The following is a 1,153,433-nucleotide window of genomic DNA, read 5'->3' on the forward strand; positions in this document are numbered from 1 at the left end:
ACAATATGTCAGGAATGTACTTCTAAAATTAATTTTACCTTGTCCTATTAAGTAGTTATCCTTTCATGAGAGAGCTGTTTGAATCTCACTTGACTTGCTGCTCATTTACATGATGAAAAATAGGAACGTGTAGGAATTTGTAAATCTGTCCAAGGGCAAGTGGTACTGCAGTAAAAGGAGGGTTGAGAAACACAACAGTGGCAGTACCTTTCAAATGTAACCCTCAAAGCAATTCATCCAAATAATACAATGATTGTAAATCTCTGAATATGCTATTGAAGAATCAGATGCTGCTTTTATGTCTTATGTCCCCATTTAAAAAGAAAATCTGAAAAATGCAATGAATTTATGCATAATTTAAGTGAAAAAATGCCTGAAAAGACTAGAAAGAAAACAACACATATAAGTAAATAAATATATGAACACATGACTTATTTCTTTTCCACTCTTAAATTTCCATCAAGAGAATGGCAAATTTTAAAGAGATCTCGAACTTAAGAGAGTGAAAACATATCAAGATTTTAAACCTGAGAGATAAAATCTGGCAAATCCAAGCTGAAGTAACTGCATTAAAAAACCTCCAAAAAACCCCAAATCAAAACCAAACCAAACCAAACCAAACCACAACAACCAAAAAACAAAAACAACAAATAACCAAAAAAAACCCCACCAAAAAAACCCACAAAAACCCCCCAACAAACTCCCCCAAAAATCCCCCAAAAAACCCCACAACAGAGATTAATAAAGACAGGATGAAACTAATTGAGATGAATGATCATTAAGTAAAAGTATTCTCATGCTTGGGAACACTGAAAATATTTAGTTACCTAACTATCTTCTTTAGTTTTCAATTCAACCCTAGATGAAGTGCATTTAACTGAAGCTTAGTTGTGGAGTGCAATGTAGCATAACACAGATAAAACAACAATCACAGCACATGTACCAGGATCCATGTCAGATTTTCAAGGCAAGACATGGAGGTAAACAAAAAATTTGGCAAATTGGAAATTTGTTTAGCGAAACAGGCCATATTAGGCTATTATTTAGTGTACTAAATAACTTTTTTTTTTTTTTTTTTTTTTTTTTTTTTTTTTTTTTTTTTTTTTTTTTTCTTTTAGAGAGGAGAAATAAAAGTGATCTTGTCCATTCATATAAAGAACCATTGAAGTAGTTATGGACCTCTGGCATCATTTGGTTCAGAGGCAGATGGCTTAATTTATATGGGGTTGCAGAAAGACTTTGGTGAAATTTTTAACAAAATCCCACTTGCAGAAGATGGAGAGGATAAAGCCTGTAAATTACCTGTAAGTATGGATCTTACTACAGAGATAGTAACAACAGGCAATGATGAAGCAGAAAGTCTAAGATGGGAGGGACATTCCTCCAGGATGAACCAGAGGATCAGTAATCTCAAATATCTTAATTCATGAGAGAGTGCTAAAGAAATCTGTCCATGACACAAAGTTCAGAGGAATCATGAACAATTGGCATAGTGTATGCCCTTAATGAATGAAGTGATAAAATGAATTAATAGCATAAAAACTGCATGGTGAGATATCATGGGATTAATAAAAATATTTTTACAATTAATTGCAAATTATTTGCAAATATATAAAGAAAATTCTGATTAGTTTACAGGATTGTGAGCCACCTAAACAGTGCAGCTGTTAAAACTGTAAAAATGGGGAAATCTGCTGAGTTATTTGCTGATGACCTAGCAGATGAAGATGATCGCTCAAGAAAAATGTGATAAAATTGTTAATATACAATAAGATTCGCAGAATGAAGAATGAGCTACAATTTGATTTGAATAATTATTTCAAACAGTTTCCCCTCATACAGGATCATGTCAAGTACACAAGTGTTCTTGATAAGGGCAATATTTTTGATTGTGTAAAACTAATTAAAAAATGAAAAAAGTGTCCCATATGTATGGTGTCTCAAACTGCTCATATGCTCATAGGTCAACAGCTGTAATGCAGGATAGTGAATGGAAAATAGCAGGGGAAAGGTTTCACAAAAACATCCGCAAAAGGCATTAAAACGTGATTAGAACAGCTGCTCTATTGGTACATGAGAGATTTCCTCAGGAATAATGAAGAGCTTGTGAGATATGATCAAGTTTAATTTGGATTGTACTTAAACCTGTGGGGCTGTATCAGATTTCTCAGTATTGAGTAGCAGTGAACGAAAATGAAATCCATGCCGAGTGGAATGGCTGTGCACTGTATTCAAAAGAATTTGCTCACCTTAGACATTGGCAAATATAATTATAAAAATATCCCCACAGAAAACAGAGGATATGCATAGATCACAGGAGCTTTGGATCAGGCATAAGGGACTAGTCTTACAAAAGGTGGAAAAGCAGATAAATGGAATAACAAAACCAATTGGGAACACAGACTGTTTGTACAGCTTCATCTAGGAATGTTTCCATCTTAGATCTTCTGCTTCTGCACTGAGTGGGGCTAAATTACACAGGAGTATTTGGCCCAGTGCTGTTGGTACATGCTGCCTCCGGCAACAACAGGATCCACTCTGAAGAAAAGATGCCTCCTCCAGCCCACTCCCTGCTGCCTGGGTTCCTTCAGCTAAACACTGGGTAGCTCTGATCCTATTCAGCCTTTGTGATCAGAGGAGATCACATCCTGAAGTGGTTTGTGTAACTTCAGGTCCCACTGTAAATACAAGCGTGTGTTTATATGTATTTATATTGGTGTGAAAGCTGATAGCAAATGTTTCTGGTAGATTCTTTCAGTGTTCTCTTTTATCAATAAAACAAAAATATGCACCTACAATCCCTAAAAATGTCTTTCTCTTATCCCCCAAAAGACTTCTTTCCTCAAAAATTCCCTCTGTCATGAATCTGGAGAAACTGCTGCAGGCATTAATGCCACCAAAACAAACAAATGGAAATCCTAAACCAACTCCCTCTCCCCCCCAAAACCCCAAACAAACCAACTAAAAAAAAACACAAGGTAAAAAAAAAAACAAAACCCTAACCAAACTGGAAATGCAAAAGTCCTGCTAAATGAGGAAAGACTGTCATTAACATTTGCAGAGTCCAAGATGCATAGCGCATGTGAAGCTATTTCATGGCTCTCCAACAAATAAGCAAATATATCTTTAAGGGTTATACTTACTGTTGAGGGGAGTTCACAGTACTGCTGGGCAGTGAATTGGAACAGCACTGTTGAGTTCAGTTACCCTTCCCTGAGAAAGAAAACTAAGCAGAACTGTTCTGACTCATAAATGTTTAATTTTTATAGAAGAGTGGCTTGGTTTTAAAATTAAATCCACAAAGCTTAAATTCTATTAATAAGTTAAATTGCTATCTCTCTTCCAGAAATGATTGGACATTTTCTGGTGGGACATATTTTAACTCAGGAAGTTCAAATTCACTGAATTGAAATGCATTGATGTATAAAAAAAAAAAAAAAAAAAAAAAAAAAAAAAATTTCCCAAAACTCATCAGATTTCTGAAGGAGAAAAAAGGTACCCTGGCTTTCTTGCCTGATTGCCTTCATCACTGTATGACTTCTTTCCCTGACAGAGAATTTTGGAGCTAGACCTCTATATATGCCTATTCTCTTGCTTTTAATAACATCAGCCCCACCTCTGCCATTTCAGTTTCAAGGCTTGCCATTGAAGAAAGCTGAGTGCTCAGGTAGCAAATAATCTAGAAAAGCAGTCAGCCAGGGAGATTTGCTCTCAGCAACCTGGCAGTCAAAGCACTTTAGTGTTTATTGAATGGGGAGCCAGAGAGCCTTCAGAATTAATAGGGAGATCAAGAAACCAGAAAACCAGGGTGTGAATGACCAGCATAGTCCCAAATCTATTGCTCTTCATAGACCACTTTGTGTACTACGAAGGTGGGAAACCTGTGAGTTCGAAAAACCTCTTAGCACTAAAATTCCAGACCTCTCAGCTGTCTGCCTGAGATTTCTAGGCAACTTCTAAGCTTCAGAAGCTAAATATTAATAAAAAAGTCACCATTTAATATGTGATCCATGTGGAAATCACAAGCATTCTTTATTAAGCAAGAATACAATAAAAGGTTGTGTTTGTTATGGGAATCACTCTAGTGTCTTAGACCCGTGGTTCACTGAGAAGCAAAAACAGTGTCTGAATTCATGGGAACACAAGAAGCCACACTAGAGGAATGCATTATAATCTCTTTTTGTGAAAATATATGGCCCATTTATAGTAATTCAATATGAGATTAAACTTTGAAATAAAAAACTTAATTTGCATTAACTCTTCTATCTTTCAATGATAGTGGATGCCAATCCTCCACATTGTAAGTGTTCGAAGGTCTTTTCTGTGGTAAGAGTTACAGTTCAATACTGGAAAAAAAAATTGCCTTTGAATATTATTTACATCTTTATTTGATCATTAAGTAGAGTGACTAATTTTTTTAAAAGAAACGGTCTCAGATGACAATTCCATCACTATCATTAACAAGATCTTGACTGAAGTTCATGGACTGGATCTGGACAGAGCCATGGAAAAAGTAATTTTTCAAAACTGAAGCACTATCCCATCTTTGTTAATCAAAATATCCAATATGAGGATTTACTTTCTATTTAACAGAACTAAAAATATATTCTGTAGTATGTACATAGAGTGATTTTTCACGTCTCAGTCAGGTAGACCCTAAAAACCTTACTTTACCAGGGGTTAATAGCCCCAGTCCTGTATAGCAGAAGACAAGGAATGCACAACATTTTCTGTGAATATGAGGGAAGTTACAATTGCTCAATCTAAATGAAAATTTTGCTAGTATTTTTTAGCTCTACTCCTAAATTCAAAACAACTCAGTATTTCATGTGTTCAGCCCCTTTTAATGCCTACCTCTCATTTTTCAGTGTGGTTATATAATACGTAGTTACGTGTATCTCTTGCTTTAGCAGAAAAACAGCCAAGAAGAATCTAGGAATGGTTTAACTTAAAACATTCAAGAGCCTGAATGATAGACAGTCTTTTGAAAATGATTTCTTAGGATTCAATAGAAGAATGAAGCTATAGAGTTAAAATCTATTTGATATTCATTTTTGTAAGTAAATGTGTGATAGTTTTGTTGTGTTCAGGAGAGGGAACACAAGTATATAATGAGCTAAAAATTGCCTTTTTTTGTACACTGACTTTGGACAAATGTAAAAATTCTACTTGGTGCTTTCTCCTGTAAATTACAAATTTACTAGCTAACAGGGCGCAGAATGGAACATCACCAAGGCTTGTCTGATTTAACTTATATTTCACCATTGAAACCTCAGTCTGACAGATGAAGTGATTTGAGGATAAAGGATTTTTTTCATAGCAGGTTTCTTCAGAAATCAGCATGTATCAAGTTGATATTATCGACTTTGGTGTTCAGTGCGGGAATTCCGGGGATGTCAGGGGTCGGCAACTCCAACGGGTGAGGCTCCGGCCAGCCCTGCCGCCTCCCGCAACCTGCAGGATTCTTGCTACCAGAGGAGCGACTGACACCTAACCCAGATGGCACGACGAGTGAAGGATGGGACTCTCAGGTAGCTGAACCAAGGTGGTGCGGATTCACCTAGGTGGCGTCCCAGAGAGACACCAGTCCTGGGTTGCACCGGCTTTTTATTGACAAAAAGGGGTGGGTGTAACATGGGAGTGGTCTCTCTGTAATTAACCTATGAGCGAACAGTAACCAGTGGGGTGGCATAAACTTGGACCAATAACAGTGAACTGGGAGAAGAAATGCACAGTCATCGGGGAGGGGAAATTATATAACTTGGATGATGGACATATAACGAATAAGGAGTAAACAACTATTATGGGATATCAATCACCATAGTAACGGGAAAAGGCGGGAAAGTGTGAGGGAGGGGAAGCCATCTTGAACAATAATACAAATTGTAAAATATAACCCATAACTTAAGGAACATTATGAAAAGTCCAATAAAACACCTCCACATCTCCCCCTTTTTTAGTTTTTAAATGGAGGACTTTAATACCAGCTCCTGGATGGATAGATTTCTTCGAACCATGGCTGTTGTGTTGGCCATTGTTCATCTTCTAATTCCGGGACATAATTCTCGGAGTCCAGGTCTTCCTCACCGTCTTCAGGTGGCAACCTCTGCATCTCTATCCATTCCCCTGGGGGAGGCGCGGATGCCCAAACTTGATTTACACTCAGGGCGGAAGTCGCTCTAGTGATGGTTCTCTGCAGGAAGTGCTTTATAAGTCCAAAAGCAAGTCCGATAAGGAGTATTACAACCAAAATCATAACTAAAGTCTTTACGAGGGAGTTGACCCAGCCGGAGAGTCCCCAGTTGCCGAAGATTTGCTCGAACCAATCTTTCAACTCTTGCTGAATTTGGTGCACCATGTCTTTAATTTTTTGGATGGATTTACGAACGTTCTCCGCTTTTGATGTCAAATTAAAACAGCAGAGTCCTTCGAACTCCTCGCACGTATGATGATGTAATAAGAGGAGGTAGTCTATCGCGGCTCGATTTTGGAGTGTCGCCTGCCTGGTAATTCGCTCGTCCTGTAGGAGGTCCGCCAAGGCAGTTGAAGTTAGGTTAGCCTGTTTTGCGACCCAGCATTCAAGGCGGCCTAATTTACCCAACGATTTAGCTACACTGACCCAAGGCAAAAAGATGGTAACGGCGGTGGCTTTGGCCTGGGACCAGTGTATGATGTCCGATTCGCAGTCCGGGGAGAGACTTGCCAGGTCTCGTTTTTGGACTGTTGCGTGCTTGGAAGAATTTTTCACAATCCAATCCATGATAGTTGTTTTGTTCGGGGTCAACAGGCTAAGCCTGCCAAGGGTGCATGGGCCTCCTAAAAGACGAGAGGGGATGCCATTGAAAGCTCGGTCTCCGCAGATCAGGAAAGTACCCTTGGGGAGGGTTAGGGGCTTGAACTGGAGGGTAGAGGCCATTTTTACATGTGCTACCTGCTTACACCAAGGTGTAGCGTAGTAAGCCTTGTTGATTTGTACCAGATTATGAAATAGTTTGACCTCATATGGGGAAGGGGCAAAAATAAACTGAATACAATACGAAGCAGGGGCCGAGCCCAGGAGTTCCAACTCCTGTGGCTCTTTTGGGGAAACGGGAAGAACATTACTAGAAATCCAATCCCTCCAGAAGGACAGAGGATTGGTGATGGGAAAGGTTGTAACTGCTTGGGGGGTTTTTTGGGTTGTAGGATGGCGGCCATGGAAGAGTGGGTTTTTCCACCATGGTGTCTGATCAGTGCTATATCTGCGGGACTGGCCAGGGAAGGGCTTTTGATTGAAATCTCGTTTCCACTGCAGGAGTTCGGGGGGGAGCTCCGACTCCTGGAACGGGATCCCTACCAGGCATGACGCGATAGGATCCTGAGCCGAGCCCTGGGACAGGCAAATATGGTCCTGCCCCATGGCTAGTGCGAGGGTTCGCCACACGTTCGCCTTCGGTTGGGGTACCATCCATGACATGGTGCATGATGCGGCGACGAGGACGATCACCAGCTGGAATAGGCGATGTCCTCCTGGGGCTCTCTTGGGTGTCATGACTGGCTGGGTCTGAAAGAAAATAGAAAGAAATTAATTACTCTCGAGCCTTGCAGGGATGGCGGGAAACGGAGTGGGACTCTCCCCTTCTGGATCTTCGGTCTTTCTCTTCCTCCTCCAGGCTGCCTGTTTTACCTGGCGTTTCTCTCCGCTAGAGGCTTTGGGGATATAGGGACGCACCCACTTGGCAGGAACCCACTTGGGTCCTTCAGGCGACGCAACACAGGCGTATCCGCGCCCCCAAGTGATTAAATCCATTGGTCCTTGTACCTCCAAAGTCTCTGGATCCTTAACAAGCACGGGCGGTCTCTGTCGGGGCTTTAAATTTGGATTCCCACCGAAGTGGCGAATTATCGGTGGGTTCATCACTTCGAAAGAGCAATTTAGGAAATTGAGGGTGAAGAGTGCCCTGGCCAATTTAGTATGGGGGGTTTCCAATTTTAAAATTTGCCCCTGCTGTTCGAGGACTCTCTTGATATTCTGATGAGTCCTCTCCACAATCGCTTGTCCTGTAGGGGAGTAAGGGATGCCAGTCTTATGACTTACTCCCCACCGCTGCAGGAAGTCGCGGAGTTCTCTGGATACGTACCCTGGGCCATTATCGGTCTTGATGACCTTAGGGATACCTAGAAAGGAGAAGGCCTGTAAAAGATGTTTAATGACGTCCTTCGCCTTTTCCCCTGTATGGGCAGAGGCGTAGACTGCACCAGAAAAGGTGTCCACAGACACATGGACGTACTTCAGCTTCCCAAATTGGGAGACGTGAGTAACGTCCATCTGCCACACCTCGTTACTGCTCAGCCCCCGGGGGTTAACCCCGGCATGCAATGTTGGTACTGCATGTCGCTGGCAGTTGGGGCATGTCGCCAGAATGGCCTTGGCCTGATCCCGAGTCAACTTGAACTCTCTGACTAGTCCAGGGACATTCTGGTGAAACAACTGATGGCTTAGTTTAGCTTGCTCAAAAACATCCGGGAGCGGAGCAACCGCCAAGGGGGCAGCCAGAGCATCAGCTCTCCTGTTCCCTTCCGCTATGAATCCCCGCAGATCCGTGTGCGCTCGAGTATGCATCACGTAATAAGGTTGCTCTCGGTGGGAGATCAGCTTTACTAGCTTCGAGAGCAGTTCGAATAAAGTGATGTTGGTCACCTCCTGCAGAATTGCGTTTTCAGCCCTGGACACTACACCGGCGACGTAGCTCGAATTGGTTATCAAATTGAAAGGTTCAGAGAACCTCTCGAACGCCCTGACGACAGCGGCCAACTCAGCGATCTGAGGGGATCCTTCCACCTCAGCAACATCACTCTCCCACTGCTGAGTTTGAGGGTTCTTCCAAGTCACCACCGACTTGTGAGACCCTCCGGACGCATCAGTGAAAACTGTCAAGGCATCAAGGGGTTTTCTGCTCTGAACACTCTTGAGTTCCAATCGGAATTGGGCGTCCTGATTAAAAATTTTATGGGCAGGCCTATGAATAGAAATTTGGCCTGTGTAATTATCCAGCGCGAATTGCAGTGCTTCGTTCTCTTGAAGCAGGTGTTCCAACATGACCTTGGAAATTTGGCCCGTACTTAGCCTAATTGGTACGTGGATGATCTCGAAATCGCATCCGGCCAGTTCTCTAATGCGGACTCTGGCCTTCCGGATCAATTCGGCCACCAGTTCCTGTGGACGGGTCATCCTTTTGGGCCGGTGGTGGCTGAGAAAAACCCACTCTATTATCAAGAGCGGATCTCTCCCGCCCCGGTCCTTCCGAGGTAGGGTGGTTACCTCGCCGTCCCACTGGAAAATCAGCCCATGAAGATGCGGCAAATTACCTAAAACGACAAAGCGAAAAGGTAAGTTGGGATGACACCTATTCGCCTGCCGTGTGGACATCAGGTGTTGTACCTTTTCTAATGCTTTCCATGCCTCTGGGGTAAGAGTCCTAGGGGAACTCAGCCCTTCTCCCCCCTTTAACAAATTAAAAAGGGGCGCTAGGTCTTCGGTGGATAGACCCAGCCAAGGCCTTACCCAATTCAATGCCCCACACAGGTGGTGGACATCCGCTAAGGTCTCGATTTTTGTCTTGATAGCCAATTTCTGCGGCACAATGGTCCGCTTACCGATCTCTAGCCCGAGGTACTTCCAGGGTGGCATCTTTTGGATCTTGGCCTCCTGCAACTCGAACCCTGCAGCGGCCAGTGCAGCCACTGTTAGGTCAAGCGCCTGTGCCAGCAGGTCGTCGTTGGGCACGCACACGAGTACATCATCCATGTAGTGATAGATGATGGCCTGGTGTGCAGCTGCACGCACGGGGGTCAGCAAGGAAGAGACATACCATTGGCAGATCGCGGGGCTGTTCTTCATCCCCTGCAGAAGAACCTTCCAATGGTACCTCTTCCTTGGGGCCTCTCGGTTGATGTTGGGAACCGAGAACGCAAACCGTGGAGCATCGTCCAGGTGGAGAGGAATTTGGAAAAAGCAATCTTTAATGTCTATAACGGCCAGATTATAATTTTGCGGCAACATGGCAGGGGAAGGCATCCCTGGCTGAAGAGAGCCCATGTCCTCTATTACCTCATTAATCTTTCTGAGGTCCTGGAGGAGGCGCCATCTGACTCCGTCAGATTTTTGGATCACGAACACCGGAGTGTTCCAAGGAGATGTCGTTTCCTCGATGTGACCCTTGGCGAGTTGCTCCTCCACGAGCTCATTCAGCGCCTTCAATTTGTCTTTAGAGAGCGGCCACTGCTCTACCCAGACCGGAGAATCTGTTTTCCAATTGAGTCTTTGGGTAGGGCGCTGTTCAGTAGCTGCTGCCAAAAGGCTTCTTGGGGGGTCAGGAATGCTAATTGTTGCCCCCCACTGGGTCAGGACATCTCTTCCCCACAGGGGTGTCTTATACTTCAAAACAAAGGGCTTGATGCTCGCCAATTGCCCTTTGGGCCCCATAATTTGCACCATGTGCTTAGATTTCTTTGCCAATTGGAGCCCTCCCACTCCTTCTACTTGCTCAACAACGGGTTGCAAAGGCCAATGTGACGGCCATAGGTGCTCTGGAATCACCGTCACATCCGCCCCCGTGTCTAGGAGACCCTTGATGGAAGTGGCCTCCTCACCCACCTTCAACTTGCACACCTCCTCAGGTCTGCGCCGGGTGATAGCTGTAACCGCGTTTACCTGGGGGTGGCAGGTCTCGCAATTCCCTTCAGGACACACCCGCTCCGGAAGGGACGGGATGGCCTGTGCGATTATTTGCCCCTTGGACAAGTATGTGGGCGGTGCCGTGCAGCGTAGCCAGAGCTCAAACTTTTCCGGATCCGCAGGAGTAGTTTGAGGGATGATTTCAATCTCTGGCGGGGTATTCTTACAGTCTCCCACAACGACATATGGTGTGCCAATTAGGTGCCAGGTACCTCTGTTCTTTGACACCGCCACGAAGCGCCATTCGCTGTCTCGGATCCATATAGATTCCACCAAAGAAAGGTGGAACGGCACTCCATCACTGTGTGTTGTTAAGGATCTACCTGCGAATAAGTCAGAGATAGCACGGTTAGAAACGTCAGGCAAAGGATTCCTCAATGGGGAATCACAAGTCACATCCAGTATCCTCTCCTCTGGATCCGGCAGAACCTCTGCCCTTTTACCTGGAGAAGAAAGTGTCAAGTCCGAGTTGAAGTCCAATCCAGAATTACTCAAATCGTTTTCTCCCCATCCCTCTCCCCCGGCTCGGGCAGCCCTATTGGGGTCTACACGCTGGGCTGCCCCGCGCTCCCTCGTTAGTTTTTTTGCCTTGAGAGGTTTCCCTCTCCAACTCCTCCCTCCCTTTCCCGCTTGAAGTGTTGGAACTCGTCCCTAAGGGGACAAGTCTTCCACCAATGTCCCCTTTTCCCGCAGAGAGCACATTGTCCATCGGCAGCCCCCCGAGATGGTTTCCTCTGAAATTTAGGCGTCTTCGTCTCCTTCCGTCCAGCTGGTGACTCCGATCTTTCGGCGGCAAACGCAGCATTGATATGTTTCTTCCTGGGGTCCTGTCCTCCACCCCTTTCAGGTCTCTCAGGTCTCGTTGGAACCATAATCGGCGCAATGTCTGCGACCACTTCAATAAAATCTTGGAGCGTAGGCCTGGGTTTCCGAGGGAGGGTGAGCATAGCCTGCTTGCACACTTCGTTTGCATGCTTGAATGCTAGCGTCGTAACTAGCTTCTCCCTTGCTAGCTCATCCTCCTCTCCCTGCTCGACAGCAATGGTCAGGCGCTCCACGAACTGTAAGAAGTTTTCTTTCGGACCCTGAAAGACATCTAGGTAGGATTCGACAGGCCCTGCAGTCCGCATTGACGTAAATGCTTTCACTGCTAATTTTGCCACTTGTGACAACACAGGACGGGGGATATCAGAGGCTTGTTTGTTGGGCCGTTCCCAATCACCTTCCCCCATCAAATGTTGGAGGGTGATTGGGTTCCCATCATGGTCAACAGCTGTAGCCAGCTCTGATAACAAACTCGGGAGGGCGTCCTGCAAATGCCTCTTACAGTTTGCTTCCCATAACTGAAATTCAGTCCGGGAATGCAAGCACCGGAAGAGGTATTTAAGGTCTTGTGGGACTACAACGCTCCCGGTTATTTGACCTTCTAACATTCCCAAAAAATACGGACTTGTTCGGCCATATTCTTTGAGCTCGCGTACTACATGTTGTGCCATTGGCTGCCAATTTGGCTCTTCTCCCCCCCCCCCCCCAACCCTCCTATAGGTCACCGGGCCAAGGAGAGGGGTGTGGGAACCTTCACTTCCGGACTCATCATCTCTTACCTCCGGTCCCCTAGCGTGGGAACCGGATGACGGAGTGTGAGAACCGGAAGTATGGGGGCGGGACTGATGGTGGGTTTCTGGTGGGCGGAGTTGGTCACATTCGAGGGGCGTGTCGGCCACGCCTGCTTGGGAGGAGCTATGGGTGGAGACACGTGAGGGGCGGTAGGCGGAGGGATCGTGGGAAATGGGAGGGGACTTCAAACTGGCGATGGGAGGATCCTTAGGAAGGGGAGGATCGATGGGAGGGGCGGGATATAGGAAGGGGTTATTTTGGGAAAACTTAGGCGGAAATGAAGGGGACTGGGAGGGGGAAGGGAAAATAGCGGGCAGAGAGGACAAAGAAGGGGACCTCGCCACGTGGCGGCGGCCATCTTGTGTCCCCCGAGAACATCCGCCATCTTGCGCATTTCTCCCCTCAGCCAAACTGAAACGTACACGAGGACGATTAGGAATGGAAGAGGTAGGGAAAAAATCCTCGGAGGCTTGGCCAGAGCCTCTCCGGACAGCCCGAGGAGATTGTCTCCTCGAACCTGGGGAAGGCATCCGAAAGGGGCCCGGGCTAGCGGGTTGGGGTTTTCCCGCTGCACCCTTAAGGATGCCCTTGGGGGAACACAGGGAACAGGAAGACACATGAGGGGAACAAGGGGAACAAGAACTTTCTCGGGGAGACTGCCCTTTCTGCACTCCCTTCAGATTTATTACTGCAGATTGAATCTGTTGTGCCCAGAACAAAAATTTGGATGCTTTCTCATCCCCAGAAGCGGCCAATTCAGAAAATTTACTCGTGACTGGCACCCAAAATCGTGGCTCAGTCACAATTTCTGGGGTTGTCCTAGGAAAGTGCAGAAAGAGAACGCGAACAAAACGCTTCAGATCTCCCTTTGAGAATTTAACTTTTACAACTGTTAAAACTCCAACAAAACTATTAAAAACATCCTTCTGCTCGGCTGATAGTTTTGCACCCATGCCGATCAGTCGAGCCTTCAGACCTCTCCACGAACTCAGGATTAACACAAATTAAAGACCCGGTACTTTCGAAACTCCGGTTGGCAGCGCCCCACCGCTGCCCCGACCCGGAGGTACCTCAGAAACTGAAAATACTCGCTACCAAACCGAACGCGCTCCCGCGTCTCAGCGAGCACCCAAACAGAAAAACCGAAAGCCAACAAAATAAACAGAAGCTCAGGAACCGTTAAAACCCCAAAACTCGAGGGCGGAAAAACGAGCTCCCCCCTCGAGCGCCGCGCAGCTGGCTCTCTTGCCTCCCCGGGCAGAGCCTCCCCAAGGGTAAGGTAGGGATTTGGGGGATCCTGCTTACCCTTCCCGGGTTGCTGGAGATAAATGGCGAGGTCTGGGATCGCGCCGAGGAAGACTCCTTTGGGTGCAGAGGAGCTGTCTTCCTCACCCCACCAGGAGCAAGCCTCTCGGCAGCTACCACTGGCAGGTGCAAGGACACTGTAATCCTTATAGCGCTCCGATGAGCGGGATCAGCACGGCTCTCCGAAAGGAAAGCGGTGACGGTGCCCCCACGGTTAGAGTCGTCAGCTGTCACGTTGCTCTTGGCAGCCCCACGTTGGGCACCACTCTGCGGGAATTCCGGGGATGTCAGGGGTCGGCAACTCCAACGGGTGAGGCTCCGGCCAGCCCTGCCGCCTCCCGCAACCTGCAGGATTCTTGCTACCAGAGGAGCGACTGACACCTAACCCAGATGGCGTGACGAGTGAAGGATGGGACTCTCAGGTAGCTGAACCAAGGTGGTGCGGATTCACCTAGGTGGCGTCCCAGAGAGACACCAGTCCTGGGTTGCACCGGCTTTTTATTGACAAAAAGGTGTGGGTGTAACATGGGAGTGGTCTCTCTGTAATTAACCTATGAGCGAACAGTAACCAGTGGGGTGGCATAAACTTGGACCAATAACAGTGAACTGGGAGAAGAAATGCACAGTCATCGGGGAGGGGAAATTATATAACTTGGATGATGGACATATAACGAATAAGGAGTAAACAACTATTATGGGATATCAATCACCATAGTAACGGGAAAAGGCGGGAAAGTGTGAGGGAGGGGAAGCCATCTTGAACAATAATACAAATTGTAAAATATAACCCATAACTTAAGGAACATTATGAAAAGTCCAATAAAACACCTCCACAGTTCAGAAATTGGGAGGCTCCATCAGCAAGGGAATAATCCTCTAATTTGTTTAGGATATGATCCTCTTGGCAATATCTTACAGCTATGTGCATGGCTTCTTTGTGTTTCAAAAAAACCCCAAGCAAAGATACAGAGTTTATTAGCAATTAATTTTGAATAGCCATCTCTCCTGAAGGTACCACCCAATATTAAAATCTCACTTCTGTAATGCAATCCTGCCATGAGTCAGACTGGAGGAGTTCCCCTCATGACCCTAAGGCAAACCACACTGGATATTGACTCTGTTCAGCCATCTCCCTGGTAATTTTCAAAATTATGCTTGCAAGAATTCCTGCTGGTGCCTGACATGTCCCCTCCTCGATGCAAGTTTCTGGTTTGCTGAATTACCTGAAATAGACTGTTCAGTGGTCTGGACTCTGCATCTTCCTTTCCATCACAGGCTTTCAGTACACAAAACAGGTTTTGGGTATCTGTGTGTAAGGAGCTCTGTGATAAGCTTCCTTTTCACTATTCAGTAAAATACTGCAAATTGTGCTTACACTGAAGAAATCAAGCATGAGGTACAGTTAGATATTATCACCTTTAGTGTTCAATATAGTGTCAGTGGGACAAGCTGTGAGATAAACTGTAATGGAAAACGAGGGAATAAGGTTGTGAATCAGAGAATGATTTCTGTGAATATATATTTTGTAAAGGTTTTCCTGGAAAATGACCAGTTTTCATCTAGGCTAGCTGAAAAATAGTAAGAATTCTTTACTCAGGAAAACATGCTCACTGAAGTCTATGTTCTTAGTGAGAGATCACGGTCTGGAATGACATGCAAGCAGAAGACTACATGCAGTATGTTGAAATTTTGCAAGTGTTACCACAAAAGAAAATGATCTCATCAGATGTTTGGCAGGATTAGGAGTTGTCAGCACTTACATATGAAATTTTTGGAGAAACCAAGGTAATAAAAAGCGGAAGCAATGATATAGCAGCTGGCAGTGATTCATTTAAGTCTGATCTACTTGGAAAATTAATTCAGGCTGAGCTATGATATAAAACAGTGATTGCAAATTAACTGTTTTTGACCTCCTGAGCAGGTAAACCCTGCAGAACTTTAGATAGTCACACTGAATCGTTTATTTAGACTTCCTTTAATAATCAATTTGATTTCTGTTATGTGATTCATCTTATTCTAAAGGTAGAAATCTAAATTAGGGCATATAAATCACATCCACTGGGCGTCTCTATCTTCCTATTTGACTGTAAAGATGACTCGTTTGATTATAAACATCTCAGCTGTAGATGTCTGAAGCTAAATGAAATTAATCACATCCTCTGACTTTAAAATAAGGGTCTTTATTCCAAATTACACACTTCAGAATTGAGAATGTGGGCAATAACACAAGAAGTCAATCATAAATTCCAAATTAACCTCCCACGTTAAGGGAGGCCTTTTCATTGATTTAAGGTCTTTTCATTGAGTTGATAGCATGCTTCTTATGTTAAGAGGCAAGATGAGACCCTGTGCAGTCATGGTTTCAAGGCTGCATTTAATCCATTACTACAGTTTATGTTGCGCAAAGGAATGAAACACTATGATAAAAAAATAAAATACCCATAATTAATATAGTCATATTCAGCTGGCAGTATAACTAGTCAGGCTGAACAAGATAGTATCTTCTCTAATTTGCCACTTCCCAACATTCATAAATTCCTACTAAATTGCCTCACCATGAAACATTGCTGCTTTTCTTGATTGATAATAGGAGTTCAGAGAAAATGTGATTTACTGACATGAAAAAGAAGCTTTCTTTGATGAACTAGATTCCTACTTATCTTCCTTTTCCTTTTATTGGCTAGAAATTTTAGTAATATCATTTCATCACAGCGTTTAACAAATGGTGGGTTTGTATCACATAAGAAACTGCCTGTTTGTGCCACGGTGAATATGGTTGTGGGCAGCTGTTCTGCCTACAAAGGGGCCTTGAAGGGTTGGAGAAATAGTCTAAGAGGACACTTATGAAGGTTTCTTAACAAAGGGAAGTGCCATGTCCTGCACCTGGGAAGGAAGAATCCCACATGCTGTGGGCTGAACAGCTGGAAAGCAGCTTGGCAGAAAAAGGCCCTGAGGGTTGTGGTCACCAGTTAAACATAAGCCAATAATGTGACCTTGTGGCAAAGGCAAATATTCTAATAGGCTGCATTAAACAGTCCACTATCACAAAGTCAATGGAGGTATTGCCTCACCTTATTCAGCAATGGTGAGGGCCACAACTGGAGTCCAGTTCTGGGCTCAGCAGTGCAAAAAAACCCTCATGGATATACTAGGCAGAGTCCAGCGAAGAGATATGAAGATGACCAAGGGGCTGAACCATCTCTCCTGTAAGGGAAAACTGGCCCTTTTCATCTTGGAGAAGTCTCTGGAGGATCTCAGAATCATAGAATCATCAGTGTTGGAAGAGACCATACACCCATAATGATTAAAGATGATTTTTTTCTAAATGTCTTTCTAGATCTCCTAAATCAAAAGAAAAAACTCCTTCCATTTTAATGTCTTTAATATGTCATAATGGAACAACTAAAAACTTATGGCAGATCCTTTACCAGGCCTCACTGTCCTCTCTTCTTATTGTTTGTTTTGACTTTGAAACCTAGAAACCTAGAAGGTTGAAGGTGAGACTCATGTGACAATCTGAATGTTATCTATGACCTTTATGGTCCTTACACAAATCCATGGTAGGAAAAGACCATTTTGGTTGCTATGACACATATCACTGAGATAACTGAGAGTTCATAAAGTAAATGATTAATGATTTTCCTGCTAAATAAGTGCTCTAAATAGTTTCCTTTCCTGAAATCTAATTCTTTGAGCTATATTCCATGCATAAAAGCTGAAAACGAAAATTAAAAAAAATATCCCTAAAACCATACCCAATCCTCTTAAAATCCATCACTCAAAAGGAGGCCTTTGACTCCAACTGCAACCAGATTTCTTTATCCCTTTTAGGGACCAAGATATGTAGTATGTTCTAAGAGTCTAATATTAAAAACTGCTACACTCTTAACCAAGGAGTTACTGTTATCTGTTCCTTAATCTGTTTAAAAAACCCTTGAAAGAAAAGTAGAACTCTAACTGACTGCTTGGATAACTGCTTCAGGAACATGAAAGAACAAACAGTAAACCTTCCTCACCATCCCTCACACATAGTTCTGATCAGTAACCAAAATTTACTTATATATTATTTACATAATTTATGATATGACCTCTCTTCTGAAGTATTTGTGAAAAATATTTGTTTTACTTATTCAAGAATCCATCTCACATCAACATGAAGCTTGGTAAACTTCTGTTGTGTGGTAAGCAGGGAAGATGTGCAGCTGGAGCATTGACAAAGGTGTATGAGGCAATGGAAATGGCAGAGAGATTCTATCTCTCTGAGAACTATAATGAAAAATTGTTTCCTCTAAAATTCTCCAAATCACCTTCTCAGCTAATATCACCTGTGGGTGACTATGACTATCTGTGCCTTGAATATGTTCTCCCATATCTGGTGAGTACAGCTGAATCCTGGGTACAACTGCACAGTCCATCTGTGAGGTCTGTGCTAATGGTTTGGTAACATACAAACACAATTTTTTAATAGGAATTTTCAATACACATGACTGATTCCCTCAGTGGAAGGTCTGAGGAATAAAATCAGTCTCACACCTATGCAAGTTATGTATGCATGTTAAAGCATACATAGGGAATTAAACAGAACTTCAAAGGGTGTATGGAGGAAAACAACCAGTGTAATTATCCATCTGTTGATGGAAAGACTTGGAAAGTCTCAAACTGCTGACAGGGCAATTAATGAATAGTCATTTGAGTGTTATTATTATTTCAGGTCTTTATCTTTTCCTCTTCTGTAGGAAGATGTCATTCATAAGTCTCTCTCTTTTTTTTATTCTCTGGCTACCGTTAGGTAATTTCTTTATTGCTATCCCAAACTTCACTCTATTAACGTCAGAGGATGGCTCATTTCAATGGAAATAAACCCTCACCCTTCAAAACAAGAAGACATCATAGGGTGTGATACAAGAACAAGGTTAGAGAATATTACAGCAGCATCAAAGGCTAAGATATTTTGGCAAGAGAACGAACTACCTGTGCTTGTGAAAACAGTGAGTTCAATTAATGTGATTCAACCAAATACTACCACGCAAACACCCAGCTTGCAAAAGCATATGATAATAGATATGGATATCACTATTTGTTTACTGTTTATATTGTGGCATCACCCAAAATATGCTAGGAATGTAGAGGGGTATATTCTGGGCTCAGGTGGTTTTAGCTTGAGTGACAGATATGGCACAACAATAAAGAGCTAGAACCACAAGTGGAGAAAACAACAGGATGGGAAGAAAATAATTGCAAAGGATGTTCAGGTAATTCTATGGCTCTTTGTGCAGACACCTTGTTCCCTAGTGTATATGGTATTTGTAGGGTTTTTATGATGATGGTTAAAAGCTGAGTTTATCATAACAAAGACTATGGTTTAGATGTGAGTCTGAAGGGGTCAGGGAATGCTCAACACCAGACAGTGCAATGAGAAAAGAGAATACAGAGCAGTTCACTAATGAAGACACTTAGATGTGAGAGGTCCAGCTGCAAGGCTTTTTGTCAGACAAGGCTGAGTGCCCACTTTGCTCACAGGGACATGACCTGGCTATAGATCCTTTCAGAGTGGCACTTGCTCTCCCTCTCTTTCTTTCTGTAGTTCTAGTGTTCCTGTATTTGCCAGCCAGAGCCTTTACAATGCTTTCTAAATTAAGTTCTTCCTTCTTACCAGTTTCTTTCTGCGAAGTTTAAGCTTAATATTCAAGTACACTTCTCCACAGGTTCTGAGAGATTTTCTGTATGCATTTAGGTTACAACATTACTTTTGCTTTCTATTCTTTCCCAAGAGTTTTTGAAGTTATTCTTCCTATGTCACTTAGGCTTCTAAAATTATCTGTCTACCTGAACTCTAGTTCTCTCTATGGATTGTATTAAAAGCTGAAAAATATGACACTTTCCTTTGGTTCTTCAGACTAAATACATGGGATTCCTTCTGATAGCCATAGAAGATGAGAAAATATTATTGTTAAGTTTTCCCAGTGTGAAACTGAAGACAAGGGTGGTATCTGGCACACCTGAAACATGTGAGCCTGAATCAGAATGTTGGAATGTCCAATTCTAAACTCCTACAAAAAATTATGGCGTTTACTTCTGTTCAGTTCTATGACTTCACTCTGAAGCCTTTTGTCCTTCTTGTCTCCTCTATTTTCATCCAAGTGTCTTCCACAAGTTCCTATGCTGGCACAGTTATGAGCAAAGGATACCAAAAAGACTTGAGGAAATGTCTTGGAGATTAATTTCCATTTGAGAATCTTTTGACTGCTTCTTATTTCCTAAGAAACTCTGCTGATGTAAATTCTTGTTTTAAAAATGAAATGCAATATAAAAAAGAACTAATCCAAAATAACACAAATAAGGATTTCTGAGTTTATTCATATGCTTTCAGTTTTTAAGAAATAGCATTCAACTTTGTTCTGTGATGCTTTATTTTGATAATTATGCTTGTTCTTGAAATACTTGTCAAAAAGAAGTAATGAGATATCAAGAATTAGTGTTTGCTGCTAAATAAATTTGTAAACCCAAGCTAATGGTTAACTTGAGATGATAAACAATCACATACTTTTCATGTTCAAAACTAAATGCAAAAATAATTGTTTTTCAGGATGAGTGCTTGGAGAGCAAATCTGTCATTTCTGATCTGATGATGTCTACATTTTTTTTGTTCCCAGCTCTTTGAAAAACTCTCTGAGGAGGCACCATGAGAAGTTTCCTATTTGCTTAGGAGTTGATCCAAGTGTAGATTTTCCACTATGTTAGATGTTGATTTCATTAGAAAAACCCTTACAGTATTTTGCTATTCATTTGAGCAGAGCAGTAAAGCAACAGAACAAAACAAAATGCTCCAGGATTCATATAATTCAGTATGAAATAGATACAATTTTTGTCCATGTATTTTGAATTTTGTGAAATTTTGATAAATTTAATAGTTGCAGTGGGATGACCTTGACTGGCTGCCAGGTGCCTACCAACCCATTTTATCACTCCCCTTTCTCAATAGGACAGGGCAGAAAATATGACAAAAGCTTGAGACGTGAGATAATGTCCAGGAGATCACTTAATAATTTCAATCACAGGCAAAACAAATCCAGTTTGGGGAAATAATTTAATTTATTGCCAAATAATTTATTGCCAAATAATTGTAACAGACTAGACTCATTGTAATAGACTAGAATAGTGAGAGACAAGGACAAAATTAAAAATACCTGCCCTGTCTTAGCATGGGATTTCCTCAAGGAAACCTTCAAGGTTTTCCTCAGTTTCAAGACCTGCTCTAGTGTAGGTCCATTTCACAGGTGTCAGTCCCTCAGGGATGGGCTGCTCCAGTGGAAGTCTTCCATTGGATGACATGTCCTGCCAGAAATCCTGCCCTTCTGCTGGCTTTTCTTCAGCTCCTGCCATTAGTCTTCTCCTTGCTGGGGTCTCCACAGGTGGTATCTTCTTTCAGGACACATTCAGTTGTTCTGCTGTGGGGTTCTTCACGGGCTGCAGGTGGATCTCCAAGGGTGGCAGGGGGGCAGCCTGATTCACCATGGTCTGTACCAGTGGCTGCAGGGAATCTTTGCCCCAGCACCTGGAGCACCTCCTCCCTCTCTGCACCAAGCTTGGTGTCTGCAGGGCTGTTTCACTCAGATTTTCTCATTCCTCTCTCCCAGCTGCTCTGCAAGAATTTTTTACCCTGTCTGAAATACATTATGGCAGAGGTGCTACCAGTGGGCTCAGCCTTGGCCTGGCTTTGGCCAGTGGCAAGTCCGTCCTGGAGAAGGTAGGAACTGACTCCGTTGGGCATGGAGGCAGCTCCTAATGCCTTCTCACAGGGGCCACCCATTAGTCCCCCCCCTTCCAAAACCTTGCCATGTAAACCCAATATAATAACATATCTTTACTCTAGTTTTATTAGGTAGAAGAAAAGTCATCCTAAAGGAAATCTCTGCATTGATCAAATATTTAAATTGTTACCTAAGAATTCTGGCCTGTCTTTAGGACTGATGTGGAAATAGATGCAAACATTTTGATTATCCATTATGCATTTGAAGATGCAGCTGAAGAGTTTTGAACTTTTTTGGAAACTTCAGAACTTTCAAATCTAGATTTGTCTAAGGGAATCTTCACTTGGTGGAAGGGTGTTTCTCAACTGTAGAACTTGATTCAAACATCACTGCCATCCCAGAGACATGCAGGATCCTTGTTTAGGTCATTTGACATCATTTTACAGTGGTACTTTGTGAGCCAAATTCTGTATATTCTCCTTTGCATATACTGTATCCTTTCCCTTGGCACTGAAAAGGTACAAAGTACAGAAATCACACTTTTCTGTAGCCTTATAGGAAGGTAAAAGATACACATTTCAAAAATAGTATTATACTGATCTAATGTTGTCTATTATGTGTCTATAGATTTGTGGGTCTGTGTATGCATACACATGTGGTGGCGCGCTGGCGCGACTCCGACAAGACTTTGTTGTTCTTATTTGAAGTTATACAGTTATGTTTTATAAATTGCATTTATTCCCATTGTTCAAAATGGCCTCCCCTTCCCTCACAGTTTCCCGCCTTTTCCCCGTTGGCATGGCAACCCCAACCCATAATAGTTGTTTACAAGTTTCAGTTAAATGTCAATCTTTTGGTTATATAATTCCTCCACCCCCTGTTATGTAACTACCCTTACCCCATTGGCCCAAAGTTTGCTCACCCCACAGTTAAAGTTTGAAAACTGTTTCTGATTTGTCCGTTGAGAGACCACCCTTGTTCCCACCCCCTGTTGCTAGCTAATAAAAAGCCGTGGCAAACCCAGGCTGTGGTCTCTCCGGGACGCAGCCTTGGGGAACACGCACTCCCTTGGTTCAGCTACCCGAGAGTCCCGCCTCTTTGTTCCTCTCATACCCGCAGTGCTTGTTGGGTCCGCTCGCCCCTCTGGCTAAGTGGCCCCCTGGTTGTGGTGGCAGCTGGGCTGGCCGGAGCCGCTTCCATTGGAGCTGACCACCGCAGAGTGGCGCCCAACGTGGGGCAGCCAAGAGCGAGCTGAGATCTTGCGGTCCGACGGCGACATCTCTGGCGCAGAGCCCTCGGAAGAGAGCTCTGTGGCAGTCCGGCTCATCGGAGCCTTAGTGGACTACCATTGGTGTCGCGCCTCCCCGGTGGTAGCAGCCCTTGTGGGTGCGCTCCCGGGAGGACGAAGAGGGCAGCCTCCAGCACCACAGAGGTCCTCTTCCGCTGCGGGTTCCCGGACTCACCTTTGGACGTCGCAGGAGCCAGGGAAAGGGTAGGTTGGAGTCCCCTAAACCCTCCCCTACCCTCAAGGGAGCTCAGCCCTGTCACCCTCGAAAGAGGAGGCCGGTGTGCTGGTCAGGGGGAGCTAACCGCGCGGTGCTCGCGGGGGGGGCTTTTTCTCCTTCGCGGGTTTTGGAAATTGTTGTTGGCTCCTGATCTTGTGTTGTTTGGTTTGTTTTGGATTTGCGTTGTGTCCTGTCGGTCTGCGCACGGGTGCGGACAGGGTTGTAGGCGAGCGGGGGCTTGCCTTGGCTTTCGTTTGTGGCAGGAATTTTGTGTTTGTGGTCCGGCACCTCCGGGGCGGAGGCGGCGACGGGGACGCCGCCTGACCGGATTTTAGTGTGCCGTGTGGTGTTGTGTTTAAGTTCTTATTTTGTGTTGTGGTGAGTTCTCGGTTGAGAGCATGGGTGCAAAGCTCAGCAGTGAGCAAAAAGGCGTTTACAATTGTTTTGTTGGAGTTTTAACCGTTAATAAAGTTAAGTTCTCAAACGGAGAGCTCAAGCGGTTTGTCCGCAAGCTCTTTCTTCACTTCCCAAAAACTACCCCTGATGCTGTAACAGAGCCCCGTTTTTGGGAGCCTGTTATTTCTAAATTTGCTGATTTGGCCGCATCAGGGGACGAAAAGGCGGCGAAATATTTGTTCTGGTCCAGACGAATTAGGACCGCTGTAACTGTAATAAAGGGAGTGCAGAAAGGGCAGCCTCCACGTTCGCGTTCTGTTTCCCCTTGTTCTTCCCGATGTGTGTCCCGTTCCCCGTCTCCCCGACGCGGTATCCTCAGGGGTGCAGCGAGCAAACCCCAGCTCGACAGCCCTGGCCCCCTCAGGAAATCGGCCCCCAGCCCGGGTCAGACAAGGCGGTCTGCCCGGGACGACCGAAGGAGCTCTGGCCAAGCTCCTGAGGCTTTTTCCCTTCCCCGTTCTTTCCCAAACAAACCCCGAGTTAGATTTTCAGTTTGTGGTGGTGAGGTTCCCCAAAATGGCGGCCGGTCGGGAAAGCAACAAGATGGCGCCGACCGCGTGGCGCGGTCCTCCTCTTGGTCTTCCCTGTCCGCCATTCCCTCTTCTCCCATGGTTTTGTCTCCCAACAACCCTTTCTGGTCCACACCCCCTTCTGGAACCCCTCCTACCTCTCCTCCCACCTCAAGGAAAGCTCCACCTCTTTCCCAAGACCCTCCCAGCTATCGCTCCTCCCAACTCTCCGCCTCCGACCACTCCTCCAAAGGCGTGGTGTTCCCACACTCTGACACGCCCCCCTCCACCAAAGCACGCCCCTCGGTGACGCGCGATCGACCCCGCCCTCAGCCTTCCGGTTCCCACGCCCCGCCTTCCGGTTCCCACGCTTTGGAACCGGAAGAGGAGGAATGGGATCCCGGAAGCGATGGCCCCAGTACCCTTACCCTTGCCCCGGTGACGTATAGGAGGGGTAGGGGTGGGCACGAAGAAACAAAATGGCAACAGCTTTCACAAAACGTGGTCCGAGAGCTCATGAAGGCCTACAAGGAGTATGGACGCTCCAGTCCATACTTCCTTGGAATGTTGGAAGGCCACCTTACCGGGACTGTGGTCGTCCCACAGGACATCAAATATCTCTTCAAGTGTCTGCACTCCAGAACTGAATATCAGTTATGGTTTGCGACCTGGAAGAGATGTTTGCAGGACGCCCTCCCAGGGATTTTAAGAGACTCGGACACGGGTTTAGATAGCGAAGGCAACTTAATAACATTGCCACATATGCTGGGGGAGGGTGATTGGGAAATGGCGCAAAAACAGGCTGAAGCCCTTCCAAGATCTTTGTTGGCGAAAATAGCACAGATAGCGGTAAAGGCTTTTACAACAATGAAATCTGCGGGTGTCACCGAGTCATATGAGGACATTTTTCAGGGACCGCAGGAAAACTTTTTGGCTTTTGTCGAAAGGCTGACAATAGCCATGGAACAGGAAGAAGAGGACGAAGGGGTCAGGCAGCAGATGTTAACTTCCCTTGCATTTAAGCACGCTAACAATGTTTGTAAGCAGGCAATGTTAACTCTGCCCCGAAAGCCAAAACCGTCCCTTCAAGACTACATAGAAGTAGTCGCCGAGCTGGTCCCGTTAATGTCCTCAACCAAGCCCGACAGACCGGATTCTAAAAGGAAACACATCAATGCAGCCGAGACGAACACCCAGCCTGAGGACTCCATCGCCGCGCCAAAAACACCTAAAACACCTCGACCATGGAGACAGCCGTCGAGGGGTGGTGCAGATAAGACCTGTGCATTGTGTAATAAAAAAGGACATTGGTGGCAGGCCTGTCCTTTGAGACAGGAGTTCCAACAATTCAAACAAATTAAAGGGGGAACAGGGGAAGGCGGAAGGGGAGGAGGCTCCCAATCAAAAAACTGAAAAGGGAGCGCGGGGCCGCCCAGTGCGAAGACCCCAATCGGGCGGTCCAAGCCGGGGGAGGGGGAATGGGAAGACGAGATTTGAGCTACCCTGGACGTGACCTTTTAATGGACTTGTCTTTTTCTTCCGAAGGGCAGCAGAGGGGTCCTCTGCGGTGTCCGAAGGGAGTTCCACCGGACCGGACGAACAGCTCTCCATTGAAGAGCTCTTTGCCTGCTGAGGTTAACACCAGTGTACCGGCTGTTGTTACAGAAAAATCCCTGACGACAACGAGCGATGGCGTTCCGTTTCGTCTCCAAATCACGGAGGGAATGTGGATCCGGGACGACGAATGGCGCCGCGTGGCGGTCGGACGAAACAGAGGTACCTGGCACAAAATTGGCACGACTTATGTAGTCGTTGGGGACTGCAAATTTACACCGCCAGAGATCGAGATTGTACCCCAAACCACTCCTGCGGATCCACAGTGGTTTGAACTCTGGCTTCGCTGCACGGCCCCACCCACATATCTAGCAAAGGGACAAATAATCGCCCAAGCCATACCATCGCTGCCAGAGAGAGTGTGTCCTGAGGGCGATTGTGAGACTTGCCACCCCCAGGTAAGATCAGTCATGTACATCACACAGAACCGGCCTGAGGAGGTGTGCAGGCTCAGGGTGGGAGAGGAGACCACCACCATAAAAGGTCTCCTTGACACGGGGGCAGACGTGACGGTCATACCCGAACATCTGTGGCCGTCACAGTGGCCGTTGCAGAACGTGGCAGAGCAAGTCGAAGGTGTAGGGGGTTTACAATTGGCGAAGCAATCGAAGCACATGGTGCAAATTAAGGGGTCCAAAGGGAGATTGGCAACTGTAAAACCCTTTGTTTTGAGATATAAGACACCCCTGTGGGGTAGAGATGTCATGTCCCAATGGGGAGCCACAATTGACTTTCCGGACTCCCCAAAAAGCATTTACGCGGCAGCCATTGAACAGCGCCCCACTCAGAAACTGAATTGGCTGAGCAGCAATGAGGTGTGGCAGATGGACGTCACTCACGTCTCCCAGTTTGGGAGGCTGAAGTACGTCCACGTGTCAGTAGACACCTTTTCTGGCGCTGTCTTTGCTTCCGCCCACACAGGAGAGAAGGCCGGGGATGTTATCAAGCACCTTCTCCAAGCCTTCTCCTTCTTGGGCATTCCGCGGGAGATCAAAACCGACAATGGGCCAAGTTATTCTTCACGGGAATTCCGCGACTTCCTGCAGCGATGGGGAGTGGAACATAAGACCGGCATCCCCTACTCCCCGACAGGCCAAGCAATCGTGGAAAGGACCCACCAAAACATCAAAAGGGTCCTAAACCAACAGAGCCAAATTTTAAAATTGGAAACTCCCCAAATTCGTTTAGCCAGGACACTCTACACAATTAACTTTCTAAATTGTTCATTCGAGGCGATGAATCCTCCAATTATTCGGCACTTCGGAGGAAACCCAAATTTAAAATTGGAAAAGAAACCGCCTGTCCTCGTCAGAGATCCGGAGACCATGAGAGTGGAAGGTCCACACGAGTTAGTCACTTGGGGACGCGGCTATGCCTGCGTGTCGACACCCACCGGGCTTAAATGGGTGCCGGCCAAGTGGGTGCGACCTTACATTCCCAAGGCCTCCGAGAAACCGGTACAGCAGGTAAAGAACGTCGCCCTAAGAAGAAAAAGAAAGCCCGTTTGTCCAGCGGAGGAGGAGAGGTCAGCTCCAGTCATTCCCATTCCCAGCTGGCTTTTTAACTAATTTGTCTCTATTTTGTTTAAGTTACAGGTTGATCTAGCCATGCCCCATCGGAGAGCCCCAGGAGGACGACGCCTTCTCCACCTGGTCGTCGTCCTCGCGGTCCTTAGTCCAGCCCTGTCCTGGGTCGTCCCTCAGCCGAAGGCCAACGTCTGGAGGACCCTTGCTCAATCCATGGGACAGGACCATATTTGCCTGTCCCAGGGATCGACCAAGGACCCGATTGCGTCGTGCCTGGTGGGGATCCCGTCGCAGGAATCAGAGCTCCCCCCTGAGCTCCTGCAGTTGAGGGACAAGTTCAACCATTTCGCCCCTCCACAGATCATGCGTCGACGCCGCTCCTTCCCGATAAGTACTGGTCTTACCTACCCTGTCACCAACCCCCTAGCGCTCTGGAAGGACTGGATCCATTCCAGAGTGCCCCTGGTTTCTCCTGAAGAGCCCCAGGAGCTGGAACTCCTGGGGTCCTCCCCTGCTCCCTTTTGCATCCAGTTTGTGTTTACCCCTCCCCCTGATGAGGTCGGGAGATTTTATAACCTTCTCCAGGTAAAGAAAGCTTATTACGCCACCCCATGGTGTAAGCAAACTGCTCATGTGAGCATGGCCTCAACCCTTTCGTATAAACCCCTTTCCCTCCCCAAAGGACTTTTCCTTATTTGCGGCGATCGCGCATTCAACGGCATCCCCTCTCGTCTGTTCGGAGGTCCTTGTACGCTGGGAAGATTGAGCTTGCTGACCCCAAACAAAACTACGATCATGGATTGGATTCTGAAAAATGCCTCAATTCACACAATCCAAAAAAGAGACCTGACCGATCTCGACCCGGATTGTGATTCGGACGTTATCCACTGGTCCAAGGCGAAGGCGACAGCCATCACAATTTTTCTCCCTTGGGTCTCAGTGGCCAAATCGTTGGGGGAATTAGGTCGATTGGAGTGTTGGGTTGCGAAGCAAGCAAACGTTACGTCTTCCGCTTTAGCCGACCTCCTAGCCGACGAAGAAATAACCAGGAAGGCGACGCTCCAAAATCGGGCAGCCATAGATTACCTCTTGCTCCTCCACCACCATACGTGTGAGGAGTTCGAGGGTCTATGCTGTTTTAATTTATCCTCCAGGGCTGAGAACGTCCGACAGTCGATACGGAAGATCCAGGACATGGTACACGAGATTAAACAAGAGACTAAGGACTGGTTTGACCAGATTTTTGGTAACTGGGGACTCTCAGGCTGGGTCAACTCAGCCATAAAAACCGCTTTGCTTGTTCTGTTGCTGCTGTTCATCGTCGGAATCGCTTTCGGCGTCATTCGTCGATATACCACCAGAGCCATCACTGCAGCTACCTCCAGCCTCAGTGTAAACAACGTTTGGGCTTCTGCACCGCCAGCAGAGGAAATTGAAATGCAGGAAATGTCACACTGGGAGGATGAAGAGGACCTCGATCCAGAGGACTTCATCCCTGACGATGAAGATGACCGCTGGCCCACTCAACGAGAGTGGTTTGACGAAATTTACCCCCCAGTACGTCGGTACTGAACTCCTTCTTCAAAAAACAAAAAAGGGGGAGATGTGGTGGCGCGCTGGCGCGACTCCGACAAGACTTTGTTGTTCTTATTTGAAGTTATACAGTTATGTTTTATAAATTGCATTTATTCCCATTGTTCAAAATGGCCTCCCCTTCCCTCACAGTTTCCCGCCTTTTCCCCGTTGGCATGGCAACCCCAACCCATAATAGTTGTTTACAAGTTTCAGTTAAATGTCAATCTTTTGGTTATATAATTCCTCCACCCCCTGTTATGTAACTACCCTTACCCCATTGGCCCAAAGTTTGCTCACCCCACAGTTAAAGTTTGAAAACTGTTTCTGATTTGTCCGTTGAGAGACCACCCTTGTTCCCACCCCCTGTTGCTAGCTAATAAAAAGCCGTGGCAAACCCAGGCTGTGGTCTCTCCGGGACGCAGCCTTGGGGAACACGCACTCCCTTGGTTCAGCTACCCGAGAGTCCCGCCTCTTTGTTCCTCTCATACCCGCAGTGCTTGTTGGGTCCGCTCGCCCCTCTGGCTAAGTGGCCCCCTGGTTGTGGTGGCAGCTGGGCTGGCCGGAGCCGCTTCCATTGGAGCTGACCACCGCATACACACATATATATGTGTACACACAGAGGCTTATACATGTAGAAAAACAGAACTCTGCTTTCTGTCACTGAATTTTAAAAATACAACACTCATTACACTTAGATTAAAAAAAAATCTGTTTAAAAATCCACCCATGTAGCATTTAGTGTTATTTTGTACATTCCATTTTACAAGGTGACTTTGAAGCAATTTTATTGGGCAGAGATTTTACATTTTAAGTGCATACAGCCCACAATCAGAAGACACATTTTACATTTTTATGTGGGAATGGAATCCCTAATGTAACAGTTAGTATCATTGGTAAATTATTTCTTTATGCTGTATATGCCAAGCTACAGACATATAAATGCAAAGTGTGTACACATTCTGTTAAAAACATTTTCATTACTGAATGTAAATTGCATTATTTGACCACTGCTCATTCTTCAGCTTTTGTGCAAAGATCAACCAAATCCAGACTCCTTTTTCAAACTATGTCCTTTTAAATTCAATACATTTTAAAGTGCAGCATTTTAAACTGAAAATTACTATTCTAGAAAAAAATACGAAGAAAGCATAAGGCATTATTTGATGGCAATAAAGGTAAAGAATCTTGCTGTTGTGAAATGTTTTTGAGTTGTGTTCATTAAGCTTTACCTGAAAGTAGTTTACATGAGGTATGACTACCCCTTCTGTGTGTCTGCAGTCATGCTCTCAGAGCCTTTCAATTTTAACTTGTTTTTGCCATCAGTCTCTATAGCAGTCTAGAGTTCCTCAAACCCATTTTTATAGTGGCCTTTAAGCTGCATTGTACAATTTCATGGAAATCTATGCTGGGCATGTGGTACAGGTTCTGGGATGAGCTTTGTGCACGATAGCTCTAGGTTGTTCTCTGATCCAGACAACTCTCATGATATTCAGTCTCATGGTAGCTTTGTGAAGGAATGGGACTGGCTTACCTCACTTTCCAGATGGGAACAGAAGATTTGCACATGGGAGGTATGTCAGTTATACATCATTTAAATTCCCTTCTTTGAATCACTGTGTTAGTTTGTCACAGCTATTGACAGCTGCTATCTGATCAGTCTGCTAGTGCCAGTAGTATCTTGGCAACAGCACAAAAGTAGCTTTTCCCCCTTGTGAGTAAGACCAGTCTTCACTGACAAACTAGAAACATGCTAAAGACAAAATAAACTGATATTTTGGGCCAGACTTACAGCCTTACAGCTGTGATGCAGGCAATTATTCTACTGTCCAAACAGCTGATGGGAGATATTCACTGATGATATATTGGGAGATATATTGATGGAAATACCTCCAGAATGGGAGAAAACAGCCTCAAGATGCTGTATTTTTCACTTTGACTTTTTGGTTAGGTAAGTTTTAGAGGAGGTTGTTACTGTGGAGAACCCACATCCAGCAGGGTGAGATTTGAGCTGGCTGCTCATGGCTGGATCCAGGTAGGAGAAGGAAGCAACAGCTAAGCCTAGGCTGGCTTTGGAGATTTTCAAGAAAAAAGCTGGGAGAGCTCTAGTGGATGCTCCCTGGTCCTCCTTTTGGAGTACCTTCTCAGCTGTGGGGTTCTCCCTAGCCCCTGCCTCTGGGATAGCATCACCCTGGCTACTCCCTGGCAGGGGCAAATGTCCGTGGTGGCCTCTCTTCTCCCTGCTTTGGATCTTTGCAGCTTGTTAGTGTGGGAAATACCATGAGTATTGCCACTTCAGCAAGCATTCAGCATGTCTTACCAGAAGCACCTGGAAAGATTCAGCCTTCCCTTAAGTGCCTCACACAGGCAGGGCACACAGTCTGGGAAGTCTATACCCTATGACAGTCTCCTGCCGAGCCTCCTGTCTGTAAGGAGGCAGGTGTGTGGCATTGCTTCCTTAACCACAAATTTTCCGATGATTTCCTGACCACCTTGATCCTTCACATCTTCTAGCTGGGTGAATGCCATGTCTGCTGTGATCAGATTATTCCTTTGCCACCACAAGCTGACAATCACACAAGTGGGAGCACTCTGAGGCACAGTCCCTACCCAAGCTGGTGAGAGAGATGTTCAACTCTGCTTTTGCTGCTAATATCCCTGGCCCACAAGTTTGAGAAACTTCTCCAGAAAAAAAGTGTAGTATCTTGAGTGTACTTGTATAAAACACTGGAAAAGGCCTGGACTTTCAAGTGTTAAGGCAACAAGGCATAACTGAAATTTGCCATTTACTGTATGCAATGAATTTATCTTAAAGCTGTGAACTAATTTACCTTAATTACAATTTGATTTCATATCATAGTGATTATGTGTTACCTAACCCAAGGGAAAGACACACCTTTATTTTTCTCATGGGATAAAAGAATTAGGTCTCTGGACTTCTGTGGGAGAGACGAACTACTGTCACACACACTTTGTCTTTCTTTCTTGGGACTAAGGATGTATAAATATATGAAAAAGTTCTCAGAAATATCTACATATAAATCCACTTTTTTTTTTTTTTTTTTTTTTTTTTTTTTTTTTTTTTTTCAAAATTTACACTCCTTGATAGGACTATCTTGCTTCAGCCCTGAAGCCTCAATTAGGTCTTGCCAGGTATCCTGCTGGGAGCTGGCATGTACATTCATTATGTTTTCTTAACTCTAATCAAATGTGGATGACAAACCAAAACCAAGCATAATATTTTATTCTATTCAGCTTATTTTCCCCTAGCTTCTATTTTTGATCCTGATGTCTGAATAACTTCTGTGCTTGAGAGTCACAAGCATATTTATTTGATAGTGGAATACTCTCCTTAGACAGTTGTAAAATGGTATCAGCTGATTCATTTAAAATCAGACTGGACCAAACTCTCAGAGGCATACTTTAAGGAACTATCTTGTATTTGGGATGACTAAGAATGACCTCCAGATCTTTCCTATATCTGCTGTCTACTATTCTCCGACTTCCCATGTCCACTGTCCAAGTTTTTCAGGCACAGGAAAAAAAAATTAAGAAAAATGAAGCATTTCTACCTTTTTCTTCTTTACTTTTTTTTTTCTTAATATGTTTCTTGTTCACTTTAGGAAAAGAAATTTTCTCATCCACATAAAGAAGGTCTATTTATTTACTTCATGTGTTAATTGCTTCAGATTTATAAAAAGTGGTTCCATAATATGTGAATTTTTCCTTTTGTTTTGTTTAGCAGATTTATTCCAAAGCATAAACATTACTACGGGTATTAAATGGTTTTGTTCTTTCTTAAAAAAAAAGCCAGAATGCGTATAATAACTTTTCACTAATGGATCCAAAGATTGAGGAAAATTGGGTGCCAAGAAAACTTATTTCCTGACTGATGTTATTCATTACCAGTACTGTATAGATAAAAAGTCACTCTACAAAGAAGAGTGATTCTTTTGATGTATTGTTATTTCTCTTTATACATATAAACATATATATAGCAGTGACCCTTCCAAAACTAAGTAGAAAAAAACATTTCACACAGTGAGCATAATTCATAAACTGGTGACATTGTAAATAGGTTCAGGTTTTAATTTATGTTGATTTTAGCATTATCTGTAATTGCTTCCCCAGAGGGCAAAGATTATCTCGAATTGAGTTCAAATGTAAAAAAGGAGGAAAAAGTCAACAAGGAAACTGTGACCCTAGGCCTTATTTCTATTTTTTGTTGAAGTCAGCAAAAAGAGACCGGAATTAGATCTTTGTGTTCCAAGAACATGCGTAACAGTGCAACTGGTGAGTTTCAAAGACCCTTGCGGTTTTAATATACTTGCCTTTCTCCCAGAAACTGAATTCAGAATGCAATGAGAGAATAAACAAATTCCCCCACAAAATGCAAATGTAAAAAAAATGTTACCAAACTCTTTTGCGTATGTTTTATTCCTAGGCCAAATTGGCACTACTATCTTTGATGTCCAATAGAAGCCACATTAAGACGTGCACCTGCTGAACATGCTTAGATTAACATGCTCCTGTGAACGGCCAACTGGCTCACTCATAGCAAAGCAGCCAGACCAGTTGAAAACCAGCCAGATGGCAATGCTAACCCAGCATAGTAAGATAAGGCCTAGAACTGTGGTCCCAGGACCCAGTTCTCTTTATATACATATATTTATATATATATATGTATATGCTAAATTTATGGGCTACTTCCACTCTTGTCATAGTATGAACAATGTCTCTGGACAGGAAAAGCCTCAGAAGCTTCTGTGCTCTTGGCAAATTGATGAGACTCCTGATGGTAAATGTTAGGATTTAGGTTTATGTCTTCCATTAGTTCAGACATTCACCACATGACTAAATTCTTATGCTGAACTTTACCCTTTCTGTCTGAATATTTATTTGGTGGTTAAGAGTTCTGTGGTGTGCACACACAAATAGCATGGCATGCAATGTCATCCTGTTCTCCCTTTGTTCTCCTAATATGTTCCAGGTCTATTGAAAGGCTACAGTAGGCCCAGTGCAGTGCTAAAAGAGAATGTGAGAGTTCTGTGTCTACTAAACTACCCTAAGAACAAAGTCCGTGGTGTGTTTGTGTATTTACAGGACACTGCTTCTGTTCACTAAAATGTAACGTGGGGCACAAATGAGAGGGTCTAACATCTATCTGCAAAAAAACCCCCAAAAAACTTCCTTCCAAAGATTAATATATGAATACCAAAGTTCAAAGTACTGGTTTTACTACATTGTATCATTATTTTCTATAGTTATGAATGTAATTGAGGGACTGAAAACAAGGGGAAAAAACAGCAGTATAATAACAATCTACCATTTAGCTCTTCAGAAAAACAAAAACAAAAACAAAAACAAAAACAAAAACAAAGTATTGTTGTATTTCACTGGGGAATGGCTTTTCTCCCTGAACCCTAAAGCCTGTAACCATATAGTTTGACCCTTCCTTCCTTTCTTGACCTAATTGCCTGAGGTCCAGCTATCTTTTCCTGAGCAAGAGACTACATAAGGCCCTGTTCTTCCTTGTTCTTTCTCTTTCTCCCCTGGAAGCCTTCGAGAAAAAATGCCTTGGAATAACCCTGGAGGAAGAGTCTCTTTTGGAATCTTTTGTCTTGTCCCTGAGATATTCCTCCAAAGCCTCTCAAGGAACATAGCTAGCCAAGGAACTCAGCTAGCCAAGGAACTCCAGGAGGCTGCAGGGGGATATTTCAAAGTATCTTTTTCTCCAGGCGGGATAACAAGTGACTTTCAGTACTGAGAAGTTCTTCATGGATTTTGTCCATGAAATACACTCACAGACTTATTTAATTTAGGATTTGGTAGTGCAGGTCTGGCATTTACCCATTGCACTGTTGTGCTGGAAACCTGGTATCCCATTTCTAAAATGTCTAAGCTGTTTTCTTAGGACAACAAAATATCAGAATAGCCTGTCAGTTTAGGGGTCTTTTGTTTGTTTGTTTTTCACTTGCATAATGCCTTATATGGAACTAGATTGTTTCCAGAAGAAAAAGTTACAGTTTTTAAAGAATCAATAACTAAATAGGATTTTTTTTTTTTTTTTTGCATGTAAGTTCCACACACAGTAAATTTGAACCATAAACATATATGTTTGCACCTCTGGATCAGAAGACACCTTGATTTGCTCACCTATTATAGAGGCTATAATAGAACACTACAAATGTTCTGCTTCAGGGTACAAATTCTAGATATATATACAAACTTTCCCAAAGTACAGGGACTATACTTTTTTCTGACTTGTTGCCTCTGCATCAAAGAGTTGTTAAGTTGAAAAACTGGGATAAAAATTCAGGGCATGCCTTCAGAGATAGAAAATTTCACTGACATAGATTTGCAGCAGACCCAGATACACATGTCCTTGTAAGAGCACTTAAGATGATGTTGAGCATGACCTGACAAAGCCCACCAGAGCTGAGGTACCTCAAGCACCATGCAGAGATCATAGAATCATCCAGAAAAAAAACTAGGCTGGGAAGGACCACTGAGATCATTGAATCCAAGCTATAACTGAGCACCACCATCTCTTTTGCCAAGGCTTTCCTGGTATAAGCTTAATCTATTTATTAAGTTTGCTCTGCAAAGTTTCTATAACTTTCACATTAGCAAATTCTTTTCATGCTGCTGAAAGTTTCATCTGTAATTTGTGGTGAAGGGAACAGGCATGGTAAAAGGATGGACCCCTTCTCTTTGCAGCAGCTGGATGTTGACTTTATGGTGTTCCTATGGTGCATTTTAGTGAAAGGGAGGGTGTTCCCTGAGGAGGAACAGGCAGGCAGTCAATATTGAAGCTGGCATGATCCATGAGACAAGAAGCTGTGCAGGTGCGGGAACACAGAAAGCTCTTTGCTGAGCTTCAGCTCTGTGAAATCTCTGTAATGGATTTAGGTATTGATCTTGGAGTATTTATTCATCTTTGGGTTTTCACTGAGCTGTCAGGTTTCATCTGAATTAACAAGTAAAATTTCTGACTTGTAGTGCTATGATTTTATGTGTAAGTATAAAATATCATGATAACCATTTTTTCTGCTCAGGTCCTTTATTGTACCTTTCTTCCTGACATGTTCAGATGAGGATTTGGGAATTTCTTATCACTCTTTTTTGTTTTTTATTAATATCTTCATTTTGAAAATACACTAATTCATGCTTATATCCACAGAAATAAGAGTTCTCTGAAAAAATGCTCCTAAGGATCTCCAAGTGTTCTCCCCTGTGGCTGACACATTAGCACGCAGAGTCCCATGGGACTATATAGAATACATGCTAATGCAGTGCTTTAGATTTGAGGCCAATTTCTGTCTGGTTGTACATCCTGGCAAATCCATAGCCAATAATACGAGGAAACATAGAAGTGGGCCACACAGATTCTGGCCCTTTGAAGTATTACAGAGAAGCTATTTCACAAGTCTTCATTATCACACTATAAAGGAATATTATGCAGTAAGGACTAGAAGCCAGGAAATAAATCTGCAAAAATATTTATTTATGTACAGCTTTGGAATGGACAGTCCCTTTCAAAGATCACTTATTTTATGGAAGGTTTTTTTCCTTTGTTTGCATTAATACTATTGTTTTTGTTTTGTTGGTTGGTTTGTATTTTGTTTTTTTGGGATTTTTTTGAGAAAAAAAGGAAGGAAGGAAAATCAAGAAGCCTGGACAGGAGCATATGAAGAAAACTACACTTTTATTGAATGGAGTGAATACTGATCTTCTTATGCAGGCAGATGGTTTGTAGTACAAACTAACTCTTTGTTGACGCCTGTGCAATGTTTCTTGTCCCTGTATTTCATGTTGTACTTAAAAGTACAACAATGCAAGCATCCTCTGTCAGATACAACTGTCAAGGCAGAAATAAATGGCCTTTCCTCAGTGACTTAAAAGTCATTTGGATGAATCTACAAATACACTGAGGCAAGACATACCTAAGTAGTAACTATCAAAACATTATTATTGCCTTAATGTGGCCTTCTTCTTCTTCAAAAAGGACATTTTAGATTTGAACAAATTTAGTTTTTTGCATTCACATCAGACTTTTTATTTGTAGCTATTACCTGGAAAGCAAGTTTCTCTCTTCATTTTGTGCTAAAATGCTGGCAGTTAGAATTTTGCGAGAAATAGTCAGAATGTGATGAATCATTCTTAAAAGACGACTTGAATATATATAAACATATATAAATTTAATACCAGCCACATTTATCTTACATTAATACTTTATCCTTAGAATTCAGTTTTGCTACTTGCAAGAGGAAAAATAAACCTAATGATAAAGTAATCATCAAATCGTTGGCATTTCCTTTGTTCTTTCCATTATCATTAACTAGAATTTTTATTATATATGTATGGTGTGTGTGCAATCTAATTATTTAAATTGCTCAAGATATGTTACAGGCTTTTGGGGAAGCCATATAATGGTTGGTAGTCCTCAATCTCACTTCTCTCCCCATTGTGCTTTATTTACCAGACTGACTTAAAAGTACTGAAACTTGTAGAAAATCCTTTACATATATGTATACTTAGTCTTCGACCTACTAATGACTGTGAGTAAAGAAAACTGTTCCTTTTGTACTAAAATATTTATCTGTGGGTTCCAAAAAGAGGATAACTTAGTATGCATATTTTATATATCTGTCCACAACATTGTTCATGAATATGCACATATATATGTATACTAGATATGATTATATGATCTAGATCCTGCTTACATAATTCTAGTTTCTTGCACAGTAATTGGATTGAAGACAATGAGATTGCAAACACAGAGAAGAATAATTTTCCATAGGTCCAGAAGATACCTCAGTTAAACTACAGCTGTAGCCATGAGTAAAGTTCCCTTCCAAAGTAATTATTGGTATTACTGGGTGAGAGATACTGTATGGATATTGAAACATCTTTATAATGGAGAAATGGCAGCTTTCAATCCAAAAGGAAGCCAATATGGAGGAATACTTACAGGGTATCTTAGGGTGCTGAGGCAAATACTGTAAGAGAGCACTAGTTGCCAAATACTATATTAAAGTTAGGAGAAAAAAAAAGAGTTTAGGCTGCACGCAGGTCTCAAGTGAGGAAAAATGTTACCAAATATTGGAGAAAGGATTACTAATTTTGTTTTATTGAGATTAAAATGCATCACAGCTAACTGATCTCATATGGAACGTTCCCCTACTAGAAACATCATGCCCTCTGTAAGTATTCTGCTGAAAATGTGTTTTACGCTGCCATAAAATACCTCACCACAACATTGCTTCTTATATATGCTATATAAGACCGTAAGCAAACACAGATTCCAGAAAAAGATCTTGGCTTTGACATTTGCATAACACAAAAATATACTGCCTTGGCACATTGAGAAGTTAGCAGAAACTGATGAAATTTGAATTCACTTTACCCACTTTTATAAACAGTAGTTATTTAAATCCTTTAAGATATTCAGCTGGATCCATCCGTCATGAATCTGTACCTCTTAAATATAAGAATAATCCTTTGGGCTAAACTCACAAAAGGATTTTGATATTAGAATGACTAATACTTAGAAATCCTGCTACCTACTGGAATTATACCTTGCTCTATCCACACTGTATGTTACAATTCAAACTCCAAATCACAAAATCCTTAGTGAAATATGAAGTAACCTAGGGTAGCTGATAGGAAATTCAGAAGACTTGAGCTACAGCTGGGTGCCATTTTATACATGTATAAAAAGATGTGTCTTTACATATTTCAGTCTGGCCTTTTTTGTGAAAGAAAATGGAGACATTGATGGAGTCCCTCTGACTCTCTAGTCCTTCAGCAATCCTCAGATTCTGGATGAAAGATATTCATGTTGAAATTTTTAGTCCTTTGCCTGATTGAGGATTTCTATCTAAGTATCTCATTTGACAGATGCTTTAACCCCTTTAAGCTAATATCTATATGGAGAAGGTCTCTTTCACACTCTTCTGCTAAAAGCGTATGCTTTGCAGAAAATAAATCAAATATTAATTGGAGCAATGCCCAGATCTTGTCTGGAAAAAACCAAAACTACAAGGCTACAAACTTATTCTCTCATTTGCACAGTGTATTTAAATAACTTACTGAAATAAAACAGAAAGGCATAACAAAAACAATCCACTTTGTCTATGAAGTAGGATTACTAGCCTCAAAGGCTTATGTTAGCGCAGGTCATAGAACAAACTGGGCAAATTCTCTTATACCAGAAGCTAAACTCACATCATTGCTACTATGAATCCATAATTATGGATGACAGTGCCAAAGCATGGGCAATGATAATTCATTATGTGTCGATTTCAAGCACTTTCAAATGTTTTTTGTTATGTCACTACCCATTCCAAACCTGTCAAGTCTAAGCCGAATCCTGCATGATCTCAAGTTTTTACCTGAACCCTCTTTGTTATATGTAGGTTTCTTTACTTCAGATACCCATGGATGTAGTTCTCACTGAGCAACCAGAGTGGTGAAAGCATCACCATCCACCTAGGAAAACAAAAATAATTTGAAAGCACTCTTGGACATGTGTTACTTATCAGGCTTTTCAACTGACTTTCAATTTCAATAGCAAGGATCCATCAACGTAAGGCAGAAGCCAGGCCTGTCTGAACAGAAACAATGTTCCCCTTCATAGAGAGGTGTGTCCTGGTCCAGGCTTGTGTGTCCCTTTCCTGTAAGACATGGACTTCACTCCACCAGTGACTGCATATGCCATTCATTTCTGTTAATGACAGGCTAGCCCAGCATCTGGGGTAATCCCTTGGCAGGCTTGGATATGGTAATGACAGAGGACCAAACGAGCACTCTGACCTTTGGTTCGCTGCAAGGTGCTTGGAAATGAGTCAAGGAAGCTGGTGAGGGTCTGGCCATGAGGTTGTTCAGCCAATTCAGCCAAAACTCAAGCCATCGTTAAAGTGAATATAAACTAAGGAATTAATTATGTAGAGAGTTAGTTTTAAAGCAAAGGTAGTGGGATCAGGGTTTGAATAAAACAAGTGGAATATTTTTATAAAATGTACTTAAATAAACATTTTTTTATCTGATAATAAATACTGCCATAAAAGACCAAGTGATTTTTTTTTTGCCTGCAAATGTCTTGCTGAGGGTGAGAAATTTCAGATATTTCATATCTTTTTCTTCAAAAGGTTTGAAAGGGTCAGTAAATAGAAGCAGAGCTGTAATGAATCTCTCTTTTCCATGTTAACTGTCAATAGGCCAATGCCACATTAACTCATCAGAGGATAACTGAGTCTCAGTGTGTCTGCATGGCTGGGGGTAGTTTATCCTTCTGGGGTCATTCTTGCACCATGAAAAGAGGAAATTAAATGCAATAGCTAAAATCATCATAATAGAATAAGGGAATTAACAGTGGGACATAAAACTAATAATAAGGAAATTCACAGGCCTGCTGCCCTCCAAGACACAATAGGAGCACAATAAGGAAGTGGTTCAGGAGGCATCCTGTTGGGCACAGATATTGGAAGTCAGCTTCAATTGCAAATTTCCTTGTTTGTATTAGCTCAAGTTGAAATTGAACTCTTCTTTGGAAGTGGGTATTCTTTTTTCTCAGTGAATTTCCTTGTTTTCATGAAACTTAAAAGAAATTTAATAATCGGTAATTCTACATTTTAATACACTGTAGCTTGTGGTACTCTGAACATATACTGATTTTTAAATCCACTCTGCTTATGTCAATAGAACATATGTGTTTAATAAGAATTTTAATGTTTTAACTTTTTTATTTTAATGGCTGCCATCTCACATCAGAGATTAATTTTACAATATGATGTGTCTATCCATGTCCTTTGAAGACAAAAAAAACCCCAGTACTCCTATTTAAATTTAGGTGAAAACACACTACAGAGTAGTTAATAAATTTGCACAAAACTACATAAAAATTCTAAATAAATTACAACATACTTTGTTTATTTCCTCACTGAAGACTTTTATTTACTCTCCAGGAAAGAGAGAAATATATTTTATTTGATTTTTTTTTAATCTAGCCTAAACTGTATTTTGCCTGTGTACAATAAAAAAAAGAGGTACTTTTAATATCACTTATATTGGCCAGTATCAGGAGCAGAGATATAAAATTTGAAGGTTATGATTTTTTTTTTCAACCATGGACAGAACAAGACCGTAAGAGTCCAATCCAATCTGTGAAACGCAAGCATCAGATTTCACTGGCTTGGACTTAGGCCTGTTTCTTAAGTAACTGTTGGAAATCTTGCAAAAGGCTTGTTACTGTAAGCTTACCAATATAAAAGATCTTTGGCTTCATCCTAATCATGTTTGGAAAAGCAACTGAACTATTAGAGTCATAATTAAACACAACTGGCAAACCTTTTGGTGTTTAGCCATCACTCACTATGTTTTGAGACATTTTCTGTGGATTTGAGGGTATTCTGGCAGAGGATGGGGGTGGGAAAAGAAAGAATAAACCCTGGATCTTAGTAGCTAGCAGAGAAGCTTTAATTCATCTGGATCTGAAGACAAGAGATTCTGTAATATAATCCACAGCTCATAAAAATAATGTAATATTGCTTCATGGTTATATCTCTGTGAAAATGTGAAGAGAGATTAATTAAACTGATAATTATTAGTTTGCCTTGGCACTTACCTGCTTCATGAGTTCCAATTCTATTTTGTTAATATAGGATCACAATCCTGGCACACATCTTTTTTTCCAGATACAGTTTTGGCATCAAAAGAAGATAATTAGACCCAAATTCCCTGTTGTGTTAAAAAAAACCCCTCCAAACCAAACATAAGACCCAAAAAAACCCCAAAAAAACCCCAAAAACAACCCACCAAAAAAAACCACACCAAAAAAACCCAACAAACAAACAAAAAACAAACCAGATAAGAGAATTAGGGCAAAATAAAATCATTCAATTGTCACAATCTGTGCACCAGGCTTTACCCAGAAGAGAAATAGAAAAGCAACATTAAATTTAAGTAGTGACAAAATAATCCAATCCTATTCAATTTATTTTTCAAGCAATGTATTTAGTTAGCAAATAATTTGGGGAATAGGTAATTCTGAATATACATGCACATCTGCGCATACACACTTATACAAAATGTATTTAGAAAAATATATTTGGTTTCTGTAGTCAAGTATGATATCTTTTACTGTTCAAACCCTTGATAAGTTTAGTTTCAATTTGATTAGATGAAAAATATTCTTGTTCTCAAAGGGTCCAGCAAACTGCCATTGTAACAAGAGTCTTCTTACCTTAGTGCCCTTCCTTGGAGTTAGAAACATACCCATTGTATTGCCTCCTCTGCTGGGCAAGGTGTTCTAAGCTTAAGGAGGGAAAATCTCACAAAAGAAGATTGTCAACAGCTAGATTTTTATATTCTTTACACAACATGACAAAATCTCAAAGGACTCTACAGCTGAAGATACTCAAGTTGGAGATAGTGTTGTGTATTCTTGACCTGCATATATATTCCATTGTAGACTTTAGTTAAATATTTCATTCTTATGTACCTTCATTAAACATAAACCACCTTCTTTGTTTTATCTTCCCTAGATCATGTGAGAAAATGTGGTTTGCAGTATTTCCATTCCTGCAATTTAAATGACTTTTAAAAACCTGTGAATAAAAGGACTTTAAAAAATAAGTTTGGGTTGTTTTTTGGTTGTTTGTGTGGGTTTTTTCTAAATTTTTTTTTCCCTTTGTTTTAGGTGGTTTTTTTTTTTTTTTTTTTTTTTTTTTTTTTTTGGTTGGTTGGCTGGTTTTTTGGTTGTATTTATTATTTTTTAACTCTTCTCTTGCCTTCTTATTCTTAAGGTTTTAGGATTTACTTATTCACCCTTTTCTGTAGGTTAATATTGGCTGGAAATTTAAGAGCCAAAGGAGAAAAAAAAAGCCACAAGAAAGCTGAATGCAAGTATCTGATTCTTGGCTGTAATGAAAACAAAGAAATAAAAAATTCTGTTTTCTCAGGATTTTCAGGGAAGAATTCAATACTAGTAAACCTGAACTCGACAGTGGGAAAGACATATCTTTTCTTCCTGATGCACTTGAAGTGCTAAATAATATTTAATGAGTTGGGCTTGCTTGATTTTCAGGCTTATTTTAGACGTGATTACCAGCTAGGTAATAGCCTGTGATTAACACAACTTGACCTCCAATGAGGCTATAACATTACTCCCAACCGACCATTTAACAATTGCACAGTGCTACTGCTTTGTAGAATATTTCTGATCCCTTTGAAGCTGTTTGCAGTTTATTTCCAGAACAAGGCCCTGTCAAATTTTCGGTTTAGCTCCTTCTTCCTTCCTCCACAACTTTTACATGTACCTCTGACTGCAGCAGCCCCGAGCTGCAGAGCATTCCCTGAGGGTGCTTCTTTCTGATGCTACCTGTTTTCCCCAAACTGTTGTTCTCTGTGGGTGCTTGTTTGCTGCGTGTGAAAGCAGAGCGATGATTTTGCCTCTGATCTCTCCCAGATGGTGGTTTCCTCATTCCTGGTTGCTAAGTATTTTTAACATTTGTGAGCGTTTATCTTCTCTCTCAGGGAGCATAGTGCAAGCTTGCTGACAGGGAGGCTGTTTTTGGTGTGACTTGCAGAACCCTCTGGGTTAAATTGTCCATGGAGTTGTCTGAGCTTGGTCATGCTTGCACGCTGCCTGCTTCACCTATTTTAGCATAGCAAGACATACTGGCCCAGAAGCTCCTTTGGAGCTCCTCCAAAAGCTGAGAGACGTTTGTGGTGCCACATGGTAACCAGGGAGGTGTATTGTATGTTTGTCAGTGTGCTAGATATCCTTTGCCTGCGCAAAGTCCAGAATCATGTCCGGGGCCTGGTATAAAGGTGTAACCCTGCTATTTACTTCCATGCTTCACCCACTCCAGGACATCCCTCTTTCATGCTGAGGAGGATTTCCCAAACAGGTTTGCCATGCATTTACATATTAAGGGTAAGTGTAGTGGGCCTAAGGCTTCCAGGAAGCTACAGACTCACTGTGCATGTGTTTCTCAGTAATTTTTACATCATATTTACAGCATACACACAGGCCATCTGTGCAGCACATGCATAGTGGATCGGTTGGCCTCATTGCAAATGCACTGTAAAGTTGATACGCGCATGTGGAGTGGATATGTCCAGATTTTCTCCACTACAGCTCTGATTAGGTTGCCAGACATCCAGAAATCCTGAACAAATGTCAAGAATCTTTGAATTCCCTCTGGATATATGTTCCAGGCATTAAAAAAAGAGATATGTTCAAGGGAACTGAAGCATATGGTAGTCTATCCGGCACAGACCACACTAAATGACTTAGTCACGTCTTGATGACAGAACACAGGAGGACTGGGTCCAGATGCACCTTCTGGATGCACCCCAGTTTTCTACTGGGACTAGGCTTGGGTGATTACCAGTCCTTTGTGGAATTTATGGTAGGGAAATCTAGATATATGGGCCAGAGGAGAAACTGCCATGTCATTCAAATAAGCCCTTGATCTGCACAATCAAGGGAGAAGAAATCTCAGGTCAGCAATGGAGGTTTTCAGTGCAGCAATTCAGCTACAGTCTCACTCACAGGGTGTCCCAGCAAGGAGTTTATTACACTCAGTATTTTTCCATATGTTATGTACATAGCTGTGGAAAAAAGTTAGTTCCTTCAGTGAATGTGCCTTTGATATTTGGAGGATGTTTCTACTTAAAAAAAACAAAGGGACAGAGTACTCAGTTGCTGTAAGAGATGCTGGACTGTTATTCATTTGGAGAGCACACAGTGAGCAGTTACAGAACAGCAGTTCAGTAAAAGAAATCAAAACATAAAAACACAGCGAGTTCAGACATTTGTTCTTTACTCTATTTACTAAATTGCCTGCAATTCCTGCTTTGAAGCTGGCAAAATAACAATAAATACTGAGGAAAGAAAAAGGTTATTTGCATTTATTTCATAAGCTATTTATTTTAAGTAAGTGTGGAAACTGTAAAGTGTATGAAAAACATATGTATATTGCTTCTTAAGATGCACCCATTACTGGGTTGGCAGTTCGAAAATCAAAGAAGAAACCATAGACTAGAAACATGGAATTAAAGACTTTCTGTTTTAATCTTGATCTAATTAAGGAAAATATAGAAGTTATATATGTATATTTATTTAATTTATTTTCATATCTCAAATGATAATATTTTCTTTAGAACTAGCCTTAGGTAGTCAGTAGAGATAAAAATTAATTATTTTAAAAATAATGATGAAGGAAATAAAACAAGGCACAAAACACATTTTGGTGTATTTTTAGATGTAATTATTCTTTTAAATTCTTAGCCATTATAAAGGGTACTAAAATCTATTTTTTTAAGCAGACTATACATGTTGATAAACATACAAATTCACCTTTGCATTAGGGTGTTTTAGCCAGTGTTTATTCTAGTGGGAGAGTGGTAGGAACTTTGTAACCACATTTTCTCCCTACCTGCAGAAAAGATAAAGCAGTGAAACCAGTTCTCACCGAGCAGATAACCTGGAGCAGAATTGATAGAGCTTGTTCTGTATGTGGGAAAGAGATCTGAAAATGGTTAAATATACGCTAAAAAACTCTGCAGGTGACACGGGAAGTCAAAATGTTTTGTTTTAAAATAAGAAAATGAACAGAATGAAATTCAGGAATGCAGCCCAGAGTGTAACTTCCTGCATCAGCAAGATGAAAAAATTTAATTGCATGTGTTTTGATTATGAGAACAAATCCAGAGAAAAGGAATTCAGACCTGCAATTCTAGCTCCAAAAATGAGGGAGAGAAAACATGCTACTTTCACGTCAAAGTTGTGTGTATTAGTTCCAATTATAGAAAGGAAAGACTTCCGTTAGGTTAATCTGAATGTTCATTCGGCTTTGTGTAACAGATTATTTCATATTTTAAGATACGTTTTTCATAAGAAATTACTTTTAAAGCTTTTTCATTCAGCTGACCTGAACTTCATATTCTCTTTTTTAATATTTAGGGTATTTGTCTAGAAGCTTACCAGGTGTGCAAATGCAACAAGACCAGGTGAAACTCTTAACAAAAGCCTTTTATGTGGGGAAGCTATTTATTACCAGAGTGCTGACAATATACTGTAGCTAGGCTTAAAATAAGGACTGGATAAATAAGTTACAGCAAACAATTTATTCAACACACATATTGCCATTGTTCCTATTCATGAATTGTGCAGGAACAGCTTGCAAAGCTCTTGAACTTAGTGCCTGGAGCTGTAAAAATAAGTGAGTAATTTTACTTAAGCAAGTAGCAGGAGATTGAGGGGAGTTCTCATAGCCAGACCATTTCCTCAGAAGGGGAGGTGCAGGGGCAGGTAGTGATGTCTTCTTTCTGGTGATCAGTGACAGGACCTGAAGGAATGACATGAAGCAGTGTCAGAAGAGGCTTATGTTGTATACTACAAAAAAATTTCTTCCACTCAGAGGGTGGTTGGGCACTGGAACAGGGTCCCCAGCCAAGGGGGCACCAAGCCTGCCAGAGCTCAAGAAGTGTTTGTACAATGTTCTTGGCACATGGTGGGACTCTTAGGGACGGTGCTGTGCAGGGTCAGGAGTTGGAATTAGATGGTCTTTGTGCGTCCCTCCCAACTGAGGATAGCCTTTGATTCTATGATCCAATTAATTTTGCTCAGGCAAGTCTCATCACTGATATATGCAGCAGGGCCTTACAATAACTTGAAAGAACTTAATATTTTGCTACTGGTAGCACAAACTTAAAACATGAATGCTTGAGGGGAGTATGTCAAATACATTTTTCTCTAACCTAATTTTCCTTTTAACTGTTTGTCAAAGGACAATCCTTATTCTTGTGAGGGCAGTCCTCAGAGATTCCTCATCTATCTAGTTTAAAACTGTTGTCACACATGCTCATGTAAATGTCTCATGTAGATACTATGTTCCCTCAACTGGATGTAAGGATGGAGAAAGAGAAATAGTGAAAGTAGGTCAGAGGATGAAAAATGTATAAAGGCACTGATTTCACATTGGCCAACTATGAGCTGGTACATGATTTATAAACTGACCTAAGAACCCAGGCATACCTTTGATCTGGCAGTATGGGAACAGTGCTCCCATATAACATTATTCAATCTCTTCATAAGCTCTGAAGAAAAAACGGTCAACAAATTACAGTTATTATCTGTCAGATGTTCAGGGATATCCATGTAAGGACTATTTTTTGGGGTTTTTAATCTGCGGTTTCATTCAAGTTTCAGTTACACTTTGCAATTCATCCCTGTATTCCATTTGCCTTCAAAGGTAGGCTCCAAGAAGAGTTAAGCCTTATGTACAAAAGATGAAATCCCTTTGTTGAGCATACAGGGCCACTTCCAGGTCATCTTTTATACTCCTGTTCAGTCTGATTGTACAGACTAAAATCCTGTCCTGAAGGTAGATATTTGCAAACTTGCTTGAGAAATTGGATGTGTAATGAGTCACCTTTAAAATGAAAGATTTACTGCTGATCAAAGCAGTTATATATGAACTGGAAAGTCCTCCCTGGGGTTTCTAGATTCAAACCACATTTCCTAACTCTCCTTATCTGGATGGATATACTCGCTCTTTTGTGGTCTTTCTCAGTAGATTTGTGAAACTTGAGTGTGTTCCAGCACAGCAATTTAGAGGAATGTCTGTGTCCAGAAGAGCAAATAAGCCAGTAGCATGGGGAACTAGAAATACGGAACATTTTCAACCCTAGCAAGGTATCTGTACATTATAGAAAGAGTGTTCTCATGGGGGCCAAGCAGTGGCAACTTGACTTCGTGTTTTCTGAAATATTGGGGCATGTCTGCCTCAAAAGCACACACAAGTTCTTTAAAGGGAAATCCTATGATTCAAATACTAAATCAATAACTTAAAAGAGAATTTTCTGTATTATTACCCAATGATAGGACATTTTTGGTGTTTTTCAGACCATGGAATGTATCAGCAAATACCACAAAAGTATTCAATGGAATTAAATGCAGAGTATGATAAAAGCTTAGTTTTTCTCAGGACTGTAAGATTTTAATTTTCAGGAATCAATAGAGGACACTGTGGTTTTGTTTAATGTTTTGTAATATGGAGAAGGTTAGAGCAATTCACCTCATGGACCCTCTGACCTTAGTTTCAGTGGCACTTTAATATCTAAATTACATTAAAACTCACACTAAATGAGAACTCTGATATGAATGATGGAAAATTGTATGTTTGCACCATCAGCCAACTGTCTACTTGTTATTCTAATCCCTACAAAATGAAAGATTTTATTTCCAAAGAGGAAAGATAGAAGCTTGTTATGTCAAGTGCTTTATTTTCTTTTTAGGACTGTGTTAACATGTCTTAAGAAAACAAAACCGTATATTTTACTTCAAGTTGAAAAAACAGAATGCTTTTGTAATGGTTGTCTTGGAAAGAAGTCTCTCATTCCCCAGTGGAATGGTGAAATGCTGGAAAGAGACTACTGATTAGTTGTAAGTACTGTTTTGCCCATGATCACGATGTTCATAAGTATCTGATTTAGATATAATATTCAAAGCTTACACATTATTAATGATAACAAAAAAATTAGCAAAAATGCAGCACACAACAAATTGAGGAACATATTTGTGTCTTTCCCTTTAAAAAAGGAGAATGGATCTAATGTTGTCTATGAGAAAAATACGGATTTTATAATATGTATAGTTTTGTTCCTTCAGACTCAGTTGGAAAACTCCTTTCATCACTTTATACAGAGAATTCCCCTTTTTAATAGTCAAGCTATATACAGTAATGTACTCTTCTACTACTTATTAAATACGTATAGCTCTGAAGCCTATTTGGACTATATAATTACTATTACTAAATAAATTACTATTCCTTTCTAGTGTGAAAACTGTTTTACTACTACTTTCTTCATAATATACCAGAAGACTGTAAAAGATTAAAACAAGTTGGATGAAGTTAAGTAATACATTTAATTCTCCCTGTAAATAAACAATCTGCACCTTATTGAGGTTTCTGAGAGTGAGAAGGAAAGTGTTGCTTTTTTTTTCTGAAGGTTAGCATCAGGTCAGGTTAGTAACTTGAGATGTGTAGTCATCAACTAGTTTGACCTGACTGGCAAGAATTTTCATTACTCTTGGAAAGCTTAATCAAAAATCCAGATGTATGCAACCAATGATAGCATAAAGCTTAGATACAGTGTCACTGGGAAGTGGGAAATTTGCTTGTACTCAGGTAGGACAATTAGAGATGGCTAGCAGGGTTTGGGGCTAGGAAGAAAAGTATGGGGCATGAAGATTTTGAGAAATAGAAATGTAATGCTTGTGAGGAAATCAATCCTCCATTGCTGTGAGAACTGAAAATTAAGTCTGAACTGGGTGAACCTCCAAACAGCTGCAAAAATTTATTAGTATTTGGAGAAGGAACTTACCAAAATGTCTCAAGTTAAGTAGAGAGAAAAAAATCCCATGTATTTGTGGGTGCAAAGTGGGGAACCCCACCGACATACTTTCCCATTCAAAGAAAGGTGACAGCTTGAAAAGGACCTGGGCTATGCATGGAGGTTCTCAAGTTACACTAAAATGTTGTTAGATTTTACTCCTTCACATTTAAATCTTCTTAATATGCAAGGTGATATATCCTGGATTGTTGCTGCCAGTGTTTGAAACATATTTTCTCAATTGCAACATATTTCTGGTTATAGAAACTACATTTATTTTGAGGAATGTTCCCTGGGCATCAACAGTGAAGTATCTGAACTGTTATGTTGTTAGAGGGGTTTCCAACAGCTTTTGAGTCCCTTCAGTGGCCACGGTCCCCCACCACACTCCTACATAATCCCTGAACATTTTCAGAATATTTGTAGTAAGGTTGAAAAATAAGAGGGAAAGTAAGGAAAATTTTACAATATGGATATAGGCGTTACCAGTGTGCCACAAGGGAAGTTACAAAGAAGTTCAGTTAACTGCAATATAGGATATAGCAAATCAATGTTGAAGGAATAAAGGACTGGTCTTTGAAAAGAAAGGAGTTGGGGAGAATGTACAGGCCTAAAGCTGAAATGATAATACAAGAAAAACCTAATAAGTGAGCTTCTGTCAAGCAGTGAAATAGCCCACCCACCTGAACAGTGAACAGTCTTCATGGTTGCTTTAAAACTTCTTCTTGTATAGCAGTACCAGTTTGGAGATTTCTTTGTTTGGGTTTTGGTTGGTTGGTTGGTTGGTTTGGGGTTTTTGATTGCTTTTGTTTTTGCTTTTTAAAAAAATTAGTATTGATTAATAGAAAATGTCTAGACTGGTCTAGGACTCTGACCAAGACATCTTTGCTCATCTTTGTTCCCTTACAGCTGAGTGATGAAGCAAACCTGACAATCTACTGATTTCAGGTAGAGGTTCTTTTGTCAATCATCCCATGAATTTTGTTCACTTGGACATTGTAGCAACAAAATTTCATTAAAAAGAATAGGAAAATTAAAATTCTCTTGGGCAATATAAGCTGATATCTAGAAAGAGACATATCATTGAATTTGAAATATTTGAAATGCTGAAAATGAGTGCACTGAGTTCTTTCTTTTTCTGGAAGACTTGTACAGCCAGTAAATAATTATATTAAAAAAAAAAAAAAAAAAAAAAAAAAAAAAAAAAAAAAAAAAAAAGGCTCTAGAGCCTGTCAGTTCAGGTCAATGCACTCATCAACTCCAGACAATGATTTGGAGGGTAATTTTTCTGCAAATATTAATCCTTTTTTAATTTGAGTTGGGTTAAAACTCAGTTTTCTATCTATATATCCCTGAAATACATGTGTGAATGTCCTGCTCTTCTGTGTGCCTATATGAGGGATGAGTTTCAGAATGGGATTATTTTCCTTCTTTATAGTATCAATGGTTTTCTAAAGCATGCCTCTGCCATGGAAGTCGCCAAATGCAATTGATATAGGCTCTGGGAAGAGAACAGAGTGTAGGGAAATCCAGATTCAGTATAGCAGAGATCCTCATTAAGGCTGTGTGCATCAAACCAAAGTGGATTCAACACTATATCACCACTAATTCTGTGTGCTCTAGAAAGGCCATGTTCATGCAAGCCTTCACTGTGAGACTGCCTATTTATCCTAGACTGCTGCCTTTTAAACCTCTTAATTTTGACTGATGAACCCAGGAAACAAAGTGTTAATGAAATCTTGACTTGCAGGTCCCAGTTTTGCAGAGATGTATTATCACAAAGAATACTAGCACCCAAATTTAGGATGTCAAAATACCCACCTGTGCTATTAGGCACTCAGGTGGAATTCAGAGCAAAACACTGCTTGATGCCAACACCACCAACATTCATAAGAGTGTCTTGGTGGAGTCATGTGCAGTTTCAACCACACCTGGCAGTTGCATGGAGCAAACACGTCTGAAACTCATGCCCTGCAGGGCTCAGGCATTTCAGCCCTACCATCCTTCCATGGTACACAGCTCCAGTCGTGTTTTCCAAGGAGCAGCTGGAGCTCTCCTGCTAGGGCATGCTCGGCGGTCGTGCTGCCACCAGCTGTATGCTTCAGCCGGTGCAGGAGCTACTGTGCTCTGCAACCTGGCCAAGAGCAGCCCCCTGCCAGACCGGGTACATCTCTAATTACTGACCAAACGGCTACAAGAGGTAATGGGGCAAACACAACGCAACTTTTCTGACAGATTTACAACAATATAGCTCCACTGGGAGGGCACCAGAATGACCAAAACCAGTTATCTCCCATCTATGGATTAATCTGTGGGACAACTGTGTTGTAAATTTTGCCTGTGGTGTATCATACTAAAAGAAAGACCAAACAGATCATTCAACTGACATAATATTTTGCATCTGATGCTGACCAAAAGTGAACTTGGGGCAAAGTACAAGAATAAATCAGGGATATTTTCTGTGTATTTTGTGTAAACATCCAAGCATTTCTGACTCAGGGGCTTACTGTTCCAGAAGTGATTCTTAAATATTTAGTAACTTTCAATGACTTGTAGCTCAGAGCTTCAAGGAGATCCACTTAATTCTCACACAATCAAAGAGTCTGATTGTTATGTATATGTAGAGTGGTCATCCAGAAATCTTTAGCTTTCCTCCCAACCCTAAGTGCCCTTGTCACCAGTGTAGATTAGAATACATACCTGGACAGACATCAAGGAGGACACTCTCTACATGTTTATTGTTAAGTATGTTCTTTTCAGGATCAAGAGCCTGCTATTTTAGTGAAAGGAGGACACCAAAAAATGTCATATCAGGCTGTAGCACAACGTGCTCTGGTGACTGCTATGTAAATTGTTCCCCTTTTTCACTCAAATTTTGTGTGATGTAAAATGAACATACGATAGACAGAGTATGTTCTAGATTTTTTTCTAGAAAAAAATATCTAGATACTAGATTTTTTTCAGTAGGGACTTGAAGTATGAGGCAAAAGCCTTCTCAGGTCTTGCTTTCTAAATAAGTTAACCTCAGAAAGCAGATACATTTTTCAAGGCTATTTCCAATAGATTTGTGTTGGATTTGGTCTGGCAATTTCTCATTTAGACTGAAAGCTTACAGAACATTTAGGAAGAGGAGCACCTACTATCTGGATCTTGATCAGCCTGTGACAGGAGCCACAGGCTGACACAAAAGGGTAGGAATAGGGCTAGGGAGAACTGTGAAACTCTAAAATCTAATTGTGGTGCTTTGCAGCATATCCCTTTATACAACTCACAAGATGCAGTACAGGAGGAATGAGAGTGGGAAACTACTAACAGTTAACCAATGTCCTGCCTTAGGTACCTGAGTCCATTTGAATCGATAAAACTTGAGACATTTGATCCAAAACTCAGGGCAAGACACAGAATATGGTGTGTTAAAGACAATAACAGAATAGTGCAGACAGATCCCAAAATTTTGGATGTTTAAACAAGTGTCATTAGCTTCAATTTTTAGCTAATTACAGATTTTTTTAAAAAATTGTTTACATTCAGCATCCAAATATACATTCCTTATCTAAGTTTTCTTTGAACTTTAGTAAAACCTTGACTGAGGTTTTAAAAAAGACCAGGCTCTGGAATATAATGTGAGCTCCTATTCACTCTGAATACTGCCTGCAATATTGCTGGTGCTTTTATCAGGGTCTTGATTTCTGCCTTTGATACAAGGATGTGTGCATTTGGTGATTCCTCTACTTGTGTTCTTATTTAGTACGGGCTTATTTATTTTCATTTTCATCCCAACAGGCTTTTTGTCTTTCTGTTCGAATGCCAATTTTAGATAGATATTCATGTGGGGGGAAAAAATATCACAGACATATGGAGAATATTTTGGGTATTGGCACAATTATTTGTCCTCAAAAGGTTTGGTATTCCCTTGACTATGTTTCAGATATCACACTGTTTTAAGAAAACCATGTGAGGCTTGCAGACAGAATACTTTCAGACTAGAAACACTGCATATTTTAAATGAAATATATTTCTCTCTTTTATTCTCCTAATAAAACCTCAATTTTCAAAAGGTTTTTTTAAAAGGATCCTTTGTGTTCAAATCTGACTTTCTCTACATGTCAAATAAATCAGACTATTTTTTCTGAGATGCCTGGATTGTGTGCCCTGACATGCTTATAAACTAAATGCATGAACAGCAGAACCCCACTACAGAAATAATTACTTCATGCACAACGTCCACAACTTGTTTCCACTGTTTAAACTCAGACACATTGTTCTTATTTCCACTCCTCACAAGACATTTGTTCTTTTCGCTGTTCCATACTTTGAGTGGATGAGGTTCATCTGGTTTGTTGGTATTATAAAATATGGAATTCTTGTATTAATGGTTATAAAATCATATGGGAATACTTTACACCATATCTTTGTCATGATGCAGTATTAACTGGTATCATACAGAATGAGTTAACATGATATTGAATTACTCCTTTTTATGTCATTCACATTTTTTCTTTCTAAAGACTTTTTGTATTATGTTATATTTATGAAGTGAGCAAATTTGATACTGAAAAAAACCCTCTCAAAGCAGTTTTGACCCTAATTTAGCAATATTTAAATCAACATATTAAGTCTGAGACTCCTGAAAAGCCACCCGTCTATAACTGATATTTTAAAATACTGTAATATATTGTTGGTACAACTGTCCAACCACAAAACCACCATTAAATCATTTCATATTGTTAACACCTGTTTTGCTGTTATGAAGGAATGCAAGGTAGCGGTTGTCATATTTTCTTTTATGGCAGAAAAGATGGGGCAAGTTTGACATGGTTCTCAAAGTCAGGTCAGAGGAGCACTTGAGTTGAAGTTGGATCTATATCTTAGAACGTTTTTATAGCCTGGCTAAATGAGAAAATCCAAACTTTTTTTTTTTTTTTTTCCCCTGAGCTGTAGCAGCTGCCAAGGAGATATCAAATACCAGATCAGTAGGACAAAAATCAGATGTTTTGTGTATTATTCCAACAAGTTAAGAATTATTATCAGAGAATTGTGGAAAGGTTTGAGTTGGAAAGGATCTAAAAATCATCTAGTTCCAATTGCCCTGCCATGGGCAGAGATGCCACCCACTGTATCAGGTTGCCCAGGGCCCCATCCAACCTGGACATGTACCCAACTGTAGTGATTGTATATTAAAAGAGGCAGATTAAAAGCAGCAATGCAACTTAGCATGGTAGATAGGATTTAGGCACAATACAGGACTATTTCAAAATTCTGATTTTGACGATCTCTTGTAACTTGAGAGGTATAAAATATGTGAACAGTCAGTAGAGAAAGTCTCAGAAGTCGTGGTTGTCGTCTCTGAATTTCTTGGTTTCAAAGTGTTTGAGTTTTTGCAGCAGCTTCTCACGCTGCTTCATGTAAACAATACGTATTCTTAGAAATTATCTCTATGTTTTGCATTCTTGTTCTCTGAGAGAGAACTTGACTGATGGTCATATTGACCAATGGAGTCAGGAGGTTGTAACCTCCTTGGGCCAATCTTGGCCCTCTGTACAAAATGTATATAAGCCTATTGGAGTCAGATAATAAAGAGCTTTCCATGATTCACCAAGCTGCTGCCTGCTGTCAAGGTCCACTCCCACGTCACAACGTGTTGCCCCTCTAAAGGCTGGGGTAACAGTGGTCTTTCCTCCCAGGTAATGCTTTGATGATCCATAAAACTGGGTTCATTTTCATGCACATTCTATCTGTATTTCAGGCCTAAAAATAGTTAAAAATTCAACCTATAGCCAGTCTAGAGGAATTACGGGTGAGTTAGACTTTTTGTTAGCCACTCTGTAATTGGTGTAAATGAACATACTCTGTAGTGGTGATGAGTAAGTCCCAGTCCTAATAACATAAGAGGCAAACCTCAGGCTGTAGACTGGTGTCACATAAGCTTCTCGATTTCTTGTTTTATTACATTTTATTAATCTCCTCTTCTTCCTTTCAAAAATCTCATGATAACAGTCTGTAGATGAAGAGAGTCTTGATGTTATAACAGGTATAAAATACATAGCAGGAAACAATGGGAAATAATAGGCATTCCTGAATGCCCATGCAGCTCATTTAGCATATGCTCAGTGCCTTGATTCAACAGGTTTTTCCTGCTGTGTTTTTGGAGGCACCAGTATCACTGGTAATGATCCATTTGTCACAGATTGACTGGACATAATCATCATCAAGAAAAATTATATTCAAGATATCTGTTCTTACCAAATCTCCACATACCAAGGTCATTTTAATCTTCCAGAAATACTTTTTCTCCATCTGCCTAAATCATTGCTGTCAGCACTATCACTACTGTCCTTAGCATTGCCGTGGATTCTGTCCATTATCTTTTCTTTTTAAAATATTATGTTTAGAAACAGTTTCCCTGGAACTCATCTTTTGTTAATGATCCTTCTCTGATGTCAACAAACGACATCAGGAAATCTGAAGTATCATGTGCTGGTATTTTAGTTTCACACAGTGATTCAAGAGTAGCCCTTGTCAAGATATTCTACCAGAACATTAAGAAAGTAGGGAGGGCAGGAGGAAGACCTTTGTGGATTTTTGCCTCAAGCTTGAGAGGTTCTTTGGAGAATTCAATAGCTCTTGTACTTCTGTATTGTAAAAAACGTAGCTGCAAGGGAAATGGGAAAAGGATAGGGCACAATTTAATTCTGCCCTGGGTTTGATTTAAATTTTATGTGGTTCTGGTTGCTGTTATGCTATGGCTGAGCTACAGCTCACAGTCTACTGTTGTATGCATATGATATCCTATCATGATTGGTACAGCTGATTCTGGCTTTTCTAGAAATCCTCTCACAGCACAGAGGATTCTTTCTCTGAAGTGAAAGCTGGATTATTTCTGACAGCGAAGGATAAAGCCTAAAGGCTTGCTTCTCTGTCACTAATGAGTTAAGAAAAGTCATTTATCCCATGTTTGTCCTATCTTCCTTATTTGGAACATTCACATAAAATATTTTGTATCCACTGAGCTTCTTGCATGAAAGAAACTTTACAAGTTAAAGCAAGAAGTATCTGAAAAGGGTTGTTGAAAATCCACAAGGAAATAGTATCCATTTTCACTATTGAACATAATTCCTTTCCTTATGACCTGACAACATTCCTATGATGTTGCAAGGCAATTTCTGATGTCTTTAGTCAGTGGCTTCAGAGGCTTTATAGAGAGTGATCTCCCTCCAGCTCTTGAACTTGCAGTTAAAATATAACCCAGGGACCCAGGAAGTAGTCAAAATAATGGAAAAAAATTACCATATGGAACTTCTTACTAGAAAGTTGAGGAATGTACCTTTTGCATATTACCATTTCTCAGTATATACTTGATGTGCTGAGGGAAGACTTCATGCACAGCTTTGCCTCCTCACTGCAGCCATATCTATTTCTAACACACTAAACAATCTGCTTTTCTAAAAGTTTCTTTTTGCTCCACTCCTGCTGTGTCTTTTTTAAAAATAATTCTAGTTCTCTCTGCCAGTTCCCATATATCTTTCTCACTGTGAGCTGCTCCCATTACCACTCCCTTTTCCCTGAGGCTCTGGCATATGATGCCAATTTTTATGTTAACAGCTCAGATACCCAGATGACTGTGGAAAGTAAAGACCAACAGGTCAACCTACAGATCAACCAAATCTTCTTCTGAAATGTCTATGTGTCAAATTTGAGCTAACTGAAGAGGTACCTCATACAGTAAATGGGAAAATATAGATCTTTTCAGAGGTTGATTTGTCTTCTTCCACCGAGGAAGCCGAAAGAGATGTCTGAGATTAGATATGAGATAAACAGGAAAAGTAATATCATTCTGTGTCTCATGCTTCTTTCCATCTGTGCAAGAAGTGATTGTCTGCTTTCTCCTTCCCTGTCAGAGAACTGGGCCTTTCAATAAGCGGAGGAGTAAAGAGTAACTGCTGTAGGGCTGCACTTTTTTTTCATAGAAGTAGTCTAAGTTAAGGACATTTTTTGGTATTTGTTTTTATTTACCCAAAAAGTAATACCTTTTATTTTTCCTTTTCTTCTCTTTTCTTAAATAAAAGCTAGAATTTACTGTGTGCTTTTGTTAACTAGCTATTGGCATATTGCTCCTAACAAACTCCTTCTGGCCCTTTGGTTCCATTTCCTGACTTGTAGACTGCATGCAGCTAATGCTTTCAGATGTGCTTTTTCCCTTATGTGGTTCTAGCTGATATGGCAGGATCATCTGTATGCACAGGGTGAGATTCTAACCCTGTGAAGAGTCATTCAAAGTTCACTTAGACCAACATAAATCAACTTCATTCAGTAAGTAGTAAACCTTAAAACAAATTAGAGAACCAAAAATAGACAAGATTTGGCGATTACTAGTACATAAACATTTTGTTGCCATTTACATCAGTCAAAATTCAATTTAATTTCATTCATCTTAATTCTCACTTTTACAATTGAAACACGGTGAGGTAAGTCTGTTCAGCTGCTAGTTTTCCCTTCTTATTCTTAATGAAAGATTCTAGTATGGTTCTTCAGAGTGAGAATATTAATTGCTACTGCTGTGGATCAAGTGCCAGCTCTGGCAGTGTGCTTGCCATCTTACAAAGTCATGAGTATGTAGTGACTTATTGTCACTACAGGTATATGAGAGAACAGTCTCTAGCTTCCAAAGTAAACCACTTGTGTAAACCAACCACTTTAGATTCCCCCTCCCCTTCCTTCATGAGTATCCTTCCTTGTTTAGCCCATACACCAAGTTCTCAAAAGGGGTGAATATATATTGACATACGGTATTGTGAAATCATTATTCTAAACAGATTTTGTTATTTGAAGCCCAACAGTGAGAATTCTTACTGGATCTACCTGGGATGTGCAGTGAGAGTAGAAAAATTTAGATAATTGTTATATATGCCTGAAAACAGTGCCTGTAAATTTTGCATAGACAAGTTTTAAAGACATGTATGCACTTACATATGCTTTAACATATGTCTATTGCAAAAGATCAAGCTAAAAGGATAGTTAAAATCAGAACTCCACTTCTAGGATTGCTTCACTTAATAAAAAGTAGAAGCTGTCAAACTAATTGCCTTGCTTGAATGTATATTTAGAAGTATATATTCCTCCTTTTTCTTGAAAAGTGATTCCACTAGATATGTTTAAGAGATACTCCGTTCTGGATTTCTGCTGTCTATATTTTCCTCTATGATTCAATGACATATACAAAGCTTATAATAGGTACTGGTAGATTACATTTACAGTTATTTATTTGGGAAAATTACTAAGAACAGTAAGAAGCTTCGATATACCTTGTAAAGGCTTCATTTAAATTGAAACCTGTTTGAATCTATCCAGCATCAGATGATTCAGATGCTGTTAAGAGAATGGAAGCTATTCTTAATCCAAGTTCAATCTAACAATAGATTTTGCAGCAATTTATTGCTGGTATTTGCACATCTCTGAAGTCTTATCTTTTCAAGCTCTTTTGTCCTAAAAATGTTTAATAGCTATGGAACATTGCAAATTGTCTGGTTTGTTTTTTTTTTTTTTTTTTTTTTTTTTTTTTTTTTTGTATGTAAAACTGGTGTATAGAGCATTGCAAGATCTCAAATGATGCTTCTACAGTGAAACCTGTGGGGGTTCATGGGGTCATGAATGCACAGCCAACCCCAGGGCTTGATCCTGAAAGGTTTTTTACTATCTGATTTCATGACAATGACTTACCTCCATTTAAAATACAAGTATTTTGCATACCTCCCTCTTCTGCAAGTTTACCTGCCATTTTGGATAAGTAATTTCCATCCTGTGGTTTTTGTTCCCATATGGTATTGTAAAACAATTGTAAGAAAACAGATGTCTGAGATTTCAAACAGCAATTAACTGCTATACTTTACTGACATATATTTCTCATTGTGATAGTGAGAGTTCATTCTTATTGTTGCCAACCTCCACACATTGGTATAATGAAAGTAGTGAAACATCAATCAGTGAAAGGTATGAAAGAAGTGCAAGAAAAAAAAGAGAGAATGGAATGCAAATCTGTCACAAGAGTGAATTTAAGAGAAATATACTAATTGACTTAAATGGAAAGAGGTTTCATCAATTTTGTTCTAAGTTTATATGCCATCCAAAGAGTTTAGATTGGACTGATGGTTAAGACAGTTTCTAGATGGCTGGGGGCAAGTGGTTCTCCTGTGTGTGACTCTCTCCAGAATGTGCTTATGCAGACCTGATCATCTGTGGCTGGGAGGTGTGGTCCTGCCTTCAAAGCAGCTCCAGAAGAAGGGATATTCCTGGCTGCCCCTTAATGCTGTTGCCTCCTCTGGGTCAAATGAAGCTGCAGTCTATTTGTATTTTTCTTGTATGACAAAGCATAAGATGTAGGGTTTATACCACATTATTTTTGTCTACATGCAAGGCTAATTGTTTAGGATTCCTTTAATTAAATGCAGTGTAATAAGTCCTTCTACAGCACCAATAATCTCATCCTTGTATACATCTCTAAGCAGATCAAATTATCAGTACATTAGAGACTTCTGTTTCTCTCCAGTGACGATGACAGGTACTAAGACAATTTGCTTAAATTCATGAATATTCAGTGTGGATCTGTGGAATTTCTGTACATGTCCTTAAGACTTTTGCATTATAGACTGTGTATTATTGATAGGTTCAGGGTCACACATTTAGAAAAAATTATGGAGATAACCAAAATATTCTAAGTGATTTAGTTTTTTAAAAATCCATTTCTTGGATGAGGAGCATAAAATTCACATAGTACAACAGAAAAATACAAGGAGAAAGAAATATGGAGATGAATATTAAAGTTTCAGTAGTAATGAGGTGTGATAACCTTGGATTTATGCATTCATTTCAACTGGTTGTGGGCTGAATTTTTTGTTACCTGCCAGCTTCGGTTTATTAGTTATTGCCTTATGGTAGTTTTTTGCACAGAGAAGAGAGGTCAGAGAAAATGAGTCACTTAGTCTTTCAGAAGTAGCTTTTGTTAGGTGAGAAAGCAGTTATAGCTTTGTGACTTTTTGAAATGCAGTTCCACCAAACAATGCAGGGTGTATGCTTTTCTGTTACTTTTTTTTTTTCACAGTCTGCCTCCATTTGTTTGTCATGGCATGCTTCTCAGCGGGGGTTTTCCACCTTATCTCTTCACTGACATTTCTGTTTTCTTTCTCTCCACCTTCATTCCCACACACAGTAGTATCTCACTTGTATCTTGATGTGAGCACAGGAAAAAAGATACAGCTTTCCTTCCAGCATCTCAGTAGGGCTGTCAGTGACTACTGAGTAGAAGTCATTCATAGCTGTAGATGTTTCCACAATCTGGACACTGCTTTTTAAGAAGCTGGGATGTTTTTTTTTTTTTTTTTTTTTTTTTTTTTTTTTTTTTTTTTTTTTTTTTTTTTTCCTGAGAGATAGAATAGGTTCAATATGACAGCTATCATGAACACTCTCTAGTTCTAGAAAATGAATATTACAGAATTTTAGACATCTGTAACTGAAGGGAAAAATATTTATAGATCAGCCATACACACTTCTCTCAGGTAGATCACGTACCCCCTTGATATTATGTTACTGTGAATTTAGCTAGTATGTGCTAAAATCTTTTTCTGAAATCAGCATATTATGGACAGTCATAAAGAGAAGGCTTTGGGAGAAAAAGAATATTTTTTAATTGATCAACTGATACTGTTTGAAAACACAAAAAAGCTTTGAGCATACAGAAACCTTCATCTGTAAGATCCCCATAGCTGCCCTAACACCATTGCCACACAAATTCCTCTAAAATATGAATTTAAATTCATGAAATTAATAAGTCTGATGAATTATTTGTATCAGCATACAAAATATTAGCTAGATATTCAGCAATAATCATAACTGGACATATTGCATGTTCCAGTTAATTGCAATTGGTTTTGAACATGCACATTTAAAAAGCAAACATTACTTGTACACTTCCAGATTTTTCTGCTAATGAAGCAATAACATTTTAGCAAGAAAGGAAACAAATTTTTAGTACAGAAATACATAGCAGCAACATTTGAACTGAAGAATCACTTTCTCTGTTCTACTTGAACCGTTGCTTCATTTGCTTTAGTAGAAAGAAATATCAGAATTACCTACTAATTGTGCTAATGCTGTAGAAGAGAAAAAGTCATTTCAGCCCCCCTAGAGAATTATCTATCTTATTCTACCTACTTTTACTCTCTCTTTAAAAGATTCTGGACTCTAAAAGTCCAAAACCAATCTGCTAATAGTATAATGAGGAGAAAAAAAAAAAAAAAAAAAAAAAAGAAGAAAGGAAAAATAACCCAAAAATATAATTTCAGTAAATTTCAGTATAATTCTTTGGAAACTTCTTAATATTTCCAATATTTCCTTGTCCTTGTGTGCCATCTGGGAAATAAATAACTGAGAATTTCAGTGGTGATTAATTATTGATGAGATATCATGGAAACAAGGAGAAAACTGGTCACTGGAAAACAAAGAAAATTTTGTTCTTGTGATAAATAATTGTGATAGTTTCTGTGCATATTCTCTACTTCTTTATCTGGAAAACCTCATAGCTTTCTTTGGTTGATTCAGCTGTTTCTAATAAAACACTGATAACGACCACCACGGGCATGCGAGAAGGTAGAAGTCACGTGTCATAGACTGGACTCTTATGGCGTATGTACAGTCCAGAAGGGGACACAGACACTAAACCATGGCCTATTTCCTACATGAAGAAACCTACTTGAGCAAGATAAGAGAAAGTTTTAATTTTGCTCATTGTAGCACCTTTAAATTTTGCTGAAGTGATAGAGAATGCAGGGGAAATTAGGGTCTCCTTCCTTTAATATGCTGTGGAGAAAATCTTACAGAAAACTGTCAGCAAGACAGATTTAAAATAGGCTATCTATATTTTATCTGCAGTGTTTATAAACATTAAGCCCAGATAACTACTTCTGCATGGTAGATGTCTGGATGGAAGCCTAATGTTCGGTGAAATTAATCCTACTATCTATGCTTTTACCCTTGCTGCACCTTTTTCAAGTTTGTGGCAGAGAGAAATATCAGCAGTTGCAGATCCTACAGCTCCAATCAAGCACTTTCTCAGTTTCACAGAGCTTTCAATTTCCTACCCCTCCCTCCCCAGACAGTGGAGAACTGCTAGAAGCAGTAGGTAGGAAGCAATGTACTGGCAGCTTGTAGGAGTGTGAGATGAGTATGTGATGAAGGGGTGTGGCAGCAGTGTAATGGTAGAAAATCTGAAAAGTGGGAGTTCTTGTGAAAAAAAAAAAAAAAAGAAAAAAAAAGAGGTGAACAAAAACTAGAGCAGGGGAATGGATGCTATATTTAGAATGGTAGCTGAGAAAACATGGGGTGAAGGTGTAAAAAGAGGTATTATGGAGATGTGAGTCATTGTAGGAGGAGGTGAGTTGAACAGGAAGACTTATAGAAAACTGTTGGAGGGAAATTTTAAAAGACAAGGAAGAGTTAGCTACCATATAGACTAGCTTTTGTACGAGAAATGAGTAAACAAAGTAGTAGTTATCAAGCCCAGAAAATAACTTATTTTTGGGAGATACGGACTAAGTTTACAAAATGGTGACTATTAAGGAGAAGATAGATTATTTCTTTCACTCTTTCAAAAAAGAAGAATTAACTTTTGATGAAGATAGCAGTGTCTGAACTCAAAAAGAAGAAAAAAATCGAGAAGACTTGTGAATTTTTTTTGTCAGATGATGTCCTTGAAATTAAAAGCTTATATAGACTTAAGAAGAAAAAGTCTGAGGAAGATAACGTCATTTAAAGTTACTAATTATGTGGCGACCAGAGGCATTTCAGCAAATCCACTGAAATGGAAATGTTTGTAGGCTGAGAGAATTCTGGAAATATCATGTGTGCTTGTTTTGTTTGCATTTCACCTTAGGTATTTGCTTACAGCTATTGCTAGAGAAAGCATACTGAGCTAGATGATCCTTGTCCTGACACAGCATGGTTGTGTTTATTTTCTAAGTAGGGATGAGAAAAATATAAAGGGAGAGTGCTATAATAAATCAGAATTTATTATGAAGGCAGTATTTAGGAAATACCTTTTTCTCAGAACATACATTTAAAAAATATATGCTTAGGGATTATTATTTTAAAGCAAGTCTTCCTAAGTACATCTGTCTATAGAGAGAATTTCCAAATCGATATCTGGCAGTCTCTAAGTAATGACACATTCTGTTTGAGATATCTTGTTTTGATTACTGTAAAATATATATTACTACTATGTAAAAAAATCCCCCCAAATTCAAACCAAACCAAAGAAAAAAACTCACAAAAACTCCCCACAAAAACACACACACACACACAAAAAAATACCCTTAAAAATATTCTATTTCATTTAACCTAACTGGAAAAGATTTATTTGAAATCTGTATTGATGTCAGGGAAATTAGGCTTGTGCCAGTTAACTCAAGAGACTGTTATACAATGGTTTAGCTCAGACAAAGCCTTCTAAAACCACCACGTCATAAAAAGGCCAAAGGCCATGCCACTCTTTTGTATGGCCTTCCATCAAACTGTGTTTATGGACACCCAAAAGCTGAGCTCTTGGAGAGCACAGTAGGGGTCTTAGGTCTGTGTGTGCCTGTCAGTGCAATGAGAGACATATCAAACATCTGCTTCCTTTCATTTATTGATACTGATAGGTGCATTTTAAATAATTTTGTACTCAGGAAAAGAGATGAATAGCTTAAGAAGTGTGATATGCACACAATAGAAGTACCATGCTCAGGTAGCCATGCAAATAGCTGTACAGGAAGCAGCTTAATCTTCCTTACTTATGCTTGAAAGGATGGTGACATCCATCAAATAAGGTATAATTGCCTTTCTCTAATAAAAGTGAGTATTACAATTATCTTAATATAATGGATCCAGAAATATCTTAAATCTGCCAGATTAATAAACAAACAAGCTCAGCATAGTGGCCAGACAAGAGGTCAGATTGTGTTGCCCTGAGGTTAATTGGAGTTTTTCTACTGAATTAAATTAGGCAAGTGTTCAGAAGAAAATGCTTGAACTTTCCTGAAAGGCTGCCTTTCAGTGAAGGGAAAGTGAACATAAGCAAGCTTTGGTTGCATATTATGTCCAAGGTACAATTTTTTCTTGCAGCTTTAATCCGTAAACCAAACCTCACTCTTTTGCTTTTCTTATCTTTATAATCTATCAGTAATACACTTTAAACAGCCAGTACCGAAAAGGAACTAGACTCTCATTCTGGTTTTTATTCTGGGGTGTTGCTGTTGTGCAGACAGGAAGCAAAAAATGACATCTCACAATCTCTGTCTTGCAAATTGTAGTTAAAAGGCTGCATTATTTTAATTGAGAAATTCTCTCTTGCTGATTACCTGTGACTTTCTTTGCATCATTTAGAAAGTGAACAACTTGATGTCATTAAAAACTTCATCATTCATTAGGTAGGATAGATAGGAAAAAAATACTGGAATACTTAGGAATTAATACCAGTGTTAATTGAACTTTATTCTGTTGTCCATCTAGTGTAATAGTTACTCTATCCTTTGCCAATTTGAATTTCATCCTATTGATATCTACCTATCTTAGATGAAATTCACAGTATTGGACAAAGTGCTGGGTCATACTGGCACTGTTACTTAGGTTTTAAAACCTTGTCTATAAATTTAAATGCATATTTGTGTGTGTGTGTTCAAGAAAAGAAGAAAGGAAGAAAAAGAGAAAATGAAGAAGGCAGAAACAAGTAAACAGTAGTACATTCTTAAAAATCTTACTCCTAAGCCCATATTTAACCATGTCAATAAAAATGATTTAAACTCTAAAAATTAGGCCAGTGGAGAATTGCAGGTGGTTAATAGTTCAAAAATTGGATCTTGAATGTAGAAACCTAGCAATTAAATCTAAAAATTTTTTTAAGCTCTGCTCATGCCCATAGAGGCTGTTTTTTCATGATGTGACTCTTCATTCCACTCTTACATGTTTATATATTATAAAGAAAAGGAGCTCAAAAGCTTAAGCAAGAAAAGGAAATGTGGTTAGGAATTGAAACATAAAATACCAGCATCAGCATAAGTTTTATTTTTGTCATTGATTATGTGAATCATAATGTACCTTGAATGTAAATCTTTGGGGGATCTTTTACAATGTTGCTGGTTTCAACATATATTTTCTGGAAAGTGTTCTCATTTGTACAAAAATTAATGCAAGACACAGATAAAATAACATATAATTTAGAGGGGAAAGTACCCTAGGAGAATCCAGTTGTGGTTTTCTTAATAATTTTTTGTTTACTTTTTCTTTTAACTAGTGACAGTTTTACTTAATAGTAAGTATGTCTAAAAAGGCTAAGACAGTTCAGTAAAAATATTGAGATGCTTATTCAAATTTTTGATTTGTTTTCTCATAGGCTCTCACCAACTGGAAGTTTCCTTCTTTTCTCTCTGTCATTTCAGAGCTGATAGTTTATTAGAAACAGATTTTTTAATGGAAACACAGCAGCTTTGATAGAAACAAACAAATAATCCAACAAAAACTTTTGTTAAGAAATCTTTGACAAGGTAGTAGCACTTTCTGTTAAGTTACATCTTGGAAGTAACACCCATTTCCTCTTTAAATAGAGAAGAACTAAAGGTTTTCTCCTATCCTCCCACCCCCCTTTTGAAATATATGGTCCAGGTCCATTCTGTTTTCAAATTTACAGAGTTAAGATTTGACTGTAAGTAACACAAATATCAAGGTCTTTAGGGATTAGAGTGTTTTCTTTTAATTATTTTCATATATGATAAATAAACCAAAAAAAGAAGTCAAATTGATAGGTCTTGAGTTCATCAAAACATTAATGAGAAAACAAACAAACACACTTACAACCCTGCCAAGTTTTGAATTTTCCTGGGAAAGGAAATCCATATCCTTATCAGCCCAAATCTAGATTTTCTGCTCCAAACTGAATAAAACCACAAAGCAGCTACTGCTTATATATTTTCAGTAAATTATAAACCCCTAGAAGATTTGGAATAACTCATTATAGCAAACATAAGAAAGCTTAAAGTGCTACTCTTCTTGTTTATTGATTTAAAATAATTCTCTTCCCTAGGTCTTCTGCCTACAGTTCATTTGAGGGAAAAGCTAAAGGGGGGAAAAAAGGAAAGTGATAATAGTAATTCAAGAGAACCAGTAGCTATTAACCACAGTAACTTCATGTGTGTATATACATCTCATAGGTATATACTTAAATATTTCATAATAATTTGTATACACTTCACTCTTTAGAGCATGGGAAATAGCAGTAAGAAGAGAAAAGGAAAGCTTGCATCCATACCAGAACTATAGTGAGACATTTTGAGCACTTTGATTGCTGGCTTGGTGCCTTTTCCCCTTCTTTTCTATGAATCCCTCTCTTTCCCCTCATACACCCCGGCAACTTACACTTGGTGCTGAGACAACCTGCAGCCTCTTAGGCCAGAGGGCTCCAGTACTTGTAATTATTTGTCAGTGTTTTACCTCACCCTAACAGTGGCCCTGTGTGGGACTCTTCCACTGAAGAATTCATGAAGAAAATAGATGGAGCCCGTAGTTGGGGAAAATTCTGTGTGAAAAGGGAGAAAAAAGAGAATGACAAGTGTTATTAAGTCCCCGGAGATTAAAAGGAAGGAAATCCAATGTTCCTCATACTATGAGCAGTTCTCTGTATTTTTCAGTCAGGAATTGTGCCACAGGCAAAATAATTAAAGAAAGGAGTTCCCTTGCAGTCATGTTTTTTGCTTCTTATCTAAGCACCAGCAAAAGTACCACAGATCCAATATAAGATGTGACACAGAAAGTAAAAAGAAAGGAAGGAAAGTTTCCCTAGCTATGAATATAGTTCCAGTGCTCTATTCACAGCATGGAAAAGAGGGCTAATAAGATAACAAAGTGTGTGATGAAGTGCAGCAAGCTTGAACTGCTGCATGCAGAGTGTGAGTGGAGACAGCCATTAATAACTCTTTCAGACTCTTAAGAGCTGCAACCCAAACATTATTAATACACTTCTAATTGCCATTCAAGGGAGGTGGCACAGCATCTTCAGGGAAGTCCAGCTTCACTCTGTGATCCTGAAGAGCCTGAATCTTGGGAGTAGATATTTAGGCAGGAAGGCACCAAGATGTTTATGTTCCAGATGGAAGTAGAAGAGCCCAAAGCATATTTTTTCCCTTTATTTTAAGTTGTACAATGAACTATATGGGATCCATGTTGTTAGGTCTAATTGTATCACTAGATGGCCATTAGAGAGCAGAGCTCTATTTTGAGTGGTGAAATTAGAGGAAAATCTCCTTCATGATCCCCATCCCTTTGATACAGTATAAATAGCTGTTATTTCTCTGTTTGCTACATCTTCACACTCCAGTGCTTCCCAAACCCCATTAATTTACCTGGCTGCTGTGCTTCTGCTTGCCCTGCCCACCTCTCACAGAGCTGCTACTGTCCTCAGACCACCCAAGCTGCTCCACAGCTGACACACTTGCACCCTTCACTTAAAAGAATAAGGATTCGTTGCTTAATTGGTTGATCAGCTGATAGACAGCTCAGCTTGGCAAATAATTTCCAAGGATTTATCTGATACAAAGGGGCAGCTCAACTTTCTGCTCCAAATACATCAGGCATCAGCCCCTTCACAGGCTGATTGATGGATCTAGTGTTAATCTAAGCCTCCTGTGTAATGAAAATTTCCTATATTTGGAAGAAGGATTGGAGAGCCAAGTGTCCCTTTCTATAGCATTCGTTCTATTGTGGGGAGACACCACTCCTGTGTCTAGTATGGCCCATCCGCTGCATGGAAAGTAGGATCTTGGGCATTTCCTAGCAAAAACTCCATGACTCCTAAACATCTTTTTATCCACTTTTATCTTCTCAAATGTATGGGAAAGGGGAATGCTCCTGCTCTATTTCAAGAAGCCTCTGGAAAAAAAAGAAAAGTATGAAAGTGTAATTACTAATGATGTAACTATTGTGCATCTGTTCCCTTTTGATCTCATCTGACAGTGAGAAGCACAAGCCGCCCTTTCTGGGAAAGACTGGATGCTGAGGTGATCTGCACTCCTTCAGATCACTCCTCCCAGATACTGAAATACATGAGCAGTAGCTGTTCACTTCAAAGAAGCATTTGGGACACAAGGGCCTTTCTTTTAGTCTGCTCTGCAAAAGTCTTTAGCAGCTTATACTAGATGAGAGATAGTGTAGACATGCAGCAGCTCCGTGTGACTCATCACTAACACCTTGGGAAAACATTTTGAAAACAACATTGAATCCGCTGTCAATCATAATCTATACAGACCACATGCACTAACCAGGAAAATAAAAATTACAAGATTAGTCATTTGGTCTCCTTCCATTCAAAGTGCTACTACAATAAAGAAGTCTGAATTTAAGTATTCTTTTACTAGCTTAAATTACCTTAATATTAAGTAAAGATAAGATGAAAACTTGCCTCTCTATACTGGATAGTCTCTTTCCTGTACATATTATTGATGTAATGTATGTATATTGAATTCTATAAGGAAGAGTAAACCAAATAGTTTAGCACTTCAACCACTGGAAAAAAAAACAAACCCAAACAACAAAATCAAGAGAGTCATGAGCCTTCCTTGTATTACTTATTACATTACCATTCAAATTTTAAATATACTATAAATATGTTATATTATAGTTATATAGTTATATAGTTATAAATATACTATAAATACGTTTTCAATTAATGCTTAGAACAATGAAGTGCATGCGTAGAATTCAAGAAACATTGGATGCAAACTTATACAGACTCTCTTGGCTCATTGTGTTACATTGTAATTTGGATCTATAACTACACTAATGTAACATTTTGGTGTTTTATACTTCTGTGCTAATATTTAGAATCAAGGATGTATAAGAATAAAATTATTTATGCAGTAATGAGATAAACATCATAATTGCAAATAACTTGCAAAGTCAAACATTAATTTACTTCTAACTTTTTAAACTTCTATTTGGATTTTAGTAAAATTCTTACAATAAGAAAATATCAGATTGGATAATCTGCAAAGTAGAGAGTGTGATTTTTGAGACCTATTATAATATGCCACATTTAGAATGTTTTTCAGTTTTGAAAGCCGGTATGTACACTATTCTTTCAGACAAATACACAGTTACACAGAGGTGGAAAAACATGGGATATTTTTCTTTTTAATAATTAGGTATTAAAATACATATAAAAATAAAACATTACATTTCTTTTAAATGGATATGAACAGATTCTTATCATTTTACTTAGACAATCAATTGCATTTATAAGTAACAGTTTCCAACTTGCTTTCCAGACCATGTGAGGACATCTGAAAATACAACATGGAGTCAGATTCATGTCCTCATAACTGAAGAAGGTAAACATCTAAACATGGGTTTATCATAAATTTTGTGTTTGTATCAGGAAACAAAAATATATACCTACTGGAGGGGGTTTAAATGACCTGCATTAGAGGATTTTCTCAAGATGAGATAAATCCTTGCCTGGAGCTGCGTATCTCCAGCTATTGCCTCTAGAGTGAAAAAAATGTGAAGAGTTCACAACCTTAAGTTTATACATTCTATCTCAACTCATGCAACATTTGTATCTTTTCCAGAGAAAAAGATATTTTTCTTGCTATTTAATGACAACTTCATTAAGGAAACTTGACCAATTGGGTTGGTATAATGCTTTTTTTTTTTTAATGTAGTTTTTATGAACTGAGGTCCTGCATGAAATTTTCACAACTATTTATTTTGAAGTTCCATTAGGTTCAAGAATTTATCTTTTTCAGAAACAAGCTATTAGGGCCTTAAATTCAGAATTCAGAAACATTTCTCCAAAAGAAATTCAGAAATTCAGAAACAGGCCAGCATGGTTGCAGCTGTGTTGTAAAATGACTTCCTCTGCCCCATACTCTTTGGAAGCTTTCAATGGGTTTCTGGCATTAATCATTCTTTACCTGTACATCTATAATTTGCTGAAGGTGACAGGCAGGTACCAGGAATAATGCCAGAACAAGGCCTATGTGGATTTCAACATTTTTTAATGAAACTTGTTCTTTTGTTGGTATCTGCTTAAATGCTTAATTGGTATTATATTGGATATCTCCTGATTTTCATAGGTATTCATTGTTGAGAGAAAAGCACATCAGAAACCATGGTGGAGAAAGATAAGAAAAAACCAAAAACTGTAGCCATGAATAAATAGTCAGTAAATGTCTCTGAACCCAACAAGTGCTGCTAGGAACTTGTGGCACATTTCCATTTTCAAAATACAAGCTGAAGAAATGCATGCGGAGGCATTGGGAGACCTGAGGCTTTGTTATGGCTGCCCTTCTCAGCAGAGTTTAACACAATCTATTTCTGTAAGACTTCTGGGAGAAAAACAATATATTTCTAAGTGAGACAACAAAAGATGCACCTTTCACTACTGTCAGGGAATGATAATGGTGAGTGAAAAAGCAGAGGTATTTTTTCAGCCTTTTCAGATTATGCTTTTAGTAGGCTTTTCTTTATTTAAAAACAATAATTCAATAATACTTCACCTTCTTTTTTTTTTTTTTTTTTTTTTTTTTTTTTTTTTTTTTTTTTTCCTAATTTTTGCTTTTTGGACTTTAAAAACAGTTTCCAGACTGGTTTGTCACACCTAGGAAATTTTAAGAAACTGAGGAATGGGAGGAGTTGGGCAGGATAAAATCACTTTCTGTTTTTCTAAGTCTAACAGAATGTCCCTAAGCATTATCTTATTTAAAAATTTTGTTCCTTTTTCTGAATAGAGATGCCTATTGAAGGTAAGATAAAGAGATATGTACTTCAACTAAGAGAAGAAAGGTAATATGATGATTTTATATGGCCAGCTGTAGAAAATGTCTTTCTTAGCATATGATTTGGTTCAATTGTGCAAGTTACTCCCCTGGTAGTTTCTTTAGTCTGTGAATTTTTAGTCTCCTGTGGACTGGTTTTTGTCGGTCATTCCCTGATAAAAGGAAGTCTTTCATTGCTGAATGACTGTTTTAGACTCTTTATCTTACATAATAATAATTATGATATATATAATTTGTTCAGGGATGTTCTCTCCTTTGTTTATTTCCCCACGGAGCTGACCACAGAAATCTTCTGTGCTAACCCAATGTGGAATTAGATCCAGTCTTAACAGACAGGCATCCTCAAATTCTCTGAACACCAGTAGCAACCATACTGATATTGAAATTAAAATTCAGATGATTTTGATTTTATATATGTGAGTTGGTAAGTTTGCTGATCAAGTAAGAATTTAGCTCCAGTGATGATGCTTCCAGCTAGCAGGTATTCTGTATATTCTGTCAAATGTTTCTTGTTCTTTCTTCATTCATTGGGCATATTTTGCCACATTTTTAAAATCCATTATTCCTTCCTAATCTTTCAGTTTTTAAATATCACAGCCCATAAACTATAAATTTTGCTCAGCTGCTTCTCCCACAGTTGTACTACTGTTTTCTGCTAAAAGTTATTTATTGCCTATACTTATGTAACAAACAATTCCTTTAAAAATTCTTATGCATTTTCTAGTATGAGATTTGCATATTCTACTGTAAAAATGAAATTCCACTGATGATGTTTTTGTTACTTTTTTTCTTATTTTAGCATACAATTACTGTTATCATAAACAGTAACAGAAGGTTCCTTGTTCCTGCCATCATTTATCATACTACATTCATATTTAATGTTTTGTTCAAAAAAAATTCAAGGGTTTCTTTTCATTACATTGCTGTCCTCTCTATCTAAAAAAGCTGAAAGTTTAATGTAAATTAACAATGACAAATACAGATATCTGTAGCTGCTGGTGGTATGTTTTCCTAAGGTGAAATTGTCATGGGTTTGCTGCTATGAAGGTATGGGGTAAAATTCAAGAACAATTTCTTCAGTTTTTGCAAGTGCTTCTCTGAAAGAAATGCCCTTTTTTATTTTTTCAAAAGTCTCATTAGATTACAAGGATGTAAGTAAATAATTTTCCATCAGTTTTTATATGTTCTTGTTTGCTTTTTCTTCCCCTTGGCTAGTTTCCTTCAAGGCTTGCTACCTTATATTAAAGGAAACTCTCTTATATTAATAAAACTTGTGAAACATGAACCAAAGGACATGATATGTTAGCCACTGATGCAGACCTTGCCTATTCACTCATTTATGAGCAGCTCAGACTTTGTGATGTAAAGTATAGTTATTAGGGAAGGGAGGTTATGAAAAGTCAATTTCTTCAGCTGTTTTTGTGACAAGATTTAAAACGTTGATGTGTAAATTTTACTGCAGTGATTTCTTTTTTCTCAGTGATTTCTTTTTACAATAGCTTTGCAGTCAGATCCCAAGCACAATTTAAGGCTTAAGTAGGCACAACTTCCCACATATATATCAGTGTCTTTCAGCTAGTTCATTTATAAGCATTAAAGAAAATAAGAAGAAAACATCATTTTATATCATCATCCTGATGCTCTCTACTTCACATCATGTAGCATAAAAATTTGTCATCATTAATTTTTAAAAGCACATTTAAAAAGAGAGATGAGACTCAGACAGTAGCTCACCAAGGCTAACTACTGTGTTTTCCTAAAACTCTCCTCCAGCAGCTGGTTCAATTCCTCCAGGCTAGGTCGCTACATTGATGCAACCATCACCTTCCATGCTATTATTTATGAGCTTCTGCACACTAAAGATTATATTTGAAAATTATTTTTTCTCATAATAGCCTATAGACATATTATGGGCTATATTGAAGTGTTTCACAGACAGGTGAAAAAGCGATTTGAGAGAAATGTGAGCAGCAATATATTTTTCTTTTAGACACTAAATTTGCTGAACATTTATTGTTGTATTATTTCTGCTTTGCATCAATATTTTTTGGAAAAAAACATGAAATAAAAGTTTGCATACGCAAATCTGAAGAAAGTGCATAACAGCAACATATGACTTAGCTCTGAGCATGAGAAATATTTATAAATGAGAAGTGAGCATTTTGAAGAACCATCTTCTTTGAGACTGGGTTACAATTTTTCTGTCTTACAGAATGGGAAAGTTCCAGTTATTGCTATCTCTGTTTTCCAAAGGGTGGATGAATAAACAATTTTTTATTTTTAGAATTTAGAAAGGTTCATTAAACGACCCCTTAATAGTGACATAACTCACAGTTACTGAATATCTGTGTATCCATGTACTTTTTGTAAGCGAAATAAGTCTAAAAAAGGTAGAGGTAAAAGTGATAAACCACTATGTTAACATATCTGTCATTGCTCAGTGCATGCTCCATGTTAAATCTGGCACAGAATCAGTTCCTGCACAGAAGCTCTGCCATCACAGACAAGCTTTATCAATGGCATGTGGAAAAAATGATACTACTTTCATGCATTTTAAAAATTTCTCTTTAATGCTGTCTCATTTTTACTCCTTGATCTTTAACATACATGACTACCGATGGTCACCTGCAATTTCTAAGTATAAACAACCAACAGTTTCTGAAGTGCTTCAATTACAATTGAAATAACTAATGGCCTGTTCTATTACGCAGATTTGGAGAAATATCTCATGCTGAATATTAGCAAGAAAGAAGAAGCTTTGTGGCTCATTGAAGGCTGTGAAAAATGCTCTTCATAACAAGGTGAGTCAAGTAAGGGAACAGGTGCAAAACCCAGCAAACTCAGATGTACAGAATTGTTTTCATTCCTATGAGGCCTAGCACCCAAAACAGAGGAGAGGATTCTCACAGCGCCAAAGCTAAGAATATACATGCTTTACCTTTACCTCTGTTCACCAAGGAAATTGCACCATTTGATTCATTATTACAGGCATCAAATATTAGAGTTATATATATTTTTCCTATGTAGTCCTTAGAAATTTAGTTTACAAAAAGAACTAGGATTCTCAACATTTAAAAAGTAGAGAGAAAAACTCTTTTCTTGGACCCTAAGGATTTTCTTTTATTTTTAAATTATTTCTCTAAAATGGGCTACAGTACATTTTTAAGCTTAAGATGGACTTTTATTCAGAGATGATCCTTCAATTCTTTGGAATACTATTTGTATTCTTGACACTCTATGTAAGGTTATTAGATGTGAAATCACTTTTAAAACAGGAAGAACCATGAAAAAAAGAAGGAGGATGTAGCTAGGTGGGGGTTGGCCCCTTCTCCCAGGCAACAAGTGACAGCACAGGAGGAAATGACATCAAGTTCCTCTAGGGGAGGTTTAGGTTGGATATTAGGAAAAATTTCTTCATGGCAGGGGTTGTCAGGTATTTGAAAAAACTGGCAAGAGAAGTAGTTGAGCCATTGTCCCTGGGGCTATTTAAAAGACATGTATATGTTGCACCTGGACAAATAGTTTAATGGTGAAGTTGAGAGTTCTTGGTTAATGGTTGGACTCAATGATTTTAAAGCAGTTTTCCAGCCTAAAGGATTCTGTGATTCTACAGAATTTTGCAATAGTTAATCAAGTCTTGTATCAGGAAGACATTATCAGATATCTCAGTTACCACCTCTTGGTAAAACATTTAAATACTGAAAATATTTGCTTAGCATATGTATCTGATCAACACTGTGCAAAGTTACAATGTGAGAGAGATATCTATTCTAAACAGAAAAGATTCATATCTGTCTCAAAAGTAGATATATACATCTAATAGAATTGGGGGGAGAAAAGTAACACTAAATTAAAGATTAGTTTTTGTATAGGTCAAACATTTGAAAACAAATTAATAAAACACATCAGTACTACCTATATGTGCAGCTTTTATTTTTATATAGGTTTCTCTTCAAAGATAGTTACTCCAGATAAATGTATACAAACAGGAAATTTCTGTCCTGAATTTTTTTTACACCTGAACTGTTTATAATGCAAAACATAATTCCCTGCCTGTGATGTTACATCTGTGGATGTGGAAAAAAAAAAAGTCTCTCAGAAACTTCATAAATTAACAAAGGGAAGGAAACCATTAATTACAGGTGCAAAAGACCAGCCCTTGACATATTCTGAGTGTATACATATACCCATTAAACCCGTTTTGTTAATAAACAAAATTGAATTATATGCATACTAAAACTGTTGAAAGGAAGGAATGCATAATTTTCAACTAGAAAATATCAATGGCTTACATATATTACTATAACACATGGCCTTAGAAATCTTCAGTGTTCCACTCTTGCTAGGACATGAAGATTCAGAATGGAATCAAAAAATTCTATCAGTTTGCATCTACTAACATAATTGTATTGACAAAGAAAGTTGTAGTTTGGATATAGTTTAACCATTTGAAGCAAGCTAAGAGTTTGCCATTTTTATCAGCCGAGTATATATTACAATTTTGTAATTTATATTTCAGTATATGCCACTGAATGACTTCCGACTGCAATTAATGCTCTTGATCCATTCTATCCCTCCAATATAATAGTCCTTTTAGCTTCAACATAGCCATAATAATTGATTTTGGATTTAAAACCTGGATAAATACTCCTCTGAAGTGGGGTCTCAATTAATTGTTGTTAAATGAACCTTTTTGTGATTTTGATTTAAAATAATTTAGTGTAGTTTGTGCTCTGTGAAAATGTCTCTTTTCAATGTGTTTTACTAAATTCCATCACAGCTATTCCATTTGATAAAATTGTCATATACACTGCTGGCTTAAGTGAGCACAGGTTTGTAGAAGTCACTTACATTGATTAACATCAGATGAAATGCTGAGATGTGGCTTTATCCATTTTCTTTAATCTTCCTAGCTGGAGAGAATTTGGAGAATGTGAATAAAAGAATCAATGTACAATCATTCCTTGGTGAAGGGGCAGCATATGTTCATTGAATAATAGCCCTCAAAAATCTCCAGGTAGCCTCAGGTTGTAAAATAATCATCCCTGCCTTTTAGTCTTTCTAGCAGGAACCTGAACCACAAATTTATTTTCCAGAAATGGCCAAGAAATTTTTGTCTATTAGTTTCATAGTGGTTTCAGGGGTGAAGCTGGAGAAAATTGATTTGGTCAGTGTAGAGAACATTGCTAACCATTTATAGCCATGGCCATTTGATATTAGATCATGCAGTGCTGTAAGTTCAATAAAATCCCCTGGGTATAAAGCATTAGCCATCAGAAAGGGAGGTTGCCATTGTCACTTCTTGACAGATTTTAAGAACTTATCGTTTTAGTGATTGGTTATGATAGTGACTTGAGAAAACATATTTTTATCTCCAAAAGGAAGTTTCACCTTATTTTACCTCATTTGCCAGAATAGAAAAATAAGAAATTTTAAATGAAATGTAAATAGAGAATTAATGGGATAGAAGTATAAGCTCCTTGATTAAGTTCTGCAAATCAAGTGTTTATTTCCATTTATTTATTTTTTTGCTCATTGCACCTTGAATATTTAAAATCTCTTGGCGACTACTTGAAAATAGGCTTCAGTCGAATAGGCTTGAAAATAGGCTTCAGCTGTTCATCATCAGAGGTCAAATCATGGCAATATAACATCAAGCATGAAAAAGGAAAAAAAAATATTGAGAACAGCAGCTCCTCAGGTGAAGCTAAAGCATTTGACCGACTGAACACAAAATGCTGTTGCTATCAGGCCAATCAGAAAAAACTCACTTTGTCTGTCAAGTTCCAGATTAAGAGTGCAGAAAAGATGTTTGTCAAAATTGTCTTTAAAACTATAAAAACTCAAAAAAGCAAAATCATGCCCAGAAACACAGTACCTATGTTTGACTACCAAGATGGGCATCTTTGAGTATACCGATAATTCTTTGAATTAAAATGAAGAAAAAATATGATGATGGATAGGATAACATATTTATTTTCAGTGAATTATCTCCATTATCTACATGCTGAATGGGTGCATCACTATAGTTTTGTTTTTGACACTGTAAAAAGAATTCTTGATTCATTTGCCATGAGGATTTAACCCAGTGTTTATGTTCTAGAGAATAGCTTCTAGTTGTGTGAGAACATCCTTTACATAAACAGGGAGTCCTACTGGTTTGGATCTAGAATCTGAATCATTTGAGTTAATACACTCTATAAAGCAACAAGAGTGTTTACAAAGAAGCAAACTAAAAAAGCTTTTAGCAAAGCTAAAAATAAAGAGCACCATTTCACAAATATGATCTATTTTGTCATTTTTTTCCATGTCCCTCCCAGTTATTTTTACAGTATTTTGTTCTAATATTAGAATGTTTGAAGTCTTGATAGAAGAATCTTGTCATCGGAACATGTCATTGTTGTTTTGTGGAAGCATATAATGATATAATGTCTAAGGAAAAGAAAGAAACAATTCTTATGAGAAAGATATTCATAGAACTAAAGCAAAGCTTTGTGCTGCTGTCTGTGGGTGAAACCACAGAGAACAATGGAGTGGTGACTGTTACTCCCAGGCTCAGTTTGGTCCTCTTGTAATATGGTACGGTCTTGAGGGCACCATCTGCCCTGGTCTCCATCAAAACAGGATTGTGCCAAGTGTGTGAAATGTATATGTTGCTTCTAACGTGTGACTGAATTCATGTTGCTTACTGCTTACACATTCTTCAATCAACTATTGCTGCTCAGTGCTGCCTATGTAACATTCTGGCAAAGGCAAGCTGTGATTTAATTTGAGTTTATAGTGTCAAAATTTGTTTTATATAGCATAAGATATCTATCAGATTTCACTAGAGATAAGTAAATAACCTCAAAAATATTTATCTTGAATTTAAACTTTTTTTTTCTCACAGCATATCCATGGGGAGATAGTTTTCCACATAATTTTTAGCCCAGTAAAATGTCACATGTGGAGTTCCAGTGATGTTTCTTAGGAAAAAAAAGGGTGGAAATCGTGTAGTCATTATGGTTTGTCCCATATATTATGTGGGAATGTTTCTGTTGCCTGAAAAGACCAGATTACCCAAGGGGCTTTGAAACGTTTTCCCTGGAAGTATTTACCATATAAATATCCTGGACCCATAAGTGGCCTCATGTAGCCTGTGTGATTTGTGCACATTTGGCCTCTCCCTTTTCCTTCCCATACTCAGCAGTGGCACTGTAGGTAGTGTGGAGAGCTGGAGCTGGTGGAGAGGCACAGGGTGGCTTGGGAAGGCCTCCCCCTGCCATGGAAACAGAGGCAATGAGCCTGACTCTTCTGCAGTGAGCCATGTGAAGGCAGCATGTGACCCTCCCCAAGCTCTGGCTGACAAACCAAATTCCTGCTCTGGGAATACACTGCGGTACTTTGGGACCTGGGTCCTGCTAAAGTACAAAGGCCTGATGTTTGTGAAGGGAGTGCAAAAGCAAGTATGTCTAAATGAAAGGAAATCCCTAAAAAAATTCAGCTGGTATTTACAGAATATATTTAGCAGTGTTTGCCAAACAGATTGACATTTTAGGTACTCTTATGGTCTTCTATTTTTAAATGGGAGATCCATCAGATACTCCTGAACTCCAAACCCCCTCTAACTGAAATGCATAGCAAGCCTCAAATTTTTAAACATAAATTCAGGGGAATAAATGGAAAAAACAGTATTTTTTTTTGTGTCAGAATGCTTGTATTTACATGTTGTAATTTTGTAAGTACTCATGTCAGATAACTATTTTATTTTCCTTCAAATAAAGTTTCAGGGATTGAGAACTTTCATTGTCACTGTCAGGTGATTTACAGCATTCACCAAAGGGAAATGAAATACAAGTGTGATTCATCTTTGCTGAGCTAGATTTTTCAAGTTTATTCTATCTCTGTTTTTCAAGTTTATTCTATCTCTGTTTTTCAATTCATTAACATCCTGTGCATTTCTTTGTTTTTTCTAGTCTATGTACTCCTCCTTCCTTTTTCTCTTTGCCTTCATTATCTTCATTTTCCCTCAGATTCTTCTTCCCTTCTCCTCTCACACACATACTGCTCTATATGGCATCATCAGTAAAGTGGGAAAGAGTTGTCAGCTTGCATCTCTTATTTACAAAGCAGCAGATTCATTAATCCTACATTTACTTTGTTTCATTTTTGTCATCCATTACATTAATAATAGATGTATTTATTAGGTACCCATCATTTTAATAGAAGTTGGTCCACTGTGACAGCAATTCTAAATGGGTAATTTTTCATAAATTAAAATTCCTTGCAGCAACTATAACTTCATTTCAGTAAATTGCAATTCACAGACTTCCATAACAAAGTGCTAATTGTAACTTGGCTTTAAATGTTACATTTTGTATGCAAATTGGCCTGTGGGGAGTTATTATTTAGTATAACATTGTTAAGAACACTAACATTAGTTTGTAATTTGTTTGAAGTGGAATACCATTATTACTAATACATTACATATGACTTAGAGAAACAACATTGCTTTCCCATGAAAGATAAAAATCTTTTATCAGTCAAATTTGTTGAATGTTTTTTTTTTTGTGCTCTGTGGGAAAACAAAGGGTGACCTGAGTCATAAAAAATGTATTGTGCTTTACGTTATTTGAACAGAAGGAAAGTCAAAAGAACATGATGTAATCCTCAGGCATTAAAAGCCCTGCACAGAGCCTGATCCTGCAAATGTTTGGACAAATGAGGCACCACTTGCAGGTGATTACTCTATTTTTTAAAAATTTCACATGTTAAACTCTAGAAAAACTTGCTCTTCCCCCAAAATCCAAACCAGAATTTCTGGTAGGGTTTATTCTTAATGCGTGGAGTGTCTCAGTAATTTCCTTGCTGTATGTTTTATTTCCTCCTTCAGTTGCTCAAAAACTAGCACTTTGATCTGACATAAAAAGGTGCAACGTCCTGGCCATCAAAGCTTCAAAGTTCTAAAAATTGTTTCATGAATATTGCCATCAGGTCTTAAGCATGCTTTGATATGGTATTACTTTTTGTGCGTAATTACATTGTGTTTGACCCTTGAGGATGAAACAATACCTTCCTATAGGTACACAAAGAGAAAAGGCAATAGAATTGAGCCCCCAACACTGCAGTGCGAGCCCAGTGAGGGTGAGTCCATGTTGTTCACTGAGCTCTGCCCAATATACCCTTGTAGCAAAAAGAGACACTCAAAGCATTGCTCTGAGTAAGGGGTGTTTACACAAACAATCCCTGACTGCCAAAAATACAGATGCCAAATAATACTGGATACCAACAGAAAACCTATTTACATGAATTCAAAAGGAGTAACTCCATCATGTCAGAATTCTAAGAAATACCTTCATCTTTTTACAGTAGGACTCACTGCTTTAGGAAACTGAATTTGTAGGCATTTGTGAAAGTTATTCATGCCTGTCATGCTAGAGTCTGGGATCCTTTCTGCCAAAGAGAGGAGACATGTGAGTTCAGAAGGGTAATTGATTTAAAAAATAAATCAGAAATTTCACACCAGGGTTAGGAATAAAAACCTCCTTTTACATATCAAAAGATAGGACTTCCATTAATTTCACTGAAAATTACAAGCACTCTCATAACTTTTCAGCAGATGTTGATTAATTGTTGAAGAAAAATAATGGGAGCCTGAGAGAATTTTGTTGATAGGAAGTTCACTTAGGTCAGCACATTTATTTGGAACACAGCTGGCCCCGGTAACCCTCTGCAAAACTTCAAGAACAGATCTGTCCAATGAACTCGCCCTTTTCTGCTAAACCACTCAAATAGTGTCTCTTCTACTTCAATAATGTAAGTGGACAGTTTATGCATGTGTTTAAAACTTGAGGTTTCATTTTAAAGTAATTTAATCCAATATTTACAAAGTGAAAAATGCAGGTGAGACTTAGGAATGTAGATGAAAATAATAAATGAATTCTTGCCTATGACAGTCATAATATAAACATTTAGATTACTCTATGGTTCTTATGGAAATGTTATCAAGTTGATTTTTTATTGATGTGTAGTGCCTGACACTCATATTGTGGTAAAATCAAAAATTTTTGGTTTACAGGAGCCTTTCAGGGTACTTGGAACCCGTTCAATTGGCTGTTCCTCCCTGTGGCTGCCTCTGACAGATATCACCATGTGAAAGGAAGGGCTCCCTGGCTTGCACTTGAGCTGCCAATGGAGTGGGAGTGGGAAGTCAGTAGTTGCACTCCTCTCTCTTGTTTTCTAGCACTTGACTGCTCTGGATGGATCACCCACAGCTTTCTGGGTAGACGCTAGGGGCCTTTCTCTGTTAGGGCCCCTTCTCATTGCCTCTTCCTTCATTGTGTACTTGAATCCCCCACAGGACACAAATTCAGGCATCCCCATGATATGGTGAGAGTATTGGATAATGTGCCCAGCACAGACTGATCAGAAAGATATGTATGTTAATGAACACTCCTTTAAAATGAAACTGAAACCATTCTCTCTTCATATGATATATGAGCAAGGTCAAAATGAAAGACACAAAGTGATCTCAGATTGCATCAGCAGACACCTACACACGTATGCATACATACACATCACCAGATGAAAGGTGATGCTTTAAAAGTAATGGTACTAATACATCCTTCAGATGACAGGATGTACCTCCCTGCGGAGGTGCAGTGTCTTCAGGAACCTCTTCCCACTTTTCCTCGGCCAGCCCTGACGCTGACCGCAGGAAAGGTACAGCTCTGTGTGCTGGCACACTTCCCTGATCCTGTAGGCTCTTTGTCCCACACAGTATGAGCAATGACGAAGGTGAGGGGTTGGGGGTACAACCACTGGAGTTCATTAACGCCCCACAAAGGACCACCTCACCTCCAAGGAGTCTGCCTTGGCAGAGCACAGATCACCCTGGTGCAACAGCTTAAGTCTGGGGGAGGAGAAAGGGGAAAGGCTGAGCATGAGACCAATCAGGTACCAGTAGGGAGTGGCTCTGCAACCAAAGGACAACCAAAGGGACCAGCCCGGGAGGGGAAGGAGGGAAAAGCTGGGATCCTGCCCAATCACTCAATGACCTCACTGGAACTTTCTAGACCCTCTTTCTAGACCCCGAGGGTGAGGCCTCGAGGTGACAGACAGGACCCAGGTGTTACATAACAAATGACTGATGGATAACAGTAACTTGGGGGAAACCATGGGGGGAGGAACTTAGGGGGATACATGGGATAAACTATTAACATACACAGAACAATATAAGAGTGAACCATAAATCCATACATTAACTGATAAAATTAAAAACCCACCACTACACTTCCCTTCCCAGAAACAGACATTACACTTGTGAATATTATAAAGTTCATCCTTAGTTTTGTTTTGCTCCTTGCTTTTATCTACAAAATGAGAAAGCTGGGCCATAGTTTTGATGAATTGTCATGACAGGTGAGGTCTGGTCCCTGGGCTGCACTCAGCATCTCTGCTCCAGGAGATCAGAGTTTCAGATTCTGTCACCTGGAAACAGATGTGTGTGGAAAGACAACCAAACTCCATCTCAGAACAGGGAAGTAAAGTAAGTCAGAACAGTAAAAATCTTAATTTTACTGGCCATGCACATGTTGTCTGAACTAATAGGAGTTCCCTGTTCCTTAGCAAGACCAAATGGGCTCAGACTGGAGGAAGTGCTGTTCACAGTCAGGGCAATGGTTCTGAGTTGAAGGACCAAGATGCGAGTTCCTGATTTTTTTTTCCTAATTCCATTGTTCTTGGTTCAACGTTATAAAAATAGATTGCTAGTCCCACAGGAGCTATCAAGTGACCTAAATTTATGATATCCCTAAAAGTTATGCTTGAACCTTTTTCTAAGTGGTAAAACAGCAAGGAAAATCTCTGTCAGGAGAGCTTTACCTCAGGAGATAAGAAGGGATACAATGACAGATGAAAAGTAGGACTACAAAGACAAGCAATGGTAGATTAAATAGGGAGTGCAGAAAAAAACCCCAATATAGACTGCTATCAAAAGCAAAAAAACAAAATAACAAGGTAAAGAAGAAACAAATTGCCATGAAGTAAATTGGCAGGAACACTCTGTAGAGTGCTTTTCTCTAAAAATACTTCGTAAATCAGTAGATAAAGTGCCAAAAATTATCTGCATGCTGAATGGGCAATCTCAAGTCAGAAATCTTCATTGCTGTTAAAGCCAGCAGCCCCTCATCAGTGCTATCATCTTTCAATCAATGTGAATGTCTAGTGACTGGCATGGCTTTCCAGGATATTTTTTCTCCCATTGAAAGGAAGGACCAGTTTCCTTATTCTCTTCAGTGGGCCCTGAATACAGGAAATAAAAAGCTATGATCAAGTGTACTTGGAAGTGCATGGGGAAAAAGTTTATTGACAAAAACTAGATTTCATTTTACAGGATGAAGGATTAAATGTTTGCAAGACAACACTGATTTATAATAGATCTTATAATATTGTCTTTGATACTTGCCATATGTATATATATACAAAATATGTGTACAGATCTTCTAGTCTTGACCATCAAAAGCACACTGGTTTGGGGTTTTATTGACTTTAGAGTCAACACACAAGGTGTACATACTTGATTTATTTAGTATTTAATTTTTTTTTTAATTTGCAGACTTGAACAGTCAATGTAAGTCTGATTAAGTTGCCTGATACCCCCATTATCTGTACTATAGACCTACTTTTTAATTTTTCAGAGAAAATTCTGAATTTTAGGCACTGATGGATCTTCGCTAAATTGCTGGGAAAGCATTTTCTTGCACACTAGTCCAATCTGTCTCCTGCAGAACACATCATAATAGGATGAAAATTACTTCTTACCTGTTGACCAGCTTAAAATTGCATCCATAGCTGCTTTCTCATGGAAGCTTCAGCAGCTTTCTCTTCTTTAGAAGCTAATTGAAATTCTCAGAAGAAATAAACCCCTCTTGAGTAGTCTGCAGAATGCCTAATAAGGTATTACATGGTCCCCCCTTTTAGCATTCAATCATCAACTCCACTTCTCTGACTTTTACAGCAATCAGACTCTGGAGAATGAAGTTGTAGGACACAAGTGAGTATGCTGAGGGAGTCTTTGTGATTTAAGAGAGATTGTTCTGCTTATTACTGCAAGTTGCTTGTATTGTACTGGACATTTAGTGAGTAAAATTTAATTGAGGGGAAAACCTATAATTGTCATTCACCTTTCAAAAATTGAGGAAAGTCTCTCTCCAAATTTCTTTAGGTTATATATAAAAACATTTTCATCCAGTTTATGCCTAGTTTTAGTCAAAAATGGATTTTTCTAGCAGGCAAGAGGCAGAATAAGACATAGGCATGGAATAAGAATAAGATATCATCATGTTTTGTTTTGTTTTGTTTTGTTTTGTTTTGTTTTGTTTTGTTTTGTTTTGTTTGTTTGAAGTACTCTGTCATTTTTTTTCCCAGTGCAGAGTTAAAGAGTGCAGAGAAGATACATTTAACCACAAGCTGCCAGAGGTCTGTGGCTTGGGAGTCACAGGGAGTTCTTTTGTATTCAAACATTCTGAAAATAACTCTGTCCAGTTTAGACTTTCTAGAAATGCAAGATGTCAAAGAGAGATGGTTGAGGAAAGCTGGAATATGTTAAAGTTGCAAATTTAGGTGAAAAATATTGAAACTTCCTTTCAACAGTCTTTTGCCTCTTATTGCTGACTATTATTGCTCATTAAAGGTATGCTTGAGCTCTGAGCTTCATGAAGGCAGTTGTGAGGCTCTGTACATTCCTTCCAAAAGTTATTTTTGCAATCTTTATGTATATACATATAGAGCCTGTTGTGGTGTGCATTTTGGGTTTCCAAAGTTCTGTATATTTTATTATCGGTTTTATAATGGTTTCTCCTTACACGCCCCCCATCCCCAAACCCCCTGTGGTCTTTCCCTGGTAATGGATCTTGTCAATCACACTGCCCCCTGCCCTAAAGCCTGAAAGGTTCTAGTGAAGCTTCAGGCTGATTTGGCAAGATATCATGTTCCCCACTCCCCTTTCTATTAATAGATGGCCCTTTGTTTCTTCATCTTCATCTTCTTGCTGTGCTTCTTGTTTACTCTAAAATACATGCAACTTGCTTGGGTGGTCAGAAAGGAATTACAGAGTTGTAGAATCGTAAAATGGCTTGGGTTAGGAGGAACCTTAAAGATTATCTAGTTTCAATCCCCCTGCAGGGACACCTTCTTCCACACCAGGTTGCTCAAAACCCATCCAACCTGGTCTTGATCATGTCCAGGGGTGGGGCATCCACAGCTTCTCTGGGCAACCTGTTCCAGTGCCTCACCACCCTCACAAGAAAGAATTTCTTTCTAACATCTAATCTCAACCGCCCTTCTTTCATTTTGAAGTTATTCCCCCTTGTCCTATCACTACATGACCACATAAAAAGATTCTATCTGTCTTGTAGGCTTTCTTCAGCTAGTGGAAGAAATCTCTAGGATAAATCTTCAAAACCTACAATAACAATGTTATATAAAGAGGAGTAATTCTACCATGAAGCATATAAACATTCTTATTTCAGTGACAGAACAGTATGTGAACATCTGACTGACAATTTCTTCACGTTAGGTGTTTGCTGCTAAATTATTTTTTATATAATATATTTTCAAATCACTTAATATTTAAGAAAGAAGAATATTAAAATAGTAAGGTTTGACAGAGAAAACATAATTGCTTTGCTAAGGGAAATGCTAGTAGTTCTCTGCTTATGCATTTATATGGGGCAGAGTGCATGTATTCTGTGGTGGTGGGAGCTCAGTAAGATCAATGTATGGTCTTCTTGCTATATCTCAAATTTTTCAAGAATCCTGATCCAGGTACTAAGCAGAACTAATCATGATTCTTGTACCATCAGCACTGTTCTGGTGAGTCACTTTGAGGTTCACAAAAAGATACAAGCAATATCCATTCATTCCTATTTTTAAAGGGTTCGAAGTATTACCTCTGAAGAACACCAGTGTGTGTTGGCACTGTGTGACCTGGCAGGGATTTCCACGTTTCTTTCTCTGATATCTTTAAAGATGATGGTTTCATTTCCACTACAAAATTGTATTCATGCCAAAAAATTATTCCATAATCAACAAATTTTTAATTTTTATGTTTGTGACCAAAACCAACCAACCAAAACCAAAACCCCCAAAAATCCCACAGAGCCACCAGCAAAAAACACCCAAAACCAAAAAGAACCCATTGATTGTCTTCCCAGACAATGACCCTATTTAATCAAGTAAATCCATAAGGAAGTTCACAACACTGCTGCTACATGGAATATTAGGCAGAATTAGATTAAAACACCTAAAGGATAATACAAGTCTCCAAAGTTGAGGCAAAGCTTCCTGATGGTGCTCTTCGTGGTTTGCAAAATGCTTATTATTTCCCTATGTAGGAGACATAAGGGAGAGTTTCCCAGCACTGTGTACTTCTGCCTATTTGGATTAGCATATGGCCACATCCATGTTAATAATTCAGTTACTCACTGGTGTTTGGGTGCTGTATGTTCCCTTCTGCACAGAGTGCAGGATGACAAGAGACATCTAAGAGATAATGGTCTTGAACGAATGGTGACCACCATGCACACTTAAATCTAGAAGCACAGTGAAAAGGTGATAAACTAGTCTTCTAAATAGGTCACTTCAAAACCAATTTCTAGGGAAGAAAAGAAAACACTTTGCCTTCTGAAAATTACTATTATTTTGTCAAATCAAAACTGTTTACTCAAAATTCTTTACTCAAGTAATTTCAGCTATGCAATTGTTCATAAGTCTCTCCCCTATATTTTATTAATAAGAAAAATATACTTTTTTTCAAGTCCCTTTAATGTCAGGTAAGAACAAAAGTATTCTCATTCAAATTTACTAGAAATAGAAACAGGTGAAAGATGTCAACATCTATAAATAAGGCATTGAACTTTCCAGTACTCATTAACACAACATTTGCCAGTGGTACAGTAGTACCAATAAACTTCCACATCCAGTAAATCTCTCTGCATCTGTATTTTGCACTGTCCTTCTAGCTATGCACAACATTCTCTTTTTTATGGTCTGTTTGGTAGTGTGGGGGAGAAATTGTTTAACTCTACTTTCCCAGGAATTCATGGATTATCTGTGAAAAAATAAGGTCTTGAGGTTTTAAAGTTTTAGGGGTTTTTGGTTGTTGTTGTTGTTTTTGTTGTTTTTGCTTTCCTTTTAGCTTTTTAGTTTGTTTTAAATCCCTTCGTGAATTAAGGAGGGTTTGTTTACCCTTTACATAATTAGGTTTGTGTGGAGGGGCAAAAGGGAACCATCAATTTCCTTGTTGGTCTTTCTCCAGGCTGTAGTGGCTGATTCATTGTTGCAGATTTCAGTCTGGTGACACTGGTCCCCGCCATCCCTGCTCTGAGTTTGCTTTCAGAAGATTAATCAGTGCAGAGGGTCAGAGCAAGTCACTTGTGAAAAGCACTCTCAGGAGCTGGAATGCACTTGTGGGAGGCTCCCACCACCCTAACCACGAGGGGAAAGAAACTTTATTTGGTAATTCTTGCATTCGTCTAAGGGGTACTTTTTGATGTAAGAACATCAAAATGTATCTCTAAATTAGTGTCATCCACGTTCAGAGCAGAGTAAGGCAGTGTGCAAATTGCTGCACTATCTTTCTCTCACAGGTTTATATCTACCTCATTACCTCCCTTTTCCCCTTCTAATTAAAACATGTGAGACATTTTAAAACAGTCTATTTATAACATGACAAAGTTGCTTTCAAAGTAATTTTCTTTTATTTAGTGTTTGATCCCTGATTTCATGCATTTTTCCTCCATCTGGCAGTTGTCACTAAGGCAGATGGCCACCAGCTGGGAGGGCAATGTAAGTATCTCCCTCTAGATCTGCTGCCAGAGCTGCTCAGTAAATGCAATGTGAAGGAAAACTGTGTCAGTCTATTACCCATGCAATGAGCTCACTTACTGACTTGTCACCACTTCAGGTTCTGACGGTGAAATTCCATTCTGAAGCTGGGAGCTAGGAGAGGGCTTTATTTATTAGGGCAAGAGAGATACATTCCTTTATTTTATTATTTTAATTTTAAATTTCCTTCCTTTCTGCTTCTCCTGTGTCTTTAGCCTCTCTCTAGGCCTGCAACTCTGAATGCCACATCTGCTGCTACTGGTTTTGTAAATAAACACTTGGGCAGGTTTCCTATGTCTTCATGTTTAACTCTAGCCAATGATATGTCTATAAATAGGCCTGAATAAAAAGAAGCCTAAATTTCCAGTGTCCTTAGCAAAGTTAATGAGACCTGAGTGAGTTTGCTGCCTTGGTAAGCTCAGTCTACTCTAATTAGCACACTAATTTGGAAGCAAAGGGTAGATATATCACTTATAATGTGTAATGAAAAAACATTGAAAGAGTCACCATGGTAGGTGATTTGGTCTGGCTAAGCAGAAAGGGATGCATCTAGAGAAAGTAGAAACCTCACAGGTCAAGACTTCCCTTTAATTTTATTTTTACTTCACTATAGAAGAAACCCTCATTTTTTTCTAATTTTCTAATATATGGGCCACTAATAACAGTAGGGAAAGAGAACATACATAACTGCTGTCCTCTGGGAGATAATTGTGGAGGCTCTACTTGAAAAAGAGTAACAACTGCAGGTGTCAAAGGTCCTGAAGAAATTAAGAGCAGGAATTTCCCACACTTATACAGGTGCTTGGAATAGGTATAAAATCTTAAAAATAGAGCTGGTAACAAGTGTATTTTTTCCTATTTAACACATTTTTCAAGTTATCAGCAATTTCTGCCATGTTGTAAACACGTATGTATTATTTGTAAAACAAAACTGGGAGACTTTGAAATTCTACATTTTCATATACCATAGTTTTATATTTAAATATAAACTACCTCACTTTAACTGCAAAAATAAACTTAAACAAGAAGAACATATGGGACCTATTTTTCTTTCACTAGAAAACATTTGTAGAAAATGTGAACATTTTTAGGGGGTTATTAAAAACAAAATGAAACCAAAAGTGTTTTCAGGAAATATTTCAGTGTTTTAAAATCAGCATTTTCAAATCATCAGTTTCAGCTTAAAGTTTTTGTAACGTAGTAAATATTGTTCAGAGAACTGTTATAAATGGCATACAAAATATTCACCTCTGCCAGGATATGTAAGGAAGATCCTCTGTATATATTAGAACATTTTCCCCCTTGGGTAATCAAAACCTAACACTGATAGGCAAAGAGCCCTGGGAATCAAATTCACTCCAGCACTTATGAATAATACTTTAAATATCCAAATCTTTTGCAATTTCAGTGAAAAAATTCCCCACCCTATCATTACACTGAAATAAGTAAATATAGTTTTAAATTACATACCACTCATTAGTTACATACCACCCATTATCCACTAGAATAAAGATCATCTGGTTAAGTGCCTGAGGATATAAAGGAAAACTTAAGGTTTCAGGTAACTTTGCATACATTAATTACCAAAATGTGTTTGAATCTCTGAACCACTAAATACATGGTTTACTTTCCAGGAGTGGGTATTGCTTTGTTCTGTGTTTCCTTTGGCTTGCACTAAAGCAAAAAAAACCTCCTCAGATAGTTTTCTCTGATCTCATCTATTAAAAAAACTTATTTTTTTCCTTGAATGAGTACTCCTTTGATATTAAAGCTTGTTAGAAATTTAAACAAAGATATATTTTTCTATTCTTTACTTTCAGCAGACTATGGAACAAACAACTGCCTCAGTTTTGCCTTGCCTATACAATTACTGTTGAGAAGAGAATAAATGTGTAGCTCAAAGAAGATTGCTCAACTGACATGCACAGTATAGAAGGGTTAAGTTAATAAATATTTAATCTATGGAGTAATGAATGATTTCAGGATAACTAATTCTCTAACTAAAGTACATTGACTTAAAATACAGTAGAAGAAAGGTTTCCAATTTTCTGCACACTATTTTAGTACTGCAAATAAATTTCAATATTTCTCATTTTATCTCATATTTCCAGCATTCCAATGACCATTTCTAGGTTGCACTTTTGGTTAGATTTAATTTCAATTATTTCGAGGCACATGCTTTTAGAATCTGACTTCGTTCCTTCTTTTGCCATCACTTTTTTTTGGACTGGAGTTCTTAAAATTAAACATTTTGTAGGTGCATTTGGCCAGCCGCCTTTGCTTTTCATATGTAAATGCAGAGCTGTGGGCACGTTACACCTTTTCTTATGCTTTTTGTTCTTCAGAACAAAGCATGACGGCTCTTACACTAAGGAAAGAAGGACTCTGCACTGTAGAATTACACTATTGATTAAAGGAGACAGGATAAATTTACAGTGGAGGAAGTAGCAACGTTATTTACAAAGTAAAGTGGATTAATTCCAGCTAAGAGGTCTACATACTGTAACTGAGAATGTTTGAAGATAGTTAAAGCATGAAAAGACACTGGTATAATGACATTCTGCCCATCAGCCAAAAAGTGGTTACACTGATGTTTTACTGCAAGATGCCAAAATAAATATTAAGCTGTGTAGTTTGTGGGCTTTGGTATTTCTAGAACAAAGAAATCTCAGACTTTGTGGATGGGTCATGGTACTTGGGGTAGAAAGTGATAATTGTTTAAACACCTGATTTGCTGTCACTGTTTGGAAACCACAACTCTTTTTTTTTTTTTTAATAAGACACTTAGCACATAGAAATGTCAATAGATGAAGACTGCCAGGAGGCTTTCCAAGTATCTCAATGTGATAGCCCTCCATCTATCACGTACATGCAAATATGGATGCACCACAGGAAAAACAAAAGAGAGGCTTGAATTTTTCTCCCAATTTTCAATTCATATCATAAACTATGGGAGCTCTACAGAGCAAATAGAAAAAGGAGACTGTTGGCCAGCATCAATATAACATAGTATGCATAATCTTCCTCACCAATTAGCTAAGAAAAATTTTGATTCTTGGGGAACTCAAGGCTAATATTCAAAATTTATTGATTCAGAATTTTCAAGACTGCAAAGTGAATAAGCTTGTATTTTCTACTCATTGAAGACAGCAAAATGTGCTAGCAGTACTTTGAAGGTAGCAATTCTTAGTTCTCTGCTTTGCATCTTCAAATTTCTTATTAAAATTTCTTTATGCTGTATCACAGTAGGAGGTGTTACAGGAGGCGTTACTGAAGTGTATAAAATTAGGAGAATTCAAAAAAAATGCAAGATCTAAATGTATTTGAAAAAGTTATCTAAAGTGTTCCCTCAAGTAACACTACTCACATCGACTGGTCTCATTTGTATAAGGTATCATTTGCAACACCCAAAAGTTCACAAATAATGTAAAAAATAATTTTTAAATTTGTCAAAAAGAAATGTATTGGAGTTTTTCTCCCCTTGCTGTAAAGTGGGTCACAGGTTTCCATATAATATCTCTCTAGCAGTTGTAAGTAATCTGATAAGGTTAGTCCTACCACCTGCTCTAGCGGGGTGGGGCAAGTCTCATTTTAGAAGTATGGGAAAGGTACAAGAAGGAAAAACATCAGAGAATTTCAGAGGGTAAAATAGCTTTTGCAGCATCTATTTCCGGCTGAACCTTAGTTTCTGCAGTAAATTTAGGAAGCTATATCAGCCTAAACTTTTGACAGTTAAAGTGAGTTAAAGAGTTAATGTTTAAAAATCCCTGGAGAAATGTTGGTTTTGCTGATGTTTTTCTACAGTGGAAATTAAGTTATAAGTGTTTTATAGAGAATGGTTTTGGAAAACTGAGCTCACCTTTTTTTTTTGATCTATATGATCTACAGCCCTTAACCTTTTGTAAACTATAGATACAGGAAGTTGTGAGCAGGGCCTGCTTCTGGCTGACAGCATTTGAGTGGCTTCATTGAGCCCTTAAGACAACCCTTTTCTCAGTTAGATAAACAACACAGGGAATTCAAGAAAGGGTTGGATGATACAGCTAATGCTGTCCCGTGACTGTAGTTACTGGTTGTTAATGTGTGTAAAAGTCAAATAATCAGGAAATGATCATATAGAAATCCAGACTATCAAGATGAAAAATTGCTGCTGCCTTCTCCTGTGTTGCTGTTCTGCAACCTGGTTTCTGAAAGGGTTTTTCAGGAAATGAAAACACATTTGTAAAATCACATCTATTATTGTGGGCAGTAAATAATTTTATTTAAATATCCTTCCTCAGAACTTCTTTTTGCCTATTTATCTACATGTCCTTGCTCCAGTCACAGAGATGCCTGAACTGAGACTGAAATATTCTATCTGTTCACTGTATTTATTTTCTGTTTAAAACAGAATTTGTTTTTGGAAACTAAAACATATTTCCCCAATTTCATTGGATATATTCCATGGTTAGTGATGTTAAATGGGAAAAGGTTTTGGAGACATCAACACTTTACCTTTCAATACTTAGGAAAAATGATTATTTTCCTATCCTTTCTAATGAGGATGAAGATGTACAAACTTGAAAATCTATCAGAATAGGAAAATAACCTGATATTCTACAACACTCTAGAGATTGATTTTCACTTCTTATAATGAATTTCTGCACAATTTTTAGTCTTTCATCTATTTATGGACTCTGCTTCTGATTCCAAAATCAACCCCTAGGCGAAGCACTGCTCTTAACTGAAAAAAGTATTGTCAACCACAGCTGCATCACAAAACACACAGCACAAGATCAGGGAGGGGTTGTAGCACTCTCAGCTTCCCAAATCTTCTCTTAAATCAGCGACTGAGTGGTTGGAAAAGCTGCTGCTAGAGTGCGTACATACAGTGTGCACATGCAGTTTCAAGCAAACTAATACACTTCAATGTTAAATGCTTGTGTGAAATTGGCTTGCTCTTGGCTTTTGAAGATTTTATAAGATTCAAGGTTTCTAAATGAACAAAGACTTGAATTTTGTCTTAATTGTTTTGGTGTTTTATTTTTTTTTAATTACCGTTATTATGATTATTTTGTAGACTCAATTATCATTGCAAGTAGGCAAGTCTGCCTGTTTTGGCAGAAGGTTCACCATGTTTCTGTGACAGAACCATAGAATTGGTTAAGCTGCTGAATTGTTTTCTTGCACTTTGATGTTTCTGATCTTTTCTTTCATCACCCTTTCTTGTAAATGAAGCCATACCATGGTTTTTTTGAGTTGTACAAACAGCTATATGTTGAGCCAATTCTCATATTTACCATGTGGAACTCAGCTGTGAGGCAGACACTAGCAACCCATTGAAGAAGGAGTAATCAATTTCATAATTTATTTTATTGGTTTGGTTATCTTGCATATCACTACATAAACTGATTTACTAACTATTTACAGTTATATAATGACAGGAATTCTCAACTTACGTAAAAAAAAATGATTCTTGCTTCACAGTCTATCTAAAATTCCTATTAAATAAGGATGCCCAATATAGCACAAAGTGCTTGTGAAGAACTGCAACTATTACATGCAAAGGAAACATATCAATTAAAAGAAATTAATCCTCAGGAAGCAGTGAAAGCCAGCTGCCATTTCAGTCTGGGGAGCTGGGTGCCAGGAGGACACCAGGGCTGGTCATGTCTACCCTGACTGCCCCCATCCCACAGGGCCTGAGCAGAGGGGAGCTAAGGGCCAGGAGCAAGTCCATCAACAGCCCTGACAGTTTTAGAGAGTAATGAGGACTTTCAGAGACCATCAAGAACCCTTCAGGAGGAGACAGACATGGGACTGGAGATTGGTACCACTATGGCATTGCTGAAATAGTCACTAATGGCACCAGTTTGAAATGAAGCCTTGGACCATGTTCAGGGCAGGGAGGAACCCTGGGGAGTCTAGGCAGCAGGAACAGGAAGGTCCCCAGGATCCTTCCCAACATGTCTTTAAGCATTTAAAAAAAAAAAAAAAAAAAAAAAAAAAGAATAATTTTCTTGCTTTTCTCACTGAAAAAGTGGAGCAAGCACATTCTACGATTTGTTTGAGGAAAGAGATTTTTTACTGCAAAATTAAATGCAGCTTTTTCAGACGTGTGTCTAATGTTCAGTCACCCATGTGTATGTTTCACTGATTCTTGGATCATTACAAAAATAATCCATTTGCCCTACCTTTAACTAGGGGTGCATTCCAGAGGGAGATTTAGTTTCCTCATGGTGGAAAAGAACTTTTCATTCTAAATTGAGCTCAGTTTGAAAATAGGTTTCCTTGGGCAAGTTAATGGAAATCTTTCTGAGGAAAAGTTCTTTTTCTGCCAAGGCAGAAGCTGTCCGAGTTTTGTCTGAACCCATAAGCAATTGAAAAGATCATTTAAAGGCATGGATTAAGCTGCTGGTTTGGGTCATGGCTGCAGATCTTTAACTGTGCCCCAGCTTGCAATATGAGTTACAGTTTGGGCTGGGCCTGGGGGAGAGACAAAGTGTGAACAAGCAGTTGAATAGGGAGCACCAAAGGAAGGGGTGAGCTGCAAGATGTTTTTCTGGGCCACTTGGTAGTCTGGACCACGTCTGTAAGTCCTTGGCAAAGACAGAATCAAAATATATGTTAATGTTTAGGGTGTGCTCCAGTTTTATTTGTGCTGTCAAGAAGCTGCTAAAGCAAGGGAAGGTGACAAAAAGACATCTTCTCCCCTGAATACTGTGCCCTAGCAGGGGGGCCTCAGCTGAGATTAAACCCAAGCCCAAGATTAATACTGAGAATATGGCTAAAGACAAAAACTTAGACCTTCAGTGGGAGGGGGTATCAAAGAAGCAGACAAAGATAGTTACACTGAAGATAGGTTTGTCCTCAAAAGACTTTTTTAACTGAATTGTGGCTGGAAGTCCTTGGCTAGTGATAAGTTTGAGTCCTGAGGTGAGATTCAGGCTTAAGGTTGAAAAAGACTGAAGACCCAGATGATGTGGGACTGCAAAGGGAAAGTTAGTACTACTGAGAGATTTCTCTCACAAAAACTATTTTCTCCATGTCATTTATGAGGGTACCTTCCTGAGGTTCAAACAAGGCCAAAAGCTTGTAATTTAGAGATGAGTCTGGAAAAGAGACAAATCCTGGAACATCAGTTGAGGGGCTCCAGAACACAGACCATTCATGTGGGACTGCAAAATATCTGACAGAGTATAATGAAGGAAGAGTTTTCCCTTGAGATCTTTTTTTTTTCTGGTACAAAGTTGAAGGTCTTTGGCTAAGGGTCATCTGCATTCTTTCTTGGTGAATAAGGTTATGGTGGGTATGGGAGAGACACAACCAGCAGAATTGAATTTGGGATTGGAGCACCAAAGGGAAAGAGTAGATTGCAGAAGAGGAAAAGAAATAATGATTGTCTCCTAGAAACCTTTTCATCTGGGTTGTGACATGTCTAGATTTTGTTTTGGAAGTGTTCCAAAGCCTTTTAATTGATTACATAATAAGTTTGTAAATATAATCTTTCTTCTATTCCTTAAATATGTGAGCTCCCTGAGTTTCCTTAATTCATGTAGGACGTTTTTTCTTAATTTAATCTTGGAGTCCTAAATGAAGAAATAAAAATGCTGACAACTGCTGTGGTACTGGAATTTTGATGACTGCCTATATATTTAAGGAAATACTTAATCTGCCTTTGAAATGTTTTTTAAAGTCCCTTTTCACTACTGATGATCTTAGAGATCTCATCACAGTAAGGCTCTCTGTATCTATGAATACCTGTCTTAAACATTTTTTTACAACTAGACAGATGTTGAGGTATACAGTGGTATCAAAATTTCATAAAGAAAAGTCCTTGAGGAAAGTTAACAGAAATAGATAATACAGCCTAATATTCTCAAAGCACCTCCTCTCTTGCAGCATTTGTGCCATGGTGAAAGATCAGTTATTTTATATTATACAATTAGTTGTAAATCAGTAGTCCTTCATGCTAGGTGTAGATTAATTGGTAATGTTTTCCTATTTTTACTTAATAAATGTGCTTATATGAACCCTCGATGCTACATGCTTTTATAGGCCCACACTCAGAAACTAAGGTGAATACAGTCACTTAAACAGGGGGGAAACAACATTCCCTTTTATTATCACTGTACTGGCTAATCAGAAGACACAATGGTCTATATTACAAAGGAAGTAATAGGATTATACAAATAGTTCAGGATATTAGCCACCTCAGCTAAAATAACCCTTAGCTATAGATAATGTTTGGATTAGCAAAACATTTTCCTGCCTTTGTGTTGCTTTGACTCAAGTGCACGACTAGGTCAACATCTTGTTAACTACCTCCACCTGCATCAAGTCTGGAGTTATTTTCTTTAACAAGCAAGTTCATTACAGCAGGAAAAATAAAAGAGGATCAGGCACAGATGTGAATGTTAGCTGTACAAAAATGTCAAAAATAAAATCTTTCTCAATATTTAGATTTTGGGGTTACATGAGTGCTTACTGTACCATATTATCGCAGTATTATACAAGTAGGTTATCATCACTCTGTTGGACATTGCCTAACAGAGAGGACCAAGCTGAGCTGTTGCTGATAAAGAGAAAAGGCAGAATTCACTGTGAAGGCTTTTTGGTGCATTTTATACAATGCTTGTCACACAGCTTTTCAATCAAATGCAGGCACTAGAACCAGTACAACAAACCACTGAATCTGTATTTGTGAATTTTAATCAGTACACAAGAAGCCTTTGTTCTTAAACACATGTACATCATGAGTACATGATGTCCTCAACAACAGTAAATAATGATCAATCTCTTTTGTGATTAAAATTCTATTGGATTAAAGATCAACCTACTGACTAATTTCATCATTTTTGCCCCTCAAAAGTAAGAATGGCCAATCTATTCCTCCTGTCCTGTGACACATGGTTCAGCCTGTCCCTACACTACATGAGACCCTGAGCAGAATAGCTGTTACGTGCAGTGTAATTCATGAACTTTTTAAAACAGGCTTCTGACACTGCACTCACACTTTTTTTTTTTTTTTTCCTCTTCTTTCATTTCAGAAAATACTATTCTGGATATTAGGCAAAGGCCTTCAACCTCAGCAAGGCAGAACAAAGAGTAGGACTTCTAGAACCCTAAACATATCCTCGTGGCTATAAAACTTCCTTTTTTTCATTCCAAGTTCAAAACACTTTGGTTTTAGGAGAATGGTGGAACACGAGGTGAATGTAAATGTACTCTTTGCGGTGAAACCACCCTTCACCTAGCTGTAAGAAGGAATCTGTCACCTATTGGTTCAGCCATTACTGATACATGAACTGCTCTTATGTGTGAGGGAGTTGGCTGGCACTCTGCCAGCAAGTGCTAGATTTGTTCATGTTTGTGTATCTGCCTAGACTTCAAAGTGTGAGCAGTGTAAAACAGAACGCTTCATGGATTTACGTAATTTTTCCCTTCATGGCACACAATTAGCACTCCTACATGTTCCCCATAGCTGTACTTTGGGAATCACAAATATTTTTGCAGTGTTTCTCAGAACTAAGCATATATAATTGTATAATAGGCATTAGAGAGAGGCTTACATATAAAAACACAGACATGAGATGAATTTGAAATCCTGCTTCATTTCAATCTATAATTCACTCATGAACTGAGTGAAAAATATAAATAAATGATTCATATTGCTAGGATTAATAGCTGAGATTAATTTGTAAAAAGATGACATTAAATGACCCCTAGTTCTTTAAGGTAGCTGTTTGAGTAACATGGTTTCTGGTTGCAGTTATTTCCAAATGTTCTGTACAAAGAGCAGACATTTTGTGAATCTGATGAAGCTTTCGAATCACAGCAAGAAGGATGTGTAGTTTTGATATAGAGATTGCCTGACTTATATTTAGAAAACATCAAAGGTGTAATTTTATTAGAAGTGCAAAATGTAAAGTAGCTTCCAAGAGATCTAGTCTTCTGGTTACTTAGAGGTTTCCTATCGAAAAGGAGACAAGACCATATAGGAAAGGACTTGGTTTGAGATGAAAATGGTAATGATTCAGTTTGTTTTCTCATAAATGGGGCAGGAATTATAAAATCCTTTATAGGAAGTAACCAAGTAACCAATCTGAAGTAACCAAGTAAAAATTGAGTAAACCATTGTTACAGTGTACTCAGAGGTTATGAGGAGCTTTAAACATACAAGTGATGCAGGCTCAGACCTTTAACATTTATAATCTACACCTGTCAAATGGAGAAATTCCTTCATTTTGGATTAATTTTAAAGCAAGTTCTTAATCTCTCACTCTTTAAAGGATGTATTTTAACATGTGTTCCAGTGAGATATATGAAATCTCACATATTTATTTTAAGCCTAACTTATTTAAATTGCTTCAGCTACTCCTGTAAATAGAAATTGCCTTTTTTAGACTAAAACCTATGGGTAAATTTTAGAAAAGCAAGGAAGGTTATAGGAAAGAGAAGGGATATGTCTTTTATATATGCATATTGAATTATCTCATTAAATTTCATGTTCCTTTCAATCTTTATCCTGCCTTCCCAAAACCAGTATTTCCTGCAGTGTGTTTTTTTAGTGTTTATATATGTTTGGTTGGTTTTTGTTTTTTTTTTTTTTTTTTAGATAGAACATGCAAGTATAGCCTACATTTGCAGCCACGGTCAGGATTTATAGTGTTCTGTGAAGATCAGTTCCTCAAAAATCAGTGGAGGAGAGACAGGATTTTTTTTTTTTTTTTTTTCAAGTATAAGAAGAGGATAATGGTATGCTTCCAAACTACTACTTCTATGAAAAGCATAAAAGATTGCTCTAGAGATGCATGAGGATCACAGATACAGCAGTTGTAATCAGAATGATACAAAAGTTTTGTGCACAAAGTTATTTTTTACCTCGGTAAAGCCATACTGGTATACAGAGTAGTTTGATATTTAGGTAAACTTTGAAAAGTGTTTGCTAGTATACAGTATTATAAAGATGACAAGACATTTTAGCATCCATTCTCAAAAAGTGGATGCTTAGGGGCAAGTCATAAAGAGAGCAAGCAGACAATGATTTCTTTTTCAATATTCTCCTGGTTTTCAACATTTGCACTGTGCAATTCACACCTGCACTGTGGACCTTTGAGTTAGAGATTTAGTAGTTAAAAAACTTTAATTCTTCTGATGTGAACTTTTAAAATGATCCCTTGAAGACAAATTTTCAGCCTCCACAAAGTTCTTTTGACAAGGAGTCACCTAGTCCATATTTAAGGCCATCATAATTTTATAAGTAGTTCTCATCTTTTTTTACTATTTAAACTGATTTCTAAGGTTTAAGATGAGTTCATAAATGAGTCTGGAGTCTTTGTAGGAAAAAGTAAAACAAACAAACAAAATATAAACCAAAATGAAACCGATGTCCTCAAAGGCAATGTAGAGGCCTCCTCTCCATTACCTCACATGGATAGTAGACACCTTGGCTAATGGTAAACAATGGCAATATCAGTAGAGAGCTGACTGTTTTCTCATGACTTCAAGCTGCTGTTCTGTCAAAAAAGAAATTGCAAGATCCAGGTAACTATATCTCAGACACAAGGTGCTAATGCAGACATCTAACCCAATAGCTACTGGGGGTCTCTTCATCAGGTACTTCACTTATACAGTTATCAGTGAGAATTGGGATCCTGAAAAGGACTAAACCTGTTATATATGCATGTAAATATAAGCAGGTAAGATTTTCATGTCTTTAAAATCCCTTAATATATCCTCATTGCCTTTAGAAGGAAATTGAAAGATTGCTTTACTGGTAACTCAAATGTACCTGGGCAAACAAGGTATTTAAATTAAGATACCTGATTTAACCCTCTCAGGTTTTTTTTCAGAATCAGTGTCTGTGAAAGAGAAAGAAGGATCTCAACTCTTCAGAACTGAACTATCAGTGGTGCTATCAGTGAATGATTCTTATATATTACATTAATAATTTAAAAATTATTTTCATGGTTAAAAATAGAAGGATTCACAGCTCTTTTATTGTTATGAGGGGTAAAAATTTAATAGTTTTATAAAATATTGCTCTGGATCAGGTGATGATGGAGGATCTGTAACAAGTTAATTCCTTGGCTTTGTCTGTCTATGCAATTTTCATAACTAATTTTTATTTGTCACTGAACAATGGGGTGCTAAAAATGTATCATTAATATGTACATCTTTAGAAGTGGTTTTTCACACATGCGTTGTTTTCTGGCAATATTACTTATGCCATTGATATTCACTGGATATTATGAGCAAGTGAAATCTTCAAAGCTTCTTTTTAAAGCTGTGTTTCCAAATAGTTTATGGACATTTTGGATTTTAAAGAGATGGTTCCCTCATTTATTGATTATATATTTATTTAAATGTCTATACTTTTCCCCTTCCATGTGAACATAATTAAAATATGGCTCAAGGGATTTTTTTTAGACATGCCAAAAATTTCACCTTTAGTCAGAGGCCAAGTGTGACAAATCATGGCTATTTACACCCAGCTTATGGGGTCGTCAGTAGGGATCAATTGTAGGTAACTTTCAGTCTCTACTGCTGGAATTAAATGAACACTTAGATTTAATCATTCAGATCAAAAAAAGAATGATGGAACTGTCCACATTTATGTACTGTGGTTCATTAAAAAATAGCTTTCAGAACTTGAGTGTCAGTATACCAGACACTTGAGACTAACATTTCCAATGCAAGATGTGTAATGACTCACATAAATGATGGACTGGTACTTGTGATAATGTTTCTCTAATGGCACACACTGATGAGATTAACACCTATTCTTAAAACTGATTGCACACTGCATAGCCAAATATGCATTTCTTTTTCCTCTGAGGGAAGGAAAAAAAGAAAAGAAAAATCAAATTATATGAGCATCTTCATAAGAACCTATGGGTTTGAGAAGAACAGATTCCTTGGTTAAAAAAATAAACACTCATGTGCTCCAGTATAATGCAGTAGGGAGAGTACCTGCCTGGAAAATCACAGATTCTTCTTCACAGCTGTGATGACCAAATCAAACCCACCATTTAAGTTTTGCAGTAACTTTCCAAGCAATCACTCTGCTTGACCATCAGCCAGACATGTAGTTCTACATAGTGAAATAGTTCCATCAGGTAGAATAGGGGGATCTCTCTTCAACAGCCGATCCATGAGAGATGTCTTCTGAGATACAAAGGATCCTTGTTCAGCTCTCTATTCTGGATTAATACAAAAGATGGAAGATCTGTTGGCCACACGCCAGTCAAATATCCTTTGCTATGTGTAATTTTTAAGTGAATAAGAGCTGTATGACTTTAATGGCTTTGCATTTCATGCTGTCAAGGTTTTATTTCAAAGCAGACTAAAAACAAATCTTAATTTTTTTAAAGTTTTCCATCCATGAAAATTAATTTCCTACTTTTCAAGACTTTTTTTTTTCCCTTGGGCAATAATTATTGGGGTGATGATTCCCAGTTAAGTCTCCATCCAGTTAAGTCTCCATTCAAAACTAAAATAAAGTGTCTGATAATGCAATATCCAGGAGAACCTAACACAAAGCATGGCATCAGACATGAGAACTGGAGATGTGAGGGCTAAAATCTAGTCTAGCAATTTGTTAAATCCATTTCCAGTAGTGAATACAAATCAAAATTAAGAGTATTCCTATAAGTGATTGTAGTTTGCTGCCATTCACAAATATTTGTTAAAAGACTGTAAATGAGGCATCTGAGTTAAAAGCCTGAATGAGGCAGAATATTCAGAAGGTAGTAAATATGAATCATGAGATCTGTGTCACTGTTACCCCCTTAAAATACAGGAGTTTAACTGCTATATTAAAGAAAGAATAAAATTATGATAGAATAGTGGAGTGGGTAGGAAAGAAACCAAAAAAGCGGATTAGAAAGAATACAGTTTGCATTCTAGAAACAAGAGCCTCATACTTCTGAGTTCGGCTAGAAATACTGGGTAGAGTTTTGAGGCTGAATCTAAATGGCATTCCTCAAATTGAACCATGATGTAGCATCTTATGGCTATCTCTAACTTAGTTATTTAGTTTGTAGTTTGCCTTATGGTAAATATATGTGCTGTGATATGACCAGGAGGTGATTTCTTACTTTGAAAATGGGATTTTTGGACTATCTTCTAATAAAAATTATTCTCAGAGGGACTCTATATCATTCTGCCACTCAATATGAGGATGAGTCCTGCAGTGAACACTTTTACTTTTGGGCTCCACTGCCCACCTGCAGTTAAATTTGGGGATAAGAAAAAGAGAGCAACATTTTTGCTTTCAGCTCAATTTTCAAGTGAGCTGTTTTAAAAGGAGTTTTGAAGACAGAATGCTGTCAATACTGAGTAAATTGGCATAGTGTTCTTTAAAATAAAAACTACATTCAGGATTTATAAGTACAAGGAATTTAGCATTGCAAGACTTGCTTTGGTGTTGCTGTTTATCTGGGGGTTAATTCTGCAACTTTGAAATTAATAGAATTTCATTAATTGAACTAAATGGACATGAATTAGGCTCTCAGAGAATTTCAGATACCCACAGAATGTCTATTCCTCAGAAAAGCCAGATATCACAACAGTCAAAACTTTGACTGCAAATTCAATAGCCACTCTATTTAAAGAAAAAAGTACAAACCTTCCAACACAAAACTTCATCTAAAGGTAAGTACATCTAAATACATTATATGATTCTCAGCATCATCAGTATTCAAGCAGATCACTACAGATCATGTATCCACATTAAATAAGTGTTTATCTTAAACTGTAAGAGAAATTGCATTAAAGTGTCATAGCAACAAATGAATACCTAACAATAGTACCACTTCTTGGGAATAAAGTATCAGATTAAAAAACCCCAAACACCTGTACTAGTTTTAGTACATGCAAACTGTTACTCCATTAAAGACTGAAATATTGCAGCCTGTATTTTGGCAGATACAGAAAAATTCCAGGAAGGAGGCCTAGAACAATAAAAAACCTAAAAATTGCACCTAGAAGGAATTATTTTCCTCCAAAACTGCCTGTATCTTTTGAGAGAATGGTGCTCACTTTTAGCCTGTCCTTTGAAGACTGCACACATCAGTAGAAAGCTGATATTTAGGACAATATGCTATGTTTTAGTCTGTTGATGTTGATAAGATAATGAAAGGCATCTGTACAGATCTCCTCCAGTACAGACAGCTGGAGAGTTCAGCCGTATACAATAGAAAAAATTTGATTTGCATGCACATGCAGGAATAGTTAAATAATGCAAAAACCTATGAATGGCTTCTGAGTGTCAGTGTGTGAAGTATGGGAGGGACCCAACATAAGAAACAGAAATTCAGTTTCACTTAGATTTCCCTAGAAGAAGTTATTCAGGTTCACACTTTGTTATATATTTAAAATTAAAACAGATTATAGATCATTAGGTATATGAATGAAATACATACATTCAGGCCTGAAACAAAACAATTTAATTCCAGGTGAAAAAAATGTGGCCAGTGAAGATTGAACCTTATGTTTTTATATTCTATGAGACTGATCGATGATGAAAAATTGAATTTGTTGAAAAAAAAAAAAAAAAAAAAGGATTAATCGTTAATTAATTACTCTTACTATTTTTATCCCATCCCACATTTTTAGGTCATGATATTGGTAATTTAAGTAACTGTATATCTCACATAGTAAAGAACTTGTTCATAAGAAAGCAATAAATTTTTGTGAGGAATATTGTAAAGGAAATTAGTACAAAAAATCAAATTTTAGATTAGGTTGTAAATCTCATTTATTTATGCAGTGTAACATGGTCTGCATGAAAGGCAACTTAATCTGTATTTTGGAAATTACTAATGGCTCTCTAATTCTCTGCTCTGTTTACAGACGTGGCCCTAAGCAGTTCAAATGGCCTGGCTTTTAAGCTTCAGCTAGCCCCAGGTGAAAGGATATGTAAACAGAAATAGAATTTAAGTTATTTTCAAACATGACTCTATATGGAGCTTTTCAGGCCACATGCAACTACTGCACTGTCTGATTACAGATTTTATTAAAAGGGAAAAGTAGATTATGACCTTATTAATTGTAAGTGTTTTGCTTCCAAATATTTGAAGCACATGTACTTAAGTTGTAAATAGATATATAAACACAGATATATACAGAGATACAGGTAAATGTATAAATACACATATATATATTCCTTCCCCAGGTAAGCATTTGGTTTCACAATGCAATGCATTTCATACTACAGCAGTATTTATATATATATATGCATATAAATGTATAGCATTTCCTTGTACAAAGTCAATATTGGCAGCATAAGCCAAAACTAATGTTTGTTATAAATACATATTTGTAATCCATACATAAGTTACAGGGTACAGTTAGATATATAATGTAGGCCTATGCAACACAGTCACATGGAGAGTTTGTTCAAAAAAAAGAGATGGAAAAGAAGAAGTAGGAATGGTGACTATGAAGAGGCTGTTCATATTATTTAAAAATTTAGGGCTTTATTTTAAAAAAAGAAATTTTTAGGGCTTTTTTTGAAGTAAGGCATATGTTTGAACTGTTTGACACTGACCATATTGTGTCTTGGTTGCAATGTAATTTGGTTTTACTTAGTTTAAAATAGCTCTGCCACAAGATGTTCGATTTTTTGGTGTGTTTATTTTGTTTATACTAAACTAAAAGAGAAGGGCAAAATATAAAACTATAAAAATACTCTAAGCAAAGACACCACCAAAGACACCAAAGGGCATCTTTTTATGGAACATTATTGAGAATTATCTGTGAGAAGGAACCACAGAGACAAAAACCATGGTATTATTTCAAATGAAAATTTCAAAATAGAGATCAAATCAGAGGGCATAGTTGTGGTATCCAATCACACCATCAGAGTTACTATTTTTGTACTAAAAGAAACAGTAGTTCATTTGTCTACAAAGCCTACAAATACTTTGCTGTTAATTATTATAAATACTAAATATGCGTGTGCTCTGAAAGAAAGTATTCTTCTCTACCTGGAAAATCAGAACTCCCATCAAAATTAATGTAGATTTTCACATGCTTAAGGACAGGTGGAGGCTAGAAAGACCCAAATCAAGTGGTTTGCCTGAGGGCTTTTCTTACTTAGAAAAGTATTGGAAAGTAATATAACTGCAGTCAGAACCGCATGGAGTTCTCTCCATAAGTGTTGCCAATAATAAGATTGTTATAGTTAACCACTGATTAACACATCTGTGAGGAGTTATCAAGTGCTGGGACCATTCCCAGAGATGAAATGTTATTTCTGCTGACTCACCTCCATAGTCAGACTAGGCTGGTTGTACAAAACTTTCTAGAATGAATTTTATACTGCTTTGAAATCTTAGATTTGTTCCTTAACAATTTATAATTTTACTTCAAAAAGTCCCTGGCAACAGCTTTCTAAAGCTGACTAGAGATATTTTATTGGTATTAAAAATTAAATTATGATAACTAAATAAAATCATTAAGCTCTTCTGACAATAATCAGACATCAAAATTAAAGGTAATAACATTATTAAAAAGGGATAGAAACAAATCCGTGATAAGAAAAAAAACTATAGGCGTTGTAACTTGTATTATTACAAATGTCTTTAGCTTAAATGATTCCTTAGAACATCTTTATAATGGAAGAGCAAGTAGGATCAAAGACATGGGGAGAATTCCAGAAGAAATTTCAACATAGCTGTTAGGAAAAACACTTGCTTTAAGAGACAATTGAGAAAATCCGGGGGAAGGGATAATTCTGAATACAATGTTCATCACTGAATGTCCAAGGAGTTCAAGAAATTTCACAGAAGCAAAATTCCTGTAAATTAAATTTCAGAGACAGCATAAAACATAAGGATAGAGGTATATTTAGTTGTACAAGTCTGAAGAGGAGTATGTACACTGAAGAATATAGAAATAATGAAAATATGATGAATCCAAAAAGCAATCAAGATATAAACATCTGTACAAATGTAATTTGTAAATTGAAGCCTGAAACAGTGTGATATTTCTGAAATAAATAAGTAAAATTATGAATAAAATTATTAGCTACTGGGGAAATGGTCTGGTTGAAACAAGATAGGACACTGTGTGGGTAGGAAACAAAGCTCTATATTGTCACCTCGCATTCCCAAATTGTTGTTCTCAGCTGGAACAGGCTGATACTGTTTGACCTCCTGGCAATACTGTCTAGTCACACTGCCAGTAACCTTGTTGTTTTGTCACAACCATTCAGTCTTCTGTCTGGCAGGTGAACTGACTTTGGAACAGAAATCAGTGCTCAGCATCATGTTGCTATTGTCAAAAATTTGCAGGACATTCAGGTTAACTCCTTTATTCAAATGTAAAAATATCATGTATATGCAGCTAACATAGCTAGGAAATGACAGTCTTTTCCCAGACCCTGACCTATTGATTTGAATTAAGCAGCTGAGGGTGATTAATGTTAACTGAATAGTAAGGAAAATTTAAAAAAAAAAAAAAAAATCCCGGGAGATTCCACAGTGAGTTTATTTCTTCATATGATGAACTTGCTTTTCAGCTCACCCACACAAGACTTTAGAATCTTTAAGTTGAAAGTTACTCCATTGCTATGGGGGAAGGGGAAACATGAAGTGTGTTGACAGAAAAAATGTGTTTATTTTGGCTCCACAAGTTCTCTGATGTTCTGAAGCTGAGGGCATGTAGGAGAACTGCATTGAGCTAGCACAAAGGAACAAACAACTGATGCCTTCAGAAGTGCTGGCATAGAGAGTTGCTGGCAAAAGCTGGTGGAATGCCATTCTTCCCTCTGGTGCTAATTTTTTCAGAGATACTTGACTAGGCCTCTGCTTAGAAGTTGTTTTAATTAGTTCAAACTTGTTTGACATTATAAATGCCTCTTGAGAACTATTTTCTTGATTGTATGTATTTGTTAATAATTTTACAAGTGTTCACATTGGGGAAAGTATTTATTTGTTTAGGGCAACTTTATGAATGTAAGTGTAAGATAATCTGAGAAATAAAAAAAAGTGAGTGTTTTGTTTGTTTGTTTGTTTTTGGTTTTTGGTTTTTTTGTTTTTGTTTTTGTTTGTTTTTTTTTCTTTACAAGGAAGAGATTGATGGAAGTAAAATATGGAAGTCTGCAAACATAACTGCTGAGGCCAAAGTAAACTTCTACTACTCTGTTCTGTTGCTAAACACTGTGTCTGTGCATTGGAAGAATTAGCAATAAAAATCATAGAGTGGTTTGTGTTGAAAGGGACCTTAAATGTCATCTAGTTCAAACCTGCCTGCCATGGACAGTGCAAAAAAGTCCAAAGGTCAAATACAAAATTCAGGTATAACACCTGTATTGGTGGCCCTTGCAGGGACATGGAGTCCATGGGGCTAAGAGTCGCTATTTCATTTCTGAAGGATATTGTGAAGCTGGAGTTTAATGGCTATTGTTCATCTCATGTTTTCCCCAGGCTTCTGAGGCTTAACAGCACAAATTAAATTTCACACCAGCCAGCCCAAGAAGCCGGCATAATGTTTGGATTTAAATATCAAGCTCTGTTTTCAAGAACAGCTAAATATTAACAGGAGTGTACCAGCACTTCTGTATCTGCACTAGGGAAACAATTTCCACAAAGTGTAAACACAGCAACTTTGTACATGCTCTCTGAGAAGAAAATTATTCAGACTGTCTGACTCTGCAAATACTACATGAAGCTGGTTAAAAAGGTGGAAAAAAAGGACATAATAATTTATTTTGCAGTGTTGATACTTCCCATATGCAAGTAGTATTGCAGAATTGCACTTCTGTAAAAAGGCAATGAGAGAACTCTGTCAACATATATCTGATAGAAATAGGGAACTGGGAGCTTATAAATGCAAAACAAAGTTTTAGAACTGGTGGCTAGATACTGGAGAGTGAGATTTGCATGAATTAGTGTTTCCTCTTGCTTCAAATATTTTTATATGCCACTGACAGCCACCCTTGTTCCTAAATATCCAGTGGTTAATTTATATAGTCAAAATTACTGGAGGAGGTCATGCACATAATCACTGAAATACCAGGAGTGCTAGAAAGCTGAGTGCCTTTTAAAACACTCTAAATTATGATTCTTCTATATCAATTACCTGGGGAGGAGGAAGCTGACTTAGGACGACTTAGGATTTGGGCTCTGAGAAAATTTTAACTCTTACCAAACACAATCAGGAATAGTGCCTTTTTTTTTTTTTTTTTTTTTTTTTTCTTTTTTTTTTTTCTTTTTTTTTTTTTTTTTCTTTTTTTCTTTTTTTCCCCAGAAAGAGATACTTATCAGATTATTCATAAAATTTGGAAGATCTTCTTGTGAGGTGTTTTACTTCCCATTTTTATTTTGTGGAGAGACTGCCCTAGGTAATTCCTTATTTATATATCTCCTATTTGTTATTTGCTGGCTTATGTCATTCTGTGTTCAGGACAACAGTTATTCAAATTCTCAGGAATCCAAATGTCTTTGCACTCTCCCTCGTGGCCACTCAATTCAGGATTGTGACTCTCTTCCAGTGGTACAGCAGTGAAGGTGTAAATGCTCCAAAGATGGGTATTGTGATCTTGACAGGTCACTAAAATTCTGGCTCTAGGTAGAAAAGCATATTCCACTCTCTGACATTCAGGTCATTCTTTCTATACTTGGATCTCCAAGGGAAATACACAGAAAAGTGAGTATTACATCCCAGAACAGAATTCTGAATTTTACACCTGTCTGTGTTTGCTTCTCAGAATCAAAATCTTTGGCCAAAATCCTTACTGTATCATTCTGTGAGGAATCAAAACTAGAATTTTGAACAGTTTCCTTTCATGACATATTTTACAGCAGGGCAGCAATTTCATCATTTTAGAGATCTTTCTACCAACGCTCCCCATAAGAGTTGCTACTGAAGTAAAAAAAAAAAATTCCTTATCTAGAGGGACATCTGTTATAAGGATTCAGAAACTGAAACTAACAATAGATCTGAGTTTCAACGTTTAGAACCAGGCACAGACACTAGCATGTAAAATTATGCTACATTCTGATGTGGCCTCAAAACATACCCTGTTGGGAAAGATAAACTGTCTGGGAACCAGCTTCAAATTTCAAACACTACCTCCTCATTACATCTGTATTTTTAATTTTCTTTAACCAGAATGGAAGGAATAGAGTGCATATATTAATAAGTAGCAAATTTCTGCATGTTATGGCAACCGTCTGTATAGGGAAGGGCTTTTGGGCTTTTTAAATGAGGTTTAATAGCCAACAGAGTCACGTACACCTCTATTGCTAAGTCTATGTATTTAAGAGATGTTTGAGGCCAACAGCAGCTGCTGAAGTGATGACAAAATACACACATATATACACACACATATAGAAAATTCTGAAATCCACAATTGCTTCATTAACATTATTGAAGGCATAAAATAGGTTTTAATTGTATGGCTGATTTCCCACAGCAATTTAATGGGGAAAGAATTTGGCAGAAATCAAAAGCTGTAAAATTCACGTTGTTTGTTCATGAAGTTAGCAGTGAGCTAAATCCTTCAGCTATTACTCAGGCAAAAATCCCACTGAAGTGCATTGAAGTGAACTTCAGCTTCCCCTGAGGACTAAGGTTTGCAGCATTTTTCTGAAAACAAACATTAATGTTGAACCTTAGGGAAGCTGTCATGATCAGAAAGCCCCAAGGCAAGGACACTGTTACTCTAAATTTAAAACATTTTTATATTTTTTTTCTTCTCTTTTTCCTCCCTTTTTTTTTTTTTTTTTTTTTTCTTTTTTTTTTTTTCTTTTTTTTTTTCTTTTTTTTTTCTTTTTTCCTGTCATTCTTTCCAGTATGACAGATGCAGCAATTTATGGAAACAGCTCAAGATTCCATGGACATTTATTTTGATTAACAATACTGAAACAGTTGATTTCCGTAGGTGCTTCATTTTAAAATGTTTTCTGCTGGAAATATCAAACATCTGTCTGGAATGAATAACTGAATAGCTGATAGCATGGTATCTGTTCCTATTTTAGGCTTCCAAAGCCAGAGGCACTTGAACACCCATGTAGGATCCTAGGTGCTCATGGAGACGGGGAAGCTAGAAAGACCTAAGCCATATAAGATCAATTGCTCCTGGCACTTAAAAGGCTAGTAAAAACAGGTTATAATGTTTACATGACTTTTTATGGGTCAGAGTTTATTATAGCTCCTTTCTATGGCCTACAGCAGTGGAGCATTTTACAAGGCTTTTGCTGTGCTTGACAGATATGTTTCAGTGAGTTTGCCAAGCCAGGCTATTTCAACTGAGCCCCTAACATTTAAAGATTTCCAAAATTCTCTTTGCAGTGAAAGATACTTGGAAATTGCACAATATGAAACCAAATTGGATTGGACACAATTCATGACAATAAATAAACCCTGTGACTACTAATCATAAGAATGTTTATACATGTCAAAAGACATTATATGCTGCACTCAAAATGCTGTATGAAGCACACGGTGAGAGCTACAAAGTTAAGCTATCAAAAATCAGGGAATGCTAGAATTTAGCTTGCTTTCTTAATCCCTTTCACTCCTTTAAAAAAACCAAACCAAAACAAAACAAAAACAATCTTGCACAATATTGTCTTTCTCACTTCCATGGGTGTTCTTTTCTTCAACAGCTAATGCTCTTTTCTTAGTTCAGTTATTGACCCATGCCTCATCTGTTGTACACTTCTCAAGCTATTCTCAGCACTGATTTATTGATTATCTCACAGCATCTTCTATGGTACTTGAAGGTATAATATCTGAACACATTGCAGTAGCCCACAAACAAGTCATGGTGGAGACAGATTTCTGGAATAAAGTGTGGTGCATGACAAAAAAATAAAAGAAAGCAAGCACTGTGATGGGGGTAAGAAATTTACTCTTTTAAGAACAAGCGCTATTTTACTAGTATCACGGCAGCTTAGTAGTTAAATAATGAACCTAGTAGTTAAAAAACAGTCCAAGGTTTTCATTTAGTCTCTGTGTCCTTTTACCTCTGTTTTTCCCAGATGGCATGTTTTCCCAAAATTTAATTACTTCCAGCCTGAAAATAAAACTTCCTGAAGTGATACTTATTGTTATACCATTGGAACTGGAGATTAGGGAAGTGAATTTTCTCATATTTGTGCAGATCATCCTTCAGTCTCTGGTTATAAACTGCTTAATATGACTTGGCCAGTGGAAAAGCCGGGGATGATTCTGTTCCTCTGTAATAATTCAGTAACAGATGGGAAATTTTAGCAGTTTTGATTGACTGAGAACTATTGTAGTTTGTTACTATCCTTATATATTTATTCACAAACTTCAGTAGTTCGGCATCCATTTTTAGCAAATTACAAATAAAAATGAGTAGGGTTTTCTGAAAATATTGGTGACAAAGGAGTCACCAAACAAAGTAAACTCATAGACTATTTAAACCCCAGTTTTAACCTGAAATATGTTGCTTCTTCACCCTCAGTGTTAGCAATTCCTTCTTTGTGAAATTTCAAGTGGAAGTTCTGATAACACATATTGCTTGTAGCGAGAAAGCTGGCTTTCATTAAAAACAAACTGCCACACCATCCCATACAGTAGCATTTTACTGAGTTTGAAGTATCTGGCTTGTTAACTCTATTTAAGCAGCTGCTATCTCACTTCAGTCTGATCACAGGACTGTTTGAAATGAAAATAAAACCTGCTTTGTTTACAGACTTCTTTTAACTACTATGGATCAAGAATTGTTTGTTCTTTCTGACAGCTTTTACAGGCTTTTGTTATATTTTATTCTCACTGTGATAGATGCTGGTAATTTTCTACCGGGTTTTTCTAAGTCTTTTTTCTACCAGCCACACCACAGGGAGCTTATCAGAAAAGACTGATCTTTCCTAATCTACTACCCCATACCATGTGCCCTTTGGAGCAGGTATGCTTTCATATCACAGTGTTCAATATCATATACTGTTTAATAAACAGTTTCTTTTTAGTTTGTGGAGTTTTTTTCCTTCTTTTTTTTTTTTTTTTTTTTTTTTTTTTTTTTTTTTTTTTTTTTTTTTTACTTCAAAGTAAAATAAATCTTCTTTGCACATGTTTAGACATTTACATTTCCTGTTAGTGATGATGCCAGCAATACTGGTATCACCTCAAAGACTAATTTTAACTGGCTAAAGAATCTTTTTTATCTACTGTGACATTTTATTAGACATGATGTCATCTTTTAACATTTCTAGTGTTGAATAAAGAAAATATGAACTATATTGACATTATCCTGAAGATTAACTAGATTCTATTTCTTAATTTTAGGATTTTTATTTCATATTTGAGTGACATTTCAAATCACATTCACTGAAATAACTATCCATGAGAATATATCAGTGAATCTAAGATTTAAATAAAAAAGCAATTAAAAAAAAGCTGAAAAATTCATCAAGTCTTAATTTTTATTTTAAAATACTGGGGTTTTTTTCTGCTTTATAAAAAAGATAGAAATCAGATAAACAGTGGTTTTTAGGTGAAACCTCACAAATGTCTAATCAAACAGTGACTTTTTAATGGCAAAAATTACAGTTTCTTAAAGGTGCACGAAAAGCTGTCTATTCCTGCTCATTTAAGACCAAGGCTTAATATGAGTTTTGAGATGAAGCAATAAAATAGTGAATCAATTATTACACCTTTGAATAACGATAGCCATCTTTACACATCCTGTATCTTTTTTTCTTTTACTTCTTATGACTACAATTATTTCTTGGGCAAATATGAATAGAAAAATGCAAATATAAGTGTCTAATGATAAATTTCACCAAAGGCAAGATTTGAACCCTTAAATCACACATAAATCTCTAATTTTAGCATGAATTGAAGGAACATTTTCTTTCAACAAGAACATCCCATCAGCTTTAGATATATAATAAAAATAAAGGAATGCAAATCAGAATGTGAGTTGAAGGAGTAGGTTGCTAATAGTTTGCTGTGAGAACACTATGTATGGATTCTAAATACCTATATTTTGAATTTAAAATATATTTTCAATGAATATCAGCATTTTATACATTGTGGAAACTGCATAATATATATAATGTGCTAGTAGAAGAAAATTGTCAGCTAATTACCTTTGTAATTATTGTAGTTATTATATAGTAATTAGTATGACTTCAACTGCATCTCTAGAAGGTAGGGTTGTACCAATGGTTTATAGAGAGACAGCATTTTTAGAAGAAAAATGATGAGGTTTTTGTCACTTCTTGTGTATTTCTGAAGAAATTTCAGCATGATTTTATGCAATCAGCTGATCTGAATGTTGTGATACTACACCGAATAAAGGAAAAACTTAGAATGCCTCCTATCCTTGTGAAGATTTTGCAGTTTTGTCTGCTTGTTCTGCATATTTATCTGTCTGTAGCTGCAGTCTGGGATAAACAATCTTCCTGCATTTGAAAATTAGTTCCAGGACTTCCCTGTTGCAACTCCTTCAGTCTTGAGCAACTAGATAATTTCATAGCTCACATTTTAAATTGATAATACTTTTATCTGAGACAAAATATTGTGAACCAGTATTGTTGTTGTGGTTTGAAAGCAAAACAAGTCAGAGGCTCCAAGTCAGAGATACAATTTAATAAGAAGAAAGGTAAAAAGGTAAAAATAAAATAAAATAAATGCAATAACACAAAGGATCACTGACAGAGTCAGAATACAACCTGAGCAGGATGGTGGAAGCAGTCCAGGTGAGGTGCTCTTCCTGAAGCAGTGATCCTGTAGAAAGGTCTGGTAGCTCTGCTCGTCTGGGAATCCAGTGGGTAAGGGCTGCTTGTACTGCCCCAAATCCCTGATTATATCCAGGTGAGAATGCTTGGCTCCTCCCCCTGGGTGGAGCATCTCACAATGGGATGATGAGTGTAAAGTGGGTCCTTGATGGCCCATTAAACAGAGATAACTCCTGGAGGGAGTTACCTGTGAGTCATGGGCAAGGCGTTGATGGGCCATTAGCAGAAGACAGCCCTACACTAGAGCACTGCCCCACTTGGTTTCAACAGTTCATGAAGATGGTGATAGAATAAATACTTTGTGTACATCCCACACTACAACCCAGGACAATTGTGGATGTGGAAAGACGACTAGGGGTAAAATCAGAAGAAACTGAGTAGTTATATTCACACACTTGTAGTGGTGTGGGTTTGGTTTTATCAGTTTTATGTATGTATTTGTTCCTTGTATTAAGTTCATTTTTATAAGTTATAATGGTTTGCCCCATGCACCCATGTTCCACCCTCATTGGTTTCATCCCAACCCCAGTTATATGTCAATCAGAAGTTATCCAGCCCCTGGGCCTTGTCTGTCACTTTGGGGTCTCTCCCAAAAGTCTGGAAAGTTCCACAAAAAACCCCAAGTGACTGGACAAGACTTCAGCTGTCTCCCCACCTGAGTTATTAATTTGTTAGTATGTATGTCATTTATCCAGAGAGCCTTGCCCCTTTGGCCCCTGATTTGTCCCCAGTTAGACCCATCCCTGAGTTCCTCCCCCCAATAAAAGGTGCTGCATTGGGGGAGTTCGGAGAGCTTTTTTCCCTCGTTTTTCCCCCGCTGCTTCTGCTGAGGGGTGTCTGCTGGGGCAGATACCCTAATGAATAAAGCCAGCAGTTAACCCAGAACAGCCTCCTCTTTTTTCCTGCTGTCGTTGCTTCACTCCTTCAACCAAGCAAGAACTCACAGGGTCGGTGAGGTTCACCCTGCTACTGAGCCGCCCCCTTTACTGTTGAGGTGTCAGGGCTAGCCGAGGCAGAAAAAGACACCTCAGCACACACTAACAGAGATTATAACGGTATGGGAATTATAGGGTAAAATACAGGTGTTGCTCCCTGGATAGAATGCAGTTGGCAGCTCAAAAACTGTTCCACAAGAATACTCCATACCCACAATCTGCAACCATAGCACTTGCTCAGGAGGATGGAATGGAGTGTGGAGCAGACTGGGGACACCTCAGCCAGGCTCTGTTGAAATCCTTGCAGGGAAGGGAACTCAATGGTACTTTGTAGCTGAGAAACATGTTCAGTTCAGTTAAATTTTCAGTATGGGGTTTTCTAACCTATGAGGTCGACTATTAAGTGATGTTTCAGGAAGTAAAAAGCCAATTTAAAAAGCCCACAAAACCCCTCCAAAAAACCCTCATAAACAGACAAACAAAAAAAGGGGCTCAATGGTATGATTTAGGACAAAAAAACAGATCATTTTTACAGTTCAGTGTGCCTAAATGCAATTCAGAATCCTTAAATCTAGAACAGTTGGATTCTTCCCTCAGAGAAAGATTAAACTGTAATCACCATATTGGACACAAGGATTGATTCTAGGATTAGCAACATTAGAGGAAGTTTTGCCTGAAAAAACTTTAGGCACCAACAGAGTGAATTTCAGGGACATGAATGTATTTTTAGATGCTACTGAAAATTTAAATTTCAAGTCTACTGAGTTTGGTGAATCTAAGGCTTGTCATATATGCACATTGACAAACTGGATGCTGTTGGCTTCAATTAAAGGATAATATTCATAGTTAAGAATTCTATATGCAGAATTAAATTAATTGATTTTTCAAGTAATTAAATGACACAGTGAAAGCAGAAAAAATGACAGCAGTAAAACTATTTAGAGAAAACAGCCTAAGACGTATTCAAAGGAGAACATTGGTTCAAGGGGGAGAAACAGGTGCATATGGAGTGACAGGCTGTATAAAAAAACAAAATATCAGTCAGTTTGTTTTAAAAATGCAATGTATTGTATTTGCCATTATAGGGCTACAGACACCTAAGGAAAATTCCCCCTCCTCATCTATCTGCATATATATATATATATATATATATACACACACACAGCACACACATAAGTGTATGTGCATTAGTCACTCACTGGAGTGTGAAGCCTACCTGATGATACCTCATTGGAAGAAATTTTCCAGATCTCAAACACAAGAAAGAGAATATCACTACTATAAAAATGTTTCATCTATCTACCCAGGTACATGGTAATTGTCCCACTACTGGATACAGTGGATTGTATTAATGAATTACCACTCTGAAAGAAACTGTTTCTTCTGAAAGAAATAGTGTTCTTAAAACACTGAATTTTTTCATGCAGCGGAAAAATTTCTTTATACTTCTGATTGCTATAACTTGCCACACAACTGGCGTTCAGGAATCAGGTGTATCTTTAAGCAAGATGATATGATGATACATTCCCTTTCTATGTGTGCAAATGTTCTTAAGTGTTGCCAGACCTACTGGAAGTAGTTTATCAGCTTTATACTAAATGCTAACACAGTATCAGACTTCTCATGAAATACTTAATTAGGTAGCTCATAAGCCCCAGAAATTTCAGTCTTGTCTGCATGTTTGAATTAAGTGCCCAGTCTATGAAAGATAACCTTGATGTTCTGAAAATCTGAAATTAATTTCCTAAGTGCATCTCTTCCATTTGGAATTTTAAATATCTTCAGCTTCAAACGCCAACATTGAATTCTTTGTGCAGGATGGCATTATTCTTCTTTGTACTTGAGATCACATCCTAAGGTTTCAAACATTCATTTATATATTTTGTTGCCAGTGTCATTACAGAAAATAATGGACCTTATTAAGAAAAACACATAAGACATCACTCCCTTATTGTACAAGGGAGAATTCACATGTTATTGCTATTGGCTCTTTCTGATTTGGAACACAGAGGGAGGACTCCACGAGAGCTGTTTTTTTCTAGCCACGAAGAGAAAGAATAACAAGCTATTAATGAGACTTTATTAAGAGGCAGGATGCTCAGCAACAACATCTATTCTTCAGATGGAAAATTTGACATTGTAAACTCAAGAGAAAAATAGATATTTTTTCAGAATTTCTTCAGGAAAAAAAATGCAAGATAAGTTTTCTAATTTTACATTTTGCAAAATCTCGTCCTCTTCTGACACTAAGGAGAGAAATTGAATTAGAAATAGAATCACTGAAATACTGCTGATTTTATGGAAAGCAGCTAAAGAATTACTTTTTGATACCAATTTCTATTTTCATACTGTTTAAAGTTTTAATTTCTTCATTACTAGCTGTATATTTACCATTTCCATCACTGCCACCCTCATCAGACATAACTTTTTTTGGGGGGTTGATTAAAAAAACCTACCCTACTGCTAGCTAGGGTACTTATTGAAGAAATTAGTAGGGCTAGTTTCATGGAAAACAAAACCGTCACCACAACAACAACAAAACCAAAACCAAACCAAAACAAAAAAGAATTTAAAAAAACCCCAAACCCCCAACCTCACAGTATTTGGACAATAAACCTTCCTTAGAAATGAAAATATAGATGAGACTTATCCCAGTGTCATCAGAAATGTCTATTAAAGTATTTTCAGAACTCATTTAAGTACTAAACCACCAGTTGCAAAACAACATTGACTCATCCAGTCAAAGATTTCATTCTTTCTCTTTAATTTATATGGAAAAAAAATTGGAAAAATATGTAGAGGAGGAAAAAAAAAAGCTGAATAGTTAGACAATCCATCTGCGTCTGAAGTCTGTAATCTTATCTAAATTTGTATATATCAGACTTCTTGAATAGCTCAAATCAAATTTTGGTGGAATAAACCATATCAGTAGGCTTTCATGATTCAACAAAGGGAGAAAAAATAAAATTTGTCTAATAAAAAGTCTTAATGATTGAAAAAAATGGTAAATATACTACTAAAACATATTAAAAAGTATGCTTCTTCCTGCCCAGCTACCCTGCAGCTAATGATTCTATTGCAACTGTAATGTTCAAAGATGCATAGTACAGAATTTAGTACCAATTTTTATTTTATGGCTATCATATTTTTTTATTATTATTATTTTGATTTGTTTACCTGAATAATTTAATTTTGAAAGGTAGGAAAAGAGAACTATTTCATGCTATTTCCAGGCTATGTTTCCATAGAGTGCCACTTTTTTAAATAGCATGTGAATTGCTAAAGAAATATTTAAAGGCACTTGTACAGTTATGGCTCATGGGACTGCTAAACTGCACATAAATGATTTTTTTGGGAGAAACAAGACAAAGTTAGTCTTGCTGTAGACAACCATTTGTTTTCAAGTTCTTTACATATTCCTTCTTTTAATTTGATTGATACCTCACATATGCTTGAACTATTACTCCTTTTGTTTGACTGGTGTTTTCTGTATATGATTTAGTGACGTTACATAAAACTCTCTAAAATTAGATTTATGAACATTTTATAAAATTGTTCCAAAAATTAAAGATTTACATAAGAGGTTTTACATGAAACTCATATTGTTACTCATCCTTCAGATATTAGGCAAATGAAAATTAGAATTAAAGAATAAAAAGTAATTTGTGCAAAGTAATACAAGTATCATGCCCAAGATGAATAATGACTAGTCACTGACTTCCTTGGATAACGAAGGAGTTGCAGTTCATTTATAATCTGTGGGTTTAAAGACCTCTTCTCTCTCCAGAAAATTTTAAAAAGCCACTTTTTCTCTAAGAAATCCTATCACACCTTCTTAAATCTTTCCTTTGCAAAGAAACCAACCTCCTCCCTACACTATGAATTAACTGTCAAAGTAATCTCTTCTCAAAAGCATCTTTTGTCCTCAATCTCCCTTTAGTAAAATTATCAGCTGTTTGAAAAACCTTAAAAAAATTTCCCTGCAAATGTGTATTTTAGGGCAAAATCGGTGTTCTCTTCAACGGAGGTATTTCCAAGCATATTTTATGACTAAAAACACCATTCTGGACATGGATAACATTGCACAATATGAAAGTAATGCAATACACTAATATTGCAGTTGCACTACTTTTCAATCTTTGAAAGCAGCTGAAAGTGAAGTTTGATCCATTTTAACAGGAAATTCCATCATGTATATCCTGAACTTTGATAATCTGTGCCCATACTACTTTTTTCATTGCCTTTGCAGGTCTAATCCAAGTAATATATGCAAGATTCTAAGAGCTAAAAGAAGCAAATGGGCATATGGGCAAACATGATGGAGAACTATCTTTATCTAGGTTTTGACTCCAGCTTTTCTAGCATATTTTAAAAAGGTAAAAATATAGAAATTATAGAGTGTCTGGAATTAGATGTATTACTCTTTCCTTTTATTCTTTGTGCAGCACGTGAAGGCTTTTGTTAATCAGGAAATGCTGTAGAAAAGAAATATTTCATCATTACTGATTTTGTTCCTTCAAATAAAGATTTTGCTTTCTTAATATTTCCACTATTTATGTCTTCCTCTGTTTTGTTTAGATTTATTTTAAGGCTAAAATTATAGAGGAGTTTGATGAATATAGACGTTATCAATGTCTCTTACAAATGATACTAGTCCTCTGTTACATCTGGGTTTATGTGTTCTGTTTCTGGGGAACTGAAAATAGTTACCTGAGTTTTTGTTTAAAATGCCAGATTTCACAAAGGGAACACCCAATTAAATCTATGCTGTTGCATATAGAAGTTTTGTTACAAAGGAACTGAGCCATCATTTTGTGTTCCAAAGATAATCCTAATAAAATTGGAATGTAAAGGTTTTGAGAATTAAAAATACTTGTTTGCCAACTTCATCAGTAGTTACGTATGTGGATTTTACAGGTAACTGTAAAGAAATATCCTGCAAGGAGTTCTGACAGGTCATGAGGCAAGTCTAAACTTTAACGCATGCAATTCTTTGTATGTGGCAATTTCTTTTAATTGGCAGTGATGCAGACATGCACTTATGTATAGACTCAATACATTGACATGGTGAAAATATTAGGCTCCTTGATTTCAGTGAGTGCAAAAAAAAACCAAGATGGTTTCCTCACTTTCAAATTTCTAAAATATCACCATGTTATGCTGCTAACTACTTCATAGTTCTTGCTAGTATTAAAAAAAAAAATCAAGGGCTTCCAAAACTGAATGCTGCTTTTTCCTCACACTCAGTTGAAATTTGAAGGAAGACATTTCAGAGGGCTTGACCAGGCATTCTGTGTATCAGCACAGGGGAACGTGCAAGCACATGTCAGGGTTTAACCCCAGCTAGCAACTGAGCCCCAGAGAGACACTTGCTCACTCCTCTAGGGTGGGATGGAGGAGAGAATCAGGAGATTAAAACTGAGAAAACTCTTGGCTTGAGATAAATACAATCTCATAGATAAAGAAAAAGCTGTGCACACAAGCAAAGCAAAATGAAGAATTCCTTTACTGCTTTCCACGTGCAGGTACAGGTATTCAACCATCCCCAGGAAAGAAGGACTCCATCACTTGTAATGGTAAACTTGGTAAGACAATTTCTATGACTCTGAACATTCTCTCATTTCTTCTGCTTCCCAACAGTTTTTATCTGTGGAATATGATACCATATGATATGAAATGTCCCTCTGATCAGGCATCCAAATTGTGTCTCCTCCCAACTCCTTGTGCATCCCCAGCCTGATGGGGTGGGGTGAGAGGCAGAAAAGGCCTTGAATCTGTACAGGCTGCCCACCAACAGCTAAAACTTACTTGAGTTATCAACAATTATCAATGTTTCAAAAAATTTGGTAACAAACCGAAGTTCCTTTGACTTCAGCTCTTGCCTACTCGAAGTTTTCTAGTTCTTCCAGACTGTGCTTCTGTGGAAGATCTCATCACTCTTTACAAACACCTGAAAGGAGCGTGTAGCCAGGTGAGGGTCAGTCTCTTCTCCCAGGCAACCAGCAGTAGGATGAGAGGACACAGTCTTAAACTGCACCAGGGGAGGTTTAGGCTGGACATCAGAAAGTTGTTATTCACAGAAAGGGTAATTGGATGCTGGGGTGGGCTGCCTAGGGAGGTGATGCAGTCACGGTCCCTGGAGGTGTTTAGAAATGATTGGACGTGGCGTTCAGTGCCATGGTCTATTGACATGATGATGTTCAGTCTGAGGCTGGACTTGATGATCTCAGAGACCTTTTCCAACTTTGTTGATATGATCTCCTTAATGTTTTGGATGATAAAAATTGTACTGTATAACCCACTGCTATTTTTTTTCTGTATAAAACTTTGCCTTGTTGTTTTTTTTTTTTTTTTTTTCCAGTATAACTTGAACGGGGGGGGGGGGGGGGGGGGGGGGGAGGGTAGGGGTATTTGCAATTTCCTCTGTTATAAATGTAAGGAAATTAATCACTGCTTCCCGAGTTTGTCCTCTTCTTTTTTTGGTTTTTCTTGAACTGTTTTTGTGAGTGCAGATGTGGTAGTTTTAGACAACTTAGACAGACAATGCATTTCAGAGCATAATTTTCCTGAAAGAGCAGTACTTTTACCAACTTATTGATGATGAATAGATGTTCAGAGAAGTCAAATGATTCACTCTCTAAACCAGTCATTGATTCAAGAACAGAACTGATTAGCTCCCATTTTTGTGGCTTATCTGGCCTGTTTTCATAGCAGTTTGTTATGGACATTGTCTGAAGAGTAATATATGAAATGAGCCAGCAAGGAGAATGAGTAGTTTACTGTTCCTAAATGGATAAGAGCCAATGACCTAGACAAATTTGCTGTCTAGGATAAGATTTAAGGTCATGTTTTATGAGACTGCAATTCTAGGGGAAAGTAGACATAGTACAGCATGGCTTAGCACAGCATAACTCCATGCTGAATATCTGGATCAGGTACCAGAGTAGAACCATGCACATAGACTAACACCACTTCTTTAGAAATGTAAATGATTAAGGATGGAAAAGCTAAAAATAGAGAAATTAGAGGAAGTGTGATACAAAGACACCAGTAATTGTGGAGTGGAAAATGACTCATCTATTAATAAGACAATATACTCACATAATGAAAGTTTAGTTCTAAGGGTAAAACACCTGGTGTAGCCTTTACTTTTGGATGACGTGCTAGACTGACAGATCCACCTCAGTAGGGTAATAGATCATGAACACCAAAGTTCAGGAGTAGGCAGTGTGCCATCTGAGATGAAGTGCAGATCAACAGGATCTTCACAGAGACCCTTCAGAGGTTTCTCTTCCTGCTATTACATAGGAAGAGATACGGACAGAAAATAACCTTGAGTGAACACAGGATGGTGACTCCCAAGATGGGACAACATGTTATATATCTGGCAGTGGAAGAAAGACTTTTTCTGATTCTAGGCTTGCATTCACAAAAAAGAGATATAATTCCTATAAACTTGGTGTCAAAAAGCCTCTATCATTTTTCTGCTAATCATTCAGTTTAGGCTGGTTTCCTGCCTGTCATAATTAAATAAACAAACAAAGCTAAGTATTAGAGTACAGGGATGTTCCACTTAACAGTCTGTTGGCACCAGGTTTTCTTTTTAAATGGAAGTAAGTTGAAATAATTAGTATTGGCACAACTATGTGAGAAAGGTAAGCATTTTTCAGTGTCCACAGAGGCCACTTGGAAAAAAGGCACCTGGTCATCGATAAATGTTCTGAACAGGTGACTACTTAATTCAACAAAGAAACAGATGATAAAAGGTTTATGAATCAAAAAACCAGAGAAGGGAATGCAGTAGGATTTGTACAAGATTTTGAGTGGGAGGGGGATATTCTGTGTGCTTCATCAAAGCTGAAAACTGGGAAGAAAAGATTATCAAGAGTAGTTATGAAACACTGATGATGAGTCAAACAGAAGAGTACTAAGGGCACAGGTTCTTAATTAAACTTAAGAAGTAACTTAGTATCTTAACTAAGGTTAAGGTATAAATAACAAAAATATTAAATATTAAATGCATGAAACATCAACTGAGAAAATTCAGGCAAATAAAGATTAAATGTATGGTTGAAAAAACTGTGAAGTTTAAGTGCAGATTTAAAGTCATGAAAGAGATGAGAGGCTGATTTCAGTGCTATTTTCTCAACAACGGTACTTACCAGGAAGGTCACAAAATTACAGGGCAGGAAATGAGAGCCAAGTGTAAGAAAACAACCTGACCATGAGGTAAAGGTAGATGCTGAAAACAGATACTCGAGAAAGAACTGAAGAGCATATTTTAGTCAATACAGATCAAGAGGAGAACAGAACAGAAACTAAATATGAGATAGTTTTCTAGGCTAAAATGTGACAAATAAAGAGCTTTTTCTGGTTATAAGTTTCTAGGTAAAAAAGGTTTTGTGCCTAGAGTTCTGTAAAGGAAGTCTGCTGGTACTTCATATGTGAGAGGTGAAAAGAGAAAAAAAAATATGATCTAGGAAATTGGCTGTGTTGAGAAGATAATAAATGGTACTGAAAAGGTTAGAGAGAATCATTCATTGATTGTTCGTGGGATCAATCTTACTTAATATTTTAATTTCATTAATGACCTTGGAACAAGTAATAAAAATGTGCTGATGACACATGATTGCTAAGGTACTGCCCACATGATAGAATATCAATGTAGGCAATGCATAGGATGGTGCTAAGAGACTGAAAATTATAACTGGAATGAAATGTAATAATACTAAATAGATCATGAACTTAAACAGTAATTACAAGACTGCTGTATATAAGTGAGGCTAAATTGAAAAACTGTAAGAGCAAGACCTTAATTTATTAATTCATCACAGAATATCTGTGAATAGTGTTTGTGAACTGAATAATACAGAACAAGAACTGTATTAAAAAGTGTATTTGTGTGACTGATAGGGAAATTCAAACATCACTCAGTAAAGCTGTTGGCTTCTGCTCCATACAGCAGAATTCAGAAGAAATCATGTATGAGGACATATCCTACAAGGTTAAAGAAAGAGATCAGACAGTACAAGAGGAGGTTAAAAAAGGGACTAGTTTGACACAAGTGGGAAATGTCTTCAATGCGTGTAAGAACAATAATGCTTCCATATATCAATGCAGACTGAAATATAAAGAAAAAAATACTGTTTATCACAGGAATATCAATTAAATGTGAATTTAGGATTGATGTTAGAGAAAATTTTGACTGGTAGTAAACTCAAAGAACAGTAACATAGTGAGAATTTAAGAAAAAAGAAAATGTGCTTAAATAATTATAAATAAGGATTAAAGAGAAAAGTTTCACACCACAAAGAGTCTTTCCTTGTCTTTTGTGGAAATCCACACAATCATTGCAGAACTGAATTTTCTACTTTTTAAAAATATGAAAACTGTTATGGAACATCACTCTTACTCCATGTTTGTAATGTACATTGATAGAATGTTTACACAAATTACATAAAAGAAAAATAAGAAATAGGATATCAATAATTCAGCAATTCAAAGAGTTGGCAACTTGTAGGAGATTCTTTTCTAGGCTCTCCCCCAGTTTGATTTCCATTCTTATCCATATTCCTGCTAATAACCACAGATTTCAGCAAAATTGACTGCAATTTATTTATTACTATCTGTGGGTTTTTAAAGTTGTCTGTGTGGGTTTTTTTTGTGGGGTTTTTTGTGTTGTTTTGATTTTTTTTTTTTAACAGAATATCATTAATTAGTATTCTGAAGCTATTTCCAAAATCAAAACTTCACTCCTTGAGAAATTTACTTAAGAGTGGCCTACTCCACTATGAGCTTAGCCATATAAGAAACAGAACTTTTGGCTTGAGCACTGAAACTTGATGCAGTTTTTCTACAAAATATCTTCACTTTTCCACATAATCCACATGCTTACTGTTGCCAGAGAAACAAAGTTGCTTATCTGTAAGATTGTTTGATTCAGGTATGAAAATGCATGACTGTCAGAGTCTGTCCAAGGATGTGTTATGCCTCACAACTGTCTCCGATGGTTGGGGATGGGGACCCCGAACTCTGAAGGGAGCCCCTGGCCTGGCTGAGGTGGGATGCTTGTCGAGTCTTGGAGGACTGATGTGCATTTCCACAAAAACGGAATGCAAGAACAATGGGACTGGTTACGGTGGATTGAGCTGAGACTGCTTGTCCCAACTGGTCTGTCCGAACCAGGAGAGTCAGTTTGTTCCTGAGCATCCAACCTCGACATAAGATGTTTCATGCCTTGGCTCTGTGCCCCTTGCTTTGGTTCCCTTTGGCTCCGTGCCGCTCACCTTGGTCCTCGCCTCAACCAACCTATAAAGACTCTGGAGACCCTGCACACCTTCGTGATCACCCCACTGGAGAAGATTGCGTCTATGGGCATCTCTACACCTTGAGGATTCCGACTCTTCACATTGGTAGCTATAATCCCCTTCCCCTCTTTCTCTATCTTTCTCACTATTCTCTATTTTCTTTCCCTACTATCACATTGTGGGCACTAAATAAAAGTGTGTTTTTTGTTTAAGCAAACTGAGTTGTCCCCTGCTGTGTCTTTTGCGCTTTGAGATCTCCAAAACGAACCATCAGGTTCCCCGCATATGTTTGGGGACCCTGACAATGACTCAGAACCATAATTACATACACCTCACTGTCTGAAGGGCTGAATATTGAACTACAGCTTTCATATTTCGTGGCAGTGTTAAAATTCAAATATACAACATTCATGACCTACAGTATATTATGGGGCTATTAAATAATAACTCATATGTGCCCATAACTATTATACTGGATAAAAAAGATCATATTTTAATTTAATTTTAAGAAGAATTCAAAGGAAAATTCCCTAATATGACATAGTCCCTTGGATATAAATTCCAGTCCTCCTTATCCAACTTAAACAAAGCTTCATCTGAAGCTTTGGATCAGTCCTTGGATCAGTCTTCATGTTCACAAGTACTAGAAACTTTTGCGTGAATGTAATGGCTTTGATTTTTTGTTAGTGATGTTATTTTAACACAAAACTAATTTGTTCATAAGGCATATTCCTTGTCAATAAAGTGGTGGAATGTATGAAAAATAATGGTATATTAAAGGCAAAAATATATTTCCATTTCAATGAAAAATGACATGTGCCAACTATGAACAGACCTAGACCAGTTTATGTATAGAAACAAAATACATTCTCCCACACCATGGGTTCTCTTTTTTTCTCCCTGTTTGATTTAACCTAATTTAAAGCTGTGTACAGCTGATTCAATAATTTTTAGGATTATTTTGTTACTGCAAAATACACTCATTGCTTTAGCATTTATATTTTTACAACTCTTTCTTTTTTTTCACAGGAACAAAGTATCAATAATACCTAATATTTTCCCATTATGTCCCTAGATATGCATAGCATATTAAAATATACCATTATAGATACCATTATGTATATGCAACATACGAAATGAGGGTACGTATTCAAATTATAAAAAGTAGATAGAGTTAATAGATGAAAGTAGCTTTTAAAAAAGAAAATTGCATATTCACTATGAATATAGCAATTTATTAGCTTAAAGGTATATGAAGTTATATTCCCAGCTTCAAATGTTTTATTATATTACCTTAACTAAATTCTAGTTAGTTGTATTTGCCATAACTTGTTTTCTTTTTAAAGTGGAAATTTAACTCACTGTTATCTTTCTCCTTAACCAACAGCTTACTGGGGCAGGGAATCAGTCAAAGAAAACAACAAAACATTTCATGTATTAGCTACTTCTAAGAAGGCTACAGACCTGAAGTGGGGAGGAGAAAGAAGGGGAAATTAATTCAAGAAGCAAGGTAACAAGTGTTTTCTTATAGGACAATACAGCATCCGGATATGCATCTAAACATTGCGAGATTTAATAGAATCATTTGCCTAATAGAAACCTTTAGAGCAATGCGGTCGCTCCCAGCTTCCCTCCCTTGAGGGGTGGCTGTCACCCAAGTGCTCCGGCACAGGACAGCCCTGCCTCCACCGCAACACGGGGGTCTTTTAGCTCGGAGAGTGGAGTCACCACTAAGACGTAGGCGAATAAAGGATGGGACTCTTCAGAGTATGACACAGAGGAGATTTATCCCAACTGGTCGAGGCTCCAAAGAGACCCCGACTAGCTCTTGCCCAGACCTTTTATCTCAGGGGTGGTAACAAGGGATGGGTAAAGAAGGGACCAATCAGATACAACAAGGGTGTGGCTCCGTTACTGTCAGTTAACTTATTATCCAATAACATAGAACAGGGAGGGGGAATACATTAATATCGTCCAATCACTGCAAGCCACTCACCGAACTTTCTAGAGGGAGGAGAGGCCTACAAATGATGGACATAACTTAAGGTTATATAACACAATGATTGACAGTTAACTGGTAAACAAGTTAACACAAATAACTGGTAAACAAGTACAAGAAAATACCAACATAGGAAAAGGAAAGGGGTGAATAGGGACAAACCATTCGTGTGAATATTAATTTTAACAACAATAAACTGCATGAACTTTAACAATAAACATGGGAAGTTACCAGCACACCTCCACAGAGTAAGGTTTTGTCTGTCTGGTTGGTTGGTTTCTTGTTTTTCTTACGGTATAAAAGGAGAAGGGGAAGGGGAAGGGGAAGGGGAAGGGGAAGAAAAAAAAGGAAAGAGGAGAGAAAAAGCAAGGCAAGGTCCTAACTATTCCCATTAGTCCTTACTTTGCCCCTCTAAAACCGAAAAATTTCACAATGTGGATTGGACCATTACTGGAGACACTTCTTTAGAGATGTAAATAACCAAAATTTATTATTTACATCTGACAGTGAACTGTAGGAACTTGTTAAGAATTGTGAAGATGCGTAAACCGGCTTGACTGGAATTGTGAATGTTTTTTGGGGGATGACATGACTTACACACATTATAATGACAAGTTTAGACAAATGGCAATTTTGAAAATCCTAATAGAATCTTTATTTTATTAAACTGTTAACCATGTAGTACCAGACCCTGATTATGGCATATTAATTAAGCTCAGGCTTCTGGCTGAATGTGTGAAAAAATATGTGGAAATATAGTGATACAGTGTTTCTGAAAAGAAAAATAATAGGGGAATTTAGTCTGAAGTTTGGACTGGCACAATTACCTGGAAAAAGATGATCAAAGAGTTAAAGCTCCAGGATCCTTCCAGCACATAATTCATAATATTGTGGTATTTGCCTGGCTTAATACTTAAACACATACTTAGAGTTTATTTAAATGAAATCACTGAGTGTTGTCTGCCTTTTTGCCAAATATAGGTCAAGAAGCTAATAGCATGATATCCAGATCTGACTTGGAGCTGTGTGAAATTTTGGAATTCTTAGGTGTGGAAGAGCTCCAAATACCAGCATCCAGTATGAAGGAATATCCCCCATATTTTACACCCTCTAAGTGTAAAACTACGGAAAATTGTTGCATTGAGAACTCTTGCAAAGCAAATTCCAGCCCAGCACATAATTTTTTCTAATACAGAGAAATTATATAATCTGAGCTGGAATAGTTCCTCAGAAATAATTATCCTGATTATGATAGTGAGATCAGCTGTGATCAGTGTACGCATACAGGGAACCAGATAGGTGGAAAGAATCAGGTGACTGGAAAGCGTAAGTCTAGCCTTTAACTACAGAAAAAAAATGGAATTCTTGAAACAGAATTGCAGAGCCAATTTAGATGTACTCTCAGTGGCTTTAAGAAAAAGATATTCCATATGGAAATGAGAGAAAAGATTCAGACAGATAAAGCATCAATTGAAAATTGAGCTTTATAGTTCATCACTTAAGAAGAGATTTATACTACAAAGCCTAAATATTGGATGATGTTCCACTTCAGGAAGCAGCATGCTGTAATGATAAAGGAATATTAAAAAAAGAGAGATGCAGACCAGAGCTGCAGTGTTTTCACAAGAGCATTTCAATTGAGCAAAATCAGGAAAAGTCAAAACTGATAAAATAAATAAAATATCTATATATTTCTCTTGATTGGTACTTAGGTTGTGGAATGCATTGCTGTTGACTGAGAAAACAGAAGCTTTGTAAGATTTAGAACACAATCATTGGATAAAACGGATGCAAGGAGAAATATTTTGAAAGCATCATGCTACTGAGACAAGACCTTCTCCAAATAAAAAGAAAAAAAGAGACAATTGTGTGGAAGATATTGGAAATAAACTGCCACATACATATAATGGTTGGGAGCTAAACTTCTTTCCATGATGAAAATAGATATTTTAAGTGAGTAGATTCCTATCCTTTGTGGTACAGAAGTTTTTGAGTCTGTGTTGATTTTTGATTCTCCTTTAATGCTGACATGATAGAATTTGAACTTTCTTCTCCACAGATGTGTAGATGAGTATTTCTTCAGGGATACTGAGGAAACTGAAAGAAGAATGCACACATGGAAAGCACAAACAATAATTGTGTGCAAGTATCTATTTTTGAACAGCTAGCTTAAACAGACGTTGGGTAAGGTTTCTCTGATACAGTCCTGAGGGAGATCCAGTACGTATTGAAGTATCAGATCAGTATTGAAGTACTGACTGATGGTAGAGATTTTTAAAAATCAACTCCTCCTTTTCTTAACCTAGAAAAGGAAGCAATTTATCTGTTGTTGGTCTACATCAAGAAAAACAAATGACAGAGGTCTGTGCAAAATCAGACATAATTTCTTGGGAGTGTCATTCAGCACTTTCAGCATTAGTCAATAACACTTGCCAATAATCTTACTTTTCTTCAATTTCTTTCCAGAGTGTGTGTTTCCCTGTAAGAAGTACAAAGACATTCTTGCATCGGCTTCTAAATTGAGGTCACTGGAGAGGTGTAACAGCCTGGGATACTTTAACAGCACAGACTAATGAGCACTCAGTGTCCATTGGAAATTGATGTTATTTGTCCATATCTAAGGTTCATTTTGAAAGGTTTCATTTCTTCTGGAAATATCTTCCCTTGGTGACAGTAGCATGTGAACAAATATTTTCTCTGTAAATGTAGTAATTTCACTTTGTAGATTGCTGGAACATAGAAATATTTTTTGTTAACCCTTTCAAGTGGGCAATGTAAATAAGTTTGTTTGTTAAAGGGTATTTTAAATGCTCTATGTTCTCTATATGATCACCTGAGTTAGAGCTGCAAATGGTAGTGATTTAAACAGTCAAATTTATACAGTGAAAAAATTAAAGAAGTAAACCAACACCCTTCAAACTGCCAAAAGACCTAACTCAATATATTTTTCCCACACTCAAAAAGTCAAGCTGTTCACAAATAATGAGTGTGATACTAACTGCTTTTATTCCTGCTAAGTAATCTGTATTGCAATCCATTTTATGTTATGAGAAAAGAAAAAGGTCTCATGATCTGGCTTTACAGTGCAACTGGTGCTAATTATCCAAAACATTTTTAGAATCCTACTGACTTACATAACACTACAATTGATCCCAAGAGCTGATTAGAATTTGACTTGCAGAATTTAAGAAAGAGATGAGACAGTCAAATCAGGAAACAGAATAGTTTCCATTTGATGGCATATTTATGCGGCAAGTATACTTCCAAAATTATACATATGATCTATTTTAAATTTTTAAGTATTTTTAAGCCTTTTACCCTAATGTGGTAGAATCATCAAGCTAAACAATTATATGGCATGTCACAAGGAACTGACAGCTCAGCACACATGGTTTCTGTACTTAAAGCAACATTTCCATGCATATCAAATATTCTTTAAGATAATACCAATAGCCAGCATACTTTGTTATTCAGTTAGTTTGAACTGCCTAACTTGGTTTATCATAGGATTTCACTATTTAGTAGATTTCTCAAGGACTGAGCACAGTTAGACCTTTGAAAAATATGGGATAGAAAGATGGGGTAAGGTTATTGGGCTAGTTTATCTTGTGCGTAATATTCACATAGGAAGGACATGTGACAGGTTCCCCACCTGACAGAAACTCTTTGGTGGTGCTTTGATCATAATAAACACTGCGAGACAGGGAACAAAAGGAAATCAGTTTTATTGTGATCTTTATATTTTAAAATAAGTCCAAATACTAAGCTTGCAGTAGCTGCCTGTAATAGCCTGAAATGTGCCTTGAGTATGTGCCATTCCTTATACAAACACCGTGGGACATTGAAAACCACATCGTATATTACCTCATATTTCTATTTCTCATGTTCCATGGCTATATCAATTGCAGACATCTGTGGCTGATCTCTCACTTTATCACTGCCTCCTCTCACCAAGGCCTTTCTGGTCACTCATGTTGAGAGCACTTAGATCCTATGCTCAGTGTAACCTTTCCATCTCTCCTGGTTGGTTACAAAGTTGAACCTCATAAAAACATGCTTCCAAGAGATTATTTATGCAGGTTTTCTTCCATCACCTAACCACATATCTCACTCATTTAAATAATTGCTTGTTTGTTTGTATTTATGATATAGTGTTGGCATTGTATTTGGCTGAATTCCTTACGGAAAGGCTTGATCCAGTGTGAATTTTGTTCTCCTCCTGTCTGTTCTATCTGAGGAGGAAGCTGATACAACAGTTGGAGTTTTATAGGCCATAATGGGGAAAGAGATGCCTCAATTATCTTTTTAAAGACTGCCTATAACATTATCTCCTTCTACTTAGCTGGATTTTTTTCAAACCTCTCATCCAAGAGAATAATTTGGTAACATCTTTGTCCTTGTGTATCCCCACCTGTTTTTTAATACTTTAAAGGGAATATTTCCAGCCTGCTTTGTTTTCCTAAATGTCCTTGTTTTTCACTGACTTTCTTTAAAAATTGAGTTCTTTCACAAGTTCTTTCACAGTGCAGGTTGAGACTTTTTGAATGGAAAAAAGTCAGCAATTTTCTGCAATGAAATAACACATGGTCACCTTATTTACCTATGAAGGCCCTGCTCCTGAAATCTATTTTTTGATGTGAAGAAACAATAATTCCATGCTGTTTTCTGTTTATATGCATCATTGATGAAATTTCCTATGAAGTTTTTTGAATACGCTGCTTTTTGACATACAAAGATTTAAGTAAAAATTATTAGTTATGTGGGTGTTTTTTAACATGCATGCATCAGTTTTTATGTACAAAAATAGTATCTATCTATAAGAATTTCATTCATAAGCAAGAAACACCAAACTTAAAGCATAGATATTTGGAGTTTGTGTTGAGTTTGTGTTTTCATTAAGGCATTTATGACTAGATGGGTCTGTGCTGGCATGGTGTCTAAAAAGCTGTTGGGGAATGCTGAAGTTCTGGGAATGACTTTTAAAATGAGAGATGGATTAATTTAAAATTTATTTTTATATTGTTCATTATGCATTGAAAAGTGTTATCATTAAAATATTTTATTATTTTTACTTGGATATTTACTGTCAAAAATTCATGCTTTGTCAAGCTTGTTGATATTTAAAATCTATGCTATAGTTCACTGGCATAATTTTTGATGTCTGGAGGAATTTTTTCTAAATACTCACAAAAAAGTAAAGCATAAGAACTGCAAATACAGAAAGAGATAAGACTCAATGTACATTTTTAGTTTGTACAAATAAGCTGACATTACAAGGTTAAAAACTAATTTCCTTTAAAAAAGCATTTTTAGCAGAAGAAGAGATAATGCACATGGAATTAAAGTTAGGATGACTCTGATGACTTTAATAAGTCATTATTAAAGTATGAAACAAATTTCATTAATAGAAAAGCTGGAAGCATGTATGAAGTAGTTTTACTTTACATTCAGATGATGGATTTAAGTACTGTCACAGCAAAACGATTATTCCCTGACATAAAATGATATTTTGTCTCCTTTGAGTCCATTTGTGGGGAAGTGAGCAACAGCAGGAGCTTTATCAGTTGTCCATACATATGACTGTCACTTGATCTGCTCTTTGGTGACACTGTAGGTTTTTAATTATGTATGCTTTAGTCTTCCACTGCTATAATGTAAGAAAATGCAAATCTAAGAGCTTTTGGTATAAATGTCAGAACTTTACATTGTTATAATGGCTGGTTTTATTTTCTCTCCACATTCAGAATGTCAGAAAAAGCTGAAGCATAAATGAAATCTTCATCTCAGTTGCGGTGGTTGTGTGATTTATAAAGTAATTTAACAAGTATGATTTAGTTGTACCTACTGAGAGATCCCCACCCTAGCCCAAAGACATTACTGTCAGCTTAAAACTCTGGCAATATATAAACTACATGGATAAAGTCACAACTTGTTGTCCCAGACCTTATTAATCCTTAAGCTATTTGCATTTAAAAGCTGGTTTTGACATGGAATCCACCATAAATCTGCACTGCCTGAATTTCCACTGACACTTCAGGGTGACATTTTGATTTTTTATTTTAAGGAAATCTCTGTTCTTGCTTAATCTCATTACCTGTTATGCAGGCATTATTTTATCTTATAGCAAATATGTAGCTTACTACAAATTATTGTGTCATTGTTCTGCCAAAGCTATCATCCATGAGGGACTTTTCTAGTGAACCAATATCAAAATATAGACAAGATTACCATAATTTTAGAACCAGCATCTTGAAAGCCTCAGGGGTCATTTGTATTAAGCCTCTTTGTTTTTGCAAAGCTACCCACATGAAGTTATGAATGACATTAACAACTTGTAACCCTTGCAAAATAAAAATATCACTTGATTGTTTTCAGAGTAAACTTGTTGCATTGCAGCAGATACTGGCTTCTTTGCTTTTTACTGCACATTTGTTTTTATATTTTCTGACATTACATTTCAGCAGAAAAATATGTCAATTCAAAACCACTTAAGAAGTAAGACTAATCTTGCCTCAGAAGCAGTAGAAATTATTGTTTCAGAAACAGATTTTTAAGCATTCTATCTCCCCTCCCCCCAAAACGTACAAATGTATGCATATGGCTTTAAACACACAATCCTAACTTCTTAATTAAGACTATTTTATGTTTATTGTTATTTCAAAGTATTTTTCTGGATTTAGACCACAATATTTCCTTCAAAGTAAACAGATACTTGTTTTTCTAACTGAAAGACATAAGGGACCAGAAAATGCTGGGGTTTTTTTAATATTTCTTCAGCTGAAGTTGTCATGTGGTGTTATAAATGAGGATGAAGCATTAGCATTTATTTAATTAGTAGTATAAAGGTGCAGCAACATGAGTGTTTTTTCTGTAAGACAACAACAGACACTAAAAAATTCATAATAGAGTCCAAGTTATCTGGGAAGAGCAAGTTAAAAATAGGTTGAAAATGGTTGAAAATGGTTGAAAAACAGATGAGTCAGAAGTCAGTTACAGAAGATATTAACATATTTATTTCTGTTATATAAAATAATATGATATTTTGGCTGCCACCTGGAGATGCCCGGTGAGAAACTCAAGTACAGTGGTGAGGTAAGGACTTTACCATGTGACTCAAGGAAGCACTTGATAGGCATCAATGTTGTCAGAATATCCTCTTTAAATTTCAGACTTTCTCTTCCTTCAGGTTGCTGCCCTGTGAGGGGTAGCTTTTGATCCTATGAGGACATCAACGTGAGCTCACATGATTAAGCTCCTCTGCCATGAGATAACAGCACATGAACACTGAGTTGTGAAGTGATGCCAAGCCAAATGCTACTCAAACCATACCCAGTCCCCTGTCTCTAATTGTGTTTGCTTTATTCCAACTATCAGTCAGAAATGGTAAATGATGTTACATCTGCTCTGGCAATATAGACAAACAGATTACCACAGGAATGTGCACAGATATCTAATAGGGACAATGTGATTACTTGTAATGTAATGATTCATGTGCTGTATCTTTCAGCAGCTGCTTTTTGGGAAGCAAAATCAAAACATACCATAGCTGTTCACAAGTGAAGCATAGAGAATAAGGAGGTAAATTTTTCAGTGTTAGAGTTTGTAAGAACTCACTAAATTGAGAGAAGACTGAATTAGTTATAGATCTCAGCTTATTCAGATGAGCAAGAGTGACAGCAAAGAAAGAAGAAAAAGAGAGATCATTAATTTTTTAGCCAACAACCATTACAGTCCTCTTTTTAAAGAAAGAAGGAACCAAATAAATATGGAGTGACTTTGTCTGCCAGAAGAAATAATCACTCGTCCTCCAGCTAAAAAATATCATTCAGTGACTGAACTGGCAAGAATCTCCCAGGAATTCAAATGTTTCCTTTACTCCCACAAAGAGGTTCTGAGTGTTGCAGAGGATGCAGCATCCTCTGAAAAGTGCAAGTCTGACACAAATAGCTGGCTTCTGTGCTATGCAGAAGCTCATGTGTAATTGCTTAGTAAGTTCAGTATTTCAGGGATAAATACATTTTCAATTCAGATATACAGTAATTAGGCTAAGTTGTCATGATATTCTTAGTCACTGGCCAAAATCCACCCTTGTTTCATTCTACCAAAAGTAAATGTAACTTTGCAAAGGTTTCAAAATAACCTACAATAAAAAAAATATTGTGTTATTTACTAAGTATTAAAAAAATTAAATTTCTGTTTGCTTCTACTTCATATGAAGAATAAATGCTAGATTCATTAAAAGTTTATAATGTTTTATGTTTGTATTTTATCATTCTTTGAATTAAATATGCTTATGTTTTGTCTCCAAGAAAATGAATTGAGATATTTCAGAGCTATATATTATGGATCTCAAAATTTATATGTCTAGCTTTGATGAAAAATCTGTCTAGCTTTTCTGCTACATATGAAAAGCAACTAGGTATTAAAATTTCAAACTTCAGTGTAGCTAATCCTTCTTCAGAAGTTGCTCAAGATTAACAAATAAATAAACCTGATTTAAAATTGTCTGAGACTGCATTATTAACTTGCTGGACCTGAAACATGGTGAGAGCCAGATTTTTAAAAGATGATCTTTTAATAAATATAATTACTTTCTTAGCACTAAAAATATTTTTTTACTTGGAAATAATATTAGAAATTAAAGTTTCCTGTAATGTATTTCTAAAATAAAATTCCAGCTATAATTCACAGCATGGATAATTGAGGCATACATAATCCAACCAATGGCTGTGGTGAAAGGCATCAGGTTTTAGTTTGTAGAAAGTAAGTCTGGGGATGCCAAGGCTTGGAGCAATAGTGTGGCCATTTAGAAGATAATGATTAGTGCACCCTTACCTCGAGTGGTGTGTGCAGTTTTGGTCACAGAAATATAAGAAAAATATTAAACTGTGAGAGTGTCCAAAGGACCGCAACAAAGATGGTGAGGGGCCTTGAGGGGAAGCCCTATGAGGAGCAGCTCAGGTCCCTTTGTCTGTTCAGCCTGGAGAAGAGGAAACTGAGGGGAGACCTCATTGCAATCTGCAACTTCTGTGTGAGGGGTACAACAGCAGAAGGCTCTGATCTCTTCTCTGTGGCGACCAGTGAAAGGAGACATGGGAATTCCCTTAAGCAGTGTCAGGGAAATTTAGGTTGGGTATCAGGCAAAGGTTCTCCACCCAGAGAAGGCATTGTTAGGCATTGGAGCAGGCTCCCCAGGGACATGGTCATAGCACCAGCCTGACAGAGCTCAAGAAGCGTTTGGACAATGCTCTCAGGCACATGGTGCGATTCACCTGGCAATATGAATTAATATTTTCCTCATCATGCAAAACTTCATATTACTGCTGCCTGACAAGATGGTAAAAGCATAAAAAAAAGGATGTAAGATTTTTGTCTTTGAAGAGATAGGCATTTTCTGTAGTAGCATTTTAATATTGATTTTTACTATTAAGAAATATATTAATGTTTTTGTAGGCAATTTAGCTGCTATATTATGTGCAGAAGCAAGTATTTGTTGAGATTGCTGTGCATCCAATAATTGGAAATTATGACAGCACCAATTTCTTTGGGTTTTTTTACTGCTTCTAAGTCTATTTATTCTTAATATGTTTCCTTAAACCAGTAACAGATCCCCTGCCACTTTAACACTTTTCCTGCAGTGAGGTAAACGTGGATGAAACATGACATAAAATAAAACTAGAAAATGTATTTGAGCTTTTTTGGTAAAAAATTGAGCAAAGCTTGAGCTGTGGAAGGTATCTACAAACCCAGTGAGTATTCCACTCAGCATGACCCAGACACTGTTATTTTCATTTGTGGAAGAATATGTCATACTAGTGCTTAGGAAAACTTCAAGGTTCAGTACAACCTAGTCAAGTACAGTACAAAATATTTTTGAGAATTGAAGTCCCACTGTATCAATTCCACAAGCTTACTAGAACAGGACAGGATCCCATTCTTCCTATGTTTTAAAATATGTTCTTACTCAGTGTTGCATTACATCAATGAGATGGTGATGGTACTTAGGCATAATCAATATGCAAATTATGAAAAAGAAAATTTTGGAAGTCTTAAAACAGTGGAGAAATATCTGGTGGAGGGAAGTGAAGGTCCAGTTGGAACTGGTATCAAAAACACTGTGAAGAGAAGCCTGCAAGATTTTTTTTTTTTTTTTTTTTTTTTTTTTTTTTTTTTTTTTTTTTTTTTTTTTTTTTTTTCAGATTTTAAACACAGCTGGATAAATAATGAAAATATGCCTTATATGAGTAGATACATATGTGATGTCTGTCATTTTTCAAATCCTGGCAAAACATGTCACACAATAATTACGTACTGGCAAATTCTTGAGATATATTTGGTAGACATATAAGTCCTGAAAATGGACATTATTAGACTTGCAATGATTGCAACCAGCTATGCCAAGGGACCATTATAAAATACGAAAGGATTCATGTCTCAAAATAGTTTTGAGGTCAAATAATGGAACATTTATTCTTTACTCTAGTCTAGCTGAGAGGGCCAATCTAAGATAGGCAGCAACATGGTTATTTTCCAAGCGGCAAAAAGGAAACTTCAGGATCAGTGTGCCCTAAGGACTCCAAAACCATAACCTTTTTTTCCAGGAGTAGAACAAGGAAAATTATAGGATGGAGAGTTTCTTCCTCAAACTGGGTAGATCTTTTCACTTCTTGATCTTGTTAGAATCCAGTGTAAGGCCCGTTGTGCACTGTGGGATTATGTGCCAGGTGCATACTATTATGCGATGGAAAAGAGTATGAGACGTAAGGTCACTGCTGGTTTTGGATGTGCCTTTTGGTGTATTCCCTGCTGTTTTTGCAAATATGATGTTGTAGCTGTTGCTGTAAGAATAAGGGTATATAGCTTCTCCTTACAAGAACTACTGCACCAAACCTGCTTGTGTGTCCTCTGCTTTCTGAGGGTGACTGAGTCAACTTGTTTTTCCAGGGCTCCTCCTCGCCTCTGTGACTCCTCCTTCTCCTCACTACTAGCTTCACCACAACCATTATTAATTTCTTAAATTTCTCCTTTAAAGAAACCGAAGCACCTGTGAGAAGATTCAGCCTGGTCCCAGCACACCCACTGTCCCTGTGAGCCAGACTCTGTGTAGCAGCTCTATGTTTCAGGGACAGGGCAATGTGGGGCTGGGAAGCCACACAGCCACCTGCCCCTGTGCAAGCAGCTGTAGGGCCAGCTTCCTGCTATGCAGTCATGACACCTGCCTTTCTTGCCGAGTTTGGGATTTGCTAGGAAAATGTCTACCATCATTCATACTAGTAGAGTGTTCAGTGAGAGGAGTTTAGCTTTTTCTGTTTTGGTCTTTACGAATCATTCTTCTTCCCTTTTTGAAAATGCTCTGAGAAAAATGAACAATTTTTAAAACCAGAGGAAGCAAGCCACATTAGCCAGAGTGAACAGAAAGGTCATTTAGAAGTTGGAAGGAGAGCTCTCTCTTCACCTGCAGTGCAAAGTCTAGTCTGTCATTTAGGAAGGGTGAGGCTTCACATGTTGGCTAATGTAGGAATTGTCATGTATGTTATAACTTCTAAATGTGCCTTCATTAAAACTTTCCTGGATAGGGATTAAGGGAGTGTAATTTTCAGTGAATCAGAAACCAGTGCAGGGGTTGTGGTTCAGGCTGATAAGGCCTTGGAGGAAATTCCCTCCTACTGTTAGGAAAACTGGAAAGCGGAAACCCAAAGTATGACTGCTTTAGCTGATAAGAGAAAAATAAAATTATCTTGAAGTAAAGAGGGGTTTTTTTTCATTCTCTTTATTAGATTTATCAAAAGAAAATATTGATACAATTTATCATTAAGCTGAAAGTTAAATATATGCAAAACTTTTTGTGTGTGTGTGTTCATGCCATCTATATTAATTGACTTCTTAGATTATGAAGTATGACGTGATTAAATTGGTAAGTAGTTTAAGTCAAGGTAGCATAAGTAAGTTTACAATTTGCTTGTCATTCCTTTTAGGCTTCTACTTAAAATGACTGCAAAATTCTCAACTGATGTTAATATGACCCTTCATGTAAAATAGAATTATTAAGCACTTTGGTTTTATCAGCTGTGCTGTAGTTTGCAGTGTTTAAAAGATGTGGCGAAAAGGTTTAATCAAAATGAGTAACAGCATTCCATTCAGTTTCTGTAGTCTAATTATCCAATTTTCACTTATTTCATACCTGTGCAATGCCTGCTGAAGGACTGATGTAAAGGTTATCTTAGACTGTAAAACTTATGTTACTGTGTGTTTATGCTTGTTTAAATTATGAGAAGGGCAGTAGAAGTGAAGGCTCTACTTTGTTCTTAAGAAAATTCCTGAATGCTTTTTTATTTGATTGTGTGATAGTTTTATAAACATTTTCTTTCAAAACTTACAAATTCTGGTTGATGATTTAAAATTGTCGCTTGGCACCCTGCTGTATCATAAAATGCTTTTTCATTCATCTGTTCATCACAGGTCAGGAGTCTGGAATCACCATAGTCTTTTGGACTTGTTCACTCATCAAAGTGAATTGCCTTGGGCAATGGGTTTACTTATCCTGGGAGATGAAATTTCTTCCTTTCCTCTGAAACAAGAGAGTAGATGTAGAGTGAAATGTTCAGGGTAAGACGAGATCTTGCCACAGATGACAAAGGATCACTGGCAGTAAGAGTAGATGTGCAGGGAGAGGAAGACCAAGACATTGAGGAGATGGACAATATACTCTAATAGCAGAATTAATCAAAGCAGAAAGGACAAACCATGCACATCCTCCCTATGTGAAAACAGGAAGATCTGGTGAGTTGTCAGTCATAAAAAGGCTAGAACACAAAGCAGATTCAAATGTATTTTATTTTCATATTTAATTTTATTTTATCTTCTTTCTATTTCATGTAAATTGCTATAATGTGTTCCTTTCTGCTTCTTAGACATGTAGCTTCAAAAGCATTTAATTCTTTTTAATTTAAGTATTTTGAACCAAAAGACTCACACCTTCAGTGGTGTTTTAGAAAGACTATATTTAAGTTTTGGGTGGAGACAGGTGGAAAATTTGACTGAAGGATCTGTACTGAATGAAAGTATGTGCCTGGAGCATGGGTACGAGCTTTCAAGACTAAACGTAGGTGAAGAGTTTTAATCTCAAGTATGTGCCTCTGGCTGTGTCTCAGATATGAGGACAGAATGCTGCTGGACATCTTTTCAGAGCTGTGGTATTCACACAGCCAGAGCCTCTGACAAAGGTGTATTCCATGTCCAAGGTCAGATGGGACTCTGCAATGCTACCCTTTGGTACCTGTAATCAATCAGTTGTCTTGGCACTCCCTAGCCATTAGGAACCCGTACTGATAATGAGGCCAGATGTCTTGACTCAGCATGCTCATCTAGAAATGAAGCACATGTTAGCACTTTGGCTAAAATATACCAGCTTTAAAGGGCAATCCTACAGTATAAAGTTAAAAATTGTCCCTAAAGAGGAGAGGAGAGGAGAGGAGAGGAGAGGAGAGGAGAGGAGAGGAGAGGAGAGGAGAGGAGAGGAGAGGAGAGGAGAGGAGAGGAGAGGAGAGGAGAGGAGAGGAGAGGAGAGGAGAGGAGAGGAGAGGAGAGGAGAGGAGAGGAGAGGAGAGGAGAGGAGAGGAGAGGAGAGGAGAGGAGAGGAGAGGAGAGGAGAGGAGAGGAGGAGTACTACTACTATTCATAAAAACATGTACTTTACACTGTTATACTTGCCTTTTTTTTAGTAGCAGTATTACTCATATTGGTATTTTGAAAAGTTAAAACTTAAGAAATAATCAGATTTTGAAGGAATTGTGGGGTTTGTTTTATGTTGAGTTTTTGGATTTTAGATTCTGAGATTGCAAGTGGCATTCTAACACTTCAGTCAGGATCTGTTAGAGCACTGTAGGAAACTAGAATAACAGTAACACTTAAAATGTGGACATATAGACACACTATGCTCTAATTTGGGGCAAATGTAAAAATGCCTATCATTTGTTTTCATTTTTCTCTATTTGCTTATTTAATTCTCTCCTTACATGCGCTGTAATGTTTGACATTCAGGTCAGTTGGACAGGGGTATTTTGGTATGGTAAACACACTGTGCAAGTATTGTATAGTTTGCAAGGGAACCTGTTTTATTCAAGGCAAGCCTAGATTGTTTAACAGGAAAAGCAATGTGTACTGAGGTTGGTGAGATAGATTTCATTGTGTTCCATAGCTTTTCGAAACTGTGTAATAAATGGGATACTCAAAACTGGACAAAGAGGAGAAATGGGTCCCTTTCCCCCTAATATCTCTTTCACTGATAGGAGGCACTGCCACTCTTGACCTCCTTGGCTTGGCATCCAGCTGCTGTTTTCAGCTTTTGAATATGACTATGAAAAATGACCTGACATTGTTATCCAAAGAATTTGCATTGTTCCTTGTAGGCTTATTAAGCACTATTACTGTTCATATAGGGGTCTGTTTGTTTAGCAGTTAAATCTGTGCAACTATTATATTCCCTGGTTTCCCTGCTGAAACACAAATAGAAATCAGTGTACTCAGTTTCTATATAAGTTAGTTTCTATAAAAACATGTATAGGCCTGATTCCAGTCCCATGTACTCTTGCGATATCAAATACTCCTCATTTGAAGTGCTGGCATTCTCAAGAGGCAGTTGAAGAATTTTCATACAGATTAAATAGTATCAGAAAGGATAGAAATGTGGGATGTGTGGAAAAAGGAATAATTTCCATTCAACAAGCCTCCCACTTTCCACTGAAAAGCTCTATATATTGAGCTCGGGGCGTGCAGAGGAAAGTGTTCAGAAGATAGCTTTTCTATTTGCTTCAGAAGAAATGCATGACTCAGTTAATGCCAATTGACACTGATTCTCTCAGTGCAAAGTACTACCAGACACTTTAGTGTATAGAGTTTTTAAAGCAACACTTGGAGGAGGAGCACAGGAATGAGCTGATAAGAGTTGTCACAGTTCCATTTCCATTAGGGGAACCACCATGCTGATTTATACCAGCTGAAGGCATGCTGACAAGGCACCCACAGGAACGTTGTGTCTAATTTGGAAGAGAACAGATCACTTTTCTATAGTATTTTGAAACTACCACTTAAGGTCTTACAGAAGGGAAGGCACTGTTCAGTTTTGCTTGTTTTGGATCAGACTGTGCAAAACCAAATTTTTATTGAATTTAGTTTCCTTTTACAGTCCCATAAAAAGATCCATGGTAAGTGTCAGAGAAAATGAATGGTGTATCATTTTGGGTGATCAAGTGTATTTTCTTATTTTCCTTAAACAAGCATAAAATGTACATATTTTAGACCCTCCAGATGTTCCAGTGTTTTCTATAATAGTTATTACTTTATTCTAACAATATTCTATCCATGAATATAGGTAAATAGATGTGAGTATGCCTCGCAGAATAATCAAGCAAAGGGAAAATCAAAATAGAGCAAACAAGTTCTATGTAAATAACATTAAAATTTTTACCTGCTGTAAAGGATTTGAACATGACAGCTAATGAAACTTTAGCAGCTTGCTTTACTCATTTGCTCATTTATTGCAGATAAAATTTTTTGAGGCATGAATATATTCTCAGGGTTAAATCCCCAAGTTTTACTCTCTTCCCTCTATCCTCCCATCTTTCTTTTAATTTTTTAATAATCAAAGCCTTTCTATTATTTCCAGCTAAGAATGTCAGTTATTTGGCTGCAATATATCATTCATTGTTTTCAATAGACTTTAATGAAAGGTTATATTGACCTTGTGTAAATTTTGATTTAAGAACTAGCAGCTACTAACAATAGACTTCTGATGCATTTGTTTCTGCATGTCTTGTAGGCATCATGTGAAAAGTATTTCTGAAGTTTAAGTAAAATCCATCAGTTTCAACAGGAAATAATAACCCCATTTGCCATAGAAACTAAAGAACTTTATGAAAATGCATTGAGCTGTTCTCTATACCAGGGTAAAATAATTCTAAAAAAAAAGACTGCTTCTTCGTATTAACTGACCAAGATGAAGATATTTTACCTTCCGATCCTTTTCAAGCAAAATATAAACACGTCTGAATATTTTTGAGACAGTTAACAACTGAATTCCTTTTTTTTTCAATATTGTTTTTCTTTCAAAGATAGAATGAAAAATCAAAACAACACATGACTTTTTATAGCAGCAGATGGTCAATATAAGTAAACAGTTGAAATATAAAATTACTTTTAAAACAAGTCTGTAGGAACGTTATAGTAAATACCTTCCCATCTCTTCCTTCCCCTTCCCATCTCTCTCACTTCCCCTCCCCTCTCACTTCCCCTCCTCACTTACCTCCTCTCACTTCTCCTCTCTCCTGATGTGTGTGAGATCAACGGGTAAAAGTGCATTCACTTGTGTTATAAAGGGCAGCTAGAAAACCTCCTCACTACCTCTTTCCAAAAATTTTTACTTCAAATACTTTTTCTGATGTCACACTGAACACAAATATCAGCAAAGATTTCTTGATTCAGTCATGAGGCACAGTCCTCACCTTCTCAGAGCTGGCTACCATAAAATTAAGCGGCTTGCTGTGAAATTATTCCACACAGCCTGTGCTTCTCACCTTGATTTGTATTATATAGGAAACTAAAATAATGAGGAAGTATTTTATTAGGCTACAAGACATCCAAATGTTAAGTATTGCCTTCAGTATCTCTAGGAATTTGGTTCTTAGTGATCCTATGGAGTAAACTAATTCTATGTGCAAGGGAGGCCAAAGTTTTGCTCTTGAAAAGTTTACCATTGTGATGATGGGAAAAAACCAAAACCAAACAAGCAAACAAATAAAAATTTACAAGAATAAAAAAGCTTGTACTCACATTCCAGGGTATATTTATTAACCATAATCTGATTAAGGAATCTGCCAAAATATACTTAATCTAAGGTTTGAGCTGCGCTGTTTAGCAGTTAAAAAAAAAGAAAAAAAAAAAAAAGGAAAAAAACCCAAAAAAACCCCCACCAAACAAAACAAAACAAAACAAAAAAACCCCCACAAAAACCCCCCAAAAAACCCACAGAAACCAGCAATTCTAATGAAGGATAGATTTTGCCCTAAAGGCCACCTAGAGGATGAAAAGACATGACCGATAACTAAGGAATTTTCACTTTTAAAGAAGGTTTATCATCAGAAGATTATTCTGCTTTTTCTCAGGAAAAAGTCTATTTTTCAGAGCGAGTTTAAAAATGGGAATGAATGCTTTTCCTATTTAACTTCTTTTGGATTACTGTGTTAGCACTGGCACCTGCTTTTACAGATGTAATTCCACAGAAGACATATTTAAGAGGATATTTTATATGAGAAGTTGAAGTTGGCCCACATTCACTGAACATTATTAATATTCTTTCAAGAGATCAGTAATTTAATTTGTTACAGTCATTTAATGTAACTCTTCAAATGGGAGTTGAGTATAATTATCTTTGAGTCTCTGACTTTGCACCTCTGGGGCCACAAATCAATGTTTGGTGAAGACGACAACAATTATCCTAATCAAAGTGATATAATGCATTCTAAGTTAGCTGGTTTCACTTCTTAGAGGGCTAAACTTTTCAAAGAACTGCACTCAGGTTTGGCACACCCTGTGAATTGGCAGGCTTTGTTCTGAAGAGACACAGTCTGAAGTAAGCATGAGGAAGAAATAGCCTCACACCACTGGAAAGCTGAAGTGTGGTTCTATGAGCAGCTAACAGAATCAGAGTGCATTGTGACTCTATGTGCCACATCAGCCTCTCATAAGAACATAAAGACTGGTCTCGAGTGACTTGAGCATTGCTATACATTGAGCTCTGCTTCCTTCTTAAAAAAAGCAATTAGCATAAAACCACCACCAAACCACAAGGAGTTGAGTTGCCCTGTGCTCAGCTTTAGAATTCTGATTTCTTTTATATTATTGGATCTCTTTCTTTGTTCTAATCTGATAGTAAGGCGTTTACAATTATTTGGCTGGGTGTAAAGAAATCTTTCATGGTTATCCTTTTAGGTTTTTATTATTTTTTTTTTAAATCTATTATAATGGAATTTAAAATATAGGGCAAAAGGTAAGAGTCAGTACAAGAGTAATCAAGGGTTATGTAGCATTTTATTTTCTTTTGTATTCTACCAGAAGTTATACTAAACATGACTGTATGCTAATGAGATCACAGGGTGTTTTCATAGAAGAAAATATTTATGAGGAGCAGAAATATTTAATTTCAATGTATTACCTATTCCTTCTGGCTGGGTTTAGCACTGAGATGTGCTTGCTTTAGATGATACCCTTTTAATCCTGGAAGAACTGTAGTCTAAAAGACAGATTCACGAGATGAGAAGGAAAATGGATTTCTGAGAGACGTATAGTAATTCAGATTAGGAAACCTTCTTTTCCTACTTGCCATTTTACTGTCACTTTCACTGAGCTTCCTTGATATAAGCGAACAGCTTCTGATAAGGGCCTAGTATTAGATCAAGGAAGTGGCTGAGGTATGCATTAGGCTTGACACTTCAGAAAAAGCAGATATTTGTCCCTCTTTATATACAGAGTACAGAATGATGATACAAGCATGCATGCAACAAGAAGAAATTCCAGTCTCCAAGTCTTGGCTCTTTGATGTTTAAAGTAGTCAAGCAGATTTGGGCGAGTCCTAGTACTTTGCTGTCTTGAAGGTTTATGAGAATATTTTTTCCATTTTTATTAGGTTTTGAAAGGACTGAATTTAGAGTTGTCTTAAAGTGTGAACGTACATGTTTTCACATACTGTAGGGCTTAACTGGTACAGGAAACTGTTTGCTATTTCCTTTTCCTAGTTCTATTTCATTCTCTTTTTTTTTGTCTGATCAAGTTGTCAGGTGGCTAAAACCTCTATCTTTTAGCAATTCTAGTAATTGGGGTAGCTTCTCAACTTCTCTGATAAATTTTAGGGTTTTTCATACTAAAACATGTCCATGAGGCTTCTTTTTTATATTATGTACATATTCTTTTTATATAGTTATTATATGTACATTATATATACATATGTACATTATACATATTATATGTAAATTATATGTACATATTCTTTTTCATATTATGACCGCTGTATGCTGTAGTTTTTGTATAATTCTTCCTTTCTCTTAAAATTCTGTTTTGCTAAATTAAATTTTATGTCTCTTCCTTTCTGACACAAGCTTTAAACATAATTTCTGAAAATTTTTAGGATGTAGACCTGAGAGAGCCTAATGAGGGAATGCTCAGTGTCTGTCCAGATCTTTGTTAGAATCCTGGTCAAATATCTTTGTTAGAATAACTTCTGCAAGGTGGGGATAGCTCTTAAGCTACTTGGAAACCCTTTACCAGACACGTATTGCTACTGATGTGCCTATAAATGTAAGTGGAAACAAGCAACAAAGGCATATATTTTGTTTGTGTTGTGTTTATACCAAATAGTTTGTTGTAAGCATTATCTGGATGTGGCCCTCAGTTGCCACATCTCTGGGTTTTTTCAATTTTTTTCTACAGCTAATTTAACTATTCCATACATAATGGAAAGTATTAGCAATGATAGAACAGAAAAGATTACTAATGGCTCGATAGATGTTCAGATATCCCAAAATAATAATGTTAGTGATACATCTTCTAATGCTAAATAGCAACTTCTACAGCAGTCTGCTGTAGGGAAAATCTTGGACAAAAGGCAGAGAATATGTGAGAGGTTTTTAAGGTACATTATACTCTGAATAAAATGTGGAAGAATTAATGTAAAATACTGACTGAGTCAATCACAACAGGACTGATGCTGTAATATAATTACCCAGTAAATCAAAGATTTTTTTTTGCATTTGCTTTGCCATTATCATGATGTGATTAAAACTGAGTGTATATTCAGACTCATATTTATATGACTCTGAAATTTTGTACATAGTGCAGAATCTTTCCAAGAATTTTCACCTTATTTCTCTCAGCATGCTTGCTGAACTTATATTTTAAGCAGCAGTAATGTCAATGCCTTGTGGAACAATCAAAGAAAAAAATATTCCCTTAAGAATTCTAAGTCTTGCAAGTAATAGAAAATTAATTATATTATTCTAGCCAGCAAAAATGTGAGAGAAACAACTCTCCCACAAGTAAACAACCTTCCCACAGTGCCACCACAATAAAACAGAAATGCCATTGGCAGGGAAAGGTGTACTTGTCTTTAAAATGTAGTATTTAAGTGACTTTACAATTCTGCTTTCAATTAATGTGGTGGCCATACAGAAAGTCTAGAATGAATGTTTCATATATAGACCTTCATAATTGTGAGATAAATATCCCATTGTTATCTTGTTACGTTATTATTCATTAGAGCCTGGAAAAAGAAAGGAAAAACACCTACATCAGACAAAAACCCCAAAACCAAACATTTTGCACTCCTATTACTATTTCTATAGAAAAGATTTTGGCACCACACAAATGCTTTAATTTGACAGAGTCAAGGTATAACATGCAAAGAGGATGAGAGATCTTGTATTAAGAACTAGCAATTACTGCTCAGATTCCCTGAAGAACCTGAAAAAGTCTGTGGACATCTAAAGAAAAGGTCAAGTTCGTTGTTTGTTCCAAGGACATGGAAATTGTGATTTTAATTTCCATGTTCCTCTATCCTTAGGGTAAATAATAGCTGCTACTTCAAAAATATTTGGAAAAGCAGAAGAGCTTAGGAAACACCAGAAATAATGTGCACAAAGTAGAAGTAATTTGGGTATGGCAATACGCTATAAAAATTATGAAATGGAAAAAGTCACTGGGGAAAAGATTTTAATTTTATTTCTTTTAAGCCAAATACCCATAAAAACTCACACTGTTGCTGAATTGTAATTATATTAATGTTGGGGGTTTTTCCTTATCTAACCAATGATCTAAAGGGTTTATTTGTGAAAATCTGATTTCTGGCAACACACTTCAGAAAACTGAAATAAATATCTTTCTGTTGTTCTGTTACAGAGTAGAAGGACGAAGCTCTGATGTTTCATTATACAGGTTTTTATGTTTACATTATGTCAGTTTGGTGATTTTAGGTGCTTTCAATTCTCATAAATAACATAGTGCCACTTAAAAAAAAAAAAAAATGACAGTCAAGTCTGACGTGTAGAACATTCCTAGTAAATACACTTGAAAAATTTTAGAATATAGTTTATTTTTATTAGTAAAATATTTTTTCACAAAATATTGGAGTTTTATAGGATATAAACCAGAAAAATATTGAAAAAATGCTTAAGCATATCTCTCATTTTGTTTCATTTTAGCATTCAATATATTTTTTTTACTATATTTGTATTGTCTCCTTATTTTGAAAAAGCATTTTAATATTGATAAAATCAATTATTTCAGTTGAAGTTATAGCTTTGGGGAGCTGATATTTTTATATGAGTTGAAGGCCCAAAATCAGTTGTGAAAAACTAACAAAATTACTTTGTAATTTTGGTCTTGTTTTCAGGGTAACATGATTTATTTATTTGTTTATGTATTTAATGTAATTTTGGTATACTTATTCTGATATGTCAATATATGATTTTCCTGTTCCCAACAGGAAGAAATGGAATGACCCAGAGGGAATTTACCTAAGATGAGAGTACTGATAGCCACCTTGGAAATCCTTAAATGTAACAAATTGTCATAATATTTCAAAATTTTCAAGAGTGTGATCTGCAACTGCTACTCACTTTTGAATGCAAACCTAAGGATTCAAAGAAAATGAGTGTAGTAACATTTAAAAAAAAAAAAAGTTAAAGAAATAAAAGGAGAAATAAAACCACCACCTCATCTTCTTCTTGCCAACCTCCCCCTTCAAAAAACCCCAAAAATCTTTCTTGCAGAAGGCCAAACAAAATATCAGCAAATAAGAATCTGAAATGTCAATGCTATCATTCATTTTCAAAACCTCATTTCCATAATTTCCTAAAATTTCTTCAGTAAGGCTCTTTTCTTTTTCACCCCTCCTAAATTCTCTTTTAATAGATGAAAGTTAATAATGCAAAATGAAGGTTCTTATTCTTAAGATAAATAGATGTAAACATACCCATAAACCAAACAGTTATTTTTATGCCTCATCATACATATGGATACATACTATTGGTAGAGGAATCTCAATTTATTTAAAGGAAATTATGCATATATTTATTTTGTATTGAAAGTGGCTGTATTTCTGGTTTTAGTTAGTTTCTGTAACTGCACATGAACTAAAATCACTGTTTTCAACATAATTAAGGCACTGACAGGTGTAGCTACACTCCTGATCTCAGCTGACAACTGAAATTTTTCCTGTCGCCTCCAGCAAAATTAAAGCTCATACAGGAACACAAATAAAAATAAATCCTATAAATTTCTTCTCTGAACATGTCCAGGCCACAAAACAAGTGTCTGAGATATTGACTCTTATCTTAGAGGTGTTTCCTTCAAGGTCAGGCTTGAGGCATGTTAAAAGCATTTGGATTTCGTGCCTGTTGCTGGTTTTTTTGCTCTCTGTGAAGACAATAAAGGACTCTTGAGCTTTTCATCCAATATTCTGCGAAAGTACACAAAATTGAAAAAACTGTGAGTACATGAGTTGTTATATAAATTTGAAGTAAAAAGTATACTAGACAACTTCTTTCTTTGTGAAACCAGTTGAGAAAATATTTGTTCAATTCCATTTAAATATGCCCTCTAGCAACTGAGACTCATAAAAAAAAATTGCTAGAATGTAAAGATTCAGCACAAAGAGGTAGTGTGCTAAGACTGTAATACCTGTAAAAGTTCACAAATCAATACACACCCATCAATCAATTCTTCTTAATGTGCAAAATGTAGGTGGATGGTTGGAAAAAGAACCAAAATGTTTGGATAAAATTTTGCAAGGGTGGATACTAGAATAATGTAAAAATGTTTTGACTTAAATTGGTTTGAAAAGGGCATAAGGCACTGAAGAGATAAAACACCTACAATCTAACTTCAATAAAAAGTCTTGGCAAAAAGAGTAGCAGCCATATTCTAGGAGTCTCTGACTTTCCTATCTATTAAAGTATCCAAAGGTTCACCTTTCTAGGTTAGCTTTCTTTCCTCAGCCAAAAGTGTTCAGATTTTTGTCTTTAACTTCAAATGTGGATTTCCTGAAAACTAAAGTGCATTTTTACAGCTCCTGGCTGTTGTTTATTCCCTTTCTGACCCAAGAGAAAAGACTCTAACTTCTAAACTCTCAGGTCTGCCACTACCTCTCCATACATCCCTCCCAAGGTGGTCTTCGTTTACTGATTTGTTTGTTCTTTATCTTTGGCCTTTGTTAACTTTTTGCTTGTGGTGACATGTTAGAGATCAGAGACAATATCTCCAAGCACATAACTGCAGAGATTTCCTCAAGATAGTGCATCTGTATGATACACTGGGAACGAGACTGTATCATAGTGCTCTGCTCAAAATGCGTGCAGGAGTAGGAAGGGCAATTCATTGTAATCAGGAGAGAAGGAATACAGAAAGACAGATATCTGATAATTTGCTAAACCATTAAAGGGAAATGTCAGTGCTGGTTATCCTAAAGGAATGGACCCAATTCTTTGAGATTTTTAAGTATAACTTTTATAAAACATCTAAAATATTTGAGTTACAATAATTCTTTGAAAGCTGAGCCTATCACAGTCATATTAGATATGCTATGGCAAGAGAATGTGCCACTGCTTCAGTATACAATTTTGCCAGCAATGATTTTAATGGCCTCGGGCTTTTCTCATAGTTACTAATCTATATGAGAATAACTTCATTTTTATATTATGATAACTGAAGTAATTAAAAGAATTTTTTTTGTTCTATATTGTTTGGGTGGGTTTTTGTGAATTTCATTTTTTTTATCTTGAATAACTATGTTGGTGAAAAATGTTATCTATGGAAAACAAAGGAATGAACCTACTGGTGATATCTATTTCTGAGTTACTTTGAAACTTGGAACAGGTTATATCAAAATGGACTGAGAAATTAAAAAGCATAGAAGCTCAGTGATGGTGAAATAAAGGTAATTAAAAAACCCAAATAATGGATTTTCTTCCATAGCTGATCACAGACTTTTTTTCACAGAGAATAATGTGTATGCATCGAATATCTTCCCCCACAGCTTTTACACTATTTGCCTAAAAGGTATCTTGCATATTGCTGGTGCTGGGAGTAGTATTTAAGTTCAGATGTGCAGTACAGATGCTCAAAAGGGGAACTAGGGGAGATTTTGCCTCTTCTGATAGTTTATAGTTGCTATTGCATCTTCAAAGGGCAATTCAGGCATAAAGTGGAATCAGTCTATGGAAGTGGTATCTTCTTTCCTCTGATTATTAGGTTTTCTGTACAGATGCCATGTACATTCAGAAAATAACTGCCCAGCATTTGTATTTTGATATTACTCAAGTCACTTGATTTTGAGCATGCCTGTATCAACATTTTGCAACAGATCAGAGTTGCATTTTTGTAGTCTGTCTACCAGATTTTCTGACTTGAAATGGTTTGGCTCAAAATTTAAAAGTGTTCTTGGAGTGTGAGAGATTTTTCTTCTAAGAAACAGGTCTGGAAGGTATCCTCCAGAAATATACGTAGTACACTGCAAGTGCTAATGGTCAGCCCATTCTTCCAGGGCACAGCAAATCCAAACCACATCAAATGTAGACCTTGCAAGAAATTCTACACATCTACTGCTTCAAATCTGTTCATGAAAACTCTCAAATCAGACCATGTAACCCAAATCAGCTCTTGACGCCTGCTCTGGTCATTGTGAAGCATTATCTTCAGAATTTTTCCAATTCTTTATTCCAGAGAGACTTTCTATGTAGTTTTGAGTTGTCTTAGTTGTAGATAAGGCAATGTAAATTTACATTCCAAAAATCTGAGATGATAATTCCGAAGTCCACTGCAATGACCACCTGTGATGCTGTTTGGCTTTTGCCTTTTTTTTTTTTTTTTTTTTTAACATGTTCTCTGTATTTTTAGCACATGTGTTTGCAGCTCTGTAGTCTATTCTAATAGTGGCTCGTTTTCCCAGTACTCTTTCCCTAGGCAGAAAGACAAAACAAATTCCAGAGCTCCAAGCCCCAGGAGGTGCAGAGCCTTGTGCTAACTTGGTTCTTCCAGGGAACTAATGCCGAGAGCAACTCTTCATGGACCAAGTACAGCTAGTACTGAGGGAAGGGGCTCCACAGAAGTGGTTCAACCTGGGAGGGGAATTGCATCACCACTTGTCCTCCCAACTGCTGCATTTTATCAATTATGTTAATTTCATAAAACCTATAAAAATGCGCTTGCTCCTGGAGGGGGTGGGCTTTTGTGGACATCTTTCCATGACTGCTCCTGAAGGCCTTCAAATAAAGATTCTCTTTTATATTACCTCCTTACTAAAAGTATCTCAACTTTCATTTCCAGGTTGGGAAAAAGACAACACTTGTGATCCATGTTTTACACTGCAAAGGAAAACAAAGTAGAGAGATAAGTTGCATGCAGTTTCAGACTGACCAATTACAGCAAAGCTATACTAAGTCATGCATCCATTTTAAAAAGTCAGAATAACATTTGCAGTAACTATGTGAGCTTAGAGTTCTTGAAAACGAATTATTAGTGCTATTTGCTAAGGCTAGGTATGGAGCCAGACATACGTTTGTAGGTCAGTCTTTCAGTTTTGGCCTTCTGTGTTTGTCCTCTTACGTGACTACTTCTGAGGTGGGGTTGTGTAAATCTGAGGCTGTGTGATGTAGAAGTGTCATCCAATAATTAGATGTTTCATTCACCATAAGTAAGTCATGGTTGCCACTGATAGCCACATTTTAAACTTCAGAAATGCAGGATATTGAAAGGTTCTCACTAAATTACTTTTTCCTTAAAAGTGGAAAATAATCAGCTTATAAACTTCTGTTTATTGTAAAGAAGCCCTTTCTAATTATAATGAATAGATAAGCAATGCTGTATAAGATATTGTTGTTAACAGGGAAAGATAAACATCTCAAATTTTATACATGACCATTGCTTAGCAATCAAAAAGAAAAATGTAATTAAATGAACAAACTTGTCTAAACAGAACTGTAGTAGACATATATTTAGAATATAATTGTACATTTTCAGCATAACATTTGCAGAATGTGCCATTATGTTTTTAATGATCACAGGTGTGTGGGTGTTCTGTTTCATCTCATAAAAAACCTCAAACCAAAACCAGAACAATAAAAATCTCCAAATTTCATGGGTTTTGGATTATTTTTATGATGCTTAAAATATGTAATGTGCTCCTATTATTTTTAGATTGGTGTTCTGAATGCCACCTGCTGTCTCCTGCCACTTCTGATACTTACTCAGTATTGATGGAAGTTTTTACATTGATCCAGTCTAATCTTGCCTAATTTAGGAAGTACAAATAAGTGACTGGGCTGTATTAGCTATAGCCCTCTGGTAAATTTACTGCTGCTTGGAAGAATCCAAAGTTTGTTTCACTTTTCCACACCAAGATTACTGTAAGTAGGACAATGCATGAAAATACATTCAGAGCTGGAGACGGTCACCTTCTAAGCACATATTTAAAAGAGAAGTGTTGGAATTATATACATACTGCTAAAAGCTGTTGAGGTGACTTAGAATTTATCGCCCAGTATAAAAGATCAGAAACAAATGAAATAGAACAGTAGGAAAAAAAAAAAAAAGAGTTATGCCAGGGGCTACTAGGAGCAGTGGAAACTATAGCATTATGCCTTTTTCTAGTCATTAGTTTGGACCTTATCATTGACTGCCTTAGCAGATAAAAAGTGTGTCTGGGATAGGTCTGACTGCATTTCCTTCTGTGTAGTTTTTACTCCAATGTTAAATATAAGTTTAAGAGCTAAACTATTCTTTTAGACCAGGATTATGTTTTAACCTCAGGTGTAACTGTCATACAGTACAACGAAATAATTTGGCTACAACCAGAGAGTCAAGTGAAACTCTCCTTTATCCTAAAATTTGCATTATTTCTTTTATAATTTACAATGCAGAAGTGATTCACTTTAGTAAGGAAAAGCTTTGATTTTAAACCTGTTTATATATATATATATATATGTAATGTTTTACTACACTTTTTATTTAATTTAAAATAAGATAACATTACTGACAACTTATGATAAAGGTTAATTTTATACTGTGTCATGGTGGACATAACATCATGAGTCCAATATTCTTTCATGGAAATAAAAAGGGTACTCTTCATCTCTATTGTTTGCAATATAATAGTTTATAAGCTTTCCCCCCATGTTTTGTCCTTTAAAACTTACATTCATTCTTCAAAAGAAGAAATAAGTTGAATTTTCTGCAGAAAGAAAGATATCTAGTTTTCTAGTTTTTTTATATCCTAGACTTCCAGTTTTTCTTCCTTACTCTAAACCCAGAAAATATTCTATTGCTGCTCTACATTAAATTATGAATTTTCCTTACTAATTTTCAACTCAGCCATTTTTTTGAAGGTACTACAACGAGTAAATGCAGGTAAACTGTAACTATACCTTTTTCCTCTCCTTTCCACCATTCCTTAATGTCATTTTCATCACACTCTGTCTGAGAATGAAATTATCAGATAATTTGCAGCTATGCAGTGCTAGTGAGAGAACAGGTAATCCTGCTTTGCTGCGTCCCTAACTGCAATTTCTTTTTGCTGACTTTGTAACATGTCATTTAGAAAAAGGGCATGTATCATTAAGGAAACTACAGAAGTATGTGACATAAGGGGATTTAAGATCCATTCATGTATACTTTGCGGGGGATTTTATGTTTGATTACTTTTTTTTCCTTCGGCACCAGTCTCTAAGGCAATTTTTTTAGTTGGCAGCTGAAAGTTTTATTCCAAGTCATGATTTTACGTTATTACTTTACATAATTGGTTTAATGATTCTATGATGTTGTACAAGAAATTTAAAATAAGATTCATATAAATCGTTAACATAAAAAAAATCCAAAAAAATCCAATACTCTTTAATTACATGTTTAAAATAAAAGAGTATTGAACTTTTTTTTTTTTTTTTTTTTTTTTTTTTTTTTTTAATTTGAAAAATCACTTCAAATAACTTTCTGGTCTTTACTGAAATCTATTGTCATAACCACAGAGAAGGGTGGAAGTCAATATTACTTTTTAAATCTCAATACATAATAATTAGGAAAATATAATTCTATTTTAAAATGTAATATTTAACTAAACATTTGAAATAGCCTATGGCTAGGAGGAAGTTTGTTGTGATATTTTAGTTCTTCAATATAATCTAAAGTCTTAACAGTCTTTCTCGTTTTACACCATGTTTTATGCACATTCCCCTTTGTTTGGTTATTTTCTCAATGCCATACAAAACACAAATGTAATTATATTCACTTACACTCTTCAAGAAGATAAGTGTAATTACATGTATTTTAATGTGGTTCAGCCACACAGGTAGTCATGCTTTGAGGAGGAATTACTGTTCTGAAGAGATCCCAAAGTTTTTCTTGCTGAGTTATTAATATTTTTCTTTCTTTTTGTTCTTGCCCTCTACCCAAAGGTTAAGAATCTAAAAAAGTTTCCATTTGCTTGAAATGCCATTTCTTTGTTTAAATCCTGCAGGTTATTTGTCTGTAACTCATTCCTTTTGGCTTATTGTGCTTTTCTCTATCTATGCTTTCCCTCTTTGGTTAAATTACTTCTTTGTGTTTTAATTACGAGTTCTACTTCTTTAGCTGATATCAATTTTCATTACAAAGCTCTAACTTCTCTGATTCTTTCTATCATCTTATTTTTGTCACTTATTTCTGAGGTAAGAAGGTGACCATTAAATCCTAATCTCTACAGTAAGTATTTGAGGGCAGACTGAGGCATATATTTGATTAAATATTTTAATATAATTTGCATTTTAGCAAGGACCATTTTGATGTTCTTCTGTTTCTGTTCTTTTTTGGACCCTTTGACATCATATAATGGTGTTAAAATACTACTTCTATTCATATTCTTTCATTCACAAGACAAATGTTTGATAAATGATTAAGGGACCTGGGATTTTCCACAGAGTGAATATTGTAACACGCATTACATTTTTGTTTTGGTTCTTGCTGTGTTTTGCACAGAGGGCAAAAAGGAATTACTTTATTTTAAAAATAATCTATCTATAAACTGATTTTACCTGTCTACTACTGGACAAAAACCTGTGCTCTTCCTTCGCCTCACAGTTGTATGATAATTAAGACACACCTCAGAAGAACAAAGCAAGCCAGATGAAAAAGGAATGCGTGTAAAAAATCACTACAGATTTGAACTGACATTTAAGAAAAGATTAGTGTATTTTCCTGTTATCTTTTATTTTGAGAAGTTCTGTACCTATGTGCTGATTCTTTAGGATACCCTGTGGGTAGAGTCTGATGAGATTAAATATGTCATCCAGCTGCCTCCATCCAAGCCTGGCCCATGGAACTGCAATTTACTGTCAATTTTTAACTTTTCAGTGTTATTTTACTGTCTGAAGGTTTCACCTTTTAGCCAATGTAAACTACACCTTAAATTTGTTATTTTGCAGTCCTGGATAACTTCAGCCCATATACATTTCTATCTTGTGTATTCTTAAAGAATCCTGAAAATTCCCTTCCTGATACCTCTAAACAAATTGGAGCATTAGAAGTAGTTTCTGAAGATGTGGGATTATTCTTTGCTCTTATTTCACAAGTGTTACATTTCCCATCTGTTTTCTAGAGCATATGCTGCTCCAAGCATTTGCTTTGACCCCTTGCAGCTCGACCTAAACCCAAGTTTCACCCTAATACCTCCTAGGTCAATAGGCACTTTCCTGCACAGCACACAAAGGAAGCTGAACTAGAGTAACAGATCTCACAACTTATTTATTTTTTTAAATAAAAATACTTGCTCTGCAGAAGAAATATTTTGTACTCCTTGTGACCCCTGATAAGCTCACTCTTAGCAATATCGGTGTATTGAGGAGGAAGTGACATTATAAAACATTATGGCCTACAACTTACAGCTGAATTTCTTTCAGTAGGATTCTTTGTTTCTATTTATCTTTACTGGGAAAAAGAAAAAAATATATAGATACAAATATGAACCACAATGGCTTAAACAACATGAAATTGTATCCAAGTGCTAGTCATGTTTTAATTAAGCAATTAAGTTGAAACTAAAAATTCTCAGTATATGTATGTCAATTTCTGTAACCTTTCTAATGACATCATTTAATGGCTTACAGTTTTCATTGCTATCTGTCAAAAAAAGGAGGATATGATGAATTTGCTCTTCCTAGGTTTCTTGGAACAAATTGGTTTTTCACTAAGAGTGCTAGCAAAACAGGCAAAAATAGTGCAATTGCTGATCTAAAATTAAGTGTCTGTAAATCACAAGAGAAGTTGAACAACACAACTTCTCCCTTATTTTGATCTCTGGATTTATTCACTCAGAATGTTTCCTCGTGTCCTCTGATTGTATCATCTAGGAAGTATTTGTCTCTCGATAGCTATAAATAGATTAATTGATTTCACTAGGCCACTCAAACTCAAATGCTCTTGTGTCATTATCTTAAATAAATATCTGTACACATTCCAACATTTTTGCTCTAACAAACACAAAGCATCAGTGATTGTTATAATCATCTTCAAAACCTTCTATTTTTTTTCATTTTACTGTATCAGTACTTTACTCTTTTATTTGAAATTTATGTCAGTTTAATTTTCCTACTTTATTTTCAACTCCAAAAATATTTTTACACCAGGTTCAACATTTAATCTGAGTAAAACTCCAACAACAAAATATTCAATAAAGTTATCACCTTTCTGCTTTCCTGTCCTACCTTAAAAAGTGCTAGTAATTTCATCTTAGTTAGGCAAGTGCATTTATTGATGCTTCTCCTCTCACTTCTTCCCAAATATATATTATTTACTTAAAAATCCCTAGTGTTACATTGACTGTAAATATTCACATATTCAGGTTAAAGTGAAGTATTTTCAAAGGAGCAAGAATAATTTTCAATCTCTCCTTGCAATATTTTTTTCTAAAGTGGTTATTTTATTTTATTTTATATTATATTTTATATTACTTTATTGTAAAATTATTATAAATTAAAATAAACAATTAAAACTGAAAAAAATATTTCATTTTAATTCATTTAAATATATTGGGTGGAACCAAGGGTTGAATGTTTTTATTGTTTTTATTCTAAAGGTTGTCAGTTGAAGAACAGGAACTTGATCATTCAATCAGATAAACATTGAACTGGTATTGGTTTTTCCCAGAGCTGACTGATTAGTTAGATTTTAATTAACCATTCTATTGTTTTTGCTGGGTTTGTTTACAATGTTTTCTACTCTGTCTAGTTTCTTGCATTTATTTGTCAGTTCTATCCAGCTATTCTAGCCTTATATCCTTTGGAGAAGAATCTTATTCTCTTTATATTTCTACTGTGTACAAAATAAGAGACATATAACCTAGCTGATTCTAGTATGTGGTGTGTGTCAATAACAGTTTTCTTCTTTGTCACAGATCTCATTATTTATTGTATCATATTCGTCATACTTCTGCTATATCCCACTGAAAAGAGGTCAAGAGTATTCTTAGTAGTGCAAACAGCTTTCTTCAGTATAATTTAGTGAATTGTCCTTTTTTTAAGGAAAAACTCTGATCTTGACAGCCTCCCAAGATTTCAAAATGTCGCTCATACCTGCAGCACAATACTCATAGAAAAATAACTCAGTGGACTGTGACAGAGATCTATATTTTTTCAGACTCTTTGAATGGGGATTTAATTTTAGCACAATTGAAAAGAAGTACTAGCTATAATGATGATGATGATTCGGGCCACCAAGGCATCACATATAATCTAGAGAATTGCACAAGTGCAGTGTGCATGAGACCAATGTACATGAGATTTGCTTTGAGAAAAGAGGTGGTGAACCCATGTTTACCAACTGCTTTAGGAATGAGACCTGCTGCTTATGCTGAGTTAGGCAACTCTGCTGAGTTGGGCTGGAGATGCTAAGAACCAGAACTGAAGTTAGCTGTCCATGTTATCCACAAGCAACCAAAGTATGAACCTTCTTACCTCCCTAGTCATGTCCACTCACATTTCACAAAATGAAAACCTACAGGTATTCCCAGACTTGTAAACCTCTAATCGGATCTCACATTTTATCAGGCACCCATGTCAATCATCCACAGAACACATCTACAGAGACCCAAACTTCATTAGTTCTGCTATTTGTTTTTCCTCCAAAATTTTTAATTTCCTACTCTCTCCAGAACAGTACTAAAGGAAGAATGGAGCAGGTACAGCAGTTTAGATGGAATTCTAAGCTTTAAATCACTTTTTCCAGTAGTTATTTTTTAAATATTAAATATCATAATCCTTTACGATATTTATTGAATTTGGCATCCTCTATAAAATTCACTAAAATTAAGCACACATTAATAAGATATGTAAACATTCTTATAAAGATTTGAGCCAGAAGTGCATTGGCAGGTGTGGCACAGAGATTGAAAGCAGTCAGCTGTAATGTTTTTCCTGGTACTGTAGTAACAGACTGTAGAGAAAGGCAGTAGCTCTAGGAACATTGCCATGTCTCTCATCACCTACTGTGGGTTTCACTGGAAGTATTGCATGCCATATCGACCTGGCTATCTGGTATATATCATGTGAATGTTATCCAAATCAAATTTACAGACTTAAGCATTAGAATGCCTTATTTATACACACATGCACCTAGAGAGATAATTTTTACTATTGAGAAAACAAATTCAGAGTATTTTGTGATGAATGAGCCAATTTGCCATTAGAAGGAAAATACCAAACATTAGTCAGATTAGAGCTTGGGAATTAGTGTATCAGCTATCTTAACACAAATAACACTGAAAACAGCTGAAATGATAATTGGAGTAACTTCACATGCACCAATGTCCCATGTATCAATACCATAGAGACTGTAGCATCAATATCACTACATTGTCTACCTGTGATAAAGGCAAAAGCTAGGCAACATAAAGAAAGGATTCCAGAATCATCCTTGCAGTCAGATGATATAAAACTCATTGATCTGAATTTAAAAATGTGATCAATATGAATATTTTCTAACTCAGACTGAATTTGTACATATCTGAAAATAACATTAAAAAATATTGTTGTCTTCTGTGTTTCAGAAATAAACCTGGCATAAATGCCTCTTTTTTCGTCATGGACTTTATTCTGTAAAATTAGGGTAAATGAAATCTCATTTTAATAGCTCTTAAGGCAAGACACATTTCTGAAGAAAATTATAATGTGCATTTTTAAGAAAATCTCTGCATCACCTGTTTCCATTCTATGTGTTATGACTATTATTATTCCAGTAAGATATGATAATTTTTCCTGCATAATTCTGTAAATGTAGTATCTCTTACAATATTTAACTGGTAAAGAAATACCATAGTGATTGAGATTTTTAGAGCTATATCATCAAGATATGTCAGATATGACTTCATGTCAAAAGCCAAAATGATTAAAAGAAAAATTAGAAGAGTTGTCCTGTTTGTTGGCAAAACCCAGCAACATTAAAGTGCAAAGAGTCATTAAGTTTCAGATATAATTTAATTATACAAAAAGGTTTTGAATTTAATGTATAATGGCATATAAAGGGAAACTACATAGCAAAGCATCAATTAAAATTTGGCTTTTAATATTCCTGTGTTGTTATATTATTGCTTATTCATTAAATATCATTAAGACCTCCATCCTGCAAACTGTAAAAATTATGTGTGCATACAGAGTAACTTTGGAGTTTTATTGACCTCAAAGGTCTTCTGGGGCCTGAAGTTCTCTTCCTAGGCACAGGCAGAAGCTCCTCTGTTTCAATCAAGAGCATTTTGGTGCCTGCAGCCCCTTAAAAGCTTTCATTAAACCAAGACAAGGGTTGTCCTGTGCCTATTGCTCATGTCAGGTATAACCTTGCAGTTTCTTGATCGGGTTCTCAGCAATCAGCATAACCAGTATTTTGTCAACTTTTCCTTACGGAAAATAGAGTCCTGTGTTGATTTCACTTGATCAGTCTAACTAATCTGTACATCTATAGTAATTTTTAAAGACAGCTAATGAAAAGTAAAAAGAAATTGAATGAGTATATGGAAAAAAATTAAAAGAAAAATGAACAATAGTCTAAAAATTAGCAGTATTAGAGAAATATTTTGAACTTATTCCTTTGCTACTAACAGGAAGACTTAAGTAGGTGTTTCTGATTATTTTACCCACAGAGAAAATAAACTTTTGTGAAAAATACTAATTGACCTTTGAAATTTTTCTATGTAATCCTTTTCCTGGGTAAGTAGTGGTAGATATTTAAGAAATTAATGTAGTTTAATTAAAATTAAAACTGTTTTTAAAGTAATACCATTTAAAAAATAGCAGAATGAATTTTTTTCAATTAATTTGAGTGAATTTAAAAAGATCCTATATATATGAATGTTCTCATAATAATAAACATAACCTGCATGAGTTCTATTTTGTTGCCTCATTTTAATTCCTAAAAATTGTTTATACTAAAAATGTAAAAGTAACAAGTTATTTTGGTCATCATATTGTAGATACAGAAAGTGAAGTTCATCCTCAAAATGACTGCAAAATTCCTTTTAAGGTTTTTATTAGCTTTCATATATGATTTTTCTTGAACTTTTATCCTCTTTAGACTCAGCACTGTCACCACTGTGATAAATTTACTTTAATTACAGATATAGAGTCAATTAAAAAAAAGCATGAAAGAAATATTATATCTTTCAAATTTTTAAACATCAATTGTATTTGCTTTTTCCTAACCCCGCTTAAATTTTTCTGAAGGAAGCTCTATGGCAACACTTGCCATTACTTATTTTCTAACAGGTTGTTATGAAGTTCCATTAATAACATTGTGGTATCTGCTTTAAAAGCAGCATCTCTGCATGAGCAAACAATTACTTGAAAAGTGGATCATATGTAATTATTAGATATTCTGGGTTGGCTGTTTCTCTTTGCTTCTTCTTCTTTTTCTTCTTTTGTTTTGTTTGGGTTTCTCGGTGTTGTTTGTTTGTTGGTTTGGTGTGTGTTTTGTTGTTTTTTTTTTAATAGAGGAAAGAGAAAAAAGGATTTGATCATAACTTCTATAAGAGCTGCTGTTCTTAGATTTTTTTCTCTCTAGTCCTTGATTTAAAAAAAAATAAAATTCATTTTGATTCAGTAAGAATTAATAATGCTCTGTAATTTAATTTCCTTGTGTTTTTCTGCTCCCTCTCATAAAGTCATGGAGATGTTTAAAGTGATTATGTCACTTGACCTCACAGAGCTGACCATTAGTTCAGACATGAAACACATAATTTTGTCTCACAATTCTCAGATTGGTTTTATTCAAAATCTTAAACGGTTTTTTAAAAATTATTTTCCTGTACATTACAAAATTTGATGACAGTTAAGGAAAAAAGGTGATTTTCTTTATATTTATTTTCTTTGTTATTAAAATGTTATTATTCTTTATTTCTTTGTTATTATATCATAATATGCTTTTCAAAATATATTGTTCTAAGCAACAGGAGATTACAGGAGTTTAAATGATGTATTTATTTTCAGGGGAATGCAATGTAACATTAAACAATCCTATGATTTAGTCTTCCATTCCATTCTGTACTACTAATCAAACTGACTTACCGAGAGTTGATTTCATAAAACTAATAAGGAACCCAAACATACTATTCATACTGAATACCAAATTTTCTTTTGATTGCAGGTCCAGTGCTCTAAATGTTGATTAATGAAAGCATGCAAGTTTTTGTGAAAGGTGGGTAATTCCAAAGCATGGGAAAACTTTGATTCATATAGTAGTGTGGTTCTCTATTTTATTAAATTTTTTGTGGACTTCTGAATGCCCTGCCTTGAATAGCAGTCATAACGTGCCATAGAATAGTCTGGTTCATGTAGCTACAACTTAAGTTGAATTTGAGAGTTCAGTTTCCCATTTCTTTTTGACAGTTTTAATGAGAGCACATCCTTTACTTCTTTAAAGTATTTTTTTAAATGTTAAGCACTCATAGTTTCATTGTAGTGCGGGGTGTTTATTAGTTTTCTAAACATTTGAAATCACCTTGCCTAGTCCTAAGGTTGTCTTGCTAGTCATAGGTCTTGATTAGTCCTCTGAAAAATTTTAATATATATATCTTTAAGCACATGCACCTGGGAGATGACATATGTTGATTTAGATACATCAGGAATACACTTGGCAGAACGTCCTTCCTAATGTAAGTTAAAGTAATTCTGAAACAGGATAACTCAGCTCCTGCTAGTGCTTTAACAGATGTTTAATTATATAGGGGAAAATTTGAACATTATAAGGAGGGATTGATAGAACTATATCCCAGATACCATACAGCTTAGCTGAGAGCCAGCACATTGAATAACTGGAACAAGAGTGGTATTTCCACTGTCAACAAAAGCATCCAAATCCTATTGCCATACTTACCACTGCAACCCAGAACAAATGACATTTGCCCACTGCATTGCCTAGAGGAATCATTCAGCCCCTTTAGGGGACAGTGAGAAAGGTGAATGACACATGCCAGCAAGATTCACTGCAGCCCTGGATAGAACATGGGTATGGAATGGCAGATTTGAGTTCTCATCCTTCGTATTTGGCTAGGGATATTATGTCCAAGGTGAATATCCCAGCTACAGTGGAGACTGAAGGTGGATCTGACAATTTTTCTTTTCTAATAAATGCATAATTCATTCTCCCTTCCGTTTTTTAACTCGAGAGGATTAAAAAGCTAAAATTATGAATTCATCCTAGATAAGTGTAGGCACTTAACTGAGGATCCTATGTTAAGATCCTAATCATTCTAGGCTTGTGTTAAAGTTAATGGAAAGAAAGTTTCCTCCTGAGAGCAATTAAGACCTTAGTTGACTGGAATAACCAGATATAAAAGCCCTTCACTCTTCATAATACATCTCTAAAGCTTTTGGGATAATTCTGAACCAAATATTTAACTTGGGGTTTAACAGGTCTGTCATGTTGAATGGATCGCTTTTCCAAGGAACAAAAAGAATCAAGAAGAAATATTTCAAATCAAATATTTTTGGTTTTAAAAAGGAATATTTCTCCTTAAAAAATTACTTAAGCATTACTATAAATAGTCACCCTAATATATAAAATAACTCTTATATTTATATTCAACTTAAAAATGTATTTATAATGGACTGAGTTCCTCCTAATTTATTTACAGTAAGGGTATAGTTGACCCCAAGTGTTAAATTGTTGTGTATCTTTTACTTCAAATTGAGAAATGAGCCAGTGGAAGTTATGCAGGTTAAAATGTGATACTGCATCAAAAGCAAGCCCTTTCTCTTTCTTTGAAATGTTTAATTTCTTCTTACATTTTCAAAAGGATTTTCAGCAAGAATCTTAAAAAAATATTTTGTTAAACTGCCAATAATTTTCCACGTTTCTTTCTGCATCTGGTATTTTCAGATTCCTTCTTTTCATGTTATTAATTTATATCCACCTGAGTACCAGCAAAAAATATGTCTATGTTTTTCTCTAAAGTATAAACATGATCTACCACATTAAGTTGTAGGGCCACTACTTAGAAGAACTAATGGTATTGTTAATTAACACAACAATGCTGTTCTAAATTGAGAAAATAAATAGAATAAATAAATTATTTTGTCTCTTTGTTAATATTAATTTAAAAACTAGATATTAAATATAAACTCCCCTAGTAAAGATTTATAAGAACTGCATAATTTCCATATTTTAAAAATACTTCCATAAAATATCTAATATTTTATTTTCCATGAATACAGCCATCTCACACTGATTTTTACTTCAAAGACTAATCTAACGTTATATATGTAATATAAATACTGGAAGAAATCTCACACAATGCTTACAGATTCTGTTCCTTCAAAACTTGGTGACCACTTTTACCACATTGTTTTTTGAATCATAAACTTTGTGAGGCATTTTAGAAGGGGGGCAGTGCCTTGAATACAAACATATGCTGATTAAAGAAGAAATATTTATGTGCTACCACAACAAACTGAAACAAGGTGTTAAAACCAAATTAAAATGTTTAAGATAAATTTTCTATCAACAGTGACCACTGTTTCATGAATTTGGTTTGTGACCTCCAGTTGGTCGTGCTCTATCATTTCCATTTATAATATACACACTTCTCCCACCAATCCAATTCCAGTGCTTAGTTCTCCCAAGAACCTACAGGCATGCCACATCCAGGTTATTCTGGTTCTGACTTCCAAAGACTACTCCCTGCAATATCACTTCATTTCCACGCTTTCTGGCCTTCTAGGTTTTCTGTGATGGTCCTTACATCTTTGCATCATCAGAGTCTCAGTTTTTTCCATATCTTTCACAAGTGCTATTTTGCCCAGAAGTCAAAACAGAGGTATCAAATGTTGCAATTGTTCTGGCGGTATATTTTTACCCATGCTTATGCTTATTGGTTTTCTAGGTGCTATCACTCAGTTGGTATTTGACTAAGTGAATTCCTCACTGGAATGCTAGTCAGTGCTCTCTTTCCTCAATTTATCTTCTTTTAAATACTTATTTTAGTAAAACTGCTGGGCTGGTGGTACACTTGAAAGGCTCCTTCTTCAAATCTTACTGAAAGTGAATATTGTGGTTGTGAGTTATCTTCAGGAAAAGAGGAGTTCCAGAGAAACAGAGGTGGACATGCATTAGCATCAGATAATCTGGATAATCAGATAATGGTAGATGGTTTTCCTTATAGCACATACAACTTGTGCATTGTGTTACCTGTGATTGAAACATAGTTCATTAAAGATGAACTTATTAAAATCAGGTTTTAACATGACAGCTGTTACCAGAAGGAAATGTGGGAGTCCATAGTGACAAATCCTTTTTGTTTTCTTAAGAGGCCAGAGAAGATTCTAACTTACATAGACAGAAACATTTTCCACTTACCAAAAGATGCATTTATATTTTAAAACCTAATTCCAGTAGAGCGCTATAAGAGCACTCACAACTCACTATAGACTAAAAGATCAATTTCACTACCATCACTTACTTTTTATGCTACAGTAAAACTTTATAGTCTTTTAAAACTTCAATAGTATTTATAAGGTTTAATATGCAGGTCAAGATTGAAGTCAATGTCATATTTTGAAAAATTATTTTAAAAGCATTTTGTGTATTGGCCAGAAGCAAAAGTCTGTTGTGTTTCAGTTTTGATGGAAAGTTACTGTGCAGAAAAATAAGATGGTTGTTGCTCTAGCATCTTACCAAAAAAATAACCCAAATCAAGTTAGGTCTACAAGAGATAAGCTGCAGATGCAGTTAAAAAAAAAAAAGAAGAAGAAAAAAACAAGTAGTTTAGATGACAGACTGACCATCAATCATTAATCTGCAAGCCTGAATATCATGGGAGAGACAGACCTTCACAACTTTCTATAGGAGGTTGCAGACAGCCTTAGATTTGATTATCTAGAACAACTGCCATAATCTAAAATTTTCCAGCATCACTTTCTATCACTATATTTTTCAGAAAATACATGTGAGTATCTTGAGCCAACTAGAACCTAGGGGAAGGTTGTGGCAAACTTTCTGTTAAACTGTCTATTCTGGAAATGGCTTGCATTCTTCCACTGTTTGTTTTCCATCCTTTTCTTTCTCAGTCTTGTGGGCATTTCAAGCACTTGTGATTCTCTGTGTGAAAAAGGTTTTTGAAAAGCCATGTATGCCTAAAAAATAACTTTTTTACTTACCTTTGTAGTAAGTTTCTCTTCCTGATAAGTTACAATTTTTAAAATAGGTTTTATGTATTCAAAATGTCCCTAATTTTTTTTTGTATCATATTAATTTACGGTTACATGTAACTTGTCATGTTTTATGTACTCTTTTAATTTTCTTAATTTGTTCACCTCTTCCACTTGAAAATTTTAATGTGTATCAAGATCTCTTGTTCAGTTGTTTGACTTTCAGTCACAGTGACTTTTTCCCTTTTCCAGAATTCCTTTGATCAGCAGCATGAAGCAACTAGAGCATTTCTTCTGTGAGGACAGACATAGGATTTTAGGATTTTGGTGGTTTGGGTGGTTTGTTAGGATTTTTTGTTATGGTTTGGGTGGATTGGTTGGTTTTAAATATTGATTGCGGGGGAGGGTGTGTTTGTTAGCTGTGAAAAACACTGATTTAGAGTGTATTGTGATCAGAGATACAGATTTTTGGGGGGTTAGCTATACCTTGAACCAAAATATCAAGATCAAGAACTGAAGATCAAGAATTATCATTCTAAACAAAATATCTGTGGACTATTTAATTACTTTATCCAAGAGAAAATCTTGTACTTTGTAGAAAATTAATTGCACCATGGAGATATGTTTATCAGTTTATAGACTTTTAATTGGACTTTGCATTCATACTTTATATTTTCACAGCTTCTCTAATCTTGTTTAAGTATGACATATTCATGAGAGGATTTACATCACATGGCACGTCATACTAGACACTTGAGTGAAGCCTCTAAGACCTTTTCCAATCATATGCTTTCATAATTCTGTGAAATCAAATTTTTGTGGCTTAAGATAGATAATTTGCAGTATGAGGGTATATATTATACATGAATCGCATTTGAGAGCTACGTGAAACATGTAATTATGATAACTATATAACTGTATATATATGTATACATATATATGTGATCTTTATATTATTAAATGAAATTATATAACCTAACTTTTGAAGATATTTAGGTAATTTGTGAGAAAAATATGACCAGAGACAGAAGAAATAACTAGTATTTAAAATTTTAATTGGAAACAGAATGTTATGAATAAATAGTATTTATGGGTGGAAAACACTCTGTGCATCAATCAAAACGGTTAAGTTCTTCTCACTGACTTTGTATGGGCACCTATCAAATGTGAAAGTATAGGAAAAAAGACCTTTCCTACCTTGTTTATGTGATTGGCAGATGAGAAGCTTACCATAGCATTTTATTATGAATGTGCAAATGCTTTAATATTACAGCTTGTTATACAAATAGGACTTGCTGATATTTTTAAATTTGAAATAAGATTTTTAATAGAAAAAATGTTTCAGTAAAAAGTCTAAGTTAAAAATACTTCAAGTTCTTTACAGTGGAAACCATAAATGCTGGAGTATTTGTCGTTCTTACCATATAGAAGTTTTGGCCATGAGGAAAGAATTTTTTTTCCTGATTATATAATTTATATTAACATGATGCTCTTAGCTTTTTTGGCAAGAAAAAACTGGAATTTCATAGCAACTTGTGTATCTGTGCATTACTCCTTCCTGTTCCCCAAGAAGTGGTCCTCCACCAATGATAGCTACAAGAGTTTCAGAAAGGTTGAGCTTAGTAATTTGCCTTACACTGAAGGATGATTTTAAGTTAGCCACTGAAAAAAAGAATATGAACTTTAAACAATATCTAGTTTACACATTTAGGATCAGGAAAGAGTTATCATTTGTTATTGCAACGTGATGAATTGTGATTGTGACTTCACAATCAGTCTGTGAAGCTATTTTCAAACCTCAGGATAGAGATGTTGTGTGTCTCGCTTTGAATTAATCCACTCACTTTTTGTCAGAGTCCAGACTAGCTCTGATTGCCAAGATTAATACAATTCACTCTTGGCATACATTTTTAATTAAAAATCCCATCTCTTAGAAAAAAGTCCATTCTGTGTCAATGGTTGCTATAACAGAGTCAGGCTCAAGATACTTATTTACATCTTAAACACCTCTGCAAAAGATTTTTATTCACATACTATGGGACCTAAGGTTACTCTGGACAGAGGTTTTGTTGTCAACGTTAAGAGATGTAGAGGTCTTTCCTAGGGCTGATGTCATGAATACAGGCCTGGCTCCCCAAAGATACAGATATTTCAATATGTTTGAGCCGATAAGATTAACTCCCTATAAGATCTCCTTGATTAATGGTGCTGCCACTGCTTGGACAGCCCCCCTACTCTTCACAGCATTCAATACATTTTAATGCTTAAAGCTGTTTTCTCAGCCAATTTATAGTTTCTCAAGTAGAGAAGTTTATCTTTTGCATAGGGTCTTAAAAGCTTATGCATACTCCAGCACTTTAATTAGCTCTTTTAACTACAAATAACTGACTAAAAAACCTTTTTCATAATCTGCTTATCCTATCACTAACTCAAAGACATTTATTAATTGCTAATTGCATTAAAATATATTCAGATTTTGTTGATCAAAATTCCTCCATACTTTCAACACTTGCAAATGATTTCTGTTTATCTTGACATTTGCTCACTAGCAAAAAAGAACTACCATCAACATGGAACAGCCAAGGGCAGGTTGATTCTTGTAGGAAGTTAAAATTGGTACAGATACAGATATTAATGTGGTACAGATGCCATTTATATCTAGGTTTCTTTGTAACATTGCCCTTTGTAGAACAGTGTGCTGTGTATCATCTGTTTTGGTCAGAATTGCCTGGTGATGATGGAAGATTGATGTCAACACTTTTTTGGATGTCAGCCTTTCTTAACTATTTAGCATTTCATGACAGTCATTTGAAATGTATCTCACAATGCCTGCTCTAATGAGGGAAACAATCCTGCAGGAGGCTCTTGAAAGCCACACACTGAGTGGGGAATAATATTTGGTTCTCGCCCAACCACAGACTTAAACTTAACAAAAGTTAAGTTTTATTCTCAATTGCTGGACCTCCAGCCATTGCCCAGATTAAAACATACTCAGGGAAGAAATTTTTTTGCAGCCTATGTCTTGCACTGGGAACCAGTTAAGAGACTCATGAAAAATTGATCTCTTCAGGCTCTAACTCTGCTATGGTTTGACCCCAGCTGGCAACAGCCTCACAGAGCCTCTCACTCGCTCCTCCCAAGTGTGACAGGGAGAGAATGGGGAGAGTAAAAGTGAGAAAACTCGTGGGTTGAGGTAAAGACATTTTAAGAGCGAAAGCTAAAGCTATGCATGAGAGCAAAGCAAAACAAGGAGTTAGTTTGTCACTTTCCATGGCCAGGCAGATGTTCAGCCATCCCCAGGAAAGCTGGGCTCCATCCAGTCTAACGGTAACTTGAGGAGACAGACGGCATCACTCTAAATATCCCATTCTTCCTCGGGGAAAAAAAGAGGAAGAATGGGATATTCTCAGCTTTATATGGTGTGTGTGATGTCATATGGTTTGGGATATCCCTGTGGTCAGTTGGGGTCAGCTGTTCTGGCTGTGTCCCCTCCCAGCTCCTCCTGCACCCCCAGCCTTTACACTGACTTAAAGCCTGAGCCCTGGTTTGACATCGTACCTTGAAGTACTGCCTGTGAATGGATATTCTTTTTAAGCCCTTGGTTCAGGATTGACCAAAAGGCATTTTATTTGATTACAGTGTATTTTCCTGAAGTATAGTTTCTGAGGGGTATGCCATTTAAAGTAATGGGAATCAGTGCCTATTTGCTTTAGGAGGGATAGGTAGATTATATTCTTAATATACTTGTAAGCTTACATGCTCAGAACTTGTCAAATCAGTTCTTCTCATATTTAGTGTTGTTAAAGGTAATTTACCTGGGAAAAGTGCAATGCAAAAAATGATTCATTCCTGGAGCAGGCTTTATTGTTCAAATGTGTAATTTTCTATATGTATTCTGGACACAATAGCAGAAAAAAACCCTGACTTGAGATATTTCATTTTAAATAAAATAAGGTGTAAAAGGTACAAGTTGTGGTACTGGTCACTTTTTCTCTTACTTCAACTTGAAATCAAAGATATTTGATTAGCACAGAATCATGATATAAAGGAATAATTTTTTATTATAATTGCATTGTAATTGGAAATTTGAGAACCTCAGTTCTCTAACTGGTATTTTTTTGAAAATTATATTTGAGATGTGCTACATCAGACTGTAAATGGAAGCAGTCTTTATAAGTTTTTATTACATTGGTTTCATTTTTTGATGATGGTTCATTTTCTGTAACATCTGAAGATCAGTTTCAATCATCCTAGAATTCAAGAATTACTCCAGAACCAATTCTCAGGTTTAAAGATCTGACGCATCTACTCCATATCTAACTCAAAAGGCCCTAAATTGAAGGTTCTGTTTTTAGCAACTCAAGCAAAGTCTAGAAAAACATGCCCTCTATCTCTTATAAAAACATAACTGGGTGAAAATCCAGTTATATCTTTTAATCCTGAAACAAAATCCAGAAGCTAGTGAAAATAATTAGTATCAAAACACTCTCACAGAGTGTTTTTTCTTCAATTTGCATGTGAGTGACCTCAATAAAATTAATTAAGTAATTTTGATTTTATTTAGCAAAATTCTGAAGATTATGAAACTACTTTGCCAACTTATTAAGTATGAGCTTTAACTTCAAGATCACCATTATATAGAATTCAATAGGACTCCCTACTAGCTGTTGTTCTTTGCTGACCTCATGATCAGTCAGATTCTTTAAGGTTATTTTAAATGAAACATTTCTGAGAGCAAAGTCTTGAAAAGTAGAGGAGTAGATCTATAAAGCTCTTTTCGATATTTAGTAAAGCTTATATGAAAACTTGTAATAAAACTTATATAAAAAAGAGCCACAAAAAAGATAAAAGAGTTTTCAGTTTTATTGGAAAGATGTACAGGTATTCACTGCAAAACAGACTCATTTTTATTCAATTAATCTGACATTTTATGCAGAAGTGGACAAAATTTAGGACATTTTTGAGAAAGTGAATTGGAAGCAACAAATATTGTATATTCCTCATTTTGCTGTGTAGTTTTCACCCCTTGAAATTTAGAAATACATGTAAAACTGTTAAAGATTAGATTTTTTTTTTCTGATATAATCTTAATCAACTTTTTTAGAATACTTTTGTAAAGTGATTTTTAAAAATTAAATACACTTCTACAAAGTTATCAAATTTGGATTGAAAAGTGCTGTCTTTCTCAATGAGTTTTCAGATTCCACCTGAAAAAATGCTAGTGATGAGCAAACATACAGATAATTATTTCATCTTGGCTGTTGGCTTGTAACCCACTCAGCTTAAATTCCAGTAGTGTGTCTGCATCCTTGTCTTTGCTGAGAGAGTCTCATTTATCATCGTGCAAACTATCACATTGTCAAATTCACTTATTTCAGGACTTTCTGCACATAACTCCCAGTTGTACCACTCTAATCTTGGCAGTCTCCTCAAGGCCTTATCCAAAGGCAGGCTCTATTCCCTCTCTAGCTACCTCACCATTTTCTTCACCATTTCCCTCTTAGATTTGAATTCCCAGACTCCCCCTCCCTCATTCCCAGGCACCATCACTGCTTCCACCCTGATTCCTTATCCTTATCTCTGTTTCTTCTCCCATTCCAGTCTGGCTCTCTTCCCACTGTACTCAAGTCAGACATCTTTCCCTTCCTAATACCCTGGGAAAGAGCAAAGGATTGAAGATTGAGTTAACAAAATGCAAGAAAGGGTTTAATTTTCTTCTCTCAATTCCAGTTCTCAATTTCCTTGCCACTCACAACAAGAGAAACTGTATTGCAAGATAGGAAATGTCTAAGAGCATAATCTATAAATAAAATTTTGAGTATTAATTAAAATGACAAGAAATGCACTCTGAATTCTGGTTTCATCAACTTACGTGTCTTTCAGCTAAATCCACAGAGCAGTATTTGAAATGCCCCAAATGTACTCCCAAGATAAGTGAATGATCTACAAATTCAAATGTTCACATTGCAGAGTGATTTTTTTTTTTTTAAAATTTTTAATTTCATTTAGAAGGAGAACTACATGCTTGCATTTGTACTTCAGAAATGAACAGGAACCAGTGTAGGTGTGTCTGACATTAACATAAGGCTAGGATAGTTTTGCAGTTGACTTTGAAAGCAAACAAATTCTTTTTATGCTTGTTCATTTCCTGGACAATATTTTTATTCTCCTTTGTAACTAAATGATTTTGTATAATAAAGAGTGCTTCAAGATACACTTTTTATATACACATGAATAAAACACTGGCATTTTAAGCTTTTTGTTCATAAATGAAAATATACAGTGATTCATTTTAGGAAATATATTTGCACACAGTATCTGTTCAGTGGGGAGATTTTAATAAAATATAATTTATTTTATTATGCCTTAGAAATTTCTACTCTTTCCCGTGTGTGCCATGATGGAAATTTCATTATTCATATTAGCATTTAGACCTTTGTTTTATTCAGTGACTGCATACGCTAAGAATTTGATGTATTTCCATTAAGCAACATACCAGTAAAAGAAAATAACTGCTGAGAAGAGAGAGAAAAAAAAAAAAAAAGAGAGAGAGAGAAAAGAAAAACAACAAAAAGCAAAACACATTAGCTCTACGAAAACAAGGGAGAACACAAGAATTCAATTTGGGAATGAAAGCTTGATTAAGGTAAGAATGCCAGTGATTCCTAACCCTCACATCCCTATATCCTCAGCCTTACACAATCACAATTTTCTCTTCAACCATGAATTTAACTTGATGAGGAGAAAAATGAATCTTATTAGAACACCCTTGTTCAACTGCACAGTTACTGATACATAAGATGATTTTAACAGCCAGAGACTATTTGTTTCAGCAAGACTGCCTGGATCATACAGTGAGGTAAAGAACAATGTGTGTGGGGTGAGTAAAGGAGCTGAGGGAGCCCAATACTCTCTTCTCACACACCTTCTAGGCAGGCTCTTAACCTACTGATAATATTAGAATGCAGAGCAAGGAGTGGGAACTGTGGAGCATTGCAGTATATTGGCAGCTTCCCATCAGTTGACACATGGGGGAGCAATTCAAAGGAGTGGCTGAACTTCTAAAATTTTGATTTTTTTTTTAAATATCAGGCTCCCAAGACTCCTACCTTTCCCCTTTTTTACTGTAATAACTTCACTCTTCTTCCATTACCCTCTGATGTCTCCTCCATATTATATTTCTATTCTGTAAAGTTTTGTCGGACAAGTCCCTTGGAGGCATTCTGCCAAGCTTCTGGAAGGGAAGGCTCAGCAGCTGTAAGTAGCTACTGCCCCTCTCAACCAGCACAAGCCAAGCAAATTGCTCTATGAATGCCCCGAAGTGCAGCAAGCCAAAGAAATGGCTTAATTTGCCATGTGAAGTTGTGTAGCCCAGAAGCAAAGGGTTATTAGTCTTTGCGTATCACAGTACCAATCAACACATATTACTCATATCTTAGCAGCTTTGTATTGTTTTATATGTTTGGGGTTTTTTTCATTAGTTAGATAGTTAGTTAGTTAGTTAGTTAGTTTGGTTTTTTTTAAAGGAACTAAAAGAGTTATTCCTTCTCAGTTTAATGACAGTATTTTCTGACATTTCAAGAAACACTGAATTCATGGGTTACTGATGGGTCAATATCTTATATGAGTCTATCAGACCAGACAATACTGAAATACTGAATTACTACAGAAATAGAACCGATATTGCAAATATTTCAGTTCCCTTTCTGTTTAAAATTCTCGTTTCTGAATGAGTAATTTTTTGCTTCCTATTTTGCTCTGTGCTGACCACTGACGATCTTGAGGTGCAAATGAAGCACATGACAGAAAACTGAAAAGACAAAGCATATGAAAGCAATCAATCTGTTATGCATCCATATGCCTCTGAGATTTTTAATTGCCACTGAGGGATTTCATGGAATTTCTAAGATTAATTGCAGATCTGAATACTCCCCTAAGAATTGAACGGTTGCATAAGAGCACTAGCAACTATATAGAAAGACCAAATCTCTTGCATCATGAAAAAAAGTCTGTTTAGAAAAAAAAAAGTCTGTTAAAAAAAAGATGTTTAACTTAAAGATGCATAAACACAAAAGTAAGCAACTGAACAAACAAAAATGCAAGGATATTTCATCCATCTAGAATGAGAACAGTAGTGAAAAAAACACCCAAAAAGAAAAAATAGAAATACTGTTTTCTCAAGTTGTGTCTGGTCAATGTACACATTTCTGCTTTTTTTTTTTAAGCTTTGTCTCCAAATAAATATTTTAACTGCTGCGTTAGTGATTCTTTCTGTTTATTTGCTGGAGGATTTCCTGTAGTCCTTAGAATTCAACGCGCCCAGAAAAGGGACTTTAGTATAATAGATAATAAAACCGAATTATTTCTGGTGTTGGTTTGGGTTTATTTTAATAAATCAATAAATAAAACCCAATAAAAACCTCAGTAAAAATAATATAATATATTATTATTCAATTAAACTTAATGTTAGTTTATAATGACTTGTACTTTGGGCTTGGACATATGGGATTCTCAGAAAAAGATGGTAGCCTGCATAATTTTTTTTTTTTATCTGCATTAGTTATTTGAGCCTCAATATTGGCTGTGTCAATCCCTTGTTAGCAGTTTTTCATCTGTCAATCCATATTCTACTTGAATTAGGTTTCATCTGCAAAAAAGTTTATTTTATCTACAAGAGAGTCCATCTTTATTTCTGCAAATGTGATAACTGTGCAGTTTGGCTTTGGAGAAAATAAAAACTGTAGATCTGTATGCAAGATCTGTACTTGTTATTTGCTTTAAATTGCCTTTTGTCCCACAGTAAAGTAAAAGAATAATAAGAAAAAAGGTAATGTAGAATCGTGTACAATGCCCAATAGTTTCAGTCGCTTCACTGTTAGAGTTTCTTTTTATTTGTTTTATTTTGGCTGCAATCACTGGAATATTTTGGCTACAATACTTGCAGATGGAAACTAAGCACAGATGTGCCAGCCTAGACTCCAGGTTTGGGAGTATACAAATTTTTATTGCAAGTAGAGCAAATAGCTTTCCTTGGATTATCCAAGCTGAAGCTGAAAAAGTGCCATATATAAAAGATTTCCTTTTGGGAACACTTGAAACTCTGTGTACAACTACTCTTTGAACGGGAGATTATTTGTTGGCACTGTTTTGGGGCAAATCTATTTCCTTTAATAATTTAACTGTTACTGTGGTTTTCTTGAGAAGATGTGCATTGCCTCCATGAGTTCCCTTGAACACAGTAGAGCAGAAGCATATCTAACTCAAGAACAACAGTATCCATTTGAACTCTTGGTGAGCCTAACTCCACTGCGTCGGGACACCAGCTGATTTTACACATCTTAAAAGCTTTTGGGAACTGTGATCATTGACAGTTTTACATTTTACAAGATTAGAATTTTGAATTGATCCACTCATTCAAATTTATGACCAAAATTAAGTGCTTTAAACAGCTTTACTCCTGTTTTTGAAAGATTTTTGTTCTGCTTAATATTTTTTTTTTCCAAATGACTCCATAAAAACTTGATTGTGAGGGTGATTTGGTCTCAGACCTTCAGCCTTCTGTATTTTTTTTTGGTCTTTCCAACTGATTCCTGTCTGATTACATAACAGAAGCAATCTTTGAGATATATGTACTTTCTAGGAAAAAAAAATAGACAAAAATAATTAACATCTGATCAAATATGAAAAAAATAAGGGGCAAAATACGAAAAATTACAAGTTATTTCATATCAATCTTTTTGGTTTAGTTTCCCAGTTTCACAACCTAATACTTGAAACACTATATGTTCCTAACTGATATTTAATGTTTTCTCTTTACTGCATTAATATTTAAAGAAGCCTTAAGAGTCTTTGCTTTTAAAATATTCATGACTGCTGCTCTTTTATGTGAAACAAATTTCAAAGAAAGGATCTCTAATTCACTTATTAACCAATTCACATGTCTTCTCACTTGTGTAAGCAATTTGTAGTGGTTTTCTCCATTAATCTGAGTGGAAGTGCAAATCTGATAATTGTACTGAAGTAACAAATATTGGGTAGATCTACATTTGGGACCATGACAAACTATTTTTTCTAGCTTTCTTATTGACTCTGGAATTATAGGACTTGGAGAAGCAAGTATATTCTAAGGTGAAAAAAAAACTATTGCAAAGAGTTAATGTTTATCTGAAACATATTTTCTAAGCTTCTACTCTCCAGAAACTTGCTTTGATGCATTATAATATCAGATATTAGAGCACTATTCTAGAGGGTTTAGCAGTGAAGGACTCTCAAGAAATGTAAAGGTAAAAACTTCAGTGTGTAACCATACAGCTCTTTTTCACTGGTGAGACTGTTCTGGGGAGACTGTCCCAGGGAATAGCTGTGCAGCAGAGTTCACATGTTCATTCAGCTCTGCTGTGTAATGGAAAGGATATCACCCTCCTTTATCTGAGTACCAGAAGTGGATGGAAACTCAGAGGCTGCCACATGGCTTCACATGGAGAGCAGGTGACAGCTGCTGGTCCGCTTTGCTCTCTACTGCTCTGCTCTGAATTTACCTCGGCAGCATGAGCAAGACAAACTCATGTCCCATTATTAGCAATATGTTCAGACAGGCTTCCCTTACTCTTGTTTTCGTTTTCAAATGTAGCTTGTGAAATTTACTCTGTTTTTCAGATGAGCATCACAAGATATTGATGCCAATCTGCAGAAGATTTTCCTCCAGCAATCTATATTTGAGCCCATGGCAGAGTCTACAGGCAGTTTTTTGGCAGCATCAGATATACTTCTGTGTTTGCCACTTAATTAACTGTTGATGGACCATCTGGGCAGCTTATTATTTATGCATGTAATTTTTCTTTGATTCACCTTGGAATCTGTATAAGCAATGCACATTCTTCTATTAAAAAAAAATTAGATCATTAAGTATCCTTTGTGATCAATGTATAAGCATATTTTGAAGGCTATATTGTGCCAAAAAGCTGTTAGATTAGCTGATTTACATACTTAAGACTTCAAGAGAGGAGGGTGAATTTGGTTAAAATTGGTTTTACAATATTTTTATCCCTAAAACGCCTAAACAATAATTTATTTTATTTCTCAGAGAGAAATCTGCATTGCAATATTCTATTAATATCTTTAATTTGTTATTATGGGATTTCAGATGAAGGTCAAAGCTAGAAATGTAGTTTTAAAGAGGAAGAAGGGAAAAATTCAGATTAATTATTTTTCACCACCTGAAAGAGATGGCTGTGCAAAATCTCTGTTGTAACAAATATGCAATAGAAGTCATCCTAGCCTTATTTTCAAAAACTCAAACTTCAAAATCAGGATCAAAATCAGGATCAAATTTTTTAGTCACTGATTTGAAGATATTCAAAAGAAATGCCTGATTTCAAGGATGATATCTTCAGATAAAGCAAAATGAGTTTAAGTTCTCTGAGACAAGAAAGACCTGAAAATACTCCATATAATAATATTAGGAAAAAAAAAAAAAAGACATCCACATTTATCTCACTTTTTTAGTTTTTCTGAGATAAATGTATTTTCATCTTTTATCTGTTTTTTTTTTGTTGTTGTTGTTGTTGTTGTTTGTTTGTTTGGTTGGTTGGTTTTGTTATACCTGTTTCTATTGGTTGCTGCTTTTTTTTTTTTTTTTTTTTTGTCCTGTTTATTGGTTTGGTTTGTTTCCTTGTCTGTTTTTTCTGGGACTTTTGCTCACTATAGAGCAGAGATTACTCAAAAGCCTCAAGGCCTGCCAGTGTTGACTCATACCTTCAGGTAGGTTTTGTGATAATATTAACAGTCATTTCAAATCCCTTTTTGCACATATTGAAACCTGAATTCCACTTTTCACTTCGTACATCAAGGACTACCTAAAAAATATTTTCTATTATAGTAAAAACACATTTCCTTGCTTCAGCACTGTAATATCTGAAAATAGTGAATGGTTTGCAGACTTAGTGCTGCAAAAAAGTAAGTTACTGAGTTAATATTAAAAATAATCTTTTCATTGTCAAGTTTTAAGAAGCAATCATACTTCATATACATCGCGATAACTAAAGTGATTAAGAAGGATGGTAGGATTTATATATATAAATACATGGTTCAAGAGCCATAAACAAGAGTTTAACTTAAAGTTTAACAAAACCTTTAAAGTAAACTTCCCAGATATGAGACTTCCTATGCTATTTAACTTCTGTATAGTAAAATTTTTAAAATTCCTTTGCCTTGACAATATTTCTTTCTTTTTCTGAAGCAGGCTCATTGAAAATAGGAAAATATATAGAAATGCATGGAATACATTCAAAAAAATGCAATCCAAATTATAATTTAGGATTAAAGTTTTGGTATCATAAACAATGTTTAAATTATTATATTATTTCTGAAATTACTCAAATTCTTGTAGGTCTTTTAATTTAAGGTTTCCTAAGTCTACATATAATAGTTCCTAAGTGCAAAATAAAACTCGTGAAGGAGGACATACACTTTAAGAAAATATCTAATTTTGCAGAATCAGGACAGCTTATTAGAAATATTCTGATGTTCTAATGTCTTTGTGACATTTACAATATATTTTTCAATTGGAATTGGTGTAAATTTTAAATTACTTTCCCCTTTCTTCATTGATATCTTTGAATTGAACTTGAATTATTTTGAGTATTTGTAGATTCCAGTGAAGTCAATGGAACTTGCATGTGGAACATATTTCCTCAAAGGACTCAAAATCCGAAGAAAATAAGAGAAATTTAGTTTTACTCTGTAGATAATCTGACAAGATATCTACATCTTGCTCTAGCACTGTGTTCCAGAAGTAACCGGAAATCTCTTCATCTGACATATGGAGTTGCTATTTGAATTAACTGTGGTAGTAATTTCATTTGAAATGGACAAAGAATATTTAATTTTGTTTTATTTTCTTAACCTCACACTAGTTGTAACATTCTAACTTGCAGTTGCCCTTCACTAATAAATAAGTGACTGAACACAGTTTTTTTACTTTGTTGTACTTATAATCTCTAATCTGTTTTAGGTGATGTCACCGTATTTCTCTCCTATTTTTGCCTTAAGAGATCCTACAGTGATCTGAGCCATTTACCAGCTATCAGCAGTGTACACCTTCTTATCTTCACAATGTTACAAAGCCAGACAGATTAATTTATACATATTTGCCTAAATAAGCTTTTCTGCTTCTCTTTTTCATTGTTTATTGTTTACATTAATACAGGGCCTAGAAACAAGGTAAGACGGCTCTCAGATTTTATAGCTAGTATCCCTCTGGACAAATATTCAGCTCACAGCTGGAAAAACACATCATGGGATGGTGAGCAGCTGGTTCAGGAGTCAGGCACAAGGGTTGCAGTGAATGAGGTAACATCAGACAGGTAACCATGACTAGTGGGCTCCATCCTCATCCCTGGGCTCTTCAACATCTTCATTAATGACTTGGACACAGGAGTGGAAGGGATACTGAACAAGTTTCCAGATGATACAAAACAGGAAGGAGCTGTTGACACCCTTGAAGGCTGGAAGAGCCTGCAGAGAGACCTTGATAAATTACTGGCGTGGGCAATCACCAATCCTATGGAGTTCAACAAGAGAAAGTTCTGGATTCTGCCCCTGGGATGGAGCAACCATGAATGTATAGACAGATTGGGGAATGAGAGGCTGGAAAGCAGTGCCATGGGAAGGGACCCAGGGGTCCTACTTGATGGGAAGTTGAATATGAGGCAGCAGTGCCATGGAGCTCAGGAGGGCCAACGCTGTCCTGGGGGGTATCAGGCACAGCAGCACCAGCTGAGCAAGGGGGGGATATTGTCCCACTCTGCTCTGAGCTGGAGCAGCCTCACCTTGAGTGCTGGGGGCACTTTTAGGTTCCACAACATAGTAAAGATATAAAGCTGTGATAGAGTGCCCAGAGAAAGACTATGAAGATGGAGAAGGCCTTTGAGGGGAAGCCATATGAGGAGAGGCTGAGGTCACTTGTTCTGTTCAGCCTGGAGGAGACTGAGGGGAGACCTCATTGCAGCCCATAATCTCCTCATGAGGGGAAGAGGAGGGGCAGGCACTGATCTCTTCTCTGTGGTGACCAGTGACAGAACCCACAGAAATGTCCTGAAGCTGTGTCAGGAGAGGTTTAGGTTGGATATTAGAAAGAAGTTCTTCATCCTGACAGAGGGTGGTTGGGCACTGGAACAGGCTCCCCAGGGGAGTGGTCACATCACCAGACTGATAGAGTACAGGAAGCATTTCTTGAGGACAATACTCTCGGGTACATGGTGTGACTTTTAGGGATGGTGCTGTGCAAAGCCAGGTGTTGGACTCAGTGATTCTTGTAGGTCCCTTGCAACCTTGCAACCAGCATATTCTATGATTCTGTGATAGCTCACACCTTATCTAATCATACTGGCTGCAACAGAATTAAGACAAAAAAAGAGAACTTAGTATTTTTAAAGCAGAAATAGTGGATGAGCCATAAAATTGTTATAATTCATATATATATATAATCAATACCAAACACCATCTGAACATTTTGAGCATGAAAATTTAGCCCTGGATTCTAAAGCTGGATCTCCACAAACAAATTCCATGTACATGTCTTTTGGGAGTTTCCATGACTGAAATGCCCTTCTTCAGAACATTAGTCTATGCCTCTGTAAAGATCAGATTTCACCTCTTCCCACAACTGAAGAAGAAACAACAAAGCAAAAAAAAAAAAAAAAAAAAAAAAAAAAAAAAAAAAAAAAAAAAAAAAAAAAAAAAAAGTTTTGTGTATTTTGTGAATTTTGTGTAATTTTATTTGCATTTTAATGGAATGCTATGAGTACTAGACATGAAACCACAGTATTTAAGTCTAAAAAAGTGAAGTAGTGACTGTATGGTAATTTCTCATAGAATCAATGCCCTTGGTTCTCATAAGCAGTTCTAAAATTGTCTTCAAGCCACTTTACAGCTGGGATTGAAACCTGTTCCCTCTCCATTATTCACAGTCATTAAAAAGTTCAGTAGCCTTTGAGCAGAATTCTGAAAGCTTATTTTTTGGTCTAGGCACTTATTGTTGTGACAAGAATTTTTTCCTTTAATACCCAGGAGGAAGGAGAAGAAAAGAAGACAATTTCCTGAAAAGCTATTCCATTGGACACTGCTTTCTCTTTAGAGTTCTTCTGAGGTTGTGAATATTAAGAGCAACAAGCTCATATTGGCCAGTAATTACTCCTTTATGGGTACAATTTACATTTGATGCATGATGGTAGACAGGTAATGATTATCCCAGAAACTTCTCTTACAGCTGCATTCATGCTCCTAATCTTTGTTATAAAGCATGCTTAAAGTTTTTATTATATTTTCAATAAAAACATGAATATAGGGAGACAGGCATTTCCACAGGGTGAAATATGTCTGTTTGGTGAAGATACTAACAGGACAGAAGACATTTCTGGGGTGAATAGACTCAGAAGTAACACCCTAATATTATGTGCATAAATTAGTTAAGAGTAATCAGAACCTCTGGAAGCAATCTTTAAAAGCAAAATCTGCCTTTTCTACTCTTGTGTTACTAATTCATAAATTAATCTTATTTTTTGTCTTTTTGTTTGTTTTTCTTTTAATTAAAATAATGCAGATACTTCTAAACACATTAAAAACAGTTTTTACTGTATCTCTGTTGTGTTTTTCCTTTCTTACAGCACTTGCTATTTTGTATCAGTCACCTTTAAAGCATGTGATGAAATGGTCAGACTTCTAAAGGAGATTCAGTATCAGTTGCACTGTTTAAAAACTAAATGGGTAATGAGAAATAATACAGAACAGTGGTTTTGTTTTGATTGGAATTTTCTGGCATTGAGCTCTCTAAATATATTTGATGTTGGCCTTACAAAATTACTGGCGGGTTTTCAGATGTTTTATTTTAATGGAAGTTTAACTCAGTGAAAAATAAAAGATTCAACTCAGCAGAAAATTCTACTTGAATGAACAAATTCATTTTCCATGCATACCATATTAGCTTACTATAGACTTTAAAAACTAAATTCTTCCAAAAATATAAATGAACTAGAGGCTATGCAATTCAAATTGAGACAAGGATTTAAACATTTGTTACAATGGTAGATTTAAAACATGCATCTAAATAAGGGCATAATTATAGTCTGATGCACAAAAATTATCACAATAATAAAAGAAGTATAAAAATAGGAGTGTATTATGCATTTGTATGATGTATTTGCACAGCAAATGAGAGGAATTTCAGAATCATGTTGCTAAGAATTATGAGCATCTTTTTACATAATTCATCAATGTGCAATACATTCTGTTTTTCAACAGGGAGACAAGCACAACACTGAAGTGTGAGGCTTTACATGGGAGCTTGAGACATAGTGTAATTTTTGATTTCTTATTAGTCTGCTTTGGTTCTATTGTATGATTATGACAGTTACTCATCAAGTAAAGAGATAAATTTTTGTAGTAAGCTGAATTTAATTTGTCTTTTTTTTTTTTTTTTTTTTTTTTTTTTTTTAATTAAGACGTAGTGTGATACTACAAGGATGTTAAACTGTGTGTATTGCCTGCTTTACTTGGAGTAAAATCCCATTACATCTGCGTAGAACCAAATATGATTCAATAGAAAAGGTCTCTTGATTGAAACTTTCTGCATAAGTACATAAGGCAACAGGACTCAGCAACATGGGTTGCTAGCAGTGATAGGAACTATATGTTTATGTAGTAATTTTTCTTAGTTGTAAGAAGTGTTTTATTTTTGATTTTATCTTTGATGAATTACAGAAACACATGAATGATAATTTCAGTGTAATATCCTAATCTTCTCATTTTTACATTAGATTCGGCTCCATGTTTGCCCACAGAAAATATTATTTTTGCTTATTTCCCTTTCCAGAAAAAATAAAAAGCCCTACATGCACAAAAAGACATATAAGAACTGAGAGATTTACAACTCAAAATTCATCTATTAGTTGTTTTCCACAGACAAAAGTGAAACTGTTTTTTGGTTTTTTTTTTCCAAACAGGCCATGTACTCTTATTTCCCATTCCCTTCACAACAAATTGTTTAATGTGGTACTTTAAGGTTGCAAAAATTAGAAGCTTTATTTAAGATGCATAGTACTACATGTCACTGATGCATTAAGATATATGATTAAAAAAATTTGAAGAGTGCATCATATAATCAATCTGATTGAATTCTGTTTGAATGGTTTGAACCAATGTTCTTCAGCATGTCGCTGCAGAGCTATATTACTGTGTGGGAAAAAGGCAGAATTGCAAGAAAAATAAAAAGAATAATTAGAATAAAATATCTTTTGCACTGTAAATGCAAATATTTGAGATATATTAATATCTCTATTGGGAATTATTTTCCAATGAGCAGGGTTTAATAAACAAAATCCAGAATTTTCATTTTCCAAACAAAATCTATATATCAGTTCTACTTAAGCATAACATAAAAAAAGAAAAAAAATTATAAACCTATCCTGAATCCTAGTATGAACATTTCTTTGTATAATATTTTTAGAAAGGAAGAAGAACAAGAATTCATGAGTGATTTAAGTTAAAAATTTTCTAATTTTTAAGCAGATTTACTCGACGTCACAAAATCTGAAAAGCAGGCTAAGGAACGGCTGATATGCGTTTCAGTCATTTAGACATAACAATAAATAATAGATTTAGCACACCAGAAAGTTTTTGGATTGTCATTGCAATGTAAGATATCACTGAAATTTATTTTTAATACCACACCATGGAAATCTTTTTCCATGACCTACTTAAACCTGGAAATGTCAAAAATTATGCCATGTTTTATATCCACCTCTAAATGCCCATGTTTGTCTGAGACAGTTGAGAGCATTTGCAGTTTTACAATAGCAGAGCTCTCTAATGGTTAACGTGATCTCACAGAGACACCAAATATTAATGTTCTCCTGCTAAAAGCATTCCAGTTTGGTGGATATTGTGATAGCATGTCTAGAAAGTTGAGGTCTTCAGAGAAGACGGCTAAATCTAGTTTCTTTTAACTTAGATTGGGAAAAAAATGTAGTACCTTCCTAAATACAATGGTAACAGAACATTTGGACTGGATATTGTAAACCGTGAGTAAATATGTTGTGTTATTCTGACTTACTTTAAGGATTGACTCATTTTTCAGTCTGTAAGTTGAGATAATAAGAAGTTTAATGGCTTACATTCTTAAATCTCGATCTGGTAATCTGTAGATGAGCTGTTGTAAACACCACTTGGAAATTTGCTTCCTTAAAAATACAGCTGCAAACAGAGCTGGAAGACAATATAATTTCTTTCTTAAATTTGTTTTCCATTAAAATTTTTAATACAAAAAATCCCTTATTTTTTAAACAGATTTTTTTTAAGTCCTCCACACTTAAAGATCACTTTAATCATCTTTAAGGAGGTTTCCCATGGCATGCTTGTAGTGTTGATAATTTTCGTTCAGGTTTTATGTTGATCATAGGCTGAAGTTATCTAAGACTTTGTTAAAAATAGATTTAAACTTCATTGCTAAATAATGAAATCATTACTGGCAGATTATTAATAAAAACCCTGTAATGTTTACAGGCATCTAGAATATTGATAATTTTATATAGGAAGGTATCATGCATATTATATGAGAAGCAAGCAATCAAATATTTAAAATGGATTGAATGATTCAGTATATTAATAATGGATTCCATCACAAGGCCTCTAATCACAAAATTTATTTCTCTGCAGGTCAATAGGAAACAGATATTATTGCCATGTAATAACTGCTGGGCTCTTTCCTGACTTCGGAATTTAGTAGGAAAACTTCCACCGACATCAGAGTTTTGGGACAAGTGTCACATTCTAATTTCTACCATGCTCTGAGGGTAGAAAAGCACTTCGTAAAACTGAATATGTTTCAGGAAAGGTTGTGGTGGATCTCTTAAAGATGAAAAACCTCACTAATACCAGATGCCAAGATAAGAAGAGTCTCTATGGAATACAAGCTTTCATTTTATCTCATGATCAGATTTAATTTTTTAGACAACCTGCTGTGTGACACAAAAAGTTAACTAATTGCTTCACATTCAGTTTTGTTTCAGAGAAAAGGAAATAATTAATCAACTAAAGCAATATTTTAATGGAGACCTTTGAGAAACCATAATTGTCTAAGTTTTAAATACCAGAGAACATCTGGGTGTTCTCCTCAATTAAAAAGCAGGCAAAACCAAAAATATCATAGAGCTTCTGCACATTAGTTTCTTTTCAAAAGCAGAATTTTTTTTTCTCCAATTTCACGCCCCAGAAATGTTGAAGTGTTTACTACACTAAATTCAAATTTATTCCAAAATTATCCATACCAAAAATGAATTTCTACTTCCTTCTTTTATCTTCTAATCCTTCCTTACAGCAGCAAGTTCCCCATACACAAGACACAGTTTTATTTTGTAGATTATTAGGGTAGAAAGGTGAGGAAATGCTAGTGACACTAAAAAAATTAATAGTATTTATTAGGGAATATTCAAATTCTCAGAACCTTTTCAGAGTTACAGACAATACCTTCAGACTGATAGCTTAAATGTAGAAAAAACCCCCTCCATTATATCAACAGCTTTCGTTTGAAATATTATTCAGTTGCTCACATACACAGCAGGAAATAAAGAAGGAAAAACAGGCTTTCAAAACCAAGTATTAAAACTAAATGTCTGTAGACTTATAGCAGATAACAAACAAGCAAAAATATTAATGACCTTTGCTATAATTTGCTAAACTACAACACAGCTGGAAACACTGAAGGAAGAACCCATAAACAAACCTTTCAGTAAATACAAATTCTGCTTAGCAGGGAAAGAAAAAGGAATTCTCTGAAAATCCATTAAAACTCACAGTATGAAGTGGTATAAAGAATTAAAAGAGACAACATAATAGAGTGGTCTAAAATCAGCATGTTATATGGGAAATTAATAGAGATTACTTAATCTGAATTTCTTTTATAATGGGCAATTACGTTCCAAAAGTACTATCCCAAAAAATTAATGTACATAAATATCTTCATCATAAGGTAAAAATCTCACCAAATGCAGGTTTAGTTGGGGGATTTTTTGAGCTCTCATCTAAATTTCATTGAATTGAATAAAATATTTTACTTAATTGGACAAGTTATTGAACAACATATTCAAATTATAACAGTGTCTTAAGAAAATTACAGTTTGTTCTGGAAAATATTTGCAGGAAAGGACAAGAAGGTGGGAATTTATTCCAAAATTGGTGTTGAAATAAAGAAGCTTGTGACTACTTTTATTTTTAATGATTTAAATTTTACTTTTGGACTTAGGTTTTTAAATATTTTCCTATATAATTCTAAATTTTTCAATGTGTCTACTCATGTATGTCTAGACAGAACTTCAGGGGAAAAATATACAAGTACAAAGTAGTCTGTTTCTGCATTTTCTGTCTCTCAGTGGATTCATAATATAACAAAAGTCTTTAAAATTAAATTGTGCTTCTGCAGCTCACCATATGCAGAACACATCTGTGTCCCACCACAGAGATTAGCATAGAGCTAGTCAAGGAAGTTTAAATATCAGAAACATTATTAATCCTGGGATTAATGTGCTGCCTTTATTTGTGGAGCAAGGTGATTCTGCAATGGTAGCTGTTGTGTCCTAGAGCCTTTGGTTATCACTTTCAGGGCCCACTACTTAGACCAGACCTGGGCTTCTGCCCAGAGAAGGAACAAAATGCAGCCTGAAAAATACATTCCAAAGTTTGAAATTAAGGTGGTTCTTCCAGATTTATACCCAAGACTTCTTGAGCAGAGCTGTATTTCTGTGCAACATGAGCATAGCAAATTCAGTTCCAGGATACACCAGACCAGCTGCTCAGCATACCTTGTTGTCAGTATGCACATTCACTATAGCTATTAGTCCAGGATACTTGGACATTCAGAAGCTTGCTGTTACAAGCCTGAAAACATATCCAGATATCCTGCAGAAATGCCTAAAAGTATTGTTTATCTCTTGAGTATTAGACAGCACATTCACTCACCAGCTGAGCTGGTGATAAATTATACTTTAAACATGAAATGCTGAAAAGACAAGATTAAAATAATGAAAGCTGCAAAAGAATTGGTATATAATTGCCAGGGATTCTTCTTATTTTTGTCACCAATTTTATACTGAGCAGAGAGGGAAAAAAGAGTTTTCCTAAAATTCTATCTAAAGCAAGAAATGGTAGATGGATGGATAAATGAAATAAAATTTCCCCTTCTGTACCCAGCAACCCTCTTGAGCTGTACTACTAAAAAAATGATTGCTTGGAAAAGAAAGCCTCCTCACAAGCACGAGTTTCTCTTGTCAAATGGGAGAATAATTCAAAGGCACATCTGAAAGAGACAGAGGAGGAATATAAATACTGGATTAAGTAAGGTGTTTAGACTCCGAAAGATAACACAGTGCAATGTCTGACTTTTAGTCACTGTCATAGGAGAACATGAGTTACAAGCTTCCTACTCAGGATCTAAGAAAAGTCACAATGTCAGACCTTCAAAAACAAGCCTAAATATACTTGTTCTGGTTGGTCATAGGTTTCTGTCAGGACATAAATATCAGCCCACTGCTATTTACTTCAGACTGGTGACTACTTGTGAGTAACCTTCTTCCACATAATAGCTACAATTTTGTATAAAGATTGTGACTAGAGTTCATCTTCCAAAACATCATTGCAGGACAATGAATGTTTAAAATGAGTAATAAATGCAGACTTGGATGCAGGTTGAAAATTGTAGCACACACTTATGTATATGGAAAATGCATTCTGAAAGAGAAAAATGAAATGTATTTAGGGAAAGACGATGTTTTATAGATAACTCAATAGAAAACTTCAAATAAAACTTCAAAATAAAAACACCTCTCAAGTTAGACACAGCAGAGGAACAGAAGACTTAATCATATCCATGTGGATATTTGAGAGAGAAATGATGAATCAAACACTTTTTCTCCAAGGAAACATAGAAAGAAGAAGCTGTTGCGTTCTGGGTGACACACTAGTTGTGAAACAGTCCCACCATCTCTCTTACTTCAGCAATACAATAAGATCAAAACAAACAGCAAGTTTCTTTCAGTCCTTGCCCTCCCCAGAAAATCCCAGGTACCAGATCATGGCCAGATATACTTGTCTACAAGCCTGGACAATGGAAGAATTTCTGAAAACAGTAGAGTTAAACTTTACCCTTCATCTAATATGCCCAAGAATGCTTGTCTTATGTTTTGCCATTTGGTCCCTTTTGCTAGTGGAAGGATTCAGTTTAGCACACTGGTACACTTCTGATCAGGTAGTCCATGGTATGTACAGTTTCTATGTTCTCAGTGCCCTTCTGAGCCATCTACAAAATAAATTTTTGTGATGCTATGGCTTCAGAATGAGTGTTGTACTGCTACCATATAGGATTCCTGAGGTTTATGCATAATCTGGACAGACTATTAGCATAAACAGGCAGAGAAGGGGCAAAATCAAAAGAAATAATTGTCTCATGGCAGCTGAAGTGTAGTGGTTTGGAATTGAGGTTTTTAATTTTTGTATAATTTTTTTATCTAAGCTCTGTAAAAGGTTTCTTTCCTACCCCCACATCCTCGCTTCCCTTGATGGCCCAGGCCCAGTCTATTGTATGTTATCAATAGCCCAGGCTAGCCCATTGTATGTCTCTGATAGCCCTGGCCCCAGTTGTTAAGAATCTATTATATCTTATCTGGGTGCACACCCGAGCATCTTGATGGCTATAGCAGGCCAGGTGGCGCTGCCGAGGCCTCGGGTATCATCCACACCCCTTTTTCCCCTATTTGGCAAAGTCAAGCCCCCCTGTACCTGAGTCACTCCCCCTTCATTTCCATCTGTAACACCCCTGTTGATAAGGGCAGGAGAGACCAAAAATCGCTCATGCTGGTCTCCACTTTTGGACACACACTCAAGCTTTAACCACCTGGGCTTTTGCCCTGAATAAACACCTTTTTACCACTGATTGTGAGTAGCTCCATCTCTGAATTAAGCACGCTTCTGCCCGGGTCCAGACCTGCCTAAAACTTCACGATATCACGACAGAGCCCAGCAAGCCAGGAGGCTCTCTGGGAACGGTGATACCAAAGAGCTGTCCTAAGACCCATATTTTGAAGAATTCATGTTCGTCTCCTTGGTAAGAGGCAGAATTGACCACTGAAGAGATTTTTAGGTTTACTTGTTAGGAAAAACAAATATGAAAGCACATTTTCTTGCCACAGTACTTGTGTCACTTCAATAGTTTATAGCCCAGACCAGTCTGGCTTGTAAAACCCCAGATAAGCCCTGATCTCCTCCTTTCAGAGGGCCTCAGTGGAAACAGTCTGTCACTCATTGGAACCATATTGGAATAAGACCACACACAAATCTTAGAAATATGGTACAGAAGGCTTTCTCTCAAACTTCTATTTTGCAATAAATTCTGCTCCTGTTTACCATCGTTCAATCAATTTCTGTTCCAAGAAAGTCTGAATTATTGCTGGCTGAATTATGAATGATAAATTAAGAATACTTGATTCAAATCAGTGAATCATTCTACATGGACAAGTTGTTTCCATATTCTGCGAACATTGTGGATAGAATAAAATTAATTTAATTCCTTTGAGAGACATCAGGATTGAGAAACAATTTAGTGAAAATTCAGGCAAAATACATTTTGTAAATATGTTGTTATAAAATGTGTTTAACTCTGTAATAGAATCCATATACATCTCATTCTGTGACGCTCATCTGCTTCTTCTCCTCTCAATATGTCAAACTATTTCCATTAGTTCTGCAAAACACTTCCTTGCTTATTTCATATCAATTTATTATTTGTCCATCATGATTGATTATTCCACTTAATTTTATTCCATTATTTTATAATAATAAATACCTTCCTCCTTCCTTTCCTCTGATATTGGACAAAAATAAAGACGAAGTTTACTCTTTAAAGTTTGGTGTTGCATTCCTGGTATTTATTTAACTTCATTTTTCTTCCCCCAGTGAAGAAATTTTACCTTGATAAGTTATCCCCCTGTTAAGCCAAAACAAGCAAACAAACAAACAAACAAACAAACAAAAAACAAAAAACAAAAAAAAAAAAAAAAACCAACCAAAAGACAAACAAAAATCCTGAAAAATCCCATACTCAATTTTTCCTCATGTTAATTCAACTCCTTACATTTTAATTCCACAGAAATTGTTATCCTAAAATAGACTTTCTACATCAATTGTTGTAGACAACCCTTCATGTGCTGTCTTTCAATAACTACAGGTAACATATCTCCTATTTACTAAGTACTATTCAGTCTACTGAGTTCTTTTGCACTTAGGTAAGTCAAAATGTGTAGATATATGCTTATGTGTCTGATTTTTTAAAAAATTTTCCTAGTCCTGAGTCTATTTTTTTTTAAATGGAGTATAGTGAAGAAAATATTGATTAAGGCTGCTACATGTTTATAACCACATCCACTGCATTATCACTATAATACATAGAATTTTTATTATCATTTTCTACTGTTATAAATATTTCTGGTAGTTTTTCCTCTTCTCTATCCCTCTGCAGAGACTTTTAAATCCTGCTCCTATTATTCATTTTAGTTTGTCATGTTATCAGGGTTGTCTTAAATGTCCTGCTTACACTTGCCACTGTAATCCTAAAGGAAATCAAAATTAAAAAGAAATATTTTTATCTTGAAAATCAAACAAGATAGTACACAGAGTTCTTGTTACTTGTTTAGTTTTACTGTTAAAGAAGGTAAGGGAACCATTTGCTTTAAATTGTTTTGTTACTTAATAACAAAATGAAGAGTGAAAATTGCTCAAGCCAAATGAGAAATTAAATTTTGTAAAAAATATAAAGGTGGTTTCCAAGTAAAATTCTAAAATTGTATCTTGCTCATAAGTTCTCCTAATGTAAATAAATTGGAAGAGATGTAAGAGATGACTCTTATAAGGAAGCAATGACACAAATAACACTCCCACCCCCCCACCCCCAATATTCAGAACAGCCTGTTAAATAATTGTTGACCCAAAGCACAGATCATGGACATGGCAAATGAGATAAACAGTACTTAGCTATATATCCAAATGTTACTTCCTCTGAAATATATTTATGAGGAGGATTAGGGTTGTTTTTTTTTTGGTTTTTTTTTTTTTTTTGTTTTTTTTTTTTTTTTTTTTTTTTTTTTTTTTGTTTTGTTTTGTTTTGTTTTGTTTTGTTTTGTTTTTTTTTTTGAGGGGGGGGATGTTTCTAAGTTTTTGAACCTGCGCATCTGAAATAGTATTATTTTCTAGAAGTGTATCTAAGGTAAACTTGACTCATTCCTTGGTCAAATGAGGGGAAAGCCTGAATATTACTTGCTGCATATTGTGATATCCCAATTTAATCCAGTGCTTTAGAAGAGTTACAGAGTCTGTGTCAAAAGCTTTACAAGTTAATAAGAATTCATGAAAAAGGGAAAATTAAAAAGGGAGCTCATTAAGCACCTTGACTCAAGTAGTATGCATTTTTTCCCTGTGGATAACAAAGAAAAAAAAATTCAGCAATACTACCATTCCTAATGGCAATGCATACACTTCATACCGTGGGATTCAACAGGACTGTACTCACTTCCATCAGCTAATCAGAACCTAATTTCTTCCATTTCCACAAGCTTTGCACTTCAGAGCAGTCCTGTTTAATTTGTGAATTTGTAGCATAACTATTTAGCTTCAAAACTGAATTTGTAGAGAGGGACTGTGGCCTTACTTATTCCTTTCAGTCCCTCCATTTGCTATCATGTGGATAAATATTCTAGACCTAGAAAGAAATGGATGGTCAGTAAAGATTGTCAAAGACACAACGAAGAGGTTAAGAGGTTGCCTCTTTTTGTTTTGTTTTTTTGAGGAGGGATTTTTTTGAGGCAAGGGGGTTTCCTCATCTATTTATCTATTTATTTAAATTTAATATATAAATAATTGTTTCTAATCCTCAGAGAAAACAATCTGACTTCAATGGAATTTATATACACTGCTGTCAGTATATATCTATATAATGTCAGTATATATCTATATATGTCAGTATATATATATATGTCAGTATATATCTATATAATACTCTCTTGTACAGGATGTAATTTTGAGTGCATACATAATGTTTTATTTTAAAGAGTCTTTTCAGTGTATCCCTTTGACTCTCTGTTGTCCAATGTGGTGCTGTTTTGGGCTGGAGTAAAGATAATTTTCTTCACAATGGCTGGTGTGGGACTGTGTGTTTTGGTTTTGTGCTAAGCACAGTGTTGATAATACAGAGATGTTTTTGTTATTGCTGAGCAGGACTTAAACAAAGCCAAGGGTTTTTCTGCTTTTCCTACTGCCCAGGGGTGTAGGGGAGGTTGGGAGGAGACACAGCCAGGACAGGTGACCCCAACTGACCAAAGGGATATTCCAGACCATACAGCATCATGCTCAGTATATAAAATGGGTAGAAGAAGAAGGCAGTGGGGGGACATTTGGAGTGATGGTGTTTGTCTTCCCAAATCACCATTATGTGTGGTGGGAGCCCAGCTCTCCTGGATACATTCCTGCCTGCCCAAGGGAAACAGAGAATTAATTTCTCCTTTTGTTTTGCTTGCATGTGCAGTTTCTGCTTTCCTCATTAAACTGTCTTTGTCTCAACCCAAGGGCTTTCCATCTTTTTCCATCTTTTACTCTTCTGATTGTCTCTCCCATCCTGCAGGTAGGAGGGCAAGTGGCTTTGTGGGGCTTGGTTGCTGGGTGGGGCTAAACAAAAACTTATGCCTTCTAAGAAAAAAAGAGCTGTAGAGGCTAAACCAAATGAACTGACTGATTTAAAGTACCTGTCTACAGGTACTTGGAGCAGATAAGTAATGATGATATGGGTGCAGAATATCCATTACAGAGAAGTGAAGGTTTGTCAAGTAGAGCCATTAAAGGGAGATGAAAAGGACATTAAAAATTAGGCTTTTGACTAGGAATGTGGTTTGAAATGCAGAACACCCACTTTTTATTTCTTTGTCCCTGGTGATAACCTGCTCCAGATGCTACGCAGCAAGTGTCTGGAAGTGGCTGTCATTCACAAGAATTGCTGCAGTTATTTGCTTCGGCTCAGGAGATTAACATCTTCCTCTACTACGAACCTCTTTTGGAAGCCTCTTAATGGAAATAAGGGTGACAAAGGCTAATCCTAAAACTAGGTTTAAGCTCAGCTCACTTTACCTGTTTGTGGTATATCTTCATCTCTTCCATATGGAGGATATTCTGGTTATCTGAACCTGTCTCCATGAAAAGAGAGAAAGGTATAATTAAAACTGTCTTCTGGAAATCCCTTTGAGCTCCTGGACTAAATTATGCTGAAATGTAAGAATGAAGAATACCTGAATCACTAGAAAAAGCAAAAGTTGATTAAAAATAACAAAAAAAAAGAGGTTAAAAATATTAACTATGCTAAACTTTCAGTGGGATCTGTCAGGAATCAGAAAGTATTTGCACAAGTGCAAACACTTACAAGTCTGTTGGGCAATATGGGGATAAGAAATACTCAGTGACAGAGGTCACTGAACAGTCATCATCTTTATTAAACACAGCAACTCAAGCTGGAGATTTTCAGCCAGAGCTTTTTGTATGATCTTTTGAGCATAAACTCTCCTGTACAGGTAAGAGTGTTGTTTTCCAGCAAGTGCTCACTTAAGAGCTGTTCTCATTTGTGTGAAAAACTGAGAAATGTTGAGTGTTTTTATGCCCGAGTCTGTCTCCTGTGCCTTTTTCCTTAAAACACTTCTGTTCACACTGGTATTTCATCTTGCTTTAGAGGACTAAGAAAGGAAATTTTCTGGTAGGTTTGCTTGGAAAGGTCTGGCACAACATAAGAAGAAATTTGATTTTTTAAAAAATTCCTACTACAAACTAAGGAAAGAGGATTCAATGGAACTTGTAGCTTCAAATTTTATTGCCTCCTTCCTTCTTATAGGTATGCTCTCTTTCAGGCTTCTGCAAATTTTGAGTGACAAAAAATAGTTATTTAAGGTTTAATAATATTTGTGCTAAAAATTAAAGAAAGAAGAGTAGGAGAAAGCATCTAATCAAGGCCTTCAACTACCTAATTAGTGGTCATAGATGAATCAAGGCCAGACTCTTCTAAGTGCACACTGGAAGGAGGAAAGACACAGCACACAAGCTGCAGCAAAGGAATTTCCTTTTAGATGTGTGGAAAAAACTCCACAGTGACTCTGGTCAAGCAATGGAATAAGGTGAATACAACTTGATAAGAAAGGCTGTCTCTTTGAGGAAATGGGACATTTTCCCAGACAAGACCCAGAGTAATATCACTAAATTCTAAAATATGCCTTCCTTTCAGCCAACACTACACCAGAGATGTCCAGAGGGCCCTAGCAACCTAGATTATTCTCTAATTCTGAAACTAACAAATTGCATCTACTGAAAAGAACTGTTGAACTTTTCAATAAGAATAACTGATACACAGACATGATCTAATATTCAATATTTATAAAATTGCAAAAGGAGATGAAAAGGATATACTGAGAATGAGAACATGAAAAACCTAAGGCAAGGTCTGTTATACTGGAAATAAAAACAAGCTACACTGTTTTAGGTTTAATTTCATGATTTATTTTCTTTTTACTCTCAGTCTCCTTGGATAATAGTATTCTGTAATTGTCTTTACCAGTTTATCTGTCCCAGTTGTTTAGTTTGTGTTAGAATGTACTTTTAAACCTTCATAAGAAATTTGCCCGTAAAAAATCTTTCTTGGGAGATTGATTATTGCAGTAGACTGTACACATAACCTGCCCGCATTATTGACTGAACTTCCCATGTTCTAATATATTTTCCAAAACCAACATTGTGTTTAAGACTTAATTTTTTTTTTTGCCTCACTGTTCAGAAGGTTGTTGGTCTAGCAAATGGCCATTATAGTGTAGTAGTATCAGATGTTTTCTGCAGACTGCTGCCTCCATCAGACATGTGTTTTAAATAAAAGTTGCCATAGGTCTCACACCATACCTATTTTCTTTTACTTAATTCTGTTGTAATAGTTATTCTATCCAAATTTTATCTCCCAGCAATAAATGTAAAACTTAATTTAAGCTATACCAATTAGATCTGGGTTTGTGATTTTATCTCCTAGTTATACATTTAATAGTTGATTTAAGCTTCACAAATTGCTTTAGATCCTGGAGAAGGAGGGGGTGTGATCCTGATAAATCATACCGAGTTTCAGATGAAGTGCAAATGTGCTTGGTTAGGAGCTGCTGTTACTCAGGTTCCCTACGGTTTTCTTTACACTAGTAATTGAGCAAATTATGGGTCCAGTCCTATAAACCCTCAGCAGATGGAACTTCTGTTTCCAATAGAAGCTCCAGTTGCGAGGGGCTTGCTTTTAATCCTGGGGCCAGCCAAAACTGAGGGGTTGGAAGAGGGGAGGAGAGGCAGCACACAGCAGTTCTGTCCCAGGAGCAGACTGAAGAGGATGACCAGTCTTTTACAGCTTTCCTTTGTTTTGCCTCTTTTCTCCTTGCCTTGGCAAGGGAGCAGAAGAGAGTGGATAATTTTGCTTCTCCTTATTCTCCTCATTCTCCTCATTCTGCCATTTGTTTTGCTCCCCCAGCTAGTATGTGAATAACCTAGGCATGATCTTACCTCTGCTGGCTTCTGTGTCAGGGGATTAGGTAACATTCCCACTTCTGACTGAAACCACAACATGGAAATTCCAGGGCTTTGAAGGAAAGCACCTCTTAACAGAACTAAGTGCCATGTTGAACAATTCTGAAGAAATCCACTTTGGAAATTAATGTCTAGCAGGTAGGAAAAGCAGGATAGTACCTCAGATTGTCTGCATAATTTGCTCTGTTGATGCTACCTTCTCATCTGCTGACAAACCTATTCCTTGCACCAAGGAATCAATTCAGCTCAAGTACATTAGATACCTTTCTAGAGTAGATCAGAGCTTATCCCTTCCTTCATGTACATTTTGGTAATAGCATATCATTCCACAAAGGAATAAACTTGAACACACATAGTACAGAGGATTCCAGCCATTCTCAGCTATATCAGTTTGGGATTGTTGTTATACAGAGGAGTCCTAATAATGTAATTTTAACAAGGATGCTGAAAGTGCCTGCAAAAAGGAACTTGTAACCCAGCTACCAAAATGGGATTAAATGGTTTTAAGATGTTGGTCATATTGCATTTTCATCTCAGATAATTTCATAGTGCAGAGTGAGAGGAAGAGCTTGTGTTCTGAGAATGCAGCAGCTCACAGGTACCAGTCATCTACTAAGAGAGCAGGTGTAGGGAAAACAAAGACTTTATGCAGGAAGGATTCTAAAATGGAAGTCAACAACCCTCACCTCAAGGAAAACTATGCTGAGAAACTTTCCCCGAACTGGTTCTGTAACATCTAAGGACTTCTTTAAGGAGGTAATAGGAAAAGACCCTAGAGAACTAGCTGACAAACACAAGTTTCTATTAAAAAAAAAAAAAAAAAAAAGTGTTTGGAAAGAAAGTCATAAAAAGCCAAGACATAGATATTGAGCCAAATCAGAATAAAGATTTATAAGAGTATAAAAATTACCAGACATTTTTTCTGCTCAGTTTTTATTTCAAACTGAAAATCAAGCATCTTAATATCCACTCCCCCCCATCCCCCCAATAAAACTGAAAAAGAAGATTCTACAGCCAAATGCAATCAAGAAAACTGCAAGCTGCATTCTTACTCATAAACTTTAAACTGAATGCTCATTTGTGGATACATATGGTATGTCTCTATTTCTGTATTTCTCCCTTAAAGTTATGCTGGTTAAGATGGCCTCAATTTACATAAAGCAACCCATAGAGCATAGTCCTTCTATAGCACACACTGATCTTCAAGTTTAAGGATACTCTGCAAGGTAGAGATGGCCATTCTCACATGCTGTAGATGTCTACAAATGTTGGCAACCACTATTTCATAGATAACTGATAGTTAATTTCCTCCTCACAAAACTTGCAGATGGATGAATTTTCTTCAGTGAAATTTATATTTATTGGTATAGTTTCATTGAATGGCATGCTGACCAATATCTTTAAAATAATACAGGGTTTTAGCCACCTGTTAATAATATATTTCAAGAAATCGTACAGTTGGATATAAATCTCTTCAGCACATACTATCATCTGCTTTCCTCTTCTTCTACACTGAATCCATGATACTTAGCAGTACTGAATATATTATCATCTTTATCACCCCTTACAGAGTTACTATTCCTCTGGACTTCTTTTTTTTTTCTGTGAGGCAGTATGACATTGCAAAAATGACCCGCTCTGCAGTTACTCAGAAACTTCTTGCAAGTTCTAGTGTCAAATATGTGAACAAAAATGACAGTGTGAGCAGAGATCTGCAGAGCATGGTATACATTCAGATCATGCAGTTAATTCTGAAACTATTTATCCTTTCTCTCTATAGTTTGCATATCACTGCAAATAAATAGACCAGAATATGTAAGAGTGGTTATGCTAATGTATTTATTTTGCTTTGAAAATATTTCCCCTCAACTTTTCTGGTAAAATGTAGAAGATAGTGGGAGAAGAATCGGTTTTGTCTATTTTGAGATGTGAAGTTTTGTCTCATGTCACAAATAAATGCTAAAACAGATGGCTAATTTGTCACAGGGGTGTACATATTTTTGTACAGACACACACACCCCCTCCTCAAGCACACAAGATTACTAACAAAGTATTTATAATTTTAAATATTAAACCTGTGAATTCCAAGGAAGCTTGGACTTATTGCAGTAACCAAACCCCCTCAGCTCCCTTTTATTTTGGAAAACCATGGGATGAAAACACAGTACAGAGATGTGTTGGACAAAAATGTACCAGGGCACATCAGCAGTCACCAGTTACATCTTACAGTTGTTTTTGTGAAGAGTGTACCAAATAATTCTTAAAATGAAGAATGTTTTCCTGTTTAATTTAATTATACAAAAAAATATATAAAAAAATATACTGTTTTTGAGTCCCTGAAAGCAATAGAATTTTCCCATTACTATTACAAAAATCAAGCCTATTACTATTACAATATCAAGTCAAAGCCAATATTCATCTGGACATTTACTGATCTGAACCCAGTAGAAACATATAATGTGCAAAATATGACATTATCTTATTTCTGGAACTGTGATTACATACAGTAATAGCCTCCCTGAAATAGGTGGAAGCTGGGCAGGAAAAAAAATAAATTCTTCAGAAACCTAATTTCCTATATTTTTCCTGGAATATTGAAGACTTAATCCAGCACCAAACAGATTCTTATTTTGGCTGCTGTTCTATAAATAGAAACAGAAAATGAAAATTCAATTCACTGGTTTACTTGGGTATTTCTTTCTGTGTGATGCTGAACAGCCTGATGGGCCATGGAGGAGATTAGATACATGACTAACAGATTTTGCAGAAGCAGCAGCAAGGGAACTAAGCAAACGAGGCAGGGATGAGAAAGGCCAAGGAAGTTAAAAGGTTCTGTTGGGATATCAGAGTGACTTAATGAGAGAATCCCTAATAAAAGAAAAATAACTGAAAGCTATTTTTAGAATGTGAAAATGTTCCTATATAGCTATCAGGTAAAAAAAAAAAAAAAAAAAAAAAAAAAAAAAAAAAAAAAAAAAAAAAAAAAAAAAAAAAGTTTTGGAATTCATTTAATTATTTCACTTAAGTAACTATATAAGAACCTCAATTATTTTGCTAAATAAAATAGTCCACAAATGCTTAAACCAAAGCAGGAAATGCAGGGTCACTTATTTTTGTATTGCTGAAAAACTTACTTGCTGCATTTATGATCTATGACAACTCATGATTTATGAGATTATTTATAAAATCCTATATTCAGTGCAGGACACTACCCTTTACTAGATGATCATGAACTAAATAAGGAAATAAATTCTGTCATATTATGTTGAGCTTCCTCTCAAAACTTCTTGTAGAGAAACAAGAACTTGATATCATAACTGTAATGTATATCCTTCCAAGGAAGTACAGATAAAAACAAATATCTTGATTTGGCTCTAAGAAGAATACAGTAAATAAATACAGAAGCTCCTGAATAAATACTTATTTTTATCCCAAGATTTCTTTTCTTCCCATTAATTAATTTTCATTTACGGACTCAAGGAATTTTTGAAAGCACCTTTGTACAACATCTTAGTTTAGAAAATTGGCATGCATCAGAGCTGCCAGCAGCCATTGCTTTTATAAATATTTGCATGAACAATTTGAATAAAATTATTACTTACTGAGCTCTTCATTTTATTAATCTATCCAGCTGATAAGTCAGTTTTGGAGCCCAAATTATTTTTTAAATATTACAAAATACCAGAGGAAAACAAAACTAAAAGTTATTTTGATGAATTCTTGAGAATAGATTTTTGTCATTATGTTGCTTTCATGGACATAACTTTAAAGACAGAACATTTATGTACCTGTATACTGGTTACTGATTATCAAAGAGCCCCACATTTAGTGGTTTTTTTAATTTTTTTTTTTCCCCCTTGGAATGCAGCAAAACAGTCTTTGACAAAGTCTTATCCTGAACTAACTTAATTCTCAGATTTCACCCCACATGACTGTGAAGGGTTGAAGAGTCCAGATTTAGATGTCTAACTTTCAGCAGAGGTGTACTCTAATTTTTTTTTTTTTTTTTTTTTTTTTTTTTTTTTTTTTTTTTTTTTTTTTTTTTGTCTTCTAAATGTGGATGTGTGAGAGATGTTTCTCTTTTTCTATTTATGGATTCTTAGTAAAAGTGTTTACATTCAGTTTCAAAGCCTGGGAGATAGGCAGTGAATCTTGGAGAGCCCAGTACTCTGGTTTGTTGTAAATTCAGGAATGTAAAAAATGGAATTTATGACAAAAATATTTTTATAAGGCAGCCATATTCAACTCTAACCCCATAACTATTTGTGCACAATGTAAAAAATAGATTTATATAATACTCATACTGTTTTATCAAACAAACCAAATTGAGATAGACCTCTGACCACTTTTATTGACAGTGACCATTTCTGAATATCTTCAGAACTCAGAGAAATATGTGTGTTTTTCAGCTGTGGGAGGTGAGTAGACAGAAAATATGAATGTATTCCAAATTTACAAATTTGTGCCAGGTTCATCTCCTCTTACAATTTTAAAGGCTTTAGTTTGTAAAGAAAGTATCTATAGCACCCTTTAGCACCTCTCACTTAGTGATCCACGATCAAAATTAAAAATAGATTAGCAAGGTAGAAATAATTCCAGACAAACATGAATACTTTCTTTTGATAAAGTGACAAAACCAGTTGATTAGGGGAATGAAGTAGATGTGATACATCTAGCTTTTATTAAAGCATTTGATATAGTGTCAAATGAAATCCTACTCACAAAATTAATTCAAATTGGCATGGATATGAACACTGTCACACAGAATGAAAACTTGCTGAAGGACTGCAAACAGTGCACTGATAAATGGCAATATATGCAGCTGAATTTACAGCATGTAAATTAAATTCAGAAATAATACTAAATTCATTTGGGAGGTGTTATGAAAACCTCCAAGGGAAGAGATTAGTAATATGCACATAAAATATCAAAATGTTTCACAGTTCCATAAATTTTAAGATCAGCAGGAACTATAATGATCATCTAGTCTAACCTCCTGCATAACACAGACCACAGAATTTTAACAAGTGATGTCTATATAACTTTAGTATGAGTAAGGCTCTGTATCTGAGAAATAAATCTATTCTCAATTTTAAAATTTTAGAAAATCCTAGAGAATTCATCATGACCCTAGCTACATTGTTTCAATGGCTAATTTTCTTTACCAGTACTAAAAATAATTGCACCTTATGTGAGGCTCAGAACAGAGATGTTGCAACTGGATATGGTTAAGAATATACAACATATAGCAAGGATATAAAATAGAAAAAAGCCTTGCAAAACACAATATGAAAAAGCCTTTGGGATACTGATTTGTAACTTTAATTCGAATTTGGCCTTTCCACTGGTCACAATGCATCATGACAAGCATTTTGAGCTGCAGAAATGAGTCATAGACCAAACATATGATCTCATCTGTGATGTATAGTCTTGTGGCAGTCACTGAATGGAGATGTTGGTACTTTGGAAGGAGCTGCATCTACATGGCAGTTTTAGATTAGACAGGATTATACTTTGGAAGCAATATTTGCCTGATCCCCACCCTCTGATGTGCATAGCAGAGCAATATTAGAACACAAAAAGAGGTTACTTTCACACAACTTTGATGAGAAGATAGATGCAGTCTCAAGAGATTTCAGTCTGCATAACAGTAATTCTGGAGTTATGCTTTAGAACAAATTCAGTGTGAGCATCAGGTCCTCAACATCTATGTTTTTGCTGTATATGTTAATGCCTCTTGCTTCACTCCACCAGCTAATGCAGACCTTCCTATGGAAATATTGACTCTGGGCCACAGTTCCAAGAAAAAAGATAAGTTTAGGAATTAAGCAGTGATTCATTCACTTGAGTATTATACACATAATTAGATTTTCAGCTTCTAAAATAGGGTATGTGCAGCTAAATACACCAGCAAGAGAGCAAGTATTATTTCAAAATATCAGTGATATAAGATCATTAGGATTAAAGTTAAGAAGGGATGTTTTGTTTGAATGTCTGTATAGACTTTCTGGCAATGAAGTATGATTACTCTGTAAAAATGATGGCTAAGGAAAGTGTGGCAGCCAAATCATATGAGGCACTTAAAGCTCATCTGGACAAGAGACATTGTAGGAAGTAATATTTCAATGCCACGGAAACAGAGTGAATTACTAGTTGGAAGGGTTCTTTCCCTATCTATGATTTTCTTGAGTACATATGTTCATAATTAAATATTAATCTATTTCAACAGTGGATGATAGGAAGTTCTAATGCAGCAACATAAGCCAGCAGCCAAGCACCACACAGCCACTCACCCAGTTCCCCGGTAGCAGGATCAGGGAGAGAACTGTAAAGGTAAAAGCAAGAGAACTTGTGGGTTGAGATTAAAATAGTTTGACAGGCAAGGCAAAAGCTGCACACACAAGCAAAACAAAACAAGGAATTAAATCACTGCTTCCCATGGACAGGGTTCAGCCATCTCCAGGAGAGCAGGAGCCCATCACATGGAAGAAATATTTTGGGAGATAAATGCTATCACTCCCAAATGTGGTCCCTTTTCTCCTTCTCCCTAGTTTATATACTGAGTATGATGCCATATGGTCTGGAAAATCTCTTTGGTCAGTTAGGGTCACCTCTCCTGTGTCTCCTCCAACCTCCCCTGTCTCCTCAGCCTCCTTTTCAGGGTGTCAGTACAACAAGCAGAAAAGGCCTTGGCTCTGTTTAAGCCCTGCTCAGGAATAAAAATCTCTGTATAATATCAACATTATTTCCAGCAAAAATCCAAAACACAACCCTATACTGGTAAGGTACTGGGAAGAAAACTAACTCTATCTCAGCCAAAACCAATAAAATGACTCCTCTTGTTTAGATACTATTTGATAAAGTTTTTCACCATTTAAACTTAGGAAAAACTAAGCACATTTTAACTCATTTTTAGGTCAGTCTTTTTCCTGCTGCTCAGCTATTTCTTAAGCTCAATAAATACGTGGATATGTATTGCACCTGATATCTGCTGAAATATTTTTGTGAGAACAAACAGAAGTTTTCAAGATCATGTCTATAAATATATATTATATGTTTCAATACAAGATAATAGAACATCAAATATGGCAAATAAATGCATGCATTTTGAGTCTTTGTCAGTATAAACCCTTTTCTTCTTAATTTTCTTCTTCTTACCCCTTCTTCTTGAGGCTGACTGGAAGTCACCTATCAAATATCAGTAAAAAGAGCAATAAAATGAAGTGAAATACTGAGGAGAGGTGGGAATAGACTAACACACAGTGCACTAGTGAGAGTAGAAGAAAATAAGCCAGAACTGAATTGACAGGTAAAATTATACCATTCTCTCTAGAGAGTTAAAATAAAAATCTGATATTTTTCATGATCTGATAGATCAATTTCAAGCAAAAGAAGTCTGGGTCAGATTCATTTTACCTCATAAATATCTGGCCAATTTAGGGTTCTTTTTCAGACACCTGAAAGAAATGCACAATTCACATAATGTTGAAGCAGAAGTCCAAAATCTGAAATTAACTGCTACTTAAAAATGCCTATTTCTTTCACAGACTGCAAAAAAATTCAGCTTCTCTAGAGAGATTTGCATTTTGCTGAATTAATTTCTCTTTCATAGCAGCTAGATGAATGCAAGAAAAGCAACAAATAAGGAATTCCTCTTATTTTTGATGGTGTTCTAGAAGTAAATAACCAAAATATTACAATTTAAAAATCTATGTTTATCTATTGCTTCTTGGGTTCAAATTTTGCAAGAACTGTGGGAATTCCCACAGCTTTAAGCCAAGAAATTAAGATCAAAGAATTAGAAGCCTTGTGACACTTTCTTTGGATAATACTACCTCTGTTTCCATTTGATCTAATAAATATTTTTATTCTTGCTGAAGCAAGCAAGAATCCTTTAAAATGTTCATAAGGCATGTAAACAAACATGAACAATTATGGAAAAATTGCCAAAAATGCATAGTTTTATGCTGTGACCTCCAATATCTCTTTTCATTTTCTTTCATAATCAGAAATATTAGTATTAATGTGAAAACTTTAACCATATCTGTACTTTATTAATATTTGAAATACTAATGCATTTTCCCACATTTTTTAAAATAATAATTGCTAGAGTCTGTTACATGCTTGACTTTATCAGAAAGTTACTAAAGATAAATATCATCTAAGAAAATCTTTAACTAAGGTGTTTAATGAAAATAAGTTCCTGCTTTTTACTGTGGAGTTTGTTTTGTGAGCAAATATTTTATTCCAATGTGATATTTTAAAGGTGACATTTTATGCATGAGGTATCTTACAGACTTATTTCTGAAATTCACAGTTAGAAGTTTTGTAAACTTCAAGGATTCATCTTAGCTGACATTAATATGAACTGCTACCACTCTTGGTAGCAGTTCCTGAAGTACTGAGAGTTGTATATACACTGCTCCTAAAAATAAAATGCAAAAGCTGTGGTGTGCTATCCATTCATTTTCTTATAAGACAATGTTGCAATACATTTTTCTGTCACATTCTTTAAGGAAACCAAATATGCCTTAGTGATACTCTCTTAGCTTCTTCAACCTATGTCTTACATACAAAGAGCTCTCAATAAGATGTTAGCTGCAATTCTGAGATATCTACAGTTTGGATTTTTTTCTTGTTTTATCTAAGAGAAGACATTTTTAGGATTTTAATCTATTTTTACGTTCATGGCTTTGAAACAATACATATTAGAAAGGGGAATGGGGAACAGACAGAATCAAAAATAATTTGTTAAAATAACTCAAGATGTATACATTAATTGAGAAGTAAGCCATAAATGTCTATTTGTATCATTCTAGTTTGTAGACACCTATAAATGTACTTTCAAGAGTTTTGATGAAGCTGTAGATTTCTTCGTACTAAACATTAAATTTATGCCTTGCTAATAAACTATTTACTAACTTATTCACAGTAAACGTACAAAACCAGAAAGTTTAGGAAAGGAGTTTTGTAGTAGTGTCCTTACCTTTTTCCTCAGCTTTGTTGTCTTTCACATTTGCATTTCCCCATGGTAAATACCATCCTGCCAGGTTTCTCCCACTCGACAACCCAAATGTCCATTAGACCACTAATATTCCACTGACTTGTATAATGATTAGAAATTACTCATTTAAAATGTCAACTATTTAATCTTTCATATTATGAAGACAGCGATCTTTAAAAAAAAAATAAGTAGGAATTTTTTGAGAAATGTGAATCTAGGTTTGTTTATACATTTTGCTTCTCATGAAATAGATAAGTGGCTCAGGACCAATGGTTTTTTTCTTCTCAGTTATTTGCCAATATAAGCTTGTTTCTATTATGCCACATTTTCCTTTTCTGTGGTTCGTATTCGTCCTGACTTAATCTCCATAAGATCTTGCCTCAAAGGGATGGATGTCCTAAGGGAAAAATTCAGCTTACCATTAACTGTCATATCAAAAATTAGATGAAAGTGTATAAATTGTACTTTCTGTACACTTCATATCTATAAGACAAACCAGAGCATGTCTTGGGCAAGCCCTGCTTTGTTCTCTCCCAGAATTCCTCTCTCATGTCTCTTGACAAGTCACGCTTGAGTGTGATTCAAATTACAGCGTCTGCTTCCTTTGAAACAATCAGGGACATAAAGTTGTTCAGCGGAGTAAAGAATATTATCTAAAGAGTTATAAAAGTTCACATTATCCTACTTCTGCTGCTATGCTACATGCTTTCACATTAGCCTATTCTTCCTTTTGTGCAGCCAAATTTATTAGCACAGTAAGGTGAGGTGGAAAGAGTCACAGAAGCTGAAGGGGTAGAATACAGATTGCTGTTATATTTAAACTCTGGTCTGTGGCTGGGTAATCACAAATGTGCAGCAATTGTGAAAAGATTCAGCATGACCCAGACTACAGTGAAGGCGAATTAATCAAAATCAAAATACTGATGCAAGCACAAAGGAGATCAATGAGATTCAGATGATATGTAGTTGTTAGTATACAGTAATGTGACCATGACTCTGGCCTTATGCTCCTGTTAGTAAAGTGCCGTGACTCTCTTGACAATAAAAAATTATTAGTGTTTTAATTTTAACATTTTGCAACAATCACAGAAGAAAAAGGAAGGCATGAAATCTTATTTTTGTGCATCTTGTGGATCTTCGGTTCTCACAATAAACTGAATTTCATGTTCAGATTAGAAATGAAGCTGTTTGTGTTTCCTTGGGTTTTGTTACTTGTTCACAATAAAGTTATCTGTCTTATTTTTATTGGGGAAGACTGATATGTATATAATGAAACAAAAATAATAAAGGTGAGTTTTTCACACCTAATGTTCCGAAGAGGATTCTTTTTCTGTTTTTGTGTAACACAAATTATGAGTACTTCAATATTTATAGTATATACACTTATTCCATGCTGCAAACAGCTAGAGGAGGAGCAATCCAAAGGCTTCAAATTTTGACAACCTGACTAAGTCACGTAAGCCAAGGAAACAAAGGCATTTTCGTGCTTAACTGGGATTTCAAATTTCAGGTTCTGGCTCATTTAAATATTGGTCAGAAGATCAATAACAATGTGTAGGCAGGATACATTAACTTATCTAAAACACAAAATAAAATGGCATGTTTAAAATCCCGGTTTTTTTTGTTTTTTTTTTTTTTCCTGTGATTAACTGCAGATCGCAATTTTGTATGAAATGATTCTGTGAGACTACCTATCTAGCTAGGATCACAGCTATAAACCAAGCAATTACTTTGGGTATAGACTTCAGCTTATTAATTCTTTTCGAAGCAAATGTTTCCAGTTATATTTAACAAAACACCACTTTGGGCTGAGTGGGATGAAACTAATGTTGCATGGATATCAGAGGGGAATAAATTAGGCAAAGTTGCAGTGACCTAGGAGAAGAACCAGTTCTACCAGTATGAAAAATAAAAATGGGATTCATGAATAAAAGAGAGGGAGCAGTCAGGTGCCTGTTTCCACAAGTGAGTGGATGGATTCCCAGAGTCCTAAAACCTGTGTGAAACTACAACAGTGTAAAACACAGAGACAGTTATGAAGAAGGACTGGAAAGCAGGTCTTCCATCATGACAATATGTAGTCAGGGTCCTTCATGCCTGTAACTTTTTGTAACCCCCATGATCCTGGATTCCTTCTAGTAGAGTGTGACACATATCTCAAAGATGGGATAACAGATGCCGAATGATGGGGCTGGTGGTTAATGATGATATCTACCTCTCATGTCCATTGATGCCAGTGGGAGGTGAGAATGTTCTGGTACTGTAACATTTGAGTAATTAAATTATTAGATTGTAAAAAAAAAAAATAATAGATCCTACCTGCTCTTTTGCAAAGACACAGTATTCTGAAATCCAGTCTAATATCTTGTATGTATCCTGGCTTGGGTATAATTATATTTGCCATCTGCCCTCACGGACCTAAAACTAATTTTGAAAAATTGTTTGATCCACAGGTTCCAAATGGCAGGTCTTTACCAACAATAACACATTTGGAGAATTATATGAGGGTGCTAAATTAAACCAGTTTTTGCAGCTTTATTTTAAGTAATTTTTGTTTTAATTTTCTCTTTAAATTAATTGTGTGTTAATTATCATTGTTTAAAAAAAAAGAAAAATTTTTCACTTTTTTTTTTTTCTGTGTTCTTAGCTTACTTTAATACATCAATCCAAAGAGAACAATTCTACTTAATTTAATGAGTATTCTGAAAGGGAATGATTTATCTATGTGAACCACACACATAGCTAAAACTCCTTCTGTGGCAGACTTTGAACTTACATTGTTTTTGCTTTGTTCTTTAGGAACACAAGAACATACACACACACATACGCACACACACTCTCAAATATTTGACACAATAAAGGAAAAGTTATAATAGAAACAAGGCAGCTCCTTGGAGAGTTGGTCATTGTAAAATCTAGTGGATTAAGAATACTCAATTCCTAGTTCTTTAGAGAACTATTTCTCAACCTAGGAGTGTTGCCTCCTGGAGAGGAGTGCAAGTAAATCCTTTAAAAATATTTTTTTTTTCTTCCTTTTCTTTGTTTTCGGTTGAAACTCAGCAAAGGCTAAGTCATAAAAGCTCACCATGCAAAGAAAATGAGGAGGTAAGCAGGTTAAAAAGTAAACCTAGGCAAAATGACAGACAGAGCTGGCTATTTTGTGCCTTGCAATTTGTAACATCAAACATTGTTCTGATTTTATTTTTCTCTATAACCCTCTATTAAAAATCATAGACTGATTGCTTGCTGACTTTCTCTTCTTAGCATAGAAGTTAACTAAACAAGTTTAGAGTGTGCTACTGTAAAATCAAATAGATATGTATCCTTATATAATTTACTTTATGTTTATATATAAAGATGTATTAATTTTTCTCAAACAAATATAACATCAGACAAGCACAGGATTAAGCCTTGCTAGTTCAGCTGACAGTTTGTGTTCATATTAAAAATTCCATTTGAAGAAATTCCTTCCATTTTCTACAGCCTATGAGTGAATTCATGCCTAAGAGAGTAAATTTTAATGTAGCAAAAGATGGCACTGTGGAGATCTTCATAAGTATAGCTTAAAAGATTTCTTACTGATACACTGTGATACGGAATTTTGCTGCACACTGCTTTCCCTCATGGAACAACATGGCTTTCCACATAAACCACACATTGTTTGATCTTGTTCATGACAACATTGCTGACAACTGAAAGATACATTAGAAGTAGAAAAATGTAACCTGTTGTAAAAAATGTTGAACAATTAAAAAATATAAAGATATCTTATAAGTAAGGGATATCATTTGCCCTCAATAGTACCCCTGGGGTGAGGATGGCATATGCTTACACTGGTGAATGAACAGGTCAACAGCAACCCTAAAAAGACATGTTTGGTGCCAGACATACAGATACCTAAATAATAAAACAATGATTTAGTATTCACAGGAGCACCTAAAATTCCATTTATTTACTTAACATATATGTATTTAACTCCTCTCCGTTTTACACTACAGTTCGGATTCCTAGTTGAAAATTCTAAATTAAGGACCACACAATCAGTAATGGGAATTCCATCTATGCATTCTATCTATGACTACTATAATGTCTGTAACAGGCTTTTGGTTTATCAGAGTAGCATTGGAAGGACTAGGTTTCAAAGACATTTTCAAAAATAATGCTTGAGATATTTTTTATGTGAATATTCATTATTTTCATTTCAGGTCTTTATCAGATTTCCAACTCATTAAAGTCGGTAAGAACAGTTACAAATGCAACCCTTTCACAGGTGCAAACCTGTGTTGATGGAAACACATTTTAAAATCTGCAATATTCAGTCAAATAAAAGATATAACTAGCCTTGATTACTGCTTGTGCTAAACCACTTTCTTCTTCCTGAATAGTCCTTGTATTTATATTAACTTATTCATACTTTATCTAGTGAGAAAGCATCTAAAAATAACAAACCTCAGAATTTTTGATCATTTCCTTAACAATTTGTGCATTTGTATTCATATACATGCTTATTCTTGATCTTGATGAATTCATGATCTTTGAAACAGAAGTTTCATGACCTAAGGGAGACAAAAGTTTATTTGTGACACTTCCTCTGATTGTATTTCAATTGATGTCAACACTACTCTAAGTTTTCATTTCACAAGCACTGTTGTAGTCACATTTGAATCCAAACACTTACACCAGGATATGCTGAACCTTTGATTCCCCTCAGAATTGTATCCTAAAGATAACAATGAAGGTGTTTTGTTTTTTTGGTTTTTTTTTTTTTTTTTTTTTAAACTAACTGTAGTAAGTTGGTCTCCTCTTCCTCTTGAAAAAAGCTTCTCCCAGGTGGGCAATATATGATCAGAAACAAAAAATTGCTTTTATAGTGACCTGTTTTAGGAAGACATAATGTCTCACAAAAAAAAATTAAAATAATAATAATAATAATAAAAAAATAAATATATATATATTCAGTCTGAAAGATTAATAGCCAAGTTTTGGGGTATTTTGGATGGGTAATAGACGGACATAGGGAGAGGCTAGTGAGTGAAACTAAGAGAAAGCTGTTTGCATACAAGGAGGGAGGGGACAAAATAACATCTTCTTTTTACTTGAGAATGAGAATTTTTTAATATTAAAATATCAGAAGGATACACTAAAACTAGAAGAAATGCAGTTTCTTAAAATGGAATTTAAAAATTAAATTTCCATTAAAACCTGTAAGACTTCCCAGCTCATCCCCGAACAGCAATCAGCCCCTCCAGGTTTATATACTGGGTGTGATATGAAATATCCCCTTGACCAGTTCAGGTCATCTGTCCTGTATATGTTCCTTCCTGGAATTTTGCGCACCTGTTCACTGTCTGAGCATGGGAAACTGAACAGTCCTTGACCGAAGATAAGCACTAATGGGAACATCCTTTGTTTTCAATATTATTCTCATAATAAATCCAAAACACAGCACTGTACCAGCTCCAAGGAAAAAAAATTAACTCTATTCCAGCCAAAACCAGGACACATCCACTAGAACTTTCCTTCAGGAAAATAAAGATGTGAATGCATTTAATGATATTAGGCTGTGATAGATTGTAGCTATAGAAAACAAAAAAATTTTTTTTTCATGTGCTTTCCATTCAACAGGAAAATAATGCTGTTGTTATTTAATAATGCTCCATGGAAGAATGTGCAAAGCTGATCATGCATATTAAGACAAGACTTACTCCATCTTTTACAGAAAGTCATGTCAGGAGCATGATCTGGAGAGCAACCATAATGAAAACCAGCCAAGTAATGTGCACTTTAGGCAAAATTGTATAATGAAATCTTTAGGAAATAATTTGTTAAACTCTTTGATAGACCTTGGAGTATTAAGAAGCTTTTGTAATTAAATTTTTGGATCAGTAAGGCAGGTCACAATAAAAATCCATGTATAGGTGTATATATACATGTATAATCATAAAACAGAAGAGAACACAGCCTTTCATGAATAACACCATGTACCAATTTAATGTGTGTTTCAAGGAAGATGAAAACAAGGTATTCTTTAAGCTGAAAGAAAATTTTCTTACAGATTGTAATACCAAGTAGCCATTCAGCTGAGCTTTTTTTTGGCCATAGCATGAAGCTGAGCTGGGGAGGGTTTAGTTGGAAATCTGGGAAAGGTTTTTCACCCAGATGGTGGTTGAGCACTGGAACAGGTTCCACAGGAAAGTGATCACTTCAACAAGCCTGGCAGAGTTAAAAAAGTATTTGAACAACATCCTCAGATACAGGGTGGCACTCTTGGGAATGGTCCTGTGCAGGGCCAGGAGTTGGACTGGATGATTCTTGTGGATCCTTTCCAACTCAGTATTCTATGATTCTATGATTTAAGTATCTGTATAAAATATGTTTTGGCAGACAAGAATGCTTTTTTTCCCTATTATTTTTAGCTATTGTTTTAATAAATTTTCTTTGGCTTCCACCATTATCAATCTGTTCATGTTTTTCTGTACTCTTCATAATTTATGGATAGATTAAATATATCCTCCTTCTTTCATGTCACTGTATGCTACTTTCTATTCGGACATATCCTTCAGGTCCTCCTTTTAATTGTTTTTCATATTTTTGCTTGTATTTTAACCATGTTTAGTCTGTATTTTCTCACTCTGAAACTTTGTTATCTTCATTATAATTTCTGCTAGGTTGATAGCTGGTTCAGCTATGGTTGTCTTCCTCATACTACAGACCTCAAAGGAAGTGAATTGTATTTCAGTTGCAAGCATACTTGTGTTTTCCCATAGTTTCCACAGCAGGCAAGTACTCAAATTTGTGCTTGAGGAGATGCATGCACTTAAAATAAGCAAACAAATGTCTTCCATTGGATATATGACAGCTCAATTAACAGGCAATTATTCAGATTGTACTTTAGTTTTGTTCTAAGAAGAATCAGCGTCACAATGAAATTATACATCACTCTTCGAGTAAACATAGACTGTCTGCCAAATCTGCCTTGCATAAAGATAATGCATAGAACTTCATCTATCATTTTTCAACTTCCAATAGTTTTAGAATTTGCACTGATAATAGCAGCTGTTTTTTGTGAGAGTTGTTTCAATTTTGCTCTTTTTAAACTGAGTTCTTCAAGGTCTCAAAATGGACTCAAGACTCTTTCTGAAAAAAGCAAGTGACTTTCTGTGACCAGGAACAAGCTCCTGCCATAGGCAATCTATAACTCCCAATGGTTCTGATTTATTTTGCTGATTCTTTTCATATTTTTTGTTTGTTTGTTTAAATTTACATAAAAAATGAAAACCCTCCTTTACTGGGTGAGTTCTCAAGTATTTCCATAAAATTAACTGATAAACAAAACACACCAACAAACTGAAATGCAGTGTCTTCTCAGAAGGAAATTAGGATGACTAACAAAAAGACAGATCTTACACGTGATTACCACTTTGGACACAGATTCACAAAACATGAACATTGACCTCCTACCGCACAAAGGCCCTGTAAGTGAATAAAAATGGGAAAATATTATTTAGAGGTGGTTATAAATGATAGTGCAAATGGAAGAGGGGTTTTGTGCAAACAATGAAGGAAACAGATCATGTATCTGAAACTCTGTGATCTGTACCTGTTGCTTGTTTGGAAATGTCCTCTGTAAGCCATATGAGGAGCAGCTGAGGGCACTGGAGTTGTTTAGCCTGGAGAAAAGGAGGCTCAGAGGTGACCTTATCACACTCTACAACCACCTGAAAGGAGGCTGTAGCCAGGTGGGGTTGGCCTCTTCTCCCAGCCAGACAGCCAGCAATAGGACGAGTGGAAATGGCCTCAAGCTGAGGTTCAGGATGGACATCAGGAAAATTTTTTTCATGGGAAGGATGGTTAGGCATTGGAACATGCTTCCCTGAGAGGTGGTGAAGTTACCATCCATGGAATTATTCAAGAAATGATTGAATGTGGTGATCAGTCAGAAGCAGGACTCAATGATCTTGGAGGTATTTTCCAACATTAATGATTCTATGATTCTATATCATGTTTCCTGGCCCAAATGGACTCTATTGTATTTCAATGTGGTCTTGAAATATGTTTGGTGGAAATAGAATCTTTAGAGAAATTTTGTTCATAAATGCAAGCACTGATTTCTTTCTGGCCTGTGGTAACAGAGCAAAGGTTTTATTCAACTACATGCCTTCCCACTTCTAGTATTGTGATAGATTTTTTAACTTACCAAGACAAAATATATGCTGAAGTCCACAAATGAATGCATCCTGTCTTGTTTACAGACCTTAAATGACTGGGATAATGGTTTATAACACTAAGACTATAATTTTTCTATTTTATTAGTGGACATTGTAAGATTTTTGTGACTTTCACCTTAGCTGACAGATTGCAAGCAGTCTCTGAGAATTCTAATGCCTACTTATTTATTTAATTTATATTGCTACTAAAAACAGTTATTCTGAAGACTTACTTATTTGTTCAGTCTTGCACTTTCAGACTATTCACTGGAATATTTTTATGTTATATATCTCTGTGTATATTTAAAACAGAAAATGTGTCTTAAAAGAGAAAGGTTGTTTTTAACACTATCAATATTTTGGGATGCAAACATGAGACAATCAGAAAACAGTTGATTTTTAGAAGCTTAACATTGAGCAGGCTTGAGAGGATTTCCTGTTCTGTGTCAGGGTTAGAGTTATCTCTTCTTGAAATATTATTCTGCAGTGTTGTTGAAAACAAAATTATTTATTTATTACATCATTCAGCTGAAAAGGTGTAAGGAAATTCCAAATAAAGCTTCTCAGATTGTGAGGAAATAATCTAAGAAGTTACTAACTTACTGAAAGTTCATAAGGATGAATTGGTTTTGACCCCTCAATAACACCACCAAAAGTGGTGAAGTAGCCTCTGGCTGGCAATGAAAATTCTTAATTACCTCAGTGTCTGTGAGTTGCTTTGAGAAAGAACACACTGTGTTACTTTCCAGTATCCAGCCTAGTTCTGTATTATGCAAATTTATTGAGCAATAGCTCAGGGTCCTGATATAAAATATAATGTACACAACTATGTGATGGTTAAGCTCAGAAATCTTTCTATGTGGGCTTAAAAAGGAATAAAAATACAATAGTAGAAACTTCTGAAAGGTTCATATAAGAGACAGATTAGGAGGTCTTTCACACAGTGTTTTGTCATTGGAAGATAAGCTGCGGTGGACGTTAATTTTGCTGTCCGTAAAAATGCAAGCTACATGTAAAAATCTCATAAGAGAACCTACATTTTGCATAGAATTTCAATATATTTTGCTCTTGCACTGCCATAACCATCAGTCTGCTGCCAGTAGGTTTCAAATTATCTGGCATTTCAGCTATATGTTCATAAACTTATGGCTCTAAGTGCTCTTTAAGGTGGTTTCAAGGGAGGTTATAGCTTCTGAGGTGATAAGAATATTTGCAGCTTAGGAGACAACAAAGATAGAAATAGAAGAAAGAAAAAGTTGAGTGTAAGTGTGAGGCAACAGTGGGAGTAGAAAAAAAGGCAAAATAAGAAAAAAACTTATGGAAAGGAGGAAAGAAGAACCATGTAAGAATCTGCTTAGATTATACAGGAACAGAAAAACATACAGTAAACAGATGGTTAAAATGAAATGAGAACAAGGACAACACAAAAATAATGTAAAAGGGAGAAGTGTTAAACAAAATTGGTATGAGACTAAGTGGTAAGCAACAGGAGAGAAACATGTTAAAGGTAAAAACTTGGAATACCAGAAGAGGACACAGAGACTGAAAATAAATTCAGAAGTCTTCTGGTAATTAATCCTAATTTTCAGAGAGGCTTTTTATCTTTTCTCCTCAGTTCTTCTTAAACATTTTTGAAAGTCACCTTTGTGTTATTTTATTCATGTTTTAGACTAATTAAAACTTTCTCATATTTAATCGGTAAATGGTTTCTAATGCTAACCACAGCATTTTAATTTCCTCTCAAATAGGTCATATTTTGTCAGCCCTCTAATAAGTTTCGTTTACCACATTGACACTGTAAAAGAAAAGCAAAGCTGTTGATGGTAGAACTATTTCAATACATTCCTGCTGATTTAAATCGTGATATTTGAATAATAATTAGAGGGGAGGGGTGGGGTCAGGAGGCAAGAAATATAAGCAAAAGTATACATCATCACAGGTGAAGTCACTTTGCCAGTAATAGAGTGGAACAGGAGCACTTTAAACAGTGAGGACAAGCAAGAGAATGGTTGCGTGACTCTATCACAAATATACTGTTATTTAATTGACACAGTCTGTGAAAGCCTTGCCTGCGGATTTTTTGGAAGTGAGTTCTGTTTAATTTATGGTTTCAAAAAAAGAAGATGAAGACTGCTGTTTTGACAGGGCTTTGTGAACCCTTTACAACAGCTGTCCATATAATGCTCAAACACTGCTGGGTTGCTAACTTGAAAATAATGTCCTGAGACCACTTTGTGAGGGCTGAGCTCATTAGCTTGCCACAAAAGGAATCAGTATCGAATGTCTGAAAGCATTTTGCCCTAATCCATTTGTGACTGAAGGCAGAATCTCCTCACCATTGGTTGGAAGCTGTAGCGGTAAGTATTATTTGCTAAACCTCAGTCCAGTGCATGATAAATCCCCTTGACATCAGTGGGATTCAATTAAATTCATGAAAGTGTCAAGAATGTTTTCTTTACTTGTTTGAGTAACTTACACATCGGTAAGAGAATAACTTTAAATCCATTGCAATCAGATATTATTTTTCTTCATACAAAGGAGATGGTCAGAGAGAACATAAGAATGAAAAATCCTGAATTTGTTACTTTTTGGCACCAAGCACTTAGACTGATATTGATAAGCTGCCTCAGTCTTTCACTGTATAATGTAAATGCACATGTCATCCAATTATTATCCAGCCTAGTGATTAAGGAATTACTTTAAGCTCCTGCAGATGTGAGTTTGAAACTCCTCAGGCTCAAGAGAATACTGGCTGGCCTCCCACTTTTTTGGTGAGCATACTTTTCACACCATTTACATCCCTCCCTCCATGCTCTCTTTCACTGCCTCCCCAGTCTACTTTGTTTCTCATAAATGTCTAGCTTCACAGGAAATCTCCATCTCAAAACTGAAATGGCATCTAAAGAAATCTTCAGATCTTTGGAAAAATTATGATATAGAATACACTTTTACTTCTGTTTTCTAGGCAGCCCTCCTTCCTTGAATCATCATTTGCCAGCACCTCCTTCTTTAAGTACACTACAATTTTGGATGGAATTAATCTAAGTAGCTCTGCATCCCACTTTTAAAGAGATTCATACTTTTGCCCATGAGATGAGTACACAACCCACTGCACACAGTCTTTTTCCCACTCAGTCTCCCTTTTTAGCAGCTGTTTTGATTCCATAGTCAGAAGCATGATTCTTGCCCTTTCCAATGAATCAGAAACTGTCTCAGCAAAGTAAACTTCATTGCCAGAGACTGACCCCTAGCAATTAGGTGGTACAGCTGTATTTGAGAGGGTAAAATTCCTTTTGCAAAGCCACAATTTATGGCTGAAAATATTCAGGATCAGAAATTATACTTCCTGCAAACATACAAACATTTCCCACAACAAATGTAATTGCATTCAAATACATACTTCCAGCTTTATGAAATTGGCCAAAATCCAGGTACCTTTTGAGGTCATAATTGTGCTCTATATATTTGTTTCACTAGTTTCTAAATGCTTTTTAGTTAAACTCTACCTCTTCTACTCTCCAGCACTTAAAATATTATCTTTTTCCATTGCCTCTTCAGTCCTGTCCATCTTCAGTATCTCTCATTCTTTGCCTTTATCCTTAGGCTCTTCTTTTCCCTTTTCCCATTCTGTTTTGGTATTGACACTTCAGTCCCCTTCCAGGAATTTATAGCCTTTGGCTACTCTTCTAAGTCTTGCTCATCTCCCCATGGAGAAAAGGAGTAGGATGGGGCTTAAACTCAGTAGCTGGCAGGAAAAGGAGTATAGATATTGCATATCTTTCTTTTAGCTGATGGCTGGGGAGAAAAAGTCAGAGATATCTGCTGAGAGGTGTATAGGCAGAAAGAACATCTGCTCAAAAGCTTGACACTAAGCTTCTGAATATATTTTCTTTGCAGACTTCCTAGGGTGTGCAAGGAAACAAGGGAATCAGTTTAAAGGCAAACCTTTCTCTCCCACATCATATGGATGGGCACAGGGAATCTACTGCCAGTTATTAGTGCTTTCTCAGCAGCTCTAGAAAGTTTTAAGAAAGAGGATAGTTGACGGGATTAGGCTTCAACTTTGCTTCTTGGGGAACATTTAAATCAGAAAAATCTAACTAAAATAATTACTTTAGATGTGTCTGAGAAAATATTCAACTGGGTACATCATCATATTCATTGAACCTATATTAGTGACATGTCCTATCACTTTTGTGTCACAACACAAAGGATATCTCTTAACCTGAGCAAAGCTATGTCTCCAGTTTTTGTCTGAGAAATGAAATACCTGAACGTTTTTCAGGACTACATATTCAAACTGATCCAAAACAATTTCAGTAACATTTTCTACTTAGGACAATTTTAGTCTTTTCTGGTTAGAATGTCAACTATCATTCACTAAAGTTTTTTGTAAGGTATTCTATAACTATTCACTCAAACTTGACATTTTTGAGCTTTTATGCACCACTTGCCAGAGTACAAAGCAAAAGTCTTCACATTAGCAATCTGAATAGATTTTCATTCATTTAATTTCAAGAAGATAAATATATAAAAACAAAATATATATCAATAATATATGCTAATAAAAACAAGGAAAAAAACCAGCTTTTTTTTTTCTTTCCCAAGATGATGACTGATTCTCTGGTTTTGCTGCAGTTATCAACCTTGCTAAGAGCCAGCTTCTCTGCTACTTACATAATTAGACTTGCTATACTTTGACTGTTCCCACAAAGTTTAAGACAACATATAGATCATTGTTAGAGGTGTCTGTAGGTGACCTAAGAAAGTTATAAAACTGTCTACTTTGGGGGACTTTTTGCCACTGTTCTTGGCTGAAAATCAGTATTGTCCAATTGTAGCAAATCAGAAATAATTTTCTAAAACAGAAAAAAACCTTATTTTTCCTTATTGTAGTTTTTGAACAGCTATGTATTTTTTGTTTGTTTTCATATTTTCCTCCATCTCTTTCTCCTTCACTTAAAAATATAAATGTCTAGATTTTGTAATCTCTTTTTTTTTCCTTTATTTTAAATGAGTTTTTCACTTATTTTTATACCTTAATTTAAAGGATCAATATAATGAATAATATGCATATATATAACAATGTATTGGGTTTGCATGGCAAGCCTTAGGTCTCCAGGGGACTATGGGTTGGCTTCCATGAGAAGGTGCCAGAGGTTTCCTCCGTGTCTGATGGAGCCAATGGCAGCCAGCTCCAAGACCTGCTGCCGCCCAACAGGGATGGCGGTACTGCCTTTGAGACAACAGATTAAACAAGGGGGTAAAAAACATGCACAATGGCAGCCAGATAGTGGAGTCAGGATATGTGAAACAGTCCTCCAGAATAAGGTCAGTGGAGGAGGAGGTGCTTCAAGTCCCAGAGCAGATTCCCCTGCAGCCTGTGGTGAGGGCTGTGATGAGTCAGACTGTTCCCCTGCAGCCCATGAAGGTACATGGTAGAACAGGGATCCACCTGCAGCCCATGGAGGACCCCATGCTGGAGCCCAAAGGAGGCTGTGAGCCATGGGAAACCCATACTGGTGCAGATCCTGCCAGGACCTATGGACTATGGAGAAAGAAGTCCACATTAGAGTAGGTTTGCTGGCAGGACTTGTGACCTTCCAGGAGACCCACACAGGAGCAGTCCTTCCTGAAGGATTGCACCCTTTGAAAGACATCCATACTGGCGCAGTTTGACAAGAAGTGCGTCCCATGAGAAGGATGTTGGAGAAGTTTGTAGAGAGAGGACTGTCTCCTATGCTGGATCAGAGGAAGAATGCCAGGAGTCTTGTGCCCCTGTGGACGGAGGAGTGACAGAGACAGCAGGTGAGGAACTGACCACCACTCCCCATCACCTTGCACTGCTGATGGGGAGGTGGAGAAGGAAGGAGCCAGGGGAAGGTATTGCAAGATTAAGATTTTATTTCTAATTTTGTTCTGATTTAACTGGTAATAAATTAAACTGATTTTCCTGTGTTGAATCTGTTTTGCTCATGATGGTAACTGGTGAGTGATCTCTTCCTGTACTTATTTCAACCCATGAACATTTTGTTACATTTTCTCTCCACAGCTAGCTGAATAGGGGAGTGACAGAGCAGCTTTGAAGGGCACCTGGAATCCAGCCATGATCAACCACCATAAATAATTATTGTATATAAACAACATTATAATCTGGTCATACATTGGATTTCACAACATCAGAATACCTTAAACAGTACCAAAATGCATTAGTCTCCATTGCCTGAGAACACAGATTCAAATACCATGCAGCATTTAAAAATTATACTGGAAGACTGTATAGCAATTTGCTAAAATTTTGTGTGTTGATTCTTTTTGAGTCAAACATTAGCTTAGGCTTTCATTCAAAGAAGCTTTTTGAAGTTGCTGTTGGGAAGGTGATTGCACATTACTGATATCCTGTAGGAGCAACATTTCTCAGCTCCCGTGGCCACAAGCTCATTGGGATCATATGATGGAAACAGGATCAGTTTGCTCAGCCCACAGCATTCCAGGATTACACAAGAGGAACTCCAAATGCAAACAGGGAAAAACACTTAAGTAGCTCAGAAGGAAATGAGATGGATGAAAGGTAACTCTCCATTCTGCAGAAAGGAACCATGCTTTAGTATGAAGTTGGGTTAGTCTGAGATTTTATGCAAGATGAACAGTTGAGGGAATTGCATTTGTAGCCATTGTGGTATCAGGTATGCTGGTGGATGCAAATATTTCAGTGAGAAGACACAATATTGTGAAAAACAGCAAGGCAATAGCGGAAACAAATTCTGTGCTTTTAACCTTCATCAGCCTTTTTTTTTAAGTAAAGCTTGTCTTGCATGAACTTCAAAGGGTTGAATTCTTATACATTCTTATTGAAACAAAAGGAGAATTAACATGAAAAATGAAAATAAGGAAACTAAAGAAACCCAGATCCGACTAATTTTTTTTTCTCGATTTAGAAAGATTATTAGCTTGGAGAGATAAAGAAAAACATATTAAAAAAGACTTACAAGTAATTAAAAACAGGTGTTATGGTTTTGTTTTGTTTGGGTTTTTGTTGTTGTTGTTTCTGTTTTTGTTTTTTATTGTGTAAGTGCAGTGGGCTATAAATATTAGAAGACTATTAGAATCCAAAAGATATTTATAGTCCCAGATGTGTCTGAGAGACACAAGCAGTACCTGTCCTATGGTGCTTTTAGAAAATATCATTAAATCACGCAAAAATGCTGCTGATGGAAAAGTTACAAAGAAATAAAATATTCTTTCTCTTTCCAGTCTGCCGAGATGAGCCATAATTTTGAATGGCATTTGACAGGCATTAGTGCATGTTTTTTCTTGCTGTCCTCTACAGGCTTCCTTTAGGCCACCTCACATGGTGATTTCTGCTAGGATTACAGGAGTGCAAAGGGCCGAATCCAGCCACAGTTTTGCTCCACAGTTTGCAGAGCTCTGACACCAACCTACATTCAGCCACATCAACCTAAAGCCCTGAGTGACTTGATTAGGAAATGATGCCAGTGTAGCATCCAGTGACAGTTCCAATTCATTGCATGCACCTTCAGGTATTTTTTGGAGTGCCCTCAATACAGCTCCAAGAAGTGATGAAATCTGTAAATGGTTGTTCCTAGTCTCTTAAAGTTATTTGATTATGCAGTCCAGTGATGTGTCTCTTTTCACAACACCAGTTATTTAACACTGGTCACCCCTGTTTACGTGTTCAGAGAAGAGTGAGAAACACTGGCCATTATTTTCTGACAAATTGCTCATAATATCAACATACTATAGAGAAGGTGGAACAATATATCCTATTTTCCTGTCTGTGGGCACTTTGGAAATGAGAAGTTAACAAAGAACTGCAGATGTAAAAGGGTAGTAACTAAGTGTATCAATAGAACATCTTGTCACATCATGGTCTTAAAGTTAAGTAGACTCAAACATAACTGAATTTTTGAAAGAAGAGTAAAGGTGGGTATAAGTTTTATACTGCTGAAAGTTTCCAAGAGGGAAGCCTGACATCACATTTCATGGACATTTGTCATTTTAGTTAGTAAGAACTTCATTTGGACCGGTGAAGAAAGGAAGGATATTGGGATGTGTATCCATCTATTATGGAATTTTTGCATTTTTTCCTATATTAATACTGAAGAAGTTGAAATATGCAATAAAATGGACTGTGAATTTGAATCAAATGTGGAGAATTCCATCAGTGGGAATGTACATGGCAACAATATTCTTGCTGTAAGGAGACAAGTAGGAAAAAATGCATTAGGATTTGCCACAGCAATATTTCTACTTTTTAAGAACAAGGATTGTGAGTATTCAAATTTTTACTAAAGCCATATTTAGGATTTTTCTATATTTTAATTGTAAGCTGTTATATATGTGCTATCTTTAAAATGCTTTGGCATTTTGTTCAATTTACAGTGCTGAGTCAGTCTTTAATCTTCTTTTTACTGTGCAAGACTATTTTCTTTTGCAGCTTTGGGCAATAAAGACAACAAGAACCCACTCAACCCAGTAACAAACATAGAGCTATTAAAGTTTTTTAGGGATCCATGCAACTAATTTTCTTCAAAGACTTGCTCAAACTAGCTTTGCAGGTCATGAAAAGAAGAATGACCAAGCAGAAAGTGATTCTAGGCCCAGCAGTAATAAAACATGTCCTAGAATCTGACAGTGTACATTAAGCTCCAAAATCCCTAGCTCTGAAACCCAAGACAACTGTTAGCAGTGATAACCATTGTCAGTATTTTTAAACGCATGGAAACATTTATTTGCTAGGTGCATTTAAAAAGAGGTGAATAAATGGAAAACTTGGGAAAGGAAGAGTAAATTCCCTCCATCTAAAGCTATGGTAATTTGCCACTAGTTTTGCTTTTCCCTAGGGCACTGAAAATTGAACAGAAAAACAAGTCTGTGGAATTTCTGTTTGTGTTAAACGGATAGATTAAGTGTGATTTTGAATACAGTTATTCTAGTATGCAATCATAAGCAATATTTGCACATCAATTTATCCTATTGATTACATTAGAATCATAAATTATCTCACATTGTGGATGGCCTGGGCCATCTGTAATAAAATTAAAATTTACTCCTAGTAATTTACTGATTAAAATTTACTCCTAGTTCATTAATGATCTGTAAATTAAACAAATGACAGGCATAGCTGTCTGAGATTAATCAGAAAGTACTTTTCTGAACTACTTTTGATCAAAAGTTCTGCAGGAACATATATTTAACACAATTTATTTAAAAAAATGTTATATTAGTTCACTAATCTAAATTTTTTACATCATCTTTTACATATTTTGGAGCCATTCCTTAAGTCAAATTAAAAAAAGGAAATAATTTCAATTAACAGAATGTGTGCCTGTGTGATAGCAATAGTGACCAATCATTAATCCCTTTCCACGTGTATTACCAAAGGGACAACAATATGAAAAGGAAAGACATATTCATTGCTGGTCTCTTTTCTCTGTCTTTCAGCAAAAACAGACACAACTATTGACAGATTCTGTAGCAGAACTGCAGCTGGGCACTAGTAACAGAATGGAAAATTTTGTTTACTGGTCAAAATCTTTGCTGTTAGTATTCTGATGAACACTTGTAGTAACACACTTTCTGTAGGGAAAAATACAAAACAAGCAAAAAGAAATCAGAATTATTAAAAAAACAGAAGGCTTATGCTTTTGGACTCTCCACATCATTATTGTTCCATGAACATGAGAGATAAAAGAACATATTTGTACCTTTACAACCGTTCCATAAGACCCCATAGTCTAGGGCAGGGTATATTCTCTTTCAATACCTCATATGAAAATCATATTTATAAAATTTCCATTCTCCTAAGGATGCAATAATTTTTTTTCCAGTGCAATGTCTTTGATAAATATCATCCCTACCTATTCCTCAGGAAATTTGCTTGTTAAAATAAGGAACGACTAGGAGCTTTACTTTTTCAATTTCTTCCTGTAGTCCCTGAAACAATGCATATGACATATCCATTCATGTCTAGCTTATTCTATAATCACAAAATAAATGTCAACAGTCAAAAATAATCCTTCAGGTTATAACTGTGAGCTGGCTGTATTTTAGTCTGTTATTTCAGCCTTAAATTGCTTAATGCACAAAAATATTTATGCATTTTCAAAGAAATTTCTGGCTACATTGAAATTAAGATGTTTGTTGTTTAATATTCAGCAGATTATCCCTTCAATATCATTGATAAACTGTAGATATTTTGGAATTAGATTTGAACTACCCATCCTGGGCCCCACACCAAGGCCAACTGTGAAGCCTGTGGCATAGTAAGAATAGTTGGTGAAGTGGTGACACAGTTAAAATTAGGTATTAAGGTGTTAGTGGGAGATAGTGGGTTTTCCGGGTTTTAATAAGTATAGTACTAATGTGAACCCTTTAGCCACCTTAAGGAGTAAGTGAAACAATATCTATTTACATTCTTTCTGTGCTGTGTGCCAATGAAAATGTGTCTGCATTTGTAAACTATCTAGAAGAGTATATAACCTGCCATTTTAGATGAAATAAACAGAGAACATAGCATTAATCATAGTGATTAGATCTGCGTTTGCTCCCGTCCAGCTTCCCATTTATTTTAAGGGTCCACTCACTTTAATAAACCATGTTGGAAAAACAACCAACACAAAAGTATGGACTTCTCTAATTTTCCATGTGTGTCGATGGTTAACAGCGATGGACAATGGAAATTTCATTATACACTTCTTCAGATATGATTAACACTTTCCAGTGTGAAATTCATAATATATGGGGATAGGTTTTAAAGGAAAGTAAGGAAACTCTAGAATTTAATACTGAGTTTCAAGGCATAGACAAAGTTAGGAACTCACTGCATAAAATGCAGACATAGAAACTTTGCAATTGTGTGGTTTTCAGAAACTAATATATGGGAACACTTTCTGAGAAGTGCCTTTCCTAAGAATAAAGGAAGCATGGTTGAGCTCAGTGTTTATAGTGACATTTACAAGAAATAACAGAGGTGAGTAATTACATGAAGATAATAGTTATGGATGGTTTTTATAATTGGAAATTAATGTACTTTACTATCTGTAGATTAAAAAAAATTATAAAAAAATTTTAAAAACCAACAAACATAGATGTAAAGTATCACCCCAATAGCTTTTATTGGTATTTTTCACTTTCTGTGTTAGACTTCAGCTTTTTTTTCCATACAAACATGATGAACATTGTGATGTCATATTACTTCATAAATATAAGAATACCTTTTCTTGAAATACAGATTTTTTTTAAAACTTTTTCTGTTGTGAATTATGTTAACACAGTGAAAGAGTCTGAGTACTGCTGTGATAAATAACAGAGCCAGAGAATAACCATGAGCCTGAAATCCCTTCCTCATACCATTTGGCTGTTCCTTTGCTCCATTACTGATTTGGATTGCTAACAGCACGCTCTCCAAGAAAATATTTTGACATTGGTTGGTTCACTTCAGATCTGTTCACAATGGGATAAAAGCAAGTGGGTTTTCCCCTTTTCCAAGTCCCCCGACACTTTTCCCAGGTATTTGTGCATCTCCAGAATCCTCCTTATATTCTGAACCCAGACTCTTTTTTCATCCATTATAAAACAATGAGCTGTAACACAACCTCCACATTATGTTGCATTCTTTGAACTGAAAAAAACCTGTACAAAATAATTGTGATGATTCAGGGATACTATATAAGAGTCAAACAGCTGTAGTCCAAATGGTTTATAGCATGGATGGAAAAAGTCTGATCCAAGAGGACTTTTTTCTGAACACTCTATTCACGAGCCTCTCCATGTTGTGTGGCCCAAAGGATATTATCATCTAAAAATCCACACAAATCAGATAACTTAGTCATGCATAGTGAATACTATTCTTAAAATATTTTTCAGGAAGAAGCAAATAAATAATAGGTTTTTAAAAACAAACTGGTAACAGCTAAAGTAAAACATAAAAAATCAGTGACTCAGTATGGCAGGATAGCATAAAGCATCACTGCTGGCTTCAGTTTCTTTTGGACTTCTTTCAGCCAGTTATAATCTACTCACTGTTACCAAAATTACCAGTCTTTTCTAAAGTAACAATAGCAACATGATAATAACTCTTATTGTAGAGATACCAGAAAGACATTAGGGAATAGATTAATTTTCAGCATCTGCCACTTGCAATTTATCACACATTTCGAAGAGAAGATTTTTGAACTTCAATTAAAAGAATAATGTTAAGCAAATCATGTAGCATAATGTGTTCTTCTGAGCTTTGTTTTCATTACTTATTTTAAGCTTTTCTACATGTAACACAGCTCCATATTTGAAATAGACTCCTTTGGTACTTAAGACCTACACCTGGTGTGTTTGCACAGCACTTAGAAGTACAACAATATGTATTATTTTTTTCTTATAATGTTTGTTTAGGAAGCAGTCCACAAGAAGACATGATATCATGGCTTTTATCCTGTGCCATAAAATCCCCCACAAAACTCTGGATTCTGTGATTTGGCAAATGATTCTACGTCAAAATACCATTATTTATAATGATAATTCCAAGCAAGGGGTCAGCAGGGCCATTCACCCATTTGTGTCCCCAAGACCACCGTTCTAGTGACCGTGTCTATTGGATAATCTTTGAATGCAGACAATAGAACTTCTGTGGTGCATTATTTGTTCTAACACACAGAGTGGTTGGAAAATGTGGAACATTCTACTGTTGACAACGGGATCCATCACCTACAGAAAGTTCTGACATTTCATAGAGACTTCATAGTCAATAGAAAAGGTCCCCATGTTAGACTGAAACCAATTTCTTCTGTCAGTCTTTAAAAGCCACTTTCTATTTACTGTAGAACCTAATTTATTTAGGGGGAGCGGTGCACTAGGCACACGAAATCAGAAAAAAGTTAGATGGCTAGATGAAGTAGACCAGGCCCTAACTCTGTCTTAAGAAAGTAATTCTGGAAAATACTTGATCCAAATAATGGATGAATATCTACATATATTTATTAATTCACAAAGGGAGTTTTGTTTTTCTATTTCTTAAATTGCTTTTCAGAAGACAACAGTTCTATATTGCATATATACATGTAGAATTCCCATGTCATTGACATTTTAAACAGTAAACTAACAATGCAAATTAAATATTGGTACAGTGAGAAGAATACCACAACAAAAAAAACCCCTAAAATACAGAAACTGCTTTTAAATTTATGCTTTGAAAACTGGTAAAAACAAGTTTCATTGCATTTGTTGTCTATTGGGAGGTCTGAATATAATTTTTCCAAATATGTCACCTATTAGATTTTAATATTCAGACTACAATTTATTCTTTATTTGTCCTAAAGGGGCATATTCACAAAGTTTGCACAAATGAATCCAATATACATATATAAAAAGGAAATAAACAATGACTTATTCTAAAGTTGTTACTGTCACTGTTTGCTGCTCTTCCAAAAGTGTTGATAATATATGCTATTTGTGCTTTTTGTTATGGCAATAGCTAATAGTTTGTGAGATTTACAGCACACTTCCCAATTCCAGATATCATCTCTACAGTCTGATACTTGCAAGGTGCACTTTATGGTTTTGGCTGCTGAAGAAGTAATGGGCTAAAGATTTCTCTGCAAAGCCCTCAGATGTGTTTTCATCGTGGTGTTGAGGTGTTGTGATCTCCAAGGTGTACTCTGAACAACAGAAATATTAAGGGTCAGAATAGGACAAGTATGGACTACAAAATAAAATGGCTATTCCTGAACATCAGATAACATGTCAACTTCTTTGATGTTTATTGTGTTTATTTACTATTTAAAGCATATTACCAAATGCTATACTTTTTTAGGTAGAATGGCTTATAAAGTGAGAGGAAACTTGAATATGTTTTTATTTTCCTGGCTGTTTCATTCACGTTTGCTGTAAGTTTCTGAATGGAGGGATGAATGGCATATTCTCTATCACAGCACATGTGTATGATTCTTTGGTGAAGCATCAAGGCATGGGATGGAGCAGAAGCCTTAGGACACAAAGTGACAGACTGCAGCTAAACTAGAGAACGGATTCTGGAAAACAGCAAGTGTCATGTAGACAACAAATCATCTTAAGTGAGAGAAATAAAGAAGCTTTCCTACAGATGGAGACAGAATTAGGCAGAGCTTGCTACAGTTCTATAAGCCATAAGAAATTCCAAGAGTGATACATTTTCAGACCTTAGTTTCAATTTTCCTCATGTGCCTTATTCTGAACAGGTTTCTACTTTTGGTCTAATAAAGTATGAAAGGTAGGGTTTTTTTTTTTTTTTTTTTTTGGTTGTTGTTGTTGTTGTTGGTTGGTTGGTTGGTTCTTTGTTTGGTTTGTTTTATTTTTCTTGGCAGTGGTGGTTGATTGGGAATTTTTTGCTTTTGTTTTTGTATGTGTAAAATTAAAAGTAATTTAATTTTTAGCAAAATGGAATAACAGAAAAATGGCAAAACTTAACAAAGCATGTTCTCAAGACAATATTTCTTTATCAAGGCATTCATTGTTGCTCACAGAAATCTCTTCTGTGTTTTATTTTATTCTGTTATTGTTTTTTATATTGGGAAATGTCTTCATTTCATCCTGTGCCACCCTGCATGCTCTTCTTCACAACTGACTTCCTTAGTAACGGACATCTACTTTCACACTGAGGTCATTAAACACCTCCATCAAATGAAACTTTCAAATGGTTTCTTCTAAATAAGTGCATTTTCTTTTTAGTTTTAAGTGGGAGATATTGTTGTGCCTTAATTCAGACAAAACTAACATGATCTATGGAGGATTCCTTGTATTATATGTTCCTTATTACAGCTTTAACATACTTCTGATGTCTTGACCAAGTTGTATAGTACAAATGCTGCAAGATGGGCTTTTTTCAATAATTATCATAAAATTTTGGGCTGAAATTCAGCCTTGTGTTCTGATTTTTGATTAGGCTTTCTTACCAATACATTGTCTTTCTAGTTTATACAATTGTTCAGCAATCCTATATCAAAGAACGCATTAACTAGAGAAACATCTCAAGATCTCCATATTTGACAGCTTACCACAACTTATCACTGAGCCAAATATGGTACATCAGTAAATAAATGCAAAAGGTAACAAAGAGGTTTGAATAATCACATAGGACATGCTATTAAGTCTAGGAGATCAACCACACTGTCATTAAGTCATCAAAAAAGCACAGAAAAAAATCATAATACAAAATTGATTCTGCTCTAAGAAGAAAACTTAGATATTTTGAGCCTTCCAGGTGTTGAAGAAAGACATCTTGGATATGAGAGGACAAGAGCTGTTAACAGCAGAAATTTTGACTCTAATGGAGCTATCTCTGAGGTCATGGAGTGGAGTAAAGGAGAGGGAGAGATTTAGAGGGGAAGATGGGTTAAGAATTTGAGTCTTTCCCAGTGTGCTAAATATCTGCCTTTAAGGCTTCTCCTTTTGCCCTCATTGACTGAAGACAGAGTCCAGACCTCTTGCTTAAACTTGAAGCCTGAAGTTTAAACATTTGGCTTTAGGTGAGCTACTAAAGAAACGCAGCTATTTCTACCAAAGTGGAATGGCTGATATATAAACAGTTCCACTCTGCAGAGAGTAAACAAATATTTGTAAACGTCCACAAATGTGATGCCAACAGTGAAACTACTGCAGACCACAGGAATGCTGAAGGCATCTCTATCCTACTTCTTTCTGAAACACTGAGAAACCTCATTAGAGGTTATGTGATCTCTTCTTCAAAGCTTTGGGCCTCACCCCTTTTCTTCAAAATGGAAACAAAACACTTATTAAGTAGTTAAGACAGCTGAAAAAAATGAGACTGTAAGTGCTACAACTTATTTTTAACTATGTTAACAAATGGATAGTGTTGTTATGTGATGGAGGAAAAACCTTTGAAAAAATGAATCAAAAAAGAGAAAAATGGGACCTTAAATAGAAGATATTTTAATCTTGTCTAGTTATGTAGTTATTTAAGTTATATCAAAGGGAAAAAATGGGATATTTGAAAGAGACTAATTGCAAAATATGCAATTCATATATATCATGCCATTTACATAGATATAGATCATTAACATCTCTGTCCTTTGTTCTCTTGTATTCAAAGTATTTTCTATTCTAACTACTCAGGCAGCTAAAGACCATAAATGCAATGTGTCTACTTTTTTTTTTTTACTTTTTTTTTATTATTATAAAAATGGCTACAAGGGTATTTATTTCCTAAAAATTACAAATTTTTACTGTGTTTCTTTGAAAATATTTCACATAGGAAGAATTTATCCATTTCTGATCTCAGCTTCATCTGTCTTCTGTTATTTAGTAAACAGAGGTAATACAAAATTTTAACTTCAGCGTTTTATATTGATCAAATTGTGTGTTCTGATAAAGAGGAGCTCTTGTAACAAGTACTTCAAGATTGCTACATAGAGTGGTGATTTCTGTCCCGCACAGAGGAAGATAAATTTGACCATGAGAAAACTTATGGTGTTCTACTGTTCTTCACTGAAATATGTTCCCCAATATATTATTATTATTATTATTATTATTATTATTATTATTATTATTATTAATAGTAATAATTAGACAGTAAGGAAACAAAATCCCAAGCCCAGTCCTAAATGTATTTGGACCATATCTTTCCAAAGTAGCACAGTCTTGGTTCAGTTAAATAATTTCCAACATTGCAGACACAAAAATGGACCTGAGGCATTATATTACATTGATATCAATTACATTGTAAACCTCACCTAGATCCTCTTGCATTTTCAAATCCAATAACATTGAAAAAATTCCTGCTGTGTAATCATTATAATTGATTGGTATAGTCATAATGCAGGAATATAATCTAATGTGATTTTTCCTTTATTAATTATTAGATAAGAAAATGTTGACCTTCTGTAACAATTAGATTTTGTCTATTTTTTAAAATAAATATCAATAACAATATTAAAACACAGGTACAGAGTGGTGCAAATAATGTAAAGAAAGTTTTGGTTTTAAAAACAAGACATAATTTCTTTTCTGTAGATTTATGCCCTGTACACTCGAAAAATAGGTTTTAATGTACTGCTTGGATATTCATTGGGCTTTACATAACGTAAGTGTGCCTCTCTAGTGAACAGAGAGAAGCAGGTAATGTTGCAGACCTCCAGAGGAAGATGCTATCTAGCAGAATTTAGATCTCTAGCACTGAATGGAATTCCTAATTGACCCACCTCTGACTGACTGACTTGACACTTATATTAGGAGGGCTGTTTCACCAAATAATGAAAAACTAGGTTCATTTAAATAATTTCACTTGACAATAATTTCCTCTCTTTAAAGGAAACAAAAGATAAGATAGTCTCGCATTAGAAGTGTATCTCACAATTTTTATTTTTTAGATGAAAAAGTATTATTAAATTTATTTTTAAATTAAGAACAGAGAAATTAATGGATATACACATAGTGCCAAAAGAAATCCCACACTCCTGAGGTATTTTCAGGGCTGTAGCCTAGATGACATTTTCTATTACCGCAGTTGGGTAGTTCTACTTGTCTTACTGGTGTCTGAATTCTATTTGGGTCCTCTGCCTGTTTGTTTATTTTAGGACCAACTACGAATTTTCTTCTTCCAACATGTCTATTTCAGTTGAAATCTGTTTTAATGTTGATGCAAAATAATATTTTAGGGCAGGCCATGCTAAGAAAGATATGAGGAAAAAATTGAGAATGAAAAAAGATTTAAAATCAAGAGAAAAGAAAATAAAATCATCACAGAATCTGTACTCAAAATACGTATGTATAGGGTGTCTGTGAATAAAATGCTTACCTCACTGCTTTGCTGCACCAATTTCTAATAAAATACTTTTAGTCCCACTGCCACTCCATATGTGGAGGTGTTTTTTGTTTGTTTGTTTGCTTTTTCCATTGTAACTAATTTTTCTTCTACCTTTTTATTGAAGTTTTTGGTCTTTTATTCTTGTAACTAAAGGGGAAAACAAGAACATATAATTGCTTTTAAACTGTTTGTTATTTTACACTACTCAATCAGTCATCTGGTATTCATCTCTTCTTTAAACTTAGTAGCCAATTTTTCAGCTGCTGTAAACTACACAGTACTCACAAAATCAAAGGCACTACAGAGATTTTAATTGGCTGTTCATCTGGTTTCAGAGTTCTATTTAATATCACCTTACAGTAATACAGTAAAATAACTCTGAAGGTTTTTCTTTTTTTCTGTGAATTTTATACTTGCTTAACCTATATCAAAGAGAAGCTCCTCAGACACAATATTTTCAGTATTTTAATTTATTAATTTTGCTTTACCACTTGCTCTCTTTTACTGAGAGCCAGTGGGTATTCAACAGATGTTTTCCCTGAGGTTTTCAAAATTATCCTTATTTGTCATTTTATGTTTTCTAGGAGGGCTACGGTTAATTTAGAATCCACCAGTTTGTGCAAGTTCAAATTGTTCCTTCAATTGTACATTAGCTTGCATTTCTCTAGAGTAATTTGAACTTGCTTTCATTGCCCAACTACCAGGCATTAACTCGACTTCTGAAGCTCCTCATAACTTTCTCAAAACTGAAAAAAATGTTATTTAACTTACCTTATGATCTGGATTTCTGCTTAAAAATATATATAATGTTAATATCAACCTCAGTTCCAAAAGTAACTTCAAACTTTTGTAGATCTACTTCTAATCTAAATTTACATTGTTTATTCTTTTTCTTCCAGTATATTTTATTTCATTTGAACAGTTTCAGTTAAGTGCCAGGACTTACCATTCAACAATTCTGCTTTTTCCTCTTATCAATTATAGATCAGTAACTTCAAGGCTTTTATTGTAAGTACATATCAGATATCTTGCAATCATTTTGTTGATCACTTTTGCTTCTAGCACTTTAAAGTGGAGTATATTACATGCCTTACATACTTTATTTTGGAAGTAATGGGTTGTGAATCAGACTCATTTATTTACGTAAATTAGATTCTTGATTGGATAATGACTCTTGTGAAAGTCTCACATAAGTAGGCAAATATAAAAGTTAAAAGTAAAAAGTAAGTGCTTAACATAAATTCATCTCACAGATGCCATTTAAGTGGCTGTGAATTCCATTTTGAAAAAAAGGATGCCTAAAACAGAGGATGAGAAGCACATAGAGATTCTGAATCATGTCACAACTTTGTCTGTTTTTAAATTTGAACCCTGAATTTTCTGTCTGTATGTTCCGCATTTGTAAAATGAAAAGATATAAATACATGCAGATTATAACCTGTGGAAGTCCCAGGTCCATGTTAACATGGTCTTGTAGAAGCAGACCAGAGGAGAGCAACTAGTATAATAAGAATTGTTGAAAGAATAGTAAATTAAAAAAGAGTGTGGAAAGTTTATATCGCCTAAGGTGAAAAAATTGAAACATATTGTTGAATCACAGGATATTCTGAGTTGAAAGGGACCCACAAAGATCACTGAAATCCAACTCCTGGATCCAATAGAGGACAGCCTCATTTGACACACACATTTGTCATTTGAGAACACTGTCCAAACACTTCTTGAGCTCTGTCAGGCTGGGGCTGTGACCACTTCCCTGGGGAGCCTGTTCCCAACCACCCTCTGGGTGAAAAACCTTTTCTGGACTTCTGACCTAAACCTCCCCTGACACAACTTCAGGCTATTACCTCGGGCACAGTCAATGGTCACCACAGAGAAGAGATCAGTGCCTGCCCCTCTTCTTCCCCACACAAGGAAGTTGCATTTCTTGGCACTATAACAGTGGTTAAATACTGGAACAGCTTCCTAAAGAGGTGGTCAATGCCAAAGGCCATGCATCTTTAGGAAGCATTTGGAAAATGACCTTAATAACATGCTTTAATTTTTGAGAAGCCTTGAATTAATGGAGCAGTTGGACTAGATGATCATTTTAGGTTCCTTTCAAATGAAATACTCTATTCTTTCTATTCTATTCTATTGCTATTTCTATTTTATTCTCATCTTTCTCCAAATATTTTGATAGCCTTTAAAAAGCTCAAATCAATTCTTCTTAAGTCCTGTAAGATCATTTAAAAATACTCTAAGATCAGCCAAATCACATACTGTGGAAAATCACTGTCCACTTGGCAAACCTCAGTCATTTGGGATTTAAGGTTTTTTGATGCAATAATTGACATAGAATTTAGTTAATTGTCTATACACAGAGTTTTTGTTAATATTGATTTTTAATACAGTAGAGCACACAAAGCAAAAATGAAACAAACTGGCTATCCTTTCTGTATCTGTTGTAAGAATAATCCAGCCACAAGGTTAGATTGGTTTTTTTGTTTTCTTATCAACAGGGAGGCTGCAGCCAGGCAAGATTCTGGAAAACAGAGCTACTTTTTGCCCTTTTCAACTTGAGTGTGTTACCTCTAAAAATAAAAAAAAAAAAGGAAAATGAAGAGAGGCGACAATCAAAAAAATTGCCTCGTACAGGGAGAAGGTTTTGTGTTGAGCCTGACCTTGGCCTGCAACTCTTGACATCAGCTCTGGAAAATGTGTCAGTTTTCTTGCCTGGTTTGTTCGAGTGGTGAAACCTTACTACTACTGTAAGGCATACTTTACATACACATACAAACACAAGTACGCTTATTTCTATGAAGTCAGAGGCAACAAAGCTGCCTTTGTATGTAGCAAATATAATTCTTTCCTCCTTGCATAATTGCTTAGATGTTTTTGTCTGAAATTCTATTCACATTGACACTTCACGTATGTGTGAAACTGGTTTGAATGATGTCTACATTCATTAGATTTTCCACAGTAACTATTTCCCTTACAAGGTACATGATCCCAGAGCAAAGAAAAGTTAACAATTTAAAACTCTGAGGGTGTCTTTGTTGGGAACAGTATAATTTTTTAATTCACATTCCTTTCACTTAGTTTCTGTAATCCCCGAAGAGAACAGAGTCAAACTTTGTGTTTTAATTAGGATTTTCAGTATTTATGGCCTGCAGCAATGAAAGGAAAAAAAATAATTCTAGGGTTGTTGTGGGAAAAAAGATTGAGCCAAGTTTGCATTCTTGTGACTGTCATTTACATTTTCTAAGACCAGTTGTAAAAACCGAAAATGGTTTTTTCAGCTCATGACTAAAAGTAATGAACAGAATTTTTCATAAAATACTGGTAAGAAATATCTATCAAAGATAGTGAATTTAGAAAAGGAATGCTACTCTGCAAGGAAAAGACTGGAATTATAGAAATTATGGTAATTAAGATAAAATTAAGGTTCAGGTATGCAAAATCTCCAAAATTCTGCTGATTTTATAAGCACAACACTCATAAAGGTAGCCCAGTGGTACCAAGGGCTGCAGAATTTAACAGTGGCAGGTGAGATGATCTTGTGTCAGGCAACAGAAATTTACAAGGATTTAAAATCTGGTATCACTACAAATGTGCCCAAATTCATTACAGGACTGAAATATTGAAAAAGTACATTTTCGCTCTCTCTTGCTTTACAATAGAAGTTTATGTGACAGCTGTAGAACATTCCAAAATGCCAGATGAATGAAATATAATTTTTCTGGTATTGCTTAGTTGTACAGATTCCTGCTCCATTCTTGTGGGCACCTCATATGTCTGACTGTTTATTGACAATTTCTTGACAGCCACTGTAGGCTAAAACTGTGAAACTGGATCAAGATAATCATTCAGTGAACATCAGGCAAATCCAGTAAAGATCTGTGTTGGTTTAATGGAACTAGATAATTTCCAGCAAAAACATCATCACAACTCTCTTTTTAGTGAAACTTTCAGAACTAAGAAGTTCACAAAGGAAAGACAAATCCCTCCAATTTAATAGAAATGAAGTAGCAAAGAACAAGTATTAAAAAAGAGGAGCAAAAAATGTTTATCATGAATGCTCCCAGAATAAAGTTGTCTTCTTTTCTATGGGAATGAGGGAAAAGGAACAGGACTGGTTTATTGGAGAAGTTATGACAACCCTTTTTGGTGCTTTTTAAATAAAAGGTGAAAAGATCTGGAATGATCCAGTAAAAATTAAAAAAAAAAAAAAAAAAAAAAAAAAAAAAAAAAAAAAAAAAAAAAAAAAAAAAGAGGATAAATATTCTGTGTCTGTTAGATAATATTTGCTAGTTACTATAAAAGTTAAATAAGAATCTGGGAAAATTACTGTGAAAAGCACACATGAGAAAATAATTAAAATTTAGAGGTACCAATGAAAGGTAGCAACCAAGCACATACCCACCTTTGTTTTTTGATGCTAATTAGGTGCTTAACTGTTAACCATGTATTTGAAAATTCACACTACACTTTGATAGAAGAGACTAAATAAATACAATAAAACAAGCAAGTATAATTAACACTTGAAAAGGGAAGGAAAGATCAGCTATATGCATAGATTAGCAGTTCAATGTTATATGAAGAGTGTTTTCTTCCTTAAAAGAAAAGCTGGGGTCTCACTCAAGATAGTCAATTGTCTTTTGAAGCTGCTTTTTAATGTTATAATGGTTTAAAACTAGCAAAAAATTTAAACTGAGAAAAGTGCAATCATGCCTGTTGTATTCTAATCCCTCTTCCTTTCTTGAAGTACATACGAAATTTTACATTTTCCATGATCCATTGAGAAAAATGTCAGTTTAGCAAAACTGAACTCCAGCTTTTCTGAAAAAAATAAAAAGTGCAACAGCAAAAGCATCTATAGAGATACTAATACCAAATCTCACAGATGCAAAAGTGAAATAGAACATTTCTCTACCTCAGTTTTCATAGTTATCTTAGTATTTGTAGGCTTTTCAGTACCCTTGAGCTCTCATAAATATTTGAAAACACTCAATATTTGCACATATTTAGAAAAAAAAAGAAAAGTAACGCAAAGCCAAAGCCAACAATAACAGCCAGCCAAACAAATAAAAAAGACCCTACCTTCCACTGATAGGTCTAACATTGAATACTATTTATTTCAGAATGGCAATTTCTTAAAGTTTAATTAGACTTATTTATGACTTTTGATTCCCCTTTGTCCAGTAAACCATGCAAGTCTAAAATTAGTGTTCTCTTCCTGTTGTTCACCATTAATTAAACCCAAGTGAGACTTGGCAATTTTTTTCAGCTCTTTCTTAAAATTTCTGAAAGAATTTTTTAGGAGAGGTACTGTGAACCAGGAATTGAACTATATATATATAGTAAGTATATAAGTAAGTTTATAGTAAGACTATAATAGGGAAAATAATTTGTATTCTAATTCATTTTTGTGCCTGGGATGAGTGAAGCACAAGGGAAAGCAACAGTTTCTTTTAATATCTAACAGATAAATGAGAGATAATTTCTGACTCCTACTGAGAACAAGATTCCTACAAAATTGTTGGAGTACAATAGGGCAAAGCATAAATCCTTCTAAAAGTTTTCACTGCTTGTATAGATTCTTTTTTCCATACAGACGTCTGTGTGCAAATATGATCATTCTCATGAAGGAACATACACTGATATGTTCCTCATTTTCTGAAAAATAACAGTAACAGTCTTAAAATATCATGGCTATTTTTATCATTCACTTATGTGGACACATTTTTCAAAATAAAAAGGCAAAATACATCTTCTCTCTAATCATACTTATGAAAATTGAAATAAAAAGGAGTATATGAAAAAAATCCATGTCAAAAAGTCATGAAATAGACTTGTCAACTTTCCTATTCTTAGATTGCTTCATCTTCTTTCAAATTTTGATCAGATGACATATATTTAATAGAAGCATATTTTTCTTCCTGGGGAAATCAACATCAACTGTCTTCTCACTGACTGCTGGAAAAATAGTAACAAAAGTTCTTACTGTTTTCTTAATAATTTCAGTTCAAGGCATGTCAGTATAAAATAATGCAAATTATTTCTGTATATCAAATTACAATAGATGTCATAAAAATATTGAATTTTCATTGGGACAAGGAAATCTGAAATGGATAACTAAAGCACTTGATCTAGCATCTACAGTGATGAAAAGATGAAAACAGGCAGCCAATCTATCAGAAAAATGTTAAAAACAAATGAGTTATGCTCTTTATTTTATGAATATTTTTTCTGTGTATATATACATGTAAATCTGAATTGATATGAACAAAATTAATGAGACATCTCACATTAGACATCAGAACACTTCAGAATATCTATTTTGAATCATTAAACATAGACTTAAGCTACAAAGTTAAATTTAAAACTAGATTTGGTATAAGTCTTGGTATCTAGATACACTGAGATTCAATATAATGGTTTCACTAACTGTAAAGAAGAAAATTTACTGATTTACTTAACTTTATCTACTTTATCTCTTTGTCTAAGAGGCATGGAATATAAAAAGTTCTTTTAGTAATATCTACTTTAGAATCACAGAATCACAAACTGGTTTGTGTTGGAAGAGACCTTTAAAGATCATCTGATTTCAGGTTCCCTGCCATGAGCAGGGACACCTTCCACTAGACCAGGATGCTCAAAACCCCATCCAAACTGATCTTGAACTTTTCCAATTATGAGGTGTCCACAGCTTTTCTGGACAATCTCTTCCAGTGTATCACCAGGCTCATGGTTAGAAAAAATAAATAAATTAATTAATAATCTTGCCTCTTGTCCTGTTACTACAAGCCTTGGTAAAAAAAGTTGCCATCTGTTTTACAATCTCCCTTTAAGTGCTAAAACCCCTCAATAATATTTCCCCAGATCCTTCTCTTCTCCAGGATGAACAACCCCAGCCCTTTCTTCTTGGGAGAGTTGTTCTACACCTCTGATTATTTTCACAGTCCTCCTCTGGACACACTCCGTCAGGTCCATGTCTCTTCTGCACTGGGGACAGGAGTTTAGGTGAGGTCTCATGAGAACAGGGTAGAGAAACCAGAACATGTTAGAAAATTCATGCTCATTCACAGAATATATTTCAGGACTCATCATACATGTCCATATCTTTCACCTGATGATAACCTGCCAATAGTCATGCTGTTTTTGTTGTCTGCCAGATCCCTGGGAAAATGTTTGCTTATTTTTGAAGCCTTGATTAGAATACAATTGTAAAATACCCACTAAACTACCTTGCTGAACAAAGTTAGAAGGACCATATTGAGACCCTTTCTAGATCAGATTTTTGTTCCTCTCTTGACTTTTGATATTTAAACCTATTTTTGAAATAGCTTCTATATGAAATTTACTTTACTTTATGAATGGAGTAAAAGTAGTTACATAATTTATCAGTGAGCGATAAAAGAAAATATAAATTTACTCCTTTTATGCACAGTGTATACAATATTTTTTGTTTTATTAGGTAAAGCCCACATTGATATGGTATACTACAGGATGAAAATTGCCAGTCTTTAAGTTGCATGATAAATAGATGTTCTGTATTATTTTAGTGGCAAATAATACAAAAATAACATGTAAATGGCTTTTGTTGCTGTTGTTGCTCATAAATGGTTCATCTATAAAGCCAAATAAAAAAGCTAGATGACACTATATTTTCTTGAGACTGAAGAACTTTTATCAAATTCATCTTGTGTTTCCATGTTGTACCATTTTACAGTTGTTTCTTTGGTAACCTTGCTAATATTTAGCTATTTTTCATGTGCAGACCTCACAAAGAAAAGATTCTCAGAACTTTTACGAAAATGTCTGTACACATTTTCTGGGTGCTTAGCTTAAAAATTGTAATATATTGATTATATGTTTACCCTTAAATGCTGTTAATTCAATTACTTTCTTGGAACTCTGTTTCTTATTGAGTCGTCATTATAAAATATCATATTTTGCAAAAATGGACTATGTCTTTAGGAAGTATGTCTTTAGTGTAGTGTTCAATATGGAAATCTATTCTTAACCATATGCAATTAAAAAAAAAAATCTCAATGTGCACCAGCTGTGTTTTTTGAATATGTAAGTGAAGACATGTTTTTTAAAGTTCTCATATATTATACTGATCAAAATTTCCATTCAAACACATTGTAGATATGCACTGTACTTATCTGTAGTAATGTTTTTTCTTATATGCTTGCACACCAGTACTTAGAAACTACAATAATGAATATGAGGAATTTCATACCTCAGGCCAATACAAGTATCTAGGTACTTGTGAAAACATTCTTGACACTATTAATACATATATAATTAATAATTTTAATACATATATAATTAATAATTTTGCCTATGCTGTTGAATTTTGCTTTAGATACTGCATAAAATTTTTTAAAAAATCATGTTTAAGAAACATAATACATCAAAGATTAAAAAATAAAATATATGATACAAAATTCTATTGTCAGAGATGTGAGTTTATTTAGGCATGAGAAATAATTGCTAGGTGAATGATAGTGCTTTCAGACAACTGAATGAAGAAAGATTCCTAATTATATTGGTTGATAGCTTCACAAAGATCAGGACATAAATGGGTTCATCAACAAATCTCAGAATCACAGCTGTCCCATTCTTAGGCTTAGTAGGAAATGTAGCCAAGCTGTGGAAGCAATAATGGAAATGAGTAATGAATGGCAAATAAGAAGAGATTAAGATGAAGACAAAAATATTCAGTGTGCATTTGACACTGTCCCTTACAACATCCTAGTCTCTAAACTGGAAAGACACGGATTTGATGAATAGATCATTTGGTGAATAAAAATTTGCTTGAATGGTAACACTCAAAGAGTTGTAGTTAGCACCTCAATGCCCAAGTCGAAAACGGTGATGAGTGCCTCTCCTTGGGTTGGTATTGGGTCCAGCACTTTTAACATTTTTTTGATGACATGGACAGTGGAACAGCAAGTTTGCTGATGACATTAAGCTGTGTGGTGTGGTTGAATTGCTGGAGGGAAGGGATGTCATCCAGAGGAACATTAACAGGCTTGAGAGGCATCTGTGCAAACCTCATGAAGTTCAACAAGGCAAAGTGCAAGTTCCAGCACCTGGGTCAGGGCAATCGCAAGCACCAGTACAAGCTGGGAGCAGAATGGATAGAGATGAGCTCCTAAGAGAAAGCTTTGCTGTTTATAGACAGCTTAATATGACTCGGCAAATGTGCACTTGCAGCTCAGAAAGCCAATGATGTCCTGGGCTCCATTCAGAGAGCTGTGACCAGCCGCTCAAGGGAGGTGATTCTGCACCCCTATTCAGCTCTTGTGATACCATACCTGGAGTACTGTGTCCAAGTCTGGGACCGTCAACAAAAGAAAGCCATTGATCTATTGGAATAAGTCCAGAGGGGAGCCACTGATGATGTGGCTGATGTGGTTCCACAGGGCTGGAACTCCTGTGCAATGAAGACAGGCTGAGAGCATTGTGGCTGTTCATCCTGGAGATGATACAGCTGTGTGGAAACCTTACAGCAGCCCTCCAGTATCTAAAAGAGCTACAAGAGAGCTGGAGAGAGCTTTCCACAAGGCCATGTAGTGATAGGACTGGGAAAAATGGCCCTTAACTGAAGAGGGTGGTTTTAAATTAGATATTAGGGAGAAAACCTTTTGAAGCTGGTGAGACACTGAAACAGGTTGGTCAAAGAGGTTATGTAGTCCCCATACCTGATACCTGGAGGTGTTCAAGACCAGCCTGGATGGGACTCTGAGTAACAGGTTCTGTACATGGTTCCTTGCCCATGGCAGGGATGTTGGATCTGCCTGAGCTTTAGAATCCCTTTCAACCCCAGCCATTCTATGATTCTCTGATTAGTTCCCAGTACACAAGGTTTATAGGGGATTACAAATTTCTGCAGGAGGTATAAGGTACAGATAACTAAATTTTCAGGAACTAACTATGGATTACTAGTTTTCTTTAGTGAGACCTGGAGGTATCCAGTTTATTAAGGTGGGCATTAATAATACATATATCTTTCTCCTCTTTCATGTGGAGAGCTATTGGGAAGCTCTGGTAATGAAAATGCTTTTGTTTACCACTACCACTACATTGCTTTTTATTTTTCTGTAGGCAGTTAGCTCAAACTATCAGAAAGTTAGTATGTTCTTGAACATTTCCTTTCTGTTTGTTTAAGCTATTACACTTACGAGACTCTTAGGACTGAGGGAGAGAGGAATGGTTTTGTGTCTGGAAAAGGCAATGCCTACATATGTTTAGATAGTGACCACAGAACTACAAGAAGAGGAAACATGAATTAAGATTGCATATTAAAATATATCTTGGTATCACATGTCTTCTTCAATTTTTTTAAGTTTTGGCCAGAGTTTGATGAATTTCACTGTGTATTTCTGGTGCAGCATAAACTTGAGTTATCTCTATATTTAGCTATACTATACTTGATGCAAATTTTCTCTCCAGTTTATGCAACATTTCACAATAATTTCATGCTTTGCAGAGAAGGAAAGGAAAGATGAGAAAAGAACCCTTCTCCTATTTTTTGCATGGCTTTAAAACCAGGATGTAGATTAATGCACTTGACTTCAGTTTGAAATAAAATCATCCTACAGAGATTTTATAAGTCTTGTACTTGCCAATTCTTGTATTTTGAAGTATTATGTATCATGGTTATCCTGTAAGATGAGAAAAAGGAATTACTAAGCTCCATCATGTGAAATTAAGTGGGGAAGGCATAAAAACAGAGGGAAAGATAAAAAAAGGAGGAAGAGGGAATGAAGTAAGGGCGGATGGAAGGGAGGAATGAAATTGGCCAGTTGTTGCATATACTGAAATACATAACATTTAGATTTTAAAAACATGAAGACTTTCCAAATCTTTTCCTCTAAGCAATCTGGCCTTCTTGGCTAAAAATAAAGATCCTGCTGCCATAATAACATATTGCTCTTGATTAAAAATGTTCATTAAATAGAATTGAAATACTTACTAGTGGCTAAAATTATTCTCTAAAAATAAAATATGGGCTTTGACTAATAGAAGAAATATACAGTCTAATAACAGTTAAGCCAGATAAACAATTTAATTATTTTGGTGTGTAAACACTTCTAATTTGGTAAAACCAGTGTCAGACTAACAATGTGAATTTAGACATGGAAGGAGATTTTCTAACCTGTCTATTTAAGAGCTCTGTCATAGATCAGTGTTTTGAATTGCTTTATTCCATCCTTTCTGCTTTTCTTCCATTGTCCTTATCAATAATTTCCATATTCATCACTGCAAAAGTTAGGTTCAAAGTGTGGAGGGAAATAGCAGAACAGAAGAAATGCAACTATGTCCGTTTGGGAACACCTGAACCCTTCTAGCAGAGAGTTCATTTATTACACAGTTACCACTACTTTATCCAGATTCATCCTTTTAGAGAAAAAATCCAAGAGAAGGTCAGACCCGTTCTGATTGACTTCAGTGTGAAATAAAGTCCAAATGAGCATCTGGGGTTGTGCAGAGGTATTTTATCTTCCTACGCTTCTGGAAATCTATAGGATGTAGGGTTAAACCCCTTCTCTGTTCCATAGGTTGAGACAAGACCTTTCAACTTGTTTTCTGTGACTAACCAGGAAGACCTTGGTTAAAATCACTTCTATCTTTTCCCATTCCTTCAATATTCCCTGAAATACTGTCTTTCCTCCAGTGATCAGTAAAAATTTTATCTCTCTGATACACTGTTTCTTCAGAATCACATGCCATAACTTATCTTTGTCCCAGGTAGGGGGAGCAGAAAACTAATTATCTAGAAGTGTTATAAATGTGCATTGTAAAGAGCATATGCAGGCAGTTACTTAACTTAGTCACTTACTGATTCTAAATATCACAAATGGACTGATTTCTTCTGGACAAGTCCAGCTCTGGGGCTGGTGTTAATATAGTCAATGTAGGATGAATTCAATAAAATCTATGATTAACAGTATGACTATCTATGAAACAAGACAGAAATGTCATCTCTCTTTGTAGTATACCAGTCTATATTTTATGAAAAATGGAACATTTTTACATTCATAATGTTAGACTGGCCAGATTAATAAAGCAATGATTTGATCTAGCTAATCTTCTAACATTTATAATAAGCTCATAATTTAGGATTTTCCAGGCAGCTGACTAAAGCGTTATTAATAAAAATGTTAAAAGTTTATTAGCATAACCTTTTTATATAACGTTTCCAGACTGAAGATGTATAAAAAAATCAATATGCTTAAACCTTAATAAATGCTAAGCATTATCTATGCAAAATGTGGTTGGTCCTTTTTCTCATATGGCCAACATAATAAAGTAATTAAAACTAAGAAGAAAAGTGTGTGTGCCAGAGTAGAATAGTATCAAAATATGCCTATGCAGAGGAGGACAGGAGGAAATATAACACAGGACAACAAATGCAGAACTTCATTCAGGGCTGTTCAGTAAGCAGAAAAATAAAGCACTTACCTGCACAAGCTCCAAACTGCTTTCACGGACAGGTATAGATGCACCTGAGTTCCTCTCATACAGCAATCAGATTTCAGACTTGGAATGGGCTTGTTCTCTTGGTGTAAGACTATTATGCCTGGCTGGGAGGTCCAGCACTCTTCCATGGCTGCGTTACAGACCTTCAGAAAAGAGACCAGAGAGAGTCTTTCTCATGAGCTTCAGTCTTACGTTAATAATGATTCTGCAGGTACCTTCAGAAATAATTCCTTAAATAATGCAATTTAAAATATTGAAATGGTGATGCAAAGTGCTGGAGGGGTAAAGGTACAATGCAGAAGACTAGTAGTACATTTCATAGAGCACATATAAAGCACTTTTAACATCTAAAACTTGTGGCCACTCTTACAACACATATAACTCCAAAAATTATGATTAAAAGTGATACTTGTTAGAAAATGGCCTACTATTATAGGACATCTACTAAGTAGCAATATAACATGTAAAATATCTATTGTTATGCAAACAAAATGTCTCCAATGGAAAACACTACTGCAGCATACTGGTCCCCAGCTGTTATATAAAGGATTGGGATAGATCCAACAGAAAACAGAAATTAAATCATTAATTAAATAATTTGTTTTGTTAAAGTACCTACTTGCTAAAGTTATTATTTTTCTTGTCCTCTTCCCAAGGGTCCATTTTTGAGCTTTGGTCCTTGTGCATACAAACTTGTGAAGAATGTAGAATGATATCACTTTGACTAACCAGAGAAAATAAAATCTATCTGCTGAGTAGTACATACTCAGGAAATCTATAAGAGCTTGGATTCTGGGGAAGAATAACCCTATGTGCCAATAAAGGCTGAGGGCTGATCTCCTTGAAAGCAGCTTTGAGGAGAAGGACCAGGGGGTTCTGATGCACAATAACCTGTCCAGGAGCCAGCAGTGCCCTTGGGGCCAAGAAGGCCAACAATATCCTGGGTGCATTAGGAAGAGCATTGACAGAAGGATGAGGGAGGTGATCCAGCCCCTCTGCTCAGCCCTGGTGAGGCCACATCTGGAGTGTCTAGTTCTGGGCTCCTCAGTACAAGACAGACTTGGAGCTTCTGGACCATGTGCAGCTGATAAGACAAAGATGATTAAGGGACTGGAGCATCCCTCTTATGAGGAAAGGCTGAAGGAGCCTGTTCAGGGGGCCCATTCAACCTGTAGAAGAGACTGCTGGGATGGAACCCTATCGATATCTGTCAGTATCTGAAGGGATGGTGCCAAGCGGGTAGAGCCAGGCTCTGCTCCATGGTGCTGAGCAATAGGACAAGAGGCAACAGGCAGAAACTGATGACCAGAAATTTCCATCTGAATATGAGCAAGAAATTTTTTACTTTGTAGGTGACTGAGCACTGAAGAGATTGCCCAGAGAGGATGTTGAGTCTCTCTCACTGGAGATGTACAAGAACCATCTGAGCACAATCCTGCACTATGTGATTTGGGATGACCCTGCCTGAGCAGGGAGGTTGGTTCAAACGACCTACAGTGGTCCCTTTCAGCCTTACTCATTCTATGATTCTGTGAGGCAGATTCCTGTATGTATGCATGGACTGGCAAGCGACTTTTTGTGTCTGAAAACATCAACTTGATTTTGCATGGAAATTGACCTTCATTTGGACTAGCATATGATGTCTAAGAACTGTGTCTGTAAATCTAAATTATTCACTCTATGTTTTTTTTAGGACATCAGAAGTAAAAGAACCTAGAAAGGGGATTCATCAGACATCTGGAAACATCCATTTTGGGTTGAATTGCTTTGTACAAGTATTTAATATAACTTGGATGATCTAAATTTTAAGATGAAGAAAATAAATTTTTAGCAGATTAATTCTTGAATCATTTATCATAGAATAATTTAAATTGGAAAAGTAATCTAAAATATCAAGTCCAAACTACCAAGTCTACCATTAAACCATGTTCCTGAGAGTCTCCCTTACATGTATTTTGAATATCTCCAGGGACGAAGACTCCTCCACTTCCATTAATAGTCTGTTTCAGTATTTGACAAAATTTAAGGGAAAATTTTTTCCTAATATCTAATAATAGAGGTCACACTGTCTTATCCTCTCTCTTGTTACTTGGGAGAAGAGACTGATCATCACTAATTTTGTTAGTTTTGTTTCTTCTGTTTTGTGACTTCCTGGTCTTCATGTATGCAAAGATCAACATTTTTTCATGTTACTGAAAATGCAATAATTAATTGATGTGATATACGTATCATCTTTTACAGTAATAGATCTCTAACAGCAATATAAATTCTGGATTAAAATGAGAAGCAATCTAAGCTTTCTCCCTTCCATTCACACACATAAATACTTAGAATAAGGAACTCACACATTAAAATCTCAAATTATTTATACAAAACCATATTTTCACTTAATAATTATTTAATTACATGACTCTTATCATGCACAGAAAAAGTGATCAGGAGAAATGCTTATTTTATTTTAAACAATGCCCATATGTCTCAAAATGTAATGCAATGCATGAATATCAGCCTGCTATAAAACCTAGGAGTAGCTGTTGAGCAGAAATTAGCCTTTAAATAAAATTTAAAGGTCTATGGAGAATACTCATCGTGAACAGAAAAGGTAGTTTTTGTTCTGTAATTGGGACTCATAATGTTTTCCCTGTTAGATCTTATTAACCTATATGTGCAGTACACAACAATGCACAGCAAGTTTTAACCACTTTAGTCTTTGCAAAATCTCCCAATTGCAATCTCCAAAACATGTGAAGCTGTTTTATAATGTTAATTAAGGGTCATGGAGTATTGTTTCCTACATGGTGTTACTAAGCTGGTGAACTGTAACAGTTTGCTGGAGTTTTAGTTAGCACTCTATTAACTATACCTAAGTGGCTTGCTTATCTTCTTTGTTTAGCAGGTCATTTGACACCCAATAATTTCATGCTATGAAAGAAAATGCATAAAACTATGACAGCTTAGAATATACCAGGGGTTTTTTTTCTCAGACTCTCTCTCTCTTTCCTTCCCTATCTGTTCATGAAGAAGGAGAAATAGAGCACATTAATGTTGACAGGAAGATATTAATAATAATAAACATTGCTCAAATAGCTATGATGGTTTCTGTTATTATTTTAATAATTTACAGAAGTAGCAGAGTTGTGTAGATCTTTAGAATATAAGGTGCTAATTTAATAGAGAAGTTGCATGTTCTTTTTTTTTTTTTTTTTTTCTTTTTTTTTTTTTTTTTTTTTTCCTTTTTGGGATTTTTTTAGTTTGTTTTACAAATCCTTGAAATGAAACAACTAGCTAAATGGGCAGGATTGAGGTCAGATATATCATAGTTCTTCATTCTGTGGTATCATTTTCAAAAAATTAAAATAGTTATGAAATGGTAACACATCAGAATGGTATTTGGCTAGGACAACAGCTAATGCAGTCCTGGGTTTCCAGTTTCCTATCTTTCCCTGTGAAGTTCACCAAATCCATTTGAGTATCCAATTAAGAGTCACTATTTAGCTGAAACAAGGGGTTGTGAAGTTCCTATCATTAAGTGTCAGACCTTTTCAAAAGTGTCCAGTAAAAATTCAAATGGCGTTAAGACAAGTTTTAGATCAGTACCTGCTTATTTCTAGGGTGTTTATTAGGCAAGTAAGCATCAGATGCAAACCCATGATGGTCTTCTACAGGACTTCCTGACACAACCTCAAATCATGGTACCTTTCGTGTACAAAAACTTGAAAGTGATATTTTCTACAGGATCAATTAATATTCTTATCTCACGAAGACCAATAAAAAGTGCATAAATGACCCTTCATCTAAGGGTCAAGCCAGATGTGCACAATGCACAGATGTGCACAGTGCACAAATTATCCTTCATCATAAGGGTTTACCTTTAGGTTGCTAATGTTTTATTTTTCTAGCAATATAGGTATTGGTCTAGCAGATGTACAGGAAAAAAAATTTCTCTATGCTTTCCCAAAAAAACCCAGAAACTGAACTCTTATTTTGTTGTGTTGAACATGCTTGTTTTCTCTCTCCCCTTGTTCTCTGTTCTTATTCTGAAAAATCTGTATGAAGAAAAAGAAAAATGTACAGATAACCTCCTCCTCTCCCTTCCCAATTCTTTAATTTAAATTTTAAAATTATAATTTTCTGTTTGCATATCAGCTGTATGCTTTATATAAGCTATAAATACAATTCTTTATATTATGGAGACATTAAAATTAGACTGACAGAACCATAAATATCTGGTCATCAACACCAAGACCACAAAATTAGAATGTTGCTAAAAGTTTTGTCTTTTCCTGAAACAATTAACAGTGGGGGGGGTCATACCTAAATCATACCTACAATCAATATCTACAGATCATTATTTTTCCTCATTATAATTGGAAGGAGATGACTTCCAAAAATGAAAGGAGACAAAAAACAGTTTTCCTGGTATCCAGCTAGATTAAAGCTCCAGCTACCTATTTTTAAATGCCTAGCATATAAATGATCTAAAGTAAGCAGTTAAGCTTCACTTTTAAACATTTCTTAAAAAGGAAAGAGTCTATATTTTGTCAAAAAAAAAAAAAAAAAAAAACCAACCTGGTTGAAAATTAAAAAAAAATAGATTAATTAAAAATATGATTGAAAATCAAAATGGCCCCTAGTGCAGATCATTTGATGACTGAAGTTTACATCTCCTGTTGCAAATCATATACTCCACAGGTAAAGACCTTTTCTGAAGACCTAATTGGAACATAGGTGGTCTATAATATTACTACAATTAGATAAAACAAATCAAGATGCACATTTTGTACCCCAGTCTCTATTTACTTACATTCAATGACTTTGATTAATATCACAGCATATTTAAAACATTGAAAAGTTAAAGTACTTTTTCTAGAGCTGGATAGTAAAGGAATCATGTAGTAGTTGCCATCTGGGATATGACAAGTGTATTTTAAAAGCTGTTACATTTGTGTGTGGTCAAGACAAAACATACTGCAAAAACTTTGACCAAAGGTATGAACTCTTATCTTTAATGTAAAGCACATTCCTTAGATCTAATTTTAGGTGTTTATCTGCTTTTTTAAATCAGAGGTTTCTCTGACATGGAATACTTCTGCCTACAAGTCACCTACCACTTTCCTGTGTAGAGGAAATCTAAAGAAGACTGAGCTCCTAATTCGAAGAACTTTGTTTCCATGCTACAGCTCAGACTCTAATGCAAATGTTTCTTGGTTGACACTTATACAGGCAGAATACTGGGAGGACTTGTAGTCCTCTGTATCTCTTTTATGAAGTTGCATATTTAGATCAAATTTCTTTGTTTTGATGTTGTTACTAGATATAAGGAATTTTATTTTTCCTATTGGACATTATACTGACTGCAATCTTTTTCCTTTTTCTGATCATATGTAATGGTACTGCAATCTGCTGAAACATGTGGATGTATTTTTCTTTGTAGGGTTTAGGCTTGAAGCATGCAAGCTGGCATAAATCCGTGTTTCAGAATGGAATGTCAGAAGCATAGACTGGAGATGTGTGTAGTGGCATGTTCCCACCAATTAGATTACAAAAAAAAAAACCCCGAAAAACAACCAAAACAGTGATAATTTAGCCTGTAACATTAACATCTGATCTATTGCAGTTCTAAAATTTAAAAAAACCCAACACATTAATAAACTCAATACTAAATTAAAAACAAAAACAAAAACAAAAACAAAAACAAAAACAAAAAAAAAAAAAAAAAAAAAACAAAACAAAACCCTGACAAAAACTGTAACCAGTGTACCTTGTTTGTTAGGAAGAGATATTTTACATGCCTGATTTTAGTAAAGAATCTGACTCCTGAGACAATTTTCTCTTATATCATTGTGTCACTTGTAATAACTCTTCAAATGTGTTCAGGATTTCTTGTTTGTTTTGGAATGAGGAAGTGATATTTAGTAATTCTCTCTACAAACTTCAGAATGATCTTATTGTTTTCAGTTCTAAACTTGACAACCTGACTTATGGCCTGGTTTCCTTCCACTTTATGACCAGCTTTAGGCATTTAGCTGAAGCTACCAAGTGATGACCTAGCTCCTAAAAACATTTTGAAGATGATTGAGTTGCTAAAAACATTCTACGAGGATACTCAAAGCCTCTCACAAGAGTGACTTAGATCCTTACTGCTCTCAATTGCTTTTAGAGACTTTTCTAGGATTATAAGGCTTCCTGACTCTGTGTCAGTTTAGAACCAGAAGTGAGATAATGTGAGTCCAAGCCATTGCTCTTTCTGTACTTATATGTTGTCACTACAAAAAAAGATAAAGTATGACAAATTTGGGAGTGGGAAAAGAGGAGGGAGGAGGGGAGAAAAGGTTTATCATTGCTTGTTCTAGATTTGAACACAAAAAGCAAACTGAGAAAAAAGTGTCTGTAGATAATAGTTTGAGAACAGAATATTGTCAACATCATATGCTTTTATACTGTAACAAAAAACATCCAGTGTTTGGAATGATACAGAAAAGATTAACCTTATCCTGCATAAACGAAATAAAAAACAATCAATATTTGTCTTCACAATGTAGTAATTTCTTCTTGAAGTGTCACGAGCCTTCAGACTTGACTAGGTTTTTATTTTGTTCATAAAACTGAGCATTGGCCCAGCCCTGAGCTGTTGCTAGTAATTTCTGAACACCCTCATGCTTTAATAACATGGGGCAGATGGCAAAATGAGAATCTGTTTAGATGTCTTGTCACTCCTTGAGTTTTTAAAAAATATTGACATGTATATGATGCTTTCCATGTTCATTGTTATATTCCTAATTTGTTTGAAATATCTAGGCATGCTTATGCTTGCAGTTTCAAAGTATTACTTATTTGTCATACACACCTCTGTAGTAGTGCTTCACAACTGCACAAAGAAATAAATCCCAAAGTTCAAAATCTCTTCTAGAAAAAGTAATCAGACAAGATAAACTGATTTTCTTGCAGAAAAATTCTTTATTAAAAGCAATACACCTAAATAATTTTCACATATCTGAAGCAATTATCTGTCCATACATGGTATCATTACTTGTTCTCTAAATCATTCTGCTCTGAGGATTTTTTCTATAAGGAAAGACGTATTAAAAGGTGCTCAGATCTCTTAAAGTAGCTCCAAGTACTTTTGGAGCTTTGTAAATCAAATGGATAAAATCAAAACAATAAAGTAGAAAAGGAATGAAAAGGTTTTAATGTTTGGCTTAAAGCCAAACTTACCATTAAAGTTGTAAATATCACCACTGAATAGATAACAACATAAAAATATATGTAAATCAATAGAAATGTCTATATAAACCTATTTATGAAAACCTATTTTCAGCAACTTGCAGCACTATGAACTCAGTTGTACTGTGCTTTTCTTTTTGAAAAGTGTTGGCACAAGAGACTATACATTTTAAAGAAACAGGCACACATAAATGCTTTCAGATACTGAAATACTACTATTCAGAGAAAATACTAGTATTTTTGTTCAGCGGACTTTATACACATTAAAAATGGCTTATATCTTATCTATCAATCCTTGAATAAAATCTTCTCCTTCTAATGATATAATTTTAATGATACTAGTATAGTTTTTCAGAAATGAAATACATGGCATGTAATCAGACTTCATTTTCTTTGCTTGAATAACCCTTATGTTGCCAAGGAAATATTATAGCACCATACTGCCATTCCCAGTATTTGACAATTTGAGCCCATGTGACAAGTATTTTTCAAATCTATATTAATTTCACTGAATATTGAGGAGTTGTATCAAATATGCCTGCTACATAGATGAAATCTCAATTTTAACAACTTAATAAACTAGGGAAATTTTTTATAAAATGCAATTTTGTAGGAGTTCTTATTTAATACATTAAATTTATTGATATTTCAAGTTAAATATAATCTTAATAATAAATCTGTGAATATTTTTAAAATTCTTTTTATTTTCAAACCCAAGGATGTTTCTGTTTTGTTTTGCTTTGTTTTTTTGGTTGTACAAGACCTGAACATGTGAGGGAGTGGTGAAAGGAGGAATGGACAAGATGTGGCTAATAACCCTAACATCTTGCATCTTATAATAACCCTATTGCATCTTATAATTACTAACACACACAAAATCCCCAACCTGTAAATCTAGAACAGGTGCATTGTTGAGGAGGCAGTTTTTATTACTCTGGTACAATATTTTATTCTTTTATAAACTGATTTGTTTAATTTTTTCATATTGTATTTGTTTTATTCCTCAAAAGGATGAATGAAGTAAAAGGTTGAGGTCTACTTAATAATACTCTTGGGTTTTGTTCCTTCTTGTGATATTTTTATCTCCTTTTTCTTCTGAAAAAAAAAAAAAGCATATGGAAAGTACTTAGTACATGGCAACCAACTATAAATAAATAATTTATTTTTTTTAAAGGGAACCCAGAAGGATATATGGGCTTCAGAAGAGTAGACATAGTTCCATAAAAGAGACTTTGGTCAGATAGAATTTGTGCTGTGACTGAGGTTTAGAATCTTGGATTAATTTTGACTTTTGTTCCTCTCTTATGTTTGGTAGTGTTCATTTTTATCGTGCTGCAACTATGCTTTTAATTGAACATAATATACACAGCAAATTAGACAACTATCCAGTAAGGAAGAAATATGTGGTCCTGAACATGGGTTTTTTTCCCATATGTAATGTATATCAAAGAGAAACATCATTCAGAAATGCAATTTCTCTGATGTGTTACAGCCACCGTTGAGAAACTGCATAGAATTATTTCTTTCATAATTTGATTAGGAAAATGGGAAGGGTGAAAATGGTGGATAGGAGAGGAGATGACAGCTCTGCATTATTCACAAGAGAAGAATGTAGAGAGAAAAAACACATCCCACACAAAGCAGGATTCACCTCTCACTGAGTTCTGGTTTCTTGTAAGAGAAAAAATGATACAGTGATTCTTTAACACAAGTTGTTGTAGGACATACAAAACATGACCCAAAGAAGAAAGAATTTATTTGAATTTATTTGAATCATAGAAAAGATTTACATAAAGAGTTATTTTTTAAAAAAATGCTTGAAAACATAGCGACATTCCACTTGATGAAATTAGCTTTTTAGCAGATGGAGATTAAAGTTCCCAAAGTTGCATTTAGCCATGAGAAGCCATATTATTAATTAAATATACTGTGAAGCAGGAAAAAAAAATAGTTCCTTAGAAGATACATTTTTTAGATCAAATTATTTTTCAATTATTCATTCAGAAATTAAAAATTTGGATTTTGCATTGTGATCACAGGAATCTCTCCTACCCAAATCATGGAGAGAAGTGGCACACGTTTTCAGGAGTCAAAGCATATCACTCAGAAGTGATACGTTCATGAATAGTAATTGCTATAATTTAATAAATCTCATCCTAGAATCCCTTTAAGAAATTTATCAATTCTATTTTTTCTTTTATTATATGGAATTTTCACACATTAGATATTTACTCACCTGAAGGAAAATAGCTCTCAAAACATGGAAATTTTTCCACAGAATATATACTTTGTTCACTATCTTGATAGCTACTGTGTCACGTTTTGCCAGAATGCATGAAATACTGGAAAAAAATCATAAATGTGTCAAGATGATTTTTATTTTTTACATAGCACAACAATAACAAAAGGATTCTTCCCTCCTAGGCATTCCAAATGCAAATTGTTTTTTTCCAACTAAATATAAATTTAATTTTCCCCAATACACTGATAAAGATTTTATGTTTTCATAAGCATAGCAATTTCAGAAATCTTCATTTGTGTTCTTTTTTTTAATAATTTCACAAGTTCAGGCAATGTCTGCTTGGAAAGAAGAGATAACCATGTCTAAAGTCTTACAGGATATCTACAATGACAGTTAGACATATGCCTATGCCCATATCTAGGCTTACATTAGCTGTATGTTTTTAAACATTCCCTATCCATCTCTAACAGCACAGCAAAAGCCAGCCAAAGACCAGTTCTGGACCTCTGCTCAATTTTTACTGTTCCCAAAACTTCTTAGTTTGTAGTTCTTTCCTGCAGACTGTCTTTCCATGAGGTGGCTTTAATCATCCTCTAATTTTGCTCTGCTTCACTTAAATTTTTTTTTCTGCCTTTATTTGCTTTTCAGACTGCTGCAAAATTCTTGTAGCATCCCTCCTGCCCTGAACTGCAAATTTTTCAGGGTCTTTAGAAGAGCATGGTCAGAAAATCATGATTTGATATCAATTTGATATCTACTGGGAAGAACCATAATTTTATAACACAGCCAGATCACATTTGAAGCTTAATTTACATCGTATTACAGTCCCAGAAGGACAGCTGGGACAAGGAAAGTTCTTTATAAGAGGAAACTCTCTGATCTAATGTTTTCTTTTCTTTTCACAAGGAGCATAACTGAAAACATGCCAATGGTCCAAGTGCCTTATTTTCATACAACTCTCTCTTGTAGGACAAGGACTTTTATGTTTTTTTAACATTTTACAGAGAAAAGAAAATGAGAGAGATACTTTTGCATCATCTCAGGCCATGACTTCCCTTAAAATACCTGACACAGCAGTGATCCTTAGAAAGTCAAGACACAACATCCCTTCTGCCTTGTGCAGCCTGGTTGGATTCTTTACTAAAAGAGCTTCAGGCACTGCTGCCAAGTGATGTTGCCTGTTCAGGTGTTCACTAACAGGCCAATAGTCTTCTAAAACAGGCCAACTGCATCTAGCCTGTGTTTTGGGATGAGCCCCTCTCATGGGTTAACACAGCTTGGTTTTTATTTGAAGAGGAAATAGCTCCCTGTAAGGACCTTGGGGTGCCCTTTGGAGAAGGACATGAACCTATCAGAGGCCAAGTTTTAGATATATTGTGTGACCACTGAAGAAGCTGGATGCATTTTGTGAATACACATACATAATGAGTGGAGCCAGGAATTTCCTCTCTCCCTTCTGGCTTGGCAGCAGGTGACACGGGCTGTGAGGCAGCCAGGCCCCGCTGCTCCGCCGGGCTGGAGGGGACAGGCCTGGCCGGGCTCTGGCAGCAGCTGCCGCAAAGGGGAGGGGAAAGATACGGTTACTGATATCTAACCAACTTCAAAGCTGGCCCCACCACTGCCCGGGCTGAGAGAGACGGCTGCCAGGGCCCTGATACCAGCTCCAGGCTGGGCTGGGCCCGGTTGTCACCATGGGGTGGGCAGGAGGCGTCCACCAGTCTGGCCACTCCCATCTCTCCGTGTCAGTTCTCCCCCATCCCCATCAGCGGCTCTGAAATCTAACACTGTGAGACGAATCCCCAGAGAGAGCTGGGCCGGATGTTAACTCCTCCCTTGCGCAGATGAAACTTACAAAACATTGAATCTTCTCTGAGGGAGAGGAAAAGCCAGACTGGGATGTGTAAAGGGACAATATGAACATATCAAAGTCAATGAAGGAAGAGTTGTGGGGGTGCTGAAATGGTATCATAGGTTTCTTAGTTGTAGGTTTGATGTGATTTGGACTTTAACCCTAGCCTGGTAAAGTTCCTGTCTTGGATTGTGCTTATCAGAGGTTGATAAGAGTTGCCAAGACAACTCTAATCCTCTGCCCTGGGTTTCGATCATCCTATTGTATTTTCCCCCATCCCATTGTATTTCTCCCCCACATGTCCATCATACCCCAGACCCCAAAACCTTCAGGAGAGGTGTCTGACAGGGATTGGTGGGTCTCACAAGACCACATCCCAAATTCACCTGATTTGTTAATGTTGTGTATTGCATTTTGACCTTACCCACCTGGCTTTGTTTGATTGGTCTTGTAACTTGTGTCCACCCCCGAGATTCTGGGGGAAGAAAAACCCCCTGCAAGACAGGCCGGGGGTGACTCCCCAGAGGCACAGGCCTGGAACCAGGGGCTGCCCCTGAGTTACCCGAATAAAACCTTTCTCCCTGAGCCTGGAGTGTCCCCTCTTTCGAACCACGGCCGAGACAGCTAAGGCAAAAGCACTGCGGAGCCAAAGACCCACGCAAAGGTACTGTTGGGCGTATCAGAGCTAGCAGGGTGGCCCAGCCGACGCTGAGCTGACCTGAGAGACAGATACGCGAAGCAACAAAGAGTTATCCCTTAGATAGAAGAGGTGAGAAGATGCCTTGGTTTTAGGCTGAAAGCCTTTTGTGAGTCATGGTAACAGACTGTAATAAGCTAGAATATTCCTTTAAATCATGGGAAATATGAATTGGGGAAATGATTGTTTAGATTTGTGGATTTTGAGCCAAGGTATCTGTAATGGACTAGGTGAATATTGATGTAGTAGCTGTGATCCTGTGAGCCTACTGAGAAGTTTGAACAGCGAGAGAGAGAAATGAGATAAAAGCCCTCTGCCCCAGTGAAGAAATAGAGAGAGATCTCTGTTCCATGAGATGAAAAAAATCCTTTGCAATTGAACTGTTCATTTTTAAAATGACACCCTAGTATGCGTGAGATCATGGTCCATATGTAGTCATGGGAAAGACTGCGTGATATGGGAGAGTCACAACTGCAGAAGTTCCCCAGGTGGCTGCTTTTGTGAGAGTAAAGAGTCACAAGTGGATTGTTCTTTGTTGGAGAAAGTTACCATAATAGACCAGAAGAGGCTTCTCTCTCTAAAGACTATTTTATAAGTAGTACTGACCAAGTTTTATCTCTTTATGCTATTAGTGGGAAAGTGAACAGTTTGTGGGGAGGGAGAACAGTTTAGCAAGTTTTCGTTTTGATTCTCATTCTCTTCTGTTAGTGTTTGTTAATAAATCTATCTTTATATTTTTTAAGATTTGGGCCTGCTTTGCTTTCCTCCTAATCCTATCTCACAGCAGGATCCTGGTAAACACTCAAACCACTACAGCCCTTGAATTTAGATAAATCTCAGATTCTGTGTAGAAATTGCCTGGGAGAAGACCAAACAGCCTGATAGGTATCAAAAGTGAGTGGTTCAAGCTGTAGATTTTGAACCCATGATTAGGATGATACAAAGCAGTCTTGGAGAATCTCTTTATGAGAAAATTCCTGGATCTTCTCATGTACAGTATCTGTTAGACAACATTATTGTTATGTGTTTTGCGTAAAGAAAAAAGGTAGGTAATATATTGTAAGAGATTTTGCTTTCATTGGACTTGATCAGTGGCCATTTAGTGTAGGAATTACGTAGGGACAATGTGATAATGCTCAGTGATTGCTTCTCATCTTTGCTTGTAAATATGTCACTGAAGCAGATGGAAAAATAAGCAAAACCAAGAAGCATGTGGTTAAAAAAAGTGCCACACTAAGCAAAATATACTAGAACTGTCTCAATACTATAGTATCTCACACTTTCATTCAGGCATTACTCCAAAATCATTTATATACATACATTCATGCATGTCAGTGACAAATTAAAATCTAGATAAGAATTTCAAAGGCCACTGAGGTGCTTTAACTCTTGATTCATTGGAAGTGTGAGCAACCTTGCTAATTCATCTTGGCAGGAGGGAGATCATCTCCATTTTTGGCTGGATATTTAGGGGCAAAATATGTTAAGATTAAGAGACGTATGTCCAAGTCATCTATTCCTTTCTTCTCACTCTGAATCTGTGAATGCTGAAACTGTAATGACTGCTTACAATGCTGCAGCAAAGAGAAGCCAATTTCCAAACATAGCTGCTGCAACAGGCAGAACAAGGGTGGTAGGAGGAGTCCCCAGTGACTTGCTGGAAAAAGGTGGTATTTGTAAACTATTACTGTGCTTAATTTTTACACTGCTGAGGGGCTAAAAATGCCTGTAGAATCACATGAACATGACCTCAACTTGTTTTAGGTGCCAATTCAATTGTGGTCCCCAAATTCATTGTTCCAGAACTCCAGTGTTATTCAGTAGAGGCAGCTCTGAACAAGTGGAAGGATGAGGAAACCCTTTCCACTCTTATTTGGTCCTGTATCACACTGGGGTATAGAGGTGAGAAAGGAAAAGAATGAGAAGGGAAAACAGAAAAGCAGGCAAAAAATACTATAATTATTCTTTTGTATTTTTACCACTAAATTTAAGCCTTCTGTAGCATTTATACTTTTCTCTCCCTTCTGGTTAGATTAATTTTTACTTATTTGGTTATCAGGCACTGTTCTTCATAAGCCTAAGTTATCTTTTAGTTTAATAAAGCCGTCTGTTGGAGTTTTTACTCCTACTGGCCTAATTATGGTAACAGTCTTTCCAGAAAGAATACACTGAAATTCAATAACAGATGAAACCGTTTATATAGGCCATTAAATTGACACTATATTATTCTCAAACAGCAAATACAGGAAAGCTTATTTAAATCAATACATTTTTTGACAGACATATCACTGCTTTTTTTCTTCACATATCCAATCCATAAATTTCAGAAAGACAAGAGAACTTCATGCAGGCAGTCCAGAAAATTACTTCAAGAAAGTTAAGCCTTGATATTTTGCACACCAGTATGTTGTCAGATGATTGGTTATTAGTCACATCCACTTTTATTTTGAGCATCTCTGGCAGAACTGTGTTCCTTCAGTGGATGATTTCCTTTTTTTTTTTTTTTTTTTTTTTTTAAATTACTAAAAATAATTTGAATATGAATAACACATTCAGATAATGTGTGTCTGCATATATGCAAATACTTTAGATTTTCAGAGAAATTTCCCTGTACACAGAGAGACACAGCAAGGCATCCCAAGATAAACCATTTTCATCCAGTCTGATAAGTTTCTATCTACTGTTTTCTGGTCCTGTTAATACTGAAATGCTTATTCCACATGTTCCCATCTTATCTATATCTGGCTTCATAAATCAATGTTGATGAGGTTTAGCAATGTCCTGGCCACAACATCAAAAGGAAATGAAATCTGGTACTACCCAAACATCAAAGCATTTGCAGTTTTCTCTGTGTTCACTGCCTGTATCTTCCCTTGACCAAATAAGATTCTAGTACTACATTTAGCTAATTTATCATTACATTTCTATAATATAAACTATAGGCAAATAGTTTCCTTAGCACCTCTAGCATCGACTGAAACTTCCATTTCAAAGTCAGGTCTGATTTCAGATGTGTTTGTAATTTCAGTGGTTTTCAAGTGGAGCAATTCTCGAATATCTAAAAGCAATAGTAGTCCAAGAGTTGTTAGATTATTATTACCACCAAAACAATTTATTCTGGAAATGTGATGAACAACCTCCACTGTGTTAGGCATCAAAAGTTTCAGAAAGCTACTGGCGTTGACTCTCACCACTTTGTAGAACTCTAGAAGCCATGACAGATTGGTTCAAAGTTGCAGAATAACTTAATTTCACTAGTTGACTAAATTGTCAATTCTCCTCTAAGAGTGCCACTGTACTCAGGACATCAGACTGGCTCAGGAGTCTTTCAGAAAGTATGTTGGCTACCTCTGCTACATGTGCTTCTTCATGGTTCACTGTTTCCTATGCCCTTTGAACTTAGAAATTCCCTCTGAAGGCATGTATTCTGTCTTTATGTATCCGACCTAGAGTAAAATAATTTGTATTGCAGTTATGAGGAGGTTTTGGCCCCTCTTCATGTTTGTTTGCTACGTATTCAAGTAGTCTTATCAATTATCATTCTGTTTTTCAAGGCTGCACGCACTGAGGATCACAATGAGTTCTGCCCTTTAAGGACAAGTTGTCAAGACAGAAGTTTCAGAAGACCTCCTATTTACTAACGTAATTTACTAACATAGGTGGTGCTCTGTAGAACACCACCTGCCACAGAGGTTCATTTGATTAATGTTTCAATAAAAAACAGTGAAAGGTGGGTCACAGAGAAAGGTTTGGTGTCACAAATTGTGACCTGTCATTACAGATGTCACCATCACATTGATATCTCTAGAAAATGTGGTGAAATGTTAGCTACTTCGAGTGCTCAATCTCTTGTCAACCTATCTGCTCCATAGAGCTTCTGTATTTTCCCAGGGACTCCTGGTCAACACAGTACATATGTAAGGTCATAGTCAACAGTGTAGCAATGTTTTTGACACTAAGAAAATGTGAAGTAGTACTTTCTTTTTAAGAATTACTGGATGCCAATTATTAATAAGTGGATACACATTCATTACATAATGTCTATATAAAAGGAAATTATTAATCCTATACATAAACATTTGTTGAAAACAAAAAGGATGAAGAGATTATATAATATATAATTTAAAGAATTGTGAGAATAAGGCAGATCAGACTTCACATTGTGCTTTACAAGGTCCCTCACTCCAATGATAATCCCAACTTTGGCTAACTTTGGCTGTTTTATCAAATCTGATTCTTCAGAAATGGTACCATAAAGAAGCAGGAATGCCTGTATGGCAGTAGATACTAGCATCAGTATATTAGGAAGAGATATTTAGGAGTCTTAGTGGATCACATACAAAGTAATGGGCAACACATTTTTATTTAGAGCTTGCTAAACCTAAAGCTACATTATGAATAAGAGCCTGTCTCCTTCCTTCAAAAACGGATCTGATTCCAAACATGAATAACAGCATGATATCTTCATTTCAACTGTTGGCTGCTGTGGCTGTTGGGACTGAAGGTCTGATTAAATTGGCATTATAAAGAAATTCTCTCCCGTTTTCTTTCATGTGCTCCACAGCCCTGGATCACTTATTTTGTCTGTTCTCACTGTCTCATATTTTCAGACACATTCATTTATCACAAAGCAAGGCACTTTCCTGTTTGTGTTTCCACTTTATTCTAAAGGACACACAGAGAAACACTAGAGGAATGCAGGGTTGCAGCAAATAAATTGTCTGCACTTAGTCTGCAATACGTCTCTGCAGCCATTCAGCCTTGTATGATTTCTTGTTGCAGAGATAGAGTTAAAAGGCTTCTTGTAAACAACCATTTAATATAACATTTTCTGATGATGTGACTCTTTGATCTGTTTTTCTGCTGAGAACTGTAATATATACCACAGAAATGTTATGTTCTTTGTAATGAAATGTCTTAAAGTCTCATTTAATAATACAGTTGTCTGTATATCTCAAAGATATATGGCGTACAGTAATTTAACTGGAATCAGATTGCCATGCAGATCCTACAAATCTGAAAGTTTCATACCAAAGAAATTAAAAAATCAACCATTTCCAGAAGGATTAAAGGAAGTGTCACAACTGGAGGCATTGATGAGCTACACTAGACAAAGTGATATTCATCACTACATTTACTATGTTTGCTACTGCAACAAAACTATTATAGGTGGTTCTATCTCCTCAGTATCTCCTCAGAATCGCCTCTGTAGCATTCTTATTCCTATACACATATATAGTACATTGCGATCTCTCAAGAAAAATAGTTAAATGCATATTGTTCAAACAAAAAAATAAACCCACTCCAAACTAGAAAGGATTTCTACAATACTATAGATGGATCTTTTCTTTAATTATTATGTGGAGTCTTTCACAGCAGAAGTAGTCTTGTAATAGAAGGCAAAAAAACTTCAATTCCTTACTAAGTACTTCTTATTTATGCCATTGCAACCTGCAGGCATGCTTTCTAAACTAAATGAATGATTTGTGATTTGCATGGAATGAACACCCAGGTTCAGTATGATGTATATAGACACCTAAAGTTTTTACTTCCACTTTTTTTATTTTTATCTTAACATATTCTAAAATATTTTTACTGTTTAGATGAAGTTCAACTTTGAAAATATAAGATTGCATTGAAATATGAATATTTGGAAAACTACTTGTTGAAGAGTTATCAGAAAACAGGAGTCTCTGATCTAACATAACATACATTTTAAAGTAATTTTGGAAATTAGTATTTTCCCTCCTAAAGTCTCTTAGACTGCTGTTGTTTACTTTTTATTTTTTACTTAGACTACATGCATTCAGACACCAAATGCCATGTGCTTGATTTTTTTTTAATAATGATTTTACCATAGAGTAAAATTAAAAATTAACAGTGCAGAAAAAATTTGAGTGTCTTTAACCTCCACAGTCTCAACAAATTGCAGTATTCTTGTGTCTATTTTTCATTTTATTCTTCTGCTGAGAAAGAAAGATTTCACTGTAATTGTCTATTTTTATATGGATGGCCTCATTCACGAGACATTAAAGTTTCTGTTTTTCAGGTTGGTTTTTATTTGTTTCTATAACGTGCACAATTGAAAAAGCAATGACTTGAAAATGAAAATATTTGACATGAAACAAACATAAAGATAAGTCAGTATTTTTGTGTTGTAACAATATTTACATTGAATTTATTTTTGTATAGGGTGGTTTTGTCTTTATATATATATATTTACAGTTTGTCTTCAGAAATTATCATATCTGATGAGAAAACTTCTTAAGGAGTTGGCAGGGGAAGTCATCCCATCAGGTTTCAAAGGGGTTTTAAACATTTTTATTTTATTTTTCTTCTTTGAAGACCACCTAAGTTAGGAAAACAGCATCTAGGTATTGAAGTTCCCTAATCATCAGTGCAAATAAACCATATCAAGTCAAAGTGTTTTTTGTACAGTTAACAAGAGAGGCAGAGACTTCTGAAAAATGGCTAATAAATTCTCTACCCTCTCAAGACAACTGTCTGGAGTTCTCTGTGCGGAAGTCAATAGATTATGGGTCCCTTTCAACTCAGATTAGGTAAAATTCTGGGCCCACTTGTTGCCGTGTGCATTTCTGGTTTTCTAAAGTTCTGTATGTTTTATTATTAAGTTTCTGTAATAGTTTATCCCTACCAACCCCCCTTTCCCAAATCCCTGTTGTTTCCCTTACAATAGCCCTCTCACAGTCCATTATAATTCTTTCCTGTTAGGACTCATTGACACACCTGTAAAGGTGTCTTGTCTCTCTGCCTCGGCCAGCCCTGACACCTCGACAGTAAAGGGCACGGCTTGGTAGCAGGATGAACCTCACCCATCCCTTGGGTTCTTGTTTGCCCAAAGGAGTCAAGTGACGACAGCAGGAAAGAAAGAGGAAGGTTGTTCAGGGTTAACTGCTGGCTTTATTTATCCCCTCAGTTCAGGGTATCTGCCTCAGCAGACACCCCTCAGCAGAAATGACCACTTGGCAGAAGCAGCAGGAAAAAAGAGCGGGAAACCCCCAACAGTAACATCTTTTATTGGGGGGAGGAACTCAGGGATGGGTTTAACTGGGGACAAATCAGGGATCATGAGGGTATGGCTCTGCAGGTAAATGACACATATTATAACAAATCAATAACTTGGGTGGGGAGACAGCTGAAGTCCTGTCCAATCACTTGGGGTCCTTACTGGAACTTTCCAGACTTTTGGGAGAGACCCCAAAGTGACCGACAAGGCCCAGGGGCTGTATAACTTATGGCTGACACATAACTGGGGTTGGGGTAAAACCAAGAAGGGTCGAACATGGGTGACATGGGGTAAACTATTACAACTTATAAAAACAATATAAAACAAAGAACAAATGCATACATAAAACTGATAAAACCAAAAACACATCACTACACAAACCTTAGTGCTTGAGTGCTCTAGCAAAAGGCTGATGACTCAGCCAGGCTTCAGGTTTCCCTACTCCCCTTTTGCCCTGAAATAGCCATGCCAATGCCCCCTGTACCTAAGTCACTCCCTTCATTCCCAAAGGTAACACCCTCTGTACATAAGGGCAGGTAAGCCCTAGAAACCTGCACTTGCACCTGGGCTTCAGGCCTAAATAAACATTCCTAGTCCCCGAGTCTGAGTCTGCTCCTTCTTCCAGCTGGGAATATGTCTCTGTCTGAGGTTTGGACCCACAAATAACTCATTTATATGGTTATCTGAAGAGCAGGCTGGCCGGAGATCAGCTCGGAAGAAACCATACCCACTGATTAGTCTTCTGAAATTCAGATGGGAATCCATGCAGAATTTTACTGAGCCCCTGAAATGTCAGTGTTTAGTTCAGGAGCTCTAAGATAGGGTATGTACTGGGGAATTGATTGTCCTAGACCAAGGGAATATAATAAAACTCTCATATCCCAAGAAGGAGGTCTCAATCACATCTCCTGATGAGGAATATGATATTATCTATCTGTGCAAAAAAAAAAAAAAAAAAAAAAAAAAAAAAAAAAAAAAAAAAAAAAAAAAAGTTATGCTTGCAAGCATCAAAGAGAGAAAAGGGCTTAAAAGGAGAGTAGGCAGCAAGATTAGGGCACTTAGTGTCAGGGAGGACGACCTTGAGGGGATTAGATTGGTGAAAATAAATAAATAAATTGCTATGGTGGTTTTGTCCCTGAGCCTGTTTACTATAATGTAGATAATCATATTCAATTGCTTTACTTGCCCTCAGTAAAAGTAAGACCTGTTCATGCCTTGCAGGGCAATGTCTTAGTTGTTTAACTACAAATGAATTAAAGGTTCCACTCCATAGACATCTTCAGTGTTTTATGAGTTGAGGCTTAAACTAAAACAATGAAGTCTCCATACTAAGCCTTCTTTTTATCTTTTCATTTTTTTATTCTTTCATATTTTAGTTTTGATACTCAAAAATCAATGTAACATTGAAGAATATTGACATCAGGTTTTTGAGAGTTAATTTAATAATTTAAATACATGTAATTATTTCTCTTGTTCATTTGGAGAAGGAAGGATGACGATGAGGTGAGATTCAAATGAGTTCAAAACCTGGGTTTTGTGCCTCTGGAAAATGAATATAGAGGTGGGGAAATAGAAAAACAAATTAAAAATCCCCAAGGATGATGAGAAATTGCTGTTGTGAGGGCTAACCATAAGTTCTACTTCCAGAGGTTTGAATGGAAGTGTACCTCACAACCAGATGTGCATTATTTTCTGATGAAGACTGAACAACAGAATGTTTTTCTCAACTCTTCATCACTGCATTCCCCAGGGTATTTTATTCTTCTGTAGTTAAAAGCAGAATCAAAATATTGCCAAATTCTGACATTGTGTGAAATTCATCTCTTTTTGCACAAATAATTGAGCTGTGGAGTTGGAATGGCATTTTTTAGCACATTTTATTTAGAAATAGAAGAAAGGGAAGCAATTAAAAATCATACCAAAGCAGTGAGATATGATGAATGTAAGTGAAATGAAAAAGCTGACTAGTAAGTTGATTTCTGACATTTCTAAAATTATACTTGTAAAAGTCAGGAGAATGGATTGAAAAATCCTCTTTAAGATTTAAACTATTCATATATAGAGAGTCAACATCATGTAGATTACTCTTCTACAACAACTTTTTTTTTTTTTTTTTTTTTTTTTTTTTTTTTTTTTTTTTTTTTTTTTTTTTTCCTAGAGACTAAAATAGAAGCAGCAGTAAGTTCCTGGAGCATGTGGAAGAGAACTTCCTGACACACTTGGTGGGGGAGCCAGTTAGGGAGGGGACCCCACTGGGCTTGTTGCTTGTGCACAGAGAAAGACTGGTTTGTCATGTGATGGTTGAAGGATGTTATGGGTACAAAATGGTGGTTTCCACTTCTCACAGACTTCAACTTCCAGAGGGCACTTTAGTCCCTTAAGGGACTGCTTGAGAGAATCCTTTGGGGTACAGTTCTGAAGGGCAAGGTGGTCCCAGAAGGTTGGATATTCTTCAAGATGAAGATCTTAAAGGCGCTGGAGCAGGCCATCCATATGTACCAAGAGGTGAGTCAGAGGGAAGGGAGATCAGCCTGGCTGAACAGAAAGATGGCCTTCTCTTGACCTCAAGATTAAAAAGGGAGAGTTTATAACCTTTGGGAAAAGAGGTGGGAAACTCAGGAAGACTAGAAAGTTTTCATAAGGTTATGCAGAGAGAAAATTAGAAGAACTAAAGCCAACTGAAACTTATATTGGGAACTACTGTAAAAGATGATAAAAATCCTACTGTAACTGCATTGGCAACAAAAGAAAGGCTAAGGAGAATCTCCATCCTTTATTGGCTGTGGGGAACATAGCAACAAAGAATGAGGAAAAGGCTGAGGTACTTAATGCCTTCTTTGCCTTAGTCTGCAACAGTAAGAACAATTCTCAAGGTATCTAGTCCACTGAGCTGGATGGAATTCAGGGACAGGGAGCAGAATGAAGCCTCCATAACCCAAGCAAAAGTGTTAGGTGCTAATGTGCTGGGGTGTAGCCAGGGAAGGCCAAGAGCTGGTGAAGGGTCTGGAGCACAAGTGCTTATAAGGAGCAGCTGAGGGAACTTGTTTTGTTCATCCTGAAGCAAAGGAGGTTTAAGAGGAGCCTATAACTCCCTGAAAATACATGAAAGGAGGTTTTAGTCAAGTGGGGATTGGTCTATTCCCAAGTAATAAACCATGAGAGGAAATTGTCTCAAGTGGGTGCAGGGAAGGTTTAGATTGAATTGTAGGAAAAATTTATTCCCTGCAAGGCTTGTCAAGCACTGCAACAGACTTCCCAGAGAAGTGGAGGAATCCTTATTCTTAGGGGCATTTAAAAGGTGTGTAGATATGGTACTTACTGACATGGTTTAGTGGTGAACTTGGCCATACTGGGTTAAAGGTTGGACTAGATGATCTCTAATATCTTTTCCAACTTAATGATTTGATGTTTCTAACCCCTTTTATTCCCACTTCTCTAGCCAAGAGAATGTCATGTGATCCTTAAAACTTTAATATTTTTATATTTATATTTTACTATTTCAATATTTATATGTTTTTATATTTACAAATTTATAGCATCCTATAATGCCATAGTACAATGATCTGATATTTATTGTTGTTTTATACCTCACTATGTATTGCTTGCTCACATGGTATTCCTCCCCCTTTACCTTTTGATTGAAGTATTCGGCATGCTTCAAGTCCATCATGGTGTAGGCATCAGGCTTCAATTTTGACTGAGAAAATAATGCCTATGAAAATCTACTGAGTTGTGATTTAAGAGCTGTTAGGTGTCGCCCCCCCAGACCTGAATATGATTAAAATGCTTGGGAAATTACAGGTGCTCTTTCTGCCATTAGAGAGAAGTTAGACTGTAAACTTTAGCAGACTGATTTTACCCCTTTGAATTTTCTCTCGGGCAATTTTTCTGAGGTAAAATTTAATGTATAAACAGATTTATAAAGATTATGTAAGAAGGATCCAACCTGGATTTATTGATTACATGGAAGGAAGCCTTTAGACCTAGAGTATTCAATGTTGCCTGTGGTATTGGGGTGAGGGCAGGATGAAAACAGCTGGTTAGCCTTAGTAAACTTTTGACTTACCATTTCTGTATGTGTGAATGAAGCTTGGAGAATGTTATTTCCTTGTCATTGCTCCTGAGTATGCACCAAAGTGTTAAATTTATTTCCTTGACAATCAGATTGCTAATATTACCTTTTCTTGTATGCTGTAATTGTTCTATAAAAATAGAAGATACAACAAATAGTTTATCTGTACATATCTCCTTGTGCTTGGTGGTTGCAGAAAAAAAATGAAACACTATTAAACCATGACTTTGGTGCAATATGGCCTATTTCCTGTGAATAATTGACAGAAATATAGTAAAATGTTAGTGGTAAATTTGAAGTGGCATGCACAGTATGTGTTTAGAATGTTTATACAGTCTCCAATTGATTCTGAGGGAGCTCAGACTAATTGGAAATAAGGTTTATGTGCAGCAAAGCAGTGAACCAGTGATATGGTGATACTGCAGAAGTGATTCCCGCCTCTGGCAATATTTTTATACATATCTGCAAAGCTCAGGAAGCTTTATAATTCTGAACTACTTAAATAATAGAAATACATAATTTAGTAAATGTGTCTAGGTTTACAGTACACAGGTTTCAAACACGCATCTCTCCTATAAGAGAGAGAAGGAAGGATTAGCACTTTGCCCTTTCTCCCTTCAGTACTGTTAGAAGGAACTGTAAAACTTGTTTTCACAAGCTGAGCTAATGATAGGTGGGATTTGAATGCAGGGATATTGAATTCTGGTTATTCAGTCCCATCTTTGTCAGGGACAGGAAGTGATCAACAGATAACTGCTCATTTTGCAGGGGTAAACATATTCAAAACTATTCAAAGTAATAACTTTGAGTTATTATTCAACAGCTTTCAGACAGTAAAACTGTCCTGACTTGTAAATTGACCTTAGTAGAATAAACTGTGTCTGTGATGGCCAGAACTTGGGACACTAAGACCTTTGTTAGGGATATGCACTGATTAATCCAAGCTAGCAACCAAGCACCACAGAGCGCTCTGCTCACTACCTGTTTACCTGATAGGATGAGGGAGAGAATTGAAAGGTAAAAGTAAGAAAACTTACTTTTGTTGAGATGGCAACAACTTAGTAACTAAAACTTATTGTTATTATTATTATTATGAATAATAATAATAAAAATAGTAATAATAATAATGAAAGTTACAAAAACAAAGAGAAGTAAAACACAGGAGAAACAGTTGATGCAAATGAAAACAATTGCTCATCACCATCAGACTGATGCCCAGGCAGTTCCCAAGCAGTGGCCCCAAGGACAGCTTTCTGCCCTAGTTTATATGCTGAGCATAGTGCATAAGGCATCAGATATCCTTTTTGTCAGTTGGGGTTGGTTATTCTGTCTCTTTCCCCTCCCAGCTTCTTCTGCAACCCAATCCTGATTGCTGGCAGGGCATGAGAAGTTGAAAAGTCCTTGACCTAGCATAAGCACTGCTCAGTAACAACTGAAACATCAGTGTGTTATCAACATTATTCTCATTCTCCATACAAGACACACCACTGTACCGACTATTAGGAAGAACATTAACTCTATCCCAGCCAAAACCAGGAGAGTATGTTAGGGCCAGAGATGTTAGTACAGGTAGGAAACCTGTACCCTTATTACAGTAATTACTTCTGGATTGAAATATTAAGGGTAAAGCTATAAAAGGCATCTGGAATTAGTTGTTTTAGAGAACAAAGTCCTGAAAAGGCTGCATTTTTTCTTGTTAATTTTCTTTTCTAGAACTCCAGTTCTCTCTTCTCTCTTCTCTCTTCTCTTCCTCTTTTTTTACCTTTTCCTATGGATATGTAGATTTTCCTTATGCTATGCACTCATTTTTCACCCTTTACTGCTCACTCTAATGCATGCACTATAGCTTCACTTACAGAAGTCTAGAGAATATTTTTTTCATTCTTCCCATTTATTACTGCTTTTTTGTCTCTTTTTCAGAAAGAAATTGCTTTTCCTGTGTTACTGAAATTAAAGCTGATTTTTTTTTCCAGTACATGTGTGTAGGTACACAGACATATATCTAGGTCTGTTTTGCATTCTCACTCATATCCACAGAAGGTACTGCGGTGTTTCTAAGACACTTGTCAACTGTACCTGAAAGAATGACACGATTTTCTTTTCCACTGTTAAGAGGTACGATTAAAAAAAGAGGCAATTTTTTTTCTGTCTTCAGAAGTTTCCTTACCAAGACTGAGAGGGACTTTTCCTCTCCTCTTCATTTTTCTCTATTTCTTGCAAAGATAGAAATAAAAAGCCAGACTTTCATAATTTCAGATGGAGAAGATTAGAAAACAATATTGTAATGAGGCTTCTAGTTCGATGAGTTCTATTTAGCTAAGCATTCTTTGACTGCATTGGAAAGGGAATAACACAAGGAAATGAGAAGAGGAAAAAAACCATAAAAGATCAGGAAGCTGGCCTAAGCTGTTGAAAAGATGAACATTTAAAACTTTTTTCTATTTTTTTAATGCTTAAAATAAACATAGATATTCCAACATTAAATTCTCCAAAGATTTAAATAATCACTTCGACAAATGGGGTAACCCCTCTTCAAGTGTCTTCTGTTTGGATATTATTTGTTGCTTAGCCGAGAAAGTAGCAGTGATATGATAATTTTAAGCAACATGACAGATCATAAATTTACAGAACAGTTTAGATTGGAAGGAACCTTAAAGATCATCTAGTTCCAATCTCCCTGCTGTTGAAAGGGATACCTTCCACTAGATCAGGTTGCTCAGAGCTCCATCCAACCTGGCCTTGAATATTGTTATACAAAAATAAACCCAAACAAAATAAAACCCCAAAATCAAACCAAACTAAAAAAACAACAAAACAAAACCAAAACAAAACAAACAAACAACCCCCCCCCAAAAAAAACAAGTAAGAAAAAAAACCCCAAACAAGCAACCTTAAAAAAGCATAAAAATTATAATCTGATTTTTAAACCTATGTATGCGTATTGTTTGACATTTCTTTAAGAAAGAAATTGATGTTTAGTACAGAGATGAAAAAATCAACTCCCACCTCACTGATCTGTTCTTCTCAAGTGTTTTTAGTTCTAATAAAATTTTAAGCTATCTTAACTGGGCTCAGTATTTTGTATCTTGATGCAAATTAAACTCTTGGTCTCCGTTCTGGGTTTATGATTCAGATATGAAAACAAAATATGAAATCAATTTCTGAATTAAGGTGATTAGGGCAAGGATTTTATAATATTTTATAATATAATTAAAATATTTATAATTTTTTTGTGAGGAAAATATGGAAAAAAAGGAACTCTTAAAAAAAACTTTGATGGTGCTGGTCTATTTTTTGTGTTTTCAAATACAGCTTTCAGAGGAAAGGCATGGAAATTAATTTTATATGACAGTAACAGAAATTATTTCTTTCCCTTGATGTATATAGAGCTCTTACACTAAATTATATATTTCTACTTTTGTGTCTAACTACTGAAATTAAAAATGAACTTTTTTTACTTTAAAGTTATTGATTTCATCAAAAATACAAGTTTGAATGAAAGTATTCATTTTCGTGAATGTGGAGAATTTTTCTAAGCAGCAAATGCTCACTTTTTGACTTAAAATGTGTTAATAAAATGAGAGAAGTATTTCTCTCATTTAGAAATAAAATTGTGCAGGAGCGGTGGCCTTCAACCGAAAAACAGTCTTACAATACTAATTGTAAGATGGTTCTTAAACTACCACTATCATCAAAAATACAGAGTACTTTTGCTCTCTGAAGGTACCTATTTCTCCCTATGCTCCACAGGGAGAATCTAGGTGACGTGGGGAAGACATCTAACCCTTAGAGAGCTCAGAGGGACGGGATGAATGCTTGTTTGGCTGTCTAGGCTGTTGCTGAGAATGTATTGGATCTGTTGGTTTAAATATTCATCAATTCTCAAAATGGTTTCTTGTGGGAGACATTAATTTGCTTCTTTCTGGACATATACAATTACTTTAGAACAACCTTTGGTAAAAGGTTGTTTCTGGAGTATATTCTGACCAAAACCAGAAAAGTAAATTTATTTGTCTACAGTCCCGAGTATAAAAAGAGAAAGAAGACAGATTGTATACAAGCTGCCCAAGAATCTAAATTATTACCTGGCTCACCAAAGGTAATAGTCAGCCTGTGCTGACTCCCATGCAACAAGTCTTGCTGTTTAACTGCTGTTTCTCAGGTTCCAAAGAAAGCTGGCACTGGCCATGAACCACACCAAGGCAAGCCAAGTAGAAAACTTTGAAAAGACAGATGTAGTTAAAATCAGGCTTGCAAAAAGTAAATGCTAAAGTAATCTAAGCTAGGTATGCCAGTAGGTCTTCAACTGATATATGTGTATGGATATAGTAGATGAACTCTCAGAGAGACAGTCAGACAGACAGATGGGAAATTTCCTTATCCATCATGCAAATATAATAAATTGATCAGCTTTCTTTCAAAATCCATACAGGATGATGTGATCTAAGTGCATTAGGCTTCACCAAGAAAACTAATGATTGAGGGTGGTTATAGTAAAGAAAGGAAGATCAGAAACACATTTCTGAGAAATCTGAGATAGTTCCTGAGAGCATTTCTCAGTTGTGAAATGCAAAGGAAAATAAGAAAAAAGTTACAGCCTATTTCCATAATGTTCTTGATAGAATGACTTCCTTTTTATGTATGCAATGACCTGAGACAAGTAGTCATGCTTTCTGCTCTCTAGTGATTATAGCTGCACAGTGTAAATATCTGATCATAAATAGTGTGTTATTTCATACTAATGCTTTATAGATTGTCTCATGTGATTAGTACTCAGAAAGCTCATTACCTGCTTGATATCTTTTTCTGCAGCTATTCTAAAATCAAATCTGTAGTGAACTGTAAACAGAGTAACAGTAGTGATTTTGCTTTTTTACTCAAGTTATGTATTTTTCTCATTCCTGATTTCTCAGCTGGCAAAAGGATTGAATTCTGCTACAATGTAGAGGTAATTTTATCACATAATTGACTGCCAACTTCTCTATTAACCTGATAAAACCACTGCCATGCTGAAATGCAGTTCAAATGAACCTTTGCAGATTTGATTTTTTCTATGACACACACAGATTTTCTACAGGTTCTACTATATCAAACTACTTGTTAAAATTACAAGAATCTTAATCCTGGATAGCAGTCAGCTGCTATCAAATTAAATAAAAGCGATTTCAAAGTTTTGAGGTAGAGGAAGAGAAGTCCTGATTTCAAATCCTGATAGATTCCAAAATCAGGATAATTACAGGATGAATTATTGTAAATGTACTATTCCAATCCTTTCCTTCACTGTATCTTTTTGTTTTGTTTTTGGTTTCTCTTTTCTCCCTTGGGAGACTTAAAACATATCCTAGAGTGTATATCAGTGCAGGTCTAGATGAAAGATGCAAGCTGAAAATATTTAATTAGAAGCATTTCTACAAAAATTTTGTAGTTTTTGTAGTAACTTGTGCAAATACCCAGGTGAGACAGCCTCCATATCCTACAATAATCATTATGCAATCTGTTAATCTTCTTGGAATAGATTTTGGGAAGTGAAATTTCAGGAATGAGATTTTAAGGGAATGAAGACATTATTTCTTGATATTTGAGGCTCTGTTTCTGTAATTAAATGCCAAGATTAAAATGTTAATTCTAGACTTAATTAAATTACTTTGCCTTCATGGTACCTATGAGAAGGAGGTATCTCTATTTTTCTGGAGATATTTTTCTAATATACTTAGAATGTGTGTTCACTATACAAAGACATACGTGCCAGCTACCAGGTTTGCATGTTCTTGTCTACAGAAACAGGCTAAAAGGGAGACCTAAGTTCAGTTCTGAAAGCAGTACAATGCTTTGTGCTTGGGTTATAAACTCTTGACTATTAAAACTTTAATTAAGGTCCTTTATGTATCATACTACAGCTCACACTCTATTACTGTATGTTGAGGTAAAGGTGGATCAAGCATCTTTCTGTGCCACAATTGGCTTAAATGTTCCTTCCTGCCTAGTTGACAGGCATTTGTTGTGGCTTAGACTGGGATAGAGGTAATTTCTTCCCAGTAGCTGGTTCAGTTCTCTGCTTTGAATTCAGTGTGAGGATAGTATTGATAACACTCTGATGTTTTGGTGCTAAGAAATGTTTATCCTATGTCAAGAACTTTTTTTGTACTCATGCTCTGCCAGTTAAGAGGTACCAAAAATAAAAAGAAAAAAATAAACAAAAAGAGCACTGGGAGACACCACAGCAGGGACAGATGACCCAAACTTGCTAAAGGGATATTCCACACCGTGGAACAGCATGTCCATTATACAAACTGGGAAGCTATCTGGAAGGGGAACAGATTAGGGTTCAGGGATGAAGTCTGGTATTGGCCAGCAGGTGGTGATCAATTGTATCATGTACCACTTGCTGATTTGGGTGGGTTTTTTTCTTTTTACTATAATTATTATTCTTTATTGTTAACTATTAATATTATTATTAAATTTTAATTTGTTTCAATTATTAAACTGTTCATATCTCAACCTATGGGTTCTAACTTTTGATTCTCCTTCCCATGCCACTGAGGAGGATGGGCAGTGACTGAGGGGCTGCATGGTGCTTATTTACCAGCTGAGTTTATACTGCAACGACACCAGTCAAAATCAGCCTTTGGTTGTTTTTAAACGAATGGCTATTTCTAAAGAGACCCCAGCAAAGAGATTTTTCACTACACATACACAGCAGTTGGAGTGTTGGAGGTGGCATGACAAGCAACTGCAGAGAACTGAGCTTAACCAGCACAATCCCTGTTTAGATGAAGTAGCTTCCAGAGTGTGGTTGTCCCTAGTTTCCATCATTTCAGGCTAACAGTGACATAACCATTAAGCAGTAGTAAGTGGTAATATTAAGCTGCAGGAGCTCTCCCCACTCTATTGCCTTTGTTTGGTGAATATCATGTGGGACAGGTGCTATCTTCAGGAAGCCTTTTATTTTTCCCAGTGATGAATACCTTCATGTGGGTAAAACAACTTCCTTTTGGTATATTCTTGTTATTAATATTGCTGTTGTTACTGTGCTTTTAGGAAACTATTTCAATTAGCAATATTTCAATTAGTGTCTCCTCCTTACCAAAAAGTGTGGGTGAAGTGGAGTGGCTTATTTGAAATTTAATTTTCCTGCTGGTGTTAAACCCAGCACACAAAAGTAGAAAAACTAACCTGTGGATCTTGACAATGGTCTTTTGTGTGTTTTGCCCGCTTTTAGCTTAGTTATGTTTGGGTCTTTTTAAGCAAAGAATAATAGATTCTACAAGAGGAATATACATAAACAAAAGATATAGAATAGTTATTCACTGTCTAGTGAATAACAGAAGATACATAAGAATTACCAGATATTTGAGTAAGCACTTGCGTGCTCTTCGCTGCAATAGACAAGGCACCCAGAGAGCTGTCAGCCCTGTGGTTTCCACAGGAGATTCACAGAGCCAGAGCCCTACCTCAGGCCTCTGACTGTAGCTCCACCTATGGTATCAACATCTCCTGTCTGGAATCTCATCAACTTTCCTGCCCTGTCTTTTCCTGTTAGGTCTCATGCCTTTCCGTGCTGATATTTTCTCTTCTGAATCCTTGAGCCGCAGATGATCTCCCTTAGGCACTCTCTTCTCTAATTCTGTCCTTTCTTATCTCTGTACAGCCTTTCTCATAGCACTGTGAGTACAGTTTATACAGTTAATCCAGAACAAGGCTGCTCTCAGTGCTTTGGTACATGGGTAGCTAAACCCTTGAGAGAGGGAAACTTAGAGCACTAGAAACAGATGATTACAATGAAAAAGTGATTGGTATAATGGAAAGTTGTCCTTATCCATACTTAACTTACTTTTCATGGGAAAACAGATTAATTATGGATGTCTGCTCTCAGGAGGTGATTCCCAGTTTCACATTTGGAGTGGACAGAAACTTGTGACTAGTTTAATAGGACTTGTAGTCCTGGTTCAGTTGACTCAGCTCAGAGAGGGTGTTGCATTTCTCCAATCTTGTGTTTGATTTTTCCTCTTGGCAGAATCTATGCTCAGAGAAGAGTTTTTTGATTGCTCTTCAGACATGCATGGCTTTCCCTCTGGATTACTGAGGAAAATTAGACACTTAATTCCAGATATATTTTCAAAGGCTCAGAAGTTACAGCATGATGCCATACAACAGTGGTTCTCTCAATTTCATATTGGATGTATTCCTGTTGCCTTCAAGAGAGTATCAGAAGCCTCAGAACTCCTATGTGAGTTGATAGAGAGAGTCAGAGTGAAAATCACACAGATTTCCAATGAAATGTATTCTGGCACTTTCAGGAGGGAAGAAGCATTTCAACAGTTACACTAACACTGTCTGACACTATTTTTTTTTACAATGAGAACTTTCTAAATTCTCAGGCACTAGAACTGTATTTTCAACAGGTGGAGATGAGGAGTGTCCCTGATCCTGGCTGAAGCACTTGACCCAGACAAAACAGGTTTCAGCCATTTAAGAAATGTGTTGCGGAGAGAGAAGAAAAAAAACAAAAAAACACAGAAAATCCCACACCTTAAGGAAATCACTTCAAAGCTAAACTGGGATTTTGCAGCTCCTTTCCAATTCAGTAAAGTGTATAAAGTGTGAGTAGAAAGTCAACATTGTTAATAACTGCATGCAATTCCTTTAACTGCTCTTGCAGCCCTGATGACTCTAATTCTTGCTAGCCTGTTCTTAGCAATACATTACTGAGTCTGGCTGCAGTGTGAGGTATCCAGGGCTGGAAACAGGGCCCAGGCAGGCAGCTCACAAGCTGGCTTCTGTAGAGCAGCTGCTTTTTTTTTTGGAAGTTGTGGTTATTGTTTGTCTGTGTGGACTGAGAGAGTGTAGTACACTAATTTTCTAGACCTTCTGCACCTCTGTAACACTAAATAAGCACATAATTTTAAATTTTCCTTTGTACAGAGTCAAAAGGATTCCTAAGGGTTTTTTGGGGTTTTTTTTCCTTCTTTTTTAAGAAGATGATTGGTTGGTTGTAAATGACAGCTTCTACTTTTTGAAGAAATAGAGATTAAAAAATAAGTAAAAAAGAGATAACATGATCAGATACAGACATAAAAATAATAGAGTAATGGATTTAAACAAATTTGTGTTTTAATATCTGGAGATAATTACAAAATAAATTGCTTTAAAATATTTTTTGTCATATGAATAGTTATATATTTTCCTTGTGAAATTTTGCTGAACAATGAGGGCTTAGTGCTTTGCAAGAAGTATATTTTTCATAGTTATTATTAGTGAATTTCTATTACATATTATTTTAATATTTTCCTTTATGATCCATAAGCTTCATTATGAACTGTGGATGGGTCTGAGAATCTAAAGATAATTTATCAGTTAATATAATATTAATGTCCATAAGTTTGATGAATGATGAAAAAATATGTAATTAGCAAAATGATATTTTAAATTTTTCAAGCTTTCTGAAAAGTCATACTACTTTCTAAGTGGGTTCATAAGAAATAAATAAACTTGCAAGATTTTAAATAGTTCAGACCCATTATTTTGCACTTTTTTTTTTTAATCCTTCATATTTTGTTCTCAGAAGTAGCCTTTTAAGCAATTAGCTACTTTTAACGTCTTCATTTTCATTTAAGTGCTCAACAATCAAGATAATTAGAATTAATTCGGCATTGTCATATTATGCTAAGGGCAAATCTGCCACTTATCACTAGCATCCTGCAGGCACAATGTTATCAGAGAAATATGATTGGTCCACTTTATCACTTTAACCAAAGACTGTAAATGGATATAAACCAGTAGGAACTGGCATCTTCCAGATACAAATTTATGCAATTTCTGATGAAGAATTGTTTCTTAAGTGCTGGTATCTTTGTGCTTCAATTCAATTTTTGAGTACCTTCACAATTCATATAAAGACTGCCTTTGAACAATTAATTTTGTCCATATTAATTTGTGGGGCAGATCTGCTTAGTTTTATTTCACATAAATAGAAAAGTTGCATACAGAATCTGATTGAGTTTAAGCACTGTTTCCTGACAGTGTGAAGTGACTGGTTTTTTCTCCCTTTTTTTTAAGTGCTAAAAGAAGCTGAAGTATATTTTCAGGACAGAAGTCTCTTGGTCAGCTGAAAAAAAGTGGCATCTTCTCTGCAGATCTTCAGTACAAACGTATACCACATATAACTCACTCTTGGAGACCAGGATGTACTGAATGCCCTGAGGAGGATGCAACAGCTGCTCTTCAGAAACATATATTACTTGTCCAGTGGCCAGAGAAGGAAAAAAGAAAAGCTCATTTATCCATTTAGACTGATGTTATTATTAGCAACATAGTGATACCATAGATATTAAACAGCTTTTCCTTTGTGTTCAACTTTTGGTTAAAGCCAAGTCCATAAATCACAACTAGCTGCTTCTGATGCTTGTCCCTGTAGTTTCCATTCATTAGGGTTATCATGATCTTATCTCTTTAACTTCTGTGATTACTTCACTGTGATTATTTCATTTGGATTTTTCAGTGCAATGCATTCTTATGGCAAGATTGGCTTTGTCAAAGAAGCACGAGAAAAAAATCAAAAGTTATTCAAAATTATTCAAAATTATTTCTGGTTTAGAAATCCTGGATAGAAACTCTGGTTTGCCACAGGTACTGTCATAAATACAGTGTATTTGGAGCATACTAGGCTTGCTGCGTGTGCAGACACACAACATCACATGTGCGCTGTGTGTACTGAAGTTTCCCAGGTGCAGCAAGCTTAGTATGCCTATGCTGCAAAGCTAATCTTCACATGCATAGTGAGTATGTCTGGAAATTTTGGACATTCCAGCTGGGGGCACAAACTTCTTCAGTTCCCAGACAGAAAATTTCTTGACAGAAAAGGGAGGACATGTCTGAGGAAATCCAGATGTACTCTGGCTCTAGTTAAGATTGAAATGAAAACTGAAAATACCCAAGCTGCCAGAGCCAGTGTTTAGCTACTTTCTCCTTCTTTGGGAAAACAGAGCAAACTGTTTTAAAAAATGTGATGTTAAATTCTCTTATGAACTATTTCCCTTTTTCTGGCAAAAATTTTACGCTTTTCTGCCTCTGCTACATCCCAGCCACACTTTTCTCTTATCCCATGCTTTTTAAGAGTGCTTATCAAAAGTCTGTCATAGTATTTCTGAAATAATTTCAATTCATTCTTATTAAATTATTAAAGTGACTTCTTAATTAATTCTATTTTGCCTTATTTTGCTTAATATTTTTACTCATTTCTTGTCTTGTTACTTTCAAGCAAGTGTAAGGGACAATTTATATGATTTCAGAATGATAAGTTAATGTAGCCTACCTTTAAGAGTAGTGTAACTGTTGATTTATCATAGTCTGAACACACTGATGCATCTGAAGAAACTCTCATTAACTTCAGTGGAACAGGTCCTGAAGGAGATAACTTGTAAAGATGCCTTCCTTGTGCACTGTTTGTCACCAGAGAGGATCTCATGAGCAAAATGAAGATTGGCAGCCGTCTTGGTCACAATGACCACAAAGAAGTAGAGTTTATAATCTCAGAAGGAAAAGTGCCAGCAAAACCTCAGCTCTGGAGGGGAGAAGAGCAGACTTCAGGCTGCTCAGGGAATGATACTCAGGATGGATGCATCAGGAATGATGCTCTGTATGGTCCCCTGGGAAAATATTTTTGCAGATGCTGGGATCCATCAGTTCTGGTCACTTTTTAAACATAATCTTTTAGGGGCACAGGACTAGGCAATTCCCAAATGTCAGAAATAAAGCAGATGAGGCAGAAGGATATATTGGCTGAACAGGAATCTCCTCTTGGAAACAAGACAAAAAGGGAGGTGTATGCCCAGTGGAAGCAAGGTTGGGTGACATGGAAAGAACACAGAGATGCTGCTTGCCACTGCAACAAAAAATTTGTGAGCCGCAGCTCAGTTGGAGTTGATGTTGGCCTCCTGTCCACTGTGGGCAACAATTAAAAGAGGTTTTTTTAAAATGTATTAATGGCAATAGGCAGAGTAAAAATAATATGAACTAGTTACAGGATGAGGATGGTCAACTAACTCACAAACAGGGACATGGACAAAGCAGAGGTATTTAATTCATTCTTTGACTGCATCTTCAGCAAGCATGACAGACAGATCAAAGGGATCTCAGTGTGCTGAGCTGGAGGACCATGACTATGAGAATGATCAACTCCCAGCTGACCTTGTGAGGGATCTGCTGCTCCAGCTGGACTGTACAAAACTGTGGTACTCCTCACTTTACACACTGAGAATCATGTCACACTGTCTGGAATATCCCCTTGGTCAGTTTGTCCCAGCTGTGTCTTCTCTCAACCTCCCATTCACTCCCAACCTTCTTGCCAGCACAGCAGCAGGAAAAGCAGAAAAGGCCTTGACTCTGTGTAGGCCCTGCTCAACAATAACAAAAACATCTCTATATAATCAACACTGTATCCAACAAAAATCCAAAACATATTCCTATGCCTCCTAATGTGAAAAAAATAACTATATCCCAGTAAAAAAACAGCACATATAGTTTAAAAACAGAAATACAAAATCTAAATTCCTTAGTCCTTTGAGATAATTTAAGGAGAAAATCTGGAATTTCATATTTATGCCACGCTATATATATACTATATATATTCCACGTATTTTCTTAGCAAATTGCATTATTCATATTATTTGTATTCCTTGGTGGTAAGGCAGTAGAAGATACTGCCCAGAGAAAAGTTGTGGATGCTTTATCCTTGGAAGTCTTAAAGGACAAGTTGAATGGAGTTTTGAGCAACTCAGTCTAGTGAAAGATATCCCTGCCCACAGCAGGGGCTTGGAACCAGATGACTAGGTAATGTCCCTTTGAATCCAGGCCATTCTACTATTCTATAGTTATCATACCTCTTGCTAATAACAAATATTTTCATATCCCTGACTTCAGACATCTTGACACTAACAATAAGTTTCTGTGGTTTAAATACCCATTTAATTGTATTTTATTTTACTTTTCTAGCTTAACACCTGCAATACATTGTAGATTTTTCTGTATGGTATTAAAAAAAGATTTGTGTTAGAAAATGTTAGACATATCAACTGAAGTCTCTCTTGCATAAATCTCTTAACTGAGTGTATATCTTTCTATTCATATACAATATCTAAAGTCTACAGGGACATCTCAGTACATATTATGCAGATGACTGTTATTTATGGAATGGGATCACTTATTCCCCAGGTGGTTGTAAAACTGCAATCTCAGTTTGACAAGAGACAAATTGGTTTAGAGAAAACAAATTATTCTGAAGTCTGTAGAAACCTAAGTGGTGTTGGAGCGTGGTAACATGGTAAGTAAATCTAGGAGAGGATGATTTAATCATTCAAGACCCATGCATTCACTTCAGCCCTGAACTTGGTGGCCTCTGAAGACCTCACTGAAATTTGTCCTGTACTTCCAAAACTAGATGGACACAGCCCTCTAGGTGTGGTCTATCACTGCCTTGAAACTATGTGGCAGAGATCACCATTGGCTTATGTCCAGCTTTGCAGTCTTAAAAGACCACCAGCCTCTTTCCCCAGACCTGTTCCTCAATCTCTTCATCCCTGTCTGTAATATTGCAGGAGATGTTCCTTCTTGGGTTCAAACTTTGCATTTGTCGTTGAGTGAGAAGTGCCTGACCATTATATGAGAAGTAAGAGTGGCAATACACAGTGGTGTTGGTGTGGTTTGAATCAGCCAATCATCCTTTTACCAATTTTGAAATCAACATGTGATGTAAAGAATATCATGTTTAGCAATATCGAAGAGTCAGATTTTCTTTCCCTTGTCACCATCACTTTGATGCTAAGCCATCAAAAATAATAAAATCCACTGTCCTTCCTGTCATTTAAAGTTCTTAATGAATTTATTCTAGTATAAAATGCAAACAATAAGACTGTAATAGAACTTGTTCTTTCACATACAATTTTTTCTTCATCCTCTTGCTTTGTAGTTCATAAAAATTATTACAGCCACAGAAGAGTAAGAGAATAAAAATAGGTCTGTCTTAAATGTTCTTTTAAAGATAACATTTTTACATTTAAATTTTCCAGACTTTTAAATGATTTTGAATACTGTAGCTATAGAGATTAGTTGTATGTCAGATCATGTAGAGTTCATTCATCCAAACAGGAAAATTGAATATCAATCAGGAGATTTTTTTTTTATATATATTTGGTAGCACTTAAATTCTTAATTGAAATCTTTTAAATAGAGATGATATCCACTGTGCTTTATTATAACATTAGACCACCCAAGAGTTGTCTACAATGTCTCCTATAGCTTCAGTCCAATATGGTACAAGTCAGGTTTTAGAACTTGATCAGAATGGAGAGTAGGTCAGGCAATATTATAAAATTAAGAACTCTGTAATGTTTATAACACATATTCTCCCTTTGTCTACAAAAGTAATTTAGGCATTGATGGATCCCAGTTGCTGTGTTTCCTATCACATTAACCTCAGTTATACAGTTGAAAATTTATGGCTAGAATTTAAGCAATTTATTTTGAGCAGCTAAGTAACCACTATCACTTTTTGGCTTCATTTCAATGATAATGATGTATAAATAGAGAGTGGAAACTTGTGTTTTGTTAGCAAATTAGTCAGGCTAGGTTAGTTTTATAGGAACAGTGTTTTGCAATCTTCCCAAACTATCATTTAAAATAATTCAAGAGTTGAAGAAGAGCTTAAAGCCTCAGGGAGAAGAAATCTGGAAAGAAGAAAATGGATATTCTTATAGTATATTTCATTTTGCTTTTTAATAACAGACATAATGACTGTAACCCACTTACAAAAAGAGGTTGAAGTAGGAATGAAATGGGATTTATTTTAATCTTCTGTGTCTCATACACAACAAGACTGGGAGAATTAGAAAGAGTACCCAAAGTCACTCAGATGACAACCATATCCTAATAGTCTGTTCAGCAGCTCCCTTGAAGTTAACATGCACCACTGTCATCCAGCAGGGATGAATGTCTGTATACTTGCAGATCATGAATTGAGCCAACTGAAAACGCAAGAGCAGATAATATAAATATGTGCTGGAATTATAGCTGGATGCATGAAAGCAGCTGATTCTGATAGGGATAGAAAATGTTGGGACTCTATGGCATGGTATGGGTTCTTGCACAATTTCTTATCTGAGTATGAGCTGAGGAAAAAATGCATCTGGAAACTGAAAGCGTGAGCATTGCTAGCAAGACTCAACTGGGTTTTGGTTTTCTGATAAGAGAAAAGCATCTGGATTTTTTGCTTTAAAAATATGTTTTTTTTCTTTGCATGTTTTAGAGAGTATCAGGAGAGACATGATACACTATGGACCATGTAACCAGTTAAGTACTGAAAGATCAAAGGAGAAAGTCTGGTCTTACATACATGCACTGAGATAAAGAAGTATATATACTATGACAAACGATATTTAAAAAGCTCAAATTATTGCCAGAAGTTTATTTTCTTTATGTTAGGTAGTAATAACACTGTATTCCAAAATTCCTCGTTTAGGAGGAAGAAGTAGAAAAAGAAAAAATATAACTTTAAAAAAAAAATATTAACTAGCTTTAGCATTTCTTTTGGGTTATTTCAAGATAGCGCATAGGTATTCCACATTAGTATTAAATTTTATTTTTAGCAAATATCTGTGTGCTGTTTATGTAATGCTGGTCAGAATGTATTGCTAATATTACTGTTTGATGATAGGCTTTGAAGCCTGTAACAACCATTTCTTAGAAATTTCTTTGAGAGTGGAATTTTGTTGTTTTCTTTAACTCACTTAAAAGGACTATAAAAAGTAGAATAGTTTCATAATACTATGATTACCAACAGTCTTACGAGGATGTTAAAAGAAAACAAAATCTGCTTAAGGACATAAAAGAACATTTACAGTAAAACTTTTTCCAATACCAGAAATGGAATTTTGACTAATATCAGGTCCTGACCTTGTATGTCCTGAGTCTGAGGTCTGACCTCAAGTCAGGACCATGTCTTTGTAAAAAAATATTGTCTAGACCACAAGCAGTGGAAAATTCTTCAATCTTATAGTTAACTATGTTGAGAAGAAATGAACCCTGAAAACTACTTAAGGTGCTGCAACTGTAGACAAATTAATTTATATTTTACAAGGTTTGCACGTCTCTTAGTGAAATAAATTTCATCAGTAATTTTAGTTGAAATATTCTTTTGGGTTACAGGCTTTCCCTGTTTGTCTGTGTCCCATATAATATCTGAGGAATAAGTGAACAATATATTGTGAAGACTTCAATTTTAGGGCAAAAATTAGCTTTATATGCTCAAGAAAACTTGTAGACCCAAGAAGAGAAATCAGAAAGAAGTAATTTAACTGGACGAAAAGGTGTAAATGTTCACAGAAATTCAGAGAAGAGTTCTTATTTAAGGTTATTACAAACAAGACAGAATTCCTGCCTGAAGACAAAAGTCAGTGTATTTAATTTTTTGAAAGTGTTCAATACTTCCACCTCTAATGATAGACTATTCTTTTTTTTTTTTTTTTTTTTTTTTTTTTTTTTTTTTTTTTTTTTTTACTTTTTTCCTCAAGCTATTGAGTTTTTTTTCCTATTTTTTTGAAAAAAATTGTAGGGGTTTTATGTAAGAAAGCATGCAACAGCCATAGAATTGACATAGTTGAGATCAATTTCAAGTAAACTGTACATTGAAAAAACAAAACAAACTTGAAAAAGTTGATAGAAGACAGAGGAATAAGATAAAGACATATCTGTGCTGGAGTTTGTCAAGAATGTAGATTGTAGAGGATTTTGCTTGATTTATAAAGGAGCAGTAAGAAGAGAGGTTGACAAAAGGTAGAGAATACTGTTGGGATGAAAATATCCTAAATTAGCTTTATGTCTTTCAAAAATTTAGTTGCCTTCTTAGAATGAGCTCTGATAAATCTGCCTTTATTATTCAGAATGAAGACATTGAATAACATTCAAGACCTTCAGGTCAAGTTAGGAATATGTTACTTTTTATTCTTTTCAGACTTTTTATTGAAATATCATAATAACTGCTGAAGTAATTGCCATTAAAAATGCATACATGAAGAGAAGGTCTTGATTGGGTCCTATTTAGAAAAGATATTTGTTCATTCTTAGACTTTTAAATATTACCCCAGCCAGAAACTTGACATCATTGCCCGCACAATAAAGACATATCCTGTCCTTTGTAATTTTGTAAGGGCATATGATCTTAACTCAGCAATTAACTTAGGTTATTCTGAAAAATCAAGAGTCATTCAATCATGAAACTTTCTACCATGACCTAGAGCTGAAAGAATACATACTGTGAGAGAATTATATTAGCTGACTTTCCAGAACAGCTGGAATTGCTTAATTGGTTGCAATTCCATTTTGAATACTCTCCTTCATATCTATCTCTTTAAGACACACTCATGTTAGGGAAACTTCCCAGTCTGATGATTCATGACATTCTCTGGTAGTCACACTCCCAAGGTCAGATGTAGTGGTGTGGTTTTGGTTTTATTAGTTTTATGTATGTATTAGTTCCTTGTTTTATATTGTTTTTTGTAAGTTGTAATGGTTTGCCCCATGTCACCCATATTCAACCCTTCTTGGTTTTACCCCAACCCCAGTTATGTGTCAATCATAAGTTATCCAGTCCCTGGGCCTTGTCTGTCACTTTGGGGTCTCTCCCAAAAGTCTGGAAAGTTCTAGTAAGGGCCCCAAGTGATTGGACAAGACTTCAGCTGTCTCCCCACCCGAGTTATTGATTTGTTATAATATGTGTCATTTACCTACAGAGCCATACCACATGATCCCTGATTTGTCCTCAGTTAAACCCATCCCTGAGTTCCTCCCTCCAATAAAAGGTGTTACTTTTGGGGGATTCCCGCTCTTTTTTCCCGCTGCTTCTGCCAAGTGGTCACTTCTGCTGAGGCAGATACCCCGAACTGAGGTTATCCCCAATGGGGGATGAATAAAGCCAGTAGTTAACCCTGAACAGCCTCCCTCTTTCTTTCCTGCTGTCGTCACTTGACTCCTTCGGGCAAACAAGAACCCAAGGGATGGGTGAGGTTCATCCTGCTACCAACCCGTGCCCTTTACTGTCGAGGTGTCAGGGCTGGCAGAGGCACAGAGACACTGACACCTCTACAGTCAGAGAGTTCTGTTGCTGGGATTGAAGCCCCTTCAGAACAGGCAGATCCAGGGACTAATGGGAGCCCTCCTACACATCACACTCTCACACACTCAAACCAGATTTCCTCACCAGTTGAAGCCCAGGTTTGCCATAGAGGAGTCTCAGATGTCTCATTCCATAAAGACATTTATTCATATTGCATAAACACAAACAGCCTGAGCTGGTGCCTCCAAGGAGGACAAAAGAACTCCTGGGATTTTATACCCTCAGTTTGCTTTTATACCCTCACAGTCTTACTCTTCCCTCCATGTCTTCCACTCTGGAGGTGTCTCTCAGTGTTCATTCATCTGGCTGCTGCCACTGGTCCTCATGACCTTTCTTAACCAAAGGATTTTCAGTTCATGGCCTCTTGTCTATCTAGGCGCCCACCCAGAGCTCAGTCTGCATATCAGTCTGCATCTCTAGCTTGCAAGCCAAGCAACCTTCATCAGATGTATTCTTCAACACCAAATCTCAGAGAAATTCAAATAAACAGGTACACTTTCAGCTGAAAGAACAATTAATCTTTTAGTTGTATTGTCAGAATTATAATTTACTGTTTGCTGATTTACTGTCAAAATTGTTCATCATTGTGCTACTAAATTATAACAATTCAGGGTGGTGAAAGGTATACTCCTTTGTTAAGGTTTATTTTTTGTTTTCTTCCAATTGCTCAGATATGCAAGGAGAAAGATGTTTCCACCCCTCTGTGCTTTGCGATTTTATTGTAAACATAAAAACCCTTTGTTTAGGAAAACAGAGGAAGACAACCAGATGATGCAGACAAGAACATGGTATAGATGCTTGATGAAAACAATGTTCTTCTGAGAGGTGGTAAATGTGAATTTTGGATTGTCTGCACTTTATGAGACTTTATAGGGCTGGTCTTTTAAAATAAACTGCTCCTTTTCTTTAATTTCAAAAGAATGTAACTAAGTTTTGTGTTATCTGAGAATCCCAGGTTATTCCCTGTGAATTAATTTTTCTATAAAATTTTTCATAGGGTCAAGACACCTCTCTCACCCCTCTTTAAGTCAAGAATACTGATAAGGAATAACATGCTTGAATTGTCACACTTGGTGTCAGTTTAGGTTGCCCATGGTGGCAGGAATTGCCAGTCTGACACTACAATCATGCGCTTCTGAAGCAGCCATTAGAATGCCAACAGGATAGAACACAACCTCAGAAATATCATCAGATGGCAATAGTCAGGGGTATGACTCCTATGCCTGGGCTTAAACAGTTGTAATAAACTGTAATAAACTTGCTTAGCCAAGTTTAAGACTGCATGATTAAAAAATATCTGATGAGGTAATATTTTGTCTTGGCTAAATAGAAAGAAGCAATATGCTAAATTTATAGTTAAAAATTAATTTTTGGATCCCTAACAAAAGTATATTGTGTAGTACATACCCAAAATTGACTATATCTTAATATGTCAGAGGTGATCTGGTGTCAGATGTACCTATATCATAGACTATTATTGTGTTTAAAAAGAAAGACCACAATTTATTTTTGTACAGTTCTTTGTGGTTCTTGGAGTACACATCCATATTGTGTTTTCACAGTTAAGTCAATGATGTTAATGACAGCTGTGGGTTCTAGGCATAAATTGCACATATATAGAGTGCTAACTGCTGGCGGATCTTGCTTTCAATTTGCAAGGAGAGATCTACAGATGGCTCCCTGTTGGATGTCTTTGCTTCTGCTTCACCAGGAGGAAAACTGCTTTGAGAAAACCAGCAGCACAGCTCAAGTGTGTATTGTAAGATTTCAAGTGCAAACTAAATTTGCACTGAAAAGAAACCCTTCAAAGAAACCCTGCAACACACTAAGAAAATAATGCATCCACTGTTTGAGTTCACAAATGAGCAAGTAAATGTGGCCTCTTAGCCTCTGTACTTTGTATATCCCAGTTCTTAGGCACTCACTTTGGAACATGGTCTCTGCTTTTGCTATTTATTCAGGCAAATCTTGAATGGCGAAACATATTAAGCTTCTAGTTCCTAAGTGAGACAGGTTATTAGTTCAGGTAAGCTAGATTCCTCTTTCCATTTTATGGATTTTTAGTCTAGTGTTACTTGTAATCCATTTCAACAGAAGGAATAGAGATTGACCTTCTTCCTCCATAGAAAAATACTTTTATTTTATTATCAAATGTGCACATGCTACCACACCTGAAAAGGAAAAACAAGCCTTTCTCGATGTTCAAAAAAATTGTTTGATTCTTTCTTTCATCAGGAATGGGTTTGTTCCAAATCCTTTATGGCTAATAAAATGTCCTGTAGGCTTCCATGCTTCAGCTCTGTACAAATACTGCATTTCGTTTGCACCCTGAAGACAGTATTGCTTGCTGGCTATCTGTTTGCTGGTTGTTGCACGTCCTAAAGTTTTCTTGCTTTAGTTTGAACTCTAATATGGACACATCTAAGTCTCTTTATTAATTCCAGAAACAGATCTAACAGATTGGAAAGCATGAGAAAAATAATCATCATTTCCTTTATAGGTTATGTTTCTTCATGTTTATTTTGGATCTATAGAGCTAGATGATTCCCTCTCCTACTTAAAATCCAATGACCTTTAGATCTCATGATAACATCACTCAAAACAAAAGTAAGAAAAGAAGGATCTATATTTAAGAAGGATCTTATTCCTAGCAGTCAGTTTATTATCTTAAAAGAAAATAATTGTTTTCTAGCTTGTCAGAGGTGTTAATTGCAAACTGTGTGTTTAAATTATTATTGGCATGCATTAGTGTGGTACATCTGGTAGAAAAAAGATGATATCATTCTTAGCCATTTCTGTAGCACAATTTTTTCCTAATTACTCTCTCGTTAATCTGAATAGCTAAATAGTTGATATTCATACCAATAAAAAAGAATCTTGGTTGCTACCCTGGGGAAGTTGTTTTTTCCTTTACATGATCTTTTTTACTTAATATCAACACTAGCACCAAAATTAGTTGCATGCCACTTAAATATGTGTAACCAGCTGTGAATGTATTTTTTTAGTATGCTGCATGAAAAAGTTTTTCCTTTTCTTGAGCTATAGGTGTTAATTGGTATCTTTGTATCTTGCTAATTAAGTTCTAGCAACACCTTTTCCTTCTTCCTTACTCTGAATTTAATGAGCTCCCTTGTTGTAATAATTTATTAGATAATTAGATAAAACACAACAAAAAGTTTTTTAGAGGAACTTTGAACAAGGAAGTTCAATAGATTTTAGAATGGCAACATGCACTCATTAGCTTTTGGTTGATTCATATTGTAAGTCTTCAGGAATGAGTATGAAATACTCTTAAATCATACTTTTCATGCATGAAGTTATTTTCTGTTCCACCTCAGTTACAGGTTCCCAGGTACTGCACTCCCTCTTTCCCATTTCTTCCCATACTTTCTAAGCATGCAAATTCAAAAGCCAGCTTTTTGTTGGACCTGTATTCAGCCCTAAGACAGGAAAGTGGCTATGAACCACAGTTGAGAGATTTTTCATAGAATGTGTATATTGCATGTTTTCTGTCAGCTCAGGATGTTCCTGCTCTGCATACTTTGTCCAAGTGGATTAGTTTTGTGATGGTCATCTGCCATGATGGTCGGACATACTTGGCAACCTCATTGTGGGCAAAGAGATCTTATTTTCTTTTTCATTTGTTGATCTAATCTTTCAAACCAAACCAAATCCCCAAAGCAACAACAACAAAAAAGAAAAATAAATCACTTATTTTCTGTTTCAAAGAGAATTGTTTCAGATCCCAGTGTGAAAAAAATTGCATAAAATAGAGCAACAAAAAATTGTGCCTGAATATTAAACAAATAAATCTAGTATTACAGTTCACTCTTTATCACATATAATTGATTTATAAGGTGTCCAAAGATTTTAAGGAGTTACAGAAAATATTTGAGATAGTATGTCAGGTTTCCAAAGGTTCCAAGAAATTTAGAAATGCATACATATAACAACATTTTATTTATGATCATTTAATTATTATCTTCTAATTTTAAATATCATGATTTGTCACCATGTCGTATGTGTGATAACACACTTAAAAAAAAAAGAACAAGAAAAAATGGAAATTGGAAATTAAAAGCTTAGAAAAACTGCATTAATTAAAACTCCCCAAATTTCAGTAAGGCCTCTTTGGGAAAAATAATTTCAAAACCATGGCTGTTTTCCAGAGATGCTTTCCACTAGACAAGATTGCTTAAAGCTTCATCCAGCTTGTTCTCTTCAAAGCTGGAGATGGTGCATCCACAAATTCTCTAGGCAACTTGTTTCAGTGCCTCACCATCCTCACAGTACAGAACTTCTTCCTAATGTCTAAACTAAAACTACCATTTTTCAGTTTAAAGCCATTCTCCCTTGTTCTAGCGCTACATGTCGTTATAAAAAGCAGCCTTCCTGCTCTCTTGTGGGCCCTCTTTTAGGGGAGGCTGCTAAAAAGTCTCCACAGAGCCTTGTCTTTTCCATGCTGGACAGTCCCAGCTCTCTCAACATTCTTAGGAGCAATGCTCAGCCCCCTGATCATCTTCATGGGCCATCCTCTGGGCTCATTTCAATAGGTCCATGTTCTTATGCTGGGGGCCACAGAGCAGGACACAGGACTCCAGACAGGGTTCCATGAGAGCAGAGGCGCTGAGACTTCCCTCAAACTGTTGCTTATGCTGCTTTTGATGCAGACCAAATTGGCTTTCTGGTCTGCAAACATACATTTCTGTCTCATGTTGATCTCTCCTCCCACCAACACTACCAAGTCTTTCTCCCCAGGGTTCAATCCATTCTTTTCCCAGCCTGGGTTTGTGCTTGGGATTGCCCTGACTCAGGTAAAGGACTTTGTACTTGACTTTGTTGGACTTCCTGTGGTTTGCACAAACCCACCTCTCAAGGTCTCTCTGGGTGACATTCATTCCTTCCAGAGTGTCAATTGCACCACACACCTTGGGGTTGCCAGAAAACTTGCTGAGGGTGTAGTCAGTGCCCAGGGATATAAAGGATGACAAAACAGTTCTCCTTTCCTTAAGAAATAAGACAAGCCCAATAGAGTTGCTTTCTTCTTCAACTACTTAGAAAGCATTTTAATATTTTAGGCAGTGACAAGGAATTTTGAGATAGTCTTTAAGGCATTAAGTTTATTACTTCTTCTATCTGTTATTGTTCATTAGTTTTGTTTTTATTTGCTGATTTTTAAATTTATTTATAAACAAGCATTTAGGAAGCAACCAGTGCCTAGACACCCTTGTTTGCTGTTTAAGTATGTATCTTAACATAGATTCATCCCACACAGATCCACAAAAACATTTGGACTCTTTTGCTCTCCTCTAGCTTGGACTACTTCCTAGAATTTTCATAAGGCGTACTTGATTCAGTAAGTCTCTTAAGAGACTCTATTACATATGTTCCACATTATGGGGTACAAACTTGCAAGAGCTTGTCCACTTTTGTTCTTTTTTGGGATTTTGTGTTTCAGCCTGATTTTCCACATTTATTTGAGTGTCACTTTTTTAATCATCTTTACAGTCTATGTGAAAAATAGTAGTACAATTTAATTTGATCTACATAGTTTTGTGAATGCAAACCTAGCCTACCTATTCTCTAAGTCTCTATAAGACTATTAGTTTATGTTGCAATTGATCACTATCAGTATCAGTAAGTTAAGCATGAAATTTCCTCATGTTTATTTGCAACTTCTTTTTCAAGCCTTCATGAGTATTATGTGTTTAGTTTTAGTTTCAGGTTTTAATGCAAATTTCTTTATCAGGAACTAGCAGAAAATATTTTGTTTATTTCTCAGGCTGAAAGTGCCACTGCTTTCTTATATATGACATCCTCAGTATTAGCATAAATTTGAATTTAAATGCAAAAAAAAGAAAGTTAAAATTCAGATCCTTTTCTCTCAACTTTACTAAATCAATAATTGATAACTAACTCAAGATTTAAAGCTATCTAATTTGTAATTTGGGGACGGCTTGAACTAATATTTAGGAAAATATCTTTCAGTCCTATAACCTGTGTCATTTATGTGTGTGCTTTTTTATAACTGTCTTTGCAGAAAGGTTTGCGTGTCTTTATTGGATCTAATATCTGTACCTACAGCTATTCATTCCCATGAATTTTCCTTCTACAGACAGAGAAGACCATAATGCAGAGCTCTGAGACTCTTGTTTGCAGGAATTCCACAACTTCCCGTTGCTACTCCTCTTTCCTTCCTAAACACTTAGTCTTTTTGTTCTGATTAAGTTTCTGATCAATACTAATCTCCTTTTTTTTTTTTTTTTTTTTTTTTTTTTTTTTTTTTTGTATTTTTTGTTTTAAGATCTAAGTTAATTTGCAGATCAAGCCTTTTCCTTTGGTATTCAAGACTCATATTTGTCCGTACCAGAACAGTCCTTCACAGAAGTCAGTTTTAACTTTGCACTGAAATTCTATAGGAATTTTCTCTTGGAGAATTTTCCTTTTCTTTATGGTAAATATAAAATTAACTACAACAACGTTATGCTAATCCATCTACTTTCTCTAAATTATACAACTGAAGATTTTCTGATATCCTTATTGGTCAAGCTTGACATGGATAAGATTTAATTCTTCACCATCCCACCGGTATCCCTTCTAGAGAACCAATTGCCAACTCTTCAGGAGACTGTAAAAAAACTTATCATATCATCTCTTAGGAAGATGCAGAAGTTTGAAATGTGCAATATGCTGAAAGAAACGAATGTGCCTGCAACCCAGAAAGTAAACCCTGTTTTGGGCTGCATAAAAAGAGGTGTGATCAGAGAATCAAGTGAGGTAGTTCTGTCCCTCCCATCTGCTCTGCTGAGTGTCCACCTGGAGTACTGCATCCAGCTCTGGGGTCCCCAGTGCAAGAAAGTCCTGGAGCTGTTATACTGAGTCCCCAGGAGGGCCATGAAAATGATGAGAAGGCTGGAGCAAGACTATGCAAAAAACAGATGAGAGAGCTGGGGAGAAGAGAATCTGGAAGACCTTGGTTTTGCATTTCAATGTATAAAGGGAGCTTATAAAAAAGATAGAGAGGGATATTTTTCCAGGTTCCATAGTGATAGAAAAAGGATTAATGGGTTTCAACTTAAAGATGATAGGTTAAAATTAGGTATAAGGAAGAAATTCATTATGGTTAAGGTGGTGAGACACAGGAACAAGTTGCCCAAAGAAACTATGGATGCCTCTGTCAGTGTTTCAGATAAGGTTGGATGAGGTTTTGGAAAACTTGATCAAGTGAAAAATGTCTCTGCACATGGCAGGAGGGGCATAACTATTTGACCTTTGAAGGTCTCTCCCAGCTGTAACTGTTCTATGATGAGTCTGAAATTTTGGTTTGTCCCAGTTTTCTTATCTGTAGAAAATTAAGTATTTTTGATACTGTTATGTTGGCAATCTCATCCTTGTATGTTATTACTGGTATGGTTGCCTAGGTTACTGGCCTTAAAAAAATTTGCTCTCCAGAAGGTTTCCCAGTGTTCCCCCTCAAATTCATACAAAGTTGAGTCACTTTTCAAGTAACTCCTCCTTACCCACTCATGATATGCAGCTTTTCCTCGTGATGCTAGCAGCTACCTCTGGGTGCCTTTTAGAATCACAGAATCCTTTAGGCTGGAAAAGATCTTTGAGATCGAGTCCAACCACAAGCCTAAAATTGCCAAGTTCCACTAATCCATGTGACCATCCACCAATTTATGTTCAGTAATTCCTCACATCTACCTTCACAAAGCAACCTAAGGCCAGGGATGAGTCAGCAGCCTAGTCATATTTTCCCAAATCTCCTTGTGACTTACAGTTGCTATGGCAGAAGCCTGAAAAAATGCTGTGTGTCATATTCACCTCCAACTGCTTTTAAGGCAGGGGTTGTGTCCATACCTGTAGTATCTAATATCTAGTATGTTCTTTGATCTAGCCACAAATCTTAACCTTCATGGCCATTTGTTTTGGTTTGATTTTTTGACTGCAAAAGAAACCTCTACTTTAACTTTCCTATGTTATGTGAAGAAAAAAGTTAGGCTATTCCAATTCCACTTTTCCTGTGCTTGAAAATGGATGATGTTTATTAAAGCTCTGAACTATCAGCTTGACATGGTCAGTGCTGTATCCAAGGCTTACACAAATGGCTACATGGATCTGTATTACTTTATTTGTTTGACTCAGAAAGACAGCCTTTGACTCATCAAACACAAAGACTGAGCTTATTCTCCATGTTTGCTAAAGCACTGTCATGTTCCTTAGATTCATACTGCTTTCTATTAACTTCTAACTGCTCAGATATGGCCAAACTATTTGATGTCACAGATATGTCTGTCTGTCTTCACAGTCCCTATGAAGCATTATATTTTTCAAAAGATATCTGAATGAATTAAATCAGTAATTAATTAATAAAATGTTGTTAAGAGTTATGGCAGATAAACTACAATTTTAAATGAGAAAAATAGGTTTTTAAAAAATACTACCCTACCCCCTAATTTGTCCCAACTAAAAAAAAACCCAAAAACAAACCACCCAAAATCAATAAAAACCCTAAAAAACCAGTTTCAATCTAAGCTATTAAAATAAAAAGTAAGGTTAAAATCTTATTGATAGTGGCTTGAAATCTTAATTTGTGTTTTTCATGTGCTTTTCTCTTTATTATTTTCATTGTCATATTTTTCTTAGGATTTAAAAGTTTTGTACCATTTTCAGTTTTCATTAAAATACAAGGATTGCTTTGAGAATAGCTTAATTTTGTACAATTTTCTCATGCCATTCCTTTTTTTTTTTTTCACTGTGATGGATTTATTCTGAGACCTTTTGAAGATACTTCTCTACTCTTTCGATGGGAATTATAACGTGATAGATTAAGTTTCAAAAATACAAAATCTTATTCTAACAACAAAGAACATGACCAGAACAAGTCATGGTTGAATACAGTCACTAGCAGCACAACTGTGAGAGAGTCGTGAGAACAGAAAGGTGCATATATTCATATATATGTGACAGATAAAATTATACTGTGAAATGTCCTAAAATTATTTTCTTACTGTTATATTTTAGGACAGTTTGAATATGTACTTAGAGTTCTACAGGGGTTATGGTGTTCTTTTGGGTTTTTTTTTTTTTTTTTTTTTTTTTTTTTTTTTTTTTTTTTTTACAATATAAAAATAAGTCCTGGTTCTGTAATCATGTACAATAGCAGATGATCTTGTAAACCTCCAGAGGATAAGCCATGTGAATAAATGTTGTTTGGTCTGGATCTGTAAAAAATATTAATATAAGAAGTGGTTCTAGTGAGATTTCCATCTAGGTGATTTGTTCATAGAAGCAGTGTTGTGCCTTTAAGTGTCTTTATATATGCGTTATATATATGCTTATCATGCTACTGGACAGTATGAATTATGAGAGGAGTGTTATTTTGGAGAAGAAAACTCTTTTTATCTTTATAGTTCTGTAATCGTAATAGCTGCAGTTTGTATTGAGAATTCAGAAATTGCTGTGTTTCATATTTCTAATAATTTGAACTATATAACACAATGAAAATGCTACTCCTTCTGTGATTTATTTGCATTATTATGTACTGTGATAGCCTCCATACACCTTACAAATTATGTTTGATACTGAAATTTTTTCATATATTTCTGTGCTAGATTGCAAACTTTATTTCGAATCCTTGCTTCAGTTAATTCTTTACCTGAATATTGGACTAAAATAAATAAATAGAAAATAGATGAGAAAAATCTTACAGTAGAAGGGTAGGAAATGAATAAATAAAGGATTATGGGCTCTCACCTAATGATTTTGTTTGACTAAATAAAAAAAGAAATTCAGGCTGGAGCATGATCACAATTCTACATTATTATACTGCTTCAAACATAGCTTAAACACACAACCAAAATGCAGGATTAAAGCAGTAGAAATTGAAACTTATTATTTAGTTTTGGAATTTTTTATTTCCTCTGTCTTTTATTGGAGGTGTGAGTGGTGGGGGCTTATGGTTTTATGAAGGCACATGGCATGATATTAGTTGAGCTGAAAGGTCATGATATCATGGGTGAGTACCCAGTATCCTTCACAGCCACCTCACTGAGCATCACTTGCTCTTTAGATTGGGCATTGCTTCATTACTTCAGTTTCTCTCACAGGCTTCTGTCCCACTCGTTGTTTATTTTTCTTCTCAAACAGGTTTTCCTTTGTTCTGTCTCTTATCATAGTTATTTCTACTTCCTTAATCTCCACTGTTAATAATAACAACGTGTCATTTTGCCCCTAAGTTCTCATTTCCTCTGGATCTCTTTAGCTCAAACTCTTTAAAGTCCATCTTTTTCCTTAATCAGCTCCAGCCATGGTGAAAAATTAGAAAGAGGCAGTTACTTTGACTCTTTGACTCTTTGACTATTTGTTCCTTCTTTGTTTACTGAACCTGATGAACATTTTGCTGGCTGAAGACTAATTTCATTCCTATGGCCAGGGCTAACAGATTCTGGCAGTAGTTTTGATTAAGAGGAAGAGCCTGTAAATTTTGAGAGGGGAAGATTTTACTAAGAGACTTTTAAAAATCTCTAAGCATCAAAAATAAATAAATACTGCCACAAAACTTGTGTTTTCTGGTTTTTTTTTTTTTTTTTTGTTTGTTTTTTTTTGTTTTTTTTTTGTTTTGTTTTGTTTTGTTTTGTTTTTATATTCTCAACTCACACACTGAACCTTTAGCAAACAAATGTATTGAGGCATTCTACATGATGGATGAAATTTTCAGGCCCTGCAAGCAATGAAGTCTCAATGAAAAAATGAACTGAAATGCTTCACGTGAATAATGTTTTTATATCAAAAATACTTAATGGAACTATTAATTTTTGATAAATAGCTGACAGATTTTAATAAGTAAAAAGATGAAATTTTTTGTCCTACATTTTTTCTTTTAAAAAGATTTCATGTTGCACTTAGGTTACATTTAATCTGAAACACAGTGCTGTTACTTTAATTTATCATTAAATATTTAGGAATTTAAATTACATAAATATTTTTAGGGGCATTTTTGTTGGGTCTTTTAAATTTGTCCTTTTGGGAGAAGGAAAAAACCTTAAATTAATTTGACATTGCAGATGTCAAGCTGCTGAACAAATTAAAAAGAAAAACACAGACTTAGTCTAGTGAAGAAGTAAATTTAATCCATCCCCTCATTTTTTAATTCTACTTCAATATAAGCATTTTTAAAAAGCTTAGCAAAATTGTTACATAGTCTTTATCCATCATCTATTTCTTTTGCTTCATTTGCCTCCATATAAAGAGAAGCATTAGCTGAAAGATTACCACAAACTGTCTATTTGTCCCTTCCTTCCAGTCCAGGAGTCAATAGTTTATGAGGAAAAAAACAACATCTTTGTGTCTGAATAATTAATAAACAGTATGTATACTCTAATTTGTGCAGCATGTGTTTTTCAGAGAGTTAGTCTTTGGCACATGTCTACTGGAAAAATTGTTTCAGATTTTATGTCCTTTGCACACCATATTATTTTTATTACGAGCACTTATTATCTTGGCTAGATAGTCATGGCTTGTTAGACCTTTTAATCTTCTAGTATAAGTAACGTTACAGACAAAAAGTAGACAATACTATATTGTGAAATCTAACATCTGATACTTCAGAAGACACTTAGTACTAAACTATTTTTTGATAATTCAGTCCCATCTCTTCTCCTAGTCACAACAAAAAAAAAACCCAGTACTTTTAAAATCAAGCTATTTATATTATCTGTCTGCATATTCTCCCTACAGAGTGCTTCTAGAAATTAACTTAGTTTACTGTGTCTAGCCTCTAGGGACAGCCAGCAGGCAATTTTTTCTTTAACTGTTTTTAATGTGTTTAAACATACCTCTCAGTTACTCATTGGATCATGTGAAATTTTTATTGCCCTTAGGAAGATACTGCACAACAAAAAGCCCAGCACTGGATTTGTCTGGGAGTAGGAGCTTTCCTCCCCCAGCCTGCACAGTTGGTGCAGTTAACCCACATTGTGTGACTGAAAAGCAGCAGTGCTGGTTTGGGATTGCAACATCACCACTAAACCACACGGTGCCACCTCATTCAGCCCCACCCTTGAGACTAAATGGCTGTTCAGACCATCAGCAACTGTCATGACTAATAATTTTTGAAAATGGTACTTTAAGATGGTTAGCCTCTATGCTATTGCATAGTTCATGATATAATTTTACATTATTAGTTGTCCTTGAATAGCTGCTGATAGAAATGGGATGGGAAATAGTGTCCTTTTCACTGGTGATGGTTTCTATTCCCTGATGATTTGTACTGGGATGTTCTGTGAGCTGTGGTACACAAAGCATGCTATTGAAATTCTGGTTACTAAATCCTTTTTTTCCTCTTGACATTGTGCACCAGGATTGCATATTGTAGAAGAGAAAGCATTACTGAAAGTTTATCAGGTTAGATGAAGAGAATTTTTCTGTTCTGAAAAACGGAACAGTTTTACAGACTTTTCTCATGCATGAATAAAGATATGGAAGTTTTAGATCAAAGACCAAACAAAAGCTTTTTGTTTGACTGATTTATTTTTTTTTTCTTTACTGAAATGAAGGCTTTGACAAAATAATGTTATTTCTTTCCCTTTTACCAAACTTCTCAGAGGCTATCCAACTATTTCCTAAATAGTTTCAAGGGTAATAGAAGTTCTTTCAATTTGTATTGCATGTTTCCTTATAAATACATTCAGGTATGATGGTTTTACTTTCAAGATAAAGCACATTAAAATATATCTACTTACTTTTATTCTACCTGATTAGCATTTCCCATAGTTAAATAGTTCAGTGCACCATTGGGTGACCCAGAATCATCAAAATCTTCTCATGCGTTTTTTTCTTCTCCCGGTTAACAAAAGTGTATTTCACTGAAGTGTGAAGAAGTAGAAGCCTGTTCGTTTAGCTAGATGAATACTGTATGAAATTACTTATTAGCCACTCTCCTGGTGAACCACTCAGACTTTATCCAAATATCTTGCCAAATAGATGTCAGGTCATCATCTGCAGCAATTTGAGACAATTAAAAAAAAAAAAAAAGAAAGAAAAAAATATTTTCCCTAGTTAACTGCAACATCCCATTTTAATTTTGCAATACATTACCTTTCTTTTCTATTTTTTCTAATGTCAGAGTTGCTGCACAAACAGCATTCATACCAAATAAATTATGATTTAGTCTTAGCCCATCAGGCATTTATATAGTCATATAAAATCTATTTCACATCCTATGCAGGAAATTTCTCTGAAAGCATATTTAAAGAATATATTTGAATTAGTGTTTTGGTTTATACCTGCAAAGAGAGGAAGAGAATGGATCTGGGGAAAGGCATGCCATTTTGCCTGAGGGGTTGCAAACATGGGGGAATTTGGGCAGAGTCAAGTTGCAAAACCTCAGCAGATGGAAGAACTCCAGCAGGTGGACTTACTGTGCATAGTCAGCATGGAGGCAGGTATTCCTGGGTGTCCCTGATGGCCTAGGAATCATGAAAGAAGGTGGCTCATAGTATTTGGGATATTACGACAGATCCGTTTGTTAAAAATTAGGGGAGTTCAAGTTAGGGAAGCAGAAACAAAGCAAGGTAAGTTCCTTAAAAGCAGTGTAACCCCTGCCTCACTTTCTGAAGCAGAAATCCCTGTTAAAACCCAAAACTTTCCATACCCTTTTTTTTTTTTTTTTTTTTTTCTTCCTCTCATGAGAAACAAGAGCAGAAAGAACAATAAAAACCTACTGGCATACACATGCAGAGTTTTATTGCTACTGCTGCTCATGCTCTGTGAGTGAAGAGAATGAAATAAGGAACCATACACTGAAATAGCACAGGGTAAGCAGGCCCTACTGCTGAGCAAGTTTACCCTCACCTTCAGATATAGCAAATTACAGTTCTGGATTTAAAGGTATTTGCACTGCATGGTCCCTAAATAATAATGATAAGCTAAAACTCTGTTATTTAACATTATATATAACCACATCCTTTCCGATGGATTTATTAATGTATAAACATAGTGATTATATCCCAGAGATTTGATGTGGTATTTGATACTTTAATTTTAAATTGGACAATAATCTTATATGAATTAATCCCCAGATTTTTCTACTCCTTATACACATTTCAATTATTTCAAAAGATGAATAGTAAAAAGAAATTGTACCCTGTTAGAATAGAATTAATCATGGATGTTATGAAGAAATATGTTCATTCTGCAGGGGTAAATTGCTATTAATTACTGGAGATAAATTTCCAACAAATAGAGGTCTGTTGGTTTTAACACTTGTGTAATGAAGGCTTCCCAGAAGGTTACATGGCTTTTTATTAACAGTCAGGGTTTATTCCATTTTTTTCTATTTTGCATGTTGCATTTTGAGATTTGTTTTTATTTTCTTCTAATTACAACTTAGAGCTTGCGAGAAAATTAAATTGACAATTCATACTTTTCAATTCTATTGAGACACTTTTCTGGCCTTCTCACTAAGGCTAAACCAAAGAAAATATATTCTATGTATTTAAATGGTAATAATCAATCTTTGGAAAGCTGTTGAATTTTCTTTTTAAAAACATTTTTTTTCTTGTAACTTTAGAACTTAATGGTAATTATGATGTTTCATGTTTATCTAGATGCAATGTTTATCTGAAAACAGGAAGAAGTAATTTTCCCATGTGTCTGAGTCAGAGATAGTAAATTTACAGTTGCTTCTTGTCAAAAGGTTAACAATAGTATAAGGGGAAAAAATGAAACCGGCACAAGCCAATTGATGGAAGATGCCTTTACTTTAATTTACTCAAACTAATGAAGATTTTTGTGAATATGGAACATGATCTAGCATCCATAGATTTCTGGGACTTGACATGAGAATTTCCAATGACAAGCAGAACACATTCTTTTCTGAAGGACTAGAAACTGAGGATAAAGAATAAGTACTTAAAATGAGGACATAGTGTTTCCTGCTTTAACTTTCCCACAACTGCTTGAGTTTATTTATAATGCTTTTATTTAGACTTCAGTTAAAATTTGTATATCTGGATAAAGTAGAGTTTTGAAGTCTGACAATCATTAATTGAGCTGTCTGAATGTGTTCTCAGCAGCAGCCCTGTGTGGAATTTGACTGTTTTCCACTCTTTCAAAACATATTGGCAAAGAAGTTTTAACTGGCAATCTCATGTATTCTATTTTTGGGGAATTTGACAGAAATATGAATTTTGGTGCTCTTCTGAGTGGTATGAATAACTCTGCACATCTCTGGAAGGTAATTTAGCATGAATGAATTCTTTGCCTTGATATTTATGAGTGCAGCTGTAGGCCATAACCCAAAGTCTGGAATAAATTTTCTGTGAAAGTGAAATACAACAACGGTTTTATGAGCCCCAGATCATATAAAGTGTTTGCAAAATTAGGATGATTAAAGGATGATAAAGCACCAGGCTCAGATAAATTGTTCTGTCACATGTTTGGGGAAATAGAAAAGCCGGTGTTAGATATTTCTGATAACTCACTGAGGTTAATGAAGTAACAGAGGTGGCAAAATGTGTTTTTCTTTTAAAGTTTAAGAAAGAATCTATGAAAGATTAAAAAAAATTACCTGAAAAACATACAATAGTTAGAAGAATAGTGTGAATAGTATTATAAGCCATTTAAAACAATGTCTTATAAGGGATATGACTAATTTGCTTTATTTCTTTAAAAAATATATATTTACTAAATTTGTGAACAAAGAGGTAGTAGTGGAAATAATTAATGTGGATTTCAGAAACATTTTTATATGTCATTATACAAAAAGTGCATTTGTATGCTAACAGTGTTTTGGCATAAGAGCTGCAGGAAAGTGAATTTGTTCAATAGCTAAAAACTGGGCCAGGGTTACTAACCAATTCTCCTTTTTGTATGGAAATATAGGAATTTGGCGCCTGAAGTAGAGTGAAAGGTGGCTCCCCAAATAATTCTGAGCTTGCATATTCAGTAGAAAGTTCCAGTCACAAGTCATACTGCAGTATGACATGCAGTTTTTAGTTAAACTGCATTTTATTCTTGAATAAGGAATTCTGTATGGCTATACATATTGGAGTCTTTTGCTACATCTATATTCAAAAATTAAAAGAGTTAAGGGCTCATTCTCTTACCTTGATTGCTACTTATGCAGAACATCTCTCCATTAATTTAAACTGTCTCCTTAACCCAAGTGAAATGATCACCATAAATCTACCCAGGAAAAGATTTCAGAATTTTCATGGAATTTCAATTCATGGATTAATAAATTATGGGTGCCCATTAGATGAGAATATATATGTGAATGGATGATAGGGAAAAATGAAGAGCTGTACAGGGATTTCTGTTTATCACATCAGAAAGTTCCTTAAGAGAATATTGTCTGTGAGGTGTGTTCTCAGAAACTGAGATTATTAATATGAAATTCCTCCTAATTGGGTATGTGAATCTTACTATGATTAGATTTCTGAAAATATATGATTAGAACAAAATAGTCCAAAAAGTTATAAAATCCTTAAACATAATTTTAAAACAAGATATTTTACAATTGAAGTAATACCATTGTTTCCCTACATAGTGTGTGGTACTCATCAAGCTGTATGCATGCATTCCATTGACTGTATCATGGTAGCCATGCAAATATTTTTATATGTATTAGTCCTTGTTTCCATGACAGTTGAAATACTGTAGCAAATAACAAAAGAGTATGTCAGGTAGCATTCCAGTGACTTGAGAGCATGCATCGTCTAGTGATTAGAAAGATTCTGTCTAATCTTGATGACTAGGGAAGAAGTAGGAGGATTGGGAATTCAATGAGGTATGTCAAATCTTATTAGTCTACATAATTTCCCCTTGCTGAATTCTGACAAGGCAGCACTGTTATTGAAACTGAGCAAATATTCATAGTAAATAATAATTGAATTAAATTTTTAAAACTATGTCAGCAAACAATTCTTTTCTTTCAAAAATTTATTTTATTTTTCTTACAAATTCGTAGCTTGTTATTCCATATTTAAATGTTGTTGCATAGCAATTATTAGTTAAATAAAAGGTAGCGTGTCAATCTTATTACATCATTGGGTAAGGATATTTCAAGTTTATGACAATAATATTAAATAAAACAAATATCTCATTTAGATTTCTGTTGGCTTTTCTCAAACAATATGGTAGTAAATCATTACAACTAGGGGGAGCATAAACATAGTTTTATTTAAATAATTAAAATTATATCACAAAAATCCATATCTTATTATAATTAATTTTTTTCTTTATTTAACCCTGATTGTTTCATTGTTTTTTGTGTTCCCTATGATAGAAAATAATTCAATACACTCTGTATTTTCTTCAAAGCATTTCTCTACAGTTTATTTCACTTCACATGTATTTGCTTTGAAAAGAGAAGAGAATTTCCTACCATTTCAACGTAGTGACAGATTAGGTTTAAAATTCTATTTCTTGCTTCTGCCATATTGCTACTGCAATCAGATATGCTGTGGTGGTACATTCTATTTGACACCTCTTTCTCTCAGCTGAAATTTGCCTCTTGAAATTTAAAAACTCTGTAATTTGACCCCCACAGTGATCTGTTATTCATCTATTACCAGACAATCCGTGAATAAACATTATCGGTCCTTAAATCATCCCTCACGGGGTGGGCGGATTGACATTATGTTTTTGTTACCTGCTGAAGTTTTGTTTCATTTAAGTTTGGGGGTTTCTTCCCTTTACTGGGTACTGAAAGATGTTTGCCAGTGAGGGCATGTGAGGGATCAAGAGCCCAGACGACTGATCCCAAAAGAAGCGGAAACAAATTGACATCAGCAAGAAACAGAGATAGTAACTAGCTGCAAAACAAGGGGTCATGATCTGAGGTTAACGGGGGTAGTAGCTGAGAGGCAGCTCAAACAGTTTGTCTTTATACAAGAAAAATTCAAATACAGAGCGAAGCGGTGAGAAACTGTAAAATACACAACAGGAGCTATGAATTGGGGAGGAGGAAAAAAGGCATATTTTATAAATGGAATCATAATTAGAGGAAGGTCTGTGAATTTAGTTCAGATCAGAGTTAAGCCTCAGAATCATAAGAGGGATTAGAAACAAAATTAACTATCAAAAAGACATTCTTTCCCCCTGCTTAAATTGTAGTCTACATAACTCCTGGTTTACTTTTATTCTTAGTATTTTTGTGGGGTTTTATTTTTAAGAGAATAATTTCTCCTACTCATTTTAAATTCACTTTTGGACTACACTGTATTTCAGAATGAATTTAAACTTCTTCCTGTTTATATGTGCAATAAGTCTGATTGTAGGAACAGTCTTTAATCTGCATAATCTATTTTTACAATAGTTTCCCAGTTTTATTTTAAGGTTCCATGCTGGAAATTTCATGTATTGTCAGATAGCCTATGGACACATAGTGGTAGTCTGAAAAAAGAAACAGAAACACATGAAAATGTTATGTGTAGTAGGTGAGATGTTAGCTTTTTGCACTGTCTCTCGATTTTATATCCACGGAAGCATATTTCTGTGCAAAGTGATGGTAGTTACAATTGATTTTGTAAGGAATTTTGGAATTGCTGTTGAAAAACTGAAGTCTTCTCTGGCTTCACAGTACTTGTTGACTAACATTTCTATAAAATAAAGCCTATGTGGTGTAGCAAGATTAGATTGAATCTATCACATTTCTCCAGAAAAGTTTTTACATATGGCATGTAAATTAATGACCATATAACTTTTCTCAAATATTCCTCAACATTTTACTAGATACAATTAATCAGGCAACTGGATAGATTGAATCATATGTGAATCATATGTGAATCAGCTGCAACTGAAAGAAATAAGGAAAATATGTAAACTAAAATGCATGATACAGCATTATGTTATTGTCGTAGAAACAGTAATGAAAATAGAAGAAAAAGTTGTATTCATAACAGGATAAATAATGGTATGCATACTATCAGTATTAACATAGCATTATTTCAGTGCTACGAGTGCTAACGCAATACTGCTGGAGTTCTGGTGTAAGGTAGTGATAAAGCTGATATGTGGCATGTTAAAAGATTCATATAGTAGACTACAGACACACTCATCTGTCTGACTTGTGTCTCTTCTTCTGCATGAATACATAATACTGAGTGCAATACAGGATTTGGTTTTTCCTTCCACCTGAACTTTCTCCCAGGAAATCAGTGAATGAGAATAGAATAGGTTTTAGTGGTATTTGGAATGTATTTACCTACAAGTAGAGATATAATATTCAAAAAATCCTTGGACAGTCATTTCTGATGAATTCCAATAATGTTATTTTAATTCCTATTTGTTCTCATTAGAGTCTGGGCATCCAAGTAAGACATAGGAGAATCTTAATTTCAAGAAAGATTAGAAAAAAGGGGTAGAAGGAAACACGTTGGTGTGAGAAGAAACAAGTAGAGCTAAAAAAATTACTAGTTTTCACACCTTCAAGTAATTACATTCATGAAATGTATCTATAGTTAAGAGCTCATAAAAAAACCAAAACCAAAAACAAACCCAAAAAAGGCAAAAAGAACCCCACAAAAACATTTCCATGTCAAACGATAAAAAGTTTAAATATCTCTATATTTATATTAGATCCATCATGTGGAAACAGTAGAGAAAAATCCAGCTGAGACAACATCAAACCAAATATTAAAAATCTTCATTATTTTGTTCATTAGTGAAATCAGGATATTTTATTTGTTTAGTTATTTTGCTACATTTTCGTTCCTACTTGTCTGTTTGCAAAGTTTCATAATGTTTGTATTTAGAATGAATGTCATTACTCTAGATATTAGTACGAAATATTTTATTCAGGAAGAACTTTTCAAAATATGTTTTTCCATTTGAAAGTTTTAGTTATCTGGTCACAGGAAAAAAGAATGTTGAATAATTCAGAGGACCAATCAAGTGCATGGAATAGTAAATCAATTATACCCAGTGAAAATAAGGGATTTGCAATATAAACACAAAAATTGAATTGATTAGCAGAATGCGTTCAGAGATTTAGATAATTTTTAGTGCATAAAAACTTTGGTATGATTGCGGCTGTTTTGAGAAGACTAAAGGACTAAATTTGCAGCAAATACTATAAGCATATAATTTTACATTTAATATTTGAGTTGATGGAATTATATGTCTCATTTATAAAATTTTGTTTTCGAAGAGTGTGACTATGTGAACACGATTATGGAATGACATTCTGACAATACTTATTACTTATTGAGGCAAAATGAATTTGCATTGAAGTAAAGACAGTAAGACTATAAGGGGGTTTCTGCGTCCCAGCTCTGGGTGCCAATTAAATATGCACTCCTACTTCCGTTGGGTGTTTTACTTCGCTTTTCTTGTGAATTAATTTTGTTCCTCTGAAGCATCTATATTCATCTGTCTCTTCCTAGTTCTAGGTGCCTACTCAGTCCTTTGCTTAATCATAGAATCGTTTAGGTAGGAAAAGTTTTTTAAGATCACTGAGTCCAACAGTTGCTAAGTCCATCATTAAACCGTGGCTCTAAATATCATCTCTGTATATCTTTTTAATTCCTCCAGGGATAGTGACCACCACTTCACTGGGCAGCCTGTTCCAATGCCTGACCACCCTTTCCATAAAGAATTTTTTCCTAATATCCAATCTAAATCTCCCTTGGTGTCACTTGAAGTCATTTCCCCTGTTGCTCATTAGTTGTGAAAAGAGACCAACCCCTAAATGGCTACAATTTCCTTATAGATGATTGTAGGAAGCAAAAAAGTCCCCCTTGAGCCTACTTTCCTTGGGGCTAAACAACCCCAGATCCCTCAGGCACTCCTCATAAGGCTTGTTTCCAAACCTTTCATCAGCTCCATTGCTCTTCCCTGGACACACTCCAGAACCTGAGCATCATTCTTGTAGTGAGGGGCTCAAAGTTGACCACAAGATTCCAGCTGTGGCCTCAGTGCCAAGTACAGAGGCACAGACCCTGCCCTGGTCCTGCTGCCCATGCTACTGCTGATACAGGCCAGGATGCCTTCTCGGCCACCTGGGCACACACTGGCTCATGTTAAGCCACTGTTGGCCAGCACCAGGTCCTTTTCTTCCAGGCAGCTTTTCAGCCACTTTCCCTCCAGCCTGCAGTGCTGTATGGAGTAGTTGTTATTTAAGTGCAGGACCTGACTTGTTCAGCCTCATACCACTGGAATGGGGTCATTAATCCAGCCTGTTGAGGTTGTTCTGTTGATCCTACCTTCAAATAGATCAAAACTGCAGGCTAATAGAACTGACTAAGTAAAAGACCTCTAAGAAAGAATATTTGTGAAAACAAACAAAGAAACAATATAATTATAAGAAATTATCCTCATGCCACAATTAGACTCCTGGCACATGGAATTCTCATAAAGGAACAATTACAAAATATTCAGTTTTTAAAGTTTTTAATCAAGAACTTAATGTGGACTTGATACAGTCTGAACGTTTTATGTTTGCATCATGGTAATAATAACTAACTTAAAAATACTCCTTGCTTTCTCCCAAGTAGTTATATAGACTACTGAGTGTTGATACATGGGGTAATGCTATTTATAGTTCATGCGAAGAAAGGCTGAGAGTGAAATATGTTATATGAAATAAATTTTTAATTTAAGTTTTCACTTCAATGTCTTCATTGATTAAAACAAAATCTCTGCATATTTCTGCAAATGAGGATATTAAGCTAAATAAATGAACTATAAAGTGTCTTAGCAAAAAACTTTGTTCATTAATTTGAATGGGTAAAATAAATCTAACATACATTAACAAATGATGGCTTTATGGCTCATTTTCTAATGTCTGAATTAGAAAGTGAAGCAACCATGAATTGCCTGCTCCTCTGGTGAACAAGATCCACAGTATTTTAACAATTAATTCCTGGCAGGCTTACCCTTCATCGTGACCCAGAATGTGTCCTGAAGTCCCAGGATGAAAGCTGAGATGTCTCTGCCCTTGACCCCTAGTCCCCAACACTTCATTTTTAAAGAAGCTGAGTATCATTCAACAGAGTTGGTGGGAAACACAAGCTTTCCGTGTGAGGGAGCTGACAGTGCTGCTGAACCGAACATAACATTCAGCATGAGATCAATAACTCATGGTCTCCTTCTGAATGGGATTGCTTTTCTTTTGTGCATGTAAAGGGAGCCTGGGGCTGAGCTAGTTACTGCCTTGGAGTGATTGAATGCAGAGAAATGAATGAGCAGTAAAGCAGAGCTTGCCCGCCCTCCCCCTTCTCACTCCCCCTTCTCTTTTCCTTTCTATTCTTTGCTTTTTGTTGTGTTTCAGGCCCAGTGTCAGCAGAGGAGGAGAGGGACAGGTTCAGTCTGGGCTGTAGCAGTGCCCTGGTGTGCCCGTGACTGAGGCAGTGAATGCTGCTGTGCCCTGGGTGCCTGCCCCACCGCAGGGATCCTCACCACCGCCCTGACCCGCTGCTCTGGGGAGGTCAGCACTCAAAGGCAGCCTGGGAAGACAAGTTAGAGTTACTAACCTCTCCTCAGGGCACTCTATCAGCACATGACACTGACCTAAACACCTCCTTAACCTAGAAATTAGGATCTTATACTAGGGAGGTAAAATGGTGTCCAGGGGAGAACTTTAAATTCTACAGACTTTTGATGGCTGAGTAGGTGTAGCTTATATGAGAAAGGAAATAGAAACAGGCATTTTATGACAGAATTATAGCATGCTTCTTAGTTTCTCATTTGTTAATGTATGTTCACTTTAATTGACATTGATTATAAACATTCAATGGATGGAAATAGTCATAAGTTCATATGCTTCTCCTTGCTTTTCAAGGCTCCAAAGCATTAAGGATGCTACTTCATTGAGGATACTATTGGTGGGGGAAACAACTTCTTTTGGAGTGGCCACAGTATTTCTGAAACAGAGATGGCGGTGTTTTAGTTCTGTCACATGCTGAATGCAGAATTTCCATGAATTTCAAATGGGATTTTGCATTTTTCTCAGCTTTATCTGATTTTAATTTTACTAAAACAACGATGAAAAAGAAAAAATATATTTTACTATAACATGGGAATTTAATAATTTCTGACAGGATCTTTTATTTTATCACCACTTCAAGTTAATTTTTAGCGAGTTTTTTTCAAATTGTCTATTCTACTAATTCCCCTATAAACTGATTGACCTCTGCTCTAGAGTAAAGGGTTTGGTTTTCTTCTTTTGCCATTGATTTTCGTAATTCTTCCTCTGCCTAATAGAAGTGACAAAGGAAAAGAGTGCTTTGACATCATACATCTTTGCTCAGCAGGCTTTCTTAAGCTTGCCTAACTAGTTAATTAAAAACATTTGACATTGGTCACAAAGTAATGGTCACCTAAATACATTGGTTGGTTACTAGTTCATACACTTGAAGTTTAGAGTACTAGAACTTTTAAGATGAAAAACAACCTTTTAGTATAACTATCTGTCAGCTTCAAGCAATGATTATTTTCATGTTCATGGTCTTTAATTGTTACTTTTTTTTTTTTTTTTTTTTTTTTTTTTAAGTGCAGTACCCTATGCACCAATAAATAGTAAAAGATTTTTGCATGCTGGTTTTAGAGTAAATTTGGAACAGCACTAATCTTGATATAGTTTTATTTTTATTAATTTGGACATAAAAATCTTTCAAATGTATATTATTAGAAGGAGTGAAAAAGAAAGTAAAATACAGTTATATGAGTTATAAAGACCACTCAAATGAACTAACTAAACAACACAATGTAGGAAAATAGTTGAATTGCCCTCTTTTTCTTCTTTCTGTAAAGGAGGGTAAGATTGAAAATTACCAGAATTAGCAGTTATTTCTTTTTATGAAATAAATAACAGTTACATGTGGAAGAATGTGAGAAATAAGTATATAAATTTTTCAGTGTCTAGAGAAATGGTCTTTTACAGAATCCCAACCTCCATCTGTCTTAGAGGGAAAGGAGAAAGAATTTAGGGAAAAAAACTTGAGAATACTTAAAATTCTTGTTTTCACCCAAATACAACTATTTATATGGATACATTATGTTCATAAAATTATCTTTATTTAAGTAAATACACTTCTCTCTTCCTTTTTGCTACTAAATTCTAACCATAGAAATCCCCAAACAAACAAGCCCAAAATCTCCAATTCACACTACGTTTCACTTTTGAAGTGACCAAAATTTAGCCAGTGAAAAAAATTCTTAGTAGACTTTCTGCAGAACAGATACAGCATATTTATTCTATTACAACTGAGGGAAGGCCTCCCAGTTCTTAAGGAAGGAATGAAGAAATCCCCATTAATGAAACATGTATATTCCAAAACAGTGTGTAAGAGACAAATGTAAAATTAATTATCATAGATGCCTAGATTCTTCAGCAAAACACATCTGAGGACCGAAAATACTTAGTTTATTTACTTTAGGCATTCTCTTTACAGAACTTTCAAGGATGATCAAATCATTAGCAAGAGCCAATCAGCAGAGACTGTATCTTCTGCTCATAACCTGAGCAGAATATTGCAGCTGCTATGCGGCAGGGAGAGCAAAGAGGGAGAAGCTGCTGAAGTGGACAATGCATATTCATCTAATGCATATTCACACTGAGGACAGCAGAAGTTACAACTGTCCAACTCAAAATTTGAATAATACTAGGAATTCTAGAAAGAAGATGATGAAAGGACAGAACTCTTTCAACTAAATTTTAGAAAGGACTTCTTACCCTATTTAGTGGTGGTAAAAATGTTTAGCAACAGAGCTGGAGTCTGAACTGGAGCACTTCCTTCCAAAACAACAACAGTTTTACAGTCTCCATTTTCCTCTTGTGTTTAATCCTGTTTATCATAATGGGAGGGTGGGGGGTGGTGACAGTTGTTTGTTTATTGCATTGTATTGTTTCCTCATTTTAAGAGAGGGGGGAAAAAACAGAGGCCTGTTATCATTAAATGACAATAACAAATTAGGTTTTCATTGCACTTAATCAATGTCCTTATCAACACACCCAGACTAAGCACTTCTATAGAACAAATTTAACATAAAAATATAAAGTGAGCAAAAAAAACCCCTACAGAACATCAATGGATAGAATTGCTCCTGAGAAACACAAGATGTTTGATTTTTTCTTTTAATGAGTTTTCATGTGGTTTTTGTTCCTGGTATCTGATCCAAATATTCTGGGAAGGGGAACTTTATTAGAAAGATATGATTTTGGAAAATCCACTACAGCATGTTCAAATCAATGTTTCCCTTGCAGAAAAAAAACCTCCAAAACAAACGCACAAAAACCCTCAGGAGAGAATTAACAGGAATTACTATATGGGCTGGTCTGCTACTTGTTTTGTATGCTTGACTGCTTGTCAGTTAGCAGAAATCAATGGTTCCCTTTTCACACAGAGAAGAGAAGGAAATGGGAGTCAAATTTTTCCTTTTGAGTAGTTTCAGTACAGATTAAGTATTGTACCTCTGTGTCTCCAGTGTATCCCCTAAAAATAAAATTTGCCATAACTTTTCAAAAATATGGATTTATGCATGCATTCACAGTTAATTAATTTATGTTACATTTCTCTTTCTTAATTTGTTGAAAAATTATTGTATTATAATAAAGAATTTTGAGGGCTAAATAAAGCAATATATGCTTTTCATTGTTTTTTTTTTGTTTGGTTTTTTTTTTTTTCAAAAGTCATGCTGACTATATCTAAAACCAAGACAGTTTGAATTCCTTTTTCTAGAATGTCTTTCATATGAAATGCTACCTGTCCAACAAGTAAAAGAAATTTCCCAAAGGAGAGTTCATGCAGTATAGTCATAGGATCATGTGGCAGTAACCTGTTGTCTTTATTAATAATAATAACAATTTAGTAAAGAATATTTCAAACTCATTCTATATCTCAAACAAAGGAACTAAATGGGGTACTGCTCAAACTGCTAGAATAACAAATTAAATTCTTTTTGAAGATGCAGTAACTTTTGGCACTAAGTTAGGTAGAATTTTTAATGTTATTTCCCATGAATTTTGCATTAAATAATCAGGTGAACACATTGTCAGGCTGTGCTAACTATTCCTCCTCTTTCATTCATGAGTATCCTGATTTTAAATAGGTGTTCACCTTAAGGTCAAGGGTGCAAAATCTATTTTGATTGGACATTTATTTGTCTGTCAGGGTTTGTGGGGTGGACACTGCATTTCACACTATGGTGTATTCATTGCAGCATGGTCACAGCATCTGAATTATGTTATTGGTTCACAGGCATTCTTCAGTAAGGTCCTTTTGAGGACAATTTTCTGTGTTTATCAACTGCTTAGCAGTTGCTCTAGTCTATACCCTTTACATTATATCAAATGTCAGGGAAACTACTATTGCAAAATGAACACTTGCATGGCTGGTGAGGATTGCTGCGTTACAAAGGCTTCAGCAAAGCCTGTTGCAATTTGTACTTTAGGCTGAGGTTATAGACTTAACGGTGCTGCAACACAACCTATTCTTTCGCTGAAGATTATTGCTCTGACATCCCTTATCCCATAAGAGAAAAGAGTGCTTTGATAGTGAAGAGTGCTTTGATGAGGAATGGGACAATGAAAAAAATGTCCCTCAGTTTTATTTTAGCGCTGAAGTGAGAGATGTGGATGGGAAGTGCTGTGGGCTAACATCAAGCCCTATTCAATTATGTGCTTCTGAAACTTAGATCATTTCAGCAACGTATTAATGTCAAAAATCACAATTTAACTCCAAGTTACGTTTCCTTTCTTATACACTAATCTGTAGTTTCATCCACATTTTGGTTCAAATTTTTTATCATCACTCTCTTTATTTAGGTTTTTGCTAAGAAAGCATATTTTTGTTGAAAACTATGCAAACCTTTTTCACTGTAGTCTTCACTAATTAAAATTAGAAAGAATTTCAGGATTGTGGAGCATCATCTGTTACTTAAAAAACACAAAAAAATTATAATTACCCTCCTGATACAATTTCTTCATTCACTCTACTGAAATTTAAGCAATAACTAACTGATTAAGTTGCACCTCTGGTTTACACAGATGCACTGGAAGCAGTTTTAACACATTTGACACACACATTTTAGTCTTCATGTACATGTTTAAGTAATCTCTCAAAATTCTCTCTAAATCTCCCAGTGAAATTAATTCAGAATCTAAACTAAGTCCATGAAAAATAAAAAGAATAAAAGGGAAATCATGATTAATAAATGATAAATAGAAGCCAAATTTGCCTTGAGTATGATTTTTCCATCCTCTGCTAGTCACAAAAGCTGTGCCTATTTTACTCCTTGTCCTGGAAATTTCCTCTAAATTAATATTTATCCAATATTGCAAGCCTTAATATATACAATATATGATAATATTATACAATATTTTAATCCTTAATAATAATCCCTAATATTTATTCAGTATTATGTATTTATTTAGAAGTGGAAGTTATTCTGCTAAATACATTGAAGTTTTCTCCAACGTAGCACCAGTGCAAGAAAGAAAATAAAAACTAAATCAAAACAATATGACTCTTGAACAGGAACAATTCATGTCTCTTTTTGAAATTGTACATGGATGTATTTACAAAGAGCTAGTTAATTAGTTCTCTTCTTTCTGGTTTGGGCTATTTTTGTGGCTTTTGTTAGAATCACATTTATCTTATTGCTCTTACTTCGTCAAAAATACCATTCTTCTTTTTGCTGTTTACTATCATTAAAAATTTATATGCATCTTAGTTTAATTATGAGTTCTAATTACACAATTCCCATGTGTTCTCACACAACTGAAATTCAAAAATCTAAAATTAAAAAAATGTAACATATTTTCTGATTCCAGATTTCGTTAAATTTATATGCAAGCTATTGCACTTTATGTCATGATACAGCATTTCTGCTTTTTATTATTTCCAAAATTTGGAGGATAGATCAGTTCTAGGTTTATATCAAAGAATTATATAATCATAGAATGGTTTGGGTTTGAAGGGACCTTAATGCTCACCCAATTCCAACTGTCCATAGGCAGGAACACTTTCCACTAGACCAAGTTGCTCAGAGCCCCATCAAACCTGGCTTTGAACACTTCTAAGGATGGGGCATCCACAACTCTAGACAACCTGTTCCAGTGCCTCACCACCTGTAAAAGACATCCACCACATATTACAGCCATTTAGCCTGTACTCTTTTACAAAAATGTAAAGAAACGATTTAAACTTTCAGTTTTGCAGGATGTAAGTCTTAACCAATAAAGTATTTTTCTTCCATCTCAATTATTTTCATTACTGCTTTGTTGTCTTTAAATAGGTTAAAAAAACACTGTCATTAATATTCAGACAATATTTTTCCCCTATCATATGATCCACACTAGCATAGAAAATAATGTCTACCCAATTCTTACAGCTGGAATTACTCCAGGTTTCTTGAGACATGAAATGATTTAACAACCAAAAATTACTGTCTCCAGAATTTTGTCAGGTGAATCATTCCCCAGGCTCTTTGGTTCTTCACTGTAAGCTAATCCTGTTTAGAAATAGCTGAAGTCTTAGTCTGATTTATGTAACATTATTGGCGGTGCGTGCCAGTTTCTCTTCACATTTTGCAGACCCATCTTTGGCAAAATTGAGTGTTTGCAAAAATGTATTTGACAAAATCAGTTACGGTAAACATCATGATCTGACAATGAGCTGGCCGACTTTGAAAGGTTTAAAGCTTCTGGATAGATACAAATAAGATGAGAAAAAGCAGACACATGTTAAATCATCCAACAGCAAAGGGGATACTTTATGGAAATGAACTCGCAAGATAATAATTTGAATTTGACAAGGTGATAATTAAAGTCCCTAGATAGACTCTTTCCACATCTGTATGCCTTTCAGTGAAGTTGGTTAGCATATTAACTACTGTTGGAGAATGATAAAAAATATTCATGGGATGTTAAACTGCATATTGTTATTCATTTCAATTTGTATAATAAATGTAACAGAATGCAATGCATACAGTATTACACAAGAGGTACTAATCTCTATTATTGACTTATTTTAAAAAACTCTGATATCATACTAGGCTCTCAGATGCCAGTTTTATCCAGAGAAGTTCAAAAGATTTAATATTAATTAGTCTTTCTGGCAAGAACAACAAGGTGATAAATTTCTTTTGAATGTGAAATACTGAGGCCAAGACTTTTTCAGTGCAGTAGCTGGAACTATTTTATATTGTACTTACTGAATAATGAATAGGTACTCTTACTGGAAATACTTTAATAGCAACTGGCTTCATGGAAAAGCTTTGAAGCTTACATCTGTAATAAAAGGTTTGTTGTTAACTGGTGATAGCTTTTTGGACCAACTTTAAACAAATAGCCCCAGAAAACTATTGGTGGATCATTGAAAAGCCAATATTCTCTCCCATGTATTTACTGCATCAATGGGAAAGTATTCATATACTTCTATAAAAGACAGAATTCCTTTTCAGAAAAAGAAGAAAAAATAAAAAGAGAAGGCAATTTTAAATATAAACATTATACATCTATGTTCCCTAGCAGATTCAGGTGTCACTTACAGTTTACCTTCTGTTAAAAGTACATCTTTAAAGTAAGAGTTCTGCTTTTCCACACTTAGATGGAGTCATGTAATAGAGTGGTCTCAGGGTGCTGGAATTGGATTCACTACAGATGAAACAGTGGAAGAATACATACTGGGAAGCTCACCTAGGACATTTTGTCTGCAGATGGGCTTTTGGACCCTTGGAGACAGATGAGGACTGATCTGAAGTAAAAACACTTCATATTATCTCTCTGTGGTCATCAGGTCCTTGGCACCAGCTGCTCTGCTCTGCAAATCTATTCTACGGTCTACAATAATTGTTTCTGCAGGTGTAGTCTCTGTGTGATAGATAAAAGTGGAGTGCATGCACATTAAAAAGTGGGAGCCTTCAGGTCTCAGGAATGACTGGCAGCACCAGCTGGAGAGAGATGGAAACTTTGCCACTTAAAGTAAAGATTTAGTGTGAAGAGCTCAAAACACTGAGAGAGCAAAGGATTATCAAGTCTGCTGTAGGAGTGATTGTCGTCTCTGAGTCACTGGAGTGAAAGACATAAAAAACACTGTGATATGAAAGTGCTGTAAAAAGCCTCTATGACCAAAAGGGATGTGTTTAATGTTCTTTTATTTTTTCTTTTTTTAATATTCTATGTCCCTAAATGAAGGAAAATTTTGCATTGACATAGCTTTTCTCATAAGTTGATGTTAGTCTGTCATCTTTTACAGTAGCAACATAATTATCATATAGCCAAGAATTTATGAATCATTTTGCAATGCTACATGTTTTTGTTAGCATTTAATGCTGCAACTTAACACATGGTATTCATATTCTGTGGAGTGATTTCCATGCATCATGATTTTCTCATTTAACTCTGCCAAAACTTATTTACAACTTGGAATATTTCTTCCTGACATTTTTATCCTTTTTTTCCAATCTTCATTTCATCATATCACTATCTGTAGAGATCATGGATGTCACTATTAGAAAAAAGGCCAATTTTTTTTTGCAACTCGATAGATTTTCATGCATCTCTCTTTTGCTTTTTGTTCCAAATCCCTCATTTAAAATAGAACAATGCAAAACATCAACTTCTGTAGCATGCTAAGTCAGTAGTTGGTGAAATACTAAATGACATTTCAGGTTGGTTTTGTTACAGTTTCCAAAAACATAAAGCACATGCAATACTTCTTGATCTTGACAGATTTAATTTCATGCAGTTTAAGAGCGTGGTTTTAAAATCTCCATGACTGAGGAAACATCGATCTGATAATAGCTTTTTTTCCCTGGTTAGCTGCTACACAATTGTCCCTGCAGGAGGCTATAAAGATGCAGATTTTAAAGGGCTAAAATTCACAGGAAATAACTATTGTCTATTACATTAACATCACAAAACATGCATTCATACATGTATTCATGTGTTCATATTTCTAAGGGAAATATATGTATATCAAGTTTACTTGCCATCAGTCAAGTAACTTTAGTATTGTATGTTAAAAAACTCAGTATTAAGTTAATGTACATAACCCTCTTAACATTGAATTTCTTTGGTCTCAGCTAGAAAGATGTGAAAAAGGGCAATAAGGTCTCCTGCTTTATCTCAGTTCAGTAGTCACCATTCTACTTCCTAACTCCTGAACTGTACTAAACATTTCATTTTCAGCTGCTTTTGGTGTAGCTGTGAACAGCTGAATTAAAGCTGTAATGCAGAGAACTATTCTGTTAGAGAATATGCTTTTGTTTTTTTACATGTACAATGTTTCTTTTAAATATTTGAAGGTAGGGGATGCCATATCCTAGCTTTAAACCATGTAATTATCATAAAATACTTAATAAAAAGCCATAATAATCGAGGGAAAATCTCAATTAGTTAAAACAAACACATTTGTTATAAATTCAGAAAAAAATAAGTAGTTCTCAGAGAATTTTGCTTTTCAAGTTCTATGCTATCATAAAGTAAGTAAGAAAAATGCTTTGCAAATACCCCAAAGTAGAGAATATAATTTCCTGATATTTAAAATTACTAAAACAGCATCTCTACAACAGTAATCAGAAAAGTAGGTCACAGACTGACATATAAATAAATAAATAAATAAATAAATAGACAGTGGTATATTTTAATTGTAGATACCATGCAGAATATCATCTGGCGCAGTGTGACAAATCTGTCTTTTCTAGTTTTGCTGTTGTTGTTACTGTGTTAATGAGAGAGCTCTCATTAAAATTGCAAAACCTAACACTTTCATTCACATTATTTCAAAACTTATTCAACGCTGATAGGCAAGAGTTCATTCAAATTTCAAATACTTTGCAAAATATTGACCTGTTCAAGGAAGGAGAAACCAATAGGATAGAAATCTAGTAGTTATGAAAAAATAGAAATTTAGTAAAACAGAAAAAAAGTGTTAAAGGAGAAACAAGTTGAAAATATCCTTATGGTAAGTAGATTTAGGCCACACAGTTTCAAACAGACTCTGTTTAGGACCTTCTTAATTCATCTGGAATTTTGGACCTTTCTCAATATACATTCTTGGCTTTGTATTTTTGTTTGGGCAGAGTAATTGCTTAATGTGGCCTTAAAATGACAGAGGTAAAGATAGTCCACAATCTCTTAATGTTGTGTCTAGCAACCAGGAAGTCTTGTTTATTAGTTTTAAGAAACCTTAAATGCATATAAATTTCTCCTAATGGTGGGAAAAATGATAAGACCCAGGCCTAAAAGCAAAGGCTAAGTTGTCTTAGTGGCTATTAATTACTGTATACTTTAATTTGATCTCACAAATAAGTGAAAGTGACTAATATTTTCCTTAATCTGAACCTCAGCTTGTAATGTTTGTACTGCTGTCTGTGGGACACATTTAGATTAATGGGTTCAACAGTAAAGGTCAATAATAAGCCTGAGGGTCCACTGAAAATCCTGACAGCAACATTTGCCAGGTGTTTTCTGGACATGGCCTGCTATCACTAACTGACCAGTAACCCACAGATAACAGGAACAGTAAGCCTTTCACCACAAAACCTTGCTTATTTGATAAGAAAACTGACATCTCAGTTCTTTTGGGCAGCACAATGTGCTCAGTGATTTCTGGGCACAGATATGTATTTCCGTACATTTCACAAGTCCTGAAATACGTGGGACTGCTCTTACTTATATGGAGATCCATATGAATGTGTATGCGAATCCATGTGCTTGTGTCTGTGTGTCTGTCTCCCCATTTTTTGTCCCCAGCATGGCATCTCACTTAGTCTCAGTGGGACATTCTTGCTCTGAAGCATCCGTTCAGCTGGAGTGAAACAGCTTGCATCTACCCTTGGAGGGTTTGGCTGAAAACAAGGACAGATAAAAAGAAGCCTGACTTCACATCCAGTGGTGTTCTGAGGAAGAGAAAAATAAGAGTTGTTTATGAAAATTTTGGGGAGTAGATTATGATTTTTGGAGATTAGAAGTTGAAAGAGTGTAAGATTATTGTGTAACAAGGAACAATTCCAGTATAAGAACAGAAACAATTCTATGCTGTTTATCTATCTCTCATTTTTTTCCCTGAAAATTTAAACTCATACCTTTTTTTTTTTTTTTTTTTTTTTTTTTTTTTCCCTTCTGACTTACTTCCCCATCGTTCATCTGTTACACAGCTTACTTAAAGTACTGGCTTTGCATGGAGGGGGGTGGCACTTTAGATTTGCCCTGAGGGAATATAAAGAAACCAGCAGAGTTGAGTAACAGCATGCACAGCACTTCGGGTTTCTCTGAACATGTCAGGACTTTCAGATGTAGAATTCAGAAACAGGGGACCGTTGGTGAGAGAAGCAGTTGGATGTAGTCAACTTGAGCTTCAAAGATAAATCATTCAAGAGCAAGGTCATTATAGACATGCTGTGAATCTGAGGCCTCTCTCAGCCTCTTACTTGCCACCCCGCAGGAAGATTTTAAGAGATTAGAAGTTTATGGCAGGATGAGGAAACAAAAAGACACTATTCACGGCAGCTCTGTGCAAACTCAGTTTGTCTTTTCCATCTCAGTTGTGAGCTTGCAAACCTGATATCTGCCTTCCCCTCTGTCTCCCGTCAGTGACTGATCACTTTCAGATGCAGCATCCAGGAATTTACTCATTTCTAATGATGAAAATGTTCGCTTTCTTCAGTAATCACCGAGGCAGGCTCAGCTGCCTGCTTCTGCACTCATGTGAATATTAACTCACCTGGGAAGCCTTTCTCTGGAGTTGGATGTGGGTTGTAATTAAAGAGGGTGTTGAGGACGAGCTAGCATTGTATCTACAACGCTGAAGGTAGTCATAAGGAATGTGTACACAGAAAAAGAAAATAGATGAGCTAATAAGCCAGTAGCAAACGATCCACTTCAAAGCACTAAGTTATGACAGCCAAAGGCAAAAAATAGTGGGAGAGGGCTGTAAATCAGGGCTCTGCTTTGTAAAACACACTTCAGCCTGAGGGCCTGTAGAAAGAGTCTAGTCCAGGGAGTGCAGACAGGGAAATAAGGCTGCATTGGTTTCTGAAAATGGGATAGAACAAGCCTATTTCAGCTGAGGTAAAAAAAAGTTTTGTAAATGTCAATAAACATAATCCACTGACAAATATCTGCTAAATAATTAATTTGCATCCCAAATGCTCAAGTTTAAAAACCTTTACTGAATGTGCCAGCATTGAAATGAGAAGATATTGCAAGACTCTCACTGAGCAGTTAGATTATCCTCAGAGGTTTCTGGAAAGTGCCTCCACATGATGACAATCAAGCCTTAAAAAACAGATAAAGAATCTCACTGAGTTTTACAGCATGTAGAGATAATACATCATTGAATATTACAGAGTATGAAATATTTTTCATCATATATTTTCCACTGACAATGCTGATTTGCCAAACCTTTTTTCATTATTTCTGTCAATTCTGAACATTAGGGAGATAAGCTTGGAAAATTGTCAGAATGCCTTATTTTGACAGTTTTATTGAAAGTATCAAGTCTTATAGTTCAAAATTATTTTGCTTGGCAATTAAACTAATTATAGCTGTAAAAGGTTGGCATTTATTGAATCCTACTTTTTAGCTTTTTGGTCTTTTTCTGAATTTTAAAATATTTCATCTGAAGTCTGGCTTGAGAAAGTTCTCACTATGCTAAGCATAATTAGGGTCATTTGTTAAAAATAATCTATCTCATTCTCCAAGCCATCATAACTCTAATCTCTGTCAATATTTGTTTAAAATACCTGAGTAAGACCAAGTACCACATAAAAAAATAACTTGAGTAATAACTGCTATAGTAGTAAATCAGAGTTTCCTTTTCACTTCATTCATGTAAGTCTGATGGAAAGAGCAGTCAAAGTATTGCTTAGGAAAAGCACTATGATATCTGATTCCTTCTGATGCAAAATATGTAAGCCTTCAAACACATTCATGACCACTCACCCAGCTCAACAATAATAGACTAGCTGTGCAAAAACTGTGTAAATATAATTGGATTCTTTGGTTCAGATCCCAAGGCTTCATTCAATTTTGTTCAGTTGTTATTGAAACAAGCTCCTATTGAATGAAAAAAAATTTTATCATAGTTAAAACTTAACTGGGACCTCTGAATTTGACCTGCTTATAATGCTGAACATAAAGTATTTCATGCAGTGCATGAGAAATTTTATGTGATAATCAATGATGACAAAAGTGCTATGAGACTAAAAATAATCTGACCAAAACCTGATCATAGTTATCAGTGTCTGAAAAAATACCTATTGACTTCTTTTTTTTTTTCCAAAATACCTCTTTTTCCTTCCCAAAATACAGTTGTTTTCTGTGATTGATAAGTTCACTAGCTTTTAAGCTCATTCACATCCATTAGTTCTGCCTTTTCCCCTCCCTGTTGAAAATCAGGAGCTGTCAGGCTGAAACGTTCTTGACAGACACAAATAGTGTCCCCAGGGGTAGCAAAACCCGGTATGAATCAGTAAGAGATAGATTTTAATGCACTGCTTTGCTGACACTGGTCACTCCACTTACTTTACAGAAAATGTTGACACAGAGGACATTATACAAATATGGTTTTTTAATGTCTTGCTAAAAATGTTTCCTTTTTTTTTTTTTTTTTTTTTTTTTCCCCTAGGCAAAGGAATAAATTTGAGATGTATTGAATAAAATTCACCGTGCAACAGTGAAATCTATATGTTGATTCTTTAAAGATCCTTCACAGAATATTTCAGGTGTTGTGCATTTTCAGGCCTGATCCAGAGCCCATTAAGGTTAACAACACTAATCTCTTTTTCTACTGTAATGAGCTTTAAGTCATATCCAGTATGTGAGCAACAGTCATCCATGTGCTATTTAAACTTGCAGAATGCATGATCCCACGTTACAGAACCAAGATCAGTTCTGGCTCTGCTGAAGCTGATGGGAGTTGTGAAGCCTTCCAGACCAGGATTTTGAACTTTATCTCTAGGGTATAAGAGTAGGGGTTTCAAGCAAGAAGAGTTTTGGAGGAAAAAAGTTACAATGGAATTACTGTTTATTTGAGTGTCTTATGTGTGGGTAACCCGAGAGTAATTTTCTATTTCTATATGTCTTCTACATAAAATGAACAACTTACTCTCATGTAGGAGTATGCTTAATTCACTTAGCAAACAGTTGCATCTTTTTTATTAGAAATGGTGACCCATTAAAAATTACTTAGGAATTTCAATTATTCTTATGTTCAGTGCTGGCATATGTATAATTTGTCCTATTGTGAGAACATTTTAGGGGAAGAAATTACAATACAAAGTGTGAAAATAGGAAGAGCTGTTTACTGGTTTTATTTTCTCTTTAATACATGGATTTAAGACACCGACTGATCATGATAAGGAAGTCCAGAGGTACAAGAATTTTGAGAAAAGTGACAAGTGTGCCCATTCCAACAATATCCTCTATTCCTGCCCCATCCCCTGCCTGTTTGAGTCCAGTCTGAAAGGCTAGCTGCTGCTTTAACAATGTTTCCAAGCTCAGCTGCTTTGTCTCAGCCATGGCTTGGGGAAAATGGTGACTGAAGAAGTCCAGGCTGTTGGCCAAAAGGGTTTCCAGATACTGTTGTGACATGGATGATCTCCAGTGCTAATTGGGTTGTTGCTTTCTGATACCATATGAGGTGGTTACCTAAACCCCAGGAGACAGCAGACTTGACTGGAATGAATATGTGAAAGATTAGGGGACATTAAATGCTACAGGAATTGCTTTTTATTATTGATTAATTGATGGATCATAAATACTGTGGTGGAAAAAATCACTTTGGTACTTTACAGATATACAGAAAATAAAAATATGTATTTCTTCTGTATGAAGAAAACTAATGCTGAGGACTCCACTCTAAATGAGAAAGGGCTAGGATGACTTCTCCTATGTGTTTTTTGAAGCCATTTAATTGTCTTCTATTAGTACTTGACATACACTAACTGTCATCATGTTTATTAATACTATTGCTGTCTTTGCTGTTGTCATTACAATTGTCATTATCTTAAAAAATGAAAATGCTGTTTTCTGGTAACTGGATTGCCAAGACTAGGTCCCAGAGGATGCATGTGACCACATTTTTGGTCTTCAGTATCTGTGTGGTAGAAGAGAAAGGGAAAAAAATGTATTATTGGATAGCCTATATTTTCTAAAGTGTCCTCTCACCATTTTATACCATTCAGAGGGAAGATTTCAGGGCAGATGGATTTCAAGTCAATTGCAGAGTGGGAAGTTCTGTAGTATGTTGAGATTTTAAAAGTTATTATGAAAAATATGCTGAGGTTTAAGCAGTATCTGAAAAATCATAAAGATCAATCATATAATGGTGAAACTTCCAAGCATGATGCTAATAATCATGTGGAATTTAAAAAAAAAATATATTATCTGAAATCTTAATGTTAGTATATGTTTAGGAACTTTAATATTAAACATTACTTAACAGTTTACAATTATTTGGATTGGTATTTCCCTATATTTCTCATATGAAGTGGAGCCTTATTAAAGTAAGGTTGAAGTAATCTTTCCTAACACTGTTCTAGAGATTTTCTCACCAATGTCTGCTTTTGTAGGTCTATTGTTATTGCTAAATTAAAAGATTAGCTACATGTCAGGAAATTAAAAATGTTTCCTGACATATTTATTAGGTATTAATTTCTTGGATGATGATTAAATAACACTGAACATTATATTTATTACTAAATCCCTACTCTTTGACTGTGTTCTAGGAGTAGATTTGAGGTAAAGCGAGGCACCTTAGTACCTAGCAAAGGGTAGTTACACATTATGTTGTTTTCCATATTCATCTCTTTCATTGGGTTCCCAGGGCCAAATTTTGTTTTGCCTCTCTGAGAGCAGAAAACCTACATTAGTTTGTTTTAAAACCTTTTCCCAGTGAGAGATCTTAGAGGGAATTTAAACGTGGCCATCAGAATCAAGGGCATCCTGTTATCTATGATAGGGTCCCAGGATAATACCTTAAAGTCCCTCCACCCTGACAGGGCCCTGATTCACAGAAGAACAGGAAGTCATACACAGAAAGAGAGAAGAAATAGAATGACCAACTCACATAATAATGTTTCTCGTGTGCATTGTAAGGTGACTGGTTTGATGCCATCAGATTTCTGCACATATTCCTCTTGAAAAAGAAATAAATCTGGACAGAAGACACAAAAGTGAATGACACTGCCAACACTTACCAGACTTGTGACTACTGCAGGACACCGCTACATCTCTCAGACTGCTTGATGCCTTGATGTAGTAGATGTAGTAGATAATGACTACTTCATATATAGTATAGGAAATATAGTCTGAAGTACACTTTTCCCGTGTTTAGCGTAACCAGCATACTAACTGACTTGTTATAATTTGTTCTTTGGAAAGTATGCTAATTTGTAGAACTTAGAAAGGCATAAAGAATTCTTTCTTCAAATAGATAAAAAAAAGATGCATTGTACTATGCGGTGTGATTGCAGTCCATGAAAACAATTTTGTGTGATATGCAAGAAATACAGCATGATTTAAAGCACAGCATTTATAGGTCTTCAACTAATAAAACTTTATGGGACTATATAACAAGTAAAGATATGATGGTGACAGTGACTCTTACTGCACAAGTCCAATCTATTTTTTTTCTTATTTTTTTTATGAAAAATCAGTTCAATCTGTGATTTTTTAGAGTTTTAAGAGTTAACTCCTACTGAAGGCAGATTTGGTACATTCAAAAATAACACTATGTCCTGATAAGAAGAGTTAGGGTTTCTAGTGGAGTCAGACAATTTCTTGTGAAAAGAAAGAGGGTCTTGCAGCATTAGTGGTTGTTGAAAACTAATTTACTGGCAAGTTTTCACTTTGAGGCAAATATGAGTTGTGCAATAGGATCCCAGGGGTGAGACAGAGCTTGTAATCTGTGTGCAGGCTGCATGTGTGCGCATCTGAGAAACCTACTTTGCCTGACTGACACTTCACTGCTTAACACTTGGCTCTTTGTAATTTGTTTATCCAAGTGGATGATATATTCTTGTGCAGCATGACTTTTTTTGAGGAATAAGTTGTGATAGTCCAAGCCTATAATTTGATTTCAGCAACAGGCCTTCAGGGACAAAAGTATTTGTTCTAACTTGACTTTACATCTCCTTTCTGAAGTACTTCACTCAGGATATGCACACTCACTTGCCTCCATGTTTAGCAAAGTGTGCTCATTGTCCTGTATTGTAATCTCAAAGGTCAGGGCATTGAACCATTAAATATTCAATTTATTCTGTAGGTACATTACACGTGTTTCAGTGTTTTCTTAAATGATTTGACATTAGCAAAAGAACACTGAGGCGAGAGAAACTGTGCAGAAGAGATAGGCCTTAGGCAATACACAACAACAAATCATAACAGACATAAAAAACATACTTAATATACATATTGTTGTAAACCCCCTTCCTTCATTACAGTAGTAATAGCTAGAGAAGGACTGCTCACTCAATTTGCTGTATATTAACTTGAAAAATTCTATTAAACTTCTTGATAAAAATTCTGTTATAAATTCATTAATGTCAATTCAACATCTTTATATAGCGTATACATTCAGCCTAGAAATATAGACATTTTTCTTGTGTGACCCTGTACCATTCTGAGAGTTCTTGCTAGAGCTGAACTAAAATTGATGCATTTTCTTTTCCTTCATTTAAAGCAGTGTTTCTTTCATCTGTTTCCTCATTTACTGTGTCTGCTTTTCATAAACATTGGAAAGTTAAAATCTATTGAGCCCAGCATTCACTATCTTTCAATTTCTAAGTTATAGATATGAGATTTTGGTTGATGGTATATTTGTAGCTGTGAGTACTCATGAGAGAAATTTGTGATTTTCCCTCAAGGGATAAAATGTCACTCCAAAATCAAGAGTCTTTAAAAAAATATAAACATATTTTACATAATAAATTTGATAAAAGAATACTTAAAAAATTGGACTATTACGTATAAATTACTTTAGAGATCTTGTGAAAAACATATACCTCTCATCCTTTTTCCTTTCAGGATTCTGTTGGCATGAAGACTACAAAGACATAAAATAACATTTTTCATATTAAAATAAATAAAACACCTTGCTAAAGAATATAATTTTGCAATTAGAAATATATGCTGTGAATTAATGTTCACAGTATTTACTGCTCTGAGAATTTAGCAAAGTTGAATTTTACAAATTATTACTGCAAACATTTGGCAAGTAACAGTACTGACTTATAGACATAGAATGTAAGGAAGATGTTAATTTAGAGGCAAAATCTACCAACCTGCTTGTATTGACCAATTTTTTTACTCTGAAGCTGGCCTAGAGAGATCAATAGGATTACCGGAACAGTAATGCCCTACTTACTGAGGGCATTACTGTGAGAAAGCCTGGCAGGATTTGGCTTTAATGTGTCTTACTGGCCAAAATCTTCCTTTTTTTTTTTTTTTTTTTTTTTTTTTTTTTTTTTTTTTTTTTGTGTGTGTATGTGTGTATGTCGCTGTGTACATGCGTGTGTATATAGATGTTAAACAGCTTCACTGTAGCTTTGGGAAACGTCGCTTTGGAATCTGGAAGTTTATATGCTTATTTCAGAGAGAATACTTCAGGTTTGGTCATTCATTGGCAAAATGTTTTCTTTTTTATTCTGGAATTAGATTTCTGAAAACCATTTTTAGAAATAACACAATACCAGGACTTACTCTATTTTTTTTTTTTCTCTAAGTATATTTGTTTTGCAACTCACAGTAGCATTTTCCCCTTAGAAGGATAAGGCCTCTTCCTCTCTTTGTGAAACCGGAAAAATACCATCTATGTTTGCTCTTCTTCACTCTTGAACCACTGAAAGCAGTACAAAAAATGACATTGATTCAGTGAGAGTGGAGACTTGATCCTGACATTCTGGGCCCTCTTACGGACAGTGCAGCCCCTTAGTGGTGGTTGACATGGGCCTGGATCGTACCTGAGGTACATGTCATTTGCCAAAGGTGAGTCACTTCACTATTTTTTTTCTCTTCAAGCACTGGTGATGACTTTCTTGCAACTGCTTTGGAGGGAATACAGACTTGGGTGGAAATAATTACGAAGTCTTTTGGTAGAGAATAAATTCCATTTTGAAGCTGTTTTTCTTTTTCTGTATTAGTTGCTGCTGCTGCTGCCATACACTTATCTTTGTTGCAACTTCCATGTGCCTGAACACGATTGGTTGGCTCCATGTTCTCATGCTATTGTTCAAGATGTTTCTATGGAGAGTGATTTAATTTCACTAGATTTGTGGCTTTCTCCTGCTGTGCCTGTATAATGGCATTGAGGCAGATTGTTGAAAGGGAGCGTCTCAAGCCAGGTGGAGTTAATTAAGCTGAGGTAGGTACCCCCAGTCACATGTAAAAGAGTATAGAGCAAACCTGGCAGCTGATGATATAACAAATGTAAATATATTTCTGATGACAGATTATGTCATGTAAAAATAGTGAAAGCAACTGAAAACTAAGGCAATGTACTGTCTGCTTAAATTGCAATTCCTGCTAAGAAAGAAGTAATTTATTTGCTGTGAATAAATGAACAGTCATAGGGCTCGAGAAAAACTCACTAAGTCTTAAAATGGGAGGACTTGATACACAGTCAAGAAAGACACAGGAGCCCCCCCCCCTCCCCCCCTTCCCCTCCCTGCAAGGGTCATGCTATGCTCAAGCATTGTTGATATATTGAATCTAGAAATTCCTCTAACTTGTGGCTCATTCTGTTGGGGAAAAAACATATGAGGTTCAAGATTTTCCTGAAAATGGCTAAAATCTACAAGCTGCAAAAATTGTAGACTTGCTTAAAACATATTTGCAATGATGAACTAGCATGAAACAAAGAAACAACATAGACAGCAAAGTACATATAAGGAAATTTCATACTATTTTAAGTTGAATCGATGGAGGAAGTTGCTTTTACTTTTTCTTATATGAGCATATTTTATAAAATTAACTCAGTACAGGATACTGTAACAGAGTCAGGTGAGAACAAGCAGAAACTTGTAGATCATCTGTAATAAACAATGGAATAAAGAGTTATAAAGAAACTGTGGATCTAGAGCTTAATGAGTTGAGAGGCAACGAGAAGATGAAACTGGGAAACAGCTAATGGCCACAGCATGCTTTTTGTCTTGATGAACTAATTTCCTGGTGGAATGTGTTTTGCTGCAGGAGTATGTTTGGTATGAAAATTAAATGGAAGCATAAGCAGTTTATCTAAGGTATTTTATCTAATCTCTGCATATATTTTAAATCCATCAGAACAGAATCTCAGCACTTACAGTCTTTTATAACAAAGCAGTCAGAAGACTGAAATTAACCACTCTGCTTACATCATCTGAACATATAATGTTTTTCCCTTGTCTTACTCTCCAAGGGAGACTGTTGGGTCACTCAGAGGTGACTGCATCTATGCAGATGAAAAGAGATGGATCTTCACTTTCATTTGTAAGGTGCCACGGTCCAGAACTTATTCTAATTTTTGATGAAGAGAAATTTTCTGTCTGTAAAGCAGACAAAGGCAGTTGCCAAGATCTTAACCCTGGTCTCTGTCTGTCACAGTTACTAAGACTACAGCTGCCACACTGGGGCAGAGTGAGCAGCAGGTACAAAGGAGTCATGGCCTAGTTCTTTCAAAACTTTGAAGAATACGGCCAGCATTTGGCCTGGGAGTGGATTTGATGCCACCCAGGTGGAGAGAACAACAGAGAGATCATCAGAATGACGTGGGGCTTTTTGTGCTGCTGAACTTAGGACATGCACTGAATAAGATGGTTGCAGCCAAGTGTTTATCACATTTCTGATTTCTTCTTAAGGGGAAAGAAAAGAGATGAAATATAACATCATGTTTCCTGAGTAATTGATTAGATAAGGGATTTCAGAGTGATGTGGCAACAGTACACAGCAAGGTATTAAATGTATTTGTAGTTTGAGTTGTAGTTCTGGGCTTTCAACTTTTTAGGAGTTCTTATGATAAATATGGGAAAGGACTCCTGGAGTTACTGAGACTCCTGTAGCTCTTGTAACACTGACACATTTCTTCAGTCCCCTCTGTTTAATCTACTGATAATGAACTTGTCAAAGTTAATGGAAGAAAAATTCTTTGGATCAAACAGATTCATGAGCTAGTTAAGCTAACGTCTGGAATTATGGCTAAATTTTACCTACAATGAAGTAAGAGAAATGCTAACAAGCACTACAAAAATAAAATAATTGCAGCACAAATTTGGAGATAAAAGGAAAATAAGGATGGGAAGGTCAAAGAGTGTCTTTCTAGTGACAATTTTTCAAAGTTGAATTATTACATTCATTTAACAAGATAATATCTAACATCCACAATACTTTGTTTGATCAAAATAGTTGTTTTTTTTATTTTTAAACTAGAGTTTCAATCCCACCCCAGCTATTTTTAAATTTAAAATTAGTTTTAAACACATCACTTATTTGACATAATTCCTGGTGTTTTTCTGAATCTCTTGAAAGACTAGGGTTGTCCATGAATGCACCAAGTGCATTATTCAGTATTTCTGATGCCTTCATTCCTAACTCAGAAAGAACTCATTACGGGTAAAGAAGACAACTTTATGGGCCTTCATTATGACTGCAAGTTAGAAGTTTAGTTTAGTAGGACCTACAGTAGCTTTTGGAAGTTCTCTGCACGAATTTTCAGAATCTCAAATAAATTCCGCAATTGTCCCTGTACTGAACTGCCATACAACACAATTGTTTTCACACAGAAAAAAGGTAAATTTTTATATATATGGCTCACACAACTGCCTGTCAAAGTAGCCAGCTTGTAAAACTACAGGTTGTTCTGCTAGAGGGTGAAAATTTACTACACTGAAGTCAATGACAAACACCTAGAGAGATAGTATTTCACTCATAAGGTTTCACCATAATATATTATGACTCTAAAAGAAGTGGTGATTGTTCATAATTGAATTGTGATTACAGATGCAAAGCAATGAGAAGAGACAATAAAAATGCCATTTATGTTTAGAATACGGTAAAAAACAATGAGTTAGATGAAAAATTAAAAAAAGAAAGCACATACATTATTTAATTTTTCATAGTATAAGATCTATTATTTAAAGGACCTCATACCCGACCTTTTCTTTATTTTATTTATCTGTTCTTTCTCTTTTGATTATAATAAAATAAATATTATTCTTAGGTGTATTCAGTACTTTTTTTCAGAAAGAAAAAGGAAAAGAAAAAGAAAAAGGAAAAGAAAAAAGAAAAAGAAAAAAAGGAGGAAAAGAAAAAGAAGAGGGAAAAGAAGAAGGAAAAGAAAAAAAAAGAAGGGAAGGGAAGGGAAGGGAAGGGAAGGGAAGGGAAGGGAAGGGAAGGGAAGGGAAGGGAAGGGAAGGGAAGGGAAGGGAAGGGAAGGGAAGGGAAGGGAAGGGAAGGGAGAGGGAAGGGAAGGGAAGGGAAGGGAAGGGAAGGGAAGGGAAGGGAAGGGAAGGGAAGGGAAGGGAAGGGAAGGGAAGGGAAGGGAAGGGAAGGGAAGGGAAGGGAAGGGAAGGGAAGGGAAGGGAAGGGAAGGGAAGGGAAGGGAAGGGAAGGGAAGGGAAGGGAAGGGAAGGGAAGGGAAGGGGAGGGGAGGGGAGGGGAGGGGAGGGGAGGGGAGGGGAGGGGAGGGGAGGGGAGGGGAGGGGAGGGGAGGGGAGGGGAGGGGAGGGGAGGGGAGGGGAGGGGAGGGGAGGGGAGGGGAGGGGAGGGGAGGGGAGGGGAGGGGAGGGGAGGGGAGGGGAGGGAAGGGAAGGGGAGGGAAGGGAAGGGAAGGGAAGGGAAGGGAAGGGAAGGGAAGGGAAGGGAAGGGAAGGGAAGGGAAGGGAAGGGAAGGGAAGGGAAGGGAAGGGAAGGGAAGGGAAGGGAAGGGAAGGGAAGGGAAGGGAAGGGAAGGGAAGGGAAGGGAAGGGAAGGGAAGGGAAGGGAAGGGAAGGGAAGGGAAGGGAAGGGAAGGGAAGGGAAGGGAAGGGAAGGGAAGGGAAGGGAAGGGAAGGGAAATTCCATCATCAAAATCCAAACCCTAATTTTGGACATTCGTGGGAAAAAAACAGCAAAATGTATGAATTAGGTTTTAACAAATCCCAAGCTGTAAGTAAATCATGCTCTCTCACGGTGTTTTTTATTCTAAGTCATTTGGGGAAGGACACCTTAAAATGTATGTGTGCATATCAGACTTAGAAAAATGAGACCTGCACAGTATTTTACTGCTAAAATTGTTGTAATGTCATTAGGAACAATTCTAATAAAAAACAAACAAACAAACAAACAAACAAACAAAAAACCCCTCAGCACTTTCTATTTCCTGAAAAATTTTATTGTAAAGGAAATTGTGTTATCATGACCAGTCTTCCATCTAGAATGATTAAGCATGGAAAGCTATTACAAGTAATAAAAGCAGCTGGAAAAACAATATAGTTGAAATATAACATACCAGAAAAAGCTGAAAGTACAGTGCATTAGAAAAAATATTTGAAGGAAAGAAAGAAAAATGTGCATCTCTTGAAGACGCCAGAAAAACTGTCAGCTTTTAGCAGTAAGCCAATATTTCCATTTGTAGGCTCAAGGGACTGTTAAATAACAAGCAATTATTTCAGGCAGGAGTGGATGTAAATGGCAGTATTCAAAAACCTATGAAAAGATACTGTTAAAACTGGTTTAGTACCTTTTAGAGTATTGTGGCTGTGCAGTCCTACATATCACCAGGAAGATTTATTCCCTGGAGAAAGATCAAATAACGGAATATTCATCAGAGGGACAAAATGATGAAGCCAACCAAAGTGTGCTGCAGAATGACGCATTCAGTAGTAAATGATATATTAATTCCCTCTAATGAGTTGAAGGCAACAAATAAATAAGACTCAAAATTTATTTCCTGCTTAAAATATAACATGATCTGAACATTTAAATAGAAATTTTAGAGGGTTGTTTTTGAAGTTAAGTTATGATTTTGGGGTGTGGAGGTGAAACTAGTGATAATCCTAGCACAGTAACTCCCTCCTTGTATAAAAAAATGGAAAAGTGCAGTGCACTACTTATTTTTTTTTCTGTGTCATATCAGAATACATTAAATCAGTCATGAGAAGCAAGTATCAGAATTTGAAAATTTCTTTCAATATTATCTTTTTGGCTGGATATTAAAAAGCTGGAAGTCCTGTAATTTTGGGGACTTGAAACAATACATACAGTCTAAATAGTCAGTGGTCTTCTCTTCTATTGACAGATGCAGTAAAGATTCATATATATAGAAGTAATTCTGAATGCCTTCCCATAGTTTATGTATAATTTGTTATTCATTAGTTTTCCTTGCTTCCTATATTTAAAAAATAATATTAGTGGGTCTTCATTTGGGAATACAGAAGGGAGAAAAGAGTAACTAAGGGAGTTAGTTGACCAGCTATGTAAGAAGGCAACTAATGTCTGGAAGTCCATACAAAATGAACGTTTGCACACAACTAAGTATTTTACTTAAATTATAAATATTGGAAAACAGGGAAGACATTCACAGAAAGAAGAATTGTCTGACAAATAAAATTACATGGTTTAAAAAAAAAAAAAAAAAGTAGGATTTAACACCTTGGTAAATAATGGTGGATATATGTAAATAGAAGCAGTAAATAGCTGCACAATGAGTAGCCACCTGTATCCCAAATATACACAACAGAACTAGCTTCCCAGCTGTATCTGATGTGAATAAAGTATCCATTTGCAAACCTGGTTTAGGCATGAACAAACGTATCTTAAAGGTTGCCAATGTTTAAATTAACTCTTTGGGAAAAGGAATATATTTCCTTTGAGCATGTACAATGCCAAGGTAAATGGCACCCTAATCCGTAATGAAGGCTTATCTGCACTGCCAGAACACAAACTGTGAGAGAAGGAATAAAAAGCCCCCAATGCTCAGCATAAAACTTCTTTACTCTGTATTGTCTGTGTTCACAGCTGCAAACCTTGCAGAGAGTAAGAGCAGCTCTCCAGATCCTGTAATATACAGCAGTGCCAAGTGAAGAGTTTTGCAACAGAAATCTATTCTCCTCATCAAGCATGTCCTTGCTCACATCCTTTTCCTTACTGCACAAACAACACAGAGAATGACTGTCTGTGCTCATATAACAAACACAGCTCTAAAATAGTGACAATTTGAACTTGATGCTTTCGTTCCCCTGTTGATTCAGAATACTTAATCCCCAAGTACTGAAGTCCTCTGAGAATGTATAAATAAATCTGTTAATTATTATGTGTTAAAATTAATTTAAATTATATAAAAATTAATTTAACACTTAGTATTAGACACTGACATTTCTGTCCCAAGTGGTCTTATCAACACCCTAGTGCTGCAATTTCCTATTTACTTAAAACTGACTGAATTGTTATGCAGGTTATCACTTCAAATTTTTTAAGCATGCAAGGAAGTTTCTCATTTTGTGGAGATTGGAGAGAGAAAAAAAAAACACAAACCCAACAACAACAGATAAACAACACTTGTGAAAATGTCAATGAGTTGCCATATCTCACAATGAGTGCTATCTAAATGCTCTAAATTGTATTGAAGCTTTACAATTTCACCAGCAAAGGTTTATTTCTTGCATCTCACTCCATCTTTCTTAATCTTTTAACAACATAAGGTTTCTGCCATTTTCATTTGGGATAACAGAGAAAATGGAATGCTATTTTGCCTGATTTTCTCAGTAAGAGGCAGTAAAGATAATCCCTAAACAGAGGTTTAGATGTCTAAGTTTAAAGATTAGCTTTCCTTTCTTATTTATACTAGATATCTTTATTTTCTCTATGCAATAAGGGGCTTTTATCAGAAATTTCTAGAGTCATCTAGTTCACTACCTCTAGTTTACCCACTTTGAATTATGTCAAACCATTTCTTAGCGTTTCCTTTATAACACTATTCCACTGTTGTTTATCTCAGTATTTTGGTATAGACTTCCCCAGACACAATTTGAGGCACTCTCTATCTTGTTCTAGACTGTTCTCAGGAGAGAGACTTTTCTGTTATTTATATCAAAAGCCTAAAAGACAACCTTCCTGAAGATGCACTCACAATTAAGCTCTATAACACCCTCCACCTTTGTCCATCAGGAGGGGAAGAGAGAGAGAGGAAGGGAAAAGGGACGCTTCCATAAATATTTTTCTTTAAGGTATATTAAGACCTCAAGTTTAGAAACCTAAAAACAGGAAAAGCAGGGAAAGCATGAAGAACTATAGCACAAACTCTAGTTATCTGCCAGATATACCCACGTGACTATGAATTGTTTACTGTCACAAAATGATAGATAATGGGACATATGCCACAGATTTTATTTCTGGGGAATGAAAGGATGGAAGAAGGTGGGGAAGGAGGGAGGCAGAAAGCATAATAAAATATAAACCAAAATAAGGTAACATTATCTCTGGAATTTTGTATTAGTTTGACAATGTTAAATTGTTATGGACTGTAAATGAAGAAACATATTCAGTAAAAAAATTAGTTTGAAGGATTAATGTAGTAATTTTGAGCATAATATATTACTGAGGTAAACATAAACAGTTTATTCTGGGACTAGATTTTAAAATTTATCATTTTATGCCCACAACATCCATTTCAGTTGGCTTGGTGATTTATGATGATACAATAATAATACATAATAATAGCATTAGGGGTAGGAAGTTTTTTAGATACTTTCTTTGGAATCTTACATATTAGAGTTAATAATATGTGTAAATTCAGGTGATTTATTGAGCATATCTGTATCAGACACAGCATTCCTAGACATTTCAGAGATTGTGGTTTTAAAGAAATATTGTCATAATGAAAATTACAAATGTTAGGCACTTTGTTATTTTAATTGCTTTAGGGTTGGACTAGTTATTAACTTAAATGAAACACTTTGTGTTTTACTGAAAGGAAAAGAACTTTGTGGTGTTCACCTATTTATAAGTAATATAGGCAGTGAGTACTAAAACCTTTCGTTGAGATTTGCAGTGTGGCTGCAAAGCAAGCATCTGAACAATAAGAGAGAGGAGGCATATGCTATGTCAGTTTAGGCTATCAAATATCATATATTTTATTGTCAGTAATTTCTGAAAAATCTGTTGAGATATATATATATATATATTTAAATATGAAATACAGATTGGAAAATACAAGTTTAAGGTAGGGAAAAATAAAGAAAACTGGCAATAAATATTTAATTGTAAACCAAAATGGTCAAGGAATATTAAGAAGCAATGCATTTTCAGAGTTAAAAAACAAAATATGAAAACTGCAAAATTTTTATTTCTGAAAATATAGAAAATTCAAAAATAATTTATGGGAAGAGGAGTTGTAGGCTATGTTCAGAGTTGGAAAAACTATTTTTATGCAAATTATAATCATGTGTCAGAAAAATGAAATCTCTCGTCTCAGTACAAAAAATGGAAAACTGGAGTATCAGGCTGAGGGTCTGAGCATAGCATAGTAAATATCCAAATTATATTTCACAGATTAAAGTTATGCTCAGGGCAAAGAATGAATTTAATGGAGCAAACAGTCCTCATTTTTACTTACTTTCAATAGCAAAAAACTCCAGCTTTTCCAAGATCATTGCTCAAGAACGTCTTAGAAATTATTTAAGGAATCAGAAACTTCCTTGAGATAAAAGGCTGTTTGATCAATGTTGTAGATACATATCCTGGAGGACACTATTGACCAACACCTGTCGTTCATGCTTACATTTCATGAAAAACTTGAGCACAGAAGTAGAAAACAATCATTACAAAGGTACTAACACTGTTTGTTAATCCACAGGGGATTTTTACCATCCTAATTAATGTATTCCGACTCCTGTTTATGGGAAAGGTATTTCCTTGACGGGAACTGAGCAGAGGCTTTCTGAAGGAAAATTCTGATCTATGCTGTGACATGCTTTAAAGACAAATGTAAGGAAAAACCTGCTTCTTTAGAAAACCAAGCCAAGCTAAACCAAACCAAAGCCCCACTTGTTTTGAAAAGTGCTTTTCTGACACCTTTACATAATTATCATCTTACTAGGTCTCAACGTTTGTCTAATATGAATGTAAAGCCCAAAAATATTAATGCGTTATGACAGGAGAAATATGTTAGCATACACACAGAATCACAGAATAGTTGGGGTAGGAAGGGACCTCTGGAGATGATCTAGTCCAACCCCTCTGCTAAAATATGTGTCTAGCACTTGTGCCCAGGCAAGTTTTGAATATTTTTAGAGAGGTAGATTACAAACCTCTCAGGGCAGTCTATTCCAGCACTCTGTAACTCCCAAAGTAAGGAAGCTTTTCCTCATATTCAGATTGAACTTCCTGTGTTACAGTTTGTGCCAGTTTCCACTTGTCCCATCACCGGAAATCACTGGAAAGATGGACATCACTGGGCACATCCTCTTGACACCCACCCTTAGCATATTTTCTAAACATTGACAAGATCATCTCCAGGCTAAACAAGTCCAGTTCTCTCAGCCTTTTCTCATAAGAGAGATGCTCCTGTCCCCTAATCATTGTTGTACTCCTTCACTGGAGCCCCTCCAGTAGTTCCTTTTTTTCCTAAAATTGAGGAATCCAGAAATGGACACAGCATGCCAGACGTAGCCTCACGGAGGAAGAGCAGAGGGACAGGATCACCACCCTCAGCCTCCTGGCAATTGTATTCCTAGTGCACTCCAGGATACCATTGGCATTTTTGGCCCTAAGGGCACTGCTGGCTCATGGACGGGTTGCTGTCTGCAAGGACTCCTTGGTCCTTCTCCACAGAGCTGCCTTCATAGCAGTCAGCCCCCCAGTGCTGAGTGCTTGGGTGCACGGGGTTTTCCACCCCAGGTGCAGAACCTACAGTTTGTTCCTCTCTGCCCAGCTCTCCAGCCTGTTCCTATCCACTGTGTGGTAGTTCAGTGGTAGCTCACACTCTGAGGTATCAGCCACTCTTTCCAGTCAGCAAACCTGCTGAGGGTGCAGTGTGCACCTTTACTCATGTTGGTGATGAATAGGATACCTGAAATGTTAGCAAAGGTCTTTACTGCAGTAAAAAATGCATCTTAATATGGAATTGCTTTCAGATTTGTAAGTGATCTGGAAACATGTAATTAATGAGGTGCCAAAACAATGGATTTTTAAACTCAGTTACAAAGGACTATTGTTTTGCAGTGATGAGCAGAAACAGACAGACCACCATAAAAGGCTGGAAGTGCCAGAGACCATGGATTGTACTCCATAAGACAATTAACAATGACATGTTTATGCAATATGAAGTAAACCAAAAGTATTAAAATAAAGAAAAGTTAGTGTGTGCACGTATAAATATATAATATAAGTATATATTATGGTTGTAACCATACCGTGGGGCTTCCCTGAGAGAAGCATGACTAAATTCAAGAGTTTCATAAAAAAAGAAAAAAAGGTGGTCAGAAGCCTCAAATTTTATATTCAACTTTTTGTTTTTCAGTGAGAAATTTACCCTATTCACAAATGTGAAAACAATGGCTAACACAATATTTGTATTAAAGAGAGAAAAAAAACCCTCTGTTTTGTTAGATCAATGAGGAAACAATAGCTCATGCTTTAAATGTCAGAGTAAGAATTTATGATCTTTTTCTCAGAAGAGGAGATCCTTAGGAAAAGTGCTTTGCACCTTGGTACAATGCAGGGTCTCTCTTCTCTTGTAGGTCTCAATCAGAAGTTCCACTGGGTAGTGTAGCACAGTTTAGGTTGATCTGATCCCTCAAGTTGCTATTTTTCATCAGCCAAATCTGCTATCACTTGTTACTCCCCCGAGCTGCACCTGTAGGCAAAGTCTGACCCTGCTAAAGATCCTGGGAGTCATGCCATATCCCAGTACTCACTTACACGTGTGATACCACTTGACACAGCCATTCCCTCCCTAGTGCTGGGCTTTGCGGCATCAACTGCTCCTGGCTTGTTAGCCCTGCTCCCATTATCTGGACCGTACTTGGTGCCTCACAATGTCATCCAGTAATCACAAACCATATCTTCTACAGGCTGCACCTCATGCCTTTCTTTACTCCTGTTATCTGTGCAATCCTTCCACTGCAGCTCATGGTGGTCCTCATTCCTCTGTGCTCTAGTATAGGGCAGCAGATTGGCCAACCATGCTTGTTGCTATGTTTAAGATTTAGAAAAAAATGCAGGAGAACCTTAGAAAATGTTAAAGTGTTACAAATTCTGCCTTTTATGCTCCTATGCTGAAAGTTGCTGCTGAAATTTAATGTTCCTAAACACCTCATGAGCTTTTTGAAAACTAGAAAAAACTTTTATGTTACAAGCTTCTCCCTTTTAAACAGAAATTAAATTCTAACAAGAAATCTAAGGAAAACTTTTTTTTTTTCCTATTTTTTTCTCTCCATTTGTGTCCCTTTAGCTCTATCAGAAAATAATAAAGCACAATCCAGGAAAATCTGGATTGCCTTATCCTCCAAAAGGTAATTGAGAAATAATGTGATTTTGCTTCTGTTTGGGATCTCGGCCATCAGGCTTACATACACACATAAACTCATTCTCTTATCTACACTTATACACCCACAGATGTATATGTATATCTAGAAAAATAAATATATTATTTAAGCATTACCTACAATTATTAGGCCAAGAAACACAAAACTCATCAAGGAAGTTTGAATTATTATCCTGGTATAAAAACGTAGGATTCCTTGACTTTGGCCAGTTGCAAGGCATGAAATCTTCAATTAGGGAAAAAAAAAATAACCATCTTTTGTTATCTAAACCTTTTCTATATCAGTTTTCATATTGCAAGAATAATTTTTAAGTATTGAGTGCCAAGTGTCTATTATTTAGCTGTGTACATCCTCATATTATATATATATTAAAATATATGAAAAATAATATATATGAGGTATATTATAACATATATAATATTTGTAATATTATATATATGTATGTATATATATACACTTGGTCATATTTAAGCTCCACTGAGGTTGAGAGGTCAATCTTTATTTTCATAACTTTTACACCAGTAGGATTACTCCAAATTCATAATGCTGACACCTCAAAATCTAACTCGACCCTCGTGCCCAAAAAATTGCATTGAGAAAAATCGCATCAAGATTCAGCTGAGAATATGGGGAGTAAAAATGCAGCACTATCATCACAGGAAAAATAAGCCTTTAAATATAACAGGCAATAACACCACAGATTATATCTCATAAAGGACAAATATATATATTTATGATTTAATGCACTATCTATACTCAAAGAACAATTCTAATGTTTTAAATATTTTAAACTCTTTCCTAATTTTTGGTTAAGAAGGAGTGGTCAATTATTTATCTTTATATCCTCATCAGTCCAATTTTAAACAGATAGATGACTTTTGTATTATAAATATAGTGAAAGGTTTAGATCCATTTCTACAGGCAAGTTTGCATTTTTTCTTCCAGATTTCTTTATGAACAGTGAACCTTCTTGTTTGTTCCTAATAATTGTTTAAAATAACCACAGTCTTATCCTCCTTTAACTGAGAAGTTGAAATAATGCATGCCTCATTCAAAATATAAACAAAACAATCCTGTTGAACAGAAAGATTTTGTTACTATTGTCAGTATCATGTTAGTGTTAACAGTATTGACTTCACGCTACCTCAGAGAAAAAAATGTGGAAACACAACATAGATAGTATGGTCAGGAAAAATTACTAAAAAACTAAAACCATATTCTGTCTGATTAATTCTTGGACTTATTCTGAAGTTGGATTTTTTTAGTAGTTGAATGAAAGAATGGAGAAAGAAACATCGTTTGTTTTAGATTCTGCTAGTTTTCATCTCTGGTATATTTATCTATGGTCTTAATTAAATGCCAGTAAAATTCTATTCAAAACATTACTTGAAATGTGATTTTTAAGTTTAGTACTTAATTCTAAAACACAGGGGGGAATAATTTTTTTTTTTTTTCCAGTTTAAAATCTAGGTACTTTTTTCTACTCTAGAGAAATTTTCTTAGTGGAAAAATATTTTTGGGAAAGCAATTGATTCTTCTATTTCATTATTTTTTGGTAATTATAAAAAGAGATAACAGTGAATTCATTCTCATTTTCAAAGTTTGCTGTCCTGTTCAACCTTTAATTTGTGATTACCTCCATGAATATTCAACAAATAAAGATCACTGTAGAAACTTGGTCCAAGATATTTAGATCAACAAGATAAGAAATTGCATGTAACACTTGGATTTCTTTTAAACTCCCAATGTTTCTTGTTCTAGCTCTCTATGCTTTGGAATATTAGATAACAGTAGAACTTTTCCTGAAGGAAGCTATAAGGTGTCTGAACTACTAGATTTGGTCGACAAATCTAGATGTGTGTACACACATTCCCCTGTGTGTCCATGAGCTATAAGGTCTGTTAGAAGATTATTAACAGATTAAGAAGAGTACTGATCAGCCATCACCTCTGAATATGACCTTTGGTAATTATTTAGTGTAGTATTTGGTCATGATGTTTGCTGAACTCAAGTAAAAGACAGAAATGAGAAGAATATATTCAAAATTCTTTCCTGAGAAATTTGATTACCAGTACATGAATAAAACTGCCATACATCTAAGAAAACAAATCCAGTGTTGCTCATGAGGCTCAAAGAAGTAAAAATTAATTGCAAAGGTGGCTGGAGGAAATAAATGGCTGGGCTAATGGTTTTGAATATAAAAGACTAAAGTGTTTCAAATTGTCAAGAAATTTCTCTGTCACCCCTTCCCAAAAGAGAGTGAAAGATCCAGAAGGTAATCACATCATTTGATATATGTAGGAGTAACCAAGCTCTCCAATACACACATTCATTGACTAATTCAGTTCTTAAAGGGCTGAGTGAAAGAACCAGGCATAGTTGCAAGACCTTGAATTTTTAACACATTTGAGGCATAACTTAGGAAATTATGGAAGCCTGGAGTTTGAAATATATATGCTATTTGTGGATGTAAAGTGTCTTAATATTTTGCCTTATATAAAAATGTAAATATAAATTACATTAATATCAGATGTGAAAGTCTTCTTAGTTTTTAGGCATTAAATAAGTGTTAAAATAAATAAATTAATGCCAGCATATCCATTTATAGTTGATCTTTCTAAAAACCTTCAAAGTACCAGTAACTTGCTGTTCATACTCATACCAAATAACCCTACATCCCTTGATTATGCTGAGTGATTCTGAAATTAATAATACTTAGCATATATAAGGATGAGAGAAAACAATAGTTACTTAGTAATTTAACAATTGTTACTTTGCTGCTTGCGATTAATTTATCAAAAAAATATTTTTTTTCTTTTTGCTCCAGCCATTTTATCTCTAATTTTCCTAATTTCCATAAGACATATGAGGATTTAAAAAAACAAAACAAAAAAAACCAAAAAAAACCCCCAAAACAACAAAAAAAACAAAAAACAAAACAAAACAAAACAAAAAAAACCCCAAAACAAAACAACAAAAAACAAAAACAAAAACAAAAACAAAAAAAAACACCACCAAAACAAAACAAAAAAAGAGATAAAAAGTTAAATCATTCTTATATTCTAAAGTTAAAAGAAAGTGGTGGTTTTACACAGCCTTAGTTGTGTAGATATTGCAATAATATCAGCCATATATGACAATCATGTGAAGTAGAAAGTGCCCAAAGACCTGCCCAGATGTGTTTTCATCACAAAACCACGAGGAGCTTTTGAGGCATCTGTGGCACTTAAGACTTTATTACATGGGTGATTTCATCCAAAGCTCTTTTAAACATTGTGACAATGGATTTCTTGGTTTCAGTTTCCTGAAACTTGTTGTTGCTACTGATGGCTAGAGCTGTTAGTGAGTAGTCTTTGAGCTGCAAGTACTATTTGCCTTCAATGAACAAGAAGCTTTGCCAGAAGACGCCAAGATTTCCAAAAGCATATAAATGCCAATCAATGCTTTTCATACGCAATAATATTTCATGGCAAGTGATCAGACTGAAAATGCCTTTCTTCTATTGCTCAGCACTAACTATGACTATTTTCATTGAAACAAGTGGGAAATTTCCTGTGAGTAATCCTTTGCGCAGAAGGACAAGGAAAAAATAAGGTTTTCAAATAATTTTCAAAAAAATTTCTGTGCCAATTAAATTCCACAGGATATTGCATAGGGTTTCAAGATAATAAGAGAAAAAACAAATATGTATTTCCTTGATTTAGTTGCTGGACCAGTTCTCAACTGCTGGATCTGTCACTCAAGAGGGAAAATCCCTTTCTGGTGGTCTCTGCTGTCTTATGAGTTACCACTACCAGTTTTATGTCCTTGTTTATTATCTCCTGGCTGGAGTATTTAATAGTAAAGAATCACCCACATTCCATTCAGAATGTGGTAGGATTCATGGAAAAAGTCAAACAAACTTAGTTTCATCTAAAGTGATATAAGTTTACTTTTTGGACTACAGGGAGCTCTGTGTGGCTTTACAATAAAGTAATGACACAGGTTTGGGTTTCTTACCATGAAGTGACATGATATCCTGAAGCCAAAGAAAAACCCTTATTCCTAGTATTTCTCAGTAAGTTTTCAATCTGAATGGTTTCTTGTGTTTCTTTGCAAGCTGTCATTTCCAAAGGACTATAGCTAAAAGATCAAAGCAATCATACTTTAGCAGTTAGCTAAAAAACCTTGTACTCACTCATTAAACAGTGTTGAAAAATAGATATTTTCTTTTATAACTATAATGAAGTTTCAGAGCCTGAAGAATCAATTCCACATCAAAGAATCACTGTCATGATAAATATATATATTTTTTCTCCTGTCTAATAAAACTTCATGGAAGGATTTGTGACATATTAAAACATCAATTTGTGAGAAACATTTACTCTGAACTTAAGTAATTAGATTCAAATCACACACATGAAATTTTTATATCAGACATTCCTAAAGCAATGAACCAAGTCAAAACCACACTACTGCCATCAGTAGGCAGCACTTTAACAACAGAGAAAGACACTGCTGAGTTTTACCATACATAGTCTACAAAAATGATGCATAGTCTACAATAACAGAGATTAATTTAATTCTCTTTCTGTGTGAGTGCCAAAGTAATCAGCTGTACAGAAACACGTGGCTCAAGTAGGTAAATGTATCACCTTGGTTAGACAAACTAATACATTTCACCTGTGTAGTGGCACTCTTTGTGGTCACAGGCAAAGCAATTTAACATTGAAAACATTTTGCTTTAATCTCCCAGTTAAATTCTAATCTATGGTTTAGGTCCCATATAACATTGTGCATATGTGCATGGGTTTTGTAGTCCTGAAGGTAAATTGTCGCTGAAGGCATTTTCACCAGCATACAAAAAATAAGGACAAATACTCTTGTTTTCTGATGCATGTTTTCCAGTGATCCAGACACATATATATAGCATAAGTCATACAAATAAAACCAACAGGATTTGCTCTATTTATTTACATAATCTATTTTGAGAAAAATCCCAACTCGACTAAATAGAGTGTATTTCTTGATTCTGATGATACATTTCAAAATTTGCTTATGCAGACAAAGAAAATCCTTGTCACTAACTATGAAGGTCATTGATTATAAATGAATGTGATTATTTTAATTTTCCAGCTCATGTAGGGTTTATGCACTGTATTATTATACAATAGACCTGAAGTACCGAGGAAAATAAAACACCATCAACACTTAGCATATATTGTTTCAGATTGTACATTTTGGAAAACACATAAACTATTACCTAGGATTTTCAATGTGATCTTTAAAGACTTACTACTAGTAAATAATTTCCTAAAAGAAAATCTGTTTCGCTTCTCCCCCACCCCATGGAAATAAACAGAGTTTTCAAAGAAAAATACCTGCTGTTTATTCTCTTCTTAATTGATCCAGTATAAATCCTACATCTGCTTGTGTATTGTTAAAAAAATGTGTCTGTTGTATTAATGACTGACATTGATTCCAATATTTGATGTATTTGGTATAATAGTGTAGGATATTTTTAATGAGAAAATCTTTAACAGATTTTTGTGATCCTTCTCCAGTTTCAAGATATCATTAGGTGAAGGTTATTACCTGATGAAAGAGACCTCACAATCAGCTCAAGAGTTGCTCCACTTATTTGTGCCAAAAGTACTAGAGTGAAGATGCTGTGGTGTATCTGATGAGTAACAGTGTGTGGGAGGACACCCCAAACAGAGATGAAATCACAAAAATACATCACGATGTGGCATTGTTACCATTTAACTCTATTTATAAAAGGTAGTTTAGGGCACACAAAAGTATAAGTGGAATTGCAATTTTTAGAGAGTTTACTGTCATCCTCCACAACCCAAACTGAAGAAATGGCACTCCCTACTTCCTTAGCCTGTTGAGATCAGAAAATAATTGCTGTTATGACTATGAATCACAACCAAGTTACTGTTAGAGAAATGTAGTTTATTTAAGCCCCTTTTTAATATCTTTTCTCCCAGCTGCATGGTTATATTAGTAACCACTTACATCATGGATACTGAAAATTACTCTTTTCCTGTTATGATTTAGATCACAATCTACAATTTGCTAATTTTTGATTTTTTTTTTATTCTTGAAAAATGAGTTAAAATTTTAAGTCTTGAAAATTGTGGTTCAAATCCTTGATTTAAAAGACCACTGATTAAAACATTTTAATTTTTCATAAGATATGAAATAAATTATGGCAACGATACTTAGTATAAAATTAATGGTTAACTTTCTGTAGAGCTCTTATAGAAATGCACATAAAATAGTGGATGCATACAAGTGTAATTTATATACAGTATAAAACATATACTATATATATATATATATATATAACATTTTATTTATTTTAGCATTATAAATTGAAAAGTCATTCTGAACTCCATAGATAGTTCCTAGATTCTGACATGCTTTTTCATCTTCTTTAATAGATCTCCTTAACACTTTTTCCCTAAAAACACAAACTCATCTACTTCAGTTTAAATAGAGGGCTGAGTATTATATTTTTAATGAGGAAGCTGCAACAGAGGTTTACTGGAGATAGTAAAATCTAGCTAGTGTTTGGAATAACTGCATGTGATGTCTGGGAGACGTACCCTGCTGTCATTAAAGAACATACCCGGAGCAGTGGGAAGCTTTAAAAACACCTGCCTCCAAAATGCTGACTAAATAAAGAGATATGTACATCAAAAATATATATTATATTTATATAAGAAGTTACTTAAGTTATATAAACATGCATTTAATTAATCACTTAATTTTTGGGTGCTATTTTGTACTTTTGAAGGAAAAAGATAAAAGAATCTGATGATTCTGAAGTATCTTCTTCTTAACTCCTTTTACATTTGATCCTGTACTGTTGACTGACAGATTAATAACTTTTAAATAGATTGAATAATTGGTCTCAACATTTTATGAAACAATTAAAGAGGTTTCTGATATTTTTATCTATACATACTCTGTTAAATGTTGAGGGATCTTGGGTTAAGATTTAAATGTACTAACCTGAAATGTTAATTTTTTTGTTTGCTCCATAAAACAGCTGATCGGAATTTATCAAACATTATTATAATAAGGTATTTTCTTAGTGTCCTAAGAAACATATAGATATCTCAATTAAAGCATTATCTAACAGTAAGTGCTGACACATTATAAATGCTTCTCTCACAGAATTGGTTTGTTTAGAGATTGTTATGCTCTTAGAAACCTTATCAGGTATGAACAGCTAGCCTTTTAGATGATGCAACTCCTGTTACCAAGGATTTATCAAGACTGTGGGATACAAACTCTATTTTGTAATAAAACCCCTTAGCTAATCTGCTTTAACCACTGGTGAGCACTCCATCACTAAAAAAAAAAAAAAAAAAAAAAAGCCCTACTATTTTAACGGTAGATTTCAGATGAATCTTAAGGTTAAATAGTGATAGAAGGGTGCTAAATAAAGTCTTATCAGGTTACCATGCATCAGAACTGTGATAAAGCTTCCTCAGGATAGTATCAAATGGAACAAGGGCCTATTCAGAAATGTCTGACAGAAGACACACCGCTGCAGTGGGACCTGTCTAATTGACAGCATGGCTTAAGTGTGGAATTTCTGATACATAGAACCTGGTGACTGCCTTGACTCCAGCAGTCTGTGCTGTGTTCAGGCAATTTCAGGGTCAGTTTTGTGAGTTAACCAAAAACAGGGATCTGTATAAGCATGTAGGAAATTTTGCAACAACAAGCTTCTCTTTTTTTTTTTTTTTTTTTTTTTTTTTTTTTTTTTTTTTTGGCTATTTGTCTCCATCAGACAAATATGTAAGGTTCATAAATTATGAAGTGTAATGCATCTCGGAACCTTAGTAATTTTTTTTTTTTTTTTTTTTTTTTTTTTTTTTTTTTTTTTTTAAGTTTTTTATGCTGGACTGATTTACCATTACTTTCCCTAACTTTTAGGCAGGCCCTCAGCTGTCTCACAAATTCTCAGGATGACCTCCTTTTCAAAGTGATTCATGGAAGGAGAAGCCACAGACAACTGGACACATGCAGGAACCATCTATATAAATGAGTTCTAATTTTGGTACTTTTTTAGGTGTCCCACTTCTGTATCTATTTGCCCTCACAAAGCTCTGTTGTTACTGAAAAGAATTTTAACTTATCAGAAGTTGGCGGTGAGATAACTAAACAAAAATTTAAAAGAAGTTATATTGTTTGCTCTTGGTGCCATTCCATGAACATGGGAACTACTTAATTAACAGAGAAGACATACTCCCATACATCACTTCACAATAATCATTGTGTAAGAAAATGCTTATTTGAGAATTGCAGAGGGTAGGAAATAATGGCAGGAAAGAAACAGCAAGACTAAAAAACTAAGGTTTTCACAGAATCACAGAATGTGTAGGTTAGAAGAGACCTTCAAGATCATCAAGTCCAACCCAGCCCTAACACCTCAACTAGGTTATGGTATCAAGTGCTATGTCCGGTTTTCTTTTAAACACATCCAGGGATGGTGACACCACCACCTTCCCGGGCAGGCTATTCCAGTATTTTATTTTGAGGTGTTTACATAAAAAAACTGTACCACTTGTTATCACCTTCTGACCTTCCTTGAAGGATAAATATCAGATGCTTTAAGCATCTAAACATACAAAGGGTTGAAACAGAATCAGAGCAGAATATTGCTTTTTTTCCTTCCAGGCATGTGTTTACTATTTGCAGTAAAAAAATTCTATAAAGAGTGTTCAGTAGAGCCTATAACCTGCTAGTGTCTCTCTTGAAAACATTTATGAACAGCAAAATGTGTTGTATTTAATCAGGTAGTTAACATTAAATCAAGACATTATTTGTCTCAGAGAGTGAAAATTTGCTGTGGAGGGAGATTAACTGAAGGAAAGCACAAGTCACAAAAAACAGAGAGGAAAATCAGGGGCTCTGGCAAAAAAACCCCACCTAAACAATGGTGCTGGCTCAAAAGGCAAGCAAGATTTAAAAAAGGAATAAACTCATTTTTAAGAAAAGTGCGTGTTTGGTAAAATGAACAGAGTAGTTTAAAGGGTACAAATAGCAAGAACGAAAAGCTCATTTTGCGGTGTGTTGTGTTCTGGAATGGTGCCGTCCTGCACATATCTAGCTACCCAGTAAACTACAAATTGCTCAAGAGCTGAAAGAAAGAAACTCAAGAGGATTTCTGGACTGAGCTAGAAAGCCTCTTAAAAAATTTGCTTTTGAAAAATGAGGATTACATGTTCTATTGCACAAGTATGGCTGTATAAATAATTGGCCCAGCATTTGTGCTTAGCATCTTCTTTCCATTGCTTCATTTGAGATATGATGAAAACCAGATACAGCTAAGAAACTAATCTGGTTAGGAAAATTTTTACCACAAAAGGGAGAAAAAGGTTTCAAACACCAACTGTTTTCTGGGTTTTCTTGAATGCTTTTTGTGTTGTAAATTTTGTAATGTCATACCGGCTTTTACAGTCTACTACTTCTTGCTTTACAAATACTCTCTTAAGCAGTACAGGACTTCAATTAGATATGCCTCGACTTAGAATACCAGAGATCTTCTCTGGTCTGTACTATATGTTCTGTATAGGTTGAAACAGTCTTCAATCCTGTTAGTAGTACTTTAATTGCATAAAGAAGTATATAGTCCATTAGCTACTATAGCAAACTCCCTTTTTATCTAGTTTGATAAAATGGGAAACACTAAAATAGGAGAGTGCTTTATCTTCCATTGAAAATTTTTTCTGACATGACAAGTGGAATAAGTTGTTTGCATCCATTCTTAGGTGATAGGAATTGCTTGGCTCCACTCAAAATTCTGAGTGAGTTTATTTGGGTTTTTGACTTGATTTGAGTTTCATTTTTTGTCTTTGACTGCCTATAGAGGCAAGAGAGTTTTAAATGTAGCCTGGAGCAAAATGTGAACATAAATTCTGAGTTTTTGTTTAAGTTGCTACTGTTTTATTGCACACATATATTTCATTTCTTAGGATCAAAGTATAGCAGACTGGAAAGGTAAAGTTCCATTTTTTTGCACAAATGTTTATGTATTATAAAGTACAAAAGTTTCTGTGGTTTATTTGATGTTTAATTTCTTCTTGAAATACTAAAATAGCCAATGTTGTCTGCTGGACGAGCAGGAAGAAATTATAGCAAAAATCTGGGGAAAAAAGAAAAAAGTTCATATGAAGCAGTAAGATTAGGAAAAAAATTATCATAATATTGTTAACAGACAGATATTTCGTAGGGTTTTTAAATTATCTATTCGAAGACCAAAGTATTTTTAAAAGTATGTAAATTTTATTGACCATCATCTTAAGTGGGCTCAACTGATACCAATATGTGAATGTACAAAGAAAGAATGATAGGAAGAAAATTTAGGATTATCCTGCCAAAGTTTCACTCTGGATTTGAGCACTGAGGAAATTTTCTGAAAGATATACAGCTATGTATATTAATTATTTACAATAACCACACATATATATATTAAAAAAAAAATCTTTCTGTGGTATATTAGACATCAGCATCCTAGTGGCAGAAAAAGAAGAGAAATTAAAATTGACACTAGTCTCTATAGTAAATTTGGTTAATATTGTATATTTAAAAATTATGAAAATATAATTGCAGGAATCTTTAACAGTCTTGTGATAAACTTTCCTTGTGTTTCAAACCTCTTATGTTAGGATAACACTGTTGTTAATAACAGTAATTCTTTGCCCCTTTTTTTTTTTCCCCATACTGACAAAGAAGCCTGTGCAACTTCAAGATAGTTCAACAAAATTACTTAACTCATTCTGTCTTTAGAGGATTATCTGTTCCCCGCTGATGTCAACTTTTGACATGTGTGTTCTGTATGCACAATTTGGTACATATTTAACACATCAACAGCAATGGGAGTTGTGGGTATCTGGGGATCATTTCACTGACTGCCAAAGTGCACCCACCTCTTGGGGAAAAGTTATTCCAACATAAACAGTTGTGATATTGCCAACTTGCACAATATTTGATAATTTCTCTGTGGCCCAGCTGTTCTCTAGTCTTCACATATGCAGATATAGCTTTCATTTGGAGAAGAAAAAGGTTTTTACTGTTTAATGGAGGAGTTTGGGGCAGACTATAAAATGAAGCTTGAAGCATTAAAGGCTTTTAGCCACAAAAGTGCCACAACTACTTAATATAAAGTGATAATCCTTTATTTTTTTTCTTATCAGGAATGATCTGGAGGGGAGGAAAAACTGAAGCAGGAAACTTGGGAGGACCCTACTCTGTCTTGCAAGTCCTTAATATTGTGAAGGCTATTCTTTAGGAATAAGCAAATATGGCACATATTCAAACTCTAGAGAAGTCAGTGCAATTCTAGCGGCATAAAGACATTCAGATTTATTTTCCTTCTGACTTCTGGAGAGCAAGGCCACCTTTTTCTCATAAGTTAGAACTTCCATTCCACAGTAATAATCACATGTGAATATTTACTATATTTTGGTTAACTTTAATTAATTAGAATAATAAATGGAAATCCTTTTGTTCATGCTGGAACCTTTGACAAATAAGACATCAGTCTGATAACAGCATGACAAAGTTTGCATTAATTGTGTTGCTTTTTTGTCTTACATTTATATGGTGATATGTTAAATATAAAAAGTTACTTTCAAAAAATCAACATATTTCCTTAATATACTCAAAGGTGGAATCTTCACAGCTAAATTTCCTTTCTAATAAATTGAGACAGCATGTGTTCAAAATGAATTATCACAATATAAATGGTTTAATGAAAGTTTCCAATGGTCGCTTCTGAATTGAACTTGGATTTAGCTGAGAAGGTTTTCTCACAACTCTGTATGCTTCCAAGGAGAGAGGTTAATCCTTAGGAATGCTAGAGAATCACTGAGTAAACTGATAATAGTACATTTTTATGATTCTGTCAAGTATAGCCACAATTAAAAAGTCCCTTTGTGGGCTGAATACAAAGGCTTTGCAAGCCGCAAGTGGTCTGTGGGCTGTGATACAGAGAATCTTAAGCTGGTGGATATTGACGTAGCCCTATTAAAGTCAATGGCATTAACACCTCTTTTATACTAGCTAACAATCTGGCCTGTGATCTGCCCCCTACCCTCTCCATTATACACTGTGTTAACAGATTGTCAGACATCCCTTGAGAGAAAATGTATATCCTGCTAGACAAACTAATTTTACATCTACACATGATTTTCAAACCAAAAGTTTGATCTAAAGCCCAGTAAAATAAAACAAACTCCTGGAAAAAGTGCTTACTTTCTAACATTCACCCTTTTCTTTTTCCTTTTTTAAAGTTATAATCTAGGAACAGTACAACAAGGAAGTCAAAGACAGCCTCAATAGAGCTATTATTTCCCCTCCTGCACAGGTGGTAGGCTCAGTTTTTCCCCTCCCAGTGTTATGGCCACTGCAGCTGTATCAGAGCATGTATAATTAATTAATTATACATGCCTTAGTATATAATTAAGTATAGGGGTGGTGTAGGGGGATACATCAATGACTTTATAGAAGAAGAGAAATAGGAGGCATATTGTAACTCCAATTCACAGTTTGTAGGTTTCTCCATCCCCTGGGGCAATGCAACTGCCCTCTGTAATTGAACCCTCAGCTTGTACTTTTTTTTTTTAAACAGCAGAACAACAATGTCAATGAATGAAGAGGCTGTGCTCTAGAGTTTAACTTCAGCCAAGATGCAAGGACAAGAGACTGAGATCTCAGAGGTAACAAAACTGAAGGCAGTGACTCCTGAATAAGTGTTGAGTACAAAGCAAGACAGTGCCAGTACAATTAGAAGTGCAGCAGTGAAGCTCAGAATAGACAAGATCTAGTTGCAGCACTGGATCATATGTACATGGTATAATTTCTTCCCTACCATGATTAAACTCACCCTTACTAGAATTTTAAAGCCTGAAAAAAAAAGAATAACCACCCTGGAAGAGAAAACTCCAGGGTGTGTAGTTATGTTGAAGTCTGATAGGATGGCAAATATCTATTTAGATGATAAACTGTAATTCACATGATTTGATTTTTATAGGGTGTATTTAAGCACAGAGTTCTAACATCAGTCTCTACCTTGTCTCCCATATGTGCATCTTGAGCATATCCTTGCTGTCATTATTCTGCAAGAGAAACAGAGAATGGGGTAATTTTTCTTCCGTCTATTGTTAGAAGGCTAATAAATGTTTTTAGCTTTTTATATTTTTATTTCTATTATGCTGGGAAAAAAAATATGTCAGTAAAAGTTCAGGTAAAGATTTCCTTTACCATGACAAAAAAGAAAAATAAAATTTATGGAGGCTCAATGTTCTTAGAAAAACATGAATAATCAGAAATAAGCTAAGAGCTGAAGCTGAATGACTCTGCCAGTTTTGTGGGACAGCAGTTGGCCTTGATTTTAATACCAGCTGTCAGGCATCCAGTTTAATATTTATCTTTGCCTTTCCATCACTGAAAGTGTAAAGACACCTCTTGGTTATTGCTCAGATGAGAAAATATGTGTGTAAGGTTTGTTGTAATTCATATGTGGCAGTACTCTGTGTATCAGCAAGACTGTGCTGAAAAACCTTATAGACTATAGTTTTTGCAATAAATTACTTGGCTACAAAGGGATTTTCTTAAGACCTCAGAGGGAGGTGGGGTGTCTGGGGGCTGTTTGCTTTGTAGTGGAAATGGTGTGCATGTGGATGAGTCCATCCTCTCGAGACACATCTGTCTCAACAAGGTTATTTATGGCTTATGCAATTTCCTAAATGAGTGTATTTCAGAAAGACACGGAGTACCAACATCCCAAATACTACTTGGTATATTAGTTATTAGTTCAGTAATGGTGTGATTTAAAGCTATCTACACACACACACACACACACACAGACATACACACTGCTTTACCTCCAAACTCATTAAAACATGATATGATTTCTGATATTTTCACAGGACAAACACACTGCTATGCTGGGTTCAATGACTAACTCCATCCCAAAGTTGTTATAAAGTAAATTGTCAATAACTACATGTCGTGTTATGTTTGGTTTCCCTTCTCAAACCACACAATCTAATAGAAGATACTTCTATTTTTCTAGATTATTTTCTCTCCTTTCAGGTTATTTTTTAATATTAATGGACACAGCTCTCATTTTAAGCTACCTTAACATCAAGGAAAAGCTTTAGTGGCTGTACAAATCCTGTTTTCTTTCTGTGTTAATTCTAGAGATGCTTCTTCTGCTCCTGCTGTTTGAACAGCAGCTGAGCCATGTAGGAAAAGCATTGCTGCCCAGGAGTTCCAGGTAAAGTTTGCAGCAACATAGTTCTTTAACATCCTAGGACTCTGACAAACATCCAGTGACATTAACATTGATATTGCTCAAATGATAATGAAACCGGTCTCTGATGCATCTTTAGATACCCTGTTATCATCCCATGGCAAATAATGGCAGCCCAGTATGATGATGTAAAGTTGAGGAGCTCTTCTATATTCACAGTTTGATGGCTCATGGTTTTGCTCCTTGTGCCTGAGGAGGCCAGGAGAACTGCTCCTAAACTGTACAGCTGTCATGGCTTAACCCCAGCCGGCAACTCAGCACTACTCAGCAATCCATGCAGTCTCCCCAACCACATGGGATGGGGAGGAGAATTTAAAAAGGTAAATCATGTGGGTTGAGATAAAAATAGTTTAACTATTAAAACAAGGCAAAATATAATAATAACAAATTGTAATTAAAAGGAGAGAGAAGAATAAGAGCCAAGGAAAAAAGTGATGGAGCATACAATTAATACCTGCTGGGTAGTGCCCAGCCCATCCCTGAGCAGGGATTGGCAGATCCCAGGCAAGTCCCCTCAGTTTATACACACCACATGACATTCTATTGTATGGAATATCTTGGCCAGTTTGGGCCAGCTATACTGCTATGCTTTCTCCTGGCTTCTTGTGCACCTGCTTGCTGTCAGAGCATAAGAGTCTGAAGAGTCCTTGATTTAGAGCAAGCACTACTGAGCAAAAACCAAAATATCACTATGTTATCAACATTATTCTCACACTAAATCAAAAAGACAGCTCTGTACCAGCTACATAGAAGAAAATTAACTCTATCCTATCCAAAAAATAGGAAAACAGATGACCTAAAATTGAAGAACCTTATCAGCTCTTGTCAATTTTAAAGTATTTTTCTATCAAAATTTGTAAGATTTTTACACAAACAAATAGCAATCAAAAGCAGTTTTATCACTTTCCTTTCAATGTGGAGAATGGCTAGACACATACTTTTTTTATCTCCATCAACACCTGCTATGTGGATTTTTTCACAGCAAAGGCACTACTATTCACATCAGTAATTAGTTTTCTTGAGAACCTGTGAATCTACCTTTGAACAGACTGAGCATTTATCATAAAAAGATAATGATGACAAAAAGTGGATACTTTTTTTAGGTGCTCTGTGCTTCCGTAGCTTCTGTGGTGTTTCATACTTCAGAACCAAACTCATAATCCAATGCCTGTGACTCAAAGCATTATGGATTTTGAAATACTCCTCTCAGCTTCAATTTGTTTTTCTGTGCCTGTTAGGCTACAAAAGATTCTGCGCAATGCTGGACCCTCCTTTCTTTTGTTCTTGTACATTGCAGCATTTATGCAACCAGTTACTATCAGTTGTTCAGAAGTTCTGGAAAATATTACCATTATAGCAGTGACTTTCAGGAAGTTCTGAAGAGAGCCAATTAATTTGAATTGCTGCAATTCTGTTAAAACTACTTGGGGTATTCACATTAGCAAATGATTGTGTGTTTCCATTCTGCCTAAGGAATGAATACGTATTTGATAGCATTCCCCTACAGTATTGTGTTCAACTTTATTGCATTTGCCTGGAAGCGATGTCATTTTTTCTTTACCCCTGCACAGCTAATAACAGGAGGAGTCCAACTATTCTGTTTTCTGCTTGTTCAACTGTGGCGGTGTGTTTTTGATTCTATCAGTTTAATGTTTGTAGTCATGATTTACTCTTACATGTAAAGTGATCTGTTCCATGTACCATTTTTGTTCCTCCCCATATGGTTTCTCCTAAGTTACAGTTATGTGTCAATCAATGTGTTATGTAACCCCTGGGATCTGTCTGTCACTTCAGGGCCTCTCCCTGTGTCCAGAAAGTTCCAGGGAGAGTGTTGAGTGATTGGACAAGACCCCAACCTTCCCCTCCTACTTCTCTTTGGTTTGCCATAATGTCTGTTATCTGTTGAGCCACTCCCATGTTCGTCCTGATTGGCCTGGTAATGAACCCATCCCCTTGTTCCACCCCCAGATATAAGCTGTTGTATCAGAGTGTTTGGTGCCTTGTTGAGGCTGACAGTCTGGAGGTGAAGTTTCCCCTTAGGAGTTACCAATAAACTTCAGCTGCTGTCCCCTTATCGGAGTCCGCCTTTGCTTCTCATCACTGCTCACTCCTTGCTGGCAGAAAAGGCTCCTCAGGATGGGTGAGGTTCCCCAAGATACCAGACTGTACCTGGTACTGCGGCCAGTGTCAGGGCTGGCCTGGCAGAGCAGGAGAGGGATCCCGCGACACCGCGACCACCACATTCAACAGCTCTTTTGTTTCCTAGTTTGATCTCAGCATCTGATGCCACTCATCCATTAATTCATTAATTAAAAACCTGAGAAGATAGTAATGGGTATCAATAAAAATACTTGTTCTCTCTAGCAGCCATCTTGATGTTAATATTCTGGAAGGCATTCTAAGCTTACAGAAGCAGCAAGAAAGATCAACAAAGGTAGGTTTACTAAGAGTTATGGAATAGAAGTGGATTCTTTTCTCTGTTTGTTCAAATACGAAACAAAATTTTAAAATAAGAGAACTTGAAGGCGATACCTAAGGAAAAAGTTAGGGACTGAGACTGTGATTATGTAACACAAATTTCATGTCACCTCTCAAATTTTAATTTCTGCAGGCATAATCGCTCAGACAGTACAAACAATTCCTCTTTTCTAAACTGCATGTGCATTCCAGATTTGTTCTAACAATTTACATTTTTCTTTTCTTATATGTTATGTATTTAGTTAGACCAAGTCACAGACAAAGAAAAAGATGAAAAAGGGTAAAAGCATTCTTTTCTTTTCTGAAATCTGATGTACTTAGGCTTTGTGCTCTTTAGCCAGATAGACTGGACAAGAGCCAAAAGATTGTGTGAGAATATGAGAAAACAACAGTAGTCTGAGAAAGAGCATATTTCACATGGAAAGGTAGATAATCAAACAGAAAATGCAATTTAGTATATGCAAATGCTGTCTTACATGTTCCCTTTAAAAAACTGTCATTTTTAAAAATTCATCTTCCATTACTATCAATCCAAGAATTCTATAACTATATATATGATGCAGAGAGCTGTAAATGAGGTAAAAGGCTGCATGATTCCTAAAACTGAAAGGTCCTTACATAGTCACTGGCAACAAACAAAACCAAATTAGTTCTTTTTCCATTTAAATCTCCTATTGCTTTGGCTCCCTCCATTCCTATGGCACTCCAAGGGTCCACATGGGCTTGCTTTGTTTTAAAAAGTTTGGTCTAGAATCTCAAGTAAATCTGCTTGTAGAGGAGAAAATGTACTACACTATTCTCTTGAAATTCTGAAAAAGAATAGTATGTCTCTAGGAATACTGTTTTGGTTTTTTTTTTTTTCCTTGTTTTTAAAATTAGAATAAAGATAGAATATTCTATCTAAAGATAGAATAAAGAAAAGTATATTATATGATAAGATGGAGCTCATTCATATGCATCAAATTACAACATTTCTGGCTATTCAAGAGTTAATTTTTTTCTTTAATGTCCATGCAAATAATCAATTCCACTGAGGTTAGAGTGACATAAGTGAGACCACAATTTGACCTGCTGTGGATAGAGGTTACAACAGAAGGCAATTAACAACAGTCTGTATTGGTACATATTGTCCCACAGTGTGTTTCTCATTGGCATTTTAATCAATGGGGGGTTTATGACAGATTTCTATATGGTATTTTTCAACAATCTAAGGAGTAAACTATTGGAAATTGCCGTTGATTTATTTTTATTTACAGAAGTTGCACTTAGAGATTCAAGGGAAGAGAGCCTTCATTTTTTTAGGACTTACAGTTATTGACTGTGTTGATTAACTCCATGCTTGCTATTTTTTTCCAAAAACAGAGAAAATTTCTTTACAGGACTGTGATGAAAATAATCTCTTCATTCTTTCGCTGCTAATGATTTGCTGATATAGTGATCTAAGCTTTCAGATTATGGTTAAAAAAATAAATGCCATACTTCAGAGCTATCTTTCTACATCCGTATGTGGATCTTATACTTGTCTGCTGTTTTGTAAAGATCTAATGTAAAGAATTATGACTTGATACTATAAAATAATCTGGTTTAATTCTTGTTGAATGTAGTAGAAGCAGCACTACTAGAACAATGTAAGCATCACTAGATTCAAGAGATATTTTAATAAGGGAATAGAGATAAATGGTATTTGCGATCAGTTTTGGACAGTCCTAATTCATTACTTAATCACTATATGCTTAATGGATTTTGAGTTTTGAGCATTTCTTCCTGCCTGTAGAATTCAGAACTTCTGAGAATATGATGTATGAAAGTGCAACTAGGATAACTGTTGATTGCTCTTCCTCTCTTTATTAGTAAAAGAACTCAATGAAACACAGCTTCTATTTCTCTGAAGTTTAAAGTAATTTTTCAGCAAATCCATGCTTAATATCTAAGCTAGAACTAAGATAGTGGTGATAGTTTCATTGCATTTGTAGAACTTTGGTTCTTTTATAGGCTTCCTCTCAAGGATTGAAATACACTTATAATACCGAATTAATTACAAATTAATACAGTGTCTCAAGAGATTTATATCAGAAATTATCTATCCTTTTCAGATCTAGTTCAGCACATGAAATCAGATTTCTTATTTTAAAATAATACTTCAACTGAAACCAATTATCTTTCAAAATCCGAATCAAAACATCAAGTAGTCTGAAAAAACTTGATTGGTTTTGGTGGAGTTTTTGGGAAGGGAGTATGTGCTTTGGGTTTTTTTTCCTAGATTACATCACTATGATCAAGTAAGCCTCTGGCAGTTTTTATTTTAATTGCTTATTTGCATCCAGGTTTTGAAATGTGTACTTGGGGCAGAGCCCATGTCTCCTTGGAAGACAGACACTCACTGATTTGGGGGTTGTTGCTTTTTCAACAGTTAAATAGTTTAAATTAAAAAGCTTCTTGGACCCTTCTTAGTGAAGATCACTTAATTATGGAAGAATTCCTATGCTTTTTGAGTTGTATATGTAAGTGTCAGATGAGATATCCTGAAATGTGATAAAGTTGAGCTCTTCAGGTTTAATGTGAATTTTTCTTAGAGCTGTTTAAGGAAACCCTCTCAAAAACAAGCAAAAAGCTAAACCCTAAGCATTTGTAAACTCTATTTCATAAATAATGTATTTATTTGTGTAAATTTGTGGTAATTTCAGATTTCAATTATGTGTCTGTCCTTCTGTGTGTAAATTACTTGATTTCTGTGCTTTCAAAAATTCGGTATTCGACGCTTAGGCTTTACTTCAGTTTTCTATTGGTGATGCCTAATGAAGCACAGTGGGCCAAAAAATAAATAAACAAAATTTTAATTTATCTATTTGTCCTCATTGCAGTATATAGTAAGTTTGACTAATCATATTTAAAGCACTGAGTAAGTAATTAAGTTCTCTTTGTGTACACATTTAAAGTCCTTATGACATCTACATTCTATCTAGTCATAGCTTGAAATCTCATTGTTTCCTGCAATACTTGCTGTGGCATATGCCAGCTATTTAGTCCAAACTACCCAAGGAAAGTGAGCTCAGAAAAGAGTGGATGAAAAGCTCTAGTGTTTTTGTATATTAACATACAAATTGAACAACACCTGAAATGAGCCGACACTCCTTTGGGCAAAGATGTTCTGACCTTTCTTTACAGAGCACTTGAGTTTTGAAACATATTGAAAACTACCGATTACTTTCACAGTTTTCTTCATGGAACAAAATAGTGAAATTAAGCATAATTACAGCTAAAAAGATTATAGGATAGAGCATCCAGTGTTTTTACTGCTCAGTGACTGTTTTTATAACACTTGACCTGAGAAAACCTTGTAGACCAGTTTTACTTAAGGAGTTCACATTGTCACTGCTGCAGTAGACAAAAGTATCTTTATATCTCATAGTAAAGGAAGTTACCTGTTTCACAACATTTATAACTTCAATATCTTTTCCTGAGGAGAAGGAAAATAAAATACTGAACACTGTTTTCATTTTCAAATGAAAACTTATTGTGAATGAGTTTTACTATCTGTGTATTGGTAACTACAGATAGAGATATCAAAGAATCTGGAAGATAGTCACACAACATATAGCTATGCATGTGGAACAAAAATTTCACTTTGTTAGACACATTTTTTCTTTTTAGGATTCAGTTTTTATGCTAGTTGTCTATGTCTTTATGCTAACAATTTTACAACTAATTTTATTTCCAGAATAGGGAGATCATACTCTCAGCACATCTGAGACACATTTTGTGCATTATATCTAAAGAGAATGATGACATATTTTGTGTATTATATCTAAAGAGAAAAAAATTGAGTATATCCAAAGGAATGTCCCCCAAAAGCTTAGAAATGTCTCTGCAATAAATACTGACAACTTCAGATCATCATCCCAGCCTTTTGAATCAAACAAGGGACTTGATCTTAACAAACATGTTAGAGTTTAATATATTAAGAACAAAATAAAATATGAGTTTACATGCAGTTTGTATCATTTGTATGTAATTTATTGCTACACGATCTTCACACTTTAGACCAAAGTCTACTGAAGGTAATGGAAATATTTCTTTCAGAGCATTTAGCATAGTAGGGCCATTTGGAAATATCCAAACTGGCAAATTCTGAGCAAGCTGACTCAAGTACTGGAGCCAATTTAAGAGTCTCTTAACATACCCCAGGAGGAGAACTGCAGCTGCATTGCTTGCACAAGATGTCTCCATGAGAGTTGGTTTGGGTATGATTACAAAATGAGGGCTGTGGAGATATAATTTTAAGCTCTGTGAAAGAATACTGTGTCAGTACTAATTATTTAGACTGGTGGAAATCTGGTAAGTTTCAGAAAATATGTGAATGTAGTGCTAAGGCAGGAAACTGCTTTCCCCACACAGCACAATCAGAGCATATTTATTTTGTTAATGTTATGTTACCATAAAATAATAAAGGAAATTAAATCAGAATTTAATTGTTCATCATATTGCAGAACACATTGTATCTCAAGCTGTCATGGAAACTAGTTATCATTTCTTTGATCTTTAAATCATACACACAGAAATAGTTGAGGAAAGATAGAGGGATCACAATATTTGTATGAGCAAGATTAATGAGCTGTCTAAGCTGATTGCTTTTGCAATAACACATATTTTGTTATATTGTATGATGCATAAAATAATATTTTTTTAAAAGTTTAAATGAAAAAATCCTTTTCTGTGTATTGATACAGATATAATATTATGCATACCAAGTAATGAATTTTACTTTCTAATTATAGCCATTTTGCTAGTGGTAAAATATGCAATGTATCCTACCTATTTCAAAAGTCTATCTGTTGATGATTTTCTTCCAAGCACTTTTTCCTAGACACTTGTCATATGATTGCATTTTACAGTATAATATGAATGTATTCATGGAGAATTCATTTGGTTCTATTCATAGTACACCCTAAACAACATAAAGGGTTGCACTCTCTTTCTGTCTCCCTCCAGCTACTGAGGAAAATATTTATAATGTATATAATATTTCAATATCTCTACTGAGCATTCAGGTCAATTATTGGAGGTCTATCAAAGTTCATGTAATAATCTCAATGTATTTTTTTAGTCACACAAAATAATCCCATATATATATTTCCAGTTGAAATTTTAAGAAATTATGTTTACATGTTCTTCATTCAGTAGCAAAGGAGAAATAAAAAATATAATTCAAAAGCATGTGGAGTTTTTCTTTTATTATTTCCTATTACAACATAAACAAATAAAACCAATAATATATTCTTTTTATGTGATAATTTTTAAAATTATAATTAGAAAGGAGGTTTTCTTCTAATCCTTATTCATATATGGAAAATAAAAACATTTTATTGTAAAAGATCACTTCAAATTCAAATGTGAAACCTCAGTTTTCATAGAATCATATAATGGTTCGGTTTGAAGGGACTTGAAGATGGTTTTGTTCCAATTTCCTAGCCACTGGCAGAGAACCCCTTCTACTAGATGAAGTTGCTCAAAGTCCCATCCAGCCTAGTCCTGAATAATTGCATGGGTGAGGCAACCACAGTTTTTCTCAGCAATCTGGTCTAGTACCTCATCACCCTCATACAAAGAAATTCTTCCTAGTATCTAATCCAAATCCACCCTCTTTCAATATGAAGCCATTATCTCTTGTCCTATCACTTCATATCCTTTTGAAAAGTCCTTCTCCAACCATCTTCTGTGCCCCATTTAAATATGGGAAGGAATATAAGGCACTTAACTATGCCTTAAGTTCTCCTTGGAGCCTTCTCCATGCTCAGCAACCCCAACTCAGCCTGTCCTCATAGGACAGGTGCTCTAGTTCCATATCAATTTAGTGGCTTTACTCTGGCCTTGTTTGGATAGGTCCAAGTTTTTCTTCTGTTAAGGGCTCCAGAACTGGATGCAGTATTCCAAGTGTGGTCTCACAAGAACAGAGTGGAGGGAGAGAACCACCTCCCTTTCCTTGCTGGTCGCACCTTTTTTGATGCAGCCCAGGATGTCACTGGGCTTCAAGTGCACATTGCTGTGTCATATTGAACTTTTCATCTACAGATTTCCCCAAGCCTTTTTCTGGAGGGCTTATCTCTATCCATTCTTCTCACAGTGTGTATTGTATTTTGAGATTGTCCTAAACCAGGTTCAGGATTTCGCACTTGGCCTTGTTGAATGTCATAAGTTTCTCTTAGACCCACCTTCCAAGCCTGTCAAGGTCCCTCTGGATGGCATCTCTTCCTTTCAGGGTGTCAACTGCACCACACAGCTTGATTCTGTCAGCAAACTTGCTGAGGGTGCACTCGATTCCAATCTCCATGTCATCAACAAAGATTTTAAAAAAAGCTGGTACTAAGTGGCTCCTGAGGGAGGCCACTTATCTGGTTTCTACTTGGACATCAAGCCATTGACCTCAACTTCAAGTGTGACCATGTAGCCAATTCTTCATCCTCTAATTGATCTTTCCATCAGGTTCATATAGCTACTGGCTTAACCACCTCTTCTATTAGATCTCTCAGGAAATGTGGCTGCATCTCATTAGATGCCGTGGACTTTTGCATCTTCAGATTGCTTAGATATTCTCAAATTTGGTTTTCACCTATGGCTGGCTGTTCATTTTCCCTCTCCCTGTCTTTACCATCTACAATTCAGATGGTGTGGTGGAGCATTTTCCATTGAAGACCAAGACAAAAACATCACTGAGTACCTCAGCCTTCTCATTGTCCTGAGTAACAAGTCTCCTGTTTCTTTCCAGAGAGGGCCCATATTTTCTGTACTCTTCCGTTTATTACCCACGTGAATGTAAATGTTTTTCTTTCTGCCCTTAAGGTCTCTGGCAAGACTTAATTCTATCAGAGCTTTAGGTGTCCTAGCTTGATCACCAGCTGCTCAAACAATCTCTCAGTTTTCCTCCCAGGATACCTGTCCTTGCTTCCATTCTCTCTAAGCTTCCTCTTTTTTTTTTTTTTTTTTTTTTTTTTTTTTTTTTTTTTTTTTTGAGTTTGTCCAGGAGCTGCTTGTTCACACACGAACAAGGCTTCCTGGTATTTTTGCCTAAACCTTGTGGATGTGCAGCCTTCTGGTCTTGAAGGAGATGATCCCTGAATAATGATTCAGATTTCAGAAAGCAGATCTCTGAAGAGGCTAAGGTCTGCTATCCTGAAGTCCAGAGTAGTGAGTTTTCTGTGCACCCTCCTTGCTGCCCTAAGGATCTCCTCACTTTTCTTCACAAAAAGAGTTAGACGGAATGCTTAAATTCTCTCTTTATCAGATTCATAAGAATAAGTAAAAATTACAGCTCATATTGCTAGTTATGAATAGGGCTTATGTCTTTACCAGAAAGGCAAAGTAAAGCTTATTTGGAAATATGTAAGTATGGCGATATAAACACTATATTTTTTTTTTATTATCATCACTTTTTATTTTTTCCTCTGAGATGGCTCAAAGGAAATGATTACACTTTGTGGCCATTTAGGCTTTTAACAGGTGCATTTTAAAGATGTTGGCTAGTAAGTCTTAACACAAATATGACATTGATTGTGATGTTATGCTAATTGGTTAAACTAAACACGTCACCATGGTCTAGGAAACTTTTGTTTCATCAGACATAGCAAAATATAGACTGAATATTTGAGAGCATAATAATGACTTAATGTATTTTATGTTTTTCTAAAACTTGCATTTAAATTTATTCTCCTTTGCCTAGGCTAGTTAGATAGCAGGAAAAACATAAGTTCTTGTACGGACAATATACACCTATCCAGTTTTACTACTTTCTTTGTACTGTCCCATATTCCCAGCATAGTCCCCAGTGTAACTAATCTCTAGCTATTCTGTTTCACAACAAATGTAGACACAGAGGCAGCTGCTCATGGCAGTTAATTTTTTATAGTTTCTTCTTTCTAAATACCTTCTCTTTGTATGTGAATGTCAGATCTTTACTGATACAATATCATAAGAACTTTAATATTTTTTCCACAAAAAACTTTGACTTTCTCTTTTTTTTGGGAATTAAAAGTCTGTGTTGGCAGGAAACTGTTAGCTGAAACTTCAGTATGAAAGAGCCACAGAATCGTAGAATCGTTTGGATTGGAGGGCACCTTCAATTGCCATCTACTCCAACCCCATAGCAAAGAGCAGGGGCATCTTTAGCTTGATCAGGCTGCTCAGAGCCACATCAACCTAATCTTGAATATTTCCAGGGATGGGGCATCTATCAGCTCTCAAAAGAATCACTGTTTATACTGAGATTGTATACAGCTTTAGCTTAGCGTGTGTTCCTGTCCATTATGTTCATACCTAGATTAAGGTTTAGAAAACCAAAATGTTGTAAATTAAATCTGTGTTGCTTCGGTAGTTCAGTTTGAGAATAAAAGTGTTCAGAAACTGGAAGTGATATTCTGAGTATCAGAAGTGTTTCTCCTGCCCCATCCCTATTTTCTATGGAAACTGTCAGCAGTTTCTGCATTAAAATGTAGACAAAGTGAAGGAAAATTTTGCCAACTTCTTCAGTTGGATAATGTTATGTGCTCTTTAGAATGAAGGTAGTCAAAAGTGAAAGTAATAAAGGAATAATTAAGGATTCTTATGTACTGGTTGCAGCAAACCATAAACATTGAAAAGATTCCATGTGTTCCTAACACATACTGGTAATATCTTTACTGTGTAAATAAATGAAATTGAATTGTTGGCTTGTCTGTAAATTAAGAAAGTAAGTGTGTTGATATTTAAATAATGGCACTTTGGAGCCTGATAATCTAATTTGCTATTATGGAAGGGTAATTAATAGTAAGGGAAGAAAAAATAACTTTCACACAGAAATGGTACACACTTTGCTTGAGACGTAACCAATTTTTGCTACTCTTTCTGAAGCTACATCTGCAGTTTCTCTGTTTTACCTTCATACATGGTAACAGTTGTTGCTATATTATTGAGATTTTTGAGAAAAGTCAATTTAGCTCTACTTTCGACTATCTTATAGTTGTTCTTTCCTTTCTCACCAATCACTTCTGTCACTTCCAGAAGACGGACAGTGTCTCCTGTTTTTTTGTTGGCTCATTTTACATGTTGGGCACTTTCATTAAATTAATTTATTGGCTTTTTTTCCCCCTACTGCAATCAACAGGGATTTGCCCAACGTCTCATTCTACACTGACTGACTAGGTCACTCTACAACAGTAATACCCTAAAACTGAGATAAATATGTACATCTCTGTGTTATTTATATTTCTGAGGGTTTCTGTTTGTGAGAGGTTTTTTGTTTGTTTGTTTCCTGTGGGTTTTTTTATTCAATTTAATTTGTTTTGTGTAGGGTTTATTGGGGTTTTTGTGGGTTTTTTAAATTTTAATTTATTTGACAACTTCATAAGTTTTCTGTAATTTTGCCTCATTTATAGGAGGATGGGTACTGAGGGAATGAAGCAAAACTAAAAAGCATGTACTTTTAATCAAGAAAATTAAATCAAAACATAGTTAATTACAAAATAGGAAGGTAAATATCAAACACAGATGTAATCACACTCTGCTTTCTGAAGCACTGCATTGATCAAAACGCCCCCAGATTTTGGAATTTATAGGTCTGTTAATGATGTAAGTGAGAACAGCTTCATTTTTCTATGGGTAATTCTACCCTTTCTGTCTCTCTTGGACTCTACTCTGGTGGGGCAGAAGGTTTTTTCATGTTCTAGTGCCTATTTGTGTAGGAATTCTAAGGCTCAGATGCTTTCCTTCTGAGAGATTGAAGTGATTTTGTATCAGTATTTTACTGAAACCTGATGTGTTGGAGCACAGGTTGCCTAAATCTGTCTCTGGACTACTGTGGAGATATGTTCTACATTATTTTAAGCTGTGCCTTCTAATCTGCAAAGTGCAATGGTACTTTTTACCTTCTTAAGGAAACCTTAAATCTTACACTCCACAGAATATGAAAAAAAAAGGAAGGTTTGAGCAGAACATTTGACTTGGGAGTGAAAAAAAAAATAAATGAAGAGTTGAAAATACACTGAATAACTAGTTTCCTACTTTAAAAAAAAGTTAGAGTCACTTAAGGTCAGAATTATCTGTTCATATTTTAAGATATTAATTTGCTATCATTAAATGATTAATGCAGTATTTATTCCATGATTATAAATGCCACTGTTCCTAAAGAAGTTCAGTGTTTTGTTTATGTCTACATTACACAAAGGTGTTATCTAAAGGTGTGACATTTTTGATGTCAGTGAATGTAACTCAACATGTAAATATCCTACTTTAGAAAATGACATTCCAACCACTATCAAGTGGCCATCCATGCTTTCCTAATCCATTCTTCACATGTCACATGCATCCCTAGTTAGCTTAGAAACCCATATACTTCTTTGTGTTGACCAGTATCTCAGAACTCCAACCAGTGGCATTATATTACTGGGCCCTCATGTCCTCTGATGCTTTATTGTTGCTGATGTTTCTTTTCAAGGATAAATTCCAATGTGTTGAATTATTTCATCTGCTTTTAAAGTTAAAATAAGATTAAGGGTCTTTTAGTGCTTTTATTTATTAACAGGCTTTCCCCCCCCCCCCCTTTGATTTCATTTGTTTGTTTGTTTTAATTTTGGTGTACATAGGGGAGTTTCTTTCTACTGTCAGCAATATGGATACTTTGGTCCCTATGAAGACTTTTTTACTTTTCTTCTCACAGTCGTACTTGAGAATCATTAGGTGCAGTCACACCTGAGAACCATTAGGCGCAGTCACTGCAGATCATGAATTACAATGCATTATCTGCCTGTCTTTAAAAAAAACCCAAAACATTTGGAACATTCCTCAGAAAAAAAAAAAGACATAAGCAACTGTAATCTTTCTTTGCCTCCACTAGCTCTTCCTCTTACTGGGTGGATTCTGGTTGATTTCAAACAAATTTGACAGTCTAAAGTTTCAAAAATATGATTTTTTTTTTGGTGAAAACAGTGTCTAACTAAATGAAAATAAATCTTATCAACTCCCTTGATAAGCAGATAAAATGAAGCTGTTACCAGACTCTCAATTTCCCTTGACACTGTGCAGCCTATAAGTCAGTATGCACAGCCCTGGATTATCTGCAGAGCAGTCAGCCTCCTGCCTAACTAGAAGTCACAGTACTTGTATGGCTCTAGTACAGAGGGGAATTGGTAGTAGAATGGACAAAGTGTATGAAACAAAGCTCAGATAATTTAACAGGGATTAGAGAGGCTGGGAAGCTAATAGTTATGGTAGAGCAGCTGGGAAATAAGAGGTTCAGGATGACACAGCGAGACAACAAAAAGTGTATTACATTTTCTTCCTACAGCCTATATATTGTCTGATATTTTTAACGTGATAAATATGTGTATGGCTATACTATTACTTTTCCAACTCAGAGCTGCTGAATGACTAGTCATTTCTTAGCAATGATTCACCAAATGTTGAATTGGTAGTTGCTAGATAAAAATAGTATCAATAAGAGAGAAAGTTCTGTGGAGATGAAGGTACATTTATGTAGCAAAAAATGAGACCATGTCTCTCCTTAAAATGCAGAAGATGTGAAATAAGTAGATTCAGTTCCTTGTACTGAATTTGTAGGTGCCTTGTTATTAGGGAAAAAAAAACACTAAAACAAAAACAAACCCAAACAAACAAACAAGCACAACAACAACAGCAAAACAAAACAAAACAAAACAAACCCAAACAAACAAAAAAAAACCCCAAACAACAACAACAAAACAAAACAAAACCACCAAACACACACACAAAAAAAAACCCCAAACCAACAAAAAAAACCCAGTAATTTTCTGGATTCTTCAGAATTGAGATTGAACATTAATCCTGGTTGAGAATACTAGGATAAGTATCAAACCACCCACTGCCACTACTTGCTAATGGATCACGCTGCAACAAACACTATGCATTTTGCTTTGTCTCACATGGTGAAAGCAGAGGAAGGGTTGTAAATGGGAAAGGGGGAGTGAATTATTCTTCTGCTTGAAGCAATCCATCTTGATATCTGCTAGGAAGTCCATGAGATGTTGATGATATCAAGCCTAGAATGGACATGGACACAGTGATATAAGGATGTCTGATCACTCTGGCCCAGCCATCCTCCTTCTAACCAAAGAATGCATAAACCAGTCTGTATAACCCTGCTCCTGGCTATACAGACTAGTTTAACACTTGTGTCATGGTCAGAATTATGTTGACTTCCTTTCCTGCTTTAGCTACAATAATCATGCTCAGGGTTGTAAATACCTCCAGACAGCCCCAATTACGTTATGTTCTTACTTTATTTTCTCCTGTCCTGTTTCCTCATGCTTCATTTCATTGGCCTCATACTTCCCTTTCTCTAAATTAACTCTTATATAAACAACCTGCGCCTAATTACATTTTCCCAGATTCACTACATCCATCCAAAATATATTTATTTAGGCAATCTTGGCTTTATATGTTGTTACTGATAGTGAATGCTAATACTGATAATAACTCAGTGCTGCCAGTAATTATAATTCTGCCACCCCCCAGTCCCAGCTATCTGTAAAGTAACTTCCCCTTACTCACCTATGACATCCAGCTTTTCATCATGATGCTGTTATTAACCTCTGTCAGCATGGTTGTGTGCCATGTCCACCCTAGTTTCTCATGGCACGTCTCCAGCCACTCCTGATATTCTGCTCTGCAGCATGACCTTAAGCCAGGGCTAAGTCAGAAACCTAGCCATTTCCCTGTAGACCTAACAATGCAATTTAGGACTTTTAAATTTCTTTTGGGAGGCCTTTTGTTCCCTTCACAATTTGTCTCTGTACAGTGAAAGACAGCAATCTGCAAAGGCAGCTAAGATATTTTACTCTGTGATCCATGAAGTTACAAAGCCATGAAATTCTACAACATTACATTAAGAAAAGGGAGAAAGGTTTTTTATAGATAAGGACGTACTCTGGAGTTAATATCTCCAGAAAATCAAATAGTTCAGGGTAATAATTTAAAATACACTGATAAAATTTCCAGACTTGCTAAATTAACTGATAGCCAGTGATGAATACGTCTAATAAGAAGACTCATACATGAGCAATATGATGTTTAAATCCTGAGTCCAAAACATTTTAAAAATTATCTGAAAAGTGGCTTGGCTCTTTGCTGCATGGTAAATAGGTCTTCCCCTCCTTCCCCATATTTTGTCCAGAAATACCATTACAGAAACAATTCTACTTCCAAGAAATATGAAAAGTTTCTGGTTTAGTAATGAAATTAAAAAAAAATCAATAGAAAAAAAAGTAATTTTTACAAATTCCTGTCTAACCTGCTCATCCATGACCATACATGATCTGTCTTATAGTGTTAACTTACTTTGAGGAATATAGGTGCAAAATCAGCAAGAAAAATGAAATAAAAAATATTACCTTGCAGTGGCCTTCACAATTATGTAGCTTTTAGTCAGAAATCAAAACAATTTGCTTTTACTATGCAATCTTGATTGCAAATATATGCAACAATATTAATTGTAATGAAATTTGGGCAGAAATCATCTCTCTTTATTCCCACATTTGACTCACTTTAGTTCTTCTAATTTATTATGCTGTCACAGACGTGAACAGAGAATGGAATGAATGCCAACATGAATTTTTTTCAACATCTTTTTCAACTTTTAAAGTACTGGGAGTCTGAATATTTTTGTGGCATGTGTACACAAAGAAGTCTTGAACATTCTAAAAGTTGTAGATGTATTTTTGGTGCAACAACTTTGTGCCACTAAAACTGCAGTAAATTTCATTAGCAAAATGCTACTGTCACTGTAATAATTTTATAACACGAGGATTAAAATAAACAAAGCAGAAATACCACATATCATATAAATTACAAATAGATCTTTCTTGGCATAAAATCTTCTGAAACACTGTATATATTCAGCTGAAATCTGTTGTTGTTGTTGTCCTAAATATACTCTTTTGTTAAAATTATACTTCTTACCCCTTTGGCTATTGACAGCCTATTATTTTTCATTATTTTTCATCTTTATCCAAGAAAGTGAAAGAACAGCTAATTATATCCTTTGCAAATGAGTGTAGCAGAATAGCTTTTGTTCACTCAAATTCTTAAGGCTACTCATCATGAATGCGGAATTCACTACAATTTTTTTTTGTTACTGTTTTTAATGTACAGCCACTTTAATGGCATGTGAAGTTTGGCATTTGAAGCTAATTGTATACTTTGCTTTGGAGGCTGTAAATCCAGTCAGTCTGCCTAGCTATGCTGCATTTGTATTTAGGCCTTAATTGATCATTTTGCAGAAGGTTTTTGTGTGTAGTTTTCGTGTGATCGACATTGGCACTATTATTTTTAAAGGTTGCCCCCACAGTTTCAGTAAAGGCTATGGTGCTAAGCAATAAAAAATGAAGGTCAGTAAAATATTTCTATTAACAAAAGTTTAATGTTTGAGGGGAATGTGTTATACCTGAAAACTTTACAAAATTAACTGCATATAAAAGTTTCTCTAACTCATTTTTCTATGTTACTGAGAAATCAAAAGTAAATTACTTAAGCAGAAAAGCAGACATTTGAGCTGAAAGTGGAATATAGGCATGAATGGTATGAAAAAGTTAATGGAAAAACAGAGCTGAAATAGAAAGCATATACAGTCATATGTCTTCAACAGATATAAGAATTTTAGATATTGTACTGGTCAGTCTCTTTATCAGTGTATGTATTTTAAATTGGTAGGTGTCAGTAAAGACCACCGAAAATTTTAAGTTTTAGCATCTTTATTAATGATGGAGCACAACATACTCTAAGGAATTCTGTTAAAATTACAACATTATGTTGTAATGTTAATGTTGTAACATTCTGTTAATGTCACAAAATGAGAGGAGCGGCAGGTACACAAGAGAGCTGTACTGACATTTAGAGAAGTCTGGAGAAAAGGACTGCCAGGAACCTTGTGGGGTTCAACAAAGGGAAGTTCAAAGTCTTCCACACATATCTGTGTACCACGTAGTGCATGAATAACTTCATTTGCCAGCACAGGTAGGGGGACACTGACTGGTTTCTGACGAACAGCAAGTTGTGGAGTCTCCACATCAAAAAAAATAAATCTCATTGTTACCCTGAGCAACAGACTCTAGGTGGACAATGGACACCCTGTTTGAGGAGAACAAGACAGACGTTCAGAGGTCCCTTCAGCCATTCTGTGACTCCATGAATCCCAGATAATACCATTATGGAGCCTCTCTGCTGTTCCTTGTACACTCTCCTAAGACCTTCAGATTCTTGCATTCTTCCTAAAACATTCAGAAGATATGTGTATAGTTTTCTGTTCATCTTTACATAATCAATGCGAGTCTAAAACTAGTTTTTACTTAAGTGAGAGACTCCAGGTGGCTCTCCTCTCCTCTCCTCTCCTCTCCTCTCCTCTCCTCTCCTCTCCTCTCCTCTCCTCTCCTCTCCTCTCCTCTCCTCTCCTCTCCTCTCCTCTCCTCTCCTCTCCTCTCCTCTCCTCTCCTCTCCTCTCCTCTCCTCTCCTCTCCTCTCCTCTCCTCTCCTCTCCTCTCCTCTCCTCTCCTCTCCTCTCCTCTCCTCTCCTCTCCTCTCCTCTCCTCTCCTCCGCAAGAAATTGCCATTGTTAATAGTATATCTGTGTACTTTGTTGGGACACTGCCAAAAGGATTAGCCCTACTGGGTGTGATTTATGAACAAATACACAGCCAGAAAAAAAGACATCTTACCATTTGTATTGTTATTCTGCAACTGTAAAATTTAATGTATAATTAGTGTTTCCTTTGTAATTTCAAAAGTGATTTTCATTGGCTTTCCTATCATTAATTTGCACTAAGACTTGCTCTGAGAAAATTGCAAATCTGACTTTATTATAGGTCTTAGAAGATACCATATGTTGACATTTTGGCAGGTTGCTTGCATACAAATGGCTGAAATAGTACTAGCAACCTTTGTAGTTTGTATGCTCCCTGCCTTATTTGTTTTTTTGCAGCATTACTGATTTTCAATACATACTGAACTGTTTGATTTAATTTCATGAAGCAGGAATACATGAAGGAGTTTGTCCCGTTTGCTTCGTAAATAAAGGAGTTTATCATCCCTAAAAGCATTGGGTCAAAACATGTCAAAATCTGTGCTGAAACTGAGGTTAATAATGTGCTGAAAATGAGCTTTTAAGTAAAAGATAGATAAAACTCCTTTTTCTGCAAAAAGAGAAAAAGAAAAAAGAGAAAAGCTATCTTTAAATATTCTCAATGAAAGTAAAACTCGATTGTGAGTATGTATCTTCATGGTAAATCTACTGCAGAGATTTGTATACCCCTCTCTAAAAAGTATGAAATATTAACCTTGATCATAAGGGCCAAAATACGAGAATATACAGTCTCATCTTGTTGACAAAATCCTGTGTTTTTAAGGTTTGTTAACTGCCCTTTACTATTTCAACTGGTTTGAAAGAGAACTCATGTGCCACACTTATCAACTGGAAGATCTGTTTATCTGCTCAGCTCTCTGGTTTAATGAAAGTGAATAAACTTATAGGTAAAACCAAAAGGACTTCCAAAGCAACCCTTTCAATTGATTGTCTTTATTTTATACATATAGATAAAATGTCATAACTCCTTCACATATTGCTTGTAGGTCTTAACTAATCTGACCCATTTTAGATGAACCCCATCTTAATGTGATTTTCCTTTTCACAGAGTAAAACAGAAGAACAGATTAACCAACTCACATAAAGAGATTTAGACTGTTGCTTTTTTTCCTTCATTAGATGTATTTCACACTAGTCTCCCAATACCTGTACAGACTCCCATATTCTAATTCACAAGAAAAGTCAGTCTAGAAAGTAAATAAATTCTTGTCAAGGTTCAGTTACCATAAGTAGAAGAGAATATATACAGAGAGTGCATAGAGACATTGTAATTCTTTTTCAGGAGTACAGGGTGTAACCTTTTTAATAAAAGTGTTTCAATATTTTAAAGATCATATAGAGGGTGTTTAAATTGAAAAAAAAAAATAAATAAAAATTCCACAACAGTGTCTATAAAGAAAAAGGATAGAGAATCCAATTTATTCATATTATTTCTCCAAAAATAGTCAAAGAAGATATGGATTGGTTGCTGTATTTTTGAATAAAAATACACCAATGCATCTTTGGCACTAAGTATTGCTATTGATTATACACACTAATGAACTCTGAAGGACAGGGTAGTAATTAAACCACATCTTTTATCATCTGAAGAGATGGAATAGTTTAGAAAGAAACTGAAAGTGTTGAAAAGATAGCGCTGACTGATGTAAGAAGAAAAATTATATTAAAACATTTCATTTGTAGGCAACTAAAGTATAATTTATTCTAATCACATTTACCAGAAAAAATTGCTCAACTGAGGTTTGCCTAGAACAAAATTCCATGAATTGGTTCAAAAATAGGTGATGGTGTGAAATTCATCACATTGCAGTGTTGGAAGTAACTCAAGTTGAGGAGCTGTGCATGAGAAGCAAATAGAATTTAAGATACAGAGAAATTATGCTAGGTTTAGACATTAATTATGTCCTGCCATCCCATTACACTTTCACTGACATCAGATATGGAAAATATTTCTGACATGCAATGTTGGGAAGAGAGGATGGAATTTATTAAACAAAAGAGGAAGAATATAAGGAAGCAAGATAAGATACATTTAAGGAAGCAAAAACAAACTTGCGAAATCTCTTTCAGATGTACATTGAGACATATGAGTTTCTGGTAGGACTTTTATGATCATATGACTAATCTGGAAGGCATTAGCAGCTAGACACTAGTCTTCTGCCAAATGTTCCACTTAACGCTTCTATGTTCTCTTTCCCCCAACTTGAATATGACATGAAAATTAAATGTTATTAAAGAATTTGGAAAAAATATTTAACAGACATGGAAGTAAAATTGAAGATTAGGGAACAGGTAAAATTATTTAATTCTTCATACAGTTAACACTCATGGATGATAAAAAGCCAAACAGCATATTTAAATCATTTATTTGACATTGAACAGACACTTTTATTTGGTGTCTCTTTTTTTTTTCTATGAAAGGAAATGTGTTTTAAAATGTATTTGTTCAGATAGTTAATAAATTTTGGAAGAAAAGAAATTTGAAGAATAAAGTATCAGTTTCTGTTTCCACATCACAGTGATAGTAGTAGTAATAGCAATAATATATTTTATCTCAAATGAACAATTTGTATTACACAATTTTAATAGTCTCTGTGTCAAATATTCTTTAACTGAACAATGGATAGACGGTTTCTCTTTTTAAAGAGAGAAGCTCTTCAAAGAGAATTGTGGTTGTCAACAAAGGCAGGATCGTGATGACTCCACTTTTCACCCTCAGTTTTGTGGAGATTTGTATTCTTCAGATCCTCTGAATAGCAAAGAAAATGTATCAAAGAAGAGAATGACTTCTATACGTTGATGTCTTCACAAGACAGGACTATCATTCCTCTCAATTCCTCCCAAACTGGACTAAAAATTGGGAGAAAACCCCCATGATACCCAATATTATGAATTTTTAACACAAATGTGGCATTAGAGTTTCAAAAATGAAAAAAAAAATCACTGTAAAGAGGGAAAAGTAGAAAGCAAATCTTATCAGGATCATTAACACAATCAGTTTTCCTCTATCTTAATTTTTTTCTCCTCTATATAGATCAGAGTGGTAAATAAGCACAATTCATCACTGTTAAGCACCCAGAGCTACGTCTGCCTCGTAACTGAAAGTTCACTAATAATCAGCTACATTGCCTATATAAATATCTAGAAAGTAAATGTAGAAACATAAAAAATGTTTAGTTTCATGTTAGCACACCCTTAGAAAACAAAATGAATCTTTGTACAGAAAATGGCCAACAGAGAAATATGAATGGTGAGATCCTGACAAGCTTGCTATAAATGGAGACATGTCTGGAAATGTATTTCTACTGGGCATTCTTAATGTTCTTCTGCAAAAGGGAAGCCCCTATGGCCTGTTCTAGCAAAAAATGTTTCATGCAGTTGTATTCTTATATTTACCTGACTGTAAGAAAAATAAAAATGGAAGTAGGCAGTCCTCCAGGCTTTTTTAACACTGTATGGATTTTTATTTAAGAAATGTACGGTTTTACTTAAACTAAAGAAAAAAGCCCTGTTGCTTCGCGTATCTGTCTCTCAGGTCAGCTCAGCGTCAGCTGGGCCACCCTGCTAGCTGTGATACGCCCAACAGTACCTTTGCGTGGGTCTTGGCTCCGCAGCGCTTTTGCCTTAGCTGTCTCGGCCGTGGTTCGAAAGAAGGGACACTCCAGGCTCAGGGAGAAAAGGTTTTATTCGGGTAACTCAGGGGCAGCCCCTGGTTCCAGGCCTGTGCCTCTGGGGAGTGACCCCCAGCCTCGGTTACAGGGGGTTTTTGTTCCCCCAAAATCTCAGGGGTGGACACAAGTTACCAGACCAATGAAACAAGGCCAGGTGGGTAAGGTCAAAATGCAATACACAACATTAACAAATCAGGTGAATTTGGGATGTGGTCCTGTGAGACCCACCAATCCCTGTCAGACACCTCTCCTGAAGGTTCTGGGGCCTGGGGGATGGTGGACATGTGGGGGAGAAATACAATGGGATGGGGGAAAATACAATAGGATGATCGAAACTCAGGGCAGAGGATTAGAGTTGTCTTGGCAACTCTTATCAACCTTTGATAAGCACAATCCAAGACAGGAACTTTACCAGGCTAGGGTTAAAGTCCAAATCACATCAAACCTACAACTAAGAAACTTATGATAACATTTCAGCACCCCCACAAAGCCCTCCTTTTCATACATTTATATATAAAGTAGGTCCTTCGATAGCTATTTGAAAGGATATCTTAGGGATTTAATTACTTATTACTATTTTTTAAAAAAAGAATTCTTAGATTGTCTTTTTCTCAAATTATATTTTTGAATATAAACACATGTTGACTGAATTCCAGTTAAATAAAGGATTTACTTTTTTCAATACTTACAATTCCAATGGAATTCTTTTCAACACTCGTGAACTTCTGTTAAGAGAGGATTTTATTGATAGGTTTTAAACATTGTTCTGTCTAAGGACTATTAAGAGGAGGAACTTAATTTTGCTCAGAAGTTGGAGAAAATAGGATTGAAATTTTCTTTCTCTCCATAGTTTTTTTTTTTTTTTTTTTTTTCCCCAGCTGAATCTTTTTTCTATTCATATTGATTTCATTGAAATGCTGAATAAGTGGTGGTTACACAGCAGGCCAAACCAAGATGGTACTGTATTTTGTCATGGAAACATTTTGAAATTGATGTCTATAAAAGTCTGTTTTAGAGGTTATATGCACACACACCTCACCCCACTAAGGTGAGTTTCGTGCCAGCTATAGGTCGCTTTCAATTTCCTCAGCCCCTTTAGAACAGGGGTGCAGAATGACAGCAATTCCACCTCAGAATGGGCTCTCTGCCCATCCAGAGGGTGCAATGGTATTTTCCCTCAAGTGCACATAATATTCTTGAACCTGATCCTGAGTTTTTGAATAGCAGATCAATTCCTGGAGAAAGCATGTTCATACATGTTAGTGTTTCCTGTAGGACTTTATTCACTTTGTCACTATTAATCTGAGACAGCTGTTCTATACAGGTGATACTTTTCCTTCTAAAACCATTTTTGAGCAGATAGATGTAAGAGCATGTAAAAATTTGAGAAAGGGCCTGGAACAATATTTAAGAACCAGTCATCTAGTATGTCCCAAGATTTCAATTGACACAGAACCTAATGTTCTACAGAAAGAGAGTATTGATTGTCAAAAGTAAGTTTCTGTAATGAAAGTACATTATTATACTATAACAAATTCACTAGAAATATAATATGCTTAAAAGATTGTCTACATATGTACAAATATATATAAAGGAGGAAGAATTAATAAATAATAATATTCTTTCTCACCTCTTTTAATGGTGCTTTTAACTCATTGTGTATGCAGTGTTATTTTAAATATCCCTGTTCCTCAATATTCCACATATCTTTACAATTTTCCTCTTTAAAAAATAGAGAACTCTACATTTGTGTCAGTTGTACAATTTAAAACTTATGTTGAATTCAGTTTTAAACTTTACTGTATATTAAAAACAGAAAATAAATACATTTTTAATGGAAGAATATAAGACATGGAAGACATTTTTCAAACAATCCTACTTGATGACAAAATAATAGATATAATGAACAGCAGGGAATGAAAGAGAAGCTTGTGCTTTAGAGCAATATAATTATGTAAATTATCAACTGAGTTATACATACTTGCTACTCTTTCATTTGAGATTGGTTCTTTTTTTTATATGCATAAAGAATGACAAATTATTTTAAAATATTAATTGCAGGAAGCTCAATTAGAAATCAGTTGGGAGAAACCTTTGTATGAGTTTAAATACATATGGATCTATCTGTCTTTTCTCACAGATACTCAAAAAGATGTTGAGTTGTCCTGCAACCTAAAGAATCACAGAATCACAGAAAATCCTGACTTTGAAGAGATGCACAAGCATCACCAAAGCTCCACTCCTGACCCTGGACAGGACAATCCAAGAGTCACACCATGTGTGTGAGAGCAGTGTCAAACCCTTCTTGAGCTCTGTCAGGCTGGTGCAGTGATCACTTCCCTGGGGAGCCTGTTTCAGTGCTCGATTAGACTTTTAACAAGAATTTAGAGTATCAGATGAAGAAAAAAATAAATTAGGACTTTAAGACACCACTGAGATAAATGGCACTGAAGGCTGATACAACTGGCAAAAGAGAAGGAAAGGAAAGCAAGACAGTGTAATTTAATAAACACACCTTGGATGACTCTCCTTTACTTGCCACTGCTTTTTCTGTTTTTTCCATCCTTGCATAGAGAGGGTTTTTCTATTCTGCAGTGTAAATTACAGTGACTCCAGACTGAGATATATGCTGGGGAGAGCCAAAACAACATGCAAAATCACATGGGAATAAAAGAGAACTTTGCAGATAGTACCATATGAAATGATTGCCATCTGAGATCTGACAGGAAGGAGGACAAATGTTGCCAACTTCTGAACAGCATTGCTGGAGCTCTGACCAAGTCAACAGTTTGGGGACTGACTTCTTCTTTCCCAGGTTACACCTAAGATTCTGTACTATAACATTTACACAGAAGTTCTGGTTATGCACTTTAGCAAATTTCCCTAACATTTCAACCATTTTAGTTTCAGCCTTTCTTGTTATGAGTCCAGTTTCTACATTTGGGACATGAAAAAAACCCTGGATTGCAGGTAATGGAATTGCAATGTGCACTGCTGGGCTGTGTTCTATGGTGCTTTATGTTTGCAGCTAAGATAAAATTAATTTCCCCTGGATTTAGTTTTCTAAAATTTTGTCATCCTATTTCCTTATGGTATTTCACAGATTTTCCAGGAAAATAAAGTGTTTATAATTCTCAGGTTAGGGCTCAATTATAATAAAAACAAATGCCATTTAGAAGAAGTCATAACTACTTAAATATAAAACCTCAATTATTTAGATTTCAGTAATAGAATGTACTTCCAGAGGACAATTCAAATAATCTTAGAATAAATGGTATAATATACTTTCAGACAAGGAAAGAACTTACAGAACTTTATATTGTTAGATGTAATGAATCTTAAAATTTAGGGTGATTTTCAGAAACATTCAAGACTTGTAATATTTATATGAGGAATATGGCATAACTAATGTGTGTGGGTATGTACTGTTCTTTAGCTACAAAGTAAGGATGTTAAAGCTTAGACTTCTAAGTAAGGTAAGACTGTCGTGTTTGTTTTTCTTGCTATCATTTAGACCTGAAAAACTAACCTATTTTGCCTAATCTTAATCCAAACAGCAATTCAGAACAAAATGTCTTGTAGAAATAAACAATGTTTATGTTGGAATGGTAATAAGCAGTGAAGATCAGAGACATGCATTTCACAGTTTTGTACTTTCAATGACTTCTCTGCCTAAAGCTTTGAGTCCATGATGCTTGCTAAAAAGATGTTTTGCAATTGTAGAAGAACTTAAGAAAGGAAGAAAAGCAAAATAATAGTTTATGTAAAAACTCTAAAGACTAAAATCCAAAACTCTAAAGACTAAAATCCAAAATAATCCAGTCTTACAAATAAACAGAGATAGATTTCAGTAAAATGCAATGCCATTTTTAGGGTTGTGGTTGAAACCCACATGAAGTATAGATTTTGAAAAGAAACAAGAAAATACATTTGAATTTGTTACTTATTTCAAATATCGTGTTTAAACAAAGAGAACATTCAAGTGAAAACTAAAAGCCTTCCAGTAAAGGTTGAAGAAAAGATACTCAGTGGCTGTTCAGAAATATTATTTAGAGCCACAAAGTCCAATACTCAAATTTCCTCATTTTAGACTATTTCTAATATCACCTAGAATTCTGCAGTATTAATTACTGACCTCAGTTCAACAGGATTTTGCTGCCCGTAACATTTGCATTCCATTTGGATAATGTCTTTGCCATTGCCTTCATGAAAAAAGAATTTTGACTATCCTAAAAAGAAAGGTAGTATGATGTGACCAGTCCGGGCCACACAGCACCAGCTACCTGGGTAGGGATTGTTGGTAGCCTGCTGACCAAAATTTGAAATCACCTGCAATTTCTAGCACAGATTTACTGAAGACAGAAATGGTATACCCTTAGAGGGCCTGCTGTGGGACACTATGTCATGCGATGAGTTAAAAAGTTGTACCAAAACAGAGATCCTTTTTGTCCATCAGCATTGTGGAAGGTTCTACCCCTGCTTCCTGGATTACGTCCATAAAATTAAACACACCTTGGTAAGCATTTTGATTTTATTACAGGACGTAAGAACTAAACAATCTGATGTCTCTTACCAGCAGTTCTATCAGACAGTCTGAACCTTTCAAATGTTAACCCTACTTAATTAAAAACATCCAGCCTTTTGGTAAAGTTTAGATGCTAAAGACTTTTCCTTATGCCATGGTAACTATGTAGATATTTAATGTATTGGCACACCCAAAAATGAATAAAAAATGTAAATAAATATAAAACTGCTCTTAGTAGAGAAAACAGTAGAACTGTGATTTCTACATTGAGAATTTTCTTTTTTTTTTTTCCCCAAAAATATTTGACAATAAATACTGAGTACCTCTTGTAAATGGAGAGATTAAAAAATATTTTTAATTTATTTTGCTCCCAAATTCAAACAATTTTTTTTTTAATATTTGGTGCAAAAAATCCCACCACTGACATGTCCTTTATAAAGCAATAACTTGAATAAGTGTTTTGGTAAACTTTGAGAGATGAAATGTTCCACGATTGTATTTAATACAACTATTGCAGTTATGTTGAGCATTATTAGTTTAATGGGGCAGGAACAGGGTGAGAAACACCAACTATGCTTATGTCAGTGTAAGACATCCAATGCCATTTGTTTTCTTCTAATATATGTACCCCACTGCAGATGTTAGTGTCGACCTCACTGAAATTATTGTAGAATTTCTTCAACAGCAGACAGACACAGAGATAGTAAAAAGACCTTTTAAATGCAGAGTATTGTTTTAGTCTCACAATGATTTCAGTACTAGCAATACTTCATAAGCTAGAAGTGATAAATATTCATGTGCATTAAATATATTCATTTAGTAGAATTATTCATAGTGAGGGAAATTATGTAGTCAGTTTCTTTTGGAATCAGTGTAGTTTTAAATGAACAAAGATTGTATGACTTGGCCTGTGTATTTAGCAAGATAAATAGCCTGTGCTCAGCACCATGTCACTTTTTGGTGCTTCAATGATACCACTTCTCTTTCCCACACACACAGATATAAAGAATGTGTTTCTTCCACTGAGGTCAACTTACTTCTATGCTTTTCTTACCAAGAAAGAAACATGATTTTAAGGGTCTACACCTGTCTCACAAATGCTCTGGAAGGAGTAAGTCTGGGCCAAAAACCACTGACCTCTTCTGAGAGCCTAAGTGAGTTATGGAGTTAGAACTTGACCTATTGCTTGCAATGGTTTTGACTGAGACTGCCAGAACAGCCAGGATCAGTTTCAGCGGCAGTTGACTATGGCAGCTGGATGTAACTAGGTGTACATGAAGAAAATATGTGGAAGTATAAAATAGGAAACATCTTACAGATGCATGCAGTCCCTGATCACTTTTTTCTGAAACCACATTCACAGACAGACTAATGGCTGCAGCCTTCCAGAGAATAAAATATAAAGGGTTTAAACCTTGATTTCTTTCCTTTTTTTTTGTCATCAGAATTGCTATTATGTTGAAAAAAATTAAAATGTAGAATCCTTTCCTTACTTAATAAGTATGTTGCAAGTAGTGCAGAGTCATCAAATATAGCATTTTTCAGACTTTTAATATTAGAGATTGAAAGAACTGTAGCATACATAGAATTCTAAGCCAAGAAAATTAGTTTTCAAATTCCCAAACATGTATCATTGTGAGAGACAGGTAGCAGAAGTACACTTCTCATGGTCTATATATTTGCCCACTGTTGCATGTTAGGGCTGTGGAATATGCATTACTTTAGAGGTACAGCTATCTAAAGTCTGTAGGAAATTTAAATTTGCTGCTATGCAGTCACAGGAAAGTTGGCAGATTGTAACTATAAAAAACGTAATTAATGTTCCCAATAGAGTTTTAAATTAGGTGCTTTCAGCTCTTTAGTAACCTGGGCAGTCCATTAAAAATAATATGTGATAAATTTAATGCTGTCTGCTTGCACAATCAAAAATTCATGATTCTATTTTTAAAGACTGCTGCAACACCTAATATTTGATATTCCTTTGCATATTTGCAATTATAAAAGTTTCATTTTGAACAAAAAAAATCAGCATGGAATTAGGGATTATATATTTTTGTGGATTCCTTGTTCTCTCTTTAATATATCTTCTAAAGAACAATAATACGACATTTCTTAGAAACACACACTGAGATTTTGTTTTTTTTAATGACCCTTGACATTTTTCCTTTGAATGCTTGTGAGATTTCCTAGTGTTAACAGCAAGGAACAAGCCAGGGAGAACTCCACAATAGCGAGCATCAACAGCAGAATGAAAGAGTGCCAGAGGGCCTGTCTTGGGGTCCAATCTGTTCAGAGAAGAGACAGCAAACTGCTGTTGCCAATTTACATACCTTTGCTTTGCTCTGAGGCACAGGGCACAGAACTGTGTCTGCTGAGAGCTGCATCATATGCATATTTATCTCAATGTAGTAAGTATATGGAGTTAAACAAAACAAAACACTGAAGAAAAAAAAGAAGTCTACCCTAGCAACAACATCAAGATCAGAAATACAAAAGACCTTATCACAGAACAATTGATGAAAGACTTGCATGTAACCTGACCTTTTGATGGAGAAGCCAAGACTAAAGTCAGTCTGGATTCCAAGGCACAGATAGAAAGCTCCCATGCTTTGTGCATGCTTTTGTTATTGTAGTGGTTGTTTTGTTAAAGCAGCTGTGGAACCACCTTGTAGAAATTGTGATAAAGATAAGAAACTATATGCCTACCTTATCAAAGGGCAAAATTATCACATGTATATTTTTAAAGTAGAAAGTAACTGAACAATAGTGTTTCAAAGCACTCTGACAATCAAGCTTACTCTCTTGTACAAAGGGAGGAGACTTTTTTCCTCTTACAATTGTATTGTGGCTGTTTTAAATCAGGAAAATGGAGGAACCAAGGACACCATATTCAGAATATGTTTTTTTATCTCTGCCTGCTGATCACTGACAACACAGCTCCACCCAGAAGAAGAAATTTGCCTGCTGATCACTGATGACAGTACTCCACCCAAAATAAATTATGGACTGTTTTGATGACATTGTAAGAAGAAATTGAGAATTTAGAAACCTTCCAACACAGAGATGCAACATTTCTAAAATACTCTGTTGACTGAATTCTGAGGTAGCCTTTCACTGATTAAATAAAGAAACCACAATATTCAATCAAGCTATATATATTTTTTTCATTTTAGCTTCTTATTTCACATTGGGGTCATATGATTGCTCTTAATGCAATTTTATGAGCTTAAATGACTGGTTGAATATAAATCTTAGACTGCTATATTTTAAGTATTCTAATTAAAAAAAGAGTCATGTAACAGTATCTTCTATTCAGAATGTATTTTTTAAAGAAACAGAACACTTGGCAAGATTTTGTCTTACAGTAAAGCATCAAACTGAAAAACATTATTTAACCCACTATGATGTATTTGGCATCTGGATCCAGTGCATTCCTTGGGAACTTGTGAGAGTACACAAGAGGAATTTTTTCTGTCTTGAAGAATTTGATCATGCTTACAACATGACACCTTTGCTACATCTTGTTTTTTAGTTTTTTTTCTTGGAATGAAATGCTTCTTGGAATGTTTCCCTTGAAATATATGCATTGAAAAGAACAAAAAACATAATTAAAAATATCCTCATGCCTGATTTGCCTGTGGAGAAATCAGAGGAATCCAAGGGAGTTTTTTGTTTTTCTGAAAAGTGACATGTCCATTGCGACCATTCAACAGTATAGTTATTTAAACTGGTTTTTTAGTTTTACTGCAGTTCAAAACTCCTAGCTTTAGAAAATCACCTGGTTTTTGTTTTTGGTGTTTTTTTGTTCACTTAACTCAGTACAAGCAGTCTATTGAAAAATGTAAATATATTTTAAAAGCTTTTGAGAAATGGAATTAACGCACATTCCATGTGAAGGGAATCAATAAGATAAGAACACAATAAGATATTTTTTTTTTCTTTATGCCTCTTAGTTCTGTTCTATGGAGCATAGTGGACACCGTGTGGAAAGTAAGCTGTCTATATCATATTACCAGGATGCCACATATGGAGTAACAACTAGTCGTTATATATACTCATGAAGTACTGTTGATGCCTGTTTCCTTTTGGGACTGATACCTGCAGTAAACCCAAGCTGAGAAATTAAGAGCGATTGGAATGAATTACAACTTTGACTAAACAAATAATTTGAGTCTTCCACCTGTCATTACAATCTTTCCTCCTCTCAAAAATGGGCAAACTTCTCAGGGAAAGAGGGAGTCTGGGGCTTGTGTTCAGCTGATAGATCATAGGGACAACATCCAGGTTTGAATATTTCTGTGTGAGGCCACCAGGTCAAATTAAGCTTGTTAATTTAGCCAAAATTAATATAAAATATATTAATTTCTATGACTTTGTTCCTTTATCCCATGCACCTTAATAGATACCCATAGCACTCAGGACAAGGTTTTTTTATAAACCCCCCTGAATTTTAAATGGAAATAACACCAAGTCTTAAAACACAGTGTTTAAGCCTTTCTTCAAAGTATTTTTCACCCAGTGTTTGTCTGTTGCATTTGTTTTGTTTTTTCTTTATTGAGTTTGATCTTCAGTGCTTGCTTAGATTGTTTTACTATCTTTAGATGTTTGTGTTCTTTTCCTAGAGAAAAAAATGTTCAAATTCTGACAGATATTCTAGAGAAGCTGTGTTAACTTTAGGCAACTAAAATAAGGAAAAAGGAGTCTGTAGTGTATAATGAAAAATTATCTTTCCATGTAGAGAAAAAAATACTAGAAAAATATATGGTGCCATATTCAACAAATGTATAATTAAATAATGTGTAAATGTAAATTTGATATAGAAATAATTTCTTTTTTCTCCCTTGGAATTCTGTTTTTTTATTGATAAGAAGTAATCACATTTTTACTAGTATAAAGATCACATATATAGACAATATCAGGAATTTGTTCAGTAATGTCAATTAATGAAATTATTACTACATTAAATTATAATAATAATAATCTTGTAACAAAAGAAAAAAAAAAGAAAAAAAAATCAGTAGAATTTTATATAGATGGCAGCTCACCTTTTCTCCCCCCTCCCCTCAGAGCCAGGAAATATTCATTTGCAAGTTTCTTAAACTGAAATTACAGAATCCTGTTTTCAAGCATTTGACCAGCTAGGAGCAACTCAGCATGGCTTTAATTTTTCATGAAATACATCATGTCAGATATCTAACAATCAAATTTGCTTTTACATACTTATTGTATAAATTACTCAATAAGAGTGGAAAGGAGAGTTACTCTCTATCATTTTTAGAACACGTTCCAACAGCTTGTCTTTGGAGTTAAATAGAGCTGTCTTGATCATTTTTACATATAGACTTCTTTGAAGACTAAAAAGAATTATAATCACCTGATTATAAATTCACTGTTAATATAGCCTTAGAGCTGAGAACATTTCACTCCAGTAGTTAATTTAGTCTGTGGTAAATTCTCACTGTTATTTAATGTCATTTATCACCTGCTGTTTTGTCTTACTGTGAACATCCTGCCTGCCCTGTACAGTCTACTGTACATGGACCTTCTGTGACTTTAATGTACTCAGAACAAAGGCTCCAAAGTGCTTCTATCGGGAGGATTTGGCAACTTGCCTTAGATATATTCAAGCCATTTTGCTGCCTGTCACTCAGTGCTTTACAAATTGAACTCTGAGGAGAGGTAAAAAGGGTCTATGAGGCATTTTTTTTCTGGGAAGAATATGCTAATAAAGCGCCATCAGCAGGAAGCAGGTTGTGTCTGAAAGAGTTTTGTCAACTCTGAATTAATTTTGTGTGTTAAGAAACACGGGGGTGCTTCTAGAGCTGGTCTGTGGTAATTAATCCTTCCTGTTTCTGGAAGAGGAGAACTGTAATAAATGCAGCCCAGATTTAACAGATGTGTGCACACAATGTCTGCTTTATGAGGAGTAAAACAAAATTATGTGTATAGAACAAAAAATGTTGACTTAAAAAAATTAAAACAGTATGGAAAGTACTAAGATGGAATTCCCAGTGCTTATGCAAATACTGTATTCCTTTAAATGTTACCAGACAGTATGGTTTTAGAAACATCTGCCAGAGTGGTTGGATGCTGTGAAGAGAATGAAAAGGACAGATGTTACTTGTGCTTGTAAAAACACACTACCAAAAAATAGATGCAGGAGATCTGAGCCACAATCTGCTTAATCGAGGTGATTATGGAAGCTGGACTAACAAGATAGAGTGGTAATGAGCTATTCTGAGAATCTTTTTAAACTTTTGATAATATACTTTAAAAAATGTTAAAGATTGTTGTTGCAATACAACATTATGTTTTCAGTGCCCTTATGGTGTGTGGGATCAAGATCAGGGCAGGACAAAGGGAAAATATATTTGGTGGTGTGTAAAGAGTTTTAGAACACATATGTAACATCTTACTAATTTTTCTTAGTCATACTTGCCTGTAAAATGTGACTTCACTGAAGTGTGTGATCATTCATAACAAGTTTCAGATTTTACTGAAGTCCATTACATGCCTCTCATTTATCACAGTGCCATCATCAGATCCCATGGACAGTGTCACCTCTGAAGAACATTACAATCACACAACTAAGTCCTGAATTTCCTGTCCAAAACATATACAAGAACTTTTCCTTCAAACCTAATTCCAGGTTTGATTTTGTTTGAAAACCCAAACTAACAAGCAAAACCTCCAAACAAACAACACTCCATGCAAAACAAAACAAAACAAAACAAAACAAAACAAAAACAAAACAAAACAAAACAAAACAAAACAAAAAAAAACAAACAAACAAACAAACAAACAAAAAGTTCTCCATGATCCATTGGTGATGTTTTGTCACACTCATAAGCATATGTCCTTCAGTTAGATGTGTCTCCATGATGAATAGTTTTAATTGTTATGTAGCCAAATAGATGTCTTAATTTTAGCAGGAAATATGACTCTGAACTTATTGCTGGTTGAGCCCTCACACAAGAAGCAGAGTGCCTAAGCAAACTTCGTTTGAAGTTTGACACAATTCCCATTTACTAGGAGAGCTTGACAGCTGTTTAAATTTTCTACCTCATCTTTTACTGGAGCTCATAAGCATATATAGTTCTCTCATCAAAACTTCTCTTGAATTTGAGTAAATACAGTACTAACAATGCATTATTAATACCTTAATATTAGCTGCTTTTATTAAAATGTCTACAAAGACAAGTGAATCTAAGCAGACTGAATTACATTTCCATGTGTAAGTTAAAATACTAGCATCTACAACTTGTGATCCATAGAATTCAAACTTCTTCAGTTATTACTTTCAGCTAATAAACCTCTAGTCAATATATCTATATCAATTACAATTCAGTTTAAAATATGATACCTGTAAGATTTTTCCACTGTTTCATTTAGAAGGATTAAAGAAATGTGATTAAGAAAGTAAACCTCACAAACACATATAATTGTCAGATTCTGAGCAAAACTTCATTTATTTCCTGTTTCTCATTTCACAACAATTTATGACTTTGGTAACTTTATGAAATTTTGTTTGCTAATGAAATAATTTTTTTGTTGAATAATTGAATTGTTTTTCATGGGAAGTGTTGGTAACTTACAAACATTTAAATATAAACTGAACACAAGAGATTATTTAAAACTTTCAGCAGAGGTACTGGTTTGGGTACATATGAATACTTTATGCATCTCTTTAAAATGCAATGTTTTTGAATAACAGTAATAGGATTTCAGTTATGTGAATTTGCATATTTAAATGATGTATTAGGGAAAACAGACAAATTATATAATTGGAAAAGTGGGAAAAGGGTGCACTCATGGTGCCATATTATGGGCTTCCTGACTTCAATATTCTTGATAATTCTGATTTTCTTATTTTATAATTTTTTTTAAATCTATTGACTATCAGCTCCTACCTACAGATCCTATAATTTGTGCCAATGCTAGATGCTTAAAATAGCCTCAAATGGAAAGTGTGAATTCTCATTCAGCAGCCAAATTCACACATGGCATATATCCATTAAATCCAGAAGACCACCATAGATTTACTCTGTCTAAATCAGTCTTGGATTATTCTCACATTTCTCCAAATTTATAGCACATGTCCTTTTCAGTTTAAGAGGAGAGATGTGAAGTGTTGTTATTATTATTCTTTATTATTCTTTATTATTCTTAACCAAATGGTCAAGGAAGAGTTTAAGTCACAGGCTCCTTTTCCATCATTCTTTCAAATCACTTGGCCAACTACCTTTCTTAGCTTGTTGGGCTTCCTGTAGTGTAAAGCTCTTAGCAGTTGCCCTGCTGGCATCCCCTAGATCTCACATCTGTTCTTGTGTAATTGAATATTTAGTGAAGTTTTTAAGCAGCTATGGTATGTTTTTTTCCTTTTTACCTTTACAAATTTAGAAATTAGGAATAAAAAAATCTGTGCCTCCTGACTCAGGAGGAGAAACACTTATTTTGAAATTAGCACTGAAAACCAATTATTTTGAGAAAACTCTGTTCCATATTTTAAGATTTTACTCCTTATTCTGCCTGGGTTTTGGAATTGCTAAGAAAACAATGACTCCTTTTTTTTTGATAAAGGCTTTAATTTTTAATTAAGAAATTTATTGGTTTCTTTAGAGGAAAACCATTTATTTTCTGTTTGGAAAGTTATCTTTTAATGTGGTCAAGTGGCTCATACTTTGTCATCCATTTCTGGTTAAGTTTGTGCAAGTAGCTTCAATTAAACAATCTGACTTTCATTCTCAAATGGTGTTTTTTCCCATCTTGCCACTAGTCTACACTTGGTAGATGATCTTCTCTTTGAAATAAATCACAATGAGAGTTTTTTTGACATCATTCCCACATTTGTTCCAGATAATCACAAAATGAGAGTAAGAATACTTTTATTCACCCAGAATTACTTTGTAAATTGATCTCAGCAAGCAGTTTCTCATGAGATCCAAACATTTTTGTTGGTACCTGACCTTTTTCTGTATGAGAGAAGATAGTGTATTATGTTTCCAATGACAAGCCGTTCACAAGTTCGGAGACCATGCTGAAAACGTTGTGGTAATGTCCTCGATTAAGGAAAAACAGTCTCATCATTACCATACAGCACATTAGCTCTGGGTTATAGTGAATGAGGCTCCATCTGGCTGGCAGCTGGTCACCAGGAGTGATCCCCAGGGCTTGGTTCTGGGGACAGTTCTATTCCGTATGTTACCAATGATCTGGCTGCAGGAGTTGAAAACACCATTAGCAACTTTGCTGATGATACCAAACTAGGAGGTGCTGTTGATTCTCTTGAGGGACAGGAGACCTTTCAGAGGGATCTAGATAGGCTGAAGCTAACATCACAGAAGCACTGGGCTGTGATTAATGTGAAGAAATTTAACAAGTCCATATACCAGATTCTGCAGCTATGATGGAGTAACGCTGTGTATAAACTATGAGACTGGCTGGAGAGCAGCCTTGCAGAAGGAGATCTGATGAGCATCAGGAGTCTCAGTGAGTGTCAGCAGTCAAGAGGGCAAATACCATCCTGGAGTGCACCAAATATGACAAACTGGTCAAAAGAGGTGATTGTCCCTCTTCAGCATTACCACAGTCCTACCATGAGTACTGTGTGCAGTTCTGGGCCCAACAGTTTCAGAAAGATGTGAAGGTCCTTGAATGTGTCCAAAGGAATACAACAAACTGGTGAGAGAATGTGAAGGAATTTTCTATCAGGAGTGGATGAAGATGCAAGGTTTGTCGATTTTGGATAAAAGAAGGCTGATGAGTGATCTATGGCACTTTTCAGGTTCCTGGGGAGGGGAAGTGAAGAGGAAGCTGCTGATTGCTTCACTCTGGTACCCAGTGACAGGACATGTGGGAATCACTCAAAGATGCTCCAGAGGAGGTTTAGACAGGATTTAGTGAGAGGGTGGTCAAACACTGAAACAGGTTTTCTGGAGGAGTAGTTAATGTCCCAAGCCTGTCCATGTTAAGGAGGCATTTAGACTGTGCCCTTAATAACGTCAGTCTCTTTCAACTGAAAATAAATTCTGTTCTATTCTATTCTATTCTATTCTATTCTGTTTGCAGTAGTTGGCTATTATGTTTGGTTGACATAGGTTAAACTTGTTTGAGTGATTTCTTGGAGATTTTTTGAATGTGATTAAATTTTCCTGGGTTTCAAGGCAATATAATAATGAACATGGTACTGAGGGTTATGGTTGCAAAGCTGTTATAAAATATTTAAATTGATAGACAAAGTGGATACAACATATTTGGATTGTAGGTGAAATGTGTTAATTTTATTTGGGTAGTCTTTGTCTTACTTGGATATGAGTGTATGAGGCAAGTATGATCCTGTTTTTAATTCATATAGATTTTTGCACTGCAGTTATACTGACAATCATACCTGAAGCATAAAATAGGAGTTCCTATACTTGTGTGTCTTTAAGTCTAGTTAAATAAATGTGACAATGAAATTGATTTTGCACACTGACAAAGTTGACATTCACTTTGGAGTTTCAGAAATTGCTTACTGTAAGTTGTTTCAAACTTCCTCCATCTACAGGTAATTCTAATAAACAATGCCATATGAGCTACCTCTGAATGTCTAAAGGAGGAGACAAGGTGACCACTTCAAATTGTTATCGACAAAAGCAATAACAATATTGCTATTAAAAGGACACAGCACAGTAGATAATAAATCTCAAATGTTTAGTAGAACTGTCAAACACACATTATTCTGGACTTCTACTTAGAAATGTTTTCAGATCCTAAGTTGACACATAGCAGTGTGTATTGTCCCTGGGGTTATTTCATAGGGCAGTATTAGTGATGAAGTATGCAGGACAGTGCTTTTCTTCTTTCACTAATCACAGTGTAGCTGAGATGAAATTTAACAAAAGAAGAATGCTTCTGCAGGAGAAAAAAAAAATTCAATAGGTTTGTACCATTTTTGTTTAAGGAAATAAAAAACCCTCAAAAACCTAACCAAAATGCTAATATCACTCCATTGGGCGAGCATTCACTTTGCTTCCCTTTCCATGACTCAACTTCAATATGAGGCAATTTGGCAGAGCAATTGAGCACCTATGAAGTGTTACATTAGCAATAATGAAGGATTATAACTGCAGCTGGTGGGGGTGGGGGAGGAGGGAGTGATATGTTTTAGTTTGGTTTGGTTTGGTTTCTTTTTTAGTCTTGGCTTTTAACCTTATGTGAGTTGTGAAGTCTACCCTTAAAACATCTGGGCTTCTTACTGAAACAATGGCATAGTTTCTGCAGTAATCTTGTATAATTTCTGATGAATGGTAGGGTACATTTAAGCAGTTCTAATGGGGTGAGCAATATTATTTTAAGGGGCTTTGATCATTACTTATCTTCCTGCTGATTATAGGAATCTTGTTGGAAGCTTTAAAAGGATTTTTAATTTTGAATCTCTTTATGTCTTCAGCTTAGTGATGACATTAATTTCCCCTATTGCTTGTGAAAGGAAGCATAGTTTTGTTTCAGATGGTTTTTGTTCCCTGTGTCATGTCTTTTGTGCATGCAGATGGGACTGATTAATTCAGTGTCCTTACTTTTACAAAATAAAATAAAATAAAATATCACAGAGTAGTAAGCATAACAACTTCTCTTAAAATCTGCCAGTATTGAAGGGAGTGTGGCTTTTACCTTAGGAACAATACAGTTAACATGCCTCTGTATATGAGGTCTGTGTGGATTTTTTCTCAGTTTATAGAGCATTTAAGATTTTTTGCCACATGTAAGCTTTGCTAAGGGGAAATTTGTTTCTGTGGAAAGATATGTCACAGGCCACTTCATCTCTTGAATCCTACTTAAACCTTCAAAATAAGCTTTAAGTAGCACATAAGTAAGGCATTAACCTCCACCACAGAACAAATTTCAGCCTTTCTTAATTAGCAATTTTCCTTCCATTTGACAATGACTGAAGAACAGCTAAGATTAAAAATTGAAGATAAAGTAAGGATCATGCATAAAAGATGGCATTAAGAATTATTTTTGACATTATTCTATATTTAAATAGAGAAAGGCTAACATCTAATTTATATAACTTTCATTAATTAAGATTTCTGAACTAAGCATAGTGGTGAATGTATGCATTTTACTCTTGGAGTAATTTCTTGCATACAATAACATAAAGTTCATTTTGTATATTTAGATCTAAATATTTTTGGATTTACTTTTTTGTTTTTGTTTTGGTCTTTTTCAGTTAATATTAAGGTTTACTGAAACCAGTCAATAAATACCACTAAGACAGTGTCTTTTTCCTTCTGTTCTTACTGAGATAGATGTTGAATATTAACTTAAGTCTCTATAATGGACTCCAAAACATCCTAGGACTGATTAAAAAAAACTAAAGCAAAAGAACAAAAAAAACCCCTTTCTACACAGAATAAGATTAGGAAGGAAATCTTAAAATTTTCTAAATGCTGTATTAAGCTTATTTTCTTAGTGGAAAAAGTAAGCAACCAAAAAAATTCACCTCCAATTTAGAACTGAAGCCATTTAGGCATGATATACCTTCAGATTTCTCAAATCACTTTAGGTAGAAAGTGTAAAAGCAACAACAAAGAGAAAATATCCTCAAAACAAAGCAAAATACCCCACCCTACCCAAAAATATTTATTTTGGTATATGTACAGGAATAGCTCTTTTACAAGAAAAAACAAAACAAAACAAAACAAAACAAAAACAAAAAACCCCCAAACAAATAAACAAGCAAATAAACAAAACCCAAAAAACACACAAAAAAGCACGCCACCCTTAAATTGTAAACCAAGAAAGAAAGAAAAAAGTACCTTCATTGTACCTTCATTGTTTAATGTATTCATAACAATCTACCTGACTCAAGTTTTCAGTACATTTTTCACCCAAGAAATCAAAGAACTTCAAATTACACCTTGTACTAAGTAAAGAAAATCAAGCGAAGTTTCATGCCTTCCTTTTTTTTTTTTTTTTTTTTTTTTCCTCCATAAAAATTAGGTTGAAAACTTCCTGGCATATTTCTCTGGCCGCAGAGTAAAAAGTACTAGAAAAAATGCTGAACAAATGCTTTCTATTTTCAAACACAAGAAAAAGCTTCCTGTCTGATCAAGGCAGTTAAATCTCCCAATTTTTATTAATAATAAGCGGGGGGGGGGGGGCGGGAGATGTTTCATGCCTTCAAATTAACTTCCTGATTAAAAAAAAAGCTCAAAGCTGCCCAGGTGAATTAGAAAAAATGATTGGGCTGAAAATCACAGTAAGTAGTATTTTAATAACTGAAAAAATCCTATAGATGAAATTTCATGAAAAATGTACTTTTATTCTCATTGTTATCCTTCTGTGGCTTTGGATATTGCTTTGAGAAAAATAAAATAATCTTTTGTGTTCATTGGGAGCCTTTGAATCTATCAAGTAAAATGGTAATTGCAAAACGGTGTGCTTACAGAAGTAATGTGAGTTTTTCAAATTAATGAATGAATGGATATAGACTCTAACTTTGCATACAATTTTCAATAACAAATTTTCCAGCTATGTAAACTGACTCCTTGAATAAATGAAGCACAAGCTATTTATTTAATTGTAAAATGTCTCTAATTCATGGTATTAAATGTATGTTTCTGCTTCATCCTGTTTCCTAAGTATCTGAAAAAGAAGATTTAGAATGGACCACAACTTATCATCTCTCCCTATACCTAGTTTAAATAATCTATTTCTCAAGTTCAGCCACATTCAAATGATACAGTAGATTAAGGCAGAAAATATATTTTAATTTCACGGTGCTGTATGTGGAGAAAAATGGAAACTGGCTACAGTGTAAATATACTGGACATAGCATGGAAGAATTATAAAGGTAATTCTGGTAGAGTTCATGCAATTGTCTTCAAATCACCACTGTCAGTCACCACTCATCCTCTGTAAGCTGTAACATTTGCTGTGTTTTTCCATGTTTGGTGTCCTTTGTAAAGTAAAACATGTTAGGAGTAAAACATGTACATTATATCCTGTTTTACAGGCTCCCATAGCTGCAGACTGGGACATGTTGTGGATTCTTCCTGCAGTAAAACCCACAGGGCTTCATCTTTCTCCCAAACACACTTTATGTAACCCATTTTGTTCCTAACACTGAGCTAATACTTTTTCTCATTAGACCGAAGCATGAAGGCCTTTATGGCTACAAACTGTCGATTTATATATCTGATGTGTATTGGTTCTCTGCTTTTATCAGCTTTTAAATCACTTCTTTACTTCATCAATTTTGAGAATTTTTCAGTGCCTTTGTGCTTCATAGGTTATCTGACAATGACTATGAATAAAAATATGCCCTTGGACAAACTCCTAGCCTTTCTTAAAACTAAGCAATAGTGAAAGAAGGAAAGGAATATGATAGTATCAGCAAATATAACTCTAAAATACTTTTTGCATAAACTAAACTCAATTGAATGTCAACCTTGTAAAAATGTATGAGTTCACCCAAGTTGACCCACTGTCAATATCATTCAGAAAAGACAAATAGACTTCTGGACTATATATATTTCCCTTGAAGGTCCTCAGAATTTTCATGTTACCTGCTTATTTTCGTTGTCCTCTTTGTGCTTTAGTTACCAAACCTTGAAAATACTAGATCATTCCTTTCCACATCATCAAATCTCTAAGTTATGGTTTTGAGAACAAATGCCTACATAAATTAGAATTTAAGTGTCAAAAACACAGTAGTATAAATACTTCATACAGCATGTCTCTCAAATAATATATATCCCATTTTATAGTAGCAGTGACTGAAAGGCACAACAGAAACAGGGAATGGTGGATTGTATGTCCATTTGTGATCCCATTACAAAGGGATCATAAGTAAAATAAGCAAGACGAGAGAGTGGAATATTATTAAACGGTTGATATTCCTATAGAGTAAGCACAGCAAACTATAAAGTTCTTTTTTTGCCTTAAACCACCACAAGTTTGAGTAGTAGAGTGTCTTATAGTATTTATAATACAATTATGTATGTATTAATTTGATAATGGTAAAAGTGAAATGTATTAAGATGCATCATCTATGTGGTCTATTGAAAGCCATAAAATTTAGATAATCTTTTTCACTATCCCTGAGTCTTTCCCATAAACAAAAAAGGACAGTGACTGCTCTGTGACCCCAAAGGCCAATTAAGGCAGTGGAAAATGTTCCTAAGCAGGTAAATTCTCTTACCCCCAGACATATGCAATAGTATCAGAACTACTCATTTGGAATTTCTCAATCCTGAGCCATGACTGTATATGTTTCCGAAGCATTCTGCTTTTCTAAGTCAGGCTAGGTCAGGAACCATGCCAGCTGTTTAACAGCACAGAGTATTACATGCTAGTTCTTGCAAAGGTAATCAATCTCTGAACATGAAAGAAATGAAAGAAAATTCAGGATTTCAGTAAAACCACCTAAAATTAGGAAGGTTGAACTCTAAGTAATTAGTTGTATGTAAGATATATTGACATTAATATTTTCTTTTGTATTCGTGCATGCACATAAGTGTTTGTGCCAAATATTGTATAATACAGTAATTCAATTGATTCACAAAATGAAAATATTATTTTGTCTGAGTGTGGTCTTTGACTTGTCAGACTACAGTGCATTCAAAATATAACACTGTAGAGTATGAAATAATCCATGATGTTTATTCTTTATTAAATGTGAAAATGCGAGATCTTATTTCTGCTCACCAGCAGCTACTAGAAACTCTTCAGCTACACATTTGTGAGAATTGCTTACTCTGCAACTTTGTAGAGTAATTTACTTTTTACAGTAAATATCTCTTTGTGAAACTATCCAGCAAATAATGTCAAGGTCCTAAAAGCTTTAGTATTTGCTAGATTTATCATTCTGTTCCTGATTATAATGCATGTCATTCTTTTATCTTATTGAGCTTTGTGATTGATTTTCCCTTCTTTTGTCTGTTTTTAGTGCTAGTACTCTCCTATTGTGTGAAGTTTTACAGCAAATGTTGATCTACTATGCCTACTTGGAAATAAGTAGCAAATAAAACATCATAAATTCAGTAAAAATTTAGATATGTGCTCACATGAGATACTCTAATAGAATTCTATTATTTTCTGTAGCTTTATATCAAAGCCATTATCAATGCCCCCACAAATTCCATAACTGCATTGTAACTTTATATATTGAACTGTTCTGTGGGGGAAAAAATTAGGAAATAATTAAACAAATATTTCCCAAGATATTTGCCATATTTCATTTATACAGTCAATCAAAACAACTTCTGTTCCTGTTGTAATAACTTATGTATCCATAAAGATTGTATTAAAGTAATTTCAATTTAATTTGAGTTAATTGTAATTATAAATATCTTTTTTTTTACACTGTGGTTGGAAGAAAATATAATTATTCTGCCAAGTTCTAAGTATCATCATTTTCTCTGAACTGACTAAGAAATAAATAAGCTATGTCCAGTGCTAAGCTCAGAGCACATATATACATATAAGAAGGAAGAACAGCTGACTAAGCCGTATGACTTCAAGGAATTTTATCACGTTGTTGCTTACCCTGCCAGGTTCTCATATGAACTGAGTTTAAATTAAGAACGACTGGATTTAAATTAACAGCTATAGCTGTATCTGACAGGTATTTGTAATTGCATAACATTCAAAAACTCATTCTAATTCAGCAGCCATAGATACTTTTAATATTTTTTCCACTTTTTAAGTTTTAATTAACAATGACAATGAGGATTTTTTACAGTTATTCCACCTCTGTTTTGAAAGCACTCATTTTGAACTATCTCAGAGCAGTAAGATACACCGTTTAACTAATGTTAAGAATGCAAGCACAGACAAATTAATGGGAAATTAATCCAGTGAAAACTTCTTATGAATACTCTTCTTATCTAGGGAAAAAAATTGCTCATTTATTTATTTATGTATATTTAAAACAGCTTCTGAAATTATATTAGCTTTCTGTATTTTAGATCTAATTCTGTCTGAAATTTCTCATTTCCAAGTCAGATTACAGTTTTGCTGTGGGTAAACCTCTGTTTCACTGTGAAGCTACTTTTCTGTTTGAATAGGTTTTATTTGAATGGGTTTTGACTGTCATGTGCTCATTTTGCCTCCCTTATAGACAATGCAGCATGGGTCATAATTTCAACAGGAAAAGAGTAATTGCTCTATTACTTAAAGTTTCTCTTAAACTCATGGGGTTTTTTTCTTTATGTGTACCCATTGACTTGAAATGTATGGAGAGTACAGAAAATAAAGAAATATATTATAAACTACTTCCAACAACTTGTAAAATGCTGTCTGGTGATATAAGGGTATCAAAAACTTTTCATGCATTTTTGCTGTGAGACATTGAAAAGAAAAAGTTCTATAGAGATCAAGAGACGGTCTGCAACAATTAAACATTGTTCTGAGACACATTTCACAATTTATTTGTTATTTTCTTGTGGTTGGAAATCAATTTAATCCTAAGTGTATGCTTCCTTCAATAAGTTACATGAAATTCACCTACTGATATTATCAAGTAATGTTAACAAATTCTTCTGGCTCTATTAACACTTGTTGGATTTTGCAACTTTTTAAAACAACGTCATTGAGATTATTCTGAACGATTAATGTTATGGGAATGTCTGTATAAAATAATTTGTGCTAGAAATAAAGTAATATAAAAATGAGAAAGCAGAAGCCGATTCCAGGAAAGCTGATTTTCATCTGTGAGAAGATGGGTGGCTCCACAGAGAAAAGAAATCAGCAACAGAAAGGGAGTGAAAGCCACAGAGATGGGCCATCAACAGTGATTAATCAAGGATATGCAGAATCAGATATGCCTCAAGGACTGGACTCACCCACTCTGCTCCTCAAGACTGATAGGCCCAATATTGCCTTCTTGGAAATCTCATCAACTTCTCTGCTCTGCCCAGAAACTTATTTGGAGGACTAGAGTCTCAAAAGAGGACCATGAATATACAATCTGAGCAAAGGTGGACAAAGGAACCCTGCCTTAGGGGAAAAAACCTGTATAGAAACTAGACCTTTTGTGGCGTGTGATAGAGACCTGTCCGAGCATTCACCCAGTGTTGATCCCGGGATTGGGTCTGTCCTTTCGTTGTGGCTTTCCGTGTTCGCTGTTACACAAAAATAAATTTAATTTTTTTATTTTTCAAATCCAGCTGTCTCATTTATAACATTAAGATAAATAAACATGGTATGAAAGAAAGAAAAAATATTTATGTATTTCTTTAATATCAATCACTACTTTGTACGATGACATGAAGATCTGTGGTATGGGCTAACTCTGGGTCAAAAGGAGCAGACTAATGTAAAAGGGCTAGGAGCAAGATCTCCTCAGTGCTAGGGAGACACTGATTCTTCCAGCATAGAAACCAACAACACTATTTCCCAAAGTCATGTTTATGTTACCAGCATATACTTTCAGGTCATTACATGAAACACGGTGGGAGTAGGAGAACATTAAATGGCATTCTGCCTCCTGAGCATTGTTGTGAAAGAAAACACCAAAAAGACAATGTACGTTGGAAAAGCTGGGGGATTCATCTCACCAAAATTTCTCTGGAATTCAAATTAGTTGTCTTGTCTTTACTCAAACCAGTGGAGTCCCCACAGGGATGTGCTGTGGCATGTTCCACACTCTCAGCATCTTTTCTGCCTGCACTGGTATCCTGGTGGAGCACACCATGGGTGAGAAGCAGCATGGAAGGACGTGTATGACCTTGGGGCTTAGCCCAAATAAGAGTGCAACGAAGCACATGCACTTCTGTGAATCTGGGAATGATTAGAGGTGCTATGCTTTAGGTTTATTTTAGGATGAGCATTGGGTAATGAGATTGTCTGTGAAGCAGAGATTTCTACCTTCTCCAAAGCCATGCAGTGGAACCTTGAGCTAAAGCCAGATTTTTGGTTTTTACTACAAAGTTCAAAGATTTTAGAATTAATTAAAGGTCCTGTCCACAAAACTTTCTTCTAAAATTCAGTCAGTATCATGAAAATCACATGACTTAGAGTCCTTTTCATCATTTTTCTATTTTTACTGTCAACTTTAGAGACTCCCAAGTTGCAAAATGCATTTCAAAGAAGAAACCCTATCTTTTTTTAAATGTAGTTTTGGTTTGATTTGCAGCACAGAATACATCAAGAGTGGGAAAAATAGAGAGACTATCTTCAACTCCCTAAATTGTATTTGCCGTTTACAATTCCAGAAAAAGTTTCAGTTCAGATAATCACAGGACTGGTTTCATTGATCTTTTTAATTAACTGGAAAGTAAATTTCAATTATGTTTTCTTCAAAAAGTTTCACTAAAATATGAAAGAAATTACAATCCTCATTGTAAGTGTTAAGCATAAATGCAAGCTAGTTTTTAGTCACTCTTCTTTTATAAATTCTCCCCTCCAGGATGATTTTGTCAATTAAACTTGTTATCTTATTAACAGTTAAGACAGATTTTCCTGAAAACATGATGAAAGTATTCTTGTTAAACTTCACAGATGTTCTGCTAAGAGTAGTGCACTTTTGTTCACTATTAATGGAGTTTTATACAGTTAGCACCTTGGTGTCGCTTAAATGAGATGCTAGAGTAGCACCAATTTTAAATTATCTTTGAAGTTTATCAACTACTTTTGACACAACCAGAGATTTACTTTTGTGACCAGAGAATACATTTAGTTTCTTCAGTGACAATTTTTGTTTTCAACGTCTGTACCAGTTCACTGATGTAATCATGACACATTCCAGATAAAAGATTTTTTATAAATATGTGTTATTTTGTTATATTTACAATTTTTTTTTCCTTTTTATAAGCTTTCAATTGCATCATTATTTAGTTATCGGATATCTCATGGAGACAGACAGTTGTCTCATCATGAGTCAGAAAGGCAATGTTTTGCAAAAATCATTATGTTGAGTTCGTTCACTAGAAAAGAAGCTGTATTCATGTCCTTGATAAATAATTAAACGATAATTAATTTTTCATTCTTCCATCTGATACTCAGCAATTGTTGAAAAGCATATTTATTATTCAAGTGGAGGTGTCAGATTGCCCATAACTTGCTGTGTTTTAGCCTCAGTCACAGAGAAAGCTATACAAGTTTGATTTAGTTTTCTTTTACACTACTTTGTGTGGTGTAAAGGGAAAGCATGACTGATGCAATGAAAAAAAAATAAATTATGGCCTGGACCTGAAGGAGATATGTGCCTACTCTCATTTTCCCACTCTGTACATGTGTGGCCCAGTCTCAGAGACTAACAGAACACACCTTCTCCAATATCCCAGTCACTGGGTGCCTTGAGAGCTGAGGCCTTTATGGAGTCATGAGCTCGTTATGCAATATCCAAAGTTATACCCATCAGACTGGTCAGTATTCTGGAATCTCAGGGATCATCAGCAAGGATTGATAATCTTGCATATGTGAGACAGGCAATTTTGAGAACTTTGTGACTGCATGTGTCTATATCTGTCAGCATTGGCTGGATGGTAATACAATACCTGCAGCTGAGATGAAGTTGTAGTGAATTCCAGATCTAAGGCTAGTTGTGCATTTTTACCTAGTAAAAATCATAACATAAAATTATAACAATCAAATATTAAGAGACCATATTCTGCAATTTTGTTGTCTGGGAAGAAAATTTCTTGACGTTCTTACATATTAACCACAAGACAGAAGAGCACGATGACAAAGACCAGTAGTGAACTTTGCCCTTAGTATGCAAGCCAAAAAAGAAATTAGAAATCACAACTATATTAATGTAATTAAAACTAATAATAATTATTTTGTTGTCTATATCTATATTGATATGATGCATAAACTACATACTTTTATTAGGAAAAAATAAGTTCCCCAACTATCTAATCACACAAGAAATAATATTTTTAATTTATATGCAACATATGCTTTTAAACAGTCTTGTAACTTAATGTATTAACCTTATCAATTAACACTGGACAGCAATATCATCTGTGCAGAAGGTAACCAACAAACTTGATGTTAACAGCTTCTCCTGTGCACCTGACTCTTAGAACAGATAGAAAAAGAACTCATGGGAAAAGAATATCAACCTACTCTACTTTTGTTAATCTTGCTGCAAAGAAAAAGATATCCTCTGTCTAAATTTTTCAAGTTACCAGAAAGTATAACTGGAGACATACACAGAGCTTATAAAATCTACAGAGTTGCTCTAAACTGTCAGGCATCAGAAGGCAAAGGAGAGTAGCTAGAGCTACTGGGAGCATCTGAGCACACACCTACTCTAAACTGAAAGCTGACCCTGATCTAGCAGCCATTTAGCCTTTGAACAACACCAGAGAGCTAAAGTGTGGATTTTATGCTAGTCTAAGTTAAATAGAAAATATGTGAAGAAGATACAATAAGCATGTCTAAATTACTATGTCACAGGTTTTTTTAGGCATTAGTTGTAATTAAAAGGCAAATGGCATTCTTTTTCACTTCTTACTTCAGTTCACATATTTATGAGAAATAGTACTAACTTTTTTGTGTGAAAAAATCTTGATTGGTGTAACATATCATTTCCTGATTTGCTTCCCATTTTGGAATGCACCAGTTTGAACATCTGAGTACTTGATTCAATATTTATGGAAATGTAGACAGTACAACACAAAATTTGTTCCACTGATACCTTGTAAATTTTATCAAACTACTTTGCTCAAAAGCCATCAGCAATGCGAATAAGTATTTGAGCAACAGAATATATTAAGATATATCAGTTGAAAATCTGCCCCTTCATTTCTTCTGACAAAGATAACTGTGTTGCTCTTCCTGCCCCCATCTCCTTTGAGTTGGACTGCAGCCATGCAGAGTGAATAATGATGCATAAGCACATTGTTTATTTAAATAGATTTGTGTAGTTAAGTACATGACCTGTGATCTAGAGCTGAGAAAAAAAGAATTAAACACTGATTTCTAAGTGCTCTGTGAGATAAATCAGCCATCACTCCAGGACTCAGCCAACACAGATACTTTTATTTGTACTTATCACTTCAGTTTGTTTGAGTATTGTGTTAATAGTTTAGATTAGTTTTTGATGTCTCTGCACTGTTAGCGTTTTCACAAAATGAGAAATGATGAAGTTATGCACTCTCTGTTATATAGCTGCAGTTTTCACTTAAAGCAATGAAGTGCTACTTACCGTAACAGATACACACTAAGGATCTGATTCTCCTGTCACTTGAAACCAAGTTTTACACCAAGGTAAATTCCCTCCCTTCATAAGTTTTCTTAATAGTTTATGTTACTGTTATGATTCAGTCCTCCTGGTGCTTCTGAACACAAGTATGTTTACACAAAACATTCTCACAGATCTCATCAGGGCTCCCTACCTTCATGTGTAATGATACTCGAAAGCAAAAACCCTTTGCCAAATCAGTCCTTGAGAAGCAGATAACATTCTTTTTTTGTTACATTAAATGTGTTTATGGCAGTGTGGTCAGAAGCTGGCAAGGTCTTATATGCTTAAATGTAACACATGGATTTTGCTTTTCCTGTAGACAGGATACGCAAAGCTGCTTAGTCCCTCATGATTTTCAATCTTTTATTGTTAACTTTAGAGTTATTTAACCATTTGTCTTTTAGAGTATTTTAATATGGAAATGCAGATGTAAAAGATAAGGAAGCTTTTTTAATTTACATTCCATATAGCACAGATTTTCTTCCATCATTACAATAAATGAATTCTTGTGATAAAATAATCTAAGAAGACAAATGCCAACATGCTGACACCCTGACCATAAATTTTGAAAAAAATAATAAACATGAAATAAATTTAATTAGAAAAATATTTTATAAATAACAGGGAACAGTTTTTGGGGTTTTTTGAAACTTTGAAGGCTAAAATATGGAAGTAGACTCCTTTTAAAACAGAGTGGTTTTTAGTACTTTGAAATCATTTCTTTAAATTTAAAAACATAGTGCAACTTTATTATTATTACTAAATTAAGATTTCTGTGGAATTTTTTTGTTTTGTTTTGTTTTGTTTTATTTGTTTTGGGGGTTTGTTTTTGTCTTTTTGTCTCTGATTAGAAAAAGATTGATTAGAAAATTCATTTTATATCCATTCTGGGAATTTCCATTGTAAGTAAAAAAGTGCCTTTTCATCATGATTTGTACAATGGTAAGCTAATCCTCATTTTAATATCTTGCACCAAGAAATAAGGTAAAACTAACAATGTAACCTTGTTGATGTTAACAAACTCTTGTTCTAATTTTTAAATCTGTATTTGTGCATTTCACACATCAGTACCTACATGGTAGGGTGTATCTAAGAGTAATTCAAGTATATTGATGACTAACGGTTTGGCTGTTAATAGACACTGACTGAAGGCTTAGAACTGGTAACCACCAGGACTTTGGTCTATGTCTTTGATCCTTTGTAACCTAGGTAATGCTGACTCTGCAGTGGACTCTTCAGCTCCTTTACCTAAAAGCCAGTTGAACAGGGCATGTGATTTCACTCCCTCCTGTCTTCCTTAAAATATGTCTGATGTATACAGCCTGACAGATCCCTGATTCCTACTGTAGCCTATACTGTGTCTGAGCTTTATGTGGAACACAGTTACTTTCCAGTGGCCAAAACCTTGCCTAACCCCGTGCCAATGCACACTCAATATGGACAGTTGCATGCCCAGGGCACTGCTAGAGGTTTACTCCTGCTGGGTTTTTTTTGGTACAGGTGTAACCTCTGCTTCCAACAACATATGACTGCAGAGAGAAAAATGTGACAAGTGGAGGAGAAGACTGCATGTACAGCAAAGTGTAACAGACATTTGAAATGCAAAATGCATACGTGAAGAACAGGCAAATCCAGGAATACAATGCTACTGTAAAGCTTATGAAGAGATGGATGGACTTAAAAGGATCTGAAGGGAATTACAGGCAGGTTGGTGAGAGCAAGTGGACTCCATCAGTGGATGCATAGTAGACTATAAACTATTAAGATCCTGGATCAGAGAAATCAGATAAAGCAGTGGCATAGTTACCTACTCTATCTTGACTGAGAGAAATGGAACAGCTGCTCACTCCTCTCTGGAAATTTAAAATAAAATAAAATAAATAAATAAATAAATAAAAAAATAAAAAAAAGTCCCCACATATATATGTAGATACATATACAAATACATATATATATATAAAGATTTTTTATTATATTTAACTGAAATTCCAAGTCAAGTTTAATAGCATCAGAAACAGCCATCTAAACCTAAATAAGAACCTGAGCAAATGAGTAAGTATAAAACCTCACATACTGAACTGCTTTCTTAAAAATATATTTTGACATTTAATTTTTAAATCTTAAAATAAAGCATGTTTCTCATACATGTGTGTTAAAGTCCAGTAATACAGAGCATTAAAACTTAAAAATAAAAGCAAAGACAATCTTAAAATGTGAAAAGTATTTTTTTCTTCTTCTATTAAATACTAAACATAATGCCCTAGGTAGCTTGTTTCCAGCAATCTGAGAAGGGCTTCTGTCATCAAATATTTTTAGAGTTTTAATTTAGCACATCAAATTAATTTAATTTCTTGATTCCTACCTGCCTGTCCACTGCAAAATAGAGATAAATGTTCCTGAAAGAGAATGTGGCAGAAAGAAATGGAGGGGACATGATTATCGGGAGTTTTCTTTACCCAATTAATTCTCATTGTACTCCTGTGAGTGCTTGAATTAAATCTAAGAGATTAGGTAGGTGTTTTCCTTCATTTATAGTTGTTTACATTTAGCTTATTGTATTGGTGCACAGGTCATTCAAGGAAGAAAACAGGAGAACCTTAAAGATGCTGTTTTCTTTTACAGCTACATACATAGATTTGTTTCATTTCTATTCCTTGTCATTAAAGGTGAAAGACATTCAGCAGTACCACAGCCACTGGAGAGAAAAACAGGTCTGACCTTTAAAGAGCAATGCATGACTCCTTTGTAATTACTATTAAACACAGGCAAACTCATGTTAATATTAACAGTCCAGCTGGGAAGTGACAACACCAGTGGTCTGCAGAACCCTCAGTGTCATCCTGAGGAGGGCTGGTTGCAGTCAAGTGGTTGGACAACTTTTGTACCACACCACTAAATCATATCAGTACAATCAGTGGATCAATTAAGGACTTGCCAAATGTCTGGCCTCCTTGCAGGGGGCTGCTCTGGCTGTTGTGGAGGCGTTATGGGCTTATAACAAAAATGGAGTGGGGTGTATCATCACTAAAAACAGGGAATAAATAATTTGTGCCAATGACTCCATAAAGATTCAGTGGATATTAAGATGAAGACTTTTCACCTCATTCCATAGTAGAATGTATGTACACAAAATATCAAAATATTGACAAAACTGACAAAAGAAAGGTTTTGATTTTTAAACTGGGTGTCTGATTTTTTGGATGATTATAAAATCTCTGCCACTTTGACAAGTATGTGTGCATGAAATATGTATCTATAACAAGTGGGCTACATTTTCTTTGATGATTTTTTTAGGTTACATAATTTTTGCCTGTATTATATTTGAATATAAATGAAAATTGTATTTAAATACTACTCTTCTTCTTAAGTGAGACACTGGAGCATGTACAGATTGGGATTTTACAAAAAACCCCTATATTTAAAAAAAAAATAAATCTAAACTTGCCACAATATAGTTGTATACTTGTCTCAACTCTCTTGCACCTGCCCACAATATAGTTGTAATTCATGTTAGAATCAGTATCACAGTATTTTCATAGATTGCACTGAAAATTTTACTCTGGGTTCATTTTTCTATCTTAACTGACTGGATAGAACAAATAACATGAAAGCAGATAATCTTGGTTACTGTATTTGTTGTCTAATGGTATGAACATATTTCCATTTAATTTTCTCCTATATTATCTCAAAAAATAAAAATTAAGAAAGGTACTTGTAAGTTCTATGTGTTGGGGTTTTTTTACAACTCTCTATTTCCTTACTAATATGGATCCTGTTGAAATAGTCTGACATTTAGCACAATCAGGTCATAAGAAAGCAAATTTGAGATGTCACAAACTTCCCAAACTGTACTTCTTTTTCTGAAAAACAACTCTATAGTAATTTCAATCTTTTTTAAAGAAAACAAAACAAAGCAACTTGGAAGCAATTGCAAAGGCTATTTGGGTTTGCTAAATTTTTATTCCAATAGAGGGTGAAAGCATATTTCGGAGATAGAATTTTCTATGGAAAGGAAATCCCAGGATGATTTGTACAGAGCTGAAATACAAATGAACCAGTTTTCAAGTAACTTTGCTCTCTAAATTAAATCTAATTTTTTTTTAATTTAGTTTTTTTTTTCTGATTTTCTCCTTCCATTGCTACTCATCTAGTTCAAATATGAGAAGCATCTCTCTACATTCTGTCACTATTCTGTCACAAATTGAGTTCTGCAGATTACTTTCTTGCAATGAAGTAATTAATAATGTTGAGTCTTTTAAAACTTACATAGATGTAGAAGTGCGATAAAGACAAATGTTATTGCTTGTGAACATTTTTCCCCGTCAGAAGTTTGCACCTTCAATGAAAATGCTGCTCCAATAGCATTAACTTGTTTAAATAAACAAAGGATTAGCTGCACTCAAAAGTAAGAGGTTGTTTACATGGCAGGATAGGTAGAAAATTTGGAAGTCTAAGCTGAGCAGCACCACCTGATGTTGCACCTCTTGAAGAATGTGGCAATAATGAATGTCATGACATAGCTCTTTTCTTTGTGATATTCAAAAGCTGGTGTAACAAGGTGATTAACAGCCACAGCAGATGTGTGTGAGTAGGTGCACACATAAAGATCTCTGTGTGAAAATGGATACAGAAGACTTGATCCCAATGAACACTGAAGAGACTTGTCTGAATTTCCAGATGTGTCTTATTTATTGTCCTCACTGTGAAATAGCCTAGGATTCCACACCATGGTCAGGATGTTAGTCTCTAAAATATACTTGCAAAGTTTCTGGCCAATGTGATTTAAAATGGCTTTTAAGCATATACCGTGCAGAAAATTGGATTCATAATGGAAACATCCAGATATTCACTGGTTTTTGGAAATGCCAGACATGGTTATATGTAATGAAGTGCAGGTGATGTTAAAATAATGGATTATTTAAGGTGAAAGCCCCCAGAAATTTCTCAAAGCATAGACAAATGCTGACAGGACTTTAGGCTTCTCCTTAGTTACCTCATATTATTGGATTAATTCTTAATAAAAGATATCATTCATATAACCTGACGTCTGTGATTTCACAGTGGAGGCCAAAAGGATATCACTTTCATAGTCTCCAACCATACCTCATGGTGAGTTAGTGGCAGTAATTCTATTATTTCATTAGCATACATTTCCACTGGCATTCTTGAGATATTTTTCTGCATTCATGAAAATGTTGTCACTTTGCTACCAATAAACATAACAAGTTTCTTCTTCCATTCACGCAGTCTTTTACATGGAACTCCTTTCCAGAGATAATTAAAATATCACCTGTCTAAAGGCTTTCTATTCATTTTCCCCAACCGTCTTCCAGAGATAATGGACCAAGGTTAGGTTGCATGAAATTGGAAATAGGGCTTTCCTTCTTTTTCTGTTCCTGTTTTGCTTTGATAAGTTTTTTTTAATTAATTCCACATGGTATTAATTCCACATTCCACATAATATTAATGTTCATCTCTTCTTTAACTTCAGATTTCATGAAAAATTTAATTGATGAAGATAATTTTTTTAAGAAGTCCTCCCAAAAAATTAAAAAAAACCAGTTTTAAAGTCCTAGATGAAACCTTGTTGCAAATTTATTTAAGCAATTCTATATTTTATTATTTTTATTGAAGAACCTATCAAAAGAAAATTAAATAGAATACTGATCAAAATTTTCTTCAAATAACTTCTGTCTGAAAAATTGCCTTCTCAAGTCTTTTTTTACATGTAGTTTATCTGCATCTAAATTCCTGATTTTAAAAGGCAGACATAATTTCCTGGACTTAAAACATGAGATTTGATTGACTTCTTTAGATATACCATGTGCTGGTCTTCCAAAATGTTACATGGCTATTTTATTTGAATTCAAAACTTTTTTTAAACTTTTAATTTAAAGGTAAATTAATTCAAAAACCAATGTTTATAGGAAATCATCTGCATGAAATGTACCAGAAAGACAATGGTGCTTTCTCAAAAGATTATTTCATATAAATACATCTATTTCTACTTTCCATTTCATAGAAATACATATTATTTCATAGAAATGCATACACATCAATTTTGGGTTATTATTTTTGGGTTATTAAAGATCATATGGAAAAAAATCCCCACATATTAGGACTTATGAGAAGGAATAATTTGTTTCAGTGCCTGTGTCTGATAAGTCCACTGGAAACATTTAAAGAACTTAAGCAGAAGGCAAGTAGACATGGAAAATTCCTAAGCAGACTTTTGCCACTTTCAGAAATGCACAATAAAGGTTTCCTGAGAGCGAGTATTGCATTCACAATGAGCCACTTATCCATTTATACTTTTTTGTTGTCATCCAGAGTCTGCGAGCTCCACACTCATGAAAAAGGATATTATTATGCCTTTAGTAAACAGTGTTTGAATATTTCATTTGGTTTCCTTTTTGGTCCTTTGTTGTCAGAAGCTGTGAACAAATATTCCTTATTCAACCTTTTGAATATTTAATGATTTTATGTTCATCTTTTATACACCATCTTTGATCATTTTGTCACAATTCTCTCTACCTTTTTTTTAAGATATGCTGTTAGAGTGGAGGTGAACAGAACTACAACTGGTATTCAAGACAGAAGCAAAGTGGCGCAGATAACAGCAGTTTGCTGATGCCAATTTTTATTACAAGGGTTTTTCCCCCAAACTACTTCTATTATCTCTTTCACCTTTTATCTGTTTTAAGCATTGAGTTGGCATATTTAGAGACTTCACAGTAGCTCTGGTATCTTTTTTCCTGGGTATTTCTCAATTTTAGAGATCCCCAAGAATTTTTTCTGATTTAGTTCTGATTACAAATTCTAAATTTAGGATTTCCTTTCCTTCCTACATTTTCTCCAGAATAAAATGAATAATGTAATGACACTTAAATTTATGCAGGATCACAGAGGATCCTATCTCTTTGTTGGCTAAATCTATTTGGTAAATGTCTTCTGTTACTTTTAATAACCTTCTAACTGAATTTGCTTAACTGTTTATATGTCTTTAATCAGAGTATGGGGGGTCTTTTGGATAACAGACTGTGATGTTAAACACATTTCTTTATTTTTTCCTCCATGTTTGCCAAAAATAATCTTCACACTGAGCTAAATCTTAAAGGTGGAGCAGCTGTGGGATATATTAAATGGTTAGTAATGCAAGAGTAAAACACTGTATCAGAATTTTAAAGCAAAAAAATGTACATATTTGTATGCACACCAATATGCATGTATATATATATACACATTTTTATATATGCCATAAATAGATAAATTAATTGAATTTTGAATATATTTGCATAGTTTGCAGTTAAGTCTATATTAATTTCTGAGTATAAAGTAATCTATAAGCATGAGTAAGGTGCATAGGAAAAATGCCAAGCTGACAAACAAGTAGGATTTTCTTCAGTTTGAATCATTTTCTCATATTCTAAAATTTTATTCATAAAAGTATATAATGAAATTTATTGCTTTTTGTCAAAAACAGGGCCTAGAGGTGAGAATAGGATCTTTCAGGAAAAAAACCCCATATTTTACTATGTCTGATACCCACAATAGCATTCACAGATGCCCTGAAATGATTGCTGTCAGAGTTTTGATTTAACACTTCTTTGTGCACAGATACAACACATGGATCATACATTTGATACTGACCAGTTCTATTTATTTTCTCAGTATAATTTATAATACACTAAATTCTAAATGAATGTGAACAGTAGAAAGCCATACATAAGAACAGGATATGAGGTGTGCACAGAGGATATGAAGCACGCACAATCTTTTATTTGTGTTTCAGGTCAATCAAATATTGCATAAACTTTTTTAAATCAAAGCAATAGGTAGAGACAGGATGCCTTCTATACGCATAAGTGACTACATCAACATACCTTTAAAATTCAGAGATATTCCACACAGTTTTAGTCAGTTCCATGATTAGGTATTTGTCCTGTGTTGCTTCGCGTATCTGTCTCTCAGGTCAGCTCAGCGTCAGCTGGGCCACCCTGCTAGCTGTGATACGCCCAACAGTACCTTTGCGTGGGTCTTTGGCTCCGCAGCGCTTTTGCCTTAGCTGTCTCGGCCGTGGTTCGAAAGAGGGGACACTCCAGGCTCAGGGAAAAAGGTTTTATTCGGGTAACTCAGGGGCAGCCCCTGGTTCCAGGCCTGTGCCTCTGGGGAGTGACCCCTGGCCTCGGTTACAGGGGGTTTTTGTTCCCCCAAAATCTCAGGGGTGGATACAAGTTACAAGACCAATCACACAAAGCCAGGTGGGTAAGGTCAAAATGCAATACACAACATTAACAAATCAGGTGAATTTGGGATGTGGTCCTATGAGACCCACCAATCCCTGTCAGACACCTCTCCTGAAGGTTCTGGGGCCTGGGGGATGGTGGACATGTGGGGGAGAAATACAATGGGATGGGGGAAAATACAATAGGATGATCGAAACCCAGGGCAGAGGATTAGAGTTGTCTTGGCAACTCTTATCAACCTCTGATAAGCACAATCCAAGACAGGAACTTTACCAGGCTAGGGTTAAAGTCCAAATCACATCAGACCTACAACTAAGAAACTTATGATAACATTTCAGCACCACCACAGTCCTGGATACTAAGTCAGAGTCACAAATCAGAAGACTGATTGTTATCTAAGACTATTTTTTATCTAAGGTGGTATTTTTAAATTATGGGGAAAGCCAGATATTTTTATACAAGTACTTTAAGAGTTTTATAATGATAAATTATTGGATAGATTTTTATAAAGAAAAACTAGTGTTAAGATACTGGGATGTTTAGCAAAATCTGGTTGACATTATGATAAGAAAATGACATAAAAGAAGGAATTTTTTTACTAAATCTGAGACACCAAAATTAATTTTAATAAATAATAATAATTTTAAGTATAACAATTAATTTTAATTTTTAGTTTCTTTATTATATTTTTTTAACCCAGGTACCCATTTAAGGTGAAAAGAAAATGCCACATTTTAAGATTTTACAATATAAAGGTCAGTAGATCTCTAATAAAATTCCTGTGAGAATCCTCTCTATCAAAATTAAAATTTATTCTTGAACTCTTTCTGGGGGAACTATAATTTTAAGAAATTAAATTCTTCACAAATCGTAAAACTCATACATCATAGCCTGCATTTAAATAAATGGCCTTCTATGGAAAATATATGAGATATACAGAGAATAATAAAATAGATCATGACCATGTTTTACCTATCCCAGATGGTAAATGGCATGGCATAATATGAATTCATATGGTCAAAATGGCTTCAGCAAAGCCTGCCCTGAGTCATGACTGGATATGTTCTAAGACTATTGCTGTGTTGTAGTCTAAAATTCTGTGAGGGATCATGTTGACATTATAAATGGGATGGATGTTACCCTATTGATTATTTCAATTCACTGGTGTACATATAGCTGCAATAGCCTCATGAGATTTCAGTATATCAGTTACAGTCGAAAATATCCATCTGACAAGATAATGATGAGAAAATGATGTCTTATCAGAAAATCCTGGAGTTTTGTTGTGAGTTTCACTTGGTCAGAATTTTCCATAATCAGAGATTAAGATCCACCTATTTTGTATATTTATTATGTGCATATATAGCTATATATAGTGTATTAATGTATAGATACAACATATTTTCCCCCAAAGATTTCATCTGGGGGCAACAGTAGAGGGAGGGGATTTGTACACTCTTACCAAAGATATGCACATCTTCAACTTCCTTTTGTGGAAAGCATGAGGTCTGGCCAGTTTACAAAATGTAATTTTGCAAACATCAGATCACAAGATAAAAGAAATTACAAGGCCACATAAGAAGAGAGACAGCTAGAACTGCATCTTGAACTTTTCTTCCACCAAATATGTCTCAAAGTACACTAATAAATATTACTATGAGAGTATTAAGCATCTAGGTATCTTCTTTAAAGAGATTACCTAGTTCTTATTTTGATTCAATAAAGAAGGAAATAGCATTTACTCATACTTAGCTTAAGGTGTTTAGCTTAAGCACTTACCAAATATTTATTAACACTGAGTTATCCATTGTTCTGGTTGCTGTCACGTTTCTGGGATAAGGAAACAATTATGAAATATTTTTCAGCGCCTTTCAATTTTAAAATATTTGATAAAAGGGAAGTAGAGTAACTTGAGTTGGTACATTGATGCTATTCTGAGTTTGAATTGCAGGGAAAAAATAATGAATTAGTTGAAAATTCCCTCTACCTGTCACCCTTGATAGTAGGTATGAGAGGCTTGGTTTAAACCGAGATCACCTTGCAAATCTTACATAGGATGCATTGTGTAGCTTCACAGCCAGACGACGCCACAGTCACACACCCTGACATGCTGATAACAGTCTTTCAAACAGACACACACACACACACAAAGAGAGTTTAAAAGCATCTCCCCCACCACGCTCTGACACAGAAACATTTTTCTAAAAACAGACCTTCACTAGCAGCAACTTTGGTCAAAAACTGTGAGATGTAAGAATATATATAAAAAAAAAATGTTGACAGGGTTATGACTTCCTCCTATGCAGCAGTACAGAATTATAGAGATATTGCACCTTCAGCCAAGGTGTTGGTCTATTTCAGTTGGTCTTCCTCCTACAAGAGCACATATTTTAATCAGCTTAGGTTTTTCCCTCTTTCCATTCACAATTCCTGATACTAAAGTGGAAGTTGGGTCGTGTTAAAATTACTTGGATTGCTTAAGCGTTCCCTTTATTTTAATGTTGTGAGTCCAGATTTTCTGATTGCTTTCACAAACTGAAAACAATTGATTACTGCCTGAAGGGCTTGATGTATTTTGGTTGTAACACAATGGCAGGTATAATGTTCCCAGAAGCTCTGTGACACATCACTCAAAAAGAATTCAGGCCAAAAGAAAGAAGATTAAGATAAAAGACAGGAAGGAATTTTGATGACTCGCTCCACTGAAAACCTTCCATTTTTTCCATGTTACCTATGATGACAAAACACAGAACCAAAGAGGAAATCAGAAAACCAGCTTCTGCAAGTGATTCTACGGTGTCAATCTAATAGTATTAACAGCCACAGAATTATTCAAAGACCTTTCCTCGGTAAACCAGGGGGCATCATTCGGCCTGATCCAGGACAGTACGAGCCATTAACCCTGAGTGCAAGTTGGAGGTAATGTAGGAATGGAAGGGTTTGTGTCAATCTGCTTCTAGCACTTCTATTTGCTTTATGCCAGGTGAGCTCTACTGAGTCTTTTATCCACCCAAGAATCATTTATTGATAGTCCAAGATTGGACCAAATCCCAAATGTGGGATTGGATTCCTTGCCTGTGGTAATTTGCAGCTGTTGGTAGCTGCCTCCTCCACAGAAGCCTTTAAAAGCCAAAAGTCTTTTCAGGTTGCCTTGACAGCTGTTTTAAAAATCTTTTGAGACAAATTAGGCATAGTCCTCTTATGCATTGGATTCAGACAGCACATTGCCAGTCAGACCTGCTGAAATCCTGCTTGCTTAGAGTAAAAGACAAATTAAATGAGTTACTGCTCCCAGTTTGAATATTTTCCATGTGCCATTGAAATCAACATAGAATACTAGAAAAAAATGCACTACTTGGTTTGGGGTGAGAGGAATAAGGCTTCATTTTTCAAGCTTAGTATTAACATACTGATGTGAGCTTGGAACTTAAGGGACCATATTCAGGAAATGTCTAGACTACATAGTCCAGTTAAAACATTAGTAGTATTGCAAACATTTATCAGGGATAGTATCACTGGAAAAATATTTAGCTGTTGCGTAGGCATAAAATAGGTAGAGATAAAAATATCTAATAAAAGCTTAGGTGATAATTTTTTTTTTTTAATTACAAAAAGTTGTCATGCTTCTGTATAATTTTCTCTTATTGTTTATTCTAAAATGAGGCCAAGCTCCAAAAGGTATAGGTATGTGAATAATATGTAAGAAAAAGAAATTTTTCATTGTGTTACAGAGGAAAAAATAATTATTAACTAGAAGTAATATTTAAGATATTGAGGACTCTTTTGTCTCGATCACCTGGAATGTTGTTCACCCTCATGGTAGCTTGTCAGGTAGCTATATTACCTGACACTTTATATTTTTGGTTTAAATTATTGCATTGAGCTGTATGACAGAACAAGAATCTAAAATAATAAGCATTACTTTCATACATTCTTTTTCATATTTTATTTCTCAGGTTTGTGTCCTCATCATTTATTTCCCCTCCCTACTCAGCTGCAATCTGCTAGCATGACTTTCCTTTCTGCTAAAAATGCTCCTTTAATTAGTGACATTATTTGATTTCAGAGTTGGCATTATCTAAGCAGTGGAGTATGGGAAGTGAGAATTTGATTCCTGTTGTGTATGCCTGAATTGAACTGTGTAGTTCTGTGGAGATACCTGAGCTACTCTGACAGAACCCAAGCAATGTGGCAATGTCAGTGTGTTGCTGTGCCAAGGCTAATTAGCTTCACTGCTTGTAAGGATTAGGTACAACAGCTGTGTAGTGTATGCAATTCCTTTTAATACATGGAAATTGATACCACCCTCTTTCAAGGCTAGAACTTCATTCAAAATGTCATATTTCATGGTGATTTTTAAAGAATGAACATTTGTAGAGTGATAGAATAATTTGGGTTGTAAGAGATCTTAAGGATTATCTAGTTCCAAGCACCCTATCATGGACAGGGACACCTTCCAGTAGGCCAACTGACTCAAAGCCCCATCTGACTGGTCTTGAACACATCCAGCCAAGCAGCACCCACAGCTACTCTGGACAATCTTTTTCAGTGCCTCATCAACCTCACTGTAAAGAATGTCCCCTCTGCACCTGATCTAAAGGTACCTGCTTTCATTTAATAGCTATTTCTCCCTGTCTTATCACTACATGCCTATGTGAAAAGTCCCTCCCCTAATTTCTTGTAAGACTCATTTGGGTGCTGGAAGGCTGCAATTAGGCCTCCCTGGAGCCTTTTCTTCTCCAAACTGAACAGCCTCAAATCTTTCAGCCCATCTTCATAGGTGCCTCAAGGCATTCCTCTGGATTTCCTCCAACAGGTACATATTTCTTATGTTGAGGGCCTCAGAGCTGGATGCAATGCTTCAGATGAGATCTCAAGAGAGTTGAGTACAGGGGTAGAATCAAATTCCTCAACATTCCGGCCATTCTGCTTTTGATACAGCTCAGGGTATAGTTGTCTTTGTGAGCTATGAGCACACATTACTAGGTCCTGTCACTCTTGGAAACAGCTCATATTCCCAAGTCCTTCTCCTCAGGGCTGCTCTCAATCCATTCTCTGTCCAGCCTGTATCTGTGGTTGAAATTAGCCTGAACAACATGCAAGACCTTGCACTTGGCCTTGATAAACTTCATGAACTTCATATGGTCCCACTTGTAGAGCCTGTCAAGGTACCTCTGGATGGCATGGCATCCCTTCTGTTCTTTAAGTTGGTCGCACCACACAGCTTGGAGTCATGGGCAAACTTGCTGAGAGTGCACCTAATCCCACTGTCTATGCTGCTGATAAAGATGTCAAACAATGCCAGTCCCAACACTGACCCCTGAGGGACACCACTCATCATTGGTCTCCACTTGGACATCAAGCTCTTGACTTCAATGCTTTGATTCCTTATCCATTGAGTGGTACATCCAATCCATGCCTTAGATACAAGGATGTGGTCCAGGAAAGGACCAAATGCTTTACACAAATCCAGGTAGATGATCTGTTACTCTTCTCTCATCCAACAAGACTGTAAGCTTGTCGAAGAAAGCCATCAAATTTGTTGGACACAAACTGCCATTAGAGAAGCCATGTCAGCTGTCATGAATCACTTCCTTGTTTTCCAAGTGTCTTAGTATAGATTCCAGGAGGTTTTGCTCCATGATATTGCCTGCACCAAGGTAAGGCTGACTGATCTGTTGTTCCTTAGTGCTTCTTTTTTTCTCTTATTAAAAATGAGGTTATGTTTCCTGTTTTCCCTCAGTGGGAACTTCACCTGACCTCCACAACATCTCAGTATAATGTGGGTTAGCAACTTCAACCACCAGTTTCCCAAGGTTGACCAATCCCAGACCCAAGGATGAGTCTCACCAGGTCTCAAGGACTTGTGTACCTTTGGGGTCCTGAGATATTCTAGAACTTTATCTTCTCCTACAATTGACAGTTCTTCATTCTCCCAGCTGCTACTTTTTTCTTTCTGCAACTTGAATGGTGTGGCTGCTGCACTTTCTTAGTAACGACTAAGGAAAAAAATCACTGAGTATCTCAGCCTTTTCCATGTCTCAGGTAACTAGATATTTTGTTTTGTTCTGGAGAGGGCTCTGTCTCACTAAATATAATGTTATCTATATATGTGACAGGTCTATAAACTAATATCATCATGTGACCCTGAATGATTCACTGCACCTCTAACCAACACCCTAGGACTTACATGGGCATCACTAACACAGAATGAGTCTTCACAGTATATACAAACCTTGAAAGACTCCCTGTTATAAATGAAAAGAAGATGGATGTGTCTTCTCAGAGTGGGGCGACAAGTTCATGTTGAAGCTGATAGAGAGCCTAACACCTGTACTGTCTCTCCAATTCTGTGTCTTAGATGAAATGTGCTACCCATTTTTAAAACATTTAGAATCAAAGTAAACAGCTGTGGAAAATTACTGATTATACTCTTTTTAACCAGATGGCTAAAGCAACCCCCCAACTCATTTGCTGTAAGTGATACTTAGATTAACAAGATATTTATTATGAAACAAATTTTCCTTCCTGAAAAATCATTACAGAAGATGTATAATAGCATTTTGAATTAATTCTCTATCATGAAGGGTGGTATCATTTTCCACATATTAAAAGATACAGTGTTAAGTATATTTATTTACTTACCTTTTTTTTTTTTTTTTCTTTTTTCTTTGTGAGTCTTTGCTGTTTGAAAATAGAGGACTAATCTTATTTTCCTCAATACTGGAATTTTGAATTCAAAATAATTTATAGTATAGAAATTACTATCAAGTGTTGTGTATAGCTACTTAAGAAAGGCAATTTGATTTTAGAAGCATACAGTATTCATATTTACTTCTCAGTATGAGGTTGGGTGGACTTTTGATTGATATGACTATTAAATACCCTAAGAAAGGGTATTTAGTCCTCTTTTGCTCATTTCAGAAGCTGATGAAATTAGGTTAATGACTTTTTTCACTCTCTCCATGTACTTGTTCCTGCTCATGCATGAGTGTATAAGCAGGTACAGCAGCCTTTTAATGATTATTTTTTCCTTTGATGCCTACATTAGCTACACAGAAAAATAAAATGTTTTCACTCTCTTTTCTCACTAGGCAGCAGCAATAAATTGCATATGAATCCAGATAGATGTAGTGAGTCCTAAGATTATATTAGTTTCCTATTTCATCACCAAATGCCATGGTTTCTTTACTATTAGATAACTGACTGTTCATGTTGGCTCCTCATTGCGCTCAGAAATTATTTTTGCCATTTACATTATGTAAAAAGACTATATTATGAACTTGTGCAGAAGTCTATACAAGTGTGATACAAATAATACACCCTAACAAGTGTCTGTAGGAATCTTTGTGTGACTATGAGTCATACTTCTTCCCACTATCTTCTTTAAAGGAAATGCCACAACAATTTTTCATTATATGTGTTATAAGTAATGATAATTTATTATCAGCAACTAGTTAAATATGGATAAATTTATAACAAAGATTGGGTCATTCATCCATGTCTGTGTGTAGACCCAGAAATTACCTACACAATTATAAATCTAAATATATGGTATAAAGTTAGAAAATACAATATCAGCTCGGCTGATATCATCCATAGATGCATCACATAGATTCATATAGATATGTTATCCATACAAGCTATATTTTACCAGTTCACACCTGCTTTTAGAGTAGGCTTTCCCAAGATTCAGTAATTTAATTTAGGTTGTTCTTTTATAATGGCAAAGTCTATTTTATCTTATGCTAAGTAGTTCCTATAAAAGGCTATTCAAATTATTCTGTACTGTCATTACTCAGTGCTTGTAGGCATATTGACTTTGCTGTTAGTGGGATAAGTAGGACTTCACCTGGCATATTTTGGATTTCTAATGTAACAGGTTTTTTTTCTAATACTTGCCCTTTGGTTTTCTTCCCTAACCTACTTACTCAGTTTTGAAAGGAGCAAATCTGTTTAGTTTACTGTATATGATGCAGGAGAACTTATTCTTGAATCAGAAAATAATTAGCTAGAATTATCGATCAGTTGCTTCATTAATTTAAAATAAGGAAAGTAAAGTACATATTTCCTACTTTCAAGATCTTAAAAAATTTATTGTGAGACTTTTTTCTATTCTTATGGAAACAACTTCAAAGAACAGAAGAGAGATAAAAGCATGGATTTTATCTGGATTCATATGCAATCTCAAATTATTTAGGAAAATTAAATGACTCAGTTACAAAGTGTTATGCCAACACCTTTACTGCTTGTTGTCAGATTTAGAGCCACCTAGAGAGAGCATCAAATGTGAAAAAGAACTCGGCAAAAGGTAACAGTGTCACAGTGGAAAGCATTCTAGTGTAAAACTGGGATTCTGTAACTGATCTAAGACAATTCAGGTGATCCATTTTTTTGTCGTCTTTATGAGCAAACGGCTTATGAACTTATGAATCAGGCACTGGTCTCACTTCTCTCTGTTATCTTCCCTGATCCCAGCAGTGTACTAAGGTAGCATGTGAAGACAAACATAATGGTACCGTAGGGTTAACCTGGTATCCAGTTAAGATATTTTGAAGGTCCTGAGCAAAGACAGTAAGGATAATTGTCTATATTATCCTCAGTATTCCAGAAAGGAAACAAAAAGGATAGTAGCCTAGACTCCTCCACATCTCACTGTGAAGCAATGTCAAACGTGTGGTTCAGAGCAAATGTTAAATGTAAAGTTAATAAAAAAGCTATCATAAAATTACTTCGCTATACTAGTGCTTTATCCCAGCACTTGGATCAAAGGTGTTGAAAAGTCAGAAATAACCAGGATATGACTTCAGAGAAACTACAGATTCTACACAAAGTATTCTGTGTCAAAAGACAGGAAAAAACAGAAATTGCTGTGTCTTCAGAAAGAGGTAATCATTTCTTTTGAAAGAAGGAGAGGCCAAGCTCATGCAAAAATGCAAAAGTGAAAATGTAAAGCAAAGTAAACATGAAACAAAACAGTCAGAGAAACAAACAATAATTGGAAAAAAATTATATGGATTTTCCATGAAAACATTCTGCAGGCAGCTTATCAAAATATTTTAAATGCAAAAAATATCCGTATCAACACAAAGAGATAGGACATACCCTCTGTCCATGAAGATGGGTGAGATAGCAGTTCCCCTATTTATATGGTTTATACTCTTTTTCATTCCAGAAAATTAAAGAATTATTTATATGGGCATTAATGACTGCCTTGAACTATGTGTGCCCCCCCTACACCTGCATTTGCTTGAGAGGATGCTTTTTGCTCTAGTAAAAGATATGTATTAAGAGGCATTTGAGCATCAAAGCAGTCTGATATTTTATGCAAACCAGTCTCCAGACCTGCTCAGCTTATTAGTATGAATAGAGTAAAAAAGGACCACTGCCATCTTTCTAACTATAGCAAAATGTATTTTAACACTTCAGAATTTTCCCCCAGAGATGTACCACTTCTTTTTTGAGTCTTCCATAGCAGAAAAGTAATCTAGATGTTTTATTAGGAATGAAGTAGAAGCAGAGTGTATCAATGTATCACGTTTCTCCTGTTACGGAAGATGCATAACAGTCCTCATAACATAAGTCAATTGCTATTCAAATATTTTTTGATTGTATTAAAATGAAATAGATCTAATTAGTGTGAGCTGGAAAAAAAGCTTTTTGAAGCCAGACTTTTTCTTCTGATGAAAGACAATTAAAAAAAAAAAAAAAAAAAAAAAAAAAAACCAACAAAAAAAACACAGAGAAAAGAACAGAAAATGGGTTATGATCATGATAACAAATATAAATTAAATTAAAATCTTATATCAGTAACATAACTAAACAAGATTTTATTCTTTTTTCCAGGAAATAATTTTATACATGATAATATCAGGTAAAAATTCACAACTTAAAAGTTGTAGATGTATCTTAAGGACTGTTCTGATTGGTTTAATATTTAGGAAGAACAATTCAGTGACAGTTGAACAAGACAATGTAAAATAAAATATGTAACAGATGTACTCACCTCTTTAAAGTGTTGTATCAGACTCTAATTGAACTCTAACCAAATATTTTCTAGGGAATATGGCAAGTTAAAAGAAATTTATGCTATTTGATAGGAAAATGAAACAAAACAGAAAAAAAAGCAACAAAAACACCCCAAAAAACCTCAAAAAACCAAACAAACCAAAAAAATCCCAACCTACCAACCAACCAACCGACCAACCAACCAATTAAAAAACAAACCTAACCAAAAAACCCCACCAAAATCCCACACCATGCTTTCCTTCAAAGCTTTATGTGAAGAAAGGAAGTTACTGTGAGTGTATGTAAAAAAAATTGAAATTTCCAGAGTGCTCTTATTTTTTCAGCATTTGACATCATCTTGATGAGAATTATTTCTATATTTCTGTGTTTATTTCATTTATCCTTATTTTTTGTGATAAATCAGTGGAATAATACTGAAATTCAAATAAAAATCTAAGAGAACAGTAAACTTCTTTTGTAGAACAGAATAATATAAATGTCGTCTACCATAATTACTTTATTTTGTTTTTAAATAAATCCTTTTCATATGATGCTTGGGATTCTGAATATGTTATTTCACAGTATTAACATCTGCAGAATGGGAAGACAAGCTGTGTTATTCCTGAAAGGAAAAGGGCAGTTTTGAAGATGAGAAATGAATTTTGATTAATTTTTTTCAGTACTGTCCCTGCTGCAGAGGTCAGGTGACATTTCTAGTCGTCTTCAAAGACTTTTCAAAAAATTTATGCCCCATGGAATTTATCATCAAAGGCGAAACCATGGCTGTTCTAGATAGTCAAGGTGAATGAATGGTGTTAACTGATTTTCACAGAAGAAACGTAATGTTGTACCTCACCAAGGCTGAGGGGGTTTTGAAAAGAAAATCTTTTTAGTGATGCAGAATTCTGTCTTTGCAGTGTGAATCTTATATTTCATCTGACAGAAATAAAAGCATCATCTTCTGCATCTTTCATGTGGACACTACTTCTGGAAGATAGAATCCCTTCCTAGATCACGGAAATTGTAAGCCATTTCATCTTTTATACATTTAACCATTTTGTCCACTATCAAAATAAGATATATGAACATTTCTCCTTCAGCAAAAAAGTATGCCTTAAAAGAAAAGTATTATTTTACTCAGTGTAATTACTGAAAAAACACAAATATTAAAAACATAGAATAATAAAGGTGGAAAAGACCTCCTAGATCATTAAGACCAACCCTTGACTGAATATCTCTGTGCTAAATAAACCATAGTACAGAGTCCCCCATCCAGTCACTTGAATAATTCCAGGGGTGGTGGTTCCACCACTTCCCTGAACAGCCCATTCCAATGCCTAACTATTATTTTAGTGAAGAAATTCTTTCTGAACATAAGCTTGAACATCCTCTGGCACAACTTGAGGCCATTTCTTTTTGTTTTGTTGCTTGTTACCTGGGAGAAGAGGATGACCCCTTTCTTGGCTACATCTTCCTTTCAGGTGATTGCAAAGAGTGTGGCTCACCCTTGAGACTCCTTTAGGTTAAACACCCCAGTCCAGTCAGTCATGTGACTTAGCTTCTAGAACCTTCTGCAGCTCCACTGCCATTCTCTGGACATGCTCCAGAACCTCAATGTCTTTCTTATCATGAAGGGCCTAAAACTGAGCACAGGATTTGAGGTATGGCCTCACCAGTGCTGAGCACAGGGGAACAATCACTGCCCTGGTCCTGCTGGCCACACTATTGCCGATACAGGCTGGGGTGCCATTGGCCTTCTTGGCTACCTGGGCACATATCCAGCTGCTGCTGCCCATCACCCCTGTGTCCTTTTCTGCTGGGCAGTTTTCCACCCTCTCTGCCCCCAGCCTGTAGTGCCACATGGGGTTATTGTGACCCAACTGCAGGAGCTGGCACTTCAACCTACTGAACCTCACACTGTCAGCCTTGGCCCATTGATACAGCCTGTCCAGATCTCTCCTCACGGCCTTTCCACCCACTAGAAGGTCAACCCCCTCCCTCATCTCAGTGTCATCTGGGAACTGTTCCAGTTATTTCTTTAAAATTTATTTTTTAAATTGAATATAAATCATAAAATTACCCCCTAAGGTGTTTTAAAAATGAAAAAAATCATCAGTGGACCATCCCTTTCCTATAGCTGAGTACTTCCCCAAAACAAAAAGAAAAATCTGTTTTTTTGAAGTCAATGTGTAATGACTGTCTCTCACCAGTACATAAATGAAATTGTTCTATCCAATCCAATTTCATTTATGTCATCTTTGTAATAGTTCAGGCTGATTAGTTCTAACAGAATGAAGGTTAATCATCCTAAAAAATGCATCCTTCTCTTTTCGTCTGAAAGCAGGACAGTGTTTTAAATTGTATATATTTTCATGGTCGTTTCTAGGATGTCTCCTAGAAAACTGATTCAGAAGGCAGCTGCGGTCCAAAAGTAGCAACTGATGAAGCATCTGAGAGATATCTCTTTTTGCAGGTGTTCAATGAGTGTTTTCCTTTTCTGACTGCTGAAAAACAGTTTTCTCTTGCAAACAAACTGTGATCAAAAGTTGGTTCTGAAAAAAAGGATTCTGAAGGCTCTGAATCTACTTTTATTAAAACACAAAAACCAAGATCACATTATTTCCAAAGCAAGTGATATTGTTCATACAAATACATTTCAGTATTACTTCATATTTAAACATGTCCTAAAATCTACCATTGTAAGAACGTTGTCATTGCAATTCATTACAACCTTGAAATCACATTGAACACTTATGATCTGTTAACAATTTAGCCTTATAACCTTTGTGATAATAAATTCTTAAGCATTGTTTCCCCAATTAAAAAAAAATCAACAAAGTTTTGTAAGGATTTTTATGAATTAAAAATTATATATGGAGTTTACTTTTGAGATTACATTGTTCACAAATATTTGGATAATCACTGAATATAGTGAAACAGACTTGAATCCTGAAAGTATTATTTTATTTGGTGGAATTATCCTGTCTGTGTAACACAGCATTTCTGATTTGTTATTTCTTAGGCATTGATAATTTTCTGCTTAAAATATTTTTCATCACTTAAAGAGATCAAAGATCAGATTTAAACAATTAATCATAAATATAAGAAATACATAAACATGCTGAACCTTCTAAGAGAATTCTATATAAAAAATATTTTTCTCAATGATTTGATTTAAAATTTACATAATTTAATACAACCATTGAATGCACAATCAGCCTGTGAACACCATTTACACAAAAAAAGATGATAAATCTTTCACTATGCCATTGAAAGAAAAAATTCAATTTATATAGACAATGTTGTAAACTCTTAATCAAAGAAGCATTTTTCAATCTATTTCAATGACAGTTCTATTAGAGTACACTGTCCAGTTAATGCAAGATTATACTTTGCTTTACTTTTTCCAATTTTAATGAAGTACAAACATGGCACACCTCTTACTCTTGGGAGAATACTACTGTTGATCCTGACATTTCCTGGTAGTAGGATTTTGTTTCTCCTTCTGTAAGAAATAGATTCTCTTTGTTTCTGGTACTTAAGATCTTTGTAAATCAAGCCAGAAAAAATATAAATGTGGTATTTTTCATTTACTTTTGATCAACATCTAAAGACTTGAAATGAAGAAATAAGTCCTGGACTTCTGGTGAAATATTCAGCAGAGCACTAAGGCAAGCTGTAGACCACATTTTACTATGAATTAAACCTATATTCTTTGAAGGTTTGCTCATTTTGAAGCAGTAAACACAGAAGGATAATCCATTAAACTGTCTTATTTGATTAAAATCTTACCAACACTTGAAATTTTATATCCAAAATGTATGAAAATTCCATTAACACATAGATAAATATACATGTACATATTTAAGTCCTGATGCTCTGTGCTTAGGGTAGATTCATAAATAGCATTATGAAATAATATGTTTAGATGACTCTTAGACATAAACAAGACAATTAATTTTGTGAATTAGAAAGGAAAAGCATAAAAATTAAACCAATGTTATCAGATTTTTTTTTTCAGTATTTATTACACACTTCATATTGCTTTTATGATACACACTTTGTATCAACTAAAGGGAATAAAAGGCTTTAACATCTTGTTTTATTATCTTCCAGGAAGCCTGGAACTGCAATTCTTAAGTAAATGGTGACTGGAATATAAAAATATTAACATGAAGAATAAAACCACATTCTTCTTGTTAGTAATAATCAAGCTGATTTAAATAACATTTTCTGGAAAATAAATTTAATTTTAATATGTAACCACAAATGTAAACAAAGTTTTATTCAAGCACAACGAAAGAATGCAGCGCTGAGGCAGCTCTATGGGTATACTATGACATATAATTTGAACAATGCAGCTGCCTGGGTCTATTTCCTTAGCACGTGGTAAAAATGAAGTTATATAGTTTGTATTTTAAGACAAGTTAAGGATAATTTGAATTTGATATGGTGTAGGTATGCACACAGCTACTGAACTCCTCAGAAACATAAAGTGGTAATTTGATGTATTTATTTAATGCAGAGTTACTGTAGATTATAAAAATGTTCTTTAACAGTAGTAGCTTCACTACACTTATTCCTTATCTATTCCAGTAATTCTTTCTTCTAGAGAAATTTCTTCAATATTCCTCTAGAGATATATAAAGGTAATGGCTCATTTAAGGAGCTTTAAATTAATAAATATATTTTACTTGGTGTTGACCACTAAGGTGAGAAAATTTAGCAGTTGTGGTTGGGAAATGTTGACTATTAACAGAAGGAGAATATGAAAGTCGCTAACTATATATGACTGAAATCTTCCAATTTTTCAATGACTGGTCACTGAAAATGCAAAATATGGATAAATAAACACATTTCATGAAATTCTTTAACGTATTCATGAAATGTCTCCATGAATTCAGTCTCTCAAGTCTGTTATTGGTTTCTTCATAATATTCGTGTACTTTGTCTGCACTTCATTTCTGTATTCTCTAGCAATGTTCATGTCCAGCTGCCATTATATTATAGTTCAGAAATGGCACCTTGTGTAGACACTCCCCGCCCACCTCCAAGGGCTTTAGCTAGCTCAGTTTTTAGGAGGATTTGGAGAGAATTATACCAAGGATGAGATAAAAGATATCAGGAGAGGCCCTTTCCCCAGGACCTTTGTCCCAGGCATTTATTCTTCGAAATTCCAAGGGGGAAAGAGAGAGAACAAGGAAAGGCGAGGCATTATATAGCCCCGGCTCAGGGAAAAGATAGCTGGACCACAGCCAGTGGGGTCAGAGAAGGAAAGAAGGGTCACTCCATGTGGTAAGGAACTCCAGAGGGCCAGAAGGGAGAAACCATTCCCCTAGAGAATTACAACAGCACCTGACAAGCAGTTTTCTATTTTAAGAGATATTTGAATATTAAATTCATAGTAATGAATCAGAAAAAAATTGAGTCAAGATGTGACTGAACTCCTCCAAAGAGGAAGAGCTTTCAGTGACTCCCAAAAGATCTGTTTCTGGCCTTGTCTTAGCTATGGATGATGGTGAAGCTCATTTGGTCTCCTACATCAGCTGTCGAGCTCATCCACAGGGTCCAAATTTTATCATATCTTATCATACAAGAAACTATCCTACCTAGCAGTTAGCTGCATGGTTATATTGAGTATTCAGGCATCAAACACTTGAGACCTGAAGAGTCTTCTGAAAAAAAAAAATAAATTGAAAATTTACATATGTAACTTTGTAAATGTGCCTTACAAACACCAGAGCGTTATCCGTTTAAAACCTGAATGAAGTGGATGCATTTTTGTTCACGTGCTCATATTTTGGGCAAGATTGTGTTCTTCTTGTTATATCTGTTATCATCTGAAGAGAAAACTGGTATTGTCAAGAGGAAAGGCTTATGAAATAGGCAAGATACATGCATGGAGAAAAGATCATGTGGGCCTGGGTGAAAGCACAAGCAGTGTTTCCTTATCTGTTGCATGAAGCCATAATAACATTTGGTGAGCTATGATTTTATTTTAATTTCCTAATTATATTCTCTTGTGAAATTCTTGTCAAATATTTGAAGGTACATCTATACTGCTGGGCATTTGGAATAACTCTGTATGGAAGTACAGTCAAATATAAATGTAAAATACTGTCTGCAGAATATAAGGTAGGAGGAATAGACTTTATTATTACCTTCGAATAGTAGTCTATGTCCCAATATATAAGTAAACCTCAAGTGAACTGAACAATGTATTCCATGTCAAGATTTCCATGGACCTTCTATATTTCTTCTGCATGGAACAAAGGTTTTTTATTCTGTTCATAATGTAAAGTTTATATTTCAGATTTTATTTGCATAACAATGAATCCTCATTCTATCTGCTCATTGAAAATTGCTTTTTTGTTTATGACTTTCTCTTCAGTAGGAAGAAGTATCAATTCATTATTCACGAAATAAAGACTCATTAAAAAAAAAAAAAGAATAAAAGAAACCAACTATGTTGTGTCTTTAATTTAAAACCTGCTTGAGGGCCCTATGGGGTATATTAAATCTGTCTCATTGCCATATATCTTAATGTACGTTTTGCTTGAAACCAGGTGTTTTGTATATTGAACTTTTTAACACTGCAGGGAGGTAAGTATTCACAGCTGGAGTTTTATGCTTCACACATTTTCATGTTTCAGAACAAGGAGCAACCCCTAGGAAAAACTCCTCCAGCATGAAAAGAGGCAGAACAAAGCGTGTCTGTATCTGGTGGCAGGACATGGATGTGATGAAGTCACAGATCTAGGACTTGCATATAAAATAGATGCTGGTGTGACCAAGATAAAAAATTGCAAGCAATTGAAGTGTATAGATCAACAATATATGAGATTGTTAGTGTGGAAAAGAGGTGCAAAACAGATTCAAAGAAGAATGAACAGTTTTTGTAACAGACAAAATTAAGAAGACTTGTACTTTTAAACAACATTTGAAGGCTGTCATGTTTACTGAGTTACCAGTTTAACATTTATACTTTGTGTATGTTATTACTCCAAAATCTCCAAATCAGTCTTTCTAGAGCAAGAATATTCTGAAAATTTTTTGATACATAAAATATGAAATGAGTAAATTCACCTTTCTGAAGTAGTAGTTTGAGAGATTAGCATTCTTTCTCTCATGCAGGCAAGGAAGAACATTGCTCAATTCTCCAAGTGATTTAAGTTTATCAAAAGAGAAAGAAAACTGCAACTTATTGGGGCAGCTAGTTCTGTGAAATCACTTTAACAAAACAAAAGTGGACTTCCAGAAGGTAAAAAGTTCTATATGCCATTAACATGCAACTTTGAAGCTGTTTATTTGATAATTGAATTTTAGTTTTTAGTGTACTGGAGAATAATTTCAAAAGACACAGAAACTAGCTTTTTAGTATAGGAAATTAGAAGGTTTTAGGGCTTAGACATAGCATAAGACATTTCCACACCTGTATTTTGATCACATAACAAGTTTATAATCCTTTACCTAATCAGCCAATAGAAAGATTAATTTCCTGCAAAGATTAAGAAGGAAAATATTTTTTCCTGTGTCCTTTGTAGTAACAGCTTCTGGCAACAGAAGTCAAGCTACAGCTACAGGTTGGTTAACTTGAAGGTTATGCCTGAAATGATAAAGAAAATACAGAGAAATAACATTGTATGAATACCTGGAACAACTGAACAACAGAATAGTCTATTAACAGTAAAAAAGCTACCTGATCTGATAGAAAGTATAATTACTGCATCCTTTACAAATTCAAAATATACAAAAGAGTAAGTGTATATTGATAATTAAAATTACTAAAGTACTAGTGAGTCTGATCCTTTGGACTCTTACTGAGGTCAGGGATGTTCACATTTTAGGACAAAACTACATTTTAAAGTTTTGGGTTGTTTTGTTTGTTTGTTTGTTTGTTTGTTTGTTATGGTGTTGTGTTTCACCCTTCCTTCAGGCCTAAACCAAAGACTACGGAAGTCCATAAGATTGACCCCCGGTCTTGTCTCCCCAGATATACTACTATTTTGTCACTAGTATTTGTGACATTATATCTGTGTCAATTCCACTGTGGAACTCTCCCTGTTGATAGTAATTCATAGCTTTTCTTCTCTCCGTGGGTGTTGCAGGCGCAGTGAGGCAGGGAGAGAGCAAGTACAATGATAAACATAATGATAAATTGTTATGTGTGGTCAATATTATTACTACTTCTGCCACAAATTATTTATTGCATGCAATATTCTATACAAATGGAACTCAAAAATAGAAGGCGAGAGTGGACAATAAACAAAATTATAATCTTATACAAAAATGGAAAGGCAAACAAGGTAAAAAATTAATCTTGACTCATTGTTATACTGGAGATAAATTTTGGTCCAGACAGAAAAATGCTTTTGAAGTACTTTGCTGTAGACTTAGAATTCATAAAAAAACAGTAAAGTGAAAAATTAGATGACATCTTAGAACAACACTTTAAAAATAATAAAGATAAATGAAGGACTTCCTCAGTGTTTTTATTGTTTGAAGGGGTTTTGTGATGCATGTTTTATATAAGCTTTCCTTCCATTTCTCCTAATAGAGGATTTTATACTAGGCTTAAAAAAATGTAAGATGTTAATAAAATCCACTCCACCGTTAGATTTTCTATTCTACTTAGACTAAACATCTGTGTTACAGGGAGTCCTAAGGCTTTGGCCAAAACCTGGGATGTGTCCATTATTGTAACTCATTGTCACAAATCTCACTACTCTTTCTTTGGCTGCCTCTGGTTTTGAAAATGGTTATTTTGTTTTCGAGCCTCAGAGGTGGTCCTTGAGCAAAGCCTATGTCCTTAGGTTGTTGCAGGATCTCATGTATTTATAGATGGATAGATGGGCTTGTGTTTTGTGTATGTGCATTGGGGGGTGTCTGAGGGAGTGGATTTCACCTAGAATTCGGTAATTTGTGTTACAATAATCTAGAACTTTAATAATCTATAATTCTTTCTCCAAGTAAAAACTTCTATACATTTACCTCAATATATGTTTGTCTGAAAAAAGAGTGCATGAACAAATTCTGCTTAATTTAGGAAGAGAACTGAATCACTGTGTGCTTGCAGATATATAGATTTAAAACTTAGAAGAATGGCATTGGTTTCAGAAGACTTATTCTTGATTAACAAAGTGAGGGCAGCATCTAGTCTCAAAATTTTTGACAGCAATTTTTTACACCAAAGTTACTTATCTTACAGTGATTGTCCTTTCAAAAATACATTTATTTTGATTCATCACCCTGTAAAAAACCATTCTTGGGATCTATATTGTCAATGCAGTTTTCAGTAAATTGTGAGGAAGTATTAATGAGCTCAAATATACTTGAAACTGTGGTGTATTATATTTGACTGATTCATGTAAACTAGTCTCTTGGAGCAAAAATTACACACTGATGGATACTTAAAATGATTCATAGCAGTAAATAAAACTGCTCCTTTCTGACCCAGGTTCAGCTCATTAAATCTCCAGTGGTCATGTTTCTGTGGCAGAAGTGATATTCTATGTAACAATTACCAATTACTTTGGTAAATATAGTTGGTCTGTATAAGAGGACAGCCTCATCTACATAAGACAATGAAGCATTTTCCTGGCATCTGACCCAGAGTGCTTTGCATGTGGTTTTCCTAAAAAATAAATGGCTGAAGAGTGCAAGGAGACCCATTTATTAGACACTACACATTCTCTGTTAAAGTCTTCGAACATAAGAGCTGCTGTCAATCATCTTCCACTGAGTAAGATCTTACCGAGATAAAATGTCTAGAGTGCTAAAATCTTTTTCAACTACTTTTGCACATGGAAAGATGATTCCAGATCTGTCTGTATGAATGTTGGATGGTTGCCACACTTATGTAGCTACTGTAACTGCCAACATTTAATTTTCTTTTAGCTTTATACAGAAAGAGAAAGAAGGGTGGAGGTCTGTGGAAAATGAGAAATCTGAATGTTTTTAAAAGATAAATATATTTAAAATTCAAAGATGGTGCTAATTATAAAAAATTATAATTATAATCCATTTTGGCAACGGCATGCTTGTTCCTCTAACCATTTTTATCATCTCAGTCAAAGATAGTTTAAATTTTAGCTGCAGTTTCTTTGTTTAACTGTATTTTTTATGCCTACTTCATTTTCTGGGGAAGAAAAAGTGACATACATAGTTCAGAGGGACAGCCTGACCCCTTTGTATCATTGTGATCCTGGAATTTAGGATTTCCATTTCTGAATAAGGAATATTTCACCCCTGGTGAAATCACTAGAGCTGAATGACATTGCTTGATAAAGGCCAGAAAGACAGAATTTTAATAAGCGCGGAACTGCAGCTCTAAAATAACTTAGTGTGAAGTTTTACATATGTTTACAATGCTCATTACCCTACATACAAATTTCAAAACAAGACAGACTGTTTACAATGCCTGTAATCAGCTTGGTGTCTTGTAGCTCGAGTACTCCAAGGAATGAAACAATGAAAGCACCCAACAGAAGGGCCCTTCAACATAATCTGTTAACTACAGTTTGTACCAGACCTTGGTAGGAATGGGAGGCCCCTGGCTAATCTTTTTACTTGGCTAAGTGGTTCTAGGCACAGAGTTCACAATAAAATTATAAAAGCTCAAGGAGCCCTTCAAAACAGCATATATTCAGTGCTGAGTCTCCTTATTATAGAGTGAAGGTCAACACTAGTTTGCAATGTTCTCATGTTTGCATACAATGATTTTTCTTTTCATGCATTTGTCAGTGAGGCAGTTAAGATTTTTATTTCACCATTTTATAATGATGGCATTTATAAGATACATATTGATTTTGTATCATTAAATATTGTAGTGAAATTTTAGACTAAAAAAGCTTTCAGGTTAGATTTATTTTTGGAAATTCAGACATGCAAGAAGGTCTTAATAGATTAAATTTTCTGTAGTTTTTCTTCATAATTCTGATGCTGACTATGGCTTTAATGCATTTTTATGCATTTTAATGCATTTTTATGTCATAGTGGTTGGAAATATAAAATTGTGATTTAAATTTTGTGATAATCCATTCAGTTTTATCATAGATACTCAATGCAGTATGTATGGAGATGACTGAAATTTTCATATGTACCGTTCTAGTCTGAAAAGTAATAATGCGAAAACACCTTCCATATACTCCTCCTTTCTTATAATTATAAAATTAAAGGCCAAACCCTCTGCTGGTGAAGATCAGCCTACATATACTGATGTCAATAGAACTCTATTGATTTATGCTGGCTGATGATTTGTGTCAGTGTCTCTTATACCTATAGTTACAATAGGCTTTGCTGTAATCATAACAGGCAGTATTTGTCCAATTAAGCCAACATCTGGTGTAATGCGAAGACTAGGAGTACTAGTTAATCCTTTTTTCTTTCTTTTTTTTCTTTTTCTTTTCTTTTTTTCTTTTTTTTTTTTTTTAATATGTGGGGGGTTTTTTTCTTAAAAATAGGAAGTGATATTGCTATAAATGCAACCTACTTGTTTTTCACACAATTCTAGTTATAATGGAACTGTTCTCCATATTTACTTGCTTTGTCTTGCAGACACCATTAGGACCACTCTACTCAAGAGGTTTATGGTGAGTCAACCTGCCCAGAAAGTAACTGGAGCACTGCTGAGAGAGAACATTTACCTAGAAGTGCTACCTCTCCTCACGTAGGTGAGCTGTGAAGCTACTTGGTGTGCTAAAAGTCACGTGTAATAGCCTTTCCTAAGAGGAATGCCATCCCAATCAGGAAATCTTGATGTCTCAAAAACAAGGGAAGAATGGGAGTGTGTAGTTTTTCTGTGATCCATTGAAAGGGCTTGAAGACAAATAAAATAACTAACCAAATAAAACACCAATAAAAAGAACAAAATCACAATGTTTTTGAAATAAGGACATTATTTGGTTGTGTACTCTTTGTTTTTCTGATAGCTGGAAGTATAATTTTGTCATGAAATGGCTGTATTGTATAGAAAATAGTTTTAAGAAACATGAAGGGAACAGTAATGAAAAGCAATTTATTACTGGAAGGATTAACATTAACTTTAAAAAGCATTCCATGTGGAATATAGATTAATATGTAGAATATGTTTTATTAACTTTATTATCAGACTTTCTAGAAAGTAAAAATATAAATGTATTTTTGAAGTACTGAATAAAAATTAAGGATGAAAATTAATGATTCAGAGGATGTCAATTTCTTTCATTAGTATGAAGAACATTCCACTAAAAAATAGTGATCTTCAAGAATAAAAGGACAGAGAGAAATAATTAATTTGCTTTCTAAATCCTCACGTTCCAAAGTCTGTCAATATCCCAAATAATTAGTCCAAGTGTATGTGCTCCATGGTCATGCTTTAGTAACTTATTTTCACGTAAAACATAGTTAAGGAAAGCCAAGTTTTGTCTTTGTGAGACAAAAATCTCCATATATATATAAACAGAGGTGTCCACTTATTTTTCATCAGCCTGTACTGTACATTATTAGCTGTTGCAGTAAAAACCAGAGATTTTTATCTATTTTATTTATTGCTTAAATGCAGTTCATGCTTTATGAATTTCTATTTAGTTGCAATGATTTTAGAAGCTGAGAAATTATCATTCTCACAGAGGCACTGACGCTTAATTGAGATCTGCGTGAAATTATCTTTATTGGTGTGTCTACTTTATTAAGGCAGAATGCAAGAGCACCATTGTCTTACTAGGGCAATTTTTTTTTGTCATTGAAAGACCTCAAAATGAAACAAACCTACTATGGTTAGATACATCTGCATGTATGTCAAAAATTACACTTTCAGATTTTCACCAAATTACATGCAGGATCAGTCTTATTAAGAGCAACAACATAGGCTGTAAAATCCATGGAATGAAAGCTAGAGGAATTTGATCAATCCAACAGAAAAGTAGACAAGGTGGGCGATATCAAGAGAACTTGGGCAAAAAATATATGGCGTAGGACTGTATTATCTTTTTCAGGCCTCCTACCTTTGCAGCTGTTGCACCAAAGAACTGATGTCAGTAGAACTTTAATTACCTTTCAAATACCTTGTATCTTTTTTTACAGAATGGAAAATACTTTCCATTTCCTGAAAATATAGTTCACATTACCTTAATGAAAAAATAACCACAAACTAGCTGCCACCTAATTTTTCTTTCAGAATAGAGCAGGTAGAAGAAACACTACTAAATAAAAAATGTCACAGTCTAAATATTAGAGTATTTAAAGATATACTTAAAGGCCCTTAAAGACCATTTTCACAATTAACCTTGAACACTAAATTGAAATATAATTTTGAATAGTCCTTCTGAGGCTGATACATCCAAGAGAAAGTGTAGCTTTTATTTCCAAATACAGCTTTTTTCTAGATTAGACTATTTTCTTGTCTCCATTGGAATTCTTTCAATTTCATTTTGCCATTCTATCATTCTTAATGCTCTTCCTCTCATATACTTTCCTTTTTTTCAGAACTATTTCATGGTTTTATTTTCCTATTTCCCTTTCAACTTCACAGGAACTTGTGGTTCACTTGCTGAAATTTTAGGATTCACATGTCCCTCTGAAATCCTTTGAGCCTTGAGAGATTATTTTCCTCTCATATTCCTCCTAATTAACATCTCAATATCCTGCTGGCTTTTCTTCCAACTACAGCCATGATGACATTTCTATAACCAGAGTAAAAACAGCAGAAGAAACATTTTGCTTTTATTTTTGGCATTCAATGCAAAATTAATTCAAAAACAAGTCAACTGTACACCATCTAGTGCTGGTTGGAGCATAGTTCAAGAAATCAGAATGTAATTGAAGTACATTATTTCAAGTGACATTTTTTTTTTCAAAGAAGTAAATTTTTTATTTACAAATAACAGGCACACTTTTTACATTTCAGTATTGTTTTTCCTATTACAAGAATTATGTACAACTTTTAAATCTGCACAGCATATACCACTAGAGAAAATCTGCATGAGTGCATGCTACAAGAGGGCAGAACAGAAAATTTGTATCTCTGGACCATATAAGGCCATTCAAAAAGCATTAGATTGAAAGGCTCACCAGGGAAGAGAGGCAGACTGTCCTCATCTAGAAAAGAAATTTCTGCCTAGCATAGTTTTATCTCCTAAAAAATGTCAATTTATGGACAGTAATTAAACATAAATTTTTTCACTAGTATGTTTTAATGGTTTTGTGCTCTTACATCACTACAAATCAAGACATCCTTCCGCAAAGTTTGCCATCTTTTGTACTTTAATGAAAACTGAAGAGTAAGTCAATGAATCTAACACAATATAAAGAGTCTGGATATTTGCTATGTATTTATGAAATATTTAATAACTCTTTTTAAAAGTTCTTAAGGAATCTGTCCATTAGTCATAAATAAAAGGGTTACCCAACTTTCAGGTATTTAGAAGCTGTGACTGCAAGTTCATATGAGGACACAATACACAAAACCACAGCTTTATCCTCTAAAATTCACTACTTTATTTCAGATTGCCACCAATGACACAAAAATCACTAGTAGCAAGTGCACCTATGATTAATAAAATGAATATTAATAAGGTTTTACCAATTGCTATCAACAAACAATAGTATATAATCAATCAATACTATGGTATCAATCAATAATATCAATTGGTATTGTCATGCAACCAACAGCCACAGCAAATACCTAGAGGCTATTAGAAACTACTACAATTTATCATCAAGGCAACTTATCAAAAATATAACAGATATGCTTATTATAGATTATTTGTATGACTATAAACACAAAAATTAATTGAAATTGATTTCAAAAGGAAACAATTCCAAAAGTGAGGGACAAACTGATTTCGTATCAAGAGGTGAAAAGGTAAGGATAGACCAAAACAGACAATCTCCCTTTAAAAATGATCTATGTCACAGAGTCTGGAATCAGTCAGGCATCCCAGCTGGTAAGGTCTCAGACAGAGAGAAAGATTCATTTTTGGGAAAAAAAAAAAGTCCTTTTTTAAACAGCAACATAAGGGAGTGTAGAATATCCTCCTTTGAGAAGCTAATAAAGGTTGTTAATTTCTATTTCTCACCTGTAACAGAGAATATAAGATGATGTTTGCTGTCATTCCTGAAAAAATTTATTTTTTATGTTTTTATAACAGTTTTTCAGCTCCTCATACAGTAAGTTGTTACTAGAAGTCCAAAGTTTCGTGTTGAATTGTGGTGCCTCAGGATATCTTGGTTTCCTACATGCCCTGTCTGCACTTCAAAGATGTCAGCTGCACTTTTCAAGAGTGTTTCAGCTCCCAGGCTCGTAGTCTTTCTCTGTTACTATTTTTCAGCAAATAATTTCCCCTTTCTAACCAGGCCACATTTATGACTGGTCACATCACCATAGCTAACTTTCTATTTGCTGATGGAATATATTTTGGAGGTATTCAAACCACCAATAGTCTATTTCACCCCAGAAATATTACTTAACTGAATTTTCTTAGCTTTTGTTGCAATAGAAAAAACAGGACTTTCCTGAAAGTCTCATTTAAGCAGAAGAATTTCTATAGGGATGAATGCAATAAAAGTATGCTGAAGCATTTTTACCTAATTACTTATTACATCTGGTGCTATCCAAACTTTTGCTCTATCTCTAATGTTTTCCATACTGCCTAGTTCAGTAAACATTAGTAACTTATGTTCTTGATGTCCACCTTTTCTTTCATTGAGAGAAACACAGGACAAAGATGAGCATGATAGAATGACCTGAAGGCTTTTTGTCTGTCGTAGCATCTCTCAAGGTGTTTGCAAATGATACAGCATCAGTGAATGAGAATAGTTGAGAAACCTAGTTTCAAATGAGAAAAAAAGAAAAGGAAAAAAAAAAGTTGTTTTTTTCTTGTTGAAGATGCAGGTTTGAGGCAAGTTGCAGACCAAGGTTCACAGAGCACTTCCTATGTAAAAGAATTTCAATGAAAATTAGATATTCTTTAAATGTGCTTTTGAAGAAGCCCTTACTTCCTGTGGCTCTTGGACCCTTAAAGAGACTGAAAAATGAGGAAATCAAGTCGGCTGAAAGCTTCTCTTTCTACAAAGAAAGAGGTAAAAAAATTGTAACATTTTCTCATATTTGTCACCTCCCTTTCCCAGGAAAGGATACTACTTTGTGGAAGCACTAGGTTACACTTGTCAGATACTAGGAAAAACTGTATGTTATATCCGTAAGCATAAATATGGGAGAAGATGTGAGGAAAGCTTTAGAAAACTATCATTCTCTCAGGAGATTGAATCCTATGAGAAACAGTATACCTACCTTGTAAGTGCCAGATTCTCAAGAAAAGCAAGTACATTTAATCAAAATATACATATTTTCAGACCTTAATTCCGAAAATAAAATTAGAGCTTTTTTTTTTTTTAATGCGTCAATACTCTATAAATCCAGATGAAGTTGCTTGTACACCATTCTTTACAACTACACTAAATAATACACAGCATTTAATCTGTACTGAATAGATGGCAGGCTATAAAATATGATTTAGGTTCATCCTTTTGCAGGTTAGACATGATCTAAATTTGGTTGGCTTCTCTCTGACACCTTTCGATGTATTATAACTGAATAAGTCCAGGTTCATGTCCCATATTTCCTTCATTATCTGTAGACCTACAAAAGAAGTAATTTTAAAATGAAAGCAGTTCTATTTTCAGAGGAGATTAATAGTTTTGGTAGTTAAGGTGAATAACTAGTTGCAAAAAAACAAGTGTATAAAGTATTCCACAAGAACCAGACCATTATTTCTCTGAGGATTAACTGTAATAGGAAATGTAAATGAGCATGTTCTGTAAAGAATATCAGAAGGACTCTTTACGCAGAAGTAAACCCACAGAAGCCTCTATGAGTAACCCCCAATAAGAGTCCTTGATGCAGATACCGTGTAAAAATGGGTTGAATGAGACAGATTTTGACATTGACGATTCAGGGAAAACTACAACTTCTCAGAATTTCTCCAGTAATATCAACACTCAGTTTTCTGTTAGGTATATTTTTTGTTTTCATTTGGGTGAATTCCATAGGTATCGATTCTGCTGTTTAACTTTACCTGAAGAGACAAATGGAGCAGCAGAAAACACTTTCCAAAAATTTGGTAAGTTGGTAAGTTTGGCCTATATAAAGTGCTTTAGATTTTCATTTAGAATTGTTTTGAAGAAGAAAATACTGAAAGTAATAAATTATGTATTTAAGCCTTTAACTGATTATTGGTTACTTGCATAAATTATAAGTAAAATGATTACATTTATGCACTAATTATCACTGGAAATGGTACTGCATCTGAGAAAACATCATCTCACTTCTGAATTGCTGCGCATTGTAAGATCGGAATGCCATCAGGTCCCCAGGTAAAAAGTCATACAGCCATGTTACAGCATTGCCATATCTGTGATGATCTTTCCTGTTCTCTGGACAGGAGATGGTCTTATGGGATTATTATTTTTTCTTAGATTTATATATATATATTTATATATATATATGTCATAGATTTTTTAATTGGTAGACAGACTTTTCTAAACAAAAATATTTTTTTAAAAATTGATTGCTTCTAATTCTACAATGCTGCAATCACTTCAATGAACATTTAAGTTTCTTTGCAATTGTATTCTCTTTAGATACTAAGAACAACTTTTTGATCATCCACTAGTATCTTAAAAAAAGATAATTGACCATAAGTTTCCAATGTGAAACTTATTGATCAGGTCAGGTTTTCTAAAGTAAATTGACATTTTAAAAGCCATACTCTCAAAGTAGATCTGTTACATCAATTTCTCTTAATTCTTTAATAAAGTGGTTTAAACTGGAACTTTCTTTTAGAAATAATATAATCTAAGAGTTACTTAATGGCATTTGGATAACAGTAATAGAAGTTTGCAACTCAGCTCAGGAAGCAAAGAGCAGAAAGGACAGCCAAAAACCAGTTCTTGATAGCGAGTTGCTGTATTTATAATTGTGAGTCACTTTTCCCATTAAAATTCTTTTCATTACTTTTTGTATTTAGAAACAATATTGATTGTTTACTTTTTATTTGTTCTCTGCCAAAAATACATGTTTATTTGACCCTCTCATTCATTATTCCTGGTGATAAAAGAAGGATGACACATCCAGAAAGATACAGCACAGCTGTTCCAGCTTCAACGAGAATTTTAAAAAAGAATTATTTTTTTCTAGAGCAATTCAGAAAATAATATTGAAATATGTCTATAAAGAAATAAGCCTTATTATTCGACTTCTTCAAGAAAACTGAAAATACCTTTGAAATACAAAATAATGAGTACCCAAGAATTTATTAATATTAACACCACATAAAATTAGTTTCAAATATATTTGTCTCTCTAGTAAACATCTTTACAAAATATTGAACAGAATACATCTATTTGAACCATTTATATTAGAGTTCTGTGAGGTTAGGATTTAAATTTATAAACAGATTGTTACAAACAGAAATTAGGGCATTTAAAAATAACAGTGTGCACATGCCTATTTTTATTTCTGGATTTAAGAACTTATTCAAGTGGCAACACTGCTGAAGGCTTTTTCACCCTTTATAGGTCTATTAATTTCAATGAAATTATTGGTAGGAAAAACACACAGGGTGCCTTAAGGTCATACATGTAAAAAGAAAAAAAATCCTTTAGAAATGTGAAATGTTTGAAATAAATTTTTAAAACAATGAAGTAATGTATCTCAAAATAATAATTTTTTCACAAATAAGACAAATAAGTTACTCTTCAGGGCATAATTTGTGATGTCATTTTATTTTAAAAATTCATGTCAGGGAAAATCTCAAGAAATTATGCACAGTATAATAGGAAACAAAGAATTCTTTCAAAGACCCGTTAATGTTATGGAATGAAATTCATTCCAGAAGAAAGGGTTAGGACCTTGGTTGACCAATGAATGCTCTCAGTATGTACCAAAGTTTTGTACATAAGAATTAGAAGCTTCATGCTAAGATTCTTGGGAAATACAGATGAAAGATGAAAAGTAAATGCAAATAAAATGGCACTCATAAAACTTATATATTTTTAAACTGCCTATAACCTTTTATTTTGTTTTTTAATTTTTATTAAGTTTTCTGAACATTTTAGGATCATTTTGTCTGCAGTAATCATTACTCCCACAGTTTCACCATTTCTGCTCTTTGAAGACTCTCATACAAGAACCTTTTATTACATTGTCATCTTTCTTTTCTCCCATGGTGAATCTCTCTTCATGAAGTAAGTATTTGCCTAATATTGCCACTTCTAATAAGAATGGTTTAATGTAAAAAGGTTAATTAGATTAGCTATGCATATCATGATCATTAGTCCTCTACCCCTTTACAGTTCTTGACTTCAATAGCCTTTCTGATCAGTCTGTCTTCAATCACTCCATCTCCCATATAGGTAATTTCCTTCATTTCACAGTATGTGCCTCATGTTTTATTGCCCCTCAGACTCTTCTGCAGCCTCACTGTTTTCTCAAAAAAACCAACCAACCAAACAAAAAAAATTATAAAATTAATCTGGTATGTCTTTTCTGAGTTTTTGTCTTCCTTTAGAGTCCTCCGGGTGGTGACTTTAAGACCTGTCTTGTCTGCTGCTTCCCCTCATTAAAACTGAAATGACTTCCTGATTACAAATGCCCTCCTGTGGTTCCTTTTCCTTATGTATTCCTACACAGCCAAATTTGTTTCAAATTTATTTGAAGAAGACTTTCTTCACTGGAAATTTTTTTCTCTCCATAGTATGTATTCCTCCAATATTTCTTCCATTTCCTTATATACATAGATTTATAGTGATATTGAGATCTAGTAGTATAGAGATATAGAAAGATATATGTATATGTATACATTATATATGTGTATATATGTATATTTTCACTGATCTTTTTTTTCTTTCTAAAGTTGTGAAGAATCACCACTAATTTTTTATTCAAGGTAAAATTTTGTATCACATTCCTCAGAAATTGATGAGTGTCTCTGGGTCTTTCTGAAAGTAAGGGGATGTGATTTCTCAAATGACTTTGAAAGAATTTTTCATTTATGGAAAGAAGTAAGACAGCTATTTGCAACAGTCACATATGTTGAATTGCTCTACCACTAAGAGGTAAGTGTACTTAAATACTTTTCAGTGAAAAGGTCTTGCTTCAAGATATTATTTACTGTTCCATTTCTATATTTGTTTCCAGTTAAGAGTTGTACATGTATGTGTGCTGTAATACAGCAGGGATTTTTTCTTCTTAGAGTTCTTAGAGTTCAATCTTTATTGACATATGGTACTTAATTCCCACTTAAATCGTTTTAAGAAATGCCTGTGACAATACAAGGAATCCTGGAGTAATTTTTTAGCCCCTCTATACGATATATCTGAATGATAAACTTCCAAATGAATGGAAAAGTTATTTTTATGACTTGGTGTTATTTTTAATAGTCTTTACTAATTTTTAAGACACTATCTTCACTGAAAAGTTTTTCAGGGAACCAACATGCTGCCCAGGGAAAAGACTGAGTCACTGTATCTGGAAACATTTAAAAGATGTGTAGAAGTGACATTAATTTATCATCATAGTTAATGTTGGACTTGGTAGTGTGAGATTAACAATTGGACTCAACCATCTTGAGGGTCTTTTGCAACCTAAATATTTCTATCATTCTATGACTATGTACAAGGGTGTAGTGCTTATTTCATTCAATGAAATTTTGAGAGGTGTCTTTTTTGGCACTCTTTTTGAGCTTCATGAACCAGACATCTCTGACTAAGTTGTGTATTTGCATATTTCAATTTGCTATTTCAAATCATCTTAACACTTTTTATTATTTCCTGCATTATACTATATTCTGAAATCTACAGTAGCTGCTAGCTAGTGTACCTATGATAGAAGATTTTATAGAAACATTTAATTATATACAGTAAATGCACTCTAATAATAAGCTTTACCTGTAAGAAATTTAAGGCCCATTGTCTAAGGAGGCTTAGCCAATTGGAAAGACAGTTTCTATGAAAGCAAAAAGTATAATTTTCTGTGTAAAACTGAAAATTAATTTTTAACTCACTAGACTGTACATGCAGTGAATATTAAATAGTAAGTGTTTAATGAGATACTCCAAAGCAAACACCAAAGTGAGTAGTGCTCCACCTATACACTTGAGAGGGAAAGAAAGACCTCTGCAACTTGTACAGATGTTTTACCAGATGATGAAAATATAGAATATTGTCCTGGCAGTATTTGTAAAACATTGGAGTTTTGTTTTTTAATTTTTTTTTTTTTTTTTTTTTTTGTAAATCTATTTCCCTTAATTATCCAGTACTTAATGCACATAATTTCTTGTCAGTTTGGAGTAGATATAAACCTGTTATCTGTGTCCTTCCAAGTAGATATACCTTTACTCTCCCTTATTGTGCCAGGGTCCCAGCAGGGCTCCTTTACCTTGTTCCCATTTCACAAAACCATTCTGGAACACAAGGGACTGACCTGTCCATAGAGTTCCAGATGGAGTCCAAATAATGGCACTGAGTAAGGAAATTTTTTTACCAATTTCTCTAAGGAAATGCAGCAGAAAATCTGTCTCTCATGTGATATCATCATACTGTGGGGCTCAGTTATCTCACCTACATATTTTGTCTTCAAGTCACATTATCTGTAAATTATTTCAAGCAGGCATCTTATCCATCTGCTCCCTCTGACAAAAAGCAGATATTGTTATAAAGCATCTTCACTTTCTCGTCTCCAAAATTTCAAAACCATCTCTTCTTCAAACAATCTGTTCTATTACATCATTACTTAAACCACTAGAAAGTGTTTCACAGTTCAAGCCTGAAGTTTCTGATTTTTATTCAGTGTAGGTTCAACACCAGATCTTACCTTTTGTGGATTCAAAGGAAGAAGTGTTTCCTTTTGTCTTTCAGAAATACTTAATTAGTTAGAAGTCTGTGTGATATTCTACTTTTTAGGTTAATGAACCTCAGTTTGCTTTCTCCATTTTTTGTTTTGCATTCCTCTGGACCATTTCTAGACTGACAATTTTAACAAGACATTTCTAGACTGACAACACCTCAGACCTTGGTGTAATAAAGCACACAAACTTCCAGCTCCAGGTTTAATTATGCTAAGACATGACTTGCTTTTTACAACGATATTTAGGTTCCTAGGGTTTTTTTCACCTCATCTCAATCTCATTTTTTTCAACAGACTTGTTGTATCCACTTGTCCTGGGTTGTAGTGTAGGATGTACACAAAGTATTTATTCTATCACCATCTTCATGAACTATTGAAGCCAGGTGGGCCAGTGTTCTTCCCAGACCCCCTGCCTTTGGGCTGTCTTCTGCTTATGGACCATCAATGCCTTGCCCATGACTCACAGGTAACTCCTCCAGGAGTTATCTCTGTTTAATGGGCCATCAAGGACCCACTTCACAACTCCTCATCCTATTGTGAGATGCTCCACCCAGGGGGAGGAGTCAAGCGTTCTCACTTGGATATAATCTGGGATTTGGGACAGTGCAAGCAGCCCTTACCCACTGGATTCCCAGAGGACCAGAGCTACCAGACCTTTCTACAGGATCACTGCTTCAGGAAGACCACCTCATCTGGACTGCTTCCACCATCCTGCTCAGGTTGTATTCTGACTCTGTCAGTGGTCTTTTGTGTTATTGCATTTATTTTATTTTATTTTACCTTTTTACCTTTCTTCTCACTAAATTGTATTTCTGATTTGGAGCCTCTCACTCGTTTTGCTTTCAAATCACAACATCGCTTGTCTTGGGATAAGAAGAATAGTTATCCAAATATCCTTTATGTATTGTTTGATTGTGATGGAACAGAGACAAATTACCTTAAATTTGAATGTCTAAGTTTAAGACATGCAAATTTGACTACGTGCATTCTACTTCACATGATGAAGAATGCATGTAGTCAAATGTGCAAAAGTTGCAAGTTCCTCTGCAGCAGCCAGAGCAAACTTTCACCAGCAGTCAACAAAGAAATATTCTTAGTGTTCACAATAATTTTAATGAAAACAACAAATATAGTGAAATCAAACTCTTAAATATGAATATTTCCTCAAATTGAGAACAAGTAACAACCTTCAATACAGTCTAAGAACATTTTGCTATACTTAACTTAGATTATTTTAATTTTTTCACTGCTTGAGTGAGGCGAGAAGTGGATAAAAAGTTCAAAACTGGGTCCTCAGCAGGGTGACGGAAAATTTTTAACAAAAGAAATATTTTAAAAGCATAGAGGTTAAGTACCTGGAGTAAACTAGTGGTAGAAGGGTGTGTTCAAGTTCTTTTATGTTGCAAACCTTATTTAAGAGGTGAATAGATTTTAGGAAACAGATGGACCATGTTCCATTTAAACGTACTTAGAGTCACACAATTCTTTCCTTCTAGTCTCTGCTTTGTGATTTTTCTTTTTCTTTCTTATTTCAGAACAGAAATATAGAACCATATTTTCACATGGTTCTATCCACTGGTACTATTCAGTTTTCATCTGTTCAGGGAAGAATGGAATAATCATTATGTGTGTAAAGATTACTCTCATTAATTTTTTTTTCTGTGAACAAACTTTAATGAACCATGTTTTCCATGTTTCCTTTGCTTGGAAAATATTTGTAACCAGAGAGTGAATATGGTAGTATAATATCAGATACTTTGCTAAATACATGTTGTAACATGCTCTATTCTCCATTTTCTTTGCTGTCTTCATCATGTACTTCAACAATTGTTCTAAAAGCTTAAATAAAATCTATATCAGGTTAATGATCCTTCAGTTTTCCCAATCACATCTCCATTAAGTAAATATTGATATCCCACTTTCTATTATTTTTTGACAAAGACACATTCATTAAATAAAAATACCTTTAGTTCATAAATTAAAATACCTTGTTTCTCAATCTATAATTTCCTATACCAGTTTTTCCAATTTTCCTGCACTAAATATCATAGAATCCCCTTTACTCTAAGATCTAAAATCTTTGCTTTTGCCAAAGATGTAATAATTTTTTTCGCATGTTAACCTTATTAATTAACTTGCCTGTTCCTTGATGTGCCATGCCTTCAGTCTTACTAAAAAGTGAGATAAGCTTTCTTCTAAATTTTAGATACTATACAGATTATTTTTAATCTCTACTATATTTTGGCTTCATTTGCATTGTATGCTTGTTCTCTTTTTATTTATATAGCAAAGAAGTTTTATTATTTCTATTAATTTTTCCTTTGTGGCAGTACCATCTTGATTTTATAGCAATACTCATTTTATCCCTTATGCTTCCTGATGTCTAGAATTTCAATTTTGTTTTCTGGTTAGTGTTGCATTTGTCTTGGGTTGCAATATGTAACCAAAGATGTGTATTCTATTTTCCATCTGTTGCAACTGGTTGTGGAGGTGTTTTTCCTTATCTCTTGTATAAACCATTCCTCATAACTCCAGGCAGGAGGGGGCAGGTGCCTTCTGATAATGGACCAGCTGCTAAAACCAGGTGGGGGCAGCATTCTTATCTTTTCCACAGACCATCCTCCCTCCAGGGGGGTAGCTTCTGTAAATGGGCCATTAAGGCTCACTGCAGGATTTATAGCATTACATCCTTCCGTTGTGAGATGCTCCACCCAATGAGGGGAGCCAACTGTTCCTACCTATGTAAAAACTGAGAGTCAGAAACACTAGGGCAGCCTGTTTCCACTGGATTTCCCAGAATGAGACCAGACTCATCTCATCACCACTGGATCTTAGAAGGAGACTACAGCCTTCTACAGGATCGTCTCTGCTCCAACAGAACCATATCTGTCACTCCAGGAGGACTTGACTGAACTGCTACCAACAGCCTGACTAACAGGAGGTCAAGTCATATTCTGGCTCTGTCAGTGTTCCTAGGATTTTTTCCTGTTTGCTTGGTTTTTCTTCTATATTACTGTATTTGTATTTTTTAATATTCCTAGTAAAGAACTGTTATTCCTATTCTCATATCTTTGCCTGGAAGCTCCCTTAATTACAAAATTATAATAATTTGGAGGGAGGGGTTTACATTCTCCATTCTAAGGGAAGATCCAGCTTTTCCTGGCAGACATCTGTCTTTCCAAACCAAGACAGCATTCTGTTCCACACAAACTTTTATTTTTTGGCTCTTAATACCACATCTAACTGCTGGGCTGACCCTGCCCTGATGCCAGATGCCCACTTGTCATGTTCCAATGTTGGAAACTGCAAGGAGTTCTTTTAGTAATGGATGCTTGGGAACAAAATTAAGCCAAGCAAGGCAAACATTGTATCTGAGAGCCATTTACTAGTAACTAAAAGACAAAATAAAAGGAGTTACTCTACTAAAGAGGTCTAGAGAAAACAAAGAAAGAGGAAGGAAAATGGGAGAGAGAGAAAGAGAGACAAGAGACAGAGAAAAAAGAGGGCTTTACCACAGGACGTCAGGGAGTGACATCAATGTCTTGAGGCGGGGCTGTGCACACTGCCTGCCTGGGCACAGCTCCCGTGGTGACAGGTGGCCAGACATAAGGTGAGAGGGGATTAGGTAGGAGGCCCAGGAGCCTGGACAGGGTTGCAGCAAGGATCACAGTGGTGAGCAGGCTCAGGATGCAGGTGACTCATGCAGGGACGCAAGATGGAGCAGGCAGGGCGCTGGTCAGGAGCAGGACAGATATGAGGGGCAAGCAAAGGGCTCCAAAAACAAGTTCAAAAAGCCCCAAACATTGTCAAAAGGCAAAGGACAGACCAGCGCCTTGAAGTTTGGGGTGCAGTTAGTTTTTATGCCCCTGGCTCCTCCCCAAGTCCACCTGCCAACAGGAGACCCTTGGCCCAGTCCAGTGTCCCAGCACAGTCCATTGCTGAAGACCTTTTGCCCTCTGATTGGAGAGTGTCTCTGGGGTACAATGTCTTCAGTGCTCCCCTGCTGCCTGCCTGTCCTATGTCAGACATGAACTGGTGGCCAGGCAAAGTCTCCCAGAGACAAGGCTTTGCTCCATCTTCTCCAGGCTGTCTGCTGGACATGGCACATGTGCAACCCCTCCCCAAGTGCCTCTGACAACCATTGTTGAGGGGTAACAAAACTGAATTGTTTCACCACCATAACCATTCTACCACTCCCCTCTTTAGCTGGTCAAGGGAATGAAAATGTAACAAAATATCAAAATTGTGTTGAGATAAGGACAGGGAGAGATCACGTGCCAGTTACTGTCACAGGCAAAGCAGACTCCACTTGGGGAAATTAGTTTAATTTATTACCAGTCAAATCAGAGCAGGATATTAAGAAATAATTCTTATAACTAGTGAATGCAAAGAATAATTAAGTCTGTGGAAATGATGAAGACAAGTCAGTTAATTCTAATTTCTGCCTACATATTTTAGGATAAATAAATAAAACCCAAATCCAAAAAATATCTTCCCCCTCCCTTCTTCCCAGACTTAATTTTACTGCCTGTTTTTTCTACCTCCATCCTCCAGTGGTGCAGGGAAGAATCTGTGGAATGGAGAATGGGGATTGTGGTCAGTTCATTTCATGTTTCTCTGTTGCTCTTTTCTTCTCAAGGAAAGGACTCCTTGCACTCTTCCCCTTCTCCAGTGTAGGGTCCATTCCATGGGAAACAATCCTACGTGAAATTCTCCAGCTTGAGTTCTTCACACAGGCTACAGTTCTTCAAAATCTCCTCCAGATTTTGGTCCCTCTCATGGGGTGCAGTCTTTCAGGAGCAGACTGCTCCAGTGTGGGTCTCCCATAGGGTCATATATCCTGCAAGGAGCCTTTTCCTATGTGGTTTCCCTTCTCTGTGGGTCCACAGTTCCCATCAGGAGCCTGTTCCAATGTGGGCTTCTCAAAAGACCTCAGCCTCCTAAAGCTGCTCCCTTGTGGGGTCCTCCACAGGCTTCAGGTGAATATTGGCTAAACAGTGAACCTCCATGGGCTGTGGGGGCACTGCTGTCTCCACCACAGGCTGCTGGGGAATATATTCTCGGTCACCTGGAGCATCCACTTCCTCTTCTTCCTCACTGGCCCTGGTGTCTGCAGAGTTTTGCTCACATATTCTCTCTCCTCTCTCTGTCTGCAGTTGCTGTTGCACAGGAAATCTCCTGCATCCCTGCCCACCACCTCCTTCTTGTACCTGCTGTCCCTGAGGTGCTGCCACCATCACTAATGGGCTCAGCCTTGGCTAGTGGCAGGTCTGTCTTGGAGCTGGCTGGCATTGACTTTTTGTTGGACATGGACGAAAAATTTCTATCAGCTACTTATGGAAGTCATCCCTGTCACTCTCCTCCATCAGAACGCCGCCACACAATCCCAATACCAAGTGGTTATTAAAATTTTCTTGCTTCTCCTGCAACTTTGTCTTAACTATTTTAATTCTATATACTTAATCTCATTTTTAATTAAAATATCAAGGGCAGAAAATAAGTTATGTTTAAACAGTAAGGCTCAGGAATTGGGCTCCTAAAACTGAGGTAATGCAAATGTGGTAATGCAAAAGTTCTAATTTGATAGTTTTCAGTATCTGTTTTTTGCAATCATCAATTAAAAGAGAAAAGCACTGAAACTTCCGTCAGTACAGTCTTAGTTTACACTGCTGTGTATCCTGGGCCTTTTATTACCAATATTTTGCATTGAACCTGTAACTTTAGACAAGGCAACTGGAATAAAACCAGCTCGGCAATAAGGTGTTCCTGTGGTATGTACTTGTCCCATGAAACTTAATGGTTCATAGAGATGAAAAATAAATATAGGCTACAGTCCACAGGGATGAAAAGTTCATCATTCTCTTACCACTTAAATAGTTATAGCAAAATCAAACTGACAAAAACTAAACACAGATTTCAGAAGGGCAGTGAGTTACATTTTTTCTCCCAAAAGACGTAGTTTTTTCAGAATTGTATTATGAGCATACTATTGTTATATGTTAATTTTTTTTTTTATAAGGGTGATCTTTTGTGTTCATCAGCTCCTTCACTGCTGTTATTTACCTTTAGGAGAAAGAAAAGAGAATATCTTTTTCCACCCTTGTGCCTCCCTCAGTTAATAATATTGCCTCCCACAACCCACAATAAATAAATTTCATGGGAAAGAGCAACCTTCTTAGGAATGCAAGAAATGTTTTTCTTGCATTAACCTTGGTCTGGCTGATTACCTGGCTCAGTTATCACAATGAACATATAGCAATAACCTAGAATAATTATTTCTGGAGTTGCCTATAACTGCACTTCTTACTGCAGTAGTTAATGTGGGTAATTTTACAAATAATTAATTCTGGTAACAACAAGATAAAAATTACAGATGAATTCTGGAGCAGTAATTGCTATCTGAACATAACAATATAATCTCTTCTTATTTTTTTGACCTTCTAGGAGAGGTAGTTTTATTGAAAGTGGGGAAGAGAAACACAGATCTCATTCAAATTATTGAAACTGAGTATTTTGGTTTCCTGGGTTCAGTTGGGCATCTTATTTGCATCCTGACTGTCTGTTGGTAGGAAACTTGGCAACTTTGTTAATGTACTACATATACGCAAACGAATTCATGTTTCTCAATGCTCATATTTTCACTAAAGCAACTTTAGGTGCACAATAAGTGACAAAGCTCAGGTAATGTTCAGTCTTAATGAACAGGTGAAACAACATAGACTGAAACATATAGTACACTCTCCTCAGAGTGAAAACTAGGCCAAAGCCCATAGATCTGCATGTTGGGACACAGGAACAAGTAACATTATAAAAATTCACAATTATGATAACAATTATTAAATTTGAGGTTCTTGATTCAAGATTCAGATTTAGCCTATTTTGAGTGATTGGAGCAATAGATATTCTATTACAAAGTTGGGGGAGGTTCCCTAAATTTTTTTGTAATTTTACTCTGAAATTAGTATTCACTTGGTAATTTTCTTTGTGACAGCACACACACTGTGGTAATGCTAATAGCTCTTAAAATTAATCATAAATGTTTTAATAGCAAGTACTGAAAATAACCATAAAATAGAGCTATATTCATTGAATTTAAATTAACTGACATTTTCTTTAAAAGCACTGCTTTTAAATTTATAAATATGCCCTCAATATCTCTTTGTTCTAAAATATGCAGAAGATGTTTCTTTACAAATATCAAATCATTAAATACTTGGTCTTTGGGGACATGTTTGTAGATTGACAAAATCGTTCTTAATTTACACAATTTTGAATGCATAATTTAGCATGACATTTTTTGATTAAATTCTTGGTTATGACAAAAAAAAAAAGAGAATATTTCCCATATTCTTCTTAAAAAAAAAATAGATAATCACTTTATTTTTCTCTTTTCTTTTTTTTTCATATTAAATCTAAGTAATTATTTTTCTCCCATTAATCCCTAGTACCTAAAAGTTTGGAATTTTTTTCCTTTATTCATAAGGTAATACAGTTTGAAGGGATAGTGAAATATAATACTGTTGCCTCCCCAGGGAAGATTATAAACAAAATAGAAGAGCTCAATTACTTTGTCTCAGCCATTTTTCTTAAGGTGCTAATTTGCTAAAGCATTTCTAAATTATTTCATATACTTTGAGTATTGTATTCTGGTATTGGATAAGCTTTTATGAAGAGCTTTAAATATATCACTAGTAAATGTTTACTCAGTGTTTTGTGTTTGATCTTTTTTGTACAATCCTTATACCAAAGCTGGAATTTATTTTCAATGACTACATATAAATGCAACACACGCTCTGTGTCCTAACAGATGCCATCTGTAAAAGCATTTACTTTAAATTAGTGGAATAAGTAATCAAAAGGGCTTTGTACTTAATGCAGAACTTTTGGTGACTATTAAATACTCATTAGAGGGTGTTTTTGCTGTATGACTGTCAAAATCAGCAGGACGTTTATGTTAGATTTCCTGAGTGGGTCAAGATTGAATATGATTTTACAACTTAAATAACATAAATGAATGCAGGTTATTTCAGAATCTCCAGATGTTCCTTAAACTCCCTGCCCCTAAGCAAAACTTACAGCCAATTTAAATTTTGCAGCAATATTACTGTGCAGATTTTTCCTTCAAACACTTAACAACTCTCTTGTTACATTCTGCTCATTTGTGCTTCAACCATCACAAATGAAAAAGATGAATGCTATTTTATTGGGAGTTTCTCTCTTTAAAACATGTATTAATAGATTGTTCAGATACGTCTATCAAAAAAAGGCTTTTTGTGGGACAAAAGTTCTTTTCAAAAGTTCCTTACAAAATCTTCATAAATGTTCCTTACAAAATCAGGTTGTCTGTCTATATTTCAGATGTCTTGACTAGTCTCAACTGAACTTAATTTAAAAACTAGGTAACTGCTGAAAGCATGTTCTAAAGGTAAATAGAAGCTTATAAGTTAACTGTATAGGTATATGAATTTTCAATATTGTAATAAAGACCTCTACATTCCTATACAAAATTTATGATGCAATGATTTCTTTTTCAGTAAAAGGCACATCTACTTGTTAGTTTTTGAGGGTTTTTTACATTGTAGATGCTTATCCTAATTTTAACCTTTGAAGATGGCAACATCTGTTAGTAAGAAAATAATAAATGTGGATCAAGAATCAACTTAGAAAGTGTAATGAAACTTGCTTAAAAGCAGCCTTTAAACAAGACACTTTTGTAGACAAACTTTCATTGGGAAAAAAAAAAAAAAAAAAAAAAAAAAAAATCAGAGTTTTCGTTATGATAAGATAAAATGGCCTGATCAAAATTATCTTTGAATACCCAAGCTCCAGTATAAAAACTACAAAACATTAGAGCTTTGTATAATAAAAACAGTTTTTAATAATTTGGGTCCAAGATAAGATGAAGAATTCATGACAAAAAGAAAATAAGCAAGAGAGATAATACCACAGACCATTAACCCTGGTCCCTATGTCAGCCAAAAGTGTCGGGTCCCAGACCTGGACCTGCAGCAACAGCTCCCACAGTCTTCATTAAAATATCACTGTGTAATATATATAAGAAGTCTTACAACTAGATATTCAAGAGATTCAATTGTTAAGTTAAAATATGGTTTCTTTTAAGTAGTGAATGCTAAGAATAATTAAGTCTGTGGAAATGAAGAAGACAAGTCAGTTCATTCTAATTTCTGTCTACATATTTTAGGATAGTCAATGTCCACATTTTTATTTTCTTCATTAGAACCTAGGATAATTCACTTTGAAGCCAGCCTCTTGCTAACAGCATGGTTAGACCAGATCTTGAGGACTTTAGCCAGTTCTGAAAATATCTAAGGACAGAACCAATATGACCTTTCCAGGCAATCTGTCTTTTTCTTAACTGTTCTTGTGAAAACAGCTTCTCCTATCCAGCCTAAAGCTCCTTTGGTTTGAAATTGTCCTCACAGTCACCTTCTTGCTTCAGGGGGGTGGCTGTGAGGTGCCCCAAATCCATTGCTGCACCAGGCTCTACAAACCTCACTCTCCCAGCCTCTCCTTGTGGGGAAGCTACTCCAGTCTTACATCTTGGTGTTTTTCCACTAAACTCACTACACTACGTTGATGTCTTTCTGTACTGGGGGTTCCAAACTGGACATAGCATGTGTGAGTGCCAGATGAGACAGATAAAGATTTTCTTTGCTCTCCTAGTGATGCTCCTGCTGATGCAGCCCCAGATGCTTTTTCTGCCAGGGCTTGCTGAAGGTTCCTGAGTGGCTCACTGCACCCAGTGCCCATTCTCCAGATCTATTCTTCTGTCAGTCCATGCCAATACTGATTCTTTTTCAAAGCTCTGCGAGTTCCGATTTAAACAATCAAAAATATCCCAATCTTCCTCCAAAAGAATCCAAAACAAATGGAAGTAATGCTACAGACCTAACCATTTGCCACATAAACCATGGATGGATATATTCTTCTATTCTAAAAAAATCCATACTTGATTCTAACCAGGTTATCCAACTGACTAGAAATAGAGAACATGCAACACTCATTTTTAAGGCACTCAAACTGGTCTCTACATTAAAAAAAAAAAAAAAAAAAAAAAAAAAAAAAAAAAGTCCTAGGGGCACTGGATTATTTTTACTTATGTTTCCAGGACATTTGTTACTAAATGATGTAAAGTTTGTAGCTAAATCTTTCTGTTTAAAAGGCAATGAAAGAATTTATGAGAAATCAAATAAGAAGTTTGTCCCAGGGGTAGACTCGGTGTGTGTCACACTGTGTAGAATTACAAAAGTTCGTTTCATCTCGTTTAGCTACTTCAAGTTGCTCAGGTATCAACCATGTGCTACTGTTGCACAAATATCTACTGCTGAACAAAATATCAGCAAAAAAAGCAAATACTTTTAATCAAATAAAAAAAATATTATTAATAAAATTAAAAGAAAATGAAGCACAGAATCAATTTCAATTAGTCTCACTTGTAGGAGAGTTTATACCAGCTCCTAACTGCTTTCTAAATGTCTGTCCTAACTATGATGTTATAAGATATTATGTGGAAAACATGTAAAAAGCACAGTGTCTATCCTGAATACTGATAGTGACTGATTAATTGAAACAGGTTGTGGAAGATTATAATTTTTTTCATTCCCTATGAAACAGCTACTTGTAATGGAGAGTAAAGTCATCTTATTGTGCTTTTTTCCTCTATTACTCCAACATTCCTTTCTTGCCTCTCAATATTTGTTTTGGAAAAAAAAAGGAATCAACGAGAAATCACATCCTTAAATATTTATGATTGCTTAGGCCACATATTAAGCCATTTCAACCCAACTTAAAGGTAATTCTTTCCCATGAGGCCATTAAGTATTGCAGTCTCAATTTATTTGGTTTTTACTATTAATGCTAGAGTCTGAAGAAAAATCATCCTCATTGATCCAAGACAATAGTTGCTGGTCAGTGCATGGACAGGTCAGACTCGAAGTAATTCCTTTAGAAAACAGAAACAATTGTGGTGGTGCTTAAATTCAATTCCAATTGGGTTTTCACTGCTCCGGTTTGGTTTTATAATTTGTGTTTTATAATTTTGTATTTATTTCTATTGTTTAAGATGGCCTCTCCTTCCCTCTCCTTCTCTCCTTCCCTCAGACTTTCCTTCCCCCCCCCCCTCAAACCTTCCCGCCAAAATCTTGGTTGTCCTGGTAACCCCATCCCATAATAGTTGTTTACCACCTTTCGGTTAAGTGTCAATCTTTAAGTTATATAACTTCCCCACCCCCTCATCATGTATTCCTCCTCCCCAAGTTACTTCTTATTGGTTCAAAAGTTCTGCATCCCTCATTATACGTTGGCAAAAGGTTGTAATTGGTCCCACGCAATCCCACCCCTGAACCCACCTAATAAAAAGCCGTGCCATCTTGAGGCCAGCGTCTCTCTTCGGAGCGCTGCCTCGGGGACACGCATCCCCTTGTTGCACCTCTTGAGAGTCCCGCCTTTCTATTCTGCGCACCATCCGCACCTTGGTCGAGTTTGCCCACGCCTCTGGCAAAGTGAGCCCCTGGATGTAGTGGCGGCAGGGCTGGCCGGAACTGCACCCATTGGAAAAAGCCGAACCACTGCAAGCTGGCTCCCAACGCGGGGCTGTCACGCGTGGGCGAAGAACTGGCAGCTCGACGGCGACGGCTCTGACGCTGTGCCCTCAATTTGAGAGCCACGTGCTCGAATCCGGTCCGTCGGGACCTTTTACAGATTTTTCATTGTCGTCGCGCCTCCTAGTGGAAGCAGCCTTCAGGTGCGCTCCCGGGAGGAAGAAAAGGGTAGCTTTGCAGCACCCAGCAAAGTCCTTTTCAGTGCGGATTTACCCCAGACCAAACCGCTGTACCCACGCAGGAACCAGGGACGGGTAAGCGAGTGAGCCCCTTGCCCTCACCCTACCCAAAAAGGGGGTCCAGCCCAGGAGAGACTGTCCTCGGGGGGATCCAGCCGCGCGGCGCCCGGGGGGAGGGTTGTTTTCCTCTCTCGGGTTTTTGTTTCGCGGTTCCTGTTTTAATTTCGTTTTGTTCGTTTGTATTTTAAGTTTTCGCGGCTCTGAGCTGGTGCCTGAGCCCAGCTATCGGGAAGCAGCTCACTCAGGTATCGGGGGAAGCGACAGGGGCGCGCCGTGGCAGGTATCAGGAAGCCGCGAGGCGGGAGTGACATGGCTGAGCCCGTGGTGTAGTGGTTAGAGCTCTGCGCTTTCGCCGCGGCGACCTGGGTTCGAATCCCGGTCGGAGACGGCTCTGAGACCGGGATCGCGGGACCGGAGCGGCGCCGTGCTCGTTCCTTTTGCCGGCCCGGGCGCGGGCGGCGCAGGTTCGATTCCCGGGCGGGGACAGCCCCGGGACGGGGACCGCGGAAGCGGCGGAACCCGGCGAGTCCCGGCGCGGAGCCGCCCCCGCTTTTTGTCTGCGCATGGGCACAGACGGGGTTTAAAGCGGGCTTTTTTGTTTTACGCGGCACCTCTGGGGCGGAGGCAGCGGCGGGGAGCTGCCTGACCGGAGTTTTTTGTGCTGGGATTCGGTTTTTAGTTTATTTTTTTTGCGGAACGGTTTGGAAGTGGAGAATGGGTGCCAGGCTCTCGGCAGAACAGAAAGGCGTTTTTTGTTGTTTTGTTGGTGTTCTCAGTTTTAATAAGGTTAAGTTTTCTAAAGGAGAACTGAAGCATTTCGTGCGCATGCTCTGTCTGCATTTCCCCGAAACGAACCCGGAAGTTGTGACGAACCCCCGATATTGGGAACCCGTCATGTTAAAACTTACCAAATTAGCTGCCTCCGGGGACAAAAATGCAGCGAAATACCTGTTCTGGTCGCGGCAAATTCAAACTGCCGTGAAAAACATGAAAGGAGTGCAGAAAGAGCAGTCTCCAGGAGAAAGCTCTGTTTCCCCCCGTTCTTCCCGTTCTATATCCCGCTCCCCCTCACCCCGCCGTGGCATCCTCAGAGGTGCAGCGGGCATAACCCAGCCCGCCAGCCCTGGCGCTCTCAGGACGCCATCCCCCCGCCCGGGACAGACAGGGCAGTCTGCCCGGGATGTCCGACAGAGCACTGGCCATGCTCCCGAGGAATTTTCCCTTCCCCAAACCTCCCTAAACAAACCCCGAGTTCGGTTCAGTGTTAGTGGAGAAGAATGCACGCAAAATGCCGGCGCGGAGCCGCTCGGCGCCCGCGCGGGAGGCGCGGGGGAAAAGCCGCTCGGCGCCCGCGCGGCAGGCGCGGAGCCGCGCGGCGACCGCGTGGCAGGCGTCCATGCGGAAGAACCGCATGGCGACCGCGTGGCACAGGCATGCGGCTTCCATGCGGCAAACGCACGCGGTGTCCATGAGGCAGGGGCACGCGCCGCCCATGCGACAGGCGCACGCGGCTTCCATGCGGAAGGAGACCCCGGCGCCGATGCGACAGGCGCATGCGGCTTCCATGCCGCAGGCGCATGCGGTGTCCACGCGGAAGGCGCGCGCTGCGCGCGCGTGGAATGCGCACGCGGTGCCCACGCGGGAGAACCGTGTGGCAGCCATGCGGCAGAGGCGCAGGCACGCAGTGCCCGCGCGGCAGAGGCGCGGAATGGCGGCGGCCGCATGGCGCGGTCGTTCTCTTTGTCCGCCCTGCCCACCAGCCCGCTGCCGGGGGCGCCGCTCGCCGCCGCCGCCGCCATGGCCCCGCTCCCGTTCCCTTCCCCTTCCCAGTCTCCCGAGTTTTCCCCCCCCAACCCTTTTCCGTCCCCTTCCACCCTTCCCCGAGGCTGTCACTGTTCTGAAACCCCTTCCTATGACCCCCCCACCTGCCGCTCCTCCCGAGTCTCCTCCCAAAACCACTCCTCCGAAGGCGTGCCTTTCCCAGACCCTGGCACGCCCCCCTCCCGTCTTCGGCCACTCCCCTCGGTGACGCCCAAGTCCCGCCCACTGCCTCCCGGTTCCCACACCCCTTCTTTCGGTTCCCACGCTTGGGGCAAGGAGGGGGAGGGGTGGGATCCAGGAAGTGATGGCCCCCATGTCCCTTCTATCGCTCCAGTTACCTACAGGAGGGGTAGGGGAGGGCATGAGGAGGCAAAGTGGCAGCAGTTGTCTCAGAACGTGGTCAGGGAACTCATGAAGGCCCTCAAGGAGTACGGCCGCATGAGTCCGTACTTCCTTGGCTTGTTAGATGGCCAAGTTACCGGGAGTGAGGTTGTCCCACATGACATCAAGTACCTTTTCAGGTGCTTGCATTCCAGAACTGAGTATCAGCTCTGGTTTGCAACCTGGAAAAGGCACTTGCAGGACGCTCTCCCAGGATGGTCAAATGACCCTGACACAGCTGTGGACAATGAAGGGAACATGATCACGCTGTCACATGTGATGGGTGAGGGAGAATGGGAGATGCCACAAAAACAAGCTGAAGGCCTCCCAAAGCCGTTGTTAAGGCAAATTGCTAAGGTTGCTGTCAAAGCGTTTTCCACCATGCGGCCTTCCGGCCCCATGGAATCCTATTCAGATGTTTTTCAGGGACCTCAGGAAAACTTCCTGCTGTTTGTGGAAAGGCTAACGGTAGCCATAGAGCAGCAGGAAGAGGATGAAGTGGCAAGGGAGAGGCTGGTCACGTCGTTGGCGTTCAGGCATGCTAATGACGTCTGCAAACAAGCCATGCTGACCCTTCCACGGATTCCCAAGCCGACATTACAGGACTATGTCGAGGTGGTAACTGAAGTGGTCCCCCTGATGACATCAGCAAAACCTGAAAGGCCGGAACAGCGACGGAAAACCGTGAATGCAGCAACCGCAGAGAGCCCAACCTGCCATCAGGACAACGCGGCCGTGGTACCAAAAGGGAGGCGTCCATCTGGAAATTCAGCTGACAGGCCTTGCGCCTTATGTGGCAAGCAAGGACACTGGTGGCAGGCTTGTCCCCTGAGACGGGAGTTTCAGGAATTTAAACGAGCCAAAGAGGGAGGAGGAGGAAATGGGAGGGGAGGACGCTCCCAACAAAAAAACGAATAAGGGAGCGCGGAGCCACCCAGTGCGATGACCCCAATCGGGTGGCCCAAGCCGGGGGAGGAGGAATGGGGAATGTTGATTTGAGTTGTACCGGACATGACATTTTAACGGACTTGACTTTTTCTTCCCAGAGGCAGCAGAGGAGCCCTCTGAGAGGGAATTCACCGGACAAGACAAGAGACTCCCCTTTGAGGAGTCTTTCACCTGATGATCCTGACCCGAATGTGCCTGTTCCTTTCACAGGAAAGTCCTTGACAACAACAAGCGAAGGAGTGCCCTTTCATCTTCAGTTGTCTGATGCCCTGTGGATCCGTGATGATGAATGGCACCGCGTGGCGGTATCTAAAAATCGAGGTACCTGGCACAAAATTGGCACAACATATGTAGTCGTGGGGGATTGTAAACATACCCCGCCAGAGATCGAGATTGTTCCCCAAACCACTCCTGCGGATCCCGAGTGGTTTGAACTCTGGCTTCGCTGCACGACTCCACCCATTTATCTGTCAAAGGGACAGATAGTCGCCCAGGCAATACCATCACTCCCCGAAAGGGTGTGTCCCGAGGGCGACTGCAGGACCTGCCACCCCCAGATAAGCACGGTCGTGTACATCACACATGACAGACCTGAGGAGGTGTGCAAATTAAGGGTGGGCGAGGAGACCACCACCATTAAAGGTCTCCTTGACTCGGGGGCGGACGTAACGGTGATCCCGGAACACCTATGGCCGTCACATTGGCCGTTGCAGACAGTGGTGGAGCAAGTTGAGGGTGTTGGAGGCCTTCAATTGGCGAAAAAATCAAAGCACATGGTGCAAATTAAGGGGTCCAATGGGCAATTGGCGAACATCCAGCCCTTTGTTTTGAATTACAAAGCACCCCTGTGGGGGAGAGATGTCCTGGCCCAGTGGGGGGCAACAATTGAATTCCCTGACCCTCCACAAAATTTTCAGGCTGCGGTCACTGAACTGCGCCCCACCCAAAAACTGAATTGGAAAACGAATTCTCCAGTTTGGGTGGAGCAGTGGCCGCTTTCTAAGGAAAAGTTAAAGGCGCTGAATGAGCTCGTGGAAGAGCAACTCCGGAAGGGTCACATAGAGGAGACTACCTCTCCTTGGAACACCCCGGTGTTCGTAATACAGAAATCGGATAAGACCCGATGGAGGCTTCTCCAGGACCTCAGACAAATTAACGAGGTCATCGAGGACATGGGCTCTCTCCAACCAGGGATGCCTTCCCCAGCCATGTTGCCCCAAAATTACAATTTGGCCGTGATTGACATCAAAGATTGTTTCTTCCAAATTCCTCTTCACCCCGACGATGCTCCGCGGTTTGCGTTCTCGGTTCCTAACATCAACCGAGAGGCCCCAAGGAAGAGGTATCACTGGAGGGTTCTTCCCCAAGGAGTCAAAAATTCTCCTGCCATTTGCCAGTGGTACGTGTCTTCCTTGCTGACCCCCGTGCGTGCAGCTGCACACCAGGCCGTCATCTTGCATTATATGGATGATGTGCTCGTGTGCGCCCCCAGCGACGACCTGTTAACGCATGCGCTTGACCTGACAGTGGCTGCACTGGTTGCTGCAGGGTTTGAGTTGCAGGAAGCGAAAATTCAAAAGATGCCACCTTGGAAATATCTTGGCCTCGAAATTAATAAGCGGACCATTGTTCCGCAGAAATTGGCGATCCAAACTAACATCGAGACCTTAGCGGATGTGCACCAGCTGTGTGGGGCTTTGAACTGGGTGAGGCCTTGGCTGGGTCTCACTACCGAGGACCTAGCACCTCTTTTCAGTTTATTGAAAGGGGGAGAGGGGCTGAGTTCCCCTAGGTCACTCACCCCGGAGGCACAGAAAGCACTGGAAAAGGTTCAAGAGTTGATGTCCACCAGACAGGCAAATCGATGCCATGCTGATTTGCCTTTCCGTTTTGTCATTCTAGGGAATCTGCCGCACCTCCATGGAATGATATTCCAATGGGACAACGGGGTGACCAGCATACCCCAGAAGGACCGAGGCGGGAGAGATCCTCTTCTTATTATAGAATGGGTCTTTCTCAGCCATCACAGGTCCAAGAGGATGACACGCCCACAGGAGTTGATGGCTGAAATCATTCGGAAAGCCAGAGTCCGAATTAGAGAACTGGCTGGCTGCGACTTTGAGGTGATCCACGTACCAATTCGGTTGAGTACGGGCCAAATTTCAAAGGCAATGTTAGAGCACTTGCTTCAAGAGAACGAAGCACTTCAGTTTGCCCTGGACAGTTACACTGGACAAATTTCAATCCATCGGCCTGCCCACAAAATTTTTAATTCGGATGCTCAATTTAAATTAAATTTAAGGAGTGTTCAGAGCAAAAGACCGCTCGAAGCCTTGACAGTTTTCACAGACGCGTCCGGAGGGTCCCACAAGTCAGTGGTGACTTGGAAAGATCCTCAGACTCAGCAGTGGGAGTCTGATGTTGCTGAGGTGGAAGGATCCCCTCAGATTGCTGAGTTGGCCGCAGTCGTCAGGGCCTTCGAAAGGTTCTCTGAACCATTTAATTTGGTAACCGATTCGAGTTACGTTGCAGGTGTAGTGTCCAGAGCGGAGAACTCAGTTCTCCAAGAAGTGACTAACATTGCTCTGTTTAAGTTGCTCTCGAAGCTAATAAGGCTGATCTCCCACCGAGAGCAACCGTTTTACGTGATGCACACCAGGTCGCACACGGATTTGCCAGGGTTCATAGCGGAGGGAAACAGGAGGGCTGATGCTCTTGCTGCCCCTGTCGCGAAGGCCCCGCTGCCTGACGTTTTCCAGCAGGCGAAGCTCAGCCACCAACTTTTCCATCAGAATGTGCCAGGTTTGGTCCGAGGGTTCAAACTAACCCGAGATCAGGCCAAGGCCATTGTGGCGACGTGTCCCAGCTGCCAGCGACATGCAGTCCCAACCTTGCATGCCGGGGTAAACCCCCGAGGGCTGAGCAGCAACGAGGTATGGCAGATGGACGTTACTCATGTCCCTCAGTTTGGGAGGCTGAAGTACGTCCATGTGTCTGTGGACACCTTTTCTGGAGCAGTCTATGCATCCGCCCACACAGGGGAGAAAGCAGGGGATGTCATTAAACATCTTCTCCAAGCCTTCTCTTTCCTAGGCATCCCTAAAGTCATCAAATCGGACAACGGGCCAAGCTATATTTCCAAGGAGTTCCGCAACTTCCTCCAGCAATGGGGTGTAGAACACAAGACTGGCATCCCCTACTCCCCGACAGGCCAAGCAATTGTGGAGAGGACACACCAAAACATCAAAAGAGTCCTCAATCAACAGGGACAAATTCTAAAATTGGAGTCACCCCAAATTCGATTAGCCAGGGCCTTGCACACAATTAATTTTCTAAATTGTTCATTTGAATTGATGAATCCCCCAATAATTAGGCACTTTGGAGGGAACCCAAATTTGAAATTAGAATCTAAACCGCCAGTTCTCGTCAAGGACCCGGAGACCATGAGAATGGAAGGTCCACACGGTTTAATCACTTGGGGTCGCGGGTACGCCTGCGTATCGACACCCACCGGACTTAAATGGGTGCCGGCCAAGTGGGTGAGACCTTATGTTCCCAGGGCCTCCAAAGAGTCAGATAATCAGGTGAAAAATGTCGCTTGGCGAAGAAAAAGGAAGCCCGTTGGTCCGGAGGAAGAGAGGTCCGCTCCTTCCTTCCCCATTCCTCACTGGCTTTTTTGTTAATTAATTTATTTTGTTACAGAACAGCCCAGTCGGATGCCAAATGAGAGCCCCAGGAGGACGGCGCATCTTCCGTCTTGCGATCGTCCTGACCGTCCTTAGTCAAGCCATGTCCTGGGAGGTTCCGCAGCCTGAGGCTAACATCTGGAGGACCCTCGCAAAAGTCATGGGGCAAGACCACATTTGCCTGTCCCAGGGCTCGGCGCAAGACCCTATAGCGTCCTGCCTAGTGGGGATCCCTTTCCAGGAATCGGAGCTCCCCCCCGATCTCCTGAATTTAAAAGCGGAGTTTAACAGCCGTCCGCCTCCACCCCCAAGATCTGGTCGCCGGCACCGCGCCCCCCAGAGAATCTTTCCCTACCCCATCATCAATCCTTTGATGTTATGGCGACAATGGGTGTCAGCCTACCTTCCCCGAGCCCAAAGCGAACCTCAAGAGCTGGAACTCCTGGGTTCGTCCCCTGCCCCAAATTGCATTCAGTTTGTATTTAATCCCCCCCAATGGGAAGCCAAACAATTCACCGATTTGCTGCAAGTCAAAGAGGCCTACTACGCCACCCCGTGGTGTAGGCGGGTCGCCCATGTAAAGATGGCTTCTACCCTTGGTGTGGTCCCTCTTTCCCTCCCCAAAGGTGTGTTTTTAATTTGCGGTGACCGAGCATTCACAGGCATCCCCTCTCGACTTTTAGGAGGCCCATGCACCCTGGGCAAGCTCAGCCTGCTAGCACCAAATAAGACCACAATCATGAATTGGATATTGAAAAATTCCACACGGCACGCACCAGTCAAAAAGGGAGATCTGGCAAATCTCGACCCTGACTGCAAATCGGACGTCATCCACTGGTCCAAGGCGAAAGACATAACGGTTCTTCTCCCTTGGATTTCAGTGGCAAAGGCTTTGGGTGAATTAGGCCAATTGGAATGTTGGGTGTCTAAGCAGGCCAGCCTGACTTCAGCTGCCCTGTCGGACCTCCTCGAAGACGAGGAAATAACTAGGCAGGCCACGCTGAAAAGTAGGGCAGCTATAGACTACCTCTTACTCCTCGACCACCACACGTGTGAGGAGTTTGCGGGTCTGTGCTGTTTTAATTTGTCCTCCAGGGTGGAAAACGTAAGATCCTCAATCAAAAAGATCCAGGACATGGTCCATGAAATCCAACAAGAAACTAAGGACTGGTTTGACCAATTGTTTGGAAACTGGGGACTCTCAGGCTGGGTGAATTCTGCTGTAAAAACTGGACTTCTAATTTTATTTTTGTTACTTATAATTGGAATTGCATTTGGCATCATCCGACGAGTCACCCAAAAGACCATCACTGCAGCCACCTCGTCACTCAGCGTGAACAACGTCTGGGCCAATGTTCCTCCCGTCGAGAAGATTGAGATGCAGCAGCTCCCGTCATGGGAAGACGAGGAATACCCTGACCCAGAGGACTTCTTCACCGGAGACTGATGACGAGAGGTGGCTCACGGAACAGAACATCTATCCCCCAAGCAGACACTACCAAAAGCCATCACAAAAAAATAAAAAAGGGGGAGATGTGGTGGTGCTTAAATTCAATTCCAATTGGGTTTTCACTGCTCCGGTTTGGTTTTATAATTTGTGTTTTATAATTTTGTATTTATTTCTATTGTTTAAGATGGCCTCTCCTTCCCTCTCCTTCTCTCCTTCCCTCAGACTTTCCTTCCCCCCCCCCCCTCAAACCTTCCCGCCAAAATCTTGGTTGTCCTGGTAACCCCATCCCATAATAGTTGTTTACCACCTTTCGGTTAAGTGTCAATCTTTAAGTTATATAACTTCCCCACCCCCCTCATCATGTATTCCTCCTCCCCAAGTTACTTCTTATTGGTTCAAAAGTTCTGCATCCCTCATTATATGTTGGCAAAAGGTTGTAATTGGTCCCACGCAATCCCACCCCTGAACCCACCTAATAAAAAGCCGTGCCATCTTGAGGCCAGCGTCTCTCTTCGGAGCGCTGCCTCGGGGACACGCATCCCCTTGTTGCACCTCTTGAGAGTCCCGCCTTTCTATTCTGCGCACCATCCGCACCTTGGTCGAGTTTGCCCACGCCTCTGGCAAAGTGAGCCCCTGGATGTAGTGGCGGCAGGGCTGGCCGGAACTGCACCCATTGGAAAAAGCCGAACCACTGCAAACAATGTCTCCATAAACATAGGGACAGGAGCTCTCTCTGGAATATGCATGAAGATATTACATGATCAGATGTAAAGGGACCTTTTATGAAAAGTGAGAGTTTTAATTCCTTTAAGTTCATCTGGGACTCAAACCTGACTAGACCTGAATGCACTTAAAGCTCAAAACATTAGAGGAAAGTAGTTATCAGTAATACATAAAACCTAAGTTTTGTGGTGGTAGTGGTGGTTTTGATTTTTTTTTTTTTCCCAATTAAAATTATTTCAGAAATCCAATTTTTTTGTGGTCAATACAGTATACTGTTAAAAAAGCCCAATTTTTAAAACTATTTCTAAAGAGTCTACTGCTAAGTGGACAGTTTAACATTCCCCACTCTAATGTATTTAGATTCCTCTTCAAATAAAATGCTGTTCCAAAATATGGAGGAATAACAAAAATTATATCCAAGAACTTGTAACTATAACTTGTAACTATATCCAAGAACTGTAATTGCCTGTCTTGTTGAACTGAGTTTTCAGTCTTACATTACTGTAAGACAAATCAAGCGTGGTCTGTGCACTACCTAGTACCTGTTTAGAGATACAGAAGATTTCAACTGATATTTTAAAAATCCTACAGCTACTTGTATATGTATGTTTATATATGTACAAATGTAAGAGTGATGTGTTAAAAGGGAATTTCATTTGAGCTCCTGTAAAGAAGGGTCATAAGAAACTGAAATAAATAAATTTTGAAATAGAGGACACCTTTCTGTACAGATTTTAGCACCAAGTTACCGTGATTGACATATTTATTTGTGTGTAGATAATGCCTTTCAAAAAGGCATAATGCAAATATTTTGCACTAAGTAAATATTGTTTCATTTGAGGATAGAAGAAACATACAGTCAACAGAAAAACATACTGGATGTAAAGAAATAAGGGAAAGCTGAAAGTAAACACCTTTTTTTTTGCATAAATTTTCTTCATATTAAGTTTATTAAACTATTTTTCTTTAGTTTGTTTTTTCTCTTCTTCAGAGTTGTCATGTAAGTTTGAATAAATGTTTTTGGGCTGTGTGTCAGAGTACATGTTATCTGAATGAGAACTTTGAAAGAAAAATAACTTTTATAGTTCCAGACCGGCCACATGTGTGGGGTTTTTCATTATTAGTTATTGTCATTTTTTACCTGCTTTAACATTATTAGAGAGGTTATTTTCTGAAATATTACTGATGTCCTAATCAATTTGTGCTGCTTCAGCAAAAGTAGGTCACTGCAAAATTGAGCCCTAAAATAGTGTGAATATTTTGTCAAATATAGGATACAGGTGGCCAGTCTACACATATTTTTCAAAAGTAGACCAGGTCACTTCTGTGCAGGGCAAGTGTTTGTAGAAAGCATTTCCTTTTCCTGAAAGTGAGATTTAACTACTAGTTGTCAAAAGTATTATTGCCAGATGAAAAACAAATTAAATAACCTCCCTCCAACTTCTCTCATCTACATTTTTATAATGTTAAAATTTGTATTCCAGGGTAACTATGAGAAAGCATATGGAAGTGACTTGCTTGGATAGTACAAATGGAACTTTATATTTCTTTTGGTTTCAGTTTTCAGTTCTGAGACTCCATTGAGTCCACCTATTAGAGCAAGGAAATCTCCACACAAAAAAAAAATATGAGGGGAAAAAATTATTTAATATTTTTTGTGGCTCCCTAAGATAAATAGTGATGGTGATGACGATGATGATTGTATATCCTGTTTCAAGAAAGCTGGTGAGCTTTGTTTCAAGGTTTAGTAAGTACTATGCACTCAGATAATAGACACAATGAGGGCAGAAAACAAATTTCTCCTTATTTATTTAGGTTTTCTTGTCTGTCTACTTGTATCTACTTCAATTTTTTCATTCTCAGATATTTCTTCAGAAAACATATAGTCTCTATTTTTTAATATTTTCATTGAATATTAAAGAGAAAGAAATAAAGATTTTTAAAGGTTATTCAAACTGTTATAACCAAATATTGCCTCATACTTTAGTGACTTATACCTAGACTAGTTTGCAAAACATCCTTAGATGGGTAGAATTGACATGACTATGACTCATTTAATACAAGTCCCTCAGAGACAAAGTTAAAGAAAAGGATTAGGCAGGAGATATTAGGCCATAGACAAGTAACAGAACACTATGATAGAGGTCTGGACAAAGGTGAAAATTATTATTTAAATAATTCCGTTTGAAAAATTGATTTATTAAATTCTCTGAATAGAGGTTCAGTAGCCTCCTGTGTCAGTAACCCAGCTTGATTAATCAAGTACAGGCTTACATATATACTTTTTTTTTTTTTCTTCTTAAAGGTGAAGGATTTCCTGGGCTGTTCTTAGTTAAATCCAAGGAAACTATTAAGTGAAATTCAAGAGAATTTTTTTATTTGGTGGAATCAATTTATTAGTTCATTAGTTCTTTTATCAAGATGTTCCCTTTTTAAAAGAGACTCTGTGGCAGTGGGTTGATGAGCACTGATGGTTATCCTTTGCCGATATGTTATGTGTTTAAGTTGAATAGCTCATGCCTTGTTACCCCTTATTCTTCCTATTCTTAAGACCAAATGGCAGTTACCTGTCAATCTTATTGTTTACATGGCACCTGCTCCTGCCAGTCAACCAGAGACCTCTCCCAGTGTCTGGAAGCTTCTAAGAAAAGTCCTGGGTGATTGGCTGGAGCCAGGGTTTCCCCCTCCTACAAGTTAAATTATGTACCCTGAATTCCTGTCATTGGTCCCCATGCTCTGCTGTCCCATGTGTTCTTTTCCCCCTTTAAAAACTGAACCCATCAGGTGCTCGAGGTCTCTCCGTGTCTCCGTCTCTCCTGCTTTCCATCTTGGAGCCTCGGCCCTGGGGTTGGAATAAAACCTCAGTTGCTGTTTCATCAGAGAGTCCCGTCTCTCATTTCATCTGCGCCTTAGCAGTGGCTCTGTTTCACTGACTCAAAGACCCCCAAGTTGCGGTAGTGCCAGGGCTGGCTGGAGCCAGCAACACTGGGCTACCACAGCAAGACTCCTTGTAAAATTTAGAAGGTAAGTAGAAAAAGAAAAAGATAATAACTTTTCATTGCATCAGATCTTGATTATTTCCGGCACTACAGTCATCTTAAACTTCTGTTTAATGTATAATAATTGTGTCATACATTTGTGTACATATACTTAATAAAATTAATCAATGAACTTTTATCATCAAATTTTTGTTAAGATACATTTATTTAATAAGAAGGATTTATTTTAGCTCCTATGGTTTTACTTTTTTCTTAAACTTTTTCAAGGATAAGAAACAGAGAAGTCAAAGGGAAATAAATTCTTGGATTGTATAATGATAAAGAACCACATAGAGTTCCTTCATGTGCAACTGTCGCAGAACCATAGAATCATTAAAGTTAGAAAAGACCTCCAAAACCGAGTCCAAACATTACCTGGCACTGCCAAGTCCAGAGCTAAACCATATCCCCAAATGCCACATTTACACATCTCTTAAGTACCTGCAAGGACTCCATCTCTTTCCTGGGTAGTCTGTTCAGTGTTGTCAGTGCTTGACAATCCATTTGGTAAAGAAGTTTTCCCTAATATCCAATCTAAACCTTGTCTAGTGCAACTTGAGGTTGTTTGCTTTTGTCCTTTCACTTGTGACTTGAGAGAAGAGACTGACCCCCGGGCGGCTACATTCTCCTTTAAGGTAATTGTAGAGAGCAATAAAGTTTCCCCTGAGCCTCCTTTTCTCCAGGCTGAACAACTCCTGCTCCTTCAGGCATTCCTCATAACACTTATTCTTAGTTACATGGGAAGACAAAAAGTCAGAGCCCCAGAAGCCTCCTTCCTCCTTCTTCCTTTCTCCTCATATGGTGAGGTGCCATACCATGGTGCCTTATGGTATGAGAAATTCCTCTGGTCAGTTGAGGTCAGCTGTCCTGGCTCTGTCCCCTCTCAACTCCTTATACACCCCCAGCCTGATGTCTGGTGGGATGAGAGGCAGAAAAAGCCTTGACTGTGCAAGTGCTTCTCAACAAAAACTAAAATAGGTTTAACAGCACTGTTTTCATCACAAACCCAAAACATGACTCCCTACCACATACTACGAAGAAAATTAACTTTACCCCACCCAAAATTAGTACACTTGATCTTATTCCATTTTATTAGTCTCCAGGAAAAGAAAAGTAACATATGCAACAGATATAAGTTATACTTCAATGGTATAGATGATCTTCACATATTTGTATGATGCATTGAACTTTCAATCTCTTTTTCGATTAACATAACTTCTGATTTCCAGAGTAGCTATTCACATTTGATAATTTTATATTTGCTTTCCAAAAGTTCTCTCCATTATTAGGCTAAAATTTAATGTATTTTATTTTCTTTGAGTTTATGTAAATTAATTGGTTTATTATGCTTTCCCTGAAGAGTGAGAACAAATGGATATCAATAAAAAAAGCAATCACTTCTTTCATAATTAAGATTGAAATTAAAAAATATTTCATTCTTGAATTACTCTCCCTAGATTCTAAATATTTTCCCTGTGGCTCAGAAAAATTAATAGCCTGAAGTCAAAAAACAGTTTTTCCATGAAGACAAAATAAGTGTTTAGCTCTTCTGTATTCTTCTAAATTTTATGTGAAGACTATTTTCAGCCTAATGTTATTGGTGAGATAAAATTTTCTTTCTTTAAAGGATTTTATATGGCTACAAAAACTGCTCACCTATAATTCTATTTTCTGCTTGATTATTTATGGATTTAATTCAATAGCTGGTTTAAATCAGTTTTACTTCAAGTTCCTTAGATTATATTGCCATATGACTGATACTTGAAGTCAATAGTAAAGGTTCACTGCAAAAATGACAGGTATTAGAGAAAAATAAATGTCAGTGTTATAATAAAGTTGGTTTAAAATGAATGATGAAGGTATTGCACTTAAAAAACCCTCAGGTCCAAAACTGACAACTATATAAACAATCAGCCAAATTGGCTGATCCTCAGTCGAGTGTTGAATGCCTGTAGTGTATAGGAAATATCATTATATCTTCCACTTCTTTTGGTAGAACAACATTCAGTTCTCCCAGTAAATGACACATCTGCACAATAAGCTGATCAGTAGAGCTACAAAACTGTCTCTGATATGCTTCAAGTAATATACCATTTTCTTTTTTTATTCAAGACTGCTGCATTCAGGAACAGATGGGTTATCACATTTTTTTAAGTCATGACTATAACATCAGCAAAGTATTAATAGTATAATAATTGATCTGTCATCAGAAGGTTTAACCTTCTTAAGTTGATGGTGAAACAGATGTCTAGGGTCATAAAAACAAAACTTTTTTTTTTTTTTTTTTTTTTTTAATAAACCATCTGAGTTGTTTAGGCCTAACCATTTAGGCCTAACTCAGGTGTAGATTTAAAAATACAGTGACAAATAAGAAAGATAACAACACTGGCTATCATATAAATCTGCATTATCTTATATTTTGTTTAGCTGTTGATTTATTTCTTAAAGCAAACAATCAACTATTTCCTTCCAATTGACCAGGCAGAACATTTAGTCTTCAAAAGCTGTAGCTTCATTTAGAATTTCTTTCTAAACAAAGATTCCTAAGTATGTGTTTCAGCAGCTGTCTTGTCAGGTTTCTGAAAGAGAAAAATTAAAGCTCTACTATATTTATTCCATGTCTTCTCAGTGAGTGATCTGAGAGTTAATTTTATTTTCTGTTTATCAGGAATAAGGCTTAGCAAAGACGCCGTATGTAAGTAATTATGAGAAACTGTCACGCAGATGGTGGATAATAATGTGTAGCTAGGGAGGATAATTTCTTCCTTTTGACAAGCAAAGAGAAATGGCATTTGACTTCTCTTCAGAAATGATAACACAGGGTTCTTGACAGAGATAGTCTGCTTCCATTTTTCTTAGCAATGGAAGTCTAATGTTGATAATAGTCTGCTTCCATTTACCTAAGGAAAGGAGACCTAATATTGGTAATCAACCTGTCTTTTGGAGAGCTGTTCATTGCCCCTCTTCACTTGAAAGTTTTATTACCTTTCAAATTCCTAAGTGGTTACTCTACCTTTGGGATTGTGGAGTTGAGCTTGGCAGGAAGGAAATGGGCACTAACTATGTTTACATTGTTTACATTGAGAGGACTTAGAGAATGAATATAGCAAAACTTATCTTTACTACTGTTGAGATGCCTTTCTTATATACATTCTTCTTCTGGAATATCTGTACAACTTGCAGATCTTTTGGGATATTTGAGCATGTTGGTATTTTCTGGATTTTACTGACAAAGATTAATAAAAAAGTGAAATTGTAGTCAGCATGTATGGTCACATGTTCAAATTAATTTGTTTATTGGGGAGCTTGTGTCCAGTGTCTCTGCAAGGGCATTAATTTCTCCCATGGTGAAGGCTGAGACAAACCTTTCAGTGACTTGTTGCCCTGAATTTTCTTGCTTTCGAGTCTTTGAACCTTTATACCAAGGTTCTCACACAGCTTCATGTAAACTATATGTATTTTTAGAATTTATCTATGTGTTTGCATATTTCTTCTGTAGGAAGAGGAATGTGACTGACGGTGATGTTCACCAATGATGTTCATGAGATGGTAATGTTTTTAGCCAAACTTTGGCCTTTTGTACAAAGTGTATATAAGTTGATGGAGTCAGAAATTAAATTAGAACTTTTGCTGCTTGACCTGCTGCAGCCTGCTTGTTTTTTGTGTATCTGAAACAGTGACATCGACTCTGTTTTATTCTCACTGACCCAAAGGTGCCTGCTCCTGCCAAGCCAAAAACAAGCTTCCTGAAAGTCAACGAGCAGATTTTAAGCAGGACTGGAATCTTCTCCAAGGTATTTTTGTAATGTGAATCAGAAAAGGCACTTTAGGGGACAGAGATTCCAGAAGAAGTTGTATTGGTAACTTGAACATTTTGTCTTAGATTTTTTATGTTACTACTATTTTGAATGTTTGTTTGATTTTGTGTTCCAGGTAAGTAGGTGCTTCTGTTTTTGAAATGTATGTCCAGCTTGTTATGAACAATTAATTATCAGTGTTTGCTTTAACTTAAATAAAGCTATCCAGACTTTCCAAATATTTCCAGATTGAGAATGACTCTGATACCTAGAGATGATTTTACCAACTCTATAATTCCTGTTTATGATTCCCATCACCCTAAATTATTCTATGAAATCAGTAAGCTACTATTTTTTGTTTCACAGTTTCATTTTCAAATACAGATATCTATGTTGTTACTCTGGTTTTAACCATTTCTGGTTAAAAAAATAATTTACCTATGGGGAAGGTAGAGGCAGGGAAGCAGTAAGGAAGGAAAGGAAGTGAAAGTCAGACACACTGGCCCTCCATGTCTCATAGAAGTCTAAAGGAAATATAAGAATCCAAAACTTCAAGAACACTTACACTACTCCTTCTCTCTGGTCAGTCAATTGCATCAGAGATTCAGAGCCTCACACTGGATTCCTGAGACTTCTTCCAGTATCAGTTTTGTTAACTTAATTTTCCCCAGGAAGTTCCATCCTCCCACTTCTAAAGTGCTTGATGTTCAAAAGGAAGAGAGATATCTGGAAGAGATAAAAAAAGATGGATCCTTGCAATTCATTAAATCTATATTTATATTTTATGATGTCATGGTCACTTCTCTTATAATGGTTGAGAGGAAAATATTTGAAAGAGAATTATAACATTTTCAAAACTTCTGAAGTTTGCATAAATCAGCCTTGGTACTGCGGTGAATGCTTATTCAATCAAAGGCAGTAAATCAAATTGATGGCAAGGGTGAGAATGAGAGTTAAAAAGTGTTTTGGGCCCCAAGCTATGTGTGTAGTTCTGTACACTACGTGTAAGTTCACTAGCAAGCAGAAATTGTTAAATAAGGGAGTAGTTAGTAGAAGGAAAAGGTTATCTTCAATGAATGGTGAACATTACATGTTTAAATGTCATCCTGGGCTTCAGTGAAGCTTTTGTACTCAGCAAGAGGGCTAACAAATCCTTAACAAATACTGCTAAAAACATGAGATAAGGTGTCACTTGATAAAAATAAACAAGAAGTTTTCTTACCAAGAAGTTAGACAGGGAACATTTAAGTGATAACACTTTAATGAGAAATAAAAAATTGCTCTTTTCCATAATCTTGTTTTCCTTTGTGTTGTCTGTCTACTTTCTCTCAACAAGAAATCCATGTTTTGTTAAGTCACTTCATTAATCTTTTGAGAGCAAGAATAGAAAGCTCATATAGCACATGCTGTTGTTTCAGAGTTTCTTAGGTGTGTTGATAAGACCTCAAGCTAGTGTTTATTCCTGATTATCCAAAACTTGATACGGTCCTTGCAGCTGCCAAAAACTGAGTTATGGAAGGACTTTACAATTCACAATACAGACTAACATGAATTATATAGTAGATTTCTGTAGATACAAACTATCATCATATGTGGATATGTCTTATGACATTTGAACTCTGGCCATCTAAAAATTGTCATAGTGCAATTAACAAGCAGAATATCCCAAAAGACAGGAGCTATATATAAAATCAGATAATTCTTGGATCTAAGCTTAACTAAGTTAAGGCATTCTAATGTGTACTATAGCAGAAATTATAGAATCAAAGAGTATCCTGAGTTGGAAGAGACCTATAAGGATCACAGAATCAGAGATTTATTGAGGTTGGAAAAGACCTCTGAGATCATCAAATCCGACTTATGACAGAACACAGCCTTGTCAACTAGACCATGGAGTGCCACATTCAGTCTATCCTTAAACACTTCCAGGGATAGTGACTCCACCACCTCCCTGAGTAGCCCATTCCAATGTCTAATTATCCTTTCTGTGAAGAAATTCTTCCTAATATCCTAAACCTGCCCTGGTGCCAATGGTTATGTTGAAGTCCAGATAGACAACATCCACATGTCATTGAGTCCAGCTCCTGGGTATTTACAGCACAACTCAAAAATCGCCACGTCCCTGAGAACATTGTCCAAGTTCTTGACAGGCTTGGTGCCATGACCTCCTGGAGAACCTGTTCCACTGTTCCAGTACCCACCCACCTTCTAGGTGAAGGACCTTTTCCTGATATCCAATCTAAACCTCCCTTGACACAGCTTCATGCCATTCCCTTGGATCCTGTCACTAATCACTGCGGAAAAAAGGTCAGTGTCTTCCTCTCCACTTCTCCTCACAAGAAAGTTGCAGACTGCAATGAGATCTCCCCACAGGGTCCTCTTCTCTGAGCTGAATCAGCCAAGTTACCTTGTCTGCTCTTCATAAACAACCCCTCTAGATCCTTCACCATCTTCATGCCCCTTCTTCAGATGCTCTCTAATAGCATTAGATCCTTCTTATATTGTGGCACACAAAACTGCACATGATCCAGAGAGTTATTTCTGGAAACACTTTAATGGCCATCTTTTGCTTAGCCACTAACTTTAGTGCAATCATCTTATAAACAGCTATTAGCAAAATGAAACACTTGTGAAAATTTTTGAAAAAAGGTTGGTGCTCACAAGGAATAGTAAGTAGTGGATATGGAATATGGACTCCACATAAAGGCTAAGGAATTTTGCTTCTATTTCTTCCTAATCACAATATTTTGCAGTAAATGTGAAAGAAAGTACAGACAATGCCATAGCCACATAACAAAACATGAACAAAACCTCTAAAGGTAATAGTCTCTTAACACTGTAAGAGTTTTTCTTAATAAGATAAATAGAGGAAGTCACTCAATTACAGCCAAAAGACCAAGCTATTTCTCACAAAGAGTAGCTAGACTCAGTAAAAAAGCCGAGTGGATCCTTTGTGTGTATTGTTTTCCAATCGGAAACAAGACTAAAATTCAGCTAGAAAAAACAAGAAGTTTTAAATAAAATGGATGAAATCCTGCCTACCAAAGGAAAAACTATTCATAAAATAAGTAAGTCACTAGAGCAGAAATTAACAGCCTAACAATTAATGGTGGGAACAACACTGCATGAAAGTAAAACATGAGTTTCATTGGTTTTTCTACCACAAATTTAGCTGCTGAACATGAGGATTGTTACTTGTTACATTCAGAGATGAATGAATAATTAAAAGAAAAAACCAACAATGAATAATTTATTCAATGAACTTGGCTGGGTTATTTTTTCTACAGCCTAATTATCACAACTTTCTTAAATGTATTCATTATGCAAATTAATTCAGCTAATAGTCATTTACATTCTTACGAGATTGGATTTAATTATTGAAAGGGTATATTGCTTCTAGTGTTTTTGACTGGTCAAAAAAAGTAAAACAAAATTGCTTATATCACCTGATTGGATAAATAAATAACCAGTTAGTGAAACTGTACAGCAGTATAATTATCACCATGTATAGCCAAATACAAGCTTTGAAATACACCTTTCGAACAGTTATGCTGATATGTCAACCCTCAGACATTTCCTTTCAAGAAGCAAAAAGAAATAATTCAAAACTTGAAATAAAATATATTTTTGTAGCTCCAAGTCTCCATCTACTTTCTAGAAGCTGACAGGACTTCTTAAGGAAATGAACCTTGTATATTTACCCTGTCAGAGTGCTAAGAAACTGTTGCTTACCACTCTTACAAGTATAACTCTTGAGTAGAGGGACCATTGGTATGACCCAGGACAGTTCTAACAGTTTAGTAACTCAAATTCCAATGCAATGAAATATGATCCTTTAAAACTGTTGCTTATGACTGAAAAAAACCAAAAAAAACCCCCAAAAAAACCCAAACCAAAACAAAAAACCATCCAAAAAACAAACAAACAAAAAACAAAGAAAACCACACCAAAAAGTATTACTATTATAGTATGTGAAAAAGGGCTAGAAATAAAAAATATTTCAAGACTTATCTGTCGATGGTTTTTCTTCTAAGCTACCTCTGTTTTTAACCAAAGCACATCTCTTAAGCATAGTCAAATATGTTTCTGCTCATGACTGGCAACAACTTCATTAGGTGATTACCTTATAAAGATCTACTACACTCATTTGCTGAAATTTTGAGTTTGAGCTTTAACAGTAATGTCTCAGAAACAAATTGTTTGCTCACCCATCGCCAGAAAAAAGAGGCTTCTCTTTGGGTCTTATAGTTCTCATGATAATTAATGCTTACCTTTGAAAAAATGTCAGAACTTAAACAAAGTATTAAAAAAATAACCTAATGGTTTGATCTGCTAGATTTTATATTTCATCCCTATAAGTAGAATTATTTGTTGGTAGTATTGTCATAGCTGCTCTGAGACATTTATCATTTTTTAAGCATATAGAAGCATAAACAATTTTTAACTTTTTGTAACAGCTAGTGGTAGATGCTTTCATAATTCAAAACTCATAATAGCCTGTATCCGATCTCAAAAACTAAGTAACAAGTTCATGAAAAAACCTCAACTAATAACATTTCTGCCAGATGATAAAGTGAGAAGCAAAACAAAACTGATTTCCTTTAATATAGAGCATCAAGTTCTCTTGATTTTCAGTGGTTTAGGGAATTCAGAATTCTTAACGCTGCATGTCATTTGCAGTTAAAAGGTATTGTGAAAAAAGGCAAAGAATGCCACAGCTGAAAACTTGAGCTCATTTGAGCTGTTGGAGTTTTATTTAAAGGCAAAACTGTTAGACTGAAGCAGAAAACATTTTACTGCATTTCATAGTAAAAGCAGGTTCTTACTTTATCTGTAAAGTCTTTTTGAGCCTTGGCTAAGAACTAATTTATCTAGTTAGTAGGAGAGTAGTCCAGAGTTGCTGTGGTGTAGGTCACATGTAGTTTTTTAAGTGTTCTAAACTCTTCAGAAACATTTATTCAAATTACCCATACATTTCTAGAAGAGGACCTGAAGGCAACTTATCAACACAATATTGGCCATGTTGGATAAATGCAATGGTGGTAAAACCCAGAGATTGAGAAAGCAGACGCAACAATCTGTCGTTAACACCTCTGAAGAATTTGTGTTAAGCCAAGATTTCTCCACTAATGTGCACTATTATTTTGGTTTTGTGCAATGCACATGAATTTCAAAAGAGGTGTATGTCATTTGTAGGGTCAATGTTCTCTTAGTCTCTGCCTGATATTAAGTATGACAAACTGTTTTTAAGTTCTCTTTTAAATTGATTCCTATTTAACTGTATAGCATGTACAAAGTAATGTACAAACTACTTATAACCAAAAAAGAGGACTGAGTTTTGACCAAATAATCACATCAGAATCCCATACCAAGACCTAACACTGACCTTAAAAATTCAATGAGCCAGGCAGACTTTACATGCCTGTTTTCCACAGACAGTGCAAGATGAAAGAAATTAATTTAAAGTATGTTAAAGTGTAAAGCTTTATGCTTTTTGGTTTTGATCCTATTTTTAAATGATGCAGAGCAATAGAGAAATCAATAACATATGGACTTACCTGATTGACTCCTTGGCAAACAGCCCCTTGTTTTTAGATATATTTTTATAGAAATAAATGAGGATGTCTTACAAATGTGCAGTTTACTATTTTAATACACAATTTATGAAATTTATTATTTCAGTTTCCAAAAGTAGTTTGTAGGACATAAGACAGCATTACTTATTCAAATGTGTGCCATTATTCACAATAAATTCAATAAAAAGTAATAAAAATATGTAGTTTACTTTTTACACTTCAACAGCCTTTTCTATCCTAGAAATAAAAGTCTTAAAAAGTGAGAAAGAATCATTTTGACAACACCAGAGTAGTCTGAAACAGGCCAGTGGATGGGTAGTTCAGACTGTCAGTAGTTATGGTGGAAAACACATTAACTTCCAACAATGCAATAATGTGACCTTCTACTTGTAGAGAAAGTTTCATCCTAAAAGATACTATAGAGAGTTACTAAGTACATAATTTTGTTTGCTGAAAAATGGACGCAAAATCGAATGGAAAACATTGCCATTTAATGAATCAGAAGCCAGGAAACTTCAGTTCTGTTGTAAGTTTTGACAACGGCCTCCTGCATGTTTTTTTAACAAGTCATAGATCTCCTGTGGTTTTCCCCTGATCTTTTGCATTTCTGACCTCCTTATAAGGTTCTTATTCCAGAGACTGGATATTTCGATACTGCACACAGCAAGTAGTCAAAGAGACAGGATTCAGCTTAATCAGGTCCTCTGTTCCTCCCCAAAAAAGTACTGTGAAAAGCAGAGTAAGGTAACTTACAATGAATTTTATGTACGTGTGTGTGTTTTATTTTTTGCAGAAAGTCCTACCAGTTCTTGGTTTAACTAGTATTTCTGCACATTGCTACTAGTGTCAATAGTATTGGAAAATAGTTTAAAAGAAAGTTTCTTATGTAAGAAATTTAAGTAAAGATCTAAAGCTGCAAGCTCCTATAGCTTGGGGGAAAAAATCAACACATTATATTGTCTCAGATTTTTTAAAAAATAAATTAATTATATATTTCTGTATTACCAAAAAGGGTAAAATTCACAAGATCATTGAATAATGAGAGAAAATTACCATTAGAATATCCAGGTGAAAGAAGTCTGCTAAGAGTGGTTTTTTTCATTTTAATTGTTCAAGTAAAATGTTTTAGATGCATTTAAGGCATTTTTAACTATGAATGTCTCCTAGGTTATAAGGCTTCTTGAAAGATAAAGAAGAACCAAAGCTGTTATGACCTTGTGCTCTATGTACTAGATGATTTCTTAGAAGTTTAAGAGCTGCATATGGCACATGAGAGGAAATGATAAGGTATCATTAGAGTAACACATATAATTTATATTCAATATTAATATGCATTATGATCTTTTTAGAACAATATAAAATTACAAATAGAAAGAGTCTGAAGTGGTTCCATGATTATTCAGAAACATCTTCAGACTTGAAAGATACAGATGATGTCAGTAGGTGTATCTTTGCTCTGCTTTCCCCTAAAATGATGCTGTATCATAGGAAAGGTTACTTTATTTCAAATGCATTGTTTTTGCCAGGGTCTGAATATGAGATATTTCATTTATTGTTTTAAATTACTAGATGAGTTGTAAAATATTTTTGTAACTGGAGAGGAAGAATAGTAAGGTAACTCCTTGCTCCTACAAAAATACAGTACATGAAAATCAAGCCCAAATGAACACAAATCACAGAGTACACTGCATAAAGAATGATAAAATGCTACAGTTCCACATGGATTATTATAAAAGTACTTGGAGGGAAAAATAAATAAAAACCAAACCAAAATCAAAAAGCAAAATGAAACCAAACACAAACCCAGCAATAAATAGAAGCACATATGAAGTTCAGAGGAAGCAATTGGATAGATAAAAGACAAAAAGGATTGGAGGATTTTTACTTATTAATGATATATTTGTTTGGGTTTGGCTTTTATAGCTATGCACTTTTACTACAATACCATCTTTTGACAAAAATTAGAAATTACATTATCTTATTTCAAAATTCATACAGATATTTATACTAGAGTTATATTTTAATTGATGTAATTAATTTAATCATAATTTTTAATTAATTAATTTTCTCATGATCTGTAGGAAATATGGCATTCTCAAATTGAATTTTTATATATAGGGCCCTTGCATTATGTAGATTAGAGGAAAAGATTTTTTTTTTCCTAGGGAGAAATATTTAATTATTGTGTTTTAGAGATCAGTAGCAAAAGTGTAACCATTAAATTCACTAATTTAAGCAAATTTAAACAGAATTTAAAGCGATTGAGGAGACACAGAAAATTGAGACGTGGAAGCAGTAATGCCTAAAGCAATGTCTAGGAATAAGCTTCTAGCTGGCTAAGATCAGGATTAGTAGTTAAACAGTACATGTGACACTGCCATACATTTCTGATCATGAAGAATTAAACGACGCCTTTAGACAATCAGAAGAAACCTCACTTTACAGGCCTGGCTCTTTGTGGGAGACTGCAACCACCTCATTATCTCCAGGAGGGGCAAGACAGCAGGGCATAAATATTTAGGAAGTTTCACAAGTGATATCTCTGGTTTTTAGGTTTTCTCCTGACCCAAGATTTCAAGGCTGGTGGTTTGAGTGAGTCCAAGGGAGTGTTTTTCCCTCTCCGACCTCTGAAGGTTTTGGGTCTGAGTCTGTGCTCAGTGTGAGAATGATGTGGAGTCTCAAGGTCTTAGTTTTCTTGGTTTCTCGCATTGTTTATTAATTCTTATCTTGCAAGTTTTTGTGTGTCTGGCCAAGATGTTCACAGCAGCTTGGACATGATGTGACTCCTCCCGTGATGGGAGGTCACTGCTTTTATACAGATAACTACGTACCCATTATTTACCATTCCATACCAATACCTATCACCTATACTAACAAGGTCATTTCTACTTTGCCTCAATTCTATCAAACTACCTTGTGCCCACGTCACTGCAGAAGATGGATGCCATGGGAGAAGAAGAAGGACTCAGGGTACCATTCTAATTCCACCATCTTGTCCCCTTGCATCTACATTCTAAAAACCTAAAACTACAAAATTTTCTACACAGTAATAAACTACACTATTATCTGTTACACATTTGTGACTTGCAATTCTTCTCTGCTTAGAAGTTTTTCACATGGAGCAAATTCAAAGACTGTGTCTTCCTGGGCTCTGCCAGGCAAAATCCCTGCACAGACCCCAGACCCTCTTTCTCAGATCCCAGGCCTCTCTACTGAGATCTGTGACCATCCAGGGCATCCAGAGGGATGCCCTGGACTCCAACAATGATAGAGGAGCCAACATGAAGAAGTGGTCTTCTGGAACTCCTACTTACATAAATATAGTAAAATATTGTGATGGTTTACATTATAATCACTTTCCTACTTTCCCCTGCTGATATGTTAAGCTGAAAACTTTTATTTCATGAGCAACAGTTAACACCTGCACAGTACCTGCAAAGTGTTGTTACGGATATAAATAGCAAATTTTTCCAGATACAGAGGGTTTTTTTCTGTAATAAATAAATTAAAAGTATTTTTCACCTTGGAAAATAGCATTACTGTAGGCAATAGTTACTGTGAATTTAAAGACTGACAGGGTTTTTTTCCCATCCAGACTTGAATTCTACACACAAATTTTTAACAATTGGGCTCATGGATTGTAAATGTCCCGTCTTCTAATATTTTTTGACAAAACATATAAAAAGTAAAAAGTTACATACATTTACAAACACAAATATTTATAAACAAAGACATATGAATTCACTAATAACTTAAAATTGGACCCTGAAGAAATAAATGTCTGGTTAGTTAAGCAATTTACAGAAGCTTGTTCAGGATATGTTTTAGTACTTCATTAGTGCTCTGATCACTGTTCCTACTCTCTTTGGCAGCAGTCTTTCTCATTTATTTTTTATACTACAGTAGCTTCCACATGTCTCATACACCCCTCTTTAAACTGTCAGCTACAGCTATGACAGACAGTTTAGTCTAGTGAATAGGACATGGGAATGTGCCTAAAACTCCTTGACTGGTGTTTTGGCAGCTAAATATAGGTTTATGGATCTATGTGCAAAAGGGACAGGGGAAATATATTCCCATGGTACTTTCCATAAGTTGGTCAAGTTTTGTTCATGTAATTGCTTAACTTTTTTTTATTGCAGCTACTTAGCTGGGATACTCTATGGGTATCCCCTGTGGTAATTTTAACAACAATTAAAGTAATACATCAGGCATTACACAATCAGTAATAGGGTATCCCAAAATGGATCTAAGATGATTAAGCATTAGACAATGATGTCCGTGTGGTAGTCTGTATATATTCTTAGAGAGAAGAACTTTGATAAACATCCCTCTGATCCCTGCTAAAAGGATGTGGTTTATATTTATTAAAAGTGGCAAACATGAATGGGGCAGGAGGGGGAAGCATGAATATTTTAAATTTCTTATTAAAACTAAAGAGTAAATAATGTCTCAAAATTTTCTGTTTATGAAAAATCTGTGACTTGAAAATGCTAATTTAATACTTATTTCTTTCAATTTCAGTATAAGCCATGAATAATTCCTTCCTTTTGATTCCAGGGAATCAAAACTAATTAATAGTAATTAGTTATTAATTAATAGTAATTACTAATACTAGTAATAAAGGAGAGATAGAAAGGACTTTATCCTGACTATAGTAAAGGAGATCCCACTACGCATATCTGTGAGCACTCATCCTACTGGTGACAGAGAGTAAACCTTGTACAGCTCCTGTAATGTCAGCTGAAGTTGCTTCAACTACCTGCACATTTTCTGCAGGCAAAATACTGTGTGAGTGCTTTGTAATTTGTTTTTAGGTAAAATCAGACACGTTGAATCAGGTCACAAATTGAACTTTTTGAGCTGCCTCAGCATAATAAATATCATTCAAACTACTCCCACACCAGTTTTGATCACTTCAATTCCCTTTGTGGTATCATCCTCAGTCATTTAACCAAGCTTAGCAGAAAGCAAAGGATTTTTGATCTTTGGAGTTAGAGTTTTTGCTTTCCTTTTCTTCTTTCCTTCAGGTTGAACTTGAGGAAATGTCTTCTTTGGTACAGAAGCTTACTCACCTAGCATAATGCTGACATCCAGTGAACAGTTGACAATACCACTTATTAATACCAGCTAACATCTTTAGAAATTCTGGGCTGGATTGAAATGGAATTACTTACATGATAATAGTTCTATTTGAATATGCTAATAAAGATATATGATGTTGTAGCTACCCAGAACTGAGGCAGAGAGGCAGCCTGTGAGATTTCGTTTCAAAAAGCCAACACAAATTGACAGCAGTGCTCCTGATTATATAGTGCTTTCTGAAGGATACCTGACCCAGGCATCCTTCATCCATGTCATGTACGAAATAACTGTAGTTGGACTGACTGGGTAATACAGTACTAGGAAAAGGTTAGAGATGTATTTCAGGGAGTATTAAAGAACTCCAAAGTTATTTGTCTCAAAAGAAACTGTGTTATTTTTAGCAGTGGTCCTCCTTTCTCTACAGACAACTGTGATTTCTTTCCCTGACCATTTTCTTTCCATTTTGAAGTTAATCTCTTTTGTTTGGAACAGCCAACTTGAGAAGGCAATTGCATACAGAATAGAGATACTAAACATTATTCTTGTAGATTGCATTAAAGTGTATGCATCTGTCTCTTTTATAAAACTCCTGGCTACACAGAATAGCCGTAATCTGAATTAGTAGATGGCTGTTGATATGGTGAGAATGAACAAGAGAGGAGTTTTTAAACCAGGTATAGACATAAGAAGATATCAGTGAATTGCACAGTGGGTTCCAGGTATTGGTTGTGTGCCATGAATAATTTTAGCAAAATAAATTGAATTAATTTACTTAACTTTTTTGCTGAATGAAACTCTCAGTATGAAAAGAACTAATTTTAAATCAGGCTCATAAATTTAAAAGAAGACCAATGTAGATCTTCTGTAAGGACAAAAACTGAAGGGACGTTTTGTTCTATTAATAAATACAAGGTCTCAGGGATTAAAGAGCTGCACTGACCATATATATTTTTTCAAGAAAATAATAGAATTCTTTTATTTATCTTAAAAACTGACATAACAATACTGATGCTATTTCACATATTGGTGTTCTGAAATATTCCTACTTACACTAGGTTTAGGATGAGGTCATGTCAGCCACCAGAAGGGCTACCATTGTCATCATCAAAGATAGTTTCCAAATTGCATTTGCAGATCTAAACACGTAAGCAAGTGAATGACTCTTTTCACAATAGAGAAAGAACAGATATGTTAAATAAGGATAAATTTGCAAACATTTCTTTTCCCAACTCTGATAATTTTTCTTTCTATAGTTGTATTCATATACTTTCAAAAAATGTAACTGTTTACAATCTTGATAATGAGTCCACAAAATACATTATTAAATCTGTCTCCTATCTTAAAATATTATGTCAAACTAATTATTTCTACTGAAAACATCAATTTTTGTCAGAGCACTTATGTCTAAAAGTACCTTATTATCATTGTGCTGTTTTAACTATTAGAAAGTAAATTTCCTTAGAGAAGAAATTTTTTTTCCATATAAGGTAAAATTTGCCTGTTACCTTATCTTTAAGATAGGCTCTTTCATCTGATGATTGATTCACATATTTTGTTTATTTGAGCTCTTCTACTTGCATATTTTTCCTTAAAGTAAGTCACAAAGTAATGGGCTTAGGCATCTCCGACTATCTTTAAGTGGTATGCCTGGATTTCAAACTGTATCTTACAGAACACAAAAAAAAAGTGCAAGAAAGTATGTAATTCTTTCCTTATTTCAACAGAGAAAATAATGTTGTGATCTCTAAGCTTGCCTTATTCAGACTAATTGCAAAATCAAACAACAAGTAAACAACTATCAACAGAACTCCCAAACCAAAGCAACCAATCATTAATTTTAGCTTTGGTTTGTGTCTCTATTTTCTCAATGTCATGAACACAAATATTCTCTATGTGTATCTACAGCCCATGTGAGCTAAAATCAGCTTTGAAGAATTTTAAACCAGACTGAAATATTATTAATTTACTAAGAAATATTCATTCCAGATGTATTTTTCAATAATAGCTAAAATACAGTAAAACCTAAATGCGAAATGTCTCACTCTTATTGTACTCTCAGTATGATTCCATCAAAATCAGAAGTTACATACATTGAGCATGTATATTCATTTCTGATGCTATTTGCATACTTTCAGTCCACGTCAGTTAAATCTTTAGTATGTAATTTTATTAAAATCTAGATTTTTACATCAAATTCGTCCTGTTACATATGCCTCTCTCCTCCTTCCTTCCTTGCCTCCATCACTCCCAAAAACCTAAGGAAAAAAAATAAACTTGAACCCTGCTAAGATTACCTTCTACAACTTGATTAAATAAGCATTTAGTTGTTGATACAACTGACTGGTTGACGATTGACACTCTAAGTCTCCTCTGTTAACAGTTTGTTATCATAAGCATTGTAACCAATTAGTGTCAAGCCTTGTTTGCCCAAGATTAATTTTCCAATATCTGAAGTTCAGAATCAGTTTTTCCTGAAATTAATAAGAACACTTGGAGTACTTTAACTAAGTGTATAGCTTTGAAGCTAAATCCTTGGGCAAGGAAATAATGTTGGTGGGCTTTGGGGTTTTTTTTTCTGGTTTGAGTATACATTTATAAATAGCTTAGTCTGTATGAGCTAAAAATTTGGAAAAGTAATTCAATGTTCTATAGATACCAACTTATTTTCTAGAAAAGTTTTTCAAAAATTTTAATAATTTTTGATTTAAAGGATAGAAATATGGTCAGCAGTTCACAAATGGAAAAAAAAATTTGAAAGTCAATATCAGTTATGTCCATCTTCATTATTCTAACTATATTGAAATAGGTAATTTTTAATTAGTTTCAGATGAGCAGTTTGACTCCTTATTAGACACCACCAATGAATGTTCAGTTCTTAAAGGTACAAAAATCTTTATATTGCAACAATTATTTTTAAGAATGCAAAGTTGATTCTTTTTTTGGTTGTTTGATTGATTTTTAATTGAAAACGTTAGTACATTGAAGCCAATAAATTCAGTTTCACAAAAATACAAAAAAAATAGAATTTGAGGATTAGTAAAACTCTCAATAGAAATGTTTTGAGCTGTTTCAGTCATTCAGAGAGTTTAGAACAGCCTACTTGAATAAACTTCAACTTCTTTTTCCATCATGTACAAAACAGGCGTGTGAATCTTGTTTTCTATTATGTCTGATAAGAAAAGAAAACTAATACACCAGACAAGAAAAGAAAATTAACTCATGTTACAGGATAAGGATATGTTTAACTGTTTGTGACTATTTGGCTGTTTGGAATCTGGTGTAGAGTGTCATGTTTAATAATTAGATGGCTAAGTGGAATGTGTTTGTGTATGTGCATATATGTAATATATATTTATTTATATATATATATGCATGTTTGTGTGTGTGCTAATAATGCATATGCATGCAAAATATAATTTAGGACTTGGTTGAAATACAAAGAAAAGAAAATGCATGATTATACACACCTACCTCCACACACACCATCTTCCTCCCTTGAAATGCAATTTTGCTTTTGGCCAGATGCACATTTTAATTGTTGTCTAAAGTTAGATCAGTCAATAGAGTATCATGCCTAAAGCTGTTACTTATTGCAATAACCATGAATATTATTTTAACATTATTTCTGTTGTTATTATTATGAGATTAACAGAATATGTTATTATTATGGCACATTATGTGGTTATAGCAATGGAGTATGTCTTCAGTTTGGACAACTGTTCATGATTTCATATGAATAGTTCAGGTCTGGCCTCAGCCAATCTTAGTCAACAGTGGGACTGTGAGGAATTTCTACATGTAACAGGAGTGACATCATCTTTCTTTCCTTGAAATACAAGCTGGGAAAAAAGAATGGTTGAGGATCAAGGTGGGTTCCTATATATGATTGCAGGTGTCTCACACTGAGTACCACTCCAAGCCTTTCTCACTGGTGCCCCAGAACAACACTGAAAGAAAGGCCTGGTGAGTACCTGCACTATTGAATATGTTTAATATTGCCACACCTCAGTCTTTTGTCCCTTTCTTCCAAAAAGAAAAGAAAAAGAAAGAAAGGAAAAAAAAAATATATATGTAGGAGTCAGATAAGCAGTGGATCAAAAGGAGATGTATGAGATTTAGCCATCAAGAGGTTTTTCTGTATCTTCAGATATATATTATTGTGCTTACAGTACTGTGATTAAAATATTTTTAAAGTTCAGTGAAATATATTTCAAATGTAACCTATTTGTTGGTATCTAGCATAGCTACCGGATCAACTGAATGTATAGGTAAACTTCTCAGACATTTCAGCCACAGTATATTTATTCTACATTCAAAGACATTATCAAAGACTACAATAAAAAATAAAATTATTGAGATGATTATATAATTATCTGGCTACTATTTAGTCACCCTGTCAGCATATACTGTCCATACAAAATGTCTAATCCAAGAAATCAAGCACCATTACTATGTTCCAAATATATTTTAGAAATATTTTCACATCTTGCATGCTAAACTCAGTTTAATTTCCCCTGCTTAATATGTCTTAAATTGGTACTTAATTATCCAATTCTGTGCTAAAAACCTGAATGGAAAATAAATGAAAATACTGTAGTCTTCTAGAGTAAAGACAAGCAAGAAATTATTTCCACAACTTCTGAGAGAGGTTGATTCCCACATCCCTGTTAACATCATGTGACATTAACATTTCATAGGTTTAACTTTCTGACATAAATATTTTGAATCAGATAATTTGTATCAGCAACTAACAGAAGTGTAAGTAGGTGAGAAAAATGAAAAAAAAAAAAAAAACAACATAGAAAACTCATCTCTTAAAATGTTGAATGGTTTAGGCTTTTTTGAGGAGTGTGAATTTTTTCACTCAGTAAGGACACTGATCCAGATTGGTTGAAAATGTCATTGTTGGTGGTTAATTGATAGCCATAATCTAGTTCAGGGAAGCACATAATTTCAAATGGAAAAGTCATAGATAGAGACCAATTACTACCATGGTAAATGATGAGCAATTTCAATATCAAATGTTATTCAAGGTCTTGTTATGTCATGCCTTTTCTTTTTTTCTTTTTCCCTATCCTCCCAAATCTGTCCCCATTTCAGTCTTTCAGTCTAAAAAAAATCATTATTTAAAATATTTCTATATCATTTAAAACACACTAAAGCTTTATTCCTTTAAGTTAATGAAACAGCACCAGAGATGAAGAGAAAGCAGCCTTCTAAAGAGTCAGCCAAGGCCTACAAGGCTGGTTGTGAGTGCAAACACTAAATAGAGGGTGGAAACACACACAGTGATCAGTAAGTGACACCTGAGACGAGGGCCACGCTTGCTGTGTACCTGTGCATACACAGGTGTCAGCAGGCAAGGAGCTTGTGCTCCATGTGGATCCAGCCTGCAGCATTTCAGCTTTTGTTCACAGGGTGTTGGACACCACATGACAGGCAATGGAGTTTAGTAAAGATCACAAAGAAGAACAGAAAAAACCTCTCAAACAAGAACATACTGGATAACTTTTTGGTGGTGTTGTTTCCTTTGGATTTTGGTGAGATCTCCTGTGTTTTCCAGAGTGTCCTACTGGGGACAATGTGGTGCTAGAATCCATCAGTGTGGTTCCACTTGCAGGATCAGGGCCCTACTTTATAAATACGAATTGGTAATATTTATTTACTTACAAATCAGTATTTAACTGATGTTACACAGGCACTATGCAAGTGTTTATTAAATATCAATTAGTTTAAACAGACAGATTGCAGGTTGTATAAAATAAATACATTTTAGATTACATTAAATGCCTGATTTAATAAGCTACATATTTGTGTTTGTTCTATTCAACATATATTACCTTTGTAAATGCATGCTTTACAGGCTGGTGAGGATGGATGAAGTATTATCAAGGTATCAGCTTTTATGTATTGGTTGATTCTGAATCTTGCTTTTCTGAAATGCATAACTCATGATGAATTTGGGGTCATGTAGAAAAGATAACATACTTTTTAGACCTGACTTAAATATAACAGAATGATATATTTAAATGTACGCACATAAGAAATGAAGAAATATTTTATTATAAATATTTTTTGTCTCTTCAATTCCCTTTTTGTAAATGCTTAAGGATAAAATTTGTATCAAAAGTGTAAAAAAATACAGAGTGGGCCAAAGTTAGTAGCACATATAAAATGGAAGATAGGCAGAGACTAAACATACTTTTCTTGTACTAAAATCATATGTATATTGAGGCTCAAAATCTTGCATATTTTAAACATTCACATTCCTTTAAATCTGTTACAAATTGTCTTGTGTTTAAATGTATCAGAACTACAAGATATACCTTTGATTATATCCCATTTGACAGAATAATTGGAGAATTTAAGCTCAAAAAATTCCTTTAGATCATTTATCTTTAATAACTGTAAATAAGATGGGGAGAGGTTTTGAGGAGAATCAAGAGCGGAATGAAATTACACAAACCAAAATATTTTGGGGGGAGTTTTACCTCAGCCAAATACAGTTCATAACATGAACAGTGTTTTTATTGCACTCTTTGACCTGATATTTCATATAAATCAATCGAGAGATTGGAAATTTAAAATGGAAATCCTGCATCACTAGTATTAGCACTGTCTGAGTCTTATTGCACTCCTCCACTTTCAAAAGGAGGTCGTGCAAAGTGTGACCTGACTGATTTTCAGGTCATATAATCAAGAAAATGCTGAGTCTTCATTAATATTTCCTCCAAGGATGATTTTGTGAAGAGTGCCATCTAACATCAATATTTTAAAATTCTTTCCTTTTTACCTCTCAAAAGCATTTATGACTTCCACTTGTCCCTGAAAACTTCCTTCTTCATGTGTCCAAATCAACACTTCTCAGGTCATTTGTTCTTATAGACGATCCTAATTAGGTAAGTCTATTAACTGTCATGGTATGCAGAGTTAGTTCAATAATAGAAGATCAATTATTCTCTATACAACATCTGGTTTCCACATTTAATGTCTATAGGAGTAGCATAGATTTGCCAAGGTTCCCTGGAAATAAAGTGTAAAAGTGAAACCCTTAGGCCTTCTCTCCCAAAATTCTTTGAATATTCAAAGAACACCTTGACAAGATGGTGTACATAAGCTACTCTTACACTGCTTGTTATTTTAGGTGCCAGCTACTTTTCTCGTCCTGCTTATTTCTTCCTCCAAAACATACTTGTTTGTCATCGCCAGATACCACCTTCTACTACATTTGCTAAGTTATTTCTCTTCAAGTTCAGTTGGTTTTGTGTGGTTTAGGATGTTTCTTGGTTTGGTTTGGTTTGGTTTGGTTGGTTTGATTTGATTTGATTTGATTTGGTTGGGGTTTTTCTGCTTTTGCTTTACTATTTTGCTATCCCGTACTATGGTGAAGTTTCTTTATTTCAGTAAGGAAATTGGAGTGTATCCAAAAGCAAGCCCAAAGATACTAATTTAAAGTTGAAAACAATTTTTTTCAATAGGTCCCACTCTCATCAGGAGGTAAGAAATTGTTTGGTATAATGATCTGGACTAGGTAGAAACATCTGATGTTTCAATGTCCTTCATTTGCTAATACAAAATAACTTCTACAAACACCTATTAATATAAAAATAAAATGTACCATCACAATAATTAGAATGAAGTAGAGGGTGTTTTAAACACTTGACTAATAATTTCAATATCTGGATAATGTTAACAAACACTTTATCATATTCCACCATGGTATCCTAATTAGTCTAACACTTATATTTATTTTCCAGCAGTGAATGATGAAACATTGCAGAAGCAGATGTTACACCATGTAAGTTGGCTGCAATAAAGTGCTGCATTTTCATGTGTGCTTTTGTGTTTCTAGCGATGTAGCAATACTTTTAAATTTATACCCTCCATTTCAAATGAGCAACATCCACTAAAATGCTGAAAAGCCATTTTGTTACTTTTGCCTACATATTGGAACCTATTCACTGATGTTTGCTTAATATGCAGTGTCCATCGGACATTCATAAAATCACAAGATGTCAAGAAGGAATGTTTATAAACTAATTTGCATTACTTATGATTTGTGCCTGTGCAAGAGGGAACACATCCATATTTAGTCTAGGGGGGGTAGAAGGGGAGAAACTGGGGGTAGGCGTTATTATTGGCTCAATTCCACACATACCAAATGTGAATACTTATGTTCTTCCCACAAAGCATTAATTTTTTCACATACTGTAGACTTTATTCTTTTACCAGGTTCCAGATAGCAGACAGCTCTTGTTTTTCACTTATGTTTTCCTTTTAACAACAGTCATTAATTTACTGATATGCTGTCTATCAGAACCACATCATCTTGATTAGAGCTGTTATCCTAATCAAAAGGCTGATAATTAAGACTATCCATCTGTAGAGTTCCAAGTGCTAAGATGAGCTGAAGATCCTAATTAAGATTATTTAGGTGTTACTTAAATGCCATCATTTGATTCAGCTAATCATACCAGCAGGTACATTAGATTTGCATTAATGTTCTGCTGAAGCCAGCAGCTCTTTAAACAGATCAAAAATGTAGATTACAGGCACCATTTTCAAACATCTTTATATCAATATAACACTGAGACAATGCATTAAAGTAAATGGAATATTGGAAGAAGGAGGCAATTTCAGTGGTTCTCAGTCTGCTTTATGATAATCAGTAGAGTATTTAAAATAAGTAATTTATTTACTGAGTTTGTGCGTCATAGCAACTCCAAGCTTAAATTTTCACTCATGCTCTGAATATATACTGTATGGATTACTTTCATTATAATGTGTATTTTTCTAGCCTAAATGAAATGGTACAGTGTGGGGGAGTTCATTAGTTCCTTTCAATAAATTATCAGATAGGTAGTTTGCAAATAAATTATTGAAGAAGTCATAATACTTACCTAATAAGGAATATGAAGCTGAAATTCTGAGCGTCATGATTTCATGTTTAAAAGGGAGATGTATTAAAATGTTTTTTTCTTTTTTTTTTTCTCCTCCATCCAAAAGGTAAATCTATTTTCATCAGAATGTTGGTACATTATGATTTTATAATCAAAACAATTAACTTTCTCTTTCATGTTTAACCTGTAGATAAATCAGTTTCTAGGAAAGAGATCAATCAGTACTACTGTTAGTAATGTACAATCCAAGATCTTCATGCAGGCCTGTTCTTTTTCTGCCTGAAGATATGAGTGGCAATTAACATAGCACTAGACTAAAGCCTTTAAATGTGTTCTGTGAGAGATCTTACCTCAAAAAGCAAGGTACTTTGCTATCAAAGTTCACACATATAATAGGTTGGACATAAAAGAGGCTGTGAGTGCCCTTCAAAGAGAGGTCAGCCCCTTAAAAGATGAGTACCATAACAGCTTTAAATATATATAAATGAATAAATCTATTCAAAGACATGTTTTATCTAAGACAACTAAAGTAGAGTAAAAGAATAGGACATCTTTCTTCTCTCTTTAACTACCTAATGAAGATGGAATCAGGCTCTGCTGAAGGTAGGTTCTGCTTGGAGGTAAGGCAATGGACACAAAGAAACTCTAATCAGACACCATAAAAGCATTCATTCAGAGTATTACCAAACATTCCACCCTTGGCTGTATGCAGAATTTGACTTAACAAGACCCTCATCTGAACTAGAGCATCTTTGAGCAGAAACTCACTAATTCAATCCATCAGACACAACCCTTTTAAGAACTAGAGGATGGTTTAATCTCTGGAGGTGAATAATTTGGTATAGACAATGTCTAAGCTTAGAGGTCTTCTAAATGTCTGAAGTGAAAAGAATCACATCCTTTTAGTCTCATTCTGTTTTGCAGAGTCATATTACTATTACAGGATTTGTTCTGGAGGATAAAAAATTCCTGTACTCTCCAGTCCAACCATGTACTTAAGTGTGGAGATAACTCAATCACATTGCTGAATTTCCTTTAAAGGAGCATTTTCCTGAAGATAAATTGGACTTTACTACCTAGTTCCAAAGAGTGCTTGAGATTCCAGAGCTGCTTAAGAATGCTTAAGTATGCTATCAGTAGTGTAAAATACTAGCCCAATTGACAAAGAATACAGATATAGTTTTTAGGCATAAAAACTAAGCCAAATCTATAGTTTCTGGGATATATGCTTATCATTACTCTGTAAAAGTGAACATTCAGTTTACGAGTTTAATATTTCCAGGTTCCTTCAGGAAAACTAGACTCAACAATCACATCATATAGAGAGGAAGAAAGAAAAATATGAGTATGATGTCTAAAGAGAGAGGGTTAAGTTAATTTGGGACTCAACTTTGTATTTTCTTGCTATGAAATGTTAATTTTGCCTCTAACTCTGAAGCTCTACCCTATATTTTTTCAGTATTTTTGATAGTTTTATAAAGAACTTTGCTTGCAAGCTTTGGATGCTATCCTTAATTTTATGTTAACAGATTCTATTATCTAAAATATACCCAGCACCGATTGGAGATGGACGGAAATTTTCAAAGAAATTATAGCAATTACACCACGGGAACAAAGATATTACAGTGTATTTTAGTGATTATATTTAAGATGTGAATCATCTTAAAAAAAATCCCTTTTCTTATATTCTGTTTTATTTGCATATAAACAGACATATTCACACTGAATTTGCATAGAAATAGATGCATTCAAAACATCTTTACAGCAATCATGAAATCACAGAAGTGAAGTTACAGATGTAACAGTGTTATTAGTTCTGATTATTTAAACTGGGCATCTATTTTTCTGAGTGATTTTTGGGACAGTTACACACCATTTTGCACCTGCAGATTCAGACAATGGATTTAAATATTTAATTCAGATTCTGCACACACAGCAGGCAATAATGCCCAAGTTTTCCAGACTGCACTCAGGTTAGGAGAGAATTTCTAGAGCATTCAACATAAATGATCTATGTATTTAATTTTAGAGTCTCTGAATATTGGGAACAATTGGCAATCAACACTGATGAAAAGTATCCCTTACATTTTTAACTCTTGCCTTATGCTCAAGAGGATACATTCCATATCAGGAGCTTAAACATTTTGCTTTAAATATTCCAACAGTAGTATCAGAAACACTACACTACAGCCTGTTAAAAAGTTGTCTTAACTGAGAGCTAAGACAATTATGCCTTGCATACCAATGACTCACAGCATACAATTATTTCCTAAATTTTTAATATTTAGAGGTTTTAATAATGTATTTGTTTTAAAATTATCTCACTGGTTGACATTTGCTTTAAATAAGACCTCTGTAGAGAAATGGGTAACATGAAGGTGATCTCCAGATAAAAGAGTTATAGATATTGAATCACCAGGTCCATGACATTACAACTTGTCTTTCTAGTATTATTTTCATGGGTGGATAGTAGATAGATTTATTATTTTTCTTCATACCTGGACAGAAAACAGCATGCTTATTACAAGCTATCCAAAGATTTTACTCAGACTTCTTTTCAACTTAAGATGCTATGAATTCTGGGATGAGCAAAGCCAATATGAAGGAGAAGATATTTTTATTCCATAAGTAACATCTTTGCCAGTTAACAAGTTTTATAAATTGATGGAAGAATTTCTCTCTAAACAAAGTCATGATTTTGCTCAAGGTCAAGAAAGAGCAATCTTTCTAATTTTTCCTTTATGGTTACAATAAATTCTCACTTTTCTGAAGAGACACTGATCTCCTATAGAAATGATGAACTGTAAAGTGTTTTATTTTGTGCTCCGAGGAAACAGAATTCTCTCAAACTGTTTGACCTAACAACAGAGCTTTCTTTAAACAGTGAGACCTAACCAGATACTTCTATTGACTGGTGCTAAAGAATCTTCTAAAAATATAATGTCTATTGACTGTACCTGGGTACTTCCTAACAAATGCCTAAAACACTTTTAATGTTATATTTTAAGATTGTGGGTTTAAGCAATATTTCCTGTTCTGATATTTTATTCATGCTGTTACTGTTAAGTTGATTAGCTGTCACTACAATTTCTTTTTGGAACATATTTCTTTAATTACCATTTCATCTTTCTGCAGTTTTATCAATCTGAAGCCATAAACCTGTTATTGTTTTTACTACACTGGTGTGATGGTGGAAATTAAATAAACTGTCTGCAAAAATACATATTCAGTGGAAAACTTCAGCAGGTGGACCTTCAATCAAAAATTTCAGAAATTCATGTGTGTAAGTGTTAAGAAAATGGACTCTTGAAACTGATGGAAGTACATATAAATAAGAATGCAAGAAATATTCCTGATGTGAGACCATATATTTAGTCCTTCTTTCAGAAGTGTTTTTAGGATATGCCATTTAAAAATAGTATACAAGCCTGTTCACAGCGGTCTATTTCCCTCATAAATTCTATTATCCACAGTCATTAAATTAAGGACGTTATAAGGTACATTCTTCTGCATTTGCTTTAGCATCTATCTCAGAACTTGTAATATGTGAACTTGTCCAAACCACTTTAAAAAGTGATGATATGATTTTCACCCACAAAGTACCATAGCAATAAATTCTGGAATTGTATTGACTCATGTTTAAAGTACTTTTAAGAATGTTTATCTTATACTAGCTTCAATGACAGCCCCCTATGCTTATTAGCACGGGATTTGGCAAATAACTGTTCTGTATCAACTTATCCACTAACTTCCTGGTCTTTTGAAATCTGACTAATTAGCCTTCTCCTTTTCAAATTAGTGTCCTAGCCTTTTCAAATTCTCCTTAAAATGTAGATGTTCTGTTCCAAATAATATAAAATTCATTCTTCAGGATTCATAGTTTGTTCAATCAAACAATTAAATATCACTTTACTGGGATCAGGGGCTGATGACCATCTGCAAGCTGTAGGGAGCTAGTCCTTCCTACAAATTATGTATTTTTCTGAGAAAATTCAACTTGGTCTGAGGGCTCAGATCTATAAGGGACTTGCTGAATTCAACAACTGGAGAGGCAGAGCTGCAGCAGCTCCATGTCCCTGGGCTGAACCAGGAGTGAGGCTGAGAAGGTGTTCCTCATGGGCACAACACAAACATTTGGACATGGCCAGACAAGTGCCCTTAGCTGCCACCTGTCTTCATGTACTCTGTTCTCTTAGCTCCTTATGTCTCTATTTGACCAAACCTGCCTTCCTAACCCACCTTGATACTGTTATTAACCCAAGTTTTGTTCATCTGCTCAACATTCCTAATACACCTAATGGTGTAACACTAAATAAGCGTTAAACCATCCCCAAATATTTTTTACCATGCTTCCAATGTGTCTCATCCCTATGTAGGCAGTAACATCCCTCTGTTCAAAAGATGCTCCAGAGAGCTGCTCAGATGATGGTGGTTCAGCCCATGGGGTTGGAGGCTCCCCAGAGACATCTCCAGGAGGGAAGATGTTGGGGTCTTGTGTCTCTGGTTGGATTAGTGGGTGGTGTCCATCTGTTGTCATACCTCTCTTCTCCATTATGTGTCTGGAGAAGCTTTTTATAAGCTGGTGGCTCTCCTGTGTGGATGAAGAAATCTTTAATGGCTCCCCTGTGGTGAGCATGGAATAGCCAGGAAGGGCTACTGGTTTGGTCTTTACCTGCCTTTTTCCCTCTGTGCTCCTTCATATGTTGAGGCCAGGTTTTTATTAACACAGCTGAGCAAGGACCTTAAAGATTTTCTTACACTATAATAATGTAAGATATTAGATGCCAGAATATCTTTTGGAATGTCAGAGCCACTCACCACTTGTAATGGCTTGTAAATCCTGGAGTCAGCACACCTCGAATTTCATGAACCTTGCACTATGCCAGGGATATTTCTGAATATTGTAAGTAAATATATTGAAAAACCTTTGTAACTGAAAAAAGAATACTCTTATAACCCTATTTGTTAATGAATACTTTTTCAACTAGCTTATAATCAGCACCAAACTTTGTTATGCACTTAAACAACACAGCTTGCTACTTCAAACTACAATCCAGATACATTTTCTAAATATGATCTATGTCAAATATTTGCTGACAGTTCATCATATCCTATGCAAGTTCATTCAAACACAGAGGGATAAGTGCAAAATACATAAATATAGTTGGATTTTGTTTAATTTGGTTTTAGTTAGTAATATATTATTTTCCTTATTTTGCAAGCTTACTAGCATGAGACAAACATATTAAAGACACTTGATATGTCAGTTTTCCCATTATTAATTTTTTTTCTGCAAATATTCATGGTGTATTTTATTCGTAGAATGTAGAAAATCTGTTGCAATCTCCACCAAGAAGATACTGCTAGTCCTCAATTACCTAAATCTCAATATGATCATTTGACCTGGGAAAAGAACAACCAATCTAACTGAAAAACCAATCAAATCCCAGGCAAAAAATTTATAGAGTTTGAAGTAGTCTTGGTTTAGAGCAATGAGGATATGTGAACTAAATAATAACATCGTACCCTGTTATTTTACAGTATTTTTGATTTACTTTTTTCCTCCTCATCACTTTGTTCTTCATGAGATTGAAATAAAGATGACTCTTACTATTTCAGTTCCTTAAACATTCTATCCTATCGTTTTTCAAAGTAATACTATTGTCCCAGTGTTTATTACTGAGCTATCATTTAGCAGAATTTGTTTTACTGACACTTTCAGAATTTCAGACTTCACAGTCTTCTCCAACATGGTACTACAATTACAAAACCCATTAGAGAGAATATAATTGCTGTTAGTGCACAATGTTTGTAATATATATTAGGCATCAGATTACCAAAAGGCATACATATTTAATGAACTAACTCTGAATACAAGGTTACTAATGATTAATAGCCTGAAAGGATGCAAAAAGCAACATGCATTTTCCCCAAGCCATTATATGCTGCTAAACACATCTCAGAAATTATGGGTGAGGAAGTAATCTGATGGGACAGTGAAAGTCAAAGGAGAGAAACAAAGTGTTCCATGAAATTATATCTCAATGAAGATATTCTGTGCAATATAATTTCAACACTAGATTTTCATGAAACTGTATGAATCGCAATGTAATGCTTTTAGTTAAACTAATGATAATTGTCTGCATGATCTTAAAGACACTTTTTTTACAGGCTTCCTGCAGAGTTTTAAGTGCAGAGAAGAAAAAACAGTTTGAGTCCCCAGTGTGGAATACCCAAATATCATAAGGTCTGACTGCAATCTGCTTTTATTTTGAATAAGGAGAGTAGAAATCTGGTTTTATATTCCTTCTAAAAGCCATGCGTTAGAAAATGATTAAACTTGCTGACCATGGTGGAAGATAGTTAAATCACGTGTGGTCTGTTGCTTTCCTTACCAAAACCTGAACATACTTAAATAAGCCTGGGCAGTTGGTAACCAGTGCTAGTCCCACATTTGAAATCCTTGGATGCCAGTACCTTTGGATCTTTTCTGTTCTTTACTGCCATGATTGCAGGAGGTGGAGAGGGAATTAAAACTGAAAAATAGCACTGAGAATGAAACAGTTTGCTGTGTTTCCTGGAAACTTTTATTGAAAACAAGGACTATGTTGAAGGAAACTAAATGTCAGGATGGATAGAATATTCAGTGGTATGTAACAGCAGGATAGGAAGACACACTTGGACTGTGTTTCATTAACGTCCCTGTGACACTGCATGAGACTATGAGTTTCTGATGGTGCCATTTTACTGTTTCTTACCCATTTGTGGTGTTATTGAGCTACATTCGGAATGGAATGGCTGGGAAAGTGTATTAAATATGAATTACTAGAATAACATCTTAAATGTAGTGATATTTCATGTTTTTTAGGTGTTTGTACAGTTCCTGACTTGCAGCCACCCTGACAAGAGAAATCTATCATTTGCATACACCAGGTTATTTCACAAAACAAGAAGATAGACACAAAAAATGATCTTGATAGTTCTGGAAAATCCATTATGTAAAACCACTCAAAGAATATACTAGCAAAAAGGGTCATTAAAGGGGTGGTATAAACAGTTTTGGAAAGCTAATCTCTCATCTAAGAAGAAACAGGCCTAATATACTTGATACAGAGCAAATATAAACAAAGAAGTCTGGTGTTCATTCTTATGTGCTATAGGAAAACCAAACTAAGGTGCAACAAAGATTACAATGCAATTAATAACTGTGACTTGAGAAAACAGCAACTCTGACTGGTTGCCAGAGTTATATATTTGTTCTCCATGCACAGGAAGGAGTTCTGTCAGGTGATCTGTTAATCAAAGTGACAGGTTCTGCTTCCCTTCTCACTGACATTAATGTTGACGCATTTCTTTTCTGATATTTCATGTGTTTCTGCATGCCACAGATAAGAGTTTGCCCACAAATTTAGAGCTTTTTCTTGCATATCATCTGGATGATAAGCATTTAGGCTTTCTTTGCAGAGGGAAAGCTGATTCTTGTTGATAGTATGTAAGATAAACGAGGCAAAAAAGTAAGCATTAGTGAAAGGTTCTTTGTTTTTAAGCAGACATTCCATTGACCATGTAGCCAAATATAAATAAATAGCAAAAAAAAGAAAATTCTCTCATTTACCACCATGTCAATTTTAATGACAAAAAGATATTTAACATTTGCCTTTATATGCTATGGCCAGCAGTGGATGAATCATTGCCTTTCCAAGGCTTCTGTATCATTGCAAAATACAGCAGTTACTAACTTTTGAGGTTTTTGAATTTTATCTTCCCTTAGTTGTAGGTACAAATGTATAACATACACAAACAAGTAGGATTCAGGGATAAGATGCAATCTTAAAAATTGAAGCATTAAGTTTATTATAACATGGTACTGAGTTTATGGGAGAACAGAATAATTGAATATTAAGCCTTATAGAGCTTCAGGTAAAACCATAATGTATGCTTTACTTTTATATAAAACAGCACATTGTCGAGCCAGCAGCCAAGACCAATGAAGCTGTTTGCTCATTCCCGCACCAGCTGGGTCAGGAAGAGAACTGCAAGAGTAAAGCTAGAAAACTCAGGTTGAGATAAAAATACAATAGGAAGAGCAAAAGCCACATACACAAGTAAGGAAAACAAGGATTTAATTGACTGCTTTCCATGGTCAGGAAGATATTCAGCCATCTCCAGGTGGGCAGGGCCCCATCACACATAATAGTTACTTGGGAAGGTTCATCACTCCAAACATCCCCTCCTTCTTCCACCCCCCAATTCATATACTGAGCATGATCCCATATAGTCACTTGGGATCACCTGCCCTTCGCTGTGTCCCCTCCCAGCCTCCAATGCTCCTGTAGCCTCCTTGCCAGCATTGCAGTATAAAAAGCTGAAAAGGCCTTAGCTCTGTGTGAGCCTTGCTCAACAGTAACAAAAACATCTCAATATTATCAACACTGTGTTCAACACAAATGAAAAATGCAATCTCATACTAACAACTATGAAGAAAATTAAAAGGTAGAAATCAGTTTTGATATTTCAATTTGTTACTCATGTATGCATTAATTCAATCAAAATAATAAATATTTTTTAAAAAATATATCATTAGAGTGTATGTTTTGAAGTTTAAAAGCTAATTTAAACTCTATATCATATGAGTTTTTTAGACCGGCAACCAGCTAAATTATTCAGACACTTGAAAAAAGAGCTAGAGCAAAAAGGGCTTTATCTATCGCTTGGTTTTCCAGTGCTTTCTATTCTAAAGTTTATATTACCTGGATTTTTTTATCCATCTCATTTGACATACAGTCAGCATTAGGTAATTTCTAACCTACACAAACTGTCTTAGCTATCTTCTTCATGAAATTTTCTCTTGCATGTATAAAACATTTCTACTTTTGCAATGATCTTATATAGATGATTAAACTTAGCGCTTCAGTGCCACATGTTGGTTAGGCACATTCTATTGCCAGGTAATATTCAGTATAATACTGAATGGCAAGTGCTATGTGTAAGATGATGCCTGCCTCAGAAGGCACCTACAGGCATTTGAAATTCAGGAAATTTTCTTTGGGGACAGTCCCTGTGGGCAGAAATAGTGAGGAGACTTATTTTGTAGTAAAAGCTGAATCTGTCATTTTACACCAGGCGTGAAGTTTGGAGGTATGATGAGTGAAGTGACCACTTTACTTTTAGGGACAGTTCTTATATCTGAATATAAGATATTCAGATATCTTCAGACTAATATGACAAAGCTGTGCAGACATAATTCTAATCTGAACTAATGGGTGAGTAATTAAAGAAGAAAAAACAAGCATGGGGTACCCCGTGCAGTCATGTAAGGCATTAGCCTTAAGGCAAAACATGTTCACAGCAATAGTTTGTGTTTCTGGCATCTCAGATTGCTATTCTTGATCAGTATCTTCAAAACTTGAAATAAATTAACTCACTCATTAATAATTTTCCACTAATACATACCTGTAGGATTTATATTATCTAATAAATTTAAAATGGATTTTGCACCTTTCACCTATGTACAGGTTGTATTTCATTGAAACTTCAACTGTTTACATATATTGAATGAAATGAACCATGCCTTTTATGCCTTGATGACAGATGTCCTTTAGACTATGCCCTATGAAAAATTCTTTTTGGAGCACAGGATTTTAGCTGTCTCTGGTCTCTCTCTCCCTTTTTTTTTTTTTAATTTCTTGATTGCATGCAGTGCCTACTCTAGGTTGTTCACATACCTGTACAGGTAGAGCAAAGGTAGAGCAAAGGCAGTGTTGCTAGAAGGCTGACCTCCTCAGTTCAGAGGGATGTGCAGCTTGCATGCCCATGCAGCCCCTTCATAACAACAGCAACATCAGTTGTGATGGTGCCTTTTTGATGTGGATTAGTGTCCAATAAGAACACAAAGGAGATCCTCAGATTATTTCACACAGGTCACTAAGCCATAAAATAGAGACAAGTTCTGGTTGCTGTTGACCTCGGCTAAATTTAAAATAATGACCCAGAGGTGAACAGGCCCATATCCCATTACTACCACTCGAAGTCACTCAGAACTTCATGACAATAACATCTTTGAAGACCTTTTAATTTGCTTGAGCATGAGTTTCCCCTTTTAAACCTGCGGTGAATGGCTCTAATCAAATTATGTTTGCTCAGGCTATTACTTCAATAATATCTTAAAATCCTCTGGAACTTTTCCCAATGTTTTCTATGGCTCTCTTCTTCACCCAGCAGCCAATGTGAAAGTGAGTTATATTTGATAGCTATTTTTGTGACCCTTTCAGTGTTTGATTTCCTGGCTTATGTGTATTTGATACTGGCTTATTAGAATCAACCCTGCAATCAGGATAATATAGTAAAATACCAATCAATTACTAGCTTTTATTTAATTGTATATGTAATATAATTGTAATATGTCTACTCTCTAAAACTTTGTTAAGGACCTTAAATTAGACATCAAAAGAAGGGAAATACAGAACAAAACACTTTTCTGAGGCTTAATTGAATAAGTAGCAACTGATTTTAGTCTTCATTAAATTTCACTAATATTTAGTTAATTGTTTTTAGCTGAAGCATCATTTCATTATGTTGCTCATTTCTTATCCATGGTAACTTAAAAAAGCTGTTTCTGTTGCTGTTATGATAGATGGGAGAGCTTTTGATTCCTGCCACTTCCAATTGCACTTATTCTCTACAAAGCTTATAAAATGTTCATGAAATAATATCTTACTTTAAAAAATACCCACTTCAGACAAAGAAATTCCTAGGATTTCAGAGAAACACTGAAAAATTTATTAGTATCCAAAATAGTACAACTGGTAAAAGAAATTGCCATTACAGAGTATATCACAGGGTGTAGCTGTATCTACCAAACTCACTCAATGGAGTTTTAACGCCAAAGTCCTCTTTAAAGCCTGAGGTAGTTTCATGGTTCACACAATGCTGATTGTTGTCTGTTTGGAGTAAAGAATACTTCAATGTGGACCTATCCTTTGCTTTACCATGGGGTTATGTGCAGGTATTGCAGGTATTTTAGGTATGCTTTAACTCTACCCTTCTATGCAGAAATTCTAGGTTGAACAGGAGAAAACTTATTTTCTGAAGCTTTCATGAATGCAAGATACTTTATGTCTCCAGCTCCCTGTATGTTTCTGTGTTAAAAAAATACTATGTTAAGCATTAATTCAGTGAAGTTTTCTCTAGAAAATATCATTTTGATCCCCAACAAAAATAAAGGCTCATTTCAGAGAAGTATCAGTATTGGTCTTCAAACAAAGCTATCTTCAAGAAAAGACTAGGTCTCACCATTTTTGTGTCAACCAACTTGGCCTGTGTGGGGGACTGGAAAAAGTTGAAAGATCTTTATATAATGTTCTCTGCCAGTTCTCTCAGCACTTTTATTAGTATTGAAATTCAAGCAGTACCAGCTTAGAAGTATAAGATGTTTAAATTTCATGGGAATACATTCTTAATTCCAGTGGGTTTCATTTGCTTTTTCAAAAGCTGTATGCAAATATTTTCATTCATTGATATTTTTGAATGGCTAGGAAGAAAAGACAAATTGTCTTGAGGATGATAGTTTCTTGGCCAGACTGGATTTACTGATGAGTCCTTCCAAATTTTAGAAGGTTCAAGGAAGGAACCTCATGAAGTTCAAATCATGCATCCAGATTTTTCTTTTATCTTGATTCTGACAAGGCAAGTAAAGTCATAAAATCTACATTTGCCAACCTTTATAAGGCTTCTATTACATTTAAAAGCTTCTGTCTTTGGCAGTGAGCCTGACTGAACTTTTCTTATCAATTTAACTTAAACCTGACACAGAGTGAAACGAATCTGGCACACCAACTCATTGATCTGCATCTAGTGACATATTGCAGGTGCACATCATCAGGAAATAAATAATGCCATGGAAACAACCAGAGTTTAAGTAACTCAAGGAACAGTTAAATATTCTCATCAATATTTAACATTTTTCTTTTTCTTCCCATAATTTACACTCGTCTTTTAACTAGTGTGTTTATGTTAGTGATTTTCAAAATTTTTTCCCATGTTTCAGTTGCTGTGTAGTTTGATTCTTGGGTTGAAATTTGACTCTAACTAAGCCTTCTGTTATAAATTAATTGCTAATATATGGCATTGACTTAAGAAAAAATCCAGCATTTCAACTATGTAATTTTATTAACCAGTTCCTGGAAGCTGTAATAAACAGATTGACTGTATTTACCCTTTTCTTTTTAGCAGTGACAAATCGAGTTTTATAACTATGGAATTCTAAGTTACATTTTCTTAACAGTAATCTTTTTCTGAGTAAGATGAAATTTTGAATTTGACAGTTTTTTATTGAGAAGGAGCTCTATTTCCTGTTTTTGTTTCTTTCTTTTTTTTTTTTTTTTTTTTTTTTTTTTTTTTTTTTTGGGTTTGCTTTGTTTTGGTTTCGGTTTGGGGTGGGTTTTTTTTGTTTACTTTTTTTTACAATGAGATAGTGTCTATAAAAGACTACATTCCTGACTGCAACAAAGTAGAAGGTACCTGTGCTATTGGCTGCTTGCACCTGTGGAAAAATTTCAACAGTTAAGAAAACAAAAACAGCAAAAACATGGTAGAGTCTATGGAAACAGTGGGAGATGGGATTGTCTGTTTGCTTAGGCTGTTTCTTCCATACATGGATGGGTTTCTGTGGGTCCAAAAAATGTTTACTTTCTCAATCCTTTGGCTAACAGATTTCTTTTATACTGAGCAAGTTCAGTACCATCAGGTAAAATTCAAAGGAGTGAAGGGGAAGTCTTCATAACTGCCATATAAATGTCAGAATCCCTTCAGAAATCTGAGGGTTTAAAATCTGACAAATAAAAGCATAAAATCAAAATAATTTTTTGGTAGTCTGTACATTCTATAATACTGTCCATAAATGAGTACCCCATGTTCTGAAACTGGTGGCCTCTAAAGGCACAGATCAATCAGATAACTCCTTAACCTTTGGCATCAGGTAAGGAAAAAGAGGTATTCTCTGACCATGGTGAAGTGAATCAATATCAATGACATTTTAGCTATGCAAAAATCTTTGGATAAAAATATAATTCAGTGCATGTTTATTTGATTTCCTTACAAAATCAGTATCCTCAGTGGTGATACTGATCTATCCAATCAAGTTTTCCTTGAACATTTGCATATTTTTTCTACTATAAATAGTTTGAACATCTGCAGCGGTAATTTATAAACCTCATTTATATTATTTATAGTACTTTTTTATTAGTTTAACACTAGTACTTTAAAAAAGGATCCACTGAGATGCACTGGAAAACTTAGAAATTAAGCAAATGGTACCAAAAATATTTGCTTGACCAAATGGAGAAACCACAAAGTAGTAGGGAAAGCATGAAAAAATAATGGACTATAGCTCAACAGACACAATGGAGATAAGCACTAAATATATTTTTTTAATCATGAAAACGTAATTGTGTTTATTTATAATATTGAAATTAGGACTTGACATTTGATTATTTTCCCTGTAGTTTTTCCCTTATATTTTTAAATTTTGAGATGATAAGAATAATATCGTTATCAGTGACAATCCTAATTTTAGTTGTTTTTTGCCACTGGCTCTCTGAAAAACACTATATGTGAATCTCTGTTTCCTTAAGGAGTTTTTTCTTAAGTCAAAAGGACAGTATAAATATCTCAATGTTATTAAAAAGCTTTTATGATAAAAGAAAATGACAATGAAAAAGCCTGGAATTTTTTTCTCACTCTATGAGTTAAAATCACATATGACTAGATGTGACTTTAACAAAATCATTGGGATCACTTATATATAAAAAAAAAAAGACATGAAAATTAAGTCAGAGTTTTTATATCTTCCTAGTAATTCATCACACATTGCAGGATAAAATATGTAAGTCCATTCCTACCTGTCTAAATTAAGTAAATTTATTCCGCTCAAATGATTTGAAAAGTACATGCTTCTGTGCTATTTTAAATATTAGAAATTTTCAATTTACTTGTTAGGAATGAACAAACCAAGAGATTTCTGAAAAGAGTTAAATAAGAATATACAGAATAAATCATAAGGTAACCTACTGCTCTCATATTGAGGATTAAATGAAATAAAATTAAAGCATATTATTCTCCAAATTGGTGACTGCAGAGAGTTTTAACATTTTTATGTGTTTCATAATGAGTGAGTATGTAAGGTAAGGTTAGTATAAACTGGTAAAACAAGCTCTGCACTGTGGGCTGTCAAGCTTTTCAGGAGCCAAATTTAGTAGTTCTTGAGAGGCTGCTTCTCCACCCATTCATGTTTGAGTATTAATATTGGTGGTTCATTCCTCAGTCCACCTTTTTTCTAAACTCACAGGAGAAAAGACACATTTCTTGTGATGTTTACAAAATTAACAAAGTCATCTTTTACAGACTTTTTTTCCCCCCTGTATTATGACATATCATAAGACAGGTAAAGGCAGTGTACACAGAAAAAAAAAAAAAAAAAAAAAAAAAAAAAAATTCCTTTCATAATCAGAATAGAATTTAAAATTCCATAGAGATGTATGTTTAAATTCAATAAAAAATACTGGATAGGTTAAAATGTTGCTAAGACTGGAGAAAGTTTTTTGTCTCAGATATGCAAGAATTACTACTGGGAAAGACAACATGGGTGTGGCAACAGTGTCCAAGGCTCTACCTATCCACAGCCTTGAAATAATGTCTTCATAAACTGAAAAAAAAAAAAAAAAAATCAGAGAATACCACCAACTGTACTGTGGAAAATGTAAAGGACGATTGTGGAAAAAACATGGCTTTTCAGCAAAGAAATTTAAAACAAACAAACAAACAAACAAACCCAGTATCTCTGTAATCTACTAAATGCATTGTCTGAGAGAAAAAAAAAAAATTCCATTTCACAAGAGAAAAAAAATCCATGTTTATAAATATATTTTGAAAGAGTCTGTTTTGGGGGAAAAAAACTATTTTGAAGGGAATAGAAGAAGGAAAAAATGGGAAAAGGATTGGGAAAAAAAAAAGGCAATATGTGTTTTTGAAGTGTTTTGGCTCCCAAATAGCATATTCAATCAAAAGCATCTGACAACCTCCACATTGGAATCTTCTGCTTGTCAGTGAGAATACTGTGAAAAAGAGAACAGTTAATATAATCAATTCAGACTTTCAGAAAGTCCCTCCTGATGTTCAGTTAAGGAAGCCTGGTGCTATCATTTTGTTCCAGGAGCAAAGCCTAGCAAAGATCACAAACTGTCTAAATAAAAGCTTAGAAATTGAAGACTTGGAATCCATAAATATCTCTAGTTGGTTGGTTGGTTGGGGTTTTTTTGTTCCCTTTTTAAATAAGGTAATATATTTCATAGAATCATAAAATATCTTGGGTTTGAAGGGACTATAAAGATTGTCTAGTTCAAAGCTCTCTGGGCAAGGGTAGGTACACTTTTCATTAGACCAGGTTGCTCAGAACCCCATCCAACCTTGCCCTGAACACTTCCAGGCATGAGGCATTCACAAACTGCTTTGGACAACATGTTTCAGAACTTCACCACCTTCACAGTAAAGAATTTTCCTGGTATCTAATCTAAACCTAGCTTTCAGTTTGAAGCCATTGTTTCTTGTCCTGTCACTATGTGTCTTGTAAATAGTCTCTCTCCATCTTTCTTGAAGGCTCCCTGAAGGTATTGGAAGACTGCAATTAGGTCACATCAAAGTCTTCTCTCTTCCAGTTTGAACAAAGCCAATTCTCCCAGCCTTTCCTCATAGGAGAGGAATTTTTTAATCTTTAATCATCCTGGAGAGCCTTCTCTGGGCTCACTGCAATAGGTCAACATCCTTCTCATGCTGGGGACTGCAGAACTGTACACAGTACTCAAGGTGGGATCTTATAAGAACAGAACACAGGGGAAGAATCTCCTCCCTCAACCTGCTGGCCAAGCCTTGTTATGATGCTGCCCAGGAAACAGCTGTTTTTCTGGGCTCCCAGAATATACTGCTGGGTCATGTTCAGCCTCTCATCCACCAGTATCCCAAAGTCTATCTCGGCAGGGCTGCTCTCAATACATTTATATCCCAGCCTGTGTTGATACTGAGGATTTCCCCAAGCCAGATGCAGCACCTGGTCTTGTTAAACCTCATGAGATTCCCATGGGCCAACTTCTAGAACTTGTCCAGGTCTGTCTGGATGGTGTTGCATCCTTCAGATATAACAACTGCACCACTCAGCTTGGTGTCATCTGCAAATTTGCTGAGCGTGTACTAAATCCTTTCTTCTGTGTCATTAGTGAAGATATTGAATAACATTAGTCCCAATATAGAACCCTGAGTTGTGGGAAGAAAGATAGAGATAGTGCTAAAGGCAATCTTGCCTCCAATATATTGCAGCTGTGTTAATTACCAAAGAGTGGGAACAGCCTTGCCCTCACAGCTGGGTGTGATAAAAAAAGTGAGTAGGTTGGTAGAAAGTCAGTTGGAGTCTGCTGGCTGTGATGTGAGGAAGAAGGGCTAGGAGGTCATGTGAGGGATAGACAGGGTTAGGCAGCTGTAGCAGGGATAGGAAGCAGTGAGCCAGGACTGCAGAAGGAAGAGAGAAGAAGGAGAGAAAGAGCCAGAGTTGTGTGGAGCTACCCATAGGATTGCTACATAGAGAAGGTATGAAAGGCTTCTAGATAATAGGGTGCTGATGCTTAAAGCCCTCAGAGGTTTTCATTGAAGCATTCTGAGTGTGTGGCTGTCTTGACCATGACAGTGAGTGACACCACTCTTTATTGATGGGGATCAGGATTCTGAGCTGCTGACCACTACCCTCTGGATATGATCTTCCAACTATTTTCTAATCAGTCTAACAGTCCACCTATCAGATCTGTCTCTTTCCAATTTATTGAGAAAGATATTGTGGAGGAAAGTGTCAAAGACTACAGAAATCCAGATAACTTGTATCTGTAACCCTTCTCTTGTCCACTGATGTAATCATTCCATTGTAGAATGCTTTTTCATAGGAAATGAAGGTTGAATTTCAAATGAAAGAAGTAATGCAGTGCTTATTATACAGACTCAGTTAATAATTTCCTTGTTTCATATTTGTGTCTAGAGTTGTCCATTGCTAGCTTATAATTAATGTACAAAGTGAGTATTGCAATACTGGAAAGGTTAATGTATTTGGGTAACAAATAACAGATAACATGATTTTTTTTATTTATATCACTCAAAATCAGGCAAGAATTAGTAGCACATTGAGAGGATGTAGACAAAGTAAGAGACCAACACAAGAGATGATGTTTAATACTGACAATGTGAATCACACACTTTGTCCTACATGTATAAGCACACACACTTTGTCCTACATTTTGGCCTATTAGAGAGCTGTAACTGACTGAATGAGAAGTCTGTCAAAATGTATTAGCACAAATAAAGATTGATATAGGGAAAAAAAGGAAAGTATCAGTGTGATTAATTTCTATAAAATTTGTAGTGATTCCTTAGCTGAAATGCTAGATTTCATTTAAGTCAGCCAGTTCAAACATATTAGAATTTTGATTTTCTCTGCATATCTTTTTTTAAGAAAATTATTAGAGCAAGAGAAAAATGAGTGTGAAAACAATGGTCTTATTTATGCAAGAGTGCACAACATTAAAGAGTACTTTAAGGAGGCTTATTGAATAACAGATGGCGTAAGTTACTGTACAGCAATCCAAAACTTCTCTCCCTATTTAAGTATAATGTAAAATTATAAAGACATAAATTGAACTGCGAAGTAAAAAAAAATAAACCTTCCACCAAATATTATATCTTTTTAATTAAGTTGTGTTAATTATTGCTACAAGTTACTAGAGGCTATGAAACTGAAAAGAAATAAAATTAATATTCATATGATTAATACAAACATCTATAGCTGTATTAGACAGGCTTACATATTCATTCATGTATGCCTTCATGCTCTAGGGAATAAATTAATGCAAAGTATATGGAGAAGAAGAAGTTTTCTATTTGGTGATTATATTCACACCATTCTAACCAACATACGGTCATGGTTCTGGTCACAGTGAAGGCAGAAAATATAAATATGGGCAAATTAATTATTTAATTTCATAGGGGTTTTGCAAAATGTTGGATATCCACGCAGACCTATTAAGGCCTTGGGAAAAAAATACATGTATATTTGCTTGTGTGTGTGAGTCAGGGGTGAATGGTAACGGATTGATTGACTTTACTAACTGAACAGAAGTACATCTACTTACATGTCTACAACACAGACAAGCTGAGCTGGTCACATAAAGCTCCTTTAACAAGTGCTCTAGTGTCATTATACATACTTTCCTAAGGCACTTCACACAGGCTCAATGAAGATGTTGAAATCCTTATGTGCAGGTCTTGAGGAGATTGACAGGTGCAGCTGCTAAGCTTTTCTCCATAATATTTGAAAAGTCATGGTAGTCAAGTGAAATCTCCAATTACTGGAGAAAAAGAAAACAGCACGCCCTTTTTTAAAAAGGGTAATTTTAAAAAAGTAATCCTGGGAATTACTGACTAGTCAGCCTCACATTATGCTCAGTAAGATTGAGACATTCCACATATCCCTGGAGGATATGCCCAGGCTTATGCTGTGGATGACAGGGAGGTGGTTTGGGACAGTCAACATATCTTCACCAAGGGCAAATTGCTCCTGACTGATTGGGTAGCCTTCTGTGATAGACTGAATGCATTGGTGGATAAGGAAAGACCAACTGGTGCCATGTATCTTGTATTCTGCAAGGCTTTTGACATAATAGCTTTTTTTCTAATTTAGAAAGATACAGACATTACTGATGGACTATTTGATGTGTAAGAAGTTGGTTGGATGGATGTAGCCAAAGAATGGCAGCCCACAGCTCAATGTCCAAATGGAATCACTAAAACCTGCTGTCCTTCAGCAGTCCCTGTTGGGGCTGATATTGTTCAATACCCTTGTTGGTGACACTGAGTCTATCTTCAGCATGTTCACAGATGCCACCCTACTGAGTGGTGCAGCAGGAAGGGATGCCATCTGGAGGGATCTTAACAGGTTGAAGGAGATGATTCTCACCTTCTACTCCACTCTTATAAGACGTCACCTGGAATACAGCATCCAGCTCTGGCAACCTCAGCACAAGAAAAACATGGATCTGTTGAACAGGTCCAAAGGACGGCACAAAAACTATCAGAGGACAGGAACACTTTTAATATGAAATAATGTTGAGAGCATTGGGGTTGCCCAACTTGTAGAAGAATGTGCTCTGGGGAGGCCTTATTGTGGCCTTTCAATACTTAAAGGGCTTATGACAAGGAGAGATGTGTTTCTCCAGTGCTTGTATTACAAAACAAAGAGTAGTGGTTTTAAACTGAAAACTAGATTTAGATTAGATCTAGTGTGGCACTGGAAGAGGTTGCTCAGAGAAGCTGTGGATGCCCCATCACAGGATGTCATCAAGGACAGGCTGGATGGGGCTTTGAGCAATTTGGTCTTGTAAAAATGTCCCTGCCCATGGTAGGGGTGTTGGACTTGGTAAGATTTAAAGACTTGGGTTTAAAAACTTTGGGTTTCCAACCCAAAATGTTCTACGATTCTAGGTGAGCAATCAAATTAATGTATGTATATATATATATCCTAGTAGAATAGCATAGTGCTTGTTTGATGTTTTATTGTGATAAAGAGACAAGAAATATTTAAGTAGCCAAAGACCTAAATACTACAATTGTAAAACTGGAGAGCACTGTTAAAATCTTTTTTTGTATTACCTGTGTTCATTTTTCTAAGGGAAGATTTTAAAGAATTTTGCATAAACAAAATGAGCTATTTGTGTTCTAATTCTATGCAGTACTTGCCTGATCGTATTCTAGGATTTTTTTTCTGTTCTGGGGTAAAAGAATTTCCACTCTATCTGTATTTGTATAATTCATGAACTGTCATTTGTTGTGTTACCACATAGAATAGATTTGACCATTTTCAGACTGGGAACAAGTTTTCAGAAAGATTTGTTGTGTGAATTTTTATTTTGCTGTTTCAGAAATCACCTCTTTGTCATTTTTTTGGCAAGTTAATTGAAAGTTGATGATATGACAAGTACTAAAAACATCCCTTTGTTCTACCATAGAAGAATGGATTATATTTTATATCTGACTCTTTTAAATTACACTTTTTCTTATATTTTAATATGATTATTTATTGAAATTCAGGTAATATTTTAAGACATAATGCATAATTAAGTACATAATTTTTTTACATTTGCTTTAATCACCATATGTCAACTCTTAAGTTTGAGAGCAAAAATAATCACTGTGCATGAATTCAGCTGTGAAGAGTAATAATTTTTTTTTTACCTAAGCTGCTGCTTATATGATTTGGTATATATTTGCCTTGGTATTCAACAGTACGTTGAATAGGATTCAAGTATTTAATTGTTAGAAAATTTTGCAAAAAATGAAGAAGATTAGATAACTTTTGCAATAAATGGTCCACATAATTGTGATCTTTTCACTTGATTTTTGTAGTGGCTTCTACTTTAGGGTTTAAATTTGTCAGATGTAGTTAGATGGACCTGTGCTAAACAAAGGAACATATTCACTCTAATGTTAAAGTACTTTATTTTCATGACTCGTAATGTTATTCTTTTCTATCATTAACAGATTTTTCATTTAAAAATAGCTTCTTACTAATCAAGCCTTGATGAATAACAAAGTAGGAGGAGCAGCTAGACTGAGGAAAGAGACTTGTAGAAACAACTCTATTTGATTAAAAATGGCACAAAAAATTTATCCTCTTAACATATATACTCATAACAAAACTCTCTTTTTAATGCAGCCATGTAATTCTGATTGCTCTTTATATTCTTTTCCCATGCATTTCTTTAACAAGGAGCTCTTACTGAAGCACACATGTGTCATTATCCAGGAACTCCTCTCTTGAGCAGTATGTGTTTATGAGTGAAAAGCAGGTGCTCTCCTTTTTGCTCATCACCACCTGGACTGCTTTCAACTGATAATGCCTTTAAAAAATGTGAAGAACACCTGCCATCTTTATATCAGAACTGGTATAACTAGTCATATTTTTAGTTTTATTGCCAAGAATATCTTTTTTCTTGAAAGCTTTTATTGGACTCTCCAACCACTGATGTCAATCTGGATCAGTCCAGCTGTACAGTCAGCATTTCTTGGCAGTACATTGTGAGAAGCTGGCTATGCATACTCTTTGTGTTTGAAACAGTTAAACTACAACTTGGGAAATAACTTATTTTGCTTTTCTTCCCTTTAACAGAGTATTTTTTATTTTACTGTTATTCTTATCAGTTGGGTATCATGTGATTTTTACTTATTACCTACAATGCAAGGAATAGTTATAGCAATAAAGTATAATCTGTGTTTATATTGCTCATAGGTTTACCCTGAGATACAGATTGAATCCCTGATTCAGGTATTTTTAAGTGTTCAGCTATGTACTGTAAACATCTGCAAATTGACTTCTGTGTGTAAGTGGAGTCCTTGGGTTCTTGTTACAGTTAATGTAGACTGAAGCTCAATTTAGTTGCATGTATTTTCATATGCATCTGGATTCATTCACCTGAGGAGTCTCAGGATACCTGTTTATGGTTCTCAGAGATATAACTCAGTACCATAGTGAGAGTTCTACCACAGCGGAATTTGGGACTGGGGAGAAGACCATACTCTGAATTAAATGTCTCTGTGTCTACTGCTAGAAGTTTAAGTTTCCATTATGATCTGGTGAATATAACGTTCGATTCAGTTGCTTCACAGTAATGACTATTGCCATCTGAGAGGCTCTAGCTTATCTTCTCTCACATCTTGATTCCAGTATAAGTCTGAGCTCCTGAAATATCTACTAGTCCCACATGGAATCTCTGACAATCAAGTATCTTAATCAACATGAGGAGTGCTGGCATGATCAACTCAGTGGGATCTTTACAGTCTATGATGTACAGATGAAATATTTATTTTTAGAATAATATATGTAACTAAATATTTTATTTTAAAGAATATCAGTAATCTTTTGCTTACTTATTGGAATGTTAGAATGAGATTGAAGATAGACTAATTAGTACAAAATCCCACTGTCTTGGAAAATTGAGTATTTCCATGATGGATTGTATTTTATGGAACTATAGAATTAATTTCCCCAAGTAAATCATGTAATGGGAATCGGTTATTATGGTAACTCTAATTTAGAAATAGATGTAACTGTTATAAAAGCTTATTAAATACTTGAAAAAGAAAAATCAACTCTCTTTTTATTAATGTGTGTATCAATCAAACAGGCAAAGCAGGGGCATATTTCTTTGAAAATTATAATTTGCTTTCTTAGAATTAACATCCAAATTAGATTTTTAGACTCTTTAAAAATCAAATTATAATTCAAAGTATTTTGAGATAAATTCCATTATTTGGTATACACAATATACAGGGAGATTTTGACAATCCAGTTTAAGCCAGTAGGCTACACCCTATTTATTTAGGTATTTTTTAGTACCTCCCTGTTGAATAAATTATATGGGCAAAAACTATGACTGTCTCAATATAATTCTTAAAATGAAGCCTTTAAAACTTAGAGTTGCCCAGAGCCATTGGTTTTTAATGATCAGCACAATTTCCTCTTCAGTGCATAAAAGTTTTAAAAAGTATTTCAATAGGAAACTTACCAATATCATGGTAAGTTAATAAATGTCATAGTTACTTTTTTTCTTGTTTCATTTTCCAGAAAGCTCAGAAGGATACTGATGAGGAAGAAATGCAATGACATGTGAATTAAATCTGTTGAAAAGGCTTAGAGAAGTCCATGTACAGTAAAAATGATAGTTAGATAAAGGTTAGTAAAACTTGGATCCATTGAAATTTCAATCAAATTTCAAAAAGACTTCTCCAGGTGGATCCTGCTCTCACACAGTTTTGATCCCTAAGAATTGACTCTTTCCTATGACCCCCAAAAGGCCACTGTCTGCCTCATATTTGAACTCTTGATTTTCCTCCAAGAGCTCAGTTTAATTTAGTAAAGTGCTGGCCAACATCAATCAGCTGTGCTACCACAGCCTCACTACTTATCTACCTCCCCTTAGCACCACTTACCACCGTGTGGTGCTGAGCCTGGTGTATGTGCCTAAATCTACCCCATGCCCCCCAAATTTGTACCTGTTACCCAGGATCATGCAGAGAGATAAGCATTTGCAAGCCACAAGAGCCTTTCAGGAATCAAAACAAGGGGTTACAGAAGTGCCTAAATTTGTGGTTGTGTTGCAAAATCACTGCATGTCTATTTTATTGATTGGAAAGTGAAACTGCCATCCACATTAGGAATGCACAGGACATAGCATGACCAGCAAAGTATGTTTTCTCTGATCAGCAGACATGTTCTAGAGATGATCATACTGCTGGTTAACTAGTACGGAGCAAATGTTCTGCTATGTGCAGTCTAACGCCTACAAGAGAAAGAATGTATACCAGTGTTACTACATACCACCATCTCTTTTCCTTTTTTTGTATCATGTTTAACAGAAGTAATAGGAAATCTTAATAGCTTTGCATCAATATGCACAATTCAAAAAATGTTTTATAAATGACTGCCTTTTTCAGGTTAACTGGGTATTTAAAGTAATGGAGAGTTGAAAATGTCCCCATTAACAGAATCTAAGTTCCTTGAAAGGATTATCTAGTCAATGTTTAAACCACAGCATTCTTGAATAAACCTTATGTGACTAGATTCAGTTTAACACCTGGAAAGCCTGTGAGTCATGCTGTATGATCGATATTCAGTACACCCAAAATAAAAGCATCCTACTGACAGTTTCACATATCCATTGCATCATTGGCCATTAGAAGTTTTGCTCAAAGTAACAGTGAAGGCTATGGCGACTAACAAACTCTAAGAGTTACCAGTCAAAAAGGGCTTTTTCAAACAAGAATAGTATATTAAGTACCTTAGACACTTGAAGCTGTTCATATACACTTTCATTTTATTTGCTATGTTTTAGAGAATATGAATAATGTAGTAAATATGACAAAATACAGATGTAATTTTAAATAGTGTATAAACTTTGGAGGAGTACAGAATTCTATTTATCTTAAAATATTACTTTTTGTACAACATACCCAAAAAATTCAAAAAATTTGAAGTTTTGTAATTTCAAATTTTTTTTAAAAGCACAATTACTAACCTGATGTGACAAGTGCTGATATTCTTGGCATAAAGAAATAAGTAGAGATTTTAAAAGCTCAAGTGAAGAGAAGGACTTTAAACATTTGAAAAAAAAAAAACAAAAAACCAAAAAAACTACACTGGACTGAAACTAGGTATGTAAAAAAATTCCCAAAACAGACAAAAAAATTAACTTACAGGTACAGACAGAAAAAAAAATTAAAAACCCCAAAAGTCAAATAAAAACCAAAAAACCCCAAAATCAATCAACAAACAAAGCCCAAACAAAACAAACAACAACAACAACAATTAAAAAAAAAAAAAAAAAAAAAAAAAAAAAAAAAGACAAGCACAAACAAAATGCTAATCAAACATAGAAAACCAACTGAGGTAATTTGAGCAAATACTAAATATTCTGTAAGATTCATAGAGTATTTTGCCCTTTGCTCTTCCTTTGAAATAGTTGCACTTGAGAACAAAGAGGTAAATGAAGAAGAGAAAATATTTTTGCAGTATTTTTGACTGACCAAAACCAGGGCAAAATAAACATTTTTAAAATATTTAATTTTTATGTAAAATATCCATTTTGTTTTGTTGAATTTCATAGATCAAAACTACTTGTCTTTCTGAACAATTTGCTAGCATTTTTAATTCAATGCAAGTCATCAATCAGTTTTCAAGTGACAGATGAATTAGGAAGCATAACTATTTACAGGATGCACTTTGGAAATTAATTTGATTAAATTCTTATCTCTAGTATTGAGATATAAATTTAGATCTAATTTAAGTTTTTAAGAACTCTAACTAGGATTTTAAGAATTTAACTAGGATTTTAAGAATTCAGCTAGGATTTAATCCTGCTTTACACCGATGTAATTAAGAACAGCATTCAGCTTACTGTTTTTCTTGAAAAAATGTCTCCCTTGGGGTAGCTTCTCATTTCCCAATATTGAAACAAATCAAAGCCAGGGAAGTTGTAAGTATGTACTTGCCTGAAAGGAAAATGCTTAGCTAATGCTATCAGCACCCAGCTTGAAGCTACTTCCAGAATCAGAGATAAATGTAGCCTGCTCTAGCAATGGCCAGAGGATAAAAAGTTCCAGTTACAAGAGCAGAAAATGCCATAAAGACCTATCCTTCCTTTTCTTCCAGCCACATTATATCGCACCTTGAAGACTGTAGGTGGATTGCTAAATGATGGCAGGGCCTGAGCTTCCTCATATTACTCAGGTATTCCAAATTTCATTAGTCTGTATGAGCTTTAGTTTCACATATTTTTATTGGAAGCTATTACACCTACTGCATCAGTTACTCAGAAATGGGTAATTTTGGTGATACAAGGCACTCTGTAAGTCACTACCTATAAGTGAATTGTATACCTTTAGACAAAGCATATAAACTTATATACACTCATGTGCTGTATTACCAATCAAGAAAAAACAGAGCAACAATATGAATATGCAACAATTGAGGTGTTTTGATGCCAAGTGAATCAGTACAAGGATTTACACAGCTACGTCTTGAAAACAATTCATCATAATTAGCATTTTATGACTTAAAAAATTAAATCCCGAATCTGACACAGAAAATGGTTTTGCAAGGGAGATGCAAGACAGACTTGGCATGAGGGAGATGTAGGAATAGAATCACAAGCCGAATCTAAGAACATAACAGCTGGGCATAGACCAATAAGGAGACCAGATAGACAAAAAATCTTTCCAAAATAGAAAATAATTACAGACAACAGATTGAAAATCCAAAAGTTGTTCCACCTTTACTTCCACAAAAACATGCAAAATGTAAAGATTTTGTCTGGGGAAAAAAAAACCAATTTTAATTACAAAAATAGAATCTGTATTGTGGAAAGAATTCTTTTCTGGATTGATGGGAAAGTACTGTCTTCATGTTTGTGATTGACTGTGATTGCCCATTTTCTTTTTTTGAAATTGATGTGGGTATTATTACTTCTATTAATATAATCAGATAATTGCTTTGTAAATGCTGGGGTTTTTTTCCTCATTGCTTACTGTTATTGATTTTTAATGTAAGTGCTAAATATCTTAATATTTATTTTAATCGAATGATCAGAATTGCCAAGTTTTCTAGTTAATTTAGAATCTGAAAATAATTGCTTCAGGTTTTGGAGTCCAGAGGCTACAAAATCATTCCATATATTGAAATACATATAATCATAGAGGAAAAAAGTAAAATATATAAACAGCAAAAAAATCCTAAATTCAAGTTAAATATAGCCCAATTTTTAATTAATAATTTTTTTGGTTTTGTTCTGGGAATATTGGACTGCTTAGCTACTTCCCAGATTCGCTGTTTAAATAGCAGTAGTGTTGGTTATTTTAGTAAGTTTGCAGGTGTAAGAGTACATAGATTAAAATAATAATAAAAAACAAAATTAAAATATAAGAATTAAAAATGGGTCTCTAAAAACTTTTTCCAGCTTTCTGAATTGATCTAGTAAATTTAGAGTTGTAACACTCTAGAATGTTTTTATGTTACGATAGTCTGATTCTTTTTCAACTAAGGCTATGTATTAAAGGGATTATTGTACACTCTGGCCAGGGGTATGTAATACACCACTTTCTCACTGAAAGCAACTTCATACTGAGAAATTAGAAAACCTTTGAAGATATGGGTAACTCAAAGGAAATTAAAAAGATGACACAAATAATACTTTTGCAATTATCTTGCCACAAAAATCAAGTCATATCTTTAGGCTGTTAATGTTAATGTTAATACTACAGATGAGAGCACCATTTACAATTTTAAATTCTGTGAATGATAACATCACTAGAACAGTGGTTTAATTCCTCTGATATTAGAAATCTGGCAGCTTCTACTCCCTGAAACTTCAGTCAGATTTGGATGAACTCACGAACCAAGATATAAATATTAAACTGAAGTAAGAAAAGCAAAAAAAGAGATTGAGGGTGGGAAGTAAAGGAGTAAAACCTCTGTGAGGCAGAACTGATGATGCTTTTGTATCAAATTTCCATCTATGACTCAATTTATTGTAACTGTTGCCTATGGTTTAAATAAGTTATAGTTATCAGCATAAAAGTCTGCCTTCTTAAAATCCACTTCTGCTGTATTTCTCTGCATTCATTTTATTCATCTGCCATACATATGATATTATTTTAATGGTTAAAAAAAAAAGATTTTTAGACCAATTTTTTCTAATGTAGAACTCTAGATATGAAAAAGAACTAATAAGTATTTTATCTCCCTTTAGTGATTTCAATATTCTTATATGAATTTAGAAAGCACAATGCCACATAAATATCCATAGGTCATACTTAAACTGGAAATGTGTAGGAGGAGGGCATATCCTTACTTCAGTAATGGCAACCTGTCCTATATATGCAATTTGCACTTGAAAGAGTTCTAAATGGACATACATAAACTCAACTTTCCCCCTATCTCAAACACATCTATGGCACAGATTTCACCTCAGCATATAAAGAAACCTGTAGAATCTATAACAGAAGATTTTATCAAATTTCAAATTCTCAGTTCCTCTTTCCCAAAAAATCCCTTCCTTTTTGAATGTGACTTTATATTTAGGTAACACAAAACAAATCTCAATGCTTTTCTTTTATTTTACGACCTTTTCTTAATGCATTGACTACGGCAAGTCAGGATCCTCACCTACTACATATTAGAGTTTCTCCAGTATCAGTAGAGTAAATACTCAAACATTTGTATTTCGGCAGGCAATTCACAAAACCAGTGAAGTAGGCAGATGACCTGGTTTTAGAAGTCAATTTTAGAAATGGTTTTAGGACCACATTTTAAATTTAGCATAGCTGACATAACACATAGAGAACTTTGCATCACTATGAAAAAAAGAAAAAAATCCAATATTGCTTAATCAGACTTCAGCAGATAGCGATAAAAAACTGCAATTGAAAAGTCCCAGCTATTTACGCCAAATCATTTAGCTATACATGGAATTTCTATCAAATGCTTTATGCTGAGTTATACTAAAAACTGCCACCAAATAAAAATGGTCGTGATAAGTCTCTATGTCAGTTTATTTCAGTGTCAAAGTTTCTATTATTCTTTATGGCCTGTACTGATTATAACTTAGTGATAGATCATCATTTGTCCACTAGAGAGTCAGTAAGACTAACACATTTGGTCCAGAAACACTGAAGAGTTAAATAAATGCATTCCCCTGATGTATTTGTGTAAACGTGGGTGTTTATCTCTCACTTTCATCTATAGGAGCACCTCCATATTTGATCCATTAAAGATATCACCCATAGCACGAAAGACATATGTAACAGATGACACAATAAGTCCAAAAGAACAGTGTTTTTAAAATCCTACCTCTCCCTTGAAGTTAGTTTTCTAAGGTGGCATGGTATCTTTTTTAATAAACATGAGTAGTTCTTTCTTTTATTTTAAAATGAGCAGCCTGAAATGCTTGTGTTGTTACTCTGGCCTACATTTTGTGATACAGCAGGTTTGTGATACTTGTTCAACAAATTAGATTTGTGCTCAGTGCCCTCTTCTGCCTGAACAAATTCATACCCATCTGCTGAGTTGTTATAACTTAGGCTTGTAGTCACCACTGCAAAATCTAGCCCATGGTACAGCTGAGGATACAAAATCCGTGAACCTTTGGAAAAGCAGCAATAAGGAGCATGACCCTTGCATGCAGAGGAGGCTTTTCTCCTCAGCTTTGTCCCATCAGTTTTGCATATAAAGGCAGTCTTGAACAAAAAATGCTGAAGCACTCTAGAGCAAGGACACAAATTGGATTTGTGTTCCCCAAATAACTTTCTACAAAGAGTACCTTTATTTTTATGCTGCATAATCATGCTATTTATGTACATTCCAGTTTAAAAAAAAAAAAAAAAAAAAAAAAAAAAAAAAGATAAACAGAGAGGATTTGGGTGATTGAGAGCTGTCCAGGCAGTGCAAAGTTATTTTATGATGCCATAGAAGATGCTGAATTCAAATCCATGCTCTTAGTGTGTACAACTGATCTCAGTGTCTAAATGAACCTTGGTGATTAAGAAAATCAGAAATAGTGAGTAACTAGGATGTATGTATGCATTTTATGATTTTCTTGGTTTCTTACTTCTAGAAGAAACAGGAACAGAAATAGATGCATATTTCCCTTTTTTGCCTTGTAGACTGTGTCAAAGAAAGGTCAAAATCTAATGCTGGTATAAAAGTTTAGTCTTTCTGTGTACTCCTTCATCTAAAAAAAATAGCTGCAGACAAGTATGAGAAAAAAAGATAAGTCATATCCAGTCAGGTGAAATGTATTTCTAATAGTTTGAACTTTTTGTCATCATTATATGTTATGTTTCATACAACAAAGTTCAACACCATTTCACACAACATTTTCATCACAAGTGATTGTACAGGAGGAGGAATTTTTTCAGTAAAGCATTTTTTCAATGCCCTTGAAACACAGGTAAAATAATGTGAGATGTTTAGTACAGCATTTCCTCTGGTTCTCTCTCTATGCCTTTGAGTCATGTCATGCACCCTGAGAGATCAGTTACAGGATTATGGTACATAGTTACTATGTCTACACGTGTAATGGAAAAGTCTTTTCCAGGTGTGCTTGTAATTTATGACTGAGACAATAGTACAAAACAAAATAAAATATTGGAGATCAGAAGATCATTCAGAAATCCTTATTTCAATCCAAGATCTGTGTTTCCAAGTCCAAAAAAAAGTCAACAAGATTACACCATCCTCCATATTTTTGGCTAGACACTTGAAGTAGAAAAACATTCAGCTGATATTTCAGTACCACCAGGAATGATATTAGTGTGACAATCATCACACATGAGAAAAAATATTATCTATTTTCTTCTGATGAATGTTAGCTAAACTGGTTGATGTATCCTTAAAAATTACTGATATATATATATATTAATACTTTGAAAACAATCAGAATGGAACTCTATCTAATTCAGAGATTTATTTTCCTCTTTAAACTAGCTGGTCTTAACTAACTGTACAGTTTTGTAGATCAAAAAAAGAACATTGCTTAACACGACAGTTGGACAAAAAAAAAAAGCTAACAAATGAAGGCTTGCATGTAAAAGTTACAGTTAAAGTAAAACATAAGGACATATTAGTAAAGATCTAAAACTTTAAAACTTCTAACGATTTTACTACTAGAAATCTTACATGTACAAATTAGGCGAGTCAAGTCAAGATACTCAGATACAATGATTTTAATGCTTTCACCAAGGAACCAATAGACTGGTATTGTTAACTGATGTTAATGCTTTAATGCTATGCTGTATAATGCATAATTTATAACTCTAGTGCCAAAATGCATGAGTGTAGTTCTCCTGATTAGATATTTTAAGAACTGAGAAATCTGCAAACTCTCTGGCTGACTTTATTTTATTTAGCAAACCTGCTAATGGAATGTTGTTTTAACATATTCACAATGAGTAGATTTTAGAAGAATGATGGATGTACCAATAAGTTTTGTCATAAGGAGTGTATGTGGATAATCCATGACAGTATTAATTACAGCAATGTATGATGTTAACAAAAATAAATTAGGAATAGATTATCACAGACTACTACACCTGATTAAGATGTCTCATATTTGTTTCTGTAGAATATGTAAAATTCCCTCTGTTCTATTCATTTAAAGATAACAGCAAAACTGTTAAAATTAACAGAATAAAGTGTGAAGTGTCACTTGATTCTGAATTTTAATGCTGAAACCATGCTATTTTTTATTCAGTGAAGTCCTTCATAGGCATTTCAAGTAGTGACAATTTTTAGGAATACTGAATCTCATTTGTAGGTGAAATAACCTACTTTGATGTTGCAGAAACAACTGAGGAGGTTTGGAAGTAAAGATGACATCAGAAGACAGTGTCAATGATCTAGGCTTCTCTAAATTTAGGTCACACATCAGGCTAGATAGCCATGGTTTGAAGAGAACTCCTGGCTTATTAAATCCAAATGCTCCCATCAATTATTTTACTATATATTCCTTTAGATATAACAATCACAATCTGTCTCATATCAATATAAGGGGGTTGACTCCTTTGTTACCACTGAAAATCCATGTCAGAGACTCACGATTCCAACAACTGGAAATTTCTAGCCTAAAATTATTCACAATTAGTACATTTCTATGTGTTCCAAACGACCAATTTTCTTTGTTAGAAGATCTGTTCTCGATTGCTTACTACTCTGGTCAGTTTTCTACTCAGGATTATCAAACTATGCTCATTTTCTGTCCACTTTTGAGTGTCTTCATGCAGTAATACTCATCTTTTAGCTGAAAGAATATAAGATATTCAAATACAAGAGACTCTGAATATAAAAGACTCAAAACCACGTCAAATTGCAGAAGAAATGCCATACGAACCAAAAGTAATATTTCCTCTCTTTCCTGAGTTTCTGCGATAACTGTTTCTGAGAGACCAAATCTGCCTTTTCATTACCCTGTGATCAATATTAATCACTCTGCCATGACCCTTTTGATACCATCACTTTATGATTAAATACAAGACTACAGGAACTGTTTGCCAGTCCATTAATTTCTACACATAGCATGTTGTATTTTGAACTATCAGGTTATATCCAATTCTCATTAATCCAGGTTGATGTTCTTCCTGCTCTCTTTCTTATTTTATATCATCCGAAATCCATTTTCTTCCCAACAAAGAGATAGGAAGGAAAAAACACAGAGCTGCAACTCATGAAAAGCTGTAGAAGATCAAGGTTCATTGTAGTTGGACTAACAAATGCAGTCTGAATTACACTTGAACATTTTGCTTTAAATGGTGCATATAAATAAACTGAACCAAATCTGAATCTAACAATTAATTGTTACAAAAAGGAACATTCATTTTTTTTCCTCCCTGTGATTATAGCAGTTTAAGGATCTTATTGTTTACACCTCTATTCTTCTTTTTTTTTTTTTTTTTTTTTTTTTTGTAACACTCCTCTTGTAGACATAGTTGATTTTCTAATTATAAAGATTTGGTGAATGAATGATATTTTCAGCAGTTCTGAAATTGCAAATATCAGATATTACCTGACTATTTATCCAGCTATACTGAATACTATTTCAGGACTATTTAAGGACTATAAAATGAAGCATTGCTTTAATACATTTTTCATTGACTTTGGATATGACATCTGCCAGAACATGTAAAAGAATATGTCTTGAAGAGGCAAGGGAGATGTGATGTGATATTTGGTGAGACTTTGGTTGTGAAAAATTTATATCTAAAAAGAAACTATATTATTCATATGGACATAAAATATTTTAAGAAACATAAGTGTATGACTATCTCAAACACATGCTCTTCTATGAGCTGCAGCATACGTGATAGTTTCAGTTGTCAATAAAACTGCGAGGTTTTTACATCCTTCTTAGGTTTTCTCTTTACTTAGAAAGTCACATTGGATTCATTCGCACAAGAGCATTCACCATTATGATTTTCTTACTTCTAATCCCTCTAAGGAGAAGTTATCTCCAAGTACAGTTGTTGAGACACAGCTAGGCCAGTATTTTTTAATTGGCTGGTTCTTCACTCAGACTTCTATACAGCTAGCATATATGAATGAGTCCACTAATCTCAGTAGAACTATATTCTTAAGTACATTCGAGAATCAAAATAAATTTGTATTTAGTTTATTCAGTTCGTTTGGATGGCCACTCACAAATGAAAAAATGATACATGTCTCTCTACCTTTCTCTTCAGGAATGAGCCTGTTATCTAAAAATTCAGCAAAATATTTCAAAACATGTAAGTAATCTGAAAGAAGCAACTTTAGAGGACCAAAACAGAATATACTATGAGCAAGAGTGTTTCTGGAGACTATTTCTTTCTCTGGGACAGTAAGGCTACACATGTGCCAATTTGTCATCAAAAGAAAAGGAGAGACATAATTTTCTAATCCATGCTGATAATTAAAAGGAGAAAATACTACTATTAATTATAATGAAAAATATTATTAGAAAAAACCCTATAATAACTGTTCCTATTATATAAGAGCAAATGTTAGATTCTTGCCCAAAGTTCAGGTAGTAAAATGAGGGAATATAATTTTACCATTTAGATTATTGAGGGGGAGTTATCCTTCTTCAGAATCCCATTACACAGATGATCCTCTGTCTCCAGTGGTAAGGAAAGAGAATCCTCTTCATCCTTTCCATTAATCATCAGGGAAAGTATTAAAAACTACCAATAAATTGCATCTGTTAAGATGTTTTTTCTTCCTCCATGTTTTTATTACTTTATTTCTCTGTAGTTTGATTTCTCATACTCAGGAATCACAAGGGGGAGGTATATAATTAAAAAAAAAAAAAAGTCTCCCATTTTCCTGGATGAAATCGCTCTTCCACTAAGTTTGATTTTTAGGAGGAAAGCAAATCAAGAGATACTTTGAACAAGCTGTGGTTTCCAATAGAGGCAAGGTGAGGGCGCAAGAATTACAGACCCATCAAAATAATTTGCATTTTTTGGACTGGGATAAGATTTCCTTCCTTCAGTCTAGGAAACAAGTGAAATAGAGGAAAGAAATTTTTTTTAACTTATACCAGTTAGTGATTTCTATTTATCTTGTTAGTCAAAGGGAAGAAAGTTGAAAAATTAATAAAAAAATATCTGAACTATGTGAATAGAGTAATGAGCATACACAGCCCTTTCCCCAAATTTAAGACATGCTGAACAGCTAAAATGAAGTGTGAATAATATGAATAGTATCTTTATTGACTCATAGGATAGAATAATAGATATTGGAAGTTTGAAAAGGTCTTTAAGACCACTAAGTCCAACTACTAACCCAAAAGCTCTATCTACACTGTTTTTCAATACCTTCAGAAAAGGTCATTCCTCCACTTCCCTTTGGAGCTTTTGCTAATGCCTCAAACCTCTTTTGATGAAGAAATTTTTCCTAATACTCAACCTAAACCTCTCTTGGGGCAACCTGAGGCCATTTTCTTTTGTACTGTCTCTTGTTACATGGGAGAAGAGACTGAAATGCACCTTGTTATAATCTCCTTTCAGGTAGTTGCGGAGAGCAAGGAGAGTTTCCTCTGACCATCCTTTTATCCAGGCCAGACAACTTCAGCTCCCTCAGATGCTCCTCATAAGATTTGTCCTCCAGACTCTTTCCCAGTTTTGTTGCCCTTCTCTGGACTCAACTCAATGTCACTCTTGTAGTAAAGGGCCCAAAACTGAACATAAGATTCTAGGTGTGGCCTCATCAATGTGAAGTAAAAGGTAAAATCACTGCTCTGGTTCTTCTGGCCACAGTTTTGCTGATACAGCCAGTATGGCATTGGCTTTTTGGCCACCTGGCACACTGATAGCTCATGTTCAGGCACTGTTGACCAGCATCCCCTGGTCTTTTTCCTCATGGCAGCTTTCCAGCCACACTGCCCCACTCTATCATATTGCATGGGGATGTGGTAACCCAAATGCAGGAGTCAGCACTTGGCTTTGTTTAACCTCATGCAATTGGCCTCAGCCCATCATGGATCCAGCCTGTCCAGATCCTTCCTAAGACCTTTCCTGCCATCCAGCATATCAGCATTCTTGCCTAGCTTGGCGTTGTCTGCAAACTGACAAAGAGTGCACTTAATCCCCTCATCTGGATCGTCAATGAAGATTCTAAACAGGACCGATGCCAGTACTGAGCCTTGAGGAACACCACCAGTGACTGGCAATCAATTGGATGGAACACCAGTCACCACCACTCTCTGGGATTGGCCATCCAGCCAGTTTTTACCCAGTGAAGAATGCACCTGTCCAAGCCATGAGCAACCAGTTTCTCCAGGAGAAGGCTGTGGGAAACAGTGTCAAAGGCTCTACTAAAATCCAAGCAAGCAACATCCACAGCATTTCCTTCATCCAGTAAGAAGGTTACCTTGTTATAACAGATAAGGGTGGTGATGCAGGACCTCTCTTTCATAAACCTGTGTTGTCTGGGCCTGATCCCAGGTTATCCTGCACTTGTTCATGATGGCACTCAAGGTGATGTGGTCCATGACTTTTCCCAGGACCAAGATCAGGCTGACAGGCCTGTAGTTCCCTGAATCTTCTTCCCAGTCCTTCTTGTAGGTGGGCATTACATTAGCTAACCTCCAGTCAATTGGGACCTTCTGGTTTAATCAGGACTGATATTTGATACACAGTGTTCTAATTCTGGTTTTGTGTTCTAGTTTGCATATATCCAAGACAACAAAGACATGCTACAGAACATAATCTCTCCCAATCTCATTTTGGAATGAAGCATCACACAAAAGAAATATAAATACCCAAACTCCACAACTTTCTTATTGAACCATTTGCCTTTTTTATTATTTCTTGTAAGTTAATTTGGAACACAGACCACCTTATCTCTGACTATAACAGATACAGCTGATTTCCTACCACGAGGTTCAACTGAGAAGTAATAATATTCTGTCTTGACAAAGTAATTCAAATAATGGTGTAAATCTCATTAGAAATAATGCATACTTTGAGAGATAATCCTAATCTTTTCTTCACTCAATTACTTTCTCTATTTAATTAAATTATTTTGAAATATTTTTAATGCAAAAATAAACACCTGAGACCAACAAAATCCAAGGAGTTACCAGTAGTGAAGGACTAAAAATTTCAAGGCTGTTTGGAATAGGTGAATAAATGTAATATGATATTGCATTGTCCAAAATACTAATTAATTTCATTTATGTTCTAGTCAAAACAGTTTGTTGTTTAGATACTTGCAATGCTTTTATATGTGGCTAATGAAAAATATTTTCTCTGTATAGTCATCATGTAGACTGAAGTGCATGCTTGTAAATACATTAGCCTTAGCTGTCTGAAGAACTGCTGAAGTTAATCTACTCAGAAAAAGCATAAACCACTCCACTATTTTGTTGCATAACAAATTATGTTGCTTTTTTTTTAACAGAATATTTTTACCATCAAAAATAATTATTCTGCCTCCAACACTTCGAGATTTGTTGGAGATTGTGCACACTGGACAAATTCATAATAATAAAAATATGCAATGATGCAACAGAGAGTGAGATATGTGAAATGAATCTGGTCTCAAATTTCAGCTCACTCAAGATAGTTGATTTTATATGCTGACCTTTGTTCATCACCCTCTTTCACCAATTGCATCAACTCCATGCTTTCCCAGGCGCGAACTTAGGTTTTTTAATTAACATCACTTTTGAACTTAGTTGTGATTATTTCTTTTATTATGTTACCAGCATTTGTCTTTTCTTGTCAGTGATCACTTAACAGTCCTCCAGTACCCTCTTTGAAGAGCCTATCCCAGTGTCTCAGCTTCCATGTGGAACTTTGCACAGGCTCCTTGTGGCTACTGCTATAGCTGCTCCCATTCAACCAGACCAAATTTTAGCCAGCCCTAGAGGACCTTCTCCAGATCAACTCTTCCATCTTTAAAGGTCTTATTTTTTTTAAAGTATGATGAACTGAGCCTTTCTTAGGTCTTTATCTACTTTTGCTTTAGGAGGCATCTGATCTTTAGAATATGTATTGACTATGAAGACATGAGAAGAAATTTGGAAGGGGGAAGGCATTTCAAAAGGAAGGAATCATTATTGGAAATATTTTAATTTACAGGCAGAAAATCAGTAGACACTGAAAGGTATTGGCACGACCCAAGGGTTTCAAGAGATCTTGTTTTATGTCTGCCATTCTTATTTCTTGGCAGTTGTCATCACCAACTAGCATCTATCCATCCATCTATATCTATCTATATCTATCTATATCTATCTATCTATCCTTTTAGAATGACCAGTGAATTCACAGGACAAAGATTTTGTTTAGGGTAATTACAATGCAGTGATTATTATTTGTTGGGCAGCAGAGGATTGCCAAAGACATCCGTGACTTTCCTTGACACATTTTCCCCAACAGGGCTTTGGGGACATCTGTAGAATGTTCAGCAGATATACAGTTGAGTCTGTATCTATGTCAAGATGAACTGCCTTTCTTTGTAATGCAAAGCCAGGTCCATTTATTAGACAGTAACAAGGCCAGGATGGGGCTTTCAGCAGCCTGGTCTTGTGGAATGTGTCACTGCCCATGGCAGAGGGGTTAGAACTAGATCACTTTTAAGGCCCTTTCAACACAAGAAATTGTACAATCTGGATAGTCTAATATATCTTGTCAATGATGTTTAAAAATTCAGAACCCATCAGCCAGGACAAGAACACAGTCTATTACTTGATTTAGTGACTCTTCCCCCATCAGTTGCTTTTTCTAGTGTTCTCACTCAAGCAACTCTACCTATACCAGCTTTAATATCAGTTCCTCCAGAACTGCAGCAAGAAATGCAATCAGATTGCGAATTGTATTTCATTTTTTTAATTATTAACTGCTAAATCCAGGTAGTTATCTCTGTGAGGGTGGCAGGGACTCCTTTCATCAAAAGAGGGATGAGCTGAGTGAATGTGAAAATCACATAGACCTGCTTATGGTTTTAAAGGAGCAATTTGCAATATGACACATTCCATCTTCATTTTAAAGCACATGAGTATTTCTGTTTCCATATTATCAGAAATATATTTTTTTAATCTGTCCCCAGATGTCAGCATTCCTCTTCTACAGTCATTATCCTCAGCTTTCTCATTTTTACTGTTTTTTTCAATTGTTGAAATCTCCCTTGACTTCCTTCTCATCTTTTGCATTCAGTCAGGCTGAGCTGTCTCATAAATCATCCCCTCAATAGTGTATTCTCTGGTTTTATGGTTTTCAGAGCTAAAAGCTTGCTAATGTGATATTAGTGATTAAAAAGCATATCACTTACTTAAAAAAAATAAGATATTAATGAAGCCAGGGAGGATGGTTCTTCCTTTGCAGCACGCAAAAAAATTCAGCAATAAACACCATGATTCAATGAACTTCAACACACTCTACTAGACACACTGGAGTTATAGTATTGAACTCACTTCATATGCCCTGCTTATCCCAGACTGAATATCGGTTAATTAACAGAAAAAATGGGCTGAATTTAATCTTTAAAGAGAGACTTTAATAAAGTAAATCATTAAAAACTCACTTCAAGCTATGGCAAATTCTTTCACAATATTAACCACCAGCATGTATACAAAGGTGGTCACGTTTAACAGTCATATTCCAAATTACTTTTGAGTATGCAGTACCACAGAGCTAATACTTAGTGCTGATATAGAAACGTTGTAGTTGTCCTGAGACACCAAGGCTGAGGTGATGAAGCTCAAGAGCTTATTGGCAAGAGAAATTGGAACAGAGTTGGTCTCGCCTTTCTTCCTTGCTCTCTCTTCAGAAAGATATGTGGAGTTGGTGTGTGTCCTCTGCTCCTCCTACTATTTATTTCATTTCATCTTGTTCATTTGGAAGAATGTAGTGTCTGTTTAAAGTCTGTTGTTCTTATCTTGGCCTTCTCTGGCATTTTTTGTTGTTTAGATTCTTCTCATACGCCAGCTTGTTTTGGTTTCATCTGGGATAGAGTTAATTCTCTTCTAGTAACTGCTATGGTCATGTGTTTTGGATTTAGGATGAGAGTAATGATAACTCTTATTACTCTCATAGGATGACAGTACTGAGTATTCTGATAACACTGGGATATTTTTATTATTGATGAACAGTCCTTGCAGAGTCATGCCCTTTTCTGCCTCTCACCTCACCACAGCCAGGACAACTGACACGAATGGACCAAAAAATATTCCATAAAATATGGCATCATGCTCAAAATAGAAACCTGAAGGAAACCCAGACAAGGGGCTGCTGTTCACAAGCAGGTTGGGCATCAGTTGATTGGTGATGAGCATTTTTTTTTTTTTTTAATTTTCATTAGTGTTTTTTCTTCTATTTCTCTTTCTGTTTCTGGTTGCCCCTTACTATTATTATTTTTTAATTTATTATTTTATTTACATTTTTAAAGTGTTTTTACCTCAACCCATGAGTTTACTTCTCTTTACTCTTCTAATTTTTTCCCAGTCCCATCAGGGATGAGACTGTAAGCAGCTGTGTGAGTCTTAGCTGTAAACTGAGGATAAACAACATAATTATATCCTTCTTTCTTTGCTTCTTTGAGGATGAGATTGTTCACATGCACACATAATACTGTATCTGACTATGCTCTCAGAATGCTAAAAAATACTTAAAATACTGTTGTTAGTTACACAATTTCAGTATGCTTCCAGTTGAATTCAAGGTAAATTCATTTAAGTGATATATTTTCAATAGTACACTTATATTTTTTCCCATGCTATAGGTCTCTGATTTGGCTAAAAGTAACTGGAAAGATAGTGCCCTCCTGATCAGAGAATAAGCACAGCTAGAAAGGGCACCTGAAGAGATAAAAAGCAAGAATGTTATTATGCAGATTCTTCTTAATTTTAGCATCAGACAGAGAGATATTATAAATAACTTTGGAATTAAGTTCACACAAACAGCTTCAGTCTCCAACAGACTTTTTTTTTTTTTCCATTTGCCTACTGGAGGAAAATAAAATGTAGCTTATAAATAAAAGCACTTTAGGGTGATCAATTGAAGTTGCCAGGGAGAATTTGATTCTAAAAGCATTATTCCCACTTTAACTCAGGATCAAAAAAGTGACCTATGCCTTGTTACATACTTCAAGCCACACTCTCTTGCTGGTTAAAATTGGTAGAAAGAAATTGGCAACTACATTTCCACAATAAAATGCCCGAAACATTTCCAAAACAAACAGCAAATCCTGTCAACCCAGGAAGCAATCATGCCTTGGGTCCAGTTTTTTAATAGTAAGTTTGTTTGCAGAGGATTGACACTGTACAGTTCAGAACTAGGCAAGGGTCTATGAATGAGGTCTAGCCCAGTGTCCTCCACCTGCAGAAAGCATCAGTTAAAGTGCTGTCACTGCTGTATTTTGAGCTTTACAAAGATGATTGTCTAGGCTTCCCCATTAATCTCCTATTGTTTTCTTCCTTCAAAAGCTCAGTTAGCCAAAAAGGAGACATTAAGAACAACTATTAAGCAAGAAATGGGACTAAAAAAAACCTCAGTCTACATTCAGCCACCTTACTAAACAAATATTTCAGTCTTGGAAGGTGTTGAGTTCCTGCATGTTCCACTGGTGAAACAATAACATTTTCAAAGACAAATATTCAGTAATATTCTGAAAGAAAGGACCAAATTTCTGCTTTCTAATTTTATTTTACTGGATTTTATATCTCTTTTTAAATAGTAACTATTAAAATTTTGTATGCCATTTGTGCCAATATATTTCTTGCAGAACCTCTTACATGATTGTGGTGGTTTAACTTACTAAGAAGGAACCCACTGCTGGGGGTTTTTTTATGTATAAGGAAAAAAAGCACAAAGCAAAACTAAGCTAAAACAAAAAACACTCTAATCCGAAACCCAAAACCAAACAAAGAACAGATATGATTTGAATTAATTTATAATCTTGATTCAAATCAACCAACTCATTGAGGAGTAACTTCTCTGGGGGAATGGAATATTTTTATTAAGAAAGTCAGTTGGGCTAGATAGTTCTTTATACTCTGAAATATGCATAATTATATTCAATATAGATATTCATTTTCTTTCTCCTTTCAAGAAATGAACATAAAGGAAAACCCCAAATCACATATAAAATGCCTCCCACTAATTTCCTGCTGATACCATATAGACTTCTGGTTACTGCACTGACCTGAAAGTGAGAGCAAAGGAGTAATAGCACTGATCTTGGGCAGAACATTTGTAGATAAACATTTTAGTTACAGAATTCTCATACAGGTAGTGTCAAACATCACTGCCTTACTTAAATTAAATGCAAATGTGTACTTCCACTTGTTAGTAATCTGTCATTTAAAGAGTGATTGTCCACAAAACAGAAAGCCACTCTGAATACCAAAGAAAAGGAAAAATGTCAGCTCCCTAGTATCATTGCCCTGAATTATGGAGTATATTTAATGCTTTTGTATCAATTAGTTTGGGGAAGTTCCATATTCACTGTTAAGGTTGACTAAACTTTGCTTTGAGCTTTTCATGGACTGTAGATGCTGCCAAGCACCAATTAAATTTCAGAATTGGATGAAGTGAATCTTGTGTCAAAGTTTGTGATGTACTCTGAGATTCTATGAAGAAAATGTAAAGCAGAAGGTCTAAAATTCCCAGTTCTCCATCATGAGATGTACTATACACATGATTCATACTGTTGGAGCTGTCATTGTTGGCAAAATAACTTTCTTACCTGAATTTCCACTAATTTTGTATGACTGGCATCTTTCAGCTGGAAAGAAATCCCTAAAACTGAACAACTCCCAAACACTTCCTTGAGGATATTTTAATCAATAAGCTAAGTGAAGAAGAAAAATAATGCAAAGGAGGTTTTTTTTGTCACTCAGATAATATAATAGATGGTGGGTTTCATTTTTTTAAACATAGCTGTAGGTATGATTTTATTAATTTTGGGAGACAAATGTTGAGTTTATTGAAAAATGTCACTTTTTAATTAACTTCTAATGTTGTAAAAACATTATTTCTTATTAGCTTTGCTAATTTAGTGCACACAAGACCGAACTAATCAGTTTTGCAATTATTTGTCTTATAATTTTTATTAGCTCATGAATCTCAGTTATCCTATTCTTGGTGTATTGGTTATTTTAGCAATACCAAAACTCCCTTATTTTCTGCCTATGCTGTTGTTGTCAGAAAATCTTAAACTTAGAATACTTTTTAATGGTAAAAACTGAAAAACTGTAATTCACCAAAACTGTGTATCTGAACTTTGAAACCAATTTTATACTCCAAAGAAGATGCTTTGCAAGATAAATATTTTTTCCTGTAGCATGCTGCTTCTTTTTGACTTGCAAGGGCACTCTTTCACTTCCCACAAATGCAAAAACAACTTAATATTCAAGGTAGAACTGAAATTATCAAAAGTATTGAAGTGTAAAACCAGCTTGCCAAACTACCCAGAAAATGCATAGAAATGTTTCTACCATTACAATTAAATATTCTATCCATACAAAATGCTCTTTAGAGTCTGGAATAGTAGTAAATGCAAATGACAGACATCATAAAATTATGGAATCATAGTTATTTGGGTTGAAAGAGACTTTAAAGATCATCTGGTTCCAAGCTCCCATCTGTGGGCAGGGACACCCTTCACCAAACCAGGGGCCTCAGAACCCCACCCATGATGGTCTTGAAGACTTCAGGGATGGGGCATTCACGAACTGCTCCGGACAACTTGTTTCAGTGCCTCACCACCCTAAGAAATTTTTTTTTTTTTTTTTTTTTTAATATCTAATATAGACCTACTCTCATTTTACCTTGTACCACCTTCCTTAAAGTCATTCTATCTTGTTTTATCATTACATGTTCTTTTAAATAATCTCTCTCCATCTTTCTTCTAGACTACCTTCAGGAACTGTAAAACTGCAAAATAAATATTGCATTTTTTCAACTCTAGGAACATCTCAGCCGATTTGCCTCCACCTCTACCTACTGGAAGTACACACACAAATCAATAGATCCAAAAACAGGTAAATAAGTTCTCTCTTTACCTTCTGAATTATTTTTCTCCACTCACAACAACATAACTGTCACTAAACAGCTATATTGTACTTAAAAAACTGTCAATTAAAATTTGACTTCATATGTTTCTCTTCCCCATAGTACAATCTATTATCATTTATCTTAATCCAAGAGACAGTCACTCAGGAATTAACTTTAATGTTAAATATGACTAGGATCATAAACTGCTGGTATCACTGTTGTTATTCTTGATATGTCAGGGGAATATGGAATCCATAAGATTCCATTACAATTCCTAGAAGAACATCTCAGTTTCCTTTTCCACTGAGCTGAACTTCAAACCAGTTAACCCAGAAAACAGCTCTATTCTTTCCTGAAAGTTAATACATTACTAGGACATATAAAGATATTCAAGATGGTATATCAAGTGGAAAAACAGGAAAAAATATGGTAAGGTTACAAGATATATAATCATGACAGTTTTTAGCTTCTTCAGTTTTCTGCAATAACCTGTTTTATCTGCTCCAGTAATATTACTGGTTTTCAAACAGGTAGTCAAAATCAAACCATAATTAGAAATGCAATAGAGTGAAAATGATTTATCTAGTTCAGAATTTAAACCCAGAATTTCATACTTCAGAGCATGAAAAGGCTCACTCAAACATTTGAAATGGATGTGTGTGAGCACCTTCTTGCTAGTTCTCAATTTTCTTATTGCACATGAATAAAAATTCAATATTGACTTCTTTTCAGTGTAATTTTTTTTGGCATACAAACAAGTTTTTTCAAAGCAATTTTTTGTCCTTGTATGTACCAGTCAATTAATCTTGAACAATGAGAGGTACTTTTTCACTCTATTGTTTATTAGCCCATATCTCTAAACCTGCTTTTCTCAAAAAAAAAGGTAAATTCAAGAAATGTACCACATAAGAAACTAGTATCAAAATGGCTTGAATTCTATGTATTTTACTCAAAATACTTTGCTACAGATATATTTTAAGAATTATGTCAAATCTTGTATGCTATGAAAAAGATGAAAAATAATAGATAATATATATCATTCTACCATATCTATTGTTTTTATGTTGTTTTTACTTAACATAAAAAGGCATTTATGTTAAGTAACTTGTACAGTATTTCATATTTACAGCATCATGAATCAAGCCAGTAACAAAAACTCTTTGTGTTCTCATTTTCATATTTTCAATTGCATACCAAGGCCTAAGACTTAGGGGAGTTCTTTTCATAAAACCTTACTGTAATTCCAGTGGTTTAGGGGTGCTGGAGATATAATTATCTGTGATCTCAAGGCTGGTGATAATCTGGGGAATTAAAAAAAGGAATATGTTGCATCTGTTTAGAGAAGCTTTTTAATGATTTTAAAAGCATCACTCATAAGATTATTTCACTTTCCTATAATTTCTTAATAGATTTAAATTTCTACTAACTTCATCTGCATATCAGAATAAGTCATATCTTAAAATAGCAAAATTATAGAAACAACTTTTAGAAAGCTACAGCCTTCTAAAGCCGGCACATATGTTAACAATACCAGTTAACCATACATACACAGAAAATGAAAATTTAATAGTTTTATCACTGGCAAGATCACTCCCTTCTCACTTTTATATGTTTCTAAAAACATGTTAGAATTCATTGAATGAAAACAAGATATATTAAGGTATCTAAAAAGACATCAGGGAATCAAGTTTAAGAAGTTAACCCCCACTCTTTTAATCCAAAATTATTTCTTTATGTATTGGAAAAACAACCAACCAACAACAACAAATAAGAAAGAGACATAGAATGCAAGATTTAGCTTTACCTTAGCTGAGGAAAAACTAAAAAGGATTTTTCACCTATTTATGTTGAAGTTGATACTTCATTTTCTTCCTCAGCCATCAAAAATACTCACATATAGGTAAACAAATGCACATAGGCACTCACTTTATTAAATCCATTCAGGCGAAAAAGGGCTTGGAAACAAATGATTCTTCCACTTTTCAAAATAAGTCTTGAACATCTAGTTTAAACACAGATAACTTGTATATTTCAGATAGTGAGGAAATGCACATACTGCTGATTAACGAATTACACTTACAGTCCTGGATTTAGAATATTTGTGTACTACTTTTCTTGCACTCACTTTTATACTCATGCTTCCACATTTAAAAACAAAGTTGCCTTTGGCATTTATCAATGAGATAAAAGTGAAATAAAATAATCAGTAGCACAGGATTATATCCTCTCATAAACAAAGAGCTCATCTGTGGGAATGGGTGCTGCACACTGAGTCATAACATAGCTCATTACTGAAATAGAGGGCATTACATTGGAAAAAAAACCTGTTTGAAACTATATCTTTCAGAGCAACTTTCAGAAAAATTTTCAGAAACACAACTGATGAGGGTGTTGGACAAGCACTTAGGACTCCTAAAGAAGAAATTAAGATGTTTATTTTCCGCTGAGATCTAAAGCAAGTGTCTTCGAAGGGAAGCAAGCCAAATGGTTATTAATGTGTAAGTACCCCACAGGATTCCATGAAAATTGGGGTACCTTGCTGAAAGAAAGAGGAAAGTCTAACAGATAAATCTTCTGAAACATCACATGGCAGGTGGTGAATCTCTAACTTGGACCAGTAACGGATGAAGAGCCGAGAAGTAGTAGGAGAGACAAGAAGCTTCTAATTATTTCGCGATTTGCTTTAATTTAAATCAGACTTTAATTTGTTGTCACAACAGATTAACAGTGGCTCCACAAACAAATGTAATGAATTCAGGGTGCTTCAGAGCCAAAGGCTAAACCTGGATTTATTGTTGGCATGTGCTTTCTTCAGCTCTCTGGCCTGGGTAGGACTTGTTTCTTCCTTCCTTTTTTTCATTCCCAGAGAAGTCAGTGATTTAAAGCAAACTAATGAGAAATAAATAAAATGAAGCAAGCTTCAACTTAACTCAGGGATTTGTATTTGTGTGGGTATTCTGAAGTAATGCCATAAGCAGCTGTGCCTTATTCCCTTTATTTATTTATTTCTGACTGAGCAAAGAGAAAAACTGTTTTCCACCATAGCACTGATTTGGACCTAATCTGGAATAGCCTTTTTTATTAATATTGTACTAAACCTCAGGAAATGATGCCATAGGCCACATATTAGTGCCAAAATATATATGAAGTCAGTTGATTCTATTTATTAAGACCATACAAGGCCTTTGACCTCCTTACAGTGCACAAACATTAGGCCAGCTGGCTTACAGACATTCTTTTATGCTAAATCTGCACACTCATATCTGTTAGCAACTTTTCATTTCAACACGTCACAAAGAGCACCAGAGCTGTAGCAGTGGTTTATATGGTTATATTTAGACTGCATGACTGGCCAGTAGAAGTACATACTGTGTCATTTTCATGCCTTCATTAGTGGTGGCTGATAACAGCCATAATGCTTCTTTCAGGCAGATAAATCACACTGAACTGAGAACCTGGGAATGATCAGATTAGGAATTGACTCTGAACACCCATCTCACTATAAAGCACAGAAATATTTAATTTGGCAGGAACATATCACTGAAAATAAGTGTCATCTAAGTGCAAAAACATTTATGACCATGGTTTCAAAAGTTTGAATAGGCACAAATCCCTTTTTGAGGTGAAAGTATCAGCTAGAGGCATTACTGATTTTCAAAGAGATTACTTGAATCTGTAACGAAAGGTGCAAAGTGACTTTGTTTAGTAGACATAACCCACATTTTCTAAGCCCATCAGGGTCTCCAAACTGCAAACAAATGTAATCTGTTTATTTCATGAATGGCCTGTCTGTTCACAACCTCAACGCCGCAACAGAGGCCAAATTCAAAACTGTTTGTCACCATTCGTATTCCTTCACTAATTCTCCAAGTCTGTGTGGGAAGGTATCATATTCCATTCCAGGGCTGAGTATGCAGTACATCACTATAACTATGTTTTGTCTTATATTGGGCATAAATTGCAGAATTTTGGTAGCAGGGTGAGCTGTGCGGAAGTGGCAGTGAATAGCCCTATACCAGTTCCAGACGGTTGTCATAGTTGAGATGGCCACGCATTCAGAATAGTTCAATAAAAACTTCAGAGGGCTTCAACCCTGTTATCTAGAAGTCTTTTATACCTTTTCTGAGTAGCAATCCTGTGGGCAGCTCCACACAGCTCTGGCTCTTTCCTTCTACAGTCCCAGCTCCCTGTCCTAACCCTGTCTGTCCCTCATACAGTGACTTACCTCATTTGTCCCTCACATGATCTCCTATCACCTCCTCCTCACAGCAGGGCCAGGCCAGCAGACTCCAACTAACTATCTACCAACAAACTCACTCTTTTATCACACCCAGCTGTGAGTGCAAGGCTGTTCCCACTCTTTGGTAATTAACACAACTGCAATATATCAAAGGCAGGATTGCCTTTAGCATTATCTCTATCTTTCTTCCCACAGATGATTTTATAAGGCTGTAAAACAGGTTAAAAATGTTTATTGAGCATCAGAAATTCAACCAGGCAGAAGAGTTTATGATGTCTCTATTTGTTGCAGTGTCTATTTTGGGTTTTCTAAAGTTTTGTATGGTTTTTGTTATTAAGTTTCTGTAATAGTTTATCCCTACCAACCCCCCTTTCCCAAATCCCCATCATTCCCCTCACAATAGCCTCTCCCAGTCCGTTGCAATTCTTCCATGATAAGACCTGTTGTCTCACCCTAGGCTTGAGGGCTCTGGCAGAAGCTGGTGACTCAGCCAGGCTTCAGGTTCCCCACTCCCCTTTTGCCCCAAAATGGCCATGCCAATGGCCCCGTTCCTAAGCCACTCCCCTTCTTTTCCAAAGGTAACACCCCCTCTACTTAAGGGCAGGTAAGCCCTAGTACAGGTGACTCACACCTGGGCCACAGCCTGAATAAAACCTTCCTGGTCACCAAGTGTAAGTCTGCTCCTTCTTCCAGCTGGGAACACGTCTCTGTCTGGGATCCGGACCCACAGGAATAAATCGTTTATATGGTTATCTGAAGAGCAGGGCTGGTCAGAGATCAGCTCAGAAGAAACCGTATCTACTAACACATATTTAGAAGGAGCAGTGAGTGTGAGGCCCAGGAGGCACAGCTGGGAAGGGTTTTCGCTCGGAAAGAGACCCTCAGGGATGGAGGAGATACCTCTGAGGGAAATGCTGCCATGGGTAATGTACACCAAGGCAGGGACACCATTAAGGGACCACAGCCTGTAGAGGACCCTTACTGGGATAGGGACACCACCAGGAGGCCCACAGCAGGTTAACCATAGGGAGTATTTTAAGGAGCAAGAAGCAGTGGAGAAAAATAAATAAAAAACAAGGAGCAGCAGAAAGAAACCATTGAGTGCAAATGCCAACCTCCCAGTCACCCTGTTGTGTTATGAAAGGGATTGAAAGAGACTGAGTGTGACATATAGACCCTAGTATTCCTAAAGAGTTATTAAGCATTCATGTGAATGGATAAAAAGAGCAACATCTAATTCTTCTGAAATAGTAGCCTTCCTTTTACAGAATGGAAGTAAAAATATGAGGCAGTGAAAAAAGAAATCATAGTAACTGGATGATAATAGGGTGCTAAATCTATGCCATGATAAACCTTTGTCACGTAGAGGACTGAGTTCACCAATTCACAGAGAGGAGGGGATTAGATGATATTTAGTGTTGTTTACATATTCTAAGATTTTGGGATCCCTAAAGGAATTCACAAACTCCATTTAAGTCTTCTTTAAATCTTTGTCACTATGACCTACTTTAAATTCTTCTTGTAAAGGGAATGTTAAAACAGGGAACATCAAGGCGATTTGCAACTTCAGTGTAGGAAAAGAGGGCACTCAGCAGTTTTCAAAAACAGGTAGAGTGCAGCTCTTGCTCCTAACAATGCCTGCTAGATTTAATTTTAAATGTGTGTTCTGAATGAGTAGTTTATATAAGGCAGCTAGGTTCAGAACTTCAAGTTTTGTTTTAAGATTGGTTTTTTTTCTTAATAATAAAATCGACCTGCTGCTAGGAAGCCTTACTCTTACAATTAAACAATTTAGATTTTCTTTTTCCCTTCTTCTTGTTAATGCTGTTCCACATGGGGGAATAAGAAAATGTCTTATTCTTATGATGACATTATAGGATTTAAGTTACTCTATGTTAATGGAAATCCATGGAAATCAGTGCAGTCGCTTTTGATTTACAGAAGTAGAAAAGGAAGAGAGTTGAGCCTTTGGTTAACAATGTCCTAGCTCTGACCAAAACTTTCTGCTCCAGAGTTACCTCCAGGAGTTTTCTTAAAGTTCACTGTTAGCAATGAGAATTTCTGCAGTGTCAAAATCAGCTAGTTAAGTAATGAATCAGCAAAATGATTCAAGGCAATGCTGGAAAATGTTTTTCCTTCCATTTCTAAATATCAGCAACTCTAAAATGAGTGAGTTGGTCATTGTTTAAATTTGTTTTCTTCCAATGGGACTGATACTTCAATACTAAACTAGTACTGAAACTTTCATTCCTCAATGCCAGGAGAAAAATCAAAGTTTATGAGACCTTTGTATCCTGTAGGGAAAACAGTCATGTCTGAATATCCAATGCATTTAAAACATTGCAGGTAGATCTTGAAACACAATATAACATTTTTATGACATAGAATTTTCTATTCATTGACAAAATATTTCAATGAATAGCTGAAAATATGAATATAAAAAATGGATTTATACTTGAAACTCCAAATAGTAATTATGCAGTAAGAGTTAACAAAAACCCAAAAAAACTATTTATACTTTAAGGTGTAGAAAACTTCTTGACATCTCCATGAACTGTGATTCAGGATATATGATGCACTGCATTCCATCTATGGACCCTTCCAATTCCAAGACTAGTGAGAATCCTGTTTTCTCTACTACAGAGATGTGGTATATACCCTCAAAGAGAAGTTTGAATTATACTTTGCAGAATAAATTCAAGCGGTTTTCCCACATTGTCTCCCTCTGCTTTTCTACCCTTCCTAAAAGATTCATGAATCCTAAAGGATTTAGGAAAGAGGGGACATTTTTAGCTGTGAGAGTGGTGAGACACTGGAATAAGTTGCCAAGAGAGGTTGTGAATGCCTCAGGCCTGGCAGTGTTCAAAGGCAGGCTGGATAAGGCCTTGAACTAGTAGGAGGTGTCCCTGTCCATGGTAGAGGGGTTGGGACTAGATGATATTTAAGGTCCATTCCAACCCCTTAATATTTGATGATTTAATGATTCTGTGGTGCTGTAATTCTATGATTTGATTGTAGATTTAAAAGTCCAACATACAAAATTATATGGAGGAAGCCATAAGTAATGGTAAGCAGGAAGCAATAGCAGCCTACAAGAGCATCTTCAATGGTGAAGCAGGGGACTCCTGTCCACTTTTCAGCTCTCACATATCATTGTACATCCAGCTCCATTCTGACATGATATCACTGTGCCGTTTCCACATCTGTTTTCCAATATAAACATATCCAAGACTAACAGAAATCAGTGCAAATGAGATCTGGTGCTTGGTATGGATATCTGGAACACTGCTCTTAGGTTTTATACATATAGATAACATATATATAATCTATAGATTTATAGACATAAACATTCTTTTGAATTTTTTGATGAATTATTGTCAGTAAAATTCTATTTACACTGTTAGACTGCTTTTGGGTCACATAAAATTAATGCAACATGAATTGTAGGTCTTTCCTGACAGTCATGAGAAAAAATAACTGCATTCTGAGACACTTCAGAGCTCAACAGCTATGCTTTCCTGGAAATCCTGCTGCCTCTAGAGAACATTAAATTTATTACTAATAGTGGAAATGTTCATTTATCCTTTAAGTATGAGTAGTATGGGAGTGTGTTCTTTATTTCCCACCTTTACACCATTCCCTTGAGCCCTTCCCAGCAATCAAAGGTATGTAGACTCTCATAAGAGAAACAAATAGAAAACTCTTCTTTTTGAAAAATTTCTAGTGAAGATATGAACTCCATTTCAGAACATCAAGAAATATTGTAGGAGAAAAAAGAAACTCAAATAAAATTTTAAAGAAGTCTGTTCAGTGACTCCAAGAACACCATTTTGATGTTTTTGTTCCCTCTTATAAGAATCATCCACATTGAATGATACCTTGGATGTTTGCTCCACTGGGTATTCTATTACATCTCACCATTTGCTTGTTTATAACTATTGCATCTTTATATTCTTTTTGTGAGGAAATGCATATGAGAGAAATAGCTTCTTGAATAAAGTTATTTCAAGATAAAATATGAGATAGATAGATAGATGTACTTGTGCTCACATTAATGAATATTTCAGATCACTCTCTATTGCATGAATTAATTTGTTGTTGCTTTTGTTATAAAGATTTTTAAAAATCCGTAGGTTAGTAAATATTTCAAGGATTCTCTGTTGCGTGAGGTTGAAAACAGACTAAATTTGGCATTTCCTTTATAATTTATTTTGGCAGAGAGAAATAAGCATAGCACTCCTACTGTAATATTAAAAAATGTTTGAGGAATTTCTTTCAACAGGGAATGATTAAAATTATTCCATTAAAATAAGATAATGGTACTACCCTACAATTGTTCTTTGTATGAAGTGTAAAAGAAGTTAAAAGTTTTGTTCAAACATGCTTTTTTCAACAGAGCTAGAGAAGTCCTAAACTTTCAGATGATGTAAATCCTGTTGTAAGATAGGATATGTGGTGCAAAAAAAGCTCTCTAAAACTTCAATTGCTCTCTTTATAAGAGTGACTTTTTAAACTGATAGGTGAAAGAGGTAGTTAACAGCCTGCAGTGTTAAATAAATTAAGAGATTCAGAACAGAATTTTTACCGGAAAAAGGGACAGGAATCCCTTCTGCTGGTTATTCCTATGAAAAGTATATGGTAACAAACACCTTTTTATAAGCATTTCCTCTATAGTCAATAGGGAGAATTTCATTTCCCCAGACTAGACTCATTCTTTCCACATATGATTAGGTTCTTAACTTCCAGGCATTTGAAGCCTGGTAAGAGGAATCTAGGCCCAGGTCAAGGAAATTAACTTCTTTTTTCTTTAATGCAGATTAGCACTTGTGAGTTCACAGTGCAGAAGTGCCAATAACTCTTTCTGGGGTCCTTGCCTGTGTTTTCATTAAGTTATCAGACTAAGGCTGTTCTTGTGAGAGCAAGTAGTCTTACTGAGATGAAAACACTAGCAAAACATCTTACTCTTATTGTTCCCAAATATCTAGACAGTAGTATTTATTGTTTACATTGCTATCCATGTTTTTTTAGAGTTTACACTAAGCATCTGTGTTGCCTAGCAATCTTCTTAAAATCTCTGAATAATGCATGAGTGTTTGTACACAACTTACAAGCTCGGTAGGTTGTATTATATTAATATATGCACTATAAATCTTTCCATTTCAAGACATATTTGATTATCAAATCGTGAGGCTGGTGAATACACATGTAATCAGATTGAGTAATAGTCCTCTACATATAATATTTTGCACTTTGAGAGTAACTACCATTTGTGGGCCTCAAACATTCCATATCTGCTTACAATTAAACCTTCACACCTCTGTACTGCAAACAATCTATGCCATTTTTTTCTCTCTGTTGCCACACACAAAAATACCTGGAAGTTTTGGGCACCACAATATAACAAAGATATTAAATTATTAAAAAGCATTGAAAGGGGGATAATGATCATAGTGAATGAAGGGCCTTGAGGAGAAGCCATATGAGGGGTGGCTGAGGTCAGCTGGAGTGTTCAGCCTGGAGAAGAGGAGACTGAGAGAACACCTCACTACAACGTCCTCGTGAGGGGAAGAGGATGAGCAGACACTGATCTCTTCTCTGGTGACCAGTGACAGCACTGAGGGAATGGCCTGTGTTGGAGAAGGTTTAGGTTGGATGCCAGGAAAAGGTTCTTCACCCCAAGGTTATTTGAGTACTGGGAGAGACTCCCAAGGGGAGTGACTCCAGCACTAGCCTGACAGAGTTCAAGATTTTAGACTATGCTCTCAGCCACAGGGTGTGACTCTTGGGGCTATCCTATGCAGGGACAGGACTTGGGCTTTGATGATCCTTGTGAGTGCCTTCCAATTCAGGACATTCTATGATTCTATATGATTCTATGATATGTATACACAATGTAATACATTGTCAATTCAGTGCCTCTTATATATAGAGCACAGCTGGATCATGTTTTTATAGCTTTGGTGACTTATCAAAAGATAATATTGCCACAATGCTTTTTTTTATCAAATCATTTCAATGCAAGGCAGTCTCATTCATGACTAATCCTAAGGATTTTTCATCTCAGGATTAAATATCATAATTAAGCCACAGTGAAACAAAGCTTATATATTCCTTCATTTATTAGAATGCTAATCATGGGTCTTTTGGAACTGGAAATTAGAGCTTTGGAGAAAAAAATGTAACATAATCTGATATGGTAGAGCTCCTTTTCAAACAGTTTTTTGTTTGTTTGTTTGTTTGGGTCTTTTTTTTTTTTTTTTTTGGTAAATATTGACTATTTATTGAACAGCATATTTAGCTGATTTTCTAGATATCCAGCAAAAAATCAACCTTTTTTAAAAAAAATCATGTTATAATCACACCTGTGCAGCAAATAAAAATGGGAATTCTACACATTTAACATCTGAAATTACTCTAGTTGATATAAATAATTTCATCGTCTAGGGGCATCAACAGGACTAGAACTTTGTAAGAACTGTTTTGTTGACAGAAACAATACAAACAAGATTAGGTGTGATGATGCAGAGGGACCAGTTTAAATAGATTGTAAATCAATCTCATAATGGATTAAGTAAACCAGGAATACTTCAGGGTGGTGATGTAGGAAAAAAGTCTTCACAGGCTCATTGTTTGGCAGGGGAAATGAACATTCAATGAATTACAGGAAAACAGGGTTTCTGTAATTTTAAGATATTTTAACTTGTTCCTATGTCTAGCAAAGCACATGCTACAACACTGGTATATTAGTCACCTCAGAAACAAATGCTGTAAAAAAGTTCCCATTATTTCACATTGTGCAAATAACTAAACAGGAAACATGAACAGAAGACTGCTATGAATGCTCATTTGGATTTTACACAATTCACTCATTTTTAAAAGTAACACTATTAATTAACTATGAATACTTTTTTTTTTTTTTTTAGAAAAATGTGAACACAGGAAACTTTTTATCACAAAAACTACTTCCAGTATTACTTAAATAATTTTCAATACATTTTTCATTACTTCTTTATAGCAAATTAGTTGCTGAGAAAAATTTTATCTATAAAAAACTTAAAACCAATTAAAAATCCGTTAGAACTAAGCAGCATAAGAGAATTCATGGATTACTGGGACAAGTGTCTACTAGTTATTTGAAATAAAAACTATGATTGAAACACCTACATAGTTATTGAAGAATGTAAAATGCACTGTGGAGGTCATACAAATTAGTGTTTAATTCCAGTTCATCCATCACATGTTTGCTTCTATATCTGCCATAGAGTGGTGGAAGGAATGCTGAGTGATGCCACAGTTCTCTCAGTCTGTGGCTGTGCATATCTTAAATTCATTAAACCTGATTCATTTATGCTGTGTAACAGTAACCCTGATGAGCCTTTGAGCATACACGTACACTTAAACATTTGCCCGTGGATGTCTTCTCTAACAGGTACTTGAAATATATAACAAAACTATCAGCTTTGGCTTCCTCAGTCTTCTGTGCCCAGTAACAATGATTTTAAGTAAAATTTCACAGTGAATACACAACAGAATTCTTAAAGATCTCCTGAAGAGACAAGTTTGAAAATTAGACTGAACTTGTCCTTATTATGAGATGACAAAGCATTTAGTTGAAAACTGAAAGTTCAGCAAATGTATTTGCCAGAGATTTCAGCTGTGCTAAAAAGCTGTCAGCCTCTTACTCTCTACACTCTACACTGCTTGCAAAATTCACCTGGGAGGGCAGTGAAGTTACAACACTTAAAAGGCTCTACAAATTCTCAGCTTTTGTTCTGTGCCCATAGGGTCGGCTGACAGCTATGCACGCTTTAGAGGATTTTCACATGAAGTATTTCTGTGTTCTCTAGGTGAGAGTGAGAAGTGAAATGATGGTTTGCAGAGAATTAAAAGGAGACAGAGGAGAATCCCTGTCTACCATTAGACTGTATAAATCAAACCCAGTATTTTGAACAGTGAAAGTGTCAGTGTTTTTAAGCTGGAGAAGAGAGGACAGATGGATACTCATTTTATAGCCTCAACTATGCTAGTGGCACAATTTAAATTATTAGTAGTCAAATCACTGAATAAAGCCATTTGCACACATAGGAGGGTTTTTCTTCAAGATTTCTTTGACTAGACAGATTTTTCCTTTTCTTTTCTAATACATCTCAATTAAACTCTGGAGTACTGAAGCGAGCTTTCTGAATGTATAAAAGATTTCTCCAAGAGCTTATATGTCATTTTTAAGCTTTCAAAGTTAAGTTTTATGTTACTGTAATCTTCTTCAAGGCAAAATGACAACAGAGTTACCTTGTTCAAGTAAAGTTATACAGTACTATGGTAGCAGAGACATAAGCATAAAACATAAAGCAGAAAAAACAATCAGAAGCATATATAAAAATTAATACAAAAAAATTATAAACTAGAAGTAAAATTAATATTTAAAGGTACTAAAACTAATCGTATTGTAGAGACTTCCTGTCAGATATTTCAGAATAAAAAATACTATTTTTGATACTTATTCTATACTCTTAAACATATTTCCATATTAATAAAACTGGGGATTCTTTTGTATAAACATCAACACATAGAATCTCAGAATTATATAACCATAGCATTGTTTGTGTTGGAAAGCCTCTTCAAAGTTTCCTGAATGCAGCCTCCCAGCCATGCGTAGTGTCGTCTTTCACTAGAGGAAGTTGTTCAAAGTCAAACCTTGAACACTTGCATTGACTGGGCACCCACAACAACACTTCCATTTATGGGTCCCTGGGCAACCTGTTCCAGTGCCTCATCACTCACATAATAATAATAATAGTAATAATAGTAATAGTAATAATAGTAGTAATAATAATAATAATAATAATAATAATAATTCCTCTTTATGTCCACTCTAAATCTACCCTCTCAGTTTAAAAACAGTGCACCTTTTCCTTTTCCCTACAGGGTACAGTAAAAAGTCCCTCTCTTTCTTTTTCAAAAGAGAAAGATTTTTCTTTCTCCCTTTATATGTATTAATAGGCCACAATAAGGCTTCCCTGGTGCTTCTCTTCTTCAGTCTGAACAATCACAACTCTCTCAGACTTTCCTCATAGGAAAGGTGCAATCCTCTGATCATTTTCATGACCCTCCTCTGGACCAACTCCAGCAGGTCCATGTCTTCTTGTGCTGGGGATCCCAGAGTTGTACACAGCTGGAACACCCTCCAGGTGGGATGTCATGAGAGCAGTGGAGGAGAAAAATCACATTCCTTGATCTGCTGCCCATGTTTTCTTTGTTATGACTTAAAATATGATTGGATATATGGGTTGTAAGGGTGCACTGCTGGTTCATATTTAACTTATCATCTGATACCCCCAAGTCTCTCCAGGTTGGCTCTCAGTGTATTTACCATTCAATCTGTATTGATATTGAAGATTGCCCCAACCCAGGTGTGGGACTTTGCACACAGCCTTGCTGACCTTGAAGTTTTTATTGTCTTGTTCTTCGAGCCTGTAAAAGTCCCTCTGGATGGCCTGTCTTCAGCCTAGGTTATCAGCTGCACCTTGGTGTCATGTGTAAACTTGCTGAGGGTGCACTCTGTCCCTCTGTCCTTGTGATTAATAAAGATGTTGAACAGAACAAGTCCCAATAAGAACTGCCAAGGGACACCAGTTGTGACTGATCTCCATTTAGACATTGAGCTGTAGACTGCCATTCTTTGCAGGCAGCCATTACAATTATAGAGAATTGATATTACCTCCTGAACAAAGCTGAAAGAACTCCTTCTAAATCATAAGCCTGAGTTTGGAAACAGTCTGGGCAGGCAGGCGATACTGATACTCTTTCAATGTAATTCTAATTGCTGATCCATATCTCTCAATAGAGAGAAGAGTAATACTCATAGACAGTATACATTTATCAAGGAAAATGGAATTTTGATCATATAAATTATAAAAATGATAAAAAAATCAATGTATTGAAATGTAATGTCCAGTTTCTTCATTATTTTCCTTAAAGGAGAAACAGGCTAAAATCTTTGTGGAAACCCTTAGAATTATTCCTATTTTGCCTTTAATTTTTGAAATGTGAAAATTAAATCCTTTTTTTCTTTTAAATTTTCCTCATAAAGTTTGGAGTTAAAATGCTATATATGAAAACAAACATTCCCTTCCATCTGCCCAAGTTTTTGACCAGATTCCTCTTAATCTCTCTCCCTCAGAAACTTTGACCCAGGTAGCACTTCAGTTTTTTAATTTGCAGACTCTTAGTCAATAAAGTAGAAAAAATTGGTTACACACATATTTATAGACATGTTTCTTTACGGATGTATATATTTACGTATCTATGTTGTTATATGTGTGTATCTACACATACACAAACATCTGTCAGAGAAATATTATGTTAATGTCACTGAACTGCATAGTAATGTCAGCCTCAGATAAGCTATAAAGTTAAACCTGGAAAGAGCTTTCAAAACTGCTTGCTTGCCAACTGTCTGATGTACTAAGTTATTGTAATTTATTGCTGACCTTGGTTAGCAGGTGTGAAATCTATCAGGGGAGATGTAGTGAATCATCATGATTTTGTTTTCAATTATTGTGTTTGCTGTCTGCAGCTGAAATATGAATGAAACATATTTTATATAGCTTTTTTCAATGACAGCCAAAGAAAATACATACAAGGCAGAACAATTCATGATGCTTTCTTTGTATTTTTAAATTTTCTGCCATGAAACAATTTCTTTCAAAGTGCTTAGACACAGTGTACACCCAGGTTGTATGTACTTTTCCTGTGGTTAAGGAAAAGAAACAGTGAGAAGACTTCTGTGGTAAGAACACTCATTACCTGCCTCACATAACACTCATTTCCCCAAAATCTTGCCAGAGACTCACATTAAATGTAGAATATTGTTAGATGTAAACCTGACAATTGATCCAAACTACATAGTTTATTGCAGCTTCTTTGGTGTCCCCAAACACAGTAAGATATATCCTTACTTAAATAACAAGAACTAGAAAAATTCCCTACTACAAGGTATAAAGACAACATTATAGCTTTCCTATTAGATTATGAGTCTAGAAAAAATGGATTCTGGTTGCGAGTCACAACTGACCAAAGTTTTATCGGGTTATGCAGAATTCTGTGATATCTCTTTACTAATAATCTCTTCCTTTCTCCTAAATCTGATGAGAATTACTCAGAAACACAGGTATGGAGAATGAGGCTATACTCTTAATTTTAGCTATTTTCCACAGTTCAACTCCTGGCTGTCTCACTCCTTTCAGGTTCAGGATTATAGCAGCTACACAAAACAGCCATCTCAGCCATCTACCCCTTCTTTCAGGGCCTACACCTGGATACTACTAGTGCTGCACATCATACTGAATTCAGGTGTGCGCACACTCACCAAGTATTTTCAAGAGGCTGGAGAGTCTTGAACAGGTAGATGATGCTCTGCAGCTGTTCAGATGTGCTAATACTCTAGTTTAAAATAAATAATACAATTTGAAAATAGCTACTTGTTGAAGTTATTTCTTTTAAAGAAAGATCTAAGAATTTGATGTTGCACTAGCTCACCTTGCACAGACAGAATTTTCAGTAATTTTCTCTTACATAAGGCTAATTTTGTCTTTACAAATTTATGCACAAAACTTACATATTGTGTGTATTTTTAGATTTTACTCTTCAAAAATTTTTGTTGCTTTTGCTCCAAAATATAAATACGTTTGACATTTTTGCTTTGATCTGTGTGCGGATGTAGAAAGGTTTGGATATAAAAACCACAAACACAATGCACATACACATCTACATATGTACATATGCACAGTTATTTCCTATAAGAAAGATTAAAGATCATCTTTGAATAGCTAGTTAAAGACTTAAAGGAATGATGGTCCTAATCTGAAAATTTACATACTTAGAAGAAAAACTGAAGAATAACACACACATTGAGTGATTTGCCTTAAGCAGTTTTAAGTTGAGATAGAAAGAACTCTGATGTAAACTGAGGAAACACAAACATACAGAAAATACAAGCCAAAAGCTTGAGTTTATAGTTAAAGCTACATTGGCTTGTGAGATAATTATCTCAAAGTACTTAATAAAATGAGACTACCCATGTAAAACCTGCATTTAGGGCAAAAATTTAATAGTTTCAATGTAAATTTATTTTCTTATATAATCAAATATATATATATCTCAAATATATATATCATACTTTAGGAGAGTTAAACATAATGATTTTGGGAAGAAACAAAAATTTAATTTGTAGAATTATTGCTGAATTGCTAAAATCTTAATATTTGGAATATTAAAGCCTTTCGCTCTAGTGTGGTTAGATAACTACCAATGCTTTAGCTGGTATTTCAAGGCAGAACTTCTAGCTTTTACAACTTAATACATACACAGTCAAAATTAATTTCATTTTATTCTTAACTCCAAAACTACAAACTTCAAAAGGTTTAAAAAGAAGTCATCTGCTTCTGTAGTAGGAGTATGGCATAGTAACCATATATTTGCTCTATGTAGGGACTTGTTAACTAATTTTCTTGCTTTCTTATTTTCATTCTCTTTCCTACTTCTTTTTTTTCATTCTATGTATAATTATTAAAATTCAAACTCATAAAAAACTGTTGATGAGATTCAGCTTCAGAGGAACAGTTTTTGACTCATAATATTTCAAAAAACACATTTCTGGAAATTTTGCCATATTAAATCTTATTAATATAGGGGTCTGGCACAGTCATTATTGAGTTGTCATCATAGTCTACAGGATATAAATCTAAAAACTAGCCTCCTGTATAAAGAGAAATTTTTATTAAAACCATCTTTCTTTAAAATTATATTACATCAATATGTGATATTTTTGAGAGCAGAAGTTCCTTTTATGTCACCATGGTTGGTCAATTCCCTGCTTGTGTTGCATCAGTAGCAGAGCTATTAGAAAATGCGGAAAGCAGCTTGAACTGGTGACCTTTTAAAGAAAAGCTTGTCAAACCACTGATCTCGATAAGATCTTCGTTAAAGTGAAAGGAGTATCTGTCTATTTTTGGTTTGTAAATTTGAGAATTGAAATATCCTAGGGTGATTTAGTTTCCATATATTTGATAGCTCCTTATTTTATAATTCAAGTCTGATTTTGTATGTATTCCAAGCAGATAACTTTAAGCAGCACTAGCAAATTGTTGCTTCCATTATTTCAGCAAAAATTCTCTACAATATATAAAGTTCTGCTGCAAATTGTTAGACAGAGCATAATGACAGACACATCAGTTTTATCTGGGCTCTTTGCTTATTATTCATAGATATATAGAATTTTCCTGTAAGCAAATATAGCTGAAATTAGCCAGCAGTAACCAGTACATATTTCAGATTATATTGTTAAGAATGTTAATATCAGCAGGTTAAAGATAACTTGTAGGGATACCCAACATGTATAACAAGTTTCCAGCTAATGCTTCCACTGATGTTTATCACGACTACACAGTACACTAATATTCCACATTTAACAGGCATCTGGATTCAAAATAGTCTCTATCTTATGTGCCAAGTCCCTCTAGGCTGTCAGCTGAACACAGCTTGTTTTACAGTTTGCCTAGATTTCACAGATTGCCTAGTAGATTCTTGCAAATCTACTCAAGAATTTTGAATGCATGAGAAAATGTACGAGGAATTTTTTATCCTGTCTTTCTTCAGCTCAAGGAAGTCACCATCTGCTTCAGTCATGCAAGAAAAGAGTTCAGCTAATGGCAGCTGACGTGAATTCCAGAGCTGTTGAGCCAACACTCCAAAGCCATGGCTATGTCAGTAATTGGCCAGCTAGAAACAATCATTAGGTGAGATGATTCTAATTAGTAACAACTGGATGATTATTGTTTTTCCCCTTTAAATAGCAGAAAATGCAGGGAGCCATCCTCTTTCAGAACAAATACATTAAAAAATATAATAAATTTAAAAAGAAATTTCAGTGCTGCTAAAAATGCAATACAAGATGAGGATAGATTGTATACCTCCAAATACTGAAATACAGAGATTTGTCTTTAAACACTTGATATCCTGAAGCAGTATGAGAAATTTCCTCAAGTTGTACATAGTTCATGGCTGCTTTACACTTCTTACTCTAACAAGCTAAGTGGAATCATCTTTTCTAATTCTTAAGAACGCACTTTTGCACAGGAATAAATGCTGTGCCTGTTTTCTTCACTGTGTCTATCTAAGACCATTTGTGCTGCAAATAAAAGTGTAGAGAAGATCTTGTTGCTAAGCTGCCAGAAATTGCATCACAGTTAGATAAAAGACCTGGTTATAAAAAAAGGCTAGTGGTGGGAGAAAAGTAAACATTTTCACAGGTGACTTGGCCAGAGATTTAGTTCATCAAAGACTTTTTTTTTTTTTTTTTTCCTTTGAATGAAAGAGGAGGAAAAAAAATAATTAAAAAAAAAGAGGGCTTTTTAGGTATTATTTGGAAAAGATCAGAGAGAGCAAGCAGTAAAATTGTCTAGAAACATATGAAGTAATTATGTCAGAATGGACATTAAATAAAAGCAGATAGGAGTAAAAATAGCCATAATTGTAATCAACAATATAGGACCTATGCTAAAAATGGAAGTAATTTCCTGAATTGGAGCTCTAAGGACACTTACAGCATATTTGAAATGCAAAATGAGGCTCCCCTTGTTACTTGGTGTGATTTTGTTTCAAGCTCACATTAAAACAGAATCTTTGTAAAGACTACCAAGAAGAGAATTCTTACATTTTAAAATTATTTTTAAAATGTTAATTATAGTTGAAGCTTATAAAATAAACTTCAGTTAAAGACCTGTCTTTACTCTGAAGAACCCTTTTGATCACTCATATCTTTCTTTCAGTTTAATTGCCAGAATTAATGTTTGGACAGGTGGGAAGCCACCTGAACATGGCTTTTTAATATAACTTTCTAGAGAAATAAATTTTCTGAGATAATGTTGGTCATCCTTCTTCCACTCCTTCTTTTCGCCAAAGCTGTTGAGTGAAATGGTACTGAGTTGAACTTAATTATTTTAAAAAAAGAGTTTCCACGATTTTTCTTTAAACAATAAAAAAATCATTTATTTTTTAACTCAACTTCATAAAAATGCACAAATTGCATTTGTGAGCTTTTTAGATGGATAATTATTTTCATTCTGGGTTTTTTAATGAAGAATTTAGCCTAGAAATATTGATAATCATGAATATTGAAATCTCAATTATGTAGTTAGTTATTGGAAACACTGAGATACTAACCTTTAGATTATTTTATATATTAATAGTTAGAAAGAACTTTTAGTTACTATTCATTTCATCCCACTATGTGTTTAAAATTGATCAGATGAGTTTCTATTGCTCTTGACTTGATATAGAATATTAAGGACTCAGCAGAATATGCTCACAGATTTATTGGAGAGTGCTTCATTTGCAATAGAAAACCCAGAAACATTATGGAAGGGTTTTTTTTTTGTTTCATTTGCAATACTAAAAAGCAAGAATAACTTTTAAGCCCATGAACTTCCTACGTTTTAAAACTATACTGTAGATCCAGTGTGAGGTAAGAATGAGTCTTTTCTTGTTCTTTCCCACTAATTGATGTTAAAACCCATCCTGAATTACCAGTTTCAGTTTTTTTCTTAGATGTATGCAAATAGTTTACGTATCATCTTAGATTTTGCCCTTTTCTTGTATACTTGTTACACAAATACAAAAATCTCTTGCAGATTTTGCAAATGGTTTGCCTTTATTTAGAATCAGCTTTATTACAGTACTAATACTGATAATTATATAAAGAATAATTGTCACCTTACATGATAACATTCTTTTTTTTATTAGGCCTACTGTAAAGGGTGCAAAATTCAGGAAAATTAGTAGCACCTCTCCAAATCTCCAAAGCTTTCCCAATTACTTACAGAATTTAAAGTATTTGAAGAGTTCCACATTTTTAGTCACAAGGAATGGTATAATTGTCTAATTAAAAATATTTTGTGTTGTTGCTTCATATTTGCTGCTTAAACGTGGAAGTCTAGACTTGAGTTGAGGAAAAGGCAGTTACATCAAAGACTTCCAAATATGAGTTATAATTCTTTTTTTCTTTTTGATTTTTTTTCATTTTGAATGATTTCTTTAACATAATGATAACACAGAATGTGAACAGTGAAAAATGGATAAATACTAAATAATTTATAATTATAAATGGAATAGAGTTATTAAGATTTTTTAAAGTTTTTCTTAAAAGACATTCTCCATGGAGGTTCCTTGGAACCAGTTTTGACTTTGAAGTTGATGGTGTCTTGAAGAGAAATATTTTTTGCATCAGACATTACTCTTGATCTACCTGTCAGGTTTTCAACACAGTGAGGCTGAATCCCAGTTTATGCACATATAGATAAGTCTATAAACTTTGCAGATCCTTTTGGGGAACTAACAAAAATATAATATGAATCCAGTGTAGCATAAGCCAAGGTAATCAGTGCAAGCAAATATTCTGTCTGTCACTGCCAAACTTCTTGAAAGCAAAGCTATTACCGTCAGAGATGCTACCATCAACTTTACTAATAATTTCAAGTAAAATATTCAAGAATTTATATTTAGATCGACTCTATTGATTTAATTTATAAAAGTACCTCTTTACCTTATATTCCTTTTAAATTTGAGTGCTTTTGGTATTAAGACCTCGGAAAGGGTTTCACAAAACATTTTAAGGAGGTACATGGAATGTTTATGAATGCAACAATACCCTGGTTTTTTGTGGCCAGTCTTTACAAATTTCAGTGGCTGGTGTAGTGGGAATGAATGTTGTGTTTCTGTGGTTTATAGGCTAGTAAATAAAGAGGAAGTGGAAGGTACATATAGTTTGTCAACTTTAAGGTCCACTTCAGACAGCAGAAGAGAAGATAGTTCTGCATAACTGTAAACATAAAGCTATGTAGATGAAAAAAAAAAAAAAAAAAAAAAAAAAAAAGCAGCAGTGCTTTACCCTTGGAATTGATTCAAATACACCAGAATTCGATCTCACTAACAAAAAAATTAGATTATGTAAACTCTGATCAGGTTGTTGTTTGTTTTTTGGTTTGTGTTTGTTTTTCTGTTGTTTTCTTTTTTTTTTTTTTGTTTGTTTGTTTTTGGTTTTTTGTTGTTGTTTTGTTTTGTTTTGTTTTGTTTTGTTTTGTTTTGTTTTGTTTTCCTTATATGAACACAAGTGAAAGCTTGGTCATTATTTTGAAAATATGATTTAAAAATCCCAAAACTCAGCATTGCACATAAATTCATCTGTGAATGCTTTTTGGGATGTACCACTTCAAAAGACTTACTCAACAAGTAAATAGGATTTTTGGTCTCAGTCTTTACGTCAAGTTATCTAATTTGTCTCAGTTATACATAATCACCTACACAGCATGAAAAGTCCTCTTTTAAATACCCCAAACCAGTGGCAATCTGGATGATTTCAATATCTTAAAGATCTTTCTGTGAAGTTTACAGTTCATCTTGGTTTTTATAACTGTACCTTGTTAAACCTCAATAGTTTTCCTGGTCTTTTTTTTACACATATTTTGAATCATCACAACTCTTGGGCTTTTATCCTTGGCATTTCCTTACCACTCACAAGAAAAACTTTACTACTTTTCTCCCCATACTATAGTGGGAGGCTAGAAAAATTTTTCATCAGGATTAACAGTAGAATGCAGGAAAATGGGAAAGGATGACAATCATTTCATATTTATGGGGTTTTAGAGACTAGAGAAATTCTCTGTTCTCTTTGGCACAGCTACTGAACTCAACCCCCTGTCAGCAGAATTTTTACAAAAAACAGCCTATCATTATTTGACTCCTTTCTCTTAACTGCCAAGCTGTAGCTGCAGAAAAAAAACCCCTACAAACGTAAGTGATTTTTGAAGGTGTTTTAACATTTGAACAAACATCTGCATTAGCATCCTCAGGATCAGCCACAGGTGGCTATGGTGTGGAAAGGCAAATCTCCTCAATTTAAATGGAAACTCATACCTCCACCCAAAAATTTTAACAGCATCCTTAAGATATTGAGCTGCAACAGAGAGATTTCCAAATGGTCCCACAAAGAAAAAGATTTTCTGCTTCTTTCTCTATGCTTATGTGGATTTTCCACATCAGGTCCTCCAAGAAATGGTTGAAAAATTTCAGCTCAAGAACATCTCTCCTTATGTCATTGTTATTATGCTGAGATGTGTTGTTCCCCCTTATCCCCTAAAAAAAAAGGCTTTAGAGATCTGACAACAAAAGGCTGCATAGCACAAGCAGCTTCAGTTCTGCCAGTTAAAAAGCATTCGGACTTCCATCAAGCCCTTTCTTTTTTTATAGCTCTCTGCATTCTGACTACGAAGTAAAACAGGATTCTTTCAAAGTCCTGGGCATTTTGCCACCACTTTGGGCCATGGGGCCAATAAAAATCATTAGCAATACATAAATTTTATCCAGTGGGCTTTCCTGAACATGTGCAAATGTTCATAAGGTTAGAGAACAGAAATCCATATGTTGTATCTTACATGCTTGGAATGCATTGAGTTTAACTAGTTTAGAGTAAGTTCATATGAATACCCTGATATTTTTATATCAAATTAGGACACCTGTGGTTCAAGTACTACAATAAGAGTCCTGATTAAATAAACAGATTGCTATTACATTTCAAGAGATAAAATCAATCACTGCAAAAAGCACTGCTTTTCCATCTTTACTGTATTATATTAACACTAAGCTACAATATTTGAGAAATATTCACATATTCTTAGGTGGAAATTTGCCCTTTTAAAATAGAGAGTTTCCATCTAACATTTCCTGTAGTAAAGCAACACTCTTAAGTTATGGGGGGGGGGGGGAGGATGGTGCTGCGAAAACTATCATTCAGTAAAACATTTTCATGGGATATTATGGAATATTTTGGATTAATTTTAATGCATCTGTAAGTAGCTTTCTTAATATGACTACCTGACTTATTCAGTACGAAGTACATACTATAGTTTAACTATAAGTTTGGTACATCTGGAAAAAAAATACTCTATTTCTAACTTGTTCTTGAGCTATTTTGAATAAGTAAGACAGATAATATTTTGGAAGTTTGGTTTATTCTGGAGTTGTTTGTATTTTTCAAATGTGCCCTTCTTTTCTAGGCCAATGTCAGGTAGTAGCATAATTATGAGAAAACAAAAACAGCAGAAGAAACCTGAAAACTTTAAATAATATAAAAACCTTAGCAGCACCCAAACTTTTAACATGTAAATATATTTGGTCTGATAAATATCACACTTAACAGAATCCTGCACACGTTGCTCTGTAATGATATTATTTTACAGAAAATTGTGCCATAACAGAGCATTTTAACTACACATTTTGGGAGTACACTTGAAAACAATTTCATAAGGCTTTTTTTGGAGTTAAGTGGAACCAGAGCTGAGGTGTTCTATAATTGCATTTTATTGTGGCTCTGGCTATGCACCTATACACCCACACCAGAATTATTCCTTTCTTTGGGCTATTAGATTTTGAAAAGTGAGGGTATTATTGTACATGGAAGCATTGAGTCAGAGCTCTTCTGAAACAGAAATGAAGGCCACTAAAATTATTTTGTATAAGGGTTTTAACTACTAGGATGATCCTAAAATAATTATCACTATAAACATAATCTAGAATCAAAGTACATTAAGATAAAAACACAAAAAAACTAAAAGAAGCCCCAAAATAAATCAATTCCCCCCAAAGACCCCACTCAGAAGTAAGAGTTAAAACTATTGTTGATGAGATGTCAAAACCTCAGCAAGAGTAGGAAAATGTTTAAAAAATATAATTGCCACTTTAAGACATTTAATTTGGCCTGAGGAGATTCTTAATTTTTATATGTTGTGATCTCAATTTTTTGACATCACAAAATTTTTGCATCCATAGATCGATTCCAAGTGACTGTAGAGGAAATGTACTGCATTCACGTTCCTCTCGTGTTAAGTCATCATGATCTAAATTTTCTGAGCTGTGCACTGCTTGTGGGAACAAAGTATCCTTATAAAATGTGAGCATTTTTCTTGCATGGTGCTACAGTATTTAATCTGGGTAGGTTGTCAAAATAATTTGTCTATATATCCTGTTTCTTTTAGTTGTTACTAACACCTTTCTTAATTTATTGAGTAATTTTCAGCTGTGTAAGAGTGATTAAATAAAAAGAACATAAAGTTTAGTTTTACTAACATGTACAGTATGCTAGACACTTTCATAAAAATAAGAAAAAGCAAATGTGAAATAACTGGACCATTGACTGGATCATATTAGAAACACAGCTCTGATAAAATATATTATTACATTAATTTTTTATTGATTTTTAATAAATAAATATTTTATTTGTTTTTTTTTTTTTTTCCCACATAATTCTGCTTCTAAGATGAGTAGAAATACTACCAACTAACTATGTAAGCATAAGAAGCACAGAACATAGTTATAAATAAATTCAGATTGCCATTACTGGGGAAAATGACACTAACTGTAGTGGCAAACTTAAAATGTTAAGGTATTAATGTATATATATATTGCTAAGTTGGGAAATTTTAGGGGTTTTTTTTCTTTATTTCATGTGTTTTTTACTTAAAATAACATTCAACCTGATTGCCTTCAAAAGCTTTTAATTTCAAGTTTTTACCTGATTATTCAGTTCATGTGCATTGTTTAGGACTAAGATAATAGTCATTCAAGGTTAATTTAAATTAGATGACCTGAGTTAAGTTTCAAAGGAACAATACAAAATAAATAAATAAATAAATAATAATAAAAAAAAAATCATTGATCCATTTGAAATAGCAATGGGATTGTCATGTAAATAAAATACGTACGGGCGTCTCTATCTGTCTATTTACCTATCTATCTATTTATCTATCTATCTATCTATCTATCTATCTATCCTCTATCTATCTATCTATCTATCTATCTATCTATCTATTTTTAATAACAATTTAAATAATCTTTAAAAAATATTTCTACCATTTGGTAGTTTTCAAAAGAAAGATATTTTTTTATTAGATGTCTGCATCATCACTGAGATGCTCTATCATTCATTTATAGAAGAAGACATGGAACATTTTTCAAGATAAATAGGACAGAAGGTGTATATCCACACACACGTATAGTATTTTTTAATTCTTCCTCTTCTTTCTCCCATTTTCCTCTGTCTAGTATTTAAATATACCAGAGTTTCACGCTGACTGACGATGTGTTGGACTAACCATTACATGCCTTGCAGCAGCTTTTGCTCACACTGCAGCCTGACTCATTTATGAGGTTACTTATGTAAGTCTTCAGTAAAAATAGTAAGTGTAGTGAGTTAAAATGTACTGTCAAGCACAAAAATGGAGTAGAAAGGATGTTCTGAATTGTCACTTACCATCCCTTACATGTGGATATCCTTTATTACATTAGCACAGTAATTTAATTGTTGTAGATGTTGGTACCTGCAACCACATAAACTGTAGATTAATGTGAATTTTCACTTCTGCTCCAGATTTTGAAAGCAGAGTGGCCAAGATGCACAAGCACATTTTGCAAATTATAGCACAAGCAGATGTGTTGCAAATAGAGGGTAATGTTAAGACCTGAAATCACCTGATATTAAGAAGTCAGCCCTAGGCTAGCTCTTGGCACCAGGAATAGGCCAGCTCAGGGCTCCTATCATAGATCCCTCACAGGATTCTCTGCTGTGTGTCTGTCATGTGCATCACTGAAATAATTCCATTACAGTCCACTGCATTAAGTAAAAAACGATCAGTAGTTACTGATCATTCACAACTCCTCAATATTTCTTCTTACAATAAAATACACCTGGTTTATCTGATTTGTAGGATTTTTTTAAAAATTTTGTCTTTCACTGGATAGTACTGTGATGCCACAAATAATTATAATCTTGGATATATTGGTTTTACCTAATCAAATATTTAACAGTAACTAATTAACTTTCAGCTATTCATATGAAAGTTAGGTCAATATCTTGTTCTAGCCTTAGTTTTGTTTTTGGATTTTTTTGTAATGAATTCTCTACAAAAGTAAAACACAAATTGCTAAAAATCTTTATAACATTTTTTTGTTAATTTCAGTTCACTAGTTTTAAAGTGATAGGTCTGGATTCAGCTTTTTAAACTAGAAAAAAATCAAAAAAAGACAAGGCCTTGTATTGAGGTACAATAACGGTTATATCTTTTTCAAGGACTATAATTAATTTTAAAAGTATTAGAATAAATTTAAAATCTAAACAGACTAAAATAATCATTATATTTCATTTTATTCCAATGATCTTCATATGTTTTGTATTCCTTTTACGTCTGAAAAAAAACCCCTGATTTTTTTGTTGGCTTTTTATTTTTTTTTCACTTCTTACAGTCGCGATCAGGAGAAGCGTATAAAAAATCAGGGTAGAATTTCTGATGAATATAAAAATTAGTCTAGGACAGCTATAACAATTAATTTCTTTGCCATGAGTACCACAAAGTCTCTGCTATTCATATTTCTAAGCATACCTGGCACAAGTTACTCCCCAACATTTTTTCATTTTCAAAAAGAAACATTGTTTAACCCCAATCTAACTGGTATTGTCATTGTTGAATGCTGCTTTTTTTCCTCTACAGTACTGCTATTTTTTGCCAGACTTTACAAACTTTCTGTCAATGGAGCCTTCTAATTGAAGTGTTTTGTAAGGTCTGGAACATCATTTGAGCTTGAATTTCCCCTAACTAAAACCAAACAGAGTCTTAGATACCTGCTTGGAAGAAACATGTGGAAAAAATTAATACAAAGAAGCACTAGTGATTATAAACATATGTCCTTCAGCATTGTTTTAGGTCCACATACCATTTTGAAATCACTCTGACTAATTTATTTTAAGTGATTAATACAGCAGCATTTAAGAAAAATATCTATGGGATTTACTATATGGAACATTTATTGTAAAGAGACTAATAGACCTGCTACTGTATGAAGTTTGTCTTTTGTCCTCCTTCACTGGTATAAGTTTTTTATTGTGTAATTTTTTGAGAACAAGATACTGATAAAGCTGCACTTGAAGTTTATATACAAATATATACCTCCGTGTCTCATGAGCATCAAAAAGGCACCTCCATTTCCTTTACCTTTTTCCTTTTTCTTTTCAGTGCTGGAACACGGAGCTACAGCATTGTTCTGTATAAATAACATAAATTACATAGCCACGATCTTTTGGGAAAATAAACCATTTCTCATCTGCTGAAAAAAATACCTTTTTCACTTTCAAAGCTATGCAGAACTGTCGTATTTTATGCATTAGAGAATGTTTATACAAGTATGCTTTAAAAAAAGTATCTGGATGAACAGACTTTATCAGGTGTCAAAAAGCATCTCTTGATAAATGGTTTTGTATGTGTTCTGAGGTAACATTAATCAAAAAAGGAAAGTATTCTTTCTTAATCCAACCTCCTAGAATAACCATACATTTAAGCAGAATATAAATTAACTAGAATACCTTTGTAAGGCAGGTATTCCAAGATTTTATTGCAGAAATAAAACTGAAACAAGTAGGAGTAAAACTACAAAAAAAATGACGAATATTTAACATATTTTTAAAAGCTAACATATTGTTTAAATTTCAGCAATCCTATTTATTGGATTAATGTTAATTTTATGTTGTAAATGGAATCTTTCCTCTCTGCCAAAGTGAAACAACTGTGCAATACATTAGGTATTATTGTTCATAAATAATAATAGCAGGGTCTTGCTCTGTTTTACAGTTACGTACAGCTCTGCTATGCACCTCTTAAAGGTGGTATTTGTTAAGTAATAGAAGGATTATTTGGTCATAAAACAGAGAAAAGAGGAAAACATCAAAACAACTCTAAAGAATAATGCAACATTAATGACTGGATGATGTGTACTTCTGTGTTAATGAGTTCATAAATTTTTTTAAACATAACATTTTGAGATGTGTTAAAGTCATGGAAAATGAGGCTGAAAAACTTCTCAAACACTTCAGGAATTCATCTGTGGAAATTCCCTCCTGAAGAGAGGGTCACTATATCTAAACTTTTCCTGACAGATGTTTATCTAACCTGTTCTTAAAAGCATCTAAAGATAGAGATTTCACATCCTGCTAGAGTAATCAGTTACTTTGCTTAAATAGCCTGAAGGCTGGAAAGTTTTTTCTGAGGGTTTAAGTTAGATCTTCTTCAATGCAATTTAACCTATTTATTTTTTCCTCTCCTCTTGGAAACAGTTATTTTATTCTTTTCTGCCATAATCTTTCATAGATCTGAAGGCCATTATTTTGACTCCCCTTAGTTTTTAGTCCTGCAGATGAAACTAGCTGAATTCCTTACTTTTCTAGCAAGCAGTAGTTTTCTAGATTTCTGGCCATGGTAACTGTCTTCCAGACTCTATCACACTGGTTCAAATCTCTTTTTAAATGTGAGGTCCAAAAACCAGGCAAAACTTAGCTGAGATCTCAGTCATGCTGGACAGACAGGAAGGATTTGCTGAAACTTCTAATTTATGGAAGTCTTCACACTCTCTTTTATGTTCTTTGAGGAGCAGGGCAGGTCCAACTCCTGTATTGGGAGTGGCCATCAGTCACCTAGGACCCGTGCAGCCAGGAGATGGACCCTAAGGACAAGATCCATCAGCCTTTAAAAATTAGATGCGTTGCTGTTAGGGGTACCTCTGAAGGTTGAGGAGCAAACAGCCATTCCAAAGGTAGCACCTCTGTAAATGAGACCAGCAACAGCCTGGGAGAGAGGGCTGAAATATTTCCTGATCAAAGCTAAAGAAGGTCTGCTTTGGGTCTGAAAACTTAATCATGGCTTATTATATTCCCATTTTACCCTGAAAAATCTGTCACCTTTAGGAGAGAAAGGGATCTCCTTTAGAGAATGTGTGTGATCAGCACAAATAGGGTGTAAGAATGGGAATGAATCTGATGCATTGATCAGCTTGGTGCCAGGACTTGTCTCTGCCTTTTGTTGCTCCAGGTTCCTCTGTCAGTGGATTCAGCACAGTTCCTTCATATGCACACTTAGTAGCTATACCCCAGATTTCATCTCAGTACAGAGTGTAAAATATATATTGGCATTGTGGCAGTTTAGTAATTTATCTTCTTCTTAAACAATTAGCAGGTAGTTAATCTGGTTGGTATATATGCAACACCTTTTCAACCTTTTCATTCTAAAATAGAGACTATTCATTCCCTGTGAGAAGTGCATGTACACTGATTACCTTTACTAAAATAATAAAATCCAAAGTCTGTTTGTAAAGTAAGAATAAATCAATTTTCTACCTCACAGAAACACAGAGACTTTGTGAACCAAATCCTTTCCTGGTGTACTCCAATCTGGTATTCCCCAGACTCTTGGCTAAAGCAGAAGTGAGGGGTTTTTTGGATTTTTTTTTTTGGTTGGTTGGTTGGTTGGTTGGTTGGTTGGGGTTTTTTGTTTGTTTGTTTTGGTGGATTTTTTATTTTTGTTTGTTTGTGGTTTTTATTTTTTGTTTGTTTTTGTTTTTGTTTTTGTTTTGTTTTTTTGCCTGACTTGAGATTCTTTGAGATGGTCCTGATTTTATTATCTTTTACTCTATGTTTCTAATGCAGAATCCTGACCAAATTATCTGTTTCTTTCTCCTCACAGGACCTCATCTGATCTTTAATCTCCCTCAGAAGTAGCTCTTGTTGCCTCAAAACAAACAGATCTGACATTTTGCAAACACATGGTCCTAATCCACTAGTTCCCTAACTAATATCAGTTGGTAGGCAGAGTTGATTAACAGCTCTGTGTGGAGCCTCCGCCTGTTTGCAGAGCTGTCGGCTCCTGCCTACACTGGTGTACAGCAGAAATGGGTTTAAAGTAAACAGTGTTGCCACACTGAAGGTAGGGAAACATGTCTAGATCAATTTAACTTGCAAGCAATTTTTTTAAGGGTTTTGCAATGTCAAACTGTTTATTTTCAGTGACAAATTACAACAAATAAGCAAGGGGAAAAATTGGTTCTAAACTTAGTCTTAATCTAGTGGCACGGAAAAGAAAGTTTAGAAAGGTCTGACAATTCAGACATACTTAGAAAATGCTTAAATTTTAAATTAAATTGTATAAAGATGTTATAACAGGGAAGGAAATTATATGAGCTCAGCTTAATGATATGAAGATCATTATTTAAAACCTGTCAAATATACATAGATTCTTCTTCATTAGGCTAAGCTATATCATATATTTTTAGACCAATTCAAATGAAGATTGATAAATGTTTTGTGATTTATTTTTACAAGTTCAACCCTCTTCTTTTTCATTCCATTCAGAAATGATAGCTCACATATACATATTCACAGGTGTGTGTGCATGTGTGTGCTCATGTGTATTCCTGCTGTTTTTTGATAACAGAATAATTTAAGGCAAATTATGTAAATTAAAAAATATGTCTGACACCATAAGCTGAAGAAAAACAATAATAGTCTGGGAACGAGGAAATATCAATGATTTACAATTCCAGCATCACATTGAGATAGGTTGCTTCATTTTATAGCAATTTACAGCATTTAATGTTGTAAATAAGTTATCTTATGATGATGTATTATACCATGAAGTACAGTAAAAATAAATGGAGACAATATTTGATTTATATAAAACTTTGAATTCAGAGATTCATGTAGAATGGGAAGTCAAGCATGAAAATACTTCTTTGGGTTTACGAAAAAAATTGTTTACAGAAATAATATTTTACACACACTTCATTTGCTTGCAGTAGTACTGCATAACATATGCCATCACTAAGTTTTCTTTATGGTGTTCCTTCTTTGGAAGTTGCACAAACTGAATCGAATGGACTAGAGAAAATTTAATAACCCCTTGTTCTTGTAGTAGTTTCTGACACATGAAGCCTTTCCGCTACTGAATGATTTTTTGTGTTTCCTGGCATTTTCCAGGATGATAGCAAACAGGCATTTTCAAATTTTTCTGGAAAACTTCACTGAACCACTTAAAAGGCAGAAATATCAAAGTTTCAGCATATCAAGTGGATAAACAGTAATTTGCAAACCATCATAAAAGACTGTGAAGTGCATAGTAACTGTCTATGGTCTAGAAAGCAATATAACGTACAATTTGTAGGTGAAAAGTGATCTTAAGCCATGCAGTATCATTTGTGGTACCACTTTGCTCTTATTCTAAAGGTACTTAATAATTAAGCTTTATCACAGAATATTTTATAGCACGTTTCTGTTTCCATTAACAATATTATACTTTCAAAAATTTTAAAGAAATTATTATTTATGCCTGCAAAACATACCTTTCTTTAAATATCTGAAGATATAGATCACACACATTTGTGTTCATATATTTCAAATATGGTCACATACTTCATTGTATTACATTCTGAATTTAAACATACATCAAATGATATTGCAAACCCTGATGTTTTCATTATCTAGAAGCAACAATTCAAAATCTGCAGCAGGATATTTGATAACTTCCATCAATGTGCTTGTATTTGACCCGGCTGTTTTGGATTTGCCTGGCCAGGTTTTAGTAGCCAGCGCTACAGGGGTGGCTTCTGTGAGAAGCTGTCCAAATTTACCTCCATGTCTGGCAGACCCAATGCCTGGAATCTCCAGGATGGTCCCACTGCTGGCCAAGGCCAAGCCAATCAGGAATGATATTTATGTCCCTATCATAACATATTTAAAAAGGGAAAACATTGTTGTTAAAATGTAATTCCTCTCAGTGAAGCAAAGAGTGAGAATATGTGAGAGGCACAGCTCTACAGACATAAAGGTCAGTGGAGAAGGAGGGGGAGGAGGTGCTCCAGGTGCCACTGATGAGCCCAATGGTCCAAACTGTGGTGTAGCAGCTGTGCCCCTGCAGCCCAAGGAGGCTTGGTGCCAGGACTTGTCTTTGCCTTTTGTTGCTCCAGGTTCTCCAAGTTGGAGTGCAGAGATCCACTTGCAGCCTGTGAAGAAACCCATGCCGTAGCAGGTGGATGCCAGAGGGGAACCTGTGAGCCCAGGAGAAGCCTGTGCTGGAGCAGGCTCCTGTCTGGGATGTGGGGACCTGCTGACCTGTGGAGAGAGGAGCCCACACTGGAGCAGGTTTCCTTGTGACCCTGTGAGGTACCCACACTGGAACAGGCTGTGCCTGGAGGATTGAACCCTGTGGAAAGGGACCCACATTGGAGCAGCTTGTGAAAAACTGTTGCCTAATGGACTAATGCTGGAGAAGATCATAAGGAACTGTCTCCCACGGGAGGGACCCCATGCTGTATATATACAGAATGCTGTACAACAGCAATATTTCTAATTTATTTTTTTCAGTTACTCTATCAATTTCATTTTGAAAAGTATTTCAGATTTGAATTGCAGGGTTGTTTTTCCTATTAGTTTTATCTCACTTGTTCACTGTAACACTTTGTTTTAATGATCTCAGTATTAAACTCTTTATACTGTAGGGATGTTTCAGAACTATGGTACAGGTAAGTGTGAAATGAAAACTCTTCATTATCCTTTGCAGCAAATCTGTAGTTTAGAAAATTACTTTTCAGGCAAAGATATCTCTTGCATCTAGAAAAGTTACTTGATTCCTTATTAACCAAACTGATGGGTAGAGTTCTCTCTAGCACGCTTCAGATAGAGTCAACTTAAGGATTCTCAGCCATGTACCAAATTAATTTTGGCAGACTCTGAGCCTGGCTCAAGGGGAAAAGTTTGGGGATAAAAGGATGGAAATATCATGGCTTGCTTCATCAGTTGTGTTCAGGGAAAAACATAGCTGGTTGGCCTCTATGGCCCATGACAATCATCTTCCCTTAATACTACAAATACCAGGATGAAAACCCAATGCCTCATTCACTGATGCGAAGACAATTTTGCATGTAACATGTTTAACCTACTATATTTTCAATATCTGCACTGTTTTTATTAGGAATATAACTACTGGATTTCTAGGTTTTGAATTCAGTCGTCTAGGTTCATTTCATTTTTTCTACATACTGTGGATGAGCAACAAAATTAAAGGATTTGGTATAATTTGCTTTCATTCCTAAATATATTCATATAACTGAACTCCATGACAATTCACTTTAACAGTATTATCAAGTCTGTTGGCTCCTATAGAGTGAAGTAGGAATGAACAAATTCAAATTGATCTGTTACTAATTAGCATCTTTCTATAAAATCACAGCAAGATATAAGAGCATGAATACAGAAAATTGTTCTGGGAGAATACAGACTGCGTTAAAAATGGCAACATTCTAATAGATAATAAAACTAATTAGGCTGGGATCTTCAAGGCAATTTACTTACCTTCCTGTCCATTTATGAAAGCCTATCTAGCATAAATTCTGTCAGTGTGGGAACCCTCATTTGAATAACAGGCCATAAAAAAAATTAGTGTCTGAAAGTAAAATCACAGTCATAGAATATTAAAGTCTTGGAATAGACCTTAAAAATCATCCAGTCCTAACCCCTGCCACACTGGACCAGGTTGCTCAAGGGCTTATCCAACCTGGCCTTGAACACTGCCCTTTAACACAACCTCCCTGGGCAACCCGTTCATCACCCTGTAGATACCTTCAGGACACTTCTGGATTTAACATAGGCTTCGGAAAGGCCAAAATTCCCTTATTAATGACACCAAAGTCCTCAGCTAAATTTAATCCTAACCAGAAAGAAAAACACACTTGTAAGGAAAGGTTCTGCTGTTTTCTGTTCATATTACATAGGTCTTTCTACTAGCACCTAGGAAACTTAATGCTACCAGATTAGAAGATAAGTCCATTATTTGGCTTTCTCAATACCATGTTAAATTTCTTCAGTTTTCTCTTTTAACATTAGTCAAATTTCTACTGACATAGTGACTACATTTGACCATCCAGAATTATATATTTTCAGAATGCTTTTCCATCACTAAAACCAAATTTAAAATCTCCCACTGTTAATCATAACTATGTCTTCACTAGAGTTTAAACAAACTCCTCTTTAAATATAAACACCAAGACAGGAAGCAACTAAAAAGCTTATCTCATAAATATCCAGAAATATTACATATTAGTGTAAACTTACAATATCTAATATAGCAGTTTGGCTTTTGAACCACGTGTATTTAGAAGGAGAAAATGTATATACCATCAAATGAAAGTTAAAAGACACTAATACAAACTTTGTTCATTAACTCTGGAGAGTTATCCTTTTTCACTCTCTGGTTGGCCACTACCTCTGACTTCTCCCATCAGACACTCCAAAGACAATTGAGCAATTACCCTTTGCCTGTGAGGTTAATTACCAACAATACCCAGCTGACCATTAAAGACCTATATAATCAGTATTTGGTAGACAGGAGACAGAAAATGTAGAAGTAGAAAATGCTGGAGAAGGCATATGTCTACACTTTAGGTGTATTATGTACACTCATCTAGCCATAGAAAATGTAGAATCCCATTAGTTATTAATTCAGACACAGTTAACCTTTATTTGGCTGTAGCATTCTGAGGGTGCTCCTCGTAATTTCTTTTGATGCTGTCCCTGAGCGGGGGAAGACATTCACATTGATCGACATAGTTTTTAATTCCAAAGAAATTAACCCTCTTCAAACTGTGATATCAAGGAGTTCTTGAAACTGAAAGTGAAATTTTCAATATCGAGCATTTGCAAAGGAAGAAAGAAAGAATTAGAGTGAAATAAAAGAACTTATCCATGACACATAACGTTAAAATTTGAATCCTGTGTGAATAAGCACTGAACCAAAAGTTTGCTGTTGTACTTTGTAAAAAAAATTAAGTACCCACAGTAGAAGGGATTTGAACCACGTGGTGTACAATCTCTTACCCAAGGCTGCAACTTTGTGATCACTTAGATCAAAACACACATAGCAAGTTAGTTGTACTTCAATCAGCTCACCCTAGAACCAGGTAGATCTCCCTAAAAAACAGAAGGAGTTGAGAGCTGAACAGTCAACTGAGTCAGCAGGAAAGCTTAAGCCTTGAGCCTCAGCACAGTTGCCCTGACCACATGAGGAAGAGTTCAGTGAACAAAATTGATTGACAAAGTTATCTAAGAAAGCACATAAGACCATTTCAGAATCTAAGTTGCTTAGATATATCTTGAGCCCACGTCAGAGTACAAACATTTTCTGCCATGATATTTCTGCAACCTGTGTCTTGCTTTCCCAGTAAGCAAAATTCCAGATCTGTTTCAGAAGAGAGGTAAAACTAGATGGATTCAAAAGAGAGGTACAAGACCTTTCTGTCCAATGCCTGATCCAGATACTTTCAGGACTGGGATGTAGAGCACACCATGGACTAGTTTTGCATCTAAATATAAATGAACATGCAGTATTGGAGCATAAAGAACATTTCAGGAGAGATGGGAATCTTCAGAAGAGATTATTCTTTTTGGTTTGTCATTCTTGAGGAGAATTGTATCCTCTACATTCCTGAAAAGAGAGTGGTTCTCATTGTATCTCATTTTGTTTGGATTAACCCTTACCATTTCCCAATTCCAAAATCCTTTCCCTAATAAATTGACAGAAATTCAAAGTTAATATAATATTTTTGTGATTTGCCATTAGAAATAGTTCACTCCTCATAGTTATTTGAAGTAATCCTTTGCTTACAGAAAGATGTATGTAATCTAAAAATACTTTTATTCATTGGCTTTAGTATCTGTTTACATTCCCAAATAATGTATGTGCCTAATTTGTTCCTCAGTCCTGTGTGAGTATTAATTCACTTCTAACTCCCCTTTGGTGTGAACCAACCAGCTCCTGCAAAGTGAAGTCTTCAAGTGATTCCCCAGATTATTCTTCCTATGGAGTTTTACCGGAAGGCTTAAGGAAAAAAAAATGAATGAAATTTGCATATTTGCTATCCTGTGACTTTTTCAACATTTTGCCAGAAGAACCTGCATTCTCAAATGCTTCAATAAGATCTTAATTCTGATGTTTATGCAACCATCTGGTCTGCACAGACTTAGTCTACTATCAGACAATTTGAACTGAAAAAAATCACATATATAGATTTTGAGGGTCATCGAAACATAACAAGTGCTGAAAAAAATTCAGTCCTCCATGCTATCTGTTGTAGAAAAAAATTGATTCCCCCTTGAGAAGTAAAGTGTTCTGGACCATTTAGCATTTGGGCCTGCATGCAGCTGTGAAGTGTTAAAGAGTAAATTCTCAGCGTGCCCTAGTATTTCTTCATTGTGTAGTTCCATATTTTTATACGTGTTATACCTTGGTTTATGTACCTAAGTAAAGAGAGATTTTGTTAGTTTGATGAAGGATGATGAAAGGAACATTTCTTATATCTTGATTTAATTTTTGGGTTTTGTTCTGCCATAATTGAAAAATTTATTTTAGTTTCTATTGCTGTTTTTAAAATTCTAGTATTCCTATTCCCATGTCCTTTTTTTGTTTTGTTATTTCTACACATTACTTGCTACACTTGATGTATCTTTGTATTGATTTTTCTTGTGTTGAAAATATCAATTTCTTTCTACTTTAATACTTTGCTATACTGGCTTTCAGTACTTTTCTTGTTTTGCTTGCTCCTGCTTCCCTTTTGGTAGAAAACTAACTTTTCCAGACATATTATTTTTAGCACATATATACTTCATTTTATATTTTGAGGAAAGAGATATGTTTATCAGCCTGTGATTAGGAGATTACTGTCAGTATCTTTCAGTTTCTATTTATTTAAACCAGGGATTTTTATAGAGAAGAGCAGTAGTACCCTCTTCCAAAGTGATGTTGAGTGAGTAAATGAATTAACATGAATAAGTGGCTTTATGTACTGTCATGGGAAGATACAAATCATTACGTAGGATAAGAGACTTATTCGTTATTATGACTGTTGCTGAAGAACTTGTCATGCATTTAAGTGAGATAAATAGCATGTAACAAATTCTGTGAGTAATACAGACAAAGAGAGTTGGTTTGGTTTTTTTAATAAAGTTGTATGATACCACTTTTTCTGGGTTTTCTAGCACTTTAATACAATTTGTGTGTAGTTAAAATTGCTGAGAAAATCCAATTTGTTTTAAAATTGGGTTTTGAATAGATGTTCAATTAGCTTACCATGGGCTTTCAGAATTGTCTTTTCAGAATCTCTTAACTGACAAGTTGGTTAATGCACGTGAATCTTATTTTTCTCCTTTCTCCTTTCTCTTTTCATTATGTACAATTCAGTTTCCCTTCCAAAACTCAGGACCAAATATAGTCTAGTTTATAAAGGCAGATCAGAAGTCAGGGAACAAATAGGAAATACTGTCTGTGAATATACACACATGAAAAAAACCCTTTTGTTTGTTAGGCTCTACCATGGTTGGATTTTGCACAGACAGAGGCAGAAACAGATGTGGTATCTAAGGAGAGAAGAAGTGATAAAAATGCCGAGGCCAACATCAAGCAATAGTGGCAGACAGTAGGCTGTATAGTGCTCTTCAGATCTGAACAGTGTTGGCTGATACAGGCTGTAGATAATAAATGTGTCCATTTTGTTGACATTTCTGGGAAAGGAGAGGGGTAAAATTCTTCTGAGCCCTTTTTTTTTTTTTTTTTTTTTTTTTTTTTTTTTTTTTTTTTTTTTTTTCAGCACCAGCAGCACAATTGACAGCTAGAAATAAACAGTATTTTCATGGTTGAAATGTCTGCCAGCCATGATCATATGCAGGCTGTGCTCGAGGTTGCAAAATACTGAGCAAAAGGTTGGGGTAGTAAAACAACTTGATGAGAGGAACCTGTAGCCCCACATTCTCTTTACACATTCAACCAGCACTGCTAATGCATGGGGGTGATGGGCTCGTGTTGAATCCAACCTCAGCTCTTGATCTGCCCCTTCCTAAGACCTTTTCCCCTTATCCTTTTGTCAATGATTGTAATGTTTATGTGAAATCAATAAAAAAAAGAGTGTTTTTTAAGAAAAACCCTGAAGTCCTGACCTTACTACAGAGCTGAGAATTCAACATTCAGTTGAGGATGATATCACCCACTGTGCAGAGCAACTGGCCAGCTGGTGAGAAATTCCGGCTGTCATCGCAGTGCAGGGAGTTAACATATTTATCAGATACTTGAGATGAAAAAGTGGTAGTTCATGGGGACTTTTTTTCCCTAAGCCATCTGGTCCTGAGGTGGCTATTACATCTATTATTGAATCATTAAAGTCAATGAGGTGAATAACACGATTAAACTTGTTTACTTGTCATGTAACAGTCGGTTAACAGTGAAATGTAACTTCTACTTTCTGGTTTACTCTGCATTTAAAATACATCTCAGTTCCCCTAAGTGATACCTAAAATTAATGCCAGATAAATATCTTTTAATTTGGAGTCTAATTTAAAAGTACATTAATTCTTTTAATTCTGCTCTACATAGGAATATTGTTTTGCAGTCCTTGCAAAGACTGCTCCTTATAATTAAAACAATAAAATATAAATAATTGGCAATAAGTACAGATATGTATACTCATCATTTCACGCTACTAATCAGGTATGTGCACATTTATGGAGATTCTGCACAAAATGCAGTTTGCTTATGCAACTGTAGGAAAGGCAAAAAGCAGTAAATCTGATCAATATATAAAAGTCCTATTTGCATAAAATGGTTTAAAGCATTTCATTAGATACACTCATAAAAGTGTGAATAAGCAGTTATTGTATTACCATAAATGGATTACACCTCTTTGCACAAACTGAGACTTAAATAATATGGATTATACTGTTTGAATTAATTTTTAAAGCCAGAAAATCTTACTGTAGCGACAGTGAAATTTAGTGTAAAGGTCTCAACAGCTATAACTAATGTTACCCTAGAAATTAGGAACTAAAGATGCCCTTTTATATCTATGTTAAAACCTCCTTTTGAGATCTGCAAAGTTTTTAAAGTGCAAATATTCTTAGGCTTAATGTGAAATATTTCTGGTCAAGGGACTCGTGTTCCTAGACCTTGGTAAGCTTTAAATCAGAGAATTAATGAATAATATTATATAGCAATGTAGATAATTATCCATAGCAGGAAAGATAGGATTAAGTTAAGAAAATTTTAAAAAAACATTTAAAATTGTATGTATAACCATTGAATTTGCTAGAGTCATGTGTATATTGCCAGCTTTAAGTAGTCTCAGTGTTAATCAGCAACTACACACTTCATGCATCTAACCATCACACATTAGACTATATATCAAGAAAAATATAGTTTAAAATATTATACTGAAAAGATCTTCCTCTGATACCTTGTCCCAGTAGCTTGACTTCCAGATATTAGTTTATCAAGCAGGTAAAGTTTTGGTACCTGGAAAAACTGTATCTCATTTTCCAAAACAGTGGGATGAACTAAATAACACTGGTTGAGGGTTGTTTGAACTAACTGATTTGACAACACCCAGAAGTATTCTGGGAATGCTCACAAGACCTTTGATTCATATCAACATCATAGGATGTGCTGAGGTGGAAGGGACCCAGTCAGGATCACTGGGTCCAACTCCTGACCCCACACAGGACACCAAAAGAGAGATGTCCCACATAATCTCTGAAGTTGGTGTTGGAATGCAATCCTCTTTATTTTGCAGGGTTTTCAAACCAGCATTAACATCGTTCAAAGATATATCATCAACTATTTGGGTGCTCTGCTAAATGAAGCTGTTGTGGATCACAATGAAATCACTTATCCATAGTACCCATGCCATTAACTCCAAGGTTTATTTCCAATGCTAATCTATTGTGATTGATTCACAGAAGAATGTTTATTAATATTTGAATCTTTGTATTCAGTCAAAATACGCTTCATCATTGACATTCTTATTGTTTTATAATTCAGACTTTTTTCCATGCTGAGAGTTTAACTTTGTGTGATGTTGGTGGTTTGAATCTGGTTTTTTGAGGGGTTTTTGGGCTTTTTAAAATTTTCTGACTATATTACAAAGAAGGATTAGAGGTGAGAAAGTGTGCACCTCAGTAGGCATAACAAGATTTATTAAGAGGCCTAGACCCAGATGAAAGCTCACTGTATAGGATTTAATTATTATATTCAGGACACTAAATATCATATTATTATTAAATGTATTATAATCTCAGCTATTCTTCCTTTTACTGTCTATTGCAGTTCTACATCTAGGCACCAGAGAAGGGATTGCTCTTCATTACATTGCTTTGCTTAATCTCATCTTGTTTTTTATTTAATTATTTAATTATTTATTTTTATATTTTATAGTTTTCTTGATATTATTTTCACAAAAATATGATTTTTTTAAAAAAATTAGAACTACAGTTAAATGTTAGATTAAGGAGATTATTAGCATATTACATTCTATTTATCTATGTGCTCTAGATCTTTCACTTTGTTGAATACTCAGTAAAAAATTATATGGCTGTTAAAAGACTTTTTTTAATGAATACAAAACAAAAAATTAATAGAATCAATCCAGAAGTTTAACGCAACTGTAGATAAGTGCGGAGTTAATTTGAATTCTAAAGGGCCTGATAATTTTTATGCATATCCCTCTGAAATATCCACCAGTTTTGCTCAGATTTTAGAATGATTGGAACATTGAACAAAAAAAGCAATCACAAGTATATCTATGACAATCTTTTCCATTTTGAAGACCAGATAGGAAAGTAATATGAATGAACTAGAACTGACGTCTTTGTAATTTAATGACTGAGGATTAGATGGAGGTAGGAGATATACCAGAATTAGTCCATTCATAATTTTAAAAGCACTAAAAGAAAATCCCAAACAAAAATTACTTCATTACTAGAAACCGTATCATCTGTTCCCTTACCACAGCAGGAAGTTTGCTAGATTTTAATTTTTCCATGTACACTTTCTGAAAGGAAAATAAGGTGTTCAACATCCATTTATTTATTTTTACATCAAGAAAGTTCCATTTAAATTTTAGAGTTCCTTCAGTTAAAAAAAAAATACAGTAAGAAACAGTTGACACGATTTGGCTTATAGTCTTCTAACACCCACATTTCTCCATCTCTTCCACCTGGCAGCTTGGGAAAGCTGCCCAGGTTATACCAGAATGCTTTGGAACAAAACCAGTCCTTTAGCATACTAGGTGTTGACAGGCCAACCTGGTTAACACATGGTTTTGCCAGGAAAAAAAAAAATTATGCTCTCTGGATAAACTGAATCATATTAGCTTTGAACATGTCAGATGATCACTTGGAAAATGTAGTTACAATTGTAATGTGATCCTACCCATACAGTAGAAAAAATCTGAGTGACTGAAAAAAATGGCAGTCATCACTTCATCCTCAGGTTCTCAAGGCTTTTGGGGGAAGAACTGACAAAGTCAGGTCAGAATAGATATTTTATGTATTATTTATATATTTTTTTTCTCCTTGTTAGCCCAACAAGTAGATGCATCATGCCCTACAACAGCTTATTTATTTGTATTGCTTATGAAGGGAGCCTAGAATGGAAAGCTTTGGGGTAGCAGTCTGCATTGCTGATGTCTACAGCTGGTCAGGCAAGGTTTATCCTTGCAGACATACTCATGACAAAGTGTAGAATAATATATTGTTCTATCCAGGTAGCTTTCAAACTGATCCAAGTTCCAATTACAAAAGGAAATATAATGCCACAATATTAATTTAATTATTTGTGAACATGAGAAATTATTCAAATGGATCTTCGAGGTTAGGGTTGGGAGTTCTCCCCACTATCATCATTATTACTGTTATTGAAGTATTATCTTATGATTTTATTCTCAACTGTCTGAAATGATGCAGACAGGATTATTTCTAGGTTTTAAAGCTGTTCTTTAGAGGTTTAGTAAAACCATCAAATTTTTAGTAAGAAAGTTTATCTCCTTATTTGTCTATTTCTGTGACTTTCGCAGGTAAACAGTATCTTTAAGCACAGACATAGGAAACTCCATTTTTATCCTGTGGTTGGTCAAAACAGTATCCAAATATCTATCAGTGTTGATACTATTTAAAGTGCACAAAGAAGAATCTTTTTTGCATCTGCATAGGGCACAATGACTTTTTGGCAAAAAGAACAGTATGACTGGACAGTGCTGTGTCTCTCTGCTTGGACATGGAATCATGTTCTGCATGATCAGAATGTCTTCAGACAACAGAACTGGACCATTTTGGTGTTGTTTATGGAAAATCATTATACTGTTGCTGTTCACAGAGAATGATTTAATTTTCTGACTTTTCTAAATCATAATTGATTTAGATTTCTCTTACTTTAGTTAAAAGAATGGCTTTAGTGCAGAGTCATATAAAGTTTCCAAAGCTAGAGCTGAGATAAAATTTTCCCAATTTCTTCTGCTTTTCTTTGACATTGGTATAAAGTTGTATTCTAAAAAAGATGTAAGAGACACGTGAAATGTGTCTTTGGAAGCATTTGCAATCTGTAGAAAGTATATTATATTCAATATATCATTCAATAATTTATGTACCTGAGAAAATATAAGGATGCTGTCCTGTATCAGTCCAGCATCCTGCATCTCTGTTTTTTAGTTCTTCAGAAAAAGAATTAAATTTTCAAAAATAATTATCACCATCAACAACAAAATTTTTATAATTTTAATTCTTTCTCAGTGGATGTCTCTACCCTTTAAGAAACAATCCAAATTTTTTTTTTTTTTTTTAAATCCTCTCTTTAGTAAACAAACAAAGCACCAAAACTGGAAAAAAAGTATGACTCCTCAGGATTTTATTTTTTTATTTCCAAAAGGACTTAAAGAAACAAAAGCAGATGCAAGGACCACCCTGTTCTTTGCTTTGTTAACTAAACAAATATGATGCTTTATTTGACTGGAAGCAAGATCAGAGGTTGAAAATTGTAATATCATAGCCAATAGCATAACCACATAGTTCACTGCTCCCTGCAAGGAGAAATCGTGTCACTGTTTACTTGGGACTAAAACTTTCCAAGAACTTGCACTATCTGACACCAAAGAAATCCTTTAGGCCATCTATTTAATCTAACTATATGCAAGATCTCCAGCAGCTCTCTAGTGGCTACCATCAAAAGTTGATCATGTTTTAGAATTTTTAATTTATTGTTTGGGTGTGGCCACAGTGAGGCAAGGTGGGCATTCCAGCAGAGGTCTTTTTCATGCTTTTTGTAAACATGGGAGAGATGGCACATGTTTGCAGAAACTATTGTTTTTATGCAATATCCTAACTGGTGGTTAAGAGAAGGTAGAAAAGCCTAGAAAATTATAAAGCAGCTCACACTCACACCATGTCATTTATTGAACTGCTTAGATAGAAATTAATGAATCCATGTTTAGGGACATCTCTAGGAAATTATTGATTGCGATACCATTTTGTTTTGTTTTGGTGGAGTTTGTGTGTGTTTCTTTGGGTTTTGGTTTGTACTGGTGAGTTACTTTACTATGAAAATGCTGTATATAGATGATACATAGTTTTTTGCAAAGAAACTTCTCGCAAAAGAAGAGCAAAAGATATCTGCTCTGAAAAATGTTCCAGAGAGTGTAATTTCTCAGGAAAAAAGCAGGAGTCCTCTGAGAGCAGAGGAATGTATAGCACTGTATACTTATTTATTTTAAGGAATACTTATTTAAAGAAAGAGAGTGAGCTTCACTTGTGGAGTGGAATGGAAGTGTGACTTTTTATCTTGAGATTGATAGGAGTTCTGTAAAACTGTGAACCACTTTATTTTTCTTTTAAGAAGAAGCATACTCTTGAACACCAGGCCTCATAAAGGTCTGGGAGGAAAGCAGCAGTTTCTCTAAACTCCTTTCAGCAAGGCCATCCTGAGCACAGAAAGAAAGCCTTGCTGGGGCGTGTGCCAGGACAGACAGAAGCACAACAGCCCATCCTCGGCTTTCTGTTCCTAAAGAAAGCTGCACATCAATCATCAAGGATCATCCAGCTACCTGGATGCAGCAAAGGGCAGTGTAAAATTTCTGTTGCTGTGCTGTGGCTCCTTCCTTGTTGCTTAAAAATCTTTGCAGCCTTTGGACAATGAAACCAGTTTAATTTCCCAGAACTTGAGCTTGAGCTCAACTTAAGCTCCTTCTGTAGAAAATTGATAGGTTTGGACCTCTCAGAGGCTGAGCTCAATGAACCCTTGCAGACGATTCTTACCTACAAAGAGATTAGAATTGTTCCACTCCTCAGTCAGGTGTTTCAGTCAAGACTCCACAGAAAGGTGACAGAAATAGAGGCCTTAGGAGGTGATACAAGAAAACCACCACATCTATTAAAGGAGACTTTGACTAAGCTCTCTTCAAGGATAGAAATAAACTTTTCAGTTGAGACATAAAGTTTTGTGGAAAAAAACTATCAAAAATAAGACGTTCCATTGGTAAGCAACTGTGATAACTGACAGATGTCAGCAAAAGAAGAAGTGGTTTAAAAGGTATTTGGGAGTCCTCAACACATGCTTCAATTACTGTGGAAACAAGTCAAATTAAAGTGTGTGACTTGTCCACACAAGAAAAATGCTTTCATTAGGCTAAATTGGCTTAGAAGGAGACCTAATGATAGCTGGGGAGAAAAAAAGTGTGATTGAAGATGGCCCCTTGTGGTTTTTGCTTTTTGTTTCTTCTTTAGAGAAAAAGCTGCAACCTAAAAGTTGCCAGATGCTATTATTTCCTGATGCTGTTCTACTTTTTTTTCCTAAATTGCATTATTTAAAAATAATTTTCAGAATTTTTTTTCCATATTTCTTGTGTAATTTGCCAACTTTCTTGTTCATGTAAGGCGGAGATCACAGAATCACAGGATCAATTAAGTTGGAAAAAACCTCTAAGATCATCAAGTTCATGACTGGTTATCTCCATGCCAACTAGATCAGAGCACTGAGTGCCTTGTCCACTTTCCTTAATTACCCCCCTTGGCAGCCCATTCCAATGTCTAATCACCTTTTCTGTAAAGAAATTCTTCCTGATCCAACCGAACCTACCCATGAGGGTTTAAGACTATGTCCTGTAAAGATGTCTAGATTTCTGCCACAAATTATACATATAAACAACTGAGTTTTCCATTCCAATGCATCCAAATCCAAATTTTCAAGACCAAATATGCTGAAACTATGTTTTTTTTTCTTTTCTTTTTTTCTTTTCCATTTTAGAAAATATGATTCTTTGAGAGAAATGCAAGTGGTGTGGGTGGTTGTGGTGGAGGGTGATATTAATAAGTTCATGAGCATTTTCCAAGTATTTTCTCCAATCTATTATTATTTTTAAATAGCTAGGTAAATTACAGTGTTTTTCAACATAAAAATAATTAATTATTCTTAATTATAAAAACACTTTTGTAGCTATTTCTGTCCAAGTTTTTAAGAGTTTTTGAAAAAAGATGCAGAATAACAATACAACAGAACTTTCCTTTTCTGATCCTTTTCTTGGAATTTATAGATTAAGTGTTAATTTACTGAGACTTAAAAAATTGGTTTCGTTTTTACAGTTTTTTGAAGAAAAAACTCTGATGCTTTTTCTAGAATGCTTAACAACATCAGTTGCTCTGAAATGGTATTCCAAAATGTTTGCTATATTTTTTATCCATATTATGTGGCTAAAGTAATTAAATTAATTGATTTGATTGTAACAGTGAAGTACATATATCCTCTTCTATACATACAAAAGATTAATTTATCTTCTCCTACTCCACTCCAGCCATATTTTGCTGCTTTCTTTTATTCCATTTTTTCCCTGCCGTTTATTTTTCCCAGTGTTATCATCAGGATTCATCTCTTTTTTCTGATTTTCTGATCAGGTCTGTTTTTTCTGATTCTCTTACAACCCCTTTCTTCTCTCATTCCTGTCGTATCTACTCACCTTCCAATTTTCCATAATTTCCACATCACAAAATATTCTACCAATTTTTCACATAGCTAGTGTTCCTCTCATTCCTGTCCATGCATGAAGAATGTCGGTTTTCCACTACCTTATTTTCAAACCACTATTCCAATGCTATTCTCTTTAATTACCCATCAGAACTCATTACTCATGAACTCACAGCTTCTCACAATCACTCACCTCCCAATAGCTTCCACTAATGACTGCTGGACATCTAGTTTGATCACCACTTTCTCCTGACTAAGCCGAGTTTTTAGTTAAGAATTTTTACAGCTATAGCAAGACAGCATGATGTGACACTATAGTACTTTTCAGAGTCTCATTTCTAATATACTGTACACTTTTATTGCACGTTTTTTCCCTCTGTAGACCTCTCCACAGACTGTATACAAAGCTATATGTTTCAAATAAAAATAAAACTCTTCTGGCTGCACGTTATTGCAAGACACACTTTTCATTTAAGGCAAAGTCTGCAGTTTAAGTTCCTACAGGAATTTTTCCCCTCTAAAATATTTGTTCACTCAATAGCCATTCTCTCAACTATCTCAAAGGCATTCAGTCAAAAACTTCAAGATCCAGTAGGACACAACTCCTACTTTCTAATGCTAGATGAATCATTAATGGGAACAGTCTCAGATTTTCTTGCAATAACAAGTAGCAGATAAAACCATAAGCTGAATGCATTTCCAAAGTCCTGTCTATCTATGACTAGAACACAGGGTAAATCTTTTCTTTTAGGAATTGCAACTCAGAGAAACGTTAAACTTTTGTATTGTTTAAGTACTATTGTAACTGGTTGGTATCATTTAATCCCTTTTTATATCGATAATATAGCATTTCAATATATTAAAGAAGGAAGAATGATCCAGCACATTTCATTTGCATTAAGTGGCTTTGAAAACAAATTCAATTTTTACTGAAAGGAAGTCTGAAAAATTACATATTATTTTGTGTGAATTGCAAGTCCTCAATCTGAAAGAAAACTATCGTTCAGAGATTACAGACTTTTTTTAGGGGAAATAAACCCCCTACACTTCATCCCAAGATTCAAGGGAAAGAAAAGAAAAATATCTAGAAAGTATTTAGTATTATATTTATTTAGTAATAACAATGTTTCTGTCCGAAATATCTTTTCAAGAATAATATTTCAGACCAGTCATTTGATGTTGAAATAGTGACAACAGTATTATTCTTTGTCTAATAAATTGGTAGAGACTACAAGACAAGTCATGGAACCATATTGTTCCATAATTCTGCATCAGAAAATATTAGTGTCTCCTGACAAAATTTATTGAATAATTTATATAAAACTTTCTTTTTTGCTGATAACCTTGCACAAATATATGACAAGTTGGTATCCTAATCTGATGCAAACCAGTTATATCCAAAGATTTCTAAAAAGCAACTATTCCATCTCAAGGTTTTTTGGTTTTGTTTGAGTTCATTTTTTCTTTCCCTAGATTTGATTTGCAACCAAAATGAAAAAGAAAAGAAAATAGTTTATCTATTTTCTTAAAGTGTCTCATCGTAAGAAAATGAATCAATTATGGCCGTGTTTCTTTTCCTGGATACATACTTCGTCTGTCAGCTGACCAGCATTTGAAGATCTTTTTTAAGGCATGTAATTAATTTTCCTCCAGTGGTTGTGAAGTCTGAAGGGCAAACTGGAATGTTTAACACATAAAAAGAAAAATCATTGTAGTGACTTTGGGGAAATATACATGCATAAATTTTACATGTTTCTATGTAGTAACAAGAGTCGTATGTACCCCATCCACAGTACTAAAGCTTTAATAGGAAAACTTTGTGTGGTATTCTAAGTTTTGTGGTCATCATCTGTTTAAAATTGGGAAAGATGTAGACGAAAACTCTTTAATTTTGGTTGAAATGTACATATTTCATGCTTACTAATTTACTTAAGAGAATGTGAATAAAACATGAATTTAAAGTCTTCTCTTTTCTTGAGGGGGGGAGGAACTTTATATTCTTTTTGGGTTTGTTTTTGGGGGAGTTTTATTTAAGTTGTATCTGTGTGCTTTCCTATGTTTCACATACAGAAGGAGGTAGGTCTAGCTGGCTCTGTAACAGTGTCCTGCTTCAGGAAATTCTTAGCAGAGGTAGTGGTCAATTATGTAGAGAAAGAACACTGCAGCATAGCTTGCCAGCAGGATGTGGGGAATGTGTTACTTTCTAAATAAAACCCATAGCTTTGTGGATATGGAACACTCAGTAGCCTGGATATGCACCATCTGCCTACAACATCTTTGTGCCCTGATTTTCCCTAGAGAGCGATGAGGGCATACAGAGAGTGATGAACTCCTGTGGATCTCCTGCTATGGGTGACTCCAGGGCTCCAGACCTCTCTTAGAAGAAGACCTATCCCTTGCTCACACACAGGAAGTTGGTCTCCAGGTAGATATTTGGCTGTCCCTGTGAAGTAAAATCAGGAGAATATAGACCATGAGATACACTGAAAAGAAATATAACACTTTAAAGTGATCCTTTCATCTTCTTGCTTGTTGGCAGTATTCTGAAAATATTAGCTTTTATAAAAGAATTCCATCAGATGCTATTGATTCTTGACTGTTCAAAAGTACTAAAAAACTTATAAGTATGGATCACAGCTGAGTGCTCTCAGTAGTAAAAAACATAGCCCTTTATCTTCTAATCATCCTTGAAATATTTACCTAGTGTCTGTAATCATCACTACAGAATAAACCAGAAAAATTGTCTCAGTGAAGTTTGATCAGCAACAGCGGATGTGAGTGTTTGAAGAGCCTAATATGAGAGTCAGTACATTCAGGCTTATTGCCAGCATGTTTCCTGAACTAAGGGAATCAGCTCTTCTTGTCACTTGCTTTCATTAGGTATTTTTGGGAGTTCAGTCCCTGACAATTAATTAATACAATTATTTATATATTAGGAAAGATGAATGCATATCGAGGAGGAATTTGTTCTAATTTGAGCAAAGTTGTTCAGCAGGAGAGTGAGGTGCATTAGACTCAGCTCCTGTGAAAGGTAAGCACGTCATCATTCTCTTAATTAAAACTTTTGTATGTCTCACAGGTTAAATAGTGTAAAAACACTGGGACGTCAAAACAAATGTGTAAAATCTCACCTTTCCCTCTATTCTTCCATAGTACAGTATTACCTATGTAACATGTTTGCCCAGTTTGCCCCAAAAGTTGTTTTATATAGGTCACCTCAATTCCTGATCCTTTTCTAATTGCTGTCTTGTGTGCTATTGATAATAATTTTTGAACTCAGTTGTCTACATTTGCCCCCAGCTTCTCCTTGAAAGGCAAAAAATTGTAGCTGTTTAATCAAGTTACACAGCAAGTAATTTTAAGCTTCATCCTAATTAGTTCAATGAAGGTTAAACCATATGACAATATAGACAAAGTTTGATAATTACATACTTCATTTAGGGAAAAAAGTGCTCATAGTGGTGAAATTACTAAGACTTTTATATTCTTCTTCCTTGATATTATCCCTGTTTCACTCAAACTGAATGTATAACCAGCTGGAGATATGTGTGAAAATAGCTTCCATAGGCTAATATAATTAGCTATCTGGGGCCATGCAGAGTGCTCCTAGGAATAAAAAACACCAGCCTCCAACCACCAGAAAAAGGACATGTGACAATATCTACCAAAGCAACTATATTGTATATATGTCTATATTCACATATAGACATATTCATTATTCACATAAAACCAGACAAAACTGAATTAAACCAGAGATTTTTCTCTTGACAGATTCTATGTCAGTTAGATAAATCTGATACAAGTCACTTGATTTCTGTAGAAATACTTCTGATTTAAGAAGGTAGAAATGAATCAAGATTAAGATCCTAGAAACACCATTTCATGATCCTCAGTTGCAAAGTATCTTTAAAACATCTTATGGTTCCAGAAAAGCAGTAAAATAAAACAGAATAAGAACCACAAGCAATTTGTTTTCTTTTTGCATCATTTCAGTAAAGGCCAGATTCCAATTACCTGTAATAATTAAGTAGCTTCTGCACTAAGGGGTTCTAACCTTCAGCAAAGGGAATCTTTCTATGACTTCCAGCAAAGGTCAACTTTCTATTGATCAGTTATCGATTAGGTTTTGTTTTTTCTTGCAATGTGAGACTGCTAACAATGTAGTGATTTATGGGATTTTTTAATATATCTTTGTTGTTCAGGAATAGAAAACAGAAATTGAAATATATTTTTATATCCTTATATTAGAAGGATTTTAGACACTAATTCAGATATCATTTTTGTAAGTCCTAATATAAATTTAATTGGTTTGAAACCCAATCCTGAAACATTTTTCTCCTTTTAAGAAAATCTTACTTTCTTTTCAGCTAAAAATAATGACATTCAAATATGTTCAAAATACCCAAGAAACATGAATTTTGACATGTAAGTGTAGGAATGGACCAAAACTAAGTTACTCCTTCCATTTGCAAAAAACAAACAAAAAACCCCAAAGACACAGAAGTTCTCAGTTTTTGTTAGAGAAATTGCAAAATCTGTTGTCATGGACAAGCAATTTTTATCCAAAATTCATAAAAGCCAAATATTATTAAACTTTTTTGTTTGATATTGGAAGCTGGTTTTATTTTGTGATAGAGTAATATTATAATACATTAACTATACCCTTTTATAGGGTATAGTTAATATATTATAATTGTATATTATAATTATAATTATAATTATAATAAAAGTCTAAATTACTTTCTCTCTGTTTTTAAAATTTACAAAAAGAACAATCTTTTAAAGATTCCTAATGCTCCTCACGTGTTTCTAAGACTGCTTAATTTGACCATACTCTTATGGAGACATAATACTTTACACTGCATAAAAATACTCTGATTTTTTACCTTCTATTTCTATGTCTGTCAATAGCTTTAAAATAATTCCGAAAATAATTCCTCCTTCTTAAATAAGTGTATGACACAATAAAATAATTACTGTAATGTAGGATCAGTATTAGTTTCTCGTAAGTGCTACCATAAAATTACTCCCATTATAGACTTTCACTTCTACAACCAGCAGGTGATATTCAGTTCTGAGCTTGATGTACTACAACTATCACAAAAAGGCACTTTTAATCATTAGGTAAATTAACTTTTAATCAGGCAACTGCATATAATCACCTTTTGAATACATACACACAGTATAAGAGTACTAGATGATTTTGGAGAAGTAGGTACCAGCATTAAATGAGTTCAGAAATCTAACCTCTCAGGGTCAATTAATTTTAATCTGGCACAAGTATAGATTCTATTAGCCTTACATGTGATAAATAGTATCTTTCCTCAGTAAAAACACATCTAGTGAGAAAAGCATTAAATGGTATTTGAACAGCAAAACTTAATCCATAGTAAATAATTGGAAACAGCTCATTTGAGCTCTTGCTCTGCTTAAAATAAAAAATAAAGTAATCTAACTACACAGACTGAGTATTAGTCATGAGACAAGAACATTATACTGTTTGTCTTTTCTGACTACAAGTGGGGGCTCACAGTTAATTCTTTCATCTAACAGCTACTTCTTGAAAGATTTGTCCCTGGTAAAGTCTCCATTTCCTTTGGAATTCACAGAACACTTAACCAGAGTGCTACTATTTCCATTAGGGAGGAGAAACTGGTTTTGACTTGGTCAACAAGTGTTGTAAGTGTAAGGCTATAAGGTTTTCCAACCACTGTTGTGGTTTAAGCCTAGCTGACAACTTAGCACCACTAAGTACCACTAAGCACCAGCTGCTTCTTCTCCTTCACCCCTCCACAGTGGAATGGGGAGAAGAATCAAAAGTAAAATTGTAGTTTGAGATGAGAATATTTTAATAAAATAAACAAACTATTTTATTAATAATAATTATAATGAACAATAAGAAAAATCATAAAAAAACCCACAAAACAAACAACAAAAAAACCCACAAAACAAAACAACAAGTGTTGCATGATTCAATTACTCACTACCTGCTGATCCAAAGCAGATCCCTGAATCCCGATCAGATTCCCCTTGCAAGAAACTTCTCCAGCTTGCATACTGGGCACAATCTATGGTATGGAATATCCCTTTTGCTAGTTTGAATAATCCAGCCTGGCTCCCTCCCAAACTTTTGGCATTGCCCCTCACTGACAGAACAGAGACATAAAAAAGTCTTTGAGTAGGATAAATACTCTTTAGAACCCAACAAAAATAAGTATATTATCAATATTATTCTCATCCTGAATCCAAAACAGTATTGTACACAGTTACTTCACAGTTACTGAGAAGAAATTGATGTTATCAGATGAAGCCATGACAATTATAATTTCCTGTGGACAGTTGTGGATCATTTCTGCTGTGTAGATCACTCAGTACCTTTAAATTATATGTGCAGGTGTTACTCATTAAACACTGAATTAGGGAAAATCAAAAATTTATTGCAAAATGCCTGGAAGGAAGACACAGCATGTTTTGACATGAAGTGTAGCACTTATTAAAAGTTCTCGCTAACTTGAGAAATCCTAAAATTAAGAAGCAAGAAAACTAGAATAACAGTGATCTCAGGTGGAAGAAGAAACTTGTCTCTAACATCTACTTATTGCTATTCTTACTTTCTTTCTCTTCCTTAATGGGGCTAATGTGGTCCTCCCATTTTGTATCAGACAGATTCTTTCCAACCTTGAAGCTACTTCTAGGGGAATAAGCCACTTGCAAAATATTGGTGGAAATAATTAGGGCGAACCAGAAGCCTCTTTTTTTTTTTTAATCTGAAGTATTCATCCTGTTCCCATGATCATCTACATCAGACAAATTTTTGTGCACTTGCTGTATCTTCTAGAGTAAGACGATTTATTCCTTTAAAATAAATCCTAAGTAAAGTTTTGGGAAACATTTGTTTTAGAGAGCTCTCTTACTAGGCAGCATGAATTACTCGGTGCTGTGTTTATGTCTCTTTTGATTAACATTACTCTAAAGTTATCACACTCATTTTATTGCATTTTGCATTGTCACATTCTGTCATTTTTGCTGTAGAAAACTCCACTGCTCTATGCTACAACACAGATCTTTCATTACAACTGATATTTAAAATAGTTCTTGGTGAGCTGACCCTACCTGAAATTATGACTTGGAATTGTCTACAAGCTTTTACTGCCCTAAGTTAATGCCTCTGTATCAGCTAAGTTGGATGTGCTTAACTATCTATTTGGGACTGAACATTAATTATTTTTACTCTCAAGGCTTTTGATTTGTATGATAGATTTACACAGAAACTAGGTATCTCTATACAAACATGTGTCTCCCCATACATTTATATTTTGCAGTGTATATGTATATGCATTACCAAATATTTTCTCCAATAAAGTTCCTACTTTAAATTATTGCTGTTGAATGAATGTCCTGCTGTTCTAAATAAAATTGAATTGAAGGTGCTATTGATTTGCTATTATAGATGTTGTTTGGGTCACTACAGATATTTGCTCTTGGCTATTCACTAGCTAGTAACATCACTTTGAAAAAATCAGTAGCAAAGATGGCCTTATTATGTCAGTGACAATTTTATGAGATATTTACACATTTAAAATTGATTAAGAACAGTAAAGAAAGTTTCAGAAGTGTTAACATTGCATTGCAATATTCAAAAATCTGGCTGAGCACAGGTTTTGTCTGTACTTACATGAAAAGCAATCCCCTTGAGATTTAGATCTCGAAAAAGGGAAGAAAACTAACTGTGAGTGCTTGTCATGCACTGTATGGGAGCTTCAAAGAATATTTTAACAGCTAAAACTGTATGTTTACAGAGAACATAAATAACCACGGGATATCTATTATGAGAAACTCTCATTATTCAGTCCTATTAAATGTCAAAGTGTCTGAGAAAATTAAATAAAAAAGGCCTACTGATATGAACAGACAAACTGCAAGCCTTGTAAAATACATGAAATGGAACTCGGGGCAGAGCTAAGTGAAGAATTCTAGTATAATATAAAGCACATTGCCATAAATCTTTTCGAGTTACTTACATCATGAAGAATTTACTTACTTCTGACTACTTGTTGCACATTTCTGAATATTCCTTCATCTTTCCAATTCTTTGAAGTAGTATTGAGAATCAATAGAAAATGAACCATGAAGGCTCTGAGACCCAGGGGGAATGATGCAAGTAAAAGAGCAGCAAAAGAAATAACAGCAGCGATATAATAACAACAGAACTCCATGCCTTCTGCTATAGATTTATATATCTTGTGCTTTTTTACTCACTCAGAACACGGAATATTCTCATTTTAGGTCTTGGTTTAATAAACTGATCACTCACTTCCCCTTCCTATTGATGCATCAAATATACCCAAGCAATGTAATAAATTTTAGTCAAAATCAATTGCAGCCATTTTGAGACATAAAACTGAAAAAAAAAAAAAATAGATAATTTATTTCCAAACCACTGTTCAACAATAAATAGAAGCTGTGTGATATGTATATAAATAAATAAATTGATTTTTTATAATTATTTTTGGTAAGACAGGAGTCTTTTTCATACTACTTCCATACTGAAATGTTACTATGGTCTTGATTTATCAGTAGTTGGATTTCCTAATAAATTTTTCCAGTCATCATCTATTTCTTTACCCCTAGGAGCATTTTTATTAACTGCTAAAACAAGCATTCTCATTTTTATCTTTGTGTCTTAGATATGGAATGTCTTTTGTAACAATTTGAACAACATTGTCTCATCTTAAAATGGCAGAATTAGTGTCATCTATTCAAAGCAATACCCAATTGGCATACCCAATCTTTCAAGAATAGTATGTAGTACATGATACATGCAAATTTTCTGGGTTTGTTTCTCTTATGCATGGTTAGACAGATGGACTTTACATTCAATTCTTCATTTGGTTTTGAGATGTACCACAATGTTGATTTGTTAAGCACAAAATGTGGATTTTCTGAGGAAGAATGAAGGACTCAAAAAGATTCAAACTCTAATGCATATATTATATTTAAATATACTTTTTTTTCTGATAAAAAGAAGAATCTATAATCTGCACTGCATATAATCCCAACAATTCAGCCACTCACTGAGATGATCAGATCTGGAAGAAGCTTGTTTGACAGTAGAGCCAGTATCCTGCTTGTTTAATAGTCCATCCCTGAAATCCAAATCTTTCCAATTTAGCAGCAAGAATCTTGTAGGATTCTATAATTACTTTTTTTATCTAATTGTGATAACAATAATGTTTATTTCACTTTCTCATGGTTGCTTCCTTATTTACAAAAAAAAAAAAAAAAAAAAAAAAAAAAAAAAAAAAAAAAAAAATCCTAAGACCCATAGAGTTGCTTTCTTCCCAATTTTGTGCTGAGTAGGTTATTTACCTGAATTACTACCTTTCTTTTTAAATTCAGTTACATGACTCATCCCATAAGATACAGGATTTTGTGTCAGGAGTATATTAATATATTTTAAATACCTAATGATTATTTTAAAGATCTCCTTTCACATTTTCTCCTTCTTAGAAATGAATTGAGAAGTAATGTGAAAAAATGTGAAAAACACTTTGTTGTTATTTTGTTCTAGCAGCTCAGGGTGCTTTTTAAATAAATGACAATATTTCCTTTGTTATTTGTTTGCATTTATATAATAATAAGCAAAATTAATATGATTCAACCCTATTAAACAATCTGACATGTTCTAGTTTTCATCCTCCAACAAATTATAGATCATATAAACCAAAGGAAACACATTATTTGTATGCATTTTATAACTGAGTGTAAAACAATACTATAGCTAAGTAGGTAATAACTCTATGGATTTACAGAATGTTGGTTTCTCTGACAGTGGAAGACTTTAGTAGGCTATAGATTCAGATATATTTAGTTCCTGCATGGCTGATTTGGCTATCCAAGGAAAATGTAAACATTTTTCCTAGTGTTGATGTCTCATGAAGTGGAACTAAAAGTAATATTTTGTTTTATGACATGAACCAATTTGAAAAATTTCCATATAATAAAGAAGTGAAGCAAAACAGACACGCTTTGTCCCGAAAAAATTCAGCCAGGTCTGAAGGATGGAGAGAAACATTCTTGTGAGAGGTGAAAGCTATTGAAATAGAAGAGGACAATATTAAATGTTTGATTATTTTGCATAGGGATTTAATCTGGTTTATATTTGTTACTGCTTCCAGTAATTTTAAATTTGTGTTTTAATGACTATAATTAATAACTGAGCTCCTTTTTTTCCCAACATACATGATTTTTTGATCAGTATCACACTGATTTACTATATCCCCTCTATCTGCAGAAAGATTTATAATATTTCATTACACCTATGGAGAAAATGCTGATTAAGTCCTCCCAAAGGGGACAAGTTTAATTTACAAGGAATTATGTGGTATATAACAAAGGAATAAAATAACTGTTCTAAAATGAAGACAAAAATTGTATAGAGAACAGAGAAGGTCACTACCCCAATGGGTATGTAGAGGAAAAAAAGAATCAGAGGAATAAGTATCAGGGAATTTCTTTCTAATAACAACCTTATTTGCCCCTCAATTCCTTCTCAAAATTTCCAAGTTTTGTTCTGAAATGTCTAACATCCACGCTTATTAAAAGAAAAAATAAATTAAATGCTGAAAAAGAAGTATTTCAATGTTATTAGTATATATAATAGAAGAATAAAGGAGTCAATTGTTTTTGTGGGCAAAGGATCCAGGAAAAAGCACTTAATTTGACTTGAATAAAACATTGTCAAAAAAGTCTGTTACATCATTAAGGTCATTAATTAATAAATGCATCATGAACTATGAATAAATGAAAAATACACATTTGCAGAGTAATTAAACAAAAAGTAGTGTTACAGGTCAGGTAGCAAAAACCAGATATCAATACTGATGTTTTATAGAGAAATTTTCAAAACAGAAAACAATTTTTTTTTATCAACATAGTCCCCACAACACATAGTCATACACCATTGTACACAGGAAAGGGTGTATGAGTTCATAGATGTGGAGAGCATCAAAAAACCCTGAAAAACATCATTATAAAGACATACAAAAGATAATGAGGGGATAGTATGTGTCTTAGGAGTAGAATGGAGCAGAGGATGACAAGAGGAGTAAGTTTTTGCAAATATACCTCTATAATTTCCAAATGATAACATGGATTCCCATGCATTCCAGCTAGCTTAAAAGTAAAAGGAAAAAAAGGGCTCTGATAATTAATTTCAGAAAACCAGGAAGTATATACTGTCTTAATGTTAGAGGAAGACTGTACTACAAATCCTATTACTAAGAGAACAAGAATATGTATTTTCCCAGTGACATCTTCCCTTGCCCCAAACCAGCTATTCAAGATAATTAGTGCACAGAGTAATTGAAGACTTTAAATGTTTATAGCCAGGGAGGTAAACAAGCAATTAGTGGTAGCACAGGTGTGAAAGGAAGTTAAGTGAACTTACAGGGGAGCTATGCTGGAAGTATACAGTCTATGTTTGCCTTAAAATATAACAGTGTATTTAGGGAGATCTAGAAGCAAAACAAAACATGCATATGCAAAAAGAAAAAGAAAAAAAAAAAAAAAAAAGAAAAAGAAAAAAAAAAGGCAAGTCTGAAAGAGTCAGGAAAGAATTTGGGTTTAAGGTTGTTTGAAACAGGCTGTGCCCTTCAGGAAACCAACTTAGGTCTGACACAAAGCAGTATAAATAAAATCAAGGCTGAAGGCTGTCACAGAAAGTTAGTCTTGGTCATGCTGATATTTCAGATGCACAAAGACATCAACTATCAATGAAAGTTAACTTACTAAGCCTCTTCCTCCCTAAAAGAAGTGTGGTGTACTTTCAAGGGGATAATTACTGTTCAAAGATGAGAGCCAGGAGTGAATTTTCTGTTCCTTTTTCTGTCCATATGAGAGGAGTTGGCCAAACATCTAGTGTCTTTCTGGAGGCACAGAAATAATGAAATGAGTGTATTTTTATTGCCTTACAGAAAATAATAGATTAGACCTGGATGGCAACCAAGGCAAGCAGAGCCTCCTAGAAATCTAGTAGGTCTAGTTCCTTATTTTGTGGATGGATTAGAGAATATCCCTCTACTTTCACAGAATTTGTAATCTTTTGTTTTTGTTTAATATTATCACAGACAAAACATCTGTAAAACAGACTTCATACATATCAAAAGTCTCATAGATACATGCCTGAGAAACTGCTAAACAAGTTGCCTATCTTGGTATTAAGCTTGACATAGAAAAGGGTATTTTTATTTCATACAGCTAATTTTTGAGTTTTAATTAAATAATTTTAGCATGTCATTAATTTAGATAGTTTACATAAAACACTGAAGAAAACAAAAAAAAATAGCACACATACAGAGCTGTACAATTTACTCTGGCACAAAGACCATTCATTACTGGAAAAACAAAAGTGGTTGTAGTGGTATGTTTTTGGTTTATCAGTTTTATGTATGTATTTGTTCCTTATTTTATATTGTTTTTTGTAAGTTGTAATGGTTTGCCCCATGTCACCCATATTCAACCCCTCTTGGTTTTACCCCAACCCCAGTTATGTGTCAATCATAAGTTATACAGCCCCTGGGTCTTGTCTGTCACTTTGGGGTCTCTCCCAAAAGTCTGGAAAGTTCCAGTGAGGACCCCAAGTGATTGGACAAGACTTCAGCTGTCTCCCCACCCAAGTTATTGATTTGTTACAATGTGTGTTATTTACCTGCAGAGCCATACCCACATGATCCCTGATTTGTCCCCAGTTAAACCCATCCCTGAGTTCCTCCCCCCAATAAAAGATGTTACTTTAGGGGGTTTCGTGCTCTTTTTTCCCCGCTGCTTCTGCCAAGGGGTCACTTCTGCTGAGGCAGATACCCTGAACTGAGGTTATCCCCACTGGGGGATGAATAAAGCCAGTAGTTAACCCAGAGCAGACTCCCTCTTTCTTTCCTGCTGTCGTCACTTGACTCCTTTGGGCAAACAAGAACCCAAGGGATGGGTGAGGTTCATCCTGCTACCGAGCCGTGCCCTTTACTGTCGAGGTGTCAGGGCTGGCTGAGGGACAGAGACACTGACACTGCTACAAGTGGTTTTCCATCTACTTTTTCCTCTAAGAAAAGAGATTGAGAGAATGACCTTGGGGGGAAAAGGGAGGAGAAGGAAGGAAGGCAAGATGGCTTCTTTCTAAATAGTTAACATTCATTTATTATTTATTCAAGGCATTATTCAGATGAGCAGTGTTCTCCTATGAAATGTATACAGCAATTTCATACAAGAGACAATATTTATTTGGACATATGTATTTTCAAATGCATGTTTTGTTCTGCAAAGTTTCTGCATATATACCAAAATATTCAATTGAATCAATATCTTCAGTATGCAACTTCAATCTATAGATAGTAAATGAAAAACAATTATTTATACTAACTTTAAACTTTGATTCTCTAACTTTTTTATTACAAGAGAAAGCTAAAAAAGTTAAATGTGTTTTAGTACCATAATGAAATTCTCATTAAGTATTTTCTGTAGCTATTTATTAAACTGTTAAAAGAAAAAATATATTAGACATAATTTTATGCCTTCAGGCTAATAATATTCCAATTAAAATTAAGCATTTAGAAGGCATTTAATTTCTACAACTACTTTATGAGCAGATTATGTTGCAATATATGCTTCACCGTGCTGGTCCTGGTAGAATTACTTTACTTCAAATGCCCTAGAGGTAGCCTGAGGCAAAACCTCTTCCTTATTCCTCTACTGTTATAATCCTTTTCCTATATATGACCTACTGTGAGCTACTTACATGTATCTGGCTCCAGGTACTCCAGTTGCTTGTTCACATATCTTTGAGCAATACTGCTGTATGGTCAAGTCCAGCTAAATGAAGCTTTATATGGGGAAGATTCATTAGTCTGTTTTATTAGGTAAATGATTGACTGCATTAAGAGCCTAGAATGAAACTTTATAGCTTGCAGTACTTGAAGAAAGGAAAAGTGGAACAGCTGTTATAAACAGCCATGCCAGATTTAGTGCAACGAAATAAAAATCAAGACAGAGGGGAAATAAGGTCACTCTGTCCTTTAATACAATATACATTATATAGTAAATATCTGTTTAACTGAATATGCAATTGGGACAATTATAAGACAGCATGTGGAAAAGGAATTAGCTTGAAAGAAATTAGAAAAATTATGATGGAACACATTTAGATTTAGTGTTATGCAGAAGTATTAAAAACCCCTATAATTATTATTACACTCATAGAAAATCAATATGAATGCTCACAATTAGAATATGTGCAAGAATACTGTATAAATGTTTTTGATTCCTTTTACCTACTTCAGCAGCTAGAGTAGTAAAAGACAGGACTTCTGCAGATCTTACTTCTTATGGTGTCTATGCTGACAGACTGCAAGTATGACATCAAAACAAAGCAAAAAGGAAATAGATACAAGGATCCTCCAGAACTCAGACATGTCCAGTTACATAAGGCCAATTATTTTTCTGAATCAAATCTCTTAAATATTAAGACTGTGCTTGTTTCTGTTATATAGGAAAATATTCACCATATATTTTCCACAGTTACTTTTGCTTGATTCCAATCTAAAAGTCCTATACCCAAAACAAACATTTAAAAAAAGCCAAAGTATTTACCAGCAATACCATACATTTAAATGGAAAATGCTGAAATAGTTTTGATAAAATTGTTTTATCATGGGAGTGCTTCTCTTGATGGGAAATAATGTTGTCAAAATAAACAAATGGGTTACTTTAAATCCTCCCTTTGTAATATGTGACCAACTACCTTTTAAAATTTTCGCTACACATCTGTTCCTAAACCTCTATAGTCTAATCTTTTTTGTAGACAAGGTACATACTTGGGGCATTGATAAATAGAATAGCGATTACTAAACTAGACCTTTCTAAAAGAAGCAGGTAATGTTTTCCACAGCTTCTTTCACAGGCAATTTTTAATAAATATCTTGCAAAGTCAGAGAGTCTGTTCCTATTCTATTTTAATAACTACAATCACCTGACACTTATCAATTGAATGTTATCCGGTTACAATAGGTCAGCTAATTATCCTGATCATTAACCTTTAAGAGTACAGAGGCTATGATAATCAATGCCACCCTTGGTGTGTGCCACATCATCTAATGAGTCTGTGTCAGAAAACGAACCTTTTCACCTCCCAGTGGTGCAGGTTTTCATCATTAACTCTCTTAGTCATTTCATTTCTTAAAAGAATATGAGAAAAACTGGCACCTGGTGTGAATCAGCTTATTAAAAGGAATGCATAAAATAAAACTGATTGCTGAAGATGGAATAAAGGTAAAAATATTTCCAGAAGGCTGTATGAATCATGATACAGTTTGAAAGCATTAGGAAGTTTTTAATAGTCAGAAAAGTGGCGGAAAGTAGCAATCAGTTAAATATAAGTAAAAATCTGATGTATCTAAATAGTTTATAGTTAAATGGAAGACACTATCATAAACAGAAGAGAGATTTGCAATTTAGGAAATGCAACTCATTTACCCCAGGAAACTTTTAAGACTTTTTTTTTTGTTTGTTTCAGTTTCATGTAAGTCATAAGAAGATAATATTCTCCTTCACCTGAAGAAATCATAACACAAGAGCACACAAAGTGACAAAGGGCAAGATGTACATATGAATCTCAGTAAATGGCTAGAATTAAGCATGTAGTATCAGGTCATTATCTAATAAGCAAAGGAGTGATAAAGAAAGGCTTCAGGACACTCTTCATCCTCTGTATTTTAGTTAGATGAATCACTCTCTAGAAATAAATATTTCTTTCAAGTGTCTTTTGATGTTACTAAACTCTTAGTGTCAATGCCTATTTTTCAAAGGGCTTAAGTCAGGAATGTGAATCCCAACTAGACGCAAAATGATGGCCACTGCTAGTGAACTTAAACCTGAGCAGGGGATGTTTTTCAACACTTTTCATAGTGTCAGAGCCCTAATTTTTTTTCAAGATTGTGGACTAATAATTTTCTTTTAGTAGGTGGATAGACAGTATCAGAATTGTATCCTGAAAAACATGTACATAAGGTGGTAGTGTATGGATCTTCCGAGCTGATCTCCTGGCCAGTCTGCTCTTCAGATACCATATAAACTTGTTATTCTTGTGGGTTCAGATTTCAGAAAGAAACGTCATCCAGGCTGGAAAGGAGCGGCCACACTTGGTGGTAGGAAGGTTTATTCAGGCCAAAGCCCAGGGTGCGAGTGAGCTGTTCTGGCTCTTACCTGCCCCTAAGTACAGGGGCATTCCCTTTGGAAATGAAAGAGAGTGACCCAGGGACAGGAGGCTTTGGCATGGCCATTTTGGGGCAAAAGGGAAGTGTGGATACCTGAAGCCTGGCTGAGTCACCTGGCTCTGCCAGAGCACTCAAGTACTAGGGTATGTCAATGGATAAGACACAATGGACTGGGAGAGGGCTATTGTGAGGGTAAATGACAAGATTAGGGAAAGGGGGATGGGTAGGGATGAACTATTACAGATACTTAAAAACAAAAACCATACAGAACTTTAGAAAACTCAGTCACACACATCTACAGTAGTGGACATTGCAGCTTCCAGGAAAAGGCATCGGCTAATGTGCTGTCCTTCTTGCTTCCTGTCCAAAAGCCATATCATGTCAGAGTTGGCTTGGAGTCTGAGACAGCATTGGACAGTCCATCTGCTTTCTGAAGTCATTCTGAGATCATGGCACCACCCTCAAAAGTGATGCAATTCTATCTATGAAAAAACACTTCTTACCAGAGGATTCTCTTGCAGTGAAGACTGAAAGATCATCAATGATGTTGTTCCTCAAGCAAGGAATGAATGGAAGAAAATATTTAATTGGGAATCCAGTGAGAATAAAGGAGTTGCCGTTAACCTGAATGTCAGTGCATCACAGTGAATCACAGAGCACTGGTTACTGAACAGTTCTGTGAGTATGCAGAGTCTGGAACAATGCAGATGGACTTCAATAGAAGCTCATCTTGATCTCTGCCTGAACCCTTGATTCCTCTTACCCTCTATTGCTGTACCACAAACTTTCATATTCCTGTAACTTTCCACCTACAGCTTTAATTTAAATAAGGAAGCGCCAGTAGCAGGAGGGTACCTCTAAAATCAGTAATAATTTTAATGCATGACACAAAACCAGAAGTTTTTGATATCTTATTTTTGGTCTTATTCTGAGTACATGACTTACGGCTCTTAATCTTGATTCATGACTTCTAATTTGTCACTCTTGATTTCTGATAAATGAGCAGATGTAGGACCTTGAAACAGATTTGACTTTTCATGATAGGAAAAAATATTTTTGAGATCTTGCTCAATAATTCTAATGGTAATGGTAATATGTTATAGAAATATCATTGCTGTATGTGTAAAACACCTGAAAACGGAGAGACAAGATAAAAATACATCCATTTTTATTAAAAACATAAAACCTCCTAGTTACTGTTTTTCAAAGCTAAATTATTTGCAACTGAAATGTTTATTATGTGAAATTAGTTAAATTGGCAAAAAGTTATTAACTACTAGAAATGCAAATCAGAAAAAGATGCCAAATAAATTAGAAAAGTGTTTGATGGAAACCTAGGCATAGAACTGTATTTAAAGATTGAGTCATACATTAACAAACTGAACAAACAAGAACAAGCTGTGAAATACATGGTTTTTACAGAAGCAGAAAGCTCCAGCAAACAAACAAAAAATATGGACTTGGGCCAAACTCCAAACACAGCTATTATGGGATTTTATTTAAATACATTTTGGAGATTAACATGACAAAGGATAGTGTACAGCTTATGAAAAGATGTGTAAAAAGTATCACCACAGAAACTTGCTTGACAAAATCAGGATCTTTCTTCAAACTCTGGCATAAATTTGTGTAATTTGACTTATGTGAATGCAGATCTTTCACAGAGAAACACTGAAAACTTCATTAGTATGGGAAAGTAAAGGAGATAAATTTTAAAAACAAAATTAAGCTGCGCAGGAAATAATCTAGACCATGAGATAGGTTCCCATGTGTTGTTTAAGATAAGAAACACTCCCACAATCTATTCAGTGATGCAATTGTTAAAGAAAAAAGTTATTTTCATGATCTGTGTAAAGCAAGATGTTTTAAAGAATCCTTTTACAATCCTTAGGTGTGTACTAAGGAAACAGAAGGGTGTTTTACTTTCCAGTTATTAGCCCATGTCTGTCAGAGCTGAAATATTTTGGGGTATTGAGGGATGTAGTTTTAGCTGTGACTTCAACTAAAAAGACATTTAAACATTTTAGACACAAAGCAGAATGTTATTATTGGAGTTCTCTTTCAAAATATGCTTTGTTTTTCACTCAGTTGTGTTTAAATTACAGTTCCTTGGCTTCCTCCCTTCATATGAAAGCTGAAGTTATATGCATCTCCCTAGAAGGGCTGTCAGAGGCTGTAAAGCTGGTATCCTTACTCTCTGCCTCTGGTAACTGTAATAAAAATGAGGTGAAACCAAGCATTAAAAAAATCCTAGGAACAAATGGTCACTTTCCTGCAGCTTATTGACAAATTCAAGGGTAACATGACTTTTCCCAGGAGGCAAAATGTGGAATTGACAATAATCATAGGGCTGAAATACTCCTTTTTCACATCTGCCTCAAATTAGATTAGCTTGTTTCAAAGTGAATTTCCTTTTAGAAATAATTTCTTCTGAATATCTTTATGTTTTTTACTTTCTTATAACTATAGGTATAATTGTAACAGCAATATAAAAAAACACAAAAAACTGTTCATCCTAATTTATTCATTGTTGTACCGCTTGACTAATTAATAAAAGGAGGCACCGTATTTACTTAGATACATTTCATATTATTGCCTCTTGCTTTCTACTTATTGATTAGACATTCATGACGCTGTTTCATCCTCTCAAAATTATTTCTTAAGCTTCAGCCTCTTCTGCTTCAATCCAAATTATATTCGCCATATTTACTTAGCACCTGCAGTCTAATTCACAATCTAGAAAGTGCATCTGTGTCTTATTCCTGACAAGGGCCATATTTTTAACTTCCTGATCAGCTTCCTGAACCAAAACAAACCAATATATACAGTTTTGCAGAATTGGGTGAGGCTTTCATGCTTATTTACCTGCTTGAAAGTCTAGGGATTTGCATTAATTACCCCCAGCTTTGATAAAACAGCCTTTTCCTGAATTTATGCATCCATAATGCTGTGCATCTCAGTGTTATGGTCTTTGAAGTTTCCATGCTTCCAAAGGCTTTCATCTGTCACAAATGGAAATGAGCTTGTACTGATGGGGCCAGGTTGCAGTGGCATAACTCCATCAGTAAAAAATTTACTCCTTGATATTTGAAATATTAGGAACAATTATCTGTCGTATAGATTTAATCACAATGTATTGTAACTAATAAACTACAGAAGAAGCATGAATAGCTAAAATTGACTTCAAAAGTAGAAAAGCAAGAATTATCTCTGTGGTTTTCTGTTTTGTCTGGAGAACAAATATAGATATTATTTCCAGAAAACAGAAATATATTTCTCATCAGAGCAAACAAAGTTTTTCACAGGTATTTTAGGTATTGATACAGCTTATAACAGGGTGTTTAAGGATATCATTCGTGAATGACTAGTAGATAAGAAGGTAGTTCAAACATATAATGGAGCTCATGAATGGAGCAAATCAGGAATGTCAGAATTTAAAAAACCTTGTGAAACTAGAACTACTGGCCAACTCAATCTAGTTGGTGCTCAATGAGTTCTAAAGACACTCTTAAGAAACTCAGATGTGAAATCTTTGAAAATGTTATGCGTCATATTCATAAAATCATCAAAGGCTCAATTATGAGTCCCTGAATCTCAGATATGAATCACTGAATTGATATGAATCTCAGATATGAATCTCCTATCTCTGAATTAGTACATTAAGACAATATATGGCTCAAATCATTACTGAAATCAAAGAGAGGGAAGGTGACTTTCATATGTTGTTAAAGAAAACTTTGTAGATCAGTGTCATGTTTTGGTGCAGACAGGGAAAAAATGGTGTATATATAAATATATATATACATATATATATACACACCATTATTTGGTATACCAAATTAAAACACAAGTTGTTTTTATGCATGCTTCACAGATACATTAGCCTTTAAAGAATCAATAGGATTGTGTATAAAGATCCTTCCAAAAATGTTTCAGGGAGATCTCACATCAATTGCTCCTAAAAAATAAAATTCTAATGAGCTGCTGTGGTTCTGCCCCTGGCAGCAGATCAGCCCCATGCAACCACTGGGTCACTCCCCACAGTGCGTTGGGGAGAAATTAGAAATTTAAAAACGAAATTTCATGAGATGAGATAAAGAGACTTCAACAGGTAAAGAAAAAGGTGCACATAAAAGGGAAACCAAAACAAGGAATTCTTTCACCACTTTGGATGGGCAAGCAGGAGTTCATCTATCTCCAGAAAAGCCAGGCTCCATCACGCTGAGCAGTGGCTTGAGAAAAATGCCATAACTGAATGCTCTTCCTCCTTATTCCTCATAGCTTGTATTGATGAGCACGGCACTGTATGGCATGGGATATCCCTTTGGTCAGTGAGAGTCAGCTGTCCCTCCTCTGTTCCCTCCCAAACTCTCATGCACTCTACCCTGCTTGCTTTCATGGCAGCATGAGAAGGACTAGACAATCACTTCACACAAGATGTTGTATATGCACTTCTATGAAGCAAATTAGCTCTGTCCCAGTCAAAACCAGCACAGGAGCTGAGATATGGTGTCTCTGTGCCTCAGCAAGCAGAAAATAAAGAAACAAAAATAAAAACAACAAGATATTAATTTTCAGTATAGTTCCAGTGCTGAAACCCTACCAGAATACCTGTGGAGACTCATGCCTAGTATGTGCATCACAGATAGAAGAAAAAGGATGAATAGTGAGGGGTAAAATTTGTACGTGACATACAATTTCATACAAATTTGTGGCCACTGGCTTAAATCTCACTGCAGAAGTGAAGGAATATGTCATAATGTTGCATTCAACACAGTAAAGGAAATTCAGTGTTGATAACTAGGAATAGTATAACAAAAAAGGATGAATGATGACATGGAACACGGGACGGATTAAGTTTGGAATTTTTAGGAAAAAAAGCCTGTTAGGAAAGAGTATGAAAATTCTGTACAAAAAATACCGAATTATTATGTATCTGTTACAATTAAGGCAACAGAAAAAAAAAAAAAAAAAAAAAAAAAAAAAAAAAAAAAAAAAAAAAAAAAAAAAAAATGGATGGCTGAAATTACCAAGCAACAAATTTAGAGCAAACAAAATTGAGTAACTTGTATATGATGTATAATTACACAGTGGAACTCATGAATGCAGACAATAGAACTGTAAAGAGATTTTTGAAAGGACTAGGAAATTCAGAGAAAAGAACTCATTGTTATCTATTTAGAAACATAGTAAGGTATAATCTTTGTTTCAAGAGATGTTTTACTCATTGATTGTTGTAGCTGGAAGACTATATCTGTCAAAAGCCCTGTAATTGTATCAGTCATTGAGTATGTCTGTGATCTTTAACTGTATTTGCTTTGGTTCTTAGTGCCTTTTATTTTCATTTCTCCTTCAGATTGCTAAAAAAAAAAAATTAACTTGAATTAAGCTTTACTGGGAGACAGTGGAGCTGTTGTGTTTTTAGAGAAGGGAAGGATGGAATGCAAGTGGTGAAGCAGAAGAATTATTGTTGGTAGTACTAGCAAGTTTAAATTTGACAGCCCTTTTAGTGAAGGGTTTTTTCTCAATGTATAATCTAAACCTCCCTTAGCACAACCTGAGACCTCTTCCTCTTGTGCTATTGCTTTTTATCTGAGAGAAGAGACCAACCCTTGCTTTGCTACATCCTTCTTTCAAGTACTTGTAGAGGTGATAAGGTCTTGTCTGATCTTCCTGGTCTCCAGGCCAAACAATCCCACCTCTCTCAGCTGCTCCTCATAAGACTTGCTCCAGACCCTTTATCAGCTTTGTTGCCCTTGTAGGCACTCCAGTTGTCTGGATCATCCTATCAGATTTCCGTGATGGCAATTATGTCACAATTTTCCAGCTGTACATGACAATGTCAGAATAGGAAAAATTATGAGAATCGCCTTTCATCCTGACATAGTCCTGAGAACCCCTCTTAGCACTATAAATTAGGAATTGGCCATCCTTCCAATCTAGGACATTGTCTTTAAGGGAATTATTTGAAACATAAATTTGGTTATTTTAGAATATAAAGTTAGATTAAATTGTTTATTATCTTTAGAAGCTAGACTTACAACAAAACCAGGGAGAAAATAAGTAATGAAATAGAAAAATCTAAGCAAGAGAAAGTAACAAGTGGTACGTAAGTACAAATGTAAGAGAAATTATTTTACATATCTAATTTTAAATTAATAAAACTCCACTGTTAGTAAAAATGAATGGATAATAGTTTGTGTGTAGCAGTATGAAAGAGTAAAGATTTATTCAGACTAATAACTTTTTCTGTTTTCTTCCCTCTGTTACTTTTTCAAGAATTCAGGTGACATGACACATTTTATTTATAGTATCATTATAACTAAATATGAGTCCACATATATGCACGTATTTACCATTCTTTCAGATTTTTTTTGAAGTTTATAGAAATTCAAAAGCTTAGCAGTTGAAGATATTGTCAGATGTGGTCATTTTTACTGTTGAGTGGTTCAACTGTATTCAGAACAGAGAGTTATCACTGTTTTGCCTAAAGAGAAACTATGAGAATGGCACCTATACCTGACCCTTAAACCTAAGCCTGAATTTGGATCAGAAAATCAATTATTCCCTTCACTCTGATTCAGCACTTGCAGTGGTTCGGCTTCTCCAATGGGTGCAGCTCCGGCCAGCCCTGCCGCCACTACATCCAGGGGCCACTTTGCCAGAGGCGTGGGCAAACCCGACCACGGTGCGGATAGTGCGCAGAATAGAAAGGCGGGACTCTCAGGGTGTGCAACCAAGGGGTGCGTGGTCCCCAAGGCAGCACTCCGAGGAGAGACGCTGACCTCGGAATGCCACGGCTCTTTATTGAGTGGGTTACAGGGGTGGGATTGCGTGGGACCAATCACAACCTTTTGCCAATGTATAATGAGGGAATGCACAACTTTTGAACCAATAATAAGTAACTTGGGGAGGAGGAATACATGATGAGGGGGTGGGGAAGTTATATAACTTAAAGATTGACACTTAACAGAAAGGTGGTAAACAACTATTATGGGATAGGGTTACCAGGACAACCAAGGTTTTGGCGGGAAAGTCTGGGGGAAGGAGAGAAGGGGAGAAGGGGAGAAGGAGAGGGAAGGAGAGGCCATCTTAAACAATAGTAATAATTACAAAATTATAAAACACAAATTATAAAACCAAACTGGAGCAGTAAAACCCAATTGGAATTGAATTTAAGCACCACCACAAGCACTACCTTTGAAATTTCACTCAGTTGAAATCTTCATGTTATAGCTACTAAAATATTTAATTCTCTATACAAATGAAATCCAGATAATTGATACATAGGACATCGGCAGTGAGGGTATGATGATATTCAGGCATAGTGTTTAACGGATAATGGTTCCTGTGATAATCCCAAGGAACAAAATTATATTCTGTTGAAACTATGTGATTGGAAGGGATATTCAGGAATAGAATTATAAGTAGGTTATTAGCTTTAATTTTTAACTTAAACCTTAGATATTCTAAATCTTTTTGGCTTTAAATTTCTTCTTAGTACTTTTGTTAAATGCAGGAGACATAAAATCACAGAGCAACAAGTTGGAAGGGTCCTTTAAAGTCCATCAAGTCCAAAACCCTGTTGAAAGCAGGGTCATCCTATACTGGATATTTTAAAACCTTATCAAGTTAAGTTTTGAGTCTTCAGTTATGTGGTTTGTGAGATTCCACAACATCCCTGGGGAAACTGGTCCATTCTTTGCCATTGTAACAAACAAACAAACAAACAAACAAACAAACAACCTTCTTACTATGTAATCAGAGCTTAATTTCTTGCAATTTATGTCCAATGCCAATTTTCCTATGACTGGTCTCTTCTGACAACAGTCTATCTCTGCTTTTTTAATATAATCTGTTAGATATTTGTATAACTTGGCAAAATCTTCCTTTATTCTCCTTTTCTTAAATATGAAAAAATCAAGTTCTCTAATTCTGTTTTTGTGTCAAAAGTATCTCAGGGTACTCCCTGACAATCTTGCTTCTAACAAACTTTTTCCAGTATGAAAACGTTGTCATTACGCTGGGGTACAAAACTCTGGACATAATAATCCAGGTTCAGTCTCTGAAGTGCTGAACAGGTGCAAGCCACCCCTTCCTTCCAGTGCTGGCTGCATTCCTGGTAATACACTATGTAGTTGGCTACACTTGCTGTCAGTGCATGCCAACGAGTCATGTTCATCTTGTCCACCAGGACATTCTGGTCTTTTTCTGTGGGAATATTTTTTTAATTTTTTTTTTACACAACTTCTACCCAAACACTGTTTGTTCCACCTGTCCCTAGCAGAAAACTGGATTTGTTTTTGTTGAACTTTATGAGGCAATTTCTGACCATTTTTTAGCTTAATAAGATCTCAGTGAAGAGCAGTTCTCCACAGTTTGTCATGGCTTGGAGCATTCAGTCCCATTGTACAGGATTTCAGATGCATAACTATAGTAGCCCCAATACAAAATCCTGAGTAATGCTACTGACCAATGAATTTGTACTATTACATCACACAATCTGGAGAACCTGTAAATTTATTTTCACTTTCAATCCATTTACTCAGTCCATAACTTACCATATTGGCTGTAAGCTTTGTGTGTAAGATCATAACAAAAATCCTGATAAAACCAACATGTACAGCATTCACTTCTCTTCCTTTCAGAGGAGAGCCAGGAACCTCATCGCAAATGAAAAATAAATTGGTCAGACATTATATCCCCTTCGTAATTCCTTCATCTCTGTTCCCAATCACAATCATGTTCTTCATGTGCCTGCTTTCAGGTAGATTTTATCCATAGCTTTTTCAGGTGACTTGTTTAGGCTGATGATCCTGTTGCACTCCAAAAAGTCCTTCTTGCTGTTCTCAAAAATGTTCTTACTGTTGCCTTTTTGCAGTCGTTGGAAGGATCCTCTGATTATCAAGACCTGCCAAAGATTGGGAGACTAGACATATAACCACACCATCCAACTTCATTAACAGCTTCACATGTCTGATCCCATGGGGTTGCAAAATGTTCAATTTGCTGACACTGCATAGGTATATATGACTACAAAAGTATAAAAGCATACTTCTAGGTATTTATTTATTTATTTATTAATATATTTTGGTGATATTCACACACTGTCTTATAGCCCTGTGGTAATTAGTAAATAAGAATTACTTGGATTCCTTTCTAGCAGAACATGAGGCAGGCTCAGAGATGCCAGTTCTATTAAAGACAGTGCTGATCTGAAGAGATAAAGGAAAACAATATTTGGAAAGCATAAATTTATGGACAATTCTAGACTTTCCTAAGGGAAACAAACCCATGCCTATTCCCTTCTTTATCCATAGGTGTGAGTTAACTTAGGTCAAAGAAAATTTCTGTCTCAGGAATTTTCTGTCTCTTTTTTATATTGCTACCTATCTATGTTGACCAGAATTAATTCAGCAGTTATTGCTCATCTGAAATCTCTCTAAATGCTATTGGTTATTGTGCCAGCAGTCAAACTCCCTACTTTCAAGAACAACAGCTTCCTAAGGATATATTAATTTAATATTTTCTCAAAATAGTGTTCCAAGAGGTCAGTTTAAATAATGAGTCATTACTGTAGTGATGTTAGAACAATAAAATGAAAATAAAAATTATTACTTTGATGCATTTAAAATATGTTATTTGTAATATGCAAAATATTATACATGTAGGAATTATAAGTTTTTATTTTGCTTTTTAAGTCCATAACTTATTAATGGAAATTTGAACACAGGAAAGAGATAAGTAAAATAATAAATATATATTTTTAAAAGTGCCTATTTTCATGTTATTTGCAGGAAATTAGTAATGATGTTTAAAAGGGCAGACTAGTAGGGATTTTGAAGAAATTATTTTGAAATTATATTTTTATTAGGACATTGAAAGCTTGCAGTATGTCTGAAACTGTCAATAGAGATGTTGATGTGGTGAAAACCAGATTTTTAGTGTCCTCTTCTGTGTACAAGTACCAAGAAGAAAAACACCAGGAAACACCCGCTATGTCAAATTGCCAGCTTTCTGAACAGAAAAGAACAAAGACATCAGGGTTCAAAAGAAGCTGCTTTCAAAGCAACTATTTGTTGGTAAATTTCCTGGCTTTTGCTCTCAACATGTGTCAGCATCACTTTGATATAAGCATCAGAGCATAGCCTCAAGCCAAGTTCTTCCCCCTTGGACTAAACCTTAGGGGGTTGCCAGTCTGTAGCCTAACACATACAGTAACCCCACCACTGTATGTAAAACTGCCTGTATAGAAAACATAGACATATGAAACTTGAAATACACTACAGCACCAGAGTGACAGATATCCCATGGAGCCTACTGTGCCCAATCAAATCTTCAGAGCTCCTCAAAGAAAATGACCATGATTATGAGAATTTAGAAGGTTTTTTATGACAGGATAAAGTACCTGAGGTATAACTCCATGACTCTCTAAACTGATGCCTGCCTTCAACAGAAGTAGCAGGATCAAGTAGATGATGGCATAGAGAATTGTGGGGTTTTCCACATCTTGAGATTAAGCTTGGTGAGTTTAAGGTGTAATACATTTTCTTCCAGAGAAATTACAATATTGCTTTCACAGAGTCACAGAATCACAGAATCTTAGAATGGGTAAGGTTGGAAGTGATCACAGTGGGTCATCTGGTCCAACCCCCTCATTTAAGTAGAGTCATCCCAGAAAACATTGCAAGGGTTTACATTTGAACAGTTCTTGATAAACTCCGGTGAAGGAGGCTCCATAACCTCTCTGGGGATTCTGTTCCAGTGTTCAGTCACCTGCACAGTAAAGAAGTTCATCCTCATGTTCAGGTGGAACTTTCCATCAGTTTTTACCCATTGCCTCTCATCCTATTGCTCAGCACCACCAAACAGAGCCCTGACTCCATCCTCTTAACACACTCCCTTCAATACTTACAGTCATTGATGGAGTCCCCTCTCACATGTCCCTCCTTGAGACTAAACAGGCCCAACTTGCTCAGCCTTTCCTTGTAAGAGAGATGCTCCAAGTTTCTCTTGTGCATACAAGTGTTGATAGTATGGGTAAGGAAGCTACAGATAAGTAAATATTTGTAAATTAAATTGTTTTGGGGATTTTTATTCGTTGAAGTTAATATTTTTTGTATATTTTAGACCTTATCTAATGACTGAATCTTTTGCATAAATTATTTTCTTCATAATGTATTTTTTTCCCCAAAAATGATAGGCTGACCTTTGATCAATGGATTTCTTTTCTAGGAATTTTAGACAGCTAAAGGCCTGAATGCAGACTTTGGAGAAATTAATTAAACCGTGCCACTGATTTTCTTCTGATTTATCAATTTTAATCAATAATAAGTTCTCTTACGACTTTTTGAAATTTTTCTTTTTTGACTTTTTAGAATTCAAGAGTTCACAAAGTATGAAATGTTCTATTTTCTGGTTAAAAATAAAATCAGGTCATTATTATTGATTATATATTTAGGTAGTTACAACTATTTAATTAATTGATACTTGGTATTTGACAAGGACTCTGTAGGTTAGGTGCTTAGAGAGCTAAAGCACACAGCAGCCCTCTAAAAAAAATAGAAAGTGATATTTGATTTTCATCAGTTCAAGCTATTAATTCAGCTTATTAATGAGTGAGTGAGAGAAGTAAAGGGTGATGACTGAGTTCTCTTTATCACTGGTCGCTAATTGTCTCTGAGATAAGACCTGAACTCTTAGAGCCCAGAATTAACAGTCTGATTTAAAGAATCTTGAAGATTTGCTACATAGAAAATGCATGGAGTAGACACTGCAGAGAATCCTCAGCCTACACAGGCAGACTTTTATTCATTTTGTTAACAACTCAGGACATGCTTAAATTCTATGGTGACTTGAGACCTCATCAAGTTACTGCAAATGGTATATCAGAGGTGATATAAAATCAAAATCAAAATCAGTACCAGTTAATAAATTAAGAAAAATAGAATTTATTTATTTGTTGTTAATAGTTTCTTTGACACTGTATAGAATGAATGTATTGTGTATATGCTATTCTACATTGCAGATTTTCAAGGGCACTTCTGAATTCAGTCATGTCATTATAGCTTGGAAAGACCAAACTGGAAACATTTCCCATTCAGCAAATTAATTCTCAAAATAAATTGTTTCCTCGCCATTACAAGGAGTCTCAAAAAGCTTGTCATAAATGTTCTGTAAGCAACAATGGTAGCAAATAAAAGTATCATATATTTAATTCATTCTATTCTGCCTATTGAGTATGCCAAACAATATCCTGAGATAGAAATAAAGCTCTGATTTTTCAACACTCTAACAAAGCAGATTCTCTTTTTGTTTCTGAAAACACAGAATCAACATTTGTACTAATCTATATGGGACTTGACTTTTTAATTTGTAAAGATCATTATTCATACCATTAAAAATTAGAAACACTTTTACAAGCAGAAAAGACAAATTCAACTCCTCCAAACTAATGGAAAAAATATTTTTTTGTTAATTACATCACAGAAGTAGATCAACATTCTAATCTGAACATGAATCTTTAACTCTGGGCTAACGTCTATAAAAATATTACTCAAAACAGGCTGATAGAAATTGAATAAAAATGGCATAAAACACCTTTCTTTGAGGGGCATGAATGTCCTCACTTCATTTCCCCTGCAAGGAATGCTGGATAGTTAAACAGCTTAATTTAGAAAGTGCATAAGTGTAATTGAACAGTAGTGATATTTCCTTTGAAAAGTTTCCTATGGAATATGTTGCTGCTTCTTTCAATGTCTTCATGAGCGCGTAACGTCTTTTGCCACAGTAAGTAGCTTTGAAGTTGTTCCATTATGGACCAAATAATTTGACTTGGAGTAAAAACCTCTGTAATTTACTCTTATTCTTTTGGATATATATTAATTGAAATGGAACATGTCACTCTGAGAGAACTTGTGCATGAGGCAGGAGTGAACTAAAGACACTGCTTTTATGGAAGCAGGATGGAGACTGAGTGAAGAGAAGCTGAAACATTTTTGAATGCATTCTGAGAAGAATTCTGTCTTGGGTTGCAAACGCAAGATGTATTTTATTTCCCATCTGTTGAAACCAGTTGAAGAGGTGTTTTTTCTTTATCTCATAACTCAGAAGGGGAGGAGGTAGGTATCTTTCTGTTAATGGGCCAGCTGTTAAAACCAGGTAAGGCAGTGTTTCTTTATCTCTTCCACGACCCATCCTCCCTTCAGGGAGATATCTACTGTTAATGGGTCACTAATGCTCACCACAGGAGTGATAACATTACATCATCCCATTGTGAGCTGCTCCACCCAGTGGGAGGAACCAAGCATTCCTACCTAGATAAAAACTGAAATTCATCACAGCAGGACAGTCTGTTTTTCACTGGATTCGCAGAGGAAGACTGGACCTATCTCTAGTCCACTGGACCCTTCTACAGGATCATCTTTACTCCAGCAGAACCACGTGTTACTCCAGGAGGACTTAATTGGAGTGCTACCAACACCCTGGCCAGCAGGGTGTCAGGTTGTTCAGGTTGTGTTCAGGTTGTGTTCTGGCCTTCTCAGTGATGTTTTTTTTTTTGGTTTTTTTTTTTTTTTTTTTTTTTTTTTTTTTTTTTTTTTTTTTTTGTTTGTTGTTGTTGTTATTGTTGTTGTTCATTGGGGGGTTTTTTTACTACTACATTTTTAATATTCCTAATAAAGAACTGTTATTCCTATTCCCATATCTTTGCCAGAAAGCCCCTAATTGAAAATTATAATAATTCAGAGGGAGGGCGTTTACATTCTCCATTCCAAGGGAAGCTACAACTTTTCCCTGGCAGATACCAGTCTTTCTAAACCAAGACAAACTCCCAAGTACCAGTAGTAATTTAAAGACATAAATTAAATTCCTCTATGTGTTAACCTTCTCAAGTTTATGCTACAAAGCAGGAAGATGAGTTTTAAATGTCTGCAACCTGGACATGGATGCCAGGAGCAAGAGATAAATAAATAATCATCTTTCAAGAGCCTTCAAGAATGTTCTGTGCTCAAGATATATCACTATTTACCATGTTTAATTCAATCTAATCTGCCATGTTTACATCTTAATATAGTTTGTATTGAGAATATTTTCAAAGATTTTTTCTACCTTGTAACCAAAATCTCTCTTACGTCAATGGATTCTTATTTGCCTTCCCATTTGTAGATGCAGAACTGACACAAAGTTCAGACTGAAAACTCATGTTAAATACTTAAAAAGTATCTTATTTTTGTTTGGCCTTTTCCATTACATATTTGTTTTTCACCTTACCACAGTACTGTCACATATTTAAAGATGCTTTAACTTAAAAAGTGGAAGAATTTAAATATCAGGAATAAGTGACTTCATCATTGTTGCTCTCAATTATCACACTTTTTTTTTTTAGCTTACTTCACCTCAATTCTCTGTGAAGAGAAACCTTGTTGTGTTTGAGCGATAATATTTAGATCAATTCCAAAGAAAGGATGTGCAGTAACTTTTAATTCTCTCTTGCAATTCCCATTATGTGACTAAGGCATAAGAATATTGGGGAAAAAGTGTAGTTTTAATGTAGTGAAATCAACAAAAACACCGGGAGGTTGCAAGTGAGGAAGTGATATTTTCCTTCCATAGAGGGAAATTTCTGTCAAAGAAAAAAAGGTCATCTTCTCAGACTTGCTGTGTGCATGAAGCACTGCAAAGCTTGGCAGACTTTTTAGCTTTTATGAACTTCTGTTGTTCTTTTTTGGGCCTGAGCAACTTGAGACAGACTCATGAAAGGTGAAGAGATGTGCATCAAGAGTTTGGAATAGACTGCCTTCTGCTAAGGTGGTACACTCCAGACAGAACAGTGGGATCATTATTTAATTGTGAAAAAGAGAACTGAGACCAAGTCAGTCTTCTCTTGCAAATGTTACTTTTTTTTTTTTTTTTTTTTTTTTTTTTTTTTTTTTTTTTTTTTCACATTTGTTTTCATCATACCTATGCTTCATTTGGCTTATTATGTCTACTGATCTTCAACAGGTCATATGATTTTTCTTGGCATGAAGTGCTGTGAATAGTATGCTGCAAATCAAAGTCCTGTGCAGCAGTATTGCTCTTGATTCCCTGCAGTGTTCAAGGTCAGCAGCAGATGTGACCTGAAGTTCTGCTCCTTGAATCTTGACCTTCACTGAGTGATTCTCTAACGACTTGGGAGGGACATCATAATTATATAAAAGTCTTGTCTATCTTTATTAAAGGGCACCAGATTAAACTCTCTGCATGTTTGATGAGAAGTGAAGTGATTGTTTTCCCCACTTCAAATGCTTCAGCATGCCTTTTCATTAATGTTTTATCACTTGCCTACTGAATTCAGATGTTTTTGAGTTTCTAAGAAAAGGAAAAAAACACCCTACTTCTTACAAAACTGAAAATCTTCTTTTGATGGAAATTCTTTCAAAGATAGTCATACTTTATGTGTGTACACATTGAACATCCATTTGAAAAAGGTGGCAGTTTACCTGAGGAAAGTAATTAAAAATCAGTATTTTAAGTAAACCCCAGTCACAAATTACTTCAAGCTTTCAACACAATAGGCCATGTAATGTAATCAAACCTAAAGTGAATTAAATGCTTTCACTCTTTAAATTGTTCGATAAACCTGTTGAGTTACAGATGAGCTTTTGAAGAAGGGATGATAAAATATTTATTCTATTGCAGCTGAAATGACAAACATCCTGCTGCCTATTTTATTTTAGTAAAAAGATTATGAAAGCAATTTAGCTCCAGAACACATTGCTGCAGGCACTCATCAGGCAGATCTTTTGCGCAGCATGTTATCAGAAGAGAAAGAGGTGAGATGTTAAGTAAAAGCAGAAAAATGCCAGTGGCATTATCAAATTGGAGAAAAGAGTGCAATTCTTTAGAGGGTGAAATTTGGTAAAAAGTCCTATTCATAGTGGTCTCTCAATAGTAAAAGTCACTTTCAATTTATGTGCTTCTTCATCTGCTCTCTGTATTCTTGTTTTTGCGTGTCTGATTAATGCATCTGTGGGCCAAAAGCAAGATTCCTTTTATAACCTATTCATGATCAATCTGGTATTATATACAGCTTAATGTGCCTTTTTTTACGTTTGCATCTTTAAAATGCTGGGATGTGTTAAAAATGCCCAAACTCTTAGTAGTCAAGATATTGCAGGTCCTTCAGGTTATTAAAAGCAAGAATAAGTTTTAAGTATTAATAAAAGATGGCTTCAGGGTGGTTACTGTAAAATACACAGAGCAAAACAAACACTTCAACACTCACATTTCATTCTTAATACAGCTATTCTTTTCCCATAAGGTCTGTAGGAGACCAAATTCCAAGGGACTGCCTTGGGCCTGTTGTTTTACTGCTCTGTTCCACAGGGAACCTAGACTGCTACGTGTCATAATTTTTGGCTCTCATGTCTATATCTGTATCTTATGTCTTTGCTTTAGAAATAAGCAACCAACCTGAAGAAATCAGCAAAAGACATTTCCATCTCTTCTGAAGACAATGTTTGATTGGTGTGCATGTTGCTTCTTGTACTTTCTGGTCATACCTGGGATTGACATATTTTAATGGCTTGAATTTCTTCTGTCTCTAGTGCCAGGTTTTATACTGTTTGGACAAGTGCTTGTCAGTGTACTCCGACTTCCAGTCATCACAGTCCTTTTAACTCACTTCATTACATTCTCTTGGCTTTAGCAGAGGTGCTGTTGTTGTGTGCCAGTTAACTTTCACTACTACTTTTGGCAAAATTTGGCTTTCGTATTAACCACTGATCTATGTTACTTCTCCCAGTCAACCTTGACCTACATGTTCATTCATTATATCTCTGGTTGTCATATTTAGCCACAGCCTTTCCCTTTGCCTTTAATATAAGCTATATAATTTAGGAATATGATTCTGGAGACAGTCCCTTCTTTTCACTAAAGTCCATAAATGTTTTGCGCTAACTTCACTCTCCTGAAACTCTAACAAAAGGTGCAGTTTCTTTAAGAGGAGCAAGTCCAGAATCTCCAAGTGATTTAATAGGCATATTCTGCAAAAACCTGATCCAGTAAATTAAAAAAGAAAAGCATTTTTGACTTCTAGGAAAGATTTTTCCTACTTTTGATCTTTACTTATGACATTATGATTCTTGTATTAAGCCTGTTGTGAAGCCTGGGGAGGGCCACCCCATTTACAAATTAGTAAAATTTGGAAAATAAATAAACAAAAACCTACTTTCCAGGTGAAAATAATTAAATTTCAATGGTATATACTTTACAGATTTTTAGACATTGATGATAGAGTGGTAGGAACTATACCCACTCTAAAAGCAAATCAGGTTACAAAACCTAATACATATTTACTATTTAAACTTCTGTCTATTTTTGCTGTGGTTTTTGTGTCTTTAAGAATAATTAAATAATTAATTAATAAAAATTAATTGTCCAACATTTCCTAAAACAACCTTACAATTTCTTTACCAAGACATCCCGTACAAAAAATACTCTGTTTTAGTTGAAAATGCTTTAGATAACAAAAAGGAGCAGGGTGAAGGTAAAAGTAGATTTTAACAGAAGTGAGCTGCAGAAATCTTAATCAGCACACATATTCACTGTTTTATAGTCCACCATCATAGACAAATTTGCTCAATTTCAAATTTGTATTAATTTTCTCTGTGTGTCATACACAGATATATTAATGTCACTGATCAATGAGAAAACAGCTAAAGGTTGTGAAACATAATGCCTTGACTCTGCAATATCGAACCAAGAGAAAGAGATGGATTATTTCTACATCAAGCTTAAATAAAGAAATGTGGAGCTCCTTCAGGTTGTCTGTGGCTGCAGTTTAATCAGCTTCACAATGTCACATGCTGTAACTCTCTGACCTTTAATAGTTAAAATAGAAGGAAAGTACAGTAAGCATTCTTGAACAAGGATTTCACCTAGCTTGACAAATACTGTATCCTAAGTGTAGTCTTAGAATAGACTAACAGTGTCATAGAATAAGATACAGATATTTGTAATTGGTGATTTGAAAAAAATACATTGGAAAGGTGGCAATAATACTATAATTCCTGTTTTCCAGGAGCACTAATATAAATTTGCTATAGCATTTTCTCTTTACAGCCACATTGATGTGATAAGCTTAAATTTAAATCCTGCAGACTATAATTTATGATACTGAAAAGTATTTGATAAATCATTGGGTCTTTTCATTATTTGATCCTTGAATTTAGTTGGTATCATTCCCTGCCAAAACAAATCCAAAATACTGAGAAGATATGTCTATCCATGCATTAGCAAAGAACAACAAAGTGTACCAGCAAGGAACATCAGAGATAAAAACCCAAATCAAACAAAAATTCATCCTAAAGACAAAAAAAAAAAAAAAAAAAAAAAAAAAAAAAAAAAAAAAAAAAAAAAACTTCAGCATCTATGGTTTTATTATTAATCCTCAGTATTTTATGAAAAGCAAAGAATTTTGTCCTTTTTATTTTAGTCCAGGTCAAGTATGGTAGCATTAAGAAAATGTGTCTTTCCAAGGAAATCCTAATGTTTAGTGTGATTTTTTACCTGGTTAACACTAAAAATATGTGCCACGGTATCTAGCTTCAAATCCAAATATTATTAGAAGGACACATTTACTTTAGTTGTTTTATATCAGTTAAATATCAAAATACTCAAGTATATGAGAAATATTACCTAGTTTGCTTATTTATAATAGTGCTCCTTAAATTACTTTTTTTAACAAAAAATACTAACAGTACTGTGCTATCCCCTGCTTAAACTAAAGGCAAGTGTGCAATAATGCTGTTTAGACACAAATGTTTTTAATTTCTGATATTGAATAGTTTTGATTTCTATATCCCAGTACATAATTGATCACAGAATCACTAGGTTGGAAGAGATCTCCAAGATCATTGAGTCCAACCCAGGACTTGGTGTTGTCTTTTGAAACTTAACATAAGAATGCTTAGGGAATCTAATTGCAACAGTTAACATTATTTCCAGGAAAAAAAAAATTACCTCTGTTATATAAAATGTTTGCAATCTTCTATTCTGTGTTGATTTTTTTACAAGCTACTTCTTTTATATATTCCCAAAAAGACCTCAACAAAACCCACCAGGAATCTAGTCACAGAAAACAGTTTAAAATACCTTTTATCTTTTTCATCCCTATCTGGATATTTCTCAAAAAACAAAACAAAACAAAACAAAACAAAACAAAACAAAACAAAACAGAGAGAGAAAGAGAGAGATATAGACTTTAAGAATTCATTCATATTTTATAGATCTTTAAAAATTGCTTAGTTGAATTTACACATAGAAAAGGAATCTGACAAAGACCTTATATACACATTTCTGTTTTCCTTCTTGGTGAAGTGACTTAAATGACTTAGCTGTGCTAAAGATAGTATCTTTATTTAGACCAGTTCTAAACCATGTAAGGCCACGGTGAATTATTGACTGGTCAATAGGAAGAAAATAAACCCACTAGCAATTTTATAAACTTTATAAACTGAGTAAATTGAATAGCCATATAGGAAATGACTGCCAGCTCATGAACACAAGCTTTAGTGTTCACTTGTATAAGCATCTCATAAGGAACATGGTAAATAGCTTTGCAGTGCAGTTCTCTATCCTCTGCTCTCTATAGTCTGTGTCTTCCTGTTGACTTACCAATATTGATGAGATATTTTGCAGGCGCTACAGAAAGTAGAGGTGTTGTCCTGCATCCAGATGAATTAATTGTGTCAAGAGTAAATTCCAAAATCAGCAACCTTTTAGCCTATGAAAACACATAGAGCTATCTATTTCTTTATGTTTTTAAGATATCAGGAGGATTTTTAAAAATTTGATTAAGTGGATAAATTGGTAACATTAGTGTAGGCAGCCATTTCCTCATTCATTTTGATTGTCCATGAGCTGTAATCCTTTTAGGCTTTTTAGGCCTTTTTCTAAATGCTTTTTGTACAGAGACTTTTTTGTTTAAAGTTTTTCATTAAAAAAAAGGAAATCAGAATGTAATTTAAGTAATAACTGACAGAAAAGAAAATGCATAAGACTTCAAAAATGAAACTGCACAAAGCTGACATGGTATTTTAGAATGCTAATTCATCGATTTCACAACACCACTGAACGTTTCCTGGCAGATTTCTACTTTGGTTCAGACTGTGAATTTTATATGGGAGTAATATGGAAAAGTTTAACAGCTGGAAGATAATTTTCTGCCTTAGACAATCAAAAATGTATAGTCGTGATTCACAATCCACTGCTCAGAGATGCCCAAACCAGTTCTTAATCCACGTAACAATCTCCCCAGCACACTGACACAAACAGACTCCCACATTGCTCCACATTGCTATCTGTGATGTGCTCAACTCTGATGAGAAGCTATTAAAAGTAGTATGAAAAGTTTGAAACTGAGAAGTCATCCACTAAGTTTAATCCCAGACTGCAATTAAGTAAGTACCATGATTCTATAGCTGTAATTTGACTTAGGACCTCACATTTGACATAAGCTTGTCAGCAAATACTGTCTTAAATTCACGAGGCATGTTAGAATTGCACATGGATTTTATAAAAAGCAATATTTCATGTGCTATGCATTGAATTTTTCCAAAATATTCCAGGCAAATAGGTAGAGAGGAACATGGAAAACAACTTGCACTAACAGTTTTACTATTGTTGCTCTGTGGGCTTTGTTTTTGCTGTTGTTATTTATCTGTTATGTTGTTAACATTGCTAAAGCAGTAGAAGTGATACACTCGATTTATAACTGAGCAGCAGCACTATACAAATACCACAAGACTGGATGATTAAATGCATTCTCTTTGTTAGATTGATTTCCCAAAGGACTGTGCACAAGCCTGAGTGTAATACCCTCTGTACATGTTTACTTAGCATTTAGTGAGAAATTTTCCATCTTACCCAGTTATCATTAGATATTGAACACATAGAAAAGTATGATATCTTGATCAATAGGTATGACAAAATTTCATATATAAAGCATTATAGATGTAGTAGATTGTCTGCCAAACAATCATGTATAACTGATTCATCAGCTTTTCCTTTTTTTTACCTTTATTTTTTAGTGCTATGTTTTCTAACAAGCAATGCTAAGCCTGCAGAAAAGCAAAAGACATGTTTGAGCTTGCACTCTAAAAAATCTAATGGACCAGGTTAATAGCTTGAGCTATGTTTGTGAGAGAAAATTGAAGCCATTCTTTCACTTGGTTTTGATACAGACTGCGAAAGGGAAGGTATAAACAATGAACAATCCAGTCCCCCAATGCATTGCAATTTCAACTCAGAATTTCAACGTGACCTTAAATAAAGCCCACTATTCACTCGTAGAAAACTGTAATGATGTTGGTAAGAAGACATCAAAGACAGTTAAGCCTGCTTTGGTAATAATGAAAGGGAAGTATTGATGCAACTTTTCAAAAGCCACATTCTTCAACAGACCTGGCTAAGAACTGACAGCAGCTGGAATTTAATCTGTTTCTTCTTTAGTGAAACAATACTTTCAGGATGGGAAGTGTCAAGTGGAAGGGGAGAGCTCTCATTTTCTGAGAACTGCAAGGTTGCTTTGGCAATTCTTGAAATCCCTGTTCCTATAGCTTAACATCAATCATTTCATCTCATTGGAGGTGACACTGTTTCCCAGACACTAGGAGTTTGAATTCATCTGCCACCTAAAAATAGATCAATTTGTAATTCTTTTAATTGTCTCCTCACTAGGTGACTCTGCCTAGTTAAATATAGAGGCCAAACCTCATTTTAAATAAAACATGTCTATGTGTATGTGTGTGTACACATGCATATAAAATTCCATTCAAACTATTAGGCAAAAAAATAAACAAAAAGCCATTACCAAAAAATCTCTGCAAAACATATTATATAATAATTTCATCTCTGACTGGAAACAATTATTAGCTTTTCTTGCATTCAGGCTATTTTGCATTTGCAATGGCTCAAAGTTGAGCTCAAACTTACATAGCATGGTTTAAACCCATTCTTCACTTTAACCTAAATTGGTTGTTTGACATGGATGTTTATTCTGCACTGGTTTGAAATATGTTTAGATTTGGCACACAATTATTTATGTTTCCATTAGTGTTAATGAGAGCATTTTGTGTAAATCTCACACATGCGCAGAAAATATTTTTCTGATGTCCCTTCTGCAGAAAGGAAAAAAACTAATGGTTTCAGAGAATCTTAGGCTACCTAAACATAATTTTAGTTTTAGAAAATCCTTTTCCATATTAAAGACAAATACTCCTAGAAATTCAGCTGAATAATCCAATTTTTTTTTTACATTGTTTTGTTTAGATTTATAGCTACAAAGGAAAATGTTCTACCCTTGAGCTCTAGACACCTTTTTATGTAACTTAAAACTGAAAATTCTGTTTGTTCTTTGTTTATTGCTTTTATAAGATAGCAACCCTAAAGCAAAAGAAATGAAATGGCTGCACACAAAGTTTTCCAGTTTAATAACAGTCACTCATCTCTCTTTAGCATGACCTGTGTTCCATAATTCTGTTAATTTCATAGACTCGCCAAGTCAGGTCGGAAGGGACCACAACCTCCCTGCTCAAGCAGGGTCATCTCAGAGCAAATACGCAGGATTGTGTCTTGATGAGTCTTGAACATCTACAATGAAGGAGACTCCACAACATCTCTGGGCACAGCTACATGCACAGTAAAGTTCTTCCTCATATTCAGGTGGAACCACCTATGCATCAGTTTCTGCCCATTTCTTTATACCTAAATGACTGTTTAAATATTCATGTTAGTTGGAAGTAATTTAAATAATGTCATGGTTGTTGCAGCTCCATCAATAAAATCTAAAACAAAGCAGAAGAAAAGTGATGTGAAAGGGAACTGGATTACTCTGAATTCTTACCCAAACTGTTTACCTTTTTTATCACTGTAAATAAGCCAGAAAAGTGCTGACCAGAATGGCCTTGAAGCTGTTGTTACTGCTGCTGGAGAGAGCTTCAGCCTCATTTCCCAAAAAGGGTAGTCTGCGTATGCAAACCTGAGTTAGTTCAGGCACTGCAGCCCTTACTTTTGATCACATCCCCCACCATATTGCCTCTGTAGTCAGCTATAAGGGTGTGTTTTAAGAGAGAAACTATTTTTCTGAATGTTTAATAAATTCTGGAGGAAAGAAATCTCATTGGGGCATTTTCATAAGGCCTTTCTTCTGACTCTGAGAAAACCTTCTGCTTCCTACATCCTTCTCCAGAAAACAGTTTTCAAATCTAGGGACAACCCTTACATCCCTTATGTCTGCTCAATTTTCAGCTTCTTAACTCTTAGCTTGTGTACTCTAGTCATTTAAATGCATTCCTAAACATAAATAATTTTAAAATATTTGAAACTCATCTCTAGACATATATCTATTTATAAATATCTCATCTCTATACACTTATATCCCAGGTGTTCAAGGTCATGTTGGATGGAGCTCTGAGCAACCTGGTATAGTGAAAGTTATCCTTGCCAGCAGCAGGGGGACTTGAAATTAGATAATATCTAAGGTCCTTTACAATCCAGGTCATTCTATGAAAATGGAAAAAGAAGGCAAGAAAAAGTAAATCTGACACCCAGCTACGTGACTTACTCTTCAGCAGATAAGTAGCTCCGTCTTGCTACGTAAAATTCCTTTTTGTTTTTCTGTGTAGTAGATAGTCATAACAGAAACAGTTGAATATGACAGTTTGATAGAACATACACTAAGAATTTTTTAATCTGGATAGAGTTAGAGCTGTGGTTGAAATCAATTCACTAGTGAAATGGTCTCCCCACCAGCTGACTTCCCTGTTCACTACTGCTGTTGTCAATATGGGTACTGCCCACTTTTTAATCCTGACCCATAAATTCTCGGTCAGTTTATGAGCAGTCTTCTGTTCTCTGCACAAGAAACCAAATGTTCTCATCTTAGGGACCTATTATTATTTGTTAATGCTATTTCATTAGCAATCAGTGAAAATCATAAAAGAACAACTTTGCATGGTTAGGTTTCTAGTATGAGGAAGAGATCATTTAAGCATGAGGAATTATCAGGTTAGATAATTCTATCAGCATTACATGATGAAGAGTTGTTTATTTAATGTCCATTGTCATAAAATAGGTCATGTAAGGACCAGATCAATAGAGTTACTCTTCACTAAAAAGCACTCTGGATTGGAAGCTCGAATGTTTTCTGTGTCTGTGGGTATCTACATATAGTCTGTGGAAGCTTTCTTATCTGCAAGTGTAAATAATTTGTTATGTTGTTTTAGAGTCTTTTTTTTCTTATCTCTATGTTTTCAGTATTAGCACTAACAAATACTAGCTATACAAGTGGAGAGAGGGGAAAAAGAGAATTGAATTTCAAACACTCAAAAAATATTTATGTTTATGCAAACATTTTAATTTCATTTTTATGACTGTTCAGAAAATTACTAGTAAAAAAATCGCAGTTAGAAATTTCAGGTTTTACAAACTGGAATTCAAAACATGATTTCATACCAAAGAATCAGATATCACAGATTCATCAAGGTTGAAAGAAATCTTCAAGATCATCTAGTCCCACCACCTACCCTTAATCAACCCCAGACTATATCCTCAAGTACTACAAGACACCTTTTGAACATTTCCAGAAATAGTTATCTCATATTGATTATGAAAGCATCTGATAGCCATAACAACTGTATTTTTATAAAAACCTGGCCAATATTTCACAATGGAGATAATTTCTAGTATAATAGTATAAAAATGACTAATTGCATTGATTTAGAAGTTTGTTCTTTTTGACAGAAAACTAATAAAAATAACTGAAGAGGAAACAAGTTGAAATCATTCTAATAATCTGTTACCAATACACTTGTTTAAGCAGCACTATTCCTAGAAATAAGCATCCTATACATTTTGAGTTATTTTTTAGTTTTAAATGGAAAAGTACATAACTACCTGTCAAAGAGGGATTTTTTTTTTTACAATGATGAAGAAAGAAATTGATTGGAATGACAGAACTCATTTTTGTTTTCCATACAATGAATTGTTTCCTTCCCTCTCATCTCACATGCCTTCTTTATCCTTTCCATGAAAAAAATAAATACTGTTAGGATAAATTTGTCTTAATTTCAACTCCCAAATTCAAATTGAGAGAGAAGTTCTACTTAAGCTCATGGGTATTTAACTACAACATTAATTTCCGTTGTAAAGCATTTTTATGACTACAAATAACTAAGTGATCTGTAAACTGCATGTTGTATATTTTCTTGCCTTTGAAGTCCTAAGACACTTTTTGTACATGAATGATTAAAAGAGATATTTAATATTTAATGCATTTTGAGACTGTGTGGCATTCACACACTTACAGTACTAGCTGATATTTTATTCATTGCACAACTTAGCAAGGAGTACTGAAAAGTGTTAATGTTTATTGAGTGCTTTAAATCAGACAAACTGATATTACTTGAGGAATTTCTGATTTGTTCTGTTTCTTAGTAATGTGCAAATATAACTTTGATCAATTGTTTAGGTTTATCAGGATAAATGAAAGCATAGGTCCCTTAGTCACATTTCAGCAAAGTCACATTTTGTGGGTTTTTTTTTTTAGAGACTGCCTAATGGTTATTCTTACGTAAAGATGGAAAAATCTTTTTCATCCTGCTCTCAAACCAGACCTTGACAGCCTGTAACCTGATATTCTGAGTAAATTTATTAAGCTATTGAAAGTTACAGTTCTCTATCACTTTATTTTAGAAGGTTTAGGAGGTTTAGAATTTTTCCTTTTATTGCCTTACTCGGAGAGTTTTTCATCATATACAACATATATGTTCAAATTTTTGTTCAGTTTTTACATATTGTAGAGGAAAAACCCTCTAAAAATGGTTAGACAAGGTGTCTCTTCTCAATATCTCAAGTTTCTCAATAAATCCATGTCTCATGTAATGAATAATCACAACAAAATAAAATCATTCCGTTTCTAAGAAAATTGTTCTCTTCTGAATGATTATGGAAAATAATCATTTTTGGTAAAGTCAGCTGAATAGTTTTTGCAGATGATTTTCACTTTTATATAATGATTATAGGAAATGTACCAGCTGTGTTATGTTCTGATAAGTGGGGGCAGCATAGAACCAAATCTCTTTAAATCCATCTAAATTAACATATTCTATGATGATGTTAGAGGAAGTAGTGTTCCTCTAACATTCCTCTAAGAGTGGAATATAAGTAAGAGGAAAGTGTTATTCTGGATATTTGTCACATAACAGTCCTCACCATACCTTCAGGAACAGGAAAAAAGTTGCTTTACTTTTTGAGGAATTCTTCCTTGAGCTTTTAGATAATCTAGGAGGTAAGACAGGTACACTCTAACCTAAAATTCTGCCAGTTGTAACCCCTGTGTGTAGATCTTTGAATGATATAGAATGATTACAGATTTACAATTTCACCATCTTCATATCACCAAACACACTATCCCAAGGTCTGGAGTTTCATAATAATCCTTCCATTTTCTATCTATACTTTAATCTTCCCAGGAGGAGAGAGATATGGAACACTGAAAGGAAAGGCTGAACGTGGTATGCCCCAAAACTATGGAGCATCCAGAGGTACAAAAGGAGGTACAACAGAGATAGTAGAAGTGTTTATGTCTAAAAATACACCTATATACTCACATACACACATCAGTTGAAATTTGGATTTTTAGAAGGGAAAGATATCTTGGTCATGTATATCAATGCTTTAAAGAGCCTAACTGATCATTTAAACTTGCAAGAATACCTGAACTCAGTTTTGAATTTAATGCACTGAAAAGGCTTACATAGAAGGTAGAGTAAAAGCTACAACTCTCCACCTTCTAGTTTAATGGCCCCATCTGTAATTTCTTCTTATCAGATGAAATTACAATGTCTTTCACTTTTATTTTTAATATAACATAAAATAAAGACTGGTATCTCAAACATGTCACACACAGTTATATGCCATTCTGTCAAAAAAAATTGTACACATACCTAGGTATCTTCTACCCAAATTTATTACTGAAAGAACAGAAACAAAGAAGTCTTTCAGAAGTGGCATAAAGCAAATAAACACATTTAACCAAAGCCTTTATCCAGTACTATTAAGCTCCAATTACTTCTGTTTTGAATAAGCAGATAGGCCAAAATTTCCCAGACGTTGAAAGATGGAGAAGTTCTACTCAGGGTGTGTATAATATATGTGTCTGTCTCCTGATATGTATGAACTTATTGCATGTTTTTCCAAATTCCTTTCTGCTATTATAAATAATTTTGTTATTTCTAGCTAAAGGAAAAAGTAAAGGCCAATAATAACAAAGTGCTGAGCTTGTGAAATTAAAAACTCCTTGGTTGCTCCTCAGCCTGTTATAGTCTTTGTTCTTAAATTTAGCCAAACATCCTAAATCAATTTTATCAGATTTCTCAATGGATAATGTTCTTAATTCCTCTTGGATGTGCTGATAGATTACACATCCGTTCTCAGATGTTCCTGATTTGTGGCAGCCACTTCTTTGGGTGTTGGTTCTGGTATGTTACATTTTTTTGCCTTTCAGTCAGGTAGAAACTGTCATGACTAATTTCCACAGGAGGAAGTCAGAAATTAGGGAGATCATTACAGACATGTTTTGATGTTCATACATCTATGCACTACAGCAAGGATATATGTCTTTCTTGTAATATATATCAAGTTGAAGAATAATATTTGTTTAATGAAAATTCTTGCAAATATTTTGATATTTATTTTGATACATTTTATGAATCAGAACTAAAAGCTATAATTGGTCAGGGAACACATATATTTAAATACCATGCAAGTACGATGATTAATAGAGGATTTTTTGCATCCCAGTTCCATACAAGAAAGATATTTATAGTTTATACAAAATAAAAAATTTAAAATGCACATATCCAGTATTCAAAAACAGTGATGACTATCTGTCATGTTCTAGGATGCAGAAATCTTGTGTTTGTGTTGTTTTAGACTAAAGACATCTAAACCTAACATCCAATATCTACCTTTCATAAGTGAGTGAATTTTCCTTTCTTTGTTAGCTATTTTCCTAAACACAAGGATTAATGCTTTCCTTATTAAAATTTTCTCCATTCCCCATTACTTTGGGACATTTTTTTTGGGGATTTGTTTCTCATGAAAAATCATAAAAAACATTAAGAAGCGATTTCTAATCATGAAGCCATCAGGCCTCTCTGATTTTTCACTTTTCCCTGAGCTGCTACTATGGCTTCAGTGTTCATCAATGTGTTTTGACACTAGATTGTTCTAGGATAAGTCACTGAAACAATTACACCTTTGTTCCTGGTATTTATAATGCTTCTTTAATAATTCTGGTATCCAAAAGTTAGAAATCCAGGGAAGAACAAACTTCTCATCACACAAGGGACAACAGTTTGATGTCTAGTTTTACTGTCATTATTATACTCAGTAAAGAAATAGCAGTCACTGGAGTAGAAAAACCATTTAATTGTAAACAAAGAATCAGAAATTTGGATAAGTAAATAATGTGTATTTTAGCTTAAGTAAAGAAGGAATACAGGAGAATAATAAAAAATAGCTAAAAGTAGTGAAAATAGGACTACTACTTAATACCTACTTGAGAAGTGGAAAGAATAGTTTGACACAACCAACATTAAGAGTGAAGTCAGGGGAGATCTTTAATGTGCACTGCCTTGAATTGCTTAATGTGCACTTTAGCTTCATGGACATATTTTCTTAGCAATAACACAGTTTATATATTTCCTAAATTTTTTTTTTCATGTTCTTGAAAACTGACATGAACAGATTTTTGTTATGTTGCAGAGACTTTCATCCAATATCGAGGAAGTCACTAACACCTTCTACCTGTGACTGGGCATGGATTTACAAACATATTTATTCCATCTTCTCCAGACATATAAATTTGTGCATGACTTTTTTCTTTGAAAGCATCTTATTTATAACATATATGTGCACACCTAATACCCAAATTTGAGGGACACTGCAATGTAATGTCTCTCATAATTTGAATTATCTCAAATAGTCAATTCAGAGCTAAATTTTCTACTGCTGTTGATTCTTCTACAACCTAAATATTAAAAACAACATGGTAATTTGTATGGTTTCCCCACTAGATCAGATGCCAGATTGCTTCAGATAATCTCAGTAACTAACATTTTCATCCCTAACACTGAAAAAGAACTGAGAAAAAGCATGTACATTTTTTTTTTTGTTGTTTTTCTAAGGGATTTCCAAAGCTTCCACCTACTAGACAGATGATATGGGTTAGACACTGGCAGTAAATGGAGTAAATCCTGACAGAACAGATGCATCAGCTTTTCCATAGTGATAGCACTATTTGTGTGGCACATGACAACATTCAAATGAAAGACATACCTATAAAAAGACCAAAAAAATTACTGGGACAACCAGCTCTGGTTAGATGGAACTTCTTGGATGTTTCTTCTTTATTTTATCTGCAAACTAGTAAGTTTCTATCTTCTTTTCATACAATTATTAAGATGGGATGATCCTATGATTGTTTTTTCTAACAGAAATATTTCTTCTTTATGTAAAGCAGGCATCCTTAAATGAATATTCACCAGACATGACACCTGTTTTTCACTGTTCTCATAAGACTGAGTGTGACCAAATGTTTAATTATTGACAGCAAAATGTTCTCACCTGCATTCGAGCCATTTGAACTAGATACAATATCACTAGATACTGTATCATTAGTTACAAGATTTCTAGAAGTCCAAAGATTTTTCTGCAAGTTTGAACACATGGAAACCCAACCTAGTTTTGCTAGCTGCCTTACCTGCCAGTTTTGCAAAGAATCTTTTTTTATTACAAACTCTTATATCATTAAAAGAACATCAACAAATTCTCATAAGAACTTATATTTATATCTATTTTATGAAAATACTCTGCAGTTTTGCAGGTTTCAGAATTTCAGGGGAATGAGGAAGATATGATATTGAAGAGTCAAATACTTTCCATAAAGATGCATAGCAAAGATTGCCCACACTGCTGGGAAGAATGATTCAGAGTCAGCTCTCAGTCATAGTTCTGAGTCATATCTAGGAAGTCCATAACATCCTAAGAAATAATCCTAGTAAAGTCAGTAAGAAGAGAAAAAAAAAAAAAAAAAAAAAAAAAAGTAATCAAAGGGGAAAACAAAACAAAACCATGCATAGAGAAAAATAAGTATAAAGGGAGAATTTTCACCTAGATACATCATGTTCCATGCTTATTTCCATTTTTTTTCCTGTTTTCTATAATTCTTTGTCTTTTTTTTCTCCAAACCCACCTTGTCTCTTGTGTCAGCAAGCATTTACTCCAATCTTTTGCATTAAAACCTGACCCCCATTCTTTTTGAGGTCTTCCTTGCTTTTTCTGTCTTCTTTTGACTTTCCTTTTCTGTTTCCTTTTCATTCTTTCTCTGCTTAATCTTTAGCCAACCACCTTACAAGCCACCCAACTGTGTATATTCCTCACTTTGAATTCAGTGTAGCTGGAATACTTCCCAGAAACAGTGGGTGTATAGATGTGTTTATAGAAAGGAAAGGAGTGAATGAGTTTGGTATGTTTTAGAAGAAATGCCAATTCTTTTTCCATTATTTTAGTGTCTTGTATCAGAGACAATAAGAATCAGCTTTCTTTAACAAATGGGAAGCCATAGGGTTACTGAGATCTCCAGCATGAAAATTAAGTGTGTAACTGATCTTTCTTTAACTTCTAGCTAATAATTACTTCACACACCACAGAAGCTTGTGACCATCTTACTGCGCAATGAGATTATTCATAACATCTTGCTTGCCCGTTTGTTGCCTGAAACGTGCTCATTCACAGCTATTGATTTATGTTTTAAAATAGTGAACTCAAAAAGAAAAACAAGACTCGGTCTGTGGGTGTTTAAAAAGAAAATATCTGTGGATTTTGCCTACCACTCAACTGTGTAATAGCGAACCATCTCCTTAAGTTTGCTCTGGTCAAACTTGAACTTTTATTCCCCCTCACATTTGGTCTGACCACGCAAGTGACAATAAAACTGGGGAAGGGGGACTATCTACTTTCTGTGGCATGATCTAGGGAATAAAGCCAGCCATCAAATACTCTCATTTATCCAAATATTGGAGATGCTTGCAATTTTCCTTGTAAATTATGATAAAGTAGATGCCAACAGAGCAACATGGGAAGGGATCTCTTATCATTTAGGGGATATTTTAAGTGCTGTATATGAAATTTGATCAGCAATTCCAGTTCCACACTGAATTCCATTTTCAAATAATAATTTTATTTCTTAAAACAGACACTTTCATTTATGCCAGTAGCTGGAAAGCAATTAAATCTAAGATAAAAACAGTTGAGGATTTTGCATTTCCTGGGTAAATTGCAGATCTTAAAATGCTACCTGTGATCCAGCCATTAAGTTTTGTGTGCTTCTGCATGCTTATATTTGGTTTTCTTTTGCTACTCTTTCCATGTTAATGTGTATAATTTGTTTACATTTTTAAATTTGAAACTTATTGAAATTTAATATCACTGTAAGAGATAGCTACAGATTTCAAATATTTGTAGCAAGCTTTTTTCCATAATCATTAAATTGTTGCAAAGAAATAGTAGCTACAATATTAATTACATGAGATAAATCTAAACTCATGGAAAGAAGCAACATAATCCCAGGAATACTATTTTCTCTGAGCAAATGAAGTTATTGTAAACAATCTTAGTTGCTAATACACTAATATCTTTTATTTATTAGCCTTGAAAAACTAGTCTAGGAGCAAGGTTGTTCAAAGTGATATGTATTTAACCCCATGAATCACCATCTAAGAGATATATAAAAATAAAAAGTTTACCTGAAAAAAATATTGAACTGACTGTAAACCACATAATTTTCTAATTTCCCACTGTATACATATAAGTAATTTATGCATTCATTCACTGAAATTGCTGTTTAATTGCAATACTTCCTTAATTATTATTACATACACACACATATTAAGAGGGAAAAGGCAATGAATTTCTATAACAAGAGTTTAAAAAAGACTGGTGGTTTTTCGCCTGTTTGCTTGTTCTCCAGATGAATTCAAGTTCAGGTTCAGCGGTAACTAGAGCTTTCCTGGTTTAGATCAAGATGAGTTAATCCCCACCATTTTTAAGTGCTTCACACTGGCAGATGGAGATACATTTGTGATATTGGTAGCAGCTGAGTTTGTACCAAAAGCATATCCGTAACTAGCACTTACAATGAGAAAATGAGATTAATTCATTTGTATTATTTGATATGAGAAAGTGATAACAGTGATAACAGAGAGAAAATATCACAAGTCATATATTTTGAGCCTGCTCTATTGTCATGAGACTGAAGCTCAAATAAGGGCATGGTCATGTAAGGGATTGGAGTGTATCTTAAATATCAAAATAGTGTTTACTAGATAAAAGCATCAGTAGTCACATGCTGAATAAAAAATAAGTGTAAACAATTGATAAAAACCAGGAAAAAATGGCTCATAGTTCATGTAAGCATGAGAATTAGTTATTTAAATTAAAAAGATATCAGGAATTATCAATATTAACACGTTCATGAACATATTTTATGCGTAGGACTAGAAATTTATGTTTATGGCAATAGTTTTATATTATTGTTTACTAAGCATATTACAAATTTCTAAAATTTGTTAGTTTCACTTGACATTGCATAATTCAAGACTGCTTCCTTCATACTGAATCTTTGTTGTGAGAAAACCTGAAAATGCCAATTCAACACTCCCTAGAATTGCTGGCATGGACAAGATAACTGGAGCCAATTGGTACAGCTCATGCCTTGGTATTTTTGAATCTTTCAGTTCTTCAGTATAGTTTTTATCTCTCCTCAACAGCACCCCTTGCAAATGAATATATAAATAGTCCATTTTTCCTTGGCTGGCTGTCAGAAAAAGATGAGTACTATTTTGAACAAGTTTTTTTGAGCTAAGAAGATTTTAAATCAGTTTGTTTTCTGTATCAGTAAGAATCAGAATAATTTTGTTCTGTACTGTGTCACGGCTGACCGTTTTCCATTTGACATTTCACGTTGACAACTTCTCTTCGGTTTGTTAATTTCTGAGAATAGCAGCTAAAGAAAATGTCTTGCAGGCTTGCCTTCTAAATTATTTTCCATGATTTTCCACACTTTCCACTCAAATCCTGTTGACTCTGATGCTGATTTTGAGTTTTCCAGATGACAGTTCAGCCAGTTTGAAGACCCCTGTAGAAGATCTCTGATACTAAAACATTTTGAAATTGCCGATTTGTCAGACTGCAGAGTAGCTGTTGGTTACTGTCAGCTGCCAGAACCTATATCACTTTATATTCACTCACCTGAAAATCTTGCCATGGTCTTGGCAAGCATCCCATAGTTATAAACCCTTTTCCAACATGTTGTAAATTTAATGTAAATTTAATCTACCAAATCAATCTATCATAGTTCCTACTATTTACTTCTATATACTTCTAGTACATATCTAATATTTTTACCACAAAGCAAGCAATTGCTTCTCATTTCTTCATGTTATTCGTTACTAGCTTCAAAGATATCAAGAAGAACTTAACTGAATTCAGAAGAAACATCATCTGTCTCAATTTTTTCATCATTTCATTTTCTTTTTTATTTTATAGGTCTTTCTGGATTTTCTCTTTCTTTCTGTGGCAAATCAGATAGTCCTTTGGTGACCTTTAGCCTCACAGGCAAATGACACTGTTTTCACTATGACTTTTCCATTGCTTGTTTTACAGAGCACAGCTGAATGTGATGAATATCATCTTATAAAGTTCAACAAATGTTTCAAACACGTAGACATATGCTATTCCAATTGCAATGGTCTTCAGAATAATTTACCATAAGCAATGAAGTATTATTTTGAGTATCAGTGTATGAGCTGGTCACAGATTTTGCCCTTGAAAAATAATCCTGTTTCTTCTGAGTCCATTCAGTTCCACACTGTGAATGTCGGCTGCATCTTTAGCAACACACAGCCAAATTCAGAAACTGATTCAGACAGGTTTATGTATCTGTAGTGTTGGCATCTCTGTATCAAACAGGGCTTGATCCAATTGCCCACATTTCTAGAACTAACTCAGCTGCCCTAATCTATCCTGGCCTTTAACTGTTACTCAAGGAAGTGTCCTGTAAAAAATCACAAATATCATTATTATCCAATGCTTAAAATTTTAGAAGCAAAACCTCAGGACATGCTACCAATATGTCTGATGGAAAGAAAAAGAAGAAATAAGAATAATGAATACTATATAACCAGGCAATTAAATTGTATTATAGTGCCAGAACCTTTGGAATTAAAAGTCTATTTTTTTTTTTTTTTTTTTTTTTGGGGGGGGGGGTTGGGTTTTTTCTTTGTTTTATGAGAGTTCTTATTATGTGTTTTTAATGCTATAATGAAAGCAGTTCTCAAAAGCTAGAAGAGACTGTACAGACTCAAATTAGCCTCCAATCACTCTTATCTCAGAAAAAAATGGGAGGCATAGATTTTTTAAGTCATTCCAGTTCTATTTGTAAAGAAATGAATGCTCAGCCTCATGGGCAATGACCAGCCTATGTAAAAGGATCTTAAAACAGATTAAACTATGTATATGTGTCTAACTAATGTATCTAGATTCCAAGTAATCCCCCAGCATGAGTGTGGTGCTCAAAACCCTTTCTGCTTATCTCCTAATTCTGTGCTTCACACTTCTAGAAAGCATAACCATGGCCATGCACATCCAAACATTTTTTCCCCTGCTCTACAGAGTATGTCAGGTACTGCCAGCATCAACCTCCTAGTTCTCCAGTTTTCCCAGGTTGCCTGAGTACAGGCAACAAGAAAGAGAGACTTGAAAATGTACAGAAACTAAACATGACATGCTTTAAAGAGCAAAAACAGCATTCTGAATTATACACAACAATTTTTGGAGGACAGATGTCAGATGGTTTCTTCCTGTGTAGACAGACATTACCAGCATTATAAAATGTAAATCTTTTCCAATACAGAATACTCAGAATACAGCTAAACAAATGTAGGTGTTGCTTATTCTCCATGCCAGACCTTTTTGTGGGAAGGAATTCCACCATGGAGAGGAAAGTACTGACTGATGCTTACTTACAGCCTCGTGTTACATTGGGGCAACAGAATGACATATTTATAATCTGGATGGGAGTTGACAAAACAACAAATGACTGACTGGAAAGCTTTTTTGTCTTAAAATTATGGCGAGATGGCAATATAGACATTCAATAAAAGAAATCCAACAAACAGTGAACACCAAAAATACATGTACTTTAGTTTGAAGATATGATTAAAACAAATGTCAGGCAAAACTGCACAAACAAGAAAGATTTTTAATAATTCCCCTTCTTCACAATTGCAATCAAATATATTTGATCATTATTTATGATATTTCTTCAGATCTTTTTGTTATTACCCACCCTGTAACTCCTTTAAGTAAAAATCCTAATATTTACCTTTAAAAAGTATCTTTATATCTAGATTTCACATCCACCTGCAGCTTTCCAGGAACCTCAAGCCACAGACCAAATGTAATTCACTTATATTATTTTCCAATACACAGTATTCCCTCCTTTTTTTCCATTCTTCATCCACTAGAAATAATTTCAAGCTTCATTAAAGATAAATATTAGCCTTTAAAGATAAAGATAAATATTAGCCTTTGTTATTTAATGTATTAAATTAATGAAATTTTGTTATATTTCTTGATAGCTATCCCAGTGCAACCTGCCTGTTTTATTTCCTACTTCATATTACTTCCCAGTTATATCTACACCTCCATACAGGTATGCAGACCAAATAATATTTTACCAATAATGACTTGAAATTTCAAGTGTTGTTTCAATACTTGTTTCGAAACTATATAATTGCAATATAGCTTGTTTCGGGAAAAAACACCAGCAACAATGGTGAAGCTCTCCTGTTAAACTCACATATTGCAATCATGGCATTAAGTGACCATGAAGTGAAGGTGTGAGATAGATTTTGTGGTTTTGAATTTTATTTATGATATGCAACTTTGTCTTTTTGTATAAGTTTTGGCTTTCTTTAGAAGAGTAATAGATAGATGTTCACTGCAGATGTTCTGTTATCTCAGAAATTTTGAAGGAAAGAGAAACCAGACAGTGACAGTGTTAACACTTATGGCTCAAACTTACAAAAAATTTGATTTCTCAATGTAAAAGGTTGACTTATGGACTTTTCTCAGAAGAGATTTTGGAAGAATTTGTTTTTGTGCATTTTTCCTATTCCAAGAAAATTTCTTAGTTCTTTTAGATGTTTTTTCCCCCTCAATTTTTCCCATACATACTATTTACCCTTTTTTTTTGTAGATTTCAGATCTATATATTTAAATTTAGCTTTCCTCTTGTGCTTGATCCAAGAGGAAATATAAATTCCACTTATTGAAAGAGACACTATATTTTAAATGTATGGTGGGTCACACAAAATATAGTGCTCTGGAAGAAATCAAAGCTATTTATCCAAGAAAAGACATTTTTCCCAAGGAAAATTAATAACTTTACTGGTTAATAGAAATATTTTTATTTGGTTTTCAGATTTTATGCAGACTAAAATATCTTATAGAGCCTTTAAAAGCCCAGAAGGATCTAGTACTTCAGATATTTTTATAAAAAGTTTCCTATCCATTTAAAAATGAAATATGGCTAGAATAGGGTTTCATGAAACCATGGTGAATCAATGTCTTTTCTAAAGTAACATTTAAGACTATGAGGAGAGGCAGAGATTCAGGAAGCAATGATGAGGAGCACTGAACCATAACTTTCAACTCCAGAGCAGGCTTGAATAGTTTGGTTACCTCGAGTTCAGGTGAACAAGACCTGAACATCTACAACCCACTGTAAATTCAAATTCTACTAATTTCTAAGTCTCAGTCCTCTCTCTGTCTCTCTCTAGACATTTTCAGACCTCTCTGCTCTGAAGAGCTGGACATGAATAAATGCTGTTCACTGTATTTTTATAAATGTTTCTGTGCTTTGACTGTGGTGTGGTTTTGAGCGCCAGCTCTGAACTAAAATTCATGAAATCTCATTATTTTCATAACAAGAACACAGAGTTAGGAGTTGCATGGGATAGGTTACTTATAGGAAGTCAACATAGTGAAAATGTATCGAATGGTGATTTATTTCTTTCTTGTTTCTAGAGAGAATGAGATGTGTCTTTAAAATGAAATCTATCACCACCCTTATCTAGAACCAACAAAGCTATAACAGATAAATAATAATCAGCACCTCCTGCTTTGATGCAGTAGTCTTTCACCATTCTCATGTTTAGAAATGGCATCATTAAACAAGAATTTAAATGTCATTGTAACAAAATATTTATTGTAGATGAAGAAGCCCTGAAGAACAAGTTATCACTTCATTGAATTGTTGAATTTTTGTTGGAAGAATTTTGAATCCAATCCAACATCTTTAACAAAATCAAGAAATCTAGAAAAAAATTAAATTTAAACAAAAATTTACTTGTGTCAATTGGTAAAATTCATTACTCTGATTGTGTACATGAAAAATCTGATTTGAATCAGGCTTCAGAAAAGTGGTACATGTATTATGAAACAGTTTAAATAGCTTATACAGTGCATGTTTAGCTTTCATCAACAAAATATCAGATCAAAAGTACATGCAGATGGATTTATATCCAGGTTATTATAGATTTTTTTACACCAGAATAAGTCACAAGATTGGTACTAATTTTATTTTCCCATCTGCAGCAATGAGATCCTGATATATATTTTATAATAAAAATGAGACATGTTGATGGAAAATATGATATAAATGTATATTATAGTTTGGTGGATGATCTTTAAATTTTTTACTTACAAAAATATAATATTGGAAATTAATATTAATTTATATAAATTAAATAACATTGTGCAGGAAAAAAATTCTCAGGCTAGTTATTGACAAATTGAAATTTGGTCTGGTAACATAGCCCTTTGAGAAGAAGACACTTAGAGATTGAAGCAACCTTTATTTGCCCCAGTTACAGAGGGAAAGATCCACCTCTCAGCCTTTATAAGTAAACTTAAGAGCACATATTAGAAGCCAATATTGAAAATTTGCATAAGTTCACCAAACAGTCTGAAAAATCTAGAGGTATGGGATCAAAATGTGTGAGCATTTTATTTTCTAATTAGTGTCTATCAATCTGTGCCTACATGCCTGTAACACTCAGAAGGTGGGATCTAAAAAGTAGAGCATGTACATTATTTATTTAAACTTAACATGAAATCATTGTTTGATTAGTAGCATTAAGTATTCCAACTGAGTCCTAACATAAAAATTTCTATTTATTGACTTAATTCTGCCTGGGAGGGTTTATTTTGTTTTATATTTGGAAGACACACAGGGATGATTTCTGTATTTAATGTTTTCAATTACTTCAATTGTTTAAGTCTGGCTATCAGGACAAAAAATGAGGGAAGGTGAAGTGTGAAAAATTGCCATCTTTCACAGCTTTAAAATGTTGGCTCTGTTGTCTGGCATAATTAAGTCAACAGTCTGCTGGTCTGCTTCCAGGCACTTTGACAACTGTTCTCTCACTGCCATCAGTAAATTAATAGGACTGTGCTTTTCTCAAGGGGCACTGTAGGCAGAATGAGAATTTTCTTGTCCTTTGCTCTGCTGCTGGTGAAGTGGTGATGGGCAATACTCAGTGGGTAGGAGCTGTCAGGTCATTTGCTCTATTATAGTTGGACCATTCACACTATTATAGTTAGATGTGATAACACTTACACCCGTTATCATCAGAGGTTTATTGTATCCCAACTGTTAGCATGGTCTCTAAGGTAATAGACCACAGCTGTGAAGTGAATTCTTTTGTCATACAGCAAGAAGGGAAAAGAGTCTTTTTAGGCATTTGCAAGTTGTTGGGAGTGTTAGAGCTGCTTAATATTCACTAGGGTTTTATACAGGCTTGTAAGTTTTGATAAAATTATTTATTTTAGTTTTGTCTAATATGGTTTTTCATCCCTGGAAGTTTGGGGATTTCTTAGGTGATTTTGTTTGTTGGTTGGTTTTTGTAGGGGTTTTTTTTTGGTGTTTTTTTTTTGTTTGTTTGTTTTTTGTTTGGTTGGTTTTTTTTGGTGTGTGTGTGTGGTTTTTTTGTTTGTTTGTTTGTTTTGTTTTGTTTTGTTTTTTGGTTTATTTTGGGTTCTTTTGGGTTTTTTTGTAATTTATTTTGTTGTTTGGTTTTGGAGGCGCTTTTTGGGGGTTTTTTTGGGGGGTTTTTTTTGGGTTTTTTGTTTGTTTGTTTGTTTTTTTGGTTTTTTTTTAAATTTGTGGGGATTTTCTGTTGGTTGGTTCATTGGTTTTCTTTGGTTGGATGGGGAATTTCTGTTGGTTTATTTCCTCAGCTTTAGGTTTACATTAATCCGAGTACTACCAGCTTTCACCTGATTTTATTGAACTCAGTCATACGAGAACAAACTTTTGAGTAATCAATTCACTGGAAAACTATGGAGGAGTATATATTTAGAGGGTTTTTTGCAAATGCAACAGTATTCACAGGAGTCCATAAGTCCCGGCTTTACCCTGCACTAGGAAAATAACCTCCTGCAACTAACATAGTTGGGGTCAAGATTACTACTTTTGCTGTCAAAGATTTTGTTATATTGAAGCAAGCACATACTTGGTAGAGATGGATCAAGCAGAAGATGAATATCGCCTACCTAGACAGAAACCTGGCAGAAAAATTGCAGGGAGTACAGATTGTAATGGAAGTAGTACCACTGAAATGGATAAAAGCCTTTGCCTGGCTACATGTGGCAGAACACAAGGCATTAGAGAGTTTTGTAGTTAGAGCAAACAGACGCTGAAAATTGATTTGAAAGTCTCACAAAACCCTTGATCCATGCAGGAGCCTTTGATTTAAGAAGAAACCAATTATTAGGTGAAACCATGGCAAATTTTTGTTGCAAGTTCTATTTTAAAAGATTTGTACTTAAACAGCTAACAGTGGAATAACTGGGAGCTAATTGCTTTTTATACAGGGCAATCAGGTCAGGGCTGGGGATGTGAGAGAAATAGAAAAAAAAAAACAGAGCAAAGAAACAAAAGCAAAGAAATATTCATTTCCTAAATGTTACTGTTAGCAGTGAATGTTAACAAAGTCAGATGTTCTTTATTGTTTCTGTGTGCAGGACTTTGTTTCCCACCTGGAATAACACTAATAACAGTACAATTCACTAGTAAGATTTATTGTTCCAACACTGTATTACAAATAAAGCAGAAGACAAAGGAACAGAATTATGTCACTTAGAGAAAAATAGTTTCAAATTATGCACAAATTCTGTTAGTAATCTTTTGTTTATTTGCCACTGATTACTCCCCAATAATAATTTCTAAAAAAATTAATAGGGAAAACAAAATATTATATATTTATCAGAGCATAATTGGATATATATGCCAAACTAAACAATAAAAATAAAAGCACGAAGCATATTAATTGGTCAAATTGTCACACTTGGGCTTTTATTTAATGGGTTTCTCTTGCTGCATGCAAGTGTGACATTGTGCCACAACAGCCAGCATAATCAAGTCTTTACATTTTTCATCCACATTTATTAATTTTTGAACTGCATTTAAAAGAATTAGTGCCTTTATAGTTCTTGGTGTTTACTAATTTGTAGAGAAATTTTGAATATATAGAAATTAAGTTTTACCTGGAGAAAAAAGGGCAAGCATTAACATAGAGATAGTTAAACTTCTATGAGCACTCCCACATATCTATTTATTGTTTTCATTGGTTTCTCTGGGCATTTTCTACTTGCTCTGCTCTACCTTAAAACACCATTTTAAAACTAGAAAATAGAGCTGTGTCAGTAAATAATCTGGCAAACAAAATTACAATTTCAGCTGAAAATATTCTCTAGATTTATGCAACACTTCATCTCTTCTTCTGTCGCAGTGCACCTCTTTGCCCGGCCAGCCCCGGTGCACTGAACAGCCTCGTGTCCCGTGGGGTCTTGGCCCACGCTCCACTCAAGGGCAATCGCAATAGGGTCGGTAAAGGAGAGAAGGGACTCTCGTAGAGGTGGAACAGGGAAAACTTTATTCTCCGTCCGGAGCCTCGGAACGAGAGACCCCGAGCTGACCAGAACATGCACTTTTATCCCAGGCTAACGCAGGGGAGGGGACGAACAGCACAGCCAATGAGGTTGTAACAAGGAGTGGCAAACATGTGAACAGAACCAATCACCAGGAATGGGGAGGAGAGAGGGTCAGGACCCAGCCAATCCCTAGGCCCAGGCCTCAGGGTGATTGGCATGGGGGGGTAGGGGTGATGGACAGGATGGGTGGCGGGAAAAGCTGACCAATGGAGAGTTGTCTCCAAGGGCTAGCAGAGGGAAATGTATCAACTGTATGCTTAAAATAGTCAGGGGGGGGGATAAACAACAAAATGGAAGCCAGGGGAAAGAAACTTGGAGGCCATTTTGAACTGGGGTACATAAAACTATAAAGTACATAAAACTCAAAAACACCCACATTCTTCTGAGTACAAACATACTGATATGCCACCCTTCTAGTTATATTTCTCTGTTGAGGTGACTAAAACACTTGTTTCTCCTGAGAATTCTTCAAAGGTGTATTATTGCTGGCAAAAAGACATTTGCATTTTCCTCCAAAACACGCTGTAGACCCAAAGACCAATAATGATGACAACAATGCTTATGAAATAGCAAGTTTGAAATTATTTAATTAATTGTCTCTTAATTTGGCTTATAAGAAGACAGAGACCAATTTGAACAAGGCTTAGAAAGTCTAAGGGGTAGACTACTAAACTCCAAGTAGAGTCACTTTCATCACCTTGAAAATTGTTTGTTTGGGTTTTTTTTCTAGCTGTATGCACTTTAAGACAGAAAAAAAGGAAGGTCATCTGCTTCCTATAATATTATCAGAAATGTCAGCTGATCCCTGGTAGTCCCCTGGGCTACCAGATTTGAAACTAGACCCTTCTCTTGGCTAATCAGAAATACAGTTTCTGACATATGGAGGAAGGTCTGAGAGGGCAAAACACAGGGAAGGTTCACTGCTCTGCTGTAAATAATATTGACTTTGGACAACAAAACAAAACAAAACAAAAAAAAAGACAACAACAAAAAAACACAACCCCAAAAAACCCAAAAAAACCCCTGCAAGACAGACTAATGTAGATGTTACAGATTGTTATTACAAAGAAAAAAAGAGAAAATACATATTAAAAAAAAAAAAAAAGAGAATTTAAACAGATGGAGTGTATTATAGAGTAAAACAACAACTACAGGGGACCCCAAATCAATAATGTGCTCAGTTTTTCTAGTCCACCCAGTCCCAGAAAAGATATGTTCATTTGGTGCACATCCCAAACCTCTCCATGGTGTAAAAGAAACAAAGTAGGGCTGATCGGGTGGTTTGATACCTACACATACACTCCATCTACACCAAACCCCACCTGCCCATACAGTGAGGTAGAACCCACAGCCTGGCCTGTACCAGGTGGTCAGATCCAAAGGTGCAAGAGTGAAACAAAGAAGTTTGCTCAGCAGTGGGAACTGTGAGCTGTAAATGAGGATTGATGGACTTGATTGTCAGTCAAATGGCAACCAAAACAGAGGAACAGTTTTTCCCTTTAAACACTCCACTACTTAAGTACTTCTGGAAGTACACATGGCTAATTTAAACTCAAGACCAAAATGTCCTGGTGATTGCCCTATAAATCTGAAGTTATGTGAGAATTGAGAGAGGTTGTGGGGAAGATCTACATTCTGCCTTAAAACTACCCCTTTTTTCATGGATAAGGTTTCCCAGAGTCACTCTGAGAGCACCATTACACATTTCTGGAAGGGTGTGTATCTCAAATATTTGAGTACACCTGAGATATTCTCAGATTCTCCCCTCCAAGACTCCTTTCAGACACACATGTAAGACTTCAGTTAGATGAAAGATGAAGAGTCACCACACTAGGATAAGAGTGGAAACAGACACTCTTTACAAAGGCTCAATTTTTGTGTCACCAAAATTTTTTTTTTTTGATTTTCAAATGTAGCATACTGAGGTTTGAAAACTTATATGGACCTTCAAATATCATATAGAATATTAGGAGTTCATTATACAAAAATGAAAAATAATGCTCCTTGTTCCAAAGAACTAATGAGCTATATATGTCAATATAATTTGACTAGATTGTCATTAATTGGGAAATAACTTTAAGCAAGATACTGCACCAAGTGGAAGTGAGATGTTTAAAAGTAATAGCCTACCATAAGGACAGTAAAAGACAAAATCTCCATTTCAAACAACTATAAAATCTGGAGTAAGAAAGGGATAAATTCATACCCATGTTTTACATGATTTTTTATCTTGCTGCCTGCCTTTTTGTTTAATAGTATATTAAATTATAAATTTATTTAATAACTTGTTTAAATGGATCAAGCTTATAGCATGTGGTTTAGATTCTAGTTAAGGATTTCACTAGGAGTCCATCATATTAGTATCCTGTTTCTGAAATACACATGGAAATTTCTCTTTCTGTCCAAAAATATTAGATAATGTCTGTCTTTTCTTAGTATTCCTATAAATTTCAAAGGTTACGGTACGTCTTTAGACATGGTCTTTGCAACCATATTAATGAGTCTTAACCGCAAATTATTAATAGCAAGCTGTCCAAAATGACTGACCTTCTTCCAAAGAAGTATGAAGTCCCCTTTGGAAATTCTTTCTGTTCAGTCAGCACTAATTCTGGTTTTAATCTCTCTTTTAATCTTCTGAATTACTAGTATTATTCTTCTCTGCAAGTTAGTTTCTTTTTGTATGTGCATCTTTTTAATATGAATCTGTTATTACTGCTGATTTTCATGTAACTTCTCTCTTTTAGACTTTCAGTACCCCTAACAAATCAGGCAAAACCCTGAATATTTTAGAGGTTTGTGCTCATAATATGAAAATAAATTTTAAGATATTTATTCCAGAATGGTGTTTTCTAAGAGATATAAAATGCCATACTTTCATTTCTGTATTTTCTTATTTTAAAAAGTAAGATTCAAGAAGTGAGTGTATACTAAATACTTTCAGCTCTTCAGGACCAAGAAGAAGCCTGTTTTCATGAGGCATGATTTTTAAGAGAGAACTAGATCATGAATGCATCTCAAAAGGTTACCTCAAGATGGGGAATCACAGACCAAGAGCAGGCTTAGCAGATAATTCTTGTTCCCTGGTTTTCCTTGAAGTTCTATATCAACCTGCCGTGCAGGTTATTTGAGTGTACAGAGACAGTGTACAAGATTCAAGATATAGTTATAACTGAATACTGAGCACAGTAGATCTGTATAATTATCCTCAGAAATTTATAGATCTCAGAAATCCATAGATTGGATCTCTAGTATCACCCTGAGAAAATGCAGCATGGTTGATATTGTAGCCAAAGGGAGTTACACCTGAGTTGCCCAAAGACAAAGTTTATTACTTTCCTCTCTTTTGACCTAAGTCTGGATTTCAGAGCTGAGGCGATTTTCTGTGCTGGCAGGAAGATAGAGATGTTGGCATTGTTGAAATTTGTCTTCAGACTTAACTCTCCAAAGAGGTCAAGGAACTGAATGACTGTGTCTGACAGGGTCCAATGGCATTCTGTGAGAAAAATTGGTATTTAAGTCTTCAAAGAAGAATCATGTCAGAGCTTCTTAATTCTCCTTCAGGCCTTGTGGCATTAACAAACAGCTCACAGCAACTCGGGTTGTGGCTGGTTCATGGTGACGTGAAGTTCCATTTATTAGCTGTTCATTTTGGACAATGCAGAGAAACATTTGCTGAATGGAGAAGTATTTTCATGCAGACACAATTATTTTAGCAAAACATTAATAATGAAAAATCACAGGAGATAGGAGCCATACTGCTTAAATATACTGACATTATGTAATGCTAATCACATTATTTTCCAGGCTAATGCTATTATATCAGAGCATATCTAATCTGTGTAATTGGAAAGCTGCTATTTATTTATCATTTGCACCAAAGCCTGAGGAAAAACTGAAAAAAAATCTACAAGATTAATTCAGATTCACAAGAAACAAACTACACAAGCACATTTGCTATTAAATCAAAGGAAGACATTTTTGAGCTTTTCAAACTTACATATGCAGAAGAGTAGTCATAGAGAATGCTATGACTCTTTCAGAAAAGGCCTTTACATTATTTAAAAAAATACTAATCAAAATCTTTGTGATAGAAAGCAACCAGGTCTAAGCTGCTAGGTTCCCTGTTTAGTCATGGACAGGTTTCCTGTTTGACCATAGACTTTTAATTTGTTCTTCCTGTGAGTCTTTCAGAGAAGGCTGCCCACATTTTCTTGGTACCACTAGCATTGCCCTTCACTGCAGACTCAGAAATATCTGGGCATCAGCAGCTATCTGGACACTGACAGAAGTTGGATGGTTGCAAAAGCTCTTTAGGGCTCAGGCCACAGCAACTTTCTCCTCTCAGTGTCTGTAACCATCAGGCTTGACCCTGTGTGCACTTTTGGAGAGGAACCACCCAAGAATTAATTTGGCCATGCCTGAAGAAATTACATCACAATTTTCATCAAGCTGTTAAGGCATGTCCAGAAAGACTTTCAAGTCTGGCAAACTCAGATTTGAAATGGACAGAGAACTGAGAGAAGAGTTATTTTTCTCACTGGATTGTCAGTAAAACGCAGAGCACTAGAGTTCCGAAAAATCTTAAAATACGTCAAAATTCTGCTTCCACTGTACTGGTTTGCATAGCCTGTTAGGCTTCAAAGGCTATGGCAGTTGCTATATTTTAATATAAGTTCCAGTAAAAAAAGTGTAACATATAAATATTTTATAATCAACAGGGATATGGTCAATGAAGGAAAATAATTTTCTTCCATGTAGCACATGAGAGTTTTCTCAAATTAGACCTTTTCAACCATATGGTTTCATAAAAAATAGTTATATATCATTAATAGTACCCATACTATATCTGTAACAGTATCATGCTCTTTCTGATACCTTTTGTCCTGTTCCTTATGTTTACTTTTGAGTGAGCTTTCAGAATATAGAACAGTTGGTCATGACTAATAATGACTAATAATCTTAAAGATGTATTTCATGCCCTCTTGGTAATTTAGGAAGATATCAATTAAGAAAAAAAAATAAAAGGAGTAATTTGAAAAAAAATTGGAAAACAAGGAAACATTGTTTTCTAAAATTTTCACGGCTTGTAAAGCTTACCAGCAGACAGACAGACAACTATTCCTTCTGAAAACAAACAACTTTAATCTGAATTTTAATGTTCATATAAATGTTGATTTAATTGCATGTACATAATATAATTGAAGTATGTTACACAGCCTTTGTTATTCATTATCATAATAAGCAAAAGTGTTTTTACTATGCAAATTAAATGTAGTTAAATATAATCAATTTAAAATGTAACAAAGAAGACAGTGTGGCTCTCTTTTTCATAACAAATGCCCTTTCTTTTAATTGGAAAATACAAGGTATACAAAACACACATATTTATACTGCTTCAAAAAATTAGTAACATTCGAAAACTTACAAGCAAAAAAAAAAAAAATATTATGATTGTAATCGATGAAAGACTACATGAGATTTGGTCCTAATTCTGTTAAATATCCTTTAACAGAAGAAGTCTCATTCAGAAACAAGTAACCTAAGCTATTGTTGTATAAACTTCATGTTTATGCTGGTTCCTAAATTTATGAAAAAAATAATTTTCTCAAATAACACCATTTAAAATTTATAACTATATAAAATATAAAGTATGCATGATGTTGACTTCATTGTAACTGTTTAATTTAAACCTAAATGTTGTTATTGTGATTTCACATTTTTTCAGTATTGCTACTTGGAACAAATGAAAGCAGCTACCCCCCACAAACAAATAAACAGACAAACTCCTCAACCCATCAGCAGTGAGAAATCAATATCAAAACCCGAAAACAGGAATGGGGAAGGGAGAATTCATACAGTTAATTGAAGGTTTGTGGGGAAATATTTTCATTTTCATGTGAATGAAAGGTGATTTTAGTAGGTTTACATGGCTGGGCCTGGTGCCCACCGAAGCCACTACATCACTCCCCTCCTCAACTGGACATGGGAGAGAAAAAACAATGAAAGATTTGTGGGTTGGGATAAGGACAGGGAAAGATTGCCAACCAGTTACTGTCACAGATGAAACAGGCTCAAATTGAATAAATTATTTTAATTTATAATCATTCAAATTAGAGTAGGATAAGGAGAAGTAAACCAAAGTCTTGAAAACGTCCTCTGCCTACCCTTCCTTTTTTCCCAGCTTATCAGGGATCAGGAATTCCTGATTCTCAACATCTTCCCTTCATCAGAAAAAGAGAGGGCATACACATTGTCTCTGTCCCTCCTTCCTCCTCAGGAAGAGAACCCCTTACACTCTTCCCCTACTCTGGTGTCTCCCACAGGAGACAATCCTGTACAGACTTATCCAATGTGAATCCTTTCCCTGGGTTGTAGGTCTTCATGAGATGTTCCAGCATGGGCCCCTTCCATGGGAAGCAACCCTTCAGACTGCTCCAGTGTGGGTTCCTCATACAACCACAAGTCCTGCCAGCAAATCTCCTTGGGAGTAGGCTTCTCTCTCCACAGGTCCATTGTTCCTTCAAGGACATTGCCCCAGCATGCACTTCCCACAGGATCACTGTCTCCTCCAGACATTCTCCTGCACCAGCATGGGGTCCTTCAGAGGCTGCAAGTGGTTTTTGGTTCTCCTTGGAATCTCCAAGGGCACGTCCTGTCTCACTCACCATGGGCTGCGAGGAATCCCAGCTCTGGTACCAGGAGCACCTCCTTCCTGTCCTTCTCCTGCACTGACCTGGGTGTCTGCAATGCTGCTTCTCTCATACATTCTCACTCATCTCTTCTCTGACCATAATTGCTTCTGCAAAATAATTTTTTTTTCCATTTTTATCTGCTATCCCAGAGGCACTATCACCATTGGTGATGGGCTTAGTCTTGGTTTGTGGCAGATCCAGCTGGGAGGTGGTTGGCATTGCTTCTGCTGGACATGAAAGAAGTCTCTAGGAGCTTCTCACAGAAGCCACCCCTGTAGCTCTCCCACTGCCAAAACTTTGTCAACCAAACCTGATAAACAATTTTCCATTATCTTAGAATATAATGATTCATTTTAGTAGGTTGTTCTTTGTTTTCCTATATATCATGCAGGGAGTGTTTATTAAATTATGCTCTTTAAGACTGCAGTTTAATGGAAACAATAAAACAAGTAATTTTTTAATATGTAATTTCTTTTTCTATGTTGTTATCCTTTGTTTATTTTCTCACATTTCCTATTTCTTTTAATATACCTTCAAAGTGATTTTTTTACTCCTTCACCCTGTCTGAGCAAGGGGAGAAATCGACAGTACTGTCAGTTTATAAGATAAAATTGCCCAAATCTGTTGAAAAATCATATTCATATTTTAAATACTTTGGCACTCACTGGATTGATTTTATTGTTTTTATAATTTACTCAGGTCGCTAAGCTATTTTTGTCATAGAAAGGGTTTTCTGTAGCCAAGGAGTCATACACCCCTGGGGGTTTGTCTCCACGGTGACACCTACAGGGTGGTCCCGACTTTACGCCACTCTCGTTTCTAGGGTTGTACTTACTACATTATTCTGGCAGTTATTTATTTCACCACTTCGGATTCTTGCTACCACCCAATGATTCCTCAGATAATAACATGAAAACAGTAAGTGTTAAACCCAAGAAAGTAAGCAAGCATATTTTTGAATTCTTTCTTTGGCCAAAAGAAGAACGTCTTACGACTCGCAGCGCTTTCTGTCACATTTTGGCTAGAATATGGCGAAAGGCAGCCAAGATTTTTCATATGGGATATTATAATTAGATGTTAATTACATTCCACTAATTAAATTTGAGTAGGCACCCAAGGATGATTCATGTTTAATGATTCTCTGGACAACCTCACTGTGACGTGTTATTCAAGATTCTTTAAAACCATTCTCATTGTCATGAATATGCATAACTATGCTCAGCATGGGCCTTTATAATTAATCTATATACTGGAATCATAAGGAAGTTGATAAAGACTCACAATTTAGCATTTTCTTTAGAAAAACACAGGTATATGTAATAATAGGACAACACATGCTAGAAGCAGAGATAGTCCATTCACACATCAGAAACAACAGGTCTGTGGTGTATGAGGCAATACGTAAAATTTCCTGGCAAGTTAAACAGGTAAAAGAATTCCTGTCTGCAATACAAAAATTTGAAGTTTGTCTACTAAGTTGAAGACTTATATGTCCATATGTGTGATGTGTTTTTATTTTCATTCTGTTTATTTTCAAAGCTTCTCTATCAGCACCTACTCTTTCAATTTATCTGTTTAAAGAGAATGATGCACTTCTTGAAGCCTATTGAGATGAAATCTTAATAACGTCATTTAGACTTTTTAATAGGAAATTATTCATTACACTCTTATGGTAGACTGCAGAAGACGCGGATGCCTTTCCTGAGTCTTCTGAAACTTTGAGGAGAGCTCAGGCAGTTACTAACTGTATATGCTGCTGTTGGTCACCTCTGCTATGCTGGGAATAGGTGTGAGTGGTCAGACCATGAATTGTAGGGAGCAAGAACTGCTGCCTCTCTAAAGAAAATGCTCTCATTTTCTTGTTTTGTTAAGCTCATGCTTACATGTTCTTTCTGTCTCTGTCTCTTCTTCAAATTATTCTCTCACTTCTCTCTACTAAGTAGAACAACACCAGCAGCTCCCTAATTTGCCTTTCTCCCCGACCTCTACACCCCAAAGAGAACATACGGAGCAAATTAACTCTTTTTTCATTATGTAAAAGAGATGAATGAAAAATTTTCAGAATAAGGAGGAAATTGACCTCCCACTTACTCTCCAAGTAGAGTGATCAGACTGAGGAACAGAAGAATAGTTTTTCAGCTGTTTCCTGCCAACAAAACCAACAAGCTTCTTTTTTCCCTTCAGTTTCCCCTCTGGGGATGTCTTGCTCCCCTCATGCTTGACAGGAAGTATTTAGTTGCCTGACTGCTCTGGCTGGAGCCAGTGCCTCTCAACATCTCAGAGCAAGCACCTGGGGACTGCTGCTGCACGTCACCATTTCCTCTGGGAAACTGTATCTCATCCCTGAATACTTTCTTAGACCTGATCATTTTCACAGCTTTGTGGGAAAGAATAACTCATCCTCCTTCTTTTTACAGATAATGAAAGTAGATTTTTGCTGAGTGTTGGTATCAAATGCGTGTCAGAACTTACTGTTTGAAAGTCTGTGAGCAAAGGATAATAGACCAGGCTGCTAAATGTGCAGTGAGGTACTGTACTTTTTATTTACATTAAAAAAAAAAAATTGTGTAAGCTAGATAAAATGACAGCCACTTGCAATAAATCCACATATACAAAATGGAAAAAGGTAAAGGAAACATTTGGTTTCATTATGCAGTAGATTGGTCACGTTCACATGCGATTCATCATGTTGTTTCAGAGTGGAAACTCTTACAAAAATATTATTGAAAAAAAGGAAGCCAACCAACAAACTAACAAACAACTACAAAAGCTCAACCCAAACATTCTGATAAATTCAGATTACTGATATATTAGTGTTAATATTTTTTGCATTTTTAAACTTTGAGAACCTTGAGACATAAGAAGTTAGTTTAGACAAAGATGGTGTAGCGTGTGTAACTTCAGTTAAAAGCCATCAAAGAGGAAAGAGAGGAAATTATCACTGAGAAGGAAGAACTCTGAGCTATATATATGACTCTGAGGTGATTCCATGATCACTGATAATCCTCTACAACTCTGTATGAAAAGAAAATGTATGAGATCAGAATGAGGCACGTTGTTATTTTAGCTATCTCCAGCCTATTAGAGATACCAAGGACTGCAAAACAAGGAGAATATTTGTATACTTGATATTCACTGAATAGGGTTTAAAATAATCTGCAATACTGTATATGAATACTACTTATAGTAATGACCACAGGTAGCCATTTGTTTGATATTCACCCCTTTACTGAAATGTTGCATCCGGCTCTACATTAGCAGCACAGTACACAGCATACATTCTCATCAGGCTTTCATAAAAACTTATTAAGCATAAACAATATTTTTAAAATCTTTTGTTTTGTTTTCTTTCCCTCTCTGCCTTACTCCCTGCTTCAAGGTGGATAAAGCTATTACATTTATTCCAACAGATTTGAATTTCTCTTAAGGCTTTTAGTGACTAAAAATTGTTACAGTATTCTGGCTATATTCAAGTCAGATTAATAGCTTGGAGTCTCTGGGAAGAAGACCAAAAATATAAATTGTAATCAATTAACATTTATTACAGACAGCTTGTGGCTGCATAAATTTCCATTACATCTTAGACAAGTTAATATTTTTTCTTCTTTTTATACTGCTTTATCATAATCTTGATAAAAACAGCTTAAAACCTGATTTTTACAAAGATATGGCAGTAAATTTACCATGGTATAAATATTATATTAGTTATGTGAAATAAAACATAGTGTATGAGGTAAAGGTGTGAGAAAAGTGCATATATTGGACTTCTCAGATCTCATGAGGGCCTACGATCTCTTATAATAGACACAGTCCAAATATGAACGCATCTATGTTCCAGACATAGATGAAGGAGTCTATTTTCTTTTACATTCATTCTCAATTAATTATATATTGACCCAGTAATGCCTGTGTTTGGCTGTCATTTGGTGGGGAATGATGAATCAAATTTTTGATCTGCTACAAATGTAAATGAAAAAGTAACATATAAATATAAATATTTATAACTAAGTGTAACAGGGATCTTGATACCATACTGAGCTTAAATAAGATCTGATTCTGAATGCCTGTGTTGGAGGCATTCCTTTGAGCTCAATATTTACTTAACTTTCATGGCAAATATTTCATTGACTAATTGCTTTCAGATATGACATTCCACAAATTTAAAAAAAAGAAAGGAATAAGAGCATGTCTGTTATTTGGAACAAAATCTCAACAAAATACCTCCTAGGTCTCTAAATCATAGTGTACAAAATGTGTTTTAGTTATTAGAAAACAGTAATCATATATTTGGTTGGAATACACACTTCACTCCTTTAATTACAATTCAGTAGGGAAGATATGTGCCTGTTTTAAGGCAAATTTAATACTTAAATTTTCTGTTCAGTTAGCTATCAAACATGCTATAAAAGTGCCTTATACTAAAGAAAATACTAAGTTATTTTTCATTGCTTTTATTGAGGTTTTTTAATCAATTATTTGCAAATTTCTCTTTTCTGACTTCAAGTAAGCTTGAAGGGTTCCTTTTTTCAAGGAAATGAAGAAGTAAACTGGATGAAATCCCATACTTGTAAAATGTGCTGAAGATCCATTGACTTTAACTGGGTCACAACAACTTACACAAGTGGAAGTTACGACCCTTTCTGATTTATTTTGGCAAAGAAAACTCTTTCCTTTTTTTGGCACTGGAGATGTTCTGCTATCACCAGTTACTAAATCTCTAGCAGCATTCATGTGAATACAAGTGAACATGCACTTGTAGCTGACAGCCCAAATAATTCAACAGTGATTTCTGTAGAAATTTCTAAACTTTCATGTAAGTAAAATTTAATAGTGATACAGTGATATTTAGAGAGAGATCTCTTGTGTTACAGATCAATAGTGAATTCTTTCTCATTATTTATTTATTTTTAAACATGGTCCAAAAAAGATAAGTGTATTTAACAAGAAATTTAAAGAAATACACTCCTGTTTACACTTCTAGTTGCAAAGTATTTTATTTTACAGGATAGAACTTAATTGTCATTCTCACCTTTTGTCCAGAAAAGAGAAAACCAAATACAACAAATGTTCAGTTTGCTTTTCTTAGAATGCAACTTCTCATGTATGTTTGGGCTGCAGAGGAGTGATGAACAGTCTCATACTTCTGCTTGGGCAGTGAGACCTGCAGTCCTTCAGGAGCAGGAGCCCTCTGATGTACATCTCAAAGCCCCCGAGATCACATGTGGCAGCAATAGCTCAGGCTGTCCCCGACAGATTTTCATGTAGTTGGAATAGAAGGTAGGTCACACCCAGGAAGCCTTCTGGAAGTATTCCCAGCACACTCTTTATGCTTAGTTGCTTCTACACAGCTCAGCCCTGAGTCTGTTATCCAAGAATTGAAAGAGAGGAAGAGAAGTTCTCATTAGGCTCTATTTTCTACCTGGTTTGAGGTGTTTTTGCCTACTGCCTCTTACATGAAAGCAGCACTCAATTTAAAATATAACAACAGTAAATCAAAAGCTATTATGTATTTAATGTACCAAATAAATATGACTGACGTGTTTTCTTGAAATGTCACAGACTTGTTTTGTTAGAAGATAGTCAAAAAATATAACATGAAATATCTGTTTTCCTAAGTGTCTGAAGTCACCTTACATGGAAAAAACTATGCAACAGCTTTCTTAAGCTTTGTCTACATCATAAATTAAGACAAAACAAGAATTGAAATTGTCCACCATGCTTGCTGTCAGTTTTGTCCTAGACCAGGTAGCAATTTGTCAGACGGCATCAGTGTACAGACTGGGAAAGAGACTAGGCCAGGAATTATTTTGGAGAGAATTGCCTGGTAATTTCTGTCCATCTAAGGAGTACAGCAAAGATGCTGAAGATTTTATTACAAATTAAGAATCCAAAGAGCAATTGAGTAAATAGACTGAGTTTATCTTTATTAGTTTACATAATAAATACAAATGCATAGATATAAATACAAAATTCACATAAGCATAAATACAAAATTTATAAACACTCAACAGTAAATTATATATCTCATAATAACTAGACATGTCACTCTGGATTTTAATTTATATCTTCATTTCTAGTCTTCACCTTTCTATTCAACATGTATGGCATACAACCCTAAGGACTGCCAGAGAACATGAGGAATTGAGTAACAGATCAGGACCAGCTTTGGAAACATAAATGGTCATTCGACCCAAGTAAGCTGTCAAAGGCTGGTTCATTGTTTACACTGCATAGTCAAAGTAAATGTAGCCCAAAGCTGTCATCTTTGACATGACATTGACTCTAGAAACTATTACCTTTAAGTACATGAAGATTGTCTGAGCTTGAATATGTTAGAGACGTATTTATCCTTCCATATGACTCTGTCATCTTCTATTTATTAATAGAATACTAATTCACCAATATTCCATTTCGCTTTAGGTTATATTAACTGAATCTAATGTATCATTATGTGCCACAAAAGAACTGTATTAAATAGCATGAAAATACTAAAATTTTAGATTGAAATTGAGGACTATATGCTCAAAGTTGAGATGCTATGGGTGGTTTAAAAGGTTGTTTAGGTATGAACAGCTTGTGCAGAGAGAGTGAAAGCAAACATTTTGGACATTTGAAGCATATTTAAATTAAAGCCAATATTTATTTCTCCTATTGAGAAGAAAGCTTGCACTTCGGAAAATGTTAGAAAAAGGTCATGAAGGCTTTTGTTTAATGCAGTTGCTGTTTTCAGTAGAAATTTTATGATTATTTTTTCATTTCCTAAGTGTGTGTTTAATACACTTGAAAGGTGATAGATTGACAGCAGTAGAAATTGCCCAGTATCTACTAGGACATAGGAATGATGTTCTTTGATGAGCAAAATGACCTCTGTTTCCTCATGTTTACATTTGGCAATACTATCTTCAGTACATGTACTTTCAAGCAAGATTTTTGTGAGATGGCATAACTCCACTGGCATCAGTTAAAGGTATAAATAAGTGTAAGCAATTGTGAGATGTGTGTTTAGTTTATTTTAATTTCTCTTTCTTCAATAGGTCTGTAATGAAAAAAGTTGAATTTGATAAGGAAGAATTCAGCCCACGTGTTCCCTTCTTCTAGACAGATAAATGCTTGGCTAGAAAACATATTAAAATAATTTAAAAAATATACTCCAAATAAGAACACATGGATATTTTTGATCTGAATATCTGAAAGTTTTGTTTAATTGATTGGTTGGAGGTATGTTGTTCAGAAGCAATGAAATATGGGCAAGAGGTGGAAGGAAAGACAGGAACAAACTGCAGAACTGACATTTTCTAAATGAGAACATAGTATCCAAAAATGTAAAAGAAAAGCAAATTTTTGCTTTATTGTTTATGAGTAAGAATAACTGTTTCATTAACTGCATACTGATACATACACTATCTACTGATGATTCTTTTATCTTAAAAATATGCATTGTCTGGGCAGGCATATCCGTTCTGTGAGTGAAGAGTGGATATACCTCACACAAATTTGTAATGTCATAGAAGCTTCCAAAAATCTTTTAAAGGAAGGTTGTTTTTTTTTGGTTTTTTTTTTTTTTTTTTTTTTTTTTTTTTTTTTTTTTCTGTTTTTTGTTTCTTTGGTTTTTTTCTGGGTTTTTTTGTGTTTTGTGGGGGTCATTTTGGCTTGGTTTTGGTTTTGGTTTTGGGGTTTTTTTAATGCTTAAATGAGTCCTGTTATAAAAATAAAAGCGGTGAAAGTTGAAATAGCTTGACTGTGTATTTTTACCCATCCCTGAGTCTAAGGCAAAGGCATAGGTATTTGTTTTCCTTAACCTGTTTATTCAGAAGAGGCTTTTGTTTGAGAGCACAATTTGTCAGTGGATAACTTTATAATTGCTATTTCATAATCTCCTTTGATATTTAATTTTTATTTATGCAACAGAATTTTCCAAAGTTACCTTGAATAACAAAAAAAAAAGAGAAGCCTAGGGGGTTGGGGTTATTGAAGTTTTTTGCAATTATCAACAGCAGGTGATTGGATGAGTAGAAAAATTATAAACACAACCAGCCATAAAAGGAGTTCATTAAGAATGAAATTTTACAATGTCATAAATTTACAGAGGTCCATCAGTTTCAACTGTTTAGGTTTGTACCTTTGAAAATCTTAGACATTCACTTAAATCATATAGACTTTGGAGCTAGCTGTCCCAAAGCAAAGGAATCTAACTTTTCATTTGCCAGCCAGAGCAGTGGATACTTTTGGGGAGATATCTAGCCTTATTATCAAGTTTTTTCTAGTCTAGATTCTTATTTTGCTGTCTCATTGTCTTACAACTGGTCTAAGACAGCATAGGCAAATTCTAGTATATTATTTCTAGTTCCATCTGACTGGATTGAAATCGAGATCTGTCCTAAACTATCTAATGTTAATGAGGAGCTTGAATGTTCTTTTCATATATATTACAACCCCCCAAAAATAATGCAAACCCTCACTCAAAAAGTAGCAAAAAGGATTCTTCTCAATACATTAAAAATACCAATAAATACACCTATATTTATACAGTTGTCTAAGAAGTTGGTTTACACTTTAGTTTTTTCAAGTCAGACAAGTATCAAAACTGAATGATTTAATAATGTTATAAATGGAGGTAGTCCTGCTTTTTAAAGCCTTTCGATCTCTTGGAATGCTGAAAAACTTTTTAAGAAAGGTGTGATCGATTTCCACACCTAGTATAACTGTACAATATCTTTTCCTTTAAACAAAGATTTGATTTAGAAAGGAAGTTTCCATGGGGAAAAAAAAAAAAAAAAAAAAAAAAAAAAAAAAAAAAAAAAATGTTAACAGGAATGACATGAGTTTCAATTGTTCAGTTCCTTGGATTATTACCTGTCCATCTCTCAGGCTTGCTACAGGAAATTGTCCTTGACCTACAAAGGAATCTGTGTACAACAAGGCAACTGAATACATACAGAGGACTGCATCTTTTAGATAAGATCTCTGTGTAAGTAGTCTAGGAGAAGCATTGCTTCATTAAACCTCATATTCCTTTTATAAAATATGCATTTTATAAATATAGTTTTTGTGTTTGGGTTATTCATAATAAAAAGATTTTTCTGCATTTTATCTTTTGATAGCTGAGACAACTAACATCTAGGTAGACCATAATCAGAGATGTCATTCCTAATGAGTAAACTGGAATCCCTCAAAAAATCATCTATTCCCTGGAAAAATGCACAGAGACACTCAAGGAGGTGTCAGATTTTATTTTTTGGCAGAGAAGAATGTTTCACATGGATAGGGACAGCTAGGAAACCTTCTTTGAATCTTTAATGGGGGAAGGTGTCTCTGTCTGAGGGGACTAGAGGTTATTAGTAAGATCTATGTTTGATATTTCTGCCAACATTCAGAACATCATTACAGCTCTCCAAAAGCCAGACAGGGCATTGCCTCACCTAAGATGCTTTTAGGCTCACTACCCTAGAGGTGATGAAATGAGGGGGAAACTAGAAAGTTGTGTGGGAGCTGTGGAAGGAAAAATGGCAGTAACATCAATAAGATTATGCCACATGATGTAGTAAAGAAGAGGGTGTTTTTATGACTAAATGCGTGTGTGACTTACATGTTTTATAACTCCTAATTACTCAATAAATTACCATATGCTTTATTTATACAGAAAGGAAGCAGAAGAATAAATAGGAGGAGATCCAAAACCAAGGAGTCAAGATTACATAAAAAACACATTCAGGATTTTGACTATACTCTGGCCAGAAAATGTCAGGACATGGAAATATTTGGGCATAATGATATAGTTAAAATATCAAAGTATTATATTTTTTTAGGCAGCCCTAAATTAGGTGAGGTTGCAATTAAGGATATATATGTGCACTTGTGGGCTAGCAAGATCCAGGCACATTTTTTAAACTTGATTTTGACCTCAGTGAAATTATTATCTTTTTCAAATTATTATACTGTCACTGGCTAGTGTTGAAATTAAAGGTCTGTCAACCTTGCCATTATAAATGCTGATATTTAGGAGTTTATAACTCAGCTGTAAAAATTTCCTTCAGGCTCAAAGTTGGCAGCAAAGGCTATAAACCAGAGCTGATTTTCCTCCCACAAAAACCATTAAAGAGTATGTTTGGACTAAATCTGAGGATATTGGAGCAAACAAAATATAAGCATTAAGTACTTTTTTGATACTTTTTATGCTTACATAAAACTCAAGAACACCTTTTATCACTTTGTTTTATTTACTTGCTTAATTTTTCTTTTTAGTTGAGTTTAATGCTCGTAAGAAATGCCAAATTAACATACCTGAAAGGTGAAATCTTTCATTTACTTGCAAAGCAATTATTTTACAGGCTATTCTAATTTGAACATCTCTACAAATGTATCTTAATCTTCTAGTAGCCTCTGGGATCATGAAGTTTTAGTGATAAAAAAGGAGACTCACAGTGGATTATTTGTAGCAACATTAATAACAATATCGATAATAATAATAATAATAATAATGCAGATTATATTAGATAAACGTAGCAAAATAGCTCCCGGCTTTAAACATTTACAAGATTGTGATGTAGAGCTAGAATATTTTTACTCCTCCACTACTTTAAGAACTACATCACCTTTTATCTTTCAAAATCGTATTGATTTTTTTTTAAATGTGTTAGTTTTGTTTGTTTTTTATTTATGTCTGCACTTGTTGGAAGATAATTTCCAAGAGCTGTTGTGGTATGAAGACTTTTTATTTATTTCCAACTATTCATGTTCATAGTTCATATTCATTTTTTATGTAGCAAATTTATCTTTGCCTGACATTAAAATTTCAGCTACAGTTGTAGGTATTGATTGTACTTTCAGACTGAAATTTGAGTGGGCTAATCATGTCAGGATCTTTACTCTGTCCTGATTTCTTAGTTTCACTGGCCTATGATCATCATTGTGGAAAAGGATACATGACAAGGCTTTAAATTAGGAACAGGAAATGACATAACTGAGGGAATAAATAATGGGATTCTATGCTGTCTTTGGTTTGTGCTGAAGGTAAGATGGCACATATTGTCCATTCAAAAGCAAGGGAAAAAAATTCGATAACACCAAGGCAGTTTCGAAATGAGTAAAGGAAGTCCTTGTAGTTGTGGAAGTTACTGCTAGAGAAAACTTCATGGTTAAAATGTATATGAAATGAAAAGTAACAGGAAATCTACTAAAAATAATCCACTGAGGCCTCTTGCATAAAACTAATGCCTTGGGAAGGCTGACCTGAAACAGAGACTGGACAATGCTAGGGAATAAAGTAGGTATTTATTGAAAGGCCTTTAGGATACACCTTGGGCAGGATAAGAGCCTGGACAGGGCTACACTCAAGGTGGCCAAAATGGACAACCAGTCACAAGGCCTTACACTTTTTGTAAGGTTTGGTCTATTTGCATATTGGGGTTAATTGTCCAATTACAACTTCAGGTTGTGAGGTCTCATCCTTCTTGTCTCTCCCTTCAGTCCACCATTGTTCATACTGTTGGGCCTGATAGTTGTCTTTGGTCTTCAGCAGGAAAATGATTTGTTTTGTCTATCTACTCTGCGAAAAGAGCTCACAAGAAATTAATATGAGTCTCAGAGCTACATCCCTAGGCAGCATAGAATCTGAAAAACATGAAAGCTAAAACTGAAGGCATCATTTCCCCCCTTTAGAGGCTTGACAAGGCCTCTTCCTTGTACAATGCAGTATTTTCACAGATTCAGAGGATATTCTGAGTTTGAAGGGACCCATCAAGCCCAGCTCTTAGGTAAATGGCCCATACAAGGATTGAACAAAAAACCTTGGTCTTATAAGCACCATGCTCTGGCAGCTGAGTCAATCTCAGAGTCAAAACAGGAGATTCCTAAACCGCAATTTGTGACAGGCTGGGAAAGAATTTATGGTGTTACTGTATAACTGCCCATTTTATATACTCTGTCCTAGAAAACCTTAAGAAACTAGAAGTAAGCATGTGTGTGTGAGAAAGAAAGAAGATAGGGAAGGCAATCATAAGTTTTGTGCAGAGCTATACAGTGCCCAACAATGTTCCTACTACTTAAAACTGAATTTTCAATTGTTATTTCCATATATGGAGTAGTTTTGCTTGTAGTCCATGTTTCACTGAAGTGATTTTCAGGGTATTTACTTTGTTTCATCTGTATTTACAGAAAAACACATTTTCCTCAAATCTACAGCATTAAATGTTTGTGTCAGAAAATTATATTTTCATGCTTTCTTACATACTGATAATAGTCCACAGGGCATTTTGGAGCTTAAACATTATTATTGACTACCCAGAGAAATAGCATGTGTTAGTTTTCTTTTTTTATTTCAGGCACTATTTATTTAATCATGTAAATCAAAATAAATAATAAAATTATACATAATGAACTTGAATATCAGTGCAGAAGTAAGAAAATCAAATGTTAATGCTAGAAATATATGTATATTTCACCTCATGACAGCAAAATCTTCTCTTGCATACATAAGATATAATGGCGCAAGTTAAAAATAATCCTTGTACCTTACTTTTGAATTTCATCTTCATTCCAAACAAAAATCTGTTCAAGTGGATTTTGTGTAAGTTTGATGCAAGACTCGATGTTGTGGTACATTACTTGCCTTTAATTTGCTTGCAAATTGCTGTTCAGCTGCAGAAGTCAGGGTTAGTCAGAAACAAGCTTTCCTCTTTTATGATGATAAGTATTATGGAAAATTATTGAGAAATCTAAACACTTTCATATTCAGATTAAGACTTCCAGGACAGACTGGCTTCTGGTGGAGCAGCAGCTTTGTAGTCCTTAGAATACTGGAGTTATCCAAGACTTTCAAAGTATCAAGGTTTCCAATGAAACAGCAAGGCGGTCTGAGTTCAGTGGTATCCTGAAGGTGTCATCAGTTTCAGAATAGTCAGGCCATGAGGAAAATCTGCAGATTTATAAAGTTTCTGCTGAAAGATATAAGCAATATTGGTATCTATAATGCTTCTCAAACACTCTCTGGTTTTTACCATCTTAACAGAAAGCTGTTAATTCTGGAGTTGCAAACAGAACTAACAGAAAGTCAACAGCTTCTGCCTTTTTTTTTTTTTTTTTTTTTTTTTTTTTTTTTTTGTTTTTTTTTTGTTTTTTGTTTTTTGTTTTTCTAATGAAGACAAAAGCTTTTAAAGAAATTGGTTGAGAAAAAAAAGAAACAACAACCAAACAAACCAAAACATTGTTGAAAGTTCATTTTTTTTCTTCACTTGCAATAGGAAACATCCTTACAGTCTTACTTGCCCTATCTGTTTTTCTTCTTCTCTTCTTCTGATATCTCTGATTAGGTCTGTCAGAGATTTATTCTGCTTTTTCTGAGGAGTAAGAAACCATTGTGCTGCAATAGTCATCAGAATCAACACCAAAAAAGGTTTCTTTTCTGTTGAAGCATTATTCTTTGAAATACATTCTGTCTAAGTTCCCAGCCAACAGTAATAGTGAACATCAACTTCATAGGATAGATTTTATGTTAGCACTTTACATGAGGGGTTATACAGCTATAACTTAAGTACTATATGATGGAATTTAATTAGGTCAGATATGAAGTGATAATATTAAAATAGTAAGTTGTACTAATCATGAAGAAAAGTTTCTTGCTTTATAGATGAAAAATTTATGGGTGCTCTTGGAAACTTTAATGTTGGCAAGCATTTCCTAAAGAACACTCTATAATTCAAAGTATGTAAAAGAAGAACTTATGTACCTTGGCTGTGAATTTCAGCTGACTCTTCTCAGAATAAAATCAAAAACACTTAGAAGGAATCTGATACATTGGATGTTAAGGACAAAAAAGTTGATTTAGGGGATTCTTTTATAAGAAATACTATGATTTTCAGTGAAATCTTTTGCAAAATATAATAGCTATATGAGATTGTCCCTTCATTCTCAAAAGACTGCACATCTGAGCCATCTGAACCTCTTGAGTTAATTTTACCTCTGAAAGTCACTTATATAGCTTCAGCCACTTGTTTAGTGTGACCTTTGAGATTTTCAAAAATACTGAATTATTTCAAGGTGCACAGTTGTATCAGTCAGTTGTTATTAGGCAAGGGCTTTCTTGCCTTTGCCGTGAAGTAGCAACTGGTCAAATACAAACACTGGATACAAATTCTGGAACTGATCAAGCGGGACCTGAAATATTCTACCCATCTTATTTATTCTGAGAACTCACTATCTGGAAGTGTTAGTGAAAACATTTTCTTTTTTCCAAAAGATTATAATTCTTTGTTCACAGTTATTAATATTTGTTCACAGTTATCAAAATTACTTCTTGGTAAAAAGTTTTCTAAGTCAAAATCTTTTGTAAAAATGTAAAATTCTGGTTTTATTTTGATTTAAATTGATTTCTATGTACCAGTGTCTTATGTATTCATCACATATATATATATATATATATATATATATATATATATAAATTATCCAGACTTCAAAATAAAGGTAGTATTACCTTTCTTTAAAATAAATCCTAGAAGCTGGGCTATCTGTTCTAATGTCAAAGTACTTAATTGTAATAATATATTTAATTTGTAGTGTAGTTTCACTCATTCAAACTTCAGAATTTTTCATCCTTAATTACACCTCTATATTAATAAGTATACTACTGGCAACTAAAACTAGATTTTGAAAGCTGAATACTAAAATATTTTCAAGTACTCCACTGTAAATCTTAGGCTGTAAAAACTATCAGCACCAGCCTTTCAAAACATATATTGTTTGTGCAATTTGATAAGGAATGTGTTTATTCACAACAATATTTTTGGTAGCCTAAGTGTAGATCACATCCTAATTTTGAAACTGCATGCTGAGATGACTCAAGATATTAGAAATAATTATTTATTTTTTAAAATTTAATTTAAGATTTATTAAAAAAATATTTCTTAAAACAGAATTTATAGACATACTTTCCTTCTAATGCAAGAAATAGTGAAGGAGTTTTTCCACTTATTAAATCACCCAAAGAAGGACAGAGAGTCTGACAGAGGTCTAACAGGTAGTATCAGAAGCACTGTGTAGTATTTGCATTAGTAAGGTAAGTATGGAGTATCTCTATTGAAAAGTTGATTTAAAATTCCTAAGTATTTTTTCAATAGCTTTGGCTCCATATGCCCAAGAAGGCTGCAGGATGATTCCTCAGACATTGTGGCACTAAAAAGTCTGTGATGCCCATCCTCATTTCCTGGATCCTGCAATGAAAAGCCAGGTCCCATGTGGTGGTGCTTAAATTCAATTCCAATTGGGTTTTCACTGCTCCGGTTTGGTTTTATAATTTGTGTTTTATAATTTTGTATTTATTTCTATTGTTTAAGATGGCCTCTCCTTCCCTCTCCTTCTCTCCTTCCCTCAGACTTTCCTTCCCCCCCCCTCAAACCTTCCCGCCAAAATCTTGGTTGTCCTGGTAACCCCATCCCATAATAGTTGTTTACCACTTTTCGGTTACCTGTCAATCTTTAAGTTATATAACTTCCCCACCCCCTCATCATGTATTCCTCCTCCCCAAGTTACTTGTTATTGGTTCAAAAGTTGTGCATTGCCTCATTATACGATGGCAAAAGGTTGTAATTGGTCCCACGCAATCCCACCCCTGAACCCACTCAATAAAAAGCCGTGCCATTTCGAGGCCAGCGTCTCTCTCCGGAGCGCGGCCTTGGGACCACGCATCCCTTGGTTGCACACCCTGAGAGTCCCGCCTTTCTATTCTGCGCACTATCCGCACCGTGGTCGAGTTTGCCCACGCCTCTGGCAAAGTGGCCCCTGGATGTAGTGGCGGCAGGGCTGGCCGGAGCTGCACCCATTGGAAAAGCCGATCCACTGCAGTCCCACAGTCCTGCTCTTCAGCCAGTCAGCTCCTCTGTGACTTGAGGGACATACCCAGACCTACTCAGGCAGAAGAATCACATCTCAGCAGGGAGGGTGAAGCTAAAAATACAAATGAAGGAACAAAGTCAGCCTTGAGCTCCATCTGTCTCCCACTGTTTGTACCAGGTACCTTGTCAGCTGCCTTGCCTTTCCCTTCAAGGATAAAAAGTGAACGTAGAAGGGAATGACGACCAGTGTCATGAGCCTGGAAATCTGCTCAGGTCTGCTCACTGAACAAGCTATAAATATAGCCACAGCTGTACTTCTGGGACCTTTCTTTTACACTTAAGGCACAGAATTTGTTATTCATCATGCCTATGCTGTTCTAGGCTCCTCATTTTTCTCCTTCTTCTCCTTCCTTCTCTCTCTCCTTCTCTTTGTTGCTGCTGCTGTTCTTGCCATTTGTTTTACAGGTGTGAAGGCTGGCCTGAATTTAAAAACATCATATAGTTACTTTATCTCTTTCAACCTAAGATTTGTGCAAAATCTATCAGAATTGTTGCTTTTGAAAATAGGCAGATTTATAGCAAGTTCTACTAGAAATGTATGAAAGCTAGTGAAACTATAACTTCTCACTTGCCGCAGCTCTTAGAACAGGTACATGAAACAAATAAAACTCAGCAAATATGGGTTTTTTGCCTTAAAAGTTTTCCAGAACTCAGAAACACAGTTTAATTTATGTGCTCTTACAATAAAGGCTAAATGTGTTTTCTCTTTTGACAAAAAAGTGGTTTTGTAGCATAAAATTTGTGTATATTTTTAATTTCAGTTATTCTAATGGCTTTCATAATACTATTAGCTTTTTTTTTTTAATTTGGATACTTATTTCTTATTATGTTTTAAAAAGACTCTCTAATTACTTGTGCAAAGAATTCATTGCAGTCAGAATTTGAAGAACCGCTGAATAGGACACAATTTTAAAAATGTGGTAAACGTAATGGTTTGGCTTGAAGTATAACTGTATATATAATTTTATTTATCTATTTATTTACTGACTCTTGGCAATGTTCTCCTTGGACATCTGGTTGCTATTGCCAGCCCCTTGTTACAGCTCTCTCTGTGGCTTTATTATTTCACTATTTCATCTATTTCATTTTTTTTTAAATTCCTACCTTTGTCTGACTCAAAAAAAAAAAAAAAAAAATGCTCTGAACTGAATGTTCATCTCGAACTTGAACTGTGATCTTTGATCTGGGGAATCACCGAACTTCTGCTGTTTTGCCCACATCCTGCAATGGTTCTCACCTGGGAGGTAGCAGGCTCATAGCATGACCACATACTAGGTGCAGATCTACCACAGGTACCACAGGATGTTTACTGAGGCAACAATATTGAAAAATAATCCTTCTCCAGAAAAAAAAACAACACACTCCTGCCCTCAATAACCCAAGCAAAACAAATCAAACCAAACAAAAAAACCCCACACCCGAAAACAACAAACCAACACCAAACACACCTCACTCTGGCCATTTCTTCCCTAATCTAGTTGCTTCAGTGGAGCACTTCTAAAGAATCTTTTAGCTTTATAGCTATCTTTCCTTCTTAGAGATACCTCAGCAGGAGTACAAGCATGAGAAAAGCTTGGGTAAGAACAGGAGGAAACTTTGGTTGTGCTTCACAGAGGAAACACCTTCTGCCAAAAACACTTCCTGGCTCTGTGTGTTGTGTTTCCACAGCAAGGTTTTGGTTCTGGGGGCACTGCGAGAGTGGTTTCTGTAAGAAGGCACTAAAAAGCTGCCCAATGTCAGACAGAATCTGTTCCCATGAGCTGCAGGATGGACCCATCTCCGGCCAAACCTGGGCCAGTCAGCCTCATTGGTAGCAACTCCGAAATATCACATTTCAGAAAGGGTAAAAACTGTCACAGAGCAACTAGTCAGGAGAGAGAAATGAGAAAATAGAGAACAAGCAACCCTGAGGACACTAAGGACAGTGAAGCCAAGAGAGGAGGTACTCCAGGTGCTGGAGTTGAAATTCCCCTGCAGCCCTTGGTGCCGACCATGATGAGGCACGGCACCTGTGCCCTTGCAGCCTGTGGAGTAGAGATCCACCTGCAGCCCATGGAGGACTCCATGCCAGAATGGGTAGATGCTTGAAGGAGGCTGTGACCCCACAGGAAGCCCATGCTGGAGGAGGCTCCTGGCAGGACCTGTGGGCCTGTGGAGAGAGGAGCCCACTCTGGAGCGGGTTTGCTGCCAGGACTTGTGACCCCATGGGAGTCCCACACTGGAGCAACTGGTTCCTGAGGGACTGAAGATCTATGGGAAGGATCCATGTTGGAGAAAATCATGAAAGACTGTATCTGATGGGAGGGTTCCCATGCTGCAGTAGAAAAAGAATGGGAGGAGGAAGAAGCAGCAGACAAGAAGCTTTAAGAAGTGACTGCAACCCTCATTCTCCATTTCCCTTTGCCACTTGGAGAGAGAAGGTAGAACAGTTGAGCCCAGGATGATGGGGGTGTGTGAGGTTTTAGATTCTTTCTTATTTCTCACTATCCCCATATTACTGATTGTCGGTAAACTCAAATAATTTCTCCAGGCTGAGTCTGTTTTGCCTGTGATGTTGATTAATAAGTGATCTTTTCCTGATTTTACCTCAACCCATGAGATTTCATCGTATTTTCTCCTCTGGCTTATTGAAGTGGGTGAGAGATTGAGCTGCTTGGTGGGTGCCTGGTCATCAGCCAAGGTCAACACACCACACCATTACCCAGATGGAAAAAGGGAATATACTTAAGGCATAGGCAAATTATATTGAAATTATGCTTCCTGTAGACTTGAAATAGAAATGATTTCCCCTCTATTTTTCTCTCTTCTAGTTGTGTGGTTTGTTAGCATTTTTTAATGAGAAGCTGGTGGCTCTTGTTTTATAGAAACAAAGCATCTTATTTCAGAGGAATAAGAAAAACAAAAATCACAAAGACTTATATTTTCAGAAAAATCAAACAAATCCAAAATTTATTAGGGATTTTTTTTTAAGTAGAAACTTCAAAATGTAAGCATGCCACTAATGAAAAATGAACATTTTTCCTGCATCTCAATCTAAAGTACCCAATTATAATGGAATTTGGGTTTCTCAAAAAAAGGTTTGTAAAGTGAAATACTGATAAAGACCTAAATAGCAGGGAAACTGTTACTTCCCTTTTAAAATAAATAGTGTAGTAAAGATGTCAGTGTGGTTTTTTTTTTTTTTTTTTTTTTTTTTTTTTTTTTTTTTTTTTTCCTGTCAGAATAAAGTTACTTGCTTACTAAAAGGAAATATTCATGTTCATGTTAGAAAGTATTATTTGTTGATTAACCCTATGGAGATTTCATTGATTTAATTACGTTGTAGATGATTTCTTGTAGCTCCTTGTATTGGAATATTTCCTGCAAGTGATAACAGGTGTACTTAAAATGGTAAGATATATATTTCATGCACTTACATGTGAAAGTATCTGTAAATTGTATAGATTTGTGATTAAAGCAGACACAAGAGTAGTAACTTTACAGATGAAGGCTATAGAAAATCCCAATTTTGATTATTTGCACATGCTACAAAAATCTTTCTGGAAAATTTGGTGGTTTGTTGAACTAAAAAAAATCAGGAAAGTATTCCTATAAAACACATTTTATTACATAAAATAGGAAACCGACTAGATAGTTAGATCATTTTATAGGAAATAATGGATTAGGATAATTTGCAAAGGGACACGAGCACTGAAGTGTATAATGTTCAGGTGCCCAGTATGATCTGTGAAAAACATACATTTCAGTTAGCCTAGAAATGTCATGTAAAGTAAGTTTAGTGTCTGAAGATACTGGAAGCAGGCCAAATGAACCACCTGAAAAGCAAAAAATACATATGGAAAAGAAAACAACTAAATTCGTGTTTCAGAGCAGATAGTAAGGCGACTGGAATATAATGCTAAAAATTTTTCTTCCTCAAAATTTCAGACAAGAACAGTTATAAGGTTTAGAAGAAGCACACCTCTAACCCACATGATGAAACAAAATGAGACATAAATATGCAATCAGGAAAAGAAAGAAAGAAAGAAAGAAAGAAAGAAAGAAAGAAAGAAAGAAAGAGTAATAAGTAAGAAGATAGAAGAAAAAAAGAAGTGAGAAAGATGAAAGTAGTGAAAAAGAAGAAAGATGAAAGAAAGAAGAAAGAAAGAAAGAAAGAAAGAAAGAAAGAAAGAAGAAAGAAAAAAATGAACAAAGAAAGAAGAAAAAGAAAGAAGAAAGATGAAAGAAAGGAAAAAGAAAGAAAAAAAGAAAAAGGAAAGTAAAGTAAGAAATAAAAAAAAAGAAAAAATAAAAAATAAGAAAGATGAAAGAAAGAAGTACAAAAAGAAAGAAAGAACTAAGAAATAAGTAAGAAATAAGTAAGAAAGAAGAAAGAAAGAAAAAAGACAGAAGCAATCTCATCCTAAATAAAGTAAGTTTCATAATTTATAAATCTGAAATCATATGGTAGCTCAGCAAAATGCAGGACAAATGAGTCCAGACCTTAAGCTTTTTTTCTTTTTAATGGATGTTAACTTTAAAATCTATTTCTGAGTTTAGGCATGAGGCAAAGATGCTAAACACCCCTTATATGTTAAACCCATGGTGCTGAAAATCCATTATATACTATTGTGGGTTGCTAAAAATTAAATGAATTTAGATTGAGGCCTTAGATATGTCAGGATACACTTGAGACGGTGAATTTCACTTACATTAATTTCTCAAAAATGTATCTATAAAGATATACATTTAAATTGGGAACTGCTCCCAGGCAATTATAGAATGTATTTACATGAGCAGGCAAGTAGATCAAAACACATCAGTACCAATAGTAATGAACCTCTTGGTTCCAAATGATGTCTACAAAAAACGCTACGGACTTGCAGAATCTCGTCATTGTCACCTTCTGCAGAACTTACATTCAGGCATTCCTTCAGCTGACCCTTCAGCCGACCCTTGCACTGTCTCCCACACTCAGAGGAATTTGCCACTGTCCTCATGACTTCTTGAAGGAAGTGCTACAAGGGATAGGAGAGGTTCCATCAGAGGGGGATTTTCTGTCTGATCCAATGTCATTATCTGCAAAATAAAATGTGACTGTTGGCAGGCACAGGATTTGCTTTCACACTGTATGATAAAGGTACATGACAAGCCACATAAGGCTGGTCTATTACTGCTGTGACTTTTCAAAAATTTCAGTACCTTATTTTGAATGGTTTTAATATCTTGTCACTTGCTACTCAGAGCAATACTGTGAAGTACAACCAAGCCCTTGGAGGAATGATAGCTCCTCCTGGAAGAACAAGAAAAACGTCAGCATAGCTTACACTCAGAGACATGATTTATTGGAACTTTCCTGTGTGATTTTGAACTCTCCTTTGTTTTAAAGAGAAAATATTACTTATTCTGGAAGACTTCCCTGAATAGAGGCAAAATAAACTTTCTTTATGTGAGGAATTTTGGAAAACTAAGGGAATTTTTCAAAAATAAACCTGAAATGTTGATATATACCTACATGCTTATAATTTACTAAACATATTGGAAATTAATTATTCTAGCAATCATAACAGGTTGCTATGAAGTCCTTCTTTAGTTTTTTGTAAGTCCCTAAAATAATGTATCTTAATTAATTCATTAAATACTGTGAATTTTTTGAACAAACCCTAGCAGACTTATAAATGTAAGGATCCAGATTCTTCAGGGTTCTGGGCCTACCTAGCCTTGCAGAACACACCCTTTATTTGAATAAATGTTGAATAAATATCAGGTTTAGAAGAGGATATCAGCAGAAAACCCTTCATAGGCTAAAGTCACAAGACTTATGGTTATCAAATAATATTGTATAAAACTAGGAAAAACATTGTGATTTTGTGGTTGTTTTTCTTTTTGGTTGGTTGGCTGGCGTGGAGGTTGTTTGTTTGGTTTAATTTTCCCCCTTTTAATGTTAGCTATATATTCATCTCCTTTTTTCTTTTTTTATCCCCAGTTTTTGGAAATGTCTATCAAATGGCCAGATTTTCTTCAAAACACTTTGTATGATTTTTTTCTAAGATTTCTAGCTAAACAATTCATAGGTATTACAGACATAAAAACTTTATAAAGTCTATTTATGCTTTGATGGGAGATTTCAAAGGTCTAAATCTATTTCAGTTATGGGATTTTTTTTTATTCCTTGAGAGCCATGAAAAAGACAGTAAAAATCTGAGAACTCTGTTATTCTATCACATTTATAATGGCACACTTAATGACAATGTATCCAGTGAGATGTTAGGAAGTCAGAGGACTTCAAAAGTTTTATACAGTAGCATTAAGAAGATTTATGTTAATGCCTGAAGCTCGAATTCAGAATCTCCAGAGATAAACATATACTGTTCTGCACCATAACCATGCAATGTCTTGAAACCCTTCCAGTTTATTTATTCTTAGTTCTGTCACTCATTTGCTGTACTCTGAACTGTGTAGGAAGACTGATACCTTATTTCATACTCCTATCTTTAATAAAGAAACAAGATACAGTACACTCTTGTATGAATTCTTTGCCTTATTTTTCATAGAAATTGATTAACTTATACTACCACAAGTAAGGCCTAGAAATAATTTTTTTTCTAATGGCTCCCAATTCAAACTTTAAGACTGAGAAAATACAGTTTTGCGTAAATGTTAAACACAAGACTGTCTGGAGAGAGTCATGATTGTTCATATCTGTCTTGTTTCTAGGATAAAACTGAACAATACATCTTCCATGAAGATTTCCATGTGTAAAAGTAAAGTATACAGAGAAGTGAGAAAGATTGCTCCCACAAGAAAACACAGTGGGTATAACTGCAGCTCAGTGTTAAAGAGACGGCTTTACAAAGGAAGACATTCATTCACAAAACGTTTCCCACAAGAACTGCAAAGACTCATATAGAAGCTTCAATGAAATGGTACCTGTCAAAGAATTTTTCAGGATTTTTATTAGTCTTTTCTCTCCTTTGCGCAGGTTTATATATGTAAAAGCCACAGTAGCTCAAAATATCAGGACAGACCTAACAGATCAAGGAATTCAGTAGTTAAATACACAGAGGTGCTGATACTACAGTTACATTCCATTGACAGCAAAGAGATCAGCTAGAATATTTATCTGAAATACAGTCATCTCTCTTTTATGTAATTATATGTGGCTCCCATTACTAAAAATATTCTACAAAAGATGGGTTCAAATAACAAGATGGAAAGTAATAAAAGGTATGCATTTCTTCTCATTTCTTCTCACTCTTCAGCCATTTCTTCTACCATCTGAGTTTTTAAGCTATGTGACAGTAACAAATATGCCATTTTTAATATAGGAAAAATAACTCCCAGTTATTAAAGCCTGGAATAACTTCATTTCATGCATGTGGATGAAACAGCAAGGAACCACCCCACTACTAACTCTTGTGACTGATACTAAATGTTGGAAAATTATCAATATCGAAATATTTAATTGAAAAGGACCAAATCGCCACTATTCAACAGATTTTGAATAATAAAAATAACATAAGGCATTGTCTAGTCCATGTAATGCAGGCATCTAAATTTTTGGTGCATGTCATGAAGGCTGTGTATAAAACAAAAGTATTTGGGGATATCTAAAGGAATATCTCAGTTCTCCAAGTTGTATGAAAATCTGAAGGAACATAAAGACTACTTATTCAACAAGGACATAGTAAAACTAGAAGTTATTTAAACACAAAAATAGTTGTATCTGGCTAACAGGTTGTTTTTTATTTTGTGTCTGAAAAGTTTTTGCTAATTTGTTATCAAAATAAGGAATATTATTTACCTTAGAAGTATAAGACTTAAAAACCAAATAACTCACAAGTAATGTTCTCAACTTGCCGATCATCAGAAAGAAAGCAAACAAAAATACTTTTGATACATTCCATTATGTATGTCTCTGTTAGTATTCTATCTGACCTTTCGATTAAGCCCAGCCATGTTTTCTATTCAAGGAGCTTTGAACAAGGATTTGGAAAGTCTTAGCTGTTTTCCCAAATGACGTTGCAGATTGCTTCCAAATCAATTACATTACCATTAGAAATTGGATTTTTTTTTTTTTTTGAGTCCTATATAAATGAGATAAAAAAAGTTAGTACTGAGATAAGAGTTCTAAAGCCCATTTTCCTTCATTTTATTTACATTTTCTGTGAGCTTCTTATTTCATGTACAGGCCAGAATGAATTGGGACATCCTAAAGTCAAGGAAAGGCAGCCCCTTGTCAACCTTATATTCTCCTAGAACACAGAAACCTTTTTTCACAGCATGGGTTAGAATTTAATTAGGAGCTATATCTATAATTTCTCCTCTAATTTTGTGTTGCACATATCATCACTCCTTGTGATATTCTTATTTGCATTGTTAAGACTATATTTCCCAGGCCTGTGGATTTCTCTGAATAAGGCTTGATAGATGGGAAAATAAAAAAAGGAGTCATATCAAGACCTGAATTAATCCCTCAATATAATCTATTTTAAAAGTCCATGAGGTAGGAGATTTCCTGATCTTACCTTCCTCTTTAATCAGGTAAAGAGACATTTTGAGAGGACCTTTGAGCCTTTGGAACCTGGTATGCCTTCTGTGTGACCTACAATGCTGGGGTTCAACTACCTATGCCCTTTGTCTGTGCATTTTGGTGCAGCTCAGCTGTGTGACCTTGACTTAGCTATAATGAGGAAAAAAAAAAAATAACTGTAATGGACCATGCAAACTAAAACCTTGCAAGAGAAAGGATGTAAAAAGACAAGCAGAAGTAAAACTATTTAGACTCATGGTATTTCAGGACTTAAAAAAAAATGCTGACATGAAGAAGGAGTGTAAAAGCCCAAGAAAAAAAACCAGAGTAAGAAGGTAGCAAATCAGTAGAAAAAAGGTTGACACCAGACCTTTTCCAGAAGCATGGGAAGAAAATGTTCTACATTTGACTGATAACTGTCTGGACAGTAAAAATTCCCAGGGAGTCTCTACAGATCCGGCAAGTCTGATACTCTGAATAGCATAATAGTCTGATACTCATATCTGCTATACATAGCTCCTGTATATAATGTTTTATATATTATTTTTACGGAGTTTTGCTTCACAAGGTAAAAGATGTGTTAAAAGTAAAGGTAGGCATCTGAAGTTCTAAATCTTTCTTCAGTTACTAGACAGAAAATTTAGAGAGCTGGTTGGTGTCAAAACTTAGATAAACCCCATATACAGGGAGTTGTATCTTGGGTTAGCGGTCTGTTATTTCTCAAATTTTCAGTGAAGTATGCAAATTCATAGACCACAACTAAGGAAAGTAGTTGTCCTTGAGATTTCTGCATTATGTTAAAAAATAGAATGCAGAAATATAAAATTATAAAAACAAAAATATGATAAAAGAATTACGTACTATTCACCCTTGAAGAAATCGACGTATCAACTCTAATTGAGTTTCTAGAGAAAAATAAATTCTAAAATGAGCCAGTTTCTCAGGTTTTGTTTTAACATTTTACATCACATTTTCCTTGTAAAGATAATTGTTCCTTTAAGATAAATTCAAACATTCTGTGTAATGTGCCATTACAGATGAAAAAAAACCCAACCACCTAGTAAAATATAATGCTGATTTGACATTTTAAAATCTTATCCAAAAATCTTCTTGATATATTCTCAACATGATTTTCATGAATTTTTCTGCATTTTCCTGCAGAAAATAGTGCATGATATTTTGATTCTGAAATCATACCTTTCAGAAATCTCAAGGCCTATGGAGCCAGATTTCAAACTGTAAATTTTGAGTTGTTTCTGGAAACAAAGCAGAAGGCCAAAATGCTTCTGGAATGAACAAGTTTTTGTTAGATGTAAAGAAGTAAAAAACCTAATGAAATTATAGGTGGAGCTTACTTCACTTCTTAAAACAAAGATTTTATTTCCTGATCAGTGTAAAAAAAATATTCATGTCTGTTCCTGTTAACTGAAGCATCTAAGATTATTTAGGACTTCATCAGTGTAAAAGAATCAAGGCAATCAAAGTTAAAATGATTGTTCTTGTGAAGCAGATCACTCTTTTTTTTTTTTCCTTTTGAAAAAAATCTTCTTATATGCCCAAACTGTGAGCTTGGGCTATCTGACTTTTTACCTTAAGTGGATATGCCAGAAGACACCAAAGACATGTTATCATTGCAGAAAGGCTTTATTAGAACTCAAAATAATAAATCAGAGCAGATAAGGAGCTCTTTGAAATGGGATCTATACATGCCGATCTATCAGCACAGCACAAAGCCCTGCCTGATGTGTTCACAAGCGAAACTTGTGTTTCAGATAAGTGCAGATTAACCTCAGGGGAAACATCCTCCAGGCAGTGACTGCAAAGCAGGCTTGATGTCATCATCAGAGCCTCATTTAGCCAAATGTTCTATATTAATTTTCAGACAGACCACAGAAAAATTAGGGTTTGATCAGTTTTATTTACACTGTGGGACTGACATAAAGCACACAGGTATCAAAAAATATGAGCTCATGAAAGGCGTGTACGCCATGAGTACACAGTACCTGCACAGTGGCTTTTAGAGATGGTTTCACTGGTTACTGTTCAAGTCAGAGACAGGCCTACAGTTCATGTTTTCCATCACATTTTCTTCAATCTTCTTCATGTTATACATGCACCAGAACACATGCAAGCAAAGACACTCATACCTAATACAAGATTATCTTTCAGGAACCTGAACACCAGAGCTGCCATGAGGGGCCACAGAAAGGAATACTGCTTTGTATTTAAAATGCTGGTACTAGCACGCTAATTTCAGCCCTTCCAGATTCCCATCTCACTATCATGGCATTCACCATGTTCACCCACCAGGCCTACAAACAGAAGGAGTCAACTATCACTGCTGTGATTATAAAGTGTGTGTGAGGAGCAAATTCCTAATACCACATCTCCTGCACACCTTGGCAGGGATGCAAGTAAATATATCACAGTAAATGACTAAGGCCCTCAGAACAAGGCCCTGTATAAACAAGTGTTACTCTGTGTTAATGACTTCGGTGATGACAGAAAGTTACAGAGTAGCAAACGCAGGGCACTTGGTGTATTTTACTTGGAATGGGACACCACTTGACACAACATTCCCCAAACTTCTGGCTTAGCCCTGGCACAGAGGCAAATACATGGGCCAGATGAGAATCTAACCTCACCTTTTCAAAGCCGCTATTACATTCAGAATTACCTTATATTATTCTGACCAGAGAAAATAAAATTTTTACTGTGCACCCAGCCTGTAAATCTTGCAGTTGCCTGTTTTCTCTATCAATAACACCTCACTTAAGACATGTCTTGTTCAAAAAAGAAAAATCCTGAAAAAGTTATGAAAGTCACTAATCTTCCACAAGCCTCAAACCGCTCTTTTCTTCTCCTGGAGTTTCAGAATCTCTGTAACATCTTTGAAGGCTCCAAAATATAAACATGCTCATCAAATCAAAGAATGAGAAATAGATATCATACTTTTTACTAAGTGATACTATGACACCCACAAAAATGATGTTTTAGTTTCAAGCCCTGAGTATCAAATATTTCATGATCAATATTTTTTCAGGGAAAACTTGAGAAAGCAAGCTGAACAGGAAATTCAGAGCGTGCTTGAAGTCTCCTAGTGAGCAGCAAAATAATTATTTCACATAGTAGTGTGTCAGGGTGAGCAGACGTTACAGACTGTCTTAGGTGGAAGGGGGGCTTTTCTCTGTAGGCAGATTAAAAAGTAAGAGAACCAAGAAGCTATTAAATTGAGTAGTTCAGCTGGAGAGGAAGAGCAATTTGAGAACTATCTAAAATAATCAGTAGTCTTGCCGTTAGTGTGGTTGCTTAGTTTTAAGCAACAGTTTTAAGCAACAGTGATAATTTGTTCTCTATTTTTAAAATCAGAAACAGAGTCAACCTGCACCTTCATCATTAGCAATACTTTCCAAACTTGTATGAAAACAAATGTTTAGTTCCATCAGACTCCTTCTCATTGACATTACATGATGACATTGTTAATTTTTGAAATTTCTGAAATTAAAGCAATTAATTATATCACAAGGCTGGAACGATCTTGCCATCATTGCTAACTTTGAAAGCTAATATTAAAAATGCGTGAGCTTCAAGAAGATGGCATTTTTAATTCTCACTTCAGCCACCTACTGTGTCTTTTCAAGGATTTATATAGTTCATTTAACAATGCTTCAGACTGCTTTTTCCACACTTAGTAGAATAATTGACATGCATGCTTGAAAAGCGATTGTGGGGGATGGGTACAAACATGTATCACCTTTCTTCTTCAATAGTTTTATTTATGGGGAAAAAAAAAAACTTTCACAGAATTAAAGAAAACTTTAGGTAATTTCACAGATTATTTGTTAACATCTGATAAAAAAAAAATAAAAAAAAGAAAAAAAAAAAAGAAAATGGAAAAAAAAATGAAGGAGCTCCTCATGTTCTTGACACAAGCTCTAGCAGGAGGAGAGAACTGAATATTAGTTTTAACTCCTGCCTAACCAGAGTCACTCTTTCCCATATACAATGAGTAAAATTGAATGTCATGCTTGGGCCATGAGAGTTAACCCCTTCTTTTTTCAAGACTTACCACAACTGAACTTCTGAAGTCAAAACTGATTTGATTCACCTCAAACTAATAAACTTCTGATTTCAGAAGTAGAATTACAGATCAGGCAGAGAGGACAATGAAATCATGAAGCCAGAACCAATGATCTCTTTTGAGTTTTGGAGATTTTTTCTTAATCAAAGGTCAGAGTTGGTTATCTGACTTTTTTAAAAATTTGCATTTTTATAAAAAACTTCAGGATTTTTTTTTTACATTATCTGGAGGTTATAGTCAAAGATATTGACACCATTGTAATAGATGTTCTATAAATTTAGTCCATACCTCTCATTGTTTCCTACTAGAGTTCAAAAAAGAGAGAATATACTTGCCTAAAAGAGCTACTTATTTTTTATCTTTGAAGTTAAGACAATATTGTCAGTTCTAATGTTAGTGAGTAGATACAGCAGGTTTTAAGTTTTTACCATTAAATCTAAAAAGATGGGACTGCAAATATGCTGAGATTCAATGTTCACGAGCTAATAACTTTCCTGGTCCTACTAAGTTCTTATTTTTGAGACCCTTTTCTCCTCAAAGGAGTTTCAAAGAGTTATCCTTCCATTTTTCAGCTACAAATTAATTTATTCTTATACCTTGACACCTATCATCAGCAAAAACTCTCATTGAATAATAGGGTTTATTACAGACAGGTGTTTAGCTTTTTGTTTTAGTTTATTTTTCATTTAGTTATAATTGACACCTTGAATCTGTGATAGGCAGTGGCATTGCATAATTTTATTTATATTTTTTTTTACTGCAGGTACTTGCTTCTTTCTATGGCACAATATTAAGACAGATTTTAACAATAAAAATCAATACTCTGAATTATATTAAACTGTTAAGAACTGATGAGCATTTAAAAAATTGCTCACAATCCATGTTTCTTCAGATAAGAAAGGCACTTTTCTAGCATCAGAACTCTTTTATCAAAGCATTTCATCTGACAGTGCAGAAGAGGAAAACCCGCAACCTTTTAAGACACACATTTCTTACTGTACATAACACATATTTCTTACTGTAATCCAGTTTTATCTCACTGTTAATTCTGTTTTACTTTTATAGCTATGACAGGGAATTTCTAGAGAGTCTAGATATACTGGTAGAATGAAAGCAACACCTTTTGTGATACAGTAGTTTTGATACACAAGTACCTGTGTCCATACCAGTAACCATTGTGTGCCATTCACCATTTCTTATTCTACACTTCTGTATTAATATCTGTCTTCTCAAAATGTGCATGATTACCTGACTCCTCTGTAGTGAGAAAGTGACACATGATCAATACTGTCAGTAATTATGTAGGAAGAATACAGGAAAAATTTCAAAAATATTCCATATTTTTTGTATGCAATGTATATTTTTACTTTATATTTATTTTTGAACATAATTTCAAGGGTATGTTGGTAAAAAATTTAATTCTGCTGTACTGATTGAATTCACCATTATCCATCTTATATTGTCCTTGCAGAAAATTGAAGAATTTGTAACCTACTGGTCTATCTACCATTGTTACCCAAACATCACTGAATAGCAGCTATGAAATGTCAATTACTCATAGAAACCAAGGTCTTCTCCAGATGCTCCACAAACTATGGAGATAGACATATACTTGCTGGCCATCCCTCAAAGTTCTCACTAAACAACATGCATCAGCACACCACAGTGCTGTTTTAATATGTCACCAAATCCCCAGCCTGACAAAGCAGGAAGATAGTATGACATCCCCTTCCTAACTGTTTTAACATGTTCATATGTAAGCTTGCTGGAATTAAGACTGTGTTTCTAAAATATTATTTGAAAATTAGACTGAAGCGATTACTTGTTTGTTCACTTGCTGCTAGAGGAATGGGAAGAGGACTTTCAGTTCACAAAAAACGAGCTTTCAGGGTCTCGTGCACACTCACTCTACAACCTCTCTTCCCCACTCCAGGAGTTTGGATGGTAACTGCCCGCTCTGAAATGGTCCAGTTCTGTTCCTTAGCACACGTCCATGATGCCACAATGTCCCAATTAGACATTACATCTGCATCCCATAGGACTTTACTAAGATCTCCTTTGGATAAAATGTGTCCTGTGTCCAGTTCTGGCCCCTCAGTTTAGGAAGGATGTTGAGACACTTGAAAGTGTCCAGAGGAGGGCAACAAATCTGGCAAAGGGCTTGGAAAACAAGCCATATGAGGAACGACTGAAGGAGCTGGGGTTGTTTAGCCTGGAGAAAAGAAGACTCAGAGGTGACCTTATCACTCTCTACAGCTTCCTGAAAGGTGGTCAGACACTGGGGGTCGGTCTCTTTCTCCAGGCAGCAACTGACAGAACGAGAGGACACAGTCTCAAGTTGCGCCAAGAGAAATATAGGTGGGATATTAGAAAGAAGTTTTTCATGGAAAGAGCAATTTAATACTGGAATAGTCTACCAGGGGAGGTGGTGGAGTCGCCATCCCTGGATGCGTTTAAAAAGAGACTGGATGTGGCACTTGATGCCATGATCTAGTTGAGATATTAGGGCTTGGTTGGACTCAATGATCTTGAAGGTCTCTGCCAACTTACACACCTTGTGATTCTGTGATTTTACTAAGATCTCCTTTGGATAAAATGTGTTTTCTCTTTCATGTTGAAACACTATTTCCTTCAGAGTTTTGACTCCTCTATTCAATAAATCCCCCCAAAATAAGAAGTGCCTATGTTGCTGTCTAGTGTTCATTTTGTTTTATTCCACTTTTTGTGGTCTGCAACTGTCCTCCATCTTTTTTTTCTCTTTACTTACAGTTTGCTCTTCGATGTGTTTCACATGCATCACTTACAGCTTTGCAGCAGTGTAAGTGATAGAGGCAACAATAAAGGTAAAACACTCTAAAAATTTATTTACCAAGATAGGACTGTATATGTATTCGTACTATCAAGTGTTCATGCTACTAAAATAAAACAATCCTCATTAATTTCAGACCCAGGAAAAAAAAATCCCTTGGTTAAAAGTCAGGTATAAAGCACATCAGCAGAAGGGAGTGGCTATTAATTAAAAAAGCTAATTCTGATTAAACAAGGTAATGTAAAACACCTTTCTTCTGCAATATCAATTTCTGAACATATTTTTCAGGGAAAAAAGATCAGCAATGGGGTTGTCTGGAAATAGAGAGAGGGTTTTGGTTGAGTGTGTCGCTTAGATTTTTTTAACCATGTGTGCCTAATAGATTTTATGACTAACAGAAGAAAATAAAAGCAGCTTTTGAGAGCCAGAAACTGTAAATATCTACTCAATCCTATAAGCACTGAACAACATGCATGCAGTCTATAAACCTCTGGGTTTTTTCAGGTAGATATTCTTCTGTTGAGAGGCAGAACAAGCCCAGAAGCAACAGGCTTCAAGATACAGTCTTCAAGCTAGGGGTTGGTTCATTTCCAGCAGCTGTTTGGAACAGAATAGTTCTAAGTGAGCCATTTCAGCAACTAGAAATTGCAGCCATCTACTGGTAACTGCCAAAATGTCAGTCAGCCAGAGACTCTAGGGCTTGGCATCTATTTATATTATCTCCCCAGACACATCCAGACTTATACAAGTAGTTGAAGAATGTGAGAGCTACAGTGTGACGGCTGGCCCTTTTGAAACTGTTATTGAAGCTATCCACTACTGTATTTGAAGCTCTCCACTACTGTATTTTTTACTTTTTTTTTTTTTCATCCACACACTGACACAACTTACACATTTAAGACATTTAACATGGGTTATAAAAATAAATAGGAATTTAATAATATACTCTTTTAAGTTTTCCCTGGTTTTTTTTTTTTTTTTTGTTTTGTTTTTTTTTTTTTTTTTTTTTTTTTTTTTTTTTGTTTTTTTTTTTTTCTCTAGTATTAGGCTCAAGTAGAAGTATTAACTGATAAATCTTGCCTTGTGGTTGTAAAAAAACAAATGTACTTGCTGTTTGAAAGAACAGCTTAGTGGTGGTGGTCTGCTTTCTTGAAAATGTACAGAGCATGCATCATAAAGCACTATTGAAGGTACTTTTATGTTCAAATGACTGACTTCTACTGTACAAATCAAAATTTTATTTATTTACTTTCTATTAGAGTTAGGAGATTCTCAAGGCCTGAAGGTGGAAGAATCCTTATTGTTATGATCCCTGGTGCAATTCTTGTCTGGTTGTTGGGTCACATTGCTTATTAACCATGCTAGGAATGCAGAAAGATTCTCTCTGTTGCTTTGGGAATAACATGTTTTTGTGTTTTAACATAAGGAGTAGACTGCTTTGGAGGGGCTCCTAGACAAGGAAAGTCTCAAGGGGAGCATGAGAGACAGAGAAAATATTTGGACCAGGTACAGGATATGAAGGAGTTTTCCTTCCTTAAATCTTTTAATTGAATGACTGTTTTATCTCAAGATTAGTCATGGCTGTCTGGGTTATTTCACTTATTTGCAGGCAAGATCCGTACCTTCTCTTCCTTTCCACCAGTCCCTGGATGGCAATTTCTTCTGAAGTTACATGCATGTGCAGTTTAGATTTTTAATGCCCCAGAACGTCTGGTGCCTTGAATGATATCTTGGAGTTCAATATTGATTTTTATTCTTGTCTTTATATCCTTTGATAAGAGGTAACAAATACCTGTTCTAGCAGGTAAGGAAAGGTGATGAAAAAAATAAAAAGCACCTTTTCAATGAGAGTTGTATTGGCTTAGTGATAAATAAGTAAGTGTTACTGTGCCTTGCCAGTAAATGCTGACTGAAGTCACAAGGTACAGTAACAGCTTAGTACATTTGACACTAGTGGAAAGTTCTGTGTAGTTTAACTAACAAGCTAACTCTGTCAAATGAATGGTGGTAAGTGAGGTTCAAGGCATGGACATGTGCCAACCTGAAGTTTTCTTTCCAACTAGGTGTACAGCAAGTTTTTGTGTCTGACAAATCAGGGGAGTTCAATGTCTGTAACACTGGCATGAGATCAAGTAAGAGAAGGACATTGTGACATAATTAAAGGGCCTGCTTCGGCTAAAGTACTCTGTTAATTCTGTTTGTGTTAAGAACAGGGTGATTCCACTCCCTTGGACAGAATATCAGTCATCCATGTTTGTAATCAAACTTCCAAATGGAAAAATATAGCTTAGTTTTATATGAACACCATTTCCCTTGCCCTCATTCACACAAGACCAGTATCTTCTTGTAAATGAAGAAAGAAAACGTACTTTTCCATCTTAAAAATAATTCCTGTATCTTGTAAATTGCTATATTTCTTTGAAAAAATGATGGAGATTTCCCAGATTTATTCTTTTAAAGGAAAGACTTCAAGATGAAAAAAAATTATCAAAAATTTTGGCTCATATTTTTCCCCTGTCTTAAATGGTTACACTTGTATGTGGATATAAATTTTTTCTTGGAAATTCTCCTTTTCATTTGTAAATATGAAGTTCTTACTTTTGTCCTATTTAGACCTATCCCATTGCTGACATTTGTCTGTTGAAAAATCATCCAGTTAATTGTTTACAGTGATAAGGCACATTGTAACCATCCCTCTTTTGTCTAAAGCAATAATTTTATATGTCATATACCACTTCAATTTAGTGAATGCAGCAGAACCATGAGGTCTCATAGGACTGCCTAATGGAACCAAAATCAAATATAATGAAATATTCAAAATGTATGCTGCTTTATTTATACAAGTGCACTGATCAAGTAGACCAGTAGTTCCAAAACAGTATACAATCAATATTTCAATCCAGAAACTTCATCAACTTCTAGTTTAATTTCTGAGAAAAGAGGCAGGTTTTTGTTACAAACCTAGTTTAGAAATCTGCCTATGACACAAAATGAAGGGCACTGAAGACATGAAAGAAGGTGTCTAGAAACTAGATAATGTCCTCTCCTCAGTTCCTTGTTCCCTGGACTGTCTGGTGATGGAACATGGGCACTGCTCTTAAAAGCTTTTGTGGACTTGTTTCCTAAAATTATTTGAGAAAAATATTATAACAACCAAACTTTCAGCCTAATTTCAAATTTGTTGTAAATAGATGAAAAAAGTCAACAGTTAGTCTGATGCAAAGCAAAGCTGACCCAGTTTATGATTCCTCAATTGTATTTCTCTCATCATCTGCTGCATAATTGTAGGTTTGTAGAGGTTTTTAGATAATTGCATGTTTTCTTTATTTGATTCCCTCAAAAGAGAGCAATTCTCCTGGTTATATATATGTCATTAATTGATTTTCCATGAACAGTCATTATTTGACCATAAAGTATTTTCTCTTAACAACAATCAGACCAACATAAATGTGTTGTCTAGCAACCTTGCAATCCAATTTTCCAGCAGAAGTACCGGGGTCTCAAACTGAGAAGGCTTTTGCCACTGTTTAGCCAAAGGCAATAACAAAATGGAAGAGGAAATCATGAAGACCTCATGTCCTGCACTGGGACCTCAGTTACCTTCATTTTACACTACCTTCTGCCATGAAGACAGAATAGTCCATTTAGAGATGGCTCAGGGCTATTGCATTACACAGCATAGATTGGATGCAACTAATCTTGCCTGCCTGACTCTTCTGCACTGCATCATCTCTCTTGCAGAACAGCAAATCTGTGTAATTTTGGATGTTGCACATATATTTTTCAAATGTTTTTGTATCTCAGTGTCCATTTCATCTCCCCACAGTTACTTGTACTGTGATAATGCTTAAAAAAAATCCTATTTAAAGTCAAAGAAAAGATCCAAAAGTGGCCACATGTGAAAGCGGGAAAGATGGAGCATTCCACAAATCTGTTAAACAGAAAATGAAAGAAAAATGAGAAAAAAATTTTTCCATATGAACCATGACCCAAAATCCGTGCAGTGAATGGGAGGACTTGCCATGACTGGTACTGAATCAAATCTACACAAGGTGCACTTGGTGACAACTGAAAATGTTGTTAGAGTCAACATAGGCAGTTAACATCAGAGAACATTTCAGTGTGAAATTCTCAGTGAGCCAAAGACATTTTCTGATTATTTAGAACATTAAAGTGTTGACTGTCTTAGTTTAAATCTTAACAAGTCATCAGTATAAATACCTATTCTTTGTATAGATATTTATCCTCATATAAAATATTTTAAATTTATGAACTTATTGAAAACCTATGTGCATATACCAGTGTTATTCTCAGTTGTGAGAACTCTCAGAAAGGGCTCCCATTTGCTTTTCATGTCTGGATTTCTCTCCTTATATTTACTTTTAACTTTTCTCAGACATCATTCTTTAGGCTGTTCTCTATTTCATTTTGTGGCCTCTATTCACTCTGTTACTCTAGCACTCTACATGATCCAGGATATATCTATGCAATGGTGAGTAATCAATCTCTCTTTAAGTAACTTGTCAGTCCTCTGGTGGTGTTTACTGTACTTTTTGAATTAAGAAATCAAGCAGAAAGTCTCTGTTTAAATGAATGTGTGAGTACACATACTGTAAGACCAGTAAGTCCCATGTAATTAAGAAAATGCATGTCCATTTCTTAAGCAGCATCTTTATACAATTATCACTATTAAAAAAACCAAAAGAAAAACACCAAAGAACAACAACAAAACAGAGCATAAATCCCACTTTATTTTACTTTGTTTGGCTTTACTTGATTTTATTTTACCTTCTGTTGCAAAATAGCAGCTGAATCATATTTTTTGCACTGCACATAAAGGATGTATATTTTTTAATGACCTTGAAAAGCTTCAGCGAATACACGGAACTTAATATAAATTCCAAAATAGTACAGCTTTAACCCAAACTTTTCAAATAATAGAGAAATTTTCAAGGCACATCTTGTTGTACACATACATGTTAGCAGCAAGTAAATCTAAGAGGTTTATTGTGTTTAAATACCCTAAGCATGTTTTAAAATGGGTTTAGGTTTACTTAATTTTGTTTTATTTTTTGAGAGATAAAATAGTGCCAAACACTGTTCTTTTTTCTTTTGATTAATTCTCTTACTGGAATAGTTTGTGAGAAGCAGTAGTTTGGAGCTCTCAGCTGCCTTACAAAGAAACAAAGCTGAAGAAATAAAAGTTTCAAGGTAGTTTCTAGTGAGCTCATTTTCTTCAGTTTTCTCAGAAAGCGAACAAGCAGAACCACCGTTCTTTGAAATTTAATGATTAAACCCAATGCAACCAAGGAAATGAGATAAATGAAAAACGAAGCTTGAGTTGAGCTAAAGGCTGTGGCTGTAATGGTCTCCTGAAACAGCCTCATGATGTCCACACATCCCCATGCCGAAATTCTAAGGCCACCCACAACTCACACCTATGACAGCAAAAAAACCTCCTACATGTAACACATGTGGTGATGCAAAGTAGGAAGCCAATTCTATTTTTGAAATTTTTTTCCAGGATTACAGTCTGCATCTGTAAATGCCGGTTTGCATCTGCTGTAAATGTCTTTTCATTAGTCAGCCACCTGCTAGATGAGAAGTGTTGCACTAGCAACACAGTATCTGAGAATATGCATGCAAACTTTGAGAACAAAAACTGACATTGAGGAAGATGGAATTTGCTATAAAGAAAAGTTGCTTTTTTGACATATATACAAATTGAAGTAATTCCTTATGCAAGTGTTCCTTGATGAGCATTTATTACTATTCGTTATCTTTCACCTGTGTACAGAGTGCCTGTGTAGAGACCTTCAAGCCAACATTATTGGATTTATGAGGACTCTTCAGCACCGTGGATCACAGTGTTCTGCCAGATCATCATCTGGCCCTGGCAGAAATAGAAGGCCAATGGCTAAAGCAATTACCTTCACTGAGAACAGACTGAACCTAAAACTGACTAGTATGCATTTTCATGCTGATACTTTCCAACAAAGAGGAATGTCATCTATAATCTTTTGTGTATCAAATGCTAAACATTCACTGCTGATGAGCTGTAAGGTGTCCAATAAGGCATCAGAGCTTGTTGATATGAAATGAAGACCAGGGCAAAAGTTACATGAACTTTGAAAAACAGCTTATATTTTGGAATTAGTTGCTTCCCAGCAGCCAGCCAATAGGAGTGATTCAGAGATATCAGGAACTTATAAGTCCAAACTACTGAAAATGCTTCAGTTTTGTGAGTTTGTGTATGCATGAAAAAGAGTGAGTTTGGTACATCACACTTCACTGTTCCACCTATAATGGTTGGAATAAAGTGGACTGATTCATATGCCACTGAGTTCCCTTAATCCTGAAATGCCACATTTATACTTGAGTAGTAAAAGTAATGTACAGAAACATTTGAACTGGAGCCAGGCCTGTCTTCAGATAAGAATGCAAATACAGCTTGCGCAGGTTCCTTTTGAAGCACGTTGGGAAAATACTTAGGGATAAAATAAAATTGACCCAAATAATGTAAGTTTTAAGGTTTGGAGAAAAATTAACTGTTGAAATTGGCCCCATGTTTCCATGTAAGTAAAATAGTTAGGTTTGAAGATTAAATTTAATCCAATGTCTACTACAGAGCTGTAACATTCGTGTGCCTGTTAAAACTATTTTGAATAAAAAACCAGAAGTGAAAACCTCTGTGTTCAGGGAGCAGAGATGTCTTCTTTTGATCACACAGTTTGAGAAGTCAGGCTGGCATCTTACTGTCTTACTTCAGGACTTTAGATATCTTTGTTTTGATGCTCTATTCCAGTAAGTTTTTGTGTTCCCCTAATACTAGGTTCTGGTAATAATACCAGGTTCTTTCCTGGAGTTTCAGTACTCTTAGAACAGTAATTCATGATTTCTGTACTCTAATCTGTTGGAAATAATTTTTTGTATTTCTCATGTAATTTGCAATTTACTTATAATACTCATACTTTTAACCAGTATATCTTTCATACAAAGATCATTACTGCTTCTTATCAATATAGTAGTTTGAAAATTCTTACCTTTGCACACACATCTTTCTGAACTATTCAATAAAAAGAAATATTAGAATATAGATTAAAAAATCACTTTATACATTCAGTCACTCTTAGTGGTTTAAAATAGAACTTGGTAACTCCTATCTCATAAAGAAATTAAGTGAAAATGGAAGGAATTTATTCAATATACTCAGAATCATTTTGCAGGTTGGAAAAATCTCAGTCTCACCTTGAAAATTTCTTCACTTATCATTCTATCAGATTGAAAAATTCATCAAAAATTGCCATGCAGTTATTCTCCTACAAGGCTAAAAAGAATAGGGAACATTTCTGCTGCTATCTAAACGAGAAGGTGTGAGAAGGTTTTGTTGTTGCTGGAATCCAAAAGAAAATCCCGAAAAGTATCAACAGCATCTCCATCCCCAGCACAAAGGCTGGTATTACAGCCCAGCAAGTATGATGAGACCATCAATCTCACAGGAGAAGATCTGACAAGGGTAAACAATGCCCCATTCAACTGCAGGTGAGTGCAGGTGACATCTGCAGCAGCAAACCAGACTGCACCAGGGAAATTTCCAGGTACTGGTCTGTCTAGTGTTACACACTTAGAAGAACCCTGTGTTACTTTTAGTCCTTCTCAACTAGCATGACGCCAAGCAATACCAGGTCTTAGCTCAAGGCTCATCACAGACCAGACACCACTTTCCAATTCTTGTCTAGAGGTTCTGCTTTGAAGGGAGGTTGAGTAATCCAGCAGAGAAATTCCTGCTCCTGCTGGCCTCAAGGGCAGAGATCATTCCTAGGATGTTTAATGGTACAGACACAGCCACAATCTCTCTTACTGCCTAGTTTTAGGAGCAGTTAATAAACTAAGGATTCCTTAAATCTCCTAAGAAGAGGAGAATAAAGATCCTTGGGGCAGAGAATATGGCAAATATTTTGGTATTTCATTATCACAGGAAGGACATTAAATTGAGTCATTAAAAATAAACTCTAATTCAAGAAACATCCTTTTTCTAGAGAGAAGAAACCAATAAATATTGGTGGAACTGAATGGAACACCCTTAGAAATTCAGAGGTCAGTTCTTCAGTGAAGTACATGCCAATAGAGGCATGCTTGCAAATTATATGATTCTGTAGAAACAGAGATCTAGAAAGATCCAAAGAAAACCTATTTCATTTTTCAGGAGTCAAAAGTTGGGGATTTTCTTCAGTAAAAATGACAAAAAGGATACCAGAAATATTTAAAAGGAATATGTATAAAGATAGAGAGTTCTCAAACACTGTGAGATTATTTCAAGATCTAAATAGAAATATTAGTAAAAACTAGTAAGAATGGATCAAAAACCACAGAAGTGATTTTATCTGCAGTGAAGTACTTTCAGCAGAAGCTTATAAAATCAGTTTGTACTGGCAGCCTCAGTTATAGAGAAGTTTGTATTGCTCTGTATTGAATAGACAGCAATATAAAATAAAATAAAATAAAATAAAATAAAATAAAATAAAATAATAATTAAACCCAAAGCGGGCCTGGTGAAATCAATTGACCAGTAAATCTAATTAATATATGTTTCTATCAGTAAGATTATGTAGTTAAATGAACGAATGACGCTACAGAAGTCAAAACTGTCTCATGTTACATCAAAACATAACAGTACTACATATCTTTTGATCTTATATATTCATAAGAGATTGGTGGCCATAATCCAGTTTAAGCAGTCTGAACAAATGTCTACAGATATGTGATGATCCCTAGCTGCTGAATATTGAATAGGACATGTATTTAATATAAATGGTTGTCTTTACAGGGATCAAATGCAGTAGTGCAAATGAGATAAATGTAGTTTGCTCTCTTTCAATACATTAATATCCTTTAAAAAAATTCTCATCTGTGCTTCATCTGTACTAATGCAATTATAAAATTTACCCAACTGCTATAAATACCATTATAGAAAACAAAAATAAACTTGTCTTAAGATGACAGTACATCAAATGAACAAGATGTTTTCATACTAGAGCCATCATGAATTTGGATCCTTTCGATGGATTGAAAGCTCTAGTAAAAAGCTTATTAAGAGCCAGAACAGACTTACTCTCATAGTAGTTCAGGAAAATGAATCACATGTTTTAAGAAACTGGGGGTTGTGGTAGATACAACATTCAATTACTGACTTGCTGTTTCCAGATCAATGGCCTTGAGGGAAAGCGAGGTTAATTAAACCTTAATTCACTCAAGACAAATTGACATTTTTCTCTCACAGCAGCAATTTTCTAAGCAGAAAACTTACTAGTAGTGGTGAAAGTTAATACAAAAAAATTAATCATCTTTATTTCTGTGTCATTATTTAATGAAGGTTTCCCTATGTTCCACTAATTTAAAATCCCATAAGTGTAGCAACAGTCACGATATTTGCTTACAACCATTATCTACAAAATATTTAGAAAAACTTAAGGTTTTATTCTAAAAACATTCTGAATGGTCTTAGAAATTAGTTTCAAATCTCCACAGTTTAAGATCAGGAGAGCAAAAGATTCTAGAATCAGCTTGTTTGTTAATGGACACAACTTAAGTGAGATACAAAGTTGGGTCACCACAACTAGAAGCAAAAGAGCTCTGAAGTCACCTTTGAGACCGTACACTAGTGAAAGATGTTTCAGTGCACTTCAATACTTGTGTTCAGTCAAAATATTACCTTCTTCACTTTTTAAAAACTGGAACCACTCCAAAATTGGATATATTTGTATATATTGGATAATTTGGTTGAATATTTCAAGTAAATCATTGTACTAATCAATTACTGAAAAAGCAAACAGGAAGAAAAAATTAAGAGGTTTACATCAACACCATTTGAATAGTTATGTCAAAAATATTCCTTCGCTTTAGAAAAAATATTTCTGTAGTATCTGTAAAGTTTAATGGATATAATTTAAATTAATGCATCTGTTTCTCTTCTTTTCCCATCTTGTCACTGACATCTGAAAATTGTGAGTTAAAAATTCTAGGAGTCTGATTTAGCTACAGCTTCATTTTTCATCATACAAACACCAGGACAAAGGCAAATCAGCTCCATTTTGCTTTATAGTCTGAGAAAAGAAAAGGATGTCTCAATTTCTCTGACATTATGTACTTTATACCACTAACGTAGTCCAAATTTTTTTTTATTGACCATCTTCTAACCAATGATGCCATAAATATTACACATAGTATTAAAATTTCACACAGGATACATGAATCTTTAAGGACTGAATGCCATTTAGTGGTCTTAATTGCAGCATCTGTTCCTTTGCTGTAATGACATCAAAATTCATTACAATATAACAACATCACAATGCAAAGAACATAATAGCATCATTGTCATATAAAAGCCTTATAGCAGGCTAGATTTCCAACAAAGATGTGAAAGGAAAAATGATTGTTTTTTGAAGAATACCAATTTGAGAGGAGTAATTTTTTTTCTCGCTTTTAATAAGCATTTAACTGTAATATTGTTTTCATGTGTAGAATTAATGGCTTTGTTTTTTCTTTGCTTGTTTGTTTTGTTTTGTTTTAATTCTAAAACTCCTCTTGCCAAAATGTTCTTTAGTAAGTGGAAGTATCCAGGGGTCTTTTACCTTCTTGATTTGAATTTAGGCTCCTCTTGACTAATTTGATATTGTAAATTTCTCAAATCCTGTTCTGTTATTTTTTGCAAGTCTCTACCATGACTTGCACATGCACTGAATATCAATCTTAATTAGTCCATGTAAAAATTATTAGTTTCTGAATCAAGACTTACATCTAATTGAGGAGCAAGCAAAACCTTGAATGTGGAGTCTAGAATCACCAGGAAAGTCAGATTCCAAATAAGCGCCTCTCCTATTCCCTTTCGTCCACCCCTTTTGGTAAGGAAGGGATATTAAATGAGATATTATGACTTTAAATAAAGATTTACTGAAAGCCCAATAACAACAGCAGTATAATAGCAAATTAATGGCAAAACATACAAAAGAGAAGGTGTTTTACTCACAAAAGTGTATTCACCACTGGGAATAGAGCCCACACTGCTGTGCCTTGAGGCTGCCTATATCAGTACCACAAGGCCATTTTCGTGCTCTGGAGAAAAATGGAATGGAGGGGAGCCAGTGGGCAGCAGAAGGGCCCAAGTTCTCTGGGGTTTTAAGGTGACTGTCCACTGCACTCCAGTGAGCAAGGCAAAGTGGCCAACTTCCAGTGCCAGTGCCCAGCTCTTCCCGCTGAAATCACATCCCCAGCTATAAAGTGGGTGGTATGGAATAAATAGTGCTAAGAACTCCAACCCCTTTCCCTGTAACCAGGACAAACTATGGCTTTCAGTTCTCTGTGGCAGTGTGGACAACAGTGGGACACAAGAAATATACTGCAGGCAATATTTCCTGTCAGCCTGGAGCACAGAAGCACTGAAAGCTGTATCAGAGTTCTTGCAACAGTATGTTGCCAGTGAGCCACATGTTAGAGATCAGAGCTCTAAAATCAACAAGTAAATAAAACCTTATTTGGCTTTGTAGCTTTTCTATCTTTCCAAGATTATTCCTTGTGTAGAAAAACTTGAGAAAAATATATGAATATGGTTGAAATTTTAGCTACTACACATTTATTAGATGCTTCTTTGTCATGGTCTGAAGATCTTCACTGAAATGGTTTTGAGACCAAACTTTCAAATTTTTTTGACAGAGCCACTTCCTCTGTCATTATACTCTCCCTTAATTGGAGCTAATAGAAAACTGAACCATGAAAATATTTACTACACTAAACAAGCAGCCTCAGCTTAACAGAACTTCTGCCACAATTCAAAATTATCACCACATGTCTGCATATGTGCATAAAAGGGGGTTGAAGTGGTTACTAAAAAAAAAGATGAAGACTAGTACAATATAATTTTGCTTTAAAATTGAGAACATTGAAGAAAATAAAAAAAAGGGGGTCAGTGGGTTTAATATTTCAAAAGAGACTGATGCTTTACCCTTTGAGTTACTTCATTAGTACTATAAATACTTTTCTAGATGTATGCTAGACCTTCTTAGTATCTGTCAAATATTAGTGTTCTTAGTCAATACTTGTCTTTATATTTATCCCCTTTATTTTTCCCTAGATCAGTTATGTTGCAGAAAGTACCTCCTTCATTAAAATCAGTAGTCATCCTAAACTTCAGTAGTACAAGGTTTCATCCTCTTTCCTGAATATAAAGAAGGAGAAAATTTATGACTAGGTCATTTTCTACTGAATACTTTATATTCATTCTGAGACAAGCAAGTGTTTGCTTAATTTAACTTTTGCTGAAGTGGAGGATACTGGACTGTTAAAATGTAAGAGCTCCAGGGTTGACAGAGTGTTTCTGGCAGGTAGTAATAGCCTGTCATCATAGGTGTTGGAGTTCAGGGCATCCCTCTGGGTGCCCTGGAAATTCACAGACCTCGGTAGAGAGGCCTGGGAACCGAGAAAGAGGGTCTGGAGTCTTTGCAGGGGGGTTTGCCTGGCACAGAACCCAGAAAGACACAGTCTTTGATTTTGGTCCATGTGAAAAAGCGTCTAACAGAGAGAAGAATTGCAAGTCACAAATATGTGACAGAGAGTAGTGTAGTTATCACTGTGCAGAAGATTTTGTAGTTTGGATTTTTAGAATGTAGATGCAAAGGGACAAGTTGGAGATTTTAGGGCAGTGCCCTCGGTTCTTCTTCTTCTTCTCCCTTGGCATCCATCTTCTGCAGTGGTGTGGGCACAAAGTAGTTTAAGTGGATTGGGTCTAAGTAGAAATGACCCTGTTAGTATAGGTGATAGACATTGGCACAGAATTGTAAATAATGGGTATGTAGTTATCTGTATAAGAGGTAGCGACCTCCCATCACAGGGGGGAGTCACCTCGTGTCTGAGCTGCTGTGAATACCTTGGCCAGACACAGGGGGAGTCACCTCATGTCCAGGCTGCTGTGAACATCTTGGCCGGGCACACAGAACTGTAAGATAAGAACTAATAAACAACGCGAGAAACCAGAAAACCAAGACCTTGAGACTCCTCATCATTCTCGCACCACACCGAGCTCAGCACAGAACACACAGACACAGAGTCAGACAGCAGACCCTAAATCCTTCAGAGGTCAAGAGGGAAAATCACTCCCTCGAGCCCACACGAACCACCAGCCTTAGAATCTCGGGTGAGAAAAAAACAGATTAAACCTGAGAATAGGGAAGAAATTTTACTACGATTCAGCCTCAGTCCAAATTAGTGATCTAAAATTAGGCATGAAAGTCACAGAAAAACTTTATGTGTATGTAGATAAGATGCATACCTGTCACAACAGATAAATCTGATTCTTTAACACTTAAAAACTACATTTAATTGTCCTTTGTACTCTTAGTCTCAATTCAGGAGCAAAACTGGAGTCCTGGTCCTGGGACTTGAGCTGTTTTAAGCCAGTAAAAATGAAAATAAATAAACAAACAAACAAAAACCCCACAAACAAACAAACAACATAGGCCCCTCAGCAACAGAACCTTACAAACAAACAAACAAAACCCCCACAATAAAACAAAAACCCAACAAAACCCCCAAAACAAAACAAAATAAAAACACCAAGAAAACAAAACCCCCCAAAAAACCCCAACCCAAAACATCCACCTCCTCAAAAATGACACAAAAAAAAAAAAAAAAAAAAAAAAAAAAAAAAAAAAAATAGAGGAGCTTTTTTTCCCCTCCCTCTGTTTTCCTTGATGTGAAGTCAAGATCTCCCATGCCATACCTTAGAGGTAGTTTTAAATTGGGTTAAATCCCACCCAGTAAGAGGCTTGAAAAGTGGTAGTTTTGGTGAAAAAATAAAAAATACAAGGCTAAAAACTGGGTGGAAGCTTTCCTTTGGGCCCAGCATTGTTTCAAACTCTGGAAGTGCACTGGCATGGCAACATCTCTGAGGCCAATAATGGAATTCCAGCCTGGATTTGGGTAATTCATGCAATTCCTCTGGCCCAGACATAGAAGAAGGTTCGTGAATCCAAACTGGATGAAATAATCCGTTCTATAAACTGAGTCTTGTGGTGGTGCTTAAATTCAATTCCAGTTGGGTTTTCACTGCTCCAGTTTGGTTTTATAAGTTGTGTTTTATAATTTTGTAATTATTACTATTGTTTAAGATGGCCTCTCCTTCCCTCTCCTTCTCCCCTTCTCTCCTTCCCCCAGACTTTCCCGCCAAAACCTTGGTTGTCCTGGTAACCCTATCCCATAATAGTTGTTTACCACTTTTCTGTTAAGTGTCAATCTTTAAGTTATATAACTTCCCCACCCCCTCATCATGTATTCCTCCTCCCCAAGTTACTTATTATTGGTTCAAAAGTTGTGCATTCCCTCATTATACGTTGGCAAAAGGTTGTGATTGGTCCCACGCAATCCCACCCCTGTAACCCACTCAATAAAGAGCCGTGGCATTCCGAGGTCAGCGTCTCTCTCGGAGCGCTGCCTTGGGGAACACGCACCCCTTGGTTGCACATCCTGAGAGTCCCGCCTTTCTATTCTGCGCACTATCCGCACCGTGGTCGGGTTTGCTCACGCCTCTGGCAAAGTGGCCCCCGGGTTGTAGTGGCGGCAGGGCTGGCCGGAGCTGCACCCATTGGAGAAGCCGAACCACTGCAGAGTCTAAAAGAAGTGATTTGCTTTCTGTCTCTCTATCTCTGTGAACCAGCTAATTAAGTGTCTGACATTCATCTGGTTGAGGCACAAGCAAATGTGTCAAGTAGAACTGGAGGTGTTGCCAGGTGGAGCTGGAGGAGAATGTGACTGTAGAAAACATAACTTAGGATGGTTGATATAGTAATTTGGTTTTAATGCTCTTGTATATAAAAGGGGATAGTGTCTGCTTATCAAGACTGTAAGAATCAGTTCAACATATATCCTCGTGATTCCCTTTGAGACCTCAAGATGGAAAGCAACATATCTGAAAAGCATTCTTTCCAATTTTATTTTATTGAAGTTGCTACTTTCTCTTTATAACAAAACCCTGAGATTCTCAAATCCCATTTATAGCAATCTAGCTTAGGAAAAATAACAGACAACAAACCACTAATAAACAAAGGAGAATAAATCCCATTCTGAAGGAAACTACATTGAAATTATCGTTTTGAACTTTATCCTTTGATTGTAGTGGCTCTGTTAGGTCCAGCATGCAGAGCAGTTTGAATTTCTCTGTGGCTCAGTGGTGCCTTTTAAAAGTTTTTTCTCCTAGGCTCTGTCTTCAATGAAAGCCTCATGGGTGAACAGCAGTTAGCATGGGATCCAAATACCATAAGTCCACAGGGGCAAATGACTCACAAGTATAGTAAAAAGGCACTTAGAGAAAGAATAACAGGCGCTTGGTAAAGAATGCCAATACTGTGTACTACAGTGCGGGGCTTCAGTGCTGCTTTCAGGGAACTTGCGTCCTGTTTTCCAGCTAGCTCTAGCACTGAGCTTGCATTTAAGGGTAGAGCTCGGTACTTTCCGATCTTGTGGGTCTTGGCCTCTGGCACAAGTGTGGTGATGGAGAAGAAGAGAGGACTCACATGGGTTTCAAATGAGTTTTATTTTACCCAGAGGGGAGCCCATGAAAAGTGAGTTTTCTCCTCTGTGTCTTACCCTAAGTATAGGGGTGTGGAAAGGAGCAGGGGACAGTCTAGAACCAATCCCACGTGGAGGGGGGAGTGATCCAGAACACAAAGGACAGAAATTAGAACAATTCCATGCATAAAAAGGGGAGTGGGGAACCAAGAACCTGCCAAATCACTTGACAGTCTCACTAGAACTTTCCAGGTATCAGGGCCGGGCTGTAGAGTGATGGACAGGACTCATCAAAGGGAGAAACTAAAAAAGGATTTATTGTGGGAGTATGGGACAAACCATTGTGCAGAAATTTGGTAAACACAAAATGCACACCACAACACTACAGGCATACTATCTGACTGAAATTTTTATTTATTTGTTTTGTTTTCATTCTGTGATGTAGAACATGATTAGGGGAGACACTGCAAGCTTTGGTCATTTAACATGTTATGTTAAATAAATAAATAAGTTTTATGAGTCTAAGATATTCCTGAGACTCCAAATTGTCTATTATAGCCAGCATTTTTCAGTATCCAGTGGTTTTAATGCCTACATTCTTTTATGAGCATTTTCAGGTATTTTTGAGCACTGGAAACCTTTTTAAATTATCTTTAGATGGTAACGTAAACCTAAGGAATTACTAATTCTTAGTCTTATGAAAAATACGAATGTTCTCTGCGTTACTACATGTCCCATAATGGTTTCTTTCAGGAATGCTGAGAATGGAGTACTGCTCATAGCCAAGTCAACCACTCATAGTGTAAAGATTTAAACTGACTAGCTCATAAATCTGGAAAGGTATTGCTGGTATGAAGTCTCCCCATCACTCCACTTTCAAAGATATTCTGGGAAATTTAAATTGTTAAAAAGTCTTACTATTTACAGTTGTAAATATAGAATCTGCAATAATTCTTCTCAAGGAATTAGTCTTTCCCTGAACAGTGTTTATTTATTTTCAAAGATTTAAATCTTCCTTTGTGTCAGAGTACAGAGATCTTTGATACTTGAAGTTTTGCCCTCTTATATTCAAGGTGATGAGCATGAGACACATGACACTTAACTCTCAGATTTTTCATTTCGAAACAACAACCCCTGAGGAGGATTTGCCTATGAAGCTTATGTTTTTCTCAGAATAATTATTTTTCTTTTATAGAAATTACATATACTCTTATAGAAAAAAAGTTGAAGATTAAAACTTACACAATACAAAATTCACATAAGACAGATGAATATTTCAATTTATATGAATAATTATCAAATCATTCTCATAACATGGTATCTAGATACTCTCCCATGAGCATCCATAGAGATGGTTTAAAAAAAACACAGCTTCTTCTGGCTGGAAATGAAATGGCTATAGGATATAACAAACGGTGTAACGATACCTTCTACTTAGAGTTACTTAGTTACTTACTGAAAATTAAGTTTGGTCATTACTCTATGTTAAAGTACATGAACAAAATAATCAAGATTTTATAATGGAGACATTTTAGCAAAGAAATTCTGTGTGGAAAGAAGTATCTAAAAAGGAAGACAATAGAAGTTCTTTTCCAGCCTTATACAATTAATTAAGATGGACTGAAATGCAATGTGAGAAAAAAGTTTCTTTGTAATGTTTACATATACCTACTTATAATCTTTAATAGTAAGAAATTTCTGATACACCTCTTCCTTATAGAAGATTGTGTTTTTTATGGCAACAATGGAAATTAATATTACAAGCATGACTGTTACAGTAATACTACTGATAATGTGTAATGGCCAAATCAGGTAAAAGAAGATTGTTATGAAGAAATACATTTTAAAAATCATGGAAAAAAATAGCACAGTTGTATACAATAACATATTTGCTGTTTATTTGCCCTGTTTTGAAATATCTATGCATTAACTTGATGCAACAGTTTACTTTCAATTTAAAATATTGGAGTTTATATCATAAATCGTATCTGGAAATCAAATGGAATTGGGGACTAGGCAGGTATTAAGGCAAAGGCTACTGTGATTTTTTTGTCTATCACAGGATAAGCAATAACCTCAGGAATCTTGTTGGACTGTGTTAGAAGACAACAAAACACTCAACACATAAACACACACAAATGATTTATTTTTTAATATATGTACATAAATCTGAAAATCATGAAGGAAAAAGAAAGAGCTACAATCTAAATTACTCTAAATGTTATACAATCTAAGTATTGTTTCCATATTTTTTTACCTGTGATCATTTTACACTAGACTGGGATGGTGCTTGAAAATAGCATTCCAGTACTCCAAAGTGTGGTAATCAGTGCAATTCACTTATCTAGAAGCTTTATGTTACCTAAAGCCACAGTGAAAGTAACTCAGATATTCCACAAAAGTAATTTCAGCCTCAGACTGCTATTCATGTAATGAGGATTATTACAGCTCTGCTTGATCTTGACTCAACTTGATATACTCTAGCCATGAGAAAGCAGAGATTTAACTGGCAAAGAAAGAAGAATAAAAACAACCAATGAATTTTAAAAAGTGTTTTTAATACGTGTGCTAAAATATATAGTGCCATTGAAACTTCAGAAGTGAAAAGGCTTTATCTAATTACTTTGAGTGGGTGAGATGAAGAATGGGGAAAAAAATTACAAGAATGCATTTTGCATTCAGGTAAAATTGCTGATGTTTATGTGCTTAATGGTGCTTTAAATTTTCTCTGTCAATTTTTGTTACTAAAAGTTTAACCAATTCTGTCTATTTAAAAATGAAGTAGAATTTGAACTTTTAAGGTCGCTCGTGCATGCTTTTATCTTTAAACATTAGACAATAGAGAATTAGCATGGCAATAGCTGAGATTTGGAAATCAGAAAGTGTATGCTTTGGTACCAAATAGAACAAACTTTGTAGAAAGATGAGTGAAAAAATAGAGGAAATCAGGAGGCATGAGAACTGGCCTTGTGAGCACAGAAAGCCTGCTACTCTACTGTCTTCAGAGACTATAGGGTGCTTTAAGAGTTCCATAGGAGACAGGTGACTATAACCAAATCTATTTGGATTCAAATTACCTCTGGAGTCTGCTTTATTGTAAGAAATCAGGGATTTACAAGCTAAAGGCATACATTTTACAAAAAACAAAATTATATGCTTGGTTCTTGTGCTTTTTGACTGATGATATTGAAGATCTAAGGACAAAATGCAGTAAATTTATAAAAAAATGATGGGATTTTTTTTTTTTTGCTATTTCCTCCTGCACTGGAAAAACATTTAGTACTTCTGGCATAGACTATAATTGCTTTTGCATTAAACTGTCACAGTCTTGCTTTTCAAGTATGCCAAATCTGTAAAGGCAAGATGCATTTGCTGAAAATATTCATAAATTATTTTAATTTTTTTTTCAAGCAGTATTCATTTCTGCAGGCCTCCACTATTGAAAATCACATTTTTAAAATAGATGATATCTTTACTTTTGAAGGTTGTTTCTGAACAAATATGTTATAAAGCAGACATACTACTCCAAGTGAATAAGTAATACAGATCTATGATTCTATCAGTAAATACATAACACAACAGAGATATCATGTTTCCTGTTGATTTAAATCTGTTAGCTTTAGCAGAATCACAGAATGACCTGGGTTGGAAGAGACTATAAAGATCATCTAGTTCAAGCCCCCCTGTCATGGGCAGGGACACATTTCACTAGACTGAGCTGCCCAGAGCCACATCCAACCTGGCCTTGAACACTTCCATTGATGGACCATCCACAGCTTCTCTGAACAACCTGTTCCAGTGCCTAATTAACCTCAAAATAAGGAATTTGTTCCTGACAACTAATCTAAAAATACTCCCTTTCAGTTTTAAGCCATTTCCCCATGTCCCGCCACTACATGGTTTTGTAAATAGTCTCTTTCCATTTTTATCGTAGGCTGCCTTCAGCTACTTGAAGGTCACAATTAGGTCTACCAAAGCCTTCTCTTCTCCAGGCTGAACAAAACCAATTCTCTCTGCCTTTCCTCATAGGAGAGGTGCTCCATCCCTGTAATTATCTTGGTGACCTCCTCTGGACCTGCTTCAACTGGTCCATGTCTTTCCTGTGCTGAGGATCCCAGAGGTAGATGCAGCTAGGAAATTGAACTGTGTAAATATACTGTTCTGACCTTTGACAGTATGGCAAGGGCATTTCATTGTTAAGTGCTTAAGCACTTTATTTGTGAGCATTAGGACTTTATGGGCCCAATCCCCTATAAATATCCTTGCACACAGGTTTCAGTGTATGATGGATTATTATTCAAATAGTAGCCACCATTCTATCTGTGAGGTAACAAGCAAGCAAGAGACAAAATCAAATTGGTTTTGTGTCCTTGTTTCTTCCCTCAAATCCTTCAGCAAATGCACTACAGGACTGATCCCTCCTTGGAGTACTTGGAAACTGGTATATGGATGTTGATCACTTGCAGAGGTTCGATTGGAGTGTTTTCCAGCAAGTACTCAACAATTCCAGAGTTATGAGGTCAGTTATGGCCCCAAGCATTCACTCTTCAAATCTGTAAAAACTTAAGCATAGTGAGACAATTCTGACTGTGGGTAGAAGTACATTGTAGCTGTGGAATGCCATCTTCCATATAATTTTTTCTTTAGATTTCAAACTGAGAGAGGTGAGAGTGGCCCTATTTTGCTTATGTTGCTCTAAACACACCTGTCGAAATACTTTTGAATTCTCAGGTGATTCTAAGTGCTAAAGCACACAATATGATTTATTGCTACATTGCCCGTCTTTCTCTAAGGAACCTGCCCTAAAATGACAACCTGCAGAAGACCTCTTCTTTCATTTAATCTCAATGGTATTTGAGAAGTTCCAGATGGCTTCAGAAAGCAAGAGTGACTTCTCTTCCAATGCTGGGATGAAAGACTGCACCTGATCTCAGCTCATCTTGTTGAGAAATCCCTCTTTGCTCAGGTACCATGGTCTTTCCTCAGGTTCCATGCTTTCACTATGCATGCTCTATATACATTTAAGAAGTATATGACTCTGAAGAAGGCTTTGGCCTTCAATGGAATCTGTTCACTTTCTCTCTTCTTCTCAGTCTCTCTATGTGGGAAGACAGAGATAGTGCAAAAGGCAATCCTGCCTCTGATATATTGCAGCTGTGTTAATTACCAAAGAGTGGGAACAGCCCTGTCATCACAGCTGGGCATGACAAAAGAGTGAGTTGGTAGAGAGTTAGTTGGAGTCTGCTGGTTGTGCTGTGAGGAGGAAGGGGCAGGAGGTAGTGTGATGGACAGACAGGGTTAGGCTGCTGTGTTAGGGACAGGAAGCAGTGAGCTGAAACTGCAGAAAGAAGAGAGAAAAAGGAGAGAAAGTGCTAGAGCTGTGGGGAGCTGCCCATAGGATTGCTACATAGAAAATATATGAAAGATGTCTAGATAACAAGGATGATGCTTGAAACCCTCAGAAGTTTTTATTGAAGCACTCTGAGCGCAGTGGCTGTCTCAACTGTGACATCCCTAGGCTTCTCTTAAGTGTGAGTTAGCTACAGAATTTATGCCTTGTCAAACAGCCTTTCTAGGTGATGTAATGTAGCTCACCTGCATGCAATAACAAACAGAAGTTTATATACACCTGACAACAGTAAAGCATAAGACAATAGAGGTTTTTACTAAGTGCTTTCATTGATATCGGATACCTCCACTGATACGCATGATACCGCATCTACCCTCTTTGAAGGTCATCCTAAATGAATAGTCCTCTGCAACTATTGAATGGATAGTTGTTCTGTAAATACTCTACAGCAAACAGGTTTCTGCAGATTATGAACCATGAAAAATATAGACTACTTTGATGGTTTTTTCCATTCTGTGTTTGAGACACCTAGACAGTGTATTATGCATACTACTACCTATATTTCAGATGACAGATAACTAACAAGAAGATAAGATGTAAATGATCTCACTGAAATCATCATAGCCATCATGATAATGCCATTTACCTAATGGTTAAAAGTTAAATAACAAACTTGCACTGCTGCTGAATCCATGAGTCCGTTTGCTTCAGAAGGCTTTTGGATTTTTATGCAGACTGTGAAAGACCCACTACCAAATTTAGTCAGAAGTTGTCTGGATGTTCTTGTGACAAGTTCTACCTTCTTCCCACAACCTTAGGTCTCTGAACTCCTTTATAGTAATTTCCTTAGACAAGGTCATATGTGATGAAGAAATAGGGTGTGTCATTTGTTGTTAAAGAAAATTGTTCAAGAAAATGTTGGACAATGAAAGCAAGGCTTATTATGTTAGCTGGAACAGTGTCTGAATTAGAGCTTTTCCTACATAACAAACTTATTAAAACAGAGCTGGAGGTAGATACTGCAATCTTTATAGACATAAGAGACTACTGCGGTTACTCCTGTAGTAGCATTCAAATTAAAGTGTCATCAACTATTGATATTGTCACTAATGTCTCACTAGTTGGCTGTGCAAAACAAAGCAAAACAACTAAGTTCAAAAAGAAAGGTGAATTATTTTTCTTCTTCTTTTATAGCTATCATTTTCTGCATGATGACAGAGGTAATAAAAATGGACTAGGTTTAAAGAAATAATCTAATATAGAATGTTTGTTTACTTTGCTCTTAATCTAACGTAATACTCTAAGAATCCATGTAAGACTACAAAAAATATTTAGTGGCTTAAGGGAATAGTGCTTGAGTATGAGGTTTTCTAAAAGTTATTAGTTCAAATTATCATAGTTTCAGAACAAGTTCTAAATCTTTCCTAGGCATTTTAGGTCCTTGTATGACCTATAGAAAATAAGACTGTTCGTACAATAATTCCTACTTCAGTATTTGGATTTGTGTTTAGTGGCTTGGGTGACACAAAGAGAGAGGGACTGAGTATGATTTGTCATGGCTCTAAGCCACATCAAATATTTATCAGGAATGAGCTTAATACTACTTGTGGATACTTGGTATGGCACCCTGAATATACCCACGAGCCCCAATGACCCTGCCCAGCCCACCTGGACTCCTTTATCATGGCTCAGGGGCTCTCTTTCAACTCAGCCTAGGACATCCAGTCAAGTTCTGGACCACACTATAGGCAGGTCAACATTCAGCATCATCCCCTGCTTCTCCTGACTTTTTTGATAATCCTGCGTGACCTGGGGCCTGATCCTTCCCCCTTGCCTTTGCCTGATTGTTGTGGGGCCTGTTAGTATCACTGTCACCACCTTGACTCTGCTTCTCAGTCCAAGTTCTGTGGAAAAGTGCTCTGTGAGGGTGAGGCCGCTGTCCTGCTTAAGTGAGGAACAGCTTGTTTCAACCTGCAGCTTCTCGCCCTTTGTGTAGAAGCCTTATTCTGACTATTCCCTGACATGAGGGAACTCATGACTCTTCACCTGCCACATATCTATCAGGTGTTAAGAAACAGATAGTTTTTTTTTCCCAACTATCTGACATCTTACTTGCCATTGCTAAAAAAGACCTGTATGTGTGTAGAACACTGGTGGTTATAGGAATGTGTATCCCATTTGCTCCAGGATGCTCTGCCTGGAGTTCTGGTATGTGAGAGGAATAGTCTTGAGCACATCAATGATTGATCACCTTGGAGCATACCACCCAACTAACTATTGACAGCAGGTCATCTTCACCCAAAGACAACATTAGTAATTTGCTAACATGGGCAGACTTGAGGTCCCATCACCAAGCCAGTCCAAAATCATGATTGTGATCACTACTACAAAACACAGCAGATAAGACAATGACAAAGAAGCACACAATGATGTGTGATCTGATTAATTGATGTAGGAGATGAAAAACTTGGTAATGTAAAATATGTGTCTTTAGATGCGAACAGATTAAGAGGTGAGATGTATTGTTACTTAAATGAGACTATAACCATGATGGGACATGTCATAACTTTGCTTTTCCATGAACATACACTTTGAAGGATAAAAAAGGCATATTTACACAGTGTCAAAACCTGCTCATTCAAACTATAATTTTATGAATGAAAATGCTGCTATTAAAGTTCTTATATTCTTACAAAATTATTATCAAATTGTTCTCCTCACTGGACTCTTTGCAGCCCCACACAAATTTTAAGAGGCTTCAGTTATGATGGAAGAGGTTCCACTGAAATCTTCCACTCTGATGTGGGCATTCCTACACACACTTACTTCATCGTAACAGGCATCATAACAATGACAACACAGTACCAAGCTTAATGAAAAGCCCTTGATGTGAAGCAACAGACTCATTGTATGAATAGTTCAGCAAATATGCACACAGCCACCTGACTGCATGATCTATGAGCTCACTTTACATAATTCCAAAAGTACATCTGTTTTCACCCACCTGCAGAAATTTTCTAAGGTGAGGTGCATTTTGTATCTTTCTATTTAACAAAGATCACACGCTAGCCAACATACTATCACAATTATCAGACCAAATCAATCTGTGTTTTGCATCCCATAGTCTATCCTTTAAGTTGTTACAAAGAGCAATGAAAGATGTAAAGCTGGAGCAGCGTGAGACAGTCTGTTCACACTTTTCCAGCATCTTCCCCTGCTGTTGTATGATTTTCATCAGAGTGGTGATAAGGCTAACATGCAGGGAAACAACTGAAATATTTAGTCACTTAATAAAAGCCTTTAAATTCCTAGGATGAAGCAGTCTAGCAATGCAGAAAAAAATTAAAAAACCCCAACACCCAGTATATAAGAAGAGAAAGCACAAAGCGAATCACCTGATCTGCATTGGCAGTCCTTTAAGTAAGATATAGAAAATTTATTTAAAATCGAATATTAAAGAAAATTGATGTTTTTACTGTGACATTTACAGGTATTTTCAACTTGATCTATAAAGTTATGAAAGCAATCTTTGGTGAAAGAGAATTTTGATATAGAAGAAAAGCACTTGTTCTTTTTAATGCATCAAGATTTTTAATACTTTTTATTTGGTTGCATCTAGACCTCTCTTTCAAATAATCCTGAATTATATATCTTTTCTTTTCACTCTCCTTGTCTTCACAACAAATCATAACTGATACTGTTAGGTCTTAACCTCACAGAATCACAAGATGGTTGAAGCTGGAAGGTATTTCTGGGGATCATCAGGTCTAACCTCTCTGTACAAGCAGTGCTGCCTAGGCCCTGTTTCCTAGGATCATTTCCAGATGGCGTTTGAATAATATCTCTAAGAACAGGGACTGTACAACATCCTTGGACAATCTGTATTGGTGCCCAGTTGTGCTCCTATTAAAAAAAGTGGGTTTTGATGTACATAGACAAAAAAAAAAAAAAAAAAAAAAAAAAAAAAAAAAAAAACAAAACAAAAAAAAACACCCCACCAAAAAAACAGCAGGGAATTGTTTAAAGATAGCCAACACAACTTCACCAAGGGCAAATCATGCCTGATAAATCTAGTGGCATTCTATGATGGAGTGATTGTATCAGTGGACAAGGGAAGAGTTATGGATGTCATTTACCTGGATTTCTGTAAGGACTTTGAAATTATCCCCCAAAACATTCTTGCTGTTCAATTGAAGAGATAGGATTTTTTGATGAATAAAGAATTGGCTGTATGGTTGTATCAAATGTTATACTCAATGGCTGAATGTCTGAAGTGGAAAGCTGCAACCAGTGGTGTTGCTCAGAGGTCTGTACTGGGACCAAAACTCTTTAATATCTTAACCAATGATATAACAGTGGGCCTGAGTGAACCTCCAGCAAGTTTGCATGTGACACCAAGCTGAGTGATTCAGTCAATTCTGTTGAGGGAGATCAATACAGACTGTGGGATGAGTGGGTTGAGAGCAGTCCTGTACAGAAGAACTTGGAGCTACTCATGAATGAAAAATTGGACATGAGTCATCAATGTGTTCTCACAGTCCAGAAATTCAATCATAACATATACTGCACAACACAAAGTGTTGCCAGCAGTATGGAGAAAGTGATATTTCCCCTCTACTCTGCTCTTGTGACAGCCCACCTTTGGTCTTGCATTCAACTCTGAAGAAAGACATGGATCTGTTAGAGTGGGTCCAAAGGACAACCAGGGAAATAGAGTACTGGAATATCTCTCCTATAAAGAAAATGTAAGAGAATTGGGATTGTTCATACAACAGAAGAAAGGGTGCTGGGAAGGCCTTACTGGTGCCTTGCAATACTTAGAGGAGGGTTATAAGAAAGATGGAAAAGCACTTTTTTTCCAGGACCTGTGCAAGGGGAAACTGATGACACAGGGTCCCCAGAGAACATGTTCAAGCTCTGTCATTGGAAGTGCTCAGGGTCTGAATGGACATGACTTTGGGCATCCTGATATAGTTCAAGCGGTCCTTCCCAATGGTAGGGTAGTTGAAATAGATGATCTTGGAAGGTCTTTTCCAACACAAAACATTCTATGGTTCTCTGACCCTGTGTTGAAAGCAGCTGCACCTGGTATTTATTCCTGGAATACACTGCAGTTTGAACTTTCCAACCTGAACTTCCAATCATCATCTTCTGGGCCCTGTTGTATTGTTTTCAATCTACCTCACTGTAAGGGACCAACAATGATCATCTAGTGCAACTGACTGATGATTTCAGGACTGACCAAAACAATTCATTCTTAAATGCATTGTTTAGGAGAACCTTATGAAGACAATTTCAGAGACCTTACTGAAGTCCAGTCAGATAACATCCACTCTTCCCCCTTTATCTACCAGGCCAGTCATTTCATCAGAGAAATTAATTACATTTGTCAAGCATGTCTTCCCCTAGTTTAATTCGTATAGACTATTCTAATGATTTTTTTTTCCTTCATGTGCATGTAAATGGTTTCCAGAATTCATCTTTCCATCACCTTCCCAAGGATCGACATGCAGCTAACTTGTTTGCATTTCCCTGGGTCCTCCTTCTTGCCCTTTTATAAGAGAGAAATATTATTTGCTTTCTTCCAGTCTATGTCATGTCTTCCAATCACCATCATTGATCAAATATTAACAATAGTGGCTTTGCAATATCATCTGGCAACTTCCTCTGAGCTTGTGGGTTCATCCTGTTAGGGCCCTTGGATCTATGCATGTACTTAAGAATTACTGAAGGTCCCTAACATGATCCTTTTCCACCAAAGGTACATCCACCTTGCCCCATATTTTTCTCTTGGTCTCTCAGACCTGGGATTTCTGTCCTTTGTTATTCTCTGGTATTCCAAATAAAGATTGAAGTCCCCAGAATTCTCTTTCTATGAGAATAATTTTGAGGGTGTGAAGAAGGCTGAAATCTTCCAGGTCTGACTCTTATACTAAGGTTGAGATTTTCATTAAATGGAAACATATGAAATGGAAGATATTCCTGAGTCCCCTAAAATAGAGATATAAGCTAAACTAGGCCTATAGCCATAGTGATACTACCCACTTTCTGTTAATTGTTTTCTCATAATATGTCTTTCTCTTTGAATAATTTTGTACAAGTTATTTCATTGGAAAAAAGATGGGTCAAAAAATAACTAAGATAAGTCTTTATCAATATTTTTTCCAATACTCTTTTAACAGTATCCCTTTACACTTTCACAAATTCTCTGTAGTGTTCCTCTGCATTTTCTGCTATTTTCAGGAACCCCAGTAACTGTAACTTCTTCTCAGTTGTCAGATCCTTCTGTCACCCGGATCCTTACAGCAAAAAAACCCTCTGAACAATGGATGGCTTAATCTATATTCTTAATATACTCTTCTTGAGGAGAAGATAATGACACAGATAATTCATTATCACCCTTACTTTTATGACAAATTTTATGAGATAGTCCAAAAACATGATAGTGTTTAATCTCCCATAAACAGCTGGCAAGAAGATAGCATGATGAGTTTAGGCTGGTAAGATGCAAATAGTGCATTACTTTCTTTGAGACAGAACTCATTTCCTTTTGCTATTTTAAATAATACTGTAAAAAGGTTTGAACAGGAAGAAGGAAATGTTTATGTCAAAAGGAGTAAAATACAAAAGTCAGAAAAAAACGTTTCTTTGCTATGCATTGACATAAGGCTTTAAACTTTTTTTGTCAGGTTATTACTGGTTCTTAAAGGATAAATTTTTCATGATCCCCAAGGGTCATGCACGGGAAGTCAAATATCAGTTCTGGTCTTTGCAGTGTTCAGTTGACATGTAGACAGTTTATCTGTTTCAGCTGAGGTAAATGTGCTTTCTTTCTTCATGTTTTTATCTTTCTTGGTTTTGTCTTGTTTTCTCTTTTTTGATGGATTTTGAGATGGAAAGATGTTCGGTCATTTTAAATTTCATAAGAACTACTAAGACTGTTTAACTTTCTTACAAACAAGTGCAGTTGTGCTGACTATAATTTGTTATTCTCTGTAATGTGATTTTCATTCTGTTAAGTTTATCTTGTTTTAACTGCTATTGCTATTTTTCTATTTTCTACATTATTGGATAACATCAAATTGTATCAGAAAATTGCCCTTTTTTAAAAAAAATCACATTTAGGTAAAGAAGAAGAGTAAATATAGATGTCTCCATCTTAAAAAAAGAAAGCTTTGACACTGAATTTAAATATTTCATTATTCATTATGGAATCACTGGCTATAACTAATATTATCACTTAAAATTGTTCATCAGTAATACTTCAAATGGATTTACATTTTTAGCACACACAAAGCAAGAAAGTGCACTGAAGAAATTACCTAGAGATACACTGTTAAGAATTGATATTAGACTGAATAAAGTGTCATGAAGTGAGTGCCACTTGAATTTAATATCTTTTTAACAATGTTGATTTTTTATTCTGATTGTGCTGCTTCAGTGGATCAGGTGAAAAGGTCTGGTTTTACTTTGAAGTCAGGAGAAGTTGTTACAGTCTTAAACCTGACATTTATCCCTTTTACTATTTGTGAGATTTCTGTCATTTGGAGTTAATAAAAATATACTAACTATAGCTTTATAGTAACGAAAGGGATCACCTATGATTACATATCACCCTTCCAGGCATAGGTTCCCTATCTTACCCACTAGAAGCCAGTGTTGCAAGCTGGGATGCTTTAAAAATTCCTTGCCTTTGGCTGTTGCATTCTCTCTCCTGCAAACTGACACACTCTTGAAGGTTGTCTAATTAAGTGTCAGATACATATGATTCAAACCCCTATCATAAGTAGCACTGGAATACCCTATATTTTGGTTCAAATCATAATGAAAGTAGACTTGAAAGGAAAATAAGAGGGCAGGGTAGGGGAGGGTATTTGTAGTTATAAGAGACCAACAATGATCATCTAGTGCAATTGACTGACAATTTCAGGTCTGACCAAAAGCTGAAGCACTTTGTTAAGTGCTTTGTGGGGGTATTGACCAGCCTGTTCAATCACCCTCCTGTTAAGGAAATACATCTTCATATCTGGTTAAATCTTGTTCTTGTTAAACATCATCACTTCTTGTGCTTTGAGAGAGTCAAGAGCACCTCCGAGTCTTGTGTCATCAGTAAGTACATCACGGCTGGATCAAAATTAGAAATTGAATGTATATGTAACTCTTAAATAATCCAGAAGAAGTTCAGATTTGGTCATAAACCCATATCAAAAAAAGATGACAGGAAATTATATTTATCACACATTTAAAATACTCATCTGACTTGGCTGTCATCCATTCAGCAAACTTCTGATAAGTTCTGATACATTATGAAGATATTTTAAAAATCTATAGATCCCTCTACTGTAAATGTCAAGTGGTAGATGCAAATTGCTGCAGTGAATCTACTGTGTCAATGCCAGACACTGAAATCATACCATCGTTATTTGTCAATAAAATCATATAATCTTCCTTACTGTCTGCCTATCAGCATCTCAGCTCAGTTAGGTTTTTAGCCTATTTTGTCTCTACAACATCAAAGCCATTCTCAGCAAATGTACTGACTTCTGTCCTGAAATCTAACATCTGACTGCAGCTGATGTTTCAGTGAAAGATTCTGAACTTTTACTACAACTGAAAGATCCATCTTTTCCCCATCTATCAGGATTTATTTGGGAATTAATGACCTTCTACTCTCTGCACACAAAAGCACACATGCACACATGAAAATAAATAAAGTATCTTTAGATAGCATGATATGTCTTAGAGTTTTTTTAGGTATATATTGTAAACTATTTGCTTCCTTGAGAATTTACCTACCTTTAATATGCTGGGATCACATATTGATTTATACTTGGTTTTCATGGACATAAATAGAAAAATATTTTTTTACCACCTTCTTGATTGTGACTGGAGCAATCTATCTATATCCTTACAATCAGAAATGTAGCTGAGGGTCTGCATCACAGAAAGCAGCCTTATGGTATATATCCCTCTTTTAATCATTACACTGTGGTCCCTGCTTCCACTGTCCCTTCAACTCTAGAAAGTAAGAGACACTTCAGAAAGTTCAGAGGACATAGGTGAGACAAAATTGCTTCTCCTAGAGGAAAAGAGTGATGTACGGTGGTTCCGGGAGCTGAGAAAAATGAGAAACAACAATGGTGGTAACCATTTTGTGGATTTTGTAACAGCAGTGTCCAGACAAGTGACTCTAAGCAGCCAAAATTATGCCATCCAGAAGGAGATAGCAAGGGTCCTGGGGATGATCTTCAACATAAGTCCTGAAAAGACTTCTGTGAAAAATGTTGTTTTGTCATCCAGTAAGTGAAGATATTTAAATATTAGATGTGGAAGTCTGTTGGCTCTGAAACCAAATGATAGCAGTTGATATTTTCAGAGCAGTTATCTATGTCTGTGGTCACCGTTTCATCATAGAATTATAGAGCTGTTTGGATTTAAGGGGACGATTCAAGATAATCAAGTCCAATCCTCCTGCCTTGGATGGGGAGATCTTTCCCTAAATCAGGGTGTCCAAAGCTATGTCCAATCTGCTCTTGAACAATTCCAGTCATGGAATACTTGCAATTTCTCTGGGCAATCTGTTCCTGTGTCTTACTATCCTCATCATAAAGTGCTCAATATAAATACAGACTTTCAGTTTAAAACCATTGCTTCTTGTCTTGTCACTACAAGTCTTGGGAAAAAGTCTTTCTTCATCTTTCTTGTAAGTCCTTTCTAAGTATTTCTTTATTTCTCACTCATATTTCTTCTTTGTCACCTTCTTTCTGTTCCTTCTCTCCTATAGATGGCTATATCTGTACACTACCCTCACAAAGTATAACTAGAAACCTTTTCATGGAAATTGAAGAGACTCTTACACATTTTCAGTCTGAGTAAAAAAGATTTGAATATTACAGGCTACAAAGCAGATTGATTTTCATTAGCAAGATTATTTTTCAGAAGTCAAAAAACTCTGCACATATTCATGCACGTTCTCATGCACATATTCATACACATCACAGTACATGTGAAAGCTATAAATGATAGCTACCGTGACAGAAAATTACAGGAAAACTTTTTTATAATTTTTTCTTATATGAGGGAAGTTGAGAGTTGATTCTGTCTCTTCTGACTATGTAGGAGAAAGCTAAGAATGTTTGGTTTTACATTTACAAAGCATTGTGTATAGCCTGTACCCTTACAATGCATTTTTCTCTTACAATAAAAAGAAGTGGAAAAAAAAAAAAAAGAAATTGAATAGCCTCACCTTGACCAACTCTGATCAACCAGACAGGGCAAAAGCCTGACCATGTCTAATGTGCAGTCTCAGACATCTTGACAGTTATATACAGTTTAGAAATAGGGATACATAGTGTCTTTGAACCAGACTGATCAATTTTTTAAAAAAGATTTTCTCAGTGAAGAGTACATTGAAATGTTGTATCTCCTATCACTGCTTCAGAAGCAAGTCTGAGTTCCTTTGTAATAAGCCTTGACACAGCACCACGAAAGAAGCAGGGGCCAGCTGAATTGTTGGTATAAAGTCCTACAAAGCTAAAAGGATACCATGAAGACATTTTGCTTGAAGGTAAAACCCTGCCTTTTGTTAATGCTAAGAAAATCCTGCAGGAGTTAGCTGGGTTACGCTGTTAGCGCTGAAAGAAACTAGTTTGCCTTGTTTTGCCAAAAGTATTAGAAAAATAAAGAATGAAGAAGCAAAAGTTCATGAGCATGATATGCATGCACTCCTAAATAATATTTGGGAGGGTTTTTTTAGATAATTGATGACCATTCTTTCAGTAAAAATTAACTAAAACCAGCCTGTTTCATTTCAATATTATTTCATAATATTTAGCAATCACTAAGCCTTAATTTGTATGTTTGCAGTGTAGTAAGTTTCACAGCACATTTAAAAACCTAGATAAATAGGAATTCTGAAATCAGATGATTACACCATACCCACCTCTAAGTCTGAAAAACTCTGTACTTACATGGTCAAGCCATGTGGTTAGATATTCATTAGTACCTGAGAAGTAGTAACTGAGAAATCACTAAAACTGATCTGGTTCTTAAAGTCTGGGAGATGTTTACATATTCAACTGAATCATGGTACATTTGTCAAAGTATGTATTTCTGAATGCTGATTTTAAGATTTTAATTCCATAGGAGCATACTACACCCACATGCACATTTGAAGCCAAGATTTTCCTGACTTCATAGCAGAGGATGAAGAAAAACTATTAGCAGAGACCGAAAGAGTAAATCCATGACAATACATCTCTCCAAGCAGCTATTAAGACATATCATAGCTGCATGCACAACAGGAGACAAAGCTGTCTTACAGTATAATCAAATTACAGGGCCACACAGCTGCTTCTATCAGGACCAACGATTACAGCCTACAATCTGGATATTTTCCATTCAATGCATGTACCTCTATTCCAGGGAATTTCCCTATTGTTTTAATAGGATGACTAACCAGAGATTAGCCTTTATTACTTAAAATGTTAATATGCTAGGGAAATAGCCAAAAAATCATGCAGACTTAAGTGTGTGTTTCCAGCATTATCTCACATTAGAGGGTTAATTACTTTCTTGTTCTTATTATAGAACTGCATTCTGTTGCTAAGGAAACCAATGATTTCTTCATATCTACAAGTACTTGAATCATATTTTGGTTTCTTTGTTTTCAGGGATGTTTTCTGGGAGATTTTGTTGGTTTGCTGCTGTTGTTTTTCATGTACGCGAAATCAGAAAAGGAGAAATAACACCAAGGATTGAAAATGGAAAATACAGGCTGACTAGTAACTGCCAGATTTGTGATGGGGAGGTGTAACAGTGTGTTGTCTGTGGGGAGGAGAGCTGTAGGGTCTGTCTTTAATTGTTTCCTGACAGAAAATAAAATTAGAAACAGTAAGCAAGTACTGACTTTGAGGCCTGAAACAGGTGCTGACTCACCATCAGTCAGCTAAAGTTACTCTGCCCGCTGACCATAGCCACTTTTCATCTTACATTCTTATTCAAATATGATAAAAATATGTAAATAATAATGGAAAATATTCAAGTTGGCTCCAACTGCAGCAGATCTGGAACCAGGTAACATGAATATGGAGAATAGTTTTGCTACACCCACTCTTGCAATGTGCAAATTATCTGAAACTCAGTAGTCTATAACAATGTGCTCTTTTGCATGCAGCTAAATTGTCTCAAGGGAATGCATCGTATGCCACTAAACAGAAAGATCTGAGGATCCAGCTGAGGAACTGTTTTAAGATTAAGATTAAAATTAAAAGATTGGTGTAAAGAAAGGAAACTGCAGAATCCCTTTGAAGAACATTGTATTGAGCATTGATCCTGGAAATCAAAATTTAGAGTAATATAATATTTTACATTATTTTGAGATAATTTCAATTCTTTGATGTCTTTTATATTGTAGTGCTTAAAGTATTATGTTACCCACTTTTCCACAAGGCAAAGAATATTATCCAACATTGCAATACATAACAAAATGTGATCAGTGTAAGTTTGCTATAATTTTGCCTGGCAAACTGTAACTAGTATTTAGCAGTAAAATTGGAAACTGGAGGACTTCAGAATCTCTCCACAAGTGGTTCTAAATTGAGTATGCTTATTTCTGTCTCTTACAAGAAATGTTATGAATATGCTTAGCCACAGGAACATATATAGCATCATAAAGGGAGAAGCAGACTAAATTAAAAAAGAAAAATAAAACACCTTACATTTCTTCTGTAGAAGGATTCATAGAATAAGAATTAGATTGGCACATTTAGTCATTTGACTGTATTTTAAGACTCTAAACCTATCAAAAAAGCACGTCTGTTTGTCAGTACAACCCTTTATGTGAATAAGGGCCTGAAGTGATGACATTTTTACAGGCTTACAAGTATGTGCTAGCTCAAGGGCAAAACCATTCCAAGACCTCCAGTTAACTATTCTTCTGCCTATTTCTCCTGTTGACACCCCCTTCTGCAGCAGTCTCAGCTCAAGGCTTCTTACTGGACTCGAACCTGAAGACAGTCAGGGAGAAAAAAGTGCTCTCTGAAGCACTTTACTTCCAGTAAAGACCCTAAGCGTCTTTACTGGAACATCATGAGACAAGTAAATATTCAAATATAGCATGGATGCATTTAGTTCTGTTTATTGTTCTAAATTAATACAATTTTCATAACATTCATTAGCTAGACTATAGGATATTCTGGCTGAAATGGGACAACCCAAATGGCTACTACAGAAAGAAATCTGGAGATATAGGTCGATGGCAGGTTGAATATGAATCAGCCATGGGCCCTGGCAGCCCAAAGGGCCAACCATGCCCTGGAACACATCAAGAAAATTATTATCACCAGTTGGTCAAGGGAGGTGACTATCCTGCTCTACTCTGTGCTGCTGCGGCCTCACTCAAGTAGTGTTGTGCAGTTTTAGGCATCACAATGTAAGAAGTATATGAAGTTATTAGAGTATGTCCAGAGCAGGGTGATGAAGATGGTAAAAGGCCTTGAGAGCAAGACTTATAAGGTGTAGCTGAGATTCCTTGGCTAGTTCAGCTTAGAGAGGAGGTGGCTGAGGGAAGAGCTCATGGCAGTCTACAGCTTTGTCACAAGCAGACGTGGAGGGCAAGGTGCTGATCTCCTCTCCCTGGTGACCAGTGATAAACTCTGAGCAAATGGAATGAAGCTGCATTGGGGAAAGTTCAGCCTGGACATTAGGAAAAGCTTCTTTACTGAGAGGGTGTTGGGCACTAGAACAATTTCTTCAGAGAAGTAGATATGACATTAAACAAGTCAGAGTTCAGGGAGCGTATGAATTAGTCTATTTTTAGGTAGTTCTGTGAGAAGTAGGGAGTTGGACTTGATGATCCTTAGGGGCACATTCCAACTTGAAACAGTCTAGGATGCTAAATAATTTCACTTTGTGGAATAGTTAAATATTTTCTGGGAAAACAAGAAAGATGGTAAAAGTGAAACATTAGGCAGATTTATCAATTGCAGCTGAAATTGTTTTTTGAAGCTTGCATTCATGTATGTTGCTTGAAGCCAAATGATTTTAGAGATGGAATTTTTCCAGCAATGTGTGGGTACTGCTTAGGGTTTTGCTCAATAAATAAGCTTTTATGAAATCTGTTTTTAATCATGTAATGTTCATAATTTTTAAGATTTGTCAGAATTATATTCAGAGCTGTTACTTGTAATGGAAGGCTTAGCTTTTTGGAAAATTCTTTTCAGGGCTGTTGCAGACCTTGTCCAGATCTCTTTGGGAACAAATTCCCCCTGATCTGCTCCATAGCTACTGTTTATGGTGCTAGTGAGAATTATTCCACCTACTCATGATGTTTTCTAAGTATAATATACATTATAAAGAATATATATTTTTTTTCCCATGGTCTTCTTGAGTTCTTCTCTTTATATTTCTGAAGTTTATTAGGCCTATTAATAATGAATTTCATATCAAATTATGTCCTTTTAGCTTATTAAAATATTCTTCAGATCATACATGATGGACACCTGAAATGTGCTTTCTTAGTATTTTCTAACAAAGCTTTAGAATAATGTATGATTACAGAATCCTCATAAGCAAAATGCAAAGGCAAATGAGAAAAGCATGGATATAAAAATGAGTTGTAAGTACTTTCCATTTAAATATCTGAAAGTGGATGTTACAATTCAATAGAAATTGCTCAGATATGCAGGACAGGAAACAATATAAACATTTAATACAGATTATGTAATCAAAAGTTAGATTTACTGCTGCACTTTGGTTACTTGGTGTGGCTCCAGTGACACAAAGTAGTCACAAACTGAGCTTTAGAAGCTCTTTCAATGACATTTACAGCTGATTTTCAGAATGCTCCCAATCTTCATTTTAGCTGCAAAAATTCTTGAGCAACTAATTTTGACATGGCAGTCACCATTAAGTAATTAATATAAATCAGTAGCTACAATGCAATATGTGATTGCACATGCCTACACTCTCATAATTAATGGTTAAATAACTGCAGTAACTCAGCTACCATGATAAAATCTGTGTTGAATATTATAGTTTTTTTGTGGCGAGAATAAATGGAGCTGCTATAGCACCTCAAATACTTTTTAGTTTCTGCTTTTTCTTTTTTCCTGGCAAATGCAGTGAGATCTGTGGATGAGTATTTACTTGGCAAACAGAACCTGTCAGGTCACCTCTGAGCTGGTTTGGTTTGGTTTGGTTTTTTATTATGTATTTTAATACTGAAATAATAAACTGTAGCAACTTTAGATCTGTTTTAAATATCTTCCTTGACTGGAAACCAAAGCAAAATAAAGTGGGCTGTGTTGATTCCAGTGTTAAGAATGGAAGCAAAAAAAAAAAAAAAGGTGAGGAAACAACCAAATAATACACACATTCTTGCCTTCATGTCTCTGAAACAACACCATTCTGTTTACTGCCAAATGAAAAATATCCATCAAAGCAATATGAAAGTCTACTAATTCCAAATTGACAAAGTGTGTGAGACTTAAATCTGACATACTGTTTTAACGCTAACATTAATTCATTTTTCTCCATTTGTAACATGGGCTAAATGAAGCATCTAACCCAGCCATGAATTTCATTGGTTATTTCTGTTCAGCAAATGAACAGTCTTAATTTTATTTAACCTTATATTTTAGTGGATTAACCACAACCAGAGGGGAGAATTGCACTTGCTATTTTACAAAAATGTTGAAAGAAAAGTGTTCCTTAATTTGCACCCAACCTACTAATCCAGTCAATAATTCAGACTGGCCAATAGACAAAGCAATTGCCTGCAGCTATTACAGTCATGATTCAATAGGACAAACAAGATCCTTACTTCAAATAATTGCTCTCACTATTTCTAGTAGGTCTGCTGCATATGGAATGCATTTTGAAAATTTAATAAACTACCATCCTTCATGTGTAGCTTGACACTTCTGAATTATGGACTTCAGAGTCTTGAGGCTTTAAAAAGGAAAAGTGCTTGCTTTCCTGCAAGCAAAATAAGATTAATGTAGACAATGCATGTATTCATTCAACTATACGTGAAGTGTTTGCAGCAGATTACCTCTGCATTCTGAAGCAAATAACACCTTTGAAGCCGTGTGGACTTCTGTTCACTTGGATCATTTGAATATGCAAACAAAACATCCAAATCGTCACTGTAGAAAAGCAACAGCAACACATAGAATTAAGATGTTTACAAATAAGGAAGTAGACTCAGTCCACCTATAAGGTGAAATAAAATAGTTTTACAAGGATCCTCTTGGTTACTTATTTCTTCCTAGAGTAGCTGAAGCAGAAGAAATCCAGATCTAAATGATCAAACATAACAAGTAGATCCCATTGGCAGTCACAGAGACTCAGCTGAGGAGTCACAAGATTTTTGGTAGGATGAACTAAATCACTCCGAATCATGTGAATCAAGCGCTGTTGTCATACTTTCAGATTTTTTTCTTTTTGTTCTCAGACCTCATCCCAGAATTAAGCTCCTAAATTACACACTCGTGTTTCTAAAACATTTAAATGGCTTTATTTCATGTGTCATCTCCAGATAAAATCTTGTTTCAGAGCTCACTTTCAATCATGGAGCATTTCCTTTTGCCTTTTTGAAAGATTATGCTTATCTCACTGTAGAGTTGTTGTGGCCAGCCAATGGGTGTTTTTTATGTCAGTAGGTGAAATTTTTATCTCATTGGAGGTGCCTAGGTTTCTGTGATATCATAAGCAGGAAGCATGATACTCAAGTATTTACTAGTGTACCTAGAAATTTTAAGGTCTTGGCCCTAAAATGGACTGCTGTCTGGCTCCCAGCAAGAAATTTGTTTTACTCTAGGAGGGTAGGAATATATAAGCAATGTGCACAATCAGAGCATCAGAAAAAAAAAAAAAAAAAAAAAAAAAAAAAAAAAAAAAAAAAAAAAAAAAGAAGGGAAGTGATTCAATTTTACTGATGAACTTCTTTTTTAAAAATGAGGATTAGATTTATCTTCTCAAAAATTCAGTCATGTAAGTAAAGTGCTTGTGACAGGAGTGTCATCATTCCAGGCTACATGTGCATTCAGTGAGGAGAAGCTGGCAACTTTCAGAGCTGTTTTGTTCACTAAAGGTAGTCTTAAAAGGCTGATCATTCCCTTCAGGTCATGCAAGGCTGACAAAGTCTTCTAACACTGGCATTTAAATTTATTGCCTAAACTATTTAGGATATGAATTCTGGGTTCTTCCCAGTATTAGACCCTTTAAAATATCTTTCATAAAAGTAAAAATTCCTCTTTGTCCAGTGACTTTTTCTACATACTTTTATTTGTGGAATTTTGAGCACACTGAAGACATGGCTCAAAATTCTAAGGAATTCATCAGGCCCAAAATTTTGTCTTTTATTGTACAACATGAAGGCATATTCTGAAGAGTAGTAACATATCATGCCAATTCTTTTTTCATTGTGATTATGTGATACAGCCTTTTCCACTGAATGCTTAAGTTGAATTTGCATAGAAAAAAAAATTCCTAAAATACATATGTAGATGTGTCCCAACTAGAAAATTTCACCTTGGGAGTTTCTACATTCCTGAGCCATAAAAAATAACTGCTGGTTAATTCTGTCCTTCTGGCATGACTCAGTAACAGAGTAATGATGTGCTTGAGATATCATTAAAAGTCTGAGCAATAGTTCTGTAAGTTATTCTCCTACTGAAATAGCCTGGAAAATTGAAAGTCCTTATGTCTTGTTGTACTTCCTTTATATTTTTCTGTAGAAATAGGCTGGGGAAAAATAAACAATAAACTGAACTTTTTTTTTTTCCTGCCCAATAAAGAGTTTCACAATACTCCAGAAGTATTGGGTCATATTATAAACATTATTATTTTGATTCAAAACTGCCGTGTCAGGACATAACATCATAAAGTGTGCTTTTTGTGACAATTATACAAAAATATAAAATCCTCACGAGAAAACAGCTATTAAATTTATCTACATGAAAGGTGAAACAACATGACCTTTGAAAAGGCATCTACAGATATTATTTTTTCATATTTTTAATTAATAGTTCTTTGTAGAACTTAGAGCAAGAAATAATCCCTGGATTAATGTATTAAGAAATTAAATATAATACAAAAATATTTATCATTTACTATCTAGGGAACTGTTTCAGAATAGATCCTATATTGTATAAAGATAAATACTAAAAATTAAAAGCATTTTTTGCAGATGTGCACGTATTTTTCCATCTTGAGAGGTATCACTATTCCAATTGTTATTTAGAATTGCACGAAACAAAGGAAAAACAGTATTTTATCCTTTTATGTTAGTCCATTCAAAGGCAAATGGTTTCATCTTCTTTTCCTAAAAAGGTACATAAAGTCATCTTACTCATCAGGTTCTTTGTCAAACCTGGCTGTTAAGCACTAACTGCCTGCTGCAGCAACCTGAGTCTTACCAGAAAAATTACTTAACGCAGAGTAGGAGAATACATTGGTATTTTGTTTTCAGTAACAGTTCTTTTATGAATGAAGAAAAAAGAAGCACTTATTTTAATGTCAAGTATAGAAAGAATAAAAATATTTTTCCTTGCTTTTGGGAAGAGAGGAAAAATTATGCAACTGCAGACAACCAATTTTAGCAGTGAAAAACATGTTTCTCACAGGGTGAGAGCTGCTATAGAATTGAAAAACAATTTTCAAATGGATTCTAAGTTTATCCTAAAAATTTCACTTATTCTCACTCTGTGAGTGGCTATATTTTTAATTCCTTCAGATATTGATTCCCTCTTTCCTTCATTGTTTGGAATTACAATAAATGTGAAAATGTGAGTCTTGGGCAAAAGTAATGCTTTCAGAATGTTTCTGGAATATTAGTGACATTTGGGCAGACTTCATTGAATATAAGATGAGCTCAAGCTGTCATGCTCTGCAGCATGGTTAGTACCCACAAGACTCTCAATGTGGTTTGATTTTATTGCAGTTAATAATCAGGAAATTTATTTTACCATCGCTGAGTTTGTTTAATGTTAATGTTTAACATTTTGAGTTTCTTTTTGCTTTTAAATGTTGAGGGATTTTTTTGTTCACTTTGCAGGTTTGTTTTTTTATTTATTTTTTGTTCTGAGGTTAAAAAAGAAAAAAGCTTAATGCAGTTTAATGGAAAGTGCATTAGGAAGCAATTGTCAGAAATAAAAAACACAGTGAAAGTCTAACCTTCTTTACAAGTATATTAATCCCTGGTAATAAATAGTTAATTCCCAAATATGTCCAGTTGGTGCTGGGCCCAGATTCATGGTGTTAAATGTATCCTCATGTCATCTGATATCTGATCCTCTTTTTAATAAAAAAATTTTGCATATTTTTTTAAATTACTTGTTATCTCTGAATACCCTTATTAGTAAAAGGATTTTTATCATGAAAGAGGGAGAAGTTAAGCAATGCCCCAGTGCTCCTAGCAAAGCCTGATAAACCTAATAAATGTTACCAACAAGTAGAAACTCTTCCCTCCTACTCAGCTCAATTGCAGGGCAGTCTGGAGGTTTTAGAGCTCATTCTAACCCATAGAAATGTGTCATAACAAAGACACCCATAGGGTTTTTAACTTAGCAGTATAACTAACTTAGTGGAAGAAAAGGTTGTTGAACATCATTTTGTTTTGAAGCTCCAAGCTACCAGCCAGCCTGGTGGGTGGTTTCTAGACTCTCTTCATCAGTCGTTGCTGCAAATAGAAGTGGGACTAAGAGACCTACTGATTGATCTCCGTGTAGCATTCCACTCTCCTGCTTTTTTGTACGTTTTTGATTGAATAAAAATGCAATCATACAGGACCATAAGTCTTCAAAAATATTTTCATTCCAATAGTGCAAGTACGATATATTTTCAGAGTTATAGATGAATCTCTGTTGTAATATCTTCTAAATATCTACATATTGTAAATATCTGATTCCATAGCATAACTGGACAGATCTCTCATTAAGTATAAGATTTCCCAAGATATTTTATGAATCATTATTCTCTCAGTTTTGGTGCCAAGGGCATATCAAGACTTTTGAAAAACTGTTTGTAACCATGCAATTAACCTTAAAGAAATGGTATGGGACAAAGCATTGCTTTTCACTAGTAAGTGATTATGACTAATGCAAGCTCATTACAAATTTGTTTAGGCAAGTGAATAGTATAAACACAGAAAATTAGGAGACCCTCATTAAGTGAATACTAATCACACTTGGAAAGACTAGTTCTTATAATAAAAATTACACTTTTTGCCAATAGAGATGAAACCCTTTTAAAACACTGACTATGTACATCATGCTGTCAACCTTTGTTCTGACAATTGTCTAAGGTTTTACATTAGGTAATATATTCTTACCTTTGCCTCAGTGTATTTATAATAAACTAATTATGTTCATTAAGTAACTATTATTTATATTCTGCTCAAGAACTTTATTATTGTAATAGAAGCTTAATATTAAGAAAAAAAAAGAAATTTAAGTAAGATTTAGGCTAAATACAAGGAATCAGAAGAGGCTGATCACAATTGCATAAATCTATGTACTAAAAACCACAGTGCTGTTCCACATTTTAAAAACAAGGAAACTCAACAATCTGGCTTTCAGGGCTGTTTCTGATTTATTAAAGTTATAGCAGACAAGAGAGCTTAAAAATTCTTAACACCTTTCAACATCATTCTGCTTTTAGTTGGGTGCCCAGATAAAGATTAAGGAACACAACTTCAGACATCCTGCTGTGACAATTTTCACTTCTGTCCTTTTGCTTTCTCCCGTTATGCCTAATGCTAGAAAAAAACTGGAGGAAACATAACAATTTAATAAAGTACAGAAAAAAGAAAATGCTCAGAATTCCAGCTGGGTTTTCCACTTTGCTGGTAATTATCAAAAGTGCCTACCCACGACTGGAAATTAGAAGAGAAACTGCTGTTATTGTCACTTCCCTGCTCTCTGTGCTGCTTTTCTTGTCTGCGGTAGCCCCCTAAACAGGTTATCCAAAACTAACAAGCTGTGAGGTTCAGCTTCTGTGCACTCATTTCAAAAGCACTTTTGAACGCAACACTTCCCTCTCAAACATTAACTTTTCTGCCACTACGTAACATGCCAAAGGAAAGATGGTGCTCCACAGAAATGCAGAAAGCAAAAAGAAAATTAAAAAAAGGACAAATGAAATGATGAAGCATTGCTGCAAAAGTGTGGAGGGCTCTGGCTAATTGAACGTTGCATATGTTGTGGTTAACATATCAGTTTCTTCTTGTGCCATGTGTCAGAAGTTTGTACTGTGTTCACCATTGTCGTATGCCAGCTTGTTGTCAGTAGTGATCTGGAAAGACAGACAGAGACAAACAGTGGATGAATTTGCTGTCCAACTCTGACAATGCAGATAAAATCTGTCTTCTTCCTTTTTCTTGAATGTGGAGAAAATGGTCCACCAAGTTGAAGCGGAAAAAATTCTACTCTCCACTTGGATGGAGAAGGAACTCAGTAAGTGATTCTCTGAGCAAGGGAGACAATACCTACCACAGGCCATCTTGTGGTTCTAGCTGTGGGACTACAGAGAAGACATGAGGTAGTGGGATGGAAAATCTTGCTTGACCCCGGAGAAACAGGTATGTGACTTGCAAGGAAAAACAATCACAAAACTGATCTCTTCCAGGAAAACTGCTTCTCCAGTCTCCAGTGGGCAGTTTCCCAGATAGAATAAAAGGGCTCATTTTTATCCTGATCAAAGGTCTTTTAATTTTTCAATGTGAGGAACAAATAGCAAATACTATAGCCAGAACTATAAGCGCCCTGCCTTGAGCCAGGAGGTGTGCTCTGAATTGAAGCCCCAAGCAGCCCAAGGTCAGAAGCAATGGGGAAGGCTAGTACCTGTAATCACTGCACTACTTTCACTTCATGATGTGCATGGGCCTCAGGCACTTCTCTTAAAAGCCTGATGGTGCATCAGAGTAAAAGTCATCAAAGATCAGAAAACAATCCTGTCTGACCACAAAAGGTAGCTGTCCAGCCAGGCAGTATAGACTCCCTTTCAGGACAGTGGAGAGACAGGACAATGTTCTTATCAGAACATTGAAGGAGCAGTTCGGATCACATGTAAGATAAAAGTAGCTTCTCTTTACCTATTTCTATTGACTAGAGTTGGAAGTCAAGCTGACTGGGCTCCTAATTTAGGTATTAAGTATATAGCTGAGTGGGAATAATTTGATCTCTATGCTTGTATTATGGCCTGTTTGAACTGGCAAGTAGAAAGATCACTGTTGCAATAAGATAATAAAATTATATTCTTCTCACTTTTCCTTTTTTTTTTATAATTTATTTTTATATTGAGTACTATTTCCTTTTGTGTATTTCGGAAAGATATCCATTCTATTGGATTAATGTGAAACAAAAACATCCACTGTTGCTTAAAAAAACAGCACAAGGAGAGAAAGCTTGAAGTTTCCACTGTACTCAGTCTTTACTGTGAATTCTGTTTAAACAGTACTATGACCTTGGACCTAGTTTTAGTTTCTACAAAATGAATTCATACTGATTTTTGAATAATAAATATTTTTTCAAAAGGTCATTCAAGACGAGCATAAAGGGAAAAAGCAGGATGTTAGATGACAGTCCACATGATCATCTATTTAATTACAATGTCATTACATAAAGAAATTCTACAATGTTATAAAATTTATAGACAGCTTAATACAAATAAATACTCTTATACTGCAAATATCATCTGGCATTCAATATAAAAAAGGATATCTAATGTTTTTTAAATTAATCTAAAATCACCATATCATTTTAAAATAGCTGAATCTCTTTGGTTAGACTAAAATAAAACTGTACCATAAATAATGATCAATACATTTAAAAGTGAATTATAGGCATGAGGACTTTCAGAAGCATGAAAAATAGTCAGTTTTTTCTAATAAACACTGAATCTTTTTACAGGCAAAACTTGAACTCTTTGGAGAGTGAGATAACACAATGGGTGACTGACAGAAATGCAGTTCTGCAAACATGATGCATCTGCATCTTAGCCAAGCATTTGGTTGAGAATCTTGTGAAATATTATTCTGAAAAATCAAATTTCCTTGGATATAAACCGTATGATACAGCATGAAAAGTAGCTCAATAGCCATAAACAGTAGTTAATGATGAACGACAACTTATCAGATAGGGAGAGATGTCTAGAGGCATAGTAGTGCAGAATATTTCAGCCTCCTTCTTTATCTGACATCTTCATTAATAATTTAAAAGAAGTTTAGATATCATATTAATGAAACTCACAGATGATGCTAAATTGAGATGTGATGCAAACAGAGAGAATGACAAAGAATAAAATAGCAGGGCACTAAGCATGAATCCACATAGATGGTGTCTCCCACTTCTCTGATTTCAAAAGTCGTAAGTGTTTTTTTTATACTATACATTCTGCACAAGTTTCTTGACACTTATTTGCCTGCTTCCAAATTGTACTTAAAAACTTTTCATCATCATCAGAGACAATATGCTATCTATAATAATCAGTAAGAAATACAAAGACATTTTTTGCATAACCAGAAACAAATATTTAAGATGATAGATATCTGTACAGGTGTCTATATGGAGAGAGTACACAGAATTTCTTAACAGGCTACTTTTTGGGCATAAGTGTTTAAATATGAAACACAACAAAGAAATCTTTGATATCATAAAATAATACATTTTGCATGTACCATATTCTGCCTAACTAATGGTACAAAAATGCTAGATTTATAGGGAAGAAAAGGCCAACTCATTCACTCCTGTTCTTGGCACATAGGAAGATGAGTAAGAACTTAATTATTTTTTACTGAAACAGTTGATAATGCACTTCTTCATATTCCATTTCTTTTGTTTTAGCTGGCTTTTCATCTCCTAGTGACATATAGTAATATATTTCTTGTCTGTATAGACTCACCTTTGCACCCACGTTGAGATATTGCCTTCAGTCAGGTTCACTGAGGAAGCAAAATCACCTTTTCTCTTTTGCCTCCTTCTTCCTTTCCCATGAGGATCATATTGCAGGATCAGGTATTGAGATCTTACAAAACAAGCTCAGTGTTGCTGTTGAAATCAAACGCTATTCTTAACTAACAGAACACAAGTACTGAAGATTACGCAAAGAACACTAAATTCCAACAGAACTATTATCCCTTGGAAATGTTTAGATTTATCGATTTTTTTCTAAATGTAGATTTGGGGGTTGATAGGTCATTCAGGGTTGTTTTTTGGTTTTTTTTTTTTTTTGCTGTTTGTTTAGTGTATTCTCATACCTTACTGAATAAAAATATATTAAACACTTTCTGCCTCTACTCCACTCTTGAAAACTTTCAGCCTATACAGAATTAGAATTGTATGTTAGAACTGTATGTTAGAACTATATGTTAGTGTATGGAACTCCTTCAAATGTAAATAAGTCTTTTTGGTTTTAGAATAAAAGGAACAAAACAACATTTTTCTATGATGTCCTAGTTGTATTTTTCCATTGGTTGTGTTTGATTTATATCTTGTGAACTTCAAGGATTCTGAAGTGTGGAAAATTACTAAAATGGAAAGAAGATGTCAAGAATTTTGGGAAGGAAATTAAGTAAGCGGTAAAAATATTCTCTTTTTTTCATATGGTGCAGTGCAAACCAGTTCATTATGTATTTCCTTTCGAATAGGGGACAGTTATTTTAATCTTTCATATATTCAATGAAATGCATAAAATAAGGAACTTAATTTGATACTTTAAGTTTTTAGCTATTTTATTTTTCAGACCTTGTATTGCATTAGTGTATAACTCTGAACTCCATATAGAGTTAGTAACCTCTCTTCACATTTTTGTCAGACACAACCATCTCAGGCCAGAGACCCAAGGACACCTACTGCCTCATGCCCCAAAAAGTATAAACAAAAATGAAATGGGAAAGAGAAAACAAACTGGGGAATATGACTTCATTACCTGAAACTGTATGATGCGCATATAGACCAAACTTATATCCATCTGAGCAACTCATGACCATTGTCTATCTTGGGTGCCGTCTCTGCGAGGTTTTAGCACTGCCCAAGGTGCATCTATTGAAGGATTTTAATAAATACCTACTTTATTCTTTTAACTCGGCCTAGCCTCTGCTCTAGGTAGCCATTCCAAGGCATCAAATTAGTCTTAAATTCTTGAAAGGCTTTACACTTTTTCTCCAAACATTGATAAAAATAAAACCTCCTGTATCCTTGTTTTTAGAACCATTGGGTCAGGTGTGTCCCTCATGCTCCAGAACTTGTTGCATGGTGGTGCAATCAACACTGTCCCAAAACAGTTCACAACAGGAATTTCTCATGTGTTCTGCTTGATAATCTTTAGATAGTTGCTAATAGCTAGTATATACTTTTGAAGACCTTTTAAGTTCACATACATCATATGCTATGTTAGTTCCTCTAGACAATAAGAAATACACAGCCTTATAAGAACAGCTCTTCATGCACTTACAAGCAGGATTTGCACCAAGTAACCCTCTTGAAAATGTATGAAGAAGTAAGAAGCATCATAAAATGATTTGTGACTATAAATGGAGATAATAAAAAAGTTTTTAAAAGTTCATCCTTTTTTATTATCAGACAATTATGAGTGTGGAGGATTAGTCAGATATGCCTGGTTATACAATTTGCAAATGTTCTCTTGCAAGAACAGACATAGCATACACATTAATAAGATATACTGCATATATAGCTTCTAGTTTACATGCTTTGGTTACAAATAGAGTGTCATGTCTTAGGGGACATCATGATGGCATTGATGTTACTAGCAATAAAATGCAGAAACAGAATGAATGAACCTTTACTGGTTTGTAATCGCACTGCCTCAACACTTTTTTAAAATCTGAATGGTGATTGCTACTTTATTAGAAGCAACTCTGCTGCATCAGTGCCAGCAAGTATCAGCTGAAATTAAGGACTGAGAAATCCCTATTGATTATAACATCACTGCGTTACAAAACCAATTTACATCTCAATTCTTAGGCTACTAAGAGTCTCAGGTAGCTCCCTCATTACTGAGAGTTAAACGTGTAAAATGAGACCTTACATTTTAAACTACACAATGGATTTAAAGTTTTTTAGACTCGTCATTATGGTGATTGACAAATATAACTGTCATGCAAGGCATAAACAGGATAAAGTACATTTTAAATTTGACTATGTCAAGAAATAAAAGAAAATATGACAGTTGATCTTGCAAAGATGCACTTTTAATGTTGTATGTGGGGGTGCTGAAATGGTATCATAGGTTTCTTAGTTGTAGGTTTGATGTGATTTGGACTTTAACCCTAGCCTGGTAAAGTTCCTGTCTTGGATTGTGCTTATCAGAGGTTGATAAGAGTTGCCAAGACAACTCTAATCCTCTGCCTTGGGTTTCGATCATCCTATTGTATTTTCCCCCATCCCATTGTATTTCTCCCCCACATGTCCATCATACCCCAGACCCCAAAACCTTCAGGAGAGGTGTCTGACAGGAATTGGTGGGTCTCACAAGACCACATCCCAAATTCACCTGATTTGTTAATGTTGTGTATTGCATTTTGACCTTACCCACCTGGCTTTGTTTGATTGGTCTTGTAACTTGTGTCCACCCCCGAGATTCTGGGGGAAGAAAAACCCCCTGCAAGACAGGCCGGGGGTGACTCCCCAGAGGCACAGGCCTGGAACCAGGGGCTGCCCCTGAGTTACCCGAATAAAACCTTTCTCCCTGAGCCTGGAGTGTCCCCTCTTTCGAACCACGGCCGAGACAGCTAAGGCAAAAGCACTGCGGAGCCAAAGACCCACGCAAAGGTACTGTTGGACGTATCACAGCTAGCAGGGTGGCCCAGCCGATGCTGAGCTGACCTGAGAGACAGATACGCGATGCAACAGTTGTAAATATATTTTTTCCTACATAATCTAGATTTATAAAATAAGGACAATAAATTAGAACATATCTAAGTACACTTTCCTAATTGATGTCATTGAATGATTCAGCACACTAACATTGAACACTCCTGGCAATGGTGACAATACTTGTTATTCCCACATCTGTACATCATTTGAAAAGTTTACTTGACCTTGGCTTTGCATTTTGCAGGAATACTCTTACACAAATCATTAGCTTGGAAAATGTGACAAGACTATTACAATCTCTTTTTTCTTTATTATTCTCAGAAATATTTTTTAAAAAAAGAAAAATAATACTATACATACAGATTATTTAGATTTTACAGTCAATTATTCAAAAATATGTAATGCTACACTTAAATTTACCTTAAATTGTTTTATCGCTTCTATATGTTCTGATAAATTTAGCTGCACACAGTGACTAACATTAGTAAAGAATATAATGTGGGAATGACTGCAGTAATTTTGATCAAAGATTTATCTAAAACTAATTTATTAGACCATAATCATTAATTAATGAATAACCAAGGAAGAGTGTAAGACTTACGTTTGCCTAGAATACTCCTACAATTGTGAGCATTTTTTTCTTTTTGTTACCACTTCCTCAATCAAAACCTATATTTGAAACACAAGAACTCTTCCCACTCAAAATCTTCTCTGAGGACTAATTATTAAACATATATTTTTTGGGGTTTTTTTTGGTTTTTTTTACCTGTAACATCATTTATCTGTAATATCAGTTAAAATCAAATTTTTACCACGCCTTATGACATACAAACTCAAGAATGTGAAGTGCATTTCCTGACTCATAGAAAGAAAAGGAACAGTTGTAATACCTGTCTTTTTATCTTGTGCAATGTTGATATTTCATTTAATTTAGGAGTCAACATTTTTCCGACCACAGCAGTGGGAGTTGAATGATATGAAATAGATGTGGATATAATTAATATGAAAAGAAAATATTAAGATACTAGACACATTCCATCTGTGACAATTTCAAAAAGATTACATGGATCTCAATGCTGTCGTATGTAAAAAGGTCTCATTTAACACCTGAAACAAAGAAATGAAAGATAAAGTTTCCCCTAATCAGCTGTAGTCCAAGACTTATTTGTTCTTATGTTTTATCCATGAAAACATGGACTTTGTTTTTTATTTTTCTCCATGATCAAGAAAATCACTGAAGTGCATACTCAGTTTTTAATATAAGTGGCTCAATACACAACGATACTTTTATAGCAGCACTTAGGGATTTGGCTGGATTAGTACTCTCACCAGTAATGCAGTCCTAACATTTTTTTTCTTTGATGTTTCCTAGACACATAATGAATTTCTGACCTCTAGGACCCTTCCATTCTCTACTGAACTGTAAGTTTGGAGTTCAAGTCTATTAGAAGGTCTATTTATTACTACTTAGTCTGGCAGCATCATACTGGCATCACGTTGAATTTCTGTAAGAGAACAACGAGCTTTAATAGCTTCTAAAAAGGTTTAGGCTTTTCTGAAAGCTTAAGCTCTTTTAGAAATAACACTCTCCCCGTAATTAAGTTCTTTTATTTTAACTTCTTTTTTTTATTATTATTTCCCTGGTGAAAAAAATGTTACTAAAAAAGCTCTTCTAACACAAACATTCACTTTCTTTTTATTGATTTCTTTTCAACAAATGGCTAAGCAGTCACTTTTGATAAAACACTTAGTAAGGTCAAATGAATCAGGAAATATGACCTAACCTGTGGACTTTGGACAGAATGATGAAGGTCACATCAGGCTGTTTGTAAAATTACTAAATCCATAACATTACCACAGATTTTTATTTATTATGCATATACATATATAAAGCAACACGAAAAAGTACTCTAAAGTACCGTGAACATATCTGTCCATCAGACATAGAAAACTCTCCCAGATTTTCATAAGAATGTTGATGTGTTTCAAGGCAATATTCATCCTGATGAAGAAAATAATAGATGAATATTTTTTTCTTCAAACAACAGCTTCATTTTTTAAAAAATTAAAAAATCTAGAAATAGGTAATAAAGAACATTATTTTCTTTGCAGACAGGGATTAATGTTAATTACATAAGCATATCACATTCAATACACAGTTTCCAAATTTACATTAAGTGAACTTAAGAATAAAGTTTTTCCACGAAAACTGCAAAGGACTGAGAGACTTTTCAATGTAATAGGTCATTGCAATTCACTGCATGAAGGGAGCAACTCCAGTCTGGAAACAGGAGGTCCCTCGAGTGTTGTGGTCCTTGTTCAGAGTTTTCCATTCAATTTCTACAGTTCTTTTTTTATGACACTACTGATGAACAGCCAGGAAAACACAGCATAAGAGAAGGTATTTGACGCAAAAAGAAACATAGAATCAGGATCAGCAATTTGCTCTTCAGGTCTAGAGCTGAAATTCTGAAGTGGATTTGCTTTAATGGATTCATATTTTTACCATGCATAGAAGTTTCCCTTTAATTTATTACATACCTGAGAAACTGAAGCCAAAGAATCACTTGGCATTATAAAGCAAATAAACTCATAGCATGAATTGTATTTTCAGAATAACATGCTTTCATGCTAATACAAAGTAGATTTAACTCCTCTAGAATTTAGAGGATTCAGGTCCAGATAGTCCTATAAGACAAAATGTATATTTTATTTACATAAGAGTCATAGTGGAACTTAAGTGTCTTTCAGTGTGATCAAAATCTCCTTGGGTATCTGTAGACCTTATATAAAGGCTGGCCACAGTTACATCCATAGGTATTTCAACAGGATATGTGCAATATCATCCATAGTGTTTTTAACCATCACAGGTATTTGCCACACAGTTATACAGGAAATACTGTTCCTCTCCAAATCCCAGCAGCATTCATGGAGATGAAATGAATTTTCTTCACTGAGTATTCAGAATCAAAAGTCTGACTCAACAGCTACTAAAGAAAAAGTAGCATTATACATTATACAACTTCCTTTTTTTTTTTTTTTTTTTTTTTTTTTTTTTTTTTTTTTTTTTATTATTATTATTATTTTTTTTTTTATTTTTTTTTTAAATACTGCTTAAAAACCTTTTGCAGGAAAATATTGAGCAAGGTTCAACATACTTCTTAATCTGAAGGCATCCAGACTGTCATCTTTCATTTGGCATAAGAGTGTCCTAATCATTGGACCCATATCTTTACCCTATATTTGTTACGACTGACAACTTTAAATGTTGAAATTCAGGACAGTTTCAGACAGATAAATCACTCTTACTCAGACATCAGAGTTGCTTAGTACAAGTCAAAGTCTTTGTAGATGATCACTAGTCTTTGGTATGGGAGATATTACATTCATATGATTTATTGGTCTGTGCAGATCAACCATTTCTTGAACATTCCAACACTCGGAGCATTTAAAAATGCTGCTAGTTACACTGGCTGGAAAAAAAAATATGCTTCAACTATTTCATCAAATGGGACCGCTCTTATTAAAATGCAGACATCTCATGTGTCCAAACCCAAGACATCATGTCATAGAGAATGCCTGGTAAAATTACCTGCAGAAAACTGGAACATGCTGAAGAAAAAATAAAGACTTAATACCTACGGGACCATGACTTTCAGTGATACAAAACAGGTTTCAAGGGAAGCATGACACTCTTTCTCTTTTAAGTAAGCACAGCAGCTTCAGGTCATCAGGACTTTGAACATGAATAAACCCATTGCTCTCCCTTCTTTTATGGAGCTTGGTATCTACATGCCACACAATCCAGTTTTAAATTAAGGTTCATGAAAATGTCTAGCAGATTAGCAACACAGTTTTTACTGATTAAGTCTGCATTTTTAGTGTTCTTCTCAGTAGGAATGAAATTAAACACTGAAAATAGAAATGAAGTTCGAAGCAGGGACTACAATAAGAGTCCTATTAACTTAGCACAGTAATGCACAACACCTATTCCCTTCCATCCCTATGTATGCAGGACTGAATACTGAATAACAGCATAGAATAAAAAATTAAGACAAAGCCATACTTTTAGAAAGGTAGTGAAATTTTCCACATTTGTGATGAGTCCTACATAAATGGTTATCTGTTGATTGAAGTCCTCTTTCTAGATTAGTATAAAAGCAGTCCAGAATTCTCCTCAGTCTGGGGAAAACAACATATCCATGTCCAGAGTATCATTTTTCTCATCTTCTAGAAGAGAAATAAACCCATTTGAAGATGATTAGTCCTGGTGGTGTCCTTCAGAACCAGTCAGACCTACATCCACAGTCTCAGGGCAAGAGAGCCTTCCCATACCAGTCAGTTTCTTATTCACACCCTTAGGGATGTGAGCAGGAATTAAGCAGCTAAAACACTTAAAGAAGAAAAATTCTACATATGTTCACAATTTTGGACCACAAATGGGGTTGTGCAGATAAACAGCATAAACAGAATAAAGTTGACTATTTCTCTTTTTATTTTTAGGTTTCAAACTTGGATGCCAAAGTTCTTCTTTGGTTGTGTTTTAGACTCTTATGTGATCTTCTGGATCTGTACATGACTTTATTTTGCCAGACTGGCTTCTTCAGTGTTAACAAAAAATACTTGCTGGTTAACTAGTTTGTAGATTTTTTCTATATACCCCATATAAGCATTGATTATTTATTCTTTGAATTTTTTTTTTTATATTTTTGAATATGTTTATGATTTGTAAAGAAAACATCTTCTGGAAAATCAGTTACTACCAACAATGTAATTTTGCTTTGTCTGAGGAAAAACGCTTTTTGCATAAAAAGACTACAAAATATTCTTTTGCCAGAGCAGTCGGGCTTTCCAGGGCTTGACCCCTTTCCTCCAGCTTGATAATAAGGAAGGGAGAGCACTTTACACAAGGTATTTGAGAGCAAAGGCCAGCTGCTCATAACTAGTCAGACCTGACTCCTCATTCTCAGGGAGCTACAGGAAGGCAGCTGCACAAGAAGTGGAAGGAAAAGTGTGATTACAGATAATTTTTACTAGCTCTAGTTTTATTCGAGTCAATTCAAACAGGAGATCAAACTGAATGACCTGGAAAGGTGACATCAAAATGTGATCGCATCTCTTTGCTGCCACTCATATGTCTTTTCTGTCATTCAAAAGAAACTTGTGTGACCGAATCAATGATAGTATACACTAAAACAGTCAGGGTTTTTGTGAAGTTCAGTTTAACAACTATTGTTAAAACTCTGTTACTAGGAGCAATTGTTCACCTGTCTTCGGATGCATAGCTCGAATACTGTTCACCTGCAAGAATAAAGCTCTAGTTATACTATTTATGTTTTCAACATTTAAAACAACATGGATTTTAAGAAAAAAAATCAAACAAAATAAGTACTACTCCTTTACAGTAATTACATTTGAAAAATAAGCACTGTTTGTTAATTAATTTTTTATGAAGAATGTGGTTTGAATAAAGAAGTAAATAACAATTACTTTTTTCAAGAAGTCACAGAATCACAGAACTAGAGAAAAAGCTGAGTTGGAAGACACCCACAAAGATTATGGAGTCCAGCTCCTGGCCCTGCACAGCACCATCCCCAGGAGTCTGACCAGATGCCTGAATGCATTATCCAAGCACTTCTTGAACTCTGTCAGGCTGGTACTGTGACCATTTCTCTGGGGAGCTGTTCCAGTGCCCGAACACCCTCTGGGTGAAGAACGTTTTTCTGATATCCAGCCTAAACTGCCCTTTACACAACTTCAGGCCATTTCCATGGGTCCTGTCACTGGTCACTATAGAAATCAGTGTCTACCCCTCCTCTTCTTCTCTCAAGGAAGTTGTAGACCGCAATGAGGTCTCCCCTCAGTCTCCTCCAGACTTGTCACTTGGACAGACCAAGCGACCTCAGCCACTCCTCATAAAGCTTCCCCTGAAGGCCCCTCACCATCTTTGTTCTCTCCTCTGGACACTCTCATAGCTTTATATATTACATTGTCTAGACCAAAACTGCACACAACACTTGAGGTCACACCAATGCAGAGTAATTTAAACTTATAGCTTAATTCATTAACTTTGATGGATGCTGGACCCAAATCCAACCTATATAATTGTAGGATTTCAGAATGCACAATATACCCGGAAAGAAATTTCAAAACAGTTTGAGAATCTCTCTCTAAGTTTAGGAATAAGCTCTTTTGAATTTGAGTAGCTGGACACCTAGCTGTATTTTGTCAAGCATCACACTGATTGTGGCACTCTAGCTGAAGCCCATTCTATCCAAGGATGGTAAACAAAGAGGATCGGATTTCTTGCACTAATTTCAATAGCAAGATAGTCAATCCAAGATGCACATGCTATCTATTCATTTGGAACTTGTTTAGCTTGATGAAATTAAGAACTTATTTTTCTTTTTCATGAGACCATTTGACAAAGTTTCATGGCTCTCTACACTGCAATTCTTTCAGTAAGTTTCTCCCTGGAGAGTGGTAAGTGACAATGACTAAGTGAGACAAATTAGTCACACTGAGAAGTACTAAAAATTTTTACAAATACAAGTCCTGAATCCATTAATCCCCTCCAACCTCTTTCCCCTTCTAAAAACTATAATGATGAACACAAATGAAACTGTCACCCAACAATCTGATTGGTTTTTTTTAAATTTCATTTCTCTCACATTTTTTGTATATTTAAAAAAAAAAAAAACCAAAGAACTGACTTACTAAGTCAGATTTTGCAGCACTTGTTTGTGTACCTCTAAATCAAGCTACAACAAAGACAAGCGTCTTAAACAGGTGTCGCTACGGGAACTTCTCCAGATTCAAAAGTCAGCAAAATGATGGACCTATACTCTAACTCTTCTTCAGGGAAGCTGTTAGCAGGATTCAGCACTGAAACAAAATGCAACTTCTATCTTTGACTACCTGAACTCTCCTTATACCAAATATCAGTGTCCAACTACCTATGACAGTACAATGATATATTTTTGGTGCATGGGATGTTATATTAAATCTAATGCTCAAAATCAACTATACATCACTGCCATGTACTCAATATATAATAAGTTTTTGGGGGGCCCAAAGGGCCAGTGTTAATGTTCTAGCTAAATCAGAACTCAAGAAATTTTAATGGCACTTACTACTCCATAAACAGAGGATGAAACCAGTGCAGAGATCTAATTTTTTAAGCCATGCTTCCTTCAGATTTTCTCAATATGCACTAATTCTAGTGAACTCCATGTCTTCTATCATTTACCTCCCTTATCAGCTATCAAGGACAATCAGCAGGTGCAGCAGTTTATACAGCAGTTTCTGGGCACATCTTAGGGATTTTTTGAGAATACCTTTTGGGATCAGACTCCTGAAAGAATCTCAGTAAAGGGTATAGTCACAAAAGGCTGAGAGTTCTAGAAAAAATTAGTTGGCATTAAAGAACAGACAACTTCTCTGGATCAAAAAGTGTTATTGAGATTTTTTCCAACCTGACACTTGATTAGAAAGGCCTGGTCAGTACCCTGATAGCAGGTAATGGGATGAGAGCTGCATCCAGTAAAGAACCAGAGCAAGTTGAGTCTTAACCCCACATCAGATCCAGGGGAAAGACACAAGGGACTGCATTGGATAAGTCTGTTGTGGGGGGTGCAAAGATGGAGGCCACAGTCTGCCATGAGTCCTGTACCCCACTTTGGGTTTCTCAGTATAAGAAAGGAATCGACCTCAGTTCTACCAGTCGCTGTCCCCTCAATCCCTGTAAAAGGGATGGAATAAATTATCCTGGAAACCATTCCCAAAATTCTTAAGAACAAGAAAGTGACTAGGGATGACAATCATGGATTTATAAAGAAGTAATTACACTCGGTCAACCTCAAATCCTTCTGCAATAAAAACTGTATTTATGAGTATTAATCAATGGTATCAACACATCTAGTCATTAGGTAAGCTTTTTTTTTTTCCAGATTTGTTTATGCAGCACCAAAAAAATCATCAAAAATGCCTTGTGCTGTGTTTTTTACCATTTTGAATAACAAAAAATTGCATGCAATAGAGTGTGAGGAAGCAATCACATTGTCACTTTGCCACACAACACAAGTATCTCCTTCCTTACACATTTGATGATATTTTTTAAAAAAACCAAATGCATCCTTGTACAACATATTGTCATCTTTATTTTGCATCTGCAGCAACATCTGTGTCACTTCAGTCCTTTTCCCCAAGAGAAATGAAATAGAGAAGCAAATGTTTAAGAAGAATGAAAAAAAATAATAAAGATAAGTGAACATTTCTTACTGGGAAAATAAACAGAAGACTGTCTGGGAACACTCAAGTTAGCATTACATGCTAGGAAGAGCCTCTCTCTTACATTAGCATTGTGTTTCTGAAGGGCATCACAGGGCGAGGATGAGCTGTTCTTATTAGGACTAGCTTTAATAAGACATCATTACTCTTATTCCAACATTTCACCCAAGAGGCAAGGTTAAAACCCCTAGAGAGGGCTTTGCAAAAATGTTTTTGAAGAATGATTGTTAAATAAAGTACTGATAGAAAATGGAGGAGGCTTAAGAGGAAGCTGAATGACATAAAACCCCCCTTTCAGTAGGGTGCAGAGGATCAAGAAAATAGTAATTGAATCATAGGTATTGCTTGACCAGGATTAATTTGTTGAGTTCAAAAGCAGAGAGAAGTTGGTTAAGAACTCAATTTTTCTGTGTCTATTTTCTCTCACAGCTTTTGTGATGGTATCATTCTTGGTCAAAAGAAAGAATAATATTGAATTTTCACTGTTGGCATTACTATTCTTTATTTTGCATTCATTTCTGAATATTTCCTTTAATATAGAAAGTCCAATTGCTTTTTATTGTGTCTTTTTTTCCCAATAGCTTTATACTTTAAGGTGTTAACTAGATATTTTATATATGTATTTATAGGGGGTAATGAAAATTACAAAAATAGACACATATTTCTGGAAGTATTTTCATAATTTAAATGAATTCTTTATGATAATGATAATTTGAAAGAAAAAAACCCATAAAAATCAAAACAAGTAAGTAATGAAATAAATAAACAAGGAAGCTGTAAAAACCCAAGACCTTTTACTTTGTGAGCTCTGGTAAAGGAACTTTCCTAAAGCAAGGCATGATCTGAAGGTTCTTTTCATTCTTGGGCTTTGATTCGAATGCTTAATGATATCCTTATACTCCTTTTAAAAATATGTGAGGTGTTCAAATTACTTCATTATAGGAAAGAATCCATCCACATTCTACTATGGAGATATTAAACTTAAATTTCCTGTTTGTTAAATAAAATCAGTGCATCTTGAAAATTGTAGCATAATCTACAGTGTTTTTAATAGTTTTGCAATCACTTTTCTATTACATATCTAAGTCTAAAGCCTATAAAGAAGTTACTAAATATTGTTATTTAAACAAGTTAGAAAAATAAGGTAACAATTTTATAATATTTTGACTGAGTTATGAAAATATAGAGTGACTATTGTTAATGAAATCACAGCTATATAATGCACTATTATTTACCTATATAGTGACTACATGCGTAAACACATGGAGGGCAATTTATTTATCTCTTCTATAATCTTTAGCTTATGGGAAAGCTTTCATCTCAAAGAGGACAAATCCATCAATAGATAATGTTAGAACATACTTCAAAATTTATTTGTACCTTATTCCTTTTTTGCTACAGGAAAAATTAATATGATGTCATTCTATAATGAAAGGTAATTTACAGCTACATATTATGGCATCCATGTTTCAGTAGGCAGTCATTAATTTTCACAGATTTTCTCACTGGCAAATTATCATAATCTTTCTGCATTTTTTAAATGTAGGAAGAGCCAAAACTTAAATACGTATTCAATCAGCTATTATTTTTTCCCCATTATTAGTTATATATTGGTTGAATAGGGTTCATAGGTACTATCAGAACAAACCACATATATAATGTTCTTATTTAATGTATCACAGGTAAGTAAAGAACTCAAACATAATTCACCCAAATTTCTTGTAAATGTGTAACATTATAGAGAAAACTGAGGACTAAGAACCTTTTGGAGAGTTCTTACATTCCTTTGGTCTATATAATTCTGCTTTTCATCTGTGCAGTAACATGTCTGTGAATGCACTAGCATCTATCAGGGAATTTTTTTGAGAAGAAAGGTTTTAATCATCTTAGGGTGTTCAGTATGATAGTAAGAGCCATGCAAAGGAAGTGTTGTTGTCTCATTTTAAATAAAGTCTTTCAAATATTCTGAGCAGATGCTGAACTCTAAGCATCTAAATGAGTCCATCACTACTATGGAAGGCAAGTGAATGAAATCGGTAATTTTAATTCCTGAAATTTACAGGACCAAACCTCAGCAGAAGTTCCTGGAATAAGCAGAAGATGTAAGCAAATTTTTCAATGAAACTTAATAAAAGCTATCCTCTTTTGGATTCAAAATCCCCTAAATTCCTACACTTCAGGACTTGTGATAATCATGTAATGACTGACATTCTAAAGAGAGATTCTTCTGATATTCCTGAGCTTTGCTTTTCTGATTATCCATCTGTGTTTTAATCTTTCTGAAAATGAAATTCAGTTACAAGCTAAAAGCTGTTAATGGATGTGAACAAATGGGGAAAAATGTGACAATATGGTAAAACTGAGCTCTCTTTGATTCCTGAACAATAGTATCCTACCTAAGCTTGAAGAAAACTTATGACTCTTATGACTGTCATATGGCACATTTTTGACATTATTTATAAAGACAGCTTCAGAAAGGTGACTCATAGCAGGATCTAACAAAGTATTAGCATGCATTATTGGCTTTTTTTTTTCATGGTTGTGTGTGTAAAGCAAAGTAGTTTTATGATGAAAATGTTAGTCATGACTGTAAGCCCTTTCAAAAACTTGAACTATACTTGTCTTTCCTTTTGTTCACTAGTTCAACAATCTTTTCATTCCTTCATTAATAATTTCTCCAATTCTGATTTTCTTTTAATGAAACCATCTCTCTCCCTTATTTATGCCTAAAGACCCATTAATGCAATAAAATGAACAAAAAATGTCACATCTTAAAATGAAAAGCATGTGTTGTAGCAAGCACTCACTGCTGTCTATATTGCCAAATGTAGACTGTCGACTGCCACCATGGCTCAGATTTATTTCTGCTCTGAATGGTATATGGCAAATACAAGATAATTCTAGTTTGAATTCTCTGTGTGCATGAAGTTATGGAGCCATCTTCTTCTTTTTTTGGAAGGAAAAATCAAACTTTGTCTGAGATGAGTTGCCCAGACAGAAACCTACTGCAATAGCAGTTGAGTGATTATGTAGTGATTTGCAGCATAATTACTTATGAGAGACTGAACGGTTTATGTTGCTGGCTTAATACCAGTAAACTGTTTTGCATAGTCTCCTATCCTTTTGCCCATTTTAACAAACTTAAACCTTTTCCAGCCTCCTTAACTGCAAGTCCTAGATTGTTTAGCACATATTAAATTTTTTTTAAAAAAAGATAAATAGAGTACATCTTGGTATTCACAAAGGAAATCAGCAGGAGTTTACTGTACTTTTGACTGCAAAGAGGTGCATAAAAATGAATATTTAATAGGATGTCCACTTAGGATACTCTAAACATCGTTACTGGCACTCGTCCAGCTAAGAAAAACAGAAGGGGGAGGAAACTACACATTGCTTATTTTAATTAGGTGAAATTATGTGGTTCAATAAAGCATGACAGCCTGCATAATGAAAGAAGAGCCCCATGTTTATGAGAGAATTATTGATGACAAAAATGTTGGCAGCATGCATGTTTTACTGAGACAGTCAAAAACCATTTTATTATCTTTTCATTCATAATTTCCTGCAACATGCTTCAGTGTGTAAACTGATAACACGACCATGTGGCGGAGGAACCTTTTCCTATTTTTTATAATAATGAACAAAGCCATTTTTCTTCTTCACTTCAGAAGTAAAGTTGTTGACCCTTTCATAGGCTGATGTAGAACATGGTAGAAGCAAACACAAAAAGGCAGATGAATATTTATCTTGAAAGATGTTTATTCTATAATCTCAGATAGAGCACATTCCTTGAAGGCACGAGAGAGGGATTTTAAATGTAAGAAATGAAGGCTGGATTCTGATCAGCACAATAAAATGTAATTTTTGCATTTCATGGGTAATAGTTGCCTGGCTATAATTTAGAACAGAATTAAAATATTTATTCTTCTTGCTGTATTTCATCAAAATTTGTCAGAAAGCTAACAAAATTTTACATGGAAAATAGATGCTATCTTGGAAAAATTAACATTTAATTTTTTCAGAAAAGCAATGTTAGAGCTTCTCTAAGGTTTAGGAAGCAGCAGCGCAGGAAGGAAAACAAAAGCTAACACATGAAATGTGCCATAATATGTCAATTTTTTAACAGGAAATGAATAATTTTTTTTTGAAAACATGAGCCAGTAAAAGAGAAACAAGAAGGAAATTAACTTTCATAAAGAAATATTGTAAAAAACCCATCCAATTTTATATTTTGACATTTTTTTGACAAAAAAAGTCCTCTTTGTGTAATTTCCCCCTTTGTCCTTTCACTTAGGAAAAAAAAAAAAAAGAATCATTAATATTTCTGGATAAAACTAGCTGCATTATTTTTATATCTGATATTAAGGTGCAATAACCCTATTTATACTTCTTCCATAAAGAATCCAAACCTTGATCTCAGACCACATCCAGGAAAACAAGGCACATCTCCCCTCTTTCAGTGGACTTGGAAAGGATTTAATATCAGTTTTGTCAAGATCAGCATATGGAGTATGATATAAAAACAAAAAGTCTTTTGTTGCTGCAAGAAATCTAAAAAAGTGGCTGTTCTCTTTAAATACTTTGGTATTATTTCATACATGAATGCATGCACACAGGTGTACCAAGAAAGTGCTCTTCATTTAGAGAAACTTCTACCCCGAACAACTTTTCACAACAGATTAACTGAAAGATATGAGAGAAGGTGGGCAGAGGAAAGAGAGAAGATGATGTTTGTAGCATTTGCTTTCTTTTAAAATCAGAAGGCAAAGAAGTTTTATACTACAAGGTCTGATGCAGGAATTCAGCTGGTCATTTCTTATTGTGGTCTAGATTCAAAGATACTGGGCCAGAATTTTGCAGAAAAAAAAAATCTAAATATTTTGCCTGCATGGTGGCAGCTGTAGTAATGGAAAGACATTACTTTCTCTATATGCCAGGCACCATGATATTTTTATATGCTTGTTTTGCTAATGATTGTATTTTATTTTGCTTTAAATCCAATAGTAGCACATACTTCCAATATTTGTTAGAATTATGACATAAGACTGTCTGAAAATATAATCTAAAGGGTAAGGCAGATTAATGAAATTACCATTCACAACAAAATTTTGTCACACTTTCGTTTAAGATGAATGACTTTAAATAAACTATTAGTTAAACTAAGATAGTGATTGTCATGACCTGTTTGTAGGGGACATGATGTTCACACTCTGGTGACGCTGAATGAGAACACCAGAACACATGTCAGGGAGCTCTTATGCTCTTATTGTATAGGTGCCTTAATTCAGCCACCAGCACACTATTTAGATTGGAAAGGTTTTGGCCAGCAAGCCAATGTGATGGCTGTGGTTTGCCCATACAAAGCAAGGTAAGAAAACAAGAAAAGGGAGTGAGAGGACGAAGAACATCACCAGTCCTTAAATCCCACCTTGGTCCTGTTGCATGGAGCTGGGACAAACAATGAGAGTAAAAAAGAGGAAAAAGAACATGAGGAGGCCCTATCTGTTCCCTTTTGTAGTTAACCTGGTGCATGTCTTTTATATAAACTAGATTTTTCACACTCTTTTGTTGCTGTAAGCACAGCCTACCCTCCTCCCGGGAATTAGGTGGGTGAGTGGGACTAAGTACAAATCTCAAGGTGGAGCAGGAAGTTGCTCAGCATAGCACTGCCCCAGTTCTCTCTGCCCCAGAACCCTCTCTGATCACACCTTTCTTGAATACTTTCTCAATACTTAGAATACTTGAGACAAAATATGCTTAGCTCTGGTCTTCTATAGTGACAATTTCACCTGCCTAAGACTGCTTAATGCATATTAATAACTTGTCACATGGATCAAAATCTTCAGACAAGACTTTTTGTTAAAATCATGGTGTTCATTCTTCAGTTTTTGATGTTGAGGATCTGGGCCTGTCTTCAATTCTCTTTTGGAGGTAACCCTGTTCTATATTTCCAGCAGGATATTCAGGGCAAGTAAGTATTAATAGGTTGTTCAAAAGGATTTTGCCACTGGAGAGTCTTTCCTTAATTTTGTATACAGCATTTAAATCAAAACAAAAAGTCCTGACCTAAGTTGGGTAGCTAAAAGATGTTCTGCCATCACTAATTTTAATCTTATATTTAGCTACCATAAACAGTGAGCTTTTGCCAAAGAGAGTGGCTAGCATAGCTAATTGGCTTGAGATTTAAAATTATAACAATAATTGTTGTGTACTTCTTGTGATTAGTTTAATTATCCCCATTTCCTCTGAAAGCCTCAACATTAATTCCCATTGACTGTAATGTTAATTACTGGCAGGGGCAGAGATGCTCAGATGCTGGCTCATGCTGCAAAGTGAAGTAATTGATAACTTCAGCAGACAGTTCTCTGGTTTAAAGAAAAGAGGTCTTAACATGTAATTATTTTTCTTTTTTCTTTTTTCTTTTTTCTTTTCTTTTTTTTTTTAATACAGACAAAATCAAGAATGAGAATACAAAATATTCCTGATACCAATGAGAAAAGTGTTAAAAATATGTTTTCAAATACTTAGCAGGCCTTTTATTGGGGTGGGAGAATGGGGCACAATTAAAGGAAAATAATTGCAGCCCAGATAATTTCGTTTTGACTTGCTACTCCATTGCATTCCTTATACCTTGTCACAGGCATTTGTTTCTCATCCTGGCCTCAGCACTGACCAGAGCGGCAGAAAGAATCTCGCAGGTTCAGCAGGGCTGCTATTGTTGAATATCCTGCTGTCTCCCAGAGGGAGAGGTGTTCATTTGAGATTTTAGAGAACAAGAGCCTTTTCATAACCTCAATTACCACAAGGTCAATCTGCAACTGAGCGTTCAAGTGGTGCTTAGATTGCCTGGTAAGCAGCTGTGGCCCAAGAGTGATGCTGAAACCAAGCTAAACTGTCATCAGTGTCTGTCTGTTAATGGCAGTAGCAAAAGAGAATCTTTCTGATAATTTGCTTTTTGAGGAACCAGGATTTGATTCTCAAACAAGTAAAGCCTTGTCAAGATAAAACATTCATTTGTAATTCATAGCAAATATCTGTTTGCCTCCATCCTTCATATATGCATGTGTATATATGTGTACATATACATAGCTACATGCACTTTATACAAAGCATTTTTCTCTAGGCAACAGCTTCTATATATCACAAAATTTCAAAATCATTATGCATGCGTTCTGCTAGCAATGAATTTATATTACATTTTTTTGTGATAAATATATTTATGCTCTGACATGAGATTCATGCATAAGAATTGAAAATTACTGTGAAGGTGATGGCAATCTGTCAATTGATTGAGAATCCTTCAATCCCTTCAACTTTTATTCTTTCAGTAAGGTCTCACTGTAGGTCAAAGTACAGTAGGAAAAACAGAAATACAGTGTGATGAATAAAGCAATTCAACTACATTAGAAACTACTGTTCAGTATGGCATTGCCCAAACTGGAATGTTCTATATCAAAACACCAAAATGAAATCAAGTGGTCTAACTTAACACTTATTACATATCGTGGTAAGGTACTAAATATGTTGCAGTAACTGCAATTTGAATGCTTGTGATGTATTAGAAACATACACATTTTAGCAATAGCAATATGCCAGCTCTCTTTGATCCTCCTTCAGAACTCTAAACCCTTGCTGACAGTTACTTCAGGCTGAACACGTTCTGGAAAAACCTCAAAAATTATTGTGCACAGGGATTGTATTTTAATATTATGATTTCTTTTTGGTTTTGTTTGTTTGTTTATTTTGGTTTGGTTTGTGTGTTTTTGTTTTTGTGGGGGTTTTTTTTTGTTGTGTGTTTTTTTTGTTTTGTTTTGTTTTTTCATTATCTCTTTCAAAAATCTAGCTATAAGACATATTGATGAAACCTCTAATTTTGTCAAGGATTAAGCAAGCAAAAATATAGTCTTTGTACCCTCTACTGCCTGTATTTCATTTGACCATAGCTTTTCCTGAAACTCAACTGAAGATTATCAGTTTATCTCACCTAACTTTAGTCATCCATAGAGTAGAAATCTGCACCTGCAAGTTATCAAGAGTTCTTTTGCAGTCAGTGGAGAAAAACAGTCATAGCTACAAGGTGATTCATCTCATCCTAAAGCTAGCATCCAAACCAGGGCAGATTAATCACATACCAGAAGTTAGGTGAGATGAATCCCAGCTCTACTGACTTGAATAGTAGTTTTGCCACATAATGTGACTCAGAGTTCACAGTCATGACTTTAAGTGAGGCATGAGCCTAGCTCATGAAAGACAGAATGTGATTTTTTTACTGCAGATGATGAAACTGACTGTCGTTTTAGCTTCTTGAAATCAAATAAATATCACATATTGACACATTGATGTTACATAAAACAGTAAAAGATTTAGTGAAACCAATACAGAATTAAGACACTCACAACTGCAGTCATCCCCATGTTACCTTCAGAATTTCCTAGCTACCTTCTCATTTATATCGGTTAGAGTTTCTCTTATTTGAGAAACTAGTCATTAGTTCCTACCTACCAGACAATAAACTCTGCTTTTTCCCAAAGCCCCATCTGGCCTGGGACTCATAATGTCAAGTTTTGCCATCTCATAAAGGGTGTGCATGGTAACCTCCTTAGGCATGGTGAGTGGAGCAATGTATTTCCCCTCCCCTCAAGAAGTCAGTACTTATTTGTCTACTACTTTCCACACTTTGGCTGAAAAATAAAACGGTTTTTTTCCTATTCTCTGTTACTTCAGATAGTCCTTGTACTGGTTTTCTGACTAACCAATGCTACAATTTTTTTGATCTACAATATAGGAAAGAATATAAGTTCTACCTTCAAACGTATCAAGCATTTGGTTTGATAAAGCAGTTCTGTGGGAGATTTCCAGCAGTTTCAGGACTGTTAGCAGTTAATCCTGATAATCCACTTCTTTTATATAGGCTTATATAAAACATAAGCACAGTTTATCTTTTGACAGAAAAGAGTCAAAGTTTGTTTGTTTGTTTTGGTTTTTTTTAATAATGGATACAATTCTTGCTTGCATGAAAGGATTCTGAGTTTTTCACCTCAGATAAGCTGAGGTAAGCACCAGATGAAATGCCTATATACAAGAGAAATCAGTTTAAGAGAGAATCATTTGCATCAGCACTACCAAACTTTTCGGTTTGGGACAGGGATCCTGAAACTGGTGATATTTACACTGGTTTGCATTCAGTGTGTTTCATCTCCCTAAGAATTATCAGCTATGTCCATATAATAGGTCCTTAGATTTGCCTCTTCTCTTGTCATATAATTTCATGATAGTAAGTAGCCTTTTTGTATTAGTTGGTTTTTTTTTTTTAATTCAAGTTGTTTGTAACAATCACAAACCTGTCATGCAACTAGACAGTAATATTTTTACACCATAAACCCCTGCCTTTATATTGCCTTTATATACTGAACTATGGCAGGAGATGATCTCTGGGTTAAATAGGAGGTCAAAGCTTTTTGGGATCGAGCTAGAATTTACTTGAGAAAACACAGTTCTAGAAATTATCTATAAAAGCACATATACTATGAAATATGGAGACTCAACCTCCACAGAATGATTTGTGCCCAAAACATTAGAAGATCTTTCAGATTCTCAGTAGACCTTATTTATTTATTTATTTGCTTTATTTTTGTAATCTTATTTTCACAGTTTAAGATATCAGCAAAACTTCTTGAGTAAATTATTGGCTGATGTATGTGTTTCAGTCTTTCACTGAATCTGATACATTTTTCCATTCTTTTTTCTTTTACAGTTTTAATATTGCTGGGGCTTTTTGTTTTGTTGTTTTGGTTTTGTTTTGTTTTGTTTTTTTTCTCAGAATGGAATATTGAAAAATATTCTCATTGATTATTTTTTGATAACTACTTTAAAATATTTTTAATTGAAATGAGGAGGAGCTTTCTGTCAAAGCTACTCAGCTTTAGTAAAAAATAATTAAGAGGGAATATTTGGCTAACATTTTTTTTCCCAGAAGGCAAATTACACAGATGATAATTGCACCAGCACCTTGTCTAAAAATTCAGTAAAATGCTTAGCACAGCCCATCTCTGTGCTGAGTATGCTAAAACCAAGTGGAACCCCTGGGCACTGCAGAAAATACTGCAGGACACCTGATACCATTCACTGTCGTTTATCTTCCTTAGTGTCGAAACTTTGTAAAACCTGGCAAAACACACACAAAAAAAAGAAAAGTCAGATAAGGAACTGATAATTGTCAAGGTCGAAAGGACTGTTATTCTTCTTTAAAGCTGTCAGCAAAAATAGCATTTGCAAGCTCACTTCTTTTTGTTTGGCTTTGTTTTTTTGGTTTTTTTTTTAGCTTTACATTTTGACATTTTAAAAGCCCATGTCTAGATTTTCAAGTGAATCCTTTCCCCATTGGAAATAGAGCTTTAGTTATCAGTACTGAAGGACAATTATATGTAGAGATGGTCAGCTGTATCAGTTTACTCAAGATCTAAGTGACTGTTTTTCCATGTTTCCAAAAGTAGGTCATTGATTTTTTTTTCCCCCTCCTGATGGAAGTGCACTAGAGCCTCACTCTTAATGTGTGCTAGGAATGCACTTGGCACATGCTGGGACTTGAGAAATCTCAGAAAGTTTCCATGGTCTGCAATAAATTCTTACTCTGTAACATGCTTGGTAATATCTTCTCAATGAAGGCAATCATCCCTGTGAACTTGATTTTTACACTGACTTCTGAACTTGTGGTGCAATTTTCTCCTTTTGGCACTTGCTCTTGTTTAATTGATGGCTAAACATATTGGCTTTCACATTTTCATAACTCTAAAGAAAAAAGTTCATGTACTCACAATTTGGAGTCTCTTTCTGCCCCAGATACAAATTCAAAAGCAAAGAGCTTCCTTTTGGACAGTCATAGACAAATATTTAATGGTCTGTAACCATGAGACTCATATCTATTCCTTTATTCTTAAAAATATATTCTGATTTAAAGAAATACTAGACAGTGACGTAGCCCCTCTAGCAAGTATAATAACCACCAGTTTACAGGAACAAAACCAATTACTGTCAAGGTAGCTCTGCTAGTGCCCTGTGGCAGCTGTGTTGAACCAGAGTGAGTCTGGGGGTTGTGGGGACAAAGCAAAACAACAGCATCCCCATGCTGCCAAGCCACTCTGTGTTTAAGCCTGTTTGCACCCACTTCTGTATTCACACTGTAACTTCCTACTTTTATTATTTCCAATTATTCTATATAAATTGAATTAAATTTGAAAGGATGAAATACCCCATCTGAATCTACTGTATATTTTATACTACATGCTATTACATACTCCAGACTTTCAGAGGCACTCATTCAAATTCTTCTGGTGAGAAGAGGAAATTAAATATAATTTCTCGTGTATGAATGACAGGTTTGCTCTTATTGCTCTCTTAGGAGATAGTGATGGCACCACAGCTGTTTCTTGCACACAGTGTGGTTTAGCAGACTTGTTCTGGGAACATCTACTAGAGCATGTACTTGGACAAGATAGGAAGATAAATATTTAGTTTCTAGTTCCTAGGAACCTTGAGCATAAGGTAATCCATCAATTTTTTAAGCACTGGCAAGACTTCTGGACATGCCAAGAAATATACTTTTTGGATACTTGGAAAATTATAATACCAATGACTTAAGGCCCTTAAGTATGCAACAAATAGCAATCAAGCACATATTGTATCTGAAGTTTGTAATGTGTTTCATAACTTCATAGCTGTATATAAATCCACCTCGCACATCCTCTGAGTAACAACTCCTTGCCCATAAGGTAGGTAAAATAGCAACACAATATCTGTGTGATATTCATAGAATCACAGAATTGGATAATATGCTGAGTTGGAAGGGATCCAAAAGGATCATCAAGTCTAACTCCTGGCCCTGCACAGGACACCCCAAGAGTCACACCATGTGGCTGAGAACATTGTCCAAATGCTTCGTGAACTCTGTCAGGCTGGTGCTGTGACCACTTCCCTGGGGAACCCGTTCCAGTGTTACTAGGAATGGTTTTTCACCTGTCTTTGAATGCATAGCTTGAATCTTGTTCACCTGCAGGAATAAAGCTCTAGCTATGCTATTTATGTTTTCAATATTTCAAACAACACAGATTAAAACAAACAAGCAAACAAAAATAATGCTCCTTTAAAAACTTACATTTGAAAATTAAGCATTGTTTGTTAATTTTTTTTCTTTTCTGAGGAATGTGGTTTAAATAGAGAAATAAATAACTATTATTTTCTTCAAGAATTCACAGAATCACAGAAAAAGGTAAGTTGGGAGGCACCCCCAAGGCTCATGGAGCCCAACTCCTTGCTCTGCACAGCACCATACCCAAGTGTCACACCAGGTGCCTGAGTGCATTGGCCAAATGTGTCTTGAACTCTGTCACACTGGTGCTGTGGCCACTTCCCTGGGAAACTGTTCCAATATCCAGCCTTAACTGCCTTTGACAGCTTCAGGCCATTTCCATGGGTGCTGTCACTGGTCACCACAGAGAGAGATCAATGTCTTCCCCTCCTCTTCCCTGCATGAAGAAGTTGTAGACTGCAATGAGGTCCCCCCTCAGTCTCCTCTTGTCCAGGCTGAACAGGCCAAGTGACCTCAGGCCCTCCACTTATGGCTTCTCTCCCTATGGCTTCTCCTCTTCACCACCTTTGTTGTCATCATTTGGACACTCTCTGATAGCTTAATATCTTATACTGTGGCACCCAAAACTGTACACAATATTCAAGGTGAGGCTGCCCCAGTGCAGAGCAGGGTGGGACAATCCCCCCGGTGCTGTGCCTGATGCTTCCAGGACACGCTTGGCCCTCCCAGCTGCCACAGCACTGCTGACTCATGTTCAACTTGCCACTGACCAGGACCCTGAGGTCCCTTTCCCTGGCACTGCTTTCCAGCATCTCACTCCCTAGTCTGTCCAGGGTTGCCCATTCCAGGTGCAGAATCCAGCACTTCCCCTTGCTGAACTTTGTATGGGTTGTGGTTGCCTGGCCTTCTAATTTATCGAGGTCTCTCTGAAGGGCCCCCCTGCCCTCAAGGGAGTCATCAGCTCCTCCCAGTTTTGTATTGTCTGCAGACCTGTTTAGTATTCACTTACCATTCTTGTGGATATGGGGAGAAAACAATTGTATAAGTAAATTACTAACCTTAGTAGAAAGCCAGAGTCATAAAGGACGTTGGACATTGCAATTTAAATAACAATATAAAAAGTATGCTTAAACTTTATTTTTTTCTAAATATTTTCAAGTTCTTTACAAGTGCCTGCACCACATCGATATCACAATTCCTTTCTGATAAAATATACATGACTTTTTTTTTTTCCCCAAAAAAATGTGCATATTTACATTCACTAAATAAAGAGAAAACACATTTTTTTTCTGGCAGAGTTTATGCTATATGGTTAACAAACATAAGCTGTGCAGTCAAATTAAATCTTTGCTACCCAAGGGATGACACCTAAGCAGGAGTAAGTACCATTATAATTTAACTAGCAAATGTGGGTTTTTTTAATTGTCTAACCAATTCTTTCCCACCTGATTAAGGTACAAGAGCCACAGTGTTTTTTGTTTATTTTCATGAGGTGGCATAGTAGTGATTTGTTCGGAACTGCAACATCCCAGAGCTATCTTGAGAGTGTATATGTGGCCCTTGGTAATTTTTGCAATTGCTTTTGTTTGCCCCATTTGTTTAACTTCAATTGCAATTTTTCCTCCAGGAGTTGTCACTTTTCCAATGAATAGCCAAGACTAAGGTTTTACTTCATCTGTGTCTTGGAAATTGGTGGAAGCTTTACAATATGCAAGTAGACTAAGCATTTGGATACAGTACATTGGCTAGGTGTTTGCTAATTCTTGTTTTCTGGAGCAGTTTGAATGTAGCCATCTTAACACTTTTGCAAACACTATGAAAAGCAGGAAAAAATCCTCAGCACTATCTATCTGTAGGTATTTAGATATGTAGAGTAGACCTTGAAATTAAGTAACAGGATAAAAGTAATAATAAAAATTATTGTTAATAATAATAATAACAATGAAAAAAGTAATAATGAGAACAGTCTAATGATGTGCAGATTAGAAAAATGTGCAGCAACCCAGTATAACTTAAAAGTGTTTTTCAATCCTTGAACTCTCTCTACATTTTTTTTTTCTTCAGCAAGTGTAAAAGGGAAAAATAAAACTCTTCCATTTTACCCTCTAGATGTCTTACCTCAGGGTAAAAAAGAATTATTAAGAATTTAACTTACTTAAATAGAGTATATTTTTGGGTTTGTACATGTGTATTTGAAACAGATAAAAGTATTTTTTTGTTTTACTGCTCCACTGATAGAAAGACAAAATAAAAGTTCACTGGTATCTTATCATACTTTTCTGTCTCTAGGGATCAGAAAATGAAATATGTTTCTTTGTACCATTCAAGGCACCAAAGCAAATGATCTTTCTTTACTCCACCGTATTTCTATGATTCATTCCCTTTAAGAAAGAAATAATAAAGAAGTTCAAAAGTCAAAATTTCAGGAACTTATAGCTACTGAATATTTTATTTTTCTGCTTTGAAATATAATTATTCTATGAAAACACAAAGTACTATATTCCTAGAAATCTAAGTTGTAAAATTAAATCTCAACTTTGTAGAAGTGCAAGTAGTTATACAGTGTTCAAGGTGCTGATGAGTAATCTGCATTTCTGTTAAACATTTCCTTTGGAACTGACTTTTTTCTTTCTTTTTTCTATTATTTTTTCCTTATTCATCTCTTTTTTTCCCCAAGTCACATTTGGAGTTTGGTGCACATTGCTTCTTTATTTTGGAGTATATAGTTTAAAGTATCATCAACTAGAATATATAGTCTGACACACTAATACTGCCATATGGTGCCATGAATGTCATCTCTTAGAAGGGACATTTTTCACCACGGAAAGATTAGGAAAGCACTTGTTTACAGTAAAATGACTGTCGTTTTACTCTGCTGGACTGAGAAGAGCAAGAGTTAAATTATCTCTGTGGAAAGTGGATGATTTGTTGCTATGAAATCCTTGGGTCAGGTTCCTCATTGAGGGGAGCTGCAGCAGCTTGTTTCATATACAGTAATGACTCTGGAGCAAATATTTTATTGCCTAGAAAAGTGAACAATGAGGCCTCAGGGAACCAACTCAACCTGGCCATAGCTCACTAATAGAGCTGAGAACAGCTTAATTTAGTGCAATCATAATTTGCATGATTTTTCTTCTGCAACCTTTATTATATAAAATTCTCCTGTGAAAGAGCTACCAAAAACCCCACTGGATGGTGCAAGAAGAGAGATAGAGGGAATATCTCATTTCCTTGCAGTTTTAGAAGCAATCAATTTTATGTAAAAGAAAATGTGGTTTGTCCTAGTTGTTCCTATAGCTGCAAAAATTCTAGAACCCAAACAGGAATAAGATTTTAAGTGATATCTAGAATGACTGAGAGACCTAAGTGACATTTTTAATTAATATTGCAGTCTTTTTCCACTACTCATGTTTCTTGAAAATGTACAATTTGTGATTTTCCTGCTAGATCAATTCTAATCCATAGCTCAGATTTGTTTGGTGATCATTAAGTAAGTTGGCTACTTCAAGAGCCTTTGAAACAAGATGCCATGATACAACAAATATCCACTATCCCTAAGATTTTAAGAACAGTACCAAACATTTCAGCAGATAAATATTATATAGGAATATGTGTGATGACAAAGAAAAAGCTTTGCTAATCGTGAACAGTGAGTGCATTACCTTTCTTTTTAATTGGACATGTTTCTGGTGTATTAAATTAATATAAATGGGTAAGTAAGCAGCTGTGAGGAGGTCCCAAATTAGTATGAAAGATATCAACTATTTATGCAACTATATTTTTCCTATTAAACTAACAACCACCTAGACCATGTGGCCACATTTCAGATTAATTTATAGAGGTGTAAATCTCAGATAACACTGTTGTAAATCTAGAGTAATTCCAGTGAGCACAATGAACTTACTCACAGCTTGCATTAGTGTAATTGGAATTGGAATATGGTCATTGCAATAAGGCACCAATGTGGCAAAAATAATTTTGCCGGAGAAAAGCCTCTTAAGTTTTCCACTGAAATTTACTTCAGAGGCCAAAGAAGTGTAGAGCTGTCTGCCTAATCCCAGGATGGACTAAGTAAATTTATACTGCGCTCTTTTCACAGAGCTGTTCATTGTTAATGGCAAATTCACTTGTGTGTGCTTCTAGGAGACTGCCTAATTCATACACCGTTTAAAACAGAACCACTGCTGATAGATGTAATTAGTTACATAGCAACCCTTCCTCCTGCTGCTGCACAAGTGAGACTGCTAGTCCAACTTCTATAACAGGCATGTACCAATTAGTAAAGCCTGAATCTAGTCCAGCGATTTTGAAATGAAGGGGTACCAGTTGAGAAACTGAGTTTAGTTTTTTTGTTTGATCTTGGAGGTATTACATTTGCAAGTAGTTCGCAAATAATCTTCAAAAGAATAGTTGTATCTCATTTTGGTCCTTCCAGATTGTGTTGTAAATACACTTTCTGTGTCACAACACTATGGTTATAGGAAAACACTCAATGACAGAATAATGATGTATTACAGGACATTAATTTGGAAATATTTATCAAGTCCAGTGGCCTACTTTATTCTTTCTAATCTTCAAAAGATTTATTCTCAAACAAAAGAAAAAATTCTGAGACTGTAGTAGGTAGGTGTTTACAAGATTAGAAATCTAATCAATGTTGGATTTTTTTCCTTTTTCTGTATGAGTATAGAGGTAATTTACTTGTCAGTTGGAATAAAATTAAGTATTCACATCTATTCCTCAAAGAGAAAATCTCTTTACCTCAGTAAGGAAACATTTTATTTTGCTGATCCTTCGAGTTGCTTTCTATTCACTTGCTAAATTCTACATGATATTTCCAAGTAGTTGACTTATATTTTTGCATCTATCTACGGTTTACTGTTCAGATATACTCAAAATTTACTTTGTCTTTTGCAACCTCAATTTTCAGTGTTTCCTCCAAGTAATAACTAGGAAATTAAATTTATAAATAAAAAAATAGACTGAGGTTTTTAGGCTACAATTCTGACTTCATCTGCAAAATCTTTTCACACCACTTTTGACATAAAAGCTAGCAAATATAGTTTTTGCATATAAATTCCATGTATCTTCAAAAGCCTAGTCCTAGAAGAACAAGTCCTTCTAAATAAAACTTCTTCATTTTGTATAATTAAGTACTCTTGCATTTGATCCTAGAGTTAACAAGGGATGTTGCTTTGAAGGTTTTCAGAGGGACCTCATGAATTCATAAGGCATCTATTTCAGGCTTCTTATGCCTGACATTTCTCCCTGGTCCTCAACACTTAATGAACATTAAAGCTACACAACCAAACTAGATAATTCTGAAGTAATCCCTCCAAAATCGTGTCTAGGATGGGCACTTGGTCCTCAGAAAGGCTGCTTTGCTTTGCTTATTTACTACTAGGAAATTGTGTTATTTTCTACTGTAAATATAATGCAGCTCTCTTCCCAACTGATTTCAAGTGCATCTAAAAAATCCAAGTCATACTTTGTATAATACAAGTTTCTCTGGGAAAAAATTAATACAAACGATGCAATGTATGGAGATGAAACTTACTGTGTCTAGTTCACCACATATCAAAGTCTGAGAAGAATTTTCAATGAACAGAGACAACATGCTTGTGGTAAAATGTGAATTGTGTAACCCCCATGGAACTTCCTTGTCATCAGTAGGTCAGAGGAATGAAGTTAGCATGATTTTGCTCAATTGTGAGTCTTTTTTTTGTCTGGGTTTTTTTAAAGATTATCCTTTGCATGTTGTAACTCTTACAATTTTGGATATAAAACTGTGTTTGAAAAACTGCTATTAAGCAGACCCACATGTGTTATGTGGGATGCACACAAAGGTATTACTTGTGAAAAGCAGTTGAAAGATTCTTTGCCAGTGCAGTTCATACCCAAGCTAGCACATTTCTGTGTACTTCTTCTCAGTTAAAAACAAGGTGTTATCCCAGTGAACACAGTGATTACAAAAACCAGCTCCCTCTTCCTCTACCTCCACTCTCCCCCTCACCCCTCTCAAAAAAAAACCCCAATCCAAACCAAAACAAACAATCCACTTTCATGTACCAAAACCTGGAATCCTAAACTGTCATTACAAAAAGGTGGTATATTTCCTGAAGCCCAGGCAGCTGACATTGGGGTCACTCTCTTTAATCATGGAAAGAGTGGGGAGTGGCTCCCACCTGGAGAGAGAAAGGAAATAGCATTCCTATCATCCCAGATTGTTTAAGCATGTTGCTGATACAGCAATGCTATTGACAAGCAGCAGCTGTGGAGGGGGCTCTCGTTACTCCTGTATCTCCACTTGCAAAGAATTCCTCAAAGACAGTGTTGTGATTTTATGGAGTGGAAAATATGGTAAAAAATGCACTGATCTTGCTTAACATATGAAAGAACTGTCCTTTACATAGGAAGCATTTTCTTTCTAAATTATGTAAATCATTATGTTTTTTCTCTACAGATGAAAAAGAGTAAGAAAGTTTCCTACAGAAAGAATCAGATTTTAAAATGCCTTAGCTTCCTGGAAGCACTTTAGGAAAAACAAACAACTACCCTTGCACTCACAAAAGTGTAGCCGGTACTGAAGAACATGTCGACCACAAAGAAATTATATCTCTACAATAGGAAATAAAGAGAAAAAAAAAAAAAAAAAAAAGAATAAAGACTGAGAGATACAATTATATCAAATGCATGCTGAAGCTGATGCATGGAAGAACGCAATTTTGGAAGCTCAGGTACAGATAAATTCGGTTCAATCAGTAACCAAAAACTTGCCACATCGATGAGAACACTACAAAAGCCTAAAGTGACTAAAAAAGATGAAAAAACCCTGAATTCCCTGAGACTCAAACTCTGAGAGGATCAAACATGATAGATGGCAAAGAAGAAACTGTCATGTCTTGCTGTCAGGGAAATTGCTTTAGGTTTTTTTTTATTGTGTTTCCTACTTTATTTTGTGTCTTCCTTTAAAGGGCAGAAAATGAGGGGGAAAAAAATAGATTCAGGATAGTCTGGGGAATTTTGTGCTTCTAGTTAATGTATGTTTTGTTACTGCTTAACCCTATTCTATGTCTTGGCCAGCTCTTAGAAATTTTATTCTTCCAGAAATTTCATATAATAACCATTTAAAAATTCTGAATGTTAGTAGAGATTTTGTTTACATTATTAGATTAGTGTTAAAATTTCTTATGCAAGAAATAGGTACACACTCAGTGGAGAGAGGCTCCAAGAATATTTAGCTGCTAAAAATGAGATTCAGTGTTCAATATATGTACAATCAGTAGTTTTTCCAAGGTTTTATCCAAATTGGGTGTCTTTCCACAAACCTATGCCTTGTAGTCCAAAAAAGTTAAACACAGGAAAAACATTTCAAGTAATATTTTTAAATGGTTAAATAACATTTTCTCAGATGACTTGGTTTCATTTTAGTGTTCTTCTTGTTTTCCTACACAAAGTAAAAATGTTAGATCAAAGGTAGCCTGAAAATCTCACATAAGATATTTAGGCAATGCTTTCCTCTGAAACCACATCATTAAGAAAGTGAGAAGAGACTGACCAGAATGGGTTTAGGAGAGCTAAAAAGGAACAGCAAGTAAAACCATTTGTTTAATTAAAAAATAGACTCTCAACATACCTCCATTAAAAGAAACAAAAGTAAACTGGGCTTTCACAGTTATATTTCTATGAAGTTACATGTAACTAATAAGAATATTTTAAAAAGAAAGCTTCAGACAGATTTAGTAAGAAATAATGTTACAAGTTATGTATAGGATGAAAAATGTGTCATAGATATGAAAAAAAAGGAGCACTGATGACTTTTCCATGAGAATTAAGATTTTTTCCAGAGATAATACATGGTAAGAACAGCTGATGTTTTATTTATGAGAACATTGTAGATATAGGTCCTTTCTATATATTGCTTTCTTATTCACTCCCACTGATTTTTTTAAGACTGTGTGTGTTTATTTTTTTTAAGAAATACAAACAAGCTGGTAAACAGATAACCTTATTCTAACAGCAACATCTTGAGTGGGGGTGGGAACCAACCCCAACCTCCTCTCTGCAGAGTCAGCATGAGTCCATGAGGACAAATGGTTTTAGTTATTCACACACTAGTAAAATCCTCCCTGCAGAGCCAGGTTTAGCAGAGTCTAATTTTTGTGTTTTATTTTTTGTTTCCCACAGATGTTGAAGATGCTAGAATGAGAAGGGCCTTTCCTACTGGGAATTTTAGACAGGCTTTTCTCTGTAAAGTGTGGTATTAAAACATAAAAGAGAGCAAGATGGTTTGGGATATTTACAGAAAAAAAAGCAGGAAAAAAAAAAGCTTTTTAGCTGAAGCCAATTACTTGCTTAGTAACGCTGATAAATAGTAATACACTTTTTCTTCACTTTCTCCTTCTCATTTACATGGATAAAGTCAGCCAATGACTTGGAGATGTTTGCATGTTCAGCTCACTTCAGATTTCTCAAGTACAACTCTCTGCAACTGAGCCTCTAATGACCACCTCCTTCTGCCTTAAATGGAGCTAAAAGGACTGATGAAGAGTATAATACTTTAGGGTCTCTTTAGATATTTACTTTGGTACATGAGTAATCTTACCCTATAAGTCTCATGTTGGTTGTTTTTTGGTTTTTTTTATGTTAGGAGTGTCTGTTGGGAGTGTAGGTGACTTGCTAAGGCATGGATATCTGCATTCTAACTTCTGGGTTTGATAAGACAAATCCTGCCCTTGACATTCACCTTCTGGTCACAAAGAATGTGTTGCCTCAATCCATAAGGACAATTCAGGCAGATGAAAAGGGAAAACAGCAAAATAGAAAGGCAGTACTAGACCAATTCAAAGGAAGGCAATATCCATCAAAGCAGAGATGGTCACAGAGTCGTCTCTCTAAGTCACCAAAATATATCAACTATATAACACAGAAAAGAAGCAATCAAAGCAGTCTTCACAGGAGAACATAGAGTAAGAGAAAGAACAAGAAATAGTATCAGATAATGGAAGACAGATGCTTTTACAAGACCTGCAAATAAAGCAAACCTATGATCCCAGGGTGCTAATAAAAAAAAAGGAAAAATAGAGGAAAATTAGAAAAAAGAAAAACCTCAAATTACCTAAAATTTGCAGGCTTCTATGACATACATAAGACCTGATGAGATGCATCCCAGAACCCTGAGGAAATTCACAGATTTAGTTGCCAAAGTGCTTTCCATTATATTTGAAGAGTCATGGAAGCCAGGAGGTCTCCCCAGTTACCAGAGAAAATAACATCACATTCATTTTTAAAAAAGTAGCTAACTACCACTCAGGTACCTGACAAGATCTTCCAGGAATTTATGCTAAGACATGTGAAGACAGAGAGTTGATGAGAGACAGACAACAAACATCAAGGGCAAATCATGCCTGATAAGATAGTGGCCTTCTCTGAAAGAATGATTGTATCAGTGGACAAAGGAAGAGCTACCGATTTCATCTCCCTGGAGTTCTGTAAAACCTTTTATATGGTCACACACTACATTCTTAACTTTAAATAGGAGAAAGGTACATGTTTGAGATATGGACTGTTAGAATGAATGAGTTATTTGCTGGATGGTTGTATCCAAAAAGTTGCAGTTAATGACTCTAGGAAAAAATGGAAACCAGTGATGAGTTGTGTCTCTCAGGAATATATTTATGGGCCAAGTGTAGACTGGGACCAATACTGCTTAACATCTTCACCAGTGACATAGACAATGAGATCGAGTTCACCTTCTGCTAATTTCTGCATGACACCAAGCTGTGTGGTGCAGTCAATTTGCTAGATGGAAGGAATACCATCTAGAGGGATCTTGACAGGCTTGGGAACTGGGTCCATGAAAACTTCGTGAAGTTCAACATGACCAAGTGTAAGGTGCTACACCTGGGTTATGGCAGAGCCAATAGCAATACAGTCAGGGGGATGAATAAACTGAGAGCAGCCCTATAGAGCAAACCTGAGATACTGGTGGAAGAAAAATTGGACACAAGCCATCAAGGTGCACTTGTAACCCAGAAGGCCAAACATATTCTGGGCTGTATAAAAAGAAGGGTGGCCAGCAGGCTAAGTGAGGTGATATTTTTTTCTTTATTCTGGTTCGATGAGCACCCCTCTGGAGTACTGTGCCCAGCTCTGGGGTCATCAGTACAAGGCAGACTTGGATCTGATTGAGTGGACACGAAGGGGGGCCTTGAAAGTCATGAGGGCTTTCTTATGCAGAAAGACTGAGAGAATTAGAGGTTGTTCTTACTGGGAAAAAAAAAAAGGCTTCATGGAGGCCTTTAGTATATAAGGGGACTTGCAAAAAAGCTGGAGACTTCTTATCCCACATGTTTTTTGGGGACAATGGGCAATGGCTTTAACCTGAAAGAGAATAGATTTGACATTAAAAAAACAGATATTTTTTACAATAAAGATGGAAATAAGAAGAAGTAATTGCCCAGAGAAGTTCTGGATCTCCCATCTCTGGAAGTGTTCTAGGGCATGTTGGATGGGGTTTCAAGAAATCTGCTGCAGTGGAAGATATTCTTTCCCATGACAAAGAGTTGTACTAGATGATTTTTGAAAGGTTCCTTTCCAATCCCAAAAATTCTTTAATTATACTGGGGTTGAAAATTTCAGTTGGAAAGACATGTAAATACTCCATAGTTCCTATTAATGTAGTTTCTGTTCTATAAATTCTCTAAATTATTGGAAATAAATTTCATGTTTTCTTTTCTTCATATCCAAAAATATAACTCTCAGAAATTTTTAGTGACTAAAGTAGACATTTTCTTTCTTTCAGTCTCCTCTTATTATGACATCTGTTTCAGAATCACTTCATATTTACTTCTTAAGTTCTCAATAATTGTATATGGTTTCATAAGTGTTTAGAGTGTCTACAAGATTTAGACATTGTCAACTGTTACAGAAATGTGACTAAGACTAGGTATAGGAATCAGAATAGGAATAAAAGTAGGGGGAAAGAAATATGAAAATATAGATGTATCATATTCTATTGTTTAATTGTTTTTACACCAACATATGAAAAGTCAGTTCAATTTTCTGGTTTTTCTCTGGGAACTTAAAGTCACTTCAATTATACAAATAATTGTAAACACACAAAGATAATGTTGTGGGTTTTTTTCTTTTGCAACATTATAGAGGTGAAAATCAGCTGAAATATACAGGTATGTGTTTAGTTCAATATTTTCAAAGAAATAAGCACCACAAAATATGTGGATTATAAGGAGGGGCTGGAGGGCCAGAGGTGGAACCAAGCAAAATAGGAAAAACAATCCTGACATGAAAAATATACAAATAAAGAGGCCTTCATCTTTACAATGGAGGATGTCAAACAAACTTTGATTTAAATAAAGGGTATGCGTCAAAGAAACACAGCTTCAGATGTAATTCTGCTTTCCCTGGGTCAAACCCAGGTCCTGCAACAGAAGGAAAAATGAAAAGCCATCTCAGTTGGAATGAATTGTGGAGAAAAGTCAACATGAAGAACTTGAATTTTCATTGGCTTTGAAAACAGTTAGGAAAATGATTGCTCCCCATGTCCTTTTCTCATTGTGCGTGTTACCACAGCAGACCTTCAGCAACAGAACTTCCTCTGCAGAACCAAGACAGTTGGTTGTCCCTGGTCACAAAAGCATCAATCAAGACAGCTGAGCTAAGCAGGCACACCTTATTTAATGTTTGAGCAAGAACAAAGAATTTGTTCCAAGTCAAGTCCTGAATCTGGTTTGATGACTCACAGATATAGGAATTTGACCACAATCCTAACTTCATTGAGATTTCCGAGAGGTTTTTGGATTTTCTAATTGAACACAGTGACAGTTTCTCAGCTTGACTTTAGCGGTATTCAGTAAAATATATCTCTGTTAAGCTGTTTGTCCCTTGTTGCTTCCTGCTAAGACCATACTGGGTGACTCACTGATTTGGCTAATGAATAAAACATATCTTTAAATACTTCTGCCCAAACTATACAAAATTGTTTATATTTATTCCCTGCATTAAAAAAGATATTTCCTTAGATATAAATGAAACAATTTTTGGTCATTCTCAGAGAGAAACTAAACCAAAAGCATATGAAAGCCTACATTTAGAAAGACTGTGGATTTTCTTTAGATTCTGGAATACCTTTATTTAGGAATATTGTTGGATTTTTTTCCCTGTGACTAAGTCTCTTCTGATTAATAGATTTTAGTAGACAAAACTTTAGGTACCAACTTCTACTATATTCTGACTGACATTCATTTTATTTCTTCTTGAATGACTTTTTAAAGATATAGTCATTCAGCTATTAACTAAAGATGACAAAACAAAATTTGTAATCTGTGGCTGAAGAAAGGTGATGTGACATTTGTACTCCAGTATTAATTTGCTTAATTATTTATATAGAGACAGAGATTACCAACAATCAACAACCAACAGACAAAATCATTCTTCTTTAGTTGTGAAGTTTATCCGTACAATTTTAGATCAGAATAGAGTCTGATACAGGACACAGTATCCAATCTTAATGTGTTGTGGGTGATATTAGACATTAAAGGATGTTTACTAGGATATCACTGGGTTTGATGTGTGCTTCACTACTGGATAAGAGGCAACCACTGCCAGAATCTAATTAGTGAGTCTAAAACCTTTTACTCAACTTTTAAATGTGTTTTTCCTTTTTTTTTTGTTTTCCTTGCAGATATTTTTTGAAAATATTTCAGTATCTTTTCATTCTTTTCATAGCAAATTTATTACTAATGGACCAGGCAAAAAAAATTGTTTTAATTGTAACAGGAAAATTAGAGACTTCTCTTTCTTGCTTTTCATAAATTTCAGTGGGTCAGATTACTTTTTTGATTTCTCATTATTTAAGAAACCAACAACATAAAAGAGCAGCCTCTCCTAATCTATGTCAACTGATATCCATTCACTCTTCCAGGTAATACATTTTTCCTTTCTTATGAAAAACCGTCTTAGCATTTTCTTAACTGTCTTATTTCACATCATCAGCTTGACCCTTCCTCAACTTCTTTTCTTCTCTGCTTCCAGTGGGCTTCTTTATGATATCTCTGTGAACTTCAAGACTTCTATTTCTAAAATTCAAGGTACCTGATTTGTATTTTATGTATCTCTCTCTTAGTTTTACTGCCAACAGTGAGTTGAAACAAAATAAGCACAGGAGAAATGGTGCAATCTTCTATATTTATACAGTTATTAAATTAAAAAAAACCAAACTATACAATTTTTTTCTTTTGTCATAGGATATTCAATACTACTTCAAATAATTTTAGCCCTTATTATTCAAAAAGAGAGTGTCTGAAAAAAACAAGAAGAGTATACTGTGATAAATGTTAATTAGTGCAAAAATTATGTCTAGAACAAGTCATATTTTCTAAGAAAGAATTCTCTCTCTTCTTTTAGTTATGAAAAAACCCCTTTGTGTACTGGCACAGTCATTTCACCTTCAACACACTTTAGGCTATAGTAAACTATATGGAAACTGCCAGCTTCAGGTCAGTGCAAGGACTTTTCCTCTTCAAAATCAGCATGGCTGTCTCAATGTCTTTTTTGTTTTTACTTTTTTCTCTTTCAATGTACTATACGTTCATTTTTCATGGGTACCATATTAAAATTTTCACTCTTCCCAGTACTTATATTTGTAAAGATTCAGTTGTCATCTATCGTCCTTACTAAAAGAGAAGTATCGTTCTGAAAGCATTTCTACTGTTCAAATTATTAATATTGGTTGGAGGATGAAACAAACAAACAGAAAAAAATGGGAATTCTCTTTAGCTGACACAAGGGACTTCGTGTGTCATGGAATCTCACGAGAAGTCAAAAATATAAGTTGTCTGCCTATAGTTTCATCTTCCCATTCTACTGATCTCTACCTCCCCCCACTTCCTTCCTCTAGAAATATGAGCAGATATTTCCTTACATTCTGTCATGTTTACATCTTTATCTTTAAAAAAAAAAAATATTTTAATAATTAATAAAATTATTTTAATTTGAAAATCCTTGGGAAGAAACCAAAGCTTTTATTTTTTTAATCACTTACCAACTCATTGATGTAGCATAACCTAGACAATAAACTAGGAACCTTTCATAAGAACAGCTTAGGAACCAATAGCAAAAGAGATATACTCATGGTATCTTATTAAAAAAAATGTTTGAAGACAATTGGGATACGAAGAATGTATAGAAGAAATTGAATCTTCCTCCTTTTTTTTGTTTTTGTTTCTAGAGTAAAGAGCAAGATTTGATTCATAGCACAATAAGAAAAACAGAAGAAAAGTTTTCACGCTGCAGGTGATAACACTTTGAAAAACTGCTCATAATACGTACAAAGAAAAATCCCAGTCCTGAGGGTAAAACCTGATCAAGCACTATTTCCTGAATGCAGTTGAATATCACTTCATATTCTGCATGAGTATGTTTTCACAGGTAGACTAACAGTTACAGAATCATGAACACACACGTTAATGTGCTCACATTTATGTTCAATCATTAGTTAATTTAAATACACAACTCTTTAAAGTTTATATACCTATGATGATTTATAATCTGAAGATCTGATCTGATTTTCATAATTCAGACTTTAAAAGCATGAAAGTAATTGCACTCATTGTAGTGCAAAATACTGTTCCTGGCTCTGTTTAACATCTTTTTTGGTGGCACGGGATAAAGTGCAGCCCCAGCAAGTTTGCTGATGAGTCCAAGCTGTGTGGTGCTCTATGAAGGGACACACTGGAGGGAAAGGACACGATCTGGAGATCTTGACAGGCTTGGGAGGTGGGCCTGTGTGAACCTCATGAGTTCTAACAAAGCCATGTGCAAGGTCCTACATGTGGGTCAGGACAATCCCAACCACAGATACAGGCTGAGTGGAGACTGGATGCAGAACAGTGTTGGGGAGAAGGACTTGGGGCGCTGGTGGACAAAAAGTTCAACATGAACCCAGCAATGTGTGCTTGCCATCCAGAAAGCCAAACATATCCTAGGCCGCAGAAGTGGGTCCAGCAGGTCAAAGGAAGTGATTCTCCCCAACCCAACTCTGCTCTGGTGAGACCCCACCAGGAATAAAGCATTCAGCTTCAGGGTCCCCAACATAACAAGGGTATGAACCTGTTGGATTGAATCCAGAGGAGGGCCATGAAGATGATCAGAGGGCTAGAGTACTTCTACTGTGTAGAGGCTGAAAGAGTTGAGATTGTTCAGCCTGGGAAAGGAAAGGCTTGGGGGAGACCTTCCAGCAACTTTCCAGTACCTAAAGGGGGCTGACAAGAGTTAGTGAGGGACTACGTATGCATATATAAATTCAGCTACATGAAGGAAAGGTGATGAATGCCATGAAGAAACAAAGAATTTCATCCTTTTCCACAGGGAGTTGGGGTGTGCCTGAGAGAGCAGCCTGTGACAGTAGAGTCAGAAAAAGACATATATTTCCTACCTACTGCAGAGCATTTTGTCTCCAGAATCCTATATCGAATATATGAAGTCAAGGAATCAGAAAGAAACTACAACACTACCACTGATGATACTGCAACAGGAAAATTGAAAGCATGGCAGTATTTAAGGAAGAAAGCTAAGCATTATGCTTAAGTCATACCTGCAGAATAATGGCTGCAATGTTCAATAAAATTCTGTTTAGAAAGAAGTAGGTTGATATATTTTTATCTCAAAAGAATGATAAAGTGCCTTTCAGTCCATTATGAATGAAAAATATAAAGCATCCCAAACAAACACTACCACTCTTATTTCTAGTAGGATTCCCTAAGGACTTGTACCAGCCAATGATAGTCAAAATTTCCTTCAGTTCTCTGGAAGTAAATTTGACAAAAACTCTTGATAAAATTTTCTGATGACACAAATATTAGCAACATGGTAAATTGCTGAGCAAGACATAGCAATCACAGAGAGTTATTGAAAGTACTTAATAATTCTGACCCATTCAAAGAAATGGTTTTAGCACAGCTAAAGGCATAAGTTACATTTTTTAAGGAATGAGCAACAGCTTCTGGAAAAAAATAATTCTGAGAGCTATCCAGAGCACAAAAAAACAACCTGAGCTCCCATGATAAAGTTGGTGACAAAAAGACTTTTTTTCATCTTTTGCTGTGTAAGTAAGAAGAATAAGGAAATACTGCTGAAATAGATATCAGGATATAGAAGTCTTTATTGTAAGCATATTTTTAAAAGAATATTGAAAAGGCTTACATGAATAAAAAAGAAAAACAAACCCAAAATTTAACATGAATTATTCTAAAGAGGAAAAAAAATATGTCTTTCAGTCAAAAACTTAATAAGCCTAACCCATTTAATTTACATATATCAGCAGAAAATATACATTATAGAAATTTTAAGGATAACTGATTTTTTGAGTTGTGCAACAATGTTTCAGCAGCTAAGAAGAATTCTTCATCTCCAGACATTCTCAGTTCAAGACTGAATAATTTCAAAGGCCTATTGTAGCAGAATACATTCTACAAACACTTGCAAAGCTGTGGATACACCAACACCCACTGGTCCCCTCCAAGAGGAAAGTATGGGTTCTTAAGAGCTCTAATCCTACTCAGCCAAACTCAAAATATTTGCTGTAAATTTGATGCAAAAAGTAAAAATATAATATGCTATATAACTGTCTCACTAGTTATTTGTATTGAATAGCTTTTACTGCAGGTAGATAAAATGTGCTTTATAAAAGATTAATTATGGGTGCACAGTAATAGCTTTTTCTCTGTCTTTATTAGGTCCATTCTTGTAATGAAATTTTCTTGAAAAAAAAAATCCACAGAACTACTTAGCCACTCTATTTTTTATCTTGTCCTCTTGTTTCAGAATCTAGAATTTTTTTCTCCTCATTGTAGATGTTATTATTTGAAATGTATTTAATACAGCTGGTTTTTTATTATTTGGTATTTTCTTCCAACTTTAGATCTGTTCCTTCTTCCTCTTTTTAATTAAAATGATTTATTAGCGTCTGTAGGCATGTGAAGTTATTTACCAAATATTTATCCTCTGAAACAAGTTCTAGACATTATCTTTACATTGTAGAAGTAAATATTACAAATTGCAGTATATTGAACTTTTCTTTTACAGAAAGAATTAATCTAAAAAGAGTAATGTAGGGTGAAAATATGCATGGACCCAAATATGGAATTTTTCCATCATAATATTAAGAGCCTCAGTTCTCTTACATTCTTAAAAGCTGGAAGAGGAGGCATAACTGGTTGTGAAATATCCTTATGGTGTAGCTGAGCCTGAAATTCCTTCGAAACATAAAAATATAAATTATAAAAGAGTTATAAATATTTATAAATAAAAATACAAATTATCTTTTTATCTCAGACATTTTTCAGTGTCACTAGATTCAAAGACAATTGTAGGTATGACATGGATAGGGAAACATTTTCCTCTCTGAGATGCTGCCATTTATATGTGCAGGGCTAAGGCTTCCAAGAAACTTGATTGGGAAAACTCAGGATCTTTAAGGAACTAAACCATAAGAAGTGAGGTTTTCAGGCCATATAGGTCTACACAGACACATTTAATGAAAGCTCTTGATTTGCATTGCATTAAAGCCTTGCATTATTTTAGGTGATGCATCAAAACTCTGCTTCTACCAGAAATAGGCTGAAATGGGAAGTTTAGAGGCAAAACCCTGGATTACATTGTTAATAAGAAATTTTCCCAACCTACTTTTAAAGATTTTTTTCTTATAAACATTACAAGTTATGCATATGTATCTCTGTCCTATGCTTAACCTTCTGCATGTCTTCAATTATTTAAAATTTGCCTTGCTTCCTCACCCCATATCTGGACATTGGAAGAGTCAGTGAAGAAACACAAGAGCCATAAACTCCTAATTTACGCAAGAAGGAGTTACAAGATAAGGTTTCTTACAAAGTTTCTCACTTTATTTAGTTATGTGGTACTAGAAAATCAATTATTCTTATGAAAATACTAGGAAGAAATGTTCTTAAATTAAAAGAAGTTGTGACTGACAAATAAATATAATTCTGAATTAAAATGTATTCTTCAGACACACCAGATGCATGTGTTGACTGGTTTTGATGGAAACTTGACATGCTAAGACACCCCAGCACGAGTACTTTCTCTGTGTCTTAAACCAGATTTTATATGAATATAAATCTCAGTCTACCACATAGTTTGGGGTGTAAAGTATATGGGTGAAAAGTATATACAGGACTGTATTACATATAGCAGAAGTTTCTCCAATACTTTTTTGCATTGCCTGTTTAACTCTACATTGAAATATATAGTTTTCTTGGTTTTTATACACTCAGAACAATTGTGCACACATGCATCTAAACTCCCTGCTGGCATAGTGATAACCTGCAGAGAGACATTTATTTAATGCTACACTGAGCAGATGAAACACTCTACACAATAACAGCTTCTCCTCCTGAATGCAAACAGGAAAAAATCTTATAAGTGGTCTGTACTCTTCAGAAACTCTTTTTCTACATTTGGATAGACTGCAAGAATTTTCTCTTATAAATGATTTAGATTTCATAAATGGTTCAATGCACCTTTGCCTATTTTCTTCAAAACAAGAAGGAAAAAAAAGCTGTCATATATTTTATGCATATGTTGAATATGAGGAAATAGGATATAAGAAATAAAGTTTAGGGAATGTACTGAACTCCCTCTGTTCCTTTAAGATTTCAGATAAAAGTAAATATATTTCTTCAATTTTTTTTTTTTTTAACATTGTTGTGGTTTTGGTTCACCAATCTGAGTTTCCCAGCCAGTGCACCAAATAATGTGGTGAGTTGAATGCTGGCCAAATGCCAGTGCCCTTACCAAAATTATTTACTTATTTTTCTGCTGCTAGATAAGGTTTAGAAGGAGAGCAAAGCAGGCTCAAACTTTAAAGGGTAAAAAGAAAACTTTATTAAGAGAATTAAAAACAAAAATAATAAGAAATCAGAATAAACCTTCAGAACACTTCTCCCACACGCTCTTTTTCTTTCCCACTGACAATGCAAAGAAACAGAACTTGAGACTTTCATTCAGTTTACCACCTCTAGAATAATCTTTCATCAGTCCTCTTAGAGGAGTCTTTCTTGCTATGCCATGAAGAGTTCTCCACAAGAAACAGTTCTTTCATGGCTTCAATGTCACAGTGGATCAGCTGCCCGGAAAAATGGAAACCTGATCACTAGGTAAAAAGACCCTCCCCTCTACTTACAGCTTTCTCCACATCTGTTTTTGAGGGCTCCATCTTTAGATAATGGGGCAAACTTTTAAGGATGAGTTGTTCAAAAGCAAAGGTTCTCTTCATCTCTCTCTGAGATCATCTTCATCTCTGGGAACAGAGGTTTTCTTCTTTTTCCCTGGGAGCAAAGGGTCTTCATCACTTTTATCTCTCTCTGTTCAAACTTCTCATTTGGATCACAGCTACTTCAACATCTACTTGCCTCAGAATGGATGACTTTGCTCATGTCTACAGTTTGAATGCTCCATCCCCTCATGCTTTTTTTCATGGATTACAGGGACATTTCAGGGTATCATAGTCCATCACCCTGGCCTCACAAAAGAATTTCAACCCAAGACCTCCTTGGGCATCTCCTCATTCTCCTTCCATCTGAGATTTGACTCCTTCTTTACTGACCTTGGTGCCTTCATACTGTTCTCTACATCTCTTCGCTCTGCCCTTTTCTCTCACTCAAGAGAGGATTGAAGGTCTGCAAGTCTCATCTGTGCAGTAAAAGAGTTAATCTTACTCAGGCTTTGCAGCAGGGGCTGGCCTCTCTCTGTTGGTCATGTTATTCCTGCCATGCAGTGGCCACAGTGGCTCGTGGCATTGATTTTGGTTGCATAATTTCCCGTGGCACCCGGATGGTTCTTTTAGCAGCACAAGTCTGGTGGCCACGCTGAGGGGGCTGTCTGTGTGAGAACCCAGCAGCAATGAGAAATGGCCAGGCAGAATCTCAACAGCCTGCACCATGGCCCAGCCTGGCCCAGAGCCACTCCTGGGGCCCAGCAGACCCCGACTTGTGCCAGGCTGGTGGTGGGGCAGGGCTCAGTGTAGGGAAGCTGTGAGCAGCCATGGCTTGGCCCAGCCTTGGCCTGGGCCCCGCAGCCTCCCGTCACCTGCCCGGCCACCACGCCAAGAATGGGAGAGAACTCCTCTCCTCAAAAGCTGGAAAGCAAGAGAGCTGTTCCCCAGCTTGTTCATTTCAAAATGTGAATCCCACAGAGGCAGCTTTGGCTTTCTTAGTGGGTTAACAATGTCAGTTCTCAGAACCAGTCCACAATTGGTTTTGCCCAGCATGGAGGAAGCTGCTAGCAGCTCCTCTTAGAAAATCACTTCCATGGCTGGCTGGCTGGCTCCTTCCCTCTTTACCAAATTTCAACTGATACAAAACCAGCACAAACTTCTGTTGTAAGAAAGGAACCACTGGATGTCATCTGTTCCAACCTCCTGCTCAGGGAGGGCCACTTAGAATCAGTTATCCAGGGCCATGTCCCAGTAGCTTTTGAATGTCTCCAAGGATGGACATGGACATTCCACAACCTCTGTGAGCAATCTGTACCACTGCTCACTCAACCTCCCAATTAAAAAAAAAAAAAAAAAAAAAAAAAAAAAGTGTTTCCTGATGTCCAGATGGAGCCTTCTGTGTTCCACATTGTACTCATTGCCTCTGTGACTTGGCATCACTGAAAAGAACCTGACTCCAACCTTCATGCACCCTTCCTTCAGGTATTTATGTGTGTTTATAAGACCTCCCCTCAGTCTTGTCTTCTCCAAACTGAAAAGTCACAGTTCTCAGTCTTTCCTCATAGAAGAGATGCTTCAGTCCCTACTGGCAAAAATCCTCCTAATGCAGCCGTGAACACCATTAGTATTCTTTGCCACAAGGATATGTTGTTGACTCATGGTAGTACATGGAACATTCCTTATTTGATGGAGAACTTAATTCTTCTGAAAATTCAGAATCATTCATTTGCATCCAATTACTTAAAAATACTACCAGCTAGTTTTGATCTTAGCTTTCTAAGTAGAAGTTTGCCAACTGAGGAAGACTGCACTGCACGTCTCTACAGCACTGCACTCTCTACCTCATTCTATTCTTGCCTCTTTTCTGGTTCTGTAATTTGAACACCTTTAACAAGATGTATTTTCTGTGACTGGGAAATTATACATCACATACACCATTTTATGTCTGTTTTCTTAGCACTAACCATATGCACATGCCACCTCAAGTTATAGGAACTGCATCTGCACCCTGTGAATACCTGTGTCTTGGACTGTATAAAAGTGGCACCTCCAGAAGAAGCACTCTGGGACCCCCACCACTGAGAAGATTGGGGTGGAGAAGGAACAAAGGGATTCTGCAGGCATCCCTGTGGTATAGTGTCTTTGCTTAATCTCTCTTTTTCACTCACTGTCTGTTTTCCCTTCCCTGCCTCTCCTGTTTCTTTCTCTCTGCATCGCTTTAACTGTTAAAGAAAATCTGTGATATTGACTCCTGCATATGGTCTCATTTCCACCTTAATTCAGGCAGAGGCATCTCTTATAATCGGATCATGACAGTGGTTATATTTATTTTGTCTGTAGTTATACACATTGCCTGTAGCATGGTTAAACACATTGGGAAAAATTGGGTTTCTGCTACAGAGGACACCTGGTGTATTTTTCAGTAAATGGAAGGGGGATGAGCTCATGCTCATTCATGTGAAGAATGTCTTCCCAAGTTCTATTTGAAAAAAATAATAGAAATAAGACTTTGCAGAGCAGCCATGAGAATAGTAATTTTTTTTTGTCATAGCCAATATTTTCATGCATTTACGTGCTGAAGCTCAAATCATACTTCAGTCTGGGCAAATGTAGTTTCTATTAATATCACTGGGAACTGAAAATTTAGTGTAAAGATTCAGTACACCCATAAGTTGCATTTTTAGTTACAAACTTGTCTGAAGGTAGAAAACAAAGTCTATAATGCCTTGATACTTACAGGCTTAAAAAACTTTGTTGGGCATCTGTGAATTGGTCTGCATGTGAACATGGATTAGATACACTAAAGACATAAGGCTAGTTGCAACGTGCAGAGTCCTTCTACTCACCTTTAGTATTGGACTCATTTCGGCTTCAGCTGAGTTTTCACCATGTCTAGTCATAACCACTGAGGTGTGTCAGTAGAGAGCAGGGTAGCCTCAATGTTATTTAAGCCACTGCTATTGGAAATGTCACTCACATGACTCTGGAAACATAGCTGCTTTCCCATCTATGCTTCCGATTCCTTTCTTAAGACCTGGCTCCCAGAAAAAAAGGCTGATAATTATTTGAGACAGATATTAAATTGATATCTTCTCTTTCGTAATACAAATATAAAGTTACTTGGAATTTAGTTGTGTGTCATCAGAGGATACTTTCATCTGGATATGGATGAGGACCTTTAGCTTTCAAATCCAGTTATGAGAATGTTTTGTTTTGGATGCCATGCTAGCTATGCAATTTTTTATTTTCTACAGGAACACATCCAATATGGCTCTTTTTCCACTTCTGAAATAATTTCAAATTCCTGTGTCCTAGAAGTGCATTCTGAATCACTTAAACACAGAACAAATTTTACTTATCCACTTTATTACTACTTTCATCCCCAAGATCAGCTTCATGTGGTTTTGAATACAAGGCAACACGAGTTCAAAAAACTTAATTCTAGTCTAACAAACTTATTTTTTAAATCCTAGACACAATGGAAATCATGAGACTGACATTTTTACCTCATGACATCCAAACTTCTATACTTTATACTTCTATACTTTATACTTATACTTCTATACTTTATTCTGAAGTAGCCTGTAATACAAGAGATGGGAAAGAAGCTTATTTAAATTATATTTATACTTTATAAACAGTTTACATTTTTCATTTATGTATCCAGATATAAATAACCCATCAGCCTACCTTAGATTAAGAGAGTAATTTATTGCTAAAAGGAGAGTTGGTTGATATATGTTTTACCGAGTTTAAAATTTTAATAGTCATTGATATCAATATGGGGTATATTGATCTCTAAAAAGCAGACACAGAGAATGAAATTTTATTACTTCTTCAGTAGCACATTACATTTGTAGTCCAGAATATTTAAATGTTTACTACTTTTATTTAATAAAGCTGACATACTATCTGCAAAAATAAAAACTGTGTATACGTGCTCTTTCCTTCCTATTACTTTGGATAAGAAATATAAAAAATACTCAAGAAATGAAGAACAGAATGCATAATACATTTCATATTTGCAAATAATTTAAAATAACACTTGAAACTGTCCAAAACTCATTTTATACCATATACTATAAAAAACTGTTCCAGGCCACTTTCATGAAATTGTATGTGTCAGTGAAAATATTCTGTTAAAATTTTACTTTTAAATGTGTTTACTTTAAATTCTAGATCATTTTTCATTTCACATGGAATTTTTCTTCTAACACAAAACATTACATTTCCAAATGCAGATTAGCGACTCAGTTTGACATTACTAGAATTCATGTGGTTAAATCCCTATGCTTTACTTTTAAAATTGGTACTCTACTATTAATAGATTTTTTAATTGTCATACATGAAATCATGAAGTAATTAAATGCAGTATCTAGTTCAGGTTTTCAGAAGTTTTAGGTTTATTTTCCTTGTCTCTATGAATAGATTAATAAGTAAATCCTATTAAATGTATTTTTTTTTATGTTTCATCTTCTAAAATGCTATTATTTATATTGACTCTATAGTTATATAATAGCCATGCTGAAGTCCAACCAGTAATGGTAACTTACGTTGTTTTGAGGAAAAAAGTCTTCACCCTGGAATCCTAGAACTCTACTAATGATTAGAGGGACTCTATTTACCTAACAAGAAAAAATACTCCTAAAAAATTCAAGATACTAAGATTACTGGTATCTTTACTTTGTTGATATCTGCTATTTCTCTTTTCTTGTCATATACATGAGCAAGCTGGTGGCAAATTTTATGTTCTACTGCAATATTTTTAGTCTGATATGTGAATGTTGTCATTAAAAGAACAAGTACTATTATAAATGACAGTCATTTTTAGATTTCAAAAGAACTGAGAACATAGTATTTGGTACTTATAATCCATCTTCAAAATGATTCAGATGTTGCAGCTATATTTGCAATGCCGTTGACACACGACTAATAGTCCAAACACAGTCTAATGATAACTTCAACCCAATACTTCAGACACGAGACCTGTGAAAAAGTAGGTTTTTAAATCTACTAAGATATGTGCCATTGTCACAAGGCTGTTCATTTGTATTGAGTTTAGTGTGAATTTACCTAATATTATATCTACCTTGTAATGGTAAGTGAAATATGTGCATGCAGTCATATTTTACTCTCATTATTCTGTTGAAAGCATGTGTTGTGAATTATTATCTAGGAAATTTTTCTCGCCTGTACATTCCTGGGTAAGAAACTCAGATTCAACTGACTTCAGTTAATTTTTTAATGTATGTCTAGCACATATTTGAAATATTAAATAATTGATGGAAAAGAGACAAATACATATTTTGAGGTGATAATAGTGTAATCATAGAATCATTTAGGATGAAAAAGACCTCTAAGAGTACTTAGCTTGACCATTAAACTCTCACAGTCAAGCCACCACTAAATCATGTCCCCAAATCCCACATCCTCCCACCTTTAAAATACCTGCAGGGGTGGTAACTCAACCACTTCCCTGGGCACTCAATTACAGCATTGGACAAACCTTTCCATGAGAACTCTCTTATATCCAATCTAAACCTCCCCAGTGCAACTTGAGGGCATTTTCATTTTGTTACTTGGGAGAAGAGACCAACACTCACCTGAATAAAACCTCCTTCCATGTCATTATAGAGAGTGATAAGGTCACCCCTCCGAGCCTCCTTTTCTCCAGGCTAAACAACTACAGTTCCATCAGCTATTGTCATAAGATTTGTGCTCCAGACCCTATGCCAACTCTGTTGTCCTTCTCTGGACTTGCTCCAGCACCTCGATATCTTCCTTGCAGTGAGTGACCCAAAACAGAACACCATATTTGAGATGCAGCTTCACTGGGCCAAGTACAGAGGGGTGATAAATGCCCAAGTCCTGCTGTCCACACTCTATCTGGGCAGATTTCTAGTCACCCTTCCCCAGGCCTGTAGCATTTTGTGGAGTTGTTATGAATGAAGTGCAGGAACCCAGCACTCCGTCTTCCTGAACCTCATGCAAGTGTCCTTGGCCCATATGGTGATAAAGATATTAAACCTGGCTCTAAGGCTTTTTAATTATGTTTCCCCAGGATCCAACTAAGGATGGAGTATTTTACTTGGCTTTCATTTTTTTGCTGATGTATTTATGGAAAATTATTTTATTGTATTCTATGGCAATAGTCAGATTTCCAATAGTCAGCTCAAGATTCACACAGGTTTTGACCCCTCAAATTTACATCCTGAATAGTCTCACACATCCTCATAGTCCTCTTGACTTTTCTTCCACTTCTTACAAAGGTTGTAAACTCTCTTTTTTCTGCCTGATTTCTAGTCAAAGCTCTCTGTTCAGACAATCTGGTCTTCTGATGCCAGTGCATCAACGGGCACGTGGTGATGACCTGTTCCCATGCATTTAACATTTCCTTGAAGAATACCCAGCCCTCCTGGACTCCTTTACCCTTCAGAACTGCCTCTTAAGGGACACTGTCAATCAGCCTCCTAAGGCTAAGTCTGCCTTTGTTAATCCAAGGTGTCAGTTTTGTTGACCTCCACCTCCTTACTTTTCTGTAGATGTAACACCCTATTATTTAGTGATTTCCATGATCAAGACAACCTCCAAGCACCACATCATCCACAAGTCCCTCTCTGTTCACAAAAAACAGGTTCACTGGGCCCACTTCCTAGCTGACTCACCAGCTGTATGTCTTCCATGCATTCCAGGAGCCTTCTAAATTGTTTGCTCTCTGTTGCGTTGCATTTCCAGCAGACATCTGGTGAGTTGAAGTCACCCGTAAGAAAACGGGCCAGTGATCATGAGACTTCTTCCATCTGTCTATAAAATATTTTTGTCTGCCTCTTCATCGTGGTTGGGTGGTCTATAACAGACTCCCACCAGAATGCCTGCATTGTTGTTGTCCCCCTGATTCTTAACCATAAACACTCAGTCCTCTCCCAACAGTCATATGTTAGCTCCAGACAGTCAAACCACTCCCTACCATACAGGACTCTGCCCACTTCCTCTCCTTCCCTGCCTATCCCTCCTGCAGATTTTACAGCCATCTCTTGCTGTGGCACAGTTGTGTGCACCTTTGCAGCAGATTTCCCTGATGGTAACTGTGTCATCGTTTTCCTGCTGCACAGTGGCTTCCATCTCCAGCCTGAGCTGTGTGCATTGGTGTAGATGTGCTTCAGCTGGGCTACAGATGCTGCCACCCTCCTGGAGACACAGGCCCTCATTTCTATGTGGCTGTTCTCAGACAATTCTAAGATATGATAGTGTTTGTATTTTTGCCTTGGCATGGATTTCCATGTAACAGAGTATGAAAGTCTTCTCTTCACATCTTTAACCTGCACTGCAGGGAGGAAGCAGAGTTCAGAGCTAGTTCTAATAAGTATATTCCACAAAAAAATTCTTTAGATCGGGATGCAAAATGAAACTTCCCTACCAGAACTCATTTTGAAAATTGGTTAATAAGGTACATAGTAGCTCTTCAGTAATTTTAAATCATTCATTGCAGCAAAAATTACCTGGTTCACTTATATCTTGAAGATGCATTTTCTACCATTTCCTTACAATATCTGCCAAGATTATCTTCAGCTCTTCAAAACATTCAATACCTTAAGGTTAACTGCTCTATTATTTTATCTTCAAATGTCTTTGTAGTGTAACAGGTGGATCAATTTCCTTCTAATCACACTTGTCACAGGGACATAGACTGTCTATACTCTGATGAATAGAAGGTTCATCATGGAAGGGTCTTTGGTACTTTCAGGTTCAAAAATTATATGGCATAATTTTGATGCTGAAGTTCTATAACTACTAGAATTCTGAACATACTCATTACAAGTGTCTGTTACCATTACTGGAATTAAGCCTTTTGACAAAAAAACATGGTAATGTAACTGTGCCTTATGACTGCTGTTCACATCTTTCTCATTTTAAAAGAAGAGGAAACTAATGCATATTAGAAAAGCCAGGCAAGAAGAACAATTTCAACTACTTCTGTATTTTCTATCTGTAACATTTATAGTTTCACTGAGCTGGTTCTTCCACATACTAAGAAATAATGGAATGGGCAATTTAATTAGTATTTTTAAACTCCACTAGCTATATACCCAAATCATTTCAGTGGTATTCTGACTATAGGAATCATCTATTAGTAAAACCTCATACCAAGTAAAACAACTGACTCATATCAGTTGCAACTGTGCTTGTAGACAACACACTCCTCATGAGGGATGTGCAAGCAAACAGATACAGCATTTTTTAGCATTTGTTTCTTTTCCAAAGGCATCCATTTTTCATGTAAAGTCATTAAAATTTTCACTACATGTGTGTTTTCTGAAACAAAGAAACATTATTGCTGAGGTGAACTATCAAAAGCAATCATCTTGTATAAAAATTCCTTGTGACTTATTTTTTTTTGCTCAAGACAAGCTGGAAGACCTCTTAATTTCCCTTTCAAAAGTTTGGTTATATGACCATTACTTTTCCAAGTAAACAAAAACACATTACACATTTATATATTCAAATACATAAGCCAAGAACAGGAATGAAATCTACTGCAAAACTTAGTCACAAGACTGAGTAAAACTATTTTTGTGGGTTTTTTTTTAACAAAAAAAGTAAATATTGTAATTTAAAAAAACCCCTACATTTCCATATCAAATGTTGCCACTAACCTGCTTATAGTGCTACCACTGTTTGCTTACTTAACTAATCTAAGCCACTAGTGAAATTATTCTTTGTATACTATTAAAAATTGTTAGACACAAATAAATGTATATGGAGTGTGTATGTGTGCATATATGTGACTGTGTGTGCATTGAACAGATGTGTTATGGCAAAGGTAAGTAAGAGTAATCACATAACTACAAATGAGTTTATGTTGCAAGGAATCTCTGGAGAATACCTAGTTCAACCCCCTCGTTCAAGTGTGGACACCTGGAACAGGTTACCCTGGATCATCGGATCATTTTCAGTCATGCCTTAAATGCCTTCAATGATGGAGATTTTGCATCCTGTTTAGGCACCCGCTTATAGTGTTTCACACCTATTAAAAAATTAAAGTCTTACTTTCTACTTTCTTTATAAATATAATTTCCTTTATTTCAGTTTGTGCCCATTGATTGCTTCTTTTGCTTTGTATGGGCACCACTCACAGGTGCCTGGCTCCACATTTTCTACCATCATGTATTTATACACACTTCTGAACCTTCTTCAGGAAGGACATTCCTAGACCAGCACAGTCCTGTATGCTAAACTTCCCTGCCCTGTTGTAACAGCCCTCTTGTAAGAGGGTAAAAATGAGACGAGGCACAGACTTCTTGTTAAACAGAGAATCAAAAGGGTCCTGGTTCATTCTTCTTCTTCATGGCTTAGGCATCTGACTCCAACTATTCACTGACTCTGGCTGCAGCAAACTCCTACTGTAGGTTTCTCTCGCAGCCTCTGACTGGTGGTTATTTCCTGCTGAACTATGACTGCAGGTATTGGTTTGCAGACTCTGACTGCAGGCTTTTACCTGGCTAGACTGTGACTGCAGGTTCCAACAACAGGCTCTAACTACAGATCCAGGCTGACCTCACAGCAGTGATTCTCTCTCCCCAAGATCCTGCTTCCTGATTCTCTCCTTCAGGCTCCTCAAGTTTCCTCCTCCATGATGAAACTCCCCTTACCAGCTAGCCCCCTCTTTTACCTTACTCATCCTTATTGGATATAGCTGTTATTCATCAGGGGCAAGGCTGTATTGGTTAATTAAGATAGCTGTTACTTATCAGTGGTGAAGTCACCTGTATATCACTTTCAACCATGTAGAAACCACTCTGGCAGTCACAAACACACCACCTGAGCTGGGACTGAAGCTGCTTTGCAACAGGTGGCTCCTGGGAGCTGACCAGTGCTACACTTGCCTCCCTACACACATCACATCATACAGTCAGAGAGGGTTTGTTTACTGGCCCAACCCCAGGTTTCCTATAGTAGAGTCTCAGACATCTCAATTCTTACAATAGTTTCATTTTGGTGCAAGAACTAAATAACAAAAAAATAGATTGAGCTGATGCCTCCAAAGAGGGACCCAGAGCAGAGGAAACATTGGGCTTTTAACAGATTGAAAGCAGCTTGGTGGAAAAGAGCCCAAGGTACCAGTGGATGAAAAATTGGACATAAGCCAGCAATGCCAGTTGCAGTCTAGAAAACCAGCTAGATCCTGGGCTGCATAAAAGGTGGCATGGCCAGCAAATGGAGGAAAGTAACTTTCCCCTCTACTCTGGTTTTCTAAGAACCCACCTGGAGTACTGTGACCAACTTTACAGGGGTCTACAGAGGGAGAAAGACACAAACATGTTAAAGCAGATCCAGAGGAGGGCCAAGGAAATGATCAGAGAGCTGGAGCTCCTGTGAACACAGTATGAGAAAATTGAGGTTGTTTGGCCTGGAGAAGAGAAAATTTTGGGGACACCTCCATTATACCATGGAATGGTAGAATTACAGAATCACAGAATCATAGAATCACAGAATCACAAAATGGCCTGGGTCGGAAAGGACCTTGAAGGTCATCTAGTTCAAACCCACTCTCATGGTCAGGAATACCTTTTGCCAGACCAAGTTGCTTTAAGTCCTATCCAGCCTAGCTTTGAACTCTTCAAGTAACAAGGCATCCACAGTTTTTCTGGGCTACCTGTTCTAGTGCCTCACCACCTTCACAGTAAAGAACTTAATCTGTCCTCTTTTAGTTTAAAGTCTTTCCTCCTTGTCTTTTCACTACAGGCCTTTGTTAAAAATGTCTCTCCATCTCTCTTGTAGGCCCATCCTTAGGAACTTGAAGATTGCTCTAAAGTCTCCCTGGAGCCTTTTCTCCTCCAGACTGAACAACCAACTGTCTCAGTATATGTCCATTGTAGACATGCTTCATCCCTCTGATGATTTTGATGACCCTTCTCTAGACTCACTCCAGCAGATCCATGTCCTTCCTGTGATGGGGAGCCCAAAGGTGGATGTAGCACTCCAGGTGTGGTCTTACGAGAGCAGAGTAGAGGGACAAAATCACTTTGCCTGCCCTGCTGGCTGTGCTGCCTTGGTTGAAGCCCAAGATATGATTTGATTTCTGGGCTCTTAGCATGCACTGCTGGGTTGTCTTAAGCTTTGCATCCACTAACATTTAGCATTTCAATACTTGAAGAGGGGCTAGAAAAGAACTGGACAGAGACTTTTTACCACCAAGTGGGTAGTGGCAGAACATGGAGCCGTGCTTCTAAGCTGAAAGAGGGTCTATTTATGTTGGATGTATGGATTGGACATTTTTTACAGCAAGAGTGGCAAACCACTGGGAAAGGTGAGCCAGAGAAGTTGTGGATTCCCTACACTGAAAAATGTCAGGGCCACGCCTGAATAGGTCTTTGAGTACTTTGATCTAGTGCAAGATGTCTCTGCTATTATTTGAACCTAGAAAACAGATTTTGGATTTATTGAAACCATGAAAACTGCTGGATAACTTATGGGAGTACTAATGCCAGATTTTATTTTTCTGGTTACATTGCTACCCTAGACTGACAGACAGTGAAAGTTAAGAAAATAAAATCTGACTTTAACAAATAGAACAGAGAAAAATTATAAGCTGCTCATGAATAATATTAGGATATGGCATCAGGATATCTGATTAACCTATGCTATGGGAAATGTGATGAATGTAAAAATGACCCCTGTAAGATGTCACATGTAAATCTATAGGAGGAGGAATAAACAGTTCAGCACTTTCCTAAAAGTTTTTGTGTTTGGCAAAAACATGATGAGATTGCCTTAAGTTTCAGAGATTTGGGCTGTTTGATAAATACTGCAAAGGGAAAAAAAATGGGCCTGTCAAATTTAACATATCAGAAGCTCTATTAGGTCCCAAGAAAGAGGGAAATACATACCTCTCCTGGGTCCATTTATAGCCCCAGTATGTTTTACTCTCACAGTATGCTGGCAAGCCTTTTTATATCAACAATAAATGTGTGTTAACATATAGGACAAGGTTCCCAAATAAGAAGTGTGAATGTATCAGAAGTGACAATCTGGAATGCTAATTTTTTTTCTGTTTATGTTCAAAGGACAAAAATAGCCAAATATCAAAGGTCTTGTTTATCTATATAATGCGCTGAGCATTGGAATTTCTACCATAAAGATTAAGCCTTATTAGAAATACAGAAAGTGGCTGAAGGAGAAAAAGGAAATAATCAAGACTGAAAATAACATGATTGCTTTTGTTAGAGTGCTTCAAGCTTCACCTAAATGTACAAGAGTTGCTATATTCATTTAGTACTAGAAAAAAATTCTTTGTACTTTCTATGACATGATATTAAATGTGGCATAATATCTACATCTGTAAAAGCTCTGTTAAGAAAACATCTGTGTGGCAAGGTTTATTAGTGCAGAGGTGGAACTATTCTTATGCAACTATATTCCTTTTGGGACCGAACAACTACCTTTTAGGCCAATTAGTTCTGCATCAAGTAGAAGTACCAGCTCAGGTCAGCTCTCCATTACAGGGTTTAAATATGCCTCAAGTCACTACTGAACCTTTCAAGGTTTTACCTGATGTCATAAAAAACTTTTCCTGTTAGCAATTTATTTAAATTGCTGGGATGGACGGTTTGCTTTGAAAATCTGTTCCATTAGTTCCAGCTAGTCAAAAATATTGAATGTTAGAATATATGCAAGTCCACACATAGTACAGGTCTATTCCTGCTATTTGTAACACCCAACAGAATATTATTATATCTGAAGCCGAGACACTGACTACAGACATAATTTTATCCCTTGCAAAAAAAGCACAACTTCTCTGATTAAAAAATGAGAAAAGCAAAGGCTAAAGCTTGCTTTCTTTCTTTCTTTCTTTCTTTCTTTCTTTCTTTCTTTCTTTCTTTCTTTCTTTTTTACTTTTTTTTTTTTTTTCTTTTTTTTTTTTTCCCTTTTCACTACTTATGGGCAGTGTTACAATCAGAAATCAGCCAAAATCTCTGTGGCCTTCAGATGACAGGACTGAGACCAATATATGACTCAAGCTGGCAAAAGCCTTACACAGATCTGCAGCAGATCTTTTCTTTCTATTTAAAGCTTAATCCAGATCACATCTGAAAGCAAGCATGTTATATAAAAGGGTTTATGTGTATTTGACTTAGAGTTACTACAGTACCGAGAGTAATGCTCATTACAGTAGAATAAGTGCTAGTACTTTGAATAGTCTTTCCTGGGTTGCTCTCTAGGGATGTGTGGAGTAGTATTGTGAGCTTATGAATATAAAAGCTGTCTGAACATAAATTCAAGCTACTTTAAGAAAAAGCAGTTTAATCATGGCACAGTATATAATATAATGATCCTCTTAGCTAGACTATAATAAGATAAACTTTAATCATAATCAGAGTTGTACTTGTGGGTGCATTTACAGGACATTTTTGCCACAATATTATGCAAAGTTATGAATTTATTTCTCCCTGTGCATGTGATTTGAATAAGGTAGGGAAAATGGTCCTGTGTACTGGGAAAGATCATCTTACTCATGTGGTAAAAGCTCTCTTAAGGCATTTTTGGTATGATCTACACTAGTTCTCAAAGTTAAGATTTTGCTTTAGAGTTCTTATATAATATTCAGGATTACGAGAAAAATAATTTTCATTAGAAAATTGCTCAAGAATGGAATTGCTAAACTAATAATTATATGAGGTCAGTAACTTTTCTAGACTTTTAATTTGCCTCTTTATCACAGAAATTAAGGTACCTAGGTGTGCAAACTTATTTTAGGATGTTGTAGTGCTTCTGAATGATGCCTGATAACTGAGAGGATATTCTATTAATTAGTAAAAATTGTGTGATTGTCCAAATTTTTGCAAAAGTGTCTGGAGACATGAAATCTCTGTTTGATGCTGTAGTTTCCAAGTGTTGGCCTTTCTAGAACTGCACCACTGCAAGACAGAGTAGACAGATGACATTAATAACTGGTAACTGAATATGTGAGGTATTTGGATATTTGCAACCCTTTCAGCTTGTAGTTAAAACTTGATTTTAAATATTTGCTGATCTTTCATTAATTCAGCTTGCAGTACTGTTGCTGGTAGGCTTTTCATTCTTCTGATTCTCTCACTTGTAAATGTTTAGTGCAGTTATTACACTACCAGTAACTACCACTAGATTGACATAATTATATTCCTTTGCAACATCATCAATGGGAGAAATTAACAAGTGATCTAAGTTTTGGTCGCTTCTTTGTTATTGCAACTCTGTACCCAAATGATTAAGTAATGATCAAGGCAAATATTCAAGTATATTCAAGTGTTATTTTTATCTAGGATAAAGTTAATTTTTCTTCACAGTAGCTGGATAGCTTCATAGTCTATGTTTTGGATCAGTAAGGGTTTTGGATTTGTGCTGAAAAAAGTGTTGATAAGACAGGGATTTTTTCACTATTATTTACCAGCACTTGCTTGGAGTCAACGTCTTTTCTGCCTCTTACCCCACCTTTGTAGTGAGCAGGTGCATAAAGAATAGAGAGGAGAAACAGCCGGGACAGCTGATCCCAACTGATGATCTCATATGATTTAGCATCATGCTCATGCTCAGCATATAAAGCTAGGGAAAGAAGGAAAGGAGACACTTGGAGTGATGGTATTTGTCTTCTGAAGTAATCACTAATGCATGCTCCCATGGAGGTGGCTGAACACACCTGATGGGAAGTATTGAATGAATTCCTTGCTTTGCTTTGCTTGTATACATGGCTTTTGCTTTATTAATTTAAATTACTTTATCTGAAATAATGAATTTTCTTCTTTTACCCTCTGATTCTCTCCCATGTTTCACAGATGGCAGAGTGTTCATGAGGCTGAGTGGTGCTTATTGTCATCTGGAGATAAACTATGACAATGTGTTTCCCACTTTTCCTGCATACCATGCATGGGCAGCACTTAGAAATGTTTGATCCATTCTACTACATAAGAATATGCTATTAAATTTTTCCAGATGTCTGTCACTTCTACCAGATTTTCATAAAACACCTTGAAAATATTTTGTCTATCTGGAGTCACAAGTGTGACTGCGTCAAGAATCCAAATACTCAGGTTACAGAATTTTCCGCTATGCTACAGGCGCTATCCAGTGTGCACACCTCATTTCTTTCTACAGAAAAGTCACAGTGATTGGATGAGGATGAAGTTGAGGCATGATTAAGATGGCATTGGGGAATTTGGGAAAGTTGAGTCTAAAACTGGTCACAGAGAGGTGGCCTTGGAGCTGAGGTGTCAACACTGAGACTAGAAGTTTTGACATGAGCTCTACTCCCTGCAGAGCATGCACAGAGCCTCCTGGGCCACCTCCTCTTTTTCCTGAGGTTATAAGAAGACAACCACAAGGGGAACCCAGAAACAATCTGTATGAATTTCTGTCCTGTTTTTAACAAAATCAAACTGAACCCAAGATTTTTTAATGGAATACTTCCAATCTGTAGATGGTAAACCTGAAAAAATCATCAGCCTTAGATTTATAATAACACCATAGTAGATAGATAAAAGTCCCAATGGACATCAGTGTTATGAACCAGTGTTGGTTAATTTCTTCCTGAACAGCATAGACAAAGGGATCAAGTGCACCCTGAGACAATTTGCAGGTAATTGGCATGGATGACACACCTGAAGGATGTGATGCCATCCAGAGGAACCTGAACTGGCCTGAGATGTGAGTCCATGGGGATCTCATGTGGATGGATTAAACAAGACCAAGTACAAGGCGCTGAACCTGGGTTGGGGCAACCTCTGGTATCAGCACAGGTTGAGGATGAACAGATCAAGAGCAGCCCTGCCCAGAAAGACTTTGGGGTGCTGGTGAATGAGAGGCTGGACTTGACCCAATGTGGGCTTGCAATCCAGAAAGGCAACTGTCCTGGGCTGCCTCAAAAGCAGCATGGCCAGCAGGGTGAGGGAGGGGATTCTGCCCCTCTGCTCTTGTGAGACCCTACCTGCAGTGCTGCATCCAGCTCTGGGGTCCCCAGCACAGGAATGACATCAACCCGTTGGACAAAGTCCAGAGGAAAGGCACCAAGATGATTAGAAGGATGGAATACCTCTTCTATGATGAAAGTCAGAGAGAAGTGCAATTATCTAGCCTGGAAAAGAGAAGGTTTCAGGGTAACCTAGTTGCAGCATTTCAGTATCCAAAAGAACCTATTAGAAAGATGTAGAAAGACTTTTTACCAGGGCATGTAATGATAAGAAAAGGGAGAATGGCTGCAAACTGGAAGATAGTAGGTTTGGATCAGATATTAGGAAGAAATTCTTTACTGTGTGGGTGGTGAGGCACTGGAACAGGTTAAGAATTTGTGAATATCCCATCTCTGGAAGTGTTCATGGCTAGGTTGGATGGGACTTTAAGCAACTTGCTCTAGTGAAAGTTGTCTCTGTTTATGGTAGGGGAGTTTGAACCAGATGATCTTTAAGGTCCCTCCCAACCCAAACTATTCTATTATATCTGAAGCCATCATCCTGCCTAGGTTATTTAAGTGAAAATTCTCATGGAAAGTAGGTCATATTTGGCATATTCAGTATAAATCTTGTAACAGCATGGGTTAATATTGGAGACATGGTTGCAAGTACTTACTGCTACCTCCTTCTTGGGAAAGAGCCTGAAATATCTAAATTTACCTTTTCATTCTTCATCAAAAAATTGAATGCAATGATAAATAAATAAATAAATGACTTTTAAAGATATAGCATCTGTTGAAATTATACCTTTTTGCAAAGACAACACAGAAAATAACCTGATGAAAATACTTGCAGGTTCTTACATGAAATTCAAGTATAAAAATACTGCACTTTTAAGAATACCTATAAAACACTCATGTTAATCCTGTAAGTAGCATCCACTCTGAAAAAGTGAATATGAGACAAAAAAAGTTGTATATAATGCTGTAATCACTTAGAATTTTTTTTTCCTCTAGAATGTTAATAAATAATACTTGGAGAATTGTAGCAAAACAACATGTAAATAAATTCAGGGCTTCATGTCCCTATCAAGTATTCTTCCCTTTTTAAAATAACCTTTGTTCTGAGTTCAACTTGCATTCTGGTTTTGATTGCAATTTGCTTTTCTTCTGTAACACTTTCCCTGTAAATGCCAGCAGAGACCTTTCTGTAGAGCCCTAAGCTGCACATTCATGAAGGACCTGAGACCTGAGTTGAGTGGAAAGAGATGGCTGAGAGCTGAGAGGGAGGCGCACTGCCACCAGATCCAGACTGCTGGACCATAAAGAGTAAAGGCTTTTAGGCATTTCTAGGGAGAGGAAACAAAGAGAAAGGAAACAGGGCTGATGAAGAACAGAGCTCAAAGAGAAGACAAAAGTTCCTATAGGGGTGACCCTTGCCTTTGAGCAGACAAATCTAGGTAAAAGATTTGGGGCCTCTTGCAGGGAAGACATTCAAGACCTAGCCAAAACCTGACTGCAGTCAGCAGAGGAAAAAAAACAAACAAACAAACAAACAAAACAAAATAAAAGAATGTTACAACCATTCTTGCTTGTGGAAGAGGGATTGTGTTTATGTGGGGTTTGCATTACAGAGATTTTAACTGTTGGCAAGTAGCATGGCAAAACAAAAATGGTTTTGTAGAGCAAAACAGTGCTGAAGGCCTCACAACTAAACTGAACGGCAGTTCAGTGGTGTCTCTGCAGAGTAGCTCCATCTGGCTGCATGTCAAATGCTCCTTCCTGTTCCAACCTGAAATGCCATTGCGAAGTGCACCCAGAAATGGTGCAGTATATTATGTCAAACCAGACATGACTTACTGAAGGGATGCTGGCAGGAAATATTAATGATACAATCTTAGACTGAACCCTAAGTAAGAATCATTAAAAATGTACTGGAAAGAATCCCAAAGGTATTTAAAAAACAAATAAATGATCTTTGAAAGATGTGTATGAAAAGGAGAAAGAAAAAAAGAAAAAAAAGGTAAATGCTGAAAAAAACCCTGATCAGGTTCCCACACAGACTGTAAATTTACTCTAAATTTTCATTAGTAATGATCATATTGAACAGTAAAATTGTTGTGTCAGTGTCTCCTTTCTAATATTCCTGCTTTTATATATTTGTACATACACTTGCAGATAAAAAAAAAAAAAGACAACTTAGAATTTAAATCATGTCTGGCTGACTAAGACAATGTAGGAAAAATATTAGGATAATTATTAGAATAATTATTTTTAGATGAAGTCTTAGTATAATCTACCCTTTAGTTGTTCTCTTTTTCTCTTTTTTTATTATCTTAGTGTCAAATATAACATATTGCTATGGATATAAAGGTATTGTTTATTTTAGCAGTTGCATTTAGCCTAAAGTTTTGGTCTGGGAATTATACTTCATTTCTGTCAACATACAGTATACTAAATCCTATCATTTCTTCATGCAGTTTTATCAAAGTAAGTAATTCGTAATGTTACTTGCCTTCTCTTATTATATGCAGGCTAATTTCTATTAAAAAGAGAATTATTTTGTAATTTATACATAAAACAAAACAATGGTTCTTTGAGAAAAAAAACCAAAACAATGTGGAGAGGAGATCTAATGATAAAATTCAGATTTGGTATATGAGAACTACTAGTAGCTATACCTTTCTTTAGCTGTAAAAGTCTGAAATCCTGACATCCCAAAGCCATGCAATCAAAATAGGTATGTAATATATGTACTGTTTTCATTTGGTAGATGTGGGGCACTTTTTTTAAAAAAGGTCATATTGTCCATCAGTAGGCTGGATTATTATTTTATGGAAGTGTGCTGAACTGCAGTCTCCAGAGATGTGGTATGTCTCACTGCCATATTAGATTTAAGCTTCATACAAATCCCTTCCTTCTCTGAGGTAGGAAATATCAAAGCTTAGGTAGAAAAATCCCAGAAATAGCGGGAAGGAAAAAAGGTAAGTATTATTTTGTCTTGAAGTTATGTGGCAGAGAAAGGTGATAAGAGCTAAAAACATCAGGGTCACAAATTTCGAAGGACACCAGCACTGGAGAGTGATGAGCACTGTTGGGTTACTGTCCCACCACTCCTCTCTGGGCACATCATTAGCCAGAGCCAGTCCTGATGGCATGCAACACTGGCAGCCTGCTGAGCTTTTAAGCACCCTTGGAGCTATACTTGACAAAAGAATGTGGAACACCACTGATAAACACCTGATGCATGCTGAGGAATGTATGTAGTTATCTTTGCCAGAAGGTATTGTACATCTATACACTGTGCTACATTTCTGGAAACAGATTATAACTGTATAAAACACTGATTTAACAGTAAAGTCTATCCATATAGGGGACATTTTACTGTTTTACCTCTGTCAGCATAGCTAAAAAGTAGGATTTTAGGAAATGGCAGAATGTGGTATCAAGAAAATATTACTCTTCCTATTTGCACATAAAAACTGGAGTAGAGAGGTACTGGTTTAACAAGGCCACATGCAAAGATAATGATGGAGTAATGATGGAGTACAGAACAAATACGGATGTCTCTCTACCAAGTTCACTGATCTAAATTACTGTCTTTTGTGCATTTTACAAATATGCCATACTCTGTGGTCCTCTGTAATGCTCTACTCTGAAATATTGAAAGCTTAGCTGCTAAAAACACTGACTTTACTGGAAGGTAATTTATAATAGGCCTGGGTTTCACCATATCTGTCATTTTTGCCTAACCAGCTATATTAATAAATCAAATTTGAAAATGAGACTAAACAGCTAATTTTAGTCTGGAGGTCCATTTGAAAGGAGTGAAATTCAGAGAGTTCGCCATTTTCACATCAAGTTCTTTGTTTCTTTGATGGGCAGTTGCATAGTTTTATCTTTTAGTCATTTTTATAACTATGAGCTCCTAATTTCCAAGATTTATTTCTCTGTAAAATGGCTTGGACTTGTTACTTACTTAATTTGTACATTATCGTTACGTGGAATAGAAATTCCTAAGGATTGGGTTTGCTTTAAGATACAAGATTTTATTTGAATTTGTGGTGAGCAATGATGAGTTTAAAAGATCTGATGATTTTGAAACTGGAATAAATAAAATGAAAGGACTAAGGAGATTTTATTATTTGTGGATATATTGTTATTATGGATTCTGGGTTCATTTTATTAAATTTGGACCAAACCATAAATATGGCAAAGCAAGGACCAACAGTAAACATCCATTATGGTTTTCTAGCTATTCACCACTTCATTAATTTTGCTCAATTAAGCAAGGTTTCCTAGAATTCTTTATTGGTAATTCTTGGCATTACTTCTGCATTTTCTCTTGGTTATTTCTTCAAGAGAGGTGGAAACAGAACTGAGAGCTTATTCTCTGGTTGCTTGTTTATTTGACAATGCTGTTATTTTGTTTATTTATTTATTTTTGATTTGCTTTGAAAATAATATTTCTTAAGTGCCAGGGAGGATGATCAGATTTGATGGTCAAATTAACATATCACTTGTACATCTGTTCAGTGAATTCATGAGATTAAATCTGTTTTCTCAATCTGACATCTTAGAGTCCTCTCAGAGTACATACAGTTTACAACTTTTGCTGATATATTTTATATTATATATACTACTTCATCTGACACATACTAGGCATTTAATTGGAGTGAATTCTGCTTTCTACAATTGTTTATGATTTTTGACATCCTCTCTAGCAGCATCAGGCAACTACTAAATATGCATCATTGACGCATGAAGATGTAATCATTTAGTAAGATAAATTCCACTATATCAATCCTACTTCAAAATATGTTGAAGGAAAAAGCTTCAAAACTTCATTCTTCAACAACATGCTTGAACTGTTATATTTACAAAATCACATACTTAAGCTAATTGATTGTGTTCCAAATATTGCACCTGTAGAAAAGGAATATAATGTTCAAAGTAAAGAAATAATGATATGCGTTCATTATGATAAAATTACAGCGTCCTTCAGAGATGATTCAGTGTTTGAATTACATGGAAAGATACAGAAATTTCCACCCAGCCAATATATATGTCCACTGTAAGATGTCATTTTTAATCTTTATGGAAAAAAACTAAATCTGTGATCCAATCATATTATGCAAGTTCCTTTAACAACTTAAAATTAATAATAAATAGAAATGTGTAACCTTCAAAGTGTAGGTCACTTACAATTTATAATGGCAAAAAGATTGCAATGTATGAATGTCTCCTGCATGATTAATTATATAAAAGTTGTATAAATAAATTATATCCATATTTTCATATATATTACTCATAGACTTTTTTTAATATGTCTTTTGGGGTTTTGTCTCACTTCTATATTGACTTTGTTATGGATCCATATTACCATTCAATAAGTTTCTTTCCTGTTTCTGTTTTAGATGGGCTAGAAAAACAGCTACTACTTTATTATCTTAGTCAGGAGTTCAGTTCACTGGAACATAAGGAAATATGTCTTTGTCTGAACAAAATAATCTAGGCATAGAACTGGAGTAAAACAGGTACACTGCTGCCAAACTAGAGTGCTTCCAGACACCTTGGGTCAATTTGGACCTGTCCATGAGAATGTGCCCTATGATTATTTGCAGCAAGAAGTCAAGGGCCTTTACATGGTCACTTTTCTCAATATATGAACCCTGACTCTGGTTCTCCTGGTGAGATAGTTGTGAAGGGAAGGGGTTTTTGAGGAAGCAAATTCACATTCTAAAACTATTCACAGGCTGCCAACCAGCGCTGTCTTGCTAAACCTGCTAAACTTTCTAAACCTTAGATTATTAATAGTTTCGGGTGTAAAATAGGTTTCAAAACACACTTCCCAGTGCCTCCTTTTTCCTTTCAGTCATAAAATATTCTTATTGTCCATACTAAAGCATCAGTAATTATTCCAGTACTTACTTCTCCCTATGTCCACAGGACTGTAAATATAACAGAACAGTGACTCCCGTGAGTGGCCAGTTGATTAACCACGTGACCACCACAATTTACCTTCAGTTTTACCCTAAAATACATCTGTCTGTAGTATCCTCTGCTAAAGGTCTCAGGAGCAGTAATCATTTCCTTGGCATGTGAGAAAACAGTATTTTAATACCATTTAACTCTAAGAGGGTTTTTTTAGCTGATTTGTTACTATTTACCACATTATCATTGTGTCCTCCTCCTTATGACTTTTCACTGATTTGTTGACATTTCACACATTGACTATCGTTTCCTAAAACCCTGACTTGCATCCTCTTTATCTCTCCTGTCACTTTTAATTCCTAAAACTCCTGCTGCCGTCCTTAATCTTTTTTGCTCCAACTGCATTTTCATTTGGACCTCTCCAGGTATTCTCTGATTTCAGGTAAAAGCTGCCTCTGTTTCCCTTTTTAACATCTAGTGGTTATTCATAATTATTTATGGAGAAGTTTTGGTCCAGAATCTGGGCTCTGCATTCTTGTCTCACATTGAAGATTGACCTGTCTGCTTTGAGATGTAAGGATGCTGATGTTTTACTGAAAGATCAAAGGAGCAGACAAAATTTAAATACATTAAAGTGAGAGAGGGCTCATGATAGAAAAACATACCAAGGAAGCCAGAGATTGAAATCTGACTCTAAAAATGTTAGATTAGAAAAAAAATAAAGTAGGCTGCATGACTTTTTCTAGACAGTTCTGTAAGAAAAAAATTAAATCCACATTGGGGAAAGGAGGTGGGGAGAGATTTGGCTGAAGTAAATGTTTCTCAAATTATTTAATTGAGTGGAAAATCCAAGTGCCTATCAAATCCGTTTTAATCAAAAAACTTCAGCCAGGCCTAATAATTAGCTACCAGAACAAATTAAAAACAGTGCAGTCTGCCTCATTTAAAGTTTTAAATGAAAGACTGGGCACGTCCACTAAGGCTGACTGATGCTTCTGCAAATTCATGCAGCTGATAATAGGAATGTTTTGCTGAACTCCTACTTCTCCCATAGAAGCAGTCAGGTAAAGTAGTTAAAAGTCTTTTCACATTGAAAAATGCTAAAGATATTTTAAAGATGTTGGTTATAATATTTTGTTTCTTTGTTTCAGCTTTGTTCCTATTTCTCAGTGTTCTGGATATACAAATTTGATCTACTTTAGAGGGTTCACTTGCCAGCAGAAAATACATTTTCAAGTGCTCCTTTTAGCCATCCATCCAAAAGCAAGAGCTGATGATATCTCTTACTGATAGCTTGTCCCTATGTAGAAATTGCCACTGAAACAGATACAAATACTAAATCTTTTTTAAAAGTATAAAAATTGACAAAATAAATGTCCTTTGAAGTAATTTCAGAACATTAATTGGCTGTATTTATATAAAAAAATTTGAAAGGGACCTGAAGTTTATCATGAAAATTAACTGGTCTAGTGCTTCCTCTCAGGGTGAAAACAAATATCCTGCAAACTAACAAAAGTGTCCAAAAATCATTACATACTAGAATTAAACGTAGGCTTCAGACATTATATAAGAGGAGACATTTTTGAGCTGTGTAGTTTACCTTCAAGCTGGCATCGCTTCACTAGCATCAAATCATTCTGCAATGGGAAAAGTGGTCTCTGGTGCTACCACTGTTCTTTCCAAAGGAGTTCCTGCACCTTCCAACCTTCCTCCCAAAAATGGGAAATGAACTACGCAGTTGAAATAGTATGGGGACAGAAAAGAGTTGATTCAGAAGAAACTAATTACCTCCTGTCCTTTGTAAATTACAAGTATGTCTCCCTGGAGGCATTCTGTAATAATCAATTAAGCTCTGGGTAAAAAATGTTGTTAAAGAATTTACATGTTCATTGAAAATCCTGTTGCTACATCTCCAGCATGAGTTACATAATTCATAGTTATGAATTATAGATATGTAGAAATCTTGCAACAGATAGTTACAAAACCCACCATTTCTGTACACTAAAAATCCTATTTATATTGTTACAAAACGGACATGACTTTTATTCACCTCTGATTATACTAATTAGAAGTGTGAGGTATCACCTTTTCCCTATGCTGTTGTTAAAAATTTCCATATTCCTTCTCAATTCACCCAACAACATTTTTCATGATTGTGCTTCCCCCTATTTCTGTTCACCAGAAGGACATCAGAGCATGATAAAAAAAATTATGAATCCAATATAAAATGTGATTTATAGTTCAGAAACTAACATGCATAAATTAAATATAAAGTGAAAAAAGCTTATTTCAAGAAAATGTAGCTCCCAGGAAACATCATAACAGTATTTGTCATATACAAACCTTTCCATTCTCAAGAGTATCTCTTTTTGTTAAAAACAAGAAAGACACGCATGTTCCAGTATTCTATTCATTTATCTGGTTGGAAAATATCTTTATATTAGGTATAAAGGTTTAGGTGTAAAGCTTTCAGTCTTCTCCCCTTTTGGATGCTATCCTTCCAAATTGTAGCTATTTCTAACACATTCCATTCTTTTCCTCCACAGAACTTTGTATAATTAAACACTTGAAGGTATATAATTTTCTTTTACTTCCGTGTCTCCAGATAGAAGTTTTGTTCTCAACAAGTTTGATTATCAAAACATATGACTGTTATAGTTTTCTCTGAGAAAGGATGTTAGAATTGTCTGGTTGAACAGTACTTGATTTTCAAAAAACTGTGACTTCTAGGCTTATCTAATTAGACCCTTCTTTTTTCATTGAAGTCTTTAATTTTGTCCTAAATGCTAAATTTTATTCCAGTGGCTAACTGTGAGCCACTTCTGTTATGACTGAATAAAATAATCTTCACCATGAAAGAATGTCCCATAATAAGGATTATATGAAATGAGACTAATATCAGATAATACGCTCTATGGGAATTGCAAAAGGCAGCATAGAAATCTTGAGGATCATATAGGCTTTTATCCAGCAATAATAAACTATACTGCATTCTGATGAAACAAAAAAACGTGGCTATAAATGAAAATGTCTTTTGTACAACCCATATAAAAATTGTAACCAATACTAAATGACAATTATCAAAATGGTGTTCAATAATAAAGGCAAAATATGGGAAAAAAATAGGTCCTGCAATTGTGTCACAATAACCCCCTGGAGCACTACAGGCTGGGGGCAGAGCAGCTAGAAAGTGATCCAGCAAAAAAGGACCTGGGGATTCTTGGCAACAGTGACTGAACATGGGCTGTCCGTGTGCCCAGGTGGCCAAGAAGGCAAATGGCATCCTGGTCTATATGAGCAATGGTGTGGCCAGCAGGACCAGGGCCAGGATCATCCCCCTGTACTTGGCACTGATGAGGCCACAGCTCAAATCCTGTGTTCAGCTTTGAGCATCTCACTACAAAAAAGACACTGAGGTGCTGGATCAAATCCAGAGAAGGGCAGCAGAACTAGGGAAGGGTCTGGAGCATAAGTCCTGTGAGGAGTGGCTGAGAGAGCTGAGGGTGTTTAGCCTTGAGGAAAAGAGGCTCAGGGGAGACCTTATCACTCTCTAAAACCATCTGCAAGGAAATTGTAGCAAGGTGGGAGTCAGTCTCTTCTCCCGGGCAACCAGTGATAGGATAAGAGGAAATTACCTCCAACTGTGCCACAGGAGGTTCAGGTTAGATATCAGGAAGAATTTCTTCACTGAAAGGGTTGTGAATCATTGCAATGGACTATCATGAAAGGGGTGGAGTCACCATCCCTGGAAGCATTCAAGAAATTATTGGATATGGTACTTTGGTGACAAGGTTTACTTGACAAGGTGGCAGTTTGTCAAAGGTTGGATCTTGGAGGTCTTTATTACAAGGATACTTCACAGACAAATATGTTTCCAAAACATTGCAGTATATTTCAGGGGAGGAAAATCTTTGCACCCATGACAGTATAATAACCTATTTGTAGGAGAACCTTATAAGGCAATTCACTTCAAGCTGTGCTTTACCCAGAGGAAGACTCCTTAACTCTTCACATCCTTCTCAATAATAAAACTATAAACTCAGGCCAGTTTCTACCATCAGGAAAAAGTTTCTCAGATAGGAGTAGTGTGGAATGAAAATATCTCCTTGCAGTCTTGTATAAGAACCTAGATTGTCTCTTCACTCTCAAAAAAGGAAAAAAAAAATCTGTTTCCTTCAGACTGTATGCCTTTTAAACCTTAGTCTTCGAGCATTCCTATTTCACAGGCCAGACAGCTGGAGAGAGCTGTCTAATAGGAGCAATAAAGAGGGCTAAGTCAATCAAGTACTTGTTGGTGACTGTAGGTCAGCACCAATACTTTCCTCCATGGCTCTATTTCTTGACAGCTCTGCCACTAACTGAACTGTCTCTTTTTATAAAATGAACACCATCTAGTCAAGAAGCAACTTTACTATACTGTTACAGACACCAGAAAATTCACTATACTGGTATTAATTTCCACTGATTGCTCAAATGATGGTAAATAAAAATTACCCTTATTTAATTCTTCCTTCCTCTAGTCCAGTGGTTTCTCTCACACAATAAAGTTCAGCTATAATATGTGTTAGAATTCTATCTTGTCACTTAAACTGTTTCCAGCCAATTCCTAATGAGTTTTTATCTTTGCCCAATTAATTATCACAGTCTCTATTTGAAAATATATAGTGATGTTGATGTGAAAAGTCTAGATTATTAAGGAAGAATTTCAATTTGAAATGCATGGTGATGGTGAACTTTTATAAGCTCAGTGTGTTTCCAGTCACGATTTCTGGGTGTCACAAGTAGCCAAGCAGAAAAAATGGGTACTGTACTTCTTATTTCGTTGATAAAGAAAACAAAAGTAGCGTAAGAACTCTTTGATTTGTGGTACCAGAATGGTACAAATGAAGGATCTTAATGATCTTGAGTAAGATGTGTCTCTTTACAAAGAAAATAGTGTAAACATTTCAATAGGGTGTGGATCATTTGAATTCAGCAATCTGTTATATAGTACCACGTACTAAGCCACTGGAAAATGTAATGAAAACAGCAGGTCAGGAAAATTTAGTGAAAGCTATGAAAGTATTTAAACTGACACATTTAGATGGTTTATGTACTTCTTAAGGATAAGTGTGTAATACAAATAGTGCTAATGGAAATGTAAATCTTCTTTTTACATGTTAATTTCACTCTGAAGCAAACTCATATAAAATTTTGAGAAACAGTGGTCCTACACAATGTACATTGACTAGCAAATACTTTTATTTCACAGCAGTTATCTTCATACTCTAGCTAATTCTGCAATTAAAAATCAGTTAAAAAACAAATAATGTTGAATAATGGCTTCCAATCCAAGTGTTGCCACATGTATTCTCTACAGGAACTAAGCTCTGTGGTCAGAAAATGATGTAATGATATGTTCTTATTAAACACAAATGTCAGTGCTTCAAAGAAATGTTGCTCATTTCTGTTGCAGCACTTACATGCCACCCATAAGTCAAAATTTTTGGGTTTTTTTTTAAAGGATATAAAAATAAAAAATAATCAAAACAGGTTTTTTTACTCTGAAACCCATGATGACAACAGTGAAGAGAATGGTCACGGTGATAATTATTGTAACATAAAACCAGTCTTGATATAACTTCCTGCACTGATTTCTTCCTTACCTCAAGATTAAAAAAAAAAAAAAAAATAGAAAAGATGAACAGTGATAAACTAACTCCCTCACCTCAAATAGGTTTTTCTCTAGGTTTGGTTTAATTCAGGTAATATTTGCTCTCCAGATCTTCTTGGTATGAAATTGAAAATTAGAAATTTAATTAGAAAACTTCTCCCATCCAGCCGTTCCTAAATTTGCTTTTTCTTCATCAGGCAATTTGCAACATGTAACAACAGTTATATAAAGAATTTTATGCCTATGACCTGCAAATATCAGGTCTTGCAACTGTTTATCTTCCTGGTAGTAAATATTCGTATTGTCTTATATTTGGACCTCATGTGCCTGATTGGAAAATACATAATCTGTTGCTTGTACATTTACAATCTTTTCTAATGTTATATTCCATTTGATGAAAAATTGTGCAAGACCTTATTAGTTTTGAAATTTTTATGGATATATGCAAATATTTATTATAGTTAGAAAGATTTTATTTTTTGCGTTGCTCTGAATTTACCTTTGTTATCAAGATTGTAATTTTTAAATTAAAATCTAAAATAGACACAACAGGATTCTGTAGGTCTGAATTTGAGAGGGGTTAAAGTTGTTTTTTGCAATCTCTGTGGAAATTACTTATTTTTAATTTTGGAGGAGCTTTACTGTGTAAAACTTCAATTTTCTACTGAAATGTGTTTTGGAAATTTTTCATTGGTCCTATTGGTTGTATACTTGAAATACCAAGTTTTCTTAGCAAAGTACACATGGAAGAGAGCATTTCTCTTTGTACCTTTTTGTGAAAACCCTCTGTTCTTCCCATCTTCCAATTGTTTTTCTGTTGATTAAAAAATGTACATGCACAGTGTCTGTGGAAGAATATTGAGTTCCAGGAAAGGAGTAGGTCAGCCAGGGGACATTCACTGTTATTAACAGACACTTTACATGGATCCTAGATGTCATACAGAGCTCTGAGTATAAGCTTTGCATTAGACAGAAAAATGGTAGAGACCTTATTCTACCAACAAAACACAGTAGGTATTTTTGCGGTCTCAAGCACTGCCACAATGTAATGTCTACTAAAGCTGCAGTCAAAAATTCAAAGTATTTTTCTTGATATGTACTTAGATAAGAAAGCAGAGATAATTAAATTACTTGTGTTAAAAATATGGCATATGGAAAGATGTGGAACTTCCAGAAAATATTAAAACAGGTTTGGGATTTTTCTTGTGGTGAACAGGAAATCCACCCTTTCTATTGATATACTAAGGAATGCTTTGAAACACACACAAAAAATGGATAATTTAATTAGATATGCTACTGCTAACAGACGTAGAGAAGGGGGAGACAAAAAGCCTTGAAAAATGTTGTACTAATTAAAAATAACTAAATATTACCAAATGGAAGATATTTATACAAAATTCATTTTTGTGCAAATGCAGCCTTTTCCGTCCACACATTTTTAAGTCACTTTCAGGCAGCCATAACAAAATCTCGGCTATTCTATGTTAAATGGGCATGAGACAGATTTACATAAGTGTTACATGATATTAGATAGCTTGGGTTAGTATTAGCAGTTATAAAATATTTCAGTATTTTTTTCTAGAAAAAAAAAGAGGGGCTAGGTTTGTCAGCAGAGATGATCTGAATTTTTATTTCACTTTTTGTAAGAATCTTTAGAACTAACTAACTTTAGAACTAACTAGCTTAAATTACTGTTGGATGTCAATCTCCTCATTATGAAATGTGCATTTTTGCTCAATGCAAGACAACATTTAGTGGCCAACAGTTATATTAATTAAAGTCAACTGTCAATATTTCAAAATGATTTTCATGCTATGATTGCCTTCAAGATTTTGGATCTTTTTATACTATTGAGACAAACTACAGGTCCTGAAGTTCATAGAATCATAGCATTGTTAGGGCTGGAAAAGACCTTTCAGACCACTGAGTCCAAGCATTAACCTAGCACTTCCATATTTACCAATAAACCATATCCCCAGGTGCCACATCAAAACATAATTTAAATACCTCCTTGCTGACTCTACCTGGGCAATCTGTTTCAACACTGAAAACTTTCTCAGGGAAGAAATGTTCATAATATTAAATCAAAATATTCCCTGGGACAACTTGAGGCAATTTGCTCTTGTCCTATCACTTGTTGTTTGGCAGAACACCTCATCCCACCGAAACCTCCTTTCAGGTGGTCATAGAGAGCAATAAGGTGTCTTCTTTGTACTGAGAGGCCCAAAACTGAGCACAGGATCCAATGTATGGCCTCACCAGTGCTGAGTGCAAGGGGATGATCATGGCTGTAGCCCTGCTTGACACACTACTTCTAATACAGATCAGAATACCTTTGGCATTTTTGGCCACCTGGGCACATGCTGGCTCATGTTCAGTGGATATCAAGCAGCATACTCAGCTCCTTTTCCACTGGGCATCTTCCCAGCCACCCTTTCCCCAGCCTATAGAATTGTATTGGGTTGTTGTGACCCAAGTGCGGAATCAGGTACTTGGCCTTGTTGAACCTTGTACCACTGGCCATGATCCATTGATCCAGCCTGTCCAGATCCCTCTGCAGAGCATTTCTGCCTTCCAGCAGATCCACAACTCTAGTGCAACATGGTGTTGTTTCCAAACTGACAGAGGGTGCCCTCAATCCTCTCATCCAGACCATCGATAAAAGTATGGAACAGGGCTGGCCCCAGTACTGAGCCCTGAGGAACATTACTGGTGACCAGCTGCCAGCTGGAAGTAACTCCAGTCACCACAACTCTCTGGGCTCAGCCATCCAGCCAGTTTTAACCCAGTGAATAGTGCACCCATCCAAGCCATGGGCAACCAGTTTCTGGAGAGGAATTTCATGGGAGACAATGTCAAAATCTTTGCTAAATATCAGGCAGACAACATCCAAAACTATTGCCCCATTCACTAAGCAGGTCACCTGGTCATACTATGAGATCAGGTTGGTGAAACAGGACCTGTCTTCCCTAAACCCCTATTGGCTGGGTCTGATCCCTTAGTGTCATGCATCTGCCTGTGATGGCACTCGAGCTGCTCCATGACCTTTCCAGCACCAAGATCAGGTTGACAGGCTTGTAGTTCATCAGATCCTCCTTCTGACCCTTCCTGTACATGGGCCCCACATTTGCTAAGCTCCAGTCAACCGGGACCTCCTCAGTGAGCCAAGGCTGTTGGTAAATAACGGAAAGTGGTGGGTGAACACTTCCACCAGCTTCTTAAGTATTGCTCATTTATGCCTGCATTTATCAAGATTCTTGCATAATGTTTAATTTAATTAAAAATCTAATCCCTATCTGCACCTTTCAGAAAATCTTGAATTGTTCTATTGTGTTACAGCAATGATTCTTTCAAAAAATTTATTCTGGTATATTTGGACTTCTTTCTTCTTAGTATCTCTATAATTCACAATTTATAGAATGGTATTCTTAGCTGGTAGAATGAGATTTGCTGCCATTGTAATCATTGAAAAGATGATTTGAAGCTAGAATCAGAAAATCTGTCATCATGGTGCATATTGTGGCAGCTTCTTAATTAATAAAGGAGAATGCATAAGCATATTCTTTGTTCAAATAAGTCTGGATCATTTATTTTTCAGATATTGTAATAGGGGTCATAGCTGGAGTTTTAGCAGCCTTTTGATTCTTCGTGCAATTTAACAACATGCATTTAAACCAGATGGAATTATGACCTAAAGTTTTTCATTGCAGCTGGGTTTTTGGCTTCTGTTGGTTTGTTTTTAGGGTTTTTTTAATTAACCCAGTAAATGCTGAAAGAGAACTAATAAACATTGCTGGAACAATTTTGGCTGATGTGCTGGGTCAGCTGGAATTAAAGAGTCTGTTTCCATAAAAAGATAAAGACGTCTGGATTTGTTAATGTTCATTAGTAAAGACTGCTGTGTGGTTTATATTTCATTTAGATCCCTTTCTTTTGTGGATTGACTGGTTAGTAAATATTTTTTATCTTCAAAGTCTTGTCAATAAAAACTGCCCTTTTACCCCTCCTTTTATGTTATGAATTAATAGGGAGTATTTAACAAAACTGAATATTTAACTAGAATAGATAATTAGCTATTTCTGATGACCAGTAACTAGTTAAAAATGCACCTTGATGATACTTCAAATTAAGTAGAACAGTTTTGCAATAGCCAATTAATTTTTCTTTTGATACATAAATATTTTGGGGTGGAAAAAGGAAAAAGCAAAGAAAAAAAAAGAAAAAACCCACAATCAAAACCTTATGGCCATAAATAAAAATGAAACACAAGATCGTAACATAACCAATAAAAAATAAAGGAAAAACTTCAGCCAAGCAAGCTTCTATTCTAGAATACATTCATTGGTTTCAGATAAATGCTGCTGCTGTGACATAAAGTAGCTAAATTCATTCACTGCTGGAGTTTAATACAACTGTAAACTTTTATGTAAAAGTATATTGGATACCTACAAATGTCTAGAAATTGTGGCACTTTTACTGGCTTTTAGTTGAATTATTTTCCTTCAGTTGTTTTGTGACATTCTTTGTGACATTAATCAGATACCTCCAATTACTCCTTGCATTGCTGCTGCTTTTAGCTCTTCTTTTCAGTCCATACTTCTGGCCTAATTATAGACAAGTAGCAATGGAGACTGAAAGTGTATTTGTGGTTGCACAGAGTTCAAAAAGATAAATATCAAAACTCCTGCTGAGGGATCAAACACACTGAACATTCTCTTTAACCCTTCTAAAGCATGAAGGATAGCAAAGATATCCAAGAAACGACTGGTTCTCAGGTTTGCTACTATGAAGAAATGAAAGCCAGAGAATTAGAAACAATCAGATCCAATGATGGGTTTTTAGAGGCACAAGTTATATGAAGGTAATATATGCATCCTTATGTGTAGGCCACTATCCTATGTAGGAATATTCAGAATTTATATGAACCAGTCTTAAAATTGCTTGTATTATTTGTTTAATCAACTGGATTCTTCTTTCCATGATGACAATGACTCTTGATAAGCTGACAGAAACCAGAACATAGAAACACCAGAGTAACAAAAATTTGCCCATATAAAGGCATTTGAAAGCATGAACTCATGCATATTTCTGAAGAAATCTATCAGGATTAAAGGATATCACTTAAAATATATATATCTTTTAAAGTGTTTGGGATGCCAGAAAGCCTCCAGACCTGTGTTTCTAAGTTATTCAAGGTTCCCCTACACTAACTAGTGCTAGTGTCAGTTACTCCCACTTGCACAGGCTTCTTTCTCTACAAGGATTCTCTAATAGCATCACCATTTTCAGCACAAAGTCTACTCATGCAGTAAAGCCTGAAAAATACATATGAATCAATAACCTTCACTTCTTTTTATATCCTGAAATGTTTTCTTAGGAATCTAATTTTAAGCATCTATTTAAATGTAGACAGTTAAGTATTGCTATCTGATGGACATTCATCTACTTTCCATCTCAAAAATATTATTATTATTGTTATTGTTGTTGTTATTGTTGCTTTATAGTTGTCATTGTTATTGTTGTTGCTGTAATTATTGTAGTTATTGTTAATATTATTTATTATTTTATGTCTAGGCTAGTTAGAAAACAAAAGTAACCCTCTGGGACAATGAATTAATTCCATACTGGGGTTTACGTAATGTATTAATGCAATATGTAAGAGATACAGGTCTTTGGTCCCTCTTCCCACTATTATCCTTTATCCAAGCATCATCCTAATGCTAAGTACTCAATAAATTCTTCCTCAGACATGCCTCCTTTTTTTACCCTGTTTGTAGTAATTTTCTGCATAGTCTGTGAACAGTGATGAATGTCTTACAAAGGTGAACTGCTCTACCTTTTCCTTAAATAATTCTCCACCTCCAAGATGAATCCAAAGAAAACAGTAAAGAGGAATGACATTGCCTGCATCTGCATGTCAGTGAGATGATCGAGCTGATGACCATATCATAGAATCTTAAGCACATTTTCCACAGTCACTTCATGTAGGGAAAAAAAAAGATTTTTCATAATAACATTTTTGTGTTGATGATTAAATTTTTTTCTCTTTACGCTTTTGAGAAATAACACTGGGAGTTTTTTGTATTATACATAATGAATCAAATTTGATTTGAAATTGTCAGTATTAAAACAGAGAACAATGTGATAATACCAAGGGAATACCTAAATATAGGGAGTCTCTGCATCTGGGAAGTAGTTCTAAATTTTCTATATGCTTATTTGAAATTCTGTCCTACTTTCAATAAAACCAATAGTAAAATTTCCTTATTTCAGCTGTGCAGAAAAAATAGAACCATAAGCATTATGATCGTTCACCATAAAGAGGATTAAAACAGAGGTCCTTTTAATCTGACATTCATTTCCTAGCGTGTATTAATAGTAAAAATAAAAGAAAACCCACAGGTAACAAATATAGGGAACATGATATTTACAGGAAATTTCTTCCTAGCCACAACTGAGTTACCTCAGTTCCTGAAACAGGGGTCTATATTCCTTCCAAAGTTTAAAGTCTAAAGTAGAGTATGGATGATCATATTTTCTATACGAGTTTCCACTCTTTTCCATCAGTCTTATCCTAAGCTTAATGTTAACTTGAGTTAGAAAATAATAAAGGCTAAAACAGTAATCTCATTTTATCAAATTTAAATTTGTCTTTTAATACTTTTACCTTGTCTTCTTATTTTAGGAAAAAAAATTTAAATGTTATTTACATTTTCCAACCTACATATTCATTGTTTCTCAGATATTATCTGTTCAACTTCAAAAACCCAACACAATTAAATAAAAACCCTGCATATGTGTAGTCTTCCTGAATTTTCAATATTGACTGGAGGTCTTAGGCTCTGTCTCTTGAGGAAATAACCCTTTTTTTTCCAATGGACTTGTGAAAAAATCCAGCAAAATAGCAACATGGTGGGGTATGCTTATTCTAAATGTACACTACATATAAAGTATAAATAAAAATTTAAAAAAAAAAAAAAAAAAAAAAAAAAAAATCAACTCTCCAAAAGTTTATATCTATGATTTGCCAATAGAAATGTTGTATACATTCTAAGAAAAAAAGAAATGCATTGATGATAGTATTTGTATTACCTTTACCGAAGTAAAGGTCAAAAGCTCTATTACATATCTTAACTTTTAAAGTAATGCACAGTTTTCAATATTTACGTATCAATTTTTGGACAGCAAATACACCTTTATGACAGGTGACCTTATCCTTGTCAGAAAGAGATGCATGTTAGAGCTGTTCATCAAAATGAAATACATTCTTTATAAATCTGTCACTGTTACTAGGGTAGAATGATATATCTCCATTTAATGAATATAATTTAGTTTTGAAGACTGAAGTTTAAATAAAGAAAAAATACAATTAAAAATTATGACATGATAACATTACTTATTTTAAAGGTAAAATTGAAAAACAGTGTCATGATAATTTTCTCAGTATCTTGATTTTAAAGGTATTGACAGTCTGTTCTCCCATATATTTCTTTTTTGTACAGCAGATATTTTCTGTCTTTTTTCTTACACTATTTATCCTGTGAAACAGGCTATTCTGATATCCTATTTGTATCTAATATTTCTTTGCCTGGGAGAAGAGGGAAGATAGGAGTGATGTGGACCAGATTACCTTTAGAGACCACTTCCAACCCAAATTATTGTATGATTTTCTGGAAATATTAATTGTTGTTTCAGTAAATTATGAATATATTCCAGGAGATGGAACAAATATGTACATGAGAATTTGAGTTACATCTAAAACTATTCCCTCTTAAATATCAAACAAGTCGTGTCTTTGCCAGGTGACCAATTTACATTTACAGTTTTGCTCCAAATCATAAAAGTTTGTTAAAGTCCCTGAAAAGAAACCTGCCTTCCTATGACATGTCAAAATTTAGGTAAAGTCAGAAAGTCAGACCTTGACATTGGACTTTATTTAGAGCACAAGAAGGAGAAGAAGGGACCTTATATCTCTCCATTTTGACAGCAAAGTATGGCAGCCACATCCTTAGACTAGACTGAAGGGAGGATGATGAGCATCCAGCAGACATTGCATCCCAGTTGCCCTGGTCTGCGAAAAAATTGCAAAGGCAAATGTCAAATTTATCGTAGAAGTCAGGAAGGCATGCAAACCTTTTTTCCCCTGTTTTCAGATAAGTATGAATACCTGGTGTAAAATCTTTGGGTTTGTCTGTGTTTTTTAATCCATACTCTTTTAAACCCACAGCACAGACTCTGCGATACCTAAATAACACTGCAAGATAAACTAAGTATTCCTAAGAAGAAAGTGCATGCAGCTTTTAAGAGTATAAACTTTTTTTCCTCAATAAAAGATGCTTCCATATATTAAGATAAATGGTCTTAAAAAAATTTGAGATTCAATACTTTGGAATTTTAAATAAGATTAGTCCAGGGTAGAAAACGTTATTTCAGATATTTATTAATCACTGATTCTATTTCAGAAGTCACATTTCCCTACAAGCTTTTGGAACCAGTGGATGTCCTCTGGAAAGATAATTAGTAAGGTAAAAAAAAAAAAAAAAGGAAGGACCCAACAGAAACAGCTTGAGACACATTTTCTATCTGTTATGAGTGCCTTTGTGATTCCCGTGTGTTTTGACTTGTGCCTTCTGCAAGCCTGTACAACCATCTCTCAGGCTGAATTTGCAACAAATACTCTCCAGGGCCAAGAATTTAAATCAGGTGATGGAAAGCTCTAAAAGCTGGCCTGTGGCATATGGCAATATCTTGTAGTTGAGATCAAGGAGAAAGAGGGTGTTAGGAATCAAAACTTGTAGTAGTGAGAAGCTACTGGACCTGCTTAATTTTTGCCATGAGTGATACAGTTAAGATCATGCAACGAGTATGTTAGAGAGAACTAAGAACTAAAACAGAAGAGCTTTGTTCTGAATCTCCCTGTTTAACAACAAGACTTCTGTTCCGCTCAGTAATAAAATCTGAAGTGTGCCACTTCATATGTGCCATGTTTTATTGTACAGCTGTGTGCCATAGAAGGTTTTAATGTGACATCATACCTTTTATGTCTTAAGAAGTATGGTAGTAGACAATGCAATCTATGTATCTATTTTGGCTTCATAGTATAAAGTAGGACAGGAAAGGAATATTATTTATTTTGTTAAAAAATGTGGTGATGATCTCATTTAAATTACATGTTTCATATAAGAATTATTCCACAATCAATCAGGTATGACCTAATGTTTGTAAATAGTTCGCCATCAGACTACCTTAGAAATAAAAATGTCATGTTAGAGAAATTGAGGCAGAAGAGAAATCTGTAAAATTTACTAGATAGGAAGACATTGGTCATTTCAGGAGGAAAAAATCAGATTAGACACAACTGCACTCAATTTTATGCCAATTCTCCAACTCCAAAATACTATGGCTCAGTTAAAAAAAATAATCAAGCCAACCCTAAATGAGTCTAAATCTCTTAATTCATTTACAGGAAACTTTTGTTAAAGATTTTCAGTTTTTTCTCCCTATTTTCTTTTACAGAGATTGAATGGGGGATTTTTAAAAGTCTTTAAAATAAAGTGCTCTTTGTTTTTTACTTCCCCACCCTCTTTCTTCATTCAAAAAATGTGCAAGGGAAGTAATGTTAAATGTTCACAACACTAAATTTAATTACTACACTGGAATATGAACCCCACACCCAAACACTCCTGAATACTGGAAGGGTAAATGTGGATCTGAGTCATTTCTGACTCTTGTCTAGAGTATTTAGACTGCACTAGTGCTACTTTCTAGGTTCATTTTATAATTCCATTTCTTTCATCTAAACACACATCTACTAGCAGGGCAGGGCTTATTGGCAGCAAACTTTCCTCTCACAGAGGTCAGTCTCTGATGCTGAAAATGGTGGCTAATGGAGAGGAAAGCTTCAAAGGGAACATCAAGACATTTTGAGAGCAACAGGGGCAAATTTAAGGGAGTTAATTGACACTGCCATAAAAATGGGAAACACCTGAGCAAATACATCACAGATCAAAAGAGAGAGAAATGACCTACAGAAAATCAGAAGGAAAGGAAAGAAGGAAAGTAAAATGCATTCCAAAACCTAAGAAACTCTGCATGTAACTTTGTTACATTAGTTATAGAGCTGCATTGAAGCTTCAAAAGTCAGATTTTGTATATACCTCAGAGTTTAGAGTATTAAATCTGCTGTTTTAAGTCATACCCTTTTATATTTGAAAGTACAAGATTCCTGAAGAAAAAAAAAGTACTATGCCCTTTGATAACCAAAACATTCACACTGAAAAGCTTTTGTTCTTAATATTTTAAAGAGAAAAACACATTTTTCTCACTCAGTAGGGAATATGAATAAAGGTTGATTATTTTTTCCCATTATTTTTCCTTCTAAAATATCTAAAGGTTTGTTCTAGCTATATGTAAGGTATGTCTATGAATAACAAAGCTAAAAGTTTATAAGACATCCAATTCTATTACTAGTTGATAATAAAAAGGGTGAAATTTCTTTCCTATTCCGCTTCAGTAAAAATGGAACCTTGGTGTTTTTTTCCTAATTTTATTTTGAAGATGTAGAAAACTGATTTTTTAAAAAATTTGGGAGCTTGAAAAGAAGAAGAGATTACAGGAAATGAGGCCCAGCATACAGAGAGTCAGATATTGGAAGTAATCTTGATAGGATGCAATAGGTGTTTATGCAGATATTATCTTTAATTGCATATATATACTCAATTGTTTTCAGTCACATGTAATTCTCTTCCCTTTATCTTCATTTTATCTACTTAATTGCCAGATTTTCCCACAATGAGCTTATTTTCATAGTTATTGCAAACAACTGACCATCTTTAAAGTGCTATAAAAATAATAATAAGAGAAATATAATGCCTCTAAGGTGATTATTCTGAAAATATTATGTCACCCAGCAGTCACTTCCTAAATAGGGATTACTGAGATACCTTCATAATCAGAAGTACTTCCAAAACTCTAAGGTTAAATATGTGATATGATTTTTTTTTTTTTTTTTTAGTTAACACAATGACTATTAAACAGCCCACTTATCTGAGCTTTTTCCATTCTGGGTAATCGCAAAATTAATTATGATCATCATAACTAACTCTTAGTTACAATGGATGTCAAATTAAAATTTGTGTGACTTAAAAAGTGTATTACTTGTAAATGATGTAGAGCTCTTAATCTAGAGTAATTTTTCTTTCCAATAGATGAGCAGAAATGAAAATACTTGCTTCTTCATGGTCATAAAAAACTTTTCATAGTTACTTCCTAAAGTCTGAGATTTCAGGATAGACTGGATGAAAGTAAGATAAATCAAACTAAATATTTGTTCCATACAAACCAAGGCCCTTCTAACTGGCCATTCTGCCTGTGCTGAACTTCCCAAAGTCTCAGTGTAGCCACAGGTCTCTAAGTCTCTTACATCAAGTCCAAGAACCAGTCATAGAAGCATGGTAATGATGATTTCTTTGTAGACAATGCCAAAATGTGGAATTCCCATTACTTGAAACATTTATTAAAAGTGAGGAGAAAGGTGTTCATTTTTCTTTTTAAAAATACGCAGTTTCAAGTCATACATCTAAAATATTTTGTAGGCTATATTCTGAATTTTAGACAGGTAGTTTTGATGAATAAGTCTATCATTTATTGGCAGATCTCCTAAATTTATAAGAGAAGATATAGTGAAAGACCATACCATCCTGGTGATCAGGAGTTCAATAGGGCTTTTTTCATTGGTTGCAGTAAATGTGAATATGTAAGCATAATACCCACATTCCTGGTGACACGTACAAAGCTAACAATTTTAATGAAAAGCAAGAGCAGTTAAGCATCCATTTCCATTATAAAAGGGATTTTAAAAGTGGTCTATTTATAACCTCACATTAAACTTAAAACTAGTGGAACAAGTATTGGTGGTGAAAACAGGGCATTAAAGCACTCCAGGACTTTTATCTAGCTGCTGCCAGCTCATAAAAACACAAGAACTTGTGTTGCTTTTAGTTGCTTATGCCACAGAGAGTTTGAAGTTATATATGCCATTATCAGGCAGGGTCTGTGCTTCCAGACTATCATAGGAATACAGAAATGGATAAACGTTCACACTGGAATTGGTTGTCATTATTTCACAGAAAGAGAGTTATACACACCCCCAAAATACAAAACTAAGTATAACAAATACTTATTACACAGGAGTTAAAGATATGTTGACCCAGGAAAATAATAAAAAAATTGCAAAAAGCAACAAGAACAAAAAATCCATACAGTTTTGAAAAGCTGCTTTCTGGTAAATAAAAGCCAGGCCAGAGATATCAAGGGGAAAAAAAAGCAGCTCAGTTAACTGAAGACAATGACAGTGAACTTGATATGACTAGCCATATACATCTAGTGGCATTCTAACATGTCCCTCTGGAGTGCTCACAAAGCTGTCAGATAGGACACAAGAACTACAAGAGATCAGAAAAAAGAAGATGCTTCCCTTATATAAAATATTAGATTTATACACACACACACACATATACAAGTTTATGTAATTTGACTTTAATATAATTTAAAAAGAAGGATGAAATATTCACATTCTTTGAACTCACTTAAATGAACCTGGTTTTCAGACTACACAGGTAGATAAAACCCCTTTAGAGAACAGATATAGAAATAATATAAAAGTATTTATACTAGATTCGACTCAGACTATTTTTTCATCATTTTTTCTGTCTTCAACATCACACATTCACAGCACTTGTATTTTACTATGAAAACAATGCATTTATCTCTAGAGCTGGAATTAGTAATATCTAACACTTAACGAGTGAACAGTACAGTGCTTAGAGAAAACTGCAGAGCAACTACAAAAAAATATAGAATAAATGAGTTCCAGATGTTTTTCTGTCAGATGTCTCAAGACTGCTGATTAACTTAATCATATCTTTGAATTCCCTCTAATATTGCCTACATACAGAATTAAGTCTAGGGTCTTTATTCCTCATCAGAATTTAGCCACATCTTGGATTCTAGGTAACTGACCTCAGCTGGTGTGTGACTCCTCCATACACAACTTCTGTTCAGAACACCTCTCCTTAAGACAAAATACACTAGAGAAAGAATCAGCATTAATTTGGAGTCTCTCTCACCCTTTGCTATCCAGAACCAGCCAAGCATAAGAGTTTCTGACTCATCAAGATCAGATGAATGTCGTACATTTAATTCACTGGATTTTGTGAAAGGAAGGAGATGACACTGCTTGCTGTGTTATATGCTAACTACTTTAGGACTAGTTTAATCTAGAACAGAGAGTCTTAATATCACTTATAATTCTTATTGTTGCAAGATCGAACTCAGAATACATATTTCAGAACCACATTAATTTTCAGCTGTATATCACAGTCATCCTGTAACAACTATAGTATACAATACCTTCTTCCTAAGCTTACAACAAAAATTCTCCTTAGTCATCCTTTCACTGCGAGCTGTTAAATTTCAATGCATATGGATAATTGTAATAATCCAGATGGTTAGTACAACCCAAGCCTTATGGACTACTGTCATGGTTTGACCCCATTCAGCAGCCAAGCCCCACACTCAATCATTATCCCTCCAGTAGAATTGGGTAGACCATCAAGGGTAAAAGATGGAGAACTCATAGGTTGAGATAAAGATAATTTAATAGGGAGAGCAACAGCCACACACGCAAGCAAAGCAAAGCAAGGATTTAATTCACTGCTTCCATGGGCAGGCAAGTGTTCAGCCATTTCCAGGAGATCAGAACCCCATCACATGTAATGGTGATTTGGGAAGACAACCATCATCACCCTAAACACGACTCCCTTCCTCCTTCTTCTACCCACTTTATATACTGATCATGATGCTATATGGCCTGGAATATCCCTTTGGTCTCTTGGGGTCACCTGTCCTGGCTGTGTCTCCTCCCAACCTCCCCAGCACCTCCAACTCCCCCACCAGTGTGGCAGTATGAAAAGCATAAAAGGCCTTGGCTCTGTGTAAGCCCTGATCAGCAATAACAGAAATATCTCTCGATTATCACCCTTATGTTCAGCACAAGTCCATACACAACCTATCCCAGAAAACAATGCTAGCTCTACACCAGCCAAAAGCAGCACAAAATCTTTCTTCAGTACTTTTCTTTCCTGATTTCTATCATGCCTTAGTGTCAGTTCATTTCAATCTTTAGTCCAGGAAATTGTTTCTTTTGAACATTGATTGAGTCCACTCTAAAAAAATTAATTACTTTTTTTAGCTCATGAATTCCAATAATAAAGTATCCCTAAACTGTTCTTGTAGCTTTAATATGGTCTGGCTTCTAATCATTAAAATCTCTTCTGTGCCCCTAAGAAGTCTGCTGAGGTTCCATTTCTGCAGCTGGGTGTAGTCATGCTTTTCCTCATCATGCTGGTTATTCCATTGACAATTCTAGCTCCATGGCATTTTCCCTGCTGTTGTGTCCATTTCAGCCTCAGCTGTAGCTTAGAAAGAGTCATCAATGTTTTCCTGGCAGGCAGCAGAAGCTTCAGTTTCCTGAATCAACTCTAGGATCAGTTTTCAAGTTTTTACTAAAAGACAGGTCCTACTAATGCAAATTTGACTCTTCTCAATGTGGATGTGAATTTCTGGGCTCATCTTCTGTTCTTTTACATTATAATCCTGTTTTCTTTTCATGTCTTCTGTAGTTCATGCTGCTCTTGGCTCTCTCTTCCTACCACTGATACACACTTTTCTTTAGTGAGTAGCACTTTTCTTGCTTGCTTGGTTTTTTATTTTAAATTTGTTTATTGAGACATTAATTTGTTGTTTGCTGTTCCTGATATTTTTTTCCTCTTATTTTTTTACACTTCTATTCTTTACACTCAAATCCCAACAATTGGTGTGATCACATTTTCATTCTTGTTCTTAAAAGAAACATCACCATCTCTGCAAAACTGCTTTAAATATAAAAAAATATTAATATTGCTCTTGTGAGGAGAAGACACATACTGCAGTAATAACTTTAAAATGGACAGTAGGTAAAAATAGATAATGTAGGTAATAGCATTTAGTCTGAAGAAATTATGCTGAAAGATAAAGTGAAGAATTTAAGTTGAAGCACTTTGTTCCCATTTGCAAGCATACATAGGTCTCACAATGTCATTTTTGTGGCCACCTGTTACATTCTCACAGAGTATCTAGTTGTACAGCAATCCTATTTTTCAGAGTAGTTTTAATATAACACAATTATATTCTTCAATAGCTATCATCTTCAAAAGGACTGAATTCTTAAAATTAAGGTCCTTGGAAATGAAGCCTTTATCATTTATATTTTTGATCAATGAAGAAAATGAAGATTTTTTGCACTTCAGTAAAATAAAACCTGTTCCATGCAACTAATAAATTACATTCAGCCATTCAGAATATTTGGGTTTGGGGTTTTTTGGGTCTTTTTTTTTTTAACACCCTTATCTTGAAGAAAAAGTTGCTAGAGAATAGCTTGACACAAATATTCTTCAAATCATGGACAACTGTCGACTATGTAACAAAGAGGCACATTTAAAAAGGAAATTATAATTATTCCCCTCTTACAAGCTAGACAGTTGTACTTCTGAAACACCAAGGCTTTTAAGTGGAAGCTAAATTAATCTTTATTAATCCTTGTTATCATGATTGCATAATGTCTGGATTTAAATGTCTGATGTACAGCACTCTGTTTCCTGCATCTCTGGTAATCAGAAGTGTGAAAATAAACCTTACACTTTAAAAGAAACACTTCATTTGAAAAAAATAGATATAATCATCTGTACTATTAAAAAAAAAGTTTTACTTCACACAAGAATAAATATACAGCATGTCAGAGTTTCAGACTTGCTATTTTATGTTAAAATATGCACTGCTACATGTCAGAGCTGTGAAAATGGGAGGTAAAACAGGAAGGCACTTGGCCAAATAGTTATAGCAAGATTTTTTTTTCCATTAAGATTTTTATTTTTGAGAATACTGCTCCTACAACTTAATTACAGCATTTAAAACACTCTCTAAAATGGTCTCTGTGTGCCCTACTGAAACTTCAAACTACCCTAATTAATGATTAGATCAGAGTCAAAAACAAAAACAGGTTTGAGTTTGGGTCTTCTTGGGCTTTTTTACAAGCTTCTAAACTGCAGAAATGAGCCATAATTCAAATAACCACTTTCAAACAACAGATACAGTGTATAAAGACATTTAAAGTACTTTCTACAGACACATCATTAGTTTAGAGTTAGCTTTACACTAACTTTACCATTGCAAATCTAAATTTTAGGAGAAGAGGGGTTCTAACTTTATTGCAAACATGTTCTGCCTAAAGAAGCTTAAAGAAAGTACTCAACTGGAAAAGATTGCTTACTTAAGTATGTTAGTTCTCAGAAATGAATGAAGAGTTCAGGTTTAAAAAAATACTGTCAAAAGCATATTTTTCCCAATGTGCATTGGGGCTCTTAAAATAATATTGAAAGTTAATTAAAATTATTATAGTCTTAAATTCATTTGGTCTTATAAAGTATGACTAACAAAAGTGTATTTTTCTCACTCACACCCTTAGGTATATAGTTATGTGTTTGTTTGTTTTGATTTATGGTGTTGTGAGAAGTCAAATCAAACTGTAGTTTCACACTATATGGATGAAATGCATTATATAAATAACTGAAGATCTATTCCCAGAGAAATATTGACTATTGAATTCTGTTTAGACAGTTACACTGATACAAGATTTTTACTAATTTAAGGGCAATGTGCTGTGAAAAATGTGTATTTACTGTTTAAATGGTAATACAGACCTTGTACAAATATCTTTTACAGTGTTTTATGTCTCCAGTGGTTCATTCATGAGCCATTACTGTTTAAATTTTCTTTAATAAGTGGCTTCTTCTTAAGGGTTGACACAATATGCTGAGGAAGAATAATCACATCTACACCGACATAACAAGCTGTTCTTGAGAACAACTTTCATAACAACCTAGCTTAGATTAGAGGCAAACTGGCTTAATTTCTATAGCCTATATGTTGTACCTCCAATGCACTGCTGCGCAAGGACAGCCTTGGCAATGGGTATGTCATTGTCTTCCTTGCAAGTCATTGGAATTTCCTCCAGTATTTATAACACTACACATGACCTGTGAGATCTTCTCAGCATCAGGTTAAATATCACTATGGAACATGCAGTGCACCCCACAGATTTTGTAGAGACAGAGCCTTTGAAAGATTTCTCAATTCTCATATTGTACAGTTCTTCAGCATACAGAAAGTGTAAGAATCCTCACAAAGGTCTTCCAATTAGAAAGCCAGGAATTATGTTCTCCACTGAAATAAATGCCAGTTATTTGTCATCCTATTTATTGCAGGAAGCTTATACATGCATGGAGGATTTCATTGGCCTATGGGAAAAGTGGAAAGGGCATGCCCTTTTTAGAAGGGTGTGTAATGATAGGACAATGTGGAATGGCTTTAAACTGAAGAAGGGCAGGTTTAGATAGATAATAGGAAAAAAAATATTGACTTTGAGCCTGGTGAGGTACTGGAACAGGTTGCTTAGAGAAGCTGTTGATGCCCCATCCCTAGAAGTGTTCAAGGAAAGGTTGCATGATTCTTTGTATTCTTGCCCATGCCAGGGGGATTGAACTAGATAATCTTGAAGGTCCCTTCCAGCCTGAATTATTCTGTGATTCTGTGGTTGCATGTAATTTCAAACCATAAAACAACTCTGATAAACTCAATCCTGAAGTCAATCACTTCAACAAAAATACCATTGTCATTCTCCCTTTGGTTTTCATGGTTTGTCCATTTTTACTGTAGCACTTAGGACTGTTTCCTCTTTGTTCCATGTTGTATATAAATTTCTCACCTTTGAGTTCACTCTTCAAAACCCGGTGGACCTAAGTACTTTTCTCTTAAGGATTGTTTAAGAACAATGACTTGCTCTAACACACTAAGACTCTGAGAAGACATTCTCTGCGTGCTTCTGGTTAGCCTCCAAATGAAGTCAAACAAATTGCTTTAAACCATTTCATTTAAACCACTCTCAGGGGTCTAAAAGTACATATGAAGCCAGATACCCCATTTCATTTGAAAGGAAGTCATCAACAAATTAACATATTTGTTTCTTGAACCTTTTTTCTCATTTGTAGTGCATGATGGAAACCCATTTTAATATGAAACCCATTTTAATGTGAAGGTAAATATGCTAGATTAAACCAAATCCAGAGATGTTTTATACCAGTTCACTCTGATTTTATTTAGAGATATTCTACTCCAGAGCTGAAAGTGTTAATACAGTAATTACAGAAGTTTTCAATTAAGAAACAAAACCTAGTAGAAGACCACTGAATTTTCTGCATGTGACTATTGATTAGCATGGTCAGTGCATGGTCAGTGTATTCAGAGTAAAGTTTTGTTTACATTTTGCATGCCCCAGCTTCCATCTATACCAGGTTTTGTAACCTAGGGTCGCCAATATATTTCTGCAAAATATGTTAGAATATTAATGCAGGTTCTCAACTGAATTCCAATTATGATTAAGTCATAGATTTAGTTATATTTTACCTAAAATAATAAAAGCTTGTTTTTTCAAGTATATTTTAGGTATGAAGTGTTCTGTATCACTGATCATTCATATTCCTTTCTTTTGGACTGTCTCCATCATTCTTTGAAAATCAACATATTAAAGCTCTTGAAATTTTGTTAGTAGACTGGAAAAATATTCGTATTTCTGTATGTGATGGCATAAGACATAGGAACAACTGTGTATAATTCTTTATTCTATTTTTACCCAAGAATCTGAAATTTCCATCTCATTTTCATTTTGTGTGGATATCATTAACGTGATTTTATGTGAGAAAACCATATTGCTTGTTTAACACAAAATGGATATTCCCAGGTGTAATGAAGACAAAAAACCAAAGTAAAAAAGGGAAAGTTTGATTGAAATGTCATCACATTTATTTCTCAGATTTTTCCACTTTCAAGAGAAGTCACTGTATTAAAAAACTGCAGACTTTAAGGTCTCATCCATTTTACTAACTAGCTTTGTTTCATGCGCATATATAGCATGATCAGCTAAAATGTTTGCTTAAATATGCATCAGAAGATTTGCAGGAGTGCGGGATGTGATTCATTTAAGAAATACCATTGTTTTCTAATACTGAGATCTATTCGACCTTCCTATCTTAATATGAATTATTATTATGAACCTTCAAAGAGAACTTATAGTCTAAAATACTCGATTAGTTGACTGTGAGGAAAAATAAAAGAATCACTATCAGTAAATACCTCCAGAGTTTGCAGAAAAAATTTAGAAGAAAACTAGGATAATGCACCTTTAAATATTAGTTTGTTTAGTAACTTCAAAATACTAGTAATTACATAACTACTCAGTCACTTTGCACCTTCTCCTTGGCTAAATTGGATACTCTTTGATATCATGTTTCATATTTTGAAACTTGACATATGTCACACTGAGGACAAGAAGATTAAAGTGTTTTACTTTTCCACTGTTTTCCTGACAATTAATTCTATATTGCCTCAAGACCTAAAATATGCAGCTTGCTTAATAATGCTCTTTGAACTTTGTGATGATTGATCTATTGCAATTAAACTTTGAACTCTGAATATTACCAGGTTGTCTTATTGTTGATGGTAGTAGACCTCTTTAGTAGGTAGTGAGTCCTCTTTAAAATGAAATCCTATGGTGAAGTCACTGATCCAAGAGAGGACAAAAACCATATCATCTAAATGACCAACAATACTCTCCCTTGCAGAGGGAAATTAAAGCATGGAAAAGAGCAGTCACATTGAAATGAGAACATGTTTCTAATTCAACACTGAATTGTGTTATTGCCATTTTTAATTCGGTCCACTAATTTGTATAATATTTCAAAATTAAGCAAAATAAAGTGTTGTGCTAGAAACCAGAATTTAGAGGAGCTTTGAACAGACCATTTTCTTAAAAATTTCAAATTTGGACAGCAAAATTTCCCACTCATATCCAAGCTCTTAAGTCAAACTGAGGCATAGCCCCTGTGCCTATAAAGACATTCATTTATTTAGTAGTTGGGAGACTAAGATGACATGTGGCAGCGAGAAATTCAAGATTTTCTTAAGCATCAGATAGACCAAGGAAAAACATGTCTTTCACTTCTCACTGAGTCCTCTGAACACTGAAATTTAGTGGATTTCTCTAGTGCCATACAGATTTCTTTCTAAATAACTTTAGCTTTGATTTTTTTTCTCAGTATTTGAATAACAGAAAATTTCATGTTTTCTCAAGAAATAGAATGATTGTTTTTTACCTTTGCTACCACAGCAGGAAGCCATTCTATTCTTAGATTTTTAGTCTTTAGATTATTGATAAAAGCCCAGATAACAGGTATACTTTCTTCTGAATTGTGGGCTGAATTATATGTTACATAGTGATTTTGAAATATTGAAAAAGGTGTCTGACTTATTTTGCTTTAATTCTAAGTACTTAAAAGTTTAAATGGCTAATCCAAATTATTTCTGTATGGAAGAAAGAATAGCAATTTTACCATTGTGGATTTTCCTAAAATTTTCCTGGAAGGTCATATTTTTAGATAAACCTGTTTAAATATGAGAATTGTCAAATAATCTAGAGAGGACACTAGACTATTTGAAAGTCTTGAATGTGAAATCAGTCTTGACCCTGTATAGATGCAAAGAATTAAATATAAATGCATAGGTTTAGATACACAGAGGCATCACAGAGAGGATACAAAACCCGCTTCCAAAATGTTTCAAAGATAAGAAAATAAAATGTTCTTCATGGTACTCATTTATTACAGCATTATGTATAATTATAATTCCAAATCATCAGATTCATGAACAACCACTATCATTTTAATTTCTTCTAACAGGCCATGTCATCTTCTGTTTCCCTTCACGTTAGACATCAAAAACAAGACAGTGAGAAAATGTCAATTTTTATATTTATTTCCTAATAAGAAATTTGAATAAGAATAAAATAATGTACCTCCCCAAAAAAAAAAAAAAAAAAAAAAAAAAAAATTTAACCTTTACTGCCTGCAGATTTCCACAGAGGTCTAATACTCTGCTTACTTTAAAACATCTCAGAAAAAGAGAGGAAGAACTTATAAAATAAGAACAAATGGTGCTTCCTCAACTTTGTAGTATGCTTTCTATTTTCCAATCAGGGAAGATAAAGCATTAGTTTTCACCAAAATTCTACAAATATAATTTTCTCTATACAGGTCAAGGCAATAGAGCTTATTTTAGTGACTTATAAAATCCAAAGTTTGTGCCTCCAAATTATGTCTTCACATAAGAGAGATAGAAAGTGTACAAATTTTTACATTTTTATCATATCTTCTGTTGCATAAATGAATTCTTACTTTTGCCTGATTGCTCTTCTATGCAAAATCGTAACTTGGAAGATTTTGTTACTGCCATACTTTTTCATCCAGCACTATCCTGGCTGCTGTTTTGCTGGGAGTCAGGTCTGGGCTGGGCTCCTCAGGACAGTTTGGATGAGCTCCTTTAATAATGACAGTCAGATTTCATTTTTCTTTACAATCAATAGCCAGAGCTGTGCAGCTTCAGATTGAAGAACAACATTTTTAAAAAATGGTTCACAAAGAATAAACCTCCCCCCGAAAAAAACCTAATGTTTTCTCCTGTATCATACATTAGGAAACAGGGAAAAAGAAATGTAACCCTAACCACCAAAACCACTTAGAAAAATAAAAACTATATTATAGGAGATGACATCATTTCTGAGGAGAGAGAAAAAAATCATACACATTGATGAATTTTTTTCTTTCAAATGACAGTAGAAGAAGAATTTAATTGTGGCACCATGTATTACATGCTTACTCAGTGTATAAGTATCATAGAGTTCTCTTTTTTAACCACAAGAAAATCATTTGACATCTAATAGTAGTATTTGTTAGTTTTGCTTGTTAGTTTTCCCAAAGGTAAACCTGTCCTTGAGAATTGACAGGCCTTTTTATTATCTATATAGATAATACGATCCTGTATGGGGCTATCTTTGGATTATTTAAAACTTGAAGATGTTTTCTAATGAATTGTTTCCTTGAATGAGTTCAAAGTCACATTAGGAAAAAATAGGAGCATGTTTATCTTAAAGAGTAGGGTATATACTCAACTTCTGGGAACAATTCTGTTTACTGGAGAGCAGCCCAGAGGAAGAAGAAATTAAAAATGAATCTAGACTTCTGGGGTACGTTCTCAGATACCAGCCTACTCACAGACTTCAGTAATGAGGTCACTGGAGAAGTATATTCTTGATCAAGAAAATGCACAACAGAGTGCAATAAGAGCATCTAATTTCCTATACTGTTCCACTTTAACCACAGCAATTTTTCCTACATTTTATCCACGTTAGTCAGGAAACATTAAGGAAATCACTTGTTCAGAAAGCTTACCAAACTTACATATAAGCTTTCCAAGACAAACCTTTACTTGCAAAAGTATACAACATTTAGAATGTCTATAGTGAGAGTTTTAATTATTTAAGATATTTTTAAATGTCCCCAATGTATTTAATGATTTTCCCTTTTAGTATTAAAAGAAAAATCACACTTACTAATTCCTTTTTTGTTTCCATTATTTTCAAGCTATTCTGTGGATAATATATTTTAATAATAATCAAGCACCATTCTTAAAATGAAAATATTCCTTCTAGTACAAAGCATCATAGTTTCAATGTCTTTGGGGGTATTTTTCTGTGTTACTTATTTAACTTTACTTACATATTCAATATCCTTAGGCCTGGCACACATCACGTTAGCCAGCTAAGACTGGCCAGCACATCACTGCTTGTTCCAAAATAATTTGAGATTGAAAGCTTCTTTAATCTTTCTTCCCCTGTGCACTGACTCACCTTCCACCTTTACAAGAGATATGTTATTATCTTGTTCAGTTGACTTTACCACATCAGCTCTGACAGGAAGATAAAGTTTCCAGTACCATCGTACATGTCACTTCTCAAGAATATTTTTCTGAAAGGAACGTAAATATGAATTACTTCTTAAAACCTCCTGCCATAGTGAAAAGACTTTTCAGGAACTGAAGATATTTTTGTCCAAGCTTGAGGAAAGGCTTTAATTTTCCAAAGTGATTTTAATCAATGGGGAATTATACTGAACAATGGTGAACAGACATACAACTACCATACACAGGCTGATAATAAAGATGAGGATAAGACAGTTTTGCATAATAAATGCACTGCAGAATGAAGACAATCTACACACTAGAGGCAGAGTGGACATTATCCCCCCTACACAACTAATACACTCATTTTTCATCTAATGTGCAAGTAATTCAAACCATTGTCAAGTTTTATAAAAGCAAATTTATTAAAAAAAAAAAAAAACAACAAAAACAAAACAAAACAACAAACAAAGAAAAAAAAAACACCAAACAAACACCATCTAACATCAAGTTGTATAGTTGTATATCAAATTTTATCAACTGGTCTCTCAGTGAGCTACCTTTATTATGTTTTTCTGTCTTAACACAATTAACAGCCCAATTTAATGTGCAGGGTGCAGGATACGACATCTTCTGTGACTAGCTTTATAGAAAAGAATATTCAAAGAAGTATATTATCTGCTGAGTTTGAGAGAGGACTTTAGTAGCCAGTTTTGGCAGAAATTTATTTTGAAGATCGAGAAACATATTTTATATTTAGATGGACATTGGGTTGCTAAGGAAAATCTTCCTAGATCAAGGGAAAATATCCTGCGCATAGACCTCCCACAAAGACTCTCACATCAATTTTTTTTTTTCCTTCTATTTCTTTTCCATCAAAATAAAGAAAGACCTTTTATGTTAATGGTAAGTGCTGGGCTTTATTTTCAGCTCTCTGTGACCACAACAGCTTGACATAAATTAGAACTGACCTCCATGTGTTCCAGTGGGACAGCTATGAATTGGAATGTGCAAAGACATACTTTGAAACCATTTACATTAAAATTGCTATGACTGCAGTCTCTGTAACTTGGTTAGAGCTGTGGTTTTAGCTTCTTGCTCTTATTTTCAGTGATATGAAAGGGGCAAAAGCTAAGAAGACAGGGAAGTTCCATAAAAATTTATTCTCCTTTTTTTACATTGTTCTATAAAATGTAAGTGAAGATGATATTTTCATGTTTGATGATTAGTTACCACAAATACCTAAAAATGAGCCCATCTGACTGGATAATCAGCAGCAAAATATAAATAGAGAAAAAAAAATTGATATTTTAACAAAACGAATGGAAGAAGCAATTGTCACTAAGGACTGAGGGCAGAAATGCTGAATCATAAAACCAAGCTGGTTGTGCCAACAATCCAGAGAAATATGAGGACCTCAGATTTGTGGTAACTTGGACTTGAGATTTCCCTTTGGTAGGTCTGTCTGAGAGCCAGACCTCCCCATCACTATCTGGCTGTATTCCACCTGGATGCTCAATTCAATCCAGCTGTGGTCAACAGGCTATCACATCATAAGACTGTGGAGCCAGATCCCTGAACACCTTCACAGCTCATTTTTACTAGGACTTCCAGCACATTTGGGTTCCTTGCTGCTGTCTGGTGGCATAAAGCCTGAAAATGCACAGACATGCTCTAAGAAATTAATATTTTTCTGGGTTTTTCTGCTTTGAATTACTATTTCACTATCTGAAGATATTCTGGTTAACAGGAAAAATTTAAAGGTCCTAGATAACTTTGGATAGAAATTGTGTTATGAAATTATAGATAACAAAGAGGACAAGAAAATAATTCGTGATTTTTTTTAAAAAAGAACTACAATAGCATAAAGATTATTTAAAATATATATTTAACATCTGTACTGCAAAGCTCACACCTTTTTAAACTTCTTTTTATTGAAAATTCTGAAAGTTCTGCTGTCAGTGCCCAGTTGCTCATGGTGCTTTGCATATTCTTGTTTTTTCCTTCCCCACCACCTAGAGTGACGCATGCATCACCTGCATATCATTAAATGCATTGACTTCCAGTTGTTCTCTCAAAATTAGACAAGTTGCTGTACCAGAGGAGGTTCAAGTTGGACACAAGGAAGAATTTCTTCACTGAAAGGATTGCCAAGTACTGGAACAGATGTCCCAAGGAAGAGGTGGAGTCACCATCCCTGGGAGTGTTCAAGAAACAACTGTAGGTGGCATTTGGTGCTATGGTTTAGTTAACAAGGCGGTGTTCAGTCAAAGGTTGGACTGAGGACCTCGGATGCTTTTCCTAACCTTAATAATTCTCCGAATTTATGACAGGATAAGAATTAGATAGGAAGCAAACAAGAAGATACTTCTTACAGAATGCCTTAATGAAACCTAAAATTGGAATTTTTATATTGTGAATGTTTTCAAAAGAAGATTGGCTTTTCCTATTTGTGGTAAAATCGCATGACAATAGTATCAAACAATAAAATTATCAGGAATTTTATTAATTTCTTCTTCATTATTGTCAGAGTTCTAGGTAGGCAAATATTTAATATCTTGATCATCTACTGGGGTACTCCCATCCCCTCAAAGTTTTTGATAATGATCAAAGCTTGTACAATGAAGCTCGTAAGAAGTCATAATACCTTTATTTGCAAAAGAAATTTAAAAACTAAATTCTAAAATTAATGTGTATAATGAGAAATAGAAGAATTCTAAGTAGGGTTCAAATTCTTTTATCTCCCTCAATAAGAGAACTCATATATGTTATTAATAGAATGGCTTGAATAACTGTATCATTAATAATAATCAAAAATTGTAATTAAAAAAAGAACATGAAACCAAACAAACTATATTTCTTTTAGGAATCAAACACCTACAATGCTTTTGTTTTTTAATGTATATATAGTTAACATTAAAGGAATGTGACTTAATTCTCTCTCCCTCTGGAAAAAATATTTCAACTGTTAAGCAAATTCTATAGCAGAAGCACTTAGCTCTACCTAATGTTTGAAATTTCTGTTGAATTATGTCATCCACCTTCTGCCAAAATGCATAATCCTGAATTAGTAGTTAGAGAAGTGACCTCTGTCTCTTCTTCATTAACACATTTCAAGGGTTCTCTGTGTAGTATGTACAATGTAATTGGCATTAATACTTTTACTTCTACTGTAAGACATTTGATTTTGTTTTACTATAATTAACAAAATTGTCTCTTTTAAAATGTAAATTCTTCTGGAAACACTGAGCACAGCTAGTGTTAAATGTGCCTTTCCTAATGAATATTTTACCTTATGTTAATATGCTCTACGCTGATTTTTGTGGCAATGGAGAGGGAAATGTTCAAATCACGTCCAAGTAATGATTCATGCAATCTTAGAGTAGAGTGAATTATTGACTTTGTATGGAATATTTTACTCTTGAAAAATGCTTATTTCATCCTACTAAGAAAGAGCAGATAAGATTCTTAAGTGGCTAAAAATAGGTGAGATAAATCTCCTCCTTATATTCTCTTGTGAGTGAGTGCCTTAGGATCACTCAAAGAATCAGCATCAAGATATTAGCGAAAATAGCCCAAATATGAATTTATAAAATCATAATAATATTTTAATTTTTAATTTTTATTAAAAAAAAAAAAAAAAAAAAAAAAAAAAACCAAAAAAAACCCACCACAAGATCGACAACATATTCATATCCTTATCCAGTCTTTCTGTCCCAGAAAAACTCATAATTTAGTAAAGTGTAATACCAGCCAGCCATCTAAACCAGTCAGAATATATTATGGAATTTCAACAGCAGCCCACTTCTGATGATAGTTGAAATATTAAATGAGTAATGTAACAAGTCTGTAGGTTGCATTTGTCAAGCTTTTTTTTTTTCAGATGTCCCAATCCAAAACCCAAAGTATCAGACAGATAAGAAGCAAGGAGAAAACACTTCTGAAATTGCAGGTCTTAATTCTCAAAACTCATGTGCTCCTTCTAAAACATTTCACTACATCAAATTCGGGGTTTTTTTTCAAATGTGAGGTGGTATGACAAACATGCACTTAAAATGTCCAAGTATTTAATAGGAAAATTATTAAAAATAACACTGGCAAGAAGTAAAAGTGTTTTTAAGTGGGATTACTTGCCAGCATAACAGGGGACCCTGGACCCTATTACCAGACAAAAATTTAGAAAGCCAAAGGTAGAACACAGAAAGAGAGGTCTTTACCTAATATGATCCTTGGTTAATGCAGCTGAACTGTCTGAAGAACACTGGGGGAAAGGACTATAATTTTGGTTTATCAAAAATCCATCTGGATTCCTACTGCCAGTCTGCTGTCCATTGTCATATATTTCCTTTTTCAACACTTGTATGTCTGTTATTATTTTCTTATTCAATATTTCTGTTGCATCTTAGTTTAATTCTCTAGGCATTCTCCCCCATCTTCCTATACTTAAATCACCTATGTCAGATGCTCATTCAGCCTGTATACTATATACTATATTTCAATGCTGGCTCCTCTTTTCTCTTTATTCAAACCAGCTTTTGCTTCTCAGATTCTGCAGATACAGGAGGGTGCAAATAAAAAAAATTACTTCCTATGTTTTCAATGTTTGTATGCTATGTAGCTTGAAGCCTCAGGGAATAGTCTAAAAAAACCCAGTTCACCTCACTGCAGTGTTTGGAGATTTTCGATGTGAAAATTTAAGAAGCCTCCAGCAAACTCATTTTATATCACTTTTTCATTTGCCTGATACTTTGTAAATTTTGATAAGATCAGTAAAACATTCACCCAATGTAAGAATAGTAATTGGAAAATGTTGAATTTCCTAGTTTCAAGTAAAGAGTTCTAGCACTGTTTAATGGAAAGGTCAGTAATCTTTTATGTATTGATTTTTCTAATAGGCATAATAACTTTTTTCCCCCTATGTGGCCAGCAGGTTGAGAAAGATGATTCTGTCCCTCTACTTTGCTCTTGTAGGAGCCCACCTGCAGTGCTGCATCCAGCTCTAGGGTCCTCAGCACAGGAAAGACATGAACATATTGAAGCAAGTCCAGAGGAAGGCCATGAAGATGATCAGTGGGCTGGAGCACCTCTCTGAAGACAGGCTGAGAGAGCTGGAGCTGTTCATCTTGGAGAAGGCTCTAGGGAGTCATTATTGCAGCCCTTCAATATTTAATATTTAGCTTATAAGAAAGATGGGGACAGATTTTTAAAAAGGATATCTTGTGAGAGAACAAGAGATGGTGGCTCTAAACTAAAAAGTAGCATCAGACTAGATACAAGAAAGAACATTTTTTTGAAATGAGGATGGTGAAACACTGGAACAAGTTGCCCAGAGAGGCTGTGGATGCTCCAACTCTGGAAATATTCAAAATTAGATTGGATAGGTCTCTGAGCAACCTGATCTCATTTCAGATGCCCCTACTTATTCCAGGAAGGCTGGACTAGATGACCTTTAAAGGTCCCTTCTAACCCAAATTAGTCTATGAATAATTTTTTAAAGTAGAAAAATTGGACTATTTTCTGCTTTGGCTTTGTTAATAGGTCCTGATACAGACAGCAACTCTTTTTAAAATAAAAACTCTCATGCAGAAACACTGTAAAGTATACAAAGCTACTTTTTGTTTTTCTTTTTAGGAGTCAGTGCACATTGCAAATTAACAGGAAAATTTATTTACAGATATATAGAATTAGCTACTTTGATCACACATTGATTCAATTAAAAAAAAATCAGGCATAAATGTAAAAATCACTTTTATAGTGCAAAACTTCCAGATGATTCTTACAGCAATATTTTTCTTTGGTTAATTCCTAGTATTTCAGGAAATGCTAATTAAACAATTTTAATCGCAAAGTCATGTCACTTCAGATTTTTGAAACATTAATAAGAGTGCCAATTTTTTTTTTTCCTAGAACCAACCACCATTATCAAAACTAACACATGAAATCACTCTATCTCAATTTCAAATATTTAATCAGAATAATGTGTGTCTTGGGGAAAACAGATGCACTCCTATCTGTAGAATGTGTCTTCGAATCCATGAAAAACCAATTAGACTGAAAACAGTACATGCTGCATACAAAATAGAAGATGTCCTGCAAATTTTATTGTTGCAACACTTATAAATTTCATGTGCAGTTATCCAGTTTCAGTTCCTTCCCCTGTCCAACTGTTGTATGGTAGCAATATCCATCAATTAGAGCTTTCTTCACTGGCACCAAAATTCAATTTCTTCATATTTGTGCAAAGTATCAATCTCCCGCAAATCATGTACTTTCTTTTCCTTATATAAAAATTACTATTATTTCCACATTTTATTAATATCCCCAGTACTGTCTCCTAGGTAAAAGATTAATTACTTGGCTGTGATTCATAAGAATGGAGCTGCAACTAAATTACCTATGTGGCATGTCAACCACTTCTTTTGTTATGTCATGACGTACTGCCATTTAAGAGTGGAAACAAAGAAGTATTCATTTTCCTGTAAATTGCCATGGTCACATCTTGGGAACAGCATCAATAATCCAATCAACAGAAGATTATTAATCTGCAACAAATGTTTTCTGTCATCAACAAGATTCATCTTTAATGCCTTCTTCACTTCAGCGCTCATTAATTATATTTAGGTCAGCTATACTTGTGCAAGCCTTTCACAACAGAAAGTATTATTTTCTGTTTCAAGTGGGTAGGGAAAGGAATAGATCTGCAACTAATTAAAACAAAATATTGACTGTCATTTCTGAAAAAAACCTATGCATTTCTATAACAGTATTTTTTGCAATTACATTACACATGGGAGGGTCCATGAGAATAAATGCACATAAAAGAAGTCTTCACTCTTGTAATTAAGGAGAAATTAGTCATTTCTCAAATATCAAAGAAACAAATTATTGTGGGGACAAGTTGGGAGGAGTTTGGGGTTTTTTTATGGTGTGGAGGACTGGGGTTTTGCAGTTGATTTTTTTCCCAGTACAGCAGTGAGAAGTATAATATCATGTGTCAATAACCTGTGCTGATATTCCTACCACATATTTTAAAAAGCTGAAATATTGAAATCACACATATCAAACAACTAACAGAATCACTATATTATTTGATTGACCTTATCTGCAGTCACTGTCAACACTTTTTATCAATTTAGGAAATCTGAGTATTGAGCTAAATTGACTTTAATACAATTTAGAGCAGAATGTCATTACTTAAAATCTTGGGCACTTTTATATATACTAAAATGCTTTTCATCTAACCTTTCCTATCTCTGTATAAATATCTCTCTAAATATATCTTGAATGTCAATAAGCTTGCTTTATAAACTGTTTTACCTCATAATCACAGAACCTGGTAATTATCCTCTCTTTATATTAGAAACAGTGCACTCCTCCACTTTTTATATGACATATTTTTATAGTTCCCCTACAGTAAATACAATTTTGTCGATTTGAAAATTTCAAATTCTTTACTTGCAAAACAATGTTTCCTTACAGTTTTCAATTCTGAGGAGTTGTTTGTTTTTTGGGTGTGGTTTTTTTTTTTTTTTTTTTTTTTTTTTTTTTTTTTTTTCTTTTTTTTTTTTGTAAAAGTGGTACGGTCTGATTATTAGTGGGAAGGAAGACTACTTACAAGCCAGATTGTTCTAGGTTTAGTTTAAATTTCAGCTTTCATTTTCAATATTAGGATTTTTTTTTTAATGTGGCCTTTTTAAAGAGTCATAAACAGTAGCTGCTTTCCTTTTTCTAAGTAGATATATCTTCATTACATACACTTTAAACTTCACTTCTTCACAATGTTGTCTTTATTAAAAATTTGGCCACCAAACTAAAAGTCAGTGTAATCTCCCTTAATAGCCTATCTCTCCTCATTGCACTTTTCCACCTTTTTGTTCTTCTTAATTTTGAAAGAACAATTTCAGTCCCTCTGAAACACTTGAATTAGCAACATGTAACAAGTGTTAGAAGAAATTATTCTGCTCTTTTAAAAATAGTTCAAGCATAGAATCACAAAATCATTTGAAATGGAAGAGAGCTTTCACATCTGAAGAGCAAAAGGATAAAAAGAATAAGTGGGATATCAGGATATTGGGTGATGATTTAGATTTTTATCATCTAAATACTAAAGGGAGAAGGGATCATATGCTGCTTCCATATTTCAATATTTGCACTTGTAGGTTTTGGCCTGATACTTCTACTAGAATGAGAAGTTCAATGATGGTTGACAGACAGGGTTTGTTTTTTTTCTCCCTGGTATTTTTCTTTGAAGACTTCAGTAATTAGAGAATGGAATGTCTCTGATGCAACCATGTAGAAATTAGCTAAATGTATCTGCAATTTTAAAACAGTAATTGTCCTTTTTGCTAATGCTAAAAAGGAGGGTAAAAAAACAAACCCCAAATACACTTCACTGACTTTTTTTTCCTTATCTGACTTCATAAACAGGCCTTTTAAAAATGCATGATAAGGATTAATTAGCTGGTAGCAAGAGAGTGTGAGTTTGGGAGAGATTACACGGCTGAATTGAGGGGATTGGAAGAGCATGTGTTTTAGCTGCTACAAATTAACTGTACACACCAAGGCTAAGTGTAGTACAGTTAAGGAACTCTTCTACTTAACCAATTTCAGCACTAACTCAGCTGGATCATGAGACATCTTAATATTACATAAATAACTAGTCTTCAAATAGGCAGCTATTTAAAGAACTGTTTAAGCTATAGCTTAAAGCATGACATTGTAGACTCTTAATGTTTCACATTTCTAAAATTTTAAAATTGGTTAGAATGGATTTGTATTATGAAGTCATTTTAATGAACTCTAAAATTCTAAAACTGATTCTGGTTCTACAAGGTACTTAGACACCTTTAAATTTAGGTGTGGTAATAGTTTACCTGACATCTACTCATCAAACTCTATTGTGTGGAGTGGGAAGCAAGAGGTAAAGCAGCACAAGATAAACAATCTATCACATTTCATTTGCAAGAAAGGCAAAAATGCATTACCTCTGTATAGAAATATTTCACACAGAAATATGTGAGCAGCTAGCTCTTTAAATCCAAACAAATCCAACTCAGTTCAAATCTGTATTTTCAGAAACTTCACATGCTCTATTTAGAGATAGCATTTTGATTAAGTTATTTTTAAGTCTGATTTGTCAGGTAATTTTACTAGATAATTACTTAGTATTCTTGATTTGTCTTCAGAAATGACTGTTTGGATTGAGAAACATATTATTCTAGTAAAACAGATTGATCATTCACTTTAATTAAAAGTAATCATCAGGAAACAGCACAGTGGGCCAGTCCCTATGATGAGAGTAAGAGGTGAAGACAAATAATAAAAACAAAATAGTCTCTCTGTACACAAGAAAAAATATTCAAACCAAAGGTTTTTAATATGCAAGGGAGAAAAAAAAATATTATAACCATATGTACTGCTTCAAATAGTTTCCAAGTACTTTTCCAGAATTCTACCATGCTCATTTAATTTTTTCCATTCTTTTTGTGTACTATGATTGTTATATGTATTCAGATGTGTGCTGTGGTAGTTACGAAACCGAAGTTTAGGCTTTGCTTCAGGAAGCTTAAAACCTCTTTTTGGCCACGAGTATGCTATCATTTGAAGATTTCCTAAGTCTTTATGTGGGATCTGTGTGTGGAGAAGTTCAAGATGTAATGATTTATTGTTCTGTGGAAAATGCAAGGCCAGTTTAGACAGACTTAAGGCAATTCCTTCCCATTTAGAAAACTATCCATTAGTGATTTCTGTCACCACATAAACCCTCAGAAAATATGAAACTCTGTCACATACTGACAGACACTACTGAAAACAATATAATTTTCATTTCTGTCAAAAACTAAAATATCCAACATTTTACTGTAGGTGTAGACTTACCATTCTGATACCTGAGTTTGAGGATTCTGCTGCATTCCAGTATTGCAACTTTCAGTTTGAAAACACAGGATTCCATGGTCATATCAGCAAGCAACGATCTTATCTAATAATCAAAGAGAAACTGCATTTTTTTATACAGTTCAGGTTCAGTCTGGAAATCAAAAAAAAAAAAACACTTCTGTGGGCACTGATGTCATAAAATGCTTGTAAAAGAGATACAGCTGTTACTTAGTCTGAAAATAATGCAACCTTTTTGGAAAAGAATTTTAAGTATTGATCTTGTGGATTTAAGGTTATTTTCCCCAGCAAAGTACAGTAATTCAATATGTCAGATTTTTTTAAAAACAAAGAATATTAACATAAATTGTAATGAAATTGTTTACATGGCTATAATTCAGGGAAAAATGATTTGAAACACTAACCAACAGTTACAACAATAAAATGCCATAAAAGAGAGATGCTCTCAAGAAGAAAATTAAAAATTGCATTGCTCTTCAAAAAATATTACCAACCATATATCTGCTAGAACTTTGAAGTAGTAGTAAAAGCTTTGTACTTAATTTTATCTCTTCCTTTTGACCAATTTTTAGAATATTAAATTCATCTTTTCTTACACTTTCACTAATATCTCAGTTGTTGGCAGCCTTTCTGTGTAATCATGACAGCATATGTTGTTTCATAGGAGAGGGCTCTTCTAGACACTCAACACAGAATCATAACCAATTTTTCTGTTTTCTTACCTGAGAGAGAATAATATTATTTTGGGCCAACATTTTTTGCTAAAAATATTTTGAAAAAAAAAAATGCCCACATAGCACAGGTGAGTGATTGTGATGTTGATGGAGAACTCCTACATGTATATAGGCTGCAGGTGCTGGATACATTTATGTGGTATGAGACCATGATTTTTTTATAGTACTGGCAGAGGAGCTAAAATGGTCCTTTCTTACTGATATATGATTTAGTATACTGTGTACTGCCACACCATCCAAAGACTTTGAAGCTGCAAAGCAATTTTATACTCAAGGAAAAGATTAGAAGGAGGTACTATGAAATGGCCAAGACAGCAGCTCTTTGGAGAAAGAAAAGGGAGGTGTTGACCTCCACTCTGTCTACAGTATGGATAACAGAATCACAGAACGGCCTGGGTTGGAAACAACTTTTAATATAATGGTCATGTTAATCACCTAACTTCATCCTATATTTTCTATATCATAAGATGAGAGCTACAAGTCATTTATGAGATAGAGGACTGTAGGAAACTGGAACAGGTTTGAAGAGTTTTGCTTTCCTTCACAATTCTTAGTATTTAAATGGCAACAATTAGGTGAGGTAAAATCAGGCAATTCAACCTCACAGGGCCATTTGCTCACTGTCCCATAGTGAATAGAGTAAGGGAAGAGAATAAGAAAAGCATGAAAATCCATGGATTGAAATAAAGACGGTTTAATAGGTAAAGCAAAAGCTGTGCATACCACCAAAACAAAAGAAAGAATTCATTCATCATTTTCCATGGGCAGACAAATGCTCAGCCATCTCCAGGAAAAACATGCTCCATCATATGTAATTGTTATTTTGCCAATTCTCAACATCTCCTCCTTCCTCTATCTTTTATGCAACTTCTTTTACTGGGCATGATACCATAAGATATGGGATAGCCCTTTGATCCACCAGAGTCAGCTATTCTGGCTGTGCCCCCTCCCAATTCCTTGTGCACCCCCAGCCTGTTCACTGACAAAGCAGTGTGTGAAGCAGAAAAGGCCTTGACTGTGCAAGCACTGCTCAGCTAAAAAACCTCAATGTGTTGTCAACCCTGTTCTCTTCATAAAAGCAAGACATTGCCTCATACAAGCTACTATGAAGACAATTTATCCAGTCCCAGCCGGAGTCAGTACAGAAGCATAGGTATCAGCTGTGATGGTTGAAGTTAACTAGTTAATGCTGTGAAGATGAAAGCAACAAAGAGTTTTTTTGTCAGGAATTATTGATAAGAAGGCAAAAAGTAAATTCTTTAGTGTAACTGTCTAATCTACAACTGTAAAATCTGCTGTTCTCTTTCCCTATTCCATATTCTGAATCAAAGATACAGCAGCAGTAAATTGGTTGTGAACAAACTTTTTCTTTTTATAAAGGTGACCCTGAAAGCTAGAGATGAGTGCAACTTAATGCGGTATCAGGGCTGTGAATTGAACAATGCCTATAAACAAGAGGCAGGTCTATGATGTGTTGGATGTTCTTTCCACAAACACCAGTCTCTGAAGGATATAAAGCAAAGTCAAAGCTGCCTTAAAGCAGCAGGTGAATGTTTTGCCACCTGAGGGGCTCAGAACCTTTGTGAATCAGATCAATAAAGATTTGGTGATTCAGGAGGACACTTTAACCCCTAAAAATACCATTATTTTAGCAGCAATTCTCAAAGGAAAGCTGGGGAAAGAAACAAAAATGTTGTGGTCAGCTGCTGCATAATCAAGTTGTATACTAAATAAAACTGAGACCTTCTCTTTGTCCTACAGCTCTGTCATATTTTTTTTCGCTCAAAACATTCCAAAGAAAATCAATAACATATCAAGAACACGGCGATACCTGGCAGTTTAATTTCAGAAAGTCTGCAGATCAATAGCTGTAGAGAGGCTTACAGTTCTTCAGAATATAAGCACAGTAACTAAAGCTGGGGACTGTGTAGGTGAGCATGTGCGTGTGTGTCCCAGAGAGAAGCTGAGATTTACATTCATTACTGGGACTTTCTGCAACATTGTATTTCAGTCACTACCTTTACTGTTCCTTTGTGAAAAGGTTTTAGAGCTGGATGTTTTTCACTCCTTCACCTTAAATAGTTCTTTGATTTAAACAGCTACAGAAATAACTTCAGATTCTCTACATTTTAGATTGAAATAGAATTTACATTGAGGTGCTGATTCAGAAGTTTTTAACTCAGTCAAATTTGCCCTAGGTTTGTCTACAAGATTTATTCTTGGGATTGAATTATTCCTAACTAATGATGGATGAATTTAGTTATTTTAAAGTGAAATATAAGGGTTGTTTTTAAGCAAAGTCTTTATTGGTATAATTTCAAGCTCACATAACTTCAAAACAGAAGGTGTTTTAAAGGTCTAATTAAGAAATTTTCTTTATTTATCTTTTGAATCAAACCAATTTTCAATTTAATTTATTAGAAAGAATTATGTATACAAATATTTAACTAAAAGTAAAACCCAAAAAAACTCCTGATACACAAAAAAACCCATACAGTGGCTATCTACAGAAGCAGCATATTTTTTGATCTATAAAAAGTATGGAAAATTATGCACAGATGATTCCACAAACCTCTATAAAATGATAACTGTGGATTCATTGGCTGATGAGTCAATTTGATCCAACAGATGACTCCAAAAATCTATAAGTAAAATATAAAATATATTTAATAAAAAGTCTACTACAAAAATTCTATGCCTGATTCAAATGTTTTGCTCATGGAGAAGTATGAGAAACAAGTACAAATATTTAGCAGTCCTGCACAAACATAATATCAAACATGTATTCTCCACTTTCTGGCATAGAATGTGATTGGGAAGGAGTCAGTTTAAGACATCGCATCTAACTATTGGAGATTTAAAACATTATTTGTATTCTATTTTGGGTTTAAAAGTTGAAACCTTATACTATGTATGCATTAGTTTGGATTTCTCTCAGCTTACTTCCGGTACTTACTATATAGTTAATGAAGAGGAAAGGAGGGTAGAGTCAGAGCATGGTTAATCTTCTGATTTTATCCATCTCTTACAGAATGAATAAGAAAAAATATCCTTACAAATGTACTTATGCTTTCCCATTGACTAGACAAGAATGGTAGACAGCCAGATATGAATTAAAACCCTTTCCATGGTACTCTTTCTGTGGTACTCTCATATTTGTAACAAAAAAAAATTCAAAACAGAAACATTTGCTGAGAAAAGTGTAACCTCTCATACTTTTATGTCTTCCTGATTTAGATGGATAAAGACCAGAAAAACTATTATGAGTTCTGTGGATGCATCTGTTTTTTGCTTGGATATCTTTTTTCTGTACTCCATTAATAGGATAGTAGCACTAAACTCCAATTAGAAAATTTAAATTGGAAATGGAAAACTTCAAAACTATTTCTCTTTGTTTAAAATGGTTTCTTTCTGGAAGTGGGGAAATGTATATAATTTGGCCTTGATTTCAGGAATACATCCTCCTTCTTAATTTGCATGTCTTCAAAGGAAATTCTGCAAAGCTGCCTCAATCTAAAAAGGCAGCCTAAGTGCTGAGAACAAGAAATTATAATGGTCTAGATGTCACAAACACCTTGCCACCTGGTTAACCTTAAAAAGATAAGAAATTTCTGACTTTAAAGAGGGCAGCTTGTTACTTCATGGGTAAGCACCTGTCTAGACAGAGTCATAATAAATTTCAAGAAGTACCTAATATCCCTATTATTTGTCTGGAGACATCACAGTCAGGTTCAAGCATTCCTGGCACCAGGAATAGGTGTGAGCTACAAGCATAGTAGTTTCTGAATAAGTATGTGTAAATTGATTCACTAGGAGAAAATAGATTTGGTCACAGGTAGTTTCATGTGACTGCTTCTTCTTTCATTTCCTTTCATTTTCTACAGACAGATCTGCTTACTGTACTACTAGCTGTTATAAAAAGCATTTCAGTCCTGTATTAAGTATCTCACATGACTTACCATTTAGAGAGGCAGTCTAACCCTAAGCCTAACCAGGTAACGGGAAAACTTTAAAGACATTGGGGATGTGCTATCCCCTTCAATGAACTGCCCTGATTCATACCAACTGGGTATTTGGATCAAAGTCTCATTTAATGGAAGGTACTTCCTCCAGTACCACCCCTAAAATTTTTGAATGTCTCAATTATTTACCTGCAGAAGAATATTTTCCTAAAATCCCACCACGGTTTTCATTGTTAAGAAGGATAATGGTGATAACAGATGGAGTTTAAGCCCCATCTCTTTAAAAATCAGTTTCCATAATGGTAAAAAACCCCAAAACAACCAAACGAAAAAATCCACCTTGTATTCAGTTTAGCTCTAACACTTTTATTTTTTTTTCGGTGGGACATACTATTGTAGCTATAACACTAGCCTGATATTGATATACGAAAAAGAATTTTTGAATTGTTTCCATTAACAATTAAGTTATAAATTGTAAATTTGTAGTCTATTTTACATCAGCCAATACTTACACTCTATTATGCATCAGCTTTGAATTATATATAAAGCCTCAGGTTTGCTGTTCATGCTGCTAATAATTTTGTAATTCATTTATGACCATCCACACATTAATAATCACTTACATGTGTAAGTCTGTCTTTTTTGTGAAATGACTGTAAGGAATTCCCAAAATATACTTTATTAGCTGCTTCAAGACTGTCACCCTCATAAACCCCTCAGAAGCCTCAGTGTCATTATTTTCTCATATTGAATATATCTGCAAATTGTTAGATGAGTTGAGAGGGTAAAGGTTCTGGGCAACCAGTGCCTTCAGAATGCCAATGTGAGTATCATTGACATCATACTGATATCATATTTTGTATATATATATACAGGATTTGTATATATATACATTTCACAGGATACAGGATGGGTTCAGGATAAGTCCCTTATTTCCCAGATAAACAGACAAATAAAGTGTCGCAACATTCAACATTAATTCTACTACTATTCTGCACTCAAAATTCAGCATGTTGGAAGATAAGATGGACAATAAATTTGGGAAGACGAGTGTTTCAGCTGCAGCAGTACATAGAAATATCCTAGATATTGAAAAAAAAACCAAATTAACACTAACAGATAATGAACAGAATGACAGAGAAATTAAAGTTACTGGATGACAAATTGGAAGAAACCAAGTACCAAAGGAAAAAAAAAATTAAGACAGATTGAATGTGCAGAATATACTGAAGGACTACAGCCTTATCTTTCCTCGAAAATGTATTTCTGGTCTGCCTTAAGTAAGAGGAAAAGGAGGAAGGAATAGAATAAAACCACTGAGAATTTTTTTTGCCATGATATGAAGTATTCACAGTATTTGTTATGTTACCATAGTTAAATAAAAGGTTTTAAAAAAGAAATCATTCAAAATGATGTAATTATAAATGTATGTTAATCTTTGAACTGAATTATTAACTTATGTCTAGTCTCTGACCTTCAATATCTTTTTCCCATCTCCAAAAACAGGCTGCAACATAGAAAAATCAAAAAAGTACAGCTGCATCAATAGGTGTTTTCTTAATTATATTTCTGAAGTAGCATTGCAGCTTCTGTAACCACCAAATTTAGATGGTTTAGATGTTTGGTATATTGAAAACATACTTTTCTGTGTTTTACAGACATTTGAAAACAATATTCCTATAAGAGTCGTAGTTCCTAAATTTTAAAAAGCACTCAATTTTTTTAATGATGTATTATAATATAGGCATAGGAGACTCATTTTGCATAATTGCAGAGTGTAGCAACTAGATTATAATGCCAGATGATATAATTACAAGTTTGTTTCTAAATTAATTTTATTCTTGTTTCTTTTTTATATTCTTATTTAATGGCCTGTACTTTTTTTGCAGTACTGTAAACTATTGAACAAAGATAAGTGACAGTATGCCCAGTGTTTTGTCTCACACTTCTAAGACAATTTGTTAAGTACATACTTAATAATAAAAAAATTCAAAAACTGAACACAACACAATTGTAAAAGCAAATAAATAAAATAAACCACTGCCAACATCAGAACAAAATGAAACAGTAAGGAAATTTAGATACTAGTAAATAGTCCACCCTTCTATATAGTTTATGAGTAGAATGTTATTTTTTTTCTTTACAGTTAACTGAGATTACATGAACTGAATACAAATTACGGAAAATTTATGTGTATCCACACACAGAAAATGAATTATTCCATACAGTCACTGATAAAATATCTTAACTGTCTGGATTGCAAGCACCACTCTCCAACTACAACACACCACAGTGCAATGCAGTTTATCACAAAGGGGGAAAGATCAAGTAGCTCTTGTATTGTCGATGCAGAAGGAGAAGTACTGTGTGACACCTACTTAGCCAAACCACAGAATCACAGAATGGATAAGATTGGAAGAGACCACTAGAGGTCATCTTGTTCAGCTGTCCTGCGTAGAAGGGCTCCCGAGAAGACATTATTCAGAATTGTGTCCAGACAGGTTTATAAATATCTCCAGAGAAGATTCCACAGCATCACTTGTCATCCTGTGCTCAGTCACCCCCACGGTAAAAAAAAGTTCTTCTTCATGTTCAGGCCCCAAGTCCGAATACTGCCTTTTCCATCACTTTTTCTCTAGCAGATAAATGGTCTTTATTAGGTAATCTAGACCTCTGCAGAGAGATAGCTATAAGTATTTCTGCAGAGCATGTTTGTTTTCCAGTTAGACTGATATTCAAGGAGCAGCCACGTGCAAATCAGATTTCTGCAATATAGTATGCAAATGCATATTATGCAGTGCTCTACTAGGAATAATAAAGATAGGAATGAGGCAGAGCAGCAGCTTGGGACCAGTGAAATCTTAGTGCAACCAGACAAGGATAGTTTGAAGATGAATTCAGACACACCAGCCATGAAAATCCATTTTTTTTTCTTCTCCAAGCCTGGAGAAGTAATCTACTACAGTTGTGCATCTACAGCACAATTCAGCTTACTCAGTACTTCAGAAAAAAAGTAAAATCATAGAAGAATTAAGTTTGCAAAAAACCTCTAAGATTTTCAAGTCCAAGATATAGGCTGGGACCAGTATATTCATCACTAAACCAGGTCCCCAAGCACCACACCCGCGAGCCTTTCGAACACTTCCACAGGTGATGATTTCACCGCCTCCCTGTGCAGTCTGTTTTAATATTTGTGTGCTATCAACATGGCTCATGTCAAAAAATCTAAGGCAACACTATAGAAGCTACTATGAAACCCCATCCCATGAGACACAACATGATGTTTTTCATAAGGCACTGAAAAATTTCTGAAAAATATGCTCAATAATTTTGGGAAGCCACTAAAAATAAAGTACCATTAAATTAAAAGTAAAACAAGAGTTATCTCTGTGAACGCTCTTTAACATTTGATCCTTTTACTCCTGACAAAATAAACTAGGAAGAGAAACACCAATAATTTTCAACTAGAAGATATGCCACACTGCCTTCCTAATCACAACTATTACTTCATATTCTTAGAAATATACAGATACTACTAGAAACTCTGGTGTGTGAGGAAAGAGGTAACTACTAAAGTATTTTTAGCAGCCAAGTCTGGATGAAAAATTAAAAAAGGGAAAAAAGTTTGTGTCAGACTTCTGCATTCATTTGTTTCTTCTTGGAATAAATTAAGCTCTAAGGCTTGCCACTATTTAATTTATTTTCATTCTGTTCTTATGGATGGATGAAATGAAGACAACTTTTGAAAGATGTTTCCTTATTTTTAGAAGTTAGTCATTAAGCATAATCAATGACAACTTGAGAGTTGGGAAGCATCTGATGCTTAATCTAAACAGGTTTTTAAATATTCAAGAATTGCTTTTAATAGGTGCCTTATAGACACCCATAAATTGAATTCACATACAGCTTTTTAATATATAATTATTTATTGGTTTACAGGACTCAGAAGTGCGTTAAGTACTTCACAGCAAACATAACACACTATTCTCTCCCAGAATGTAAGCACTGAACATAAAAAGCAACTTCCAGCTAAAATTCCCTTCCATATCTCAACAGAGAGTCTGGTTGCCAACATTACCTGCTCACAGCTCTCTGCTGAAACATGCACTAGAAACAACAGGGGAATTGTTTAATTCAGAACAACTTTCCTAGCCATGTTCATCTCTGCAGTCAAGAAATAACCAGATCACCAACCCTCTCTAACTTTTAATAGGCTTAAATCACTCATTTCTATGTCAAACAGCAACTTGCAGGTTCGCTGTATTCTTAAAAGATTAGATGATATGAAGCTGTATGTGAAGGAAAAATTTCTCCATTTTTCTTTTGTGTTACTGTTTATTTCCAACTCTGTTTATATTTGTGTCTTCTTCCTTCGGATGCTTTTCATAATTTTAAATGTTTTTCCTAACTATCTCTTCATGTAGTTTTCTCCTTCCTTGGAAATGGCACTTTACTTGCACTTGTTTATTCTTTATTCTCTTACTCTGTCTCGCCAAACACCTTTACTCCTGTAATTCACACCAGGTTTTCCCTGTCATCCCTCCACACCCAGTCTTCTATGTAACAGCAAAGTGTTTCCTGTACTTAATGTTGTTTCTATCTCTCCATTCAGTCTCCTAGTTCTTGTTTTTTCCCTGACAGTCTATATATTTTCCTAAAGAAAAAAAATATTTTTTACATCACTTGCCTGAAAATTCTTCTCTACATAAAACTATGTCATGCTTTGAAAGGGATTAATTTCTTCCAAGTTGACCTGTTCCCATTGTATTACTTCTCTGTATGCACTTCTAGTGTTATGTTCTAGCATTTAGATATACCTTTTTCTTATGCCTTTTTGTTTGCTGAAGTTTTGTTTCCCTTCTCTCCAGCCCTTGCACCCCTTGCTCTTTCTGACGGAGTCTTCTTTTTTCTTGCCATTACTCCTATCTCAGCTGTCTTGAGTTTTCTCTTTGACTCCATACTCAAAATAAAAACAAAAACAAAACAAAACAAAGCAAAACAAAACAAACAAACAAACAAACCCAAACACAAACACCTGATTTTTTTTTTATTGTTTTTTATGCTGTTGCTGGTTAATTTTGGGGTATGTAGTTGGATTTGTTTGGGGTTTTTTTTCTTTTTTTTTTTTTTTTATTTTAAGTTATTGCTCCTCCACAAAGTTTTTCTGTGGTAAATGGTTCTTGCCACCTCTCTGCATCTTTTCTGCACCATATCCTTTCTTTTCCCACCCCTCCTTTTGTTACAATGCGTAGCTGGCTTAGAGAAGTTAGAAGTTTTACTGGCAATGGATTCTGAAGCAGTTGTTTCTAGACTTTTCCCATTATAAGTATTACCCACAGACATTTCCATGAAAAATTCCTCTGAGTAAACTCCTCCTTTTCAATTAATTTTTTTTTTTTTTTTAATTAAAGGATGGATTTTAATTTTTATCATAGATGCGACTAGGATAAGAACAAACACAGCAATGTAGACTTTATCACTTAGGACAAAGTTGTTCAGCACTTGAGTTTATGCAAACATCTATTTTGAACAATCAATAGAACTCAGCTAAATTTAATGGTTAAAACAATTATAATACATGAGGAAAAAAATACTTGTAACCTTTGCTTTGCCAGGCGATAATTAAAGTATGAGCTATTATCAATGTGATAAATTATGCATCCATATATGTTCTCTGACATGCAGAAGATAAAGTTTTAGAAGCATTAGTGAAGATTGTGTCTTTTAGACTGTTGAAAGATACTAACATTTTGTAACTGGCTGCCTGGAGTTAATGTTTCACAAAAGAAAAAGAAAAGAGAAAGAAATACAGGGAGACAAAGTGGAGACCAATAGTTAGTCATTGCTCATGATAATTACTGTCATCCATCTTTCAAAAATGCTAGGGTTTTTTTTCTGCTTTCACATTTTGCATTCATTGCTGCATTCCCACAAGCCCCCAAGCAATTCAGGATTCAAAACTGTACACCTCCAATACTAAGTCATTTGTTTCACTTTGCATAATAATCACTTTTGTTTTAATAGCTTATGATATCTCATTTCTGCATTTTCATCAAAGAATGGTACTTGGTTTTAAAATATCATGAAAATATACAGCCAACAGTCAGGAGATGAAACTTCTGGTGATAACAAATGAATTATTTCTGAGTGAATTTCCAAAATCATATGCATATGCAGCAATGAGCCATAGGAAGAGAATGGTGCTGGTTTCGCAATTCTTTTAGGAGCTATTCTTCATCTGTGTCACAAGAGAAGGAGCCGCACTGAAGGTCATGATTATAGACTGGGGAATCACCTTATAATGGTATAGGAAAAACTTCTAATTGGTAAGTTTTCCTTGTGCAGATTCTTCTCCCAGCTACCAGCTTATATTCAAATAAATAACGTTTACAAAGCACAAAACTATCTCAATAAACAGTAAAGATGGAACATTTCCTTCCTAGAATAATGTCAGCTATACAATGCCCCTTGATGCATTAGCAACTCCTGCTAGTGAAGAGACCTTCTACAGCACCAGTCTTTATTTTTGCCTGCTTTATAATTAAAAAAAAACGTGAACTGGAGACAGGTTTTCTGTTTAAAATGGTATAACAACATGAGATCTATTCTGAATAGCATCACTTAGAATATTTCAGATGTGCAGTTAAAGAACTGGCTGAAGAGCATTGAAAAATGTACCTTTATTAGTCAGTTACTCACAGACCCATGCATTTAAATTTAGCTTTAAAAAAGAAATTAAACAATTGCATTATGAAGCTGAAAAAACGTAAAAACTCACGTCTGATTATCTAAGCAGTTAATGCCTCATAAAGAACATAACACAAAAATATACTTTCACAAGATTCAAAGTCAAATTGTAAACTTGACAAAATGTGTTCACTGGTGAGAATGAGAGGGATATGGCCCAATCCTGGAAACAGGCATGCCCAGATGTGTAAGAAAAGGTGGCTTTTCTACAAAGCCCATTAGAAATATCTCTGCAAATTGGAGAGGCTGTTCTTTAATGAATGGAAAGGCAGACAAATAAGTGGGAAAACAACTGTTCATTCGTGTTGGATTTTGTATTGCTATTACCAATACCAAAGGAAAATGTATTGCTTTTATCAATCCTCATCAAAATAATCAGCCTGGAGAACATTGAAAAAACTCTTATTAAATGGAGCCAGCAAGAAATAATGACCCAGGACAGAGGCTTCACCTCAGAAAAAAAAAGAAGTGAGGAAGTGTTATAGTAAACATCTCGTACTCAGCAACGACTTTGATGCTAGTAGAAGTCTCCAACACCTGCAGAAAATAGCCTAGGGTTTCTTTTCTCTGTGATTCACCTTGCGAATTATGCAGTTCGATGTAGGAAAAAAGGCTACATATGAACAAGATTCTTGAGATGATTAATTGCTTTTTACTCTCTTTGGTAATATCAAAAGATATCTTCTTTCCAAGAAAAACACAAAAAATGACCTGTGTTGTTTTTCAGAAACCATTCACAATTATAATGCCATTGAAAACTTGCTTGTGCCTGTATTCATTGTTTGTATAGTTTGCTTGTATACTGAGCTTCTACAGTTCATTACTATAATTACCTGGTATATTGTCCCATAAAACATTTTAATAGTATTCCTTCACTCATAACAATGATGATCTAAACAGCAGTGATGGACGAAAGTGTTTAAGGAGGTCACTAAAAGTCTCACTGCTCCTATCAATTCCTAGGTGATTTATGTGACAAACTTACTTTAATGCTAACCTGAGTTTTGCATATAAATCCTCTGTTCATCAGTGAGAAAACAGACCCCAAAGTGTTTGATTTAATTAATCTCTTGCCTGATCCTTTCACTAAGGAAATAATCTAAATAATGCATAGGGATGGGGTATTAGGTATCTTTCTACAGTTACAACATGATTAATTACAATGGCTAAGCCCCTAAACATTAAGTTGAATATTAATTTGGAGGCAGAATCTTGAACAGGGAAAGTGCAAAGGACACATATCTTCAAACGCAATTTTAATGCCACAGTAGTGAAAGCGAGTGACAGAACTTTGGCTGCTACTTCTGGATACCATTTGCATAGATTAAGATCCCACAATTGCATATGTACTTCTTAAAGAAAAAAAAGATTATTTTAGATCCTTATCATTCAATATGTTGCAGACCTGGGTTTTACACTGTTTCTAAAACCTCACTGTCCACCAGGAAATACTTTGTATGCACACAACACCTATAATTGCAAATCTGCACATGGAACGAAAAGGGCAAAGGTCTGGATAGCTTTATTACTGGTTTATTATAAGACATAATTATTCAGGGTGCAACTGTCATATGACCATCTGATGCCACAGATAATGTTTATGCAAATGTTGCCATGACAATCTGATCCATTAATATGCATTGATGTAAATTATCACTCATTTTCAGCTGAGAGTAAGGCTTACGTGAGAATATGAGAACAATGCTTAAATGACGAAACAACCAATTGTATTTAATTCCACTTTCATGAATAGTCAGCATCAATGACTAACTGAAATATGCATAATGGCTAGATGAGGGAGTACTTCAGCCAGTTTTAGACATTGTTTGTTGAGTAAATGTATGCCCCATAGAATCAGAATTAAAATTTCAAACTGAAGTTTTCATCTCAGGAAAAAAAAAACACTCTAAACCAGTCAATTTGCCTTCCAGAGAAAACTGGTAAAAGGTCAATGTCTGTTAGGGGAATTTAAAAAAAATAACAGCAATCCAAAACATGCAAAGAAACCCATATCTCAAAAAACTCAAGTAATCCCATAGAAACAATAAGTGGCATATCATTCAGCCTGCTGGACACTTGCCAATTCTGTTTGCAGTAAATCTGCTCCATGCAGCACCAACCCAGGCCAAGTCCAACAAAAGATCTGGATGATGTGCTGCCACAAGTGTCCCAGTCAATAAACTCTGTCTCAGGATTGCCTGTGATCACTGGACATTCTGCTGCATGACAGAGCTGTTCATATCACTTACCTGTAGTGTCTACTGCTGGGAGGTGACAAGGATGAAAAATACTTGGCTCCATTCAGCTCCAGGGCTCACAGTGACGCTTCATAAAATGGAGCAGATGGATGGTTGTTGCCTCAAACCCAGCGCATGATAAATCTTGAAATCTCCAAAGACTGGAGATTTCTGCCAAGCCCATTGATATCCATTTGTCACCAGAGGCCTGGAAGTATACAATATAAAGGAGAATCTAATAAAGCTATCATATTTTCTGTCATATAACAACGTATAGAAAGCTGAGAATGTGTTGTGTTTATTTTTCTGCAACTTGTTCTTTGCTGTGTTATCTTAGGGAAAAAAAGAAGGAATTGTGGTTTAGTGCTTATTTTGAACAGGATGATACTCTTGAGAGGATGGATGTGAAGAAAGTAGAGTCATGGTGACCAGATTTGTCCCATGTGTGCTCCTAAAGTTTGCCATTTGGCACCAAACCCACCTAAGATGAAAAAATAGTAAGAAAAAATGCATAACACAATAATCCATCTTTCCTCAGCAGTCTAGCACAGATACTCCAGAGAACAAAGAGATTTTCCATAACAGGTCACTCACAAAATATATGAAATGAAAGCTATTGCTGGTAAATGGGCTTTCTGTCACACAGAAACAATTTTCTTTTGCCCTTTACCTGTGGTTCCCATTTCACAATATAAAGGGACACTGTTGGTTAATGTTGTGCTTCTGTCTGCAAATGTCGAGTTTAGAATATCTCATACACTAACTACAAAGTTTATAACTGAAATAAATAAATATGCTTTCATATTGTTTCAAAAACTTAAGTCTATGCATGTGACAACATAGCAGTCATTTTGTAGTTAAAGCTATCAGTTGGGAAACACATTCTTATGAAATTAATGATATAAACAGAACATACAATTTGAAGACCTGTAATAGATATGGGGTTTTTTCACTAAATCATTAAAAAAAAAAAAAAGAAGAATCTTGCTCTCTACCATTCCATTTAGTTGAGAAAAAGATTTTTTAAAAATATAGAAAGCAAATCATAGCTTAACTTCTATAGAAAAGCTATCCCTGACTGCTTTTTTTTTAATCAAATACACACTAACATCCTTTTTATTCTCTGGCCTTCTCCACCACAATTACTGGTGATACCCTGTAATTTGAGGAATGTCTGCATGGCAGCAACTGCTTGTTTTAAGGCTGTATTCAGTGAGAATGGACAAAGTACTCACTTTTCAGTCATTGTGGCACCTTCCACAAAACACACTCCTTTGATATATGTAGTGTATAGAAGGCAGCTGATAAAAAAGCCCCAACTATTCTGAGAGGTGCAATCCTCAACTCCCACTTGAGTTGCCGGTACAGTTGCCTCTTTGTACTCACAAACACAATAGGCTTATCTTGATAATAACCTTCCGTGACAGTCCTGGTCTGTGCTGAATCTTCAGGCTTTAAGATGTTTTACACATACCCATATTGCTCTCCCAGATGGACTTGCTCTATTTAACTCCTGCTATAAATAAATTCTCATTCTTCAATGCTGGACATTGAGATCTGCTTTTGCACCAGATAAGGAACAACAGAGAGGTTAATGTACTTTCATAATTTTATTTTTTTTAATTCCTTTCCTGAAGATGGGAAACAACTAAAATCTTTGGGAAAAGAGTAGAGAAGAAAAAACAAAATTAAATGTTGGTTTATATTTAAAAGTTCTACCTCTCGAGTTTTCTCTGTTATTTAGAATTAAGTAACAGAGGGTTCATCTTCTATGTTAAGATGAAAAACATCAAGTTAAATATCATGTGACCTTTTTAGTGCAATGATCTCTCCACATCTTGATTTACTAGTCATTCTGTACTCTCTGCCACATACTGTCCCTATTGGCCTTCAGTGCCAGAAATCCTTTAGTTGGGCTCTTGTTTGATAAATTCGAAAGAATAAAATGTGCTTTCTTATTGGAAAAATAAAATTAAATCAGATTTCTGTTTTATTCAGTTAAAATTGGTGAATTAATGTAATTTACATTCATATATTTATATTCATATGTCATATAATCTCATATATTTATAAGTTCAAAGTAAGATTAAATTGTCTTATTAAAAGATACATTATTTACTTTGATTTAATATAATATGATCAGTTTTTGGTTTAAATATGATATCCAAAGTTGTGAGCATTGTACTGAAATCTCTTAGGTTTATACGACCCTCTTTTTGAAGCCTTTTAAAAATATTCTAACTTTTATAAGGAATTCATCAGATGATATTGATTTTTGCTTGACAGCCACTTCTTTTACTACAAAGAATAAAACCAGATTCCATGAGCAGTCAAAAAACTTTAAACAAAATCAGTCTATAGCCAGTGGCACAAAACCAACAACTACATTAATGACAAATACATTCAGAGAAAAAAGAGGAAAAAAGAGCCAATAAAGTATTGTCAGAGGTGAAAGGACGTTCAAGGGAAGTAACATACCAAAGGGAAAGCAGCAAAGACTATTTCTGGAAGAAAAGGAGAAAGGTATTTTCAATATAAGGAGAAGGAAGGAAGGAAAGACAGTGGTATGAATCAATGTCTGAGTGTCAAAGCAATTGTCAGATTGAGCAATAGGTTTTCTTGCTGTTAGGTTTTTGCATTTTTGTTAGTTTGTTTGCTTTTTTTGTTTGTTTGTTTGTTTTTTTTTTTTTTTCCTTTCCATAAAGGAATAAAAAATGTACTTAAGAAAGACAGTGCAATAAGAGTTTTCTTAAATTATTTCAAATTTGTTGAGCATGTTTTAAGAGTGTTCTCATGAATTGGAAAAGGAGACAAATTTCAGTCACATTTACTTAGTCAATGAAGCAGCAGAACTGCCCATGACGACAGATTCTGAAACTGACTGATCAGTGGTCAAATATGCATATAAAGTAAAAAAACTAATGGAAATGAATTACAGAGTGTGGGACAATTTAACATTCTTCAAATTCATGAGTGGAAATGTGTGTGTACATTCCAGGCATTCTGAAAAGATACCTTTTAAAGAAAATTTTAATATCCAAAGATGCAATGTGATATAGAAGGTCAACTGCCAATCTAAAAGAAAATGAAACATATGAATAAAAATGAGTCCTCAAACTGTAGGAGAGATTCCCTATCAAGTCTGTGAAACCAAATAAAATATTGATAAGACATCTGGCTTGCAAATTTATTCGTAAATCCTTAATAATTGAGGGTGCTTCACAAAATAGGCTCTGCCTCCCAGACCTCCCACTTTGATATCATTAACTTGAATGAGTTTCTCTTCATCATGAAGACAAAGGTGGGAAAAGTGATGTAAATGTTTCCATCTTGTGCAAGGTTTGTATAACCTCTTTTTTAAGACTTGTTTCACACAACGACCAATAGGCATTTTCTACTTCAGATTTTAATTAAAAGCTATAAAAGCAGTCAGCTGTAGGCCATGAATGTGTTGATAACAAAAAAAGTGCCATTATAGAGTAGGAAGATCAAGCACTGTACAAATTTAGTGTGAAACCATGTTAAGTAGATCCATATGCCTGTGTTTAATGTAATTCTAAGATCTACATGATAGCAATGGGAGTACTAAAGCAAAGCAAAATGTCAATTAAAGCCAGGATACACAGTTTAAGCATAGTCATGTTAATTCAGTGATATATGAAGCATATTTCTCTTCTGATGTTTGCAAAAAAAATCCCACCAAGTGAAAAATACTTTCCTTTTTCTCTAATTGTGGTTGCAAGTATCCAGGTATCCAGGTTATCATAAAATAAAATGTTAAATTTATATTAGTGAATATGAAGTATATTCAACAGAGCATAGATGACAACTATAATTTTATAGTAGAAAAAATTTTAAACAAAAAAGCATACTTAGACATATATTGTCAATAAATGAAACTTTTAAATTCATTTATTCCTCATATCATTTACCATAAAATTTAATAAAACTTATGCTGTGAAGCTTTTTGTGGTTTCATAATAAACATTTCATATTTGAAAATCAATCTGTTTTGACTGAAGAATTAAATCATTCTGTGTGATTTAGCTGTCTGTTAAGATCAATATATATTTAGTAGCAACTTCATATTATGAAAATATTTAAGCATTTTAATTTTACATTGACTATTGTAATTGCCAAAAATATACTTATTTTTAATTCAAAAACCAGCATAAAATCACAATCAAAACTGTTTTATTTAGTGAGTTTAAAAAACACCTGAGAAAAAATTTTAACTTGATCCCCTATAATACAAAGAGAACATTCTATTATTATATTTCATACAGAAATCCTTAGAAAATACTTTTACTTGACTAATCAAACTCATTATTTGAATAGTTAAATTTGCTATTCATCAAGTTGCAGGTAATCTTCTTATGCAGATTACACTTCAGAATATCACAAAGGGATATAAATATCGATGCCACATATCTATAGAAGCAAATTCTCTTATTACATCAATCGGAAATATATATTCTAAAAAAGCTGCTGTAGCTATAAAAGACACAAAAAATCATAGAAGTACACTTCCAAATCCATGGACATGGCTTTAACTGATATCCATCTGGCACACTATCTTTATGGTTATTTACTGCTAAGCGTGTAGCTATTAAAAAAGGACTCAGTAAATTAGGCCATAGAATTCTGTTTTGTAGCAACTTCTTTACTTAAGACAGACTCAATGGGAATTTGAACACAAATTATTTCTGAAGTCTGTTCCGATTATTTCACACCTGTGCTCAAAAACACAATCATCAGGGAGGTTGTACATATTGCACATAAAAGCAGACTCAGTAAAGCTTTATACATCTTTATCCTTTCATTTCTCTTCCAAAAGGAAACGGTACACTGACCTCTCAGAAGTCAAGGAAAATATCTCTGATCTTTCATGTTTGATTTCTACTCAGCAGAAAGTTATTTAACATGCCTGAGATTGAAATGCAGAGTAGAAACAACTTTGGCTTTGACAAATAAGGGGAGATATGATCCACACACAGGCTTATCCTCTGAATTTCTGGACCAGAAATTTATATCCAATAAATACTGAAAGGCTTTCTGAGGATGTATACTAAATACTTCACAGGTAGTGCAAAGAGCTTTGGAAATCACTGTGGGTGGCCTGAAGTAACTATAAAGCCCTTGGCATCATTCTATTCTTTGCAACTTACACTGAAGAGTCATTTTATATTAGAATTCCTTTTTACTCCATAAAATTATGCCCAAGATGAAAATGATGCAAAAACTATTGTCATTTTAGCGATAACAAACACTTACTTTACTGCAAAAATCTTGGTGAAGTGTTGCTAGGAGTCTGCTCAAGTTCTGCTAGAAATGCATACTATTTGACCCTATACCTATTACTGATTTAAAAAAATTAGAAAAAAGATTTTTAAGAGGGTGATGATAACAGTAGAGAGAATAGTTTATTAATTAGAACACACTGGAACAGTCATCTAAAACCCAGTTATTCTTTCCAGCCATTGTTTTCCTATGATCTTTCTCATGAATTATTTATCTAGTGTGCCATTCATATTACGTGGAAAACACCATCTGAACAAAATCAAATTTTCAGGAGGAACAAAAACTTCAGCATCTGCAGGGAGTTATTTTGGGTCCTAAGCCACAGGTTTGTGTCAGTTCTATGAATAAAAAGATTTTGATGCTTTCTATAATGTCTATATCTCTACATTTGGAGATATAGAGTGTAGGTGGGGGATATAGGCTGTAGGTGACTTCAGATGGACTCCTGACTGTCATCTTCTATGTGCTAGGTGACCACTGAAAATTCCAGTCCTATTGAATGAATTAAAATATTGTTTCTCTCGTAATTTTGAAAAAAATGTACTTTACAATCCTTTCTCAGTTTAAGAGAGATGTGTGTTAGATTAAACTTTTCCTGCCTGGCCAGCCCCCACAGTTGTCCCTGTCTGTAAAAACAGAAAAACCCCAACCATCCTCTACTTTTTCTGTTTATATTTTTTCAGACATAGAAGATTCTAGAAAATTCATGTGCTGAACTTTGGAGGTAATCAAAAAATTCAGCGATGGCAGTATAGTGTATATAGGAAGCTATGTAACTAGCAGGTTGACTTTGTGAAATATTCATCAATGCAGGTGATGGAAAATTTCATACATGAAAAAACATAATGAAAACGAACAGCCACAACCTAGTTACAAAAAGGAAGTTTCCTTTTAAATATTTTTTAAAATCTACTATAACCTCAAATAGAAAGTTTAAAAGAGTTTCTCAATAAGAGAAGTTTCTTGAAATTACGGCAGTGTACAGAGCTTTACAGAGATGTATTCTCTAAAATGCTTGTCCAAGAGTAGAAAACAATTAAACCAGGTTTAGTTGAGTCTATATTCCTGTAAATAATTTTTAAAATAAATCCAAAGTATGTAAGCACTGTACAGTGGAGAGTTGAAAATATTTCATAGTCATTTTTCAAAACACTTTATACAGAAATAGTTTACTTGATGTTTCTTCCACAGAAGAAGGCAAATTTAATACTTCTCTTAGTGATTTAATTTCAGTAAATTAAAACCTCCAAAAGAATCTGCAGGAATTTTTCCACTCCTATTTCTTGAAATCCTTCCAGATGGGTCTAAGAATTGCTGCTGGTCAGGAGGAAGGTACTTCTGTTCTTCAGTTTGCCCTCTTTTTACTTTGCTTTTTTTGGGCATCTTGAACAATAGTCTTTCTGTTTTCTTTACTTCCATATTGGCTGTTTATATGCATTGATAGGAACCCTTGAGCATGCCCTTTTCCAGAATGAACTGTGTCAGCTCTTTCAACCACCTCCTCCAGAGGCTCCAATGCATTCATCATCTTCATGACCCTTCACCATCCTTCTGGTTCTTCACTGACCAGTAAGTCCATACTTCTCCTGCACTGAGGAGCTCCAATACGGACCCAACACTACAGCTATGTCCCACCACTGCAGAAGGATCACCTCCCTGGACCCAAGGTGCTTCCAAATGCAGGCCCAGACCCCTTTGTGGGACACTGTTTGGTCATGGCCTCCTTGGCCACCAGGATTTCCTGTTTTCCAGCGTGATGACCCCCACCATGGGGTTCCATGGGGTTGTTCTCCCTTAGTGCAGAACTTGCATTTACTCTTGCTGAAATTCATGGGGTTCCTCTCTTCACTTCTCCAGTGTGAATATAAGAAAATTGTCCACAGTACAGAGACAAAATAGGATTATTTTGTAAATATTTGTATTCTATGGAAGGAAAAATGGAAAAATGTATTTTTGACACCTAATTGCTGCCTTTACTTTTTGAACTATGTACATATGAAAATTTAATGAAAAAAATTGTCCTTAATGTGAAATGTTATGATACTGTCTTGTCTCCTTCTGAGTAACATTCACTCTGTTTTTTGCACTTACTTTTCTGCTAGCTACCTTAGCTGTATAAAATCTGCAATTTGCTCATGCATTAGCACCAACTTTATGTATTGCTGTTTTTGCTGATTGAGAGCATGCTCCACTTGTATTATCTTGTCATGAACATATGAACATGATAACCAATGGTTTAAGTTTGAAACCTATAATTTATTTATGCTTAATCAAGTATGAAATAGGCATTTCATCAAATACAGGTATTATTTTGTGTTTAAAGTAATTTTTTCTTTTCCTTTTTTTTTTTCTTTTTTTTTTTTTCTTTTTTTTTTTTTAATCAAGGGTTCAATTGTTGGTTTTGGTTGCTGCTTGAGATCTTCAATACATTTGTCCTAGATCAAACAAGAATGAGGTCTTTACAACTCTGTAGTGTGTGGAATACTACCTGTTTTCGTTCAGGAATACTTGGGCTATAATGAAAGAAAAAGTTCACATCAGTCTAAAATATGAAGTTTCTAGCTACAGGGTACATTTAATGTCAGACGCCAGACACAGCATCTGTTATTTAGAGCCACATCTAAAACACCTGCAGGCAGGCAAAGAAGAAATCTAGCCTGTCAGCTTCTCAGGCAGTGTTTGAATAGCAAGACTATTGTAATTCTAAAACAATATTCAATAAATTATTTCTCTCATATATGGAAACAGAGGCCCTAGATATATTATCTATCTATCTATCTAATCTATCTACTACCCATCATCAATTTTTTAGACATAGACTGGTGAAATACTGGCATATGTTGCCCAAAGAGGTTATAGAGTTTCCACCCTTGGAGGTAAGATATGACTGGATGACAGTATGCAGGAAAATCTTGAATGAGTATGAATTCAACATGTGCAAAAAGCCAACTACATATATTTCACAACAATTTTTAAAATCTCCTCCTCATAATTTAAGACTAAGTAAGAGCTTAAATAGAATCCGGATTCTCCAGAAAAATCTAGAGATGAACCTTCTGCACTTAGAAAATACCCTTGTCATGGGAAATAGCCATATCTGAGCCTATCCCTCACTGACATTACTGTTCAAGATTTTTAACTTTCAGTGTGGACATCGAGGGGGATGGTATGCAGTGCTGAGAGACTTGTATAATGAACTGATAAACTTCCCAAAGGTAATTCTTCTGGAATACTGTTGGGAACCTTTACAAGAAAAGCATATCCTTCCTAGTAGTGAATAGATGAAAAATAATTCAATATGTCACTTGATCAAAAGTTATGAATTTCTTTAAGCAGTGAAGAGTTATATTTGTTTTTTTAGTAAAATTTGTGGGGAAAAAATGTTTATGACAACTACACTCAACCTGCAAATGCTGTCATACTTTATCCAAGTCTTCCAAACAATTTGGTAGCACCAAAGTCTCATGATTAGGTCACTCATCATGCAGTGTCTGCCACTCACTCTCAAAGCTACAGCACAATTTGAGAAGTTTTCAGATATAATTTAAAAACATAAAATATTCACTTGATAATTTCAAAAAATATTTTCAATGCAGTTTAATGTAACCATGTATGTGAAGATTTTTTTTGATAAAAACAGTACCTTTAAAATCAGTAGGGCTTTCTATAAATATATATATATGTATGTATTTTTTTTAAATGGAGAAAAATATTAACATAATAAAATTGCACCCATCTGGCTGTATACTTAATAAGTAGAACCACACATAAGAATATGGTGTCCTGTGATTTACTGACCACTACTGATTGAACCAGGGGATTTTTATTCAATACACACAGCTAATATTTAAATAGACAAACCCACAATTTGTCCCACTAGAATCTACACTGAAAACTTTTGAGGAAATGAGATCACAGGTACTTTCATTTCTTTCTGTTCTAAAGCATCTTCTTGTCAACACTGTAACATACATGACTAAAGAGAAACAGAAAAAATAAAAAGAAAAATCTATGGTTCATCTGATTTGCAAATATATATTTTCTAATATTTATGGAATTTGTATTTTAGTCTGGAATTATTTTGGGTGAGGTAAAATGGAGCAGTACATTGTACTGTGAAATAGAAATTCATAAGCAATAGTCTGGATCATATAGATAACTTCATTTTTGCCTTTTAAAAATCTTTATGCATTCCCTAACAACACTTTCAAGACAAGAAACATTAATGGTATGTAAAAGTAAATACGATAAAATGCAGTGAGGACATATTGCATCTAGCTAAAGCATAGTAGGATATTTAATATTTATATTACATTTTTTCCCCATAGGCACATTCATTCTATAGATGGAGACCAACTCATTCTCATCAAATAAGAATTGTCACAAAGATGAAGATTGTCCAACATGCACAATGTTTCCTCTACTTTTTTAGATGTAATCCATTGCAAAGAAATATGAAAATGTTTATTAAACTAAAAGCCTGCCTGAAATTGAATACATTTACTTCAGTAGATGCAGTATCAGAAAGATTATTGCCAAAAATATTTTAAAATTATGATTGTCATGGTAACTACCAGCTGCTGTTGTACCAGTTCCATCAGTGATACAGTTTCATTAAGGATATGCTAGAGCTGTAATGCAACAAAGAAAAGGAAAATACTTCCTTGATCATACAGTGATGAATTTTTTATAAGCTTTTCAAAACCTGCTGTCTTTTAGAAACAGTCACAATATAACATATATAATAAAAATTTATTAAAAATATGCATACATTTATAATAAAACTAAGGAAGACCATTTGATTTCAGCCGCAGCAGCTGCTTTGGTTTTTAACAGCCTAAGTATGGCAATTGTGCACAATCTAGTTGATAAATATACACCAAATGACAAATTAATATGTGCTGGCCCTTCTCAGCTGCAGCTACAAATGTTATTGTAATGTTTTGGAGATTAGTCAGTTTTGTCTGTCTGGGGAAAGGTTGATTCTGCTATAAAGAGGTATAAGCTGCCCTCTATATGAGGAGAGCATGAGCTACATAGTGGACTTAAAAAAAACCAAAGAACAACCTCAAAATCATGACAATTAGAAAGCAGAGTATTTTGTTAAGCTACCAAATCCAGTAAACTTTAACTGTAGAGAAGACTGTTATTGAAATCCCAGTGGGACTTCTGTTTAGATCATCTGGGAGCCATTTTTCCAACAACATGTACTTCCACGTTATGTTTCCTGATTGTTTTCACTCTGCTATTAGACAGGAAATTGAGAATCTGTAAGATTTTGTCTTGTAAAATATTCAGATGGTCCTATAACTCAAAAAAGTTAACAATACATATGATAAGTGATAACAATGCATAGGACTAGAAAACATGGTCTATGTTATTAAGTTACCTAATTTGTGAAATTGAAAAAGTAATTATAGAAATTTAAGAAAAAGACTAAAAAACCTCAAAAATATTTATTTTTATAGCCAAATGGACATCATGTGCACATATTAATCTGTGAAAAATACTTGCATTATGATACTCTATATTTAAAGTTGTGAGCTGGAAGTTTTGGCATATTTGTGTATTTAGTTAAAACCAGGGATTAAATGTTCTCTGAAAACTCAAAGATGCTTTATAGGAGCTCTCAGTCAATCCCTGACATTTTCCATTGTCTTCTAGTTCTGGTATTTTTTCTATTAACTCACTTCCTTGTTCAATTTATGAACCAGATTTCCGCTGCTTTGAAACAGCCTGCCCTGAATTATTACTGTACACTATGGGAGATGTACTCTGGTAATTCTGGTGTAGAAAGGATCTCGACCTTAACTCTTGCAGAATTGAGCTAACTTGTAAACTGGTATGAAGGGTGAGCTTGGATTATTTCTTGCAGGCAAGTATCAATTGTTTATGAAATTATTGGTTTCACAGTGGTGGTAAAATTTTTATTCTCTATAGAAATTGAATTTTTATTAAGTTGCAAAGAACTTTAATACAGTGAAAGTCTCACAGGTAATAGATCAGTTAAAAATGTTGCAGAAAATATCTGAAATCTAAACAATTTCTGTCATATTTCTTTCAAACAGTAAATAAAATTACACACTGATCATTACAAAGGAATAAAAATTTGAAAAAATTGAAACAAGAAGGCAAAGGAGACACACCAGGATAAAAATGTGCAAATTTTTAAAACCAGATAAAAATTGACTTATAAATATGTACTTGATCCAAGAAACTAATATTAAATTTTCCTAAATTTATGGGTTTTTTTTCTGGAAGCAGTTCCAGTCCAGCTGAGAAACAGAGACTTTGATAAAGTAAAGATTTATTCACTTGTAATTATGGTGGGTTTTTTTTTTTAATTGCAGTGACTGCACAAATCATTGTTCAGTTAGGTAGAATATAATACTAAAAATTTGTTTCAATGGGTCTCCTTGGGTGCTACCAAAGCCTCCATTAAAAACCTCAAATTAGCAAATAGGAAAATAAATGTCATATTTGGAACACTGGAAAGGTAATCAGTTGCTAGAAAACAAATGAAACAGAATTTAACAACATATTTCAAAAAAAGTAATCAATTGTAAAAAAGAAACCCACAGAAAAAAAGTCTGTGATTCTGAAAAGCAGAGTCCTCAATCTATTCTTAATTCGAAATGTACACTGTAGTTTTACTTTTATTTGCAATATTGTCATTTGTCCTTAATACACCAAAGCCAAACACAAAAAAATCATTCACATTCGGCAAAATCCAGAAAGTGATATTTGCAATATTCTGCAATGACTTTATCAACTGGTAATCTCATGGACTCTCTGGAATTTAGAAAAAAAGAAAAAAAGAAAAAAAAAAAAAGACTCCTAATTAAAAATATAAAAGGAAATGCCGATGCACTTTAGCCTTCTTCCAGCATGACTCTTGCACAGTGCTTTCTTGTGAAACTTGCGTACTTTCAGAACACCCTGTCTCTAGAGCAAAATATCAAGTAAAACATAAACCTACACAGTGCTGCAATCCACTTAACAGCACCATGCCTAGGTAAAGCCTTTGTAACTGCTGGAAGCCATGTGTATTTTTCATTAGCTGAAACACTAATAAAATACAATGAATACATTGAAAAATTAATTTGGAAACAAACTAAAAATTGAGAGGAAACAGTGTTACATAAGAAAAGAAATCACCACATTACAAGATCATTTTGATGTTCCCCTATACAGTGTTACAACACTAAATTACAGTAGGCTTTAAGGATTGACTCAGGGACTGGTGGAAAAGTGTTCTGAAAGATAACTGAACACATCTACTTCTCTTTTGCTACTGAATGCATCTATCCCACACATCACCTGGGGAATGTCACTTTTCCACAGGCTCTTGTGGGCCTTGAATGTCACAAAAAGTGGCTTTGACCAGCCTGACTATCAAAGCAAGGTTAGATTATAAACTGAATGTTGTTGCTTTTTGCCAGCTCCAATTCTGGTAAGACCTTTCTTTGACTGACACATGAGAACAGGAAAGGGATGGATGCTTTTATTCTTGGTCCAGCTTTTGATACGAGACAAAGCCCCCAAAATCACTAGAAATACATCCAAACCAGTCTGACTGATCTCATCCCATGTCAAAGCAGTATATTTATGCAAAAGGACTTTCCCTCTCACAAGATCAGTCAAAAGGGTCTTTGTTCAAATTGGAATCTGAAAATATTTCTGATAGAAAAAAAGGTATTTTCTCTGCACAGATTTTTGACAAAAACATATATACTACTGAAACTGTCCTCTAGAAGGTAATCTAAAATAATGTTCAGTTTTGGTTGACATTTTTGTTCATATCCAAACTCATTTTTTTGTTACCAGTAGGCACAAGAATGTCAGAACAGCTGAAGTTCTTCAGTACAAAACTTCTAGACCATGACCCTGTCACTAGGAGTACATCTACTCTTCTATTTTTGAGAGGAAGAACACTCAAGCTCTGGATGGTCTTTAGGTGTTTCAGTATCTCACACTCCTAGTTTCCCCACTTTCCTTGTGACAAATGCAGAGTCATTTATTGGCATAATCAACTTCCTGCTTTATTTTCTAATGGATCCCTGGTAAATTCTAATATGCTATATTTCCTCTTGTATTCACAGTGTTGATAAGATTTCTTTTCTGAGCAGCCCTAACTAATTTAGAAATCATCACTATAAGTGTTTTTCTATCTGTAAATTGTTTAGGTTTTATCTACCTTAAATTTCATCCAGAATTTTAGTACTGTCCAGGTCTTTTGTGACTACGCTTGCTCTATCGAACCATCTTTAGCAATTTGTAACAGTGCCAAACATTGTTAATTCACTATTCACATCACTTACCTGAACATTCAAATGAGAAAGCTCAGGGATATAATTTTATCCATCATGAGAATGCTTATTTTTAAATGAAATGTTTTACAGTAATTTTAGCAGCTTATAATGTCACACAGCACTTGTCAAGCTGACATAACTGCTTTGAGGTCTAAGGTATAATTAGCGAGAAAGCACAGCAAATTTGAGATTGACTTGAGTGAGGTTTATCAAATATTTAGTTTTAAACCCAGACTTTAGCACATTGCTGAATAGGTGTGTAAGCTGAGATGTAAAATTAAAAAATAAAATAAAAATCCTCCATAAACCATAAATTCACACTTTTCAAGCATTTTATTTTTGTGTATTGTATTCTGATGGAATAAATAAGAGCTCTAATTAGAAAAAGCTCATAAGCCACCACTAAATTATATCTGATTTTCAAATACATTCTGCAGTGGTTCGGCTTTTTCCAATGGGTGCAGCTCCGGCCAGCCCTGCCGCCACTACATCCAGGGGCCACTTTGCCAGAGGCGTGGGCTAACTCGACAACGGTGCGGATAGTGCGCAGAATAGAAAGGCGGGACTCTCAGAGGTGCAACAAGGGGATGCGTGTCCCCGAGGCAGTACTCCGAAGAGAGACGCTGGCCTCAAGATGGCACGGCTTTTTATTAGGTGGGTTCAGGGGTGGGATTGCGTGGGACCAATTAAAACTCTTTGCCAACGTATAATGAGGGATGCAGAACTTTTGAACCAGTAACAGGTAACTTGGGGAGGAGGAATACATGATGAGGGGGTGGGGAAGTTATATAACTTAAAGATTGACAGGTAACCGAAAGGTGGTAAACAACTATTATGGGATGGGGTTACCAGGACAACCAGGATTTTGGCGGGAAGGTTTGGGGGGGGAAGGAGAGTCTGAGGGAAGGGGAGAAGGAGAGGGAAGGAGAGGCCATCTTAAACAATAGTAATAAATACAAAATTATAAAACACAAATTATAAAACCAAACTGGAGTGAAAACCCAATTGGAACTGAATTTAAGCACCACCACAACATTCCACTTTTTGACTGTTATTTTTGAATGTTATTTATTCTATGGGCCAAGATAAAAAGGCTTCAGAAGCCATCAGTGCAGAATCTCACAGTGCAAATAAGAAATACAACAAGCCACAGGTGTTCAGGAATGTTTCATTTTATGCACTAAAGGCAATATGTTCTTCATTAATTGTATAAAGTCAGTTTTGTGATTTAAAATACCTAATAATGAAGGAAGCTGCTCCTGGGTAGGGATTTGAAAAGCCCTGTATGGTTTGATGACAAGATTGTCACTGTCAGTTAATAATTCCATTCTCATTGAACACCTCTGACAGTGTAAAATCACTCTCAAAATAAACCCTTTTATACTAGGAAAAAGTAATAATGAAATACATTGGGACATTTTTCTACAGAGATATTTTCCCTCTTCAGAAGCAAATGTAGCTACCAGTAACTGAACAAACTCTAGGTTAAAATTAGCAAAATTACAAATAAATGATTCTTTTATTTTTTAAATTGTTATGGCTTATGCATAATTCAAAATGAGAACAAAGGCTAAATTATAAATCACCAGAAAAATAAATTAATTATAATAATTCTGCATTCTCCACGTATAAGTATGAAAGTACTTCACAGTCTACCCAGACACAATAAACCTTTTCTTCTCTAGACTTTTACAGCCATAACCACACTACACATTATGACCCTTGAAAAGTTTAAACTTTAAATTAGATCACTATATAGGTTTTCCAATTCTAAATTGTCTGACACTCTTGTGAAGAGGCAAACATTTGTCATTTATTCTGTTGAGATATTGAAATGGAGGCTGAGCATTAAAGTGTTGAATTGTGAGATATTTTACAATGCAATGTGTAAGACATGAAATGGAATTGAGTTTGTGTGATAGAACTGAAGAAAAAAATGCTATGCTTTTCTTGGAGTGATCTGTGTAAATATATATGTAGTGATCAGTCTTAGAAAGTGTGCCTGGCATATTAAAAAGGTATATTAGCAAAGAAATTAAGAAAGATAGTGAGACAGTTATTGTGTGTGTTTCCTGTTGCCACATATTGCTGAGAAATTTATTTCTCTTTTGATTAATGGAAGACAAGGAAAGATTTTTATATGATACTGTGGTCTTGAACTTCTTCCAGTGCCTCAGACTAAACATACTTGGACATATCCTGCCAGTGAATTTACTGCCAGTTAAGAAATAGTGCACATAAACGAACAATCAATCTCAAAGAAAAAAAAAATGTTTTTCAATATGTAATACAACAAATTCCATAATACAGGAAAAGGTCTTCACCAATTTATTTTTCCATATGGCACAGAAGCCAAGAACAAAGCTATGAGCCTTCCAACTGCCAAATGTAAGAATTCAGACTGTCATATACTTTCCTCAAAAATTATGTATAGTGGTAAGGAGATGACTGAAAATTTGAGTGAGCCAGTTAATACTCTCTCACAGCTTCTGTTAATTATCTTCACTGCTTCTCAGTGTGGTGTATTTAAGTAGACCTGCATGTATTTTTTACATTTGTTACAAAAATTTCCATAATGGAGAATAATAACATGGTTCAAGTTTAATAAATGTCTAAACATCACCTCCATGGGAAGTTGAGTCTGGAGTAAGGTGCAGAGTAACAGTATATACAGGTATTGGAAGAGCAACCTGCAAGATTAACAATAGTTCTCCTTTCTTCCTGGTCATAGGTTATCTTTTATTAAGAGAGGTTTACAATACATGTATAGATTTTGCTTAATTATATATCTTATTTAAAACTTTGATCAGTCTAAATAGGCTGCTTCATAGGAGATCTTACAATTTATAAATCAGCCAAGATAATGTGAAATTTTTGAATCAAGCTTTTCATTAAGAGGTCTTTTCCCTTAGGAAATTTTATCTTAAAATAGTCAGAGAAAATTGTTCTGAGATCCATGAGGAAAGACTGGCTTGTCCAACCAGAAGTAGACATGGCTTCCAGAACACCTAAAGGGCTCTGAAAAAAGAGAACAGAGCTGTGCTTCTCACAGAGGAGCATAACTGGGGCAAGTGGGATGAAAAAAGACATGATCTGAAGTGAGTTTTACCACAGTGAGTAAAGACAGGCAGTGGGACAGATCTGCCTAGTAAGGTTAAACAGCCTTCATTCCAGAGTTTCTCATGACATTTCAAAAAATCCCTGAGCAACCTTGTTTGATCATACAGCTGATCCTCTTTGTACTCCAGTTTGGGCTGAGGACATCTCAAAGTCCCTTTGCATGTGAATGATCCTGTGATTCTGTGCTAATGACAAATTTCAGCATTTAATGTTTTGAAGGTTCCATCCAACATATGTTCCTACTCATTAGTGATTGATTTTTGTATTTATAAGAGATAGTTGAAATATTTAGTGTAGGTTCACGTATATATTTCATATAAAGATAGTTCTAGATATTAAATACTTGTCTTTTTTATTTCAAGAATAACAGGCATTTTTGTACAATTTCAGCAAAATTCTAATTACATTTTTTATATTTCTTCCTAGTTTTTGTTAATCAAAATAAGAGCAACAATTGAAAAATCACAGGAATGACAGCCAGTTGTTAGGAGTTAACAACTTCTTCCTGTTTAACTCTCTTAACAAATCTTTTTTTTTTTTTTTTGGTCCCCAAACCGTGAGATTGCTAAGTGATGGCAATGCAGTGAAGGAAAATAATCTACACAATTGGTGGTCTAGGAGTTTGTAGAAGCCTTCATATGCATTTCCTTAATAACATATTGTCTGTAGTGTCAAATCACTGATTAAACATATTTTTCATTGATTATTCTGTACAATCTAGATTTATAATATTTCTACATGCTATAAGAAAAGATGATGTTGAAGGGGTAATTAAAAACTAACTCCAAGCAAGACCTTGACTAGTCAGCCAAGGTCGCTTTTCATGCTATCATTTCTCACCCACTGTTTGACAGTTCTTCTTAAACTCATTTTCCCTGATCTCAATAACAATCACTACCAAATTTTCTGAAGGTCAACTCATTTATCTTATACTTAACATTCAGGTTTCCTCCTATTCTCCGTGGGCTGTAAGCAGTGCTGGCCTTCCAAGTCCAGTAGCAGGCAGGCAGCAATGGATTAATCCTAAAGTCATACACATATGAGGAGAAAATTGTCTTTCCCAAGAAGAACAGTATTCCCCAAAAGAAGTAAAGGACCCATGTTCACTGGCTTTATCAAATTTGACAAGCAACCTTGTTGCAACCAGAGCTGAGTTGCGTAGGTGCAAGAAAAGCCAGAACATGGAGCTACTTATATATAATTAAGACAAAGTTAATTCTTTCCCAAAACTCAGAGAATTAAAGGAACAGCTTGGATTTAGTGATGCCTAAGAGTTCTCGAATTCTAACCTGAACAGTTGTTCTGACTGAGGGATCAATTGTACCATAATTGCATTTTCCATTTACAATAATTTCTTTATTAAAAGAAAGTAAACTGGTATATGTCACATTGAATCGCTCAGCAATGAAAAATGTAGGAACTCAAAATTACAGGCCACATAATAGGAAGAAATGTATGTCTTTTCCTATTTTTACTTTTTATTTTTTTATTTTGGGTGGTTGATTTTTTTTTTTTTTTTTTTTTTTAATTTGTAATAAGTGCCCGTCCAAATATTCTGTAGAAAAAACAAATTCAAGGTCGATTCTGAGCTACTGCTGAATGGGGAGTGACAATGTGTATTTTTGTTAGGTACTATTCTTGAAGGCTAAAAGTAATATAGATTAAAAAGCTACAAAACTGTAGAATTAAATTCTAAAATAAAAATCTTCCAAGGAAATAAAAAAAAAAAAAGAAAAACCAAACCTGAAAATGGTTATTTCAATGAAACCAGAATGAAAATTAAAATGACTGTGTATCATATGCAAAAAAGCCCACAACCAAACATGTCATCCTTATTTTCTTTTTAAAAAAAATCTTGATTTTCTAAATTTGATGTTCAAGTAATGTAGCATCCTCATTTTCAGTAGGAAAGATAAAAATATGACCCAATCATTTTCAGCAAGTAAACCTTTTCTTCAAATAAAAAGAACCCTGTCCCCACTTTGGATGATAATGATGATTATTATTAAGTATTCTGGTTTTCTTCTTTAAATATTCTTTAAAGTAGTTACTGACCCTTTATAATTTGATTTAATAGGAAGGTCCTGTGAAATAATACTGAGATTCTGCTCTTGTGCTCTTAGCTAGAATATTTGTTCTTCTTAGCACTTGAGCAATTACTGAATAGGAGATTCTGTCATGCTTAATTGGTATAGATTCCATTATTCCAACAACTGAATTATCATTAAGTATTGTGTTGCTAAGCTTTATGGTATGTCATTCTTTCATTAGCATCAGTAGGCTTGCTTTATTTCCTAATATATAACCTTTTTTCCAAATCCCCAAATGAAATTTTTATCTGGCTAAAATTATTTAATACGGATTCTATTAAGAACTGAAAAGATAGTTTAAAGAATTCTCTCTCCTAGGACAACATAATGAGACGTTACTTGGAGATTTGAAAGGATTTACATTAAATTATATTAGGATTTCTTAAAAAAAAAAAAAAAAAAAGTAAAGAAATTCCATTTATTTTATATCTTATGATCGTAATAGGCAATAAAATACATGGTATTACCTATTTTCTATTGACTATAAAACAACATCCCCAAAAACCCAAATTGATTATCTTTTGGACAAATGTCATATCATATCTGAAATGTAAGAAATATTTTTTCCTGATGTTACAATTAGGAGAGATGCTTCTAGAATTAAAAAAAAAATCTTTAGAACAGAAAGTATCAGAAAAATTCAAATGCTTTAAGCCATTCAGCATTTTATTTAATAGCTCTAGATAAATATTTAAGTATATCCAAATGCTTCTTTCTCCTTTAGAGTTTTAGGTGTGTCATAAGTGGAATGCAGATTCATTTTCATGATTATCAGCTGGAATTTCCCCGAATAAGCAAAAAAATCCCCACCAAAACCATGTGGGGGGTTGGGAGGTGAAGAGAGAGAAAGAGGGAAAAAAGAGAGAGAGATTACAGTGAGATATGTTTTATTTGACATATTCTCCCTATGGAACAATTAATTTGGGGAATTTAATGGAGTTTCTCACCAACTGATAGAGCTGTGTAATGTTTCTCCATTCTTCTATTAAAATATTCTAATTAAATCAGTCATCCTAGTCCCATCTGTTATATACTGCTCTCATGTGGGGTGGCTGCTGGATTCTGTCCAGGGCAGCCACTGTATTTAGATCTCTTCATGGCTGGTTGGATGTCAGAAACAGCAGAATCTTGTTCTTAGTCAGAAATTACTGCTAAAATATATTTTGCTGTTACATCACACATGAAAGAAACCCCAGGATAATATGCCCATCAGTAAAAAATGTAGGTTGACAAGAAAAACTGAATTATATCTCCCTATTATTTTCTAAGGTGCTGGAACGCTTTTTTTGTTCTTTTGAAACAAGGAAGGACAAATACAACTTGAAGAAAAAATGTGCCTAATTACCTATCAAAGTAAGCTAACCTTGAGCATTATTGTCCTCTATGTCAAAGAAGACATTCCTTTATAATAATTGCTCTAGAAACTGTTTATCAAAGGAATATTAACTGAGTAGATGACAGATTATCTGTGGTGCTATAAGGGCAACTGAAATCAAACACACTTGCAAATCTCCACAAGTGCATCAAGGAACTGAGTGTCACCAGACCAGTTGCTTACACCACTTTGGCCAAAATCCTGGTTCCACTGAAGCCACTGAATTTTACACTTACTTCAGCACAGCCAAGACTTCTGCCTCTGAAGATAATCTATATACATCTGTCAACTAACTTAAACTAAATATGGTTCATTCACTCCGTAGAATAAATGAGCTTTATACTTTTCAAGGTCAAATTTGTTTAAATTAGTTCAGCTCTGATTACTTTGTCACAGGAAGGAGGTACCACCACTTTAGTTAACCATATAGTAGTGGTGAGAGACATATGTTCAGGTGGAAAGATTTATCATGTTTATACATTGGGCTGATAGTTTATATTCTCTGCCTGTAAAATTTGCAATAAATATGTAGAGTCACCTTAAAAACCAGTCAACCATCAGCTGATTCACTTAAATGGTTATGTTTCTCAGGCTTTCATAAATTTTCTTTAAAAATTCCATATAACTTTCTGTATTTATTTGCATGAATAGAATATAAATACTTGTCAAAAGAAGAAATATAACAACTCTGAACTCCTTTACTGGAGCCATGGGGTAAGAAAAGTATTTTGCAGATTTGCACAGGTAAAGTATAACTCTACACATTCTAGTAAAACTTAATGGATAGTAAAAGAATTGCAAAAAGATTTCAGTAGAACCCATGGACAGTATTTGTGAAAAGTAATGACAAATGAAGCATTCAGGATATCCAAGTACTTGCAGATAATTCTTGAATAATAGTTCCTATTGAAATAATATAACTTTTCTCCTCCTTGATTTGGTCCATTAAACTCTTAGAGAATTCTGACAGCAGATGTAGGATTTACCACTAAAAAATAGGGCAGACTAGTATGCCGATGGTCCTCCCATCTACATATACACTGTAAAGGAGTGAGAGATTTGACTTCCTGGATCAGCTTTATGGCCTTCTCATTTTTAAAACCCCAAAGAGTAATAAACTTTCATTGAAAAAAAAAAAAATGCTGTGGTTAATTAATTGGGCATTCCTTCCTTCAACTTAAAAAGCAACTTATCCAATCAGAGTGTAGCATACTGAAATTATCAATAAGTTATCAATTAAAACTGACCAGCATATCTTTACTCATAATATCTGTATATATTCACATTATTACACATCAAATATTTGTAGCTACACACATGAAGCCTAGAAGTTTTATGAAATATAACATTACCTATCTTCAGTACTTTCCTAACTCAAAAGCATGTTTCTTAATGATATGCATCTCTTAAAATGAGATTTATTTATACAAAACTTTTACTCTTGCTTCAGTAAGAAATCACTCCCAAAATACGAATTTATTAAAATTAGTCTCCTCTCACTCTATTTAAAATTTTAAAAATACGAATTTTAGCTACAAAACAAGAGTTTTAAAACTATCTCATAACAAGTCTTTATTGAAAAGAATATAATTTTTTTAAAAAAATATATTTTAATTAATTATGGATCATAGTGGAAAGTATCCTTGGCCATGGCAAGGGCTTTTGAATAGAATATCTTCAAGAACCCTTCCAAACTAAACCAAATTCTACTTTTCTCTGAGTATTCTGGATTATTGAAATTGAATGCCAGTTTCATTCTCTTATTTGCTGTTCCTTTTTCAACAATGAATATTATTATTACTGCATAATTAATGGTTAATATTTAAGTCAACGATGTTACTTTTATTTTTGTTGGTTCTTTGGTTTTGATTGGTTTTATAGGTTCAGTGGTTTCTGTTGGAGATCAAAAGTTTTTGCCTTTTGTCAGCCAAATGGTTCAGTTTCCATGTCGAGTGGAAGGGCTGCCTTCCAAAGGCCAGCTGGATCAGAACAGAACCAAAAGCAAAGAGTAGGAAAGCATATTTTCAATACAAAGCCTTCAGAAATATCAAATGTGTTGGTTTAGCACAGATGTTGAGGTGCAATTAGTGATTTCCTTTGAACTGACAACCAAAATAGCCAATTGCATGGAGGGATACACTTCTGGGAAACACACAGCCTGAAAAGTCAGAAGGAAGTCTGGGGTCGCTCCCTCCTCCTTCTGCCCTCACGGGGGCTCAGGCACTCTCGGCTCTTTTCCTTGAACGGGGCCAGGGCGGCCCGGCCTGTCCTCCCAAGGGAGGGCATGCTGTGCCCCCATCCCGGCCTGGATCGGTTTTTAGCAGCTGGAAACACGGTGCCGCTCCCCTCTGGAGGAGGAGCTGCCGAGGCCTGGCCGTGGCCCTGAGCCTTTCCCCCAGCAAGGGGAGGGGAGCCCGCGGCCGCTCCGAGCTGGGCCCGCCCTGAATGACACCGAGGGGTCAAAAAACCTTTCATCAGCTGAGCTGCTCCAAAATCTGTATAAATTATAAGTTCCCCCCCCCCCCCCCCCGCCCAATTCTCGCAACTTTTAAAAATCCTAGCTGCCACACAACAAAAAAAATCATGTAACCACCGCAAACCTAAGCAAGTTTTAATTCTTTCCTGCCAAAAAAATAAGACTTTCAAAGCACTAGCTCTTCTTCCCAAAGTAAAACCAAGCAAAGTAATTAAACATAAAAAAGACTTAGCATAACAGTCAAATAAAAAACTGAGAAAAAAATTAATTAGAAAAAATATGAAAAAGTTACCTGCTAAACTTTCTTGCTTAAGCTATAAGAATAAACTCTATTAGGAAATTATCATTTAAATCATAAAAAATATACATTTTAAAAAATAATTTGTGAATTTTTAAACAAAAATGTTTATAATAAGCTATATAGTACCATAAAATACCTGAACAAAACAAATTAAAAGCTCCTACACCAATAAAAAAGTAAAAAAAAAAAAACCTCTATTCCTTAAAATAAAAAAATCCTTTGCTTTAAAGTTGCTCATCTTTAAAAAATGACACCCCAAATACCTAAGCTCCACAACCCATAAGCAGCTTAGGAAACTGTTAATGAAAAAAAAAAAAAAAAAAAAAAAAAAAAAAAAAAAAAAAAAAAAAAGCAAGTTTTCCCCAAGCAACTGTTTCTATAAAAATTCCAACCCACAAGAAAACTTTTCTAAATTATCAGTAAGAAAATTCCAAAATAAACGAAAGATTCCTCTCCTAAAAAATTAATAAAACACTATATTTAAATAATAAAACTGACAAATATCACAAGTTTTGTCTCTATGTTTTTTATAAAAAAGTGAACACTTGTAGAAAGAAAAAAAGTTTTAAAAGTTCCATTTTTTTATTTTTCTTACTGTGTATTAATAAAGTATCTATTTACTTTTAAATTGAACCTGTTTTTCCTTTTTCTCCCAAAATCCTATTTCCCACTTAACAAACAAAATTAAACAAACGTAAAACCACCACATCAAGACAACCACAAAAGGCAGGAGGTGAAGCAGTAGAATAGAAATGACAGTCAAACATGTATTTTGAGTTTTGATATTTAATATTATTTAGGTAAGACACAAGATGAGTCTGACTCTACCACATGCACATGCCATCAGCCCTCCTAACAGACTGCCAAGACTGTTTCCTCTGGTAATCACTGAAAAATGTAATAAGATAAAGGTTATTTCATGATGCAAAATGGTTCCATTACTTAAGTGACTTTTCATAATATAAAAATGGGTGATGGAGAATGTCTAATAAATCACTGATTCATTTTATTGCTACTGAAGGATTGATCAATAATTTAGATATCTCTACAATGTACACTTAATTTGAATGTGTTCATGAGTTATCACTGAGATTTTATTCCTTGGAGACATAGAACTTATCCTCAGTTTATTTTACCTAACCTTTAACTTTATCTTATTATTTTTCTTATTTTGAATCATTTGCTTTTACTTCTCTCTATATCCATAATTTACTTTTCTCTTTTCTTTTAGTATCAGAAGGCCATTTCCAACAGGGCTTTTTTCTAAGCTCTGTTTCAGTTATGAAATATTTATCTTCCTTTTTTCCAGAATAAAATTTCCTGACTTCCAGAAAATTCTGATCAAGTCCTAAATTCTCCTTTTCAGACATTAGTGCTGATTTCTACACCGCTCCATGTATAATCATGTATTGATGCAAGACTGCAATATGTCTGTAAAAGACAAAAAAATTGAAAAGATGGAGTTTCATGATGCCTTATACAGAAGCAAATCACTCTAATCCATAATTTATTTTGGTGTTAAACATGCATATAAGATATTCTACTATAGTTTGTTTGTTAGTGTCAAATTTCATATAAAAATAGGTGTACAATATATTCAAAATTACATTTTAGATTTTTCCCACCTATGGGGAGCAATTTCATTGTAGAAGAAAAAAATGTTTCAAATAGGAGCTAGTTGTCACTTCTAATCCTAGAGGACTAGAGATAACGAACTTTAATGTTGTGACATTTTTATGTACTGAAAAAGTATCTCTAATTTTAACAGATTTTTATAGTTTTCTTTGAGAGTCCTCTTCCATGAGGCTTAAAGCATTGCTATGAAGGTAAAACATTTAGTATCATACACAAAAAAGAAATAATTCTAAATAAATCCCTGGGTAGTCTAAAGTACTAAGTTTAATTTTTTTTTCCTAGTCCCCATTTTTTTAAATATTGCATACTGTAGGAATGTGAGTATTATGTCTTGTTTTGTTTAGCTCTTGTATAGAGCTAGGTGTTGACTCTCCATTAGCAGCTAAAATATGTCCTTTGAGAAGGGACTTTTCTCCTTCTCTTTCATAACATCCCTAAAATGACTTTTCCAGAAAGCATTTTTGAGTCCAAGCTAAGCAGCAAAGGAAGAGAATGAAGAGAAGTCCTCTAAGCCAAACCCTGTGGAGCTTTTGGGCTGTTTTTGTTGGTGAAGAGAGCAGGCTTGATGTTGAATACTGAACACAAGCCATGGTTTTGTAATAGGTAGTCAGAGCAAGACAAACTCAAGTGCTTCTAACCTAATTCTCATAAAGAAAGACCTCATTTACAGAGACTGTCTCATGTTGGAGGCTTTGTATGGCTTCCACTGGTCTTCACTGGTAAGCAAATAAGTGCAAGCAATCAGGCTTTCAAGAGCTAAGATTGAGGTGCATATTAAATTCAAAAATTAGTTAGTCTTTATTGTCTACTTGTAGACTTCATTACACTGCCAAAATCCAAATATATTTCAAAATTAATGTAAGTATAAAACAATTTACATCACAATAAAATTGCATACAAAAACTACAAAAATATTTCCTTGCTTAATATACAAAATGTTGCTGCTACTTTTGCCACTTAGAAGCAATTTCCACTGTTTTTCATATCCATAGGGATGTTTTCCAGATTTAATACCTACTGGAGCATATATATTTTTCTCAACAACTAAGATCTTGGTGGTGATTTAATTTGCATTGGTAAGAACCTTTTCTGAAAGTGAAATGGCACATATCTCCTTGTCTTTTCTCCCCTTGCTCATATAACGTGAGTCTAACCCTGGCTTTGGCTGAGCAACAGCTCTGAGCTGAACATGTAATGGATAGGCAGCAAGTTAATGTAAGTAATGCCCGATATTGACACTTAGGATCTGCATAACACATGTGAACAATGGAACAGTTCAAAAGCCTGTTGACAACTCATGCTGAGCTCATTATCTAGCACAAAATAGGAAAGCAAGTGTAGAGGACTCTAGTTTGCAGAGAGAGGGAAAGTGGGGAGATATATTAATTAATTTATTTATTTATGAGAGAAAAGTAGGGAAGTTGGAATGGATAAGTCAATTAGCTGCAGGGATTAAAATGTTCTTGCAATTAAATTTTTGGGGAATGAGAAATCTTGTATCAAATGCAGAAACCAGTCTGTAGCTCATAGCAGTCTTTACTTTAGTCATATTGAATAAATCTTGATTATTTTAAACTAAATTAAATGTGTAAAAAATACCAATCTATAAGAATATTTACTGCCTATTATAAAAATAATTAAGACTATCTGTCAGTGATTAAAAGCAATATCTACTGAGGATTTCTTGACTAGAAAATTGTCCTTTGTGCCCTGAGATGTGGAGGTATTTTTTGTCCAGACACAGCGAATAAAGAGTTGCAGTGCAGCCCTTTGGAGTCTGTGAGAAAAAAGTGACAGAAAAATGTGCAAGAAGCAGACACAGAGGTGTTCCAGGAATGAAAAGGGAACCTAATCACCCTAATTTTTCCTGAGGCTGGATCAATCATGTATTATGAACATGAAAAAGTATTTGCACTCTCAGTATAAAGGGCTTACCTACTTGCATTCTGCTGATTAGTATAATATTCTTTATGAAGTGCAACACTCAGACTTCAAATGTAAAAAGAAAAAAAAAACCAGAAAAAAGTGAATTTCCAATTTTTTTATTATTATTTCTTAATATCTAAATCAAATTAGAGGGTACTTCTAATTAGGGTCACAGACTTTGTAAAGACTTTGCTATACCCTTAAATGTACTTTCTGATTTCTATTTATTCATATACTATTCCTTTTCTGTCTTCTCATCCCTTCCTTCAGGAGCAATTTCCAAGTGAAATGTAAGGTGAATCACACTTTGCACTGATTTAACATTAACAATTTAAGCAAACGCACTCCATGTAAATGTTGAAGTTATGTGAAAAAAGATGTAATGGAAATAAACTTAAGGTGCTCTGTGACTTTTTAGATAATCCTTATATAAAATATATTTCCTGTAAAAAAAAATCTAGCAATTAATCTGCAATACAGTCAGCTAACATACATTTAATGAACAGTAAAGTCCACAGTATCACCACTTCTAAGAGAAGTCATATTACAATGCCAAGTATCACCAAAATGTCTGAGAAAGCAGGTGTGAATCCTGAACTTTTCAAACTCAGCATCTAAACTTCTCAGTTTGAAAATGTACAGTTCAGTAGGTATTGGACTTTGTCTTCAAACTTCTTCTTTTAATAAATGAGAATGTTGGATGAAAATGTCATTTAGGGAGAACTGGAAAACATTTCAACATTCCTAAAGTTTTTTCATGAGTCCCAATCTAGAAATAATGTGTTCTGTGTTAAGTACCTCAAGAAGGAAAGAAGGGGGCAGGGAGAAGGAATGACAGCAGCAAAGAAAGAATGAAAGATAGGAAGACAATTCAGGCATAAAAATTTATTTCTGCAATCAACACTGGAAGTGTGGAATGAGATTTCTGGTTATAGACTTATTTCATTCAGATGAAAGACAGAAATACTTCAGAGTTTCATGCCATGCCAAAATGGGGTGTTGTCTAGCTTTGAAAATCTCCCAAATTAATTGCTTGTATTTATAATAATGATTAATAATCCTTCCAAATCCCATTTTAGTCCTAAACATAGACAGCTAGATAGATGACTGTTCATTCCCACAATAATACTTAGACTGTTTAGACTGGAACACAGTCTAAAATAGATGCCACATTGGGAAAAGAAAAAAAGAAAATAAAAAAATAAAAAAAAAGGAAAAGGGAAAAAAGGAAAAAAAGGGAAAAAATAAAGAGAAAAAATAATAAAAAAAAGAAACAAAGGGAAGGGAAGGGAAGGGAAGGGAAGGGAAGGGAAGGGAAGGGAAGGGAAGGGAAGGGAAGGGAAGGGAAGGGAAGGGAAGGGAAGGGAAGGGAAGGGAAGGGAAGGGAAGGGAAGGGAAGGGAAGGGAAGGGAAGGGAAGGGAAGGGAAGGGAAGGGAAGGGAAGGGAAGGGAAGGGAAGGGAAGGGAAGGGAAGGGAGAGATAGGTCAAATCTGTTCTAATTTTAAATGAGTTCTTGTATGAAGACTGGTATGATGCAAAGTTTTCTAGTATGTTTCCAAGATGCAGTTGTCTGCTGACTTCCATATTTTTATCCTAAAAAGTAATAAAAATTATAGTACTTCTAAAAAGTAGTAGTCTCTCCAGGAAAATTGGGATTCAGGAAGCAAATCACATAATCCAAGCATAATTTAAAAGAAGAATGTGAAAAGAGCATAAAATATTGAATAAGTGATATGAATAACTAGGAGACCCACATCTCAAATATTGTGTTAATATAAAAAGTAACAGAACACCTATTGGGTGAACCTATGTAAAACACTGACACTAGAAAAATATTTATAACATCTTTCCAATATGGACAAATACAAAAGTGTTTAAGGAATGGACCAAACAAAACCTGCACTAATTTTTTCTCTTTATGGGGAAATGCTGACTATGCTATGCGTGTTGTAGAAATATCACACAAATGTTTCTAAATGCTACACATTGTTAAGGGCTGCTGGTTCCCAGAGACCATGGATGTATAATATAGTAAAAAGTAAACACTTTCCTGGCATTAGAATTAAAAAAATGTCAAAGTATAGTTAAAAAAAAAATCAAACAAACAAACAAAATCCAACAGTGAAATAAAGTTGTTCTGTTGTCCACATCTCCTTCATGGTTACTTTGCCCCTATCTTTCATTGTGTCTTCTGGGAGTTGATGTAGGATTTCAAGAAGGGTTTTAAGATTAAATTTCTTTCTGTGCTAATCCTCTAAGCTCTTCCCTTTGGAATCCTAACTTCAATGACAGACTGTTCATTCAGTGTCCAAACTCTATTTGTTTTAGTAATGAGGCACTAATGCAGTGTTACTCAATTCTCAGCTGTCTAAAGATTGGGTTTATTTTCAGAGGGGCAGATCCATCTCCTAGAGGAACACCAAAGTACTATTTAGGTAAGAGAGAGAGAGAGAGATGACCCTTGACAGCTACATGACTGTGAACAAGCTATGCAGAGCATTTTCACTGTGCTTAACAATCAGCAGTAGACCACAGAGTAAAATAGTAAATAATGATTTCCATTAACTTCTTGGGATTTTATGAAACATTCAAAGCTAACATACTTTTACCTGGTCTGTTAGGTGATATTTGACGTGTCATCTAATGTAATCTAATAAGACAACTAATTGTTCCTCTGTGTTTCTCTCTGCATGATGCTGATAAAGGCTGCCTTGCACTCCCTTGTCCTTTCAACCCTTACTGTTGGGTTTGGTCAGTCCCTGGCCTTTACCAACCAGATTCACTGCAGTGTCCTTCTGCCAGGTTGGATTTAAATGAGTTTTCAGTATGACCACTCTTCTGGCATGAACTGTGAGGCACACGGAAAGTGAGGAATGACAGCTGTTTGGTCAGGGTGGTTGAAACTACCTGAAGGTTTTCTTTATCTACCTATACATAAAAAGAAAATTAAATTACTGAGAAACAAGAAATTATAATGCAATTTATGATGCAACTGGAACTATCTCGTGATTTCTTTACTACAGTATCTAAGTTACAAATATTATGATTAATACTGCAAGATCTTTCAAATAATAACTTGCATTTGCGGTTTTGCAACTTTCTGTGGAAGAAGTATTTACCTCCAAATCATACTTTATATGTTTTGTTTTACCATTGCATTCAGCATCAAAGGTAATTTTAACTTTTTTCAAATTATGTTAAAAATTAAATTAAGTACAGCACTGTACTATTTCAATACAAATTCTCTACCTGGGAACTTAATCCTGTTGTGAACTATGGATTGTAGTTCACAATACATATATGGTAGAGACTGTCCATATATTTTGTAGGAAGAAGGATTTTGTTTCTGGATGATAACGAATCCAAAATATTTGGAGAACTAATCTGAAATAAGACATTTAATTAGATTCCACATAGTAGCAGTAAATTTACTGTTATTATTTCTTTTTTGTTGTTGTGGTTTCACCCCAGCCAGCAACCAAGCTCCATACAGTTGCTCACTCATTTCCCCACCAGCATGACTGGGGAGGGATTTGAAAAGGTAAAAGCTAGAAAAGTCAAGGGTTGAGATATGGTCAGTTTAATAGGGAAAGCAAAAGCCATGCACACAAGCAAGGAAAAAACAGTGAATTAATTCACTTCCCATCGTCAGACAGGTGTCCAGCCATCTCCAGGACAGCAGAGCCCCATCACATGCAATGGTGACTTGGGAAAACAAACATCACCCCAAAGGTCCCCCAACTTCCTTCCTTTCCCCCGCTCACTTTATATACTGAGCAAGATGTCACATGGTCTGGAATATCCCTTTGGTCAGTTGGGGTCACCTGTCCTGGCTGTGTCTCCTCCCAACCTCCCCTACACCCCCAACTCCCTCACCGTCACCAGTCTGGCAGCAGGGAAAGCATAAAAGGCCTTGGCTCTGTGTAAGCCCTGCTCAGCAATAACAGAATCATCTCTCTATTATCACCCCTATCTTCAGCACAAATCCAAAACACACAGTCCCACACCAGCCACCATGAAGAAACTTACTCTACCCCAGCCAAAATCAGCATAGTTTGTCACTTCTTTTACATAAAAATTCTGCTATCAAAAAATCCAGTCTATCAGTTGAAAAATTAGCTATGATGCAGATACATCGACAATTAAAATCAATTTCTACAGACTGTGAAAAATTCTTTTATTTCCAATTTTTCTAAATTATTTTTTCTTTATTCTAAATCATGACATATCCAGAGACTGACACCCAAAAAAAATTAATTCTTTCTCTTCCCCTTGCCTTCTCTCTTCCTTTTCCTGAAGGTCAGGGAAAATGTCTCCTTTCTATTTTTGCAAGGTATTATCACAAAGTTTTAACTTTCAAACCTTTTTTTATGGGGTTAATTTTCTTTGATTCATTTTTTTTTTTATTTTGTGTCCATGTCTTTGTACAACATTTTTTAAAAGTCATAAAAATTCCATATGCTAAATGTTATGCACATTAAAGCAATGAATAAGTAAATATTTACAACAGCACATGCTAATTCTAGTCTGCAGTACCTATTTTTCAATATATCAGACTTTCTTCCTAACTCACAAAGTTTTCCATTCCTTGTCTTTACCTCTTTATCAAGGCAAGCAAGAGATCAAAGACAACATATCCAGTTCTTATGGCAAGACTTTTAAAATTTAATTTCTATTAAAAAATAATACTCTTTCTCTAATCTGTTAATACTTTGCGTGGAAATTGGAAGATATCATCTTCTGGAAAAAAAAGAAAATATTTTTTTTCTTCTTTGCCATCTGAGATTAATTCCACTGAACTAATGAGACTTTCAGAATGATCCCTATTAAGTAAAGCTGATTTTAGGAGTTGTTTATGAATATTTAGGAACCAAAACCATCACATAAAACCTTGGAAAGTGACTCTACACAAATATTGTCTGACAGTGACCTAATTAGAGTCATTTGCATACTAATGAGACTTTGAAAGAGATAAGCAATAGCATGCTTGTAATAGATAATTAATTTGTGTTTCAAAATAAGCTATGGTTATTTAACCACAATTCATATGACACATTGAATTAGAGGAGTTGAGCAAGTTACTTTTTAACAATAAACAACTGTTACAGCTTTTCAGTTTTATTTAAACACCCATTCAAGAAATTTCCTTTATGGCAAAAAGGTAAAATGCTGTTTGTTAAGTTTTAGACTTCGTAGTTTGTTTTGGAGAAAAAAAAAAAAAAAAGAGCCAGGGAAAAAGGTATTTCTGCATATTATAAAAGCAGCACAACCTGTGATGTGTTGCCCCTCATTTAGTATGTATATCAACACATCAGCCACTGCAGCTGGCATACTGCTTATTTTCCCTCCTAATTATTTTCCTTGTCACATATTGTTTTATTTGTGCAAGACATGACCATACGACATAACACACCCTAAAATTCTGAAGTTTCATTGTAAGAAAAGAGGAAATAAGTGGTTTAAGGTTGTATTATAATCTTAGAAACGACACTGAATTATGGCTCTTGACATACCAATGTGCTACCATTTTCAAAACACTGAATTTCACATCTTTTCATGTCAAAATTATGGTGAAGCCATAAGCCTCAGTTTTAGCTTACCTAAACTACATATAGTTGAAAATTAAAGTGCGTAACTGCTCTTTCAGATTAGAAAATTACATTTGTCAGAGGTCTAATGCATAAGGGAGAACACAGACTTTTGAGAAAGCTATTAATATCTAATCAATAGATTTGTCTGCAAATGCTTTTTACTGATATGTAAACCACAAATTGAAGTCCCAGGTAAATCTTACTTCTGAATTCCCCTCCTACAGTAAGGTGACCATGTGTGTGTTCAGCTCCTCTTTAAAGTCACTCTTCCTTTTGGGGCAGAATAAGGCTAAGTGACTAATGTTTGGCAGATTATAAAAAATTACTGAATGGCTACATAGAAATGTGTGCAGTAAGGGTCTGTAGTGACTCAGAGTCCCCATGCAGGTGCAGAGACACAATTTGTTGAAAAAACCCAGCCTTTTTAAGCAGTTAGCTAGTTATCAGTTACATAGCTTTAAATCATAACAAACATAATTCAGCCAACAACCATACACCATGATGTGAACACACAATGGTTATATAATTTGTTTTTCTACTCCTAATTCAGCTGAGTTTCTTTCCCACAGTCCTTTTCTACTTCACCAAAGTAATAGGTCTGAGCCATGATTTTACAAGGCCTCTCTTTTATAAAGTTTTACTTATCAGTAACAAAAATGTAAAAAAAGTTAAAAATGTAAAAATAATTTAGTCTGTCATTCCAGCCACAAAATTACATTTGTAAATACAACTTTGTTGATTGGGCTGAATCCCAGTAGACATCATTGATAAGTGGTGTCCCCTGAGGGTCTGTATTGAGACCAGTATTATTTAATATCTTCCTAATGACATACACAAAAGGATTAAGTTCACCATCAAATTTGTAGATAACACCAAGCTGAGTGGTGCTGCTGACACACCCGGAGGAGGGGATGCCATCCAGAAAGACTTGGACAAGCTCAAGAAGTGGGCTAAACTGTAAAAGGTTTCATAAAAATGATGCAAATTTAAAATAATACTAATATTGAAAAACTCTGTGTGTTAAGTACAAATAGAGCCATCTTTACACCCAAAGACAATATATGGGGTTAATTGTACCTGTATTTCCTCTTCTACAATTCAAAACTGAATAGCATTTTTTATCATTCTTACCCAATTATGTCAACTTTCCCATTCCCTTTAGCAAAATTAACTCAACACTATTAAAGTATATATTTGTAGGCTAAGTTTGGACCTAGTTTTTATGAAGAGAACTTCTCTGATAAAATCTGGAAATTGATAAGAGTAAAATTTAGCTGTAACATGTACCTTTTTAAATATCTAGTTTTCAAAAACAAACAAAACAGAAACACCCCAACCTCCAACAAGATTTATATTTTTAAAAACCCAAACAATAAAATCATGGGATATAGGGCAAACTCCTTTTGAAAATATTCTATTAAAAACTTGAGACCTTGGTGAGGTACAAGGCCCTAGTGTTTGAAGGAACTTCCCAAATAGAAGAGTATTTATTTCTGTGTATTTAAACTTCCCTGTAAACAAAATGAAAGTAAAGCTTAGTATGACATTCTATTTTCAAGGAATACAGTGAAATATGCTTGCCTGATATATGTCCAGAAGCATGAATAGGTGAGAAGAAAACTGCCTCAAGCAAAGATGGAGTCCATCAATGTCTCTCACATTTTCATCTTTCATGATGCAAATCACAAAGCATAGAATTCCAGCTAATTCACTGCAACTCAGTATAAAACTACAAAAGCTTTACAATGTCTTCCTATTCAAAACCATCAATCTCCATTTCATGTAAAACTGAGATTTGCCTTGGGTTTATTTTCATAAAGTCAAGTCACTCCACAGTAAAACATTGCTGTTAACAATTACAATGAGTTTCATAATGCTAAAAATATGCACTAAAGATATAATTGTGGGTGTGCAGTTCATATGATAAAAGGACTCTACAGAAAGATTTTCAGACATTTTATTTATCTTCATGGTAGCTGAAAGGTCACCAACCAAGAATGGCATTAACGTGCATTTACAGCAATGAACTGTCTACCTTTGTAGACACAAAGGTACCTAGATGATTAATATCACATTTGAATGTGTCCACAGAAAACAGAAGGGAGGCTGGCTAAAGAGCAGTAATATCTAATAACACCTTTTCTTTTCATAGGTTTTCCATATGTAGGCCAGAAGTCAGAGACTAATTTTGAAAAGAGTAGCCAGGAGTTCTCATGTGTAGGAAAAATCATTCACTTGAGTAGATATCTAAAGGTAGAGACAAAAAGTTTCCATAGAGAATTTAGGATCCTTGTGGGATTTAGATATTTCTGGGTTTTTATGAGATGCAAGAATCATACGTTTCAAAATAAGGTATTGTCACAATTGGAGATAATTTAGTTCTTCAAAAATTCAATCACAGAAATAATTGAGTAAATAATCACAAAATTAAACTCGATATTAATAAATTAAATGCTGTTGAAATAATTATGTCCTTCGAAAAACTAAAATGATCTTTTTTGTTAAATCAGAAAAAAAATCATACAATTTTAAATTATTAAGTTTTCTCTTTTTTTCAGTGCTTGTTGGCATTGTTTTTCTTGATAATACAGAATTATATAAATCAAATATGGGAATGCTGATTTTTCTGCAAGCTTGGTAAAATCCTAAATTCTGGCATCAGTTTAAGAAATTTTCTTGCTGAAAGCCACAGGAATCAGCCTTCATACATAAAGCTAAGGAGCACTTAGAAAATAAACAGATAAAAGAGGTATAAGAACCATTGTAAGAGTAGTTCCTTCTCTAATAGCTCCCCTGAGAAGTCCCACTAATGGATATTACAGCACAGTTTCTGTCAAGCAATGCTAAAGATAAACATTCAGTTGGGCAATGAAGATCATTAACTTCTTGATTTTTGCATTCAAGAAAACATTGTATGAAGCAGCAACTTTAGTATGACTCATCATACAACTAGACAAGGTAAAATGTGGTATTTGGATGCTGTTCAGCATTTGGATGCTAATCTGATCTGACTGAACAAAACACATTGTGGTTCAGAATGATATCTTGATTCTGTGGTGCACTCCTAATCTCCCCTCTAGTTCCCCACTAGAGGTTTGACCCTGAGAATGTTCCTGCCACTTCTCCTGTCCATCAAGTTAACCCTGCCCTTTACTCCAGATCCTTTTATGTCAATCCCCAGTTGCTCTAACCCCTTGTCTGCCAATCAAGGCTTGTCCCCTCCCTTTGTTCCAGAGAATTCTATATTCCTCGGTACCCAGTTGGTACCTTAATTTTTTAGCCTCCCCTTTATATCTGCCTATTGGCAGTGACCTTTTGTACCACCCCTTGCAATCCCTGCGCATAGAGTTCTCATTGGTAGATGTTCTGTTCCACCTTTTGTACCACCCACCATTTAAGAATCACTGCAGCAGTGTTCCCAGTGTTTCTCACTCTCTGACCTCTTCAATGTTAATAAACCTCCTTGGAACCTCACAGAGAGAGCCTCCCCTGTCTCCTTTGCCTAGCTTGGGGTTGCATACCCGAAATGTTCTGCAGCAGACACTGTCTGTGTCCCTGCAGTTCCCCATGCTCATTGTAGAGCTCCCACTCTGCAGCTAGCTGGAGCTAGGGGAACCTGAAAGGGAGCATACAACATCTTGAGATAAGTCTTGTAGAAAGCTAAACCCCGAAGCTTCTCTACAGATAAAATCCCTGAATATCCTCCTGGTGATGTTGTACATCAAATCCTGTGTTTGGTTTTGGGTTGAGAGAGACATTAAGGTGCTTAAAGGAGGAGGACAATGGAGCTGGGGAAGGGTGTGGTGCACAAGTCTTAATGAGTAGCAGCTGAGGGAGCTGGGTGTGCTCAGCCTGAAAAAAAAAATGAGGCTCAGGGGTGACCTTACCACTCTCAACAACTACACAGGAAGGGAGGAATGATGCAGTCTCATCTACCAAGTAACAAGCGACAGGATGGGAGGAAATGATCACAGGTTGAACTAGGGAAGTTTTAAATTATATTAGGTATTATGATATTAGGAAAACTTTTCACACTGGGACAGTCATTGGATATTGGAACAGATTGCCCAGGGAACTGGTTGAGTCACCATCCCTGGAAATGTTCATACAACATATGGATGTGGCACTTGGGGATATGGTTTAGTAGCAAATGTCACAGTGCAGGGTCAACAGTTGAGCTTGATGGACTGAGAGATCTTTTCCAACCTTAACAACCCTAGGATTCTATTACTGTAAGTAAATATGACATTAATTCTTGGTGAATCATAAGATGATCCCCATACTATGATATCATGAAACATAGTATTGTATAGTATTGCTTTGGTGTTAGAGATTGTGAAGCCATTAGATTAAGTGGACCAATCTCATGTATGCCATAGATTACTTTACTGACTCACGTTAAAACTTTTTTTTTCTAAGCAGGAGCATGTTTCAAACCAAAACTTTGCTCGCATTATGCTATAATGCGTGTTCTGGCAGATCAAAATACATGTTGGCTTGGTAACAAAATGCAGAGCCTGAGGCTTGAGACTGAATTTGAGAGATGTATGAAGTAATCTGTGTGAGGACTTGAGCCTCAGTTTACTCTGTAGAAAATAAATGAACCAAAATACAAAGAAAAAGCAGATTAGATAAAGGAAAAGCGTTTGGTTCCTTCAGCTGTAAGATCAATGAGGTTAGCTAGGCCTGGTAAAATGGTTGGGATAGAAATAGCAGACAAGAATTCTGCAAATATTGAGGAATATTTTGTGGCAAGACAGATCATCTACCTTGTTGCAGGGCTCATTGAGCCTTAACTGAGGACTAGCTGTCCTCTTCTGTAATACCTGTACACTTGAGACTGATAATTTAACCCTCCCATTATTCCCATGAAGTAAAGAAGATGGGAGGTCTGCTCAAGAAACTAAAATAAACACATTGACTTGAGCAAGACTGCATCAGTTAAGAACAACTTTATAGAGCTGATTTCATGCCTATTCTAATAGGCACATAGACACCACTCCTCAACTAATGTAAGAGTTACGTAATTGTGCATAGTACTTTTTCTAGACTCAGTCAGACTATTCAATAACTTGCTCAAATCTATCAGTAGTTAGCAGAAGACATTAGTATATAATGTTTCCATGACAGTAAATCTGTTTTCCTAAATATCTGAAAGCAATTCTTATTGTTATTTTTGTTGCATTATCAAAAAAAAAAAAAAAAAAAAAAAAAAAAAAAAAAAAAAAAAAAATACAGCCACAACAACAAGAAGAGCCTTTCTTCGTAAGACTCCTGGCTTGTGAGTCACATTTCAAGTATTCAAATTGTGGAAGGTTTGTTCAGATGTAGAAGCCAAAAAGTATTTATCTGTTCTTGGGCTACGAGTTACAAGCAAGTTTTCAGAGTGAATACTAAAAATTATACAAGCTTTAAATTAGACTAAAAAGAAGAGCTAATGCAGAAAATTCTCAAATTGATTTTGAAAGAAAGATTCTAAGAAGTGTTAAGTGAGCAAAAATAGTTTACAAAGCCCCTGTATTTAAGATCTCTAAGAAACTCTAGTGCAATTTCTTCAACCTGTTCTGTGTCACACTCCAGACATTTAGGTTGATTGCTGAAAAAGCAGTAAATGTCTTTGCACATTTAATAGACTCCAAGAAGGCTGTCTTTAGAGAGAAACCAGAGACACTGCAGATTTTCCTATTGCATTTATTTTCTTTATTATCCACAGACACCTAGATGATCAGCCAGGTCTGAAAGGACAGCAGGCACAGTAGGAAGTTATTGAAGAAGCAGATGCCTAAAGACATGAAGACAGCAATGGTCCTTTTACACCCAGCCATATATCAAACATGAGTAAAGTTCTGTTCCATCAAAGAAGAGACTTTGGATAATTGATATTTTGGGGGCCATGCTAACATACAGCACTTTTCCCCTATCCACGGTCCAACAGAAGTCAAAATAATCACTTTCTCAGGTCACTTTCTCTCCAGTACTCAGCCTCTCATTTTCCAACTTCCTGGCAGCAAAATTAAACTTTGTTTCTATTCTTACAAGTTCTGAGCTTACAGCACCAACTAAGTTCAGTGTTCTCAGTGTAAATACAATGAATAGTAATAGCCGTGGGACTTCTTATTGTTTGCACTCTCTTAACAGCAATCTTCAGCCAAACTCCTGTTCTGTGCAAACACAGAAATGTAAAATGGTTCCTTGTTCCAGAATCATGTACCTTACACAGTTAGCAAGAAGCAATAAACATTAGCCTGAAAGGAGCTTTTTGCTTTCATGGCTGATTTGCTACACATAGGCAAACCACCTAGATTACTATTAGTTGGGATAATTCATTTAAGATAGATTCCTTTTTTCACAGTCCTTTTTCTACTAAGTTGAGCTATATCTTAAAGCAGAGTCAATAAGAATTGATAATCTATTGCTATTCCCAAACTAAAGAAAACTACTGTTTCAAAATATTTTTCAGTTTTAAATGTCTTTTTAGCATGTGTGAAAGACTTGGGGGCTGGGGTTTTTTTTCTTTTCTAACTGGGAAAACCATCTAACAGTAACATTTCATGCTTTTGACAGCACCAGGACTAGTATCTTTTTATGACTTATACCAAGTACACATACAGTGCCTTAATGGCTGATTTTAGCTTTATGTGACACCATCATCACACATTTTTGTGAACTAGGTGTTGTTCTTCTTTCCTAATTCATAAGATAGATAATTTTCATTACTTGGAGAATCTTTCAATGCTACCATAGTTTTAAGGAGATCTGTTTGTCTTTGGTTGGTATCTCTGTGATGAATTTGTATGATATTAGTTTGACCAGTATCTTGCTGTCCACTGAAAGAAAGTCCTAAGTAGTCTGTTCCTCCTTTCCAGTTAGTTGGGCTGAACAGCACCAACTCTTCACAGGATTCAAAGCATATAAACATTATATTTATGATTATTAGGAAATTGACATTTTTAGCTATTAACAAAGCTTCCTTCTACCTTAGCTTTTGCTTGCCTGCTAATGACAAAATTTACAAGTAATGAGTCTAGTAGTGACAGAACAGAAATCCCTTCTAAAGCTAATTAAAAAGATCATTAAATTTGATATTTTCGAGACAGAAATAAGAGAAATTAAATAAACTTATTGTCTCTTTTACAGTAACTTTGATTTTATTCTCATTTGAGATGCTTTTCCTTATTTTTCTTCTCTAAAATTCCATTAGTTCTGTGGTCATTACAAGTACATGTCTACTTTTTTTTTCCACGTTACGGAAATTTTTATTTCCCACTCACTTACCTGAAATTTGTTTCTTCTGCATGGTTAAGAACAGTTGCACTGGCCCAAGTCACTGCTACATGGTTTATAGGAGTTCACTGGAGTCATAGTTTTCCCTCTGGGATCTTTTCTCTTTCACTCTTCATGTAATTGTCTAGGATTTCAGTTCTGGTTTCCCTTCATTTTCTACTGCTAATGAAGTACTTGCAAATTAACAAAGGCAGCAACAGGCCGAAGTACAGAAAAAGTGATTAGCAGTAGTCCTTGTCCTTCATCAGTTTCCCCATATGTCTTTTTGTAAATTATTTTGGAATCTACTGATGGAAAAAAAATTATGACTTAGTATATTCTGGGCTTTTGCTTATTTTTCTCCTCCCCCATCCACATTTTCATAATGACTCAATAAGCTGTTTCCCGCTAGCATGACCATAATATGTCTCTCAATATGCCTCATACTGTCTCTTGATAAATCCAAATGGGAGTGTCTGGTATAGAGGTGGAGGATTAGAGAGAACCAATAAAGAAAAATGGCTGGGGATTCCAGTAAAATGAGAAACTTCTTTACTTGATGTCACTAAATCTACACTTATTTACTCGCCCTACCAAAACATCATTTTCTTAGTAACATGCCTCACCTAACCTGGAATGTAACTTATAATATTATACCACAATGAAAATGTTTCTTCATATATATTTATGACAACATAAATATAAAACTCTAATGCTCTGGAACTAGAAGAAAAGATGAATAAAAAAATTATAAGACAGCCAACCCATACAGCATGATATTATTTTATGACTACTTTTTTTGATATTATGTCCAAGTAAAAATGCATAAACTTCAGATGTATCTTCTATTTCTAAAGTGCTATACACAACCACAAGAGTAGACAAATAACAAAAAAAAAAAAAAAAAAAAAAAAAAAAAAAAAAAAAAAAAAAAAAAAATCCCTTAGTTTCTTCAGCTATTATACATTTATCAAAGCAGAACATAAACTTGGCTAAATCAGTATCTGAATCAAAATTTCAGACTCTACTGAACTGCAAACTCTCTGGTGATGAATCTTGATTCCTGACCTAAATCAGCCCTCAGACTTTCCAGTTGAGCTACCACTAGGTTTTATTAACTCACATTTCACTTTTCATCTTGAGTGCAGAAATGAGAGAGAGAAGTGATTCTCCTAACCAGATTCACATATATCACAAGTTCTGTTATAGAAGATTCCTCATTTTACAGCCTTAAGTTAAAAACAGTGTTTTTTTCTGTTCTCACCTCTTCACCTGACGGGCGAGGAAATATTGCCCCCAGTCATGAGGAATATTGTAAGCAGCTACTCTTTTCAGAGCACAACCGAACTCTGTGAGGGACTGCGTTCAAAGTCACCTTGGAGATGTGCTATAGAAGCTGGAGCACATCACAAAAATGACATTTTCTTAAAAAGAAAGGTCATCTGTTCTATTGACTCCAGGTAAAAATAGCAGTCGGCCAGCACTGCTCTTGTGCAGCATTTTCATGTTGTCATAGCCCAGAGAAGCCAACTGCAGAATTCAAAATTGAAGTTCTTAATTAATCCCATTTTCCAAACAAACATGCTGTTACTTTAAAATCTGTGGTTTTCCCCATTAACATTTCTCTTGTATAACACATGGCAGTGGATTTTCTGGGCCACTGAACAAGTGTGAGATGTGACAACTGAGAGAAGAGCAAGGGTTGAGAACATGGGTGGCTCAGTTAACATAAATTTAAGTAAGCAGTATTTGCAAAGGCAAAAAAAATCATTTTTGCTGCATAAAACAGCACTTGAAGGGAAATGTAAACACATTGGCACTTTATACTTTGTGCATTAGACAAAACAAAAATACCACAAAATTCTGCTGAGAGACTAAGAAAAGGGGCATAATTAACCACCATTACATTCACTTAGGCTTCATGAGCTGCAGACTTTGACCTCCTTACTGACACATGATTCTGCATTGGTCAGGTACATACCAATCTTTTACAGGGAAGTGCAATTAAATTAGGAATAGATCTCTTTACCATTCACATAGTCACACTGCCTTTTTTTAGTTGCTTTAACTGTTGTGCTTCTCTTTTCTGACATTTCAGTTTATAATTTACACTGCATCAGGTTTCTAGTGGCAATTTCATTGTAATACATAAAAGGGTGTAAACAGATTTTTAACAAGGTGTGAGCCGGAGTCTAACAGTCAATTCTGGCATGAGTCAATTGAGCTGATGTCAGTAGAATCAGAATTACAGTGGTATTACTGAAAGAAAAATTTCATCCGAATGAATTTTTAGACACGTTGCCAATAACTATAAAATAGAATCATGGAATCATTAAAGTTGGGAAAAACCTCCAAGACCAACCTTTGACCAAACAACAGCTTAAACTGAACCATAGCATTAAGTGCAACATCCAGTTGCTTCTTTAACATTTCCAGGGATGGTGAGTCCACCATTATTCTGGGCAGACTGTTCCCATGTCCAACCTGAGCCTTCTCTGCCACAGCTTGATCCCATTTCCTCTTGTCCTTCCCTGGGAGAAGAGGCCAAATCTTTGTTTAAATCTCTACTATCTTTAAATGACAATTTTTCTATTAGTTTGATCCAGATTTTTTTTTTTTTTTTTTTTTTGCATAATGTGTGAAAGTCTTAGAACTACTGTTTTCTAACTGTTTAATAAACTGAAAAGAACATATTAAGCTCTTCATTCATCTTTTGGCAGCACTGGTTTTCCAGCACAAAGGATGAATACGTCCACAGTGATCTGAAGCCCTCTGTTCAAATAAGGTGACTGTACTGGAAGAGAGGTCCTTCAGGTGGTACCTATGAAACTTACATGCCACTATAGCTATACCCCATAGCATATTTGTAATGGCTAGAAAGCAATGAAAACTTGCATTATGACTTCTCTCTTACAAAATACAATTTCATTTCTATATACTGAATTTGTGGGAGGACACGTTTAACCTGCATGCTTGTTTTTCTAAGGTAATTTTGAAAAATCTACTAGAATTTCCTTGGTACTGTTTCATGTGGAAGTCATCTTGAACAGTGAACTGTTCTGTAAGTGTTTTCAGATAAGGAAGTCATGAGACATTAGAGTTACAATACAAAGCATCTTATGCAGCTATTTGAATATAGATTTACATTAGTCAATTACACAAAGCCACCTGGCATGATCTTTTCCAAAACAAGAATCAGAAGACTGATCGACCCTTAAAAGACACTAATTGGCACAGGATGATTTTGCAGTCTAGCTAATAATCCAAGATATATGATCATACGCCCACAGAGAAAGGTCAAGAGACCTGTGTTTGACTTCCATTTGTATATTGGATTATAAACTGATCTCAAGCAAATTACTTCCCTGCACTGAAAGACAAATTACACTATGCAAAATTGAATTCTTGATGCTTTCTTGCTTCTTAAATTTAACATGTCTGGCCCAATGTGTAGAAGTAGAGATAATAATGTCCACTCCCATCTACCCCATTTTGTCATAGATTCAATTTTGATTTTATTAACCATGGTTTACAGTAATCTAATCTGAAGGAGGGTGCAGGTAACAGCAAGAAAAAGATACATGAACAGAAATCACTTATTTCATTTACTGCAATTACTATTCTAAAAAAAAAAACCCCTATTTACTTGCCTATTATTTCTTGTATGTATCACTTGAACTAATACCTTTCCTTTTCCCTTTTCCTTTCCTTTCCCTGCTTTAGATTCAATTATCAATAAAAATATCTGTGAAATGTTATTGCTATTTTTCAGTTGTATCTCTCTTCTTAAAAAAACATAAAACTCCTCTTATTTTTCAGCAAAGTAATCATCTTCCTTCTTTCGATTTACTACTATTCTTGGGTTGTTGTGGGTTGTTTTTTTTTTTTTTTTTTTTAATACTACCTGATAGTTTCTATTCTGGGGAAAAGTGCACACCCAAAATATTTTGCTTTTAGTTTCTGTTTGGATTATTACTGGTACTTTGTTGTGTAGAAAACTCAATAGACTATGTCATGAATCAATGAATTCACATTTTTTTCTTTTTAAAGATGACAAATTTTTGGTTTAAAGAAGTGGAGTCAACCAATAGCTACTGAAACCAGATGTGCAGGCCATGTGATTATAGCAAGAATGTTATAGGCAGTACAGAGACCGTGGAGCACTACATTAATCATTATCACACCTCTAGCTACACGTGGTCAAGGTTTCTATAAACTTTTAAAGAGATTTCAAAGAAGAACTAAGGAACAAAGAAATGTTTTTCCACACATGATGGAAAATGTAATGGTGAAAAATTCAGCAAGCATGCATTTAAGCAGGTCAGCTGATGGGAGATTGCTGTGAATTAATGTGGTTGTTGCAAATGTAAAATAATCAGTAGGGCTGGCACATTTTAAGTTTTTGTTTTCTACTCCATGCTCTTTTTTTTTTTTTTTTTTTCTAATCATAGTGGAGTAAACTATGTCTACTTTTTCATAAACCTTTTCTTTCCTTGTCTTTAAATCAGCCCCTAGGGATTTGTGTTACTGATGCAGGGAAATTTCCAGATCCCCAGGTTTCTGCTACATCTAGGTCTTTTACTTTGATCTTCAAATTGTTTTGTCTAAGCCCAACTAGAATCTGGACTCCTCTGGGCAAGAAATCTGTACAAAACACACAGTTGAGACTCGGGAAATATTAGCATTTTTTGTAAAATAACTCTTATAGCTCAAATATATAAAACATGAACAGCTCAGATGTAACATATAAACTATTATCCCAACTGACATACTGAAAATAAGGAATTTAGAAATGTAGGAAAAATCCTGGTAGAAAAATTTTATTTTTTGATTTATGAAAACAAAAACAAAAACAAACTTAAAAAAAACAAACTTAAAAAAAACAAAAAAAAAAAAAACAAAAAAAAAAAAAAAAAAAAAAAAAAAAACCACAAAAACACCTTTCCTCCCCTGCCCCCAGTTATATTTTTGGAAAATAGGAAAAGGAATGGAGAGGTCATTAGTTTCTATCTTATTGTCTTCCTATGCCAAAATTTTTGCCTTCCCTGCCAAAGAATTTGTTAATTAATTCCTAATTATAACATTTGTGTTAACTTCCATATCTCACAATATTAATAACCAGTTGATGATTTTTGGCTCCTGCCCCAGAATCTTTTATTCTTTCCTATCACCTGGTCCAAAATATCATCTGCTGTCCTGTTTCTCATTATTGTAAGTCCTTTTCCTGCCTATGTGAAGAATTGGACAACTTTGTTCACATTTGAAATCTTGCAGACTTGGTTAGAGAAATTTAGTTATTCAGTGTGAATCCTGAGCTCACACACTGCAGCTAAGATTTCATCTGCTGCGGTTTGTCAGGTGAGATTTCAGGAGCCTAAACAGAGGCAGCTAGTTCCATCTGAGACATCCAAGTATCTGGGACATCTGCACCAGACTGACATATGATGTAAAACCTTGAGGGAAGTTTTGTTATCCTAGACAAGCAGCTGGAAGTCTCAAAATTTCCTGGAGCTACTTAGGTGATACTATAAAACTTGCCCTATCAAGGCATACATGCTCGCAAGGTGAGAACCAAACATGATTCTGATATTAAAAGCAACAAGAGGCATAGTTACATTAAAAAATGTGTTTCTGAATGTCTTTTTTTTATAATTTGAAGGTAAGAAGTGCAACTGTGTGATATACGTACATCTACACTGGTCTAGGGAAATTAGAAATAAGCATCAGTATGTTATAATCCCTTTAAAGCAGAGGATGTTGAACTTTTTTCCATTTCAAATTTTGAAAACTTAATTAGTCAGTCTTTACCTAGCAATGCATTTTTTCATCAACTTACTTATTTTTCAAAACTCTCCAATTTCATTTCAGCCAGGAGAGTTACTTTCTCATAATTTTTTACTAAACTGAAGCCCAGAATATATTTGAACTCATTTTATTCTAAGCACAGGAGTCCAAATGATGTTACTCATGCAAGTGCATAAACACGTGTAAACTCCTTTCTAGAATCAGAAAATATTTTACAGGTTATGAACTGACAGAGAACTAGGTAAAGGAAAACAATACTTCTGCAATATAATTATTTGATTATTTATTTTCTTTTTACATTAGATATTTAGATACGTCTAAGTAACTCAAATTTTTGCTATTAAATAAACTTTTTCTGATTTTTAACCACTAGCTTTTGTCTGTTGTGATATGGAAATGCCTTAAATTTTGCTCTAGATTAATACATGTACGGTAAAGCAGAATTTAGTTAGAAATACGAAATAGTTTGAGGAATTTATAAGGAAGAGTCAAATACATTCTATCAACTTATGTTGTTTACAATATTATAAGAAGAAAACTTCAGTGTAATTTCAGTCTTATTTTGGCAAAAGATTAATTAATCTACCTTAACTTCAAGAGTCCTTTACCAGTCCTGGCATGTGACCTTGATGTATTTCAGTTACTGCTTGGACACCCCAAACCCAATTGTTTTAGACATGAGTTAAATAAACAAACACTTTTTGAGCTAGTAGTGTCAAAGCCAAAAGTGACACTTTTTGGAAACTTACATGAACATGTTTGCTCCATAATGGTAGCAGTGTGGCCAAGTGAAAACAGAAATCAAGCCATGCAAAGTGGAGTGACTGACATAACAATATTTCTGGCAAAAACGTAAGTCAAAGTTAGTAGTACTCAGTCTCCTCCCAGAAGATAATTTTTCTACACCCAAATCAATTTAGTCTTGAGTCTGCTTCTGTACCATGGTGAATTGACAATAATTATTCTGAAGTCAGGTGTAAAAATAATATGTAAAAGAGATAATGACTCAAAGCATATGATATATTTAAATCTCTTTACTTAATTGTCTTGAGGTCAGATTATGCTTAATTTTCTAGGGTGAGCAATAATAGAAGGACAAGAGATAAGTTTACTTTTTCAGGCTTAGCTTCTCTTAAGCCAACCCATTGAGCAGGTTGAAATCTCAGCCTATGTGGTGATGCACAGCTGTATGGCATTAGACTAATCAAGCTGCAAATGAGCACAGACCAATTATCTAGTTCCTCGTTCTTGACCTAGGGTCAAAACAATTAAAACCATCTAAGGAGTGCAGTAAATGTATGCAAAAAGGAATGCCACAGAAAGGCACATCTCATGCTCTGTTATCTCCCTACTTACTGCTGTGATCATACCCTACATGCATAGGAATTGATTTCTAAATTTGAGTACAAATTAAGCTTATTTGTTTGATATTTTTTGTTTTGTTGGTTGGTTTGACTTTGGAGATTCTTGGGGTTGTGCTGGGTCTTGTCCTTTTTTTGGTTGGTTGGGGTGTTTTGTGATAAGGGTTTAATTAAATAAGTAGTTTATCTCTAATCTACATCCATTTTCCATGGGTTTCTCTCACTTGAGCTACATATCTCACTTTGGTGTCAAAAACTTTGTAGTACTAAATTTGTTGAAAGCATTTTGTATCACCTGCAAATTAGATGTGTTTCATATCTCAGCAACTGCTGTGCCTTAGCAATGGTTGCACGTTTTAGTGAAAGTCAGCAAAAATATCTGCTGTCTTGTTCTGTTCCTGTGGTAACTAATTCTTAGTACTAAAACTAGTGAAATAAAGAACTTTCAAACAAGAAAACCAGCTTTTAGTCCAGAAGCATAAAGTTTCAAAATGACAGAGCCTTTATTGGCAATTTACAGTTTTTTTCTGTGTATATAATCTGGCAATTGTTAGTACTGTAATCTAACAAAGATTTCTTTCTATTTTACAAATGTATAAAAACTGCCTCCTTCTTTTATGACTAACCAATGACCCCCCCAAAAATGGATGAAGGGTCAATAGAGATAGGCAAATATGATTGCTGTAGTTTAGGAATGGATATAAATAAATTACAGAATCATGGAATTCACTAGTTTGGAAAAGAGTTTTGAGCTCATTAAGTCCAGCCTGTGAGCTAACACCACCTTATGAACTAAACCATGGCATTGAGTGCTGTGTCCAGTGTTTTTTCAAACACCTCCAGGGACAGTGGCTCCACCACCTACCTGGCCAGCCCATTCCAATGACCAATCACAATTTCTGTGAAGATTTTTTTTCCCTGATGTTCAGCCTAAACTACTCCTGTCACAGCTTAATACTGTATCCTCTTGTCCTGTTACTGGTTGCCCGGGAAGCCCATGGGCCCTCCCTCCAACAAGTGCTGAAGGAGCTGCCAGATGTCATTGCCAGGCCATTTTCAGTAATCTTGGATCCATCATGGCAACAGGAGGAAGTGATCAAAGATTGAAGGAAAACAACTCAAATTTTAAAGGAGAGCAAGAACAAGGCCCCAGGGAATTACCTGTCAGTGTCACCTAGTGATGGAGACAGTAGAGACTGCTTAGCCTAGAGAAGAAAGGATTCAAAAGGGACTTAATTAATGTACATAAATAACTGAAAGAAAATTTCAGAGAGGACAGAGCAAATTCTTTTCATTGATGTCCAGTAAGAGGACAAGCGACAATGGGCACAAACTGCAACACAGGAGCTTTGTCCTGAACATCAGGAAACATTTTTATAAGGGTGACTAAGCACTGGCACAAACTGCTGAGAGAAGTTATGGCTTCTCCATCCTTAGAGATATTCAAAAGCTACCTGGACACGGTCCTGGACACCTGCCTCTAGATGTCTATGGTCAAGCTGGGGCTCAGACCACATGACCTCCAGAGAAGCCTTCCAGTTTCAAACACTCTGTGAATCACACTGGTATGAAGGTTGAATTGTATACTGCAATACTTTATAAAGTATTACTTTACTTTATAAAGTGTAACTTACAATTATATTGTATTCTTTGAATATTTGGTATCACTCTGCTAAATCAAAGATCTTGTGTAATATGAAATATATTAAATTAAATTTTATATTAAATTTTATACCATTCTTGTACAGAATATCTAAAATAGCCTCATTGAAGAGTATTGGAATCGGATATCTTGTCATAAATATCAGTAATAATACTGCTTCGTACAAGCAGAGACCATTAATTTTGCTGTAAATATGAGGTACGCAAGAAGTTAATTCCATGTAGAAGAAATAAATACAGTCTGTGAAACAAAAATTTTGGTAATGTTGGATTTTATTTTCCTATGCTATGTTTGATAAGTGTTTTAATCATCAAGATTATATTTCCTCTACTGTTCTTAAATACTAAGAGAGATTCTTTGAAGCAGAAACTCTAGAATTTTTGCTCTTTTGATTACATTTGATTTTTTAAATTAGAGACAGTTTGACTGGTCCATGTGTTTATTTCCTATCTAAACTCTCAAAAATACTGAAACAACTGTAGGCTTATAATAACTAATTTCAACTTCCGAATTGGTAATAATTTCAAAAATCAGCTCCCTTTTGTCTCCTATTTTATGTCTTTGCTAGAAGCCCAGACTCACCCACAATTCTTTCCAAGATGGATTTAACTGTGGAAAACTGATGGTGGAGTGACCTTTTTTTCTTTAATTTACCTCAAATTTTCCAGCAGTATTAGCTTTAAAATATATGTGGCATATATATTTTAAAGAGAAATGGAAGCTTTGTCAAAACCTATCCTACCTGTTTAGCTTCCAAAAACCGCAGGGAGGATCGTTCACTAGGAGTAAGCTAGGTTCCTTGGATGTCCAACCCATAAAAGATTTTAGTTTTTCCTTTTCTTTGATGCAGCATATTACCTCTTTTTTTTTTCTTTTTTTTTTTTTTTTTCCCAGAGCAATAATAGCACATTTTTCATATCTTTTTCCCATGCATTTAATATATCCAGTTAATTTGTACTGACGAATACCTAGTTAAGGTAAATCTATTTTTCAAAGGAAAGTATGGGCATAAACATTGAAAACTATTTCATTAAGTCAGTGACCTTTATAAAATGAATTCCTGTTGATAAAACTGGATACCACCTAAAGGCAGAAAGAAGGGAAATAGAATTTATATGTGTATTGGTTTTCAAGATTGATGTCCAGGAAGAAAACTAGAGGGACAGCTGACATGAAAAGCATAAGAAAGCATCTATAACAGTTCTTCTAGCTCTGAGGACTGTAAAATATACATTTTTAATTATTTTTAATTTGAAAAAATAGCAAGTTCCCAGTGTCTGGTAGATTTTATTTTAATGCCTAGTAACAATAGAATTTGACACTGTAATTTTATCTAGTAAGTTTTGCATTTATACAACCATGAAACTAATACACTTTCAAACCTCTTTATTTCAATGTAAGGAAAAACAGAGTAAACCACAGAAAGCAGCAAGCATGTTAATTATTTTTCCTTTTACTCCATAATCAAATAGTTTAATTGCCCAATGAATCTGCAGATACTAAGCAGGCTTCTAGCAGTTGTCCTCCAGATTATCATCAGAGCCTCCAGGGAAAATAATCATTGCAGTAATGACAACTTTTAAGGTAAACAATGTTTCTATTAAATCAAAACATCAGCATTTGGGTAGACTAGAATCTCATTTATTTACATCAATAAAATATGCACCTTAGGACATGCTAGGTCACAGTTGAGTAATGTATTGCATTTTCCAGTGTTTTTAGAAAGAATGAATAATGACAGTGGAAAGGCTTGGATTCATTAAAGAAAAACAAATTTTGGAGCTGTGCAGGTCTTTATTTAGAAGGAGCTTGTGATATGAGCTGACAGTTGCTTTGTTTAGACAAGTGTCATAACTTTAGTTCACTGACCAAATTTTCTGAAATCAAATAGGACAATATTTCTGCACACACACTAGGTAAATTATAGTATCAACAGGATAACAGTTTCAGGGTGATTTGGAGTGAAATTCTAAAGTAAATAATCTTCTTTTGAAATAGCATCATCTGACTTAATCTAAACTTTTGTCAAAGATAAACTGCAAACAGGAGGGCTAAAATTTAGTCACCAAATCACTGGGTTACTCCTTAAATTGTAGTTTTAGTCTCTGTCCCTTTCTTGTGCTTCAAAGGCTATTTATTCTTGTACTGGGTTTGGCACACTGGCCAGGTTTTGGTAGACAGGGGTTACAGAGGTTGCTGTTGTGAGAGACTGTCCAATGCCAGCCAGCTCCAAGACAGATGTGCTGCTGGCCAAGGCTGGGTCAATCAAAAATTGTGGTAATTCCTCTGTGATAATATATTTTTAAAGAACAACAATAACAAAAAAAAACCCCACTCTATTTGGAAGATGTAGTTGAGGCCAGAGAAGAGAGGGGTGAGAATGTGAGATGAACAGCTCTGCAGACACCAAGGTCAGTGGAGAAGGAGAGGGAGGAGGTGCTCCAGGTGCCTGAGCTGAGATTCCTTGACAGCATGTGGTGAAGACCACTGTGAAAAAGTTTGTTCCCCTGAAGGCCATGGAGGACCACAGTGATGCAGAAATCCACCTGCAGCCTCTGGAGGAGACCCACACTGGAGCAGCTGGATGCCTGAGAAGATGAGAAGAGACTCTGAACCCATGGGAAATCCACAGTGGAGCAGGGTCCTGGTGGAGACCTCGATCTCTGGAGAGATGAACTGTCACTGGAGCAGGTTTCCTGGAAGGTCTTCCAACCCTGTGTGGGACCACACTGGAGAAGCCTGTTCCTGAAGGAGTGCACCTCATGGAAGAGTGTTAGAGCAGGGGAAGGACTGCTCTCCCTGAGCAATGGCAGAAGCATGTAATGAACTGGCCACAACTCCATTGCCCGTCTCCCTGCACCACTTAGGAGGTAGAGCTGGGAAAGGCAGGGTTGGGGGTAAGGTACTTTTGAAGTCCTATTTTACTTCTTATTATCCTGCTATGATCTTTTTAGTAATAAATTCAATTAATATCTCTAATTCGAGTCTGCTTTTCCTGTGGCAGTATTTGGTGAATGATCTCTCTCTGTCCTTATGTCAACTCACAAATCCTTCATAATACGTTCTCTTCTCTGTCCACCTGAGGAGTAGAATCATAGAGAGGCTTTGGTGGATGTCTGGCATCCAGCCAGGCTCAATCCTAGAGTTCTCAAAATCATATTACAGACTTCTTAGGCATTCAATGATCTATGCTGTGACACCTAATGCAAGTCCGTCTTCTCCTTCTATATACAATGTTTATTGCTCCTCACTGGAGTCCAAATCTGACTTGTGTATAATTTCTCCTTGTTACAAATCAGTTTCTTCCTGAAACAGATTCTAAAGCATTATGGAAAAAGCAGAGACAGAGTAAGGATTTTTAGGAGTAGGAACAGGATGAAATTAAATGAAATGACAAGCTATCTCAATATAAGATTTGCCCAGGAATTTTTAGGAAAAAATATGGTCTAGATTTAGAGAACAGAATTAAACCTGCTGTCTTTCCCTGGTAAGAAAGTATCTGTCAAAAGTTAGTTGTGATTCTTGCTTTCCCAATGCTTCAAATAATTCAAAATCCTCCAATGCTATCAATGTTCTCAAAGTGAGTTTTCCACCAATAAATGAATTTTTTCTATGCCAGCACTGTCTATGATTTTCCTTTCTGCTTCTTTACATGGAGGATGTATTTGTAAAGAGTAGCTGTATTCTGTTACAAGCACCACTCAGCTTTTCTAGCCAACCCACCCTCTCTCGTGACTCATTTATTCTGAGTGTTACTGTATGCATCAAGTGAGCAAAGATTTGTATCAAAAGGCTTACTTTGGAATAGGGAGTGCTATGACTTCTTGTGCTATACTGGATTATGAAGCGGGACTGATCGACTCCCAGGATGCCTAGATTATCCATGAAGGTCTATGATGCTGTTCTGGGCCACAAAACATTAGTATTTTATTCTGTTCTACCTTGAATAATATGGTACTTTAATTTAAGACTTTTCCATTCTTATTTTTTATAATTTCCCTTTTAATTGCAAGTGCTTTATCCGCAGACTCTGAATCAACACACCAGTTCACAACTGTTCCACAATTAACAGTCAATGCAGATTTTTTTTCTCTTAGCTGATCAGAATGCAGTTTCTAACAGGTGTAATTGCTAAAAGTTATTTATGTCACTTAAATCATGGTTTATTTTAAAATTTGAAAACAGATTATAAATACGTCACAATATTCCTGCCACATTCTCCTGGTCAACGCACTGTATTCATAATCTATTACTGAACATGATTTTATTTACACTGAGGGGAAAAAAAAAAACAAAAAAAAAAACAAAAAAAAAAAAAAAAACAAACAAAAAAAAAAAAAAAAAAAAAAAAAAAAAAAAAAAAAAAAAAACAAAACAAAAAAAAAAAACACCAGAAACAAATAATAGCCATTCTCTATAATTTTCCACTGCTTTCTCTTTAGTTTAAGATGCATGCTGTTGTTTCTTTTCTTTTAATATTTATTATCTCTGTTTACAAAATCATAAATTTATGCTTCCCAGGCTGCAAGGTCTCAGTAACCTTTTAGCATAAAAGGTTGTCCTTTTTTCAAGAAAGTCTTACTGTTTCTTCCCCTGAATAGGAAGACTTCAGTCAATTATGTTGACTATTCCTCCACAAGACTGGAAAAAATAAGTAAAACAAAAAATAAAGGAGCTAAGATTAAGGATGGCTTCATCCTTGTCATATTCTTAGTTTCCTCCTCTGCTTTCTTGTACTGCTTTCAAATCTTTCATATCAAAGATAGCAGTCAAAATAATATTTTCTTCTGCTAGTTCAAAATATTCTCTTTCTCTGGAGGTAATTCTATTCCTGTGGACAGAATACAGCATTACTGTTATGCTGGTTGGGCTACCCTCAAAGTGCTGACTATTTGCTGTTTGTTTTTGTCTTCCTTGTGCACTCAAGCTTTAGTGTTCTCCTTGCGTTGTCAAACTGGCCACCACTGCCTATTTTTCCAATTCTACAGATTGCTTTCCTGCTCTTTGAGTGCTTTCCCTTGATGGTTATGTGGGCATACTCTTTCCTCAAACCTTTGTATATGAATAGCCTAAAAGCTCTGCAGATGTACTTTTATCTCTAGCAACTGAATGGCAGATAATTAAACTTTAATTAAAAAGAAATTGAGCCATCGAAGTGTTTATATATCTTGCTTAATGCTAGAAGGGAACCATTGGAATGGTAAATTCTTGGAACAGGCTTAAAGAGGAATTGCCCACGTTTGTTTGCTTTTACTCTAATCTGATTCAAGAGAGATCAAAAAATTACAGTGTCTCATAAGCTAGACCAAACATTCCTCTGAAATATCCTCCCAAAAGTTATCGTAAAATAAAGAAAACAAATGTACTTTCCTGTGTCTTCCGAAAAAGACCACCTGAAAGTAGCACCTGTTAGGTCATTCTGGTCAGTAAACGAGATGTGCTTTTATAAAATTCCTTTGCAGAAAGTTGAAAAAAAAAAAAAAAAATAATAAAAAAAAAAAAGATGTGATGAGCAGCTGTTGTCAGCTCAGTGGTCCCATATGCTTCCTCTTGAGTTGAAGATCCTGGTTAGACTGCATTTTGTGCCCCACTGCACTCGTCTGAATCAATCCTACCCTGAAAAGGCAAGCTAGTGAATTGTGACATAAGAAGAGCATAAAGATCATTTCTAGCATCATGGAACACTGATGTAAAGATGGAAATTCTTATATCTCAAATTTTGAACCACAGTTTACAGTTTTTATCTGTGATAATCTCATTTTTCTTATTATTAAATTAACAAAAAAATATTTTCCAAAATTATTTTCTTTAATGAACCTTAGTCCTCCACAGCCAGACTGTATTTATATAGGCCCTTATTTCCTTCCTACATGGTGTCTGTCTGAGACTCTTGCCAAGATTCTGCCTACAGAGATTCCTCCACATTCTGTCTCTAAATCAAGTAAGACTTAACCTGGCAGAAAAAGCATAAAGTACAGCTCTTGAGTTTTAACTGAGCCTTAAAATCAAATTTGTCTGTACCAACCCAGAAACAGCTGTGCAAGAAACTGGTTTAAACAAGTCTACTGCTGTAAGTGCTTTATTCTACATTTTATCCTCCATCTGCAGTATAAATCCACTCTCCTACACATGGTATTCTAAAATCCTTGTCCCTAAAATTATATAAGCAAGGAAATATGTCCAAGTCTCTATTATCTAGACAGAAGTATCATACCTGCAAAAGCTTTCTTTAACAGATCATATGAGAATACTGAAGAACAATTTAGGCCATTAAAATTTTGATGAAAGTACAAATGTCTTCTAGCAAGTTCTGCTGGAAAACACCATATTTGTTATGAAAATCTTTTAGGTATGTGATTATTTGCAAATAATTAGGACAAGAACTAATGTTTTTATTCTTCCATGAAAATTCAAGATGAAACAAAAATGAAATTATAAAATTTACTGAGTTTGATGCCTAAAGATTTTTATCTTTTTATGTATTTTTCAACTTTGAAAACTTTATATTATTTGCAACTTTGTAGACTGTTAATACATAGTTGTAATTTGTAGTACTTTTCTTGCCTTTCCCCATGTTTTAACAAACCCTTACTAATCAATTCTTGAAACTGTTTAGTCTTGCCCTTAATCTAGCGAGGACACTTTTTTTTGCAGTATACATTGTAGACACAATAAAATATAGGGCTAAGAGATCAGGGGGGAGGGCTCCATTGGGGCAGAACCCAGGGGAAAATTACCTAACCAACTGCTCTTCTAATTGGACAATATTTGATAGATATATTAATTAACTAACCTTTTAAAAATTGTTGGAATATGGTATATCATGTGTGCATATCACCATGTTGTGTGCCTCAAAGGCTTTCAATTAAAGATTTGCTTTTATATTATCATTTTAACATTGTTTGGAAAGATTTTGTGTTTTATTCTAGGCAACAAGATAATTAAGTTTGCCAAATCACTTTTTAAAAGAGGGCAGTTTTAAAATTTCCTTCCCTTCCAAATCTATAAAATTGCATTATTTTCATTTTTTATTGAATCAGAAATAAAAAAAATCTAACAAATATTTTTGTCTTCTTTTATTTATGCATTTAGAAATCCTGAAAATTAATAATAAGATTTAATTGAAAGAAATCATAACCTCAACCTTTCAGAATAATAGAATAGCTCTAGAAATTAGAAATTGAGCTCTACTCAGGCCAAATTCATCTCTTCTGAAGCCATTTTTGCCAAAAAAAAAAAAAAAAAAAAAAAAAAAAAGCAAAAAAAAAAAAAAAGCTTTTAAATTCCTGAGATCTTCCATAAATGAAAGCTAGAATTCCAGAATTTAGCAAATCAGTATTGTTGAATTACATATTTGATATATCATGGCTTTTATGGCTTGATTTAATAAACTGCAGCTACTACTGCTGACAACTTCAGAAATATTTTTTAGATGTTTCTGAAGTCCATTCAATTAAAATGTTTGTTGTTTTTTTTTTTCAAACCCCACCACTCAGTTTGCCAATTTAGGAAAACCTTGTAGGTAAAACAAATAAAAAGCAAGATTAATTAATTAATCCTAGGCCAAAACAAAAAGAGCAGGGCTAGCAGGTCAAAGGAGGGGATTCTGCCCTTCTACTCTGTTCTTATGAGACCCCACATGGAGCATTTCCATTCAGCAAAATACCCTCATCACAGAAAGGACATTGACCTGTTGGGGACTGTCTAGAGGAGGGTTGAAGTAAAGATTGGGAGAAGGGAACATCTCTCCCATGAAGGCAGGTTGAGACAGTTGGAGTAGTTCAAACTGGAGAAGAGCTTAAGGGAGACCTCATAACAGCCTTCCAGTATTTGGAAGGGTTCTGTGGGAAAGTAGATTTATTCCCCTTTTTCTGTAGTTGTGATTCTCAGAATGTCTTGAAGATTCCTTATAGAGATTCCTTCTAGAACCTAAAGAGAAAGTACCTTCAAGAAAGATGGAGACAAACTTTTTAGCAGAAGTTGTTGCAACAGGACAGGAGGTAATGACTGTAAACTAAAAGAGAATTAATTCATATTAGATGTAAGGAAGAAGATTTTTTACAGTAAGGGTGGTGAAACACTGGAACAGGTTGCCCAGAGGTGGTAGATTCTCAGTGCTTGAAAACTTTTAAGGATTGGGTGAGGTTCTGTGCAAACTGTTCTAGTGGAAGATATCCCTGCTCATTGCATGGGGTTTGGACTGGATGGCTTTTAAAGGTCCTTTTCAACCCAAACCTTTCTATGATTCTATGTGCTCAATAAATAGACATGTATGTGTCTGCATACTATGATTAAAACTTAGGATAATATGTGATCAGGATTTTTTTTCCCCAAAATACAATCTGAATGGTAATGACCCAAATTATATAGGAACTTGTAACAATTTTATAGGCAGTTTTTTTATGGCATCTCAGGCACTTGCTTTCAGTTTTAGGAAAGAAATACTAATTAGTTTTATTTGATATATTTTTTGTGTTTTTCACAAAGCTATATTTGCAGTTTCCTATTCTAGCCTCAAGTGTTTAACCCTTTCAATATTGCATGACAAGGAGTTGATCAATTACATTTAAAATAAAAAAAAGGTACAGAATGTTATGTTATTTCACATTTTGTGAAATATTTTTCAGAACAAAAAAATTAAGACTATTACTATTTCATTTATTTCTATTTATTAAGGAAGTATAACATAATTGAATGTGATACTATGAAAATTTTAAACCTCAGACCTAGTAAAGGTAAAAAAACCTATGACCTAGTAAAGCAGAAGAGGAAGCAAAGTAAATACAAGCTCATGGTTGCAAACTTAGCTGTATGAGAAGATCTTGGAAAATTTAAGACAAAAATCAGAAGATATGTCTTTAGAGTGTAATAGTAATTTTTTTCTCACTTTTCAAATTCTTATTTTTATCAGCAAGGAAGTTGATAGGTCTTCAGTATAAACAATTCTATTAAAAATCACAGATGATTTTCATCATATTGTGAGCAAAATTATCACTGTTAAGTATTAACTTAAAAATGCTCAGAAAAAACTTACAGTTGTCTCATGTTATATCTCTATTTACAACCCAAAATTTTGATTCCATTAACTGCTACAAGGTACTCCAGATTTTCAGCTCCCATTTCATTCCCTTGGAATTTCCTTGGCATGCTTTTCATTTTCTTTCCTGCAGGACACAGAGACCTACAGCATCTAAAACTTAGTTAATATATTCACAGCACATCTACAGCTGTGCTTCAACATTGTGGTCCATCCTATGGGACAACCCCGAGACCATCCCTAATGTATACATATGATTAGAGAGTTTTTTCTGGCCAGAAGGAAAGATCAGCTTAGCTGCTACAATGCCCACTACACTGTGGTTTGGGCTTTCTTTTTGGTTTTTTGTTTGGTTGTTTGGTTGGATTTTTTTGGGAGGGGGGGGGTGGTGTTTGATTAATTGGGTTTTGTTGGTTTTACTTAGAGTTATTTTTTCTGTTTCGGTTTTAACCTTGCTAGCATTTCCTGATCTAAATCAGTCCACTTTAAATAGCTTAGCTCACAAGTTACTCATAATTAAAGAGAGCTTTACACAGCACTGCAATACATTGAACTCAGAATGAAAGGTTACTTTGCACCCTTGTTTCATTCTGCCTTAAACAGTGGAAGCCATGTTAAGAAGAATAAATTTTGGGCTTGAGACTGTCTTCCAGAATAGACACTGGTATTACATTGTGTATTTGGCATTTACAGAAACAAGGAATATTAAAAAGCATTTTTTGTGCTTTGTAAATATTCACTGAACTCTTAACAATACTGCCAGCCAGAAAGCCCACATTCCCAGGGATCCTGGGCTTGGAAAATATGTGCCCAGTGTATCATTTTAGGGCACCAACACCTTTCAAATCTGGAGCACTCATGGAGACTGGGAACTCAACAGCAACACCAAGATTCAGTTAGGGTAGAGTTCAGCTAGCTACAGAGCCTACAGCTCCAGCAACGCTGGTACTAGAAAAGGCATGCCATGAGAATCACAGCAAGGGCACCAACTATGCTGCGTCCAGATTTTTCCATTCTAGGCCACTCACTGTAATGGGGACCTCACCCACACTATCATAATTCCATTTTGGTTAGGATTAGTTAAGGTTCAGATAGTCATTGAGCCTACACCTCTTGCAACGGTAGGGCTGGAATACACAAGCAGAAAAATAGTGAAAGGACACCAGTGTTGCTGCATCCACACCTTTCTTATCTCTCTGATGGTAGAGAACTCAGGACAGAACCCAGAGTGATTTATGGTTAGTGATTTTGACAGCCAGAAATTCCACAATCCCGGGGAAACTGGGGCTGGAAAATATACGCCTAGGGTGTCATTTCATGGCACCAACGTTGCTGCCTTCACACCTTTCAAATCAAGGACACCCATGGAGACTGGGACCTCAACAGTGTCTCGTTAGGGGTAAGTTAGGGTTCAGCTAGCCAGAGAGCCTAATGCTCCTGGGATACTAGAAAAGACATGCCAAGAGGATCACAGCAGGACATCTACGTGGCTGCCTCAACACTTGTCTGACCTGGGCCACCCAAGGTGATGGGGACCTCAGGTGTAGTGCTGGGATTCTATTCTGTTTAGGCTTAGGGTTCAGAGAACCAGAGAGCCTGCAACCACACAGTTTTTTCTGCTCCAAGCCCATTCAGCCACTGCAAACTTTTGTCCTTGGCTTCCTATATCATTCCAGTGTCATTCCACCTATTTCACACTGCTTGATATTAACATATATGAGAAGGGACTCCATTCTCATATATGTAAATAACTGGAAAACTCATAATCAAGATTCATATAGGTCTTGTCCACTCAGTTTTGACATCCCACCATACCCCTCCTGTCAACATAAGTGAGCAAATAAAACCATAGCTGATTAATAAGTATCATACTCCCATTTGATTTAATGAGTATCAGCACATTCATCCATTCACCTAAACTATCAAATTAAATAATTAGGACATGATGAAGTGAAAGTAGCCCAATCAATGGAGTCAAAAAAGAAAGGACACCATCTTTTTAACATCTTTCTTAAACTGCTGAGAGCAGAAAAGTCTCTATTGTGAAAAGTGTCTGCTGTCTGTTTACCAATTGAGATGCCTGGTTTTTGGTAAAATAACCACCGGAATTCCTGCAAACCCAATTATTTGCCTTTTCCCCCAATCCCACCTGAAATTAAACTCGAATAGAGTTAATAACATGCTTTATTACAGATCTAAAAGGTAAATGTTATTTTCAGTTCTTTGCTGCCGAGTTTACTTGGGACTGAAAAAGATTCATGATGCTGAAACTTCTTGAGGAGTCTTGACTACCGTGTACATGTCTACACATGCAAATTGGATCAAAAGACAGGGAATGGATAACTGGTGAATCCTATTCAGCCCACTGCAGTTGCAAGTAAAAAAAGAGAAGGAGATTTGATCCAAATAGGTTGACAGAATATTGAAGCCACCTGCTACCACATACTGCAGCTAAAGAAGGCATAGCATCTCTGTGGTAATCTACTCAAAATTTGAGCCTCAGTCATTTTGTACATACATTGTCTTAATGTATTAATGTCTTAATCATTACAGGGACAGTCCTTGCCTGTCCTGTTTTCCTGTGTGTTAATTCTAAAGCCTACCTTAGGCATCCTTTCAAAGTCTTAGGAGTCTCTAAAACTGTGTAAAGAGTGAACAAAGAAAATCATCTCAAGATCAATTCATCATCTTTGCTGATCAGTGTACAGATAGGAGGCATGAGATGAGAGTGAGAGGAAGGTGGCCTGAAAAGAGGATCCATGTGGTTTATCTCCCAGTCTTTTGTTTTTTAGAATTCTTCCATCAGGGAAACTGGAGAAAGATTGATTTAATAAAACCAGTGTTGCATAGTACATATTCTGAAATGTCACTCATATTTACCAATTTATTTACCGTGTTGCCATTAATGATCCTGACACCACACTCCTCTGCAGCCACGTGATTCAACAGAATCAGTAAAAACCTGAAACTGTAGTTATTGGATTGGTGCCTATTGCGAAATACCTAAACAATGCAAAATTGAGTAATTTATTGTTTTCAAAATGTAAAGACCCAATTGAATGAAAAGATTCTGTTCTTATAATATTTATCTAATCCTCTTTAACTTAGCAGCTCAGTGGTGATCTGTTTAGTTATTAAACTCACATACCGAAGCACATAAATGTTTACCTTTTTAGATTTCTGAGGCAAGACTGACTAACACTGTTCAATGAGCTAATCAGAACTTTAAACCATCCCTAGCCAATTTAATAGTAGGAACCAAAACTTCACATTAAATGTAAACATTAATCAATTTTATGGTAATAAAATCTTACCAGTAAATTGGCACTTAAGGTTTTTATTTCATTTACTCTGTCTGTGATTATATAGTGTATATTCAGACTATGGAGATATCAAATAAACCTATGAATTCCTAATCATATGAATAAAAGTCTCTGCATTAGTATAACGTATCAGCATTCAAAGCCAATCACAAAATGTCACATTCTGATGTCTAAAGATCTTGAAACTCCACTTTCCCTGTAATGCAATTATAGAAAATCACACATACTCAGAAGAAAGCAAATACTAGGATCCAGACTCCAAAAACTTAAGTACCTGACTTCAAGCAAATTAAGCAGGTATTAGGTATTTGCATACATTTGTGGATCTAGGACTAAACTGCTTTCAATTTTTTCTGCCAATGAAATTAACAGTAACAGTGTGTTCTGAACCTTGTACCATAATCACAGCTACTGTCACAAGAAAAAATTCTGTCTGAAAGTGTTGAATTTTACTAATGGTATCAGTCTTGAAGAGAGAGCAAAAAGAGCAAGATCAGAAGGCAACTATTGAACTATCTGATGAAATTGGCAAGAGGGTAAGAAGGGAGAAGGACAGATGAAAGTGCCACTACTTTGTTACTCTCAGCACCCACAGGAAACCTGGTGTACTTGGCTGCAACAAATTTGCCTTGGCCCACCCCGGTTTGCTACCGCTTCTTCTTACTCAGCAGCCTGCCAGGCACTGCAGGAGAGCTGCTGAGGGAAAAATGGAAAGAGGCAGTGGTTTTGCAGGATGGCTGAAAAGGTACAACTGCTTCCACAAGAGCCAAGCCTTTCCTGGGGAAGGAGGATATGCTGCTGCTTGTACAGCTAGGCTGCCACTGCTGGAAATGAAGGAGTGTCCTCATTGAAAAGCATGCTCTACCCTGGGCAAGGGACCCAGTCCCTCAACCCAGCCACTCCATCTCTGCATTATGGACTGCCACAGGAAGGATAAATGGAAATGGCGTTACTATCCAGGCATATATTTGTGGTGAATTGAACAAAGAATGAACTTTAAGTTAGAAAGAGACAGCTATTGAAATCAAAAGGTAAAAAACCAAATTTTCTAGCACAATACAGCACAGGCTTGAAAGTTCTGACTGTGCTTGTTGTTCAAACATTTTATGTACAGTGATCAACTGGAAACAAAACAATGTCATGTTGCTGCACCTCCATTTAGAGCTCCCAGCTTTAGACAAATTTTACATCTGTGATCCCACCTGCCTACCTAGATGGGTAATTTGGTGTATATTCACTAATATCATCTACCTTGATAAATGGAATAAGATGCTAAATTTGAGCTTGGCAGCTTGGGGCTCTAAACACATCAACTATCACATATTCCTTTTTTTCGATGCTGACCTGGTGAATTACGTGGTAATCACATTTTTTCAAACACTTAAACCACAAGGAAAAAAATTATCGTCACCATCAATAAAGAGAGCTAATGGTGACAAATTAGTCAATATGGTGAGTACAAGACTCTTTTAGAGAATCGTTCTATTTTATGCCTCTTTCTATCACAAAGCTGTTATGTTCCAATCTACAACTCCATTGAAGGCTATTATAAAAAACACCCTTGTGCAGCTCATCATACTGCAACAACTTCAGTGCCTTAGATATCCTGTTTCTAAAAATTCTGTTGTTGGATTGCTCTCTGAATGAACGTTTGAATGAGTGTTCTTCCATTCATTAGAAGAAAGAGGTAAATAAAAATATGCCCCCCCCCCCCCCCCCCCCGCCCCAACTTTCTGAACTCAGTCTTCCATCCTATTAGTGTGGAAATGTGCTTGCTCTGTAATTCATGTTTACTGTTTATTTCTCATGAATTCAAGCAAATATATGCATTTTCATTTTCAGGATTCTTCTCTCAAACAGACTTGTTTCTGCAGGACTTCGATGTTTTAGCCTCAGACCATATGCAATATGTCATTTACAATAAAATTTTATTTATTCCTTTTGAAAGATAAGGCACTATTGGCACAGTACTATGGAGGAAAAAACTTAATGTTACAGTTGAAAAATAAAAATTCAGGATGTGTAACTGTAGCAGCTTTAATATGTTACATAACCATTTGACAACCACAATAAACCTGAGCAGATGTAATTTCAAACATTTTTAAAGTCATTTACAGTTATTCACATTAATAATAGATTACATTTAATAATGAAACTCCTCCTCATTGGAATCTATTATGTCAGATAATTACAAACAATGATAGTCTTGTTTATAAAGACTTCAAAATAATTACTCTTGCTATTAATTGAAATCATGTATGTATCTCAAAGCAAATTAACATATATAACACGACATGTCAGTTTAGTGATGTTTGTCAACCATACAGTGATGTTGGATTTATTCATATGAAAGTTGACTTTTATTATTGTCAACTCTTATTTTAGGACATGCCTAAATTCTCCAGTAATTCTACTACATAATATTACCTTATAATGAAGTTGAGCATTTATTGCGATCTTGTCCATCTCCAAGCCTTTATAATGTTTCTAACTAGAAGTATGAGGAACATTCAAGGTTGTATTAAGTAACTTTCTAAATTGTTCAAAAAATCTATACTCCACATTGCTGTTATGCAAACATCTGGGAGAATATTTATTAAAGCTTGTCAAAAGTACAGTAAAATATTCAACCACATACAGAGGACAATATGAAAACTTGAAGAAAAACTAATTGTTTTGAGTGTTCTGCAGACAAAGAATTAGATGGATTATTATTTAAGTGGTATTTATTTATTTATCTGAGATCTGAGCTTCAGCTGATTTAAAACACACTTAAAAATCAGATCTGAATCCTCTTTATAAATGTTTTCAGGGAAAGAGTTGTTTTATCCCAGTGAGAGCCGTCATGGATATGGATATTCTAATACTATTCAAATAAAACTCCCGAGAATACAAACAATGGCCTCCTGCTAACAAGTGTAGCACAATCGCATTTGTTTTGAAGTTCTTTTGTGTTAATTATTATAACAATATGAAACTGAGCCCAGGGAATGATTTTGCAAGCATTTTTATCACTGACAGCTGGATGCTAATGTGGATTATTTTTATACTGCCCAACTGTATTTGAACAAATTAAGCTACAACTGTGTCTGCATCTTTAATATCTTTATGAAATAGTGGTCTTTTTTTGTTTTGGTTTTTTTGTTTTGTTTTGTTTTGTGGTGGGTTTTTTTTGTTTTATTTTGTTTTTTGTTGGTTTTGTTTGTTTGTTTGTGTTGTTGTTTTTTTAATGTTGCCCAGACACAACTATTCTTAAGGAGGCTCCAACATAAATAATGAAGATGCAAAAATTTTGATCAAACTGTCTTTCATTGTGTACACCAGGTACAGAAAAACAATTAACTTTTACATCTTTATCCATCTGTAAAGACATGCAATAATTTGCACTCAACATTTTCATATCCTGAAATGACAAAAAATACTTAAAGGCAAATCTTACAGATTTTATCCTGTAAATATTTATGTGCTTAACTAAGGAGAATGGAGTTGAGTCATTATAAGGTATATTGCTCAGACCATCACAGTTCTTATTCTGAAGAAGTTCTTATTCTGAAGATTCAGTTTTCTATAGATCTTTTATGACTTTCTTGAAAGCATAATTTTCACTAAACTAAACCCTCACACTGGAGAAGAGGCTGTATTTTCTATACAGCAACAGAGGCACAGACTTCATTGTTGATCAAATATCCACAAATTTACACAGCTCTTCAACTCCGAATTTTAACATAACCTTGTTGTTTGCATTTGTTAAGGTCACTCAAATTTCACAGTATTATTTTTCATTCTTCTTTTCTTGAAAAGGTTCAAAAAATAGCAAGTCATTATATTTTTCTGCTGGCATATTGTGATACATTCAGTGTAATCCAGAATTATATCAACTAGAACATTCTTTTATGAAGAAATCTTAGAGGTGACTGCCATGTTATTTTGCAAAAAAATGAAAGAGCTGTTATTTCAGTTCACAGATTGCCATCAAACATTACTTTATTGCTTGCTTCTGACAGACCAGGAGATTACAAACTTATGTAAACCCAAGAAAATTATGAGCCTTGGGACCACTCACCAGTTTCCATGAATATATACCCTGGATTCATAGCTGGTAAAGAAATTGAACATTCTGCTGGCTTCCCAGGTGACCAGAGACATCTCCACAACTGAAGTAGAGTTGTTCTGACTCACTGGGAACCCAGCACAGGCAATGTCACTTATGGAGTTCTGGATCCTCCACCAGAATCTGCTTAATTTCTCCTTCTGGCACAGCTTTGAGGAAGGACAATAGCAGAATAAAGAATGGTGAAAGAAAAGGCAGTCCCATGCTTAAGTTTTGCAGCAAGTAGTGTTCACTACTTGCTACAGGAAGGATTAATATCCAGAAGTCCTAGCTGTACCTTAATTCTGTTTCAACATAACCTCTTTGGTCAGACGAACTGGGCATGGCAAGCTAGCTGAGTGATGTAGATTTGGGAGATATTTAAGATCAGCCTTCTCAGAGAAACACACCTCTATTCTCTCCTGGAATTCCTCTATGTCTGCATGAATATCCAAGACTTGTTGAAATCTAGTTGTTTAGAAAATCCATTCAAAAAATCAATCTTTTCTTTTAAGAAAATTTAAAAATTGTGATAGTATTAATTATGTTGTTGCACTTAAGGCTGAACAGTAACACATCTACTGAATTCTTACAAATAAAATATATTAATGAAATAAATAAAACAAAACAAAACAAAACCAACCAAACCACACCCTAAACCACCAAATCCACAACTTTAAAAAAGTTATCAGTTGTTATTGCTTTTTTTTTAATTGTAAAACATTACTATGCCATATTCATTACTGTATTGAGACTAAAAACTTTTTGCACCAAAATTACATATCTACCATTATATTATACAGCCTTCAGTCGGGAAAAGTTAGCAAAAATATGGACTGGAATAGTGTGGTGTGCACTCTTTAACATAGCTTCACAGCCTGAAGATGCATAAGTGTCTTTTCTGTCTGTAAAGAATTCTCTAAATGTTTCTAATTCCCAATAGAAGATCTGATAAATAAGTTATCATCACAAAAATGTGGACATTATCAATCTTTTTACTTAGATGTAAGTACTAAAATGGTTTCAATGCTTAATGAGAAATAAGATATGAAAAACAAAATTCTAATTCTGAAGAAAGACCTTCTTCTGAATTAATCATTTGTTGCTGTCACACATAACTGTAAAAATCTGAACATAGTCATGAGGTACCACCTTCAACACTAGCACAAATTTATGAGACACTATACTCATAACAAGTGCCACAAGAGAAGTGTCAGAAAATTCATGTTTCCAAAATGTCAATCTAAATCATAAAATGTTGAGAGGAGGGAAGAGAACATTCGTGTGCAGCTATGATCAGTAAATAAGACAGACAATAATACAGAGAAATGTCATTTCATGAGCTTTAATAATTTTGCCTGTATGCTTTCTTTGTCGGTTATGTTTTGGTTTAGTTTAGTTTTGATGTTAGAAAACAAAAAGTGTAATTTCAAAGGAAATATTTTCAAAATTATGATTGTGTTTGTATTTGCTAGACAAATAGATTTATTATCTTCTTTTCCCTTCCCTTGCCCTTTGTAACTTTATTTTGTCAGAGAAAGTCTCCATAAAACTTCATTTAAATTACAATTATTTTCATTCTCATTTCATCTGTAAGTCTCAGTGCAACCTCAAAATGGCTATGAGATTGACACGTTATATTGCATTTTTTATTATTTGGCATTATCCACAGAATTTCCATGTGTAAATGGTCATAACAGAAACAGCAGCCTTTTATATATATATAATTTTTCTTTTTAGGCCATGGAATTATTTAGAAGATGATCTTAAACCATTATATTTAAGATGGCAAATTTTATTTGGAGATTATATGAAAGATCCATCAGTGAGCTGTTGCTGTTTTGCATCTCTCTGACACAGCGAAGCAGCTGTAAGTTCTCTGCACTGGTTGGATTTGCAGATGCTTTTTGCTGCCATCATGACACAAAGCAGCAAGACTGTCCTGGTGAGTCTGGTCTGTGGCTGATATCCCTTAGATTAGATATATATCTTTACATATCACTACTCAGGACTTTGGAAATTTAGTTTACGGTCCATACGACATAATGAGAAGAACAGGACAGACAGACTGACGAGCTGGCTGGCTGCCTTTGTTAAGGAGTGATACAGATCTAGTTCAAAGCCTTTAGACCAGGCATTCCTCACGTATTTCTCAAGGATTTATTTACTGCATCTACAGCATTGTAGAGAGATATGATTTCTCACTGCCGTGCTAAATCCTTGACTTCCAGAGCTTTAGATTAGAACTTGACTAAATTAACAGCACATTCTACTTTTTTCTATGAGAAATATTGGGTTTTTTTCTTTTACAACCAGAAGTGTTCTTCTGCTATGTGGATCAGTTTACATCTTAGTTTTATTTATTCCATCTCTTAAAAATGATAGCTTTCTCTGAATAAATGTAAAATCTGAATACTCAGATTTTCATCTGTGTTGCTGTGCTCATTGAATTCAGAAGTATCAGCTTGCCCTAAGCATTTCAGTGCTCAGGAAAGGACGGTGACCTGCTTCAGGCATTCACACAATGATTCAAAACCCACCAATCCTCTTTGATTACTTCCAGCCGTTCCTTGAGTCCTGCTTAAAGCACTTCTGGGCTGTGTCAGGAAGAAGAGGCTATCCTTGCATGTCTTCAGAATAAGCTGTGCTACCCTCTCTAAGACAGAAGAGCAAATGGTTTCCATGGTATGTGGGTCAAGCAACTCAGTATAAAAGTCTGTCCATTTCTTTTTCTCAGAATTAATCAATATTCTACTTGGTGGAGCCAGGCAAAATAAGAGATAACATCTATTGCAGTTCTTAAACTGCTTTGTTCTTGTACTTGAAACAATCTTTCAGACATATCAACGTGATGAGTCTTATTCTGACCTACTAAATATAGAAATGAAGCATTCCATACATAATTATTATAACTACACAATCAAAACTATTATTTGAAAACAGATAATACTTCTATTTTTTTGGTTTGTAATTTGAACAGCAGAACTTAATAATGTAGCAAAGAAAATAAAAAAAATCCACAAAAAGAAAACCACAAAAAAAGCCCCCAAAAAACAGAAAACAAAACAACAAAACAAAACAAACACAAAAGACAAACCAAGACAACCAAAACCCGTAAATCATTCTAGCTGTACAATATCATATCTTTAAAAAAAATATTTTATTTTTAAGGATTGCTCTGTTGTTTTAAAATGGAAAGATCTATACCCATGGTAGCTGTAAGTGTTTGGGCAACCACTGTATTTAGCACAGTGAAGCTATAAGATGACCTTTGCAAAATACTTTCTATAGTGAAGGTGGGCATAATGGTCTTGTTTAGAGGCACTATATATTATTTTCATGTGAAAGTTAACCAGTGATATTAAGCCAGGGGTTCTAGAACTGGAAAATTATATTTTTTAAGTTGGTATAGATTTTTCTATATAGAAATAAGCAAATTATGAAAATAGAATGATGTAGATAGAGATGGAAAACTCATACATAGAAACACATTAATTTTCGATAAAAAGTACTCCTCTTTTTTTTTTTTTTTTTTTTTTTTGGGGGGGGGGTTGGGTTTTTTTGGTTTTTTTTTTGAGAATCTATTCTCATGTTTTGACTCTCTTAGGAATTACTCCCTCCAACTTCACAAAAAAAGCTACTTACAGATTCCTTATTTACTTGAAGCCTTAATCTGGGTCAATTTATTCATGTGGTCAATTATAATGGCTGAAAATAGAGATGGTTTAGGCAATAATCTTTCCACAAGGAAAGTAAAATTTATTTTTAACATATGCAAAAATTTTATTTCATTTTGTTCTGTCAGCACTGTAACATTTAACAAAATTCACTGAATTACTTCATTTTCTTGTTAGGGTTTTAATTTTACCAGTGAGAGGTTTTTTTGTGGGGGGAAGGGGGAATTGTGATGGTAGGATATGTGACAGTGATTGAGAAAAATCACCATAGTTGGAGCAATCAGGATTTTTAGTTCAGTTCTGTGAAATCTCTGGGTTACAATATTTCTATCAGCAGTATTTCTCATATATATTTTGTCCTTGTGTTTCCAAAGTCAACATCAGTAATAATAATTCTGCATGAGAAGAGAACACACATTCCACTGATTGAATTCTAGCCCTTCTACATCACAGAGAAAATGCCTATGCCTGAGACAGTCATCCAAGGTTGCCGTAACAGTCTGGGAACAAAGGACATGCTTAGAGGATAGTCCATAAGAACTAATTTGGAGAATAATCCCAAATGCCCTTAATTTTTTTTCTTATTCTCCTTCTTATCTCTGGACTACAAATTTATAGATCTGAGGATATCAATTCTTGGTATATACATCTAAATCTAGATAGAGTAATCCTTCCCTTTGGTCTCTATCTGCTGATGGTCTTACGCAGGTTGCTTTATTCATAGCATTCTTCCTGATAAGAAAAGTTCAGTGAAAAATAAGAAAGTAACAGTCCTGTGGCTCTGAAAGCACAATCTGAAGACAAACATAGGCATGTAAAAGACTAACCCAGTTACCAGCAGCAGAGATCAGAAGGCTACTTGGTCTTACAGAAGTGCTGGTCTAGAACAGTGGTCTTGACATAAAATTTGTGCTCACACCCATGATGGGAAGAATAACCTTTAAAGAGTTACACATATACCATAAGCACCTTACATATTTCTAACACAACCTGTTTGGCTGCTAGTAGTAATTAACCCTGATCACCTCCCACATGACAAAAACATTGCTGCTTGACAAATTAAAATACAGCCCTTTGCTGGATCTCTAAAGAGGCACACCCTGTTGGGGTTAATTGAAGTTGTGAAAAATGGCAGGTTAAACACTTTGCACTTTCAGAAGAGGGCTATGGCAGAAAAAAAATCAAGACTGAGTCACAATCCTGCTTCTCTAACAATATATTTCATATCTCTCATACCTCATTTTGCTCTATCACTGGACACTTGACAAGAACTCAGGACATTGGAATAATTTTGATGTGACTGGACTTGTTAGAAGAAAGAGTGTTGTTAGTTTACTGAATGGGATTTTTACAGAAGATTTCAGCATTAAAGGCAAATTGAAAATTAATATTTTGCAAAATAAACCGAGATGTTGTCATTGTTAATGAACACGCAGATCTACCAAAAAAAAAAAAAAAAAAAAAAAAAAAAAAAAGATTTGCACCTTGATAATTATAAGTTCAGGCAGTTAACTTAGATGCTGCATTTAGCAGAGCTCGGTGAAAACTTCCCAGCTCACACTTTTGTTGAGAGGCAAAAATTATTGTGTGTTCTGAAACAGTTACTATGTAATTACATGAAACTACAGAATGTATTTGATATTTATGTTCCATAATTTAAAAGCATTGATAAGATAGTGACTGAATAAAACAATCCCATGTTTAACCATGGAAACCTGTTCTAACATGTAGCAGTTTAGAGAGATAATACTGTGGGAAAGAAAAAGGTGCAGCTCTCTTCTCTTTCTTCTATCTCTCTTTTATTTTTTTAAGAGGGTACTTGCTCTTAAAAACATATTTCCTTTCCTCATTAAAAAGCAGAAAATCCTGTAGAACAAAAGCAAGACAGAGAGACTTCCTCCTGACTGGACATGTTACATATGAAGCTAAATATAGATTATCATTGAAGTAAGATAATTAGCAAGTGTCTTTTGGCCAGCATGTGGCTCTTAAGCAGTTCCAGTGCCTCCCCATGCTGAGAGAGCCCCATGAGTCTGGCAGGAAGGCTGCTAAAAAATCTAAAAATCTCAGCCTCCAGCTCGAGGAGGAAGCAAGTCAGCCAACTCTGCAGAGGTTGTTGTTGCCCCATCACCCTGGGCTGTAAATGCCTGCTTATCCAGATGCACCTCACATTGCACTGAGGACATTTTGGGTGCCAAAACCAAACCTCATCAGCTGAGCCGTCCCTTGACATCTCTTTCCAAACTGAATGCAGGATATCCGGGGATTGTCAGCCTAATGACCATAAAGAAATCTGAAATGCACTGGAATTATAAAATAAAACTGCTCTTCTGTGATTTTGAACCATACTAATGAGAATAATTTATTTTCTAATTACATTTGAAAGGAGCAAGAGTGCTAACACTATCCACAGAGCTCTTTCTATACTGTTAAGACAATCTTTCCTTGAAAAGAGACTAAAGACTTATTTTCTTAATTTCTCAAATTGGTCAGAAAGTAGTTGCTCATGCTTGCAACACAAACAACTTTGAGAAAATATCACAGATATTTTCCTCTGATGTTTTATATGTAAATTTTAGTAAATTTAAATCCTAAAAACTTTTGTTTAGGTTTATAGTAAATGACTAGTACTGCTGTGATTTAAAAATAATTTTGGTTTCATGGAACAAGACTGTTTGTCTATGACTTTTAAAAGGAATGAATACATTAAATATTTTATGAGGCTTTTAAATGCTTGATGATAGAGATTCAGCATGGTCTATTCTCATGCTGGATGGCCAGGAACAAGAGGCCTCTTTTATTGTTCCCTGTAAAACCAATGAAATGGAACCAATTGAAATATTGTGCACAGAGTCACAGGCACAGGATAATAGTGCTTTTCTGAATGGTAAGAACACAACAAAGTGCATCTCAAGAGCTTTGTTTGTATGGAGCAGACCTCTCCTCGGAATGGACTGTCTGAAGAGGTTTTGCTTAATGCACTGTTTAATAGCAGGGCTCTTCAAGGTCTCCCCACTCCATTATGAATGTTCACTGCTGCTCCTTGGATATGAGAACAGAAGCAAAACAACAGGGAAAAAAGGCTGAGTTTACTTAACCCAAATGACTTCCACTCATTTTCCAAAATGCACAAGCATCTAACAATGGAAAATATTAAATCCAACATTTACGACATATGAATTTATAATTATAGGAGAGAGGGGACCTTCTATACGTTAAAGGCTTATGTGGTGGAAATGATAGGATTTTCTCTGTAAATTGAAATCACAGAAACCTTGTGATGGTGAAGATGAGCAAAGTACAAATTACAATGTAATGGCAATTCTTCTGCTACAACTCTTCAGTCAGAATTTATAAATAAGATACAAATTTGACATAAAAAATCCTTCTTACAGCAATTTGTACTCTTTTTTTTGACTGAACTATGTTCTTAAATGCCTTTGCAGAACCTGAGAGTGTAAATACTTCTAATAACCATATGCAGGCCGTGCTTATGCAAGCACACATTTTAATTACCTTTACAAATAATATGATATATTGAAATGGCAATAATTACTTAAAAATGCATATCATCTGTGAAGTACTGGTTTGCTTTCCATAAAAAAATGACCAAGGCATGGGGTGAAGGAGATGCAGAGAAACATTGCTGTAAGAGGGAATTGTGTTTTGCTTCAAACAATCAGTCCATTTTCACAAAGAAATCAGATTGTATTAGGGCATATGCATGTGAATTCTTTATGATGTGCAATATCTAAATGCATTGTATCCTGAAGGCTTAATTGCAAATTATTGCAAGAGAACACTGGGATCCCAGTCTAATCCTAATGGAGATACTGCAGCAACTAGTCAATTGCTTCCTCTTTCTAACAGAAACAGCAGCTGAAAAAAAAAAAAAAGACAAAATATTAAAGATGAAAGAAAAGAACATATTGTACCAGTGCCATCTGACTAAATGGAATTGACTGCTAAGTTTAACTGATCAGAAAGTTGAAATTGTAGGGTAGTCAGTGTAATATGCTGCTTTTCAAAATACACAAGATCATAAGACTAGAAGTGCACTTTTATCCTCCACTGCAAAAGACTACTAGTATTCCTAATTAAATAATTACTTCCCAACATCTATATTCAGAGTATATTGAAGAAAAAACTGATTATTTGATGTAAAAATCTTCAAAAAGATATTACTTACTTTACATAATAGTAACGGATTTTACTGACTCCTCCCATGATTATTGCTCATCTGATTAATGAAGAATGCATATTCTGAAATAATAAATGAAAAGATCAGTATCTATTTTTCCTACATGAGTGGATTTCATACCCTTCCTTTAGGTATGATTAATAGGCTAGGTATCACTCCTCTGGATTCTGAGGTATGCATTACTCATCACCTCCCAACAGTCAGCAGAGAGCAGTAGCTGCCATCTCCCATTAGGCACCAGTAGGTTCAGACAGACACGTCTCCCTCCATGAAACCTCCACTGGTGGTAGAGAGAGCTGGCAACTACACATTCTGGGTCAATTTTTTCTTTGTATTTCTAGATTTTTTTGTTTATTCATTTGTTTGTTTTGTTTCGTTTTTGTTTTTCTCACCTCTCCATCCCACATGGAGATTTCTTGCCTTCACACTTATAACTCCTCTGTTACCCCTGCACTTAAAGGGGTAACAAGTTGCAACGTGGGTGTGGACCCTCACAGAAGACAGCAGGCAGCAGCAGGGTGAAACATGGAAGGCTCTTTATTAACTGACTCCAATTCTACTTATATACACTTTTTACAAAGGGCCCAGATTGGCCCAAGGAGGTTACAACCTCCTGACTCCATTGGTCAATATGACCATCAGTCAAATTCTCTCTCAGAGAACAACTATGCAAAACATACAGATAAATTCTAAGAATACAATATTGTTTACATGAAGCAGCATGAGAACAGTGCTGCAAAGACTCAAACACTCAAAAGCAAGAAAATGCAGGGGTGACACTCCTCAATTTCTTTTTCCTGGTTATTCTCTCTACTTTCTCTTTTTATGTCCTTTCTCCCACACACTCTTCCTTATGATACTTCTAGCTCAACACAATCTTAGTCCTCTATGTTACATCTTCACATACCATCTCTATAGCATCGGAGTTTTGTTTCAGGTGAAAAGGTTTCCTCCAGTAAGTTTTTCAGACTGAAATTTCCAGTTTTCACATCAAAATTTCCTTCAAGTAAGTGTTAGGGAAAATGTTTGTGTGTGCAAAATTTATTTATGCAGCAATCTTAGAGGCACACTAAATCCTTTTTTATAAAAGAAACTGGAATGCAACATAATACAAAGATAAAATTTAACAGTATCCCTCCTTGAACACAGATTCACTTTATCCTTGGATATAATATCATAATAAAAAAAATCAGGAGCTGAGTTTGAGAAGCCAGAAGAATGGAAACTTAAAACAGACAGTAATATTTTTCCTTAGACTTTCTATAGCAGATATTTGTACGTCTAAGACATTATTTTGCATGTCTCTATTTATTGATTTCTGTTGGGTTTTTTTTTTTAATGCTTTATACAACCTTGTGCAGTAAAAAAAGTCACTGACATTTCAAAAAAAAAATTAAATTCTGCATAAATGTGTTCTCTTTTCATTGTACTTGCACACACATGGGCACAAACAGGTTTTTGGAGCCCATATTTATTATTGTAAATGTAATTAACATCTCTTAGTTGCTCAAAAAATGAAGTTTTTGTACAAAGTGCTATGCAGAAACAGTATTTTTAACTTTAAATTGATTCCAAAGAGTGCTGCAGTCAACATTTATGAACACAAAACAATCTTGAGACCTGAAAGAGTCATATGTACACTACACTTAATAGTTGCTGTCAACATTTTACATAGCTCAACTAAAGCCCCTACTTATGTTTTGTTAACAGACCAAAAAATAAGGACTCAACATAGATTGGAAAACTAACTGCAGTATTTTAATTGCAAAGAAATTATTTTTTCTTCCATATATATTCAGAGATTTATTTAGTTTTCAATTTAAAATTTGTAGTTTACTTATGATAAGCTTTACACCACAGCCCAGGGTTTAAAACTGTAAAAAATCAAGGACTTCTGAAAACTGAGCAGTCCTTCTTGCTGTTGTTCCCTATCCCTCAGCCTTGTATTCTCTGTGCCTTAAAGTTCCCAAGCTACTTCTGTCACTCTTCTGGCTCCTTTTTTGGCTGAAGATGCTAACTTCAAAAGAAAATCATAATAAACATATTTATTATATAAAAAAGAAAAAAAAATCACTTTTCTTTTTTAATCCAAAATTAGCAGGCTGAATTGACAATTAAGAGCAGTCGGTATTCTTTTTCTTCTAATCTATGGGTATTGTCCTGTTTGGCCTATTATATTCTCAGCTTTTGTTTTACTACTTGATACTGTAAGCAAATGTCAGTGTTCATCAGTATCACAGTTTGTTTTACTGCAGGAAATGCTTTCAGTTGAATAGAAATGAAAGGTGAAATGCCATTAGAGAAACAGTGTTAAGCACTGAGACTCAGTTCTTCAGAATTATGTTTTTATGATTATTTTATGGCTCCCAAAGACTATCCTTTCTTGATAGACAGAAAAAGTGAAAATTTTAATAGACTGTCATGATTCAGCTCCCCAGTACTTGCTTCACTTTTTCTCCTACAGGATAGAGAAAGCATGTTGGAAAAACCAACCAAACAAAACAACGTTGCCATAATACGTATAATCACCCACAAATCTTCTTGAATTTGGTAGAAGTTCTGCAGAAAATGTAAAGGTAGGAATAGCACCTTGCCAGTTGTGTATTGTGTGTACTGTACCACTCACCCTCATCTGAACAATGTAATGGGAAATGGGAAGAAGGGAAGAGGAAGGGGCAGGAGAAGGGGAAGGGGGATGAGAAGGGGAGGGGGAGGGAAGAGGAAGGGAAGCAGAAAGTGAAAATTTCAGGCAAAAGAAAGGGAAATACTTGAATATATGTCTCTCAGTCAAATAATATGACTGAACTTAAATGGATATAACTTAAATATGTTTATAAGCATATTCACTTTATGGGTCTGGCTGTGTTGGAATTAATTTTCTTCATAGTAGCCAGTGTTGTACTGTGTTTTAGATTTATCCCTAAAGCACTGTTGATAAAAACAGTGTTGTGACAATTTCTTAGCATTGCTTGTACAATACTAAGGTTTTGGGGGTTTTGTTTTGGTTCATTTATTTTTTTCTCCAGTCGGCTCCTTGCAATGAGTAGGTTGAGGAAGCAAAATAAGTTGGGAGATGACACAACCTTAGCAGTTGACCCAAACTGATGAAAAAGATATTTGAAGCAACATAACATTATTTATGTTCCTCATAAAAAACTCTGGGAAGACAGTCATTGCTCAGAGAGTAGTTGGGCATAGTTGTGGGAGGTAGTAAGGGATTTTGTATCACTTACCTGTTTGGATTTTCTCCCTCAGTCCTCCACCTTTTAAATTGTATTCACCAAGACCCAGGAATGTTTTAGTTTCACTCTTCTTGCTCACTGCCTTGTCCAGCTGGAGCAGAGGGGAGCAAGCATTTGGCCATGTGATTTTTAGGTGCCTGTTGGGATCAACCCACCACCATATAGAAAACAGAGCTTTTCAGGTTTCTGAAACAGAAATAGTTTCTTTCCTTAGCAAGGATAAAGGGAAAGGTAACAGTTCAAGTGATGACAAATAGATCTGGTAAAAGGGAAGTGTAATTTACAGAATGATCGTATGTCCTGTGAAGGCGATCTTAATTTAGTGTGGTGCGTATAAGCACGAGTACTGAATACATAAATACTCATTGGGGAGATAAAGAGAAGGAAATAAAACATTATTCAGTAACACAGTAACATATTTAGGAAAAGAGAAATACCACTTTTAGCTCTTCTTTCTATAAATACTTTTTTCTCTAGAGTTATTCAGGTAATATAAGAAAGTTCCATCCTCTAATAATATGGGTACTGGTGGTTAATGAGCACCTTCAACAATTACATAACTTAGTGTCTCCTAAGTTTTCCTTTTAAAAACTAGTAAAAAACCTAATTTTAGTCAGATTTTCTTTGACTGTTGAGTACTAAATATTGCTAATTCGGATAGAAAATTTAGATTCACCTCTGTAAAAAGCAGTTCCTTCCTTACAGCTGGAGGTTGAATTCCACTCTATTTAAATCATTTGATTTAAAGCACAGTCTTTTCAGAAGTTAACACCAAAACTGTTAGCTTAGTATTTACCTGTATGGTTATTTTGCGAATTGTATTCACAATTTTGTTGTAATTTTCCCTATCCATATTATACAAAAATTAGAAGTTACCCTTGGTAAAGTTTATGTAGAGTGAATATAGACTTGGTATAGTAAAAAACAAAATAAGCTGAAGGAAAGGCTCTCAACTCAAATAACTGTAGAAAAAAAGATTATTTCTATTTAAAATATTAGTCAATTATTATTAATTATATTTAACACTTTAGTGCTCAATACAAAAATAGTACATAAAAAAGCGAAGATGAATAGCTCAAAACAAATATGAACAGCTCTAAATGCTGCAGTTATTTCACAGGAAATGTATTTTTCCCACCTTGTGCCAAAGAGGTAGTGAATGCCAAGCTAGTTAATCACAACCTTTTTTCCTAACTTTAACCTTTTTCTGTTGCTTTCTTCTCTCCACTGCCTCAATCTCCATTAAAACAGGCTGCTCAAAAGGCAGAGCTTGCTAAAAGCACTCATGGGAGGGCCAGCATGTAAAATCCATGAAACAGTTCATTATTTTCAGGAGTAGGTACAAGCAGCATTGTGAGAATATTTTAAATAAGTAGTGAATAAACAATGCAAACCAATACACACTGGTCCTAATATATCTGAAAGGATTTTTATTTGTCACTGCCATTTTAGTATTTTGTCCGACTTGATTGAAACCTTTTTTTACTGTTTATGTAAGCCTTTATAATCTAATTTCTAACAGAAAGAAATAGGGAAAATGATAGAAAAACAAATCAAGAAGTAAGTATCTGGAATCATATTGTGCACACAGAACTGTGCAACATTCCTGTCAAGTGAATGAATCGAACCAGTTAATGGACTTGAGTTACTGTGTATCATGCTTTTGTTTATGTGGGATTTTTTTGGTTTTTTGAGGGTGGTTTTTTGTGAGGTTTTGGAAGGGTTTAGTTTAGTTTTGTTTTTCTCAAAAAGATCACTTGCCCCTTTAACGTTATCTACTGATAAGAATTACCATATGGATTCAAAACCTTCCTTTGACCAAGGAACTATACCTAGAACATGGTTTAGACCTGTCTTTTCACAGTCATAACTAGGTATTTTCTCCCTCAAAAAGTTCTGTGAGTAAATAAATAAAAAAAAAATCCTATGAAAGTTCTACCCAGACATTTAATCTCCTAGTTTAATTAAGGTTATCTAATGTAATATTAAGGGATAAAGGGAGATGTAATCCCAAGCAGTAATAGAGTTTTACAATTTCCTAGTCTGAAAAGTAGGTGTAGACATTGCCAGATTTATATCAAAAAAGGATTCCTATTTCATTTGTGCACACTGAGAAAGAAGATTTATGGCTCTGAGAGTAAAGATACACGTTACTAAGATAAGCCAAATTAATGAGGAATAAAACACATAGGCAACATAAAAGTAAAAAGTGAGAAGTGAAACTGAGATGGATAAAGGTTGGGAAAAAAGTGAAGAACAAGTCAGAGTTTGCTCGTATTTAAAAAAAAAAAAACTGTATTCATTTTTGTCCGCAGTTAGAATAGTCTTGTCATTTTAGATGACAACTTTCAATCAGCCTCCCATTAAAGTGACCTTCAGTGACTATGTTACAGCACAGGCATTCCAAATTATCAGCGTAAGAAAACAACACAGAAGATTCTATCTGATGTTGCATATTTCAGGGTCTAAGAGACCCAGGTGAATTGGTGCATGAGAAAAGGTAAGCTGCTTCCCAGCTTGGGATGGGTAGGCACACTGTGAGCAGGGAATTAAGAAAATGCTCCTGGTAGTGAACATGACAGAGAACAAAAAATCTCAAAGTCAGTGCTGAACTGCTTAACTGAGCTTATGAAGTTGAATTATTGTTTGTGTTTTTCCTTTACCTTAGTTATCCCAGAACTCCATTGTCACAAATGGTGGAAGATGATTATATGTTTTACTTAGGGCAGGTATTTTAGGAGATTTTCCCTTAGTCCATCCGCACTTCTAGGCAGTTTTGCTCTCCTACTTTGAAAAAGACATTTGTCCTTTTGTTATTCTACTGAAATATTTTAACATGATTACTCTAAAGTTGTGACAAACAACAAATTTAATGATAAAGGACCTATTAGACTAAGTGTAAGAGCAAGGGCCAAAACATAGGCATCATCTTTGACTCAGTCTGCTCTCCAGAGCCTCATAGCCCAGCTACATCTAATTTTTGTTGATTCATTCTACATAATAGCTATAAGATACCATAATCCTCTCTGTCTGTGAAGTAAAATCTCTCCCAAGATCCTCATCATCTCATATCTTGCTTATTGGAAAGTCTTTCTTTTCAGCTTTGAGAGATGATCTTGCCTCAGTCAAATCTATTCAGAATGCTACTGTAAGGAATATTTTCCTAGCTCACTTCTCTTCCCTTTATGCCCTTCCACTGATTTTTCTATCTCATCAAATATACACTATTTTTCTTTATTAACAGGTACCCTAATGGCCAATCCTCACACTACATACCTAGTTTCTGTTCTCTATGAGCCCAAGCCTGCGTACCTTCATCACTCGTGCTACATTTTGCAGCAAGCAATTTCAGGCTTACTCTCATACTTCCTTTCATGCCTGGGAGGATCTCCTTTAAAAGACCCCTAGAGCTATCTTGTAATCCACCATCAATTCTCTTCCTAAAGCTGTTATTGGCTATGATGCATAAAGGAAACCAAAGCCCCTAAGCAATTGGTGCAGTAAAACATAGTCTATATTGCTAAGCAGTGTTTGTCTCACCATCTCTTTGCAGTGCTCTGTTTTCATCCTGCATTCAGTACACAGACTGTCACCTCAACTGGAGCAAGAAAATACTTTACTTCACACCACACAGCTGAGCATGGTCATAACTCATTATTTGGATTCCCAAACCTAATTACCTAAATACAGACAGCAGCAGATGATGCTATTCTAGGATTTTTCGTGCTCTAGAATTCTCTACTATTAGGTGTTCATTTCTTACCATAATTTTATTTTTTTTCTTTCAATGTATATTGAAAATAAAAACCAAACCAATCAAAACATAAAACATAAAATTATACATTGAAACAACTAATTAATTAATTGAAATAGACCGATCTGCAGAAAAACTGCGTTTTTAAATATAAAATAGTTACTGGATAATACTTGGACAATAATTATTGGATAAATAAGACCCCTTTGGTTATGGTATGAACATCACTATCTAATCTATCCTCTATATGCAGGCAAGGAAGGGACAACACCATTGGTTATATACTAAGAAAACACAAAAATAAAAATGATCTTATTATTACCATAGAGATAAACAAGGTTTTATACTTTTTGCTATATCCATTGTAGATATATTTTAAGGGCTTTTTAAAAACAGAGAGTACATGCTTCTTCTAGCATAAGTCCAAAAAGTAATACTTCTGGGACAGAAGAATGGACAAAGTTTTCACTTGTATTACCTGAAAAATGTGCCCAGGCCATTGTTACATCTGTCACAGATGAAGAAACTATTGTTATGCATCATTTATCCCTTCAATGGTTTACAGCTCCAACTATTCCAGGGAGGTCACAAATTCACCAGCTATCAAAAAGAACTAGATTCTGTGCTTGGAACTACGATTTAGTGTGGAAGAATTCATAATGTCTGCGTATCCAGGCAGCTGGTTGGACATCTGAGGTAGCTCAAATGTGTAGATAATGTTGCTTTAGTTAGTTTGAAACTTATGCTCCATAAAATAATTGAAGATTGACCTTTTTCAAATGAAAGTGTAGCTATTACATAAGTCTAAGAAGCGAGCTTGCCTATGCTAATAAGATTTAAAGGATGTGATGTTTTTGACTGGTATCGATCCACTGCGGAAAGAATTAAGGAGATCACTGCAATTCCTTCTCTGCAGCTATGCTAGACAGGCAGATTACAGGAAAATGGCAATTACAAATTTGGTTTTGCAAATGACCCTAGATAGTTCAGTGTAGCAGACATGAATGAAGTTTAGTGCTTTTAAGGCAAGCTGAGTAATTCTAGCCTTACTAACTTACTAGAATGTGAGGGAGGAGTTTCCTTCTATCACCAATATATTATTCATGGAAACTTCCTACAGGGCCTATAAATGAAATTTTCCCAATGAGAAGGTCAGATTATTAAAGTGTTGCTTGAAGGCTGCTTATTTTAAACTCACATGAGACCACCCATCTGGCAACAATTACAATTAAACTCCTTGCCGAGAAATTATGGAAGAAAAAACATTTTCTATCCAACATAAAGAAAACCCTCCATCTAAGTAGCAATGCTTATGTGAATTAACAGGCTCATATTTCCAGCTGCAACACATTTCTTGCTTCCAGTACCTGATACACGATGCTCATTATTCTTTAAATTGAATAAATCTGCAGCCAGTTCTCAGGTGTCTGTTCTCTGCATGAAAAATAAAACGATAAAAACCAACCAAAACCAAACCAAAACAAAGCCATAAAACTACTGCATTCATTTGCTTCTGATACTTCCTGTAAGGATCACATGATTACATTGCTGCTTAGTTAGTCAAAACTTCCAAAAGTACTTTGTTATCCAAGGCAATTCTCACAAAATCCTTCAATGGTTTTTTTTTGCCAAATTGCAATTTTTAGTGCTAGGGTAGCATCCTCTAACTAGTTTAGTAGCTGCAGAGCTGATAATCAGTGGGTAAAATGGCAGAATGACCCAATTTTTATGCCCTACCAAGCATAAAAGTTTGGTTTTGATTGCTCTATGAAATTATCAATTAAAAAAAAAAAAAAAAAGCCGCAAACCTGAAAAGTCTTAAATAATACCTTAAAAAAATGAAAAAATTAAATTATATAACACCAACATAATTTTAGCATCACAGCTGTTAATAAGAAGAACACAGAACTGAAACCATTGATAAAATATGATGACCTTGAAATTGTTTTGGACTGAGGAGTAAAGTAAATACAATTTATTTAAGGCCATATCCAAAAGAAGAATAAGATGTAAGGTTGCCCCCATATTAATTATTTCCAGGTGCTTGAAATTTCTCTATGTGCCTGCATTTTCCTTGCTGAACTGTCTCAGGTATAGAAGATCCATACTTGCTTCCTGTACAATGAATGAACAATACAGAATAAGCACTTGAGGTAACACCATTTTCAAAGGGTGCACAGCAAGCTCCAGGAGTTGGGATGCTCCAAAACTGCAACTGAAGCGTGTTTTATACTTTATAAATGGACAAAATAGTAGATAGATCCATGATTTAGCTATGATACAGAGACTGAATGATTAAAACAATCTATATTTTAGTTAATCCTTAGTCAATGGACACAATAGACTTAAGACTATGCAAAAGTAGACATCTTACTTTCCTGAGACAGGGAAACTCCACATAACTAAAATCAACATTTATGAGTCCAAAGAGTAAGTGTAAAAGAAGCACTACTCTGCATACAAGGGACATCTTCTAAGGCACATTTCTGAATTCAATTAAGTCTACTTTAAGGATCATCTATTTTGTTAAGCTTCTGTTTGTATAATGTAAAACTCATTTGCCTAAATTGGCCACAGTTTGCACCATTTGAAGTACCTACCTCTGCCTTGTCCCCCTGACTCAAGGGTAGATTCATCTGTCAATATCAGATGTGCAGGTATCATTAAAAACTTTATTATTTTCCAATATTAAGCAAATAAGTAATAATAAGCAAACACAGACACAGGGAACCAGAGAAAGACAATAATGTGGAAGCAGAATAATTTCACTCAGATCTAAAAGCAAATGAAATTAAAAATAAATTATTTTATTCTGCCGTATTTACTATTAATAAGTTAGTATAGGTTAAAAATACAGTGTGAACATATTTAAAAAGCCAGAGAAGTGACACATTTACTATCATACATAGATCACTGTCAATTTTTAACCCCAGTCAGCAGCTCAGCCCCACAGAACTTCTCACTTACTCCCTACTGCTAGGATGGGAAGAGAATCAGAAGTGTATAAGTGAGAAAACTCATGGATTGAAATAGTTTAATAGGTAAAGCAAAAACTGCTTTTCCAGACAACTACAGGAAAGCAAAAACAGGAATTCCTTTGTCACCTCCTACGGACAAGCAGGTGTTCAGCCACCTCCAGGAAATTAGGGATCCACCACAAGTACTTGGTGGCTTGAGAGGACAAATGTCATCACTCCAAACATCCCTTACTTCTTCCTTCCCCTGTATTACCTGCGGAGTGTGACTCCATATGGTGTGGGATGAAGAACAACATCCTTTGGCCTTTTGATGTTGGATATCCCAGCTGTGTCCCTTCCCAACTCCTTCTGCACTCCCAGCCTGCTCACTGGTGGGGTGGAGTGAGAAACAGAAAAGCTTTTGACTATGTGTTAGTGCCACTCAGCAACAGATAAAACATCCCTGTCTTATCAACACTCTTTTCATCACAAATTCAAAACATAACACCATACAAGTTCCTAAGAGAAAAATTAACTCTATCCCACCCAAAATCAGTACAAGTGCATTAGATTATAAATACTATTGCAGTATTGCAATGCTCATGTTGCAAAACTGAAAAGTAAAAGATCTGATTATTTCAGGGTAATCCAGATACAAATATCCTTGAATTCCAGAGTATACTTCTGTCTTTGATTTGGTTGCACATTGAACTGTGAGAGAATGTGTCCCATATGGATCATTGCCAGGTTAGCTGGACATTTTTTAAGTCAAAACTGATCTCCGAATTCAATAAAATCAAATGGCCATCAATATATATATCCTTACATACAAACATCGTTTTCCTCACTATAAATTGCTCCTTTCTATCCAATGGGCAGCTGTATTCTGTCACTTACATCCTCAGCATGAATTTAAGGTGTCCTTGTATTTATCCCGTATTCCACCATTATGGCAGTAAAATTTTAAGTCACCAGAGAAGGACTCTGCTCGGAGAGGAAATCACACAAGCTCTTAACCAGATACAGGTGGAGCAAGAAGGCTTAGTACTATTGTACTGTTTGATCATCTAGAAGAAACTGCAAATCTAATCAGATCCCTATGTTGAGAACTTCATGAACAAAAACCAGGCACATACACTCAAAGCAGAAGAGATGATATAACCTCATCCAAAACCTCCTGTTGCTTTCCACATCCCACACTAATCATTTAAATCTGAATTGTACGAGACTTGGCCAGCTTGCTCTCATCTGTCCCTGAGACTTACCCAGACACAGAAGAACATTTGGCAGCTTTTTATTTGGGGTGAGACAGAGGTGTAAAACTCCATGTCATGATCATACTGAAACTATCATATCTATATTTTCATTTTATTCAGTAGAGCAATAGGGTTTTGTGTCAAATCTGATCAAATTTTACAGAATTTCTATAGCAGTTGTTACATATACCTTTAACCATATTTGTTATTAAAAGAAGAGAGAGAAGTTGCCAGTGCTATCAATATAAAACTACTGCAATACTTCTCCAGTTAGGCACCTAAAATATTAATTCATAGATGATATGCAAGATTAAAAAATTAAGTATTTTTTATTAGGAAAGTATTACTATTGCTATATTTACTTCAATAATACTGCAACTTTGACAGCAGTTTTGATATCATTGTTTTGTACATGTGATAGTAGCGCACAAGTTTTGAGTCAGAGGTGCCCTGGCAGCCAGGAGGCCCAAGTGTGTCATGGGAGCATCCGGCACAGTAGCACCAGTGGGATTGTCCCACCCTGCTCTGCACTGGGGCAGTCTCACCTTGAATATTGTGTGCAGTTTTGGGTGCCACAATATCAGAAAGACTTAACCTATTAGAAAATGTCCAGAGGAGAACAACACTGATGGTGAAGAAGCGGCTGAGGTCAGTTGGTCTGTTCAGACTGGAGGAGACTGAGGGGAGAGCTCACTGCAGTCTACAGCTTTCTTGAGAGGGGCACAGGAGAGGCAGGCTCTGATCTCTCTGGTGACCAGTGACAGGACCAGTGAGAGAATGTCCTGAAGTTGTGTCAGGGGAGATTTAGTTTAGATATTAGAGGAAGGTGCTTCACCCAGAGGGTGGCTGTGCACTGGAAGAGGCTCCCCAAAGAAGTGGTCACAACAGCAGCCTGACAGAATTCAAGGAACATTTGGACAATGTTCTCAGGTGTGTGGTGTGTCTTGGGGGTGTTCTGAGCAGGGCCAGGCATTGGACTCAATGATCCTTGTGGGTCCCTTCCAACTCAGCTTATTCTGTGCTTCTGTGACAACTGCTCTAGGAGGATGTCTCTCAAGGAAGGGTAACAGGACAAATGAAATTAAAATTAGGAACATGGTTCAGTGCAGAACTTGGCAGTGTAATGTTTACACTTGGACTTGATGATCTTAAGGACCTTTTCCAATTTGTGGTTCTATGATTCTGTAAAAAGGCCCATGTATTTCTCAAATCAATGTCACAAAATTACAGGCAACGACTTAATAAAGACAGGAAAAGCCTGTTGGTACACAATGGCAGTAAATTTTAATAAAGCTTTGTACCTTATTGACCAGACCTGAGAGGGACAACTTTTTCTGTCACTACAGTAGAAATATAATCCTGAAATACATTACCTATCTGCATTACCACTCACCTCTATATAATGGATTTAGACAAACTATTTGATGAACTACAAAATTGTACAGAAGAAAAGATAAAGGGTAACAGGTGTTTACCAAAGCTCATAATTTTTTTTAAACAGCAAACAGAATTTCTTTGGAAAAGTTTATAAACAAACCAAGTATCTGATCAACTGAGAGAAGTACTTTTCTGAGACAATATTTTGTTTCTCTCATTTCTTTTAAAGCGAATCATGGATTTTTTGATCAAAACTCTCTCAGTTACATGAGTCAAGGAGTAGAATCTTAATTCCACCAATATTTTCGTCCATCTTCCCCTTTTAGCCAACACATAACCAACGAGCAAGTATCTATTACTGGAGGTCTGAATTTAGGATACTCAAGAGAGAGGTAAAAGAAAGTTTTGCTTCTTTCTTCTTAATCTGAACAGGCAGTACAACTTTCTCTCTAAGCACCTAAGTACATATACCATGTGCTTTGGAAGCAAATAATAGTAGCAATAACAATTATCATTTGTACTGAGTTTTACCTTTACCAATGTCTGTGAAAACAGTAATTACTTTACTGAAACAGAGGTTCTGTCATTTACATTTCTCCAGGAACTACACACTGTTATGTTTGAACAGACTGAGAACATATTGTAGGTGTATATTCTATCATCAATTAAGATTCCTTTTTAAACAAAGGGCAATCACTCTCAAAAAGCCAAATAAGTAGCTGTGAGAACAAACTTTGCTATTAGCCCATCAAAATTCTGTAAAAGAAAGAAAAAAGAAGGCAAACTGGAAAGCCTAAGGGACTTTTCACAACCTCCATCAATGAACATGAGAGAGTATTTTTTAGAAATAATTTTAGGTATCATGGCAGCACTAAACAGACCTTTGCTAATGATGAGCAGGCTTCTACCCAGTGGTTCTCCATGGCCATAAACATCACATGTGTACTAGTACAAAAAAATGGACATGAGTGCCTTTTCTCTAGTCCTGAAGACAGTCTCTCTTCTCCCCTCTGAGTGGGGTGGTCTGGCCCACACAGGCTGTGATGGACAATGCCTGACCTTGCATTCTTCCATACTGTGCCTGGATAGCACAGGCCAAACCAGAAAAAAAGCAAGGAGGAACCAAGTAGTAGAGAGGTTCATGGACGAGTGCTCTTACCCTGATTAAAGAGAAACATAGCTTCAAGCTTCAAGAGTAATCCTAAAATCTGATGTCAATTAGTGTAAGTAAAAATTAAAGAATATAAGGGCATTGGAAAGGATATGTGCATATGTTACTTGTATGTGTTTTTTCTTTCAAATATGTTATGATTTTTCTATATAATTCAAATATTTTTTCAAAGATAACGGGACCTATAATTCTGGAAATATTTTATTTTTGTTAACTGATGTTGAGCAAATATTCATTACACCAACTCAACTCACAATTTATCTCCTTTGAAATTAACAGAGTTGCCTCAGGAGTGAATTTGATTCAGTCTTTTCAGCTATGTTCTAACATAGATTAGAGTAAGGAATCTTTTCTCAAGTGACAATACTACAATAAAAATTACTAAAACATAAAGGAGTGGAATAAAACTGTTGGGAAAATCAAAAGAAAAAAATCCTTTTTTAGAAATGTAACTGTACTATAGCATTTACCACAATCTTGTCTTCCTATGCATTTTTGGCAATTACAACTGTTGATCTCCAGACAAACACGACTCGCTCAGTGTAATAGCACAGACATGACATTAGAAATAAATATATTAAATGGAGATCACATCACATGAAAATTGAACCTGATTTACAGTAATAATATTTTGCAGTCCAGTGCAAAATATGCTCTCTGACTATGCTTCAGAGAATGAGATTCTCTTCCTTGTTCCATTGCCTATTATACTTGTATTTTTTCTAATTATAGGAGCTGGTTTTGATTAAAAAAAAAAAAAAGGGAATATGACACCTATTTTTCCTCAGTTATTTAAAGCAAAAGTTAGCAGCATTGTACTTATTATTGAAAAAAATATTTTACTGATATTGCCTTACCAAATCTCTCCCCATTTATCTTCTTTATTGTCTTTCATACAAGACAAAATTTTAGCAGAAGTTTCCAGATCAAACTTCTGAAGAGACACTGAATAATTTTGGACTAACCACCCAGAAAAGAGAGGCTCTGAATATAAATGAATGCATAATTAGAAAAGATATTTTGCTCCCTTGTGAGGAAATCAAACAAACAAAACCACCCGAACTGACAACCAGACCAAAATAAACCACAAAAAACCCACGCAGTACAATATAATTTAATAAACAGCAATATTTAAATGCCTCGAAGTATGCCATTTCCTACAAGATAAGTACAACTCAACAGAGAAGTAATTTCAGTGATCCTCTTCAAATTCTTTATTTTATTAGTTTTCTTGATCATAATTTGGAAAGTTCCCTTTACATAAACTTGTTTTTTATGTTATCAAGGCAAAATGAAGATGTGTTTCACTTGGTGTTACCATTCTAGAGGTAATGCATTTTAGCCTGAATTTTTAATTATTAGCAGCTATTCCCATTATAACTTCGCATTTATTCTTTAACATAATCCAGAAGAGTAAATAAAAACAATTATTAATTCATGATGAAATAAAAGCTAAAGTATTGGAAAAATTGGATATGAGGTCTAACTGAGACTATTCCTTCTTTTTTTCCTCTTTTTTTTTGTCCTTTTTCCCCCTGGTTTTGAAATGCTGCTGCTTTTCATGGGCTTGACAATAAAAAGAGACACTTTTATTCAGCAGGGCATAATCAATCCACTGCTGGGAGAGGAATTTTGGCACAACTAGAGGAGACTGTCTCTTGAAAATCTGCTCTGAACTTACAGATCCTTCCAGGTTTCAACTCTGACCTAAATTCTTTGTGTCTTTGACTCCTTGTGATTAAAAGTCATAAACTGACACTCTGAGGGGTCTTATAAATAAAAGTTCTGGAAAACACTGATTGTAAATTGATTGTTGTAACATTGTTGCAAAATGATTAACATAAGGCATAAAATCAATTGTGTGGCAATGTCTGTGAAAATGTAAGTCTTAATACATTAATTTTCTAATACTGTTACATACAGTTGCTATTTATAGTTATGTAAAAACAAATTAAATTAAAAAAAAAGTGTAGTAAAATATGTTATCATATCTGTCTCTACTCCAAATGTGTTTTGAAGAGAATTCTTTGCCCATTTCTGTAAAAGCAATGGGAAGATAATGCTTACAAAACAAAACAAAATGAACTGAAACAATTTGCCTTTTCTTCCAGTAAAAAGGAATTGAAAAAAAACCTATGAACATTGGGCTTTTCTCTAGATGACATTTCTTTGGTGAAATACCTCTACTAATGAAAATGCATTTTGATTTACTAACTAATAATTCAGTATCTGGTAAAATGTTACTACTACTTTTTCATTCCAGCTGATAATTTTGTCATCTCCATGACAATCAAAATGCAAAGTATAGAAAGTAAAAAGTAACACGAGATAAATTTAGCTAGTAAAGAAAAGACAGAGCCCATCAGTAGTTATTTCAGCTTTTAGAGCCCAACATCAATTAGTTTTATTTCCCCTGAGCTGCTTAATATGTAAAAAGAATTCCAAATTGATGTTGCAACAGATGTCTGTCCAGTTAGGTCTGATTCCATATTCTCTTATTAATGAATGAGATGATTGAACTCAATCTCCACTGGTGTCTGAGCACCCTAAATATTGAAAGGCAAAAATTTCATGGAAGTATGATTTTTACAGTGCAACGTGCTTCTGAACCGAAATTGTTTAATCCTTCCCTTTGAGAGTATTGCCAATGACAACAATGTTTTTCAGTGTAATTGACTGATGGAAAAGGTCCAATATGTTAAGGAACCAAGAAGGAAAAGGAGGGGTAGGAAGGGGGTGTATCTGTTCTTTCTCAGTGTCATTTGGCAACCTGATGAGCTCTGAGAATTTGTCAAAATTAGATGACCATGCCCAGACAGAATTGTTCTTTTTCTCTTTCTTGGAGCAGCTTTGATGGCAAATGGGATATTATTTCTATCTTTCTGCCAGACAGTTATAATGTACTGTGTTTATAAATCCACCAGCAGTCTGATTTTTGCTAAATGGTCTTTCAAAATCTCCTTACCTCCTTGAATAAGCAATACTGCCTAAAATGTCATGAGGTGCCAATATATATTAAGTTGAAAGTTCCCTTGATGTTTTACTTTTTCCAGAACCACTAGCTACTCTATAGTATTTCTGAGAAGCATATTTTCTTTAAGGTCATAGATGCCAAGACTAACAAGTATAATTTTATGGATGCAAGAAAATAGTATGGTTCTAATTTGGGAATATATGTTCTCTTACAGAAAATGCACCTGTGGTAAAGTTTTTTTATGAAAAGATATTGTAGTATTTTCTTTATTAGTGAAATGTTATCTCTCTTTAGGGTACTCCCCTCCTCCTCTCACAGCCTTAACCTGCAATTACTGCAATAAAATACTGTAGGAGTCCCAGAAACATCATTCTAAAAGGAAAGAACTTCCTGAAAAGCTGCAATATTAATACATTACCATTTTGAAAATTACACTCTTTGAAATGAACCAGTGTTGGAGAGGGTGGTAATTCTGAAAGACTCAGAGGCAAATACACTGTTGCACTGCAAGATAAAACTAGTCTAGATTTTTTCCAAAACATTAAATTTGAAATGCTATACACCAAATTTTAGAGTCAAACCATGTTTCACATTCCAGAAAGGAACTGTAATATGATAAGCTATGATGAATCCAGAGGATTTCTGATTTGCTTTTTGAGCTCCACAGAAAAAGAGTTTTAGAAATCTTTAAAGCAAACTATCAGCAAGTCTAACATGAAAATGTAATACAATTAATGGCACATGGATTTTTAATTTTTTTAGTATTAGATATGAATTCATACCTCTGCTTAAATCTTATTCATAAACATGAGTCTAATTTTCTGTCAAACACCTTTCAAATTGACTTTCTTTAGAAATGTTACAGATTTATTTTGACTAACTATGATGTCTATGGAGTTTTTTCTTCCATGTCTATAAATTTAAAAGATATTTCACTAACAGTAAAATCAAACCTATTTTGCATGCACACATTCATATATTCCATAAATACACATTCATACACATACAAATTATGTACAAAATGCATGCATCTGTATTTATACATCAAAGTGATTATGATATTAGTCTGAGTAGAAAATTTTGAACAAAAAAAAAGAAAATATTGAGACTCAATCTAAACTTAAGTATTTTTGTAAGCCTAGACAAGCCAGTTAGGGCTGAAATGGTGTAGAAAAAAAATGTATTTTACATATGTTTTTCTGTTTTCTTTCTGATTTTTTGAATTTCATATTTTCTTTAGAAATTCTAAATGTTATGCACAAAAATCTAAACAAGATAAGAATAGACATACCTGATCAGAAAAAGAATTCCCCTATGAAAGCATCATGTTTCTGATGTTAAGGATCAGTAAGAGACACCTAAGGCAAGAATTACAAAGTGAAACAAACAAACAACAAACAAAAAAACCCCAAGCACACAATTAAGAAAGAAAGAAAAGCAGGGATTGAAATTAGAGACTGACTAACTCTTTCAGCCCCCAGTAGGTAGCATACTTGGCTATTTTACTGAATATTGAATATGGATCACACCACTTTAATGTACAGACGAGTGATTCTATCTACTCATCCCGTGCTGCCTACACCTATACTTAATATCTCTTGTGTTACTTTGTGCCAACAAGTTCCAGATTTCAATTCTTCATCAAATCACCAGTGTCTGGAATTATTTTTTTAAGAAACTATTAATGCATTGGTCTGTTTCCTCTCTTGTTCTTGTCTAAACACAAAGTTTTAATCTATTTAGTCTTCCCTCAAAGAGCTGATCATACTTGCCTTTCTTCTGGCATTGCTACAAGGTCTTTTTCTGACCGTTGCTGACAGTTTCAGAGATCTGAAATGACTCACAGATCTTCTTTGCAGTTAGAAGTAATTTAGAGTCTCCTATTTTACATATATCATTAGTATAATTTTTATTTATAACTTCATGTGAAAGTAATTTCATTTACATATTTTTCACCTCTTCATTTGATGACCCCCTCATTCAATACTACCTGATCTTTGCACAAACATTTACAGCCACATTTAGATTTGACTATTCTTGATAATTTTCTGTCATTAAGAAGACTTTGCTACCTGTTTCTACAAGTTAAAATTAAAGCTTTGCAGCCAAATAAAAGGTGAGATTAGATTTAAAAAGGGTATTTGATGTTTTTAAAACCACTTTTTTGAAATGTTCTATCAAAACTGATAAATAAAAAAATCTTTCTTTGAAAAGTATCTGAGCAATCTTATCATGAGCAAGTTCCTGTAGTGGGGGCGGGAAAGGAAGAGAGGAAAAGAGGTGGAGGAAATAAAACTGAAAAAATCCAGCATTTTCCTTCGACTGGCTTATACCTTTCTGAACAACTTTCTTATTCTTTTGTTGATAAATGAAAAAATTTATTAACATCTTTCTCTCCAGTCACTCATATTCTTTGCTTTGGCAAAGTTGCTAGTTAGTCCATAAAGTCATACATTCCACTTACTACAAATAAGATATTATTTTATTTAGTGGAATTTTATGTAACCAGTGGGACATTTTTCTGCCTTTGCATGAACATTGTATGGTTTCCTTGATAAACAGGATTCACCTCCTACCATTGACACCAGGTGCTTCCCTGAGGAGACAGAAATGTGATCATGCTAGTAACAGTGGCTGAGCTTCTGCATGCAAACTGGAGATGCCATCTGGGTTTCCCACAGTCACTTCTGTATCTTGTAAAATCATTAGATTCTAAGAGTCTTCACCTATATATGAAATTATGTCTATGGAAACTTACAGGTTAACCTTGAAGAAAGCCTGTTGTCCTTTTTTTTTTTCCATATATCACAAGAATAACCAGGGGCCCTATTCAGCCCTCAGGGCTGCATCCAGATTTCTATTTTATAAAATGCAGTCTCCATTCTGCAGAAATCTTACGCTGATAATGACTAGATGAAATATAAGGATAAAATAAATCCATTGACGGAGAAGAGAGGTTTAAGGTGACAGTAACAGAAGTTTATATTTGCATAGACAAAGAAAACATGCTGCAGCTTTGACCTGTTGTTCCTGGTTGATTGCAGTTCATGCAGAATCTCATGGAGATAGTAATTCCAGGCCTCCATTTTATTTCCTTGCTAAATCAATGTATCCTACATGTTGTTGCCATAGACATTTCAAGTAAAAATTGCAGGCATTGGTATGTTTAAATAGCCATTGGTTCTTATATTACTGAAGCTTATTGAGAAAAAACTTTTCATCTTTTCTTGAAATTTGAAGGATTCTTTTCTTCTAAGATGCAGTAAAATGCCTTTTTTTTTATTTTCTTACTTTTTTTTTTTTTTTTTCTTATTTTACACGTTGGAAATTATTTCTCAACCAATAGATAACAGAAAATACTTCCAATGCAAGGTAATTTTGAATCCTCTGGATTTGAAGGAATAGAAATGTAATGACTGACAAGATATTTTCATAAAATTCTCGAGGAGGTAATCAGAAAAATATATGCTCATGAAAGACATTACCATTTTAGTTGCATTAACTTTCCTTAAGCAAGGCATTGTATTGTTAATCCCAAATCTTCCTTACCCTTGGCCGCCTTTTCTCAACATCCATGAACAATGAAATATTCAGAGCAACCTCCTATTTAGAAATGAGAAATCAATGGTTCTGTAAAGGTACTTATAATTGTCAGCCTAAAAGAAGAGCAAGAGTAATGTGAGAAAACACTATTAGTGTGGGTGCCTTAATTTGGATCTTTATTTGTAGCCTCCAGAGATTGATTTCTAACCTTTAAATACTGCCAACCACTATGGGAAAATTCCATTGACTAAATAAACAACTTAGGTTTCCAATTTCAGAAATTCCTAGTAGGTGTTGAAATTCTTTCCTCCTTCTGACCTTTTTCTGTTCTTTTTTTCTTCTAAATGTTTTCACCTCTTTCAGTTGTCAATGTTTAAAATAAAAATATGAAAAAAAATAAAATCAGTGAACAAAATATTTCCAGAGGATAGCGAATTGGCCCATCCATTTTATGGGGCTCTGAACTACAAAATCCAGTTCCCACAGGCCCATGAATTCAGCAAGGAGCTTTCTCTGGGGTGGTTCCTCACTGCACCCTCTCAGTATGACTTGTTTATTCAAATAATAGCCACACATATTTAATAGATATACAAAATAAATATAAATAACAAGAGGATTTTATTCTCATTTTTAAAGATTACTTTTGATAAATTAAGCTCTTTTTCAAACATACTCAGTCATCGACTTTATTCATTTGGCAAAAGCCATGACTACAATGTAACAGCCTCCGTGAAGTCGGTATCTACCCTTTGGTCTGCTTCATTAAATATCTCAGATGTCCAGTGTCAGTACTGGGTTGTGGTCATCTGAAAATCCATATCAAATAAAGTAGTTCATTTCCTGAACTCTTTGGATAAACAAACTCATTTATTCTGATAAGTGAAAGCACTTGGAAAAGCATATGCTGCTGGTCTGAGCAGAAGACTGACTCACTGACTTTCTAGATAGCTAAGATTTCTTTTGCAGGTGGCCTAATTTCAGATTTACAACCTAGGCCTGGAAATTGAGTTCTCTTTTTACTATGCTACTGGAGCTATAACAAAGCTGAGAATTAAGTAACACATTTTCCAGCATATACCTCATAGTTTCTTCCATGTAAGTCTTCCATTCCTGCAAAATCATAGCCCTTTGCAGTTATGGATATCTAATTTGGACAAAGGTCTCATTGGGGAAGTCAATTAGGGTCTGCAGTAAGTTCCACAAAATTAGTACTTCAAAAGTTGAGAAAAAACACTTAATTTTGGATAAAATTAATAAAGCTGCTATATATTTTGGTCTAAGATATTCCTTCTGCAGTGAATTTTAGATCTTTATAATCCAATAATTATTAGATGGCAAATTGTTTAGAAGGAATTTTTCTTCAACGTGATGTGCATGCACCCAATGGAGTGCACAAGACAATCCACTGGGCTGCAGGAGGATTTTTTAATCATTATTAAATAATATATATTTTTAAAAATATCTGATTTAATCTTTGTCTCATTATTTTTAGTATCTCATTTTTTGCATATTTTATAGCGTCTATAATGTGCTATTATAGTAGTACATGTATACAAATTATTAAAAAATCACAAACGTGCATATATTGGCAGCGAATGTTCATAATTTTTTGATATGGTTGCACAGTCAAAAAGGTTTAGACATGACTGCAATGAAGAATCAATGACATTTACAAACCTTTTTAAAAGTACAAAAAGTTTCATGTATAAAAGTCTCTTGCCCAAATTTTGTGAGCAAAATTAAAAATTGCAGCATAAAGCACTAATCAAAATCAAGATAGTGCATTAAAAATCTGTGAACAGTTCCATAAATAAACACTCTTCATAATCAAAGCAGCTTGTAAAAATCATCTTCCTATCTGATATGAGTGGCATTTAAATTCTTCCCTATTCCTTAACAATTTCCCTATTAGGAAAAAGGTCAGAGATAAAAAAGAGTTACAGATGAATACACTTTAATGCGGCATGGAAAAGAAAAGCCTCTTTTGTAAAAAAGACTCATCTCTTGCTAAATCTAGCTAAAATAAATTAAAAAAAAAATACATTTCCTGCTCAGCTATAAAATATAAGCAGCTACGTACATGGAACAACTATTTTTTATTATTTTTTTACCAGTCCTTGACAGAAAAATTATGCTTGGTAATTTGAAACTCTTATACACCATTCACATGTACCTAATAAATAATGACAGAGAATTGGGTAAGCCTAGTGGCTTACATGTCTGAATAATATTTACTTAACCAGAACATTAATGCATCACTTTTTTTTGTTTTGTTTTGTTTTCCCTGGGCTGAACGGTTCAGCTAACACAATTGCCACAGTCATTCTCTCAGCAGAACTGAAATCTACATTTAAGTGCCATCTGTGAGGCAGTCAAAAACTGGCTGATTCTGTGCCTTTGTTGTCCTGTATGATGTTATGCCTTAGTTAATAACTGAGAACTCAAGCACAGAGAAAGATGAATCTCTCTGATGTCATTCTCTTCATTGTATGTGAAGATCTGTGCCCCACCACCTACTACGCTTTCCCTGACTGACCCGTGTTTACCTTCTGTTGGTGCCACTTCCCACTGTGTTATTGATGTGCTTTTCTGCCCAGGAAGCCGTCCTTCTCAATGCACTTTGTTAAGCTCGGGCCATGGGCACACACTGTTCTTTGTTGTACTGTATATGAGGAATGTTTTTGGAGGGGAGCACTGATGGTATCAACCATTAGGAGTTAAAGTGTCTTCGAAGCCACAGAAGCAACACACTGCATTGCCAACACACTGTATTGCAGGGATTAAACTTAAAAGCTATTCAGTTTTGAGGTTTTCTCCTCATACCTAAGTGCCTTTCATTTACATAACAGAAAGCTGTGTGCTTCTAAATAGACAGAGTAGGCGTGTTTCCATCACTTTGCGATTCTCTTCTCTTATGTTTAGGTTTTCTTCTTTAAGCATTGTTCACAGCTGTGTGGAATGGCAGTCAACATTTAAGATCAGCAATACTATTAAAGGAACAATGTGCCTGTCTATTAACCTCCAAAGAAACCACATGTGGAGGCAAGCAATTGGCCTTTCCGATTTGATTTTTTTTTTTTTTTTTTTTTTTTTTTTTTTTTTTTTTTTTTTTTTGTCTTATATTTATAGGTGTTTCCCAAAATGCGGAATATGCTCTCAATCATGAGTTAGGGAAAGAAAGAGGGAAAAACGGTATGCAAAAAAACTCTGGTTGACAGGAAGACAATTAATGAGGTTATGGTTTGGTCAAAACATGCCAGAGCCTGATAATGAACATTTTGGGTTTCATTTCCCAAAAGAGCAGAAAATTCAGCTCTAAAAATAGTGGGAAATGCTCCTCCTGGGCTTTTTTTTTCTCCTCATGGTACTGGTGGTGTTTTCACTAAACCTCTAATACCTGCTTATATTTCCTGAGTAAGTGTACTGGTGAACCAACTTACTCTGTTTTTAATTCTTGTCATTATTCAGAAAGAAATCCATGAAAAGGTGGCTGTTCACTTACGAATAACAAATCCTGTAAAATTAGACCCAAAATGAGGTCTTTCCTTTCCTTCCCTCTGTGCAGTTTGTCTTCTAAACTTAATCGATTCTGACTTTGTCTCTGCAAGAAATGCCAATTGTGCATTCTGATCTGAGTTAACCCACCTAGGGAGAAAAAAGTGTTTCAAAACACATGTGGAACAAGAGGCTTGATGAAGCAAAACGATGAAGCGATGACTAAGTTTAATGAACACTGTGATTTAAAGCATCTAGCCTTTGGAAAAAAAATAATATCAAGAGAGTTTTCTATCCTGACTGCCACCTCAAGTGAGTTGATATTAGGTCTGTGACAGAACTACTAATTTTCTTCTCTCTCCTAGAAGTGCAATGGTCCATACTATCTTATTAGTTATGCTTTTTATTGCATAAATGCTGTGTCTTCTTAGCAGAAGGAAAGTATTAATGAACTTATGGTGACATCAAGGGGACCAACTGGATTAATGGATGACAGACATGTTAGACAGGGGGCACTAAACAATCATCAGAGCTTGTTTAATCTGAATGGCAGCATCTGTAATGCTCCCGAAACAGGAGGCACATATGAAAAATTTGTTTTCTACCTTTACTTACAACATTAATAGTGGTAGTAATTAAACATTTATTCTTGCAGAAGAAAATCAACATACTGATTTGATACATGAACTCCTTAGTTTCTTTTAAAGCAGATCCTTAGATATTCAGAAATGAAAGCAAGGAAGCAAGAGCAAAACAAACAAAAGAAAAACCTGGACTTTACATGGTTTTAACAAACACTTTTGCTTGTTTCTAAATAATAAAGTCAATTAGCATTAGTAGCATATTTTGATAACAACTAATATGACATTTAACTTATTTAAAACAATGAAAAGCATTTTCCTCAGGATTTTTTTACTGTATTTTCCCCCTATATATCAGATGTCTGTACAAAAGGTGAAGGGCTTTTTTTCAGTACATGGATTTCTTTTTCAGTTACAGAATAATCAGGAAAAAAAATCAAAATTAAGCAGTGAAGATCTGAATCAGCCACTTTCTAATGTTTACTATCTGACTTCTGTGGGAGGAATAGGGGAAAAAAAAAGCCCAAGAGGAGAACTCCCTGCTGTTTTTAGAGGTGAGTTTTCTGCTCTTGTGGGAAATGAAACCCCAAAAGAGAAGGTAGTGAACACTGCTTCTCTGGTATTTATTACAAACCCATTAATCATTAATGTTATATTTTGATAGTCAATCAGTAGTAACAGAGTTTCATAGAGAATTTGTTGTAATTTGGTATGTCTCAACGTCATTTTTTACATAGCTAATCAATGGCTTGTATTCAAATTCAAGAGTTTAAGGATTGAAGAAATAGGTTTGATATTTCCCTAACTGAAAGGTCTAAAGAAAAGTAATATTTCATATTTGACACTGCCTTTTTCTTTATTGATCATTTGGTAGAGCTGGAAAAGATCACTGATGTCACTATTGCTTCCCTGCTTCCTGTTCTATTAACGATGATGTATTGCTCTCTTTGGAAATAAATACACTGGAAGCAATATACTAAGAACAGGCAAAAGTGCTGTATCAGTTCTAGTAATTTTTTTAATCTTCTTATAGACTAGTTATGGGTGAAATGCTACAAGCATACTTATTAATTCATGTTCTGTTTGTAGTTTAAAATATGGACTAACTCAAGGCCAATTTTATTTAGGATAAAAACAGTTCTAGCACTCTCAAAATAGAATTTTTTTCTCTCTTTTAGAGAAACTATTTAGACAAACTATTTAACAACTTATGGATCAGGAGCTGTTATTTTCTTTTTCCTAGATAAGCAGTAATTTAGGGATTTTTAGGTTTTAGATTTTAATTTTAATTAGTAACAATGTTTTAATTTAATTTGAAAAGGAATTAAAGAAGGAAAGCAGGACCACTAAGGGATTCGCAGCTAGCTATACATAACGACTTACTTTTTATATGCCAATAAAGACAATTTTAGATCTAATGAGCGATTTCAGTAATTATTTGTAACACGAATAAGCATGGCATTTGCAAATATAATGATGCACTGTGCATCATCATAATATCTCTCTCAAGAGATGTAGCATCGTATCTCTCAAGACAGTTCATAGAAACACATGGCCTTCGTTCATCAAAATCAACGACAAATGTACAGTTGCATTCTATATATTGTTTGTAGAAGAAAAATATGCATAAACATTTATCTTTGTCCATTTCTCAGCTGCAATGTGCTATAGACAGACCTTTTAAATGCCAGCAGTGCATTATAGAAGATATGACTAATCTAGAGAATTTCCATTTGAAAGAGAAATGAGTAATAATTGATTGGCCTAGATCCAAAGTCACAGTGGGGTTCAAAAAGCTTGTAAGTGCCCTCATAAAAATAGAAGCTGTATCAACCAATTGAATTTAATTATATGTGAAGGTGATGAGGGAGCTAAACAGCCTGTAATTGGAGTCCAATTACTCAGCTGGTCTTCCATAAAATTAATTCATCTGAAAGTTTGCCATTGTCCCATGCTCGAGGCCTGCTGCTGGTTTAATTAGTTAATACTGAGGAATCTTGAAACATTACATTATTTTGTCTTTATTGCCAATTATGGGTTAAGGAAAATTGTGTATAAAATATTAACATCTGCTTCCAGCACAACTTGGAGAGGGCAAAGGCAAAATATCTTATACTTAATCATGTTAAGAGGAGGAAAATGTCATTAAACACAGAGAAAAATCTTCCTGCTAGTCAAGGCTTATCAAATTAAAAATCAAGGTGCAAAAGATCATTTGAATGAGATGTAATAAAAATACGAAGTATACGAGTTCATATAGCAGCTTCATGTAGAAGCAGTTTAAATCTGTTACAGAGTTCAAGAATCACTTAGATCCAGAGGAAAACCAGAAAAGAAAATAACTTGGATCACTGTCCTTTTACTCGGTGGTAGTATCCATATTGTTCCTAATAACTATTGGAGTGAGTGCAATAGTATTCCCTAGCTTCCTTCACTATCAACAATATACCATTCATGTCTAAACATTAACATTAAATAACAGTATTTTATTCTGAAGAATGTTTTTATAAAAGGCTCACTCACTCAAAAGCCAACAGCTGCTGAATATTGTTCCAGCAATTTCTGTCTCTCTTTTTCATATAAAACCTGTGTAGACAACTTGAAATTAAATGGAAAGGAGACAGGAAGTACCTGTACTTAAATTAAACTCTAAAAGACAAAAACATTCAGTCCTGGTTTATTTCAAAGCTGTCTGCAGAAACTGTAAGATTTTCTACTGTTTTAACAGATTTTAGATCAGTCTTCTGGCTGAGTTGAAACCTTTTATTTTTATGGTAATTTCAGAAACAACAATCATTGAAAACAAAAGTACTATGTGGTCAGAAGTGGGAAGTATGTGATACATGATTCCAAAACGTTTTTTGAACTTGAAAATGATGAAGGAGAAGAAAAGTACTTGATGAGTCCCAGGAATGGTATGCATTTATTTCCCCAAAGACTCATTCTTATCTACAAAGAGTTAATGAATGAAAGCTATAAAAAGTTCCATTTTGGAAAGTTTAGGCAAAAGTGTGTCAACAACAGGCTTTTTTCATTTTTTAAGAGTTAAGAGTTAAAATTTAAAGAGTATCCACTTTGTGAACAGTCCACATTAGATTAAAGTAGTTTTTTAAAGACTTACACACACTACTGTACTTTCTCAGACATACAATAAACAATTTTATCATAGTCCCATTAAACATATGTAATACAAATTGCCAATAATGTTTTCTATACCTCTTCCAGGAGTAGAACTATTGAAGTGAGTTACTTTTCGAACTCATTTTATTCAATTGAAAATGTGGAGACAAATCTCTATTTACTGGAATAATATTAAAGTCAGATCTTCAAAACAAAATATACTGTGTATTTCAGAAACTGTAAGAAAGAGGTTAATCTCTTATGGGCTAGATTTCATGATGACTCAGAAAGGTAAAAAACAGAAAGAAAACCCTCTGTGAAAAAAGCAGTCAGAAACTGAAGAACTTCATCTAACTTTTAAAGAAAAATAAATATAATGCTTCATTTCCTAAACTTAAGAGGGAAAGTGCTGGAGCCTTAAACATTCTTTTAAGCCACAGAGATGCATTAAGTTTCTTTGATTAATCTGAACTATTTCTATGCTTTGCCAGCTCTGTAAAACATGAAGAAATGAAACAAAAGAAAGATGTTGAACAGCGCACTTAGGAAGGCAAGGAAATTATACTGGTAAAACCTAAAGGCTCCTTGACAAGGGAGGGTCTGCCATAAAAACTATTACAAATTCTCCAAAAGATTTGGTGAACAGATATTAAATAAAATTCACTGTATGTAATTAACATATAAGATTACTCCATCATGGGTGATAATAGGCTAATCAGTGGATGACTTTTAAGGTTCAGTTTCTGTGCTTTTCCTTCTGCTCATAGGAAGAGGGCTGAGAGCAGCCCAGCATATGGGAAGTGAGCAGTTGTTGGGGACTGCCAGTGCTGGAGAGGAGGTACAGAAGTTCTCCCTGTTGAACAGAGATGACAGGACCTTGCCATTAAAAATGTCAGCATTCACTAAGGGAGGAAACACAAGTGTTTGTCTTAAACCTTTCGTACTAATTTGAGTGCCTGCCATTCAGATAAGTAAATTCATTTGCCATACAAAAAAAATCCATGTTTCCTGTTTTGAATAACAGTCAGAGTTTCTGCAGAGTCAAAGTGATGTTTCCTACCAAAGAAATAGATCTCTTCTGTATTTTTATCTCTCTTTCTATACTCCTTAAAAAGCAGCTTCAAACTATAACTACCAGCTCACAAAAAATATTTCCTTTCCTTGGGATGGAAATACTTAAGTAAAAAAATAACATTGACTTTAATTATATGCAGACACAATGAACTTTATCCCCCTCATTATATTTACAGACTGTATATATTCTGTTTCTCATTCATAACAGAATAAAGATGTAAAAAGAAAATCTTTGACACTTTTACAAATTACTATTTACAGTTGACAGTGAGTCAGAAAATTTCAGCCCTGTATATCTACCAAACCTATATAAAACAAATAGTTCTGTTGGCCCTGGAAATACTGAAATTGGAGGTGTATGAAGGAGTATTATTTATGGGATATTTTACTTAAATCATGGGCATTGAACTGAAAATTTTTTATAAGCTGTATAGCCACAAATTAGATCAAATCATAAAAGGTTCAACAAGTAATGTAACAAAATTCCCCCCATCTTCCTTCAATAAATATTTTGTTGAAAAAAAAAAAAAAAAGTCAATATTGAAATATTTCTGTCACTATATTTCATTTCTCACTGACAACAAGAGTAGAGATATAAGTGCTCTGGTACAGTGTCCTCGGTCTGCATCCATGCACTCGCCAGAAAGAACTATCCTTCTCTCTTGAGGAATTCTTCATATGTCTTTTTCTTCATGGAGGAGTTTCACCCAAGTAAGTAGCATAACTTGACAGCTTCACTCATGAGCAGAAAAAGTCAGTCTTACACTTCTGTTAAAGTAAATAATTGCTTTGACTGAAAAAAAATCATTTCCAAGGCAAAAGCGGGATGTATGTATTGACATTTTCACATTGATGAAATCTATAATCTTGCAAGAAGTCAGCAAACAAGTTGTACTTAAACAAAATTGCCTGACTACATGAAGCTATTTGCAAGACTGGGATATAAAGGAGCAGCAATCCATAAAGACAAATTTATTTTTATTTCACTTTAATGACCTTTAATATTTGCAGAGCACTTTAGAAATGAAAAATGGTCCATCTAATTTCTGCATCAGATGTGTGTGCTTCATCTCATCAATATTCCACCTGTATGTGCATCATTTAGACGGCTGTTCAAGGGCTGGTGACTGACTCTAAAAAAGTACTGTCAGTGAGAGCCAAAAAGTGAGCTGCAAAAAAAAGACTGCTTGTGTTCTTTGGGGTTAAAGAGATTTAAGCCCAAAGATCGTTTGATATAAATATCTAATTAGATGTGTATGTGGGTCTGTGCTAAATGACATGGGATTGCAAACCTTGCTTTCCTCAGGAAAAAGGAAGACCAAGGCTCTTTGTCATTCCCTTAATAAATTCATGGTCTCTATAACCCCTATTGCATTCTTTGTGACAGCAATGGCCTCATAGCTAAGTTTATCTTTCTGAAATAATAAGAGATGTTTTTACGTATAGGGAAAAATTGGTTAGTCTTAAATGGAACTTTTCATATAAAACTTTGCTATACCAAATGTATAGGGACACACTGCTTTTGCCCCTCCGTTTTAAACTGGAGGGCAGTCTCCATGACAGGACTAAATGTATCATTTCTTATCATTTATACCTTTATCTTGTTTAACTTGGTGAATTATTTTCACTGTCTTAAGACAGAATAGTATTTTTAAATTGGGTTAATTAGAAGGAAGAGAGGTCTGCAGCAATGTTTTTTAAAATGTATAGATTTGTGTCTGTCAGTATGTGTGTAATAGCAGGTGTTTTATACTCCACAGAATGATTTCCATTTTCACAGGAATCAGGGATGTAACTATGAGCAACTTAAGTTTGATAGTTTTGTTTTGATGAAACTATAAGCAAAAGGAGAGGTTTTCCTATTTTGCTGGCAATTACAAGTTTTTATTGTTTTATTTTTCATTCATATTCAGCCATATACTCTCATTTTATCATGCTTTTAAAATGTAATTTTAAAATTACACTGAATGCCATTTAGAAGTAATGTCAGCTATGGGCCAAGTTCTGATACACTCATAAACACCACTCTACATCTATTCCTTAATAAAATGTTATTGATAATAGAGATTTGAAGAATTTTTTACCTTCATAAATGTCTAGCAAATAGAACATTCATGGAAAAAATATTTGTATAAAGTGTGATAATTATAATAATTATTTTTTAGAAGATAAATTATTTGATGGAAATCAAAAAAATCCCACATAAAGCAAGGTAGTCATGTCATGAGTTTAATATTCTCTTATAAACTGAAACAGTAGAAAGGCATAGCTGTTGTCACCGCGGAAGTATTGAGATAAAATGAAGAATATTGAAAGATTTTGTACATAATTCTATAAAAATTGTTATTTAATATTTGAAGGGCTATTTTTGTGTAACATTCCATGTGATAGTTAGTTTCCACAAATAAACTATTATAGAAAGAAAATAGATATTTTTACCTTACTTCCCATTCTATGCTTGCACAAGAAATAGTCTTCCATCCCACACACATCACAAAGGTATAACTTTTGCCCCAGTTTCCACAACTCAAGCACAACTGTGGCTTTTAAAAATGTATATCTTTCCCTGTCTATATTAAATGACAGAACATGGAATAGAATTAAAATGTATGAAAAAATCTGAGAAGCAAAAAAGCCAAAAACTTAGCAAGAAAAACCAGTATCCTTTGTCATTAGTAATCATAATCCATAACAGTCATGTTTTTTACAGTAATTCTTTGACTTGAAACAAACGAGAAATCTTTCCTCTCCTAAAATGCTGGAATGCTTAAGGCCTACCCTGAACTTTTCAACTCCCTCATATTCCTCTAGGATGTGACTCTGTATTGGCTGCTGAACTTCAGTAAGATCATCTCTGCCCTTCCAACATTCAGCCAGCTCAAGTACATCTGACCAGGAATTGCTTCCAGCCAGTATTGCTTGAAAATTATTTTTTTGATCACCAGCTGTTTCTCCCTGCAAATGCTGCCTCATGCATTGCATGTAGAAATTCTCTACTAGTGCTCACACACATATATGTACAAAACTTTGGATGCTTTATGCTAAAGTTGGGGTTTTTTTATTTGCATAGATTTTAGATGAAAAAAAAAAAAAAAAAAAAAAAAAAAAAAAAAAAAAAGAAAAGAAAAGAAAAGAAAAAAGAAAGAAAAAAGCAACTATCACTCAAAAAAAATCAACAAATCCAATCCAAAACTAATCCAAACTCACAACAAACCAAACAAATAACAACGAACAAGTAGACTGGAATGATTTTAACAATGACAAGAGAATATTTTTTTTCCATTAACTGTGTCTATAAAGACAAGTGACAAGCACAGATGAAATATAAAAATAGACTTCACCTGCACAAGTTGCAGTTACTAATGCTAAAATGTTCACCTCTCTTGTTGCCCTTAGTACTTAGCAAATCTCCTTCCTGCTGTCTTTCAAATCTTTTTCCACATGAGTACTCAGGAAAATCCTATAATCTATATTATGAATCAAACATATTTTTAGTGGTTGTAGAGGGAATCCATGGAGGCTAATAGTTATAAGATATAATAAAAAAGTGAGTACTTCCTTTTAATAATACTATATGCATAAAAGTATTTGTCTTATGTCTTTTTTTCTTCATTTTAGTATTCTCTGGAAATATATTTTATTAATTTAAGCCTGTGCTACATAGCTCTTCTTTATAGAAGAATTCTTGCATCTAAATAACTCTCTCTATAAACTGATATGAAAGCAAGGTCTATATAATTAAACCTATTACAGTGAGATAAATTGGATCTAGAAAACACACACATGTCGGTACTCAAATAAATAGCTCATTTGCTTGCAAATTTGTATCATAAATATTGTGGTATTTGACATTAAATAAATACTACTAATTTGAGCAATACATTTGCAATTTCTAAGAGTTGAAAACTATTTTGTCTCGAAAAAATAAGAATAGTGCATAAAAATGTGGCATTTTACAATAAAATCTGAGATCCACTGTTAATTGGATTTATTACAGGCAAAGAAGCAGCATACAGGTTTCCAAAACCATAAGATCACAACATAGACAAGAATAGCTGTGGTTTATTCCGTCACTGAAGTCACAAATAAAGTTTCACACTGAACTATCCCATGCCATCCCATTCTATGCTTCCATTAAAATATTAATTTCATGAGCTTTTCATAAAAGCAGATGGTAAATCAAGGAGTATTTCACGACAGTGGCTTGCATGGAAGTGGTGGTCTCTAGTCTTCCAGGTGGCCCACACAACTACTGTTGTCACAACAGTGGCACATCTGTCATTTGGTAAGCAGTGACACTTACTGTTTGTTGTAGCCTGAGACTAGTTTAGAGTTTCCAGCATATTTTGTAACCCTCTCCAGTAAAAGAAACAATACTAAACAAAGCAAAACAACAACAACAACAACAAAAAATCACATTTCTTACTACTTTGTGTAGATTTTGAGTAAATCTAACCATGATCAAGGCTGCTAACATGCTAAGTAAGAAACCTGAAATAATAACTATAGCAAAATTGTGATCTTTACCATGAACTGAAGAGATTAGAAATGAGAAAACTGAGAGAAATAAAGCTTTAATCTTAATAGTTTATTATAGAATACAGTGTCTGAGTTTAAAAGTTTTAATTCCTAGATCTATAAAAGATGTCTCCATCTAGAAAGTAAAAAGCAAAAATATACTTAGAAAAAAACCCCTGAATTCCATGCAAATTTAAACAAAAGTACTGCTCTTGTTGCATTAAGGCAAATTATTTTCATCTCGTTTTCTTGAGATTGATGGTCTAAGTTTTAAGCAATCTGCACTGGAGATATGGCAGGAATTGACACAATGAAATGTGAAAAAAACTCTACAGTTTTATGATAAAAATATGTATTTTATCTTCTATAAGATATAGCCAGCATGTACAACTTAAAATTAAATTTGCAAAAAGAAAACAAAACAAAACACAAAAAGAGAAGAGGAAAAAAAACCCTTTGGGATCATGCTGTCATGCCCCACAAAATACAAAACTGATTTGGCTTCCTGTTACAAAGATCTGCATCTATATAATTTAATTGGTCTTTCATAAGTAGTTGCACAAAATTAGGCAAAACCTTCTAAATAATTTGGCTGTTCTTCCCATTTATTTTCACATCTTTGTTTTTTGCTCCTTTTTCTTTTTAGATCAGAACAAGAAAAAAGTATAAATTAATCTAATCCCAAAAATCAGTTCAGAAACAGATTAAAACTTACTGCAAAAAAATATTGTTTCTGCTAATTCTTTTTATCTCTCTCCCCTCTCCATATTCTTTTTTATTCTTTCTTTTGCAATAGAAGCTTTACAGTTTGGCTACAAATGCATGTATTCTATTCGTAGCAGCAAAACATTTTAATATCATTTCCTTAAACATAAAAGAGTGCATTTTTAAATCATGTATCTATTTATGATCTAGTTACATTTCCTATTATATTAAATGGAAGCTGATAGTGTCTAATATCCAATTTTGTTCCCCATGGCTTCTGACAAACAAAATCACTACTGTATTCACATTAAAAATAAATCAAACACATTATTTTCAGTGTTGCAACATTATGAATTGCCACAGTCCCCTGGTGATCTTCAAACAAGGTTAAAAACACAGCATTCAAATAATAAAGCAAAAGGAAGAAAGTGAAAGAGTACTTTATAGCCCAGAATAATATGTTTTATACATCATCTTTACACAGTTTCTTCAGCAATATTGTCAAACTGTGAGTTCACTAAAGATCTCTAGTTGACAGTGTAAACTCATGAAAATGGTTGCATAAACACTCTAAAAGAGTTATATACATATAGGCATATATCTGTGTATATACATATATAGGTGTATATATATTATATACACCTATATAAATACACCTATATAATTCTGGGCTTTATAATATTAGCAGGGCTGATGTAGTGTCTAGTAGAAACACAATATATTTCCTACATTGTTTGTTAGCAACTCTACATATTCATAATGATACTATAATTTTTTTAATACAACTGCATCTGAGAAATTTGTGCTGTAATGCAAATCGATTTCCTTAAAATAGTCCCAGTATGCATTATCAATTTCTTCTGATATAAAAGAACATCCATGAAAGAAACTGAATATTTTTATTTCAATTTATAAAAGCACAAACCCCCCAAAGTCTATTCAGGATGCTGTAATATCTTCTATCAAGGAAAATTCTATACAGTGTTTTACAGTGGGTTTTTTTTTCGTAAATGTATTCCAAGCAGAAATGTGTTCTGTTTAACTGGATTTTCTATTTCTATTAAAATATTTATTTTTTTTTCTTTTCTATGAGGCATTTAGTATTATTTTGGGGAGAAATATTCTGTCCTTGTCAGTTAGGGTATGGTACAACGTAAAGGCAAACACCGCTCCAATGTCATTTTCATTTAGCTTTCAGTTGTGATTTTCTGATGTTCAGATTTTGAAAGCTTAATGATTGTTTACTTGAACCCAGGAAGCTGGAGGAGCAGACAGACTTTATGCAGCTCAAAGAGGATTTGGAGCACGCAACCACTCACGTTGTGGCTTCGTTATCTTCTTCTCCCTCTTGTGGCCTCCAATAGTAAGAGCAAATAAAACATTTCGGCATCCAGCACGGCTGTTGCTCCTGTAATAATTGGGGAGAAAACCAGAGTTTGGGGGAAAGCGCCATAGGATCCAAATGCTACCTCAGCACTGGGGGGCTTCTGTGCAGTGTGATGCCCTCCACCTGAGAGGGACACGGGCATAATGATGATGGCAGGGTTGGGAGCAAAGCCACCTCTGCCATACTTGCCCCTGGGGACCTTGTGACATGGTGGGGAACTCATCAACTTTCCCCAGCTCTGCAACAAAATTAAGTTCAGTGCTTTTCAATCAATATTTTTAACTAGGGATAAGGTTATGAGAAGGGAGAATCCACATTCATATGAGCAGGTAGGACTACATTTCTTGGAAGCATCTTGATACTGTCCCAGAACTGACATAGAAGGTTAAAAATTAAATGGAATGTCTAGAGCAATATAGGAATAAATTAAGGTGGGAGGGCTTCCCAGACTAATTTACAACTGGGTTTACAACTGGCTTTGCTCTCTTCATAAAGGCTGCAAGATCACTGAGGCAATTTCAAGGCATAGTTGCCCACTTCAATTGCACAAACCAGTTCTTTCCTGGGCTCTCAATAGTAATGACAACAAAAATAAACAGCATTAAAGTGCCTCTTTGCAGCCATATGAAATAAACAGTTTAATATTCTGACTTTAAGGCCTCAAATTGGTGGCTATAAATATTGTACTGCATTCAAAGTTCTGTATATGCCATCTGGTGACCATGTGATTAGTGTATCTATGGGGCAAAAGGAGGAGGAGGAGGGGTCTTGTCATGCCCTTATTTATTTTCTGTGCTCAACTATGCACTCACTTAAAACCCAGCCATATGCTAGAGCATCTGTTATAGGTAGGGATTTTTGTAAATTTTCTTTTTTAAAATTGAGTCGATTTTGCCCTTTAGGAGCCTACGCTCTGAGCAGTACTACAGAATGACATTTACTGCAGACCAAATTATTATTTTATTAGGAGTTACAGTGTTTAGTTTGAACAAACAGCAGAATTCCAGTTTGGAAATAAATTAGTACCTTGAAATGTATAGTACTAAACCAGCCAAATCATTCCTTTTTACTTGCATCCATTGAAGAATATATGATTAACTTAAACTCTGTTTGTGTGCATATTCATAGAGATTTTCAAGTTGATTTTTTTATTTTCTTCACCATGTTAATATAAACACATGCTTATTTGCCTTAACAGAAAGAGATGCCACACAGCAGTCATAAAAGTGAATAGCAAATTCTGTGCTTTATTGGCCCAGTGCTCATATACGCATAATCATCATTTAGTTTACAGAATACTGCTCAAGGCAGTCTTGTGAAAGTAGTATGCCAGTATGCCGTTGGGAATGAAACCAAGAACACAACAGTTTTTGCGGCTTTCCATCATGCCTCAGAAAGAGAAGGTTAAGCTAAAATTGGCTCTGCAAGAATAATAGAAGTATACTAAAAATATCCTCATTTTTAGTCATACTTTCTGTTAAAAAAAAAAAAAAAAAAAAAAAAAAAAAAAAAAAAAAAAAGTTATTTCTGCAGTCTATACTTGCTTAAAATATCCAGTGAAGGGAGTTTCATTTATTGATATCACAGGACCAGCTTCCAATTCCACTGCTCCAATTTCTTCAGGAGAATTTCTATTCTTTTGCTAACTGAACTAAGTGCAAACTCTAATGTCAGGTGAGAAGAGAAATGTAGAAGCTCATTTTTGAGAGCATATCAATCATTTTTAAACATGTAATATCCTACTCCTGCTACTCTTCTCCGCCCCAACAGCTTATGTGGGAACACTTTATTTCCTTTTGCAATACTCAGTAAGGTAATGCTGTCTTAGTGAACTTTTCCCCTCTTCCAGAACTCCAGGATTATCCAGACCAACACATGCATGTCACTGTCACTCTGTTATCCTACTTTCCAGCATTAATTTCATGCACCAGATCCCATGATGAACCTGGCCTGTGCCACTTCTCAATATTTATGCTAGGTCAAGGTGGTAGAATTTAATCTTGCAAAGCGAGCTCAAAAAGACCATACCAGCTGCCATGTCTTAGTAAATCAGATAACAGCAATAGATCTAAAGAGCGAATGAGACAGAAGTAAGTGAGATTATTGCATCTGTTTAAATCTTGTGTCCCTTTCAACCATTTTGAAAGCAAATATTTTTATGTGACTGAACAATAATGTTACAACATAATAAAAACTAGCCTAGAATGTAATTTAATTTTTGTTTTAAATTTTAATTGTGGTTTTGAAAAAGAATTGTTGTCAGAGACCTAAGAGCAGCTGGTAAGAAGTTCAGATGCAGGTCAGCATACAGCCTAACTGAGCTGAGATTTCTGCATCTTTAGCCTAAATTAAAAGAACATTAAAGATCAATGTACTGTGATTTGAAATGGCAGTTCTGAGCCTAGTACACAAACAATGTGTAGAAATGAGGACAGGGTGTTGTCTTAGAGTGCTGATGCATTCTGAAAGCACTGACAAAAGCTTGAGAGAATGAAAGCAAGAAAAGAGGTATCTTTTTTTTTTTTTTTTAACTTAAAGAAATAGAATAGGGATATTGTACGAGGACTGAAGATTGCCCTTATTCTGAACTGTTCACATGATTTATTAAAGTTTACTTATGTTCAAAGGGCATCCAGGCTGGTAACTACTAGACTTCATAAAAATCTAGATACGAACATTCATTCTTAGGAATGACAGACCCTGGAGATGAATTATTCTTCTACTGGCTGGTTCGTATGCATGGCACCATGGATTGTATCATTGCCTGGGTGGCTTGAAGAGTGTTCTGCAGTAGATATAGCCTGGAGGACATATTTAGAGCCCTAGCACCTATCACCTGTCAACATCCATAAATATGTCAACTTTGAGGCCATTTCCAAGATGTTTAAGTGATACAGGCAAGAAGGGATAACATTATATGAAGAGAGAATCCACATTCTTGTGAGCTGGTAGGACTATATTTCTTAAAAGCATTTTAATCCTGCTCCAGAACTGACCTAGAAGGTTAAAAATTAAATGGAATCCCTTGTGCAGGATAGGAATAAATTAAAAATGGGAATAACATATTGTTATTTTCCATTTACTCTATTATCTGACAGATAATTAGATCTTGAATATTTTTTTAATTGAAATGCGTCTGTTTCCTTCTGAAATAGAAACAAACAAAATATTTATACTGTACATGATGCTGCTGTGTTTCTTTTTATTTATAATTTGACTAAACTGTCTTTTTTTCTCAGAGGTATGATCAGCAGGATCATACCATAGAAATCATGACATTGCCCCTATTGCATTGTGTTTTCTTATTTGAGGATGGAGATGACATTCCATGGTTGGTTTCCTGTCTGAATAACAAAAAATGAGAATCTTCAAAATTTTCTTTCTGAAGACAAACGTATATTATTTCAGATTTGAAATTCTTTAGTAAAAGAAAAAAAACAAAAAAACCCACCCAAAATAAAACAAAAAAACCCACCCAAACCAACCAACAAACCAAGCAATCAACCAACCAACCAAAAAACCAACCAACCACAACCATCCTCAGAAAAACACATATTCTGTTGTAGGCAATTCTGGTATTATTATGAAGCATTCATGGCACTCCTAATAACTGAATGAGTGCCTATGAAAGGCTATAAAGCAGTAACAATTTGAACTAAATATTTTTCAGCTTGGAGATATTAAGAACCCTTTCTCTATCTCTGTGACTCTCTCACACATCCAAGAGATGTCTGGTCCATGACCATTCTGTTAGATGAACAGGAAGGGTTGAAGCTTTGAAACAGTCACCTCCCATTAGGAGAAAAGGAAGACTTTTCTTGAAACAATTTTGATTTATTTTCGTCAGGGTGTTTCTTTAGCACAGCATTGACCCAATATCAATATTAGCTATAAAATCAATATTTAATGCATTTACATCCATGAGTGCTGAGACAACTGTTGGACATCACAGGGAAAAGACAAACTTATGATTCTCAAAATTGAATATAAAGAAATGTGTTGAGTCAACTAAGGTGAAAGCAAGACATGAAGCCAAAGAACTTAATAGTCTAAACTGCACTTCTAATAATGTTCAGAATTAGGGTCAGAAGTGATAGACAGCTTTAGAGGTCAAAGCAGGGATCAAATCGGCTTCTGAAACACAAGTATAGCTCTTTATCTAGTCTGATTGGAGCTCAATGAGAGTTTGATAACGAGTTTGGTGGGAAGGGCACAGTGAGGCTACCTGTGGTTCAGTTTAATTCATTGTTACAGAAACACACTTGTGACAGTGAGAAAGTTACAGATATCAATAGTGGAGAGCAGTAGCATACTGCAGGGGAGAGCAGGAAGCACAGAACATCACATCAAAGCTGGTTTTCAACCCTACTCTCAGGCAGAAGAACTTCAGCTGGGAAAAGGCTCAGGTATGCAATTATTGTTTAATATAGCAGGAACTGAATCTTCATAGCATATTTTGCATGATGTCATTAATTCCATCACAGAATTGGAAATAAATCATCAACGATGGCCTTTGTCATCACCATGGAGAAATGTGTATTACCTCCAACATTGTATCACACCAGGGAAGGGTGTCAGGGACACAGTTAAAAGAACAGGCTCCACTACCCAGCAGCAAGATTCCCCCTGACACAAAACTGAACAAATTACTGCACTCAACCACCTCCTGAATCCAGTCAATCTTGCTTTTCTCCTGAGAAATGACAGGCTTCTAGCATAGAGTAGTCTGTGTTGCAGTCCTCAGAGGATCATTTAAACTTATAGACAGGAAAAAGGCTCTAACAAATATCAGGTATTAAGTTACAATCTGGAAAACTCCTTTACAGTGAAAAGGTTGACCATCATTTGGAACAGCAACTGGACCAGCAGCAGGAATACCTTTAGAAATGGGGAATATTCAGCTGCTCAGCTCCATTCACCAGGTTAAGGAAAACTGGAACGAAGACAGCAGAAAAACTTGGAACAAATATAATAAAATAGAAAATATATTTTTCCACCTTTTAGATAAAAATTTTTTCATGTTTCTTGCCATTTCCAAAGTATTTTCAAAAGGTGGGTCTTTTTTCCACATCCCTTCCCTCTTTGGCTGGGGTGGGGATTGGGAGCAAAAAAGCAGAGTGCATATTCATCTTCTGTGGCACAAAGCCCTAGATCAAGTATTTTTTGCTTAACATTACCTGTATTGAAGTGTGATTTTTATTTTAACATCACTTGTATTTCCTGAATTTCAGGCTCAAGATCATACCAGGCCTGACAGACAGCACAGGGGTAAAAATGATGTGATTCTTTCAGTGCTGTAATTTCCTATGTATTCAGCTTTGTATTCAGACAGAGAAAAAAAAAATATTCACAAGCCAAGGCGCTTTTGTGAAGCTGTTGATTAGGCCATGGTTTAAAAATGGAGAGTAAGGGAAAATGCGCTCGGTCTCCTTCACGGTTGTGCACTGAAGCATCGACTGTGGAGGGCCTTGAGACTGGTTTCAGTGCAATCAAAGGGGCTACACCTGTCTGTGCCTCACTCTCCTGGAGCTAGGAAAGGAAGCTGGCTTTTAACACAGTAGTTCCCCAGTGCAAAAGAGAAAAAATAATTTGCAGCATTAGATCATGGTTCACCTTGGCTATGTGCCAGAAAGAGAAAAGCTTTCATTGGTGCAGCAGTCCCAGAGACACTAAGAGTGAACAAGCCTCAGAGAACAATTCCGACATGTCTTTATGGAACTAACAGAGAACATAGCTTTCATAAAACACAGGCCATTTTAACTTCAGACACTGGTAATTCAAAGGGAAAGCCTTTTAATTGTGTTATTTTATCAATGAGAGGACAAACAAGGTTAAATGGTGATAGATGCTGAATTAACAAGCTATTTGCCTGCAGCTTTTTAAAATTTTTTTATTTTTTTTTCTGCTGGGAAGAAAAAAAGCTGTAATTATTCTTCAGCTTTATATAGGGAAACTTTTTTCCTAGTTTTCACTGTCAGGCTCTTCCAATTGATTTTATCATAATTCAAATACATGGCAAAATGCTTCTGAGCACAAAAGCAGAGGGCTAAGCCTTACTCTCTTTTATTACACCAGAGAGCCACTAAAAAGCAATGGATTTTGATTTAGATTCCTGAATTAAAATTAAATCACACATCCTAAGGAAAAATGATCCATAATAATGAAAGTCACACACATGGGGATTGAAAGTGCTGTTGAATAATGAAGAAAACTATAGTAGCAATGAATGTAAGGGACCACTATACTTTAATGAAGAGATATTTCTGAAACAAATGTCTCCCTTCAGTGTTTTCTATTGATAGTCTGAATATTATAAAACAAATTATGTGAAATATGAATATCACAAAGTTCAAATGAATTACTTACTGCCTCTTAATTCGAGTTGCAACATTTTTATGTCTGTGCTGTAAGAAAGAGTTACAGGTAACCACGGTGATTTTTAGTGCAACCTTCAGGTCAGTACAAATACACTGTTTTCAGTGCCCAAGGCTGCAAATGTATTTCCATTTTGCAAAAACCTACACATGACACTGGCCACTGCTTGCTGAGATTATGTGCAGTTCCAATATTTATATCTTTCTTTTGCCTTCAGGCCCCCTTTACTGATTTTATAGATTAAAATATTTTATTCCAGCAGCAAGTTGCTAATCTCCCTGTTTTGATTATGATGATTTTCCATTTCAGGCTCTATAATTTCAGTTTGATCAAGTACTTTTTAAAGTGAACCTTGGTAGTAACTCATTTTTAGCACAAAGGTTTAATCTTGCAGCATGGGGGGAAGATTTCTTGGGAAAAAATCATGAGACCTGGAAGGATCAAAAGTTGATGTTTGAGTGGCCACAAACTGAATAAATGAAGACTGTACAAAGCGGATTCATGCCACATTTCCCAGATGTCTGATTTGAGCACAGTGCTCATAACTCCCATTGTTTTGTGACCTTTCAGTATTGCTAACAAAATGATAAACAGCATAACATTGATCCTATTTTTTTATTATTTCTTTTGAAAGAAGCCTGGTATCTCTGTGCAGCCTCAAAATCCACAAAAATAATTTTCTATCACTTTGTCAAATGAGAACAATTCACATGGTAAGGAAAATCAGTAGGTGCACAAACAAATCATGAATCAAGATTTTTTTCTGAGAAGTGTAATTACTGCAATCACTATGAGATAAAATCACTCGAGATTGTTTTGCATCTGATATCAGTCTTTTGTGAGAAAGATAAAGATTCTGGGATGGGGAAAAGGGTGGGAGTGGGAGCGTATAACCCTAAAGCATAGAAGAGAGCACTTCTCAGTTATATGTTGATTAGGTCAATTCAGGCTTCAAAAATATACCAAAATTCTTATTTCTTAATTTCATTTTGTAATTGTGTACAAAAGGGAAAAAATCACTTTTAAATGCAAAGTTATATATAAGAAAGAGATCAAAGTACACTGTACAGTATTAATCTAACAGGAGATGCAACTCATTAACCTGATGGTTTGGAAATTCAACTGAGATACGGGAATTATTCCAAAATTATCTTTATACATGGGGGAAGATGATTTTTTTTTAAATGTCATTGATTTTTTATTTTTATTTGTTGTTGGTTTTTGTTTTGTTCTTATTATTGTTAATAAATTCAATTAACTGAATAATTTTAAAAGCGTAAATGAAACTTGTCACAAACATGAAAAATTAAGAACTCTGCTTCTTCCTTATTATCTGTGTAGTATCTGAAGATACTACACATTCTTTGCTGTTCTCTAGGACAACTTTAAAACTATAAAAGGAGAACAAAATACAGCACTTCTAGAAAACATGTAGCTTACAGTTTTTTCGCACCTGAAGCCTCCTCTTCTGGAAGGGCAGAATTCCAGTTGAATGATAGAGACAAATTAATGCTGTTAGCCCTGGTTTTGGTGAGAGCTCTAACTATTATGATCTTATTAAAGATCTGGGGTTATAATAGACTATAATATGTATATATACGTATATATTAGTTATGCTCAAGAAATATCTGTGTGATTGAGCCCTAGGGAACTTATCCCTTCCTTTCTCTATTGATAGCAATGAGACTTAGATGAAAGCTGTACACCTGCTCAGATTCATACTCAGAGGTGCAGCAAGTTGAGGTAGCTGCTCTATGAAAAAAATTTGAGTCCCAGCTTCACCTGGCCTGGAGCAAATTTGTTTTGTTTTGTTGTTTTCTTTTTGGTTTGGTTTTGGGTTTTGGTTGGTTTTTTTTGTTGTTGTTGTTGTTTTGTTTTTTGTGTTCTGCAGTGCCATCTTGTTTTGTGAAGGAAATTGGAAATTTCAGGGTCCTAAACCAAAGAGGCGTTTTCCTAATATTTCTTGCTATTTCTTCAAACCTCAGGATACCCAATAGTTGTTAAAGAACTTTCCATTTTGGACTTCTCATTCCATAAATATCTACTATGGGGAGTGTTTAATTTCCTTGCCACTGTCCATAATACCTAAAAGAGGTTTTTGGCCAGGTACGTTGCTGTTCTGCCCCACAAAGATAACACAAGCTGAAATTGAAGAGACAGGAAATATCATGACAGAAACACAAGTGAAAAAAAAAAAAAAAAGTGCAACTGGTTCTTATAAGCCCTGAATATTTACTTTTGGATACTGAATAAGTTTACCCACGTCAGTATCAGGGAGCACACCTTGTTACCTCTGTTGTGTCACTCCCCAGAAATGTTAACTTTCCAAACGTATGAAATTTTAGATGCAGATCTTACTTATTTCAGCAGAACAGATGGGTACGTTTGCTGTTCAATAAACATTCTAAGAACTCCTTTCACACCTCTAACAGTCACAGCTTTGCACACCCATGTGCTGTACATCTGTGGATTATTGGCAGTGAATTTGGCTGCACAGTAGGAATATCTCAGGTTTAAAATTTTCCCTGTATCTATTCCTTCCTTGTGACTCCTTTAAATGTCTGTCTCTCCTTTTATGCATCTGTTCACAGCTTTGACCACAAAAAAGAGACTTGCAACATTCGCAAAAAAATTTGAGTCTGGCAGCCTCTATGTGCGAGTGTGAGAGTGTATGAGTGGTTATAAATGGGATAGGGAACAAAGTGCCTTTTTTCTCTTTTTTTGTCCCCTTTACTTTTTTTAACAGATCAGTTTTTCTCCTGCAAAGAGTAGGTACAAAGCTGTGACCTTTTTTTAATTGTGAGGGAGAGGAAATGTAGAGATGGGAGAGGGATGTATAAACCAAGGAAAGAGTAGAGTTAGTATTTGCCAGTATTGCTAGTTGGCCCAAATATGACGTACAAATGCAGCTAGATTTCTTCCTGTTTAGGAGCTGTTTCATTCAGCTGTGATCCCAGTATTTCAGGATAGAACTGAGAGATGTCCATAAAACTCTTAATGACCTTCGGTCTGTGTGTGTGACGTCATTATGTCCTGTCCTGCTTTAAATGTGGTTCAATTTCTCTTGCTTCTAGGCAGAGACAAACTTTCTGTTTTCTTCTCATTCAGGAACAAGTCACAAAGGTGTTTTCCCATATTGGGATACCAGTATACCAATAACTTATCCTTTCTGTTTCTCCATTTTCACTTTTCCATCCTTGCACTCAACTTATTTTCCTTTTTTTGAGTTGTTTTTTTGTTTGTTTGGTTGGTTTTGTGGGTTTTGCTTGTTTGTTTGTTTTGTTTTGTTTTGTTTTGCTTTTTGGGGTTGTTTTTGGTTTGGTTTTTTTGGTTTTTTAACCTGTTCTTTTCTTTCCTCTGACAATGGGAGGCATTTTCACCATTTTCTTCTTCAGATCTACTAAATATTGACTTTAAAAAAAAAAATATTATTGGCAGACTGAGTGCAACTTCCATGCTGGTGATGTAATATCCAATAAGAGCAGATTGCACTTTTCTGCCTAGTAAAACAATATGTGCATCTCATTTTAAATCCCTCTCTACGCTGACCCCTGAAATTTAATAAAGAGATGTTAATTACTTTATATAGTGGGCTAATTTCTATAGGTTGCTACTATAGGCTGTTACATATTACTATTGTGGAGACAAATTGTAGTTAGTAACAGTGTTACAATACTGAGATTTGCTCTTTAAGAGATACTACAATACTTTTTTTTTTTTTTTTTTTTTTTTTTTTTTTTTTTTTTTTTTTTTTTTTTTTTTTTTGAGTTTGCTACCTTCAAGAGAGGACAGCCAATAACAGTACTAAAAGTTCCACCTGGCCTTTTTTTTAAACCTCATATTCTATCAACTCTTGTATGTTGCTATTTAATGTTTTCACCAGAAAAGTTTGAAAGAGCAGAATAACAACAATTTCAAGTCTGTTTCACTAAATATTTAGTAAACTGATACCTGTTCATTAAAAGGGATGTAAATACATTAAATTACTTACCTTTTTTTTTTTTTCAAGATAATGTCCTGTTTACAACTTTCACTCAGACAGATATATTTCAGTATAGACAAGATAGACAGGTAAAGATTGAGAGTAAAAGAACAAGAACTGTAGTGAACTCAGGTGCTTTACACCATGCAAAATGTTTGAAGGAATTTTCATAGTGTTCCAGTGTGTACAGCCAGTTATGATACTGTCCCCACAAACCTCCAAACTTAATATGACTAAATTAGAGAGGAAGGACTTCTTTATTGTGGGGGTGAATGACTGTGCACTGGAACAGATTGCCCAGAGAGGTTTTGGAGAGTATCCCTCACTGGAGATATTCAGGAGCCATCTGGATACCATCCTTGCATTGTGCTCTGGAATGACTGTGCTGGAGCAGAGAGGCTGAACCGTATGACGTCCTGTGGTCCCTTCCAACCTCACCCATGTTGTGATTTTCTGATGGCTGTAAATAACAACAACTAGACAATAATTTTATAATCAAGCAGAATATTTTCATATATTTTATATTTTGAATCAAAATATGCTATCAAATATCAAATAGATATCCTTTGTGTGGTAAATGCATATGCTGATATATTTTTGAAATATTATTCCCTTTCCTCTGGAGGGCTGGTACTTATCTTCAGCAGCAACAGCAAAACTTTTGGAATACATAAAATTTATACAAGATAATATTACTTGTAAACATTTTGCTTCCTTTGAAGTTCCTCATGAGAATATAGATGAGCAATAATTTTGAATTTGTTTTTGCTTATCATCAAAATAGAAACAAGGAGAATATCATCACAGGGGGTATTCACAGAGTTGAATAAGAGGTCTTTATCAAAATTTTTTCTCTGTGGTGACTACTCCACACAATACAAGTTCCAACAACCATATGAGTCTTATAAAATGGGTAAGAAAAGGTAAGATAAAACAAATAAAGGGGAAAAAACAATCTAGAATTTTGCCTTTTGGGGTCTTATTGTACTAACCAGACATAATTATCTTTAAAATAATTTCAGGTTTATTTTATGTATAACAGATGGAATTGACAAAGGAACTAGATTAGAGTTGGAGTCAGTAGTCAAGTTAATAAAATTTCCTATGGTGATCCATTCAATCATTAAGGGTACATTGATGAAAATGCTTAGCTGCAATGATATGTTGCTTATAGACTGAGTAAATTAAATTAACTTCAGAGTGTATCTTATTAGACTTTGAAAAAGAGTCATTAAGTTACTTCTGGCCTTTGAATTAAGAGAATGAATTAACAGAAGGATGAGAAGTTGCCAAATCTTACTATCAAAATTTTAAATCTGTCAAAGATAATAATCTTGTATTTAATTGAAAATAATAATTAGGAGTCATTGACCAAGGATTTACTGCATCATGTAACTATTCAAAATGCCATTTATGCACGAGAATTACATGATTATTTTAAACCTTTACATATAATACTTACTGATTTAAAGAAAGGAACATGAGAGAAGGGTAAGATACAAAAAAATTATGTTTGAAACACCAAGGAATTAATATATAGGAAACTTTTTCAGTGATGGGACTGAAGTACTTGGTCATTCCAAGAAGATTAAAATTATTTTACAATCCTCATTCATGCTGTGAATAGCATTCACTCAGGCAATTCTATTAATTCAGTGATACTTCTTCAGTGTTAAGTACCAGCATAGATTGCAGTTTCATGCATTAAATGAAAAACTGAAGTGAGTTGTCAGTCATTTATTCATTTGAAATACAATCCAATGCACTGTACATTCTGTAGCTAAATGGAATTTGGTTTTGATAGACTAGTTTTGATATGTCAGACTTTCTGCTTTTTTTTGTTTTGTTTTGTTTGGTGGTTTTTTTGGGTTTTTTGGTTTGTTTTTTTTTTTTTTTTTTTTTTTTGGTTGGTTGGTTGGTTGGTTTGTTTTGTTTTTTTTTTTTGGAGGGGGGAATGTGGCAACTGTGTGGCTGAGATAATAAAAGAAAAAGAAATTATTCAGGCAGTTCAACACACACTTTTCTGGTCATTGCTTCCTTTTAAGTTCTCTGCTCGTCTCTTCACCTCAAGCATAGACTCACACCCTAAGTTCAAATGTGCTAAGAGCTTTAATGTACTTCACTCAAGTAAAAGGATCTATTGCAAGGGCAAGCAATCTGGAACATCCATGAAAACCCTGGGTCACAGAAAGATTTAAGTATCTTTAGTAAGTTGAGTCTTTTAATCGGATCCTTTATATGTGCTCTTTTATAACTAGAAAAGTAGTTATGGGTATTTTATATACTTCATTTATTGTCAATAGTAGATTGAACAGCAATTTTTTCTATTATTTATCTGTACAAATATATATACATAATTCTCTGATGCTTTTTTAGTTTTGCCACTTAATTTACCAGATGCAAAACATATGTGAACCAATATTTACATGCAGGTTTACTTAAATCTATTTATTACTGGAGGCATAAGTGGTGATAAGACACAATCCTTGCACTCCACAAGCTATGAGTCTGCTTGTATTCTCTTTTATATACATTCTTCATGTATGACCACCTTCTTCTTCCTACATGTAGGCAAAAAAAGGAATGACTATCCAAAACCTGCACCAGCAACTGCAGATTGGAAATGGTAGACTCAGAAAATCTCACTGGAGATGCTATCCAGAACTGTGCAAAGGACAATGGCAGGGGGAATTCAAATGAAAGTAAATTCAAATATGATAAATATATAATAAATGCTTCCAAATAATCAGATTCAAGTATTATAGGTAATAATGTAAGATGGTGTTCACACTCCATGTACCTTTCTACAAGTTTTATGCCTACTTCAGGACTTGGTCAGGCAATTAGTTCTTTCTTTTCTGCACACTGAAAACCCCCCATTTATTGAAGCCTTTTAAAATCAATTATTATCAATTAGTGGAACAAAATTTTAAGGCTTTAATACATTAATATGAAAAAGTCTTATTATTTGATGATGTACTAAAGGATGTATCTAATCAGAATTCTGATTTTCATCCGAAGAATCTAATAAATAGACCTAAAATGCTGTTGGAAATCACAGTGACAACTAATTGAGTCCTTTTGTTTTGATTAGGGTGTGGTTAACAGACCAGTACTAATTTTATTTGATAGCATGTCCCATTCCTACAATTAACTTAAAACTGACCAAACAAGTCATACATATGACTGTTTAGCCTGTAACAGACTGAAATATATTTGATGCATTTATTTGGCAGAATATCTCCGAGTATTATTTTCTTTATTACTCATTTAGCTGTTCAAATTTACATGCTACCAGAGTATCTATTTTCTAATGAAAACTTGCTTAAAAAAAAAGTCCTCCATTGTAGTACTCAGGATCTGTAGGGTTTCCAGAAGTCTGCTTTTTCCACCTTTTCACTGAGAGGTAATGGATTCCCAGAAAGTATGCCTCAAAGTGCATCTAGTTTTACCTCTGAAACACTAGAATTCTGTTCTCTTTCTCCCATGTCTTTTTACAAGAAAGAAGTAACAAAGATTGAGAGGAGTTATCAATAATTGAACTACCGTTATCCCTTTTTTTTTTAGGGGGGGTGGGTGGGGCTGGGGTGGGGAAGGGATTGTATTTCTGTGCTTGTTTTACCTTAGATATCCCCTGTGCAGATATTAATTTAAGGAACTTTCTTGGGACCAGCTAGCAGAAAAGAGAAATACAAGTTTTCAGGATCTTACTGTATTTTTCTCCTGTCTCAGTTTCTTATTTTTGGCTCTGACAAGGAAAACAACTAACTGTTTCAATTTAACATAAATTTCAGAAATAGTTCTTCTTTTACTGTACTGTGGGTTACAAAGACACCTAAGACAATTAAGAGGAGCAGTTCTAGAATAACTTGTGCTTGCATTCTCAGTGACATCTGCAGGCAGAGTTTTTACTGTTTTTATAAGCCTGACTGCTTCTAAACATGAGCTAATACAAATCTGGTTTTGGAATAATCTGACATTTGAAAGTCCAAATAAATTTATCACTGTGAGCAACAAACCACAAGTCTATTCAGATTTTTCCTTTCAAATGACAGAAAATAAATAAATAATAAAAAAAAAAGTTATTTATTTTGCCTCTATGTATAAACTATATTTTAAGATAAGATGAGGTTATATTTTCAAGAAATTTAGAAAACCTATGTAATTTTATTTGCTTTATATAAGCAAGTAGTACTATTAGGTTATGTGTGATTTCTATTAAGGGTGAATCAGAACAATGGGAAAAAGAAAAAAAGGGTAAAGTATCTCAAATTATATTCATTATAATATAATAGAAGTAGTGATGTTACAGTCCTCTAAAAGGAAAGCCGAAAAAGAAAGTATTTTTTCAAAATTTTATATTACCTATGTGTCATATAGATACGTATTAGTTTACAACTGCTCTTCTGTGATATATATAGGGATTTTTTACCTGTATTTTGCTCATGTGTTCACCTATCAAATTTGAAATCTCTGTATCTCATTAATTTTTAACAACAATGCCAGTTGCATTTTTGTAATCCTACCTGCTCATCCCTTCATCTCTTCACCTAAATTTTTTTGTTAGGGCGATTGTCCACCAGTACTGTTTATTTGAATGGGATGATTCACTTAGCAGCCATTGAGTTACACATCTAAATTTGCATGTGTTTAGAATACTCTGTAAGAACACAGAACCGTACAGTGTTGTCATATGAATGTCAAAAAACCAACCAACAACAACAACAAAAAAAAAAGCAACATCACAACATCCCACATACCAAAACCACTCTAACAGACCTAGCAATACATCCTTTCCTTTTTTTGGTAATTTCTTTTTCCTTCTTTTTAAAATTGAAGTAGTTAGATCCCAAGATAATACAAGAAACAGAAAAAAAAATTTAATCCAAAAAGTCAGTCAGAACAGAGAAAACCAGTACTATCGGGGGAAGCAATGCTGTAATGAGGTACTGAACTTACATATTTGAAATTCTATGAAAAAATAATATATCCTCTTTTGCAAATTAAATTAATCTTATTTCCTTCCAAATCACATTTTTTTATTCTAATATATATTTCTCCTTTTATAAGCATTCATTAAAAAACATTTCATTTAAAAAAATACTAGGGAAAAATGAGTTACTGTGAAAAGCTTCCTATACCTCTAACATTTTAAAAAATATTAGATAAAAAATGGTGAAAAGTTTGGGGTTTGTTTTGTTTTGCTAGTTTTGTTTGTGTAACTTTGTTTTGGCTTTGTTTTTCTGTGGATTATTTTTGTTTGGTTTGGTTTGAATCTCTTAACATTTCTCAGGTTTGTTGTTTTACCAGTGGACCAGCACCAGACTGGCACTGCCAGCTTTAGCAAAGCCTCCATTGCTCTAAAATTATCAAATTATTAAAATCATGTGGATTGCTGTGCTGTTGTTTTACAGCCAGAGGTGATGACATGATTGAAGGCCCAGCCAGCTGAAGAAGCCAGTTTCTCCCAGATCCTGAGGGAACACAACTACACCTGGCAGGATGGCTGCAGGGCTGAGGGAGCTGTCAGGATATCCTGCTACAGACAGCCGTGATCTCTCAGCTGCAGATCTCAGAGTGTGGCAACACTCATTGCTCTTCTGCCACTTCTGCTGAACAGCTCCAGCTCTTTCTCTGATGACCTGAAGATGCAAGTACTCCCTTTGGTTTGTATATTCCTTGAGGACCTGACATTCCTGGAAAAAAATAGAGAGTGTGATTTAGTTAAGGATAGGAATGCCGGGCAGGAGATAAATGTTTAAGCTTGTCAGACAGGGTGCGAAACAGAAAGTAAGATGGGCAGAAATGTAACGATCTATAACCAAAAGATTTAGTTAAGAAAATTTAATTGATTTATTGATACACCTGTGATAGTATAGAAATCACTTTGCCCAGTAAGTTACTCTTTTTTTACTGCTGACTCTGGCAAATGTTCTCTATACTGGGGTGGAAAGACAAATACAGGGGAATCTTACTCAAATCACCATTTGGGTTACAAGAACCATCATGATTAGAGAGGTCAGAAAGAGTCTATAAAATGGATTGTCATGAGCTTAGTTTAGGAAGATGGGTAAAGAAATGAACTGATGAAGCAGTACTATCAGACTGGGACTGAGTTATGGAGAGATGTGCCAGATTTCTCCCACAGAGAGTACAGTACGAGGCTGCCAAAAAGCGTGTGGAAGCCAGTGGCTTCCTGCTGACTTCAAAGGCTTTGGATCAAATTCTGGACTCCATTCAAAGCTACTTTGTTTTTGTCTCACATTTCTCCCTTTGAAAAATAATTATTACATCAAATTTTTCTCATTATCAAATATTTAATCAATTATTTTTCCCTCATTATTTATTATTAATTAATTTTTGCCAGTATTTAGAAAACTCTTGTTCATTCATTTTCATGCAGATGTATACATATCAATCATTGTCACTTGAAAATTCTGTATTCTATTTCCTTTCTTATTTTTAGGCATGCTGCTGATATATTTTCTTCATTCACAACTCTTCTACAGCCCAAGGTCAAATTCTGTTCTTGAACTAATTACAAACTAGCTCATATTTAGAACCAGTGCAAATAATATTGTCAGCAACTCTTGATGACTTATTGTCATCATAAAAGACATGACAACAAACAGCAGAAGTGGGGTTTTCTGCCTAGAAATTCAAAGACAGTATTGGTATCAAAATCTGTTCTGTCTTCTTTTCCTAGGATTGTTTTAGTTACTTTGATAATATTTTGTTGATACTTATTGCAATTCAAACCAAACAGACTTTGTTTTCTATGGATACATTGACATTAGCAGTTCAGCCTGAGCCAGGAGTGCATGCCAGAAGTGTCTTCCACACATCCACACAGAGCAAGGAGCACAGTGGAACAGGAGCCATTCTATGAAGTGAAATAAGTTGCTGAGGACCCAACACAGTACAAAGTGACCTTGAAATAGCTCTAGTCTGTTCTGAAATTGCTATCTGTAAAGCACTTTTCAATTTAGCTTCATCTAAAAGGAAACATTTTCTGCTTTCTGAGATTTCTCTGCAATAGGAAGCAATGAGGGAAAACAGCTGAGGAATTTTTTTCCAAATTTATTCCTGTTCTGAAGGAAGATGTAGGTGTAATCTGTTGGGTTTTGATTCACATTATGGTGTGGTCTTAGAGTATATGACCTGGAGGCCTTTCAACAGCAAGTCTTCTGGAAAGTGTATTTTGGGACCTTGGCTAGCATGCTCAAATCAATCACTAAAGGAAATTTTGACCATCAACCCAGAAGTACTCTGAAGTAAAAAAAAACAACACCTATTGGTAGGTAGTTGTCAGGTCCTCAGCACTACTTATTTCTCTCTACAGATTAACAGGTAATCCCCTGTGCTACCTGCTAATATGGGCGTAGGCTACAGCACTGCAGTGAGCTTATAAATTTATCTGCCATCTGCCATCTCTCTCCCCTCTCATCTTATTTTGATCCTTGGTTTTTATTTATTTCAATGATTCTTATCCAAATATTTTCCTGTTATTCACATCCTACATTGTTCTCTCTAAACTAGAGAGAGATGGATTCGATGAGGGGACTGTTAGACAGATAAGAAAGTGGTTGGATGGCTACACTCCAGCGGGTAGTGGTCAATGGCTCAGAGTCTTGATGGACATCAGTGACAAGTGGTTCCCCTCAGGGGCCTGTATTGGGACCAGTATTATTTGTTGCTTTCATTAATGATATAGATGAAGAGATAGAGTACAATCCCAGTAAATTTGCAGATGACACTAAAGCTGAGCAGTGCAGTTGACACACCTGAAGGATGTGATGCCACCCAGAGGGACCTGGAAAAGCTCAAGGAGTGGGGCTTTGGGAATCTCATGAGATTTAACAAGACCAAGTACAACATGCTGTACCTAGGTTGAGGCTTTCCCCTGTTGCAGCACTGGGGATGAACAGATCAAGAGAAGCCCTGCCAAAAAGGACTTTGAGTGCTGGTGGAGAAGAGTCTGGACATGAACTAGCCGTGTGCACTCACAGCCCAGAAAGCCAGACATGTCCTGGGCTGCATCCAAAGCAGTGTGGGCAGCAGGGGAGGGAGGGGATTCTGCCCCTCCGCTCTGCTCTGGTAAGACCCCACCTGCAGTGCTGCATCAGCTCTCAGGTTACCCAGTACAAGAATGACACCAACCTGTTGGAGAAACTCTAGAGGAGGGCCACCAAGATGATCAGAGGACTGGAGCACCTCTCCTGTGAGGAGAGGCAGTGAAAATTATGTTTGTTCAGCCTGGAGAGGAGAAGGCTCTGGAGTGAGCAAATAGCAGCCTTCCAGTACCTGAAGGGAGCCTGTGAAAAAGATGAAGTGGGACTTCTTACAAGAGCATGTAGTACTTTGAGAAAAGGCATATCTCTGTATCTATAGGAATATACAGGACTGCATATGCATATATTTCTTGCAATGTGAAGTGTGTGTATACACATATAATTATTTTTCTGTATTTATATGAAGTAAAACTTTGAGGTCTATCATTCCCGATACATGAAAATATTAGCTGCTCTTTATTAGGCTTTAAGGTTTACGTGATCCAATGAATGAAGTATGTTAACTTCGTTCTCCCTACACAGAAACTCAAATATCAACAAGTTTGGCATTTACTCAGCAGTCAGCCTGACCATACGTTGATTTAATCAAAGCTTTTTCTACAAAAGAAATTTTGCAGGCTCAAATCTGGAAAAAAAAAAAGTAACAAGGACACTGAAGGTTTGATCATAGTTCAAGATAATTCTTTTTTCCTTTATATTGCTTCACTGATAAAGAAAGTTGCAAATGTAGCTGAAAAATACCCAACAACTGACTAAACACGTAGTAATTTCAAATGCAATTGTCAATATTCTGCTATACTTGAAGATCTTATGATCAGTTATGCAACATCTATTCTATTTTATGTAAACCCTGAAGCAGACAAATTACAGATGTAGGTCTCGTGTCAGGAAACATACCCACAGTGAGTGCATCTATTTTTTCCAAATATTTTGTGTATTAGCCTTCACCTTCTAAATAATGGAAAGAGATTTTAATTTATTTTTTTAATGAGATTAGGTCAAATGTTATGTTTCAGCTGATTCAAATTGTATCACGTAGCTGTTTAAAATCTTCAAAATAGGAGAAATAATAAGATATTGAAAATAAGCTCACTGGTAAAAAGGAAGCATATTCTAGTTTCCTTTTTTTCTATCATAATGTTCTATAGAAAATTTGATGTTTCCAAAAGCACTTGAGAATTGTGTTACCTCACAATAATTAATAAGAGTTATCAAGACTGGTGTGAGAGCAGTGTGTCAGCTCCACATTCTCATGCAGTCTCACAAGACTGTTTCTAGTGATCCTTATGTCTTACTTGGGGCTGTCAAGTAAGTGCTTCTAACAGCCTGATATTTTATCAACAAGTAGAGCAAATACTGTGAAAATGTCTACAGTGGTCCTGTAGGTACCAACACGTTTTTCCTCTACAGTGGAGATCAGAGTATTAACACTCAGACTAATAAAGAGTAAGACTTACTCATTCTAGGAAGGCCGCACAGAAATCCAAGCTGGGAAGCACTGTAATTTTCAGCCTTTCCAGATGAGGTCTGGTAGTGGGGTAATGGGCACAAAGTCCATGAAAAAGTGCTTCAAGAGGAGGCTGTGTTGCTGCCTGCCATCACTAACTTCCTGTCTTCAAGCTCTGATTTCTGCTCATTCCTTTCCTAGCTCAGTGTGAGACAAGCTAGCTGAGGTAGCTCTAGCCAGGCTGAAAAATATAATGCCATGAATTTTGCATATATCCACCTTTGTCTGTCAGCTGGAAGAGACAAAAAAAAAAAAAAAAAAAAAAAAAAAAAAAAAAAAAAAAAAATCTTGATGGCCAAAATTTGTTCCAAAAAGCTGGAATTTTGGTGATCCCAAAATTAGTTTCTGTTTGGTCCATTTGATATCAAAAGACTCATAAACTCCATAGAATAAGATGTAGTCTCCATAAAATATAAATCTCTATAATGTGACTATTGCAGCAAGGCAAGGCATCGAGTGATTCTAAAGCAAAGTCAACATCTTTGTACAATTGCATGAACAAGAACCATTAAGACAAAACATTAATTTTAGATTACAGTCTATCACCATATATCTACTCTTTTGTGCTTTTCCTCGATATCAAGAGGACTCTTTTGGACTCTGCAAGCCTCTCTCTGAGGCTGGTTATTGGCCTCTCACACTGGATCAGCTATGCAGCCAAGTCAAACATGAGAAAGCCTTGTCGCAAAAAAGACTCTGATAATATAAAACACAGCAACTTGGTTACTTTGTTTAGTTTTCTTCATATTAATTCCTTAGTTTGTGATTCTTTTGTCACATACTAACTTTGCATGCAACACTTAATAATTGAAACTTTGCTAATAGTGTTTACTTTGTCTTAGCTATCTTACTGTCAGCCACCTGCAACCAATATGTGTATTGTATTCTCCAATTATGCATGGGTAATTATGTGACAATTTTCTTCAGTTTCTTCTCTCTGACTTGTAAATTGTATTTTTTAAAAGAATGATTTCTATTCTTTTGGACTGCAACCAGGAATAACAAGTAACCAAAACTGAAAGAAAAAAAAAAAGTTAAGTCAACATCTCAAAACTCCTATTTAAACACATTTGAGCACATTGTTTCTGTGGGAGTGACGAGGAAATGTTCCTTTTCATTTGGACAGCATAAGTATCACTAGTGATTTTGGGATTTCACCATTTCACAGCACTTTAAGAACTTCTAAAAGTATAAAGCAAGAAGCCATTTGCCTTCCTCACGGTGGCCAAAAATACATGCAGCAGTAACCATTAGCATGTTGACACTTACCATCCAAAAGCAATTAGATAAACTTATCTCATAACATACCAGTGCAGGACTAATTATTTTATAAAAGAAAATCTTAAATTCTACTACCCAACAGATGTCTTAGTTGACTGGAGAATGAGCACACACTCTCATCTCACTCTCCATAGTACATGAGTCCACACACTAAACACAACTTTTCCAGCAGCAACCTTCCTGGGGTCTCCAAGCCCCCATAAGGACACACCATCCACAGCCCCCAGGAGAGGCACCAGTGCTGCCTGATTCTGCAGCAACCAACTCGGGGCCCTGCTGGTCACCATTCACAGCTGACTCAAGTGCTCCCATGTGCCAGATGGCGTTTAGGAAGGGAGGACTATAAAGCCTGTATTGTCTCCGTCAACATTGTACTGTCACTGATTTTCATGCAAAAGGGTGTTAATACCTGTGTTTTAAACACAGCAACCTTTATCAATTAATTTCTTATATGTTTTATAGAAATTTTCTATTTTAACATGGAGTTCAATAAACTCCCTCTCCTTTCTAACCATGGTACATTTAATATAAACAGAAAGGATAGGGGGAAAAAGTGTAAAATGTACTGTTCTGAAGTGTCTTCAAGATTCATGATATGCAGATGCAGGTCTAATTTTTCAGATGTTTTGGATCTTCCAGGAAAGCTGAGTTTCCATTTCTAAACAGAGTCTGTCTTCATTCAGCATAAAGCTCATGGCATCTGTATATTTACTGAACCACTACAGTTATCAGCAATGCAAATAAAGGTATTTTGCTCTTAAGCCTTCCTGAATCCTTATATATTTTTCTATATCCAAAAGCCATATACTGTCATGTTGCTATGCAACGGAATATAGCTTTGAATTTCCTACTTACCCCTATAAAAGAGCAACTTATTTTATTTCCAGTAATGAAAATATTTTGTTTTATCTGAACTTGGCAATGTTTCTTTGCTCAGGGGATATCTCTGTATATATCCTTTCCATTCTGCTTAGCATGCAATGATGTTTGTATAACGAACATTTCTGTAGCTTTACATACAATTTATCAATATTAGAAAATCAAAGACAGGAATTAGCATGCAATAAAAATATCTTGTTCTGGTCTGTTTCAAAAAGAAAATATTTTTACACTAGTAATGCTTTCTAATGTTACTTGTAATGTTCCCTAAACTATTTTTATTTGTCTAAAATTATTCTGAGGAAAAAGATCTCCTGGGAGTTTCATCAAACCACACAACTTCCATTAAGTGGTTTCATGCTACCTTAAATTAAACAAACTTATAAAATCTAAGACACTTTGAAAACCAAATTTAGCTTACAATGTATTTACCATTATATTTTGATGACTTTGTTGTAACTGTTAGTGGTTTCTTCCAGACTTCATATAATACTAATCTATTAGATAATTTTGGTCTACATTTCTTTAAAACCATCTTTAGTACTTTAAGATAAATGATTAATCTATGGTTATCAACATGTAAATTATTAACACCAATAATAATATCTTTGGGGATGTATTAATGCATCGGACATGGTTTAATTATATGTAGTGTGATTCATCAGACATGTAAAGTATTTAGAAATTTTCTCTTTATATATATATATAAAATCTGAGTGCTGGTACCTACTTTCCCCCTTGGGCAATAGGTATGATGCCAGAGAGATCCTTTCATTGTCCTTTTATTCATTGAACCATTCCACTGAGGTTTGACATTTGTTTTTGAGAATTTCCTAATACCAACAGAAGCAAAGGAAAAAAAGAAAGAAAAGAAAAAGAAGTCCATCAAAGAAATCCAACCAAAAAACCCAACCCACACTATCTGCTCTGCTGCTGCATTAAAGAACACACTACCAGTAATTACCAGAACTACTCTGTTTCACATAGCTTTCCTTTTAAAAAGCAGTAGCTTGAGAAAATCTTTTCTATTCTACTGGGTTGAGGTTGTTTTGTTGGGTTTTTTTTCCAGATCATTAACGTTTTCTGCCTTCTGCCTCTGGGATATTGATATTTGCAACTTTTTGACACTTCATTGGTAAAATGCAGCAAGTTTCTTTCTCACACTACTCTTGGGGTTGCACACTTTATCGCCATTAAACAAGAGTTAACACAGCAATTTCATTCTGCTCTTTCCATCCTAAAAGGAACAGATGGCAGCACAGGTAGGTGATGGTACTTCCATCTTCACATTGTTGAACCCAAATAAAGATGGGACTTGTGTGTACTGCTTTTTGAACATTGGTAACCATGCCTTCCCAGTCTGCACTAACAGAATGACTACTGCCAGTGCTGGAAGATGTTCAGTATTAATACTGACATGGCCTTCAATGTGCATAAGATAAAGCCAAAACTAATTAAGAAAAATCAATAGAACAAAAGCTTACAACCTGGAATAGAACCAAAATGAAAGCTGAGCTCAGCTTATTGTATGGATTTCTAATAGGCTGTCTTTTAGATTTTCTCAAAATTCTCTTCAGCAAAGAGGACATAAGTGAAAATATAGATGAAACACACACTTGAAGTGGTATTTCAAATCTTAGTGCAAGTTTAATTTTAGTGTCAATAGAGGCTCCTGCTGAGGCACATTCCAACAAAAAGTTTAGGTGCTGTAAATCTTTTATTGGCCACAGAAGGAACCTAGTAGATTAACCCACATCAGGTAACGTTAACCCTTGACAGAGTGAAGGCTTAACCTTTTTATCTATTTTGCTTGAACAACCATTTTTGCTTTAACAAACATTTTTAATTTTTAGGGGTATTTTAATCACAATGACTCCATATAAAACATTCTTAGTTAAATGTGTCCTAACATTATAGAGATCAAATCACTATAGTGTCTGTCAAGCACAGGATTCAACTCTGCACTGTGGCTTCAGGAGAACTAAATACAGCAGGCAAACCATTGGCTGTTTTTTTGCTTTCTTTTCAGTCTCTATCACATATCTAGAGATTGTGTTCACCTTCTAATCTGACTTTTCTGATAACACATTTATTGCAAGTGAATTGTTTTTCAGTAACAATTTGAGGCATTCCAAAGGCCTCAAAATACACAGCCAGATTAAAAATGAAAAGAAAGAAAAGGAGAAAAAATATTCTTTGCTGCAGCACCCATGTATTTTTGCAGTTCAAAACTACATTTCTTACCTAATTTTTCTGATAAATATCAGCCAGAGACCATTTTAACAGTTTCAGTCTTCAAATTCCTGCAACTGCAATAAACATAAGACCTATACTTTTTCCTCTCATAGAATCCAGATGTCTATTTTCAGAAATTAATCACTAAATCCTCAAAAAACTGTTATGATAAAGCCATTTTACTGTTTAAATTTGCTCCTGGAAGGACAGATACTACATATAAAAATGATCTGTTTTGCTACTAGACATGATAAAAAGGGAGATGCTGTTTTCAAACACGACTGATTTGCCCACAGTCCTGGATAATTGGATGTGCAAAGTAAACACTTGGCTAAACATAGCTGGATTACAAGGACAGGTGTGCTGTCAACAGAAGTCTATGATGTCACCAATTAACGTTCAATTCCTGTGTATTACAAAAAGGAGGAGACCTCTTCTGTTTTCTCATATTAATGTGACAAATCCTTCCTATGAATGGTATCTAAGACAAAAGTGACATATAATTTTAATGATTCATTAATTGTGTTCACAGTGGCTATGATAGGACACGGAACTGATATTTTTCTGATATTCTTGATAGGTACGTGAGTCATTTGAGAGATAGGGGTAAGAAGAAGGGAAGAAAAGAGAAACAGAAAAGTTGCTCAGGTAGAAATCACCATTTTTCATTCAAAAATTCTTTTACCAAGAAGAACTGGTTATCGCTGCATTTTACTTCATATTATTACCATTTACCTACTTTTAAAATTCTACCTAGAAAAGTAGACGTCAGAATCCTCCACTAAAGTATTCCGACAAGAATACACAGCATCTAACATCGGAGACAAGCCCTCAGAGTTGCTTAATGAAATAGAGACAGAAAGTATTGTCACATCCTAATGAAGTTTCATGCGTGATATGCAAAGAGTTTTGTACTTGGAATATATCAGGTCATTTTTGTTCCTGTTTCTTCTATCAGGCAGACTTAGACCCCATGTGCATGATATCATAGGATCATATAACGGTTTGGGTTTAAATTTGTACCATGTAGGCATATAAAGCAATCTTTTATTCATTAATATACACAATGGTATGCTAAGTTAAACCTTACATGTTCCCGATACCTAATGCAGACCCATGACTGGCTAAGTCTTTGCAAGCCAAACACTTTTCAGTCTGGTGGGGACAGATCTGATCCACTGATCTTTGGAGTATTTGACCCTTGGTATTTCTGATTTACTATCTTTGATGGCATTTTCTTTGGACCTTTATAACATTGCAATGCAGATCTTTTCTTCTTCTATCTTTGGGTGGGCTTTCCCTCAACAGATGTGCTTCTTTTCGGGTTCTTACCTGTCTTGCATTGCTTTACCTCATGTGTTTTCTCATAAAATAAAGATATCCTCAGTGAAACTGAGCCAACTGTGACAGTGTCATACCTTGTGCCTGACCCTGAGCATGCCATGCGACCTCTCTGTCCCTGCCCACACCCTCAGGGTTCTCTCTACCCCAAGCACCCTATGAGATATCTAGAATTGCTCATTGGATGCAATGGTCCCTCAAGAAGCTAGCCAAAATACTTCCATTACCTTAAAGTATGGTGATTTCCTCATTGCATGTGAGATGACTTTCTAAACCTTTAAATGTCAGATACACAAGGGTGTATGGTAAATGAGGACACTCCTCAGAAACATTTTTCTCTAGCAGAAGAGAGGCATTGAAGGCCTTCAGACAAAGAAGCATTTAAATAATGAAATCGAGAAATCAATACCAAACAAAACAATGATGCCTCATGGTTAAGAGAAAAGAGCAAAATAATACACAAACAAATGCCAGCTGTCCCAAAATGGTATGAGTACAAAGGTATAAACATTCTGCTTATAATAAAATTCATGCTGTTTCTTTCTCTTACCTATAGGTTTATGACTCAGAATGTAAGGAAGATGAAACTGTTACAAACTGCAGACAATTCAGGCTCATCCTTATGTCCCATTGAGACAGACATAAGGTTAAATAAAAGCTTTCATCTATACAGTAAGCAAAAATGTTTAGAAGCACCTCCTATTCCATATTTTAAAACCTATTATTTTTGAGAGGGTTAGAACTTTGATTCAACAGCTTATGGGAGGTTTTATAGCTTTTGATTTTAAAAAGTATATTTTATAAGGCAAAATCTAAAAAATAAGAGAGAGTAAATAAAGTATTTGTTACTGCCAGTGTAAAAATAAAAATAAAATTAAATTAAATTGAATCAAATCAATAAAAAGATTTCCTGAATTTTCAACTCATCTATTCACAAAAAAAAAACAAAACAAACAAACAAACAAACAAACAAACAAAAAAAAAAAACAAAACAAAACAAAACAAAACAAAACAAAACAAAACAAAAAAATTCATTATTCTCTTGGCTTTAATTAAAACCACATTTATATTTATGTCAGAGTGTTTCCTGCTGGCTTGAACTCAAGGTTGCTCTTTGGTTTTAGAAAATGTTAAATGGACAAGGTAAGTGAGATCGTGGCCCTGATGAAGGCAGAGGAAGCTCTAATATTTACTTTGATCAAGTCAGGAATTCAATTTATGGGAGTGCTTTTTTATACCTTTTTTTCTACCCACAATTTTTCTATTAAATGTTCCTGTTCTCATCTGTCTTCAAAACTCATTAGTCCTTCAAAACCTTCCCTCATTTTTGCAACTGTAGCCCACATATCTTTGCAAGAAGTAAGTAGTAAGACAAAAGAGCAAATCACAGATTACACTGACATTAAACAACACTAGATAAGGATAGGAATTGGACAATGATAATGGAAAAAAAAAAAAAAGAATTTAGAATATGCTGTGATAACTTAAGAAGTAAATTAAATCCATGGAGCACCCAGCTTTGAAACCAACTTAATGGAGTGGGAAAACAGTAACTGCCCCACATGACCTGAGTTGTAGACATGGCACCACCTGAAAATTATTGCAGGAGGCGATATGATGGAGCCACCTCCCTGCTTAACTTTCCATTTCACTGAGAAATCTTAACCAAAATAGTATAAGTGAAATGAAAAATGCATAATTATATCCTATTTTAACATCCATGCTTTAGTAGAACTGCAATAAGCAGAAAAAAAAAGTGGCTCCAAAATAGCTCCAAAATGCCATAAAATTCATAGAACAGTCCAGGTAGCTACATTTGTTTTCATAACTTAAACTTGGCACCTAGAACAGAATGGTTTTGGTCTTTCCGTTTAAAAAATTTCCAATCCTAAATTGAATGGCTTAGTATAGTACAGAGTGCCTGTTGGAAATGGTACCAGGTTCATGCAAATTTTCAAATTATACAAGGGTATTATTTTGGAGCTTGACAATTTAAAAATGGTAGAATCATGTTGGTAATATATTTAACAATTAAAATTGTAAACAGATGAGTTCCAGTTCCTAATGTCATTTTATCACACTTATGAGTACGTATGAAGCCAACGAAGCCTAAGGAATTTTAACTCATAAGACTTGAGATGACTTGTTTAAGATCCATAGAAAAGCTTTGAGAATAGCTGTTTTCATAAATGGAAAACAAGGTTTCAATTTTTCACCAAAAAAAATTTCAAAAGTCATAGTTAAATTGCAACACTGATCATTGCATATTCAACAGAGATATGCCTATTAGAGATGTGGGAATAGTTTCATTTTCAATTCTGCACTGGACTACTCCTAAAATTATAAACTTTTCTTAAAACCATGGGCTACTAAAATTCTGGACTAATAAGAATATTTCCAGAAGAAGGGCAACACTCTATATTACTGGGATGAAAAATTTTATTTAAAAAAAATAAAAATACAATACAATAACAAGGCTTACTAAATACACATTCTTTTAAGAAACCAGTTCACAATATTTTCTTCCACAATGTTTTCCTTCCTCTAGGTGAGAAATCTACTGGTTTTTACAATGCCATTCCAATTTATCTGCTATTTCAAATCTGCTATAGCATGAAACACTAAATAATTTTCTTAAGGAAACATTTATTAGTTACATATAAGTATGTATCCCTGAAATTCAGTTTGTTTAGGAAAAAAAAAAAAAAAAAAGGAGCCATTTTCTTAAAATAATTATCTCTGCTTTTCATCTTTTAAAAATTCTCTAGCATAAGTGGATCTTCCAGTACTAATAACACTGAGTAATGACTCACTTTAGGAAACATTCCTATTACAGTAAAATCAGGTTTGAAGATCCTTACTTTCTGCATATCATCTAGGTGCCAAAATATTTTTTTCTGTTAGCAATTGCAGATGGTAATAATTTGGGTAGTATTCTAGAATCATTTGCTCTGATCTCTCCTAATGTTATAACTCCTAAAGTTCTTAAATAGGAAAGTACAGAACAGATGAAAGAACAAGAAAGGCTAACAAATCCACAATATCTAAAATATATGTAGTAACTTCCAAATATTTTTATTTTTACAGTTGATGACATTGACCTCTGTTTAAATTATATAATATATTCTTTAAGGAAAAACAGAGAATAAATAAACAGAAGAATAGTAAAACTGTCAGATTAATGGTACTGGACTGGCAGGTGGCAAATGCATGTCAGAATTTCTAGCAACACAAAAGCTTCAGTGCACATTGTGATGACTCTTGGGTCAAGATGGAGGTGAGTCAGGACCAGTGACGTAGCAAATTAGTGTTAAAACTAAAGAAAAATAGGTTTATAAATAGTATGAACTGTAAATGCATATTCATACAAAAGTATTCAATATACAGTAGATAATAATCTCAGTTAACTTATTATCTGGTTGGCCTGTCAATTGCTGATGTAATTCAAATAAGCAGGTCATAACGAAATCCCATTCTGAATTATCTAGGTTAAATTTTTTGATAAATAATTCTACGTATTGTGATAAAACACGAGTCAGTTCTTATATATATGTCAATGACTATTGAATTGAAGAGACAAGAAACACAAATAGGCTAATACTTATAACTGCATGAAATGAGATTTTTTTTTTTCCAGGTCTGTGTCCTCATCAGAGTCACTTTGGTCTTATGGAAAAAAAAGGTGAGAATTTGCACATGCCAGCTTGTCCTACCATCGCTTTCAGGAAACAAGTTTAGTCACTTGGCGTATGAATGAACTTGATTATTTTGCCAAAAAAAAAAATGCAATCTTGATATATCATTTAACAAGCAACAAATCGTCAAAAATAATTTAATCTGGCTACTGGTGCCTAAGATTATTAAAAATGTTTCTGTAAATACATTACCAACAAAAGGATGGCTAAGGACAATCTCCATCCTTTACTGGATGAAGAGGAGAAACATGACTAAGAATGAGGAAAAGGCTGAGGTACTGAATGCCATCATTACCTCCATTCTCCGGAGTAAGAGCAGTTGATCTTCAGGTTCTCAGACCTCTGAGCTGAAAGACAGAGACAGAGAGAAGAATAAGCCCCCAGTAATCCATGGGGAAATGGTTAGCATTGTGCTAAACCACTCAGTCCTACCATTTTTCTGCATTCAAAATAATAAATGTTGGCTACTAAAAGCCAATATTTTTCTAGACAACATCACAATGTTTTAAATCAAAATATCAATTCAAAGACACATATAATTTTCTGAATGTTACCCGCTTTATTAAAAACCACACTTTATCTTAGAGAAAAAAGCCACCTAATATCAATCTTAGTCAACCTTAAATGAAAATTTTTCATAGAAAAACTAATTTGATGTATTGTGACTACTGTGGTATGAATTTTTTTTCTGAGAAAGCACTAAAATAAAAAAGATACAAAAATACACATGCTTATGTATTGCAACAACAGGAACAGTGTGTCACTATGCAAACCTCTATAGAAATAACCTAACATCTGCTAAAAATTAGAAGAGAAGAGGAGAAAACATTGGCCATTGTTCATTATCTCAGGGTCCTGCTGTGTAGGGTTGGGCTCTGTGGGTGAGCAATTTTGCATGAAAATCACCCTCTCTTTGTACACTTTTGTTATTTATATTGTTGCTGTTACTGTTATTTTTCTTATCTCATGACTGTTTCAAGAAAATTGTTCTTATCTCAACCTGCAATTTTCACCTTTCTTTGCCTTCAGTTCTCAGCTCCATTCTCAGTGAGAAGAAGGGGAGTAATCAGGGTCTGGTTTTAGAGAGCTGTCAGGGGAAAGGGAGGGGGACAGGACAAAGGGGATGAGGGTACTAAACTGAAGGTACTAAATTGCCACTCCTCAATCACGGCAAGGACATTTTGGTACCTGAAAATGTCTGGTCTCTATACAATTATGTCACACAAAATGTAAATTAAAAACAGATTTCATTGCAAAATAGGTAGCAATCAAGTTATCTAATTTCAAAAATATAGTGCCTAATAAAGTTTTGAATCAAAGTAGTCAAAGTATAGTCCTCTACCTCTAAAGGCATATGCAACTTGTTCTGACACCAGAGGTAGCTGTGATAAAGTTGATTGTACAAAGTTGTCATTTATTGATTATAGCGATATTGACAACCTTCTCTACAAAGAGAATGAAGAATGCATTTCAGGTCTCGCAGTTCAGCTTCAAGCTTTTATTTTGGTTATTTCTGTGGTTTAAAGGGATTGTCTGTACATTCATTTCAGATGATTCAAAGACAGGTTTCAGCTCCAGGCTGAAACATCATGGCTCATAACAGAGTTAAAGGGAGCAACACACATAAACACATCCACTTCAAATAGTAAAAGCCCCCCAGATAGTTAGATATTCAGTAGAATTTCCATCTTTTATACAATAAAGCATTTTTTCAAATCACAGAATTAATGCTTGATGGATTTTTGTTTATTTATCATTATTTATTAGTTGTATAGAGTTGTCAAATTCTGCTGAAAATCTGGCTAGTATGTATTAGGCTACAATGTCTTCTTTTTTTCCCGTATCTAGGTAAAAACCTAAACAGAATACGTACAAAAAAAAAAAAAAAAAAAAAAAAAAAAAAAGAAATCTTAAACATCAGAAATGAGATGCAAAGTAATTTTTTTTCTGTAAACTTCAATTTGTGTATATTTGTTTGCTAGTCTCAATGGACAGAAGCTGCCATCTCATTACTGGAACAGTCATTTTACATTATAGTTACATAGCTATAGTTGTAGAATTTATATAGTAATATATGTATTAAGACTTGGATATGGAAAGATGGAATCTGAATTTTATTTTTTTTTATTACCTGAAAATTACTGGATAAATAAGATCCGTAAGATAAATAATGAAGGGTGAAATGTCTACTTACGAAACTTAATTGTTCAGTGTGACATTTTTTTCCACACTCTTTACTCACTTGATTCTAATATAATTCCAACAAAGGATCAATTTAGATGATCATGGGAAGCAGCCTAAGACTTATAATAAAGTTTTAGATTACAACCAAAGACAATTGATAAGACTGAAATCATCCTTCAGAGGCCTTTTTGTTTAAATTAACGTGGCTTGTGGTCAAAGGCCCTAAAATATTCTTTAGCTTATGATCTAAGCTAAAATATTCTTCCTAATTCTCAGTTAAGCGTTTTTTTGATTTTGTTTTGTTTTGTTTTGTTTTGTTTTGTTTTGTTTTTTCACAATAAAAATATTTGCCCTTAAATTGCATATTTGTAAGGATCCCTGTCCTTCAACCTGGACAAAATGAATTTTCCAGATTATAACAAAGTTTTTTAATGATGGAAAGTATGTTTGTCCCATCACTGGAAACACATAAAGTCAGATGGAATGGGCATTGAATAACCTGATCTGGTAAAATGTGTCCTTGCCTGTGACAGGGGGTTTGGAATAGATGGTCTTTAAAGGAAGATTCCTTCCAGCCCAAACCATTCTATGATCTTATGAATTCAGTGAATCATCTTGGCACAGTCTTTATTTTGTTGGACTATATTTTTTGATACTTTATATCATTCATTATAATAATAAAATGATTCCAATAAAGTTCCATTTGGGAAAGCATTCGAAATAATTTTTTTACTTTTATTTTCAGAAAAAAAAGGAGTACATTTTTCATTGCTTCTTGGTTCTTCTTCATTTTCTCATTTATAAATATTTCCTGCAAAGAGAAGCACAAACCTGTGATAAGATTTTTACATAGCTTTGGGGTTGTGTCTCTTCCTCATTGTTTTTATTGTTTTCTGACAAAAAAGCACTGACAAGTTATAAGCAGAAAAAACATAGAATCATGATATGTGCTTGGTTGGGAGGAACTTCAAAGATCATCTAGTACAACCATTCAATGGTTGTACAATGGACAGGGACACCTTTCACTAGATCAAGTTTTCAAAGTCTCATCCAACCTGACCTTGAACATTTCCAGGAATGGGCATCCACAGCTGCCCTGGGCAACCTGTTCTGGTGTTCAGCCTAACTGCATAGTAGAGATGTTCAAACCATCTGACCATTTTCATGGTCCCCTCTGGACCCACCTGAACAGACCCATGTCCTTCTTGCACTGGGGACCCCAGAGCCAGGTGCAGTTCTCTACACATTCTCATAAGATCAGAGTAGAGTGGCATAATCACCTCCCTTGACCTGCTGGCCATGTTTTTTTTATGCAACCTAAGATACAATTGACTTTCTCAGCTGCAAGTGCACAAATTTTTCTCCTCTAGGAAGGGAAATAAAATATTAAATATAGAATATAATTACCTAAAAAATAAAGCCTTTAGACACCACAATTAATTTTTGGAAAGGCTTACTTTATAAATATGATATCTTTCACATTTTTAACAGGAGTGTTACATACTAATTACAGATATTTTATAGTATGACCCATGTGATTCTTTGTCTAAATTAATAAACAAGTTTCTAAGTAATCATTTGGATTTTTTTCTTCAAATTGTTTACTCTTGAACATGTTCAGTGTCTGCTATGGGCATAAGCAGGAGTTTTGATCAAATTTGAAAGGAAATACACCTATATTAATACATTCAACAAAAAAGGGGTATTCATATAGTTCATGACAAAAAATTATTTTAATAATAGCTTGTATATACTCTGAGCTCTTCCATCCAATTGTTTCCTTCAGCCATATTTGTGATTATTTTTGATACCTGAGATTTTGAAAGAAATTTGCACCCCCTTCTACACTGCCACAAATCATGATTGTTTAAATTTCTTTTCCACAGCACAGCAGGCAGACAAAATTAAGTATTTCTATTTTTACAACTCAGCATTCATTTATTTACATAAGTACTGAGTTTGTCATACTTATCTTACACGTCAAAAGCCCATCTTTTTAAAACATTTCAGTCTGTCATTTGCTCATATTTCAGCTCTTTAGGATATCTGTGCTAAGTTTAGCAGGTCAAAGACTAGCTCTGTGTAAAACACTAAAGATATTTAGATTTTTTTTTTCAGTCAAGATACTGGGAAAATAAATTGAAAAACAGCCAGTTACTTGATTTAATTTCATAGTTTGTATCAGGAGCAGTCCAACAAACTCCTAATAATTTCCATTTTTCACAAAATGACATGTCTTCACTTCTAAACAGAACTAATGGGCAGTGGAAACATTAACGCACAGATCAAAATTTAAATGAATAATGTAATTTTAAAAAAATGTTGAAATGCTGAGTCCATAAATAGCTATTATGAAATTAATGGTGGGTGCTATATTTACTTCATTTTAATAAAAACTCCTTAAAGATATTATTTCTCTTTCATGCTCTTTATACAGTGGAATTTGCATCTGATTCTAATCTTAAATACGTATTCTAGTCCTACATAATTGTACTGCTTTGTTGCTTGACATGCTTCACCTACATTTTCCATATATTCCTCTAATTATAGTATCAATTTATTTAAGTGAATGTTCAGATTTTTTTTGGTGTATTGAAAATGATGCAAAGGGCTGCCCATATAGTGAAAAATATATTCAGCCATTATCCACACAGCCAAAAATTTCAGAGCTTTAGAAAGTAGGTCATACCATAATAATAGTGACATTGAACTTTTCAACTGGGAGTAATTAGGTTTTATTTTCAGTGCTCAGTGACCTACTCTGAAAAATAAGATAGCACAAGAAGGGTTCAGCTCTTTTTTTTTTTTTTTTTGCTTTTTGGTGTGTGTGTGTGTGTGTTAGTTAGTTCCTTGCTTTGTTATTTATTTCTACTGTATGTACCTTAAGAATCCATAAATGTTTCCTATCCAGAAAATAGTAGCTGACAGCTGTGTAGGGTACTTCTGCTGTTTAATATGTCATAAAGAATCTGTTGCAAGCAATGATGTTATCATTAGGGAACAAGGATAGTGTCTATTATTTCAGAAGCAAATAATTCAGCATTAAATCATTTCAACTGCAGTGTCACTTGCAGGGAAGAGAAAGCAGGAAAGTTACTGTGTATGAAACAAGCTTTGCAGTAATACTTACAGCACAGAGGGCATTTGAAGCACACTTCCATGTGTATTCCCTCTAGGGCACTTTAGGAAGCTTTGCTTTTATTTAATGGTTGCTTCCTAATGCAAAGAGACATAATAAAATGCACTTGCATCTGTTAGCTCAGATAACAAGACGCATTTTTCCTTTTTGGGGCTGAGGTGTTCTAAGAACCTTTTGACACGATTCAGGCTACTGTGTTGCAACACAAACTTAATACTTCCCAAGAGTCTTAAATTTTTTATTTGTTGCTAATGTCATTACAAGAAGAAATACCCTCCCAGCCCTTACTTCGGCGGTGGATTTGTCCTATGTATCAGTGTGTGTGGTGGCCTGCTGCATCATGCCAATGTGTAGTGTAATGCAACAAGAAGTACAACTTTGATAGAGTGTGTCAGATGCTAAATAACATGAAAAGGCATGCATGAAACTTTCACAGACAACGGACTGTGCTTATTCAGAGGCAGACTGTTTCTCTGGCACTTACATAGCTGTGAACTAGGAGTGGGAAGTCTGCAATGCCTCTATCCCGTTAACGTGGAACATGCAAAGGGCAAGTTTTTAACATAATAAACCTGTTTCAAGCAGTGTTTCCCTATTTTACTGAATATGGCTGAATATCCCCAGTGGATACAGAGATTACCAAAGTAGTACATGTTCAACAAGGCGGAATAGAGTATCAGGAACCCAAGAACTACAGATTTTTATTTTTTTTTAATTAAGTCATTATGTTTTTTCAGAGAGAGGTTTTTTTGTTGCTTTGTTTTGTTTTGTTTTGTTTTAATTTTAAAACATTATCTCGTTGAAATTCACAACACAGGACAAGTTCTCAGTGGCAGAGTTAAGACTTGACCCTTTACCTCTGACTGTTTCCTGAAAAAACATAATTCTTTTTTTCTACAAACTCAGATTTCTTCCTTCTTTATTTTTATTATAGAAACATGAAAATAGTTCAAACTTTGACAATTTTATAAGGGCACCCTCATCCTCATATTCATTTAAGAACTTTGTTTAAAATATTTATTAAATGAAAAATTCTCTGTGTTTGGTTACTAATGCAATTGTAACAATAAAAAAAATTCTATACAGTATCTCCATGCTCTGAAAATATTTGTGATAAAACAGAACAAATGGGCAGCAGCAGCTCAATACCAGCTCTATAATTAACCTTGAGTAAATCGGTGTCTGTATTCAAGAAAATAAGCTTTTGTATTTTTACAAGACTTCAGAAAATTCAGTGGCTACTGACTGATTTTTATCATGTTGATGCTTATTCCCTCATATTTTTAAACAGATTAATTGTGAGCAGTGCTTCTGGAGGAGGGGAGCGGGGAATATAATGGAAATATTCCTATTGCTTCTTGAACCCTAGGTCATAAAGTTTTCCTAAATATTTTCAGTTCTATTGAATTGGGCGGAAAAATAGAAGAGATATTACTGGTCTTTTTGTCTAATTGCTACACTGTCCTGGTCTATTAGGCAGAAGAGTGGTAAGTTTATTGCTTTAATTTCCCTAATATACCGAGAGAAACACATTTCAAATCAAAACCAGTCAGCATAAGAGTCATAAGAGTGTTGAGGCAGTAGGAGGGCCTCTCCCCTACACTTCACTAATTACGCATGAATTTGAGTTTATACCTATTCAGTAGAGTAAAGAATGTTATTAGGTACTTCAATGGGTAGCCATCTATAAGAACACACATAAAATAACATTTGGAAAAATCTTACATCTTCAAATACAGTGTTTAGTAATTTATTTTTTTTATCTTTTTGCAACAAATCTGGTTAGTTTCTATATTCCTGTCTAGCAATTTTTGTGGAAATACGTGGGATACCTACTGTGAATAATATTCTACAATAGTGGGTGTTTTCTTCATTTCAAGGCAGGTACAAGAATATCCCATCATTTTGATTTCAGTTCTGGCAAAATATATCATTAACTCTGAAGCAGGAATTATCTACAAACTCCAGAAGAAACTATTCTAGGGAAGAGAACAGAGACGAAACCCACGGATGTTAATTTTACAATGGAGATTTATTTTTGTTTCTATGAAAATGGACACATGCTGAATCTAGCAAGTGTCAAAGTTTTTATTTTGAAGAAGAGCCATACATGGAGTATATAATATTTTCTACTTAATTTACAAGACCATAGTAATTATGATGTGCCCACAAAAGTCCGAGAGAAAAAATCAGATATGAAAGGAATGTTAGAGTCAGTCTGAACTAAAACATGCTTTGAATTAACCCCCCCTCCCTTTTTTTTTTTTTTGACATTTAAAAATTATACAAAATTTCCCTTTAAATATTTCCGATTTAGGGTTCAAGGACATCAGATAGTATTTTTACATTCTGAAGAGCAATTCTGTCACTTTTAACCATGGAAATACTTTTTATGCAGTTTAGTAGCAGTTCATAGTATTCAGTAGCAATTACACAGATGATGAAATAAGAGTCCACAACATTTTCTGAATACACTTTACAGAGAAGTACAAATTTCAGTTTTAATGTACTTTAAAAGCATCTGTTAATCACAGAACAAGCTACAAACAGACACCAAAAAGAGAATCAACACCACAGCTTGTACCTTATTGATACAGATCAATAGTCTTTGGATTTTGAGCTGGATAAAACAGAATTTCACACCACAAAAGACATTGCCAGTTTAAATGCCTATTAAAATATATCATTATACCGCAGAACACTTTTCACATTAAACAATTTTCTGCAGCCATGCCCAAAATAATATCTACTTGCATGAAACCCTCACCAGTGTCAGCAGGACTAAGGATCAGGTAAGATATTGTGCAGTGTAGGAAGGGAAGAAACAGTTACACACATTTTGAAGATTATACCCATGAAACTACTCTGTTTAAAAAAAAACAAAAAAAAAAAAAAAAAACAAACAAAAAAAAACAAAAACAAATTACAGTTAGTTAACAGTGTCCCCAGTAAAAATCTTGTTAATAATTTGTCTTCTTAAAAATGGAAGTTGGACTTTCTTGGGAAAGTGTTAAGTGTACATTGCATCACAAATGCAACATTACACATCTTTTTTTCACTATGTATTCTATTTTGAATAACTGGAGGAAAGCACTATTATTATTGACTGATCTTACATAGTAACAGCAAAACACCTCAGTACCAAAAGTGACTACCACAGATTTTAGAGGAGTTGCTTTGGAAACAAGGCTGTATAAGTGACATGATTCATAATACAAACTCTACTCCCAGTATTTACTTCCTTGTTATTATCCTTCTCGTACTAAGCGATGAACAGCTGTCATCAGTATATCTGAAAAGTATTTGCAAATTAACATATTACAGTTGTGTCTCTGACTAAAGGTCATGCGTGTACTCACAGAAATGTATGACATTTTGAGGAAACACATTACAAAATGCATCATTCCTAACCAATCCATTCAAAGGACACGAGTGAGAGACATAGCAGTGATTTATCTCAGTTGGTAACTTGCTTTTAGCTGAGCTGAGTCTGGAAAGGAGGAGCTTAAATATTCAGTGAAAACCAAGATAGCTGCACTTTCCAACATTTTGCTTTCAGTTTTTCAGAGATAATTTTCTGTCTACTGTCCTGTGTCAAGCTGGAATTGAATTGCATCAAATAATATTTACTCTGCTCTCTGTGGCTTGTCTCAGACAAAATCCTTTCTCGTTCTTTGGAGCTCAAATCTGTTCTATCCACTGCTGTTTAAGAGGTTTGGGATTTGTGTGGATAATTTTATTTACATTTTAAAAATCTTTTATAACTGAAATACTATGTGAAAAATGTGTAAGTGGATAATATCTGTGTCCAGACTATCCACCCACAGAAGTTTGTTGACATTATTATAGGGGTAAAGAAATGAACACTTAGTTCTTCACTGGCATAAAGTGAACTTTATCTGCCTTTATTTTTGTAATCTATTTAAATAAAAAAATAAAACAACAATAAAAAGACAAGTAGATGTTTTTTGTCATCCAACAGAAACCTGCAATAGGTCAAGCAGCTACCAAGAGTGGAAGAGCAGATAAATAAAAAAAAAAACGCTGTCTTTGAGAATGTAGCCCTGTTGGGACCCTCAAATTCGCTGTGAAAGATCAGAATATGGTGTTGAACACAATGTACAGGAACATTAAGGTAATATAAAAAGGATAGAATTTGTTTGTCTGCTTGGTTCTTTGCACATTTGTGGAACCACTGTGAAAGAGCTCAAGTGCACTATCACTTGTCAAAATACATTTGCATCAGTATTAATGGATGCAACATTGTTGACACTGCAGTATTGCATGTATTATTCTTTGACTCACATGATGCACAATAACCTAGAGCTTGAATTCATTGGTGGCTTTTTTGCCATTGTTCACATTTGGATATTATAAATTATTAATTTGGGGGTTTTTAAATTTCAAAGTAGAGCTTTATACTGAAATATAAAGTATTTGTGTTACCAAAGAAAATGAGTATTTAAAACAATTATCAAAAATCTTCCTAACCGAGATGCTACAACTTTTCTGATTCATTTTAACCTTCTCTGAAGCTTGAGACTGCCTAGAAATGCTAAATGATTAATCATGAGTTATTTTGAATATCTGAAATTCTTTCAATCAAGACAATTTTTGGGGTTTTTTTATTCTTAGAATCATTATCAGAAAATGTAGTGGTTACAAATTATCACTGATGGCAGAGTTAAAATGTAATTTTCAGGTTCTGAATATCTGAATAATTGTTTCTCTAGGAAAAAAAATGCAGCATGTTAATAGTATTTTTAATATACATAAAAACACATCTCTTCATATTCATAATTCCTGTCAATAGGTAAAGTATATATCTTAATTTTATAACCTAGTAACTTGTTTCTAGGGCAATGTTGCTAAAGAAATGCAAAAATCAAAATGAAAGAGAAACCATAAGGGTAATTGATAATAATCTAGTGCTATAATGATAGCTGTCATGCAAAACTGGAACAAAACAATATTGCACAGAGTCTACAATGACCTTTTTTTCTTTAAAACATAGCTGTGCTATAAATAAGGCCTCTGATAAATAAGAGGGCAAGATAGATTCTCAGAAGAGATCTTGTATGCTGAAAGATCACCAAATACCTCCTAACTACAAAACGAATGCTGACAGTCAAAGGTTCACACAGAACCAGCATTTGTAGCAAGTTAGCCAAGAATATCAATGTTCTAAATCCCACATTTCCTGTGTAATGATGCATGGAATGGCAGACATCCCAAGAGAATAATTTATCCTAAGTGTTCACTTTTTATTGGTAAAATAGAAAACTATGGGTGACTGATATAAAGTTTTCTATAATTTGTATTTTTATTTTTTTTGTGGCCTTCAAGAGGTTTTTTTTGGTTGTTTTTTTTTTTTCTTTCTCTCTTTGAGGGTACTTTTAATGCCAGCTTTGCTCCTCAATCTTTCTTGGGTTGATGTATATCAAGAGATACCACTCCCACCATGTTGGTGCCTGCATACTGGAGACTTCTTATCTTTTCTTCAGGTTGTTCAAAATAAGTTGATCCCCAAGCTGGAAGCAAAATTCCAGACTAGCAAAAATGAGCAGTCAGAACAACCCTTGAAGAAATAGAGATGTTTGATTATTGGATTGATCTTTAGCATAACCTGAGTTTTAGTGAAAATTGGCAGCTTGGGCCTCCTTCAAGTAGTCAATGTATGAAAGGCTTTTCTTGTGAACGACTTATAGTGTCTAAGATGAAGGAGTGAAATACCTCTGCAAGTATCTAAATAAGTAGCTTTGAATAATTAAACTGAATTCTAAATTTTATGAGGTTAAGTCAAGCCATATCAATTCCTCCCATGGTGTTCACAAAAAGAAATTATTTTAGGAAAAAATTATGATTAATGGTAAGGCAACAAGTACAATTCCACTATTTCTTGTGGCCCAGCCTCTTCAATTTCTTTAGATTTTCTACATTTTTACACAGATAATAAGGAATTCAATAGTTATATCATCAAATTGTCCTCAGAAATATTTAATGAGGTGATGAGGAAGGAGAATAGGTTGTGAGTGAGATAATCTAATACAAGGAAAATGAGAATCCAAATTTTATGTGTGCCCAGATTTTATATTCTACAAGTATGTTTGTTGTATTGATAAAATTTTGTTACAAATTTCATATATGGACTTGAACCTTATATTAAACTCTCAGGAATTCTGATTCTGGTTTTGATTACTTCTTAGTCTGGACTGAGATTTGTTGCACTTCTCTGACATCATTAATTAAAATATTTGTATTTTATTGAGCTGTCCTACATAATAAAATAAAATTGGTTTGGGTGTTAATAGCTTTCATAAATCTAAAACAAAAAACAAACAAAAGAAACCAACAAAAATACTCCCCAAAATCCCAAACTAAAAATTAAAACAAAATAATAATAATAAAAAAGTAATTAAAGAAAAAGAAAAAAAAAATCAAATATTTAATGTTTAGAGGATCACAAGTTTTATCATCCTGGACCTCTAAGGACTTAACAGCAACACCGACTAAAAACTCAATAGTATCAGATTGCTCTTTCTGCTGACTAGATGGGAATTTTCTACTCTGTTGAACCAAAGCTTTACACTTTCATTAGCTCACATTCTCTACCATGACACCAGTGCCCTCTCATCAGATCGAGGGCTGAGCTGAGTGGTACCGACAGAGTGAGGCAGATAAAAGGAAACTGATGAAAGTGCTAAATGTTTGCCTTCTGGGTAAAAGCTGCACGTGGCTTTGCTGACCACTGATTTCCTTTATCTTGTTCCAAGAAATGGGAGTATGTCTTGTGTTCAATGTATGTATAATGACAACTTTAATTTAAACTAAATTTGATTTTTAATTTGTTTTCAGAAAGCAAAATTTTTTCCTGAGATTGAAAGGAAAAAAATTTGCTTTTTTAAAAAAATTCAGCCAGAATTCTGAAGTGGAAAGCATGACTAGGTAACTGAATTTTCAATTTCTGTACCACAGTCAGTCAAATGTCATTCACTGAAATTTGTAAGAGTCATTTGATTTCTTAATAAGCAAGGAAGCTTGATCAGGTGATGCTGGAAGATATTTATTTTAATAACAGTTGAATTTATAGCCTATCCGTGTTTTTGAGTTTGATTCAGACTCAAAACTGACCTGAATGAATTAAAGCTGAACTGGAAAATTACATCTGCGGACATCAATAATTTGAATAACTATTTCTTCGTGAATCCTTTTGCAAGAATAAAAAAGTCAAAATTCTATAATCTGCATTGGTCTGATCTGAGAGATTTGAAATCCCTATTTCATCTCCATATACATAAGTATTAGAAATCCTCTCAATAATCCATTTCTTGTTAAACCTAAAGCCTCAATTTGATCATTAGACCAGATAAGTATATAAAAAAATGAACAAGTAATATAATTATATCATACAAACCTCTGAGTAATTTTGTAAATCTGAAAACCAAAATTATTCTGATTCATTGAAATATACTAAGAATCTGTTAGCCTGAAAATTCATCAAGATGATAAAAATTGTTCTTTCTGGCAATAGCTATACAAACAAAACAAAAAAAATTACTGAACAGTATCTTAGTATTAGAAATCTGTGACAGGAAAATATAAATTCAATAAATTATAAAATATAGTATAAAATGCTGTGATTGTAATATTTTTGAACAAAAATAAAAGAACATCTCTTTTATTAATATATCAATATTCACTATTCACCTAATCATAATTTTTGGGTAATTTTCTGTCTTCAGAATAATATTTAAAATATAAGTTATGAAAGCAGAATTATTAACAATGCACAATGTTAACAGATATTAGACATTTTAAGTTTCTTTTTTTTATTTTAGTCTGTGTTGCACATAGCTTTTCAGAGCTGAATACAAGTCAAACAGGAAGATGTGAGGGCAAGAATTCAACCTGACAAATTATTCTCAGCTTTGAAGCTCTTGGAGATACACACATTCACAGCAGGGACATGTCAAGCTAGCAGAGTTTTTAGAACAGTTTCAGAGAGCCAGACTTGAGAGTTACTTCTCATCTGAAGAGTGCTGGTCATGACACAGACCTGGCAGAGAAAAAACTGTCTAATCCAAGTTTTCCTATTGCTAGCTACCATCTGTGTACAAATATGTGACTTCAGAGATTTTAATACAGTTTAATATCCATTTTTTAAAAATCTGCTCTTAATACAGAATGTTTTCAGATTAAATTGCAATGAAAGAAAAGTGATTTTTTTTTATGGTTATGTGCATGGTATTTTGTGCTGGTGTGTAATGTTGATATTTCAGAAACTTACCAAACCACTGCAGTAATTTTGATTAAGCTTTTCTACAGGCTTTCTGCATTCCCTTGTTCACCCTGTGCATGCAGAAATGAGGCCTTGGTTCTTAATATAAAGGTTTTTGAATCTTGTGAATCATTGTGTCTGTATCATAGAAAACAGAAGGACATTGTCATTTCAAGCATTATTCAAGATGCATTCTATTCTCTTAACTAATAATGTGAGGCAGAATATAAGAAAAATCCATAGCTCCAATAGGCAACATACATATTTTAAATAAAATTTTTAGAATGCAAAAAGAGTTGATGTAACTTCTATCAGCTTATGAAGTCTGTTCTTGATTTTATCCAAAATTATCTCAAAATTATATCTGTAAAATTAATAACTTTAAATGTGTTAAATTCTAAAGGCACCAAATAAGGTTTAAACTCTATAATATAAAAATCCACATAGAAAATGAGTGCAAAAGACATAAATTTTTGTCATTAATATGTTGTATATATTATGCTGGTTGACAGTGCTCTTAATATCCCTGTTATACCCATGGCATTTATTTTTTTAAAGAAAAAAATGATAAATTAAATACTCCCGAAAATTATTACCAAATTTTTTCCATTTCTCAAGTACTTTTGAAAAAACCTCTGATCACCAAGATTTATGAGACTGGACATGCTTTGCCCTAATTTTGTAATGTTTTGTTTTACTATACTAATTTCATTCACTGGTGTCTCTGGTCTTTCTCACCCCTTGAACTTTTTACCGTTTAATCAGGCAAATGCTGGCTTAGAGTATGTTCAAATTGCTTTGTTCTACATTTAAATCTGAAGTTTGAAAGGACCAAGGCTGATTATCGTTTCTCTCCATACACAGCCCTGAGACTGAGTTATCTCTTTACCTCTTAATCTTCAATTCAAATGTCTGAAAATGGGAAGTTAGGCAGAAGAGGGAAGAAAGTGAAATGATGTAGACCTAACATTTGGCAAGCTGTTCAATTCTAACACAGCCACAAAAGCGCAAAGGAAAACAAAGCCACCCACAAATTTCAAGGTTCTACTACCTGCAAAATGTAAGTATCTCGGTTTCTTCTTGAATTTTAACATCAGAGTGATTTGCTCTTTCCCAAGGTTCACAATAAACTCGTGAGCCATCAAACTGCATATTTCACTGAAGTGCAGCCATCTTGAATATATTGTAGCCCAAGGATGTCAATAAAATGAATGTAAGACATCACATTTACTCTATTTCATGTGAAAATGTTTTTAAAACAAATCTATTTCAGAAGAATGGTTCTTCGCTCACTCTGGGCATTAAGAAATTAACTCACATGTCATTTAACGGTTTTTGCAAAGGGTAAAATCTAGTGCTGGGGTGTGCGTGAGTGCTGTAAATGCTGCCATTTTCCAAACTTGATATTATTAATCGAGACTGTCAAGTTTAGGTCAAGCGTTTATACACATTGTGCCTCAGTACTTCCAGTGTTTCAAACATATCTGTCATGCACAGCAAATGCACAGTGCAGCACAATCTATGGCACTGAGAGGCAAACATGAAATCTTTTAGCACAAATGAGCCAAGGCTTTTACCTCATTTATCTGAGCTGCTGCTTTTACCTCATTTATTTGACCTGTCACCATTTTTAATAACAATTTCATTTATTTGACAGCTGTATACACTTTCTAAATAAGCAATTTCCTTGAATTTGCTGATTTGCAACACTTCTTAAAATAGTTTATTATTATTATTATTATTTTGTTTTCCTTTTCCTTTTTTTTGTTAACACCTTTTATATTATACAGAGACAGGAGAGAGAAGAACCACCTTGTAAAGTATAGATGTGTATTTTTTAAAGAAAACATATCTTAAAAATGTACACTATCTTTAATGCTAAATTAAAAATATTGCTGGAATGGTGTTATGTTAGCCCTCAGGCATATGTGATTTCACCATTTAATTAACTCTGGAGTCCTCCTGTAAATGGGGCTTATGTGTCCGTGCAAAGTTCAAGGCAGCCAGGCTGAATCCATAGAAGAAAACTGCTTGGAGGAGCTGATGTCCTAGAGAAGTAAGTCTGCCCTATCTGAGGCAGACAGACTTTATCACATGGCTACATGTACTAAATTAAGAAGTGGGGAAGTTCATCCAAAGTGCACAGATTAAAATTTTCAATAGGCCTAAAAATGACTCTAAGGCATGAATGAGCCTGTCACTTTTTCTCTGCCTCTTCAGCAAATGATGGATTCACTATTTGCCCATAACATAACCCGTGAGATATGCCTGGCTTCATTGGTTATTCTTCATTCTCAGTCAAGCTGAAATAGAGGCTGTGGTTAAACAAATCTGCTTTTATGGAGCAAGGCACTGTGAAACGGAGCTGATTATGGCCTGACACATTGAATTAGACTGTTGTATAAAGCAGTGCTGATGATTCCATTGTTTCAGGGTCCTGTTGGCCTGCCTGAGCCTCTCCTTCTCTCTCAAGCCACACACATTTCTTCTATCTCTTGGCTTTAAGAATCCTTTTTTTAAATCTATTTACTGTTTGCAACTGACTCTACAGTAAAATATAATTTATAAGTCTATTTAATAAGAAGTTTAGTAATGAATGCATCAAGGTAGGAGGATAACACATTTCTCTATCACTATTCTCAAAGACAGATTGTATTATAAAAACATTACAACTACATATATTATAACTTCTAATTTAATTTATAAAAAAGTAAAGGTGTTGGCTAATTAAGTCACTGGCTAGCAACATCTATTGGCCTGAGCCAATGATCAGAGGCCAAGATATACTGAGTTCCAAGACCTCATGTTACTGGAACATCTTTTCTTGCTCTGGAGAAACAACACTTAAGCTTTCTACTTAATTTTTAGTCCTTTAAGTCATTGGTCTTGATTGAATTTGGCAATTAATTCCTTGATTTATTTCCTGTGTTTGAACCTGTTGGCTACTCTTTCTATGTTGTTTCTATATTGGGCCATGAAAATTAATAAAAACCAGTAATTTTACAATTATAGAATTTTTATTAGTATATGAAACATATCACACCTTCTGTGTCTCCATACACCTTAGAAATATCAGTTACTGGTTATTTGCTTAGTTTTTATCACTCCCAGTACATTTAATCTGAAACCTTCCTAATCCTTCTAGGAAAAGATTTTTGGATAAGATGCCTAAGACTGCTCAATCTCTGAAATGAGAGAACTACATGCCAATGCTGCAGGCCCTGAGTCATTGCAAGGCTCACCCAAGATACAAAATGTATTTCCTTTGGCTGCCATGACTAATTGATACTGGTACATCAGTTAACTAACTTAAACCTACTTGAATATATCTGTGATCTATTGCAGTCATATATAGTTACAGTGCAGATATAACCACAGACCTACAGAGAGGTTTAATTCCTTTAAAAAATATGTCTTTCTTTGTTTCTATACACATTTACACATTCAGGTGCATCAACCTCCATACTCACCACAATTATGGCATTATGCAATGTTTTTACTGAGCTAGCCATAGGTATTTAGGCATTTCAACTCCCTCCACCATTTCATTGTCAATGCGTATCTGGTACAATAAGAACTATGCTTAAATAGGTTCAGATTTTGGGTATTGAATAATGATTTATGGTGTACACAGTTTTTTAAGCTCTTCAGGTTTCAAAAGAAGTTAGAGCAGGCCAAAAGCTTGGTATTCTTCCTATATTCAAACCAGAAATTTATTTCTTGTCATTACCCCTTTTTATAGGGTTCATTTCTAATAATACTTTCACGGGCTGTTCACCTTAACATAAACATTACTCAAAAGTATGAGTAAATTATCCAAAAATGGTCCAAAATAATGAAAATAATGAAGGCAGGGGTTGGAAATCTTATATTTCTAGAAGAAACTGATAGGCGTTTGGTCCCATACAGAAGATAGGACTGGGGCCAGTGTAGACTTAACAGGTCATACAGACAGGTCAAAACTTGCTGCGCTATTCAAGTGCATCCCAGTCACCTGATGGAAAGTGCTGATTCCACAGCAGTGGAGGCAGGGAAGGTGAGAGCTGCTCAAAACCAGAGTGAATGCAGGTTTGATCCACACTGTGGGAGTCCCCTCAGTTTAATGACATTGTCTGAAGTAGGTTCCTATACGCTGTCCCTTTGGTACCATTTCTGTGGTATCTGTGAAAACAGACTCTTTTTTTTTTTTTTTTTTTTTTTTTTTTTTTTTTTTTTTTTTTTTTTTTTTTTTTTTTTTTTTTTTTTTTTTTTTTTAATATGGAACAAAGCAAGTTTTGTTTTTATAGGAAAATGGAAACAGCATTAAGCATGGATATATAAACACTTCCGCAAGAGAAAGAAAGATCAATACAATAGAGTTCAACTATTCAATAAATGGAAATGGAATCATACAGAAATTGACAGAAACTTCAGGGGTTTATTTTTCTTTAATTTATTTAACCTTTTTTCTTAGCTTTTATTTCTTTTATTGTGACTGTGTTATATTGTTCTATATCATCTGCAAGCTTTTCTATTCTCTCTATACATTTGTTCCTGTTATTCATTTGCTGTGTCTATGTTCTAGGAGGGCTACCTTACCAACTCAAACAGCTGCTTCTCAGCTTGGCAGGAATCTCCTGTTGGCAGCATGAAAATTCTGTTACTGAAAGCCAGAGTGAAGCCAATTTGTTCAAAGCTTCTCATCAAGCAAGGAAAACTAGTCTCGTCACTTTTATATAGTGTAGTGGATTTTGCCAGTAAATAAGTAAATTGCTTCTCACTAGAGGCAAGAGACCAGTCAAAGAAAACCTCCACAAGGAAAATGCTCATTTCTCTCTTGATCTGCAGTGGAGGATTTTTTTTTTCTTTTTTAAGAACTTATTCTTAAAAATTATATATTGGTAGCAAAACAGACTAGCTTAAATAGTATGGGCAACAGATGAAATATGTAAGTTTTCATGAGGTAATAATTCTTAAATATTCCATTATGAGTCTAGAAATCCACTTTTCATATATTCAATATAGAGTTTTTACAAAAGTCTGTGGGTAGGAGAAAGACTTTAGCCATATATTTGAATTATGACACTTTACTTTCTCTTCTGCAATAGACTGAACAATTTTTACATTATGAACTCTTTTGCTGGATAGAAACACTGAATTTAATTTGCTGAATATCAACTGTGTTCTGTAATTCCCTGACTTCCTTAGTAAAACTAGGCTTTGTGTATACTCTTATACCAAGGTTTAAGTAAAGGTCCAAATAAACTCTTACCATGTGATCAAGTATTTATTATGACAAGCAAAGAAGTCATATTACTCTGAAAAATGTTATTCTGTAATACTTTAATTTACTTTATTCAATGGGTCCATTGTATTAAGCATCTATTTTAAGCCATAAAACAGATTAGCTATGAGCTGTAGTTGCAGCTCCCGTAATTTCAATGCATGTTCAAGTGGCAGGATTATTAGTTGCATACTTTTTGGCGGCAGCATTACATATTGCAATATGGTGAAGCAGTTTTATTATGCTATAACAGTGCAGATGATCAGAGAGTTGAAATAATTATTGGATTTCAAAATAAACAGAAAAGGAAGGTCACACAGATACCCGCCTGTAGTCACAATGTTGACTAATAATCTGATCTTTCAGCAGCCTGGAAGTACAGAGGACTTCTGGAACTCCTTCAACATTTTGTATGTAATGTTAGTTAAGGGAGATCAGCAGAATGTTTTTCACTTACTTTTACTGAATCAGGATCAGGCTCCAAATACTATGATGGAATGGAGTTCATAGTGCAATTTTTATTTTACTTCAGCATCAACGCATTAAAAAGACTTCAGAGAGAATGGATGGGGGAAGGGAAAAAAGTAAAGAGCTTATCCCTGAACTGCTGGCTTCAAAATATATTCTGATATGTTAAATTTATTTATATCCCAGTCCCATGTGCACATGTTTTCAATTTCAACAGTAATTATTTATATGAAGCTTTTAAATAATTAAGTATCAACTGAGACTTATCTATCCTTGATACTAAATTCATGCAGTGAAATTCAGTGCAACCTCCTTACTTTCAATCTACTTTATGGAAACCCATTGTGAAGACAGCTAAATGGGATTCCACCTTTGCTAGTTATACATTTCTTATACTCATTATCATTAATAGCTTAACAGCCTCCAAACTGTTACCTTAATCTTTTTTATGTCAATGAGATATTCTCCAACTGTCAACATTTTACAACTATTATACACATTAGAAATCACTATATTTTGAATCATGTCCAATTAATGGAAGAAATAATTACAACATTACCTTTAATTGAATGGAAAATGTTGACCAGGTTTCCTCCATTTTTCCTTTGGATGACATTTATATTAGAAGTGCTCTACACAAACACACAGATTTAATGTAATGCATACTCATAAAAATACTTAATAGTCATAATGAAATCTTAGATGAGATTTCCATTATTCGCTGTTTTCAACAATATTCCTCCTACATTATATATATTTATTAGAAAGTGGGATAACTTGCTATGCTGTGGGCAGCATGGGATTTTAGGAGACAAAACTTCATATGCATTTACTACTCATGTCTTCCATATCAGTTAGAATCAATGCATATACATGTGCACAGCACACACATACAGGAAGGTTCTCTGTTCCTTCTAAGAGATCTACTTCTCTGCACCTAGTTAGAACTACACCTTCATATTTGAAATGATACTCCACAATGGAATTAATCCTTCCACACTGGTTTGACTGCAAATAGAGGATATTCTAAGATGCTCTCCAAAAGGAAAAAACATGTCTGTGAAAAGTGTGATTTCTATGCATTGAATTTTATTAAATACTTAAGATAAAATGCATTTTCAATATGCTCTTCAATATGCAAGGCAAGGGTAGTGACTTGACCAGTATAGACAGCATTTCAAGTCTGAGAAACCATGAAACGAATCAGATGTCTGAAGGCATTTAGAATGAAAGATTTCAGCTTTAAAAAAAGGACAAACTGAAATTTATGTTTTAGGTTTCCTAATATTATTCACTTCTCTAAGACACTTAGCTAAATAAGAGTATGAAATATTGGATTGCCTACATTTCTTGGAAAAGAGCAGCAAAGAATCTTTGAAGCTATTTCTGCACACCCCTCTTCTGACCGAGCTTAAACATGAGTTTAAAGGTGATGAGAAGGAGAGTCTGCGTGGCTAAAGGCAAGATCAGAGTTCATCAGAGGTTCAAGTGCTGATGAACAAGCCCTTTAGCCCTCTAAGAGTCACTTGTTAAAGACAGAAAAAGTCACCTGCCATTTGAGCTTTACCTGTGGTACCTGCTAGAATTTCCTTCCAAATTCTATTCACTTTAATATTTTCACTGAAGCTAGGAAAACTGAGATTGGAGCACACATGTGAAAGCTGCTGAGATCTAGGTGCAGTATAATTCAGAAATGTGTTTATCTAATAGTGAAGCTTGACAGGAAATGAGAAAAAGATGATGCAAGCTAATGAGAAAAAGATGGTACAAGCTAATGAGAAATTCAAGGAACTGCCCAATAAATAAACTTCTCTTTTTTCTTTTTTGTGTAAATTTTTTTTCTGTAATGTTAATTGAATAAGCTAGTGGATCTCACGAAGTTTAGGAGAGTTTGCTGATCACCTGCGTGCAGTTAAATTTTAATGAGTTTCTGTGAAATCTCTACTGGCTAGCTGGTGACATCATCACAGATAAAATACTTAATGTGAACGTAGTACATGTTGTTCCTTTACAATTGATGTCACATCATATGATAAACAGGTACATTAAACAAGTCATTAGCATGGCTTTTTTTCTTCTATTACTACGTAGAAAGGATTTCAGTCTTCCTTCCGTGTGATGCTAATTCAAATATTAGGAATACTCGACACTTTTGAAAGTAAACTAATACTAATGAAGTGTAATTGCAATTAAAATTACAATAGCATTTTCAGAAATGTTATTTTCAGATTTAAGTTTTGAAGAGCTCTTATGCTAATAAAACTTTCAAACCTCATTACATTTTTATGCCATCAACAAGATTATTAAAGAAAAAAGTGTAAGGACTGATTCAAAAGGGAAATTAAAATTTAAAACTTTTGCTAATCTAAAGGGAAGAAAAAGAAAAAAGGAAAAAAAGTGGAAGACCTAAAAAAATTCTGGTTTTCTGTACATTAAACAAGAGCTTCTTTTCCTCTCTGTCTCCCCCCTTCTTATTACTATCATTATTCTGTCTTTATTTTTAATACCAGTTCATCTCCAGGTCAAATCAAGTTCATCTATGTCCACTAGATTATTCCAGTTAAAAGGAAAGACAAAGATTAAAGAGTATAGTAAAATACCTTCCAATCTGCCATGGATGCAGTATTTAATATTAAAGTCAGGTGACACGACTGCATCTAGGCTATGGTAGCTAACCTAGAGACCTCCGGGTGTTGAGCTGGAAGAGATGAAGTCTGATTTTGACTTCGTCGTATAAACAGAATGTCATCCACCCATCAAAATTCCACCCACAGTGAACCCCCAGCACAGTTAATGATTATAATCTTCACATTTAATCATGGGAACACAGTGACAGGCAAACAAAGGTTAGCTAAACTGACAGTGCAGGCTGTTTGAATGGGAAAAGGGGACTTCACAGGTTTTATTTTAAAATGTGTATCCTCTTTCAACAGTACTTTTCAGATTTACACGAGAATAGCATACAAAGCCTGGATGCTTGCAGGCATGGGCAGTGTGCATAATTAACCTTTAAACTACAGAAAGACTGGAAACTTTGATGCTTTCTTTAAAAGAGTTGCTATGCCTATACTATTTTCAAGGTTAAATTAAGCTAAGGGCACTTAAAGGGTAAAGGGAGAATTAGTGCACCAACATGTCAAAGTGTCAGACAGAAAAAATGTCATTTTAGAAATGACATAGTTATTTTTTAGTGATGCTTTTTTTTACTTATGTTAAAGGACAGTGACAAGTTACCTAGAACAATATTTCAAGATACAATATTCTCTGTACAGTTTGTTGCTCATGAAACTGTGCAGATTCTTTCACGCCCTTTTATCTTCTCACTGTGACGTCCAGACTTATGAGCAAATGCATGTACTTCAAACTTTCTTATATTGAAAGTATATATTCACTGGTCTTATAAGCAAGCATGAAGTAAAGGTACTCAGTTTTTTGTATGGAATAATGAATAAAAGTGTAGCAATTGATCTTTAAAGACAAAATGACCCTAATTTAATCCCTGCAGGGAAAAAAAATATTTTTGCATTAGATTGAAGTATTATTATAAACTAAACAAATACTCAGTTGCTCTTTAAGTCATTGAGCTATTGTATTGTTTTTGTTGTTATTTGGGGGGCACTATGTACAATTAGTAGAAAAAAACCAATGCAACAAATTCACACTAAGATCATAATACAGTTTGTATGCAATTCTCACTGCCTTTGCAAAATGTTCAGCTGAATTTTTCAAGTAAAAATACAATATCAAAAGATCAACAAGGCACTAAAGACATGAAAGATTGAGCTCACCTGTGCCAGGTGAGCTCCAAAGTGGCTTTCACAGCCCAGGACTTGGCATCTTTCAAATCACAGGGGATTTGAAAGACCTGTCTCACAGGCTTCCTTTGCCACTGGTAGTGCACTGTGTTGAAGTCTTCTCATGTTTCCCAGTCAGACACACAGAGCAGGACGAATGCATCACTGGTCGCATATCAGTATCACTGAGGCCTGTGAAATGTTGAAATGTTAAGCCTCCTAAACCCGCCAGGAAAACAGGCAGGGAAGGAAAATATAGTTGGAATTTGAATAATTATGGCCTACCTAAACAAGGTATGATGGGAAAGCAGCGGCTTTCTGCAACACCAAGGGAGGAAAAACAAGGGAAGTCATTAAGAGAAGTGTAAGAACACACTGTTATGAAGTGAACCTGAATGCATTCCTGCTGAACATTAGAAGTTTTCAAGCCATAAGTATGGGAAAAAAAAATTAAGCAAAATAATATAAAATATTTTTATAGTTCATATTTTAAAAGTATAGCTGTTAATGACAAAAATAGCTGGCAGTAAAGAGTATGACCAAGGTCTTTTAGATCCCTGTTTTTCTATGCAAAAAAATAGCAGTTCGAGTCTAGTTGAAGACTCTCACCACTGGTTGTAACTAAGCTGAATGAATCCAATACGTAGTAAATTGGTTTCATTTATCTTTTGTCAATTTATACTGTTAAAATATAAGATTGAATTCTTTATTGAATGTCTGTTTCTGTCATGAGTTCACAGTAAAAAGAAAAAAAGTAGAGATCTACAGAAAACACAAGCAGAATTTTTATGTCCTCTGTCACAGAAGATTTGCTCTGCTAGCATGAATTTAAATTCTCCTTATATATGATTCTGACTTCCATGGTGACTAATTTAAAGCCCAATATTAGAGGTCTATGTTCTCTATTTCTATATTTCATTTCAGATACTCTTCCATTTTGTGGTATTATCTCTCAGCACTCTTTTTTTTTGCTCTGCAAGAAAGGCTTTTTGAGAATACAGCAAGTAACATTGTTCTCTAAAAGTAATTTCTTCCAAGCTTCCATATTTTCCTTTTTATTTCGTAACATTTTTATGGCTGGAAAGGAACTATTTTCACAGTTTACACTCTCAAAATAGCAGAGAGCAACCTACCCTACATCTCAGTTTTAGGGAATGCATACACTCATTGGGCTAGAAATGACAAATGTATATATGCAGTTATCCCTTGCATGCTCCTAACAATGTATTACATACTGAATAGAGTACAAAATACCTGAAGATTGGATTTGCGTGTTGGAACTGTGGGGTGCTTTGGCACACAGTTGAAAGCCAAAAAGGAAAACGGAACTAAATATTAAAAAAATATTGTGGTTTAAACTTAGCTCTTTTCCATTCAAAGTAGTTCATTTTAAGTTCACTTGTACATTTAAAGTATTCTAGAATTTATAGGCATAAAGATAGAGTTCTCACAAGGACTATTTTTCATGGTTATCTGCTAAACCATTGCTCTGAGAAGGAGCAATCAAGACCCATTTGCTATAAAAGATAAATGTTGGTCTCTTTTTCACTTACAGCACCAGCACAGTGCCGGAGACCACTCTACTGCTTCAAATGGTGACCACTTTATTATTGTCATTAAACTTACCAGCACACATCCGACGGACTGACCCCTTGAATCTTGTCTATCATTATTGTGCCTCCAAGAGAGACAATTTATGAAAACACACCACACTTTTTATTTTTTTTTGTTTTTATTTTTGTTTTTGTTTTTGTTTTTTTTTTTTTTTTAACTAAGCTGCACCCAGTTATGGTCTTCTTTAGAGGTTTTTTTCCCACTGTACAGCTGAACACAGATGCAACTGTGCTTGTTTACATACATCTTAAGCACCACTATAACATCAGTGTTGACTTAAGTGAGGAGAAATGCACCAAAAAAAAGATCTCAGAATTTATTTTTTTTTAAACACTGAGAAGACAAGTAGCTATTCAGCAGAGAAATCAACAAGAAAACCAACACAGAAAGACTAAACTAGAAAGAAATGGGGGACATAGTGAAGGGAACTGTGTGAGTCAAAAGGTTTTGGTCATCACCAGTCTTCTCTTAGACATAGAAAGCGTTTCAGATTCATGAATACTTTCTCCTTTTCACCCTAATAACTGAACATTGTATGAACTAAACACACCATGAAATGTATTGATTGTGCTGTGAGAGATGTCTGACACAGGGAGAAACATTTGCTACAGCTGTGGTTTGATCAGCTACTATGGAGAAAGGGCAGTGAGAGAGAACAGCTGCTTAAATTCACCCCACTAACAAAGAGGACACCACCAAACTGTACTCATTCTGACCTAATTAATACAGATTTGTCTGTAAATAACATTTTTATTCAGATTAAAAAATCCTTGGTTAAATTCAGACCACAGAATAGATTGCATTTTAAATTCTTAATGTAACAACATAGAAAAACCAAGAATGAATTAACCAGCTTGGACTGTAAATCAAGGAAAAAATGTCTATTAATCAGACAAGGTGAACCTATAATGTAGTAATGGTTTAGCTGGGTCAGACTACTAAGAATAAAGAAGGTTTTATCACTTTTATACATATGTATGTAAGAAAACTCATGTGGTGTGTGTTGTATACAATAAAATCAAAATGCAAATTTTTTTTTCAGTTTCCATTTCCAAGTGACTTTAAACTAAGAATGAGCCCTCAAGAACTCTTCTGTTCCTCTTTTCTTTTTCTAGACAAAATTTTTTTGGGGGAAATATCATAGGCACTTCAGTTTTCTTCCTTCAGCATTTCCTTCTTTTGTTTTACTTGAAGCTAGATTTATATCTATAACTATATATATATATATATACAGAAAATGTAAGAATTTACTTTACTTGAAAAAGTGTACAATATTTTCAGAAGAAAATAGATACTAACAATCAGCAAAGACAGCTGAGTGTAAAGGAGAATATTCATAACTTGAACACAGGACTTCTGCAAGTGATTCTAAACTAACAAGTTCTGGTGAGAACTCAAAGCATCAGGATGGAGAGAAAGTCATAAGTGAGCAAGGAGCTTGCTTTCTATATAGTTGAGAAAGCACAGGAAGAAATAGCAAACCTTACTCTTAAAAGGTGTAAGAGCAAAGTAGTCTTGCCCAGATTACAATTCTTTGTCATTTACCCTTTGCCTAAAGCCGTCTTCCTTCTTTCTATTAAAAGTGGGAGAAAAAAAAGGAAAAGCTTTACAAAATTTAACAGGTGTCTGTCTCAAGAGACTCCAGAATCTCTCAGAACCTGGGTGTTGAGAAATTCTTCGTGAGAAAACTGTCAGTTGAGAGAAAATCCCCAGAAAGACATTTCAGAACTATGTGATATTTTTTTTGTGAGGTTCACCTGCCCTTTAGGATGACGATATCCAAGGTACAGTTCTATGAGAGACCCTCACAGGCAATGTGAAGCTCTTCAAGTTCTCTTTACTTCTAAGTAATGATAAAATCTTCTTGAAGTGGCTCCTCATGCACAGAATTGCTAAGATGTTGAAAACACTGTGACCTCAACCCAGAAAAATTGTCATCTGGTCTTACATTCATCTTCATCAACAGGAACGCTTTTTGTCTGCTGATACGACAACTGCATCACATGAAAATAAAAAGAAAAAAAGCTCAATTCTTCTTCCAATTGAAGATATATGGTTTTAGGCCAAAACTGAGCTTTCACCAAAACCTGAACTGGAATTCCTTCAAGAAAGAATTTAAGTGCATTTAGTGCTCTGAAGTTCTGCTGCACGTTTGCCACCACATTTGTAAAGTGCAATGAAGCAACAGTCAGGACACAAAAATTAAAACTCATGAAGGAGAAGCAAAGGAACAATACTGTCATAGTATGCTTTCAAACCCATAAATAAGCCTGGATGTTGAGAGAAATGTTTGTCTTCAAAAAGTTCTGTAATCCTTCTCTCAATCACTTTGAAAAAAAATTAAAACTTGTTCTTAAACGTTGAATAGGATACCAAAGAGAAGCAGAGTGTACTTTCATTCATAGCTACAGTTTCATGGGCAAAATACAAATCAGTGGAACTACATCCTATGAAATTTTGACTGCAAGTTCAAAGAGATCACTGGATGAGCCCTGAAAATCTGCCTCTGTAGTTTTTTTCAGTGTAAACTTGTCAAAGACTGCCTTTTTTTGTGTAATTTTTAGCTGCACGTACTACACAAATTACCTTATTTAGTTTCCTGTAGAACTTAGATCTGTATCTTCTGGAGGCTTCCTCCTTCAAGCTGAGATCTGACACTGCAAATCTCTATCTGAAAACCCTAGCATTTTTTTTACAAAATGCACTGAAATTGCTTTGGTTTTCTTTACTTGTTTTGTGGTTAATTTCAATGACTAGGTCAAGTCTGTTATATTAAGGGGGAAAAAAAGTATTTGGGATTAGTTAAGAAACCTTCCACCAAATGCACAAGTCTCAGCAAGGCATAAAACATTGCACATCACAAAAGGAGAATGAGAGAAAAATGGAAATAACTGACAATCTAAACTAGTTCTTCTGAAAAGAACTGAGAAGGATCAACTCAAAATGATCTCACAGAAAACATCATTGAGAAATTCCGTCATTTTTTGAATTACTGTTCTTTAAGAGGAAATTGTATTAAACTTGGCATTTTTTAAAATCAAAAAGCCTGTTACTGTAGAAAACCCACGATTATCAGAGACAAAATCAACCTTATAGAGCTAATTTAGAAAGTAATGTTTTGTTTGTTTCTGTGCAACATTACCACACAAATATACACACAAAATGGAAATAACAGGAGCACCCAGTAAATCTGTGACATCTCCTTGAAGATGCTGAGTTCACAGAAACAAAAATTGAGGTTTGTTCAGAAAGAGCTGAAGTTAGAAAACTACTTAATATTAGAAAACTACTTAATATTAGTATTTCTGCTTACCCCTAACTATATATTGCTGACTAATTCAATCATATATTTTATGGAATTTGTGGATTTGCATATTTATGGAAAGCTAAGAAAGATTTCTAAGAGAAATTACTCTAAATTCTGGAGAAAAAAAAAAGAGAAAAAAAAAAAAAAAAAAAAAAGCTGGCTATAAAATTTTTAGAAAATTCAATCTCCTTGTATGACTGAATAGCCACTGAGAAAGGAAACCCTTGTTGATGGGGTTTTTTTAATACCAAACACTATTTATTCTGCTTTCTCAAATGATTTAGTATTTCAAGTCTTCATTAAATCTATTTATTCAAGATGTTGGACTTGTTTCGATTTCTAATTACCAGAATTCCTCAGTTACAGTAAAAATATCTCAATATTCTTTTCCATAACTTTCTAAGGTATTTAAATATGTTAATAAGAAATAAAGATAACAAGTTTATTCCATTTTTTAAATATTTGTTTCATATATAAAGATGGTTTGTGATTGTCAGTGAACATTGTATTTTCAGAGCAAATATTCTTAATGTAAAGAAGGTTGTTTTGTTTTGAAAAAGTAAAAAAAAATATATACAGAAATACTTTTTTGTTTTGTTTTGTTTAATTTTTTTATTTGCATTGTGTTTCCACTAAGGACAAAATTTTCAAGATCAGAATAAAGCCCTGCCAGCTTCATCTTTACCTTCTCTACCAGTTTTTTTAAAGTCTTATATTTTCCAAAGTGTTCTTCTGACTGTGGTTGTTCATTTTTTACAGCTTTTAGGGAATAAAGATATATTCAAGTGCAAAAAAACAACAGGTTACACATTTGATATTGTTACTCTCTCTCACTTCCCCCAAGAAGGTCAGGTGGTGAAACAGGACTGAGATGCTATCCAATTTTTACTTAATTCCACAATTACATGAGTAATTATAATCCATTTGAAGCTAAAACTTTTAACAAAAGGCTACAAGTCTTAAACTATGAACCACTATGAAACATAGAATAGCTGTGCTTGAATTTTCCAGACCAAGAAAATAAAGAGCTCATTACATTAAGAAATAAAAATTAGATACTGATTGCATCCTTTGCCTGTTACAATTTGGATCTGTGTGTAAGCAATAACTTCTTTCAATTGCCACATTAACTGTCATGAATGATGATGACAAAAGAGAAAAAGGAACTTTTATGTTGTCCTTAGATTTGTTTTGTAGCACAGAGGAACTAAAGTATTAAAAACAATAATATTTTTTTAAAAAGAGAGTGCTATTAATTCTTTCTGAGAACTTACCCTTTACTCTGGAAAAACTCATAGGAAAGATGTTTTTAAAAAGTAATGGGAAATAATGGGAAGATAATCAGAATGCTGACATTTTAACCAGATGCACAGCCAGTTTCTAGCTCTGAAAAATATAATCTCAGTATGAAAACAGTAATAGCCTTTTTTTGATCCATTCTACCATTTTTAATATGGAGCAGAGAACAAAATAATTTCAAAACTAAAAAAGTACTTGAAAAGTAGGACTAATACATAGAAGTACAGATGAGTAAGAGAACCCTGATGAGCACTGGTTTGTCACTTTTAAATACAAAGCTTATGACATTTAACAAATCAGAGCTTTCCTTAGTTTTTCCATCTTCAAAATTAATATAAACACCACCTTCCTAACATGATCATTTATAAAATGGGTGCTTAATTATATTAAATTTCTTTCAGAAAATAGTGTGAGTTTAATTTGCCAAATCACAGATATGTTGAGGCTAGAAGGGTTCTCTGGAGATCATCCAACCCATCCCCCTGCCAAGCAAAGCAGTGACCTGGAACAGCTTACACAGAACACATCCCGGTGGGTTTTGAATGCTCCAGAGAAGGACACTCCATGACCTCCCTAGGGAGCCTGTTCCAGTGTTCTGCCATGTAAAGAATGTAAAGAAATTCTTCCTTGTCTTGAGGTGAAACTTCAAGTGTTTTATTTTATGTCTATAAATATTAATTACTATTAAACATATTAGAGCTTGATGATGTTAGATGATGAGACAAACGCGCCATTATTGACAATGTCCTTCATACTTCATGTTGTATCAGAAGCAAATCTAAACAAGTGGACAATTAAAAATATTTTATCCAGGGATATTTGTATTTTAACAGGAGAAAAACAAGGAATCTTGAAGCTTGTTACTGTCACAACAGACATTAACAAAAATCTAAGTGAGGCAGAGATAAAGTGGAAAGAATAGGGTGTATCTAACAAACAATATCACAGCCATATATATGACAGAGGCTTAGACCCAGGATTAGGCAGGCCATTTTCAAGCAGGCACTAGCAATTGCAATAAACACACACTTCTAGAATTAGGGAGAGATGATGGAAATAATTTTTCCACAATTAAAAGCATGCAGACTGGCAGAGGCAATTATAATAATACAGTCAATATACAGTCAATATATTCACTAATTAAAAAGGCAAGATGGAATATGGATGTATTGGGAAATAACAGGGAAATGAATCCTATTCAAATGCAATTCAGTATTTGAGATATAATTCTTTGGAAGACTCCCCAGTTGGCAGCAATAGCCTAGAAATTATGCCGTATATTATACATAAACCACCCTCTGAGTGAATACTTGTACTACAGCACCAGTAATCTCAGTCCCAGTTCAGAAGAACATAAATAGTTTGGCCTAGCTCCAAAACTATGGAGTATGTTTCTGATTTTCCTCTCATTGAGCATCTGTACAATTCTCATCAGGAATTTCCACCCTGGGGCATTCTAAAAGCACAAGAGACAGATTCTCTGATTTGAATAATTGCCCTTTAATGAGAGAAATAGTATCTTGTGGTAGCATTTGCCTGCTGCAGATTAGGAAAAGACAAAGGCAACAATGCTGTGCCATTACACTGTTTATTCAAAGTCAAAATAAAAATTATATCACACACTAATCCCCAAGCTAGATTCTGCTTGAAGCCCCTGAATCTGCATTAGTATTTATTAAAATTCCTGGCTGCCTGGATTTCATTGATGCATAAGTATCATAGAAACAATATTCTTGGTGTCATTGATGTTAAGGTCCGAGGACAAACAGATAAGAGGGGCACAAAAGACATGATTAAAAAAATAAAAAAGAAAAGCAAAATTCCTTAACCATTTTTAATTTTTTTAAAATTTATTTTAAAAACTTTAAAGAGGATGTACAGACCATGCAACATCACAAGTATTGGTGACTATATTTTAGCAACCTGAATCATTAATGTATTTTTCAAGTTTGAAAACAACTTAGTCACTTCCTGTCCGTTGATAAACCTGTATCATTTAAACTCCCAAGAATCAGTTTAACCAGTAAAATAGTCCTGAAAATATAATGCACTTTCACCTCACATGCATTTTCAAGTGGTTAAAGTGATGGTTGCTTGAGCTCATGAAGGGACAGAAGATTATCATGCCCCATTCAGCAGTAGGAGACTTGCAGCACCCAAATATATAAAGGATGAAAGGAGGCAGGGGATCACACTAAGGCATGGAAACATGACAAGATCTAGCTATGCTTAAATCTCAGCTTTCACTCAATTTACCGCGTTTCCTTAGCCAGCTGTATCACCCAGGGAGCTGGGCAGCTCTAACACAGTGCAAACAATTATTGCAAAGAAGACCTAGCACAGCATGGAGAGGAGAAAAAAAGCAGGATAAGATGAAGGACGACACTGAAATGCTATCTATATAGTCGGAAATTGAAGCTGGAAAATCTTGTTCTTCCTCAGTGTAACTGATGAAACATCAGTTTCACCAGAAACTTCTTTATATGAGACTGAGTCAGAACTATGGATTAAGTTACATAAAAATTCTGGTTTCTTGATAACACACGAAAATCTCTGTAAAGATTAACACTTATCAAAGCAGCAGGTATAACATGGCATCACATCCTGACGAATTTTATTGTCAGAAGAGAAGTGATAGCACGAAGAGCACAATTCTTCAGAAAATTCTGAGTGACCTGTTAAATGGAGTATACGCAATAAATGCACATCTCTGCCTCTTCAAAGTTGTATCCTGGTCTCCTTCACACTCCACGACCTCATAAGTCAGAACTAGAGTGTTTGGCTTAATGTCCCCCACTTTAGTTATAAAATCAGTCCTCCTCCCCAACGAATTAGTCAGATATATATGTCTTATGATTTAGGGAGGAAAAAACCCTCAAAAACATGATGAGTGATAGTAACTCCTAAATTATTTCTTCAGAAGATCTCCTGATTTCAGTGTGTCTTTTCCATGCAGGCTAACTATAAATAGGACTGGCTGTGTCAGAACTGTCTTTTGGAGTTTCTCAAGTACTTTATCTTCTCAGAGTCTGTGAATAAAAGCAATTTTTGTCTGAGATATTCCTCTGATACATTTGAGAAAACTTTATTGGAAAGTTTACGAAGAAAACAGTTTTTACTTATTTGAGAATAGAATAGATATAACCACAGGGGAAATAGAGGAGTGAATTTAGTAAATCCAAAAACCAGAATTCATAACGAGCAAATAAAGGTACAATAGCTGGCAAATGTGTGGAAGCAATCTCCAAGGTAAAAAAGGCAGAGGATGAGAGAAACTTTCAACTGATGTAAATCACCTTGCTCCTGCAGGCTTGAGAGGAACAATGCCCATTATCATGTAAGAAACTAGTCCAACTCTTTATTTAACAATCTCTTTTTTAAATAACTAATTTTAAATAATGTAAGAAATTCTAAAATGAAACAAGCCAAATATTTCTTTAGCCTAAAATACTATCTCTTGTGATTGTGAGTGGAGGATGCCCAGAAACACAAAAAATCCCCCCACATTTAGATAGAAATTTGAGGTACGTTTTATTACTTTCCAGCACTGAGAGGTTCTGGTATTTCCTGATCTGGATTGCAGTACACACAAGTATGTTTTCTATTTATTCATGGCTGTTTTTCTGAAAGTATCCTAGTGTACATGCTAAATGTTGACATGATATTTTCAGAGATTAGAGCCAGTAAAAATTATTTTTCCGAAAAACAATATCTGAATATGTGAATTTTTTGCTTCCTTCATTTACATTACTTTGCATTTACTGTCATTTAATTTCAGCTCCCACTTTAATCACTTAGTCACTCTGGCTAGACTCTTCTGAAACTCTCCAGAGTCAGAATCAGATTTGATTACCCTAAATAATATTGTAATATTTAAAACCCTTGTCAAGTCAATTTTCATTACTTTTCATTTCGTGAGAAATATGACAAATAACATAGTTGAGCTGTCAAAACTGGTAACATTCTTACAACTTAAAAATTATCATGTACTCTTACCCTCTTTTTCTACCTGTTAAACATTTGTTAATCCACTACAGCTACATAGTAGCTCAGTTTCCTCCAGTGAGAAATAGCATCTAAAGGAAAATAGTTAAGGTACCTTAGTAGACTGGTGGACAGGATCTGTCCAGAAATACACTGGTCTTCTTTATTACATTAAATTATTTGTTAAAATAAGTATACATTCAGCCACATAGGAAGATGTCTATTAACCTGAAAGGTTTTCCAGCTTTTCTACCTACAAAAATCAGACTGATAAAAGAATGCCACTGTTCCATTCAAATATTAGCCTCTTAAGCTACTACAGCAACACCTTCTACTGTGACAATACTTACCCAAAGAAGAAGTATAATACATTTCTCAATCTTAATTTTGCAATGATTTTCTTAGAAACTATAGCAGGGTTTAAATGTGGTTGCACAAAATCTATGAAATCTAATCACTTGGTAGAAAGTAATAAAAAAAAATCAGAAAAAATATTATATGTTTTGAATCAATATGAATTGTTATAGTTAGTTTTTTACTTGCTAACTAATTTTCACATTTAAATTACAGAAAACCAAGAAAATGTCAGCCAAAAATGTCAGAAGTACAATAAAACCAAACAGATGTTCTAAGAAAATGATTGTCAGGTTGAAAGGAGAATCATGTAACATCCTGATGAATATATTCCTTAGTCTGCAGCCATTTCTGCAAAGAGCTGAAAGCACTGTTTTAAGGCGTTGTAAATGAGGGTGGTAAAGAGAGAAGTTCTTTGCTAGATCCATGTTGGGCATTCTTCCATAGCCGGCTGTGAAGCTTCAGCACTGCCACCAAGATGCATTACAGCACAATAATTTTTCCAGCCAAATCTGTTTTATGAACCTATTTTTCCTAAGACACTTACACTTCCTAATTTATATATTCTATTTAAAATTATGTAAGATGGTAAAAAAGCACCTTTCCCTCATCCTTCCTGCCGTAATGGTGCGACAGGACACAAACCACAGGAAGAGGTGCACCATGCTGAAATGTTGGGAGGCTGAAATAAACGTCAGCAATTTCTGCACTACTTTTAATAACTCTTGTTGATTCAGGGGCACTTTTTTTGTTCAGTTTTCTTTTGTTTTGACAACATTATACTGTGTTTTAGAGGATTTTTCCTGCCTCCAAAGAGCTGAACAAAACCTGGGTGCCTGGATGTTAATATTATTTTGCCTGATTTCTAATCAAGAAGAACAGATTTCTTGCTTTCTGTAGAAAAGATTTTTTTTTTCTTTTTTTTTATTCTAAACAAAACTTAAACCTTATAAGGAGTCACTAATTAATAATACAAACAAAAGCTTTGATTGTAACAACACATGCATTTTCCAAGCCTCATGGATTTTTTTTCCCCTACTGTCCCCTCCTTGTATAGTTTCTGACACCAGCAGCAGCCACACTGTGTGCCTTTGCACACCAGGGACAGGACTGTCAAGACAGCTTAGCTTCTTCATGGGCACCAAAGTGACTGTCCATGCGTTCACAAACACTCATAGCTTAGCACCTCCAGTATGCCTCTGAAGACCCTGTTTTTCACAGAGACTCAGCACTCAAAAAGCCGAGCTCCCAAAACCATTAAATTTGATGCTCCAATAATATCTGAGCTTTTCAGAAGTTCTGGCTGAATAAATCATAAATCCTGAATATGTCACTAACTCCTTTGTTCCTTTGCTGTTCAGGGACTGCTGTTTGCTGTTCTTTCCATTTCTGCTGTCACTCTCCATGGGAAAAATAAATAAATTTTAAAAATTGTATTATTTGAGAAAGAATAAAAGAATGAACGCAGTGAGACATTCTCAGCTGCAATAAACAGGGACCACCTCTTTTCCATCTCCCTGCTAGAAACATAGGAAAAAAAGAGAGACAAAATAAGCAAGCGACTTTCTGAATATGTCTTTTTTGCTTCATTTTCACACCAAGAATGTTTCTAAAGATCTTGTTCTGATTTTACAGCTTAGAAAATGTGGAAATGCTGAGGGAGCTAAAGAAGAAATCAAAAACCACTATTTTTAAAAATGGGTAAAAAAAGCAGCAGTGAAAGCCCGAAGTATGCATTATCAACTGCATGGCTTTTCAGAATGTATTTTATGAAACCATTAATATTTAACTCTGTTGGTTAAAGGTCCAGTACTTAAATAAATCAAAACCGTGTGTTCTATAATTGTAGTATAAAACATGCTCACTTGAATTTCTCTGGTTAAGTGTCAGAATGCAACCTGCTCCTTCCATGAAACATATGTTATGGTTCTCATCAGCAACACCCCACATGAGCATCACACTGCACTTGCCAAGGAATAATCAATTGAAATTACACATATACTCTGAGCACTGGAATAGTGCCTGGCACACACTGACTACCAACAGGGAAGACACCACAGTAAGTTCTGTTTTAGTGCATTTATCATAAAACATAGCGGCGGTTACTTCTGCTAATCTATTAAGACATAGAAAGATTTTTTTTTTATTATTGCAGGATTAGATCATTTAAAGACCATGTTTTTACAACCTGAATAGACAACATTCATAGTAATTGCAAGAGTAAAGTGAAAATTTCTGAGATATTTTGTAATCCCAGACATTCTCCATGTGCAATTAAATTGCTTGCACAGATACTGGTAATTTTTGCATGCTCAGAGGCCTATCACTTCATAGGATGCTGAGTAACACCCAGATTTATCTAAAGTGATAACATTCATTTCATTCATTTGGATCTCAGGATTACCAGTGCCTGTCTACAGCTCTGGTCTACCCATGAAAACAACAGGTCCATTGCAATGACCCTCAGGGGAATGATGACTTAAGGAAAAGGTTATACTGTGTCTAGCTGGACCATCTCCTTGGAATTTTCCTTCTCTCACTCTTTTCTCTCCAGATTCTCATATTTAGTGTCATATTTTACAAGCAATTCTGAATCTGTCCTTTCTTAGATCATTCACCTGTACTCTGCATTGCTGTTTTGGCAATCCAGATTACACAGTGCGAAAAATAAGTGCTTGCTCTAATCATATCCTTCTAAAATTATTGAATGACCACTGTCTCTTAATTAGGAAAGAATGTGAATAATTGTTTTGTTTCACCCTTCTCCAAATCTCTTTTGATTTCAGAGCCTGTCTATATTACCTTCCTTGGACCCTTCTTTCCCATGTCAATCTGGTCCACTCAAACAACCTAGTAAGTGGGTAATCACATCTCTGTATTTTAAATAAATTTTAAATAAAATAATTTTAAAAAGCACTCACACTGCTTTTAAAGGAAAGAAACTCTCTAGGTAACGCTTATCATACAATTAAATACCCATTGATTTCATATAGCCTACAGTTCAATAAAAGACATTTTAATAATAATTTTAGAGCAATGCATGGTTCCAGATACTCCAGATCCGCACTGATCTAATTGCAGGAGCTGCAATTCATGGCTCTATTCAGCTCAATTCACTGCTTGCAGAATTATGGCCCCACTTACACTGAACTTCAATCTTCCTTTTCTCATAGCAAATGTTTTGAAAGTGAAACCCACTTGACTAAATTAAGAAGACATATTTAGCAAACCGTCTTAATTATTAATCAGTCTGTAGTTTTATCCACTTGTGCTTAGTCTGTGTAATAAACATTTATTAAGCTTTTTTTTTTTATATCATGAATGCTGCAAATGCACATTGAATTTCTCAGAGAAAATCACATATAACATGTGGCTACAAATGATATTAATTGCAAAAATATAGATCTGGAAGTTTTCTATTGTGAGTTCTTTGTCCCCCTTTCCACCAAAATATTCTGAACCCCTATGCTAATTTTTTTTAGTTATCAGCCTATAAATTTAATTTAAATATTAAGACTTAAAAATCACATTTCAGAAATCCCTCATTTATTTAAGCAATTGTGTATGTGAATCATGATAAAATACATTAATAATCATGTTATTGTGTTCATAATTTGTTTTATTTTATATATATACCTATAAAGCAATACAGACCAATATATTGCAAAAGCAGCAAGTTCATAGTGTGCTTATTTACTGAACAGCTGAAGGGTTACTAGATATACACAACAACAATGAATAATTTAGCTTTTTTTTCTGTTTGTAATTTATCGGGAAATGTATTTCAATTTATAATATATATATATATATATATAATATATATTAATTATTCAAAGAAATGAGGAAAGGTATACCTGTGTAAGTATAGTCTCATTGTCTCCTGTCCACTTTCACTCAAATTCTAAATGTATTAGTTAAGCCTATTTCAGCTAATACTAGTCTAAAATGCTTAATTTTTAAAATTAAAATCAGACACTTAATTGAAATACTTTAAATATAACCTTACTTTTATCTGAATTTTTGAATGCTTTCCACTGTACACCATTTCAAATAATTAAAAATCAAAATACTCCAGTTCATTAAAAAACCCTGATATATACTCTGGACAAAAAGTTGATGGCAATGTTTTAATTTCCTTTGTCCTCTCTGTGTATTTTTTTTTTTTCCATCCAGAATACATAGAATGAAAACTTCTCTTAACCACTGTGTCATGTGCTTGTAGTTCTCACTGCATCCCTGAGGAGGCCCTAGAGGTATCTGGGTCTCTTCTCTGAACCGTGACAGTCTGACAAATCAGTGGGGACTTCTCAGGCTGTAATGTAATACTCACTTATATCAACAAGAGTTCTTATTAGCTGCTAGGGGCAACAGATCAACCCCTAACTTTCACAGGAACACATCATTATGTAAAATCACATGAAATCATGATCGGGAATAAAATAGTTTGTACAAGATATTGAAGTAGAAACATATAAAATAAGTGAGAAGTTTGTCAGCACTCCATTGCATTTACATATTTCCCCTGGGCAACAAATATGCCTCGCTCCATACTCCTAATATTTAACTATATATTGTATATTAGAATTCAATTCAAATGAATAGAATTCACCGAAGTAAACTATCTGTGTTTAAAAAAAAATAAAAAATCCATAAAAACATCACATCTCTAAGGGAGATTATATTATTTCCCTCTAATAAGGGAGAATATATATTATTTCCTTGCCTTTTAACATTGTCAGGGAGAATATATCATATATAATGCAGACCTGTATCCAGTCTTTAGGAACAAGTTAATTTATTAAAGTTATATTTTCCTGTGTTTCAGTCAAGTCACTTGCTACTTGTAACAAAGTTTCAGTATGTTATTTGCAGGTATTCTAAAAAAGGAGAAACATGACTATGCAAAAATCTACATGTACCAGGACAGCACGACCGTGTTAAGGATTCAGATGTAGCGCATGGAAAACACAGTTGCATTGGAAGATGAGAAGCAAAGATCTGTAAGTAAAATGAAACTGTATAAGTCTAAAACCTCTCCCACTGCCAGACCCTTTCCATCTGCCCAGCAAGTTCTGGTGATGTCCCTGGGCATATCCTGGGCCCCAATGCTGCTTGTGGCCAGGCTTAGAGGGGACAACAGTTTGCTCATGCTGCTCATTTTACACCTGCACTGCAAACAGCACAGTCCTGCTAGCCAGGCAGCCCACAAACCACATCCTCTCTGCAGTCCCACACAGCTGAACTAGGAGCCACTCAGAAAACTTCACTTTGTGAAGTTACATACGAAATATATATTAAAGCTCTTTCAAAAATAAAGGATGAACACCCAAAATGTTCATGTTGTTGGAAATTTTGGTGTTGTGCTGCAAGAAAAGGTTAACAACTTTCTTCTCAGGGTTTGGGTGTGCGTAGCCTGTACATTAAAGCAAATGACAATGACAGCTTTAGGAAGCCCATCTGAGCTCTTCAGTTCCACTCTAAAAGCAGGATTTCATGTTCACCATGCAACCTGAGGCCTGAACACCATCTTGGAGATTGGGTGGACCCAAGATCATCACTTACCCACAGAAGACTTCTCGGATCTTTTCAATGAGTAGGCCCTTTTGTCTCCTGGTAGGAGTCGCTGTACAATGAAAAAGTTTCTGCTCTCACACTAAACAGAGGTGTTACATAACTGAGTCCATCTTTGTGTGGGGTGCTCTGTGTATCACTATCCACCCTACAAGTTAGCCAAATTGGTTACCTAAAAAACAGAGGCACAAAATCTCTTTTAATCAGCCGGAAATAATTCAGTTAAAGAGCAAAGCCAGATGGCCTTGTATAAGTGTAGGTATTGATTACTCTCTTAGACAAAGCCTCCAAAAGAAAACATCCTGTGGTTCTGAGAAGTGAGGCCACATGGAAACTGGACAATAAATGCTGGGCAACCAATTAGTATCTTTTAAAAGGGCATTCCTAGTCCAGCAGTGGCCAGAGAATCCTAACTGATAGAGGGAACTTGGTAATCTCCCCAAAGACTCAGACAAACAAGATTATATAAACAAACAAACAAAACAAAAAGGACAAAACACTTGAAAATTTTTGACTTACAGTGTCTTTAGAGACATATCCACATTGTGCTTCTTTTTCTATCAGGCTGTAAAAGAACAAAGAACATGTAACCATCTTTACCCAGGTGAGTCACTGAAGTTTGTTTTTGCTTTTGGTTGAGCATCATAATTACAAGTGATTGCTCCATTTGATCAGGTATAAAGGAAACACATCTCATGGCTTTCCCTCCAACACACTCAACTAAGCCGGTGTTAGTCTATGAAAATTCATCAGACAACATCACAACAAGAATTGTAGGTATGCAGAGAAAGAAAAATAAGCTTCTTTGGACAAAATAAATCCCTGGACATTTGTAAGTCCATCTCAAATTCCAGCTAAACTTAGCAAACTATAATAGAAAGTAAATTTGAACATTTAGGCATCACAGGGGTGTGTTAAAAATACTTTTTAGCATACATATTATTACCTATAACTTGTTATTATTCTCCTCTTTATGAAAATACCAGGAAATATTATTCTGTGGAAGTTTTATGAACCCTTTTAACTCAAGTTTCAACTGTATAATAAAGCAAAAAAATACTACATTTTAAACGGAAAATTGGAATATTGTAAAGCAAAAATATTTTGTACTTTAATTTTCAATGCCTACATCCATACTTTTCATGTTATATGAAAAAAATAACTTTAAGGTTTTCCAATGTATATATGTATTTACTTTCTTTTAAGAAATGTATCCTGTCCCAAAGTTGCTACAAATCATTTTAAGAAACAATGAAGAAGTTTTTTTAAGCTTAATAACTAGAGCTGAAAATAGATATCAAGAAAAGATAAAGAGCAGCTGAGAAGATTTTTAGCATACCTCAGAAATTGAAGAGTCTGGGATTTTCCTTTTAATTGATCTACAAACTCCCTCTCTGACCTTACACTCCTTCTCATCCATTCACTACCTTCAATTTATTTTATAAGTTTAGAAAAAAATAAGCAAAGGTATTGATACTCCATTTAAGTTCAATTTAATTTCTTAGAGTAAGGACCAAAGTGTCCATTAAAAAATATTGAGAATATATAAATTATTGTATGAATATAAAGATCAGGACCCTTTTTGTTTTGTTGGGGGGTTTTGCCTTCTTTTAAAGCTTTTAATATCTTTTTCAAGTCTGCATCACACAGAACCGTTATGCTGCACTCATGTTCCTGGGTATCTGTATACCATTTTGAGTATGTGAAACTTTCATTGAACTTGTAATTAAGCATGCATATTCATGGCTGAGACATAGGCTTCAGAGAAAATGTGTGGCACAAAATGGATTATATTTTCTTTAAGATTCATGTAAGCACAAAAGTTCTTATAAAACACAAGATCAACATTTTACAATATTTTAACATATAATCATTTTGGAAGTTCTAAACATTAGTGTTTCTACTATCTTATTAAATATTGAGACATCAGCCTTTTGGTTATGTGTATGTGTTATTCTTACTTCAGCCCTTGGACTTTGTGAGCAGTTTTAGATGGAATTGAATTCACAAATCTTTCAAACCCAGGACAAGGGATTCATATTTAAAGCAGAGACAACTGACAACACTGGAGAAGACACTAAAGCCACTACTTTTCCTCTTTCATTAGATGTTTCAAGTATTTTCAGAGTCCCATCATATTCTTACACCATTCCTGTTTTCATCCTAATCCATGCTGACTTTCTTCATTAGAAGTTTTACAAGCTACTTTTCTTAGTGCAATACTACCTCTAAAACAGTTAACTTCTTCATCTTTATAGTACTTACTAGTCTTTAGTCCTTGAACTTATTTCCTAAATTTTGAGCATTTAAATTTTATTGCTACCTGGAATGGCCTGCTGCTACTTTTATTTGATCACACAGAAGTCCAGACTAGAAAGTCAGTAAGAGGATCTTTACACTTTGCTGCAGTTAAATTTTAAATTGATCCCCAGAGACAATGACTTACAGAATTGTACTTCAGAACAGTACTTATCTTCTTTTTTTATAATATGATTAAAATTCTTCTTCCTAACAATTAATAAGTTAGATAAAAAAAAAAAAAAAAAAAAAAAAAAAAGGAACCTAGGGGCTACAATTTAGGTTCTGCAAAAGCTAACTTTCCGCCACTTGTTCCAGATGGATTCCACAAGTGTGAATTAGGTGCCTGGGAGTCTGGAAATCACTCTGGTGAATGAAAGGCATATTTTGGCTCTGATCAGAGTGCCAGCTGGGTGCCAGATACCAGAAAGGTGATAACCATGATTTAAATGCAAACCTGTGGCTTTTTATAGGGAGAATGACACTGGCCAGTGTATTCCAGTTCCAGTTAAAATTTACTTTCACCTCTACCTCCATCTGTCATGGTCCACTGATGATCTCTTGGGAGCTGTAGCTTTGAGCCCCTAGGTAAGGTAGGACAGGGATGTGGGATATCTTACCCCTACAACGATTTGGTGGTAGCAGTGCTTGCACTAAGTTCTTGTGTAAAAGTCACATGCATCACAGTCAGTGCAGCTCTGCTCCAAACACAAAAATATTTACTATCTACACCATTCTATTTTATTTATTTCTAATAAATGTGTATTTGTGTACCTCTATTCTTTTCTTAGCAAAAAAAAAAACCCAAACAAACACAAATCCTAGTCTATGTAGCAATTTCTTTTGTCTAAAGATGTTTGTTCTGTGAGACAACATGCACTGACAACCATCAATGTCACTTGTTCTGAGCTGTGGTCAGATCAAGTGGAAATATAAGTTCTATGCATATGACAGAAAAAGCGCACAATGAAAAACAAATATGTGCATTCATACACCAGAGAAAGAGGACAAAACCCGATAACATTGATTTAATCTAAAGAGGAGAATCTTGCCATATAAAGGAATGATCAAAGAATAAAGATTTGATCCGCTGGGGAAAAAAAATTTAAAAACTCTAAAAACAAACAACAAACAAACAAAAAAACCAGACATCTTGAGTCAACTGTTCACATGATGAAGAATTTGTGCAGTGGGTCAAGAGATACAGTGTTTGAAAGATATTATCTCTGTTTGTCAAACACAGAGACTATGCAACAGCTCCCTAGTACATAAATTTCCTGATTTTTAATTTTGTCTAATATTTGTACTTTGATGCTAGAACCTAACCACACAGAAGAGTGAGGAAAAAGTACATCCAAATTTTCATGTCTGATTAATTTTAGACCCCTTCTTTTTAGGCAAAATTTTACTTCTACAGAGAAAAATTTTGAACTTTTGTTTAAAATTCACTTTTAAATAATTAGGTGCTTATTTGTTCAACTTACATAAAAGTTATAAAATTAATTAAATGAGTTAACTAACCTAATTATTCATAAATTACTAAATAGACACTGACAGAAAACTACACAGTCACATATCATATTGGAAGCAAATAGAGCATACTGGACATTTGACATGTCTATGTCAAAATGAACGTAACACTTTTCACATTAAATTAAAACTAGAACTTATAATCACTTTCATCATTTCCAACAATCTAGAAATAAACCAACAGTAGTTTTTAAGGACTTCTGCAAGAGCAACAAAAAATACAGACCTGTAATTTCACCATGATTTCCAGAAATAGAAGAAAGTACATTCATCAAACAGCAAGGATGGAGGGCTCTGTGGAGGAGAGGTTAGTGGCAGTTAACACATAAAAAGGAAGTGCTACTTTCAAAAAAAGAAGCAAAAAGTGTCTAAGGGAAAAGACAAAACTTCCACCCCTGATGTACTCTCTGGAAGAAACTGAAAGCTCGAAGTTGGATTTTGATACTTTAGGTGATTAATCAATCCTAACATTCCTACACATGCTTCTATTTAACACATGCTCAGTCTTTCTGATTTTCCATTTTGCAGCTATAATTTTTGCCCTTCTTCAGTTTATTCTTCTTAGCTGCATATCACAGTATTAAAAAAAAAAAAAAAATAGATCCCCTCAAACACATATAGGACCTTTTTTATACATACCTACACAGATCTAGCCTGATGACCTTAGAACTAAGACCTTGCTCAGCACTAAATGAAATAAAGCAATTCAGAATGTAAGCCAAATTTAGATTCCACCTTATTATGTATAGCAAGCAACTCTGAAAGGAAAATGGAAAACATAACCATATATATTTGAAAGAACTGTACTTAAATATCACTAGACTAAACAGTGAGATATTGGTGTCACTACTTTTGTCTGGAAACTTCCTGAACATCTGACCATTCTAATTAAACCAAAAGGGTTAACCTGTTTCAAGCATTAGATCCAACAAACATTTGGATAAACCAAATTTCAATGCATTAGTGCTAACTTGGGACCATACATTTTTAACTAATTAATAGCATACCCTCTGATTTGCAGCAAACTGCAGGTTTTGTGAACAGGCCTTTAACAATGGATCATGGCTGCAAAGCACCGTTTTAAGATCTAACTAATGAATATGATGCCCTGACATCATTTGAGTTTAGCTGACTTCAAGGTTCAGATTATCAAGATTGCATGCAAGCCAACATGCTGACCACAGCAAAAGTGCCCCTGAGCTGCAAAATGCACTAAGGAGAAATGACATCTAAATAGCCATGTTGTCTGAACCATCTCTGCCAAAGGCCTGACTAATTAGAAATTGGGAATAGCTACTTGCTCAAGTATTTATTTACAGTACTTGAAAAATAAGTTCTTTATGAGAGAAGTTGATGTCTGATGTTTAATTATGCAAGTGATTGAAATCTGCATTTTTTGAGATCCTGGTGCACTAGTAGTCTACAGATTCTATATTCCAGTATTATTTTATATTTTTATTCAGTATTTCCTTGAAGGACTACAGACTGTCAATTTCCATAATGATTAATAAATTAAGAGAGCTTTTTAAGAAATGCATTAGATTTACAAGCAATATTTAGTGGTTACAAGTGATCAACAGAAAAAAGTATGAATCATAGCTTCAGGTTCAAGCATGGTTTCTATGCTAGGACTCAGAAAGAGGCTCCCCTATCAACTCTGAATATGTTTCAAGAAATTTGAAAGTGAATTATATTACCTCTTTTTTTCACCCCAAAATGCAGAAGACCAGTACCTTACTGCATAGACTTCACTGAAACAGACCAGAAACAGCAGAAAAATATGGCTTAACTTTTGATTTATTTAACTTCCTAAAGTCTACAAGAATATTTTATTTACAGCTAGATATAAAGCTAAATTTTTATTGTTACAGTAAGTACCAAGTATAAGGATACACTTTCTTACAGAACTAACCAAAGAAAGTTTGGTTAAGTTTTCAATTTTATCCCAACTACCTATTCAGAGAAGCTCTTAATTGCAATTTTCAATTTGCTGAGCACTCAACAGCTGCAAATTCTCTAACACCTAGCTAGCATATTTTTTTTTAAATCTTAGTGTTTATTTAACCTCATGGTTTTTTTCCAAAGTAACATAAGCATTACTTAATATTTAATACCCTTAATACTTGAACAGCTTTCCTTTAGATAATTCAGATTTTTTCTAATAGACACAGTGTAACCATATTGCCTACTAGTAAAAATCATGTACAGTGAGACTGAAATGTTTAGCAATTTTCTACACATTTTTGCACTCACCTTTTTTAGACTAACAACACATTTTCAGGAGCTTTTGATTAGTTTTGTTATCAGAAATGCTTCAACAGTTTCACTGTCAGCTAGTCTCTTGTTGAAAAGAGACTGCCTGCATTATTTAGAAAGGCCTTGATCAAAGTTATCAGTCAAATATCACGCCACATAGAAGTCCTCAGGATTCCCATGGAATTTTTTTATAATTATCCTGTTTATTCATGACTACACATAGTTCTACAAAGACAATGAATAGAGTGGATATTTGTTGCACCATCACTATAAAACTATCATTACTATGAACAGAAAATGTCACCATTCTGAGACATGTATAACTGATTCAACTAATCCCTGAAAGTTTTGACTGCCACATTCTCCTACTCTCCATTTTCCCATTCTTTAATTCTGTTCCCCTGGCATTCTTCCTATCATCCTACAATCTTTTGTCTTCACCCATAAAGAAATCTATTAGAATAAAATAATTTTTAAAAGATCCATCCAAAAAACTCTTTTTATATAGGAATTACGCTATACCTTGAAGGTCTTTGCATGACACCAGTGTACATTCCCTTGTATAAATGTACATGCATCAAGAGTCCTTTGCTGTTTTCTCTGCACATACAACAGCAGCAAATTCTAGTCACTACTCAGTCATGAGACTTTTAATTTTTAGAGAAACTTTATGATGTGATCATGTAAAATATTCATTATTAATCTACAGGCACCACATGAACTTCTAAAGTAGAGTCCATTTAAAGTTCTCAAATTTAATTTTTCATTACATCTTCAATTTCAATCGCAATTGAATTTTATTATACCATTTGATATCTTTCTGTCCTTGAGGCTTATAGGACAGGTTGACTGATAAGACAGATATAAAATAATTTATTTCATTCTCCTGCCATCCTCACATTTGGGTTCCCGAATTCCTCTCACTGCTTTTTAATGCTTTAAAAGTAAGTAGTATTGCCAGCTTTGTATCTTCCTAGAAATTTCACCTAGAAAATCAGTGACAGATGCATTTTGATTCATGATGTAACCCAATTACTAGGCTACTTGTCACTCTTCCATCTACATAATCTGTATTTACAGCCTTTCTTTACTGTACAGTTCCTAGAAAAGATCTCTCCTCGATCACTACTAGGAGCCATTGTGGAACACATAGTAATTTTACTCTACTCAGTCAAACCTTTAGTAGTTAAACAGAACTGAAAATGCTGTTATGTGCTCCAAAGCTGCATACTCTACTTTTATAGAAACAGCTCAAACCTTTTAGAATTGTCTTAACATTGTGGTTTCAGGAGATAATTTACACAGAACTATGTAAGGAACTGAGAGACAGGCTGATTTGATGACTAGAAAACTGATAGTCAGAAATGCTCAAAAGGGGTATAAGAATGTTTCTGGTGATAATTTTGCTTCAGGATGATATGATACTCTGATTCAAAATATTGAGACAAAAAAGAAAATTGTTTTAATAGAATACATGTATCTACAGAAAAAACCCCAGGATTTTTGGACAATTTACAAAAGTCAATAGTAAGAATGGACATAGTGAGCAGTGGAGTAGAAAGAATTACTAATACAGGTTTTTCTGAGTGTTTAGAGCTTCTTCAGTGACTACTGATAGGTTTCCACCTCTTTCAAATATTCTTCATATTGTTTACTTCTCATTTACTTTGTCTTAACAAATAAATGAATCATAACACCTTGTTAAAGGAGAATTTGGTTTTGTGTTTCAGATAAACCTTCAAAGGAAAGCCCTGAGTAGGCTGGTTAAGACAGGTCATAAATACAAGAAAAAAATCAGATCTAGAATCCTGGCTGAGTCAAACAGCTGAAATTAAGAACAAGATTCAAATGCCTGATTCAATTCCATGCAGAGATTGTTGCATAGATACACTTCAAAATATATACCAAGATCTTTTGAACTAAACATTTTGCCATATATGCAGAGTATATTTAAATTGCACACAAGAATGTCTAAATAGCATACTACTGAAAAACTGGATAAGAAAACAACTTATGTAGAATTCAACAACATCATCAACACACATCTGTCTGGTTATCTGACATACTAGCATCAAACTTTCTCATTAGGGCAGAGGTCTCAGCTATTAGCAGTTCTAGACAGTATAACTGTGATAGTGAGAAACAACAGTGGACTTGAAAGGCTCTCTCTTTATGTAAATCTAACACAACAAAAAATATAGAGAGGGGATCAAAACTGGAAAATGAAACTTAAAACTTTGAGAAGTCATAATTGCATGGGATTACTAGATGTATAATTTCAATATTTAGAACACACAAAAAAGTCAGCATTAATGATGGCAGAAATCAACAATAACCATTTGTCTGGTATCATTAGTTGGCATTTTCTGTAGTTACATAGTAAAGGAAACCTTGAGATTAATGGCACTTGCTTGTGCATCCTTAAAACCTGACTTGAGTAATTATTTCAGGATGAATGTGAAAACACTGACTTAGGATCGTATTTCAATTTAAATTCAGAAAATTTTAGTTCTGACCAACTACTTATTACAGGATAAAGAAGAAAAACAGTAGGAATTAGGAAGAAAACCAGTAGGACAAAAAAGCATATTACAAATAGTTTTAGATATTTGTAAGATATTTGAAGATCATGAAGAATAATATAAATGTAAACTATTAATAAAAGATCACATCAGAAACTCTTAGCTACTTCTTTTATTTCAATCAAATAGAACTAAGACTTAAATAACAAGATCCCTCAACAGGTGAAGTTTTTGTCGGTGGGACTGTAAAACCTAGTGCCTCACAGTACCTAAATCTCTATCCTAAGTACACTTCTTCGTATGTTAGTAAGTAAAGAAGAAAAGTTATGTCAGATATGTACTTTTCAATCTTCCATTCCAAAAGACTTAGGAAAAAAAAATCAAAGGAAAAAGAATGGCACAATTTTAAAAAGACAATTCATCAGTATCTTGTAGAAGTTGAATATTCAATGTGTGAGTAAATTGTCAGGTGTACTGCTAGAAAATTCACTGAACATATAGTTGATACTTCATAGTTAGTTGCATTAGCCTCATTAACAGCTTGGGGTTTAAAGAAATTATTTTGTCAAACTATTTTACTATAATTTTGTCCAAAGGCAATGCCTCATTGAACTATAGGACATTTCACTAAAATACACCGATGAACACAACAAATCTACATATGTTTCATCACTGTCATAGTGAGATGAAGATATTACATCACATATTTTAATTAGTAAGTGGGACTAACAATTTGGAAAGTGACACTACTTGTCCCTTGGTCATGCATACTTCATATAGGAGACATCAAAACAAAATGCACCACAAAGGGGAAGATTAATAAGTATCTTGTCCCAATCAGTTGGCTCAATTTTTCATGTCAATTTGTCATTCAGAATAGGCCCACTCATCTCTCTTTGGGCTTTGGCAGACAGTCAGGTATTTTTTCAAATTCTCTGTCTCTTGCCAGAATGTCTCAATGTTTCAGGCAATTGTCAGATTTAATTTTTGTTTAAAACTGCAGTCCAGATATTGCTCTTTGAAGTAGGCCCACATCTAAGAAAACCTCAATTCTACTGTATCTTACATTCCAATATAGCCTAAAGAAACTTGAAAATGAATTTGCATCACGTTGAAAATACACATCTATATTAAAATTCCAGTGATTTATAAAGCATTACGAGCATTACCAAGTAAAGAAAAGATAATTTTTTTATCCTTTCAAACCATTATAGAATGCAATGGCATTTTCCATTTCCTATTTTAAAAAAAAGCAGTAATTGCAATATCAATATGAGGAATTAGAAAATAGGAGTTCTTAATTTAAATCATTGAAAAACATAGATGATAGGTTATGATGTGAGGATATCAACATCTAATAACCTTTACAGCTACAGTATTTAATACCGAAAAGCAGATGTTACTACAAATATGTATACCATTCAAGTTCTTTGGTGATTTAGTCTTCCTCCTTCATATACAGAGAATAACTGGTACGCTTTGTTCACTATCAAAGTAAGTGAACATCAAGGCTTCTTCAGACATAATTGATAATTCTTGTCAATACCTTCTCTCTCTTTGTGGTCCCAGAAGAATTTTCTTATATTTTCCTCTGATGCAAGATGTTCATTAATAGTAAACAGTTGGAGACTGTGAGAATATATTGTAAAATTTACATAATTTTCTGTTTTCTTTCAAGATTTCCCAGGCACCATGAAGAGTAGATCTGGCAGAAGGCTTGAAACCCATATAATGCCGTGGATAAATATATACATATTAGACTATATTATGAACAGAAGGTGAGTGAATGTAAAACTTTGATCTCTGCTAAAAGCCCTGATCTTCCTGATTGAGTTTTTTTGGCATAACGGTGCCCTTTGGAGTTCACCTGGAGAGGAACATTCATTAGGAAGGGAGAAAGTTTAGTGCTCATTCTTGTTACATAGACAAAGCTTTTTGAAATGTGTTTCCTTGCCTCCACAATTAAGAAAATATTTAGAATGTGAAAAATAGAGTTCCTACTTCAAATTTTGGATGTAAATTGAATATGGCAACTAGAAAAATACTGAATGGTGAGAGAAAATGTAGTTTATCTCTTGCCTATGTACATATGTAACGTATGTGTCAAACAGATTACACTGATTTGGGGCAAGGCCCCTTATTTATCAAAGCTACACTTGCATATACTCTCTTAGTCACTGTATTGTACTAGATAACATTTAATGATCTGTCAGACTTTCAACTTGTAGCTTCTTCAACACCACAGCCTAAGACATATGAAAACTACATCTTTAAGAAATCTTGAATATACTGTGCCCCTCACATACAAAAACTAAAACTCTCCAAAGAAGTACTCCTGTGAGCAGAACCAATGCACTTCTCTGCCACAAAGAAATCAAAACCCACCAACCTCTGCAGAGCATCTGTAATGGTTTGAAAGCAAAACAAGTGAGAGGCTCCAAGTTAGAAATACAATTTATTAAGAAGAAAGGAAAAAAAAAAAGAGTAAAATAAAATAAAATAAATGCAACAATACAAAAGACCACTGACAGAGTCAGAATACAACCTGTACAGGGTGGTGGAAGCAGTCCAGATGAGGTGGTCTTCCTGAAGCAGTGATCCTGTAGAAAGGTTTGGTAGCTCTGGTTCTCTGGGAATCCAGTGGGTAAGGGCTGCTTGCACTGTCCCACATACCAGATTATATCCAAGTGAGAACGCTTGGCTCCTCCCCCTGGGCAGAGCATCTCACAATGGGATGATGAGTCATTAAGTGGGTCCTTGATGGCCCATTAAACAGAGGTAACTCCTGGAGCGAATTACCTATGAGTCATGGGCAAGGCATTGATGGGCCATTAACAGAAGACAGCCCAAAGGCAGGGGGCCTGGGAAGAACACTGCTCCACTTGGTTTAACAGTACATGAAGATGGTGAAAAAATAAATACTTTGTGTACATTCTACACTACAACCCGGGACAGCATCCTGCAAGCCATGTCTTTCTCTGCCAAAACACGCTGGTTCCTTTCACATGGAGTCTGTGCATTCAAATGAAAGCAAAAATATTTTTCATTTTGTTTTGTTGTATTTGTGCTTTTATCTCCATATATTTGCTGTATCTTAATATATTACTCTGATGACTGTACTCTCTATATGTTTTTGCTAATTCCAAACAACAGTAAATCTACATTTTATCTATATATATATAAACTCTCATTCTAAAAATAACCTGTATAATGAGTAAAAGTGTCAAAACCATCAACAGTCATTGAACATTTGAGGTTAATTGAAAACTTTTCTTGTTTTTGTTGATATTTGGGGAAGAAAAGTATAGATCCTTAAGCACATTTGAATCTTTTTAAATATTTTTCAATTTGAGACCAATGCTAAACAATCAGATTCATGATAGCTGTACTTTTTTTTTTTTTTCCCTAGGCTTGTTTGCCTTTTCTTCATCTGAGCCATCAACATCTTACTAAAAGACAGATCTAAAATAATTGAAAACTTTGCTTTACTTAGATTCCACGTCTTTGGTATGCCCGAATAAATAACAGTATAAACAGCCTACTGCTGGTTTTTGATGGAATTTTACTTGGATTTAAACGGGAATGGAGGAACATAATGGTGTCTGAATGTGATTTCATGTTACCATGGGCTTCTTTATGTACTAAGAGACCTTGTTTTGCTACTGGTGACTTTTGACATATTCCTAGCTAAATAAACTTTAAAAAAAAATAATGCACATTTCAAAACAGCAGGAGATAATTAGTAGTATTAATGAGGCTAGTCATTGGATGCCTCAACAATATCTTTCACAGCAGGCAAATCAGGCTATGTGTGTGTCAGAGATACTTACCCTTGACATTTTCTAATTACTTTTTGTAGGTTTTCTTAACTCACCTTAACTACCAAGAGACATTGACATTGAAGCTGACCATGGTAGTGATCGTGTGCCATCAGTTACAGGACGGCGAGGTTGCAAGACTGTCAGACACAAAATGTCTTAATACTGACAGAGGATACATGTTGATCCTAAGAGAATTTATATTTTGGGCTTAAGAACTTAAGAGTTAAGCCATTATATAAAAATCTGTTTGGTTTAAACTCAGATTTATATCAAGCGTCTAGAACAAATATACATCAAAACATTTATTTTAAGCAAGTTCAACTGTGACATGCAACCACTTCACGGTCTCTCTTCAAAACTGAAAAATATTTGTATTGTAATCAAACTTAAGCACTTTTTGAAGATTTTTATAGGTCCTACAACATACCATAGAAATGAGCAAATTATTTTTGACCTAAACTCAGCTTCTTTCAGATTTGATAGGAGTTTTATCTTTTACTTCAAACACAAATTAATGAAGGTATCATTGAGAGGTGTTAAAAACCTCTGAGTCAGTGTAACTGAGATAGTGATTTTTTTGAAATTTAAGGTATCCTCATGTAATTAAATCACAAAAATTGGAACCAGAATTCTCATAGCTACATTTTAATTTGACTTGTTACCTCTTGAAGGAAAAGTGAATGACTCGTCAAGTACCAGGGAGAGATTTTCTTCTGCTATCATGTACCTCCCTACCTTTTCTCTACTTTCTATATGCAGTGCTATTAAAATTTCTGCATCTACCTCTTGGGCTTTACAGCTGTTGCATTTCAAATTTTCTTCTCATTTTCACATTATTAACTATTTTTGAAACATTGACAAAACATTTTTCCATGGGGATTTGTCTCTGATACCTTCTGAAGACACTGGGAGATTTGAATGCAGATAAAATACAGTCAGTAATAAAATAGTGAAAGTAATTATAAAGTATTTTATAATAATGGCTTTTTTTTTTCTTGGGTGCAATTCTTGGGCTATTTGAGATATTTCTACTTAAATTTTCTCCCTAATAAACTAGTGAATTGCTTTAATTTTTCCATTTTCTCTTCACATGCAAGCAAAAAAATAGAGGAGGGAGAGGAGAAAGTTAGACAAGAAGACAGGGAGCACTTATGCTGTGTGCAATCTTTTAATATTAAACTAAATTTATCAATAAGAGTTTTTTCATGCCTCTGTGATACAGAAAATTACTTACATTCCTCTTGTGATCAACTTGCTACAATCCAGAAATATTTTCCTTCCAGGACTTCCCTAGGCAATTACCCACCTCAAAAGATTGTGAGGGATTCAGTATAGACACAGCATACACATTGCTTGACTGAGAAAGTAACACTGCTATTCTTCAGTACTCCCACCAAAATTCCTAACAGCACATGCATGCCAAAATAACAAGATTAAAAATTTCCCAGTATCACATCTTGTGTAAACAGTGGGTTTTTTCTGTTTTAGAACCACTAATATAAAAATATTCACATATAAAAAGTTTTTTAAGCACAAAAATTTAAAGAACAGTCATATCTGGCACATTTTCTGTAGTGTCTCTTGTCTTTACCAAGTATAAATTCTTTGATAGAGAGCTGACTTGAAAAGATTTTCCATTTATTTTTTATTTTTCTATTTAATTCTAAATTATTGCAGTTATCTAATGATCTGAAACAGGTTTTTGTGTTTGCAATGGAAATTAAACAGTAGAATATAACTAAGGGTATGGTAGTATCCAGGATTAGTATCTTCTACAGACTTTGTACCTGACTTTATTAGAGCATCTAATTTTGTAGCTAATTGCATAAGAGCAATTCTAACAAGAAAGAAGAAAAGATGAAATAACTTCTATCCACTAAGGAATTGCTGCAATAAAAGAGAAGGCACTTTTCAAAGGCTTGTCTTGTACCCTATTTTTATTACAGGAGCCTTAGCACTCTTATCATGCACACTTGAAAACTGATTTAATTTACTTCTGAATTTCATCTGACACATGGCTGTTACGTGCACCCTGCCTGTTAAAAACAGTCTTGTGGAAAACACTTCTCCCCAATTCAGAAGGCATCTAAACAGCAGGCAATTTACTTTCCAAAGTCATATTATCCCTCCACAAGGCATGGGTGCCATATTGAAAAATTTACATTCCATTGAATAGACATTTGTTTAATTTCTCAGTTTCTCAGAATACAAACTGCTTCCTGAAAAAAATCAAATCTCAGATTGCTCCCTAAAGGTCAGGGAACGTTTATGTGGTTTGGTTTTTTTTTTTAGTTGTTTTGTTTCTTTCCCAATAAGGCGATCCTGTGTCTAGCACAGCAAGTGAAGGGATATCAGACAAATGGATTTCAAGGATGATATTCAACACATAAATTTTTAGTATTTGGTTTGTCTTCAACCCTTGCTTTTCACATCCTGGAAAGAAAAGTTTTGTTATTTGTCCATAAGCAAACATTAGTCTTTCCTTTTCCTGGAATCATTTTCAAAATACTTACCTAAATATTTATTAGCATTTTTTCTCATATCTTTCATTCTTGAGATTTTTTTTTCTGGTTATGTCAAAAAGAACTGGAGCCTTATTTTGCAAATCCTAATAGCCTGGTAGCAATCAAAGGACACTATGATTATTGGGACCATCGCATTTAACTTAACATTCTTAGGGCTTTTTTTCTGAAAATAAGTGAAAGTCAAAAATCACACACTAAATGTCAAACTGCAGTCCCACTAGCATGAAGGGAAACTCCAGCACAAGTGGCCCCCTGTTGATATCCTTTCTCATACTAATGAGTGGTCTACAGCTAAGTTTCACTTTTATCGAGAGAACTGCTTGACCACAGTCAGTATGAATGGAAGTGAATTGACCTTACCTCCACTAGAGTTAAAACACACAAAATCAAAGCATCACAAAGACCACATTCAACCTTTGAAGACAACTAAGTTAAGGCTCAGAAATTCTCCCTGGAGACCTTCAAACACTCCTTTTTCTTTTCATTTACTGTACTGGGACTTTACAATTGATCTGTAATTTAAAAGCACAGATCCAAGTGCCTAAATTAGGTATAGCTGGTCTTTCCCACACTTTTTAAAAGTATTGAGTCTTATCTTCTATATGCATATAAAGAATTTGAATTCTTCTAAATGTACCAAGGTAAATAGACTTATTAATATGATAAAAATACAACTGGGAAGAGTATTTCCACATGTAATGGCATGGTGACTATATCCATACAAAACCTAAAAGCTGAAAAAGTTCTTCATTCTTAATTTGCCACATGAAATTTTAAAAGAAAAGTTTTATAAAAGATTTGTATATTGGGTTACATATTTTGTATTTCGTGGTGGATACACACATAGTCATTCCACAGATTTTTCAGCTTGCAAGTATGAATGAATAGTTTGAATTTGTGCTGTTCTTTCAAGAAGACAATATTTTCTCAGCTAATACAATGCCAACATTATGCACAGGTGAGTGTGGTGTAATAGGTATACCTGTCTGTTAAAGGCAAGCACTTCAGTTGGTAAAATATACTTCGCAAAGTTGAGATTAAAAAAAAATCATTCAAGAAACTAATACAAAATTTTTACTTTGCTGAAGTGCTGCATAGACCTTTATAAAAGGCAAATTTTAACAGCTTTGACAAGAGGACGGTGATATTAATCATAATTCAAACAGCAGTAGTAACTGATGCTGTGAGAAAAAGATAGCAGCTGGTGTAGCCCAGAAAAGACCCTAATTTTGACATTTCATTCACCTCTGCCTGAGCAAAGGTGGCTCAGCAATATACCATTTATCTTCATCTGTCTTCCCAGCACTGCAAGTTGACAGGATAACAGCATGGTTGCTTGGTGGTCTGCAATGGAAAACTGCCCTTTATCTACCTAATCACAGTTCAGTGTAGCATAAGGAAAGTAATTTTACAGGTGTGTAGCAAAATCTGCATCCTCCTGGCCACCCAGTCGTGGGATTGCTTTACAAGGTGGATCTAATCATAGCAAGATATTTCCAGTCAGCTACTGATGGCTGCCAGCCTTTGAAGCTGCACTCAAGTCAGATGTAAATAACATAAAATGAAGGCACAGAACATTAAAGGCAGAAACTATGTAAAACCAGTTGAGCTGATTAGTACTAAATTACTGATGTTCCATCTGCCGGGGTGGTAATACTTGTTTTCAAACTGCCTGACTGCAATGCTTCATTTCACAGAGAGCCCATGTTCGATGGGCCTGTAGGGAGCATTTAATAGGCACTGACAATGGAAGGAGATAGTGACAAATACATAATTACTCTTTGAAAGTGCAGTGTGTTAATTAAGAACACTAGAAATTTGTCTGTGGTACAGAATATGTATATATAACAATATATGTTCCCATCTATAAATACTCTACAGACCTGAGAGCAGAATTAAGGAAAAACTCTTGGATCTTTACCACTTTGAAAAACAAGAAAATCTGCAATAAACAGATATGTAGAGCATATTAACTTTAAAAAAAGCAAAAAGCAAAACCAAAACTGAACAAAAAACACCTTAGGCAATATCTCACCTGTATATAAGTTTCAATATTTAAGAAATCCACTTTGACATTTTTTATGCTTGTTCAAACCCAATTTGTTCATATTCATCAGAAAATACTGTTTTTAAGAAAGAACTGGCAACACTGTTACTACTGGCACACCTTTAGACAATGTCCCAGCCATAATACCGAGCAGCACTAAAAGTGGAACTGAATTCTAATGAAGTAAACTGTAGGAAGTAGAATTAAGAGCAGTGTTGAGCCACATTATGACATAAAAAGCCAATGGAATATTCTAATACCTTAACATCTCTCAATTAGAATTCCTCCTCCTTAGATCTGTCTCCCACAAATATCATCATGTTAGCTCCCACACTGCTCTTCATGATTAAGAATTCATTTTTCCTGTTCACTAAATAACTCATTTTTTCCTTAGAGCTGAGTTGCTCCTGAGTAATTCACAACATCTCTCATCTTTACAAGAATTCTTCTAGGAAGAAGACAGATTTTCTAGGAAAGTTAGGACTAAAAGTGTTCCAGGAGACTGCTGGGAAATGTGAAAGATGTTTCTTTCTGGAAACTCTGTGGAAGAGGAAGTTCAACACATTTTTTTTTGTCAATATGTTACATTGTTGCAAGTTACAATTCCTAATGTAAACCATCTTCTTTAGATTTTCTTCTGCACTGAGTCGGGAAAAAAACACCATCGTGGAATAACAATCCATAAAAGAAAACAAACATCAAGCAGTAATATTGTCAGACATAAACAGTAAAAAAAGGTGAAGAACTAACCTTCCTCATATATAGTGTGTGAATGAAAGCTGAAGTTATAAAGATAAGAGATACTGTAAAACTGAACAGCTATTCGGAATCCAGTCAAACAACCCAAAAAATTTTGTTATTCAAACAGATTTTGTCTGTGGGAAAAAAAAAAAAAAAAAAAAGAAAAAAAAAAAGAAGAAAAAAAAAAAAAAAAACACCACCACTTAAACACTGATATAACTCTTTGATATATATTAATATAGTTATTAACACATGGAAAGAGAATGGTTTCTACAATCAACTTAGAAACAACTTTTACAATGAAGAAGATGACCCCATGCATCTCCTGTGTAAATAAATAGAACAATATTCTGTAAATTTCTGTTACAAAAGATGGGAAAGAAAATCTGAGATTTAAACTAGGGAAAGGAGAAACCAAGAGGAATCCTCAAGTCATGCACACACAGTAAAGAAAGTTGCTACACTGGGAAAAAAAAAAAAAAAAACAAAAAAAAAAAAACAAAAAAAAAAAACCAAGAATGCTGTCACCTGTACAGACAGGACTAAATCAATAAATCAGTCACTGAAATGCACAGATGTTAGTTGGAAAAGAAATTATTAGAAAGCGGAGCTGCAGAGTCATGAATATCAGAGACAGCTTCACATTTGGGGATCAGCTGCTAACAGACCATAGAGATAATGCATTTAAAAACAGATTGGATAAAATACTGAAATATATTATATTAAAATGAAAATGTTTTGGCTATTTATATGCCTCGTTAAGTAACATAATATCTATATTAGGATTTTACCTGGTCTTAGTGCTCAGACACTTGGCAATTACAAATATGCACTGCTCTGGTGCCTATTGTTAATTAAATATAACTGTGAAAGTTATAAGTGCATTAAGAGTGCCTCACCTGAATTCTAATTTATATTACATTTGTCTTTGTAGAATGGACTTTATACAATTTAAAGATAAATGATGGCCTCTTCAGCATCCAGCTCCCTGGTGACTAATAAAAATGTCCAAAGAAATATTTTCTTCCCATAAAAAAGTTTGTGCTTCAGAGAAATTGTATTATGTCTTGTAGCTTTCTTCAGTGTCCAGTACATGAGCAAATATAACGAGAAAGGAACAACTATGACAAATGTGCCAGCAGGAGCAAATATGCCAGAAGGCTTATTTACATTATAGAACTATTAAGAAAGCTGACAAGGAATGTGTGATTTCAAATTATCTAGTCTGTAGCCCCCGTTTGCAGACTAATTCAGTTACAGTGACAATTTCACCAATGCCAGAATTGATTGAATAAAAATAACATTAGAAATCATTAAAGGTTTTGAACATTTATTAGTTATTTTAAATATGCTAATATGTAGGTCATGATTTTATTAGATAATTTTATTTAACATATTAAATATACCAAGTAAAATGAAATAAATACAAAATAATATTGTACAGTGAAGGACAGCAAGCCTTGTAGTATATTCCCTACATGACTTTTATAAGGAAAAACTGCTTTTTCCTGGTTTTTGATACCTCATTTTTTATTAGCATGCTATTACTGAAATCACAATATATATTAAAAAGTTATCTTAGTAATAGCAAATAATATTGCTTCAAAACAATTGCAAAATCAAAGATATGAACTTTTTGTTTATACACTTAGCCACCAGACAATGATCTCAGTTCACAGCTATTTGAAAAGTCCTTAAACATTAATTCCATTGTTATAATTAAAAGATCATGAAGAAATAACTTCCACCCCTTATCAGGTTATCAGTGTTGCAACTGGGAGATTTGCTTGTGATTTCCTGTGACTTCACTTTCTTGTCTGTGCCTTTCTTAACCTCTTGCAAACAGAAAAGATATTCCTCTAAGCTGAAGCAAGATACAAGAATAAGAAAAAGGAAAAACAACATCTCTAAATCTCCCATTATTGCTACCACATGCAAATGTATTTCACACCCACACACAGCGACTTGACTGATACTAGACATATTTTAAAAACTATATTACGCATAGATGACATTTCTCAGTCAAATATGTACAAACACACACACACACATATATGTGTATATAATAAGAATCATTATAGGGAATTATTATATTTCCACAGGAAAATAAGTTGGTTCCTGATGTTCATTTTCTCATATAGGGGCCCAAAAGATAAAGTTTCTATTCCTTCATTTTCTCTCTTTTCCTTTTAAAACTTTAGAGAGCAAACTTCTTAAAGTAATGTCTGAGACATTTCTATTGTTCCTTTCTAAAGTCTCCAGCCTACTTTAATCTCCTTACTGATCCATGACTCTTCCCCTTCATGCATTTTCAAATTCTTTTAGTCAGAAGATGTAAAAAATTGCACAAAACCATGAGCAATTCACACAGAAAAAGACCCAAGTATTTTTTACAGGAAGATCTTCAACAAAGATACGAAACTTAAAATAACTGCAATGTGCCTTATTACCATTGATTTTGTAGTAGGTTAACTTTATTCACTGTAGACCAAAGCCAAAGAAGGGCTAGCATTTGAGCAATAAACCAGAAACTAGCCAAACTGAAAGACAAGTTTGACTTGCTAGCATTGTCAAAAAGGGAAAAGAAAGAAAAAGATGATAGAATATTGCTGTTGATTTTTTTAATCTCAGAATTGAATTATTTGCATGATCATATTATTTTCCTTTGTTTTTAAAATACGCATTTGCCTATTATCATATGATCTTTTGTAATAACAGAAAAATATTGTATTTAAATATTTTATTTATTAAAAAAAAGGATTTTTAGCAGTTTATTATTAATCAAGATTTTTCATTAAGTTGTTAACTCTGATGTAAATACTTAATACATCTAAGGTAAATTGTATTCCATAAGTAGACTTTCATTCTAAAGATTCTGAATGAAATTTAAATGACTATTCAAATAAAGCTGTTTACCTAGCAGACATTTAAAAGTGGGTTTCATATAATCAAACCTTATGATCTTGGAAGAATTACACTTAAAATTGTTTGAGACCTAAGTAAAAATATATCCCAAACAGTATAATACTATACCTTGCTACTACCACAGCAATATATATACTAACTGCATAAAATGAATGAATATCATTGCAGAAATTGAACAAATTAGCAAGACATTTGGACACATTTTGTTGATTAAACAGGTCAGTGGGTTTTTTTTTTACTTTATGAATGGAAAAAAGTCTTTATATGGAATTACGCAACTTAAATTTTCATGTTTCATAAAAATCAGTATGTTCCATAGAACAGCTCCCAAAACAACTATATTTAAGTCTGTTTTACCATATTTTGCAACTGAAGTGCTAAAAAATTATTTTTTAAATTTTGTGTGATGTTATATGCACTGTATACAATAAAGCACAATTGATAACTGAACCCCAATAATTTAAAATTATCCTTGGCGAAGCAGAAGGCAGAGACATTCAGTACCTTCTGCATCTCAGTTGTTATAGGTGTACATTGCTACAGCAATTACAGGACCCTGGACACACAGAAGATAAGGATGGGCACACCCACAAGTGCAGAGGGGAGCTGTCTGATACCATTAAAAGCCCACTCGATCATGATGACTGGAAGAAAGAAAATGCTCTCTTTTCAGGAAGAGTAAGAAAGAGTATCCCAGAAACTCCAGTCTGGTCAGTCTCGCCTTATGAAACAATCAATCTAGGAAGAGTTTCCAAATACATGAAGGGCAAGAATGTGATAGGGAACAGTCATCATGGATCCATGAAGCGGAAGTAATGTACACCTTGTTGACCTTATAGCCTTCCACAATGAGAAGACTGGCTCAGTACATAAGGGGAGCAGTGAATATTATCAACTTTAGCAAGACTTTTGACACTATCTCCCATAATTTCCCCATAGGCAAGTTGAACCATGGGCTAGACAAATGGACAGTAAAGTGATTATGAAATTTGCTGAATTGCTAGACTCAGAAGGTTATCATCAGTGGTATGAAGTCCAGCTGGAGGCCAGCCACAAATAATGTACCCCAGGGGGTGATGTTGGCACCAATGCCATTTAACACCTTCTTTGACAATCGGGACAACGAGACAGAATGCACTTTCAGCAGGTTTGCAGAAAATGCAAAACTAGGACAAGTCTCTGATACATCAGATGATTGGAGAAACAAGCTGACAGGAACATCATAAAGTTCAACAAGGGTAAATGCCAAGTTCTGCACATAGAGAGGAATAGTGCCATCCACTAGTAAATATTTGGTCAAACTTTAGAGCGCAATTCGGCAAAGAAGGGCCTGGTGGTTACCCACCAAGTAGCACAGCAAAGAAGGCCAGCAGTATCACAAGCTGAGTTAGGAAAAGTTTCCCCAGCAGGCCAAGCAAAGTGATTCTTCCCCTCTACTCAGTCCTGATGAGACACATCTGATATTCTGGGTCAAGGCCAGGGCTCTCTAGCACAAGAAAGAAATTCACTTTCGGAGAAAGTCCAGTGCAAGACTGTGAAGAAGATGAAGTTGACAGAACATTTGTGGCATGATCTGAGGATGAGAAAGCTAAGAGACTTCCAGCTGGAGTAGGGTCATGAAAATCTTATCAATATGTATAAATACCTAATGGGAGAAGCCAGACTCTTCTTAATGGTATCTAGTGACAGGGCAAGACTCAGTGGACACAAAGTAAAACACAGGCAATTCCACTCAAACATGAGAAAAAGTCATAAATCATAGTCGAGATGACCATGCACTTAGATTTCATCAATAAAGCTTCAGAGGGCTTCAGGCATCAGCACCACGTTATCTAAAAGTCTCCCATACATTTTCTATGTAGCAATCCAGTGGGAAGCTGCACACATCTCTAGCTCTTTCTTTCTTCCTTCTCTCTTTCTTCTTCAGTTCCAGCTCAATGCTGCCTGTCCCTGGCACAGCTACCTAACCCTGTCTGTCCCTCATACAGTGGTTTACCTTATCTACCCCTCATACAACCTCCTGTCCCTTCCTCCTCATAGCACAGCCAGCAGACTCCAACTAACTCTACTAACTTAACCCCCTCTTTTATCACACCCAGCTGTGAGGGCAGGGCTGTTCCCACTCTTTGGTAATTAACACAGCTGCAATATAGCAGAGACGGGATTGCCTTTAGCCCTATATCTGTCTTCTCACAGGTTTACAATTTTTTTTTATTCCTTGTGATTGTGGTCATACACTGGAACCTACCTACCCACGTTGTGGAGTCTGTGTCCTTGGAAATATTCAAAAACAAATAAGCACAACCCCAATCAACTTGCTCTGGGTTACCTTGCTCTGAGCAGGAGGGTTGAACTAGATGAAGTGATTTCCAGTTTCATTCATTCTGTGATTTAGTTACTTCTATCTTTCAATGTTCTAATGAAACAGTTGTGCTCATGCTGGGGTATCCATAAGCTTGGTATTTATTTTATTGTATTTTATTGTATTTTTTATCTTATACTTTGTTAATTTACTCATAAAATGCAAGTCCTTTAAAATTGAGGTTTCCTTCTTGCTTTTATTTAATTAGTGAATTATGATACATTTATACTCCTATTTAAATTAATATGTAGGATTTAGGGAACAAATTCTTATGCCAAATAATGCAAATTTTATGTGTGCAAATAATTGAGAAATTATAAACCTAAGCTTTTTTTTTTATAATGAGTTTATAGATAAAATTCAATTACTTATGCATTTGAGATAGAAGAAAGTGTCTCTTTTTTTCCTTCTTCATGTCTGAATTAATATGAAGGCAATGAACCAAATCCCACTTTTAGGTACACAGGTAAAAATTATATTTCTAGTTTCTGTATTTAATAATTCATAAAATTAAATTTATAAATAATAAATTTCCATATGTGTGTATGTAATAGAACTTAGCTTGGAAGAAGGTCAGGAAGAAGGTAAAATTTAAATGCCCTCTAATTATAAAAGTAATCTATATATTGTAGTAGAAAAAAGATTTCCAGGAGATAATAACTTTGGTCAACTTCAGTAAGTTGGGAAAAATTTCTCAGGAATCCATAATTGTTATGGGAGGAAATAGGTAAAGAATAAGTTGTTTTGTTTATTAGCAATAAGAAGATAAAAATATTCTCTGTAGTGATGTTGCTGTCTTTATTCTCATAGTTAGAAAAGGTACAACTAACATTTGTGCTAATTCTAATATTTCCCATTTTCACCTGAAAGAGGAAATATCAAAATTATCACTAATTCAAAATCATCCTACTTTATTACACCTGTATTTCATTGCTGCGTTTATATTCATCCTTCTGTCCACTTTAATCTCTTGCTCTTATTGGTCTTCCCCACCGAAATCATAGAAATATTTCCACTGACAGTGACAATCCAGTGTTTCCTCCACTACAGTCCTTTGACTGATATTTGGGAAGAGACTCACACCTTAAATGGTTTTCAGTAAAACCCAGGCAGAGTTACAGGGAAAACTGAACCACTGCTGATTTCTTTATTACACTCCATTTAATTATTGGCTTATTAGTGATAGATATTATGACTTGTATATCATTTCAAATATTTGCAAACGCCATTGGAGTGAATCTAAAGATGGATTTCCTGTAGGTTTTTTTTTTTTCTTCTACTCCTCTCTGTTAAAGATGATCATCCGGTTTGCTTGCTTCCATTTGACATAATTTAATATTGCTGTGATTCAGCATTACATTGATTCAATTTCCGAAGAAAACACCTGTCTGTGCACAGAAACACTAGACTGGGTTAAAAGTTGAAACTAACCCAAAATTAATAATTTTTTTCTGTTGGATTTCAGCCTTGCCCTCTACAAAATACATTGACTACTGGACATCAGCCATCCACAATATGCTATTTTACATGGTAGGAGCACTACAGAACCATGCATGATTCAGATTTATGAAAAGAATCTGCAGTAATGAATTTATTGTTTGTAGATCTTTTAGATGGATGTACTTAAAAAAATTTAAAATCTTTATTGATATGTTTTGCACACCTTATACAGACACCACCACTACCACTTCAGGCGGAGACCTTCAGATTTCCTTCTACATAATTTTCTAAAATGAAGTTTCCTTTGCGCCAAGCTTTAGTGAAATGCTTTGGGCAGATTGCAGGGAAGGCTTTTCATGTCTCTCTAAGTAAATATGCAGTCTCCAGCTCAGGGAAAATAATTTCCACTGCTCTCAGGCTAATGGAAATAGAAAGCCAAGACAAAGGGTGCATACAGCTTCACTCCAAAACAGCATATTTGCAGTTTTCAAAAGATGCAAGATCTCTGCAAAAGGATTTTTCATATCACCATCTTTTCTGAAGTTTCCCTTGATATTCTGTGGCTATGCAATTCACCTGCTTGGGTTTGTTGAATAAACAGTGTACTCAAATATGATGTTCGTCGTTATACAGGGTTTCCATCTTTTACTCAATAATTAAGCTGGAAAAAAAAAAAAAAAAGTAAAAGAGCTTTGGATTCACAATTATTTAGTATGAATATGTTATCATGAGTTAGTCATCAGAATTGGCACTGCTGCTCTTTGGGAAAATATTCTATTGATGGGTAATGAAACAGTGACATTGCCACAGCAGGGAAGGGAAAGTCGAAAGATGGCTCTCAGTCTGGTTTGCTTGATTAAGCAGTAGCCAGTGACATGGTTTAACTGTATTTACTTGACAATTTTTTTAATGCTGTGATTGATTGGTGGTGGCTAGAGTGTGAGCAAAGGACCAAAGACATCAGCATTTGTTATGATTTGGAGGAATGAAAGCCAAGAGAAAACGTGGGCAAAATAAAAACAAGTCACTTGTAGGCAGTAATCTACATTCAAACTAGACAATAGGGCAGACACTTCTCACGCCTTGGATACTCTCACCCCAGTGGGTATGCTATGAAAAAAGACACATGAAGGGCAAAAGTTCCATGTTAAAATGCAGGACCTTTTCTCTGCAGACAGAAATATGGTTATGAGAAAAAGCAAAAATCTAGGCAGAGTGCACTGAGATAAACATGCCTTATGATACCATGAAATTGAATCAGTTTCAGATGTGGTAGATTGTCCCAGTACAGAAAATGATGAGAGACTCTCTATCAATCTGAAATACCTCCTGAATCTTGAAAGACTTGGGTGAAGTGGTTCAGCCTCTCAACTTGTCTGGGGACAAATTCTACCATTATGTTCTTTCAACAAGATGAAATCTCTTAGAATAAATCTCTGAGTCACAGGCACCCCCTAACCATTTCATCTTCATCTATATCCTAACAGGCCTATCCAGCCTCTCCTTTAGTGACTTTAACCTCAGCAGAACAACTCAGGGTTACTGACTCCCATTTTCCTTCTTAAAGGTTTTTAAATCACCTCTAATCTTCAGCACTTAAAGTTTGTCAGGGACATTCTTCAATTCACAGTTTTCACATGTTATTTTAAGGAGCCTTAGTTCTACATTTCTTTCCTTCATTGCCATTCTTCTAAATCTTTTCTGTTTAAGTCCTTTGGTCAGGCGTAGTAAAATATAGCCTGTTAACTAAGATGTACATTTATAAAACAAATATAAGTGTGATATAAAAATACACAATAAAATTACACAATATAAAAATACACAATATAAAAATTTTATACACAATATAAAAATCTCTGTAGCCATATGCAGGGGGGTATTAGGTAAAAGCATGTCAAAAGAAACAGTTAACAACATGTAGTTTATTGATACTTTATAATTTTTCAAGTCCTAAAGGCAATGTCATAATCAAATCAGTTAGTATGTGCAAGTTTAATTGATCCATATAAAATAAAATATAAAAGAAAAAGAAGGAAAACCAGAAGAGGCTATAAAGAGTAGGAATAGAATTTCAGACAAAGAGTTATTTTCAAATATTTATTATTACCATCGACAGAATAGACCTTCTTCATCCACAGAGTGGATGTCATAGTACAAACATTTGAAAAAAATCTCATAAATCAACAATCAGGAAAACTGTTACAACTGGCAGAGCAAAAATTTGTGTAACTTCTCTGAGCTTGACCTCAGCAAAAGGTTTCTCTAGAAAATTTCTTCTTCCCCTTACTTCTTAAAATAAGTTTAACTTGTATAACTAAATGCAAATAGTAAAGCAAGTTAAATAGAAAGAACACATTCTTCTAGCTGTCTAAGAGTTGCTTCCAACAAGCTACTAAACTGAAATAAAATATTTGGTTTAAATAAGAAATTGCATAGCATGCCCTCAATTTCACTGGTCTAGTGTGTAAATTTACTTTTAAGAGCACAAGTATTATATTTAGAAAGGGTAAAGACAGGAACTGCAATAGAAATATCCACGCTAAATGCATATCATAAAAAGATACAGTTTTGTATTTTCATAAATTTATGGCATTTAAGGCCAAAGAACTATTATATTGTGTCATCGTGTCACAGGCTATCCTTTTTCATCTCACTAAATCTTTTTAGAAGAATAGCTTGTCTTTGACTGAAGCATAGGTTGTGTTTACCAAGAGCACCTCTTGCAGAAAAGCATTTCATCTTGATTTAAAGCCATTAAGAAGTGGAAAATCAACTACCTTGTTCAGTAGCCTTTCTGACAGAGTAATGTCTGTTGTTTAACAGCGAGTGTCTTACTTTTTGCAGAAGTCAAGCAGGTGCCATCAAAGCCTTTTTTGTTGTCTTCTCCTAAACTAAAAGAAATTGCTCTATCCATTTCCATTACTGTTTTTATCTTTAGAAAGTATTTAACTACTGCACATAAGCAATCTTTTAATTGAATGTTATACTGAATCTAAGTTTGTAGAATATTAATATTGAATAACTAATTGTTTTTTCTCAGACTTTTAATATCATTCTTAAAATATGAACACAATTTTTTCAATTAAAAGAAAAAAGATATATATCTCACTAATGAAAAATTATTTGTCCATTGAACCCCATCATCCCACTAGAGCAAACATGAGTCACTAGTTTATCCTCACACTTCTTCCAAATTGCCGCCTTTCAGAGAGCCATTACATCCTCTGTCATTATGAATCCTTTTAATATGGAAATACATTGTTATCTTGTTTGATTTTCTTAACCTCAAGAGGACTTTATACTTCTTGACCTCAAACTTGAAAAATTAAGTGTAAAACAAAAACAGTAAAAGCTGTAAATGTGGTGTATTGTCAAAAAAAAAAAAAAAAAAAAAACAAAAAAAAAAAAAAAAAAAAAAAAAAAAAAAAAACAAAAAAAAAACCACCCTAGCAGGGTTTTTCCCAGTTGCACAGACCAAAAGAGATAAGCTGTTTTATTTATGAATAAAATCTTGTAGGTGCTTTTCTGAAATATTTCTTTTGAACTCGCTTAATTTTGAACTTCTGTAAGAATGCCAGTAAATAAATCTTTCAAAACTCAAACAAGGCATTTTCTTAAGATATGGAATTGGCAGAAAATGCTAGTAAATTTTTTACCTTTAAAAATCACTGTAGTAAATGATAATTATACATATGAATTGAATTTATTAATATCAAAATCAGAGAAATATTCTGTGTCTGAGTTGCCCTCTAAATACCTGTTCAGCAATTTCAAAGCATGCTCAAGTTATGTGAGACCAAAAATTCAGGAAGGAAAACTGAGCAATTTAAAATAAACAACTTAAAGCATGGGCTTGAAGTTTTGTTTGTTTTCTTTTCTTTCTTTTTTTTTTTTTTTTTTTTTTTTTTTTTAGTCCTGCTTTGGTTGTTTATGGTGTAGCTTTGTTTGTTACAAACCCCCTGCCATTGGCAAGGACACGTTTCATCAAACTAACTTGCTCAGAGCCTTATCCAGTCTGGCCTTGAATGCTTTTACACGATCCTTTCTACCTATGGATTCATGGAAAGTACTGTACAGCAATGAATCTGCAAATCAGCCTGAAAATAAGAAATTGCAAATTAGTTTCTCCAAATTAGTTCATGTAATGGCAATTGTATAAACAATATCTAAGTGAAGGTGAGCCATAATCACATCTAGAGCATCCTCAATGTCATTCTTAATTCACTTTGTTCAACATGAGAAAAAAATAGCAAAATCTATGCAATAGAAAGTCCTGCATTTCATCCAAAGGATTGTCCTGTGCAGTTTCCTATTGATTACCCTTGTGTATTTTAAGATCTCAAGAACAGAGTATTGGAAGTGGAATATACTTTTACAATTTTTTTTCTCACAAAAGAATTTATACAGATTACCTATTTGAATTAAGTTTCTGCCTGAGTGTTTCTTTCAATTAATTCCATCCCAGTGGATGGACTCTCTTTTTTCAGCTGTCTAGGATATGTCTCACTTGCAGATAAATTCACAGAGAAAACCTAAAGATGGCACATTAATAGCACATTAAAATGAATTCTGACCTGTTCAGAGGTAAGAAGTGTTCCCTGGAAAATGTCTCTATAGTCAATAGACCTTTGGCCTCTCATCTTCTAAGGATAGCATCTTCCAGTCCTGGAAGAAAGCGACATAGCCTGCACATGTGGGGAGGCAAGGAGAACTCTGGCAGGGTGCCAATCTACCTGATTGCATTCTCTTGCTTCCCACACTTCTTTGAACAGCCAACCCTCAGAAAGGATGTTCACTGATCTCTAGAGGAAGCAAAATTTCCCGGTCATAAATCAGTCTGCAAAGAACAAAAGGAAGGCAATATGCTGCTACAGTGCCTTATGATGTGGAATTGTTTCAATCTTCTGTAAAATACAATCTGTTCTAAGCATTTCAAGCTACAGCTGCCCAATTACTGGATTTGTGGATGGGTAGGCAAATGCAGAGTTTTATTTTCTGTCTTTGGTGTTGAAACCAACTGCTGGTCAGCTTCTTGAAATGAGGTGCTTCTCCAATTCCTTTTCATGAGCAATTTTGGAACAGAGTTACTGGAAGCATGACTTGAAACCTGCATTTAGAAAGTTTTCACATATTGGCTTTCGGATAAATTGGCTAAGATTTGCATTCCACAGATACATGAATTCCTGCAGCTGTTGTTACAAAAAGAAATTAATTAAAAGGTTTTGATGGTGGTGTCTCTTAAAGTACTCCTCATCTTCCTAAGAAAATCCACCCAGAAACAGACCTGAGAGATCTGAGAAGGCATCTGCAGCTCCAAAACTTTGAAAATAATTATATATGAATTCTAGGTTAGTACTTATCTGTGTCAATTGGCTGTGGTTTCCAGGGAGATACACCTTTAGAAGCGTCTTTCCCTTTTTGTTTCCTTTGCTGCTTGTAAAGGATATAAGAGGACCTATGCCATCTGTAGTGGTGTGTTTTTAGTTTTATCAGTTCCGTGTATGTATTTGTTCCATGTTTTCATGCTGTATAAGTTATAATGGTTTGTTCCTTGTACCCCCATATTTAACCCTTCTTGGTTTTACCCCAATTACATTTACATGCCAGTCATACGTAATATAACCCCCAGGTCCTGTCCATCACTTTGAGGCCTCACCCTGGGTCTAGAAAGTTCCAGTGGGGTCATCAAGTGATTGGGCAGGATCCCAGCTGTTCCCTCCTTTGCCTCCTTGATTTGTTCTACCGTTTGTCCTTTATGTACAGAGTCACTCCTTCCATTTCCCTGGTTGGTCCCACAGTGTGCCCTTCCCCTTGCCCCTCCCCTGCATTTAAGGTGTTGCACAGAGATGATCTGTGCTCTCTTGGGCAAACTCTCTGGTAGTGAGGTGGTTCCTTGTGGACCTCAATAAACCCCAGGTGCTGTTCACCCATCAGAGTCCTTCCTTCATTCCTCGTCATTGCTCACACTCTCGTGGCAGCAAAGACCTCACAGGATGGGGAAGGTATCCCCGGATACCGGACCACACCTCTCACTGCGGCCGGTGTCAGGGCTGGCCAGGAGAGGCAGGAGGAGGCTCCTGTGGCACTGAGACCACCACAGCCATCTTTTGCCAATTGTCATTTGGGAACCTTCTTGTGCAAGCATATTTTTGAGTGAAAAATATCTAGGGAGTCTCTGCTACTTTTGCATAGCCAACATACTGAGCAGCATGCCTACCTGTTGTAGGCTTCTGATATGTCTCAGATATATTGAAATTTGATTTATATGCTAATGATTTGAGTTAGATATTCACCTATCAGGAAAAAAACAGTCAAAAAAGAAAAGTAAGGTCTTCTTATGACTGATTTTGGTGTCCCTAAGATTCTGTAAAAAGATATGTTTAAGAGGTAGAAAAAATGAAAGAGAAGATAAAGTACAACCTTATCTAATGATATAATTTTGAAAAATACTTTGACCAAGAGCTAAAATGAGTTTCTGGAGAATTGAGAAAAACATGATGAAATAAATAGCTTCTGAAATTATTTTTCCCTTATTGGGAAAAGACTGCCCAAAAGAATCCAATAAAGTGCCTTCTGCAAAAAGGAGAAGACCACAAAACAGCTTATTTAATTAATATGATTTTTGTGAGTCTGTCTCTGAACAAAAGTCAGAATTCCCAATTCATATGAAGTTATATTTTTTCAGCATTTTAAAGTATTCATTTACTTGATCTACAGTCTTCTGGACTTTCAACTAATGTCATGGTTGGGTCACAGAACCAAAGGCAAGTAAATTCTTTCATTCAAAGGGGTGGTAGAACATAAAAAAAATTGAGGCAAATTAAGACATGAAGCAATACAAATTCGAAAACCTGAATTTTATTGTATTTATTTTGCCTTTGACTTGTTCATTCTCCTTTACTATAACTACAGAGGGAGTGTGGGAGATATTCATTAGTTAAATGATACATTCTAAAAGGTACAGAATCCTCTTTCAGAAACTGCATTTGTTGTTGGACCACCACTATCTCTTGTTGGATTGAGAATTTACAGGTCTTCTATTATGCTTACAGTTGGATTTATCTGTGTGGAAATGATATTTTGGCAATTTACTTTTAGTTTCTGGGAGTATTAAAGAACATAAAATAATCATACATTTACCAGTAAAAATATAGGTATGATAGTGTTGACATAATCATCACAAAGTTAGCAGGCTAGGATCATAGGCAGAAAAAGCAAATTCTGAAAAGGAAGATCCCAAATTTCACCAATTTTCTTGTATCTGCAGGGCCCAAAATATCTTCTCATCAGACTGTAACTGTATATAAGCAAGGACTTCTATATCTAGGCAAGTTCAGCATCCCTTGACTGATCATTTGTTAATAAATATTTTTTTCTTCAATTACTTTTTAATTTTAATAGAAATGGATCTGGTGAGAAAAAAGTGATAAATATCCCAAGGCAGTGATGTATCCAATGAGTTGTTATCATTTTTCTGATGTGTCAGTGTGATTCTTGGTTGATTTGAGACACAGGTGGCTTTCAGCTAATATGTGAACACTGCAGAATAATAAGTAAAATTCAGCACTTTAATCCAAGCCCTATTAAAGTAAGAAGAAAGACTCCTAATAATTTCACTGGTTCTTTGATTGGATTTGAACCAAAGATATTGCAGGATCAAGGTGGGATCTGCAGCTCAATTTTATGTTTTAAATTAGATGCTTGCTATGCAGTTACCTGAGAAAATCGCCTACATTCCTGATTTTGAGAAAATGCAAGCACATTCATAGGAATACATATGTGGAAGGTCTTCAAGGGCATACATACAAGTTCTTACAACTTCTGTGCAAAACAGAGAATTTGAAATAGTAATTTTAAAAAACCAATTGCCTTTTATTAGTGGTTTTCCTTAAGATAAGGATGTTAGACCTAATAATAAAAATAAAAAATAAAGTCACAAAACAAAACAACCAAAAAAAAATTCCCAGAGAAAAACCCTGATCTTTAAGGACTTTTCCAACCCAAGTCATTCCATGATTCTAAGATTCCCACAGGTAAATGACATAAGGCTCAGCTTCGCCATCGGGTCCAGTGCCATAGAGCAGATGCAAATCTATTGAATTTCTACCCACAGATACTCTTCTATCAAGAGCTGGCTGCAGAAAAGCAGTGGTATCAATTGCATAGAAAACATGTAGCATCAGATTATTATAAAACACCACACAGTGGAAAAAAAAAATTATTTGAGAAACTGTCAGTTCTGCCATTAGTGTAGTTTATAACAGCTGACATAAAGATACTCTGCACTGGACCTTGTTCAAACATTTTAAAATCACTTCTGCTGCTTTAAACAAATAAACCCTTGACATAATACAGTTAAAGGTCTTATGCTGCTCTCCATTACAGAAGATCTTTATAATCCACTATAGATGAGTTTGCATTGCCTTTAGAAACAACTTTCTGTCAATAGGGGAATTTTAAAAATAGCAATGAAGTATAAAAGCTTCATGAATTAAAAATAAAGAAAATAAGGTTTCCATCTCTTCAGGTACACATGGAATACTGGAATTGATGAACAACACTGTTGAGAATGCAAATAATTTTGAACTAGCTAGCATTCAATTCTGCTGAAACCTAACGCACAATTTAACAGGTAAGGACTAGATCATATTTTATTTTTGTCTTCCCATTTTACCTATCAAGACAGCACTCTAAAGAGCAGTTATCAGAGTGCGAGGGATGAAAGTCTTCCTTGTGAATAAGTTTTAAACTGAGAAAAGAAACTGTCTTCAAGGACTGCAACCAGATCTGCTTAAAGCAGGTGGAGGTTTTTTCTGCTGACAATACTGCTATTTCTCTTCTGGCAAGGTAAGTGCCAGGAAAAAAAAAAAAGTAAACCAACAAACAGCAAAACAGAACAGAAGCTTAATAAAATGCAGCAAAGATACTATTTTCTGAAGTTTGAGGGTTAACACATATGCACCCACCAACATAAAAGCAAAATGGTAAAGGGCATTGTCAGTACAGTCTCGAAAACAAATTTTTCCCTCTCACTATTCCAACATGAGATTTTTTCAGAGATCATATCAGCTTTATTCCACTCTATATTTGTTCACAGTTTGTACCTTTTAACATTTCTCTAGGACAATTCTTAATTTTCTCACTACATTAATTTGTCATATATAACTTTTATAGAACTAGATTCTTTAATTTCTCCAAAGAAGTACAATTTTCTAGGTCTCCTGTTATTCATATAGGTCTTTATTACCCCTTTTGGATTTCTCATAATTATAAAGGAAGGTCCAGCAAAGCCTTGTGCAAAAACATCTCTCTCACAAGGGCCTCTGTTGAAATTTCCTTGAGTTGGGAATGCTTTCTCCTTTATCATAGCATGGAGTCACTCTGTGACCACATAATATAGCTAGGACTTTTCTCCTCATCTGTCATTTCCAGTGGGTCTCAGCTTACAGAGAAAAATTGCATTGCTGCATAAATGATCTTGTACTTCACACCAATAAATTTTGTCCTATTTATATTACTAGTGGACTGGACACTTCAGACTGAGTCAAAAAGGTCAGCCATTTCTTCCATCTGCAAATTATCCACAAATATATAAAGCAAAAACCTATCAGTTGAGTTCACGGTCAGAATCCAAGTTCTGTTGTAGAAGGCAATACGTCATTGCACAGGTCATCCTCCTTCCTGGAGGAACAATGTTCAGGAAACTTGCTATGAATATGTATGACACTACACAGCAAGATTGCTTGCAACTAATTATTGTAAATGTTTCTGTGAACACTCACTTTACAGAATTTTTATTTGTGTGCTGTGATTAACAAAAATTCCATAGCATTTTCAGCTCCTAAGATAATTTTCCTTCTGAAATAAAAATTTAAAGAGTACAAAAAGTTTGAATTCTTCAAAGTTACCTTGAGCTATCTCCAGTTCAGCATCTGCTTAGTAAATTCATACTTCTGATTCCAAATGTACATGAAGTCAGGACTGGAAAAGATCATCTAAAAAACACTACAGTCTGTGTTCACAAATTTAAGGGAATAATGGTTCTTTAAAGAAAATTTTATCTTAGAAGAAAACTGTTCTTTTCTATCAGTATATAATTGAAAGGAGAATGTGATATTAGGTGGTACATTACCGGCTGAGAAAAAAAGGAAGAAAATAAAGTCTGTGTTTTTGTGAAAGAATACTCTTTATGTGACAGATGTAAAGATACCAAAGCAATAACAATTAAAATTCCTTGACGTTTTATCAAAGCCAAATCACAGCCCTACTGTGTTTTTGTTTCACTTAAAATCCATAACCCTTTAATAGAGAAAAAATCCTTAATGAAAGGAAACCAGACTGATGGAAGAGACAACAAAGAAATACAGACATTGAACTCAAACATTTATGTAACATGCAATGTTTTGAGGAAGGATGGCTAATAAACTATAAAATCTTCTAGTTATTCCAAACTCTTCAATAAAAGTACAAAGTATTCCTTTTGGTTTCCTTTCTGGCAGTCAAAATGAGAAGAAAAACACACCAACGTGAAATATTAACTTTCAACTCCATTCCAGGTATATGGAAGTAAGGACAGAAATGTAGTGAGGGAAACCCGCATAACCTCTTAATTGTGAAGGGTCAGCATGATTCAATATATTACGACTCTTTGTAGAAAAAGTACTTGGAAACACATGGATCTAGTATTGGATCAAAACATCAGTCCGGCAACAAAGTGCCAGACACAAAGACATTAAGTTCTGCTCATTTAGATTCACTGAATTTGACATGTCATATCAGGTAACCCACTCTCAAACCCACATTATTAAATCCCTTTTACTAGCATGGAAAGTTCTTTGGTTTTCCCTTTTAACCTGAAATTGGGCAGAAATGTGCTAACCATTGTTTGTCATGCCTCTGGTCCTCTCCAAAAGGATGCATTTCTAGGACTCTTACTAGAAATCTGCAGCACATATATTAAGTAGGAAATAGAAATCCATTGAAGTGCTTTCTGAGAGAGCAAGAGCAATGAGCCATTGCAATATCTAATTCACATAATACTGAGAGTAACTGCACGGGAAGAGAGAACAGTTGATGGTAAGTTATATGAGCTCATCCTTGTCAAGGAACCCATTTAAGGGAGCTAAACTTGAGACACAATTGGATTACTGAAATTTCTAGTATAACATCAGCTTTAATAAAGTAATAATGAATGTATTACACAATCACAAGCAAATTGAATTCTGTCAATTTTCTGTACTCATTTCATTTGTGCTATATGTACTGCCTTCTAGTAATAGAAAAGGAATTATTTACTTTCAAAGCATTCTTGAGTCAGGAATGTCCAAAGTAATTTTTATATAGCAGGTTTAAGTCCTAAAACTTGAAGCAGTGGTGACCTTATAAAAAGCAGTGCAGTGAAGTTTACATAAATAAAATTAATTTAAAGGAAGTCCATTCTAGAGATGTTCACATACATTTTAAAATTAATACAATACATTCCCATTTTTTTGAAACAGATATAGTCAGCAAAAACTTGGTATAAAAAGCAGACTTATGTAAGACCTGTTCCACTATCTAATGAGGAGAACAATATGCTTCCTTTACAGCAACAACTCCTCTAGATCCTTACAAATATATGTTCCACCTGGCAAGGTAGTGTTAATTTAGAAGTCCAAAAAAATTTTGGATCTATTTACACAATGTATCAGTACATATAGAGTGAGTCAATGTAAATGTATTGATTTCTTCCTGTAATCAAACATATCCTTTACAACAAGTGTCCTGAATATAAAGTCAGCCTTTTCAGTTGTTATGCACCTCTCAGCATTTCTTTGAAAAAGTGACCACTCAAACATTTTCCATGGACAAGGTATTTTCATTGTTGTAGATGGATTTTCAATAGTCCTCCTCAAGTCATTCTTTGTATCTGATACATAGGATCACAAAAAAGAGGGACAGATAGGGTAAATATCTGAAATACAGTCATAGCAGCAGCAATAATAGAAAACCAAATACATTGAGTAGATTAAATACACGAGTATTTAGGACTGGGAGTTCACTTGGCAGTGAATGCTGTGCTTTACAGCACTGAGAACAGAAAGCTCAGGTTTAACAAATTCTGATTTGAATCCTCCCTTATTCAGGCAGTCAGTTCTTGACCTAAGAGGACCTGAATCTAGCACATTATTCCGTTGGTTTTAACTTGGTTCATTATGCAGCAATCACACCATGCTCTCCTCAGGGCCTGGTATATGCCTGGATGGCTGCTAAGGGTAGTAGGCAGATTGCTATTGAAAAGGATAAGTTCTAATAGACTGGCTAGCAGCAGAGATGACAAAGAGGTAAAGGCTACCTCTTGTAACCTTTGTTTTTGGGTTTTTTTCTGAGATAAGGTTGAGGTGATCCTATGACTGGACTTAATGATTTTGGGCAAGTGCACAGACTTAGGCCAAATGTATCAGGAAAGAAGCCTGATTTTCTAAGCCTAGGACAAAGCATGTTTAAATGTTTTATACTTTAGTTAAGCTGTTTTTATCTCTCCTCAGCTCAGTATACTAACCTCTCAGTGTCTCCAACTACTAACTTTTTGAATTAGGAGAGATACCAGCACAGTATACTCCATAAATTATCTGAAGGAGTACTCAAAGAAAACCAGATCAAAAAAAACAGATCTGTTCTTCCAATCATGACTGGGAGCTGAATGTTACATGGCAAATACCTGTATAAGCATTCCTCCAGTTATTAAAAAATTTAAATGAAAAATGTTTTGGTTGGTTCGTAACCTGATAACATTAGTAAACTGATGAAACTGACATGCATATGGCAATAGGGACGGTATCTGATTTGAAATGATAAGAATTATATAAGGAGAGAGTATTCAAAATTATATAAGGCATCCAGAAAAAAATAAAATGCTCTCTTTAAACACAGTCTTTTATACAGTCTTAAAGCAATACACCTATCTGAATGTATATGGAAGCTACTCTGACCTTAGGTTATCCATCCCAGTGCAAAGAATGCATGTAAGTGCTTCATACACTTCCTCCTTTTTTATGTTATCTTTAATCCTTTGCATCAAAATATGCACACAGCAACTTCAAAAGAATTTCATTGTAAAGCCTTGGAACAATTAACAGCAGGTCCTTGCTTTAACAAGTCATCAGCAGTGAGATATTGCCTGCTCTGAGAAGTAACACTGTGACCTGGAAGCTTCAGTCCTGAAAGCATCTTGGCTGTAACACTTCAACCTACATAAACTATTTTTTATACACCTGGTTTGTTGATGCATTCCACCATCCCACTCATTTTTCATGTGATTGCTGCTTTGAAGATGTTAAGGAAATAGATTTTGATAGTTATTGCCTGGGATTTGGAGAATGTGATTCTTAATCTCTTGCAAAAGACATTTTCATTATTTGAGTAAATCATAATCTGAGGTTACTTTTCTCTTATCACTTTTCTTTTGACTTACGAATTCTCTTTTTCATTTCCTCTGGGCTCTTTTGCTAATTGACAGGTGGTCCTGATGCGGTTCACTACAGCAACCTCTCTCAAGTTACTGGATGACTCTCCAGATGTTTAATTTTATCATTTTGATATGCTTCGGTGACTTTCTAGGCTACTTCTACCAAGCACTGGTACACTGATCTCTGTCTTCTATTCCTTTCTCCCATTAGAATAAATGGCTTGGTGGTGGTTGTTGTTGTTGCTGTTGTCTCACAATTAAAATAATTCCCCTGGCATCAACTTCATGATTTTAAAGAATCCATCAAAAAGCTAGTCATGGAAAGCCCTCAAATCTCATATTATTTCCATCTGAAACATGAATATTTTTGTGACATCATGCAAAATTACGATATTTGATAGTACAAAAGACAGCAATTTATTGTGATCCCCAGTGTGATTCAAGTTCCTTTTTTTACAGACATGCAGAAAAATGCCTGAAATTTATGAATGCTGTAATTATTTCAAAATTTTGGGTTGAAAATGCATTTCATTTATTATCCCTTGGCACTGTAAATCTTTCTTTTGTTTGATATGTATGACACCTATAATGACAAAATGTTCGGATCTGTACCATTTTGTCAGGGGAACATTTTACAGGCTTTGGATAAAGAACGTAATAATTGCTTTGCAACACCTGAAGACTCCTGTAAATTGTCTTATGCTGCCAGCTTTCCTCTCTTACATTTTCATGCCATAGATCTGTGAATGAACCACAGCTTTTAAGACGACACTTACTTATTTAATATATTGCTGTGTATTTGACAGTCCTGAGTTAAATTGATTTACTTCTAGTTCTATAAATGTTGGCTATCCTACCCAGGCAAATATCTGCATTCAGCTAAAATTTAAACCTACAAATGTTCATGATGTAATATGTTTTATTTACCACTTTTGATTCATAAAAATTTTTAATCCTTGTTCTTCAACTACATTCAATGTTAAAACCTAATATTATGTGCAGAATTTTTTTGTAAAATTCTACAGTTGTTTAGAACTTGGATGCATATCCAAAAAGTTTCAAGGGACCCCTTTCTTAAAGAATTTCCAAAACTAAAAAGCCTGCCTATGACAAATTTCCTCACGAGACTTACAAACAGATTTACCTTTGAATTGTTCAGATAAGGTTTGTGCTAACTTTTGAAATGAACAATCTGGGAGTCGCCACTTATGGCTCTTTTCCATCTCAAGGCAGGGAGAAGCATCCCGTTTAAATTAAGAACTACCTTAGTTATCAAGAGAAAAGAGCTCTTAACAACAGAAAAATATTTTCTTTTTCTGCTAGGTACATGTCAGTTACTCTAAGAAGATAATGCAGGACTATGATTGAGAGCTAGGGCAGTGTTTTTCAAGGTGCAAACTATGCCAAGACCATAGCAGTCCGTGATTCCCTCTTCTAGTTTCCTCATAAGTTTAGAGCCCATACCCATGGTTTAGAGCCCATACACGTAACTCTGCTTTCTGTCACTGTCATATGACAAATGTCATGGATCACAGGCTCCTAGTGTGTTTTTTATTGGAAGGGGCCTTAAAAAAACTCTAGTTCCAACCACCCTTCCATGGGTAGGGACACCTCTCACTAGACCAGGTTGCTCAGAGCTCCATCTAATCTGGCCTTGAACATTTCCAGGGATGGAATGTTCTTCAGTGCTTCAGTCTCTGTGTAAAGAATTTCCTCCTAAAATGTAATCCAAATCTTCTCCCTATTAATTTAAAATCATTACCCCTTTTCCTATCACTACATGTCCTTATGTCACTCTCCATCTCTTTTACAAGCCCCCTTAGGTACTGGGAGGCTCCTTTAAGGTTTCCCCAGAGACTTCTCGATATTGAGCAACCCCAACTCTCTCAGTCTGTTTTTGTAAGAGAGCTACTTAAGCCCTCAGATTATCTTTCTGTCCCTCCTCTGGACCTGCTTCACCAGCTCCATGTGTTCCTTTTGCTAAAGATCCCAGAGCTGGAAGCAGTACTCCAGGTGGGGACTAGTGAGAGCAGAGTAGAGGGGGACAATCAACACCCTTGTCCTGCTGATCAGGGCATGTGTACAACTATCTATTGCAATATGTGTTTCAGTACACTGGTTCAGGTTAATAGCAAGTATGGGCAAACAGAAAACCTCATGCCCAATAAAAAACATTAAGTGTTGAATAAAGTTATTCCAATTCAATCATGAAGTGAAATATTTGACATTACAGAAAATCTTAGGTCTTAATTTTTAAAATATGATCTGCTCTTTTTTTTTCCCCCTGATATCAGGAGACATATAATTTGGGGGGGGAGGGTGGGAGTGGGGGGGGGGGGGGGGGGCAGCGAAAGAAGGTTCTAGTTACAGTGTTTCCCTGACTTGAAAGTGTGAAGTTTCACAAAGCAAATGAAGCTCAGCAAAAATAGGTACATGACAAAAATGTAGGATCAAGAGTAGATATTTGGGAACACCTGCAGTAAAAAAATTATGTATTATTTACAGGATCCAAAATGTCCAAGTCATGTATCTAACTAAAAGGAGAAGCTGTTTTTGTGACTGGAATTAAAGCCAATACTTAAGGGCGAAATTATTTAAGAGTATGATAATTTTCAGATGAAAAAATGCAAAAATTTAAAGCTTCATTTTTTTCTATTTAATCAGTCAAAAATAGTCCTTCGTCATAACAGTAGTGAGAGAAAACGAAGTGTGAAGTCACACTACAGTGTGAACTTTATCACATACTATTCTGTGAAAAGTAACATTTGGTTTCTCAAAGAAAAAATAAATTTAAACAAAACAAGAAAAATAAGAGTCATCACATTCTGATTTTATTCCTGAACTGCAAATTCACAAATGTCCTTAGTGAATTTGGATGTTATAATGAAATCTTAGCATATCACTTGAATATACCTCCATGATATGATAGCTGAAATAGACATTCAAAAATCCTGCTAATCTTTTAAGTCAGGGAAGAAGATGTTGAAATTTCCAGTATGAAGGTAAAGTACTGTTATGATACTCAGTACTTATATGCAAATATTAAAAACATTACTGGAGAGATTATATTGTTAAAATTATGTCTATGCAAACCACACTGGTCCAGAAAAACCCAGGTGGAACATTTAAGGGAAAATTTATAAAGCTTACAAAATTTATATAACTGTTTTATCTGTAATAACTTATACATGCATCATGGCTGCATGAGTCTTAAGCATGAGACTGCCAGCACATTAAGTGTTTCACTTATTGTACTTTCATGTGATGATTTATTTAACATTTGGGAATTTTTGACTTTTTTCATTTCTCACATCTGAGTGAGAACCCACCAACAGCTAGTTGCAATCTAAATTGCATTTTTAATAGAAGCTTAAAAACCATAGAATTTAAAGTTCTGTAGTCTGCCTCATGGCAGTTTCATTAAATGGCAGCTGTTTTTCCTATAAAGAACAAGCCCTGGAAACAAAAGAATCAAATGCAAGAAAATCAAACAAATGAACTTACAGACAGCTTTTAAGTTAAAAGCAAGGAAAGGCATGTTTCATTCTTTCTAAGTCAAGAGATAGACATACTAAGAAACGTTTTACAGATTAATAGATGCCACAAAAAATACTTTCATTCACAAGGGTGAAAATTCAGAAAATTTTGACTTTTTGTCTTAGTTTTGATCTCCACTGTGTAGAATGTTTGCACTGGGGCAGCACATCTGTGCGCCTGTTATTTTCATTGAAAATTCAATTCATGTGGCCAACAAATTTTAAGATAAAGATTATCCCAAGATAGACTTTCAGAGGAAAACTAAGCAGAGAAAGTGGCAAGTAAGTTGGAATAGGGATAACAGACAACAGTTTGTAGCAAAGCAATGCTGCAATGAGGAATGTGGCCGTGTTTACATTTCTTGAAAAAATATGTCATTTAACAACATGTCAATATATAAACTGAGGGAATGGTATGGAGCTATGTCAGAGGAGGTTTAGGCTGGATAGTAGGAAAATGTTCCTCATCCAGGGGGAGGTTGGGCACTGGAATAGGCTTCCCAGAGAAGTGGTCACAGCATCAAGCCTCCCAGAGCTCAAGAAGCATTTGAACAATGCTCTCAGGCATGTGGTGTGTCTCTTGGAGCTGTCCTGTGGAGGGGCAGGAGTTGGACTCTATGATCTTAGTGGGTCTCTGTTGCCCTGATTTTTCAGCCTTCTGATGTTTTCATTATTGGACTGGAGCTTTCTCACAAATTGTAAGAAAAACCAAGAGTGAGGTTTGGTAAATAATACATTTCTTTCCAGGGGAAAGACAAATTGATGGACTTCTAAGTTGACCACTGGGGTCAAAGAGGTGTTACTCTCGTCCCCCAGTCCCTGATCAAATTCTAAACCCTATTTAAACCCCAAACCAAAATAAACTTTCTCTTTCTTTCTCATCTCACAGCCTGACGGGAGGGTGGGGTTCTTTCGTGTCCTCTAGCAACAGGTCTCTTCTAACACAGGATATTCTGTGGTTTTCTATCTTTTATTTAACTTCATATAACACTGAGAAGTAATATCTCTCATATGCAAAACCTATTTAAGAAATTCGTTAATTTGCCCTCTATGTCCAGATACTGTTTTCTTCCAACTGGTAACACTTAAGCAGCACAAGGTACCAAAAAATAGCTAAAACTAGTTAACTGAGGATTTCCTTGTTAGAGCAAATACGTAATCTGGCATCTCATGCATTATCTATGTCCATTAATTTTGATATAGGACATGAGAGGACTCCTCATTTGGCAAGACAACAGACCACTGTAACGCCTAACAGCATGAATGTTACAACCCTATGTGTGTCTGAAGCTGCTTTTAAATTTCTGTAAATTAAATAGCCCTGATTCCCTTAGACTGAGAAAGGGTAAATGTCAAAGACAACCAGGGGGCCAGCTTGCTCTGGAACAGCCTATCATTCTTTTCTTTTCTGTGCCTGCCTAAGTGCAGGATACCTGGACTGTTGTATTTTTTGATTGATAATATCATATACCAACACAGATTCACCTCATTATACTTGCAATCCATCTTCTTCATGAGCTTATTTAATAAACTGCAGCCTCTTGGTAAGATAGCCATAATCAATGTGCATAAACTAATTTTTTTATTAGTTATAATTATAAGAGGTCATTTTTATTGGTGAAGCTGGATTGATAGATAGCTCTGTAATTGTTTTCAAAGACACAGACAGCTATAATACAATTAAGTGACAAAGGATTGATCCTTGCTACATCGAATCAATTGAAACTGATGGCACACAGAAAGTCACAGAAAAGCTCAATAGACTTTAGGATTTAAGCCTAAACTAAAATCAGCTCACAGGCTCTCCCCATTTTACCCTGAATTCTTGTTTTACTCTGTATTTAACTAAAAAAATGTTTAAAAATTTAGAGTTACAACTAGGGTTTTTTTCCTAATGGACTAATGCAACACAGACATTTTAAAAAGCCATTGACAGAGTCTTGTCAATAGTTTGGATTTTTTGTTGGGGCTACAAAGCAGAAAAGCTAAAATGTTATCTAAAATTGTGAAAAATCTAACCCTTTATTTCAAGGTGACAGATGTACTTGCCTTGAGCACTAACAAGGCATAGCTAATTACTGATACAGTTGCAGAAAAGACACTCTGGCAGTCATGATCTATGAGCAAATTTGTCTTCCAAGTGACAAGTCAACCAGAGGTTACAGAGGATCTTGGGCACTGGGTGGATTATAAAAAAATTTTGCACATTCATTTTTATTGCTCTAGGGGAAATATTTCACCTTCAACTCAGATGATGTCAGAGGTCCTTCCATTCTCATAATCCTTCCATTAAAGGCCCCAATATTTATTTCTATATACTGCCAAGAGGTCTATAATCAAAAAAAAAAAAAAAGATTTTTGAGCTATCATTTTTCCTAAGTAATTTCATGATGTTTTTATGATACAATATTTATTCTAGTGATATCAACTAATGAATAATTAAATCACACATCATAAAAATTCCACATTTTAAAAAAATTACAATCTGTAAAAACACTACACATGTATCTATTTTAAAGTGACTATTTTCAAAATAGCTGAAGCTATATATTTTCTTATTTCAAATAAAATGAAGATTCCTGAGAACTTGCATTTCAGTGGAAGTAAATGACAAACTTACGGTAATGCAAAAAAATCATATAATTCTATTACAAATTTAACTTTTAGCAATATGATTACTGAAAGAAAGTGAAAACATAGCTTAAAAAATCCATTATCTTTTTTGGAGGTAAGTATAAGATAAATATTGGGGATATTATCTATCTTCATTTTCTAAGGGTTTCAATCTTGAGATAAAAACATTCTCATTTTCTTATATCTGAAAAAAGTCCCAATAAGACCAAATAAATATACTGTTCTTTATCAAGTTGAAATAGTTATTTCCAGTTATGATATATGTGAATAGGTTTTTTTAATGGTCAAACGGTTTTCTCACTGCTACACTGGCAGGTGTAATTTCAGGACTGAAATATACTAGTAATTTGAAGAATTTTTTAATCAGCATTTACTCTCCTGAAGTACACACATTACCTGTATTTATTTCACAGATATCCGAAATCTCCTATAAAAGCTATCACAATGCCTTTGGGTGTAATAAGATTGAATCATTTGGGTCAGGTCCCAAATGGGACTAGGCTTCCTGGCGCAAAGCATTGCAGCAATTCAGGTTAGGCAGTGAGCCCAGGTGTGTAATTCAGGGATTTCTTACATTCCCACATTCCATGTGCAATGAAAGAGAAAAACTGGCACTTCATAATGGGACAAGAAGTGTGACAAAAACTAGTTAAATCAGGCAATATGGGCACCAAACCCTCACATAACAAAACTTCATTTCTCTTTTCTGTTTTAAGTGCTTGTATCTCACCAACTTTCTGAGCTTAAAACAATTTCCTCCACATTTTTTGCTTAAACCACACTGGCCATTTGCAATGACTTTTCCTACACTCAGTGAAAGCAGCAGGAAACTTCATTTCAAGAATATAATTGCTTTCATGAATTTCAAATTCACTTTTTACGCTTTATATAGAAGTATGAACTACTAGGAAAAAAACCTGTTTGTTTATTCCCATTTCATAAATTTTGTGTTACAGATTGCACAGAAATGCAGCTCCAGTTGGAGAAATGGAGGGTCCTTCTTCCTCAGTTTTGCAGCTTGCTGTAGGTCTTTCACATAATAAAAGGGAGTCCTCACTTTCAACTGAGAACACCAAACCCAGTTATTCTCTCCTAGTAATAATAATTGTAATCATTACCATTGTGATAAAGTTTAAATAATCTTTTGCTCAGTATTCCTCTAGTGAATATTTCAGTTTAATTTTCTTTTAAAGCATTATGTTACATTAAGGAACATTTCATTTTAAAAGTATCGTCTTTCATTTTCATATCATATGTTTTTCAACTGATACCTTATCATGGGCTAACTGAGTTGCCAAAAATTATAAAATGAGATTTTTTCTTCTTTTTCAGATATGCCTTTTTACAAAGGTCCATCACAGCTCCAATTTATAGATCCAGTTGCATTAGTGCAGTATAAGAAACACTCATACCAAGTCATACACACTCAGTGAATACCCAGAGAGGGAGTTTTAGGTGGTGTACCTCTAAATGTTAGACAAATTCAAACAACAAGTTTTCTCCACCTCTCTTTATTCTCTGGGGAAACTGAGAAGATATCTCTAGAGTGCTATCTCCAAATGTTTGTTTTTCATGCTCTGATATGGAAAAACTAGTGAAAAAAGTTCCTCTGCTTGAGTGAGATTTGCAGAGAAGTATTGTGGCAGTCTATAGACGATATGTACAAAAGAAGTTGAAGGGTATTCTTTGTAGGTAAAAGCAAAGGATGGGCATCAAAATGGCTTCAACAAGGGACCCTATTAAAGTGGTTTTGACTGTTTTATCACCCCTGCTAACCTGACCATCTCCACAGGGGCACAAGTCATCCTTAACATGTGGGGAATGTACACTACTGACATAACACAAGTGTTATCACCTGTCCTAAGAGGGAAAGTTCCAATTAATTTTTATTAATTTTACTGACCTATTTTTCCATCCCCAAAATATCTTTTTAAAAATATGCATGCTTCTGCATTGCTAATATAAGAAAAAACCAACCAAAGAAAGAAAACCCCTCGGCCAGAGTGAAAAACTAAGAGCTCTCTCTTTGCTCTCTACAGATGCTAGTGCATGCACCATAATGTAAATAAAGTATATTAATATGCATTTTCATTTAATGCAAGACTTTAACCATAATTATTTTGCTGATAATATTGATGCAAGAATATCCTGCTGTTAAATGTTTATTTCTGACTGAACTTCAATTCTCTGTCCTCTCACCTGTGCCAACACAATGCTGGGGCCATGATGTAAATAGGACTGGTAAACTAATTCAAACTGAAAGTAATTCTTCATTTAAGAGGAGCTATGATATGCTGCAGGTAAATCCAGAAGTGTAATGTTAGTGTACTACATTATGTTCTGATGAGAATTAAATAAAGGGCTAGCTGAAATATTGCTGTCAGCACAGCATCTGCTCATTTGATCTTTTAGTCATAATAATAGTGCTAATTTACAGCATATCGAAGCAGACGTGGAAACTAACACACACAGTGCATCTTCTGAATATTCCCTATGAACTGCTCATGAGCAATCTGCAGGCCAAGAATTTATTCACTGAGGAAATAAATGAATATTTTCTAGGTAATGAATAAATCCACAAATTTGCCATATGTTTGTGGACAACTGGTGAACAGAAAAAAAAGTTGGTGCAATTTAACCCAATAAATAATTCATTACAAATTGCTTGCCTAGTCTAAATTTAAATCCACAGATTTAACGATCACCAAGCTCTTTTTTATGAGTAGCACTAACACCCAGTGCCTTCATTCATTATATACTTTGCCATCACCATTGGTTATCATCAAAGGCCTTACAGTGAGGCAGTAGAGGAAGAGAGCAATCCCTTCTCATTAAAATGTTAAATCAAGTTACATTTCACCTCACTATTTCAGCACTGAAACCATCACCTGCATTTAAATGACCAAGAGACTAAGATAGATCACAGGCATAGAATAATACAGTGGGTTGGCTGCCACTTAATTTGCCTTGACCTCTACTTTGTAACCTACCACTACTGAATTTTAGAGGAAAAATTACTAGAGGCAGACAACCCGGCAGAGTGAAAGTCAACATCATCATCTCTCTCCCCGCAGGTCAATAGTTCAGCATCATCATTCCGGAAGAACTAATCTCGTTTCTGAAATCTATTTCTAAGTGTACAGTGGTTATCTGAAAGAGAATCTGGAGACCTTTTTTAATGCTATGAAATGGAGGAAGTTAAAACAAAGCAAAACAGAAGAATATAGAAATGAACTTCCACTGCCCTTTTATGTGGAGAGAAGAGACATTTAAGATCAACTTTTTTACTTAGAGCACCGGGATTTTTTGCATAATCTTTCTCAGGAAGGTCTGCTTGAGTGACTTATTTCACTTTATTGACCTAAGAGTGGTGTACATGTAATGAATAATGAAGAAAAATAAAAGCTTAGAAAGAACAACTTGCTATGAACACCATCCTGGCAAAGAATATAATGGCTGTCACTATAAATTAACCAGAAAACAAAGGTCTTAATTTAATTTTATAGGCAAGAACGGCAAAAAAAGTACAATCTAGTGATGCACTGTCTTACACAAAATTTTAATATAAACAACTTATAAAATAAACTTTATTTCCAGCACAATTTGCATTTTATCCCTTTTCCTTGCCCAAGTAATATTGCAGATTCAAATGCTTAATGCAGATGCTCATGTGTAAATTTTAGTTGGTTTGATAAGGTTCGAGTCCTGTTGTAAGCTCAGAAGGGAAAAGAGAGAGAAACGTAAATACATACTGAGCTGTGAGGTCTTTTTTGACTCCACTTAGGATGACAGAAAAATTGGTACACTCAGAGCTTTGCTCTAAAGATCTTACTTTCAGACAAACCAGAGAGCTCTAAAAAGGGTCATTTAAAGGGGATTATTATCTATAAAACTCATTTTGTATCATTTCATTCATCAAATAAGTGAGAATCTGCAGATACCCTACAAAGTCAAAGGTGATTTTAATATGTAAATACATAAAAGACCATGATTTCCCTTTTTTTTTTCAATGCACTATGACTGTTTGAAATCTGCAAACTTCCAGTAAAGAGGATCCAGCCCTAATCTTTGACACCAAGCATATTCATGCAACATCTACTGGCATCATTGCAGCTAGCAGTGGAGGGAAATATTAAATTTTCAAAATCAAGTCTAACATCCCTAAATTATCACTCTAACATAACTCTACCTTTTTGAGTCTTTTCCTTTGAGACTTGGCTTCTTAGGCTGTTTCTCAATTCAAAAGTGAAGAAATTTTGAAGAAATGTTCCAAGCATTTCTGAATTAAATATTTACTGTAAGGGTTTATATGAATAGATCTTGATACATGTAATCTAATCTCTTTAAAAGTACTGATTTCAAAAATTAAATGGAGGCCTAGATTATCACCAGACAAGTAACAGCACAAGGTACTGTGAAGATGTTGCCCATAGATCACCATCAGAAATATGATTCGATATATATATCCTCAAAAAAACCCATTGAGATGTTTGCTTTTCAAAAGGTCTCCACCCACCTTCAACCATATACTTAGGTGAGCTAATTATCAAATTGAAAAAAATTCGCATGTACATACAGTTCACATATTTGTATATTTTGGTTAGTTGAGTTTGGTTAGTTATTTGTATATTTTGGTTAGTCAGTGATGTCAGTGGCCAAATTTCACATTTAACACCCACAGCAAAAGATTCCAGAACAACTGTCTCCTTGCTGCTCACTTGGCAGCTACTGCAGCTTTTAAGAAGTATCTCAAAGTATCAGTTTGTTCTTCAGCCCAGCTACTGACATTTTTTGTATTACACTAGCGTAATGTCCAAATTAGTATGCCTCTAATCACTGCTGTAGTTAGAAAACTTTTAGAGCATATCTTAATGAGTAAGTGGCACAAAAAGGTGTCACTCTCCTGTCCCAAATTATGATTTTCAAGCCAATCTTAAGCCCCATGTCTTGACTTCTGATTCTTGAAGGTTTGTGGTAAAATGCTGCCTTTCTTCTTAGAAATAAAGTTAGCATTTATTGCCAAAATATGAATTTTTCTGTTTACAGTGTTTCCAGGTAATGTGCAATAATACTGCCTTTTTATCTGTTTTCTTTCTATTAAAAAATAAGGTAGTTAAAGGAATAAAAATAGTGCAAATGTAATTAAAGGAAAATAAATAAAGTTGGCAAGCAGGAAAAGCAAAACTTCTAAGTCAGAAAGCTAAATACAACAAATAATAAAGGAGGAGATGTAAAATTACAAGTAGCAAGTCAATCTAAATAATTTGAAGTCAGACAATAGACAGATTTAATTCCTTCTGTCTTCCATATTGTTATACTGATCTCAAAAATGTAAGTCCTAACAAAGTATCACTATATTTAAATTATATTTTACTCTTTTTACTGCTTACAATAAAACAAACATAAACTTTAAGTCCATGTTTAAACTTTAAGACCAAATAATATATGTAGAAATCTATATGTACTTAGCTTTTCAGAAATACTTATTCCGAACTTCTGAGGAACAACTATAAGGTAAGGCCAAACAGACATACCAGTCAATCAAAGTTTAAAGCATCATTTTGAAGTTTTGTACATATCATTTACCTTGCTCATGGCTCAAGGAAAATGAGATTATATTAATTAATTATTTTAAATTGTTTTTCATTATGATTATGTGCACCTACCAGGCTTTTTCAATTTAATTATTCTATTATAATGGTATTTTATACATGGGATTTTGATTATCCAAACATTTTTAATATGTAAAATTTGTTTGTGGAATAACTAAGACATTATGAAGAAGTCAACATAAAAGGAATAAAAGGACAGACAAAGCCTATTTCTGATAATCAGGTAGTGAGAGATGATTGCTGGCAAAATGGCAAAATAAAGTCCTGGTATAAATGCTTGTAGTACTACAAAACCAAAACTCAGAGCCAATGAAATTCAGCTCCTAACACTTGGAGGTAGGTCACATTTTAAAATTTGCTATATGAAAGTGCTTGCCCTTCCTTATTTATTCGATAGCCACATTTGGAAATTGCTAGATCATTTTTGGCAGGCTTTAGTGCACGAACAGAGACTTGCTTTCCAGTTTACCTAGTGTAGCAGTTAATGGTGAGTCTCAGAGATCAGGGAAAAGATACCAAATAAAAAGAGTAAGAAGGTTCTGTGCCTTTTGTGTTTTCCTTTATTTCTCTAAAGTGGTCAATATTATATATTTTATGGAAGTAAATTTCGACTCTGATCAACAGTAATGGACGTCAGACTTTACACTTATATAAATCCAATGAGGTTAACTTGCCCATAAAAAATAAGTGCTGAAGTGTTCATTTTTCTGTGGGTTATACTGCTGGGTGACTTGCTTTTCCTGTTCTAACCATTTTATTATAAGTTTCCACAGCAAAGAAAATGCTAAGTGATTTCTGGAGAAGACAAGAACAATAAAAGTCAGTGTATTTTTTATATGACAGATAATATTTGTGTATAACAGAAGGACCCAAACAGAGTTTTATTAGGTATTTTTCTACAGCGAAAAAGTAAAAAAAAATAGATCAGATGGTATGCCTCTATATTTAGTAACCAGTTCTAAAAATAACAGGTGAAATACAGCTTTCTTTCCTGATGGTATATTTGATTTGGGGATTACAATAACTTTTGAAAATATGGTGGGATTTGTTTGTTTGATTGATTGCTTGATTGATTCTGAAGGCAAAGAATAAAATAGAAGCCTGGGAATTAACTGATTATTAACTTCCCTTTTCCACTGACCAATGACAGGTTGTTAGAATTTGACCTTTTTCTATTTTTTTCATAAAATATGCAGTATTTCTTCATAAACTTACACTAGACTTACTTTCTTCAGTTATTTCATTTCACTCAGAGTTATGCTGGGAATTTTCCCTGTTTTGTATGAATGAAAAGTTTGTATGTGGGCTAAACTTGTGGCAGCAGAACCTTTCCATTATGAGAGGCATTTAAATCTTCTTTATAACCCTTATTAAATAGGCATATCTCTTCAGCTTCCAAAACACACAACATTTACAAGCCAAAAGTTACACACTTCAGTTAGAATATCTTTAGATGGTTTCTTCTGGAAAAAGGAAGGAAAATGACACAGTATTTAAATTAATTTTACATTTCCTACTTTCAAAAGAAACAATTTTGTCAGTGAACTTAATTTTCATCACGTATGGGATCAGGTATACAGTGACTAGAGCATTTTGGAAATGTCTAATTCCAGATTTGTATATATAGTCCTATCAGTTAGCAGAATTGTTCATAGGATAAATATTTAAGTGTTTTACTTTTAAGGCATGGAAGTTATTAAAATGGTAAAATCTGGCACAATTTTGAATTTAGCAGACTATTTAGCAAAGCATTTTGCCCTTTTGAATTCAGTCTTCTATGTTTTTCATAAGCAGTTTAAGTAATTAGATTTTAAGGTTTTGAAGTTAAATAAATTTCAAGAGGAAGTGGTAACACTGACTATATTCTGCACAGCTTACTGCATTTAAAGAAGCATTTTATGGCTCCAGTCATTGCATCTGTCTCTGTCATTGACCTTTCACCAGGCAGCTGAGCTATCTCAGCCTTTTTTGTCTTTCAGCTCTTCAGTCTTTTTAGTCTGTAAAGCCTTCCAGAGTGTGCAAGTAGATCCTCGTGGTGGATCCCCATTGGGTAGCTGTGACCTCTGGTTGATGTAGCTTTACAGGTAGCAAACAAGAGCCGCAATATCACAGGCTGGAATTCTTCCATATGGATTACAAGCCTCTCAAGAAGTTCCTTGTAGCTTTGCATAAAAACAATGGAAACTTTGTGAAGGTTCCTTCACAGAATAGTAGGAATACCACAACAGACCAAGTATTAAACTAAATATATATATATGAAATGGGAGATATCCTCAGATTAAGTCATTATGGTTAATCTGACTCTATTTCTCTGCAGAGAATGCATTGATTTAAGCACTGAAATCAATGGGAACTTCTGCGTACAAACTCATGGTGCAGCCATGCTATCAATGGTTTACATTTATTCAATCTATAGTCTGAGATTTTCATTTGATTGTATTTTGGTGCTGAGCTTCTAGAATTGTAGCCCAAACTTGATTTTATGTGGGATAACGCTTTATAAGTTTAATTTCAGGGAAGTTCTACTCAAGTAACAGCTACATAATCTAACTTAATACAGTTCTCCTAATGGCAATTAATTACTTTATGATCGCACACCCTATTACCCCCCAAAGACCAGAATTTCTCAGCTGGATTTTTTTTTTTTTAATTGATTGTAGTAGCTCTGGAATTCTTTATTTAGCAGTAGATGATGGATGTTTCATATGCAGAATCTTTCCAAGTAGCCTACTTTAAGGCTTTGGGAGTGGGTTGCTCACTACCAGAGGGAAAAAATACTTGCCTATGTTCTCCAAAGTCAGGAGGGTCTGAAGGACTGATACATTGCTCTACACATTTCAACCTTCTTACTACACAATCAGTAAGGTTCTGTCTCACCATACTTCAGCACACAGAAGGTGGCAGGCAAGGTTGCATAAATGGAGAGGAGCAGAAAATGTTGCAAAGGAAATCAATAGTCTGAAACACCTGAAACACTTGAAATTGTGTTTTGAATTTAAGCTGATTGCCTATCAACTACTCTTTGCATATTAGCTTAAACCTTTCCATGAAGCTAATGAGAAGGACATAAGTGTGGACTCTATGAACCACAGATCTGATTCAGGGTAGATGCTTTGCTAAATTTCTGGGAAAGGTTTTGCAGTGTTTGTTTTTGTTGTTGTTTTGCTGAGGTTGCTATTATTAGTAGTAATAATTTCTAGCACTGTCTGGTGCAACTTATCTTTTTTCTGATCAGTTTTCTACAGAATAAATGGTGAGGATTGCCAGACATCTTTTTGTGTGATCTTGTGAAAGTTACACAGGTTAAAGTTAACCTATAATTCCTCAGCTTAATAAAAAACAAACTTGATCACCATAACAAATAAAGAGTAGTGTACCAAAAGTATAAAATGTGTAATGTAGACTTTAAATTTAAACTCCCTAAAATCAATGGTACAATATACCATATATTTGCTTATATCAAAATTTGGCTTATATCAAAATATAAATCAGCAGAGAAATTGATTTAATAAGAAAATAAATTTTCTTGGAAATTATTGAAGAAAGGAATAATTTAGTGTATTTTAAATTGTAACTGTTCTTAGATAAAGAAAATTGAGTCTAAAGCTACTCCAAAGAAAGAATTCCTTTTTGTCCTTCTGCACCTTTAATTCTATAGACAAATATCTTGATAATTGGAAGTAATAATTACATAATAAGGTTTTATTAACTGATCAGTAAGAACAAGGGAAATTTTAAAATAGATAAAATTGAAGACCAAGTACACATTACATTTTTTTCCCTTTTCTAAGAATTGCTTGTCCTAGTTTTGAGCTTACTGTAAGTCTCATACTCACAAAAAACCCCCTCTTCGTTGCTCTGCTAAGTCTGATTTGTAAAAACCGGGGTGAAGAGTTCAAGCAGGCATCTAAGCACACCCTGAACAAAATAGCTCTGATTCCTGTACTGTACATGAACAAACAAGAGATGCATCCCATCAGACTCTCGACAGATCTGTCATTGTTTACCATTAGCTCTGTCATCTTTGCATGCCTTGTCATTCTGTGCAGCAGTGCAAGGGTTGGCCTGCTGCCCAACTGCTGATGTGCAGAACTGACTATCTCCCAGCCTCGGTAGATGCTGCAGACAGCATAATTCCTGATGAAAGTGTGCTCCCTAGTGTTACAGTGCTACAAAGGCCAGGGAGCTCCAGTTAGGGAGGCAGAGACGGGAAAAAAGATCTCCAAGTATGACTTTAGCAGATCTTGTTTCTGGAAGGCTTACTCTGTTCAGGGTACACATTTAATTTTGAAAGTAAAAACAAGTTTAGGAAATTGTGTCTTTTCTTAAAAAAAAAATGTGACTACTTCATTGCTTATGACTCAGCAACAACTTTTTAGTCTGATATAATAAAGACTCTGTGCTTAAAACAAATTCAGGGTCACATTAGTGGCTGATTTTTATACTACTTGATGTGAACAGTGGCTTCCAGTTTCTGGAGAAATTTTGATTATCCATTTTCTTAAAACAAGGCTCAAAAAACTCAGGTGTGCTGATTGCTCAGCTGTTCCTATAATCAATTGCACCTGTTGTATATTACAGGATGACAGTTTAAACATTATGTTTTAAACTCAAACTCCTGCAGGATAGAGTTATCCATATTCAGCCCTTGCACACTGAGCCTAGGGTGATGACAAGTTAAGCCATCCAACTTTCAGCCTTTAAACTTAAGCAAGATTAAAGACCAAGCTTTTAATTTGCCATCCAGGCTAATGCTGTGTATAGTGGAGAGACAGACAAATCTCTCAGGTAGTTGTCCATCTTAGCTGCATAAGAGTCTCATTTTAGCCTGGAATACATTACCCTATCACCAGATTAAAATAGATGTTGAATTTTAACATGATCAAAGTCGAACAAGGTGAAATCTGCTGTAAGTGCTTAGTCATAAAATTTTTATGTGGTAAAATGTGAATACATGTGAAATTTTATATTTGCTCATTTTTCACAGATGTACATTGCAGCACAAGGTGCCTCTGCACTGGGGAATAAAACAACACAGTATTTAGTAATGTGAATTCACATAATGACAGAACTGTTGGCTGCACTGAGATCATCCTGGAGGCACAGCACACAGATCTGAATCCAGGTCAATGAAAGCCATAGCTAGTCTCATAGCCCTCCAGCACCTCTAACAGAAACTACCTATTCTGGTGGCCTCACAGTCTTCTTTACAGTGGCAGCATCACAAAGACAAAATGATAGTCTGATGTCACAAGTAGCAGGAGAGCTCATTACAAAGAGGAAGTTTAAAGAGTTTTCTAAGAATACTGTTTTTGAAGAGCAAAACATATTGAACAAATTCTGTGTTTAAGAGTTTAGAAAGAGAAAATGATACTATTGTGAACCTCTTCCATCATATAATTAATATCTGGTAGAGCTTTAGGCATCTGCTTTGCAGGCACAATCACTTCCTTAATCATCCAGAGGAAATTATTTGCCTCTACCAGAATAGTAGCAAGAAGGAAGCCTATATTTTTCAAATGCATTTAAATGACTAATACTGATATTCCTACTCATGGATAATAAATAGCTTACTATGCAAATTGCCCAGATGAGTATAATGACAATACCAAAAATGGAAGACAATGATATTTTCTGGAATACTTTTCAAATTTTGACAAAATACTGGAAAGCCTGAACATTAAATATGTGATTGAAACTCAAATTTTCTGAGTTTCTCTCATAAAAAGCCCACATTATATTTTTAACATATTCAAGGAAACACTTTAAGAAATCTGTTGACCATACATGGGCTGGGGAGCTAAGTATAGTTTAATATCTATGAAAAATTAAACTGTCATCATGATCAGGTATGTGATGGAGTGTACAGTAGCTTATATTTTTGGTTCCTCTCCAATTACATATTTACCTAGTCAGTAAATGTATGGGATATTTAACATTATGTTCTTTTTTTGCTTCTTTTCTGATATTGTAATCAGTTGTTACAAATAACTATCATCAAGAAAAATTCATATTTTATTGCATACAGGAAATATGAACTATGAAGAAAATATTGACATAGACTTGGCTCTTCACATAATGTTATACGTCAATATTTATTTCAATATTTAGCCACATAAAAGGAATTAAAGTCTTAAAATTTCATAAGTATTTTTACTTAAAAGATTCTGTTCTTCATTCAAAGAAGGAGTAGGTGTTTAATATGTGCTATTCTATTTCTCTACTGCTTGAAGAACAAAATTTAAACTTTTCATGCAATATGTTCAATTAATAAAGAAGACATTTAGGAGTAGATAATCATGTAGGTATTATATTCATACCTCTTAAAGTTTCTTAAAATATTTTCAATTAATTTCTGAGAGCAGGGGAGTTTTCTCATGTCTCCTATGCTTTGGTATTTCAGTCTTTGATATCTCAGTACTGCCACTATTTAACAGAAAATAAACTATATTCTCATGGTTAAAAATGCTCCTTATCCCACAGTACTTACTGTCCAGGGAGAATATTTTAGAGTTCCTTTGAAGCCATTGAGGTTTTATGGTATCACAAGGAGACCCATCATATTGTATTGTAAGGCCCAGGTTCTTCTGAGTTTTCAATGTAATTTTGATATTTCAGAATATATATATATATATATATATATATATATATATATATATATATATATATATGTATATGTATATATGATATATTAGATGAGGGTAGAGAATTCACTGCATCTTTACTTCCTTCTTTTAATCTTAGCACAAGTTTAATGTTGCAATGAAATCAAAGGATGAAGGTCACTAAGAACTCCTGGAATCTCAGCAGACTAATGGCAAGAATGTGATTCCACACTGAGGGAAGCAAACATGGGGAAAGCTGAAGTGGTCTCTTCACAGGCTTTAAAGGCTTGAATCCATGTAATACAGTGATCCTGGTTAGTACCTGGTAGTCTCTATTGTGTCATTTGGGCTCCAGTGTTACTTTTAAATGTGGGGGATCTTTTGCCCCTGTTGTGTTTTGTTTCCACATGGATTTTAACAGTCCAGCATGTAATATCAGAAGGGTTCCCATCTGACATGGTGTTTCCTATTGAGCGAGAGACTAAAAAATTCTAGATTACTTACACATCTTGAAGACTCCACATGGAAGAGAAAGAAAATAAGACACAAATAGCTGTGTTGATGTCTTATTATTTTGTCAGTTACTTTATTTCTCATGCTAGTTAATATAGGCTAGATTTTGATATTAAGTTTTAGCAAAGACAAATTACCCTTTTGCATTCCTTACTGCCCTTAGTGCCCCTGCAGTAAACAGGAAACTACACAGCAGGAAGTGCTCTTCTAAGGGACACATTTTCCTATTTGTGATAGGAACACAAATCAACTCATCTTCCCAGTATCTAAATTAGAAGTTTTTCAAGCATCACTGAATTACTCATTTTATTGAAAACAAATTATTTAATTTTCATTAGTCTTACTGCCTTACTCGAAACTTTCTACAATGTTAGGTATTCTGCTTATATTTACTATAATTATTATCATTTTTAATTAATGGATTTTAATTTTTTTAATCTGTGATTTATGGAGAGCAAGCAGAGTGATGTGTGAACAATCTGACCTATTTATTCAAAGGATAACTTAAGTATTTTAAGATGGCTGCAAGAAACAAACTGTAACTAGTGGTGTGAGTTCATAACACCACTAATTATTGGAAGTTTAATATTATATATATAGATATCTGCATTTAGCTTGGTTTTTGCCCATCCTACACATTCTACAGGGCAAGAGTTATATGTTTAGAGAGTTGCTTTAATCTACAGCTCTGTTGCATTTTTACTGACTTGTCCTTATCCTTCTATTTTTCTGCCAACTGCAAGGTTCATCTAGTGTGTTATCATTGCCCAAAAAGTATGAAGACCTGTTTGATTTTAAAATTTATATCCTATGAAACTCTTATAGTGACCCTTAGATTTTACCTCTTGGTAACAAAATATTGAAAATGCTTTCTTCTAGCAATTGACTTCATAACAAAGCTTACAAATCACTTTCTTTCCTAACCATATATATCCTAACAAGCCTTCTTGTTAGGACAGAACTCTAAGGGTTCAGTCCAAACAAAACTCAGATCAGGATTTGGGCTCTGCAGTAGGCCTATAGTTCTCTTTCCACTTAGGACTTGAAATAGTAAAAACAAACATGCAAAATTAATACCTCTTGTGTCATATATTTTAAAGGTAAACCCCCCAAAATAATCACGTAAAAAAAAAAAAAAAAAAAAAAAGAACAACGGAAAAAACCACCAAGATAGACGAGACAGCACTTAGTACCATGCTCTAGCTGACATGGTGGTTCAGTCATAGGTTAGACTTGTTCTCAGAGGTCTTTTCCAGCCTAATTGTTTGATCCTCTGATTCTGTAATACTCTTCAAAAGTATGTTTTTTGGTCTATGGTTAGACAACAGTAAAGGTTCTGTCCTAGTTCAGTTTAACAGCATTCCTTATTCACAGCATGAATCATATTTAACTTCTGCATCACTTTCACTCATACTCAGTATAGAAAAAAGGTAGTTGGTTTTAGGGAGACCTGGTTATGTCACTCTGTTCCTACACATGCAGTCTGATGTATGGAGACTGCCAGTGGCTCTGAAGTTTGCATCTGTTTCTAAACTTTCAAATTCTGACCTCTGAGAGTTTATAAGACTTTCTAGGATGGAAAACTTAAACCTAAAGTATTCTGGAAAGAGAGAGACATCTGCCATTCCCATACCTTGTTTCCACTTGTTGGTGGATAGCGCAAATATGGTAACCTCATATAAATTTGCCTAATTGTTAATACATGTATCTCTGTGCACTTCCTGATGTTAGACAAGAGCAGAATTTTGAACAAAAAAAGATTTGATTTCCTGCAGTGAATGAGGATTTATGGCTATTCTCATCATATTGTGACTCCTCCTTCTTATTCTTTCTAAAGTTGTTTTGCTCCGCATTACTCTAATGCCTGGCCCTTGCCAGATGAAATGTCATTTAATGAATTTGATTAAACAGTGCTGTCATCACAATCAGCATCAGCAGTTCTGTTTGACCTCTGTTTTTATAATGGTTCAATCTCCCTTAGGAATTTAAGATCAGATAAAATTTTAATATTTTTGACATTTCGAATTATATGCATATGTTCAGAACACAGAAAATGTGAAGAAAAATACTGAAGCTTAGTTAAAGGTTTCACAAAGAAAACATCTCTCTTTTCTCAACTTGTAACCATTACTAAAACCACAAAAAAAAATAAAAATCAACAAGACAAAATTTTCTACAGCTAGTTACTGTTAAGCATTTTTTTTTGTGAAGAAATACTTTTTAGGGAAAAATTTAGGAGAAAAACAATTGAAAAATAAAGGAGTGGATAAAAGGACTAGAGGAGTTAAAGGGAGATGAAGAATAAGATGGAAAAGGAAAAAATAACCTCAACCATCAAAAAAATCTTTCTGGCCATGAAATTTTAAAAGCTTGTAAAAATATACCAGTAAAATAATGAAAAAAATTCACTATTTAGAATAAGTGATGGGACAAAGAGCTAACTATTGCTATAAAAATTCAGGGAAGAGTTAACAGGCTATAAATCCATCTTTATATCTTAGTACATAAAGGTTTTTGACACCATAAGTGCCAACATCTATTCAGCATAGAATTTTTCTCTGAACATCAAATGATCATTCACATTGTTTTGAGAATCAACAACACTTATATTTACCCTGTGAATCATAAAAAGGGCCATCAAATCAAACCTAAATTAGAGGGACCATGCACTGACAGAACATACTGTTAAAATGGAAGATTAAGCTACTATTTATCAAAATCAGGCCTCTGTGGCTGAAGACTGTGTGGCAGAACAGTTTTCAGAGAACATTCTTCCCTGGAGACAGCACCTCAGGTACATCCCTGAACATGAGACGCCCCAGCAGTGGCTTTTCTATACACTGCAAACTTTTTTTTCCGTGGGGGCTACATCTGAAGGTTGAGTTTTAATTGCCCAGGAAGGGAAGAGTAAGAATGAGGACGAGATAACAGTGTGCTGGACTTAGATGAACACAGACAACCAACCTGCATCCAACTCTCCAGCCCTTCTGAAGATTGGTTAGGGCATATATGATGAATTCATGTTCCTGAGTACACCAACTCTCTCTCTGCCACAGGAATGACATCTCAGAATGCCAGGATTCAGAATCTACAACTATGGGGTTTAAAGTTGTTCTGTCCAGAAGAAAAAGAATGTGTTTATTGCTCAGAAATGGAATATATATGAGCATACATAGGGGCCAATATAGAAAATAGAACAAGTTTTGCCAGAAGGATTCAAAACTCTTCGAGTGAAACACAGCTGCTTTGATATTTTGATTCAAAAATTAAGGCTTGGTTTCCACCACTTGAGGTTTTGTAGTATCAGTTCACTCTGCTCAGGTTTTATTGTAACCTCCTGGTTTTACTTATAACCAACTATTAAACATTTTCTTTTGGTAAGGAACATTTTTACTTGGTTTCTGCCCAAGTAGGAATGACATTGGAAAATCTGGGCAAAGTCCAGATATATGTTTGAATTAGATTGAAAGGGTGGGGGAAGGAGGGCAGTAGACCTATTCATTAACAATCTTATTTTTAAATTACAGTCTTTCAACCAGAAAATGCTTTTGTATTTTTGCTGAATAATATTTGCTTGTGTAATGAATAATTTAAAGGATTTAAAAAAAATTGAATTAAAGCAGATAACAAACAAACAAGGAAAACCTATCAAAAAACCCGATACATACAAAAGCTTGAATGAACTCATTCTTGCATTACAATACACACACACACACACAGAATTGTATATACTAAGGAATGATTCTACAAATCTTCCACTGTGCCAGATAGCTCTGAAGCCAATCAATGGGCAGAGACAGGAGTGAGTGGATCCAAACCTGAATCATTGCTGAGGAATAAGAGGCATGTCAGCACACCTTTGCCAAAGCACAGTGGTGTCATATGTTACAGAAACTTGTCCCTCTACTGAGCTGTACTAAATAATGTTCTACAAGGCAGAGAAACTACAATTTAAAGTGGAACATTTTATTGAGGAACTTGAGGGAAGAGTTTTAGGTGGCAGAGAGTGGGAAGAACAGCAATTCATTCTGAAGGTATTACAAAAAAGCTGGACTGAGTACATTGTCAGTGTAACAGATGTCTCTGATTTTCACTTTTTCTCTTAAACTGAGTTTTGCCAGTTTATGTGAATTTTCCTTTCAAATTTAGATGCAATACATCAAAATGCATGGTTCTGGGCAAAATGTATCCTGGAGACAATGACTAAAAGAACTGAGAAGGCTGTAAGTGAGTATCAAATCACTTTTGAAAGCAGTAGTTCCATGAAGGGTCTAAAGAGAGATACAGATTTCATGGCTATTTAAATAATGCCAGCTAGCAACACAAGATCTCCATTTGCATCTGCAACTGATCTAAACTAGATCATTTATTTAAAGCACTATTTATTCTTGTGGTTCAGGGGAAGAAACTAACTCATCTGCTCCTTCAGAGCACAAAGGTCATTATAAAAATGAAGTGCATGCAACATAATAAGAGGACAATTACAAAGTGAATAAGGAAGATAAGAATTAACATTCGAAATATCATAGAATCATAAGTCAAGGATAGAAATACAAGCAATGGGGACTTCCATTAATTATTTAATTGCTTTTTAGGATTAGTCCTTCAGCACACACACACACACACTTGCATTCACTCATGCACACAGAGTTTGTAGTTAGTGAAAGAGGGCAATTAAATTAGTTCACCGCTTAACAGGTCATGGCCTGCAAAGATATCTTCAATTGTTTCATTCAGAGATTAGTGATTTTGATATTTTTAAACCTGTTCTCTAGCATCAGAACCTGCAGAGACTAACAGATCATAGTCTTGTAAAGTAAATTGAACCTTTTTGGCTTTTAGAAAGAAAAAAGTAGTAATGAATATGAAGAACATTGAACAAGTCTCAGTGCATGCCTGCTGACAGAAATGAGTTTTATTTATCTTGGTTTATCCTTCAGAATAAAATTTAAAAAAAAAAATCCCAAAGTAGAAAAAGATAAGAAATCATTCTCTACAGAGAAAAAAAAATTCTCACCAAATTAAATAAAATAAATTTATTTCATTCCTAAACAATCTTTCCGATCACTAAATCTAACCAAGGAAAGAAGCAGAAAAATCCTCCTTCTATAAATCCACTGTATCCATATAGAACTGTGACAGAAGAGAATGGAGCCATTTACTGCGTTTTCATTTTGCTAACAGTTTTTCACTACATTGCTGGAAGTCACTCCTCATTTTAACACCATCATTTGCAATTTAAAACTGTGCAATTTATCAAGAAATTGTACTAATAAGATTAAATCTTTTCAGCTGACTTTGAGTAGAATTCATTACATAAAATTAATTTGATCCAAAATCAGTATTTAGACCACTTGTTTGTAAATTGCTTAATTTTCCTGTCTGTACCTGGACAGCCCTTGAGTTTTCCTTAGGCAATAACAGTCATTTTCTGCAAGCGGTAAGATACATCTGGAAGGCTCAGTAATATTTTTGGGTTTTGGGGTCTACCTTCAAGTCAGGGAGTAAAAAAAAAGGAAGAAACGGATGTATTGTCTTCAGTTAAACAGGCGTGGTTTCCTATCCTAACTCTGTAATTCCCTCATGAAATGATTTTGAAATATTTCACACATTCTTTTTTCACCCTTATGGTTTCTGAAGTGTTGTGGGAAATTTTGGTTTTCCCTCTGAACCTCCAGTAGAAGTAGTTATACTACCGTTTTTTCTCCCAAAAGTCAGTTTTATGTTGGATTGTTGATTTTGGGGATCAAACCAAAGTCAGATCCTTTAGTGGTGTATTCTGCATAATTTCTGACCAGAAATAAAAAAGGAAAAAGTTCAGTTTACAAGTCCAGCTGTCTTCCCAGGAAATCAGGAAGCATACTTGAGGTGCAGCACGACTTTTCTCAGTTTGGGGCCCAAACCAAATATGAGCATATTGCCAACTTTGCTATTCAGAGATAGCTGGCAGTAACTTTGCTAATAGTGTATGTTGAAAATAAAGACAAATAATATGTAAAAAAAAAGGCAGCTAAATTTCAATATTTAGGAAAAATTTCAAATCCCGACAATGTATATCAGTCTTAATGGACTTAAGGTTTCCAGTGTTGTTTGAAAATCAACTATCAGCCAAGATAAGGAGTATGTGTCGTCTGGACTTAAACTTAAAAGCTGACCAGTCCTGTATTTTATTTTCCACCAGCGTTCATGACTTACTGAAAGAACTTGCAAAAGTCATTTTGCCAATCTGTTTCTATTCCCAAAAGACCAAAGCAAAGCTAATGTACTTACCTTTATCCAGGACTTCATAAGCCTTAGATGTACTTAACCCTCTGTGTGATACTAGCAAATACCACTGTTTTCAGTTATTTTGGATCAGATTCTCTCATCCATTCTGCTCACATGAATTCACATCATTGGTTTGTTTTGTTTTTATATTCAAATGTATGTAAATAGGAATTGAATTTGCAACACATTTATTTTAAGCAGATTTTTTTTTGGAAGGGAAAGGAAGGAAAGGGAAAGGGAACAGGAAAGGGAAAGGGAAAAGTTTACATCAAGATATATTCCCTTGGAAAATAATATCAAACAAATATTAAACAATGTAAATAAATAATGGACAGAAGGAATATTTAGAAAGAAAGCCTTAGCTGTAGATGAAGTCGTGTTTGCAACAAGCCCAGGAGAACAGCCTTGTGGATCACCCTACTTTTCCAAGCAAACTTTTACATTATTCATCTGGAACAGGCCCATTTCCATAATGTATACAAGGGAATTTTCTGTGCCTAGGACAGTAATTACAACCTGTGAAAGGTTAGTTTACCCTTCAAAAAGACTATTTTCATGACACTATTAGTCAAGAAATTACCATATGGCTGCAAGTGTGACCATTTTTTTTTTTCTTTTAATCAATAATCCAGGCAACTTGAATAGTTTGGGTTTTTTTTGTAAACTTAACTTTTGTGAATGAGGGGTTTGGTGGGTTGAGAAATCAGAGACATTCCCAACAATCTCTGCACAGATGGTCAGATGCAGCTTAAGGTGAGAATCAGAAAAGCTGCCATTTAGTTACCCTCTCAAAGTTAAGAATAAGCACCTGGTAAGCATATACAAGATACTAAACAGGTTTAGAGAGTTTGGAAAGGGTTTAGAGTTTAGAGAGAAGGGCTACTGGGCTCTCTTAGCCCTTTTTTTTTTTTTTTTAATAGCAATAACATATGGATGCCAGGAGGCTGTCACATGGGGTAGTGTGAGCTCAAGGTAAATTAAAAACAGAGGTAGAATAAATTTTAGAAGAATTAAAAACTGCCAACACAGCCCGATGTCTAAAGTTGATAATGGATTTGTATTTCCTCCAGTCCTCTGAATTCTTTATCACTACATTTCCCTGTAAATTATTAGGTTTGCATTTGGCATGTGGGAACTTCTATATAATGTATCCCAGTGAATTACAAAGGGATCTGCAAGCAGAAAAATATATTGCCTCTTTTTAGAATTTAATATGTTGACTGCCCTCTAAAAATGCAGTCTCTATCAGCACAAATTTAATGCATAACGTCATCTGTTTGACATATAATTGACTTAATTTAATAATGCATGACAATATTTGATTTGGGATTGTGGTTCATCCAAAGACATTGAAAAGGTGAACACACTTATGCAGCAAATAAGAGCACTTTTTATATAAAAAAAGCTTATCACTAGTTTCTGTGTTTAAAAAGACCACTGCCCTACATCAAAAGACTCTTTTGTTTGTTTTTATTTCTCCTCCTGTAACCCATGATTACTAAAGGCAAAAAAATTAGAATAAAAAGGATCTAAAACTGACTTTTCTCTGGCCCCCTCCCCTCCATTTCTGACTTACATGTCTTCCTTATTTTGCTGTATTTTGAGCATGAATCACCTCACATTTTCCCCTGAAAAGTCTTCTTGATTGTTTTGGAAAATTACCAGCACCTGGTGGGGAGAAAACAGTTTTAATAAACAAGAGAGAAAAATATCCACCTGATGAAAACAATGTCAAAAGGAACAAAGACCAGTTGTTTTATATGAAATTGATTTAAATTTCTGGATACTATTTTGCTAAATATATGGACAAGACATCACTCCTTTAAAAGAATATTGGTTTATATTAATAATTTCGTTCTTTGAACATGGACTTGACTATTTTCTAATGCATCTATGACATGAGTCAAAACATTTTTCCCACATGGAAAAAATACAGAATCCTATTCTGCAGGTGAAGGAATGAGAGAATAAAGGTCTTAGCCTAATTCTACTAGAATTTATGAGTCTGTCATTCATTTTGGATGCTTTTAAAATCCAGATCTTCAATTAAGATAAAGGTACATAAAGCAAGACTAATCAGAGATGTAACCACTGAACTGAAAACTACGAATTCCAAAATCTATTTTTAACAACAAGATCAATCTGGAAGCAACAAGCACGTTTTATGCCTGTGGTGTGTTGACTCCCGGTGTATGCCAGATGCCCACCAAAATTGCTCTACCTCTCCCTTTGACAAGTGAAATTTTTCAGACAGGAAGAAAATGTTCTTTCTGTAAGATTTCAGCAGATCAATACAAATATTAGTTATTTCCTACATTAGAGAAAACAGGTGTAGAAAGAAGGAAAACAATAGTAAACATGAAGAAAATATGAAAAAAAGTAGGATTTTGTCAATAGCTGTAAAATAAGTTATCACTCATAGATTTATATTATAGATTGGCAAATATGTAGAAGTGGCTGCTGTGAATTCTGGCTTGCTTTTGCTGTCAACAAAGACCATTTTCTGATTGATTAAGAGTTTTTTTGGCTTTCTTTTTTGAGCTTTGTCTCATCTATATGTATTTTCTGGAGTTGGCCAGCACAATTTCTTTTAAGGCAGGATGAAAAAAGGCAGACAGAAAAACATGCATGGGAAGAATATATAGGTAGAAGCGAAATCAAAAGAGTAGGGAATGAGAGCAAGAGCTCATTTTTCAGAGTCATCCAATATTTGTTAATTTAGTGTTCTCCCAGGCATATATATGTTAGTTTAGGTGTTACAATTATTGAATTTCCCTAACTAGATCAGAATGTCAGATGAAAAACTAATTGCAGCCTGGTAAATTACCTTTCTGCTAAGAAGATATTTTTGATATACTAGCTGTATTGCCTCCAAATTTGAGGCAATTTTAACATCTCCTGGTAGAGAAGATAAGCTCAACATAAGAAATTTGTGAGTGGCTATAGATTCCTTAGCGTCAGTGCAAATGTGAGCAGATGCCTCATTATCTTCAGAGAGTGTGCTGAAGGAAAAGGAGAGAATAATACTACATAGTCCCTTCCTTTGTTCTGTTTGTTGAATAGTCTGTTGAAATAGCAGTTTTGGTCTGTTGACTTCTGATTGGATTCCTCATTTATTTACAACTCACCATTTAATTTCATAAGATTATATTGGCATTCTTTTGGTTTTAGACTACTTTAGTCCATTTTTCATCCATTTTATAATTTTCTTGGCTACTGGCTGTTGTTATACCTCATGAACTATGAAACACTTTCTAATACCTGTAAAACAATTGCAAATGTTTATTTCCAAAAACTGTAGCAGGTGGCTTTGAGGTGACCTTTAAACACAGTCTTCTCTTCTTTTCCAATTATATTGATTTAGCTAAATGAGGAATTAGGCTCAGAAAATCCAACTATTGGAAAGAAAGCAGAGTTAGAACTGGAATTCACCTCTGTAAATAACTTTTTATCCTGTTCAAGATGGCACAAGTTCTGCATTGATGAGCTCCTGAGAACAGGCCCTTTATAACATGCTACTTCAAGGGTTAATATGCCTCTAAGCCTTTTTATTCATATGGCTTCCTTTTTTCATTTATTCTTTTCTTTCTTATCTTACTTCAAAAAAGTTATTCCAATACCTTTTCAATTAACTCCCTCAACTTTACAGTATATGGTTTTTCAATGCATGACTAGATGCCCACTCTGCTTTTATGGCTGAGAGGAGAGGGTGAAAATTCTGTTGATCTTTCAGGTCAGCAATGAAGTTACTTTCACTTACTGCAGGAATATTTTCTTGTCTTGGATGCAGTGAGGTTTAAAAAGGCAACATTATGAGAACATGTTCTACACATGAAGGAATATACTTCCTACACCATAAGAAATTCATGGCTATTACTCTTTGCTGTTCCCAAATGTCAGTAAAAACAACAAGTGACCAGAGATTTCTTAATTTCAATTCATATCTTGCTAGTACTCTACTGAAATCATGCTAATACTCTGCTTAAATGCACTTAACTGGATGTTAAATATTTAAATAATGAAATGTGAGGAAAAACAGATGCATGAGAATAATCATTGGATTTCTAATTCTAAGTGTATTTTGGCACTTACTATTATCTCAATGTACCTGCAATTGAATAGAAGGAAAATAAAAATCTGGTAAGGAAATTTATGGATCAACCTTCAGTATCATTCATGTCAACAATTAGATTGAAGCCTATTACACTGAATTTTGAATAATACAATCATTGGACAGTCAAATTCTTTTTAACTGATTGTTTAATTTAACTTAATATGACTTACCTTGTGGTGCTTTGGGATGTAAAGTGATACAAATTCTACTAATAGAAATAATAAATAGATGACAAGTGAAATTTAAAAATAAATTTAACATTTTAGGATTTTAGGAAATAAAAATACAAATTCATTAAATGAATCAAGTATGTTCTAAGCCTTACTTAGTGTCTTGAAGCATAAATCCAAGTATTACCAAAACCTCAATGAGAAATCTGGATTCAGATTTATCTGCCTAAACTCTAGAAAACTTTGTCATTTTGTAAGGACATAGAACATTTCAGAAAGGAAGCCTAAACCTAACGTTAACAGGAAATAAATGATGTATCTGCCTGCACCTATGCTATTCTCATACATATCTTTCTCTTATGAAATATTTAAACATAATCTTCAAGAGAAGCATGTAGGTTAACTCCTCTAAATATAGACCTTCCACATGAGAAGTTTTGTCATTCTGAGTGATTTGTCCAAAGTTAGCTGCAAGAAATTTCTTATATATATGTGTCTCTATAATGATACTTCAACCCCAAATTTACTATAGTACTCTATGATTGGTGTCCCAGATTAGACCAAAAACCTATTTAGCCCAATGATTTGTCTCTGATACTGATCAGTGATAACTTCAAAGGAAAAGGTTATTTAAAACAGAGAAAATACCCTTTCCATCTGTACCTTCCTGATTCATGGGAGTCAATGCTATAGGCATACCCTGAACTTGAGGCTGCAATTATAGGAAGTCCACAACAGGGCTTTCTTACAGACCCTCTCTTACTGCCCTGTTTTTGGCTTATGTCTTCCACATAATACCATGAAAAAATGGAAGATGCTTCTTCATTCCATTGGTGATTTTATAGATCTCAGTCACATCTCCTTTATTTAGCCTCTCCGTGGTAGCTGTCCCACTATTCCGAGTGACCTCACAGCCCTTTTGGGCCGTGTTCCACCCTTGTACCAGCAAAAGAGGGGTGCAGCATTTATACTGTGACTGTTCCAGAGGTTTATACAATGGCAGAGTCACATCTTTCATCTTGTTCTTTATTGTCTTTCTGATAATTTCAACATTCTATTTGTTCTTTAAATTGCTATTCAGCACCAGGCTGACATTTAGAAAACTGTACACAATTTCCTTGTGGAATACTGAAAGCTAATTTAGAGCCAATCACTTTGTGTGTATAATTAGAATGCATTTGGTATTTTTCCCCCTTGAAAATTATTTTGTATTTATCAACAATGAATTTCATTTACCACTTTATTGTCATGAGAGTCATCTGTGGTATTTTGCAGTCAATTTTAGTTTTAACTATGTGAATAATTTTTTATTACTAACAAAGCTTGACATCTCATTATTCATTCTGTTTCCCAATAATTTATGAATATGTTTAACAGCAGAAAACCCTGGTAAATAAAATATTAATTTTATTTTCCATAAAGCTTCCAGTAATGAGTGGCAATAACCAACTCAGACCACTCTTTCTCTCTAAAATTAAGGATTCTTTTCCACAGTGTGTGCCATATTACGTTTATCAGCACTGAATTTCTCTTTCTTTTATAGTGTCCAGTCACAGAGTAGCGTACTGTCCTTTGCCATTCTTCAATCAACTTTCATCTTTGCTGCTGTTAACAACTCAGTATTCATTAGGGAGCTGTGTCCTTTGCTACTGACCCTCCCTCCAGGTCAGTTACAAGCTTGCCAAACAGCACAGGCTGCAGCATGGATCATGCGGCACTACAAGGTTTGACCGCAGTGCAAAAGCACTGTTTACCCCCATTTTGTTTCCAATGTTTATCCAGTTATTTATCCAAAGGAAGACCTTCCCCCTTACTGCACGGCAGATGATTTTCCGTCGTATCCTTCTGGTGAAGGATATTGTTGAAAGCCTTTGGAAACTACATAACATAGATCTCCCTGATCCACAGTTGCTGGGTCCAGGACACTGACATTTTAGCTGCTGCTTTTAATAACAATTCCAGCTTTGATGCAGATTTCTTTCTTAAAATTAAACATTACTATGAAAGATTCTGAGAGGGCATTTAAATCTTTCAAGAATATTAAAATTTATGTAACTTTCTTTTACAAACAGGCTTTTCTCAAAGTGGCTGAATGTGCAGCTCAGGCCTAAATTAAGAGATGTTTCTTTTCTTGTGAACTTTTTAATTAGGAATGCCAGTAAGCAGGTATGTATGTTACCTAATTGCTTATTTCCTAAATTGTTCCTTACCAGGATATCATTCAGTTTACATGGAGGTAACTGGATTCTCTCTTTATAGCTGTACTTTCGTTTTGAGATTTTGGATTTTACATTAGCACTTCACTTGCAGCCTTCTTGATCGAGTAGTTGGTAGTGTAGTATTTTTAATACTCTGTCTACTCAAACCTTCAGGTATGGGAATAGTCTGGTGTTAGAACTCACAGTCAAAGTACTTACCTTATTTCACCTCTTTAATGTGCAATGTCATGGCTCTATTTCTTTCATTTTCTCTCATTTCAGTACCATTTGTGTCCTGCTGTTTCAGTATTTTGCTGACTCTGATAGTGTCTGAGACGTGTGCTATGTCATATCTCTCATAATGATAAATGTTTCTACTTCATTAAATTGTATCCAGCTTTTCCTAGAGGTAGGCAAACATTTCATTTCCATCTCTATGCTTCCCTTGTAATTTCCTGCTGAAATGGAACTCTAAGTTGTATTTTCTGTCCCTTGAGGAGATAGAGTGGCTCAGGTGGGCACTTGCTATCCAGCCAGGGTCAACCCACCAAAAAACAAAATCCATACTTGATATCATGAAAAAATGAAGGACAAATGCATTTAAAAATGTATTTTATTCTATTCAACGTATTTTATTCTATTTTGATAGGAAAATTCCTTCTATTTCCCCTTTCCTCTTCCTACTACAATACACAAAGACAGGAAACAATTCTCTCTTCTCAAAATAAAATTTAGAAGATTCATAAAAACTCAAACTCAAAAATAAGAATATTACTTTTAACCATTTTTTGGAAAAGAATAAAGGTATATTTCATTTACATTTATTCAAACTATTTGCCACCATAATTTTTTTCTTTTATCTGTTGTCTTCCTACCTGCTTGTCAATATAAAAGCACCTAAATTTCGGGTCTACAGCTGAAATCAAAGTGTGGGTGAGACCTCTGACTCTGCTCAACCATTTGTCATCTGATCTGAGGTTGTTGGCCGTCACAAGTTTCCTCAGCCTAGGGCACATTTTTACTTAGCAGGGCTTAGCAGTTCTGTTGTAGTAGTGACACTGTGGTAGGATTTCATTAGACTCAATTACAATCGATTGATACATTCCGTTAAAATTTCTAAGGGGTTTTTTTTTCTTCTTCTTTGTTTTTAAAGGCCTTCTTCCTCATATAATTCTGTGTGGCAAATACTATTTTTTCTCTGAAGAGCTGTATAAAGAAAAGAAGCCAGAAATACTATCTTTGCCTAGTGAATGTTTGGAGATTTTTGGGGCAGATTTTTATTTTTTTTATATGTGAATAATTGGTATATGTTATACCCATTAACTCACATGAAAATTTGTACACCTTTTTTCCCCAGAACTTCATCTTTCAAATTTTGCTGTGGTGTACATCCTTGGGATGTATGAAAAACAAAAGATAATTTTGTTCTTATGAACCTGACTAAAGGCATAGTCAGGAAGTCTTACAATTACAGTCTGTTAAGTTACTTACAACTGACAAAGATGCTACTGAATTTCATATTACTATAGAAGGCAAAAGCTTAAGAAAGAGATGTTATCTCTTGAAAACAAAAATTATCCAATGAGAAATGGGATGTTTTAAAAACAGGATATGTAGCAGCATTAAAATAGGGATATTTGAACACACTACCTGAAAAATGTTAGTAGAAATTCTGGAAGTAAACAAAAAAGTTGATGTATTTTTCAATAATATAATATTAGGTCTGGAGACCCAGGATCAGTTTCTTCCTCTGTCTCACATGATTAGCAATTCATCTCATCTTTTAAGTGAAAATCCAGTCAATCTGCTAGAGGATATTTTGTGATCATATTCTTTCAGTCTCAAAGGTAGGTATTATATCACTATGCATTAAGAAACATAAATAATGACATGGTCTGCTATTTTGGATGTACAATTGCCCTCTTACTCTGAAACCAGCAGAGAGCATATCTCATCCCAAGAGAGAGCTTTAACCACAGGAATATCATAAATTTGATATCAGCTCCTTAACATCTCTCACAAACAGAGCCTTTCTTAATGTATTTTTTTTTAAGGACTTATTACCTCAATGAGACAATTCCTCTACATTTCGATGTTTATCACAGTCACTTTCAGGATGATTCCAATACCCTGCTTTGATTTCAAATAATTTGCACAGACAGAATTCTAAGCAAAATTTCTACCCCAAAAAAATTTCTACCTCTTTTGCTTTTTTTGTGGTAACGGATAGTTTTTCATTCATCCTGGTGCAGAATAAGTGCTCCAGGTAGAAAGATTTTCAGATATGGGATCACATGCTCTATGTCACTAGAAAGTTTTCATGGCTGGGCTGCTAAATAGAGAGTCACTACAGTCAGTTGTGTAAGTCTTAACTTTATTTCTTCAGCCTTACTTCTAAGGGCCTAAACCAAAAATGGTTCTACAAAGTGATGCAGCAAATTGAAACATTTTTCTTTCATTTCAGATGAATCCTCTTGATAAAAATGGCCCAAAGCAGAAAAAGTTCGGATTTCCTCAACGGTGAATGTTCAATGATAAAATATTCATCCAGTTTCAGTGAGGAAACACTAAGTATGCATAATTGCTTTGCTCTGCTGACCTTTTCCATGGGCCCTGCAATACAAATCTATGTAAGCACTTTATCAGGGATTCCCTGGGCAGGGCTAGACTGGACTGAGTTGGGCTGTCTTATAATAATGTTTCAAGTCCACATAGAGCAGAACTCCTGCAGCCCTGGGCTGCATTATTATTTCCTTGTCTGTTTGATGGTCCTGGTGGAAGAATGACCTGAATTTTCTTTGCTCTGCCTCTAGGCAACCCATCTCTGACTTCACTTTCATATTTATCAAGTGGTACCAGCAGTCTTGGGGGAAAAGGAGAATATGTCATAGGGGCAACTGTCTATCTCATCCAAAGAAGACATAATAAAATTCATCATACCTTTTAGGCATCAATCTCCAGAGCATGCAATTGCCCATAGTCAGTAATTAATGAAGTGATTCCCTTTTGTTAGCTGAATTGCTGGTACATCAGTAGATCAGTCAGTAAAAAATCAGAAGTGAATTACCTAATCAATATTAGTTGAAAGAGAGATGTGGATTTGAAATTTCAACTCAAGCTTTGACTTTGAAAAAAATCTTTGAATAAATCCTAATTTAAGATCTGCAAAAGTCCTTCTTGCAAGCAGAGATGATAAAGACATAAACCTTAAAATTTAGGTACAGGAAGACAAAAATATTTCCTGAGATAGCCATGAAAAAGGGAAAACTAGGACATTTTCTATACTGAGGTCACTTTCTTCTCTGCAACTGTCTATTTATAAAAATAATTATATTCTCAGCATAATCAAAGGGTTTCAGAATTAACAGTCTGAATTTTGTGGACTATGAAGATACACTGCCAAAAAGGTCTGGACAGAGGAACTTTCAATGCTGGCAAAAAAGTATTTGTGAGATTTATGGATTACAAGGAGAGCATGTAAATGCATAATAATCATACTTACTGTTTCTCTATTATACCCAGCCAAGACACTAAGAATGTAATCTCATTAGGTTTAAATTGACTACACATTGCTTTGGCAATATTTGTAAAACTCTATGGTTTGGTAATTAAGGAAATGGAAGAAGTGGGTTAATAGACTCTAGTTTCAATTGAATATAATTTTAATTATAAGACAATAGTCATCCTTTTAGGAAAATAAATATTTGAATGCCTTCACAAGGTAATACAGTACTGAGTATTTGACATTGATTTCATGTCGAATACAACTGCACCTTTGTGGTTCTGTAATTCACTTGTCCTGCTTAGTGAAATAGTTACCATATAACCCTTGTAGGAGCCAGGAAGAAATTGATGATGAGCACCATAGTAAAGGCTTAAAGGAAAAACAGAAAGTAAATAGAGATTAAACAAAATCAAAGGAAATGCTTTATAACTTTTCTTAGCATTTAGATGTAATGATGAAACCATGGAAAAATTCCTTAGCAGATGGCAAGTCATCTTAATCAAGTAAATTAACTGATCAGGCATTAAAAAAAAATAAAGCGATGGGTTATTTGACACACACTATAATTATATTGGACATATTGCTTTCAATAAACGTTAAAGGACAAATTAACATTACAGTTGTGCCAACTATGCTTCTAGATCTGCTTTTCAAGCTTATAGTTAAAATCCTAAATTATTACTGCAGCAAATTAACACTTTTAATGGGATTCAAACATTAGAATCATCAGTATTTGCTTTTATTTCCCCCCAAAAAAAGACTTTTAAAAAATACAAATCTAAACACTACGGCACTTCCACAAATAATAAAAGACTAGATGGCATAAAATTGTATCTTTTAACATGCATATTCCAAAGCTACAGCTTTTTTAAAGTAGTATGATACTGTAATTTATTATAATATTATCTAATATCCTATTATGGTTATAAAATTTTACTCAGTAAAGACCCAATTTATTTTTCTGTCTTTGGATTTCAAAGATTTTCTACCTTAACACTTAAGTTGATCATGTGTATTTGTTTTTATGAGGATCAGGTCTGAAAACTGAGCACAAAGAGAATCTTTCTGTTGAATTCCAAGAGAAGTGAACCAGATTAAGTTTGTTTATTATTTCCAAACGACTACGCATTTCTCCTTCAACCTGGGCACCTTCACATCCCTTCATGTAATTATTTCTGTCTTATTCTGATCCTTGCCTATGTTGCTGAAACTTGAATTGGTTTTGGGGTTGTTTTTTGTTTCTCTAGAAAATGAGTAGCCTAAAGAACTAAAGATTTTGGCAATATTTAAAACACACAACTGAATGCTTTAGACACTCAATTTGTACTGACAGAATCAAAGATTTTCCAGAAGACACATTTTCCAACACTATTAATGCCTGGCAGTTTTCTCCTTCATCTCAGGAATTTTAGCTGCTTAAACCAGAATTTAAGGACATTACAGCTCATTAATTGAATTAAAACTAGTTTTCGTTTACTTAATGCTGGAACTAAGCATATGGAGTTTTAACTTATCCTTCTTTTCATTTTTCCTTAAAAAAAGTTAATTTGAAAGTATATGAGATATGAATACTTAGCTATCTATTTGTGTTTTCTTGATCTACCCCATTAATTCAAAGTTCCAGTTTATTTCCTGTGAAGCATTCAAACATGAAATCACACTATAATGAGTTTCATTTTCCAGTAACTATCCTGTTAATATCCTTACAGCATTTCCTAAAACAAGCTGATATTTTGTCTGGAAGCTTTGGTGGCTTGACATAAATTTCATGGAAAAGATTAGTCTGCTTCCATGTTATGAGATATTTCTGCTTACTGACATGGGTGTGGTGATACATTACAGAAGTTTTCAGAAGTGAAAAGGCAAAAAGTGCAGATCTCATTTAATAAACGATCCTATTATTTTTAATCCACTGACCAGAATTAATTCACCTCCCACAACATCCCTATACACTAAATTAAAAAGAAAAAATAATCACATAATTTAAGTCATGTGAGCCAGGCAATGACAAAGGAAGGCCATTTTTGGTTTCTCTCCTTACTTAAGATACTAACTTACTGATACTGTGCTTTAACCAATAGTAAGGTTTTGTAATATTGAAAATTTTTTGAGTAATGTTTGATTTCAAAAGCCTTCTAAAAGAACTTTTTAGTGGTTGGAAAAAATCTCCTTCAGGTTTCTCTGTATGTGCTAATTTAGACATATACACACAATCTGAGAAATTAATCAATATCAATTTATAGATATACTTAAATAATTGCAGAATTAGGACCTTATTTTCTTCTTTCTTAATAAACATGTGGCCTAATAAGAATAATCCAAAATTCAGCATTTTACCAATGTAATCAAAGCTATCAATAATTTTTCATTGTGAGGACTACTATCTTGCCTTGTTTAAATTAAGCTGGGCTAAATTTTCAGTCTCCCCCCAGCATTTTTAGAAATACTTTTGTCAGCTTCACTTGAATCATCTGTTTAACTTCAGCCTTAGAGGAGATACTCCCATTTCCACGGTTCAAAATGCTGTAGTACCATATGTGAAGTCTTATACTTCTGCTGTACTTAAATAGTCATTATCTTCTTTCAGTAATTATATCCAAATATAAAGTACTACACAGCTTTAATGATGTATAACCCATCTTATTTTAGCATACCATTGTAGGAATGGTTTATGGCGCTCTAAATGATATGTTGTAACAGATTACCATACTTAATGCACAATAATAAATTCATTTAATGAATATTAATGTGACCTCTTTAAATACTCTACAGTAGACCTTTGTTTTTAATATACTCATTCAACAATTTAAGTCTCAGAAACTATGACACCACTTTTTATCATCCAAAGATTTTAATGCTCCACATTGCATTATGCAAGGCTGGTGATGTCTATGTAGTTTCTTGTGAAATTATCTCAGAGAAACCAAGGATTATAAAGAAACTGCTTAAATATTTTATAATTAAGATCAAAAAAACGTATTTTTGTTAAGAAAACCTACCCCCACTAAACTGAACTGTTTGCAACAAACTCAAGCATGAAGCAGATCTTACTTAAATCAATATTTATTCTGGTTCAATAAATTGGTGTGTCATTGGTTATTCCTTCTATGTGTTTCTATAATTACAGTAAAACAATTAATAAATATACATATATAATTAAGGATTAATAAAAATATAGCATTCATAATAAATATTTTATAGTCACATACACGTGTCAATCTTCTAAATTATGCAAGATATAAATATATGTGGCATGTTTCTATATTTAGAATGTCTTTGATTTTCATATACTTTGAATAACAGAGACACTGTAGATGCACAATTTTTCATTTCTTAATATTTTTATATTGTCATGGCAGGAGAATGATGAGGTTTGCTGCTTGTTTTAAAATCATAAAGAATAAATAAAAGGTTTCCTGTAATATTTGGGGAAGCTTTCAATTCTGCCTTAATAAGTATATTCTCTAAAGCTATTTAATAGGAAGATAAGTTTTCTGTAACCTTTACTATACCCTGAACTCTCTGTGTGGCCCCACCAGACCAGAAACTCAGCAGATATATGAGAACAGAAATGTCATAGGCTCAGAATCAAGATTTTTTTTCACCAGTTTCTCTAATTTGATGCTCTGTTTGCTACCAAGCCCTGAATTTTAGTGAAATTTTAAGTTTTAATTTGGTTTGGCCAGCTTATTATTTTCTTGTATTTTACCCTTTTGCCACACCGTTCTTGGGAAGGGTTCAGTTTTCATGTGAGAAGTGACAGGTAGGTAAGCAAAAAAATCAGCCTTTGCATAAACCTATGTTCTTAGGAAACCAAATTAAAATGCTTTTTGATGCCAAGTAAGGGAACACTCTGTTCAGGTTTCCCAGACAACAAAATTATAGTTTAAACTTTTCATGATTAAATAACTTGCTTAATTATGATTGTACTATTTCCCCTCAAATATTAGAGCAGCTGATTAACACAGAAACAAACAAAAAAGGAATAAATGTCCTAATGTTGTGAGGTGTGGCCTTAGGGAAGGTTAATTATTTCGCCTAAATTTTATTTCCTAGACTTCTATGGACTTCATTTTAACTTGGAAAGAAATGGCTTTATTCTGTAGATATAAGTTCATGAAAATAAATTTCACTCTGTTTTTTCTTCTGAGTTTGCAAAATGATGAAGTACTGAGCAGATAATGTAAAAATGTGTATTTAATTATTTTGATTTTGGATTGTGAGTTCTCCCCTCTCATTTTCCCCATAATTAATATTTGACATTTGGAATCTGAAAATAAGACCTCTATATATACAGACCTGGCCTGAACTGATCTATATACAAGAGATCCATCCATCCCAGGGTGTGGGTTTCCCGATCATCAAGATTAGGGGACCTGTTTTAAACATGTCAGGGACAAGTTACAAGATATTTCTCCATGAAACCAAGTTAATTAATATTTAAAAAACTGGGTTTCAGTCTTGTAATATGGAGTTGGGGAAGGTTCAAGGCAAGCATTTGGTCTTAGCATATATGGAAACCCTTTTAGGCCTTCAAATGAGATATAACCAAAAAGTGGTCTAAGGTACCTTCCCAAAACCAAATCTTAAGTATTGCATTGGAATACTCAAATATATACCCAAATATATACCCAAATACACATAAGCCAATTTGTTAAGGTTCACTCTGTCCTAATAAATGAAACAGAAGATTAATTGTTGCTTATTTATATTTATATTGCTTATTAATATTTTCTGCATATTATTTATTTATTTATTCACTCATAAATCAAAGAATTAATGTGGCTTGATTTGTTTTAGAACTCCAGCAACAAATAATTTTTTTTAAATGCACTTGCTTATTTTTCACATTTATCATTTAAGGTTATCTGTAGAAGAGGGGAGTGTCTATTTTAAGCCTTTATTTTGTTTTCTTTTTCTGTCTCTTCCATTTTTAGTCACTATGTTCAGAATAAGCAATGTAATTCAAAAATCACAACTAGTAAGCAAGAAGTAAAATTACAAGAATGTGATTTATACACATGGTTCAAACTTATCATCATCTGATGGTTGCACACATTTTTGATAGTGATGTAAGGAAATATATTCCAAAAGATCTTTGCTGATAAAAGGCCTTCGACCAGAACTGTGACTAATAACTAAAAAACTGGACCAGTTTAGAAAAATTTTGCGCTTTTTTAATAATTTTTTTGTGGTTTTGTTTTACTGTGTCTTTTTTTTTTTTTTTTGCCTTTTCCTTTCTTCAGAGTTCCATCAGGAGGTTTTGAGAAACTAGGTTTTCTGTTGCCTTTCTGAACAACAAAAAAAGATGAGAAGACCCTTCATTATTAGTATGTTTTATACCCAAGAAAAATGTATGGATCTATCAGATTTCTTTACAACTGAACCTTATTGAAGTCTTCTAGAAATAAAAGAACACGTCCTGAATTTGTGGTGCATACAAAACACAATATGATAACTCAGCAAAGTGTTTCACACTGTCAAGCTCTATCCAGGTATAATCAGTGTAATCATTGTAATAAACCATTAATAACCATTAACTACCTTAACTCATTAAAGTTGTACAAAACCTCAACATATAACATGATCTGGTACTCTGTCTTTGAGTTATTTTCCTTAAATACCTTGCTGTCACTGGATGAAATTAAAATTAGAAATGTTAATGCAACTGAATAAAGAAGGCAAATAAGTGCTTAGAATTGTTTAGCCAGGATGTTTCCAAATACTTCCAGCTTGATCTCTGAAATAATATAAAAACTTTGTATTTGTATTCTTATTTTTAAATAGTTTGTACCTTTTTTTTTTTTCTGAAGAAGACAAAAACATTTTTATTACATTTAGACAAAAATATGAAAATAATAAGTATGCTTCCAAATATTTTCACCAAGCTTTCAAAGAAAATTTAAACTTGATTTTTTAATACATACGTTAAAGGATTTCATTCCTGAAATGTCTGTGAGACATGAAAATGCTTCAGGTGTCATTCCATCATTGAGACTTATTCATTTTCTCCTATTTCCTACGGATGTGTTAATGTACGGTATAAAATACAAAGAAAGATGCAGAGAAATCAAATTTCCTGATAAATGTACTTTGATAGATTCAGAAATAAGTTGAATTTCTCTAAACTTGGAAAGAATTGTCCTGCCAGATTTGAATATAACAGGACTACATAATGCTTCAGTGCCCCTGAGATGAAGAAAGTTTCTCTTTTCTGAAAACCTTAACTTTAAAAAATGGTGGTCAGTAATTTTCTATATAAAAATCTTTAAAGGACCAAAGACATCCTGTGTTCACAAGCATCAGCAGCAAATATCAAACCTAAAACAGGAAAATGATTTCAGAAATGCAGCTCTCCAAGACACTATTTAGTTCAATTTTATTGAACAGGCTTTCTATCAACCTAGCATGATTTTATTTCCTGCATATATCAGCAGATTGACAAATGTAGATATGCAACAAAGCTGGAACAAATCTTCTCTAGAAAAAGGCCTGTGAAGAAAATTTCTGTAACATTTCATATGCTGATTTTCTTGGTTTTGTGTTAGTGTCTTTCAATTTCAGAAAGGAGAGCTGCAAGGCTTTAAATTCACTAACTGACATATTTTTGACAAATGAATAATAATGAGATATAATGTAATATTATTTACAATGACTTAGTATGCTGGTTTTGGCTGAGATAGAGTTAATTTTCTTCACAGTAGCTGTAGTGGGGCTGTGTTTTGGATTCGTGATGGAAACAATGGTGATAATACATGGATGTTTTAGCTGAGCAGCTTGTGAACACAGTCAAGGCCTTTTCTGCTTCTCCCATTGCTGTGCTACTGAGCAGGCTGGAGGTGCACAAGGAGTCAGGAGAGGAGACAGCCAGGACATCTGATCCCAGCTGGCCAAATACCATCCCTTACCATCATTATGCTCATTATATAAAATTAGGGAAAGAAGAGGGAAGGGGGTGACTTTAAGAATGATAGCATTTGTCTTCTCAAGTCACTTTAATGGAGACCGACTTGCTGGAGATGGCTCAACACCTGCCTGCCCATGGGAAGTGGTGAATAAATGATGCTTTGCTTTTCTTGTGTATGTAAGTTTTCCTTTAACTATTAAACTGTAATTATGTCAACCCATGTGTTTTCTCACTTTTACTCTACCTTCACTACTGGGGGAGTGAGCAAGCCACTGTATGGGGCTTACTTTGCTGGCTGGGGTTAAATTATGTCTCTTAGCAAAATTATTCTTCACTCAGATCCACTGTGGTTAAGATAGAAAATAATAAAAAACATATATATATAATGCAATGATATGAACTCAATCTTCCATCTAAGTAATTGCCAAACTCTTGAAGTCTCTTGTTTAAAATCAGTCATGTCTTAACATTTAAAATAGCATGTCTATTTGTCCCACTATCTACTTTCCAGGCTTGGGGTAGCCAAGTCTCTTCATAATCTTATTCATGTAAAACATAGCATTTATTTCTAATTTCAAATATAGTTCCAGAATGATTCCAACATTTTTCCCCTATGCTACACTTGAAAATTCATGACCTTTTATATAAAATCAAATAAGCTATTTCTACAGCATGGGACAGATAGGCTTTTTTTAAAAGGCTCCCAAATTAATAACTTTGAGCTGTGCATTTTTGAGTCGCCTACAAATATTTTAATGAGCAAAGACAAAGTTCAAATCTTTGCCCACAAAGTGTTAGCAGCGCCCTGCAGAAAACTGGACTTACGAGGTAGCTCGACGTGGGGTTGCTCTATTCTTATTTAAGAAAAAACAAACAACCTCAGAAGGGTTTTTTTTCTTCAGGAAAAACTCAATGTCTGTTAGATATATGAATACTGTAATGAATACTGCAGTTAAGATTTTAGATAATGTGAATGGCATAGGTATACAGATAAATTGATGCACAGCTGTGTTTTTGTCATATATACTTTGGAAGAAAAGCCATACTTTCCTTCATGCTAGACTGCTTTATACTCTACTAGACATCACTTCTAGCTGTGTCTGCTCCAGAAATGAAACTATCTCCAGTGAATCATAGATAATATAATTCCTATCTAGACACAGATACTATTTTTTAAACTGTAAATCTTCATACAGGAGTCATAAATTAAGTCAGGTAAATGAATAAGTTAATAAGCCATATAAAATATGGCTTTGTTCTTAAAACAAAACAAAACAACAACTTTTTTTTTTTTTTTTTTTTTTTTTTTTTTTTTTTTTTTTTTTTCCCCCGAAAAGGAGAAACAAATGGAAAAAGCAAGTGGTTACATGAAATACTAAGAGAGGTCATGCTGGAACTGACAAAGAACTACCTTAATTTTCAACCCCAAACAACTTGTGCATTTAACGGCGATATTCAGGACCAACTAAGCCAATCTGAGCAGAGTCACAGATTAATTGGTTTTAAGTTCTGTTCTGGGGAGAGTGGTCTGTACCACTTCTGAATTTCAGCTCTGTGCAGGCTCCAGGCTGATCTCAATGACACAGCTAACAAGTAAAATATTTTAATTAAAATAATAATTGTAACATCATAAGTGATCCAAAATAACAGCCAGTATCACTGATCTGTTACTCATACACTGTCATTATCCTACATTGAAATGGATCATTTAAGATAAAGCTATTGGTCTTACTAAGCAATTTTTAAAAATCAACAACTAAAATGCCTATGTTACATTTATCTGATTATAACTGACAAATATTTCTCCTTCTGCACTTTGAAATTGCAATATTGTTTACTCTGATTACTCCAAAATTTTAATCTTCCTCCAGCACATATAAAACCCTCACAAACTCTGCATAGCTGCTTTTTGATGGTATCCTCAGTGCTGTTCTCTCTCACAACTCTTTTCCACACTGTGCTGCTTAATATGTTTAGAATTTCTCATTCTGAAGTTTTTAAAACCATAAAGTTAATGGATTCAAGGAGAGCAGGATCAGGGCAGTGATTATGGCCCTGTACTCAGCACTGGTGAGGCCTCAACTCGAATGCTGCATTCAGTTTTGTGCCCTTCGCTGCTAGAAAGATACTGAGGTGCTGGAATGAGTCCAGAGAAGGACAGCTGAGCTCGGGAAGTGTCTGGAGCACAAGTCCTATGAGGAACTGGAGTTGTTTAGTCTGGAGAAAGGCAGGGTCAGGCAGAACCTTATCACTCTCCACAACTACCTGAAAGAACGTTGTGGCCAGTGGGAGTCAGTGTCTTCTCCCAAACAACCAGGACAAGAGGAAATGGCCTCAAGCTCAGGCTGGACATCAGGAAGAACTTCTTCACTAAAAGGGTGGTTAAGCATTGGAACATGCTGTCCGGGGATGTTGGGGAGTCACCATCCCTGGAAAGTGTTCAAGAAATGACTGGACATGGCCTATAGTGCTATGGTTCAGTTGGTATGGCGATATTCAGCCAAAGGTTGGACACAATGATCTGAGACATCTTTTCTAATCTTCATGATTCTATGATTCTTAGACGTTTCTAAAAACAATTATTGTAAAGGACAGAAAGAACTATTTTAAGAACTCCCTCAGTGCTTCCCATGTTCATCCAGCATCAGCAACTGCCAGGTATTGAAAAGTTCCCCAGTGAAATCTCAAAATACACTCTTTATAATATTCATATCTATAGGCATTCTGTAGAAGGCTGAAGAACATTTATTTATATTTCCTATGTAATTTAACAGAGAGTAAGCTGTTTCTTTTACTGAAATATATTTGAAAATTATGTTAAAATTGCTGCTAAAATGAATAAAACATGAGAAACACCTTAGAGAAACTTTAAAGGTTTTTTAATGGATAATACTTTCTATTAACTTGTATTATTTTATTTTCCAGTAATTCTGAGGGTTTTGTTTGGATTTTGGTTTTCTGTTTTTGTTGTTTTTTGGGGGATTTTTTGGCTTGGTTTTGGGGGGGCTTTTTTGGTTTTTTTGCAGTGGGAAAGTTTTGTGGTGGTTTTTTGTTTTGTTTTTTTCCTGTCAGTATGCCATCCAAGATACAAGGGAAAAGATTCTACTGGGAAAATTTATAATAAAGGAAGTAATTTTATAATTTTCTTCTCCACTGTTCACATGCATATATTTTGCTTTCGTCCTTTTCAAGTATTTGGGCAGTTCAGATAATGTTTAGGCATGATCAATGAAATCATAAAAACAGCTGCTACAACCACCAAATATAAGTGATTAGCAACTCAAAAGACCTATAACAGGCAAAACTGTACCCAAACTACTTTGAGGACTTTGAGTCTTCAACAGAAATAAAGCAAATGTATTCTGATAAATCTGCCTGTTTTTCCATATCTAATGATTACACATTGTTGTGGTTTGAAAGCAAAATGAATGAGAGGCTCCAAGTCAGAGATATAATTTAATAAGAAGAAAGGTAAAAAGGTAAAAGTAAAATAAAATAAATACAATAACACAAAGGATCACTGACAGAGTCAGAATACAACCTGAGCAGGATGGTGGAAGCAGTCCAGGTGAGGTGCTCTTCCTGAAGCGGTGATCCTGTAGACAGGTCTGGTAGCTCTGGTCCTCTGGGAATCCAGTGGATAAGTGCTACCTGCACTGTCCCACATACCAGCTTATATCCAGGTGAGAATGCTTGGCTCCTCCCCCTGGGCAGAGCATCTCACAATAGCATGAGAAGTGTGAAATGGGTCCTTGATGGCCCATTAACAGAGATAACCCCTGGAGGGAGTTGCCTGTGACTCATGGGCCATTAGCAGAGGACACCCCCAAAGGCGTTAATGGGCCATTAGCAGAAAAGGCAGGGGGCTTGGGAAAACACTAGCCCACCTGGTTTCAACAGTTCATGAAGATGGTGATAGAATAAATACTTTGTGTACATCCTACACTGCAACCCAGGACACACATATATCACCCAAGCGATAAAACTCAAGCATTTTACATGTTGGGTTGACAGAAAAATGCAGGCAATTCATCTCATTACAAACAGTAGCCAAGAGAAATGGGTTTTGGACTTTATTACTGTCCATATTCTGCAACTGCATCTACTTCTGCAGTACTAGGATACCTCTGGTGAGGAGTTTGGCTTTGAAATGGGAAAGGAAAAAGCGGTCTGCATGTGTCTTCAGGGCTGTGCTGCATAAAAACACAAGGACAAGTAACAGACTATAATTTAATTTAAAAAACTGTGAGAAGAACAAATTATAGAAGTTGATTCTACTTTTGTGAAGTCCTCTGTGAGAACCAGAACTTAAATTGTCTTTCTGTCTCTTTCTATATTTTGACTAAATGGGCAGGTTGTTGTGATTAGGAAGAGCATTCCACATCCAATTTGAAAGCAGGCATCATCCAAAATTTATTAAGCACACTAATGATAAATTTAAAAGTGCCTGAACCTAGACATGAAATACAATGATTTTGAAATAGTATTTTTAAAACAATAGTCAAGTGTAGGATAAGATAAAAAAAATACCATGAAACAACTAAAAGCCTGTATGAAAAGTTTGCTTCAGGATGAGCAATGTAGTTCCAAGATGAGAAATTAATTTTCTAATTTCCAGTGTTTTGTTCTCAAAGGAGTGATTTGAGAAAACAAGTGATAATGTATCTGAGAGCCTAGATTCAAAATCAGAAACTGAATCTTTGAATACCTTTGAGGTGTTGCAGTACCAAAATTTAAAACTGTGATATTATATTGAGATTTAGTTATTTAAAATCTAAATATCAATTTATCTCCTCGGCTCTAGTTAGCTGAGAGAGCAACAACTGAGTGAGAACATATATAGTTTATCTGCCAGAATCCTCTCACCTGAAGCTCAGAAGAGTCTATTTTCTTAAGCATCTTCCACACCAATTACCTAATGGAAATACAAAGTTCTCCAGAGATATTAAGAATTAGACTAGGGAAGGAACAAAGCACTTTCTTCTAACATATATTCCTCTTCTACAAATCATAGCCTGAAACCACTTAGCTCAAAAATCAGCATAAAACAGCTCTCAGGAGACTAGCCTGATAAAATATTTGAGCTACTCCCCTCCCCCTCATTAAGGTCTCTAGCCTCTATATTGTACATTCATGCATGCCTGACTTTAATATCCCATAATTCAGAAAATATACACAGGAGACAGAGTATTGATATGATAGGGCGCTTCACATCTCTATGCACCTTGACCTGCTGAACTAAAGCTGACAGTCAGTCAGCTGTAAACATTCAGCTGCACTTCCCTGTAAAATACAGAAGCAATGAATATTAGGTCCATCAACAGACCATACTAAGTCAGCTGTCATTTGGCCCATTTCTCACTACAGACTCTAGACATTATTCACCCTGGAGGCTTTCAGGATCTGTCTGATGTTTTTCTTTGTATTCTAGTACAGTGGAGTTTTCAGAAAGGATTATTTTAACTTGGTAATCTGAATAGTGATCTAATAGGGGGGCAGCTGTGGTATCTGAGTCCCAGGGGCTATTTATTGTCAATTAGTATGAATCTTAAACATATTCCCTTCATACTTTACTTGGCCCGTTCTTAAATAAAGGACAACACTCTCCAGGGGGGGAGGGAAATGAGTGTATGGCAAGGACCAGTGAAATGAACCTAAACAGAAAAACCATGAGGAAACTTCAAGATTAATTAGTGAAAGAATAAGGATAATGAATCTTTGTGATTGGGAGACAATTGATAACAAAAAAAAAAATTTGATCATATAAGGTGCCTGAAGGGACATTGCAGCAAAAATGCAAGCTGTCACATTTAAATCATCCATTACTGTAATAACCACAACTGTATTTCTTTATAAGCCACTCTGGTACTTTAGTGGGGTTTTGTTGGTTGGTTGGTTGGTTGGTTTTTTGTTTGTGAGGTTTTTTTTAAGGAAAATTTATGCTTCCAGAAAGTAGACTCCTAAAAACCCTCTGTGAGGAGATCAGCCATAAGATGAGAAACTCCATGCATCATATTGGGCTAGAGTCTGTATGTGTCACCCAAGAGAAAAGGGATGTGAGAGGACTAGGCAACCCCATGGCAGGGTCAGTGCTTCTGCCTGGACATCACAGAGTGTCTCTGTCTTTCACTCACATTCTATCTTTAACTCTCTGTATGAAGAAATCAGAGCCACACCCTAAAACTTTATGGCTTTTTTAGGTCTTGGCTATTTATTTAAGAAACTAGATGGTTTGAAATTATTGAAATAAGGACTTGACGAACAGGGAAGCAGGGAACAGGATGTTTCTGAGGACTGGTGTTTGTCCCTGTTTCTCTGGTGGACCTCTGTGCACATAGGTCACAGTCCAAGAACCACTCATTCTGGAAGGGACCTCGGGCATTCTCTAGTCTGCATAGCAGTGTTGGCCCAAACAGTTTTTTCAGGGATTTATCCAAAACCTCCAAGGATGGAGGGTTTCTGTCTGGGCAAGTTCTTACAATTAGTGTTTTCTCGAGGAAAAAGCTCATCTAGCATCCAATCCAAAACCTCTTTTCTCAATTTAGGTCCCTTTCACCATGCAACATTATGAAAAGCCTGGTTACATCTCCTTGATGATCTCACTGTGGGACCTAGGGTAGCTGTGACATGTCCTCAAAGCCACCTCCATCTCTGCCTGAAAGACACCTGTTCCCCCAGTCTCTCTGAATGAAGCAGCCATTCCCAATTCAAGCCATCCTGATGGCTGCTGCTGAACTCACTGAAATTTGTCACTCCTTTCTGTACTAGAGGTCCATATCTAGGCACAGATGTTTTCCAATGAATACTGGCTAAAAGGAGATAATATTTTTCTTGGTTTTCCCACTTTCTGCTGGATGCTCCTTTCTCTCTTTCAGGTTCAGCTTGCTTTTCATCAGGACACCCAGCTCCTTTCTCCAGAGCTTCTGCTCAGCCAGGAAGTTCCCAGTGCATATCACTGCAGAGGACTATTCCTTTCAAGGAGCAGGTCTTTGCATCCGTCCTTGTTGAATTTGATAAGGTTCCTGTTAGTCCACTTCTCCTCTTTTGTGTAGGTCCCCCTGTGAGACAACTCTGCTCTCAAGTACATTGACTGGTGGCCTCGCTGTCACATCATCTGCAAACTTGATGAGAGTGTTGTCTGTTGCTGTTGTCAGTGATGTTAAGCAGGAGAAGTCACAGGACAGACCTGTGCAGCACTGCACTTGTCACTGGCCTCCAGCCAGAGTACCATCCATTAATCACGGCCCTCTGCGCCCAATCTTCCAAACAGCTCTTTTCCAGATTCATTATCCATTCATCCATACTGCAATGTTTTGGCTTGAGTTCAAGAATATTATGGAAGATAGTGTCAAAAATCTTGCTAAAGTTGAGATAAATGACAACTACTACTCTCCCCTTGTCCACAAAACCATTCATTTTATTATAAAAGGCAAATGGTTGGGCAGGCATGATTTATCCCTAGAAAATACTTATTGACTTCTTCCAGTAACCTTTATCTCCTTGAAATGCTCAGAAACAGGTTCCAAGATTTACAGGGTTTTCATGAAGGTTGCTTCACATTCTTCTAGTGATGGAAGTAAGGCTGACCTATGCGTAGTTGCCTAGATGTTCTTTTTGATCTTTCTCACTTTTTTATGTTGTTGCAGCTTGCAGTAAGGTGATTTGTCTTATGCCATTTTTCTGAGTATTTTTGTTTTCTCTCTGCTTTTTTTTCTTTGAAACTAAATTGATCTATTCATGAATTAGAAAATCCAATAAAAGATCCAGGTGCTATTAGATGTAATACAGAATAATTCCTTGTTTACTATTTTTTCCATTCAGAAGAATGTTACTATCAGGAGACAAATCTGTAAATATGATTTTTCTTCCTTTAAATTAAATGGTTAACTGCAACTAGTGATGGTAAAGTTCATGGGGTTTTTTCAAACTGTTTTTGAGCAAACAAATGCCTGATAAAATATTTTTTGATTCTTTAATGTATGCACAATCTGCTTATTTAAAAATTCTGGTTGAATATCATGAGCACTAATAAAAAATGGAACAGTGAAAATCTTTAAGGTTCACATTTTTGTTCAATTAAATAAATGATCTCACTAAAAAAAACCCCTCCCTTAATTTCTTATAAACCTAGAATAATATATTCACGGGAATTGTCACTTTACTAAATGTCACTTTACTAAAGTTCTGAAAACTTTACTGTTGGACCACCAAGAAAGTATAGAGTGTATACTCCCAAGGAGTATACTTTTGAATTGACACAAAATGCAATGAGTCAACCCCTTAAAGTATCATAAAAGCTATTCTCTTTTTTTTTTTCCAAATTAACACAATTATGGGAAATCTGCCAAAGGACTAAATACAGAGATTGGAATAAAAAAATTGAATCTACTAATCCTAAAATCTGATCTTCTTTCAGGTAGTTTTTCTTTTCCTAGACATATATATATATGTCTTCTTTTACCTTTCAAGTTATATTTGTTATTGTCTTTTTCATCACAGCCATGTGGTTTTCCTCCTCTCATGCTTAGATTTAATTCTTCTCTTTCTTCCTTTTGTTTCAGTCTCTCATATCTCAGACTTGTTTTTATTTTTCTTTTTGCTCCTTTCTTTCACCTTTAATTTTCTTCTGTGCCTGTTCATTTTGCCAATGGTACCCCAAGCTCTATCCTCTTCTGTGGCTATGTTTCCTCTTCTCCTTTTATATTCATGTATACAAGTCAAATATCCAGGAAATGTCATACACTAATATGACATGCACGTTAAGGAAGGATTGTCTGGGAAATGTGAACAAAGCTGCTTCCTTATTGTTTTTTCTTTGCTAATATTAATTTCTCCAATGTAAGTACTTCAACTATCACAAAGCATTTTAAAAAAGTGTAGGGGAGAGAGTTACAAGTTCCGAGATTTATCAGAGATTAATCATAAGAAGTGTATCTGCTTCAAATAATGAAGAAAAGGATTTGAAAAGGATTTGATGGAGACCAAATGCCCAAATGGAGATCAGTGACAAGCAGCATCTGTTAGGGGTCTACACTGGGATCAAAACGGTTTAAAGTCTTTTTCAAAGACATACAATAAGTGTGAGTGCGTCCTCAGCGAGTCTGCAAATAACAGAAAGTTGAATGGTGCAGCTGACACACCTGAAAGGACAGAATGCTGGGATGCCATCCATAGGGATCTGGTCAAGCTCAAGGAGTGAGTCCATGGGAACTTCATAAGGTTCAACCAGACCAAGTGCAAACTCCTGCATCTTGACTGGGGCAATCCCAGACAAGAGTATTGAATGAAAGATGAACTTCTGTTTCATTGAATTGTGAGCAACCTTGCAAAGAGGCGATTTGGGAGTACAGATGGGTAGATAAGCTAGCTGAAGTTCAGAGCTTTTAATGTGGAAAAAGGTATTACCATCGAAAACTGAAGCAAAAGGAATAGTTGAATATCTCAGCCTTTTCCATGTTGGTTGTGAGCAGCTCCAGCCTGGGGGAGAAAGTTTTCTTCAATCTTCCTTTTCTGCCCCTTCTTATTATTCTTCACATCCCTCACAACCCCTCACCAAATTCAGCTCCAACTGTGAGCTGTGTTCCCATCCCTATACAGAATCACAGAATATTCCAAGTTGCACAGAATTCACAAGTGAATCATTGAGTCTAACTCTTGGACAAGAGTTATCCACAAGATAGTCTAACTCTTGAACAAGATAGCCACAAAAGTCACACCATGTGCCTGAAAGCATTGTTCAAATGCTTCTTGAACGCTGGCAGGCCAGTGTTGTGACCACTGCCTTGGGGAGCCTGTTCCAGTGCCTCACCACCCTCTGCGTGAAGAGTCTTTTCCTGATATCCAACTTAAACCTTCCCTGACACAACTCCAGGCCATTCCTTCTGGTCCTGTCAGCAGTAACTGGAGAAGACAGATTTATTCATCTGTTTTCCCCTCTTCTTCCCCTCACGGGGAAGTTTTAGCTGGAACAAGGTATCAGTCTCCTTCAGGCTGAACAGACCAAGTGAGCTCAGCCCCCTCCTCACAGGGCTTCTCCTCTAAGACCCTTTAACATCTTTGTTGTCCTTTGGACACACTCTAATGGCTTTATATCTTTCTTATATTGTGACGCCCAAAAGCTACCACAAGACAGGAGGGGGGGCCGCCCCAGTGCAGAGGAGAGCAGAACAATCTCCTCTCTTGCCTGGCTGGCAATGCTGGGCCAAGTGTCTCCCAGGACATGGGGAGCCCTCTTGGCTGCCTGGGCACTGCTGACCCATGTTCAACTTTCTGCCTACCAGAATCCCAAGGTCCCTTTTCACAGCACTTCTCTCAAGCATCTCATTCCCCAGTCTGTACATACATCCGGGGTTGCCCATTTCCAGGTGCAGAATCCAGAACTTGCCTTTGTTAAGCTTCTACAATTAGCCATTTCCCAGCCCTGTAATTTATCACTGTCTCTCTGCAAGGCCTTTTGGTCTTTGAAGGAGTCAACAGCTTTTCCTAATTTTTTATCATCAGCAAACTTGTTTAGTGTCTCTTCAAGTCCTGGGTTAAAGTCCTTTCTGAAGTTCTTGAAGAGCACAGGCCCTAAGACAGAGCTCTACAGAATGCCACTAGTGACAGGTTGCCAGTACGCATATAGTGTTCCTATATTTCTCTAAGGATGCACAGGAAGTTCTTACTGGGACATGCTGATCTTAAATGTGATAAAAGACAAATCTAAAATGCTTAACTTTTTATTCATACACAAAAACTCTTTCAAACAACTACTTTCTCACTCTCACTTTGAACTGGGCATGCTTCCCAAAATAAACTATGGAATATATTCATATTTTTCAACCTTACATCTTTTCTTTCCTTCTAAAGACTTTTCTGCTGTAATTAAAACACATTTAGCCAACTAGAGAGCACAGCCTGTCAAGTGACACACTTAGAAAGGAGAGTTTAGCACATATACCCTTCGGCTCTTTTCTCAAAAAGGTTATCGAACATTTTTTTAATAAACTTTACTTGGAAAAAGTTCCAGAATGTACTTTCCAGAATAAATTACAGTACATTCTTTTTTAAAATATTGATTTTACTCTTCTGTGCAAAGAGGCCAACTTGTCATTTGAGATGAGTTCAGGAGACTTCAATTAAATCTTAGGGCCATCAGGTCTTCGATCCAGTTTTGCATTTTGAAATAGTGATGCAGTGTCAAAAATGAAGCACCAAAAATTCTCACCTTCTATTAAAAAAAAAAGAAAAAAAAAAAAAAAAAAAACCTACCACCAACCAACATTTCCAACATTTGTGTCATTGCTCAAACTTAGGGAACCACAATTCAAAGGCAACCAGTTAATAACAAAACTTATAGATAAGTAGTTGGATGAAACAGTGTCTATAGTGCAGCTTATATTGGTTGTAATCTCTCACAAGCCATTTTTTGAAAGCTGTTCAACCTAAAAATTTTAGTAGTCACTAGTGTCAGTGTATTGAGATCCTGCACATTGAGAAATCAGTGTCAAATTCACAAGATCCCATAAAATTTTCTGAAACCAGAAAGGAGAAGAGTAGAAGTCAAACTCATGTATCAAATTTAGCTTCAGGTTTTTCAGTATGATTTTATTGTCCATATTATTTAATGTATTTTGTAACCTAAAGGACACAGGCCAAATATGTGAGAAAATACTCCATCATAAAAGAGAACAAGCCATTCTAAGTTGTGTATATCACACTCCTTCATTAAAAGTCAAAACACTTTTCCACATTTCTTGTTGAAACTATTCTGGGCATACCCAAAATTTAACAGATATGTTCCCGGAAAAAAATCAGATTGTGGATGATTCATTAACAAGAAAAGAAGTTGCAGTTGGTGATAAATTTGAACTTTAGTAACAGTCTGGCTAGCTTTACTGAATATACTTCACATTTGGAAGAATTGTCAGATCTGACTGATGGTCTGTTAAATTCCAGTACTTTGAATTAATATCTTCAAGTAAGAAGATTCTACAGGATATTCTTCAAAGTATTACAATTTAATTAACTTTTTATATAGTTTTATTTTTCTATTAATGTAATTACTTAGATATATTGATTAAAAAAATACGAATCTGGTAAATAAGAAATGAAAAACAAAGCTCACAAAAAATTACAGAACTTTGCTTGGTGTAAGTTAAAAAAAAACATTTTCTGCTCACTATTTGATATATGTCTTATTTTAAAAATCCTACTAAGAATCTTGTCATACAGGAGAACTTCACTGTTCACTTTGTCTATAATAAAATCCTAAAACTTAAACACCACAATTCATAACAACTACTCAGAATCCCACTGAGAATCCACACAGAGAGCTCCAATAAGAAAAAGTAATCAGACCAATTAATTTTTGCTGTTTTTATAACCCCCCCAGCTACATAACCCTGAACATTTTTTCCATCATTAATTTTCCCAGCATTATTTTTCTCCTCAGCAAATAAATTGGTATTTTAAATCAATGTTAACTTTATCTCACTGATAAGCTAATAATTTAAAATATACTTACTCACATTATAACCAAAATAGAAATTGTGCTTTTCAGAATTGTACTATTAAGCTGCTTTTAAAAATATAAGGAATACTTACCACTTGAAGATCAATTTCTCTTAAAGATATGCTGGATTAAAAGCCAATACAGGGTCTATTCTTTTCCTTTGTAAGTAGTGGAAAGGTTTTATGAGTCTTAGATAAAAAATGGAACTGTCAAAATGGAATATAGATAAATTTATAATGAATTAGGGCACAGATTTTCAATAATGAAAAATGAAAATTCAAAATTTTTGGGCTTCACTGCACTGAAACTCAGCAGACCTATTCAAATGTTCTTGGTTTCCTCTCTTGGTTTGTGAGTCATGCTGTCACAATATTCAGGAACTTTGAAATAAATTCCTCATTTAGTTTGAAATTCAGGAATTGACATACAATACTTAAGTGAACTCTTTATTATGTTACAATCAAAGAATCGCTATTATTTACTTTTTGCTAGCAACTAATCATAAAAAAATCTTATCATATCTAGCTAAAATGAAATAAGAATTACTTGTGGTTTGTCATTTTACCAGCTAAATATTGTTCAAGCGCCTCAAACACATGCTTGCAGAGAGGTAGGAAGTTTCTTTTGTGGTGGCCTATACTTAATACTTCAGCAAGAGCTAAACTATGACTATGTGTTAAAAGGCTTTAATCAGTTAATCCCTTCACTCTTTCTGAAGACATTTGGGTGAAAATGTTAGGAAAATTGTTACTTTTTTCCTGACCCTCAGCCAAAATAGTCTTGCATACATGTCGATTTAGGTCAGAACACAGGCTGGTTTCAGTTTGCTGTGAAACAAAAGTAACACTCAAGATGAAAAGGAGAGGGTAGAATCATGTACACATTGTTGACTTGGTGTTTGAGAAAGCCACCAAATAATAACATTTTGTCCCTTTCTTTCCCTAACCCTTCCACATATGGTGCATCACAACAGAGCAATTTATGTCACAGTTTTCACCCTACAACAAATCTAAGATTTCTTTGCATGTTACTTTTCAGTGTGTAACAAATCAGCAGCTTGTAATCGAAAGTCTAAAAATCTGATTTAAAAGTATTTTTTAAAAAATCAAATTTTAAAACATTTCTAGATTTAAAAGTAGGAATGTTATCAAAATTTTTGTCCACTGTTGACAAAATCATGGTTTTAGACTAGACATAAATCTGCTTGCCAAAATCCTATTCTCTGTCTTTCATTAGTTATGCAGAGCTCAAATATAGTCATTAAATAAACTAGAAAAGACCATTGTGTGAATTGGTGAATTAATTGGCGCTTTTGTAGAATCATAAATTCATTAAGGTTGGAAAAGATCTCCAAGATCATCAAGTCCAACCTCTGACATAATACCACTATGTCCACTATACTATGTCCAGTTATTTTTTGAACATTTTCAGGGATGGTTACTCCACCACAACTCTCCTATTACCAGGACTAACAAATATAACAGAGAAAATATATGTATAATTGTTTGACCTTGAATTGCAGCTTACAATTTGTTTCATATGACTCATCTAATAAAGTATTCTCAGTATATAGGGTTTGGCGCTGGCTCCTTGAAACATTCCAAATTTACAGAGTTATGCTGTACATTTGAAAAAGTTCCACTGGGGTTTTTTTTGTCCGCAGATGAATAATACATTTTGAGTTAAGTGAGGTCAAACTTATGCAACAGAAAATTCTTCTTCAGTAAGATAAATCAACAAGATGAATTAGACAAATCTGCAAGACTGAAAATTAGCAAGAATTCGTTTGGAGATCTATGCATAAAATCATAATGGTTTAACCACTTGCTGAATGCTTAGAGTTCAAATAAAATGCTGCCCACACAGAGAGATATGCAGATATCTTTCATTTGTGGTGCCATTAAAATGACACCTTTTCCTTTCCTCTTTGTCACACATATAGCTATTGTCTACAGAAAAGGAGAAAATAATGTCAGAAGACAGCTTTTAAAGGTCTGCTGTAGATCCCAGTATTTTAGATGCTGAAAATAATATATTACACCAACTGAGAAAAAAAAAATCCTGTTTCTTGGGCTCATAGTTTCCTCTTGGCAAAAAAAAAAAAAAAAAAAAAAAAAAAAAGAATAGTTTATGGGACAGTTGAAATATTCTAGATCATCAAAATGGCTTCTCTTCTTGATCTCATAAAATGTAGGTCTGGTAATTCATGGGATGCTCTGTATCACCTTTCTGTTCTGCTCCCCTCTCTACTTACAGTGTAACTGAATAGCAAGATGACTGGAGATAATTTTTATAAGAGTGAAGGAAGCATAGAAAATATTTGTCTCATGTCCTGGTCTTATTCCAGAGTCACTTCTTCAAGAATAATATTTTATATAAGAATGATAATTTAGGTAAATTCTGGCTGTGCGTGGAAAGGAATAACTAAATTATATAAATGTATATACCATGGATCTTCAAATGCAAAGATTTTCTTTAGAGATGTTGATAAACCTTTTGCAAAATACATGAAACAGATTTTTTTCCATAATTACATTTATGATATTTCTGACCATTTTTTCTTAATAAACCTAAATCTACTTTCTTAATAAACCCAAATCTACTCTTTTGAACAGCCTTATCATATGTATAAATATATCTATATTTCTTGTGGCCTGTAGCCTCTAGGCCCTTGATTGCTTTTCTGTCTCTTTTCCCACCTTGAGTATTTTCTGGAGTGATGGTTCAGTTTTCATATTGTAAAAACAGGTCTTGTGTATGCAGATAGTTTTGAAATATAAGAGTGAAGTTCAGCTACAAATGCAGAGGAAAGGAAAGAAATTTAAAATAGTGTTCTAACACTGTGCCTAGATCAGGCTGCATTAATTATATCTGGTGGGGAAAAATATCACTTAAAAATTATATGCTGTGCATGGTGTTACAGCAAACATATATTGCTGAGTTTATGTATGTATTGGATTTTTCTAGCTCACTGAAAATAAATATAAATTATCTTGTTTTCAAAACATTAATGAAGATTTGATATCTTTGGTGATATAGGAGCTAGCTTATTCTCTTTCCCCTTTGCCTCATAAATCTTGCTGAGGAAGGTGTAGTTACTTCAATACATTGTTGATTTTTATACCATCTTCTGGGGTCAGGATAATGAGTTACAAAAATTATATTGATCTCATACTAGCTAGGTAAATCTTCCATGACCTTGTATTTTCTTTTCTTTCTCTCATCCCCTGTCCCCTTTAGTTTCCTTTATTAATTTTTCTAACATATCCTAGAGTAAGCTGCTTTCTGTATACAAATAATTCAGGAAGGCTGAAGATAAAAATAGTATGTTACTTATATGCTGCATTGCAATAAACTTCTCTTCACGGGCCCTCTAAGTACAGGTAAGTTCAATTACACAGTTGTTCAATTATATTCTTATCCCTGTATTGATGTTCCTTCACTGCCATTCTTTCTCCTTTCTGGAATGAACTCTAGGAAAGAGTAGAATAAAAAGACCATTTTAGTATGAGCTTGTATAATAATCTCACTTTGATCTTCCATAGGAGTTCTGCAATCTTAAATAATGATCATAGAAAAAATACTGCTTTTCCTCAAGATATTACTGAAGAAAAGAACATGTGTAATTGCCCACAGTCATAAAACAAATGCAGACATTTTACTTTTGGCCACAAAAGGGTTTCAGGACTTCACAGTGATAAGAAGGGTGAATCTTAAGAATGCAAAAGTAGAAACAAAGACCAAAGTATCTCCTGCAAATTGATAATAAGCAGATTTGATTCCCAGACATCATCTTGAAAACTAGAATTCTATGTTCATACTACATCTTTTTCCTTTCTCAGTAATCATATCACGGAATCAGTATTTTCTGTAATCTTCAGTTACTTGATAGGCAATGGCATTCACCTCTGCCTTATTACTCTAAGCTTTATGTATGTTCTGAATTAAATAGAAACTTTCTCAGGTAAAGATAATGTGTGAGACAATCACAGGTTTAAAACAGTGTGGTAGACAATGACGACTGTTTTCTAGACTTCCGTGACAAAGTGTAAGCAAATTCCTCTCCACCTTTATTTTGTTTTCTTCTCTTAACTTTATAACATGCTTAGGAATTCTGGCACTTTTATTCTCTCTAAGATTCTCTTATTTCAATAGTGCTTGTCAACTGACTGCTACAGATAAGAGGTAGGAAAATTAAAAGTGAGTGTGGCTTTTTGGAGACATTTTTGTTCCCTTCTTGTTTGTCTCACTTTTTACTCTTCTGGGCAAGGGTTGAAAATAATGGACATTCTCTAGAAATTCCTGTGTTTTTCTTCTGCATCAATATATGTTTAAGGTTTAGGCAATGGCAAGGAAGCAAAAGATTCTGCAAATAAAACAAACTCAAGAACAAGAAATATCTTTAGAGAAATCCTTTTTTTTTTTTTTTTTTTTTTTTTTTTTTTTTTTTTTTTTTCAGAAACAAAGCCACAAACACTTTTAAGCAGCTTTATTGGGAAAAAAAAATTACCTAATTTTAATATTCTAATAACTAGAAATAATCAACATTATTTCCACTAAAAGGAAGTTCTGTATTCACAAATGAGAAATCATATTCACTAATAAAGGCATTGTTAAAACACAAGAATAGTCAGGCATTTTTAAAATTATTGAATGTTAGCAGAAAGACTTTCAAGGTTATGTTACAGAACCTCAAGAAGAGGTAGCCCTTGTTACCAAATAGTCATATCTATTAAATAAAAATAGAAACACAATCAATATTGGCCACTGAGAGAATAAAATTACTTAAAACAACCACATTAATTTCTCAAATCTAGTGGTTAGTTTCCCTCCACAATGTTCCCACCGCTCTTGTCAGGTAAATTCAGTCATTGACCAAAACCGACACAATTAAAAGAAAAAACATCCAGATGCATGATGCCAGTTTCAGAAATGGGATCATTTTTCTCTGTATTTTGATGATGTGAGTCAGTAATAAATGTTTTATCTTTCATTTTTTAAAGATTTAATAACTATAGCAAGTTTAGAGTTCAGCAGAATAAGCCAAATATATTCTATCAACCTTCCTCTGCAATTTTTCTGTACTGTAAAGAGAAGTAATTTCCAGTTCATTCCTTTAGAAAAAGAGTATCTCTCAAGGGTAGAATATTTTGATTACTACATAAAAATACAAAAGGTTTGTTTTACATATTTTCTGTATCCTGAGGTAAATTTAAACCTAGTAAAGTGGCTCAGCCAGAAGAAAAAGCTTTATCAATCTTCTGACACTGATGCAATGAAAAATATTGAATATTCCTTCTAGGTGTAAAATTTTCATCAACTTCCTTTTATCTCACCAAAATATTTAAACTGTTAATATTGTCACTGCATACAAATCAGTGTTGTAACAGACTTATAACAAACACCATACAAGAAGCTTATGAACTGCAAACACAGAGGCACATAAAGCATTTTAATTTGAATTCTCTTTCAGAATTTAATTTGTAAACGCTTGAATTTTATGGTTTCTAGACGTGTCACTAGAAAAGGGAATATTTGTCTATCTATATGATTGGAAATGTGATAGTGCACTGTGCTTGTGACACAAGAATAGCAGGCTATCATACTGATGCTCCAGTCCATACTATAATTAGGAAAGTGGAATGAGACAGCTTTAGGTGTTATGCTTCACAGCAGAAGAATTGTTCAAAGAATTCAAGTAAAACGTGGTGTCTTGACTTGTTCTTTCGTTATTCCCTATCCAGAGATCACTCCTTGAGGCTTTATTCTGATATTTTGATTTAGATAGGTAGTCACACTGAAAAAAAACCACTAGGACTGTGGAAACTTAATGGTCTGCATCCCAATGCGATAGTCTTAAGGGTAAAATGGTGATTTCATTATGTGTCTATGAAAGGCATAATTTCAGTGAGCTCTAGTTAAATGAATATCAAATGGAAACTTGCTTGAAATAGCAGTCAGGAAATACACAGAAAGTATTTAGGTAGGAAAATAATTAAAAGATTAAAAAAAATTGTATTGCATTTCAAAAATGTTGTTGTTGAACAAAAGTTACTTATAAATAATTTCCATAGTGAATGTATATCATATCTTTTTACCCGACATAAAGAAAGAAACCTCTGGTAGTACAAGTAACACTATGCAAGATGTTGGTTCAAAAGGTCTGCAAGGGATACTGAGTCACCCTCTACCTCTGCTGTAATAGCAATTTTGAAACTACCCAAAACATTTTTCCTTTTAAAACTTGCTATTACTGTGCTACTGTTGTGTGTTGGGCTGGGAGACATTTAAACAGAAAAAGAGTGAGCTAGAAAATACTCACAAATTCTCAGTCCTTAGTCAGGCTTTGACTAATAGATCTAACTTAAAAGTAAACAAACCAACAAATAACACTACCACCACATTCCCCCCCACACACACACAAACCCCCAAATTAACAACTCCCTTTAATAAATATTTAAATTCTTCAGTCAAAATTAAGCGGACTTTAGGCATTTCAGGATCAAGTGGCTCTCCTGAAAACTTTGATTGGTGGTTCCTTGGACTGGATTTATGATATCTCCAGCTGATTCAGCTCAATGAGCTTTTAGATTCAGTTGGCCCCATGCAGACACAAAGCTGTAGAGGGAAAACAAAACCAAAAAAATCAAACAAAAACATTACCATCTCCCTATCTACTACTGGAAATAGTTGTTTTTCAGAACCAATACCTTAATCTCAGTACATACCTTCCTGAACAGGTGAAATATTCTTTCATTATAGCCCTACATCCCAGCACATCTCTAATACTATGGTAAATAAGTCTCATTTCGTCTTGGAAGACTAAACTGGATACCATGACCTAACCATGCTAAGTACTGACCCACACAAGCATATGATATAGGAGACCTCTCACTCAAATCCTCCTATGTACATGGACTTAACAGGAATTTCATTCATACATTCATTTGAAACTCTGTGCTCAACTTTTCTGAAACTCCAGCTGTTTGGACTGTACTGTGTTTAACTTCATGATTCTCACATCTGCTTTTCACTTATTTGCTTATAAGTGTTGAGTTTGAAGCAACCTTTAAAGATCTACTCCAAGTCCCTTGCTATGGACAGTGACACAGCTCACCAGGTCAGGCTGCTAAAAGCCTCAATCAGCCCTGAACACATATGGTGGTGTGACAGCCACAACTTCTCACTCTCATCATGAAAATCTCCTGCTTATGCTCGATTTAATTATCCCTCTTTCAGTTTAAAACCATTGCTTCCTGTCTTGTCACTGTAGGCCTCGTTAACAAAAGTTTCTCTTCACCTTTCTTTTAAGACTTTTTTGTATGTTGGAAGGCCTCAATAAGGTTTCTTCTCCAGGCTGAACATTCATAATCCTTCCATAAGCGCATATAGTTTGGGGGTTTTTTTAATTTGGAGGATATTTACTGCTTGACTGAAGGTGTGAAAAACATCTTCTATCCAAAAAAATATTTATTTATTTCCTTCAAAAACAAAACATGTTTCTCTTATGTGAGTTGAACATCAAGTCTTTCAAAGATATACAATTTCCCAGTACTGTGTGGGGAATCTGCATGACTGGGCAGTAAGCACCAGATCAGTCTGCTTTTTAATGTGGCCTGGGATTAAAAGAGTATTTGTAATTGAAATTGTCATTTATTAGTATAATATTATTTTTTCAGGGAAATTCAGATTCAGATCTCAGTATAAATTTCAGTATTGCTAGGAAAGATATAACTTTCATGAGGTGACAAGGCAAAAAAATCACGCTTTATATCCCCTATGTATTAACTAATCCACAGTTTTGAGAGGCTCTTTTTGAAGACTTATCTCATAGAAACTTTAATCTCTATCAGCAGCTCTGCTAATACATAATCCTAGTTGTGAATATATCCTTGGCTCTTGGTTAGTAATTTATTCTATCCTGGGATTTTTGTGAGGCATTACAAAACAAAATAAGAACTAGAAAAAAAAATACATAGGAAGGCCAAACATCTCAAAGTAATGGCCTGGCAAGTAGCTTCCAATAGCACCAGTGACCAGCTGGATGTACAGTGCTCTTCAAGTACTTTGAAGGTCTGAGATTTCAGAGTTAAGTAAATCCAGAAGACAATTGTAGGTTGTCTCCATTTATGTGACCAAAATAAAATTAATTAGCAATGTTAACTCTGAAAACAAATAAAAAGATTAAAAAAATAAATTAAAAAAGAGACAGGAGGGAAATATATACATGGGGAACAACATAGGAAGTAGAAGAATTGCAATTTGACCTCTTTCTCTCTTTCTGGTAAAATGATTATAATATCATTTAGTTACCACATCTACTCTTAACTCAACCTGTTGCAAGAGAATATCAGGAAAAGATTAAATTAACATCTATTCCAACAAGAGTTATATATAAAAAGAGGAAAATGCTTCTCTATTATGATATTCTGAAGAGACAAGCCATTTCTTGGAGTGTATAACAATTTTTTGAGGACTACATTTTTCAAAGTCTTATAGTTATATAGTTCAAGAATCAGGACAAAACAATTTTATTTTAATCTAGTTCACAAAAAAAAAAAAAAAAAAAAAAAAAAAAAAAAAAAAAAAAAAAACCAAAAAAAACCCCAAACAAACCCCACAAAAACAAAACAAAACAAAACAAAACAAAACAAAGACAAAGCAAAACAAAACAAAACCAAACGAAACCCCACCAAAAAAAAAAAAAAAAAAAAAAAAAAAAAAAAAAAAAAAAAAAACCCTCCCCACCCTACAAAACATCCCAGTTCTCAGCTTCCTAAATACAGTACTACAAAAATGAAAAAGAGGCATATTAATTTAAAGGTTAGGAGAACCACAACAACAATATATACATGGCAGGTGTACTAAATGTTTGTAATTTTGAGGGGTGATGGTGTTTATTTTGTTTTAAGATTAGGTTTTGTCATCAAGGTTCATTTCTAGGTGGAGATTACTGAAAGACATCTGTTTTTTGTCTAAAGGAAACTTTATAAGGAAACTGTATCAGAATTACTAATAGAATGATATGGCTTAAAGATGGATTGAATATGAAGCAGTTATTAAATTTCAATTAATATTGAAACAGGTAAGCTCACAATCCATCACTCAGCACCTGAATTACAATCTAGGGCATTCCAAGATTCCTTCTAAGATCTCATTCAATGTTTTCACTGATGCACCTATTTAAATTCAGGAACTTTATGTGGGTAGATTTTAAAAGGTTTTCTGAGCTGTGCTGATTCAGGACTGACTGATCTTACTTAAAATATTCTGACATATGCAATGAAATTTCTTGCCACAAAATGCATTCAATGGGAATAAAGATTGTATCAGATATAAGCAAACCCACAATTTAATAATTTTATCTACTTTTTTTCCTCAGAACACAAATGTTAAGTTAGATATGCTTCTAAAGACATTGTCACATACAGTACTGTCTGAAACAATGGAAGCTATTAAAAATTTTAAAAATCCACTTTTGAACAGAATTTCTCATTATTGTTTTTTGCTGTATTGCTCTTAGGACACCCAGAAAGCACATTTACAAGCTTTTAATTGGTCTTTAGTTGTCCTAATACTTTCTAAAAATAAATGTTGAATATCTCTCTTCAATCTGCATATAAGGAATTATAGAAGTGAAATACACATTACTCTACTTATAGTACACAAGGTCCCAGGCCCTCACACAAGTCCTGCACAAAACAATTCATTAAACCTCATGTGATGCAATAAGTGAGCACAAACTCCTTGGTCTCTTGTGTCTGCCAACAAAAATCTCACTGCAGTAGCTGAAAAGCTTTAATGAATGCTTGATATGAAGGGCATAAACATAATTTATGCTCATACTGACAAGGTTTTTCAGCAGAACAGTGTTCTCTGTCATAAAATAAAGGAGAAAACTGAATATCCAGCCCAGAAAGAACAGAATGAAGTACTACATTTCCAGACAAGTAATCTTGTTTAACATCTTTGTCAGTGATAGGGACAGTGGGATTCTATGCATCCTCATCAAGTTTGTCCATGACACCAAACTGTGTGATGTGGTGGAAATACTAGAAGCAAAGTATTTTATCCAGAGGGACCTTGCCAGATTCATGTGAACCTCATGAAGTCCAATAGGGCAAAGCATAAGGTACTGAACCTGGATCAGGGCAATCCTTAACACAAATATCAGCTGGGTGGGAAGTGGATTAGAGGCAGTCCTGACAGAGAAGGACTTGGGGGTGTTGATTGATGAGAAATTTATAACCCAACAATGTGAGCTTGCAGTGCAGAAAGCCAACTGTATCCTGGGATGCATCCAAAGCAGCGTGGCCAGCAGGACAAGGGAGGTGATTCTGCCCCTCTGCTCTGCTCTCCTGAGACCCCACCTGGAGTGCTGCATCCAGCTCTGGGACACATACACAGGATATGGAACTGATGGAGTGAGTCCAGGTGAGGCCACAAAGAGGATCAGAGGGCTGGAAAAGTTCTACTATGAAGACAGACTGAGAGAGCTGGGGCTGTTCATCCTGAAGAAGAGAAGGCTCTAGGCTGAACTTGGAGCAGCCTTCTAGTATCTAAAAGGCACTACAAGAGGGGAGGAGAGGGATTTTTCAAGAAGCCTGTAGTCATAGGACAAAGGGCAATGGCCTCAAACTGAACGCAGGTAGGTTAGGATTAGATATTAGGAAGAAATTCTTAACTGTGAGGAGGGGGAGGAACTGGAAGAGGTTGCTCAGAGAAGATGTGGATGCTCCACCCCTCTAATTGTTCAAGGCTAGGGTGGATGGGGGTCTGAGAAACCTGTTCTAATGGAAGGTGCCCCTGCCCACAGCAGGGAGGTTAGATCTAGATGATCTTTAAGATCTCTTCCAACCCAAAACATTCTGTGATTCTATTCTATAGTTAGTCAGATGAATACTCAGGAAAAAATAAATTAAACCAAGAGGTGAAAAGAAAAATATTAAGAATACAAATGAATATGTCTATAAGCAAGTATCAGATAAGTAAATATAGGCTTAGAAAAATTACTGAAAACTGGAGGACAATCATGGCAAATACAACAGGGGGCTTATGAAGTTGAATTATAGAGAAAAAGAAGATGTACTGTAACAAAATTTGCTTTTGTTTTGAAATGGTCAAATTCTGATCAGTAAGGAAGTTATGTTTGGTATGAAGTTCCTGAACACAAGTTATGGATTTCTCTTTTTTGCACTGCAAGAATAAGCCCTTTGTGAGTTTTAGTTTACAGTCCTGCTACTCTTACTCAGATTATCTGGTAGTTTCCCCATTAATTTTCATCTGAAAAGAAAAGAACGTTTGAATTTTGTAATTACTCCAAATTTAGTCAATTTTTATTTCACTTCTGAATGCTTGGCAGCTTTCCTGAGACTATATTTGTTCACCTGTAACCTTTTCTGCTTTTGAAATATTTTACTTATATATTTTGTTGATCTCTTCAGTGTCACCTCCCGATTTATATTTGTAATTTCATACTGAGTTATTTGATTTCTTGTCTCTTAAGATTTGTTTTATTCCAATGTAGTTGTGACTGGTATAAATGAATTTTTCACTTCCCCTGGAATGAATTGTCCTTCAATTCATAGATTATAGTTTAGAACCGGAAAATAAAAGGGTATATTTCCAAAGCATTTTCTACTTGCATAGTATAGCGCTTTTGTTCAAAAGGAAGATTGTTTGAACTTTTATGAGTGATCATACTCCATAAGTTTTCCCTTCAGCTGTCATTTAAAATCTTGAGCCTGATTTCCAAGGCTGTATTGTATAAAAACTGAAAAGACAAGCTAGCGTATATTTTTAATAGAAAATTAAAGTTCTGGATTGTCACACACAGTTGCTGCAATCACATGTGCTCATATATGAGAAATATAAGCAAAATTTAAAAATAGAACCCCAAAATTCAGTTTAAAAGGTTACTAAAGAAAATAATTTATTGAAAAATATATTTCAAAGATGGTGTTATTTTTTTTTCTTATGCCTCCTTTCCTAAATCATGCCTAAAGAGAATGTATCTTAACATAAAACATGTAAATATATTACAGGCCTTAAACCCATGGAACCTGTACTCGATATTGTCTTTGTGAGGTCAGCTCAATTTTTAAACAGGTAAGTATTCCTTAAAGATATTTTCAAGCTGGTAAAGAATAACAATCACTAACCGGAATAAATAATTTGCTGCATTAAGCTCTTCTATTTAATAATTCTTTTGGATTAATATTTTGTTTGTATGTTGACTTGTTTGATTTTAATGAGGGAAATAAGGGCAGTCATTGCAGGGTATTTTAGCATCCTCAGTCTTTAGCAAAGTCCCAGAAATGTTCACCTTTGTGATCAATTGAAGATAGTGCTGTGGGTTTCCTTCTGCACTCTGAACCAACACTGTTGTGCAAAGAGAGTTTCCTCACTTCTATGCAGCAATGCCTGAAATGTTTTGTAGAAAATTGTGCAGTAGAATGGGTGGAGTGAGGAGTAACTGTCAATACCAAGCTGTGCAGATGTGGTCCAGAATGTCCAGGATCATAGTGTTTTGCTTACTCATGTATTTCCAGTCACGTGCAAAGGCTGTGTTTTAATTCTGCTTATGCAGACAGCTGTTACCTTCTAGGAAGAAGTTGTGTAGAAACAGGAAGGAAGAAATGCTTTAAAATATCATGCCAGAAAGGAAATTACAGGACTCGGATGAGAAAATAAGGGGTCAAGACCACACAAAGGAACTTCTGAGTATAACCACTGAATGGGTGAAAATGCTTGGAAGTTCAGCAAGGGTAATGGCATCTTCTAGGGAAAGAGCTCCAGTGGCCCTTCTGCCCAAGCCATTAACTTTTACTGAGAGACCAAGATTATCTAGAGAAGTAGACTAGTAAAAAAAATTGCTGTCATGCTTCTATCATGATGTTAATTGCAGTGTGCCACTCAGTAGTATTTTACCTATCAAAATAAACTTGGCTTCTTGTGGTGGTGCTTAAATTCAATTCCAATTGGGTTTTTACTGCTCCAGTTTGGTTTTATAAGTTGTGTTTTATAATTTTGTAATTATTACTATTGTTTAAGATGGCCTCTCCTTCCCTCTCCTTCTCTCCTTCTCCCCTTCTCTCCTTCCCCCCTTCCCCCAGACTTTCCCGCCAAAACCTTGGTTGTCCTGGTAACCCTATCCCATAATAGTTGTTTACCACCTTTCTGTTAAGTGTCAATCTTTAAGTTATATAACTTCCCCACCCCCTCATCATGTATTCCTCCTCCCCAAGTTACTTATTATTGGTTCAAAAGTTGTGCATTCTCTCATTATACATTGGCAAAAGGTTGTGATTGGTCCCACGCAATCCCACCCCTGTAACCCACTCAATAAAGAGCCGTGCCATCTCGAGGCCAGCGTCTCTCCTCGGAGCGCTGCCTTGGGACCACGCACCCCTTGGTTGCACACCCTGAGAGTCCCGCCTTTCTATTCTGCGCACTATCCGCACCGTGGTCGAGTTTGCCCATGCCTCTGGCAAAGTGGCCCCCTGGTTGTAGTGGCGGCAGGGCTGGCCGGAGCTGCACCATTGGAAAAGCCGAACCACTGCAGCTTCTCAAAAGACTGGGTGGCCCTACTTGTCAGAAGAAGGGACTGTCACATAAGAAGAATAAGAATATTGATTTCCTAAGATTACTAAAATTTCTCATGGATATACATATTGCCCCTTTCTTTGTATTGTATATGAGTAGTACCATTTTGTCAGCCTTAGAGAGCTGGTGAGTATGGAGCTTTAATAAAAATTTAGGTGTAAAAAATTCCTCAGCAATCCTCATATACATCTTGACCGATGATTTATATATTTGCTGAATGTGTGTTTGAATGTTCCCTTCAATTAAAAGAAAAAAAAGGCTTGGAATTGAAAAATCTATGTCTTATATAAAAATAAGTTGTTTATATTCATTCTTGACTGCTCACTTAGGGATAGGAATGTGAAAGCAACATATTTCTATTAAAATATTTATAAAATTAACTAGTAGCTTTCATAGAGGAAGCTCCCTGTTTATTCTGTTTGGAAATGGTAACAAGTAGGCTTGAAGGAACACTTAACCTTTAAAATAAGGAAATTAAAATTCTTTACCACACACTGCTAAGTGCTAAAGCTGAAGTTTTCTTTGCTAATTCACATAATAATAATGCCATGCGGAATATTTGTCATAAAATCCAAAGGGTTTTTTTTACAAAACACATTCACCCACCCTGAAGAGACACCTTAAATGATGTCTATTCACTCTACTAATGAAAAAGAAACATTCTATTGTGAAAAGATGAGCCACATTTGAGACACAATTCCCTTTGCAAAGAAGAACTGTTTAAGTAATTTGTCATGTATTTTTGCATGCTTGTTTGTCTCATCAGAGTACACGTGAACAGAGTTCTTAATGAGACACATTTGTTTTATTTAGATAATGTTTGTACAGCTCCTTGAGCACATAAAGTGTTATGTAAATGCTCAGTATTATTCAACCCAATCCTCAGTTATGGCCTATATTATTATTTGATTCCTGATACAGCCTATTATCAGAAAAGTTAAGAAAAAAATTTAAAAATTATGTCTCATATAAGACTGTGTCTTAGGTCCATTGAATTGTAACCATAGAATAAGGAAGCAGAATACCAGACTAAATTCCTCTTTGTAAAAAAAGAATTGCAAAATGAAAGAGAGAAAGACTTGATGTGAGGGGCTTTACAGTTATGATTAAAAATCCAGAGTACACATACAGGACACAAGCTCAGATTCAGTCCAGGTCACTAATGGCTGAAAATCATTACCACCTGAAAGTTATTTAGCTGCCCATATGAAAATATGTTAGTGTTCTGAGGTCATAGAGAAGAGAAATCTGTATATTTAACATTATCATCTTATTAGGTAGTGTGTGCTTTTTAGAAATGGCCTTGAGACTGATTTTTAGGTCAGAGCACTCCTGTTCCAAAACAACATAAATTAAGTTCTGCATTAGAACCTTCAAGACAAAATCAGTGCAGAGTCCTGGAAGTTAAAAATAGACAATGAGAAATGCATTATTGTATGCAAGAGGAAAATAAAATTTAAGTTCTACATGTCACAAAGCACATCATTTTATCATGGTGAAAATTCTTGTGTTTATTATATAGAGAGATTTAGAAAGTTCTTGTGCTAGATCTTTTTAAAGAAATTAGTTTGAGAAAATATTTCCAAGCATAGAACAGACATTAAAACAAACTGAACGACTAAGAACCAACAAATCAGCAATATTATGGCTAGTCAAGATTTTTAAATGAGCTTTATTAAAACATGGGAATTTCAATTATGCATGTATTTTACTAGCTAAATTCTATGTAATTAACTAATTAGGTACTACTAAAATTTATCTCATGGTTAGAGAAAGGAAGTATTCAGAGATTTTTGTGAGGACTTGTACATTTGTGTGAGGACAATGCATTTGCCTCTAATACAGAGAGTACAGTGAAATTACAAAGTCTGTTGATATTACAAATATAGAAAAATTAAATCTGATTCAAAAAAGCTGCATGACAATTTCACAAAACTCAGACCAGTTGATGGAATGAATCTGGTGAGGCAGTGTAACAGGCTGGCCAGAGAAGCTGCCTCTCCTTCATCAGCTGGAGATGTCCAAGTTTGGATGGTGTTTGACCAGCCTGATCTGGTAGAAGGTGTCCCTGCCCATGGAAAGGGGGTGGAACTGGGTGATCTTTGTGGTCCCTTCCAACCCCTAGCATTCTATGATTCTATAAAATTCAATGCGAAATAAGACACAGAGTAAAACAAAGGTTTCTAAGTAAATTAGGTTCTTCAAAATTTAGGTGATCATCATTGATTGAAAAAAACACCCAGAATTATTAGAAGAGGAGATGAAAAAAAAATCAGAAAACATAATTTGGCTACTGGGTAAATATATTGAACTTGATAATTTTATTTTCTGAAAATGATAATTGACAAGGTATAATAGGGAAAGACATAAAGAAAGCTACAAAGGTAAACAAAGGTTTTAAACTTCTGCACAAGGACAAAGTCAATCAATTATAAGCTTAAAAATGTGAATATTTTATTTAATAATTAATGAGATTAAGAAAAAGTAGAAAAACTTACTCATTTAGAGATTTCAACATTTCTCACAATCGATGAATTAAGGGCCATCAAATGAAATAGTCAGGCATTAGTTTAAAGCAAAAAAAAAAATGAACTAATGTAACCTACAATTAAATTGTAGTACTTACTGTTTAGAATATTGTTCATGTTAACAGCTGAGATGGCTTGAAAATCAATTTAATGAATCCAGGAGCAAAAAGTGTATCAAAATCTATTAAACAAGAAATACAATTTCTAATCAGGAATTCTGTACCACGGTCTAAAGGAAACTTAGAAATTACCAAAGAAATGGTGTTAATGTAGAGCTGTCCTCCTGTAAGGAATTCATAGGCTTGATTTCAGGTGGAAGAATATAATTTATAATGTTTCTGAATAATGATGCAATATTTTAAGATGTAACAGAATGGGAGTTTGCTTTATTTCTGTATAAGGAATAAGTTGGGGGGGGGGGGGATGTTGAGTTTTTTACTTTAACAGAAGTGTCTTTTTGACAGTGATTTATGTGAAGACCTCACAGATTTACTTTAAAATAAATTTTCTATCATTCTTGAGACCTGTTGATGAATGATAAGCTTAAAAGGACCGATAATTTGATACAAGACACTAAAATCCAAATGCAAATCAAATATAACTGAGGTAGAACAAGGTGCAGATGGGAATCTTAACTAAGTCATTCCACAACACAGGCAAAAGAAAGACAATAAAATTCCATTTCCAGAAGAGTACACTATGAACCATCACTTCTCAACATCCATACTTATTCCATAGCTCAATCATGTCAGCAGATTTCTCAGTGAGAAAAAAATTAATTACTTTTAAAATAGTCCCGTTTTTATTATTGAAAGGTGATGCTCAAGCTTATTTATTCCCACTTTTCATTCTGCAATAATCAAAACTTGCTTCTCGTTCTTCCTTGAGTGATTTGTCTATGTCAGTCCTCAACTTGCACTAGTGTCTGTGTCTCAGTGCTTCTAAAAACAGTCACTTTCATCTGTTGCTTTTCACATGGTCAGTCCTCAATGGGCGATTATTTTATACTCTATTACCTTCAACTAGAACAAGGACTGAAGCATAGTTGTTAAGAATGCTTACTCAAAGTTACAAATTTTCTTACCATTTAAAAGAACCAAATGCATTTGGTTCTTTTTCTAGCTCTGCTGGTTTATGTGACTTCAGCCTCTCACCATTCACAATGACATTGTAGTTTAAATGAAATTATTTTTTTTAATTATTTGATTCATTTGAACTATTCTACAATTACCTCAGATAACAGAATGACCTTAAAAGTTCATCCTTATTTTAAGAGTTATTTTAAAGAAAGTTTGTCTTATTAAAATTATTTAAAGCTACCAGGATTTGAGCTGCTAGCTTGGCAATTTAACAAATCCTAAAATGTCCTGTTCTTTGGTGTCATGCTCACAGTGAAGCCACATTTTTCTCAAAGATGCTCTTCTGAATTCAAACTAAAAAACAGGCACTGTGGAGAAGAAGGGGCATTTTACAAGGTTTGCTTCCTGACAGTTTTTATGAAATAATTTATACTTTTAAACCTGAAAAATCATGGTAAACTAGGATCCAAATAGTCTTGAAGATCAGGGCTAGGATATCTAAATGCTGCTTCACCATAACATTTGTTTTTGAGCTCGTTTATATTAACAATAGACAGAAAAGCAGCCAGATAAGATCAGTATTACTTTCCATTTCCAGATGGGACTTTTGCATTGGGTTCATTCATCTCTTGTCCTTTTCAAAGTACCAAAAAAATTCTCAGTTTATTCTAGCTAAAATAGAAAAAACTTTGGGGACATTCTCAGAATAAGTATCTGTGTGTATTGGATTTGCATGGCTAGGTTTTGGTACAGGAGAGACTGCGGGGTGGCTTCTAGAAACTTCTCTCATGTCTGACAGAGTAAAAGCCAGCCAGCTCCAGGACAGACCTGCCACTGGCCAAGGCCATCAGAGAAGGTAGTAACATCTCTGGGATCATATATTTAATAAGGAAAACAATATTATTGACAGATGTATTTGTACTAAGAGAATAGAGGAGGGAGCACATGCAAGAGGAACAACTCTGCAGACACCAAGTTCAGTTGACAAGGAGGTCACAGAGATGTTCCAGGTGGTAGAAATGAGATTCTCCTGCAGCCCACGGTGAAGACCCTGGTGTAGCAGCTGTGCCCTTGCATGGAGGACCATGAAGATGCAGAGAGCCACCTGCAGCCCACAGAGCAGACCCACACAGGAACAGGTTGATGTCTGAGAGGAGGCTGTGACCCCAGGGGACACCCATGCTGGAGAAGAGTCCTGGAAGAGACCTGTAATCTGCAAAGGGAGAAGCCCATGCTGGAGCAGGTTGGCTGGTAGGACTTGTGATCCTGTGGGAGAGCCCACGTTGCCTGTCCTTCCTGAACCTTCTGGAAAGGGAAACACATTGGAGCAGTTCACAGAGAACTGCTGCCTGAGGGAAGGACTGACACTGGAGAAGTTCATGGAGGACTGTCTTCTCTGGGAGGAATTCAACACTAGAGCCACGGAAGGACTCCTCTCCCTCAGCAGTGGCAGAAACAGCCTGTGAGTTTTCAAGATTTGTTTTGTTTCTCATCATCCTACTCTAATTTTGATTCATAATAAATTCAGTTAATTTCCCCAAGTCAAGTCTGTTTTGTCTGTGACAGGAAGCAGTGAGTGATCTCTCCCTGTTCTTATCTAAACTTATGAACCTTTTGCTATATTTTCTCCCTTTCGTCCATCTGTGGAGGGCTGTGATAAAAACAGCTTTGGTGGGTACCTGGCATCAAGCCAGGGTCAACCTACACACTGTGCAAACCAGTCTTCCCTATCACCCACCAGCCTTTAGATAAACGCTGCATCTGGAGAAAACAATGTGAGTTTCCTACCTGCTGAAATATATATATATATTTCACTCAAATACTATCTTCACAGTGTTAAGAAAGAAAGCAGAGGTGACAGAATTCTGTTCTAAATCAAATATTTTTGGGTGCTTTTCTTCTGAAGGCTGCTGGACTAGAACCAAAACTAGATTAAAACTAGTCATTCAATACTTATCACCCACTATTCCCTGAAGCTGTATGAATGACTGTCTCTGTGCTTTCGTCCCCAAGACCACCACATAAGTCATGTAAGAAAACGTGCTGATCAGAAGTGCATGTCATCATCAAACATTTAACACTATTTTCTTTTTTCAATTAAAAATACCTCCAAATGAAAAAAAGAATACCATTTCTTTTTCATTAATCCTGACCATGTTTTCCCATCATATTCACAGAGCACATTTCACAGTTTCTGTTTAACAGATGCAGGTTGATCTGACTAGAACTACATCAGCATTGTACGATACACCCAGTAAATTAAGTGTCAAGAGCAAGTATGGCTGTTTTTAGTCAGTGCTTAGGTAGACCCACAGCTTGCCTGCATGCCATCGAAGCAGGGCCATTGGGAGGAGCTGAAAGTCTTTCCATCCCTCCCTGCAGGTATCCAAACCTTGTGGTGCTGTACTAATGGAATACTATGCCTCTGGGTAAGCTTGGGGGTTTGGACATTCTGCATGCTCCAGAAGTTTCATATTCCCTCCCTGGGGTCATAGGAAAGATAACTGAGGATAACCAAAAGTTACAGTACTGATGTAGTCAATAGTCTCAAAATAATCTTGTAAGTGCAGCATGCACTCTACAGCAAGTCCTTTTCATTTATTTATATCAAATAAGGTCTTGATTAGCAACAGTAAACTTATATTGAGTGCATTTTCTGAAAATGAAAAAAAAAAAAACCTCCTTCCAAATACTGTACATTAAAACAGTGAAAATTTGGTATTCCAGAAATTACAATTTTAGGGACTCAAACAGTTGTGAGTAGTGAACACAACTAATGCAGCATTTCCAGAGAAGATGAATTGTGAAGTTTGTTAAAGGGGAAGATTAAGTGGATTTTCCTATTGATATTATTGTTTCACAATAAATGTGCTTTTTTACCTGCTGCATGCAGCTTTTAGATATGTGACACTGAAACACTTAGGAGCTAATACACTAACAGCATTCTACTTGCAAATAACAGCACACACAGAGGTCTTGACTTATATATCAACCTGGCAGCTGTCTTTCCATTTTCTATTTAATGAACCCAGCAACTTCATTTCTATTTTTTCATGCTTATTTTATTATGTGGAGCTTTCAGAGGCCATGCAGAACACTGCCTGGAAGAAAAAGTGGATGGGGCATTTTAGAGCCACATATGGCCATTTTCAAAAGAACAGCTCTTAGACACTCCCCAGAATGTCTGGGGTTATGAATCAAGTAATTCCAAAGCATTATGCGGAAAGGAAAAAGAAAAAGTTTATTTGTTTCATTCAACACTGTTCACTGTGCTTCTTAATAAGGGAAATTTAAAGCATAAAATTATGTTGCACTCCACTGAAATGTTATATTACTCTTTTTTTTTTTATTTCCTTAATATATTCCTGCATAACTTGAGGTATAGTCAGTACTGCAATTTATTTGCTCAGGATTTGGTATAGAATTTATTTTTAATCTATTAGAAGGCACTTATAAAGAATCTTCTTGTTAGTATAAGAAGTTACTTACAAAAAGAGAAACAGGGCCTAGCCTCAGCTTCAAGTCATGCACCCTTTGTGCTCTACTTTTACAATACTAAAAACTAATACTAAGTACTAGTACTAGCAGTTAAGTTACTAATACTAAATAGCATGGATGCTACTTGGTGTAAGGATCTTTGACTGAAAAAGAGCACCTGTTATCAACATGTCCTAATCATTTTGCCATGGTGAGTGTTTTAAGTACAGTATTTTCCTCCTGCCAAATTTCAGCCAATGATTTAGGGAGGTTCCTATTCACTCTAGGCCTTTTCCCTTCCCTTCTCAGATAATTCTACATTATTTCCAACATCAGCATGAACAAAACATCAACTTTGTAATTTTATTTCTTTTAATGTATCATTCAATGACACGATGTTCTCATCAGTGGTGTGGGTACTGGGATGGGATGAAAAACATAACTTATCATTTCCTAGTCTAATTTTCTCTCATGTTTGACATGGTCTACACACAGTCTATCCTATCATATTCATATGACAAAAAAACAGGCAGCACAGGAGGGTAGGTATGTATTGCTATTTACCTGCTGCTCCATGCCTCTCTCTTCCACTGCTTTGGGCTTCTTCATTTCCCACTGCTCTGACATGAGTTGTCAACAGGCTTCAGAGGTGTCCCTGCCTCAGTGTGGGCCATCCATAGCTGCAGCCCTTCAGGCTGTGTGTCACAGCAGGGATCACCCATGGCCACACCGTTCCTCAGCAGTCTCTGTACCTCAAAGTGTGTCCTCTAAAGGCTTAGGAGCACTCCTTCCCTGACAAGGGTCACCCACAGCCAGAGTTCCCAACCCACAAGGCATCCCTGGGCCAATATGCATAATCTCTTCTTTCGGGACAGTATCTCCAGCCTTCTTACCTGTCTTCTCCTTAGCATCTTTTCTACCATGTCTTCCTAAAACTGTATCATTTTTCCATGTCTCCACAGCATCCAGAGCCTCACCAGTCCCTCAGGCCTTCCTTAAAAAATGCACCACAGTGCTCCCTGTCAGGCTGCAGTCTTGACAGGTGATGGGCTGCCCAGCCCAGCATCACACTGTGCTGAAATAAGCACGCGGCACCTCACGGTCTCCTCCACAAAGGTCACCTGTGGCTCCTTGCTTCAAGAGCCTTAATCATTTATACTCCATACAGTCACAGTGGCTCTGGATATGACACTGGATACTGGCCACATTAGAGTTACATGTGGTAGCACACATCAAGGCTGTCCAAAATCCCTAAATCTTTATACTAGCTTATTTTTCATCCTCTAAAATGGAGATACTGGTATTTTCAAATCTTCCGGATGTCTTTTGGAGCTCACTATTCAGCTAGCTGTCATATACTCAGATGGCAATCATATATTAAACTAGGAAACAGCTCTGACTTTTCCTTCTGCAGGTAGTTTTAACTGTCAATCAATCAAAGCTTGATTATGAAATTCATAAATAAAGTAAAAGCAGAATGAAGAACAAACACCTTCTGAAAAAAATAAATAATACTTCAAAAGCTATTATAAAAGCACAGGCTGAGAAAAACAAAGGGAAATTTACCTTGGAAAAGTCAGGTTAATGCATCCAAGAAAAGCAAATCTGAAATGCTGGCATTTAACATGACATACATTTGAAAAGCCGTAACATTTTCAAGAGGCCATGGACTGATGATGGAGCTGAACGTCACGGTGGAGCATCCTGAATCAGAGACATAACAGTCACTTCTTTACACTCTGATTCAAAGTGAACACTATGCTGCAAAAAGATACAGCTGAATTTGCACCCTGCCAACCACCTTGAAGACAGTTGAATAGAAGCCTTTGTTACAGTGCTACAAAGGTTGATGTAGAAGGAAAGGAAGACAAAAGTAAAAAATTATCTGTGAAGAAGGATTAGGGATATATGTGCTTATTTATTTGGTTATTAAAAAAATAGGCTGTGGAAGAAGGTCTGCAAGAAAAGTAATTGAAAATTTTTGCTTGGTTATGCCTTCAAAAATAGCATGGAGAAATATTTCATTTACAATACAAACTCCTTCTGATTGGGAATTGGCAGATAACTGGTTGTTCAAATTTCAAGATAAATACTTATATTTTTTATATTTCTAGTCTCTATCAAAATATGATGTTCAAAAAAAGGAACTTCAAGAAAATAATCAAATTAATCTCGTCATATGCTTTCATCACCTTATTATATGAACACACTGCACCATGCTACTTATGCAAAACCACAGAAAATCAATCAATACTAGGGAGCACTTAAGTGTAAGGATTTGCTTAGTAAAAAAAATCAAGTGAAATTTTAGGCAGGTAGAGGAATTATTATACTCTCTGGGCCGAATCCCAAGAATTCTGTGGCACTATTTTAGCTGACGACTGAGTGGTTTGCCTCAGTCTCCCCAATGTGGAATTGCCTTAGAACAGCACAAAGACTAGTGCTGACAGCAAGGGAATGCTGAAACAGAAGCAGCATGAAAAATATCAGTCCTTTCTAGTTCAGCAATTATTAGCAATAAATTTTAAACTGAAATGGACTTCTGCCAACATGTCTCAGCCAAAACCAGTACTTGAAAATGTAATTTTAGTGCTGCATTTTGCTCAGGAATCTGAAACAGTTTAGTGCAGGTGTACTGGTTGCTCTTCTTAGTGGTAACATTTCTCAATAACTGCCACATTATGACATTTGCAGTAGTACAGTGCTTTTGCATTCCAAGGAGGGAACTATTCTGGTGTCTTCAGTATCAGGGTGGTCACTGCAGCTTTTTATTAAGTATAAGTTATTGTGCATCACACACAAGGTGAAAATGGTGATCAACTGAAATCTAATCTGACAAAAGAGTATTTTACAAAACCACTATATGACTGCAGTCAAAGAATATATAAGAAAAAAGTGGGAAGATGACACCTGGATAATTCTGTATTTCTTGCCTTTTCTATGTGAGACTGCCTCTACTCTTTGGAGGCTTGACTGGATTGCAGTATTTACTGCTGGTAAAAATCTACTGAGGAAAAAACATGAATAGAGCTGTTTTCACCTGGTCAGTACTTGTGGTAAGACAGACAGAGATAGTGCTAAAGGCAATCCTGTCTCTGATATATTGCAGCTGGGTTAATTACCAAAGAGTGGGAACAGTCTTGCCCTCACAGCTGGGTGTGATAAAGAGTGAGTTAGTTGGTAGAGAGTCAGTTGGAGTCTGCTGGCTGTGCTGTGAGGAGGAAGGGACAAGAGGTTGTGTGAGAGACAGATTTATGTGCTTCTTTTATCACTTCCTCTGCAGAATTTTGAATCTCTTATAACTGAATTTTTCACATTTTCTGCTGGCACCAGCTACAAATTTTATCATGGTCCCAAAGGACTGAATTCTATAATTTGGTGCTATATTTTTTTATCTTAGTTTAGTACCATTTGAAAAGGTGCTGAAGGTGCAGTCAATTTCATAATCCAGATGAGAATTGAGTAATAGCAGTCCAGCATTGACCCTTGGGCTGTTTAGTTTTTATTGGCTGACAAACAAATATTAAGCAAACAACTGCTACCCTTTTAGCCTCCTCATCCAACCAACAGTTAACCCATCCAATGATCTGTTAATCCAGTCCATATTTTCTTAATTTTCAAAATGGAATTGATTGAATGTTTTACTGATTTCCTATCACTGTAAATTATGCCTTCTTCAAGCCAGCTTACAGTAAATATGCAGATATTGACAGTTAGTATCTAAAAGAGACAACTCTCTAAAAAAATCCTAAGGTTGTATCAAAAGTTCTGAATTATGATATTCATCAGAATTGCTCTATCTTAATAAATTATACAGCAATTGGACAGTGTATTTTCTTTCTTTTTGTGGACTATATTTGGTTTAATAGTCAGTCTTTCCTCTGAAGTCTTTCAAAAGATATGGACTAGCTCAACATTTCATCCTCCAGATTTATTTTCTTACTTGTTAAGTAGGAAGCAGTCTAGCCAACCTTTAATTAGAAGAAAGTTTCTTTCCCTTCCATAGACAAGAAAATATGTCTTTGTTGTAGTATTTGTTCACATTTAGAAGTAAATAGAGTAATAAACAAGTCTTTGCTCCAATGAAGTGTTAAAACTGACTTCCATCCTCCTCTCTCTGTAATTATTAGGCATTCTTCAGTGGGAAAGTTTAATGAACCTCATGTTCTAGACATTTTTTCTTTATGTTAAAAGCCTACATATTTCAAATAGCTGTAGTCTTACTGTATGCAGGGTATAATTGAATTTTGATTGAGACCAAACAAACAGAAATCAAATTACTTCGGGTAAAAAGTCCATTAGGAGTGATTAAGCCCCAACATCTTCCTTTTAGGCATGTTGTAAAACTGCTTTATATATCCTCATTATAACTGAAAGATAGAATAATCAGAGCCATGTTCTCAATGTTCGTCAAAACGAAGATGACTAATTGGATGAAACATATGAGACAGATTTTAGAGTGGCAAACCTTTGTTGAAATATTGTAGGAAAACTTAAAAATGTTATTTCTGAGTCATATATTACTTTATTTATGATTAGATCTACTACAGATGTTAAGCATAAAAATGTGGTTTTCAGTGAAAGACCCTCACCTCAACCAGTCTTTGGGATACAAAATAAAAGTAGATAAATATGCCCCTTTAAAAGAAAAGGTTGTAGTTTGAAACCATAGTAACTAGAAGAAAGATAGCAGATCTCTAAGTTCTATGAATATCAGACATGGCTTTCTCAGAAGCAGACACTATGATGAGTAAAAGCATCTCTTTAGCAAAATCCAACAGTGGCTTCCTTCATTATTCCAAGAGCTGTGAAAGTCAACATTTTGCAGTAATGTAGTTGAATAGTTCAGCTCACTGAATAAGATTGAGAAAGAGAAATATAAAAGGTGTAGATTAAGTACTTGGGTATTGGACAAAGATAAAATGAGTAGAGCTTAAGCTGAAACAATTAAAATACTACCTCTCTCAACCCACATGACAGAGAAGAAAAAGAGTATATGGAAAGTATGATTAAAAATATTAGATTATAGAGAAAATACAGATATTATATATAATACAGTTAGGTAAAATTACTATCTCCTCTTCTGTGTTAAGTAGGCAAAAATGGGAAATATGGACTCAGAACAAAGGGTATATGAACATGCTATAACTCTAACCTATTTAAAAGTTTATTTAAATAGCTTGAATATAAGCAATAAGTTTCACAAGTATAATAAGCCTTTTGGATAAGTCCAGAGAAATACAAACACATGTAATTTCCAGCGTTACCAGAGTTACTGATGAAGGCTTTTCTGAAAGATAAGAGCATCATTGTGTTAGGCATTGTACAGAATCACCACATCACAAACTTTCGATCAGCTCATCAGTGGTGACTTAGACAACTAGAACAGCAGCCATGTGGTGCTATTTACTTTTTATTATTTTTCCTCTCATTTTGGTCAATGCACAGAAAAATATGATTGATAAAAGTTCCTAGGATTAAGGGAAAAGAACAACTAAGGTCAAAAAACACTACTGAAAAGCTAAACTGCTAGAATAAGATTTTGGGAAAAAGTGGTTCTGCTTTGGGGAAAAAAAAAAAGGCAAAAAAAAGCAAGAGCAGATTTTGACTAGGATAGAGTGAAAACCTTCACATGGAAGGTAGTATTGTCCAAGTAAAATTGGGAAAGAGATTACATTCTCTTAAGGTATTTTAAAAGGATAAATTGAAAAGAGAGAATATAATAAAGATTAACAAAAAGAAAGATCATGTTATAAAATGCGAGACAAAGACCTTAGTTCTCATATGTCTGGTATTGATTAAAAAATGTAACTCACTTATTAAATAGGGTGAGTTAAAGAGATTTAAATGAAATCTAGATAATCAAGTCAAAATACAGTCACATTGTTATCTTAAGCCACAGTGAAATCAGCTATCAATTAATTTTAAATTAATATTATTATTTCTATCCAGCACTCAAGTCAGGCTCGGAATTTCACATTTAAAATATTTCATCTTCTTTGACTTTCCTTCAAATTTGGAGCGAAGTTTACTGTGGAACCAAACCATTTGTTTTCATTTGTAAGGTGTACAAATTTAGTTTGTAACTCCAGCAGTATCCTCAAAGGAAAATAATATTTCTCATATAGCAAAGATTAGAAGGTGCTGAGGCTTTAAAAGCATTAAATATTATATGCCTGTGGTAAAGTTATGGAAGTTTGCTGATAAAATAACTCAAGTGTGCAGCTGTTTGCTGATTAAGGATCCCAAGAAGAGGAAAAATATTAATGGACTTGCGTGTTTTATAGCAGAGACATTAAGGGAGGAATGACCTTGATAAGCATTTGGGATAAATTACAATTAAAAACAGTATGCAAAAAATCAGTCATTAGCAAAATGGTTTTCCTCTGTCTTTAGGTCAAGATAGCAGAGCAGACTTACCACTTAATTTAAAAATGTGATGATGATATACATATTCCATAGCAGTCATTGTATACATATATCAATCTAATGTAAGAGACCGTGAAGAGCTTTTCCTGTTGCCTCTTCAGAACAGTTTTAGATTTACATTAGATTTAGAAAATTCTGAGCAAATTTCTGAAGACATATTTGTAGCTCATATGTGATGAAGAGTCATTCAAATGCCATATATTTTTTGTTTGTTTTGTTTCCCTTCAGTTAGACAAACTGAACTCAATATAAGCAAACTGAATTAATTTACTTCTGGAAAATTGTGACTATTAGCTATAGAAAAATACAGAAATAGAAGTGCATTCAGCTAATATACATTGTGTCCTTGCAACAAAGAACATTAAAACTTATACTGAGTTTTCACTTTGCACTCAAATAAGACAGACCTCCCATCCTGCCCAATAGGTTACTGTTCTTCTTACTTACAATATTAACATGATGGATAAAATAATGTTATTTAAAATTATATTGTTCATGGTAAACTGTTTCAAAGAAAGGCAGTGTTGAGCTTGTATCAACTATTTGGCAACTTTTTGCCAGGTAAAAAACTCCTCTCTCTGGGAGAATTTCACTTCAAAAATACTGCTGGAATCAGTTCTTGCATTTTAGTATAATTATTTAGTAGGCTTGTTGTTCGTGATGACTGGATAATTTAAGAGATTAGCAGGTCATTTGTAACCATGGAAATCATGTTGCCTGCATATCTAATAGACTAATTTCCACATGAAGCAAGGCAGTAGTTCTGTTTATTTACTAGCTTGTTAAATGCTATTTTGAACTACCTTGTTTTCCTCAGGGGAATTGTCACTCAATTTCTGAAAAGAAAAACAACAAAGTAATGCTATGTCCTTACTGAACCTCAGTGAATATGCACTTTCTTATATTTTCAGTAAATGTACTGAAATATACATTTGACCATATTTGTAGAGTCACGCCATTGTTTGATTTTTGTCCTTTACATTTAAGGTAGAGATTGGACGTGTTTAAGGATCAGATACATTAAAGACATGCATTAGATTTCAAAATTTTCAGTTACTGACCTGATACAAATTAGTGATTGAGTCAGGGCAGCTTAACTATAGTTAAAATTTACTAGCCAACTGATTGCATATGTATGTTTCTTATTCTGGCCCATCAGTGGAACAAATTGTTTAAATCATATTGATTTCAACATAGTAGAGTATATCAAACTGAGTTCTTAAGAAAAGATAGGAGAAACTTGAGGAGATAAAGTAGTTTCTGGATTCTTTTGATTCACCTTTGATAAAAAGTAGTGTCAAGTTCCTAGCTCACAGGAATCAAATTACAATAATGCAGACTTTTTAGAATAGGAAATATATGGTCCAAACCCCAGACTGCAGAAATTTTAAGTTATTAGTGGTAGAGGTTTATGTTTGTTTTGAGGGTCTTTTGGTTGTGTTGGGGGTTGATTTTGACTTTTGTGGGATTTTTTTATACAACCTTTTGTTAAAGAGATCTGGGATGTCAAAGCACTTGCTTTTCTCTTAGTTGACGTAATCAAGATCCAAAGGTCCGTTTTTCATGTACAAGATGTACATCATATCTATAAAGTACCATTCAAGCAGACATGTCTTAAAAGGTCACAAAAACCATGAGTCACAAGGTGACTCACCTATCCTCTGAAATGTTTTCTCTGCCTTCACCACTGTGATTCTGCCTTTATAATTTGGGCTCAAATTACTCTTATGAACAAATGAACAAAGTCCCAATAGGTTAAACTCACATTTCGTTTTATTATTCCCATCACAATTTAGCTAAAATACTTCAATATTTCCATAGTACTTACTTGATTTGAAGTTCATGTCATGGCCAGTTGACAATTTAACTGTCTTTGTCTTCCCTAATCTCTAAGCTGTCTACAAGCTATTATCAATCACTTGTTAAAATGACAATAGTCTCTTGGCATCTAAATTATTTTAATAGGCAAATTGTGCAGCAATGTGACATTGAAATATTTTCAAAAATTTGCTTCCCAAACTTTTTCAATTGAATGAGCACTTGGGAAATAAGAGGAATTTGACAAAATAGTTACAACAGATAAGGTTTTAACCACAAAGCAATAGTATCAGAATTGTCATTTCTATCCAATCAGATAAACATGTTTAATAGGTAAATCAAAATAAATGTCATGTGGAAACGAACCAGTTACTCTTAACCAATAAACTTAGAATACATTCCCTACTTCATTGTAATCTCTGTATAAGAAATAACAGATATCCCTGTTTAAATGCTAAACATCAAATTCTTCCCAAGAATTGTAGTTCATTATTCAATACTCTGAAAAACTCGAGAATTGGCATGTTTTAGTTTTTGCTGTGCTGTAGCAGTCTTGCAGTTTTTATATCATAAATCACAGGATGGCCTGAGTTGGAACAGGACCTCGAAGATCATCTAGCTCCAACCCCCTGAACATGGACACCTTCTACCAGACCAGGTTTCTCAGTCCCATCCAGCCAGGCCTTGAACAATTCCAGAGGTCGAACAGCCACAATTTCTCTGTGCCATCATTCCAGTGCCTCACCACCCTTACAGTAAAGAATTTTTTCCTAATACCCTAATCTAAACCTGTTGGAGTCCAGGGCATCCCTCTGGGTGCCCTGGAAAGTCACAGACCTCGGTAGAGAGGCCTGGGACCCAAAAAAGAGGGTCTGGGGTCTGTGCAGGGGGGTTTGCCTGGCACAGAGCCCAGAAAGACACAGTCTTTGATTTTGGTCCATGTGAAAAAACATCTAACAGAGAGAAGAATTGCAAGTCACAAATGTGTGACAAAGAGTAGTGTAGCTATCACTGTGTAGAAGATTTTGTAGTTTTGGATTTTTAGAATGTAGATGCAAAGGGACAAGTTGGAGATTTTAGGGCAGTGCCCTCGGTTCTTCTTCTTCTCCCTTGGCATCCATCTTCTGCAGTGGTGTGGGCACAAAGTAGTTTCAGTGGATTGGATCAAAGTAGAAATGACCCTGTTAGTATAGGTGATAGACATTGGCACAGAATTGTAAATAATGGGTACATAGTTATCTGTATAAGAGGTAGCGACTTCCCATCACAGGGGGGAGTCACCTCGTGTCTGAGCTGCTGTGAACATCTTGGCCGGACACTGAGAATTGTAAGAGAAGAACTAATAAACAACGCAAGAAACCAAGAAAACCAAGACTTTGAGACTCCTCATCATTCTCGCATTGCACTGAGCTCAGCACAGAACACACGGACACAGAGTCAGACAGCAGACCCTAAATCCTTCAGAGGTCAAGAGGGAAAATCACTCCCTCGGAGCCCACACGAACCACCAGCCTTGGAATCTCGGGTGAGAAAAAACCAGATTAAACCCAAGATAAACCTACTTTCATTCAATTTGAACTAATTACCACTTTGAACTCATTTGCCCTTACATGCTCTGGTAAATAGTCCTGCCCCACATTTCCTGTAGGCTCCCTTCAGGTGCTGGAAGGACACAATTCAGTCACCCCAAAGCCTTTGCTTCTCCAGGATAAACAACCCCAATTTTCTCAGCCTTTCCTCATAGGATCATCTTGATGCCCCTCCTCTGGACATGATCCAACAGGTCCATGTCCTTCCTGGGCTGGGATATCCCAGAGATGGATGCAGCACTGCAGATCAGGTCTTACCATAAGGGAGTAGAGGGGCAGTGTCACCTTCCCTGACCTGCTGACCACATTGCTTTTGGTGCACCCCAGGATACATTCAGCTTTCTGGGTGAAGAGGTCACATTGACAGATAATGTGCAGCCCCCCATTCACCAGCGACCCCAGGTCCTTCTGGGCAGGGCTGCTCTTGAGCTGTTCATCCCCAACCTGTGCTGATACCAGAGTTTGCCCCAACCCAGGTGCAGCACCTTGTACTTGGTCTTGTTAATGCTCATGAGCCCACTTCTCATGGGCCCACTTCTCAAGCCTGTCCAGGTCCCTCTGGTTGGCATCACATCCTTCAGGTGTGACAACTACACCACTCAGCTTGGTGACATCTGCAAATTTGCTGAGGGTGCACTAATTTCTTAATTTATGTCATTAATGAAAATATTAAATAATACTGGTCCCAGGATTTTCCTTTCTTCAGTTTTAAAAGATGGTTACTGTGTTTCCCTTTTACCAGTCAGCCAGGAGTTCCTCCTGAGTTCCAGGACTTTCTGGGTATCACAGATTTATACGTATATCTAATATAGCGCCAGGCGGTATCAGAAGTGGCCTCACCAGCAAACATATTGAAACAAATGTGACTGGCAAAAGAGGAGCAACCTTGAGCATCTATCATGGTTCCCAGAGCAGCCTACCAGCTAGCTAAGCTCTGTTGTGATAAAGTGAAGTTTTAGGCAGGTCCGGACCCCAGGCAGAAGCGTGCTTGCTTCGGAGAAAGGAGCGACTCACAATCGGTGGTAAAGAAGGTGTTTATTCAGGGCAAAAGCCCAGGTGTTCATGTGTGAGTCAGTGCCAGAGAGAGTGCCTGGATTTTGGGTCTCTCCTGCTCTCATGAACAAGAGTGTTACTCAGGGAAATGAGGGGGTTTGACCTGGCCATATAGGGGTGAGAGGGGTGTGACTTCACCATTTAGGGATGAGATGGGCGTGGAAAAACTCGAAGCTTTGGCCGATTTACCTGGCTATAGCCTGGGCCATCAAGTGTCCATGATAAGATATAATAGATTCTCAAACACTGGAGCCAGGGCTATGCAGCAGAGACAAAGCACTGGGCTAGGGTATTGAAAAAATACAATGAAGGGATCCAGGGCTATTGAAGAGACATACAATGGGCAGGAGCCAGGGCTGGTAAGAAGTTAACAACTGTGATTAAGGAAAAGGGGTGTGTGGGGGTAGGAATGAAACCTTTTACAGAAACTTAGATACAAAAATTATACAAAATTTTTTAGGAAACCCAAAATGCACACTGCAAAAAGCATCCAGTCTTGGAAAAATTTCATTGAGGTGCAGTGCAATTGAATAGTAGGTCTAGAACATTAAAGAAGTTCATTTTTATAAACTGTATTAAGTAATGGCCATAAATTTTAGTTAAACATGAAATAACTTGTGATAAGTTTTGTAGCAAATTTCAAGCAATATATCAACTGGAAAATATACTCAATGGACTTCTATGACAATTAGAATGACCCATTTCAATCATCTACAGTACATGAATGAGAGATGATACATGCTCTGTTTTTTCTCTTTTGCATATAAAGAGAACTTAGATAACAAGCTCATATAAAGATGTCTGAATAATGCTGTAATGTGAATTGGCACAATCTCATAATCACCCTTTTTTGTTGGGAAAGATGAATCAGGGAAACCTTATAAATATGATTGCTTAGCAAAAGATTCTGAAAATATGAAACCTGTAATCGAAATGAAAGCGTACTTTGAGTTGTAGGATACCAAGTCTTAGTTGCTGTATAACCTGAAGACAATAGCCTAGCCAGCTGAAGGAGAATCCCTTTTGATTGAACAATACCTTTCTGCTGGCTAAGGAATCCAAAGGTCAATGTAGCAAAACAGAAAAGTCTAAAGAGTAGTTTTTAGAGTTTAAAATATAACACATGGTAATGTAGTAGTTCTTATAGGTTGTATGTAGATTCTATAGGGTTGTGTGTCTTGTATTGGTTGGTCACTGTAAATTAGAATATTCATCACAAAAGGAGATATAATGTATTGTAACCTGAACCTCGCGCTCTTCTCCTCTCTCTTAGCCCCTACGTTCTTGGCTTCTCCTCTCTCTTCACGCTCTGGTCCCTGCTCTCTTGGTTTTCCCTTCTCTTCTCTTCTCTTCTCTCTTCCCCCTGCACTCTGACCCCTGCCACGTTTCTCTAGCTCTCTCCCCTCTTCTTGCCAGCTTACCCTCTTGCTCTATCTCTCATGCTCTCTCTGGGACTTCCCTTCAGCCGAGGCTGGTGGCTGAAGGGAAGGCCCTTTCTACCCACGACCCTTGCAATAAAACCACGTATTCTAGAATATCTCAAGTTTGCAGAATACCTTGTCCCTGTAAGTCACAGATGCTTCTACACTTTTTCTACCTCTAACATTATGAAACACTGTTGTGACTTACCTAGCTATGTACTTGATGTCATTTCCAGACCCTATAGAGAAAAATGAATTTTATCCATGCTGCCACAGGGAATTCAAGGAGAAAGAGGAGGGTTGGGCAAAGTCAGAGAGATTTCAGACTATATAGGGAGGCTGCTTAGGCTTGGGTACTGTGTCCTCTACCCATAACCAAATTAGACAAAGCCCTGAGTAGTTAGATGCCACCTCAGATCTGACCAAGAGGTCGAACTAGAGTCATCATGAAGTCCTTTCCAGCCTGAGCAATCCTGTGATAGGATTGTTTATAGGATATTCCTGCTATTTGTAGGATATTCACCTATAAAGTCCCTTTATAGGATCCTATAAAAGAAAATAAGTGAGGTCAGAGACCAAGAAGTGAAGCTTCTGGAAAATATGTGAGACTGCCATATGTTACTGCAGCCTCAAGTAGTTGGATGCTTCTTAAATAGTGAGATTGTACTTACTGTATTGTTATTATTCCTTGACATATACATTTTTTCCTTTCACTGTATTAGTCTGAGAAACATGTGATCTTTCCTCCCCTTGCTCTTTCATTAAGATGCTATAGTAGGTCCTACTGATTATCTTGTCTCCCAAAAATTTCCTGGGAGCCTTCCCAGCAGCCACTGTTCTCCAGATGAGGAAAAAAAAAGTATGAAGGGATCGAGATCTGGCTGTTGGAAGACAGAACTGTAAGCAATGCCTACCTCACAATATTTTCCACTGACATTTTCATCTTAATATCTATCTCAAATATTCACTGTGTGCTGTGTATATAAGGGATTAGCAGTCACCATTTTCATAATTTCGATTTCATAATATGATTTTCTTATATTACTCATTTATGTGTAAATAGTGAATTAAGAATTAGACTGTGTTTTATAAGTATGAAAAAAAATGTAATTTATGTATTTCCTCCCAGTCTACACTTTTGATAAATTCATACTTCTGAGACTTGAATCTCTATTGAGTCCTGTTTTAATGAATGTTTGAAGTTTTGAACTTTAACCATAGTGGAATTGTTACCAAATTTCTCTGTTTGGTAAATCTCTGCTGGACCAGGTCCCACTTGTAATCACACACATAAATTCTCTTCCCTTTGTACTCACATAATATTGTAGGAGCTACTACAGCAAATATGTCATATAACATTATCATCTCAGAAAATCAAGCCCCATGTATTGCTTTTTCCTTAGCTCAATTAGAAAATTATTACAGAACTTAGTAACTGGAAATGGGTTGAGTTTCTTATTTAAAATGATGCTCCATTTATTTTTGTGCCAAATTTACTATAACATTAAAAAAAATTACTTAACACTGTTGGAATTTTTTTTATCACACTGCTTCTTATGCAAGGAGTGATCCCAAACCATATTTATGAAGATTCACGTTATCTATATCCAGGTTGTCTGTAAGACTCATTTCTCTTCTGATGTCAAAAGAACATTGACGACTCATACCTAACAAACGGAGAAATGTCAGTTTCAAATAATTTAGATGTGTTAGGTTTAACAGATCAGGCAACTGGTGAACAAGAGGAAATGGCCTTAAGCTGTTCATGGGGAGTTTCAGGTAGGACATCGAGAATTTTTTCACTGAAGGGTGGTTAAGTGTTAGAATGAGCTCCCCAGGGAGTGGTTGAGTCGCCATTCCTGGAAGTATTTAAGAAACAACTGAATGTAGCACTTAGGGCTTAGTCAACAAAGTGATGTTTGCTAGAAGACCAGATTCAATGATTTTGAGGTTTTTTTCCCAAGCTTAATTATTCCATGTTACTATTATTCTAGAATAATAAAATCAGTTACATATTTGATCACATGTTTTTTGACTCACTTGACACCACTGTCTTGCTCTGTAAGGCTTTTATAGGCTTTTCACTATCTTTGATCACAGTTTAATACCTGACATAGTGAGGTCATACAGAGCCACTGTAATATGATTTTTAAACTCCTTATCAGTAAGTATTATGTTTTAAATGTCCTTGACAATGATTAGCTGCATACTTCCAGCAAAATGATTTTTAAGAGGAATTTTAAATATATATTAAAAAATAAATCCAAATAACTATATTTTTAAATATTTGATTCTTTTAAAAAATTGTAATGAAATCTGTCTTTCTAATAATTCATGACATACACTGTGATCTGGATTTTCTTGAATAGTTCTGATGGAGAAGAAAGTGAATGTTATTTCATATGGAATCAAAAATGGAAAGGCAACAAGGCAAACACCAAAAGAAGTTAGCAAAGTAAAACAGCAAAGAAACAATAGGCATCCAAATGGAAAACAACCTTACACTGTTAACTGAAGAAAATATGGAATTAAATATTCAATTCAAGAAAGTGGAAACTTACTATGGATCTTCACCCTAAGTACAAGATGGATATTTCTGAGGTTTTATGATAATAAAAGTGTATCTTCTGTTACATATTACAAAATAAATCAAATGAAGTCAGTTTCCTGATGACATAGAAATAATAAAAGAATTAGTGTGCTAAAATAGAAGATTTGAAATTCCAAGTGTCTATCACTGAAAAAGAGAATGTTTGTTTTACAACAGAATCCTGATAGATCGACCAAATGACTACAATCAAAAAAAAATGAGGTTTTCATTTGATTGATTGAATATTTTAATGTGAACAGTAATAATAATAATAATAGAAAATGCCTGTCTTAAGCAGTTCTTCTTCCCCATATATTGTCTGCTGTATTTTATGCTATTGAGAACAACTTGAGGAATACAATACGGAGTAGTTCAGATTAGTTCATATGTCACAAGGATTCCTTCTTTAGTATGTGTACTTTTGGGATTTGACTACTTCTGAAATTCTCATACACAGAAAGAACTCAGTTGAATTAGAACTTATTACAGATTATTCAAGAAACAGAAACCTCCAGATAACTGTATGCTAGGGGTATTTTGCTTTCAAACTTGTTATTATAGGCATAAAGTATGATATACAAAGAGAAATCAGGGAGCTGCAAAGACTGAAACACAAAGATAATTAGAGTTTTCAGTAACTCCTATGTATATTGGATAAAATTCAAGTCAAGCTGTGGGTGTTGCATTTTTATACAGTATAATTTACCTTGTCTTGCAGGATCAGACACACCTCAAAGAAAAAAGGCAACTCCTGCTCTAATCTTGACTCTCACAATAGTTTTAGTTCAAAACATATCTTTCAAGCTTCATCTGTACTGTAAGATCTTAGAAAACTTCCAACATCCTTCTCAATACGTTCAGATTTCTCCTGAAAAAAAAAAAAACCCTGTAGAAAAAGAACTGTGAAACCCTTTGGAAGTTGCAACCAGACAGCTGGGGGGAATGAGGGAGAGTATTCCAGAGAGCACAGTAAAATTCACTTGTAATAAATATGGGCGGAGATAATATTAATCTCCTTAAAATGCCTTTATTAATCAGCTCTTACAATTGTTGCTCGAGGGGTGTGGCAGCCCGATGCGTCGTGGAGGAGGAGGGTGTTGGTCAGCTCTGCAGCAGGACAGCAGAGCTAGAGAACTCTTCCCTCATCGGGAGTATACCCAAAGTTCTGAATTTCCTATGTTTTCTTAGGGGTCTCACTTCTGGCTTGGTACTTTCAAGTCACAGCGAGTCACAAAAACTGGAAAAATCAGTTCCCCTGATACTCTAGGGTTTACACGGCCTAGTATTGGTTTTTGTGGGTTTTAATTTTACTTAGTTTTATTTTTATAAGGGGTTTTTGGTGTTAAAAGGATCCCGAGATGCACCTGGGATTTCTAATTTGCATGTACAGGATCGCCCCTGGGAAGCAGGGGCTGCAGGCTCTCATGGCAGTTTCTCAATCAGATACGGGGTCTTGGAAGTTTCGATGGTGGGCAGCGCCGGGGCTGTGAGGTGGGGATGGAACGTGGCGGGCTTGGGTTCCCTTTTTTTGGAGCGGGGCGGTGTTCTGGGCGCGCCAGGTGGTGGTTTTGCGGGCTTTGGGGTTTTTCGCGCCGGGCTTGGGCCTGGCGGCCGGTTGCTCGGCGGCAGGAGCCGTGCCGGGGCGGGCGGCTCGGCAGCGGCGGGGACTGTGGGGCCGGGAGCCAGCCCTGCGGCGGCAGTGGGGGTCGGGGCCGGGGCGGCCCTGCCCGCTCTTGGCTTTCTCGGCGGGGGCTGGCTGCGGGCTCTCTTTGAATGGAGCTTTCGAGGTCTGTTTTTAAGGTGGTCTGAGGGGGGGGGAATGCCACGGAGGTGGCTTTTTACTGTTACAATACAAGATAAACATTCCAAATTTCATTTTTATCACACTGACCTCTTTTTAGATTAACCTTCAAGTTTTTATTTAGTGGACACAATTATCAAAATAGATTTTAGTTCTGCATCTTGTAGGAAAAAAAAGATTGACAAAGTTGATTGAAAAGGGGAAGTATGTATATGTGAGAAAGATAATTATTACAAAATTGAAATGGTAGAATATAAGATTCTTTAAATGGACTTTGTTCATGGGGGCAATGGGCCTCAAAAAAATACAAGTTGCTTCCATGAAAGATGCAATAGAGCATAATCCTAGAAATTCAGATTTAAACCCATAATGTCAGCCCAAGGAGCATGTCAAGGATCTGTATATTTAATGTGCGAAGGCTCAAAATAAAATCTTTTCAAACACATCAAAGCAGAGGGCTTGTCAGAGAGTTAAAGGTATCAGCAGACAATGAAAGATTGTGAGGAACACTCATGCAGTAAGTTTGCATGAGATAACTGGAATAAAGAAGTGAATTTCTAAAACCTTGTTTAATCCAAAAGTAATCCAGAAGATTCTCATATCAGGTCTTAATTTTACAGCATGAATTTGAGGAAGTACTTCCAACTGAATCTTTCTTAAGTGAGATTTAAAACAAAGTATAAATAAGCAGCTGCAGTGAACTGAATAATACTAAATAATTTTTAACAAACTTTTAAAGAGCTCTGATATGAAGCTATGAGAATTTTAAAGCCCTGTGCAACCTATTCCTTTAATCAATGGACAGACGAATGGAAGGAGAAAAATAGGAAAAAATATTTAAAGCAGTGAAAACTAAGGATTTGACTGATACGTATCAATCTAACTGGTAAAGCTTATGTAAAGAAAGGAACTAGCCAACACAGGATAGATAAAGAATATTGATAAGAAGTCAATATCAGCTTTGCAAAGGAGAAATATGCCTTACAAATTTGTCTGCTTCTTCAAAGTATCACTGAGTAGGTGGAAAACTATGATTTAATTATATTTCTGTTTTCAAAAAGCTTTCAACAAGCTCTCACACAAATTTCTTAAACTTGGACATTGGCTGCTCAATATATGCCTAAATGTTTGGAAACATGATAAATAACAAGGCAGTGATGTTTTCAAATAATTCAAAATTACTCTACGTAGTCAAAATCAAAAGTGTCTGTAAGGACCTCAAGAGGATTTCTCCACAGTCAGTGATTCAAGGATGAAATAACATATGAAATGTAAAATAGTAGGCATAGAATAATGCACAAAAAAGGAAAATAAAAACACCCACAAAACTTAGTTACAGTGATAATCTCTAATTTAGATATACAGAAAGAAGCCTCCAGTCAACATGGGCAAGTATCTGGGAAAGTATATTATCCATAGATGACTTGAATAAATAACTAGTCTGGAATGTTACATTAAAAATATTATCTATTATTTAAAATCAGACAATGGCAGAACTAGAAAAAATGTTACAAAGAACAATTAGACATATGTTTCTCACCCACATAAAATGCAAGTGAGTCTGAGGAGGCATTACTGAGGAAAAATAGTATCAAGATCTGTTTAATTTTGAAGAAAATAATTGTAAATGTGGTTATGAATCATATTATCTTTATTTCAACATTATAATTCATTATAATTATGGATTGTCATCAAAAGTTCATCAGATATACAGTAAACACTTTTTCTCACACAGCACAGTATTGAGTGGAGCGTTGAGTTCTTTGTCACAGTCATTTTGGAGGTCAAATGTGTAAATATGTTTGTTTTTAATACATCTCTCAGGCATTTAGGCTAGTAGTGAATATTAAAAACTACACGTGTAATTTTTATGGGAAAATTTTAAAAGGCTAATTACCAGAAAGTAAGAGTTGACTAAAAGGTGGATCACCCAGTCCTTCCTATATTTCCTAAGCATTGGTGTTGTTTCCAAGGACAGGATGCTAAAATGTGTTTAACTTTGATTTGATTCTATAGAGCAGTTCATGTAATTCCTTGCCTATTACAATATTTATAAACAAAGCATGAAATAAAGGAGTTAAACATGGACCGCAAAGTATTTTAAAATATTTGACTATGTCCTTTAAACCATTTGAAAATTCTCTTTTAAATGTTCTGCATATGCAAACCCTAATTTCTTGAGCTGTTAAACAATTTTGTACTTTGGACTTGTGTCACAATTTCTCCCTTTCATGAGATGATGAGAGAGATATGTATTTTAGGGTGAAATGTGCTACTCTGAAGATGGCGAATAGTCATTGTTTTCAGCAAAGGAAATCTAGGGAAATTATCCTTGATTTAAGCAGCTAACTTTTGAATAGTTATATTATATAAAATTAAGCCCATTCAAGAAAACTTGTGTCTTGAAGATAAGGTTATTACCTATTTAGTATGAAATGAAGAAATAAAGAGATCTATTGCTCCTGTTACAATCACCAGATTGTCTGAATGGCAAAAAACTATTACTTCATCTTGCTTCTAATTCCTTCCCTGTTATGTGTTGGAGGACTAAAAAACTAGCTTACATTGAATTGAAACAAGAAGCATCATGAAAGTGTAATGTTATGAAATATATTCTTCACAACTGATCGTAAAATTCACTCTTGGGAACTAAAGTTCTAAAAACCACTAGGACACTACTGTAATTGCTGCAGGTTTGACAGCACTTCATCTTTACATACATCTTTATCTTGCAGAGAAGTAAATTTTGACTAGTCTATTTCATGGCATATTTTCATGCCATGAATGATATTGTAGATCAGTGAAGTTCTTCATTGTTAAATGCCAGTGTTTCTAAGTGAATATATTTTAACCTCTCAACCCTGAGAGAGAGAGAAAATTGCTACTACTTTCAGAGGAATCACAGAACTGCACTAGATGAAAAACACGTCTGGAGGACGGCTAAACCAACATGCCCAGCCAGAGTAGTGATATCAGTAAAATCTAGCAAACCATGGCTATAAAATGGTCTAGGTACTGTTCATTTTCCAACCACATAAAAATCCAGAATCATAATCTCTGTGGCCACATCTATTCCAGCAAGTTCAGTATGATCACCACGTGGCTTCGCACACAGCATATAACACTGGTCTACAATAATCCACTGAACTCCATAGTTATCCCATTGCCTGACACAATTTTTGGCTCACACCCTTGTTAACAGAAACTACAATGCTGCAATAACTGCAGCTACACTAATGATCTGATCCAAAGTCTGCAGAGGGCTTGAAATATTCCCAATGGATAACAAAGATGAGATAGTTCTGAGACAGTTCTCTTTGGGAGGGAGTGAGAATTTGGCTGTATAGATTCGAATTGAATTGTTAAACTTGCTCTTGGTTAGAGAAATGAGCCTTTGGGTTTTTCCAGTTAACCAGAATATGCTCAATCAGCTGTTATTTGAACGAGAGAATTTCTTTTGCCCAGTGCCAAAATTAATATTCTTCCGTTCCATTAAAATACTGTGATTAAATGGTGCTTGCTGACTCAGTGCATTTGCCATATAGTTTGAATGAGTTTAGTACCACTTTCCACTGCACGAGTGAGGTTTTTTGTGTATATATATATACATGTGTTGTAGATCTTCACTGTCATTTTTTACAAGGTAGTATTTTTCAGTTTGTGGGAAAATGGTTGTACCAGTTAATGCTGTTTGGAGAGAAGATAAATTTATGCTAAGGGCTGCCAAGATTCCCTGTTTCCTCTTGTATGGGGACAGTTTTATCCTGACACAATCCTTTAAATAACAGTACTCTTAGTGGCAGAATTGTTTGCAATAAACATAGGAGAAACACAAGCCCTTTCCACTCATATAATGAGTATTTCCTTATTTTCTTAGTGCCAAGAAAAACTTCCTTTCTGGCCCTGTTTCTGTTTATATCACACGTTGCATCAATAACACTGAAACAAATTGCCCAAAGTTACTAGCAGAGATTGTTAACATTTAAAATCAGAACTTAAAATAAATGCTTTAACTTATTTTACATCTAGGCCAGAGAAACTATCCCTAAGAATTTATTGCCTGTCTTTATCTCAGAGCATCAAAGATGAATCTGGCCTAACGGAAGAAAGCTAATGAAACATGTAAGCCTCAAACCCTGTGTGCCTTTCTGAGAACTCTTTTGGTTTTCCTACTGAAATACCAAGGACACATACTGTCTCGTTTACTCACGAGGAGCAATCCTTGCTTAAAAGCATTATTCAAGGTTGACTCCACAAAAATATTACTCTGGACAAATATCTGCCTCCTCTAACAAAGGAGTTAAAGCTTTAATATACCTTAACTTCCTTTTCTGAACAGTAACACCTTCTTTCCTTCCTCAAAATCAGTGGGCAGCGTAAAATACTCATGAACTCCAGATGTCCACACTGACTTGGGAAGTCAGAAAGATAAAATTCCATGTGCACACAAAACCATATTCGCAGCATTAGCAGAATGAAATAGAGACATCAGATAAGTGAAAACAGATGTTGTTAAAATGTCAAGTGCAGCAGATGTATGTATACAAGACAAGCTTTGAAGAGATTAAACTTTGATCCTGGTTAGGCTGGAGGAATTTATGTTAATCAGGTAGAAACAGTTTATCTTCTTTGGACCAGTTATTTCCACCTTTACTATAATATGTTATTATGTGTTGCTCTTAATTGAAGTACCTCTGAGATATTAACCAGTTGAGCATGAGCAGTGGCACTATATTGGCTGTGTATGCTTTATGTTGCGTTCCCATAAATCTGCTCTCATGGACAGCCAGAGTTCTCAGCAAATCCTTTTCTAGCCGCAGACCCATATTTTCACCCAATAGAAAGAGGAAACAGTGAAGGAGAGAGAAGGATGCTGTTTTACATGGTGTGGATTCAGGTCTCATCCCGATATGTTGTCAGCATACATTCAGGCACAGTGTAGTGGTTCCACAGTTTTGATGTGGCTCCTATTCTTTACATCTTGCATTTCAAAGGAAAGTATTCTTCCTTTTTTTTAGAAGCTTCCAAATATGAATTTAGATGGAAAATCTGACTTGGTTTTGATTTCAGAGTTACATCTTCATGTTTCCACATATCTGCTGTGGGATTTGTTTCATCAAGGAGAAGGTTTTTGATCTGTGTCTGTTTTAAAGTACCAAGACCGTGTTGTGTCAACAGTCACAACGATGAACGTGTGCTATTAAATGTCTTGTATATATCTTACCTAACAGAAGCATTGTACTTCAGAGGTGCTCTGTGGTGTGGTCTCCACAGGGGACCAAAAAGCTCTCAGGTTTCATTTCAACCCTAAATGCGTACATTTTACCACTTCATGTAACACCCATACCCCAGGCCTGTGTATTTTGTTAGTAGAATTGTTTCAGTGTGGAGTCAAGGTTTATCAGGGACTCTTACCATTTCAATGATGAATGGGAGCTGGTAGGCTTAACTGTGCGTGTTTCTGGTGTAAAAACTGCCACATGCAGTTATCTCTTTGGGGCCTCTTTCATTTGTCTCAGAGTCATGAGAAAGATCAGGGTTTTTTCCAAGCCTTCATGGAGATGAAATCTCATTTCCATTGTGTCTAGGCTCTCTCCTCTTTTCTTTCTCATAGGAAGAACACTGACTGCCATATTCTCCTCACACACACCATCTGGATAAAGCAACCTAGTTCACCAGAAGTTTGAAATAACTGTTCTGTCCCTCTACAACCAGATGTTACACACAGATGATATACAGAGTAGTAACAGCTTACATGTATTTTCAAATATTGGATAATGATTTCTTGTTACTATTCAGTATAAAGAAGCACATTTATTTCTATCTTTCAGTATCTGAATATAATCATTCTTCAGTTTAGATTACTAAAAGCAAGAGTCTTACTCAGATTTTAAGATGATTGAAATTTACAGCAAATAGATACAGTTCACCTTATTGTGGCCTTTACTAGTCTTTTGTTCCTGATAATAACCAAGAGAAAACATGGTGCAATTATAACGCTTCTACTCATCCTCTTCTTGTACTGTTCAATAAAACTACTTGTTTTTTTAGGTAAGAATTTATACTGAATGAAGTTGATGGAAGGACTTTTTCTGGTATCAGTGTGGCACTTTAATACCTCAGCTCTTTATGACTTATAGCTGCAAAAAGCTCTAACCTTTAAAGGAATTTTCAATAAGTGCTTTTGCTTTTGCAGAGATAACACCTCACAGACTTGTGCTCTGAGATCAACTTCAAGATACCCTATTGCTTTTAGGGGCTTTAAAGTCAGAATAGAATAGTTTTATTTTATTACTCAGTCAGAACCTTCTCATCCATCCCAACTCGTTTGAGTTACATTTTGGTTATATTTTCAAGTTTTTCTAGAATTTTTATATGGACTTGAACATTTTGCCTTCTGTTTGTATCAACAAGGAAACGTGCACTTAACTGGGAATTGACAACTAGGCACATTTCTAGCAGGTCAAACTTGCCTTGTAAGTTTTATGTTAATATCTATTTTAACAAAATTATTCTTACTTTTTAGGGTGAAAGAATTGACTTTGAATTAGAAATGAAATAATTTTACTTAATATCTTTTGAATATGAGAGTCTTTTTTCTATGTTCATTCAAATAAGATCCCAAAATATCCAATTGTCTTAAATGTTCTCCTTCACTCTGTGTTTGAAATTTGTGCAGCCAGTACCAATTTATTTGATAAAGGAAACTCCAGGTATCTTTTGGGAGAACATACAAATATAGCTTTTAGATTAAGGATGCTAGCAAAATTTGGGAAGCTTATTACTCTAAGTAGGGGAAAAAGAAAGCAAATATTGGATGTTCCCTTTCTTGTAGATCATCCTACCTTTACAAGAGACTTCTAACCTTTGAACAAATGGTCAATAAGTCACATCCTTTTTTGCATGTTTTTGAACTTTCTCTAGTTTTACTACATATCACAACTTGAGTAGCATGACAGTGTCCCAGGGTGTGTCTCTGCTGGGGGAGTAAACTTTCTGCTTCCTCACTGAGCGGAGGCTCAAGGGCATGATTGGCATGAAAGGTTAATTCTCATTCCTGGTTTTTTTGTTTGTTTGTTTGTTTGTTTTTTGTTTGTTTGTTTTGTTTTGTTTTTGTTTTTGTTTGTTTTTGTTTTTGTTTTTCAATTAGACAGTAGAGCAGTGTTTCTTTAAAAACAAACAAGCAAACAAACAAACAAAAAATCAGTGACAGGGAAGTATCATTGTATGCTTCTTGCTTTAATATATATCCACAGAAAACAAGGAAGCCAGAATTTTAGAAACTCCACTCAGGGGCTAGAATCCATAACTATGGGAACACTCTGTCTAAGTCATTCTGTTTCAGCATTGCTGAGAAGTCTAAAGATGTGCTGTGATTACATGCACATAGTGCTCTGGGTCAGAAGAAATTCAAATGGTGTAAAGAAATCAGCATTCATATATGTGTACTCTGCTTATACAGTAGTAGTTTGCTTTTCACATGTTACACTCTGCTCTTCAAATTAACTGGGATAGGCTTTGCCTGAAATACCCAATCTTCTTCCATTGAGAGTAAGAGCAGCCTTGAGTACAGCACTATCCAATATACTAAGAGAATTCAGCACCCTCAGTGATGATGAGTTCTGATGCAAACATACCAATGGTGAGAGTGAATATAAACTCTTTAAAGAATGTAACTATGTTAAATTTAAAGTCACCATTAAAGATGGCATATGGGTCATATTTAATACAAGAAATAAAACCTGCAAAATTAGAAGTTTCAAAAAAGTGAAATGCCTAGGGTATTTCAATGTGTTGTAGCACTTCTCTGGGTATCAAGCAGTATTTAAGGTGGAGAAATTTACTTTCTTCTCTGGTTTCTTGGTCATAACTACATTTTTATGGCTGAAAATTTTTGGAAATATGCATGAAGATGTTTACTATAATAATTTTCAAGTAAAACAGGAAAGTTTGGCTAAGCTCATATAATAGAGACAGTTTTGCACAGTAGGGAGTATCAGTCAACTCTAAAAATAGACACTGCTACTAGTTCTGCCTAGAATAACATGCCTGAGAGAAGAATACACATTTACACAGCTGGCTTTACATGACCCTTGTTTATGCAATAAAATAAAAGGAAATTACCTCTTCTAAGGTTTTATTTTTTTTATTAGGCACTGATTAAATAATAATTAGTTCAAAGTATCATGAGTCATTTCTAGGTATGCATACTTATCCTTTCTGAAAGAGCAATTGTCTCCCTGAGGTAATATAGAGCATCAGTGATCTGCGCTCTGCTCTAACAACTTTTCAATTCAGTAGATCCAGTTTCAACAGTTGTGTAACCTTTTTTTTCTCCTTAAACCAATGTCAGATTAATGGCTCCTTCCTATGTGGAGGTGATCAAAGCTGAATTTGGTCAGAAGTTGTCAGCTGAACACTTAAATTCTACCTGGATCAATGAGAAACTTGCCATTTCTTTCACAGTGTTTCTTTAGGATTCCAACCTTTCAGTTCTTTATTTCTTCTTAAAAGCTCTCTCTCTGACTCTTATTTTTTTTTTCCCAAAAAAAGTCACATATTGATACATCCGTGGCTGTCCCATTATTCTATTTTTTTTTCCTTCACAAATACTATCCAGGAAGTCTCATAGACAGTGCATTTCATTTAATTCCTCCCTAGCAAGTTCATAATGGAATTTAATTGTGTTTCCCTTATCTGAAACCTTTCTGCTCCCTTGAGTAGTTTCCTCCTTCCTTCAATATATTAGAATGCTCCCTAGTATTGTTAAGATGTTAATCTCATTTATGTCCTTCTTTCTAATTATTCCATACCTGCAAAGATGACAAGCAATCTTTCACCAACGACATGACATAAAGAGAAGACCTTTTTTTAAAAAAAAAATTAATAAAACCAGCAGTCAATCAAATATTGTTTTCCAGAGAAATCTTTCTTTATTTTTCCACAATTCTTTATAATATTGTGAAACAGAGAAATGAGAAAATTTCAATTTCAATTTAAAAAATAATAAAACCCCTGTAGTCTGAAACCTTTGACTGCTTTACAATTATTTTTATTTAGGCAATTTAATTTTTCTTAGTTCCTAGCTTGCTTAGTAAAAAAAAAAAAACCTTATTACTATGGGAAGCTGCAAAACAGGGGAAAAGATTGGAATATATATTTTGCTCCAAAAGTTGAAAGAAAGTGAGCTTCCTTTCAGCTTATCTGTGACTACATCTATGGTTGTCTTACATGGCTGTTCTGATCCTATTTATTTTTACAGATTCATCTCAGGTTCTACCACATCTCCAAAAATAAATTAAAAAGAAAACAAAGATTTGTACATGTGAGGCTTTTTCAGCCAATGTGTCAGACTGGCAAAATGCCCTCTTTGAAGATAGAATAGAGCTGACATATAATTGTTGCCCTTACCTTTGTTGCTACTGACACTAAAGTCTGAACCCTCCTTGGAGACCTGAAAACAATTTTGGTATGACACTCTGAGAAGTTACCACTGGTATTTTACAAATACTATGAGGTCACAGATTTTGACCTATACAGAGCCAAGCAAAGCTCTGGAGGACGTTGTGTTTTATAGGAAAAATGTTTCCATTGATTTTTAGATTAGCATTTTACTGCAACATAGAACAGATCAGTAGCCATGAAAGACAAAATTCACATTACAGTAGCAAGAAAAGTAACACAGCCCAAGATGTGTTTAAAATCTAAAGTTGTTTTGTTCTTTTTTTTTAAATGTTTTTCTAGAATCACAGCAGGAATATAAAGAATAAGGACTTATACCATGTAATTATATCAAATAAAAAATATATTGTGCTTCTTCTATGTGGCATTCAGCATTCCTTAAAGGTCTGAAAGGGTTAAAACTAGTCCTTTAGCATAAATCCTAGTTTAACGTTTAATAACATTGTGATATTTAGAATATTTCCTTCTTTTTCTGTAAACACAATATTACAACTATTTTGCAAGAGTAAGCACCAAAGTTATGTTCCTGATTAAATTTTAAAACATTGTTCAGATATCATAAAAGTTCATTAATTTAGCTAACTAATGACAGAATTTTCTAAGGCAATTACCTGATAAAAAGAGCTTGTTCTCACATATATTCATTCTGAGGTTGCTATTTATCCACAATATAAGTCATAGTATTTGCAGACATTTATTAATATCTGGGGAAGTAAACTAATATTTTCATAAATTTCCCTTAATAATTTGACAGAAATCAAGGTGAAAGAGGCATGAGTGTTTTGTCTCTCACACTTGAAGAGCATCTTGTGCTATCATCTCTCCTTTTTGGCAGGGAGTGACAACAGTGTCACAGCACAAGTGTCCATCTCTTGACCTCCTTTCTTTTCCTTGTTGAAGGATTAAGAGTTGTCAGTCTAGGCACTAATGTGATATACCTTCAGAAAATAAAAAACATTTAATATTTGAAACATTGCCTTTCTTATGGTTTATTTATTTTAACATGATACTGTGTCAAAATAGGAACTTCTATATTTATCATATTCAGCATGCATCAAGAATTTCAATATAATGGATGTGTTAAGATAATCTGGCAAGGTAACTATGATAAGTATTTTATGATACAAATGACTACCACTACGCAATGCCTTTTAACAAGAGAGATTTGAAAAGTAAGGACTTGCAAAAAAGGTAAAATTCAAAACATATTTTGAGACACATTGGAAAAACTTTTTTTACAAGAAAATTTTTGAGTAAAGTTACTCCTTTTGCTGCCTTTTATTTGTTTCATCCCTCATTTGGGCATTGAAAAAGAGGAGAGGAAAAAGTAGCACACAGCTAAACAAAGCTTCATGTTTTTATTGATAATTATGACTAGATCTTTTACCTAATTCAAATTTTACATTCTACCAAATGGTTTTCGTTTCACAGGAATCTTGATTTTTTAACATAAGTTTTTTTATATGGGAAAAAGTCTACCCTCCAACTAAAGAAGTAATGAAGATGAGACTCTTGAATGAAAAAATATGTAGGTTTTTTCCCAATATTTATGAATTCATTACAGCATGCTATTCCTTCAGATACAAGAAATTCCAAGAAATTAAGTATTATCAAGATTGACTACTAAAATATTAGACCTAAGTTTTATGGAATATTTTTACATACACAGTACTATGGTAGTAGTTTCACAGACAAACAAGCAAAGAGGAAGGAAGGTCAAAGAAAATTCTGCAATGTATTTGTCAAAACCTGGGAAAAGACTAACAAACTTGGGAATCCTGGCCCATAGCCCAGTACTTATGACTACAAAATAAACACTGCACTCTAATATATTCAATCTAGCCAAAGTGTTTTAGTCTATATGACAGGGCTCCCCAGAGTTGACAGGATATTAATTCTAAAATTGATCCCCATTGGTTTTTTAGGCAACTTTACATTAATCCTCCTGCACAATTTTCATTTTACATTTACTCTTCATCACGTGCATATTATTTTCTCTGAAAACAGTTATGGTGCTATCTGATATAAGGTTTCCATAGTTCAGCGCTGTTGCTGATGGTGAGGACCCTTCTCTAAATAATCATCTTCAATCTCTTTAAATGAGAGGAGAGAGAAGGTGGCGATGGCAAGTGTGGGCCAGGCTGTGGGTACAGCAGGTGGGCAGAGGTTGTCAGTGCTGGACTCTCAGTATCTCCCCACAGGGCAGCAAAGAGAACCCACTCCCACAGCAGTGTTGGCTTCCCTTCTTACTGACCCCTTGCTGAAAGCCCACCTACCTCTGGAAAATGTGTACTAAGAAATTGTGATGCTAAAATTAATTTGGCTCAGCCTTAACACCCCATAATAAAATCAGGGGTGCACCTAGTGTTCTGCTCATATGTTTAGGGTTTTTTTATTTGAAGTACGAGAAAGAATCAAATCCAAATTAATTAAGCTTCATGTAAGACTAGCATTGGTAGATACAGTTAATTTTCATCACCTACCAAAGAGATTAGAGTTCATATCTCAAAGGTAATTGAAAGTCCATATTTGAAAGAAAATAATTCTCTTAGGTTCAGAAGCAGGATTTGCTTAACTTACAGTGAATGAAGGAGTGGTGAAGTGAGTTTAGCTAATATAACAGCTTTATGCTCTTCAGATATTTTTACGCTGAGATTTCCCTCCTGCTTCCTGTGTTTGACATTTTAAGGAGTACATTTAGTTGAGTTTTTCAATGAGTCTCTATGGTAACAGTAAAAATGCCCAATCAAAATACTTTACCTCCACTGCCTTCTTGCCTGTTCACCCAGCAGAAGCTGCAAAGCAGAAGTGAGAATCACTGGTCCTTTCAAGTGTAATGGGAGTGTATTATAAAGTAGGAAGAAATGATCTGTAGATTTCAAGACTATGAATGATCACACTAACTAGAGAAAAAAGTAATCATTAGGCAAGGAGCAGCTTTAGTATCAAATAACTTTCGTTTCAAAATTTAATTTTTTCTTTTGTGTAAAATGGAATAATTGATATTTTTGTTTTCTATTAAATGGAAGAATTGTTCTTTCAATTTTTCAGCCAACACTGGGCTCTACTGGAGTACAGCAGCAGGTGCAATATATTCATAAATTCCTTTTTCTATAAGTAACCACAAAATGCCACTTTTCAGGAATTGTATATAAATTTTTCTGGAAAAATAATAATCACCAACTCCACTTTTGCTCTTGTAAAATAAAGACATTTCTTAATAGATTGCCTGAATTAAAAAAAAAAAAATAAATAAAAACGGAGGAAGGCAGAAAAGATACACGGGATTAAACCTGATTGTCAGGAAACTATGTTAGCCTACTGAAATCTATTGAAGGGATATTAGTGAACAGATATTGCTGTAGCAAGAATGGCTTTTTCCATCTATTATTGCTTCTTTTGGGAGATACCAGAGGCTCAGCTGAGATCACCTAAAATGTAATGGAGAGAGTGTATTTCCATGTCCCCTAGAAACTGTTTACTTGTACAAGATATATTTTAGAAAGCTATTCAGTGTGCTGTGGGACACCTCCCTCAGCTTTGTCAGAGCAGTGGCACCAGGCTAGAGGTTGCCAGTGTTTGCTTGCCAAGAAAGCCCTCGGGGGCTGCATCCTTGCCAGCCCAGCATGGCAGGCTGGGAGCTGGACCACACCACAGGTCTGCTGCTGCTGCTGCTGCTGCTGCTGCTGCTGCAGGGCCCTGTTTGTTCTGCCTGGTCACGGCAGCCTGCTCTGCACACAGAGCCAGCCGGCACAGAAGCAGATCTATCTCACTGTTCTAATCAACCCAGTGTGGTTATTCATAGCTTAACCTTTGGAAGATCATCCATCATTAATAAAAAAGTGATATGTTCATAAAAATGCACTCATAATTAACAGCCTTTTCAGCAATGCAGAAACAAACTGCAACATTTTAGTGTGATTAAGAAAACTTTTCCCTGGCATTTAGTACTCAGTGGACAGCTTTTCATTGGTTTCTAACGAACCCTGGGCATTATGTTTAAAACAGCTGAGGATCTCCCTGGAAGTGGATAACTACAGTTTCTTAGGGGGTAAATAAATGAATTAACTGTGAACAGATGCATTGTGTACAAAACAGATTTAAGTTACTCATTTTGACTTTCTATTTTTTGCCCCTTTTCAGGAACAACTGAGTGGGACAAAGGCAGGAAAGCCAAAAAAGCTGCACAAAAGATGAAATCTCAGCTACAGTGTTTGTGCTAGTTTTCTATTGCCAAATAATTAGTGTTTGTCCAACTTTTAACCAGCAAGGCAGCTTGATTGAGTTTTGTTTAAAGAAAATGGTAAATGTAGCAAGAGAGAAATCACTCAGGGTATGTTGCAAGTCCCAAGTAACTCCAATTCACAAATGTGACATCAAAAATGGAGAGAACACATACAAAAGTAAAACATATTCAATTATTTTTGTGTGAAAAACTGTGATTCTGCATGCATTTAAAATAAACCTTGAGATTTACACAACATCATTACTTTTAGAAAAGCTCTAAGAGGGCTAAAACAAAAATTCAGCTGGAAATGAAAAAATGTATTAGTGTTGTATATTTATTGGCACATGCTATTAAGCAAGCCTCCCTGTCCAACCATCCAGGCACCTCTCTGGCAGTCACACTTAGCCACCTGAGCTCAGATTGAGGCCCCTTCACTACACACCCCACACTCACACAAGTCACATCAGGTTTCCTCTCCATCTCAACCCCAGGTTTCCCACAGCAGAGTCTTAGATGTCCAGATGCTTAAAATAATTTAATCTTGCTACAATACAATAATGAAATGGCAGCTCGAGCTGGGTGCCTCCAAGGAGAGACCCCAAGCAAAGGAATCCATGGGCTCTTATGCTTGAGCAGCCAAAGCAAGCAGAGGTCTGGGGTCATCAGC

The sequence above is a fragment of the Zosterops lateralis genome (assembly GCF_965231275.1).
Source record: "Zosterops lateralis genome assembly, chromosome: 2".
Taxonomy (NCBI): domain Eukaryota; kingdom Metazoa; phylum Chordata; class Aves; order Passeriformes; family Zosteropidae; genus Zosterops; species Zosterops lateralis.